The sequence below is a fragment of the Trachypithecus francoisi genome, unplaced genomic scaffold (assembly GCF_009764315.1).
Source record: "Trachypithecus francoisi isolate TF-2019V2 unplaced genomic scaffold, Tfra_2.0 Lachesis_group2, whole genome shotgun sequence".
Lineage (NCBI taxonomy): Eukaryota > Metazoa > Chordata > Mammalia > Primates > Cercopithecidae > Trachypithecus > Trachypithecus francoisi.
The window spans coordinates 22,640,194-23,793,626 of record NW_022681465.1 but is presented as its reverse complement, the minus strand read 5'-3'; the positions used below and the strand labels follow the sequence as shown (position 1 = coordinate 23,793,626).

General features: G+C 40.6%; 10 protein-coding genes, 2 long non-coding RNA genes, 2 other non-coding genes and 2 pseudogenes across 50 annotated transcripts; 10 read left to right on the top strand and 6 right to left on the bottom strand.

Moving 5' to 3' along the window:
* The first annotated feature begins 160,768 nt into the window (after nt 1-160,768).
* Nucleotides 160,769-310,941, top strand: APC (APC regulator of WNT signaling pathway). 10 transcript variants are annotated; one of them, XM_033178917.1, is made up of 17 exons: nt 160,770-161,152; nt 213,876-214,028; nt 224,792-224,876; nt 225,652-225,853; nt 233,918-234,026; nt 239,199-239,312; nt 251,189-251,272; nt 260,599-260,703; nt 276,800-276,898; nt 280,237-280,615; nt 283,121-283,216; nt 284,528-284,581; nt 288,613-288,752; nt 289,423-289,500; nt 290,365-290,481; nt 299,671-299,885; nt 302,256-310,941. In XM_033178917.1, the coding sequence occupies exons 2-17, from the start codon at nt 213,894-213,896 to the stop codon at nt 308,827-308,829; spliced, it is 8,586 nt and encodes a 2,861-aa protein (XP_033034808.1). In that variant the 5' UTR covers nt 160,770-161,152; nt 213,876-213,893; the 3' UTR covers nt 308,830-310,941. The 10 variants fall into 10 exon arrangements, with proteins under 10 accessions (XP_033034811.1, XP_033034810.1, XP_033034808.1 ...); XM_033178918.1 differs by lacking the exon at nt 160,770-161,152 and adding an exon at nt 190,527-190,596; XM_033178920.1 differs by lacking the exon at nt 284,528-284,581 and having other exon boundaries at nt 160,769-161,152.
* LOC117064821 lies at nt 235,999-236,826 on the bottom strand (annotated as a pseudogene).
* On the top strand, nt 236,728-236,834 carry LOC117066175. The gene has a single exon (XR_004430174.1). It is a non-coding gene; the product is annotated as a U6 spliceosomal RNA (small nuclear RNA).
* LOC117064820 (presequence protease, mitochondrial-like) lies at nt 300,859-332,179 on the top strand. 2 transcript variants are annotated; one of them, XM_033178935.1, is made up of 6 exons: nt 300,859-300,878; nt 326,057-326,169; nt 329,082-329,207; nt 330,848-330,993; nt 331,575-331,677; nt 331,776-332,179. In XM_033178935.1, exons 2-6 carry the CDS (start codon nt 326,081-326,083, stop codon nt 331,867-331,869), a joined length of 558 nt encoding a protein of 185 aa, XP_033034826.1. In that variant the 5' UTR covers nt 300,859-300,878; nt 326,057-326,080; the 3' UTR covers nt 331,870-332,179. The 2 variants fall into 2 exon arrangements, with proteins under 2 accessions (XP_033034826.1, XP_033034827.1); XM_033178936.1 differs by lacking the exons at nt 300,859-300,878; nt 326,057-326,169 and adding an exon at nt 328,254-328,352 and having other exon boundaries at nt 331,776-332,177.
* On the bottom strand, nt 328,238-342,954 carry LOC117064819 (ATP-dependent 6-phosphofructokinase, platelet type-like). 11 transcript variants are annotated; one of them, XR_004429697.1, is made up of 6 exons: nt 340,748-342,954; nt 340,206-340,348; nt 337,128-337,189; nt 334,866-335,405; nt 334,018-334,158; nt 333,285-333,425 (listed from the first exon to the last, which is right to left on the bottom strand). XR_004429697.1 is itself a non-coding variant. In XM_033178932.1 (5 exons), the coding sequence occupies exons 1-4, from the start codon at nt 341,013-341,015 to the stop codon at nt 334,032-334,034; spliced, it is 600 nt and encodes a 199-aa protein (XP_033034823.1). In that variant the 5' UTR covers nt 341,016-342,954; the 3' UTR covers nt 328,238-328,375; nt 334,018-334,031. The 11 variants fall into 11 exon arrangements, 9 of the variants coding, with proteins under 9 accessions (XP_033034823.1, XP_033034824.1, XP_033034818.1 ...); XM_033178932.1 differs by lacking the exons at nt 333,285-333,425; nt 334,866-335,405 and adding an exon at nt 328,238-328,375; XM_033178933.1 differs by lacking the exons at nt 333,285-333,425; nt 334,866-335,405 and adding an exon at nt 329,202-329,522.
* Nucleotides 342,955-349,270: 6,316 nt separating this feature from the next.
* Nucleotides 349,271-380,118, top strand: SRP19 (signal recognition particle 19). Of its 6 annotated transcripts, none has more exons than XM_033178912.1 (6): nt 349,271-349,492; nt 350,641-350,716; nt 353,037-353,108; nt 353,201-353,312; nt 358,191-358,285; nt 378,617-380,118. In XM_033178912.1, the coding sequence occupies exons 1-6, from the start codon at nt 349,452-349,454 to the stop codon at nt 378,629-378,631; spliced, it is 411 nt and encodes a 136-aa protein (XP_033034803.1). In that variant the 5' UTR covers nt 349,271-349,451; the 3' UTR covers nt 378,632-380,118. The 6 variants fall into 6 exon arrangements, with proteins under 6 accessions (XP_033034803.1, XP_033034801.1, XP_033034805.1 ...); XM_033178910.1 differs by lacking the exon at nt 378,617-380,118 and adding an exon at nt 360,322-360,612; XM_033178914.1 differs by lacking the exon at nt 358,191-358,285.
* On the bottom strand, nt 365,727-409,102 carry REEP5 (receptor accessory protein 5). The gene is made up of 5 exons (XM_033178915.1): nt 408,696-409,102; nt 407,796-407,889; nt 389,441-389,579; nt 373,963-374,131; nt 365,727-365,912 (listed from the first exon to the last, which is right to left on the bottom strand). Exons 1-5 carry the CDS (start codon nt 408,811-408,813, stop codon nt 365,863-365,865), a joined length of 570 nt encoding a protein of 189 aa, XP_033034806.1. The 5' UTR covers nt 408,814-409,102; the 3' UTR covers nt 365,727-365,862.
* Nucleotides 369,502-373,963, top strand: LOC117064636 (annotated as a pseudogene).
* Nucleotides 407,787-424,378, top strand: LOC117064817. The gene is made up of 4 exons (XR_004429696.1): nt 407,787-407,910; nt 410,114-410,225; nt 420,018-420,129; nt 424,126-424,378. It is a non-coding gene; the product is annotated as an uncharacterized LOC117064817 (long non-coding RNA).
* A 43,839-nt stretch (nt 424,379-468,217) lies between these two features.
* Nucleotides 468,218-511,215, top strand: DCP2 (decapping mRNA 2). Of its 3 annotated transcripts, none has more exons than XM_033178906.1 (11): nt 468,218-469,127; nt 477,930-478,081; nt 481,848-481,975; nt 482,362-482,460; nt 491,329-491,481; nt 491,598-491,710; nt 491,808-491,915; nt 494,183-494,318; nt 498,149-498,253; nt 501,014-501,065; nt 503,558-511,215. In XM_033178906.1, exons 1-11 carry the CDS (start codon nt 469,075-469,077, stop codon nt 503,719-503,721), a joined length of 1,263 nt encoding a protein of 420 aa, XP_033034797.1. In that variant the 5' UTR covers nt 468,218-469,074; the 3' UTR covers nt 503,722-511,215. The 3 variants fall into 3 exon arrangements, with proteins under 3 accessions (XP_033034797.1, XP_033034799.1, XP_033034798.1); XM_033178907.1 differs by lacking the exon at nt 468,218-469,127 and adding an exon at nt 470,327-470,379; XM_033178908.1 differs by lacking the exon at nt 498,149-498,253.
* A 4,878-nt stretch (nt 511,216-516,093) lies between these two features.
* On the bottom strand, nt 516,094-1,010,685 carry MCC (MCC regulator of WNT signaling pathway). 3 transcript variants are annotated; one of them, XM_033178900.1, is made up of 19 exons: nt 1,010,108-1,010,685; nt 896,391-896,635; nt 850,618-850,829; nt 642,249-642,362; nt 631,736-631,878; nt 610,023-610,165; nt 591,154-591,317; nt 588,699-588,905; nt 572,008-572,154; nt 570,941-571,030; nt 569,683-569,831; nt 564,438-564,578; nt 561,769-561,872; nt 557,672-557,855; nt 546,580-546,814; nt 541,314-541,520; nt 535,690-535,790; nt 519,358-519,480; nt 516,094-517,670 (listed from the first exon to the last, which is right to left on the bottom strand). In XM_033178900.1, exons 1-19 carry the CDS (start codon nt 1,010,260-1,010,262, stop codon nt 517,490-517,492), a joined length of 3,045 nt encoding a protein of 1,014 aa, XP_033034791.1. In that variant the 5' UTR covers nt 1,010,263-1,010,685; the 3' UTR covers nt 516,094-517,489. The 3 variants fall into 3 exon arrangements, with proteins under 3 accessions (XP_033034791.1, XP_033034793.1, XP_033034792.1); XM_033178902.1 differs by lacking the exons at nt 850,618-850,829; nt 896,391-896,635; nt 1,010,108-1,010,685 and adding an exon at nt 695,425-695,519; XM_033178901.1 differs by lacking the exons at nt 850,618-850,829; nt 896,391-896,635; nt 1,010,108-1,010,685 and adding an exon at nt 798,607-799,264 and having other exon boundaries at nt 516,854-517,670.
* On the bottom strand, nt 705,341-707,402 carry LOC117064811 (testis-specific serine/threonine-protein kinase 1). Its single transcript, XM_033178903.1, has one exon. It carries the CDS (start codon nt 707,213-707,215, stop codon nt 706,115-706,117), a length of 1,101 nt encoding a protein of 366 aa, XP_033034794.1. The 5' UTR covers nt 707,216-707,402; the 3' UTR covers nt 705,341-706,114.
* LOC117064812 (testis-specific serine/threonine-protein kinase 1-like) lies at nt 950,226-951,512 on the bottom strand. Its single transcript, XM_033178904.1, is given in 2 exon segments — nt 950,226-950,251; nt 950,254-951,512. Coding segments are annotated over 2 exon segments (1,098 nt in total). The 5' UTR covers nt 951,326-951,512.
* Nucleotides 951,562-953,643, top strand: LOC117064813. Its single transcript, XR_004429695.1, has 2 exons — nt 951,562-951,727; nt 952,947-953,643. It is a non-coding gene; the product is annotated as an uncharacterized LOC117064813 (long non-coding RNA).
* A 4,683-nt stretch (nt 1,010,686-1,015,368) lies between the features above and the next one.
* Nucleotides 1,015,369-1,015,493, top strand: LOC117066270. The gene has a single exon (XR_004430249.1). It is a non-coding gene; the product is annotated as a U4atac minor spliceosomal RNA (small nuclear RNA).
* A 22,103-nt stretch (nt 1,015,494-1,037,596) lies between these two features.
* Nucleotides 1,037,597-1,118,625, top strand: YTHDC2 (YTH domain containing 2). 8 transcript variants are annotated; one of them, XM_033178891.1, is made up of 30 exons: nt 1,037,597-1,037,997; nt 1,039,188-1,039,278; nt 1,049,274-1,049,470; nt 1,050,876-1,051,075; nt 1,057,102-1,057,268; nt 1,058,219-1,058,321; nt 1,059,559-1,059,715; nt 1,062,960-1,063,067; nt 1,064,845-1,064,993; nt 1,066,259-1,066,394; nt 1,071,993-1,072,119; nt 1,072,410-1,072,475; nt 1,076,939-1,077,117; nt 1,077,344-1,077,440; nt 1,077,521-1,077,608; nt 1,077,696-1,077,776; nt 1,079,807-1,079,889; nt 1,084,786-1,084,891; nt 1,086,707-1,086,826; nt 1,087,174-1,087,446; nt 1,089,514-1,089,640; nt 1,090,727-1,090,932; nt 1,091,640-1,091,835; nt 1,104,974-1,105,083; nt 1,106,804-1,107,096; nt 1,109,988-1,110,165; nt 1,115,954-1,116,157; nt 1,116,914-1,117,096; nt 1,118,214-1,118,301; nt 1,118,394-1,118,625. In XM_033178891.1, exons 1-29 carry the CDS (start codon nt 1,037,811-1,037,813, stop codon nt 1,118,292-1,118,294), a joined length of 4,293 nt encoding a protein of 1,430 aa, XP_033034782.1. In that variant the 5' UTR covers nt 1,037,597-1,037,810; the 3' UTR covers nt 1,118,295-1,118,301; nt 1,118,394-1,118,625. The 8 variants fall into 8 exon arrangements, with proteins under 8 accessions (XP_033034782.1, XP_033034783.1, XP_033034789.1 ...); XM_033178893.1 differs by lacking the exon at nt 1,037,597-1,037,997 and adding an exon at nt 1,038,031-1,038,921; XM_033178892.1 differs by lacking the exon at nt 1,062,960-1,063,067.
* The last annotated feature ends 34,808 nt before the right edge of the window (nt 1,118,626-1,153,433 follow it).

The window sequence follows — 1,153,433 nt, the reverse complement described above, 5'->3', positions numbered from 1 at the left end:
TTAATATTGGCATCCAGATAAAACAAACGGCCAAAGGCCATTCTTAAAAGCAGATCCAAATTAGGGGAGCATTAAATGTATATAGACTTGACTTTTTCACAGCGTTCACTGGAAGGAACACCAGCAGCCTCACAACTGTTAGAATTCCCTCCCCCTCCGGGTGTGGACATTCATTGATTAAACGTATATTTCAGGCAGTGGGGATTCTCTGGTGAACAAAAGACAAGGTCTTTGCTTTTGTGGAGCCTGCACTGAAGTAGAGGAGACAGATACTAACCAAGTAAACGAAAATAATTTTAGGTAATAATTTCAATGAGAAATAACACCATAATGTAATAGCAATTGGGCATGAGGGGAAGAGAACAGTGTCAGGAAAGGCCTTAGAAAAGCTAGCGCATGACCTGAAGCCCAGATGAGAAGGAGCCAGCCAGACCAAGGCCTGGGGGAAGAGTGGTCCAGGCAGAGGGAACAGCAAGTGCAGCAGCACTGGGTAGGGACAAGCTTTGGATGTTTCAGAATAGAAAGAAGCCAGTGTAGCCAGAGCATGGTGAGGGGAGGGAAAGGTGGGATAAAATGAGACTGGAAGACCATCGGGGTTCAGACCACATAAGGACCGGTTGGCCAAGGAAGGAGATGAATTGTATTCTAAGCTCGATAGAAAGCAGTGGAGGAAGAGTTCAAAGGGCAAAGGGACTCAAGTTCACCTTTGCTGTTATCACCGAGGATGTATTCTGCTCCAGACAGCACTCACAACTGCTCCAACTATTAAGATAGCAAATTTGGTCGACATGGCTCCTACCCTAGGACCTCTCAGCCCAGAACAGAGCTCAGAGGCCCAGCATCCTTTAGAGTGTGGATCCCTGCAAGGAAAAGGCAGAGGCAACATTTTGGAAACACTGAACCCTGTGGCCAGTACCCATTTTCCATTGAGAAGGTATTTCAACCCACAAACCTCCTCTAGGCCAGAAAGGAAAAACAAAAGAGGTCGAATTTCCTGTTGTGATATGCACAGATCAAATTTAGGCTCCAGGACACCTGAGTTCTGTATGGTTCTCTTTTTTTGCCTGGCACCAAACAATGAAGCTTTATGATACACAATGATGGTGACAATTTGAAAAGAGACTTGGTCTATCTCTTGCACTAAGGCATTTTAGTCAGAGGGCAAGTATTCTGTAGTAAATGAAGCCTGGTTCAGCTAGTCTCAAGCAAGACTTTCCTGTCCATGCAGTCATACCCAGAGTAGTTTATGAGCTGCTCTGCTTACTTAGCCTTGTGGTGAGGCACTGAGCAGCATCTCAGGAGGCTGGAGTAGAAGGGAAGAGGAGGCCTTGCCACCTGACTACACAAAACCAAAGTGCAGGACTGCATTTTCCCGCATAACTGCATGTGTGCACGCAAGTGCTCAAAGAGCGCTAAGCTGCTTTTTTATGACGTTTTCCCCTTTTTGAGGTTGCTCTGGATTAATGTCATTACCTGAGGAACTGGCCCATACAAGTAACATAAGTGAAGAATGTATATCCTGTGGGGTCTGCATCCAAGAGGAGAGGATGTGCCCTCTCGAAAGGGAACAGCTGCCACCCACCTCCAGTCAACTGTTTCCACGCAAGAATGTGGGGCCAATGCTATAAGATCTCCTGATTTGTCTACAGAAACTGAAGTCCAGATTTTTATGTGTGATCTCTTCTTTTTTAAATGTCTGCAAATGACATTTTAATAGAAAATATCCCTGAGTGGCCAAGTAAATTGTGTCTGTGGGCTTTACATGGTTTGTGGGTCTCTCACGTATGAACTCTGCTTTAGTCAATTTTCTAACATTTATGAAAATTTCAAATGTGTAGAGAAGGCGAAATAACTTTACAATGCACAGCTCTGGATGCCTATCACCTAGATTCCACTAGCTTTCTCACCTATCTTTTCAGTTACTTATTTTAATCAAATTTTAACTGTATGGGAATTTGAAGTGGCAGGAAAGAAGGAAAGAGAGGGGAAAGTCCTGTAGAGGTGACTCTTGCATCAACTCATCTCCTAAAGTTCAATTGCATCCATTCACCTGGTTTTCTATTCAGCCTTGATGTAAAACTGGATCTCCAAAATGAGGGACTTCAGAGCCCTTTTGAGCTGGGTGTCTTGAGCAGATTCAATCTGCCTTACAAAGTGAGATTCCAGGGCTAAGCCCCTTGATGCTGGAGGGTTTTGTGAATTAGGGAGAACACATCTTCTCCCATCTCCCTGGACATGGTCAGATTTCACACACCCCCGAAGTGAGGCCTACAAGATCTGGCCAGGGCTACGGGTAATGGATTGCCTTCCACTGACCACAGTTTAGTCAGAAAGGGCCAGGTGCAGACCGTGGGATCCCAACCAGGAGGAAAAGCATGCAGTGAAAGGTGTCACTCACTCTGAAGATGTGTGAGCAGGCCTCTTTGCACAAGGGATGCTCATTTTGTGTGAAAAGTTAGAGACGAAAGCTTTGACTGTGCAAACTGATTATTTTAATTAAGTCCCATGAGACTTGATGCAGAATGCTTTGCAGAGGTTGAAAATAGCCTTTATCTGGGTTCCCACATGTGCACTGAGACCCAGGGAAGATATTTAAATCCTGACAGCAGTTCTCATGTTGGCTTGTCTAGAGAGACTGATCGGCAGCCTGACTTGTCCTTTGTGGTAACTGAGAAACACCTGAGGGATAGAGCAGGCGAGAAAGCTTTTATACCTACTACTGTTCCCCCACTGCCTCCACTGCACCAAAAGAAAATTATATTCCCTGTGCAATGGCAGCGTATCATTAAGGGATGGTAATCACCATGGTAACCAAGGATAATCTGCTTTGAGCAAATGGAAAAATAAAGAAAAACATTGGGTCAGGGCTTGCTACACCCACATTAGCTCAAAATGCTCCTGATTTAAAGTATTATGGAAAAGAAATATATTTTCTAGACTGGCAGCTGGACCAAATTTTAGAATCATTACATTCTAAAAGTAAAAGGAACCTTACAGAATGACTAAGGGCTGCAACTAAATGCCTGCAAGGTCAGCAGATCAGGTAAATATTCAGGCCAGAGATACCACTGTGGTGGTGGAGGGAATGGGTGCAGGGGTGGGTGTGGAGTGGGGCCAGGCTCTGAGAGACAGGGCAGCAGCATCTGCAGCTGCAGCGGATTGGAGACACAGGAGAAGCTGGCCTTCTGATGTCAGATCGTGTGCTTTCTCAAAGACAGCTGAGAATGCAGATTTTTTATATGAAGTATCTTAATTCTGACTACTAATTAAAGCTAATTTAAAGCAGATTAACTAAAACACATCTGTGAACTCCCAATTTACAACATTTGATTAAATACACATGCCTATTCTTTTTTTAAACCTTGATACGGAGGTCCAGAAAAGTTGAGATGCATGTCACACAATCAATTCATGAGCAAGTCAGGCCTCTGGGTTCTGGACTCCCAGTGCTGTGCTCCTTCCCTCCTAGAATGTGGTGGTGACACTCTACCTGAGCTCCAAGGGCCTCATTTCCACTTTAATTAGTACATAAACTCCATTGGCTAATTAGGCTTTCCTATGGGCTAAAAATTTAGAAACCATAAAGAGGAAACAGATGCGTTTATTTCATTAGAGATCATACAAAGAGGCGAGCTGTGTGGGGTGAGCACCAAGAGCTCGACAGTGCCAGAGTCAGCACTGCAGTTGGACTCAGCCTGGTCTCTCGGTGAGACCTCAGACAGCTTCCCATTCTCCTCATCTGCAAAGGAACGAGGTGGTACCCACGCAGACCTGAGTAGTACATTGTGCTGTCTTCTGTAGACAATAGTAACTGCTCTGCATGAGGAGAGGCACTCTGTGCCACTTGGCCATCATGGCAGGAGGCTGGCAGAGCTTCACCTGGTTTCCACTGCCAGTCCCTTATGCCCAATGGCACTGATTTTGCAAGACAGGGTGGTGGGCTGGCATCAGCCCTCTGTGGGCCAGAGGAAGGGGTTCTAAACATTGTAGATGGAAAAGAACTAAATATTCATGGAAGTGAAGTAGCCATCAGGAGGCTTGGTGTGGGCCATAATGCTGTCAACAGCTGCCAGTGTTCTCTCCTGAAGCCCCCTGCCCTACCGTGACCCCAAGACCACAAAAGCTCTGGAACGTGAGTGTGCCCCATTCACATATTGGATGACTCAAGGGCTAGACCAGGCAAACAAATGCATCGGTGCCTCTTCCAAACGCTTGGAAGCGTCTGTATTTCCACTCTTGCTCTTTGTTTTTTGTGAAGCCACATCTGGATCCAGCATGCTCCTCTGCTGAAAGGGGCTCTCTTTCCTGTAGTCCTGCCACATTCTCCCAGGTTCACGGGAACCACAGTAAGGTAACAAGAAGCACAGTATGCTACCTTGTTTGCTGTTAACATTTATTTTTCTTTTTTAAATCACCAGATTAATTTGAATGGTTTTACTTTTAATAGGGAAAAAGCACAGTTAAAAAAAAAAAAAAATCCACACAATTTTAAAGGGCATGTGGTAGATTGAGAAAAACCAGCTCCTCTTCTATTCTTATACTCCTGACCTTCCACCCTCCGGTTTCCTTCCTCCCAAACAAACACAGCAACCAGTTTCTTGTATATCCTGCTAGAGATATTCAACACATATTTTCATATCATTGCTTTTGTTGTTTTCACCACAGACTGCAATATGCTATATGCTGTTCCAAACCTTACTTTATCACTTATTATACCTTGAAGATAGTGCCATATTATTACATGGAGCTCTGTCTCTTTTTTAACATAAAATGTACTGTTATTCCATTGTATGGATAATAGTAATTTATATGAACAGTCCCATATTGATAGAAAATTAGGTTTCTAATCTCTTGCAATTTTGATAATGAAATAAATTCTATGTGCAGGTAAAATATATCTACTGATGAGTTTCTAAAAGTAGGATTGCTAGATCAAAGGATTTGGGCATTTTTAATTTTGAAAAATAATCTCAAAATGCTCTCCACTGAGATTATACCAATTTATAGTCCCATCAACTCTACATGAGTACTCATTTTTCTCCAACCTTGCCAACACCAAATAATTTCAAAATATTTGATCTTTGTTAATCTGATAGGTGAAAATTGATGCTTATATTCTTAATTTACATTTCACTTACAATGAACAAAATTGAGATTCCTATGTTTAAAAGTCATTTATTCTCTATTTCTTTTTATGTGCATTGTCTGCTTATATTTTTTGGTTTTTGCCCATTTTTCTAATACAGTTTGTAGCAATTTTTGTTTGTTTTTTTGAGACAGGGTCTCACTCTGTCGCTGAGGCTGGAGTGCAGTGGCACAATCATGGCTTACTGTACCCTCAACCTCACAGGCTCAGGTGATACTCCCATTTCAGCCTCCTAGGTAGCTGGAGCTACAAGCAGGTACCACCACACCCAGCTAATTTTTTTGTTGTTGTTGTTATTGTTGTTATTTTATTTATTTATTTTGGTAGAGACAGGGTTTTGCCATGTTGCACAGGCTGGTCTCAAGCTCCTGGGCTCAAGTAATTTCCTCACCTAAGCCTTCCAAAGCACTGGGATTGCAGACATAAGCCACTGCACATGACCTAGAATTTCCTTCTTTAAAAGTTTTTTTAGAGACAGTCTTGCTCTGTTACCCAGGCTGGAGTGCAGTGACACAATCGTAGCTCTCACTGCAGCCTTGGACTTCTGGGCTCAAGTGATCTTCCTAACTCAGCCTTCCAAATAGCTAGGACTATAGGCGTGTGCTGCAACATCCAGCTCATTTTAAAAAAAGAAATATTGTAGACATGGGGGTCTTGCTTTGTTGCCCAAGCTAGACTCGAACTCCTGGCCTCAACCAATCCGTCCACTGTGAGAAATTCTGTACATATTCCTTGTCAAGTGTTTTTTGTTTGTTTGTTTGTTTTAACGTTTCATTTCCTTGAGTTGGAAAGAACAAACCTGAGGGCCACGCTTGCCATTAGAATAAAGGCTTAGAGTGGACTGTGTGTCACTCTCTGTGAGCTCCTTCTAGTTTCCTGAGAAGATAGGAGAGGGCCAATGTAAAATTTACTTCTTGATCGTCACTTGGAGGTTCCCAGATACAGGAAAAGGACGTAATAAATTATTATTTTAATGCACCTCAAAGTCTATATGCCACTTTCTGCATTGAAAACCTTTAAGGTTATGATGCTACTTACTAAGACCCACACCTTTACATATGAAGGAAACAAGCAATTAAGGCATTAAGGTAATTAGAAGACCCTTGTGACTGATTCCTCAGGATCTGGGCCATACTGATGGATAGGCAGTCATAGAGCCCCAAAGTACGAAAAGACTAGGCCGACTCAAGCAGTGGTGGCAATTACAGTAGCAAATGCTTTGGAGAAAACTGTTGCTGGCACTTTTGTATATGACATTTTTGCTATACAGAAAAAAAAACTTTGTATGTAACATGTTAATGTTTGGGGGGTTTGTTAGGGTTTTGCTTTCACACCCAAGCTTAGAGTCATTTTCTCTGTAATAAAATCATCAAGGTATTTCTCTTATGTTTTCTTCAATTAAATTTATAGTTCTATTTATTATATCCAAATTTTTGGCACATGTAGAATTTACTTTGGTGTAAGGACCTTTTTTCTGGTTGGCTTACCAATTGTCCCAGTGTTTTCTCCACTTCCTTTATCATATGTGAAATTATTATTATTATTTATTTATTTATGTTTTGTGTCAGGGTCTTGCTCTATCTCGCAGGCTGGAGTGCGGTGGTGCCATCATGGCTCAACACAGCCTTGACCTCCTGGACTCAAGCAATTCTCCTACCTCAGGCTTCAGAGCACCTGGGTCCACAGGAATGTGCCACCACGTCCAGCTACTATTTTTTATTACTTTTATTTGTAGAGACAGTGATATGGTTTGGCTGTGTCCCCACCCAAATCTTGTCTTGAATTATAGCTCCCATACTTCCCACATGTTGTGGGAGGGACCCAGTGGGAAACAACTGAATCATGGGAGCGGTTTCCCACATACTGTTCTTGTGGTAGTGAATAAGTCTCACGAGATCTCATGATTTTATAAGGGGTTTCCCTTTTCTCCTGGCTTGCTCTTTTTTGTCTGCCACCATGTAAGACGGGCCTTTTACTTTCTGCCATGATTGTAAGGCCTCCCCAGACACATGAAACTGTGAGTCCATTAAACGGCTTTTTCTTTATAAATCACCCTGTCTTGGATATGTCTTTCATAGCAGCGTGAAAATGGACTAACATATATGAGGTCTCACTATGCTGCCCAGGCTGGTCTTGAACTCCTGGGCTCAAGTGATCCTCCTGCATCTGCCTCCCAAAGTGCTGGGATTACAGGTGTGAACCACCATCACTGTCCTCTGTTTCTTTATTCTACTGCTCTGTTTGTTCATAGTCAATACCAAAGTGTTTTAATTTTTTTGAACTCATGTATTATTTATAATATATAGTAAGGCTAGTTTCCTTCTTTGTTTTCAAAAACTTCCTGGCTATTCCAGAATTTTTTTTTTTTTCATATAAACTTAAGAATCAGCTTGTTTAGAGACTCTCACCAGACCTTTCCCCACACAAAGCTAAAATTGAGTTGTTACTTTTATTGGGAAATTATAGATTTATTCAGGAAGTTTAAACTTGATAAAATTGAGGCTTAAGGCATGGTATTTCCTTTTATTTGATTATCTCCCTTATGTTCATCAGTAGAGTTTTGCCTTTTCACATAGATCCTATACATTCCTTGTTAGATTATTTCCTGAATAGTTTGTTTATTGTTATTGTAAATAATTTTTAAGATTATATTTGTAACTGGTAGCTGTTTCTATATAGGAAGCTATTTTTTCACTATATTTGTAATACTTGATTGAATTTTTCTATTTTTCTCTAATGACATATCCGCTCATTATCACGGAATTTTTAAACATAGAATCAAATTTTCTACAACTAATTGTTATTTTACTCCTTTCTTTTTCTCATCTTTTCATTGATTAATACTTATGTAGGACAGAGTTAAGAGTAGTTTGTTAGCATCCTCTTCCTATTCCCAAATGGAACAGGAATTCTTAAGTCTTACCATTAACTATGATGCTGCTTTTTTATATGCATCAAACATATTAAGAAATTATCTATGCCTACTTTATTAACAATTTTTAAAATAATTAATGTGTGTGACATTTCATAAAATTTATTTTTAGCACAAATAAAGATGAGTACATGATTTTAGTCCTTTGAGAAATACGGGAAAATATATTACTAGATTTCCTAACATTGAACTACCTTTGCCTTACCATAATTAAGCCTATTCTTTTAAAATTCCTGATAAAAAACATTTTATCATGGTTTGTAGTTCCCTTTTGTAATATTTCTGACAGGTTTTGTCATCAATTCTACTCTGTATTTGCAAAATGATTTGGAGACTTTGCTTCTTTCCTCTGCACTCCTGGATGCTTTAAACAGTATGAAGATTTTGAAAATTTTATTGACTTATACTAAAAATTTCTGGTCTGGTGTTTTTTTAGAATGAATTATTTACTAATTTTTTCAATTTGTATCTGTAGTTGTTCTGTTGAAATTTTGCTATCTCTTTTAGGATCATTATTGGTCATTCATATTTGCCAAGAAATTGTCCCTTTCATACAGAGTTTCAATTCATTTTTCACAGAGAAGACAGAAATAAGAAATTTCCTCTGGCTATTTGTCTATTTCCCCCACACTGTGTCTGATTTTGTGTATTTGCGTTTTGTTCTCATTATAATTATTTGAATAGCTAGAGGGTCATCTTTTTAAAAAAAAATTAAAATGAGCTCAAAAATTTATTACTTCTCTAGCACTTTTCTATTTTCCAAAGTATTCATTTCACTTTATTTTTAAGGTAGATTTTTCTTGTTAATACTGGGTTAGGTATGGCAGAAGTAGGCCTCTACCAAATTTGCCTTATTTCTCTGCAGTGACTATTCTCTATTTTATCCCCATGGCCCAATCTAGTACAGATTCTTATTTCATTTGTTAATGGTGGCAAATCCATACAGGTCTGCAGCAACAATTGTTGCCTCCTCCTCAGAAGAAATTCAATCAAAAGGGCATAAGGCAGAGTGAGAAACTGAGGCAAGTTTTAGAGCAGGAGTAAAAGTTTATTAAAAAGCTTTAGAGCAGGAATGAAAGGAAGGAAAGTACACTTGGAAGAGGGCCAATCAGGTGACTTGAGAGTCAAGTGTGCAGTCTGAACTTTGACCTGAGGTTTTACATGTTGGCATGCTTCCTGGGTCTTGCATTACTTCTCCCCTGATTCTGTCCTTGGGGTGAGCTGTCCACATGTGCAGTGGCCTGCTAGCACTTGAGAGGGGCTGCATGCACACTGTGTTTACTGGAGTTGTATGCATGCTCACTTGAGGCCTTCTGCTCTTACCCAGTCAAGTGTTTCTAGAGGAAGATCATATACTCATTAAATGCCATTTTGCCTCTAGGGTGCAAACTCAAGCCCACTTGCCCAACTCCTGAGATTTTTATCAGAAAGCCACTGATCACCAGTTTCAGGTTTTTTTCTATCTATTTGTAGATTGCCTTTCCCTGGTGCTGGCTGCAACCAATTGTTATTTTAGAGAAGCAGTGTATCAACCGCCTAACCATCACTGACGGTTGGTTGTCTGGCATTCCTGATGGGGTGGGGGAGGAGCCCTTTCCTGTCCTGCTCATGTCTAACTAGCTACCAACTTTAACAGCATGAATTAGCCACCACCTGCAAACTGTGCCTTAGGATAGTAAAGAGTATTTTAGCAAAAATATGCCTCCTGAAAACACTTAGGGGTTAAGATCAACCCATCTAGCTGGGGAATTAAATGGACTAAGTGATGGATATGATAATATTGGCCTATAAGAAGTATATTAAGATCCAGAAGTTCAGGATGATGTTCATACTACTGCTGAGTCAGGCAGGAGGCCGTTGATAAGACTTTGGAGCCTTGACATAGGAGGATTTTAGAGTATAAGGGCCCCCTTACTTTAATCCAGTGCTCACAACTTTGGCTACACATTAGAATCACCTGGGGAGTTTAAACAAATCCTGATGCTGAGGCCATACCACAGTCCAATTAATCAGAATCTCTAGTGGTGGGACCCAGCCACCAGTCTATTTTTATAGCTCCCCAGGTGACTACAGTGTTCAGTCAAAAGTGAGAATAATTACTTTCGTCTGCTTCGTTATTGGTAGGTACACCTGAGCTGGCTCTGCCTTCTTCAATGCACACCTGCTGTGCTGTGCACCCCATTCCACCCCACCTCGACCCCTGACCCATGCAGCTCAAGATTTTTTGTCAAAGACCCAAGTAAAAATATTTTTTATGTGACCCAGTACATTCAAACGTAAATAAATTCATAATTATAACTGGAACAAAAGTTAAAGAGAAAAATCAACCTTACTTTGTGTAAAGCATTCTGGTGTTTTTTTATTCTACTCTATTTCAGTCTAATAAAGATAATAATAATAATCTGGACACAAGCCACTACACAGGTTCCTTGACCACTAACTGGTCATGACCAACAGTTTGAAAACACAGCTCTAGACTATCTTTTACGTTACATTCTCATGTCTTAGCCCTCTTTATTGGATACTGAAGTCTTTGACATCTAACTCATAATCACAGCAGCCCATTGTTACAAAGGACTTCTTATGCACCAAGTACCTAGTCAACCCGCAGTAAGGGAGAAAAAGTAGTATCTTCTCCTTCCCCATTGCTAGGTTCATGGCTGAGACCCAGTAAACCACAAGTAAAATTTGAAGTCCCTCAACGTACTGGATGGACCCCCGCCCAGCCCAGAGGACCCAACTAAACCTGAAAAACTAGTTCAGACCATGCCAGAAAAAGGAGGGTCAGACATGCCTCATACTCTCTTTCCTTTGGAGTGCAGGCACACAACTGACCAGCATTAACATTAAAATAGAGATCCTAAGACTGACAGAACAGACTCTTTATGGCAATAAGATATTAAATTCCGACCTGACTCTAGTGTAGTATCACATAACAGATAGCAGTGCCATAAAAGAAACCAAAGTATTTTACCCCAAAATATATTTATCTGACATTGTTTGAAATGGCTCTACAATGCTGCCTCTTGTGGGGGAAATTTCCATTAATTCCCTTTTCTTTGCATATCTTTTTCTGCTCCTTTTTCAGCCAAATCAAGAGATTGGCTGAGAGTCTAGCACCTTTTAAGGGTATGAATAGGAAACATTTGCCATCTATTGCCTCTCGGGGGAGCCATCTGTAAGATGGTCATCTACATAATAAGAACTTTGGTCTCCACACCCCTGACCTTAACGCAGACTCTTCTTTCTATTGATACCAGGTCTTTAGATAATAACTTAACTCTTTCAACCAATTGCCACTCAGAAAATCTTTGAATCCACCTATAACCTATAAGGCCTTACCTACCTTCCACTTGTCCTGCCTTTCCAGACAAAACCAATGTATGCCTCACCTGTACTGATTGATGTCTTTTCTCTCCCTAAAATATATAACAACCAAGCCATAACCCAACCATCTTGGGCATATGTTCTCAGGACCTCCTGACCCTGTGTCATGGATCATCTATAACCTTCACAAAATAAACTTCTAAATTGAGACCTGTCTCAGATACTTTTTGGTTTATATATCCTTAGGAAAAAATACAAATTAGCAAGAAAAAAGCATAACAAATTTATTTTACATACTATGTACTACAGGAGCCTTCAGAAATAAAAACCCAGAGACTCAGGAAAAACTGTGTATCCTTATGGACAGTTGTGCAGAAGTATGATTGGAGTATAAAAAGGTATGATCTAATGGTAGTAAACTGAGAGGAACTCTCCAAGGTCCATGATATGGTTTGGCCAGGGATATGGTAGCCAGGGATATGTGTCCCTGGCTAATGTTGAATTGTAATCCCCAGTGTTGGAGGCAGGGCCTTAAGGGAGGTGATTGGATCATGAGGGTGGTTTCTAACGGTTTAGAGCCATCCTCCTAGTGCTGTCCCATGATAGAGTTCTCACAAGATCTGATTGTTTAAAAGTGTGTAGCACCTCCCCTTTCACTCTATTCCTCCTGCTCCAGCCATATAGGAGTTCCCAGGTTTCCCTTCCCCTTCTACCATAATTGTAAGTTTCCTGAGGCCTCTCCAGCCATGCTTCCTGTACAGCCTGAGGAAATTTGAGCCAATTAAAATTATTTTCTTTACAAATTACCCAGTCTCAGGTAGTTCTTTATAGCAATGCAGGAACAGACTAATACAAAAACATTGGCAGATACCTGAAAATGTGGAAGCGACTTTGGAACTGGGTAATGGACAGAGGTTGGAACAGTTTTGAGGGCTCAAAAGAAGACAGGAAGAAGACAGAAAGTTTGGAACTTCCTAGAGACTCGTTAAATTGTTGTGACCCAAATGCTGGTAGTGATATGGACAATGAAGTTCAAGCTGAGGAGGTCTCAGATTGAGATGAGGAACTTATTGGGAACAGGAGCAAAGGTCACTCTTGCTATGCTTTAGCAAAGAGACAGGCAACATCTTCTGCTCTAGGGATATGTGAAACTTTGAACTTGAGAGAGATGATTTAGGGTATCTGGCAGAAAAAAATTTCTAAGCAGCAAAGCATTCAAGAGGTGGCCTGTCTACTTCTAACAGCATATGCTTACATTTGTCAGCAAAGAGGTTATCTGAAACTGAAACTTATATTTAAAAAGGAAGCAGAATATAAAAGTCTGGAAAATTTGCAGCCAGGCCATGTGGTAGAAAGGAAAAATCCATTTTCTGAGGAGGAATTCAAGTCAGCTGCAGAAATTCACAAAGTAAAGAGGAGCTGAATGTTAGTAGCGAAGACAATGGGGCAAATACCTCAAAGGCATTTCAGTGACCTTTGTGGCAGACCCTCCCATCACAGGCCCAGAGGCCTTGGAGGGAAAAATGGTTTCATGGGCTGGGCCCAGGGCCCTGCTGCTCTGCACAACCTCAGGACACTGCTCCCTGCATCCCAGCCACATAAGCTCCAGCTGTAGCTACAAGGGCCCCAGATATGTGTCAGGTCACTGCTCCAGATGGCATGACTCGTAAGCCTTGGCAGCTTTCACATGATGTTATGCCTGCTGGTGCACAGAGGGCAAGAGCTGAGGCTAGGGAGCCTCTGCCTAGATTTCAGAGGATGTATGGAAACACCTGTATGTCCAGGCAGAAATCTGCTGCAGGGGGGCAGCCCTCATGAAGAATCTCAGCTAGGGTAGTGCAGACAGGAAATGTGGGGTTGGAGCCCCCACACAGAGTCCCCACTGGGGCACTGCCTAGTGCAGCTATGAGAAGAAAGCCACAATCCTCCAGTCCCCAGAATAGTAGATCCACCAAAAACTTGCACTGTGTGCCTGGAAAAGCCACAGGCCCTCAATGCCAGCCTGTGGAAGCAGCCAAGGACTCTGTAACCTGCAGAGCCACAGGAGCAGAGATGCCTAAGGCCTTGGGAGCCCAGCCCTTGCATCAGTGTTGCCTGGAAGTGAGATATGGAGTCAAAGGAGATTATTTTAGAGCTTTAAGATTTAATTACTCCCCTTCTGGTTTCAGATTTGCATGGGGCCTATAGCGCCTTTGTTTTGGATGATTTCTCCCTTTTGGAATGGGAACATTAAGCCAATGCCTGTACCCCCACTGTTTCTTGGAAATAACTAGCTGGTTTTGATTTTACAGGCTCATGGGCAGAAGGGACTTGCTTTCTCTCAGATGAGACTTTGGACTGTGGACTTTTTATTTAATGTTGGAATGAGTTAAGATTTTGGGAGACTGTTAGGAAGGCATGATTGTCTTTTGAAATGTGAGAAGGCCATGAAATTTAGGAGGGGCCAGGGGCAGAATGATATGGTTTTGTTCTGTGTCCCCACTCATATTTCATGTTGAATTGTAATCCCCAATATTGGGGAAAGGATCTGGTGGAAGGTGATTGGATCATAGGGGTGGATTTCACCCTTGCTGTTCTTGTGAGAGTGAGTGAGCTCTCACGAGATTTGGTTGTTTGAAAATGTATAGCACTTCACCCTTCTCTCTCTCTCTCTCTATCTCTCTCTCTCTCTCTCTCTCTCTCTCACCTACCAACCATGTGAAGACATGCTTGCTTCCCCTTTGCCTTCCACCATGACTATAATTTTCCTGAGTCCTCCACAGTTATGCCTCCTGCACAGCCTGTGGAACTGTGAGCCAATTAAATCTCTTTTCTTTATAAATTACCCAGTCTTAATTGGTTATTTATAGCAGTGTGAGAATGGATTAATACAGGAGAGTGTTAGAAAGGCATGATTGTGTTTTGAAATGTGAGAAGGACATGCGATTTGGGAGGGGCAGGGGCAGAATGATATGGTTTGGATTTGTGTCCCTGCCTAAATCTTACATCACATTGTAATCCCCAATGTTGGAGGAGGATCTGGTGGGAGGTAATTGGATTGGGGCATGGATATTTCCCTTGTTGACTAATACACATTGTGAATCCATTCTCTTCCCAGCGGACAGCATGGAAATAGAAACAAGCAAAGTGTAACAATTTTTTATCCTGGGATGGAGACTACATCTCGGAGGAAACAAAAGACCAGAATGAGATTTTCAGATACTGGGAGAGGACGCTGATGTTTACATCACAGAGCTTTGATGTGATGTAAACACACATACATCATAGGGTGTGATGTCAACATACATACATACAAACATCATAGAGCTGCCATGGGAATTAGTGCCTCTTCAGTAGAAATGAGGCTGCTTCCAAAAAAAATCCACAAGTTCTTTCATCTCTCTCCCTTCTCTCATTCTCTCTCTCTCTAAAAGATGGGGTCTTGCTCTGTTACCGAGGTTGGAGTGCATTGGTGTGATGATAGCTCATTGCAGCCTCAAGTTCCTGGACTCCAGCAATTCTCTCACCTCAGCTTCCCAAATAGCTTGGACTACAGGTGTGCACAACCATGCCCAGCTCTAATCTCTTCGCTGGATTTACCGAAGAAAGTGGCTGGATGTGTACTCCCCGGAGGCTTCTTTCAGTTCTAAAGCAAAGTATTCTATGAGAAACACAGTGTTCTAAAGGCCGATCATAATGCAGTTGGGAGTGATGGAAAAATAGACAAAGGGAACTCAGCAAAGTAGGTATCTGTTGAGCATTAACTAAGTGCCAGACATTCTGCCTCCTGAAAATAGTCTATTTTTAATTTAATAGGTAATAAACAGATATAGATATTTCCCTCAAGGATGTCTGGAAGAATGGAATAATGGTTAAGAGTATGGGCTCTGCTTACCTTCAGCTCCCTGTTATCAGCTATGTGACTTTAAGCAAATTACTTAGTCTCTCTGTTTATAGACTGCCTCAATGTTGTAGTCTGTAAAATGGGAAAAGTCATCTACTCTCGGGGGTTAGAGTGAGGATTAGATAAGGTAATACATATAAAGCAAATGCAGTGTCAGGGCTCAGAACACAATTCTTCAAAATATGGCACCTTGGTCTACCGAGCATTGTAAGCTGAAGGAAACTGAGAAAACAACAGAAGCAGGAAGGTTACTCTTTGACCTTCTTCCACATTTCTTCCCTGAAGAAGGCCATAAAAGAATTTTCTGACTAATGTCACCTGAAAGTAGTTTGTTAGACCCTCACTCCAGAGGTATCCTGCTCTATACTCAGAGGTCAAAAAGAATCTGAACAAACAGGCTATATTAGTCTGTTCTCAAATTGCTATAAAGAACTACCTGAAAGAGGGTAGTTTATATATAGGAAAGAGGTTAAATTGGCTCATGGTTCTGCAAGTTATACAGGAAGCATGGCTAATGATCGCCCAGGAAATTTACAGTCATGGCAGAAGGTGAAGAAGAAGATGGTACATCCTACATGGCTAGAGCAGGAGGAGGAGAGAAAAGGGGGAGGTGCTACACACTTTTAAACAACCAGATCTTGTGAGAACTCTATCACAAGAAAGCCCTAGGGGGATGGTGCTAAACCAATAGGAACCACCACCCCTATGACCAAATCACCCTCCACCAGGTCCTTTCCCCAATATTGGGGATTACAATTCAACATGAAATATGAGTTTTCAAACAAAACCATATTATTCTGCCCCTGGCCCCTCCTAAATCTCATGACTTTCTCACATTTCAAAAGACAATCATGCCTTCCCAACAGTCTCCCAAAATCTTAACTCATTCCAGCTTTAACTCAAAAGTCCACAGTCCGAAGTCTCATCTGAGACAAAGCAAGTCCTTTCTGTCTAGGAGCCTGTAAAATCAAAACCAGTTAGGTACTTCCAAGATATTTACAATTTCCAAGTTTCAAAAAAACCTTACAATTATGGTAGAAGGGTAAGGGGAACCTGGCAAGTCCTACATGGCTGGAGCCATGGAGGAAGAGAATGAAGGAGGAGGTGCTACACTATTTTAAACAACCAGGTCTTGTGAGAACTCTATCATGGGACAGCACTATGGGGATGGCTAAATGATTAGAAACCACCTCATGATCCAATCACTTCCCATCAGGCCCCTCCTCCAACACTGGGGATACAATTCTATGTGAGATTCAGGCAGGGACACAGAGCCAAACCATATCATTTGTGACTGTGAAGTCACAAACCCCACTCTAGACATGGATGTTCGAGCCCGCATCTTAAAATTCCAACTGCTGGAATTTTTTCTTTGCCTAAAATTTTTTTTCTTTGTTTTTTTCTTTGCCTAAATTGTGACTTTTGTTTGAACCTTGAGAGTTGATATCAGCCATTTACACATATGGCTGGATAAAGAACACAAGAGCGAAGTTTGATTTAAGAAGAGATTTAGAGATAAAACAGTATCACTAAGGTAGGTGAAAGGAAACACAACATAACACAAGGTCATGCTATGTTTAGAAACTAACTTACCCAGGGTGTATCCTGCCTTCAGACACTCGCCTTGTTTACATCATCCTGCTCTGTTCCAGGCTCACTCACACACAGATAGGTGCTGCAGGAGAAGTCCTCTGACTCTGTGTGGCTATTATATATCCCTGCTAGCTATTCTGTAGTCTGTCCATCCAGCTTCTGGGCAAATATCCTTTGTTTTTCTTTTTTGTGCTGTCTCAGTGACAGCAAGGGGCAGTATGCAGAAGCTGCCTCCATTTTATGTCACAGCAGACATTTCTTTAACACCTACTATGATTAGATCATGGTGCTAGGGTAGAGAGGATAAATCATGATCTAGGCCTGGCATCACCTTTAGGATCCAATCCATGGATCAGCTCACTGCGAAGTCTAAATATTGCTAATCTATAGACTAACATCAGAAAAATAGGAAGAGATTTTTATCTGTAAAGATATTTATACTTTCTACTGGTAATTTTCATGGTATAAAATGCAGAAATAATCATTTTACAAAGGCCATGGTGTCTTTTATATTTCTCTCCCATGTCTCAAGACTGAGAAGATTTAGTCTTTAACATGAAATAAATATCAGAATCAGTTAAATAAACATAAAATAGTAATCAAATGAATATGTTTTGTTAAATGGAAAAATCTACTGAATGTGACTTACTAAAATCCCTTTATGATACTTGAAAAATGCTGAATGAAAATCACTTTACTGTTTTTGAATAAAAACTTTCTAGTGTAAAGAGATTGAAAAAAATGAAATGTGAGACTCCATGAGAACCTTTGCACATTCATACTCACTGTGAAGTGCACTGGGCTCTTTTGCTCTTTGGTTTCTTAGCTCTTTGGGGCTTTTTTTAACCACCAGCTCTCTTCTTTGCCTTTTCCTATCAAATCAAAGGGTGAAAAGAATGTCAAGGCAGGTTTTATTGCCCCTCTCCTAGTGGATTTGCTGCTCTGAGAATAATATCCTCACCTGGCTGAAGAAAGACAGACCTAGGCTGGACAAGAATGGGTCCCCTAAGACTCCTTCTAACTGACCAGGGATTGCTCCTGGCCTGGACTATTCATAGTCTTTCTTTGGAATCAACTAAATCCATTGGCAGGTCAGGAGTGCAGAACCCTCCAGATAAAGGTTAGAGAGGAAGAGGGAAGGGACTCAAGTGGTTGGAGTCAGTGTTTCTATATCCCAAACTAGGCCAGTGAGTATCCAGAGGGCAGGGACTGTGTTCTTTGGTTCCCCAGTGACCACCACAGTGTCTAATGCATAGTAGATGGATGTCTAATGCATAGATATTGAATGACTGCTTGATTAAATTAAATAATTAGTATGCCATGTGGTTATCATGTTGCTCAGGGTATAGATTTCATTTTTGTTTTTTGTATATCTAAAGGAAATAAACTTTCCTTCTATTTATATTAATTAAGAGCAATTTTATGAATAAATCCTTTTATAGGAAAACTATTTTGCTAGGAGGGAGGGAAGGGGGCAAAGACTGATAAACTTCCCATTGGGTACTATGTTCACTATCTGGGTGATGGGATCAACGGAAACCCAAACCTCAGCATCATGCAATGTGCCCCTGTAAAAAACCTGCATATGTAACCCAAATCTAAAATGAAAATAAGTAAAAAGAACCAGGTGAGGAAAAATTAAAGTACTTTGTAAATGACATGATACTGTAGGAGGAAATTTTACATATTGAGAGTTTTTTGAACATCGACGAAATAAATTAAATTAAATGTAAATTTACCAGCCAATGGGAAAAAAAGAAACAATTACAATTAAAGAGATATTTGCCTCAAGGTTCTTTCAGTTTTTCTTATCCTGAACTCCAATCCTATCAACCTGCTGGTGAATGGCCCTCCCCTTAGTGCAAAATCTAGAGGATAAAACCCAGTTTCCTCCCCTTTCTGTGATATTCCAGGGGCATTTTTGAGCCACAAATAAGTCTTTGACGTCTTCCTGGCAGCCTTCTGACCACAGAATGGTATTAACAATGACCACTGCCTTGAACCTGCAGCTAACTCTCCTCCAACAAAAACATACATGAGCTTCTCCAGTGTGGCAGCAGCTGTATCCATGGCTGATCATACCCCACCACTGTCAGTCCCACTCAGGGTGGGCTTGTCTACCTAATATTTACTATCTCCTGTCTCTTTGTCCTTGCTATCAGGACTCCACTTTTATTGGATAGGGTTCACTCTACTATGTGTTCAAGGTGACTCTGGGGTGGTTGTTAATTAGTCTAAGCCAAAGATTGGCAAACTGTTTTAAAAATAAATTTTATTATAATATTAAAATATTCTGGAAATATTTCCAGTTTTGTGGTCCAGATATTCTCTGTCACAACTATTCAACTCTATGCTGTTGTAGTATAAAATTAGCTGTAGACAATATGTAGGCACTTGAGTGTGGTTGTGCTCCAATAAAACTTTATTTACAAACATAGGCAATTGGGCAGGCACAGTGGCTCATGCATGTAATCCCAATGCTTTGGGAGGCAAAGGTGGGAGGATCACTTGAGCCCAGAAGTGAAAGCCAGCCTGGGCAACATAGTAAGACCTCATCTCTACTGCAAAAAAATAAAAATAAATAAAAAAAATAAAAAATTGTCGGTGGCAAGTATCTGAACTCCCAGCTACTCAGGAGGCTGAGGTGGGAGGATCACTTGAGCCTGGGAAGTTGAGGCTACAGTGAGCCATGTTCACACCACTGCACTCCACTCAGCTTGAGCAACAAAGTGAGACTCTGTCTAAAAACAAAACAAAAACAGGGAGCAGGCTAGATTTGACCCAGATGCTCTAATTAGTCTACTCGTGGTCTAAGCCAATCACGGAATTGTCTTCTCCCCTACCAGTGATTGTTTTAGACAACGGGCAATATCATGCCATAGGGGCCAATGAGACACACGACCCAGTCTGTTAGGACTCTTCTCTCTGATAAGAAGGAGAGCCTGCCTTTCCTGACTTGAAAGGGATTGCATAAGAATGTGATACCTGGAGGTGGGCTAGCCATTTTCAGCCATGGGAGACAAGCCTGAGAATGAAGACCCATTCTATGGATGGCGGATTCCCGTTCTATGGAATAAGAAAGCCACATACTTCCTTCATGATGTCATCATGCAACTGAATTAACCAACTTTTATTATTATTATTATTATTATTACTATTTTGAGATGAAGTCTCACTCTCACCCAGACTGGAGCGCAGTGGTGTGATCTCGGCTCACTGCAACCTCTGCCTCCCGAGTTCAAGTGATTCTCCTGCCTCAGCCTCCTGAGTAGCTGGGACTACAGGCACACACCACCATGCCTGGCTAATTTTTGTATTTTCAGTAGAGATGGGGTTTCAACATGTTGGCCAGGCTAGTCTTAAGCTCCTGACCTCAGGTGATCTGCCCAGTTCGGCCTCCCAAAGTGCTGAGATTACAGGCGTGAGCCACTGCACCCGGCCTGAATTAACTAACTTTAGAACTGCCTGCCTCTTGGCTTTTTGTTGTATAAATAGCCACTTATTGGTTAAAATATTTTTAGAACAGTTTCTATTTTATTTGCAGCCAAAAGCACTAACCAGTAGCACGGCTCCTCTATGGTCACCACAGGCTGTTTCTGCTGCTGTTATCACAGAAGCGGCTCCACTCCCTGGCCCCACTATTGCCCACTCTGACTCTTCTGCAGCTACTCTTGCTTCTCTGCCTCATGATGAGACCATCTGTAGACTCTCATCTCCACAGAGCTACCTAGCAATAGCCCTCCTGCCCCAGTGGAAGGGAGTTTCCCCCACATGTCTATCAGTCAGGACCCTTGCAGATAAAGATCACAGAAAATCCAATTCAAAATGAATAAAGCATTTTTTAAAGGAAGGGGGTAGAGTTGATCAGCTCATAGCACAACGGTGCAGATTCACATCCAGCTTACCTATGGGCTCAAACATAATCATGAGTACTCAGTCTCCCTTTTCCACCACTGCTTTTCTCCTTGTTGACTCTTCTCTCAAACACAGTTTTTCCTCACATTCTATTTTCTCGGGAAACATAGTTAGAAAAAGTCTCTCATCTTAACAATTTCCACAAGTGTTCTAAATTCAGACCTATTAACTATGGTTGAGTCACTTACTTGATCATGTTACTGGAGCCAGGAGATGCAATGTTCTGTACAGTTTCAGCCATTTGCCTACCTGCCCCTGTGGCTGGAAGAAAAGTGAGCTCCAACTGAACTATAAGAAAGTGTGCATCAGTCAGGTTCCAGCAGAACATAGATAGTGGTTTCAAACTGGCTAATTTGAGGAGAATTTAATAAAGAAACTATTTTTAAAGGCATGGTATACTTAGAGAAAACAATGGCAATAGTGCAGTATGTGGGGTTAGCAACAATGCAGGAGCTGTTACCAACCCAAAGCCTAAAAGAACAAGGGAAGGGTGTGGTCATAGAACCCAGAGAGGGTAAGGGTAGAGTATGAGCCATCTGACAGGAGTGATGGTCTTGCATAGGTGCACAGAGCCAATCTCAAATGCCATGGAAGGAAAGAAGCCAAGATGGGATGGAGATGTATGGGGGTAAATTCTCTGATCTCACTTTTCTCCAAGGCTCTTCAGAGTACATTTCACTAGTCAAATCCAAATGGAAACCAATGAGCAAGGGGGCTCACTGATACAGTCCATACAGGTATATCCAGCATCGAGTTCAGAAGTAGTTCCCCAAGGAAAACAAAGGATCTCAAACAAATGAAGGGGATTGGCAGGTATTACAAAAACCAGATCTTCACTACAATAACATTTTGCCTTTTCAACACAAAACTGATGGCCTACTAGATGAAGAGAAATATTGCATCTAGAGCTCAGTGTACCTGATGTTCTTCCTTCTAAACCAACTCTTGACTTACCAACACCTCATTCTGTCTCTTATGGTTTGATTTGGTCTAATCTACCCTCACAATTGCTGTCTCTCCAGCTTATAATATCTACTCATCACATGACATTTCCAATTCCTTTTCCGCTTTTCACACTGCCCCCTTCTCCCAAACAGTGTTCAGTTCTAGCTAAATTCCTAACCAATCTCCTCCACTTGGCCTACGAATTTCAGTCCATTTTTCAGATCTTGTCTCTGCAGCAGTCCCGTTGGGCGCGGGCTAGGCTTCCACTCTGGAGGGCTAACTCCTAGCCATTGACCTTTGTGACACATATAGTTTGGTCCACAAAATGCCTTGCTCTGGATTTCCTATATTATTCCTGCATCAGCCTTTGGACAAACCCAACTTTCGGCTGACTACAAGCAGAGAGGGTGCAGTCTAAACAATAGCCAGCCTGGATTGCTCCAATTACAGGTTAACTTACACAGGATGTCAGAAGACGGAGCATCTTCTATTTCTTTCTTCCAGACAATGCTGATGATAGAGAAGGAGTGACAAAGTAAGTACGCAACTGTATAATTTGTTTCTTACTAAATTGAACCAAATCCATCAGAAAAAACAAGTTTTTAGCCCAGGACCCTTTTCTTTGTGATCTATTATTTTTGTCTCTTAACTTACTCACTTTATTTTTTTCAACTCATTTTATTTATACTAACTAGCTTTAGTGATTTTCCTTCCTTCTATAGAACCTATATTTCCCTCTGATCAGTAATGAACTTTCAACAGTTGCTTTCAGATTTAAAGTTTGCTTATAAAGAAGTTATGCTAAGTCTCCATGTCCCTGAACAAGTCCAGCCCCAACTCTTCTCCAATGAGCAATTCTCTCTCCTGAACAAGAGCCCCTCTCTTTTATGTCTTCTACCCCAGAGTATGTTCACTGCTTCCTTTTCCAGAAACAGCTTTTAACTTCCCTCCTTTAATCCAGTTTCTTAATCCCGATTGCTGAAAACCTCATGTTCCCTTCAGGGTGTCTCCCAAGTGGCCTAGGAGTCTTCAGAGAAACTAGGATCTTTCTGCGACACCCCAAGGTGGCTGAGGTGTAAATCTAGTCCAGATTCATTTAGCCTACCTCTTTCTTCCTGCTTAGAAAGAGTACCAGATCCAAGGTTCTTGTTGCATTTACATCACTATTCTTCAGCATTTCTTTCTTTTCTTTTCTTTTCTTTTAAGACAGGGTTTCGCTCTTTTGCCCAGGTTACAGTGCAGTGGCATGATCATGGCTTACTGCAGCCTCAGCCTCCTGGGCTCAAGCAATGCTCCTGCCTCAGCCTCCTAGTAGCTAGGACTACAGGCCCACACCACCATGCCTGTCAAATTTTTTATTTTTTATCGAGATAGGGTCTTGCTATGTTGCCTAGGCCTATCTGAAACTCCTGGGCTCAAGCAGTCCTCCTGCCTCAGCTGTACAAAGTGTTTGAATTACAGGCATGAGCCACTGCACCCGGCTTCAACATTATTTAGAGCCTGCTGTGTGGCCCTAAGTATGGCTCTACCAGTCCAGCCAGCAAGTGTCTCTTCTTCCTCTTTTACTTTGTTCAATCTTCATCCTCTCCACCTTTTTCTTCCCCTGCTGCCCTCTCTTTTCTATTCCCTTCCTCCTGCTAAACACAGTGGCAGAGGAATGCATGAATTCGATTGCAATAGCAGGAGGCATTCTGGTCTATCTTTGTTTAGCTCTTATCCTGGATTCTAGCTTTATACTATTTTCATTATAATAAAACCAAAACCATTCTACAGTGTCCCCTAGTCACCCCAAAACAATCATATTGGCAATGAAACCTAAATAATTTCCTTTTTCTACCATCCTTCACATAGATGAAACCTCTATTGGAATTGATTAAAGCTGGATCCAGGAAATCTTCTGTTCCAAATATCCAGTTTCCTCATGAGAATGCTCTTAAACAAACTTGTATATACCTTAATGCAGTCACAGGACTGTTCTTTATCCTCAACTGACAGTTTTTAAAGGTGCTGTGACCATGCAGGAAGTCAAATTATGGACTGGTTAGGGAACTAGAGGTTAGCAGTCTTTAGCTTGAGACACTAACCTCTAGTCATGGAGAATAAATAATATTAAATTCTCTTCCTGGTTTTCACTTTTCTATGTGTGTATGTTTCTGTTCAACATACTCCATTAATGAAGCCTCAGAGTCTTTAATCAGATTTTGTAAATGCACATGCACCAAGTTTGTCGATATTAAACCACTTCTATCTATGCCCTCTTCTCACAGACTTTGCAGTCTAAACTACTATCCAAATATGTGGAAGCAATCTATCCCATAAATGATTTATGGTACATTTTCATTGGCTCAAGGCACATCTTTCTTTCGAAGATGATGCTCCAACTCTCTTGGATTATTTTTCATAATTTATTGTGGCCTTTCTCTGGGTTGAACAACTACACTAATATTTATTGTCCACGTCTAGGAAAATTGCTCTAATTAAATATGAATGCTGTGGACAAGTTAGAAGAAATAGACTTTAAAATTGGCTTTATGCTGAAAAATTGCATTAAAAAACAAATATTTAAATCAGTGCACTTCAATTCAGCATCTGTGAGGTTCTGCTACACATTAAGCATGTGCTAGGCATAAAGATACCATGGTGAATACAATGGGACTCCTGCCTTGAAAGATTTCACAGCCTATCTGGGTAAGGAAAAAATCATGTGCAGAATAAAGCATAAAAGTGTTTAAGAAAGAGATGTGCACAGTATTTTATATTACATATTATAATATATACATATTACATGGAGACACAAAGGGGGGAAATTCATTCGTTTGGGATCATGGAGTGGTCAGAGAAAGCTAGAGAAAGGAGACAGCAGTTCACTTAACTATGAAGGTGAAGTCAGCAGTCACCAGGTGGACAAGGAGTAGGTAGTTGTAAGCAGATAACAGAAAAACCACAAAAGCAAAGGTGGAGAAGTAAGAAGATGCAGGTCACTACCCTTCCTCCTATGTCCCTCATCTACTCCCCTGGAGCCTGAGGATCCCAGCACAGTATGAAGTCAACACACAGTGAGCACTTGCTGAATGCACACATGCATGTATGGATGAAGGGGTCCAGAGAGAAAGCCACTGATCTCAAAATTGGGCCTACCCTGAGAAGCTGATCTAGCTAAAGCATGACATCTGACAGAGGGCCGTTGCTGGACTACTGGGAAAGGCAGATGAGAAATCTTAGAACTACAACTGCATTTCTCACTGGGCTGAAGCTCTTGCCCATGAGAACATTTGCAGCAGAAAAACGTCGGCATCTGGAAAGGACATTAGAGGGCATCTAACCCAGCCCGGAGATATTAAAATGAAGGGTTCAAGTCTACACAAGACCCTAGATTTTGTGTCCAGCAGTGGTCACCCCACTGTTATGGCTGAATGACCCATCACAGCCAAAGCCTCTGACCACCAAGAAGGCAAGCCTATATGGAAGGAAAGCAAGCTGGGAGGCAAGCCAGGAGGCTGCTGGCCTATGCATCTGGGCTTTAACAGAGATTTGGCAGTCATTTTGTTTTTTCCTCTGCTCCTTGCTGGAAGGGAAACTCTCTTGAGCCTAGTTCCCATCACAGTAAAGGAATGGCCTTTCACAGCCTGATACACAGAGACAAGCCAGCCTTCAGTCCGTCTGGGAGCAGAAGGGCTTTTGTGGGACTTGAGCAGCCCTGTTCATCCTTTTCCCCCTGCTTCACCAGGGCAATTGGTTGCTAGTTTCCAATGCAGCCCTTCCAACTCTTACAGGAAATTCCTAGAGACTAATTAATCTGGCTACAAAGTCTTTGGCAGCTCAGCTCTGAAGTCCTCCTTTGAATTCTAAGGGAACCAGCAGAGGCACCTGGGCCTCTGTTCCAGAACTTTCTTCTCAGCCTTGGTCAGGAGACCTGGGTTGAATTTGCGTCTCATTTCTCCACATGAGATACAAATTGACCCTTGATTTCCTTACCCCAACAGTCTCCTCCACCAGGTGTCCCGAATCAGATATTCTTGCTACAAAAGAGGCAGCTTTAACCCAGTGGTTCTTAAATGTTAGTACACATCAGAATCACCTGTTGGGTTTGCTAAACTACAGATTGCTGGGTTCCAACCCAAGTTTCTGGTTCAGCAGGTCCAAGATGGAGCCTGAGAATTTGCATTTCCAACAAGGCCTCAGATAATGCTAATGCTTGTGTGCCATGGCCCACACTTTGGGGACCACTAAATGCTGGTGGTGGTTGCTGTTGTTGTTGTTATTCTACAAATAAGTTTTCTCTGCCCAACTATGCTTCAAAATTGCCAGGAATTCCTGAGTCAGGAACCAGGCCTTATATTTTTGGTCTGCAGACAAGTTCTTCTCTGCCCTCCTACATCTCAAAATTGTGTTCTGTCCCTCTCCTTGGGAAGAAAATCATTTCACCAATTAATTACTGTTCAGTCTACTTACAACTACAACAGTTTTGCTCCTGGCATCATAAGGCATTACTAATACAGATTATTTTATTTCCTGCCCCTTTTATCTAGACCAGAATCTTAGTTATAACCCCCAGGCCCAAATACATGTGTAATAAAAACAACAAAACAAAACAGCTCAGAGAACAAAGGCAGTTTTCTCTTCTAAGAAAAAGGTACTTCATTTGAAAGCTTATGCAAGCTTTAGATACAAAATGGAGTTACATGCATATGGAGTGATGGCAAATTGCCTGCTAGCATTCAAACAGGCTCCATTACTGAAGAGTTTTTCCCTGGAGAAGGTTAGAAATTGGTGCCAAAATTAATTAAGGAATAAAGGTGAGTGGATCTTTTTCTCTGTTGAATAGAATCTATTTCATGTGGCCTTTCTTGCTCTAGTAACACCAAGCTAGGTATGATGTGTTTCTCCACTTGAACCTGGAGCCCTCCCCGGGGGGATGCCAGGACAAGACCACTCTGCTAGTAGTGGGATTAGGTAAATCCACAGATCCCCACTCATAATGATTTTCACACTTCAGACTACCAGAGGGGAAGATGATCTACAGGAAATATTTCACAGCTCAGAGGACACAATTTTAAGCCAGTTTAGGAGGTGGTTATTGGGCACCTCAAGCGGATGGCCTGGGGTGGAAATAGAGAGTGATATGATGCACTTTGCATGTTACCAGTACCAAAAGCTCCAGTTACCTGCAGGTGCCATGGGCTAGGGTGGGAGCAACATAGCAGAAGCTAGAGGGAGTTTGCAATATAGACTGAACATGGAAGAGAATGTCGCCAAGAGAAAGAAATGACAGAGTCGTGGATGTGTGATGACTCCAATAAAAATTTAAGGTTTAAGAGTGAGCACCCCCTGAGAACAGCATGGATGGAGGATCTCTAAACTCCACCACTGAGAGATCCCAGGGAGCTAATGGTTCTCTTTGGTGAGGACACGCCCTCTTTGATACCAATATGAAGAGAAAATACATCTGAAGATGAGTGGCACCTTCCTAGCAAATCACCCCTTAGCACCCAAAACAAGCTGGAATGCTGGGATGGACTAGGAAAATGATTTAGATTAAGGTTAGAGCCAGACAGTCTCTTCAAGGAGTGGTGTTATCTAGGCACAGAACCACAGTGGCAAGGTGTCAGTTCAGCATGCTATGGTCTAAATGTTTGTGTCCCCCCAAAATTAATATGTTGGAACCTAATCTCTAATGCAATAGTATTAAGAGGCCTTTAGGGGGTGATTAGGTTGTGAGGGCAGAACTCTCATGAAGGGGATTAGTCCCGTATAAAAGATGCCCAAGGGAGCTTATTTGCCTCTTCCACCATGTGAGGACACAGCTAGAAGGCATCATCCATGAGGAAACAGTCTCCCTAGACAATGAATCTTCCAGTGCCATGATCTTGGACTTTGCAGCCTCCAGAACTGTGAGAAATAAATTTCTGATTCATAAGCTATCTAGTTCATGGTATTTTGTTATAACAGACTGAATGAACTAAGCATTCTTTTTGCTAGGGCTGGACTAATCATGAATGCTGAAATTATAATCATCCAGAGTTGACAACTATCCAACTTAGCTCTGACAAGTACAAAGATTAAGGATCTGTTAAAATCCCACACATAAAATGGCATTACACACACATATTCCTTATCTGTATCTGTGATATGTTAGTTGGTGCTAGAAATTCTAATTTATGAAAATGGATTGGAGGCTAGGCATAGTGGCTCACATCTGTAATGCCAGCACTTTGGGAGGCCGAGGCAGGGGGATCACTTGAGGTCAGGAGTTCAAGACCAGCTTGGGCAACATGATAAAACTCCATTGCTACTAAAAATACAAAAATTAGCTGGGCATGGTGGCACTCACAAGTAATCCCAGCTACCCAGGAGGCTAAGGCAGGCGAATCACTTGAACCTGAAAGGTAGAGGATGCAGTGAGCCAAGATCATGCCACTGCACTCCAGCCTGATTGACAGAGTGAGACTCCATCTCAAAAAAAATGGCGGGGGGGAGGGGGATTGGGCCTCTTTGTCAAATAGCCTTTGATTATCAAATATAAAAGTTATCTTCTCCCTAGAGTTCCCTGGATATACGACCACCCTCAAGCCTTCCAACTGAAATCAGTGGATAATGTGAAAAACCACTGAGATCAGCAAAAGACAATTAAGGCACATTAGCACATTGTCTACTAGAGTTGGTCACTCTAGTAGCAGAGATTGAAAGGCTTATTATTGTTATTATTATTAGGAGGGATTGAAAGGTTTAGGACTGCTCCGTTTCATTCCTAGGAGAGATCCACATCCCTATAGAGTTTACAGAACTTTATTAAACACGCTACTAAATATAGCCTTAAAAGTTGGAAAAATGTTTACGGGCTGGTATATAGGAAGACAAGCAATAAAGGTTGATGGCTTCTAATTGTTCTGTAAAGGAAGAGTATGAGGGAAAGTAGTTGCATACAGGAGTGGAAGAGTTTGGGGGAAGAATGGAGATGGTCAAAATCACCATTACGGAGAGTAGGAGAGTAAGCAGATCACAAAATAGAATAAGTACCCTGAGAATTATCCTATGTTCTAAGAAGAATACATGTTTAGTGTTCCAAGCTAAGGAATCTGGGAGTGGCCAATTCAGGGATGTATTCCTTATCTATGAGGAACATCTGAATTCCTGGTCCATCCTATGGAACACAGGCCATACAGGGGATTGAGGTCCTTTATTTTGAGTTAAATGAAGATTGCCAGGTAGAGGTTGCTAGGGGAAGGGTACTAAGTGAAGAAGCTATGTAAGCTGCATGCTTTTTACAAGTGGTTGTGGTTCTCCTGTCCAGCTCACTGCCACTGAACTGCCTTGTACGTAAATCCCCTCAGTAAACCCCATGTCTTGTTTGTGCACTCTACATCTCTTTTTTGTCCTCTCAAACATGGTGCCATCCCTACTGAAATCAATGGGGGTCCAGCATGACCATCAGCAATCCAGCCAGGAGGTCAGAGGAAACCCCATGAGCACAAAGAGGATGGGACTGGGAAAGGGGAAATCCATGGGGGAAATCCCAGGCTGGCCATCCATGCCTATATGGAGCCTGATAGCCACTATCCTTGATGGATGGGGCCCACCACATGAGTACAGGGACACCCTGAGAATGCTGAAGGGTCTGGAAGAGCTGTTGCAGGGGTTGGATGTAACTAAGCAAAAATCAGTTGTCTGTGGCAGCCACAATTGGCTGGCTGCTCCCCACTGCTTTGAGCAGCCACTGAGGCTGAGCTCACAGCACAGGTAGGAGTTCCTCAGGTACAGGATGAGTTACAACTAGAAAGCAATGTAAGGTTAGCTCAAACTGAAATGCTAGAGTCCTTACTGTCCCACTTTCAGGCACAGGATGACAAAATGGAGACCCTGGCTTATCAGGTAGCCCATTTGAAGGGTCATTGGCTGCCATGGTAGGGCTATCATGGACTAAATCGCCCTGGAACCCTAAGTCCTAGGACCTAATGGAGAACTCTAGTGAGGAGGAGAATAAGGACTGGGACAAGCTTATAGAGGTCCCCATCCTCTCTGCCCATCCCATAGCCACTACCAAGATAAAGGCAGACCAGCTGCACCCACAGAGAGTTGACCCACAAAACCTGCCCTCACTTGAAAGATAGCAGCATACCACAATGCAGGACTGAACTGCTGTGGAACTGGTGGAGCTGGGGAATAGGTTCAGGCAGAAAGAGAGAGAGAGTCAATCACAGGGTGACTTCTCCATCTGTGGGACATGGGAGCAAAGGGCATTATACTCTCTGAACTAAAGATGAGTAAAATGACGTCTATCACAAACCACCAGACCCTGAGGCAGCGCCTCTAGGGTGCCAATAATGAGGTTTGGACCATATCCCTCCTTAGCTGGGCAGTTGCAGGCTGCAAAGCAGCCTGACCAAATGAGGGAGATGTCCCCATGTCTCCTTTGCCATGGCAGACTATGGAGGAATTGCAGGATATTCCCCGGGAATTAGGGATGAAGCATGTTATCTATGCTGATCCTGACAATGAACGTTCTTCTGCTGGCATGAAAGACAACATCTTACAGTCAGCACCCAATCAATGGTACAGAGCACTAGTGTCTATCCTGAGTCCCTTGGTAAGACAGCCAGTGTCTTGGGCAGCCCAAGCAGCTGCTGACCTAGATGACACAGTGGAGAAAGTACATAGGTGAGGGGTGTGCACTGTTTGAACGAAAGACAAGGGAGCCAAAGGGAAGGAGACAGCCAAGGGGCCCATCAGGGTGCTGACAAATGTGGCATGACCTGGTATTGGCAGGGACACCTACTGACAAAATAGATAAACACCTAATGCCATTCTGGTCAGACTGTGACAGAACCTCAAGCAAGAACAACATGTCACTAAGGAGCCTCTGGCTCAGCTCACCACCTCTCCTGCAGAGGGTGGGCAGGCACCAACCTCTTTAGTCTAGAATGAAAGCCAAGGCCCCAGAATCCCGACGAGAGCAATGGTGGCCAAAGTCTGGGGACCAGAGGCCACATGTAGAACTAACTATATATTCGTCACCTAAAAATAAACAGACTGTTTCTGCCCTGGTGGATACTGGAGCCAAATGTACTTATACGATAACATTCATGGGTTCCAAGGCCTTGTTACAACAATAAATGGTTATGAAGAGGGAGCCGTGAAAGTCAGACAGCCAAAGCCCTGCCCCCAAAACCCTATTCAGTAAACACAGCTTTCATCCCAGAATACCTCTCGTGAATGGATATCTTATCAGGCTTTACCCTCTGAACAACTGGTGGGGAATTCCAGCTGAGAGGGTGGTGAAGCACATGATCAACAGGATCGCAAAATGGACCCCAGTACAGCTGCCAGATCTGCAGCAGGCAGTAGCACTGAAGCAATATGGCCTGCTGGAGGTGCAGGATGAGATCACGGGACAGCTAAGGAGTTAGCCCAGGTAGGCATTATAAGGCCAGTGTGCAACCCATACAATGGCACTGTATGGTCCATGTGGAAACCTGATGGGATATGGAGAATGACCATAGATTACTGAGAATTAAATAAGGTAGTCTCCCCAATGTATACAGCTGTTCCCAATATTGCCTTCCTTCTGATGAGGGTAGGATCCATGCTTGGCACATACCACTTTGTTGTAGATTTAGCTGCTCCAGAGTCAAGAATAATTTGCATTCACCTGGGAAGGAGAACAATGGACTTTTACCATCTTGCCCCAGGGATATTTACATAGCTCCACTGTCTGTCATGTACTGGTGGCTGCAAACCTCAGTGATGGACCACCCTGGAGTGGGTGCATGTTTTCCATTACATTGAGCATAAATGCCAACTTCTGAGTCTTTTTCCAGATTAGAAACTGCAGCCTCCACCTTGTCATCTCACTTGGCAAACAGAGGATGGGCAGTCAATGCAGACAAAGTCTGAGATCCAGGCTTACCAGTCACATTCTTGGATGTCATCTGGTCGGGTAAGACTAAAGTGCTTCTGTCTGCTGTCATGGATAAGGTGCAGACCTACCCACATCCTACCACATCAGAGCGGCTGCAAACGTTTTTAGTTCTCCTAGGGCATTGGCGTCCTTTTACTCCCCATTAGGCCCAACTCCTTAGGCCCCCCATAAGAAGGAAGGGGGCCCACTGGGACTGGTCCACAAAGGAGGGTGAGGCCTTTGAACAAGCTGAAGTCCTAGCGAGTCGAATAAAAGCCTTGAGGGTTCTAGTGCTGGGACAGCCTTGTGAATTGGATGTGGTCTGTTACCCTGAGGGGTTTGGGTGTGGCCTGTGGCAAAGGCAAGGAGATAAACATGTGCCTTTAGGATTCTGGTCCCAACTACAGAAAGGGCTGAAGTTAGGATTACTGTCATGGAGCAACGATTCTGCGCCACACATTAGGCCTTACAAATGGAGGACATTACAAAGGGGGTCCCAGTGCTAGTATGCACCCAGTACCCCACAGGGTATCTTCCAGAAACCAAAGTCTGAGAATGCTCAGATACAGACTGTGGCCAATTGGCATGCATACCTGCAACAGAGGAGCACATTAACTAATAGCCCCTTGAGCAGAGCTCCATTAGATGAGCTTAGCCCTGTCCCCTGTGTGACAACTGAAGGTCAGTCTTTGACAGAGGCCACTGAACCTCCATAGTCTTTCCTTCATACAGGAGGAACAGGGCACAATTCCTGACCAACCCTGGTATGTAGACAACTCATCACGAGGCAGTCCTTGCATTGGGATAGCCATGGCCACCAAGCTGTCCACTGATAGTATCTGGCTTGATACAGGCAAAGGACATAGTAGTGAAGGGACTGAGCCACGAACCGCCTGGATTGTCCTTCTCTATAAGCCAGAGCCCAGCACAATGGTGGCAGGTAGACCACATAAAACCTTTGCCTCTATGTGATGGCTGCTACTATGCCTTGACTTGTACAAACACCTGCACAGGGCTACTGCAGGCAAATCCCAGCAATCGTGACACCCAGAAAACCACCAGAATAGCACCAGAGCAGCTGTTTGCAGCCTACAGCATCCCCACTGATATTGGTGGTGACCAGGGCTTGCACTTTACCAGACATTAAGTGCAGGAATGGGCAGAGGCCCTGTATATCCACAGGCATTTTCACCTGCCATACGACCCTACAGCAGCAGGGCTGATTGAACAGATGAATGGACTGTTGAAGCAAAACTCTGGCAGGTGCTATCTGGCTCTGTGGACACATAGCTTACCAGCAGGTGTCCACACACTGAATGAACATGCCCATTCCCATCACCCCAGCACATACTCTTCTGATGCAAGGACCTGATATCATCATCAGGATCCAGGTGGACAGTGTTGAGAACAGTACACTTTTGCCCCAATCTGGGACTCAAAGTAACCTGATATTGCCCTGGCTACAGGACCTATGCACCAGCAAACATGTGGCCCTGGAAATGTCAAACCAGCCCCTGGTTGGTTCTTTTTTTCTGCTCCATGGAGGAAGGGTCTGGAACAGAATATAACACCCTAGAACAGAGTATTTTACACCCTACTCTTCATACCTCTAAAATAATGAATCCAAGTGCTCCCTTGTTCAAGGGGACAATAATCCTCTCATTAGGGAACATTATGATAGCCCATTGTCTTACTCTGGCTTTCTGCAATGCGTCACACATGGGGGCCAGTCCATTTGGTATTGTAAACCAAGCATCCAGCCACTGGCCAGAGTGGTGTTCTCTCAGAATGACAGAACTTTCTGTGCCTTGTTAATTGGCCATGACTGGCCCTTTTTTTTTTTTTTGAAACAGAGTCTTGCTCTATTGTCCAGGCTGGAGTGCAGTGGCACCATCATCCTTCACTCACTGCAATCTCCTGCTCTCTGGTTCAAGCAATTCTCTTGCCCCAGCCTCCTGAGGAGTAACTGGGATTATAGGCACCCACCAACATGCCTGGCTAATTCTTGTATTTTTAGTAGAGATGGGATTTCACTTGTTGGCCAGGCTGATTTCGAACTCCTGACCTCAAGCAACCCGCTCACCATGGCCTCCCAAAAAGTGCTAGGATTACAAGTGTGCACCACCACGCCCAGCCAGCTTGCCCTTTCTTATACCCACCAAACATCTCACCTTCCGCCCATAGATAGTGTGCAGCAAACCTCTTCACTGACTGGGCATAGACAGTGGTCTCCCTCCAGAATAAAATAAACCATTGTCTGTGCATAGCTGCCACTCTCCTCCACCATGGACCTGCCATGGTGCATCCAAGCAGCTAATCTGAGTACCTGGAGCCACTTCTGTATTTGGCATAGTGACCCTCATCCATTTCCCGTTAGTGACAACAGCATCTCATGCAGCGAGTTTCCCACCATCAATGAGAAGAGATGATGTATTTTTCACCTAGCATGGAAGTTAATGTTACCCTTACCGTGGAGTACATTGTACACAATGGTCTAGGGTGAATGACAGGAGTGCAGAAACAGGTGGTGGGTTGTGCACCCTTCTTTGCAAAATCGCATGGCTCTGGACACCTTAATTGCTGCCCAGGGTGGAACTGCATTAATTAAAACTGAATGTTGTAGATATATCCTTGACTTCTCTCACAACATAACCCAGGCCACACAGGTCCTAGACACCCACATGTCCACTCTAGAATCTCTGTCTTACAATCCAATAACCGCGTGCTTCAATCAACTCCCAAGTGCTTGGAAAAACTCTCTATACGGTATGATTGTTATATTAATTATTCTTTTGTGTTGTTGTAGTTTGTATTGGTGCTGTGAGTGTCTGGCCACAATGCTCCTTTGCATGCCTGGATGCAGGGAAATGCAGGAGAATGGCATGATAAGAATGTGAGGGCCACTCAAGGGTGTGCTGGTGAGGAGTGTATAGCTGATGCAACTGACAACGGTAACTTAAGCATAAACTGAGAATGATCCTATGGTCTAAGGAGAATGTGCCTTTGGAGTTCCAAGCTAATCTAGGAGTACCCAATCAGGGGATTCTTTCCTTATCTATGAGGAACATCTGAACTCTTGACCCAACCTGTGGAATGCAGGCCCTATAGGGGATCAAGACCCTTTGTTTTGGGTTATATGAAGGTTGTCAGGTTGAGGTTGCTGGGGGAGGGTGCTAAGTGAAAAACACTGTGTAAACTGCATGCTTTTCATAAGCAGTTGTGATTCTTCCATCCAGCCCTCTGCCATTGGACTGCCCTGTATGTAAGTCCCCTCAGTCAACCCCATGTCTTGGTAGCTGACTCTGGGTCTCTTTTTCAGCTTCTCAAACATGGTGCCATTTGTACTGAAGTCAATAGGAGTCCAGCTCAACACAAATTGATAACTAAATTGTCTGAACAGTTTTCTTTAATGAATAGATGGTGCTGATGAATTTGGAGGATAGCTGTAGTAAAAACTGTTGAATAAACAAGCTTGAAGAGAGGATTTGTGTAAGAGAAGACAGTTAGAAGTGGAGTTTTGAAGGTAGAATAGGTAGGGTTCTGAAGGGCTTAGAATAAATGCTAAGAAAGAAGAAACTCTGCCACCCAAGTATAGGTCTATAAACTGTGAGAGTGTGAACTACAATTAGAGATTGAATATTGACAGAATAGTCATGAATAGCAAAAGTCCCCAAAGGTGTAGTACTCCTTATCTAATGGAGGAAAGGTAGGATTACTACAAGATTATAAAATGCAGCTGGAGACCAGGGCCAGGTCTCCCTTGGTGACATAGTGCCATAATTTTCCACCCACTGGGGAATGGATCAGGCAGAAATCCTCCCTACTTAGGGACCCTAACAATAATTTCCAAGATAGAATTAACAGGGAGTATTCTGGACAGTCAGCCCCCAAGTCCCCCTTTGTCAAAGTGGAGGTGAGTGGGGATGGGTATTCCAAAGAGACAGTGAGGAATTGCTGGCGAGATGGTTGAATAGCAACAGCTCTGGTCTGCAGTTCCCAACGAGATCGACACAGAAGGCAGGTGATTTCTGCATTTCCAAATGAGGTACCTGGTTCATCTCATTGGGACTGGTTGGACAGTGGGTGCAGCCCAAGGAGGGCAAGCCAAAGCAGGGAGGGGCAATGTCTCACCAGGGAAGCACAAGGGGTCAGGGAACTCCCTCTCCTAGCCAAGGGAACACCTTAGGGACTGTACCATGCACTCTGGCCCAAATACTGTGCTTTTCCCACGGTCTTTGCAACCCACAGACCAGGAGATTCCCTCCAGTGCCCACGCCACCCAAGCCCTGGGTTTCCAGCACAAAACTGGGAGGCAGTTTGGGCAGACACCGAGATAGCCACAGGAGTTTTTTTCTCATACCCCAGTGGCGCCTGGAACACCAGCGAGACAGAACCGTTAACTCCCCTGGAAAGGGGACTGAAGCCAGGGAGCCAAGTGGTCTGGCTCCACGGGTTCCACATCCACAGAGCCCAGCAAACTAAGATCCACTGGCTTGAAATTCTTGCTGCTAGCACAGCACTCTTAGCTTGACATGAGATGCTGGAGCAGGGTGGGGGGAAGGGCGTCCCCAAAGCTGAGGCTTGAGTAGGCGGTTTTACCCTCACAATGTAAACAAAGCCTATGGGAAGTTCGAACTGGGCGGGGCCCACTGCAACTCAGCAAGACCACTGTGGCCAGACTGCCTCTTTTTTTCAAACACAGCAGCCTCAGTCAAGGACTTATAGATAAAACCTCCACCTCGCTGGGACAAAGCCCCTGGGGGAAAGCGAAGTTGTGGGCGCAGCTTCAGCAGACTTAAACGTCCCTGCCTGGCAGCTCTGAAGAGAACAGCAGGCCTCCCAGCACAGCGTTTGAGCTCTGATAAGGGACAGACTGCCTCCTCAAGTGGGTTCCTGACCCCCATGTATCATCACTGGGAGACACCTCCCAGTAGAGGCCGACAGACACCTCATACAGGAGAGCTCTAGCTGGCATCTGGTGGGTTCCCCTCTGGGACGAAGCTTCTTGAGGAAGGAACAGGCAGCAACCTTTGCTGTTCTGCAGCCTCCACAGTTGATCCCCAGGCAAACAGAATCTGGAGTGGACCTCCAGCAAACTCCAGCAGACCTGCAGCTGAGGGGTCTGACTTGTAGAAGGAAAACTAGCAAACAGAAAGGAATACCATCAACATCAACAAAAAGGATGTCCACTCTGAGAGCCCAGCTGAAGGTCACCGACTTCAAAGACCAAAGGTAGATAAATCCATGAAGATGGGGAGAAACCAGCACAAAAAGGCTGAAAATTCCAAAAACCAGAATGCCTCTTCTCCTCCAAAGGATCACAACTCCTTGCCAGCCAGGGAACAAAACTAGATGGAGCATGAGTTCGACATATTGACAGAAGTAGGCTTCAGAAGGTGGGTAATAACAAACTCCTCCAAGCTAAAGGAGCATGTTCTAACCCAATGCAAGGAGCTAAGAACCATGAAAAAAGGTTAGACAAATTGCTAAGTAGAATAACTTATGTTATTAAAGAAGAACTTATGTTCATCTTAAAGAAGAACATAAATGACCTGATGGAGCTGAAAAACATAGCAGGAGAACTTCATGAAGGACACACACAAGTATCAATAGCTGAATGGATCAAGTGGAAGAAAGGATATCAGAGACTGAGGATCAATGAAATAAAGTGAGAAGACAAAATTAGGGAAAAAAGAGTAAAAAGAAATGAACAAAGCCTACAAGAAATATAGGACTATGTGAAAAGACCAAATCTACGTTTGATTGGTGTACCTGAAAGTGACGGGGAGAAAGGAACCAAGTTGGAAAACACTCTTCAGGATATTATCCAGGAGAACTTCCCCAACCTAGAGAAGCAGGCCAACATTCAAATTCAGGAAATACACAGAACACTGCAAAGACATTCCCTGAGAAGAGCAACCCCAAAACACATAATCGTCAGATCCCCCAAGGTTGAAATGAAGGAAAAAATGTTAAGGGCAGCCAGAGAGAAAGGTCAGGTTACCCACAAAGAGAAGCCCATCAAACTAAAATCTCTCTGCAGAAACCCTACAAGCCAGAAGAGAGTGGAGGCCAATATTCAACATTCTTAAAGAAAAGAATTTTCAACCCAGAATTTCATATCCAGCCAAACTAAGCTTCATAAGTGAAAGAGAAATAAAATCCTTTACAGACAAGCAAATGCTGAGAGATCTTGTCATCGCCAGACCTGCCTTACAAGACCTCCTGAAAGAAGCACTAAACATGGAAAGGAGCAACTGGTACCAGCCACTGCAAAAACATACCAAATTGTAAAGACCATTAACACTATGAAGAAACTGCATCAACTAATGGACAAAATAACCAGCTAGCATCATAATGGCAAGATCAGATTTACACATAAGAATGTTAATCTTGAATGTAAATGGGCTAAATGTACCAATTAAAAGACATGGACTGGCAAATTGGATAAAGAGTCAAGACCCATTGGTGTGCTGTATTCAGTATACCCATCTCACATGTGAAGACACACATAGGCTCAAAACAAAGGGATGGAGAAATATTTACCAAGCAAATGGACAGCAAAAAAAAATCAGGGGTTTCAATCCTAGTCTCTGATAAAAAAGACTTTAAACCAACAAAGATCAAAAGAGACAAAGAAGGCCATTACATAATGGTAAAAGGATCAACAAAACAAGAAGAGCTAACTATCCTAAATATATACGCACCCAAAGCAGGAGCATCCAAATTCATAAGGCAAGTTCTTAGAGACCTACAAAGAGACTTAGACTCCAACACAATAATAGTGTTAGTAGTGGGGAGTTAACACCCCACTGTCAATATAAGATCAATGAGACAGAGAATTAGCAGGATATCCAGGACTTGAACTCAGCTCTGCACCCAGCGAAACTAATAGACATCTACAGAACTCTCCACCCCAAATCAACAGAATATACATTCTTCTCAGCACTACATTGCACTTATTCTAAAATGGACCACATAATTAGAAGTAAAACACTCCTCATCAAATGCAAAAGAATGGAAATCCTAACAGTCTCTCAGACCACAGTACAATCAAATTAGAACCCAGGACTGAGAAACTCACTCAAAACCACACAACTACATGGGAACTGAACAACCTGCTCCTGAATGACTAATGGGTAAATAATGAAATAAAGGCAGAAATAAAGATGTTCTTTGAAACCAATGAGAAAAAAAGACACAATGTACCAGAATCTCTGGGACACATTTAAAGCAGTGTGTAGAGGGAAATTTATAGCACTAAATGCCCACAAGAGAAAACAGGAAAGATCTAAAATCAACACCCTAACATCACAATTAAAAGAACTAGAGAAGCAAGAGCAAACAAATTAAAAGCTAGCAGAAGGCAAGAAATAACTAAGATCAGAGCAGAACTGAAGGAGATAGAGACACGAAAAACCCTTCAAAAAATCAATGAATCCAGGAGCTGGTTTTTTGAAAAGATTAACAAAATTGATAGACTGCTAGCAAGACTAATAAAGAAGAAAAGAGAGAAGAATCAAATAGATGCAATAAAAAATGATAAAGGGGATACCACCACCGGTCCCACAGAAATAGAAACTACCATCAAAGAGTACTATAAAGACCTCTATGCAAATAAAATAAAAACTCTAGAAGAAATGGATAAGTTCCTGGACACATATACCCTCCCAAGACCAAATCAGGAATAAGTTGAATCCCTGAATAGACTAATAACAAGTTCTGAAGTTGAGGCAACTATTAATAGCCTACCAACCAAAAAAGTCCAGGACCAGATGAATTCACAGCCAAATTCTACCAGAGGTACAAAGAGGAGCTGGTACCATTCCTTCTAAAACTATTCCAAACAATAGAAAAAGAGAGAATCCTCCCTAACTGATTTTATGAGGCCAGCATCATCCTGATACCAAAACCTGGCAGAGACATAACAAAAAAAGAAAATTTCAGACCAATAAAATACTGGCAAACTGAATCCAGCAGCACAACAAGCTTATCCACCGCGACCAAGTTGGCTTCATCCCTGGGATGCAAGCTGGTTCAACATATGCAAATCAATAAGTGCAATCTATCACATAAACAGAACCAATGACAAAAACCACTTGAATATCTTAATAGATGCACAAAAGGTCTTTGACAAAATTTAACAGTGCTTCATGCTAAAAACTCTCAAGAAACTAGGTATTGATGGAACATATCTCAAAATAATAAGAGCTATTTATGACAAACCCACAGCCAATATAATACTGAATGGGCAAAAGTTGCAAGCATTCTCTTTGAAAACTGGCACAAGACAAGCATGCCCTCTCTCACCACTCCTATTCAACACAGTATTGGAAGTTCTGGCCAGGGCAATCAGGCAAGAGAAAGAAATAAAGGGTATTCAATTAGGAAAAGAGGAAGTCAAATTGTCTCTGTTTGCAGATGACATGATTGTATATTTAAAAAGGATATGAACAGACACTTCTCAAAAGAAGACATTTATGCAGCCAACAAACATGAAAAAATGCTCATCATCACTGGTCATTAGAGAAATGCAAATCAAAACCACAGTGAGATATCATCTCCTGTCAGTTAGAATGGCAGTCATTAAAAAGTTAAGAAACAACAGATGCTGGAGAGGATGTGGAGAAATCGGAATGCTTTTACATTGTTGGTAGAGTGTAAATTAGTTCAACCACTGTGGAAGACAGTGTGGTGATTCCTCAAGGATCTAGAACAAAAAATACCATTTCACCGAGCAGTCTCATTACTAGGTATATACCCAATGGATTATAAATAATTCTACTATAAAGACACATACACACGTATGTTTATTGTGACACTGTTCACAATAGCAAAGACTTGGAACCAACCCAAATGCCCATCAATGATAGACTGGATAAAGAAAATGTGGCACATATACACCATGGAATACTATGCAGCCATAAAAAAGGATGGGTTCATGTCCTTTGCAGGGACATGGATGAAGCTGGAAACCATCAGTCTCAGTAAACTAACACAGGAACAGAAAACCAAACACTGCATGTTCTCACTGTAAGTGGGAGTTGAACAATGAGATCACTTGAACAAAGGGAGGGGAACATCACACACTGGGGCCTGTCAGGGTGTGGGGGGCTAGGGGAGGCATAGCATTAGGAGAAATACCTAATGTAGATGACATGTTGATGGGTACAGCAAACCACCATGGCACATGTATACCTTTGTAACACACTTGCACATTCTGTACATGTATCCCAGAACTTAAAGTATAATTTAAAAAAAGAGACAGTGAGAAGAAATAGGTAATGAGGTACTGTCTTTTTTGTGTAAAGGGCTAATTACCCTGAAAAATCCCACCCATTATTTACTCTGAAAAATAGCACCCCCTGTGGCAAGGCTGTGGAGTGCTTGGAGTAGTAGTGACTAGAGCTCCCTATCCTCTCACCTGCCTCTGACACCACAGTACAAACAGTACGTCTGCATAGTTTCAAACAAGCACCCAAAGTTCCCCTTCTAACCAAATGGCTAAATCCTTCCTGCAATAGAAACTCTGATCTCATATTAACGTAAACTGGGAGTGAGGAAGGGGATTATGGGACCAAGGAAATCACTGGGAATTAGGAAAGTGTTTTTGCTTATTCCAGCTTCTCATGGCTCCTGGTGTTCCTCGGCTGGTGGCACCATCATCAGTCTCTGCCTCTGTCTGCCCATAGCCTTCTTCACAGTCTGTGACCTTTTCTGTCTCCTATAGGGAAATTCTGATTGGATTTAGGGCCCATCCTAACCCAGGATTATCTCATCTCAGTCCTTACCTTGACTACATTTGTAGCAATCCTATTTCCAAATAAGGCCACATTCTGTGGTTCCATGAATTCTGAAATGTATGGAGACACTATAACTGATTAGGAGAGTGCTCTGTGGACCAGGTGAGGAGAAATGGAGACACAGTGAACAGACTGGTTAGGCCACTGCTTAATCTCTACCAGCGTGGAGATTCAGTATGGGTTGGAATATTTCACCTGAGCCCTTTACATTCCCTAAGATTCCATGATATGTTTTACTGGCTGACAGCCATGCCGTTTCGTTACAAACTGTATTCCGCCTTTCCACAGTGAGGTGCTTGGTGCTGGGTTTACACCAAAATGACCAAAATAAAATTATTAAGGAGAAGTGAAAAGCATAATACTGTTCAACCTTGAAATCAATATTTGGTTAGACGACCTCTCTCTTTTATTTGTGCTTTTGGTTTTCTTTGCCCAGGTATATCAGCTCATACCTAATTTTACTCTGTTTCTTACCACCTCCTTGTAGAAACGCAGGCTTTGACCTAGAAAGTAAGTTCCATGAGGGCAGGAAATAAGTAAGTGCTCAATAAACATTTGTTGGATGAATGAAGAGAAGGGGGTGATGTGGGACAGAGAACAAAAAGGAAGGGGAAAAGAATGCTTCTGAACTGTGAATCTGGGCTGGAGTTCCCTTAACTAGTGCCACCACTTTTGATGATACGCCTTAAATCCTCATAACTATATATTCCTGATTTGTGAAAGAAGAATAATTATGTACATCTTGCAGAGTTCTTGTGAGGATTAGAGAAACATGTGCAAAATATTCAGCACTGAGTCTTATGCAGAGGAGCTCAGTAAGTGACAATTAGGATTATTATTGGCTTGTTTATTCTATGTATACAATTCTGCTGCTGCTGTTTTAACTATTGCCAAGGACATTCTGAGAAAATTAAGCCCATGCTAACCTATGTCATTTGCAATTTGGTGTTTTTAAACTCAGCAATATCCTAAATTATTGTTAGTATATCCTTTTCTCTCAATTGAAAAGACGCCCAGAAGCAAGTAACTAGCCACATACAGGTTAGACAACAATTTTCACCCAGCACACAAATATTGTGATAATATATTCAACATGCAAGTCAATTGCACATTGAATTTTTCAAGCTGACTTTCAGCTTTCTGTATCACAAGGATTATATTTGCCATCTACTCTCCCTGGCTTAACTGTAGTGAGGATTACTGAGTTGATATGTATTAAGCACTTTGAGCTTCAGGGAGGAAAAGGTGTCGTAGGAACACAAAGCAGTATTAATAGTAAATGCCAAACGAATTGCTTTAACTCAATGGCACGTTAAAGCCTTTACCCAGAAAATCATAAGGAAATAGTAAATCATGATTTCTACAAATAATTCAATTCCCTTATGGTTTTTCATACATATGTGCACTAAAGCATAAAATAGACACTAATTCTAAAATTTATGAATTTGCTATTTAAACTTTAAACATCTCAAAGCTAATTAGTTGTTTAGTTTTCTTAAGTTCTAATGAAAGCACTTCATACATATATGTTGGATTGTCACAGCACAGTCAAGATTCATCAAATATTTTATGTGATAGCATTTATGATCAAGGCAGAACGCCTTAATTAAACAGGTAATTAGCCTTGGGGAGAGAAGTGAACACAACAGGCTAATTAGTGGATTTGTTAACTGTTCCTCTCAGTGACTGAACCAATAGCGAAAGCCAATATGCAGTCAAATACTGTAGTTACTTTGGTTATGGGAATTACATGTTATCTCTGCAATGCACAAAGGCAAAACCAAAACATTAGGTGAATTCATGAACTTGAATATGATGTAACAGAATAAAGATTAGACTAGGAGCTAAGAAATGCCAGTTTTAATTCAGGCTGCCACTCATAAGTCATGTGACCTAGGATAACTAACTTAACCTTCCTGGCCTCACTTTCCTCAATTATAAATTATGAGAGCTGGACTAGATGATTTCTAGAGCTCTTTCCAGTACTAGCATTTCACACCCTTGTTGTGAGGAATCCCTCCCTTTCCATTCTTATTTTTGAAGCCACTTGCCTCCTAGCACTGTGCCTGTCAAATAACGCTGCTGCCAGCAATTTACAAGGTAGGTCTGTGGGTGCGGGAGAGGCTTCTGCCTGATCTAGTTTTGTTTACAGTGGCAACATTTCAGCACATTCTCTGTGCTTTCAGCAGGAAGCAGTCAGGCAGCAAAATTGCTCTAGCATAAAACAAATCCAGCTGCAGGGCATCTTCAAAATGCTCCCTATGTGTTTTTCGATTTAGCCTGCTTTTAAAATTTTAAAGAACAATTTAGAGCTACAGTGTGCAGTCTTCTGGTACAAAATGAATCCAGGTTTCTCATTACTGGCTTTGCAGTGTCAGGGTAGGGTAAAAGGAAAATGAGATGTGCAGAGAAAGAAGACATTTTGAAATGTGGAGCACAATTTGCCTTTGACTCCCTCCTTTCCAAGCATTCATCATCTATACCTCACGCAGGGCTTCAACCCATTCTGCCCACAAGCCAGCCAGTCAGTTCAGAGCTGCAGGGTGAGAGAGGAAATTGGAGCAGGGCCAACCTACTCTGCAGAAGGACTAGGTGGTTTGAATGAGAGGTGTGATCCAAGAAGCTGCAGGTCCGGAATTGGCATAAGGGGTTCAAGCAGTGGGCAGAGAACATCCAGCAGGAGATGTGGCATGCACAAAGCAGTCAGGAGGAAGAGCATAGTGGGTTTGGACAATAACAATCACTTCTCAGTGGATTCACCTGTAATGGAAGAAAAAGCAAGCCATGAGATGGAGAGAATGGCAGTGACCACTGATGGAAAGTCTTGCAGGACTGTGTTGCACTGCCCAGATCCCCTGCAGGGCTGAAGAACTTATTCCAGAGATGCTACTGCCCACAAATTGCCCTCAGCTGCAGAAAGCTACCTCTCCCAAGGCCACATGCCCCCTTCCCAGGGGCAACCTACCTCTAATAACTGGCCAGTGTTGGAGGGCTGAGATATATAAAGACTCCAAATAATACTCCCTAATGCTTTTTCCACATGATAATCTGCACCTCAGGGTGCTCCTCAAGGATTCCAACCTGCAACTCGATGCTGGAGAGGTTGATGTACCCTCATAGCAATGGTGAGTGGCTGAAAGGTTTGAAACAGGGGGTTAACCCTGATCACATCTGCAATTTTCAAAGATCACTATCATGGCAGTGTGTGGAGGGTGCATTGAAATGGGCAAACACAAAGGAATAGTTTGTGTGGAAAATGACTTTGATGCAATGTAGCCTCCAAGTACACAACTAGGAGAACTATCCCAGAAACAGAGCTATGCCATGCAACAGAAAATGCACAGAGCAAATGAACTCTTTGTACATTAATACTCAAGCTACACAGTTCATTAAATCAGTTCAAAACACAAAGTGAAAAGCAAGACGAAGTAAACAGAGTGTTAAAACACTTAGGATAGGGTGTGAGCACGTGAAGTGACTTTTTTTTTTTTTTTAACAGAGTCTTGCTCTGTCACCCAGGCTGGAGTACAGTGGTGCTATCTTGGCTAACTACAACCTCCCTTTCCCAGGTTCAAGCAATTCTCATACCTCCATCTCCCAAGAAGCTGGGATTACGGGTGCCTGCCACCATACCCAGATAATTTTTTGTAGAGATGGGGTTTTGCCATGTGGGCCAGGTGGTTTTGAACTCCTGGCCTCAAGCAACCCACCTGCCTCGGCCTCCTGAAGTGCTGGGATTACAGGTATAAGCCACTGTGCCTGGCCAAGACCATGCTTCTTAGGACTTGTTCACATGTACTCTCTCTCTCCAAACTCCCCAACCCCTGCCCTGCCCCATCATCCTTCTCCACTGTTGGTGATGTGGTTATGAGGACTAGAGTTGAGATTTGAGCACTCACTGACAGAAGATGCCCAAGGCCAAAGACACACAATCACTCTACTGAAAGAATGCAGAGCAAGTACACCTGGCCACAGCTATAGTTTTCCAAATAGTTCAGTGAACAGCTACAATTTTTATCTACAATTCTTGGACAAAGCACATGTAGGACCAGACAGGAATCCTAATCATACTGGGTGTCAGCACTGGGTGACTGATTTAGAGACAGCATAACTGTCAGCCCAGTGAGAACATAATCCTCTCTATCTGTAAGTAACTCTCTTGGTTGGTATACCATATTTTTCATTTATTCTGTGTATTCTCGGCAAGTCTTACAATTAATAACTTGCTATCTATATTTAACACATCTTACAAATTATGTCTCACATGGTACTTAATTCATCATTAATTATACTTTACACATCCTATGAGTTTTGTCCATATCTCATAAGCTCTTTGATTACTTACTGAGCAATGCTTGCTTCATACTTCTTATGAGTTGCATCCATCTTCGTTTGTCTTTTATAGTAGAATTAAATATTCTCGAATACTTCGGTAAATGTACATGACACACAGGGATCTCTTTGGAGATTTTTTGCAAAAAAGGAGGCTACAGATGATGTGGTTTTGAATTAGGGAAGTGGTTGTGGAGATTCAAAAGCTACTCTACAAAGGGAAATGAGCAGGAATGATGATAGATTAGACATAGGTGAATATGATGGACACTGTTGACTGGATGACCCTGTATAGCAGATGCATTTGACAGCAATTACTTAAGCATACTCTGAGAATGACCTTGTATGGCAGATGCACCTGAATGTATGTTTGCAGATCTGTGCTAATAAATCTGGGATCGGCCAACTGGGATATTCATTCCTTATCTACAAGGAACATCTGAACCCCTGCCACATCCTGTAGAAGGTGATGAGGGGGATTGAGGCCCTTTATTTTGGGTTAAATGAAGGTTGCCAGGTAGAGGTTGCTGGGGCAGAGTGCTACGTGAAAATGTTATATAAACTGCATGCTTTTTACAAGTGGTTGCAGTTCTCCTGTCTAGCCCACTGCCACTGAGCCATGCCATTCTTCTCTCCAGCCTGCTGCCACTGGACCATCCCTGTGTGTGAGCTACACTCAACAAACCCCATGTCTCGTTTGCTGACTCTGGGTCTCTTCTTTGGCCTCTTGAACCTGGTGCCATCCCTACTGAAGTTGATAGGAGTCCGGCACAACAGACCTAACATCCATTCACATTCCCTTTTCCTTTGACTGTTTCCAGTGTGGAGACCAGGAAACCTAAATATTCATTTGCAGCATCTCTTGTGGCTGAGGGTGGCCAAAACACACGGCTCTAGCCAATGAGATATATGTGAATGTCTGCTAGGAAGATTCTATGGCAGCTTTTGTTTTTCTTAATAATGGAATGGACAGATACTGCTGGATCCAGCCCTCTGGTCTTCTTCCTGTCTTAAACAAGAACATGACGCTTTGAGCTGTAACAACCATTTTGTTAAGTACCATGATGCGAGGAGCCACTGTGCTAAGAACGGAAGCATGCAAGTATAGGAAGAGCCTGGGACTTGATGACATCTTGAGCTGCTGCTTCAGCCCTGGACTGCCAGCCTCCAGGCCTATTGTTATGGGAGAAGAATGAACCCCTATTGTGGAACCATCATGAGCCAGATTTTCTGCTACTCGTAGCCAAATATACCCCAAATTCTCAGTGAAAAGGCAAGTGGAGGCAGGATAATTTAATCAAATGGCCAGACCCCATTGCAACAGACACTGGGAAATAAAGCTTTTATTTTAATTGATCATGCACCCAACTAAAAATTAGAAGGTCTCTTACTAATATAAAAGGACAACTAGCAGTGTATTCCATAGGAAGATGCAAGCTGATACTGCACAGAAATACAAAGTCAACTTTCCTGTCTTCCCTGGCTCTCTAGTGTCCCACAATTGCGTATCAATTCAGAATGATTAAACTAGAGCCTTAGAGATGAGGTAGGGTGCGGGGAGTGTGAGGCTTAACATTTTTAAAAGCTCCTCAGATGATTCTTAATGAGCAGCCAGAACTGAGAACTTCTGCTTTTAATAAATATACCTGTTTTGGCATATACATGTGGTCAATCCTTCTCTCTAAACTTTATGTAATGTTGAGCTTAGTTATCTGCATCTGAACAGACATGTGGACACCAGAACATTAGGGATGTGCAGATACCTATTTCTCCTGTAGACTCACTGTATTGCTATGAAATCTGGGATGCATACTGCAGGCTGTGCTTTCTAAAGCATCAAGATAGTCTATTGACAAGATAGCCTATTGAGTGACATGTTGCCATTCTGCTACATTTTTCTGTCAACAGCTGCAAGTTTCACTAAAATTTTCATCTACATAGCAAAGAGAAAATAATTCCATTGCTCTCTTTTCCTGTCTGCAAATTTTTCCGCAGAATCCTTTTTTAAGTTGAGCTTTTTCCTCACCCCAGAGTGGAAACATTTCTGGTCATGCTTTCAGTAAAGTTCTCTTCTTGTGTCTCAATTCAGCCTTACCTTTGCAGTGGTCATACATTTCTGGAAACAGCTCGGCTATGCAAAAATGTAAAAATATCTATTTTTCATGACAAAGTTCTATCATATCTTGAGCCCCCAGTGTACTTGATGGAATAACTGGAAGCAAGTCAATTCCCGGTAAACTCTGCCCAGTCAGGGTTTTTCTCCCTCCCCACTTGCCCTGGGAGGTGGGGAGAGACTGATAGAACATCTGGACATGGAGGGGGCTCATCTGGTCCTGGGCTGTCATCTGTCCACGCTGGCATCCTCTGCCATATCCTTGTTCCCAGGAGTCATGAATTGTCAGCATCTATCCCTGCTGGCTTCTACAAAGGCAACTGAGTTCCCATCTGGCCTTTGATGCAACGACAGTGCTGACATCTGCTCTTGGGCCACCCCTTCCCAATACGAAGCATCTCCTAATCTGCCAGTCCTCTTTGTGATACTTCTATGCCATCTTGAACAAGGGTGGATGCACTCCTGGCCACTCTAGGCTATAGGAGACTCACAGAACTCTCTTATGCCCTTTCCGCCCTCATCTGCTATGCTAAAATGCTTCTTCTCGACTCTCGCACTAGAGCAAAGAGAGTCTCAGACATTCAGCACTTTTCTGGGACCCTTTGGGGACAAAAGGCAGACCCTGTATATCCTGAGTTTTCTCTTTCCCCAATCCCCCATCCCCATAAGGCCAGAAAAGAGCTGGCTCGGGCCTCCCCTTAGAGACCCATAGCAGCGTCTCCCCTCTTCCCCATCATTCCCAGTCACAGCATCTTTATCTAGTCAGGGAAGCAGGAAAAATGCTGTTTCTATGGCTGGGAATAGAGTAGAGGCAAAAATATTAATACTTTAACATGCAGTAATTAAATTAATGAATATATCAAATCTATTTATCATTCATACTTCAAAAATATCCTACCACGGCCATAAAGAAGAATAAGATCATGTCCTCTGCAGCAGCACGGATGCAGCTGGAGGCCATAATCCTACTGAATGGATACAGAAATAGAAAAACAAATACCGCATGTTCTCATTTATAAGTGGGAGCTAAACGTTGGGTACTCATAGACGTAAAGATGGCAACGATGGACACTGTGGACTAACAGAGGGGGAAAGGGGATGTGGGCTGAAAAAATAACTGCTGAGTACTCTGCCCACTTCCTGGGTGACAAGTTCAATCACACCCCAAATCTCAGCCTCACACAACATACCCATGCATGCACATGTACTCCTGAATCTAAAATAAAAGTTGAAGATATTTTTTAAAAATTCTACTGCACCTCCTTGTCTACCTGGAAAATATATCTACAAATTGCTCATTATCATCAGGGCTAGAAAAATTGCATGAAAAACTGGGCACAATAAAACAGAGCTTTTCTTCTAATAGGAATGTCAGTGCTCATTTTTTTTATATCACCTTTTCTACATTTTTCAAATTTCCACTGTGAGGTTTTTTGTGTTTTGTTTCTATAATAAAAACTACTGCCGAATGCCCACGAAATCTCTGCTGAAAAAGAGAAGGTACAAGAGAAAAGATTGATTAATCTGACCATATAATAATATAAAATCAAAGTAAATTTTAAAATATCATAAAATAAAAAGACAAATGACAAAGAAAAAATCTTTCACATGTTTCACACAGGTGACAGAAAAAGTACTTATGAAAAAGATGAAAACAATAGAAGTATAGGCAAACTATATAAATAGCCTATTTTAAAAAAGCAAATTGCCAAAGACATAAGAATCTTACTCAAAATTACAGAAATGCACATCAAAACAAAGCTGAGATACCATTTTCATGTATATTTGTGAAATGAAAATTTTATACAACTTAGTATTTAGTGAGGGTACAGAAAAGGCAGACCCTGTGTTCCCTGAGTTTTCTCTTGCTCCAATCCCCCATCCCCATCAGGCCAGAAAGGAGCTGGCTCGGGGCCTCCCCTTAGAGATCCACAGCAGCACCTCCCCTCTTCCCTCTCATTCCCAGCCACAGCATCTTTATCTAGTCAGGGAAGCAGGAAAAATGCTGTCTCTATGGCTGAGAACAGAGTAGGGGCAAAAATATGAATCCTTTAACATACAGTAATTAAATTAATGAATATATCAAATTTATTTATCATCCATACTTCAAAAATATCCTACCACAGCCATAAAGAAGAACAAGATCATGTCCTTTGCAGCAGCATGGATGCAGCTGGAGGCCATAATTCTACTGAATGAACACAGAAACGCAAAACCAAGTACCGCATGTTCTCACTTATAAGTGGGAGGTAGATACTGGGGACTCATGGACATAAAGATAGCAGTGACAGACATGGTGGCCTAACAGAGAGGGAAAGGGGGTGTGAGTCCATACAGGGAAAATATATTATAATGTTGGTGAGTATATAATTTAGTAACGTTTTTGGAGAAATTTGGTAAATCAGCCAAAATTTAAAAAGCATAATTCTAGGAGCCCCTTGCAAAAGTGAACCAACTGAACAAGGATGTGAGCCAGGTTAATCATGGCAGTAGTGTCTATAACAACAACAGCAAAAAGTGGAGACCAATTAAATGACCATCAAAAGGAGATGGGTTACTAAGTTATAAATTATAGTAAATTAATATAATCAAATATCATGTAAGTGTTTAAAACAAACATGAAGTGATGTGTTATATTCTAACATGGAAAATTCTCCAAGACACAGTATTAACTGAAAAAACCATGTGTAGGGCAATGTGACAAGTTTAACGGCCTTTTCCATGTAAATAAACAACTATATTATGCAGACATTGGTACTCATTCATTCACAGAAAATATTTCCTGGGAGTAAGCAGAAAACTGTTCATTTCTCTGTAGTTCTGATTTTCTAACCAAGTCTATGTTTAATTTTTATTATTTTTAATGTCAGCTACAAGTATCTGCCTACAGAAGTATAGAAAATTCTTTTTTCATGTAGAATTTATTTTAAAATCAGTATTAACAAAAAATAAATAAGGTATGTAAAATACACGCTGGATTCTGAAGACTTAATACAAAATAGGAATGTAAATGATCTTAATAGTTCTTTATATTGATTGCATGTTGAAATTACAGTGTTTAGAGATATAAGGTAAATGAAATTAATTTCTTCTGCTTCTTTTTACTTTTTTTTTTTCCCCTGAGATGGAGTCTTGCTCTGTCACTCAGGCTGGAGTACAGTGACCTGATTTCAGCCCACTGCAACCTCCGCCTCCTGGGTTCGAGCAATTCTCCCACCTCAGGCTCCCGAATAGCTGGAATTACTAATTTTTTATATTTTTAGTAGAGACAGGGTTTCACTATGTTGGCCAGGCTGGTCTTGAACTCCTCACCTCAAGTGATCCACCCACTTCAGCCTCCCAAAGTGCTGGGATTACAGGTGTGAGGCACCGTGCCTGGCCTCTTTTTACTTTTTAAAGGTAAGATATGACTGTTAAAATTTGCTGTTAAAAATCACAATTGTAAAAATTTTAAAATTACAAATGTGGTTAGCATCATATTCATCACATTACTGTTAGCAGTATTGTGGATTCGTTCCACGTGCTCAATGCAAAATGTCATTTGCAGTTTCAGGTCCACTCATGGACCCCAAGTGAAGCACCGTTCTCCAGGTACAGAGGAAGCAAAACCAACAGACAGCCATGTATTTGGATTAGGCTATATTGGGTCACCATAAAAATGTATTTCCTGAGGTCCACTTTAGGGTGATGTTAATCTTAGTTCAGGATCACTGTTATCAACATCCCTATGAATGGCTGGAAGCAGTGGCTCACACCTGTAATCCCAACTCTGAGAGGCCAAGGCAGGAGCCCATGAGTTTGAAACCAGCCTGAGCAACATAGGGATACCCCATCACTAAAAAAAAATAATTAAAATAACACAGAAGAAAACAGGTATAGTGGTGTGCACCTGTGGTTCCAGCTACTCAGGGGACTGAGATGAGAGGATTGCTGGGGCCTGGGAGGTTGAGGCCGCACTGAGCAGTGATCAGACCACTACACTCTAGCCTTAGTGACAGAGGGAGACCCTGTCTCAGAAAACAAAAAGCATCCCTATGAATCTTCTGTTTTAGCTGAGAATGGATTTTTTTTATTACTTTTATCGCAGAATCTTCATAGAGAACCTTTATAAAGAAAGTAGCATAAACAGAATTGTGCTTTTAATGACAATTAATTTGTCATTGGAATATTCAGCATTTACTGAGCCCTTTCTACACATTGTGCATAGCTTTAAGTTCTTTACATTGATCGCCTTCCTTAATCCTCGCAACTTAGTGAGGTAGGTACCATGATTATTCCCATTTTACATGTGAGGAAATGGAGAGTAATTGCTCACAGACCCTGAAGCCTAGGTTCTAAATCTCTACACTGCCTTGTAGATCCTGTGAGTTATAGACCCCACAGGTTTCCTTTTGGAAATGGCTGCGGGGAAGCCTGACACAGTGAAAAGCATCTAACCATGGCATAGTCTTACAATATTCTCATTCCTGGCTGTGCCATATATCCCTGAATTTGTATTCCTTATTCTTCTTTTCACTCTCCTAATTCAATCTGCTTTCCATATCTGTTTGTCCAGGTGAGCTGCCATACAGCCTTTGCAGAAGATGGCATTGTGTGAACCTCCTCAGATCCTCATGGCCTCGCCAGCCTCTCGGATGCTGGCAGCTTACTCTGCCTATGTCACTACTGTGATGATGGCTCTGTGCAGGTCCATGCAGACTGCAAGCTAACACCCACACCTCATGTCTCTAACTCCTCTCACCGTTTTTGCATTCAGATGAAGTGTCAGAGGAACCCCATGATGCAACCAGGAAATGTGGGACAGTTATTCTTTAACCAATGGGCAAGAGGGATGGCAGGAAGACACCAGGTAAGTATTCTCTCTATGTTCAGTAGAACATTCCAAGACACAGGTTTTCTGAGCAGACTCCCTAGAGATAAGCCATGTGGTCAAGCTATTCACTGTGTCTCTTCAAATCTTGTGAAGAAGTAGCCTGCATGGTATTTGCTTATCCTTCCGTTTTAATTCCCCTTTCCTCACTTTCACTGCCCCGGGCTGACACCTCCCAATAAACATTTCCTCTCACCCTTGCTGTAGACTCTTGGGCTTTAGAAAACCAAATTAAGGCTGTATGGTATAAATTAATTAATCTTAGAAATGAACTGGCCAGGTTTTAACTACTGTACTATTGTAGTGGGGTGGCTGTGGCAGTGCTATGACAGCGATACCAGAATGTTTGATTGTGGTTACCAACCTGGTATGATTTTAAAACTTGTGTCATTGTTGTCATTACCACAATCACCTTTCCCCCTGGATAATATAATGGGTTACTAAGAGAATGTAAAACCACAGAGGGATGCCCTCCTCTGAGCAAATGCTCAGTAATATTTGGTAGATGAATAGATAGATAGATAGATAAAAGATATCTGGATAAGGGATACTGAACAGATTGATAAATTTTGTGGGTTTTTAATGATGAAGAGTAAACTTCCTCTGTCTCTTCCATCTGGATACCTGCTTGTTCAGACCACAGTGTTTTTTTGTTTTTTTTTTTTTTTTTTTTGAGACAGAGTCTTGCTCTGTTACCCAGGCTGGAGTGCAGTGGCATGATCTCAGCTCACTGCAAGCTCTGCCTCCCAGGTTCACGCCATTCTCCCACCTCAGCCTCCCAAGTATCTGGGACTATAGGTGGCCACCACCATGCCTGGCTAATTTTTTGTATCTTTTAGTAGAGATGGGGTTTCACCGTGTTAGCCAGGATGGTCTTGATCTCCTGACCTGGTGATCCGCCTGCCTCGGCCTCCCAAAGTGCTGGGATTACAGACCACAATCTTAGGAGCCAGCAAAGATGAAGCTCAGTGCAGGAAATAGATCACCATGAAGCTAATGTTCCACATTCTCATCTTCTCCAGTCTCCAATCTCTTGGCTCTGCACCATTACTCCTAATCCCTGCCTCAGGCTTTCATTGCTTTGTCACCCAATCATAACTACTTATCTAGCTTTAACTCTTGGCCCTTTATCTATATTATATACCTGGCTCTCTGGCTTGGTCCATTTACTGTTGTGGATATAGATTGTTTTTTACCTTCTATTAACCCCAGACCACTAGGATCCAAGCCTCCCCAACAGAGGGAAATCTGTTAGTACGTGAGTTCTACAGTTCTGCTGTTGAAACTCATGTGCAGTATCTGCTCAGGCACATCGCCCAGCACCACAGTCCCTGGAGGAATGGGGTATTGTTGTGAATGGTGGATCAATTTCCTTTTTGCCCAGCATCTGCCACTGCCCAATCAGAAGCAGCTTATTTGCTCTACTTTTGAAGTAGTACAAAGAGAAAGAATGTTGCTGGTAGGTTGTTCTCAGAAGAATCTGGGAGTAGAGCAAGAAAAGTCTATTTTTTGTGCAGGTATTTCTTTTGATTGTAGTATGAAAATATCTTTCTACATAGATTTTTCTTATTTCCCCTATTGCATCAGTTAGGGATTAAGTTCAGTTGCAAATAGCAAAACCCCAAAGAATAGTGACTTATATAACTCACCTTAGAGGGAGTTCACTTCCCTACATTTCCTGGTTGCATCATGGGGTTCCTTTGGCACTTCATCTGAATTCAGAAATGGTGGAGGGAGGTGGAGACATGAGGTGTGGGCCTCAGGCTGCAGTCTGCATGGACCTACACAGAGCCATCATCACAGCAGTGACAGAGGCAGGGCAATTTTATTTTTCTCAATGAGTAGTGAGAAATCTGGAGGGAGACAGTTGGCAGCAGTGAAGTCGTTGTTCAAGGATGTCAAGGCCAAGGTGTTTGTAATTCTCATGGTCTGTCCTTCATGGTCACTGCATATTCTATCTTTACTATAGTGTCTACGTTTCAGGCAGAAAAAAAAAATAGAAAAGGCAAAGTACAAAAGGGCACATGTCAACTCAGTCCCTGGAGCTCCCCACAGTGTCTTCTGATTGCATCCTGCTGGGTAGTATAAGTCACATGGCCGTCCCTCTCTGCAAAGGAAGGGTATGTAGTTGTGCATCTATGCACATGCCTACCCCCTCCCACCCCATCAGAAAATTAGAGTGGTACTAAAAAAAAAAAAAAAAGGAAGTAGACACTGATATTGATTGGACAGTCTAGCAGCAGTCTTAGTTTCTCAAACCAGGCAAGGAAACAAAGGATGCTGAGAGCATCCAAAAAAATTAGAAAGTATGGCTATGAGGAAATGTGTTTCTTGCATAAACATTTCTTTTTGTTGTCAGGAACAGATGTCTTCCTATATAGCTTTCTTTACTGATTTCTGCTAACATTATGATTTAAAATTAGTTGATCCCAGTGAGGTGCGGTAGCTCACATCTGTAATCTCAGCACTTTGGGAGGCCAAGGTGGGTAGATCATTAGGTGAGGAGTTTGAGACCAGCCTGACCAACATGGTGAAACCCCATCTCTACTAAAAATACAAAAATTAGCCAGGTGTGGTGGCGGGCACCTGTAATCCCAGCTACTCAGGAGGGTGAGGCAGGAGAATCACTTGAACCTCAGAGGCAGAGGTTGCAGTGAGCTGAGATCATGCCACTTCACTCCAGCCTGGGTGACAGAGCGAGATTTGGTCTCAAAAAAAAAAAAAAAAATTAGTTGCTCCATGTAGCATAATCCACTGTGTGGTAACACCCATCTGGGTCCACCTGCATTGCCACCAGGGGACTTGGTTAAGGGGTTCTAATACATATAGGCTGATACTCATGATGCTTGCTGTGCTATAACTAACAAAGTTTTTTTTTTTCTCCGACCCAGGAATCTCGTCTTTGGCCAGCATCTGTGAAGCTGTGGCAGGCTAACTTGTCAGCTTGCAAGTTGGGTAAAAATCTCAGGCCCTTCACAATTCTCAACGTAGTTTTCCTAGATAGAATACTTAAAGAAGGCTTTTGTTAGAAGATGAGATTTCAAGTGAGACTTAAAGGGTAAAAAGGAGCTGGCCATGTGAAGGGACTGGAAGAATAAAAGATGAAGTGAGATCTACAGAGGCCCTGAGACCTTTGAAGAACTGAAAGACCGGTGTAGCAGGAGTGAGGTGAAAAAATAGGAACAAGAGGGATCTGGAAGGGTGAACTGGCATACAATTATGCAGGGCTTTAGTGAATGCAAAGAGTTTAGGATTTTTTTTTTTTTTTTTTTTTTTAGATGGAGTCTCGCTCTGTTGCCCAGGCTGGAGTGCAGTGGCACAATCTTCGCTCACTGCAAGCTCTGCCTCCCAGGTTCACACCATTCTCCTGCCTCAGCCTCCCAAGTATCTGAGACTACAGGTGCCCGCCACCATGCCCAGCTAATTTTTTGTATTTTTAGTAGAGACAGGGTTTCACTGTGTTAGCCAGGATGGTCTTGATTTCCTAACCTCGTGATCCGCCTGCCTCGGCCTCCCAAAGTGCTGGGATTACAGGCATGAGCCACTGCACCTGGCCGAGTTTAGTTAGGTATGTCTTAAATGTGAGAAGAGAAGAATAGGAAAACTAATTAGGAGATTCCAATAGTAATCTACTTAAGAAAGTTGGCTGGGCACAGTGGCTCATACCTGTAATCCCAGCACTTGGAGAGGCCAAGGTGGGTGGATCACTTGAGGTCAGGAGTTCGAGACCAGCCTGGCCAACATGGTGAAACTCCATCTCTAACAAAAAATTAGCTAGACACGGTGATGCATGCCTGTAGTCCCAGCTACTTAGGAGGCTGAGACACAAGAATCACTTTAACCTGGAAGGTGGAGGTTGCAGCTAGCCAAAATTGTGCCACTGCACTCCAGCCTGGGCCACAGAGCAAGACTCCATCTCAAAAAAAGAAAGTAACCATTTTCCTCATATATAAAGATCTCCTACAAATCAGTAAGAAAAAGACCAAACACCTAACGGTAAAATGGACAAAGTATATAGGGGATTGATTACAGAAAAGGCCCTTAAAATTGAAAAATATGCTTAATCTCATTTATAATAAAATAAATAAAAATAAAAACATAGTGGGGATAATTTTTTGCCCATAATTGATAAGTTTTATATCTATTTCAGCGGCAACACTATGGGAAATAGGGACTACCTTCAGGTATTCCCAGGAGTGGTATAAGTCAATGTAATTCTGTGGAGGGTAATTGGCACTACAATCAAAATGATCATGTTCATACAGTGTGACTCAGCAATGCTACTTCCAGTTGTTCTTAATGTTGACTGAAAAACACAACATCTATAAATTTGGAAAGGAGAGCTTTATTTCTTATAAAAGATGTAGACTGCAGGCTGAGAAGTGTAGCTTCCAGTAGGAACCAAAATCAGGCACTTCAAAGGAGGAAAGGTGAGACAGGAGTTTATGCTGAATAGGTTGGCTAACTATACATATTCAACAAGTTATAGGAGCAGCTATGAATATTCATGAAGGGGGTGTTGCACACTTGCATAGTAAACAAATATGCATGTTATATATGTTCCATATTCACTTTGGAGTGGAGACTTTTTTTTTTTAATTGCTCTGTCACCTAGGCTGGAGTACAGTGGTGTGAGCACAGCTCATTGCAGCCTCAACCTCCCATGCTCAAGTGATCCTCCCACACTCAAGTGATCCTCCCACCTTAGCCTCCTGAGTAGCTGGGACTGCACCTGGCTACTTCTTTTTTTAAAAAATTTTTGAAAAGACAGTCTTGCCCTGTTGCCCAAGCTGGTCTTGAACTCCTCCTGAGGCTCAAGTGACCCTCCCACCTCAGCCTCCCAAATTGCTGGGATTATAGGTGTGAGCCACCACATTAGCTAAACTCAACATTTAAATGTAATAAAATTAGGCCATATGTCAAAAGATAAAACAGAGGACACAGAGGTGCTCCACGTGCAGCTTCCATGGACCAGAGAGAACTAGTCTGTGTTCAGTGATCTTTTATCAGGATGGAATGCTGGTAAGTTGTTATGCCAAAACTGCAGAAAAGGAATGGGAGTCCAGCTCCAGTGTCAGTTGGGTGGTTGAAATCAGCAGTGGCTGCTTTATAAGCTCTCCAGCCCACTTCAGGTTGCCCAAATGACACTCCTTCAGGTAACTGCCATTGGTGTGGGAAGCCAGGCCACTGGAATACAAACTGTCCCAGGGAGATAGATGGGGAAAAGCCCCACACAGCTTGCCTCCTCTGCCACAAGCTCCACAGCTGGTAACGGGACTTCTCTGAGGGCCAAAGGGGCCCCAGGACAGAATCCCACCCCATCCATCCTGATGGCCTTGAGCTGAAGGGCCTCTCTGTTCTGGCTGGCTTCCAAATCAGACATCATCATCAACAAGGCAAAGCCAAGGGGAACTCTGGAGGCTGAAAGTAAAATAAGTTTCCCTTTTGGGTTCAAGAGCTGCCCACTCTGTGCTAATCTCCTTCTCTCAGCAACTCTCCTCCAAATCCTGCTTTCATAATGAGGCATATGACACCCCCTCCCTCTAAAAGAAAAGATTCACACCACTTCTGGGCAAAATATACTTTACAAGATGGGTGTCTGCTTAATATTTACCCAACCTCTGAATTCATCTTTCTCTCTAGTAGCTTTCTTTCTCCTGGGAAGACAACCTAAATCTTTAACCAGTAACTTAGACCTTGAAAGTCCTACCTAAGGGGCTTAGCAATAGCCCACACTTATTCAAACAAGCTCTAAATATAAATATATATATATATATATATATAACCAAGCAATCTCTTGAGTAGGGAATAACATCTACAGTATGTAGAAAACTTCCTTATCTGTTCCTCCTTCACAGGACTCATGCAGCAACATGCAGTATAAACCATAATTTCCAAACAAAAGAAAATGACTTTTGTCTAATTCAAAGTTTATAAAGCTAAAGAGGTATTTTTAGTAAGGAGCATTATAGAGAAAAGAGATTTTGTATTAAAAGAATCATGTATGGGAAATTCTTGTCCTAAAGTAAAATAACTGGTTGTTTAAAAAGAGGGATGTTTAGGACAAGTCAGAAATTCCAAGCATATTATAGATGGTCTGTGTAAGTCATGAGAAAATTAATAAAAGGGAATTTATGAGAGAAATGTTCTCAAATTGTTCTTGAGTTTTTGTCTGCAACTTAAACAACCCTGCTTATTCCTGTGAACCAACCTGTGATCTGTGGCTGCAGCTCAGAAGATAAAAGAGGGATAGGTAATGTAAAAATCTGGATCAATATTCTAATTCTGGGCACATATTGGAGTCAGCTAGCAACCACATGCACCCAAGTCTTAGCAAGCATAACTATAGCCACCAGCTACCTGGGCATGTCAGCAGCCTTAGGGTATTTTGGAGCTGTCTTCACCCCTTATTTTATTTTGACATTTCTAAATATAATAACCTTATTTATCCTCTCTTGTCTTAAGGCCATCAAGCTCCAGATGATCCTCAGTAAGGGATATTGTCCTCTCAATGTTCCAGAGTCACCCTTCTACAAGGGACCTCTAGATTGCCCATCAGTGGGACATGACAAAGACAAAATCCCCCTGTCTCCCTTAGACCTGGCTGGATACTGCTTCCAACAACCCACAGAGCCTCCCTACCCTGACAGCTAGCAAGAGGCCAAAACCCACAGACCCACAACCACTACCCCTCTATCAGCAAGAAGCAGTTACAGAAGACTGATCTTCATCCATTTTCCCCAAAGAACTGGGGTATTGAACTCTTGAAGGGGGAAATGTTACAGTCAGGCACGAGCAGGGCAGGGGAGGGCTCCCCCCAACACAGACACACCAGGAATGTTGGGCAACCATCAGATGATGGTCAGGTGATTGTTAACGATCTCTCTAAAGTGGTAATTGGTCACAGCTGGCACCAGGAAAGGCCGTCTCCTAATAGATAGAAAACACCTGAAACTGATCAGTAGCTTCCTGATAAGATCTCGGGAGTTGGGAGAAGACCCCAGAAGTATAACAACATATAAAACTCCAAATCAAAAGATCAAACCACACACTTGTCTTACAAGTCACCCGCTTGGCCCTCTTCCAAGTGTACTTTCCTTCCATTCATTCCTGCCCTGAAACTTTTTAATAAACTTTCACTCCTGCTCTGAAACTTCACTCAGTCTTTCCTTCTGCCTTGTGCCCCTCAGTTGAAATCTTTCTTGTGAGGAGGCAAGAACTGAGGTTGCTGCAGACCCATATGGATTCACTGCTGGTAATAGTACTGATAGCCTCGGCACCCAGGAATTGCTACTGGTGTCTGAGTGGGACAGTCCTGTGAGACTGAACCCTTAACCTGTGGAGTCTGCACTAACTATAGATGTTAGTGTCAAAACTGAATTGGAATTATTGAACACCCAGTTAGTGCAGAAATTGGGGAATGAGGATGAAAAAATAGCATGTATTTGGTGCCAGGAGAAAAATCACACAACAGGGAAGAGCACTGGTTGCCACTGAAGAAAAGAACTGACTGGCTTGAAAACAGCTGGCTTTTGCTATATACTATTTTGCAGCTTTAAAAATTTTAACCATGAATGTGTATCAATTCAAAAATATAAATAAATAAAATATTAAATGGGTGAGATACATGCTAGTGGCCTCTTCAGGATTTGAAAGGAGAGTTGGAAAGAAGTCTATTGATTCTAGACATATTTAAGGTAGACTCAATGGAATTTCCTGATGGATAGAGTGGATAAGGAAAGAGGAGCAGTCAAGGATGACTCCCAAGGTTCCAGTCTGTACAAATAGACAAACGGAGATAACGTCAACTGAAATGGGGAAGACTAGGGAGGACAGAGGGGAGTATCTTAGATTCAATTCCCTACAAGTGAAACCTTGAGGCACATGTAGTTTTTTGAGGGAGTGCTCTACAGGAAAAGCATGAAGTGGGTGAGGGAAACAACATAGGGAAGGAGAAAGAACAAAATGAGAGAGGGTGTATGCTCCACATAAACCTCCCATAGAGTTGTCTGTGCCCTATTAAGACAAGACCAGTATCAAGCCATCACTGGCTGTAAAGATAACTTCCAGGGCAAGATGGGTCACTTCAGCTGAAGGTGATTCTCCAGAGCAGTGGACAGCTGTGCACCATTAGCAGCCAACGCTCACAGCTGCTGGGGAAGGGGTGCTCCAGCCCAGTAATGGGGATTGGGCAGGCCAGGAAGATAGCATCCACCACAAGAAGTAAAAACAAGTGTTTTACCTTGTGCTTGGAAAGCCTGAGATATCTTTGAGATACCAAGAGTGAAAAGGGAAGTCAGAAAGTCTGGAGCTCAGAGAGTAGGTTCGTACAGAGATATCCACATAATTTTTAAAATACCATCTATCTGTTGAACATTACCATATTTGTATGGGTATCTCTGCACCGATACAGAAAGAGCTCTAACATATTCAGGAGAGTGAAAGAAACCAAGATGCAGAATGGTGTTTAGGATACTGTTTTTTGTGCAAGAAAGGGGAACAATAGGAAGTATCACATGAGCTCACACATATAAACATACATAGCCATACATGTTCATTTACAAAAGGAAGCACTGGAAGAGTAAACTGATAAAAGTGCTTACCTGAAGGGTAAACATGTAGGGGTGGATGAGAATAAGAGTAAACCAGAGACTTCTCCAAGTATTTTTATATGTATTCAACTTTTTAATGCTTGCCTAAATAAATATAATTTTTAAGGGAAAGAAAGCCATGAGGATAGTTGAGATCTATGAGAAAAGAAAGAAAAACAAGGTTCAGATCCAAGTCCCAAAGATCAACATTTAGAATTTTGCTGACAGAGGAAGGATCAACAAAAAGATCAAGAAAAAACCAGTCAGGTACCAGGTGAAAGGAGAAAAGCCTCATCCTGGTGTTACAGCTCCAGCCACGGCTGCAGTGGCCACTGCTAAACTATTGGTAATTTGATATTGGCCACGATGGAAGGATTTACACTATGGAAAGTGGAAAATGCCACCATTCAGGGCTCTTTCCCCACCCCAAGCCAGTTTACCTGCACATCACTGCAGAGAAGTGAGGAGAGAGAAAGTTCTGAGAAGGCAGAAGAGTGTTTGACAATGTGCAATGTGACTGAGAGGACAATGGGACACAGACAGAAAGATGTCTGTCATTTGTGGAGTTATCAATGGGGAGGCCATTGGTGATTTAGCAGCAGTTTCAGTGGAGAGGTGGGAATGGAAGCCTGCATGGAGAGAAGAGCAACAAGAGGTGAAGAAGATGTTAAGTGTAGACTACTCTTCCAAGCTTTGCAGTGAAGGGGAGGAATAAAAGCAGAATGTTGCTCATTCGAGATCAAGGGAGGGATATGTATGTGTTTAAGAAGAACACTATTAGAAGCAATATGTATACTGATAGAGAGAGGACATTGAAAAGAGACCTCCACGACCCACATGAAAGGACTCACATTTGACGGGAAGGACACCTTCTCCATTAGAAAAATAAGTTTATGAATCTCCAAGCAGTGTTTGTGATGGGAGGTGCTCAGATATGCAAGGCCCTGCCATCTCCCTACCTGTGAAATTTCATTACGAACACCTTGACATTGTTCTTAAGACAGGGTGCACACATATGCCTTTCTCTAAGACATGTAACCAGTAAGCAAACACATTTCTAAGAGCCCTCTACATCTCAAAGAAAGCTGGGATACATACCTAAAAACCCAGCACTCCAGCTGCAGGGAGAAGGGAACCTGCTGAAATGTGTAAATATTCCAGGCAAATGAGTTTCAAAAAGAAGGTAGAAGTAATTATATCTCAGGTTTTCACTGTCGGCCACTTCTAGTATACTTGACTTCAAAAAGTGTTAATGTTTAATTAATACATTCTTGCTTTTAGTAGCTCAGCTAAAAGTGTTGCTTCTAGTGAACAGGTGGTACATTAAATTGAAACATAAAAGAGACTTAAAGTGCTTGGAATGAAGAAAAAGACCTTAAGAAGATGGAAATGATGATTACTTAATTGTTTTGAAACGGAAAGGACTGATCTTTCACTCAAGAGGGAGGAGTTCCAGGCATTGTACCATCGTCTTTTAACCTGACTTCCATCATCTAACCCGATTTTGCAGCTATGAGAGCAATGCCTTTGACAAATCACACTTGAATGGGGACCTTGCTATGCTAACTGGGTAATCATAGAGTTGTGTAGTGAAAAGTCTTGGAATAAAATGCCTAGCACTCTGCCTGTGATGAATAATAAGCAGCAATTATTATTACTATGTTATTCATCTCTGAGAATTCTGCTATTACTGTGTTATTACCTAAATGTATGTGCATGACACTAGACTCACATTCTTTCCCAACCTGCTATCACAGGTGAATTACCCAGTGGCTAATAACGGTGACTTTTCCATGAAGTTCCATGTTTGCAACTCTGCTGGATTTTAAGACATTACTATTCCAATAAAGACCTCTGTCTGTGAACACTGTGTCCTCATTGATGTCTGTAGTAACTGCTGACCAATTGACAGATTAGTATGTTTCAGGTGGAGCTTGGAGGCATATTAAGAGTTTCAAACTAGTGTTTGGGACTTAGCCACTTTGTTCTCAAAGGCAGGTCATTATGTTAGGGAAGATTTCTCCCATTCTACTTGGAGATATACCTTAGGACGAGTTCCTTGGAAGCAAAACCAGAGATGAAGATTCTTGTGCAAGCAATTTATTGAGAGAATGAGACAGAAAAATCCTGTAAGGGAGTGAAAAGCAGAATAGGGGAATGGAAGTTAAGCAAAGATGTGGTTTCAGGAGAAGTTTAGCCTTAACCTGATGTCATGGGGAACTCTGCAGCATGAATTGTACTAGTTTGTTCTACTGTGAGCCAAGGGAGCTAGGCTTTTATAGCATCCCGTATCAGTTAGTCATTGGCCACAGGCCACCCTTCAGGGCAGAGGGGATCATAACCTCCCTGGCTTCTGTGGACAAAATAGTTCCCACTGACTACAGGCAGTTTCCCTAAGATAGGTGCAGCTGCCCACCATTACCAGCAGCCAACACCCATAGTGAATGGGGGTTGCAAGTTCCAGCTCAGAAATAGGGGATCAGGGTGGAGCATTGTAGTAGTGAGCGTTCTTCAGAAAAACAGAACCAGTAGGATATAGAGAGAGATATATGAAGAGATTTATTATAGGAATTGGCTCATGTGGTTATGGAAGCCAAGAAGTGCCATGGCCTGCCATCTGCAAGCAGGAGAACCAGGAAAACCAGTGGTGAAATTCAGTCTGCATGTGAGAGTTTAAGTGGTTGATGGTGTTAGTCCTGGTCCCCATCTGAAAGCTTAAGAACCAGGAGTGCTGATGTTCAAGAATAGGAGATGGATGTCTCAGCTCAAGCAGAGGGAGTGAATTTGCCCTTCCTCCACCTTTTTGTTCTATTCTAAACCATAATGAATTGGATGCCCACCCACATTGGGGAGGGTCTTCTGCTTTAATCAGTGATTCATCTGGATATTTGTCTCCATCTCCCTCATGTTGAAATGTAATCCCCAGTGTTGTAGGTGAGGCCTGGTGGAAGGTGTTTGGATCATGAGGGCTGGCATAGTTAGGCTTTGTGTCCCCACCCAAATTTCATCTTGAATTGTAATCCTCATAATCCCCATAATCCCCATGTGTCAAAAGAGAGACCAGGTGGAGGTAATAGGTCATAGCCGTTTGCCCTGATGAAGTAACCCAAACCTTCATTCCTGAAGAATTCGGGCCATTAGTAGTCCTGCCTGGATTGGATTTGTTATAGCTCCCCATGGACCTAAATCACAGGGCATGGTAATACTGATATACACCCTAAGGAATCTCCTGTATTTCAGACACACTCTACCTTACCTCCATTGTGGAGCAGTGGTGTAATTTCCCCTTGGTAGTCAGGATTAGTCACCCCAGCTAACACTACAACTCACAACTCCCTTCTTTGCCTGTTGATTCAGAGGCATGGAGAGTCAAAGTCATCAAGCGACAGTCTTAAGTTACACTTTAGTTGAATCGTTGCTAATGTCTCCTAGTGGAAGCAAATCTCCCTCAGGAACTAAGACTTCTATGCCAGCAGAGCATGAAGTATTGGTAGCAGAAAGTAAAACTTTTGTTAGTGAGTCACTAAAGAGTATTAGGAGTAATAGTGAGTGGTACCACTCCCATTTCCACCCCTTGATTCCTGGACCCATGTATCCTGGCTATCTAAGAAACAGCACCACATATTGAATACTGATTCAGAGCATATACAGCCTTCTGGAGAACCTTGCCTAGCCCTGCAAGGTATTGCCACCTGCCGGGCACTACGAGTCTTCAGAAAGGCCATTCCACTGTTCTATCAAGCCAGCTGCTTCAGGATGGTAGGAAACAAGGTAACACTAGTGAATTCCATGAGCATGAACCCATTACTGCACTTCTTTGGTTGTGAAGTGAGTTCCTTGGCCAAAAGTGATGCTGCATGGAATATCATGATGGTGGATAAGGCATTCTGTAAATCCATGAATTGTAGTCTTGACAAAAGCATTGTGTTTTTCAGAGGAAACAAATCCAGAGTATCTACTCCAGCAAGGAAAAAACACTGCTCCTTCCAAGTGGTCCAACGTAATCAATCTGCCACCAGGTAGCTGGTTGATCATGGGGAATGATACCATATCAGGGCCTCAGTGTTGTTCTCTGCTGCTGGCTAATTGGTCTCTCAGCAGTGGGTGTAGCCAGGTCAGCCTTGGTGAGTACAAGTCCAGGTTACTGAGCCCATGTGTAACCTTCATCCCTGTCACATAACTGCTTTGCTCGTGAGCCCATCAGGCACTGACAGGGAGAGCTGGGGTAAGAGCCTGACTGGTGTTCACAGAATTGGTCAACCTACCCACTTAATTACTAAAATCACCCTTTGCTGAGGTCACCGTTTGGTGAGCACTCACATGGGACACAAACATTTTTGTGGGTTTTTCGTTTTTGTTTTTTGTTTGTTTGTTTTTTGTTTGTTTTTGTTTTTGTTTTTCCCACTCAGAGAGGTCTATTCACATACTTCTTGCACAAATTTCTTTGTCATCAATTTTCCTCCCAATTCTACTATGCCACATAACTTTGGTCACAATAGTCACTCTCTTAATATAATGTTGGGCATCATGCACAATTTCTGAACCTTCTAACATAGTCTTGGAAAGCATCAAAATGAGATAAACAACAGCAAAAAAGCAAACCATCATAAGGTCCCTGCATTTGTTTGTTTTCCCAAGGAAAGAAAGATAATTTTGAACCATAATATGGAATTATATTTACGTGAAATGGAAAATGACTATTCTTTGCAGAACCTGAAATCACTTTTTTGACATCTGAATACACACATATACAACATGCATCAATTTCGTTGCCTGCAGTCAAGCAAAAGTTCTCTGTTTTTAAAATAACAGCATTACATTCTCTTCCATTATACTAATTCATGTAGGTTAATATCACCTTAAATACTATATAAAGTAAAATTTCTATCTGATCGTTTCACTTCATTTATTTAAACATGTAACACTGTCTTTTTAACTCCATATGTTGGAAAATTTTATACTGAACACATTGGTTTTCAGTATAAAGTGCAAGTTTAGCACACTGCAACAAACCAACAGAGCCCCAAGAAGAATACCTTGGCCTGGATTTGGTCCATGATGTGAGCATTCTTGGTGGCTCCTCCTCTACAGCAGGGTATTTAGGAAGTCCTAGCAAATCTGGCTCTGTACCAAGCAATTGAGGGGCACATTTTTTTGCCTGTGAATCAAATGAAATACTCCTTGGCAGACCCACCCATGGAAGGCTCCAGGAACAGCTGGGTGGAATTAAATGGCATTTATCCCTGTATTGGTTATGGCCAGGAGCCAGGAGTTCTATGCCCAAGACGCAGCCTGCAGTGCACATGAGCAGTGGTATTGATTGTGGCTGCAGCTCCAGTTTCATTGTGGACAGGATGTGAAAGATAAATTTTTCAACTTAAAATATTCCTGAAGGATATGGATGGACTGTTTGTTTTTTGCTCTTGGCCCAATTTTTCTGATACCCAGGTAATTCTCACATGTCTACACAATGAAGAGGAGAATTGCACAATTTTATCATATAGTCAGATGACTCATGCAACTAATCCAGTCAAAAATGTCCACAATGATCTGGTCTCAGATTCACTAAGCAACTGTCTAGTAATTTCATGTGACATTTTGAGCACCGGACTTAAGAGTCATGAAGACTCAATATTGTAAAATATCATTTACCTCAAATTAATCTGTTGGTTCATCTGGGAGATTAAATGTGCTGAAAGAGTTGAGAATCTTTCAGGGAAGGGGTGAAAGACTTCTGAGACGGGGACCAACCTTATCAGATCAAAAACTTGCTGTCAAGCTATAGTAACTTTGGTGGTGTGGTAGTAGGTGAGAAGAGCTATTCAGGTGAATGGGACCAAACAGAGCCCAGAACAAGACTCATAAGCCTGTGGAAATTTAGTATGTAATACATTTTGCGATTCAAACCTGTGAAGAAGGTATAGATTATTCAGGAAGTTGTGTTGAGACGTGGAAAAAAATTAAATTACAATGTTACCATTCAGGATATACTACCCCTCTCCTCAGTTCGGATGAATTAAAGATTTAAACACTTTAAAATCTATAATAGACAAGAGGAAAATATCGAATTTGTGTGTGTCTGTCATGTGGAAATAGAAAAGCCTTTCTAAACACAACCCTAGGCCAGGTGCAGTGGCTCACACCTGTAATTCCAGTGCTTTGGGAGGCCAAGGAGGGAGGAACACTTGAAGCCAGGAGTTCAAGACCAGCCTAGGCAATATAGTGAGACCCCATGTATACAAAACATTACAAAACAAATTAGCCAGGCATAGTAGTGCATGCCTGTAGTCCTAGCTACTTGGGAGGATGAGGCAGAAGGACCGCTTGAGCCCAAGAATTCAAGGCTGCAGTGAGCCTAGGATCATGCCAACGCACTCCAGCCTTGGCAGCAGAGGAAGATTCTGTCTCTAAAAAAATTTATTAAATAAAATAAATAAACACGACCCTAAACCCTGGAGTCATAACAGAAAAGATGACTTCATTTGATTCTATATAACTAAAATAGACAGTTTAGGGAAAAAGAAATACAAATTCCTATTTACATGTAAAGAAGATGTTCACTCTTATAATTAAGGAAATACAAACTAAGCATTTAAAAACTTTTTGCCATCAGGCAATTTTTTAAAGTTTCAAAATCAGTATTAGTGAGAAAATGAGGAAAGGCGTACTTTCAGAGACATGAGTGTATGACTTTTATAAAAGCAAGCTGACAATATCAATAAAAATTTTAAATGCACACACTTTCCTGACAATTCCACATTGACATGGTAAAAATATGTCAAGAAATTTATTGAGGCATTGCATATATCAACAAAAACTATAATAGAAACAACTAGTCCACTATTGTTGGCTATTTTGATTGTCTCCATTAACTGTCCAGCCAGAAAAATAAGTAAATTATGATATATCCACGTGATAGAATATTATTTAGTCACTAAAGAATCCTGATATATAAAATCACAAGACATATAAATGGAAAAAAATTATAATACAGAAAATTCTTATAGATATGTAATAAATGAAAAATGATCTAATGTGTACTTTTTTCTTTTCTTTTTTGAGACAGTGTCTCGCTCTGTCACCCAGGTTGGAGTGCAGTGGCACAATATCAGCTCACTGCAACCTCTGTCTCCTAGGTTCAAGGGATTCTACTGCCTCAGCCTCCTGAGTAGCTGAGACTATATGCCCAGCTAATTCTTTGTATTTTTAGTAGAGATGGAGTTTCACCATGTTGGCCAGGCTGGTCTTGAATGCCTGACCTCAGGTGATCCACCCACCTCAGCCTCCCAAAGTGCTGGGATTACAGGCATGAGCCACCATGCCCATTCTATGTGGACAGTTTTTTCAAAGTGATAAATGTGTATAATATAAACATAGGCATATGCATATCACTTTTTTCTAAAGTTAACATTGTTCATAGTGATAACATTTAGGGAGATGTTCTAGGGATGGCAGTGGGGGGCACGAGGGGAGGAGCAATAACAGGAACCAATTCTGGAAAGGTTGATTTCTGCTAAATTGTGATTTGAATTGAATGCCAAGTTCAGGATTTAGAATCTGAAGGTAGGCAACAGTAAACCATTGTAGATTTTAAATTTTTTTTTTTTTTTTTAAACAGAGTCTCACTCTGTCGCCAGGCTGCAGTGCAGTGGTGTGATCTCAGCTCACTGCAACCTCTAACTCTCTGGTTCAAGGGATCCTCCTGCTTCAGCCTGCTGAGTAGCTGGGATTACAGGCATGTGCCACCATGCCCAGCTAATTTTTGTATTTTTTAGTAGAGATGGGGTTTCACCATGTTGGCCAAGATGGTCTCACTCTCCTGACCTCATGATCTGCCCACCTTGGCCTCCCAAAGTGCTGGGATTACAGATATGAGCCACCATACCTGGCCTATTTTTAATAAATACATTTAAAAAACCAAAAGTCAAATAATTGACATATAGTGAAAATGATATACAATGATGGTATTAGGAGGTGTGACCTTTGGAAAGAGATTAGGTCAGAGGGGCAGAGCCCTTACGAATGAGGTTCATGCCCTCATAGAAGAAGCCATGAGAGACCCCTCACTCCTTCCACCATATGAGGTTGGAGTGAGGAGAGAGCTGCCTATGAGGAAGGAGGCCCTCACCAGACACCGACATCTGCTGGCAACTTGATCTTGGACTTCCCAGCCTCCAGAACAGTGAGAAATAAATTTCTGATGTTTACAAGCCACCAAGTTAATGGTATTTCTTACAGCAGTCAGAACAGAACGTCATTCCTTTGTATGGCTGCATATCATTCCATTTTAAGGACCATCATAATTTATGTAACTAGTCCACTATTGCTGGCTATTTGGATTGTTTCTATTATTTTTCTACAAAAAAACATACTCCTACTTACCTACAGGGGTAATATTTAAAGTTTTCCAATTTAAGTATATCTTGATCATCAACCTTTTAGGAGGAGTACCAGGCATGAACCAACCAGTTGGATGTTGTCTTAGTCCATTTGCACAGCTATAAAGGAATACCCGAGGCTGGGTAATTTGTAAAGAAAAAAGGGTTATTTGACTCATCATTCTGCAGGCTGTACAAGTGTGGCTCCAGCATCTGCTTCTGATGAGGGCCTCAGGAAACTTCCACTCATGACAGAAGGGGAGACGAGCTGTCATCACTTGGCAAAAGAAGAGGAAAGAGAGAGGGGAGGGAGGTGCCAGACTCTTAACTGGCATAGCTCATGGGGACTAAGAGTGAGAATTCACTCAATCCCATGAGAATAGCACCAAACCATTCATGAGGGATCTGCCCTCCCGACTCAAACACTTCCCACTGGACCCTGCCTCCAACATTGAGAATCACATTTTAATATGTGATTTGGAGGGGACAAATATCCAAACTATATCAGGTCTTATGTGTTTCAGTTAAATACTAGTCCTGAAAAATCTTTTGGCATGTAATTAAATACATCTGTAAAATGTAGAATCTATAGAATCCACAAATGCATTCTCAGAAACAGAACTGCTGGACTAAAGGGTATAGGCATCTAACATATATTGCCAAATTGCCCTCCATAGGAGCTATATTCTCTCTGGCTCTTTATGATAGTGACTGCTTCTCTAAAACCACCAAGAGAGTATGGTATCAATTTTTGGCATTTTTGCCAATCTAATAGCTGGCAATGATATCTCAGGATATTTTTAATGTTCATTTCTCTTTATATAAATGAAGCAAAGTTGAATACGTTTTCACATATTTAAGAAACATTTGTGGTCTTTTTGCGAGTTGGATGTTCATATCTTTTGTTTATTCTGTATGTTGATGGCTTTTTTTCTTACCAATTTCTAGGAGCTCTTATACAATTGGGAGATTAGCTGATTATCCATCATAAGAGTTGCAATTTCCCCCTGAGCTAATCAATTATCTTTTGGCTTTGCTCCTGGTGTTCTCCAGTGTGTTCATTTAATAGCAGTAAAGTTTTCACATTTAGTTCTATGATCTATTTGGAATTTATCCAGCTGCCAGCTGTCAGGTATGGATCTAACGATATCGTTTCATTGAAGGTTTCTGCAATTTGTCTTACATAACACCACAGCCATTTCCTGTACTGATAAATGATGAGCCTGATGCAGAGATTAGTGGTATATTTTCCACCCAATGCCTGACAACCCATAATTGACATTGTAGCAGATGCTGCAGGCTTCCTAGCTGATAGTGATTTCTTCCATCTTCCTCACTTCCAAGCCCTAACTTTGCTTGGGTGACTATCTCTCCTTTGTATGACTTAGGGTAAATCTTGGTTAACTTAAGCCTCTCATCATCATTCCATTCTTTCCTCAGTGATTGGTTTCATGGTGGCCTGTGATCTAGTTCTAGCCAATGAGATGTGGAAATGTGGAAAAGGTCTGCTGGAAGGCTTCTTCTAAGAAAGTTTTTTTTTTCTGAGACAGGGTCTCACCTTGTCACCTAGGCTGGAGTGCAGTGGCACAATCACAGCTCACTACACTTGGGCTCACGTAATCCTCTCACCTCAGCATCCCAAATAGCTGGAGCTACAGGTGCACACCAACACACTTGGCTAATTTTGTTGTTGTTGTTGTTTTTTTTCTTTTTTTCAATGCTAGCCCAAAATATTACCAGCTAATTTTTGAATTTTTGTAGAGAAGGGGTTTCACCATATTGTGCAGTCCTCATTCTTATAATGAGAATAAAAAGGGGCGGGGAAATCCCCTTGTTTCCTTTTGAGAGGCATTTTTAGATTTGTATGGGCCTCCAGGAACCAAGGCAGCCTTCTACCTGTGAGAGGAGGCGGTCAAAGATGAAGCCAACTGCTGCACTTGACAGGGCAGGAAGATACATCCTAAGACCTGGTGGGTATCCTTGACTTGTTGAATTAATCATCCTGCAGCCACCTTCCTCTGGACTTCTGTTTAAGTGAGAATACATTTTCTTCACTGTTAAGCAAGGTAGATTTTCTGTGAGGTAGTATCCTAATATATTGGTCCACTAATGTGGCTCATAAAATGAAATACAGTCATGAGTAACAGAACATCCTTGATGAGAGGTCCTAACATTACTTTCAAGCTGGTTTCTCAGACTCACATGTGGACATCTTTACACATCTTCTGGACTATTCCTGTGCAATGCTACTACAGCAAAGTTCTGACCTATCGGGGGAACCTGTGCCCAATATTTCAAAGTAGGTTCTTTCTATCTTCCATAGGTGTCAGCCAGCTGATGAATAAAGAGAAAGAGTACAAAGAGAGAAATCTTACAGCTGGGCCTCCTGGGGTGACATCACATATTGGTAGGACCATCATGCCTACCTGAGCCACAAAACCAGCAGGTTTTATTCAGAATTTCAAAAGGGGAGGGGCTGTACGAACAGGGAGTAGGTCACAAAGATCACATGCTTCAAAGGGCAAAAAGGGGAACAAAGATCACAAGACAAAGGGCAAAAACAAAGATCACAAGGCAAAGGGCAAAAGGAGAATTACTGATAAGGGTCTATGTTCAGCAGTGCACTTATTGTCTTGATAAACATCTTAACAGAAAACAAGGTTCGAGAGCAGAGAACTGATCTGACCTCGGATTCACCAGGGTGGGGTTTTTCCCCACTCTAGTAAGCCTGAGGGTACTGCAGGAGACTGGAGCATATTTCAGTCCTTATCTCAACCACATAAGACAGAAACTCCCAGAGTGGCCATTTATAGACCTCCCCCCAGGAATGCATTCCTTCCCCAGGGTTTTAATCATTAATATTCCTTGCTAGGAAAAGAATTTAGCAATATCTTCCCTACTTGCACATCCATTAATAGGCTCTCTGCAAGAAGAAAAATATGGCTCTATTTTGCCCAACTCCGCAGTCAGTCAGACCTTATGGTTGTCTTCCCTTGTTTCCTGAAATCACTGTTATTCTGTTCTTTTTCAAGGTGCACTGATTTCATATTGTTCAAACACACATTTTACAATCAATTTGTACAGTTAACACAATTATCATAGTGGCCCTGAAGTGATGTACTTCCTCAGCTTACGAAGATAACAGGATTAAGAGATTAAAGTAAGACAGGCATAAGAAATTATGAAAGTATTATTTGGGAACTAGTTAACATCCATGAAATCTTCACAATTTATGTTCCTCTGCCATGGCTCCAGCCAGTCCCTCCATTCGGGGTCCCTGACTTCCTGCAACACTGACCAGAACATTCAAGTTGTTGATGAGATATGGAAAAATTGAAAAATAGGTATATTGAAACTCACATTATTTTAAGTGTAAGCAGTTTACTTATATCCCATAGAGAATTTTTTAAAATAATTTTACTTTCCTGGCTTTAATGGAAGTAAACTTATCAATAATACATTATAAATCTACTTCTGGGGAAAAAACACTAAAAAGACATTAAAATAGGTCGATAGGAGTGCACATTTTCCCTTTTGTCTGAAGTTCTAACATGGTGTGACATGGCACTGTTAGATCTAATTTTTATTTAAAATTTTGCTATTTTGGCTGGGCGTTCTGGCTCACTCCTGTAATCTCAACATTTTGGGAGGCCAAGGCCAGTGGAACACTAGAGGTCAGGGGTTTGAGACCAGCCTGATAAACATGGGGAAGCCCTGTCTCTACTAAAAATACAAAATTATGGGAGGCCCAAGATGGCCGAATAGGAACAGCTCCAGCCTCCAGCTCCCAGCATGAGAGACACAGAAGACGGGTGATTTCTGCATTTTCAACTGAGGTACCGGGTTCATCTCACTGAGGAGTGCCGGACAATTGGTGCTGGTCAGCTGGTGCAGCCCAACCAGTGAGAGCTGAAGCAGGGCAAGGCATCACCTCACCTGGGAAGTGCAAGGGGGAAGGGAATCCCTTTTCCTGGCCAAAGGAAACTGAGACACACAACACCTGGAAAATCGGGTAACTCCCACCCTAATACTGGGCTTTACCAAGGGTCTTAGCAAACGGCACACCGGGAGATTATATCCCACACCTGGCCTGGAGGGTCCCACGCCCACGTAGCCTCCCTCACTGCTAGCACAGCAGCCTGAGTTCTAACTGCAAGGCAGCAGCGAGGCTGGGGGAGTGGTGCCTGCCATTGCTGAGGCTTAAGTGGGTAAACAAAGCCACAGGGAAGCTCGAATTGGGTGGAACCCACCGCAGCTCAAGGAGGCCGGCCTGCCTCTGTAGACTCCTCCTCTGGGGACAGGGCATAGCTAAACAAAAAGCAGCAGAAACCTCAGCAGAGGTAAATGCCCGTGTCTGATAGCTTTGAAGAGAGCAGTGGATCTCCCAGCACAGAGGTTGAGATCTGAGAATGGACAGACTGCCTGCTCAAGTGGGTCCCTGACCCCTGAGTAGCCTAACTGGGAGACATCCCCCACTAGGTGCAGACTGACACCTCACACCTCACACGGTGGGGTACACCCCTGAGACGAAGCTTCCAGAGCAAGAATCTGACTGCAACACTCGCTGTGCAGCAATATTCTATTTTCTGCAGCCTCTGCTGCTGATACCATGGCAAACAGGTTCTGGAGTGGACCTCAAGCAAACTCCAACAGACCTACAGCTGAGGGTTGTGACTGTTAGAAGGAAAACTAACAAACGGAAAGGACACCCACACCAAAACCTCATCAGTACGTCACCAGCATCAAAGACCAAAGGCAGATAAAACCACAAAGATGGGTAAAAAGCAGTGCAGAAAAGCTGGAAATTCAAAAAAGCAGAGCGCATCTCCCTCTCCAAAGGAACGTAGCTCATCGCCAGCAACAGAACAAAGCTGGACGGAGAATGACTTTGACGAGTTGAGAGAAGAAAGCTTCAGTCGATCAAACTTCTCAGAGCTAAAGGAGGAACTGCATAACCAGCGCAAAGAAACTAAAAACCTTGAAAAAAGAATGGATGAAAAATCAATGCAGAGAAGACCTTAAAAGAACTGATAGAGATGAAAACCATAACACAAGAACTATGTGACAAATGTACAAGCTTCAGTAACCGACTCAATCAACTGGAAGAAAGAGTATCAGCCATTGAAGATCAAATGAATGAAATGAAGTGAGAAGAGAAGTGTGGAGAAAAAACAGTAAAAAGAAATGAACAAAGCCTCCAAGAAGTATGGGATTATGTGAAAAGACCAAATCTACATCTGATTGGTGTGCCTGAAAGTGACAGGGAAAATGGAACCAAGTTGTAAAACACTCTGCAAGATATCATCCAGGAGAACTTCCCCAACCTAGTAAGGCAGGCCAACATCCAAATTCAGGAAATACAGAGAATGCCACAAAGATACTCCTCCAGAAGAGCAACTCCAAGACACATAATTGTCAGATTCACCAACGTTGAAATGAAGGAAAAAATGTTAAGGGCAGCCAGAGAGAAAGGTTGGGTTACACACAAAGGGAAGCCCATCAGATTAATAGCAGATCTCTCGGCAGAAACTCTACAAGCCAGAAGAGAGTGGGGGCCAATATTCAACATTCTTAAAGAAAAGAATTTTAAACCCAGAATTTCATATCCAGCCAAACTAAGTTTCATCAGTGAAGGAGAAATAAAATCCTTTACAGACAAGCAAATGCTTAGAGATTTTGTCACCACCAGGCCTGCCCTACAAGAGATCCTGAAGGAAGCACCAAACATGGAAAGGAACAATAGGTACCAGCCATTGCAAAAACATGTCAAAATGTACAGTCCATCGATGCTAGGAAGAAACTGCATCAACTAGTGAGCAAAATAACCAGCTAATATCATAATGACAGGATCAAGTTCACACATAATATTAACCTTAAATGTAAACGGACTAATTGGTCCAATTAAAAGATACAGACTGGCAAATTGGACAAAGAGTCAAGACCCATCAGTTTGCTGTACTCAGGAGACCCATCTCACATGCAGAGACACACATAGGCTCAAAATAAAGGGATGGAGGAAGATCTACCAAGCAAATGGAAAACAAAAAAAGCAGGGGTTGCAATCCTAGTCTCTGATAAAACAGACTTTAAACCATCAAAGATCAAAAGAGACAAAGAAGGCCATTACATAATGATAAAGGGATCAATTCATCGGGAAGATCTAACTATCCTAAATATATACGCACCCAATACAGGAGCACCCAGATTCATAAAGCAAGTCCTTAGAGATTTACAAAGAGACTTAGACTTCCATACAATGATAATGGGAGACTTTAACACCCCACTGTCAACATTAGACAGATCAATGAGACAGAAAGTTAACAAGGATATCCAGGAATTGAACTCAACTCTGCACTGAGTGAACCTAATAGACATCTATGCAACTCTCCACCCCAAATCAACAGCATATACATTCTTCTCAGTACCACGTCACACTTATTCCAAAATTGACCACATAGTTGGAAGTAAAGCACTCCTCAGCAAATGGAAAAGAACAGAAATTGTAATAAACTGTCTCTCAGACCACAGTGCAACCAAACTAGAACTCAGGACTAAGAAACTCAATCAAAACCACTCTACTACATGGAAACTGAACAACCTGCTCCTGAATGACTACTGGGTACATAACGAAATGAAGGCAGAAATAAAGATGTTCTTTGAAACCAATGAGAACAAAGATACAACATACCAGAATCTCTGGGACACATTTAAAGCAGTGTGTAGAGGGAAACTTATAGCACTAAATGCCCACAAGAGAAAACAGGAAAGATCTAAAATTGACACCCTAACATCACAATTAAAAGAACTAGAGAAGCAAGAGCAAACACATTCAAAAGCTAGCAGAAGGCAAGAAATAACTAAGATCAGAGCAGAACTGAAGGAGATAGAGACACAAAAAACCCTCCAAAAAATCAAGGAATCCAGGAGCTGGTTTCTTGAAAAGATCAACAAAGTTGATAGATCACTAGCAAGACTAATAAAGAAGAAGAGAGAGAAGAATCAAATAGATGCAATAAAAAATGATAAAGGGGATATCACCACCAACCCCACAGAAATACAAACTACCATCAGAGAATACTAGAAACACCTCTACACAAATAAACTAGAAAACCTAGAAGAAATGGATAATTTCCTGGACACTTACACTCTCCCAAGACTAAACCAGGAAGAAGTTGAACCCTGAAGAGACCAATAGCAGGCTCTGATATTGAGGCAATAATTAATAGCCTACCAATCAAAAGAAGTCCAGGACCAGATGGATTCACAGCTGAATTCTACCAGAGGTCCAAGGAGGAGTTGGTACCATTCCTTCTGAAACTATTCCTATCAATAGAAAAAGAGGGAATCCTCCCTAACTCATTTTACAAGGCCAACATCATCCTGATACCAAAGCCTGACAGTGATACAACAAAAAAAGAGAATTTTAGACCAATATCCCTGATGAACATCGATGCAAAAATCCTCAATAAAATACTGGCAAACTAAATCCAGCAGCACATCAAAAAGCTTATCCACCATGATCAAGTGGGCTTCATTTCTGTGATGCAAGGCTGGTTCAACATACGCAAATCAATAAACATAATCTAGCATATAAACAGAACCAAAGACAAAAACCACATGATTATCTCAATAGATGCAAAAAAGGCCTTTGACAAAATTCAACAGCCCTCCTGCCTCAGGCTCCTGAGTATCTAGGACTAGAGGCATGTGCCACCATGCCCAGCTAATTAAAAAAAAAAAAAAAAATTGTTTGTAGAGATGGAGTCTTGCTCTGTTGCCCAGACTGGTCTCAGACTCCTGGCCTCGAGGGATCCTTCCTGGCTCAACCTCCTAAAGTGTTGGAATTATATGTGTGAGCCACTGCATCCAATGAATACTATAATTTTTTTATCCATTCATCTATTGATGGACACTGAGGTTGATTCCATTTCTTGGCTATTATGAATAATGTTGCAATGAACATGAAAGTGTAGATATCTCTTTGAGATACTGATTTCATTTCCTATGGATACATATCCAGTAGTGAGATTGCTGGATCATATGGCAGCTCTATTTTTAAGTTTTTGATTAACCTCCATACTGTTCTCCGTAATAGCTATATTAATTTACATTTCTACCAACAGTGTGCGAGAATTCCGTTTTGTCTTTTTGACAATAGCCATACTAACAAGTGTGAGATGGTATCTCATCGTGTTTTTAATTTAAAGTTCTCTGATGATTAGTAATGTTGACTTTTTTTCGTATACCTGTTGGCTATTTGTAAGTTTCCTTTGAGAAATATCTATTCAGTAAAGTTGCAGGATGCAAAATCAGCACACAAAAATCAGTAACATTTCTACACACTGACAATGAAGTATCTGAAAAAAATCAGGAAAAAAAATCTTATCTACAAGAGCTACAAAAAAATAAAATACTTAGGAATAAACTCAGCCAAGGAAGTGAAAGCCCTGTCCACTGAAAACTATAAAACATTGATGAACGAGAAAAAGACGCAAATGAATAAAAGATATCTAGTGTTCTTAGGTTAAAACAATTAACATTGTTAAAATATCCATATTGCCCAAAGCGATTGACAGATTCAACACAATCCGTATCAAAATTCCAATGATATTTTCACAGAAATAGAAAAACAAATCCTAACACTTATATAGAAAAACAAAATACCCCGAATTGCCAAAGCAATCTGAGCAAAAAGAACAAAGATAGAGACATCACACTATCTGACTTTTGCATTAATTTTAATTTTTTTAAATATTGCATAAAATTAGTATTTATCTTGATTCTTAAGTTTTTTAGTACCACCTTATATTTTGCACCTGAGCTAAGCACCTCACTGGCCTCTATTTGAGCCCCAGTCACCACATCCCTGGGGCACATAACAGCATGTGTGCAGGGTTTCTAGAAGATGTGACCCTAGCTTCTGCTTTTTAACTTTTGATACCTAAGCCTCCTCAATTCTAAAGATGACTACTTTTCCAGAGACTCTCTGGGTTGCTCATCCAACTTTTCTCCTTAGCTTACTCGCTTCTTTATGATAGGAAAAATGCCAAAAAAAAAAAAAAAGAAAGAAAAAAATCTCAGCTGAATAAGCCCTAACAACAATTCTGTGTGGAGAACTTTGAAATATAACTTAGAACTGCAGAAGCCAGTTGTTTATTTTGAATTAAGTCAGCAGATTGTCATGCTTAAGGCAATATTTGTAAAAAGCTCTTTGGAAATTAAATTTGTTTTATTATAATACCAAGTGTTTTTATCTTTTCTAACCCATAGGCAACTGATGTATTTTTCTGCAGTCAGGTTGGGACAGGAGGCATTTTCAGGTAAATTACTTCTTAATACACTCTTGAGACACTGTTTAAGCTGCTGCATAGGAACCTGCAAGAAAGGGTATTTGGAGGATTCTTAAAGGGGACAGAAAAAGAAAATTTAAAGAATCGTTCCAGTACAGCAGCCATTCAGAGAAAAGGGTTGGGTGAAGTGGTTTTTACATTCAGGCCTTATATGCCTTCTTCAACATGGGATTCAAATAGATTAGTAAGTACTATGATAGAAATAAAAAATTGAAATCAATGGGAAAATGTCAATTTTTCACCAAACAGCATTTTGAAATGTCTGTTCAGCAGGAGGCTGAAAATGTGGTTGTTCTACTGTACAGCTTGTGTAGATCTAAGACACCCCGCAGCCCAGCTGAGATTCTGTGCTCTTGTGTCTTCCTTCTGCTGTCAGACTACCAGCTCATTAGTATTTAAATTAGCTCATAAATATTTCCTGGAAATCCACAGTTGCTTAAGCTTCACCTCTATTCATCTCTTCACTCTCCTTCTTTAGTCTTGCTTACGCCTTTGTTTCTTAGGCTGATACATTGCAGGAGGGTGGATCTCATTACATATTAATCTTACTGATATACGGTGATGAAAAAGGAAAGGAGGAAGCCCTGTTGGAAGATAAAGATGAGAAATAGAGAAAGGACGTAGAAGGAAATTTTCCTCCATTTCCATTGTACAAATAAAATTATCTAATGATGGACCAAGAAGTCTGTATAAAATAAGTACAGCCCAAAAGTATATGCCAAGGCAATTTAACCTGAATGAATGTTTCTTTCACATACTCTTAAAAGCTTTGAAACACAGACGAAACATTCCATTGGGGGCAGGCCCTGGATGTTCCCACTGGGGAGATGGTTGCATGGTTACAAAACCTCTTCTGTTCAACACAAGAGCTGTAATTCTAATTATAAAATAATGATGACAGAGAGGGGCCAGTTCCATCATGATATTCTGTATGTTCCTTAGCACTCTGCAAGAGTTCAACACTAATACCCACATACAATGCCAACAGCCAGTTCTTTTAAATGAGTGTGAATAAAATTTAACCAATGGCAATGAAGGAAAACAAATATATTTCATTGAATTTAAAGTTCCATTGATCAAAAGTGACATTATTTTATATAAAATATTTGTAAGTGCTACCAATAAAACTAGGACACATGATGGGTCATAAGTACATCCTGATTTCAGAGATGTGAAAAAATGTGAATCAGTGAAATATGTTAATTTTTAAAATAGGGTATTCTGGAAAGAATAAAGATTATTTGGTGGCTATATGGTTAGAAAGGATGTGAAAATAGTGTTAATCTCTTTAACAGGAGCATGCGCTCTAAGAAGCACTCACTTTTCTAATATCATATACTTGAGAGACATAAGAAGCATAGAGAAGCAAAACTTTTGGGAAAGATCCTGACTGTTTGCACAGGCTGGGGACAATAAAGGGCCTTGTCATTAGCAGTCACATGTCATTTGATCATGTGCTCCAAAGGTCTTCTAGAAATAAACTTCAGAATAAATATGGAGACCTGCCAGTCCCAGTCAATGAAGATATAATTTTAGGCTAAGAGGCATCCAGTCCTATTAAGTGCAGTCTAGACAATGTAGGCTGGCATTCAAGGCCCCAATAAATCTGATTTAAAACTATTTTTATAGTTTTTTTCCTGTTTTGTTTTTGTGTATGTAATTGATACTTCTACCAAATTGAATTACTGAATTTTCTAAAATCTATGGTGTGTTACCTCAGTTCCCTGTCTTTGTTTATGCCAGAGTTTCTCAACCTTGGCACTGTTGACATTTTGGGCTGGATATTTCTTTTTTGTGGGGCTGTCCTGCGCATTGTAGGATTTTTAGCAGCATCTCTGGCCTCTATCCACTAGATGACAGTAGCACCTCCTCCCAGCTGTAACAACCAAATATACTTCCAGACATTGTCAAATGTCCCTGGGGGTAAAGGGATAAAATTACCACTGGTTGAGAACCACTGCATATAACCATGCTGGCATAGTGAAAGGATGCGAACTTTGGCATCAAATGTACATGAGTTGAACTCTAACTTTCTGGGGTGAACATTTGAATTTTGGGGGCACTCCATGCCCATTCCCTGTTTCTAACAGTAACTCATTTTCCTTTGGGGGAACAATCTTTTCTGTCCCACTGTATGTAGACTTGATGAGACTCTAAGTCTTGGAAACCATGTCTTGCCCACCCTTCTCCAAAGTGGAACCGAGCTCAGTCCATCCCATACTTTCTCCCAGCACTTCTACCATCGTGAGCAGAGTAATAGCAAGAATGGGAAAAAACTTTGGCGTGAAATGACTGCTAGATGGGATGGTTGTATCTGTATTTATCCGATACTCTATGCTTGCATCTATCCTAACACCTGTCCCTTTTCTGATTTAGGTTTCTAGATTCCCATTCTCTCTGTATCCCAATATCTCTCCAATTAATGACCTTTTTGGCTAAATATGCCAGAGTTGTTTTCTGTTGCTTACCTGCAAAGATACCTCTATTTACTAGCTTTGTATATTTGTATTTTGAACTGGTCTCTTCGCATCTCCAAACTTACGTTCCCCTTCTGCAGATTGAAAATTAAAGCTATTTACCTTTCAAATGCAAAAGATGCTCTCCCCATAATCTCTTTAAAGTCTACCTATCCTTCATTAGTCTAGGTTCTGTGCTAAATCCTGGAGATGAATAAGACAAAACCTATGCTTTTATGAGACTCACTTTCTTCCTGTGACAAAAGTAACAGCAGGACTCAGACAACAAAACAAAGCAAAAAAAAAAAAAAAAGCAAAAAACACAGTACCAGCAGGTCAAACAGCATTGGCTGAAATTGGCCTTTATCCTCAGCATGCCTCCAAACCACTTCATTTTGCGTTTACTCCTTGCTAATGGTCTCCCTCCCTCCTTTTCAGCACAGAATACAGTGTTGGGAGGCGAGAGAAGGTTCCTATCAAGGAGCTTTATGCATTCATTATTCTGTGCCCCAGCCTGGCCAAAGCTGCTGAAGTGTCTGAGATTCTGCAGTACTGCTCTGTTAGCAGCAGGAGCAAATAAAAGAATTCAGTGTCAGCATTTTCTGTTTCTCGTCTGACAAAGAAGGTCAGGTACTTCTTTGAACAACCCAGTTCCAATAGCTGTGAAACATAAAGAGACAAGGAGGGAAAGGTTTTCCAGAAAGGCTGGTGGTTAGGCACAAGGTGGGTTTAAGTTTTCAGTTTTTGTTGTGGGAGAGCAAAGTTCCCCTCATCCCAGGCGTCCCTTTTTCAGAATGGGGAAAAAGAATCCGGGGTGAAAGGCTCTTTTGTACTTCTTTGCTTCTTGCACTGAAGTGCCAGGTGCAGAACTTGGTTTCCAGGGGAATCAGAACGTCATTGTCATCAAGGTTTATGGCCATTAGTCCTGATTCTTACTGTTTGTCAATGCCGCTAAAAACTCCGAGCATTGAAGCAGATGGAAGAGAAAATTGTACAAGCAATTGGAAGAAACGGGTGCTCTGGAGGTCAAGGCTGAAGTGAGGAGTTTTGAGAGCTGAGGTTCAGGCTGCCAGGATTGTATCTCTCCCCTAGCAATCCTCTGCCAAGTGAACCCTTTACATGCAAGGCAATTTATGTCCCCACACACCTCTCTGCGCACCTTCTGTTTTCAACTCCCCAGGGGTACATTTTTCAGCCTCTTTCTTTATAACAAATTACACCATTGATGTCATCCTGGCGAATGAAACAAGAGAATAGTATTTATCACAGAAAGTCTGGTGAGTTAAGTCCAAGGCCACAGGAAAAAACTAGCCCTGCTGGGCTGCCCCTCCTTTGGTAAGTAACTAAATACTACATATTCTGTTTTCTGTGGATTGGTTTCTTTTCTAAAAGTTTGGGGGTGTGGTTGTTGTTGTTTGTTTGTTTTTGAGACAGAGTCTTTGCTCTGTCACCCAGGCTGGAGTGTAGTGGTGCAATCTCAGCTCACTTCAACCTCTGCCTCCCAGGTTCGAGTGATTCTCCTGCTTCAGCCTTTCAAGTAGTTGGGACTACAGGCATGTACCACTATTCCTGGCTTATTTTTGTATTTTTAGTAGAGTCAGGGTTTCATCATGTTGGCCAGCCTGGTCTCAAACTCCTGACTTCAGGTGATCCACCTGCCTCGGCCTCTGAAAGTGCTGGGATTACAGGCATGAGCCACTGTACCCACCCTCTCTTTAAAATGTTTAATGAAACATTGAAAGCTTTTTCTGGGCAGAGAAAAATGTGACATCAGTACAGACCCCAGATTTTCTGTTGGATATCTTTACCTGGATGCCCCACAATATCCTCAAAACTAACCTGTCTTCAGACAATCTCATAACCTTCATCCACAAACTTATCTTTCTCCTGTTCCCCCTCTCTTAGTGAGTGGTACCGTCACCCACATAATTGCCTATCCAGACACCTGGGAGTCATCTTAACTGCTCCCTCTCCCACACAGCCCGCCTGTCCTAACATTCCATAGGTCAACAAAGCCTGCATCCTCTCAAAATTGTCATCTGCTATTTATCCCCACTGCTGCTCTCTTATTCCAGGACAGTATTGTCTTGGGAGTTTCAGTAAGGAGAAAGACAGTCAGCCCCAAATAATATAAGTAAACTCAAAGTCACTTTCCATAATACCTCATCCCCAATCCTAGCCCCCTCCCAAAGGTGAATACTGACTATTGCTTCTGTTTCTATGCCTTTTCAGCTGTATCCCTATACATACAAAAATATATGACTGGTTCACGTAAATGTTCTACATAAAATATCCTGCATTTAAAAATTTTACCCAGCAACTATCTTGAAGGTATTTCCATGTAGGTATAAATAAATCTTTTAAAATCTGTCTAGTATTCCAGGGTGGACATCTGTCCTTTTGCCAGAACCTTGATTTTCCCTTGGGAAATCACCTCCTACACTATTTGTTCATGTGGCTGACCATCTTACCTGTTCCCTTCAGGAGTGGGACTATGATCCACATCAGGCCAATCCATGTCACAGAATGGTCTAGGCATTGGATGAGTGCCCCAATCTGAGCCAATGAAGGTCATTGCTGAGGCATTTTGCTGGTTGCTAGGCTGCAGGCATCCCAGGCTTCCTGCTGCCCTTATGTCTACAACCTGTGGTCTGGAACATTCCAGGAGTCACTTTTATCACTTGCAGCAATCTTCTTCAGTGAGTTGCCCAGGACTTGATTTCATCTTACAATCTGATTCCATGTGTCTCCCGTATTTTAAGGATTCTTTATAACTTCTGGCTTACAGAGAACAAACATTATTTTTTGCTTTCCTGGTCTGTTTTAGATTTCCAAAAATAACTCTGTCACTTCTGTTATATGGTATCATTACTTGTAATTATCTATTTACTTATCTGTCTCTGGACTGGACTCTTGACAGACAGGCAATAACTAATTATCTGCCTGGCATTTGGTAGTCACTCATAAATGGTTTATTGCATTACTAACTAAATAAAAAAGTTGACCTTGCATTCACCTCTTCTGGATGGTTCAAGAGACTCTAATGCTTTTTAAAGTACAAAGTTTTTATACTAGCTTATAGTGGATTATTGTTCAGAAAATATTTACTCCCCCTACCAGAATTATGTGAAAGAAATACATTTCTTCTTCCTTGATGCTAACCTTGGACATGGGACACTCCTGGGCCAGTGGTATGTTAGTGGACAAGATGTGAGTGAAGACTCAGCATGTGCGTGAGGGTCAGACTTGCTATCTCACGCAACTGCTTTTCTCAGTGAGAAGAACTTTCCTCAGATAAATGCTGGTTCAGGGAGGATGAGAGACACGTGGAACAGATTTGGACCCAAACAATAGTTGAAAGCCAAGTTCAGGCTAGATAAACTGAACTAAAGTTTATCTCCATGTGGACGAGTGAGAAGAAGATGCTTATTTTCTGCCACTGAGATTTGGGGGGTGAGGGGGACGTCATGACACAATATTACTATGGCAATGCCAGCTGAAGCACACCTACATCAGAATCACCTAAAGTGCTTGTTGTGAATGTGGTTTCTGAGCCCCAATCTAGGTCTAGTAAGTGATCATCTCTGGAGTGTTTTTAGAAATGTATATTTTAGCAAGACCCTCAGAAAACTCTTATGCTCATTGCTGAGCTACAGACAATATTTATCAGCATGCTATTTTCAGTGACAAGGAAAGAGCAGTAGGTTAGCACCCAGAGAGCTGCTACATTTACCTACATAAAACTTCTAAGAGATGTAGCACTGTAAAAAGGACAGGAAACAAGGTGTTCTTATCAAATCACTTAATTAAAGGAGTAGAAATTGAGAAACATAAAGGCACCTTGAGGTCATTTATAAACATAGTGTTGCTCAAAACGCTGTCCTTTCATACAGGTACATAGTTGACATCACTTACTTAAATTTGAAAAAATTAAAACTAATCAGTCTGAGAACATCAATGGCAACACAATATTCATTAATTGAACATGGCAATATAATATTCATTAATTGAACATGTATTTAGTAAGGGCTTACTAAATACTAGGAATCCTGGAGAACACTAAAAAAATCAAATATGCATAAGATAGTGTTTGTCTAGTCTGTTTTCCTTTGCTATAACAGAATACCACAGACTGGGCAATTTATAAATGATGGAAGTTTATTTGGCTCATGGTTCTGGAGACTAGGAAGTCCAAGAACATGGCACTGTCATCTAGTGAGTTATCTCATGGCCAAAGAGTAAAAGGGCAAATGAGTGCAAGAGACGGAGAAAAATTTGTGGTCAAACTTATCTTTTTATCACAAGCACAATCCTATGAAAACTAACCCACTCCCATGATAGCAATATTAATCTATTCAAAAAGGCAGAGCCCTAGTGACCTAATAACCTCTTAAAGGCCCCACCTACCAATACTGTTATATTGGCAGTTAAATTTTAGCATGAGTTCTGGAGGGGACATTCAAGCCATAGACATATTTTTACCCAAAGAATTTCCAGTCTACCTAGTCATGATCCCTCTGTGTGCAGGTGTGGGTGTTTGGGAGTTTCAAATAAAATAGTTTATGCCATTCTTGCCTTCTAAATGCTTGCATGGAATGTCTTTATCAGCTTTCTGATCATTTTTTCTCTTTGGAACCTACCTTGACTCTTGTCTCATGGGGGAATTATTTAAAGTAGATGGCAAGACGAAATTATTTCTCCCTTTAGCTCTGAATTCATCTAAGCACTCTTCTCCCAGAATGCCTCCTAAGTGTACTGCATCCTGCCAGGAAATTTCACCACTCAGCTCCCATGTAGGAGGCCAGGGCTCCTGAACTCAGGCTCTGCAGTTTCATTCTGGGTACAAGCATTGCTAATGAACAAGAAACATCGCAGTGGAGCACTATTATAATCACCCTTTCAGTTCATAGGATCAGTGTCTTGAGAAAACATTTTCAGTAGCAGATGAAATAAGAAGATTGAAATTCATAGGGAGCCTTACTCTGTGATTAATATGTTGTAGAAACAAATATTGATTTCTTGTTTGTTCATCCGAAATTTATCTGCTAACCTCAGAAGATAGTTTACTGAAGTAACCTTTGCTCACTGACAATAGAGAACACCTAATGTACTTACCTTTTTTTCTAACAATATAACATCATGTATCTAGTGATAGAGGCAGGAGGATTATTCTCTGCCTCCTCACACTTCAATTGTCAGCATATCCTAATTCTTCTTAGACACAGGACAAGAGCTCAGGGCCCACCAAACATGGGTACAAAGAAGGCTGTAACAGTGGTGGGGCTGAGCAGTCTCAGAGCCATAGGCCAAAGCAGGACAACAGGGCTGACAGGGCTGTTAACATGCCGCCATCCACCTGGGCAGGGTTGTCACCAGCCAGGGGTCTCCAGCTGGTGGAATGACCAAGAAGAATCCTGCGTCACTAGCAAATTGCCCTGTGATGTATTTCACATTACTCATCCAAACCAAGGCTTTGTCCTGTGGGACTTAACTTCTAAAAAAAAAAAATCTAGATTCGTATCATAAAGATGTCACCCTTATATAAAATTATAGAAGAGCCCTTGCTTTCTGAGCTCTCAGAGACAGTACTTCCTAACATACAAATTGCCTTCTAGCAAGATTTGAAGCAGACATTCTTTTCCCAACTACACATGTTTTGCTATGACATTTTACAAAAATGAATCCCTCAATAATAACCAGAGATTGTATTGTTTTGTATTTTATTTATAGTACAGTAATACTACTAGAGTTATCTCTCTTTTGAGTATTATCATTAATCTCATTTTTTTCAAGTCATGTTGAAATAATCAATGCAGTTAAACACTCCCAGATAGATTCCAGTAGGGTTTGATTTTTTAATGTAATTTAAATTTGGTTACAAAGTGTTTCACTGAAATGCCACTTACTGGTTTGTGGCTTAAAAAGTTCCTTCTTGGTGACAACTTAGAAGCCAACTTCACTGAAAACAACAGATTGTACTGGTTTCCTTTAGATATTTACAATACTTCATCAAACCAGAGAATCTAATTGCTGCGAAGGGCACTCTAGAGATTACTCAATCCAGCCCCGTTATTTTGCAAATGAGGAGAATGAGGTTTACAAGAGAGAAATGGCAGCTGAACTACAGTTACGCAAGTAGTTAAGAGGCAGAAGTGAGACCAGCAACCACTTTCCTGACTCCTGATCCATTCACAATTTTATTTATAAATACTCTTACAACACTTTTATTGCTTCCAGTGTGAGTCAATTTTTTATAGTGGATAATCTGGAGAATATAAACTTAAAGTACTCTTGTTATTCTTTTACTCTTTCTCCCTTTGAAGTACTAATGAATTTAAGACCTCTTCCTTCATGACCCCAACTTTTCCTCCCTTAGTAGTCATTATTTAAAATGGAACCACTAATGACTTAGAAAAACTTGCATGGATCTCTGCATTGTTGGTCTTATCCAGACAAAGCTTCCATTCAAATAAAAGTAATGTTGTGGGGGTGGTCTGAGAGAGACCTGGAGCACTAATCTCAGTGTTTGAACATGCTATTGAGTACATAATATCCAGCCATGACCCAAAATCCTCTCTGCCTAAGCCACTATAAAATAGTTGCACATAATTTACTCAAGTGAAATTCTTTGAACAGTTGTTAGGGCAGGAAACTTAACACCCCAGAATAGTGACAACAGAGGTGGTGGTATAACAGCTGGGGGTCACAGGCTTACCATGATGCAGGTCCAGCTTTCAAGTTACCATCTGATCTGGGTCCAGCAGCAAAGACCTAGAACAGTAAACACCCGATTCAGTGTGAAACTGGGAAACATCCTTCCTCCAATCTAGATGGTATTAATAGAACCAAATGACTCCTGAGGTCTTCCTGTTTGCTAGATTCTTCTGGTCTGAATGTGTTTCCCATGCCAGTGGAGAATCAAGAGCAAGAGCACTACTGACAAGCAAGACATTGGATTGCACACAGCAAGTGGGTATGGAAAGTGGGGAAGAGGTTGGTAGAGGATAGAGAAGGGAGGTAGGGAAAGTGTGGGGTCCAGGTGCTAAAGCCAGTCCCATTTTACCCCTGTCCTGATTACATCAGGCTTCTAACGCAGCCATTCAGGACTTCTGGTTGCAGCTTCAACGTGTAAAGGAACCCTACTCAGAGATTATCTTGATATGAGGCAGAGCAGGAAATTGAAGGGGGAGAGGGGATTCTTATTGTGCCTTTTGGCACCAGGGCTGACGAGTCAGAGGTAGAGGTAGTAATTTTGTGGGAGAGGCTTAAGATAATTGTTATGTGTTTTCACATGTCTTTTACAAATTTTCAGTTCAGGCATGTGAAAAGTTGGGTTGGCCATTACATTTACTGTGGCCTTGAATTCCATAGTCTTATTTGGTTACACCTCACTGGAAAATTAGTTCAATATCTTTTTCTTCTATCATAACACAGATTTTCTTAGGCACAGTGTATTCATTCACTTATTTATTTATTTTAACAAATAATGATTGCTATGTACTGGCATGTCCTGGGTGCTGGAGATGTGGTGGTGATTATAGCTGCCTTTGTAAAGTTTACAATCCCATGGGGGAAGTGTACAATTAGACAAGTCATGACAATGAAGTGCATTAAGTGTTACGATAAGCAAAGTAAAGGAACGAAAAGCTGAAACACCAATCTTGTCTATTTATTCACTTTGTAAATTGGGAATGATTAACAAAAACCTATTTTGTGGGGCTGGCATGAGAACCAGCTGAAATCATGTGGTTAAAATGCTTTGCAAAGTGTAGTGACTCTTAGATGTACCTCCTAGTCAAATGCCTTATCTAAATAATTTACACGTTGCAGAGAAAGACTCAGAAGAACATCCCTCTTATTTTGAGAGCCCAGACTCTGATTCCACAGATACCAGAGGCCACCCAGGGACCAACCATCAAGAGCTGAACAAAGACGCTATACTGTGAATATACATGTTACTCCCCATGAAAGCCCTGCCCCACTAGGTATCCGTGTTCCAGAGCAGACCATAAGGCCACAGGCAGGAGACAGCCAAGTGCAAGGGACAAAAAGGGCAATGCCCTACAGGTCTCAGCTCACCAGGAACCTGCCAGGCTCACCTGCACTCTCCTGGCTTCCTACCTTGCTTTACTCAGCACTTCTCACAGTTGTAATCACTTATTTGGGTAGTCATTTTCATCAGTCTCTCTCTCCCCTAGTAGATAGCATGCTCCACTAGGACAGGGCCCAGGGCTATTTGCTCACCACTGTACACCCCAGCCCCAGCCCAGGACTGTCAAATAATGCTGCTCAACTGATACTGCCTGAATGAATGACAAAACGCATGCTACTTACTTTGACTTATACCATTTGGGAAGTACAATTTTCTCTCTAAGCAATAGTTTCCACTTGACCTCTCTCAATAATGAAATTCCTACAAACCTATTCCTGGGAGACAGGACAAGCAGGCTGAGGCAGTCACCTGGACGTGAAAGTTCAGGTCGAAAGGTGTCAGGGTAGTCACCTGGGGTCCCTTTCAAGTGCTAGAGCAGAAGCTTCTAGAATCTTGCAGCTCACCTCAGGCCAGGAAACATTCTCAGAAATGAGGGAGACACAGCCTTTTAAAAAGTAGGCAGCCTGGGGAGGCAGCTGGACTCAACTCCCTGAGATAGTGAGGTCCTTTCTCTCAGGGCATCTTGCCAAAATCTCTGCTATGTCCTGCAAGGAAATAGTAAATACTATCTCTTGACTTCTGGTGTCTGTTTTTATGCCCTGGTGTGGGAAGTAGTTTGTTTTGTTTTATTTTCTTGGGACAGGGTCTCATTCTGTGGCCCATGCTGGAATGCTATAGCACAATCTCAGCTCACTGCAGCCTCCACCTCCTGAGCTCAAGCAATCCTCCCATCTCAGCCTCCTGAGTAGCTGGGACTACAGGTGCATGCTACCACACCTGGCTAATTTTTAAATTTTTTGTAGAGACAAGATCTCACTATATTGCCCAGGCTAGTCTCAAACTCCTGGGCTCAAGCAATCTTCCTGCCTCAGCCTCCCAAAGTGTTGGAATGACAGGCATGATGAGCCACCACACCTGGCCTGTGGACAGTAGTTTTAATGGGAAGGGAGAAAATGGGAATATGTTTCAAGTATGTGTGTTTTTATCCTGCTGTCTACTGACTTCAACAGAGGCTGTAGATTTTGAAATCGAAATACAAGAAGCCTCTGTCAAGAGGCAATGACCTAACATTTTGGGTATCACTTCGTGTCCACATGAAGAATATCCTTGGCAAAGAGCAGTTGTAGCATATTAGTGGTAAAAATAACCATTCTCCTAATTTTCAACTAAATATAACTCCTAATGTCTAAAGCACTGCAAGCTAGTCAGATTTTTTTGACCTTCAAAAATATCAGTTTGAAAAGCAATATTACCCGTAACATACAAAGTCAGTATTAACTATGACATAAGATATTCTGGACTGCTCTACAATTACTTGTTTTATCATTATCTTAGAATTCTGAGTGTTCCAATCTTTCTCATTGTGGAGTGAAGGGAGAATAAAAGAAATGGGATTTACTTCATGCATTTTTCTCTATAACAAAGTATACATTGTGTATGTGGTGAAAAAAATAATGCCAAAATAGTCTTCAATCTAGAGACAGAGCCAGGCCTGGTGGCTCATGCCTGTTATCCTAGCACTTTGGGAGGCCGAGGTGGGTGGATCCCCTAAGCCTAGGACTTCGAAACCAGCCAAGGCAACATGGCAAAACTTCTTCTCTTAAAAAAAAAAAGTTGGACATGGTGGCATTCACCTGCAGTCCCAGCTACTCAGGAATCTGGGGTGGGAGAATCACCTGAGCCCAGGAAGGTCGAGCCCAGGAAGGTGATGGCACTCCAGCCTGGGCAGCAGAGTGAGCCCCTGTCTCAAAAAATAAAATAAAAATATAAAATGAGACTCAGAGAATGAGTCTAATAAGCAATGAAGAATATTGCAGCCTATTGGTTCAGATAAACCTTCCAGGGATACACAGAAGGATGGAGGGAAATTTAGGTTAGACAACTGGTTCCCAGATGTTTTTGCCAAGCTGAGGCATGAGAGTGGACTTGTTGTTGACAAATGAACCCTTCGGTAGACAATTACCCAAGGAAAAACTGTTACTGATGAGGAAATGACAGTGGCTTAGGAGGTACAGTGTAGAGAAAGGGACACTGGGCCAGAAGAAATAGGTTAAAATTTGAACAAGTAGGGGAAGCAGAAGAGAGTTTAAAGGCCAAAATCATGCCCATTATGGTTCCTTGTCAAACTTTTTCTAATGAAACACTAAGATGACTATACTGTCTGCAAGTTTTATTCACTCAAGAATATCAGAATCAACTTCACTTTCCCCTAAGGGAGGCAATTGATCAAATCTCTGTGCTACACATCTTAACCAGGAGGCAGACTAGGTCAGGCCCCTATTATGCTATTTTAAGCCACGTGAATGTTTCCTTCACAGCACTAAATAGGAGTTATAATTTGAAATTTATGTATGAGGCTATTTGACGAAGGTCACCCACCCCTCCCCCTCCCCTGTAAACTACAGGTTAAGTATCTCCTATCTGTAATGCTTAGGACCAGAAGGGTTTCAGATTTCAGGTATTTTTGGATTTTGGAACATTTCCATACATATAATGAAATACCTTGGAGATGGGACCCAAGTCTAAAGAAAATTCATTTGTTTCACATGCACCTTATACACATAACCTGAAGGTAATTTTATACAATATTTTAAGTAATTTTGTACATGACTCAAAGTTTTAACTGTGTTTTGAGTATGACCCACCACATGAGGTCAGGTGTGACATTTTCTACTTGTGGCTCATTTTGGTACTTTAAAACTTTCAGATTTTGGAGCATTTTGGATTTTGGATTTTCATATTAGGATGTTCAACCTGTAAAAGTTTCCCAGAGGCAAAAGTGTGTCTTCTTTTTTTGTAAGCCCTTAGTTTCCAGTGTCTAGCACAAGGCTCAACACATTGCCTGGCATGTAAGAGACACTCATTTAGTAACTAAATGAACAAATGTAGTTTCACTATCCTTCTCTTTTTTCTCTTATTTTCATCTTCCTTCCTAGTCAATATTTTCTGGTTTTCCTCTATTTTATTTCATTTCATTTTCAGTTCAAAATTATAATTCATCTCAACTCTTCTGCGCAATGGGTTCTTTTCGTCAACAGCCCTGCATAACACTAGGAGTAGCCTCCTATGCCTCCAAATTTCTTGTGTCTCTAACCCATAAAACAAAGATTGGGAAATTTAGAGATTGTTAAACTAACAGCCTCCTGGAAAAGTCAAAGTATAGTGCTATGATTAAAAGTACAGACACCAGAGCAGGATTTGAACTGTACTTAGATAACTTACTAATTGTGTGCTCTTACACAAGTTACTTAATCTCTCCAAGTTTTAGTTTCCTCAACTATAAAATGAGGATAATAATAAAATCAATCACCTCAGCCAGATAGAGTGGCTCCCACCTGTAATTCCAGTACTTTAGGAGGCCAAGGCCAGAGGGCGGCTTAAGGCCAGAAGTTCGAGACCAGCCTGGGCAACACAGCCAAATACTGTCTCTACAAAAAATAAAATAAAATAAAAATTAGCCAGGCATGGTGGTGTACACCTGTAGTCCTAACTACTGGGGGGGCTGAGACAGGAGGATTGCTTGAGGTCAGGAGTTTAAGACCAGCCTGGGTAACATAGCAAGACCCCTGCCTCTACAAAAAAAAAAAATAGAATAAAATAAAATTATTTTGGCATGGTAGTGCACATTTGTAGTCTCAGCTACTCAGGAGGCTGAGGCAAGCGGGCCACTTAAGCCCATGAGTTCAAGGCTACAGGGAGCTATGTATGACCCTGCCACTGCACTTGCCTGGGCAACAGAGTGAGACCCTGTCTCCAAAGAAAAGAAAAGAAAAGAAAGGAAAGTAAGAGAAAGCGCTTCAAAGACTTATTATAATGATAAAATAATTTCTATAAGTGAAGCACTTCATACAGTCTATTACACGGAAAACATTATAAAGTATCAGCTACTATTATCTCAGTGACCACAAATCCCAAATGTGTATTCTGTTACACATTCTTGCAACTGGTCCACAATTTATACCCCCAAAATGGGCAAATGGACTCAACTTTAGACCCCTGTCCTCTGCTGTCTCTGCTCATTGGCAGTCTCCTTCCCTGGCTATCCACGCTACCGGAGTGTCTGTTCTGGATTAGGTGACGGGGAAGAAGTGGAGGGCAGCATAGTAGAAGGGAGAACAACCCAGTCAAAATCAGAGCTCAATGACCAATTGTTATTCCAGGCAGAAATTTCTTCTTGGCCTCCAGGCTATTACGGCCTAAGGCATTCCCTTGAATCTCCAGGGAGGCAATCTGTGTCTACAAAACACAGCATTCTTCTTAGAACTCTACTCTGTTAAGCTGCCTCTCCCTAAATTAGCAGGAGCTGAATGTGATTGAATGCTGTGTCACTAGGAAAAAGGAATGCTTTATAACCTTTCTTCAAGCATTTAAATCTTTCTCTCCAAATAGGACAGATGAGATTTCTGCAACATGCAGCTCACAACAGAACTGATGGAGTCTATGTAGCGAGAAGAGGTCAGAAGCTGCCCAAAGCAGCTCTGAGGCTGGGGTCACTGCACCCACCAGCTGCTGCCTGGAAGAGAAATGGGAAAGGGTAGATGCAATATTTTGCATTTTTTTTCTCCAGACAAGCAAAGAAATCAATATGACAGGCAGAGTTCCCTGCCTGGGGAAAACAGCTCTTTGCAACCCAACTTATAGAATTGGGAATGTGGGGGAGGGTGGAGGAGTCATCCTCAACACACTTCTGTCTGTGCAAGATGTGGAGAAAAGTAGGAAAGAAGCAGAACTCCAGCACATCTTCAAATGGATGGCCCCTGAAACTGAAGAGACAGTACACAAAGCCACACTACAACTTTCTGGGCGAGGGTCTGTGGCTGCAAAGATGGAAACTGATTTGTCGAGGACCCTAGGAGGTGAACTGAAACCAGAATGCAGAAATGCTGGGAGAGGGTGAATGAGGCTGGAGATCACCTACATACATAATTGTACAGGGCTGAGAAAGCCCACTGGGATGTACTTTTTTGCCTTTTAGGCCACATTCAGGGGCTGCTGCAGACAGGGCTGTGCCCAGAAAGCAAGAATGAAATGAGCAGGGGCAACCTGAAGCTGTGTGCTTAGGCTCACAAACCTGAGAGCAGGGAAGTTTTCCAGATCATTCTTTTATATGCTGTATGGAATCAAACAAAATTACAGTACCTCCTTTTTCATGACTGAGCGCCTCGGTGAGAACTCGATATTTCCTTACAGTCAACTCAAAATTTCCCAGTTTGTGGGAAATGAGTAATTGGGTTGAGGACATGCTACCCCCAAAAATGGCACCTTGGCATTTGAGAAAAAGCAGAAGCAGTAAAGTCTCTCCGACCTTCTCCTACCCTTCTCTCCTGTAGCTGATCATAAAACCCAGGGGAGATTTTCTGACCTTACCCTGAAGCAGGTCCTAAGATCCTCACTTTAGAGATACCCTCACTATATCCAGAGGAAAGGAGCATCCTTATCTCCAAACACAAAACGTCACAGAGAAGAATCTGAACTAACAGGCCGTGCTAAGTTTGCTTTAGTTTTTACCATCAGATCACATTGTTTTGCCCAATCATATTTCTCCACAACCGTCCACTCTTCATTAAACCTGAGATACATACACACACACACACATATATATACACACACATATATATATTTAACTGGTCGGGTTTTCATTTCCCTATGAAGGCTCATGTCACATAAAACCTACATTAACTAAATGTGTCTAATTTTCTCTGCTAATCTGTCTTATGTAATAGGGACTTCAGCCACGCACCTAGGAAGGGGGAGATAAAGATGTTTTTCCTCCCCTACATGGTGAAGAGGAGAGGGTTTGCTATCACTCTCCTCCCTACCACAGTTCTCTATTGGAGGCCTGAGTTCAAAACACTTACATAGTCATCACCTTTGAAATTAGTTTGAATTTAATTTCTTACTGATTTAAATTTTTTGAAAGTTTCCATTTAGGTAAATCTTTTTCACTGGTGGAATATCTAGTGAAGGTTGCAGGGGGATCTAACTGAGAACATTTTCTTAATGATTGTACCACTTCAGAAGAAAGAGAATATACTTCAAACACTAAAAAATTAAATATTTGATTTGTTTTTCCAATGCTGCAAAATAATTAGGACTGCAAAGAAAAAAAAAATCTTGAGGAGGACCCTTTCCTCTTTATTTAAAAGGAAAAATAAGTCAATTTCCTAAAGAAACAGAAGCTTAGATTTTTATGGGACCCCAGGGTGCTACTAATACTACCCTAACACTATTGTTATATTCCAATACAACTTACACCAATACTTGACACTACTGTTAATACAATAGTCAAAATTACTATTATTTTTATGCAAATATTTTGAGCCACACATATTTATTTCAGCATCCATGTGTGTTTAGGGCTTCTAGATCTTCTAGGCCAACACTCTCTCAAGCACAGACTTGAATCCAGACAGTCTGGCTCCAGGAACGAAGCTCTTAATAAATGTACTGTACTGTCTCTCTGTGTCTTCCATGAACAATTAAATCTGAAAAGTCAGGTAACCCTTTACAACTAGAGAAACTGAGACCACAGGCATTTGTTCCTGTGACTGCACAGCAGGTAGTGGCTGAGTGGAACTGGAAACCAAGTCTCCCAATTCCCAGGCCTTACTCATTCCACTATCCCTTGGTGATAGCCAATGCTTCCTGGGACGTGCTGAACACTTAGACATGAATGGAGAGTCTACATTGAGCAGCAGTTTAGGAGACTCAGAGACATGGGGCAATTAATAAATTTATTTCTCAGGGTCTTTCTAACACTCAGATTCTGTATTAGTAGATACTGTAGTTAAAGCAGATGTTACCACAGAACATATTTAATGTGAAAATTTACTTTTTCAGTTGCAAGTTTAGAGATAAATTACACCAAATTTTATTCAATGTTACCGTTCATTTTTGGCTGTTACTACAAAGAAAAATGTATCAAGTCATGAGCTGAAAGTTTAAAGAAAGCATATCAGACTTAATCCTACCTAGCTACTCACTTACCATAGAGAAAGTGGCACAGAACCAATGTCTTACCTGGCTTGGGAACTGCACAGCTGCGCTCTGTATCTGAAACCATCGTCCAAAGTGCTAGGCAGCTCTTGAGAGCTGTGAGCAAAACTATTTTCAAGCGCCCCGTTAGTTTAAATAGTTCAAGAATCTCCCTCAGATCTCAACACACTCATCCTCCCTGCCCTACTTGATAACAAATGCCTTAGATTAAAAGCCAGAAGGCTCCTTAGAACTACCTAGCCCAGCTTTTTTTTTTTTTTTTTTTTTCTTGAGAATAGTTTCACTCTTGTTGCCCAAGGAGTACAGTGGCACAATCTTGGCTCACTGCAAGCTCTGCCTCCTGGGTTCAAGCGAGTCTCCTGCTTCACCCTCCTGAGTGGCTGGAATTACAGGCATGAGCCACTGTGCCTGGCCTAGCCCAACGTTTCACCATCAAAAGGCCTAACATTGCCTAGTACTTTACAGTCTTCCAATCGGTTTGCCACTTGTAAGTTCCTTTGATTCCCACGACCACTCTATGAGAACAGGTACTGGGTCTTCACAATTTTTCTATCCCCTCCACCTAGACAGGGTCTGACCCACAGTGAAAGCTCCATGAACACTTGTCAAATCCTCCCCTGTTCATACAATGTCCTAAAACTTCTCCCACTATTGTCCCAGTTATGGCCCAGAAAACCTGAGCTCTCTCAACAGCTAGGCAGGCTTGATGGAGAACAAGGCCCCCTGCCTGTGCTGCCAAAAGATGGACTTGAGACAGGTTTCTGGGCTACATATTCAGGCATATAGCTTTTTCTCTTTCATTCATTAGTTGTGGACCTACTATTTGCCAGATATAATGTCAGGCACTGGGTGTTCAGAGAGGAACAAAAGAGGGAGTTACAGACTCATGTGGATGACAGACATAACATGTAACACAAAAATATATAATCACAAATCCTGGCATATGTCCTGAAGGTACTGTGATGGAGACCACCAGTGGAGATATAATTTAGATTGGCAGAACAGGGAAGGTATCTCTGAGGAAATGCTATTTAAACTGAGCTCTAAAGGATGGGAGGACTCCAGCTACTCACAGAGTTGGGAGGAAGAGAAGTCCATGGGGGCCAAGAGAACAGCATGTAAGCAGCCGCCAACACAAGAAAGAGCTTGGAGTAGCCTCTCATAGCAGCCCCTCAGCCTGCCTGTTTTCAACCACAGCTGTGATGAATAGCTCCCTGAAAGCCCAAACTCACCCGCAGCTGACAGCCACCCACCTCAAGCTTCTGAGCTTCTTTCTACTTTCTCTGATAGTGCCACAGGGCAGCTTGTGCTAATGCCCCCCAAACAACCCTCCATTGTCAGGGACAGGAGCTGGTAGACAGTGTCCCAGTCTCCTGTCCTTTAGGTTCACATCTCTGGAAGGCATTCTGTATACCTTTTGGGAGATCTTAGTAGAATAGAGCCTTATTGCCCAAAACAGCAATCTCAAAATAATGCACTTGGTTTTGTCTTTCCTTTTCTTTCCACTCTTCTCATGCCCTCACTCCTTCCAGATCACCCCTACCTTGCCCCTAAACCATTTGCAGGGAACTCAAGCAAGAATGTGCACATGTTAGAGAAACTGAAAAAAAAAAGATCTGAAAGGGGGTGGGCAAGGAGGAAAGTAAAGCAAGATGGGTTTGAACTTGTAGGAATGGGCAGACAACGCAGACTTGCAGGCCATAATGAGAATGTCATGCTACATGCTTCTTGGTGAAGCTTGGGTAGACATGCAAAGCAGGAGTCCACGCCACAGAAGATGAAGGCTTGTACTGTGATATTAACAGAGGTGATGAAAAGAAATGGGCAGGTTGGGATGTATTTTAAAAGCAGAATGGGGCCAGGCGCAGTAGCTCACGCTTGTATTCCTAGAACTTTAGGAGGCCGTGGCGGGTAGATCACCTGAGGTCAGGAGCTCAAGACCAGCCTGACCAACATGGTGAAACCCCGTCTCTACTAAAAATACAAAAATTAGCTGTGTATGGTAGCAGGTGCCTGCAATCCCAGTTACTTGGGAGGCAGAGGCAGGAGAATTGTTTGAACCTGGAGGGTGGAGGGTGCAGTGAGTCGAGATCATGCCACTTCACTCCAGCCTGGGCAACAGAGCAAAACTCCGTCTCAAAAAACAAACAAAGGAAGAAAAGTAGAATGGTCTGTACTTGCTAATGGATTGAGTGAAGTAAAGGAAGGGATCACGGATAATCTTGCTTGAGCAACTGAGTGGACGGTGATAACATTTAACTGAGGATAAAAGAGACAAGATTAAGCAGAAAAATGAAAAGTGTAATTTTATACTCATAAAATCTGAAATATCTGTGTGACATCCAAACGGAAACATCAAGTACACATTTAGATACATGAGTCAGGAACTCTAGGGAGTGGCCAGAACTGTAAATATGGGGATCTTCTGGGTAAATATATATATAATGTTTAAACTGGGAGACTGGGTGAGCTTACCTGCAGAGATTGGATAGCTAGAGAAGAGAAGAGGTCCTGTGATGGAACTCCAATATTTGGAAGTTAGGTAGAGGACAAAGAGGCAGCAAATGAAATTAAAAAGGAGCCACTAGGCCAGGCATGATGGCTTATGCCTGTAATTCCAGCACTTTGGGAGGCTAAGGCAGGAAGATCACTTGAACCCAGGAGTTTGACACTAGCCTGGGCAACATAGGTAGACCCTGTCTCTATAAAAAAAACTTTAAAAATTAGCCAGGAGTGGTAATGCACAACTGTTGTCCCAGGTATTCAAGAGGCTGAGGTGAGGAGGCTGAGGTGGGAGGATCACTTGAGCCTGGGAGGTCAGGGCTGCAGTGAGTCATGATTGTGCCACTGCACTCCAGCCTGGGTGACTAAGTGGTGAGACCTTGTCTTAAAAAAACAAACAAAAAAAAGTCACCAGAACAGGAAGCTTATGGTATCACACAATCAAGAGAGGAGAAAAATTTAAGGAGGGGGCAACTGTTTTAAATGATGCTCAGAAGTGGAATAATTTGAGGACATAGAACCACCATCTTCTCTCATATCTTTCATCAGCATTAAATCCTAAACGTAACATACTCTCAGGCCAGACACCCTGAGTGCAACAAAGCTACTCCTAAAGACAAGCCAATGACTTGAAGCGGTAACTAAATACATGGTCGGCATAGGAGATATTTTACTCAGAGATCCTTAGATCTGTGTTCCTCCATCTGCCCGGGTCTCTCTCATTTCTCTAATAAGTGTATATTCTTTTTCTATTCCACTATACATCTGGCTGTGCTCCAAGTCTTTGAGCTCTTCTAGCCCCAGTGAAGCAGATAAGGGGAAGTATACGCTGTTCCTTCCCCAGGTCCAAGCCATGATTTAAGAATCCTATCACCATAGGCCTATCATTCCTGGCTATCCAGGTCACAGATCTATGCAGTTACTCAATTTCTAAACTCTTTCTTGCTTGACTGTCTCTCTTTTACTCACTGCATTATCCTTCCATGTGCCTTTGAGCTTCCCTTGTTTCGCTATTGAGCCCATGGGAGTGCCTTAGCACAATAACTTGGATTTAAAATTGCCACACAGTAATTCATCAGGGATACCCAGACTGGTCCCAGGAAAATTCGCTGAGGTATATGCGATCTTTCTTCACCAAAGTTAAAAACAGGTGGCCCCTGCAAGCCTGCCCAGTGCCCTAATGTCACAGAAAGTTAGCTTTCTAGGAATACTCCATTTCTTTCATCAATTATATGGCTTAGATTAGCCAGCGATAGCTAATACTATAAGACTGTAACTGAGTGGTAGGAAAAAAATGTTTATTTCATTGCCATCCCTTAAAAAAAATACAATGATATAGAGAACTTGAAAGGCTCCACAGCTTGAAGCCAGATTTTTCAGGATAAGCAGACATTCTCTCCATCTCCTAAACCACCCCAAATACCTGCAACTAAACTAAAATACCCTGAGTCATGTCATTTTATGTCATTTTATGAAACTCTGTTCAAGTTTCCAGTGAGTTTCTGGTTTATTTCATTTAGTCTTACTCCTATCAAAGTCGTCTATAAGCCAGCCTACCATACTACCATTCATAGGATAATACAAGCTTTCCACCAATACAGCCCTTTCTCCTCACAACCATGGAACTTGGCTTTGCCTCACTCCACCTGTTCTGTGGTGCTTCCCCAGAATTCTTCCCACCTGCCCTGTGGTGCTTACCCAGAATACCTCTCCCCACCTGCCCTGTGGTACTTACCCAGAATACCTCTCCCCACCTGCCCTGTGCTGCTTACCCAGATTACCTCTCCCAACCTGCCCTGTGCTGCTTACTCAGAATGCCTCGCCCCACCTCCCCTGTGGTGCTTGCCTAGAATGTCTCTCCCCTCCTGCCTTGTGGCACTTACCCAGAATGCCCTCCTCATGCAAGCCATACCCCATTCAGGGAAGCCTGCCTGGCATCACACTCCAGGCTTCATGTTTTTCTTTAAAATCCCAGAGCCTTTGGTACAAACCCATAGTTTAGCCGTTGACTATTTTTTTCTTTTGAGACGGAGTCTCACTCTGCCGCCCAGGCTGAAGTGCAGTGGCACAATCTCGGCTCACTACAGCCTCGGCCTCCTGGGTTCAAGCAATTCTTCTGCCTCAGCCTCCCAAGTAGCTGGGATTACATGTGCCTGCCACCACACCTTTGTATTTTTAGTAGAGACAGGGTTTTACCATGTTGGCTGGGCTAGTCTCAAACTCCTGACTTCAGGCGATACACCTGGCTCGACCTCCCGAAGGGCTGGGATTATAGGCGTGAGCCACCAAGCCTGGCCACATTGACTTTGTCTTGATTTTTAATTCCACTCTGCGTAGTCTGAATTCTCCATCCAAATTATAGTTTTTTTCTAGTCTCATGGCTTGCCACCGACGTAGGTCAAGCTCTTACTAGAAACGGAACTATTTTAACAGAACTTAACCTGTCTAACAGAGTCCCTTTTCTACTTAGAAACCCTTTAAAAGCTCTCAGGTTGAAGTTAATTCTCTTAATTAGCACATACAATTTCTTGTGCTTTAGGCTCATTGACCTTTCTGGCTTCGTCTCCTATCCTTTGTCCTCCACCCACCACTACACACAGCTGTGACCTGTCACATGGAGCTGCTTGTTCCCTGAACCTCTCATGCTAGTTCTTACCTTTCAAGTGTCATTACCTAGAATGCACTTCTGTGCTTTACTTACCTAACCAATCTCTATTCATTTTCCAGACTTAGCTAGAGTAAAAACCTCCTCCAGGAAGTCTTCCCTGATTTGGATACCCCTAGTCTGTGCCTCCAAAGCATCCTACTCCTACTACTCCTAACACTTCTTGGCCTATTGATAAGCACTGACTACTTAGGGAGCAGGGGATGTGTCATTTTTGTATTGTATTGCTATTTTGTATTAGAACAGTTATCTTATGTCTTACCTACCCGGAAGCCAGTAATGGCTCATCATGGTTAACAAAATCCAACTTCTTCCATTTAGAATTCAAAATCCTTAGCAATCTGATCTCTATTCTGTGAACAACCCAGTTCTACTTGCTGTTTTGTAAGAGTGTTTCCTTTGCTTTCCAATCCCTAGTTATTGATGCAAACCGGAACTCTACCCAGGATGACATCCCTTTGGTCCCCCTTCCCATGTTCTCCTGTACATGTCCAACCCATTCCCAAAGCCTCAGCTCAAATCCCATCTCCTCCGTAAAAATTTACCCAGACTTCCCTTCTGCCTGAGTCATAATTAATCTCTTCCCCTTCTCTTCTTTTATGACATCTTGACATCTAATTATAGTATTCACTGCTGTTTGCTTTACACTTTTTTTTGGGAGGGTGGTCCCTAGTAGATTATGGGCTCTTAGATGATGTCTCCCACAGTGCATATGACATTGTTCATACTCAGTAATTGTACTAAACTGAGACTCTTTCATTAGAAGAAGTGCTGAGCTCCAAATCAGCTTCTATTCCAGGCTTGGCTGCTTATAACCTTGGGCAGGTCCCTTAACTTCTGTTGGCTTCCCTTACCTCATCTCTAAAATAAGATTAATCATATTAAGGATGCTTGAAAAAAATTAATTATTTATTATTTTCAAAGTGTCTTGGGATCTTTAGAGACTGGCATTTCTATTTTTGTGGTATCTTTGTTGCTAGAGCTTGCAGTTTTCTTAAAAAGAAACATTCAAAGGAAAGCCATGGTTTATTCAAAGAACGATTTTTTTTCAGAATCTGAAATAATTATATCCTATATTTCAGACAAGGTCATCTTTTACCTTTTATAGCAAATGGCGGAGTCTAGAAGAAACCTGTTTTTCCTACCAGTGACTTTAAAGTGATTACAGTATTTATGTTGAATTATAAAAAGATGAGTAAGTATTCTATCATGCAAAGAACAGGGATTTCCCTGAAGGAAGAAATAAATGAAGAAAATGTTTGAAGCATACCTAAATGCAAATGACCTTTAAAGAAACGTGTTTCCTATTTATCTGTCCTGGTCAAGGCTAGTCGCAAAAATACTTACTTGAGTGATTAATTCATTTTAAGACACTAAAAGCATACCCAAAGTCAAGGACAAAGAGACTGAAGTCACTGGCAATAATAACTCATGTTTCATATACATTGACTCCCTCAATCCTCACAATACTCCCATGAGATACTGAGGGCAGGTATTATTACACCTGTTTTATGGTTGAGGAAATTGCAGTCCAGTGTGGTTATGCAACTTGCCCAAGGCCGCTCTGTATGTAGTGAAGTCAGGACTCAAATCGATCCTTTGAATGAAATCCAGGGCTCCTCCTACTCATATCACTACCTCTTGGCCCTGGTGCCCTGAGTCCCGTAGACAGGAGGGCAAAGAGAATCAGGTACCTCAGAAAACTGCCTATGAAACTTCAAGTTCCTCCTCCCAGTGAGGTCCTTGAACTCCTCTGCAGAGGAATCCTTGATCCCCCTTTATCCTAATGCTTGGGCTCTCTCAGTGTTTAGGTGAGCTTTATTTACTTGCCCCCCTTCAACTCAGCCAGAGTGCCCTTCCCCTCACAGGCTTCCATCAACTGCCTGATGTATGGCAGTAACTTAAATGCATCAGGCAGGAAGACACACTCAGCGCAGGGATGGTGGCATCTCAGGGGATCTCCAGTCTGCATTCACAGCAGTTTACCCTGCAGTTCTCTGAAGAGAGAACTCAAAACCCAGAGATTGCAGCTCCTACAGTCAGAGGAGTGGCTCTTTAAAAAATGTTGCTGGTCTGGACACGAACCTCCTGACTTTGGTTCCCCTCTATCCAAATCCCTCCACTCTCTCCTGTGTTCCCGCAACACCTGTATGTAGCTTGCACCATTCCTCACCTTGGGCCTTGAGCTATAGTTCTCTGCGGACATGTTGGATGTGTCTTATCTCCCCTGTTGGATAATAAGCTTATTGAGGGCAGGTGAAATGTTGATTATTGTGATAACTATAATGGGAAGCAGTATTTATTTATTTATTGAATACTTCTTGAGTGTTAGGTACGGTGCTAAACATTACACCTAATGTTGTAATGAATCTTCACAACAGCTTGTGAGGCAGGTATTATGTTCATCCAAATTTTATAGCTGAGGAAATGTAGAAGTGGAGCAATTATTTGTTCAAGATGTCACATCTAATAATCATCAAAGCCAGGACCAAGAGTGAGGTTTGTCATTATCTTTCACTGTAACCCCAAATGGCCTGGCGGGTACAACGTAACATTCATTGAATGACAGGACGACCTAGAAGTGCACTTAGTAGAATGTCATGAACATTTATTTGATTTCGGTAAACTGTTGTATAGTTTAATTTGGACAGCACGTAATATAAATAGCTAAAACTTTAAATTAATGTAGTGCTAAATGTACTATGTACTCAGGCTTGCTCTCTCTGCCATCCTCTTTCTCTCTTCCCCTCCTCCAGAGCTAAACATCTTTATTTTCTTTTCAATTTATTTATTGAAGAAAGTGAAACAGTCATCTTGTAGTGTTTCCTTCACTTTGGATTTTGTAGATTATATTACATAATCCTCATATCAGTCATATTATTAATCTTATGAGGTAGGTGCTATTATCATCCCTATTTTGCAGGTCAGAAAAAAAAAGGCTCAGAATGGTGAAAAATTGGTTCCAGATGACAAAGGACCTGCCCCCTCACTTTTCCCTGCTGGTCTCACCTCTTACTCTTCCCCTGGTCCCATCCCTCACTTCTCACCACCTTCCCATCTTCTCGTGCTTTCCTGTTTCTCCTCCCACCTGCTTCCTTGCTTCATCCTCCTGGTACTTCCCACCTGCTTCTCCCCCACCTCCATCCTCTCTTTTGCTACATCCCTTCCATTTGCCCCCTAGCTTCTCTCCTCCTGCCCCCACACACCTGTTTCTCACCCCCTCTATGCAAATAAAAAGAAAAAGTGACGTAAGAAGTGATAAGTGAGGACACAAACCCAGCTCGCACTGACTCCATGTCATCTGCTCCTAACCAAGACAGCCAGCCTCTGGTGTAGCCACACCCAGCAAGCATCGGCTAACTGGACATTAGTGACTTTGCTATAATTCATTTTACTACTTACCACAGAGACACAAAAAATAAAGGAGACTAGCACTTAGATGTTTTATATTCATTTGCAAGTTTTATGAGAATCATGACTAATATTCAATGTTTGACTAAAGAAGTACAATTCTCTAAAATGACAAACTTAGATATTTGTCTTTTATAAATCAAAGACATCACTATGTCATCACAAGTGGCAATTTACAATGCTCTTGAACTCATAAGTTAAAAGGGTAAAATATATAACTTCAAAAAGGATTTGGATAAAATAATACAGCCATAGTGGTTTATGAAAGGAAGCCAAGGTTATTCATGATATATATCTCATCTTTTAAAATTGTAAATTAAAGTAATAAATGTTTATTATTGAACATTTGGAAAAATAGAGTACAAAGAAAAGGAAAGCCGCTTGCGATGGTATTACCCTCAAAAATCCCTCATCTTTTGAGTTGACATAAGAAAAGCAGCTAGTCTCTTCCTCCATATGCGAGTGCAGGGATGAAGTTTGTGCTGCCAGTAGCAAGGATCTGACCTAGTGTAGAATCTCTAGAGAACTTTTCAGAAGAGGTAGTGAGTATGCCCACAGACAATAAAGCAGGAAGCCATATGAGAGAAGAAATCTGTGAAAATAAGGCAAGGGTCATAAAACCCAGAATTTAAAGCTAAGAAAAAAAGACATGAATAAAAAAAATAGATACTGATACTCACAAGGAAAAGATGAAAAATGAAGACTGAAGGTGAAAAGGGATGTGGATTTATGTTTTAGGCAAATTCCAGAAGTTTTGACACTAGAATAACTTAGGGAAACCACATGCATTTCAAAGACATCTATTTTGACCCACGTAGTGGGAGGTCAGGTCACAGGATGAAATGGAACATAAGAAACTGAGCTGCAGTTCTTTTTGTTTTGTTTTGTTTTGTTTTTTAGACGGAGTCTCACTCATCGCCCAAACTGGAGTCAGTGGCACAATCTTGGCTGATTGCAACCTCTGCCTCCCAGGTTCAAGCGATTCTCCAGCCTCAGCCTCCCAAGTAGCTGGGACTACAGGTGTGCACCACCACGCCTGGCTAATTTTTGTATTTTTAGTAGAGACTGGGTTTCACCATATTGGCCAGGCTGGTCTGAAACTGCTGACCTCTTGATCCGCCCACCTCGGCCTCCCAAAGTGTTGGGATTACAGGTGTGAGCCACTGCGACCACCCGGAGCTGCAGTTCATTTATAAAAAGATAGAAGACCTCAGCTCTCCCAAAGATGCCAAGCCAGGGATTAACTGCCGCAGCGGGGCTGTATACCACTTTACAAGCTTGCCATTACAGACACATCCTGGCCAGGACTTCCCATTTTTTACAGTGTACCCAGATTCCTGAACATACTCACCTGGCCTTCTGCAAGGTCACCTCTACCCAGCCACCATCTCATAGCTAGAATCCTCTCTGTAGAGATTTACCCCCTCTGGCCTGATGTATACCTCCACTGCCCTCTTTTTTTTTTTTTTTTTTCTGCCCAGGGAAGAAAATGGCCTTGTTGACCCTGACATAAATGATCAGTGTTCAGCAGTCCACAGGGCAGATGGAAACAGTTTGACATTACACTGCAACTGGCCCTTCTTCAAACGGAATTCCTTCTGGAGACAGCTGCATTTTTAAAGTTAACCACATGCACATCTGTAATGTGACCTGTGGTGCTTATTATGTTCTTTAATAGATGAGGCATAACAGATCATAAATAGTTTTACAGGGAGACCTAATAAGCAGGCCTATTTATTTCTTTCAATTGTATGGCCTTTGCTCCCTGCCTTAGGTTATTTCCATACTCAGAGGGCTGAAAACACAAGTAGAAGACTGAGGCAGGCTGTTGGTTGTTTCTTAGAAGCCAAAGGTGACAGCAGGCTCAGCTCTTAAGATACCACCTTGTTGGTCTGATTTTAAAATTGAAACTTACCATACTTCAGTTTTTGGAAGTTTTATTATAATTATTTTTGTTCAGGCAAAATAACCAGTCACACAGTAATTTGGAGAGTTTCTCTCAAGAGAGGAGAAGAAAAACAGACCCCAGCAAAAGGGGGCCAAGCGGGAGAGAGAAAGAAGCACAGAAACGTTTTAAAACAGATACGAGGGAAGTCTTATCTCACAAACCCACTTCAGCCAGAAGGAAAAAAATGCTCTCTCCTTCTCTCTCCTTCATAACCGCAGCCCCATTTACTTTTTTTTCTTTTTTCAGAATTGAGTTTTGCTCTGTTGCCCAGGCTGGAGTGCAGTGGCACAATCTCGGCTCACTGCAACCTCCACCTCCCAGGTTCGAGTGATTCTCTGCCTCAGCCTCCCAAGTAGCTGGGATTACAGGTGTGCACCGCCACACCCAGCTAATTTTTGTATTTTTAATAGAGATGGGGTTTCACCATGTTGTCCAGGCTCATCTCAAACACCTGACCTCAAGTGATCCACCCGCCTCAGCCTCCCAAAGTGCTGGGATTACAGGTGTGAGCCACTGTACCCGGCACCAATTTACTTTTAAAAATTCTCCATTGCAGTATGTTTACAGAAATCCACCCAGGCATATGTAGTTATATATCTTCCTTCCAGAAAGGTTTTGCTTTTATGGTTTCAAAAAATGTACCTGTGGTATCTAGGCTGACATAAAATAACTACATTTCTTTAGTTCCAAATCTATATCCATATATATCCACCCTTTTTACATGATTTTTATCATAGAACATGTACTATTTTGTGCTCTACATTTTTAAGTGTGTATTTCTACAAGAGGTTTTTTTTTCAAATCATCAAGTATGTCTTGAAGCTCTGTTCTCCCATGCTTACATTTCAACATAATTTTTTAATTTTAAAGTGATTTAACTTATTATAAAATGGAGGTGCTAGAGTTGCTTCCAAGGGAATACCTGCTTTCTCTAGTTTCTAGGTTAAGAGACTCTGCTTTAACTTCACGAGGTCAAAATCTCCCCACTCATCAGATTCTGCCCTTTGTTCTATGTCCTTCATGCAATATTTCTAAAATTAAAATGCAAATTGGGGAAGGACACACTGAATAAATTACCTCTTCACTATTGTCCCAGAAACAAAATGACAAAAGTTGCCCCACATCCCCAATGACTACGTATAATAAAAAGGAATGGCCAGGTGCATTAGCTGTCACCTATAATCCTAGCACTTTGGGAGACCAAGGCAGATTGATCGCTTGAGTCCAGGAGTTCATGACCAGCCTGGCAAAACCCCATCTCTATTAAAAAAAAAAAAAAAAACAAAAGTTAGCTAGGTGTGGTAGTATGCACTTGAAGTCCCAGCTACTCAAGAGACTGAAATGGGAGGACTGCTTGAGCCCAGGAGGCAGAGGTTGTGGTGAACTGAGGATGCATCACTTCACTCCAGCCTGGGTGACAGAACAAGACCCTCTTTCTAAAAAAAAAAAAGGGAGTGAAATTAATGTATCATGCCATATTCAAAGCAAAGAGTTAATATCAAAGTTCTTGTTTAATATGGTGAAAAACTACACATTTTAAAAGGAGAGCAAAAAATATTTTTAAAAGCCAGCCTTAAATTTACCAAAAAGAACCAAACTAGGAAATGGAAAAATCCAATACAATTTTATTATTAATAGTTATCTACTGCCACTTAACAAATTACCTCAAAACTCAATCGCTTAAAAGAACAAACATCTCTTTTCACAGCTTTTGTGAGCCAGGAATCTGGGAGAAGCTTAGCTGGGTGGTTCTGGCTCAGGTTTTACCGTCTAGAGATTTGACAGGCGCTAGAGGATCCTCTTCCTAACTCTGTCGTGCGGCTCTTATCCAGAGTCTTTCATTCCTCATGACTGCTCACAGAATCATCTTGTAGATCTCACTGCAGAGCTGGTGAGTAGCTTCACAATAGGGTAGCTGGCTTCCCTCAGAGTCAGTGATCCAAGATTTCAAGCTGGGGGGAATCGGGATGCTTTTGATCTGCTAGTCACATACCCTTACTTACACTGTATTTTATTCATTAGAAGAGAATCATCAAGGCCAGGCATGGTGGCTCACATCTGTAATCCTAGCACTTCGGAAGGCCGAGACAGGAGGATTGTTTGAGGCTGGGAGTTCAAGACCAACCTGGCCAAGATAGCGAGACCTCATCTCTATAAATAATTTAATTAATTAAAAAGAAGAGAATCATCAGGTCCAGCCCACACTCAGGAGGAGGGGAATTAGCCTCTGCCCTTTGGAGGAAGAATGTCAAAGAATTTGTGGACACATTTTAAAATCATTATATGATAACTTTAAAAACTATGAGAGGTGACTGGCAGGAAGGGCTTGGGAGGAACACCAACTTCTAGACAGAACGGAGAAGCCAGATACACAGGAAGGCTCAACTCCCACCTTTACTGCTGCCCCCAGAGACAGTACAAGACAGTCAACAAAATCTTGAGCATCCTTACCAAAACCTCCAAATCAAGACAGAATATATATACTGAGTGCATATGTGTATCTCTCTCATCTTCTGACTGAGAAATGATGGAAATGAATGCTGGAGGAGAAGGGATAAATAGAGAAGTGAGCAATGGCTCTGATGCTCTGAAAAGTATGCAAGCCTCTAAGGTTCCAGGTTGAACTGGGAAAACAATCCAAAATCCCCGAGTAATACCAACACTGTCGGGGCCCTGCCCACACCCCCTCAGCATTCACAATTCCTATATCTGGTTTTTGAGCTTCCACCTGCAACCACCTACAGCTGAGGGCTTTTCTGTTTTGTTTTGTTTTGGAGACAGAGCCTTGCTCTGTCACCCAGGCTGGAGTACAGGTGGCATGATCTCAGTTCACTGCAACCTCTACTTCCCAGATTCAAGCGATTATCCTGCCTCAGTCTCCCAAGTAGCTGGGACTACAGGCACGTACCACTACATCCAGCTAATTTTTTGTATTTTTAGTAGATACGGGGTTTTACCATGTTGGCCAGGCTGGTCTTGAACTCCTGACCTCGAGTGATCCGCCTGCCTTGGTCTCTCAAAGTGCTGGGATTACAGGCGTGAGCCACCACGCCCAGCCTCTGAGTGTTCTTTTGATCAGCAGAGGCCCATTTGGCCTCTCATGGGGCAGGCAGAAAGTGCTGGGGAGTTAATGCCTCCTCCCAGCAATGCTCAAGCAATAACTGACAAAGGTGGGATAAATATCCAATTTCTCCACTGTGAATTGCAGTAACTCTGATATGTGTTCTGCACTGCCTCCCAGAGTTCCCTGGTGGGATTGAGCTGCTCCCATGGCCCACAAAAGTAACCTTTTACTGGCACACCCTTTACTGGCTTTCTTCCCTTCCCTTCCTCACTTTTCCACTCACCTACCAGTGCTTCCTGGAACTTTTTCCCAAATAAACTGCTTCCACTAACTTTCTTGTCTCAGTTTCTGCTTCTGAGATAATCCAACCTAAGAACCAATGAAAAGAACAAAATACACACTCCAATGGGAAGTATGAACCCTGATATAGAACAATTAACAAAATCCGAGAATACAGAATAGAGCCCAAGTAACATACAAAATAGCATACCCATGATTATCTGTAGTATGTTTCCACTTTTATAAAAGTGTCAACCTAAATAACAGAGACAGTCTCTAAAAGAAAACTGTACATATTCAGGAATAAAGCACTGCAATGGGAATGTGTGTGCCATAGTAAACTATATGCATATTCAAGGGGGTAAAGAAAGACAAAGGGGTTTAAATGAAAAACGAGGAGGATTACATAATTGTTTTAAGATAATTTTCCTTGGGTTACAAGGATCAATAACAAGGGTGACACCAGTCCAAGTTTGGACAGGCAGCTGGGGGCAGATATTCTCACAGAAGTATTTTTTGTGTAAGGTTGTGATAGCCTTTGTGCAAGGTTGTGTTTTTTGCAGTCTTCTGTGGTAGTTTTTGTCACCAAGTATTTATGCATGTGTACCCTTCTCTTCATGGCCTTCCTTGGCTCTATTTGTCAGAGTTTTTTTTGTTGTTTTTTTGTTGTTGTTTTTTTAACACAAGTGACTATTTTTATACTGACAACTTTCACAAAAGTATTCCACTCTTGTTCTCCAACAAGCCAGTCAGCCATCTATTTGTCTATCTTTTATTCATCCATCTGTAGACATGCATATAAATATGTCTAGGGACATGCATCTGCCATGCTACCATGGCTGCTGGCACCCCCTATGAAGCACTTTGGCTGGTACCACTCATTGGAGTATTGTGGCCAGTAGACCAAGAACACCTTGGCTCCTCCTGTGCAGCAGGTTCCTAATTTCAAAGGGCCAGAGAACAAAGGCAGGGACCTGGTACCAGCCCCACAAAACTAGAGCATGCAGACCAGGAGTGCTGACCCGGGCCTTGGTTCCCTAAAATCTTCCAGAAATGAACTCAGTTGACTGAACCCACCTTTTACCACAATCAAACCCCCAAGGGCATCAAAGAAGATAAAAAGAAAAATCCATTCAAAGGACAGCAAGTTCAAACATTGAAGGATCACAAGCCCAGCCTACACAGATGAGAAAGAACCAGCTCAAGAACTCTGGCAACTGAAAGAGTCAGAGTGTTTTCTTACCTCCAAATAATCACACTAGTCCCCCTGTTCTTAACCAAACTGAAATGACTGAAATGACAGAAATATTATTCAGATTATGGATAGGAATGAAGATCATTGACATTCAGGAGAAAGTCAAAACCCAGTCCAAAAAAATCTAAGGAACACAATAAAATGACACAGGAGAGTAAAGATGAAATGGCCATTTTGAGAAAGAACCAAACAGATCTGAAAGAACTGAAAAACCCACTTCAAGAATGTCATAATGCAATCACAAGTATTAACAGCAGAAACAATGAAACTGAGGAAAGAATCTTAGAGCTCAAAGACTAGTTCTCTGCAGTAAATCAGTCAGACAAAAATAAATAAAAAGTAATAAAGAAGAATGAAGAAAATCTCTGAAAAATATGGGATTATGTAAAGAGAACAAATGTATGACACATTGGCATCCCTGAAAGAGAAGAAGAGAAAGCAAGCAACTTGGAAAACACAGTTGAGAATATCATCCATGAGAATGTCCCCAAACACACCAGAGAGGCCAACATTCAAATTCAGGAAATGCGGAGAACCCCTGCAAGATACTATACAAGATGATCATCCACAAGACACATAGTCATCAGATTCTCCAAGGTCAAAATTAAAGACAAAATGTTAAAGGCAGCTAGAGAGAAGGGTCAGGACACCTACAAAGGGAACCCCATCAAGCTAAACACAGACCTTTCAGCAGAAATGCTACAAGCCAGAAGAGATTGGGGGGCTATATTTGATATTCACAAAGAAAAGAAATTCCAACCAAGAATTTCACATCCAGCCAAACTAAGCTTCATATGCAAAAGAGAAATAAAATCCTTTTCAGACAAGTAAATGCTAGGGGAATTAATTACCATTAGACCTATTTTACAAGAGGTCCTTAAGGGAGTGCTAAATGTCAAAAGGAAAGACCATTATTGGCTACCACAAAAATACACTTAAGTGCATAGACCATTGACACTACAAAGCAGCCACACAATTAAGTCTGCATAACAACCAGCTAACAACATGATGATGGGATCAAATCTGCACATGTCAATATTAATCTTGAATGTAAACAGGCTAAATGCCCCAATTTAAAGGCACTGAGTGGCAAGTTGGATCAAGAAGCACGACCCAACTATATGCTGTCTTCAAGAGACATGCATCTGCCATGCTACCATGGCTGCTGGCACCCCCTATGAAGCACTTTGGCTGGTACCACTCATTGGAGTATTGTGGCCAGTAGACCAAGAACACCTTGGCTCCTCCTGTGCAGCAGGTTCCTAATTTCAAAGGGCCAGAGAACAAAGGCAGGGACCTGGTACCAGCCCCACAAAACTAGAGCATGCAGACCAGGAGTGCTGACCTGGGCCTGCATCTCACATGCAATGACACCCATAGCCTCAAAATAAAGGAATGGAGAAAAAATTACCAAGCAAAGAGAAAACAGAAAAAAAAGCAGAGGTTTCTGTTGTAATTTCAGACAAAACAGACATTAAACCAACAATGGTCAAAAAGACAAGAAGGACATCACAACAATGGTCAAAAAAGACAAGGAAGGGCATTACATAATGGTAAAAGGTTCAATTCAACAAGAAGGCCTAATTATCCTAAATACCAACACAGGATCACCCAGATTCATAAAGCGAGTTCTTAGAGACCTGTGAAGAGACTTAGAACCCACCCACACAATAAATAGAGACATCAACACCCCACTGACAGTATTAGACAGATCATTAAGACAGAAAACTAACAAAGATATTCAGGACCTGAGATTGACACTTGACCAGATGGGCCTAACAGACATCTACAGAACTCTCCATCCCAAAACAATAGAATATACATTCTTCTCTTCGCCATATGCCACATACTCTAAAATCAACCAACAGTTGGACATAAAACAATCCTCAGCAAATGCAAAAGAACCAAAATCATACCAAACACACTCTTGGACAACAGCATAATAAAAATAGAAATCAAGACTTTAAAAAATTACTCAAAAACATGCAATTACAAGGAAATTATGCAACCTGCTCCTGAATGACTTTTGAGTAAATGATGAAATTAAGGCAGAAATTAGGAAGTTCTATGAAACTAATGAGAACAAACATACAGCATACCAGAATGTCTGGGACACAGCTAAAGCAGTGTTAAGGGGGAAATTTATAGCACTAAATGCCCACATCAAAAAGTTAGAAAGATCTCATATTATCAACCTAATATCACAACTAAAAGAACTAGAGAAGCCACAGCAAAGCAACCCCAAAGCCAGAAGACAAGAAATAACCAAAATCAAAGCAGAACTGAAGGGAATTGAGATGTGGAAAACCCATACAAAAGATAAGTGAACCAGGAGTTGGAGTCTTCAAAAGAATAAATAAGACTGATAGATTGCTAGCTAGACTAACAAACAAAACAAAAGAGAAGGGCCAAATAAACACAAGGAGAAATGACAAATGGGACGTTACCAGTGACCCAACAGAAATACAAAAGAATCCTGAGAGACTACTATGAACACCTCTATGCCCACAAACTAGAAAACTTAGAAAAAATTGATAAATTCCTGGAAATATGCCAAGATTGAACCAGGAAGAAATTGAATCCCTGAACAGAACAATAACAAGTTCTAAAATTGAATCAGTAAAAACAAAAAGCCTACCAACATAAAAACCCAAGACTAGACAGAATCACTGCCAAATTCTATCAGATATACAATGAAGAGCTAGTATCATTCCTTCTAAAACTGTTCCCAAAATATGAGGAGGAGGAAATTTTCCCTAACTCATCCTATGGGACCAGCATCATACTGATACCAAAACCTGGCAGAGACACACAGACACGTACAAAACCATCAGGCAAAAATCCTTGATGAACATAGATGCAAAAATCCTCAACTAAATACTACAAAAACAAATCTAGCAGCACATCAGAAAGCTACTCCACCATGATTAAGTAGGCTTTATACCTGGAATGCCAGATTTTGACATATACAAATCAGTAAAATTCATGTTGAACCCAAAAAGAGCCTGAATAGCCAAGGCAATCCTAAGAAAAAAAAGAAAAAAAAAAGCCAGTGGCGTTTCATTACCTAACTTCAAACTATACTACAAGGCTACAGTAACCAAAACAGCATAGTACTGGTACAAAAATAGACACATAAACCAATGAAACAGAATAGAGAGGCCAGAAATTATATCACACACCTACAATCATCTCATATTCGACAAAGTCAACAAAAACAAGCAATGGGGAAAGGACTCCTTATTCAATAAATCATGCTGAGATAACTGGCTAGCCATATGCAGAAGGTTGAAACTGGACCCCTGTCTTACACCACACACAAAAATCAACTCAAGATGGATTAAAGATTTAAATGCAAAACCTAAAACTATAAAAACCTTGGGTAACAACCTAGGAAATGCCATTCTGGACATAGACCCCAGCAAAGATTTCATGATGAAGATGCCAAAAGCAATTGCAACAAAAACAAAAATTGACAAATGGGACATAATTAAACTAAAGAGTAATTATCAACAGAGTAAACAACCTACAGAATGGAAGAAAATATTTGCAAACTATGTATCTGACAAAGGTCTAATATCCAGAATCTATAAGGAACTTGAACAAATTAGCAGGAAAAAATAAACAATCCCATTAAAAAGTGGGCAAAGGATATGACCAGACACTTTCAAAAGAAGGCATATATGCAGACAAAGGGCATATGAGAAGATGCTCAACATTACTAATCATTAGAGAAATACAAATCAAACCCACAGGATACCATCTTGCACTAGTTAGAATGGCTATTATTAAAAAGTCAAAAAATAACAGATGCTGCAGAGGTTGCAGAGAAAAGAGAACACTTATACACGCTGATGGAGATGTAAATTAGTTCAGCCATTGTGGCAAGAAGTGTGATGATTTCTCAAAGAACTTAAAACAGAATTACCATTTGATCCAGCAATCTCATTAATAGCTATATACCTGATATGGTTTGGCAGTGTCCCCATGCAAATCTCAACTTGATTTACATCTCCCAGAATTCTCACCTGTGGTGGGAGGGACCCAGGGGGAGGCAACTGAATCATGGAGGCCGGTCTTCCCCATGCTATTCTCGTGATTGTGAATAAGTCTCACAAGAGCTAATGGGTTTAACAGGGGTTTCTGCTTTTGCTTCTTCCTCATTTTCTCTTGCTGCCACCATGTAAGAAGTGCCTTTCACCTCCCACCATGATTCTGAGGCCTCCCCAGACATGTGGAAGAGTAAGTCCAATTAAAACTCTTTTTCTTCCCAGTCTCAGGTATGTCTTTGTCAACAGCATGAAAACAGACTAATACAATACTCAAAGGAATATAAATAGTTCTATTATACCATAAAGACATGTGCATGCATATGTTTATTGCAACACTATTCACAACAGGGAAAACATGGAATCAACCTAAATGACCATCAGTGATAGACTGGATAATTAAAATGTGGTGCATATACACTATAGAATACCACACAGCTATTAAAAAAATAAATGAGATCATGTCCTTTGCAGCAACATGGATGGAGCTGGAGGTCATTATTCTAAGAGAACTAACACAGGAACAGAATATCACATGTTCTCACTTATAAGTGGGAGTTCAACATTGAATACACATGGACACAAAGAAGGGAAAAACAGATACTGGGGCCTACTTGAGGATGTAGCGTGGGAGGAGGGAGAGATGGAAAAACTACCTATCAGGAACTATGCTTATTACCTGGGTGACAAAATAATCTGTACACAAAAGCTCCACAACACACAATTTACCTGCATAACAAACCAGCACATGTACCCCTGAACCTAAAATTTTAAAAAATTAAAATTAAAAAAGTAAATAAAAGAAAGAGAAAGATGTCTAAAGTCATTTCTTATATTAAGTCTAATTATGTCTATATGGTGCAATCTGGGCTGTTTTTAATCTTCATATTTGTTCTTTTTCATTATACACATTCTCTATAATAAGCATGTACCATTTTTAAAAAAAAATAATGATTGTTTTCTTTAAAAAGCAAAACTTGAGGGGGTGGGAAAAATAGATGTTGGTCAAAGGGTACAAACTTGCAGTTATAGGATGAATAATTTCTGGGGACCTAATGTATAGCATGGTGACTATAGTTAATGTATTGTGTACTTGAAATTTACTGAGTGGATCTTAAGTGTTTTCACCACAAAAAAAGGTAACTATGTGAGGTGGTAGATATGTTAATCAGCTTAGTTGTGGCAATCATTTCACAGTGTATACGTATATCAAATCATCACTTCGTACACCTTGAATATATACAATTTGTATTTGTCAACTATACCTCAATAAAGCAGAAAAAAACAAAAAACAAAAACAAAAAAGGCTAGAAAGAATTATGCCAAGAGGTGAATAAGGTAGCTCATTCCAGATGGTGTGAATTTAGATGATTGTGACTTTCTTTTATGACTTTCTGTATCTTTAATGAGAAGCTGTTTATTTTTTCTTCCTTGTTCCTATCAAATTGGTCATAATTTTTTAAAATCAGTAATACACAGTGTTGATGAAAGACCGTGAAATAGGCAGTTTTACATGTCACAAGGTAAAAGGAGGTTGCTTTAAAGCAGTAAGTTGGCAAAACTTTTCAGGAAGGTAAATTAACAATATAAACCAGAGGTCTTCAAAACCTTGATGCTTTTAAAGATTCAGTGATTATTCTATGTATTTAGCTTAAGGCAGTGTTTCCTAAAGGTTGGTCTCAGTATCAGAATCACTCTGGCCCCACCAAAGACATCGGAATCAATATCCCTGGGGCTGAGATCTTGGAATTGTGCATTAACAAGTTCTCCTAATAATGCTTATACATACTAAGGCTTAAGCCCTACTGGCGTGGGGAAATGAAATCCATTCATTAATGTTTATTCTCTACTAAGAATCAGTCTCTGTTCCCTGCACTGGGGACATAGCTGTAAATAACTCAGAAAAGGTCCTTTGACTCATGAATCTTTTTAGTTTGTTTGTTTTTGAGGTGGAGTCTCGCTCTGTCACCCAGGCTGGAGTGCAGTGGCATGATCTTGGCTCACTGCAACCTCCGCTTCCCAGGTTCAAGCGATTGTCCTGCCTCAGCGTCCTGAGTAGCTGGAACTACAGGCGCACGCTGCCACACCTAGCTAATTTTTTGTATTTTAGTAGAGACTGGGTTTTACCATGTTGCCCAGGCTGGTCTCAAACTCCTGAGCTCAGGCAATCCGCCCACCTCAGCCTCCCAAAGTGCTAGGATTACAGGCACAAGCCACCGCACCCAGCCTGTATCTAATTTTTTAACTAAAAATTTTAACATAAATGTATGGATTATAGTAATATTTATTACAAAAATAAGAATGGTAATATTCAATGCTATTCCAAAGAATGGCAGTGGGACACCTTCATTATGTGTTGTCAGATGAAAATAGTTACAATTCCTTTTTTAAAAATATACCTATGTGTTAATTAAAAGACGAAAGGGAAATATGTATCACAAAAATATTAATATTAATTTTGGTTATCTCTGAAAAACATGATTATAGGTCATTGCTGTTTCCTTCTTTGTTCTTTTTGGTATTTTCTAAATCCTTGGAATAAACATGAATTACTGACATAATCAGAAAAATATATAATGTTTAAAGAGGTTGATTTAAACACTAGAGAAAATAGGAAATTTCCAATGCTGGGTCTATCTTTTAAAATATGTTTTGATTTAACAATATTAGCACATAGTTACTTTTCTTACTGACCTGAAGCTCAGAACATTCTATTCCCGTTTTTGTAGCTATTCATTTTCAATTTCAGTCTTAAGGAGGTGAGCTTTTAAATTCTCTATAAAAGGAGAGCTCAAGAAGATTCTTAACATTTAATTTTTCTTTTTTAGATTTTTAGTATTCATTGCTTTCTTTGGCCTTTTGTGTGTTTGTTTTGAGACAGAGTCTAGCTCTGTCACCCAGGCTGGAGTGCAGTGGCGCTATCACACCTCACTGCAGCCTCCATCTCCCAGGCTCAAGCGATTCTCCAGCCTCATCCTCCTGAGTACCTGGGACCACAAGCACGCACCACCTTGCCTGAATAATTTTTTTTTTTTAAGATACCAGGACTCCCTATGTCACCCAGGCTGGTCTTGAATTTCTGGGCTCAAGCAGTCCTCCTGCCTTGACCTCACAAAGTGTTGGGATTACAAACGTGAGCCACTGCACTTGGCCTCTTTCTTGGATTTCAAATATAATACATAATTGTCATGTAAAAATATTAGAGAAATATAGACTAGAGAAAGAGAAAGCCATAATTCCAGCTCTTCCCCACTGGTAAGAAAACCACTTTAAAGGGATGGGTTATGTTCTTCCAGATTCTTTTCCAGTACATATGTATATTATGTATACTTTATATCCAGTCATGTGTCACTTAACAACAAGGACAGTTCTGAGAAATGAATGTATCCCTGCTGAAGGAATAGATTCTTCATTCTGAGAAATTAAGCAATTTCATCATTGTGTGAACATAATGGAGTATACTTACACAAACCGAGATGGTATAGCCTACTACACACCTAGACTACATATATATAAAATCTAATTCTCCTAGGCTGTATATAGCTATATATATAGATATAGTCTGTTGTTCCTAGGCTACAAACCTGTACAGCATGTTACTGTGCTGAATACTATAGGCAATTGTAGCACAGTGGTGCTACAATTTGTGTATTTAAACACAGTAAACATAAACATAAAGTATTTGTGTATTTAAACATAGAAAAGATACGATTAAAATACAGCATAAAATATATTTTTTTAAATGGTGCACTTGTGTAAGGCACTTACCATGAATGGAGCTTACAGGACGAGAAGTTGCTCTGGGTAAGTCAGCGAGTGAGTGGTAAGTGACTGTGAAGGCCTAGGACATTACTGTGTGCTACTGCAGACGTTATAAAAGCTGTATGTATGCTTAGGCTGCACTCAATTTATTTTACAATTTGTTCTTGCTTTAATAATAAATTAGCCTGAGTTTACTGTAACATTTTTACTTCATAAATTTTTAAATTTGTAAACTTTTTGACTCTTTTGTAGTAACACTTAGCTTAAAACACTGCTGGACATGGTGGCTCAGGCAGGCCTGTAATCCCAGCACTTTGGGAAGCTGAGGTGGGAGGATTGTTTGAGCCCAGGAGTTCTAGACCAGCCTGGGAAACATAGTAAAACCCTATCTCTAAAAAATAAAATGAAATAACGCACACATGCACACAAAAACATTGTACAGCTGTACAAAAATATTTTCTTTCTATCCTTATTTTATAAGCTTTTTCCTTTTTTTTTTTTTTAACTTTTTAAGCTTTTGTTAAAAACTAAGTCATAAACATACATGTCAGCCTAGGCCTAAGCAGGGTCAGGATCATCAATATCACTGTCTTCCTCCTCCACATCTTGTCCAACTGGAAGGTCTTCAGAGGCAATAACACACACAGAGTTGTCATCTCCTGTGACAACAATGCCTTCTTCTGGACTACCTTCTAAAGGACCTGTCTGAGGCTATTTTACAGTCAATTTTTGTTTTCTTTTTTTTGAGCTGGAGTCTCTCTCTGGTGCCCAGGCTGGAGTGCAGTGGCATGATCTTGGCTCACTGCAACCTCCACCTTCCAGGTACAAGTGATTTTCCTGCCTCAGCCTCCTGAGTAACTGGGATTACAGGTGCGTGCCACCATGCTCGGCTAATTTTTGTAGTTTTAGTAGAGATGGAGTTTAACCATGTTAACCAGGCTGGCTCTCGAACTCTTGACCTCAAGTGATCCACCTGCCTTGGCCTCCCAAAGTGCTGGGATTACGGGCATGAGCCACTGCGTCCTGCCTACAGTCAAACTTTTAATATATATAAGTAGAGGGAGTATACTCCAAAATAATGATAAAAAGTATAATATGGTAAACACATAAACCAGTAACAGTTGTTTATTATCATTATCAGGTATTATACCGTACATAATTGTATTGCTATACTTTTTATATGACTCATAGTGCAGTAGGTTAGTTTACACCAGCACCACCACAAACAGATGAGCAATGCTTTGTGCGAAGACACTACCATGGCTACTACATTACTGGCCAATAGGAATTTTTCAGCTCCATTATAATATTTTTGGATCACCGTTGTATATGTGGTTCATTGCTGACCAAACATACAATGTGGCACATGAGTGTATAAACACATACACACACCCATATGCACATACACGTTTACATATATAATTTCATTTACTTTAATACTTTACACACTGTTTGGACTTTGCTATTTCCTTTTACCGAATGTTTTAGATCTCTTTCCATGTCATGTTATGGAGATGTACACCATCTTTGTAATGACTGTAGTGTAGTTACATTGTATGCAAATATCTTGATTTAATTAAAGAATTCTTCTCATTTACACATCATATTTTATAACATTATTGTTGATGTGTAAGAAACCTATTGATCTTGGTACGTTTATAGTCATTCCTGACTTTCTTACTGATATCTCTCATTAGACCTCATTGTTTTTCTTTGTCTTAAATTTTCTAGAAAGGCAATAATATCATTTAAAGATCATGACATTTTTTATTATTTCCTCTCAATATCTCCTATCCTATTTCTTCCTATTGTCTTATGCTTTGGGTAAGACCTCCAGAAGAGTAAGTGATGAATGTCCCCAAGCATGACCATCTGTATAATTTAGGTAAAAGTTGATATTTTGGGTTCTAGAATTATCAAGAGAGCTAAGTGATCTAATTAACTTGTGCAGACCTGGCCTGAGTGTGCTTGTTCTCAAACACCACCTATTTTCACATAATGTTATAATACACTTTGCAGATAGAGGGTCAGGATGAACCTGTTCAATTACAGACTGCAAAGTCAGAATGAGGAGGTGGTTGGGTGCGCTATAGTAGGTGGATCTAATTTTCAGTTTTCCATCTTATACACAATCTTGTTCTATACCCAATTTCCTTTTCTGCCACCCTCAATCATGAAGTAAAAGAATTAAGAATCCTCCTTTTCTACTGTTTTCATATCTGTCCTATCCCCAGACAGCTCTACTTGCAACTGGATGGTGATAACTTAGGAAGGTAGAGCTGATTCATTGAGTAGAGAAGGGCTTACGTGAATACCTAATATCTTTCTAAGTCTTGGTGACAAGGATAACTAATACAAAAACTTCGGTAGGATTACTGTTATTATTAAGTCCATTTAGAAAGTTGCTTTAAATTGAGTGAGGGGAGGGCAGTTTCATTTTTTAAAATTATTTCCACTTGATCTAAAAATCAGGCTAGCAAGCTGGACTTACTATGGCTTTCGGTGGGTTGCAGCGAGGAAGCAAAGACTGTTTGAGGTCAGCACAATACTATCAATACCCAAGTTGGAAAGTTATGCTGTTTTTACTTAGTCTCGTCTTGTTCTTAGTAATTGCTTCCTTTCAACCATAAAGTTGTTTAGTGTAGGAGATATATTCCAAGGCTTCTCTTTATATTCACTGCTGCAAGATCCCATTTTAGCATAATTACAGTCTTGGAATTGAAGAGGCAGGCTCACTCTATCTCACTATGCAGCTGGCTTTCTCAAATGACAATATGATGCTCACCAGCTTAGCAACAACCAAGGCTGTGAGCCAGGGGGAGGCCCTCATGCTGAAATGTTGCCCTTGCTTTGTCTGTATTTCCTCTGTGAAAATGGAGAAATGGTTTAGAATTTTTAAAAGCACAAAGTTTTTAATTCTCTGAGAGCTTTTGAAGGGACACGCTGAGTTCCAAATGCAGATTTCCAAATCCCAAATCAGAGATGATTCATCTTTACATCTCAAATAGATATTACGGAGAAAAAAGATTTTGCAGTGCTTTTCTCCTTCTTACAATCTTTTCTTTCTGAGAGAAAACTAAATAAAATCTAAGCCAGGTGCGGTGGCTCACAACTGTAATTCCAGCACTTTGGGATGCCAAGGAGAGCGGATCACTTGAAGTCAGGAATTCAAGATGAGCCTAGCCAACACGGTAAAACCCCATCTCTACTAAAAATACAAAAATTAGCCAGGCATGGTGGCAGGTGCCTGTAATCCCAGCTACTCGGGAGGCTGAGGCAGGAGAATCGCTTGAACCCAGGAGGCGGAGGTTTCAGTGAGCCGAGATCATGCCATTGCACTCTAGCCTGGGCAACAAGAGTGAAACTCCGTCTCAAAAAAAAAAAGACTAAATGAAGTCTAAATTTTCCTACCTCCTTTACCTATAGATGATTCCACATTCCACTTGACTAGAAGTTATTTTCATGATTTGAAATAATTAATAACTTGCTCACAATAAGTTATTCACATTCAACCCTCAGTTATCAAGAGACTTAAGTTTACATCTACACTGATTTATCTTCTTCTCAAGAAGACCCGGGCCTCTCTTTTCTTCTACTCAGCTTGCCCAGATGTATTGCCTCCTGCCCCCAAGTTCTGTTTGTCCTTCCTTCACACAAATTCATCCACCCATCCCCTTTCTATCCCAATTCTTACAACCTCAGTTTAGGTCTTTATATCTATTTTCTGAATTATTAAAAAAGCTTCCTAAATGATCCTTCTACTTCTAGGCTCTCCTTATCCACACTCTTTTAAAGGTAGGATTAGCCTGTGTATCGCACCGTTTAAACAATAATGAACAAAAGACTTAAAAACTATCCATACATAACAGGTGCCAAAACAAGCACTTGGAATACACAGATTTTGAAAGACACTCTCAGGAATGGACTTTCTGCCCTTTTCAAACTGATGTTTCCCTGACACCAGTTCTATATAGCAGCGGTTTTCAAATTTGGGGTGGTGGGGGGAGCTTTTTTTTTTTTGCTCTCCAGGAAAAATTTGAAGTGTTTGGAGATATTTTTGATCGTTACAATTGGGGTGAAGGAGGGAATTACTGGTATCTAGTGTGTAGAGGCCAGGGAAGATGCTAAGCATCCTAAAATATACAGGAAAGCTTCCACAATAAAAAGCGTACGGTACAAAATCTTAGTGGTATTAAGGTTAACAAAGTGTGCACATGTTCATAAAGAACTGATAAATTTTCTCTGAGTTCAATGCTTCCTATCTCCATATAATCAAATCCTACCATTCTCCAAAGCTTGTTTCAACTTTATCTCTCCCAGTTCTCTCTCAAAGTTCCCAAAGCAGTTCTGATCCGTATTACTCACTGTGGGTCTATCAAGCATTATCTTCCTTTGGAGGTATTGTCTGTGTCCCATGTGCCCTATCTTCCAATACCCTATCTTGTCAGAGCACAGCGTCAAGTCATTGGGCCCATATTCCACCGTACTGCCCACAGAACTGACCACAGTGCCCCACACACATTACACAATTATTTAATACTTGTTATTCAAAGATGAATCCATCAGCATAGAAACTGACAACTGAAGTAGTCAGAAAAGAAAATGCTGCAGGGCTCAGATTGGGGCAATTAATCTACAACAATCTTATTGAGAGCAGAGATAAGGGAAATGGGAATATAGAGAAAGGCAGGAATGAGGACTCCAGGATATACTACCTAGGATAAGAGAATTAGAATGTGTATTTACTTTGATATGATTTGTTCTACAGGAAAAAAAAAAAAAAAAGGAATGTGCATTTAATCAGATTTGTTTTTCAACCTAAAATTTATCACCTTAACCATTTTTAAGTGTACAGTTGTATGGCATTAAGTACATTTATATTGTTGTGCAATCATCACCACCATTCATTTTCAGAACTTTTCAATCTTCCCCATTGAAATCCTGTATGCACTCAACACAAACTCTGCATTTCCTCCTTCCCCCAACCCCTGGCAACTATCATTCTACTTTCTGTCTCTATGATTTTGTCTCCTCTAGGAACCTCATCAAAGAGGAATCCCATACAATATGCGTCTTTTATGATTGACTTATTTCACTTAGTTTGTCTTCAAGTTTCATTCATGTTGTAGCATGTCAGAATTTTCTTCCTTTTTAAGGCCGAATAATATTTTATTATATGTATATATCACACTTTGTTTATCCATTCATCTGTTGATGAACGTTTGGGTTACTTCTACCTTTTGACTATTGTTGAAATGCTTGTTGTGAACATGAATGTATAAATATCTGTTCAAGTCCCTACTTTCAATTCCTTTGAGTGTATATCCAGAAGTGGAATTACTGGGTCTTGTAGTAATTCTGTTTTTAATTTTTTGAAGAATTACTGTACAATTTTACATTCCCAGAAGCAATGCACAAGGGTTCCAGTTTCACCACATCCTCACCAACACTTTTTATTTTCTGGGTGATTTTTTTAATAATAGCCATTTGAGTGGGTGTAAAATGGTATTTCATTGTTGTTTGATTTGCATTTTCCTAATGACTAGGGAGGTTAAACATCTTTTCACCTGCTTATGGATCATTTATATATATATATTCCTTGGAGAAATATCTACTCAAGTGCAACTTTTAATCAATTGTTTGTTTTATTGTTGTTGAGTTGTAGAAGTTCTTTATATATTCTGGATATTGATCTGTTATCAAATACATGATTTGCCAATATTTTCTTCCCTTCTGTGGGTTGTCTTTTCATTCTGTTAACAGTGTCCTTTGATGCATGCAAGCTTTTAATTTTGATGAAGTCCAACTTAAATATTTTTTTCTTTCATTGCCTGTGCTTTTAATGTCATAGCCAATAAATCATTGCCAAATCCAATGTCATGGAGACTTTCCCCATATTTTCTTCTAAGAGTTTTATGCTTTCAGCTTATACATTTAGGTTATTGATCCATTTCGAGTTAATTTTTGAATATGATGTAAGGTAAGGGTCCAACTTCATTCTTTTGCATGTGGTTATCCAGTGTTCCCAACAGCATTGGTTGAAAAGATGGTCCTTTACCCCATTGAATGGTCTTGGCACCCTTGTCAAAGATCGTTTGACCTTATATGAGACAAATTGATTCTGAACCCTCTATTCTACTCCATTGGTCTATATGTCAGTCTTATGCTGGTACCTCATGGATTTGATTACTGTGTTTTGTAGCAAGATTGAAAATCAGGAAGTATGAGACCTCCCACTTTGGTTTTCTTTTTCAAAAATGGTTTGGCTATTCAGACTCCTTTGAAATTTCATACGAATTCTAGGATGATTTTTCTGTCTCTGCAATAACTGTTGTTGGACTAGGGATTGCGTTGCATCTATAGAGCACTTTGGATAGTATTGACATCTTAATATTTAGTCTTTCAATCCATGAGCACTGAATATCTTTTCATTTATAGTGTCTTCTTTAATTTCTTTCACAAGCATTTTATAGTTTTCAGTGTATTAGTCAATCAGGTTTTTTAATTATTATTATACTTTAAATTCTAGGGTACACGTGCACAATGTGCAGATTTGAAACATATGTATACATGTGCCATGTTGGTTTGCTGCACCCATCAACTCATCATTTACATTGAGTATTTCTCCTAATGCTGTCCCTCCCCAGTCCCGTACCCCCTGACAGGCCCCAGTGTGTGATGTTTCCCACCCTGTGTCCAAGTGATCCCATTGTTCAGTTTCCACCTATGAGCGAGAACATGCGAACATGCAGTGTTTGGTTTTCTGTCCTTGTGATAGTTTGCTGAGAATGATGGTTTCCATCTTCATCCATGTCCCTGCAAAGGACATGAACTCATCCTTTTTATGGCTGCATAATATTCCATGGTGTATATGTGCCACATTTTCTTAATCCAGGCTATCATTGATGGACATTTGGGCTGGTTCCAAGTCTTTGCTATTGTGAATAGTGCCACAATAAACATACGTGTGCATGTGTCTTTAGAGTAGCATAATTTATAATCCTCTGGGTATATACCCAGTAATGGGATTGCTGGGTCAAATGGTAATTCTAGTTCTAGATCATTGAGGAATCGCCACACTGTCTTCCACATGGTTGAACCAATTTACATTCCCACCAACAGTGTAAAAGCATTCCTATTTCTCCATATCCTCTGCAGCATCTGTTGTTTCCTGACTTTTTAATGATTGCCATTCTATCTGGCGTGAGATGGTATCTCATTGTGGTTTTGATTTGCATTTCTCTGATGACCAATGATGATGAGCATTTTTTCATATGTCTGTTGGCTGCATAGATGTCTTCTTTTGAGAAGTGTCTGTTCATATCCTTTGCCCACTTTTTGATGGGGTTGTTTGTTTGTTTTTCTTGTCAATTTGTTTAAGTTCTTTGTAGATTCTGAATATTAAACCTTTGTCAGATGGGTACATTGCAAAAATTTTCTCCCATTCTGTAGGTTGCCTGTTCACTCTGGTGGTAGTTTCTTTTGCTGTGTAGAAGCTCTTTAGTTTAATTAGATCCCATTTGACTATTTTGGCTTTTGTTGCCATTGCTTTTGTGTTGAGTAATGAAATCCTTGCCCATGCCTATGTCCTGAATGGTATTGCCTAGGTTTTCTTCCAGGGTTTTTATGGTTTTCAGTCTAACATTTAAGTCCTTAATCCATCTTGAATTAATTTTTGTATAAGGTGCAAGGAAGGGATCCAGTTTCAGCTTTCTACATACGGCTGGCCAGTTTTCCCAGCACCATTTATTAAATAGGAAGTCCTTTCCCCATTTCTTGTTTTTGTCAGGTTTGTCAAAGATCAGATGATTGTAGATGTGTGACATTATTTCTGAGGCCTCTGTTCTATTCCATTGGTCTATATATCTGTTTTGGTACCAGTACCATGCTGTTTTGGTTACTGTAGCCTTGTAGTATAGTTTGAAGGCAGATGGCATGATGCCTCCAACTTAGTACTTTTTGTTTAGGATTGTCTTGGCAATGTGGGCTCTTTTTTGGTTCCATATGAACTTTAAAGTAGTTTTTTCCAATTTTGTGAAGAAAGTAATTGGTAGCTTGATGGAGATGGCATTGAATGTATAAATTACCTTGGACAGTATGGCCATTTTCACGATATTGATTCTTCCTATCCATGAGCATGAAATAGTCTTCCATTTGTTTGTGTCCTCTTTAATTTCATTGAGCAGTGGTTTGTAGTTCTTCTTGAAGCAGTCTTTCACATCGCTTGTAAGTTGGATTCCTAGGTATTTTATTCTCTTTGAAGCAATTGTGAATGGGAGTTCACTCATGATTTGGCTGTTTGTCTGTTAATGGTGCATAGGAATGCTTGTGATTTTTGCACATTGATTTTGTATCCTGAGACTTTGCTGAAGTTGCTTATCAGCTTAAGGAGATTTTGAGCTGAGACGATGGGGTTTTCTAAATATACAATCATGTCATCTGCAAAGAGGGACAATTTGACTTCCTCTTTTCCTAATTGAATACCCTTTATTTCTCTCTATTGCCTGATTGCCCTGGCCAGAACTTCCAACAATATGTTGAATAGGAGTCATGAGAGAGGGCATCCTTGTCTTGTGCCAGTTTTCAAAGGGAATGCTTCCAGCTTTTGCCCATTCAGTATGATATTGGCTGTGGGTTTGTCATAAATCGCTCTTATTATTTTGAGATATGTTCCATCAATACCTAGTTTATTGAGAGTTTTTAGCATTAAGGGCTGTTGAATTTTGTCAAAGGTCTTTTCTGCATCTGTTGAGATAATCATGTGGTTTTTGTCATTGGTTCTGTTTATGTGATAGATTACATTTATTGATTTGTGTATGTTGAACCAGCCTTGCATCCCAAGGATGAAGCTGACTTGATCGTGGTGGATAAACTTTTTGATGTGCTGCTGGATTCGGTTTGCCAGTATTTTATTGAGGATTTTCTCATCAGTGTTCTTCAGAGATATTGGTCTAAAATTCTCTTTTTTTGTTATGTCTCTGCCAAGCTTTCGTATCAGGATGATGTTGGCCTCATAAAATCAGTTAGGGAGGATTCCCTGTTTTTCTATTGATTGGAATAGTTTCAGAAGGAATGGTACCAGCTCCTTTTGTACCTCTGGTAGAATTCGGCTGTGAATCTGTCTGGTCCTGGACTTTTTTTGGTTGGTAGGCTATTAATTATTGCCTCAATTTCAGAATGTATTATTGGTGTATTCAGAGATTCAACTTCTTCCTGGTTTAGTCTTGGGAGGGTGTATGTGTCCAGGAATTTATCTATTTCTTCTAGATTTTCTAGTTTATTTGCATAGAGGTGTTTATAGTATTAACTGATGGTAGTTTGTATTTCTATGGAATTGGTGGTGATCATTTATCACCCTTAATCATTTTTTATTGCATCTATTTGATTCTTCTCTCTTCTTTATTAGTCTTGCTAGTGGTCTATCAATTTTGTTGATCTTTTCAAAAAACCAGCTCCTGGATTCATTGATTTTTTGAAGGATTTTTTGTGTCTCTATCTCTTTCAGTTCTGCTCTGATCTTAATTATTTCTTGCCTTCTAGCTTTTGAATTTGTTTGCTCTTGCTTCTCTAGTTCTTTTAATCGTGATGTTAGGGTGTTGATTTTAGATCTTTTCTGCTTTCTCTTGTGGGCATTTAATGCTACAAATTTCCCTCTACACTCTGCTTTAAATGTTTCCCAGAGTTTCTGGTACGTTGTGTCTTTTTTTTCATTGTTTTCAAAGAACATCTTTATTTCTGCCTTCATTTCATTATTTACCCAGTAGTCATTCAGCAGCAAGTTGTTCAGTTTCCATGTAGTTGAGTGGTTTTGATTGAGTTTCTTAATCCTGAGTTCTAATTTGATTGCACTGTGGTCTGAGAGACAGTTTGCTGTGATTTCTGTTCTTTTACATTTGCTTTACTTCCAATTATGTGATCAATTTTAGAATAAGTGCTATGTGGTACTGAAAAGAATGTATATTCCATTGATTTGTGGTGGAGAGTTCCGTAGATGTTTATTAGGTCCACCTGGTGCAGAGCTGAGTTCAGGTCCTGTATATCCTTGTTAACCTTCTGTCTCATTGATCTGTCTAATATTGACAGTGGGGTATTAAAGTCTCCCATTATTATTGTGTGGGAGTCTAAGTCTCTTTGTAGGTCTCTAAGGACTTGCTTTATGAATCTGGGTGCTCCTGCATTGGGTGCATATATATTTTGGATAGTTAACTTTTCTTGTTGAATTGATCTCTTTGCCATTCTCTAATGGTCTTCTTTTTCTTTTTTGATTTTGTTGGTTTAAAGTCTGTTTTATCAGAGACTAGGATTGCAATCCCTACTCTTTTTTTTTCTTTCCATTTGCTTGGTAGATCTTCCTCCATCCCTTTATTTTGAGCCTATGTGTGTCTTTGCATGCAAGATGGGTCTCCTGAATACAGCACACTGATGGGTCTTGACTCTTTATCCAATTTGCCAGTCTGTGTCTTTTAATTGGAGCATTTAGCCCATTTACATTTAAGGTTAATATTGTTATGTGTGAATTTGATCCTGTCATTATGATGTTCACTGTTTATTGTGTCTGCTAATTTATGCAGTTTCTTTATAACACCAATGGTCTTTACAATTTGGTATGTTTTTGCAGTGGCTGATACTGGTTGTTTCTTTCCACATTTAGTGCTTTCTTCAGAAGCTCTTGTAAGGCAGGCCTGGTGGTGACAAAATCTCTCAGCATTTGCTTGTCTGTAAAAGATTTTATTTCTCCTTTGCTTATGAAGCTTAGTTTGACTGAATATGAAATTGTGGGTTGAAAATTCTTTTCCTTCAGAATGTTGAACATCGGCCCCCACTTTCTTCTGGTTTCTGCCGAGAAATCCACTGTTAGTCTGATGGGCTTCCCTTTGTGTGTAACCCGACCTTTCTCTCTGGCTGCCCGTAACACTTTTTCCTTTATTTCAACCTTGGTGAATCTGACAATTATGTGTCTTGTGGTTGCTTATTTTGAGAGTATCTTTGTGGTGTTCTCTGTGTTTCCTAAATTTGAGTGTTGGCCTGCCTTGCTAGTTTGGGGAAGTTCTCCCGGATAATATCCTGAAGAGTGTTTTCCAACTTGGTTCCATTCTCCCTATCACTTTCAGGTACACCAATCAAACGTAGATTAGGTCTTTTCACATAGTCCCGTATTTCTTGGAGGCTTTGTTTGTTTCTTTTTATCTTTTTTCTCTAACCTCTCTTCTCACTTCATTTCATTAATTTGATCTTCAATCACTGATACCCTTTCTTCCACTTGATCGAATCAGCTATTGAAGCTGTGCATGCATCACGAAGATCTAATGCCATGGTTTTCAGCTCCATCAGGTCATTTAAGGTCTTCTCTACACTGTTTATTCTAATTAGCTATTCATCTAATCTTTTTTCAAGGTTTGTAGCTTCCTTGCAATGGGTTCGAACATCCTCCTTTAGCTTGGAGAAGTTTGTTATTACCGACCTTCTGAAGCCTGCTTCTGTCAACTTGTCAAATTCATTCTCCATTCAGCTTTGTTCCATTGCTGGCAAGGAGTTGCAATCCTTTGGAGGAGAAGAGGCACTCTGATTTTTAGAATCGTCAGCTTTTCTGCTCTGGTTTCTCCCCATCTTTGTGGTTTTATCTACCTTTGGTCTTTGATGTTGGTGAGCTACAGATGGGGTTTTGGTGTAGATGACCTTTTTGTTGATGTTGATGCTATTCCTTTCTGTTTGTTAGTTTTCCTTCTAACAGTCAGGTCCCTCAGCTGCAGGTCTGTTGGCATTTGCTGGAGTTCCACTCCAGACCTTGTTTGCCTGGGTATCATCATCAGAGGCTGTAGAACAGTAAATATTGCAGAACAGAAAATATTGCTGCCTGATCCTTCCTCTGGAAGCTTTGTCCCAGAGGGGCAGCCACCTATATAAGGTGTCTATTGGCCCCTACTGGGTGTCTCCCAGTTAGGCTACACAGGGGTGAGGGACCCACTTGAGGAGGCAGCATGTCTGTTCTCAGAGCTCAAATGCCATGCTGGGAGAACCACTGCTCTCTTCAGAGCTGTCAGACAGGGGCATTTAAGTCTGCAGAAGTTGTCTGCTGCCTTTTGTTCAGCTATGCCCTGCCCACAGAGGTGGCATCTAGAGGCAATAGGCTTGTTGAGCTGTGGTAGGCTCTGCCCAGTTCTAGCTTCCTGGCCACTTTGTTTACCTTCTCAAGCCTCAGCAATGGCAGATGCCCCTCCCCAGCCAGGCTGCCACCTCGCAGATTGATCTCAGACTGCTGCACTGGCAGTGAGCAGGGCTCCATGGGCATGGGACCTGCTGAGCCAGGCACGGGAGAGAATCAACTTGTCTGCCAGTTGCTAAGACCTTGGAAAAAGCACAGTATTTGGGTGGGGAGTGTCCCATTTTTCCAGGTAGTCTGTCATGGCTTCCCTTGGCTAGGAAAGGGAAATCCCCTGACCCCTTGCAGTTCCTGGGTGAGCCAACGTCCCGCCCTGCTTCAGCTTGCCCTCCATAGGCTGCACCCACAGTCCAACCAGTCCCAATGAAATGAACCAGGTACCTCAATTGGAAACGTAGAAATCACCCGTCTTCTGTGTCAATCACGCTGAGAGCTGCAGACCAGAGCTATTCCTATTCGGCCATCTTGGCAACTCCAAGCATCAATCAGATTTTTAAAAGAATGTTATTGTTTTTGCAAGCAACATAATAACAGTATTGAAAATTTAGAATAAAAATTATTCATCTCAAATCTCACTTTCCAATGAATCATTTGGCTTCATTTTCCACGTCTCCTTCAAGTTTTAGCTGCATATATAGATAATTTCAACATGATTATAATCATTTCATGAATCCAATTTTAAACCTGGCTTTCTTTCTCTTTTTTTGGCAGGATCTCACTCTATCATGCAGGCTTCAGTGCAGTGGTACAATCATAGCTCACTCACTAAAGCCTCAAATTCCTGAGCTCAAGCGATCTTTTCACCTCTGCCTCCTGAATAGCTGAGACTACAGGCATGCACCACCAATGCCTGGCTAATTTTTCAAATTTCTCCATGGAGATGGAGTCTCTCAATGTTGCCCAGGCTGGTCTTGAACTCCTGGGCTCAAGTAATCCTCCCATCTCAGCCTCCCAAAGTGCTGGGATTACAGATATGAATTACCATGTCCAGCCAGAACCTGAGTTTCTTTAACTTATTATTATATCCTACCCATTTTTCCGTGTTTTCATATAGTCACTTTAACAGATTTTGAGTGTGCTGGACCAATAGTGGACTCTGACAGGGGAAAGGACAGCCAGTGGCCTAAGCTTTGGGAAGGGGTAGAAATAAAAAATATATTTTTTTCTCTTTGAGTAGTGAAAATAAATACTTTCTAAGCAAAAATTGTAACAAGAGATTCAAAGACTGCCCCAGGGAACCCCTTTTGGTTCTTGGATGAGAAGAGTCACAATTCAAAATATATTGACTGGCTTTAACTATGTCTCCTCTGATTCCTCTCAAACCCTAACTCTAAAACATAACATGTAATATTTGCAATGCATCTTAAAAGACAAGAATCCCAGAGTATAAACAACATGTATTTGCTGCACTTTTCACAGTGGATGATGGATATATTTATATCCATCTCCAACTCTTGATTACTCAGAGTTTTCAATAGATGTTCAGAAATTCTGTGAAACTGAATCAAATCCAAATAGGTTTTCATATGAAGAGCCCATCTTAACAATATTTGATGTTATCACCTTTCTTGTAATGAAAACCTTGGCTGACAGTGTTGAGTGTTCAACTGGGAGGTATGAATTAGTAAAGACAGGTTTTGGAAACTTTGCCGTGCCAAGCTTTTTAATCAGAGTAGTGAACATGCCCCTACAGTAAAAGCAGCCTGTCCCCTAGAATTATCTCTCTTCAAGTAGTTAGAAGGAGCCTGTACATACTTGACTGCACCCATGAAAACTCACAGCTTCACCTTTCCTTTCCAAGATTTGTGCCATTTCTTGGATAAATTTGAGGGCTGATGAAATGCAAGCAGAGGTCCTGGATTCCGCCTTTCTTTAACTGTTCCCTACTTTTTAAATTTTTTTTCTTTATTTGGAGACCATGTATTTCTAATGAGACTTTCTTAACATGTTATGAACCAAAAAAAGTGATCAATTATTTTCTTTCTTCTTATTCTTCATTATCATTATCATCATCACAGACTCTTATTCTAATTTTAAAGTTGTTTATATAAGTGTCCCAATAAGTCATATTTTTATACTATCACTTCTTTCTCAGGGTTCAGGAATTAAAACATGGTTACAGCACATACAGTATTCCTTTTAATTAACTTCTGTTTCCCTTCACACTCAATTTAAAATGAAATATTTTTTTAACTGGAATATATTTTGATAGGCTTAAATTAAAACTTTTTTAATGCCCAGAGTCCAGCCCTAAAAGATCTGATACCTTATTCAGATCTCAGAGGTTAAAATAATGAACACCCTACTGAAGAGCTACTAGAGAACTCATTAGTTTCACTTTTCAGGCTGGGTGCCCAAGGTGGGCTACTTCCATCTGTGGGACACACACAAACCTTATTGTAGAGTGCAAAATGCACATATTTTAGCCAGTCACTTTCAGCATGTTCCAGGAAAGTAGATAGCTCCATTAGGTAATGGCAGAGAAGATAAATGTGTTTCAATTACTTGCCAAAAATGCTTAGTGAGCATCAGAGAGGTGCAGTCTGCTTTCAAAATTATTAAGCAGACTATTCAGAAGTACTGAAACATTCATTTTTCATTGCAGATTCTTGACCAGAAGCCAAGGACAGTTGTCTTCCTCTGACACCCTATGGTGACGCCCACAGGAACTCTCGCCTTTCAGGGTTCAACCCACTAAAAGGTGTGAAAGGATGTGCATTTAGCAGCCCTGACATCTATGATTTGACTGAAGGATTTTAAGCACAGAAACTCATGGATCCCGGAAGGGCAATGCTCTACCTTTAGATACATTTGCCTCAGTAATAGCAATGTGTCTGGGTTTCTCCACATAAATATACTGCAATAAACAATCACAGTCTGTATGCTATTTTTATGTATAAATATATAAATGTATGAATAGGTATTATGCATCTTTATGGAAAGTAGGACCTGAATCTAAGTCATGATATAATTACAATGTGGCATTTCGCTCGATGTATACAAGTGGTACAGTGAAAACATCAAACATTTCTGAAAAACTGTTTTTGAAAATCAGATTCTAGGACTATCTGCAGCAGAATTATTTGACTTTTAAAAACTGCAGATTTCTGTATTTCCCTGCAGGTAGGGCCTTGGAACTTGCTTTTTAACAAACACTCCAGGAAATGGCCTCTTTCTTAAACATCTTTTATCCAAGGAGGACTCCCTGAAAGTCCCCCTGAGAGAGACTAAGTTCTTTTCTCCCCCTTGGTAGAAAGAAGGAATTAAGTATTTACACTGCTGAATTGGTTTAGGCAAAACTACCCATTAAAATAAGCAGCAGTTAGTAGCATTATTATGATGTCTGTCAAGTAAGTCATCTTTTCTCATTCTGGCTTTTCCTCCATTTTTCTCCATTATGTTCCAGCTGTGGGCCCTCAGTTATTCTCACTGATCTTCATCTAGCTCACTAAATGGCAGAGACTAGCCACCATGGCCACTCCATTTAGGGCATGACTAATGTATCAAGTGACTATTACTTATTAGTAACTCATAGTCAGTGACTAGAATCCTAGCTAGATTTTTCCTTATGACCACTAGGTTGCTTGGGTTGCTATAACAAAATACCACAGACTGGATGACTTAAACAACAGAAATTTAACTTCTTACAGCTCTGGAGACTGGAAGTTCAAGATTAAGGTGCCAGTCAATTTGATTTCTGGCAAGGGCTGTTTTCCTGGCTTGCAGAGAGCTGCCTTTTCACTGTGTGTTCCTGTAACCTCTCCTACTTAGTCTGTGTGCTTGCAGAGAGAGGGACTTGATGTCTCTTCCTCTTCTTATAAGGGCTCCAACCTTATTGGGCTAGGGCCCCACCTTTATGACCTCATTTAACCTTTATTGCCTCCTAAAGGACCTATCCAAATACAATCACTTTGGGAGTTAGGGTTTCAACATGTGAATCTGCAGGAGACAGAAGTCATTCCATCGCAGTCCCTTAACTGGGGAACGAATAAATAAATTCTGGTGCATCCCTACAGTGACATAATAATCAGCAGTAAAAAAGGGACAAACTATTAAAACACAAAAGAACATGGATAGATTTCAAATACGTATGCTAAGTGAAAAAAACAGATTAAAAGGGCTACATATTGTATTAGCCCGTATATATGACATTGCCTGGAAAAGGTAACCCTAGGGAAACAGAAAACAGATCAGTTGTTGCTAGGGATTGGGGAAGGGTTTAATCAGAAGGGATATGGATAATATCTGATATTATCCTGATATAAGTAAAACTTTTTTGATGTGATGAAATTTCTCCTTATCTTGATTGTGGTGGTGGTTACATGACTATACATGTTTGTCAACACTTGCAACACTGTACACTAAAAGGGTAAAATTTACTCTACCTAATTTACATTTCATATTTAAAATAGAAAATAACCCACCTGTTCCGTGTCCTATATTCTGTTGGCTAGTCATCACATTATAATGTCTGGTAATGATATAACGGTTCTTCCCGACCAAGGTTTTTTCTTTTCTTCTTTCTAAATTAAACAGAGCCTTCCAGGAAAAGTTAATGTCTTAATAAAGCAGTGAATCTCAATGAAAGTTTGGGGAAAGATTTTTTCCTTTGGGTTGGGATGTCCTTTGTATAATCCCACAAACTAAAGTCACTTACTAAGTCTCCAAGCTCATGAACTAATAATATTGCTAAAACGGGTAAAATAGAAATCTTTAGAAACAGAGCCCCGAGCTCTCTTCCTTTGAGCCAGCTTTTTCAAAGGATGGACAAAGACATCAAAGGGATCCAGAGAGCATGAACCCAACCTTCTCTGTCCTACAGCAACACTTGCTCAGGGCAAGAGAGCTAGGCTTCCTTTCCTCTGCTGATGTCCTCCTCCAGGTCTCCTCTACTCTCTTCATTTTCCTACCATCTCCCTGGTGTCCACACAACAGCCAAAGATCATTTCTACCACGTTTTATCATCGACTAAAAGAAAAATGAGCAAAGCCCTTTGTTATAACGACATCAGAAAATTTTTAAAATCCCACCAAGCAAATGAAAGCCACAATCCTTAGTAGAACCTGTCTCAGAGGAAACAAGTAGCACAGCATTGATAGGTTGTCAGTTAGAGGATGTGGGAAATCCGCAGGCAGATTTTCTAACACATTATTCCCTAGGGAGTTTGTTCATTTACTTGATAAGCCGTGAACTTTGCTTAAAATAGTTTTGGGGAGTCTTCAAAACAAAAAGTTCTGTAGAGGTCAACTTGTCCAGGATGACAACAAACACAATGTTGCTTCAAAGTAAAATCACCCACCCTTTTTTCACCGTTAGATTTCTCTCATCACAGTGTGCAAATAGTCAGCTTTTCACACTGTGGAATGATGGGTGGGAGTCTGTTACCCAAACATTCTCCAAGCTGGGGAATTCATCTGAAAATTAGATGGGGCTGGAAGAGGGGATGTGCATATGGACACAGTTGTTGGAGGAACTGTGGACCTCTGTTCTCCCCAAGAACCCAAGCCTCAAGACTTTACTGTGAGTCTGAGGACTGTGTGTGTTGGGGCTGGCCTGCACTGAAAGAAAGCTAGGCCATTGTTAAGAATACCTCTGCAAGATAGTTAGGATTCAGACTTGGCCATCCACGCTTGCTGCTCGATCTCTGCAGCTGCAGAAAGCAGCTCTGCATTGTCTTTTGTCAGATCTGGGCGCCCAGTGAAACCCAGGAAACCATCCATTCCTCCCCACCCGTCTCAGCTAGTCACTCATGCCCTATTTTTAGGATTCCTTAGCAACTAAGCAGCCTGTTATCCCATAACTAATATTCTGCATTCCTGATCCCATTACTACGCTTACCACCCCACCAAATACATGCTGTATCATTATCTGCAAATTCTTTCAGGGACAGGAAAAGCACAATCATCGGGAGCTATTCTGTGCCTCATCACTTCTGGATGCAGGAAATTCTTCCTAGCTCACCCTAAACTCCTTCTGATGAAGCCGAATTATATTACTATCTCTCCATCTTTACTAGAGATGATAATAGCTAAGCAACATTCTTTTTATAAAAAGCTTTCACTTTACTTACTAAAAACAAGAAGGGTGAGCTGAGTGTGATAGCTCACATCTGTAAATCCAGCACTTTGGGAGGCTGAAGCAGGGGGATCCCTGGAGCCAAGGAGTTCAAGACTAGCCTGGGAAACACAGCGAGACTCTCCCTCAAAAATAAATAAATAAAAATAAAAACTTATTATCTGTATTTGAAAAAGTCAGAGGACAAGAGAGCTGCATCTGTCCCACTATGGCCCCAGTATGGAAAGTAGGGGAAGAATTTATATTTTGAGTCCCTTGGCCTAAGGAATTCTGCCACTTTCATTGTAAATCACAGAAGCATTTGTGCTACTGTTGTAAGATGTTGTAACATAAGGAGGTGGGGGAAAATACTCTGCTTTTTTCAATTCTGGATCATTTTTAATTATTCAGTCTTGGCAGGTCTACTTCTCACCATTATTCCTCTTACTAACAGCTCATTTCTATTCTTAGCTTGGTGGGAATGTTTCACTGTGTGATATATTTTGGGAAAATCAGCTAGAGTCATTGAATGTACAAATGAAGAAGCTCATTTTATAGATAAGTTAAATTAATTTAACTTAGTGCTATCCTTTAAAAGAAAGTAGTCTATTTTCCACAAGAAAATCCAAGTTTAAATGTATCATATTTATTACAAACACTCTTTTCTGACAAAAAGATACTATTTTTCTTTTACCATGAGAACTTGATCATAGCCAACAATGCCACAATGAGCTTTCAACAAACACCAATGTACTTTCGAGTTGGAGCAGCATGGGTTCTAGACTCACTGACATAACTTTGCTTCTGTTTTCCTGTGGCAGCTGATATGCTCCACTGAAGAATTTGTCCTTGGTAGAGCCTGAAGCAGAGCATTCTTCTGGGACAGGCCCTTCATTTTCTTGCCAACTATTTGCAGCTTTGGCTGTTCAGTGCAGAGCTTGTATCACTCTGGTATTCAATGGAATGATGTAGGTAATTTGCATTAGTATTAGCTCTAAACTCTGGGGCCCATGAGTTCTAAACTCTTTTGATATAGATTAGAATATATCTTGTCTCAACATTAACTTCAGTCAAATAAACCAAAAGAGAAAATTAAGAAAGTTATCATGGGATTCTGGGAAGGTTAGACACACTGGTTGGCTCAAAGAATCTCCTTCCTTTTACCCAGAATATTACATATGTCCTAACAACCCAGTGAAGTAGGTCACTATTATGACTAATACCCCTGAGGTTAAGATATGTGCAGATTTCACACTGCACTCTACAATTTTGCCATCAGAATCTGTCTTTTAGACATTGTCATCTGCTCTTGAGAAATACTATGGGTAAATGTATCCAATAGTTTCATCTACATTAATATACTTTTTCAAAAAATGTATATTTTAATTCTCATCTAAACCTACCAAATGATGTAAATAATTTTCATTGTTGTCTAAGACAAGCCAAAAGGACCACTTCTGCCTCAGCCATCTATGTGTTTGAACAAAAGTACAAATTTGGTAGAATTATTTAGATGATTTGCCTTAATTTTCAGAATCACTTTGATCCTTCTGACGCTTTGGTAGTTTTAGCCAAATGCTGCACTGGATGATTTGTGCTGTGAGGACCAAATGGTTCCCTGGGGACCTTAAGGACCCAGAGATCTTTGTTCCTCTAAAGGCAAAGAAAAAGCTTTCAGCTAAGGAGCTAGAGGCAGAACTGAAAGACTAAACCACTCCAATGCTGCCGTCCTTGCAGCTACTCTCCCTTCTTCAAGCTTTTCAGCCCAGAACAAGAGTCCATCCAAGGTCTGGTTAGATGCCTTTGTTTCAGGAAGCACAGAGAATTTGATTAATGGGAACAAATATACAGTTTGGTAGAGGAAATAGATCCAGTATTTGATAGACCAATAGGATGACTATAGTTAACAATAATCTATTGTACATTTCAAAATAGCTAGAGGAGAATAATTTGAATGTTTCTAGCGTAAAGAAAAGACAAATATTTAAGGTGAGGACTATTCCAGTTACACTGATTTGATCTTTTGAAATTACATAAATGTATTAAATTGTCACATGTATCCCAAGATATGTACATTTATTATATACCAATTTTTTAGAGTAAAAAGAAAAGGAAAAAAACATAGAGAAAGAGAAATTCCAGGCTCTCTATGGCTGCTTTTCCTAAATTCCCAGCATCAGAATTTGATGTTTCTAAGTAATGTAGCCCTTGTCCCTTCTTCCTTTCCCTGGTCCTTTCTGCCTCCGGCCAGCAGGAGCAAATGATGGGCATCACATGTCTCCAGCCACAGCCTTTTGTTTTCTTACAAAAGGCAGATCCAGTGTCCTCTTTGTTTAGCACCTGAAACAAAGCACCTGAAAAGCAGATCCATAATTGGGATTTGGGGCACTGGACCCAGAAACAATACATCAGGGTAGTTCCTTATGGTAAAATTTTGCTAAAAGGTTCTGCTTCATCTTTATATAAGTACTGTGGACTAATTTGTGAGATAATATTTTGTTCGTAAGCACATTTTCTGCAAGTAAATAAGAAATTAGGTGTTACACAAGTGACTTTGAGGCTACTGCTCTGTATTCTTTGCTATCAGTTTTAATAACTGTTTTTAAAATACCATGTTTTGAAAAGAGCTTTGTTTTCCTCAGCTCTTTCTCCCATCTGCTACATTTTGTAAGAAAGCTGTAATCTCATGTTTATGGTATTAATTATTGTAGATGTTTAATTTAATGCTATGTTATCAATGCTTTACTGAGACAGTACAGGTCAATAAAGGGATTTGAAATATAAATATTAAACTACAGTAAGCATTTTTATTTATTTATTTTTTTTGAGACGGAGTCTCGCTCTGTTGCCCAGGCTGGAGTGCAGTGGCGCGATCTCAGCTCACTGCAAGCTCCGCCTCCCAGGTTCCCGCCATTCTCCTGCCTCAGCCTCCCGAGTAGCTGGAACTACAGGCGCCCGCCACCTCGCCCGGCTAGTTTTTTATATTTTTAGTAGAGATGGGGTTTCACTGTGTTAGCCAGGATGGTCTCGATCTCCTGACCTCGTGATCCACCCGTCTCGGCCTCCCAAAGTGCTGGGATTACAGGCTTGAGCCCGGCCTACAGTAAGCATTTTTAAAAAGTAAAACATCTCATAAATAGAATCAGTTTTAGAATTAATACATACTCACCTTTGTACTCACTTACTGTTTAGCTGTAGGTGCATTTTAAAGAATTAGGCCAAAGCAAACTCTGTTTGAAAACATCTATTACTTGGAAAATGAAATTATATACAAATGATAATATTATTATATTTTAAAGTAACCTCCATTGCATGTCTCAGCATGAAGTATTTCTCTATGAAAGTAATTGACCTGTCTTCCTCTTCAGAATACTAGATAAGTAACGCAGGTTGTGGGGGGTGTGTGTGTGTTTAATTAATATCAGGGGAAAGACAGAGTCCTGTAATAGGAGACTCTTCTACCTTAAATAATAATTTTCTTAAAGCCTTTTATTCCTGCCACTTAAATGAAGGAAATAATGCTTTTCTTTCTTATTGTCTCCTTGCTTTCCTGGTCCCTCAACTACCAGCTCCCAGCTCCCACTTCTTCTGCCATAGTTGACTATATTGACACGGCTCCATTACCAGCAGACCACTCCCTCCCACAATGCGCCACGGTGCTTTCAACCCACTGGATTTCCCACAGGTCAAATTAGAAAGGACTTGGATCAGAGAAGGGCACTTCTCATGGGCAATAATGTGAACTTTGACTAATGATAATGAAGGATGAAACTAGATTGAGAAGAAACATGTCAGACAAGTTTTCCTCAGACGGCAACCTAATGTTTTTACAGCATTTTTTCCATCATTACAGTTCTCTCATTCCCGCTTTGATATCACCAACTTGACTTACTGCCTTGTTCTTGTCCCTGGTGTTGCCTCTTTGTTGCTCTTTTTCACTCTGCCCTCTCAGTCATCAAAGGAGAGGGAAAAGCAGTATATTATTTGAGAGATTTCACCTGGATTATTCAGCAAGTGCTTTCATTAGGCTGTATTTGTGAGTCTGCTCTCTTATCTTATTTCCCTCGGTGAGCTCCTTGAAGTAACCTCCTATTTTTCAACATATGATTTACAGGCTGGCACTTAGCATACCATCAGTGCTTAATAAATGCTTTTTTTTTTTTGGTCATACAAACTTAATTAATAGGATGTGTAATGTATCCTGGCCTCTGAAGAAACTGTGTCATCATTGGCTATTGTCAGCTGGGAGAAGATGAGAAGTCCTATGGCCTCTGAGGCAAAGGCACCTCCCACTTGCTTGGGAATGATGGGTTGGAGGTGGTGAAATTATCAGTGATCAAAGACATGTCTATTGCCTCCCGTTTGCCCATCAAAAATAGGCCAAGGCCAGCAAGAATGAAGAGTTACATGAGTCATCAGATGCTGGTGAAAATGATAGAATTTGAAGCTTCAAAGTAATCCACAAGCTTAATCAACAAAATACTAAATTTTGCTAGTGATAATGCTAAAATTTAGCTTTTTGCTATTATTATTAAGAAAAAGAACAGTATTTTGAAATAAGGCACTTGACTGCACCTAGGTCTTTGTTTTCTTTGTAAGATTGTGCTAAAACCTATCTGTGGCCTGTATTTAAAGGAGTAGTTACAACGTCCCTCCAGCCTCTCTGTAGGAGACAGAGATGGGAAATCAGCCCCAGGTCTATGTGTGGGCTCCACAGACACTGCCAATACAAGAGTGCTGAACTCACATCTGAGTCACATTGCTGTACACACTACATAAATGATTTCAGACTTCAAAGGAGAATATGATAGTGTAATGAATTTAAAATTCACAATGTACAACTCAAGTGAGAAGAAATGTAGTTTAGTTTACTTCTGTATAGTGGAATTCAATTTAACTTTAAAGTTTCCATTTTCAATGTTGGAGGTAAACTCAGCCTTGTCACTCTCAAGGTAACTGTGTCAATGCAGTTTCAAGGTTAGTCTCTTGGAGTAAATATTCAGTCAAATTAAAGATTTAAGCTCAGTACAGTTGGAGCTTGAATTCAATACATGAGCTGCTATCCACTCTCAAGGATTCTTGTCTTCTCTTTCCCCTCAGGATATATCTGCATACAGGGGTTCATCTGGCTGTGTCCCAGGTGCTTGTGTCCTTGCTGCATCTGAAGGTTTTACAGTTGATAACTTGTAGCCTGTTGTCTACATGTGATAAAGGCCCACCGTGGCCACCCCCAATCAGCCCCTGCTGGCTCAAGCGAAGCTTGTAGACTCAACCTCACATTGATCTTTTGGACTTCCCACCCTAGAGCCTGGGCTATAGGTCACCGTGCTCCGAGGCGAGATGGCCCCTGTCATGCCTATTGCTGGACCTATTGCAAAGCCCAGTGAGCTTCCTCCATGTTCAGGCTGTGGGCACTGTGTCCAGCCTTCTCTCTACTTAACCTTCCATTTCTACTCAGTTTGGCAAGGAGCACGCTGTTGGGTGATTTCCTCCCAGGGCTCCAGAGAAGAGGGTCAAAGGTTCTCCCTGCTCTAGGGTTTCCAAGTTCATCTAGAGGTCTCTATCACCTACAGCAAGGCTGCAGAGAAGGGGTAACTATTTCTTCAAATACAGACAGCAGATAGGTTTTAGTGCAATCTTACACAGAAAGAAAAGATCTAGGTGCAATCAAGTGCTTTATTTTAAAATACTACTCTTTTTCTTAATAACAGCAAAAAATCTAAATTTTAGCATTATTCCTGGCAAAATGTAGTATTTTCTTGATTGAGCTTATGGATTACTTTGAAGTTTCAAATTCTGTCATTTTCACTAGCATCTGATGACTCATGCAACTCTTCATTCTTGCTGGTCTTGGCTTATTTTCGATGGACAAAAGGGCAGCAATAGAATCTCTTTGATCACTGATAATTTTATCACCTCTAACCCATCATTCCCAAGCAAGTGGGAGGTGCTCTTGAAGGAAAGTTATGACTGGGTACTAGGCCAGGACGCTTTGGAAGTGGAGTGGTTGTAGGGGGATGGTAGGGCACATTGAGGACAGAAAAATACTTTTTCCTCTACAGTGAATGAATTGGCTACACTGAAGGAATACAGAACTTTGTCTGGAAGACCTTCAAGTGTCACCAGGAGCTGTGTTTCTTGAGAGCAGTGTCCTGAGGCAGCCAGCCTGAGCCATCTTGAAATTCTGTGGAGACCTGGAAGTATCTTTGGTCTCCATGGCCAGAGGCACAGAACACCGTGGAGCACAGAACACCACCCTTCTCTACTTCCTGCCTCCTAATCCCCACCACCTGTGCTGAGTGATGTTATGGGGATGGCCCTGACAGTCTGCTTTACACTGGTTCACTACCACTGCCATGTTTGTAGTGTTTGGCATCATGAGACATGACTGAAAGAGATTATTATGGCAAAGATGTGGATAGGCAGCTAATTGCTATATGTGTAGTTCGAAAGTGAAATCATCAACGTTCATCTGGCTGACCAAGTGCATTACATACAAGGAGAACTAGAGTGGTTGCCTACCTCTACCCAGACACAGAAGACTTTGGTCTGCAGATGGCAACAGAATCCACACCAGAATCCAACTTCCACCCAAAACCTGGGCAACGTCTAGTGATGCTGCTGCTGCTCTCCTGGTTTTAGCAGGAAGATTTTCTTTGTTGTCCCTAGTCCCATGACACAGTTCCCCTGTGGCTTGAAGCAGGGCTCTCCTGCAGTGTGTACCCCACAATGGGGCTTGGAGCTTAAAAAGTCCCCATCTCCAGGCAGACTGGCTTCAGATGAGAATGAGAAGGAAGCCTAAACATTTCAGGCATGAGGTGCTGTGCCAGTTATCAATTTATTACCTATCCATTCTGAATTCACCCTTCACTGCTTGCTCTGCAATAATGGAGTTAGACTCAGTATCTCTCTTCTGCCAGTTAGCATGATGTTTGTCGGTAGAGGGTGCTAGAAGGGCACTGGAGGAAGAAGGGATTTCTTGTCCTATTTCTGGTATACACCTATCAGCAAGTTCCTGCAGTACACACTGGTTTACACAGCATCAGCTCCTCCAGTGCACAGGGGATGGCAGTGTCCAGCAGCCAGCAATAAGTGGTACCTCCCTAGGGGCATTGTTCCCTATCACCTTCTCAGGCGGCTTTGCAATGGAGTACCCTAAGCTCAGCACTTCCCAAGAAATATCTCCCCAAAAGTCCTCTCAGGGAGCTTTGCCATGAGATCCAAGGCACGGCACCACCCCATGGGAAGCTCCCCTGGTAATCCAGAGGGTGGATTCCCAGATAGTCCCACCAGCAGATGACCTCAGCAAACCTCTTCTCCATCCAGTGAGCCATGGTTGCACCATCTACCAATGAGATCTGGATCTGGATCTCAGCCCAGGATGGAGAAGTCTCTTCCTTTGGTGCTCAAGCTCAGCCCTGAGTTGTGGCTGCTCTCTATTAGGTTGCTTTCAGCCTTAAAGTTATTTTTACCTTTGACTAGCCAATCTCCGCTTACTCTAATCTTTTGTTAAAGTTAATAGTTCCTTATTCCAATTTCTGATGTTCAAATTACTATGTGGTATCTGTCTTCTGATTGAATTCCGAACTAACACTGATGCCAAAATGCAAACCTACAGCTATATCTGCTCCTAAGCCCACTGAAAATACACACACACACACACACTTTGAAATAGGGCAGAAGAGACTTAGGAGACCCATGTGAGCTCAGCTGTACTGCCAAAAGATATTTTCCAAAAGGAAGTGAAAAGGAACTCAGAAGGCAGAGTGAAACTTAGACCACAAGAAAGAAAGAAGGAAAGAAAGAAAGGAAGGAAGGAAGGAAGGAAGGAAGGAAGGAAGGGAGGGAGGGAGGGAGGAAACTGCCCAGCCCTCTTCAGGAACATAGAGATAGGCACTAAGTTGCCATCCATGGAGACATAAATGAAGAACTACTCACTCACTGCTTTGCACTTTATAAGGATGCTGGAAGGTCTTCAAGCCAGAGGACAGAAATAAAGCCCAGGACTCACCAGTGAGCACTCAAAATATAAGTTCAATTCTACTAATGGGGAATATTGGTGAGTCCCTTAATCCTGAATCCAGTTCTGCCTCATTAGATAAGGAGGAAACCCCGGGGCCCTGGCATCTAGGACCCCAGACTGCCATCACCCTGCTGCCAATAGTGCTTCACCCAACTCCCACTGCCCACTCTCTTGACCCACAAGGCATACCTGGGAGTTGACTCAACCCTCTTATCAATCCGGCCTTCTCATTTATCTTTTGCACCATCCCTGCACTTTGGGTTTTAGGGATTTTAGTGCCTTCCCTTCCTCTTTTCTCTTCTCCCATCCTCCTTGATGGGGAGACTGGAAGAGGCACAATACAATTTCTAAATATGTTTGTTTTAAAAAAAACTCTATAAATAATTATGAGGTAGAAATCATAAAAGCATGGGTTCAAAATGAATAAAAATGCCAACTCCCTTAATGTTATGCAAATAGGTACTTGTGGCTTATGACAAAATTGCTGAAGACAGCTTCATGCTGGGATTCAAAAAGTGCTGTATTTCAAATAACAGATCGAATGAAACAAAGCTGATGTGCTTGGAAAAAAACAGGGTAAGATGACACCAGCAGTGGTTCTAGTGTTGGCAAAGATTACACTGCCGAAGATACATGCAAGGAACTTACATAAAACTAGGTCATAATATGTAAGAGAGAAAAACTCTAGAACATTCTTAAATGCACATGTAATTTTATATGATATGGGATTTTCATAAATAATAGTTAATTATAACAAAGTTTTTAGAAAAAGACATTTCACTGTTTTGGCTATATCCTTAGAAGCGTATATTATTTTCGAGTTGGCCTACCATTTTTTTAGTTACTTTCTTGGGAAAAAGAAAAAAAGGAAAGTCTCATATTCAGGATTGCCTAGTGTTCAGGCACATGAGGAGTACCATGAGCCTGGTAGCTAGTAGTCAGACAATAACCTGTCTCTTTCAGTTCAAGGTAAAGCAAGCTTCTGCTTGAGCCTCCCTCAAAGCTTCCTGCTTTAGGAATTTACTCATCTCTCGGAACTGGTGAGAATAGTGTCTGGCTCCCTGAGATACTAGTTTTCCTCCCTAGAAAAGTAGTTGGGAGCCCCTGGCATAGAAGTCTGTTTTAAAAATTCTGACACAACCCATATGCATACATACAGTTAATTGGTTTTCAACAAAGGTGCAAAGTCAATTCAATGAAGAAAGAAGAGTCTTAAATGATAATCAAAATGATTATGGAAAAACTGGACATCTATATACTAAAAAAGAGAGAACTTTGACCCTTATCTTGTACCATATACAAAAGTTAAGGTAAAAATAGATCATTAACCTAAATGTACAACCTATAACATGTTTAGAAAAAGTCATAGGAGAAAAATTTTATGACCTTGGGTTAGGCAAAGATTCATTAGATACACCTATAACATGATCCACAAAAGAAATAAACACTGATAACTTGGCCTTCATTAAAACTTAAAACTTCTGCTATTGAAAAGACACTGTTAAAAATATAAGCTACAGACTGTGAGAAAATATTTATAAAATACATATTCATTAAAAGACATATTTCCAAAATACATAAAGAGCTCTCTCAACTCAGTAGGTTTTTAAAATCCCATTTAGAAATAGGCAAAAATTTGAACAGACACTTCAACAAATTAAATACATAGATGGCAAATATGTACATGAAAAGATGCTCATCATTTAATATATGTGATTGGCAGTTTCTTATAAAGTTAAACATACACTTACCATATGACCCAAAAATCCCATTCCTAGGTATTTACTCAAGAGAAATGAAGATATATGTCCACTAAAAAAAGGGTACACAAATATTTATAATGGATTTATTAATAATCACCCCAAACTGAAAACACCCAAATGTTTTTCAGCCACTGAATGCGTAACAAATGATGGTACATCCATATAATGCCGTAAAAAGACAGGAAATACTGAAACATGCAACAACACGGGGAATCTCCAACACATTATGCTAAGTGAAAGAAGCTGGACTCATAAGGTGTAGTCTGCAAAAAAACAAAATGAGAGGGACAGAGAAGTAATCAGTGGTTGCCAGCAGCTGGAAATGGGGAGGGGGTTGACCACGCATAGGCTCGACTGAACCTTTGGATATGACAAAAATGTTCTATATCTTGATTGTGGTAGTGGTTACATGACTGTCTGCATTTGTCAAAGCTTATTAAACTATACTTTAAAATGGTGAATTTTGCTGTATATAAATTACAACTCAATTTTAAAAAACAAAAACAAAACCAAAAACCTCTGACCCAGATCACTGTGGTCATTGTTGGTGGAGACTGCTGGCTTCTTAGCTCTCTTATGAGTGGGTTTACCAGTTAATCCCTGGCATATTTGTGGTTCCAGGACTCCTAAAGGGTTGTGCAATGGTTTGTCTCCTTTCTCAAAGACAGCTGCTGACTGCTGGTGAAAGATAGAGAGAAAGAAAGATGTACACAAGCAAGTCAGGGAGAACTTTATCTTCCTTTTCCTTCCTGTCTTTCTTTTATCTTCTTCCTCCCTCTTCTGCCTATTTCCTGCAGCTCTTATTTTTCTCTCATTTACTTTTCCTATTTATTCATCAGCTGAAACCTTGCTGAAAGGGATTAGCTGGTGGCTAAATCGAGCAGGGCAAAAAGAAGCATTTGCTTCTAATCAGTAGTACACTGGTAAATGATTAATAACCAGCTCTCTGACACACACACACACACACACACACACACACACACAACTAAAGTTTCTTTTAAATTTTACTGATATGAAGAGTATACAGCACAGGCTGGGCGCAGTGGCTCATGCCTGTAATTCCCAGCACTTTGAGAGGCTGAGGCCGGTGGATTACTTGAGGTCAGGAGTTCAAGACCAGCCTAGGCAACATGGCGAAAACCCATCTCTACTAAAAAAAAAAATACAACAATTAGCCGGGCATGGTGTCACATACCTGTAATCCCAGCTACTCAGGAGGCTGAGACAGGAGAATCACTTGCACCCAGAGGCAGAGGTTGCAGTGAGCCAAGATCATGCTATTGTACTCCAGCCTGGGCAACAGAGCAAGACTCCATCTCAAAAAAAAAAGAAAAACGAAAAAGAAAACAAAAAAGTATATAGCACAGAGTGTATAAATATTAGCAAAACAGAAAATATTCTTTAATGTGAATTGCATATAGCCAATAATTCTCATGATTTTTGCTCATGAATGGTTCACTGATTTTTGCTGAACTTTTGTATCTGTAGCCAACATATCATTATAAATAACAAACAAGTGTAGTTTTGACAAGAATCCTGGCTGCTATTTTCTTTGTCATTAGTGAGTAAGATGAAAGTGAAACAACAAAGATATGTGTTAGAACTTTATTTGTCAATAATGTGAGTGACTCGGGAGAATTTGATAATGGTGTTTAAATACTGGAATAATATTTCCTCAATCTTTGTGCTATTCACAAAGCAAGAGCAATAGACGTGACACGCTTTTAACTTTAATGTACAGCATTAACATTTTCTCCATCACTAGACTAACAACAAAACAAGCCCAGATTTTGAGCATGTCTTGAGTTATCTGGTGTAAATGCTCTCACTCTGGTCAATTTCAAACTACCAGTGTGACATCATTGAACTCAGCGTTTCGAACAGATGTGCCTAGAACATTGTACAGTATTTCCACCATTCAGATACAACAGATGGAATGGCATCAGGAGCATAGGAAATGGTTAAATGTGAGAAAATGATTTGAAAGTGATGAGTTTTGAGTGTTTATTACCTTTGCTTTCAATATAATTTATTGAATTGCAATTTTATATTATTTAATTTTTAATAATAGCTGTGTGTAACTGCCAACTCATAAAATCTCTAAACTGACTTTCTCTCGGTTCTTTAAGCTGGCTCCAGTCCACTAAAGATCTTGGTGCAAGTCTCTGGATCCCTCCCCAACCCCAAATGATGGGGGAGCAGTAGCAGCATGAAGGGAGAGCGGATCCAAGCATATGTTGTTTCTCTTGAACCTCACTGCTCTCAACGTGCTGCTGGGGCTGCTTTGGTCTTATAGGACGGTCCCCTGAGCTACTCAGAATGCTTGTTAGAGTTGATTATCAATGTCATCAGCCAAACCATAAACTGTGTCAAGATACTGATGTGAATTTCAGTGAAATAAATGAATCAGTTTTCTTTGTTAAATTTTATTCATTAAAATATGCTTCTTTAAAAATGAGGATTTATTGTCAAGGGCAATATTGTTATTCTGAAACTCCTTTCATTTTAAAGTAAATCAGAAAAAGAACCACCAAAATGGTGACAATTTTATCGTGAATGGTGAGTTTTTTTTCTTTCTTCTTGTGATTTTCTGAAGTTTCCAAATTTTCTGCGATAAATAGTCATTTTGGTAGTATGAAAAATAATTGAGACAAATGTTTTGTAACTTGATATTCAAGTTACATTGGTGTTGTCCCTTTAAGTACTAAAAGAATACATAGCACTTTCAGTAAAATAATGCCTAGGAAACAGACATTGCTATGCTCAGTTTCATTTAAAAACCAGATGTCCAGGAATTGGATATGGCTAATTATCAATTTCTACCCAGATGGAAGATTTTCCTTTTTTTTTTTTTTTTGTCATTAGACAGAAAAACGCAGAGTCTCTGGTTGATTATTGCATTTAGCCACTTTAATTGGAAAGCTTTAAGAAATAGGTGGAGCTTAAAAGAAGGAAAGTTTAGTGTATCAGGAGTGAAATGTTGATACAGGCACAAGAGAAACAAAAAAAGAAGAAACATGTATAGTTGATGTCATAATTAAAGATTTTCAAGCTTGCTCTATTACTAATTCAATTAGTGTTGGAAATGGAATTCACACCTTCTCATATCTGCCTTCCAACTTATGCCAAGATTTAGCAGCTTATAACAAGAAGTATCTTTTTTTCAAAGTTTCTGTTGGTCAGGGATTTGAGCATGGTTTACCTAGGTGCCCCTGCTTCAAGGTCTCTCATAAAGCTTTCAGCCAAGGCTGTGCTATCATCTGCAGCCTTGACTGGTAGAGTCACTTCCAAGCTCTCTCACATGATTGATGGCAGGGAGTTCCCCATGAACTGTTGGACTAAGAACCTCATTCCTCACTAGCTTTTGGGCAGAGGCCTCCCTCAATTCCACATCACGTGGACCTCTCCATAAGGCAGTTTATGTGCTGGATTGGAGCGTGTCCTCCACCTTGGTTCATCCATCATTTCTTGTCTTCCAGACACCTGCCAAATCGCTCATCAACTGATGGAACATTCCTCATTCCCAATAGTCACAAATTTATTCCCATTTATGCAGTTATTGGGCAGGGAACAGACCGAGGTTTTATCATGAATGGGTGTTGCACTTTGTCAAATGCTTTTTCTGTATCAAACGATGTGATCACATATGAATTTTCTTCTGTAGCCTGTTGATATGTAGATAATGTAGATCACACTGATTGATTTTTTAATATTGAACTAGCCATGCATACCTGGGATAAATCCTATTTGCCATGTCATATTTTTTAAAAATATATTATTGGGTTTGATTTGCTAGTAGAGTCAAAATCCTCCATATCTGTGGGTTCTGCATCCATAAATTCAACCAACTGCAGATCAAAAATATTTAGAAAAATAACAAAATAACACTATAACAATGAAAATAATAAAAATAAAAACCAATATGGTATAATAACTATTTACATAGCATTTACCTCATATTAGGTATTACAATCACAAAGTGCATAGCAACATTTTAGTCAATAACAGACCACATACACAATGATGATCTCATAAAATTATAATTCTATATTTTTGCTGTAACTTTTCTATGTTTAAATATATACATACCTACCGTTGTGTTACAATTGCCTATGGTATTCAATGCAGTAACATGTTGTTTAAGTTTGTAGCTTAGGAGCAATAAGCTAGATCATATAGCCTATGTGTGTCCTAAGCTATGCCATCTAGACTTGTGTAAATACATGCTATGATGTTTGCACAATAACAAAATCACCAAACGCACTTCTCAGAATGTATTCCTGTCATTAAGCAGAGCATGTCTATAAAGTAATCTAGAGGTGATTTAACATATACAGGAGGATATACCTAGATTATATGCAAACACTGTGCCATTTTATAGAAGAAACTTAAGTATCTGTGGAATTTGGTATTCTCTGGATCTTGAAACCAATTCCCCATGGATTCCAAGAAAGAACAATGTTTTCTTGAGGATTTCAGTGTCTAAGTTTTTGAGAAATATTGGTCTGTAATTTCCTTTTACTCTACTGTGTTTGTCTAGTTTGGGTATCAAAGTAATACTGGCCTCAAAAAGTGAGTAGAGAAGTATTCCCTCTTCTTCTATTCTCTAGAATAGAATGTTTAAAATCAGAGCTAATTCTTCTCAGAATGTTTGGTAGAGTTCTCCAGTGAAGCCATCTGGGTTTGGAGATTTCTTTTTCCAGAGCATTTTAGTGGCAGTTCAATGTATTTCATGGTCATAGAACTATTCTGTTTCATCTTGTTTGAGCTTCGGTCATTTATGCTTTTCAAGAATTGGTCCATTTCTTCTAAAGTTGTTTAATTTGTAAGTGTACACTTGTCCATGGTATTCCCTTTTATTCTTCTAATACCTGCAAGAATTATAATTATATTCTGTTTCATAACTGATACTGGAAATTTGTGTCCCCTCTCTTTTGATTTTGTCAGGCTTGCTAGAGATTTGTCAACCAGCTTCCTGTTCCATTGATTTCCCTATTGTTATCCTTTTCAATTTTATTGATTTCTACTTTTATCTTTATTATTTCCTTCCTTCTGCTTGCTTTGGGTTTATTTTGCTCTTCGTTTTTCTTGAGGTAGAAACTTAGGTGATCAATTTGGGATCTTTTCTAAGGTAATCATTTTATTTTTTTGAATGTAATCATTTAGTGCTATGAATTTCCCTCTCAGCACCACCTTAGCTTCATTCCACCAATTTTGATATGTTGTATTTACGTTTCCATTCAGTTCGGTATATTTTTTAAAACTTTCCTTTGAGACTTCCTCTTTGCTGAGGTATTATTTAGAAGTGTGTCATTTAACTCAGGTGCGGTGGCTCATGCCTGTAATCCCAGCACTTTGGGATGCCAAGGTGGGCAGATTACCTGAGGTCAGGAGTTCGAGACAAGCCTGGCCAACATGGTGAAACCCTGACACTACTAAAAATACAAAAATTAGCCGGGTGTGGTGGCGGGAACTTGTAATCCCAGCTACTCAGGAGGCTGAGGTAGGAGAATTGTTTGAACCTGAGAGGCAGAGGTTGCAGCGAGTTAAGATCGTGCCACTGCACTCCAGCCTGGGTAACAAAAGTGAAACTCCATCTCAAGAAGAAGAAGGAGAAGGAGAAGGAGAAGGAGAGGGAGAGGGAGAGGGAGGGGGAGGGGGAGGGGGAGAGAGAGAAGATATCTTTTAATTTTCAAGTGTATAGAGATTCTCCTATTGCCTTTCTCTCATTGATGACTAATTCAATTTCATTATGCTCAGAGGACATATTCTGCATAGTTTATTTTCTGGCCAAAGATGTGGTGTGTCATGGATGCTTCAAAAAAAAAGTGCATTCTACTGAGTGTTGTATTAATGTCTGTTAGATCCTATTGATTAATTCTGTTGTTGCTGATTTTCTGCCTAGTAGTTCTACCAATTACTGAGAGAGGGATGTTGATGTCTTTAACTGTAATTGCAGAGGTCCATGATAAGACATTGAATTTGAAAAAAATACAACGTTTGAATATACATTTAGGTGAGAAAGTAAATGTTTCTTTAGAATGAGAAAATACATCTAGAATACTGACACAAAATCCACAAGCATCACAAAACCTGGAAAAATAACACAAGTGCATTATTTTACTGCCTGACATACCTCTGTAGTTCTGTCCTATATTTTTTGTCTAGATGCTCTTTAATTGGTGATTTTGTTTAATTATAATTCAATAGATTGAATAGAAATATAATTCAGTCTTTCTTCTAACATGGCTAACCAAAAATTTATTATTATTGATAGTTTAGGTTTTTTTCAGCTTGACAACTTGTTATTAGTAATGGTTTGTGATTTCTTAAGATTGTTGTCTCATTTGGGAAAAATTCTATCGTGTCTTTACTTTTTCTGTGATATCTACACATTTCTTTTCCATATGTGCTATAAAGTTGGGAAGAATTTTCTATAGACTAACTTCTGGCTCTATACATATTTTGGGTTCAAGTGCTACAGAACATGTTCATATTGCAACACAAACTCTGGTCCTCCCCACATTGTGTTAGGATGCAGACAGAGTCAGGCACTGGACTATAGAAGTACTCCTGGAAGCTATTCCTCCACTAGGATAGCTATCAATAAGATACTAGACACAGACATAACTATGAATCACATAAATATCCTCTGACCAAATTTTAAAAAATATATCTTAAACTCAACTTCCCCTTAGCTGGAACCCAAAGTTATTAGAGCTACTCTAATACCACCTGACAAAACAGAACTGTGACAGACAGTAAGTCAAAGTGGAAAGAGATAATGCCCTTAACCAATTGTGATTAAGAGATACTACTTTTGCAGATTTTACAAAAACTTATTAACGTATTGCTAAGGCATTTTCCAGGACCCATGCAAGCGCCCATGCAAGTGAAGAGCCTTGAAGCTTAACATTCATTAGTTTCACCAAAAATTAAGTCCTGCTACTGACCCTTTAGTGGAATATCCAGAGGAGAAGGAAGTAAATACTGGTACTTACCCCACCCATCTAGCAGCAGAAGTTTCTTGGATGTCTTTTTAAAAGTACTTTTCAGCCGGGCGCGGTGGCTCAAGCCTGTAATCCCAGCACTTTGGGAGGCCAAGGCGGGCAGACCATGAGGTCAGGAGATCGAGACCATCCTGGCTAACATGGTGAAACCCCGTCTCTACTAAAAAAATACAAAAAACTAGCTGGGTGAGGTGGCAGGCGCCTGTAGTCCCAGCTACTCGGGAGGCTGAGGCAGGAGAATGGCGTAAACCCGGGAGGCAGAGCTTTGCAGTGAGCTGAGATCCGGCCACTGCACTCCAGCCTGGGCGACAGAGCGAGACTCCGTCTCAAAAAAAAATTAAAAAAATAAAAATAAAAGTACTTTTCATTATGAAAAATTCCAAGCATACACAAAGGTAGTAAGAATAATATAATGAATACTCATGGTACTCATCAGCTTCTGTTTGTTTGGACACTTTCAATTCAAGAAATTGTAGGAAATAAATACAAATATGAATAAGATATGGCCTATGCCCTCATGTATGTATCTATTATAGTAAAGAAGACAAGACATGAGGCCAACACACAGCCATGTAATACTACCTAAAGGAGAACAATAAGTCATGGAAGGAGAGATGACCTCTGGCCAGGGATGACCAGTAAGGGCTTCAAGGAAGACATGGCCTAGGCAAAAAACAAGTACATATTTTAACTTGTCCACGCTGAGACAGAATCAAGATATCTAAAATACATATTTTCTGGGTTTTTACCCTAGAGTTCCTCTTGACTTTTAGGAAATAATTCAACCTCCTTACTATTTATCTAGACCTCTAACCAGATACTCAGATTCATTCAGATTTAAGTATCATTTATTGAGTGCTTGCCAGGTGTGATGGCTAATTTTATGTGTCAACTTGACTGGGCTAAGGGATGCCCAAATAAGAGATAAAATATTGTGTCTGGGTGTGTCTGTGAGGGTGTCTCAGAAGGAGATTAGCATTTGAATTCATAGACTGAATAAAGAAGATCTCCTTCACCAATGTGGGTGAGCATCTTCTCCTGCCTTGGACATTAACTCTCCTGGTTTCATGAGCTTTCAGACTCAAACCGGCATTCATACTGTCAGCACCCTGATTATCAGGACTTCAGACTCAGACTGAATTACACCACTGGCTCTCCTGGTTCTCCAGCTTACGGATGGCAGATTGTGGGATTTCTTGGCTTCTATAACCACATGAGCCAATTTTTATAATAAATCTCATATATATATATTACATATATATTCTAGTTGTTTTGTTTCTTTGGAGAACCCTAAATAATGCACCAGGTGCTGGTCATTTTCATATGCACCATTTCATTTAATCCTCACAACACAACAAGCCTGAGATAGATATTATAAGCATCACATCTGAAGATGAGAAGAAAATCCCAGACAGGCTACTTGTACAAAGCTGCACAGATAAAAAACATAACTAAGCCCAGAAATTCTAACTTCAAGCATTTTTTAAATTTATCATCTACCCCTGCATGGTACTTTTATTAAATTTGCAAAATACTTCCCCATTTCACAAACCTTCAGTGGCCCTCAGTCACTACATGATGAAATTAAATGTCCTTAGTTTACCATTTTCCATTCTCTACAATCCAGTCTTGGTTTTCCTTCAACTTTATTTTCCATTTGTAAGACTATGTCTGAATTATCTTTCTGTGTTTAGGAGATTGCCCTCCTCATGAAGCAGAAGTCCCCTCTCACTATGGAAATTAAAAGTTCATATACTCATTTTCCTGGCATTCCTATCTATTAGCGCTGTGCTATCAAATATGGTAGCCACTGGCCACATGTGGCTACTGAGCACTTGACGTATGGTTAGTGCAACATGTTGAAATATTTTGGATATATTGGGTTAAACAAAATATATTATTAAAATTGGCTTCACCTAGTTTTTGTTTGGCTTTAGAGTCAGGGTCTCTCCCTGTCACCCAGGTTGGAATGCAGTGTCACAATCACAGCTCACTGCAGCCTGGAACTCCTGGGCTCAAGTGACCCTCCTGCCTTGCCTTCCAGAGTGACTAGGACTACAGGCATGCACCACCATTTCCAACTAGTATTTTTTTGTAGAGACAGTGTCTTACTATGTTACCCAGGCTGGTCTCAAATTCCTGGTCTGAAGCAATCTTCCCATCTTCTCGGCCTTCCAAAGTGCTGGCATTAGAGGCTGGTTTTTTGTTTGTTTGTTTGTTTGTTTTTTAAACTTTTCTTATGTGGCTACTAGAAAACTTAAAATTATGTATGTGGCTTGTATTATATTTCTATTGGACAGCATGTAGCTAGAGTGTTAATGTGTGACTAGGTTATACCCATGATTTGTCCCCATTCTAGGCTTGAGGTTGAAAGCTAATGTTGTGAATATGAAGTGACTCTCCATTCTGTTGAGAGTAGTGGCAGTGATAGTAACTGTATCTATTTTCCAGAGGCAGCAGAGGCATCATCCACTCTGGGTCAAGTGGTATTGGCAGTCTCAGTTTTGGTATTTGCATCCAGCAGTGGCTACAGTGATGGCTTCTTGGGACCAGTCCCGGGCATAATGTTGCATGCTGTTCCTGAAGATCCTGTAGGTGTCAAATATCCTTCTAATAAATTCCTTTTCTGCTAAGGCCCTTCATGAAGTCTCCCTCTCCACCCCAGTCCACAGGATCCTTCCCTTTTTCAGCATCAATAGTGAATAAGATCCAAACCACGCACTTGGCACTTGGCCCATACTAGTTATCTTATCACAGGAAAGTGTCTAGTTTTCTCAGCCAGACTGTAAAATTCCCTGTGGCAGGAACTCTGTCTTTACATAATTGTTTCTTAGTATCTGTCAGACCTTGGTCACAGCATCACTGGAGGAATGCTTATTAGTTACTACTGCAGATCTTTGAAGTAGGCAGGGTGGCTATCATTATTCCTGTTTGTACAGATGAGGAAACTGTTGTTCAGTGACTGGCTTCAGGTTGTGCAGCTGGCTTGCTGCCAAACTGGGGCAGTAGCTCAAGGCTTCTCACTGCCTGCCCACATCACTTTCCTCTATTTCAGGCCCTACCAGATAAAATGGTGTATTAATTTCATAGAGCTGTTACAACAAAGTACCACAGATTGGGTGGCTTAAAACAACAGACATTTAATGACTCAGAGTTCTGAAAGTTATAAATCCAAAGTCAAGGTGTCCACAGGGCCATGTTCCCTCGAAAACCTGTAGGAAAGTCCGTGCATGCCTCTTCCTAGCTTCTGATGGTTTGCTGGCAGTCTTTGGCATTCCTTGACTTGTAGCTGCGTAACTCCGATTTGTCTTTGTCCTCATCTGGCATCCTCACGTTCTGTCTCTGTCTTCACATGGTCATCTTCTTAAAGGGACAGTAGTCATGGTGGGTTATCCTACTCTATTGCAGTATGACCTCATTTTATCTTAATTATATCTGCAATAACTTTATTTCAAAATAAGGGTACATTCTTTGGTACTGAAAGTTAGAACTTCAACATACCTTTTTTTGGAGTAGCACAATTCAGTCTCTAACAGATGGTAACCATAAGAGAAGCAAATACCATAGAAACTGAAGACTTTGTCTTGTTTCTAGGATTTATCCCAAAGATTACATTGTAGCGAGGTAGAAGGTGGGGAAGTGTTTTCAAGGATATATTCCTACCTACTACTTGAATTGCACATGGACTGATAGGGTTTGGTTGATGAGCATATGTTACGAGTTCAGTGAATCTCTTCTCTCGTGTAAGGACTAAATGGCCCCCACAAATAAGATGCCAGCCCCATCCTTCCTGGCAGGTCTCCCCAGCCATCCTGAGGCAGCTATCCCATTTAGAGGGGAAATGATGGTGTGTAATTCTGATAAGTCAATGGAAGAACAGGTTGTTGCAGTGAGCTTATAACTCTTTTCCAGAGGGGTCTTTGGGGGTCAAAGGTATCAGCTGGGTCCTAGATGGGAGAGCTAGTCCCATCTAGGCACAGTGAGAAGCCTAACCAATGAATGCAGCTAGCATTTAGACTATGTATCCATTTAGATGGTATTTCTTCTTTAATGAAAATGTATGTAAGTTATTAATAAAAATAAATACAGAATTAAAAAAAAAACATTAAAAGGAAAGTGCTAAAATGAGCTCTGCTCTAGTTCAAAAGAAAAGAATGACAGTAGTTTCCAGTCAGGCCCTTTGAGGTCCTATACACAGATAGTAATATGACTGGGACTCTTAAGTGGGGGTAACTGAAATCTCTAATGAAAGCCTGCTAATGACACAGAATCAAATCACCGAATAAGCCTGTCTCCAAATCCAATTTCTTTAGATGGGAAGGGCATAGATTTTATGGTCAGCACTATCCCTTAATGTGAGACCTTGGGCAAGGGACTTAATCTCTCTGAATTTGCCCATGTATAATAGTGAGAATAATTATCTAACAGGGCTGTGGTGAGGATTTCATATCTAACATAGTTCACAGCACATACAATAGGGATTCCATTAACTTGAAGCCTTCCTTCTCCCCATACTACAAACATATGTAATATAAACCCTGTCCACTGCCCCACCATCACCCATCCTTCTCCATCCCATTTGCTCTCTCCAAGGTTCCTATTTATAAATTAGTTGAGGATACATATAAATAAGAAGTGACTTGCATTTAATTTTTAAAACCAAGTGAAACCAATATAGTACACCACCAACTAGTTAGACTCTGACAAACTTCCACACTTATTAAATCAAAAGACACTGAGCAACAGACCACCCATGCCAGGCATGGTGCTTGGCACTGTGTGTTCATTGGTGAACAAAATGTCTTCCCTTTCTTATGGAGTCCACTGTTTAGTGTGGAGGCAGTGAAGAAACAATAAATAGACCATTTAAAAACATACTGAGTACCATGGAAAAAATGATAAGGTGCAATGATTGCGAATAATAAGGAAGGCAGGGGAGAATTTAGTATTCTTAGGAAGGATGGCCTTTCTGAGGTGACATTTAAACTGAAACTTGAAAGATAACAAGTTAGACAGTTAAAGAACAAGAGGAAGGGTCTTCCAGGTAGTCAAGGGGGCATATACAAAGCAGCAAGGCAGTCAGGAGTTAGAAGTGTTTGAAGAGGAGTAGTGGGGGCTAGGGGAGGCAGCGTCAACAACATACAAGGGCCATTTTGAATAAAATTCAACTTCTTACCAAGACCCGGAGGCCCTACCTGATCTGGCCTCTTACTCCCCCGACCACTTCCCCTTCCCACTGTCCATCCCACCTATTCTTTCTGTCCCTCTTTCATGTCAGACTTGCTACCACCTCAGGCTCTGTTCTGTAGTTCCCTCTGCTGAAAGCTTTTGCCCCAGATCTTCCAATGGCTCCTGGGCCCCTGTGGTAAGTTAGGGTTCAGATTAAACGTCACCTATGGAGAAAGATCACTAATCACCGCCTCTCTGTCCATCATCTTTCTGTGTGGTTTGCTCTCTTCCTATTCCTTATCACCATTAAACATTCTTTTGTTTACCGTCTTTTATTGTCTATTCTTTCACACTAGAATGTAAGTTCCATGAGTTTATTCTATTTCTTCTTGCTGTAAATCTAGAACCTGAAACAGTATCTAGTATATATCGGAAACCCAAATGATATTGTTTAATTAATGTTGAATGAAATGAAACTGACGAGGTAATGTAAGGTAAAGAACTTATCACACTGTGTGAGACAAACAAGGATTTCCCGGAAGAGGTGTTTTTAAATTAAAACTACAGGTGGTAGTGAGAGGTGGTAGGGAAGCAGAGGTCGCAGCTACAAAATAATAACTTGTTCATCTCCGTTTCTCCGCTATCTTATGAGCTCCTGTGGGGCTGGGACGGAGTTTTATTCATCTTTCCATCATCAGCGTCTAGCACGGGGAGTAGCAAATAGTGAGCACTCGACAGATGTCTGCAGAATAATAACGGACTAGTGTGTGCAGAAGGATCTATTAACTGGGCTGCAGCACAATTCAGACAAGGACAGTAGGTACGGCGACTGAGACTCGGCTGCCTAGGCAGCAATGGCTCACGGGACAGAACCGCCAAGCAGTGCCCCGCAAGCGGCGCGCAGCACCCATTGCGCCTGCGCATAACAGGCTGTAGTCCCTGGGCTGTGGAAAGCCAGCACCACCTCTCACGCATGCGCAGGGTATTCTTCCCACCTCCCACAAGATGGCGGAGGGCAAGTAGCAAGGGGGCGGGGTGTGGCCGCCGGAAGCCTGGCCGCTGCTGGGGGGGACCTGCGGGCTAAGGTCCGGGAGCAGCGGACCGAGGTTGGCTCGATGCTGTTCCCGGGAACCGTTGTTGGCTGTTGGTGAGGAAGGTGAAGAACGCAGTTGCCTTCTCGGGCCCCAGCGCTCCCTATGTACGCCTCCCTGGGCTCGGGTCCGGTCGGTGCTTTGCCGGTTTCTGTACCACCCTCAACTCTCCGGTGCTGGAGCACCGACGGCAGCAGGAGCTGCGTCCGGCAGGAGACGAAAAGCCCAGGCGGCGCTCGTACTTCTGGGAACTGGGCGAGCGTCTGGCAGGTGAGTGAGGCTGCAAGCATTGACGTCTCCTCCCCCGGCAAAGCTTCCTCGGCTTTGCCCCGCTGCTGCTCAGGACCCTACGGTGCTCGGCCCGACTCTGTGGCTCTCTTCTCTCCACGTCCCACCCTCTCCCCTCCCCGCACTCCCCATTCAGGCCTCCAGTTGGCCCCTGGCTTTGCAGGTCCTCCATTCTCACGCAGTGGAAGGGGCTCGCGACGCCCGCCGTCCTCCACCTTTCCTGGCTGTTGCTGGAGCTTCGCCTCTGCAAGCGGTGCCCAGTTCGCGTTAGGTGGGTGGGTCGTCCGCCCCTCCCATTTTAGTCGCTTCCCCATCTTCCTCGATTCGACCCTCTTGCTTCCTCTAAAAGTTTTAAACTCTCTGCCTGGGAAAATACCCGATAGCCCGGCATGTGGAGTTACAAAGAAAGGGCTGTTATCCAAAGGCCAGTGAATTTTGTTCACTTTGATTAGAGAATCAAGTCCCCAGGAGCCTTCGATGGTTTAGGTCAGAGTCTGACCCCTTGACCCTCGGAGTAGAGGAATGGTGCCTGTGTTGACAAATGATTGTTCATCTAAATCATTCATTTTTTTCGGCTGTAGGAAATCTTTGGCCTCTGAACCTTTGAGGTGGGGGCGTGGGCTTTCTAGATCTAGTGAAAGAATTGGGAAGTGTTATATTCGTTTTAAAAAAGAAGACTTTATGCAGGACATGTAAGACATCACTTAATGGTACAAGCAAGGATAAATGATTTATTCTTTTATTCAGTGTTAGCTTAAATTGCCCACTGACGTTTTAGAATTCCATGTTGTACAAGCCCTTTGTTTCTATTTAGACAGGACTAAAATGGAGAAAAGCTTTTTAAGTTCAAAACTTCTTAAATTGCTTGTATTCTCGATTGCTGTTACTGCTTAACACTCCTTAGGAGTACTTGACATTTTCCATATAATTTAGACTTGTGCTAGTCTTAGTACTCCCTCCTTTATTTATGGAGCAAGGGTAGTCAGAATTACTAGTGTAAAAGACTGTCCTAAATAACGTGGTACCTTGCCAGAGTTTGAAGTGCAAAATGTGGGATCAAAGCGGTAGCGGAGGAAGTTGCCATGGCTAATTTTTCCATCTTTCCCTGGATGGAAGGGTTGGATAATGTGTCAAGAGCCCCAGAATTGTAGAAGTGAGATTAAAAATATAAATGATAGCTTGCCCTTTGAGATTGCTAATGGGTGGACCTTTTTATTAACATTAAATTGAGCAACATCGTTTTCTTGAAGTTATGCTAGTTGTTCTCCAAAGTTATAAGCACAAACTATGCCTGCTGTATTAGAATTGTATGCTAAAAGTTTTTAACGTGTGAGTTATAAATAGCCTGACAGATTTGTTTACTTTTCATTCTGTCTCATAACACATAATCTGTTTTTCCCTTTGCTGTGGACTTTTGACCTATTAATGCATTTTTAAATTTTAGAGATAGAATTGTTCAGCTTAAAACAAGGAGGAATATTTTTATGTTTTATTCTTGTATGGGCTAGTTGATTCGTTGCTAGCCTTCACTTTTCTAGAACCAGAGCCTGTGTGTTTTTAGAGCTGGTTGTCTCTGAATTCTCTCCATACAGTTTGAAGGGACCATAGCAAAGTCGGGGTTTCTGAGCCCCAGTCAGTGGCTTACTGCTTCTGGCAAAATGATTTGAAGCTCTGTATCAAAAAACATCTGACCTCAAACTCTAAAACCTTTGACTTTGGCAGGGTGTGGTGGCTCATGCCTGTAATTCCAGCACTTTGGGAGAGGCCAAAGCGGATGGATCGCATGAGTCCAGGAGTTTGAGACCAGCCTAGGCAACATGGAGAAACCTCATCTGTACAAAAAAAAAAAAAAATACAAAAATAAGTCAGGCATGGTGGTGCATGCCTGTGATTCCAGCTACTTGGGAGGCTGAGGCAGGAGGATTGTTCGAGCCCGAGATGTGGAGGTTGCAGTGAGCCAAGATCGTGCCATTGCACTCCAGTCTGGGTGACAGCGAGACCCTGTCTCCGAACAAACCAACCAACCCTCTCACTCTTCCACTCTTACGGAATTTGGTATTTTTTCCTTTCTCTCTCACTTTCTCTTTATGAACCTTCTTTGTCTCCCTGTTCATCCAACCCATTACCCTAGTGCTGATTTCATTTGCCTCCCTGTGTAACCAGGATCCTATGATCATCAGCTTTTACTAAGCTCCTATTGGTGGCCTAGAATGCTTCACTTTCTGTAGACGTACCTTTCCAGTGCCCAATCCTAAATAAGCCTCACTAGCTTTATCAGTTTGACACCTGAAATTCTGAGGGACATCAGAGACAGCTGTATGAGGATATTGGTCAGTTTTTATGCCAATTGGTGCTCTCTGCTGGGTCTCTAGTGTTGTGTTCCTTTTCTTCTCATTTCCTAAGGTTTTTATAGCAAATAACTTGATCTCTTCCTTTACTGAGAAAAATCTCAACCATCTGAGGTATACTTCCACTTTACTTTTTTCATCTCAATGTCATCTCTTTATTTACATATATCTCAGAGGAAGAAATGACCTTCCTTCTTTTCAAGAGTAACCCCCTCCCTCCAAACGTGTCCATGATTACCCTTTCCCATCTTTCTTTCTCTAGAAACTGTCCGTTTTCATTTCCTATCCACCTTCTTCAGCCTCTCCCTCTCTAGTCTACATAGATGCTTGTATCTTCTGCCATATAAGTATGTATGCTGTTCAACTCTAGGAGGACATTCTAAAGCTTGAGTCTGCTATGCCACTCTATTTCTGTTCTTTTCTTTAAAGACTCATTCTTTCATCCCAGGAAGCTGTTATAGTAGGAAGAACATTGACTTTTGAGCAAGATAGAGCTTTTGATCTTGGTTTTTGAAGTCTTTTAAAACCACTTTAGTAGCTATGTGACTGTGGGTATATTACTATTCAGATTTCATTCTGTATCTATAAAATATGTTATACTTATCTCACAGGGTGGTAGTTGAAGAAATTAACACATGTTAAATGTCCATCCAAGTGTTTGGTACATTGTAGAGTTCTTACTAAATGCTTCTATCCTTTGCACTCGGACTGCCTTTACCATTTCACCACTGAAACAACTATTTTATAAGTTATCTGTGACCTCTCAATCGCCAAATCCAATGATATTTCCTCTGTCGTCCTTGGTTTCCTTAGACCCAGGAGTCCCCAACCCCCGGGCTGCAGACAGTTATCCGTCCTTGGCTTGTTTGGTGTTAGGAACTGGGCAGCATAGCAGGAGGTGAGCAGCAGGCGAGCAAGCATTACTGCCTGAGCTCCACCTCCTGGCAGATCAGTGGCAGCATTAGTTTCTTATAGGAACGCCAACCTTGTTGTGAACTGCACGTGCAAGGGGTTTGATTGCATGTTCTTTATGAGAATCTAATGCCTGATCATCTGAGGTGGAACAGTTTCATCCTGAAACCATCCCCCACCCAACTCCTGCCCCGTGAAAAATTGTCTTCCACAAAACCAGTCCCTGGTGCCAAAAAGGTTGAGGACTGCTGCCTTAGATCAGTTGTGAAATGTACTGTCTTCTATCACACCACTGCATTCCAGCCTGGGTGACAGAATGAGACTCCATCTCAAAAAAAAAAAAAAAAAAAAAAAAAAATATATATATATATATATATAATGCATTCCAGCCTGGGTGACAGAATGAGACTCCATCTCAAAAAAAAAATATATATATATATATATATATAAGCATTCCAGCCTGGGTGACAGAATGAGACTCCATCTCAAAAAAAAAAAAAAAAAAAAAAAATATATATATATATATATAATGCATTCCAGCCTTGGTGACAGAATGAGACTCCGTCTCAAAAAAAAAAAGAAATATGTATACGTGTGTGTGTGTATATATATATATATAAATATGCTGTCTTCTGTAGTCATAAAATGATCTAAATTTCTTGGCTTTTCTGCATTATACTTCCTGATTCTCTATTTCTCAGGAAGTTTCTTCACATTTTCCTTATATCAGTTAGCCTGCAAATGGGGTTTAAAAATGAAAGATATCTCACACCTGTAATCCCAGCAGTTCTGGGAGGCCGACATGGGAGGATTGCTTGAGGGGCGGAGTTCAAGGCTGCAGTGAGCTATGATTGGGCCACTGCACTTCAGTCTGGGTGACAGAGCAAGACTGCATCTCTTTGGCTGATGTCATTGCCAAGTACATAGATAGAAGTGGCTTGAAGAGTGCTTTGTCATATCATCGGGGCTAAGGTCTCGTTTATCTGCTGTTCTCTCAATATTGTCCTCCTGTTTGGGCTTTAGGCTTCCCTTCCAATGAAAAGAAAAAAAAAAATTGCCACTAGTGATGTGCATATTATAGCCCCTTCATTTATTTCCAAAGGGAAGAGAGAAGGCCACTTCTCCTAGCCTTTTCCCAACAATCCTAAGCTCTAGTTTGATTAAACAAACATAGATCATGCTGCCAAACCTGTAACAATATCTTTGTCCAGAGGGATGGAATTATCCTAAGTGGCCTAGTCAGTGGAGTAAATCTTATCTGAAAATGAAGACTGCAACACAATACGGGGAAGGAAGAATGGATCCTGGGGAAGTAACCAGTGTCCTCAAGGTTCCATATGCTTTTCACTGTGTTCTCTTGGTGATCATATCCTTTATGATATAAACCATCACTTCTGTGGGGCTGTTTCTCGGTTCTGTAACTCCCCACTTCCACTTCCTCCTATATATGTCTATCTCATATATACTACCATGAGTTTAACTCATACTAAACTGAGTCAGTTTGATTTCTTCACCAAACCTCACCTAGTGTGTTTATATGTGCACATATATGTTTTGTTGTTTGTGAGAGCGACGGGGTTTCACTCTTGTCACCCAGACTGGCATGTAGTGGCGTAATCACGGCTCACTGTACCCTAGACCTCTCAGACTCAAGCAGTACATTTAAGCATATCTGTTGGAGCTACTGTGAGAAAAGGTATATTGTATGTAACAACTATTGAAATAGAGTTGTGGTTCCCCTTGGGGATGGGAGATGTGTGGAAATACTATATGAGGACATTTTTGGTTGTCACAGTGACTGTGAGGTACTACTCATAATTACTGAGTAGAGGCCAGATACACTAAGTGTCCTGTGATGTTTGGAAATGGTCCTACAAAACAGAATTGTGCCTTCAAAAATACCAGTAGTGCCCCTCCACGTGTATACACTGAAATTAGCAAATGCTTTGCCTTTTGAAAGAATTCAGAGATTCATCTATATTCTTACATTGCAAGTGACAGAAAGCATAAAACTGGCTTAAACAAAATAAGGGACTGAGTAGATCTTCTAGTAAACTTCAGCTAAGGCTTCATCCAGTGGCTCACATGAAAACATCAAGGACTTGATTTCTCTTATTTATTCTCCATTATTCCCCATGATTTGGTTTCATTCTTGGGCTAGCTTATCTTATGGTGGTAAATTACTGCAGTACTTTCAGACTTCATATCCTCATTTCACATACAGTAAAATGAAAAATATTTTGTATTTGATTTTACAAGTATATTTAGTATCACCACTTCTGAAACCTTCCCTAAACATCTACCCCTAAAAAGTTTATTAGCTCCTCTGTCATGCTTCAGCTTTACAATCTATATGCCTCTATTATATATCACTCTATGGGTATTATTTTTCTGTCCTATGCATTACTCTACCTTATCTTAATTATTATATTCTTAATGTCTAAATATCTGGAATACTGCCTGGCATAGTAGTGTACAATAACTGTTTATGGAGTTAATGAATGATTTTGTGCCTAATACAGAAAGGAAGAAACAGGTATATATAAAACAACTACTGAAATAGAGCTGTGGTTCCCCTGGGGGATGGGAGATGTTTGGAAATTTAAGAATGCCTCATTCCTTCATCAGTTATTTTTGAATCCTGAATTATATACCTTGTACTGCTACCACTAAAGCATGTATATGATACTCTTGCAATTATTATAGTACAGTATGAATTCATTTGAAAGTGCTACTGAATTTTACTTGTGTTTTTGTCATTTTCTCAACAAAACCAAAACCAATTATTAGTTGAACAAATATTTTTGAAGGCCTGCTGTAGGCAGACAGTGTGGCAACATTGGGTGGGAACAAAACAGAGCCTGTGTTATCTGAGCTTAAATTTCAGTGGGGGACATAGTAAATATTATATATGTACACATACACAAACACAAATAACATCAGGTAGTATATAGGCCTTGAAATAGAATAAAATAGGTTCAGGGGACAGGGAATACTACTTTAGTTTGGTAAGGGAAGGGCTTTTTGAGAAGCCCTTTGTGCTAAGAGACCTGAGTGTTCATGAGTGAGGTGGCCTGTACCATTCTTGTCAAGATGTGAAATAAAATAAAATGAGGTGCCCATCATTTTTGGTTCTGGAAGAGTTTGTGTATAGTTGGAATGAATTCTTCCTTAAATATTTGTTATAACATGTCAGAGAAACCATCTGGGCTGGGAGTTTTCTTTGTGGAAAGGTTTTTTACAATTTGGTATTTATTTGTACATATTTATGGGGTACATGTGATATTTTGATACATGCATAAAATGTGTAATGATCATGTTGGGGTATTTAGAGTACCTGTCACTTTGAGCATTTATCATTTCTTTCTGTTGGGAAGAAAGGTTTTTAATTATTAATTCAGTGTATTGTTTTTAAGCCTATTCAAGTATTCTATCTTGTGATTATTTTTGTAATTCTTTCCCTAAGAATTCTTGTATCTAAAATTTTAAATTTACTGGCGTGAAATTGTTTATAATAAATATTCTGTGGTCCTTTTAATGGCTGCAGGAAAAGATTCCCTTTTCATATCTGACGTAGGTTATTTGTACTTTTTCCTTTTCCTTTATTAGTTTCACCAGAGATCAGTAGTCTTTCCAAGGAACCATCAGTAGTCTTTCGAAAGAACTATTTTGAATTTTGCTAGTCTGTTGTATGTTTATTTTCTATTGCGTTAATTTCTGCTCCTTATTTCCTTCCCTCCTACTTTTTGGGATTCTTTTGTGAAGTTCTTTAATTTTCAGCATTTCTTCTTTTTAAATATATTCATAAAGGTAAACATTTCCCTCTAAGCACCATTTTAGCTAGTTCTATTACTAGTTTTGATACGTAGTATTTTTCGGTACATAGTATTTTTATAATTCACTTAAAATGTTTTCAGATTTCTATTATGATTTGTACCTTGACTTTTGGATTATTTGGAAGTATTATATTTTTATTTCTAAACATATGGAGATTTTCTAGTTATTTTATTTGTTTTTAATTTGTAAAAGTACTGTGTAATCCAACAACATACTCTGTTTCAAAGGCCTATTATTTCAGACTTAAAATTTGAGATCCGTATATGGCCCAGTATATTGTCTTTTTTTTTTTTTCCCTCTCCATTTATTGAGTGCAGTTCTCTGTATTTTTTTATTAGGTCATATTTGTTAATCCTGCATTTCAGATCTTAAGTATCGTGAGTGATCTTTTGTTTGTTCATCAGTTACTAAAAACGTATGTTAGGATACTCCATTATGATTGTGAATTTGAGTATTTCCCTCGTAGTTCTCTAATATTTTATAAATTTGAGGCTATGCTATTGGATGCATCGAAATGTGTAATAGCTATATCTTCTCAGTGACTCAACATTATCACGTTTTCCTCTTTTATTCTGGTAGTACTTTCACATTAAAGTCTAGTTTGGGATGAATATAACAGCACTAGCTTTCTCTTTATTATTGTTTGATTTTCTTTTACTAGTTATTTTAGAAATTGCTGTCTTATAAAATCTAATGTTAATCAATACCTTTATCCTTTTCTCAGATAATGTACTTTAATTCGACTTGCAGCCCTCCTCATATAGTTATTTTTGTTTGTTTGTTTGTTTTTGTTATTGTTTTGAGACGGTCTCGCTGTGTTGCTCAGGCTGGAGTGCAGTAGCGTGATCTTGGCTCACTGCAACCTCTGCCTCCCAAGTTAAAGCAATTCTCACGCCTCAGCCTCCTGAGTAGCTGGGATTACGGGCATGTGCCACCATGCCTGGCTAATTTTTTTGTACTTTGAGTAGATATGGGGTTTCACCATCTTGTCTAGGCTGGTCTCAAAGTCCCAGCCTCCCAGAATGCTAGGATTACAGGTGTGAGCCACCATGCCCAGCCACTACTCATACAGTTTTGTTGTGCATTTTAATTCATTCTTACTTTTTCTCTTTCTTCCTCATTATTGTTGTTGTTACTGTTTATACTGCCAATATTTTATTTAAGTTAATGCATGTCTTTATCATCTTTTTACTTTTCCTATGGTCTTGCATTTAATATTGCTTTCTTTGATTTTGAAGGATCTGAAACATACCCTTTAGAATTTCCTTTAGTTGGCTTGAAAATGTCTTTAATTTGTCTCATTCTTAAAGGATATTTTTGCTAGGTACAGAATTCTAGGTTAGCAGTTACTCTATTTTAGCACATTGAGTAACATTGGTGGTTACTTTATTTCGGCACATTTCATTGTTGTTGAGACCTCAGCTCTTTGTGTTTTACCTTTTAAGATAATATGATTTTGTTTGGCTGCTTTTAAGATTTTTATGTTTGGCTTTGGCTTTCTGTTTTACTATGCTGTGATTAGGCATTCTTTGGGCTGTGTGAATATGTGGATTGGTGTCTTATGAGTCCTTCAGTCCTGGAAATTTCTTAGCCATTATTTTTTCAAATATAGTCTGCTTCATATTCTCTCTCCTGTAATTTTGGGACTAGTTTAGTATGTTAGACCTTCTTATCTTGTCTCTTACCTTTTTTCTTTTCCTTTTTTTTTTTTTTTTTTTTTTGCTTCTTTTTGACCAAAGGCGTTGTTGTGGATGTGGTTCACCTGTGCCTAATCCGTTATCAGCTCATCCAGTAAATACCTAATTTAGGTTATTTTATTTTTTAGTATAGAATTTTTGTTTGGTTCTTTTCAAATCTATATCACTTTTTATAGTTTTCAATTTTAAGCAAAAATATTTAAGTGTGGCCTTTATCCCCTTGAATGTAGTGAGCATAGTTATTTTTCAGTTTGTGTCTGATAATTCCAATGTTGGGAAGTCTCTATGAAGCTGATTCAGTTGTGTTGTAGAAATAAATTGATGTATATAATATAAGGTGAAGTTAATATTTCTCTAAAGAAGATTTTCATTTGCTATCACCAAGTGCCTGGGGGTGTGAGAACATCTTAATCAAATTTCAAATCTTTAACTTTCCTGGGCCACCTAGATGACTTGAAACTGACTTCAGTCCATGGTTTCCTTCTGGTTCCTTCTTTCCTTCTAGGGTGCAGCCATTTAGAGTCTCAGCCCAAAGCCAATGCTGTTTTCACTGCAGTCCTTACCCTTGGTGGGTCTCAGACTCTGACTTTGGTCTCCTGTGCCTGCAATGCAGGCAACAGACAACAAAGCCCAGCCTCTTAAATGCTTCTTTGTTGGCAAACTCACAAAAAGCAAAAGTTGAGGTCACCTTTCTGGGTTCTGGACTTCTAGTGGATTTGAGCTCGTTATTCATTCCTCATTATTTTGGTGGTTATTTGGTGCTTTTAAGATCGTTTTACTATCTTATCTAGCTTTTTAAATTGTCTTTGTAAGGATACTTGGTCTGAATAACCTGGTCTGCTGTTTCTACAAGTGTAAGTCCAAATACTTCTTTGACTAACTTGTTCAGGAAGACTTGAAATTTCTACATTAGCCATTCCTTTGTGTTAGGGCTCCTTTGATGGTACAAATGAGATACCTGGAAAAGGTAGACTTTAAGCTATGGTTGCCTTTTAATTCTTTTTTTTTTTTTTTTGAGGCGGAGTCTCGCTCTGTCGCGCCGACTGGAGTGCAGTGGCCGGATCTCAGCTCACTGCAAGCTCCGCCTCCTGGGTTTACGCCATTCTCCTGCCTCAGCCTCCCTAGTAGCTGGGACTACAGGCGCCCGCCACCTCGCCTGGCTAGTTTTTGTATTTTTAGTAGAGACAGGGTTTCACCGTGTTAGCCAGGATGGTCTCGATCTCCTGACCTCGTGATCCGCCCGTCTCGGCCTCCCAAAGTGCTGGGATTACAGGCTTGAGCCACCGCGCCCGGCCGCCTTTTAATTCTTTAAAAGTTAGTTAGGTTAGTTCCTAGTACTTTGCAAAGCCCTGAGGGAAGGAGACAGGTTATTTTGTATGACCGGAAAAGCAAAAAATACTTGTATGTAAGTAGTGCCTTAGAGTAGGAATTATGTAAGCAAATAGAACGTAATGTGAACATTTTTGAAGTGATGCTGTATGGAAAATGTATTAAGCTGAGGAGGGACTGCAGATAAATTTTTCTTTTAGTATTTTTGTTGGAAATGGGTTCATTTTCTTTATTTCCTTCTTTCCTTCTTCTTTCTTTTGACAGAGTCTCACTCTGTCAACCAGGCTGGAGTGCAGTGGCACGATCTTGGCTCACTGCGATCTCTGCTTCCTAGGTTCAAGCAGTTCTCCTGCCTCAGCCCTCTGAGTAGCTGGGATTACAGGTGTGCACCACCATGCCCGGCTAATTTTTTTTTTTTTTTTTGAATTTTTAGTAGAGGTGGGGTTTTACCATGTTGGCCAGGCTTGTCTCGAACTACTGACCTCAAATGATCTACCCACCTTGGCCTCCCAGAGTGCTGGGTTTACAGGTGTGAGCCACTGCGCCCAGCCTCATTTTCAATAATAATTTTTTTGTTTGTTTGTTTTTTGAGACAGAGTCTAACTCTGTTGCCCAGGTTGGAGTGGCGTGATCTCCACTCACTGCAAGCTCCGTCTCCCGGGTTCAAGTGATGCTCCTGCCTCAGCCTCCTGAGTCGCTGGGACTACACGTAGGTGCCATCACACCCAGCTAATTTTTGTATTTTTAGTAGAGATGGAGTTTCAATATGTTGGCTGGGCTGGTCTTGAACTCCTGAATTCCTGACCTCAGGTGATCCTCCCACCTCGGCCTCCTAAAGTTCTGGGATTACAGGTGTAAGCCACTGTACCTGGCCAATTTTCAATAATAATTCTGACAAATCTATGCCATGTAGGTGTCATGATGTTTATTTTTAATTTAAACTTTTTTTTACATCTCAAGGACAAAATACGATTTTAAAAATCTTACCCACATCTATTTAAAATGTAGGTACAATTTGCATTTGAATTCTGAGATTAAATCTATTAAATATGGAAGCCAAACACGTATGTTAGAAATTCTACTAGGCAAACTAAGTTATGGTAGTCTACATAAATTGGCATTCTTCTGTGATGGAGGAGTGTTAAAAATTTAGTATAATGTACCAATATAGTTTTCCTTTATAGATATTTGATTTGATATTAGTCACAACCGTTAATATGAAATGCCATCCATTTCTTTGTGATTAAATTGATGTGTCTATAAAGAACAAAACCAGCTCTCTTGTATGAAAACCTAGAATTCTTATTTGTTTACTGTTTACTTGATTATTTTTTTCTCTTTGCTAGAAGAAAATACTAAGTTGAAGATTCCTATTATAGTTCCTTTTATTCCCTGCTATGTTAGATTTAAATCGCTTTTTGTTTTAGATTTGCTTGCTTGCCTTTAAAAACCTGAAAGATAAAATGAAGTGGACAGAGAATTTTAGAACTGGAAGAGACCGTAAATATCATTAAGTCTCTCATGTGCCCTCCCATCCTAACCATCTCCTATTTTAAATGTGCGAAAACAGAGGCCCAAGGAAGATGGGTGACTTAACTTGCCTAAAAATATGAGAGAATTTCTCTCCATAGCTTTTATATTCTCCATGAAGTAGGTCGTCAGCAGAGTGGCATAGGTAGAAAAATAGGTCTGTTACAAATTTGAGGAGACAAAAAAGACACTTAGAGTGTGGGAAGGCAAACTTTCCAGGAAACATAGTAGTCCTGCTAGGCAGTGTTGGATATCCTTTGATGTTTATAGTTGTGAATTTGAAGTGAAACCAGCTAGCCTTGTTAGCTGATTTTCCCCCTTTCCTCTGTAATAAGCTGCTGCTCCGGTACAGGCACGTAAAAGTGGAATAGATCAGTTCAGCTAGAGTTGGGATTTTACCAGGTAATAGAAGGCGAGAAGAGTGAGGGGTTTGAGAGTTTGAAAGAGAGTGGTTATTGTTGCATCTAAAGAGAATAGTAAAGACAAAAGTAATAGATGGTGAAAAATGAGAGCATTTTTTATTGGATTGGAGAACACAGTAAGGTAAGAGATTGTTGAATTTGGAGATGGTACAATGAACTAGAGGGGCAGGAGATACATTTTAAAGACCGGAAATCTGGGGCTGGGTGCAGTGGCTCATGCCTGTAATCCCAGCACTTTGGGAGGCCGAGGCAGGTGGATCACTTGAGGTCAGGAGTTTAAGAGCAGCCTGACCAACATAGTGAAACTGTTTCTACTAAAAATACAAAAATTAGTCAGGCATGGTGGCGTGTGCCTGCAATCCCAGCTACTTGAGAGGCTGAGGCAAGAGAATCGCTGGAACCCGGAAGATGGAGATTACGCCACTATACTCCAGCCTTGGCGACAGTGAGACTCCACCTCAAAAAATAAAATAAAAAAATAAAGACTGGAAGTTTGATTTTTTAGATTTTTGGTTAAGAATTTGGAGGTGATGCAGTTGTTGATGATGACAAGGTCCTGAGTGGATCATGGAAGTGAGTATTTGGAGGTGAAGAAGTTAAGGAGCTAATAAGCCAGAGTGTTAGGTGAGTAATCCACATATACTTTGAAGTCACTGAGAGTGATGGTAGGGGTAAGAGTGGAGACGAGTGTTGGAGGCAACAGAGGGTACACAGTTGGGTATCATGTCAGGAGATCTCCGGCATTTAAGAAAGGAGGAGAAATGGTTTGGAAGTGGTAATTGGATGCAAGGAGCATATTTTTTGCCTCCCTCTAGACCAGGCTTGTCCAATCTTTTGACTTCCCTGGGCCTCACTGGCAAAATAATTGTCTTGGGCCACACATAAAATTACACTAACAACAGCTGATGAGCTTGAAAAAAAATCGCAGAAAAAAAAATCTCATAATGTTTTAAGAAAGTTTACGAATTTGTGTTGGGCTGCATTCAAAGCCATCCTGGGCCATGCAGCCCGGGGGACAAATTTGCTCTAGACCCTTCAGTATCCTATTCCTATCTCCTGGCCTAAAGTACATAAGATGTGAGAGAAAAAAAGACCCACCATTAAGAAAGCTGCACAGAAAGTGGTGTCATCTGATTTCAACTAAGATAAATAGGTGAAGATGACATTTATTGAAGAGTTTGAAATTACAGGGGAGTTAGTTGATTAGTTTATTGTACATTCGTCTATTGTATTTTAGTACAGTAGTACTAAAGTAATATATGGTTTGGTTTTGTGAGTTACATAAATTTCCATACTATTATGGTAAATATTTTAAACACTGTGTGTTTCAGAAAAACTCTAAACCCTTGTTTTTCCTCTGCTCCCGCACCAACCACAACAATCATTAACATAGTAAAAGACATCTGTGTCTCATCTTGAGAAATTTACCAATTAAATGAATTAAAAAAAAAAAAAGACACCCGTGACCAAAGACGTGGGGATTTTTCCCCACACACCGACAGCGGATGCCCACTGGGTATCCTCCAACTCAGTTCCCACACTATCCAGAAATATCATCAGATCCCACAGGTTGACGGCTTAGTCCCCAAGACCACCCCCTCCTTCCCCCCAGTCCCAAGTCCTAGCTTCTGGAGCTTCTGACTGGCTTCAAGTTGGGGTTCCTACTACCCCCTGTTTGGAGTTGATTAGTTTGCTGGAGCATCTCACAGAACTCAGGGAAACACTTGCTTGTATTTACTGGTTTATTATAAAGGATATTACAGGGGATGCAGATGAACAGAGGCGCAGAGTGAGGTACAGGGGCAGGGGCGCAGAGCTTCCATGCCTTCTCTGGGTGTACCAACCTCCAGGAACTTCCACATGTTCAGCTATATGGAAGCTGTCTGAACCCTGTCCTCTTGGCTTTTTATGGAGGCCTCATTGCGTAGGTATGATTGACAACCATGTAGAAATGTGACTGGACAAAAAGTGCATGATCTAAGCCCAGGAAGGCCTGTCTGTTCTGACTTTTCTTGGCCTCTCTGTGTAGCATTTCTTCTTTGATATGGGGACAGAACCGTCTCTGGAATTAGGGGTTTTTGACCCAAAACCAGATTAGAGTCATGCCTTGGGCTGGTGAAAGGAGGTCAGGAGAAGGTTAGAGAGAGAGATTCTAGAATGTTCCTGAGGCCTGAAGTGCCCCAACATTATTTAAAAAAAACAAAACAAAACAAAACTGTAATAAACACTGTGGGAATGAAGAGCTGGGAACTGGCCAGGTGCGGTGGCTAACGCCTGTAATCCCAGCACTTTGGGAGGCTGAGGTGGACTGATCACTTGAGCTCAGCAGTTTGAGAGCAGCCTGGGCAGCATGGAGAGACCCTGCCTCTACAAAAAATAAAAAAATTAGTTGGGCATGTTGGTACAGCCTTGTGGTCCCAGCTACTCAGAAGGCTGAGATGGGAGAATTGCTTGAGCCTGTGATGCGGAGGTTGCAGTGAGCCAAGACTATGCCACTGCACTCTAGCGTGGGGTGACAGAGTCAGACTCCAGACTCCATCTCAAAAAAAAAAAAAAAATCCAGGAACTATGGATGAAAACATACACATATATATATATATAGAGAGAGAGAGAGAGAGAGTGCACTGTGCTAAACCTGTTGTGATATTCAGGTTTTCTTTTGTAGGAGGGGAAAACATGAAGAGAATAGTAGTTAAAAAATTTAAACATCTGTCATGATCCCATAGGAATAATGTGTTGCCTGGAATGATGATGTCCCAGCCCTGCCCACAAAAATAATTTAATTTATATGCTTTTTTTAACTGCCATTACTACCATGTGTAACATTGAATAATGCTATTTCTAGAGGAAAATGAATTCAAAGTTTGAAATTGGGATGTTAGGAACATTTCATCTCTTTTTGTTGCTCTGGTGTAAAAGTTTTCCTCCATACCTTACCATTACTGCCCCCACCGCTACTCTTTGCCAAGCAATTACAGTGGGAATTCCCTGCTTCTAAGCTACTGGGAGGGCTCTGATTTTGTGGGGGTCTAGGGTTTAATGATTAGAAATGAGAACATAATTCAGATGATAAAGCAGAGTTTCAGTAAGTCAGAGGATAAGGAGCTATCTGTAGTTTGATCTTTTACCATCTCCCTTTCCCTAATCCTAAAGCAAGCACAAAATATTTTTAGGGTTTTATGATCTCTTAGTAAAGATGAAAAAATAAGTCGGAGGTGAGCAGACTATCCTATGCTTGTTATTTTTTCCACATGTATTTTTAACAATATATATACTCTTCATCCACTCAACAAATAATTAATTGCTACTAGATACCTGGGACAGTGCTTGTGTAGCTATGAAGAAGAAAAAACTTGTTGTTCAGAAGCTCATAGTCTAATGGAGAGAAATAGATATTAGTCGAGTTGGTACTTTGGGAGCATGGAGAAAAAAGCAGCTGGCTGCTTAGGATAGGTATAGACAGCTTCACAGAATTGGGCCTTGAAGTATGAGAGGTAGTTCATTAATATTCTACAGCTATTTGGGTACCTACTTTGGACCAGGCACAGTACTAGAATACATTTGAGAATACAATTACGACATACAAGAGTCTTGTCCTCAGATAGCTTTTAGTAAGAAAGACCAATATGTAGGTAATCCCAAGTATGTGATAAATGAGATAGCTGGTAAGCACAGGGATCTATGGAAACACTGGGGTGAGGGTAGGGGCAGATCTAACTCTGGCAGGACTTAGGGAAGGCTTTTGGGAGAGGTCATCTAAATTGGGTCCTGTAAAATGAGCCCACATTAGCTAGGTGAAAAAGCAGAGGTAAGAACCTTCCAGTAAATGAAATGGTATAGTGATTTGGTGGTGAGCACACAGAATTCCAAATAGTTGGAGTGTAGCTAGAGTAGGTGAGTGGCGGTGGGTAAGGATCGAGGAGTGTGAAGGGCCAAGGCCTTAAAGGACCTTACATATAGTGCTAATGAGCTTAGACTTTTTATCACCATTTGGGTGCTTTGGAAGGTAGAAAATACTAATCTTGAAGGGTCTTTATAGCCGCTGGCAATTACAGATTTTTATTTTATTTTATTTTATTTTATTTTATTTTATTTTATTTTATTTGAGATGGAGTCTTGCTCTGTCACCCCAGACTGAAGTGCAGTGGCTCAGTCTTGGCTCACTGCAACCTCTGCCTCCCGGATTCAAGCCATTCTCATACCACAGCCTCCCGAGTTACAGACATGCGCCACCACACCCAGCTAATTTGTATTTTTAGTAGAGACAGAGTTTTACCATGTTGACCAGGGTGTGCTCACACTCCTGACCTCAGGTGATCCACCCGCTTGGTCCCCTAAAGTGCTGGGATTATAGGCGTGAGCCACTGCGCCCAGCCAGATTATTTTCGATAAGTATAACTTACAGCAATTTTTTTGTTAAAAGTAGTCCAAGCAATTGTTCAATATTTAAACAGTAAGAGAATGCCACTCAGTTCTGTTCCCCAGAGGAAGTCGCTGTTGTTTCTTGATTATTCAAGCAGCATATTCTTAATACTAGAATAGTGTTAGACAAAAAGTTTCAAAAGGAGAAGGAGGGGCCGGGCACGGTGGCTCATGCCTGTAATCCCACCATTTTGGGAGGCTGAGGTGGGTGTATCCCTTGAGTCCAGGAGTTTGAAACCAGCCTGGGCAATATGGTGAAACCCTGTCTCTACCAAAACTTTAAAAAAAAAAAAAAAATAGCTGGGCTTGGTAGTGCAGGCCTGTAGTCCCAGCTACTCAGGAGGCTAAGTTGGGAGATCACCTGAGCCCAGGAGGTTGAGTCTGCAGCAAGGTGTGATCATGCCACTGCATTCCAGCCTGGGTGACAGTGAGACCCTATCTCAAAAATCCCCAAAGCACCACACATCAAAAAAATTCCTTTACTATGGAATTCCCAAGTATTTTGTTGAGAAAATCTAAGTGTTGAAATTAAATAGCAGACTTTCTTCAGAAAAAGATTAGGAAAAAGCCCTTACCATAGTATATGAGGTAGACACTGGTTCAGGATCAAGATCCTTACTAATAGCCTGTGTCTATTTGAAATGAGAGAGTTCCCTGACCCCCCTTGCAGGATGTGCAACAGGGGAGTGGCTCATCTGTTTGGGCCACCATCCGTGCTCACACCCCTTATGGGAGGGGGAGCACACAGATGGGCAGGTGCAGAAGCCACGGCAAATGCCCCTGGGATCCAGCTCCATGGCAGCATGCAGGGGTGGGAGCCTGCATCTTCCGAAGCCCAAGTGGGAGTGTGTTACAGTGAGCCCCTTTAGCCTTGCAGATGGCCTAAGTGTTAACCAGCTCAGTACCCTCCTGGTACCCAGGTCCTTGTCTGGCATCCAGGAAGATTTAGGTTGTACACGGACTTGAAGAATGAATGCATGGGTTTTATTGAGTCGTGGAGGTGATTCTCAGTGGGATGGATGGGGAGCTGGAAGTGGGGGTGGAGTGGGAAGATAATCTTCCCCTGGAGTTGGGCTGTCCAGCAGCCAATTTCCTCTCTGGCCATCCCCAGCCAAACTCCTCTCAGCGTTCAAACATTCCTTCTCTTCTCTCTGCTGCACTGTTTTGCCATTCTGCTCCTCCATTCATCTCCTTGTGGTGCAGGGGATTTGGGGTTTTTATGGGCACCGGATAAGGGGGCATGGCAGACCAAAAGGCATCTTTTGGGTGCGAAAAAAGGAATGCCTGTTCCTATTTAGGGCTGCAGGTTTCCAAGCTTGGAGTGGGGCCTTTGCTGGAGAACTGCCCTCTTCTACCCAGTATTTCCCTGTCTCCTGTCTGTATCATATTGAGAGGGTATTTGAATGTGAAATGAAATTTATTCTAATTCTTAAACCTTTCTGCTTGTATAAAAGGTGTATGACACTTAAGATAATTCACCTGACCTTGGAGTACTTGGCAGAGAAAGTTTAAAAAGACTTACAAAGTAAATGTGAAGTTGTAGTTATAAAACATTGATCTATTTTGAAAAAGGGAATTACATTTATTAGATTGTCTTGATTTTCTTTTCTCTCTTCCCTCTGAAAACATAATATTAAATATGCATTATTAACGCCTTTATTAGGTGACTCCTTCTCCTAATGCTTAAAATGAGTCTATAATATATATTAGATACTATTAAGTTGGTGCAAAAATAATTGCGGTTTTTGCCATTGAAAGTAATGGTAAAAACGCAATTACTGTTGCACCAACCTACTCTTAGGGGTAATCAGGTGATCAAGAGGTTTCCAGTTTGATTGAGATAGTCCAGTAATGCTAGATAGATTTTTTTTTTTTTTCATTTTACTTAATAGTAAGTTGGGACCCTTGCAAACACTTATCTTCGGACATTCGGAGTGAAATAATTTTATAGTCTATACTTTAAAAAAATTCAGCATGTAGGAAGAGGAAGGAAAGACATTCAAAAAGGAAGAAAATGGTATAGCATTGGGCAATGCCATCTGCAGTTATTAAATATGATATTTTAAAAGTTTACATTTTCTCATTCAAGGTAAGACTTTAGGAATATTGGTATAAGAACAAAAGTCTTTTGACCCAAGGCTTTGGTTTAAAGTTCTAAATGCCATTACTATGCCCTGTATTTATTCTTTCATAAGCACCCAATTTTGTTTTTAACATCAGTATTGAGATTTTTCTTATCAATTATGATGTATTTTAAGGGCTGATTTGTGTGTTATAAACTGATTTATCAGGTAATCTGGGCATTTTAGGACATTTTAAATATTAAGTGAATGATCATTTTAATCTTATTTTCTTGGGAAAAAGGCTTTAAAAAAAGTCATCCTATGTGCTACTCTTTCTTGAATCCACAGTGCATAAACATTTGGTGCTGTTTTAGTGACCTTAAGTCACTAAGCTCCTCAGTGTTAAAATGGCATCTTTATGAATACAGTTTGTATTGTAAAATTGTAATTTTGGGGGCAGTCTTGTAGCTGTTTTAGGTTTTAAGTAGAGATCAAAGTATAAAAAAAAAATTGAACAAGACATACTTAAAAAAAATACGCAGGCAAGCATAAAATCTTGTTTTAAACATTTAACTTTAAAAAAAAATCTGAATTTTTCCCCCCATAGGAAAGGATAGTTTAAAATGAGCGTGTCCAACCCACAGCTTTGAATGCGGCCTAACACAAATTCATAAACTTTCTTAAAACATGAGATTTCTTTACAATTTTTTTTTAAAAGCTCATTAGCTGTTGATAGTGTTATTGTGGTTTTTTTGCTGCTGTTGTTGTTTTGAGACAGTCTCTCTCTGTTGCTCAGGCTGGAGTGCAGTGTTGCAATCTCAGCTCACTGCAGCCTCCACCTCCTGGGTTGAAGTGATTCTCCTGCCTCAGCCTCTTGAGTAGCTGGGATTACAGGTGCCCACCACCATGCCCGCCTGCTGGTTTTTTGTATTTTTAGTAGAGATGGGGTTTCACCATGTTGGCCAGGCTGCTCTTGAACTCCTGACCTCAGGTGATCCGCCCGCCTCAGCCTCCCAAAGTGCTAAGAATACAGGCGTGAGCCATCGCGCCCAGCCAGTGTTAGTGTATTTTATGTGTGGCCCAAAGACAATTCTTCCAGTGTTGCTCAGAGAAGCCACAATATTGGACATCCTTGGAAAACACTGCATGTCCTGAAATTGGAGTTTTAGCAGATAAGGACATGTTAAGAATTTAGAAAAATAAAGGTCTTACACACAGTTTTTCTAAATCTTTTGTTAATTGGGTAAAATGGTTGCCAGAGGTGATTGTGTTTTTTTGTTTTATCAATATCATAGAATTTATAAACTTTTTTATAGAGTGTATGACTTAAAGGAGTTTTTTTTTTTTTTTCCTGCAATCATATTTTCCAGTTGAAAAAGCTTTTGGCCATTAAATTTAGCTATAAATTAGTAATAGTGTGCATATGATTTCTGATTATTTTTCCTCTTGAGTCAGAACTAGAAACTAGTCCTGTAATATTTGTGGATCTTGTTCTAATTATATATCCCTTTTTATTTGAAATACTTAGTATTTTCATTACCTCTATGGTGAATTCTGAGTTTTTTAACCTAACACACAATATTGAAATCTCTGCCCTGGAAAATTCCTAAGCATCCTTGAAGTCTAGTTCTGTTACTACTTTCTCTCTGAAATCTGTTTTAATTACCTAGCTGGAAACTATCTAATCTCCCATTCTTTAACAATACATTCCCTTGTATTAAAACTTCTGCTGTAAATGTCTTAGTCCCCTTGTAGATTATAAATTGTCTTATTATTGTATCATCCACATTCATACATTGAACAAGAAGTACCAAGCACTGTTATAGATGCGAGGGAAACAGCGGTGCAGGAGAATCTTGGTTCTTGTCTTCATGGGATTTATATTCCACTTTGGAAAACAATGATGAGGAGAGACAGAAAATTAAATAAATCATAGAGCTTTTCTGATCTCAAATGCTTAGAATATGAAACTCCATGATGTGGTAGAAAGTTTGAGGATAGCACCAGTGTGTTGATAAGGTGATCATGGAAGGTGTGATCTTTGAAATTTGACTTTTTTTTTTTTTTTTTGAGACAGAGTCTTGCTCTGACGCCCTGGCTGGAGTTCAGTGGCGCATTTCGGCTCACTGCAAGCTCCGCCTTCCAGGTTCACGCCATTCTTCTGCCTCAGTCTCCTAAGTAGCTGGGACCACAGGCGCCCACCACCACGCCTGGTTAATTTTTTGTATTTTTTGTTTTTTTTAGTAGAGACAGGGTTTCACCGTGTTAGCCAGGATGGTCTTGATCTCCTGACCTCGTGATTCACCTGCCTTTGCCTCGCAAAAGTGCTGGGATTACAGGCGCGAGTCACCGTGCCAGGCCAATAATTTGGTATTTATGCCAAAACTTGAATGACACGAAGAACTAGTCATTTGAAGATCTGGAAACAGAATGTTTGAGGCTGAAGGAAAGTTAGTTCTAAGGCATAAGAAAGAGGTGGGTAGAAAAGGACGGGCAAAGTGATAAGAATGGGATCTAGATTATGTAGAGTTGTAAACCAAGGTAAGGAATTTAAAATGTATTCTAATTTCACTGGGAAGCCAATGAACAGTTTGAAGTTTTTAAAGGCTCATGTCATTACATTGGGTCCACCCAGGATAATCTCCCAATTTTAAGGCCAGCTAACTAATAAACTTAATTTTACCTGCCATGTTCCTTTTACCATATAATGTAGTATATTCACTAGAGTAACACCAGAGGGCAAGTCTTGAGGGCCTAAATGCTGCCAAATTTTGCATGCATAGGTTTTATTTAACCTAATATCTATTTAATATCTTACAAGGGCAGTGAAGCAGAACTAACTTAGGGTAGCTGAGTTGTTGAGTCATCACAGTTTTTCTGATTTCTTTTGCCTTTACTGATATGCCCACTCCTTGGCATTACCTCTTATTTGCCAATGCCCATACGATAACCGCAAACTCTGTTTCTGTTTAGTTATTTAACTAAATTAACATAAAGATATCTCCTGCATTTAAAGAAATTTTGTTCTAGATATTTTCCAGAGAGATCTGTATTTTCTCATGGATAAAAATTTATGGGTGGATTCATTGTAGATTCTAAAAGGACATTTTCAAACCTGTTTGAGTTTTCTTATTTTTACCTATTCTGATTATAATTCATTCATTCAATAAATGTTTATCAAGTACCTACTGCTGCAGAGCCAACTACTATATAGTAAGCATCAGAATGGTAACAGTTGAACAAGTAACTTCTTATGAGGGATGAGGCTTGAAAAAGTACAAGGTGCTCTAAGAGGTACCTTAGTGAAGGAAATTGCTGCTGAGACATGGAGGACGAGGCAATATAGTCAGCATTGGCTTTGAAGTCAGACTCCCATTTCACTGTTGGTTGAATTTGGATACTTTTTAAAATTTCTTTGAGCCTAAATTTTCCATGCGTGTGAATAGTGATACCTTTATCTCTCTAGAAGTTTTGTTAGGATTAGATTAGATTGAATATGTGAAAATGCCTAACATAATGTTTGCCACTGGTTTAGAAGCATATTTATCATGAAACTAATAAAGTTTAGTGAACCTAATTGCATGGCCCTTTCTAAGGCCCTTACAGGAGCAGCCCTAGCAATCTTGAATTAATTTGTGTTTTTCTTAAGGACCCTCCCACCCACCTGCCCCTTTATTACAGTATTATAGGCTCCTGGTCACCACAAAATCTGAATCTGCCTTTGGCCACAGGTTAAGTGAGAAACAAATGTTAATTTCTCTCTCCTCTAATGTTGTAACTTCAGTTTGTGTCCAACCTAGAAGTACTTAACTTAAAAAAAAATGGAAAGAAATTATATATATTAGGTTGTAGGAATTTTATAAAATTCAGAAAAACTCAAATTCTTGTAATTCCTAGGGAGGAAACATGATATTTTATCTCTCCCTGCTTTTCTCTGTGTACATATGCAATTTATTTTTTAAAAGCTAGTTTATATCATATTAAACACAATATTCTGCATGTTCACATAATATATGGATTACATAATTATATATCATATAATTATATTTTACAACATAATTTTGTCATGTAAATGTGCCAAAAGTATAATTAACCAAGCTGTTGTTAGTAATCATTGAGGTTTTTTCTAACATTCCAGTAGTATAAGTAATGCCGAATTACAAATCTTTGTAGAGGTATCTGTATATAGGATAATTTCTTTTAATTGACTTGCTTGAGTATAAGAATTGTCCTTGTCCATTTTCTACTACTATAACAAAATACCTGAGACTGGGTAATTTATAATGAACAGAAATTTATTGTTTCATAGTTACAGGAGCTAAGACGTCCAAGAGCATGGCACCAGCATCTGTTGAGGGCCTTCTTATTGTGTCATCCCAAGGTGGAAGGAGGAAGGACAGGAGTGGGCCAGAGCAAGCAAGGGATCAAATTTGTAGCCTCAGGCTTTTTAATAAAAGACATTAATCCATTACTGAGGGTGGAACATGAATACCTCCCATTAGGCTCCAGCTCCTAACACTGTTGCATTGGGGATTAAATTTCCAAAACAGACTTTTGGGGTACATACTCAAATCATAGTAAACATTTTAAACATTTTAAAGACTTATGTGACCTCACTGACCCTACAATATTATTTTAAAATATCATTGCCTATTTTTATAGTACTCTTGTGTTTATTTCTATTTCTTTGATCATTTGAAATAGTAAAACATTCTTCTGTGGTTTTTTGTTTTGTTTTGTTTTGTTTTTATAGACAGAGTCTTGCTCTGTTGCCTAAGCTGCAGTGCAGTGGCGCGATCTCAGTTCACAGTAGCCTCCGCCTCCCAGGCTCAGGTGATTCTTATGCCTCAGCATCCCGAGTATCTTGAGACTACAGGCATGTGCCACCTCGCCTGGCTAAGTTTTGTATTTTTAGGAGACACGGGGTTTCACCATGTTGGCCAGGCTAGTCTCAAACTCCTGACCTAAAGTGATCTGCCCACCTTGGCCTCCCAAAGTGCTGGGATTACAGGCATAAGCCACTGCACAAGACCAGAACATTCTTCTATGTATTTATTAGTCCTTCATATTTTTTCTCATGTTAATTGCCAGTGCTTATGCAAGATACCTGGAAAGCTTTTTGACAGGAAGAAGTAAGTTTCTTTCTCCTGTAAGCAAGTCCTGAGGCTGTATAACACTCCAAATTAAAAGGCTATTTCAAAATGGTTTCCCTACTGTAGTGCAGTGGGAACTTTGATAGCAGAATCTAAAGCAGTGCTTGGTGTTTCTCACCCCTGGCAGCACATACCAAAGATTGGGCACTACCCACAGATTCTTTCTTGGCGTTTTAAAAGCTCCTCAGAGTACGGAAGGTATTCTGCAGTGTAATAACTAAGCTCAGAAACTCAGTCCCATGGCTGCATCACAGCATTTGTTTTTTCACATACAGGGGCCAGAGTTTTAACTTAAAATATTCCATTTCCTCAGTAGAAGGTTTTTTACAATTGCTATACTATTATTCCATGAGGGCATTTTAATTGAATGCCCTTTGCGGGTTAATTTAAAATCACTTCTTAAAATAATATTTAATGAACACCTATGTAGAAAACATTGTGATATACACCATGAGATATGAGAGAAAATCAGGTGTGGGCTTTTCCCTTGGGATTTTTATAGTTGGGAATGGGATAGGAGGTGTATATACACAAGTACAAAATGTATTTGTGCCAATAAAAGATGGAGGAACAATGAAGGGAAGAGGAGATGAATTGATTCTAGGTGGGTTGCTGGATACTTCGTGGGAATTTATGTTTAAGCCAAACCATGATTTGGGCCAGTAGAGCAATTAATCATCCTTTACTTTAAAAAATTCAGTTTTTAAAGCTTGTTCATAATACATAATGATCCTTATTACAGCTCTGCAAGATAAGTCAGTTATTCCCATTTTATAGATGAAGGAGTAGTCAAGTCTTAGAAAAGTTAAATGACTTTTCCAGCATTATCAAGCTACAAAGTAAAAGATTCAGAACTTGAATCTTAGTCCTCAATCTCCATATGCTGGAGCCTTCTAAAGTATCTCAGTAGAGTAGCAAAGAGCTATAGGAGCAAGAAGCTATAAGTTTTAGAAAGGGCTGATTAGTTAATTTTATTATTAGGATGCAAATTCTGAAATAGTTGGAGATAAAGCTATAGTATGGTCAGCAGAATAATGGCTCCCTACAAATGTCTGCTTCCTAGTCCCCAGAATTCATGAATATGTTAGGTTATGTGACAAAAGGGAATTAAGATGGCTAATGAGGTAACTTGAAAATAGGAAGATCATCCTGGATTATTGAGGTGAGCCAAATGTAAGGGTCTTTAAAGCGTAGCTTACTTAAGAGTGGAAGAGGGAGGCAGAAAAATGAGAGTCAGAGAAGAAAAGTTGAGAAGGAGCAAGGTCAGTCCTACAGAATGAGAAAGACTCAATCCACCATTGCTTGCTCTGAAGATGAAGGCAAAGTGCTATGAACCATAAAATGCAGTGGATCTGTAGAAGCCAGAAAGGATAAGAAAACAGATCCCCCCTTGGAGCCTCTAGAAAGAAGTGCAGCCTTGCAGACACCTTGATTTTAGCTTAGTGAGACCCATTTTAGACTTCTAACCTACAAAACTGTAAGTTATCAAATTTGTGTTTTAAGACACTAAATTTGTGGTAATTTATTTTGGCAGCCACAGGAAATTTAATATGCTTAGGATGTATTTTAGTGTAGGAAGACTAATTAACATGACCTCAGGGCACTCCATGACTAAACTCCAAACTGTCTCAGTTCCACTGTCAGCAGTGGAAAGGCATGGAATGTTCTTGAGCAAAAGTGTGAATAACTATTTTGATGTTTGCTGATTAGAGAGGATATTGACGAGGAAAATTAATTAAGATTCTGTTAGATGCTAGGAACACTTCTTTTGAGACTCACTCCTTGAGGTAACATAGAACATACAGGTAAGTCTTGCCCACAGAAGACTATGAATATATCTCCCGGTCCTGAGTGGCTACTCACGTCTGTAATCACAGCACCTTGGGAGGCCAAGGCAGGAGGATCACCTGAAGTCAGGAGTTCGAGGTTACAGGGAGCTATGTTCACGCCACTACACTCCAGCCTCTGGGTGACACAGCAAGACCTTGTCCCTAAAAAAAAAGGGAGATAGTTAGATGGATGGATAGATAGATATAGATAGACAAGGTCAAGATCTCCCACTTAGTTTATACATTATTGAAAATCTCATTGCCATTGTAACATTTCACCTCGTTCTCATATCCCATGAAAAATACAGAACCAATTTAGCACACATCTAACTTACCTCTTCTTAGGCTTTTCCATCGTACCATAACTAACTATAAATCCAAACACTGAAAGGTTTCTAAATCTGAGCTTTATTTGATGCCTTAGTACTTGTAGAAGTGAAATTTACACTAGTAACTGTTTTTTCAATGCATAATTATTATTTTGAAAGAAAAAAAACTTGTTGATATCTGTAGGCATAACTCTATTCTATGTCTAAGGCCTTCAGTAAAGAGAAATAGTTTATCAATAAAGCACCACAGTCAATTAAGGCGACTGAAAGGAGCACTAATTTTAACTCATTTTATACTAGTTAATATTGTCAGTATTCTTCTTGTCAGTTTTTTAAACCACAAGTCTTAAATTAGGCCAAAAGTGCCTAGGTAAAAATGGAATGGAAAGGATTTTGTGTGTTTGTGTGTGTGTTTTTTTAGATAGAGTCTTGCTTTGTTACTGAGGCTGGAGTGCAGTGGTGTGATCTCGGCTCACTGCAGCCCCCGCCTTCCAGGTCCAAGAGATTCTCGTGCCTCAGCCTCCCAAGTACCTGGGGAATATAATATTTAAGACATTAAGAATCCTATTAATTGTATTTAGTCACTTTTTTTGTAGCTGCAGAAGATTCAGAAGGGTTTTTTAAGTTGAATTATATGTTCATATTTGCAGCATTTACATATGAAACCATTTACTAAAAGCAGTGAAGCTGCTTATAACAAACACTGATACTGAAAATAAGAGATATGTTTGTCAGTGTGGTCTTTAAACAGTATTACACAATTTATTTCTGTTTCATTTTGATCAGAAAAAAATTGCATATATATAGAGAGAGATGTGGTCTCTGTTGCGCAGGCTGGAGTACAGTGGTGAGATCTTGGCTCACTGCAGCCTCTACCTCCTGGGTTCAAGTGATTCGCCCACCTCAGCCTCTTGAGTAGCTGGGACCACAGGTGCGTGCCACCACAGCTGGCTAATTTTTTTGTATTCTTGGTAGAATTGAGGTTTTACCATGTTGCTCATGCTGGTCTTGAACTCCTGAGCTCAAGCGATCTGGCCAAGCTCAAGCGATCTGGCCACCTCAGCCTCCCAGATTCCTGGGATTACAGGCATGAGCCACTGCACCCTGCCCAGAAAATATTTTTAATGCATATATATGTGTAGTATAAATAACATCTTCAATTAAATAGAGATGGCAGAAGCTTTATTCTTAGGTATGTACAAACTTGGTAACACAAGGTTATGCTTCAGTAATTTTCCATGTTGAAATTTGGCCCAATATACTTTGATTATACATCTATATTTAATTATGGTTTTTAAAATAGCTAATCAGTTTTAAAAATTCAAATTAAACTTTTGTGGGAACTCTACTGGTTTGAAAAATATTACTGAGTAATTGGCAACATTGTAAAATATAAAATTTTTGACTTGGCTTTCTTTCAGATTTGAAGCATAGTGACTAATAAATATATAATTGTCATAGTTTTCTTTACAACTCTGTCATTTAAGTCACGGATGAGTATCTATGATACATGCAGTAAAAATTTAGACAAACATTTTTGGCTACAAATTGGTTTACTAAAAGCTTGAATCATAGTCTGAGTCGAGAATAATAGGCTTACAATTGTGTCTTAGGGTACTAAGAAGTTCTTTTGAGGAGCTTTTAAATTGTATTCTTTGTTTTGAAAAACTTTTCCTTCTGGAAGTCTAGGCCTTATGAGAAATTACCTATTCTGAATTTGTCACAAATAATGACATAAATAAGTCCTGTGCAGTGAATCATGTGCTTTCAGTAAGAGGATTTTGAAAGCCTTTTGTAAAACGAAGTCATTCTCATAATAGAGTTATTTAGGATAGAATCAAATTGATTTACATGCTTTATTTATTTCAAATATGAAAGGAAATTGTTTCTAAATATATTTAAACTTTTAATAGAACAGTAGTATGCCATCAGTGTGGAAATAACTCACTTGTTAAATAAATATTTAGGGTGTATTTGCTATATATCAGGCATTATAACACAGGGACTAATGAAGGAGGAAAAAAAACAAAAGCACGAAAGAAGAGCAGAAACAGCTCCATAATCTCACTTTCCGGGGATAACTTCTAGAGACATTTTGTTGTGTGTCTATTACTTTTCTGATATATACATTTTTTAATAAAATGGAATTGCCTCAAATATGCTATTTAATAGCTTGCTGCTTTTCATGCTATTTGAAAATTAAGAAAAGATATAATATATCTTTTTAATATGCTTCATTTAAAAACTTTAAGCCGGGCACAGTGGTTCACGTCTGTAATCCCAGCACTTTGAGAGGCCGAGGTGGGCAGATCACGAGGTCAGGAGATTGAGACCATCCTGGCCAACATGGTGAATCCCCGTCTCTACTAAAAATTCAAAAATTAGCTGGGCATGGTGGCATGTGCCTGTAGTCCCAGCTACTCAGGAGGCTGAGGCAGGAGAATCGCTTGAACCTCAGAGGTGGAGGTTGCAATGAGCTGAGACTGCACCAGTGCACTCCAGCCTGGCAACAGAGCAAGACTCCATCTCAAAAGAAAAAAAAAAAAAAGTGAAATACAGTATCCTTTTACATTTTAAATAGATAATAGAAACTGGTTTCCCCCCACTTAAACCAGAATTTAAGTTTAACTTTATAAATTCTTGACAATTTGGATTTTGTCATTCAACCTCATAAAATTAGTTATTTAAGCTTCACCTGGTTAGGTTTAAATGCAATGCAATTTGCGTTAAAATACTACATTAAAGCCTCAGATTTGTAGTTGCTAATAGCACTTCTATGTATGTGTTAGGGACTGCTCTAAATACTGCTTCATATATATTAGCTCCTCTATTCTGTACTTCTATTCCCATTTTATAGAGGAGGAAATTGAAACACCGAGAGATTAAGTAACTAAAGTTGCAGAGCTAGAGTGACAGGAGTAAAGCTTCAACCCAGGCAACCCAGACTTCAGAGTTCTCATCTCAACTACTAAGCTGCTAGCATAGCTTTTCTGGTAACTATTTTTAATTCAAATATAATTCGAGTGATCTATCTAACAAGTCATCATTCTAACAACTCAGTGACTTGTAATGTAAAATTATTCATTGTAATACATTTAATATAATTGTTTCTTTGTGCTGTGCTGCAAAAATCATAGCAAATGAGATGTAATTTATCACTCTCCCTCCCACCTCCAGCATCTTGTGCTAATCCCTCTGCCCTGCGGACCTCCCCTCACTCTCTATTATGCGTGTCAACTCCCATCAACTTCTTTGCTTGCTGGGGACTGGGGCCGTGAGGGCATACCCCCGAGGGGTGCGAGGCTAGGGCTAGGCCGGCTGTGCGGTTGGGCGGGGCCCTGTGCCCTGTGCCCCGCTACGGAGTGCGGGTCGGGAAGCGGAGAGAGAAGCAGCTGTGTAATCCGTTGGATGCGGACCAGGGCGCTCCCCATTCCCGTCGGGTGCCCGCCGATTGGCTGGGTGTGGGCGCACGTGACCGACATGTGGCTGTATTGGTGCAGCCCGCCAGGGTGTCACTGGAGACAGAATGGAGGTGCTGTCGGACTCGGAAATGGGGTAGGTGCTGGAGCCACCATGGCCAGGCTTGCTGCAGGGGTAGGGGGAAGGTGGTTTTCCCTCGCACTGTCTTAAATCGATGGTCTTTCCTTGGCAGAGGGTCCACTGCCGCATGCCAAATGAGGAGGCAGGGGCGTAGCCCCCCGCCCCCCACTGCAGCCCTGGAGATGGATTTCCTGTACTTCGGATCCAGGGTTTTTGACAGAAGAGGAAGAAGGGGGAGGGGTAGAAGGGTTAAGGGGAGTCTGCTGAGAAAAAGCTGTTTTTGAGACTAGAAGGGGTTTTTGTTTTTATAATGCCATTTGACAGAGTGGAATAACAGTATCTAAGGAAACGGGTAGAGGACAACAAAGAATGGGCATATTCATGGCGAGGAGCAAAAGCTCTAGCCCATTGAAAGGCTTCTTTTCCTCCCTGGCGACAAGGACACATGCAGTGGTGGCCAAAAGAGAGAGGAGACAAAACCGCTGTAGATGGCTGATGTGAATCTAGTGGAAAGAGCTACTGGGAATGAGAGAAAGAGGAGGAGGCAGGTACTGCAGAGCGTGAGTGGTGGTGTTGGTTGATGAAATATTGGTCACCAGTAGTGTGCCTGCTTTTGTAAAACATCTAAGTAAACTCCCTGTGAATAGGGTGGCAAAAAGATACCAGTGTCTTTGTTAGTTACAAAATGCAGTGGTAGTGGCTTTTTGCGGATGACTGCAGTAGTGCTTTTTCTCCCTCTGTTAGGCTGAAAAGACAACTGCAGAGGAATAAGAAATCGTGCAGCAAATACTGGGGGTAGAAGCCCATTTACAAGAAGCCATAGTTTATAAATGCAGCCTGAACAGGAGAAAAAAAATTACTGTTTTTTAAAGTAGGAAAAATGTCAGGCTATAAATGTTTTGTCAGTGGAATGTATTGGACACTTTGATTCTACCTCACGAAAGAGATGCTCAAATTCTTTGATTTAACATAAATCCTATAGGAAATCTTAATAAATTATGTATGAAACAGTGAATCTTTTCCTTTGTTAGTGAAGCTTTTATGCCATTAATTAGGTCATTCAAGAGCAAACCACTTTATAATGTAAATTACTTTGTGAAAAATTATGGTGAACAAATTTTTGTAGGCCTAATATTTAAGACCTATATTTAAGTAATACTATATTTCTCTTTGGTTGCTTTTAGATAACACTGAATAAAGTCTACAGGCAAATATTTTAAAGCAACATGACTTTTCTTCTAGATGTATTTCTGTCTGGTGAATACTCATATACTCTTGATATAAAGTGTTTTTCATTGAGCTTATTTTTTTCCTTTACCTAAATATAAAAGCCTATCTTTATGCATATTTATAGTAGCCAACCTGCCACACCTCCCCATCCCTGAACAAGGATGACAGTGGCTTTGTAAAGCCCTCCAGGGTCAGTGACAGTGCCTCTTAAATAATGTTTATGTAATAGAAAGTCCTAAGATGACCTATTATATTGTTTTAGTAATATTTTCAAGATAATATGGAATTGGGCTGGCTTAGATAAATAAGATACATAAATTTTTCACTGATAAATTTAAACAGTTCTTTAAAAAATTATATCTGTTTTAAGAATTACTTGATCATGGATGTCAGGGTTGATAGTACTTAGGAGCCGGGCGTGGTGGCCCATGCCTGTAATACCAGCTAAACAGGAGGCTGAGGGAAGCTGAGGCAGGAGGATCACTTGAGCCTCAGAGTCAAGACCAGCCTGGGCAACCAAGCAAGACCTTATCTCAAAAAAAAGTACTTAGAGTCTCTTTTTTTAAACCTGATGGAAACTATAGCTAGAACTAAAGATGTCACATTAAAATTCCAAATGAAGTTTAACAGCTAATATTGCTCAGTTCTTTGAATTTCATTAGCATAGTGTTTGAGAGTCTATAAAATTATTATTTTTACATAAATTACCTTCTTTTACCATTTTAGCAGCTCAGTGTAGCATTATTTTTATTTTAAATGTTAGAGACTCCTAATCAAGTATGTTGTGACTTTATCCAAGGTCAAATATTGTGTAACAATGTAAAGAACCTAAGTCTTCTATTTTATTCTAATTCTATAAAACTATAATGCCTCTTATTACATACATACAAAATAATATATAACAGAGGTAATTTGAAAAGCAATGTAAGTCACTGACAAATTATTCAAAAAATGAAAAGGCAATCCTACTTGGTTGTGAATTTTTATCTACAATATAAGAATCCTTTATAAAATACCTGGTGACTAAGCAAATGGAAAAGCAGCAGTTTTCACAATGACATTCATAAACAACTTTTTAAAGATCGTGTTATTAATCATACGAACACATCTAAGTAGAACAGTGTTAGATTGAGAGGTTTTTCTGAATTAAATAAGAAATAGAGAACTAAAGTTTATTTCATTCCTCTTGTAGTATATCTAATTTATGACTGAGCTGTTGGCTTTAGTGGTCTTTGAAATTATTCACTGATATGGCGTGGATTGTGCTATTAAGGAATTTAAAATTAAATATTCATAAATGTTTTATGAACTGAATTTAAGCTATTGAAGTTTTTGTTTTTTGTTTTTTCTTTTCTTTTCTTTCTTTTTTTTTTTCTCAAAAAAAAAGGGTCTTACTTTGTCAACCCAGGCTGGTGTGCAGTCGCAAACATGGCTCACTGTAGCTTCAACCTCCCAGGCTCAAGTGATGCTCCAGCTTCAGCCCCCCAGGTAGCTGGGACTACAGGTGCACACCACCATGCATAGCTAATTTTTGTATTTTTTGTAGAGATGGGATTTCGCCAGGTTGCCCAGGCTGGTCTTGAACTTCTGAGCTCAAATGATCCTCCCACCTCAGCCTCCCAAAGTGCTGGGATTATAGGTGTAAGCCACTGTGAAGTTTCTCATTTGCATTAATTGCTCTGTAGATTTTACCATTTTTGTCTGTTTTATAAACTATTACTCATTTTATGAAATTTAACCAATCTTTTATACTTGTATATGTTTAAATGTTCTCTTCAATTTTGATCTCCCTTCTTCCCCTTTTCTTGTATTAGAATCTGAAACCTACTTATGTGGCACATAAAATGGGATAGAGTATTATGGTTCAGAAAAGATGGGTAATAGTTTAGGAAATACATTCACTACATATTTATTAGGATACCTTCTAAATATCATCTATTAAAGATGCTGGAGTCAAATAAGACATGTAAACTAATCTCTAAGAAACTCATGGTAGAATTATGTGAAATTTCATTGCAAGTTAAACACTGCTTTGGCTACTCCTAGGATATTTAAAGATTTATATAATCTAAGATATCCTCTAATTTAGAAGAATATGGTGGATTGCTCTTTGAAACACCGCTTTTTCATAAAATCTGCTTAGAGTCACAGACATTTTCTGAAAACTAAATTACTTTTGAAGTACTAAGTGTCTTGAATGTACAATGAAAACTTCTGTTAAGTGAATAGATAATGTTCTCAAAAGTTGATTTTGTAAATCAAATCATACATCAGTTGATACAAGGTAAGCCTTCTCCACTTTATTCTCACACCCTGCTCCCATTCCTCGTGTTTTTAAATATGCATAAATTCTTGAGAAGTGGTTAGCATCATTTTGTCAATCTATTTTTTTACAGTTAATGAGATTTTTTTAAAAACTTTATTGCGATAAATATACATAAAATTTACCTTAAGCACTTTTACGTGTACAGTTCTGTGGTATTAAGTACATTCACATTGTTGTGCAACCATCACCACACCCATCTCTAGAAATTTTTAATCTTCGCTAATTAAAACTCTATGCACATTAAACACTAACACGCCATTTTCCCCTCCCCCAACCCTTGGTAACCACCACTCCACTTTTTGTCTCAATGAATTTGACTATTCTAGGAACCTCAAATAAGAAAAACCATTTAATATTCATTCTTTTGCAACTGGCTTATTTCACTTAGCATAATGTCTCGAAGATTCATCCATACTGTAGCATGTGTCAGAATTTCCTTCCTTTTTAAGTCTAAATGATGTTCCATTGCATGTATATGCCACATTTTGTTCATTCTTCTGTCAGTGGACACTTCAGGTTGTTTCCACCTTTTGTCTATTGTGAATAATGCTGCTACAAACGTGGGTGTGCAAGTGTCTGCTTGGGTTTTACTTTTTTGTGTGTACTTAAACCTGTGTTTTTAATTTACATAATTTTTGAATATTATTAACTCAATACTGTTTTTGCCATCTATCCATTTTACTTTATGTCTATCTAGTTTGTGATGCTAACTCTGCTGTATAGTATTCTATAGTACCTATCACTGTTCCTCCAGTGAAGGCCATAAGTTTTCTCCAAATCCCATTAACCACAAACACCTTTATGGTAGGGACTATGTTATTTACGTATTTCTGTATAACAAATTGTACTAAAACTTAGTGGTTTAAACAGTTTCTGTGGGGCAGGAATTCAGGAATGTCTTAGTTGGATGGTCTGACTCAGGCAGGATCTCTTATAAAGTTGCAGTCATGATGTCAGTCACAGATAAAGTCATCTGAAGGGCTTGACTAGACTGACGGATCTTCTTCCAAGATGGCTAACTCGCATAGTTTCAGTTTTTCATTGGCTATTGGCAAGAGACCTCAATTCTTTGTCATGTGGGCCTCTCCATGGGGCTGCTTGAGTGTCTATAACATAGCAGCTGACTTCCCTCAATGATTCTAACAGAAAGGCCATTTATGACCTAGACTCAGAAGCCACACACCATCGCTTCTGCTGTATTCTCTTTATTAGAAGTGCGTCACTAAGTCCAGCCCACCCAAGGGAGGAATTAGGATCCACCTCTTAAAGAAGTAGGGTGAAAGAATTTATGATGTATTTTAAGATCATTACATCAACCAGTGAAACAGTTTCATTGGATTTATCTCTGGTAGAGGGATCACTGAATTATAGGGCATTGTTTCCTATTTCAGATGTAACAAATTAACACAAATTTAGTGGTTTAAGACAACACAGATGGATTATCTTGCAGTCCTGGAGATCAGACACGGTTTTCACTGGACTGAAATCAAGATATCAGTGGCTTTGCGTTTCCTCCAGAGATTCTATGGAAGAATCAATTTTCTTGCTTTTCTTCAGGTTCTTGGCATTCCTTGTCTCATGGCCTGTTTCTCCATCTTCAGTGCCAGCAGCATTCTAAATCACTCTCTGAATCTGACCCTCTGCTGCTCTTGTCACATATTCTTCTCTGACCCTTCTGCCTCCTTCTTAAAAGAACCTTTGTGATTACATTGGGTCCACCCGGATAATCCAGGAAATCCTGCTTCAAGATCCTTAACTTAGTCACATCTGCAAAGTTCCTTTAGCCACATAAGGTAACACATTCATAAGTTTTGGGGACTAGGATTTGGCCATCTTTGTGGGGCCATACACAGGCATACTCATCTGTTCTCCATTTTTTTAAGCTGAAGGATTTTTTAAGTTGTTTTTACTTTTGCAAATGAGTGTTACTTGCTTTTGGTAAATTCAGATTTTCATTTACCAAGTTTGTTTAAAGTATAGTGTAATATATAATGATCACCAAGATGGTAAGCAGATACTCATTGTTCAATTAGATGCTTGATTTTATCATCACTTAATGTATATCAGTGTATCAGCTACTTCTGACATAGTCTGTAACAGAAACGTTAAAGCAACACGGCCTTATTAAATTTCTCTTTGTACCTTGTAGACTTGTTATAACACCATTTCTGTGGGCACTCTATTGAAACTTCAGCTTCCTTACACTGTGAAGTCACTAAAGCTTGATGTTGTTCCATTCCATATTTATACATTGTACCTCCTTCTGTTGTTCCCTGATTCCTTTGCACTGTATTTCAGCTAAATTAGATGACTCTTTCCCCAAATATATATATCATTTTTCCAACCTCTGACCTTTGATCATTCTTTTCCTTCTCCTGGAATACTGTCCTCATATTTATGTTTGTTATAATCATGCCATCTCTTAAGTTCCCTTCTAAAATGGCTTTTATATTTTGAACCTTTCCTCAGTTTTCTCAGCAAGGTATGACTTTGTAGCATTCTCGGTCAGTGCTTTTCAACCCAAATTTGGCCTTGAATTCTAGGTAATTTCATCTTAGCCTGGGTCCCTTCTCAGAGTCCTGAGGTCAGGCCTTTTGTGAAATACTTTGGGAAGTCATCTAGGGGATGTAGAAGTATAGACCTGAAAAGAGTGAGACAGAGAAAGAAGGACAGCTAGTAGAAACATGTTCTCAAGTTGGTCATCACTTTGGACAGTTGTGGTTTAACCTGCCAGGACTTTCTGAGGGACCATATAGAATGTAACTCTGAATTGTCCTCCCAAGGAAAAAATCTATACACTAGCTCCTGTTCCCCTTTGGTCAATAATTGCCCCATTAAGTGTTTAGTCTTTTATTGGTTGTACATGCATTAATGTTGGGAACACAGTGAGGTGTCAGAGATTCCCTAGGACAGAAAACAAAGGATACCTCGTGCCCCTCATGTGCCATTAGTTTCCATCTGCTGTAAGCCGATTGCTGCAGCCAAGACAATGTGAAGTGGAACACAAAAATCTATTTGTATACTGATCCTATTTACCCATTCTCTTGAATAGTCCCCCCTTTGCTAGATAATAAGCTACCTGAGAACAAGGAACTTGTCAACTTATCTTTTCTCCTTATATTATTTTCCCAGAGCCACTGTAACAAAGTACCGATGATTGATAACTTAAAAGAATAGAAATGTATTTTCTAACACTTCTGGAAGCTGGAACTCTGAAATCAATGGGTTGGCAAGGTTGGTTCCATCTGATAAGGGAAAATCAGTTCTGTGTCTCTTTCCTAACTTTTTTTTTTATTTTTTTTAATTTTTATTATACTTTAAGTTCTAGGGTACATGTGCATAACATGCAGGTTTGTTACATATGTATACTTGTGCCATGTTGGTGTGCTGCCCCATCAACTCGTCAGCACCCATCATTTGTCATTTATATCAGGTATAACTCCCAATGCAATCCCTCCCCCCCCCCTCTCCATGATAGGCCCCAGGTGTGTGATGTTCCCCTTCCCGAGTCCAAGTGATCTCATTGTTCAGTTCCCACCTATGAGTGAGAACATGCGGTGTTTGGTTTTCTGTTCTTGTGATAGTTTGCTAAGAATGATGGTTTCCAGCTGCATCCATGTCCCTACAAAGGACGCAAACTCATCCTTTTTTATGGCTGCATAGTATTCCATGGTGTATATGTGCCACATTTTCTTAATCCAGTCTGTCACAGATGGACATTTGGGTTGATTCCAAGTCTTTGCTATTGTGAATAGTGCCGCAATAAACATACGTGTGCATGTGTCTTTATAGCAGCATGATTTATAATCCTTTGGGTATATACCCAGTAGTGGGATGGCTGGGTCATATGGTACATCTAGTTCTAGATCCTTGAGGAATCGCCATACTGTTTTCCATAATGGTTGAACTAGTTTACAATCCCACCAACAGTGTAAAAGTGTTCCATTTCTCCACATCCTCTCCAGCACCTGTTGTTTCCTGACTTTTGAATGATTGCCATTCTAACTGGTGTGAGATGGTATCTCATTGTGGTTTTGATTTGCATCTCTCTGATGGCCAGTGATGATGAGCATTTTTTCATGTGTCTGTTGGCTGTATGAATGTCTTCTTTTGAGAAATGTCTGTTCATATCCTTTGCCCACTTTTTGATGGGTGTTGTTTTTTTTTCTTGTAAATTTGTTTGAGTTCTTTGTAGATTCTGGATATTAGCCCTTTGTCAGATGAGTAGATTGCAAAAATTTTCTCCCATTCTGTAGGTTGCCTGTTCACTCTGATGGTAGTTTCTTTTGCTGTGCAGAAGCTCTTTAGTTTATTAGATCCCATTTGTCAATTTTGGCTTTTGCTGCCGTTGCTTTTGGTGTTTTAGACATGAAGTCCTTGCCCATGCCTATGTCCTGAATGGTACTACCTAGGTTTTCTTCTAGGGTTTTTATGGTATTAGGTCTAACATTTAAGTCTCTAATCCATCTTGAATTATTTTCGTATAAGGAGTAAGGAAAGGATCCAGTTTCAGCTTTCTACTTATGGCTAGCCAATTTTCCCAGCACCATTTATTAAATAGGGAATCCTTTCCCCATTTCTTGTTTCTCTCAGGTTTGTCAAAGATCAGATGGCTGTAGATGTGTGGTATTATTTCTGAGGACTCTGTTCTGTTCCATTGGTCTATATCTCTGTTTTGGTACCAGTACCATGCTGTTTTGGTTACTGTAGCCTTGTAGTATAGTTTGAAGTCAGGTAGCGTGATGCCTCCAGCTTTGTTCTTTTGACTTAGGATTGTCTTGGCAATGCGGCTCTTTTTTGGTTCCATATGAACTTTAAAGCAGTTTTTTCCCTTCTGTGAAGAACTCATTGGTAGCTTGATGGGGATGGCATTGAATCTATAAATAACCTTGGGCAGTATGGCCATTTTCACGATATTGATTCTTCCTATCCATGAGCATGGTATGTTCTTCCATTTGTTAGTGTCCTCTTTGATTTCACTGAGCAGTGGTTTGTAGTTCTCCTTGAAGAGGTCCTTTACATCCTTGTAAGTTGGATTCCTAGGTATTTTATTCTCTTTGAAGCAATTGTGAATGGAAGTTCATTCATGATTTGGCTCTCTGTTTGTCTGTTACTGGTGTATAAGAATGCTTGTGATTTTTGCACATTAATTTTGTATCCTGAGACTTTGCTGAAGTTGCTTATCAGCTTAAGGAGATTTTGGGCTGAGACAATGGGGTTTTCTAAATATACAATCATGTCATCTGCAAACAGGGACAATTTGACTTCTTCTTTTCCTAACTGGATACCCTTGATTTCTTTCTCTTGCCTGATTGCCCTAGCCAGAACTTCCAACACTATGTTGAATAGGAGTGGTGAGAGAGGGCATCCCTGTCTTGTGCCAGTTTTCAAAGGGAATTTTCCAGTTTTTGCCCATTCAGTATGATATTGGCTGTGGGTTTGTCATAAATAGCTCTTATTATTTTGAGGTACGTTCCATCAATACCAATTTATTGAGCGTTTTAGCATGAAGGGCTGTTGAATTTTGTCAAAAGCCTTTCTGCATCTATTGAGATAATCATGTGGTTCTTGTCTTTGGTTCTGTTTATATGCTGGATTACGTTTATTGATTTGCGAATGTTGAACCAGCCTTGCATCCAGGGATGAAGCCCACTTGATCATGGTGGATAAGCTTTTTGATGTGCTGCTGATCCGGTTTGCCAGTATTTTATTGAGGATTTTTGCATCGATGTTCATCAGGGATATTGGTCTAAAATTTTCTTTTTTTGTTGTGTCTCTGCCAGGCTTTGGTATCAGGATGATGTTGCCTCATAAAATGAGTTGGGGAGGATTCCCTCTTTTTCTTTGATGGAATAGTTTCAGAAGGAATGGTACCAGCTCCTCCTTGTACCTCTGGTAGAATTCAGCTGTGAATCCATCTGGTCTGGACTTTTTTGGTGGGTAGGCTATTAATTATTGCCTCAATTTCAGAGCCTGCTATTGGTCTATTCAGGATTCAACTTCTTCCTGGTTTAGTCTTGGAAGAGTGTAAGTGTCCAGGAAATTATCCATTTCTTCTAGATTTTCTAGTTGATTTGCGTAGAGGTGTTTATAGTATCTCTGATGGTAGTTTGTATTTCTGTGGGGTCCGTGGTGATATCCCCTTTATCATTTTTTATTGCGTCTATTTGATTCTTCTCTCTTTTCTTCTTTATTAGTCTTGCTAGCGGTCTGTCAATTTTGTTGATCTTTTCAAAAAACCAACTCCTGGATTCATTGATTTTTTGGAGGGTTTTTTGTGTCTCTATCTCCTTCAGTTCTGCTCTGATCTTAGTTATTTCTTGCCTTCTGCTAGCTTTTGAATGTGTTTGCTCTTGCTTCTCCAGTTCTTTTAATTGTGATGTTAGAGTGTCAATTTTAGATCTTTCCAGCTTTCTCTTGTGGGCATTTAGTGCTATAAATTTCCCTCTACACACTGCTTTAAATGTGTCCCAGAGATTCTGGTATGTTGTATCTTGTTCTCATTGGTTTCAAAGAACATCTTTATTTCTGCCTTCATTTCGTTATGTACCCAGTAGTCATTCAGGAGCAGGTTGTTCAGTTTCCATGTAGTTGAGCGGTTTTGATTGAGTTTCTTAGTCCTGAGTTCTAGTTTGATTGCACTGTGGTCTGAGAGACAGTTTGTTATAATTTCTGTTCTTTTACATTTGCTAGGAGTGCTTTACTTCCAATTATGTGGTCAATTTTGGAATAAGTGCGATGTGGTGCTGAGAAGAATGTATATTCTGTTGATTTGGGGTGGAGAGTTCTGTAGATGTCTATTAGGTCCGCTGGTGCAGAGATGAGTTCAATTCCTGGATATCCTTGTTAACTTTCTGTCTCGTTGATCTGTCTAATGTTGACAGTGGAGTGTTGAAGTCTCCCATTATTATTGTATGGGAGTCTAAGTCTCTTTGTAAGTCTCTAAGGACTTGCTTTATGAATCTGGTGCTCCTGTATTGGGTGCATATATTTTAGGAGAGTTAGCTCTCCTGTTGAATTGATCCCTTTACCATTATGTAATGGCCTTCTTTGTCTCTTTTGATCTTTGATGGTTTAAAGTCTGTTTTATCAGAGACTAGGATTGCAACCCCTGCTTTTTTTTTGTTCCCATTTGCTTGGTAGATCTTCCTCCATCCCTTTATTTTGAGCCTATGTATGTCTCTGCATGTGAGATGGGTCTCCTGAATACAGCAGACTGATGGGTCTTGACTCTTTATCCAGTTTGCCAGTCTGTGTCTTTTAATTGGAGCATTAGTCCATTACATTTAAGGTTAATATGGTTATGTGTGAACTTGATCCTGCCATTATGATTAACTGGTTATTTTGCTCGTTAGTTGATGCAGTTTCTTCCTAGCCTCGATGGTCTTTACATTTTGGCATGTTTTTGCAATGGCTGGTACCGGTTGTTCCTTTCCATGTTTAGGGCTTCCTTCAGGGTCTCTTGTAAGGCAGGCCTGGTGGTGACAAAATCTCTAAGCATTTGCTTATCTGTAAAGGATTTTATTTCTCCTTCACTGATGAAACTTAGTTTGGCTGGATATGAAATTCTGGGTTGAAAATTCTTTTCTTTAAGAATGTTGAATATTGGCCCCCACTCTCTTCTGGCTTGTAGAGTTTCTGCCGAGAGTCTGCTGTTAGTCTGATGGCTTCCCTTTGTGGGTAACCGACCTTTCTCTCTGGCTGCCTTAAGACTTTTTCCTTCATTTCAACTTTGTGAATCTGGCAATTATGTGTCTTGGAGTTGCTCTTCTCGAGGAGTATCTTTGTGGCGTTCTCTGTATTTCCTGAATTTGAATGTTGGCCTGCCCTACTAGGTTGGGGAAGTTCTCCTGGATGATATCCTGAAGAGTGTTTTCCAACTTGGTTCCATTTCCCCCTCACTTTCAGGCACCCCAATCAGACGTAGATTTGGTCTTTTTACATATCCCATACTTCTTGCAGGCTTTGTTCATTTCTTTTTCTTCTTTTTCTTTTGGTTTCTCTTCTCGCTTCATTTCATTCATTTGATCCTCAATCGCTGATACTCTTTCTTCCAGTTGATCGAGTTGGTTACTGAAGCTTGTGCATTTGTCACGTATTTCTCGTGTCATGGTTTTCATCTCTGTCATTTCATTTATGACCTTCTCTGCATTAATTAGTCTAGCTGTCAATTCTTCCACTCTTTTTCAAGATTTTTAGTTTCTTTGCGCTGGGTACGTAATTCCTCCTTTAGCTCTGAGAAGTTTGATGGACTGAAGCCTTCTTCTCTCATCTCGTCAAAGTCATTCTCTGACCAGCTTTGATCCGTTGCTGGCGATGGGCTGCGCTCCTTTGCAGGGGGAGATGCGCTCTTATTTTTGAATTTCCAGCTTTTCTGCCCTGCTTCTTCCCCATCTTTGTGGTTTTATCTGCCTCTGGTCTTTGATGATGGTGACGTACTGATGGGGTTTTGTATAGGTGTTCTTCCTGTTTGATAGTTTTCCTTCTAATAGTCAGGACCCTCAGCTGTAGGTCTGTTGGAGATTGCTTGAGGTCCACTCCAGACCCTGTTTGCCTGGGTATCAGCAGCAGAGGTTGCAGAAGATAGAATATTGCTGAACAGTGAGTGTACCTGTCTGATTCTTACTTTGGAAGCTTCCTCTCAGGGGTGTACTCCACCCTGTGAGGTGTAGGGTGTCAGACTGCCCCTAGTGGGGGATGTCTCCCAGTTAGCCTACTCAGGGGTCAGGGACCCACTTGAGCAGGCAGTCTGTCCGTTCTCAGATCTCAACCTCCGTGTTGGGAGATCCACTGCTCTCTTCAAAGCTGTCAGACAGAGTCGTTCGCGTCTGCACAGGCCTCTGCTGCTTCCCCTGTTGTTGTTTAGCTGTGCCCTGTCCCCAGAGGTGGAGTCTACAGAGACAGGCAGGTTTCCTTGAGCTGCTGTGACCTCCACCCAGTTCGAGCTTCCCAGAGGCTTTGTTTACCTACTTAAGCCTCAGCAATGGTGGGCGCCCCTCCCCCAGCCTCGCTGCTGCCTTGCGGTTAGATCGCAGACTGCTGTGCTAGCAATGAGGGAGGCTCCGTGGCCGTGGGACCCTCCCGGCCAGGTGTGGTTATACTCTCCTGGTGTGCCCATTTGCTTAAAGCGCAGTACTGGGGTGGGAATTACCCGATTTTCCAGGTGTTGTGTGACTCAGTTCCCCTGGCTAGGAAAAGGGATTCCCTTCCCCCTTGCGCTTCCCAGGTGAGGCGATGCCTCGCCCTGCTTCAGCTCTCGCTGGTCGGGCTGCAGCAGCTGACCAGCACCAATTGTCCAGCACTCCCCAGTGAGATGACCCCAGTACCTCAGTTGAAAATGCAGAAATCACCGGTCTTCTGTGTTGCTCGCGCCGGGAGTTGGAGACTGGAGCTGTTCCTATTCGGCCATCTTGCTCCGCCCTTAGTTAGACTCTCTTTCCTAACTTTTAATGGTTGCCTGAAATCCTTGTCATTCCTAAATGCACTAAATGCCCACAAGAGAAAGCTGGAAATCTCTAAAATTGACACTCTTAACATCAACCATAAAAGAACTGGAGAAGCAAGAGCAAACACATCAAAAGGCTAGCGAAGGCAGAATAAATAAGATCAGAACAGAACTGAAGGAGTAGAGACACAAAAAACCCTCCAAAAAATCAATGAATCCAGGAGTTGGTTTTTTGAAAAGATCACCAAATGACAGCCGCTAGCAAGACTAATAGAAGAAAAGAGAAAGAATCAAATAGACCATAAAAATTTAAAGGGGATATCACCACGGACCCCACAGAAATACAAACTACCATCAAAATACTATAACACCTCTACGCAAATCAACTAGAAAATTCTCAAGAAATGGATAATTTCCTGGACACTTACACTCTTCCAAGACTAACCAGGAAGAAGTTGAATCCTGAATAGACCATAGCAGGCTCTGAAATTGGGCAATAATTAATAGCCTACCCACCAAAAAAAGTCCAGGACCAGATGGATTCACAGCTGAATTCTACCAGAGGTACAAGGAGGAGCTGGTACCATTCTCTGAAACTATTCCAATCAATAGAAAAAGAGGGAATCCTCCCAACTCATTTTATGAGGCCAACATCATCCTGATACCAAGCCTGGCAGAGACACAACAAAAAAAGAAAATTTTAGACCATATCCCTGATGAACATCGATGCAAAATCCTCAATAAAATACTGGCAAACCGGATTCAGCAGCACATCAAAAAGCTTATCCACCATGATCAAATGGGCTTCATCCCTGGGATGCAAGGCTGGTTCAACATTCGCAAATCAATAAACGTAATCCAGCATATAAACAGAACCAAAGACAAGAACCACATGATTATCTCAATAGATGCAGAAAAGGCTTTTGACAAAATTCAACAGCCCTTCACGCTAAAAACGCTCAATAAATTTGGTATTGATGGAACGTACCTCAAAATAATAAGAGCTACTGATGACAAACCCACAGCCAATATCATACTGAATGGGCAAAAACTGGAAAAATTCCCTTTGAAAACTGGCACAAGACAGGGATGCCCTCTCTCACCACTCCTATTCAACATAGTGTTGGAAGTTCTGGCTAGGGCAATCAGGCAAGAGAAAGAAATCAAGGGTATCCAGTTAGGAAAAGAAGAAGTCAAATTGTCCCTGTTTGCAGATGACATGATTATATATTTAGAAAACCCCATTGTCTCAGCCCAAAATCTCCTTAAGCTGATAAGCAACTTCACCAAAGTCTCAGGATACAAAATTAATGTGCAAAAATCACAAGCATTCTTAACACCAGTAACAGACAAACAGAGAGCCAAATCACGAATGAACTTCCATTCACAATTGCTCCAAAGAGAATAAAATACCTAGGAATCCAACTTACAAGGGATGTAAAGGACCTCTTCAAGGAGAACTACAAACCACTGCTCAGTGAAATCAAAGAGGACACTAACAAATGGAAGAACATACCATGCTCATGGATAGGAAGAATCAATATCGTGAAAATGGCCATACTGCCCAAGGTTATTTATAGATTCAATGCCATCCCCATCAAGCTACCAATGAGTTTCTTCACAGAAGTGGAAAAAACGGCTTTAAAGTTCATATGGAACCAAAAAAGAGCCCGCATTGCCAAGACAATCCTAAGTCATAAGAACAAAGCTGGAGGCATCACACTACCTGACTTCAAACTATGCTACAAGGCTACAGTAACCAAAACAACATGGTACTGGTACCAAAACAGAGATATAGACCAATGGAACAGAACAGAGTCCTCAGAAATAATACCACACATCTACAGCCATCTGATCTTTGATAACCCTGAGAGAAACAAGAAATGGGGAAAGGATTCCCTATTTAATAAATGGTGCTGGGACAATTGGCTAGCCATAAGTGGAAAGCTGAAACTGGATCCTTTCCTTACTCCTTATACGAAAATTAACTCAAGATGGATTAGAGACTTAAATGTTAGACCTAATACCATAAAAACCCTAGAAGAAAACCTAGGTAGTACCATTCAGGACATAGGCATGGGCAAGGACTCATGTCTAAAACACCAAAAGCAACGGCAGCAAAAGCAAAATTGACAAATGGGATCTAATTAAACTAAAGAGCTTCTGCACAGCAAAAGAAACTACCATCAGAGTGAACAGGCAACCTACAGAATGGGAGAAAATTTTTGCAATCTACTCATCTGACAAAGGGCTAATATCCAGAATCTACAAAGAACTCAACAAATTTACAAGAAAAAAACAAACAACCCCATCAAAAAGTGGGCAAAGGATATGAACAGACATTTCTCAAAAGAAGACATTCATACAGCCAACAGACACATGAAAAAATGCTCATCATCACTGGCCATCAGAGAGATGCAAATCAAAACCACAATGAGATACCATCTCACACCAGTTAGAATGGCAATCATTCAAAAGTCAGGAAACAACAGGTGCTGGAGAGGATGTGGAGAAATGGGAACACTTTTACACTGTTGGTGGGATTGTAAACTAGTTCAACCATTATGGAAAACAGTATGGCGATTCCTCAAGGATCTAGAACTAGATGTACCATATGACCCAGCCATCCTACTACTGGGTATATACCCAAAGGATTATAAATCATGCTGCTATAAAGACACGTGCACACGTATGTTTATTGCAGCACTATTCACAATAGCAAAGACTTGGAATCAACCCAAATGTCCATCTGTGACAGACTGGATTAAGAAAATGTGGCACATATACACCATGGAATATTATGCAGCCATAAAAAAGGATGAGTTTGCGTCCTTTGTAGGGACATGGATGCAGCTGGAAACCATCATTCTTAGCAAACTATCACAAGAACAGAAAACCAAACACCGCATGTTCTCACTCATAGGGGGAACTGAACATGAGATCACTTGGACTCGGGAAGGGAACATCACACACCTGGGGCCTATCATGGAGAGGGGGGAGGGGGGAGGGATTGCATTGGGAGTTATACCTGATATAAATGACAAATTGATGGGTGCTGACGAGTTGATGGGTGCGGCACACCAACATGGCACAAGTATACATATGTAACAAACCTGCATGTTATGCACATGTACCCTAGAACTTAAAGTATAATAAAAAAAAAAAGTAAAATACTTATTTTAGTATTAGAAATTTCCTAATAGCCTTTGAAATTATTTGGGTTACCTTGGGGTGTTTGAAAACCCAAATTGGGAAATTATGCTTTAACCACCAGTTTTTGTAAATTAAGTTTTATTAGAGCACAGGCATGTCCATCTGATGATGTGTTTGGGGCTATTTTTGTGCTACAGCTACAAAGTCAAGTAGTTGCAACAGAAATCATATGACCCACAAAGCCTTATAGTATTTATTATCTGGCCCTTACAGAAAATGCTTGCCAACCCCTGCTCCTCGTAATTGGGATGGGCGTCTTGAGACCTGCCCACACTTGGTATGGGCTTCGATAGGTCTAGCCAGTGTTATGTAGCTATTTACAGCATGTAAGCAAAGGAAAGAGTGGGGAAAGAATACAACAGACAGAAGACTGAATATCACCACCTAATGGGGCATTTGTAGGGAAGAGAAAGAGAAATAGAAAATGGTTGTTAAAGAGAAAAGAATTAAAATGGATGAGGTGAATTCTGCTTGGAATTTAAAACTTTTTTGTGTATTATTGATTTTGTATCTGGCAAGCGTAAAATTTTTATATTTCTAAGATTTTTCTATTTTGTTTCTTTCCAATCATTACATGGTCTCTTTTTTAAATTTTACTGTGTGAATTAGGACTTCCAGGATTACATTGACTGAAAGTGTGGATAGTAGACATCTTATTCCTGATTTTAAAGAGAATGTCTGTAACATTTCACTATTAAGAATGAAGTTTACGGCTGGGTGTGGAGTGCCTGTAATCCCAGCAGTTTGGGAGGTGGAGGCAGGCGGATCACTTGAGGTCAGGAGTTTGAGACCAGCCTGGCCAACAAGGTAAAACCCCATCTCTGTAATCCCAGCTACTCGAGAGGCTGAGGCATGAGACTTGCTTGAACCTGGGAGGTTGCAGTGAGCCCAGATCATGCCACTGCACTCCAGCCTGGGCAACAGAGCAAGACTCCATCTACTAAAACAAACATACTAAAAAAGAATGACGTTTACAAAATTAGCTGAGCATGTTGGCTTGTGTCCATAGTCCCAGTTACTCTAGAGGCTGAAGCAGGAGGGTTACTTGAGGTAGGGAGGTCAAGGCTGCAGTAAGCCTAGGTGACAGAGCAAAACCCTGTCTCAGAAAAAAAGAATGAAGTTTACTTTAGCTTTGACAGTTTCCCTCCCATTTCCAGGTTTTTATGGAAAGTGTTTTCTTTGTCTGAGATGGTTTTTCTTTAGTATTTTCATGTAGCGAGTGACACATATAAATGATCTTATATTGCACTCTACTCGCATTCCTGGAATAAACTCAGCTTCATTCTGCTATAGTTTCTTTACTGTGTGCTATTGTATTCTGCTTCCTGATAATTTCATTTAGATTTTTCGAATCAATATTTGTAAATATTAGCCTATAATTATTCTTTTTCACACAATCTTTGACTTTTATGTCATGGTTAGATTGGCTTCATGAAATGGCCTTGGAAAATATTTCCTATTCTTCCATCCTTGGAAGCATTTGTATAAGATCGGAATAATTTGTTCCTTAAAAGTTTGGTAGAAGGTGTTTGCAAAACCATTCAGATATGGTGTTTTGAAGGATTTGGAGGAGGATGGGAAAGATATTAATACTTACTGCTCCAATTTTTTTTTTTTTTTTTTTTTTTGAGATGGAGTCTTGCTCTGTCACCCAGGCTGGAGTGCAGTGGCACGATCTTGGCTCACTGCAACAACCTCCACCTCCTGGGTTCACGCCATTCTCCTGCCTCAGCCTCCTGAGTAGCTGGGACTACAGGCTCACACAACCACTCCCGGCTAATTTTTGTATTTTTAGTAGAGACAGGGTTTCTCCATGTTGGCCAGGATAGTCTCTTATCTCCTGACCTTGTGATCCACCCTCCTTGGCCTCCTAAAGTGCTGGGATTACAGGCGTGAGCCCCCGGGCCTCGTCCAATTTTTTAATAGTTGTAGAACTATTAAGGTTTTTCTGTTGCTTCTTGAATCAATTCCCCCTCCCTAGAATCTTTGTTTTAGTATGTTTGGAGGTTGTTTTCTTTTTTCTCTCTCTAATCATATTTAGTTGTTTTTTGTTTTTTAATCCAACTTTTTCTTTTCTTTTTTATTTCGGTTCATTTTGGATAGTTTTCTTGGTTTTTTTTTTTTTTTTTTTTGAGATGGAGTCTTGCTCTGTCTCCCTGACTGGAGTGCAGTGGCACATCCTCGGCTCTCTGCATCCTCCACCTCCTGGGTTCAAGCTAGTCTCCCACCTCAGCCTCCCAGGTAGCTGGGATTACAGGCATATGCCACCGCACCTGGCTAATTTTTTGTATTTTTAGTAGAGACAAAATGGGGTGAAACCAACATGGGTTTTCACCATGTTGGACAGACTGGTCTTGAACTCCTGACCTCAAGTGATCCACCCACCTCAGCCCTCCAAAGTGCTGGGATTACAAGCGTGAGCCACCACCACCTGGCCAATGCTTTGCTTTTCAAACTTCTCAAAGAGTATGTAATAAAAAGGAAGACTTACCACCAGACACTATACCTTGATTCTATAAGCAGTGACTGTATTTTTGTGTGTTCTTTGAGTGGTATTTTTTTTATCATTTTGCACTCCTTTATTTTTACCGGAGCAGGAGGGACCACATGAGACATTAGTGATCAGCATTCTTTTTTTTTTTTTTTTTTTTTTTTTTTGGGTTGGGGGGGAGATGGGCTTTTGCTTGTTTTTTATGTTTGTTTTGTTTTGTTTTTCATCAACTTCATTTTTACGTCAGCCTCATTCTTCTTAATACCGGTGTAGTATTTCACTGTAGAGATGTGCACTATTTATTTTAACGCAGTTGTGCTTTTATAGCAAATAGAAACTTTCCCATTTGTTTGAAGTACCCTAAGAATCTCCTTTATTACTTCTATTCTAGTAACGGACATCATTACTTTAGAGAACTCTACTTGGCCCTCTGTGTTTCTTACACCCATTAAACAAATTAAAATTAAAATGTTCCATACCATCCTTTGAAGAGGGTATATGCCATTTAAATATCTTTACTTAAAAAAGTAAAAGTCTGCAATGAAATGTTTTTCAAACATTTAAATCTCTGTTCCTTTTTGCAGGTTATCCTAGTGTGTTTTATGAGAAATATATGCAGTTTTTACTTTTTCTTCATGGCTGTCCCATTTCCCAGCACCACTTTAAATTCCATCTTTTTACAAATATTGAGATGCTGCTTTTATGTACTGAATTTATATATATTTACTTCTGGATTTTAAACATTGTGTTCTCATAGTTGGTCTATTCATATACCGGTATTGTAGCTTTTTAAAAAACTTTTAATTTTAAATGACTTTGGACTTACAGAAAAGTTGTAAAAATAGTACAGAGTGTTTCTATATACCTTTTACAGATTCCCCAGATGATTAACATCTTATATATCCCTAATACAATTATCAAAACAAAAAAACTGATCTATTGGTACAATATAGTTAACTACATACATATAACTACACATATATAATTATAAAGGCTTTGTACAATATTTTAATATGTAGTTTACTGCCTGCTCTTCTTTCATATTTTCTATTTTTTTAATATCTAGCTGTAGGAAATAAAAACTTTGTATAGTGTTTTTATTGGGACTGTAAAATTTATAAGTTAGCTTAGGGAGAAATGGCATCTTTATGTTGCTGAATCTTGGTATACCAGAATAAGATATGCCTTTCCATTTGTTGAAATCTACTTTTCTATCTTTCTCATATATGTTTGGACTCTTTTTGTGCAGTATATGCCCAGATATTTTCATTTTTTATTGTAAATGGGATCTTTTCTTTCATTTATCTTCTGTATGGTTTCTCTCCCCTATAAAGGAATGGTTTCTGTATATTTGGTACTATACTATATTACCAAATTACATTATTATTATAATATTTCATTGATGCTTTTGTATATTCCAGGTATATAATTATGTGGTCTGTGAATAATGTTCCCTTTCTAATTTTTTTCTAATTTTATTCATTAATTTGTGTTGATAACTAATAGAATGGTGCCCTGACTGTAAGAGTATATCCAGTGTTTCCACATTAAGTATACCGTTAGCCTTGGGGCTGATAGATCATGTTAAAGAAATGTTCTTTTTTATTCAGTATTTTCAACAAGAATGGGTATGGAATTTGTAAAATGTCTTTTCATCATCTTTGGCATGAACATATGATTTTTTCCCATGTAGATCTATTATGTTAAATGATATAATTGATTTTCTAATAGTGACTTTTTCATGGTAAATTATAATAGATTTTTCATCTCTTTTGGGATCAGTTTTGATAGATTATATCTTCTAGTAAATTATCTATTTCGGGTGTTCAAATTTGTTTGCGTAGGGTTGAGCAGAGTCGTCTTTTATGATTCTTTTGCTTTCCTGCCTTCTTATTCATATTTTCCTCTTATTTCATTTCATCTAAAATGCTGGAAAATATATCTTTGTTTTTCCATGAAAACAAAATAATAAAAGCAGCTCCACTGATGTAAAAAAGACGTGATCTCAAACTTCTGAAAATAATAATCCTCCACATTTAATTCTGATTATCTTTTGCCAGCCCGAAATTTTTTCTTTGCTTTAATTTTTTACAATACTTGTAAATTTGTTTTCTAATGAACATTTGAATAAAAGTCTAGAAAATAGTCCTTGTGCTTTATTCTCCCCTACCTGACACTTACAAGGTGGAGCAGTGTCTTTAGTGGTCATCTTAACTGCAGAAAAACAAATTGAGAGGTTTGCATGCTCTCAGTAAAGTGAAAGATTGGGAGGTTTTCCCCATTTCTTGGTGTGTGGCAGCTGTAATGTGATCACACAAGTTTCAAATTTAAAAAAAAAAGTTTTAAAGATGTATTTGGTATGCAATTCTTGTAATTGAAAAAAAAGACATTCCAGAGTAAATTTATGACTTCACAAATTTTATATGACTTCACAAGTTTTGGATTAGGGAGGGATGGCTGCAGCATCCTAAATCAATATAAGTTTGGGTATTCTTTCATGAAACATCTGATTTTTTCCATAAAATTAGATTATTTCTAGAGCAGAAAAAACTTTAATGATTGGGATTCTGGAGTTAGGGGGAGAAAAAGATGATTAAAGGTTTAATTCTTCATCTGAAGAGTCGATTTTTTTATTCCTGTAATAAAGCGTACTTTTAGCAGTCTCTGCTCATCTTGCGCATCTGGCTCTTTTCATGATTGTGTAAGGTTATAATTTCTGTGTCTCAATAAACTTGTGTGTGTCCATTTTTTTCTCTGTTACTACCTTTTCTCTTATTTTGTTTTATTATTTTGATGTAAAATTACCTGTTAATTTTGTTTGAAATGAGAAATTTTAAGGCTCACATTATTCAAATTCTGTCAGATCCCTACCTCTGTCATATGGTTTATAATGTGCTGGGTATTTTCAGACCTGCTTATTAATAAGATGTAAAACAAAATAATGATCACTCCTGTGGATTTTTCCTTTATTTTTGAGATGTCTCCTATGGCTGCATTACTTCTTTACCCCTTGTCCATTGGTCAGAGGAGGTGTCTTAACTATAGGTGAACACTATATCTTACTGAAGAGGTTATGTTACATGTATATTTTCATAATATAACTTACATTTACATAGTACTTTTATTTTTTAGCCTACCTTTTGTTATTAATCCTAATAATATCGCTGTAAGTTATGTTAAAGCAGATTGTGAATGTTCATTTACAAATTGTGAAATGAATTAAAATGAAGGGGCAAAGATTAAATCATGACCAGGCCTGAAATTAACACATAAGACTCAATTTTTTTCAACCATAAAGACTTTTGTAGGTGATCCCCGCCCGCAGGACTCCCCTTCCTCCTCAGATGTCATTGGATTGTACCAGGTTTACTGTTGATTCTAGCCATTGTAGAACCAACTAGATAGATCTAAGATAAGTCCCTTGATTTCCTTTGGTAGAGTCTTCCAGTTGCTGAACTCCAATACTGTCATGACTAGCCAGTGTCACAGCCTGTCTGCCTTATTCTATGTAGTAGATTTCATATTACAGAGGCATGTTTTTAATGTCAAGATCTTTATTGCTTAAGTGCAAACTACTTAATACTTTTTAGCTATTAAATAATTAAGATAGGCAGGATTTTATTTATTCCAAAATGATTTGACCTAAACTAAAAAGAGAATGTGGATCTCCTGAATCTTACTTGGCTAATCTTAATATAACTCCTAGCATTCTGTAATTCTTCCTAAGGTCCTCTTATTACCTGGCTACCTTTTGTATCTTCTTTGTCTCCCCTCTTCTTTCCCAGTCATAATGACTGCCAGACTCTGCTTCATTTCTCTTTGACAGTCTGTAGTCTTCAGGTCATGCATTCTCTTTAGTTGTCTTTTGGTGTCAGTTTGAGCACAGCAGATCCCAAGACCACATATGCCATAGCATGGGCTGTTATAGTCAACCTTTTGAATAAATGTGATTGAACTTCATGTTAGTAATTCTTATTTACCATCTTCCTATCAAAAAGGCTTAAAGTCTTCATTTAATGCTCTCTTTCATGTCCATTTTATTAAATGATTGCCTTTTAATGAGATCTTAGAACTTCAGAACTGTTTCGCCATGGAGGATGTGTAAGATTAGCCTTTTATCAAATGAAAAGTGTGAAATGGAATATGTAATCTCAGTCCATTCTGGCTCTAAAATTCTGTGACTATCAGATAAAATTCAGAAATAAAATAGTATTACTAATATACATAAATTTTTATCATAATTATATTTCCTAAGTTTTGCCTGTAAGAATGGGTAAAATATCTTTAAAACCTTGAAGAAATTATTACTTGATAGAAAGTTTAATCCATCTGTGAGAAGGCACATGTATTCAGGCACAACTAAAGTTCTTCTATTTTAGTTTCATTTGTCTTAAACTGAGACTCCACTGTTTCATCCTCATAGAAAGATGCTGCTACTTGAACAATATTGTTTGGAGACCAAAAACTAGCATACTAACACAATTCTTCTTAAACATCTTAAGAGTTTTGTTTCCTTTACCCCTTTCTTAAAAACAAGCAGCCACTAAATTTTTTAGTAGTGAATTTCAAAATCCTTTTTAACCTTATAGGTCCAAGGGTAGCCAAGGATGGCTGCAGCTTCATATGATCAGTTGTTAAAGCAAGTTGAGGCACTGAAGATGGAGAACTCAAATCTTCGACAAGAGCTAGAAGATAATTCCAATCATCTTACAAAACTGGAAACTGAGGCATCTAATATGAAGGTATCAAGACTGTGACTTTTAATTGTAGTTTATCCATTTTTATTCAGTATTCCCTCTTGTAAACTTGGGGTAAGACACTTAAAAGTGTATTTTAAGCAATAATATGTAAACTCTTTCTTGCAAAAGTTAGCATTTGTATTTTTAAATAAGATACATTGAATTCATTCAGTGAATCATATAAAGAAAATAAGTGTATAACTCCAATGGCTAGTTAGTTCTTAGCTCTTTTTAAGATTAAAGAGACCAAATATAGCATCACTATATTGAGGCAAGGTTTTCTGCATAGTTCATAGAAACTAGCCTCATGATTTTAGAATATATCGTGAATATTAAGTATAGTCTTCCTCCCCAACTCCCTCAGATCTTGTCACACCTTAAGTGCTGCAGTGATAGGTGATCAAGAAAATCAGGATGCCCTACTGGGAAGAGCCATGAACTGAAAGTCAGTACCTGGTTCTGTACCTGGCTTTGCCACAAACTGAGGTATATATGACCTCTGTATATTCTTCAGGACTTAAGTTGTCTTATTTGGCAAGTACAGGCGTCACGCTAGTCTAGATGATGTCCATGGCATCTTCAAGCCAAAATTGGCTTGCCAAATAGTACTGAAAAGTTCTGATAACCTCCAAGAAAAGTTAGAAAATAGTGTGTAGTGGGGAAAATGTTCTAGTTTCAAAATAATTGAGGTTAAACTTTAGCTGTTTTAATTCCCAGTTGCTTAGGCAGATTCTCTTCTGACTGAATTTAATAACTTCATAGAATTGGACATCATCAACAAAAATGTTACTTCCACCGTGTGTGGTGGCTCAGGCCTGTAATCCCAGCTCTTAGTGAGGCAGAGGCAGGAGGATAGCTTGAGCTGAGGAGCTCGAGACCTGCCTGGGCGATATAACAAGACCTCGTTCTCAAAAAAAAAAAAAAAAAAAAGTTACTTCCTTTATTTAAAAAATAAAATAAAAAAAAATCTTCCTGCTTTTTGTTGTTTCTGCCTCTTGGCTATTTTAACATTTGAGTTCCTTGCCCAGTTCTTCCTGTCTGCTCACTACTCTTATTCCTTACTAATTTCCTATTCTATCCTAGTTTTTTTCCTGTGCATTTCAAGGTTTGTCTTAATCTCCAGACTTGTGTGTGTCACTGAGGTAACTGTTTCTGATTCTCTTTTACCCTTTATATTCAGTATCATCACAGCTCAACCTTCGCTCATGTGTCCTATTCTGTTTCTCCATCCCTCTATCAATCTTTTCTACTCTAATTACCCTCTTGAGTGATAAAAACTGTCCCCAGCAATGACAGACATCCAAGATACCTACTTCAAATCCCTTGGGAAATAAGGTAGACTATAAACAAACATTTTGTTCTTTCCACAAACTATGGGTGACCTAAAAAGACTTGCATTAGTTGCCTAACAGGTTAAAAAAGAGTAGTTTGGTATTTTAACATTGATCAACACATTACATTTCAAATCGTTATACTTGGCATGTATTTTTAAAAGTTTTGAAATACAGAATTAAAATATTCTTTCATCTACTTTAATATGGTATATTTTGCAGAGAACGCCTCCTGGCATGCCTATTTAGATAGTACATGTCTGTTTTGTATGGAACTCTGATATCTCTTTTTTAAAGTTTCTGTTTAATTCCTTGAGCAAATTCAAAACTCATATTTGAAAGACAATGTAACTTATGCTTAGATCCATCGCCACACTGAAGTGGAATGTCTTTCAAAGTGACAATAGAAGTCACACCCTCAAATTTCTACAATGGAATATCTAGTTGATCATTTATATGTGTGGTATACTACAAGTTGAGTATCCCTTACTCAAAATTGCTTCAGACCAGAAGTGTTTTGGATTTTGTATTTTTTCAGATTTTGAAATATTTGTATTATACTTTGTGAGCATCCCTAATTCAAAAATCCAAAATCTGAAATGCTCCATTGAGCATTTCCTTTGAGTGTCATGTTGGTGCTCAGAAAGCTCAAGACTTTGGAGCATTTCAGACTTCAAATTTTCGGATTTAGAATGCTCAGCCTATATACATCAGGAATAGTAGCACTTCAGATATACCTGAAACCAACCATAAATTTATTTTACTCAGCATGTACTTCAACAGACATCTTGTGAATCCATTAACATATTTCCTTAGAATTGGACATGGGGTACCATAACAATTGCAGCCCTATAATGAAATTATATCTGTTTTTAAGGTTTTATGCTGTGAAACATATAACCTATAAACATATAAACTCGAATCATGTTTCCTGGTCATTAATCTCTTTACCTCCAAAGAAAGCAAAAGGAGGCTGGGCATCGTGGCTCACACCTGTAATCCTAGTACTTTTGGAGGCCAAGCAGGAGGATTGTTTGAGCTCAGGAATTTGAGGCCAGCCTGGGCAACATGGCAAGACTCTGTTTCTACAAAAAAATACAAAAATTAGCCAGGTGTGGAGCACATCTGTGGTCCCAGCTACTTGGAAGGCTGAGGTATGAGGATTGTACTCCAGCCTGGGCAAAAGAGCCAGATCCTGTCTGAAAAAAAGAAAACAACAGAACAAAACAAAACAAAAAAACAGCAAAAAGTGTGTCTCCTCCACCGGATTACTTAAAGTCTAAAATTTATGCAGTAGTACCATCTAGTGGCAAAAGAGGACACTGCTTTGCTATTTGATTACATGTGTCTTTGTAGCAGCCAGGGAAATAAGTGTTTAAGGGTTAGGGAAATGTGAACACTCTAATTAAGGAAATATTTATTTTTAAGTATAGTGATATTATTGTGTTTGTGTTTAGAAAGAATCCTTGTTTAAATATACATATTGAAATATTTACAAAGAAGTTGTATGATGCCTGAGCTTTATTTTCAAAATTAGTGTGGTGCAGAGGAGTAGAAATAGAGGAAGTGGATATGGGTGTAGATGAGACGCAACTGACCATGAATTGATAATTGTTGATGTGGGGTATGAAGGTACATGGGGGTTTGTTATAATTTTTGCGCACATAGGTATATGTTTGAAATTTTTTGTAATGAAAATAAAATAGAGATTACATGGAATTTAGATGATATGAAATCGGATAAATGCAGAATTGCAGCTAATCTTAAAAAAAGTTTTGTGGTTTAGTTTTTACTCCAGGGCTAGAGCCCTCCCCCCAACTTTTTTTAGATGGAGTTTTGTTCTTGTCACCCAGGCTGGAGTGCAGTGGCACAATTTCAGCTCACTGCAGCCTCCACCTCCTGGGCTCAAGCGATTCTCCTGCCTCAGCCCCAGGAGTAGCTGGGATTACAGGTGCCTGCCACCATGCCCGGCTAATTTTTGTATTTTAGTAGAGGCAGAGTTTTGCCGTGTTGGCCTGGCTGGTCTCAAACTCCTGACCTCAGGTGATCCACCCGCCTCGGCCTCTCAAAGTACTGGAGTTATAGGCGTGAGCCACCATGCCCAGCCTACCTAGAGCTGTTTAGTTGACTTTAAAATGCTGAGCATAGTAACAAGGTAAAGATGGCATTATAGAGATAAAAAGCTGAAAGGTGGCATGGTGTAGGAAGAATTATCTATAGGCAAATTATTAATCAATTTTGTTCTTTGTTGTAGTTTGACAAAATTTAATATTTATAAATTGGTCTATAAACTGTAAAACAATATACATGCAAAGTACATATTTTCAGAAAGTAAGAAAAAAAAATTGAGATCAGCATTTCAGAATGTATTTTGAAGATGTCATTATCAAGTGTACTTGTATCTGGTAACGAAAAGCATCTTTAACTATGATATACTGAAATAAATTTAAGTGGGTCAAGTAGCAGCCTCCCTGAAATGACAGCGTTGCTCATAGATAACTATCACTGGTATAACCACAGCACATTTCATCTCTAATGAATAATTTTCTTTCTTTTTTCTTTCTTTTTTTTTTTTTTTTTTTTTTTTTTTTTTGAGACCGAGTCATGCTCTGTCACCAGGCTGGAGTGCAGTGGCACGATCTTGACGCTCTGCAACCTCCGCCTCCCGGGTTCAAGCTAATCTCCTGCCTCAGCCTCCCTAGTAGCTGGGACTACAGGTGCACACCACCACGCCAGCTAATTTTTGTATTTTTAGTAGAGATGGAGTTTCACCATGTTAGCCAGGATAGTCTCAATTTCTTGACCTCGTGATCCACCTGCCTCGGCCTCCCAAAGTGCTGGGATTACAGACGTGAGCCACCGTGCCCAGCCTAATGAATAAGTTTCTAATGTTTCTAAAATGTTAAAATTCTTTTAAGACAATATTATATGTGATTATATAATGTAATTAATCTTTTAAAACTGAGCTTCCAGAATTTTAAAATACAAATGAATATTCTCTCCTTCAAAATTACATATGTATTTAAAAGCTGCCGTTTCTCAGAGAACTTTTTGAAACTTTTTTTTTGGAACTGCTTTGCAATTGTATTCCATTTTCTTTTAAAAACTCTTCAAAATGGCCGGGCGCGGTGTCTCAAGCCTGTAATCCCAGCACTTTGGGAGGCCGAGACGGGCGGATCACGAGGTCAGGAGATCGAGACCCTCTTGGCTAACACGGTGAAACCCCGTCTCTACTAAAAATACAAAAAAAACTAGCCGGGCGCGGTGGCGGGCGCCTGTAGTCCCAGCTACTCGGAGGCTGAGGCGGGAGAATGGCGGGAACCCGGGAGGCGGAGCTTGCAGTGAGCGGAGATCGCGCCACTGCACTCCAGCCTGGGGGACACAGCGAGACACCGTCTCAAAAAAAAAAAAACTCTTCAAAATTAAGGGCCTCTTCTAGGTTGTATGCAGTATGCAGCCCCCAAGCAATATGTCCCACTCAAAAACTAGAAAACACTGGATAAAATACAAAAATCATAATTTTAAGGACATTGGAGGACTGTGGAACCATCAAGCTCTGTATTAACTATAATTCCTAAGAGGAAAGAACCCTTTTTAGATAAGCTGAGATTACTGGTAATTCTTCCCGGGGGATATTTATTCTGGGTACAGATTGAGATTCATCATTGGCACAAGCAGAAGGACCTCACTGGGAGAAAGAACCTCTTAAGGCCTTTCTGCAGGTATGAAAGAAAAAGAAAATGAAATTGTTGGCAGCCTCGACAAACATGAGGGCAGATGTAGAGATATTAGCATTTAGAAGAGCTCTAAATGCATGGCTCATTTTTACCATGTGATATTGGCCAAGTCTTGTAGTGCAGGAGACTTAGGATAGACTAGAAAGGCAGAATGTTAGCAGGCGAAGTCCTGCTAGAGGGAGAGACATGTTACTGTCACACCACAGGTCTCCTCAAGTCATTTGCCAGATTTTGAATTTTGTAGAGCAGGAGATTAAAGACCTGAGTTTACAACCTCCAAGAGATAGAACATTTAAGGCTAGAGAGATAAGTGCTACCAGAGAATAAGGCTGAGCTGGAAAGGCAAAGTGAAATATCCCATATTCCTGCAATGCTTAGGAAAGACCTATTAGAGGAAGACCTACCTAGTATATCAAACATGACTGGTTTTCCATTCAAGATAAATGTCAGATTTTGATACTGTGTAGGGTAAGAAGTTAACTGCTGAGGAGATGGAGACCTTTCATATTTCCTATCTGAATATAGAGGGACACACTCAAGGAACTGGGAAACCCAAACCAGTTGTGAACTTAAAGTTGCAACTAGGTCCCAATCCATTTTTTTTCCTTTTTTTTTTTTCCAAGATGGAGTCTCGCTCTGTCACCCAGTCTGGAGTGCAGTGGCGCAATCTTGGCTCACTGCAAGCTCCGCCTCCCGGGTTCACGCCATTCTCCTGCCTCAGCCTCCCAAGTAGCTGGGACATCAGGCTCCTGCCACCATGCCTGGGTAATTTTTTGTATTTTTAGTAGAGATGGGGTTTCACCGTGTTAGCCAGGATGGTCTTGATCTCCTGACCTCGTGATCCACCCGCCTCAGCCTCCCAAAGTGCTGGGATTACAGGCGTGAGCCACTGCACCCAGAGGGTCCCAATCCATTTTTAGTTGCTAATTGGATTGAGGAGATCAGACCCCAACAATGGAAAAGGCAAACTCTCTAGGGGAAAAATACTGTCAATCATCTTAAGTCTCTTTTTTTCTTATATACACAGTTGGCATATAGTCAAATGTTATATGAAATGCAGAGAAACTGGAAGATTACTGATAATCAAGAGAACAAATAGGTAATAGGAGCAAATTCGGCTGATCCAGATGTTGCAGTTAATAGTCAAGGATTTTAACGTAAATATTATAAATGTCTTGAAAAAAAGAATGAACAGATAGAAAATTTTGACAGAGAATTGGAGTCTATAATTAAAAGGAATCAAATGGATAGTCTAGAACTGAAAAATATATTTGAAATTAACATTGGATGGGCTTAACAGCAGGCTGAACAGTGAATTAGTGAACTAGTGAGAAGACAGAATTAGTGAACTAGAAAAAAGTCAGTAGAAAATATTCAAACTGAAGCACAGAGGAAAAAAATGGAAAAAACAAACAAAAAAGACAAAACAGTGGCTTCTAGAAGAAAACATAGGTAATAGCTTCCTATCCTGGGAGTAGGCAAAGATTTCTTAAACAGAATGCCAAAGCACCATACATAGAAATAAATTTGATAGACTACATTAAAACTAAACTTTTGTTCGTCGAAAGACTTCAGTGTGCTTCTAGAAGAAAACATAGGATAATCTTATCTCTGTGGCCTTGGGTGGGCAGAATTTCTTAGGACACACAAAAGACTAAACATAAAAATGTATAAGATAAACTTCATCAAAATTAAAAACCTATGCTTTTCAGAAGACTTTATTAAGAAAATGAAAAAGTAAGCCATAGAGGAGAAAATATTTGCAACACATGTATCTGACCAAAGGCTCAGTTCAGAATATATAAATAATTCCTTCAGAATATATAAATAATTCCCACAAACCAGTAACAAAAAGACAATCCAGTTTTTAAAATGTGACCCAGGGACCTGAAAAGACAATTCAGAAAGAAAGATAAATGGCAAATAAGTCCATGAAAAGGGATTCAGCATCATTTGTCATCAGGGAAATGCAAAGACTATTTCACTCCTACTCAAATGACTGATGTTTAAATTAATAGCCTCCAGACTGGTAACAGCCCAAATGCCCCATTAAAGAGGAGAAAGGATAGATACATTGGGCTGTATTTATACAGTGGACTACTACATACTACACAACATTTAAAAATAATGAACTGATAAAGCAACAGTATGGACAGATTTCACAGATACTATGTTGAACAAAAAACGTGAGACACAAGAGACTTATATACTGTATGATTCCATTTATATGAAGGTCAAGAAGGTGCCAAACTCTTCTGATAAAGAAGCCAGAATAGTGGTTACCTGTAGGAAATGAAAATTGGTAAAGGGAACTTGAGGGAACCCTCTGGGGTGCTAGAAATGTTCTGTATCTTCACCTACATAGTGATTACATGGGTGTGAAAATCTAGGATTAATGTATTTTTCATATGTATGTTGTGCCTCAATAAAACAGGAAAAAAATTACTTGAGGTCAATTTTTATTGTGGAATAGCTATAAACTATTCACGGCAAACTAGTAAGTAATGTAGGTCATATTGGATGATATCGTCTTAAGGCAAAGTAACTGGATGTGACTGTAAATATATACAGATTTTGTTGATGAGGTTCATAACTCAAAGCACTTACAGAAATAATGTAAGTAACACATCATTGGAGTAAATTAGTAGCTTTCCAAGGTGACTACTTTGAGAATCCTTTTAAAAATTGTTTAACCTTAAATCTTATTTACCTGTATGCTTATAGCTGTCAATAGATTTCTAACAATGTGGACAGAAATTTTTAAAAATAGAATTTTATTACAAGTTGAGTATATTCACTTTTTTATTAAATTAGGAAATGTGGACAAAAAGAAATAATCAAAATCACCTATTTTTTAAAAAAATTTAAATCCCATCACCAGAGGTAAAAGTAACCTTTGATAGTATATATATTCTTTTCTCTATACATTTATGCAAACTTGCATTTCATGACATCATATTTTGCAGCATAATTTTTTTTTAGCTGGGATCTTACTCTGTCACCCAGGATGGAGTGCAGTGGTGAGACTGTGGCTCACTGCAGCCTCAAACTTCTGGGCTCAAATTTATTGTCATCTTACATCAGATTAATTTTTTTTACAGTTGCATAGTGTTCCATTGTATGTACAGCTAAAAAATGCTATGGCCTATTTAATACTTATTGTTGGACATCTGAATTTATATGGCTTTTTCATTTTTTTTAATATTTTAATTTTTTCTTTATTATTTCTTTTTTAAAAAACCATTAATGTAGCATTCGTTTTGAAAAAATTAGATGTATGTCCAATGATGTACCAAGGATTTTTTATTGTGATTTTTAAACTTTTAAATCTTTGTAACTTCTCTAAAAACAAGTAGGACTTTTTGTTATACATATTGTTTAAAAAGTATGACACAACAAGTAAAAGAGAAATTGCTTGTAATTTCAGTCTTCATAGAAAAACACTGTTAACATCTTAATGAGTCTGTTTTCAGCATCAGCATCACCTGAAAACTTGTTCAAAATGCAGATTTTCAACCTCTACCCCAGGCTTACTGAATCAACAATCTATGGTTCAACAAGGTCTTCAGGTGATTCTGATCCATGGTGACGCTTGAGAACCACTGCTGTAGGCTTTGGAGAAGAATCTTAGAGACTTGATCAAAGCTGTGCTTTAAAAAGGTTACTCTGACAGCTCTGTGCAAGATTGAGCCACTTAGGAAATTATTTTCATAGTTTAGGTAGGGTTAATAACAAGTTAGCGACAGTAAGAATATGAAAGAGATAGCTCTAAGAGAGAGATTAGAGGTAGAATCACCGGAATTCCATAACTGGGGATGTGAAGGAGGAGGTGCTAAGGATTTAGGCTGGAGGAGAAAGAAAAGGCTAATGCCATTTAACTGAGAGAATACAAGGCAAAGAACAGGCTTTATTGGGACAAAAGGCCAGTTCAGTTCTGGACATTTAGATGTATAGTGCCTATCATGCAGATGTAAAGCGTCCATCAGTTGGTTGGAAAAGTGAATCTGAAGTTTGCAAGTAAGGTTAGGATTCAAGACATGTCATTGGAAATTAACTGCTCAAGGGTAGTTGTTGAATTGTGAGACCGGAAGCCTGAGAAATAGGGATAAGATTAAAAGGATTATGGAAGGACTAAAACAGTAGCAGTGGATAGAAAGAGAATTGAAATCCTGGAAAAATCACAGTAGTCTCCAGTGAGAGTTCTTAAGTGAGAGATGGTGCCCTGAAGTTTATAGTAGACATTTTGGTGGGCGTACTCACATTCAGTAAAGGAAGTTATCCCTGTGCAAATTTGTTTTCTATTCCACAAATGTAAAACACTCTGGAATATTTTGAAAATAATACAGTCACCTTCATGCCCCCACATCTACTTACCCAAGCCTTTCAGACTCCAACATGGTCTATTATTTGAAGGTCAGATACTAAGGCTATTTATTAACATAGGAAATTCTAGGGTTTGGGGGCGATTTCTTTTTGTTTTTTAGCTGGGATCTTACTCTGTCACCCAGGATGGAGTGCAGTGGTGAGACTGTGGCTCACTGCAGCCTCAAACTTCTGGGCTCAAGTGATCCTGCTGGCTCAGCTTCCCAAGTAGCTGGGACTACAGGCACATACCACCACTTATGAGTTTTTTTGTTTGTTTGTTTTTTGTTTTTTTGTTTTTAATTTTTTAAGGACAGAGTCTTGCTGTGTTGTCCAGGCTGGTCTCAAACTCCTTGACTCAAGTGACCCTCCTGCCTTAGCTTCCCAAAGTGTTGGGGTTACAGGCATGAGCCACCATGAATGCTTACAATGTCACTGTCAAGATAAATCAGTGAAACTGTCTTTGCTCCATTCACTAACTTTTCGATAGGTTTTCCTTTTAATGTATTTACAGATTACTTTTCTTATATGGGAACACTCCATTTCGTTACAAAGTTGCAAGTGTTCAAATATTTTGTCTTGCATTCGGGAAACCTGATTGGCCAAAGAACTATGCTAGGCGCTAGAATGGAATGCCTCAGTAAATGGAAAATAATATAAATTATTATTAAGTAGCATGCAATAAGAGCCAAAGTTCACAAATGTAATGGCAGAAAAACTGGTAGAAAATGAAAGTTTCTAACATTCTTGGAGAAAAAATTATCAAGAAAGGGTTTACATGGGAAAGAAGAAAAGCATCAAAAGTCAAGAGTGAACATACAGTTATTTGAATATATGCTAATTATAAATTAGTATACTAGCAGAATATACTTAAACGTGGTATATAAAAACTTGAATGTTGAAGTTGTTAAATAGATTGTGTTAATTTGGTGTTTTGTATGGTCATGTTGGTCCACACTTAAGAGACATGGTTCTAAACACATAAGTAGCTTTTGTAACTTGAGCAAGTCTCTGGGTATCACTTGTTTTATCTTAAAAATGAGAATGATTTGCATCGTTGGTTTTTTTTTTAAGTTAGAAATAATGAATGTATCTTACGTGTGTTTGTAATACTTTGCATGGAGACTCCCCATAATCACCATTATCACAAAATATCACTATTATTATTTGGCCATGATTTATTTATTAATAATGAATAATAGGTAATATATATAAGGTACATGTTTTCAGAGTGATCTGAATTTTTTTCTCAGCATACTTAAATGTCAAGAAATACAGAATCATGTCTTGAAGTTATTTAGAATTTCATGTTAATACATTGTGTTCTTTTTAACAGGAAGTACTTAAACAACTACAAGGAAGTATTGAAGATGAAGCTATGGCTTCTTCTGGACAGATTGATTTATTAGAGCGTCTTAAAGGTAGATTTTAAAAAGATGTTTTAAAATATTTTTTTAAGCTCAAATTGTCATCTTTAGATGTGTAGATCCAAGTATTGCTTCTCTCGTTTTGGGTTTTGGTATCAGTTTTCTTGGTGTATTAGCCTTACCGTCAGGATGTAATTGTTAAAAGTACAAATAAATAAAAAATGTGTTTGTGTGTCATTTCTTCAGTTAAACATTTAATTGGCTTTGAATTAGCTATTTTAAATCTCTTCCTTAAATAATTTTCAGCTCTTTTTAAAGCTTGTTGCTATTCTGCCAGTCATAAATAGAACTTTAGTATTCTATATGCCATACACTTGAGCCCACTGTCTCATTGGAAGAAGTATTGTCTTCTTCATTCAGGATAGAAATACTTTAACCTTTTCATATATGTAAGTTGATAAGTCGTTTTGAGCAGATTTAAAAGGATATTTTTCTCATTTTGTTGCTTGAAAATTCTAATGTCAGAACAGAGAAAGTGCTTGATAATAATTGAAGCCAGACAGAGAAATTACTTTTGAATTCCAAAATATTATTTAGAGGAAGTCTAAGGAAGTACATTTTATCTAATTTTCCTTTAACACACTCCTTATTTTTACCCTGACCCAAGTGGACTTTGCAGGGAAAGTCCTAAATAATTTTTTTTCAGTCATGTATATTTGTGGCTAAAATGTAAACCTAATATTTCACTTTAAAATAGTATAATAACATTAAGAATATTTTAGACCACTAAAACAATTGTTGTGTAAAAACTTGTCTCTATTTTATTTAGAGCTTAACTTAGATAGCAGTAATTTCCCTGGAGTAAAACTACGGTCAAAAATGTCCCTCCGTTCTTATGGAAGCCGGGAAGGATCTGTATCAAGCCGTTCTGGAGAGTGCAGTCCTGTTCCCATGGGTTCATTTCCAAGAAGAGGGTTTGTAAATGGAAGCAGAGAAAGTATTGGATATTTAGAAGAACTTGAGAAAGAGAGGTAACTTTTCTTCATATAGTAAACATTGCCTTGTACACTGCAGTTTATATTTTGTAATATAATATGTAAATTGTGAATTTATGGTAGGTGATAGCCAACACTTAGAGCATTTTGCATTTTTAAACTCAAAGATAGCATGTTATTGATTGCACTTATATTAAATCTAAAAATATAAACAAGGCCGTTTCCTGGGATTCCGAAGACCTATTTTGTCACTTAAATACTTTGTTTTTTTGTTTGTTTATTGGGGTTTATTTTGAGACAGGGTGTCACTGTGTCTCCCAGGCTGGAGTATAGTGGCATGATCTTGGCTCACTGCAACCTCCACCTTCTGGGTTCAAGCAGTTCTCGTGCCTCAGCCACCCAAGTAGCTGGAACTATAGATGCCTACCACCAGGCCTGGCTAATTTTTGTATTTTTGGTAGAGATGGAGTTTCTTCATGTTGGCCAGGCTGGTTGTCACTTAAATACTTTGACTACTCTGTACATTGAGTAATACACATAATTATAATATTTATATGTAGTTAAAATAACTTGCCAGATACTTTGGCCCACACCTGTAATCCCAGCTACTCTGGAGGCTGAGGCGGTAGGACTACTTGAGGCCAGGAGTTCAGGACCAGCCTGGATGACATAGTAGGACTCTCTCATTTTTTTTTTTTTTTTTGCGATGGAGTTTCACTTTTGTTGCCCAGGCTGGAGTGCAATGATGCAATCTCGGCTCACTGCAACCTCTGCCTCCCAGGTTCAAACGATTCTTCTGCCTCAGCCTCCCAAGTAGCTGGGATTGCAGGCATGTGCCACCACGCCTGGCTAATTTTGTATTTTGAGTAGAGACAGTGTTTCACCATGTTGGTCAGGCTAGTCTCAAACTCATGACCTCAGGTGATTCTCCCACCGCCAGCCTCGGCCTTTCAAAGTGCTTGGATTACAGGCATGAGTCACTACGCTTGGCCAAGACTTTGTCTCTACTTAAAAAAAAAAAAAAAGGTAGTAACTGATTTTTTATTGATTTTCTGATTATCTATTGAAGTATATTCAGTAACTACTAGATTCAGTAAAAGATGACTCTTTTCATTATGGAAGGCCCACTACAAGTGGCTACAAATGAAATATGTCTTTTTTATTTTTTTAAATTTATAAATAATAATTGTACATTTCATGGGGTACATAGTGATGTTTCTACACATATAATTTATTGCGATCAGATTAGCATATCTGTCATCTCAGACATTTATCATTTCTTTGTGTTGAGAACATTCACTATCTACCATCTAGCTATTTGCAGCTATGTAATATTGTTAACTATGCTCATTTTACAGTAGTATAGAACACTAGAACTTATTCCTCCTATCTAGCTGCAATTTTATATTCTTTAACAAATCTCTCTTTTTCTCTTCTTTCCCTCTGTGTTTCCTAACCTCTAGTATTTACTTTTTACTTCTGTGGGATCAACAAAACTTTTTTTTTTTTTTTTTGAGACAGTCCTGCTCTGTCGCCCAAGCTAGAGTGCAGTGGCGCAATCTTGGCTCACTGCAACCTCCACCTCCTGGGTTCAAGCAATTCTCATGCCTCAGCCTCCCTGGTAGCTGGAATTACAGGCACACCCCACCGTATCCAGCTCGGGTAGCTGGAATTACAGGCACATCCCACCGTATCCGGCTAATTTTTGTAATTTTAGTAGAGACGGGGTTTCACCATGTTGGCCAGGCTGGTCTTGAACTCCTGACCTCAGGGGATCTGTCTGCCTTGGCCTCCCAAAGTTTTGGGATTACAGGCATGAGCCACTGTGCCTGGCCAACAAAACTCTTCTTAATGTATAAGTTTTAATACCTGAAAAAAAATTGCTTGCCATATGGAATGAGTTCTGATTTTTCACAGCTAGTGTATTAATTCTTCTCTTTCTAAAGTTAACATTATCTCACTGCAGATACCAGACTATAGATCATTATCAGGAACTTCGTCAAATGTTTTATGTCCCCTAAAAGATTCCTTAATGCACATATTAGGAAATATCTTTATTATCTTTGTATTTCTAAAAGTTCTATTAGACATTCAGAAAATGGTAAAATATATAAAACCTTCATATTATCTCTGTGACCTTGGTCAAGTCATTAAATTTTTGTGCCATTTTCTTCTGTAAGATAAAGATATGGTTCTGCTTTGTGGCATTGTTGTGATAATTGAATATTAGTATATAGGAAATGCCCAGCATATCTCACAGAGAGGCAGAAGACCTTTTATTACTTTCTGTCCAGTTTCATATGTGCCCATTTATGAAAATAGGGATAATTATCTGGACCAGAAATGATGTTACACTGTCTTTTATTTCTTAAGTTTACATAAGTCTCTGTTTCATACATTGATCCTAGACTATTGAAACACCATCCTGAAAAATAAGGAGTGAACTAGGGTCCATGATCTTCCATCTCTTTTTCCCCTTTGAGCTCTGTTAAGAGGCAAAGGGCATGCATACCAACCTTTCCTTACTTGCTTTCTTTTCCTTACTTTGCTTTATGTAAGCAAAGTCCTAATTTTATTAGCAGAGAGAGGGAGTTTCAGAGAAAAATATTAATTTTTGAAATAGGTTTTACTGCAAATACTAGTAAACCTAACAAATGCAGCTGTAAGTGGTAAGGAATACTTGTAATAAAAATGTTCTTATTTTCTGTCTTGACATTATTTCTTGCCAGTCTTCCGGAGTTCTTTGCATCTAAATCTAGGAAAAGCTTATTTCTCTGTTCAAAGACTTGAATGCAATGATCTCCATGTTTTATTTATTATTTAATACCACTGTAAATAACTTTAAGCTAGTGTTCTGACTTTTAACTCCAAGTGGAAAATACATTTCTTTTTTAAAATATTTAAAGGTGCTTTAGCCTTTTCTGTTGTTACTATAGAAAAGACATCTTGTTTTTGTTTTCGTTTTTCTCCCAAAATATGGCCCAACTTCTAATTCAGGCTTTATTACACACTACAAAAAGTTGCTGTATCTGGAGAGAAAGAGGTATCAGCTTAGTGTTGTTAGAAGGTTCTCAACTCTGATCATTAGTATCACTAGCTTAGCTTTATAAAGCATCATAAGTGAAAAGTATCAGTATTCCTTTCCTATATTCAGTCTCATTTCCCATGAGGTAGTTACTTCTATAACTCTAAATAATATGCTTATATTACTAGTATTGGACATGACTTACTGACTCACCACTCTGAAAGATGAAGATTTGTTAAATTTACTCAATTATCCATCCAGTTTTTAATTCTGTACCAATTCTTTGGTTGAATTTGTATACATAAACACATAAACAAATACGCATACATATATGTAAGTTCTATTTCTTGTTCTTTCCTGTGACTGACTGTGTCTGTTGAAGCCCCCACTGTATAAGATTTGGCAACTCTGTGTTTACTTTTATTTTGTTAAGACTGTTAACAGTTACATCCTGCTATGTATATTTGAGTCTTCATTTTTTTTCCTGTAAATTAAGCATAATGTTGGTGTGAAATAAGTAGGTTTTTTTAGGACTCTGTAGCTGTTGGACACTGTGAGTCAGTAGTATGGCAGAATTAATTTTCCTCCTCGTTGATAGAATATCATACCCTTTGTGCTTCTTAAAGGAAGATGATGCTATTTGAACTGTCTCTTTCTTATATAGCTCTTGGTTTTTGTCTCAAGTTTCTAATTGTCTTTCTTTTATGTTTTTGGGAGCAGAAACTTGTGTCTTTATGGTAATATGAGGATCTAGTTTCATTGTATTCATAAATAAATTTTTATTGGGGCCAATGAATTTTTCTGATCTAATTTGGACCATTTGCTTCCTGAGCCTGCTACAAGACTGTCATACTATTGTTGTCATTACGCTTCCCATTTAGGTCTAATATATTTGGGTGTTCTTGACTCTTACTATGTAGGAGAGAGATAAATTGATTTCTTGCTTGTGTGATAGTATACTTATTTTGCTCTCACACTTGATTGATAGTTCAGGTAAGTGTAGGTTCAAACTCATTTTTCTTCATTATCAAGGTACCAATGAGAAATTTGATACCAATCTGAATCTTATTCCTTTGTAGATGGCAATTTTTCCTCTTTGGGAGCTTTTGAATGTTTTGGTATGCGTATTTTCTTCATTCATCATGCTGAATATTTACTGTACCCTTTTCATCTGGAAATTTATTTATTCAGCTTTTTTCTGTTTTATTACTTCTTTGATGATTTTCCCCTTTAGTTTTTTCTGTTCTTTCTTTCTAGACCTTCCTAAAGTCATAGTTTAACTCTATGTCTTCTTCCTTTATCTGTACTCCTCAAGATAAATGCTAGAAGTTGGTCAAGCCAGGACTTAAACCCAGCTTGTAGCTTTATAACCTTTTTGAACCTCAGTTTTCTAGTTAGTGAAGTGATCATGAGAATAACGACCTCAAAAGATAACAAGAGGATTAAATTAGATTTTTTTAAAGTCCTTAGCACTATGGCCAGTACATACAGCATTCAATAATGTTAGGTATTGTTGCTGTCATGTTCACTATTAATTTATTTAACAAATATTTATTGAATGCTAATACAAATGTGCCGTGCTCTACTAGGTGACCCCCAGTAAGGTAGAGGACTAAGAAGACATGAGATTTATGTGAAAAAGCATTGTTAAAGAAGGCCATTGGCAATCACAAAATAGGCCTTTAGTACACTAAACCCTAATGACCCTACCTGTTCTGAGTCTAGCCTTAGTTTCAGTTCTGAGCCTTATGAACTGCTGTTGTGTAAGTCACAAGGTCTACTACTGTAATTTAATCACTTGCTATCATTTTAGCTGAAGACACTATAACCTTGGCTTCCCCAGAGCATGTTACTACAGGTTAATCTTAAACTTTATAGTAGCAGATTGTCGCTAGTGTCCCTAACCTCCCCCTTACTTCAACACTGCCACTGACATTGGCCTGTCAATTTAAGCACTTTTAACGCCCAGCTCTTTTTTTTTTTTTTTTTTTTTTTTAAAGACAAAGTCTCACTCTGTCACCTAGGCTGGAGTGCAATGGCACGATCTTGGCTCACAGCACTCTGCCTCCCTGGTTCAAGAGATTCTCATGCCTCAGCCTCCCGAGTAGCTGGGACTACGAGTGTCTGCCACAACGCCAAGCTATTTTTGTATTTTTAATAGAGGCAGGGTTTCACCATGTTGGCCAGGCTGGTCTCAAACTCCTGACCTCAAGTGATCCACCTGCCTCAGCCTCCCAAAGTGCTGGGATTACAGGTGTGACCCACCATGCCTGGCCCCAACTCTTATTTCATAAGTTCATTTATTAGGAAATAATGGACGAAATATTAGCATCACCATTTTTTTTACTCTTTTTCCCACCTTGGACCTGGTAGGTCCTACAGGTCCTCACTAGGAAAAACTGAAAAATAGAATTAAATCTCATCTTTATGGGAGTTGTGGTACCCAGCTGTGAATGAAGTTCAGGCTTTCTGCAGTGCTTTCTCCTGTTCCTGTTGTCAGATATCGGAGGGAGAGAGCAGCTTGTCTTTAGTCTGCCTTCCCTGAGGGATGCAACATCGTTAGCAGGGGCTTCCCTCTTTCCCAATCAGTCCGTCACTGTTAAAGTTGCCACATAAGAACAAAAGCTTATTTCTTATTTTTTAAGTTGCTTCTCAGTAAAGGAAAATACATTTTAGCAAGAACAGAGCCTTCCACATACTCACATTTGTATTCACTACTAAGATTCATTCCATATTTCCTAAGAAACAATAATCAAGCAGAACTTTTAAAGTAATAGTATCAGAGTGGGGAACATCTCTCTGTATGACCAAACTCCAGAATCTATAATAGAAAATATCTACAAATTGGACTGCATGGAAATCAAAATTTTCTACATGGCAAAACGTTACAGTTGACCCTTGAACAATTCAGGGATTGGCCTACCCACCCACTCCGTACAGTCAAAAATATATGTATAACTTTTGACTCCCCAGAAACTTTACTGATTGCCTGCTATTGACCGGAAGCCTTACTGATAACATAAACAGTCAAGTAACAAATATTTTGTATGTTATATGTATTACATACTATGTTAAGTTAGAAAAAAAATGTTATTAAGAAAATCATAATGAAGTGGAAGGAAATTCATGTATATGTGGACCCATGCAGTTCACACCCATGTTCAAGCGTCAACTGAGTAAACAATGTTAAAAAGACAAGTATTGAGAAAATATATATGCAACCCAACAACTGACAAAGCACTATCATTTTTAATGTAGAAAAGGTCCTACAAATAAGAAAAAATCACAGAAAAGGAAATACAAATGGTTTATAAACTTAAACAAAATGTTTAGTCTCACTCATAGAGAAATCAAATTAAAACCAGTGATACACCATTTAAAAAAAAACTAGATATGAAAAAGTAAAAAGTTGAATTAAACACTTAAATTGGTATGATGGTAGCATACATTGGTATAACATCTCACAAGGGCAGTAAGTTAAAAATTTATATATTCTAGGAATTTCTTTTATATAAATGCGTGTACATGTATGAAATGAGGTATATCTATAAGACTATTCAATGCAGCATTGTTCATAATAACAAAAGATTAGAAACGCCCTAAGTACCTGCCAACTAAAAGTTGGTTATAGTGTATCCCTACATAGATTTATGCTAGGGAATTCTTGGAATATTATGCAGCTAACAAAAAAAATACCTAGTATAGATTGAGCATCCCAAATCTGGAAATAGAAAATTCTCCAAAATCCCAAAGTTTTTGAGTAACATGATGCTCAAAGGAAATACTAATTAGAGCATTTTTGGATTTGAGATGCCCAACTGTTAAGTATAATAGAAATATTCCGAAATCCAAAAACACTTCTAGTCACAATCATTTTGAATAAGGGATACTCAACCTGTGCCTTATTTGTGTTCTGCAAGATCTACTTTTTTTTTTTTTTGAAAGAAGTCTGTTGCCCAGGCTGGAATGCAGTGGTATGATCTCAGCTCACTGCAGCCTCGGCCTCCTGGGCTCATGTGATTCTCCCAGCTTAGCCTCCTGAGTAGCTGGGACTACAGATGTGCACCACCACACCTGGCTAGTTTTTGTATTTTTTTGTAGAGATGGGATTTTGGGGTTTGGGTTTTTATCATGTTGCCCAGACTGGTATTGAACTCCTGAGCTAAAGTGATCCACCTGCCTCAGCTTCCCTAAGTATTGACATTACAGGCATGTGCCCCACACCTGGCCCCCAGGATCAATTTTTAAGTGAAAAAAAGTTGCAGGACAACATGTACTATAATAATATGCTACTATTTATATTTAAAATGTACATATAAGTATACACATATATCCTTGCATTTTTATAGAATAGCTCTAGAAATATACATAAGAAAATTAATAACAGTGGTAGCTCTGGCAAAGAGCCACGTGAAAAGAGATAGATTATATACTTTTTTACCTCTTGAATTTTATCCCTGTAACACTTTTACTGTGCATTTATGTTTACAGTGCTCAGGTATACAGTATCTTAATACAGATTGCTATGTAGAACACCATCATTTGGTGTTAAAATTCCAAACTAAGAAGTTTTTCTCCCTCATGACTTCCTCTTATTTCAAAATGACAGTATATTTCTTATTATTTTGACTGCCGTGAAACTGAAAGCCACATCAGTGTCCAAGGTCGTAGCTTCCTATATTCTAGGTTTGTCTTCTGGCATCATTGTTGCTTTTCTTAATTCCTTTACTATGCTTTTTATTCTTATACTAATTTTGAGTTTTGTTATATCTGTACCTTTTACCTATCATTATTTTCTTAGACTATAAATATGAAGAAAGCCTTTAGTGAAGTGTAAGTATTGTTTTAAGGACGATTACCTGTTTATTTAGAAAAAAATGTTCTTTTTAATACTCTAATTGTAATGACTGTAATATTCTAAGTCCTACCTTTAAAAATTGAAATCAATGTAAATTTTTTGAGTAATTCATTATTAGCACTTTAGGTAGAGAAGTTTGCAATAAAAACTGGTGTGAGTATTGCTCTTGTGCAGTCTGTATTAGCATTGTTTAAACATACCTTTTTTAAAAAAATAGGTCGTTGCTTCTTGCTGATCTTGACAAAGAAGAAAAGGAAAAAGACTGGTATTATGCTCAACTTCAGAATCTCACTAAAAGAATAGATAGTCTTCCTTTAACTGAAAATGTAAGTAACTTGGCAGTACAACTTATTTGAAACTTTAATAACTTGATATATTAATTAAATTAAGTAATCCATTAAAATTCAGAATAACTGAATTTATAGTTATTTGTAAACTGTAATATGTTTTACCCAACTTTAGGCCTGAATATATAATAGTTAATGAATTTTTGTTTGTAAAGATGATAAAATTATTGTGCTCAAACAAATGTTTTATTTAAAGCTCTTATTTAGAAAATCTATAAAGTTTGAATTCTAGAGGACCTCACGGTTCAACTAGGCAACTAGTTTTTTAATTCTGTGTATTGAATTGTCAAACATATTCTATAGAAATATTTGTCACCATCTGCCTATTTTTTGTACTATGTTACAGGAATTATGCCATATAGTTTTTGCAAATAAAAAATCTCTGAAAATATTCCAGATATAAATGCCAATAGCTATAGCACAGATATTAGCATTTTTGCAAACACTAAAGTTGGTTTGTTTTTCAAATATAACTATGTTTTAAAATTTTTAAAGGAATACGAAACTATTGACCACTGTCCACCAGTATTCACAATAAATTAACAGTGTGCAGTTGAATAACATTCTGATTTACTACAAAGGGTTGTTTTTCTTGTCCTCTGCTGAACCAATAAAACATATACTGAAACGATCGAACCTACATGTAATGAATGTGTTGGAGTAAAGAAAATATATGCAGGTCAATAGTTTAGATTACAGAAGTTTGTTCACCCAATTATGACGGCAGGTCCTAACCATCTGATTAGGTTTCCACGAGCCGAGTCTTAGACATTCCATGAATCGTGACCTTTTAGTCAATGTAACACAGGGACTTCAACTTTTTGTTAAGAAATGACTCAACATGGCAGAGGCTCACGCCTGTAACCCCAGCATTTTGGGAGGCTGAGGAAGGTGGATCACTTAAGGCCAGGAGTTCAAGACCAGCCTGGTCAGCATTGTGAAACTCTGTCTCTACTAACGTAAATACAAAAATTAGCCAGACGTGGTGATGCATGCCTGTAGTCTCAGCTACTTGGGAGGCTGAGGCAGGAAAATCACTTGAACCTGGGAGGCAGAGGTTGCAGTGATCCAAAATCACACCACTGCACTCCAGCCTGGGCGACAGAGCGAGATTCCATCTCAAAACAAAAAAAAGAAATGACTCACCAGAGGAATCTTTTAAGTGTCCATTTAACTGTCTTGGTTAGCTGATTAAAATACACTAGGATTTGTCTGGTTTCCTCATCTGGATGTTGTTGGCAATGGTAAGATTTTTAGTTTTAGAAATTGTGCAAACCATTGCATTTATAGATATGAATTCTGATATGGCTGCTTTTAAATTATCCAATTTAAATTATCCAATTAATTAAAATCATTCATTTAACTTGAAATGTATGACTTCAGGAGATTTTTCAACTTAACTTGAAGTGATTTATTTTCCTTAGATTGCTCAGAATGATGACATTTCAGAAACATTGGATTACCTGTGATTTTTGTTTTCGTAAATGTTTAAAAACAATAAAAAGAAAACATTTACGTGTGCATTTTCTTTATACACACACACACACACACACAAAAAAAAAACAAATAAGAAACCCAGAGTGGTCCTTAGGCATATGAGAACAGAAGTTCTGATTGAGTAATGGCTATGGAAATTGCCCCTAATATATTTAGAAAAGCTGTTCTCTCATGCAGTGGATATAATATACCATGGTATCTAATGTTTTGTTTTGTTTTTTTTTTTTCTGATGAAGGAAGCAACTACAGAAAGCTTTTATTTATTTGTTCAAAGTAACCAGTGCTATTAATGCAAAAGAAAATCCACAACAACTCTCCCAATACTACTTTCAAAACGAACATACCAAACTTGATTTTCATTAAAATGTAGTTATTTCTTCACACTAGTAAAATGTAGTTATTTCTTCACACTAGTAAATCAAAAACCAAGACCTGTATAAAACAGTGCAAACAATTACTGTGCTTCATCTTCTGGACAAGAATGCCAAGTTAATTTCTCTTTATAAAAAGCAATTACAATTTGAGGACCCTTCATATTTTCCTCTTCTGCCAGCAGCAACTCTGCGTAATCTGAATCCTTCCATTTCATGAGAAACAGCAATTCTCCACTGCTGTCTGTAGCACCAATTACTCTTTCAGGATCAAGACATCTGGCAAAGCCTTTTGGTTTGTCAGCAGCATCCCTTTTCTTCTTTGATTTACTGTCATCAGATTCACTGTCAGATAAAGATTTTCTGTTTGTGCCATCTTTTTCTTGACTAGTTTTTTGAAAATTAAGAAATGCATCAATTAACCCTGAACAATCTAAATTTTCTTTAGGTTCCCAAGTGTTGTCGGCATCTGTAAATCCCTTCTACTTCAAGAAGTATTCCACTTTCCCATTCACTACACGTCAGTCTAGTACATTTTCCACCACAGATTCTTCCGGCTCTGCCTCTTTCTCTTTTTTACTCTTTCCATTCTGTTTGTTTCCTGTTTTTTGCAATGTAGTTTTATCGGAGACCATTTTTTATTGCAGACTTGAGGAGCTGATATTCACCACCTCCAAGCTGCTCCAGGTTATAGGTCTGCAGCGTTCTGTAAAAAAAAAAAAAATTCTAATCCCGTCAGCCTCTCCCTCTCCATGTCAATGATTTTATTCATGGGATGGCACATATAAGAATATTTCTCAAATACATTTATAGTGGCCGCATCAGCAGCACATATCCTAAAACTGGAATGATGCAGAGGAGATTAGCATGGCCCTTGCTCAAGGATGACATGGAAATTCATGAAGTATTCTATATTTTAAAAAAAAGAAAAGAAAAAAGTATATATAATCTCGAACAAGACTACATGTTTTAACTATTATCCATAAATATTTCATGTAACTTTTTTTTTTTTTTTGAGATGGAGTCTCGCTCTGTTGCCCAGGCTGGAATGCAATGGCTCAATCTCAGCTCACTGCAACCTCCGACTCCTGGGTTCAAGCGATTCTCCTGCCTCAGCCTCCCAAGTATCTGGGACTATAGGCGCATGCCACCATTTCCTGCTAATTTTTTGTACTTTTAGTAGAGATGGGGTTTTGCCATGTTAGCCGGGATGGTCTCTATCTCCTGACCTCGTGATCCACCCGCCTTGGCCTCCCAAAGTGTTGGGGTTACAGGTGTGAGCCACTGTGCCTGGCCACATGTAATTTTTTATAAGAAAATAGGCCAATTAAAATAAAACTTACTCTTTTAGCTTAAGTTTTTCATTTTCTACTACTACTTTGAGAGACCAAAATAGACAAAAAGGTAAAAGTTGAAAGAGAGAAAACCTTTTTGAAAACATGTAGCTAACCAGGTTTCCTGAGTGGACATTGGCTGACAGGAGGTGGAACTGGAAGCTTACGTGCTCACTCTCCTAGAATAATCATTCAAGGTTTTGAGAGAGAGAAAGAATCCCTTTTTCTGACAGGGCCCTTAACATGTTAACACTTAACGGTGCTCCTGGGAATTAAGGAGCATAGGTAGTGAGAGAACATTTATTGGAGAATTGTTAGCATGTGAGGATTAGGAATTTGGGGGGATTTGTTGAGACTATAACTTTTATAAAGAAAAATACCAAAGTGTAGTTTTGCTTACCATTAACTTTGGTCGTTAGTGAATACACAAAATCCAGAATCCAGCTGTCTACCTGAGGTCAGTTTCAAAAAAGAGCTTAAATGTACGTAACGATTCAAGAGTATTTGGTTACTATCTGAAACAAAGATCAGTTGTCAAGTTAATTATTCTCTACTAATTTATTAAGTGATCACATTTATTTAATATGATATATAAGACATTATCGGGGACCATTGGCAACATTAGCAAATTTAAACTCTGCTTGTATTTTATAACTATTTTTTAATTTCACAAATTTTGCATTTATGTTGGGAAGCCAAGTTAATGAACACTTTATGTGGAAATACTTATCAAAATACTAAACATTACTGAAAACATCAGATCTAAACCACATTATTGCAACATACTGTGTCATGTTCAATTTTTTTTTTTTTTGCAGAGGGTTTGGGAAATGGAGGACTAATAAGTGGAGTTACAACTGGCTCAGTAGGAATAAGAAATAACATGCAGACTATTTCATCTCTGTTGCAACCCATAATTTGGGTATGCCTAAGGGAATACATTCTGCATATGAATGTCACCTGTATGTTGCAAAGGGAAAAGGGTGAGAACTAATCTAACTACAACTGACAACACAATTTGGAGTTCTTAGACTAGAATGCTATTCTGAGTCAGATATATGTCATACACAGTTTTCTTTGGGCACACAGAAAATCTATAGCATTTTCTCATTCCCTTCATGGCCCATTATAAGTCTGTTACCTATCATTTTATTTAAGCAGATTTTTTAACCTTTTGGGCATGGGTTTATAATGAAACTTGTGAATGAAACACAGGTTTCATTACCTTGTCCTTTTAAAATCCTGTTGCATGCTTGGCAGTTATCACAGTCCTTGGAATTTTAATTAGAGGGTTAATACATTTTTGAATGAGTTATCACCCATTCTGAAGAAGTACCTCTTTTTATTTGTTTGAACTTTGCTTTACTTTTGAATTTTTACCAAAGTCTGTGTTGACTTTGTCCACTCTATTTATGATTATTTTTATTACATGTAGGCTTTTTCTTATCCCATATTCTTCGTTTGATTAATGGAAAAGTTCTCTCTATTTAGTCTGTATGTATATAGTAATCCTTACCTTAAGTTGAAGTATAAGCTTAAGAATAATGGACTTGTTTCTGGAAATGTCTGTGTTGTCCACATTAATATGCTAGTATTCAATGATTGAAAGTGGCGCCTCTTCAGTAGAGAAGGGTCATAAGGGAACTGAAGTTAGCCTCACTCTAACTGGACCAATGACATATTTTAAGTGAAATAGGCCAATCTAATTAAAGCCACTTGTGACTTTGGCAAATAAGTGTTTGAATTCCACATCACATCAGGGATCCGGATTGAGTCTGACACCTGTCATCAAATTTAAACACTCCTTGGAGTAAAAAATAATTTTCTCATGCACCATGACTGACATATTTGCTTATTCATTTTCTTTATTGGTATTTATATGCTTTTTTGCTTTTACTGATTAGCATAAATATAAGATATTGATACTTTTGTATTATTTGTGGTTTTAGTTTTCCTTACAAACAGATATGACCAGAAGACAGCTGGAATATGAAGCGAGGCAAATCAGAGTTGCAATGGAAGAACAACTAGGTACCTGCCAGGATATGGAAAAACGAGCACAGGTAAGTTACTTGTTTCTAAGTGATAAAACAGCAAAGAGCTATTAGGAATAAAATGAATTACAGCTCTGTTAATATTGGTTAAGTTTTATTATTAAAGACATTTATAAGGCTGTCTTTATTTTGGCTTTATTTCACAATAAGATTTATGACTGCTGAGCAACATAATCAATATTCACATAATTGTTTCTTTACCATATTCATTTCCCCTGATACTGTTCTGTTCTGTCTTGGAATTGTAAGGGAGAGACAGAGTTAGATGGTGGTCTTCTGGTAGCTAATAACTAGCTTCATTCTCCTTTGAGATTTTTACTTCTTATAATCTAAGACTGTATAAAGGCATTCAGAACATGTCACTGCTCTTCAAATTATGCACTTACAAAAAAAAAAAAAAGCCCTCATTCAAGGATAATAGGAAGGAAACAAAAGAGAATTTTAGGAGAGACGGAGTAAGTTATATGGAGAACATTCCTCTATTTCTACCCTCAATGTCAAGAAAAAGTATTAGCTAGCTTTGCTATTTAATATTTTTATATATTATTGAATATAGCCTTTTTATATTCAAACAAGTTTATGAATGACTAATGTTTTTAAGCCCTGAAGAGGCCTTGCCAATCGCCTTATCTGTTTCAAAACTAGCATGGGTTGTTGTTTGCTTTTTTAACTTTTGGGACAAATTGGGGGAAAACATTTAAAGATTTTCTTTAAGTAAATATTAATAGCAAATAAAAGGAGAGACCAACATTTACATGGTAGTGATACATGTACATTTTTTATTCTATAAAATAGATAGTTTTAAAATGGCTACTGTAGGATGTTTTACATTCCTTGAAGTATAGTCTTCATTTTTTATGTAACGCTTCCTAAACATAATGAATATTCTTCTTTTTTTTTTTTCTTGAGAAGGAGTCTCACCCTGTTGCCCAGGCTGTAGTGCAATGGCATGATCTCACCTGTAACTTCCACTTCCCGAGCTCAAGCAAGCCTCCTGCCTCAGCCACCTGAGTAGTGGGGATTATAGGCCTGCGCCACCATGCCTAGCTAATTTTTGTATTTTTAGTGGAGATGCGGTTTCACCATGTTTGCCAGGCTGGTCTTGAACGCCTGACCTCAAGTGATCCACCTGCCTCGGCCTCCCAAAGTGCTGGGATTTAGAGTCATCATGCCCAGTGTATTAGTTCATTTTCAGGTTGCTGATAAATACATACCCGAGACGGGGCAGTTTATAAAAGAAAGAGGTTTAAGGGATTTAACAGTTCCACGTGGCTGGGGAATCCTCTCAATCGTGGTGGAAGGCAAAGAGGAACAAGTCATGTCTTACATGGATGGTGGCAGGTAAAGAGAGAGAGACTGACAGGGAAACTCCCATTTTTAAAGCCATCAGATCTCGTGAGAATTATACTATCACCAGAACAGCACAGGAAAGACCCACCCCCATAATTTAATTATCTCCCACTGGGTCCCTCCCACAACACATGGGCGCTACAAGATGAGATTTGGGTGGAAACACAGAGCCAAACCATAAACCATAGCCTAAACATAATGTATATTCTATTGGTTTTGGAGTATGGTGGTAGGCTAAGGTGCTACTAAAACACCAGTACCATGCTACATTCCATAGTCCATACATGTTAGTTTCCTAATGAGGTTGGAGGCTTAACTAGTGTGTGTGTGCATGTATGTGTACATGTTAGTTATAAGACATGCATATAATATATTGCTTTTTTTACCTTCCCTCTTGCCCCATCCCAGTCAGAAAGATTCGTGAGTTAAATGTCAAAAATAAAACTTTAAACCTTTCAGTAGAAAACATACATAAATATGTTTCTGATATTAGAGTAGGAAAGTATTTCTTAAGAAAGACTTAAAACACTAATGATAAAAGACCAATAATTTTACTGTATTAAAATTAATAATTTATCTTCAACAGGTACCTTAAAGAAAGTGAAAAGATAAGGTACAAATTGAGAGAAGATATTTGTTACCATATAACTGGCAAAGAACTAAAACCAAGAATATATAAATAATTTCTAAAAATGTATTCCATTTTATATTTAGATTTAAATTTGAGATTTTCATGGAATTATTTTAAAATGTTAGGTTTGTTTCAAAAAACAGAAATGTTACTTAGGTTTATATGAATTTGCATTTTTAGAACATGAATATATGGGATACTGTAGACATAAGTTAGTTTTTCTGTATCCGTTAATGTGAGCTTTTTTTTTTTAAGAGAGAGAGAGATCCTTAAGAACAAGATGAGGTGGTAGTTGTAAAAATTCTTGTGCTATTTAAGTATAACCAGGTGTATTCCAGGCAGTTTATATCCCTGAAGAGAGGTTAACTTGAGTTCTTTCTTGGCCATTTTGTTCACATAAGTCCTAAAATAGTCATTCTTTTTTTATTCTGGAATGCAGTATTCTTCATTTTGGTAGTTAATATTCTAAAGAAATTTTATTCTGTATTTTGAGAAACATACGCATTCATTTATTCTGGAAATAGTTATGTGAAGGTTAAGGTTAAAGAAATTGTAAACAAGATAAAAAGGCAAGTAATGGAAATGTTGGTAGAATATATGAGATTTAATATCCCTACTCTATGAGGATCACCTACAAATCAATTAAAAAGGGTCAGCTGGCCGGGCGCGGTGGCTCACACCTGTAATTCTAGCACTTTGAGAGGCTGAGGCAAAAGGATCACCTGAACCCAGGAGTTCGAGACCAGCATGAGCAACATAACAAGACCCTGCCTCTCCAAAAAAAAAAAAAAAAAAGCTGAGTATGATGGTGCACATCCATAGACCTAGTTATTTGGGAGGCTGAGGGAGGAGGATCCCTTGAGCCCAGGAGTTCAAGGCTGCAGTCAGCTACAGTCTCACCACTGCACTCAAAAAAAAAAAAAAAAAAAAAAAGAAAGAAAGGAAAGGAAAGAAAGAAAACAGGTAACGAAATAGCAGAATAGTCAAAAGATGTGAATAGTTCTATCATAAAAATAAGTTCAAGTGTCTAATAAACAATTGTGAAAAGATGCTTAAACATCATTAGACATCAGGGAAATGTAATGTAAAATAAGATACTATATTTTTTTTGCCTATCAGGCTGTCCGAAACTTTATAATTTGATGACATGCAGTATTAGCAAGGGTGTGAAAGTAAGAAACATCATCTACCTTTTTGTTTTAAATCTTTGGTTTTTTGGGTTTTTTGTTGTTGTTGTTGTTGTTGTTTGAGACACAGTCTTGCTCTGTCATACAGGCTGGAGTGCAGTGATGTGATTTCACCTTACTGCAACCTCCACCTCCTGGCTTCAAGCGATTCTGATGCCTCAGCCTCCTTAGTAGCTGGGACTATAGTTGTGGTGCCACCACGCCCAGCTAGTTTTTGTATTTTTAGTATAAACAGGATTTCACCATATGGGTCAGGCTGGTCTTAAACTCTTGGCCTCAAGAGTTCTTGCCTGCCTTGACCTCCCAAAGTGCTGGGATTACAGGCTGGGATTACATTGTCTACCCTGTTTTAAGAATAAATTGATACATTTTTGGAGGACAGTTAGGCATTATTTGCCAAAATTAAAATGCCTATGCTCTATGACCCTGTGTTTCTATAGGACTTCTAGGAATATGTTGTGTACAGAAATATTTACTTTAGGGCAGAATATAAATACATATTTTAAATTATTAAATGATTAAAGTATGCAAGCTATTATAAAATAAGATACTGAGAATAGTGGGAATATGGTAGCCAAAGCACTACTCTCCCTCCTAACTCTCTGCTTGCGTGATTCAACAAGTGAAGCAAGAACGGCCCTGGAAGAGGAGATCTCAGGAGAGTCTGAAGCTATGAGAAAAAAATATGGGGTCTCATTTGCAAGGGGAAGGAGTAAATAAGAATTCCAAATAAAATAATAGAATGAAAGTTTTTAAACATATAAGTATTACCAAAAACCAGAAGCAAACCTTATATTAAGAAAATAGTGGCTGGGTGAAACAGCTCAGGCCTGTAATCCCAGTACTCTGGGAGGCCAAGGCAAGGAGATCGCAAGGTAGCAGTTGTGTTGGCACACAGCCGTAATCCCAGCTGCCTTAGGGAATGCTGAGGTGATAGGGTTGCTTGAGCTTAGGAATTAGAGGTTGCAGTAAGCTATGATCACACCACTGCACTCCAACCTGGGTGACAGATCAAGACCCTGTCTTGAAAAATAAAACAGAGAAGTAATGAGGTAATCGTCATTGCTATCATTAATATGTTTGAGGAGCTTGCTGTCATCACTATTATTTAACTTTGTTTGACAGCCTTGACTGATGCAAGTAGAAAAAACAAAATAAGTGTTATGAATCCTACACTATTTTTGAACTAGAAAGGAAGAGATTAAATACTTATTTGTAAATGATGTGGTGATTTGTCTAGAAAAGCTATACAAAATGAACTAAAAAGTATTTAAACTAGTAAGAGAATTTTAGTAAGGTATCTGGAGTTAAGATACATACAAAAATCAGCAATAACTACCAGTTAAAAGTGGAAATGGGGTTAGGAGGACCTGTTCATAATAACAGGAAACTTTAAAGCAACTAGAAAAAGCCTGCATAAAGAAAAACATAAAACTGTTGAAGGACACTAAATTTTTTGGAAGCTAGAAAAATGAGTCTAAAGTTTATAATGCAAGAATTTCCAAAAACATTTATGAAAGAATGCGTAATTGAAGATTTACCTTAACATTTGTTAAAATTTACTGTGAAGATGTTGGAATAATCACAGTATGATAATAGCACAGGAATAAATTTAGGCAAATGATAGAGCAGAGACTAGAAAGAGGTACAAGAATATTTAGGACCTTTATATGACAAGTTACATTATAAATTTTGGAGAAAATGGTAAATTACTCAATAAATTATATAGGTACAACTAATGACCTACTCAAAAGATGAGAAATTAAACCCTTATATCTTAAGAAAAGTTACAGGTTGATTAACTATTCAAATGTGAAAAATAAATCTAAAATTAATAGAATAAAATACAGACAAGAGATCTTAAATATGAATGGAAACTCAAAAGCAATAAAGAGGACAGTTGGGATTTATCTTGTAACATTTTAAATCATTCATTGCACAAAAGATAAGAGAAAAATATTTATAACACATAAAGGGGAAAATGTTAATATCCCTGAAATATAAGAATGCCTACAAATTAGTAAGAAAAAGACAACCCTGTGTTTTTGTTTTGTTCAGAAAGGAGGTCTTGCTAGTTGCCCAGGCTGGAGTGCAGTGACCATTCACAGGAGAAATCATAATACACTACAGCCTCAAATGGCTCAAGCAACCCTCCTTCCTCAGCCTTCCACATAGTTGGGACTTTAGGCATGTACATTGCACCTGCCTAACCCACGTTTTTTAATGGACAGAGGATGTAATAAGGTAATTAATTAAAAAGATGGCATATGACCAGTAAAACACATACAAATGACTAGTAAATAATTTAGGAAAACTCAAAATCCACTTTTGCCTACCTATGTGAGATTGTTAGTCTCCAGGTACCTCTTAACTGCATGGCTATTTATTTACTGTTACTTGTTCAGTGCGTTTTTGGCTACCTAGTATGGTCATACTTATTATTCCATAGGCATGTAAGCAAAGGTTGGAAAAGTACACATCAGTTTGTTAATAGAACTTACTACTGGGATGTGGGAATTGGTGGGGTGAAGGTGTAAGTACACCTCTGTATTGCCATAATTGTTGATACTGTTTAATATAGTTTATCTTCTCCCTAGTTGAGGAAAACTTAAGATGATTCTAATTTTTCAGTTAAAAACAGCTCTGATAAACATACTTTGTCTTGTCTTATAAACAAACATGGAAGAGTTTCTCTAGGTGAGGAGTCAGCAATCTTTTTCTTAGAAGGCCACATATTAAATATTTAGGTTTTGTGGACCATATGGTCTCTTTTGCAACTACTCAACCCTGCCTTTTTTTTTTTTTTTTTTTTTTTGAGACAGTCTCACGCTGTCGCCTAGGCTGGAGTACAGTTGTACAATTTTGTCTCACTGCAACCTCCGCCTCTAAGTTTCAAACGATTCTTGTGCCTCAGGCTCCCGGTAGCTGGAATTTCAGGTGTGCGCCCCCATGCCTGGCTAATTTTTGTATTTTTAGTAGAGACGGGGTTTCACCATGTTGCCCAGGCCTCAAACTCCTGACCTCAGGTGATCCACCTGCCTCAGCCTCCCAAAATGTTGAGATTACAGGCATGAGCCCCCACTCCCAGCCTCAACCCTGCCTTTTAACAAGAAAGCAGCCATAGATAATTTATGAACAAATGAGCATGGCTGTGTGTCAGTAAAAATTTACAAAAACAGATGGCTAGCAGGCCCTAGTTTGCTAACCATTGCCCTAGGATATATATCTAAAAGCATAATTGCTGGTCATAAGGTATGAGTGTTTTGAATTAGTGTTTACCAAATTGCTCTTAAAGTGATCTTTTTAGTTTACATTTCTACTAGTAGTATGTGAGAATTCTTGTTTCTGTATGTCTTCTTCATCACTTGTGAGTCAGAATTTGTAATTAACAATCAGTGGGCAGTGAAACATTTTGTCATCTTAACCTTCATATTTTCCTGAGCTACTGAAGTTGAATCTTGAATATATTTATTAGATTTTGGGGTTTTCTTTCTAAGTTACTTCTTCATATCCCTTGATCATTCCCTATTGTTAAATGTCTTGTTTTCATGTGTTTGAGAGATGTTTTAATATCCCCTTGATACCAATCCTTTGTAGATAATATATATCTCAATTCCTCGCCACCAATTCTGTTATCTACATTGGCCTCATGATAACAAAAATAAGCTTTTATGATAAAGTTCAATTAATTATATTGCCAGATTTGTGCTTTCTGTGACCTATTTATACATCTTTTCCTATACTGAAGTCATAAAGGTAATCTTGTATTTGCTCCTTAATTCATCTTGAGTTTGCTATTATGTATGTTGTGGAGGCAGGAGTCTAACTTATATGTATATTATATATGTGTGTATGTGTATTATATATTAATACATATTTATTTACATACACTTGATTTATACGTGTGTATATATAGTTATGTATAGTCATACACACATGTATACATATATTTATGTTGTTAACTGAATTTCTCATTATCATGTATTGGATACCGCACTAGTTCTTCGTCGATGAGCGATGTCATCTCTCATCATATATCAAGTTTATATATGCTGGATATTTCTGGACTCTCTTCTGTTAGTCCACTTTAGCTTCTCAATGCCTGCACTGATACCATATTTTTTATTTGCTGCAGTTTTATAAATCTTGATACCCAGTTGGGTGAATCTTTGTTTTTAAAACGTAGTATTCTGCCTTATTACTCTGCCATTTTAACTTTAATGTCAGCTTCTAATTCAAATAAAAACTTCATGGGCTTTTGATTAGAATTACATTAAATTTATAGATTAAGGAGAAGTCAGACCTTCATACTATTTAGTCTTGGTTGAAAAGATGGACTGTGGAACCAAACCTTCTGTATTCACATCCCAAACCTGTCACTTAGCAAGACTGTGATCCTAGGTAAATTCTCTGTCTCAGTTTTCTTGTCAGTACAATACACATATTGATAAACTGTAAAATGTGAGGATTAAATGAGTTGATATATGTAAAAACACTGAGAACCTGGCACATAGTAAACAAATTATTAGGTATTGTTATTAATTTTATATCTCTTTATTCATTTAGGCTTTATTTTATATCCTTCAATAAGGTTTTGTCAAATTCTCCACAGGGGTCTTACACATCATTTTAAAAAATTATTCCTAGATATGTTACAGTTTTTGTTGCTATTGTAAGTGGGAATTTCTTTAATTATATTACTAAATTACATTTAAGTAAAATGTATCCAGCAGTCTTCCTGAAATATTTTATTATATCATCGCTGAAATATTTTATTATATCATCGCCGGTTTAAGGTTCTATACATTGCCATATTGTTTGCAAATGATGACATTGTTTATCCTTTCCAGTCCTTACAGTGTTTTTCTTTTGTTGTATTAAGAACTCTAATACATCTTTGAATGGAAACAATGATAGTGGTCTTCCTTTTCTTGCCTTGACTTTAAAGGAAATTCTTCTAAAATTTCACAGTTAAGTGTGTTGTTTACTCAGGGTTTTTGATACGTGCCCTTTATTGAGTTAAGGGATTTACCTTCTATTCTAATTTGTGGAGAGTCATCCTGAATCTGTGTTACTATTGCAGTTTTTAAAGAACCACTTTTTTCTTTTTTTTTTTTTTTTTTTGTTGAGACGGAGTCTCGCTTTGTCGTCCGGGCTGGAGTGCAGTGGCCGGATCTCAGCTCGCTGCAAGCTCCGCCTCCCAGGTTCACGCCATTCTCCTGCCTCAGCCTCCTGAGTAGCTGGGACTACAGGCGCCCGCCACCTCGCCCGGCTAGTTTTTTGTATTTTTTTTTTTAGTAGAGACGGGGTTTCACCGTGTTAGCCAGGATAGTCTCGATCTCCTGACCTCGTGATCCACCCGTCTCGGCCTCCCAAAGTGCTGGGATTACAGGCTTGAGCCACCGCGCCCGGCAAGAACCACTTTTTTCTAAAGTCATATGAAGTCCATTACTCCTGAACAGTTTGTTGTTAAACGTAATTTCATAAATATTCTTGTCGTATAGAAAAAGGAAAGAGGCCGGGCACGGTGGCTCACACCTGTAATCCCAGCACTTTGGGAGGCCGAGACGGGGGGATCACGAAGTCAGGAGATCGAGACCATCCTGGCTAACACGGTGAAACCCCGTCTCTACTAAAATACAAAAAAAACTAGCCGGGTGTGGTGGCGGCGCCTGTAGTCCTAGCTACTTGGGAGGCTGAGGCAGGAGAATGGCCTGAACCCAGGAGTTGGAGCTTGCAGTGAGCCGAGATCGCGCCACTGCACTCCAGCCTGGGCGACAGAGTGAGACTCCGTCTCAAAAAAAAAAAAAAAAAAACAAATAAGGAAAAGGAAAGAAATACTTAGTGGTTAAGCATCCCTAATCCAAACATCCAAATCGTGAAGTGCTGCAGTAAGCATTTACTTTGAGCGCCATGTGGGTTAGAAAGGGAGGAGACAATCCAATTTAGAAATTCAGTAATTGTATGTAGCTTGGCTCTTTCTCTGAAGCTAGGAAGTATTTGCCACCTGGTTATAGAAATGATCATTCATCTTTGCAATATCTTTAGAAAACTACCAAAAGTACAGGTATTTCTTCTTCAGATGCTTTTCATACTGTGAATTGGACATGGTAAGATTTGTTAATTAAAGAATATTCTTTTATTTATTTATTTTCTATTTTTTTGAGACAGTCTGGCTCTGTCTCCCAGGCTGGAGGGCAGTGGCGCGATATCGGCTCACTGCAACCTCCACCTCCCAGGCTCAAGCCATCCTCCCTCCTCAGCTTCCCAAGTCGCTGGGACTACAGGCGCATGCTCTCATGGCTGGTGAATTTTTGTATTTTTTGTAGAGACAGAGTTTCACCATATTCCCTAGGCTGGTCTCAAACTCCTGAGCTTAAGCAGTCTGCCCACCTTGGCCTCCCAGTGTGCCGGGATTACAGGCCAGAGCCATGGTGCCTGGCTTGAGAATATTTTTTACCTTAAGTTTACTACTTTCAGAATCATGATAGAGAATCGGCATAGTTATATTGTTAAAAAGAAAGAAAAGAGAGAGAAAATTAAGATAGATTAATTTGGGACAGTAAGCACAGCTTCTTGTTTTATTTTTTATTTTGGGGGGTTTGTTTTTGTTTTGAGATGGAGTCTCACTCTCATCCAGGCTGGAGTGCAGTGGCACGATCTCTGCTCACTGCAACCTCCGCCTGCTGGGTTCAAGCGATTCTCCTGCCTCAGCCTCCTGAGTAGCTGGGATTACAGGCACGTGCCACCATACCCGGCTCATTTTTTGTTTTTTTTTTTTTAGTAGAGACGGGGTTTCACTGTGTTGGCCAGGGTGGTCTTGATCTTCTGACCTAGTGATTCATCCGCCTCGGCCTCCTGAAGTGCTGGGATTGCAGGCATGAGCCACCGCACCCGGCCAGTGAGCACAACTTATTTTAGTTTTTCTGTTCTTTGTTTATCATAAGGCTGGATAATAGCAATAAACATTTTACTATGGTAGTAAGAAAAGCATGAAGGCATTATATTTAAGTAAAACTAGATGTGATCAAAGAGTAAGTTTCATATGAACATTTTATAACTATATATTTAAAGCTAATTGTTATAGTACTTTTAACATTTATCTGTTGGGGGTGATATTTGTTCCAAAATCTTTTATTGATGGAGAACATAACTGAAAAAATGTTTGGAAACTATTCCATCTAGCTTCTGACACACACCCCTCCTTATTGAAACAGTTTACTTTTATAATATAATTTTTGATTTCTCAATATTAGGATGTCAATAACTATAGAATTATTACAGAAAATGGTACAACATTGTCATTACTTGTTTTTAAAACCTGTGTATTTGATTTGTCATAAACTAGCTTTATGAGAGATTTGCAAAGTCTTTATTCATAAGTGACTTGTTTTTTCCACTTCCACTAGTATTCATAAAAGTTAAAATGAAGTCTAGCTTTATAAAAAAAACACACAACATATTCCCCACATTGTTTCCATTCCATGTGGTTCAGCCTGTAGTTACTGCTTTGTGGCCACTTGATGGTTTCCATATAGTGGAAAAGCAAAAGCTCTGTCCTCTTTTTGATCCTAGTGTTGAAGATAAAAATAATGTTTAACCACAGTTAGGTACTTGGAAAGGCTGAAAAATACTACTAACTTATGACAGAAGTAACTTTGGGAAGAGTTGGGCCTACTGTTTAAACCAGGGGTCCCCAACCCCCAGGCCACGAGCAAGCGTTACCACCTGAGCCCTGCCTCCTGTCACCATCAGTGGCTGCATTAGGAGCATGAACCCGCTTGTGAACTGCATGTGTGAGGAATCTAGGTTGCGGGCTCCTTATGAGAATCTTTGTAATGCCTGAGAACCTGAGGTGGAGCAGTTTTGTCCTGAGACCTCCCCCGCCCCAGTCAGTAGAAAAATTTCTTCCACGAAATCAGTTCCTGGTTCCAAAAAGGTTGGGGACCCTGATGTTTATTAAAACAAATCAGATGTTGTTTCCCTTTACTGGTATACTATGTTTATATAAATTTATTATATTGTATTAATGTCTGGATTAATATAAAAGATTAAATGCAGGTATAATTTTCTCTGTTGAAATATTTTTGAGAATAAATTTTCACAATGTGTATTGTGTCAATTTTCATAATTCATGCAACATACGATTTGATATATGGCTTATATTTCCACAGTTTTACTAAGCAGATCTAGAGATCTGTTGAATAAAGTCAGATGTATTTTTAAAAATTGAACTGACCCCAGGGCCAGGCACAGTGGCTCACGCCTGTAAGTACTTTGGGAAGCCGAGGCAGGCGGATCACAAGGTCAGGAGTTCGAGACCAGCCTGGCCAATATGGTGAAACCCCATCTCTACTAAAAATACAAAAATTAGCTGGGCGTGGTGGCGCGTACCTGTAGTCCCAGCTGCTCGGGAGGCTGAGGCAGAAGAATCGCTGAACCCAGAAAGCGGAGGTTGCAGTGAACTGAGATCGTGCCACTGCACTCCAGCCTGGGCAACAGAGTGAGATTCTGTCTCTAGAAAAAAAGGAAAAAGAAAAGAAAAATTGAACTGAACCCAATTTGTTATTAAAGGGTGAATATATTTATATGTCTAGCTTTTTAAATAAGAATGGTTTGGCATAACCCTGAGCTGTTAAGTGGTAGCCATAGTATGATTATTTATATTAATATTATTAATAAAAACATAACTAATTAGGTTTCTTGTTTTATTTTAGCGAAGAATAGCCAGAATTCAGCAAATCGAAAAGGACATACTTCGTATACGACAGCTTTTACAGTCCCAAGCAACAGAAGCAGAGGTTAGTAAATTACCTTTCTTGTTTGTGGGTATAAAAATAGGTAGTTAGTCTAAGAAAAGAAAATGTGTATAATTTAATGTGGCACCACTGGAATATAGATGTTCTTTGAGAGAATTTAAATACCATAACTTTTTTTCGTGAAGTTAAATTATCAAAAATTTTGACTATTTTGATTTTATCTTTTAGGCAGTTAAAATTTATAGAACTGTAAATATAGATACCTTACCTTAGCTTTCAATTTACATGTAATCAGATAGTTAATTTGGCTATTATCCAGGAAGTAAACTTTTTTGTGGGTAATCCATAGTAAGACTTGATAATACACATTTACCTGTGCTTACTCCACAAACCCCATTAAAATGATGGTAAAAGTATACAATGTAAGAGGCATTAAGACCAGGGAAGGTGACCACAGTAAAATCTGCGGCTCTGGAAAGCAGGTAAACAAGTGACAACATTCTAGCATATCAGAGAGGGTTGACCCAAAAGGCAGCAATAGAAATGAAAAGTCATGAAGCAACTAGACACTTCTGGATGTAAGAATAAAAAAGGGTTAAAAGCAGGAAGATACATGAAACTCTGTTAAGAAGCAGATGGAGTTCCAGAACTTCCCTACAATCCTGCGTAGCTAGGTGACTGCCCCTTTCCAATCCCAGCAAAAGATGAGAGCTTTTTCCCCTGGAGAGATGGAGAGGGTAAACAAAGGGTCTTTGGTTAGGGGTCAGCCTTGTTTAATTGAAGGTGAGGGTATCATACAAAAAACTGAGTTACATGAAAATTTACCTACTGAATGCTGAAACCCCCGCTAGCATCCAGGCTTACAATCTCCAGGCAAGTTTCTGGAAGGAACTTCTATAAGAAATGTGACTCACCCTGGTTCTGCTGAGAGAACATTAAAAAGGGAGGAAAAAAATGAGAAGAAATGTGACTAACCCAAGAAAAGAAACTTAAAGAGACATACATGGAAAAATTCACCAACAAAACAACCCACCTAGATCACCCTACAGGGTAACTATAGTTGACAAAATCCATTCTTCAGGTATAGAGCTTCATTTAACTTTTTCATAGATAGCCCGCTCTTAAATATGAGTGGACACTAACTACCAGACAGTATAGATCCTTCTAAGAAGGTTCAATATCCAAATAAAAGGAGTTCCAAAAAGAAAATGAAGAAACTGGAGACAGGAAATTAGAGAAATAAATCAAGATTTCACAGAAATTTTAACAAGGTGCTTAGCTTTCCAAAAAATTGGTCTCTCCAGTATCTAACATCATGTATGATAATAATCCTATGCTAAGGCACATCATGAGGAAATTTCAGATCACTGGGGATAAAGAGAATATTCTAAAAACCTTCTAGGGAAGGAAGAGAAAACAAATTTTACATAAAGGAACAGGAATACAAATGCCTTTACATTTGTAAATAATAACACTGGAAACGGGGAAGTAGGGTAGCAATTTCTTAAAACCTTGTTTTTTTTTTTTTTTTTTTAAAGAGACATGGAACTAAGTCTCTTAAGTTAGGTTCAGTTTTGATCCTAACTACCCAGAGTTAGAGTCAACTCCACAAGTAAAAGACAAAGTCGATCACAAGACTGTCCACTTCAAGCACCAGCCACAAGTTTTGGGTGTCCCCACGCCACCAGGACTGTTGCCAAGCTGTCTATAAATTCCACCCCTGTGTGAGTGAGCTGTGGTACCATTCCATTCTGAGACTAACTACCCAGAGTTAGCACAGCCCCAACAGGTTAAGAGCTGACTCCTTCACAAGACTGCTCCCACCTCAGATGCCAGCCACAAATGTTGGGTATCTCCACACTTCTGCCCAGTAGGTTACAAATTCCAGGCTTCCCACAACCCCTTCACATTCAGTACTTCATTAGAATGGCTCAAAACTCACTGGAAGCTCTATACTTAGGGTTAACTGTTTTATGATAAGGACACAGATCAAGAATGGCCAAATGAAGAGACACATGGGGCAAGGCCTCGGGAAGCGGGTAGGGATGAGGGTGGGGGTGCAGAGATCCCATGCTTTCTCCTAGTGGAATCTAGGCATGTCACTCTTCCAGCACTTCATTGTTTTGTTTTTGTTTGAGACAGTGTCTCGCTCTGTAGCCCAGGCTGGGGTGCAATGGCGTGATCTTGGCTCACTGCAATCTCCGCCTCCTGGGTTCAAGCATTTCTCCTGCCTCAGCCTCCCTAGTAGCTGGGATTATAGGCATCCGCCACCACACCTGGCTAATATTTTGTATTTTTAGTAGAGATGGGGTTTCACCATATTGGCCTGGCTGGTCTCGAACTCCTGACCTTGTGATCTGCCCACCTCAGCCTCCCAAAGTGTTAGGATTACAGGCATAAGCCACTGTGCCCCGCCTTTTCCAGTGCTTCGGTGTATTCACCAACCAGAAAGCTACACTGAGTTTTGGTATCCATAATTTTTATTGGAATTTTATTCTGTAGGCATGATTACATAATTGGCCACAGGAGAATTAAACTCAATTTCCAGCCTCCTCCTCTTCCTGGAGGTCAGTCTGGCCCAAAGTTCTAACTCTCTTATCACATGGTGACAGCCACCCATCCTCTTGCTATCTGGTGGCCTACCCTGAGTTGCCTTATTAGCATAACACACACCCCTATCGCTCGAGAAATTCCAAGGGTATTTGAAGCTCTCTGCCAGGTACAAGTGAACAAAGACCAGATATATTTTTTATAATACCATTCTAGCCTTTAGTCAAAGTGTTAAATCTGAGAGTGGAATAAGGACACTTTTAGATAGGCAAAGTCTCAAAAATACGTTTTTCTCATGCACCCTTTTCTGGAACCTATTAAAGGATATACTCCAGTGAAATTGAAATGTAAAGCAAGAAAAATGAATTTTTGGGACTCAAGACCCAGGTGATATAATACAAGAGAAAGAGATGAGCGAAACTGCAGAGTAAAAATGAAGGGACATCCTGAGAAAGCAACCAGTCCATATTGGAACTACTGAGAGGATTCCAGGAGAGATTAATTCCAAGAAGATGAAATCAGCAGAATACTTGCTGTTTCTGAATGTATTGAAGGGAAAGGAAATTTACACAGTAGGAGAGAAACTGAGGATACGTCATATGTACCCAGAAAACCTAATGAACAAAACAGTAAAGATAACCTTTAACTCCATGGACAACAAGAAGTTGTAATGGAAGGTGATCATAGTATACCACCTGCCAGCTATGATTAGAATTTAATAGTCAAAGTAATGTAAATAGTGAAAAATTTGTGTAACAATAAAGTGGAACTGAAATAAAGCGTTCAACTGAAAAATGCAGAACTAGCCATTAAAGCAGGTTATTTGGAGATCAGGGGGTCTCCTTGCCCAAAAACTCAGCTGAAAGAGATTACAAAGAAAGAGTTCTTTCAAAAAACGTTTTCATCCATGTCTGGCTTTTTTAATATCTGAGGAACTTTGGATTTAGTACATCTGAATCTGAAATATGTAGAAACATGTATTTGCTAAGTAGACAGTTTAAGTAAAATGTGATAGTCATAATCCTAAAAGCAGTTTAACATGATGTCTTAAGCCAGTATAAGTCAAATATTTGCAATTTAAAGAATGTGTTCATTTTTGCAACAGTATTTTTTTGCTCCTTTTCAGTTCTGTTGGTATTGATGTATGTAGCATTCTACTTATTATGACCCTTTTGGCTTTCTCCTGTAGTTTTTACTTGTCTTTTGTCCTTAAGCAAATTCTTTATGGTCTGTTTTTTAAATTATTTTTAAACAGGCAGTGTTTTGTTTTTAATTGAATAGCTTTAGTTACAGTTAGTTCTTTTCCCCCCATCTTTCTTGTGTTCTGATTATTACTGTTTTGCTGCATCTGACAGGTTTTGATATTCTAAATCAGTAGTCACATTTTTTTCTAGTTGATTGAATATTTTATTTGTATTATAATATACAATAGCCCTCTATTTTATTTAATGCCGTTCACCTTGAATTTCAGTGTACTACCATTTATTAATAGTAATCCTCATTTTCCATTACTGTTACAAGTTTCTTTCAGGTTGGAAACTTGTTTGTGCTTCTTGTATCTGTACAAAACTTTTTATTCATATTATTGGATTTAGGGCAGACTGTCTGCTACTGTGATCCAATCTCTTATTGCTTCCTTTTGTTATGATAATAGTTATATCAGTTGCATTATTCTGATAGTTTATAAATGTAAGCCAAAGGAAGGTGCCATTTCACATTTAAGAAAGGATAAAACCACTTTTTACAATTTTGCTGTTTGTTCGCAGTAGATATGAGAAAGGGAAAAGCTTCTGCCAAATAATTTCTCTATCATGAAGCATATTTCTTATAGCATTTTCTTTGGACTACCTGCATTATAACTCTGGTTTAAGGTCTACATACTGGACATGATTTAAATCTAGTAATTATTACACATGATTCAAAACTCAGAAAGGTATGTGAGGCAACCAGTGCTATGACTTTCCTGTGTGTTCTTCTAGACATAGTTTATTTATTGACAAGCAAATACATTGGGAGGAATGGGAGCTGTGAGGACAATGCAGTGTGGCTTAAAAGATAATAGCAAATGAAGAATACTTACTGAAGTCACAGTATTCTTACAACTCATTAATAAAGATAAATACAACTCAGCTTTTCAGTGGGCTTTTCACCAGAGAAGGTATATGTAAGAATGGCAAATAAGTACATGAAAATATACTCAATCATTAAGGAAATGCAAATCAAAGCTCAAGTGAGATACTGCTTCACACCCATTATGATGACTTTAATCATAAAGGCAATGATAAGCATTGACGAAGATGTGGAGAAGCAGGGTCCCTCATTGCTGTTGGGAATTTAAATAGTACAGCCACCATTTTAAAACAGTTGAGTGATTCCTCAAAATATTAAACATAAGAGTTATGTGATTCAGCAGTCTTACTCCTAGGTATCTAGCCAAGAGAAATGAAAATATATGTGTACACAAAGACTTTGACTTGTATGTTTGTTCACTAGCAGCATTTTTTCATAACAGCTTCAAAGTAGAAACAGTGCAAATATGTATCAACCAGTGAATGAATAAACCACATGTGTTATATCTCTTCAGTGGAATATTATTCAGCAATTAAAAGTAAGTTACTGATGCAGAATTTATAACATGGATGAACCTCCAGAACATGCTAAGTAAAATAAGCCAGAGACATAAGTCCATTTGTATCAAATGTCCAGAAAAGGCAAAGTTTCTAAAGAGAAAAAGTACATTAGTGGTTGTCTGACTATAAGTGGAAATGAGGATTAACTGTAAATGGACAGCAGGAATTTTATTGGAATGATGAAAATGTTCTAAAACTGGATTACAGCTGTGCTCGATAAATCTAAAAGTCAGTTAATCGAACACTTAAAATGGATGGATTTGTGATATTTAAATCCCTCACCAAAAATTTTTTCAAGTTCTATTACCTAGAGTAGAAAACCTTGAAGAAGTTGTAAAGCAACTTTGGAAATGAGGAAACTAGTTAGAATTAATCTTTCATAATAGTGAGCAACCACACTTCTTTTGTCTTCAGTGTTTCAAAGAGTGCAGGCAGGCCTGTAACCTAGGATCAGTGAAAGACTAAAGAGAAGTGATTAGGAAAGAGGAAGGAGGAAAGAAAATGAAGATAGTAAATGTTAAATGGTAGTCTGGCTTGGAATTACCTGAGTTGGAATTTCAGCTCTGACTCTGCCATTTACTAGATATGTGACTGAAAGCAAGTTACTTAACGTTCTCTGCACCTCCATCTCTTTATCTGTAAAATGGGGTAGTGGCTGGGCATGGTGACTCATGCCTATAATCCCAGCAGTTTGGGAAACTGAGGTGGACAGATCACTTGAGGTCAGGAGTTCAAGACCAACCTGGCCAACATGGTGAAACCCTGTCTCTACTAAAAATACAAAAAGTAGCCAGGCATGGTGGTGGGCACCTATAATCCCAGCTACTTGGGAGGCTGAGGCACAAGAATTGCTTGAACCCGAGAGGTGGAGGTTGCAGTGAGCTGAGATTGTGCCACTGCACTCCAGCCTGGGCAACAGAGCAAGACTCCATCTCAAAAAATTAATAAATAAAATGGGAATAATAATACTTCATAGGGTTAGTTTGAACATTAAATCAGTAAGTGCTAAGTGGTTAGTACATAGTAAATATTAGTTTTTTTCTTAATGTTACCATATGCGTCATCCATCACCATCATCAGTCACATTTCTGGTTTTTTCCACTTGTCTGGTTTTTTTGTTGTTGTTTGTTTGTTTGTTTGTTTGAGACAGGGTCTCAGTCTCGCCCAGGCTGGAATGCAGTGGCGCTGTCATAGCTCACTGTAACCTCAAACTCCTAGGCTCAAGATCTTCCTGCCTAAGCCTGCCTAAGTGCTAGGATTACAGGCGTGAGCCACTGTGCCCAGCCTCTCTGGCCTTTATAGACTCTTGTTCCTTTATCTGGACATTAATTAAGGGTATTTCCTAAGGCCTATTTTTCTTTTCTCTCTATCTTCTCTTCCTAAGCAGTGTCATTTATGCTTAGGGTTTCACTGACCATCTATATGCTGATGGCTATCAAATATATTTTTCTAGCCCTGAGCTCTATGCTAAATCTCTGTGTCAGCTCTACATCCTCACTGAGTCACATCAGAGGCACTTTAAGACCGGGTGCGGTGGCTCATGCCTGTAATCCCAGCACTTTGGGAGGCCGATGGGGATGGATCAGGAGGTCAGGAGTTCGATACCAGCCTAGCCAAAACAGTGAAACTCCATCTCTACTAAAAATACAAAAATTAGCTGGGCATGGTGTCGAGCAACTGTAATCACAGCTACTTGGGAGGCTGAAGCAGGAGAATCGTTTGAACCAGGGAAGCGGAGGTTGCATTGAGCTGAGATGGCGCCATTGTACTCCAGCCTGGGTGACAGGGCAAAACTCCGTCTCAAAAAAAAAAAGGCACTTGGATATTACTCAACATATTCAAAACATAATTAATAATCTGCTCCTCCTAAGCACTCTTTACTACCCCACCTTCCAACAACAAACCCTCATCCTTCCTCGGTATTACCTATCTCTGTGAGTAGCACCATCATTATTGAATTGTGTGAGCTAAGGAACATAGGAGTAATACTCGACACCAGACCTCTTCCTCCACTCCCCATATCCTATCTGTCAGTGAACCCAATCAGATTTACTTCTTTTTATTTTTTATTTTTTATTTATTTATTTATTTTTTTTTTTTTTGAGACGGAGTCTGGCTCTGTCGCCCAGGCTGGAGTGCAGTGGCCGGATCTCAGCTCACTGCAAGCTCCGCCTCCTGGGTTCACGCCATTCTCCTGCCTCTGCCTCCCAAGTAGCTGGGACTACAGGCGCCCGCCTCGTCGCCCGGCTAGTTTTTTGTATTCTTTAGTAGAGACGGGGTTTCACCGTATTAGCCAGGATGGTCTCGATCTCCTGACCTTGTGATCCGCCCGTCTCGGCCTCCCAACAGATTTACTTCTATGTCTCCACTTCTTTCATCTCTGTCACTGCTTTCCTAGTGCATAGTGCCACTGTCTCACAACTTACGTTAATACAGTAGCCTCCTAACTGGTCTTTCCTATGTTTCCTCCCTACTTAGACCATTTAAAATTTGACTTGAAAAATAAATTTACATGCAACTTTTTCCATGAATATATTAGTATTAATTATATGGGGGCAATCATGCAGTGGCCTCACTATAACTTACAAGTAGAAAAGGCAAGAATACCATCTAAGAATCACAGAAAAGGGCATTAAAATCAGATTTTTTTTTTTTTTTTGCCATATTCTTTTTGTTCTACTTTCCCCCTTATTTTTGGTGCTTTATCCACACCATGATTCTTTGACAATAAGCCACGCTCCCTCCTACCCTGGGTTCTCTGCATATCATCTGTTTTACCCAGAACACTCATCCTCTACTCCTCCCCTTTACCTAGTTAACTCCTATTTATTCTTCAAGTCTTTACTCAAACAGCACTTCCCAAGAGAGCTCTTCCAAACCTCCAGACTATTTCATTTCTCTCTGTTATATATACTTACAGCACCTTGTACCCTTCTTTCATAGCATTTGTCAATTTTACCTTTATTATTTCTGTCATTATTTGACAGTGTCCCTGACTAAACTGTAAGGTCCAAGATAGCATAGAACAAAGTCTAGTTTTGCTAGCACTGTATTCCCCAGCATCTAATGCAAGTAACTAACATAGTAGATGGTCAGTAATTTTCTTCAAATATATTGACATCTTCACTTATGTTAGTGTCAGATCTTTGTGGTCTTAGATTCATTTTGTTACTAGGTTGACTTTATATATGTATATCTATTTTTGTGGATTTCATTTAATTCTATAGCATGATTTTCAGATGGTACTAATTATTCTTATATTTCTGGATTACTGAGTGCTACCTCACTTTTGCCAGCATATAACTAATACTAGTTTATTGATGGAAATGTTACATATAAATCAATTTTTTAAGTCACAATTTTAAAATGTTCTAGGAAAGCTTGATGTTAAAGAAATTCCATTAGAAATCATTGTAATTTAATTATCCACTGTTAGGTCAGATTTTTAATGTATAATTTTTATTTTAGATATTGTTTTCCTAGAACAAGCATATAGGTGCTTCTAAAAAAGACCGTGAGAAATTCTTTTATTTCTTTAATTTTGTGCTGGTATTTTAATACAGTGACTGCTTTGTACTGGAGATAATCTATCTTGAAATGACTGCTTTTACTGGATATAATCTGTCATTTTAATTTCCGTTAACAGATGGTGGTTGCATTAGAAAAGGCTTTGGGTTTTATTCCTGTCAGAATCTAAGAGCCTATCATTTTATTTCACCTAACTTTTATTAGAAGATATACATATATATATGTATATATTCTGTGTATAAATATACCTAAGTAGAAGATATTTGTAAGCTTAGGTAATAGTTTAACTGTTGTATTTGCAGCTCCATTAATTGTCAGAATCGTGTAACCTTACAGAAAAGATAATTATTTGTTCTACTTGAGTTATGTTCCTGATAGTAATATGAGTGCAGCTGGTAGAGGATGGCATTCCTGTGAGTCTCAGGAAATCCTTTGTCTTGTGCAGCTCTAATGCTCAAGGGACACACTTCACTTTCCTCTTACCGAGATAGTCGACCGCCAATCATACTGGAGGTTATGAAGTGTAACACGCAGTTCCATGCCTTTATCAGTCTGTATAATTGATGTATTCAGAGCTTTAAAACAAAAAAGAAAAAAAGCTGTGGGCTAAGAAAGCCTACACCATTTTTGCTTGTAATGATGCTAACTCCATGTTAACAGAGGTCGTCTCAGAACAAGCATGAAACCGGCTCACATGATGCTGAGCGGCAGAATGAAGGTCAAGGAGTGGCAGAAATCAACATGGCAACTTCTGGTAATGGTCAGGTAAATAAATAATTTTATCGTATTTTTGAAGTTATTTAAATATCAGAAAAGTATGAAGCAAGATGGTTCTCAGAATGATCTATAAATCTTACCTATTTTCTTAGTCCTGAATGCATATTTCCAGAAGCATTCAGTACCAGCGTGCTGTCATTTCTCTTTATTATATCAACAAAAATGCTGTAAAGATCTTCTAGATCTATTTCTGTGGCTGTAGTTTATGTTTTAGTCTAAAATGATTGTGAGTAGTTTTTTTTAATAACGCTAAGCTGCATTTTCATTATATGTATGATTTGACCTAGTTATTTTTGCTTGCCTTGAATAGATTTGCTCTTTCACTAAGACATTCAATGTAAAGACATTTTTATGGGTTTTTTTAAGTTATAAAGGCTTTGTTATTTCCTGTTGTATTTAAAGATTATTTAAATCTAGAAATCCAAGTCTTACTGAAAAATTGTAATGCACACAAAAAAGTAAAGAGACATGGCCTAATTGTGCTTAACTATTACCACATCATTTTCAGCAAAATTATGAAAATAAGCTTTTTTTTTTTTAACACATAGAACTATTATCTTGTTATGCTACTATCAGTTGTCTATTAGATTTTTATTGAAACACAGCCCAATATGATAGAATTTTTCTTTAGGGTGTTCTGTGTCCTCCAAATTTTCTTCAGTGAATACGTTTATAGTGTAAATGAATGACTTTTTAAAAACAGAATTTCACTAAATTGCTCTTAAAGGTAATTTTTCTACTGTTGATACAGAAAATTTTCTTAGTCTCTCTAGGTTACTTTTGGTAGTATTGTTTTTAAGAATATGCTTCTATTAGTTCATTAAAATGTAAAGCTTAAAATGTCTTATTCTTAAGTATTTAAATTTGTTTTACTGAGTTAAAACAAACATACTTCATTCAGTGTTACTAGTTAGCATTATACTGGAAAACAAGTGGTAAATTAGGACAAAGGCAATTACATTTAAACAGCACATTTGAGTTGTTTATCTGTCTTTTGCCTAGGGAATTAGTTGGAACATTATATGTTACTACACATATGTAGGAGGAAGAAAAATTCAATCTTATATGACAGAAAAAAATATTTCCGTAGGAATAGACCTACTCTTAGTGCTTTGGGTCATCTTCCAATTATTACGTACTTTGGAAACCTTACCTATCCAGTAAGCTGGCTATGATAAATTGGATCCATATTACACTTACTACATCAAAATAAATTCTAAGTAGATTAGATTTAATGTCAAAATGAAAGCCATTAAAAATATAAAAATATTAGAAGAAAATGTGGGTAGCATTTTTATAATCATGATGTAGGTGGGAGACCCATAGAGAAAGGATTAATAGATTTCACATTACAGCACGAGATTTAGTATGCCAGGAAATCATAGCGAGACTCCAAAACAAATGAACAAGATCACATTATTTGCAAACATTTATGACATGTAAAAAGTTAACATTCAAGATGCAAAAAACAGTATTTATATACCAACTGTTTATTTAAATAATATCTTAAAATGGTCTCAAGCCATCGTAGAAGTAAAAAAATAGTAATTTTAAAAATAAAATTAAAATGAGCAAAGGACATGAACAGGAAATAGAAGAAATTAAAATGACTTGTAAACATGGAAAGATGATCAGCTTTACTAATCATGATATATAAATACAAATTAAAACATTTTGGCAAAGATCAGTAACACTCAGTATTAGTAATGGTGAGCAAACAGGCATTCTCTTATATGGCTTTTAATTGTATGACATGAAAGCCTTTCAGGAGAGCAATTTTGTCAAATGCATCTAACATTATATATAATGTGCCTGTTCAGCTCATCATTGCAACATCTAAGATTTTATGCTAATGAGATAGTCAAGAGTAATCAGACATGTTTGAAGAGATACATCATAATATTAACAATAGCAAAAAGTTAGAAATAACCTAAATGGACATTGATCATAAATTGGTTAAATTATTAGTTAGTCAGCTGTAGGTTAGTTAAGTGGCTCTGGAGTCACTAAATGTAGGAAATCACACTCCCTCACTAACTAGCTTTAGTAACAAAAAGTCTCTGAGCTTTAATGTTTCCTCTTTAGTAAAATAAAATGATGATAAAACCTCTACCTCATAGAACAGTTGGGAGAGTGAAATGCAAGATACATTTAACACAGTCCCTGGCATATAGTCAGTGCTTAGTAAAAGGTAACAGATGCTGTTGTTAACAATTGTTAATAATTATCGTTAAATTAACAAATATATATTATATGCCAAATACTGTATTGGACTCTAGAATTGATAATTGAAGAGTACAGACAGTCCTTGGCCTCATGGAACCTATGTGGTACATCCATGCAAATACTAAAAATGATAAATTACATCTCTATTTAAAGATCTAATTTTTAGCCTTCAGCATTGCCTTTTCTAGTATATCCTCCATATTATAGTCAGTTATTCTTCTAAAACACAAATCTGATTATATCGCTTATTTGTTTAAACCTTTCAGTGGCTACTCACTTCCCATATATTAGAATCCAGGTTCTTCATGTTACTTGCTCTTCCAAGAGTATCTCATAATATTTGCCCCCATTTCTCACCACTCCCCCAACTTCAACTTCTTCAGTTCCTTGAGTATGTCCAGGCCTTCCACAGGACATTCCTTTTGCCTAGAACTGTCTTCTGCTTCAGTTCATATTATATGTTTTACTCATCCTTCCCCACAATTTAAATGTCACTTCTTCCTGGACATGTTCCTTGTCTCCACCTACCTGGAGTAAATAAATTACTCTTTGATACTCTGTATTCCTGCTCTCAGAGTGCTTAGCACAATTTATCATTGGTTTAATTGTCTTCCTTCCTTTTTAAAGTCCTTTAAGCCACACCTGCTCCCCATTGTATGCCAAACAACTAATATATACCTGGCAGAGAGCATTTATGTTGAATATTAATAAATATTATTGACTTAGGTAATTATAACTTTTTTTCTGAGACTTAGGTAATTATAACTTTTTTTCTGAGACAGAGTCTTGCTCCATCGCCAGGCTAGAATGCAATGGTGCAATCTCAGCACACTGCAACCTCCACCTCCTAGGTTCAAGCAATTCTCCTGCCTCAGCCTCCCAAGTAGCTGGGACTACAGGTGCCCACCACCATACCCAGCTAATTTTTGTATTTTTAGTAGATACAGGGTTTCACCGTCTTGACCAGGATAGTCTCAATCTCTCGACCTCGTGATCCGCCTGCGTCGGCCTCCCAGATCGCTGGCATTGCAGGCATGAGCCTCTGCGCCCGGCCAATTACGATTTTTTTCGTTTAAAAAAAGCAAGTGTGCTGGGCGTGGTGGCTCACCCCTATAATCTCAACACTTAGGGAGGCCAAGCGGGAAGGATTTGCTTGAGGGTAGAAGTTCTAGTTCAGCCTGGGCAACATAGGGAGACTTCGTCTCTACAAAAAAATAAATAAAAATTAGCCATGTGTCCCAGCTACTTGGGAGGCTGTGTGGGAGGATCACTTGAGCCTGGGAGGTCAAGGCTGCAGTGGGCTATGATCACGCCACTGCATTCCAGCATGGGTAACAGGGCAAAAAATATTTTTTTATTTTTATTTTTTGTATAAAAAATATAAAAAAATTTAAAAACAAGTGTGTATGATCTCATTATACATATGTATGATGTGTGTATATGCATAGAGAAATGTGCGGGAGAATGTTCTTTAAAATGTTCTCAATAGTTACCTCTGAGTGCTGGGATTTTTGTGGGTTTTACTTTCTTATTCTTTTGTGTATTTTTTATTTTTTATAATGAACATATATTATTATAATTTATAACAACTTAAAAACTATTTTCATTTTGGAAAAATAAAAGAAAGCACTGTCTTGATTTCCATTGTGTGGTAGTTTAGGTTGTCTTACTTCAGAGTCCTACCATGACATACATCATGTCTTTTATGTCAGTATAGGGATGGCAGAGGAGAAGATCTACTGAAAATAGTAAATCAGGGCCCAGTATTCTTTCCTCCTTTAAGTGATGAACTCTGATAGTGCTATGGATTCAGAGGTAAACATAAGCATGTTTGTTTAGCAGGAGCAATCGTAGACTTGCCCACCAAATTGGTGTTTGTATGATACTAATGCTGCTAATACTATCTGGTTACTTTCAGTCACTGTTTTGTTTTTGTTTTTTTCTTTTTCTTTTTCTTTTTTATTATAATTTAAGTTCTAGGGTACATGTGCACAACGTGCAGATTTGTTACATATGTATACATGTGCCATGTTGGTGTGCTGCACCCATTAACTCATCATTTACATTAGGTGTATCTCCTAATGTTATCCCTCCCCTCTCCCCCGACCTCATAACAGGCCCCAGTGTGTGATGTTCCCCTTCCTATGTCCAAGTGTTCTCATTGTTCAGTTCCCACCTGTGAGTGAGAATATGTGGTGTTTGGTTTTCTGTTCTTGCGATAGTTTGCTGAGAATGATGGTTTCCAGCTGCATCCATGTCCCTACAAAGGACACGAACTCATCCTTTTTATGACTGCATAGTATTCCATGGTGTATATGTGCCACATTTTCTTAATCCAGTCTATCATTGATGGCCATTTGGGTTGGTTCCAAGTCTTTGCTATTGTGAATAGTGCCGCAATAGACATACGTGTGCATATGTCTTTATAGCAGCATGATTTATAATCCTTTGGGTATATACCCAGTAACGGGATGGCTAGGTCAAATAGTATTTCTAGTTCTAGATCCTTGAGGAATCGCCACACTGTCTTACACAATGGTTGAACTAGTTTACAGACCCACCAACAGTGTAAAAGTGTTCCTGTTTCTCTACATCTTCTCCAGTACCTGTTGTTTCCTGACTTTTTAATGATTGCCATTCTAACTGGTGTGAGATGGTATCTCATTGTGGTTTTGATTTGCATTTCTCTGATGGCCAGTGATGATGAGCATTTTTTCATGTGTCTGTTGGCTGCATAAATGTCTTCTTTTGAGAAGTGTTGTTCATATCCTTTGCCCACTTTTTGATGGGGTTGTTTGCTTTTTTCTTGTAAATTTGTTTGAGTTCTTTGTAGGTTCTGTATATTAGTCCTTTGTCAGATGAGTAGATTGCATACGTTTTCTCCCATTCTGTAGGTAGCCTGTTCACTCTGATGGTAGTTTCTTTTGCTGTGCAGAAGCCCTTTAGTTTAATTAGATCCCATTTGTCAGTTTTGGCTTTTGTTGCCGTTGCTTTTGGTGTTTTAGACATGAAGTCCTTGCCCATGCCTATGTCCTGAATGGTATTGCCTGGGTTTTCTTCTAGGGTTTTTATGGTTTTAGGTCTAACATTTAAGTCTCTAATCCATCTTGAATTAATTTTTGTGTAAGGTGTAAGGAAGGGATCCAGTTTCTGCTTTCTACTTATGAGTAGCCAGATTTCCTAGCACCATTTATTAAATAGGGAATCCTTTCCCCATTTCTTGTTTTTGTCAGGTTTGTCAAAGATCAGATGGTTGTAGATGTGTAGTATTATTTCTGAGGACTCTGTTCTGTTCCATTGGTCTATATCTCTGTTTTGGTACCAGTACCATGCTGTTTTGGTTACTGTAGCCTTGTAATATAGTTTGAAGTCAGGTAGCGTGATGCCTCCAGCTTTGTTCTTTTGGCTTAGGACTGTCTTGGCAATGCGGGCTCTTTTTTGGTTCCATATGAACTTGAAGTTTTTTCCAATTCTGTGAAGAAAGTCATTGGTAGCTTAATGGAGATGGCATTGCATCTATAAATTACCTTGGGCAGTATGGCCATTTTCACAATACTGATTCTTCCTATCCGTGAGCATGGAATATTCTTCTATTTGTTTGTGTCCTCTTTTATTTCATTGAGCAGTGGTTTGTAGTTCTCCTTGAAGAGGTCCTTCACATCCCTTGTAAGTTGGATTCCTAGGTATTTTATTCTCTTTGAAGCAATTGTGAATGGGAGTTCACTCATGATTTGGCTCTCTGTTTGTCTGTTATTGGTGTATACGAATGCTAGTGACTTTTGCACATTGATTTTGTATCCTGAGACTTTGGTGAAGTTGCTTATCAGCTTAAGGAGATTTTGGGCTGAGACGATGGGGTTTTCTAAATATACAATCATGTCTTCAGTCACTGCTTTAAAACAATATTGCAGCTATTCCGAGATCCTGATGTAAATGTGCGACCTGTATCTGTGGGACCGTGATTTGTTATTCCAATAGTCCTTTCATCTAAATAGGATCTATACATATGACCGCCTCTTGGGGTTGATTAGTTTGTTTTGTTTTATTATTTGCTCAAAAGACAAAAGCCACCAACACTAACTGAAAATGAAAATCAGTCTCTTTGACTTTCTCAGGATCACAGTAGTATGCTCTGCCAAAGTTTTGTCCTAGAGTAATTCTCTTCACTACCATGTGGGAATGTATTCTACCCCTTCTCTCACCTGGTTTCCTGCCCACAATCATTCTTTTTGAAAAATCCTTCATTGGCTTCCCTTGATTGTTAGAAAAATGATAACCATTTATTGTGACTCAGGCAACCTGGCCCCTATCTATCTTGTCAACTTTATGTCGCATCTTGCTCTCACATCTCCATACTGGCCTTCTCTCAGTACCTCATATTTACTGGGCCTTCTCCTACCACCCTACCGCAGCCTGTGCACATCTATAACTGTTCCATGTAGTGCTTGGTTCATCCCATTTTGCTCAGTTAGCACCAGTTCATGTGTGTTGGAGCTTAAGCACCAGTTTCTCAGAGAGGCTCGAATAGATCAAATCTCACTATCATAGGCTGTCACAGCATGTTCCTCTCCTTTGAAGACTACTACATTTGCAGTTTTACATTAATTTGTGTGATGACTTGATTTGTATTTTTGTTTCCCCCACTAGACTGTAAGCTCCAGAATGGCATGCGTTCTATCTAGTTTTGTTATTTTCATACCCTCACAATCCCTGATAAATAGTAGATAACAATAAATGTTTGGTGTGTGGAAGGCTGACTAATATCCCTGCTAAATAAAGGGTTTCTTGATCTGTTTTTACTCTCTCATGGAAGTTAAATGGAAGGAAAAGCTTAGGAGTAAATTATACAGGCCAGATCCCTGTTTGCCTAGCATATAACTATGTGTATAATTTATTTATTAGTTGGTTCTCAACTTTATTTATTTATTTGTTTATTTTTTGAGACAGGGTCTCACTCTGTCACTGTACTCTGACGGGAGTACAGTGGTGCAATCTCGGCTCATTGTAATCTCTGTCTCCCAGGCTGAAGTGATTCTTCCACCTCAGCCTCTTGGATAGCTGGGACCACAAGTGCATACCACTGTGCCTGGCTGATTTTTTAATTTTTTATAGACACAGGATCTCACTTTGTTGTCTAGGCTGGTTTTCAATTCCCAAGCTCAAGTAATCCTCCAACATTGGCCTCCCAAAGTGCTGGGATTGGCTGGGCACGATGCTCACACATGTAATCCCAGCACTTTGGGAGGCTGAGATGGGTGGATCACTTGAGGTCAGGAGTTCAAGACCAGCCTGGCCAACATGGCAAAACCTCGTTTCTACTAAAAATACAAAAATTAGCCGGGCTTGGTGGCATGCACCTGTAATCCCAGCTACTTGGGAGGCTGAGGCAGGAAAATCGCTTGAACCCGGGAGGCGAAGGTTGCAGTGAGTTGAGATTGTGCCACTGCACTCCAGCCTGGGTAACAGAACAAGACTCTGTCTCAAGAAAAAAAAAAAAAGGTAAAACCAAAGTGCTGGGACTGCAGGCATGCACCACCATGCCCAGCCCTTGGAAAGTTTTAACCAAATATCTTCTGTACGTCAGAGTGTTTCTATGACAATTATAATTTTACAGTTTACTATGGTAATTTTATGTTAGAGAGTTCTGGGTTTTTGTAATTTGTTATTTGGGGAATTTAAGAAATTAGTTTTTCCAGTACTTTTTATTCTTTTTATAAGTTACATTGTTACTTTTGAATCAACCTTATATAATTTTTTATATAAACATTATTTTTTATACTATACTACAACTTTTGTCATTTAATAATACTTCTGAGATATCTTTTCCTATCTATATATGGTTTATAGATATGGAAGTTTTTATAGATATGGAATTTTTCTTTCACTATTTTTTCTTTTTTTCAAGCAACCCCAGCTTTTCTATTTGAAATTTAGAACCAGGTCTCTGGTAATAGCCAGTATATAATAATAAAGTTCAATTAAAAGTGGGAAAAAGATACAATGATAGAAAAACCCACTCTACTGCCACTGGTTTTTAAAACTTTTTCTTATGGAAAATTTTAAACATATACAAAGACAATAATATAGTGATTCATATCCACATGTAACCCATTCACCTTAACCTCCCAATTTACTTTTTAACAAGATTCCAGGCATCATCATCACTTCTTCCCTATTTCACTGTGTATTTACAAAATAAAAGTACTTATTAGAAATACATAACTGGCCGGGTGCGGTGGCTCACACCTCTAATCTCAGCATTTCTGGCGGCCAGGGCGAGCGGATAACTTGAGGTCAGGAGTTCGAGACCAGCCTGGCCAACATGGTGAAACCCTGTCTCCACTGAAAATACAAAAATTAGCCGGGAGTGGTGGTGCGCACCGGTAGTCCCAGGTACTCGGGAAGCTGAGGCAGGAGAGTCACTTGAATCCAGGAGGCAGAGGTTGCAGTGAACCGAGATAGCGCCACTGCACTCTGGCCTGAGCAAGAAAGTGAGACTCTGTCTCAAAAAAATTAAAAAATAAAAAATAAATAACTGCAGTGCCATTATTACATCTCCAAAGACTCTGACAGTAATTGTTTTAATAGCATCGTCTATCCAGTCAGTATTCACACTTGCAGTTGTTTCATGTCTTTTTCACAGTTTATTTGCCTCAGGGTCCAGATAAGGTCCGTGAACAGGAATTAGTATATCTCTGATGTCATTCTAATCTGTACATTCCTTCTTTTTGTTTTATGGCCACTTAGTTATTGAAGAACTAAAGTTGTTTTTCTTTTTTCTTTATGGTTTCCTGGGGTTTTATTTTTGTTTTTGTTTTTTTAGCCAGGATCTCACTCTGTCACCCAGGCTAGAGTGCGGTGGCACAATGACAGCTCACTGCACCCTTGAACACCTGGGCTCAAGCAATCCTCTCGAGTAGCTGGCACTATAGGTGCTCACCACCATGCCCTAGGCCTCCTTCTGTTCCCCAGGCTGGTCTTGAACTCAAACTGATCTCAAGCAGCCCTTCTGCCTCAGCCTCCTGAGTTGCTGGGATTACAGGTGTGAGCCATCATGCCTGGCTTCCAAAGGTTTTTTTATAGTGTCTCATACTCTCGGTTTTGCTGATAACTCCCCATGATATACTTCAACATGTTTCTTTATAATCTGTATGTCCTATAAATTGGTAGATTTCAGTATCTGAGAATATTCAAGAAGTAGAATCAGTCAAGCTTAGGGATTGGATATGAGTGTTTACGGGGAAGGAGAAGTCAAGAATTACGCCTAGGTTTCTGTTAGGCAGCTAGAAGGGTAGTGATGCATTTTAGTAATAACGCTAGATAAGGAGGAGGTTTGTGAGAGAAAATAAGAGTCTAGTTTTGAAAAAATGTTAAGTTTAACTTTAAAGATGTTAGGTCTGAGACATCAAAGCAGAAATGCAGCTGGGTGCAGTAGCTCACACCTGTAATCCCAGCACTTTCGGAAGCAAAGGCAGGTGAATCACTTGAACCCAAGAGTTTGAGACCAGTCTCGGCAACATAGGGAGACCCTGTCTCTACAAAAAATACAAAAAAAAAAAAAAAAATTACTCAGGCATGGTGGCATGTGCCTGCCATCCCAGCTACTTGGGAGGCTGAGGTGGATTATCTGACCCTGGAAAGTCAAGACTGCAGTGAGCTGAGATCATGCCACTGCACTCCAGCCTAGGCAACAGAGTGAGACCCTGGCTCAAAAAAATAAACACATAAAGTAGAAATGTGAGGTAGGCTATTAGATTTGGAACTGAGAGGAAAGGTAAAGAATTGGTAATTAAAGGTATTAAAGATTTTTACATCCCCAGTGAGTATACAGTAAGAAGATGAATACCTAGGCTAAAGTTCCAAAGCAGTAGAATAATATTGTTCCAAAAAAGAGGGAATAGTTAACAATTTCCACAATTGCCATGAGGACTAAAAAATCACCTTGGGTTTCACACACACACACACACACACACAAAATTGTTCATTGCTGATCTTGTCAAATGCAATTTCCTTGGGCCTTCTTTCCTACTGTATTATATTGGAGTGAGTTGAAGTTAAATGGAAGATTAAAAAGTAGAAGAGAGCAGCCAGGCGTGATGGCTCACGCCTGTAACCCAGCACTTTGGGAGGCCGAGATGGGTGGATCATGAGGTCAGGAGATCAAGACCATCCTGACCAACATGGTAAAACCCGTCTCTACTAAAAATACAAAAATTAGCTGGACTTGGCGGCGTGTGCCTGTAATCCCAGCTACTCAGGAGGCTGAGGCAGGAGAATCGCTTAAACCCGGGAGGCAGAGGTTGCAGTGAGCGGAGATCCTGCCACTGCACTTCAGCCTGGCGACAGAGCAAGACTCCATCTCAAAACAAAAAGTAGAAGAAAGCAATTTTAGCTAACTGTAAAGATGTCTAGATGTGAACTGCCCAAGAGAGAAAAGATCATTAACTGATACAGACTATAAGTTTGAGAGAAAATTTATTTCAGTTTTTTAAGATAGAAAAGATGAGGATGTTTGAATGCTGATGGAAAGGAGCCAGTAGAGAAGAGTTGAAGATCACTAAGATCAAAGAGAAATGGGGAGAGAAAGGATCCAGAGCACATCTAAAGGGATGGACCTTAGATAGAAGGGGGGGATCTCTGATGTCACAGCAGAAGGTGGAGATGGATATATAAGCAGGTAATTTTAAGGTTCTGGTTAGCAAGAAGTTGAGGAAATTTTGTCTGTTGGCTTCTATTTTTCTATAAAATAGAAGTTATATGCAGTAAGAGAAGAAGAGCCACAGTTTTGTATAATACAAAATGAGGGATATCAGAAATAGCCAAAGAAAGGAGAGCTGACAAGGGAAACAAGAAGATGGCAGTTGTGGCATGGAGGGTCTAGGTGTACTGGTGACCATAAATATGTGTCGGCAGCATCCCACTGAGTTACGTAAGTTTCCCACACGCTCACATTTCTTGAATGCCGCCCGGCACTTCATGTCAGGGTGTAGAGAAAACAGACAGTTGGATTCATCTGTGGTTGCAATGTTTCCAGACAAGTGGGATAGAATAACTGCAGGGCAAAGCTGTTAAAAACTAGGAAGAGAATTATGAACGTGATAACCACAAGAAATCCAACCTGAAATATATAGAAATACGTTGGATTTACTAGTCATTTCAAAGAAGCAATGTCTTACTTGTAGTCAGGAGTTTGAGACCAGCCTGGTCAACATGGTGAAACCCTGTCTCTACTAAAAATACAAAAATTACCCAGGAGTGGTGGCACATGCCTATAATCCCAGCTACTCTGGAGGCTGAGGCAGGAGAGTCACTTGAACCTGGGAGCCAGAGCTGGTAGTGAGCTGAGATCACGCCACTGCACTCCAGCCTGGGCAACAGAGCAAGACTGCATCTCAAAAAAAAAAAAAAAAGCAACATCTTAGAGAAAGTTGAAGACCAGGAAATAAAAGGAGCATGAAGTAAAAAGTTGAGGATATATGCATATTTATAAAGCATTTAATGTGGATTCTACAGGAAGGTTGGATAGGAAAAAGGACAGTGGGAAATAGGGTCTCACACAGTTTGACACTGAGAGTCAGGAATGATACAGCAAGTGCTTCTATCTTTGGACAGTGAGCAAGGCTGATTCAAGGGATGTGCAATCATGACTGACTTAGCAGGTCTTGAGGTTGTGAGAAAGTCCATCACACTCAAGTTTCTTCAGAGTTTAGTTATGAGTTGGGTGGGAAACAATTCTTAGGAAGTTATTAACCATTTCTTGTGGATAGGGAGACTCTAGTCCCTCTGAAAGTCACTCTGAAAGAAGTTGGTCAGGTCTAGCCTTAATAAAACACCCAAGAAAGATTCTCATGGACCAAGTTCTAGGCTCATAGAGAGTACGGGTATGTGTACCCCTTGGTATCTCCTAATAATAAATACATCTAAATTTCTCCTGAGACAGTTGGGGAATGAGGAGTGTCTCAAAATCCAGGAGCTACATAGGAAGATAACTAAGACTGAAGCTTAGGAAATATTTGGTGTCTACACTGAAATGAATGTCAGAAACATGTTTTATTGTGGAAACAAGTTTTCCCTCGTTTCATAGTTAAACCTCCTGTTTTCTTTTGTTTCAAGTAGTACATTAGTTAGCTATTGCTGCATAACAAATTGCCCCCAAAACTTAACAGCATTAGTAGACACTTATTTTTGCTTCTATGGATCACAAATCCTGGTGCAGCTGAGCTGCCTGTCTCTGGTTCAGGGTTTCCCACAAGACTTCAGGGTATTGGCTGGGGCTGCATTCATCTCAGGGCATAACCAGGGGAGGATCTGCTTCTAAGCTCTCTTATGGCTATTGAAGGCCTCAGATCCTCATTGGGTGTCAGCCAGAGAAACACCAGTTCCTTGTTACATGGGCCTCACCACAGGGCAGTTCACAGCATAGTAACTGGCTTCCCTCAGAGGGAACAAGAGAGGTGCCCAAGATGGAAGCCACATCTTTGTAACCTTACCTTGAGAGTGCTTCTCATCACCTCTGTAGCATTTTATTCACTAGAAGCAAGTCAGTAAATCTAGCCAAGACTAAAGGGGAAGGAATTACAAAAGGGCATGAATACCAGGAGGCAAAGATCTGTCTCGGAGGCTACCTACAAACAGTAAAGATATTTAGACATCTTCAAAGAATGTGTGTTTGCTTCAGGGCAAAGACTCATTTCCCTTCTATAGACCAAGAAAAAGGTTCCTTGTCTGAATTTACTTAAAAAGCCCCAACTATCCTCCTTAGCCTGAGTCTCGGTCCCTCAGATCTACCTCTATTAATTACAACCAGAGTGAGCTCCTTATGTTCAGATTTATTTGTAGTTCTCCCTCCCCTTCTTCTCCACACACACACAAACACAAATATACCATGTTCTTTCTGACCCTTGCTTATGCCTCTGCCTCTGCCTGGGCTGCCCTGTGGCTAATCTCCCTCATTCTTATTATTAACTAAATTACTCCTCATGGTTCAAGTCCAAATTCAGATGCCACTTTTTCAGGAAGCAAGACTGAATTGTGTGTCTTCCCGTGTGTTCATACAGTTTCTGTCAAAGCACTTACCCACACGTATTTTCATGTTCAGCTTCTCATCTAGATTCTGTGTGTAATGTGGGTGAGAATGTCTTAGTTATATCCCTGGTGACTAGCATACTACCTGGAAAGTAGCAGGGGCTCGGACAATATTTGTTGCTTGGTTGCATGTGGATTTAAAGACCATTCCAGAAGCAGTCAATAGCTGGTGGCAGTGGAAAGAGATGTAAGATGAGTCTTTCCTTGATGCCCCTTTTCCCTTCCCTAAGGAGGATTAGTAATTAGTTTTGTCCTAGAGGTGTCCCTGAAGGACTAATCAGCATAAAGAGTCCAGACCCACAAAGGAAGTAGAGACTGGAAAGGGGAGCCACTCTGGACTGTGAGCTAGTATTCTCAGTCCAACCCCAGACTTCCCTATGTGAGTATGAATGAAATGAAGAATGGATTTTCTTACTTTTATACGGGGACATATTTTTTAAAACCTCTCAAGTTAGGATTTTTTAAAGATCACTTTTATTGAAGAAAGATTCGTATGTGATAAAATGTATCCATTTTAAGTGTACAGTTGAATGAGTTTTGACAAATGTAGTTTTCTCTTAAAAATGCTGATCTAAAATAGCTAATTATTGTGAATGATGATCTAAAATAGTTTTGTGCACTAGCCAGGAAAACCTCACCTTGGCTTATAACATGACTTATACAGAAGTTCTAAGCAGCTCTCATAAAAAATAACTTTGGAGTATCACCTATTTAAGGACTTTATAACAAATTTATAACAAATTTGAACAAGGAATTTATGAAGAATTCAGAAATCTCTGTATGAGCACTTAATTATTACTTGGTTAAAATCCTGACAAATCACTTAGGAATGCATTGTTAGCAGTTTCCTATGTTGTCTACCAAAGTGGAAATTAACTGGCAAACAGTTTAGGTTGCTAGCTAACAGAGAAGAAAAGTTTCTAATACGTCACCATAGCTAGGCTCATAGGCTCATTCCTGTAGTCCCAGCTACTCTGGAGGCTGAGGTGAGTGGATCACTTGAGCCCAAGAGTTCAAGGCCAGCCTGGGCAACATAGTGAAACCTCATCTCTAAAAAAAAAAAAAAAAAAAAAAAAAAGAGAGAGAGAAAGAAGAAAAAATCACCAAAAGTGAAGTTTATGCACAAAAGGAAATTATAAGGTGTGTTGGTTCCAAAATTCTACCCCTTGTACCCTCTAGAGTAGGAGGTGCCATCTTACGGTCCTCAGAACCTTTTACTCCCATTGTGGTTTTCTCTTTCCCTTCTCCAATTAGCCAGAGCATGTATATCTGAAAGACAATTCGAATGATGTCCTGCATCTTGACATTCTTATGGATTTGACTAATAGCTTCTCATTTATTTATAATTCAACAAATATTTTGTGGATACCTACTAATCCTAAGATCACCCTTGGTACTAAGAATGCAGCAGTGAACAGAATAAAGTTTCTGTCCTCAAATAACTTACATTTTAGCTTTTTGTTTTGCAAGGTTGAGAACTGCAAAAGAGTGCTTGCAAATATTGCTGACACTATTCTTAGAGTCATTTCCTTAATTATTAATGAATGGATTTAGCTATGGGGTCCCAGATATTTATCTGCAACTCCAGCTCCTGTCCAGAGTTGCATCCTATGTTTTCAGATGCCCATTGGGCATTCTTACTGGATGTCAGATTCAAAAGTGAGCTCAGTTCCCAAATGAAAGCCATCATTTATTTCTGAGTTTCTGATATCCATTAATAGCATCATTACTTATCCATTTATCCAAGCTTGGCACCTCCAAGTTATCCTTGACTCCCAGCCTCTCTTTACTCACATCCAGTCAAGTTATTCAAGCCAATTAATTTGACCCCTTGAATATCCTTCAATAGCATCTCCACTTCTCTATTATCACTGCCTTAGTTTGTGCCCTCAGAACCACTCAACTACTGAAAATATCCTCTCCCTCATTTCCTACCTGTGATCTCTCCATGCTGTTTTTAAGACATAATTCTTGATTGTACCATTCTCCTGCCTGAAGTCCAGTGACTCCACAGCTTGACAGCAACGTCTTTGAAATGACACAAGATACTTATTGATTTAACCCAATCTTTATCTCTGACCATACACCTTGTGTTCTATTCACATTACATTGAAACACTCCACACTCTCCATATTTGTACCTTTGCACAGTCTCTTCCATCAGTCTCCTGTCGCAAAATGCCTATCTTAACTATTACAGCCTCTAATAGTCCCTAAGCAGTAATTTCTTTCTTCCTGTTTTCCCTCAGTATTTTGTTCATTCTTCTACTGTGGTGTTTATATTATATTGCACTGCGGTCATTTATTTTTTTCATGTCTTTCTCCAGTAAAAGTTTCAAACAGCCCTTTCTAAACTGTGAGATCTTAGAGAACTTGGACTATAGCAAATTCATACTTAGTTTTCTGGCAATTTGGAGCAATTCAGAATTTGAACACTTCTTCATTGCTTTTCATCAGTGAACTTATCTGAATGTGGTTTTATTTATTTTGATCTATGAAAAATTACTACCCTAGAATTTCTTCAGTCTTTGGTTAAGTCCATACTGCAGTTTAATGCTCATATGCAAGAAACCCTCTTTTCTTTAGTTTTTCTCTCAAATATACTTAGTAAGCTTATAGGTAAAAAATGGTTTGAACAGTTATAATGGTCATACTTTTTATGATGTATTTATATCTTTATCATAAAGACACTTCATTTGGAGTACCTTAACATGAAGTTATCTGTATTTACCTATAGTCTAAATTATACTGTCTATAATTTGCTTAATTTTTAGGGTTCAGCTACACGAATGGACCACGAAACAGCCAGTGTTTTGAGTTCTAGTAGCACACACTCTGCACCTCGAAGGCTGACAAGTCATCTGGGAACCAAGGTAACAGAAGATTGCAAACCCTGGTCACTAATGCCATGAATACTTTGCTAAGATATTCTTGGCCAGGCGCAGTGGCTCACACCTGTAATCCCAGCATTTTGGGAGGCCAAGGCAGGTGGATCACTTGAGGCCAGGAGTTCAAGACCAGCCTGGGCAACATATCAAAACCCCATCTCTACTAAAAATACAAAAATTAGCTGGCGTGGTGGCACACACCTGTGGTCCCAGCTACTTAGGAGGCTGAGGCATGAGAATAGTTTGAACCCAGGAGGCAGAGGTTACAGTGAGCTGAGATTACACCACTTTCTAGTGGAGAATTCTGATTCACAGTCTCTTAAAGAAATGATATCTTTTTATACAAAGAAGCATAAACAAAGGAAAAATCAGGATTATAAAAAGTGCCAGATTACCTAATTTTTAATTATTTTTCAGTCTTTCCATCCACTTATCTGCAAGAATACTGAGTTCCAGCCAAACTGGCTCACTTCCTTCTTCCTGAACACTCCCTGTGACTTTCCACCTCCCTTCCTTGCCTGCACTGGTGGGGACCACCATAAATGTCTGTCAGAATCCTAGCCAGCCTTCAAAACTCTTCTTGGGCTTTGCTTTTTTACAAAACATTTTCTGATTCCCAAGGTCCTCTTACCTCCCCATGTGATCCATCTACCAAATTGTTGAATCACTAACAATTTGCATGAACCTGCCTTTTGGAAATAAAGAAATGTTTTTTTACTTGCCTTTTGCTGTGTCTAACACGGTGCCTGCACGTGAGTAAATATGTATGGAGGTGAATGGAAAAGTTGTTGAAGATGAGTGTTATTTCATGCTGATAAGTGAGTTTTCTTAGAGTATCTTTCTTAGATGCTAGCAAATATTTTAGGATTTGGGAATAGTGTTTGAAAAGAAAATATTTACTTTAGACCAGATGTGGTGGCTCACGCCTGTAATCCCAGAAATGTGGAAGGCCGAAGTGGGTGGATCATGTGAGGCCAGGAGTTCAAAACCAGCCTGACCAACGTGGTGAAACTCCGTCTCTACTAAAAATACACAGTTAGCTGGGCGTAGTGGCACATGGCTGTAATCCCAGTTACTCGAGAGGCTGAGGCAGGAGAATTGCTTGAACCTGGGAGGCAGAGGTTGCAATGAGCCGAGATTGTACCATTGCACTCCAGCCTGGGGAACAAGAGCAAAACTCCATTTCAAAAAAAAAAAAAAGGAAAATATAGTTACTTTATTATTTTAAAGTCAGAGATTTTATTTTATTTTATTTTATTTTTTGAAACAGAGTCTTGCTCTGTTGCCCAGGCTGGAGTACAGTGGCACGATCTTGGCTCACTGCAACCTCCGCCTCCTGGGTTCAGGCGATTCTGCTGCCTCCGCCTCTTGAGTAGCTGGGATTACAGGTGCATGCCACCACACCTGCCTAATTTTTTTGTATTTTTAGTAGAGATGAGGTTTCGCCATGTTGGCCAGGCTAGTCTCGAACACCTGACCTCAGGTGATGCACCCATCTCCGCCTCCCAAAGTGCTGGGATTACAGGTGTGAGCGACTGCACCTGGCCCGTCAGAGATTTTTAAATTAACTAAGATGAAATGAAATTCTAATATTAACTAAACAATATATTTTTGGTTAACTCGAATTCCATTAATTGTTTTCACAGCATACTCTATATACTCTTTCTTTACTGTAAATAATATAATAGCTCTTGGGAAATGTATTACTGAAATAACTAATGTTGATTTAAGTAATGATTTTTAGAGTAATCAATGATATTCTCACTATGAGGCTTAATCCTGTTTATACTTCTTGGAACCTCTTATATGCCAGTAACTGTGCCAGGAGTTGTGTGTACATTATCTCTGGTCCCCTCTAAAATTCTGTGAAGTATTCATATTTCTCTAAATGAGAAAACAAGCAAAAAAAGTTTTAGGCATGGAAATTTAATTCCAGATCTGTCTAACCTCAACATGTAGTTTTTACTGTAAAGAAAATCTTGAATATTCAAGAGCACTATTGTATGAAAACTGGCAATTAGAATACTGTTTCTTTTTGAAGTCATTTATGCATGATAATATTAAGACCCTAGTATGTATTTTGAATGCCAACTACTGTCCTATACATGTATTATTTTATTTCATGTTAATGGAGAAAACATTGTTAGGTAGGTAAATTTCTCCATTTTGCAGCTCAGAAAACTGAGGCTCAGAGAAATCAAATAGCTTGACAATAATAGCACCACAGCTTGCTCCTAAGAGGTGGAGCCAAAATTTGAGCCTAGCTCCGATGAAAACCCATTTATCCACAGTCCTATACTGCCTTCCTAAAATTTTCATATCTAAAGGTATGTGTGTATTTACACATTTAAAGCAGCATTTCTAAACCTCAGCACTATTGGCTGGATAATTCTTTGTTGCATTGTAGAATGTATAGTAACATCCCTGGTGCCTACCCACTAGGTTCCCCTAAAATACCTGTCCTGCAATTGTGACAACCAAAAATGTCTCCAAGATGTTGTCAAATATGTCCTGATGGGGGCAAAATTGCCCCGAATTGAGAACCACTGAGTTATGGAGATGATGCATTCTTTCTATAATAGCCTCTTCTTTTATGTAATACCCTGTAGCTTTAAAATGAGTGGACCATGGTCCAGGATAGCTGGGTGCCATTTTCCTGTTTCTAATCTGCTTCTAAGTAAATACTTAGAATTTATTGTCAGAGAGTAATTAGTACTTACTAGTTGCTTTTTAAAAAACTAACTACAAATCCTGGCTCTCACGCTGTATGATCATGGCATTTTCCTTTTTATGACAAAACATTTTTAAATTTATAATCATATAATTTTAACAATATTATCATCTGATGAGAATTAATGATTGCTGAGAATTAGTACTTACAATTGTTGCAGAAATGTTTTCTATTTGTTGCTTATGGGTATAGAAAGAAATAAGATAAAATTTTAAATTCTGTAGAGAATTTAGCTAAACTACATTCTCTATGTGTGTGAAATCAGTTGTTTTTCCCTGATTATAGTCAGTGGATTAGCACCAACTGATCTAGGCAAACAGCACTAACAGTTAGTGAGTATGCAAAAACCTACTTTTTCTTTTAATACTGTATTTTACCACTCATTTACTCACATAAACAAATTGGTGATGATACATAGATTTTGAAATAACACTGATTACTTCATCCTGGAAAGGTTTTCGGGTTTTTTTTTGGGGGGGGGGTTGTTTTGTTTTTTTAGAGTTATAGTAAATATCCCATTCATCACTTAATTGGTTTTTGGCTTTTGGATATTAAAGTCATAATTTTGTTTCTAAACTCATTTGGCCCACAGGTGGAAATGGTGTATTCATTGTTGTCAATGCTTGGTACTCATGATAAGGATGATATGTCGCGAACTTTGCTAGCTATGTCTAGCTCCCAAGACAGCTGTATATCCATGCGACAGTCTGGATGTCTTCCTCTCCTCATCCAGCTTTTACATGGCAATGACAAAGACTCTGTATTGTTGGGAAATTCCCGGGGCAGTAAAGAGGCTCGGGCCAGGGCCAGTGCAGCACTCCACAACATCATTCACTCACAGCCTGATGACAAGAGAGGCAGGCGTGAAATCCGAGTCCTTCATCTTTTGGAACAGATACGCGCTTACTGTGAAACGTGTTGGGAGTGGCAGGAAGCTCATGAACAAGGCATGGACCAGGACAAAAATCCAAGTATGTTCTCTTTGTTGTACATCATAGTGCATGTTTCAAAGCATATGTGAAATTTTTAAATAGAAAACATTTTTAATTAATATGCTGTCTTTATGACTAAGAGGAGGAAATTCACATCAGCCATTTGTGCTACTATCATGTTTAAAAGATTAAGTCTATATTTCCCTAGAAAAATTTAGCAAAGGAAATGTTATGTGCACTACTATAAGAACAGTAAGTCAAGAGAAATTTATACTATCAGCATAGTAGGGCCTTAGTAGAGCTAGAAAGAACTTGAGCAATTATGTTGCCCATCTTTCACTTCATAGCTGAAGCTCATTTCATAGATGAAAGTGACTTTACGTAAGTTCCTTCAGCCATTAGTGTCCAAATCATAATATTTTACATTTGCATATCATTATTTTCAGGGGACACAGAGCATTGTTACATCTGTTATATTATTTGCTCCTCACAACAACCTAGTGAAGTAGGAAGGGAAGGTATTATCTCCATTTTACAGATGAAAAAACTGAGGCTCAGAAGAACTAAAGGACTTAACCATGGCCCTCACACCTAGTAAGTGGTAGACCCAGGAACAGAGCCCAGATCTCCTGACTCTCAGCTCAGTGTTCTTCCTACTGTACCATCCAGCTGTAGACAGTGGGCCCCAGTTGCTGGGAGTGATAATCCACCCAGCTCTTCACTCAGGAAGGGACCCTTAGACACCAGCCCCGCTCCCTCAGGAGCAGCATGGGAGTTAGGACCTGTAGGGATATAACTTACTTCATTCCTGTAGCCAACAACCAAAAGCAGTAAGTATGTAAGGTAAGACCTTCCTTTCACCTGATAAGAACTGACACACACACACACATGTGCACTACAAGTAGATGATTCTACTGTATCAGCCTATTGATGTGAAGAGGAGATGATGCAAACATGACTTATGAAGCTGTAGCAGATTTTTTTAAGCTTAGGTATGAAGTTGAATTTATTTGAAATCTAAAAATGTTCAAGAATAAGAAAGGCCAGGTGTGGTGGTTCATGCCTGTAATCCTAGCACTTTGGGAGGCTGAGACAGGAGGATTGCTTGAGCCCAGGAGTTTAAGACCAGCTGGGCAGCATAGTGAGACACTGTCTCATTTTTAAAAAATTTAAAAAGAATAAGAAAAAAGGGATTGCCTTTCGTATCTATTTGTCCTAGGGTGAGAGAACTAGTAAGATTTTTACTGGGAGAACATTGCCTTCCTGGATTGTTTTCTTTGGCTATCCACAATTATGTAATGACCCACATTTTGTACTCTTGATATTTGTTCTCAAAAAATTAAATAGAATAAAATAATATTTTCTTTTGAGATGTTTTTTAAGAAATTATGTCAAATGAGTTTTGAAACCTTGTGCATAGTATGGAATGTGGAGGTACATTTTCTTGGACACCCTTTTTAGAAATTTCTGTTTACTCTCTAGTATATCTGTCTAACTTTTTGTATTAGAGATCACATTTGTACACAGCCATATGCTTTTTTTTCTGTTTGTATTGAGATACGGTCTCACACAAGCGCCCAGACTATAATGCAGTGGTGCAATCACAGTTCACTGCAGCCTCAACCTCCCAGACTCAAGCACTCCTCCCATCTCAGCCTCCTGAGAGTATCTGGGACTAATGCGCCACCACAACTAATTTTTTTTTTTTTTTTTTTTTTTTTTTAAAGAGATGGGGTTTTGCCATGTTTCCCAGGCTGTTCTTGAACTCCTTGAACTCAAGGATCTGCCCACTTCAGTGTTCCAAAGTGCTGGGATTCCTGGTGTGAGCCACCGCACCCAGCACCATGTGCTTTTAACCCACACTCATGATAGTAGTTTAAATAGAAATTATAAACAGTGGCTCGTACCTGTAATTCCAGCACTTTGGGAGGCCCGGGCAGGAGCGGCACTTAAGGCCAGGAGTTTGAGACTACCCTAGGCAACATAGCAAGACTCTTATCTCTACAAAAAATTTTTTAAATTAGCTAGGGGCTGTGGGGTATGCCTGTAGTCCTGGCTGCTCTGGAGGCTGAGGCAGGAAGGTCACTTGAGCCCAGGAATACAAGGCTGCAGTGAAAGCTGTGATTATTCCACTCGAGCCTGGGCAACAGAGCAAGACCCTGTCTTGTTTTTTGTTTGTTTTTTTTTTTTTTTTTTAGAAAAATTATAAACAAAATTAAATCATTTTATACTAAAATGTTTTTATTATTTTGTATACTCAACATAATTTTAAATTATTAGCTATGTGAGTAATAGCATAAACCTCTAAGACTTATTCCAAGAGACTTAGTCAAGGGCAGATGAGTGGTAAACATTTTTATGGAAACAAAGCCTTTTGTTCTACATTTGTAGTATTTATTCGTCCTTTCAGCAAATATTTGTTGATCCAGTAAAATTCCATGGATTAGGGGTATACTAGTGATCCCTGCATATTTTTAAAGTACAATAAACATCATTGCTCTTTAAATAACAAAGCATTATGGTTTATGTTGATTTTATTTTCAGTGCCAGCTCCTGTTGAACATCAGATCTGTCCTGCTGTGTGTGTTCTAATGAAACTTTCATTTGATGAAGAGCATAGACATGCAATGAATGAACTAGGTAAGACAAAAATGCTTTTTAATGCCATAGACAATTACTGGTGGATTTTTAAATCATGGTAGAAATTCAGTATAGTAAATAAAGATTTTTAGTCATTGATGAATTATGATATAAGGCCACCAACTTCTGCTATCAGCTGCTTCCTCTGTGTAGCAAAAAAATGTACCCTGGTTTCCAGCAGAGAAAGGATCCTGAATCACAGAAACTGCTACCCTGTCATAAACTAACTTTTTCGAAATCGAAGCCAGAGATTGAAAAAAAATGACAAAATGGGTCACTCTTTGTCCCTTTTGCCAGAGTAGACTTTGTGTGTGCCAGCTGATGAGGATGCTAATTTGAATTATTTTGAAATGTGGAGCTACCGTATTGTGATTGAACTCAGTCACTTTTGATGAGCATCAGAAGGAATTATTATTAAGATTTTCATTTATCTTCATGGTTATCGGTACTTTACAGGATTTTCATCATAAGCAGCCTGGTATCTTTGAAATTGGTTAATATAGAAAAGTATTATGCTTTAAGTCAGAAACATTTCATTAACTTTGGAATGATTACTCCTTTAGGTATGTATTTTCACACACTAAACCTTATATAACCAGCAGTGCACTCCATTTTTTATATAACGGGTTTTCTTTGATTTCTAGGTTCATTTTGTACATGTGGTATTTATAAATTGCATCATGCTGAACCATCTCATGTGAACTGGATCTCTCTAGTCATGCCACAAGCAGGAACCATACACTTAATTCCCATTTTAGTGTAATTGTGCCCTTGCATTTTGTGCCGTTTATGTTACATTATGTTCCAACTCCCACTTGATATTCCTACCCCCTCATCGTTTCATTCGTCATTTATCTTAAAAGTGATGAAGTCATGAGACTCTTACACAGAGAACCTGAACAGCCAAAAGTATTGTCCTTCAGAGTCATCACTTTGGGAGGCTCTGCACCTTAAGATTTCAGGCCTGCCCTCTGGCCATGCTTTCCTTCCTAGTGGCCTAGCAATTGGCCTCCCTGATTCTCTTTCCTCTCCCTGGTCTCCTGTGGAATCTCAGTTAATCTTATGAATTCTCCCCTCCTTAGTACAATCTCAGCATTTGTGAACATTTTAAATTTTTTAAAATGCTAATCATAACAGGAAGGGGATAAAAAATAATGAGTAAACAGGAAAACATCTAATTTTAAGATACCTCAAAAGTTATTCTGTAAATGTTCCTGTGTTCCAGTGGACTGTAGACTAGGACTGAGACATTAATTATATGGATTTCAAAATAAAACCTAGACTCAGTATTTGTTCCTCTTCCTTCCTCAGGTAGGAAGGCTACCCGGGGCATTTCATCACAGGAGCTAGGGCAGGGGCTTTCAGGTGAGGAGCAGGATGGGGCCTCTGGGGGTGTGACTGCTGGGGACGTAGCCACAGGGGATTACCTTATTCTCACTCCTCACCTCCAGATTTGCACTGGGGCAGAAGGAGGATTAGGGTTTGTGGATTGCAGGGAGATAATAGTATAAGACAGCACAAGGTTTTGGCATTAAGGGATAAGGAAAAAAGAAATCCCAAATAGGTGAAGGGGAATTCCTTAGTTCAGTCAGCTGGGATGGTCGTTTGTACATATATGAAGATTCTACAACTATCAGTCATTTACGTTTGCACTTACTAGTATTAGAAGTTTTAGACTATAATTTCCATGATGTACGTTTATTGATTCTCAAATCTACCCCAGAAACTGTGCTAGGCACTAGATTTTTGTAATGATTAAGACCTGGTCCTGGCTTTCAAGGAACTCACGGTTTTTTGCATTAGTGTTTCACAAAATAATCTAAATCATAATGATCACCCAGAGGCACTCATCAAACTGCAGATTTTCTGGCCTTGTAGCAAATAGAATCTCCAGGGGGAAGGGCCTAGAAATCAATGTGATAAGTGGCCTGGCTGATTCTTACGTTCAGGAAATTTTGTGAAACACCAATAGAATATTCTTGTTGAGCCTGTGATATTTATTTTAGAACAAGGCATTTCATGCTAGTGGTGACTATCTAAACCACATAAAACAAAAGTAATATACTTTTCAAAATTACCAGTCTTTCTTTTGTTCATAAGAGTCTAAATTAAGGATTCTGTTGAATGTCACCTGAGTCTGTTGGTGCTCTACTATCGGTAGTTTTACCCTATTGGGCAATACTTTGGTCTGTTTAGACCACTGTTTTCTAACAGGCACCAAGAAAATTGTGGAAGGACATGTTCATCTTCTTTGCGTTACCATGAAACATCCTGATTTTTCTTAGAGCAACCACTTTTTAATTGTATCAATCCAGTCATGAATTTGCATATTTTAGCAAATCCATTTATAGTTTTAGCCTATGAATTCTATTCTGTGCCTCAGAATTCTCTGAAATCTTTTCATTTGCATGAAATCAAAAAGCACTTCCTCTTTTATCTGATAGTCTAAATTTTTTTGAATATTCTTTTTTTATTAGCCATGTTCTTCCTGAATCTCTTGATATCTGCCACATTCTTATTTAATCTTTATTTTCAGTATCAAGTCCTAAGATTTTTAGTTTTTCCATACAAGAGTACTCAACTCTTTGATCATGTCGTGCCTTCTTGGCATCTTCTTTAGGTGCACTTTATCTTTCTTAAGAAGGTATCCCAGTTATTGTCACACCAGGCAAGATTTTATACAGACAAAAGGCATAGTTTGTTTTGTTGTGGTATTGATCCTCTGCTTTAAAATACTCGACATCTTGGCGATCTCATTAGTATACCAGGCCACAGTCTTAAGGTCTTCCATGTCAATTTCATGGGTCAAAATTCTCAGTTCTTTTATAGGCTCCTTTTCTTTCACCCAAGTGTAAAATGGTGGAATTCCTTGAAGCTCTGCCCTAGGCTCTGTTCCTGTCTCTCTGTGCTTCTGTTATCATTTTCAAATTTACAGCTCAATCTGAGGTCTCTCCCTGAGTTTTAGACACATTATTGGACTGATTATGTGACATCTTCCTTTAGGTGGTATTTTAGACACTTCTTACTCAACTGTCAGAAACTGAATTTGTAATCTTTTGCATCCCTGCATCTCATCTTTTCCCAGTTTCCTTTTCTCAGAATTCCAACCCAGTTGCTCAAACCAAAATCTTGGAAGGCATTCACGATGCCATCCTTATCCCCTGCAAATAGCAACTGACTGCTTTAATTCTGCTACTTAAAAATATCTTAAGTCATCACTCTTCTCTTCATCCCCAGTCCAAGCCACCATCATCTCTCCTGTTCTGCAATACTTTGTCTTACTTCTCTTCCCATTTCCACTGACAGTCCATTTCATTCACTGAAACCATAGTAATCTGTTTAGAATGTGCATCTAATTATTCCTTTTTCTGCGTAAAATCTTTAATATGGCACATAAAGTCTTATGTGATCTAGCATCTACCCATGTTTATAGCCTCATTTTGTGGCCCTCTCCTTGCTGTTAAATATTTCAGGCCCAGGGGCCCTTTTGCATGCTGTTTCCTTTGCCTAGAATGTGTCTTTCTTCTTCCTTCCCCACCCTTGTTACATACGCATTCATCTGGCTGGACCTGGTGGCTCATGCCTGTAATCCCAGCACTCTGGGAGACCAAGGCAGGAGAATCACTTGAACCTAGGAGTTCGCAACCAGCTTGGGCAACATAGTGGTACCCTGTCTCTACCAAAATAAAAAATTTAAAAAAGATACACATTCATCCTTTACGTTTCAACTTAACCATTAAAGCATTATTTCCTCAGCGTTTTTCTTAGGAACCTAATCCCAGGTCTAGGTTAAGTCCACCTATTATATCACCCTGTGCTTCTACATAGTTCATCTGTCTTTGCTCCAATCTGTACGCTCTTCATAAAGACAATGACTGATTTTTGTTCACGGTCTATGTATTTTGCCACTGTTGCAGGTGAATGGAGGAAAGTTTCCTAAATATGATTTGGATTTTCTTTAACCAAATTAATTTTCACTTACCTACTTTCAAACATGTCTGTCATTCCTGCTAGTCATAGAGTTTTACATAAATATTCCTACATTTAAATCCCTTGGCTTGGAGTTCTTGAGCCAAGACAGAACTTTGTTTTACAAACTTGCAAGATTCTTCTGCATATTGAACTTTCCAGACCACTTATAAAAATATTAATGTACTGGCTCTCCTTCAGATTAATGACCTATTTAGACTTCTAGTGTCCAAGAATTGCCTGTTCATATTCATCTTTTTCTTTCTGAGTCCCATGATGATTATTTGATGAATTATATTTTGTATAGCCTCCACATGCATTTTTCTCTTTTGTTCACTTCCTTACCATTTTGCTTCACTTTTTTTTAAACTGCTTCCTTTGTGTCTTTCCCATTCCTTTCCCTTTGTTTTCTCTTTGACTTCCTAGTATTGGCCATTGTGGGCATTGTTGAGCATTTTCAGTGGAAAGAATCAGGAAAGCAAGTGCTAAATCATAGTATAGTTAATATTTGATACCATTGGCCGGGCGCGGTGGCTCAAGCCTGTAATCCCAGCACTTTGGGAGGCCGAGATAGGCGGATCACGAGGTCAGGAGATCGAGACCATCCTGGCAAACACGGTGAAACCCCGTCTCTACTAAAAAAATACAAAAAACTAGCCGGGCGAGGTGGCGGGCGCCTGTAGTCCCAGCTACTCGGGAGGCTGAGGCAGGAGAATGGCGTAAACCCGGGAGGCGGAGCTTGCAGTGAGCTGAGATCCGGCCACTGCACTCCAGCCTGGGCGACAGAGCAAGACTCCGTCTCAAAAAAAAAAAAAAAAAATATTTGATACCATCAAAGAGAAGTAAGAAATGTTTTTAAAAACACAAATTAGTAGTTTTATATAACTTAATAATATATTGAACAGATAATTTTTGTAAAAAAAAAAATTTTAGTTTTTCTTCATGCACAGTTTCATTTAAAGGCATCAGTATTCCTAAGGGTAATTATTTGCCAAAAAAAAAAAAAATTAAAGTAGTTAGGCCACAGTGTGTGACAATAAAGAGTGTTTATAAAGCCCTAATAATAATAAGAAGTTACCTTTTTCTGCTTATGTTCAGGGAGAACTAGTGTTAGAAAACAGCCTTCTTCACTGTTGGCAAGGTGCAGTGTATATGCAGTAAATAGAAAATAATTATTATTTCACTCAGTAAGATAAGGGGCTGGAGGGTGGAGAAACTGGCATAAAATGGAATAGTTGTCAGTTGTACTTTATAAATATACAAAAGTTCTTTATAACAGTTTTTGTGGCTTATAATTCTAAAGGTGAATTTAAACCATATATTCTCATTCATTGAGATTTTTTCCCCTAATATTTAAGTTACCAACTTGGTACCAGTTTGTTTTATTTTAGATGATTGTCTTTTTCCTCTTGCCCTTTTTAAATTAGGGGGACTACAGGCCATTGCAGAATTATTGCAAGTGGACTGTGAAATGTATGGGCTTACTAATGACCACTACAGTATTACACTAAGACGATATGCTGGAATGGCTTTGACAAACTTGACTTTTGGAGATGTAGCCAACAAGGTATGTTTTCTATAACGTATATTTCTTAAGATAGCTCAGGTATGAGTTAATTTACTTTCATAAAAAACATATTTTACTGATTTTCTTGTCACTCTCCTCATTAAACGATGACTGATAAAAACCTGTGCTTCACTTTCGCTTGTCTTTACTCATTTGGTTGTCTTAAGCCTAAACAAAGGCAAAGGTACATCTAAAGATGGAACACAGTAGTGAATTTATGTAATTGCATTAAAAACACTGTTCATACAAATATACTTGTAGGGATCATTTCTGTGATCCATTACTAGAGAATTTTGTCTGACTGTGTAGAATTAAAAAATAAAAGATAAAACACTTCCTAGGAATGGGATTTAAAATCTGAAAATTCTTACAACCAAGGCAAGTGTTACACACACATTGATTCTATCCAAATAAGAGGCTTTACTCTAAAACCTGTTACTTATCATTTCTCACCACTTATTCACTTTATTTCTCTAGTTTGGCAAAGGAAGAACAGATAGCAAAGAATTAAGATAATATTTGTCTTTTATTTAGGTAAATCTTATGAGCAAAATATCAGGTATGATTAAAACGAAATAATGAAAACTGAATTACACATTTAATAGCCAGAAATAAAGCTTGGCTTCAAGTTGTCTTGTTGATGATCCTCTGTTCTGTATCTAATTTACAGGCTACGCTATGCTCTATGAAAGGCTGCATGAGAGCACTTGTGGCCCAACTAAAATCTGAAAGTGAAGACTTACAGCAGGTAGTATTTAGAATTTCAACTGTTTTTCTTTTTTCTCTTTTTCTTTGAGGCAGGGTCTCACTCTGTCACCCAGGCTAGAGGGCAGTGGTGCAATCTCAGCTCACTGCAACCTCTGCCTCCAGGGTTCAAGCAATCCTCCCACTTCAGCCTCTCAAGGCTGGGCCTACAGGTGCACACCACCATGCCAAACGAATTTTTGTATTTTTTGTAGAGACAGGGTTTCACCACTCCTAGGCTCAAGCAATCTGCCCACCTTAACATCTCAAAGTGCTGGGATTACAGGCGTGTGCCACCACTCCCAGCTAATATCCTGATTTAGATTGTTGCTCAGTATTTAGTATCTCGTGTATAAAAGATAGTTCCATTAACATTAGAAAAAGAAAAATAATTATGTTGTAGTTATACTGTAGGAAATCTTTTTGGCACTGTGGTAGCATTTAGGAGGAATTAAAAAAAAAAAAAAGAAAGAAAAAAAAAACAAGATCTCCCTCTCTTGCCCAGGCTGGAGTGCAGTGGTGCAGTTATGGCTCATAGTAACCTCAAGCTCCTGGGATCCTCCTGCCTCAGCCTCCCAAGTAGCTAGGACTACTGCAGGTGCATGCCACCATGCCCAGCTAATTTTTAAAAAGTTTTTGTAGAGACAGTGTCTCACTGTGTTACCCAGGAAGGTCTTGAGCTCCTGGTCTCAGGAGATCCTCCTGCCTCAGCCTCCCAAAGTGATAGGATTACAGGCATGAGTCACCACAGCTTGCCGGAATTTCTTTCTTAATAGATTTCTGTTCTTACCTCTAGCATTAAAAACAAAAAAGCAACTAGTATGAATGATTTTATGTAAAAATTAATCTAAAATTGATTAATTTGTAGGTTATTGCAAGTGTTTTGCGGAATTTGTCTTGGCGAGCAGATGTAAATAGTAAAAAGACGTTGCGGGAAGTCGGAAGTGTGAAAGCATTGATGGAATGTGCTTTAGAAGTTAAAAAGGTACCTTTGAAAATATTTAGTACTATAATATGAATTTCATGTTTGGCTCTTTTTTTGCTGCCTTCTTCTAGCCATGAGATTCCCTTCTTTTAGCCATGAGATTCCCTAATTTCTTACCTGTGTATTATTTAGTACTATAATAAGAATTTCATGTTTGCCTTTTTTTGCTGCCTTCTTGCAGCCATGAGATTCCCTAATTTCTTTTATTTTTTTTTTTGGAAACGGAATCTCATTCTGTTGCCCAGGCTGGAGTGCGGTGGCCTGATCTCGGCTCACCGCAACTTCCGCCTCCCACATTCAAGTGATTCTTCTGCCTCAGCCTCCTGAGTAGCTGGGATTACAGGCGCACGCCACCACTCCCAGCTAATTGTATTTTTAGTAGAGATGGGGTTTCACCATGTTGGTAAGGCTAGTCTCAAACTACTCCTGACCTTGTGATCCGCCCATCTCAGCCTCCCAAAGTGCTGGGATTACAGGCGCAAGCCACCACGCCTGGCCTAGATTTCCTAATTTCTTACCTGTTTATCTCACCAGTCCATAGTTTTAGAGTACCACAAACTCCTAAAGTACTAAGGTAGAAAAGATTATACAAGGGAGTTTAATGTATATCAAGGTTTCTCAGCCTCAGCACTATAGACATTTTTGACCAGATAATTCTTCGTTTTGCTGGGGCTGACCTGTGCATTGTAGATTGTTTAGCAGCATCCCTGGCCTTTGCCAACTGGCTACCAATATACCCTCCCCCTAGTTATGCTAATCAAAATTGCCTCCAGATATTGTCAGATGTCCCTGGGAGGGAGGGAGGGAGGACAGTGTCACCACCAGTTAAGAATCACTGGTATAAGTGTTACCTTTGTGCTCTCCAAATCTCAATCCCCTCAAATTTTGATGGTCAACTTATCAAGAGGTGATCAGAGCCAAGGGTAAGGAATCGTCAAATAATAATTTGTTTACAGAAGGAAATATCTCCAGGCAGTCCATCTGCTTCAGAAACTAGGCTAAAATTAAAAAGAAAAAAAAAAAGTAAACTTGAAATCTGAGAGGGACCAAGCAAGTTGTCTTAGCTAGTCTAGGTTTCCTTTCACCCAGCTAGTCCTCCTACACCCATAGCCTACATGTTCTTCAAAACTTTCCTCTTCAGAGAAGGCAAAAGGTTTGTTTTTTGTTAGTTAAGCATTTTTGGTAAAGTATTTTATTCTTGGAAAACCCTTGAAAATGTATTAGATAGAAAAGCATTCAGCTAAATTATTAGTTATAAAGATGATATTCAAATATGCTTAGCATCTTCATAAAAATACCTGTAACACTGTTGAATGGATAGAAGACATTTCAGAAAAGAACATGGCCAATAAGCCCTTGAAAAGATACTTAATATCGTTAATCATCAGGGAATGCAAATTAAAACTACAATGAGATACCATTATGCATATGATATTGGTTAAAATTTCAGAGATTGACCATGCATTTTCAAGGATGTTGAGCAGCTGGAAATCATGTATTCTGCTAGTGGGAGTGTAAAATGGTATAATCACTTTGGAGAACATTTGGCAGTGTTTTTAAGTTAAACACACCTACCATATGACCCAACCATTCCACTTCTAAGTATTTACCCAAGAGGAACAAAAACTTATGCTGTCACGAAGACTTACACACAAATATCCACAATAATTTATTTATGATAGCCAAAAACTAGAAATAACTATGTCTGTCAGCAGGTGAATGGTAAGCATATTGTGGAATATTTGTACAAAGTAATATGACTCGACTGTGAAAAAGAATGACTATTGATACATGCAGTAATCTGTAGTGACAGAAAACAGATTAGTGGTGGCCTGGGGTTGGGAGTGGAAGGGAAGGGGGAGGATTATGAGAGGGTACTAGGAAACTTTTGGGGATGATATAAATGTTTGTTATCTTGATTGGACTGGTGGTTTTATGGGTGTATACATGCATGAAAAATTATCAAATTGTAAACTTGAAATGTGTACAGTTTATTGTTCGTCAATTATATTTCAATAAAGTTCAAAAAAATTTGTGCTTGCACACTTAAGTACTCCTAATCTAATAACCCTGTGTAGTTTCAGAAAGATTTAATGTGTGTGTGTATTATGAGAATTTGCACTGCTGCTAACTGGTTCATGATTTAATTCTCTCTCAAGGACCTAAACTCTTCTATGATTTTTTTTTTTTTTTTTTTTCCTCTGCCACCAGGCTAGAGTGTGCAGTGGTAGGATCTCGGCTCACTACAACCTCTGACTCCCTGGGTTCAAGTGATTCTCCTGCCTCAGCCTCCCAAGTAGCTGGGATTATAGGCATGCACCACCACGCCCAGCTAGTTTTTGTATTTTTAGTAGAGACGGGGTTTCACCATGTTGGCCAGGATAGTCTCCATCTCCTGACCTCGTGATCTGCCTGCCTTGGCCTCCCAAAGTGCTGGGATTACAGGCGGGATATAATGCATGGTCAGTCTTCGAAAAACTAGCCATCAGAAATGTATAATATCCAGTTCTGATTTGGGCCCAATTCTGATTAACAGTATTAGAATTTATTTTTTCCCTCTTTTTCTACATTTAGTGCAGCAGTCATGAACATTCTTTTTCTGTTTTTCATTCAACATCAGTTCCATCTCAACTTCAGCTACTAATGAGCAAGAGAATCAGAACTACCTTCTAGCTCTCCTGCGTGTTCTGCATCACTTTAACTCACTCAGAGCTCTTACTCTAGAGCCTTTCCTTTACCAGCACTCTGTGCTTCGTTCACTTAAAGCTGTTGGTCCCTTACTCTTGTCTTCTACATCTTCTCTACTGGATCCTTCTTTTTTATGTTTCAGCTCTCTAGAAGAAGCCCAATATTTTGAAAACAAAAATTTTCTGTGGCTTCTTCTGTTACAGTGTTTCTCTTTTCCAGTAACAACCAAAACCCTGAACAAGTCACTTGCTTCATTTCTTTTTTTTATTATTATTATACTTTAAGTTCTAGGGTACATGTGCATAACGTGCAGGTTTGTTACATATGTATACTTGTGCCATGTTGGTGTGCTGCACCCATCAACTCGTCAGCACCCATCAATTCGTCATTTATATCAGGTATAACTCCCAATGCAATCCCTCCCCCCTCCTCCCTCCCCATGATAGGCCCCAGGTGTGTGATGTTCCCCTTCCCGAGTCCAGGTGATCTCATTGTTCATTTCCCACCTATGAGTGAGAACATGCGGTGTTTGGTTTTCTCTTCTTGTGATAGTTTGCTAAGAATGACGGTTTCCAGCTGCATCCATGTCCCTACAAAGGATGCAAACTCATCCTTTTTTATGGCTGCATAATATTCCATGGTGTATATGTGCCACATTTTCTTAATCCAGTCTGTCACAGATGGACATTTGGGTTGATTCCAAGTCTTTGCTATTGTGAATAGTGCCACAATAAACATACGTGTGCATGTGTCTTTATAGCAGCATGATTTATAATCCTTTGGGTATATACCCAGTAGTGGGATGGCTGGGTCATATGGTACATCTAGTTCTAGATCCTTGAGGAATCGCCATACTGTTTTCCATAATGGTTGAACTAGTTTACAATCCCACCAACAGTGTAAAAGTGTTCCTATTTCTCCACATCCTTTCCAGCACCTGTTGTTTCCTGACTTTTGAATGATTGCCATTCTAACTGGTGTGAGATGGTATCTCATTGTGGTTTTGATTTGCATTTCTCTGATGGCCAGTGATGATGAGCATTTTTTCATGTGTCTGTTGGCTGTATGAATGTCTTCTTTTGAGAAATGTCTGTTCATATCCTTTCCCCACTTTTTGATGGGGTTGTTTGCTTTTTTCTTGTAAATTTGTTTGAGTTCTTTGTAGATTCTGGATATTAGCCCTTTGTCAGATGAGTAGATTGCATACATTTTGTCCCATTCTATAGGTAGCCTGTTCACTCTGATGGTAGTTTCTTTTGCTGTGCAGAAGCTCTTTAGTTTAATTAGATCCCATTTGTCAATTTTGGCTTTTGCTGCCATTGCTTTTGGTTTTAGACATGAAGTCCTTGCCCATGCCTATGTCCTGAATGGTACTACCTAGGTTTTCTTCTAGGGTTTTTATGGTATTAGGTCTAACATTTAAGTCTCTAATCCATCTTGAATTAATTTTCATATAAGGAGTAAGGAAAGGATCCAGTTTCAGCTTTCTACTTATGGCTAGCAATTTTCCCAGCACCATTTATTAAATAGGGAATCCTTTCCCCATTTCTTGTTTCTCTCAGGTTTGTCAAAGATCAGATGGCTGTAGATGTGTGGTATTATTTCTGAGGACTCTGTTCTGTTCCATTGGTCTATATCTCTGTTTTGGTACCAGTACCATGCTGTTTTGGTTACTGTAGCCTTGTAGTATAGTTTGAAGTCAGGTAGTGTGACGCCTCCAGCTTTGTCCTTTTGACTTAGGATTGTCTTGGCAATGCGGGCTCTTTTTTGGTTCCATATGAACTTTAAAGCAGTTTTTTCCAATTCTGTGAAGAAACTCATTGGTAGCTTGATGGGGATGGCATTGAATCTATAAATAACCTTGGGCAGTATGGCCATTTTCACGATATGATTCTTCCTATCCATGAGCATGGTATGTTCTTCCATTTGTTCGTGTCCTCTTTTATTTCACTGAGCAGTGGTTTGTAGTTCTCCTTGAAGAGGTCCTTTACATCCCTTGTAAGTTGGATTCCTAGGTATTTTATTCTCTTTGGAGCAATTGTGAATGGAAGTTCATTCGTGATTTCGCTCTCTGTTTGTCTGTTACTGGTGTATAAGAATGCTTGTGATTTTTGCACATTAATTTTGTATCCTGAGACTTTGCTGAAGTTGCTTATCAGCTTAAGGAGATTTTGGGCTGAGACAATGGGGTTTTCTAAATATACAATCATGTCATCTGCAAACAGGGACAATTTGACTTCTTCTTTTCCTAACTGGATACCCTTGATTTCTTTCTCTTGCCTGATTGCCCTAGCCAGAACTTCCAACACTATGTTGAATAGGAGTGGTGAGAGAGGGCATCCCTGTCTTGTGCCAGTTTTCAAAGGGAATTTTTCCAGTTTTTGCCCATTCAGTATGATATTGGCTGTGGGTTTGTCATAAATAGCTCTTATTATTTTGAGGTACGTTCCATCAATACCGAATTTATTGAGCGTTTTTAGCATGAAGGGCTGTTGAATTTTGTCAAAAGCCTTTTCTGCATCTATTGAGATAATCATGTGGTTCTTGTCTTTGGTTCTGTTTATATGCTGGATTGCGTTTATTGATTTGCGAATGTTGAACCAGCCTTGCATCCCAGGGATGAAGCCCACTTGATCATGGTGGATAAGCTTTTTGATGTGCTGCTGAATCCGGTTTGCCAGTATTTTATTGAGGATTTTTGCCAATGAGAACAAAGATACAACATACCAGAATCTCTGGGACACATTTAAAGCAGTGTGTAGAGGGAAATTTATAGCACTAAATGCCCACAAGAGAAAGCTGGAAAGATCTAGAATTGACACTCTAACATCACAATTAAAAGAACTGGAGAAGCAAGAGCAAACACATTCAAAAGCTAGCAGAAGGCAAGAAATAACTAAGATCAGAGAAGAACTGAAGGAGATAGAGACACAAAAAAACCCTTCAAAAAATCAATGAATCCAGGAGTTGATTTTTTGAAAAGATCAACAAAATTGACAGACCGCTAGCAAGACTAATAAAGAAGAAAAGAGAGAAGAATCAAATAGACGCAATAAAAAATGATAAAGGGGATATCACCACGGACCCCATAGAAATACAAACTACCATCAGAGAATACTATAAACACCTCTACGCAAATCAACTAGAAAATCTAGAAGAAATGGATAATTTCCTGGACACTTACACTCTTCCAGACTAAACCAGGAAGAAGTTGAATCCCTGAATAGACCAATAGCAGGCTCTGAAATTGAGGCAATAATTAATAGCCTACCAACCAAAAAAAGTCCAGGACCAGATGGATTCACAGCTGAATTCTACCAGAGGTACAAGGAGGAGCTGGTACCATTCCTTCTGAAACTATTCCAATCAATAGAAAAAGAGGGAATCCTCCCTAACTCATTTTATGAGGCCAACATCATCCTGATACCAAAGCCTGGCAGAGACACATCAAAAAAAAAGAGAATTTTAGACCACTTGCTTCATGTCTAAACTGGCTGTACTATCTTGAATTCCTCCTAATTTTGCTTCTGATACAACCCTTCTCCTTGATCACAGAGTCTAGATTTGTAGATTTAAGTTTTTCTATTCTACCTTCACCTGTATTTTTTACTTTTTGGTCACTCACTTTTGCTGTTACTACTTATATTAATAATCTCTAATTTATTTTGTGTCTTCTAATTCGAACTATAAAAACATTTTTGAAACAAAACCCCTGGCCCTTGACTTGTAGCCCCACAGAGAGGAACTTTTGTATTTTTCTACCTTCAGCTCTCAACTCTGGGCCAGTTGCAGCTTAATTCAGTCCTTTAAATTCTTGCTTTTTTTGTTCTCGGGATACTTGGAGTGCCCCACCTTTATCTCAGTCACATGTAATTAAAATTGGGCTCATCTTGATTGATGTGAGAAGGATAAAAGCACTTCTTGCATAAAAGCACTTTCTATCTGCCTCCTACCACTTATCTGACAAATTATGTCTAAACCTGCTCCTAGATTGTTTTGTTCACTTAATTTCTTGATGAAGAGAATAAAGTAGCTCACTATTTATTGGGTTAGACCCAAAATGTTTGCTGTGACATTCAAGGCCTGGCTTTTGTCTCTCTGAACTTATTTTTCACTGTTCCCCATCATAGACTGCGATCTCCTTTGCGTCTTCTTTCTGGGTCTTCCGTGCTCTGGTACTGATTCCCACTTCCCTGCCTTTCCTCGTTCTACTTCCCCTGCCAGCAGCAACTGGCTTCTCATCTCTCTGAATGTACAGGTCTTATCCTCCTGAACAGCTCTTCTCCTCCATGAAATATTTGATTGATTTGATTAAATTCAGGCTGTAATAATTTTTCCTTTGGAGCAGTTGTTTCATGTATGGTTTTTTATCTTTTTTTCCCCCAAAGCAAATTGCTAGCACCTTCAATGACAGGTATCAGTTTGCTATGTTTGTATCCTCTGGAGTGCCTCTCATTTGCAGTAGGCACAGAGTTGATTTCTAATTAATGTTTGTTTCCTGATGGATATATAGTAAGAAGACAGATTGACATCACCATCATGGCAAGTTTTGGGTTTGGAGGTTTGTTTGTGTTTTTTTTTTGGTTGTGGTTTTGCTTTTGCTTCTTTGAGACAAGGCCACACAGCCTTGACCCCCTGGGCTCAAGCTATCCTCCCACCTCAGACTCTCAAGTAGCTGGATCTGTAGATGTGCACCACCATGCCTGGCTGATTTTTTTTTTTTTTTTTTTTTTTTTGAGACCGAGTCTTACTCTGTCACCCAGGCTGGAGTACAGTTGCGCAATCTCGGCTCACTGCAACCTCTGCCTCCCTGATTCAAGCGATTCCCCTGCCTCACCCTCCCAGGTAGCTAGGATTACAGGCACCCACTGCCACACCTGGCTAATTTTTTGCATTTTAGCAGAGATGGGGTTTCACCATGTTGGTCAGGATGGTCTCGATCTCCTGACCTCGTGATCAGCCCACCTTGGCCTCCCAAAGTACTGGGATTACAGGCATGAGCCATTGCACCTGGCCGCCTGGCTACTTTTTATATTTTTTGTAGAGATTGGGTATTGCCATGTTGCGGCAGGCTGGTTTTTAACTCCTGGGCTTAAGCGATCCTCCCACCTCAGCCTCCCAAAGTGCTGGGCCTGAAGGCATGAGCCACCGCACCCGGCACATGGCAAGTTTTGACCAAATACCTTTAATTGTGTATCAGAGTGTTTCTGTGGCAATTACAGTTTGACAGTTGACTTTGACAATCGTATGTTAGGGAGTTCCAGGTTTTCGTAATTTGTTATGTGGGGAATTTTAAGAAATTATAGCTTTTCTAGTACCCTTTATTGGTTTTATAAATTACATTGTTAATTTTGAAGCAACCACGTATATATAATGCTTTTTATATAAGCAGAATATTGTATATACGACACTGCAACTTGCTCTTGTCGTGTAATAATACTTCTAAGATATCTTTCCATATCTATTCATGGTTTACAGAATTTTTAAAATCTGCTTTTTTTGAGACAGGGTCTCACCCTGTCAACCAGGCTTGAGTGCAGTGGCACGATCATGGCTTACTGCAGCCTTGACCTACCAGGCTCAAGTGATCCTCCCAAGTAGCTGTGACTACAGGCACATGTCATCATACCCAGCTACTTTTTTTTGTATTTTTTGTACAGACGGGATTTCACCATGTTGCCCAGGCTGGTCTCAAACTCCTAAACTCCCAATCACACCAGTCAGCCTTCCAAAGTACTGGGATTACAGGCAATGAGCCACCCTGCCCGGCCTTTTTTGTTTTTGTTTTTGTTTTTGTTTTTTTTGAGACAGAGTTTCACTCTGTCACCCAGGCTGGAGTGCAATGGTGTAATCTTGGCTCACTGCAACCTTTGCCTCCCAGGTTCAAACGATTCTCCCACCTCAGCCTCCCAAGTAGCTGGGATTACAGGCACCCGCCATCATGCCCAGCTAATTTTTTTTTTTTTTTGTATTTTTGTAGAGACGGGGTTTTACCACGTTGGCGAGGCTGGTTTTGAACTCCTGACCTCAGATGATCCACCCGTCAGCCTCCCAAAGTGCTGGGATTACAGGCATGAGCCACTGTGCCCGGCCACATGCTGGGCCTTAATCCACTTCCTATTCACATTTTTTTTCTTTATTTCAAGCAACCCCAGCCTGAGAATAACCCACATTCTGTTCTGAAAATGTTTTCTTTTCATAATGAACATCAGTTGTGCTTCATATTCTAAGATGTGTGTACTATCTAAACACTTAGAATAAAGTTTATAAAAGTCATTACGCAAATATTGTGTTCTGCTTGTTTTATAGAGATATCACTGATATAAATACTATTTGTTATTTTATGAACATTTTTCTAAATGGAAAGTTATTAATTTACCAGTGAGGGGCAGGCAATAGGATAGATTAAAAAATAGCTTTTATTCAATATCAGTAACATAGAAGTTAATGAGAGACAAATTCCAACTCTAATTAGATGACCCATATTCTGTTTCTTACTAGGAATCAACCCTCAAAAGCGTATTGAGTGCCTTATGGAATTTGTCAGCACATTGCACTGAGAATAAAGCTGATATATGTGCTGTAGATGGTGCACTTGCATTTTTGGTTGGCACTCTTACTTACCGGAGCCAGACAAACACTTTAGCCATTATTGAAAGTGGAGGTGGGATATTACGGAATGTGTCCAGCTTGATAGCTACAAATGAGGACCACAGGTATATATAGAGTTTTATATTACTTTTAAAGTACAGAATTCATACTCTCAAAAAGACCTAATTGTAAGCAATGTTTTACATAATCATGAAAGTTTTAAGCCAAAATATATTTATTATTGTGAAAAGATAACTACTAACTCTTAGTTTAACTCATTAGTGTACTTAATGTAATAACAGTTTATAGTATTATAAAGGAGACTAAATTAAGCAAATGATAGTTGAGAGGTGTAGCCCATATGTGGAGGAAAAAATAGTCACAAATATTGGAACAAAATAATCCATTTCTATTAGTATAGTATAAAAGAATGTGAAAACAAAATTTAAAACAAGACAAAAACTATGAGCATGATCCAGAGAATATAAAGGTTCACATTTTTCTAATGATGTCTTTGTATCAATAATAATAATTTTTTTTTTTTTTTTTGAGATGGGGTCTCACTCTGTCGCCCAGGCTGGAGGGCAGTGTTGCAATCTTGGCTCGCTGCAACCTCCACCTCCTGGATTCAAGTGATTCTCCCACCTCAGCTTCCCAACTAGCTGGGACTACAGATGCACGCCACCACACCCAGCTAGTTTTTCTGTTTTTTGGTAGAGATGAGGTTTCACCACATCGTCCTGCTGTTCTTGAACTCCTGGCCTCCAGTGACCCACCCGTCTCAGCCTCCCTAAGTGCTGGGATTACAGGCGTGAGCCACTGCGCCTGGCCAGTAAATAATATTATTTAGCTAACAGCCATTCATCCAATCTGCTAGAGTTGCAAAACCTAAAAGAGTGCCTCAGATACAGGGCACACATTTTCAGAACTCAGATTCTGTATTATGTCAAACAAAAATACAACTGTCTTTTTTTTCTTTCTTTCTTTCTTTTTGAGATGAAGTCTCGCTCTGTTGCCTAGGGTAGAGTGCAGTGGCACAGTCCCTTCTCACTGCAACCTCTGCCTTTGGAGTTCAAGTGATTCTCCTGCCTCAGCCTCCCGAGTAGCTGGGATTACAGGTAGCCCCCACCATGCCTGGCAAATTTTTAGTAGAGATGGGGCTTCACCATGTTGGTCAGGCTGGCCTTGAACTCCTGACCTTAGGTGATCCACCCGCCTCAGCCTCCCAAAGTGCTGGGATTATAGGCATGGGCTACCGCGCCTGGCCAAAAATATGGTTTTTTTATAGCTTATTCATTTTTTCAGTCTGTGATGCAGAAACTACAAGCCTAGTCTCCCTTTCTGCTATGCAGAGAAGATTTCTTAAGTCCTGTAACTACTGGACTGCTAAGAGAAGACCACCATGTTAAAGCTTATTGTGTACCCTTGCCAGTCCATTTTAAAGCCCACTAAAGCTGAATATGCTGTCATTAATCTTCAGTTTGCCTGCATTAAACAAGCTGTTGCTCTTTCACGTCCAGAGTTCATTATGCTGATCCTCACGCCTTGTTTTTATATGCCTTAAATGTTTTGAAAGCTTTAATTTACTTTATTTTTTAAAAAAAATAATAAGCACACAGTCTGCCAAAGAGCACTTTTTCTTTTTTTTTTCTTTTTTTTTTTTTTTTGAGATGGGGTCTCACTCAGTTGTCCAGGCTGGAGTGCAGTGGTGTGATCTCAGCTCACTGCAACCTCCGCCTCCCAAGTGATTCTCCTGGCTCAGCCTCCTGAGTAGCTGGGACTATAGGCATGCACCACCACACCCAGCTAATTTTTGTATTTTTAGTAGAGACAGGGTTTCACCATGTTGGCCAGGCTGGCCTCGATCTCCTAACCTCAGGTGATCCGCCCTCCTCAGCCTCCCAAAGTGCTGGGAGGCATGAGCCACCGTGTCCGGCCAAGAGCACTTGTAAGAGGGATGGCAGTATCACACAATCAAGCCAAAAAATACAGAGATTACTCTGAAAAGTAAGTGTGCTAGTCTAAGAGCTTATAATGTGCATTGACTACAGAAAGATCCCTAATCAATTCTATCTACCTCTTCCAAGATATATCAATATCAGAGGGGCACCCAACCATAGATTAAATTACCACAAAATTCCTATTCAACATAGGATTTCATGATATATTGATGGTCTTTAAATTGGGAAACTGTTAAATGAGTAGAGTAAATGTACGTGCCCCACCCCCTGCAAATGTTTTAAGCTATTGGGACAGAATAGGAAATGTAGAATTGACAAAAAATGACACCTTTACTTTCTTTAGTGTGACAGATTAGTACTTTAAAACAGTAAACATTACATGAAATAAGAAAGAACAGAAGGAGATGTGGAATACTTGGAATTTATAGGATAATTGGTACAATCATATTATGCCTATTGTTTTCTATCCTTTTATTTGTTGTTACTGGATACACATTTTGACCTTAATTTTATGATCTCTTGATTTTATTTCAGGCAAATTCTAAGAGAGAACAACTGTCTACAGACTTTATTACAACACTTAAAATCTCATAGTTTGACAATAGTCAGTAATGCTTGTGGAACTTTGTGGAATCTCTCAGCAAGAAATCCTAAAGACCAGGAAGCATTATGGGACATGGGGGCAGTTAGCATGCTCAAGAACCTCATTCATTCAAAGCACAAAATGATTGCTATGGGAAGTGCTGCAGCTTTAAGGAATCTCATGGCAAATAGGCCTGCGAAGTACAAGGATGCCAATATTATGTCTCCTGGCTCAAGCTTGCCATCTCTTCATGTTAGGAAACAAAAAGCCCTAGAAGCAGAATTAGATGCTCAGCATTTGTCAGAAACTTTTGACAATATAGACAATTTAAGTCCCAAGGCATCTCATCGTAGTAAGCAAAGACACAAGCAAAGTCTCTATGGTGATTATGTTTTTGACACCAATCGACATGATGATAATAGGTCAGATAATTTTAATGCTGGCAACATGACTGTCCTTTCACCATATTTGAATACTACAGTGTTACCCAGCTCCTCTTCATCAAGAGGAAGCTTAGATAGTTCTCGTTCTGAAAAAGATAGAAGTTTGGAGAGAGAACGAGGAATTGGTCTAGGCAACTACCATCCAGCAACAGAAAATCCAGGAACCTCTTCAAAGCGAGGTTTGCAGATCTCCACCACTGCAGCCCAGATTGCCAAAGTCATGGAAGAAGTGTCAGCCATTCATACCTCTCAGGAAGACAGAAGTTCTGGGTCTACCACTGAATTACATTGTGTGACAGATGAGAGAAATGCACTTAGAAGAAGCTCTGCTGCCCATGCACATTCAAACACTTACAATTTCACTAAGTCAGAAAATTCAAATAGGACATGTTCTATGCCTTATGCCAAATTAGAATACAAGAGATCTTCGAATGATAGTTTAAATAGTGTCAGTAGTAGTGATGGTTATGGTAAAAGAGGTCAAATGAAACCCTCAATTGAATCCTATTCTGAAGATGATGAAAGTAAGTTTTGCAGTTATGGTCAATACCCAGCCGACCTAGCCCATAAAATACATAGTGCAAATCATATGGATGATAATGATGGAGAACTAGATACACCAATAAATTATAGTCTTAAATATTCAGATGAGCAGTTGAACTCTGGAAGGCAAAGTCCTTCACAGAATGAAAGATGGGCAAGACCCAAACACATAATAGAAGATGAAATAAAACAAAGTGAGCAAAGACAATCAAGGAGTCAAAGTACAACTTATCCTGTTTATACTGAGAGCACTGATGATAAACACCTCAAGTTCCAACCACATTTTGGACAGCAGGAATGTGTTTCTCCATACAGGTCACGGGGAGCCAACGGTTCAGAAACAAATCGAGTGGGTTCTAATCATGGAATTAATCAAAATGTAAGCCAGTCTTTGTGTCAAGAAGATGTCTATGAAGATGATAAGCCTACCAATTATAGTGAACGTTACTCTGAAGAAGAACAGCATGAAGAAGAAGAGAGACCAACAAATTATAGCATAAAATACAATGAAGAGAAACATCATGTGGATCAGCCTATTGATTATAGTTTAAAATATGCCACAGATATTCCTTCTTCACAGAAACAGTCATTTTCATTCTCAAAGAGTTCATCTGGACAAAGCACTAAAACTGAACATATCTCTTCAAGCAGTGAGAATACGTCCACACCTTCATCTAATGCCAAGAGGCAGAATCAGCTCCATCCAAGTTCTGCACAGAGTAGAAGTGGTCAGACTCAAAAGGCTGCCACTTGCAAAGTTTCTTCTATTAACCAAGAAACAATACAGACTTATTGTGTGGAAGATACTCCAATATGTTTTTCAAGATGTAGTTCACTATCATCTTTGTCATCAGCTGAAGATGAAATAGGATGTGATCAGACGACACAGGAAGCAGATTCTGCTAATACCCTGCAAATAGCAGAAATAAAAGACAAGATTGGAACTAGGTCAACTGAAGACCCTGTAAGTGAAGTTCCAGCAGTGTCGCAGCACACTAGAACCAAATCCAGCAGACTGCAGGGTTCTAGTTTATCTTCAGAATCAACCAGGCACAAAGCTGTTGAATTTTCTTCAGGAGCAAAATCTCCCTCCAAAAGTGGTGCTCAGACACCCAAAAGTCCACCTGAACACTATGTTCAGGAGACTCCACTTATGTTTAGCAGATGTACTTCCGTCAGTTCACTTGATAGTTTTGAGAGTCGTTCGATTGCCAGCTCCGTTCAGAGTGAACCATGCAGTGGAATGGTAAGTGGCATTATAAGCCCCAGTGATCTTCCAGATAGCCCTGGACAAACCATGCCACCAAGCAGAAGTAAAACCCCTCCACCACCACCTCAAACAGCTCAAACCAAGCGAGAAACACCTAAAAATAAAACACCTACTGCCGAAAAGAGAGAGAGTGGACCTAAGCAAGCTGCAGTAAATGCTGCAGTTCAGAGGGTCCAGGTTCTTCCAGATGCTGATACTTTATTACACTTTGCCACAGAAAGTACTCCAGATGGATTTTCTTGTTCATCTAGCCTGAGTGCTCTGAGCCTCGATGAGCCATTTATACAGAAAGATGTGGAATTAAGAATAATGCCTCCAGTTCAGGAAAATGACAATGGGAATGAAACAGAATCAGAACAACCTAAAGAATCAAATGAAAACCAAGAGAAAGAGGCAGAAAAAACTATTGATTCTGAAAAGGACCTATTAGATGATTCAGATGATGATGATATTGAAATACTAGAAGAATGTATTATTTCTGCCATGCCAACAAAGTCATCACGTAAAGCAAAAAAGCCAGCCCAGACTGCTTCAAAATTACCTCCACCTGTGGCAAGGAAACCAAGTCAGCTGCCTGTGTACAAACTTCTGCCATCACAAAACAGGTTGCAACCCCAAAAGCATGTTAGTTTTACACCGGGAGATGATATGCCACGAGTGTATTGTGTAGAAGGGACACCTATAAACTTTTCCACAGCTACATCTCTAAGTGATCTAACAATAGAATCCCCTCCAAATGAGTTAGCTGCTGGAGAAGGAGTTAGAGCAGGGGCACAGTCAGGTGAATTTGAAAAACGAGATACCATTCCTACAGAAGGCAGAAGTACAGATGAGGCTCAAGGAGGAAAAACCTCATCTGTAACCATACCTGAATTGGATGACAATAAAGCAGAGGAAGGTGATATTCTTGCAGAATGCATTAATTCTGCTATGCCCAAAGGGAAAAGTCACAAGCCTTTCCGTGTGAAAAAGATAATGGGCCAGGTCCAGCAAGCATCTGCGTCCTCTTCTGCAACCAACAAAAATCAGTTAGATGGTAAGAAAAAGAAACCAACTTCACCAGTAAAACCTATACCACAAAATACTGAATATCGGACACGTATAAGAAAAAATGCAGACTCAAAAAATAATTTAAATGCTGAGAGAGTTTTCTCAGACAACAAAGATTCAAAGAAACAGAATTTGAAAAATAATTCCAAGGACTTCAACGATAAGCTCCCAAATAATGAAGATAGAGTCAGAGGAAGTTTTGCTTTTGATTCACCTCATCATTACACACCTATTGAAGGAACTCCTTACTGTTTTTCACGAAATGATTCTTTGAGTTCTCTAGATTTTGATGATGATGATGTTGACCTTTCCAGGGAAAAGGCTGAATTAAGAAAGGCGAAAGAAAATAAGGAATCAGAAGCTAAAGTTACCAGCCACACAGAACTAACCTCCAACCAACAATCAGCTAGTAAGACACAAGCTATTGCAAAGCATCCAATAAATCGAGGTCAGCTTAAACCCATACTGCAGAAGCAATCCACTTTTCCCCAGTCATCCAAAGACATACCAGACAGGGGGGCAGCAACTGATGAAAAATTACAGAATTTTGCTATTGAAAATACTCCAGTTTGCTTTTCTCATAATTCCTCTCTGAGTTCTCTCAGTGACATTGACCAAGAAAACAACAACAATAAAGAAAATGAACCTATCAAAGAGACTGAGCCCCCTGATTCACAGGGAGAACCAAGTAAACCTCAAGCATCAGGCTATGCTCCAAAATCGTTTCATGTTGAAGATACCCCAGTTTGTTTTTCAAGAAACAGTTCTCTCAGTTCTCTTAGTATTGACTCTGAAGATGACCTGTTGCAGGAATGTATAAGCTCCGCAATGCCAAAAAAGAAAAAGCCTTCAAGACTTAAGGGTGATAATGAAAAACATAGTCCCAGAAATATGGGTGGCATATTAGCTGAAGATCTGACACTTGATTTGAAAGATATACAGAGACCAGATTCAGAACATGGTTTATCCCCTGATTCAGAAAATTTTGATTGGAAAGCTATTCAGGAAGGTGCAAATTCCATAGTAAGTAGTTTACATCAAGCTGCTGCTGCTGCATGTTTATCTAGACAAGCTTCATCTGATTCAGATTCCATCCTTTCCCTGAAATCAGGAATCTCTCTGGGATCACCATTTCATCTTACACCTGATCAAGAAGAAAAACCCTTTACAAGTAATAAAGGCCCACGAATTCTAAAACCAGGGGAGAAAAGTACATTGGAAACTAAAAAGATAGAATCTGAAAGTAAAGGAATCAAAGGAGGAAAAAAAGTTTATAAAAGTTTGATTACTGGAAAAGTTCGATCTAATTCAGAAATTTCAGGCCAAATGAAGCAGCCCCTTCAAGCAAACATGCCTTCAATCTCTCGAGGCAGGACAATGATTCATATTCCAGGAGTTCGAAATAGCTCCTCAAGTACAAGTCCTGTTTCTAAAAAAGGCCCACCCCTTAAGACTCCAGCCTCCAAAAGCCCTAGTGAAGGTCAAACGGCCACCACTTCTCCTAGAGGAGCCAAGCCATCTGTGAAATCAGAATTAAGCCCTGTTGCCAGGCAGACATCTCAAATAGGTGGGTCAAGTAAAGCACCTTCTAGATCAGGATCTAGAGATTCGACCCCTTCAAGACCTGCCCAGCAACCGTTAAGTAGACCTGTACAGTCTCCTGGCCGAAACTCAATTTCCCCTGGTAGAAATGGAATAAGTCCTCCTAACAAATTATCTCAGCTTCCAAGGACATCATCTCCTAGTACTGCTTCAACTAAGTCCTCAGGTTCTGGAAAAATGTCGTATACATCTCCAGGCAGACAGATGAGCCAACAGAACCTTACCAAACAAACAGGTTTATCCAAGAACGCCAGTAGTATTCCAAGAAGTGAGTCTGCCTCCAAAGGGCTAAATCAGGTGAATAATGGTAATGGAGCCAATAAAAAGATAGAACTTTCTAGAATGTCTTCAACTAAATCAAGTGGAAGTGAATCTGATAGATCAGAAAGACCTGTATTAGTACGCCAGTCAACTTTCATCAAAGAAGCTCCAAGCCCAACCTTAAGAAGAAAATTGGAGGAATCTGCTTCATTTGAATCTCTTTCTCCATCGTCTAGACCGGCTTCTCCCACTAGGTCCCAGGCACAAACTCCAGTTTTAAGTCCTTCCCTTCCTGATATGTCTCTATCCACACATTCATCTGTTCAGGCTGGTGGATGGCGAAAACTACCCCCTAATCTCAGTCCCACTATAGAGTATAATGATGGAAGACCAGTAAAGCGCCATGATATTGCACGGTCTCATTCTGAAAGTCCTTCTAGACTTCCGATCAATAGGTCAGGAACCTGGAAACGTGAGCACAGCAAACATTCATCATCCCTTCCTCGAGTAAGCACTTGGAGAAGAACTGGAAGTTCATCTTCAATTCTTTCTGCTTCATCAGAATCCAGTGAAAAAGCAAAAAGTGAGGATGAAAAACATGTGAACTCTATTTCAGGAACCAAACAAAGTAAAGAAAACCAAGTATCTGCAAAAGGAACATGGAGAAAAATAAAAGAAAATGAAATTTCTCCCACAAATAGTACTTCTCAGACCATTTCCTCAGGTGCTACAAATGGTGCTGAATCAAAGACTCTAATTTATCAAATGGCACCTGCTGTTTCTAAAACAGAGGATGTTTGGGTAAGAATTGAGGACTGTCCCATTAACAATCCTAGATCTGGAAGATCTCCCACAGGTAATACTCCCCCGGTGATTGACAGTGTTTCAGAAAAGGGAAATGCAAACAAAGATTCAAAAGATAATCAGGCAAAACAAAATGTGGGTAATGGCAGTGTTCCCATGCGTACCGTGGGTTTGGAAAATCGCCTGAACTCCTTTATTCAGGTAGATGCCCCTGACCAGAAAGGAACTGAGACAAAACCAGGACAAAATAATCCTGTCCCTGTATCAGAGACTAATGAAAGTTCTATAGTGGAGCGTACCCCATTCAGTTCTAGCAGCTCAAGCAAACACAGTTCACCTAGTGGGACTGTTGCTGCCAGAGTGACTCCTTTTAATTACAACCCAAGCCCTAGGAAAAGCAGCGCAGATAGCACTTCAGCTCGGCCGTCTCAGATCCCAACTCCAGTGAATAACAACACAAAGAAGCGAGATTCAAAAACTGACAGCACAGAATCCAGTGGAACCCAAAGTCCTAAGCGTCATTCTGGGTCTTACCTTGTGACATCCGTTTAAAAGAGCGGAAGAATGAAACTAAGAAAATTATATGTTAATTACAACTGCTATATAGACATTTTGTTTCAAATGAAACTTAAAAGACTGAGAAATTTTGTAAATAGGTTTGATTCTTGTTAGAGGGTTTTTGTTCTGGAAGCCATATTTGATAGTATACTTTGTCTTCACTGGTCTTATTTTGGGAGGCACTCTTGATGGTTGGGAAAAAAAATAGTAAAGCCAAGTATGTTTGTACAGTATGTTTTACATGTATTTAAGTAGCATCCCATCCCAACTTCCTTTAATTATTGCTTGTCTAAAAATAACACTACAGATAGGAAATATGATATATTGCTGTTATCAATCATTTCTAGATTATAAACTGACTAAACTTACATCAGGGAGAAATTGGTATTTATGCAAAAAAAGAAAATGTTTTTGTCCTTGTGAGTCCATCTAACATCATAATTAATCATGTGGCTGTGAAATTCACAGTAATATGGTTCCCGATGAACAAGTTTACCCAGCCTGCTTTGCTTTACTGCATGAATGAAACTGATGGTTCAATTTCAGAAGTAATGATTAACAGTTATGTGGTCACATGATGTGCATAGAGATAGCTACAGTGTAATCATTTACACTATTTTGTGCTCAAAACAAAACAAAAATCTGTGTAACTGTAAAACATTGAATGAAACTATTTTACCTGAACTAGATTTTATCTGAAAGTAGGTAGAATTTTTGCTATGCTGTAATTTGTTGTATATTCTGGTATTTGAGGTGAGATGGCTGCTCTTTTATTAATGAGACATGAATTGTGTCTCAACAGAAACTAAATGAACATTTCAGAATAAATTATTGCTGTATGTAAACTATTACTGAAATTGGTATTTGTTTGAAGGGTCTTGTTTCACACTTGTATTAATAATTGTTTAAAAGGCCTCTCTTAAAAGCTCATATAAATTTTTTTCTTCAGATTCTATGCATTAAGAGTAAAATTCCTCTTACTGTAATAAAAACAATTGAAGAAGACTGTTGCCACTTAACCATTCCATGTGTTGGCACTTAGCCATTCCTGAAATTTCTTTTATGTGATTAGCTCATCTTGATTTTTAATATTTTTCCGCTTAAACTTTTTTTTCTTACTCCACTGGAGCTCAGTAAAAATAAATTCATATAATAGCAATGTAAACAGCCTAGTATAGACTAAGCATTAAGCATAATATGCCCACATAATTTCCTTTTTCTTAATGTTACAGAATTCTGTAGTTGAAATTGATTATTCTTAGACGTTGTAGTCTCTTCGAAGCTTTACAATGTTACTGTCTTGCCCGTTCATCTTGTTGCAACTGGGTCTGATGTGAACACTTTATCACCCTGTATGTTAGGGCAAAATTTCAGCAGTGAAGTATAATCAGCTGTTTGCCATGTTCAGGAAATTCAAATCACATGGAACTTCAGAGGTAGGTTTAATACCATTAGGATATTCAGAAGTATGTTTTAAAATCCCTGCCTGTTAAGGAAACTTTGTTTTTGGTGGGTACAGTTCTGGGGTACATGTTAAGTGCCCCCTTGTACAATGGAGGGAAGTGCTTCTTCCTGAAGGAAAATAAACTGACACTTATTAACTAAGATAATTTACTTAATATATCTTCCTTGGTTTGTTCTAAAAGATCAAAGGGTGACTGTGATGATACATGCACACATATTTGTTGAATAAATGAAAATTTATTTTTAGTGATAAGATTCATACACTATTTGGGAAGGGAAAACCTTTTTAAGCATTGTGGGGCACTCAGGAGATAAAAGAGGAGTAAACACACCTACCTGGTGCCTTGAAAATCACATTAAGTAGTTAATTATCTACCCCTTACCTGTGTTTATAACTTCCAGGTAATGAGAATGATTTTTTTAAAGCTAAAATGCCAGTAAATAAAGTGCTATGACTGGAGCTAAGGTATTTGACTCCAATGCCTGTACTGTGTCTACTGCACCACTTTGTAAACACTTCAATTTACTATCTTTGAAATGATTGACATTTACATTTTTGCCAAATGTTATCTGAAATTGTCTATGAATACAATCTATTTCTGTTGTTCTCCAAGGCTTCCATAAACAATGGAGATACATGCATATAGGTCATATTGGTTTCCTTTCATTTTCTGACTTTCTATTTCTAACTTTCTGAATTATTGCTTGCCAGTTTTTGCAAACCACTTCAAGTACTTCTATGGAAAGAGATGGGATGTTAGTCATTAGATAAAATTGCCTTTTAATTCAAATAAGGAAGAAAATATAAATGCTGAAAATGAAGAGTTCATTCCACATGCCAGAAAAGTGGAATTTTTGTAGGCAACACTGACTGGGAGAAGGGCCAGTCTACACTACCCATTGAAGTAAAGATTGCTGGATGAGGCCCTCTATTAGAGATAGTGGTTCTGAATTAGTAAAGGGGCAAATCTCAATTCTATTTATAGATGTTCACAGGGTGCTGCTATAATCGATAGTAGGCCAAACATTCCCAATTTATGCTTGTTTACAAATGGAATATTAAGTCCAGTGTTGGGAATTAGTCAAGAGTTACGATGCCTGTTTAGAGAGGAGTGGGGGAGAGAGTTACCTATCGTAAGGCACTTCAAAGGAGTGCGTTGGCATCACCAGGAGTGCTTACCAAGACATAGCTGGGCCATACCCCTAGTTTGATTCAGGAGGTTTGGAATGGGGCCCAAGAACGTGCATATCTAACAAGTTGGAAGGTGAGGCTAATGCTGCTGGTCTGGAGACCACACTTTGAGAATTACTGCCCTAAGTTATCACAGTGAGGCTCCTTGAGTGAGTGCCTTCAGCTCTAGCGATTCCTCCCAACAGCTGGACCTTTAATCTGACAAAGTATGCCAACAGATAAACTCTCCTTCCCCTAGGCACAAAATTCAGTATTGAGCCATCCAATCTGATAATGCTCATCTCAACTCCAGCAGAGAAACTTAGACATGAATGAACAAGTAATTATAAAGACAATGATTATATCTGAAGGATCAGTTAATGTTCCCTTTGAGACTTATTATAAAAAGCAGTAACTTAAGCAAAGATCTAATTTGAATTTTCAGTAAGATTAAAAGAGACTATGAAAAGGGAACTTTGAGATGAGAAAAGGTTGATTTCAGATGAAAATGTATCCAGTTTTTTAATATACAGTGGAAGTGATCAATAAGCAATTAACAGATTGATATTTGAGGACAACTTCACAAATTACCAGGGTAATGAAAAGGACATAATCAAAGATAAGCCCCATAAGGATCAAATAGCACTAAGTACAGTAAAATGTTTCTTGATTAAAATATGGATCATGTTGCCACAAGGTTAATTACATGAAAGGATGAATCTTGCGGAGGATGGGAGCCAGTTGCACAATATCTGAATATATGTTATCACAGGGTTTCTTGGAATCTAAGGAAAAAAGCAGAGCACCAGAAATGCAAAAAGTAAATTGCCCGTAGCTAAAAAAACATAATGAGTAGTCAGATCATTAAAATTTATGAGGTAATTATTTTTCAAAAGTCAAGATGGCTGAAATAGAGTGTATTTTTTTCCTTTCTAATAAGCGTATTTTCTTCATATTACGCAGACTTAAAATTAAAAAATTACTTTGTAATGTTGAAACCTATAGATTATGCTTCCTGTAAACCCCAGGTCATTTTTCTGCCATTCTTATAACTCTGTCTATGATCTATAAAAGTATATTCTGCTTTTTGTTAGGCCATTGATGCTTTTTTCAACCTGTACGTTCTATGTATATAATATTGTTTTTGGTGCTAAATACACTTTCTTTTCTCTGATATTCAGGATAATTCTTTCTCTACATTGTGACTATCCACTTATTTTCTCGAAGTAATATGGTTTTTTAATTAAAAATATTCAACGTAATGTATGCAATTGAATATAAAGCAACATTAGTGAAAAATGACTATTGAAAGAAATGCCAAACATTAACTGCCCTACCTACACCACCTTTTGGAATCCAGACCCTTAGCCTCATTGATTGGTCACTGAACTAAGTACCCAGTCTTTCTCCCTGACCTTGGCTATTTGTACCAGAGTTATATCTGACCTGGAGGAGACTCATCATCAGCTGGTCAGTGACCAAAGACTTGTATAGCCCTGCTTGGAAAGAAAAAAACAATTAGGCCAATCAATTTGAAATAAGAGTCACAAAGGAAATTTCTGGCCGATTCTTGAGTGCTGGAACGAAAGAGCATGCACAGTTAAGGCTCAAATTACCATGATTGGCATCTTGAAGCTTAAACTAAGAGGAAGCCACCTAGTGGAGAAAGAGGTGAAGGGAACAGATACTGGGAGGACAAAGTGAGAGACAAGAATCAAGCTCAAGACCAGCCTGGGCAACAAAGCAAAACCCTGTCTCTACAAAAAACAAACACATAAATAAATAATAGGGCCTGATGGTGCATACCTGTAGTCCCAGCTACACAGAGACTGAGTCAGAAGGATCGCTTGAGGCCATCAGTTGAAGACCACAGTGAGCTGTAAGCACTCCAGCCTGGGTGACAAAGCAAGACCCTGTCTCTAAGAAAAACAAAAAAAACGGGATCTGGGTGCAGTGGCTCACTCCTGCAATCCCAGCACTTTGGGATTGCTTGAGCCTGGGAGATTAAGACCAACCTAGGGGTACCATAGTGAGACCTCGTCTCTACAAAAAATTAAAAATTAGCTGGGCATAGTGCTCCACGCCTGTAGTCCCCGCTACTCAAGAGGCTGACACTGCACTCCAGCCTTGGTGACAAAATGAGACCCTGTCTCAAAAAAAGAGCCCCTAGCTCCTGGAGTCACTCAGTTCCTGCCATTTTTGAGACCTTGTTCTACTTTTCCCGGTTTGGGAAGCAATTGTGAACCTCTCACCCCTCTTTGTTCCTGAAGTAACAAAACTAACAGAAAACCATATTTAGACATACAGTAAGTTTTAAATTTTCCAAGATAAGACTTTATAAAAACATCAGAGGGGCCGGGCACGGTGGCTCACACCTGTAATCCCAACAGTTTGGGAGGCCGAGGCGGGTGGATCACGAGATCAAGAGATCGAGACCAACCTGGCTACCGTGGCAAAAGCCTGTCTCTACTAAAAATACAAAAATTAGACGGGTGTGGTGGTGCGCGCCTGTAGTCTCACCTACTCAAAAGGCTGAGGCAGAAGAATCACTTGAACCCGGGAGGCAGAGGTTGCAGTGAGCCACGATCTCACCACTGCACTGCAGCCTGGGCGACAGAGTGAGGGGAAAAAAAAAAAAAAAAATCAGTGGCAAGAGAAGAATAGGTTGCCTCCAAAAAAAAAAAAAAAAAAGCATCAAATATCTCTGCAGTACTAAATGTCAAAGAACAAAACACCACAAAACAATGAAACACAATACATGCAGCATTTGGAACGGAATAGAAATATTACCTAAGAATTCTGAAACCAACCATACTAACATTTCGTTTATCAACCTTTGGGATTCTTGTTAGTTAAAAACAAGACCTCTAAATGACAAGATGTTTATTTAAAGAATATGAGGTAGCTCACAGGATCTGTATCACATGGACTAGAAAATCAGTCTTAGAAACTACACAGTGGAAACAATATCCAAACCATACTTTGAGACTGCAGTAAAGACCTAGATGCTACCCCTGACTGCTGGAATCCTCTGACACCATGGCCACAAAATAAGATTCCATGTGGCAATCACTTCACGCTGCTTGCTTCTGAATTGAAGTCTTGCTTGGGTGGGTGTGGTTGGCAGAGGATGTGTTACATGCCTGTAGCACCTGGGAAAGTTCACTTTTTTGTTTCTCCATTGAGGAGACTGGATTCACAAAAATGAATTTCTCAAATCTATGAGAGACACTGCAAAAGTGCTTGGGAGCCAGAAACCATGACATATTTCTACTACAGTATTCCAGCTGCCCCAGTAATTAAGATAAATGGAAAGGTATTAAGGAAACAGTTTGAGCAATGAAATATTTAAACTTGAATAAATGTATAAATAATTGTCGTTAACCTGATAATCTCAACGTGAATGTTTAAATAACTCAAAAGAGAAACAATGAAATGCTTAGTAATTTAAATCATCTTAAATTCAAGATTATTCAACCCAAACTGTGAAATAAGGGTTAGAAGGAAAGGAAGAGGTTTAAACACACAGTTTTGAATTTCATGTAGGCAATGTCAATAGATACTATTTTATTTTTAACTTGGAAAAAATACAAATTCAATTTTTAAATTTAGTGGTAATGTCAATGTTAAAAAAAGTAAAGTACTTTTCCCGGTTTGGGGAACACTTGTGAACTTCTAACCCCTCTTTGTTCCTAAGTTAACTTGAAACTAACAGAAAATCATATTTAAGTAAAATTTTCCCTCCAAATCACTAGCTGAAAGGTAACAGCTAAATTAGCCACAGTGAAGCATAAAATGATGGAATAAGAGTAAATAAATGTATTAAACACATAAAATAGCCACTATCAGATTGGATAAAATAAAATCTCCCAACTATATGCCACTAACAAAACAGTCTAAATGATTCAGAATGGATACAATAAAAAGTACAACCACTTTGCACAGGCAAATGCAAAGAAAACAGTAAAGGCAAATTTATGTCAGTATAGTTCTGGATAAAAGGCATCAAACATGAAACATGATGACAACATTTGGTACTATAAATAATTTTTCCTCGTTTTGTACAGACTAATTCATCTGTAAAACACTGGCAGCTTCACTGTTACCGTGGTTTTTGTTAATTTATCTTTGCATTTGTAATTTTTTGTTGTTGTTGTTTTGAGACTGTCTCATTCTGTTGCCCAGGCTGAAGTGCAGTGGTAGGATCTCAGCTCTCTGCAGCCTGCATCTCCCAGGTTCAAGTGATTCTCCTGCCTCAGCCTCCTGAGTAGCTAGGATTACAGGCATCCACCACCATGCCCAGCTAATTTTTTTTTTTTTTTTTTTTTGAGGCGGAGTCTTGCTCTGTCGCCCGGACTGGAGCGCAGTGGCTGGATCTCAGCTCACTGCAAGCTCCGCCTCCCGGGTTTACGCCATTCTCCTGCCTCAGCCTCCCGAGTAGCTGGGACTACAGGCGCCCGCCACCTCGCCCGGCTAGTTTTTGTATTTTTTTTTAGTAGAGACGGGGTTTCACCGTGTTAGCCAAGATGGTCTCGATCTCCTGACCTCGTGATCCGCCCGTCTTGGCCTCCCAAGTGCTGGGATTACAGGCTTGAGCCACCGCGCCCGGCCAATTTTTGTATTTTTAGTAGAGATGGGGTTTCACCATGTTGGTCAGGCTCATCTTGAACCCCTGACCTTAGGTGATCCACCCACCTTGGCCTCCCAAAGTGCTGGCATTACAGGCGTGAGCCACTGTGCCTGGCCTGTAATTTTGTTTCATACATTTGGTACCAAAGAGCAGTTATTTAAAACTACAACTTCTGAACTGGGCATGGTGGCTCTTGCCTGTAATCCTAGCATTTAGGGAGGCCAAGGCAAGAGGATCATTTGAGCCCAGGAGTTTGAGACCAGCCTGGGCAACATAGTGAGACCCCTGTCTCTATTTTAAAAATAACAGCCAGGCGCGATGGCTCACAGCTGTAATCCCAGCACTTTGGAAGGCCGAGAGGGGCAGATCACCTGAGTTCGGGAGTTTGAGGCCAGCCTGACCAACATGGAGAAACCCTGTCTCTACTAAAAATACAAAATTAGCTGGGTGTGGTGGCCCATGCCTGTAATCCCAGCTAGTCGGGAGGCTGAGGCAGGAGAATCACTTGAACCTAGGAGTTGGAGGTTGCGGTGAGCTGAGATCATGTCGTTGCACTCCAGCCTGGGCAACAAGAGTGAAACTCTGTCTCAAATAAAATAAAATAAAATAAAATAAAATAAAAATAATAAAACCACAATTTCCTTTTAAAAAGGTGGATTCTGGGAAAGGAAGGTTCTCTTTTTTTTTTTTTTTTTTGAGACGGAGTCTTGCTCTTTCGCCCGGGCTGGAGTGCAGTGGCCGGATCTCGGCTCACTGCAAGCTCCGCCTCCCGGGTTTTACGCCATTCTCCTGCCTCAGCCTCCGGAGTAGCTGGGACTACAGGCGCCCGCCACCTCGCCCGGCTAGTTTTTTGTATTTTTAGTAGAGACGGGGTTTCACCGTGTTAGCCAGGATGGTCTCGAGCTCCTGACCTCGTGATCCGCCCGTCTCGGCCTCCCAAAGTGCTGGGATTACAGGCTTGAGCCACCGCGCCCGGCCAAAAGGAAGGTTCTCAAAGGATCCTTGTCTTTAGCTGAGGAACTTTATGAGTTTGAAATCTGTAAAGCCAAGCCTGGAGTGAGTTGGGAGGAGAGTTAGAGAAAATTTAATAGGTTTGCTTAAGAGAAGCGAGAATCTGGAATTCGTGGGGTAGTCCAGGAATGAGAGGCTGAGGAGGAGAAGTGGGAAACAACAAAGGGAAAGAGGAGAAAGCAAAATATGGAGAGGTGAAGGTCCTAGGTGAAGTAATATGGCCGTGATGCAGTGGCTAAAATGACTCAAGAAAGAGATGTACACTATTTCAGTTGGAACCCTAGGTTCTTTGCAAAATCTCTATTCCAGTGTTAAGGTATTCATTTATTTATAATTTTCAGGGTCTTTACGATCGTAATTAGCTTCAGCATCATAGTAATTATAATTATTTAAATCTAAGTATAAATTAGGTTTCAGTATTCAGCACTGTTCTATATTACATGACTTTTATTTTCTTCAATTCTGCATGTTATTTGGCTTAGCTGGAGTATTTCCTCAAATGATTATTATCTTTTCAGAAAAGCTAAATTAGGGTACATTCTAAATCCATACTTGTTTTCAAATTGTTTTATTTTGACCTCGCACAAAGGATAATCTGGGTCACAATTCTGGTCACAATTCTTTTTCCTCAGAACTTTTAGCTTTTAGCATTTACTACTGCTAAGAAGTTCCAGTATCATTCTGGGTTTCTTCCAATATAGATAACTTTCATTTCCTACTTGAATGTTTATAGGGTTTTATTTTAAGCCTTTTAATAAAGAAATTTTACTAGCATAAGTCCAGCTGTTTGTCTTTTTTCCCATAACTCTTTTAATCCTGAATCTTTTCAATCTTGAGCCTTCAAGCAAATGTTCACGTGTTCTTTTACTGTTACTTCCCCTCCATCACTTATTTTCTCTCACTTTGCTGCATCAGAAATCAAGCCATAACATAAGGAATTTGGACTGGGTGTGGTGGCTCACGCCTGTAATCCCAGCACTTTGGGAGGCCAAGGCAGGTGGAACACGAGGTCAGGAGATCAAGACCATCATGGTCAACATGGTGAAACCCTGTCTCTACTAAAAATACAAAAATTAGCTGGGTGTGGTGGCACATGCCTGTAGTCCTAGCTACTTGGGAGGCTGAGGCAGGAGAATCGCTTGAACCCAGGAGACAGAGGCTGCAATGAGCTGAGATCATGCCACTGCCCTCCAGCCTGGATGACAGAGTGAGACTCTGTCTCAAAAAAAAAGTTTGTAGTGGATACTGGGTCCAAATCAACTGTATCTACCAAAATGGCCCTTGTCATCAGAAACTGGGTAGTGCCTAAGTGGGCACTCTACTATCACGAGTTCTTGATGTCCAGAAATTGCACTGCATTCCCCTAGACGTGGAAAGAACACCTGTCCTCCACTTTGGTATTAACATTTTCCCATGAGATTACCAAACCAGTACTGTTTGTGTTCAGATGCCTTAAGGTATTTTTAATGAAACAGTTTCATTAAAACAGATTTTACTGATAGCCTATCCTCCTAACTCAAAATATAGATATGAATCCTCCAGGGTCGGGATATGGAACATATACAAATCTTAGTGTGAGCCATCCCCCGCAATCCGAGCCCCCAGCAGCGGCCACGCCACGCCCCCCGGCGGCTGGAGGCCCCGGATCGCTTGTATTGGGAGTCATATCATACTCGTCCCTCTGAATATTAATTACAGTATCCCAGGAGTGTGTCTACTCCCAGCGATATTGCCTGTCACATCCTCCACTCTCGCGCGGAAATTTGAAGCAATATCACTGGGTGCGTGTACACCTTTTGTGATATTTAAAGTACTATCCTCTCCCCGGTGGATATCAGGAACAAGTCTATTAATTATTAATATTAATAAATATAATAAATATTGATAATAATAATCGATATTAATGATCACAATAAACTTCGTAAAAATTGAAAGTGGTTTAAAATGTTAACGACTTGGAATGGTAATATTAATATCACCATTAATAATCAAATAATGATATCCGCAATTAATGTTACTTAAATCAATACAAAGTGATGCTGGTAAGAAAATGATTAGTATTAGGGACTAATAATATTGTTAAATGACATTAATATTAATAATTAATATTAAGCGTGCATAATCAGGTACTTAAAACAATTCTCCAAAATTAACAATGGTATCCTATTATTAGTACCATTGATAATTATTAAAATCGATCATTGATGTGTAATAACCATATTATTACTCCTAATACCACAGGCAGTGTACACCTACCTGTGATGTTCCTCATATCCTGGGACGGAGAGCATGAATTTAGTTTTAATACCCCAGTAGGTGTACACTGACCCCGTGACACTGATCCTAATATCCAGGGAGGTAGTGTATGACACGACTCCCAACATAGCAATTAATGGACACCCACCCGGTAATATTGCTCCTAATATTCCTGGAAGAAGCCTATGCTATTGCTCCCAATATCGCAGGGAGGGTACAGCTCTTCTGTGATATTGTTCCCAGTATCAGGAGGGAAAGAGGATGATAATAATTCGCAGGTTGTGTTCACCCGCCCCGTGATAGTGTTATCAATATCCTAGAAGGGAGAAGGTGATGTAACACTCCGTACAGCAGGAGGCGAACACCCAGCCTGGGATATTGTTCTTAATATCCATGGAGGGCAGAGGCTAATATTACTCCCAATATGGCAGAGGTTGTACATCCACACTGTGACGTTCTTCTTAATATTACAAGGCCAGGAGATTGATATTACTCCCAGTATCGCAGACACTGTACAACCCCGGGACACACGCTTCCTGATATCCGGAAGACGAGACCATGGTATTACTCCTCAAATGGCAGCAGGTGAACACCAACTCGATGATATCTGTGGGGCACTCCCTGTGATGTGGGGACGAATAGTCAATACCTCTCCCCACGGCTACTGGGAGCCCTATCTCCAGGGGATGGGGCTCGCCGCCCATCCGGCCTCCAGCAGCCGCCACGCCACGCCCCCAGCAGCCGCCACGCCCCGCCCTCCACGGTGGACTCACAGCCTGTTTCTGATATTGTGAGTAATATCATCTCCCCCTTTGGTAATTATGAACTCTTTCACAGATGGGTATACGCCCCCAGTGTGTACACCCTCAGAGGGTGTACACCCGTGTGTATTGGGAGTCATCTCATCCTCTTCCTCCCTGAACATGAAGAACAGTTTCCCAGGAGTGTTTCTACTCCCTGATATATTGGGTGTCATATCCTTCTCTCCCACACGGAAATCGAAACAATATCACTGGGAGTGTGCACACCTTTGTGATCTTTAAAGTAGTATCATTCTCTCCGTGGTGGATATCAGGAACAAGCCCATTAAATAATTATATTAATAAATGTAATAAAAATTAATAGTAATTATCAATATTAATGATCACAAGAATGATAGTAAAAATTCATACTGGTTTAAAATGTTAACAATTTGTACTAATAATTGAGTAATATCACTATTAATAATAAAATAATGATATCAGCAAATAATCTTACTGAAATCAATACAATGTGATGCTGACAATAAAATAACAGTATTAGGGACTAATAATATTATTAAATGACATTAATATTAATGATTAATTTTAAGCATGCATAATCATGTATTTAAAATCATTTTCCATAATTAATAATGGGATCCTTTGATTATTAGTAAAACTGATAATTCTTAAAATCGATCATTGATGTTTAATGGTCATATTATTACTCCTAATACCACAGGGAGTGTACACCTGCCGGTGATGTAGTTCCTAATATCCAGGGACGGAGAGCATGATTTTAGTTTTAGTATCGCAGTAGGTGTACACTCACCCCGTGACGCTGATCCTAATATCCAGCGGGGTAGAGGATGACAGACTCCCAACATAGCAATGAATGGACAGCCACCTGGTAATATTGCACCTAATATTCCCAGAAGAAGCCTACGCTGTTACTCCCAATATCGCCGGGAGGGTACAGCTCTTCTGTGATAATTGTTCCGAGTATCTGGAGGAGGACAGGATGATAATAATTCGCAGGCTGTGTTCACCCGCCCTGTGATATTGTTATTAATATCCTGGAAGGGAGAGGGTGATATTACATTCCATACAGCAGGAGGCGTACACTCAGCCTGGGACCTTGTTCCTAATATCCATGGAGGGGAGAGGGTGATATTACTCTCACTATGGAAGAGGTTGTACATCCACCCTGTGACACACACTCGTCTTAATATTCCAAGGCCGAGAGTTGGATATTACTCCCAGGATGGCAGACAATGTACAACAACGTGTGATACTCTTCCTGATATCCGGAAGGGGAGAAGATTGTATTAATCCCCATATGGCAGAAGGTGAAAACAAACTGTGATATCTGTGAGACACTCCCCACGATGAGGGAACTAATAGCCCATCTCTCTCCCGACCGGCTACTGGGAGCCCCATCGCCTGGGAGGGAGCCACCCCCAGCCATACGGCCCCCAGCAGCCGCCCCGCCAGGCCCCCCGGCGGCTGGGGAATCATCGACGGGGGGTGAATCACCCCCCGCGATCCGGACCCCAGCAGCTGCCACGCCCCACCCCCCGGCAACTGGGGGCCCCATCGCCGGGGGATGAGACACGGCCCCCCGATCCGGACCCCAGCAGCCGCCACGACCCACCCTCCGGGGGCTGGGGGCCCATCGCTGGAGGTGAGACATGTCCCCTGATCCGGACCCCAGCAGCTGCCCCGCCCCGCCCCCCGCGATCCAGCTGAGAGGGGGAGAGGATGCTATTGCTCCCAATAACGCAGGGGCTGTGATTGTACACCCCTCCTGTGATATCGTTCTTAATATCCTAGGGAAGAGAGGATGATACGACACCCAGTATCACAGGGGGTGTACACCCACCCAGTGGTATTGTTCTTAATGTGCTCCACTTCCAACCACCAGGGATATCGTTCCTAATATCCAGGGGAAGAGAGGAAATCATTATGCCCAATATTGCAAGGGAATGTACACACCCTCTGTGATGTTGTTCCTGGCATCCACAGGTAGAGACGATGATATTACTGGCCATATTGCAGGGGGTGTACACCCTTCTGTGGTATTGTTTTTGACATTCAATGGGGGAGAGGATAACATTAATCCCAATATTGCAGGGGAGCGTACACACCCTCTGTGATGTTGTTCCTAGTATCCAAAGGTAGACACGATATTACTGGCCATATCGCAGGGGGTGTACACCCTTCTGTGATATTCTTTTTGACATTCAGTGGGGGAGAGGATAACATTAATCCCAATGTCGCAGAACGTGTGCAGACCCCTGTGATGTAATTCCTACTGTACAGGGAAAAGAGAAGAATATTGCTTTCAATATCACAGGGAGTGTAACCACCGTGTCCCCCGCATATTGTTCCTAATATGCAGCGGGGTAGAGGCTGACAGTACTCCCAATATTCCAGAAGGTGCACACACCTGTGATATAGTTCCAAATATCCAGTGGGAAAGAGGCTGATTTTACTTTTGATATCGCAGTGGGTGGACACCGCCCCCAACCCTGTGATATTGTTCCTAATATCCAGGCGGTAAGAAGATGACATGGCTGACAATATCAAAGGGGGTGGACACCTCTTCAGTGATATGCTTCCTCTTATCCAGGGAGTGAGTGGATGACATTACTCACAATAATGTAGGTACTGTACAGCCACTCTGGGATTTTGTCCTTAATAACCACAGGGGAGAGGTGATATTACTACCAGTATTGCAAGGGGTGTACACCCCTCCTGTGACATTGTTTCTGATATCCAGGAAAGGAGAAGATGGTCTTAGTACCAATATTGAAGGGATGGACAGCCCCCATGGGATATTGTTCTAAAGATACAGGTTGAAAGAGGATGAGATTCCATCCAATATAACAAGGAGTGTACACCCCGCCTGTGATATTAATCATAAAACCTAGAAGAAGAGAGAATGACATTGCTTCCAAAACTACACAGGGTGTACACCCACCCTGTGATATTGCTCCTGTCATCTAAAGGAAGAGATGATGATACTACTCCCACTACCGGAGAAGGTACACACCCCGCTGTGAAATTGTTCCTCATAACTTGTTGGGGAGAGCATGATATTACTTCCAATATGACAGTGGCTTGACACCCAGTCTGTGATATTGCTCCTAATTTCCAGTAGGTAAAGTATGATGTACCTGCATCATAGAGAGTAATAGGTGTACAGCCACCCTGTGATATGTCTCCAAATATTCAGGGAAACACAGGACATTACCCCAAATCTCCCAAAAAGTGTACACCTATTGTGTGATGTGGTTCCTAATATCTGGAGGTGCAGAGGATGGTATCGTTCTCCTATCGCAGGCTGTGTACACACAACCTGTGAAATTCCTGTGAAATATCCTGAACAAAAGAGATTGCTAATAATGGACACACATTGCAGGGGGGAGTAATTGGCTCTTACGATCCACATCGCAGGGGGTTGAGGCACACCCCGCGATATGCGGTGTAATAGCAACCCCCTCTGCCCCCCTGGCTATTATGACCCACATCGCACGGCAGTTCAGGACAACAGCCCTGCCCCAACCTTGACCCAGACAGTGGGTGTCATGGGACCATCTCAGGGTGGGTGGCAGCTCAGCTCTAAGGTATCCCTGTTGCCAAAGACCAACTGTTCCTGCTAGTTTGAATCTGGCCACAGGGTCTCTGTTGGTGAGTCAGATGACCATGAGGCAGACACCCTGAAATCTAGCATGACAGAGCTCAACGCCCCCATGAGAGGCACCATAGCATGCAGTCTTTGCAGACCTTAATATTTGTCCTTAATAACCACGGGGGAGAGGTGATATTGCCATCAACATTGCAAGGGGTGTACACCCCTCCTGTGACATTGTTTCTGATATCCAGGAAAGGAGAAGATGGTCTTAGTACCAATATTGAAGGGATGGACAGCCCCCATGGGATATTGTTCTAAAGATACAGGTTGAAAGAGGATGAGATTCCATCCAATATAACAAGGAGTGTACACCCCGCCTGTGATATTAATCATAAAACCTAGAAGAAGAGAGAATGACATTGCTTCCAAAACTACACAGGGTGTACACCCACCCTGTGATATTGCTCCTGTCATCTAAAGGAAGAGATGATGATACTACTCCCACTACCGGAGAAGGTACACACCCCGCTGTGAAATTGTTCCTCATAACTTGTTGGGGAGAGCATGATATTACTTCCAATATGACAGTGGCTTGACACCCAGTCTGTGATATTGCTCCTAATTTCCAGTAGGTAAAGTATGATGTACCTGCATCATAGAGAGTAATAGGTGTACAGCCACCCTGTGATATGTCTCCAAATATTCAGGGAAACACAGGACATTACCCCAAATCTCCCAAAAAGTGTACACCTATTGTGTGATGTGGTTCCTAATATCTGGAGGTGCAGAGGATGGTATTCGTTCTCCTATCGCAGGCTGTGTACACACAACCTGTGAAATTCCTGTGAAATATCCTGAACAAAAGAGATTGCTAATAATGGACACACATTGCAGGGGGGAGTAATTGGCTCTTACGATCCACATCGCAGGGGGTTGAGGCACACCCCGCGATATGCGGTGTAATAGCAACCCCCTCTGCCCCCCTGGCTATTATGACCCACATCGCACGGCAGTTCAGGACAACAGCCCTGCCCCAACCTTGACCCAGACAGTGGGTGTCATGGGACCATCTCAGGGTGGGTGGCAGCTCAGCTCTAAGGTATCCCTGTTGCCAAAGACCAACTGTTCCTGCTAGTTTGAATCTGGCCACAGGGTCTCTGTTGGTGAGTCAGATGACCATGAGGCAGACACCCTGAAATCTAGCATGACAGAGCTCAACGCCCCCATGAGAGGCACCATAGCACGCAGTCTTTGCAGACCTTAATATTTGTCCTTAATAACCACGGGGGAGAGGTGATATTGCCATCAACATTGCAAGGGGTGTACACCCCTCCTGTGATATTGTTTCTTATATCCAGGAAACGAGAAGATGGTCTTAGTGCCAATATTGAAGGGATGGACAGCCCCCATGGGATATTGTTCTAAAGATACAAGTTGAAAGAGGATGAGATTCCATCCGATATAACAAGGAGTGTACATCCTGCCTGTGATATGAATCGTAAAACCTAGAAGAGAGAATGGCTCAGGGCCACAGCAGGCCCTGAGTGAGGAGCAATCTGATCAAGATCCTGGGGTCCTGCCACACAGCCCTTAAACCAGGGACTGGAAACTATTTCCCTAAAGAGCCAGGAATCAATATTTTCAGCTTTGCCAACTAATCTTTGCCTCAAGGATGCAACTCTGCCATGGCTGCACGACAGCAGCCTTCTGCAGGTGGCCTGTGAAGAGATGGGCATGACTGCACCCCCAAAAAACTTTACTTATGGACATGGAAACTTCTCAGTGTCAAGAAGTGTTAGTTTTTTATTTGTTTAACCATTTGGAAATGTACAATCCATTCTTGATTCACAGGCTACAAGAGCAGGCAGGGACAGGCTGCCCCTTGCCGACCTCTGGAATGAGCTTAGAGAAGGAAATGACAGGCTGGGCCAGCGCAGCCTCCTCACCGATAATTCGCTGCAGGAGGGTCCTTCTTAGCAACCACTTCTCATCCTTCATCTTGGCTTCAAGTGCAGTTCAGGTGGAGAAAGAGAGAACAGAACTGGCCTCAGCAACAAGAAGGAAGGAGACGCAGGGTCAAGCAGCCGTGTGGATCGATCACACTCAACAGTCACACCAAGCAGAGCACAGGCAAGACCAGCCCGGGGGGCTGAAGTGGAGGCTCTCTGGGGTGGGGGACCTCTGGGTGGGCAAGATTCACTACCTAAAACTCACATAGAAGCTCTACACAGCAGTAGTTACAGAAAATACACACTAAGAAAAGGCCAAAATAAACATAGGACAGCCGCCTTTGACCGCACCTTGTCCCTCAGGAACCCACCTTCAAGCCATGGCAGATGAAGACTCACTTCCTGGTACCCTTCCCGGTGAATTATGTGGGCGAATGCATCCAAACTGTCCCCTACACGGACCCAGATCATGCCAGGTAGGAGGGTGGAGGTCGGGACCTCTCAGGCCTGAGCCTTACGGATGCAGCTTGTCAAGCCTGTTCGAGTTCACAGAGCATGTTTTAGCACAGGAAAAGTCTGTACTGACTCCAAGTGTTGGACCTGGGGCTGCATGAGTCTACGAGCGGCCCTCTTTAAACAGCAGAGTCTTTATGAACAAAGGCCCTAACCACAGACTCCTTTCAAAATGCCCCATGTACTCATCTCATCTCTAGGTGAAAATTGAATGAATTTAGGCTGAGACCGCTGATAAACATGGTAGATTAAGCCTTCGTGAGGACAGATGCATGGAACGATAGCAAAGGCAGCTCAAGACACGAAGCCACAAGGGAGAGTGGGAGGTGACCCAGGCAGCCATGGGGGCTACAGGAGAACCTCATGAGCCAGACTGTGGGTGGGTGGGTGGGGGGTGCCTGACCCGGAGCCACAGAGGGACAGGGCAGTGGGGAGAAACTAGGTGGTCCTGCAGAGCCCTGCAGATGGCAGGGCTGGGGGCCACCTCACAGTCCCTCTGAGGAGTTTGCCTCCGCTGTCTCCTCACACAAGTCAGAAGCTCAGGGAAGGCCGGGCGCGGTGGCTCAAGCCTGTAATCCCAGCACTTTGGGAGGCCGAGACGGGCGGATCACGAGGTCAGGAGATCGAGACCATCCTGGCTAACACGGTGAAACCCCGTCTCTACTAAAAATACAAAAAACTAGCCGGGCGAGGTGGCGGGCGCCTGTAGTCCCAGCTACTCGGGAGGCTGAGGCAGGAGAATGGCGTAAACCCGGGAGGCGGAGCTTGCAGTGAGCTGAGATCCGGCCACTGCACTCCAGCCCGGGCGACAGAGCAAGACTCCGCCTCAAAAAAAAAAAAAAAAAAAAAAAAAGAAGCTCAGGGAAGGAGGCCCTGGGTTGAGCGGCCGAAGCCACAGCTGAGAGTGAGGGTCAGGCCTGTTCCCAAAGTGGTGTGGGTCAAGGGAGTTTGCAGCCTACGGACCGGCCCTCCAGCCCCTTCTTCCGAAGTGTGGCTGCCCTTCGGCTGTGTTCATCCCATCTGCAGAAACTGGCCAGACCAGGAGGATAGACTCACAGACATGTACTTTTGGGGACCCGTCAGTTGGGTGTGGATGACACAGATCTGTGCAAACATGTTATATCCCAGAAATTCACTTCCTGTATCCTTGTCCCAGGCAGCTACCCCCATGAGGGACTAAATCAAGGAGGAGACCCCCAGGGTCTGGCTCCAACCTCCACTGGTCCCAAATGACGGCGCCCCAGCCACCCGAGTAGTAGAGAGAGGAAGGCCGGCTTAGGCCTGGGCAGTCTATCCTGATAGGAGAAGGTGCCAGGCCTTCAGGGTGCACGTGTGTCATAGTAGGACCACAGATGGGGAGGTGTGTAGCCAGGCGTGAGGAAATGTGGGGCTACAGTGGGGGCCCAGAAAGAGCTCCCCTGTAGAAAAGAGGTATGTGGTCAGCTCTTTTGTTCATTTATTTCCATATTTGTAGAAGATAAACAGATCTGTCTGCTGTGCCAGCAGAAGAGTGGTGTCTGTTTCCACCATCCAATAGGAAAATGCAGACAGAAAACACTAAAAATGTGGAAGTTCCCCCTGGGCCAGGGGGATTCTAGATCTTTTATTCCTTGTTTTTTGTATTTTATAATCTTTCAACAGTGAGCATCTGTTTTTAATATACAAGTAATATAAATTTCTCAAGAAGGAGGATGCATGGATGGATGGAACGCCATCCCTGCTGGTGCTTGTAGAGGCTCCGTCCCCCAGGATCTGGCTCCAACCTCGCTGGTCCCAACTGACGGTGCCCCAGCCACCCGAGTGGCGCTGGGTTTCTCCTGGAGGGCCCACACGAGATGGTCGTGACTTCTCCCAGCACAGTCCCTGGGAACACTCCCACTCCTTCCTTGATTTCCCACCTGGCCTATTTGACTCCCTTCATCTGCTTTAGGAAATGGCACATCTGTGGAAGTGGTGACCTGGGGCTGATCTTGCCACGGGTGTCTTTAAGGAGCCTGTGTCTTTGCTGCAGATGCTACCATCATTGTCTGCCCTGCCTTCTGTCGTAGGTGGATGTGTTCTAGAATCATCTAGAATGTGATGTCACCGTTCGCAGTGGAAGGCAGATGAAATCAGCCCCGTTCCTGGAAATGTGCTTTATCGGAGAGTGTGTGTTTTCTTAAGGGATTCCTATAAAACTCAAAGAGTTTGACTTCAGTTTCCTTTTTTTCCATATTCTGATGGAGACATTTAAATAAATGTTCATTTGCACACTTGCCTTTACAATAGAAATAACCTCTTTCTACTTCATCAGATTTTTAAAATGCCACATATGCATTGGAACAAGTTAAGCAGTGTGGTGCTGGAAGTGTTAGATTCCCTCCCCACCACCACTGCTTCAACCCTGTAATCCAAGCCAACTGCTTGAAAATTGTGCTTCCTTGTGCTTTTTAGTTTTTGTTAATTAAAAAGAAAATCTCATGCCTGTAAGCCCAGCACTTTGAAGGCAGGAGGATCGCTTGAAGCCAGGTGTTTAAGACCAGCCTGGGCAACAAAACTAGACCCTGCCTCTACAAAAACTGTAAAAATAGTCAGGCATGGTGGCATGCACCTGTAGGCCCAGCTACTCGGGAGACTGTGGTGGGAGGATCCCTTGAGCCCAGGAGTTCAAGGCTGCAGTGAGCTGTGATTGCACTTATGCACTCCAGCCTGGTGACAGAGCAGGACCCCATCTCTTAAAAAACAAGACCAAAAAAATGGGACCATAATTTATGTGGCATTCTTGTACAACTTGATTTTATTTTCATTTTCACTTAATCCAATAATTCCTTCATTGTCTATGCTTTTTTATCAGCCATGGTGTTTTTAACTTGCATTTTTTAATCATTCATTTCAGTCTTAAAATCCTTGCACATTTGATGACTGCTAAATTCCTGCATACAGAAATTCGAGAAAAAGGTGGCACTTATGGTGGAGGTGCAAAACTCAGCCACAGTGGGGTTTTCACCCTTTACTCTTACAGGTGAGCTTTGCTCTAGTTCACACATTGAGACGCACACGGTGTTTTAGTCTTCTACTCATGATTATCAGTGTCATTTTCTTCTACTGCAGTGAACTTTAGACAAAAGTTGTTCTGTGTGCTGCTTTTCACTTCTCGAGCACTTAGCCACAGCCAGCAATGTCCTTTCTGGTGCAAGGATTGGGGGCAGCAGCCTAAACGGGAAGCATTCTGCCTTCAGTAAACCCTGCCTTAAGCCAGCATATTTTGGCAGAACACAATAGTGCCTCCATCCGTGGTTTTGCTTTCCACGGTTTATTACCCACAGTCACCCTCGGTCTGAAAATATTAAATGGAGAATTCCAGACATAAACACTTCCAAAGTTTTAAATTGTATACCATTCTTCTAAGCAGTGGGATGAAAGCTGACGCTGTCTATGGTACCTGCCTGTTGGTCACTCAGTAGCCGTCTAGGTCATCAGATACACTGTGGGTATCCAAGAGCTTCTGTTCACAGAATGCTTGTTTTACTTAGTGTAACTTTTATTAGTGTAGTTGTTGTATTTTGTTAATATCTTGCTGCACCTAATCTATACTTTTTCATAGGCATAGGAGAAAAACACAGTATCCATAGTGGCTGTCTGAGGTTGCAACCCTGCTCTAGGGGACCTGGAACACAGGCCCCAGGTGAGGGGCTGAGATACAGCCTGAGAGGATTCTTAGCTCATTTCAGTCGGAGGTGCCTGATGTGCATGCAGTTCTGTTAGCTTTCATAAACATAACACCGTTACTCTAAAACAATGAATTCTTGATTGTCTATGGCTTTGCTGACCAAGAGAACCTGTATTCTGACACTTTTTAAGAAGGAGCTGGCCAGGCATGGTGGCAAGTGCCTATGGTCCTAGCTACAGGAGGCTAAGGCGGGAGGATCCCTTGAGCCTAGGGAGGTTGAAGCTGCAGTGAGCAGATTGCGCCACCACACGCCAACCTGGGCGACAGAGTGAGACCATGTCTCGTGGATGCAGAGATAGATTACGTAGGTAGGTAGGTAGGCAGGCATGTAGGTAGAGAAGTCGGTAGCTGTTGCCACCCTGCTGAGTTCTCCCCCCTTGCTGTGCTGGAAGCCACTCTTCTAGACAAGGATGGTGAAGCAGCTCACAGCCCCTCTGCAGCTCTGAGTCAGGGTGAAGGGAGGGCTGGGCTCTTTCCATTTACACAAAGGGAAGTCTGGATCGGCCCCTCAGGCAGATTCCTGTACTACCCTGGGTGTAGTACAGGAATTAAGGGAGATTAAAGGAAAACCTTTGTTTGCTTAATTTTTCCATGTGAGTCTTCTGTAATTTCCTTGTCATCTTGACCTGCCCCCACCCTCCACATCTTTCCTCTCCTGATGAGGTCACAGAGAGGTGTATTTACATAATCTGTGGAGGACATTATGCAGACAGACCTTGTCTAAGAGGGAGAACGTGTTGAAAGTCTTATGTGATGGGATTTAAATTTCCACTGAGAGTAATTGAGCAATTTGTCAGTGGGCTGTTTGGACTAGATCAGGTGTAAAATAGAGCTGTTAACCCATAGAAGATGTTGAACTGTTAAGTCACATGTTTGTCATAAACTTGTCCATTGGTAAAATGCTTGCCTGTTTATTTCTGTGGGTTTCCTAGGGACCCAAATACAATAGAGACGCTCCAATCTTGTGGGAAGGCTGTTTACTGGGCAAAGTCTGGAAAATTCACGCAGCAAGACATCGACGAAGCCAAACTTTCTGTCTTCTCTACCGTAGATGCTCCTGTCGCTCCTTCAGACAAAGGTATTATGAGTATAACAGTGAGAATCTCAGTCCATAGCCTCAGATGACATTGCTGTTTTCCCAGTTCCCCTCATGCACAGGCAGGAGCACCAGCTTCTGGCGCCTCCGTCCTTGCCTGTGATACGATTTCCACGTCTGACACCCTAAACATTGGCCTTGGAAATATGCTTCCCGACATCCGGGCGAGAAGAGTGTATCCTGTCATTTCAGTTTTACTGACCTGAGGCCCAGTGGGGCCAACCCACGGCAGTGTCTGGGCTCATTAGGGTAGAAGAACGACGTGGGCATGGCCCTGGCCTGGCCACGTTACTCTGTAGAGCCACTTTTGCTCACAGCATTATCAGCCTCACACGGCCCTGACTGCGTCCACGCTGCAGAAGCAGGCCTTGGTAGGAGTCAGCGTGGCTCGTGGGAGCTGGAGGTCAGGGTGTGATCTCTGGGCTGTTAGACACGTCCCTGTGGTTGAAACACGTACGTGAAATAACAGTGAGATGCACCTGTCCCCTCCGGGACACAAGTGTACAGCCCACTGTGCGAGCTCCTGGGCAGCAGCCCCACCGTGCCTGTGGTTTGTCTTCTAGGAATGGACCACTTCTTGTACGGCCTCTCGGATGAGATGAAGCAGGCCCACAGGGAGCAGCTCTTCACCGTCAGCCACGACAAGCTCCTGGCCGTGAGCGATAGGTGAGTGGGGAGCGGGGGAGACAGCATCTGGGATTGGAGGCCTTAACGGCACTGACGCAGAAGCCAGTCCTGGCTGACCTCACCTGCCTTCCTCTCAGGTACCTCGGCACTGGGAAGAGCATGCATGGCCTGGCCATACTCGGACCTGAGAACCCCAAAATCGCCAAGGACCCATCCTGGATCATCAGATGAGCAGCCCTGGTGCCCCCGACTGTGCAGAAGCCCCTGAGACAATAGGCCTCTAGAGCTGAATATGAAAAGTCAGAAATGCTACTGCTTTTTCCAAGAATATTGTGTCATTCTTAAGGTGTTGCCACTGACTGGCAAGTCAATCTTGAGTGACCAGGAAGACGTTCATTGAAATAGTCATGCACAAAATGCCAAAGATGCACCACATAGAATTTTCACTTTCTACTGACAGAAAGGCTCGTTTTACCTCATTAGTTCTAGAATATTTATTTAAGAATCTAAAAATAAAGGGCAACTCTGACTTAACGTCTACTTGAGTCATTATTTTAAGTAGCATTTAGGACCTTTACTAAAAGAAGTAAAATGAAAAGGTACACAAAGGTGTCCCATGTCTGCCTGTGCTGATTCATGAAACTCGATCACACTGAGGCCCTGTGGGAGCGTCCTCCTAACAGATGGAAGTTCAACGGGGCGGCTGGATGGAAGCAGTCCTGAGAAGCAGGTGGGCTGAGGTGAGTAAGCGCTCACTTTGTCTTTACAGAGCCAGAAAGGAAAGCCTCCACGCCAGCTCTTCTTGGCCGTTGGACTCTGATTTCCCAAACAGCTTGTTTTTGGGGTCTCCTCTCCCCCAATACAGCTCTCCACACCCACTTCTGAGGCACAGTGTGGTCTCTTGCAGACTAGAGCTAAGAGGCAGAAACGCTGTCCCTACAAGAGGGGGGCCCGTGAGGGTGGCAGGGCTGTCACCCCAGCACCCATGTCTATTCTGGCAAGAGCCATCAGAGAATTCCAAATTAGGTCCCAGTGAGGACCGTGGCTTGGACTGGATGAGAAACTGGCTATCAGATTTTTCGAACCCCTACCTTGGTGGTTTTAACATGCAGCTAGGATTGCAATCAAGATGCCTAGTAGATAAGGTTCATGTGTTCTCTTTTACTTTCTAAGGAGAGCAGGAACCTGGGGTCGAGGCCCAGGGTCCTGGCCTGCTGCTGTGGATGGAAACTGACACATGGCAATAAACACGGCGTTCCCTTTGGCCTATGTAAACAACTGGCTTTTTTCTCCTTTTATGACTTGTGCATAGTTCAGTGATCCCTACTAAAAATATTTTTATAATCTTTGCCCACAAAAGTGCTGAGAAAACCATTAGTAGCCACCCATAGATTGAGGTTTTAATCTCCTACTTAAAAAACTAAAACAGAGGACTGTTGCTGTTGTAGGCAAACATTTAATACACACATCTGAAAGCATGAGACACAGTCCACAGACAGCATGCACTGGAGCTGGTGGGGCACATGGGCGGTGACAGGTGCTTGCTGGTTAGGTATTAATGTCAATAATACTTTCATAAAGTGCTGATAAATAAGTGTTACAAAAATAGATGGTCCACGGTGAGTCTAGGTTGCAGGCACATGCAGGCAGGACTGGGTCAGACGCTCCAGGGCTGCACGTGCTCTAGCTGGCCTGAGTCCGACACGTCGTAGCTGGCCTTGTACTTGGCCAAGATCTTCATGAGGGGCCGCAGCTTGAGCCACCACTGTTCTTTGGGAATCCTGTGCCTGTGGAGGGAAGGGGGGACAGCAGTGAGGCTGGGAGATGCCACGGCCAGCACAGTGAGTGGTCTTGCCAGAAACACGGGATTTGTAGGGTCGGCTGAATCAACTAGATGAGAAAGCCAATTTCAGGGTCAAATGAAACCATTGTTTTTATATTTCTAAACATTCTTCCCAAACACCTAGTGGTGGTTTCTTATTGTTGTTCTTTTGAGACAGAGTCTCGCTCTGTCCCCAGGCTGGAGAGCACTGGTGCAATCTCAGCTCACTGCAACCTCTGCCTCCCGGGTTCAAGCGATTTCTCCTGCTTCAGCCTCCTGAGTAGCTGGGACTACAGGTGTATACCACCACGCCCAGCTAATTTTTGTATTTTTGGTAGAGACGGGGTTTCACCATGTGGGCCAGGCTGGTCTTGATTCTCTTGACCTTGTGATCCACCCACCTAGGCCTCCCAAAGTGCTGGGATTATAGGTGTGAGCCACCGTGCCTGGCCAAGACCTAGTATTTTTTAACTGAGCTTCAGAAAAGCTAGTTCTTCAAACCCCTGAATGAGTTGCCAAAAGCAACAGCAATGGCCATTCCCCTGTCCTGTACTCACATTGGCTGGGTTTGCTAAGGCAATAAAACTCCGATGTACTCAAAATCTGTTTGCTTCTTCAGCTCTGCCACAGGTTGAAAAATAACATTTCTGTTGCTTATTCCCAGCACACAAATGGAATCATCAGTGGTCAATTTTTTCCTATAAAAGATTTTAAAAAAGATTAACAACACCCTGTCACATGGGCAGGTGGGAGAGCAGAATCATGGGGCGATATGAGAAGTGAGATTCCTGGCAACCATGCTGAACCTGGCCTGGAAGCCCCAGGGAGGCCGCGAACGGACAAGAATGGCCGAGAACAGCCAACAACCACGCAGTGTGGCCAGCACCCCGGCCTGGGCTTGTGCAGCTCTGCTCTTGTAGGATCACCCTGATGGTTTCCTGGAAAGCAGCTTTTGTTTTTCCTCTCAGTGGAGAGAATTTTTCACTAAATAGTGGAATAGGGAAATTACCTTAAGAAATTGATGCTCACGAATACACACACTGAGGTGTAAGAAACATCCATAGCTAAATTAGCAAAAGAAAATTGATGTAGAGAGAATCAGTCAGTTCTTCAAAAAGACAAACCGATTGAAACTATTCACATCACTGTTTTTTGTAGACTGTCATTCTTCTAAGTCAGACATTGGCAGTGATAATGGTTTGCCTTAATAAAAGCACACATCTGGTATGACTGAAGAAAGCTGGGGGCCGGGGGGGTGGGCGAGAAAGATGCTGGCACAAATAGCCACTCAGGAATGAGTGGGGACCAGCCACGTTGGAACCATTAACAAGAGTATCATACAAAATGTCATGTTTTTTTAAAACTTTTCAGTTTATCTAAAGATCTGTTAGAATATGTAACTTACAAAACTGATTTAAGGAAAAACATGCATAGTTCTACAAACATGAACAATTCATTCAGCAGCCAAATCTTCCTCAAAACTGGAAGTTCTGATGGATGGAGTCACAAGGAGGTTGTCCTAACAAACATCCAAAAAATAGAAGGCCCCACTTAAACTGTGAGGGAAACTGCGGGCTGACGCTCAGGATCTCCAGAGCAAAAAGCCTGCAGAAAAGAACTTCAGGTTGAATCTAGCAGTGATAAAAGAGAACATGTCACCCACGCCCAAGCTGACCTTATCCCAGAAATCCAAGGCTGGTTAAATAGCAATGCTCAGAGACCAGCAGGAGTTAGAACATCACACGCAGCTCAGTCCTGAACTGAAGAAGGAACCAGCACCCTACTTCTCCCCGATAGGACAGCATTTTCACCAAGGCAGACAGCCTCCCTCCCCGAACCCCTTATCTCTGCACTGGGCCTCCTTGAGTTTTGCAGTAATCCACTCCACAGCTCTGGCAGAGATTTTGGTTCCAAAGTTTCTATCAAATGGAGAGGGTGCCCCACCCCGTTGGTGGTTAGAGTCATATGAAATATCAGTTATACAGTAACACTTTGCTGTTCAATAGAAATGATGATTTCTATTTCACAGAATTCACGTTTTTATTTCCAGGTCTTTACGGATAGCTGGAACAGAACAAAACAAAATCTGTGTTTCCTGTAGCCTGAACTCAGCCTGTTAAGCAAAAGTGTCAAGTGTTCCCCCTGCCCAGTAAGAGGAGGATTTTAATAAATGGAACGAGTCAGCTAACAGTCTCCAATATTTTAAAATCTTCAATCAGGATTTCATAAACTCATCTAGGGTGGGGATGTGTCACAGCTTTAAGAATCTGATAACCGTTGTGGATTCTTTAACAAAATCACACATACGCTCACTATTTCATCATCATTTCAGGGGATTCATCAGCTCTCTGGAATAAATTCATGGGCTCTGGTTTAAAAGTATAAAGAATAGGAGGTGGTGAGGAAGGAGTGTGTGCGAGTTAGGAATGCTGGACCGCTATGTCCCAGGCTCAGGTCACAACACACATGTGCCTGCATGCAGCTCATTCCAGGTCATTCTGATTTGGGGGTGAGTGTCAAGTATATTACATGTCTGCTAATTCATTTTAAATCTTAGGAAGCTCCAGTTTTTAACTTGATGAAGTGTTTAATTTGAATAAGCATTTCCAAGTAATGGGGTTGTCACTGTTTTCGTGAAAGCTGACAGTTCCCTAAAAATCCCCATTACTCAAACCTCACCAACAAAAGAATCCTAAAGCTGGTGATGTCTGGCATGACTTAAAAGTTTAAATGTTTTGGCTGGGCACGGTGGGGATCATGCCTGTAATCCCATCATTTTGGGAGGCTAAGGTGGGCAAATCACCTGAGGTCAGGAGTTTGAGACCAGCCTGGCCAACGCGGTGAAACTCCATCTCTATTGAAAATACAAAAATTAGTTGGGCATGGTGGTGGACATCGGTACTCCCATCTACTCAGAAGGCTGAGGCAGGAGAATCTCTTGAACCTGGAAGAGGTAGAGGTTGCAGTGAGCCAAGATTGCGCCACTGCACTCCAGCCTGGGCAACAGAGCAAGGCTCTGTCTCAAAACAAAAAAAGTCTCCCAGCTAACTGGGTGTATGCGTATACTCCAGATTGTTTTGTTGTATAGTGACAACATATGCAACACAAAATGCGACACAATAAACCGACACAGGATGTTGATTTCACCTAAGCCCAGCTAACAGGGAGTGATGAAATCTCGTGCTGTCTTGCTCTGTCCCACCCAGAATGCGAATCATCCCTGTGCCCTAAAGTCTCCATGCTGTGGAGACTGCCCCGAGTCACTCAGTAGCCGCCTTGGTTATCAGATGGTTATCCGTACCCACCCCCCTCATGTATACAGGGGGCGGGTACTCTCCCCAGTTTCAGGCACCCACTGGAGTCTTTGGACACATTCCCTGAGGCTAAGAGGGATGACTATTTCCTTCTTCCTTCATAAATATCAGATGCTAATTAGAGAAATTATTGTGAGATATCTAAAAGAGTAAGACTATAAAGCAAAAATTTTGGTTGTCTAAATGCGGGCAAGTTCTTTAGAGCAATGCACCATGACTCTCTTCTGCATCTGCTCAGTGTGTAGTGACTCCAGCGGCAAAGAAATTACCACTCATCCAGCCCAAAGTCACAGACCAGAATCTAAGAACCGCAGTGTGACGGTGACCGTAAGATCAGCCTTGGTCTCACTCACCTGAGCACAAGGCCCCTCTGGATGGTGGTCTTCATTTTCTCCGTCAGGTGCTCCACACTGGACTGGAAAAGAGCATTTTGTTAATCAGACAATAAGCTTCTGCTAAGCACCTACTGTGTGCCAGGCCCTGCAGGGCGGGAAGTGCCAACCATGCATGGTGGCGGCGAGCATGGCCAAGGAGGCTGCAAGCTCTCACCGCTCGGGTCTCGAGGAGCCTCCCCTAGGTGGGAAGAGCACGTCTGCAGCGATGAATGCCGAGCGCAGGGCACAGTGAGCAGCCCTCACGGGGGCCACTCGAAACGCCTTCCGGAATCAACACGGTCCCTCTGAAGACGATAATTCCGTGACTGGCCTAGTGCTCATTCATGGCTCTATTGCTCCTTATTTATTTTCATGACGATGTTCTCTCGGTGCTCTCAGAGGAAAAGAGTGACCTGTGGCCTTTCTATGGAATCTCCTGTGACGACCTGATGAATAGTGTCTGACCAAAGAATTTTGTAGACTCTCATTCACACACAGATTTCTTAAGGAACAGATTGTCTTAGAAAAGAGTAACATCCTATATCAGATCATCTTGGGAGGATTACAAGAGGGAGGTAATTCTCTAATGACTCATCCTAAGAAAATGGAGATTTTTTACATCTAATCAATCTGTCACTGGGCACGGTGGCAGAATTTCACAAAGTAGGAGGCTGGGTGCAGTCGCTCACGCCTGTAATCCCAGGTCTTTAGGAGGCCAAGGCGGGTAGATTGCCTGAGGTCAGGAGTTTGAGACCAGCCTGGCCAACATGGTGAAACACCGTCTCTACTAAAAATACAAAAATTAGCCGGGCATGGTGGCGGGTGCTGTAGTCCCACCTACTTGGGAGGCTGAGGCAGGAGAATCACTTGAACCCAGGAGGCTGAAGTTGCAGTGAGCTGAGATTGTGCCACTGTACTCCAGCCTGGGTGACAGAGCGAGACTCCATCTCAACAACAACAACAAATCATAATTTCTCTTCTTAAAGTCTTGCCAGGTTGAATGCTGGTGAGGCAGGATCTTTGGACAGCTTTCTGAAATACAGTCATGAGTCACATAACAGAGGGATATGTTCTGAGAAATGCATTGCTAGGTGACTTGAGCCTTGTGCAAACATCCTACAGTTAACTCTCACAAACCCAGGAGGTAGGGCCTGCCACACACCTGCTGTTCCTGGCTACAAACCTGAATGTCTGGGACTGTTGAATACTGCAGGGAATTGTGTATCTAAATATACCTAGATGTAGAAAAGCACAGTAAAATATATATATATGTATATAATATATATTTAATATATATAATCTTTCTATAAAAGATAAATAACAGTGCACCTATTTGGGGCAGCTCCAGTATCATCTTATGGGACCCACCGCTGACAGAAACATCGCGATGCAGTGAATGACTCCACAAGTATTTAATTTCACACAGTGAAGAAATTCGTGATTCACATGTCACATAATTAGTGACAACACCAAGGCCCTTTTTACTTGATCTATTTGGCTCAGAAACAAGTAACATCCTAACCTTTTAAAAGACAATGGTGCTGGGCACGGTGGCTCATGCCTGTAATCCCAGCACTTTGGAAGGCCAAGATGGGCAGTTCACGAGATCAGGAGTTCGAGACCAGCCTGACCAACATGGTGAAACCCCATCTCTATTAAAAATACAAAAATTATCTGGGCATGGTGGCATGCACTTGTATTACCAACTACTCGGGAATCTGAGGCAGGAGAATTGCTTGAACCTGGGAATCGGAGGTTGCAGTGAGCCAAGATGGCGCCACTGCACTCCAGCCTGGGTTGCAGAGCAATATATAATATTGTATATTTATTTATATAACTAACTAAACACAATTGTTCAAGTTGCATTTTATCTACCAAGGCCTGTCATCCTGCATGGAGTTTAGTAACTTTGTTTTTTTTTTTTTTTTTTGAGACGGAGTCTCGCTCTGTCGCCCAGGCTGGAGTGCAGTGGCCGGATCTCAGCTCACTGCAAGCTCCGCCTCCTGGGTTTACGCCATTCTCTCGCCTCAGCCTCCCGAGTAGCTGGGACTACAGGCGCCCGCCATCTCGCCCAGCTAATTTTTTGTATTTTTTTAGTAGAGACGGGGTTTCACCGTGTTAGCCAGGATGGTCTCGATCTCCTGACCTCGTGATCCGCCCGTCTCGGCCTCCCAAAGTGCTGGGATTACAGGCTTGAGCCACCGCGCCCGGCCAGAGTTTAGTAACTTTGAACACTGCAGGGTCCAGGCCTGGATTCTGCTGTGCCGTCGAAGCAGGGGCAGACTCCGGGGTCGGTGACACCCTTCCTTAAAAGAGCCACAGATGCCAAGAAACCACGGCCGTGTCTGTGTCAGTTTAGAGGCAGACGCAGCATTAGAGGCCTCAAGATTTAAAAGAAGCTGGCAGGGCGCGGTGGCTCAAGCCTGTAATCCCAGCACTTTGGGAGGCCGAGACGGGTGGATCACGAGGTCAGGAGATCGAGACCATCCTGGCTAACACGGCGAAACCTCGTCTCTACTAAAAAATACAAAAACCTAGCCGGGCGAGGTGGCGGGCATTTGTAGTCCCAGCTACTCGGGAGGCTGAGGCAGGAGAATGGCGTAAACCTGGGAGGTGGAGCTTGCAGTGAGCTGAGATCCGGCCACTGCACTCCAGCCCGGGAGACAGAGTGACTCCGTCTCAAAAAAAAAAAAAAAAAAAGCTGCAGCAAGCTTCAGAGCCAGTCACAGACGTGGGTGGTGACTGTCAGCGGAGGCACTCAAATCGTTTGTGACAGAAGTGAGAAAACATTAACTACACAACAGACTACGTCAAAAAAACAAGCTTGTGTTTCACACACGAGACTAGAAGGTGTCCTCAACCAGGCACGTCTGCTGTTACCTGAAACTTGAGAGAGGCACCTGGGCAATGCGAAGGGCATCAAGCACGGCATGTTCTGTAGCACCTCCGTCTACATGCCCCCTTGAAAAGCAAACCACCCTAGACACGATGTTTCACTCCACAGCACCGACAGGACCCCAAGGGGACAGTCCCCTAAGGCCAGTCCCCGTCACATACCTGCAGATCCCTGATGTCGAAGGGCTCTTCGAAAATGTATACAGCATCGGCTCCAACCATGAGCCCCCCATGTTGGCCAGGTAGCCACAGTAGCCGCCCATGGACTTGATGATGAACACGCGCCACTTGGTTCCGCTGGCGGACTGCTTGATGTGGTCACAGTCACTCTAGCCCAGGGGGCACCCACCATCCCAGAGCTACCCGATGAGTGAGTGCAGCAAGGCCCCCTACTGTGCCTGAGCATGCAGTCCCAGCATCGCAGAGGTGAAGGGTGTGCAGCAGCCGGGATGTACCCTCAGAGTGGGTGTGAACATGCCCCCACCCCACCCCACCATGGCAGCCACCTGGAGGTGACCTCGATGACCTGTGGTGGGGGCCTGGCCATCTGCCGCTCCCTTCTCCCAGGCCCCAAAGGAGGAGACTGAAAAGATGACCCCACAAGCCAGCTCACTCCACGCTGCTCTCTGACTGTCCCTGCTGAAGCAGCTTTCACCAGACACAGACACCGTTAGGTGTGAGCTGAGAAGTTAGGGGGCTGTCACCTGCCAGCTTAGTCCATGGGAACAGCTGTGATCTTCTATTTTCTTCTGCTAAAGCTCCCTGTGATTTTAGAGCTGTGGCCAGCTTCCATCCATCGGTGAATGTTACGTTTGTAGAAACTCTACTCAAAGCCAGATGGTGGTTCTTAGACCCAGGCACCTGGGGAAGTCTTTCTGATGCATAGGCATCAGGTCCCAGAGCGAAATGTCTGCCATCCGCCCTCCATGAGGAACCAAGCTCAGTGGGGAGAAAAACAGCAGAGAAATGCATCGGCCGCCTTCCTACCCACACACCAGTCCGGGCTGCAGCGCCCTCTCCTGGGACTCTGCAAAGCCTCTGCCTGGGCCTTAGCTCCCACCCCGGCACCCTGCAATCTGTTCACACAGACTGGAGACCCATCTATAAAAATCATTAATCTGATCCAGTCATTCAAAACCCTTTGCTCACTTCAAGTACACGTCAAGCCTTTCTCGGGAATCCCCGGCCCCACCTGCTTCTGACACCAGGTCCCACTCTAGCTCCAGCCACCCCAGGTCCTCCTGGGGCCTCTGGATATGCTGGACGCTGTGTGCATCACCTTCAGGCACAGTGGTGGGCAGGAGAGCGGCCCCCAAAGGAATCCTGGTCCTAATGTCTGAAACCTGAGAATGTTCTCTCATGCGGTGATAAAGGTGAATCCTGAGGACTACCCAGGTGGGCCCTAAGTGCCACCACCTGCATCGGCAGATGAGGGGTGCAGAAGCTGAAGGCCCTGGAGCAGGATGCTGCACACCCATATGGGAGGAGGCGGTGCCAGGGAACAAGGTGTGCAAGGCCCGCAGCTCTGGACACCTGAATGGGCCACGAGGGACTCTCCTGGAGCAAACACTGTGGCCTCAGCCCATGGCTCCTGCCCTCCAGAGCTGTGCGAGAGTAAGTATTATTTTCCAGCCCCAGGTGTGTGGTCAGGGTCACAGCGGCCACGGGACACACACAGGCACCTTCCTCAGCTCTGACCCAGAGGAAAATGTCATTTCCTCATGAAAATGCCACCTGGTTTCTAGGATGGCAAAGTTCCCTCTGTCAGGGGCTCTCGGGGCACCCCATGTCCTCTCTTCATAGAAATCACCCCGGTGTCTCTCCCTGCAGTTACCTTGTGGTTATTTGACTTGTAGTCCTCACTAGCCTGCAAATTCCATAAGGGCAGGAACTGTGGGCTGGACTCACACCACTGCACCATCAGCAGGACCTGGCCGAGCCCCCACAGCAGGTGCTCAAGAAATGCTTGTCTCTGAATGACATAAGCAAAGTATTCTCCAGCCAGCCATCCATCCTTCCATCCGTCCTGGTCAAGGGCTGATCCTGCAGGATTCCCTAATGGGCCTCCATGGGACTCAGCCAAGAGTAAAAGCATGAAGTGGGGGTGTGGACTTGAGACTGGGAGCCACATGAGAGTCTATACATCAAAGTTTAACACCCACTGGGAAATTTTCACTTGAGTACTTCAGATGAAATTTAAAAGCACACTTTGTTGAATAAACACAGGCTTGATTAAACCATTCCAACCTATACTTCATTTCTTTGGCAGATTCTTTTCCTCCCAAAATAATTGGTTGATGTATTCAAAAGTGAACACGGGCTCTAGTTAGAGGGCCACTTTGCATTGTGTAGAAGCCAAGATGGGGAGAGAAACAGACAATGGGAAGAATTTCCATCTTTGCGCTTAGGAAGGACAGAGAACAGAAACCCGTCAAGAATTCAAAGAGCCCACAACTGCCTTCTTGAAGGGCCAGTGCAGAATTCTGAGGATTTCACTGTTCCACCTGTACTGGGTCTCTCTCTAAGTGTGATCTAAGACTTAAGACGCCATAAGGCTTTAAGACTTGCCCTTTGTCTTAGACAATCCTGGGCATGGGAAGGAAAATGTGGGTGGGGCATCAGGACTCCCAGAGGCACAAAGCCTCATGGGTTGTTTTTCCAACTGAATCTCCCCTGCAGCCCACCCTGAGGTGGGGAATTACTGTCACTCATTCAAAGAATGACATCAACTGCTTAATGACAAAAGAATTCTGCGGGTAAGCAGCTCTCCCAAGAGGCTGATTTGTGCCTGAGCGTGTCTGAGTTCTGGTCGCGCCAGGCTGCCACTGTGGGTGCATGGAACAGCGCAGCCCTGACACCTGAGCCACACCCCCAACTGTGTGCTCCTCTGAGTGTAAACGCAGTGACAGCTGGGATGTCTGTTGAAAACTGCCTCTGAATCCTTCTAGTGATTTTTTCATTTCAGTTACTGTATTTTTTCACCTTCAGAATGTTTTTGTCTTCTTTTTGATTTTCTGTCTATTGTTATTTCCATTTTGTACATACATGGTTTCCTCAACTTTCTCTACATTCTCCTTTACTTCTCTGAGCATCCTTAAGGTAGCTGTTTTAAACTCTTTTTCTAGTAGATCTACCATCAGATATTTTTCAGACATAGTTCCTGTTGATATATTTTATTTACTTTTTCTCTTTCCTCCCTACTCTGAGGTTTACCAATATTTTTTCCCTTTGAATGAGCCTTTTTCCTGTTTCTTTGTATGCCTTGTGATTTTTTTTTGAAAACTGGACATCTGAATCCAATGGCACTTGTTTTCAAATTTTTTTTTTTATAAAACCATCTTCCTTTTCTTCATATACATGTGCCACTAAATCCAACATATTAACCTTGGTTGAGGCTGCTGGCTGGAGATGGGGTTCACAAAGATAGAGATCAAGGTAAGCAGGAGATGTGGTAACTCTGGAAATCAAACCCCTTCCCTAGGTTTTTCGTTTGTTTGTTTAATTGTAGGCTCTCTCTGTGCCAAGGTTCAATGTGAGGTGTACACTTTAGGTCTTCTAGGGTTTTTCTGATCCTAGTCTTTTCCTTGGCATGCATAGTTACTTTCTAATTTTCCTTATATATGCCATTGTTTTTGGATATTCTAGTCTTTAATGCCTGCCTCCCAAAAGAAAAAAAGAGAGAGAGAGAAAAGTTAAGGAGGAGAGACACCAGTCCTTTAAATCCCCTGGAAGTCACTTCAGCTGGAGGGAAGGGGCTTAAACCAATGAGGGGAGGTGCAAAATCCATGACACTCTGCCTCTTTGTCTGCACTTCTATGATCAGAAGCAGCAATCAATGACCAGTGTACAGATGCCCAGTACTTGGAAGACAGGGTGCTTTTTGCCCACTCTGGGTCCCACAGGCTGCTCCTGGAATGCGTACACAGCTGAGTATCACAGGGCTGGGGATGGGCATGGGTAACTGCTACTGTATTAAGAACTGACACTGACCAAAAATAACTCTAATTTACTTTTAAATTCTACCCCTGGAAGTTGCAAGCCTTCAACAGACACCATAGTTTCTAAATAGTTACATGTCACAGATTCTGCTAATGTAATCATTGTCGTGGTGGGAAGATGGATTCCTGGTTCTTTCTATTCCACAATCTTCTCAGAATACTCTCTCAATTCCTCCTCAACTATCTTTGGAAAATTTCTCTTGTTTACCTTGATCTTCTCTTTGTACCTTTGTGAACCCCACCTCCAGCCAGCAGCTTCAATCAAGGTTGATAAGTTGAATTTAGTGGCATGATGGTATGAAGAAAAGGAAGACAGTTTGATAAAAATAAGATTTGAAAACAAGTGCCACAATTCTATAAAACCCTTTCATCATCTCCACAATTTTTCCATGTCCATCTTCATCCTCTTTAATTTAACCTGCCTTTCCACAAGCATAAACATTTAAAAACTTTATATTTGGCTCAAAATTTCATTGTCAGTGTGGTAACAATATTGCATTCTTTCTCTCTTCCTCACCCCTCCTCTCTGTACTTGTACAATATCTCAGCAATAGTGTGGAGTTTAATAGGAGTGTGGATTTGGCATTGAATGACACTAAAAATATTAGTTCTGTCATTAATTATCTTAGTACATATGAACAAGGAAATGTTACTAGCAATTATAATATTGACCTTTTTGTCTCCAATTACTTAGATGGCTCTACAAAAACAATTCCATGGTAAGTAGGCTACTTGCATGTATTAAGCCTCAGACTACCTCATTCATTTTTTCACTTTTTAATATGTATATGCATATCCTAAAGCAAGAAAACTATGTATTTTAAAGTTTGGATTCATTTCATCTCTAAATGTACTCCTCAATTTTAGGTTATTCCATGACACTGTTTTTGCAGGAATCATATACACTTTAGAAATAAGTAAACGTTATTTATTTACATCAGGAGCAAACTTAATTTTGTGCTAAAAAAAAAAAAAACTACAAGGAAGATTGAGAGACATAAATGAGAACATGAAGGAAAGTCAGGGGCTTCCAGTCAGACTAGCTGAGCATCTATGCTCAGCCATTATTAGCATGAATGGGCTAATTATTTAACCTCACTGAGACTCAAACTTGCATGAAGATTTTTGTTGGTTGAGTTGGTTTTTCAGTTTGTCTGCTTTTTTATCTGTAAAAGAGAAAACCTATCTCACTTTGCCTGGCTTTTTGAAGCATGTCTTGTAGGTGTGGAATAAACATCCATTATTAAAATAGGAACGAAGGTGGGTTTAGTTGAATGGATATGCTGAAATACTATTTTGCAATCAATCTAAGTTATGCAAAAATATATAGGCATACCTCAGAGATGTTACAGGTTTGGTTCCAGACCACCACAATAAAGCAAATATCATAATAAAGCAAGTCATACAATTTTTTGATTTCTCAGTGCATATAAAAGTTATGTTTACATTATACTGTAGCCTGTTAAGTGTGAAATAGCATTATATCCAGAAAAATAATGTACATACCTTATTTAAAATACTTTATTGCTGAAAATGCTAACAACCATCTGGGCCTTTGGAAAATTATAATCTTTTTGCTGGTGGAAGGTCTTGCCTCGGTGTTGATGTCTGCTGACTGATCAGGATGATGGTTGCTGAAGGTTGGAGTGGTTGTGGCAATTTCTTAAAATGAGACAACAGTGAATTTTGCCACATCAACTGACTCTTCCTTTCACGATACATTTCTCTGTAGCATGTGATGGGGTTTGGTAGTATTTTACCCATCGTAGAACTTCCTTAAAAACTGGAGTCAGTCCTCTCACACCCTGCCACTGCTGTATCAACTATGTTTATGCTATTCTAAACCCTCTGATGTCATTTCAACAATGATCACAGCATATTCACCAGTTTTCATCTCAAGAAACCACTTTCTTTGCCCATTCATAAGAGGCAACTCCTCATCTTTCAAGTTTTATCATAATTGTAGCAATTCAGTCCCATCTTCAGTTTCTACTTCTAATTCTAGTTTTCTTGCTATTTCCACCACATCTGCAGTTACTGCCTCCACTAATGTCTTAAAGTTCTCAAAATCATCCCAGAGGGTTGAAATCAACCTCTTCCAAATTCCTGTTCATGTTGATATTTTAACCTCCAATGAATCACAAATGCTCTTAATACCATCTAGAATAGTGAATCATTTTCAGAAGGTTTTCAATCTATCTTGCCCTTATCCATCAGAGGAATCACTATTTGGCAGGTATAGTCCTACAAAATGTATTTCTTAATAAGAGATGAAAATAAAAATTATTATTTGATCAATAAACTGCAGAATGGATGATGTGTTATCAGGCATGAAAACATTAATCTCCTTCTAGATCTCCATCAGAGCCTTAGATGTCTAGAGGTCTAGGTGCATTGTCCATGAGCAGTAATATTTTGAAAGGACTCTCTCTCTTTTTTTTTTTTTTTTTTTTTCTGAGCAACTGATTTAAACAGTGGGCTTAAAAATATTCAGTAAAGGCTGGGTGGGGTGGTTCATGCCTGTAATCCCAGTACTTTGGGAGGCTGAAGCAAGAGGATTGCTTGACCCCGTGAGTTCAAGACCAGCCCAGGCAACATAGCAAGATCTTGTTTCCACTAAAAATAAAAATAAATCAACCAGGCATGATGGCATGAGCCCATAGTCCCAGCTACTCAGGAGGCTTGTGTGGGAGGATTGCTTGAGTGTGGGACGTCAAGGCTGCAATGAGATGTGATAGGGCCACTGCATGCCAGCCTGGGTAACAGAGCGAGACCTTGTCTCAAAAATAATTCAGTAAAGCATGCTGTAAACAGATGTACTGTCATCCAGGCTTTGTTGTTCCATTTAAAGAAAACAGGCAGAGTTGATTTAGCATCATTCTTAGGGGCTGTAGGATTTTCGGCATAGTAAATATCCATTAGCTTCAACTTAAAGTCACCAACTGCATTATTCCCTAACAAGACAATCAGCCTGTCCTCAGCAGCTTTGAAGCAAGGCACTGACTTCTTCTCTCAAACAGACAAGGATTTTGGGTGCTACATCCTAGACGGCATCTTTTCCCAACAGAAGGCTGTTTTGTCTACATTGAAAAATCTGTTCAGTGTAGCCACTAAATGGGGCAGCTTTGAAGCCAGACATTGACTTCTTCTCTCAGAGAGACAAGGATTTTGGGTGCTATGTCCTAGACGGCATCTTTTTCCAATAGAAGGCTGTTTTGTCTACATTGAAAAATCTGTTGTTTAGTGTAGCCACTAAATATTAGCTAATCATTGATCATCATCAATGATATTAGCTACATTTTCTGGATAACTTGCTGCAGCTTCTCTATCAGCACTTGCTGCTTCACCTTGCACTTTTATGTTATATGTTACGGAGATGGATTCTTTCTTAAACCTCCTGAACCACCCTCTACTAGCTTCCCACTTCTGAAGCTTACTAACCTTCCTCAGCCTTCACAGAACTGAAGGGAGTTAGGGCCTTGCTCAGATTAGGCTTCGGGTTAAAGGAATGTTGTGGCTGGTTGGATCTTCTGTCCAAACACCTAAAACTTTCTCCATATCAGCAATAAGGTTTTGCTTTCTGATCATTTGTGTGTTTATTGAAGTAATTTCCTTTTAATTCCTTCAATAATTTTGTCTTTGTATTTACAACTTGGCTGTTAGGCGCCAAGAGGCCTAGCTTTCAGCCTATCTTGGCTTACACATGCCTTCCTCACTAAGCTTAATCGTTTCCATCTTTTGACTGACAGTGAGACATGTGACTCTTCCTTTCACTTTAACACTTAGAGGCCATTGTAGGGTTATTAATTGGCCTAATTTCAACATTGTTGTGTCTCAGGGAATAGGGACTGCAGGAGAGGGAGAGAGATGGGAAATGGCCAGTTGGTCGAAATAAAACAAAGACAACGTTCATCCATTAAGTTCCCCCATCTTATCTGGGCATGGTTCATGGTGCCCCAAAACTTATTATTATTAATTTTTGAGACAGAGTCCTGCACTGTCGCCAGGCTGGAGTGCAGTGGTGCGATCTTGGCTTACCGCAACCTCCACCTCCAGGGTTCAAGCGATTCCCCTGCCTCCCGAGTAGCTGGGACTACAGGCCTGTGCCACCATGCCCGGCTTATTTTTTGTATTTTAGTAGAGATGGGGTTTCACCATGTTAGCCAAGAAGGTGTCTATCTCCTGACTTCGTGATCACCTGCCTTAGCCTCCCAAAATGCTGGGATTACAGGCGTGAGCTACCGCGCCCGGCCTTAAAACTATTATAGTAGTAACAGCAAACACCACTGATTACCGATCACCGTAACAGAAATAATGAAAAGGTTTGAAACATTGCAAGAATTACCATATGTGACACAAAGCATATGCTGCTGGAAAAAATGGCACCAAGAGACTTCCTCGGGCAGATTTGCCAAAAACCTTCCATTTGTAAAAAGGCAGTATCTACTCGTGGCAGCAAAGCGAAGTGCAATAATGAAGTATGCCTGTAGTGATGGCACATAGTATCCTTCAGAAGTTTTAAAAGGTGAACAGTTTTGTTTTGTTTTTCCGAGACGGAGTCTTGCTCTGTTACCCAGGCTGGAGTGCAGTGGTGTGATCTCAGCTCACTGTAACCTCCAACTCCCGGGTTCAAGTGATTCTCCCGACTCAGCCTCCCTAGTAGCTGGGATTACAGGTGTGCCACCACACTCCGCTAATTTTTGTATTTTTAGTAGAGACGGGGTTTCACCACGTTGGCCAGGCTGCTCTCGAACTCCTGACCTTATGATCCGCCTGCCTCAGTCTCCCAAAGTGCTGGGATTACAGGCGTGAGCCACCGCACCCGGCCTAACACACAGCTCACTTAAGTTTCTAACACACAGTACACTGAAACACAAAGTCTATAACTTTGCTAGTTCTACCACTATAAAAATCCATTTTGCCAAATTGAAAGCAAGCTCTAGGGCCCAGGAACGGATAAAAATTAAACATAACGAGTATTTCCTCGCCTGCTCTAACATCCTGAACCACACAGATTCCCCTCGTTGCACAGTCTTCGCCCCTTAACAGAGGGTAGCTAGTATCACCCATACTCGCTGAAAAACTGGAAAGGAGGGAGGGTCGAAGTTAAACCCATTTCAGTAGCCGTGCATGCGCCCCACCTCGTCTTCCCAGCGAGATTTGGGAAAGGAATGAGAAGCTTTTATGATCCTCTCGCGAGAGGGGAAGTCTTCGCGCCACGTCAGAGACTAGAGATCTTGGCGCCGAGCGACAGGTGCCGGAACAAACAGGCGGTGAGAAATCGCGGACGTGGAACGATTTGGTGGGCAGGACTTCCGGCGGAAAAGCGGGCTGTCTCGGAAACTCGGAGGTGGGTTCCTCCCGGGTTTCTAACTACGGCTGCTGGGCTGTTGTTTAGACTCTTGTGAAGATGGCTTGCGCTGCGGCGCGGTCCCCGGCGGACCAGGACAGGTGGGTTCTGGGGAGGTGGGTCCTCAGAAAGGAAGGGGCTTGCTACGGTGCCGCGAGTGCTACACCGCCCTTCTCCCCTCCGCGGCCTCTAGAATGGCCTAGCTGATCCAGCTCGCCCTGGACGGGCTCCGCGCCTCTCCTTGGCGGCTGGTTTTTCTGAGAATCCTGCAGCAGCCACCAGGCTCTTCGCAGGGCTCCTGAAATTCCGACCGTAGGTAGCCTAGTGTTTACCTGTACGCGAGACAAGGATTTTGGATACTACGTGGACATAATATTAAGTAACATAATCACAGTGTGAGAAATGTGTTCTTTTTAATTATTGTTGCGTTCAGAAAGGCTCATTTGTGAAATTTTGGAACTTTTTAATACCTCGGACACTTTTTATATAAGAAGGCGGACCCATTCTCAGGAACTTTTAACAGGCTGCTGTGTCTAATGTAACATTTATCCAGGTTGTTTTGTTTCTTTTCGTGTGTTTTTTTTCCTTCCAAGGTAGTGGATAAAGTTTATTTTTAATTAAGTTAAGTAAAAGGGAGGTAATTTAAAGAAAAAACATTAAGCAAATAATAGCATAGGTGGTAATTTAAAGAAAAAACATTAAGCAAATAATAGCATAGGTGTACCAGCAGTGATGATGACCACGCCTACCACGGACGGAAAGAATGTATTTTTGAAAATACTTGTTATCCTTTGAGTGTAGTTGTCCAGGTTCTTGACGTTTTGAATAAGGAATTGAACAAAACACACAAAGCAAGGCAGCGAAAGCAGATTTATTTTAAACAAAAGTACACTCCACAGGGTGGAAGCAGGCTCTAGCAAGCCGCCCAAGAGCTGTTGGTTACGGAATTTTCTGGGGTTTAAATACTCTGTAGAGGTTTCCTGTTGACCAGTGCCAGTCTGATTGGTTGAGGGAGGGGGATCGCTCAGAATGAGGAGTAGGCCTACGGCCAGTCTGATTGGTTGCTGGAGGGGACCTTTCTAAGGTAGTTTGATTTTTCAGCTGCCACGCAGAAAAAGGAGGGGTTGAAAAGGGAGTAGCCGTCTGGTATCTACTCAGCATGAATTGGCCTTCGGTTCCCTGCCACCCGACCCTCTTCTCCTGACTCTTACTGCTCTAGTGATACCACTTATGTTATTGTCTGTGGCAGGTTTATTTGTATCTATCCTGCTTATTTAAATAATAAGAAGACCATCGCAGAGGGAAGGCGAATCCCCATAAGTAAGGTAAGCAGATGGCTGGCTCTTTGGTCCACGAGGGAATGGGGTGTCATCCTGGTCGGGCCACGTCATCTTGTTAGAGCCACAGGGGGTTCTCTTCACTGCATTTATTTCAGGCTTGAGGAGAACGACAGCCAAGAATTGGGGTGCGTTCCTTAGTGTTGGTGAAACCAGAAAGGCATTAATTCATAGCTGAAGGGATTTTTTTTTAATGGCTCTTAATGAGCCTGTGTTTGTAAAGAAGTGGGGGCAGAGTCTGTAGAGTTTACATGTTTTTTTAAAACGAAGTTATGACATTGTTCCCCTTGATAAAGGAAATCACAATTATGACATTGTACGATATATTAACAATGTTCAGAATGTAGTTGAGATTTTTTTAAGTATGTGAAGACTTGCAAAATGTTCAGCCCTGTTGAGTTTTATTAAAGTGTACTTTGTATTTTGTAATAGGACAGATTTAAGGCACCTAGGTTTGATGCAGTGAATTCTCACGTGATGAGTACATCTGGGTGGTAACAAGCACTCAAAAAAGAAAACTTTTTTTTTTTTTTTTTGAGACGGAGTCTCGCTCTGTCGCCCGGGCTGGAGTGCAGTGACCGGATCTCAGCTCACTGCAAGCTCCGCCTCCCGGGTTCGCGCCATTCTCCTGCTTCAGCCTCCCGAGTAGCTGGGACTACAGGCGCCCGCCACCTCGCCGGCTAGTTTTTTTGTATTTTTAGTAGAGACAGGGTTTCACTGTGTTAGCCAGGATGGTCTCGATCTCCTGACCTCGTGATCCGCCCGTCTCGGCCTCCCAAAGTGCTGGGATTACAGGCTTGAGCCACCGCGCCTGGCCCCGGCTAGGTTTTTGTATTTTTTAGTAGAGACGGAGTTTCACCGTGTCAGCCAGGATGATCTCGATCTCCTGACCTCGTGATCCGCCCGTCTCGGCCTCCCAAAGTGCTGGGATTACAGGCTTGAGCCACCGCGCCCGGCCAAAAGAAAACATAAGCATCCAAGAAGATTGCGTTATGTTCCCTCCCAGTCACTGTCGCCTCCGCATATGCTCAAAAATACCAGGATGACCACTGTCATGACTTTGACACCATAGATTACTTTTGCTTATTTTTCACTTTTCTGTAAACGGAATTTCACAGTATGTACTTTTGTATCTTTTTTTTCACTGAACTTTAAGTTTACAAGATTTATCTACATATTAGAATGTAGTTGAATTTTCATTGCTCTGTAACAGGATTTGTCAATAGCAGCACCATTGCCAATTTGATTAGATAATTGTTGTTGGGGGTTGTTATGTGCATTTTAAGATGTTCAGCAGTATCCCTGGCCTCTACCCACCATCCCCCTCTAACCCCCATTCCCTAGTTGTGACAATCAAAAATGTCTCCAAGCATTGCTAGATGTCTTTTGCGTGTGGGTAGGGGTAGGGGGCCTGAGGACAGAATTTCCCTGCTCAAAACTACTGCCCTGTCTCCTCTATAGTATTGCATTGTGTGAATATACTAGAGTCTTTTCTACCTTCTTTTTTGTTTGTTTTTTTAAGAGACAGGGTCTGGCTCTGTCACCCAGGCTGGAGTGCGGCGGTGTAGTCTCAGCGCACTGCAGGCTCCACCTCCCGGACTCAAGCCATCCTCCAACCTCAGCCTTCTGAGTAGCTGGGACTACAGGCACATGCCACCATGTCCGGCTATTTTTGTATTTTTTTGCAGCAATGGGATTTCTCCATGTTGCCCAGGCTGGTCTCAAACTCCTGAACTGAAGTGATCTGCCTACCTTGGCCTCCCAAAGTGCTAGGATTACAGTTGTGAGCCACCACACCTGGCCCTTTCTACTCTGGATGGAAAATTGGATTATTTCTATTAATAGTTTGAGGCTATTATAAATAGTTGTCTTTTAGTGAACATATTTTGTAGAACACATCTGGGAATGGAATTGCAGGGCCATAAAGAATGCATATATTCAGCTTTAATAGATACTAGCAGTTTTCTAAAGTGTTTGTATGTGTAATTGTTTAAGCAGTCAGTAATCATTGAGCACCTACTATGTTCAGAGTACCATGCTAGGTGCTGGGGAATACACTGGTTAACAAAACAAAGCCCCTGCCCTCAGAAGTTTATATTCTGTTGGAGGGGAGATGGGCACACAGGTATGCATTAGTGTTATTCCTAGGAATTTTAAAAATTACAGTGGAAGCATCTGTACTTAATGAAAAAGGAAACCTAGGGTTTTGGTACTTGTTTGATTATAGTATTTGAAATTATTTACCCAGCATTCTGGCAATGTCCACTTAAAGCAAATATATTTAGTGTTTATGTTTTTAACTGTTCAGGCTGTTGAAAATCCTACAGCTACAGAGATTCAAGATGTATGTTCAGCAGTTGGACTTAACGTATTTCTTGAGGTATGACATGGTTCTTCACTATTTTCCATACTCATCTAATTGATGTAATAACTTTCTTAAGCCCTGTTTTCCTTTTGTTTCGTTTATGTTAGAAAAATAAAATGTACTCTAGAGAATGGAATCGTGATGTCCAATACAGAGGCAGAGTCCGGGTCCAGCTCAAACAGGAAGATGGCAGCCTCTGCCTTGTGCAGTTCCCATCACGTAAGCTTTTTAAATGAATCAGTGGGGCTCAGGGATAGGTTTCTCCTACGCAACACAGAAAAGGTTCTAAAACTGAAAGGTGAAAGTCACAGTTTGCATTCTGAAGATTAATTTAAAGACAGGACTACTCATGAAGAGAAGCAGTAGTTATAATTTCTTTGAGGTGAACGACCTCTTTGAAAATGTAATGAGACCCACTAAACATTTTTCCAAAAAATTATTGTGTGAACATTTTATAAACCTCTGGAAGTCTGTCATTGCTCCCAGGTTAAGAATATAAAATTATTAAATTGTTGGATGTTAATTGCCATTTCAGATCCTAGAGGTCCTTGAGGTCTGTTAATATCTAATTATTCTATCATTAATAAATCTAAAAAGCAATATTGACTGAAAAAAGCAAGAGATATGCATGATATGGTGCCACTCAGGTAAATTTAAATACAAAATACTACTATTTATTGATAGATGCATATGTAATGTTGTTTATTGGTATTTTTTTGAAAGGCTGTGTAAGGAAACACTCACTCTTAAGACAGTAGTCACCTAATGGTGAGCAGGGTAGAGAGTAGAAACACAGGAACTGATGGTCATAGAAGACTGTTGCATCATCTCTAGTATTTTATTTCATGAAAAACAGTAACCAAACTCACATCAATATAACAGAATGTTAGTTCTGAGTATTAGGAAGATAAGTTTTTGTTTACATGTTGTTTATTTTTCTGAATTTTCATCTCTGAGAATTTTAATTTTTTAAAACAGAGCTATTACTTTTTTCTTTCAGTTTAATAATCCCCTCAGTTTAGTTGAACTCTCCCATTAAATTTACTTAAAAACAGTGAAATTGTCAGACAAACTGACAACTTGTTTGATTTTTTTGTTTTGTTTTTGTTTTTGAGACAGAGTCTCGCTCTGGCTGGAGTGCAGTGGTATGATCTTGGCTCACTGCAACCCCCGACTCCCTGGTTCAAGTGATTCTCCTGCCTCAGCCTCCCGAGTAGCTGGGACTACAGGCATGTGCCACCACACCCAGCTAACTTTTGTATTTTGGGTAGAGATGGGGTTTCACCATGTTGGCCAGGGTGATCTCGATATCTTGACCTCGTGATCTGCCCACCTTGGACCTCCCGGAGTCCTGGGATTACAGGCATGAGCCACTGCACCTGGCCTGATTTTTTAAAAATAGAGAGACAAGGGTCTCACTATGTTGCCCAGTCTAGTTTCAAACTCCTGGCCTCAAGCAATCTTCCCATCTTGAGGAGATCCCAAAATGCTGAGATCACAGGCGTTAGCCACCATACCCAGCCAGCATGTTTGAACTTTTATTTTTAAAGACAAGGACTCACTCTGTCATCCAGGTTGAGTGCAGTGGCACGATTATGGCACACTGCAGTCTTTTTCTTTTTTTTTTTTTTGAGACAGAGGTTCGCTCTTGTTGCCCAGGCTACAGTGCAATGGTGTGATCTTGGCTCACTGCAACCTCTGCCTCCCAGGTTCAAGTGATTCTTCTGCCTCAGCCTCCCGAGTAGCTGGGATTGATTACAGGCATGAGCCACCATACCTGGCTAATTTTGTATTTTTAGTAGAGATGGAGTGTCTCTATCTTGGTCAAGCTGGTCTCGAACTCCCGACCTCAGGTGATCTGTCCGCCTCGGCCTCCCAAAGTGTTGGCGTGAGCCAGCACGCCCGGCTAACACACTGCAGTCTTGACCTCTTGGGCTCAAGCAACCCTCGCACCTCAGCCTCCCAAGTAGCTGAGAATACAGACGCATGATTTTTTGTTTTTTCTAGAGATGGGGTTTTGCTATGTTTCCTAAGCCAGTCTCAAACTCGTGGACACAAGTGATCCTCCTGCCTCAGCCTCCCAAAGAGCTGAGATGACAGACATGATACACTGGGCTCAGCCTAAAATAGATTTTTTTTATACACTAAAACTCATCAGGATTGGTAGGAATTGCTAGATGCTTCAGGTTGTGACTAAGGGGTGGTAGTATATTCTGATATGTTTTTTCTCCTCCTTTTCTCTCCTCCTTTTTGAGATATATTATACAAAAAAACAAAAACAAACAAAAACTTGTAATTAACTAGTAGATAAAATAGAGGTAGAAATTGTGGTGAGAACATGTCACTTCCTATTTCCAGTAAGACCCAAGTAAAATAGAAAAGCAGAGCTGAGGAGCTTGGTCTGTTTTGGGTGAAGGTAGCTGGTTGTTGGTGTGCAGAGCAGGAACGCATGTAAGTGTAGATCATCTGATCTTACCCGGCGGATCTCTTGTGGCTTGATGATACTGTTTTTTTGTTGTAAGTCTGAGAAAACCCTGTGTTTCAGTGTCTTAAGATACAATGATATTCTGACTCTGTTTCCTACCTGAGGTGTATTTGGATACTCATTAGATCTTCAAGCTAATTGCTAGGACCAAGACCACAATTTTTTTTTCATACTTAGTGTTTGCCTTTTGATTTGATTCATTTAAATATTTTCAGCATTATTCTCACTCTCAGTACATTTCCCCACACTTGAGCTAGTCAGTGTCTTCAGTCATTTGATTTTTGATTTTTTTAAAAAAATTATTTTCCATTTTCTTGATGTGATAGTTTCTTACACTTTGTGATATTCAAGTTGATGACTTTTTATGTCTTATTTCTCAGATTATACACTAAGCCTAACTTCTGGTTCCTAGGTAAGTCAGTAATGTTGTATGCAGCAGAAATGATACCTAAACTAAAAACAAGGACACAAAAAGCAGGAGGTGCTGACCAAAGTCTTCAACAAGGAGAGGGAAGTAAAAAAGGGAAAGGAAAGAAAAAGAAGTAACCTAGTATCAGCATCAAGTATGTGGTACTACTGTAAGAGACATGAATGGAGACTTCTGATTTGTATCAGAGGGAAACAGAAGCTTTTTGTTTGCATCATTTAACTGAACTGTGAACGCTTGTGCCTCTCATCTTTATCATTGGAGTTGACAGTGAAACAAATTTACAGCAGAAGTTTGCATCTCGCTTTTATGCCGTATAAAAGAATTTTTTTGTCTTTCAATGCAGTTTTTTTTGAAGAAAGAATATTTTTAAATGGACAATGGACTGTACAATAAGTTGCTTGAAATGAGTTACTTGTTTCAGATAAATTTCAATTTGATTTAAAATAAACATTTTGTCCACCTTTTAAGTTAATAAAATAAAATTTGAAACTGACTTTTGCAACTTTTGCTTATGAAGGAATGCTAGGAGAGGAGAGGTAATTAAGAATAAAATATGAAGTGAAAGTTTCCATAGTGTGAGTCTAAAACTGGAAGAAAGTGGTAGGTCCTCTTATGGGTGGGGGGACAGGGGAGTCTGTAAAAAGCCAGTCTGTAGATCATATTTTAATCTGTTACTGTAATCAAATCATTCAATTCTTATTTTGACATGGAAAGTCCTGGATTTTAAGCTTTAAATTTGCTTATTTTGTAGGTTTAAGAACATGATTTTCATGGGAGTTCTGAAATTAACTGTACTTCAACACCTTGAGGTACATTTTCCTTCAAGAAACTAAATTGGATTGGTGCTCCTGAATTTATTTCAGAGCAGTTTCTGAAAGTAGTGATTTTGAGCTATCCTGATTGCTGTTCTTTCTGAGGCCTGGTTTGGCTCTTCCTTGAATTCTGCAAGCTACCTCTTATTTTCAGTAAATTCAATTTTAAGTGTGGTTTTTTTTGTTTTTTTTTTTGTTTTTTTTTTTTTGAGACAGAGTTTCACTCGCCCAGGCTGGAGTGCAGTGGCGCAATCTCAGCTCACCACAACCTCCGCATCCCAGGTTCAGGTTCAAGTGATTCTTCTGCCTCAACCTCCCTAGTAGCTGGGATTACAGGCATGTGCCACCACGCCCAGCTACTTTTGTATTTTTACTAGAGAAAGGGTTTCTCCGTGTTGGTCAGGCTGGTCTTGAACTCCTGACCTCAGTTGATCTGCCTGCCTTGGCCTCCCAAAGTGCTGGGATTACAGGCATGAGCCAGCTGGCCTGTTGACTTTTTTTTTTTTAACTCTTAACAATTTCTGTTTTATAGTGAACATAATAGTATAAGAGTTTACATATTTGACTTACAGATAAATCCTGGGGAGAGGGGAGTATGTGTAAAACATAATTCAGAGCAGCCTTCTTTGAGAAAGTGGGTGTGTTTGGCTGTGTAACACAACAAGGGAATGTGTTTGCTGTGTGACAAAACAATGAGGGACTTAAGCAGGAGATTTTTGTCTCATATGTTAAATCCAAGTAAGGTTGCTGTGGTTGTTGGTTTAGCTCTCAGTGATGCCTTTTTTGTATTTTTCCGCTCCACTGTTCATGACATATTTCTAACACCTTTATGATTGTTGTTCCTGCTTGTAAAAGGGCTGGTATTTACGTGAGTGCAAGGCAGGAAGTAAAGGTAACTGTGCCAGCCACTTCTGGCAAGTAGTTCTCCCACCTCAGCCTCCCAAGTTGCTGAGACCATAGGCATGAGATTTCTCAAAATTCCTCCCAGCAGGCTTTCACTTAGTTTCGTTGTTGAGAACTGTGACATGTCCATCTCTAGCTGCAAAGGAGGCTGAGAAAGTGAACACAGCAGTCCTCCTTATCCTTGGAGGATGCATTCCAAAACTCTGAGTGGATCCCTGAAACAGCAGATAGTACTGAACCATATATATACTATGTTTTTGCCTATTCATATATACCTGATATGGTTATCTGCGGCCCCACCCAAAATCTCATCTTGAATTATAATCCCCAAATCCCTATGTGTTAAGGGTGGGACTAGGTGGAGATACTTGGATCATGGGGGCAATTTCTGCTGTGCTGTTCTTGAGATAATGAGTCTTATAAGATCTGTTGGTTTTATAAGTGCCTGGCATTTCCCCTGCTTGCAGTCACTCCATCTTGCTGCCCTGTGAAGGTACCTGCTTCTCCTTTGCCGTCTGCCATGTTTGTAAGTTTCCTGAGGCCTCCCCAGCAATGCGGAACTGTGAGTCAATTAAACCTGTTTCCTTTAAAAATTGCCCAGTTTGGGATATTTCTTCATAGCAGCGTGAGAATGGGTTAATACATACCTATGATAAAGTTTATAAATTGGACACAGTAACAGATTAACAATAAAATAGAACAATTATAACAATATACTGTAATAAAAGGTATGTGGAAATTGTCAGTCTCTCTCAAAATATTGTGCTATACTCACCTGTTTTGGGACCAAGGTAACTGAAACAACAGAAGTGAAACCACAGATGAGGGGTGACTACATAGCTTTTTCAGTCCTGACAGCCAAGGCAGCTAAGGAAGAAAGTAGTTGAGAATGCATACTGGGCCAGGTACAGTGGCTCACACCTGTAATCCCGGCACCTTGGGAGGCTGAGGCAGGAGGATCACTGGAGTCCAGGAATTTGAGACCAACCTGGGCACCATAGTGAGACTCTGTCTCTACAAAAAAATAAAAGAATTAGCTGGGCATGGTGGTACTTGCCTGTAGTCTTAGCTACTTGGGAGGCTGAGGTGGGAGGATTGTTTGAGCTCTGGAGGTGAGGCTGCAGTGAGCCGTGATCATGCTATTCCACTCAGCAGAGCTGGACCCTGTCTCAAAAAAAAAAGTGTACTGTGGTAGCCAACTTAAAAGATTTGTCACAGAAAGATGGTTGAAATCTGGAAGTGGTTTAGTTTTGGGATAATAAGGATTGTCAGTGCTATATTTTGAATGTCCCCTCCAAAATGCATGTTGAAATTTAATTGCCATTGTGATGTTATTGAGAGGTGGAACCTTTGGGAGGTGATTGGGCCATGGGGGCTCTGCCCTCAGGAATGGATTAATGTTACTATCTCAGGAGTGGGTTTGTTATAAAATGGAGTTCAGCCAAATTTTTCTTTTGCTCTCCTGAGCACACCCTCTTTGTCCTCTCACCTTCCACCATGGGATCACGCAGCATCAAAGACCCTTGCCATATACTGGTGCCATGCTCTTGGATTTCCCAGCTCCTAATCATGAGCCAAATACACATTGCCCAGGCTGGTGTGCAGTGGCATGGTCTCAGCTCACTGCAATCTCTGCCGCCCAATTTCAAGCACCACCACCATGCCTGGCTAATTTTGTATTTTTGGTAGAGACAGGGTTTCACCATGTTTGCCAGGCTGGTGTCGAACTCCTGACTGCGCGTGATATGCTCGCCTCGGCCTCCCAAAGTGCTGAGATTACAGGCATGAGCCACACCACACCTGGCCTCTAAAAAAATTTTAAATTACAGACTTTTATACTTAGGAGGCTGAGGTGGGAGGATCACTTGAGGCTGGGAGGTTGAGGCTGCACTGAGCCGTGATTGTGCCACTGCACTTTAGCCTGGGTGAAAAAGAGAGACCTGATTCAAAAAAAAATTTTTTTGTCTGTTTTAAAAAGATTACAGTTTTCACTTAACAACTGGCAAAAAAAAAAAAAAAGTTCACTGATTGCACCAATTGCAGTAATGTGAAGAAACGGCAATATATTGTTACAGCAGTAATTCTGAAATCTTAGTGTTCTATGTTGCTGTAACAGAACACCACAGACTGGGTAACTTAAAAAATGAATAGAAATTCGCCAGGCGTGGTGTATCACGAGGTCAGTAGGTCAAGACCAGCCTGGCCAACATGGTGAAACCCCATTTTTACTAAAAACTACATAAATTAGCCGGGTGTAGTGGCAGGCACCTGTAATCCCAGCTACTCAGGAGGCTGAGGCAGGAGAATCACTTGAACCCTGGGAAATGGAGGTTGCAGTGAGCCGAAATCGTGCCACTGCACGATTTCACCCAGGCTGTTCTCATACTCCTGGGCTCAAGCAAGCCTCTCAAGTGGCTGGGACTAGAGGTGCATGCCACCACAGCTAGCTGAAAAAGGGAACCTTAATGTAGATGTTGAAATGCTTTTTGTATTTTTGAACTGTGTTCACATCCTGTATTCACTCCTTAAGGAATCTGCTATCAAAATTATATATAATTTTAAAAGCCAGGTAGTTTTAATAGTGTGTTTCTGTTTTAGGCATTAACTTCCATCTGTAGAAGAAGAGGATTTAGTTTTCCTTCTCTACCATGTGCTTGCATAGTTCCTGTCTTCCTGTCCTACCAGTCTACCAATATATTTCATAATTTAACCACTATTCAGAGTTTTCATTATTATACATTCTGTTCACAGCTCAGCCGCGTCGTACACTTGCTACTAAAAGTGTGGTTTAAGGACCAGCAGCACTGGCCTCTGGTGAAAGATTGTGATAAATGCAGTATCTCTGGCCCCAGCCCAGAATTCAAATGTGTTTAATGAGATCCCTAAATGATTCTTTTTTTTTTTTTTTTTTTTTTTTGAGGTGGAGTTTCACACTGTCACCCAGGTTGGAGTGCAGTGGCCCAATCTCAGTTCACTGCAACCTCTGCCTCCTGGGTTCAAGCGATTCTCCTGCCTCAGCTTCCCGAGTAGCTGGGATAACAGACATGCACCACCATGCCTGGCTAATTTTTGTATTTTTAGTAGAGACAGGGTTTCTCCATGTTGGTCAGGCAGGTCTCGAGCTCCCAACCTCAGGTGATCCGCCTGCCTTGGCTTCCCAAAGTGCTGAGATTACAGGTGTGAGCCACCGCGCCCGCCCTTCTTTTTAACTTCTTTAAGCTCTTGTAATTTGCATGTTTCCTTTTTCTAGCATTCTGTTCTCAGTTCATGGATGTAATTTATTTCTCAGAAGGTGAGATTTATAGTCTTCCTGTTTCCAAGTTCCTTTTCTTCTGTTTTTATTTTGATCCCTATCATGTTAAGTAGCTTTGTTTTGGTTGCTGGTGTTTAAGATAGAAGGACCAAAAGGCTGATTATAAGTTGAGATCTGGCCTGGGTGCTGTGGCTCACACCTGTAATCTCAGCACTTTTGGAGACTGAGGCAAGAAGACCACTTGAGCCCAGGACTTCAAGACCAGCCTGGGCAACATAGGAAGGCTCCCTCTCTACAAAAAAAATAAAAAATTAGATGGACCTGGTGGCACATACCTGTAGTTCTAGCTACTCTGGAAGCTGAGGCGGGAGAATCGCTTGAGCCCAGGAGATTGAGGCTGCAAAGAGTTGTGATCATGCCAGTGCACTCCAGCCTGGGTGACAGAGTGAGTCCCTGTCTCAAAAAACAAAAAAACCACAAAAGTTCAGAGTGGCTGGATGTGGTGGCTGAGCCCAGGAGTTTGAGACCAGCCTGGCCAACAAAGGAAGAGTCTTGCCCTCATTACTAGTCTCTACCAGTGGTTCTTAACCCTGGCTCCATACCGGGATCACCTACAGAGTTGTTAAAGCATACTGGCACCTGGATACTATGGTAGACTAATTAAATCAGCACTTTGTTAGAGGAGGCAGAGATCATTTTTGAAAAGGTCCTCAGATGATTCCAGTGTTCAGCCAGGTCTGGAAACCTCTGTGTATTAAGATACAAAGATAGCATTTACCTAACCCAGTGGTTTTATCTTAAAGTGCAGTTCCTGGACCCACATTGCCTGGGTTGTTTAAAAATGCAAAACTTTCAGCCCCACCCCCGACTTCCTGAATGAGAATCTTAGAGGACAGTAACCTATTTTAACAACACTCCTCTCCATCCCCATCCTTCATCAGTTCTGATGCACACCAATTTTTTTTTTTGAAATGGAGTTTCGCTCTTGTTTCCCAGGCTAGAGTGCAAATGGTGTGATCTTGGCTCACTGCAACCTCTGTCTTCCGGGTTCAAGCCATTCTCCTGCCTCAGCCTCCCAAGTAGCTGGGATTACAGGAATGCACCACCACACCCAGCTAATTTTTTGTGTTTAGTAGAGACAGGGTTTCACCATTTTGGCCAGGCTGGTCTCGAACTCCTGATCTCAGTTGAGCCACCCACCTTGGCCTCCCAAAGTGCTGGGATTACAGGCATGAGCCACCACGCCTGGCCCACAACAAAGTTTTTAGGAAGCATCAGTCTAACCAAGGAAACTCCTAAGTGTGTATGTTGTAAGATTTTGAGAGTTAGTGTTGTAGCAGTGAGCTAGGAAAACTTTTAATGTCATTCTCAAATATGTTTACTTCCCAGCCGTGCTATATAGAACTGTAATATTTGATGGGTAAAGATCTGAATTGTACCTGTGTTATTCTAAACACCATAATTATAGACATGTAGACATCAAAAAGCAGATGTTGGAAACCCTGTGGACCAACGCACACCTTCAGAAGCAGGTTTTGTTTTTTTTTGTTTTTTGAGACGGTCTGGCCCTGTCGCCCAGGCTGGAGTGCACTGGCACCATCTTGGCTCACTGCAGCCTTGACTTCCGGGCTCAAGTCCTCCCACCTCAGCCTCCTGAGTAGCTGGGACTACGGACATGCTCCACCACCCCCAGCTAATTTTTTCGTATTTTTTGTAGAGATAGGGTCTCACTTTGTGGCCCAGGCTAGTCTTGAACTCATGCACTCAAGGAGTCCGCCCACCTCGGCCTCCCAAAGTGCTGGGATTGCGGGTCCAATCGGCCAGAAGCGGGTATTTTTATCAAAATTCTCAAGTACTCCTTTTCTTGATCTCTTCTGAAAACAAGTACAGCATAATTTGGAGGCACATGTGAAAAGTTTACTACATCACGGCCAGGCATGGTGGCTCACGCCTGTGATCCCAGCACTTTGGGAGGCCGAGGCAGGTGGATCACGAGGTCAGGAGATCAAGACCATCCTGGCTAACATGGTGAAACCCGTCTCTACTAAAAAATACAAAAAACTAGCCGGGCGTGGCGGCGACACCTGTAGTCCCAGCTACTTGGAAGGCTGAGGCAGGAGAATGGCGTGAACCTGGGAGGCAGAGCTTGCAGTGAGCTGAGATCGCACCACTGCACTCCAGCCTGGGTGAAAGAGCGAGACTCCGTCTCAAAGTTTACTACATTAAGATGCCTGCAATACACTATCTTAAGTCAGAGGAGACTTCTTTGTGTGTAACGCAATACACAGGTGGGAAAAAAAAAACACACAACAGTGGATTCAGTTTCCTTTAAATGTAGTGCTAATTATTGGTAGAAACTTTTTGAGTTGGTATATTTTCTTTAGGGCAGGTCTTTTCCTCTGGTAGGCAAGAACCATCAGGAGAAAACTACAAGCCATGTGAGGAATAGAGTTAATAAAGAACAGTGTTTATGGCTCATTTATCTGTATTTTAAAACTTTGCTTAAATAATTCTGGGTTAGGAAGAAAGCCCCACAAAATAAAATGAAATATAACAGTTAAATGAGAAGTGAATTTTATTTGTATCTATTTCCATTCAGTGTATCACATCTTAAGGGTAGGTGATAACAGGGTGAAGTGTGTGCTCATTTTCTTCACCTGTGGGTAGAAGACTCTTCTCCAGATTAGCAGTTGTTAATCCAAAGATTGAAGCCTTCCGGTAAGGGAATAACTGCTGCAGGAATTCTTTCTTGAAGAATTTAAGCTGTTTGGTAGGAATTCTGTAACTACATACCTTTGAAACACTATTCACATTCAAATAAACTCTTGTTTTCTAGCCAGACACAGGCTCAATTAGTTTTTGCAAACTCTAGCCAAGGCAATGTTTCATTTGGGAAATCATGTGACAGAACTGCTCAATTCATAACTTCTCCTGCTGTTAACATTTACACTTAGACTGCCAAGAACAGTTAAATTCTGGTCTCAAGGGAACAAAAAAATTGCATTCAGAATATAGTATTTTTAAACTAATTTTAGCCTGTAAGTCATTGCGAGCAATAGTAACTTTTATACTCCCTCATCTTGTCTGATAATATATTCTATATGCTGTCAATCTGATTATATAGTCTATATGCTAGAAGTTGCTAATTTTCATTCTGCCACCAAGAAAATTGCACTTTTATTTATGGGAAAAGGATTTAAATACTCCTAGGTACGTAAAAAAATGTTTTTTAATCTAAAAGTGATTTTTCTCCCAAGAACAATTTTGCTTTCTACAAAGTTTTAAGTTTAATAAAATGCCAGTAATCACCAGTTTGCCTCCCCAAAATAAATGCTCTGATCCATATTATATTAGAGTGATACTGTCCCTTAGTATTGGTATCTTTAATGTTTTTTACATCATGAGATATCGTTATGATCTTACCTGACTGTTATCTCAAGGTGAGCTAATCATCTTTATTTGCCTTAAAAAATACTGTACTGGCTGGATATTTAATCTTGTTAAGTTTAGTTATACACTTGTTTTAGTCTAGTTTAATTTAAAAGGACTCTAACAGTATGGTTTAAAACTCAGATTTTCTAGTCCAGACAAATTGCTCTAACGATTTGGCAGATCAGTGGAGACATCCATTTCAACTTTATTGTTCTGTACTTACTATGTAGTCATGTGCAGTTTATCAACACAAAGAATACAGATGAAGGCATTTAAATGGACTACAAGTGACTCTGACTTGTAAACTAGGGAAGCCTCTTGTGTTTGACCTTAAAGGCCAGAGAAAAACTGAATATAGATTGACTTAACTATTGCCAAGCAGATTATGGGTTATACTTCCTTCCATTCTCCCAGAATTACTCTAAGAGCTAGATGTCGTCATTAGCATGTTGTTGCTAACGATATAAACAAGAACATACATGTAATCAGAGGTGGACAAATCTTCAGAAGTTCCTTAAACTTGTTTCAAAAAGAAGATTGGGAAAGAAGACTAAATCAACATGTTTCTCTGCTTTGAAGATAAAACCAGAAATGGTTTCCATTGTAGCATCTTGATAATAGACAAATATGTAAAGTTTATAAGTAGATAAGACAGTATTACTAGTTCTTCAGGGAATTGAGAGTTATAGGTTACTGATGTGTGTGTGTAAATTTCCCGATTTATCACTAGAGTGACTAACTGCTTTACAAAGCTATCCTCGTATTCATATGCCATATACTAAGGAAACAACTAGGCCAATCTCCATTCGATTTCATTTCTCACTTTGTTCATTTGCATATTAATCACATATTTCCTAAAGTATTATTTAGTAGATCACACCAGCACAATGGTTCCTCCAGCTTTTGGCAGGTGGTCTTACTGTACAGAAGTTATAAATGGCACATACAACCTTCCCCTCCTCCCTCCCCATGAGCATGATGCATGTTGTAGTCAGACAGTAACATTTCCGTATGTACATGTGCACAAATACATTAAAAACATTTCAGGATTATATAAAATTGTACATTACATGAAGTAGAACCATAAAGATTATCCTAAGTGTAACTACAGAGAAAATGCATGCAGGGAGAGCCCAGTAAAGTACACAGCCTGTGGGGTATATAATTTTATTTTAAGTTTATATTTCCTGCAGGATAGTAACATACATCTTTTCCTACCCAGGGGCAAAATACATTTTCCAAAAACTTGGACACTGCCCACTGCATTAAGTTTAAAATGTTCCCTATGTATATAGACAGTAAAAGTAAGCAAAGAAACTTACAACACATTCCAATCTTTATCAAAAATGTTTTCAAGGCAACATTATTAAAATAATTATACCACGGTCCCTAATATAACATCAAGCTCTAGTAGGAAGGTACAGAGAGGACAGGAAGTTTCCATCCAGTCTGGTTTAGGTGCTCTTCTTTTCTTCACCCAGTAAATTCACGGTGGCTTTCTTGGCTGTTAGGAGGGAAAGAAATACATATCAAAGCTCTTTGAAACGCAAGCTTTGTGCCTAATATAGCTGCTAGATAACAAAATTTGGATGACTCATGTTCAGGTGCGATCATGTTGGGGTTTGTGGTCTGGGCTAAGAGGGTTTCCAGGAAATGGAGAGGGTACCTCTTAGAGCACAAATCCTAAATACTTGAGCAAAATACTTGAAGGTCATCTAGCCTAGCCCCTTGTTTGACAGTGTCACCTAAACTGTCTGCCCTCTGTTCTCCTTTAAGCATTAAAAGAAGCAGAAATTCCTTAAGAGTAGTATTCAGATTCTAGTTTGTATCTGTGTGCTTGCCTGTAAGATTTCACTTATCAATAAAATATTATCAATCTGATGACAACTAGGTCATCATATTTATCCCATGGTGACAAATCACAGAAGTCCTCATTCCTAGCACTAGAAATATAGTCATCCCTTGATACATGTGTTTGGGAGGGGAGGGACGGGGGGAGAGGAGATTAGTTCTAGGAACCCTCCAGATACCAAAATCTGTGAGTGCTCAAGCCCTGAACTAGAATGGCATACATAGTATTTCCATATAACCTATGTGTTTCCGTATACTTTAAATCTCAGCCAGGCATAATGACTCATGCCTGTAATCCCAGCACTTTGGAAGGCTGAAGTGCGAAGATCACTTGAGGCCAGGAATTTGAGACCAGCCTGGCCAATATGAATGGTGAGACCCCCACCCCTCACCTCTATTTTAAAAAAAATTTAAAAGCCCATCTCTAGTTAAAATACCTAATGCAACACGAATGCTATATAAGTTGTTATACTAAATTGTTTTTAAAATCTGTATTTATACTCTTACTGTGCCACCATTCTCTCCTATGAAAAGAGTTTGCTCTAAGTCTTTGAGTTGGTGACAAGACACTACATTCATCAAGAAAATATTCTGTCCAGATGTGGTGGCTCACATCTATAATCCTAGAACTTTGAGAGGCTGAGGTAGGAGTATTCCTTGAAGCCAGGAGTTTGAGATCACCCTGGCCAAAACACAGTGAGAGCCCGTCTCCAGAGAAAAAAAAGAAAAATATATTTTCTTATATACGTCTGCAGGAGACCAAGCCTTCCGCTTTCTAATTACCAAGTGGCTGGAAATGTGCTATAAGAACCAGTGCAGTGTGTGAGATGGAGGGGAAAGGGGTTGTCTGGAAGCCTCCAGGGCCCCCTGTGAGACAATCTGCAGCTGTTCTTGATGGAGCCCAGAGTCTTAGTGATGAGAGCGAAGGAGTCGCTTCTTGCCCACCAGCTGCCTGACAGCTGCTCTCCCTTTGCTCAATTAAAATTACCGAACCAAGTTCACAGCAAAGGAGAAACTAGTCCTTCCCTTAACTAACCCTTTGTAAAAAAATTCCTAGTTAATCCAAAAGCTTTGAGAAAAGTCTAAAATGTATCAGCATATAAATTCCTCCTAACTTATTTTAATTCTCATGCTCCTATTTAGGAATGTATCATACCAAGGTAAGATTGGATTTTAAGTATTGATATCTAAGAGAACCAAGAGGCTAAGAAATGTGGGTGAAGTAGACAGAAATGACATCATCACCACAGGTTGCTGATTAGGCTAAGGGAAGGGAGAAGAAAAGAGAGCTCTTAAAAAGAAGCTGGCAATCCTGGCCGGGCTTGGTGGCTTACGCCTGTAATCCCAGCACCCCAGCACTTTGAGAGGCTGAGGTGGGTGGATCACTTGAGTCCAGGAGTTTGAAACCAGCCTGGCCAACATGGCATAACCGTGTCTCTACTGAAAATACAAATATCAGCTGGGTGTGGTGGCCCACGCCTGTAATTGCTGCTACTTGGGAGGCTGAGGCAGGAGAACCCCTTGAACCTGGAAGGTGGAGGCTGCAGTGAGCCGAGATCATGCCACTGCACTCCAGCCTGGGCAACTGAGTGAGACTGTTCAAAAAAAAAAGAAAGCTGGCAATCCTAAAGTGGGAGGTTGTTAAGGCTACAAGTTAGAAAATATCTAAAACATACTGAAGTAGACTAGATTTGTATACCCAAAAATAGGAGTCCAGAGAAGACAGGTATGTGAAGGAGAAATGGGGAACATACCACCTCTGGGGCATCAGTGCTGCTGGAGAACTCTCTTGGGATTTTACTTCCCCATGGTCAGTCTACCTCTCAACTCCCATGTCTAACTACCACAGAGCTCTAAAAAAAAAAAAAAAACCTTTCTCCAATTTCTAAAACCCTTGAGTCCCTCTGGAACTCAAAACCCATCATCGGCAAAATCTATATCCTCACTCATTCCTCCGAATGTTTCCTTTACCTTCTTGCTCTTAGAGAAAGCTGGCTGTGCCCTGAGGACATTGCTTTCTCAAGTGGTGGTTGTCTCTTTCCTCCCATGACCCTAGTACAGACGGATCTGGTAGGTATTGTTTTTGTTCTTCATTGCCACTTTCAGAATCTCATCATCAGATTATATTCTCAAGTAGCCTGCCTTTTCCCTGTCATCCCTGACTCTTGGGCTACTCTGTCTTATTTCTTGAAGATTGTAGCTCCTAACTTAATGTTCCTTTCTAACACTACTCCTATTATTTATTTGTTTATTTATTTAGAGACAGGGTCTCACTCTGTCACCCAGGCTGGAGTGCGGTGATGCCATCTCAGCTCACTGCAGCCTCGACCTCCCAGGCTCAGGTGATCCTCCCACCTCAGCCTCCTGAGTAGCTGGGACACTGGTACACATCACCACATCTGGCTAATTTTTGTGGGGTTTTTTTTTCTTTTTTTGTAGAGATTGGGTTTCACCATGTTGCTCAGGCTGGTCTCAAACTCCTGAGCTCAAGCAATCCACCCACCTTGGCCTCTCAAAGTGCTGGGATTACAGGTGTGACCACTGCACCTGACCTACTACTCCTATGTTAATTATTGATGATTTTAATATCCATGTAGACATACGTGATCTTCTAATATCCTGACCTCTTAGTTCCTCCCCTCCAATAACCCTTATATTCCACCCTACATGTGGCACTGACTCCCAGGATACCTGTTAGTACCAATACTGCAGTCCCTCCATAATCTTGTATTAAGCATCCCACTCACCCACCATCATCTTTGTAGTGCACTTTTATCTTTGTAGTGCGCTCCCACCCCCCTTTTTTTGCTCATTGTAAATGATGATGGAGTATTCCTGCTATTATCCTGATTCAGAGTTCTTCCACCACCACTTCCCACCTTACTCAGGTTAAATTCCATTGTCAAGCATTAACCACTCCACAGTCCCACTCTCACTTCATAGTTGCTGGAAATCACAACCTTGACACAACTCTCCACCTACTCTGCAGCTGTACCCATGTAGCTGAGTATGGCTGGAGAACAACATAAACAAGAACTGGTTTCATTATAAATTCATGAACACAAATCTCAAGCATGCCTTTAACACTGCCTGGCAGTCACAGGACATTGTTCCAGTCCATTTACTCTCCGACTGTCCTAGAGGGGCCGGCACACTGCAGCCACACTCACTTATGTAGTGTCCATGGCTGCTTTCACACTACAATGGCAGAGGAGAGTAGCTGCAACAGAGACCTGATAGCCATGAAAACATTTGTTATCCCGTGAAACCCCCTCTCTACTAAAAAATACAAAGAACTAGCCGGGCGAGGTGGCGGGCGTCTGTAGTCCCAGCTACTTGGGAGGCTGAGGCAGGAGAATGGCATAAACCCGGGAGGCGGAGCTTGCAGTGAGCTGAGATCCCGCCACTGCACGCCAGCCTGGGCGACAGAGCGAGACTCCATCTCAAAAAAAAAAAAAAAAAAACACACATTTGTTATCTGGCCCTTTACAGAAAAAGTTGAGCAGTCCCTCTCCTTCCCAACTATTTCATACATTCTCTTTCCATTGTCTTTTTCCCTATCCTCTCTCAATTGGCCTTCTTTCTTCCTACCTTACTGAGATATTTGAAACAATAGAAAGTCACTTCTGTAGGCTCCCATAGTCCCATGTGCTCACAGCATACCATAAACCCTGATTTCCCTGCTGTTATCATAAACTTCCAGCTCTTCTGACCAGTCCCTCTACTGTATACTGGATCCTTCCCTGGTCAAGGACAGAGCTCCAGCAATTCACCCTCTCACTCCTGTCATCATCTTTTGCTCTGCTGAATTATTCCCATTAGTTTTCAAACAGGCTTTGTTTCTCCTACCTTAAGAAAAAAACTTTTAAATAAATTTCAGGACCCTAATTCCTTCTTCCAGTTATAGTCCCATTCTTCTGCTCCCCTTTGCAGGAAATTTCTCAAAAGAAAGATCTATATTCTCTCATCCCTTTTCTCTCATTCTCTCAAATCCATTGCAATCAGGAGTTTGATACCACTCCACAAAATCTGTGTTATCAAAATCACTAGTACCTTCCTCATTGCTAAATCTGCTCATTTCTCAGTCCTTATCTTACTTGACCTGTCGACAGCATGTAACATGATAGATCACTTCTCTTTGAAACACTTTCTGTTCTTGGACCCAAAGATACCACGCGCTTGTGGTTTTCCTGCTACCTCAACTGGCCACTCCTTATCAGTCTGCTTTGCTGGTTGCTTCTCATCTCTCCAGTCTCTAAACCTTAGACTCCCCAGCGTTAAGTCTTTGGACCTCCTCTTTCCTAACTACACTACCTTCGTGATCTCATCCAGTCTCATGTTTAATATGTATAAGCTTGTGGCCCCCAAATTTATATCTCCAGTCCAGACCTGTTTCTTGAACTCTTGACACCTGTATCCAACTAGCTCTTTGATCCTTGTAGGTATCGAACAGACACCTCAAACAAATGTCCAGGACTGAATTCCATATCCCCCCAACCCGCCACAACCTCCCACCCCAACAAAACCTACCCAGTCATCTCCAGCTCAGTGGCAATTTTATCCTTCCATTTGTTCAAGCTAAAAAGCTTGTCCTTGTCCTTAACCCTTCTGACCCATGCCCAATCCATAAGCAAACCCCATTACTTCTACCTTTGAAATATATCAAGAATCTGATACTTCTTACCTCCTACTGCTACACAAAGAACCAAGCCACCATCGTCATCTTCAGTCAGATCACTGCAAAAACCTTTTAACTATTCTCCCAGTTTCCTCCCTTACCCCCCTTCAGTCTGTTCCTAATACAGTGGCCACAGGCATCTTGTTAAAACACAGGACAGATCATTTTGCTCCTCTGGTTAAAATTCCCCAATACCTCCACATCTTACACAGAGTAGAAGCCAAAACCTTTCCAATGGCCTATCACCCGCAACCTCTCCCACCTCATCTCCTCCTGCACCTCTCTAGATCATTTCTTCCGTTGCTCCCACCTCAGGACTTCTGCATCTGCAGCTCATTCTGGAGTATGGTTCCCCATGGTTCTTTCCTTTACCATTTTTTTTCTCTCTCTTTTTATTTTTTTTTAGGGGGACAGGGTTTTGCTTTGTTACGCAGGCTAGAGTGGCACAGCTCACTTGCAGCTTTGACGTGGGCCCAAGTGATCCTCCTACTTCAGCCTCCTGAGTAGCTGGGATTACAGGCTTGTGTCACAATGTCCGGCTAATTTTTTAACTTTTGTAGAGAGCGGGTCTCCATAGGAGACCCCGTCACAAACAAGCTGGTCTCGAACTCCTGGCCTCAAGTGATTCTCCTACCTTGGCCTCCCAAAGTGTTGGGATTACAGGCTGAGTCACTGTTCCTGATTCCTTTACTGCTATCGAGTCTGATTCAGTAGAGCCTTCTCGTATAGGTTTCCTAAATGTCTCTATTTAAAATCATAAGCATCCCTCCAGTCCTTGGCCCCCCCATCTTTCTACTTATTTTTTCCCTATATTATCTGCTAAATATACCATCTAATTTTCAATTTTACTGCCTATCTCTCAACTAGACTATAAACTTCATTAATTCAAGGAGTATGGTCTCTGGTTTGCTGGTTCACTGCCAGTGTTATAAACATGCTTGGCACATATTAAACACCTCAATAAATAAATATTTATTGAGTGAATTAATCAGAGCTGAGAGTGGACATTCTTTTGTACCCATAACAAAAATTGAACAGCATACTGAACCGATCAACCTGAACTGAATTAGGCTGGCCGTCAGGGCCTCCAAAGTACTGCTTCTGTCTGGTCACCCTGCTGCTACAGCCCTGGCCAGCTAGGCCCTGCTGCTCATTGTGCCAGCCCAGAGAGGAGCCAGCCAGGAGATGCTGAGTGCTGTGTGGGGGTGGGGAACCCCAAGGAGAAGGTGCTGAGGAGGACACTGATAAACAGGGTTAGCAGCTCAAACTGCCAGAGACAGAAGGCAAGCTCAAATGAGTGACCTGAAACAGCAAGTGGTAGATTTAGAACAGAACCAAAAACTTTTGCTAGACAATCAGCTTTTACACGAGAAAATGCATGGACTCATAGTTGAGAACCGTGAGTGAAGGCAGCACTTGGGGATGGAGGCCCTGGTTACTGAAGAGGAGGTGAAAGCCAAGTTAATTCCATCTATTTGATGCTTGACATCCCTAACTAGGCAGATGAGGGTAGAAGTTAGTTGTGGTGGGGTTGGAAGTAAACATCAACTACCTTCCCAGTATGATATCCTGTTGGGCATTCTGGACAACTTACACCCAGTAGTGTTCTTCAAATGTCCTTCCCCAGAGTCTGCCAGCCTGGAGCAGCTCCCAGGGGTCTACTCAGAAGGACCCAATTCCTAACCAGCCTCCCTTTCTCTGTCAGTGGGGACATTATCAGCCAAGCTTGAAGCTATTAATGAACTAATTAATTTTGACTACATATATGCCAAGCCTGTAGTCTGAGACAGAGAGTCAAGCTAATGTGGTAGTGAAAATCAAGGAAGCACCTCTCAGCCTCTCAGAAAGATCACCCGGAATTCGTGGTATCAGTGAAGGAAGACGCTGTGGAAGATGACTTCATTCCACAGGGTATTCGACCAGGGTATCTCCAGTCTACTTTCATCCAGCCACTGCCCAAAGCCATCTTCCTGTCTACTGGATGTTTACAGTGACTGTGGGTATGAGGGCTCCCCTTTCCCCTTCAGAAACATGGCCTGTCCACTTGGTGCAAACCATTCTAAGGAGGAGACTGGCCAATGAACTCTTTCCTCAGCTGGTTAGTGTCTAAGGGGTGATCTAATACTGTTGCCCTTTTCCTGACTATTACACTGCTTGAAGGATAGCAGAGAAGCCTGCATGTGCTTCATTCCAAAGGCTAGAGAATCTACAATCCTAGAGAATTCCCTTAACATATTTATCTGTTCAAATGTCATAGAGAACCCCAAGTATTGTCTTTTGGCATGCAGCAGTCCAAGGTATTCGATATGTTACTATAATTCAGAACTACAGCTTTTCAGGTTGTACTTTTTCTAAAGAGTGGTAGTTTGCCCTAAATATTTATTATGTGAGGGTGATTAGAGAAGTGTTTTAGAGTAGACATGGAATTCATGAATGGCTGTTTATCATTTCTCCTCCCCCTTTTTGGCATCCCAGGCTTGCCTCTAGTTTTAGGTCCTTTAGTTTGCTTCTGCAAGTGGAGAGAACACCTACCTGAGAGCGATCTTTTCCCCTCATGTACAGTTCAAGTAAAGATCAAGAATTTTTTGTAAATTATAGAAACTGACTGTGTAAATGCTTGATGGAATTGTTTCCTGCTAGTATAGCTTTTGAAAGGTGCTTTCTCCATTTATTTAAAACTACCTATGTAATTAAAAAGTACAATGCAAAAAAATTAAACAATTAGAAGAGATGTACTTACATATCAATATAGGTGATTCTCTAAAATCACTGCCTACCATGGAAAGTCATTTTCCCTAATGTTCTGACTCAATGCTACATTAAATGTGGCATGGAGGAAGAGTCTTGGGAAAAGTTGAGAACTGTAAGTGTTCTCAATAGGCAGACTTTGTAAAGAAATCCCAGAGTAACGGTGGCATTTGGCTGAGGGGTGCTGATAAGACAAGAAGGCCAGGAAGCCTGTTATTTGAGCCCAGTGTGTCACATCTCCTCTCACATGTGGGACCATGTTGTTCCTGAGTCTTACCTTCTTTAGTGATGGCATCTGCAGTCTCTTTGGCCTTGTCTTTAAGGTCCTTGACCACACTGTCCATCTGGGACTCGTGCTTCAGGAAGAAAGGACGGATGATGCGCTTGTAGAGCAGTTCAGCCCCATTAGAAGGGCTCGGGGCCATGCACCACAACAGGAAGCCACACTGCAGAATAAGAGCCAGCATGGGTAACAGGAGGGTGGAGGGGCACATTCTGAGAATACACAGTCTTTTACTATGGGGATGGGAAATGCCTCTGGTATTTTCTCCAAAGGCATTACCAGTGTTTTCTGCAGGTTAAAGGTGGGCTTTCTTTAGATGAAAAAAACATGATGAGTAATGAGCTGGTAAGGAAAAGCTGAGACTAAAAAACAAAGGGTAAAACACACCACGTCCAGGAGCTTAACTATCTTCCTAACTTGGACCACTTTTTAGTATATAGTTGTAAGAGGCTTTTATTAATCATAACTCTTAGAAATCAATTTAAGAAAATATAGTGCTTATCTGCATGCATAAAGCCCTATCCAGATAAGCCTAATATCTAGGAGGCTTGTGCTTGGTAGGCTTACCTTGGTAAATTTATCAAATTTGTTCATCCTATTATAGAAAAAATACCTTGTCCATTCTTGAATTCTTCCTTTGGTGGAACCTCAGTTTTTGGGTAGATCTTTAGCCTTCAAGAAATCTTTATAGCTGTTCTTCATCTTTCATCTTAAATGTAGTTATTATTCCTAACTCCTTCTTTACAGCTCTACTTTGCCATTGAGATTTTGTTTTAAATTGACAAATTTCTGCCCTAATTACTTAAATAAGGATTTTTACACTATTTGTGTCCAAAAATTTTCTACTGTTTATTCAAATAATACCAGCTTGCCACTTCAAGTCATCCATGCAATTTACTCCTTTTTAAGATAAAAAGGAAAAAAAAAAAGGAAAGGAAATATTCAGAGTAATCTGCCCATTTCCCTAGAAAGTTTAATAAACAACATGCTGAGTTATTTTAGTTTAAAATATTTTAACCACATTTTATTCCGCACAGCCTAGGTGACTCTACAAAAAAAACCAGAAGTCACTTACAGAGAGATTCCAAATCAGTATTTTTTACATCTTCTCCTTAAAGTAAAAACATCTTAATTTATCATGCTTTAAATTTAAAAGGCTTAGTCCTTATGATTCCAAACCAAGGGATGTAATCTGATAATCAACAAGCTATGATGCCTTTCTAAGACAGTCTTTCAAGTGTTTTAGAGATACAAAGCTGATAAAAGGCTAACAGTAACGACAGTTTTAGTTTAAAATGCACAAATAGCTCACTCCAACAGCACCATGTTGGCTCTGAGAAATTTATACTACACTTTGAACTTGTACTGCACTCTGAACTTGTACTACACTCAAAATAAAAAACAAAACCCAAGTTCTCAACAAATTAATATCTCCAGATTATTATTTTTGAGAGTCTTGCTCTGTCACCCAGGCTGGAGTGCAGTGGCATGAACATGGCTTACTGTAGCCTTGAACTCCTGGGTTCAAACAGTTTTCCCACCTCAGCCTCCCAAGTAGCTAGGACTAACTGCAGGCATGAACCACCAGGCCTGGCTAAATTTTTATAACTTTTTTTTTTGTAGAGACCAAGTCTCACAATGTTGCCCAGGCTCCCCTTATCTCAACTACAGTAAAAAGTAACTCTTGAAATATAACCTTTGTGAATTAAAATTTGTTACAGATGCACAAGTGTTTTTAGGACAGAGACTTGCTGGGCATGGTGGCATGCACCTGTAGTTCCAGTGACTTGGGAGACCAAGGTGCAAGGATTGTTTGAGCCTAGGAGTTGCAGACTGACATGGTTTGGTTGTGTCTCCACCCAAATCTCATCTTGTACTGTAGCTCCCATAATTCCCATGTGTTGTGGAAAGGACGAGGTGAGAGATAACTGAATCATGGGGGTGGTTTCCTGCCATGCTGTTCTCGTGGTAGTGAATAAGTCTCACGAGATCTGATAGTTTTACAAGGAGTTTCCCCTTTCACTTGGCTCTCATTCTCTCTTGCCTGCCACTGCCATGTAAGACATCCCTTTGCTTTTCCATCATCTTCCACCATGATTGTGAGGCCTCCACAGCCATGTGGAACTGTGAGTCAGTTAAACCTCTTTCCTTCATAAATTGCCCATTCTCGGGTATGTCTTTATTAGCAGCATGAGAGCAGACTAATGCAGAGATCATCCTGGGCAACACAGCAAGAGCTCATCTCAAAAACAAAACAAAACCCAGAGACTATAGGACTAAATTTTTTATAAAACCCCAAAACTATAGCTGTATGCTTAAGAAACATACCTACAACAAAACCAAACAGGAACACTGAAAATAAAGTTATGGGAAAGATATATCAGACAAACACCAACTCCCAGAATAGCTCATTAGTAATATTAATACATAAAAATTGCTTAAGGTAAAATAAGTAAATAGAATGATAATGAAGGAAAGCAATTCAGCAAGAATATTAAAATTCCTGAACTTGTATATACCTTTGAAATATGTAAATTATATATAGCTTTGTATGTTTGTAATATTTTTTATAATTATATATTTTATATATAGCTATAGATAGCTTTCAAATATGGCTTTAAAATATGTAAATGTAAGTCAGAATTATATAGACAAATGGACACAATCTGCAATCATAGATTTTAACATTTCCATCAGAAATTGATATACTAGCCAGGCTCACACCTGTAATCCCAGCATTTTGGGAGACTGAGGTTGGAGGATCACTTGAGCCCAGGAGTTTTGAGACTAGCCTGTGTAACATAGGGAGACCCCATCTCTATGGGAAAAAAAAATTTTTTTTTTTTTTTTTTGAGACAGAGTCTTGCTCTCTCTCACCCAGGCTGGAGTTCCGTGGCACAATCTCAGCTCACTGCAACCTCCGCCTCCCAGATTCAAGCGATTCTCCTGTCTCAGCCTCCCAAATAGCTGGGACCACAGACATACACCACCATGCCTGGCTAATTTTTCTATTTTTAGTAGAGACAAGGTTTCACTATGTTGGTCAGGCTGGTCTTGAACTCCTGACCTCAAATGATCCGCCCCCATTGGCCTCCCAAAGTCCTGGGATTACAGGTGTAAGCCACTGCTCCTGGCCACAAAAAAAAAGAAAATAATTTTATATTAGCCAGGCTTGGTAGCGTGTGCCTGTGGTCCTCCTGGGAGGCTGAGGCGGGAGGGTGGATTGAGCTTGGGAGGTCGAGACTGCTGTGAGCTGTGATACCACTACTGCAATCCAGACTTGGTGAGAGAGCAAGACTCTGTCTCAAAAAGACAAAAAAAAAAAAAAAAAAAAAAAATATATATATATATATATATATATATAACAACCTAGAAATTAGTAAGAATACAGAATAAAGAACACAAAATTTAACTTTTTTTTTTTTTTTTTTAAAGACAGGGTCTCATTTTGTCACCCAGGCGGGAGTGCAGGGGCACAAATACAGAACACTATAGCCTCATCTTCCTGGGCTCAAGTGATTCTCCCGCCTCAGCCCAAGTAGCTGACACCACAGGCATGCAGGCATGCACCATCACGTCTGGCTAACTGTTGTACTTTTTGTAGAGACGGGGTTTCGCCATGTTGGCCAGGCTGGTCTCAAACTCCTGACCTCAAGTGATCCACCTGCCTTGGCCTCCTAAAGTGCTGGGATTACAGGTGTAAGCCACTGCACCCGGCCTAAAATCTCACTCTAAAGATATATACAGATCTCTCAGCCCAACAAACGGATTCAAAGAGTTAGTATAGTATATAGAGAGTAACAGGATGGGCTCAAAGAAACTAACTTCCAATCCCGGTTCTGCCATTTACTAGCTAAGCAAACCTTGTGCAAATTACTTAATCACTTAAGTCTGTTTTTTCCTCTATAAAATAGGTATTAATTGAGAATTTAAAAATCTACCCCTATAATTTTGTAAGAAAAGAAAATTACTGAGCAAGGACTTTCTCTGACCCAAGAATACTGTGTTTTCTAACAGCATCTATGAAACATTACTAACAGGAGAGCATATTAGCTTTCAGTGGGGGAAAGCAAATCCTAGAACCAAAAACGTTTTGTTTCAGCCAATCTTTATTTTTATTTTTTATTTTTGAGACAGAGTCTCACTCTGTCACCCAGGCTGGACTCCAGTGGCGTAATCTTGGCTCACTGCAACCTCCGCCTCCTGGGTTCAAGCAATTCTCCTGCCTCAGCCTCCCAAGTAGCTGGGATTACAGGCACGTGCCACCATGCCTGCCTAATTTTTTTAATTTTTAGTGGAGATGAGTTTTTGCCATGTTGGTCAGGCTGGTCTCGAACTCCTGGCCTCAGGAGATCCGCCTGCTTCAGCCTCCCAAAGTGCTGGGATTACAGGAGTGAGCCACCGCACCTGGCCATAAGTAAATATTTTAGAAACTCTCCTTTTAGTACATGAAATGAAATTCAAATTTATGAAATAATTACAAAAAATATATAGTCTAACTGCAACATAAAGGAGAAACAAAATGAAAGTAATTTGTAATATATATAAGTATGCAAACAAAACAATACTAGAAAACATCATAAAATACTTGTAAGTAGAATCACTGACAGTGGCAGCTATGAACAGAATCTTCCATATACTCCCATAGGTTAAGAATGTCTGAGGGGCCAGGCGGTGCCGGCAAGATGGCTGCGCTTGAGAAGATGACGTTTCCAGAGAAACCAAGCCACAGAAAGTACAAGGCTGCCCTGAAGAAGGAGAAACGAAAGAAATGTCGGCAAGAACTTGCTCGACTGAGAGACTCAGGACTCTCACAGAAGGAGGAGGAGGAGGAGGACACTTTTATTGAAGAACAACAACTAGAAGAAGAGAAGCTATTGGAAAGAGAGAGGCAAAGATTACACGAGGAGTGGTTGCTGAGAGAGCAGAAGGCACAAGAAGAATTCAGAATAAAGAAGGAAAAGGAAGAGGCAGCTAAAAAATGGCAAGAAGAACAAGAGAGAAAGTTAAAGGAACAATGGAAAGAACAGCAGAGGAAAGATAGAGAAGAGGAGGACCAGAAACGACAGAAGAAAGAAAAAGAAGAAGCTATGCAGAAGATGCTGGATCAGGCTGAAAATGAGTTAGAAAATGGTGCCATATGGCAAAACCCTGAACCACCTGTGGATTTCAGAGTAATGGAGAAGGATCGAGCTAATTGTCCCTTCTACAGTAAAACAGGAGCTTGCAGATTTGGAGACAGATGTTCACGTACACATAATTTCCCAACATCCAGTCCTACCCTTCTTATTAGGAGCATGTTTACAACGTTTGGAATGGAGCAGTGCAGGAGGGATGACTATGACCCTGATGCAAGCCTGGAGTATAGCGAGGAAGAAATCTACCAACAGTTCCTAGATTTCTATGAGGATGTGTTGCCTGAGTTCAAGAACGTGGGGAAGGTGATTCAGTTCAAGGTCAGCTGCAATTTAGAACCTCACCTGAGGGGCAATGTATATGTTCAGTACCAGTCAGAAGAAGAATGCCAAGCAGCCCTTTCTTTGTTTAATGGACGATGGTATGCAGGACGACAGCTGCAATGTGAATTCTGCCCAGTGACCCGGTGGAAAATGGCGGTTTGTGGTTTATTTGAAATACAATAGTGTCCAAGAGGAAAACACTGCAACTTTCTTCATGTGTTCAGAAATCCCAACAATGAATTCTGGGAAGCTAACAGAGACATCCACTTGTCTCCAGATCAGACTGGCTCCTCCTTTGGCAAGAACTCCGAGAGGAGGGAGAGGATGGGCCACCACAACCACTACTCCAGCAGGCTGCGGGGAAGTAGAAACCCTAGTCCAGACCACTCCTACAAAAGAAATGGGGAATCTGAGAGGAAAAGGAGTAGTCACAGGGGGAAGAAATCTCACAAACGCACATCAAAGAGTCGGGAGAAGCACAATTCACCAAGCAGCGGAAGAAACAGGCACCACAGCCAGGGCCAGGGCAGCTGGAGCCAGAGCCGCAGGAGCCACCACAGCTGGAGCCAAAGTTCCTCCAGGTCCTGAAGTGGTGGCAGGAGGAGGTCGGGTAATAGAGGCAGAACTGTTCAGAGCCCCAAATCCAAATAAACTAGTTTTGTTCTAAAAAAAAAAAAAAGAAGAAGAAGAAGAAGAAAAAAAAGACTAGGCAAGGCACGGTGATCCTGTAATCCTATAATCACCTGTAATCCTGGCACTTTAGGAGGCTGAGGTGGGTAGATCACTTGAGGTCAGGAGTTTGAGACCAGCCTGGCCAACATGGCGAAACCCTGTTTCTACTAAAAATACAAAAATTAGCCAGGTATGGTGGCAGGCGTCTGTAATGCAAGCTACTTGGGAGGCTGAGGCAGGAGAATCACTTGAATCTGGAAGGTGGAGGTTGCAGTGAGTCAACATTATGCCACTTCACTGCAGCCTGGGTGACAGAGTGAGACTGTCTCAAAAAATAGAATTTCTGAACTAGAGGAACTACACAGCCTGCTTTCCATATCAGAGCATTCAACCCAGTGTGATTCACTGCCATAATCTCCATGTTATGATTTTAAGCCAGGCCTCCCCTCACCTTTCCTATTCCTTTCATTTAAAGACTCCAAAGCTTGTTTGCTGAGCACAGATTCTTGGAAAACAGGATCTTCAGACTTGGGAAAGCATGACAGTAGGTGATGGAAGGGTAAAGACTCAGACTAGCATCTAGTAGTCTCACTACACATGGATAGTAATGCTATGTGCATGAATGTGCAATCATGCAAAAACTCAAATCAGCCTCCTGCACACACACAATGGTAGACTAAGACCTTCTGTTAAAGGTCCAAGCACTCCAAGGAAGTCAGTGCCTTGAGGTACCCTCAGTATGTGCAAGTAGTTACATGTTACTCTTAGTTTTCCCAGCAACTCTGCTCTAGCATGCCCTAGGCTTAGCCAGCAGCAGATCTTACTGAATTGTAAGATGTTGCCAGAGGTTCAGAACCTTGGTTTTTTGAGATACGCATTTGCATTGACCCAAAATGGAGAATTAAATAACTGTTTTTCACTGGCATTAGCTTTGTTTCCTTGGCTTAGTGCCAGTTAATTACAGCAGACCCTGCAAAACCACCTCTCTAGTTATTTCCCTGTGGAAGCCTTTTGGTTGTTTTGTTTTTTGTTTTGTTATTTTTTTTTTTTTTTTTTTTTGAGACGGAGTCTTGCTCTGTTGCCAGGCGGGAGTGCAGTGGCGCGATCAGCTCACTGCAACCTCCGCCTCCTGGGTTCCAGCAATTCCTCTGCCTCAATCCCTCGAGTAGCTGGGACTACAGGTGCGTGCCACCACGCCCAGCTAATTTTTTGTATTTTAGTAGAGATAGCGTTTCACCATGTTGGCCAGGATGGTCTTGATCTCCTGACCTTGTGATCCACCCGCCTTGGCCTCCCAAAGTGCTTAGGATTACAGGCGTGAGCCACTGCACCCAGCTGCCTTTTGGTTTTTAATATCCAAAATTCATATAATGTTTTACTGTAGTTGCTTATATAGGAAAAGCTATACATCCCCAAAATGCAATACAAGATGATGTACACGGAATGTCTTGAGTAACATTTTTGACAGAATATCAGAATCCCTGGTGGACATTTTGAAGAATATGCAGAGCATCACAGGGGATGTGCTATGTATTCCTCCACACAAAGCAATTGTTTCTTACTATATTAACTATTTGGAGAGCAGCAAGTGTTTTTAGCATCTAACATCCTAACATGATATTTGTTACTTATATATAGGTATTTTGCTGTATTTTATTAATGCTTAGGGAGTTCGTTGGGGAGTTTTACATTGACATGTAATATATTAAAATTTTTCCCACTTAAAATAGTGGAAAATAAGCTCCTGCATAGAATGTACTCCTACATAGAATATCTGATTTTCAGAAATGGGATTATCAAGAGAGAGACAGATGTCCATCTTAAAACCAGAAGCATTAAGGTGAAGTGAAAATGACTCACTGGATTAAGACTCAGGAGAGGTGGGGCTGGGCGCAGTGGCTTATGCCTGTAATCCCAGCACTTTGGGAGGCCAACGTAGGTGGATCACGAGGTCAAGAGATGGAGACCATCCTGGCCAACATGGTGAAACCCTGTCTCTACTAAAATTAGAAAAAAATTAGCCGAGCGTGGTGGCGGGCATCTGTAGTCCCAGCCACTCGGGAGGCTGAGGCAGGAGAATCACTGGAACCCGGGAGGCGGAGGTTGCAGTGAGCCGAGATTGCACCACTGCGCTCCAACCTGGTGACAGAGCGAGACTCTGTCTCAAAAAAGAAAAAGAAAAAAAGAAAAAGGAGAGGTGGGGTGTGTTTTATGACTTTAGGCAAATCAACCTAAGAGACAGTTTTCTCTTCTGCAGGGTTTTAGGAAAGTCACAAATTAATGTACTTGAAGAAAGTATACAATAGAATAGTAGTATTACCAAATCCTAAAGTTCTTATTGTGGGAAATCTCTGAAATATCACCTGCCTACATAGATACTAACTCTTCAGCAATCCAGACAAGCTGATTATCTTTTCTGGATGAATTAAGTCAAGTGTCCACAGTTTTGCACCTCTTCAATGTGATTATTTTGTAGGCTAGACTGCAGACTGTTAATTTACTACTTTCTGGTACTGGTACCCTCTAGCTATTATCTTGAGACAGTAAAATAATTACTGCTGTCTAGGTACATCTTTAGCATATTCCAGTTCTGAAATGAAATCATTTTCTTATATTAAAAATAAAGTTAATTACTGTTCAACTCCCAAGGTGATATTCAGCTGCCACCTCTTACAACCCTCTCTTCTTAATCTATGTAACTATTCTACAGCCCAGGAATAGCCTAAGTTTATTAAAATCACCCACAGAGATCTGGCTGTCTTTTCAGTCAAGCTGCCCTCAAAATGCCAGCTGATGATACTCCCAAGGAGACCCACAAGCCTACTGCTGCCTGCAGTTCAGACAGAGTCCATGCTATTTTAACTGGACTCTTGGCACTATTAGCACTGACACAGTGACTCCTTAAATTACAAATTACAACAGGCCATTCTATTCCGTCCGTGCTTCTCATGCTGTCACCGTCTGATTTTCCCCCAGAAAAGATATTTCCCAGGTAGGGGCATGCTTAACATGCAGTTAGGAAATGGAAAGTTAATGTCAGAAGAAAATGTACTTCAACACTGACTTCCTGATAGGCTACAATGACATGATCAGAAACATAAGTCTAAGAAGCCTTTGCAGTGTAGCCACAGAATAGTTATGGGCTACATTTAAAATGCTGCTCAGCATGCACAAATAAAAGCTTAAAAAGGACGTGTTAAAGGAAAGATTTCCCTGTCTTTTTGGCCTCCTATGAAGATTAAGAAGAAAAATTTTGCTGGGCATGGTGGCTCACACCTGAAATCCTAGCACTTTGGGAGGCCGAGGTGGGTGGATCACCTGAGGTCAGGAGTTCGAGACCAGCCTGGCCAACGTGGTGAAACCCCGACTCTATTAAAAATACGAAAATTAGCTGGGCGCGGTGGTGGGTGCCTGTAATCCCAGCTACTTGGGAGGCTGAAGCAGGAGAATGGCTTGAACCCAGGAGGCAGAGGTTGCAGTGAGCTGAGATCACGCCATTTCACTCCAGCCTGGGCAATATAGCAAAACTCCATCTCAAAAAAAAAAAAAAAAGAAAAGAAGAAATGTATTCTCTGTCAATGGGTGAAATAGCACAGGTGACAATTCAGGTCAGGACCTAATCCTGCCAGAGTTTACTCAACCTTGTTCTAAAAATAAATCTCGTCGGGCCTGGTGGCTCACACCTGTAATCTCAACACTTTAGGAGGCTGAGGCAGGGAGATTACGAGGTCACGAGTTTGAGAGCAGCCTGGCCAATACGGTGAACCCCGTCTCTACTAAAAATACAAAAATTAGCCGGGTGTGGTTGTACACGCCTGTAGTCCTAGCTACTCGGGAGGCAGAGACAGGAGAATTGCCTGAACCTGGGAAACAGAGGTTGCAGTGAGCCGAGATCACGCCACTGCACTCTGGCCTGGTCGACAAAGCAAGACTGCATCTCAAAAAATATATATAAAAAAATACATGTAGAAAATGATTTAAATGAAGGTAAACATAGAATACAAAGATATTAATTGCAGCGTTATGTATAATCACATGACAAATGTCCTAAATGTCTTTCAATTGGGAATGGGGAAATTATCAATAATAGATTAGACAGCTTGTCAAAGAATACTGAGTAACATGAGAAAATACTCATAATACTGTGTTAATTGAAAAAAGCAAGACAATTATATATCAAATGTGATCTCAACCACACATATGTTTAAGACAGCAATACATATATATACACACACACATATATACACACAGAGTTCTGTTTGTATTTATACACATAGACCAATATATTTGCACATTTTAAAAAATGGGAAGACTAAGATGTAGGATTACAAATGTTATTTTCCTCCCTACATAAAACACATCCCAACACACACACACACACACACACTCTCACACAAAAATGTTAACAGTAGGACAACAAGGACTTTGTTTTATTCACCAAAGTATCTCCCAGATGTAGAACAGAATCTGACACATGGAGGTTCTAAATAAATATCTGCTGAATAAAGGAATGAGCATATATAAATTTCATAATCAAGAAAAAACAGCTTTTAAATTTATTTTTAAATCCTCTTGCTCAAGGCCAGATGTCAAAGCAAAGCTCAGAACATGCATGATCCAATTTCTACCTAAGTACATCATTATCTTCTCAACTAAGCTTTGATGCCTAGCCATTGGCTTTTTTTTTTTTTTCCTCCAATCTTATAAGCTGCTTTAGAAAAATAAAAATAAAGCCAACAATATTAACTCTGCAAAAAATAAAATACTAAACATGTCCTTGGGCCGGGAGCAGTGGATCATGCCTGTAATCCCAGCATTTTGGGATTACAAAGTCGGGCAGATCACTTGAAGTCAGGAGTTTGAGACCAGCCTGGCAAACATGGTGAAACCCCACCTCTACTAAAAATACAAACATTAGCTGTGTGTGGTGGTGTGCACCTGTAATCCCAGCTACTTGGGAGGCTGTGGCAGGAGTATCGCTAGAACTGAAGAGGCAGTGGTTGCAGTGAGCCAAGATGGCACCACTGCACTCCAGCCTGGGTGACAGAGTGAGACTCCATCTCAGAAAACAAAAACAAATCCCATGTCCTTACTTCTAAGTCTCTTTTCCACATTTCCAGTCAGCATGCGATTGCAACAGCATAGGTAAGATGGATTCTAGTCCTTAAAATTCAGTAGTCTCCTGAACCTTCTCCTACAGACTCTGCAATTCAGAGGCCTCTTCTCAGTCTGTTTACTAAGTAATTCAGAATATGCCACTAATGTAGGAAGAAAGCATTTTGATTGACAGCATTATGAATATTTAATCCTTTCAAGTATATTATCTATTTGGAATGTATGCAATAAATTCACTTTCATGAACACTATGATGCCATGCAGCTGGAGACTACTAATGGATACACATTCATTTTACCATTAGGGAAGAAAATTTGCTGCAAAGCAGTATTTTAAATGAACTTCAAAACCAAATATAAATGATTCAGTGACTACCATTTATTTTGGATCTTCTCTCTACCTCTCTGTGGACTCCATTAGCAGAGGTGATTAGGAGTAGGCTAGAAGTCAAGCTTACTCACATTTTGGAAATTTGAAGTCTTACTGCAAGTAGTTCTGCTGACAAGATATTGTTCACTTCTACAAACAAGTGGGCCCAAAGCAAAAGCCAATTTATTTCCACTAGACTGAACTGTGAAGTCCCTACCATTAGATGGATCTTATTAAGGGCTTTAAAATTATCTGAAGTTTAAATTATGTCATGTCCAAATTAAAGATTACAAGAATATTTTTATGAATGTTAAATGACTTCGAATAATAAAAAAAACCAAAACAATCCAATCTTTGAAATCAACTCTCCACAGACCAATTTCTATTTTCTTCCATTAGTTTTGAAAGGAAAATTCTTAATTGCCTTACAAGGCATTCTGTGGTGAAGTCATTCAAAAATATAACAGAATCTATACTGAGCATGTTTTTATTTAATTTTTTAAACTTTAAAAGACACGACACTCACTCTATATAGTGTCTTGTCTTCTTTCTTTTTTAAGCATAAATGGTGTGTACTACTGTATTTAACGTTCTATTACTTTTTTCTTTTTCGGGACAGGGTCTCTGTCACCCAGGCTAGAGTGCAGTGGTGTCATCATAGCTTACTGTGGCCTTGAACTCCTGGGCTCAAACCATCCTCCCACCTCAGCCTCCTGAGTAGATGGGACCACAGGCATGCACCACCATGCCTGGCTTTTTTTTTTTTTGGTCAACATGCTGTGATCTGGGAGCCTGACTAGTTTTTAAATTTGTGTGTGTGGAGACAGGGTCTCACCATGTTGCCCAGGCTGGTGTCAAACTCCTGGCCTCAAGCAGTCCTTCTGCCTTGGCCTCTGAGTATGCTGGGATTACAGGCAAAAGCTAGCACACCTGTCCTCTATAACTTTTCATAATTGCTAAATTAGCAAAAATTTCTGGGTCTATACATACGGATCTATTTCATTCCATTTAACTATATGGATATACCATTAATTCAATTAACCATTTACCTGCTGATGAACATTTCAGTTTATAATGTTTACATTATACAGTTCATATTATATACAGTTTACAACAAAAAATGCTGCCATGAATATCTTTGTGCAGCTCTTTAATGCACAGTGACTATTTCCTTAGAATTGTTAAGAATATCATTTTTCAATTCAACAAGAAATTGTTAAAAGATCCCTTAAAAAGATTATTCCAATTTATACCACTACCCTATTAGGTATCCCTTATCTGAAATGCTTGGGACTAAAAGTGTTTCGGGTTTCACATTTATTCAGATTTTGGAATATGTATATTATACCAACTGAGCATACCAAATCAGAAACTCTAAAATCTAAATGCTCCAATGAGTATTTTCTTTATCATCATGTGAGCACTCAAAAAGTTTGGGGTTTTAAAGCATTTAGGATTTCAGATTTCAGATGTTCAGCCTGTACCACTACCTGTCTGTTTCCCTATACATTCACCAATCCTAGATATCTTCAATCTTTAAAATATCTGCCAGTTTAATGAACAAAATATGAAATTTTACTATTTTAATTCACACTTCCCAGATCACTGCTGAGCTGTTTACTGGCCATTCATATTTTTTCTCTTCCATGAAATACTTTCTTTTCCCATTTTTCTTTTTCTTTTTACTTATAGAAATTGTTATGTATTCTGGATATTCCTTATTTGGTGTAAATGTTGTAAATCTGTCTTCCTAGTCCGTCATTATTTTAACTTTGTTTATGCTGCCCACTGTCATAGAAATTTAATTTTTAGAAATTTTATTTAGTTGAATTTATCAAATCTTTTTCTTTGAAACGTTTGTATTTTGTCTTGCTTCTATATCTCAAAAGTTAAAAAATATTGTCCTCTACTTTTTTCTAAAACAGACGTTTCGGCATAAAAGTCCTGTCTTTGCAAGTCACTCAGGAAAACAGGTGGACACTAATTAAGGGCAGTTACTTCCCTACCCCTCCTGCTCCGACCCCTAAAGCTGTGAACTATAACCCAGGATCACTTCCTTTTGATGCTGCTTTGCTGGGGTAGAGGAGGGCGGTATGGTGAAGCTTTGACCTCAGGGGCTTTTCTGTGGGTGAGGAGTGGTTAACTATGGTTCCTGTGTGCCTGAAGCCCCCCACTGCTAGGACTCATCCACCCCCTACCCAGAACTTACTAGTACTAGCACAGACTGGGGCCCCCTCCATTCCAGTGCCTGATGGGATAGCTGATACTCAGATGAAAAGGAGTTTGTAGGCCAAAATAAAAAGATATTTTAAGAGTATATTTCTTTTTTTTTTTTCTTTCAGAGATGGAGTCTGGCTCTGTCGCCCAGGCTGGAGTGCAGTAGCGTGATCTCATCTCACTGCAACCTCTGCGTCGCAGATTCAAGCAGTTCTCCTGCCTCAGCCTCCTGAGTAGCTGGGACTACAGGTGCACTCTACCACACCCAGCTAATTTCGTTCGTATTTTAGTAGAGACAGGGTTTCACTGTGTTGCCCAGGCTGGTCTTGAACTCCTGAGCTCTGGCAATCTGCCTGCCTCAGTCTCCCAAAGTGCTAGGATTGCAGGCATGAGCTGCTACACTCTGCCAAGAGTATGTTTCAAAAGAAAAACAACACAATCAACTACAGGTTTTGATCAGGAGCAAAAATATTAGAACTGCTGACCAAGAGTTTTAAACTGGGGAGCGTTAACCATACTAAAAGAAATGAGAAAATATTAGCAATATGAAACAAGAACAAGAAAACAGAAAAGAGCCAAGCAAAACATTAGGTGTGAACAATACAACAGCTGAAGTGAAGAACACAATATATGGCAGTAATAACAGAATGGTTATGATATAATCATGGAATACAGTTGAAAACTAGATGGTCAGATTGAATCCGGGCACGATGGCTCACACCTATAATCCCAGCACATTGGGAGGCCGAGGTGGGTGGATTGCTTAAGGTCAGGAGTTCGAGAGCACCCTGGCCAACATGGTGAAACTCTATCTTTACCAAAAAAAAAATACAAAAATTGGCCAGGCATGGTGGCACATGCCTGTAATCCCAGCTACTCGGGAGGCTGAGGCAGGACAATCACTTGAACCCAGGAGGCAGAGGTTGCACCAATGCACTCCAGCGTGGGCAACAGAGCAAGACTCCATCTCAGAAAAAAAAAAAAAAAAAAGGAGGTCAGATTGAGAAATTTCCCAGGAAGAAGTACAAATAAATAGATTAAAAAAAAACAAAAACTACTAAAAATACAAAAATTAGCCAAGCATGGTGGTTGGCACCTGTAATCCCTGCTACTCAGGAGGCTGAGGCAGGAGAATTGCTTGAACCCAGGAGGCGGAGGTTGCAGTAAGCCAAGATCGTGCCACTGCACTCTAGCCTGGGCAACTGAGCAAGACTCCATCTCAAAAAAAGAAAAAAGAAAAAAAAAAAAAAGCTAAGACCAAAGAAAAAGAAATATATATCCATAATTACCCAGAACTAAAACTCAAGATACTACCATTTGTGATGGTGGTTGGGGTGATGGAGCTTCCTAAACTTAATTTCCTATATCTAAATTTCTTTAGATAAAATTGTTTAAAAGAGTAGCCAGGTGCAGTGGCACGTGCCTATAGTCCCAGCTACTCGGGAGGCTGAGACAAGTGGCTTGCTTGAGCATTTTTTTTTTTTTTTTTTTTGAGACAGGGTCTCCCTCTGTTGCCCAGGCCTGTCTTCTTGTTTATAATCTAAGACAGAGCCACAGATGTACAACATTCAAGCATTTATTCCTACTTCTTCTATACAGGTCCTGAGATGGAATTTTAGTGGTAGGGAGAACCAACATACCTTCAGCATGTAGTAGAAGGGGAACCATGACAGGAAGATATCAGAGAAGAATTCAGCAATGCTGAACACACCATATACTACCCAGTAGGTCAGCCACTGGGTATCATCTTCTTTGTTGGGACTCTCTATAGCTTTAATTCTGAAAGGCAGTACAAAAGAAAGTATATCATCATTTGGTAAGATAGCAATGAAACATTTTCAAACACACTTTGATAACCTCTCCTCCGATACCACTGAGGAACTTAGGCACATGTAGGCACTGTGTCACTAGATGCAAGAGTATAGCTTAAAGACTGGAAGCAATGTAGGTATCAGGACAAGCCATTATAACCATTTGTTTCTAGTCTCCTGGTCACCAGAGACACCAGCACCAGCTGTCACTGCCCTGGATCTCCACCCTGCTAAAGACTCCCCGCAAATCCTAGAATATACCACTAGTGACTGGGAGCTACAGCAATTTCCACTCCCAAGCTGGGTCCTGCCACCAGGGATATATCAGGAAGAATTCCCTCATGATAACCAGGTTCTTATGTACTTTTAATAATTGAAATATATCATGGGTGAACAGGAATTTCCCATAAAGCAACATTTGGAGCATAGGTTAGGCACGCCCAAAATCCACACCATATTTTATAGTAAATGGGTGAAAACAAACATCATGGTGTCTGTTTAGTTCAGAATGTCTTTATCTGATCCACAGGCTATGGACTTTCCTCCCCTCCTCAGTTAATAACAGGACTTTCCCAACCCTAACTATTGCTTAAAATTCATTCTGCAAATGGATGGAAATACATTTAAAATAATTTTCTCTTCTAAATCACAGAAATTTCCTTCAGTCCTAGGAATCTCATTATTCTAAACCTGAAGCTCCACAATTTCTTATCCTAACAGATCTGTATTTATCATAACTGAGCTGGACTGAAACAGTAAAATAAAAGAACTCTGAATCTTGTTTAGCCTATGAAACAGGTTAACTACTGAAAATACATTGGCAGGGAGCTAAGCTATGAGGATGCAAAGGCATAAGAATGATACAATGGACTTTGGGGACTCACGGGAAAGGGTGGGGGCAGTGAGGGAGAAAAGACTACACATTGGGTACAGTATACCCTGCTCGGTTGATGGGTGCACTGAAATCTCAGAAATTGACACTAAAAGACTTATCCATGTAACCAAATGCCACCTGTTACCCAAAAACCTATTGAAATAAAAAATTTTCAAAAAACAAATACATTGGCTACTCCATAAAATCAGCTCCCCAAAGAGACAGGCTGCTAAACCATGCTCAGCCACTCACTAAGAAAGCCCTTATACAGTTAATTAGAAGCAGCTATGTGTGTGAGTTTTAGAAAATAACCAAAAGGGGAAACAATATAGCTCAATGAGATTATTACTCATGAGGAAGACATAGAGAGGCACAAGTAATAAGGTGAATGTTGCTTTGAACTTCAAGACTAGGCAAAATTTTTATTTTTTTGAGACAGGGTCTCTTTGCACAGGCTGGAGTGCAGTTACACAATCATAGCTCACTGCAACCTCAAACTTCTGGGCTTATGTAATTCCCCTCACTTCAACCTCCCAAGCAGCTTGGACTACAGGTGCACACCACCACACATGGCTACTTTCTAAATTTTTAGTAGAGACAAGGTCTCACTGTGTTGCCCAGGCTGGTCTTGAACTTCTGGACTCAAGCAGTCCTCCTGCCTCGGCCTCCCAAAGTGCAGTTTGGTGGCTCCCACACCCAGCCTCAAATTTTTCAAAGAACCATATAAAATGAATTTAAGAGATCTGATTATTAAAAAATGGTTTGTAATGTATGCACAAAGTCTACATTTTTTTAGCTTCCTTCAGATAGAAGCTGGCTAATGTAATAGAAGGCCAAAGGAAAAGTGTAGGCAAGCATGTTAACCAAAGAACACAGTATATCCTTTATATGTAAGATTTCTTCCCCCACTGTGTTTCATTTGGTATAGTATGGCTTATCCAAATTTAATTGGATTTATTTAGTTATTAGTATAAATAAAAATTTGTTTCCCATAACTTCATTCTGGGCAGAGGAGATACATAGTTACATTTCACTTAAGATCTTAGTTTTGTGAACCAAAGCATTCTACAACTGAAATACCTAACTCTGTACTTCCAAAAGAAGCAACTCTCGGGACATACATGGAATTAAACAGTCTTTTCTAGAATATGACGTGAAAACCTCAAAATGTGATTGGACTGTCGTTATTAATCCAGTGGCTTTTAAATTATTTTGGCCACAACCCTCAGTAAGCATACATTTTACATCATGATCCAGTAAACACATATCTTCACATAAAAATATAAACTGAAATAGATGTTTCCTGAAACCATTCTGATATTTTAAATTCCGTTCTATTTCATTAGTTTTCAAATGTTAGTCAAGTTGCACAGACTGAAAAACAGGAAGCCTAACGGTTCAGGTCTTTTAGGAAAAAAAATTTTTTTAAATTCATATCTACAATATGAATTCTAAAGTCCCCATATTAATATAGTAGAATACTATATAGTAACATTGAAAAGTAGAAATAAAAGAACTCCAAATTGAATACATACATTGATCCCAACTTTGCAGAAAACCAAGTCATATGAAAGAAGCCAGGAAAAGACCACCAAGTCTATTAAGACCACCGAGTCTATTAAGCTAAAGAGATTTTAAAAATAGATCTTCTCATATGATTGAAGCATTTAATTATTGTTTTAATTTAAAATAGCACAGTGTTCAATTTTAAAAATGTCTTTATATGTCACAACAATCACAAACTACTCAAAACAAGAAAAAAGGGAAGAGATGGTCAAGCTCACTCAAGAACCTGAGGTTCAAAAAAGTGAAGTGCCCCATGCAATCATGGTGAGAGAAGAAAAAAACTTAAAACTGAGGTTTTTGGATGGGCACGATGGCTCAAGCCTGTAGTACCAGCACTTTGGGAGGCCGAGGTAGGCGGATCACCTGAGGTCAGGAGTTCAAGACCAGCCTGGCCAACATGGTGAAACCCCATCTCTACTAAAAATACAAAAATTAGCCGGGCGTGGTGGCACATGCCTATAATCCCAGCTGCTTGGGAGTCAGAGGCAAGAGACTCGCTTGAATCTGGGAGGTGGAGGTTGCAGTGAGCTGAGATTCCACCACTGCACTCCAGCCTGGGCGACAGAGCAAGACTCGGTCTCAAAAAAAAAAAAAAAAAAAAAAAAAAAAAAAAACTGAGGTTTTCTCAATGCTAGTTATATATCTTCTTCTTTAAAATATTGATTGATTGAGACAGGGTCTTGCTCTGTCATGAAGGCTGGAGTGTAGTGGCATGATCACAGCTCACTGTGGCCTCAACCTCCTGGACTCAAGTGATCCTCCCACCTCAGCCTCTCCAGTAGCTGGGACTACAGGTGCACACCATCATGCCTGGCTAACTTTTGTACTTTTTTATAGAGACAGGGTTTTCCCTCGTTCCCCAGGCTGGTCTCAAACTCATGGGCTCAAGTGATCCTCCTGCCTCAGCCTCCCAAAGTACTGGGATTACAGGCATGAGCCACCATGCCCAGGCTACTTATATACCTTCTGAATAGACTTCCTTGTCCAAGTTCAGTAGACAAAAGTGATTCTCCAACAAAACACTCTACTGCCTTGTACAAATATGAATCATATTCCAACCTGGTATAGTAGAATCAAGAGGTAGCAATTTAGGCAACATAGAGGATTCATGAAACCATAAGATATGGTCTATGCTATTAAATCCCTTGCAGTCTAGCCAAAATGGCCAAGCCATAGAATGGAGGGTAGAGACCTAATAATTATTGAATTTAACCTTCATAATAGCCATGTAGGATAGGTATTGTTCCTGTATTTGAGCGGAAGAAACCGAGGCTTAGTGAAGAGAAATAATACGTGCAGGGTACCCAGATACAAATAGCAAGGATTGGTCTTACACCTAAAACTAACTCCAAAGCCTGTGCTTTGTTCACTATCCTATGGTGTCTTACTAATTAAGAGAACAATTCAGTGGCAAGCTGGATAGCGCTTAGCAAAATGTCTGGTACAAAGTAGGCATTTAGTATTTATTGAATTAATATACATACAATAGGAGTTCATAATCTTACTTTTGGAGGGGACCCCAGAGAAAGGTTAAATTGGTCACAGAGCAGAAAAAAAGGAGGAATGGTCATAGTCTCAATATCCAGATCCCTGGAGGTCCATTCTACCCTCCACCCTACTCACCTCGGTTTGCGATGGGGAACTATCAAAAGTGAACAGGATAGTGTTCTGAGTTGGTGTCCTAGTCCACTGGTCCCCAAACTTAGATGATCATCCACATCTATCTACAGAACTTATTAAAAATATACATGCCTGGGTCCTTCTTCAGACCTAGTGATTCAGCTGCTCTTACAAGGCTGTGCAGGTGATCGTAATGCAGAACTGTGTTTGGAAACCAGCTCAAAGTTCCAGTCTTCACAGCACCTGCCCTACTTGTTCTAAGAAAGGAAATCCAAATGGCCAGTTTGGGTATAATCAGCTATAGCTAGAGGGCAGGTTGTCTCTTTCCAGTAATGAGTGAGAGGCCAAAAGAGAAGAAAAGTTGGACATAGAAGGCAAACTGAATAATGTCTCTAGTAAAATTAGAATAAGTCAACTCTAATATGATCTAGAACCCTCATCTGAATATTCTGAAATCTGTAAAAGGATTCAAGATAACAACACTGAAATAAAACTGTTCACTAAGATTTCAAGAACTGCATCTAAAAGCCCTGTATCTGTCTAGCTGGAACTTCAGCCTGCACAGTTCCTTTCACCTCTAGCTAACCCCTAGAGGAGTTCTGGAATGACCCCATGGCAACAGGCAACAATTCCTACCACTCTCTCCACAGGCCTGGTCCACTCTTTTACAGGCTCCTCCTCTCTCTCTAGTACTGCCTCATCCTCTGGCAGTCACACTGATCCTGGGCTCAGAACTAACTCCCAGAAGATACACCCACATACAGCTTCTGTGGACAGACACCACAGTCTTACTGCTCTCTGCACACCTTACTGTCATATCCTCACCACTGTTCTAAAGCCTGGCCACCTAGGCCCGGTGTTGTGGCTTCCTTATTCTCTCTCCTGAGCCATGTTCTGGGGCAGCATTTTGCTTCCCCAAAGCAGGTATCAAGAGAAGCCAGGGTTGGGTGAGCAGCAGAGGCATGACTACAGTGCAGAGGATGGTTGGCAAAACTGTGGGAGCAGCTGGCAGCTCTAAAATTAATTGAGCAGAATTAGGAATCACCATGTGTGGAGCTGGAAGACATCTCAGAGATGAACTACTTCAGATTCTACATTTTATATAGATAAAATGAAATTTAAAGAGAAAGGAGGTATATTCAAATGAATTTTAACTTATTAAACTAAAAGGTTACAGAGCATGTGTATGTAAAGGGCAATAGACGGTTTACATTCTGGCATATCCATACAATGAAATATTCTGAAGCCTTTAGAAAGGGTATTGACAGGGAAAGATGTCCAAGATACAGTGTTGAGTGTAAAAAGTGAATTCTAATTTTTTGGTTAATAAAAGATATGTTTTTGTATGTTTACAGACCAAGAATGATATCCAGAAAGATATGCAATACATTTCAAATTGTGTAAAGTTAGTCCTGATTAACAGATTTTTACTTAAAGTCTTTGCAATGAGTATGTACTAATAATATTGATGAAAAAAAGAAGGGAACGGGGGAGATTTCCATTTGGAAAAGAATGAGCATTGACTTTTTTTGTTTTGTTTTGTTGTGTTTTGATGGAGTCTCGCTCTTGTGGCCCAGGCTGGAGTGCAGTGGCACGATCTCAGCTCACTGCAACCTTGGCCTCCCCGGTTCAAGCAACTGTCCTGCCTCAGCCTCCTGAGTAGCTGGGATTACAGGCACCTGCCACCACGCCCAGTTAATTTTTTTGTATTTTCAGTAGAGACCGGGTTTCACCATATTGGCCAGGTTGGTCTCGAACTCCTGACCTCAGGTGATCCACCCACCTTGGCCTCCCAAAATGCTAAGATTGCAAGCGTGAGCCACCGCACCCGGCTGAGCATCAGACTTTCTATAATGATTTTCTCCTATGAGACTAGTTCTCTCTGTAAGGCTTTGTTAAAAAATAAACACTAAAGTGAACACCAGATATATTCATTTAATTTATCTTTGAGAAAACAGCTAATATTTTTTTTTTTTTTAGACAGAGTCTCACTCTGTTGCCCAGGCTGGAGTGCAGTGGTGCAATCTCGACTCACTGCAAGCTCTGCCTCCTGGGTTCATGCTATTCTCCTGCCTCAGCCTCCCAAGTAGCTGGGACTACAGGTGCCTGCCACCAGTCCCAGCTAATTTTTTGTATTTTTTAGTAGAGACGGGGTTTCACCGTGTTAGCCAGGATGGTCTCGATCTCCTGACCTCGTGATCCGCCCACCTCAGCCTCCCAAAGTGCTGGGATTACAGGGAGATAAGAGATTAAAAAGAAAAGAGAGAGATAAGAAGACTCTAGTTTCTTTGGCTAAGTAGCTGTTAGAGGGTTTATATTGTTAATAAGGCTAAAAGGAGATTAGAGTTACCCATCAATTTTAATTATACCCTACTGCAAATCCCATATGCTACAGGTAGTAAGAAGTTAGCTGAAATCCCCAAATTCATGTTTGCAGGTAGTGGGAAGAAATTTGAATATGGCTGAAAACATTTTTCAGGCCCACTCTGCAATGGTAGAATGGCAGAAATTCTTTACATTGGCATTGGACTGGTACATATATGAACACAACTCACTGGCCATCCCTCATCCAGTCCACTGGGCCCCAGTAACTGGTACCAGTTCACTCTACCCTTGCTGGCCCATCTACTTGTTCACACCTTGGCTGCTATTTTCTGAAAGCAAAGGCAAGAACCAAGGATGGCCAAAGAATAGCATTAAGATGTGAAGAAAACAGGGTTGAGCAGAGATGATTCTGGGCTGGTTACCAATATTCTCTCCTTCCCAAATTAAGTGTCATCATTCAGAAAACCTAAGATATTCCCTGACCCATGACACAAGTAAACTGTACATCCTCTAAGGACTTTAGTGACAATGATGTGTCAATGGATGTTCACCAATTATAAAAACCACCACTCTAACCAGGCATGATGGCTCACACCTGTAATCCCAGCCAAGGCATAATGGCTCATGCCTATAATCCCAACCCAATCCCACTTTGGTAGGCCAAGGTGGGTGGATCGCTTGAGGTCAGGAGTTCAAGACCAGACTGGCCAATATGGTGAAACCCCCCTCTACTAAAAATACAAAAATTAGCCAGGCATAGTGGTGCACGCCTGTAGTCCCAGCTACTCAGGAGGCTGAGGCAGGAGAATTGCTTGAACCCGGGAGGTGGAGGTTGCAGTGAGCGGAGATCGCATCACTGCACTCCAGCCTAGGCGACAGAACAAGACTCCATCTCAAATAAACAGAGACAAAAACATAGCCCTCTGGTAGAGGATGCTGATGATAGAGGAGGCTGTGTATGTGTAGGTGTAGTGGGTACATGGGAAATCTTTGTATCTTCTGCTCAATTTCAATGTAAACCTAAAACTGCTCTAAAAAATAAAATTCATTTAAAAAGAAAGAGAAAAAAAAAAACCTCCACTTACCACCTAGGCATTCTATAACACCAGATTTTTAAAGCTATTTTATTACCATCATGCCATTTTGGTTGTTTTGATCTGGAGAGAGTATCTGTCCCCATAAATCTAGATACCATATATATGCTAATAACTTCCAAATTTGTATCTGCTGCTCAATCTCTCCATTGTACACTGCCTGGCAGTTAAGTATTCACTGCTGAATGATGGTCACCAGCATCATCAGATTGTCACAGTAACACTGCTGCTTCAAAAATCCTATTATAGCAACTGGTCACTACCATTGCTCAAGGAAATAGCAGACACTGTTCCCTGCCTATCAATTAGCCAGTCCTTCCTCTTCCTACTCACCCACAGAGCCCTGATTTTATGTACATGTACCTGGCAGATCTGCCTTGACTTAGGGAAGCTAGGCTCCTCCCCCAGGCCTAGGGGATAAATCAAAGTTAGTACAAATCCACCATGGTAATCCTATTGCTTTTTGCTAGATACTAACTTTCATAGTCCCCTTGGAGTTAAGGGTATCCATGTGACACAGTTCTGACCAATGAAACAGAAAAAGAAATACAGGAGAAGGCTTTGGGACAAAATTTTCCTCTGCTGATAAAATAAGAGGCTCACAAATAAAAGGTCTTCCGGCTTTCTGCTCTTGAAAGCCTTAGCATTATATAGCAACAATCTTGCTGTATATTGAGGAAACAGGCATGGGCAAGGAAGATTATACACCAAGGTCGCTGGAAAAAGAGCATGGATTTCTGCTGTAGCGCATTGAAATTTCAACCTCCAGACTTCTTACATTAGGTAATTCAAGGTCATTATGTTTAGGCCACTGTAAATGGCTGCGGCTCACTGAACTGACATAAAAGGTATACAGAATCACTGAAAGCTTTCTAAGCCAAGCTTAAGTTAGTTATCTCGGCATTGGTCAAAATGTGCTCTTCTTCTTTTGCTGAGGTTTCATCTATCAATTAATATTTCAAAATACTTACAGCTAATGCTTACTTGGAGGGAGACAGAAAAGAGACAACTTTCCATCCTATTTTTCAAATTATTTCAGACACAATGAATCCATCTGGAAAAATATCCACTTTCACATGTTCTTAATTCAGATCTATTTTGTTCTTACTAGGCAAAATAGATCAAATGCTTTTTTATATGTGAACTGTACAACTTTTTTATATTTCTGTTTTGAGTTCTTGCTTTTAGGACCAAGTTCATATTTCTTATGCATAAGATTTAATATTAAAAAATTGTTAGTCCAAATTATACTCAATGCTTAGGAACATATATACCATTGTACCAATACAGAAGAAAACCACTAACCATATCAATATTTTTAATTTGGAAGGACAAAACTTTATTGTGTTTTATTCTTTGAATAATGATGCCTTAAGCTGATTTAAGTACAGGAAAAAAATAATAAGTCAAGGAACAAAAAATGAAAGTGAAAAAATAAATGAAAGAAAATACTCTTTGGAAGGTTTTTCCTTAAATCAATTAAAAGCTTAATGACACAAAGTTAAAGAACTATGACTTTGATTAAGTCAGTTTTCCTCTTTATATGTTAATGAAACTAACTGCCCTTAATTGAGCACTTACAGAATGCCTGATTTGTCCTAAACATTTGACATATATTATCCCAACTCCCCCCAACCCTATCCCCACCTTTTACATATGAGAAAACTGAATTTTATAAAAGTTAAGCTGTTTGCTCAAGAGGTAATAATCAGCTCCACATATACATGCTTCTGGCTACTCACAACTAAGACACATAGGTACATACTATGTGTACTTGCATGGTTCATAAGTAACTCAGTTGCTACAATTCAAACTAGCCAAATGACATAAAATTAAGTAATAGTATGTCTTCACAGCATTGGCTTTATTATTCAAACCAGTTGTGCCAATATCAACTATTTACCAGAGACTGACAGTGTGAAAAAACAGCAGTTCATTAAAATATATCTATATATCCATTTATATCATATATATTTTAATTTTATCCACATATATGGATTAAAAAGCTTTAAGATGTCCTATTGGTAAAGAACAAAAAGGAATCATCTTCTGATCCATCTGCTTTATATTTTATTTCTAATGTGGTAACTTATGTTTAATAGTAAATATTCCAGAGGTTAAGATAGGTTCTTTGAAAACTGAATATGAAGAACATGGACCATAATGTTTACAATCCTTTTTGTTATAGCAGACACATAACTTGACCATCCTCCATGCCCACCATGCATGGGATTGCTTTTGGCTGTATTTATCAGAGAGTATGATGTAGGAATTCCTAATAATTCAAAATGGTTTTCCTATTATCAGTACCTCAAATAAGAAAGAAAAAAGAATCAGACATTTTAAGACATAAACACTAGTTTGTTTCCATGCCAATAAGGAAAAGATTTTTCTCCTTCATAGAAAAAAAGAAGGTAGGAAACTATGTGTGATCAGAAAGCTACATATCTTTTTCACTGCAGAGTATATGTGCTTTTAAAGCAAGAAAGACAACCAACAAACAGAACGAGAAAGACTAATGAAAGACTGACTGGGCGCAGTGGCTCACGCCGGTAATCCCAACACTTTGGGAGGTCAAGGCGGGTGGATCATCTGAGGTCAGGAGTTCAAGACCAGCCTGGCCAACATGGTGAAATCCCATCTCTACTAAAAAATACAAAAATTGGTGGCAGAGGCCTGAAATCCCAACTACTTGGGAGGCTGAGGCAGAAGAATTGCTTGAACCCAGGAGGCGGAAGTTGCAGCAAGTCGAGATTGCGCCAGTGCACTCCAGCCTGGGCAAGAAGGAAACCCCCCCCCCAAAAAAAAAAAAAAAGAAAGAAAGAAAAAAAAAAGACTACAGAGGCTGTGGAGTGAGGAAAGCTAGAGCCTGGGAGGTCAAGGCTGCAGTGAGTCATGATTACACCACTGCACTGCAGCCCGGGTGACAGAGTATGACCCTGGCTCAAAAAAAACATTCAGATGAGTCAATAGAATACCTATAATGAAGTCTAAAGAAAAAAATGCAGTCATTCAGTGGTCAAATCTTTTGGTGTTTAATTACAGTGATCTCATTTACCACTGTCCACCATTTTGTTTTTAAATGCAAAATGGAAGAGTTGGTCACAGTCAAATATAACAACATGGAATGTTGACAGGACACAGGCTGGGGAGTCAGACATCCTTATGCTTAAGACCGAATTGGTCCCAACACACCTGTGACTTATGTCAATTAACTTTAGTTTGTGGCCTTGATTTCCACATCTGTTAAAGGTGGCTATCACCCTCGCAGCTTAGTCTCTAAGACCCCTTTTAGCTAACATTTTATAACTCAAAACTGAATGCAAACAACTCTTTGATTTTTTAAAAAAACCGTGTGTGTGTGTGTGCGCGCACGCGCGCACGCGCACGTGCACACCCAGGAGTTTGAGAGCAGCCTGGGCAACATGGCAAAACCCCATCTCTAGAAAAAATACAAAAAACTAGTACACGTCTGTAGTGCCAGCTACTTGAGAAGCTGAGGTGGGAAAACCACCTACGCTTGAGAAAGTCAAGGCTGCAGTGAGCTGTGTTCATGCCACTGCACTCTGCCTGGGTGACAGACTGAGACCTGTCTCAAAAAAACACACTCAAAAAAAACCAGGCTGGAGTGCAGTGTCACAATCTTAGCTCACTGCAACCTCCACCTCCCAGGTCCAAGCGATTCTCCTGCCTCAACCTCCCAAGTGTGTGTGTGTGTGTGTTTTTGAGACAGGGTCTCACTCTGTCACCCAGGCTGAGTGCAGTGGCATGAACACAGCTCACTGCAGCCTTGACTTTCTCAAGCTGAGGTGATTCCCCCACTTCAGCTTCTCGAGTAGCTGGGACTACAGGCGTGTACTAATTTCTTGTATTTTTTGTAGAGATGGGGTTTTGCCATGTTGCCCAGGCTGGTCTCAAACTCAAGCAATCCACCCATCTCAGCCTCCCCGCCTGCCCCCCCAAAAATACTGTTTGAATGATTGATGGTAAAAAAGATTAATGCCAGGAGCAATGAAAGAGCAGATGCAAATCCTACTGGGACAACCCTCTGTCAATAAAACTAGTGGTTTTTGAAGTATCTGTGTCAGATCAGTATCATAAAGTTTAACTTAATCTCAAGTACCCTCACAACGTAGATGGGGAACAACCTAAGCTGCCTTTTCCTAGGTAAAGGAGGGCCACCTTAGATATGGACAGCAGTCTAGACATGTAAGTGATCCCTTAACTAGACCACCTGGTCTATCAGAGGCTGCAGGATATATATAGCAGCCACATGACTCAGAGTGACTGATAAGCTCCCTGGAATCAGGAAAGTGTGCAAGTGACAGAATGAAGTCAGGGTACGTTTCTACAGCCCCCACTTATATTTCAGCTGCTACAAAAAGTAATTTCATTCACAATTTTGAAATTGTTTTAAAGCTTCTGCCATATTAATTCATATTTCCCCAAAATTAATTTTTAATGTCATGAATCACCACTAAATATCTTAACATGTTACATTTGTATTTATACTTGTTTTAAATGCCATGTGAAAAAATTAAGCTGAAAACTGAGTCCTCATTCAAAGTCAGTCCTGAAAAAGAGAAGTCCAGGTCAGAAGGAGATGAGGGAGGCTATGACAGAAAGAAGGACAAATAGACTAAATCTCCAGGGCCTTCATAAAGAGAAAAAAAAAGTTCATAAGGAACGTTCCAGAACAGAGTATTAGAAGTGACAGCCTCCTCCACAACTGCTTTAGAGCCCAGAAACTCTGATCATGCATAAATAATTTAAATCATTCATCTTATTTGCTTTTCAAAACTTTATTTTCTTTATGACACAGGCAAGGGGGGAACCTTAACTGAAACGCTGGCTGTCATTATTCTACAAAACAGTCACAAGTTGTTATAAGGATATTTTTATTACTTTTTCATTTCTCCACAACACTTTCATCTTAAAAGAGTTCAGCACACTTAGCGGTAACGTTAAGTGAAACAAGGACAGTAAAAAAGTTGATGAAGGTTAAATGTTTAAATGCTTAAGATTCCAGATTTAAATTAAGTAAATCAAAGATTTAAATGTTTAAGTAAATCGCTTAAGGCACAATTTGCAGAATGCCAGTTATATTTTTTATCCAAGTGCACATTGGCCAGAAGGCCACATTAGCTTGGGCTTCATACTATCCCAGAAGGCAAAGTGCAGGCATGCATTGCTCTGCTCGTCAATGCTTTAACTAAGCATATATAGATCCAGAGAGAAAAGCTAGTGTAATGGGAACATAGGCAGCTTAATAGGAAATACACCTGCTCTGAAGTTCTCATGAGTAAAGAAGAACAAAACATAATTACAAATTAAAAAAAAACAAAAAACAAAACCCCACCAGAAAACAAATACACCCCCTACTAATGAGTCTTAGAAGAGAACTACAAATACACATCCTCCAGTACTGTTAAGGAAACAGCTCTGCTTCCAATGACTGGCTGCAAAACAGTGTCTATTCACAACTGTCATTCACACCACGGTAACTTTCTCAAAGTCTCCTCTGGGTAATAAACCTCTTTAGGAGTCTGTCACTGCACATCTCAAGCAAGTAGACTGCAACTCTTTTTAACCTCTGTTCCCCAGAATGTGTCCTCCCTTTGTGTGCTGAGCATCATTTAGCTAAGAGGATGCTGTTGCTTTTACTTGTGGTTAACTGTGTTACAACTCTTGTAGATATTTTCATTGTTTTTTTTTCCTTCAAATTTACTTTCTCGCCATCCCTTTCTGATCTGACCTTACTAGGGGTCATCCCCAAACATCTCCCCTTGAGATACATTATCTCTTGAAACAGAACTAAAGGCAACGCTGCGTTCCAGTGGGGATGGGATGGGAAATCCAGTTCAGTGTGCCATTTTCAGGTGGCCTTGCGCTAGTAAAACAGAGCAAGCCTCTGCTGTCATAAGTCAAAGCTACGTAATAGATAATAAGAAAAAGAAATTGTTAGTATCATATTCTAACTAATGTCTACAAAACACAGTCAATGCCTATGTGTGCAGATAGATGATTTGGGATGGCAGTACCTTATTTGAGAGAGGAAAAATACACTGCAGAAAGGTAATGTACTGACTGGGTCAACTGATTTTTTTAAAAAGCCTACATTTTTCTATTTTCGTCTCTACACAAGGTTATGTTATGTTTGTGGGACATTCAAAGAGCCACAAGGGAGGTAGTATAACATAATCATTAAAAGCATGAACTTTGGAGCCAGATTCTTTGGATTTAAATACCAGTTTCATCACCTGCTAGTTGTGAGACCTTGATCAAGTTATTCAAATTCTCTTTCTGTGTTTCCTCATCTGTAAAAATGGGAATAATCATAGCACTTACATAATAGGGTTGTTCTGAGGATTAAATGAGCTATATTTGCAAAGCACTTAGAGATATGTACGTATCTATTAAATAAAATACTACACAGACTTCAGGAGCCATGCAAAGAGCTAAATGCAATATAACTCTTTACACCAGCAGCAAGTTTAAAATGGGCTGGTGAGGACACACAGAAACTAAAATGACACATCGCTGAATTGGGTATGAGATTTTGAAAGTGTTGTTAAAGATTAAATACATAGTGCTGGACTCTCGTCTTGAACTCCTGGCCTCAAGCAATCCCTCTGCCTCAGTACCCCAAAGTGCTGAGATTACAGATGTGGGCCATCATGCCCAGCCCCCTAAACATATGTAATCTTTATAACATTGGCACTAAAATACGCCTGAATGTGCTTTACATTCCTGTGTAGTAACAGGATTCCAGAACAAGCCTGGCCTCCGTGTGACCTTGGGAAACACACTCCACCTTTCTCTGTCCCTGAATTGTCATTTTAAAACTAAAGGAACTGGACACCTGTTTGATCTTTAAGGCCCAACTCTGATAGTCCCGGGAAGGTGGCAGCCTGAATCTTAAGGAAAATATGAAATAAAAAGAGGAAAAGTAATAGACATTTTTATAGAATTTTAAATAAAAAGGTTGCTGGGTAGGACAGAAAGCAAACCTTCCCCTTTCCTTAAATAGAAGATAAAGTCATTAGAGTTTGCCTCACAATTCCATTTGTACAAAGGAGCAAGTGCAGGACTAGGACCCTGGCTCACTAGCGCCCACAGTGGAGGGACTATACCAGGAGGACTTATTCACCTATGAGGGTAAAGCACAGCATACACCCTCCAGAGGGCTCTTATTTGTGCAATCCCATTAAAAGCAGGGCTGCACCAGACATTAAAGGCCATAGATTGTATGATTCCATCTACATGAAATGCTCAGAATAGGCAAACTCATAGAAACAGAATGCAGAGTCGTGGTTTCCAGGAGCTGGGTAGGAGGAATAGGGAGTGATTGGTAATGGTTTCCCTTTGGGGTGATAAAAATGTTTTGGAATTAGACAGTGGTGATGGTTACACAACTCTGTGAACATACTAGCCACTGAACTGCATACTTTAAAAGTGTTTTTACAATTTATAAGTATCTAAATTATATCTTAGCAATGGTGGGAGGTCTATATAATACAGACTTCCAGTAGTCTGCCTCCTGTTATCGGTAAAAGAGGGAAGTAAGGAGATGAAGGTAATTATGTCAACAGTTCTTGATGAAAGGAAGGCTGGAATTAGAATCTGAATTGCCTATATAGGATGGCCAAAAATTCTGGAAACTAGAAGTCAGAGATGAAAGGCCCTGTTCTCAAAGAGCTCAAAGGGAAATTATGCACATGGAAAGAACAACCAGTAGGAAGAGGGGTATACAATAAGGTACTGGTTGCTCCCCAGTGAGCACTCGCCAAGTCTTCAACCATCTACATGCTCCAACGTGCAGCAGACCCTGACCAGGAGCCAGGTGCACCTGAGCTCCACTCACAGACTTCCAAAGGGAGTGAGCCATAAGAAAAGCTGGGAAGTCAAGTGAGCTTCTCCCAATTTCATCTTTGCATCCTGCAGTCTCTTGACCCAATGCTGACACTACTCCCCTTCCTGTGATGGCCCAAGGAGAGAAAACAGCAAGATAAAAGCTGAAAGGTGAGAAAGGAAGGAAATAAATTTCTGGCAATAGTTTGGCAAGATCGTGAACTCCTTACAGAGGTCACAGTAACCAAAGTGACCTTAAAACATAAATCGTATCGTGTCACCCCCTATTTAAAGCCCATCCAAGGCAATCAAAAAATGCAAACTCCCTACAACAATCTGTAATGAAATGCACATTTCCACCACTGACCCTGCCTGCTGGCACCTGCACCTCTCTGGTGCCTCCCCCACCACTCTTTGCTCACACAGATCTAAGCTGTGTGCTGCCTCAGCCTGACACACTCTTCTCCCTCTGCCTGGCTCTGCTCTTAGCTGGCCCTTTCTCATTCCTCAGGTCTTAACTCAGATAGTATCTCAGATAAATAGCTAAAGAGGGTCTTTCCTGTTATTCTCTACCAGAGCTGTTTATTTACTTTAGAGGGCTTACCACACAGTCACTAATTTGCCTATTTCTTGCCTGGATAGACTGCTCATTCAACAAGGACAGAGAGCATGACTACCTTATTTCTTGCCATATCTAAAGTGCTACCACAGTGCCACACATGTGATTGGCATTTGATTTTTGCTAAACTTGTATTTTAAAAAATAACTCTGGCTAGGGAGCATAAGAGTTACAAGAGGTATGGAGAACAGTTAAAACGAAAGTGACTGCTATGGTCTGAATGTTGTGTTCCCCCAACATCCATATGGTGGGACCTAATACCCAATGTATTAGTATTAAATAGTGGGGCCTTTAAGAGGCAATTAAGACATGAGGGCTTGGCTGGGTGCGGTGGCTCACGCCTGTAATCCCAGTACTTTGGGAGGCTGAGCTGGGCGGATCACTTGAGGTCAGGAGTTCAAGATCAGCCTGGCCAACATGGCAAAACCCCATCTCTACTAAAAATACAAAAATTACCTGGGTATGGTAGTACACCCCTGTAATCCCAGCTACTAAGGAGGCTGAGGCAGGAGAATTGCTTGAACTCGGAGCAGGGAGGGGCGGTGGTGGGGGCTGTGGGGGATGGGGGTTGCAGTGAACTGAGATTGCGACACTGTACTCCAGCCTGGGCAATATAGAGCGAGACTCTGTCTCAAAAGAAAAAAAAAAAAAAATAGGAAAAAGACATGAGAGTTCTGACCGCATGAATAGGATTAGTGACCTTATAAAAGAGGCTTGAAGGAGCCAGGTGGCCCCTTCCACCATGTGAGGAAGCAGTAAGATGATGCCATCTTTGAAGCAGGGAGCAAGCCCTCACCCGACATCAAATCTGCTGGTAACTTGGTCTTAAGATTTCCCAGCCTCCAGAACTGGGAGCAATAAATTTCTATTGTTTATAAATGACCCAGTCTAAGGTATTTTGTTATAGCAGCCCAAGCAGACTAAGAAAATAATCATAGGTCACACTATAAGCAACATGGATTTTGATGCTACTAAAGACCACCATTTTCAAAGACTTTTTTTCTTTCTTTTGGACAATTATACAATCATATTGGTTAAGCAATGAACAGACTTGATTAGACTAATGTAACACTGACCACTTGAATATTTGCTAACGGGGGTGTGTATGCTTCATTCTGTGCACACGATCCCGTTTTTCCTTGAGTCTCCTCCATAAAGCAGAGCCTGGGGTAGGCCTCAGGGCTATATGTAGCTAGACTTTCTGGAGTATGACTAAGTGTCTGAATCAGACTAACACAGTAACAACTACTAAGTAACTGCAATTTAATTGTTCAAATTAGAACTAACTTAAAAAACATGTTTCTTCCCTTATAGGCTAAATTCTAGCATAACTAGTGACAGACACAAGCTGTAATAATGTGTTATCTGTGTCTTAGCCTCCTAGTTGAAAATTTTTTCTTCCTTTGTTTTTATCCCTTGGTTGAAGAAAGCAGCAGAGACCAATTTAATGAAGGTAAAAACCACTGGCTTTCTTGGGAAGAACTGTAGAGCAAAACAAAATTCATTTCTGGAGAGGAATAGTTCCTACCTGAACGAATGGAAAAAATAAAATTGTAGAATTAAAAAAAAAACACACACACTGTAGAATAAAAACAACTTTGGTAATACATTCAGATCCTAATCATAAAAATTCATTTTTAATTAGCTCAATTATATAAATGAATCACTTATATAACCAAGGAGCTATATTATGGAGCATTTTTAAAGGTTTTTGTTTTTATACGAGGGTATTTCCCAAGTTTGCCTGTAATATGTGGCTTTTTCAAAATGAAAAATAAAAAAAGACAAAATTCTCCCCACTATCTGAATTAACATAATTATGAATTAAGGAAGACCTAATTGTTGGGGTTTTACTCTCTAGGTGCATAAATATATGGGTGAAATACCCATTAAAATAATTACTAGACAGAAAGCCCTGTACTTTCTGAGACCCTCCCAAAGTAAAGGCAGAACGACACAGTGGTAGCGCTTTCCTGTTAGTGTGCCAAAGAGAGGAGACACTGGTCACCAGGATAATCTAATGAAAATACCTTTACGCTAATCCTCAAGAAACAGGGATTAAGTTAAGGTTCCAAAATGGTGAATACTATCCCCAACCTTATGTCCAACTCCATCCCTCCCCGCCGAGCTTTCACTTTTCTCCGGGGAAATGCGGATGTGCAGGCCACTGCAGCAGCCCTGGGGGGGCGGGGAAGGGAGGAAGGGAAGGGGACGGCTGCAGGGTGTGTCACTTACGAGATGTAGGCTGGGTAGCCAAATCCTATCAGGTTGCAGAGGAGAGAGGCTCCATAACCGAACACCAGGTACAAGGCCACCAGTCCGATGACACCTGGGGACCACAAGGAGAGAAGTGAGTCGGGCAGCATGAGAAGCGTTCACGCGGGACAGCCGCCGCCCACACCGGGAGGCTGGGCCTGTTCTAGGCGTTTTCCTCCCGACTCAATAAAGGAGAAAGAAAAACAAACCACACGAAAGCTGGACCTACGCGTCCGCGGGGCCCTGCCTTGAAGCCTGGGGATACCAGGCAGCCACCACCGTTGTGCCTCTCCTACCTCTCGCAGGGGGCCCCAAAGCAACCCCCGGCGGCCGGGACGGTTCGGAGCACCCACGTCCGCTCTCTTGCAGGGCCCGCCGGGCAGCGCTCCAGCCAGGGAAGCTGCGCTCGGCGGGGTGCGTCCCGAGAGGCCCGGACTCCCGCACCCGCTGCAGCAGCAGCCCCCGCCCACCCGAGGGGGCGCCCCTCCCCGGGCGGAGCTCCACGGAGGGTCGGGTAGGACCGGGTACCTCCGTCACCGCGCCTGTCCGCAGGGACCCCGCCGTCCGCGCCCACCGCGTAGGACCGCAGGAATAGGGCCCCGGGCCGCGGGGCGGACACGTCAGCACCGGCCCTTCCAGCTGCCAGCCCCTGGCGCCGCCGCTGCCCTCCAGCCCCGCGACCCTCAGCCCGGGCAGCCCCAGCGGGGTCCTCCGATGTCCGCGCTTCCTGGGAGGCCACCCTGACCCCCGAGGATGCTGCTTGTCGCATCTGTCTCCAACTCCACCTTTCCCGAGTCCTCTCCCTGCTTCCTTCCCCAGCAGCAGGGGCAGCGGCGGCTCCCGTGGCCCTGCCAGCGGCGGCGACCCCCGGCCACCCACCAAGCGCAATGAAGCTCCGGTTCACGCCGGTCTTGGCCTCGAGCTTGGCCAGAAGGTCAGTCATGCAGTTCTTCTCGTGCAGGAACCGGTCGAACCTCTCCCTCATGGCCGCAGACATGGCGGGGACCGTCGCGCCGCCCGGGGCTGTTCCTAGTGCTGGGTAGACTGGAGCGGGGACCGCGGCGAGTCTACGCGTCCTCCACTCGCCTCCGCTCGCCCCGCCCGGCCGCCGCGCGCCCCTCCTCCCTTGCCCCGCTCCCGGGGAACAGCGCCACACCCTGGCGGGGGCGGGCCTGCACCTCCGCGGGCGCTGCGAGGTGGCCTGGCTGTTGACAACCCATTGCGGGATAAAAAGGATGTGGCGTGGAGGCGTGCATTTTGTGTCTCTTGTGGGTCCCCTTCTCAAATCGGACTGTTGCAGAAAGCAGGTGGAAAGGAGGCAGGAGTCCTTGTTGCTCCCGCCTGCAATTTAGTGAGACGAGTTTGGCACCTACATTGCTGTGCTAAACCTGCTAAGGCATTTTTGACCTAAAAAATTGAAATGTTTGAGCATCCTGAAAGAATTCTTTGGATGCAGGCCTGCTTTCTCCCTCTTTGCCTTAGCTTGTCAGTTTTTCTCACCTACAGACAATCGTTGCCTTGTAAAGACCCTTGAAGAAATCCAACACATACTCCCTGGGGTACACCTTTTCCAAGAAAGCACTGCATTGAATCTTTTCATGGTGGGCTCGCGTTGGCTTGTTGTCTGTTACCGTGGCAAGTGTCCAGATTCTCTCTGTGGAGCCAATATAGTCTGCACTTCCTACACTCAAAATACTCTGGAGAAGACGGAGATTCTCAGGTCCAAGCCGTAGGGCAGGACCGCATTTTTGCTTCCTCCAGAATGAGTTGCCCATGCTCTTCCTCCACCTAAACCTAAGCTCCTGTTATCCCACCCATATGACTGCCAGATACTCCTAAAATTACTCTTGCTTACTCCTATTCTGCACACTACTGCAAAATTTTTGTCAGAAGCTCCGTATTATTATACTAACAGACTAGAGCTCCCATTCCTTAGCAGAGCATTCAATGCCCTGCCCACAACCGGCCCCCAGCATTCTGTCTTGGTCCTACACAACCCCTCTGTGCTTTCAAATCTACTTAATTACCCTACTGCCTTCCACTTCTGCAAAAAGTTATCTTGCCCACTCCTAGCTTTTTCCTTTAATGCTAATTCTGCTTCCTCTTTTCTTCCTCAGAGCTTCTTAGCTCAGCCTTCTCAGCTGCTCCTACCACCACCCAGCCAAATCAGTGAACAAATGAAACAACCTGACTGTCTATTTCTGTCTTTTCACCTACAGTTAATTCTCAATGTGGCAGCCAGTAGAATCTGTTTTAAAATGTGTGTCAAGTTGTACTTTTTGTTCTCAACCCTCCAGCAGCTTCCTATCTGCGTGAAGAGTGGCATCAAGGTCACAGGTGACATGGCTCATCTCTCCCCTTTCTGATGTCTTCCCTTACTGATTGCCTCCTTGCTGTGCCTCAGACAAGGTAAGCCCATTCCTGCCTCTGGGCGTTAGTTCACTTTTCTTCTGTTTCAGTGGTTCTCAAGCAGGAGCACTTCCTCTCCCCTTCCTCCTCCTGGGAGAAGGAGTAGCAATGTCTAGAGATACTTTGGTTGTGAAACACATTGTCACACAAGGAGGGCAGGAGGTGGCAAGTGCAACTAGCATCTAGTGGGTAAAGACTAGGGGTGCTGCTACACATACTGCAACACACAGGACAGCCCCCACAACAAAGAATTATCCAGCCCCAAATGTCAATAATGTGACAGTCCAGAAACCCTCCTCTATCTGAAAGTATCTTTCCCCAGTTAGCCATTTAACTGTCCCCTTCCATTATTCAGGTATTTGCTCAAATGGTACCCCTAATCTCAAATTGCAACCCCCAGTGATCTCTAGCCCCTGTCTTGCTTGATTTTTCTCCGTAGAATTTATTACTGTCTGACATTATGTTCTACATTTTTTTTTTTTTTTTTTTGAGACTGTCTCACTCTGTCACCCAGGCTGGAGTGCAGAGGCGTGGTCACAGCTCACCGCAGCCTCGACCTCCTGCTGTGCTCAAACCATCCTCTCACCTCAGCCTCCCAAGTAGCTGGGACCATAGCCATGTGCCACCATGTCCGGCTAATTTTTTGTACTTTTAGTATAGATGGGGTTTCACTATGTTACCCAGGCCAGTCTTGAACTTCTGACCTCAAGTGATCTGCCCACCTTAGCCTCCCAAAGTTCTGGGATTACAGGCATGAGCCACCACCATGCCAGGCCATGTTCTAATTTTAAATTATCTTCCTTTCCTCACTAGATTATGAGCTCCATGAGGGTAGACATTTTTGCTTATTTTATTTGCTTCAATATTTCAAGCACATTGAACAGTGCCTGGCACTTAGTAGGTGTTCAATAACTATTTGTTGAATTAATGAATGAATCAATGAACCTAACATGTGTTGTATTGCCTGGTATTCCAAGCGTTACGTGGACTAGTTCATTTAATCCTCACAACTGCATGAGGAAGATGCTACCTGTTTCATCCTCATTTAAGGAAAAAAAAAGAGATCTAGTGAGGTCTCATATCACAATAAGTAGCAGAGCTAAGATTCAGAATCAGGCTCTTACCCTATATTATATTGCTATTATGAGTTGAATTGTATTCCACCTCCCTAAAGAAGACATGTTGGAATCCTAACCTACAGTACCTCAGAGTGTGATCTTATTTGAAGATAGGGTCTTCAAAGAGGTAGTCAAATTCAAATGAACTAATTACGGTGGACCTCAATCCAGTGTGACTGTTGTCCTTATAAAACAGGAAATTTGGCCTGGCGTAATGGCTCATGCCTGTAATCCCAGCACTTTGGGAGGCCAAGGTGGACAGATTACGAGGTCAGGAGATCAAGACCATCCTGGCTAACACAGTGAAACCCTGTCTCTACTAAAAATACGAAAATTTAGCCGGGTGTGGTGGTGGGCACCTGTAGTCCCAGCTACTCGGGAGGCTGAGACAGGGGAATGGTGTGAACCCGGGACGCAGAGCTTGCAGTGAGCTGAGATCGTGCCAATGTACTCCGGCCTGGGCGACAGAGCGAGACTCTGTCTCGAATTAAAAAAAAAAAAAGGGAAATTTGGACGGAGACAGATACATATAAAGGGAAGACTGTGAAGAGACATAAGGAGAAGATGGCCATCTACAAGCCAAGAAGAAAGTCCTGGAACAGATCCTTCCCTCACAGCCCTCACAAGGAACCAATCCTGCTGAGACCTTGATCTTGGACTTCCAGCCTCCAAAGCTGTGAGATAATATATTTCTGTTTTGGTTTTTTTTTTTTTTTTTGAGACGGAGTCTCGCTCTGTCGCCCAGGCTGGAGTGTAGTGGCTGGATCCTGGCTCACTGCAAGCTCCGTCTCCCGGGTTCACGCCATTCTCCTGCCTCAGCCTCCCAAGTAGCTGGGACTACAGGCGCCCGCCACCTCACCCGGCTAGTTTTTTGTATGTTTTAGTAGAGACGGGGTTTCACCATGTTAGCCAGGATGGTCTCGATCTCCTGACCTTGTGTTCCGCCCGTCTCGGCCTTCCAAAGTGCTGGGATTACAGGCTTGAGCCACCGCGCCCGGCTTCTGTTTTCTTTATTTATTTAGAGACAGGGTCTCACTGGGTCACCCAGGCTGGACTGCAGTGGCACAATCTCCACTCATTGCAACCTCCACCTCCCAGGTTCAGGTGATTCTCCCACCTCAGCCTCCCAAGTAACTGGGACTACAGGTGTGTGCCACTACGCCCAGCTAATTTTTTTTTTTTTTTTTGTAGAGATGGGGTTTCACCACATTGGCCAGGCTGGTCTCAAACTCCTGACCTCAAGTGATCCCCTACCTTGGCCTTCCAAAGTGCTGGGATTACAGGCATGAGCTCCCACGCCCGGCCTCAATTTCTGTTATTTAAGCCACCCAGCTTGTGAGACTGTTACAGCAGCCCTAGGAAACTAGTACAACTGCTTAGCAGAATAACTGAACTGTAAACTTCAAACCAGTTGTAAGTTTGTATAATTTCCTACTGAGTACAGTATGTATATTAAGTTGGGGTTGTTTTTGAGTACTTAAAGTGATTCACAATTTGAATTTTTTTTTTTTTTTTTAAATTGAGATGGAGTCTGCCTCTGTCACCCAGACTGGAGTCCAGTGGCATGATCTTGGCTCACTGCGACCTGAGTCTCCCAGGTTCAAATGATTCTCGTGCATCAGCCTCCAATGTAACTGGAACTACAGGTGCACACCACCACACATGGCTAGTTTTTGTGTTTTTTGTAGAGATGGGGTTTCACCATGTTAGCCAGGCTGGTCTTGAACTCCTGATCTCAAGTGATCTGCCTGCCTCAGCCTCCCAAAGTGCTGGGATTACAGGTGTGAGCCACGGTGCCAGTCCTGATTTTTTTTTTTTTTTTTTTTGAGACAAGGTTTGACTGTATCACCCAGGCTGAAGTACAGTGCACAGTGTTGGCTCACTGCAACCTCCACCTCCTGGGCTTACACCATCCTCCCACCTCAGCCTTCCAAGTAGCTAGGACTACAGGTGTGCAACACCACATGCAACTAATTCTTGTATTTTTTTGTAGACGTGGGGTTTTGCCATGTTGCCCCGGCTGGTCTCGAACTTGTGAGCTCAAGTGATCCGCTTGTCTTAGCTTCCCAAAGTGCTGGGATTACAGGTGTGAGCCACGGTGCCAGTCCTGATTTTTTTTTTTTTTTTTTTGAGACAAGGTTTGACTGTATCACCCAGGCTGAAGTACAGTGCACAGTGTTGGCTCACTGCAACCTCCACCTCCTGGGCTTACACCATCCTCCCACCTCAGCCTTCCAAGTAGCTAGGACTACAGGTGTGCAACACCACATGCAACTAATTCTTGTATTTTTTTGTAGACGTGGGGTTTTGCCATGTTGCCCCGGCTGGTCTCGAACTTGTGAGCTCAAGTGATCCGCTTGTCTTAGCTTCCCAAAGTGCTGGGATTACAGGCATGAGTCATTGTGCCCAGCCTCACAATTTAGATTGTTTTATTTATTTATTATTTATTTATTTTAGCAAAGGAGCAAAATCCTTTTAAGTTAGGTGTCCAAATCAACCTAGGTTTTTGTCACTACATTTCATGCAGTGGCAACATTTGTACTACATTAACTATGCATGGAGTATCTAGAAATATATTATTCATTTGGATTTCTTCCTTTATTTATTTATTTATTTATTTTTGTTTTGTTTTTCACGACAGGGTCTTATTCTGTTGTCCAAGCTGGTGTGCGGTGGCACCATCATGGCTCACTGGAGCCCTGACCTCTTGGGCTCAAGCAGTGCTCCCACCTTGACCCCGCCAAGTGCTAGGATTACAGATGTGAGCCACTGTGCCCAGCCCTTGGCTTTCTTTCTGTAAATATTGCTCTCTTTTCAGTTTTCTGTTGACATAGATTCCACATTTCTTCTTTCCTCAAGCATTCAACCAATGGTGAGGCAAAGCAGTATAGTAAGACATAGTGCGTGGAGTTCCATCTCTGGATTCAGTCTGTATGAGCTAAATCCCAGCTCTACCATTTAGCTGTGCGACTTTGGGCAAGTTACATAAGCTCTCTGTGCTTCTGGTCTCTCATCTGTAAAACAGGGATAAAAATAGTACCTATTTCACAGAGTTCTCATCTGATTAGGTGAGTTACTATCTGTAATTCTTTTTTTTTTTTTTTTTTTTTGAGATGAAGTCTGGCTCTGTCACCTAAACTGGAGTGCAGTGGTGCAATCTCAGCTCACTGCAACCTTTGCCTCCTAGGCTCAAGCCGTCCTCTCACCTCAGCCCCCCACGTACCTGGGACTACACGCACACGCCTCCAAGCCTGGCTAATTTTTGTATTTTTTGTAGAGATGGCGTTTCACCTTGTTGCCCAGGCTGATCTTGAACTCCTGAGCTCAAGCAATCCTCTCCGCTCAGCCTCCCAAGGTGCTGGGATTACAGACGTGAGCCACCATGCCCAGCCTCTAAAATCGAGATAGAGAAATATTACATTATTCTTGCCTTTAGTAAATTACAATCAGATTCGGGGAGTATGGGATCCTAATTTATCCCATCAACACTATAAACCTTAGATTCTTTCATAGAAGAGGAAAGAGATGAAGAAGATAAGAACCCAGAACCCTGCCTAAGGTCTCAGACGATTCACTTACTCATATTTACTAAATATATCCTGTGTGCCAGATGCCGTTAGATCTGGGAACCAGATAGATGAGATCTGTTTTGGAGGCTGTGAAGAAGGTTGGCCTGGAACCGGTTGACTTTGGCAATTTCTTTTTCTTTTTCTTTTTCTTTTTTTTTTTTAATCCCCCTGGCTGGAGTGCAGTGGTGCAATCTTGGCTCACTGAAAGCTCCGCCTCCCAAGTTCACACTATTCTCCTGCCTCAGCCTCCCGAGTAGGCGGGACTACAGATACCTGCCAGCACGCCCGGCTAATTTTCTTTTTTTTTGTATTTTTAGTAGAGACGGGGTTTCACCGTGTTAGCCACGATGGTCTCTATCTCCTGACCTCGTGACCCATCCGCCTCGGTCTCCCAAAGTGCTGGGATTACAGGCGTGAGCCACCATGCCCGGCCAACGTTGGCCATTTCTAAGGAGGAAATTGAACTGACTTGGGATGAGGCAAATACTATTATTATACCCTCTATGAGCTAGAGAAGAAAATTCTGCTGGATAACTCAGATCAGGCCATTTTTGTTCTACACAAACTGTTTCTTCAGGGTAAGAAAACAAGTTGATGTCATCAAACACTTTCGTTCTCACTCATTTATGTTAGAAAGAAGAGGTACAGCATAATTTGCCAGGTCATCTCTTCCTTCCTTTCCCCCACCCCTGCATTTGTAGGGTACCTTGGCATGGCACCAATGAGACAGGCAGGAGACCCTCAGCCCCTGCAGACACAGTCCTGTTGGCACATACACCCTCCCTCTGCTGTAGGAGGCTTATGATGACATGTCATCAGAATAAAAAGGGAAAAACACAGAGTAAACAAAACCTGAGACACGGACTTGCCAGACAATGGGAGGAAAATGTAGAGGCTGAATGTAATTTAAGAAAGAGCACTGAAGGAAATAAAATGTGAAAATCACCATGTTTCATTAAATATATTTGAATTACATTTTGTTTACCTCATTTGACCTATTCTTAAACATTTTCTACTGAAAATATGGACAAAGCATTTTATTCTATTTCTCCCCTTATCAAACAGGAAGTTGATTTTTAGAAAATTAGTGCTCACAGTTGAGAATAAACCAATGTGGAAATATCCTTTAGTTTAGCAAAGTATTTTTAATAGAGAAATTAACTACTAATATGTCATTGCTCTTGCACACAAATCTAGAGATTTTTCGTCAGGTTTAAAAGTGTCCTTTATTTCCCCTTGACGTTTCTCTAATGGTACCTGCACAGTGGACTAACAGGAGAAAACAAGTCACTAACAGGTTGTTTCTCTATGTTCAAGACCAGTTAGTCCAGTTCCAGATAAAGCCTGGGGTTTGGATTGCATACCAGGATGGTACGGTGTTCACTCACCCTGGGGTATGTGTCCAACCACAGAGAACAATCCACATTTGCCTCATAGCCTACAAGGTGGCGTGAAGTTTTGCTTTTCTTTTCATGTAAGAGAAGGACCAGAAGGAATCAGACAATTTTGCCCACTTCCTTTCATGATGAAACATCAGGTAATTATAATTAACATGAATAAAGAAACTGACCAGGCCAGGTGCTGTGGCTCATGCCTATAATCCCAGTACTTTGGGAAACCAAGGCAGGAGGATCTCTTAAGCCCAGGAGTTTGTGATCTCGTCTCTATAAGAAAAATTTTAAACATTAGCCAGGCATGATGGCATGCTCCTGTAGTTTCAGCTACTGAGGAGACTAAGGCAGGAGAATGGCTTGAGCCAGCAAGGTCCAGAGTGCGGTGAGCTATGATCACACCAGAGTGAGACCCTGTTTCAAAAATAAATAAATAAAAATAAGAAAAGAAAAAGAAACTAAGCAGTTGTATTAAGTTTACATTGCTAGTGTAACAAATTATCCCAAACTTAATGGCTTTAAAACAACACAATTTTTTTATGTTACAGTGCTCTGTGTCAATCTTACTAGGTTAAAATCAAGGTACTGTCAGCAGCACTTTGTTCCTTTTTGGAGGCTTATAGAAAGATTCATGTTTTTTTGCTTTGGGTTGTTGCAGAATTCAGTTCGTGGTTGTAGGACTCAAGTCCCCATTTCCTTCCTCATCTTCAAAGCCACTGCCAGCAGCAGTCAAATCCCTCTCATACTTCAAATCTCTCTTCCTTTTCTTTCATCTCATCTCTCTCACCCATCTGCCTTCTACTTCCACTTTTAAGAACTCATGTGATCTGTAATCCCAGCACTTTGGGAGGCCGAGGCAGGTGGATCACGAGGTCAGGAGATCGAGACCATCCTGGCTCACACGGTGAAATCCCGTTTCTACTTAAAATACAAAAAATTAGCCGGGTGTGGTGGCGGGCTCCTGTAGTCCCAGCTACTCAGGAGGCTGAGGTAGGAGAACAGCGTGAATACAGGAAGTAGAGCTTATAATGAGCAGAGATCGCGCCACAATACTCCATCCTGGGTGACAGAGCGAGACTCCGTCTCAAAAAAAGAACTAGCGTGATTAGATTGGGCCCACCCAGGTAATCCAGGATAATCTCCCAGACCTTTTTTTTGTTTTTTTGAGACAGAGTCTCACTCTGTTGCCCAGGCTGGAGTGGAGTGGCGCAATCTCGGCTTACTGCAACCTCCACCTCTCGGGTTCAAGCAATTCTCCTGCCTCAGCCTCCTGAGTAGCTGGGATTACAGGCGTGTGCCACCCCACCCTGCTACATTGGGTTTTTTTTTGTATTTTTAGTAGAGACAGGGTTTCACCATGTTGGTCAGGCTGGTCTTGAACTCCTGACCTCATGATCTGCCCACCTCAGCCTCCCAAAGTGCTGGGATTTCAGTTGTGAGTCACTGCACCCAGCCAATCTTGCTGATCTTAAAGTCTACATAACCTTAATCCCATCTACAAAGTCCCTTTTGCCATGCAAAGTAACATCTTTTCAGGCGTGGATATCAGGGCATGGACATCTTTGGGTGGGGGTGGAAGTCATTATTCTGCCTACTACACTAGCCTTACATGGGGGACACATAACCAGCATCAAGTTCCCTGGAAAGAAGGAACATGTTGAGATCAGACAGCTGGTGTAAGTCCTTTCGCTCACATGAAGCGCTATCCCAGGACATGGCACAGGGTCAAAGCACAGGCTCTGGAGCAGATACCTCGGCTCCCTTACTTACTAGCTGTGCACTCTTGGGAAAGTTCTCAACCTCCAAAAGCCCCACTGTTCTCAGCCTATAAAACAAAGATAATGCCAGGATCGACCTCATATGATTGTTGGAATAAATGAGATACTCCACGTAAAGCACTTCACAGAGTGCCAATCTGAAGGACACATACATCAATGAAGTAGACACTAACAAGAGTTTATACCCAACATTATACTATCTTATCTTGTTCCTTTGATTCAAGGATTTGGTATCTATGAAAATCAAAATACTCTGGCAAAAATAAGAGCACATTTTCATCAATAATTTGACTACGGGAAAGAAGGAGGAAAAGAAAATATATACTGAGCGCCTATTTTGTGTTAGACAATTTGTGTGGATGAAGATGCTGACAGCATATTTTGATGGAGTCAGGGTTCACTAAGTACCTGAGGATTAAAGGAGTAGTCTTTTCCAAGGTACAAAGTAGTGAAACAAAATTGCTTATTTTTCAGTTTTGTCTAGGATCCTTGGACTAACCCTTGGCCAAGTGAAAGGGACCCTCCAGGCCTACACAGATGTGGGCAAGGAATTGACCTACAAACACACGTCAGGTCAAAGTCAAGCTGTTCTCTGACAGGCAGCAAGCTGATTTATGCAGCTCTTTATCACTTCGCAGTCTCTTCATGCTTCCTGTCTCTCCTGTCTCTGACTTTCAGCCTTTTTCGGATGAGTTTTGGCTCACGTTCCTCTAGCTCTTGGACATCAATCATGCTGTGACCACACTGGTTGACTCAAGGACGTGTGTCTTCCTTTCACGACATAAATAACTTTTGCTTTATGATGAGTTCTGCCATGCAGTTAGGAGAGAATTACTTGACCACATAGCCTTTTGCATTTTGCCCAGGATAGTCTCCCTGAAGTCCATGCTGAGGGAGATTTATAAATAGTTAGTGTTGGGGGATTTGGAATAAGGTTTTGGGAGGACAGGCTTGTTTTTGTTTTTTTCACACCATTGTTCCTAACACATCTTTATCTGTTCACAGCCATAACAAAAACACCCTACTAAAAGTGAGAATTCATTAGTCTAAAAAATTACAATGTATACTCTCTCCAAACAGCACCAACTATTACATGCATCATCTTAACCACCTTTATAGAATTTACTGAAAGTCATTACTTCTCCACCTTTTGGCTAAGATCAAGGGTAGAATTTACTGAAAGTCACAAGTAAGACTCTAATTTTATACTTTTTTTTTTTTTTTTTTTTTTTACATAGAGTCTTACTCTGTTGCCCAGGCTGGAGTGCAATGGCACAATCGCAGTTCACTGCAACCTCTAATCTCCCGGGTTCAAGCAGTTCTTCTACCTCAGCCTCCTGAGTAGCTGGGATTACAGGCACATGCCACCATGCCCAGCTAAATTTTGTGATTTTAGTAGAGATGGAGTTTCACCTTGTTAGCTAGACTGGTCTCGAACTCCTGACCTCATGTGATCCAGTTGCCTCGGCCTCCCAAAGTGGTGGGATTACAGACGTGAGCCACTGCATCTGGCCTGATAGTCATTCTTATGCAAATAGTTTGGAATTGGAGACATCAATAGTGATAACTGTAACTTCTAATTTTGTACAATAGTAACTGAGTTAGTATTTAGTACAGTATACCCAGTCTATATCAAATGCGTATTTGCTATGTTTATAACCCAACACACTGGCATATGAAATGGTTTAAAGGAAAAGTCTCCATTTCTGGATTCTTTGTGATTACTTACAAACCTGTAACATGTAACATGTAGGAAAACCATTTTACTTCGATTATTTCATATCAAGTTCACAACTTGCAAAATTAAGTGGAGGATAGGCAGTTATCTTAATAAACTAATACAGAAAACAACATTGGCTTAATTTCAGAGTAATCTTTTTAAATAAATTATTTTTGTTGTTAACTGAAACCACTTTTCCAATTTGTATTTATTCAGAGGAAAAATTTTTACAAGTCACCTCGTAATGAAGACCAGCATCAGTTTATATGGTGTGAGTTCTTTTCATTTGTCTTAGATTGCATCTACACTGACAGAAGAAAGTAGAAAGGTAAGCAATTATCTTAGGATTGTACTAGTAAAAATTACATCAATTATATCTACTTGGTATAGACAGCCCAGGCTGTCTTTCAGCATAGGAAAATTGGTCGTGGGTAGATTTTTCAGGGTGACTTAGTTTGAGACCAAGAAATAGTTGTTGCTGTTTTTGTCAAGTATAAAATAGATTCCAGAATGCATTCCTTCATCAACTATTCACTGAGCACCTACTCTCTGCTAGGCGCTGAAGATACACCAGGAACCAATATAGATTAGTTCCAAGCTTTATGGATCTCATAGATAACAACATTTGCTATCTGTCATTAAGAGTTTGAAACTTTAATATCTTAATCTAATATTTATATTTTTCTTATCACTAAAGAAAAACTACTATCAATATATTTGACAACTGATAAACTCAGTGTGACTATGTTTTATCATATATCCTTTGTTCTCTCTTTACCAGTGACTTTGCTAGCAGTAAATTCTTTTTAACTTCATTAGGCTTTCTTTTCCCTTTCCCATAGATCCAGTAGTTGAGGGAGCACTGGCTTCATGGTTGAGTCATCATTTTGCTAAATTACATAATAAATTCATAAATACTAACAGTGGAAAAACTAAGCAGTGGAGGGAAAATCCACTGTTTATCTTCATCTCCCAGTCTCCCAGTATTTTCCCAGTGGTGTCAATTGTGAAATGTTGGACTCGTAGGAAATGGGAGATAGAGCTAGTCAATGACCTGACCAAGCATCTGATGATGATAATGTTTTTATTCTATAAGGAGACACTTAAAACTGTATAAATAGATATTTTATTATTTTCCTCTAAATGTGTTTAACTCTAAAAATGTTTTAGTGCAAAATGTGTTAGCAGTTAGCAATTGTTTGTTATACTAGTGATCCAACATCTGTTAACAATAAGGTTCTGGCATACCATCTGTATTAGTCCATTCTCATGCTGCTATAAAGAACTGCCCAAGACTGGGTAATTTATAAAGAAAGGAGGTTTAATTGACTCACAGTTCTGTGGGGCTGGGGACACCTCAGAAAACTTACAAGTATGGCGGAAGGAGAAGCAAACACATCCTTCTTCACATGGTGGCAGGAGAGAGAATGAGAACCAGGTGAAGTGGGGAGCCCCTTATGAAACCATCAGATCTTGTGAAAACTTACTCATTATCATGAGAATAGCATGAGGGTAACCACCCCCATGATTCAATTATCTCCCACTGGGTCCCACCCATGACACGTGGGGATTATGGAAACTACAATTCAAGATGAGATTTGGGTGGGGACACAGCCAGAGCATATCACTATCCCATATGAGTAATTCTGAAGAAAAGGAAGCCAGAGTAGCAGGGTAGCAGTCACCCCAAAATAACCCTGGGACTACAGCTTTGGGCAGAGCAACCCCTAGGCGAAAGCTATGAAGTGAACAGAGCTGTTTATCCATTAACTCATCTGTTCTATACCCATCTATACTGACTATGATGTTCCAACATTATGCACAAGGATGAATAATATTTACTTCCTGCCCAAAAAAATTTACACATTTTAGCTTCCTTCCTAAAGTCAGCTTCCTGAATTTTCTACACTTACATACACATAAGGCCAGTATCCTACTGTTCTTTGGCCTCTTGATTTCCTCCTGTTATCAGAAACTTCTTAATTAGCTACAAGTTGGGAAGAAACTGATAGTTAATTCATACTAAGGTATAAAAGACTGTATGACTGAACACATTGTATTCTACTATCTTTCTCAGAGGTGTTTGCATTTTTAGAGAAGGGAAGCCTTTGATTTGAAGCAATGAAACTAATGGTAGGACTCCAGGTATTAGTGAAGCAATAGCAGAGGCTTCTTTTTTTTTTTTTTTTTTGAGACACAGTCTCACTCTGTCATCCAGGCTGGAGTACAGTGGCGTGATCTTGGCTCACTGCAACCTCCACCTCCTAGGTTCAAGTGATTCTCCTGCCTCAGCCTCCCAAGTAGCTAGGATTACAGGTGCATGCCACCACAGCTGGCTAATTTTTGTATTTTTAGTAGAGGCAGGGTGTCACCATGTTGGTCAGGCTGGTCTCGAACTCCTGACCTAGTGGTCTGCCCACCTTGGCCTCCCAAAGTTCTGGTATTACAGATGTGAGCCACTGCACCCAGCCAATAGCAGAGACTTTTTCCCCCTGAGTGTATATAATTTCCCAAGATCCACCATTCATGGATAAGGCCAGGCTTGATTTTGAGTCTTGAATGCTCAGTTGACTTTTAGATATGAACCCTAGATAGGAAACCAAGCTGACTACCTTTTTTTTTTTTTTTTTTTTTTTTTTTTTTCGGTCTTAGCATAATTATACCAAAATCTTTTAGGCATAAGGGCACATTTCCTTTTTAGTCTCCAACTAAAGAAAAGTTTTCATGGCTTTTTAAAGTTTATTATCCACTTATTTGTCCAACAAATACTTGTTGAGTGGCTATAAAATGCCAGTCATATTGTTAAGCAAAAATAAACTTTTTTTTTTTTTTTCCATTCACTCTGTTGCCCAGGCTGGAGTACAGTGGCTCAATCTTAGCTCACTACAACTTCTGCCTCCTGGGTTCATGCGATTCTCGTATCTCAGCCTCCTGAGTAGCTGGGAATACAGGTGTGAGCCACCATGCCTGGCTAATTTTTGTGCTTTTAGTAGAGTCTGGTTTTCACCATATTGGCCAGGCTGGTCTTGACCTCAAGTGATCTGCCTGCCTTGGCCTTCCAAGGTGCTGGGATTACAGACATGAGTCACCACACCCAGCCAAAAAACTAAACATTTCTAATTGGCATTAGTAACACAAAACATAAAATGGATAAGTATAAATTTGACATGAATATGTGATACATTTATTTATTTATTTTGAGACAGAGTCTCTCTCTCTCTGTCACCTGGGCTGCAGTGCAGTGGCATGATCTTGGCTCACTGCAACCTCTGCCTCCTGGGTTCAAGTTATTCTTCTGCCTCAGTCTCCCAGGTAGCTGGGATTATAGGCACGTGCCACCACACTGGGCTAATTTTTTGTATTTTTAGTAGAGATGGGGTTTCACTATGTTAGCCAGGCTGGTCTTAAACTCCTGGCCTCAAGTGATCCTCCCGTCTCAACCTCCCAAAGTGCAGGGATTACAGGCATCAGCCACCACACCCGGCCTGTGATGTACATATTTAAATAAAACTATATAACCTGACTGGGGAACATAATAGTCTAAGGACATATTCATATTATAAGTAATTTTCCTCAAATGTATATGTAAGTTTAACATAATCTCAGCATTTGGGGTTTGACAGAATGGTTCTAATTACCAGTAAGAATAAACAAACATGTGCAAGGAACTAGTAACATTTCAAAATAGAAAAGTTTGAGCAAAGAGTACCTTACCACATATATAGCTACAGTAATTAAAACTATGGGTCCTGGTGCAGGGATGGAAAAACCACAGAAATAAAATATCATATGGACAGTCCAATATATACATGAAATTAGCATGTGATATGGTTTGAATTTTCCCCTCCACAATTCAGGTGTTGCCAATGTGACAGTATTAAAAGGTGGTGTCAGCCGGGCATGGTGGCTCATGCCTGTAATCCCAGCACTTTTGGAAGGCCGAGGCAGGCAAATCACCTGAGGTCGCGAGTTTGAGACCAGCCTGACCAACATGGAGAAACCCCATCTGTACTAAAAGTACAAAATTAGCTGGGCGTGGTGGCACATGCCTGTAATTCCAGCTGCTCAGGAGGCTGAGGCAGAAGAATTGCTTGAACCCGGGGGGCGGAGGTTGTGGTGAACCAAGATCACACCACTGCACTCTAGTCTGGACGACAAGAGTGAAACTCCATCTCCAAAAAAAAAAGTGGGACCTTTAAGAGGTGATTAGGCCATGATGAAGGCTCTTCCCTTGTGAATAGGATTAAGTACCCTTATAAAGCGGCTTGATGAGGGAGTCAGACCTGTTTTTTGCCCTCCCACCTTCTGCCATGTGGGGACACAGCATTCCTCCCCTCTGGAGCATGCAGTTTTCAAGGAATCATCTTGGAAGCAGAGACTGGACCCTCAGGAGACAACAAACCTGTCAGCACCTTGATCTTGAACTTCCCAGCCATCAGGACTGTGAGAAAATAAATTTCTGTGTTTTATAAATTACCTAGTATCCAGTATTTTGTTATAGCAGCACAAATAGACTAGGACAGCATGTGAAAAAAGTGGAGGAGAATGGCAAAAGAAAAAAAAAAAAGCAAAAGAAACATGAATCTAAAAATCGAAAAGCAAACCTGAAAAAATACTTTATATATGTGTACTGCAGATGGGATTAATAACTTTATATATAAGCAGTTATCTAAGAAAAACATAAAAATTCCAAGAACAGTGGACAAAATGTATGAATAGGAAAATCCAAAAAATAAACAAAAATAAGAAGAAATAAATAGATAACATGCATGGGAAATATGTTCAATCTCACTTGTTATCAAAAACTGGATTAAAATAAGAACTTATTTTTGGCTGATAGGTGAAAACATAGTAAAATTGGCAATACTCAGGGCTGATGAGAGAGTACAGAAAACATATGCAAAGCTATCCTATCAACATTGTTTATAATATCAAAAGATTGGAAACATCCTAAAAGCCATTAAGTAGACAATTCATTAAACACTATACTATAGCCAAACGAGATAGTAGAGAACCATTAAAAATTATAAAAAATAATGTTGATATAAAGAGCTGTTTTTTATGTGTACTGTGATTACTTTCTGAAATAGTATGTGTAGTTTTTTAGAATAGATAACACAGATATATATAAAGTAAAAATTTGAAGTGTCCTCTACTTACCTGTCCTTCCCTTCCATCTCATTCCCTGTTGTTAAAAATCTGAGCCTGGGCAACATGGCAAAACCCTGTCTCTACAAAAAAATACAAACATTAGCCAGGCATGGTAGCATGCACCTGTAGTCCCACCTACTCAGGAGGCTGAGGTGGCCAGGTCACTTGAGCCTGGGAGGTCTAGGCTGCAGTGAGCGGTGTTTGCACCACTGCACTCCAGCCTGGAAGGCAGACCGAGACCCTGTCTCAAAAAAAAAAAAAAAAAAAAAAATTGGTTTGTATCCTGTCAGATAATTTTTTTTTTTAGATGGAGTTTCACTCGTTGCCCAGACTGGAGTGCAATGGCGCAATCTCGGATTACCGCAACCTCTGCCTCCCACATTCAAGTGATTCTCCTGCTCAGCCTCCCAACTAGCTGGGATTACAGGCATGTTCCACCATGCCTGGCTAATTTTGTATTTTTAGTAGAGATGGGGTTTCTCCATGTTGGTCAGGCTGGTCTTGAACTCCTGACCTCAGGGGATCCACCCACCTCAGCCTCCCAAAGTGCCGGGATTACAGGTGTGAGCCACTGTGCACGGCCCCTTTTAGATAATTTTCTGTACAAATAAAATCATATATCCATGTGTCTACATAGGGATTCGTATTTATATCTACATATCAACATACAGGATTTTGTTGTTGTTGTTGAGACAGAGTCTTGCTCTGTCACCCAGGCTGGAGTGCAGTGGCGCGATTTCGGCTCACTGCAACCTCTGTCCTCTGGGTTCAAGCAATTCTCTGCCTCAGCCTCCCAAGTAGTTGGAATTACAGACACCCACAACCATGCCCAGCTAATTTTTGTAATTTTAGTTAGCCTCCCAAAGTGCTGGGATTACAGGCATAAGCCACTACGCCCGGCCAACATACAGGAATTTTAAATGAAATACGGGTCATACCGTGTGTGTGTGTGTGTGTGTGTGTGTGTATAAATAACTTGCTTTTTATCTACAATATATCAAGAATATCTGTGATATATTAAATTAAAATAATAAGTGAGGCTGAGGCAGGTGGATCACGAGGTCAGGAGATCAAGACCATCCTGGCTAACACAGTGAAACCCTGTCTCTACTAAAAATACAAAAACTTAGCCGGGCGTGGTGGCAGGCACCTGTATTCCCAGCTACTCAGGAGGCTGAGGCAGGAGAATGGCGTGAACCTGGGAGGCGGAGCTTGCAGTGAGCTGAGATCGTGCCACTGCACTCCAGCCTGGGCAATGGAACAAGACTCCAACTCAAAAAACAAACAAACAAACAAAAAAACACACATAAGTGGGGGAAGAGGGAGGGGCGTGTGTGTGTATATATGTATGTGTGTGTATGTGTGTGTGTGTGCGCGCGCGCACCTGCCGACAAAAAAGTCTGGGCAAATAGATTCCTTAGTTGAGAGAGTACTGATGTTTTTTTTTTGTTTTTTTGTTTTTTTGTTTTTTTGAGTCAGAGTCTCACTCTGTCGCCCAGGCTGGAGTACAGTGACATGATTGAGGCTCACTACAGCCTCAACCTCCCAGGCTCAGGTGAGTTTCCTACGTCAGCCTCCCCAGTAGCTGGGACTACAGGCACATAATACCACGCCTGGCTAATTTTTGTATTTTTTGTAGAGATGGGGTTTCACCATGTTGCCCAGGCTGGTATTGAACTCCTGAGCTCAAGTGATCTTCCTGCCTCAGCCTCCCAAAGTGTTGGGATTATAGGCATGAACCACTGCACCTGGCCAACTTTTATTTTTTTGATATATATTAATATATTCCTGTTGTTTAACTTTTGCAAATAATGAATATGTATTACTTTTTAATATTACTTTTACAACCAGAATGAAATCTGTTTTCATTACAAAGGGAAAACAACCCCACAGTTCTACTGGGAAACTTGTAAGCCAGCATTTGGTTGAGGTCTCACTGATAAATGGTGAGTTATTACCCTTATGACCTCCTGCCTCCTCATAGTCTGCAAGTTAATATTAATATTCTATATTGTAAATAAAAATGTGAACTACATAAACTATATATATTTAAAGTGAATTGTGACTACATTTAGGATTTCTAGATGAGATGGAGCTTGCATTTTTCTGGTTTATCGATTTGGATAGTTATTTCTATAATTACTATAATCCAGCAATAACAGGACAAATGAAAGCTACCACAACAGGAAGGAATTAAAAACCGCAATCATTTTGTTGCCGTTTTTGTTATTGCCATAGGTGGTAAGATTGATTTCCTTTTTGAATCCAAGGAACTGAGCTATAAATGACCCTTCCAAGGTGAACAGAGGGAGAACGCCTTCTATGCAGTCAGCATTCTCTACCATCCATTCTGTTAGACTGCAGGTCTGCAAGGAAAAGGGCCTACCTGGTATGTAGATTGAGTCGTGGCTAAACTGGGGCATCTACTTGGGCACCTCTACAGCCCCTTCAGTATCCTTTTTCCTCTGAGGATGAACACTCTTCTATTCCCACCCTCATTTTCTTTATAATATCTGCTTTCAGAAAAAGTCTGAAATGTGCTTATAATGTGCCACCACCTAAATAGGGAACAAACCTAGGGCAGTGTTGGGGCTGGAATGATCAAATCTGGCACAGTCTCTAGACCTTGACTAAATATCTGAAGATGAGAGCTCCAAGACAACCTGCCCCTAGCCCCTATGTCTCTATAGAGTCATGAATTTGTAGCTATAATAAAATATTTTACCCATAAAGTTCTGGCCGTATGGATGTGGGTGTTTTTATGCCTTTGTGGGTGTCTTCTCTTCCATGTTTGGCCTTGCTTTTTATGCCCCTATTTCTTTTTCTCTCTTCATTTCTTTTCTCTTCTCTTTACTTTTTCCTCTTAACTGGCCATAATATATTGCAAAAGCTGATTTCTTATTGACCTTATCAATAATTATTTTTTCTATATACTTTAAGAATGAAACTTGGCTGGCACTTATTTGGAGGCTAGGGGTCAACTATGTTTTGTATTCCATTATCACGAATTGATACTGCATTATTCATTTATAGGATTATTTCTCCAAATAGGGTGTAAACACCCTGAGAGCTGGGCCTTGGTCTCATTCTCTGCTGTATTCCAATGGGGTCCACTCTGCAGCAACAGCAGAGGTCCTTCATTTACCCTTTCCCAATCCCAATCCTTTCCTTTTCCCCTGAAAGTAACTACATCTTGAGTTTTATGTTCATTGCTTTCTTGCTTTCTTTATAGTTCTGTTACCCATGATGCACCTCTGAACTCTGACGCTTAATTTACCTTCTAACTATATACATCTTTTAGGTCTCTTCTACTCTACCCCTTCCATCCCCTTTGCTCCATCTTTTTCTACTTACTTCTGAAAGAAACTGGGTTGTTTTATTTGACTTGTAGAGTTTCCCACATCTGTATTTTGCTGATTGCATTCCCATGTAATTTACACTTGTCTGTCTTCTGTATTTTCTATAAATTGGTAGTGAGACTATGGGCTTGATCAGATTCAGGTACAATTTTCAGGCTAGACTCCTTTGTAGGTGACTTGTAGAAAATATGCAATAACTGTCTCTCTCTGTGTGATGTTGGCAACCATTGATCCGTTAATTCATCAGGAATTGAAAACTTCTTTACTTCTACTTGCTTACTTTGTATAGAAAAGATAATAAATGCTTAATGAAAGTGCATCTTTAGGTATACAAAATATATAAAACAAATATATACAAATAAGAGCACTTACTAACCATAGACCTACAGCGAAAGATCGACTAAAAGACACACTTCAGTTAGAAGAACAGTAAACCCAGGGAGAAAAAATTAAATGTGAGCAAAGAAATCGATAAATTAAGTTGGTAAGTACAATTAACTATCAATATAAAAAATAATTTGAGGGTTAAAAATAATGTGGGGGCCAGGCACGGTGGCTCAAGCCTGTAATTGCAGCACTTAGGGAGGCTAAGGTGGGCAGATCACCTGAGGCCAGGAGTTTGAGACTAGCCTGGCCAACATGGCAAAAACCCATCTCTACTAAAAATACAAAAATTAGCTGGGCATGATGACATATACTTGTAATTCCAGATACTCGGGAGGCTGAGGCAGGAGAATTGCTTGAACCGGGAGGTGGAGGTTGCAGTGAGCTGAGATTGCACCATTGCACTCCAGCCTGGGCAACAAGTGTAAAACTCCATCTAAAAAAATAAATAAATAAAAACAGGCCGGGCGCGGTGGCTCAAGCCTGTAATCCCAGCACTTTGGGAGGCCGAGACGGGCGGATCACGAGGTCAGGAGATCAAGACCATCCTGGCTAACACGGTGAAACCCCGTCTCTACTAAAAATACAAAAAACTAGCTGGGCGAGGTGGCGGGCGCCTGTAGTCCCAGCTACTCAGGAGGCTGAGGCAGGAGAATGGCATAAACCCGGGAGGCGGAGCTTGCAGTGAGCTGAGATCCGGCCACTGCACTCCAGCCTGGGCCACAGAGCGAGACTCCGTCTCAAAAAAAATAAATAAATAAATAAATAAATAAATAAATAAATAAATAAAAACAATAATGTAAGAGTACTTACTAGGTAATTAAAGCTTATTTAGCTTTGTGTCTTGTTCAGGAGAATCAAAAAATACTGTGTATGTAACTGGAGACTTTATAGGAAAAATGTAGAGATAAATATTCATGGTAAAAAAAATAGAAATGCTACGATAGCTTTAAAACCAACAAAGAAGGAAAGAAGAATATAGAAAACTTAATCAGTCCCAAAGAAGTGAGAGGAATAAAAAGAGAAAAAGAAAAAGGATAGTAAAGCAAAGACCTAAATAAGATGGTAAAAATAAATTTAAATATACCAGGATGACTAACTATATAAGTTAATTAAATAGAATTCATTTACTAATAGATAAAAATCATCTCATTTGATTAACAAGCAAGCAAACAATAGTGTAAGTAGTTCAAGGAGCCCATTTAAAACCATCCAGAAATTTCAAAATAAAAGTAAAGAAAAAATAACAATCAAATACAAATTTAAAAAAAAAGAAAATGCAGAAATGCTAATAACATATAGTGGAATTAACAGCAAACACATAGAATTATTTTTCTTTTCTTTTCTTTTTTTTTTGAGACAGAGTCTCACTCTGTCACCCAGGCTGGGGTGCAGTGGCACGATCTCGGCTCACTGCAACGTCCGCCTCCCAGGCTCAAGCGATTCTCATGCCTCAGCCTCCCAAGTAGCTAGGATTACAGGCACCTGCCACCACGTCTGGCTAATTTTTGTATTTTTACTAGAGATGGGTTTTTGCCATGTTGGCCAGGATGGTCTCAAACTCATGACCTCAAGTGATCCCCCCCAATTCAGCCTCCCAAAGCGCTGGGATTATAGGCATGAATCACAAATAAAATTTAAGATGAAAAGCATCATTTGAGGTAAAAATGAAAACTTTTTAAATGATAGAATAATTTAAGTCAGGCGTGGTGGCTCATGCCTGTAATCCCAGCATTTTGGGAGGCTGAGGTGTTCGGATTTCTAGAGTTCAGCAGTTCGAGATCAGCCTGGGCAATGTGACAAAACCCCATCTCTACAAAAAGTACAAAAATTAGCCAGGCTTGGTGGCGGGTGCCTGTAATCCCAGCTACTTTAGAGACTGAGGTGGGAGGATTGTTTGAGCCCAGGACGCAGAGGTTGCAGTGAGCTGTGATCAAGCCACTTCACTCCAGCCTGGAGGACAAAGTGAGACTTTGTCTCAAAAAAAAAAAAAAAGAAAAAAAAAAAAGAAAGAAAGAAAGGAAAGGAAAGGGGAAAGGAAAAGGGAAAGGAAAGGTGAAAGGAAAGGCAAAAGGAAAGGCGAAAGGAAAGGCAGGGCAGGGCAGGGAAGGGCAGGGAAGGGAAGGGAAGGGAAACTTAGTATGAACCAGCACATCCCTAGCTGTGGTGGCTACAGGAAGAAACTCCTGTTTGAGAAAAGCAGAGGGAAAAGTAAAGGGGACTTTGTCTTGCACCTTAGGTACCATCTTGGCCACAGTGGGTGTATAGCAAATAAGAAGGCTCTTAGAGTCCCTGAGTCCACACCTAGGCTCTTGGACAGCATTTCTGGACCCACCCTGGGCCAGAGGGGAGCCTACTGCCCTGAAGGCTGTTTTTGTTTGTCTGTTTGTTTTGTTTGTTTGTTTTGAGATGGAGTCTCACTCTGTCGCCCAGGCTAGAGAGCAGTGGCGTAATCCCTGTTCACCGCAACCTCCACCTCCTGGGTTTAAGCCATTCCCCTGCCTCAGCCTCCTGAGTAGCTTGGATTACAGGTGCCCAACACCACAGCCAGCTAATTTTTGTATTTTTAGCAGAGATGGGGTTTCATCATGTTGGCCAGACTGGTCTCGAACTCCTGACCTCAAGTGATTCTCCCACATTGGCCTCCTAAAGTGCTGGGATTACAGGCATCAGCCACCACGCCCAGCCTGAAGTCTGTGTTTTTTAGTAGAGTCAGGGTTTCACCATGTTGGCCAGGCTGGTTTTGAGCTCCTGGCCTCAAATGATCCACCTGCCTCAGCCTCCCAAAGTGCTGCGATTATAGGCATGAGCCACCATGCCTGGCCTAATCATTTCAATTGATTCTGAGAAAGCGTTTGATAAGATTCAACATCCCTTCCTGATAAAACCCTCAAAAAACTCTGTATAGAAAGAGCATACTTCAACACAATAAAAGCCATGTATGATGGACCCACAGCTAGTATCATACTGAACAGGGAAAAATGAAAAGCCTTTCCTCTAATATCTGGAAAAAGACAAGGATCCCCGCTTTCACAATTGTTATTCAGCATAATACTAGAAGTTCTAGCTAGAGCAGAACTTCTAGTAGTTCGCTCCTACAAGAGTTCTGCTCAAAACAAGAGAAAGAAAGGTCATCCAAACTGGAAAGGAAGAAGTCAAATTATACTTATTTCCAGATAATCTGATCTTATATTTGTAAAAAACCTTTAAAAATGCACCAAAAAAGTATTAACAATTGACAGACCAGTAAAGTTGCAGAACAAAAAATCAATATACAACAATCAGTAGCATTTCTTTTTTTTTTTTTTTTTTTTTTTTTTTTTGAGACGGAGTCTTGCTCTGTCGCCGGGGGCTGGAGTGCAGTGGCCGGATCTCAGCTCACTGCAAGCTCCGCCTCCCGGGTTCACGCCATTCTCCTGCCTCAGCCTCCCGAGTAGCTGGGACTACAGACGCCCGCCACCTCGCCCGGCTAGTTTTTTGTATTTTTTAGTAGAGACGGGGTTTCACAGTGTTCGCCAGGATGGTCTCGATCTCCTGACCTCGTGATCCGCCCGTCTCGGCCTCCCGAAGTGCTGGGATTACAGGCTTGAGCCACCGCGCCCGGCCTATCAGTAGCATTTCTATATGCCAACAGTGAACAGTCTGAAAAATAAATAAAAAAGTAATCCCATGTACAATGGCCACAAACAAAATTAAATACCAAAGAATTAACCAAAGAAGTGAAAGATCTCCATAATGAAAACTATAAAACACTCAAGAAAGAAATTGAAGAGGATACCAAAAAATGAAAAGATATTTCATGTTCATGGATTGGGAGAGTCAGTAGTGTTAAAATGTTCACACTACTCAAAGCAATCTAGTTTCAATGCGATCCCCATCAAAATACCAGTGACATTTTTCACAAAAACAGAAAAAGGAATCCTAAAATGTATATGAAACCACAAAAGACCCAGAATAGCCAAAGCAATCCTGAGCAAAAAGAATAAAACTGGAGGAATCACATTATTTGGCTTCAAATTATACTGGATAGTAACCAAAACAGCATGGTATCGGCATTAAAACAGACCACTCAAACAAAGTAAAAAACCCCGAAGCAAATCCACACACCTACAGTGAACTCATTTTTGACAAAGGTGCCAAGAACATACACTGGAGTAAAGGCAGTCTCTTCAATAAATGGTGCTGGGAAAACTGGATGTCTATACATGGAAGAACGAAACTAAACCCCCATCTTTTGCCATATATAAAAATCAAATAAAAATGGATTAAAGACAAATCTGAGACCTCAAACTATGAAACTACTACAAGAAAACGTTGGGGAAACTCTCCAGGACATTGGTATGGGCAAAAATTTCTCGAGTAAATATCCTACAACCACAGGCAACCAAAGCAAAAATGGACAAATGGGATCACATCAAGTTAAAACGCTTCTGCACAGCAAAGGAAACAATCAGCAAAGTGAAGAGCCAACCTACAAAATGGGAGAAAATATTTGCCAACTACACATATGACATGGGATTAATAACCAGAATATGGAAGGAGCTCAAACAACTCTGTAGGGAAAAATCTAATAATTCCATTTAAAAATGGGCTAAATATTTGAATAGATATTTCTCCTAAGAAGACATACAAATGACAAGTATGTGAAAAGGTGCTCAACATCATTGATCATCAGAGAAATACCAATAAAAACTACAATGAGATATCATCTCACCTATGTTAAAATGGCTTTTATTCAAAAGAGAGGCAATAACCAAATGCGGGAGAGGATGTAAACAAAAGGAAACCTTTGTACACTGTTAGTGGGAATGTAAATTAGCACACCCGCTATAGAGGTCCCTCAAAAAACTAAAAATAGAGCTACCATATGATCTAGCAATCCCACTGCTGGGTATATAACCGAAGGAAAGGAAATCAGTATATCAAAGAAATATTTGCATTCCCATGTTTGTTGCAGCTCTGTTCACAATAGCCAAGATTTGGAAGCAATCTAAGTGTCCATCAACAGATGAATGGATAAAGAAAATGTGGTACTTATACACAATAGAGTACTATTCAGCCATAAAAAGGAATGAGATCCTGTATTTGCAACAACGTAGATGGAACTGGAGGACGTTATGTTAAGAGAAATAAGCCAGGCACAGAAAGACAAATGTCACGTATTCTCACTTATTTGTGGGATCTAAAAATTAAAACAATTGGACCAAGCGCGGTAGTTCACACCTGTAATCCCAGCACCTTGGGAGGCTGAGGTAGATGGGTCACTTGAGGTCAGGAGTTCAAGACCAGCCTGGCCAACATGGTGAAGCCCCATCTCTATTAAAAATACAAAAATTAGCCAGGCTTGGTGGCAGGTGCCTGTAGTCCCAGTTGTTCAGGAGGCTGAGGCAGGAGAATCACTTGAACCTGGGAGGCAGAGGTTGCAGTGAGCCGAGATTGTGCCACTGCACTCCAGCCTGGGTGACAATGAGACCCCGTCACACACACACACACACAAAAAAAAATACGTACATAAAAATAAAAATAAAAACAATTGAACTCATGGAGAAAGACAGTAGAAGGATGGTTACCATAGGCTGGGAAGGGTAGTTGGTTGGGAGGAGGTGGAGATAGTTAATGGGTCAAAAAAATAGAAAGAATGAATAAGACTTAGTATTTGAAAGCACAACAGGGTGACTATAGTCAATAATAAATTAATTGTACATTTTAAAAATTAATAACTAAAAGAGTATAACTGGATTGTTTATAACACAAAGGATAAATACTTGAGGGGATGGATACCCCGTTCTCTATGATGTGATGATTACACATTGCATGCTTGTATCAAAATATCTCATGTACACCATAAATATATACATCTACTATATAACCACAAAAATTAAATATAAAAAATTTTAAAAGAATTTATCAGAAGAGATAGGAATAAAGAACTATAGTTTTAAAATAAATAGAAGGGAAAATGATAGAATTAGAAGGATGATGAACCAAATCTCAATCAATGAAGAAGATGTTAACCCTCCTCTAACGAATAGATCAAGCTGGCTGAAAGAAATAAAATTAATAAGCTTGATTAAATGGATATAAAAGAAATAGAACAGAGCCTGCCACCTGATGGGCCACAAGATATCGATTCCCATAAGCCATATAGTGGGCAGGGCAGAATCTGGGTTGCTGAAGCCTCTGAACTGTGACAGACTGTATTAACATTAATCAAGCAAGGACATGGGGAGATGGAACTCTCATGTATTACTTGTGGAAGTCTAAATTGTTATAACCATTTTGGAGAGTTCTTTGGCATTATCAAAGTTGGAGATATGCATTCTCAGCTATTCTACTTGTAAGTCTATACCCTAGAGAAACTCCCATGTGTGTGCGTAAGTAGATAGGAACGAGAACATTCCTTGCGGCATTATTTTCAAACCTGGGAAAAAACTGGAACTAACTAAAATGTCCATAAACAGGAAAATGGGTTTACTAAAATGAAATTCTAGATAGCAGTTAATTGATATAATGTATAAATATGAGCTAAACTACAAATATATACTGTGATGAGAAAGGAGAGACTGCAGAATGTAGAGTAATGATAACACTAAAAATTTTTTAAATGTACTGTATTATATTACATAAAATTAGTCAGTAAAATAATATACTAATTTAATTTAACTAAAATTAAAAATGGTTTTCTTTTATGATAATGTGGAAAATTACTCTGAACACCTAACTCATGCGTCACTCAATGTTATAAGTTAAACACTTATAAACATTATGCATCTTACATTTTAACGTCCTTACTCTTCTAAAGGTCATAAATAATGCTGACCTAATAAAATATTTCGTATCTCTGATGTAGCAACAATTGATTACATGTGAATACAATAGAAATGAAAAAAACAGCATGAAGTAATTTGTGAGTTCAATTACATTATTTGCTTTTCAAAAAAATCTGTTATTATTTTCAAGAAAAAAAGTATACTTTGAATGTGATTCTAACTCTCCAAACAACCTTCTACTCCTTTCAAAGTTATATACAAATAGGCCAGGCATGGTGGCCCCTGCCTGTAAACCCAGCAGTTTGGGAGGCTGAGGTAGGCGGACCACCTGAGGTTGGGAGTTCGAGACCAGCCTGGTCAATATGGCAAAACCCTGTTTCTACTAAAAATACAAAAATTAGCTGGGCATGGTGGCATGTGCCTATAATCCCAGCTATTTGAGAGGCTGAGACAAGAGAATCGCTTGAACCCAGGAGGCTGAGGTTGCATTGAGCTGAGATTGTGCCACCGCACTACAGCCTGGGTGACAGAGCAAGACTCTGTCTCAAAATAAATAAATAACAGTTAGAAGCAATAAGATCTAGTGTTTGGACGGCGGAGCAAGATGGCCGAATAGGAACAGCTCCAGTCTCCAACTCCCAGCGCGAGCGACACAGAAGACCGGTGATTTCTGCATTTTCAACTGAGGTACTGGGGTCATCTCACTAGGGAGTGCGGACAATCGGTGCTGGTCAGCTGCTGCAGCCTGACCAGCGTGAGCTGAAGCAGGGCGAGGCATCGCCTCACCTGGAAGCGCAAGGGGGAAGGAAATCCGTTTTCCTAGCCAGGGGAACTGAGACACACAACACCTGGAAAATCGGGTAACTCCCACCCCAATACTGCGCTTTAAGGAAACAGGCACACCAGGAGAATATATCCCACACCTGGCCGGGAGGGTCCCACGCCCAGGGAGCCTCCCTCACTGCTAACTCAGCAGTCTGCCGCGATCTGTCCGCAAGGTAGCAGCGAGGCTGGGGGAGGGGCGCCCGCCATTGCTGAGGCTTAAGTAGGTAAACAAAGCCGCTGGGAAGCTCGAACTGGGTGGAGCTCACAGCAGCTCAAGGAAGCCTGCCTGTCTCTGTAGACTCCACCTCTGGGGAGAGCCACAGCTGAAGTCCAATAGGGAAAGCAGCGGGGGCCGGTGGAGACGCGAACGACTCTGTCTGACAGCTTTGGGGAGAGCCGTGGATCTCCCAACGCGGAGGTTGAGATCCGAGAACGGACAGACTGCCTGCTCAGGTGGGTCCCTGACCCCTGAGTAGCCTAGCTGGGAGACATCCCCCACTAGGGGCAGTCTGACACCCCACACCTCACAGGGTGGAGTCACCCCTGAGAGGAAACTTCCAAAGGAAGAATGAGACAGGTACACTCGCTGTTCAGCAATATTCTATCTTCTGCAACCTCTGCTGCTGATACCCAGGCAAACAGGGTCTGGAGTGGACCTCAAGCAATCTCCAACAGGCCAACAGACAGTCCTTCTGACTGTCAGACGGAAAACTAGCAAACAGGAAGGACACCTATACCAAAACCCCATCAGTATGTCACCATCATCAAAGACCAGAGACAGATAAAACCACAAAGATGGGGAAGAAGCAGGGCAGAAAAGCTGGAAATTCAAAAAATAAGAGCGCATCTCCCCCTGCAAAGGAGCGCAGCCCATCGCCAGCAACGGATCAAAGCTGGTCAGAGAATGACTTTGACGAGATGAGAGAAGAAGGCTTCAGTCCATCAAACTTCTCAGAGCTAAAGGAGGAATTACGTACCCAGCGCAAAGAAACTAAAAATCTTGAAAAAAGAGTGGAAAAATTGACAGCTAGACTAATTAATGCAGAGATCATAAACGAAATGACAGAGATGAAAACCATGACACGAGAAATACGTGACAAATCCACAAGCTTCAGTAACCAACTCGATCAACTGGAAGAAAGAGTATCAGCGATTGAGGATCAAATGAATGAAATGAAGCAAGAAGAGAAAACCAAAAGAAAAAAGAAGAAAAAGAAATGAACAAAGCCTGCAAGAAGTATGGGATTATGTAAAAAGACCAAATCTACGTCTGATTGGGGTGCCTGAAAGTGAGGGGGAAAATGGAACCAAGTTGGAAAACACTCTTCAGGATATCATCCAGGAGAACTTCCCCAACCTAGTAGGGCAGGCCAACATTCAAATTCAGGAAATACAGAGAACGCCACAAAGATACTCCTCCAGAAGAGCAACTCCAAGACACATAATTGCCAGATTCACCAAAGTTGAAATGAAGGAAAAATCTTAAGGGCAGCCACAGAGAAGGTCGGGTTACCCACAAAGGGAAGCCCATCAGACTAACAGCAGATCTCTCGGCAGAAACTCTACAAGCCAGAAGAGAGTGGGGGCCAATATTCAACGTTCTTAAAGAAAAGAATTTTCAACCCAGAATTTCATATCCAGCCAAACTAAGTTTCATCAGTGAAGGAGAAAGAAAATCCTTTACAGATAAGCAAATGCTTAGAGATTTTGTCACCACCAGGCCTGCCTTACAAGAGAGCCTGAAGGAAGCCCTAAACATGGAAAGGAACAACCGGTACCAGCCATTGCAAAAACATGCCAAAATGTAAAGACCATCGAGGCTAGGAAGAAACTGCATCAACTAACGAGCAAAATAACCAGTTAATATCATAATGACAGGATCAAGTTCACACATAACAATATTAACCTTAAATGTCAATGGACTAAATGCTCCAATTAAAAGACACAGACTGGCAAACTGGATCAAGAGTCAAGACCCATCAGTCTGCTGTATTCAGGAGACCCATCTCACATGCAGAGACATACATAGGCTCAAAATAAAGGGATGGAGGAAGATCTACCAAGCAAATGGAGAACAAAAAAAAGCAGGGGTTGCAATCCTAGTCTCTGATAAAACAGACTTTAAACCATCAAAGATCAAAAGAGACAAAGAAGGCCATTACATCATGGTAAAGGGATCAATTCAACAGGAAGAGCTAACTCTCCTAAATATATATGCACCCAATACAGGAGCACCCAGATTCATAAAGCAAGTCCTTAGAGACCTACAAAGAGACTTAGACTCCCATACAATAATAATGGGAGACTTCAACACTCCACTGTCAACATTAGACAGATCAACGAGACAGAAAGTTAACAAGGATATCCAGGAATTGAACTCATCTCTGCACCAAGCGGACCTAATAGACATCTATAGAACTCTCCACCCCAAATCAACAGAATATACATTCTTCTCAGCACCACATCGCACTTATTCCAAAATTGACCACATAATTGGAAGTAAAGCACTCCTCAGCAAATGGAAAAGAACAGAAATTATAACAAACTGTCTCTCAGACCACAGTGCAATCAAACTAGAACTCAGGACTAAGAAACTCAATCAAAACCACTCAACTACATGGAAACTGAACAACTGCTCCTGAATGACTACTGGGTACATAACGAAATGAAAGCAGAAATAAAGATGTTCTTTGAAACCAATGAGAACAAAGATACAACATACCAGAATCTCTGGGACACATTTAAAGCAGTGTGTAGAGGGAAATTATAGCACTAAATGCCCACAAGAGAAAGCAGGAAAGATCTAAAATTGACACCTAACATCACAATTAAAAGAACTAGAGAGGCAAGAGCAAACACATTCAAAAGCTAGCAGAAGGCAAGAAATAACTAAGATCAGAGCAGAACTGGAGGAGATAGAGACACAAAAAACCCTCCAAAAAATCAATGAATCCAGGAGTTGGTTTTTTGAAAAGATCAACAAAATTGACAGACCACTAGCAAGACTAATAAAGAAGAAAAGAGAGAGGAATCAAATAGACGCAATAAAAAATGATAAAGGGGATATCACCACCGACCCCACAGAAATACAAACTACCATCAGAGAATACTATAAATGCCTCTATGCAAATCAACTAGAAAATCTAGAAGAAATGGATAATTTCCTGGACACTTACACTCTCCCAAGACTAAACCAGGAAGAAGTTGAATCCCTGAATAGACCAATAGCAGGCTCTGAAATTGAGGCAACAATTAATAGCCTACCCACGAAAAAAAGTCCAGGACCAGATGGATTCACAGCTGAATTCTACCAGAGGTACAAGGAGGAGCTGGTACCATTCCTTCTGAAACTATTCCAATCAATAGAAAAAGAGGGAATCCTCCCTAACTCATTTTATGAGGCCAACATCATCCTGATATCAAAGCCTGGCAGAGACACAATAAAAAAAGAGAATTTTAGACCCATATCCCTGATGAACATCGATGCAAAAATCCTCAATAAAATACTGGCAAACCGGATTCAGCAGCACATCAAAAAGCTTATCCACCATGATCAAGTGGGCTTCATCCCTGGGATGCAAGGCTGGTTCAACATTCGCAAATCAATAAACGTAATCCAGCATATAAACAGAACCAAAGACAAGAACCACATGATTATCTCAATAGATGCAGAAAAGGCTTTTGACAAAATTCCACAGCCCTTTATGCTAAAAACGCTCAATAAATTCGGTATTGATGGAACGTACCTCAAAATAATAAGAGCTATTTATGACAAACCACAGCTAATATCATACTGAATGGGCAAAAACTGGAAAAATTCCCTTTGAAAACTGGCACAAGACAGGGATGCCCTCTCTCACCACTCCTATTCAACATAGTGTTGGAAGTTCTGGCTAGGGCAATCAGGCAAGAGAAAGAAATCAAGGGTATCCAGTTAGGAAAAGAAGAAGTCAAATTGTCCCTGTTTGCAGATGACATGATTGTATATTTAGAAAACCCCATCGTCTCAGCCCAAAATCTCCTTAAGCTGATAAGCAACTTCACCAAAGTCTCAGGATACAAAATTAATGTGCAAAAATCACAAGCATTCTTATACACCAGTAACAGACAAGCAGAGAGCCAAATCAGGAATGAACTTCCATTCACAATTGCTTCAAAGAGAATAAAATACCTAGGAATCCAGCTTACAAGGGATGTAAAGGACCTCTTCAAGGAGAACTACAAACCACTGCTCAGTGAAATCAAAGAGGACACAAACAAATGGAAGAACATACCATGCTCATGGATAGGAAGAATCAATATCGTGAAAATGGCCATACTGCCCAAGGTGATTTATAGATTCAATGCCATCCCCATCAAGCTACCAATGACTTTCTTCACAGAATTGGAAAAAACTGCTTTAAAGTTCATATGGAACCAAAAAAGAGCCCGCATTGCCAAGACAATCCTAAGTCAAAAGGACAAAGCTGGAGGCGTCACGCTACCTGACTTCAAACTATACTACAAGGCTACAGTAACCAAAACAGCATGGTACTGGTACCACAACAGAGATATAGACCAATGGAACAGAACAGAGTCCTCAGAAATAACACCACACATCTACAGCCATCTGATCTTTGATAAACCTGAGAGAAACAAGAAATGGGGAAAGGATTCCCTATTTAATAAATGGTGCTGGGAAAATTGGCTAGCCATAAGTAGAAAGCTGAAACTGGATCCTTTCCTTACCCCTTATACGAAGATTAATTCAAGATGGATTAGAGACTTAAATGTTAGACCTAATACCATAAAAATCCTAGAAGAAAACCTAGGTAGTACCATTCAGGACATAGGCATGGGCAAGGACTTCATGTCTAAAACACCAAAAGCAACGGCAGCAAAAGCCAAAATTGACAAATGGGATCTCATTAAACTAAAGAGCTTCTGCACAGCAAAAGAAACTACCATCAGAGTGAACAGGCAACCTACAGAATGGGAGAAAATTTTTGCAACCTACTCATCTGACAAAGGGCTAATATCCAGAATCTACAAAGAACTCAAACAAATTTACAAGAAAAAAACAAACAACCCCATCAAAAAGTGGGCAAAGGATATGAACAGACATTTCTCAAAAGAAGACATCCATACAGCCAACAGACACATGAAAAAATGCTCATCATCACTCGCCATCAGAGAAATGCAAATCAAAACCACAATGAGATACCATCTCACACCAGTCAGAATGGCAATCATTAAGAAGTCAGGAAACAACAGGTGTTGGAGAGGATGTGGAGAAATAGGAACACTTTTACACTGTTGGTGGGATTGTAAACTAGTTCAACCATTATGGAAAACAGTATGGCGATTCCTCAAGGATCTAGAACTAGATGTACCATATGACCCAGCCATCCCACTACTGGGTATATACCCAAAGGATTATAAATACTCTACTACAAAGACACATGCACACGTATGTTTATTGCGGCACTATTCACAATAGCAAAGACTTGGAATCAACCCAAATGTCCATCTGTGACAGACTGGATTAAGAAAATGTGGCATATATACACCATGGAATACTATGCAGCCATAAAAAAGGATGAGTTTGCATCCTTTGTAGGGACATGGATGCAGCTGGAAACCATCATTCTTAGCAAACTATCACAAGAAGAGAAAACCAAACACCGCATGTTCTCACTCATAGGTGGGAACTGAACAATGAGATCACTTGGACTCGGGAAGGGGAACATCACACACTGGGGCCTATCATGGGGAGGGGGGAGGAGGGAGGGATTGCATTGGGGAGTTATACATGATATAAATGATGAATTGATGGGTGCTGACGAGTTGATGGGTGCAGCACACCAACATGGCATAAGTATACATATGTAACAAACCTGCACGTTATGCACATGTACCCTAGAACTTAAAGTATAATAAAAAAAAAAAAAAGATCTAGTGTTTGATAGCACAATGGGAAGACTATAGTTAACAATAGTTTACTGTATATTTCAAAATAGCTAAAAGATTTGGAATATTCTTAACAAAAATGGTGATAAATATTTGAGGTAATGGATATCCCAATTACCCAAATTTGATCATTACAAAGTGTATGCTTGTAACAATGTATCACATATATCCCATAAATATATACAACTATTATGTATTCATAAAAATTTTAAAAGGGAAACAATACTACAGAACTGAAAAAAAAAAAACCAATTAGCTACCTATAACCAAGGATTTTAATTTAAGTTTATTATAGATGGGTTAAGAATTCAGGAAAAACTTGGTAAGTGATTCTAATTATGTCCAATATCTTAGCACGATCCTGAACCCTCAAGTCCAAACCATATACAAAATTTTTACTATTTAGCAGTGGCATTTCATAAGAGTGGCCTTACGTGAATAAAATGGCAAAATTTAACTTTCAATAAATAAATAAATAAATAAATAAAGTTATATACAAATAATTGATGTAACAACTTTAGATTTGGATCATTTTCTATATTGAACACTCTGATTTAGTGTAATAGCTGAAGTGTCAGGACCACATGTTGATTTTAGCTGAATTGTCCTTCACTTTATTTTTCATTTATAAATACACTCAAGTAAAGTCAGGTTTGGGCCGGGCGCGGTGGCTCAAGCCTGTAATCCCAGCACTTTGGGAGGCCGAGACGGGCGGATCACGAGGTCAGGAGATCGAGACCATCCTGGCTAACATGGTGAAACCCTGTCTCTACTAAAAAATACAAAAAACCAGCCGGGCGAGGTGGCAGGCGCCTGTAGTCCCAGCTACTCGGGAGGCTGAGGCACGAGAATGGCGTGAACCCGGGAGGCAGAGCTTGTAGTGAGCTGAGATCCGGCCACTGCACTCCATCCTGGGCGACAGAGCCAGACTCTGTCTCAAAAAAATAAAAATAAAAAATAAAGTCAGGTTTGCATGACTTAGGTAGAATTAATTAGTCAACAATTGCACCTTTATTGAATGTTATCTCTGCAAGGTACTGTAGGAAATTCAAAATAAATGTAAGATATTTTCCTTATTCTCAAAGAATTTAAAATCTAATACTAGGCTGGGCATGGTGGCTCATGCCTGCAATTCCAGCACTTTGGGAGGCTGAGGCAGGAGAATTGCTTGAGCTTAGGAGTTTGAGATCAGCCTGGGCAACATGGTGAAACCTCATCTCTATAAAAAATACAAAAATTAGCTGGACATGGTGACACATACCTGCAATCCCAGCTACTCAGGAGGCTAGGGTGGGAGGATTGCTTGAGGCTGCAGTGAGCCGTGATTGCGCCACAGAACTGCAATCATAGAGGTAAGACCAACAGAGAACAATAAAACCACATGTGGTCTACCTTGTATGTTATGTGTTATGAGAATTTAGAGAAGTGAGAGATCAGGGTGGGCTCTGGTAGCAGTTGATAAAGGTTCATGAAATGAATGAAATCCAAGCTGGGTTTTTAAAAATAAGAATTTACTCCGGTGCAGAGATGGAATTTAAAAGTAAGACTTTCCTTATGTTATGTTCTTGTTCCATATCTGAGGAATATGAACTTCTGTCAACCATTGTACTGGATTTAAAAGCAACTCAACCCATTAAATATTGGACCAGCGGGGAACCTTGGGGTTGGATAACTCGGTGCTTGGTTCTTTCTCTGCCCCAACTCTTTACTAGGCTGGAAACCTAAATTGGAGTAAAGATCATGCCATCCTTCTTTCTCTCCCCTCAGAATCTGATATAACCTATGGCAAGGAGATATACCCATTCAGATGTGCAAAAGTGAAAACAAGAATTTACTAAACACATATTGAGGTTTAGTAGACATGGACAGTCAGGATTCAGAGGGTCTGTGAAATGGAACGTCAGGCTTGAAATCTGTTCTCTCTGGCTCTGCCATGCCTTTCCTCCCTTTCTTTTTCTGTCTCAGTTCCTTGTCTTTGTTGTGTGGCTTCCTCTGCTCACTTGAAGATAACCCAAAATGTCAGCCTTGATCTATCTAAACTTTGTTGATTGGTTGTTTTTTTTTTTTTTTATAGAGACAGGGTCTCCTTATGTTGCCCAGGCTGGTCTCAAACTCCTGGGCTCAAGGGAGCCTTCAGTCTTGGCTTCCCAAAGTGCTAGGATTACAGGTATGAGCCACCACACCCAGCCAGATCTATTTAAAGTTTAAATGCACATTTCCTTTGCTTTTGCGAGTTCATTCCTTGGAATTTGTACTGTAGATACTCATACAAATGTGCAAAAATTAATTGTATCAATATCTTTGGGAAAAAAACCGAAAGCAACCTAAGTGTCCATTACCAAAGGACTATGTAAATAAATTATGGTATACACATTCCATTTTTTGGTGGGGGATGGGGGGAAGGAATCTCGTTCTGTCACCCAGGCTGGAGTGCAGTGACACGATTTCAGCTCACTGCAACCTCCATCTCCTGGGTTCAAACGATCCTCAAGCTACAGCCTCCCAAGTAGCTGTAGCCGAGATTATAAGCACGTGCCACCACGCCAGCTGATTTTTTTTTTTTTTTTTTTTAAGTAGAGATGGGGTTTCACCATGTTGGCCAGGCTGGTCTCAAACTCCTGACCTCAAGTGATCCGCCCACCTTAGCCTCCCAAAGTGCTGGGATTACAGGCGTGAGCCACTGCGCCCAGTCAAATTATGGTATAGTCATTCAATACATTTCTAGTGGTCACCAATATTTCTTTTCTTTTTCTTTCTTCTTTCTTTTCTTTGTATTTTGAGACAGGATCTTGCTCCTTCACCCAGACTGGAGTACAGTGGTGCGATCACGGCTCATTGCAGCCTCCACCTCCCAGGCTCAAATGATCCTCCCACCTCAGCCTTCTGAGTAGGCGGGACTACAGGCATGAGCCACCACACCCGGCTAATTTTTTTTGTATTTTTTGTAGAGATGGGGTTTTGCCATGTTGCCCAGGAGGTTCTTGAACTTCCGGATTGAAGCAATCCGCCTGTCTTGGCCTCCCAAGGTGCTGGGATTATAGGCGACAGCCACTGCACCAGGGCACTGGTCACCAATATTTCTCTATTACTTCTCCTGAGTACATGGACTATACATGTCTTCCCCTTTGAGGTTTAGCTTACCAATGTGATTTGCTTTGGCCCCTGAAATTTGAGGAACATTTTAGCAGCCCATTGAGACTCTCCATGCTTTCTTCTGCTGCAGCAATTGTAGAAACACATATTGGGATGGAGGCCCATGAAATGCTAAGCATTCCAGACCACTGATAGAGGACAGCAGATTTCATATGCACAAGAGGTAAACTTGTGTTCTGTTAAGCCACTGAGGTTTTGGTGGTGTTTATCACGGCATAACCTATATCATTTTGATTGACACTGTATACTGTGCAGTCAGTAAAATAAGTGTATGGTATATATATATATATATATGTAATGAAATGGAAAATGTCTAAGGTATATTAATAATAAACAAGGGGCATAGCTATATAGAATTATTCTATTTGTAATTTTTTTTCAAAAAAGTTATCTATAGAAAAATAAAGACTGAGGAACTCTTCCAAATTAAAGGGACTTAAAGAGGCTGACAAATAAATGGAGTATAAATCTTGGATTGGATCTCGGACTAAAAAAAGTTTTTTCTCTTTTGCTGTAAAATATGCGAGTAGAGGCTAGGTGAGGTGGCTCACGCCTGTAATCCCAGCACTTTGGGAGGCCGAGGTGGGTGGATCACAAGGTCAAGAGATGGAGACCATCTTGACCAACATGGTGAAACCCCATCTCTACTAAAACTACAAAAATTAGCTGGCTGTAGTGGCATGCTCCTGTAATCCCAGCTACTTGGAAGGCTGAGACAGGGGAATCGCTTGAACCCGGAAGGTGGAGGTTGCAGTGAGCTGAGATTGCACCGCTGCACTCCAGTCTGGTGACAGAGTGAGACTCCATCTCAAAAAAATAAATAAATAAAATAAATTTAAAAATGCTAGTAGAGTAACTAGTGAAATTTTAATAAGGTCTGTAGATTAGGTAATATTACATTGATGTTAATTTCTTGATTTTTATACTTGTGCTTTGGTTATATAGGAAAATGTCTTTGTTTTTAGGAAACACACTGATGTATTTAGTGGTCAAGTGGCATCATATTTGCAATTCAATCTCAAATTGTTCAGAAAAAATATATAGAGAGAAAGGATAGTAAAACTAAAATAGTAAAATGCTAATTTGAGGAGTCTGGGTGAAGGGTATGTTTTTTGTGCTATTTTTGTCATTTTTCTGTAAGTCTGAAGTTATTTCAAAAAAAACCCCAAAAATCTTTCTGCATACATATATGTGCTTATGTATGCTTAGAATTTTTTTTAAACTATAGGATATGGTTATCTTTGGGTAGGTAAATGGGTAGATGAAACTGAAGTCATGGGGCTGAAAGTAGACTTTTACTTTTCTTTGGGTACTCTTGTATTCCACTTGAATTCCCTAGAGATAATAAACGTTTGTTGTGTTCAGGCATGAAGTTTTGAGGTGATTTGTTTTGTAGTAGTAGATAATAGATATAGTAGTAGATATAGATAATATACCAGATGACTCCCCGCAAAATAGAAACTGTTGTCGGAGAAAGACAACAACCTAAACCACAGCCAAAAGAGTAAGAGAATTTATCAAGATTCAATTTATAGCAAGAAATAGAATTCCTGGAAACATTAAGCATACGTTTCTAATTTTATAATTTAGTAGATAAATTTTAAATAAAGGGTGGCAATGGTGAAAACTGAATTGGTGGTCTAGAAAATTAAGTGGAAGTAAGATTTCAAAACACAGGGAAAAATAGTAGAAGAAAGATTTAAAAATACAGAGAGGAAATAAGCAATAGAAGTGGTGAGAAAATACAAAAGACTTGGAAGATAGATAGTGAAGATGCAACATGTAAATATGGTTATCAGAGGCAGAAAAGAAACAAATGGAGGAGAGCAATAATTATACAAAAAAGAAGAAGAAAATGTATCTGAGTTAAATAACAATTTGAATTAAAAGATTAAAGGTTTAACTGAGTTTCAGTTAGTTGTTTTTGTTTGTTTGTTTGTTTGTTTGTTTGTAGACAAGCTCTCACTCTATCATCCAGGCTGGAGTGCAGTGGCTCGAATATGGATCACTGCAGCCTCAACCTTCTGGTCTCAAGGGATCCTCCTGCCTCAGCCTCCTCTATAGCTGGGACCATAGGTGCATGCTACCACCCTGGCTAATCTTTTTTATTTTCTGCAGAGATGGAGTCTCATTATGTTACCCAGGCTGGTCTCAAACCCCTGGGCTCAAGTGATCCTCCCACCTCAGCCTCACAAAGTGCTGGGATTACAGGCCTGAGCCATGGCATCCAGCCTAAAATTTTAAATCTGCATTCCTTTGCTCCTCTAATCTCACTGCTGCTAGTTCTTAGAAATAAAAGCACCAGTACATGAGAACTTGCATACAAGTTTTTACTGCAGCACTTTTGGTAGAGACCAAAAACTAAAAGTATATAGCCTTCAAGAAGAAACTATTGACTAAGTTGTGATATATCCACCTCATTGAATATTAAGCAACACAGAATATTAGCTACTTAAACGAATGAATGAACTCTCTATCAATTGACTTGGAGAGATGTCCACTATGTGTTTTTACTAAGAAAGGGAAATGCAGATAAATTTATAGTATTTTATTGTGTAAAACAGTGAGGAGAAAATCCCCAAGTATATAATGTTTGTTTAGAGAGTAGGGAGAAGGTATGTGAAGATACACACTGGGTTGTTAACATTTCTAGGAGTAGGGGAATGGGGTTAGAAGGAAGAGGAGAGGAGAGGTAAGTAAGATTGGGGACATAAGTAGGGCAGGGGAAATGAGCAATAATCCAGTATTCATCATGAGCATAGCACCTGTTAGAGTGGGCTGATGCTTTGCAAATAAAACTTTAAATTTGTGAAAACTAGCATTTTTTAATAGATTTTATGGTTGTTTTCTAATTATAGAGCTCTGGCAGAATGGATGTTTTACCTAAATTAGGGATGCATGCTGTATTATTCAAGTTTAGCAATGCAAATTTTCTCCTGTAGGAAATGTAATGAACAGGAAATGTGAATGTAGTACTGAAACAATGCCAGACCAGCAGTTCTTTGGAAGCCTGGCAGTCTGCCCGTGGGTCGCTGTTTGCCCTTCTTCCCAAACAAGTATCTCCGAAGAAATGACATTCCAAAGCCAGAAATCGATAGTCTTTAAGATTTATATACTTTTGGTTCACATAAGCTCGCTGTCATGAAAATAATGGTATATATGGGCAAACGCATGGACATTGACAGTCCACTTTTACATATTAATAATATAATGGCTTGGACTTTTTTTTTTTTCTTTTTTTTTTTTTTTGAGACGGAGTCTTGCTCTGCCGCCCAGGCTGGAGTGCAGTGGCCGGCTCTCAGCTCACTGCAAGCTCCGCCTCCCGGGTTCACGCCATTCTCCTGTCTCAGCCTCCCGAGTAGCTGGGACTACAGGCGCCCGCCTCGTCGCCCGGCTAGTTTTTTGTATTTTTTAGTAGAGACGGGGTTTCACCATATTAGCCAGGATGGTCTCGATCTCCTGACCTCGTGATCCACCGGTCTCGGCCTCCCAAAGTGCTGGGATTACAGGCTTGAGCCACCGCGCCCGGCCGGCTTGGACTTTTTAAGCATAAAAATTGCCTACATTTCAGAGCTTGCAGTGAGTTGAGATCGTGCCACTGCACTCCAGCCTGGGAGACAGAGCGAGACTCCACCTCAAAAAAAAAATATATATGTGTGTGTGTGTGTGTGTGTGTATATATATTCTTTATTCCCGGAGTGAGTTCTTTCATTGATTTGTATTAATTTTTCATATTCAAATTAGGAAAAATAACTTTTAGAAAGTCATTTACTACTAAAAATAATGAAACTCTTTTAAGTAGTAAAATAGAGTGTACTGGTTTTTGCTTAAAAAAGAAATTTCTTGACTGAGTGCAGTGGCTTACGCCTATAATCACAGCACTTTGGGAGGCTGACGTGGGCAGATCACGAGGTCAAGAGATCGAGACCATCCTAGCCAACACGGTGAAACTCTGTCTTTACTAAAAATACAAAAATTAGCCAGGCGTAGTGGTGCGCATCTGTAGTCCCAGCTACCTGGGAGGCTGAGGCAGGAGAATCGCTTGAACTCGGGAGGTGGAGGTTGCAGTGAGCCAAGATTGCGCCACTGCACTCCAGCCTATCGATAGAGTGAGGCTCCATCTCAAAAAATATAAAAGAAAGAAATTTCGTGATAAGAATGTCTGTGTGATGAAGATTAATGTATTAACCCCCTTCATGGACATTTGCATTTATAAAGGAAAAAAGTTTTAGGACAAAGGGATAAAACGCTATTTTCAACATTAATGAAAACAAGGATATGGCCCCTAAAAGTCAGGGAGCCGTCTACCATGCAAATAACTAGAAGCAAGAGAAGGGGGCCCTGTTGCTGGCCACCTGGCTCCCTGTCCTTAAACCAAATCCATCCCTCGGAGGCCACTAGCCAGCAAAGGCCAGAAGCAGACTCTCCCAGTTTAATCAGAGCAGTTACCAAAATCTTGTTCATTTCCAACCTGATCTTTTACTACTCTGTCTCTGACTTGGACAGTGTAGTCTCCTTACCCAACACTTCCATTCCAATTCCGCATCCCTTCCCAAAATTCTGATTCTGCTTAAGACCATCTGCATGTGCTATTTGTACTTGGCTTCCAGGGTGCAGTTTGACTTTCCAGTCTCTCAGATGGTTTTGATCTGGACTCTCTCCATCTCTTTTGCAGGGCCCTTAGTCGTGCTGACAGAAAGTCACATGGGATGTGAAAATGTAATCTCAGGGTTGCTTGAAGAGTGTTGAATTGAAATGAAGCCTAAGTTGAGTGATTTTCAAGGTTAAAGGTCCTATGAGAGCCATTAGATGGAAGCACTGCCAAGCAGATGGTTACATTCATTACTCAGTGTTTCTTTAGTCTGTGGGGCTTGAGGTGCAGTGCCAAACCCTGCAGCTCAGATCTCTTTCAGGCTTTCCCCCCTGTACCCTGTTGACTCATTGTTTTTTTTAAAGATGCAAATAATGTTAGCAAACAATTCAGCTCTCCCACTTGGACCCATGAGACAGTTTTCTGCAGATTGCATATTTCACTCATGATGTATCGATTTTATTATTGTAAATCAGAGTGTTCTCAACTTCTCCAAGTGTTGGTGGTCATTCTTGTTTGTGCCAAATTAGCAGGGTCTAAGTTTCTGTCTCTATTTCCAAGGTTACCCTCTTGCTTTGGACAGCTGATCTACTCCTGCCAATCATCTTTTGCTCTCTTATCACTTTTTTTTTTAATGCTTCTTTGCTTTCCTAATAACCATGTATTCCAAATGTTGGTACAGACCTCTCCCTTGATTCCCCAAAGCATAGTGAGAGCAGACTTAGTGTGTTAGTCGGGACTCTTGGTTACAAGAGACAAAAATTCTATTCAAATTGGTTTTAAAGAACAACAACAATTATGAAAAAGAAAATATGTTGGCTAAGGTATGAAAGATCCAGGGAATATATGTAGTTTGAGGCTCAGTTGGATTCTAGGGCTCAAACAATAAGATAAGAAATTGGTTACTCGGAGTAATGGAGTTTGAAAAAGAAAATAGAAAAGAAACAGGAAGTGGATTCTCTTCATCTCTTTCTCCTGCTTTCTTCTGTTTTGGCTTCATTCTCATGCAGGCTTTCCTGAGTGGTAGCAGAAAAAGCACTAGAATCCCCAGGCTTATGTTCCTAGCACTTTAGCAAGCCCAGCAGAAAGAAGCAGCATTTCTTTTCCAATAATTTCAGAAACCATCCCCATGTTGGATCTTTGGCAGCTTGGCTTGGGTTCCTTGCTTTTTTTTTTTTTTTTTTGAGATGGAGTCTCACTCTGTCACCCAGGCTAGAGTGCAGTGGTACGATCTCTGTAGAATGAATAAGACTTAGTAATTGTTTTTTGTTTTTATTTTGTTTTGTTTTGTTTTTTTGAGATGGAGTCTCACTCTAGTTGCCCAGGCTGGAGTGCAACGGCACGATCTCAGCTTACTGCAACCTCCGCCTCCTGGGTTCAAGTGATTCTCCAGCCTCAGCCTCCTGAGTAGCTGGGATTAGAGGCATGTGCCACCACACCCAGCTAATTTTTCTATTTTTTAAATAGAGACGGGGTTTCTCCACGTTGGCCAGGCTGGTCTCAAACTCCTGACCTCAGGTGATTCACCTGCCCTGGCCTCCCAAAGTGCTAGATTTACAGGTGTGAGCCACCGCACCTGGCCTCCTGGCTTATTTCTTAAATAGTCATGGTGACAAGTGCTCCTGGAGGTTAGAGTGAGGGTGGAGGGGTTGGAGATGAGGAATCAAACCCACTCAGAATACATGAATGAGAGTAGGGGAGGAGTTGCTCCTGAAGGAAAATCAACTTTATGTTTCCAGAGAGAAAACGAATGCTGAGAAGTTGGTTTGTTTGTTTTTCTTAAAAAGGCAGATGCTCACTACACTTGGACATTAGCAAAGAAAATTACCTTGCAGAAAAGGACAAAGAATCCCCCTTAAAATGAAAGCGTATTGATATTCTGGCTCCTAGATCCATCTGTGCAGCGGGCTGCTCTTCCAGCTGTCACCCTCCTTAGGCCTCTGGTGCCAGGAGCATCTTTGAAATTGTAGGTGATAGATAGGGATTCTATGACCTGGAGCCCTACCCTGGATGCAGTCCCTCAACTATAGCCCTTTTTTTTTTTTCCTAAAAAGAGGAAATCCTTTCTGCCTGCTTCTTCTCTCTTCTTCCAACCTCATAATCCTCTTTCTGCAGAGCCCCAACTCTGCTCAGAGGAAGATAAAGTTTCGCATCATTCCTCAGAGCTGTTTTTTACCTTCAATTGTCTCAAACTCTTCTGTCTGTAATAGTTTTGGGGCTTTAATTTTGTATGATCAAAGGGCCTATTAAAATGTTTTTGTCTCAAGCAAAAGTGCACTCTCAAACCTTAACTGAGAACTGCCTTTTCCTCTCCATAAGGAGAGGATGCTTATGTCAGTTTGGACTACTGTCTACATATAACAGAAAAAAGCCAGTATCATGGCTTAAACAAGGTAGAAATTTCTTTCTCTCTCTCGCTCACTCAGTAAAAGAATTCTAGAAATAGGCACTCCAGAGCTGGTTTAATGGCTCCAAGGTCATTGGGGACCAGAGAGTCTTCTATTTTGCTACTCTGACAGGTTACCGATTGCTGGCCATAGGAAGGGACAAAGAGGAAGGGGTAGCAAAGAGGCTTCTGCTTTCTTTTAAAAACTTCCAAAGGGTTCTAGACTACCATTATGCTTGTATCTCCTTGGCCAAATGCAGTTCCACATCTAGCAACATATAGCTGTGAGACAGACAAGGACATATAGGCTTTTAAATGAGGCCTTTAACTGAGAGGAGGGAGGAGAATGGACATTGGAGAGGGCAGCTCCCAGTGATGGTGTCTGTCACATTGTTGACTTCCTGGTCAAGCACTCTGTAATACTGACTGCCCTGGAACCCACTGTGCTGCTTTGATCTCTGGAGGACCAGGATGCCTCTTCGCTACCCTCTTTGCTGCTCTCAAGCCCTTATTTCAGCCGATATTTTGGTAGTCTATCTATGGCTCCTAAGATTTAGTCAATATAATTTTAGGATCATACCAGAAAATAGATTCAGGCAGTATGTTTGAGAGCTCTGAAAAAATAGGTTTCAGTAATTTTAAGCAGTTGCTTACAGGTCCTATGTAAAGCTAAGAGGAAGACATGTAAAAGTCATAGAAAAGTTTTCATTTGGAATATACTATAAACATTCAACACCCAGACGGAAAATGGTTATAAAAGGGCAACGTGAAGGAACCTTTGGTAATGAAATGTTCTGTGTCTTGACTGCATTGATTTCAATATCCTGGTTGTGATACGGTTTTGCAAGATGTTACCATTGTGGAAAACTGGATAAAATATATACCAAGTTTCCATTTTGAGCAAATTGTAGATTCACATCCAGTTGTAGAAAGATCTCTCTTCTACAATTTTCTCAAAATAGAAAGTTTAATTTTGCAAAAAGTCAACAGCATATATATTTTAAATAGATGAGGTCTTGCTGTGTTGCCAGGCTGGAACGCAGTGGCTGTTCATAGGCTGGACCATAGCTCACTGAAGCCTTGGACTCCTGGGTTCAAGTGATTCCCCTGAGTAGCTGGGACAGGAGTGTGCCACTCCATCAGCTAACAGCATTTTATTGTATTTAAATTATATCTCAATGAAATTCTTTTTTATTTTAATTTTTTTAAAGATGAAATCTTGGCCAGGTACGGTAGCCCACATCTGTAATCCCAGCACTTTGGGAGGCCAAGGCGGGCGGATCACCTGAGGTCAGGAGTTTGAGACCAGCCTGGCCAACATGGTGAAACCCTGTTTCTACTAAAACTACAAAAATTAGCTGGGCATGGTGGTGGGCGCCTATAAGCCTGTAATCCCAGCCACTCGGGAGGCGGAGGCATGAGAATTGCTTGAACCCAGGAGGCGGAGGTTTCAGTGAGCTGAGATCATGCCACTGCATTCTAGCCTGGGCGACAGAGTGAGACTGTCTCAAAAAAAAAAAAAAAAGATGAAATTTTGCTGTCCCCCAGGCTAAAGTGCAGGGGTACAGTCATAGCGTGAGTGCTTGGTCTCAGACTACAATCATGTGCCATCACTCCCAGCTCATCAAGTTTTTTTTTTTTTTTTTTTTTTTTTTTTTTTTTGAGACGGAGTCTCGCTCTGTCACCCAGGCTGGAGTGCAGTGGCGCGATCTCGGCTCACTGCAAGCTCCGCCTCCCGGGTTTACGCCATTCTCCTGCCTCAGCCTCCCGAGTAGCTGGGACCACAGGCGCCCGCCACCGCGCCCGGCTAATTTTTTGTATTTTTTTAGTAGAGACGGGGTTTCACCGTGTTAGCCAGGATGGTCTCGATCTCCTGACCTCGTGATCCACCCGTCTCGGCCTCCCAAAGTGCTGGGATTACAGGCTTGAGCCACCGTGCCCGGCCTCATCAAGTTTTTTAAAAAGTCAATTGCATTTTGAATTGGGGCATTTAATAGTGGTGTTTTGGTATGCAGTTTCAACTGTTATCATCAATCGTTTTTCTCTCAACTACTCAAGAAACAAGAAGAGGAAAAGTCCATTGACTTCTCAGTAAGGTCTACATTTTTTAAAAAAACTTTTTATTATAACCACTTGAAACTTCACCCAACTTCAACAATTACCATCCTTTTGCCTTAATTTATCTATTTGCCCTGTCATTCCCCCTGACTAACAAATCATTTTAAAGCAAATCCCAGATATCCTATTATTTTACCAACAAATAAGGATAATTTTAAAACTGGGTAATCCCATGCAAGAGGAACAAAGGAGAAACAATTCCATAAATTCAACCTAATGAAACTAGCAATTACCAAATGATAACAATTGATGTCAGTGATCCCTGGAGACAGGGAAGTCAAGAGATGGGCAGACGTTTAGGGGCTGCTAAACAAGGACACAGAGAGTATGGCAGGCAGAATAATGTCCTCCAAAGACGTCCATGTCCTAATCCCTGGCATCTCTGAATGTGTCAATAGCAAAGGGGAGTTAAGATCGCAGATGGAATTAAAGTTGCTAATCAGCTGATTTTAAGATAGGGAGAGGATCATGGGAGCATGGATTATCCAGGTGGGCCCAATGTAATCATAGAGGTTCTTAAAAGTGAAAGAAGACCAGAAGGAGTGAGTCAGAGGGAGGTGGAACAATGGAAAAGCTCAGAGATGCAACATAAGAAAGAATCACTTGTCATTGCTGCTGGGAAGGTGGAGGAAGGGGAGCATGAGCTGAGGAAGTAGATGGCGTCTGAAAGCTAGAATAAACAAGGACACTGATTGTTCCTTACACCCTTCACTAGGGAGCGCAGCCTTGCCAACACCTTGATTTTAGCCCAGTGAGATCTGTGTTGGGCTACTAACCTACAGAACTGTGAGAACTTGTTTGTTTTTTTTTTTTTGAGACAGAGTATCACTCTGTTGCCCAGGGTGGAGTACAGTGGCACAACCTTGGCTCACTGCAACCTCTGCCTCCCAGGTTCAAGTGATTCTCCTACCTCAGCCTCCCAAGTAGCAGGGATTACAGGCATATGCCACCATGCCCGGCTAATTTTTTATGTTTTTAGTAGAGATGGGATTTTGCCATGTTGGCCAGGCTGGTCTCGAACTCCTGACCTCAAGTGATCTGCCCGCCTCGGCCTCCCAAAGTGCTGGGATTACAGGCATGAGCCACTGCACTTGGACATACATTTGTACTGTTTGAGCCACCACCTGTGGTAACTTGTTATAACAGCGATAGAAAACTAATTACAGAGGGAGATTGTATCACTATTTGTCAGTGCTGTGATGACTAAAAGAAGCGTAACCTAAGGGGAGGTGTCATTGTGTAAGAAAGGGTTTCTTCAGAGATCTGAGTCATTTAACCAGAAAATACTGCCATTTCCCTCGCTCCTAAGCAGTGGAGTCCTATGTATGTCAAAAGCTGCAGTTTTATAGTCGTGTTCTTGTACTAAAAATGTTACTCAGCAGTATGATGCAAAATTTAAAAATGGAAAAAGGAATGAACACCCTCTGCTGGTAGCAGATAAAACAGACTTGGCTTCCTTGTGTATTCTGGAAATAGTTAGGTCTACCCAAGTGGGGCGTCTGGAGAGTGCCACACGACTGGGGACTTAGGAGCTACATGAAGACCATGCAGCTTACAGTTATGGGGCCAAATTTAGCCAATGAGTTTAGCAGTGAGTGATTGGAGAAGTGCTTCTTTGTATTTTTTGGGGTTGGTTTGTTCATCATGGTTTTTAACAAAACTTCTTCTTTTAAAGAATTCAATGTAAGAGACACTATAAGACAAACTCCTTTTTCCAGTTAAAATGCTTACAAGGTCGTTAAGAAAAGAAGCACCAGCCTTGGCCAGCTGTAGTAGTTCATGTCTGTAATCCCAGTACTTTGAGAGGCTGAGGTGGGTGGATCACCCGAGGTCAGGAGTTTGAGGCCAGCCTGACCAATATGGTGAAACCCCGTCTCTACTAAAAATACAAAACTTAGCCGGGCATGGCGACGTGCGCCTGTAATCCTAGCTATTCAGGAGGCTGAGACAGGAGAATCACTTGAACCCGGGAGGAGGAGGTTGCAGTGAGCCGAGATCGCACCACCACACTCCAGCCTAGGTGACAGTGAGACACTATCTGAAAGAAGGAGAGAGAGAGAGAGAGAGAAAGAGAGAAATAAAGAAAGGCCAGCCTTTAGGATACTTAGCAACAAAATTTATTCAAAGATTCAGCATAATAATTAGTGTGTATTAATAACTTAGTTTTTGAAATTTTAGTCAGTGACAGGAAATTAATAAGCAGATTCTTAAGAATTATTATAGAAATTGTATTTCTGATTTTTAAAGTCAAGATATTTTTTTTTAAAGTTCAAAAATAATTTTACTTTTTCTGATTTGTTCCTCAAGGCAAAGAAAGTTGTTAATCGCTAGCTTAGAGGTTTTTTTTTTTTTTGAGACAGTCTTGCTCTGTCACCCAGGCTGGAGTGCAGTGGCGCGATCTCAGCTCACTGCAACCTCCGCCTCCCAGGTTCAGGCTATTCTCCAGCCTCAGCCTCCTGAGTAGCTGGGATTACAGGCACGTGCCACCACACCTGGCCAATTTTTATATTTTTAGTAGAGTTGGGGTTTCACCCTGTTGGTAAGGCTGGTCTCAAACTCCTGACCTCGTGACCCGCCTACCTCAGCCTCCCAAAGTGCTGGGATTACAGCTGTGAGCCACCACGCCCAGCTTCTTGGAGCTTTTTTTACTTGGGTCTGACAATTCCATTTGTCCCCTTTCAACTGCCTCCTTCCATTCTGGGCAAATACATCAGTGCATGGGAGTTAGACGTGACAGGGAACAGGAAGGAGAGGGCAAAAGAAGGGAAGCATAGTCTAGAGTTCAAGAGTTGTTTTATGTGCAGTGTACAATACATTTATACTTATTATGTTTATATTTCACATACATTTATATATTATTATACACTTATATTACTTATATTTATATTTGTTATAATATTATATATCACATATATTTATTTAATATATACACACAGAGCAAGTGAGCTCTGTATTAGGACTCTGGTGAAAGTAACAAAAACCTAACTGAGCTAGAATGAGTTCATCTTTTCTGACATGTTAGAAAGATGAGATTCACTCAGAAAGCAGAGATTCACTCTGCTTTCATTTTGTTTTGAGCCAGGGTCTTGCTTTGTTGCCCAGGCTGGAGTACAGTGGCACTATCATGGCCCCCTGCATCCTTGATCTCCCAGGTTCAAGCAATCCTCTCTCCTCAGCCTTTCAAGTAGCTGGGACTACAGGCGCCACTACGCCCAGCTAACCTTTTTGGTCTTTTGTAGAGATGGGGTCTCCCTATGTTGCTCACACTGGTCTTGAATTCATAGGTACAAGCAGTCCTCCTGCCTCGTCCTCCCAAAGAGCAGGGATTACAGGCATGAGCCACCATGTCTGGCCTCTTTCTGTTTTTTAAAAAGAGATTCTCTCTTACTCATTTTGAGATTTTGCATCTCATCACCTCCTTCCTAGTAACCTCAGCACATATTTGGTGATAACTCATTCATTTTCCTATTCTTTGGTTAACAAATGTTTATAGAGGTCATAGATATGACTGGGGTATTCTAAGCACTGGGGAATTGGTGGATAAATTAGAAAAGATCCCTGCTTTCTTTTCACATATAGTATAATGGGGGAGAGGCACTGAAAATGTTTCAAATTGAAGAAGCATAGAATAAAGGAAACAAAGACATGTGATAGGTAATGACAGTAGAGACTATTTATTTATTTAGAGACCAAATCTCATTCTGTCACTCAGGCTGGAGTGTAGTGATGCAATCTCAGCTCACTGCAACCTCTACCTCCTGGGTTCAAGTGATTGTCCTGCCTCAGCCTCCTGAGTATCTGGGACTATACACATGTGCCACCACACCTGGCTAATTTTGGGGGTTTTTTTGTTGTTGTTGTTTGTTTTGTTTTGTTTTGTTTTTTTAGTAGACACAGGGTGTCACCATGTTGGCTATGAACTCCTGACCTCAGGTGATCCACCTGCCTCAGTCTCCTAAAGTGCTGGGATTACAGGTGTGAGCCACCACACCCAGTCGAGACTATTTAAATAGAGTGGCCAGGGAAGGTTTTTTGAAGAGGTGACATTTAACCTATACATAAAGATGAAAACGAGGGAATCACTGAAGGTGGGTGCAGCATTCCAGGCAGAGGGAATGGTATTTGGAAAGAGCTTGGGGTATTTGATGAATTTCAAAAAGACTCATATGGCTAGAGTGTAGCAGAGACAGATGAAGATGGGACATAGGATGAAACTACAGTGACATTTAGTGCTCCATTGTGTAAGGTCTCTTAGGTAGCAAACTGGAGTTTACTCTGAGGGTCATGAAAATTTTTAGGCAGGAGAGTGATGTGATTAAATTTATGTCATTTTTTCCCTTGTTTTTATAGAGACAGGGTCTTATAGAGATGAGGTCTTGCTATGTTGCTCAGGCTGGACTGGGCTCAAGGGACTTCCTGAGTAGCTGGGACTAGAGGCACATGCCACCATGCCCAACATTCAAATTTGGGTTTTAAGATGATCACAGGTCAGCTGCAGTGGCTCATGTCTGTAATCCCAGCACTTTGGGAGGCTGAGGCAGGAGGATTGCTTGAGCGCAGGAGTTTGAGACAAGCCTAGGCAACATAGTAAGACTGTCTCTACAAAAAATACAAAAATTGGGATGGGCATGGTGGCTCATGCCTATAATCCCAGCACTTTGGGAGGCCAAGGCGGGCAGATCACCTGAGGTCAGGAGTTCAAGACCAGCCTGGCTAACATGGTGAAAACCCATTTCTACTAAAATATAAATTATTAATTTTAATACAGATTAAAATTAGCTGGGCATGGTGATGCATGCCTGTAATCCCAGCTACTTGGGAGGCTGAAACAGGACAACTGCTTGAACCTGGGAGGCGGGGGTTGCAGTGAGCGGAGATCAGGCCATTGCACTCCAGCTTGGACAACAAGAACGAAATTCCATCTCAAAACAAAACAAACAAACAAAAACAAAAATTAGCAAGGCATGGTGGCACACGCCTGTAGTCCAAACTACTTGGGAGGCTGAGGCAGGAGGATCACTTGAGCTCAAAGGTGTGAGGCTGCTGTGAGCTATGATCAAGCCACTGCACTTTAGCCTGGGCAAGAGAGTGGGACCTTGACTCTAAAAAAGTTAAAATAAATAAATAAAAGATTATTACTCTTTTTTGCTCAGGCTGGAGTGCAGTAGTGCAATCATAGCTCACTGTAACCTTGAACTCCTGGGCTCAAGGGATCCTCCTGCCTCAGCCTCTAGAGTAGCTGGGAGTATGAGTGTACACCACCACACATGGCTTTTTTTTTTTTTTTTTTTTTTTAACTTTTGTAGATATGGGATCTTACTATATTGCTCAGGCTGGTCTCTAACTCCTTCCTGGACAGGAGCGATCCCCAACCTCAGCTTCCTTAAATGTGGGGATTATAGGAGTAAGCCACCATGCCCAGCCTGATCACTCTTGCTGCTATGTGGAGGACAGATTAAAATGAAGCATGGGTGCAAGACAGGAAACCAGTTAGAAGCCAATTGAAGTAGTCTAAGTGAGAAGTGCTGTGGCCTGGACTAAGGTGGGGAAAGTTGAGGTGGAGGAAACGGGGATGGATCTTAGATATGTTCTGGTGGTAGACTAGATAGGAATTGCTCATGTATTGGGCATAGTGATGTATAAGAAAAACAGGAATCAAGATTCACTCTTAGGTTTTCTGATTTGAGTTACTGGATGGATACAGGAACATATAAATTAAAATGATTTAGGCTCAAATAACAGATAGCTTCGGAAGAAATATTTGGTTCATGTAAGTTCAGAGGTAGGATAGGCTTTGGGTTTCACTTAGTTCTTGAGGAGTCCAGCTCCTGGTTAGAAAGCTGTGTGTGATTTTTCAGGTCTGTCAGCTCCTGGTTAAAAACCTGTGTGTGGTTTTTCAGGTCTGTCTGACTGCAGGTGATTACAAAGCCTCTACCTGGCAGCCCTCATGGAGGAAAGCTGCCCTCCCTTCCACAGACTTGGTGCACAGCTAGTGTGCTGCAGGCTCTGATACAGTCACAGGCCACATAACAGCATTTCAGCCAACAACATATTCGAAGGTGTTGGTTCCATAAGATTATTATACCATATTTTGACTGTGCCTTTTTTGTGTTTAGGTATTTTTAGATATATAAAGCCTTACCACTGTGTTATAATTGCCTACAGTATTCAGTATGGTAACATATTGTACAAGTTGGTAGCCTGGGAGCAATAAGCTGTACTATATAGCCTAGGTAGGTTATGCCATCTATGTTTGTGCCAGTATACTCTATAATGTTCACACAATGAACCCAAAATCACCCAACAATGCATTTCTCAGAACTTATCCTGTTCTGAAGCAACTTATGACTGTAAATATTTGCATTCCTATCCCTGGTGCCTCCTTCATTCCTAGGTTTCTTTATGTGAGGCCTTGTGCAGAGGCTTTTTCTTTTTCTCTCTCTCTCTTTTGAGAGAGAGTCTGGCTCTGTCACCCAGGCTGGAATGCAGTGTTACAATCTCAGCTCACTGCAGCCTTGACTTCCTGGACTCAAGCACTCCTCCCACCTCAGCCTCCTGAATAGCTGGGACTAAGGTGGATGCCACCATGCCAGGCTAATTTTTTGAAGTTTTTGTAGAGACAGAGTTTTGCCATGTTGCCTAGGCTGCTCTTGAACTCAGTAGCTCAAGCAGTCTGCCAGCCTTGGCCTCCCAAACTGTTGGGATTACAGGCCTGAGCCACTGTGCCTGGCTGGGTAGAGGGTTCTTTAGGCTTCTCTGCTGAGGCCTCCTTATGGGAAGGGGAGGGGAAACCTTGACATTCTTTTCCAGGTTGCCTAGGTACTCAGTACTTTTCCACTCCCAGCCGTTCCCCCTTGCCTTCCCCTACTCCACCTCAGAGTCCATAAAACTTCTGGAGCTTTTTCTTCAGGGATCCCTTAACAGCGATATGACTCCATGACCCCCTGCATGCGTGCTGACCCATGTGACCCGAGGCTAGTGCGCAGTTCCATGGGGGAAATGGAACAGAAACAGTAGGCACTTTCTTTGGTTTTAGACTCTTGTTTATATCCTTGCAGTAAATGCTACTCTTTCATTTTTGGTTTGTTGGTCTAATTGACTACTCTAATACCTGTTAGCTCAGCTAGTGCTCTCTCTCTCTCCCCCAGCCCATTTCCTGACAGTTCTAGGTCCATTTTCCCACAGATCTTTCAGCTTTGCCCCATTCCACACGTTAGCTTCAACCTCAAGGTAATAGTGGGTAGTAGTATATCAGTCACTGAGTACTGGCTGTAGAAGTTCCAGACATCATATCCTGACCTGATGACATCCAATGAAAGAAGAGAGACTTTTTCATCTTGAGGTTTTAAGCAAGAGTTGTATGATATACACTGACTGGACTATGGAGGTATGTACCTGTCCAGAGAATGGGTACATTTCCAGGGAATGGATTGTGGTGTTTGACTTACCAACCAGATCTTGGCCTTTGAGCCAAAAGTGTTTCTGGCTTCCCCAGAGTCACATGTGCTGTGTGAGGGAAGCTAAGGGATACATGTCTTAATCAGGGTTCTGTTAGGAAAGAGTAAGGGGTGAATTCAAGGTCTGCTATTAACACATAATTTGCAGAGCCTGTTCCCCTCATTAAAGTATGGAGCTCCTTATTCAAAAGGCAGGAAAAAAGTGTCACTAAAGGTACTAGAAAGCCAGGTGAGGTGGCATACACCTATAGTCGCAGTTACACAGGAGGATTGTTGAGCCCAGGAATTTAAGTCTGGCCTGGGCAACAAACCAAGACCCCATCTCTTAACCACCACAACAACAAAAATACTGGAATATAAAGGCTTTTCCTTTCTTTCACAGTTTCTCTCTTGACTTATGGTGTGTTTGATATTTAATGTCATTCTAAGTAAAGATTAAAGTTAAGTATAAGTAAAATTAAAATCATTACAAAGACTTTTCACCATCTTTACATTATGCAATGCTGGTTTTTGTTTTGTTTTTAAATGGAGTCTCGCTGTGTTGCCAGGCTGGAGTGCAGTGGCATGATCTCAGCTTACTGCAACCTCCTCCTCCCAGGTTCAAGTGATTCTCCTGCCTCAGCCTTCTGAGTAGCTGGGATTAAAGGTATGTGCCACCACACCCAGCTAATTTTTGTATTTTTAGTAGAGACGGAGTTTCACCATGTTGGCCAGGATGGTCTCGATCTCCTGACCTCATGATCTGCCCGCCTCAGCCTCCCAAAGTGCTGGGATTACAGGCATGAGCCCCTGTGCTCGGCTGCAATGCTGGTTTTAAATGCAAATATAAGAACATTTAACTTGTATGTGGAATCACTGAAATTACACAATTCTTATTTCATACTTTGTACATGTATGATGTATTTGTTACCACAACAGTCAAAATGCTGTACAAAAGTCAACTGTTTTTATATCACTTCTTGGTATACACATACATATTCTACCACACTCTCTACCTTCTTATTGATGAGGAAAAAACTGAAAAGAAAAGGAAAAGATGGGTTGCTCTTTCTTCCTCTTTCCTTCTGTGTCATGATTTTCAGCATAAGGGGTTAGCTAAATCAGGAAAGCAATAGGAAAGGATAAGATAGAGTTTCTTGGTGCTTTGTGTTTTTTAGACTGCCATTGTCTTCTTCCTGCATTGGAACAAGTTCTGATACACAGGAAGCTTGACCTCTTAGGGCTGACAGTGACCCCACCTACTCAGTTGTAATGTGCCTATGTTGTTCTTACTCTGAATCTTGCTGAACTTTCATGCATTGTGACTTCAGTGAAATTCTATTTAAATAGGACAATGCAAATGCTATATGCAAATGGCATGGCAAGGAGTGAGTGGACATGCATATTGCATGTCTCAGCTCTGCTCATGCTCTATCGTCCCTCCAATTTCACTTACAAAATACAAGTTCAAAAACAAAACTGAGAATTTCAAGATGGTAACATTAGAGCATTAACAAACATGCGGCCTTTCTGAGTGGAGGGTTCTGTGCAACTATATGGTTTATACATACACGCATGCAGCTGGCCCTGGGTAAATGAGAGTTGGGTATGCAAACAAGAATGACCACTACAACCTGCATTTACTGATTATGGAAAAGAGTTTGTGTGAAAAAAGAAAAAACACAACAACAAAAAAAACAAGATATTTTATGCACCAAAAGTTTATTTTTTGCTCAAGCAGAATCTGCAGCAAATGCTCCAGGGTAGCTCTCCTCCAAGCAGTACACTCAAGGGTCTGTGCTTTTTCCAGTGAGACTCCACTATCTAAAGAGTTCTTTGCTTTCAGCTGGGAAGAGAAAAGAGAGAACATAAAAATTACGTGAAAATTACATAGAGCATTTCAGGAGCTGTGCTTTGAAGTTGGGTATATCACATTTATCTTCATTCCACTGGCCAGAACTCAATTGCCTTTTTCCATCTAAATGCAAGGAGGCCTGTGAATCCAGGAAAAGGAAACGGGATTGGTGAGTGACATGGTTTGTCTGTGTCCCCACCTAAATCTCATCTTGAATTGTAGCTTCCATAATTCCCAGGTGTCATGGGAGGCACCTGGTGGGAAGTAATTGAATCATGGGGATGGGTCTTTCCTGTGCTGTTCTTGTGACAGTGAATAAATCTCACAAGATCTGATGGTTTTATATAGAGAAGTTCCCCTGCACATGCTCTTTTTGCCTGCTGCCATGTAAAATGTGACTTTGCTCCTCCTTTGCCTTCTGCCATGATTATGAGGCCTCCCCAGCCATGTGGAACTGTGAGTCAATTAAACCTCTTTACTTTATAGGCTGGGTGCGGTGGCTCACGCCTGTAATCCCAGCACTTTGGGTGTGGTGGCTCACGCCTATAATCCCAGCACTTTGGGAGGCCGAAGCAGGCAGATCACAAGGTCAGGAGATCAAGACCATCCTGGCGAATACAGTGAAACCCCGTCTCTACTAAAAATACAAAAAAATTAGCCGGCCATGGTGGTGGGTGCCTGTAGTCCCAGCTACTCGGGAGACCGAGGCAGGAGAATGGCATGAACCCCGGGGGTGGAGCTTGCAGTGAGCGGAGATCGTGCCACAGCACTCCAGCCTGGGCGACAGAGCGAGACTCCATCTCAAAAAAACAAAAACAAAAACAAAAACAAAAAACCCTCTTTCCTTTATAAATTACCCAGTCTTGGGTATGTCTTTATTAGGAGTGTGAGAACAGACTAATACAGTCAGCATCTAGTAAGACTCTGCCATAGAGATGAAGGCAGGTTTTGTTTCTTGGTAAATGTTACTAAAACATTTTATATGCTGTAGGAGATGGTGTACTAGAAAGAGAGTGGGGCTAACAGAAGGGGCAATTATGTGTTACTCCATAACGTTGAGTTGAACCATAAGAACTCTGTAGGGATGTGAAGAAGCTTTGACAGACTTAATTTAACCTTACTCTATTATTTATTTATTTTTTGAGTCGGAGTCTCGCTCTGTCACCCAGGCTGGAGTGCAGTGGCACAATCTCTGCTCACTGCAAGCTCCGCCTCCTGGGTTTACGCCATTCTCCTGCCTCAGCCTCCCAAGTAGCTGGGACCACAGGTACCCACCGCCACGCCCGGCTAATTTTTTCTATTTTTAGTAGAGACGGGGTTTCACCGTGTTAGCCAAGATGGTCTCAATCTCCTGACCTCGTGATCCACCTGCCTCGGCCTCCCAAAATGCTGGGATTACAGGCTACCTCACTCAATTTAAAAGGCCAGTAAGTAAGTTAATACTTTTACGATTCAATGATAGCTTGTTTTGTTGTGAGATTATATTTGAATTTTATACTATAATATGCTGTACAGACATAAATAATTTTTTGTGTCATTCTCCCTAAGGCAGAATTCCTGCTGAGTTTAAAACTGAATTCCTGAATTCTAGTCCTGACTCTATTACATACTGTCGCTTAATCATTAAACTTTGAGTCATTTAATCTTTATAAGCCTCATTAATCTTTGTCTATTTCATGTAGTAATAAAGACTAAATGAGACCAGGCACGATGGCTCATGCCTGTAATCCCAGAGCTTCGGGAAGCTAAGGCAGGAGGATTGCTTGAGGCCAGGAGTTTAGGACTAGCATAGGCAACCTAGTGAGACCCCTGTCTCTACAAAGTTTTTAAAAAAATAATTAGCCAGGCCTGGTGGTGCGCACTTGTATTCCTAGCTACTTGCGAGGGTGAGGTGGGAGATTGAGCCTAGGAGTTGGTGGTTACAGTGAGCTATGATAGTGCCACTGCACTCCAGCCTGGGCAACAGAGTAGGATCTTGTTCCAAAAAAAAAAAAAGACTAAATGAAATAGCATTATTTTAAAACTATAAAGGTTTTAATCAACCCAATTTAAAAGTCAAATCAGTATTATAATTTAAGAACCCTAGCATCTCCTGTTCTCCTGTTCCCTTAACTCTAAGCTCCACGTTGTCATTCTCAGCTGGGTCTTGTGAACAATTGGATGGAATTGAGGCCTTGGTGTCCCTATTCACTTTAACAGGGATGGCATTAAGTTTAAGAGGCTGAAGAAGAGACCCAGAGCCAGCAAATGAGGCATATGGCTTCTTGAGGGGGAACTTACATACACAGTGGTCCACTGGAGGTGAGCTGGACACAAGAACACCACCTGCAAAAAGCATGCAGTTTATATAGCATTTTCATTTAGCACCCTCTCCCTAACAGCTTCCACCTGGCAACTTTCATTTAGCGCAAAACAAAGGGCCTAGCCCTCCTGTATGGCCTGCATTCCACAGGGCTCAGGAATGAATCTTGGTTGGCTCCGCTTGGAACTGCAAACTCATTCAGGTTGTCTGCCATACAGGGTCATTCCCCTGGGTATGCTTACGTTACTGCTGTCAGGTGCGTCTACCATAAACTTGGGTTCTTTGGAAGTCATGGCTTGGGGGGCTGCTATAAGGGTTGCACTAGTCCAGCTCCTGGAAATCTGTGTGTGAGGAGGCAGTGGAGGGATGGGGCTTGGGCAAGATAATATCTTGGACCACAGACATCTCAGAAACTCTTAATAAGGCAGATTGGTTTAACACTGTGTGAGACTTTGGGGACTTCCCGGCCTCTAAGATCCCAAAGGGAGTTGTATAGCTGCCTCTAAACTGGGAGACTAGAAAGGTAGTAAGAATTCCTCCAGGTGCTTCAGCAAGTGCCCGGTAACCTGCTTGTTTCTATTAATATACTATTGGCCCATGTGGGTAAGCACCACTTTGCCTTGAACTATTGTTTCACTGCCATCATTTAGAGTACTCTAAAAACTCGACTTGAGCTCTAAGTGAGACAACTTAAGAAAACCATTTCGGTGCCCCCCAGTCAGAGAAAAGACATTCAGTCAGAACAAGGAGAATGCACAGTCGGCAAAATAGAACTGAAGGGGCTCACTCTTACCCTTACCAATCCATCCACTACATTGGCTGGAGGTCCAACTGCTAGTATCTGCATTTCTTTGCCCTTCTTGCCACCAGAGCCCATCTTGCTGCCCATGTAGCAGGCTAGAGTGCAGACCCCAGGAGCTACCCTCAACCAATGAAGGAAGTTGGTATATAAATCCCCATCTCCCTCACCCCTTGAGTGGTATAACTCTGAGGTATATGTTTCATACTGGCCTCCAGAGTTCTCCAGTGACAGTAAACTCCAGTTAACCACAGTGCTAATTTCCTTGATAATAAACCCTTTGGCTTTCTTCCCTTCCTTGACTCACTTTCCTGCTCTGCTACCAGTGTTTCCCTGGATCACCTCCCTCACAGGCTTTCTGCACTCAAAACCTTGTCTCAGTGCCTCTTCTTAGGAAATCTAAAATAAGACTTGGACTGTGCCAGGAGTACTGAATAAAGCAAATGGAATACTGCAGCCTGTGCTTCTGTACTAGACTCCCAGAATACATGAAGCTGTGCCTGGAAGCATTTTCTCTTTAGGGAATTTGATCAGCAGAAAGAATTACGTACAGATACTGATGCCATATGTTTCCAACCAACAGCTCAGCCAGGTCATCCTACAGCGAAGCTCTCAGGAAACAAGTCCCATCTACAAGGTTAGAGCTTCCAATTAGCTTTCAAGGCACTTGACTCCAGGTGAAGGCTTTACTCTTAAGTGTAAGTGAATAGTCAAGGACTACAGATGCTTCTAATAGGATAGATGAGACCAATATAATAGCAAAAAGCAGCTGAGAGGAATAAGACTACTCAGGGAGAAGAAGACGTCAAAATCTATTAAAATCCTCAGAAGGATAAAATAAAATATATAAAGCAAGAATATGACACCACAATAAAGGGGCATTTGAAGAACAAAATAGAACTCCAAAGAAGTAAAACCTCTGTAGTTGTTGGGAAGATAAATTTGAGGAATTCTCCAAGACAGGGGAAAAAAAAGATGGAAAACAGGGGAGCAAAATAGATGGTGGCGGGCCTCTTATGCCAAGGGACCTTGGGCTTGATCATACAGCAGAAGCTGAAAAGATAACTTGTTCGTAGGCAGTTGCACAGGCCACGAATGGAGGCAGGGGTCACTGGTTAGGCAGCTCTCGCTGTAGTATGGAGAAATGATGCAAAACTGAAGTACACAATGGCATTTGACAAATTTAGACAAAAGATGGGAGATTAAATGGTAGAACAGACTAAACTTGTGACGGAGCAGGTGTGTGTGGGCCTGTGGGTCTGATGTAAGAGGAAGAAGAACAGATGGATCTAGTTTCTCCAAAGATCCCAAATGGATTGGACTCCATTAAGCAAGATGAGGAATGAATAAGGACGAGCAGGTTGGGGTTGCTTTGTGCAGAGGGTGGAATACAGATCAGAGTTCAGCTTAAATCAGTATTTTCTAAGATTTTGCTAGGTGCCAGATACTGAGATAAAGTCCTTGTCTTCATACTTGGAACGAGGTGCCTAAGGCAGGACAGAGGTGAGCCACCTCGAAAATGGATACCGTCTCCAAGGGTTTGTAGTGAAAGAGGCACAGCTCTTGGCCTGGAGTTGCTGGGGGCAGCGATAAGTGCATGATACTTGGTGACAGGAATCGCGAGTATACTCTTGTGTTGAACTGATCCTCAGGGTCGGCCCTGCAGAGGAAAGAGCTCAGTCACCGCGATGTCCTGCACAACAGGCCGAAGTCCCGGACGTGGGTCTCGGCGTCTACACGGTAAGCCCCGACCCCTCTAAACTTCCTAGAAGCGCGCAGGAGGCATGGTACGCCTGCGTGTAGCCACCCCAAAGGCGGCGGGAAGTTGGTTTTCTGAGTAGCAACTGAGCAGCTTGAAGACGGATTGGAAGTAGCGGACCAATAAACAAACGTCTCATTGGCTTAGCGTGTTTAGGGTCCCAATTCTTCAGCTTCCCATTGGGCCTTTTAAGCGAGCAGGGGCGTGACTCCAGGGGCTCCGCCCCGAGCCTTGGCCCAGTCTCTGGGTCCAAGGCTGAGGGAGTGGGACGGAAGTGAGCGGGTCCCGCTCCTTCCCCTTCTCGTCTCCGTTGGCGTCGTCTCTGCCGCGGCTGCCTCGGCTGTCCGCTCTCCGGCGAGCCGGAGTCCTCGTGCCGTACCGTCAGTTCCCGGCCGCGCGGAGCCGGGATGCACTGTTCCTGCTGTGGGTTCTCATCATGGAGACCAAACGGGTGGAGATTCCCGGCAGCGTCCTGGACGATCTCTGCAGGTACTGCGCTGCCCGACCCCTTTTTGCCCCCATCGGGTTTTCTCAGTTTCGCCGACCCCCAGAGGCCTCCGGGTTTTCTCCCCGGCCCACGTCCAGGTCCTCGCTTTCCGCTCCCGCCGCTGCTCGCTTTCCATCGTCGACCCTGCTCTCCGACGCCACCGCCCCTCTTTCCGCCGCAGCCTCCCTGTTTCTCACGGCCCTCCGTCCTTCCCCTCAGAGAACACGGAATTTCCTTATTTTTTAAGTTACTCAACTATTTTGATTTTCCGCAGGCGCAGCCGCTTCGCCGGAGCCTGGGTCTTAGTGTTTTGCCGCCGCCGCCTCCCTCTCCCATTGTTTTTTCTGCCTCTGTGACTTTTCCACGCCGTGCACCCCCTCCTCCCTCTGTCTCATTCCCCGATTCTGAAGGAAGACCCCAGGATAGTGATTTAAGCCTTAGGATCCCAGGTACGCGGACCTGCGCAAGGAGCAATTTTTCGGACTTACTCTGACGCCTGCGTGTTATCTGTCCGTGGCGTTCTCTGTAAATTCCTGTAAGGAATTACTTTTTTTCTCATCCCTAGACTTGTGTTTTGGGGAGAGAGGGAAAAATGTAGAGCTGCTTTTCTTTTCATCCTTAATTACCCTATTTTAAAGGAAATTCTCAGCCGCGGGGTTTTAACTCAGGGTGTATACTTCACATGAGAAATTTTTTGCATTTTTCCCCATTGTCAACTCTGATTTCTGATAGCCAAACACGTGTAGGGTACTTAAAAATACTTCCTTTCCGAAGGTAAAATTTGGGGTGCAGTGATACCCGGAGTTGTCGCTAAGTGTGTGTGGATTGTGATTACAAGTGATAACACCTTTTCGCTCACAGTTACTGTATTTATATTTTAAAGGGCAGGCTTTTAGTACTTGTATCTCCTTCACGCTGTTTTTTTAATGGAAAGTAAAGAACTGGTATTTGTGGAGGTTTTTTTTTTTTTTTCTTTCGCCCAGCCTGGAATGCAGTGGCGCGATCTCGGCTCACTGCAACCTCTGCCTCCCGGGTTCAAGCGAGTTTCTGCCTCAGCCTCCCGAGCAGCTGGGGTTTCAGGCGCCCGCCACCACAACCCGGCTAATTTTTGTATTTTTGGTAGAGACGGGGTTTCACCATCTTGGCCTTGCTGATCTCGAACTCCTGACCTTGTGATTCACCTGCCTCGGCCTACCAAAGTGCTGACCTCATGATCCACCCGCCTCGGCCTCCCAAAGTGCTGGAATTACAGGCGTGAGTCACCACGTCCGGCCTGGAGTTTCTACTGTGGGCCAGGCACTACCTTTACATGTATTGTTTTATTTAATCCTCAATTAGCCCTGTTTGGTAGGTGCAGTTAGTATATTTTCATTTTCATCTGCGCAAACAGGTTCAGGAACTTTGTAATTTACATAAGGTCACATTCATCCTAATTGACAAAATCAAGATTTGAAATCTATTCCTTTTTCTTTACAGTGCCTGTGCTTTTTCTCTCACACCAGGAAGAAGTAATAAGCCTAACGTTTTAAACCTCACGAAAATACATACAGAAAAGTAGTCTAATTTTGCAACTAATAAAAATGGCGTTGTACTTCTTTGGTGATGGTAGATGTTTAATTTTTGAAGTGTGGTAGATTCAAATGAACCACTGAAAAGGCACTTAGTTTCTTGTCCCAAATAACAAAAAAAAGGAAAAAACTGAATTTGATATGTGTATTTGGATAAATGACTAGAAGCACGTGAACCAATAGTGGGATTATGAGATTGTGATCTTTGTTTCCAAGATTTTTTAACGGGTATACATTTTATAGTTAGAAAAAAATTAAAGATAGGTATTTAGAAAGGTGATCAGTAATTGGCTCTGGGTTAATGGGGTAAGAGTTGATTTACAAAAATATGTGGTAATCTTACACATTTTACAGACATCAGAGCTAGTCTTCCTACTAGTATTGGGGTTAATTTGCATATTTAGGATTACATCGTTTAAAGTAGTGATGTCAGCTATTACGATTTTATGTATGGAACCTATTCACAAAATAATTACGTTGTGTTTTGTAAACAATATATTAAGCACCTGTCAAGTGTTAAAGATACTTGGTTTTCCAGTGAGTGTGTTTAAGCTGTTATACAAATATTTTTGAATGGAGTGACTTTTTTCCTTTCGAGAAATTGCTTTTTGCAGTTACTTTTTTTGGCTGTATAAACAAGGATATGATATATTTAAAAATTAGGGCTAGCTATAATAATGAAACCAAGTAAACATTTCTCAAAACTTCAGGTTTTAAAATAAATGCCATTTTCAAGTTAATATTTATAGCTTTGATTAATTGAAAGATTTTTAATGTTACTGATTCAAGCTTTTCATTGTGGATTAAAACTTTTTTTTTACACTTAGAATTTGGTAAACTTCTGTAAAAATAAAGCTTAATTTGAGTTGATTTTTCTGAACTTCTTTGTTCTCTTTTACATACCTCTTGATTTATGAATTGGATCTAGATGCCTGTTTTTACTCCCTTCATTTTTTTGCCCCAGTTCTGTTGCTTATTATTAGTGTATTTAGGAAGTTTTTTTGAGTGTTACTTTGTTTTTTGATAAGTTACATGTTTCTGTTAAATCTTGCCTTTTGATGTGAGAAATGAGAGCAGGAGACTTAAATTTTCAAAATGTGACTTTGTAACCATTAGACTGCTCATAACCTAAGACAGATGCTTTAGTATGGAATATTCCATTTGTTGGAATATTGTGCAGCCATTATAAGTTCCTCAGGCAATTAGCATGCAGTAAACTGAGGGAAAATATTTGTGTGTTGAAAAGATGTACACAGTATACTGAGTGAAATACTTATTTAGTCACTTGGTGCCTTTTGTGAAAACAAATTTTTAAGTGTGTGTGTGTTGGGAGGGGGGGAGGTGTATGTATTTGTGTGCCGAAAGAATATGCACCGAACTAATAATACTGTTTACTTTCTGAGTGGAATAGAATTAGAGGAGAGGAAGGGAAGAGTTTTGTCTTAAAATATTCTAGTGAACAAAAACTGCTTTATAATTTAAAAAGTATGTGTAAAGGTAAATCTGTAGCATTTTATGATACTTGTTTTTAATACACCATGATTTTTGGCATTAAAACTCAAATACACATTTTTTCAATACTGTTTAAACTAGCTTATTAAAGAATTGAAAAGCATGTTTTTAAAGCAGAAACTGAAAAGTTGGAAAAGTTGGTTGGTTCAAATAAATGCTTGGAATTTTTTTAAAGCCCTTTTAAGAGTTGGGTATAGTAAGGCCACACTAGTGTTAAAAGGAGAAAGGTATTTTCTGGCAACTAGTGTCACTGCTATTTTGGTGATAGCATAGATTAATTAAATAATTTGTGCTCATCTTCAGCTAGCCATTTTAGTGTTGAATTCAACTGGAACATTTTTCTAATTGCAATCCTTGTGCTAATGTCCTGTTTGTAGGAACACTGAGAAAATAATATTTTGTGTGATGCAGTTTTTCCCATAACAAATTGTAGTGGAAGGCATTTTATTTCAGCTATTACTATATACACATATATACACATATGTACACATACTTTTAAACTTTTAAAACAGATCAAAAGCATTCACAGAATGAAAGCATTAAATGTTTAATTTTCATACATCAGCTCTTATAAACTTAAGAACTTTTTCCTATTAAAAATATGTAATTATGTACATGGTTTTGAAAATTAGAGTACAGACAGGTTTCTAAATGACAGGCAACAGTCTTAGTTTCTTACCCTACCCTTTTCTATTCCTGTTGAGGCATTGACTTTTACTTGTTTTAAGTTCTGGTGGATACCTCAGTATTTTAAAATATACTTGTGCCACTTTCTCGTTTTGTCAGCTTTCTATATTGAATTGGGGATTTGGTTCAACTTGGTAGATACTAGGTGAGAGTTCAGTTTACCACACCCACTATTGCCCCATCCTTCTTCCAATATGTCTCTGTCAGTATTTTAAATTGTTCCATTGTTTGCCTTTGTGACTTTGACTTTTTTTTAGAGACAGGGTTCTTGCTCCATTGCCCAGGCATGATCATAGCTCACTGTAACTTCCAACTCCTGGACTCAAGCTATCCACTTGGCTCAGCCTCCTGAGTAGCCAGGACTATAGGCATGTACCACCATGCCCAGGTATTAAATACATTTTTTTTTTTTTTTTTGGTAGAGATGGGATCCCTTTGCCCAGCCTGGTCTCGAACTTACTTGTAGCCTCAAGCAATCCTCCTGCCTCCACCTCCCAAAGTGTTGAGATTACAGGTGTGAACTACCATGCTGGCCCCTTTGTGACTTTAATATACTTAAAATTATATTTGTTTTACGAACTTACAGTATTTCTTGAGTCTCCGATCTGGTGAGATGATGAGTGCCTCATTTTTTCTTGCCCATTCCCTCGGCTTCTATCCAGATTAACTTTTTAAAAATTAGGATTGATAATATTTGTATTCCATTTTGTAAAGTTAAGTCTGTTATATTTTGTACTATTTGTTGATTGTAAAAGCTGAACAATAAAAATACAGTGTAAGTAGCTATATAGTTTTTACAGTAGAGGCAAGTCTTCGGTGGCTAGTTTCTTTTCCATCAGGGCATAGTCAGGATCCCTTTGTAAGTGTCTTGCAGAATATCTAAATGAATTCTCCTTTCTTATATCCTACAAATTGGTCAAAATGATGGTACAATTAAGTTTTTTCTTCAGGGAAATAAATATATGCTTTCGTTATTATTGCCTGATTCCTTCTAGCCTTTTTTTTTTTTTTTTTTTTTTGAGACAGAGTCTCTCTCGGTTGCCCAGGCCGGAGGCAATGACGTGGTCTCAGCTCACTGCAACCCCTGTCTCCCGGGTTCTAGCGATTCTCCTGCCTCATCCTCCCGGGTAGCTGGGATTACAGGTGTCTGCCACCACATCATTTTTTATATTGTTAGTGGAGACAGGGTTTCACCATGTGTTAGCCAGGCTGGTCTTGAACTCCTGACCTCAGGTGATCTGCCTGCCTTGGCCTCCCAAGGTGCTGGGATTACAGGTGGGAGCCACCATGCCAGGCCCCTTCTGGCTATTCTTGAAATCCATTTTTTTGAGGGGAGGGGACAGTTGGCTTTCTGTTCTAACTTTGGTGTTTTTGCTTCACATTTGGACTATAATTCTGTTGTACATGTACCTCTCCTAATATGTCCAAAGTTTCTAGCTGCTTTTTTCACCCCTTCTCATCTGCTTCCGTATTTTATCCTCAGTCACACTTTCTACAGAATCCTTTTTTCCCTTTTGATTCTGCTCTTGGGGACCTCCATCCTCCTAATCCAGTCTGGGCTAGTTGCTCCCCAGACTTGCTTAGCAACTAGAATACTAGAATTCACTTTCACAGCTCTCTAAGGTGGTACTTATTCTTTCTTGGATATCATGTTTTATCCTTTCTTGATTTTCATTCTTGTTTTGCTTGTGCGCATTTTAAGTTAATTTCTTTGAGGGGGGTCATTAGGAAGTAGACTGAGTCCTTTAATGTCTAAAATACCTGTTTCTTTTTTCAGCCTTAGTTCCCACGTGGTCTAGGGTCCACATTTTGAGTATCAGTGTCTAGGTGATATCCTTAATACTACCTTCCACTGCTTCTGTTGGCTATAGTAATCATAGTTTTTTGTTTTTTGTTTTTTTACCCCCCCCAGGGGTCTTACTTAGTTATTGTACATTTTAAAAAAGAGAAATACAGTTGCTCTGAAAAAGGAATACCCATTTAGATTTCTTTTAGGATAATAATTCCATCTTTCAACCCCCCTGTTTTCTTCTGGTTCCTCAATTATGTTTTCTTCAGGGTCAGTTAAACTTTTTCTTGTCATGCTTCACATTTTCCTTAGATGGTAGGTGATTTTTGGATGCCTTTTTATATTAATGATGAGACATTTGAGGGGGTTTATTCATTTATAGGCTTCTCCTTTATGTGAGTAGACAGGGAGCTGGCTCTTACACTTGAGGGTTTTTCATTTTTTAAAATAAAGATAAAACAGACTTTAAAAGATAAAGGTGGTGGTTATCAGTTTTGGTTAATCAAGTTGGGCTCAAGAATTTCACAGGTTTTAAATGCCATCACACAGACTGCCATGCCAAGGGCATTCTGAATGCCAATTACAGATTGAAGTTCTTTCAAAAACCAAGATGTTAACAAAACTGATGATGTTTGGGTTTCTCTTAAAGTAAGATGAACACGTTTCTTAAATAGAGAAAATAGATCACTTGGTCCTGAAAAACATTACACTGAGTAATTCCCCTCCCCTTCCCCACAGGTCCCTAAGGCAATGTTACATTTGCCTCTGACAGTTAAAATTTCAGCATTTCAACAGAGGGGAGCTGAGGAGAACTAGGAAAAATGAAAAGCAAAATTAATGTAATTGATATAGGGAGCTAGTTCAAAAAAAAAAAAAATAGAGACGGGGTCTGGTATTGTTGACCAGACTGGATTTGAACTCCTTGGCTTGAGTAGCTGGAATTTGAGGCATGTACTACCATGCCTGGTAAGGCAATATAGAAACATAAAGACTCATAGTAGGATTGACTTACGAGACTTTTCGGCACTGAAGGATATGAGTTTCCAAGTACATATGCTCTATGGAATGACAGTGCAGTGGATTAAAAATAGACACTGCAAAATTTCACAACACTGGGGGCAGAAGGGAGATGTCAGAAGCATCCAGACTAGAAAAAAAAAAAGTCATATACAAAACATTAAGAATCTGAATGGCTTTTGTCCTTGGCACAAGTTAGAAGTAAAAAGAAAAAAAAAAGAATGGCTTCAATTTTCTCAATATCAAAATTGGAAGTTGGAATGAGAGAGCACTGTTGAAAATTCTGAAAGAAAATCATTTCCAACGTAGAATTCTTTACCCAAATTATCAAGTATGAGGATAAAGACATTTTCAGAGGTATAGTATCTCAATATTTACCTCCCCTTTGCATCCTTCCTCCATAAGATATGTGAAGATGTACTTCGTGGAAACAGGGAAGTGAATTAAGGAGGATGAAGACAGAAATACAAGAAACATGACCTCTGTGGGATAAAGGCACAGGGAACGATAAGATGCTAGTGAAAGGGCAGTGTAGAGGTGACAGATGTGTACCGGGTGTAGAGGACAGCTGATTCAGACTGGAACAGATCAGAAGACTAAGTCTTAAAGATGAAACTGATGAATCTGAATTGTGGGGGAAAAAATTCCAAAATGAAACTGATGGATCTGAATTGTGAAAAGAAAATCCACAATGGAGATGATTATATCAAAATATCCAAAAAGGAACCAGGAGGGCATAAGGAGCTGGATCCCAATCACATACACATTTAGATGGAGTTTCACCTGCTGAACTGGGCCAAAGTGTAAAACTAGCTGCATTTGGCTTGAGGTGTATATACTGGGCCTCATCAACCTCCTGGGGAGAGAACCATGCTCAACTATATTGATCACTGACTAGAGACATCCTGAGCTGACAACCAGCCATCATTAATCATGGACTGTGCTAAAACCTTCCAGATACGTAAATTTACAGTAGCCCTTACAAGCTCTGCCTAACCTTACCTGAATGGAACATGATTTAGCTGCTTACTAGACTTGTGTCTCCCAAATTGCAATTCCTAAAAACCTGATTAAAATGCCTTTTGCCACTCCAGCATTGTTTTTATTTCTTTATATATATATATATGTTTTTGAGACAGTGTGTCATCACCCAGGCTGGAGTGTAGTGACATGATCATAGCCCACTGCAGCCTTGAACACCTGGGCTCAAGTGATCGTCCTGCCTTAGCCTCCCGAGTAGCTAGGACTACAGATGCATGCCACCATGCCTGGCTAATTTTTAATTCCTTTGTTGAGAAGGTCCTCTTATAATTGGAGAAGAGTATTCTTATTTGAAATTTGGAAACAGCCAAGAATTATTTACTATGATAGTGATTAAACAAGTAATCAAACTGGGTGGTACTATTTTAAATTTAAAAAATGACTTTAAAAACCAATGGACTTGAATCTGTCTCTAATGGTTACTGGGAAAAAGGATTACCAAAAATGCTTAACATTGGAAAAAGTAATTGATAGCTGCTTAATGACTGCTGTAAGTTACAACATTCATTTAGATTGATGAATTTTAACTTGTATGTTTCATAATAAAGAGATTCATTATCCTAATTACATATGTGTGCAAGCAATATACTTTATATTATATGTAAAAGAAATATGTCTTTCCCTCCTTTCCTCAATGTACATGGAAAAGACAATTTAGGGTTTTGAAAAGTGAGTATATTTGAAAGTTTGAACCGAGACTGCAGGTGAGGCTCTTTGAGAAGTCTAGTGTATTAATGAGCCACAGAATATTGGTTTATTTTCCAATATTTCTTGGTAATATTTTATATGTGAAGATAATGTAATAGCATACATTTAAAAATGTAATTGTATGAATATATTTACCTGTATTCTTGGAAATGTTGCCAGACATGGGAGGAAGTGGAGGTTTTCTTGCGCACTTTTGTTGTTAGTGAGCTCTTAAGCTGATCTCTGTACTTGTGAACAGAGGGTGCACAGGCTCGGAACAAATTGTATTAAAAGTGAGATACGTGTGGTGTCTTCTCCCTCTCTCTTTAAGACTCATCTTCCCTATAGTAATTTCCTTCAAATATTAATTGCTTCCTTGAACAGCAGTACTGCTCTTGGTCCCTTTTCTAAGTTGGTGGGTCAGGTATGAAGCACTTAAATAGCCTAAGATAAATCGTTATAGTTTGTAAATTTAATTTTTATATGCGTTTTGTTTTTGACAGCCGATTTATTTTGCATATTCCCAGCGAGGAAAGAGACAATGCAATCCGAGTGTGTTTTCAGATTGAACTTGCCCATTGGTTTTACTTGGATTTCTACATGCAGAACACACCAGGATTACCTCAGTGTGGGATAAGAGACTTTGCTAAAGCTGATATCCTTTTTATTACTATAATGACTATCTTTCTTGTTAGCAATATATTTTAGCACAAATTTCTTTTTGCTTGTCTTTTCAGATTTTAAAACTATTAGAGAAAAACATACTTGATTACTAAAAATTGTCAAACATAAATAGTAGACAATTTAATAATAATCATTTTTTTCCCATGAATAGCTAGCCTATTTGTAGAACTTTACTCTTGCTGCTCCATGTAACCAGATGATCTTTAATCTCACAGAGCGAGACCTTGTCTCAAACAAACAAACAAAAACAGTATCCAAGATTTATTGGTTGGTATGTTACATCACTTGAGATTCAGGGCAATAAGTCCCTGAGCCATAGTTGTGGGACTACAAAGAAAACACTGATGGGAGACAGATTTCAAAGAAAGAAATGATCAAACCATTTGATTAAATGTGTAGAAGTTAATGAGAAATCAAAGGGGAATAGAAATATATTGAGCACTATCTTTGTTAAAGGCCTTGGTGATAGGTTCTCTGGAGAAATCTTAGTAGACTGCTTTTCAGGAGTTACAATCTAGTTATGGAAACATTAAAATAACCAAGTCCCGTTTTGCTTTGGTTATTTTGTATGGACTTACAACTCTACTAGAGCAACTTTATGGTTTTGGATAACACTTTGTGTGTGATTGCACTTGAGTTTTATACTTTCCCTGCTTTTAAAAAACACCAAGAACCTTTGTTTTAGGTATGTTTCTTTTAGTTAACTAAGAATAGTTACATGGAGAAGGAATGTTTAATGTGGTACACTTCATTAAGTAACTGCATGGTTACTCTGTGCCAGGCCTTATGCAGTGAACAGAGTGGACTCAGTATCTTCAAGAAGATGAGAAAAGAAAGGAAATGATTACAGTGCAGTGTGGTAGGATGTGATATGGAAGCCCAGGGTTCAGTGGGAACGGAAGAGGGATACCTGCTTACGATTTGGAGGCTGTGAGTTTGATTCCCATCTTGGCCACTTGAAAATATTGGGTAGGTTATTTAATTTCTCTTAGATGACGATCCCAGTTTCTTCCTGAAAAATAAGGTTATTAATAGTGCCTAATTCAAAGGATAAGTTTGAGACACATATATTTGTACATGTAAATCGTTTACCTGGCACAGAGATCAATAAATGTTAATAAGTAATAAATGTTAACTATTACTCAAAAAAAAAATTTTGGAAGCTAAATAGAAGCCTTCTTTGAGATAGTGATTTATGTGAGGAAAATTGGAGGAAGTGAAAAAAAATTACTGTATTTTAGACTAAATGGGAAAGATAAGAGATGATGCTACAGAGTAATTCAGGGGCTAAAACGTGTAGGGGTCTTGTAGGCCATATTTAAAAAACATTTAAAAAATCTTTTATTTTGGAAGAAAATGTAACTTTTGGAGATGACTAAAGAACATGACAACTGCCATCATACCCTTCATCTGTATTCATTTATTATTAACATTTTCACACATTTGCTTATTTCTTCCCATGGGGGTGTTTCTCAAGACTACTGTGGAATAGTGTGAACAGTGAATTGAAGGAAGGCAAGATTGGATTCTGAGCATCTAGTTAACATGCTATTTTATTAATTTACTAGAGAGAGAAAGCCTGTGGTAGTAGAAATGAATAGAAGAGATCAAATTTGAAAGTTATTTAGGAGGTAAGATTGGTGATGACTTGGATATCTGAGGAGAAGTAGAAGAAAGGATGGTACCCAGGTTTGTAGTATGAGCAGTTGAGTATATGAGACTGCCATCCCATTGACAGGAAAATGAGAAATGTTGTAGGGGATTGACGGGTTCAGTTATGGGCAAGTTGAGTTGATGGTACATGTGAGATATTGCAGTAGAGAAGACTGCCTACTTTGTTAAGAGCATAAGTTCTGGAGCCACATCCTTTGAGTTAGCATCCTTTCCCTACCACTTACTAGCTATGTATCTTTGGGTAAATTGTGGAACTTGTCCATGCTTCTGTTTTCTCTTTTGTAAATTATGCATAGTCTTGTGATTTTTTTTTTTTTTCTTCAGTAAGCACTCAGCAATGTGGATACAGACAAAAGTATCCCAGATTTGCTCCTTGGCTGAAGTTCTGCTAGGGATTTTACTAAATGTGTAAAGCCAGACTTGTAATACCTTTTAGAATCTTAACAGGCCCTTATAGAACCATAGAGCTTCGTGGAATGGTTAATGTTGTATCCAAGCTTGTATCTTTTTTCCCCTTCCCAAAATGAAGGCATCGACTAATTATATTGAGATTAACTTTGCACTTGTCTTAAAAAAAAATTGTAGGTACAGGGTCTTACTATGTTGCCCAGGCTGGTTTTGAACTCCTGGGCTCAAACATTCCTCCTGCTTTGACCTCCCAAAGTGCTAGAATTACAGGTATCAGCCACCACACCTGGCCAGTTTACAGTGTTGTCATAGATGACTGACTGACTTGGGCTCTGAGGACCTATTTCATTTGTACTACAACTATGAAACAAATTTTAAATTACAGAATTGTAGAACACGTAAAATTGAAATTAATAAAATGAATTTGATGCAATGTTTTTTTTTTTAAACCAGACTTTTCATCACAATGTGAATGAATATAATGCCGACTTCTTTGAGGGTGTTTTGAGTTTGGTGTACCTGTACTAACACCACCTTTCTCTGCTGTTACGAATCATTACTTTCTATATTATGTCATATGTCATTTGATCGTAATGCATCACTTGTAGATTAGCTTTATTTCTGTTTTTAATAGCCGGTAGCAATTAAAGTAGTACTAGTACCAGTATGGTCTGTGAAATCAAGTGGTAGTATTTGATACATATGGTCATCTAGATAATTGAAAATATGCTCAGATTGCATGTTAGAGTAATATCAAAATGAAAACACAGAGTATACAAGTTTTTATTGAGGAATTGAGAACCCTTAAAAGACCTTATTTTGAGAGATAATATCATAGATTATCATTTTCTCCACTTTTTTTTTTTAATAATTAACGGTGTTATAGTGAAGAGGCATTTGATAGCATGGAGTGTTGGAAGTCTGAGCATATAATTTCAGGGTTTGGATTTTACTTACTTTACTATTAATATTTTACGCTGCCCAGTTTCTTTGAAACTGGCTATGTTTTCCTTAATACCTGGATTTGCCTTTCTCTGTAATCCTTAAAGTAAAACTTCATAAAAGTGTTCTTCATTATGGAAACAATATATATGTGGTAAACAGTATAGAATGGCATACCTCATTCATACTTCTCCTTCCCAGAATTAGCCACTTTGTTTTTCTGATGTGATAGTTTCTTTCTCTTAGCAATATATTTTTTTCTGTTTCTTGCTATCATTTTATATATGTAATTCTATTTCTTGTTATTACGCTAATATCTGTAATTACCTGGTATTATGAATTTGACTCACTTAACGAGAAGTGTTCTAGGTGTTTACATGGTCTAGAATTAGTTTGTGTTAACTCAGGGATCCAGGACTATGAGTACTCAAGACTTACTTGATTTGTGTGTAGGCTATAAATGCAAAAGTTAACAATGACGTTTTAAGAGAAAACAAATGTGGAAAAAACAAAAACACCACCTGCGTCGGCCTTCCATAGTGCTAGGATTACAGATGTGAGCCATCATGCCCGGCCAAAATACTACACTTAAATGAGGGAAGATTTGAATAATTTCACATAAAATACACTGTTGATTTAAATGGGTCTCTTTCTGCATATAATTTCTCAAGCCATATTAAAGGAGAAAGTAACTTCCTTGACACTATTTATACTCTTCAGTCATTGTCCGTTTTTGCTGCCTCAAGGTGAAGATGTGGAAAAAGTTTTGGACGAATGGAAGGAATATAAAATGGGAGTACCAACATATGGTGCAATTATTCTTGATGAGACACTTGAAAATGTGAGTGTAATAAAGATTTTTAGTTAAATGGCGATCGTTAGTCTATTAACAAAATTTGTTATTGATGTAGTGTTTCTAAATTGAGGTTTTAAAATATACTTAGATTTTTAGTGCTAAAAGGCCAAGTTTTGTATATTTTTATCTGCATGCTAGGTCTGCAGATTTTTTACTTGTTGCAGTTATGGCGTGGTACAAAAAAGTGTCGCTTAATTGTTGAAGACTTTTTTTTTTTTAATGGGCAGAATGCTTTCACACTGGTGGCAGTGTATTCAGGCTCATGGAAGATAAACAGTTACCTGAAGTGTGGAGAAAAATGCCTTTGATTTTTAGAAAGGAGCATGGAAAAGGAAGGCAAGTTTGATTTTTTACCTCTGCTTGTTTTATAGGTACTACTGGTTCAGGGGTACCTAGCAAAATCAGGCTGGGGATTTCCAAAAGGAAAAGTAAATAAAGAAGAAGCTCCTCATGATTGTGCTGCTAGAGAGGTAAGTTATTCCAGTTTGATACACAGTAAATTTGGCTGTTAGGGTCTGAATGTATTTTTTTTAGCCATATAGACTTCTTTGGACTGTCTTAACCCTTTCCAGAACTTGAGTGCTGGAAAGTGCTTGAAGTAACTTAAATTTTTCTAACATCACTGTTGATTCTTTTATCCACATCTCTTTTCATTTATTCTCTTATCTGTTCCCATTTTTTTAATGGTCCATTTTGTTTTATCTCTTGTTCCTTTCTTTATGATGACATTTTTCCCTCCTTTCCCTTTAGAATTAGATTTGCTATAGGTTAAACATTTTGGCTGTTGTAATCCTTATTTTATGTTTATAGTCTTGGCTTCCTGACAAGTGCACAATTTGGAATTTTCTTTTTTTTTTTTTTTGAGACGGAGTCTCACTCTGTCACCCAGGCTGGAGTGCAGTGGCATGATCTCAGCTCACTGCAAGCTCTGCCTCCCGGGTTCATGCCATTCTCCTGCCTCAGCCTCCCGAGTACCTGGGACTACAGGAGCCCACCACTGCGCCTGGCTCATTTTTTGTATTTTTAGTAGAGATGGGGTTTCACTGTGGTCTTGATCTCCTGACCTCGTGATCCACCTGCCTCAGCCTCCCAAAGTGCTGAGATTACAGGCATGAGCCACCGCGCCCGGCCGCAATTTGGACTTTTCTGAGAAGTTGACGTTTGTTGCTGAAAACCCACTCAGGCTTTCCACTGCCTATAGAATAAAGTTTAATTCTTTAAGTTTTGAAACTCTGTCCCCTCTCCCCAACACAAATCTTAACCTTTTCTGAATTTATTGTATTTTCAGTCAAAACAGTTTATTCTCTCTCTCTTGAACTTGATTGATTTGTTTCAGCCTTTAAATTTTTGCTGTTATGGCTGGGCATGGTGGTTCACTCCTGTAATCCCAGCACTTTGGGAGGCTGAGTCGGGCGGATCACCTGAGGTCGGGAGTTTGAGACCAGCCTGACCAACATGGAGAAACCCCGTCTCTACTAAAAATACAAAAAATTAGCTGGACATGGTGGCACATTCCTGTAATCCCAGCTACTTGGGAGGCTGAGGCAGGAGAATCTCTTGAACCCAGGAGGCAGAGGTTGCAGTGAGCTGAGGTCACCATTGCACTCCAGCCTGGACTACAAAACTGAAACTCTGTCTCAAAAAAAAAAAAAATTTTTTTTTGCTGTTATTTCCCTACCTGGAATGTCCTCTCGTTCCTTCTGTTCAGCTCCTACCTAGATACGTTTCTGAACCCAACTCAAATCCCTTTTCCCTGAAGGACTGCCACTACCACCCACTAACTGTGTATAGGGCTTAAGTTTCTTTTCTCTCATATATGTGTGTGTGTATCTATATGTGTGTGTGTGTATAAATATACACATATAGATACACACATACACATAAAATTATTTTTGGTGTAGGATCTCCCTTTGTCGTCCAGTGGTACCATCATAGTTCACCGCAGCCTCAACTTCCTGGGCTCAAGCCATCCTCCTGCCTCAGCCTCCAGAGTATCTGGGACTACAGGTGTGCACTACCATGCCTAGCTAATTTTTTTGATTTTTTTTTTTTTTTTTGTAGAGGCAAAGTCTGTGTTGTCCAGGCTGGTTTTGAACTTCTGAGGTCAAATGATCTGTCCTCCTCGGCCTCCCAAAGTGCTCGGATTACAGACATGAGCCACTGTGCTTGACTGGGCCTTAGTTTCTTAAAATGAAGTTTATAATGGATGTTCTTTGAAGTTCATTCCTTTTTTTTTTTTTTCTCTTTTTTTTTTTTTTTTTGAGACAAGGTCTTGCTGTGTTACTGAGGTTGGAGTGCAATGACATGATCATAGTGCACTGCAGCCTTGACTGCCTGGGCTCAAGCAATCATCCTGCCTCTTAGCCTCCCAAGTAGTTGGGACCACAGTTGCATGCCACCATGCCTGGCTAATTTTTTTTTTTTTTTTTTTTTAATGATGTGGGTCTCACCATGTTGCCCAGCTGGTCTTGAACTTCTGGGCTTAAGTGATCTTCCTGCCTCAGCCTCCCAAAGTGCTGGGATTACAGGCGTGAGCCACCATGCCCAGCCTTCATTCTTACTTAAAATTCTATTTTAAAATCTTACCAGTTAACTCTAGCAAATAGTAGTCTCTGAACTTCAATAGCAATTATTGTCTTTACAATTCACTATTATATAATACCTTGTGATGGATTGTTGGCCATATTCTTAGTTCTTACCATTTATCACACAATTTATCATGTATCACACAATTATTCTTGAGATTTGAGAAGTTGAACTAACAGGAAGTATGATATAAGGGAAAGCAGATTGGCCTAGGACTTGAAAGATTTCTGTTCTAGCATAGATTTTGTTACCCAGTACCCTAGAGACTTGAGGCTAGTCACTTAACCTCTGTAAGCCATAAAGACTTTTAAGGAGATTAACTCAAGTCCTTTAGAAGTAATATCTTTAAGGAAAAAATTCTAAGGTGATAGTGATTTGATTAATTTAAGACTTTTTGAAATGGTAATATGGATTTTGTGGCATATTTCATTAGAATTCATTGCCTTGGATATGTTTGACTTGATTTCCTGCAACAGTGTTTACTGCCTACTTTAAGTTTGGGTGTAACTATTAATGAGGGATAATAGTGAAAATTTTTACAAACTACTGGTGGTTGTTTATTATAGAAAAACCATTAGTGGTTATTCACTTTGTAATAGGATTAAAAAATGATTGAAAATGCTGTATTTTAAATTTGATATGAAGCAGCTTGCCCAAGCTATTATTTACAACAGCGTGTAGACAAAGCTGTTGTGTATGAGTAAATGAAGGTTAATGCACAACTCTTAAAATTGAAAGCAGTTTGGTGAGAATGTGAGGAATTGCCACATCCCCTAAGAGCTTAGCTTTTCTTTCTGTAGAGGGTAGGAAATGAGACAGAGTATCTGTAAAAGTCCTCCCTTTTATTTCCTCAAACTTTGTAGTTCTCTTGCTCATAAGGAAGGACAAAATAGAAATCAATAGTATCCTACTTAGAGGAATTGATTGTAGCTCTGTACATGGAATTAGACTGGTCTTACGGCAGTAAGGTGGTTGTCCAGGTCAGGAAGAGGATATTACATTAGTTGGAATAACAAAACTAGTTCCATAGGGAAGCACAGACATTCTGAGGAGCCATAGTCTCTTAATTTCAGGGATAATTTTTTCATTTTCATGATAAAAATTCTAACCTCTAAACATTCTTTTTGATCTCCATGACATCCTTTTATAGCTGACTAAGGAAATAAATTTTTGGAATAGGAGTTTTAAAGGCAAGGTTGACTTTTGATTTTTAAATGACCAACTTTGTCATAAAGTTCGGGATTAGGGTGAAGTGTTGCTGTTTTAGTCTGTTGGGGCTACTATAACAAAATACCACAGATGGAGTGGCTTAAACAACAGAAATTTATTTTGCAACGGTTCTGGATGCTGGGAAGTCCAAGAGCAAGGTGACTTATAGATTAACACCTTGCTGAGCAAACTCGTGGCCTTCTTGGTTATATGCAGGGAGAGCTCTGGTATCTCTTGTAAAAATGGCACCAGCCCTGTCAGATTAGGGCCCTGCCCTTATGGATCTCATTTGACCTTTATTACTTCCTCAAAGCCCTATCTCCAAATACAGTTACATTGGGGGTTAGGGCTTCAACATACTAATTTTTCGGTGGAGGGACATAATTTAGTCCGTAGCAGTGGCCTGTTTTGAAAGATGAAAATATTCAGCTAGAATTGCAGTTTGTCCTTCTGCCACGTGGTGGTGCTGCGGCATAAAAGAAGCTGCAGGGCTTGACTGAGTGACGTTACCAGTTGTAAACCAGTTGGTTATTCCATTCTTGTAGTTTATTAATGCCTCGTTTTTCCTTTTCATTTCAACTTGTATTAACAGATGAGGAAAGATTTTGTTCTAATTTTCTAACTACTTATTAGACTTAGGCTGATATTTTAAGCACTTTTTTCTTGCATTTAAGTTACACAGTTCTACCATGGGCGCTTACAATTTTAAGTTGCTAATAGCATTTTTATTTAGCTTATTATAGCATTCATACAGTATATTAATGTTGTTATTTTATTATATATGGCAGTCCAGAGGTGTTTTGTTACACTGTAACAGAATTTGACACATCCCCAAACAAGGAAGAGTCTGTGGGCTAAGCCTAAAGCAGCAGTGGCAGACAAGCTGCTTAGGGAGAAGAGGTGTAAGTAATTATCAATAGAAAGCTAAGGGCAGACCTGTCTTTTTTTTTTTTTTTTTTTAGGGCAGTCTTAATTAGTGATTTCCAATCTTCTGTTTGACCTTTTGGCTCACCTTTGTTAATTTGACTATTTCTGAATAGTTGATTTGTTGAAATAGATTTAGGACTGTCAAAAGACAAAGTCACAACAAATTTAAAGATTGTGATGGGTTTATTTGCAATTTTAGAAATAAGCAATATTTTATTCCATAAAATAGAAAGAGCATTCCAATGGCTGAGCAAAGGAGGTTGGCTTTAAAGACAGAAAAGAGCTGAGGAAAGCAGAACCAAAACCCAAATGCAGTTTGGCGTTTCAAAATTAGTTTTCTTCTAAAGGTTAAAGCAGAGGGGACTTCCTTATGCTGACTGAAACTGGTCTGTTTTGGGATTTGGCTATTACCTGTTTCTCTCCAGATTTCTTGAAGGATAGGAGAACAACTTAGGTTTGGTTGGTGACATGGAATGTTAGCATGAGTAATTCCATTTTGTTTAGGTCTGTTGGGGCCTAGTGTGGGAATGCAGTCCATACCATGGCCTCCTATAAGTTTTATTTAACAGGGCAAAGATGTTTTCTAAATACTGTAGAAGGCATAATAATCTCAATTGTATTTTTGTTGTGATTTGTGGTGAAACATCAACTTTCTTGAAGCAAATAATACTTAGCTGTTCACTTGTGGTTTCAAGATTTAATATATCATTCCTTATTATTTGGCAAAACAATGTTTTATTGTAATGAAACTGACTTTCATATGCACTTATATAATTTAGTAGAATTAATACAAAGCAACTATTAGTCAATTTATTCTGCCTCTTCCTGTAGGCTTATAGGATGAAGATTATAGACAGGATTTCATTGTCTCGTACACTGCTGCTCTTTGGGTTACACTTTTTTTTTTTTTTTTTTTTTGAGACAAGAGTCTTGTTCTGTCACCCAGGCTGGAGTGCAGTGGTACGATCTCAGTTCACTGCAACCCAACATCCACCTCCTGGGTTCAAGCGATTCTCCTGTCAGCCTCCCGAATAGCTGGGAGTACAGGCGCATGCAACCACGTTCAGCTAAATTTTGTGTTTTTAGAGACGGGGTTTCACCATGTTGGCCAGGCTGGCCTTGAACTCGTGACCTCGTGATCCACCAGCCTCGGCCTCCCAAAGTGCTGGGATTACGTGTGAGCCACTGTGCCTGGCCCTTTGGGTAACACTTTAAAAAAAATTTTACATGTGGATTTTTATCATTTAACATTAGAGAAGTTGATGATACTCCTTTTATCAGGAGAATTAAATGCTATATTATAATACAGCAATAGATTTGATTCACAGGAGGTGTGGTATAAAAATTTTTGTCTTTGGTGTCTGTTTATATATTTCAACTATTAAAACTTTTTCCTGGCAAATATTTAATGAGAATACTTGCCTAATTTTACAGGCAAATCTATTTTATCCCTTGCAGAATTGATTGGACAGTTTGAATCTACCTCTTTGAGTGCTGGTGACCCTTGCTGTTGTGCCTCATGTTGTACTACTTCCTCCCATGTAATTCTTAAGCTGTAGCCATCCCTGGCTCTCTAAACAGGAGGCCTTTTTTCTCCTTGTTGGTTTGGCAAACTCCTGTTTATCTTTTAGGTCCTAGCTCCCGTTTACCCAGCAGAATAGACTCCTGTCCATAACCAAAGGTGACCATCCCCCAACTCTCAAAGATGTCTACTAAAGACTGAGTTAGGCACCCTCCTCCTACCTCATAATACTTATATTAAAATTTTTTCTGTTGTAGACTGAACTGCTTAAAGGGTGCTGCTTGCGTCATTCATTACTAAATTCACTGCCTAGAGCAGTGCCTGTCACTTACTAAGCACAAGTACATAGTTGAGTGAAAGCACTAAGAAGAACTAAACATTCTAGCTGCGTGACCCCATGAAAATTACATTCAGGATGAGATAGTGTCATATGTAGAGAAGAATAGATTAATTCCAAGAATAGACTTTAATGTTATACCATATTTGCTGTATTACTTTTGATAAATGTGTGTGCAGAGTGTTTTTTTATTATTGCTGAATTATTTGTGAGTAAATTACAGACATAATGCCCCTTTGTCCTTAATTGCTTCTGCATGTTTGTTTTAAGAACGAGGAATTCTTTTAGGGTAATCACAGTGAAATTCTCAAATTCAGGAATGTAACATTGATATGGTGCTGTTTGTTATCTAATGGGCAGTTCATATTCACATTCACTAATTGCCCAATTTGATTCAGCAGTTCCCACTGGTTTGCCCATCCAGGATCCAATCCATGCTCATTTGTTGCATTTGCATTTAATTGACACATCTCTTCAGTCTCCTTTAATCTGAAACTGTCACTTTTTCTTCAGTACCTTTTTTTTATTAAGCATATAGTTAGATAGTATTTGTAACACAAAGATAACAGCCTCAGCCCATAAGGATTTTAGATTATACAATTTCCTTTCAGCATAATATCCAATTATGCAGATTCACATGACTAGCTATGTGTACTTATTTCTGATTTTTGAGGCATTATTCAAAGAACAGAGCTAAGGAGCTAAGGAGAAGAACTATAAAACTAGAATTTAAGAAACATATAAAATTTTTAAACCTTTTTCTGTTTTTTTGTTTGTTTGTTTGTTTTTTAAGATGGAGTTTTGCTCTTGTTGCCCAGGCTGGAGTGCAATAGCATGATCTCAGGGGGTTCAAGCGATTCTTCTGCCTCAGCCTCCCGAGTAGCTGGGATTACAGGCATGCGCCACCCCGCCCAGCTAATTTTGTATTTTTAGTAGAGATGGAATTTCTTCATGTTCGTCAGGCTGGTCTCGAACTCCCGACCTCTGGTGATTCACCCGCCTCGGCCTCCCCTTAGTGCTGGGACTACAGGCGTGAGCCACCGCACCCAGTCTATGTTTTTTTTTTTTCTTTTTTTTTTTTGGACAGGGTCTTGCTCTGTTACCTAGACTGAAGTGCAGTGGGGCGGTGATCACGGCTCACTGTAGCCTGGAACTCCTCGGATCAAGTGATCCTCTCACCCCAGCCTACGGAGTAACTAGAAAAACAGGCATGCGGTCGGGTGTGGTGGCTCATACCTATAATCCAGCACTTTGGGAGGCTGAGGCGGGTGGATCACCTGAGGTCAGGAGTTTGACACCAGCCTGGCCAACATGGTGAAACCCTGTCTCTACTAAAAATACAAAACTTAACTGGGTGTGGTGGCAGGCACATGTAATCCCAGCTGCTCAGGAGGCTGAGGCAGAATTGCAAGCAAGACCTGGGAGACAGAGGTTGCACTGAGCCAAGAGCCCACCATTGCACTCCACCCCGGGCAACAAGAGCGAAACTCTATCTCAAAAAAAAAAAAAAAGAAGAAGAAGAAGAAAAACAGGTGTGCACCACCATGCCAGGCTAATTTTTACTTATATTTTTTGTATAGATGGAGTCTCACTATGTTGCCTAGGCTGGTCTTGAACAACTGAGCTCAAGTGATCCTCCCTCTTTGGCTTCCCAAAGTGCTGAGATTGCAGGTGTGAGTCACTGTGCCCAGTCCCATTTTTTTGAAGTGCAGTTACTTGTCTAATACACACACACACACACACCCCGAGTTTTTTTTGTTTTTTTTTTTTTGTTTTTTTTTTTTTTGTTTTTTTTGAGACGGAGTCTCACTCTGTCGCCCGGGCTGGAGTGCAGTGGCCGGATCTCAGCTCACTGCAAGCTCCGCCTCCCGGGTTCACGCCATTCTCCTGCCTCAGCCTCCCGAGTAGCTGGGACTACAGGCGCCCGCCACCTCGCCCGGCTAGTTTTTTGTATTTTTTAGTAGAGACGGGGTTTCACAGTGTTAGCCAGGATGGTCTCGATCTCCTGAGCTCGTGATCCGCCTGTCTCGGCCTCCCAAAGTGCTGGGATTACAGGCTTGAGCCACCGCGCCCAGCCGAGTTTTTAATATATTCTTGATATGAATGTATTGTCTCTTCTGGTTTATCTTTAGACTCTCTTAATGTTGTCTTTGAAGACAGTTGCACATATTGATAGGTAAACTTTTAAGTCAACCAGCCTTAATTGTTAAAATTATAAATCTAAGCCAACAAGATTGATTTATTAATCGGAAACATTATTAAGCTCTGTCTCAAGCAGTAGATTAGACCTTAGTTTCAAAGAAAAGGAAAACCAAAGCATCTGGACTTTTCCTCTGATGGGAATGCTCAGACAGCTCGCATGGGTCAGTTCCACATGATTGATGATTTAATTACCTTACCTTCTGTATGTAAGTGTTAAGATTTGAGGAGTGGGAAATCTTGAAACCTCTATCACGAGCCTTCAGGATTGTATTCTGCATAAGGTGTATAGTTTTGGTGTGTTTGAATGTCACCTATCAGGTCTACAGAGGACTGGTTCTCTACCTGCTATACCACCTGTGGATACAGTATTAGAAACAATAGGGCACAAGAACTTTTTTTACATCTCATATGCACTTCCGTACCAGCCTGTCATTTCTAGAAGTAGTGAATACAACTAATGTCCCCTTTTTCTGAGTTTTGTCTTTAGAATAAATTTTAATGAACTAGAGGCCTAACAACTAAAGTGAAAGTTTCATCCAAATTTTTTGTTTCCAGGTCTTTGAAGAAACTGGTTTTGATATCAAAGACTATATTTGTAAGGATGATTACATTGAACTTCAAATCAATGACCAGCTTGCTCGTTTGTACATCATTCCAGGAATTCCAAAAGACACTAAATTTAACCCAAAAACTAGAAGAGAAATTCGGGTATGTAACAAGCATATTTTCAGGTTACTGGTATCCCAAATGAATAGGTAGGGAATTCTTTTTATAAACTCCTTGATAAAAATTAACTAAATGAATTATTTTCTTCTGTATTTTAGAACATTGAGTGGTTCTCTATTGAGAAGTTGCCTTGTCATAGAAATGATATGACCCCCAAATCCAAACTTGGTTTGGCACCTAACAAATTTTTTATGGCCATTCCCTTTATCAGGTGTGTTCATATTTCTTGAAATGAAACTTTCATGATTGTGATAGTCATCTTATGTCTTTAGCCATATTTTGAAAGTGAATTCTTAATGTTTCTGCAGACCATTAAGGGACTGGCTTTCTCGAAGATTTGGCGATTCCTCAGACAGTGACAATGGATTTTCCTCAACTGGTAGCACGCCGGCTAAACCCACTGTGGAAAAATTGAGGTAAAGAAATATATTCATGGAATCCTGATTTTCTGATAGTTTTTAAAAGTAGAATAATAGTATTTTGCTTCTAAAATTTGCAGAGGGTGTAAGATTTCTTTTTATAGATACTCTTTGTTACTGGTCTCACAGATAATAGAAGATTTTTTTAAAGGGTTTCTGATGAGATGAAAAAGGTTAATTGGAGTTGGAAAGGAGCTTCAGGCACCTTTTCAAATAGTATACTCAAGAGGATACCAACTTTTTAGATAGAACACTAGGAAAAGAAAATCTTGTGTATTCTTAGTGTTACTTCTCTGTTCTCTTATCCTACTTTTAAGATAATTGAGTTTCTAAAGACATTTGGATGGAGGATATATTAAGTTTTGTTTTCTTGTAGGGGAGAGGAAGGATGCTAATACAACTTGTTAAATTGGAGATAGAACAGTGAAGACTTGGGCTTTTAAAAAACATTTCCCAGCTGGGCGCAGTGGCTCACGCCTGTAATCCCAGCACTTTGGGAGGCTGAGGCAGGTGGATCACCTGAGGTCAGGAGTTCGAGATGAGCCTGGCCAGCATGGTGAAACCCCATCTGTACTATAAAAATACAAAAATTAGCTGGGTGTGGTGGCAGGCACCTGTAATCCCAGCTACTCAGGAGGCTAAGGCAGGAGAATCTCTTGAACCTGGGAGGCGGAGGTTACAGTGAGCCAAGATAGTGGCGCTGTACTCCAGCCTGGGTGACAGAGCGAGACTCGTCTCAAAAAATAAAAAATAAAAAATTTGTATCAGAGACTGTGTATTATCAGAAGTGACTACTACCTGGACATGAACCATGAAGAACATTTTCTTGCTTGGAACTTTTTGTTTTCGTTGCCCAGGCTGGAGTACAGTGGCATGATCACAGCTCACTGCAGCCTTGACCTCCTGTACTCAAGTAATTGTCCCACTTAGTCCCCTGAGTCGCTGGGAAAACGGGCAGATGCCACTAAGCCTGGCAAATCTTTAAAAATTTTTTGTAAAGATGGGACTTTCCCTATGTTGCCCAGGTTGCTGTTAAACTCTTGGGCTCCAGTGATCCTCCTGCCTCAGCTTCCCAAAGTTTTGAGATTACAGGCATGAGCCACGCTGCCTGGCCTCTGGCTTACAACTTAATTGCATCCAAGTCAGTTACAGAGTAGGCTGGGGAAGTAACTTTGTTAAATAAGCCTGTGTTTTTAAACATATATATATATATATATATATATATATTTTAAGCATAATCACCTTGTTAGAAAGTTGCCTATGTTAGATTCAGAAAGAGTTGATTTTTACATTTTCTGTAATTTGGATTTGCTTTTATGACAGAGCTTCAGAAATAGGAGTAAACCACTTCTATAGTAAGTGTTTCTTAAATAGGTAGCATTCCATTTTAGATGAATATTCTGAGGACAGGAGCTTGGACTAAATGGCCTGATGTCTTTCAGAATCTATGGTTATTGTAATATTAGTCGAAAGATGGTCTCGAACTCCTGACCTCGAGTGATCTACCCTTCTCAGCCTTCCAAAGTGCTGGGAGTATAGGTGTGAGCTACCGCGCTCAGCATGCATGAGTACAACATTTTAAAATTAGATTCTTTTGCAGAAGAATTCGAGATTGGGTCTTTACTTAATTTGCTCATTCATTATATTGTGCCCTTTAATTTTATATTTTAGAGGGTAACTTACTTTCTCAGATCCTCTTCCAGCTAGGATGTGGTCTGTAACTGACTTGTACAGTTTCAAAAAATTAGCAGGGCAAGGTGGCATGTGCCTGTAGTCTCAGCAACTTCGGAGACTGAGGTGAGAGAATGGCTTGAGCCTGAGAGGTTGAGGCCACGGTGAGCTGTGATCATGCCCTGCACTCCAGCCTGGATGACAGAGGGAAACCCAGTCTCAAAAAAAAGGAAAATACATTCATTTGTTTCATCTAAATTTAGATTTATATTCTCCATATTTTTTAATGTACACTATAATCACTTATAGGGAGGAGATGGCCTGGATAATTTTTTAAAGTCTAGGATGAAGAATAGTAATAGCTTATTAATTCATGTAAGAAATACTTATTGAATACCAGGCACTTATCTGGGTGATGGGGATAAAGCAGTACAGATTAAAATCTCTGCCCTCATAGAACTTATATTCCAGTGGGGGAGATAGACAGTAAATAAGAAAATAAAACATGTAGTCTATAAATTTAACTATTAAGGTGTTAAAAGAACTATAAGTGAACATTTTCTGATTTGATTATTTTTTAAATCTTGGTATAGTCGAACCAAATTCCGCCACAGTCAGCAGTTATTTCCTGACGGTTCTCCTGGTGACCAGTGGGTAAAGCACAGGCAATCACTGCAGCAAAAGCCATATAATAATCATTCTGAAATGTCTGACCTTTTAAAAGGAAAGGTGAGTGATACACAAGTACAGTCTTTTCAGAAATTTAGATCTTTGGCTTTGAAATCATTCTCAATTGAGGAATTACATCTTAATAGTTACAGAGAGCTCTGAGTTACTGATCAAAGCCTTGTATGTTCCTTACTTGTGATTTGAAGTAGGGCTGAGGCTTCTTAACGTTTACAGTTCTGGTGTAAATCCAGTACAGTGAATAATAAGAATTAACATCTGACTTTTGTGTATATGCTGCCAATGAAAAGTTCATTTAAAAATAAGTCATAAGGAAAATATTTTCCAAATTAACATAAGTGGGATCTATTGGCTTTTGTTCAGGAAGAAAAAGTAACAGCATATTGTAAACTTTGATTTTCATTGTTGTATTTGAGTGTATAATTACACTGCTATTAATACTTGTTTTCGTTTTTCCACATGTTCTAAGCACCACAATTTATTTATTCATAACACTGTTAATGCACATTTTGCTTGTTTCCAGTTTGGGGCTTTAACAGTGCTACTATGAACATTCCTATACCTGTCTTTTGATGAATATACACAGTTCTGTGTAACTAAAAGGAAATAAAAGTAGAATTGTTGGATCACTGGATATGCCTGTGTTATGGAGTTCTAATTGTTCCACATCTTTACTAATACTTGATATTACTGTCTTTTTAATTTCAGGTTTCAATGTTACTTTTTTTTTTTTTTTTTAATTTAAAAAATATACTGGGCTTGGTTGGGCATGGTGGCTCATGGCTATAATCCCAGCACTTTGGGAGTCCGAGGCGGTGGATCACCTGAGGTCAGGAGTTCGAGACCAGCCTGACCACATGGTGAAACCCTGTCTTTACTAAAAATACAAAAAATTAGCCGGGCGTAGTGGCAGACTCTTGTAATCCCAGTTACTTTGGAGCCCGAGGCAGGAGAATTGCTTGAATCCGGGAAGCAGAGGCTGCAGTGAGCCGAGATTGTGCCATTGCACTCCAGTCTGGGCAATAAGAGTGAAACTCTGTCTCAAAGAAACAAAACAAAACAAAAAATTGTGTGTGTGTTTGTGTGTGTGTGTGTGTATATACAGGGCTTGTCAAAATTAAACTTTTATGCTTCAGAAGACATTTTCAAAATAGTGAAAAGATAGCCCACAAAATAGGAGAAAATATTTGCAAATTATATATGATAAGAGGTTAATATCCAGAATATGTAAAGAATTCTTAGAACTCAACAACAACAAAACAACCTAATTTAAAACTGGTCAGAAGACTTGAATAGACAGTTCTCCAAAGAAGATATGCAAATGGCCAATAAGTACACAAAAGATGCTCAACATTATTAATCATTAGGGAACATTATTAATAATCAGTGGTATCTCCACAGTGAGATACCACTTCTTACCCATTAGGATGGCTATAATAAAAAACAAAAATAACAAAACAGAAAGCAAGTATTGGTGAGGATGTGGAGAAATTGGAGACCTTGTGCATTGCTGATGGGAGTGTAAAATGGTGCAGGTGCTGTGGAAAACAGTTTGGCAATTTCTCAAACAGTTAAACATAGAGTTACCATATGATTCAGCAATTCCATTCCTAGGTAATACCCAAAAGAATTGAAAGCAGGAACTTAAACAGCAAACTTGTATACCAATGTTCACATCAGCATTATTCACAATAGCCAAAAGGTGGAAACAACTCATATGCCTGTCAACAGATGAATGGATACAGAATGTGGTGTGTACCCATAATGGAATATCCTTCAGCCTTAAAGAAATTAAGAAATGAAATTCCGCCCAGGCATGGTGGCTCATGCCTGTAATCCCAACTCTTTGGTACTTGAGCCCAGTAGTTGGAGACCCACATGGGCAGCATGTCTCTACTACTAAAAATAGAAAAAATTAGTCAGGCATGGTAGTGCATGCGTGTAGTTCCAGCTGTTCAGGAGGCTGAGGTGGGACGATCAACTGAGCCTGGGAAGTCAAGGCTGTAGTGGTGCCCCTGCACTCCAGCCTGGGCAATGGGGGTGAGACCCAGTCTCCAAAAAAATAAATAAATAAATAAATAAAATTCTGAAGCATGCTACAATATGGGTGAACCTCGAGGACATTATGCTAAGTGAAATAAGCCAGACACAAAAGGATAAATATTGTATTAATGTTATTCCATTCCTAAATAGGCAAATTCATAGAGACACAAAGTCAATTAGAGATTACCAAGGCTAGAGGGAGGGGAGAATAGGGAGTTACTGTTTATTGTTTGCAAGGTTTTTGTTTGGGATGATAAAAGTTGGGGAAGTAGGTAGTGCTGACTATACTTAATGCCACTGAATTATACAATCACAAGTGGTTGATGTGGTAAATTGTATGTCTATTGTACCACAATTAAAAAACATGCTGGGAAAAGTGGAATGAAACTAAATTAAAAGTGTGCAGTAACATGAGTCATTCAAAGCCATATTTTCTTCACATCACTTACTTAGGTTATTATTTTCCAGCAATCTTAGCAACTGGTTTTTTCCTATAGGTTGGAATGTAAATAAACATTCTTATTTTATATATGTATATTTTAGAAGTTCCTCCTATTTATACTATTTAGCCAGTCCTGAAATTGCTATCATTTCAATATCTCAAATGACAAAGTAATGTTTAAAATGTTCGTTTTAATTTAAACTTAAGAATTTTTTGGTAGGAAAATTATCTTAAAGCAATTTAATAGTAAGATTTAAACTGTTGCATGTCTAAGTTTAGGAATAATGGCCCACATTTTAAAAACATCAATCTTAGCCAGGCACAGTGGCTCACGCCTGTAATTCTAGCACTTTGGGAGGCCAACGTGAGTGGATCACTTGAGGTCAGGAGTTTGAGACCAGCCTGGCCAACATGGTGAAAACCTTCACCGTCTCTATTAAAAATACAAAAATTAGCCAGGTGTGGTGGCATGTGCTTGTAATCCCAGCTACTCACCAGGCTGAGGCAGGAGAATCACTTGAACCTGGGAGGCAAGGTTGCAGTGAGCCAAGTACTGCGCTCCAGCCTGGGCAACACATTGAGACTCTATTTAAAAAATAGTAATCTTTGTTGTTTTGTAAAAATATAGTAAACATTTCATAAAAATTAAGTGCTTATTAATAATTTAAAGCAGATTTCTAGGGTAATGATTACTACATCTACCCATTTTCTGCCTTAAGAACTGTAGCCAATGTCCCTCGGCATTCCTTTACAGAGAGGTTCCATTTATGCATTAGAAACGAGATCTATAAGCAGACATGGGATAAGGCAAGAGGTATGGAAAGATGTCTGTTTTTTTCTTTATTCTTTTTTTTTTTTTTTTAAGAGACGGAGTCTCCCTCTGTCACCTACACTGTAGTGCAGTGGTGCCATCTCGGCTCACTGCAACCTCCACCTCCTGGGTTCGGGCGATTCTCCTGCCTCAAGCCTCCTGAGTAGCTGGGACTATAGGCGTGTGCCATCACGCCCAGATAATTTTTTGTATTTTTAGTAGAGATGGGGTTTTCCTGTGTTAGCCAGGATGGTCTCATCTCCTGATCTCATAATCCATGCGCCTCGGCCTCCCAAGGTGCTGGGATTACAGGCATAAGCCACTGTGCCCAGCCGAGGTGTGGAAAGATTTCTAGGGGCAAGTGTATTTGCTATTTCATACCTTTAGAGAACTCTTGCTTTGGTTGGGAAGCACTGACTAATATAAGAAAATACATTGATAGAATTCATGAAAATTTGGGTAGGAGAAGCTTTGCTAAAAATTTGATTCAACCAGCTAAACATATTCATGGGGTGCTTTTTTTGTGCTATTACATTATACTATAGATTCATATTTTATTTTTTATTGGAAAAACAGAATCAAAGTGTGAGGGGAAATGGCAGAAAACAGTATCAAGATTCACCTAATCAAAAGAAAAGAACAAATGGGCTTCAGCCAGCAAAGCAGCAGAATTCTTTGATGGTAAGAGTTATAGCTCTCACACTAAGTAGGTAATTCATCCTCTGAAGAGTGAAACAAGGGCATTGCCAAAGAATGTTACTTGCTTTGTTCTTATTTTAATTGATATGCTAGTAGGATTTTTATGTACCTGAATTGTGCATTATTCACACTAAAATTCTCTGGCTGCTCTTAATTACAAATTTATCATGTTGATTCAACTGTACATCTAATTTTTTATGTGTCTGTATACATTTATTATAATATCGTTGTGTACTCAAACCTGTTCTCAAGAGCAATTATTTGGCTGTTGCTCCGTGTTTTTCTAAATACTCTGTATTATTTCAGTGAAGGCAAAAGTAAAAGTTTAGGGGAATTTATGTATTTTTTTCTCGAGGTTGATAGAGTTTAGAAAATTAAGAAAACAAAAACACACAACACTCACAGCCAGTGCTATTGTCATTAGGTCTAATGACAAATAACTGAATAATTTAAAGCATTTTCTTTCATTCTTTTGTTTAGTCCTCCAAAAGTTAATTCATAACTAACAGTCTCCTGCGTTATCTTTTCTGTAAGTCCTGATATTTGTATATTGGGTTTTCTTATTGTAGCTTCACTTGTTTTTCATTTATTGGTGAGTAATAATAGCAATTTCAAATTTTTAGCAAAAATATTTTACCTGAATTCCCTGGGTGTTTACTTAATTTGAGTTCTAATGACTCATTTCACTACTTTACCTTTATTATTATTTCTCTTCTGTCTGATAAAGTGGTGACAAGGTGACAAAAACAGAGAAGACAATCTTAGTAGATGATTAACAGGTTTTTAATAAAATTCAACAGCTGTTTTTAACAAAAACTAGACAGATAGTTTTTTTTTTTTGAGACGGACTCTCGCTCTGTCGCCAAGCTGGAGTACAGTGGCGCGATCTCGGTTCACTGCAACCTCCACCTCCCGGGTTCAGGTGATTCCCTTGTCTCAGCCTCCTGAGTAGCTGGTACTACGGGCGTGCGTCACCACCCCTACTAGGTTTTTTGTATTTTAGTATGAGACAGGGTTTGACCATGTTGGCCAGGATGGTCTCGATCTCCTGACCTCGTGATCCACTTTCCTTGGCCTCCCAAAGTGCTGAGATTACAGGTGTGAGCCACCGCTCCCGGCTGACAATAACTTATTGATAATATTGTACAAGTGTTAATTGTCCTCAAATTAATGTATAAGTTTAATATGATACCAGTAAAATTCCTTGTAGATTTTTTTGGGAGAACTTCACAAATTACTCTCAAATTTGTCTAGAAGAACTTGAATAGATTTTTAAAAGTTGTTTAAGAAGAAAGTTAATGATGGAGAGCAAGTTATAAGCAGTTTTTAAGAGAAGAAATAAAAGGGACTGATAAACATATAAAAGTATTAAACTGTATGTGTGGTCAAAGAATGTAAATTGAAATGGGATACATTTCTCCCATCAGATTGGCAAAGATGAAAAGAAATAACCCAGTTGTGTATTGAATGTGTTGGTAACACATAAAAATTACTAATTGGTACAACCTTCTAGACAGGAGTTTTGCTATATCAAAACCCTAAAAAAGTGTTCACCTTTTCCCTAGAAGAGGAATCTAAAGAATGTTTACCCCCTTTATGATGAAAACCTGGAAAACAACCTAAATATCCAAGAAAATGATGTTAAATACAGTATAGTAGGTCTGTGCACTAGATTACCATGAAGTTGCTAAAAATGACGATGTACATTTATTGAAAAAGGAATTTGTTCACAATATATTTTTAAAATTATCGTACTAGTGTGTATCATATAATTCCATTTAAAGTTTGCACTTTTATGAAAAGATGTTAACACACATCTTCATAGGAAAAAGCTAGAAAGATATAATACTAATTAGCTCTAGGTTGAGAAATGTAATGAGTAATCTTTTTGTTTTTTTTGTATTTTTTGAGACAGGGCCTTGCTCTGTCGTCTAGAGTACAGTGGCATATACATTGCTTACTCTAGCCTTGAACTTCTGGGCTCAAGCCATTTTCCTGCCTCAGCTCTTTTGTCTTTTTGAGACAGGGTTTTGCTCTGTCACCCAGGCTGAAATGCAGTGGTGCGATCTTGGCTCATTGCAACCTCCACTTCCTTGGTTCAAGCAATCCTCCCACCTCAGCCTCCAGAGCAGCTGGGACTATAGGTGTGTGGCACCGCACCCTACTACTTCTTGTGTGTGTGTGTGTGTGTGTGTGTATATATATATTTATTATTTTTTTTTTTTGGTAGAAATAGGTCTCACCATGTTGCCCAGACTGGTCTTGAACTCCTGGGCTCAAGCGGTCCTCATGCTTTGACTTCCCAAAGTGCTGGGATTACAGGTGTGAGCCACTGTGCCTGGCCACCTCAGCTAAATTAGTTAGCTCTGGCTGATTTTTATGTTTTAGAAATAAAAGTATGTTGGGAGGTGACCTTGCTGGTCTCAAACTCCTGGCCTCAAGTGATCCTTTTGCTTCAGCCTCTCAAAGTGCTGGGATTACAGGCATGAGCCACCACACCTAGCCAATACTTGTCTGTTTTTTTGATGTCTTTATAATGTATATATATGTAATCAAGAACTAAAAAAAATTTTAGGTGTGAGAAGTAAATACAAAAATAATGGTGAGAGAATGGGATAATTATATTCTTGGTTCAGTTTTCTCCCTGAGAAATTTGATAATACATCTTTTGATTTTTAGTAAGTGAAGTAACTGGTGACTGTGTTGTATGTGTGTTTGTGTGTTTTTTTTTTTTTTAAATAGAAATGCGAAAAGAAACTTCATCCACGGAAACTTCAGGATAATTTTGAAACAGGCAAGTCATTTCCTATCTTTTTATAATCTCTGCCTTGTGGGATTTGGTTTCGTTTCCCTACCTTTTATTTTAGTGGGAGTGTGCGATCTGTGATAGTTAGGCAGGAAGAATTGCATATGTTCTGTAGAAAGAGTTCATATATGTAGAGTTCTCTAAGAAACTGGCTGAAACAAATTCATTTAGATGAATTACTTCAGACTGTGCTGTTTCTTTTATGAATGTTAAGCCTTAGTGCTATGCATGAATATTTTAAATACGTAAATAATTGTGTAAGGATTTGGGGAGAGTAGAAAGAATCCAGTATTGTAAAGGCTAGAAAACCTCATTCTCAGATCTATATAAGGGGTGCACTGACTTTAGAAGGGGGGTAATCACTGTGGTTCTTCCCATATACACATTAGTAAATTTGTATGCCTTTTTTCCAATTAAAAGGAACATTTTCCCCTCTTTTGGAGGCCATGTTCAACTTTTTAAGGTGATACTAAGTATAGGTTTTATTAAAGATACTTGGAATTTCTCCTTCCTTGGTTATGAAAAGTAGGTGTGTTGTCTGATTTGGAAAGTAATCCTAGTGAATGTAGAAAGCTCTTTGTTAAATACTAATTTAGTAGATGCTACTTGGAAGTGCTGTAGACTTTTTTCTTAGGTGCTATTTTTGAATTGTATGAAATTTCCTGTGCAGTAGATACTCATTTATTCACCATCTAAATTTAAGGCTTTCATATAGAAAAGTCTAAGAAATGAAAAGCATTATTGTATTCTTTTTCTGTAATACTGTCTGTGATTTAAGCAAGATAATGCTATTTTAAAAGACATGCCTTAACTATATTATGGAAAGTTACTGTTAACTGTGAAGAAAGGAATTATCATTACAATTTAGTTTGATACAGTCCCACTTGTTTATTTTTGTTTTTGTTACCTATGCTTTTGGGGTCATATACAAAAAAAATCATTGCGAAGATCAGCGTCAGAGGGTTTTTTTTCCCTTTTTTCTTCTAGGAATGCTACAGTTTTGGGTCTTGCATTTAAGTCTTTTATCCATTTCAAGTTCATTTTTATGTGTGGTATATGATAAGGATCTAGTTATTTTGCATATGGATATCCAGTTTTCCCAGCATCATTTATTGAAGAGTCTATTATTTCTCCTCATCGTATAGAGAAGTTATGGGAGTATGTCTTCTTAATAGGATTTTTTTCTGGCCACCTTGGGTGGTGGGGACATGTTAGGCATATAGTGAAATATAATTAACATATATTCAGAAATCAGTTATTTTACAGAATCTTTTAAAAGTCGTATATTCAGGGACATTAAAAAGAGTACACCATGCCGGCCTGGGCAACATAGCAAGACTTTTGTCTCTACAAAAGTTAAAAATGAGCCAGTTGTGGTGGCACATACCTGTAGTCCCAGCTACTTAAGAGGCTGAGGCAAAAGATCACTTGAGCCCAGGAAGTTGAGGCTGAGTGAGCTGTGATTATCACTGTGCTCCAGCCTGGGCAACAGAATGAGACTCTGTCTCAAAAGAAAAAAAAAGGGTGCAGCACACTGCAACTTGGTATATTGATCTTAGTTGGGCATTATATGGATATATAAAATTTTGAGTTGTGTTGAGAAGTATAAAAGGATTCATGTCCTAGGAAGCCTCATCCTCATTTCAGACTTTCTTTCTGCCAGAGTTTCTTGATGTCCATTCCAAATCTATTTTCTGGTTAAGTGCCTGGTCTATTTAAAAGGTGGGGAAAAAAAGCCCAGATAAATTGGAGTTTTGTTCTCCTATGATTTTGAAAATTTGGATTTTTTTTTTTCTTATTTTTTTCTTTTGCTTTTTGAGATGGAGTCACTGTGTCACCCAGGCTAGAATGTAATGTCGCCATCTCAGCTCACTTCAACCTCCACCTCCCAGGTTCAAGCCATTCTCCTGCCTCAGCCTCCTGAGTAGCTGGGATTACAGTCATGTGCCACCATGCCTGGCTAAGTTTTGCATTTTTAGTACAGACGGGGTTTCACCATCTTGTGCAGGCTGGTCTTGAACTCCTGACCTTGTGATCTGCCCTCGTTGACCTCCCAAAGTGCTGGGATTACAGGCGTGAGCTACCATGCCTAGCTGGATTTTTCTTCATGGTGATAAGTTCCTGGAAATCTTGGTAAACCCCAGCTTTATTTTTCTGTAACAAAATGCACATATAGGAGGTGAAGCACATGTAGGAGGTAAAATTATGCTCGTTTTGAAAGCAAAGGAATGTCAAGGGTCTTAATGACTGAGATTAAGATTTTGAATATGTGGAAATAATAATAGATTGAAAATGCAGTTGACCACCAGTTTAGGGAAAGGAAAATACATATTTTGGTGGTTCTATTTAGGGTTAGAGTCTGGGAAGATAAACATATACTCAAAACTAATTCTTTTGTAACAAAAGGCAAAGGGCAGTATTTGATTTCTTACTAAGGTTACTGAGCTTATTTATTTTGTTTTTTTTTTTTTTTTAAACAGATGCTGTATATGACTTACCTAGCTCCAATGAAGACCAGTTGCTAGAGCATGCCGAGGGACAGCCCGTGGCGTGTAATGGACATTGCAAGTTCCCCTTTTCATCCAGAGCCTTTTTGAGTTTCAAGTTTGACCATAATGCTATAATGAAAATCTTGGACCTTTGATAGGAGCAAATGTATTGTAAATATCCCAGGATCAGAGACCTGTTGGATTTGAGTGGGTGTCTCCTCAAGCCTTACCTTTCTCAGGTGTTTTAAAGAAATGCAGGGAGGCAATGTTTCTGAAGACATTTTCTGTTTATAAGAGAGAGTAGAAACACGAGTTTGCACTGTAAATGCAGTTATAACCTTTTATACAGATTTATCTTTTCAGTGTTTAGTACAAGATTAAGTTGCTTTCTTTGAGGGCATTTATTCTGTGTGACTGTGGGTTTTATTTTGTATTCTGGTTGAGAACATAATGTATTGAGTTACTGTCAAGTAGCCAAGTTAATGGGAATGCTCCATCTACCTGTTACAGTGATTGCAATAATAGTATATTGGAGTTTTTCAAAGAAACTTAAAATAATGCCCAATTATTAAATGAACACAAGAGCTGAAATGTCGCATTTGTCGGGATTACAGGTGATCTACTTTGGTGGCATTTTGTACTTCTCTCTGCTTCTAACCACTGAGGCTTTCTAATCTTCCTCTGGAATTTTAGTGAAAGGATTTATTGAGAGCAGCTTCTGGAATATAATGTGCATGTCCAAAATGAACTCTTAGCACTTCATAAGGACAAAGTCTGTAGCCTGGAGGGGCTTGAGTAGATGGGAGTTGATGCTGTGATTTTGAGCTGTGGTTACATGCAGTCAGTAAACCTGTGAGACTGCTGGAGGAAATGTAGCAGAGAGCATGGAGGCTGAGACCCAGCAGCTACTTTGGGTCATGTCTTTACCATCCTGCCTCCAACCCTTTAGTCTTGTAGACTTTTGTTCTTGTGGAAATTTCTTCTATATTTCTAGTTGTATAAATATGTATGAAAAACTGACATTACTGGGTTTTACATTGCATCTCCAGTATTGATCTTTGGATCAATACTGTTATATTTGTTTTATTAGGTTCCAATTTGCAATAGTAGCAGTGACTGACATGCTTTTATTGGCCTGCTAAGCCCCTGGATGATGGAGTGAGAAGAAGGGAAGGGGTATGCAGTTTACCCAAGTCCAAATAAAGCATTTCACTAGGTTACACGTTATGTATATGTGTTACACAATAGTAACATACGTAACTCACTCCTAGGAATGTATTTTGCTTCAGAATTTTTAAATTCACATAAGGATGGCATTGCCCATTTTAAGGAGGATTTCAGCTATAATTGAGGACAATCACCAGGGTGTTAAGGGAGCTTTAGTGTTTTGGCTGCATCTGACCTCATTGAAGGAATTTCTTGGGAATGGGGGGTGTTCGAGTATATGTGTGTGTGTGTATCATGTGGGTTTTAAAAATCCTTTTTTACAGTGGTATCCACAAAATACTTCTCTGCTTATAAATGTTATTGTAGAAATCTTTATTCTTTGTAGGTAGCCTATTTAATCGGGTTCCACTGAACCTCATGGGACTTTTAAAAGAAGGGCTATTTAAGGAATTCGCTTAGTAGTACTTTGCTTTAGCTTTTAAATGGCTTGATTTTAAAGGAGAAATTCTATTTATTAATGAAGGTGTCACCCTTTTGGTGCTAAGCAGGAGAATTCACAATTAAAGCAGTGTGTATAGAATTATGATATTCAGAATCCTGCATCTTGTAATGTGACAAATGTTTGAACCCTGTGACCTTTGCTTTTTAATGCATTATATGATTGTGTTTGGAAGCTTTTACTGTCCTTTTCAGAAATACGGCTGCTTTGCTTGGGTCTCTTTGAGCCATATTTATAGTTGGTCCCAGCATTCCAGACTTCTGTTGTTAAAGGAGTGAAAATGTAGTTTGCCTGGCAGATGAATAATTTTCACTCATTTACTGTCTTCTGGAAACCATTTAACTTTTACTGTTTTTTTTTTTTTTTTTTTGTATGTGTGTTTTGTTTTTTTTCTTTTCAAGTGCATACTTCGGCCAGTCTTCCTGGTGCCTGTGGAGTTGGATTTGTCAGCTCTCAATACTGAAGCAAAAGAGATTAGAGTTAGTTACCGGAAGTATGGCCTCTAATGGTGTTGAGCCTTTTCAAGAACCAACAAATTATCTTTGTGATTACAGTAGTTTAACTATGGTTAAATGTTATTGCTGTTGCGCTGCTTTATTTAATGCACTGTGGAACAAAATATAAGGGTATTGTTGGGATGTGATTATGGTAACTTCAGGCTTTTAGCTCTCCTCAAAGTTTGAGGTTAAAAAAATGTTAAAAGATGTGAGTTAAAGTTTATGTGTGTGATGTGACTTAACTATGCAGAAAATATTTAAGTTGGATGTACCTGTTTTAGGTACATCTACTATACTTATTCCCTCAAACCTGGGTAGTAGTTTCTCAGTGTTCAGGTTACCTTGAGAAAGGCCATGCTTAGTGAACTGGATTTCTCCTTTGAGAAATTTTAGTATGGTTTGAGGAAATCAAGTGATAAAGGAGTATGCTGAATATGCAATAATTTACTTCTACTGAGTGCTGCATTTTAAGAAGCTAGATGAGAAGAGTAGTTGGTTTGCTTCATTATGTTTTGTCTTTGAGAGAGATACCGGTCTTGGAATTCACTTTTTAAATGTTATGTTCCAACCTTATATGTTCCAAGGTGCAGTGCACTGTGAATCTTTTATTTTAAAACAATTTGTGGGTGCTTTTATGTATAACTTTAATGATTTATAAGATGCTAAATGAATTGTTTTTGTACCTAACCATTGTAATCCAAAAGATAAGGATGTGGTTTACATGCTTTTCAAAAATTTGTGTTAAGAAGTAGCAAATGAATGGTTTAGGATTTCAAATAGTGATACCCTCCTGAGACATGAGCATTTGGAGAGGCCTAATAGAACTCATATAGTGTGGGTGAAATTTGATTAAAGATGTTGGAAAATTAAGTTGGATTTTTGTATTCATATATAAAGGGAAGTCTCCCAATGCTGTCAAAGGAATTTTGGTCACTACTTGCTATTCTGAGCTTTGAATATCCTTATTTTTCTATTAAATATCAGTTAGTAAGTAGTATAGCTAATGAAGACATATAATGAAAGTAATTTTATGCTGTAAGATTGAGTTGGTACTTTTCCTTTTGAAGGCTTTAGTAATTTGTATGTAATGTCAAATAAAGGAATTCAAATCTGAGTAAATAACAGCCTTCTACTATAGGAATTAGATTCTTCTATAAAATTCACCATATTGTGTCCTATAGAGAAGTTAAGGTCTGAGTGCATGTGTGCATTAAAAACACTACCTATTCTCTCACAGACCTATTTCTCATCCTTTCTCTTTTCATCTCCAACAGTTAAACAGTAAGGAAAGCAAAGTTAATTATAAAAATTAGACATTTTGCCAAGTTACTTTTCTTACCACAGTACCCTCTCTTGGCTTTTTTTTTTAGACGGAGTTTCACTCTTGTTGCCCAGGCTGGAGTGCAATGGTGCAATCTCGGCTCACTGCAACCTCCGCCTCCCGGGTTCAAGCGATTCTGTAGCTGGGATTACAGGCATGCGCCACCGCGCCTGGCTAATTCTGTATTTTTAGTAGAGATGGGGTTTTTCCACGTTGGTCGAGCTGGTCTCTTTTGGCTTTTTATCTCTATTTTTGTACCAGTGGACCTCCCTGCCTCCTGAGACTGTTTTGATTGATATCTTTTGTGTTTCTATATTTTCTGAGGCAGTACTTTCTTTGTATGTTAATCATAGTAATAAAGTCAGATTCATTAACTTTTCTTCCTAGTAATTTTGACTTGGATTATTTTCTAGCCTGGGGGGATGGGGTTCATATGTGTTGTTGTAACTTTAGATTAATAAGCAAGACAAACAATTTTTTTTTGTTTGAAGGTTTCCTTTACATACCTTGTCTAGGTAAACAAGTGCTAGTAAAAACAATTTTGTCAAACGGTATTCCTGACAGCTTGGTAAAGTCTAGGTAGTTTCTCATTTTGTATTATGTCCTAAGACTTTAAAGTGCATTTGTCTAGTTGCCAAAAATTCTAAATATGAGATTATGATGGGCTTTCTCAGCATCTTTTTGCTTCCTAGAATTGAGTTACTCTTGAAGTCTGTACTCCTGTGTCAGAAAGATGGCAGATTGCAAATGGGTGGTACAGGCTTTGCCCCATGCTTTCAAAGTAGGATTCTGGATTGCAGTTTCAAAAAAATATGATAGATTATTGTTATAGAATCAAAGTGTCTTGAAGGGAGAAGAATAGCTATAGTTGCTGGGCAAAGAGTATAAGAAAGAAACTTGAGAGTATTTATCAATATTTGAGTGCTATATGATGTTCCAGGCTAGAAATGTGACCATTGCATGGCCTAAGTGTAGTCATTCATATATATATGAATATCTGTCTATCTGTATATATATGAATATCTGTATATGCGCATGTATCGCCATTGTCGAGTGTTTTCTAGCCCTGGATAAAGTTAATTTTTTTGAAGTATGATTGCCAAGCAATCCAGTGAATTTAAAATAATTTTTCTCACTTTAAAGACTGGTGGTGAGGAGTGGTGAGGAGTCTGGTCCTTCCTGTACTGATACTTTAGAACTCCAGTCAAACTCGAGCGCACTGCTTTCTTACAGGAAGACAACTCAGAACACAGCCATAATCTGCTGTGGTGTCGGTCACATCACAGTGGTTATACATTTGTCCTAAATGGTGATTCATTCTTTTCCATCTAACTTCCTTGTGACAAACAGCATTTACTATGGAAATAGTAGTCTGTAAATAGGGAAAAGAGTGAAAGTTACTCTCATGCATGGGAGTGGACTTAAAGGGTTGACTTCCACCAGCTGAGTACAAACAAGTGTAAAGAAAAACTATGATAAAGTATGGGGGTCTTATCTTGAGAATGGGTCATAATGAAATCTTTAATCTGGGTTATCAGAGTAATGAAATCACCAATAAAAACATTCCATTTATCTTGGATCTTCTGTGGTTAGCAGAGGAGTATGGTCTAGCTATGTTAGCAGCTTGAAGGCACAACCTAAAAGGAATGAGCTTTCACAGGGTGCTTACGTTAGTTGGGTAGCATTGGTCAAAGGTACTCTGAAGAGTGAATGCAGAAATCAATTGCCTGTGTTTGTAACCTTGTCCCACATGGACCCTAATGTTTAGTAGACTTCAGTCTTTTAGTCCAGTAGAAGACTGCAGCCCTGAATATATGTTTTCTGCTTTTTGGGGGAAGGTTTCCTGTAGGTGGTTGGGTGGTTTTTGGGTTATTGGCCACTGTTCATTAAGTGCCATTTGAAGACCTGTTGTTTCTTAATCCTTTTTCTTGGTGTGACTGGCCAGGAAAAAGTCCATTGAGTCCTTTTTTCCCCCCTGGTGTCTTATAATTTCTGTAGAATAATCCATCTTTTTAAATTTGTATTACATCTCTATAGCAAACCTGCCACAGACTTGCAAGTAGTGATTTTATCTTTCCTTCCTGAGAAAGGTGATCTCACTTTTGATGTTTGGGTCACCTGTGGACACTTGTGCTCTCTTGAGTCTCAATGCTTGTAGCTTTCACATTGGCTTGGGAACAACAGACTTCTGTGTGGTTCTAGAGTGAAATGGGCAGTGTTCTGCTGGTCTTCAGTCTTTGAGAGGTCTTAGGCAACATCCTTAGTATAGTGGAATTTCTGAGGTCAAATTTAACATTTTAATGTATTCTCCTTTTAGTTCATTGAATCTGAGGTTCTAAATCTGTAGCTTCATTTTGAGCACAAGTCTGCATTGTCATTTTTTAAGTTTTAAGAGATTAGCAGGCATATGCTTTTGTGATATTTAGGAATAGACTGGCAGCAAATGAAAGTAAAGGTTATCAACTGTGAATGAAATTTAGATAATTCTTCAACGATTGGTTAATTAGATGGGTTAGTACTTTTGGAACATATAACGGTAGACTTGTATTCTTCATGCACTATACATATGATACGCACTGACAGAAAAGCACAGGAGACATACTGCTAAGAGTTTCTTTGTGCATTTCACTACTGTTCTAGGGGACTGCTGTCTCTTTGGTTCCTTTTAGGTTTGTGTTAGGATGTTGCACAAGTAATCATTTAATGTTAAATGCAAGTGTCCAAAGAAATGAGTCTTAAAAGTTCTTTGGTCATATTTCACTTAGAAGTTAGGACAGGAGACAGCTAACCTGACTTCCATTTTACAAATATTAGAAACTTTCTTCAATAACAAAAATAGCGAAGGACAATAAAACCATGAACTATTTTGCTTTATGTCTATTTTTTAAAAAAATTGTTTTGAAGTTTGCTTATTAGCTTAATACCTTATAGTACTTTTAAAAAATCATCCTTGGTAATTATTGACTTATCCTATATCCATGTACAATTCAGTTTTATCTGTTAGCTTTAATAAAAATTGAAAACAATCTAATTCAGAATAAAATAAACGGAATTATAATTCATGTATTAGCATTTTTAAGTGATGTTCTCTTAATAAGATTGTCTTTTGTCTAACCAAAATAGAGCATACAAATTAGTTTGGATGGGAAAGGGGATAAGACTTGACTTTTTAATACTGTGCCTATTTCCAAAACAAGATTTGATGTGGCTTTTTATGTTATGCTTTAAAGATGTTACTGGAAGATACATAGTCTTTAAACAATTTGTTTGGGAGTAAGTTTTAGTCAGAAAAAGGTGAAGATATTTATGCTGAGTCATGTTAAATTATTTTGAGACCTTTTGCTGGTAGACAAAAACTGAGGAAATGTTTCACTAAATATATTATGGTCAATGAAAAAAACGGACTTTAGAGTAAATGTGATAACCAAGTAGATTTGTGAACTTTATTTCCTTAGTAATTATTTTTGTCTTATGTGAAATAATTTAAGCTTTAATTTTTGCCTAGATTATAGCTAGTGTTTTATTTTACCTTATAGGGCATTTTAATGCTTGGAGAAAGACTTTATAAGTAAACCTACTTCAAGTGATTCTGTTCATGGTATTAGAGTTCTTGGTGCTCTTTTGGAAATTGTCAAACATTTACTGATAGGAGAAAAGGAACCCCAAAACACCTGTAGCGTTCACCTTGTTATAAGAACTGAAACATTTAGAACAGGTTTTACTTTGTTTCTAGATTTATGTTGTTGTAGGTGAACAGCAACTTTGTCTTTTTCCCTCAGTGTTAACGAAAGGATAAAGACTGACTTTTACCTCTATTGCTGGGTATGACTATCAAAGGACTTCCAGCGATTCATGTTTGTGAATTGGAGTTTAAATGTTTTCAGGATTACTGTAATTCCAAAGACCCACTAGAATGTCAGCCGTACTCTGTACTCTCCACTGAGAAAATGAACAGAATCCTATGTCTTAACAGTTAATGCTCTAATTTTTTGAAAGTTTTTTGATGTAAATGATAGGTTAGAAACTAAAAGCCTTTTAATCTTACAAAATACAATTTGAATGATGGAAGGTTGTTCAGATACTGGCTTTCTGTAAAAACATCATTGTGTTAGATTGTTTGTAATGTCAATAAAATTGGCTGCTTGGGCAGTTTGTGATTACCTTAGCTTGGTTTCTGCTACTGTTACTTGTTATCTAGGTTCTGAGCTGCTCATTGTGGTTGCTGTCTCTTTGGACCAATACAAATGGCAAGTATGAGATGAACATGATAAAAGTATGTTTATGTAACAGGAAGAAGCTGGGCACGGTGGCTCATACCTATAATCCCAGCACTGTGGGTGGAACATGAGGTCAGAAGTTCGAGACCAGCCTGACCAACATGGTGAAACTAAAAATACAAAAAATTAGCCAGGTGTGGTGGTGCACATCTGTAGTCCCAGCTACTTGGGAGGGTGAGGCAGGGGAATCCCTTGACCCCAGGAGGCGGAGGTTGCAGTGAGCTGAGATCGTGCCGCTGCACTCCAGCCTGGGCGAACAGAGCAAGACTCCATCTGGGGGGAAAAAGAAAAGCCAGGAAGAAATATTGTAGAATCTCTGCAAAAATGAAAATATCTCAATTAAGTTTGTTGCTTTAAAGCAAGATTATAGTTTAAGGCTTGCGATGTGAATTCATTAGGTATTTAAAATCCAGCAATTCTTAAGTTTGTGCTAGAATCAGGTTTTGCAATAGGAATACTTAACCTTGGATCTCGGGGGAAAAGAAATACATTCTTTTCCATTAGAGACCTTAGCTATATGATAGTAACTTTTATCTAAAATTTTCAAAAGGAGAGTGATCAGTGTGTTATACTTAGCGTCAAAGTTACTTTCCTTCCATAGTGAAAACTTGAGAACATTGTAATCTTTCTCTAACAAACAGACGTGTTGCAAAGCTGCTTGCCATCTTGTTGTCCTGTATGACTTCCTTGCATTTCCAGTCCTTGATGATGTTCCCTGTTTTAATGATCTTTAAGAGGGGAAAAGACTCTTCCACAGATAGCTTCTGATTTATGCCAGATTTTAAAAAGCCAAATAGAAATGGGCTCTAAAGGAGGGTTCTTTGGCCATTTTGATCTAATAATAGTCTTATTTCCAGTCCCCCTGCTTTGATTAGACACTTGATTTCATGTGAGCATCATGGATTTGATACTTGCCTGTCTGACAAACAGTTCTACAGAAGGATAGCCTTACCCTTTAAATAACACAGTTAAGGTACACTGTGGAATTAGAAATATTTATTCAGAATATAAGAATGTTTGTAAAATATTATAAATGTCTCTGTATAAATAAATGGAGTTTTTAAAAAACAATTCTATATCAAATAACACAAAGTAGCTATTTTACAGCAGCTAAAACTAAAGGCATCTGGAAACATTTAAAGAATACAAGTGAAGAATCTAAAAAATTACAAGGTATAGTACAGTGTTAAGTAGCAATTTTAAAATGTAACTTTCAGTACAAACAGAACAATACTGACAAATGCAAACTTAGTCACATGTGCTTTAACAACTGACAATACATTCAAGCAGGTTTTTCTAATTCAAGTGTACAGCACATTTTCAAATAATAGGAAAAATCTCATGCAAAGTAAGTCTTGACAAGATGTCTAAAAACTGATTAGAACTAGAAAAGAAGTGGACATGTTTTATTATCTTTGCATTAGGTTCAAACAGAAGCAGATTATCAGGGGCTGTTACTCACTTGCCATTCCTGACATGAGCACTATAAGTGAATACTATGAGTTCTACAAACAGAACATTTTTCCACATGAATTTGATTTGCAAAAAGTGCAAAAGCGAGTGGTAGAGCCAGAATTACTAAGTACGGCATCAGTGTGAATGTGGGGGAAATTTGTATATAACTTGCCTTGTTCTGCTGAGCTGATATTTCACCTGATTAGCAGATGAATGACTGTGGAAAGATTAAGTACTAGTCAAGGATGTGGTTTTTCACAGCAGTTGATGTTTCCGGGACTGAACGATTTCTTCATCTTGGTCACATGCAAAATCTCACCCAGATGTAATGTGATAAAGAATTTACCCAATGTAACCTTTAAGCAAAAATGTATGGTGGTCTGCATGTGAAACTGTCTATGTCTACACAGGTATTAGCAAAACAAGAATACATGAACAGCTGCTATCAACTTGTGTACTTTTTTCCCACTTGTTTATATTTTAACAGCCACTGAGAGATGAGTGATGCTGTGGTGATAGCAGTCAGCATTATTTCTTGGAGACAAGTGTATTAAGTTAGAGTAATTTCAGGTGTGCAAAACAGGAGCTACTTCTGAAGACCACAGGTTTGGAGCTTACTTTAACCTGACCTATATAAACATAAGATTTGTAGGATGTGGATAAACTTTAAGTGAATTTTTGTTTTGTAACCAGTTTTGCCACTTCTATAAACTCTGTAAGAGTGCTCAAAGGTGAATCAAACTTGTATCATTCCTTGTCAAACAGGCTGTTCCCATTGGATAAGAAAAACTGCTGTATGTTTTTCTGAAAAATCTTATAGTGTTCTATAAAGCCATCACCTTCTGCAGAAAAAAAAATGTTACTTATGCTCTACCTCCCCAGCCCTCGCTGAAAACTTTGGTAGCCCTATGGCTGCATCCTATCAGGGTCAGTGCAGAAATCTCAGCCATTACAGGAGTCTCTTACTATTTTGGCTCTACAAATATTCTAAGTAGTAGTTCTGTTTGCTGAGTCTAGAAGTAGGTGAAGCTGTAAATAGTTTAATAGAATGATTGGGACATACTACCAATGAAGAATTTGCAAATGGTTTAAAGTCTTATGGAGGAAAAGACACTTTCAGAAGTGTTTATTTTTTTTTAATAGTCTTGATATCACTTTATTTAAAGCTTGATAATCCAAACTAACTCTTGAGAGCTATTAAGGTTGATTGATAGACTTTTAAGGTGATTGCTGGATAATTCTTGTGGGCCATATGAACACCTTCAGAAGGGAACAGGCAACTATGGAGGTTCTTTAATTCATGCCAGTGACATGGGCAGTCCAATCTCGATCAGGTAACTATGGGTCACTTTTTTTTTTTTCATTTAAAATAATCTAAACTGTATCCAGTTAGGAACCAGAAGACTTTCAGATAGTTTCATGTTTTCCTTAGAGTGGTAAATTTCTTACTACTTCCTAACAGCTTTTAAGAAAAAGCCTGTGGGCTCTAATTTGGACTGCCTTTTGGAGTAGAATGTCAAGGCTGTGACTTATAGAATTCTCTGAGGTCCCTCTTAAAATACTGCTGCAAGCTCAGAGAAGACTTAGTGCATGCATCTGAAAGGAGACTGGAGACTTAAGCAGTTAATTTTAAAAGTGCTAAACATAACATTTGTTTCAGGCAGCATGGATATTAACTAACTTCAGAAAACTAAGTTTCAATAAGGAATCATACTGTTCCCCAGTCTATGACAGGTTTTGTAGCTGGTAAGCTCATACTGATGGCACTCCAACTATGGACAGAAGTCTCTTTTGCTTGTGATTTGCACAGTTGGTTTTGTTTGCCTCAGTCCAACAATGGGAAATATATTCCAAGGGAACTGTGAAATGGGTCCTTTTGCCCCGTGCCCATTTCTTCAAAAGCCAAAGACTGAATTCTGAACAGAGATGGTTACTGACTAAAAAGGGGGGTAACCATTGAGAAAACTAGGGAGAACAGTTCAAAACACGAAATCCAAAGGTTTTTAAACTCATATAAGTTAGAATCAAGATCATTGTTTACCCTCAACGGAGATAGTAGAGAAAAATTCAGGTAAAGCCAGGTTATACACAAAGGAAAATTACCCAGGCACCTGCAAGCATTTAACTTAATCAGTCGAGTTCAGTAGCTCCCACAATTAGCATAATCAAGTGCCAGCCAGTTCACCTTCAAGGATTGTGTCTTGGGGAGTATTTGAAAAATACAAGGAAAGGAAGAACTTTTATAGCTTTTTTATTATACATATTTATAAAAGTAACACTTTTGCCTGCAAAATAGTTTTTACCCAAATCATCACATATTTGAAAGTATTAAACTCAAACTAAGGTCAGGTAGAATGAATAAAACTGGGGCCTTTCACAGGAGCTGAAGCTGCCTCTGCCTGGGTGAATGAAAGGGCCAAGAAGGGGAGGTTCTCTGACTTTACCTGGGGCAAGAATGGAGACAGACGTCAGTAGGCAGGATTTTATTCCTGCTTCAGCCGCATGTTTCTGTGTCAGTGAAAATGAAAACTGTCCGTCTGATGCCTGCTTAATCACAAAAGAGCCATGCACATCCCACTTTGCTCAAGGGAGGACGTTTCCCTAGGCAAGCTGGAAAAAGGGTGAAAACTGATTTTTTTTTTTTTTTGGCTTTAGCCAAAACATTTTCCTCATGACAAAATGCAACTTTATACGAAAAGTAAAAATTTTTTTAAAAAATCACAGGAATGGCCAGGCACAGTGGCTCATGCCTGTAATCCCAGCACTTTGGGAGGCGGAGGCGGGTGGATCACTGGCGGTTAGGAGTTCGAGACCAGCCTCGCCAACGTGGCGAAACGGTCTCTGTTAAAAATACCAAAAATTAGCTGGGTGTGGTGGTGGGCACCTGTAATTACAGCTACTCAGGAGGCTGAGGCAGGAGAATCACTTGAACCCGGGAGGCAGAGGTTGCAGTGAGCCAAGATCACACCATTGCACTCCAGCCTGGGTAACAAGAGTGAAACTCCATCTCAAAAAAAAAAAAAAAAATCACAGGACCTAACTGACCAAATGATGGATAGAAACCAGTGGGCATTTTCATAGTGATCAAAGCACCCCAAAGCCGGTCCTTCTAGACTGAAACCAATTGATTTTTTGTTTTGTTTTGGAGATGGGCAGCCCCACTGCTAGCCTCTCAGTGGTTGCTTTTCGGATAGAACTGTCTACCCTCCAAATTGGTGGCTGGAATATCCTCCATTGAACAGAAGGCTGTGGAATTTGTATCATGCTCTGAAAATAGACCCACCCATAGCTCATGGACACAGAGACTCTACTGCAGAAACCTCATCAAGTTTAATTTGTAGTCAGCTGTGGCACTGGAACATGTTTTCCATAGGGAACTTTGGATGGATTCTCTGGTGCTACAGAAGAAAAAAGTAAATGGTCCTTCAAGTGTATCAGTGTAGAACAGAGGTGGGGTAAAACTGAAAAAGAATAATGAATTTGTTTTAAGATGGAAGACCTTCCTGAAAGAATTCAGGTACTTTGGTCCTGCCTAGCCCTGTGTGCGCTTTGCTTGAACTTTAACCTTTTAAGCACCATATGCTAACCATCACCATGTATCTGGGGGCAGAAAAGAAGCCTTAACAACCATTCCTTCACCCTGTCCCCATCATGACAACAGGAGCTAAGTCTTGAACTGAGGGTTATGCACACTCTTAAGTAGGCGTGATCAGTTTTGCAAAATGTTCAGTATCTCCTCAATGTCTTGTCCTTAGGTAGAGACAGGTCCAGAGCTACAAATGTACCCATGTGGAAGAGATCTGATTCAGCAGAACAGCAATTATGTAGTGCCCTGGGGCAGGACGTGCTAATAATGTTTCTCTGCTCTTGACGAAACCCCTGATAAAATTTTAGTTCCACTATAGGTATCAAAAAGATTCTCAACTCTAAGTCTTGGATATTAATAAGGCTCCACTGAGAGGGAGAAATCCCAGAATCAAGAGAATGCTCCCTTCCTGGCCCTGCCTCCAAAATGAAGGTTGAAGGAAGTTTTAATTCTCTCAATACAAAATTGTTCAGGCACAGTCCTGGTGGTGGTCTGTAACTTTAGTGTATCTGGGACTGTAAGTAACACCTGTCTACCCTCTTCCCATGACCTGTAACTCCCAGAGAACACCTCTTACGACCGTCTCTATCTTAAAGTTGAGACCTGGGACTTGAAAACCAAAACCTTGCTGCAGTAAACAAATCAGCAGTCCTTTTAAATGCTGGAGGCACACACACGTCTGTTTTCCCATGAAGCAGGAGGAAAGAGGAGAAACTGGAGATCCTAGAAGAGCCCACCATCTACCAAAAAGAGGATACAATGGAAAATCTTACAGAAACAAATGCCTAGGATCCCACTGATGCACATCCGCCAGACCAGAAGAGGAAAGAGTGAGTGAATGCTGAAAGCAGAAACAAGGTTCTGCTGGGCAGGCACAGAACATGTGTTTACATGCTGTTGTGGGCCAGGGAGGCAAGAGTGGGCACCTCTGGATACAGTCCACTGTGTCACCACGGTCAGTCCACCCCAAGGGCTGAGTTGGGGCACTCCATTGTCCAAGTGCCGACCTACCTGCCAGCCTTCCCTTTCCTCCTCCTCCCAACAAGAACATGGGCCCTTCTGTCCTCAGTGGCCTGCTGCAGTTTACTTCCCACGGCAGAGGTCGGGTGCGTGAGTGCTGATTAAAGCGAAGTTTCATTGGTGTGTGGCCTGGAGTTCTCCTCCTCCAGCAGAGCTATTCTTTGCTTGAGCATCCTCACTTGGGTCTCATGTCTCTCCACCATGGCCATCATCTGCGACTCTAACTTCTTCAGTTTGTTTTGATGCTTCTTCTTTGCTTTCTCATAGGCAGCCACCAGGTTGCTAGGTGGGAATGAAGGGAAATTAGTATGAAGATTCATAGATCACTCAGCCTCTTCGGTAAGAATCTGAAATCTAGTGGTGAGAGGAGGGACAGCACCAGGATGTCAACACTCAATGGCCAGTCACCTACTGGCTTAACCCTGATGAAACCAGCCGGATTGCTAGATGCTGGTCACTCTCACATATTAGAAGGGGTTCTAAGAGTCAAACCAACAATCCAAATTGGCCAAGTCCAAAATGGATAAATACAAATAGTGGGCCTGTTTGTTCCTCCATGGTTGCTTGCAACATATACCCTTACAGGAGTGTATTCCTGAGGCACTGCAATCAGTGACCATACCTGGGATGAGAGCAGAGAGACTGTTCTTGTTCTAGCTTCCCTTTATGCTTTGGGCTGGTGGGACTCAGAGTATTAAATTAGACCATAAGCCAATGCTGCAAAGCCAAACATGGAATATATAGGCTTTTGAACTGCCCCCACCAGAGCCTGGTGGGTGAGGGTATACAGTGAGCCCAGGTAAGTCCAGTCCATGTACAGTCATTCCCCTTACAGCTGTTCTCCCAGACAGTTTGAGGACTCACCCCAGGGATTTGTAAAACCCATTCAGGAGGTCTGTGAGATCTTGAGCTTTTATTTCCAACTATAGAGCTGGATGATGCCAGGTGTTCTCAATAGATACCCACATACTATTGATTGCAGAAGCAACCATCAGAACCCAGCTGTCTTCTACTAAGCCAGACATGAAAGATTTGCAGAATTCTAAGACCAGTGCCACTTTCTAATTATTTCTTGGAAAATAGTTTTTCATAAAAATGCCATTTTTTTTTGTAAATGAAATAAAAACTTTAAAGAATTTATCTTGGTTTTAGTTTCTAACATGAGAAGTATCAATAACTACAACTTACAGGAACAGGTCCTCCGTTTTTTATAGAGAAGAGTCCTGAGCTGAGTCTTAGAGCAGTATTTCCTCTTTTTTTTTTTTTTTTTTTGAGACGGAGTCTCGCTCTGTTGCCCAGGCTGGAGTGCAGTGGCGTGATCTCGGCTCACTGCAAGCTCCACCTCCCGGGTTCACGCCATTCTCCTGCCTCAGCCTCCGGAGTAGCTGGGATTACAGGCGCCTGCCACCTCGCCCGGCTAGTTTTTTGTATTTTTTTGTATTTTTTTTTTAGTAGAGATGGGGTTTCACCATGTTAGCCAAGATGATCTCGATCTCCTGACCTCGTAATCCGCCCGTCTCGGCCTCCCAAAGTGCTGGGATTACAGGCTTGAGCCACCGCACCCAGCCAGAGCAGTATTTCCTAAAGTATTCCAGTGGAGACTGTGTTGCTCAAATAAATTCCATAGCCAATTTTGTTTGGAAAATACTGCTTAAACAGATTTTTTATTGTATGACTTCTCAGAACCCTTAAGATACATAATATCAGGAGGCACATACCACAGTATGCTACATTTGGCCAGAGGATGTTGTTACTGAGCATTTCTTAGTTTCCATGGAATATCTTGGGAGAGGTCACTGTAAGGAAGACCAGGTTTTTAGAGCACCAGGTAGGGACTCACCCACTCTCTAGAGTTAGTTCTCAAGAGTTAGGGAAATGTCCATCCCTGGTGCTGTGTCTACATGCGGGGTGTCAGTCCAAGTACCACCTGGGGGAGGGCGGTGGGGGCTGGGTATAGGGAGATTTTTACCTGTTGGCCCGCTTTAGATCATTCACGAACTCTGCGGATTGCTGATGTCGGATTTCACTGCTCTTGGTGAGTCTCTCCAAGGCACTCACCAGCTCTTGAACTCTGGCCTTCAACTTCTTTTCTCTGTATCAAGGAGAGACAAAATATGCCAGGAATAGTTTGAGATGATGCTGGAGTTGCCCACTACCTGGGAAGCGGTGGCAGGAAGAGGAAGGTTTAGCTTGCAAAGCCTAAAGGCAAGCGGGAGAAAAGATACTAAAGGGCCCAACAGTGCTGCTGTCGCCTGAATGAATTCATTCTCAAATGCAGATTTAACCCATTTCTTCAATGGCAAGGGCTTTTTTTTTTTTTTTTGAGACAGAGTCTCGCTCTGTTGCCCAGGCTGGAGTGCAGTGGCCGGATCTCAGCTCACTGCAAGCTCCATCTCCGGGGTTTATGCCATTCTCCTGCCTCAGCCTCCCGAGTAGCTGGGACTACAGGCGCCCGCCACCTCGCCCGGCTAGTTTTTTGTATTTTTTTTTTAGTAGAGACGGGGTTTCACCGTGTTAGCCAGGATGGTCTCGACCTGACCTCGTGATCCGCCCGTCTGGGCCTCCCAAAGTGCTGGGATTACAGGCTTGAGCCACCGCACCCGGCCGGCAAGGGCTTTTTAAAGATCTTCATGTGTCAAAGAAACAAGACAGGAATTTGTTTCTAGTCTTCTAGCTAATCTAGAAGTTCCTTTCTACTGCTGGCATACCAGATCCTCAGCAATGAGTGCAGCCTGACCACAAACCCCCATCTCAGTCTCCATCCCTTTCTTTTTCAAGTGTCCTAAGTATCTCCTGAACCACTCAGATTCAGCAACCTCCCTTGAACAGGTCCCTACTCATTGAGACCAACATGATCACACCTTGCCAAAAACAAAAAAATTGGTAGAGGGAATAGATATGATACTCTTCTCATTGTAAGGGTCCTTATTTCCCATGAAATTACATTTGCACTTTTGACTACCTGCCCTCCATAGGCAAAGCAGCTTCAAGTTCTGTGGACTCTCTACTACTTTGGTAAGGTAACCCAAGCCAATTGACTTAGAGTCAGTTCAGGGAGGTTTCCAGTGTCCAGTCAGCTCATTGCCTTCCTCTTATTCCCACAAGACCCAGCAGGGAAACACTAATCATGCCTTCCTGATGACTATGATTCCAAGATCCCTCTATCACATGCACAGTGTTCCTCCACTTAATATCACACTCAGCACTATGTCAGTGTATTATGTGCTGGAGCCATCAGGCTCCCCTGCAGTCGTGTCTGGTTCTAAAGTGGCAAGGACCTTACTTGGTTTGCTTCCCCAATGCACCCCCAGTGCTGAGCACCATGCCTGGGTGACAGCTTCTAGTGACTGTTAAAACAGCTTTAGAACAACTCACTGAAGGTAATGTATTTGATTCTTTGGGACATATTAAGAAACCAGGATTTAGGGAAGAATTCCTCTAAAAAGGACTCACTGTATGTAGAATGTAAATTTGCATGATTAATTTATAAGACAGTTGGGTAGGATCTAGCAAAATGATAAATGAACATGCCCCTTGACTAAGCAACTTGACTTCTAGGAATTGATTTTACAGTGATATCAGGAGCACAGTTCCTAAAGATACATCACTTACAGTTGGATTCACTTAGGCACTGGTTACAATAATGCCTAATAAAGGGAGACAACCAGGGAACTGGTTAATCACAGCCTACCCATGCTACTGAAATGCTCTGCTTGAAAAATATTTTTAAAATGCAGATGGAGGGCCCGGGGCAGTGACTCATACCTGTAATCTCAGCACTTTGGGAGGCCGAGGAGTGTCGATTACTTGAGCTCAGAAATTTAAGACCAGCCTGGGCAACATGGTGAAACCCCACCTCTACAAAAAATATAAAACTAGCCAGAGATGGTGGGTCATGCCTGTAGTCCAAGCTACTCAGGAGGCTAAGGTGGAAGGATCGCTTGAGCCCAGAAGGTCAAGACTGCAGGGAGCCATGATCCTGCCACTGCACTCCAGCCTGGGTGACAGAGTGAGACCATCTCAAAACAAACAAAACCAGATGGTCATGCACTGCCTTGGAAGGATATCTGATACATTAAGCAAAAAGGGTGAGTTGTAAAGATGCCATTTTTGTAAAAACTGAAAAGCTGAGTGTGAATATCTGACGCTGTAGTAAGAGACTAGAAGGTGAAACACAAACTCAACAAAGCTTAACTCATGAAGGGGGTTGATGGGAGGCTTTCATTTTCTACTTCACTCACTTTTGCATTGCCAGATATTTTTACAGTTTTGTATGTTTTGTGTAAAGTGCGAGTTAGAGTCATATAAGAACAGCATGGGAATGTGACCTCGGGTGAGAAGGCTCCTTTCTGGTGCCCGAATGGTTCAGACCCTGGTTCTCCTTTCCTGGCTCTTCATATATCTAATCTTGTACATTTCTGTCTTTAGCTACTACAAAGGTAAGTCAAGGTCTCCAAACTGATCAATGAAGAAAGGAATTACAACATAAAATCCAGGCCTGCTTTTGGGAGAAAGGATGGAAGGGGCAGGATCTTTAACGGAAGTCTAGCAACCAGCCGTCAGCCCAGAACTCATTTTTCATTAAGTCCTCCTACCCGCCTCTGCTAAGCCGGAAGGAGCTTGTGTTTCTCCTGGGGCCTAGCAGCCTCCAGGACATCTCAGATCTGGCTGCATTTCCTCCCGGCATTGGAGAGTGGCAGCATTTCCTACCAGCAGTGAGAATATTGTTGCAGGAGGGGAGCTCCCTTCCTCCCCACCCGCCCCCGCAGCACCTCCTCAGCCTTCTCAGCAGCCCTCCTCCAGCAGAGGGAAGCCAGGGACTCCTGCTTCCCTCCAGCGAAAAAGAGCAGGGAAGGGTTTTTTGCCCTATATTTTATTACCATTTAGAACCCTTTATCTTTCATTCTAATGTTGATTAATAGTGTAAAAGGAAAAAAAACTGAAGAGAGTTAAAAATGTAACCACAAACTCAGTAAGAAATTCACAACAAAAAACTCTGGGATGCTACCTAGAGCAGTCAAATCCCCAGCCTCCCCCAATCCTATCCACACTCAGCGAACAGGGAGACTGTGGAAATCCCAGCCCTTCCACAAGACAAAAGGCTTCCTTCCCCAGCACGCAGGCCCTCAGGGGACCAGAGGGAGCTTTCCGGATCTGGCAGGCTCCAAAGGAGGACAGAACCCCAGAAGGGAAGGAGAGGCTCTCTCAGACCCAGGCCAACCCCAGCTTAGGGTTGTGGCAGGGGTGGGGAGTAGCCATTGCTGGGAGCTCAGAACTGCCTGGCCTTCAGAAGGGAATGGGAGTGAACCGCTGGGAGAAACCCCAGGAAAGAACTATGATGCTCATTTATTTAAAGATGCAAAGACAAGGCCAAACTGCAGACTTAAGCCTAAAATTTGGGTTAGTTTTATCTGTTTTCATTTGAGTGAGGCAGACACCTGCAGTATAAGAGCCATGACTTCAGCATCACTCATCAGGACCCAAAGAAACACTAAGTCACTGCCAAGTAACAGCTGCTCTAGACCTGTGTCCAGCATAGGAGCCACTAGCTATGCAGGTGGCTGGCTGAGCTCTTGAAATGTGTCTGGTCCAAACTGAGATGTGCTGTAGGTGTAAAATGCACAATGGAATTTGAAGACAACACAAAAAAATGTAAAATATCTGTTTAGTTTAAAAAATACTGATTACAGGGGCCAGGCACGGTGGCTCACACCTGTAATCCCAGCACTTTGGGAGGCCGGGGCTGGCAGATCACCTAATGTCGGGAGTTCAAGACCAGCCTGACGAACATGGAGAAACCCCGTCTCTACTAAATACAAAATTAACCGGGTGTGGTGGTGCATGCCTGTAATCCCAGATACTCGGGAGACTGAGGCAGGAGAATCACTTGAACCTGGGAGCCGGAGGTTGTGGTGAGCCGAGATCGCACCATTGCACTCCAGCCTGGGTGACAAGAACGAAACTTTGTCTTGAAAAAAATAAAAATAAAAAAATACCAATTACATGTTGAGATATTTTGGACATACTGGGTTATGTGTTATTAAAATTAATTTCGTGTGTGTCTCTTTACTTTTTTCATGGGGCTACTAGAAAATTTAAAATTACATACATGCCTTGCATTTGTGGCTCATATTACATCACTAGTGGACAGTGCTGCTCCAGAGCAATTGTTTAATGTTGTCAGTGGCATGTGAACCAGAGCAACTCCATCTTAAATAGGAGCTGGGTAAAAATGAGGCTGAGACCTACTGGGCTGCATTCCCAGGTGGGGAAGGCATTCTAAGTCACAGGATGAGATAGGAGGTCAGCACAAAATACAGGTCATAAAGACCTTGCTGATAAAAACAGATTGCAGTAAAGAAGCCAGCCAAAACAGCAAACCCAAGATGGTCAAGAGAGTAACCTCTGGTCTTCCTCACTGCTACACTCTCACCAGCACCACAACAGTTTACAAATGCCATGGCAACGTCTAAAAAGGTTTAAAAAGGGGGCAGTATGAATAGCCCACCCCTTGTTTAGCATATCATCAAAAAATAACCATAAAAACGGGCAACCAGCAGCCCCCGAGGCTGCTCTATGGAGTAGCCATTCTTTTATTCCTTTACTTTCCTAATAAACTTGCTTTCATTTTACGCGATGGACATGCCCTGAATTCTTTCTTGCACAAGATCCAAGAACCCTCTCTTGGGGTCTGAATTGATAAATTTTCTAGTAACAATATTACCAGATATTTTCCCTGGCTTCTGACTCAGTAGGTTTGGGTTGAGACCCAGGAATTGCAGTTTAACAAGTGCCCCAGCTGACTCTTGTTATCAGGCAAACTTGAGGGACGGGCGTAAGGCAGAAGAGTTCCTCACCTGGACCTGAGGATGAGCTTCAGTTACTCCTGGAACTGACTTTCTCAATTTATGTGCAAAATTGCAAGCATGGGGCTCACTTGATAAAGTTTACAGTTATCCTCAGAGTTTCAAAGGATGACTTGGAAAATGCAAAGAAACACAGCTTACTAATTCAAGTCACATTGAAACCTCAACCATTCTTGTTCCTTTCTACTTCTAATTTAAATTTGGCCTTTAGTAAAGATTTTACATGGTTTAGGTATATGAGATAGGCCAAAACAAGCTCGCTCTTGGCTTCACAGATGAGAAAGCAAAAATTAAACACTACACATTCCATATGCATCTTCAATAGTAATGTATTCATACAATGTTTCCTGGAATGGCCAGAAATGCATAATCCATTCCTTTTTTATTCCCAGTAGTATCAGCACTCACAAATATACCCCATACCATCAAGCAAAAACAATGGTGGATTGTAATGACTGTGACAACCCAAGTCCCTCAGTACACACATGGATCTCAATTCCATGTCTTCCCACTTCAGTTTTTGGGCTTCTCATTCCTAGTCACAAAAGGTTATATGAATCTAATGACAGAGCCAGGGCGGGACTTTTTATTTTTATTTATTTTTAAGAGACAGGTTCTTGATCTGTCATCCAGGCTGGAGTGCAGTGGCACAAATCACAGCTCACTGCAGCCTCAATTGACCTCCCGGGCTCAAGCAATCCCCTCACCTCAGCCTCCTGAGTGGCTGGGACTACAGGTGTGTGCCACCATGCTGGGCTAATTTTTAAAACTTTTTTTTTGTAGAGATAGGGTCTTACTATGTTGCCCAGGCTGGTTGCAAACTATTGGGCTCTAGTGGTCCTACCACCTTGTCCTCCCAAAATGCTGAGATTACAGGCCCAAGTAACCCCACCTGGTGGATTTTTAATTGAAACATAATGGGATACGTTTCAAGGTAGTGGAATAGACACAGGGAATTAAGAGGCAGACTCCTGGTGGGAATTTAAAGGTAATACGAAAACCAAGGTGGCTTGCCAGTAAGCTGGGCAGAGCGAAGCAAGCCTCAGAAGTGGTGCTTGCTGGTGTACCTGGGTAACCTGGCAGTACAGCTTCGTGAGCAAATCAGTAAGGAGGTTGTATTCTCCTTAAAATAAAAAGGCCAGCAGCAGTATTCTGTGATTCGAGTCCAAATGAGGAGCTGCAGGAGTCATCGGGCAAGAGCCCAGTCCCAATGAGGCTGTGAGTGGCTTCGCAGCCGGCCAGGAAACCTGTCAGAGGAGCTGTAATCAGACCAAACCGCAGGGAGTCACAGCCATGCAGCCACAAGGCCTGGCATTTCTTAGTAATTGCTGATTACATGGAATTAGTCACTAAGAGAATTGTCTGCATACGTGATTTCTCTCGTCCTCACCTTCCACTTACTTTTAACCCGTCAGGCTCTATCTCCACTGACGTGCATCACTGAGCTCACCAGTGATCTCCACGTTGCTGCATCCAGCGGTCCAGTCCCTTCTGTCCTTTTCTTACCTGCTTGCATCACCTGCAGGGCTGACCGCCTCTCTGCTCATGGCTTGCACAAGGCCTCCAGAGCCTGGATTTCATTCTGCTTCATTGGCTGCTCCCTTTCTATACTCCACTCCAAAATACTAGGTATTAGGACTTGGACCTGGCCTGTATTTTATCTTACCCTTTTCTCTAATGGACACCCTCCATTCCGTTTTCCTAAAAACTTCCACACTTATCTTCAGGCCTTTCCTTGGATCTCTGGACTTGTCTATTGGTGGCCTCTTAACTGGCATCTGTGATTTCACATGTCCAGAGGATTACTTCCCAAATGACCTCCAACAGCCACTCTCTCTCCTGTGTGGGCTAATGGCACCACCATTCACCTGGTTACTCACTGGGCTCAGATCTCCCTGTCAAGAGTTTTCTCACTGATAAAATTCTTGCAAAGGCGGTTTAAGTTACTTGGAGTCAGGCTTAACTCCTCCTCCCCTCATTCTCCACATCTGTTCAACAACAAACCCTATCTACCAAGTCTCATCCTGTCATTTGTCACTACACCCAGCCAAATGGTCATCACTTCTCACCTGGACAACCACGACAGCCTGCTAACCGGTTTCTCTGTCTCCGCCCCTGCATCCCTCTGCCCTGGTTTTCACACAGCATCCGGGTAACATTTCACATGACAGATCTGATCATGTTACTGCCCTTCAGTGCCTTTCACCTACACTTACAATAAACCCTGTGGTCTTGCCCGGACCTAAGGCCCTGCTTGACCTGAGCGCTGCTTGCTGGCCCTTTGGGCTGCTGGAATCACCCTTGCCCTGCTGGAATCCTGTAGGTCCTCAGCACACCCCTGCACAGCCAGGGCCTCTTCTGGATGTGCTTCTGCCTCTCTCCTCCTCATCTCAGCTTCAGTGTCACCTCCCAGAGAGGTGCAGCCTGACCACCTATCTAAACTCATGTCCCAGAGCTATGACATTCCCACACCTCGCCATTTCCTTCATATTATTCATTGCGAACTACAGTTACTTTATTGGGAAAAAAAAAAAGTCTTCACAGTGACTGTATCACATCATCCCCTTTCCTTCATGGTAATCACCACAATGTTTACTTATTTTTTAGAAAATCCAGGCAGCAGATAACAGCTGTCTCTAAATCCTTTATAAGGATAGTCATTTAATTCCCACATAACGTTTGAAGTCAGTACTGTAATGATTCTCATTTTTAAGGGTGAGGAATTTTTTTTTTTTTTTTTTGAGATGGAGTCTTGCTCTTTCGCCCTGTCTGGAGTGCAGTGGTGTGATCTTGGGCTCACCACAAACTCCAACCCCCAGGGTTCAAGTGATTCTCGTGCCTCAGCCTCCTGAGTAGCTGGGATTACAGGCACCTGCCACCACGCCCAGCTAATTTTCGTATTTTTAGTAGAGACGGGGTTTCACCATGTTGGCCAGGCCGGTCTTGAATTCCTGATTTCAGGTGATCCACCTGCCTCGGCCTCCCAAAGTACTAGGATTACAGGCGTGAACCACCGCACCTGGCCTACAGATGAGGAACTTAAGGTTAGTTAAGAGACCTGCCCCCAGCCAGTCACTTGCAGAACTGGGACTCCCACCTGGGATTCTGTCTGCAGAGCCTGTGCCCTTACGCATCTCACTGAAGGAGCCTGCGATTCATAAAGGGAATACAGCAGAGTGCAAGATAAACAAGACCTCTGCTTAACAGCACAGCCCTGCAGAGCTAAGTCTCAAGTGTCCCCAGATAATGAGGTTCCGCAGGTATGTCTGTGGCTGTGTTTTGCCAGGAGGAGCAGCACAAGGACAACAGCAGTCTAACTTTTTTTTGCCCAGACTTTGCTACGAACATGTTTCTTGTCTAGGAAATCCATCTGGAGTTTTCACAGGCCTTGCCAGTGGCTGCTGTGTGTTCCAGAGCCCTCCACCACTCTCCCTTTATGAGGTCCCAGGTGAGGCCTACTTCTCTTTGAGCTTTCGGGATGTTGGGGGGATGACAGAAAAGTAAAATAAATCTCAATTACTCAAGCAACAACCCTCTCAATCCCTTGAGTGAGCCTCAGTCTTCACCCTCTGTGCTTCTAGGCACTTGGCTCTGGGGTTCAGCAGTTTATTTGCATGCTAATGAGGACTTTGTATTCCATTAATGTCCTGCAGACCCATGTGCTTTTATGGAATTCTAAGCACAACTTCCATTGCTTGATTGCTTTCATAAATCAACCAAATATGAAGAATCAGCAAGTGCAAGTTTAAATAAAACAGCACCTTTTACAATAATGATCCTCCTAATGAACCAGTCAAGATTGTGCTGCTTGTTTGTTCAGTGGGGGCTCCCTTTTAAAAAGCACCCCACCCAGTTCCCTTTTCATTTTATCCCACTTTTTGTGTGGCTCAAAAACAGTATTCATCCACAGTTGCTGAAACAGGGGTCAACTAGTGTCATCCTTTTTCCATTCATGGACAAATGTTGGTTCCTGCAAGTCTGGAAGTTTTCTACAGTTGGGTGGATGGTTTTGAACTTGGACATGGATTTGAACTTTGAGGAGTCTTGCTGGCTTTTTCTAAGGCACTGCTAACAGTCAAGGGCTCTGTGGGCCACTGACGGGTACAGCGGTTAGGGCCCAGCACAGTGGCTCACGCCTGTAATCCCAGCATTCTGCGAGGCTGAGGTGGGTGGATCACTTGAGCCTAGGAGTTTGAGACCAGCCTGGGCAACATGGTGAAATCCTGTCTCTACTAAAAATACAAAAATTAGCCAGGCGTGGTGGTGTGCACCTGTAGTCCTAGCTACTTGGGAGGCTGAGGTAGGAGGACCACTTGAGCCTGGGGAGGTTGAGACTACAGAGAGCTGTGATTGTGCCACTATACTCCAGCCTGGATGACAGAGTGAGACCCTGTCTCAAAAAAGTACCACAGAAGTCTCAGAGAATAGAAGGAAGATACATGGTGGAGGTGACTGAAGGAAGCTTCAGGAAAGTAAGCATTCTGATTGGAAAGGCTGAGGGAAAATCAAGGATAAAGCAAAGGGTGTGCTCTTAGAAAAGATGAATTGTCCAGAGGGGCTGGACTACAGATCAAGCATGGGGAAACATTTGAAATATGGGCTAGGAAGTTAAGTTAGGGACCTACGGACAATCTTGAGTGCCAAGGCACTGAAGGTGTTTATGCAGAGCATTGTAATCTGAAGTATGTTTTAAGGTGTTCTGGCAGCAGAATGGAACTGCAGAATGGCCCATCAGGACACTACTCTGGAGCTCTGAGGGTCAGGGCCATGGAAAAGAATGCAAGGGATTTTAAGGAAATATGACCTGCTGACGAGAGGTAGGGAGGGGAGACTTAAAAGTTATAATCCTGGATCATTAGGAGAAGGGGATTTTTAACATAAATAGGAATTCTTCAAAGGGCAGGAAGAAACAGAATTGTTTTGGATGTGCTGTTTTGAGGCTCTAGCATATTTGGGTGGAGATGTCTAGTGGGCGTGAGGCTGAGATAAGTTAGGGACCATTTAGAAGGAACAGCTGAAGACATCAGAGTTGGAGTCATATACTTGGCTGAGTAAGCCATGACCCCTGGCCTTAAAAGGACTCTCTTTCTGTGGGGGGACTGAGAGGCAAGGAGGGAGTTGGGGGTAGAACCAGGCACATTAAGAAATGAGCAATGAAGTGTTCTATGAGAGAAGGAAATTCATGGTGCATAGGAACCAAAAAATAAGTGGGAGACGGTGTCATTTCTGCTGGGAGGTGGAGGAAGGGACCATCCGGATCCATTTTACAGATAGGTTGAAGTCACACTGATGTGAATGTTTGGGGAATGCGGTTGGGTGGGGCCGGGGTAAAAGCAGCTGCAAAAGTGAAGCCCCAGAGGCGCAGAAGAGGAAGAGCAGTCGTGCGGCAGTGTGGGTAGGCGGGTGTGGGTAGGCGGAGGCGTGGGTAGGGGGTGAGCATGGAAAACAGCCCAGGCGAGATCACACAACTGACCAAGGAGCTTGGACACACTCAGAGCCACGGGAGGTTGTCAGTGATGGGTACCATCGGCAGAATACTAAAATGGCCCCAAGATTTTTGCCTTCTAGTGTACACACACTTCCCCTAGTTATTTCATCAAACCCTAAGCTAGTTGCTGCTGTGAAGGAATTTTCCAGATGTAATTAAGGTCCCCCAGCTAACCTTAAGATAAGGAGATGTTTTTCTGAGTGGACCTGACCTGATTAGGTGAGCCTATAACAGGGTCTGGGCTCTTTCTGGAAAGCGAGTCGGAGCATGGGAGGGATTTGTCCGAGGGAGGTTCTCACTGCTGGCTTTGCAGATGGAGGGGCCACGCCAAAGGAGTGTGAGGGCTCTAGGAGCTGACAGTCCCCAGACCAACAGAATTGTTTGGAGAGAACACAGCCCCACATGACACTTCAACTGCAGCCCTGCAAGACGCCAGGTGGAGAAGCCAGTCACGCTGTGCCCAGACTGCTGACGCACAGAATCTGCAAGCTAATAATGGGTGCTGTTTTAAGCCACATTTATGATGATTTGTTACACAACGACAGAAAACTCTTACAGGGTAACCATCAGATTCACATCCTGTAAGGTTTACTCTTGGACCCTGAAAGATTTCTCTCCTTGTATTGGATTATTCTTAGGAGCACACGAGCCTGCTCTGGTGACTCCTCCTCCTCCTCCTTTTCAGAAGATGCAGGGTCTCACTGTGCTGCCCAGGCTGGAGCAATCCTCCTGCCTTAGTCTCCCAAATAGCGGGACTATAGGCATGCGCCACTGCGCCAAGCTGTGCCTTCTTTAAAAAGCTCCTTGATAGTTCTGCTGCTTGCACAGCGAAGGTCCTCAAACCACTTGTCTTCACTTCCTGCCTCTCCTCTTCTTAACCCGCCCCCATCTTGATGTGCTTGGCCTTCTTTCTTTTCTCACTTCTGAGCCTCCCTTGCTGGTAGATGTTTCAAGTCTCCCACCAGGAGTTTCCCCATCCGAGTGACCTGCACAGTGGCTGTCCATGGCCAAGCACGATGGGGGAAATTCTCACTCTGTCTCTGTGAACCCTGGGACTCTGCCTCCTGTGTCCGCCCCTTCCTCTGTGGCGACTTCCACAGATCTGGTCTCTTGTGATCACACTGACCAGACAGGGCCCTCCTGCCACTGGATGTATCCTGACAGGGCTCTGGCACACAGCTCTGTTTTCCAGCAGCAGCAGCTTGCCTGCTTGTTACTCAGCAGAGAGGAAAGGAAGCCCTCCTCTGGTAGATGGGTCAGGGACATCCTGTCCCTGGACAGAACGGCCACTATGATTTGTCGATTGCCTTAATGTGGCATTTTACAGAACCATCTGGCAAACATGCAGACACAGGTGGCATATCCCAGTTCCCTGGAGGGCTGGGCGCAGCCCCTGGAGGGTCTGTGACTAAATGACTGCAGCTCCTGGAGGGCAGGGCGCTGACTCCTGCAGGTAGTGTGTGGGGCTCGCCCCACCCTGCTCCTGGGTAGAGTGAAAGGCGAATGCCTATGAGGCAGCACCAGATGTGCCATGGCGAGGAGCAGCAGCACACCTACTTCCTGCCTCCTAGCAATGAGGAAGCACTGATCCTTACTTTAAAAATATATTTTACTTATTTATTTTTTAAAGACGGGGTCTCACTATGTTGCCCAGGCTGGATTTGAACTGGCCTCAAGGGATGCTCCTGCCTCGGCCTCGCCAGTCTCTGGAACTCCAGGTGTATGCCACAGCACCTGGCTCAGATCCTTCCCTTTTTATCCGCATGACTTAGGCTAACATATGCCATTGCTTCCCAGCTCTGTGTGTTGAAGGAAGTCCGCCTCCTGCCATGGTACCTCATTTGCCTTCTGCACTGACAGACTAAGACATGGCTCTTTATTGGCGGCACAGAGGTTTCTCACTGCCCAGATCAGCCACACAGCAGGTAGAGTCTTCAGACAAATGAGTGGGTTCAGCTCTCTTATCTGTAAGCAAGCCCAATGCTGCCAGCACATGTGGGGTGCAAGGGGTCCCCACAGAGAATGTAGAAACATGCAGACTTCCCCACCGCCTCACTGTGTGACCTTGAGAGATCCCTCAACCTTGCTGTCCCAGTCCCCTCCCCGGGATCACATGAAGAGCAGCACCTGCTCCCGGCTGCCTCCCAAGAATATGATGGAGATGAACTAGTCTGCTCCTCTTAGCTGTGCTCGGGTCCCGAGGGCAGGCTGCACAAGCACCATGTGAGTACAAAAAAGTCATTTCTGAAGATTCCCTTATTTAGCTGCCTTTTTATAGATCACTTCCTTGGTGGAAAGATCAGTCAAATTTTACTAGGACCAAGGCTGAGAGGCAGATGTGAGGAGGAGAAGGCTTTTACAGCACACAGGCTGAATGGACAAGAGTGAAAACAAGATACCCTGGTAAGAAAACATCTCGTGTGCCAGACTGGAAGCCTGGTCATCCAGATGGGGTTTTATGGCAATACCAGAGCCAACAAACTGCAATCAGTGTTCACTGAAGTCGGGGGAACGAAATCAGACCAGATGGAAGTTATACATACAGTAAAGGTGGGGTGGCATGGAGCCCTGGTTTTGTTCCAAACAGAAGAAAGTTAGGAGAAGACACACTGAGAGAGCCAGAGTTGGGTGACAAGGGCCGGCCAGGTAAGGGGAGGTTGGGTTGGGGACAATATCATGACCCAGAACCAGTGACTGAAGTGTCACAGGGCACATTCCCCGGGATGGCTGCTTCTCCTTAAGGACAGCCCATGGCTTAGCCTCTTCCTCCTCCCTTAGCGACACCTGATCTTTTCAGTCTGGATGCCTGCGCCCACAGGTTTGGTGTCTAGCAGCATCCTTTTTTCAAGGGAGAAATACTGCTGAAAATGCTAGTAAGACTCCCCCAGCTGACCTCAACCATGAGCTCGGCTGTGATTTAATACCTTCAAAAAAGGTGTTTGTTTCCATTTGATTTTTTAAAATAAAAACCTCAGGAATCATTTCATCAAAGTATATAATGGAAATCCAAACTGCAGCCCTGAGGTGTGTATATTGTAACCCCTCATGAAGTGATGACCCTAGTTTCTAAGCTATATTTACAGTATCATTATGTTATTTCCCTTTTTCCTTTACCTCTGTAAGTTTGTTCTTGGCTCCATTCATCTGGGTCTTGATTAGAAATCCATGCTAACCAACTTAAGGCGGGTTATTGGAAATCCATCGTGACTGACAGAATAAATGAAGTCTCTTTATGTTTAGTCAGCACAACCTGCATCTTCTTTGTGCCAGCAAAAGCCTCTGAGGTTTGGGGAATTTGAAAAACTTAGGGGCTTAGCTTACAGATACAACATCCAAATGGCTCCCATTGGAAACAGGGAGTGGATTTCCATCCCCTGTTTCTGGCACAGTTAAGTCACTAGGATTTGTTGAGGGCATTTTTCTAAGCAGCTTTTCTCTTCCTGCCCCAAGCAGAGCAATTACCATTTAACTACACGTCCAGAGGCTCTGGCAGAGTAAAAACTGAGCTATTACAACTTGGAAGGAAAGACAAAAAGTGACAGTCAATCAGGAAGGTAGTGAAGTTCAGTGAAGTTCCCCACAAGGCAACCTTCCATCCACCATCAGCTTGGAGGCCATTCTAAAAACAGGCCCGCTGGATCAAGTTAGCTGACTGAAAATACACAGTAGCCTTCCCCTCCCACCCTAAACACCCAGAAATGACAGGAAAGACATTTTTTAAAACCTCTGAGCATCTTAGAAAGGAGTGCTCTTTGTATGTCAGAAATCATGCGCAATCAAAAAAAATGGAAGGCAGATGTTTTCTTCTTCCTGAAAAGAAAACCACAACTCAAAATGCATGCAGAAAAATACTCTGCAAAAGAAAGAAGGGGATTCAGAGGTGCTCCAACCAGAGGTGTTGGCTACCAGAACAGGAGGGGACCAGATGCTTGGGTCAGATACGCAGACTAGAGGGGCTGTTATTAGCCAGGAGACACAGAAAGCCCAGGAGACAGCTTCTGATACGACCCAGCTGACAGCACTTTGAAGGACCTGGCTACATTTTCTGGGTGGCAGGCTGTAATAAGTAGAAGCAGAACTCTGAAACAGGACGGCTGGGCATGGTGGCTCACGCCTGTAATCACAGCACATTGTGAGGCTGAGGCAAGTGGATCACCTGAGGTCAGGAGTTCAAGACCAGCCTGGCCAACATGGTGAAACTCCGTCTCTACTAAAAATACAAAAAATTAGCCAGGCGTGGTGACGCATGCCTGTAGTCCCAGCTAACTAGGGAGGCTGAGGCAGGAGAATTGCTTGAACCTGGGAGACAGAGGTTGCAGTGAGCCGAGATCACACCACTGCACTCCAGCCTGGGCGACAGAGGGAGACTCTGTCTCAAAAAACAAACAACAACAACAAAAAACAAAAACAAATCTCAAACAGGTGACCTAGGAATTCAAAATACGAGAATGAACATACAAAGAATAACCACTAAATATTTAAAGAAGCAAACACCAAGAAAGAGTCACAAAACTCAACTATGAAAAGAATTACATGTGAAGAAACAGAATTAATACAGCAGACAAAAAAGATGAAGGAATTTAAGGGCCGGGCATGGTAGTGCATGTCTTTAATCCCAACATTTTGGGAGGCCAAGACGGGAAGATCACTTGAGCCCAGGAGTTTGAGACCAGCCTGGGCAACATAAGGAGACCCTGTCTCAAAAAAAAAAAAAAAAAAAAAAAATTAGCCAGGTGTGGGGGCATGCACCTGTGGTCCTAGCAATACTTGGGAGGCTGGGGTGGGAGGATCACTTGAGCCTGGGAGATTGAGGCTGCAGTGAGCTGTGATTGCATCACTGCACTCCAGCCTGGGCAACAGAGAAAGACCCTCTCCCCCCCCCCAAAAAAAAAAAAAAAAAATTTAACCATTATAAAAATCCTCAAAGAGATGGCATATCACTAAAAAAGAGATGACAGATTTAATCACCAAAATAAAAAACTCAACATATAGCTCAACATATAGGTCAAACATCACAATGAACCTAACTAAAGAATAAATTAGTGAACTGGAAAATTGAGCCAAAAAAATCTCTCTCTCCAGAACTGCAACTATGCGACAGGGCAGCCACTAGCCACATGTGGCTCTTGAGCACTTGAAATGTCTGAAGTTGAGATATGCTGAGGTGTAAAGTACATACCAGGTTTTGAAAACTTAGTTAAAACAAGATAAAAGATTTCATTAGTAGTTTTAGAAAATATTGACTATATGTTAAAATAATTTAGACATACTGTGTTAAATAAAACGTTACTAAAATGAATTTCAGCTGTCTTTGTTCCTTTTAATGTGGCTACTGGAAAATTTAAAATTACATATGTGGTTCACATTACATTTCTACTGGACAATGCTGCTCTAGAACCCGGAGCCAAAGGAGTGACGGAAAGTAGGTATGAAAAGTGAAGATGCGGAAGACAGAGCTGGATGAATCAGCATCTGTTTCTCCTTGCAGAAGGAGATAAAGAATTGCGGGGCGGTGATGGGAAAGAAACACTGAAATAATAGAGGAAAATTTCCCAGAACTAAAGAAATACCCAAGGCTTTTTCCTGCTACCAATGCTGAAGGAGAGTATTCCTGCTGAAGCTGGAAACAAGGTAAGAGTGCTGTTTTCACTTCACTAGTTAACACTGTCCCGAAGTTTCTAGCCAATGCAACAATATAGCAGAAAAGGAAAGGAAGAGGCATTTTCTTATTCACAGCGATGACTGCCTAAGTGCTGTCTCTTAAGTGCTCTCTCTTCTCACTGTTTTGAAAGGCCTGGCACCAACAGGCCTTCTCCATTTCTGGCTTCCAAAACATGGGTAAAGCGGAACACATCAGCACCTTCTCCTTTCAGGAGCTGCCAAGAGAACTCAGAACAAAGCCTCCATGCCAAGGATAAACACCGGTTGGGGTGGGGAAAGTGCTTACCGACGGATGGCGTTGGTGAACTCCGCAGCCAGCTCACTCTCGCTGCATGTTGTCCTGAGTTCAGCTAGGGACAGAGCTGGGGAGGCAGCATCAGCACACTCCTGATAACAGCAAACACATTCCAGTTAGACCCGAATCCAAGACGGACAGCAAGCACATTCCTGTCAGGCTCGAATCCAAGCTGGCAGCACCCTGGAAATCTGTGGCAGAGCGCGGTAGGTGGCTTGTGCAGTGATGGCAGCAGGGTGGGTGCTGGGTGGCACCCTCAGATCATGCTAAAGGGGAAAACGTGGCAGCAAGCCAAACAGCCCCCTCTGCTCCCAGACCGCTGGTTCCTTTTGCAGGCTGGCCAGCGTGGTGGGGATGACACCCAGCATGCTCTGAGCACACACCGATGCCAGGCACTGGTCTACGCACGCCACAGGCATTCAATCATTTAATCACCACAAATACTCTCTGAGGCAGGAACTGTCATTATCTCCATTTTACCAAGGAGGAAATGAAGGCACAGGGGAGTTATGCTGCCCAGTCACCAGCGAGGAAATGGGGGAACCAGGAGTCAAACCCAAGCTGTGTGGCCCCAGATCAATCTCTTGACCACTAGGTAAAGCCTCTCGTAATCATGTAAGACAAGTGAGAAACAGCCGTGAATATCCCTGGTGCCCCATCCCACGTCTCCCTGGGAGAAAAGCAATCTCTTTTAGATTTAGGAGCTTTACTGGGTTCAGTGTAATCATCAAGAAAACCCAGCAAAGGAGGAGGAAAACAGAAGTGCACCCCACCCCATGGATGAGCATTAGACAGGGACCTTGACATCATCTAAAGCAAACCCTCCCACCCTGCAGATGAGGAAACTCAAGAGCCAGAGCTCCAAATCCTAGAGCTAAGACTATTCAGAGCAGTGACTGTGCCTGAGTGCTCTACAGTCCATGCACACAGAGGGCAGCAGCCTCCCTACATAGTAACGTGGCCGGGGGAAGGCATTCATCGGACGATCTCTCAACGGACACGAGGAGCTGGCGAGCTACAGGCCTGAGAATAAACAGCTTGCAATCTGTTGCAGGAGATGGAATGTAAACAGAATTTTTTATTTTTTTTAAATGTGAGATGGAGTTTTGCTCTTGTTGCCCAGGCTGGAGTGCAATGGCGCGATCTCAGCTCACTGCAACCTCCACCTTCCAGGTTCAAGCAATTCTCCTGCCTCAGCCTCCCAAGTAGCTGGGATTACAGGCACACGCCATCACGCCTGGCTAATTTTGTATTTTTAGTAGAGACGGAGTTTCTCCATGTTGGTCAGGCTGGTCTCGAACTCCCAACCTCAGGTGATCCAGCCACCTCAGTCTTCCAAAGTGCTGGATCATACCTGGCCGTAAACAGGAAATGTTATAAGATGTGAGCTACAGAGAGGCACGGATTCAGTGCTGAAAGTCCAGGCACATGGTCTCCCCAGGCAGTTCCTTGGCAGTGGCACTGCCAACACCTGAGTGCTCTTCCCTCTGCCATGCCCTCTGCCTGGGCCGTCTTCCACCTCCTGTCCACCTACCTGTGCTCAGAGACCCAAGTCCCCTGTCTACCCTTGGAATATGTTGATATTCCCACAATATCCTCACTGTTTGTATATCCATTCCCATTTGATGTTAACATTTCATGAGACTCCTTCAAGACAGGGACTGCTCTGTCTCATCCATGGTGCCTCTCTCTGAATATACTTGGCAGTATCTGGTGTACACAGACAAGAATTTCAAAAACCTAATACAACTTGGATAAGATTTGGAATCCAGCTGTGCTAGCTGGAGGGAAGTTTTTTAAAGAAGCATAAGCACCCACCCGGTGGAGCAAGAATGTTCGAGACCCAAATGTGGCCCACCAGCTGCTTTTGATGAGCCACAGGATAAGAATGGTTTTCCTATTTTTAAACGCATTTAAAAAAGCCAAAAGAAGAGTATTTTGTGACAGGTAGAAATTACATGAAATTCAAATGTCAGCATCCATACATAAAGTGTTCCTAGAGGCCAGGCATGGTGGCTCACGCCTGTAATCCCAGCATTTTGGGAGGCTGAGGCAGATGGATCACTTGAGGTCTCGAGTTTGAGACCAGCCTGACCAGCATGGTGAAACCCTATCTCTACTAAAAATACAAAATTACCCAGGCATGGTGGCGCACACCAGTAGTCCTGGATACTTGGGAGGCTGAGGCAGGAGAGTCACTTGAACCCGGTAGGTGGAGGCTGTAGTGAGCCAAGATCGTACCATTGCACTCCAGCCTGGGCAACAAGAGTGAGACTCCACCTCAAAAAAAAATAAAAATAAAATAAAATAAAAATAAATAAATAAATAATTAAATAAAGTGTTACCAGAACACAGCCATGGCCACTGGTCTCCCTGTTGCCTCTGCTTTTGCGCTAGCATTGGACAGTAGCAAAGCTGAGTGGCTGCAGCCACACCCAAGCGACCCACAAGCCCTGCAACATTTACTGTGTGACCCTCCACAGAAAAGTGCTGACCCCTCCTTGAGACGCTCGCCTCATCCAGCAACAGGTAAGCCCAGAGGAACAGCCCAGATGGGAGATTTTATTCAAACAGTAAATGGATCTAGTATTTGAAAGGCAAGATAATCAGCTCACTCTTACTTCATTACCTGAAAAACACAATGTACTCTTATAAAGGTTCTTACTGTAGTGTTACAAAAAAAAAAAAAAAAAATCTGGCCTTTTCCATCAGAGAAATTTTCTTTCTTGCTTTCTTTTTTTTTTTTTATTTTTATTTTTTTGAGCCAGGCTGCGGTGCAGTGGTGCAATCTTGGGTCATTGCAACCTCCACCTCCCAGGTTCAAGCAGTTCTTGTGCCTCAGTCTCCCAAGTAGCTGGGATTACAGGTGCCCACCACCATGCCCAGCTAATTTTTGTATTTTTAGTAGAGATGGGGTTTCACCATGTTGGTCATGCTGGGCTTGAACACCTGACCTCAAGTGATCCACCCGCCTCGGGCTCCCAAAGTACTGGGATTATAGGCATGAGCCACCGCGTCCGGCCAAATTTCCTTACTTTGAAGCCACTCCACATAACAGTGTTTCACCCAGTCAAAATAAATATGAGGAACTAGGGGAAAATGCTCAGTTCATGGGCCTTCTGGCAAGAACCTGGTATGGTAACTCCATTTCCACCACACCCTAAGAACACACACACACTAATGTTCTGCCTCTTCGGCTCTGTCCCTAACTGACTGCTAGCAAACTCAAACGGCAAAAAAAAAAAAAAAAAAAGAGATTTTGAAGGTGTTTGTATGGAACAGAAAATCTCATCTTCCCGAGCCCCAGATACTTCCATGTGAACCCAGATACAGCACTGCGTGGCTGCACAGTCTGACTCACCTCCCCCAGCCTTGGGCAGATGGCTTCATAGTGCACTTGGCATAGTGACTTCTCTAAAGCCCAAACTGTATCACATCACCCCTTGCTGAGGACCCTTCCATGATTCTGCACGGTCCCCAAGATAACTCCAGCCAGTGCATCAACTCCACTCTCCTCCGGGCCGTTGCACATGCTGTCCCATCAGCCTAAGGGCACCTCTTCTCTCCCCTGGCCCTCCACCTGCCCCTCTTCAACAGGCTACCTCCCACTCTCCACTGGGGTTCAGCTCAGAAGTTCGTTTCTTCCAGAAAACCTGTCCTGAATCTCCAAAGTGGACATTTGTGTCTGGCTTGTGTCCTCCCATGATGCCAATAATTGATCCTTGCACTGGGGACATTCTCTCATTGCTCTGTGATCATCTGTTTGCCCACCAGTCTCCCCCTAAGAATGTTAATTCCTGGAGGAGAGACTTTGCCTGTCTACCACAGAGCTGCCTCTAGCACCCTGCCTTGGTCTTGGCATGCTGTGAGTGCCAAATCACATTTATCAACTGAATGGATAAATAAAAAACAGCCAGGGTCTTGGGAGGGCTGGCCTGGCCGGGTGCCACAGCTGTGTCCTGCCTTGGCTCCTCAGCAAGTGGGAGGTAGGGAAAGGTGTAGCTGTGGTCATTTGTGAATCATACTTCAGAGTTCTCAACTACGTAGGGAGTGACAATTCACTGTCACATGACATCAGCACTGTTCCTTCTTTCCCAGGTACATGGCTCTCCTGGAGACGATCCTGCACTTGTGCTATGAGAAGCCACTTATTAGATTAGCAAGTTGGCATATGTCTGCGAGTCCTGGGTCTGAAACCAATGGGGGTCAAGAGAAGCTTGCATTTATTAGGAATAGAAAAATATGATGCACAGAATATAGAGGACCCTTGGACAAGGGATATAATTCTTTAGAGTCCACAGTTATTTTTTTCCAATGCAGTATTTGGAAAATTCTGAGATACAGGATAATGGAATGAACTTGGATTCCAGAAAAAAACACCTAGGGGCTGATAAGAGAGTGAGTTTGCAAAATTCTATCACCAGACAGCCCACTTTCAGATGATGGAGACTTCGTAACCCAAGGCTTCCTTCCTCCTCCTCTGCCGGCAGGCTGCTTCCTGCTTATCACCCTGTGACGGCAGCAATGCCAGCAGGAAGGAGTCAAGGAGGAAATGCAGTGGAAGGAAGAGAGCCCATTAGTGCATCTGGGCTAAGTCCCAACTCTGCCATTTCTCAGCTGTGAGACTCCTGACTTCTGTGAGCCTGATTTCTCTCATGTAAATGGGGATAACGTTCTTTCCTCAGACCTGTGAGACTTAAGGGTGACAATAAATGCAACCATTGGTACAGAAGTACTGCAGCTCCCCCTTCACTGTGGTTTTGCTTTCTGAGGTTTCAGTTACTCAAGGTCAACTATGGTCTGAAAATATTAAATGGGAAATTCTAGAAATAATAAGTTTTAAATTGTGCACCATTCTGAGCAGCGTGATGAAACTTGGCACTATCCTGCGCCATCCCACCTGAGCTACAAATCATTCCTTAGTCCAGCATAGCCACAGTGCAGACACTCCCCACCCATCTGTCATTTAGTAGCTGTCTCGGTTATCAGATCGACTGTCAGTGTCACACTGCTTGTGTTCAAGTAACCCTTATGTCTTGTAGTAATAGCCCCAAAGTGCAACAGTAATGATGCTGACATATTGTTATAATTATTCTATTAATATTTTATTAGTTGTTATTAATCTCTTACTGTGCCTAATTTATACATTAAACTTCATCACAGGTATGTATATATAGGGGAAAACGCAGAATATATAAGGGTTCAGTATTATCTGTGGTTTCAGGCATCCATGGGGGATTTTGGATCGCATCCCCTGTGGATAAAGGGGGCACTATTGTACCAATAAACCAACAAATGAGGGCTGCCGTGTGACAGAGGATTACATGAAGGAGGTGAGACCAATATCAGTGGACGGCTGCAGAGATCACCCCTCTGATGTGACTGTGATATGTGAAAAGGTTTCAACTACTATATAAAGTGAGATTTGGTATTTCTAAAATATAGATTGGTTTCGTTACACTCAAAATGTCACCTTCTTAGATACCTACGAATGGCCTGCAGTTCCTATGCAAATACAAGAACTGAGGCGGCAGGGTGGTGAGGTGTGGCCAGTGGTCACTGGGCAGTCAGGGAGGCCTGAGCCTAAGGGTGTCCCCAAGCCACTCCGGCCCTACCTTGCTGGGTTTGTCTTTGCCACCACTGCTAGTGGAGCTAAGGGACCGCATCCGCTGCTCCTTCTGCTCCTCCACCTCGGACTTCAGGTGCTCAATGTGCACCAGGTAGGCCTGCTCCTGGGCCTCTCGCGTGCTCAGCTTCAGCTCCAGGGCCTTCTTCTCTTTCTCCAGTAGATAGAGCTGGGCCTTCAGCTCGGCCATCTCCTCCTACAGAGCAAGGAACACAGAGCACATGAGGCACCCACGATCTGAGAGCAGGGCTGGCTGCTGCCAAGTGGGTGGGTGGGGGGTCCCCGGCTATGACCCACAGGCCCGCGGTACAGTTATCACTTTGAAGTTGGCAGTAAGATGAGTGGGAGGAGACATGGCACCTGTCACCACACTTCTGAAGGAATGACGTGTGGATAAGGCCATGCACTTTGTCAGTCTATGGACTAGACCTGAGACAAAAGGGTAGAAGTTACAGGCAAGTCGATTGTGGTTCAATATAGGAAAAACCTTTCTAACAAATAGAGCCCCCACACAGGCACATGGGCCTCAAGACTGAGCTGCACCTGCCAGAGGCTGTAAAGTCACCTATCCATGGAAGACCTCTTCTGGCCAAGTCCCTTCCAATTCCCATTTTGGTTTCCACAGCACCAACCACATATTTAACCATTCCCACGGCACCTTTGTTGCCCGTAGCTGGGCCAGGCAGGCGGCAAATGCCTGCAGCAGCATCAACCTCTGGCTCTTGCCTACTTCTCAGGGCCCAGATGAAATAAACAGAAACAGCATCCTTCACAGGTGACTGCTCATCAGACAACTTCTAAAAGTATCCTAAGCACTCAAATGAGAGCAACGAGTGGAGAGTAAGAAGTGAATCCAAAATAGGATAGTGCCATCCTGGGACCAGGAGCCAATAACAATGACAGCCACTAGCCTTTACTGAGCACGTGGTACTGTGCTAAGTGTTCGCATGACATGGCTCATTTCATCTTCCCAACCTGGGGTAGGTATTGTGACTATCTCCATTGACAGATGGGAAACTGAGGCACACAGAGGGAAATTCCCCTGCCCATGGCTACTGGGTAAGCTGTGGAGCCAGAGATTGCAGTTGAGCTGTCTAGCTCAGAGCTATACCGCCTCCCTCCCTTTCAAGGTGAGCCCATGCATGATTCTTGTCCCCACACTTCTGATGGAGGGTGACTCCACCAGCCCACGGCCACCAGGTACAGCCTTCCCAGCCCACCTTGAGACGAACTCACCTGAGGTTAGTTCAGGTTCTGGCCACCCCTGAAGTGACCCTTCTGAGGTAATTAGTCACAGGCCTGGTGTACCCTCCTGGGTAAGTTGGACTGGCGGGTGGATGTTTTCAGGCCTGGTGCCCTCTCCTGGGTAAGTTGGACTGGCGGGTGGATGTTTTCACTCTCCAGTGTGGGGAAATAGCTGGAGAGCACCCCTCAAGAGGGACATTAGTCAATGTGCTCAGTAAACTACTCAGAACACACCAACCTTCTTTTCCCTAAATATCAGACATAAATGTCAGAATGAAAGGTATGCCACGCCCAGAACCTTCGGATCTTTTGCCATTGGAAGCAGGATTCTGAAGGTTCCGGCAACACTGTATACTGAGCTCATGCGATGGTCGCTTCCAGAACAAACATATAAGTGCATGCTTGAAAGAAGGAAAGAGAAACCCATGGGTGCCAGAAAGAAGCGGGAACTCTGCCAGAGGGAACGGCAGGGAGGGCACACGCTGGCCAGCAAGGCGCCAGACTGTCCTCGGGCCTCCACCTGGGGCTTAGTGTTACCCAAGGCCAGGGCGTGGCCTCTGAGGCACAGAGCCACAGCTCAGACCCCTACGGGAGCAGGATTCTCAATAGGCTGCCCAGAATAAGACACTAGAAAACTTCCTTTCTGGAGATGTGGCAAGTAAACTTGTCATCTCTCAGGCTCTGGGTGGGAAAAGAAAATCTCTTTCGAGGAATTAAACCTCAAGCTCGCATCATGTGTAGGTGTGGTATAGGAATCCTGAGCCAAGAACCTAACAAAAACCAGTCCTCAACCTCAGAAACTGATGAGTCCCAACGGATCTAAACATAGAACCACTCTGTAGGGACATCTGCAACCCAGGATCCACAGGGCCTCACAGAAGACGTTTCCACGGAGGATGAGCTGGTGCTTGCATTCTCTCCTCCTGCACCCACCACTGAGGAAATGAGGATGAATCAGCACAGATGCAAAAAGGAAGAGTCAGCATTTACAAGAAGCAGAAATAACAACGTGGAAAAGTAGAAAACAAAGATTTAAAACAAAGAGATATAGGAGTCATAATGAAGGGATAATACGTTCAAAAAGGAAGAGAAGGCCAGGCCTGGTGCCTCATACCTATAATCCCAGCACTTTGGGAGGCTGAGGTGCGTGGATGACTTGAGCCCAGGAGTTTGAGACTGGCCTGGGCAACAGAGTGAGACCCTGTTTCTACAAAAAAAAAAAAAAAAACTTAAAAAATCAGCTGGGTAGGGCAGTGCATTCCTGTAGTCCCAGCTACTCGGGAGGCTGAGGCAGAAGGATCACTTCCAGCCTCAGGGTGAGGCTATAGTGAGCCATGACTGCATCACTGCACTCCAGCCTGGGCAACACAGTGAGACCCTGTTTCAAAACAACAAACAAACAACAACAAAAAGAAGAATGGACTTGAAAAGGAGCCAAGCAGATCATCCAGAAACAAAAGGTATTACAAAAACAGAAACTTGAATTTCTCAGCAGTTGGATCCTAGAAAATGGTGAAAATCCAACATAACCTGCTGGATAATGGATTTGGTATGGGTGAGCACACATCCTAAAGCAGACTGGGAGGGACTCAGAGGAAAAGGAGACGACTCTGATATTTGGCCTTCAAGAAAGTCACAGGGAACCAAACCAGAATGCTAGTAATGGCTGCCCTGGATTGTTCTCCTCCCAGCTTTTCTACTTTTTTAGAAAATTTCTAAGATCAGTACACATTTTATTTTCAAGTGGCAAAGGGAGTATTAGAACTTTTATTCCAACAAAAATATCTTTCTTGGCTAGAATACCAGTAAATTTATCACCCTACATATTGGCCAATTTTAAAAAGGAAATCCTTAGTCTTTGGCCAAAAGAAACACAATGTTTGGAATAAATGATGTAAGGGGTGCCTCAGCGCTTGTGCCACAGGGTGCAAGAGTCTGCAAACAGGGCTCCCAGTTGGATGATGGACCCAAGGCCGGCTCATAGGCAACGACAGGTGGAATCAGCCAAAGCAGCGTGAGGATTCTCCAGAGAGAGGCCGGGATGGGAGCTGGGTGGCTGGATGAAGATGAGCCAATTTGGAAATCACAGGGGTGGGGGTGGGAGGTGAGATTCTTGCATCTGTTACCACTGCCTAGTGTCTTCCCAAACTTCACCCAAATTCTAGCTCAAGAAGCTCCCAAGGACAGGGCTGTGCTGAGTGAGTCACCCCTGAGGGTGTCAGGATGGCTGCTGCTGCCAGCTCCCCTCTACTCTACAGAGATGGTGTGACCAGGGGGTTGTTTTTCTCCTGCTGAAGACAGTACTGATCCCAAAAGGAGCCATTAACTCAGCACTGCCATGACCCGCTCTGGCTTGCTAGACTCCAGTGCCTGACCATGACCTGGCTTCTGCCAGAGAACAACCGCCCCCCTCCCCCCATCTTCACTTCTGGGAGCTATGGGCATGGCAGAATCTGAGGCCGTGCAAATTCAGGCCTTTGCTCACAGGAGAGTGGCATGTGGAAAGCAGGTTAGGGCCGGCAGCAGAGTCATGTGCTGACCCTAGATCTGCAGGAGCAGCTCCAGGCAAGTTCCCACTTGTGCTGTGGTCTGAGACGCAGGGTGCAGTGACATGGAACCATGCTCCTAGCAGGCTGTTCTTCTGTTCCCACTCCACCTGTGTGCGCTGCAGTACAGTCCTGACGCTAACTACATGGAGTTCGTGCAGACCTCACGGGTCAAGGGCAGAGTCTTCCACAGGCTGCCCTCCCTTCAGATGCTGGCCCCAAGTCTCCAGCAGGATGGGGCCCCTGGCCACTTACACTTCTGACTGCCTTGTCTACAAATTCGGGGGAACCCACAATCCCTCTGAGGGTCAGTAATTTGCTAAAACATCTTGCGGAACGAAGGAAAGCACTATCTTTAATGATTACTGTTCTATTATAAGAGGGTACAAGCAAGGCAAAGGCTGAGAGTCCCAAACGCAGATTTTCTGGGCCCTCTCCCCGCTGAATCAGGGTGTGTCGCCCTCCTGGCACATCAGTGTGTTCACCAACCAGGAAGCTTCTCTGAGCTTCAGGTCCAGAGTTTTTATTAAGGCTCCATTACACAAGTATGACTGATGAAATCACCGGCCACAGGATGGAACTCAATCTCTGGCTCTCTTCCCCTCCCCGGAGGTCAGGTGGCTGAAAGTCCCATCCTCCATCACACACCTGGTCCTTCCGGTGACCAGCCCACATTCTGAAGCTGTCTAGGGCTCACCATAAGTCACCTCATCAGCATCACAAAGAGCCCCTAGCACAGCAAGAAGCTCCAAAGGTTTCTGAAACTCTGTCGCAGAACCAAGGACAAATATCAGATATGCTCTTACTTATACCAGAGCTGCCTTCTGAAAGCAGGTACCAGGTGAAGGGCCGACGTCTGGCACTCCACACCAGAAATAGGCAAAGTGGTGTCCTGCTGTAGGGATGGCAGTTTAACCACTTCCCAGTAGGGGACACCTGAAACACTGACCTCAACAGCACTGTACACCTTTACTGGAGGGCACTACGGTCTGAGCAGGCTCAACATTGCACCAAAGGTACAGGATGTCAGGAAATCAGGGCTCTCGGCCAAACTCCACAACTGGCCTCACCCTGTTCTCCCCCTGCCGGGAGTTAACATCAGCATCAGCAACCCAAGACATACTTCCAAGCATTCTTGAGATTAGGGGTCAATTTAGATGGACAGAGGCTCCACCCTGCAGAGGTCTGACCTGGCTTCTCTCAGATGAAGGGCTCCAAAGTTGGGCTGGGACACCCTGAGAAATCCCTTAGAATTCAACTCCCCTGTCTGGAAACACCCAGCCCAAGTGATCCCCAGACATAGCGAAACCAGCTCTGTCTACAAACAAGGGTCTGGCTTTTCTCTAGGCAGACGTGACTCAACCGGAGGGGTTGATTCCTCCTCATCTGCTGGACCTGCTTTCAGAGGTCGATTAGATTTCCTCCTGGTGGCAGCCTAGTGCACGGGACCCGCCCACCACATACCTTCATGGCCATGAGTTCCTGCATCAGCACTGCGTTTTCCAGGTCCAGCCTCTGGCTGTCTCCCCGGGGCTTGACGTCATAGCTAAGAGGATCAATGTGGATGCTTTCCAGCTCCAGCATGGTCAGCTTGACTGCAGCCCTGTCATTCTTGAGCTGCTGGATATAATCCTTCAGCCTCTGCTCGTCTTCTTTAGTGAACTCAGTGTCGCAACTACTGGCTGTGGAGCTGGTTGTGCTGAGGAAGAAGAAGAAAAAAAGACCCACCACCCTGTGGTATTCCAAGTTATGGCGAATAGATCTTTTCTCTTCACTCTTCTCCACATTCCCTCTCCCCACTGTTATTTAGATGGTAATCCAAAAATAAGTATGCTTCACAGCATAGGAAAATAACTTTTAGGAGAGAATTAAGTATGAAGAATAACAAATGTTTACACTCTTTGATGCAACACTGTGGACTCTGGAAATGAATTTCTAAGGAAGTAATTCCACAGAAGCAAAAAGATACACATAACAAAGGAATATAATCTAAAATACAGTTTAGTGAATTATCACACCTATCAAAAGGAGGGAAATCATGTGGACATTACAGCGATCACTGTAATATGTGAAATTATAGTGATATTGACAATGGTGGTGATATTTTGAGGAAATAGGTTAAAAGATAATATATATGTAATAAAAAAGATATTCATGTGGTCAGAACTTAAAAAAGGGATATTTAAGGCAACAGAAGTTGAAGCACAAAATACCTATGGCGTGATCCACGGATGCGTGTCACACCCTCACACATGCGTGCAGGTATCCCAGGCTGTGGCAGCTGTCCCTGCGGAACAGCACCGAAGGGGGCTGTTTTGCTGTGATTACTTCTGTTGTTTGCAACATGTACCATGAAAAACACAGGGGTGCACAACACAGCAATAATCACTTTGGGAGTGGGGTACCCCTAGGCCTCCACAGCATAGTCTGAGAATAGTGTCCACTATAGGGACTCCGGCTGGCCCAAGGGCCCTTGGCAGCCCAAGGTGAATTGTGACGGGGCACGGAGCCCCCAGTTGAACCCCAGGCCTGTGGCGGCCCGGGAAGGTTTCTAGGGGATCAAACCATCGTGAAACCGGGAGTGCCACTGGAAAACGGAGGCCACAGCTCTCAAGTGGACTCTGGCCTTTTCCAGCAGTGGGCAGGCTGCTCCCGTGCCTTTGAATAAGGCCCACTCCACTCGGTCGAGGACTCTGAGGCCAGTGTGCACCAACAGCAGTTTCTCTGCACTTGCACTGGGCCTCCCTAGGCTTGACTTGTCCCTCATGGAACTGGTCTGAAGATGGCAGAGGAACAAGCAGAGGCCTACTGACCTTACATCAAAACAGGCCAGGCTGTGTTGTCATGCCTGTTGCTACAGATTTGGAAAGTGAAGTTCACAGACATTAGTGGTCAGCCGAATCATGCGGCTGGAAAGAGGTGCAACCAGACTTGGGCACAGCCTCATCCCACAGCCCTGTCCTTGTCCCCAGAATCCTGTAGTTAGAAGCTATGCCAGGGGCCAGGAGTGATCTCCACAGGCTGCCAGATGCCACAAATCCAGGTCTGCACTCCTCGTCTCACACTGCAAAAGGGTAACAGCCAGGACCCCAACTCAGTAGGTGTAGTCCCCACAGCCTAGACATGAGTGAGGGCAGGCCCATTCTTGTACATGACACATTGCTACGAAAACAAGGCTTCCGGGGAGAGAAAAGCTGAATAGAGATGGTGGCTGGAGCCTTGCTGTTCACAGAAGGAACGGGCTACCCTAGGGCTTCGGGTACTCTTCAAGTCAGAGAACCCCTTCTAGGATGGGAAACCCCTGAGCAACAGAAACCCTTTGGGGCTGCATCTCACTCCCTCTGTCCCATCAGGACGGGTGGGAAGTCCCTTGGAGACAAGGCAAGCAAGATCAGCCTGACCATTAAACACCACCTCTTCAGAGGCTGTGCCCGGTAAGTTTCCGTGTCAGCTGGGCTGGGCTCTGTGCACAGCTGCTTGGTCAACCACTAGGTTAGGCATTGCTGTGAAGGTGTTTGTTACATGTGATTACCATTAAAATCAAGACACTGCAGGGTGACTGTTTCCATACGGTGAGGGAACCTCATCTAATCAGAGAGACCTCAAGGGAAGAGAAAGTTCCCCCAAGAGGGAAGAAATTCTTCCTCCAGATAGCTTTCAGACTCAAGACTGCAACATCAACCCTTCCCTGGGTCTCCAGCCTGAGCTGCAGACTTCAGATTTGCCAGCTCCATTATCAAATGGGCCAATTCCTTAAAATAAATCACTGTTTGTGATTTACTAGATATCTATATCAAGAGATCAATCTTGATCTCTCTCTTTATATCTAGGTATAGATCTCTCCATATAGATCCATCTCCCATTAGTTCTGATTTACGTGCTATCTTTATGTGTGACCCAAGTGTCTTACATACTTGGAATATTCCCTGTATTCTCATCTCTAAAATGAAGGTAATCATAGTATATGCTTCATAAAGTCAGGGTAAGGAATAAATGAGGTAAACTTAGAAGTGTTTGTAATAGCAAAGACATGGAATCAACCTAAATGCCCATCAGTGGTAGGCTGGATAAAGAAAATGTGGCACATATATACCATGAATACTATGTAGCCATAAAAAAAGAATGAGGTCATGTCATTTGCAGAAACATGAATGAAGCTGGAGGCCATTATCCTTAGTAAACTAATGTGGAAACGGAAAACCAAATACACATGTTCTTACTTAGAAGTGGGAGCTAAATGATGAGAACACATGAACACATAGAGGGGAACAACAAACAATGGGCCTACTTGAGGGTACAGAATAGGAGGAGGGAGAGGACCGGAAAAAATAACTAATGTGTACTAGGCTTAATACCTGGGTGATAAAATAATCTATACAACAAACCTCCATGACATGAGTTTACTTGTGTAACAACCCTGCATATGTACCCCTGAACTTCAAAGTTAAAAAAAATTAGAAGTGTTTAGAACAGTGCCCAGTGCACAGTAAGCACTCAATAAACACAGAAGCTATCATTCATCTGTTCAAGAAATATTGGAGTGCCAACTACGGGGTCCTGGAAAAATCCCTGCCCTCAAGGAACTCATATTCTAATAGAGGAGGCCGGGAAGTGAAATACACAGTCCATGAAAGGGTGAAAAATGAAGCAGGGAAGAGGTGTGGGGAGTGCAGAGTGAGCATGGGTTATTATTTGTGATTGAGTTGCAGGGAAGGCCTGCGTGATCCAGTGACATTAGGGTGGATCTAAGGGAGGCGAGAGAGGGAGCTATGTGGATGTTTGCAGGACACAGTACATGCAAAGGCTCTAGGTGGGGAGTGCAGCCAGCAGAACGAGATGGTGGCTGAAGCAGAGTTAGGCAGGGGAGAGAAAGGAGGCGATGTGGTCAGAGAGGGAGTGTGTGGGAGGGGCCAGGTGCCAGGTCATATAGCGTTTTATAAGGGCTGTGTCTTTTTCTCTAGGATTAGGATGGAGGCCATTGGGGGTTTTAACTGGGAGCGATGTGATCTGCCTCATTGTTATAACAGGATCCCTCTGGCCTCTAGGGTGAGGGGAGATGTAGGTAGGCCAGGACAGAGGTAGGGGTGCACCTTGGGAGCTACAGCAACAATTCCAGGGAGAGATACTAGCAGCTTGCAGCAAGGTGGGAGCAGGGAAGGCAGGGAGAAGGATAAAAATGACTACTGATCATCAGCATTACGTTTTCTCAAGCTATATTTTAAAAAGGATGAGGGGGAGAAGCAGCAACATCCTGCAGCTGCAACATTTCACGGACTATTCCACAGTGAAACGAGGCAGCTCAAGGGAAGTGCAAAGACAGCAAACCGCGCCCACAGCAGAGGGCACTGAGGAGCTGGGCTGTGCATCGCAGGACCCATCCAAAGGACTCTCATCTCAATGAAGGCCTGTCTGCCTGCAACTGGCTCAGTGGCAGGCACGCCTTGCACAAAACTCCCAAGCAGAGCTCGGGAGCTCACCTTCACAGATCGTCAACACTGATGTGGAGGGACAGGCATCTAATGTTCCACAGGCGAACGAGTGACAAAATTAGAGCAAACTCAAGTACTGGCACTGTTTGCAAAGCATTCCACAGACAGGGCTGAGGGTGGAGACGTGCTCACAGCCTCGGCATGTTTAGACAGCGTGGCGCTGGCAGACAGCAGCGCTTCTCTTCCAGTTACTTGGGAGGTTTCAGGAATGAAATCCTTCCTTGTAAAGCTGGGACACAGGGTGTGGGGTTTACTTATACCTCTTGTCTTTCCTTTCATTAAAAATTATTTTGAAAAATTTCAAACCTATAGAAAAACACAGAATAACTAACACCTGTGTGTTTACCACCCACAAGACATTGTGGTATATTTTCTTCAGACTACTTTTTGGGAAATATAAATTTATACCCGAAACACCTTTTGTTGACTTTCATTTAAAATAAAAATCACAAAATTCAAAGAGCAGTAAAAGCCAGCATTCTCTAATTACCCTGCAGGAACTGAAGTGATAATATTTTGGCAGATTTTCCATTTAGCAGGACTGGTCTACCCCAGCAGTTCTCCAAGAGGAGTCCTGGGCTGGCCGCACCAGCAGCACCTGGGGACCTGCTAGAAATGCACATTCTGGGGCCCGCTGTCAAGACCTCCAGAGTCAATGACTCTGGAGGTGAGGCCCAGCAATCTGTGTTTTAATATATCCTCTAGGCAGCTCTGACGCACGCTCAGGTGTGAGAAGCACTGGTCTCCCCCTCAGGCTAAGGGGGCATTTGCTCAGTAGCCTGTGAGGTGACTGGATGTACCCAGGTTTTCTAGGTAGAGGCGACGATGCTCCTGGCTGCCCTGGTGCTGTCAGGGTCTATGAGCAGGTCTCTGATGTCAGTCAGATCTGGATAAATGTTCCTCCTCTGCCACTTACTTGCTTTATGGCCCAGAGTAAATGACCCAATGTTTCTGGGCTGCAGCAAATAGGAATACTAAGGGTTCCTGCCTCACTAAGTTGTGGAAAGGATATGGCAGGCCCTGAAGCAGGCAGCTGGTGCTGCCACACAGTACCTGTCCTGTGGGAGGAGGAGGGACAGGTGGCCACTTTCCTGATGACTTTGCCAACAGTCCCACAACACCTAACACCCCCAACACCAGACTCAGAGATCCCCTAAGCTGTCCGCCGTCTGCAGGTCATCCAGAATCTCTCCATCCCAGGGAGAACAAAAGCCACCAGTGGTTGATTGGACTTGAGAAATCACCTAGCCCTGTCGGGGAACACGAACACAGGCAGGCAGAGACTGCCAGGCGCTGCCACCCTTAGGGCCCGGAGCCTGGTCCGTGGCAGGCAGGGAAGGCTTTTGTTTTACCCTCTTTGCTATGAGTATCGTTTTCAAAGAGGAAGGAAATAAGAAAAAAAAAAACAACAAAAGATCTCAGTCCACAGATCTTACCCTGTTGGAAACACAGAGCTTTAAAATGCTTTTAGTGGATGAAGTTTAATTTCAAGATAAACCTCACAGCCCCTCCGGCTTCCCTCTCCCGCTTCCAGGACAGCAGCGGGGAACAGATCAGGCGAGGTTAATTACAATTCTGCTTTGAGCTCTTAACGTTTCAGTGAGGAATATGATTATGACAATGGTAGGGGAGGGGAAGCCACTGGCCTTTTCTCTGGCCTCACAGACAAAGGCGCTGGCGGTCTCCCGAGGGCCTGCTGCTAGCTGCTGGGCAAGGGTTAAGTCATCCATTAACTCTCCCGGCTTAGAATGCTGGATGATCTCAGTTGTCAAGGGGGAATCAATCACTTTCTGTGGCTGCATTATTCCTCTCCAGAATGGGAGACTGTCTGTGTTCTTTGAGAGTGACTGTGGGGGAAGGCTAATGACAAAAACCCTAGCCACACGTGTGTGTCTTGCTCTGGCTTCTTGAGGAGCTACTCTAGAATGTGTGGGTTTCTCCTCTCTGTGATGCTCTGCTGGAGCTCCCGTCACGCTGGCTTTCCTCTGCATCTGTTCATTGCCAGCAGCTCTTCCAGCACACAACATATGCAGCAGGCCTGTAGTCTGGTGGGAATGTGGGGCTGGCTGGTCTGGGACGGTTCAGGCTGACCCACTCTCCACCTACGCTGTTGACTATGGGAGATGTTGTTCAAACCAGCTACTGATGTTGAACATCCTCTCTTCTATCCCTCTCTACCATGCCCCATCTCTGTCCTCAAGACAGCTCCCCAGCCTGCTCATTAGAAGAAAAATTCATTTTTCATAGCCTCCTCAGCTTGCCTTGGCAGAAGGCTAGAAGGACATTTCATTTATTTTGCCTTAAAAATCCGTGATGGCATTTTCCTGAAGTTTTCATCAACATCTTACTTGGCCCCAGCTGAGATCTGATTTCCATCAAGGAGCTGCTCGTCTTTTTTTTTTTTTTTTTGAGATGGAGTCTCACTCTGTTGCCCAGGCTGGAATGCAATAGCATGATCTTAGCTCACCACAACCTCCGCCTCCTGGGTTCAAGCAATTCTTCTGCCTCAGCCTCCTGAGTAGCTGGGACTACAGGCACGCACCACCATGCCTGGCTAATTTTTGTATTTTTAGTAGAGACAGGGTTTCACTACATTGGCCAGGGTGGTCTCAAACTCCTGACCTCATGATCCGTCTGCCTTGGCGTCCCAAAGTGCCCCGCCCAGCAGCTCATTTTTAGAAGGAAAGTGCCCTGAGGGGGGGGGGGGGGCATCTGTTTTGTTGAGCATTTGAAATTTATCTGAACAAGGGGGGTCAGTCCAGGTGACATTTGGCATTTAAGTCATTGCTAAGTGGCCCCATTTCTTTAAGCAGAAGTTCAAGTCTTGGCAGCTTGCCTGTATCTTTTACTGTTGTGCTAAAAAATACAGTCTTTTTTATTTTTAATAAAATAATAAATACAATCTTTCACTGTTGTGTAAAAAAATACAAAAATTAGCAGGGTGTGGTGGTGGGTGCCTGTAATCCCAGCTACTCGGGAGACTGAGGCAGGAGAATCACTTGAACCTGGGAGACGAAGGTTGCAGTGAGCCAAGATCACGCCACTGCACTCCAGCCTGGGCGACAGAGCAAGACTCCATCTCAGAAAAGGAAAAGAAAAGAAAAAGAGATGTAGTCATGTTTTTAAAGATGTCGTGTTTTGGTACACTAAGTACCTGCCTTCCAAGCTCTTCTACTGAGACTTATCCCTTTTCTTCTCCATCCCCAAGCTCCTGTGGAAACTGCCTTGGCCTTGTGCTGCTATGGCCACAGAGGATCAGGATAGCCACCAAAGCCCAGCTGGGCAAGATGTCACTTTCCCAGGATTTTCTTACTTGACATCAGGGAAACCAGCCAGCTTTGTGTACAAATGCAGGTGGTGAGCTGGCTGGCTGTCACCTGGGGAAGGCTGCCCCCAAGAACAGGAAAGAGAACATAGGCTGCATGCAAGGGCCACACAGGCCAGACCTGAAGCCTGGTTCTGCTGCTGCTTTGTCTTAGGCAGCCTTCTGCCCGGGTATGCAGCTCGTGGGTGTGAGTTCTGATATCCTTCCAATAAGACCCCTTTCCATTTAGGCTATTTGAGCACATTTCTGTTCTTTGCAACCATGCATCCTAACTAATAAAAAATGCAGTTAAATCTGTGGGAATATACCCCAAACTGTTCCCAATGTCCTTTCCAGTGAGAGTCCTAGAATGGAGAACTTTACTATCCCATGCATTTTGCAATGCTGGGATTTTAATTGCTTAGTTTTACAACAAGCATACAGTTCTTTTGAAATCAAGAAGTTAGAGCTCACTAGAAAAAAACCATAAAAAGCATTTCATGTCTATATCTTGTTCTCATAGAACCTAAAAGGTAAGTGATGAGGACATTTGAGCAGGAGGACTGATCATAATGCTGTCATGTCAAGAATGTGTCTGGGCTGAGTCTCTGGAGCTCACTAACACCATTAAGCATTTGTCCCAAGGACTTTGGATAGATTCTCCTGATACATGGATGGAAAAGCACCTCTCTTCAGCAAAGATGACTGTTTCAGCTGGATCTAATCTGACTCTCATTCCTGAAGCTTACTGATGCCTGTTCTAACTAGGTGGCTGTTTCAAAACATTCACCCTTTCAATGGACATTATTTCACTCTCCCCAACCATTTTTTCTGCCTCAATGAAACTTTATCTTAATCTAGACTAGTTCAAAGAGTGAGAGCTGGGCACCTCTTGAGCTCTGCTGCCATCCAGTCCAATTTGGGGATTACATCCCAGAGTGAGTAGCCACACAGGCAGCACCCTGGCTGCCTGGCAGCACCCAGAGGCTCACGGCAAGGCTGCAACCACCATTCTCACAGCTCTCCCTGATCCCCATCTGGTGCTGAGACAAGGGACTCAATTTCAGTCTCTGAGAGTGCAGACTTGCTGTGGCCGATCCCGTCTGGGCGACAGTTCCTTTGTGGACTGAGAGCGATGACTACGCTACACAGAAGGAGCTGACCCATGAGGCCTGCTGCAGAGGGTGGGCTTGTCCAAGGATTCTATTTCCACTTCCCAACGTCCTTGTGCCTCTTTGTCATGATATGTTGATAAAGCCACCCAGGCAATCAACCTAGTCACTCTGTCCATAAGACTATTATACTTTCTGATGAGGCCATGGCTATATTTTTCAAAATGAAACAGCACCAATCCTGGGCTCCTGCCAACAGTCAGCTGAGGGTTGGCTATCACTTTTATTCTCCTTGCTGGTTAACTACCCCTCTGCTGCTCCTCTCTAAAACCATTAACCCTCCTGTCGTTAGGAGCTGCCTATGGGCTGCCAGAAATGCTGCTGGAGGTGCAATACTCAGCGTTCCTTTCCTGAACCCTTGAGGAGCAACTGATGGACACTCCTGATTAGACCTCTTTAAGCTGGGTGGTTACAGTGTGGGGAAAGGGGATTTGCTGGGCCACATAAAGCTCCAACTCAGAAAGATCCTTTTATTTTCATAAACTTGACATGGGGGAATGTTTGAGCCAGAATAGCAAGATTTACAAACAAAATTACTATAATTATAATTATGAAAGGGGTCTAGTGGTTTGGGACTTTATTCTAAACCCACGTTTAACATAAAGCAGTCTAATTGCATCAGGTTCTAAGAATGTGGGGTGACAAATGAATGCCCCATGTGCGGTTCTTCTGTACTCAGAGCTGCTCTGATTTGGGCAGGAGGGTAAAAGTGATTTTTAAAGGAGAACTGGGTGAAACTGGAGCTAAAGCCCTCTGTTGTACTTTGATGGGAAGACCCACTTGAGACTGAAATTAATTTAAGAACCATTCTTTGGTGAGGTTATCCTTGGAAACAATGACTCTGTGTTTTGAATTTATCTCAATCTGCAGAAACATAGGATCCCAAATTAAATTTCTCTAAGAAAACAGTCTCAAAATCAAGGCTAACCTGTAAGTTCAAGTACTTCTAACAAATATTCAAAAGCTAAATAGATGGTGATAAAACTGTTCTCACTCCTGACTGGTTCTAAATTTGTCTCTGATTTAGAATAAAACCCCAAAATTCTTTTTGGGGGTAGGGAGGTTTGAACAAATGATCTGTGGCACAAACCTCATAAGCTACTGAAACAGCACACATTTCCTGTCAAGCAAATTCCTATGTTCACTAATGAAACAACACAGCATCACTGACAACACGAGAACTACATTTCTATACTAAATACACACACGAATTACAGATGACACACATCTGGAAGAGTCATTAAGAAGAGCATCTGCTTTCTGTGTTTACACAGTAGGATCTGGTTTTATGAAAAAAATTGTAATCTGTGCTTCACTGAATGAGACAATTGTTGCTGAAGTAAAGAAGGACTCAAGTCCCGGTTGTTTGTCGGCACCTGGCTGAGCGTATTCCTGGGCATGTCCCCTCCCCTGGGACACCTGGGCCAGTACAGGTAAATGGACGCACTGAGGGAGATGGTTGGTCCTACAGCGGGGAAAGAGAGAGGGAACATTCAGTTGCTTTCCAGCACCAAGAAAGCATCAGTGTTTCTCCTCTGGCTCTCAATAGTCAATGTATCTTTATGCAGTTCTGGTCGCTTAGACTGCAAGTAGACACTGTTTTGTTATATCATGAGATCCAATGTGGGAAGGGCAACATGCTCGGTGCTGAAATCCCGGGTTCACGTCCAGGTTTCCCTCTTATCACCGGGCAGGTCACTGACATATCTCTTAGCCAAGGTTTCCTTACCTGTGAAAATGGGGTAAGTTACCCTTCCAAGTCTTTCATTATTTGGCAATTATGTAAGAATCTCTAACAAAGTGTCTTCTAGACTGAGGACTGGTAAATAAAGGGAAGGCATTCAAGTTTTTAGGGCTTTGATGGCAAGCAATGAGAAGGTAAGTAGAAAAGGTTTCATTCTGACTCTCCATTCCCATCCAAAAGAATCAAATGACTTCAGCAAATTATGCTCAGCAAGGTCTTCGCTGCTCTCTTCCTCATCTTTTTCAAGCACCCACTTTGATTTCCGAGATTCACAGACAGTGAACTTGACCTCAGGTTCATGACTGAGTGCCTGTAAGCACATGCTGTGAATGCGGCATCATTCCATGAGGCAAAAGAGATGGGAGGAGAGGCTCTTGCCTGAGAAGAGCTTATAGAGGATGGAGGCACAAGAGGATGGGAGAGAGATGTCTGGAACTAGGATGGGCTGGGCCTTGGGACCACAGGGACCATTTGCAGCAAACGGGTCTCGGCTACCCTAAGTGCTTCCTGGAAACGAAGACTTACAAAGAAATGAAGAACAGAACAATGTAGGAGAAAATGGATCTGACAGAAAGGTAGGTTTGCATTCCATCTCTACCACTTTCCACAGCAAATCTCTCCTCTCTCGACTGCAGTTTCCACATTGGCAAAGTGAGAGGGCCATTTTCTAACCCTTCTGTTCTGACCTTCTGACTCCTTTTTGAATGGAGCAGGCTGCAAGCCAGAATCTATGTCTGCCTTTTCCCAAGCCACACAGTCCCCAAGAGCTGGGTCACTGCACACCAAGTCCAGTGAACAGATGCCAGGTGGACACACGCCCACCCCGGGGCAGAAGGCTGAGCATTACCTGGTGTGGCTGTTGGAGGAGAGGCTCTCCCAGGGCTGCACGCTGCAGCCGGCCACGGCAAAGGCTCCTCCACAGCTGCCGTCCAGCTTCATAAGCAGGGCCTTGGCAGCGTTCTCAGCTGTCTTCCGGCAGTCATGAGCTCGCTTGAGCATTTGAGTGATGTTTTCATCCCCCGACTGGTCTCCTATGTGGCAGAGAAGCCAATGGATTAATCAACATAGGCCTGAAAAGGCACGCCTGGGAGTGACTGTGCATAATTAACTCTCAGTTACTTAGGGCAGAGGTGGCGCTGTGGAGGGGCATCAGCAGTGCCCAGCCGAAGAGAAGATCTGTGTTCTGGGCCTGGCACTGTCACTTAGAAGCTGCACATGGGAAGGTTATTTCTCTGCTCTTTCTCTGGGCTCCACTGGCCTCAGGGACAAATGTAGGAGTTGGCCAATGGGATCACCACATTTCTGTTTCCAGCTCTAACATGCTCTGATTTTTCTAATGATGCAGGATCCTGGCTTCTCCTCCCATTCAGCCACAAGTCTACCATTTGGCCATTCCTCTGTGCACTGGCACTTCCCTGTGAATGAGGGAGGGAGACACTGTGGCAAAACTGTGCCATCTTTCTATATGTCTACAGCTTTGATTAGAGCCCTGTGTGGGGGCAAGAGAGACAAAAATTAACGGTTCAGACAAGAGCTTTAGATCGGCTCTGTATTATATGTACCGATGCCACCCTTGACCCTTCTCTTGGCTTGGTAATCGTGGTGAACTCAAATGCCTCCAGGAGCCAGGTAACTGGGCTAGTGCAGAACATCAGGGTGTGGTGGGCACTTGCACAGACCAGGCAGTGAAGTCCCTGCCCAAAATGTTCACATTGCTATTGTGTTTTAAAACTGTGCTGGAAAAGACAAAACTATAGAGATAGTGAAAAGATCACGGGTGCCCGAGCTGAGGTGGGAGGACTGCTTGAACCTAGGAGTTCAAATACAGCCTTGGTAACAGAGCAAGACCCTGTCTCCAAAACGACAACAAGAACAACAGCAACAACAATGGTTGCCAGGGGATGGGGGTGGGGGAGGAATGAATAGGTGGAGCCAGAGAACGTTTGGGGCAGTGAAACTACTCTGTATGATACTCTAGTGGTGGACTCAAGTTATTATACATTGGCCCAAACCCAAGAATGTACAGGACCAAGAGTGAGCCCTGATGTACACTATGGGCTGTGGGTGATGATGATGTGTGACTGTAGGTTCATCACTTGTAACTAATATACTACCTTGATGGGGGATGTTGAAAATGGGGGAGGCTGTGCATATTGAGGGTTGGAGGCATATGGGAAATCTCTGTACCTTCCTCTCAGCTTTGCTGTGAACCTAAAACTGCTCTAAGAAACAAAGTCTTTAAAAAACAAAACAAAACAGAAACTGTGCTGGCTGAACAAAATCACTAGTTTGCTACCTGTACAGCACGCTCCTCCAAATATTTTAAAATGAAATCTTACACCAAAGCATATAAAATGCTATCCTAACATACAAACAAGATAAACATGGAATTGGATGAAGTGGGCAGAAGTGGGAGATGCTCAGAGTCCCACCCTCCAACCCCACTGCCGAGGCCCAGAGAAACTCCTCTAGCTTCCCAGGGCACAGTTTGAAAACCACTGGCCTAAAGCATCTGTGAATTAAAGAATGAACAAAATGAATGCCTGTGACATCAACAAGAAACAAAGAAAAGACCCACAATCACAGACCCTGTGGGTGCATGTCACAAACGAGTTCTTGCTTTGCTGTGCGGCAGCTCTACAGCATGATGGGGCCGTATGATGGGCCAGCTGCTGCTGTCAGCAGAATGCAAGGGCGAGGCTGAACGGGGAACTGCTAAAAATCAAGCCCGCCCTCAGCACTACAGAGAATGGGCAGGAAATGGGGTGGACCCATTCCACAGGCCAAAAATCCCTGGAACTCCCTCCTGTCGTTTCTCTGACAACCTTCATGTCTCACTTCTCTCCACGAATAAGACATTTTACATATATCTCACCACTGACCGCTATTTGGAAGCAGGCATGACATTACTGACTGGCTCATCTTACAAATGTATACATGAGCTTCCCAGTATGAGGTAAATACAAAGCATTTCATTATTGATTTTGAATATTTAAAAGGCAGATTTAGTTAAGCTCTTTCAGCTCCTACACCAAATAACTGCACTGAGTAGGTACATGCCTCATGAAAGGTACCTTGTGAGGCCGAAACAGGTTTAAGACACTCCTCTGATACCAACTGGAAATACAAAGATTGACTTTTTTCCTTTAATTTATCATTTTTCTTAATACGTATACTAATTTTTAAAAAACTTGACAGCTGGCCAAGATCAGTTTAGGATCTGTTTCATATGAGGAGTAAAGTTTTATGGTTCAGTTAAAAGACCCTGAAAAATGAGGTTTCTAATGGAAATGCTGGCAGAGTTTCTACTTCTGGGCTGGGCTGGTAATACTATTAAAAAAAAAACCAGAGGGAGGAGCAGAGCATGGCTCTCCATACAAATGAAGGCGTGCTCCTTTGTTGGATCACTTGGATATGAAGCAGGAAATTAATACCCAGGATACTTTCCTTCCTTCAGTTTTGCTTCAGATTCCTGTGCAAATCGAAACTTAAGGAGGAAACACACGTGAGTGTGCATTGCAAAAGTGAGCCCCCAGGCAAGGGGGGTGGAGTAGGGAAGAAGGACAAGAGGGTGCATTCAGAAGGTGCCTGGATGGTGACCTCCTTGCAGGGTGTATCCTGGATGGACAAGTCCTAATGGAAGCTCACAGCAGAAAACTGGTCCATGACAGAGGCCTGGCCACACACATGGGAATGCCTGGCCTGCCCACACCACCCATCTTTGGCTCTGTAGTGACCTGGCCACCTTGGCTTTCAGTTTACTGGCTATTGCCTCTCCGAAGGCTAAGGGGGTGTCTGGGGCTTAGCTCTGCATGGAGAGATGGCCACCTTTCTTCTTGGGTCTCTCTCTCCTCTTAGCACTGTTTCTGCTACAGTCCTCACATAACTGCAGGCTCAGAGCCACAATCACTGGCCACATTTTAGCAAATGCCGCTGCTTCCTAGAATGACACGCTTGTGTCTGTCCCAGTTAGATACTCCTTCCACCTTACTCAAAATTGAGGGATAGAAGTGAGCGGGTAGTGCAGATCTCAAGGTACAGGTCAGGCCAACAGGGCACAGGATCCCCGGGGCTGGGGGAAGGACGGTCACAGGAAAGCGAGGTGGGTGAACATTCTCATTCTGTGATGCTGACACGAGCAGGGGGTAAAACTACTTCTTCTTTATTTGTAAGACACCTGGAGACCTGGCAGGGGAAACCCATGTTTCAAAACTACTCAAAAGCTGGGTGCAGTGGCTCACGCCTGTAATCCCAGTACTCTGGGAGGCTGAGGCAGGTGGATCACCTGAGGTCAGGAGTTCGAGACCAGGTTGACCATCATGGTGAAACTCTGTCTCTACTAAAAATACAAAATTAGCTGGGCATGGTGGCATATGTCTGTAATCCCGGCTACTCTGGAGGCTGAGGCAGGAGGATGCTTGAACCCAGGAGATGAAGGTTGCAGTGAGCCAAGATTGCACCACTGCACTCCAGCCTGGACAACAAGAGCAAAATTCCACCTCAAAACCAACAAACAAAAAAACAACTACTACTCAAAGAGATACATTTGGAGAAGCTCAGCCAATGAAACGAGACGAGGTGAAGGCCATGTGGCAGCAGCATGCGCCTTGACAACAGGCATCAGAGAGGCAGCTGTGGACATGCCGGCCCCTTTCATCGCTGCTGCGGCCCCAGCTCCATCTGGCCCCACTGTCAGCCCAGGAGAATGCAGCTCCTAAGAAGGCTTGTTTGTTTTAACTTGTCTGCTATTCTGTTTCCACTCCAGTTCTTGCTGCATTCAACATAAACAATTTACCCACTCAGTCATGAGGAAAAACGAAAAACACACTTGACAACCAAATTTTGTGTTGTCAGGAGATGATTCAATGCCAGCCGCCGAGACAGGGGCAGGAGCAAAGGAGGCAGGGAGACAAGAGGAGGAAGAGGGACTCCGGAGACACTTACCAGGGGAGGACCCCACGCCTGCCGCTCGGAACTGCCCCAGGATGAGGCTCTGCTCACTCTCCGCCAGCGCCAGGAGGAGTTCATAGGCTTCGATGCACTGCTCGCTGAAACAAAGCACACGCGACCTCAGCCCTGGCAGGGAACAGCCCACACCTTCCATGTGGCGCAGGTTCCTGCGCAGGAGGCAGCTCAGGTGCTGTCTCGGGCTCACTCTCCACACAGGCAAGGAAACCCCCCATGAATATTGCCAGGTCAAGGCCAGTGGCTTGCTCTTTCATGTGGCCTTTTTATTTTTAAACTTTTAACTTGGTTCTGGAAAAATACAACAGAAACAATAAAGGTGGGAGAGGAAAGTGTGTCATCCCTTCAGTGACCAGCTGAAAGGACCACGTGATTCCCTTGTGGTAGGCCGCTCCAGGCAGTCCCGCTGAGCCCACACCCTGGTGTCCACACCCTGGTGCTGTCCCCCATTCGCATTGTACCAGGGTTGGTCTGTGTGACCAAAGCAACAGTAGGTCACTTCCAAAATAGCTTACTAAAAAACCCTGACTTCCATCTTGGTCATTCTCTCTCACTTCACTCTCTCTCGGACCATCCTCCCTGGAGCAGGCCAGCTGTCGTGTCTTGAAGACTCTCAGGCAGCCCTATGGAGAGGTCCACTTGGGAAGTAATGACTAAGGCCTCCAGCCAACAGCCATGTGAGAGAGCCTTCTTAGAGCAGATCCTCCAAGCTCCCGCTGAGGTCTCAGATGGTACAGTCCTGGCTGACAGCTTGACCAGAATCTCACAAGAGACCCTAAGCCAGAACCACCTACTAAGCCACCCCAGGTTCCTGATCCTTGAAATAGTGATGCAGTAAGTGATTAGTCATACAACAATAGGTAACTAATATAACATCCCACAAGGAGATGGTTTTGACCTAGACCTGCACTATTCAATATAGTATCTACTGGCCACAAATAGCTACTTAAATTGAAAACATTTTGAGTTAAATAAAATGAAAAAGTCCATTCCTCCATTGCAGTAGCCATACTTCATATATTCAGTAGCCATACATGGCTAGTGGTTACCATATTGGGCAGTGCATGTAGAGAACAGTTCCATCATCACAGAAAAGTGCTATCGGATTCTCATAAAACTAGAAGTGCTTAAAATGTCTCACGAAACATTCTTAGGCCTTCACAAAATCTCTGACAAGAGTTTGAGTTTGGATTTCTAGGAAGAGGAAACATAGTCACTCTTCTTTGTGCCCATCATTCATTGGGCAAACAAGGTAAAATATCAAAGAACAGTTCCTTCCCTGTACCCTGAGACGCACGTGGCCCACGTCCACACAAGAGGTGGAACATGTGCACAGCATCCTCAGGGGCCCAGATAACATGCCTATAGTAGGAACATTTCCTCTTTAAGAAAGTAACCATCCAGCTTCTTCAAGCTGAACAGGGGATGTGTTGCCTCATTTAGTCAACAATTTGTTTTGATTGCCTGTATTTTCACTGTCCTTTACTAACAGTTAAGACAAACAGCTGAAATGCTAGACCTAGGTGCTTCCAATTCCTGGTTTCAAAGGCAGTTCATATTCCAGACATGTGAGGACACTTCCTTATCCATGAGGTTGTACTAATGTGGAGAAAGACCTTTCTGCTCAAAGGTAGATTGTGGGCGGACAGCAGCCAGCTTCAAGGGTTGTCACAGATGGGTTATCTGCTTGCTTTGCTGTCTGTAAACCAGAATGACTGCTTTGTAGCTTTGGTCTCATTTATTTTGCTTTGATTATTTCCTGAATAAACAAGAATGTTTCTTAAAACAATACCAAACTTTTAGAGGATGCTAAGTGTACGATACAGTCAACTACTCTGAGGCCTTGGCAAATACGCTTAAGTGGTAATGCTAATAAAAGAAACCTATGATGATAATAATAAGGGATAGTTTTGCAGCTGTAAACAAGCAGTAATTTAAAAACAGATAAATTTCAAAGTGATGAGGCAGAAAAAAAAAAGCGATCCATTCAAATTACAACTTGCTCACCAATGAGTGAATTGTAGTTATTTAAACTGGCTTGTTCTCATGACAAAAAATCAGCAGCATGCCTGATGAGCCAGGAAAATATTCATATCCTTTGACCTACAGTTCCTGCTGCCGGATTTTATCCAGAGGAAAATATTCAAAAGAATGAAGATCTTATCTGCATTAAATTATTCATCATAGAATTATTTTTAATATTAAAAGTCTAAATGTCCTTTAGAAAAGTGAGTAAATTAACAACCTAAAAACTTGACGGAGGGGTTACAGGAATAAATAGAGGCTAATTAAAAGCAACATTTTACAACTACAGCAAAGAAATAGAATACACTAGATTTATAGCAATGTAAATTACATATGAATATGAATAAAAATCTGCAAGAACAAATGAACATGTAACACACCAAAAAATCGATATTTTGAGTGATAGTACCCAAATGAAATAATATTTAAGATGAATATGCTAGGAGAAATATACCTGTTTACTAACACCATATTCATTACTCTTAGCTATCTGCTGGTCCAAACCGCCAGATATGCCTTCTAGAAGCCTATTTCCTGCTTTTATTCTGCAGGTTACTCTGGATGTATTTCTACCCTGAAGTAGCTCCAAACATCCCAGTGTGTGCCTTGTGCTGTTTTCCTACCTGTACTGCAAGGCCAGCCTCAGCGCCGTGGCGTTGGATTCGTATTTTCCCACCAGCATGCTCATCCTCTCGGCATTGCTTTTACATTCCTCCAGGGTTATGGTCAGGAGATCATTTTGGGATTTGAGGTGCTCAATCCGGCTACAAAGGAACAAAAATCAGTTTCACACTAGGGTTACAATTAATTTGCCAATATTTCAGTTGTCTCATTTATATTCAGGCCAGAAAAGCATGCTAGGATGTGGGCTTCTCAGATTAGCAGCTGACACAGTATTTTGTCAAAGAAGCAACTCTACATAAAAGTATCACTAAACTCTGTGTGAATTACAAATAAAAAATAAGCCCCCTGGTTAAAAATAAGACCCCTAGCCATTGCCACACTCACTCTAGGTCTAGCATGAGCAGGGCACAGTGCTAGGCTCTGGAGATATTCCAAGGAAAGAAGAGAGCTGTGCAACCTCCAGGTCCCTATCATGTGGAACGCCTGGTGGGCTTAGATAAGTCACCCTCCACATGCAGGGATGAAAAGCAGCATCACAGCAGTCATGGCTATCTGTTAAGCCTTTGCTTTAGTGATTCTCCCAGCAACCCTTTCAATTAAGTATTGTTATTCCCATTTCAGATGAGGAGATGGAGGCCCAGTACATTAAGTATCTTGCCCTGGGATTTGAACCAGATCCCATCCTCATAATCACAAACTACAGAGAGAACCAAAGGATGAATCAATGAGTGAATAGGAACTGCCCCAGCGGCCTTTAATGGGAAATGGACCAGGAGCTGTGGATTGTACCCAAAGTTCCTTTCGGGTTACATAGTCTAGCAGCTCTAACTAGTGGTAGGATAAGCATTGGGAACTTGAAGTTTTACAAGATTCAGAACTGTAGATTCAGGGCAAATGAGTTTGTGGCAAAGTCAGCAAACAAATGAATAATATAATCCTTCATCTTCTCCATTTTCCATCTCGGGCACAGATGCTCTTGATGCCACAATTCATTTTCCATGGGACACATCTATTTGTAGTACTCTGATCACTAAGTCTTAAAGAGAAAGAGCTTCACACACACAAACTGCAAGTGACTTGAAATGTTAAGGGGTTTGGAAGCCATTAGCTTCAACGAAAAATCTTAGACTCACGCCTTAGAGCAGAATATGGAGACACCTGCCAACATAGGAGACACCTGGTGAGTGTAGAAGAACTAAGATCACTGCCAGGCTCTGGCCACTCCGAGGTCATTTGAAGGTAAGGTGCTATAAGAATGCTTTTCTGCCCTGTTCACGTTAAGACTTCTTGAAAAGAGTCCCCATTTACCCCTCTCATTTACTTTTCTTATTTTTTTGAGACGGGGTCTTGCTCTGTCGCCCAGGCTGGAGTGCAGTGGCCGGATCTCAGCTTACTGCAAGCTCCACCTCCCGGGTTTATGCCGTTCTCCTGCCTCAGCCTCCCGGGTAGCTGGGACTACAGGCGCCCACCACCACGCCCGGCTAGTTTTTTATATTTTTTTAGTAGAGACGGGGTTTCACCGGGTTAGCCAGGATGGTCTCGATCTCCTGACCTCATGATCCACCCGTCTCGGCCTCCCAAAGTGCTGGGATTACAGGCTTGAGCCACCACGCCGGCCATTTACTTTTCAACTTGCTCCAGTCTATAGTCCATCCCTGCTAATTAGATAAAGCCTTTACCCAACTCATAGACCTCCATGTGGCCAAGCCCATCTCAGGGCCCTTCTCAGGCAACACCTCACTGATCTGTTACTCTTCCCTTCTTAAAGAGCTCCCCTCACTTAAGCCAGGGTGGGTCTCTGCTGGTTTTCTTCCTGCCCTAGCAGCTACTTCCTCTCAGTTGCCTTTGTTAGATGCTCATTTTCTATAAAATTGGGAAGGCTTGGCATTCTCTTGGGGCTGTCCTGGGGTCCCCTCTGCTATCGACACTCCAACCCTAGGGGCGATTTCTTTCCAGTCCCATGACTTTATTAGGCAGGTAAGATCCACTGGCTCCCAACTTTCTCTAGCCCAGAGCTTGCCTCTGAGGGCCAGGTTCACATATCCAGCTGCCTTCCTGACATTTCCCTTTGCTGTCACATTGCTACCTCCAATGTAACATTCCAAAGTGGGATTCTTGATTTTCCCTGCACCTCATCCTCCCTTATCTTCTCCATCTCAGTAAATGCCAACACCATCTACCCAACACTACACGCCAGACCAAGCTTGTCCAACCTGTAGGCTGCATGCGGCCAACACAAATTTGTAAACTTTCTTAAAACATTACGAGATATTTTTGCAATTTTTTTTTAGTTCATCAGCTATCATTACTGTCAGTGGATTCTATGTTTGGCCCTAGACATTCCTCTTCTTCCAATGTGGTCCAGGAAGCCAAAAGATTGGACACCCCTGCACTAGACCCCTGAGAATCTTTTTTGAGACCATCCCTTTCTCTCATCCAAGTGGAACCCGGCTGCAGTTTCCACTGCTTTCAGCACCGCACATGCCGTGCGTGAAGCCCCCGGCCCCATCCCGCCACAGCTAACCTCATGCACCGCAAAGATCATGCTGCTTCCACTCTTATCCCACCCTTCCCATTTTCCACACCCAGGTGAGCTTCCATCATGTCAATCAGATCTTGTTCTTCCATATTCGAAAACTCTTTAATGACTTCCAATTATACTTAGAATAAAGAGTAAAATGTGTCCATGGCATCAAAATCCACATCTGAGCCAGCCTCTGCTCTGTCACCTCATCTCGTGTAGCTTCTTCCCCTTACTCCATTTCAGTTCCATTGGCCTTTGGACAGTTCCTCTTTCAGGCCTCATGGTTGTTAAGTGGCCATAAGAATATCAGTTTGCCATATGGCTGCTTTTTTTTTTTTTTTTTTGTAATCCATCTCAATGTAAGCCTCCCCTCTTCAGACACCTTCCCTGACTACCCATCGAAAAATCAACCCTCTTTCAGCTTCTGCTGGTGTCCTATTTATTTCCTTCTTGGATCTTTCTTATCATCTTATTTGTTTTCTCCTTGGTCTATTTTCCCTAAGAGAATATAAGCTCCATGAGAGCAGGGACCTTATCTGTTTTACTTTGCTTTGCATGCCACATAGCCTAGCATGTAGATGTTTAACACAGATTTGTTAAAGAAGGAAAACATTTCGGTGGGTACGGATGTCACCCCTCCCCTCGCAATCATGAAGTTAAAGGCTAACATACTTTGAGAGTAATAGGCCTCCAACTTTGAGGTAGGTAGTTAAAATAGCAGACATCAGGATATACTGGTAGCTTATTTCTAAGAAGCCCCAGGTTCCCGCAGCAGCTAGGATCACAGAGATGACAATGGAGGTGAGGTCAATGGGTAACGCTTGGAATTCCATCTCAGCTACTTAATAGGTCTGGATTTAAGGCAAGTCACTCAACTTGCGACTTCAAAGTCTTTGTTTTCTCATTTGCAAAACAGGACTACTCTATCCTCACAGGTTGAGGATTAAGTGGCTGTCTGTGAGAGCCCTTTGTAAGCTGTTAAACACCACAATAACATGAGCTACCAGCTAAATATTTCTCCCTTCTTTGGTCTCTCCTGGGTGTATATAACTGAGTAGAAAGCAACTCCCCTATTCAAGTTCAGCCACAAATCCAACTTGTTAAATCCCAGAATCTGTAGAGAGGAGATCCTCACTAAATTGAGGTCCCCCTGAAGGCATATGACTTCATTAAATTGCAAAGGGCATATCTGATTCAATTTTTAAGCACTCCCAGGCCAGTGATAGTGAAAAGACTGCTTCTTTACTGCCACTAAGTAATCATCAGGATTATCACTCTTAGGTATTCTGGATTTAATAAGGAAACCATTTAATTTCAAGATTTAAAATGACCTAGATTGTCAATTACCTTAGTTCTCAAGAACTATATCAAACAGCTTCAAATCAGGGAGGACTAACATGATAATTCAATTTATTCTGGTTTGCCATACACAAGAGGAATGGAATTAAGCAATGGTGGATGGGGAAGGGTATCCCTATTTCTTCCTGGTTAGCTCATAAGCCTTTCAAATTCTTACAATGCTCTTCCACTAAAGATTAGTAGGTCAAGGCAGCCACACCACACTCAGATGTGACTCAACAGTCCATTCTGCCACTGCAGAACCAATTCTGAGGCCAAGTGGTTTCCATGGTTTGGCCCTGGTCCTTCTCCTTTGCTTTGTTAGCAACTCCCTCATCACTGGCATGACACATAAGACAGTCTTTGCCAACAGGCAAAAGGGCTAACTGAAACCACCTCTTTTGAAAGACTTGAAAAGAACCCATATAACGGGGTATACAGTAAAATTACTCTAGGTAGGGCAGTTAGGATAGGATGTAGGGACCCAAGACTGAGCACATCTGCAAAAAGCATAAACAAAATTAGGAAGAGCATCAGGAAGAGCAAGGACAGATAGACCAGCATGCCTGGTCCACGCCAGGAATGGCCCTACCAGATTGCCTTTGCTGGTTCCAGTAGCTCCAAGTGCCCCTGAGATGCTGACTCAACATTCCAGAACTTCCTTCTGTGGTTCTCTGCAGCACAGGCCTGCATGCTTGGCAGTCACCTGTGACCTACTTGCCATTCTGTAGGGGCTGCTCCCAGGACTCACTATGTAATTTGCAAGGTCCAGTGTGAAACTAAAAAAGCGGAGTCCCTTGATTAACAGTATTAAGAATTTAAAATGGGACGGGTGTGGTGGCTCAAGCCTGTAATTCCAGCACTTTGGGAGGCCGAGGCGGGTGGATCACGAGGTCAGGAGATCGAGACCATCCCGGCTAACACAGTGAAACCCCGTCTCTACTAAAAAAAAAAAAAACTAGCTGGGCAAGGTGGCAGGCGCCTGTAGTCCCAGCTACTCAGGAGGCTGCGGCAGGAGAATGGTGTAAACCTGGAAGGCGGAGCTTGCAGTGAGCCGAGATCCGGCCACTGCACTCCAGCCTGGGTGACAGAGCAAGACTCCATTTCAAAAAAAAAAAAAGAATTTAAAATGGTGACAGCAGAGCAGTGAAGCAAGTATGGTACCTTTCTAAGCACAAGGCCCATGTGAATGCCCAGGTCACAGCCATGATGGCAGCTCAGACTGTTGGGAGCACTCCTCTGATGACCAAGGTGGTGGGAACTTCCAAAACCACAAGCCTGACAGTATTGCTCTGTCACAATACATAAGTCACCTTGAACAGATCTTTGGAAAGAGAAGTGAGGAGTAGCACCAGGACCAAATCGATAGGATCTCTCCTCACCTATTTAGCCGTTCTGTTTCCACCTCAAACTCTCTAATCTTGCTTTCTGAGATGGCAGATCCGTGTGAGTAGAGTGTTTGGAAAATCTCTTGGATGTTGGAGCAGTCCTGAAGTGAGTGGGCCAGATGTTCTGCCACACTGCTGGATACCTGCAAAAAGAAGCATTAATTCCCCTTTGGAACATGTCATTTCAGAGATGCTGGTCACCACGTATGTTTTGTATGCAAAAGAATTTAATTCTCAAGATATTCCTTGAGAATCAGGGACTGGGAGGATGGTTACCCTAATGGTTCTCAGTTTGTATGACAGAATCCTAGTATGAAAAGTTAACTAATAAATACTATAAAAGCAGTAGAAGAAAAAAGAAAACAGGATCAAAATATGACTCCTTCCCCAAGCACGTAGTGCTGGGCAGCCAGGATGGGGAGATCATGCCTTCCTGGAGTTCCTAAAATTCTGAATGTTGAACAGAATCAGGATTTCTTTGCCCTATCCTGAATTCCCTGCTACTCCAGGTCACTGTTTTTGGTTTCTGTAGCCCAGGAGAGGGGCTGACTCCTTCATTTTCACATTTTGGCTTTGGCATGGAATCTGAATACATGCAATTTTTGCTCAGTGTAAAATTCTAAATTAGGGCCTTAAAATGCTATTTTAAGGCTCTCTCTGTCTCTGAGGATCAAATAGCTGGCTCTCTCAGCCTCGTCCCCAATCCTAAAAGATCCCTTAAAGAAATGAAACTAATCCTTTTCACCATCCATCAGCTCTTACAGTCCCAGGGGGTTGCCTGACTCCACAAATGAACAGTCTGGGACTAAACTGAAGGTTCTGGTCTTTCCTACCACTGGGTTAGGCTTCAAAGGCAACATTCCTCCTCAGTAGAGAGCACATCCCCTTTTAAGATGGATGTGCAAAAGGCAAAGGTCTTTTAGAGCTCTTCGTCTCTGGGGTAGCAGGGTGATATAAGACAGATACTTCAAGACTTTCATCTATATCACCAAGAGCTGGACCTAAATCATTTCATTCTGAATGGTTTCAAGGAAAGGAAAAAAAATCTCCCTTAAAGCTGAAGAAGTAATTCACCATATGGATAGAAATCATCATACATTGTAATTTAATCCTTTGGAAGGAAATCAGGTATGATTTACTATTATAACTAGTTTTTTGGAGATAGACTTTGGAAGTTATTCTGTCATCTATAATCAATTGTCTATGTAGCTCTACCGGGTACTTTCTTGCCTTGCTTCTCGTGAACACTCACCCCTATGCTACTGATTTCTGAGCCCAGGACTGGTCGATCAGATGATGATGATTCAGACCTTGTCTTTGATAGCTTCACCCTCTCAGCAATCTTAAAAAAGAAAACAAAGCATTATAGAAAACTACACACCACTCCCCGGATAAACTGTTGGGACTATGTTTATAAACAGGGCTGTTTAGCCATGTCAACTAAATGATTCAAGAACTTGTTAAGAACAGCTCATTTGTCCAATTTTTCTACCACTAGCTTAAGCTAGGGCCTTTCAACTTCAGCACTGCTGATATTTTGGCTTGGATAATTCTTTTTGTGGGGATCTGTCCTGTGCATTGTAGGATATTTAGCAGCATCTCTGGCCTCTAGCCACAAGATGCCAGTAGCACTCCAATTGTGACCATCAAAAATGTCTCTAGACATTGCCAAATGTCCCTCGGAGGAAGAGCTCACTTCTGGTTAGAAAACACTGGTTTAACCTAACTTATTAAACTTGATAGTTAAGAAACAACCTTACTGTGGTGGCTAGTAGAGCTACCAGGCAAGCCAGCAGGCGTAATTTTAATCATCTGAGACAGACTCAACATAGGTACTGGGGGGCTGCGCCAGCGAATGAGTGGGGCTACTTCTCACAGCTGCCACAGCCTGTCCATCATAATCTATTTTTCTTTTTTTCTGGCAGAGCTGTCAGTCTTGTGAGTGGGGAGATCACTGGTTCATTACTCAAGGTGCCTCACTGGGCTGAACCTTAGTCTTTGAGAGCAACTCTGTCCACTGTGAAGTACTGGAGCACTTGACAAAACGTCTCACTCTCCATAATGACTTGTCAGCTGTGACATTCTCCAGCTGGCTGATTAATGAGAGCTGGCGTCCAGGTTGCAGCTGAAAGAGACTTAAAACTATTAGTGGGTTATCTCTCCTTACAGCTCCTGCACAGAAGGCCTGTGTAGGGTCCCAGGGGAAGCCCCTTGGGCTGTCTCAGCTAAGGGCATGCCTGTACAGTGACTAGGATGAGCCTGGTGCTTCCAGATAACAGGAGGTGTTCCCACTCATCAGGTCCATCCCCAGGAACTCACCTTCGCAATGGGAATGTCATTGCTGCTGCTGCTCGTGCTCAGCTCTCCAGTGCTGGGGTTAACTGGGCGGTTGGTGGAAGTGAGGCGACCAGGGCTGGAGGGACCTGTGGCCTGCACGCTCTGTAGTCGAGTTTGAAGCTCTCTCACCTGCAATCATAATGCTTAGACATAGTTGGTGGTTTCCCTGGCTAAAGAGCAAAACAGCCAGATGGGTAGGTGGTGGGGCTTTCATTTACATTGAGGGATCAGCCCATTGAAAAGCTAGGATGCTTGAGTTCACATAAAAGTCACTATATTCTTTTTTTTTTGGACTAATAATTTTTTTAAATGAATTAGTTTCTTAAATCACATGTAATACAAAAAGTAGAGTTACAAACCAAAGTGATGATATTACTAGTTTTTATAATTGCCCAAGAGTCAATATATTCTTAACTCAATCTGCCACAGACCATCATCTATTCTTCACAAGCATGAAGTACACATATTATGTAAGGCACTGGAAACTTCCAGAATGGATGACCATCTTGTTTATTTTTTTGACACAGGGTCTTGCTCTGCTGCCCAGGCTGGAATGCAGTGGTGCAACCACGGCTCACTGCAGCCTTAATCTCCCAGGCTCAAGGGATCCTCCTGCCTCAGCTTCCTGAGCAGCTGGGACTAGGTGCACACACCACACCTGGCTGATTTTTAAATTTCTTTGTAAAGACAGAGTCACGCTATGTTGCCAGGGCTGGTCTTGAACTCCTGTGCTCAAGCAATTCTACCACCTCAGCCTCCCAAAGTGCTGGGATTACCGGCATGAGCCACTGCACCCAGGCACTGGATAATTACCTTTAAGGAATGTTTATTCTTTTAGCCCCAAGTGCCTGACTGTGCTGGGGACTGCAGACAGAGGACCCAGGATGAAATCACCTCTCATGGAATCATCATCTCAGAGCCCAGAGGAGAGAGGAATGATTTCAACACAAGTGCACTTGAGTGTTATAAATTTCTATCTCAAGTGTTATGGGAAGCAGAAAAAGGGAAGAATGTAACTCCAGCTGAAGTCATCCAGACAAAGCTGAACGAAGACAGTGGTACTTGAGCAATCTTAAAGGAGAACAAGTGAGGATATGGCTTTCGTGATGATATGCTTGGGGGGTGAGAGTGGCGGGGTGCACAGGTGCTGGGATGACATGCTATGTTTGAAGAGGTGCAAGTTATTCAATATGTGTGGTTTACAAGAGGTGTCTGCACTGGGGAAAAGATTAGGCTAAGAGAAGAGACACTGATGGAGACAGCACCTTTTCCCCAAGTTACCTACAGATGGATTTTCCCTGGGATAGTAGGTAGGAATGTCTAAATAGTCCTTCTACATAAAAAAAGAAACACGGGGCCCTCTAAGTTACATTTAAAATGCACATTTAACTGCACAGAAATTGAATGTCCAAATCCTGCTTCTCTATAGCTACAACTCTGTGACTTCCAAAGAGAGAAGTATTCCAAGGAGCTGAAAAGCGTTGCTAGAGATTGGTCTTTTATAACCTTGGTCACAGTTTCAGCATGAGAGTACAGTGTCTACCTGAAAGGGCAAACTAACTACAGCACCCAACGGTCCTTACGAATGGCACCAGACTTTGCCGGGCTGGGAAGAGTTAGCATTAGCAAATTTAAGACAGGGCTTTCTCAACAGAATAGTGTACTAGAATCCCCCAGAGGGCTTGTTAAAACAGACTCCAGGGCCCCACCCCAGGAATTCTGATTTAGCAGGGTCTGGATGAAGCCCAAGATCTGCAAGTCTAATAAGCTCCCAAAAGATGCTGATGCTGCCGGTCAGGGGACCGTACCTTGAGCAGCACTGACCTAAGGGACTTCCAAGGCCACAAAGCACTTTAATCCCATAGACAGGAAGAGTGGAGCCATGCCCCGGTGCCAGCCCTGCCGCCAAAAGCCTTCTAGACAAGGGCAGAGAACAGGCATGTGGCCCCTTCTTTAAAAAGCACTGGAAAGCTTTTCATATTAAATGTCTGGGATGTCTCCATCCTGCTAACTTGGGAAGCAAAAGTAATTGAAATTTCAATAATTCATCAACATATTAGAAGCTAAAATAGGAAAATTCCCTCAAAGCAAATTGCATTCAATAGTGGAACAGCTCAAAAGGGCCTAATGCTCTGCCACGGGTTCCAGTAACGGAGGATCGATGGAAATGTGTGCTGTCCTCAAAACAGACCAGACACAGGGCTACACTCAAAATAGCCTAAAGAATAGGAAAATACATCCCTGTAGAAGCCAAATGGCACTGCTGATGAAGGATTACAGGACTCATTCTGAAATGGTCCCTGACAAACCAAAAATGGGTATGGGGGTGGATACCTCATTATGCCACAAAGAAAAAATGGGCAAAGAGAGAGGGCTCATTCATTCCGCCAGGGACTGGGGAAAACCTCCCAGTGGAGACCCTGAATTTCAGTTTTTACTGCTGATGAATCTGATAAGGTCGTGAATAATTCACAATGTTAACACCACTCCAAAACCTAAATGGTGTCTGAATTGCACTCAAGACCATCAGTGGTCTGTTCTTAGAATCCCTACTGGCCTACTCATCTTGCTTTTTTTTTTTTTTTTTTTTTTTTAATCTCTTTAAAAAAAAAATACAGAAAAAAAAATGCCTGGGCAATTTATAAAGACTTTATTAAAACTATTCATGTTTTAAAAACATTTCTTCTAATCACAAAAGTAAAACATGCTCACTGTGCAAAATGTAGATAACACTAAAACATAAAAACAGCCAAAGTGCTTATGTTATTTCTTACTCTACAGAGGCAATTACTTCTAGTCATTTTCCTTGCTGTACATGTGCACACATGTGCTTAAAATAATTTCTAAATCTAAATATCTACGTTCACTTTAAAAGCTTTGGACCCAGAGAATGTCTCTGAAAACTAAAGATGATAAACATGTTTATTTTGGGCTATGCTTTATTATTTAATGATAATTGCTAGCCAGTGGAAACAAATCCAGCTGAAGGGAGTGCAGTGTGCCTGTCAGGGAAAGAAAGACAGCTGGTTAAGTGGCCTCCTCCCCCTTCTTTTGATTTGCGAGTGAGAATCTTAATTTATAGGAATACATGCAAGAAACGAAGGCTAAAGTCAATATGCTGAGTCAGCTTCGGCATGGCTTGGGAGAGAGGCAGAAACATAGTTAATAGAGTTCTCACTTTTATTCTCATCCATTGTAGTGGATTGGATTATGTCTCCCTCAAAAGATATGTCCAAATTTGAATCCCCAGTACCCATGAATGTGACCTCATCTCAAAATAGGGTCTTTGTAGATATAACTAAATTAATGATCTCAAGCCAAGATAATCCAATTTAGGGCAGGCCCTATATGCAATGACTGGTGTTCTCTCAAGAGGAAAGGAAGGGACATTTATGACACAGACATAGAGACACAGGGAAGAAGGCCCTATGAACATGAAGGCAGAGATTGGACACAAGTCAAAGAGCACCAAGAGCTATCAGAAGCTGGAAGAGGCAAGGATGGATTCTCTTTCAAAGCCCTTTGAGGGAGTGTGGCTCTGCCAACACCTTGAGTTTGGACTCCTAGACTCCAGAACTGTGAAAGTTTGTGGCAATTAAAATATTCCTCCTTCACGGAAGATTTATTTTTTTGAGACAGGGTCTCACTATGTTGCCCAAGTTAGCCTCAAATCTCCTGGGCTCAAGGGATCTTCCTGCTGTAGCCTCCCAAGTAACTGGGACTACAGGGGCATGCCACTGCACACGGCTATTTTTATTGAAGGAACTATGTTTCTCTCTACAGAATATATATTTTGGAGTCGAGAGATAGCCAAGAACCAAGGGTAACCTGAGGCAGGGACTGATACTTGTGGGAACATCATTCACCTCCCTTCACAGCCTTTCTCAACTGGGCTTCCTCAACACCAGAACATGACCTGAAAGGCCATTTTTTCACTTCTCCCGAAGCTACTGCATGGCTGGTAAACATTACAACGGGAAACACACTCTGAAAGAGGGGTGCCAACAAGGAGTGTCTAAGTGCAGAAGAAGAAACCTGGCTGGCCTCTGCCTTCCTAGAGCAGGCAACACTGGAACTCAATCTTGAAGGCTGAGCTGTTCAACAAGCAAATAAAGAGGAAAAGATAATGGGGGAGACTCTGGAAGTTTCAAGTAAGGAAATGACATTAAAAGGCCACAGTTGTTTCTCTCTGGTATTTCTTCAAGGGTTTTGTAAAAATCATTTGATTAGAGGAGAAAACAGACTGAAGTAAGGAAGAAAAAGTTGGTGAGCCAAGAGCTCTACTGATGGTTCAGGTGGGAAATTATTAGTGCTCAAATGCAGTCAGCGAAGTGGGAATAAGGATGGCAAGATACACTCTAGACCAGCTCCATCCAACAGAACTTCCTGTATGGACAGAAATGTTCTAGAGCGGCGCTGTCTGCTACGATAGCCTGGTGTCACACACGGCTGTAAGCACTTGCAATGTGCCTAGTGTACCCAAGGAACTGAATTTTTAATTGTATTGTATTTTAATTTATTTAAACTCAAACCCAAATAGCTGTATGTGGCTAGTAGCTACTGTATGCATCAGTGCAGTTCTAAAAGGAGGTAAAAAAAAAAAACAAAAAAAACACACCCAAACTTGTGGCTGGTGACTTAGTGGATCATGAAGTTACTTAGCAATGAGAAAGAAAAACATAAAGAGAAGCTGATCTTTTCAGAAAGAAATGACCAGAGCTGACAATGTCTGGAGCTGACAACGATGTCAGCTTTGGACAGGCTGAATTTGAGAAAACAATTGGGTATGTGAGGGAGGGCTTATCAGTCAACAATTAGAAATGTAAGTCTGAAGGAAAGTGATTAGAACTGGGAAGTGATTAGAACTGGATAGATTTAGGAACGCTGGGCATGGATAAGGTTCAGAGAGGAGGTGTGGCAGTGTGGCGGGCAGGAGCGGAGGGTCAATGGAGGACAGGAAGACAGGGACACATTTTTCTCGAGGAGAAAAGGAAAGGAGGTGAGGATGGGCAATAACAAAGGTGGTTTGCAGACTGTCAGGGGAAGATGCGAAACAGGGACTCCCGTCTGATGGCTTCTGTTTTCTCTGCTAGGCATGACAGGGGAATGTCAGAAATGAGAAAGGAGGCTGACCTAGGACCAAAAAAATAAATAAATAAATAAATAAAAAGGAAGCTTACACAGCAGCACCGAGAGCTCAGCTGAACTCTCTCTTTGAAGACAGTAGACTGAGGAACACACTGTTTTCTTTCAACTCTGGAGACCTCATTAAAATAAAGTACAAAATAAAAAAAGGATTAAAACCACAACAGAGATAAGAATGTGCTTGGGGCATTGGCCAAAACAAAATTTGGACACATACCTCAACGGCCAAGTGAAAGGAAGAGCACTGATGAAAGACACAGAATAAAAAAATTTCTATAATGTATACAAACAGAATCTACCCAGAAGGAGGACGGCAGACACTGATTCAGCTTTGGCAGAGAGCAGGACGGACAAGAAAGAGAATAGAGTCTTTCAGAGGTTAACAGAGGTTACAGCTATGTAACTGTATATACAACAACGGAAACTTCCTAGCGTATGACAGCCTCAGCTAAAGTCAACAGGTGCTCCTCCTATTAAAAATGCATAGAAATGCTGCATAAAAAAGGAACAATGAGAGAAATAAATTCATTGCCAAGGTCAAAAGACAGCAAAATCTCCAGGTGCCAGAAATGAGAAATAAAGGTGAAGGGGTTGCCAAGAGTTGGTACTACTGCAAGCCCAGGGGCTGTGAGCAGGGCACAGAATGTGAGTGTGGGAGGGAGGAGATGGAGGGCACCTGCGAGTCTAGCTGCTTGAGCTGATCCCTCTGCCTCATGCCTGGAGCCTCTCTGCCTGATCCATTGGTGAAAAGCTGAAAGTGCTGTCCACAGCAGGAATCCTGAGGCTGTGCAGAGGAGTCAACCTTCAGAAACCAAAATCCCAAACCAGTGACACCTTTGGGTGTGAGGTCCAAATTTATACTATCTGTATATTGTGGGACTCCAAACTTGACATGAACACCAGAAACTGGTTTGGATTTTGCCAGGTCACCCACTGCCTCAGAAACTTCCTAATTTGTAAATCGCCCAGTATCATGAGAGAACAGGAGACTTAAGCTTCCCATGACTGGGAGCCCAGGTCCACAAAGCTGCCAGACACAGAGCGAGGACAACTACAGAGAGCAGAAGATAAAACAAGAGAGCCAGCAATCTAAATCAGGAGCTGAATTCACCCTAGGAGAAATGAAAATAAAGCAACTGGTAAACCACATCACAACAGGCACACTGAGGATCCTTAAAGAGATAAAGGGAAAAAGATTAAGATTCCCTTTAGATTAAGAAATAATGAAACAAAAATAGATTCCAGATCTTAAAAGACTTCTTGTAGGGCTAGGTACAGTGGCTTCGGTGGTAATCCCAATACTTTGGGAAGCCAAGGTGGGAGGGTTGCTCAAGCCCAGGAATTTGAGGCCAGCCTTGGCAATATTGCAAGACCTTGTCTCTACAACAACAACAACAACAACAACAACAACAACAAAAATTAGCCAGGTGTGGTGCATGCGCCAGTAGTCCCAGCTACTCAGGAGGCTGAGGTGGGAGGATTGCTTGAGACTGGGAAGGAGGTCGAGGCTGTGATGAGCTAGGAGGATCACATCATTGGACTCCAGCCTGGGTGATGGAATGAGACTGAGACACACACACACACTCTCTCTCTCTCTCACACACACACTCACACTGCCTTCTCATGGGATAGAGGCACCTCAGGTTCTGTGGGTCTGTGGGTGTTGTTCTGTTTCACTCACTACCGCATTGCCAACACCTTCAACAGGGACTGATACAGTCTCAATAAAATCTATTGAATGCCACTAAAAAACCTATCACTCTAAAATCTAATGCCTACTTAGAATACTGTGGTAGGCTGAATAATGGCCCCCAAAGGCATCCACGTCCTCCTAAACCCTGAGAACTGTGAATGTAACCTTGCATGGCAAAAGGGAACTGAGATGGGTAGAGTATCATGGATCGTCTAGGTGGACTCAGGGCTCACAACTTCACAACTCAGAAGTTACACCCCTCCCTGTAACAGGGAAGCAGAAATGCCAGAGTTAGGGTTCTGAAGATGCTATAGTGCTGGCTTAGAAGATGAAGGAAGGGGCACAGTCAAAGGATGCAGACTCCCTCTAGATGCTGGAAATGACAAGGAAGTATATTCTCCCCTCTGGTCTTCAGAAAGATGCAGCCTTGCCGACACTTTCATTTTAGTGAATGAGATGCATTTTGGACTTCTGACCCCCCAGGACTGTAAGATGACAAATTTGTGTTGTTTTAAGCCACTAAGTTCATCATAATTTGTTACAGCAGTCACAGGAGATTATACAGCTATTACCAAGAGTGTGGGCAAAAGATTAAGAATCTATCACCTTTAGATCTTTGCTGAAAGAATTTCCTAAGAATACATGATTTTCAGTACCAAAAAAATTAAACCTGAGACAAAGAATGGAATGAAAGAAACAATGGAAGTACAAGAGCTGACAGGGGCACAGGTGGTGAAATACTCCTTTGCTGCTGTTGGGCGGACGGGCTGGCCAGCATCCCCTGAAGCTGCCCTGGAGTACTTGGTCAAAGCAAGACTATACACACTCTGAATCCCAGCAGTTTCACTCCTGGACATGTGATCCTGAGAAATTCCCACCAGGCCGGAGCAGACACAGGGACTATGCCCTGGAGCATTGTTTGTGGTCATGGGAAGTGGGAAGCAATTTGATTGGCAGCGGCTGTAAATGTAATAGGTGGGTCACTACAGAATGCTAGATGCCCTTAGACACACAGGACCAGAAGTACACACAGTAATATGGACAAACCTTAAAATTAGAGTGCTGAGGAGAAAAACATAAGAGAAGGCGACAGCACAATAACATTTAAATAAATTAAAAGTAATGCAAAACACTATCTTAGGACATGCACAAAATAGGGGGAAGGGCTGGGATATTATAGGGGATAAATTATTTATAAGGAATAAATTAAAAGAGGGACCAGTGAATGTGACTGATGAATATAATTATCTTCTCTCTCTGCCCTGAGTGCCAAATTAGAACAAAAAAAGCCAGGCATGGTGGTACGCACCTGTAGTCCCAGCTACTCAGGCAGCTTGCTACGCAGGAGGATCACTTAGTCCAGAATTCAAGAGTTGAGTGCACTGTGATTACAACTGCCAATAGCCACTGCATTCCAGCCTGGACAACATAGCCAGATCCCACAACTACCTATCTCTCTATTGATATCTCTCTCTCTCTCTCTTTCTCAATCAATCAAAAAGAAAGTAAATGACGCAAGCCAGGAGCATGAGGGATTAGGCAGAGGGGGAAAGTGAGATGTTGGAGGGATTTGTCACTAGAGCTGTCAAACACAAAGAGTGTGCACAGAAGCAGGTTTCCAAAGTGCTAGGAAATTCCTCGAAAATGTGAGGCTAGGCAAGTATGAAACAGGTCAGCTATGCGGATGCTTCAATCTCAGGACAACTGTGGGAGCACAGACAAGAGTCAGCTGATGAAGTCATCTGTGAATATGGCTCACAGATGAGTGACAAGCAGGAAGGTAAGGTGGCACCAGAGTCCTGAGCAGGATCAGAAACATGTTTATTAGCCATAAAAGAAAGAGCCTGCTCCACTGATGATATGTAGCAGTGCTCACTGGGTAGTTGTAATGTCAGGCAATTAGGCTGTAATTCATAATTTCACTGTGTAATGGAGCTGGTTGAGATGAGATGATTTCCATACTATAGAAGGGTGAGAATCACTAGGTTGGGAAAGCGCTACTTAATGAGCTTCATGCAGTTAGTCCCTGTGTAGTTTTTAGAAAGTTGCCGTCTCGAAGTCCAGGGTTTGTAGATATTTTGCCGAGAACCACACCTCTTATTGGAGATTTTATATGATTCTTCTTAGAGCCCTCAAATAATCAGAACCTATTATTTATTTCTTCCTATAAACTGAATTTACATGGTGTTTTATTGTTAATGGCAATTTTGACTAGATGGAAACACAAGAGACCACAACATAGAAGGAAAAAAAATCCAACAGCGTTTCCATTTCTCGGTAAGTGTGATAAGTGTGCTATTTTCTCTTTTGTTCTATAACCCACTAAAGTACCTGGATATGATTATCAAAATAGTTGCATTGGAAAAGGCCAGCATTTTGGCAATCTTCATTTTCTTTTCTTCCGTTTTTTTTTTTTGTTTGTTTTGAGACAGAGTCTCGCACATCACCCGGGCTGGTGTGCAGTGGCGTGATCTCGGCTTGCTGCAACCTCCACCTCCCGGGTTCAAGTGATTTTCCTGCCTCAGCCTCCCAAGTAGCTAGGATTACAGGCGCCTGCCACCATGCCCGGCTAATTTTTTGTATTTTTAGTAGAGATGGGGTTTTACTATGTTGGCTAGGCTGGTCTTGAACTCCTGACCTCGTGATCCACCTGCCTCGGCCTCCCAAAGTGCTGAGATTACAGGCGTGAGCCACTGTTCTAGGCCAATCTTCCTAATTTCTTACCAGCTTTTTGACAAATTGAGTCAGCTTCTTTCATGACAGCCAAGAGCTAGCCTTTAAGCAGCCTGGCTTCCTCATAGGTCCACGGAGGCTGGGGTGAGTAAGCAAATACTTGTGCCCACAGCCAGAGTTGCCTCACAGTCTCCGTGGCTCAAGTGTGTGTAAGGCCCTCGTAAAGTAACTGGGAGCTGTGTCCATGGAAGCAGTGAAAGAACCAGGGTTCTGGGGATTCTCTGCCTTGGATTCCCCCTAAAACTCCCTCAGTCTACAGAGAGGAGGGGAACACATCACTGGACTCAGGTCAAGGTAAATGCACGCATACCACCAGCTTCCTCTTTTCTGCAACAAGCTCATTGTACCTTCACGTAGCATTAGAATGCCAGGAGAGTAGGTCTCTGAAAGCCTAAGGAATCTGGCCCCCACGCTGCTGTACCAGAGGATGTTTTACCTACTGCTGGTTTGCATGGGAGTGGGGCTAGGCTGAGGACAAGGGTGGACAGAAGGCTACAGGAAAGTGGTCTAACCAACAGAATAATGGCAACTGCCTCCCCTAATAAAGCCACCAGATCCCAAATTTTGGTACCTAGAGTTAACATCAATGTAGACTTGGGCAAGTTTGTTAAAGCTTTTGTGGGCCTCTGTTTTCCCATCTCTAGAAAGGGTATAATAATAGTACTTACCAGCTAGGATTCTGGCAACGATTAAACAAAATGCACAAAATCATCGCCCATCACAAGTAAGTGTTTGAAATATGTTCTGGGTTGGCGGAGCGTGGTGGCTCATGCCTGTAATCCCAGCACTTTGGGAGGCTGAGGCAGGCAGATCACGAGGTCAGGAGATCAAGGCCATCCTGGCTAACACGGTGGAACCCCATCTCTACTAAAAATACAAAAAATTAGCTGGGTGTAGTAGCAGGCAGCTGTAGTCCCAGCTAATCCGGAGGCTGAAGCAGGAGACTGGTGTGAACCCAGGAGGCACAGCTTGCAGTGAGCTGAGATCTGGCCACTGCACTCCAGCCTGGGTGACAGAGCAAGACTCCATCTCAAAAAAAAAAAAAAAAAAAAGGAAATATGTTCTGGCCTATTGTCATAATTTAGATTTTCAAAAATATTTATTTTTAGAGACAGGGTCTTGCTATGACCCAGGCTGGAGTACAGTGGTGTGATCATAGCTCACCGCAGACTTGATCACCTGGGCTCAAGCCATCTTCCCACCTCAGCCCCCTGAGTAACTGGGACTATGGGTGCACACCATCACACTTGGCTAATTAAAAAAAAAATTTTTTTTTTTTTTTTGGTAGATAAGAGGTCCTGCTATGTTATCCAGGCTGGTGGTTTAGGCTTTGAGTAAGTCCTGCTTTGCCTTTAGAAGTATCTGATTTTAGTCTGAGGAGGGGTCTAATGTGAGAGAGGTTCAGTCTGCAAATGTTCACAGAATGTCAATACTATCAATATTATTAACAGAGCCTTTCTTAAAAATAAGCCCTACTGAGCTTGCACTGGTAAGCAGCTCCCTGTGGAAGTGATTTCCTTCACAGGGTGAGCTGGGGGACTTGGAACCGTGCCAGGCAGTGCCTCCATGCCTTGGGAGCCCCGGGGTGCCTGCACCCTGGTGGACTCCACCCTCCCTCCTCTTCTAGCTCAGATGACCCTGGTGAAGGGACAGTACAGGGCAGGCTCCACAGAGCAGGCAGCTTCCCCAGGAGATGCTGGGCTCATCACTGCTACATGGTGGGCCCACGAGGAGCAGGCTGGGCATGAGGAGAAGGCAGAAAGCTTGCAGTTCTTTCTCTCAGTTCACCTGCAGAGAGGAAGTAGAGGACGCTTGGAGAAGCTCTTGGCCCATGTTCAGTGGGTGACCAGAGGACACTGCCTCCCCCTTCCCTGTCTCCAAGTGCTGACCATGATCATGATGTGGGGGAGTGTGCCGTGGTGCTACACCCCATTCACTGACTCTGGCTCATGGAAAGGCCTGGACAGACATCCTCTGAAAGAACTTCCCAATGATTCTGACACACACGTGTGGGGTCACCACAAGATGGATGAGTGAAACTGCCTGTTTCTCTGGAACTCTGATTCATGGCCAAGCCTGGCTGGTGTCATGGTCAAAGCATGTAAATCAGCTGCATCAGAAACTTGTACTGTTAAACCAACATCTACATGCTCCTCCAAGTTCCTAAGCCCCTTTATGGTTAGGTAAAGCCATTTGCCTAGTTCTGGTCAACAGGCAGGGTGCAGAAGCATTTAAATGCTGTGGTGGGAGCTTTCGAGTGGGCTCTTAGGTGGTAGATGGCCAACAGTCTGAGTTTCTGAGTGAATGTATGGATCAAAGACGTGCACCTGTCCCCTAACCTGCATTGAACATATGGTACGGGCAAGAAACAATGTGCCATGCCACTGAGATTTGGGAAGTGAGCCTGTTATTGCTGAAAAACCCAGCCTCATACTGACTACTACATAAGTCACACAAAAGAAGAACCACCAGAGCCTCCCATTTGGAAGGAGCACACTGAAGCCAGACCCGGCTCCTCTTGGCTCCCTCCCATGCAGCTAGATGAGAGCTGGGGAGAGCTGCGAGGAGCAGTGTTGAGACAGGGCTTGTTTTCACAGAACTTTTATGAATTTAAACTCAGCTAATATTGGCATCCTCTTCCTTATCCTGTAAAGAAATTCCTATGAAGAAATGGAACAAATAAGAAATGAACAAAGTTCAATAAAGGACAAAAAAGAAGACTCAGTTTATATGTGAATACCAAACCATTAAAAGCTGTGAGATACAGATCATTCTCTATGATCCATACTTTTTTGTTTTTGCTTAATTTGGAAATTAAAGAGGACAAAGAAGAAAAAAGCAATCACATACTTCCACTGCCCAGATTTAACCTGTTACTATTTTAGCATATTAGTGTCCTTTCTATTTCTATGTATATACTTCTGCATATGAAAAATTATACAATGATATGAATACATTCATTTACAAAATAAATTAGAATATTATAGAGAAGTTTAAGGTCCCTTTGAGGCCAATACAACATCTTATCATTATGATGTTGGTTTATATTTTTCTGGTCTATTTTCAATATTTTTATATACACACATATGAATATCTATGAAATGGAAATTTATACAGTTAGAAATTCATAATAAAGCACTATTTTGCAGTCTGCATTTTCTCTATATAGCCCTGTGGTCGAGAAAAGCAACACTGAGGGGAGGTAGAGTGGGACCAGCTCAGATGGGACCATGGCCAAACGAGGCTAAAAGAGATGTGAGGGAAAACACAGATGACTATTTAACCTCTATAAGATCACAACAGTTACACTTCCAGGCTAGTCTCAAACTCCTGGGCTCAAGTAATCCTCCTGCCTCGGCCTCCCAGAGTGCTAGAAATATAAATGTGAGCCACTGCACCTGGCTAAGGGTGACTTGTATTTGGTTCAAAATAGCATGTCTACTTGTCTCTTGAATTTACTGTGGCAATGAAGCCAGAAGCCAGACTCCCAGGATGACAGAAGCCCGGGAGAGACAGATGGAATTCACTCCCAGACACGCAGAAAATACCCAGGTAGAGCACAGTGTGTAAGGAAGAAATTGTTCACACCTTATGACATGAACATGCAGAAGAATTTTGTAATTCTGAAGAATTCCTACAAAATCTCAGAAGGAACTTATGTGGCTGATTTGTGTTCAAGTCTATGATTCAGTGGGACACAGTTTCATGTGCCTGTGGTCACATCAAGTTTGCTTTGCCAAACGCAGTGCAGAAAGCACTGATTATTTTTGCCACATCGTGGTTGACTTAAACAAAGTAGCTAAAAAAATGGGAACAATGTGGAGAAAGTGGTTCCTGCCATCACGTGACTCTCTGGGGAGCTCTCAGGGCACTCTCTGTGTTTACCTGTCCCCACCACTTGACATATACCTTTGCAATGATCTGTTTACTTGCCTGTCTCCCCAACATCCTTGAAGCCAGAGACTGTGTCCTGTTCATCATTGTAACCCCTCTGCCTGGCACAGAGATGACCAACCATGTTTATGAAATGAATGAATGAATGAAGAATAAAGTATTTCCTTTCTAGAGTAATTCTCCCTTGCCTACTTTAAGCCCACTTCTTTATGTGTGAGGAAATACATGGCTACAGTACAGAGCAAACAGAAATAAATGATTGCCTCATTCAATAATGAACTAGGACCAATAATAGAATTGCCTGTTGTTCCTTAGTTACTGCTCTGCCACTAGCCCAATTTGTTAACTGACTACATTAAAGATCTAATTTAATTAAATCTTGAACAAAGCTCAGAAGATCTACAGAGAGCACTTTGCTTAATTACAGGCAGGGTTCAAGCACCAATCCTATTGATCTGGTCAGCTAAAATTCTATACAATGAATGTGGCCAAAGGAGAAAAGAAAGTGGTCCCAGTTGCTCGTCAGGGAACTTTGATGAACTGTGGATTTAGAGCTGCTCTAAAGACAGCAAAGGCAAACCAGCCTTGTACTCTGTACTGTCACAGGGATAAACAGAAAATGGCACTTCAGTTGCTCTGCAGAGCTACACATCGTGAAGAACAGAAGACAATGACAACCACAAAGGACAGATCCCTCCTGAGGGAAATAAAGCACACTAGGTGGGTGGATGGGTGACGGCTGGAAGAAGACTTTCGGCACTTAAAGTCTAGTAAACAGGCATTCAAATGCATCTAGTACACTTTTTGAGATCCACACTCATCTTGAAATAAAAAAAAATAAATCCAATTCATGGTATGTATATAAATTCCTGAGAGTATCTCTAGTTGAGGAAGAATTAAAAGTTAACATTATTTGAAGGTAACTGAAATAAAAACTATATAAAACCACACTAGTTGCACAAACTTATAAAAGGTAACAGATGTGACTGGAAGAAAGATTTTGACTAAAATGTGTCTATGTGTACAGGCCTGTACGTGTGTGTGTAATTATCCAATGTCCGTGTTAGAGTTCTTCAAACATCTAAGGATTCCTATTTAAAAAAATGACTGAATGCCGGAGACTCACAGGGACTTGGCAGGTCAGGCTATGCATGACCCAGGTAGTCTGGCCCCACAGCCCTGGTACCTAGTGTAGTGCCTCCGCACTGTGCTATTCTTAATACTGACCTCCAGAGTTGGAGAAAACAATGGCAAGTGGGGAAGAGGACTTTTTACTTTTTGCTAGTCAATCAAGGGCTGGCAAATGAGAGAAGAAAATTCATTCTGAACCACAATATGTAATTACACTGAAGACCAACAATTTCCCTCACAAAACATACACCATCAGAATGCACACACTAAGAGTAAGTACATACCTAATTAGGGCATCAATCATAATCATCAGGGAGTGTGACCCAGGAAATTACAGGTGGCGTGAGCTTTAGTGCTAAGCAAATTTCGTCATGTTGCCCAGATAAAGCCTTTGCTGACTGGGATGATTTACACCTGCTGATGCAAGGATGGAGACTGGCATCTGATATAGCTGCATACTGAAAATATGCTTATGCACGTGAGTTAAGACAAAATGATGTTCAGATATGAGAGGCAGTAGTGCCAGCCTTTTAATTATGACATTAGCACAAATGAAGAAGAGTTGATAACATTTAAAAATAGTAATTTCTTCCATATTTTTCAAATGAGGAAGAGTTGATAACATACAAAAATAGTAATTTCTTCCATATTTTTATATAATGGCAAGTAAGAATACTTACAAATGGGTTAAAAACAAAACGACGTACACATCCTGAGCTTGTTGAAGGATAGAAGAGCAAGTTATTTACAAGGTCTTTTTTATGGCTAAGGGAGCAAGAGCAATGGTGAAGGATGATGAGACCCACTAGATGTATTTTTCCCTTCTTTCTTTCTTTTTTTTTTTTTTTTTGAGACGGAGTATCCCTCTGTCGCCCAGGCTGGAGTGCAGTGGCACGATCTTGGCTCACTGTGACCTCCACCTCCCGGGTTCAAGCGATTCTCCTGCCTCAGCCTCTCAAGTAGCTGGGACTACAGGCACACAGTACCACGCCCGGCTAATTTTTGCATTTCTAGTGGAGACGGGGGTTTCATCATATTGGCCAGGCTGGTCTCGAGCTCCTGACCTTGTGATCTGCTTGCCTTGGCCTCCCAAAGTGCTGGGATTACAGGCGTGAGCCACTGCACCCAGCCAGTATTTTTCCCCTTCTAAGTCAACTTTATCTGTGTACAAAAGTAGCAGTCAGAGCACAACCAGAAAACAAGCTTCTAATATTGCCAAGACAGAGAAAGAGAGTCAAGTAAGTCTAGTAATTCAAAGTGAAGTTCAGAGGGAAGCGTCTGAGGAATTCATTGCTTCACCCCCACCCATCCAATCAAACTCACAGCCAAACACAGAAGTGCTTGTGGGTTCCTGGGATTAAAAACTTCATCTTGGAAAAACTAGAGGTTTTAACAATTCTGCCGAACATTTCTATCCTGAAACATCACCTCCTTCAGTAATGGATACATGTCCTATACAAAATGGTACTCAAACTAGGTCAAGCCCTAGGGTGAAGAGCAGGAGTCACACGTACACATCTGTAAACACAGAGACACACACATAATATGCACGCTTAAAGAGATGCACATACACACAGACATACATGCACACAATGTATTTTAACTTCAGTAGGTCTGCACCAGGAGAGATGACATTCTACACTAGATTCAGTATAAGTAAATGAGAGCAGGTGCTATAAAGCTAAATAAAATTTTATAGAAAAAAATTAAAAGGGGCAAATTCCGTATTTTTTTCAAATTCTAAAGACTATTAGTTTATCTTAAAGAACATTTTAATTGAGCTTAGAAAAGACGTGTTTACCCTGGAAAGTTTAAAATCACTGCCCCGATGTAATTTTATCAACCAGTCAGATTTAAGATTCCAGAGAAAAGTGTGTTTTTTTTTTACATCTTACCTCTACACTTTAGCAATTTCAAACTACTTTCAAGAATGACTTCATAACAAGAAAGACATTCCCAAGATTCCCAAGATTACAAATGCCACAAAAATTCTCACGGTGCCTTTGGTGCTACACACCAGCCTCTCTCAGCCCCATGCCCGGGAAGGGCCTGGCCATTATGGATGCAGCACGCTCACCCTCCTCCGGAGTCGGTCCCGCTCTTCCCGGATGGCATTCATGGTGGCCTTGGTCCGGTTCAGTTCTTCCTCTTTGCTGCACAGCATGGCGGTCAGGCTCTCATTCTCTTCCCTCAGCCCAGCCAGCTCCTTCTCCCACCGAGACCTCTCTTCAGCCAGGTTGGGATACAGGTCCCGGCCAAGCACCCCCTCAATCTCCTCAACTGTCTGTAAAACACAGCCCCAAAGAAAAGTCAAGTAAGTTACCTTGGAGAAAGGGGATGGGAAGAAAATAGGCTGAACAGGAATAAACGTCCACAGAGGAGTGTGTTCTAGAACCACTTTGTTAAAAACAGTGATCATGACTAGGGATACCCCAAAGTTATCCTGTTCCCAATTTCAGATGAGGCTCCGTCACTTGCCTGGGGTACAGTTTGTGTTACCCAGCAACCTTCAGAGTAAGAAAAACAGTGAGTCCTCTCCTGGCAGCTGAGTCTGTCTGTGGTGCTAGCTGACACATCCACACAATGCTTATTTCCTTCACTTGAGTTCTAGAGTTGGTGGATACACACAACCAGGCAGAAGGCCATTTAGTGATCCTGGTAATGTGAGGACAAACATGAGGTTGTAAACTGCATACAAAATCTAACTTGAAGCTTCCTAAATTATAGGCCTCCCACGTGCCAACTGAGCGATAAGATAGGTCACATTACCATTTCCAGCTTTTAGTGCCACATCCAAATTCAGATGGTGCAAATGAGGTTCAGTCTCAATATGTGAAAGGCAAAAATAAACCTCATTGACACAGAAAAGAGGAAGCTCATTGTGGAGATTTCTAAGACAGCAGGGATTAAATTAATTAATAACACAGCTTCAAAATGTAAAGGAAAATCTTAGTAGCACATACAGAGCTTTAAAACATTCATTTAAAAACATTTAAAGGAGAAGAAACATGCATAATATTAGGGAAAAAAGGAAGAAGTCATTCTGCTTCACATTTACTGTCCTTTGAAAAAGGAAGCACAAGCCAGTGGATAATGAAACAAGAGGGAGAATTACTATGCAGAATACTATATGAAGAGACGGGATAAGAAACAGAAGGCTGGCTGGGTGTGGTGGCTCACATCTGTAATCCCAGCACTTTGGGAGGCCCAGGCGGGTGGATCACCTGAGGTCAGGAGTTCAAGACCAGCCTGACCAACACGGTGAAACCCCGTCTCGACTAAAAATACAAAAATTAGCCGGGTGTGGTGGCGTGCACCTGTAATCCCAGCTACTCGGGAGGCTGAGGCAGGGAGAATCACTTGAACCTGGGAGGTGGAGGTTGTGGTGAGCGGAGATCACGCCACTGCACTCCAACCTGGGCGACAGAGTGAGACTCCATCTCCAAAGAAAAAAAAAAAAAAGAAAGAGAAGAGAAGAGAAGAGAAGAGAAGAGAACAGAAGAGAAGAGAAGAGAAGAGAATGCCTCAAATACTAAAAAACATAAGGGCACATCACTCTTAGATGCTCACGTTGGTTCTCAAATCTTGCTGCCCCTTTCCCCATGTGCTGCTTTGTCCTTCCTTTAAGTCTGGAGACTCTCATCCTACTTGGCTCTGCTCCAGACCCTGTGGCTTTGTCCCTAGCTGGTTGGTAGAGGCCCTTGGCCTCCTCCTTCCCTCTCAACCCCGAAGCTGGGGCTAGACCCAAGTTGACATTAAAATCAAATATAGGGCCCAGGAGATTCCAGAGAAAGAAACACCAGCAATTGCTTCTCCCTGCCCTGAACCACATCAACTACATATTTGCAATTGAGATGAAGAAAGATGGAAAACCAGCAGTGTTACAAACATGCATCATGGTTTACCTTGTGACACCACAGTTCTTTTGTGCAATCCATGATTCCTACTGACAGAAACTTGGGCCTACATTTTCTCTTTATGGGCTCCTCCTAGACTTTTAAATTTGAATTGCTATGCCCAGGTAACTAACTTATGTCAAAGGAATATCAAGATACTCAAGACCTAGTATCAATAAGACTTGACTTTCCATCATTCACAATAAGTTTGTGCAGATGCAAAAAATTCCTCTCACCATCTCAAACAGCAAGAGGAATTGATGAATGGACTCCTGAAATTGTATTCTAGAGGCCTTAGAGCTTTTCCAAAACTTACAGCTTAAGAGTGCTCTATGATGAACCACACTAAAATGACATGGTTCAATACTAGCAGTTGAATTGTTTCCAAGTAAATTGTCTTTTTTACTGCAAAGCCAGTGAACCTGACTGCTGACATCATGACTTTTTCTGAAATAATTCAGCCCAACCAAAATTTCTAGGGTCCCCATTTCTACCCCGTGGCCCAATCTATTGTATGGCTCTCATGGAAACTTTCATCCCTAGTAAGTAATTAAGAAAACTGTGCTTCAAGAGAAGGATTGGACCATTTCCCTTTCAGAACCTCAAAGGGCCTCACAGACGGCGAGGAAGGTCTACCTTAATCGCCAAGTCGCAGTGCTCGCTGGCCGTGGTGAGCTGCTCAATGTGCCTGTCTACCTCGGCCACGGAGAGGCTACAGCTGCTCTTCTTTCTGCCGCAGACGACATTCTCCAGCCCCGTCAGCACCCTCTGCAGTTCTGAGTTCAGGTCACTGCAGTTGTCTGTGAGTGAACGAAGACAAAATGTGTTACACAGAGCAACAAATGCTCTCTGTTTTGCTTACCATGAGGGATCCACTCAGGTAATGGGATGGCAATGGAGCTTGACATTTCAAAGCTCATGCCAGCCTGCCTAACCTCACAGGCACTGCCTCTGAGGCTTGGAGCCAGTGCAAAGCTCTTTTTATTAAGCAGTTTCAGATGATGGTCATTTTCTGAATTCTCTTGTCTTTCACTCAAAGCAGCCACATCTTGAGTTTCTTTAGTAAGAACAAAGAAACGCCCAGAAGAGGGTGTTGGCACTTCCAGAGGCTCTGGTCAACCTGTCTGCTCAGTCATTCAGACAAGCACTAACTGCGGAAAGATCCCGTAACTTTACTAAATGTAACAAAAAGTCTCAGAATGAGCAGAGATGCTATGTATTTTGAAAAATAGAAACTGTGTAAGAGATAGTCCTCGCCCTCAATGAGCCTAAAACCAAGACTTTTCCATGACAGAACCAATCAATATGCTCCACCGCTGCAATTTAATCCATGTTCTTTCATCGGGGGAAAAATAAACTGTTCTAACAAATTCCTTATTGTTCTCCAATAAGGCAACCAATTCTAATCATTTGATTTTGACTTAAAAACTTGGGTTGCTTTGAACTGCTGGACATCCAGGGCCTGGTCAGAGAAGTAAAAAAATAATTATAATGTGACCCAGATGTATCTCAGAAGACAATTTTGTTGGGAAAAAAAACTCCCCTTAAAGTCAAATACAAATTTTGTAACCAGCTATTCTGGATTCTGTCTATCGCCATGCTATTCAATTATTGTTGCAGGGCAGATGCTGACTGATTATATGTAATCTTTCAGAGTATATTCTTCCCCTACATCCAGCCTGACCCTGCAGGAAAGTTGCTTGGTGTCTTCCATTTTCTTCTTCTCTGCTGCATGCTTCTCACCACAGGTTCCATGGACTAAAATGGTCGACTGCTTTTGGGACTTACCTTTGGAAGGCTTCAAGAAAACTCTTGGCACAACAGGAACAGGACTTCTCAGAATGTTTTAGTCAACCTCATCTGGTTGCCTCTATCTGTAAATTACCTAAATCTAGAGAGATCAGCCTAAGGCTTTCACTCCAACCAGTACACACAACTATTCCACCTACTTCTCAAACCTGTTCCTCCCTGATCTCTCCCATTTCCATGAAAAGCACACCTCTATCCACCCAGTTACTCAGGTGAGCTCTGAGGCAACCTTCCATGCCTTTGCCTGACATACTAAATCCAATTCATCTTGTGACCACAACCTTCAAAACTTATCCTCAAACTGACCTCTTATTACCATCTCTACTGACACGATCCTGCTTTAAGTCATCATCATCTCTCAACTGGACTACTGTAACAATCTCCTACCTCCACTCTCCATGCAGTCACCAAAGTTAGCCTCCTAAAAGCGCAGATCAGAACAAGTTATTTTGCTAGCTCAAACTGTCTAATGGCTTCCCATCATCATTCATGTAAAGTCCCAACTCCTTACCAGAGTCTGTAAAACTCTGCATGATCAAGACTGATGTGCTCAGTTCAGGCTGCACCATGTCCCTGGGGAGCTTTTATAAACTACAGATGCCCAGGCCCCACCCCAAACCAATCACAATCACAATCTCTGGGGGTGGGGCTTGCACAATGGCAACTTTAGGTTCCTCACTCTGGCTGCACTACCGTGCAGAGTGACAACCACTGATCTGATCTTGCCTCACCCGACCACCTTCCCCTGTTCACTATGCTCCATTCACACTCCTTCCCCTCATTCACTATGCTCCATTCACACTTCTTCCTTCCCCTGGAATATGCCAAACTCCTGTCTGCTCCACGGGTTCCTTTTCCTTTGCTGTTTCCTTTGTCTGGGCTGATTTTTTAAAATTTTAATTAAAAAAAAAAAAAACACCTCCTTTTTAGAGACAGGGTCTTGCTCTGTTGCACAGGCTGGAGTGCAGGGGTACAATCCTAGCTTGCTAAAGCTTTAAACTCTTAGGCTCAACCTACCCTCCCACCTCGGCCTCCCAAGTAGCTGGGACTACAGGTACACATCACCACAACCAGCTCGTGTTTTTATTTTTGTGCAGAGACAGGGTCTATGTTGCCCAAACTGGTCTCAAACTTTTGGCCTTAAGCGATCCTCCTGATACAGGCTTCCAAAGTCCTGAGATTATAGGCATGAGCCACCATGCCTGGCCAACCAAATTTCTACATATTGTTCAGCTCTCAGCTCAAATGCTACCTCCCAACAAGCTCTTCCCTATCTAAAGCATGGAGTTTCACCTCCTCCCTTGCCCAGTCCCTATCTTCTTATCCTATTTTTTTCATGGCAATTATTGCTATCTGATTTGACTTATGTGTTTGTTTTCTCTCCTCTACTAAAACATAAGCTCCAGGAAAGAAGGGACTTTGATCTTCCTCACCATTGTATTTTCAACACAGAATAGGGTAGGCAGTCAAATATTACTTTTTAAATGAGCAAAGAGAAACACCACATCACCATTTATTTAATAAACAGGAAGGCTATAAACAGACTCTATAGCAGTGTGTTTTTCTTTTTCTTTTCTTTTTTATCTTTTTTTTTTTTTTGAGATGGAGTCTCACTCTGTCTCCCAGGCTGGAGTGCAGTGGTGCAATCTCAGCTCACTGCAAGCTCTGCCTCCTGGGTTCAAGCGATTCTCCTATCTCAGCCTCCCGAGTAGCTTGGAATACAGGTGTGTGCCACCACACCTAGCTAATTTTTATATTTTTAGTACAGATGGGGTTTCACCATGTTGGCCAGACTAGTCTCGAACTCCTGACCTCCATGGACCTGGACCTGAGCTGCTGAGAACTAGGATGCTTATCACTGCAGAGGCCCTCTGGAGATGGAGGCAGGTAGACACCACCCACTGGAGGCAGAGGACCCAAGTGAGGAGCAGAACTCCTCAGAGAACACACCAACCAGCCTCTGAATGACAATGTACCCTCTGGTGCAGGTCTGCTGGTATCCAGAGCTGGTGTGAATACGCTCTCCTGAGTTACGTGCATTAAGTGCTCATGAGCGAGATGTTCATGAAATATTCAGACATTCTGTGCTGATTTGCCTAGCACAGGTCCACCTGATGCAAGAATCACACTGGAAATGTCTGCTGAGGGGCTCTCACAGCAGGGCTGGAGGGGTGGCAACAGGCTGCTTATTGAGGGTGCTGGGTTACAGGGAGCAGGAAGAGGGGCGAGGCATGTGACCAGCATTTCTTTCTCATACTTAAATTGGGCAGTTGCCGAGCCCTGACTCAGGCCAGAAGCAGAGTGCAAAGATGGGTAAGAGATTAACCTTAACGGCGAGAGACTCCCAGATTTACAAGGCCACTGTCCCGTCTCTCTGCTGCCCACCACTACTGTAAGGAAAGTAACCACAGAGGCCAGGCGCAGTGGCTCACTCCTGTAATCCCAGTACTTTGGGAGGCCAAGGTGGGTAGATCACCTGAGATCAGAAGTTCAAGACTGGCCTGGCCAATATTGTGAAATCCCATCTCTACTAAAAATACAAAAATTAGCCAGGTATGGTAGCACACACCTGTAATCCCAGCTACTGGGAAGGTTGAGGCAGGACAATCGCTTGAACCCAGGAGGTGGAGGTTACAGTGAGCTGAGATTGTACTCCAGCCTGGGCAACAGAGCAAGACGCAACACTGTATCTCAAAAAAAGGGAGGAGAGGGGAGGGGAGGGGAGGGGAAAAGAAGAAAAGTGGCCAGGTGTGGTGGCTCATGCCTGTAATCCCAGCACTTTAGGAGGCCAAGGCAGGCAGATCACGAGGTCAGGAGTTCGAGACCAGCCTGACCAACATGGTGAAACCCTGTCTCTACTAAAAATACAAACATTAGCAGAGCACAGTGGTGCATGCCTGTAATCCCAGCTACTCAGGAGGCTGAGGCAGGAGAATTGTTTGAATTCGGGAGGTGGAGGTTGCAGTGAACTGAGATCAAGCCATTGTACTCCAGCCTGGGTGACAGAGGGAGACTCTGTCTTTAAAAAAAAAAAAAAGAAAGAAAGGGAAGTAACCATAGGTAACACAGTGCAGACACAAGACAGAGAGTTGGCAAGATGTGAGGTCATTTATGTTGATGCACAGACTCTAAAGAGTATCTGCCCTTCAAATCAAGGAGGGCTACACATGCTTTCTTTGGTCACAGGAAGCTGAATGTATAAAAACACAGGTGGGGTGATGAACCCTACAAACTCCAGTTTGTGCTGCAGAGCTCTGCACTGTGGTTTCACACAGGCCCATTAGTGACCAGTTAGCACTTGGCTGTCCATTGCTATTTTTCCCTGTTTGGAGCCTCATGGGAGGATGAGGAGACTGGGCCGCCTGGAGCAGGTATTCTGTGTCCCCTGTCAAGGTACTACCTCAAGGTACCAAGCACTCATCAGTACTCATCCCCAGCATCCACATGGCTCCAGACAGAACTGTCTTTCAGAGTCTGTGGCATAAGGTGCCACAGTAGGTCCTAAGTACGGGAGCAGAGTTGCTGAATCATATGGCAATTCTATGTTTAACAAAAACAATGAAAAGCAGTGACTCAAATAATTGTACCCCAACATTCATAGCGGCATTATTCACAGTAGCCAGAAGGTGGAAGTAGCCCAGGGGTACACTGACGGATGAAGGAACCAAACGTGGTCTCTCAATACAACGTAATGTTATTCAGCCTTAAAAAAGAAATAAAATTCTTTCACATGCTACAACATGAACCTTGAAAACATTATACTAATTAGAATAAATCAGACACAACATGACAAATATTTCCACTAATACGAGGTATCTAGAAGAGGCAACTGCAGAGACAGGAGATAAAGTTTACCAGGGGTGGGGGTGATGCAAGAATAGGGAGTTATTGCTTAATGGGTACAGAGTTTATGATGGCATGAAAATGTCCTGGAAATGGGTGGTGGTGATGGTCACATTAACTCTGTGAATGCCACTGAACTGTACACTTAGAAATGATTACCATGGTAAATTTCATGTTTATGTTACCACAATAAATATAATAAATGTATTTCAGTGAGTAAAATGAGGAGATATAAGCAAATAGGCATATATGAAATGGAAAACAGTAACCTTCAGGAATGGCAGTACATTCAGAAAAGATTTGAGGTATTGTAATTTAATTTAAAAAAATTTTTTCCCCTGTGGGTTGGAGAGCAGGAGAAGGAAGCAAGAGATATGGGAAGTCTAAGGACAAGGGGGAGTAACGTACTCTTTAGAAAAACCCTGGCCCCCACTGCCACGTAACTCCACGAAGGGCAGCTGAGGAAGGCCCACTGGCTTTCTCCCTCAGCCTCGCTGTAGTTTATTTTTTTATTTTAAAAATTATTATTATTATTTTTTTTTCCAGAGACAGGGTCTCATTACATTGCCCAGGCTAGTATCGAACTCCTGGGATTCAATCCTCCCACCTCAGCTTCCCAAGTGGCTGAGATTACAGGCGTGAGCCACCTGTGCTATGCTTTATACATCAAAGGGAACTGCTACTATGTCCAGGAGACAGAGAGGAGGCCTTTGGTAGCAAATACACATTCCTTTAAGTGTATTTGTACTGTGCCTCTTTCCAAAGAATTTGAGGTTGCTTATCACAAGCAGCCACAAATAAGGGGAAAACACGGTGACTGGATCAGGGAAAGGCTGCGAGCAAACGGAGGCTGACCCAGCTGAGGGCTGACTCCTCCAGCTAGGCTTGAGCTTCCTGGCAGCCTGAGCAAATATGAATTATCTCCTCACAGAAAGGAGGAAGCATTCTGGTTTCACAAGGGAGGCAAGGTGTTTTTGGCAACAGAGACTAGAAGGATTTGGGTACACGGTACTTCATACGTGGTGTGAAGTGATGTGACGCCAGTCTCCTTAGCCAGTTTCACACATATGCAGATTTCATATGGTTTCTTCTTATGTTAACCTTCAGTTAAAATTAAAGTTGCAGACCATTTAAAGTACAAGGTAAAGGGAACTCTGGGGAGCGCCAGGCTCACATAAACTTGGCACTCAGTCTTCAAAGTTGTCTGATAAGACTGAACAGGACCCAGAAGACTGGATGGAAGGGACCTCTCCCTTTGTCCAGCAGATGCAAACCAGTCATCTGCAGCCAAAGATGTGCTTGCATATGGGGTGGGATTATGGTGTCTGGCATGGCCTTTTTTAATTTTTTAAAACAGTTTTTGAGTAAATTGTCAACATTTTAAAAATTGCTAAAATTTATGGCTATTCTTGTAAAATGAGAAGATCTGACAATGCTGGGCCCAGCTTCTCAACCACAGCCATCTGCGGAGGGGCCAGCCGCAGACCCCCGGACTCAGCACGCCCAACCCACGGTGCTCCTCCGCTCTGCCCGCCTCCACCCGAGTCAGTGGCTCCTCCTGCCCTTTTCCTCTTTTCTAAATGCAGTTTTCCTCAGTTGGCCTCCTGATAAGAGCTCAAGAATACACAGCTCAGGTTATATTTTTCTAATGAGAACCAGAGCCTTAGGTTTTTATGTTGCTGTTTGGGGAAAGACCCACATACGGCAGGTCCTCAAATAACATTTTGTTCAACATCGTCTCATTATAACATAGATGAGGAGGGAAACACGGATTCCCAGCTGGGGCCACTGTCTGTGTGAAGGTTGCACATTGTCCCCTCCCCATGGCTGTGTGGTTTATCTTTGGGTATTCCAGTTTCCCCTACACCCCAAAGCTCAGCACGTTGGGTTCATTGGTGTGTCTAAATAGTCCCAGAGAGACAGAGACAGAGAGACAGAGAGACAGAGAGAACGAATGTGTGTGCCCTGCAATGGGATGACACCTGGCCAGGGTGGGTTCCCATCCAGTACCCTGAGCTCCCGGGATAGGCCTCAGCTACCTGCGACACTGACCTGGAATAAGGAGTTAAATAATTATCTCCCTTGTTTTTATTAATCTGCCCTGAATGTACATATAGCTCAAGTTTATTCCCACATTTAATATTAGAAGTGTTTTGGGTTTCTATTTAGAAATTCACTTATGTTTCTGTGACCACAAATACACTACGGGAACTTAACTCCTGATTATATCAATTAACCATAAATCTGGTATCGTTACACGTCATTTCATTTAAAGTTGCATTTTCCAGGAACCTATCAATGACACTGAGGATTTACTATACTTTGGAAATCTGGAAAGGAGGTAAGAGGACATTCATGGCTATGAAAACTAAGAACGCTAATGAGCCTTCTTGCTTAAACACACACCAGTGGGCAAAGCTGGTTTTCTTCTTTCTCACTTAGGATCAGCTATGCCTATGACCAGAGTTGACACCATTAACTATGGCAGAGTTGGTTCATTTTGAATCAGGTGTTAAAAGTTGCTTTTTTAAACTAACAAGCCCTGTAAAAATCCTAACTCAAATAAAAGTGCAGCTCCAACAACGAGATGTTACAAACACTCCCCTGGTCCACCTGATTCCAACCAAGCAGTCCCCTCTTTACCAGAATGACTTTGCTCCAAAGTATAGTTCCAGCTTCCAAAAGCACATGTTCCTGGGGATCGGTACTTGCTTCACACTAGTGGTTAGGTATCTGCCTAGTTTGGAAGCCTTCCATGCTGGGTCTTGATTAAGCTTTGCCTTTGATACGGCTTGGGTTTGTGCCCTTGCCCAAAAACCATCCTGAATTGTAATCGCCAGTGTTGGAGGAGGTGCTTGTTGGGAGGTTACTGGATCATGGAGGCAGACTTCTCCCTTGTTGTTCTCATGATAGTGAGTTCTCACGAGACCTGGTTGTTTAAAAGTGTGTAGCACCTCCCCTTTCTCTCTTTTTCCTCCTTCTCTGGCCATGTAAGATGTGCTTGCTTCCCCTTCACCTTCTGCCATAATTTTAAGTTTCCTGAGGCCTCCCCAGTCATGCTTCCTGTACAGCCTGTGGAACTGTGAATCAATTAAACCTCTTTTCTTTATAAATTACCCAATCTCAGGTAGTTCTTTATAGCAGTGTGAAAATGGACTAACACAGCCTTGAAATCTCATTTTCCAGGAAGCCTTCCCAGTCCTTTGGCACTCAGTCCTAAAAGCTGATGATTTCATTCATTCAACAGTGTGTTCCCAGAGACTCGCAGTGCTGGGCATGGAACGTGTGCTCTACAGACACTGGATGAGATTAACATGTAAAATAAATGGAAGACTTTTTATAAGCCAACTTTTTTAAGTCCCAAGTTTTTGTTAATTCACTTGTTAATCAAGTATCATCAAATTTAAAACATATCAAATGACATTATCACAGCCTGCTAATAAGGTAGAAAGTTTTCAATTAAGATCCCCAAGGTAGAAAGCTGTCAGTGAAGTTAGAGACATAAGCCACAGAGAATTTTAACCAGGCTAAGAAACAGAAGCATCTGTAGGCCTGCTACGATGTGTGCTGTAGCAGGATTGGCCATTCACCATATCCTTGCCGCTTCCCGAGGGCCAACGCATACCACCCACCCCTCTTTTCTGACTGGGCACACATCATGCCTGGTAAAGCAATTCAAGGTGGAAGAAAGACCTACAGATTCTTTCAGCATCAACACAGACTTTCTGTAAAGGCAAGATGTTATATTCCAGGGATGTAACAGTTCAGATCTTGTTGTAGCTCTACAGCTGAAACCAGGAGGGCTGTTGCTTTTTTTTGAGCATTCCTCTGTACTCTGCATACAGCAAGGCCCTCTTTAATTCCACTGAGGAACAAACACAAACCGAAAATAAGTAACATAGAAAATTAGAAAACAGAATAGTCATCTTTTAGGGCCGAACACCAAAGAGAAGACTGAAAGGTCTGGGAGGAAGGGAGAAAGAGTATCCACAGAGGTTACCCCTTGCTTTGTGTCCCATGTTGCCTCTGTCTACCTAAGACAAGAGGACTTATGAGAACAATGTTGTGGTAGTTTAAAAACTCCTCAATATCACCTGCAATGGACAAACTGACATTAGGACCCTCCTGCTGCAACATGGTAATGAGGACCATAACCCACATATGTTCTTGCAAACAAACAAACAAAAAAGTTAACCTCAAATCTTGTAAGGAAACAATCAGATCATCAGATTGAAGGACATTCTATGATACCACTAACCTGATGTCCTCAAAATGGCAGTGTCACGAGAGACGAAACAGCAGGAGGGAGGATCTGTTCCAGATTAAAGGACAGTCAAAAGACATGAAAACTACATATAATGTGTGAGCCTTGACTGGATCTGGGACTAAACAAAAGCAACCAAGGACATTAATGGGACAACTGGGGAAATGTGAATATGGACTGTGGATTGTCAAAGCTTCATCAGTAGTAAAATTCTCAGGTGTGATGAAGGTACCGTGTTTATTATAGGAGAAGGTTCTTTCTTGAGAGGTTTATAAATATGCCTTTAGGGGGTGAAGCATCATGATGTCTGCAACTTTCAAATGGCTCAGAAAGAAACGTATACACAAACACAAATGCGAGCAAGAGAGAGAAAAAAATCCAATGTGGCAAAATGTTAACAATTGGATGATTAAGATGAGTGGTTTATGGAGGCTTATTTTACCTTTTCTGTAAGTTTGAAGATCTTTAAAATAAAAAGTTGAGAAAACACATACCTCAACATTCTAGGCAAGAAGGTCTCACATGGTCTGGATATGCTGCAGTGGAGATTTAACACGGAGAGCACAAGATGACCAATTCTCAGTGCAGCTACCAGAACAGGAGAGCTCTCCTGCAAGTGTGCCTTCCGCATCCAAATGATCACCAAGTACACAGACACAAGTGGACAGGGACAGGAGGCAGAGAAATTCTAGGCAGAAAAGGGCAGGGTCCCTGGTGAAGCCCCACCTTGAAGCCTAGAACCATGGCCCAAAGTGAGAATATGCAACCTTTTTTCCCCACTGGAAGGCTGCCTTTTCCAAAATCACCCATGGCCCACCCCACCCCCCATCCTATACCCATAAAAACCCTGACCAAACTGGCAGAGAGCAGAGAAGGGAAGAAGAGAAGCAGCTGGACGTCACAGACTGTGGTTTGATGTCAGAGAGCAGCAGCTTGACTTCAGAGCAATGGCTTGACACCATTGCTTTGGAGAGGAGTCCGGCTGGGGACAGCCAGAATCCAGGGGAAGATTACCTTCCCGTTCCATCCCCCTTCTAGCTCCCCTTCCTGCGGAGAGCCACTTTTATTGGCAATAAAATCCTCTGTATTCACCACCCTTCAATTCTTTGTGCGACCTGATTTTTCCTGGATGCCAAACAAGAGCTTGGGTGCCATGGGTGCAGATGCTAAAGGGTGTCACACTGACCCTCTGCCTTCAGTGGTGGAGAGCAACTGCCTCACATGAAAAGGCAGAGGGCTCACTGAGCTGTTTAACACTTAAGCTGCCCACGAACGGCAAAGCTAAAAGAACACTGTAACACATGCCCTCTGGAGCTTTGGGGGTCACAGGTCTTCCCCCGAGACACTGCTGTGGGGTCATCCCAGAGTTTTGCTCCTGCTGATGCTCAAAAGCACTTGCTCTGGCCCCTGCACCCACTCACCTGCGTGCTCCTCCTCCCTTGAGGGGTTGAGAGCTGCAGACTGAGTAAGCGAGGCACCCCTGTCACGAGGCCTGAGAAGGGGTCAAGGAAAATTTCCTCTTTCAAAGTCAGGGTGGGGGGCCTGAGAAGCGCAAGCTGCTACCCCATCACATTCTGACTATAGATCTCTGTTTCTTTTCTCAAAGCAATCGAGGCTGCATTTTCAGTACTTCTATTTTAGCAAAATCTCACCAGCTGGAGATTTGTTTTCATTTTCACTGTTGTCACTTTGGATTCCTGACACAGTTTGTTTCTGTGAATCAACAAACTTGGTCATAAATATGAAGGGATAAGGAAGATAACCTAACATCAACTCCAGGAAGCTGTCCTCCAGGACTGTGAGCCTCTACTGGCCTTGGTGTCCATCTAGGATCCCCTACTCTGCTCTGCCACAGCACCCCCACATAACTCCTAGCCATCTACCTCCAGCCTCAGTGGCAGAAATGTTCTGCAAGTGGTTTCTGCCAGAACTTTTCCGGCAGAAAAGTTCTGTTTCACACATATGTGAAAAAAAGTTCAAATCTACATATAATCATTTTACTTATTTGACTGCTGATCCCCTGAATTGGCACAGCTTTAAAAGAATAATACCCAGTTTTGCAGAGGATGGGAGGAAATCTTTGGGGTAGAGAGGGAACGGCAACTGACAATATACAAGAAAAGACTTAATCATTCAATACCTTTGAGAAGTAATCCTGAAGAAATAGAAGTATGTTTAGAGGATAAATTCCAACCCCTCCACTGTGCCTCCATGGCTCTCTATCATTACTGGCTGCAGCCCAACTCTCAGGCCTCATTTCTGCCCACTCTCCCCCAGGCTCAGGCCCTTTCTTATTGCCTGGGTCACCTGCAGCAGCTCCAGATCCCCTTTAGACAGGCTGTCTCCTGCCCTTGAGAACAATCAGTGGATCCTCCATTAGCACTCATCCCAGGCCCTGTGGTCCTCATGCTAACAGGAGTGAGAGGATTTCCATGCAGCCCGGAGGAGGGGGAAGATGTGGTTCTGGCATCCAAACGTGATCTACAAAATATTTTCTCATAACAGCAATGTTCACACTGATGGCTGGGGATGCAGTAACAACCCTAGCAAGGTCCCGAAGTTATTTCCATGACAGATTACATAGGCTTTCTGAGGCTGGTTTCAGCGGCTAACACTCCTTTATTGTAATGCTGGTTTTAAGAAAAATTATGTCATGAACTTCAAATAACCAAAACAAAATCAACCTTAAAAGACACGGTCTGTTTAGAAAATAAAGGCTGTTTATGTCAATAATAGGAGCTCATGAATCCCAAGAACTGTGGGAGCTCATTTGGAGAAAAGGCTGTAGATTAATGCTTTTCCATTTCCATCTTATACCCCAAGTCTCTTCTGGGGACTGAAAAGTTATGGAACAGCAGACTGTGGGGGAAATATTCCAAAGTAACACAAACTGAAGTAGAAAAATGACCTTTCCTGCTCTCAACCCTGGTTACTCTAAGGAAGATTCTGGAATGACTTTAGGGGGTTCTCCTCAGTCACTTAGCTCTGCTACCATTTGCAGACAGGTCTTATTTGACCAGGCTCAGATCCCTGGGAGAAAACACACAGTCACCCCAGACAGTGCTCCAGTCAATCAGTGTTCAAACTGTTACCTGGTTCTCAGGGATGATCCATATTGTGACCCTCTCCAGAGAAATTAAGTTGCCCAAATAAAGAAAAGAAAAAGGTAACAAAGGGCTTGGCCTGTTATATCAACTAGTTAGAGTACAACTTTCAGTCCGGTCTAACCTTTTCAGTCTGTGGACTAGAGGATCACTGACTATCTAGCCACCTCATTCCTAGCAAAAAGCGAGTATTCTCCAGACAGCCTGCTTTACCTATGTAAACAGTTCTCTCCATGTCTGCAAAAACTGTTTTTGGAAGAGGCAGGGCTGCCTTTCCCTGCCCCGACCCTCTCTCCTCACTCTGAGTGGCTGCTTGACACTTGTAAACACTTTTTCCTGAAGCCATGAAGCCTCATGAGCCAGTAAGCCAGGAAAATCTGGCTTTAGCATCAAACATATTTCACAGTCACAACTGCACCAAAAAGCCAGGTTTCATGTGTAAATTCTTCCTTGGTTGTCCTCCAAACCCTACTCATACAGAGGAAAAATCTAAGTGATCACACCAGAAAGTAAGGTATTTTATGTATAGAACACCTTGGGGTATGAGTAGAGTTCAACCCTAAGGGTAGAAACCTCAACCCTTAGGGTATAATGGTTTCATATGTCAACCCTGAGGGTATAATAGTTTGATAGTGCTAAATTCCAGAAAAATAAAAATTTATCACCTGAAATCAGAAGAGATCTCAAAATAACAGAACGCTTTACTGGCTGTACAAAGGCCCATACAATCAGGGATTTTGTTTTGGAAACAATTGCTCCAGAAAAGCACTGCTGTTGCATTAACAGAGGTGGGAAAATGGTCCGCAGGAAAGGACACCAAACATGCTCTAACATGCATGATGCAATAAGCCTGTGTGCACACATCTGTGCTCTGCTCTATTGCAATATCCAGAATGATTGGGTCCAAGAGTGTTGTTTCTATTTTAATATGAAGGGCCGCAAAATCTGACTGCAAATGCTTCGCTATTAAGCCAGGTGCTTGTGATCACACAGCTGCTCCCTAATTCCCCCATCAGCCCTAGAGACCTCAAAGGACTACAGTAAGCAAAGGAAATCAACCACTGGCATGTCTTCCTGTTTAAACCAAGGACTATCAAAGGAAAGCCATCTATAGAAACACAGGCGACAACAAAAACAACTTCTTGGCTTTGTGGCCTTGGACAAGTGACTTACCCTCTCTAAACTCCATTATCCTAATTTTACAGATGAGGAGCTCTCCAGGGCGTCCTTCCGGGTTGGGGATTAAACATGAGGGATGCATGTAAATGCTTGACATAGGGTAAGTGAGTAAAGCATGTTAGCTGGTATATCCACCCTCTCTTTTAACGGCAAGCCTTTGCCAGATGGAGGACATAAAAATTCTAAGCAATGACTCCTACCTTGGCTTTGTCCACTTAATTACCTTTATTTTCTGAACAACTGTGTGACCAGGTTTGAAAAGAGGGAATTTTTTTTAAAAAAACATGCAACGTGACAGTGGCTGGCATCTTTCTCCTTTATTTGACTGCTTAGGTAAGTCAAAGCACTTTTTAATTGGATCGTTTATTCCTCCAGGCTTGGAAGACAGTGCCCAGGAACTAGCCTACTAAAGGGGCAGCTGGACTCTGATGGGTGGGGTATGAAAACAAAAGAAAGTGTGTTTTGATGAAGCCAATAGGCTGAACTTAGTCCTATTATCTTTGGAGATCAGCAAATATACTGCAGCAAATTCTGCAGCTCAAGAAAACCTCTGGGTTACTAATGCAGGTTTGCAAATATAGCAACTATAATGAAATGGCTACTTTTAAATGATTTCCTATAATGGTGCTTATATATGGAGGCTTTTTTCCCTGTTGAAGAAATTTAATTGGAAAATGGCAAAGGAATAAGAAGAGGCAGACGGCCAGTTCCGCTGAACAAACACACGACTGCATTGTGTGAGCAGCTTTCATGAACTCCTCCTTGTTGTGCCCAAGTGTTTGTCCTCCTGGGGGATCTGGCAGAGCTGCCCCTGCCCAGTGCACCCTCCTCTTCATGGGCTCCGACCCCACTCAGTCCCCGGATTCCTGCTCGGCTGTGACCTCTGGGAAGCATTCTTCCACGCTCCTCCCCAAGGTTATCACTAGGGCCACTGCAGGCCTGCTATGGAGTCTTAACTGCACTGTGAGGTCTTCCCTGTGGACCTGTCTGCATCCTCCAAAGAACTGTGAGCTTAGGGATGGGGTTCATTCACTGCTGCTCAAGTATGTGAGTATCTCCTATGTGTAGGCACTGCTATGCTGATAAATTAGGCAGGTGCGTAAGCCCAGGAGGCGGAGCTTGCAGTGAGCTGAGATCCGGCCACTACACTCCAGCCTGGGCGACAGAGCGAGACTCCGTCTCAAAAAAAAAAAAAAAAAAAAAATTAGGCAGGTGAAGTCCCTGCCTGCGTGGAGCCTGCACTCTGGCATGACAGCCAGATAAAACTTGGTAACACACAAGGAAGAGAGTACAAACACAATCCATCCTCAGGGAGTGCTCCATGCTATGAAAGAAAATGAAGCAGGGAAAGGGAGGCGAGTGGCTGCAGAAGAGTGAGGGATGAGGCATGACTCTAGAGGGGAGGGTGGGGGTCCTTTGCAGAGACAGCTGCTGAGGAAGGAGGGCTCCAGGAGGAAGGAACAGCCAGCACAGAGCCCCGGGCAGGAGAAGCAGCTCAGGCTGGAGGAACAGGAAGCCAGGAGGCCAGAATGGCTGGAGCTGGAAGAAAAACAGGACAAATGGCCAAGGAGGAGGCCAGAAGCAGGGAGCACCCTGTTGGCTGCGTGCTGGGAATCTACAAGTAACTCTAGGCTTGAAGGATTTGAGCGTGGGAGCAAAGTGACCTGACAGCAGATTCTGTCTTTCATCCCCAGTACCTAGCACAGCCCCAAGTGAGTCTGCTGACTAAATGAGAAAAAAAGCTTCTATGTGTGGACAGAGAACACGTGTCAACACTGGGCAGGGAAGGTCACTCCCCTCCAGGAACTCCGTCTTCTCAGGAAAGAGGCTACCACCAGTTATAACTAACCCATGTGTTTTTAAATGAGGGACAGAATGAAAAGAATAGTTTGGGAAAATGAGGATGCCATGGCGCAGACAGGCGGACGCTGGCTTCTGTGTGAGGACCAGTGCTACAGATACCACCTCATGTCAGGAGGTCCAAGAAGTCCCACAGGAAAGACATCCATGTAAGTGGGTTTATCCCTGCACTTCCCAAACTTATTTAATTATGGAACTTTGTTGGAGTGCAGGTCACTTATTAATTCCACAAAATACAATTGGAGAGAAGTGAATACAGGGATCAGAATAGGGTTGACACTCTACAATGATTAGCAATTTCCAGGCTGTTTAAATCTGTCTGGCTGCCTAAGGCGGAAGACAGAGTCCTAAAGCTTGGGGCCGCCAGGGTTAGAGATTTATGATGCCTGTATGAAGTCAGGATGTGAGTATGAACTTAGCATGCTGGTATGAACTTGGCACATGCATGGTCTGGTTGCAGGGAGTTGTGTGTATTATAACATAAAGCCCAGGGTCTGGGTTCGGTTTAATTGGGGGAATTGTCTTCACTCCTCATGATACTTCTGCCTGGTTTAAGCTGCTACCAACATACAGCTGTCAATGGCTTCGATGCATTTTATTTGGCCTTAGATGCAATCCAGACTACTGATCGCTCCTTCCTTATTAGAGCCTCTTCTGCCGCACTGGCTTCCGGAATACCACTCTCCTCATTTTATTCCTTCATCTTTGGCTGGCTGACTGGTGGATTGGTTGATTACCTCATTCATTCATTCCCACTACTATCTTTAAACACATGTTATGTGCCAGGCCCTGTGATAATCTCTGAAGATATACTAGGAGATGAAACAAACATGCTTCTGCCTAGTGGAATTTAGTGGAAGAGTCAGTCAAGCAAATAAATATTATTACATAATTTAAAATGTCAATGTGATAGTAAGATACAAATAGGGCAATGACAGAGTCAACAATTATCATGTGCAAACACCCTGATGTCTCTCAGCTGCTTTTCTTCAGCCCAGGTCTCTCCTCTTGGTTTTTTTATCTGAATACCTACTGCCTTCTGAAGCATCTCTGCTCAAATACTTCAAGACACTATAAACCCATGGACAAACAGAACACACGATCTCCACCTATCATATAGTTCCTGCCCCAAGCAAAACAAAACTCAAAGCAAAACCACGGGGTCCTATTTCCTATGTGCCCTATTGGTGAGTGGCCCTGTCGTCCATCTATTGTGCAAATAAACTCTTATGGGGCATACACACCCTTTCTTTTTTTTTTTTTTTTTTTTTTTTTTGAGGCGGAGTCTCGCTCTGTCGCCCGGACTGGAGTGCAGTGGCCGGATCTCAGCTCACTGCAAGCTCCGTCTCCCAGGTTTACGCCATTCTCCTGCCTCAGCCTCCCGAGTAGCTGGGACTACAGGCGCCCGCCACCTCGCCCGGCTAGTTTTTTTTTTTTTTTTTTGAGACGGAGTCTCGCTCTGTCGCCGGGGCTGGAGTGCAGTGGCCGGATCTCAGCTCACTGCAAGCTCCGCCTCCCGGTTTACGCCATTCTCCTGCCTCAGCCTCCCAAGTAGCTGGGACTACAGGCGCCCGCCACCTCGCCCGGCTAGTTTTTTGTATTTTTAGTAGAGACGGGGTTTCACAGTGTTCGCCAGGATGGTCTCGATCTCCTGACCTCGTGATCCGCCCGTCTCGGCCTCCCAAAGTTTTTTTTTGTATTTTTAGTAGAGATGGGGTTTCACCGTGTTAGCCAGGATGGTCTCGATCTCCTGACCTCGTGATCCGCCCGTCTCGGCCTCCCAAAGTGCTGGGATTACAGGCTTGAGCCACCGCACCCGGCCATACACACCCTTTCACCTTCAATTGCTTTCCAATCCTTCAGCAAATCTTGCCAATTTTACATCTTTATTAAATCTCAGCTGCCACCACCCTAATCTGAGCAACAATTTTGCCCATCTAGACTTCTGCAACAGTTTCCAAGCTAGCCTCCCCAACTCATTCTTCATCTATGGATTCTTTCTCCACACTACAGAGTGATTGATTCAAAACGCAAATCTGATGATCTCATTCTCTTCCCCCACCATTAAAAAATCTTTCAGTAGCTTCTTGTGGATCTTTGGGTAAAGACCAAACATGGTCTCTAGCATGGCCTGTAAGACTCTGCATGGCCTAGCTCCTGCCTACCTCTCCAGCTCCCCTCTTATACCTCTGTGTCCTCCATCCATGATGATCTTCAGTCACCTCCTTAAATGCATTTCTCTCCCTCATTGGATGCTATTCTCTTCCTTGACCTGCCTAATTCCTACTGAGCCTCCAGATCTGAGGTCAAACGCCTTCCTAGAGAAAGCCTTCTTGTAACCCTAGACTGAATCAAATTTCTTTGGATACACTCTCATACTACTGTGTTCCATAATGTTGTAGCACTTATAAGATTTTAATTAAACTCAAATATGTAATATTTGATTAAAATCCCTCTCCCCAACAAAATGTTAACTTCCAAGAAAAACTCATTATAAAACTCAAGAAAACTGACTATATGCACTCTTCTTTCTCCTGGTTCTTCTTCCCTCTCACCCATACATGTAAACATGTCTGTCCTAAGATATGCTGCTCCTCCCTCTTTTGACTCCACACCCTTCGAACCACAGGGATCACCTTAGCCCAGATAACTTCAAAGCCTCTTCCCTAAACCTCAATCTCTTTCCAAATATCCAGGTAGGCAAGACCAGTGGTTTTGTAACATCTTGACTGCAACCCAGTTAGAACATTCATTTGGCAACTTACTGCCTACAAAGATGCAAGAAACAAATTTCATGAAACAATATTGTCATTTGCTTTCCTATTAGCTTTCATTTAAAAATACTTTGTCATAGAATTACAAGACCCAATGGGTCACACCCTGCAGTTTAAAATACATCGTACTAGATATTTACATATGGATATTTCTCTACAACCTCAAACATAATATGACTATTTCCCAACTCATTTCTCAACAAAACTTCCTTACAAAGGAATATATGATCCTTCTCTTAGTCACTGAGGAACAACACATTGGAGTCATTTTGGACTCCTCCTTCTTACCCAACCCAAGTAGTTGTTAAAACCTCTTGGGGTTCTTCCACTGCAATGTGTTGGCCCCCATCCCATCCCTTCTATTCCCACCATCATAGTTCAGATATTATTGTAATTTGGAATGCTGTAATAGTCTTTTAAACTGGTTCCCTACTTCCAGAATTTTCAAATAGAAGTGACTTATGTTTGAATCACAATTGTATCAGAGCAGAAAGCTTTAGTTCCATTTGACCAACAAAGTAATGTGTAAGGGACTGAAATACATGTGACTTTATCCACTCAGTAAATTCCTTGAAAAATTAAATTTTAATTGAGGCTGCCTCCCATTTCTAAAATTTCTATCACAATCCAGAAACCAAACTCTGGGTTGGTGGTAACGGCAGGCAGACTCACCCATGTCAGCAGTGACCATGGTAGACTGGTTTTCGGGGATAGAGACAGAGGTCTGGTCTTGGTCCATGCTTCGAGAGTCCTCGTTGACCTCGTGTTGGCTCTGGCTGAGTTCTGATCGCAGTTCTGAGTACTCATCTTCCTCCCTGAGGAAAAAGGAGAGTTGGCCACCACTGACAGAGGATTTAAGACAACCCCCTAGAGAATATGTCTTTTAAGGACAAGAAAAAGACATTCAGAGAGAAAACAGATTTCTCCCCCGGGCCACATGGACCAGGATTCCTCCCAGCCCAAATAGATGGTCACATCTATGGTCAACAAGTGAAGCTGAAAGGTTGCTTCTGTGTCCACACAACATACCCATGTACCGAATGAGATTCATCTATCAGCCTGCAGAAACTCTTCCCCTCTAAAGATTCCTGAAGAAACGAGATTTCTTCACCTCCTCAAATTCCGAGGGGAAAAAGAACTAAGACTACTAGCACTGAGGCTACTGTTGAACCAAATAACTAAGAGTCTAGCACACAGCAACAGCATGCCCTACCACCTGGAGGGGCCCATAGGGGCTTCCTTCTTGAAAGAGGCTGGAGGTTGGAGATGGGGTTGGAGCTATTGAGAAACCAGCACCTCATCTGTGCAGATCAAACTAGACGTTTTTGAAAGATATATGGATCAGCATGCCCAAGAAAGACGAGGCTAACTTCCCAAAGAAAGGAGGTAGAATTAGGGGGTAGGAAGAGAAGATGCAATGAGGAGAAAACGGAACACCAAATGAGAGAACACCACTCAGTGGCCTATTTCCTTTAATTTGCACTTGCTAACAAGAAGACAACATTTAAACCCCACCGTGTTTTATTTGTATACACACATCTACCTATTCTCAGCCCTTCAGGGGTCCCTCAACCTCTGGTCTTTTCATTGTACTATTAGCAAGCTGAGAAACTTAAAATTGCAGTATGTATTTCAGAGCACACGCAGTGTCCCCTTCCCACACTACCACCACCACACATACACTGGACACAGGGATGGAGACAGCAAAATGAACCCTCTTTGAAGGATCTATTTTGCAAGTAAACCAGTAGGGGAAACTGTCAGGGGATTTAACTGGGAGTGGAATGCCCACTTAGGTCTGCTCAGCCTCAAGGGCAGATTGTCTGTGAAGAAAGCTAGGAATCAGAGAAATCTCAGCCTGGCATTCATTTTAAGTTGTCAACAACCACAGAAGAAAGTCTACAGTGTTGGATTCTGGGTGGACCAAGATGATGAGTGGTGATCATTAGGGTTTAGGGAGGCAAGTGGGAGACACATCTATAAATCAGAGAAATGTGAAGAACAGAAATCTTGGTTCTCTCAAGATATCAAATTTCTCCCAGGAAAGGGATTCAGTTGAGCCTGTGTTTTATAAGGTATTGTTAATAAAAGCTACCCAGAAATCTGGAAAAGCTTTATGTAGATAAAAAGCCCCATGACATGCAAAATATGAATTAGAGAGTGGTAAAGACAAAAAAAAAATACAGACTAATGTTCTATGAATAAGTTAATTATTAGACATCTGCAAGCAAAAGTCAACAATAATTAAGTTTAGGAAAGAAAACAATTAAAAAGTACTCTTAAGTGCCTTTTTGGTCTACAGGATGATTGTGCACTGATAGATACATTAGCTCTCCTTTCAGTCAGCACTTAAAATTCTGATGTTAGTTAAGGGGAGATTTTGTGTATGATGAATAAATTACCTTGGTTGCATGGCCAACGTAATCAGCTTTGGCTCAGCCAAGACATTTTTGCAGCCAAGAAAGCAAGTGATAAATGCTACTGCTGTTTCTTTGGTATAAATGGCATTTGTAAAATCTTTAATAGCCACCTTAAACCCTCCTGGCTTGCCAGATTCAAAAACATATAGTTCCTGCCAAATCTCCTGCTTTGTACAGAATTACTTCTAGAGATTACTAGGATGAACTTTATAAAGGAGTGAATTGAGAAGGTGTGGGAAAGGGAAGCTGTTATTGTAGAAACATTCCCTACTGAGGTCAGAGCACAGTCTGAAAGAGAACCATATTACATTAGGCAGTAGGTTTTCCGTGTCACAACATGCAAACTAAAAATTCCTATTCAATGTATTTGAGCACCAAAACAAAGATAGGAACACAAACACTGCACAGATTCTGTCTTCAAGGAGACAAAGATGTTCACAACCCAAGAAGGATGCTGTGGGTGAACACAGGTGGAATATCTGGGGCTGCCAGTGGGGAGTGACCAGAGAAGACCTCCTGGGTGGAGAAGTACTCAAGATGAGTCTCAAGGCAAGTAGATTTCAGTTAGGTCACAAGTGTGGAATAGCACAGGCAAAGGCTCAGAGGAGCTGCAAATGTGCAGAACTTGGAGGGGAGCAAGTGGTTCACTATGGCTGAAACCAAAATATGGCACAGGATGGTAACATGAGGATGGAGAGGCACTCAGACTACTTGTTGACTGGGCAGTTTGAGCAAAAGGAAAACATATTGCACCAGAGGATGCAAATAATCAAGGTTAGATGGAAGAAATAAACATACAATGTGGAAAGTCTAGGAATTCAGGGGAAGGAATAAATGTTGCCAAGATCTTGTGTGGAAACAGATAAAATGAGAAGAAGAGAAATGCATTCCAGCTATGGTAATCATTGTAAGTATTCTAGAACTAAAACGACACATGCCAACAAAGTTAATAGTCATTAGAGGTGGAAAGCTACCTTGTGAGAACAGGGAAGATCTTGTGCCACAAAGAATGAGGTATAAAAAGGTTAAACTGAGTTTAAATATGACAAAGTTCATGCAGCCCTGTTGAGTCTCCCACTGACTTTCGTAAAAAATCATGGAGCTGCATATCCTTATCTCTCATTGGCATCATTCCTGAAAGGAGGCTGGAACCTGGGACCGGGAAATGACAAATTGTAAACTAACTCAATTTGTGATTGCAGTACGCGTGACACACTGATGACCGGGGGTCTTCTCTACCATTCAGGAGCATTGTTCCATTAAGAGGAAAGGAGTAAGTAAAACACACTAAGAGTCCCTGGCAGTTTTGCAAAGACAAGGTTTTGAGTTGTGCTTCTGCAGTGGCTCTGCACAGCCTTGAGGATGCCTGGTGAGGCTGTGTGGCTAATGACACAGCACAACAGCATCTGAAGATGACTTCTGTTTGTTGTGTATATAGGCATTCTTCTCAAGCAATAACTTATTTCTTTGGGGAAAAAATGCCTCCTCAAAAAAACACCAACTACCAATGCTGGTGATGAAAAGAGGAAAATGTAAAAACACGGGAAAAAAAGTGGCCATTTAAAACCAGAAAAATAGCAGCTCTGATAAACTGATAAATGTTGAAAGTGACACTCTGTGGTAGTATGTTTATAATAACGGACTGACAAAGTTCTCAGGTGTTTCTCCTTGGAACGTAAAGGGTCAACTCACAGGATTCCAAATGCATATTCTTTCATTCACTTAGAAGTGTCTGGGAAGTGCTTCCAAGCTGCTTTAAGAGATGCAACGATTAATGCTTGCTCCTAGTTTAAACAACATAACAAATGCTCCTAAGGAGGCAGGCATTAGATTGTACACTTGCCTATGTAATGACCAGCAGTGGCAGAAAAGTCACAGGCTGGCAGACTGGAAGGGATTTTAAAGAGTGTTTTAGCCAGGACCACTACCTTTATTTTACAAATAAGACAAACGGGGCTTCGAGAGGCAACTTACCTAAGATCATGCAACTACTAGCACAGCCTAATTCCTAAATTTCACACCAATGAGACAATATGTAGTTGACTCTTCAACAACATGGATTTGAGCTGCATTAATCCATTTATATGCAAATTTTCTTTCAATAAATGTATTTGAAAATTTTTTGGAAATTTGTGACAACTTGAAAAAACTCAGATGAATCGTGTAGCCTAGAAACACACAAAAAAATTTTAAGATATATCATAAATACATGAAATATATACATTAGGTTGATGCAAAAGTAATTGCGGTTTTGCTTTTGAAAGTAATGGAAAAAACCGCAACTGCTTTCGCACAACCTAATAGATACTAGTCTATGTGTTAACTGACTGCTTATGTTATCTGTAAGGCTTCAAGTCAACAGTAGACTTTTTTTTTTTTTGAGACAGAGTCTCGCTCTGTTGCCCAGGCTGGAGTGCAGTGGCTGGATCTCAGCTCACTGCAAGCTCCGCCTCCCGGGTTTACGCCATTCTCCTGCCTCCGCCTCCCGAGTAGCTGGGACTACAGACGCCCGCCACCTCGCCCGGCTAGTTTTTTTTTTTTGGTATTTTTAGTAGAGACGGGGTTTCACCGTGTTAGCCAGGATGGTCTCGATCTCCTGACCTCGTGATCCACCCGTCTCGGCCTCCCAAAGTGCTGCAATTACAGGCTTGAGCCACCGCGCCCGGCTAGACTTTTTTTTATTATTATACTTTAAGTTCTAGGGTACATATACACAACATGCAGGTGTGTTACATATGTATACATGTGCCATGTTGGTGTGCTGCACCCATTAACTCGTCATTTACATTAGGTATATCTCCTAATGCTATCCCTCCCCCCTTCCCCCTCCCCACAATAGGATCCAGTGTGTGTTACCCTTCCTGTGTCCAAGTGATCTCATTGTTCAATTCCCACCTATGAGTGAGAACATGCGGTATTTGGTTTTCTGTTCTTGTGCTAGTTTGCTGAGAATGATGGTTTCCAGCTGCATCCATGTCCCTACAAAGGACAAGAACTCATCCTTTTTTTGTGACTGCATAGTATTCCATGGTGTATATGTGCCACATTTTCTTAATCCAGTCTGTCACTGATGGACATTTGGGTTGATTCCAAGTCTTTGCTATTGTTTGTGAAGTGACACAATAAACATACGTGTGCATGTGTCTTTATAGCAGCATGACTTATAATCCTTTGGGTATATATATCCCCAGTAATGGGATGGCTGGGTCAAATGGTATTTCTAGTTCTAGATCCTTGAGGAATCGCCATACTGTTTTCCACAATGGTTGAACTAGTTTACAATCCCACCAACAGTGTAGAAGTGTTCCTATTTCTCCACATCCTCTCCAGCACCTGTTGTTTCCTGATTTTTTTAATGATTGCCATTCTAACTGGTGTGAGATGGTATCTCATTGTGGTTTTGATTTGCATTTCTCTGATGGCCAGTGATGATGAGCATTTTTTCATGTGTCTGTTGGCTGTATGAATGTCTTCTTTTGAGAAGTGTCTGTTCATATCCTTTGCCCCTTTTTGATGGGGTTGTTTTTTTCTTGTAAATTTGATTGAGTTCTTTATAGGTTCTGGATATTAGCCTTTTGTCAGATGAGTAGATTGCAAACATTTTCTCCCATTCTGCAGGTTGCCTGTTCACTCTGATGGTAGTTTCTTTTGCTGTGCAGAAGCTCTTTAGTTTAATTAGATCCCATTTGTCAATTTTGGCTTTTGTTGCTGTTGCTTGTGGTGTTTTAGACGTGAGTCCTTGCCCAATGTCCTGAATGGTATTACCTAAGTTTTCTTCTAGGGTTTTTATGGTTTTAGGTCTAACATTTAAGTCTCTAATCCATCTTGAATTAATTTTCGTATAAGGAGTAAGGAAAGGATCCAGTTTCAGCTTTCTACTTATGGCTAGCGAATTTTCCCAGCACCATTTATTAAATAGGGAATCCTTTCCCCATTCCTTGTTTTTGTCAGGTTAACAGTAGATTATTAGTAGTTAAGGTTTTGGTGAGTCATGAGGTATATCTGGATTTTTAACTCCACAGTGTAGGGGTTGGTGCCACTATCCCTCATATTGTTGGGGCTTTTTTAACTCTTACTTTAGGTTCATGAGTACATGTGAAGGTTTGTTACGCAGGTAAACTCGTGTCATGGGGGCTTGTTGTACAGATTATTTCATCACCCAGCCCAGTACCCAATGGTGATCTTTTCTGCTCCACTCCTTCCTCCCACCCTCCACCTACAAGTAGCCCCCAATGTCTGTTGTTCCCCTCATTATGTCCATTTGTTATCATTTAGCTCCCACACACAGTACTCTGTTTTCTATTTCTGCATTAGTTTGCTAAGGTTAATAGCCTCTGGCTCCATCCATCTTCCCACAAGACATGAGCTTGTATTTTTTATGACTGCATAGTATTCCATGGTATATACGTACCACATTTTCTTTATCTAATCTGTCATTGATGGGCATTTAGGTTGATTCCATGTCTTTGCTATGGTGAAGAGTGCTGCAATGAACGTTTGTGTACATGTGTGTTTATAATAGAATGCTTTGTATTCCTCTTGGTATATACCCAGTAATGTGATTGCTGGGCTGAATGGTAGTTCTGCTTTTAGCTCTTTGAGGAATCGCCATACTGTTTCCCACAATGATCGAACTCCTTTACACTCCCACCAACAGTGTATAAGTGTTCCCTTTTCTCTGGAACCTCACCAGCATCTGTTATTTTTTGACTTTTTAATAGTAGTCATTGTGAATGGTATGAGATGGTGTCTCATTGTGGTTTTCATTTGCATTTCTCTAATGAGCAGCAATATTGAGCTTTTCTTCATATGCTTTTTGGCTGCATGTATATCTTTTGATAAATGTCTCTTCTTGTCCTTTGCCTACTTTTTAATGGGGTTGTTTTTCTCTTGTAAATTTAAGTTCCTTATAGATGGTGGATAGACCTTTGTTTGATGCATAGTTTGCAAATATTTTCTCCCATTCTGTAAGTTGTCTGTTTACTCTGTTGATAGCTTCTTTTGCTATGCAGAAGCTCTTAAGCTTCATTAGATCCCATTCGTCAATTTTTGCTTTGTTGCTATTGCTTTTGGTGTCTTTGTCATAAAATCCTTGCCCTTGCCTCCATGCAGAATGATACTGCCTAGGTTGTCTCCCATAACCCTCATATTGTTAAAGGGTCAACTGTAATGTCAGGACTGAAGGAAAAGATATTTCATTATTTATTAAAGATTCCTTCTCATTATTCATTAGGGGTAAAATTATTTAATCAGAAGAGGGAAAAATCAATGGAAGTATAATTCTTACCATGCTTTCTAGACTTCAAGCTCAAAATACTATGGAATCAACAGCATTTGATAGACTGTCATGTCACTATCCACATTATCTCTCTCATTTTGGGTACACATTCATGCCTTCCACTGCATTGGAATGATTTGTGGAGAAGACCCAGATGGTCAACTGCCTGCCTTGACAGCTGTCAAGCTGTCAGTCAGCTGTGGCCAACTAATCCACCCTACTTGACCTGGTGTTTTTTTGGGTGAACTGCATTCTTTTTTAAATTAAAAGTAGACTTGCCTTTAAATGGCTGGCTTTCTTTTAAAGAACAAAGTTTCATGTTTTTTTTTTTTGTTTTTTGTTTTTAAAACTATTGGAAGGAAATGTATTCCTTTTAGTTCTCTGAAAGAATCTAGTACAGGAAATAAGTGATTAAAAATGTCCTCATTCTTTCTTCAATACTATCTCCCCTTATTTTTTCAGATAGCATAGAGAAGATCAGACTCATCTATGAATCTTTTGGTGAATAACTGAACAAATGGGATTTTGAAATGCTCTTCTATGAATATAACAATCCATTTTTGTCTTAACAAGAGCTCATATAAGATCCATATTCAAGAACTTCCAAATATTAAAAAAGAGATTGATATAGACCACACAGGAAAACAGGGAAAGAGAAACACATCTTCTTTATGGGCATTATACTTTTTAGACTGTAAATTAATCAGAACAATATGTTTTGCTGGCAGACAAGGAGGTTTCGGTTACAGTGTTTGAAATGCAACAACATGAAGATGAGCAGATGCCTGTGTGTTGTTGGCTGCATGTACATCAAGATGTACATGATACCAACAACACACAGGCAACTGTGTGCCCAAAGATCAGGAGAAACATCAGGCTCCTGGTGCAGGCCTGAAATCTTAGCGGTCAGATTATATTACAGTAGATAGAGACTCTGGGATGTTATCTCTCTGTCCTCAAATGAGGTGGCATTTTGCAGCCCCATTAAACCGAAGGGTTGAGTGCCAATGCTGAGATCACAGAGATAGGAGGGGTCCGTGCCTTGGGGCTGCTGCTGTGTGAGATGAAACATGTGAGAGAGTTTAGGACAGGAGCCTAGGCTGAGGACAAATTCCATGGAGGGAAGAGAAGATCTACAGTCTGCAGGGTCCTAGAGGTTTAAGAAGAGTGCCATCAGGAAGGAAAGATGGCTTAGGGTCAATGCCATAGAAAGGGACCAATGACAAGAAAAGGTCACTGGATTTTTCATTTAAGAAATCATTGGTGACTTTTTTTTTTTTTTTTTTTTTTTTTGAGACGGAGTCTCGCTCTGTCGCCCAGGCTGGAGTGCAGTGGCCGGATCTCAGCTCACTGCAAGCCGCCTCCCGGGCTTACGCCATTCTCCTGCCTCAGCCTCCCAAGTAGCTGGGACTACAGGCGCCTGCCACCTCGCCCGGCTAGTTTTTTGTATTTTTTAGTAGAGACGGGGTTTCACCGTGTTAGCCAGGATGGTCTCGATCTCCTGACGTCGTGATCTGCCCGTCTCGGCCTCCCAAAGTGCTGGGATTACAGGCTTGAGCCACCGCGCCCGGCCGGTGATTTTCAAGAAAGGTGTTTTAGTCAGCTCAGGCTGCCATAAAAAAATACCATAGACAGGGTGGCTTAAACAATAGAAATTTATTTTCTCACAGTTCTGGAGCCTAGATCCTCCAAGATCAAGGTCCAGCATGGCTGCTTTCTGGTGAGGGCTCTTCCTGGCTTCCAGATGGCTGACTTCTCCCTGTGTCCCCATATGGCTGGAAGGAAGAGAATATACATGCAAGCTGTCTTGTGTCTCTTCTTAAAAGGCAATACACCAAAAAACAACCCTATCCAAAAGTGGGCAAAGGATATGAACAGACACTTTTCAAAAGAAGACATTTATGTGGCCAATAAGCATATGAAACAAAGCTCATCATCACTGGTCATTAGAGAGATGCAAATCAAAACCACAATGAGATACCATCTCAAACCAGTTAGAATGGCGATCATTAAAAAGTCAGGAAACAATAGATGCTGGAAAGGATGTGCAGAAAAAGGAACATTTTTACACTGTTGGTGGGAGTGGAAATTAGTTCAACTATTGTGGAAGACAGTGTGGCGATTCCTCAAGGATCTAGAACTAGAAATAACATTTGACCCTGCAATCCCATTACTGGGTACATACCCAAAGGATTATAAATCATTCTACTATAAAGACACATGCACATGTATGTTTACTGCAGCACTATTCACAATAGCAAAGACTTTCAACCAACCCAAATGCCTATCAAGGATAGACTGGATTAAGAAAATGTGGCATATATATACCATGGAATACTATGTAGCCATAAAAAAGAATGAGTTCATGTCTTTTGCAGGGACATGGGTGAAGCTGGAAACCATCATTCTCAGCAAACTAACACAGGAACAGAAAACCAAACACCGCATGTTCTCACTCATAAGTGGGAGTTAAACAATGAGAACATATGGGCACAAGGAGGGGAACATCACACACTGGGGCCTGTCAGGGGGTGGGGGGCAAGGTGAGGGATAGCCTTAGGAGAAATAACTAATGTAGATGATGCGTGCAGCAAACCACCATGGCACATGTATACCTATGTAAAAAACCTGCACGTTCTGCATGTGTATCCCAGAACTTAGGTATAATTTTGAAAAAACAATGAAAAAAAAAACAGGCAATATACCTTCTTGAGGGCCTGCTGTGGTTTGAATGATTGTCCCCTCCAACTCTTATGTAGAAATTTCATCCCCAATATTGGAGATGGAGTCTAGTGGGAGGTGTCTGGGTCGTGGGGGTGGTGGATCCCTCATGAGGAAATTGTTGCCCTTTCTTGTGGGTGAGTGAGTTTTCACTCTATTAGTTCCCTGGAGAGCGAGCTGTTGAAAGAGCCTGGCACATCCTCCCTCTCAGGCCATGTGATCTCTGCATAGGCGGCTCCCCTTCCCCTTCTGCCATGAGTAGAAGCAGCCTGAAGCCCTCACCAGAAGCAGATGCCAGTGCCATGCTTCTTGTACAGCCTGCAGAACTGTGAGCCAAACAAACCTCTTCTCTTTATAAATTACCCAGCCTCAGATATTCCTTTCTAGCAACACAAAGGGACTAAGACAGGGCCCTACTCTTCTGACTTCATCTAACCCGGATTCTCTCCAAAAGGCCTCATCTCCAGATACCACCACAGTGGGGGCTAGGGCTTCAATATATGAATTTGGCAAAGGGGGCACCACAGCTCAGTTCACAGCAAGTGGGTTTTGGTAAACTGTTGGAGTCAGAAGCCACACAGCAGCAGTGAGCTAATGAGTAAAGGGGAGATGAAGCAGAGAATATGAACAACTCATGAGACTTGGTAGTGAGAGGCTGATGTTATGAGAGTAGCTTACAGAAAAGAAAATAACCTCCTTGGGAAAGAAACGATCTTATGTTTAATTTGCTTAGAAATCCTTCTTTATTTTCTTTTCACATCCAGTGAGCTACTGATATATTTTGCCATTTCCCCCATCCCACTGTATAATCTCCCCAAGTCAGATTAACATTAAAAAAAGCCACTCATAACAGTGGCTTTTTTTAAAGAGAAAGAGCACATATTACAAAACAGTGCGTGTTGTATGATCAGATTTGTTTAAAATATTCATGAATACAATTTTTCAGAAGGCCTTATGTATAAAGTGTTTAGTGTTTAATCCTAGGAGATAGGATTTAGGATGCATTAGGCAGAGTTCAGTTAGGAAAACAAACTGCACTGCATGTTTCAAGTGGAAAGGATTTAACTTAGTTCCATGTCTGCAAAATTGTTGGAAGGGCTGCAGAAAAGCGAGGTGAGCAGAGGCTACCAAGAGCTGTCAGATTTGCCATCGTGGCTGTGATCCCCTCAGAGATCAGGAACTGCTACTGACTTTGCATCACCATGGGCTGAGGGAGAATAGCTCCCACCTCCCTCTGCCTTCCAAACCCATGTGAGTGCATTTCATCAGCACAGTTAAAACTCTATCCAGAACTCAGCTGGTAAGAGTCTGAGAGATAGTTCCCTGGCCCTTTTTGATTCTGGGGAGAATAAAGAGAGGGGTGGGAATGGTATCAAAGTGCTAGACAACAGCTATCATAGTCTCTACCCACTTTAGTTACTCAGTGACCAACTGTATGCACCCTCTTATCCATACCACAATTTCTAAATTGCAATAGCAATGATACTAACCTTCTCTGTAGTCAATCCTCAATTCAATTTAAACAGGTTCATCTTTTCAAAACGAGAGATCCAAAGTACCATCATTTATAGTGTGGGATATAAGGATTTTTTAAAAATAATTTGATTAATTTTTTTATTTTTTAATTTATAATTTTTTCCTTTTTTTGAGTTTTATATTAACTGGAACTTTACAAGGATCCAATTTCCTTAAAATTTTAAACATTATTCCTAACGATAGTATTGTAAAGTGATCTTCACTCTTCTAGTTCAATGACAAACCCACCTAGATATAATGTAACCTACCTACTAAATGATGAGTTTCACCAGTACCAACTCACACTATCTGAAATAATAGAAGAAAATAAGAGGAAAAAGAAAAGTGCATGTGTGTGTGTGTGTATGTGTGTTTATATATATACACACATATACATATACAAGCAAGAAAATATGCACAGCCTAGCCATCTTTTCTGCTACTGGTCATGAGGCTAGAGTTGATATTTATAACTTCCCTCTACTAGGAAATCCATATTTTATTTGTTTGGCTAGCATCTCAGCTGCTTAGAATGAGTTCTTTGCTTAATGAAGTAATCCAAAATCTTTATTCCTCAAGGGCCTAGCCCTCAGTGGACTGACTTGTATTTGGCCTGACCTGTATTGGGTTGTTCTAATCTACTAACTTTCACCACTGGATAATTACTAGAAGGTATCCTAGGTATTCAGACATAGTACTCAGTGTCCCCATTTCCTCTTGATAGTTACTCCAGCCAGTAGAGTAACTTCCTTCTTTGCTTGTTGGCTCAGTGGCATGGGGTGTCCCAAAGGGCCAAACAGGTGCAGTCAATTGAATCATTTGTGTATTCTCTGATGGAGAACTTGCTAAGATTTCATACCAGCAATGCTTGAAGTTGCAAAAATAAGAAGCTATAATTTTTTTTTAAACTGATACAGGATAGATATATATTTTCAGGGTACCTGTGGTATTTTCATACATTTTTACTGTGTAACAATCAAGTCAAGATAACTGGGATATCCATTACCTTCAACATTTATCTTTTCTTTATGCTGGGAACATTCAAATTATTCTCTACTAGCTATTTTGAAATATAAAATATTATAGTCACTCTATTGAATTATCAAACACTAGGTCTTACTTCTTCTATCTAACTTATTTTTGTACCAATTATTCAACCTCTTTTCATCCCCCTCTCCTCCCTACCCTTCCCAACCTCTAAAAACCACCAAACTACTCTCTGTCTTCATGAGATCTACTTCCTTAGCTTCCACATGAGTAAGAACATGCGATATTTGTCTTTTTGTGCTTTCTGGCTTTTTTCATGTAACATAGCAACCTCCAGTTCCGTTCATGTTGCTGTGAGAGGATTTCATTCTTTTTTTTATAGCTGTTAATATTGCACTGTATGTATCTTCATCCATTAATCTGTTGATAGGCACTGATACTGATTTCAAATTTTGGCCGTTGTGAATAGTGCTGCGATAAACAAGGGAATGCAGGTATCTCTTCAATATAATGATGTCCTTTCTTTTGGATATATACCCAGTAAGGGAATTACTGGATCATATGGTAGTTCTATTTTGAGTTTTTTGAGGAATCTTCATACCGTCTTACATAGAGGTTGTAGTAATTTATATTTCTGCCAAGAGTGTATGAGACTTCCTCTTTCTTACATATCCTGGCCAGCATCCATTATTCCTTATGCTTTTCATAGAAACCATTTTAATTGGGAAGAGAGAATATCTCACTGTGATTTAGAATACTTTTTCATTTACCTGTTGGCCATCTGTATGTCTTCTTTTGAGCAATGTCTATTCAGATCTTTTGCTCATTTTTAATCAGATTTGTTTTTTGTGCTACTGAGTTCCTTACATTCCTTGCCAGTGGACAGTGTGCAAATATTGTCTCCCATTCTGTAATTTATCTTATCACTTTCATTATTTCCATTGCTGTGTGGAAGCTTTTTAGTTTCATGTAATCCCATTTGTCTAGTTTTGCTATCATTGGCTATGCTTTCGAGGTCTTACTAAAAAAATCTTTGCCCAAACTCAATGTCCTAGAGCATTTCCTTAATGTTTTCTCTGAGTAGTTTCATAGTTCAGGTCTTATGTTTAGGTTTTAATCTGTTCTGATTTTTGTATATGGCAAGAGACTGGTGTCTGGTTTCATTCTTCTGCATATGGATATCTACTTTTGCCAGCACCATTTATTGAAGAGACCGTTCTTTCCCCACTGTATGTCCTTGGTGCCTCTGTCAAAAATGAGATGACTGTAGATGAGTGGATTTATTTCTGGATTCTCTATTATGTTTCATTGATCTATGTGTCTGCTTTTGTGCCAGTACTATGCTGTTTTGGTTCCCATAGCTTTGTAGTAGAATTTGAACTCAAGTAGTGTGATCCTTCCAGCTTTGTTCTTTTTGCTCAGGATTGGCTTTGGCTATTTGGTTTTTTTTTTTTTTCTCTCTCTCTCTTTTTTTTTTGTAGTTCCATATACATTTTAGGATTTTTTTTTCTATTTCTGTGGGCCATGACATTGGCATTTTGATAGGGATTACACTGACTCTATAGATCACTTTGGGTAGTACTAACATTTTAACCCATTTATGCTGGAGACTTAAATTTTTTTATGTGTGAAAAATCAGACCTTGGCAATGACCTTGAGCAGTAGGAGATAAATAACTCCCACAAGCTTAGCGTTCCAATAATGGAACATTAGGCACAAATGGGTTAACAATATTAATTCCTCCAATCCATGAACATGGGGATCTTTCCATTTGTTTGAATCCTTTTCAGTTTCTTTAATGAGAGTTTTGTAATTTTCCTTGTAGAGATCTTTTACTTCTTTGGTTAAATTTATTCTTAGGTAGTTTATGATTTTTGTAGCTATTGTAAATAGGATTGCTTTCTTGATTTTGTGTTCAGATTCTTCACTCTTGGCATATATAAATGGTATTAAAACCCACCCAGATATGTAACCTACCTACTAAATTGAGTTTCACCAATACCAACTCATCCTATATAAAATGATAGGAGAGGCTGGATGTGGTGGCTCACACCTGTAATCCCAGCACTTTGGGAGGCCAAGGTGAGCAGATCACCTGAGGCCAGGAGTTTGAGACCATCCCGGTCAACATGGTGAAACCCCGTCTCTACTAAAAACACAAAAAATTAGCTGGGCATGGTGGTGCACACCTGTAATCCTAGCTACTCAGGAGGGGGAGGTACGAGAATCGCTTGAACCCAGGAAGCAGAGGTTGCAGTGAGCCCAGATTGCGCCACTGCATGCCAGCCCAGGCGATACAGTGAGACTCTGTCTCAAAAATAAATAAATAATAAAAAAAAATAGGAGAAAGTAAGAGGAAAAAGGGACATGCATATATACATAAAAGCAAGAAAACATTCATAGCCTAGGCATTGCTTCTGATTACAGGCTATAGCTGGTTACATGCTACAGTTGATATTTACTCCTTCCTTCTCCTACTAAGAAATCCTTATTTTCTTTAGCTAGCATCTCAGCTGGTTAGAATTCTTTATTTAATGAAGTAAACCACAATCTCTACTCCTGAAGGAGTCTGCTTTTAGACCCAGTGATGTCAACAGAGACCCGAAATAAGAAAATATAAATAAATAAATAAAAATAGACCTAGTGATGGCACAGCTCATGGGTATAAGACAACTTCTGATAAGATTCATACAGGCATTGATATTCCTATAGGTAGAATTACTTGCTTGAGGACTTTGAGTAATCGTAGCTCTCCTGGTTTAGGAGCTGCTGTAAGAATTACGTAAGAATCAAATTTTATTTATTTATTTTTTACCTGCTAGGACTGCATGCAAGGAATCAAAATTTAGATCTTTTCAGATCTAAAATTTAGATTTTTGTAGCTATTGTAAATAGAATTGACTTATTTGGTTCTCTGGCTGATTGTTATTGGTGCATAGAAATGCTAAAATGATTTTAATATGTTGATTTTACAGCCTGTAACGTTACTGAATTTATCGGTTCTGGAAGTTTTTTGTTGGAGTATTTAGGGGTTTCTATACATAAGATCATGTCATCTGTGAACAGGATAATTCTGTGAACAAGGTGAATTTGACTTCTTCCTTTCCAATGTGGATGCCCTTTCTTTCTTTCTCTTTCTGAATTGCTCGAGCCAGGACTTCCTGTATTACAATGAGTAACAGTGATGAAAGTGGGCATCGTTGTCTTGTTCCAGTCTTTAAAGGAAAGGCCTTCAATTTTTCCCCCTTTGCTATGATATCAGCCATGGGTTTTTCATAGGTTGCCTTTATTTGAGATATGTGTGTGAGTCTGTTCTCACACTGCCATAAAGAACTTCCCTGAGACTGGATAACTTAGAAAGGAAAGAGGTTTAATTGATTCACAGTTGGGCATGGCTGGAAAGGCATCAGAAAATTACAGTCATGGTGGAAGGGGAAGCAGGCACCTTCTCAAGGCCGCAGGAGAGAGTGTAACCATGTGAAGGAGGAACTGTCAACCACGCATAAAACCATCAGATCTTGTCAGAACTCATTCACTATCATAAGAACAGCATGGAAGAAACCAGCCCCATGATCCAGCCACCTCCCTCCCTTAACATGTGGGGATTACAATTCAAGATGAGATTTGGGTGGGACACAGAGCCAAACCATATCAATATGTTCCTTTTGTATCCATTTTGATAAGGGTTTTTATCATAAAGGGATGGTTATCAAATTCTTTTCTGTCATCTACTGAAACAATCATGCTTTTTCCCCTTGATTCTGTTAATGTAGTATATTGCGTTTATTTATTTGCATATGTTGAACAATATTTGCATCCCTGTGATGAATCCCACTTGATCACCATGAATGACCTTTTTTATTGTGCTGTTGCATTTGATTTGCTAGTATTTTGTTGAGGATTTTTACCTCTATTTTCATTGGTGATATTAGCCTGAAGTTGGTGCTTTGTTGTTGTTGTTGTTGTTGTTATTATGCCCCTGTCTGCATTTGGTATCAGGGTAATAGAAGCAAAAACTTTTGAAGTGGATTTTTAGGTTTATGCATAAGAAGGGCCACTTCTACTCTCTCAATCCACAAAACACAGCACCATATACTGTTGCTACTTGGGAGCATTTACCTCATCTCTAGGGCATTGAAAAAGGTTACCTCTCAGATGGTGCCATAACTAGGTCCACTATGATTTGGATTGAGTCCATAATGCTACTTATTACCTGACTTTCAGCAACCTGCAGTGTCTGATTCTTGGCTACATCAGCTCTGTAGCTATAAGGGATGGGAGAGTCTTCTAGGGTAATCACAGAAAGTCCTAGGCACTAAATTGTGTCCCAAAATTCTTTTTTTTTTTCTCTGTCACCCAGGCTGGAGTGCAGTGGCAAGACCTTGGTTCACTGCAACCTCTACCTCCTGGGTTCAAACAATTCTCCTGCCTCAGCCTCCTCAGTAGTTGGGACTATAGGCGCATACCACCACGCCCAGCTAACTTTTGTATTTTTTGGTAGAGACAGGGGTGTGTTGGCCAGGTTGATCTCAAACTCCTGTCCTCAAGTGATCTGTCTGCCTCAGCCTCCCAAAGTGCTGGGATTATAGGCATGAGCCACCACACCTGGCCCATGCCAAAATTCTTATGTTGAAGCCCTAACATCCAATGTGATGGTGTTTGGAGACAGGGCCTTTAGGAGGTAATTGGGTTTAGATGAGGTCATGAAGATGGGGTCCTCGTGATGGGATTGGTGCCCTCATATGAAGATACCAGCAGAGAGCTTGCTTCCTCTTTGTCTCTTCCCTCCATGTGAGGACACAGTGAGAAGGTGGCCATCTGCAAGCCAGGAACAGAGCCTCAATGGGGAAATAAATTAGCTCGTGTCTTAATCTTAGACTTCTCAGCCTCCAGAAATGTGAGAAATACATTTCTGTTGTGTAAGCTACCTTGTCTATGATATTTTGTTATGGCAGCCCAAGCTGACTGATATACCTTCCTAAGTCCCTACTCTGACTTGTAAACCACAAATATTTTGGAGCTCCATGGGCTATCATCAGTTTAGATTCAAAGTCTAGTAATCTATCTCAGAATATGGTTCTCTCTTTTCCCCACTGCACACTCTTCCTATAAGTACCTGCCATTCTCTTTCTTTGAAGAGGTAAAAGGAAAGTTTACTGCACTCACTTGGGGCATGATTGTATACATTTTCCCCTTCATCCAGGGGGCTCTGGTTCTATAACTGGCCTGTTATTCAGGTAAGTGAATTGGATGAGGCCATGATTATCCATTGTGATGACAAGTAAAATCTCTGTTCACCAGACCAGAGTTTGACTATAATGATCAGGTAAAACTTTAGTACGCTGCCCATTTCTATCAGTTCTAGAGATCTCATGCTTAATTAGCCACTACAAAAATCCCTAGCAGGTCAAACTTTTTTGACTACTATTGTGACCTTGTTGACCAATACAATAACCAAGCCCACTTTGACTGTAGTTGTTCAGTGGTACCAAGGACCCCATTTTAAGGACATTATCTCCCAGTCAACATTGCTAACTCCTCAGGCTGCTAAAATTTTTCTAGATTATACTAGGAAAGTTCTGGCATTTCAACATAATTTAATGTAGAGTCCTTTGTTGAGCCTAACATACCGAATCCAGAATCTCTCACAGGAAAAGTCCTATAAATAAAGTCATCATCGGTCCAACTGAATTCCTCCCTCCATGGTCTAGAACGCTTAGTTCCTAATCTCACACATGAATTAATATGAACATACGAAAAAAAGCTCATCACCACTGGTCATTAGAGAAATGTAAATCAAAACCACAACAAAATACCATCTCATGCCAGTTAGAAGGGCGATCATTAAAAAGTCAGGAAACAACAGATGCTGGAGAGGATGTAGAGAAATAGGAATGCTTTTACACTGTTAGTGGGAGTGTAAATTAGTTCAACCATTGTGGAAGACAGTGTGGTGATTCCTCAAGGATCTAAAACTAGAAATACCATTTGACCTAGCAATCTCATTACTGGGTATATACCCAAAGGATTATAAATCATTCTACTATAAAGACACATGCAACCTTCACCTCCTGGGTTCAAGTGATTCTCCTGCCTCAGCCTCCCGAGTAGTTGGGACTATAGGCATGCACCACCGCACAGAGACACAAAAAGCAACAGGAAAAAAGCAAACGTTGACAAGTGGGATCTAATGAAGCTTAAGAGCTTCTGCATAGCAAAAGAAAGTATCAACAGAGTAAACAGACAACTTATAGAATGAGAGAAAATATTTGCAAACTATGCGTCAAAGGTCTATCCAGCATCTCTAAGGAACATACAACTTCCCCAAGTTTTATTAAATGTAAATTAATGGAATCTTATAAATCTTCCAGTGCTTTACTTGTATCTTTCCAAGTTGGATTTTCTACTTATCTCTTTGGGACATGATGACATTTGGCCACTTTTAGGCCTAAAGATAAAGATGAATGAAGCAGAAATGGGACATGACTATATTTGCCACCTCCTACCTGGCATGAAATAGTTATAGAGTCTCCAAGCAAGATAGGACTTGCTTTACTGGATGAGGAAGGAGAATTGTTTCTGTAGGAAGGAGTGCTCAGTGGAATTTGTAGTTTCTAGGTATGTGAATGCATGTGAATCTACCCAAATGAACCCTACAAATTCTCACAATTTCACCTTTTCCTACCAATGCTTAATCTTCACTTAAAAGATCTGATGTGGCTATGAATTCAACTCACATTAGAATTCTGCAACCTGCAGTATCTGGTTTTTGGCTACATTAACACTGTGACTATAAGGGATGGGAGAGTGTTCTAGGGCAGTCACAGAAGGTGCCTGGTGCTTTGATTGTGACCTGAGAAAAAAATAGAAAACTATGAGATTGTCATTTTCTTTCCTTAAGCAATTCAGTATAGCTTAAGTGTGGATGTATCATAGGTTATATAAACTATGCCCTTAATAAATATTTTTAGCCTCTTCCAATTAATTAACTGAGGCCAGATTTACGTGACACCTAAGTCTATAATGGTACCACCACTGTGTCTGTCCAGTATGACAAGCAATTCTGTAGACCCTGGGTATGCTAGGGCAGTTAGAGTTCATCCACGGTGCCTAGTTCCTACTGCATTTGGCCCATCATAGCATATTAAGAGCTGAGACTGTGATGGCTAATTTTAGGTGTCAACTTGACTGGATTAAGGAATGCCTGAGAGAAATGTTAAAGCATTATTTCTAGGTGTGTGTGTGTGTGAGGGTGCTTCCAGAGGAGACTGGTGTGTGAGTTGTTGGACTGAGGGGGAAGATCCACCCTTCGTGTATGTGGGCACCATCCAACTGGCTGGGGGTCTGGATAGAACAAAAAAGGAAGAGAAAAGACAAATTCACTCTCCCTCTTCCAGGAGGTGGAATACTCTTCTCCTGCCCTTGGACATCAGAACTCCTGGCTCTCCAGCCTTTGGACTCCAGGACCTGCACTTGCATTCCTCCAGGTCTCTTGGACTGAGAATTACACCATCAGCTTCTCTGGTTCTGAGGTTTTCAAACTTGGACTGAGTCCCGCTGCTACCATCCCAGGGTCTCACGCTTGCAGGCAGCCTGTTGTGAAACTTCTCAGACTTCATAATTGCATGAGTCAATCTTCCTAATAAATCCCCTTTCATATCTTTATAGATATATATCTGTCTCTATGTTCTATTGGTTTCTGTCTCTCTGGAGAACCCTGAATAATTCAGAGGTCAAACCAATTTGCTGGAGTGCTGAGGGCTGGGGAGATGCCTAAGCCTCAGGAGCTCAGAGGACAAGAAGAGACATGGTCTCATTGGTCTACATGTCTACGCATCTTCCAGCCTTGCAGGGAATCCCCTCAAGGAGGGGCCAGCTCATTTACACAACACAGACTGGCAGAATTTAATATGGCATCTCCACAGATGTAGTCTTCCTTTAAATTAAAGGCACCAATAAATGTTTGTATTCAAAAAGTTCACTGCATTTCAAAGTGAAGCAGTTTGGTCATTATATTCAATTTAAACATCTTGAAATTGAGATTTCTAGGTGATGTGTATTTTTTCACATTTTGTATTTTTCACAACTTACGGAGCCCATTTGCTTTCACTTTCTCAAGTGTTTAAAAGTGCAACATGTATTAATAAAAATCACAAATTTGCCAGTGTCCTATGTTAGTCTCCTTTAAATCTGCTACAATCATTCTTTTGGGCTAAAAATTCTTCTCTGCTCATGTACTTCTAACCTACAATCACTCTGAAGACCAATATACAATTTAAAAGCCTTGAGGTTCTAAATTAGAATATGCAGTTTATTGTGTGGCTCTAGCTCAGTGCAAATTTTTCCACAATTTTGCCCAGAAAACAGAGGCCCATTAGTAGCCTCATCAAGAAGCCCTGTTATTACTGTGACTCTCGGTGTTGGAACAAAATGCATCCAAAGTTTCCTCTGACTTCTAGAAGGAGAGTTTAAAGTAGCTGCCTCTGAAACTGTTTTAAAATTGTGGCTTGTGTAAGCATTCGGTGAACAAAGCACTCTTTCTCCAAAAAGGTAGGTGCCAGCCATTTGCTGTCCTCAGGCTGTTCCCTGAGCATCGCCAGGAACATGAAAATGCTCTCATCCACGGCTCAGTAAGTCATTTAAAGCAAACCTCTCCTCTGAGAAACAGGGCAGATACAAACAACTAATACTGTGGCAGGAGACTTAGGGGCCAAGTGATTTACAAGTAAGGAAGGCAGAATCCCTACCAGTTACTGTTATGAAAAGGAAATTCAGTAAAAGCAGAGATATTCTGGGTTCTGACCCACCTCTATCCTCTGCTAATTTTAACTACAAGGCAGTCACTCTCTTTAAGCCCCAGCTTTTTCACCAGTAAAATGATGGGTCAAATCTTGCCCCCTGCCTTATGAGTTTGGTAAGAGGATAAATCCATGTTGGTAGAGCAATTTGAGGTAAGCTCAAAATATAATCAGATTATCTAGAAGCCTACATAATGCTTAGTTATAAGCTACATTCATAAATCTCTCAAAATCTCCAAGGAAGGGACACAGTTTGCACATTTAGCATCCACCCAGTGAATAAAAGGAGCAGCAGGGACGCTGGTCTCTAAGATGAAAGGGGCTCCATTTAGAACTCATGACTAAAGCATTTCACTCAACTTCTGATTTCATACCCTTATCAATAAACTGAGGACCACAACCCCCACCTTGACTGCTTTCCAGGGTTATTGTAAGGACCCAAATCAGAACAGAATAAGGGAGGTAAAAGCACATGATTAACAAAGCTAAGAGCAATATACACTTCGAAAGCCTTAGATACAAAGAAAACATCATTATAATCTAGTTTATAATCTATAAACTAGAACTTCGGTCTTGGAGTTAAAATATTAATAGTTGGGGCTACTTCAGCTCCAAGATGGAAGGTCTAGCAGGAGGGGCAGAGTAAAAGCCGACTGGAGCCATGTACCTGATGGTGGTGCCTTGCAGACGGTCTATCTTCTTGTTGAGCTCCGCAATGACGCTGTGGAGCTCTGTGATGCGTTCCTCATAGCGAAGCGTCGTTCGCTCCTGGACATCCTCATGCTCTCTCATGAGGTGGGACTGCTCGCACTGGGAATAAGGGAAAAGGACAGAATGCTGATGAATTCAGGCACCTATAGGTGGGTGATTCCAAGCTTTGTGGTCTCAAACCATTACAACTGCCAACACTGAGTAAGCCCCAAATAAAATGTAGGTCAGCTCATTGGCTGGCAATCCCAGGAAACATATCAGTGGCTAAATTGTATAATTCCCCTGGTGGATACCGGAGTCTTTGCCTTTCTAGCACTCCATCTCTCTTTGGGAAACAGTCCCTTTGCCACTGCACACTGTCCAAGTGGGGCTATCCAAGTCCCCCGCTTTCCCATAGTCAAGAAACAGGGGCAAGTGGTCCAAGCTAGATCCATCAGATACCTTCTGCAGGGAATTTCAATCTTGAGCAAATGGATGTAAGGTTGCATGGAGTTGATTCAGAGAGCCTTGAAGAGCATCTCTCTTAGTTCCTGCTACCTACAGCTTCCTTCCCAAGTTCCTTTATGGCTGTTTAGTTTCTTTTTTTTTTTTTTTTTTTTAACCGATTCACTACTCCTTTGTTGAAGTTTATCAGAGTTTGTTTCAGCTATTTTTCAACCAAATAATCCTAAATGGTATAGTACCACTTCTTATCTGGCTAGATTATCAGCAAATTTAATGCTTTCCGATATCATCATCTCCCAGACTATAAGCTCCTGGAGGGCAGGGACTAGGTTTTTCCTTATTTAGCCTAGCACCGACAAATGGCCGGGTTTACTGTGGGTGATGGAGGAGTGTTATGGAATGAATGGATGATGATATATCACCGTCATGAAAACTGCTTAGCAGAAATAGTGATAAAAGAGGCAGAGGGGGCCGGGCGCGGTGGCTCAAGCCTGTAATCCCAGCACTTTAGGAGGCTGAGACAGGCGAATCACAAAGTCAGGAGATCGAGACCATCCTGGCTAACGTGGTGAAACCCCGTCTCTACTAAAAAATACAAAAAAGTAGCCGGGCGGGGTGGCAGGCGCCTGTAGTCCCAGCTACTTGGGGGGCTAAGGCAGGAGAATAGTGTAAACCCAGAAGGCGGAGCTTGCAGTGAGCTGAGATCTGGCCACTGCACTTCAGCCTGGGCGACAGAGCAAGACTCCGTCTCAAAAAAAAAAAAAAAAAAAGAAGCAGAGGAGCTTCCCTTGCTCAGCGTTTGATGGACTAAGAGGCAGCAGAGTTACAGAAACATTTCTGTAGCCAGAGTTTAAATCCTGAGGAACCTGTTCACCTCTGACTTTTCTCCACTGCTCTCAATCCCTTCCAGTCACTGTGCATTTAATCTCACTTACATAATAAAAAAATACTCCTCAGTGACGGAACAAGTAGTCTAGCTTGCATCCTTGTCTACTACATTCAGCTTTGATTAACTTCCTGTCACTAGAGGAACTTTAATTTCATCCTCAACAAGGTTTTCTTAGTGCCAACAGCCATATGTGTTTCCAGCATTGCAGGTTTGCATCTCCAGGCCTGGTGGCAGGCAGGGAAAGAGTAGGATTTCTCACCCGCTAACTCCCCTGTCCCTCCCTAAATCGGCTAAGCTTCCAATGGCATATCCCAGGACAGGGACAAAAGGCTTTCAACGATAAACTGAACATTATACTAAGCCTAACTCAATACTGAAACAGAAGTGCTCAACGAAGAAGTTGATACAAATACTTTGGTATCAATCATGGTAGGGCTCGCACTTCAACAACAGCTGGATCAGTATTTATGTAACTTCCTGGGGGTTACTTTAGAGCTCCAGAAACAAGATTGGAGGCAACAAAGTTGTTGAATGTTTTATCACAGCCTTAGAGGGATAGTTACTTTCAGGAAAATACTCCTGTGAACTACTATTCTTAGTGACAACCGGAAACATCAAATAATCTCCACTCAAGGTCAAGCACACAAAAAAATAAGTGGGAACAGAGGCAAGGATCAAGGTCGAGTGAGAGGCACATCTAGTGGAAGCTTTCCTAAACAAAGATGCCGTAACCAGCCACAGACACTCTTTCCATGAAGTTAGGCCTTTCTCACCCATGATCCTACATACTTAAGGAACAGGAGAAGTCCACAAAATGACAGGATCTCAAAGGCAATTTCTATCAATAAATGAAAGAGCTTATATTTCTCTGGAACATACCAAGAAGAGAACACTGTTCCTCTCAGACCTGCAGCACATTTTAAGCTCTTGCTATTAGCCTCTGTTCCCAACCTCAGAGTGTGTGTGTGTTTGTGTGTGTGTGTGTGTGTGTGTTTGTATTGTATGAACATGTGCAGATGTAGTGGACACTCTCATGCAGGTTACCAGTTCCAGATCTTAGTGTGACTGTAGGATAAAATTCTGTCTCTGACCTGGATCTCATCAATGCAGTGACTCCTACGTTCCCATGTTGCTTGTTCCTCCTCTTTGGTTTATCCATATTCAGTTCTCTAGGGCTACAAATTACCGTGAAACATTTCCACTTACACACTCAATGAGCTCTCACTTTCCCTTATTTCCCCACTCATATTTCCTTGTTTGAAGTCCTTACAGGTCAACAGGCCACTACCACCACCTGGGCTGACAAGAAACTACAAAGTCCAATGAACAACGAAGATGTTCAAGGGTCTATATAGAGAAAGGCACACCATCAATTGATAACCACCAAAAGACCACCCTTTGGCATCCCTACTGACTGATGTGAACTGCCTAAAAGATGTGATCCTGGCCAACCAGCAGCCCTTGCTGCTGCTCTGCCTGTGGAGCAGCCATTCCAGCCATTCTTTTGTTTCTCTAATAAACCTGCTTTCACTTAAAAAAAAAAAAAAAAAAAAAAAAAAAAAGACCCTGTGAGGCTGCTCAGGATACCAGATGGAGAGGGAGAGCGTGCTGTCTGGTATTGCACCATCTTTCCCCTGCCTCTAACTGGGAAGCCTGCCTGGAGGATACCTGCAAGAACAAGAGGCAACATGAAGCCTGGTGATTCAGTCAGATGGAATAGGGCTTGTAGCTAGATAAAGAAAAAAAAGACTTGATGTATATTTGGAGCTCAAGCACTCATTTAGAAGAAGTAACAAGAATATATTGGAGGGAAAAAAACCTCTTTTAGCTAAGGGCAAAGGTATTTAGTTACATTCCCATATTTTTCATAAGTTTTAAGAAATAGCATATAATGTAATGCTTCCTCTACACATATCAGACATTTCTTAAATGAGACTGTGCTGGGTGCTACAGGGGAGGTGATTACAATACATGTTGAAGGTAACTGTGGTCACAGCTTACAGTGGACTGAAAGAATGCCAGACTTCTCTTCTGGAGAACAAGAAACAGGGATAGAAGTGGAAGGGTGGGGAGAAGAAGAGATACTAGGATGGCATCCTGGGGATTCTTTCCCCAGTGAAAAGAGAATACCAGAAAATAATTATCAAAACAGACTCCTAGCCGGTGGGTGTATCAATGACCGAGAAGCCACTGCTCAAGGTTCATCTCTACACATCAACATCCTCTTATTAAACATACTTCACTCATTTGTGCACACTCACTGTACCCAGCCAAAGAAGCTGAACCACTGATCTCAAAGCTCAGTGAAAATCCGCTGAGCATTTCCAAGCTGTAGTGCAGGGAAAAGTGGAGCAAATCCCACAGGGCAACAGCACAGGAGGAAACAAGCCATCACCTGCAAAAGCCAAAAGAACCAACACAACACCCTTGTTCATTTTTTTTGTTTCTTTTTTTTTTGAGATGAAGTCTCGCACTCTCGCCCAGGCTGGAGTGCAGTGGCGCGATCTCTGCTCACTGCAAGCTCCGCCTCCTGGGTTCATGCCATTCTCCCGCCTCAGCCTCCTGAGTAGCTGGGACTATAGGCGCCCAACACCATGCCCGGCTAATTTTTTTGTATTTTTTTTTTTTTTTTTTTTTTAGTAGAGACAGGGTTTCACCATGTTAGCCAGGATGGTCTCGATCTCCTGACCTTGTGATCTGCCCGCCTCAGCCTCCCAAAGTGCTGGGATTACAGATGTGAGCCGCCACGCCCAGCCAACACATCTAGCTGCTCATGAGTCAACCCTGGGAATGTGGCACTTTAGTGCAGGAAAAGTGGAAGATGAGCAGGTGGCAGGCAGGGCAGACAAAGCCATTCTGTGTACCATCACTGGCCTTCCTGCCCTGGCGACCTCCCACAGAGGCAGGAGTGGCCTGTTAAAGTGAGGTCCACTCCTGTCCCCACACTCTAGTTTCTTACTGACCTGTTGCCTCTCATCACCTTGAGTTTTCATGACCTGGGAGAACACTTTTTGTTTTTTTGAGATGGAGTCTTGCTCTGTCGCCCAGGCTGGAGTGTAGTGGGGTGATCTCAGCTCACTGCAACCTCCGCCTCCCGGGTTCAAGTGATTCTCATGCCTCAGCCTCCCAAGTAGCAGGGATTACAGGGGTATGCCACCATGCCCAGCTAAATTTTGTATTTTTAGTAGAGATGGGGTTTCACTATGTTGGCCGGGTCAGTCTTGAACTCCTGACCTCAAATGATTCGCCTGCCTCAGCCTCCCAAAGTGCCGGATTACAGGCATGAGGCACTGCGCCCGGCCCTGGGAGAGCACTTTTTAACCCTGGATGGTGTATGATTTCAGGTGTTCTGTTTAATAAGGAAATAGGTTAGGACAAGCTCAACACTGCACCTCTACGTAAGAGTCACCTAGGAGTACGTGTTCCCGTAAGGCCTCATTCAGGAAGGTAACACAATGACAACAACCAAATGGAAAAGAGGTTCTCTTCTATAATTACTACTTAATATTTGCATGTTTTCCAATTTTTAAGTTAAAAATTTAAGTACAGTATAGACTTTCAGAAAATTGATAGAAGACCCACCCATTTTTTAAATAATTTCCCTAGCACATTTTTTTTCTGAATCGTTTTCATTTCTCCCCATTATTTTCTTAGGTACATGATGCTCCATCCACCAGGACCACCACATGGTATAACAAGTACCCCTGTGGCACCAAGCCTCTGGTTTGCCTCCATCCATGCACATGGTAGGATTATGCTCCTCCTGCTTGAAGCTAAATGTGGCCATGCCACTTATTTTGGCCAGTAAGATATGAATGAATATACCATTTTGCCTAGAAGCTTTTAAGAGCTCCTGTCGGGCTTGCCACATTCCCTTTCCCAGGCCATGGCCACTAACGACATTCCAGATGGTAGAGGCCCTCGGCCTGGAAGCCTGGGTAGGCACAATACAGCACGGAGTTCCCTGCCAGGTCTAGTGAGCTCCCAGTAGAAAACAAGAAATCAATCTTTGATATCTTAGGCCACTGAACATTTGAAACTATTTGTTTTCACTGCATAGCTTGACACCATCATTTTGTAGATGAAAAAACAGACTTAATGTGAAGCAACTGATTTATTTCCTATAACCCAGGTAACAAATACCCCTCCAATTCCTGTTTTTGCCATTAAGGCATTGAAGCTGTTGCAGCCGCAATCTTCTCTCCTCTATGTCTTCCTCCTCCAGCTCCCTGACCTGTGGGCTTACATCCTCTTCACCATTTACCCAAGGATCTTAGGTGGTACCTTGGTCTCAGACCCTGAAACGCCTCTGTGAACTCCAGGAATCATGAATGTTAGGTCTTATAATACCAAAGAGAGTTAGGAAAGCCCAAAGAGCTCTCTCTTCTACCCCCAGAGAGGATAAAAACAGAAAAGGAGACACAAGGGGGTATAAAACAGGGAATTCAAAGTCTCTCCAGCTTCCAACAAGCCAACTTTAGCTTCCAAAGTCAATTATTCAGTGATAATTTACTTAGCAGCCTCTGGGACCAAAGGCAGTTTCTTCTACTACAACTTGTAAGTTAGAGACTATTTTCTTCTCTCTATTGGACAGAGACACCTCACATAATTTCAGCTGAACAAAATAAAAATTGGTCTCAAATAACATGCTACTGCTTTTTTTTTTTTTTTTCCTATCATTACAGGTAATTGCATCCGGGGTTCTTCCTCCTCCCAGCCCATATTCAATTTTTGACTGAAGGTAGAGTGCCACAAAGCCAGAAAGCCTGCGGTTGCAGTGTCTTGCCTGCCATTAATTTCTGGAGGCCATTATCATTAGGAGTCTAGATTTGTCTCACAACTACAGACTTTCAGTTTGAAAGGAAAAGAAAAAAAATGATTGACACTGGATATGATGAAATTTTGTTTTTCCCAAATTTCATCTGGCACTTAATATATACCCAGAGTTTCTTCTTGAGATCTTAGCTTTCCTATCATGATGATGAAGCAAATTAAACATTCACATAAATACTTCTGTCTAGCCACATAAATTGGTGAAATTGCCAATATGCAAAAATGTGTAATAAAAACAAGCAACATCGTCATTTAAACCACTGAGAATAAAATCCTTTAGGCTCATCCCTGCTATGGTGCAATCCAGGGATAAAGCCCTGAGTCAGCCTTGAGACAGTCTGGCCTGAGAACTTGAGCCCCTGTTGGAAAAACCCTGTGCAATGTGGTGATGCTAAGCAGCTTTATGGTTTTGTTAATGTTCTTCACTGGGTTTTATCTTACTCCACTGAGGCCACTGATCTTTAATCATCGCATTAGTGTCAGCTGTCAAACCTAAGAGCATTATGAACTAGGTTCTGGGAAAATGCAATGCCATCATTAATTTGTTAACCCTCTCAACCATCCTGTGAAGGAGGTTAGTACCACTCCCTTTTAAAATATGCTAACAAGCAATGTTACCCTCTCAAGGTCACACAGGATTTGTTACAACTAACACTATTCAGGGTATTTCTACCCTCACTCTAAGTTCCTGCCCAGGTTCCCTCACTAAGGGGAGAGTGGGCCAGCTAAACAAAGAGGCACCAACACAAATGGAAATGCCATTAAGGAGCAAAGCAGCTGGAGTAGTTTACCAAAGAGAAGCATAAACAAATAGGAAAGGAATGGAATGAGGCGATCCTAACAAAAATACATGCCGGCTACATCTCATAAAAGTTATCTCAGAAAACAAGAGAAAAAGAGAAAACTCTCTCCATTTCACTTAAGGAAAACTGTGTGTGTTCTCTTCCTGAATGCCAAGAGGTAGAAAATTTAAGAGACTTGCTTTTCAAAGATAAAGAGCTTAGAAAGTGTTCCACATTACTGCTCACCGATTTTAAAGGGGTTCATAAGCTTATTTGACATATCTCCTTCTGAAGCACTTAAAAATGCAGTAATTTAAAATAATTGTTGGTACTAAATAAACAGCAAATATGCTGAAAGCATCAAATCAGCACTATGTATGATCATAGCCAGTTTCCCACAGGCTCCGTCCCCACTAGGCTGTGGAATGTTGGTGCATGGCTGTGCCCCTATTCAATTTGGGAGGATAGGGGTGTGCTGTATTCAGTCAGTAAATTTATGGTAATTTATTATACAGCAATAGAAAATTAATACAGAAGCACTTCGTCTTCCCCATCACATTGATGTTGGGCTCTTCCCTTCACATCACTATTCTCAAAACTCTTACCTACAGGTTGATGTCATGAGCATACATAAGACACCTTCTTCTATTCAACCAGTTCCAGTGTCACCTTTAATAATGATTCAACAGATGTTGCAGCTCTCTTGGTAGTGTCTGTTGACCATAACCGCCATTTACATTTTACATTTTAGTTTAATCATGGCCCTATAATATTTAGAGAGCTGGTAAAACTTACTAGAGCCACACAGCATAAATTTACACATGAATTTGCTCTTTCACAATCTGGTAAAGCCTCAAACAGGAATCTTTTACCAAGGCATATAATACAGAAAGTGTGGCACAGTCATTTCATTGTTCATATATTTTTCTTGCGTAAATGTCATGCTTTTAAAGATCTAAGTCTGAGGTTTTTTTCCACGTTCTCTTTCCTAGGTTCCAGTACATGAACTGGGAAGAAATCTCCAGTGAGAGGAGCAGAGAGTAATTTTTAAATCTATTTCGCTTAAGAACGGAAATAAGAGAGTCAATAAATGGTTCTATGATGTGGCCATTATCATCAAGGGTAAAATCAGTCATCAAAAGCTATTACATGAGGATGGCTTGACCACAAGTAAAAAAAGAGCTGAATCAATCCTTGACTTAGAGAAAAAATTTTCCATTATCCTCGTACCATCCTGTGTAAAAGCTGTCTTTGTAGATTTAAATTTTAATAAATACCTTTCTGGTCACTTTTTAAAATCCAAGACTGCTGTACATGCCAGCTTCTAATTAAATGCATTCACAATTTTCTTTCTTTAAACAAATTCTCATCAATAAGAATTGGTAATGATGGCTGGCTTTGGGTGGGGTGTAAATTAGAAAACAGTCACCACCATTTTGTTGTTTTTAAATACAAAAACAACTATTTTCTCTTACAAAAACACTGTAAAACAAAAAAAGCACTAAAAAAGTTTCCGTTCAGAGACCACCACTGAAATATTCTAATGCTTTCTAGTTTTTTCTATCACAATTTTATTATTTTTATAATCAGAGGGAAAATATTTTAAGTAACATTTTTATCTAAGTAAAAACTGAAAATTTTTGTCATATATAACATCCTATAGTGAGAAAAGGCATGGGTGGCCTTGCTGAGCTACTCATTTATCTTTGGGTAATCAAGTTAATCTCCTTCAGATGCCCGTCAAATGTGAAAGTGGATGCTCTTAAATACAGAGAATCTTTTCCCTCTACTCAAACAGTCTTTGATTATGAGACATGAAAGTTTCCAAAAATTTTCCATAGGTCATTCTGGAAAAACGGCTATAGCAGCCTGGTATTAAAATTTCTCTGCATTCCCACATAAAAATAAACAAAGCACTTACACAGTAAAGCCCAAAGCTTGGAGACAAGGTAGGCTATTGAAAAACAAAATACAAGCAGGTAGGAATAAACCAACATCATCCATAAGATCTGAGTGGCATCAGCATGGGGAAAATCAGAGGGAAACAAGGTTGATGTATCTGAGAACTGGAAAACCCCTAAAAAACCAAAGGAATTCACAGGAAAGTAAGGATGCCCAATTGGAGAATAGTAGCTAAAACTAGGAGGGGTTTTGCCTGACCAAAGAGTCAGTGCAAGGGGCCCACAGTAAAATTTGAAGAGGCTAACGTAGGCTAGTCCCTGTGAACTTTGGAGACTGCCCCTGCCTTCCAGGAAGAGAAACTGCTGGGAGTGGAAACAAAATTGAACAGGATGGGAATAACAGAGGCAAAGGAAAGAAAAGGGCCAGATAAAAGCAGGTCAAAGGAACAGAGTCAGATAGTGACAGAAAGCAGGCTGCCATTTTTGACAAGAAAACAACAGAAGGCTAGGTTCTAAACACTTTAGAAAGCCATTTCTAAATTTCTAAAAGCCATTTCTAAACTTTCAGAACTCCTGAAAGTTCAAGGAAATTATTTTTCACATGAAAATGAAAAACAGAAAGATACTGACGTCAAATCCCATACGAAGTTATACAAAACAAGGGCAGAACATCCTTATAAACCATAAAAGCATGCCACAACACATACCAAAAACAAAATCCCCCAAACAAAAACACTCCAGATAATAGCCTACTATTTCAAAATAAACTAAAAGACATGAGACAGAAAAGAACATTAGGAATTAGAAAAATTCAGAAGTGAGAAAAGAGTTAGAAATAAAATGAAAATGCATTTCAGAAATGATGACTACACTAGAAGTCAAAAAAGAAAGGCTAAAAACAACATATAATGCCCCAAGAGAAAAGGAAGAGAAAAAATTAAATTAAAAAAGATTTAAAATATTTAAGATAGTAACAGATAAAGATAGGCAAAGATGATGTAACATACAAATGATAGATGTCCTTAAAAAATCAAAGTAAAGGAAGAAAATTAATATTAACAAGATAATTAAAAGGCCAGGCATGATGGCTCATGCCTGTAATCCCAGCACTTTAGAAGGCCAAGGCAAGAGGATCACTTGAGCTCAGCAGTTCAAGACCAGCCTGGACAACATGGCGAAACCCCATCTCTACAGAAAATACAAAAAATTAGTTGGTAGACCTAGCTACTTGGGAGGCTGTGGTGTGAGGACAGATTCAGCATGGGAAGCTGAGGCTGCAGTGAGTCATGATCGTGCCACCACACTCCAGCTTGGGTAACAGAGCAAGACTCTGCCTCAAAAAAAAAAAAAAAAAAAAAAAAAAAAAAAGGTAGCCATCTGGAAGGGATCCCTCAGTAGGCACCTTGGACTTTGTAGCTTCTGGAACTGTGAGAAATAAATGTTGTTTAAGCCACAAATCTATGGTATTTGTTACAGCAGCCAGAGTAGACCAAGACAGAGTATTTGCTGATAAAGCGGTAATATGTTTTGTGGGAATTTCTCTACCCATGTTTCATCTTAAAATTAAATATTAAAAAGAATTTAACAAAACAAAAACAAAAACCTTTCCAGATCCCTTACCTGTGCCTTGGCCAATTTCTTTTCCAGAAGGTCCCGTTCCCTCTCTGTTTGCTGGAGACGTTTATTAAGTTCCACTATATCTCCCTTTAGTGATGCCAGGGCTGCCGAATGGAGCTGTGGTGACAGAAAGGAGGAGATTATTGTAGCAAAGATGCATTTCCTTCCCTTCATTCCCACAACTAGCATAACCAAATAAAAAGCCTATCATCCAAAAAGCAACACTTTTGAGAATGAAGGTAAGTGTTACCTTACCTTCATTACCTTCTTGCAGACAATAGACATAAATCAGGTGTGCTATCAGCAAGCTGGGTTATATGGTCACCCATTAAATACTATGTGTGGGCCATGGGACCTAATTTTGGATGGTATAATCAGGCCAGAGAACAAAACTTCTCTTTCCAATGGCTTTCCCCAAGTTACTCAGTGAGGATGAGCATGACAGCTGAAGTGGAGCTGCCTGACTCTTATCATGAGATGCAAGAAAATGCAGAACCACATTAATTTTCACCTTCAGAAAATACGAGAGCTGAATAGGGCAATTTGGTTTTTTGGAATCCAGTCATCTAAATTGCTGCATGTATGACAGCCAGACAGGGACTGAGTATTAAGGAAAAAAAAAAAAAAAAAAAAGCAGCAGAGCTCATTTTTTAGATGGTCTCCTTGTACAGTTGACCCATTTATTTTCTTGTTGGTTCTTCCCTCCTCTTTGCCTCCCCACTTCCCCCGAGAGGCTGTACTGGCCAGATGCTTCTTATGTGCTAGCAGGCCCTCTTTCAGGAGCATCACCAGAACTCTGACAAATGATGCTGTGAAAAGACAAATGAAGGATCAACTGAGGTATCTTTCCCCAGCCATTTCTCTGGTTTAACTGAAGTAGAAAGAATGTTCTTCAACAGATTAATAGGAGGCCCCACGTACATCCAGAATCTCAATCTGTTCAACTTTCAAGTTCTAAAGACTGGACTTTGGCTGCACACATACCTACCACACGTGTGCCTTCTGTGACTTTTCAGGCTGACGAATGGAACTTTTTTTTTTTTTTTTTTTTTGAGATGGAGTCTTGCTCTGTCACCCAGGCTGGAGTGCAGTGGCCAGATCTCAGCTCACTGCAGGCTCCGCCTCCTGGGTTTACGCCATTCTCCTGCCTCAGCCTCCCGAGTAGCTGGGACTACAGGCGCCCGCCACCACACCCGGCTTAGTTTTTTTTTGTATTTTTTAGTAGAGATGGGGTTTCACCGGGTTAGCCAGGATGGTCTCGATCTGCTGACCTCGTGATCCGTCCGTCTCGGCCTCCCAAAGTGCTGGGATTACAGGCCTGAGCCACCACGCCCGGCCGGATGGAACTTTTTTTTTTTTTTTTTTTTTTTTTTTTTGTTGAGACGGAGTCTCGCTCTGTCGCCCAGGCTGGAGTGCAGTGGCCGGATCTCAGCTCACTGCAAGCTCCGCCTCCCGGGTTTACGCCATTCTCCTGCCTCAGCCTCCCGAGTAGCTGGGACTACAGGCGCCCGCCACCTCGCCCGGCTAGTTTTTTGTATTTTTAGTAGAGACGGGGTTTCACTGTGTTCGCCAGGATGGTCTCGATCTCCTGACCTCGTGATCCGCCCGTCTCGGCCTCCCAAAGTGCTGGGATTACAGGCTTGAGCCACCGCGCCCGGCCGGAACTATTTTTAAGACCCGTTCAACACACTGGTCCCAAAGCAACACCCTGAAACCTCCTTTGAAACCTTGAAACTTTCCATTCCAGGTGGAGCTCAGACTATCCCCTCGCTGAATTCCATACTACATTTGGGTGAACAACTGGAATCAGAACAAACCATCCCCTGGCTTTATAGGCTTTTTGTAGTCTTTGCCAAGAAGAAGTTCAAGTAAGAAGTGAGCAAATACATTTGATCTTTAAAGACGGACACAGGACAACGGTACGTAACTCAACTTTGAAGATTCTCATTTGAGGCTTAGAAAAATGTGCTTTTCTGCAACCTGCACTCCACACACAGCATGTTGGCTGACAGGCTTTGGGGTGAGGGTGGGGTGGGTGGTGAGTGAGGGAGAAGCAGATACAAGGTAGAGTGTGGGGTTTCAAAGCAGTTGTTTTTGGTAGACTCTAATAGCAGTAAATGTGACTTCACTTAATTGCATTGGAGCAGCAAACCAACAGATCAATAGCTGATTTGAAACCAGGAATGCTTAAAATTAAAAAAAGAAAATGTCAAGCAATCTGGTAGTATTTGTCTTCTGATGTACGGCTAGGGCGGCTTGGAAAAGGTCACTGTGGGTTTCAGATACAACGTTTTGTGTGAAGACTTCTCAGTACAAATACCACAGTGTTCCCATTGTATAATCTCTTTGAGATTGGTTTGTTTGGTGGAGAGGGAACAAATTCACTCTCTTTGATGGTTGGTTGCCCCCTCAGCCTCTGAACTGTCAGTCTGAGGATTTTCCTTCAGCATCTGACACTGTGGCATGTTACACTATTATACCAACTCTTGAGAGAGGATTTGCCACCTCACCTCCGGTGAGAAGGATAAAATACGTGAGAGCTGACATGTTCTTTAAGAAATTGAGGAGTGGGGATAAGGATCCCAGCTCTGTGAGTCTAAACTTGCTTCCTTCCTCGTTATATCTCCCCTCCTACTTCTGGGGAAAAGGGCTGCTTGGAGGGGTTAGGGGAAGCCCGGAGGGAAAAGCAGAGAGAATGCTGCATGCTCCCCCACAGACTCGATAAGCTGGGCCGGATGGAGACACACAGAGTACTTACTTCCATCACAGACTTGGAAGAGGGGTCCAGGATGGGTCACTGTTATGGGGGAGAGCACCAGGCTTGGAGTGATAATACCTTCTGGCCTACCAGCTCTTCAGATTTCCAGGAAGAGCTGTCAGATGCCCACTGGGGGCAGGTCCCTTCACTTCTCTGGATGGAAGGTGCCTATGTATGAGGTGAGAATAGATTCCTTGAAAATCTCATGAATGCAATGGACCCTTCTACCAGGGCAGAGATGAGTTTGGGATGCGTGCATATTTTCCACCCAGTTATGGTGATGACACACTCTGGAATCTATCTATGGGCCCCTCAATAAGAAACATCTGGACTCGATGTCAGCTCTGTGACCCCACATCAGTTTCAGAGACTGTCTCATGTGTCATCATCACAGATGTCTGAGTGGGGAAAAGAACCTTGGTACGATGTCCCCCACTTCACAATTGCAGGTGAGGATCTGGAATCCAGAGTCTGACTCCCTTACTCAAGGTCTCATGGTCAGCTGAGCACCAGGGCCAAGGCCACAGCACTCTCTTCTGGCTCCGTGGTGTTGTACGTGACAGAAGTCTTCAGTTTTTTACTTGGATGAAAATGTTACTTAACATATCTTCTCTGATTATAAAAGTTCTAAAATTGTGACAGAAAAATAAACCAGAAAGAGCATTCTCATATTTTAGTGATGGGCTTTGGGTGGTTTTAAGCTGTTTTTTGTTTGGGTACTTTTTGTTTAATGAGCATTTTTTCCTAAAAGAAGTTATGTTTGTATTAAAGACAAGATAAAATAAAGTGACTGCTTTCTGGACATGCAGGCTGTAGCGTAAATATTGTACAGGGTTATTTTGCTTCCTTGCTGCAGTCTGTCTCTCCACCAGCTCTTCTGATAGAAGGAAAAACTGTAACAATGAGGTGGAAGAAAACATGTCTCTTACTGTTACTGACAATTACTCGGCAGAGGCTACAACTAGAGAGGGCAGAAGATGGAGTGGGAGAAGTCACCAACCAGCCACAAGCCACATCGCCCAGAATCGGCTGACAGACCACTCCCTGACCTCCTGCATTGAGTAGGAGAGGAGAGGAGTGGACTTCCCACCACAAGTTTGAGTGCTGGACACTCAATCTCTGTGTGTTTGAGTTCAGTGGCACTCCCTGTCCCACTGCATCACCAACTCAAGTCATCAAAAGCTGACGTAACCTCCCTTCTTTTGGGGTTTCACCACTCTCTGGCAGAGTTGGTGGCATCCCTGAAATTCAAAAGCTAGAGTGTTTGTGAGTGATGCTACACGAGGGAATTTGTGTAGCTGTGTGTCAGCAAGCACGGAAAACTCAGTTTAGAGGTCCTTCTAGGCAGTTAAAACTTTTTTACTGAAATATAATATTTACACATATTTATGGGGTACATGTGATATTTTGATGCATGCATACAATGTGTAATGATCAAATCAGGATATTTAAAATATTCATCACCACAAACATTTTTCATTTCTTTGTGCTAGGAACATTTCAAATTTCTTCTGGCTGTTCTGAAATAGACATTATTGCCAGCTATAGTCACCCTACTGTGCTACCAAACACCCAGAGTTATTTCTTCTAACAGCATGTTTGTACCCATTAACCAACCTCTCTCTTCCTCCCTCCCCCACTATCCTCATGTTCTTCCCCACCTCTAGTATCTATCATTCTATTCTCTATCTCTGTGAGATCAACTTTTTTAGCACCCACCTGAGTAAGAACATGAGATATTTGTCTTCCTGTGCCTGGCTTATTTCACTTAATGACCTCCAGTTCTGTCCACATTGCTGCAGATGACAGGATTTCATTCTTTATTATGGCTGAATAATATTCCACTGTGCATATGTACCACACTCTCTATACCCATTCATCTGATGATGCGCACTTAGGCCGACTCCGTATCTTGGCTATTGTAAACTGTGCTGCAATAAACATGGGGATACAGGTGTTCCTGTAATAAGCTGATTTTCTTTCCTTTGAACAAATACCCAAGTAGTGGAATTGGATCATATGGTAGTTCTATTTTTAGGTTTTTTTAGGAACCTCCACACTGTTTTCCATAATGGTTGTCTTAATTTACATTCCCACCAACAGTATATAAGAGTGCCTCCGGGTAATTTTTAAAAGGACTGACAGCAGGTTTAAATCTTGGAAAGATAAATGTACTAAAGCAACCAAAATTGTCAAGTATGTATAAATGGGAAATTATATTTATGCCCATTTTTGGGATCCCTTTAATCACATTCTGGTTTCTCAAATGGCCTCTAACTTGAGTGAGAGATTCAGAAATACGAACTACGAAGTATGATGAAAAGAAAATGTTCCATGAACCAAAGAGAAAGAAAATACATGCTGTTTGGAGTCTGTGCTAGTGTCTTCCTCAACACATATTTCTCTTCATCCTCAGGAGTCAGATGCTGATTTTTAGCTGGCCATATTGCTGCTCAGCTAAAACATCCCAGTTCCCATCCTTCAGTGCAGTTGGAGCTAGGTATAGCCATGTGACAAAGTTCTGGCCAGCGCGATGTAAGCAGAAATACTGTGCGAGAGATATGGGAAAATCCTTTTGAGAGGCCACACCCTTTTTCCTTTCGTCCATCCTTGCTGTTTCCTATCTTATGTGATGGATGGAGCTATAGCAGCCATCCTGTGCTACAAAGCTGAGAGTCTAGGGAACAGAAAGGTACCTGAGTCCCTAGCAACTTTGTGGAGCCACCCTACCAGCTTTGGACTGCCTAACCCCAGACTTCTGTTACAGAGCTGCAAGAAATAAACCTCTGTTGTACAAAGTGCTATAAGTTGAGAGTTTCTGCCAAATGAAGCTGATCTCATCCTAATTCACAGAATCAGATAAACCTGGGTTCAAATCTTATCTATACCACTTGTTGGTGGACTATCCTTGCATAATTTAATCCCTTTTGTTGTAGGGCTGTGTCAAGACAAATGATGACATCCAGAAAGCTACTAGCATGGTGGTTGGAATCAGGTAAGCACTCAACAAACGGGTTTGTTTGAAGTCAACAACCTTCTCAGGCAGACCAAGCCCCGTCAGAGGTGCTAGGGACACTCAGACTAGGAAAACAGTCCTGTCCTGGAGAAGCATATTGCCTGGTGGATAGCACAGGACTAAGAAGCCAATAGCTGCATTGCCAGATTCTGCTGAAATCCTAAGGCTTAAGGAGACGACAGCCAGGGCTCTTAGTTCTCTGTGAAATTTTAACATGAGGCCTAAACGAGGTTGGATAGGACCCTGGCACTTCGTATACAAATCTGGATCTAGTGCATGAAGGATATAGATCCATACATTCGTCACATTTCTGGAGATAAAATGCCCTAATTCCCTAGGCTGTTTTGAGCCCTGCTTCACATTCATTTTACCGTGTGTATCCAAACGAAACTAAACCACCTGGACATTTGGCTGCAAGCTAACTGTCAAAATGGTTATTTTTGGATAAAACATAACTTGAGTAAAATAATTTCACTGTTCAATGACTGTAAGGACAAGCCCTCTTAGCCTCTGAGAGGAAAGGTGTGCGGCCCCGCCGGGCCCAGGTGAGAAGTAAGCAGTGCTCTCATGACAGACTCTCCCAGGGGTTTCTTCTCTGCTAAGTGGATAGATGTCTACTCCGTTACATATCTGCTGTGTGACAAAAGGCTTCACACTTCATAAGGTGTCCTTGAACTCTGCAGTCCACTGACTCTGATGAGAGCCCCTCCAGGAGTGTTACTGTGTATTTCTGGTTATTAGGTGCGTCTGCATTTTGCTACCCCTGGCAATAAACACAGCAGACAAGCCTGCACTACCCAGTGCACACGGCACTCTCCAGGCACCATCTCTCCTGACCTTCATCACACCAGGACTCTGTGGCCTGAGGGCAAGCTATGCTTCCCGATTTGCTGAGGGGCAGCTGTTTTTCCCATGAAACACAGTTGGTAAAAGGAATACAGGATTTGAATAAAATGTGGGGAGCCTAGATTCATTTTTCTGGGACTTCAGTCTGCGCTGTGAACGGCACTGTCTTCAAAGGGCCCAAAGGCTTCTGCAGCCACAGCTGAGGCAGAGGAATGAGTTCATCCCCACAGGCCCTATCTAGATACAAGGCTGCTGAGGTACCTCATGCTGCTGAGGGCTGGGCCAGTTTTCCCGGCTTTGTTGGGAAATGAGTTCATCTGGGGTAAACTGTGCTTGTCCTCTCTTTCTCCTTAACTTGGTCTGGCTACTTGAGGTGCTCGTTTAACACTCACTGCCAGCGTGCCTCTATTGCCTTCCCACTGAGTAATGACAGGAGTTACAGTGGCCCCCCCACTTAATGGAGGGAGATCTGCTCCAAGACCCGCAGTGGACGCCTGAAACCTCAGTTAGTACTGAACTCTATATACACTATGTTTTTTCCTATACATACAAAGCTATGATAAAGTTTAATTCATAGTCAGAGATTCACAATAATAGAACAGACCAATTATTAACAACATGCCAGCATTGCTGCTCTTATGCTTCGGGCCATTATGATGTAAAATAAGGATGACTTGAACACAAGCACTGTGATGCCATGGCATTTGATGTGATAACCCAGCTGGCCAATGAGTGGCGAGCACAAACAGTGCAGATATGCTGGACAAAGGAAGGAGCCTTTCCCCAGGTCGAACAAAGCAGCCCAGCATGCAAATGCATCAGGCTACTCACGACAGCACGCAATTTCAATCCTGCCAATTGTTTATTTTTGGAATTTTCCACTTAATATTTTCAGACTGCAGTTGACTGCAAGTAACTGACACCATGGGTACAGGGGGACTACTGTACTATTCTGTCTTTCTGGCTGAGCCACTTGCTTTCCAGATACAAAGTGTGCACAATTTTTGCTTATGTTTTAGTGATGACAGTGGGTAGTGCCAACTTCTCTCATCCAGTGACCTCTTCATCAAAGGGGAAGAAATGAGAACTCAATTTCACTGAACACATATTTTTGGCAGGTTCCACACTGCATGCTTCATACACTTTACCTGTTCCATCAGCTGCAGAGGAAAGGCAGTATCAAATCCCAATGCCAAAATCTGGGAATATTCTTGAGAATTCCAGGCTACCGGGCAGTAATCATGAAAGTAATAATATTAATAGTTACTGTTTGCTGAAAACTTATGGACATCAGGGGCTTTGGCTAGGCACATTACATGCCATATCTTATGTAACCATCACCACAATGCTGTGAGATAGATGTTATTACCCCCTCCTGGCAAACAAGGAAACCAAGGCACAGAAGAGAGGTAGAGAATCAGCCCAAGAAAACTAATAAATACTAGGTTGGTGCAAAAGTAATTGCAATGGCAAAAACCGCAATTACTTTTGCACCAACCTAATAGTACAGGAGATAATAATACACGAGGACTCTATGCTCAAATCTTCTCCACTATGTGCATCGCTGGCACCTCCAACTCAACATGCCATGGCTCTCCCTTGCCCGAGGGATGCGTAAACCTGCTTGTGTCCATGTATGTGTGTGTGTGTTGGGGGGGCGGCGTGGATGTGGGACAGAGGTGAGGTGTGTGCACAGGCAGGGCTGGAGACATGGGAGAAGCAGGGTCGGGGTTTTCGTGATGGCAGCACCCATGTGATTTTCGGTGGGAGCAGGGGGGTGGCAGGGCAAATCCTCCAATGTTGTGATGAAGCTTGGGGATCAGCTTGGTATAAATTTGGGTGATTCTCTTTGTCCTTTCTGTGCTTTTTCATCCTTTGTAGAAGGGTTTGTATCGGATTCTCTCTAAGATTCTTCTGGTTTTAAACTTGTAAGCATGCATGTCTGACATGTTCACCTGTCCAGGCACCTGAGTTCTGGGCTATAGGCTTTGCATATTTTATTTGCCCACTGGTCCCAGAAAGAATCTGCTGAAGCTCAAACATTTAAGGAAGCTTCACTCCATACAGAACTGTTCAGCCAAGATCTTTTCCCTAAAAATGGAATGAGTTCTCATAATCACACATCGTCTTCCCACTGGCAAGGGAATTTAAGAACATCTAGTCCAATTCCTTCATTGTCGAGAAATGAAACTAAGACTCAGAGAGATTCAAGGTTCATCAAATTCAGATTTCCTGGTTCCCTGTCCAGAGGCTACCTCTCTCCCAATGGCAATCCAAGAGCTCGTGGGTAGTCAATAATATGTGTATGTCCCAGCTATCCTTGGAGACAGCAAGAAACATCTGCATATGAAAAAGCAGCCTCATTCAGCTTCCCCTCCAAGACTCCACACCCAGGTGTTCTAATTTGGATGAAGAACAAAATGCATGGCAAAAGAGTAGTGTTCCCTGCTAGATGGACACCACCAAGGCTGTTCGGTGACTTCTAGGACTGCAACATTCCTCTTTACTGCTGGAATTCCAGCTAGGGACACCTGCTATGTAATATTTCAAGAAATGCTGCTCATAGCCTTGAAAGTTAAAACTCATTAAATGTAATCTACAAGATGTCTCACTGCATGCAAATCACTTGTGTGTGCCCTAGATCAACTAAGAAAGCAGCAGTTTTTCATCTTTCATTTTAGCTGACAATTTCATTGAGAGGTCAGTGACCCCTGAATTATTTCTTAAACCTCAGCTGAAATTGAGTTGCTCAAAACAGCATTCAAAGGCTCCTTCAATACGGCAGCACTGGGAGACCATTTATATGAGAAAGATTAACCCTACCCAAGGACGGCTGATATAGGGAACAGCGCCAGATCACAAAGCTGGCCCAGGTACTCACTGTGAAAGCTGTCATACTGGTCCCCAGGACCCACTTAAAGTCACACCTTCCCTTCTTCAAATAAATGGTTAGGAAATGGCTCCCAAGGCAGGGAGGTGTCTGAGACTGACAATCAGCTTTGAAGATGACCCTCAATCCCATCCCATCTGTAAACATATGCTCCTCTGAAAATAAGTCCCATCATAGTTTTTACTGGCTAACACAACTGCTTGCTATGTGCTAGATTGCTATACTCAGCACATAACATGCATTTTCTCAACTATTCTTCACATAGCTTTATGAGATGGGTACTGCTGTTATCTCCAATTTAACGAGGTAGGAATTGAGACTTACAGGTTAAGTAACTTGTCAAGCTAGTAAGTAACAGAGCTAGAATGAAAGCCCAGGTCTTTCTAACCCCAGGGTCTTGTTCATAACTACCATGTCCCATGCTTTGCAACAGAGTATCATAGCACTTCTGAGATCCTTGCAAATACCCATGAAACTGTTGAGAAGAAAAGATCTCAGAGGGTTATTCTGTTAAGAGAGGAAAGCAGAATTAGCACAATTAGCATGGGGGATAGAGAGGTATTCATTCTTTAAAACTTTAAACATTTTGAGAAACAGAAGACCATTCAGCTGGTATCACACCCAGGAAGAAATCAGTGAAAAATCAATCTCCAGCTATTTCCACATTCTATGTGGGAAAGTTAAAGAGGACATAATTGTAGTAGAGGTAAAAAAAAAAAAAAAAAAAAGCCCTTACAGGCCGGGCACAGTGGGTCAAGCCTGTAATCCCAGCACTTTGGGAGGCCGAGACGGGTGGATCACGAGGTCAGGAGATCAAGACCATCCTGGCTAACACGGTGAAACCCCGTCTCTACTAAAAAAAATACAAAAAAAAAAAAATTAGCCGGGTGAGGTGGCGGGCGCCTGTAGTCCCAGCTACTCGGGAGGCTGAGGCAGGGGAATGGCATAAACCCTGGAGGCGGAGCTTGCAGTGAGCTGAGATCCGGCCACTGCACTCCAGCCTGGGCGACAGAGCGAGACTCCGTCTCAGAAAAAAAAAAAAAAAAGCCCTTACAAACACCTAACTTTGCTGCTTAAAGAGTACAGAGAAGGAAAGGTTATTACCTTCAACTGTTGGGATCTTTAAAAATTAAACATCTAAATAGAAGGATATTTTATATACTTTGTAAAAATTTCCTATACAAATATTGTAAGACAATAGTAGCTATAAAAAATAAGTTAGTATTTTCCACTAAAAAATCCTAACTTGTAGTAATATTCGTTTTCAAGGGAAATGAAACTTATGTGGTTATACAAGGGTTTTTGGAAAGAAACACGGACAAAAAGAAGACACTGCACGAAGCCGGCTGCGCCAACTTCAATTTCAAGGTGGGCTGGATCCTAATGACACATCATGAAGGAGATGAAGATGTAACAATTAAATCCAGCTAATCAGAGGACATGAATATTTCAGTGCATGCTAAATACCGATGTGATCCCCCAGGCGGAAACTCCCACAGAGAATTCTATGAACAAGAATAAAAGGGTTTTCTGACAAGGTCTGCATTGTTCATAAATTTTTATATTGATCCAATTTAGCAGGTATTGAATTCCCCATTCTAGAGAAACCAAGTACCTTTAATGGTGAAACAGTCAATAAACTCCACAGATCAGGAAAGGCCAAAGTATTTTTACAGCAATGGTTGAAGTGCCTTGAAGAGACCCTAGATTTTAATGGATTAAGGACAATACTTTTTGATTGGGAAAGCAAATGGTGGTTTCGATTTATGTGTGTGTGTGTGTCTACATATACCCATACACACATATACATACAATTACCAACATATACACATACAGAGTATATATAAAACTCAAGGCACATGCTTCCAGACTTTTAAAGTATAAGAGTTAGCCAAGATGTTAGCTATTTAGATATTCAATACAATTATTTTTAAATGCATTCCCATCTTTCAAAAGATACTTTAATATGCATTATTTCATTTAAAGAAAATCAGTTTTAAAATGCTTGATGCCACGGCATGCTCCGTTTCAGGGAAGGCCTAGGCAGGCCGTGGCTTGTCTTGCCTCACCACAGGGCTGCTGACGGATGGGCCATTTACCGCTTGCTGGTACATCTAATCCAAAGCACCAGGAGAGGACAGAGGAGACACATTTCAAATCTGCTTCGTGTTCCCTCTCTGATGGGGCCCTGCTGACTGCTTCAGAGAACAGTGTGTTTAGATAGAAAGAAGGAAAGGCTTTTAGGTCTGATTCTTCTTTCCTTTCCAAATCACTCTAACCCAGCCAACAGTAGTCCCAACCCAGATCACTTTGTTCCCAGAAAATGAAGAAAATGAGAAAGAGATTAGGTAGAAAGAAAACAACATGGAAAAACAGTTTCATGGTTAAGGACATAGGCTTTGTCAAAATGCAAAAACAAAATACCCTGGACTTCAGTATTAGTTCAGCCTTGGGTAACTCATTCAACTTTTCTAAGCCTCAGTCTACTCATCTTTAAAATGGGAACAACACCCACTCATTCTAGTTGAGATGATTAGATGAAATATTTCAGGCAAATCACTTAACCACAATGTCAGCTGGCAGAGTGTTAGCCACAAGGATCATTGTAATCTTTTTTTTTTTTTCTTCCCTGAGACACAGTCTGACTCTGTCACTCAGGTTAGAATGCAGTGGCAAGAACACGATTCACTGCACCCTTGACCTCCCAGGCTCAAGTCATCTTCCCGCCTCAGCCTCTCCAGTAGTTGGGACCACAGTCGGGCACCACCACGTCCAACGAATTTTGTTGTTGTTATTGTAGAGACGGGGTATCACCATGTTGCCCAGGCTGGACTCAAACTCCTGGGCTCAAGTGATTCACCCACCTCAGCCTCCCAGAGTGCTAGGATTACAAGCTAGAGCCACTGTGCCTTGGTCCACTGCCACCTTACTGACCACAATTATCATATGCCACCATTTCTGCCCGCTAAAAAGTGTCAAAATAAAATCAGGCTTTGAAAACAGTGGTACGTTACTCTCCTATCTCTTTTTCACAAGTCCTGATTAAGCAATCAGAACAATTCAACACACTGGAGCCTAGATCACATTAATCAGAGTAATCTAGACTCTGCCTTTCAACATGTGTAATTGAATCAGCTGCTCCCTGCACCCAGGCTGGGCCAGGAGGTAAGCCGGCAAACACATTCATCCTAAACAGCCTGGAAACTGGAGTAGCCTCATGCCCACTGTGTACCCTCCGCCTCCTGTGTCCTCGTATTATTCAGGTAAGAAACAGTTGAGAACCAAGCGGGACATACATAATGACCCCAAAATCAATTTCCATAAACACGCAGCTCAATAGTACAAAAGAGAGGACCAAAGAAGTTACTGTAAGCAAGGACACACACAGATGACAAAGGTCATCTATTCATGATAGAAAATCAAAAATAATAAGTTTTTGAATAAATTGTGTGGCAGGCATAGAATAGTAAGTTGTCACCAAAACAGAGAAATATATAATTAACTTGGCAATCATTATTTCCCACGTGTATGACTCATTTCCTAAGCTCTTTCATGTTGGGTTCCAATTGTCCCCCACAGACCACCCATTCTCCCCCATCCACTTTCTCTTTCTTCCTTTTTTTCATAATCCTTACTATGACCTGACATCATATCCTAACATTTTTTGTTGTTGTTGACTCACTGCCTCCATAAAATTATGAGTTCCAAGAAGGCAGGGATGTCAAGAGGCTGGGGAAATAGCTCATGAACAAGATGAACTGTGCCTGGCACATGGTAGAATTTCATGCACTATTTGCTGAATGGGTAAAGTTAGCAAATTAGAAAATACAGATAAAAGAACATTATCCTTACCTCTTTCCACCACCACTATGAGATGATATCAACTGCAAATACCTGTCAGACATTTCTGTATGTGTAACACTTAAGATAGTTTATGCAAAACAATTTTTAATATAGTACTATTTTTGGCCACACTATCTAACTAGAAAGAAGTCCCAAAATACATGTACCAAAATGTTAACAGCATCCCCAGGTAATCTCTGTGTAGTGTGATTACAAATGGTTTTTTTCCTTAGGTTTATTGTATTTTTTCTATAATAAACACGTATTGGTATTATACAATTTTTAAGTGTTTTCTTGACCCTATTTACAAAGTCTTATGAAGAATACAAATAGGTACTCCTTGCTCTCAACAAGCTCCCAGTGTATTCAGAGAGATAAACCAAGGATTTTCCAAATCTAGGAGTTGGAAAGATCATTAACTGTCCTCTTATCCAATAGTCTAGCCAGTGCCAGAATCCCGTCTACAGTGTTGCCTGCAGGTGGTCACTACGTCTATGTGACAAAAAGCTCGGCAACTCCTCAGACAGCCAAGCCTGCTCACTGTTGGATAGCTACTGGCATTTGCAAATTTTACCTTACATAGCAACTCTGAAATTGCCTCCTTGTAACTGGTGCCATTGGTCTAGTTCCATAAGTAGGATAAAATTAGCTCTCTTCTATACTCCAAACTCTCCAAGTAATTCACTCTATCAATAAGATCCTTCTTAAATCATCAAACCTCCAGAACAATCCTTGATCACCCAAGGGCCCCTAGGATGTCAATTTTCCTTCTGGTAAATGGTAGGCAGGACCAAGCACAGTACCCCAGATGAATTCTGCCTAACACATTCTCACGGGCCGATCATGTTACAAGAGTTTTCATAGAATTCTCACAGTAAACCGAGATAGGTGCTACAATGACCTCATTTAGGAAACTGAGGCACAGTCAGTTTTTTAGTACTTGAAACCACAAACTTACAGGCTGAGCTGTCACATTTATGATGGGTATCCAGGGTCACACATTTTGAGATCACATATCTGGAGTGGGCTAAAGGAGAGAGCCTGAGGGCTCAAGACTGCAGACTTGGATGGTGCTCAGCACCAGATGGTTTATAGCAGTGCTGCTCAAATTGGAAAGGCCATTGGTACCAGAGGGAGTTTCTGTGGGATCCCCATGCTTGCTCTGACAGTGCCTGGCACCAGAGGGAGAAGAAGCTCCCCTCTATAGGTGAAGGGCAGCCTGAACTCTGTAGCCAAAAAGGTATTGTTCTACCCCAAAAGACCTTGTTCCTGCAAGTAAGTCATGAACCTACCAAAGCTGGTGCATCTCCTGCACCCCACCCCATCTGCCAGCACTAGCCTGGCCAGGGCTTGTGAGTGTTTTGCAATTCTTTGCCAAATCAAAGATGTCAGAACTGCAGATAAAAGCTACAACACAATGCAATTCATAACAGACCAGAATGAAACCTGGTGGTTTGAGTCTAGCTTGACAGCGTTCCAGCTCTTTTCCTGTAAGGAGCTGCTTCTCCCTCAAAAGCAGCCTGTCCTCCCACTTTGTCTCGAGAAACCACAACATACTAGTAATTAGGACAGGCATGGAACAACTCAGCATTATCTTAATATAAAAAGCCTCCCTGTTTCTTCCCCCTACCTACAAGAAACACTAACATTGCATCACATATTGTCTTGCCAGTTCTCTTACAAACTGACTTATTCCTTTTTTGTCCCCTTAATTTCATGGGCTAATTCTGAAATTAATAAAGTATGGCAGGGGTAGTGGCATTACTGCAGATGGGATAGCTAAGGACAATGCAAGGTCTCCTACATCGGCACTCACCTCTACCCTTCTGCCATTACAGGGACTCTGTGACACCCCTGAAAGAGAAAGCAGCAGGAAGAATAAAGAGGAGGCCACGGTGATAGGCTAATAAAAGAAATGTTTCTTTGGGGTTTACATTTATTGGTTGTTTCTGACTTTCTCTAAATGGTAGGCGCCCCTAACCCAAGAGTACCGTCTTCCAACCTGTAACTGCCCAGTGAATCCATATAAGGTTCCAGATCTAATGGTAATAGAAACAGCTTGGTTGCTGAGGGAGGTAGGGAGCTTTTGGGTAATCACAAATAGCACACAGCTCCCTAGAGGTAAGGCTTCTTTCGTCATACATTTTTGGGAATGACATTGGTTTCCGCCCCCATCGCATACATTCATTTACAAACTAAATTTCTCCTGTGCTTATTAAGGGTGGGGGGAGCAGGCGGGGAGTGAGGGCTACGTATTTTCCCAAGCTCATGAAGCCCAGCCTAATCATTACTTCAAACATGCCACAGCAAAAGAAGTGACATCTAATCCTTGATTTTCTTGTCATGTCTACCATTTCTCCACCTCTTTGTAGACATAGCACTAGGATGAAAACAGAAAAATTCCCTAAAGCTGCCTTATTTTGTTTCCTGAACGCAGAAAGGCAGTGAGCAAAGAAACTATGAAAGACTCCTAGGCTGTTTAGGAATGACACATTTCCAACCTAGATAAAAATATCAAAAGAAAGTCTAAGTCTGGCAGTGACTAGAAATACTGCCATTTTAACAATACAAAAACTAAAATTTACCCAAACTCTTAAAGCTAAGCCTTACTGCTAAAGAAGTTTACACTGACCATCATTAGGCATGGGACCAAGTACAGCGGTGGAGAAAGTGTTGAGTAAGTTTTTGCCTGATATTCAGATGGAGTGCCCTAAGAGTCCTGCATGAGCTACCCTGTGGGGTCAAAATTCCAAAATGCTAATCTTGGAACAGCATGGGTGATAATACAGTTTAAATGAAAACATCACTCTGAGATGGATAAACAGGACTATAAGATCCGAAGACTCTGTGAGTTTTCGTAATACAGTTTAAATGCAAGCATCACTCTGAGATGGATAAACAGGACTATAAGATCTGAAGACTCTGTGAGTCTTCCCATTACCCTCAATACAGGGCATCATCTATTTAAAAACAAAAACAAAAAAAACCCAAAGCTTAGTTTTGGGCTCTCAGAAAAGTATCACAAATTTGAAATGGGATGATTTAGCTCAGAGGTGAGGAGGACGGAGGCAAATTAGCACTAGCTGCCAAGCATGTGATGAACTCTTAGACTGCAGGGACTCACACCAGGGTATGCAGCAAGAGATAATGGGTTTACATTTCAGCATGAGAGATTCAGGCTTGCTCTAAATGTCTGTCCTGACAGTGAAGCTTGTTATGTCTTACAAGGTACAGCGATGGCTATGGAATTACTCTCCTGGAAAACTTTTCCAGACAGGGGCGAGTCTCATCTCTCTGGGATAATGTGGGTGCAGCCTGCCTGGGAGTTTGGTCGGCAGCCTCTTGAGATTCATTCCAGTCTGATGATTCTCTCATTTTACACCAATAGATGGGCTGGGGCAAAAAAGGTGAGTCAACACACACAGAACAATTATGGAGAGCATTTCTTTTCATGTGGCAAAGAAAAACAGTGGTTATTCCAAAGGAAGCACAGGAACCTCAAAGCTAGCTTTTTATTTTCTTAAATCCTGGCAATTGTGACTCATAACAGAGCAACATTTACAGAAGTGTGAAATTTGCACACTTCATTCCCTGATGTGCTTCAGCCTGAGTGCTATGGCATTTACACACCTGCAGGGCAGAGGGTTACCCAGAAAAGTGACTTAAATAGAACTGGAAATTTATTTAAAGTGATTGATACATAAAGGAACAGCTTCCTCATCCCCAAAATAACAGGCTAGAGTGAAAAAGGGAAAGAGAATCACCACTTTAAATGTTAACTTCAACAGATTTAAACTCTTTAGACTTTCAAAACAATTTTTTTCTGGAGCAGAGAAACATGACCTGCAAAAACTACCTTCCCCTTTCAATAACCATCTTTATTTTATTTCTGAGACAGGGTCTCTCTGTCACCCAGGCTGGAGCGCAGTGGCGTCATCAAGGCTCACTACAGCCTTGACCTTACAGGCTCAAGTAATTCTCCCACCTCAGCTTCCCAAGTAGCAGAGAATACAGGTGTGCGTCACTATGCCCAACTAACTTTTTGTAGAGTTAAGGTCTTGCTATGTTGCCCAGACTGGTCCTGAACTCCCAGGCTCAAGCAATCCTCCTACCACAACCTCTCAAAGTGCTGGGATTACAGGCATGACCACACCCAGTCAATAACCATTCTTAAAAGAAACCAAAATTACTCAAAAATTGCCTGCAGTCTCTGGATTTTAAACATTAACAATGGAACCTACCTCAGTTCAGATATCACATTTTGGGAGGCAACAGTTTTATGCCCGTGAAGAAAAAGTACAAACATAGCAAATCATTTCCTAGGGAAACACACAGCCTTTGAGTATCCTTATAAAGCAACAAAGTTATGCTGGATTTTCTTATATACCTAGTGCAATATTAAACCAGGGGCATGCCACAACAAGCCTATTTGGAGCTTTATATACACTGTACATGCTTGTGGAAACATGGCAACTAGAAAGCCATAAAGAATTCATAACTTACATGTGGAATATTAAAGTTTTGATGAAAATGTGCCCTTTGCCAGATAAATGCCAGATGTTAAGAGTACCTTCATATCCATTCAGACTAGTGCTTTAACATGATTCAGTTCTTTGAAACCTTCTGAAAAAATATACTTGCATTTCTTTCCTCCATTACATTTATGGAGAAAGATTTTCACGTACTTTTTAGTAAATACTTGACTAAGAAAAGATTAGCTGTGCTGCATAAGCTAAATGATTTCCATAGAAATAAATTACTAGAGTATACAAAAGGATAAATCTATGCTATGAAAGAATAATACAAAGCAGGCTCTTTCTATGGTGAGTTCAAATTCCAGAATATACCACAGGCACAAAACCCTTGTGGTTTACAGAATTCTGAATCTCGAAGTTTGAATAGTGGGTGCAGGCCATAGCAACTATGCTTTTTTGCCATGTCTGTTTTTTTAATTAAGCCCTCCTAGTGGGTGGGGTTGGGGGGAAAACAGAGGCAACAGATCTGAGGCAGGCAGCAGAGAACGGGGTGGGGGTAACAGACTAGTCCACAAGGCTAATTCTATTTTACCCCTAAAGTCTATAAAGCAAAGACCCTCTAAATTCAGGCTTGACCAGTAGCAAGCAATAGCTTACGCAGGCATCAGCCTCCATGATATCCACCAACTCTCTTGCAGGCATCCCACAGACACAATCAGTGGATGTAAAGATTGTGTTAGCTAAGTAAATAGCTTTAAGAAAAGCCCTCTGTGCCTCTCCATCACCAATTCCTAGCCCCAGAGCAGCCTGAATGTCTCCCTTAGAGAAATCTTGAAACTCTACCGTACCAGACTCCCTGCCCTCTGTCGTAGGAAGAGAGAAAGAAGGGACACTGATTTGCATTGCTCTTGCTGTTTTATGGGTAAGATGGGAAGAGAAAAAGGGGAAAATAATCCAAAGAGTAGGGGGAAGAGGGAAATAGAATGGATAGGCTGTATACATGGAGATAGCCATTAATTCTAAAGGAAGTCAAGAAACCCAGAAGGAGAAAGGAAAATAAAGATAAGCAAATTAACATTATAGGTTTTTAAAAGTCTGTTTGAAAGACTTCCCTCTGCAGGACCATTCCTGCACCCGAATGTGTCAAAGCCTTAATCTTGCATAGTCTCCTGTAATGCACCCCACACCCTATAACCAACATAGACCAGCAAGGCCAAGCACACCAAGGAATGCTGATGTTTAGATAATTGGGTGGAGACGAGGTGTAGACTGAGAAACAAGTAGAGGTTGTTCTTGAAAAAGTGTTCTCTCATTAAGACCCAGTCAAACTGCTCAGGTGTGGTGTCAAGGGGGTTAATGTACAAATTCAGAAGCTCTGTATGCATCACATTCTGGCCATGGGGAGACACAAGGGTAGGTTTCTTAAAATGCATTGACTTGACCTCTTCCCCATGAGCAGTCACCTTTTGAACTGCTGTGGGATGACCTGGGAGAAAAACAGAAAGCTCTGCAACCAGGCACTCTGTGTTTGTAGGCAACAATCAGAGGGCTGTCTAGAAAACAAAATGCTTCATTTCTTTAATAGTAGCGATTCAGGCAGCAAGAGGCAATTTAAAGACTGGCCAGCAAAGTGCACTGTTTGGGAGATCAGCATAAATGATAACATTTCTATTCTACTCCAGCTTTTATGTACTGCTCTACTTCATATTGCTTAAATAAAGTGCTTCCTTCTGGGGATGGAAAGTACATGATACCTCAGCTACAGCTAGTATGATAGAATTAGAAGGATATACCCCACACATCCAAGCTCCAATGCAAAATTCTTAGGGATTTTTAGTAAGATGAACAAATGAGTGTTTTTAAGCAAAAAGTCATGGGCAGGTCTGGTCTTCACAGAAAGCAGCTTGACCATTGATGGTAGTGTCTTAATCTAAATTTCTTTTTTCTTCTTTACAGCACCTATTTTTTTTAAACAAGGACAGATGGAGCCATAGGGTGTTAACTGGTCCCTTTACTCCTTTCACTTTTTTGTCCTTTTCTTCAATGGACTTCACTTCTAATCCATGGCAGAATCATCCTTTCCTTGTAGAAATGGGCAATATACCACATTCCTACCTTCTTAGGCAAGAAGGGACATTTCCAAAATTTTCTGATAAAACCACAACTGCATGAATGGCGGGAAGCTTGGCTGCTTTTTATTTCTGTGCCTTGCCTGCCATTAAAGTACCACAGTACCCAGCCTCTGCTATGCACACCCACCCATGTCCCTATCTGCTTGGGGGAAGTTAATATTTACCCACTTCCTAGGGATACTGGGGTCTGGGGGCATTCCTATAAATGTTGTTTGTTAAAAGTACTACAGGCCGGGCGCGGTGGCTCAAGCCTGTAATCCCAGCACTTTGGGAGGCCGAGACGGGCGGATCACGAGGTCAGGAGATCGAGACCATCCTGGCTAACACGGTGAAACCCCGTCTCTACTAAAAATACAAAAACTAGCCGGGCGACATGGCGGGCGCCTGTAGTCCCAGCAACTCGGGAGGCTGAGGCAGGAGAATGGCGTAAACCCGGGAGGCGGAGCTTGCAGTGAGCTGAGATCTGGCCACTGCACTCCAGTCCGGGCGACAGAGCGAGACTCTGCCTCAAAAAATAAAAAATTAAAAATAAAAAATTAAAAATAAAAAAAAAGTACTACAAAAGTGTTACAGTTCAAGGTGGTATTTACTGACTTTTATATGTAACTCTCCTTACTGGTGTCCTTAAAATTCATCTCTAACATAACTTTATTATGTTTGCCTCTGTTTATAAAATTTGACAAGAAGTTATAGACTCTTCGTGATGGGGGTCAGTAGTTATAGTACAAGCAAGCAACTCATATGCTTTACTCCCAGAAAAGAGCCTTAGCTCTAAGGACTACTTATCTCTAAGGACAAGACTTGAAATCTGACAGATCCAAATATTGCCCGATGGCTGGCAATACCTTTAAGCTAAAGAGTGGGTGTTCGGCTCCCACACAGGGCGTTCTGCATCCTGAACTGAGACTCTGTGGAAGTACCAACTATGTGCGTCCCCAAAGCTTTGGCTTCAGTGGCTCTCCTGAATCATTTCTGTTTGTCAAAGGCATTTGACCATGTCCTGGCAGTTCACTCAGATATCTGCCCTCCACACAAAACTTCTGATCACAACTGCCTACATCCACAAGGAAGCTCCTGAGTCAAGTTTAGCAGAGCATTATCACAGCATGGTGCAAGATAATTTCCCATCAGACAGGCAGCCATTCTCTTGAACCTAAAGACTAAAGGAGGAAGCGTAGAAAATAGAGCTGTTTCATCACTTGGGTACCAATGAGCTTGCATCTCTGCCCCAAAATGTATTAAGCTTCAGTCTGGCAATTACCTAACAAGGGCAAAAATGCAGAGACAAGGAGAAGGCGAAACCCTCTCGTTTATTTTTTAATATTTGAGACAGAGTGTCCTTCTATTGCCTAGGCTAGAATGCAGTGCCACGACTCGGCTCACTGCAACCTCTGCCTCCTGGGTTCAAGCAATTCTGGTGCCTCAGCTTCCCAAATAGTGCACGCGCTACTACACCTGACTCATTTTTGTATTTTTAATAGAGACAGGGTTTCATCATGTTGCCCAGGCTGATCTTGAACTTCTGGCCTCAAGTGATCAGCCCATCTTGGCCTCCTGAAATGCTGAGATTACAGGCATGAGCCACCGCACCTGGCCCTGGAAAGCAGAAACCTCTTTAACCCAGAAAACCTAACTGGTGGCTCCGTGGCCTGTATCATTTCATAGGTGGTTACTGCGCAGTCTCCAAGAACAGAAGCAGCTGTGGCAAGGGAATTCTCCAGAATCTGTGAGGTTTCTAGCTACAAAGAGCTTCAGTGATATCTACTTGTCACACCAACAAGTCCTGGAACTCATCAGTAACTGACCCTATTACATGAGCCCCTACATAAGGAAGGCTCTCCCTTCCTGCCCTCATGATCCATCTCTCATGGTTCTTCGCAAACCATCAGTGCCATGTTTTGACCAAGAAAAAGTAAAATGGAAAGCTTTCCAAATGTTGACTGACATCAGGTACTATGGGAGCATCGAGGGGGGAAAAGAACTATTATTTAGGAGAAGGATTCTATATGAGAACAGGTAGGATCCTTTTCTCCAACTCCAGCAGTGGAAGAGAAAAGAGACACATACCAATGGACAGTTCACACCCAATAGACACAATTCAGCTCACACAATCCAGGCACCTGACTTAATATTGATCAAGTCTCACTGAATCACTTAAGACAGCATTCAGAGGTGACAGCAATGTTTTTGTCTGTCTGAACACAAAACAACTCAAAGAAGGGTCTCAGGCATCAAACTCTCACCTCTTTAAGGTTATTTAACAGCCTAGGCAAAATTTTGGAGGTTAGAACCTCTATTCAGCTGCTTTAGCAATTCATTTTGCTTACAGAACAAGCTTCATTTTCCCTTCTCACTATACTTGGTCAGCCTCAAGTTGCTATTTCCTATAGCTTTACAGCTGAAAACTCTACTCTGCCATGCACATCTCTTCTTCTAAGTAACCTTGTTTGACTAAAAAGGCTTTTGGGGAGGCGAATGTGAAATGTTCTTTCCTCACCTTTTATACACTTTGACATAACACAGAACAAACCAGGTGACAAGAAAGACTCCACCCATGGCCATCTGTTCATCTTAACACAACTACCTATGTGCTGGGTATACCACAATTTAGCCAACAGCCAATTATTGAATGTGTAACCAATTTTCCTTGTTGTATATATTACTACAATGAAGAACCTTAGAACAAACTCCTGGAAATAGAATTATCTGGCCAAGGCTTCTGTCTGTGAAATTGCCTTCTACCAAAAGCTATTGCAATATATATTTCTCCCAGCTGTATCTATTTCACTTTACTCCTAACATGCATAGATATATCATTTACATATTTTTTTTTGCCATTTTGATTCCAAAATAGTCTTCATTTTCTTGATTATTTGAGGATTAACTTTTTGTCGTAAATCTACTGGACACATGAATTTGTTTTTTAATTGCCTGTTTATGTTCTTTGCCTATTTTGATGGATGATTTTTTTAGAGTTTAATGTGTATAACAGATAGTAACCTTTTGCCAAATGTATTGCAAATACTCTTTCCCAGTGAACTGTTTGTCTTTTAATTTACATAGCATTTTGTCACATCTGTATGTTTCATATTTTTATGTAGCTTCCACAAACCTTTCCCTTAACAGATTCTCTCTGCTTTTCGTTTAGAAAGACATCCTCCACACCACTCAGATTCCATAGCTACCTACATTTTCTTCAGTGTGGTTTTCTTCTATGTGGTCATTTTTTAAACCTTTTATTCATTTGGAATTTCATGGCATACATGAATTAGAAATCAACTTTGTTCTTTTCATTTGTTGTTTGTCCTAGTACTACTGAAAAATTACAGCTACATCTTCTTTATGTTACTCTAAATGACAGTATTATAATGTTTAATGTTACATAGCGTAATCTCTCCCCCTTTGTTTTATTAAAAATAGCATTTTAGGTATTTGTTTATTCTTCCAAATAAACCTAAGGTCACTGTAAAGATTTTTTTTGAAATCCCATGAGGCTCTGGATCACAACACCACTAAACTTCTATTCTCCCCCAATCAGTGTAATCATGTGCATGACTGAATTCCATTTAATAACATGAGCATTCCATTTATCAAATTGTATTTTTCTTTGCAGAGGCCCTCTTTAACCTAGACATAAATTCCCTGAGGACAAACTTTATTTCTGTTTTCTCAGTGTATTCTATTCCTAGTAGCTAGTACAGTGTACTAGTAGAATGAATGAAATCAAAGTGACCTAGAACATTTGTCTTGAACATCTTATTTAGTGTTTTGAACCCCAAATAGCTAAAACAGTACAATAACCCTGAATGCACTTGGTGTAACTCAGCAAAGGTCTAAGTGCAGGGATTTACAGCACACCACACCACTCTGAATAACAGCATAACCAACTCCAAAGACAGAGACCTTTCTACATTACTGCAACAGCAAAACAAAGGGGAAATGAACATGGAGGGTAACACTGAGTAGATTAAGATGAACCAAAATCAACAGAACTGGAACTCATGCATGAGAACTACAGAAATGTGCCTAGAATCACGGCCATGGTAAAGTAAAGAAGTCAGAAAACTGCTTTGAAAAGTCCTAGACCCAATGCTAAGAGAGATTTAGGAGACTGAGAGAGCAAATATCCAAGGTAGGGGTGAGTAGACAGAGAAATATCCTGTAAATATCCAGGTAAAAAAGACCTGAATCAATGTTCTCAACCTGTCTTCTTCCTGGCTCCTTGGTAAAGGGACTCAGCTAACAAAAACCAATCCACTGGTGGAGGCTGGACGGAATCATCGTGAATTGTACCTACACTGCTGGCACAGATCACCTGCACTGTTTGGCTCCTAAGGAGCACCTCTTTTTATCTAATGATTTACTAGTTTTAAGATATAGTTACAAAGATATTTATTGTAGCACTCTAATAATAACAAAAACTAAACAAAACATTAATAATAACAAAAACTAAGCAAATACATTAATGCCCATCTACAGGGGAGTAAATAAATACACTGACATATCCACAATTTGCAGCTGTGAAAAAGAATGGCCTATTGGAGATCTTGGAGAAGAAACCCACGACATACAGTCAAAAACTTTTTTTTTTTTTTGAGGGTGTTTCTTTGTCATCCAGGCTAGAGTCGGATGGTCCAATCACAGCTCACTGTGGCTTCAACCTCCCAGGCTTAAGTGATCCTCCTAACTCAACCTCCCAAGCATCTGGGACTACAGGTGTGAGTTTTGTAGTTTTTGTAGAGATGAGTGTCTCCCTATGTTGTCCATGCTGGTCTCAAACTCCTGGGCTCAAGCGATCCTCCCGCCTTGTCCTTCCAAAGTGCTGGGATTACAGGAGAGAGCCAATATGCCTGGCTGATAGATTTTTTTTATTAATGTTAAGAAGAGAATGTAAATAGTGTGATCTCATTTTTATGAAAATGTTCACCACATTTATAAATATTTGTGTATTTTACATGAGCTTAGATGGGTATTGAAGAACAAACACCAAATTGTTAATGCTGGTTTAGGAGGAAGACAGAAATTTAAGAGGAGAAGGGATTGAGTTAACTCTTCCATGACATACTAGCGTGTTGTTTGACTTGTTCTGGTGGGCATGTGTAGCTTTTGTGCTTTGAAAGGAGAGGCTAATAAGTTACTATTCTTGAAAATAAGACGTGTCAACAACTTTTGAAAAATGGATATTAACAATGCAAATGTAAAATTATCTCAGATGTAGAACAAACAAAATAATGAACCCCATTAGAACATACTTGAGACGGTCAAACTTTGATGACTTAAAGCTGGAAAGAGGTACTACAATTAGTTTTTCTTTGATTTCAGGGACTTATTTATTCTTCTTATCTTAAGACAGAACTAACAGACCAAATAGTTTTGAAAGGTCCTAGATGGTTCTCAACATTTGGGTATATTCCAGGAAGACTAAGTTAATTTAGCTATTCACAGAGTGGCACATTTGACAGGGAAAATGCAAATTTGATCACTGTAGTTAGTGTTCAATTAGCCACTCAAACTGGAGGGGAAATAGTGACAGATAAATATGATGCTATGGGTACCACAATGTATTTAACTATTGAAAGTCTTGTTCAACTTTCTCAGAAACCTATGTAGGAGGTTGTATGAAATTTGTATTAGATTGCAAATATTGTTTTGGTGTACTCCCAGAGGATTAATTAAAGCATAACCACATCATATTCCTTATAATCTACTCTAAAATACATTCAACTTTAAGGAAGAGATATAGTTGTCCCCAACCATCCCTAGAGTACTTTTCATGGATATTTTTCATCATGTGGGTCATGATCCATGAATGAGTTTTGAGACAAATTTAGTGTGTTGTGATCAGCATAGGTCTAGATTTAAAAAAAAGTTTGAAAACTACTGCCTTAAATATTCCCTTCTTTTCTGCATCCTACCCCCTATGTACTGTACCAACCAGCAGGGAAAAAACACTTTCTCTCAAGCCTGGATAGCTATATCCTGGGCTGATTTTCAAGGAGCTGATTTTGTCATTAAGAAAAACATTCAGTTTAAGTATACATTCGAAAATTCAGGAGCTAATTCTATTTTCTCTAATTCCCAGCAAGGCATTTGTTATAATGGGTAAATGGCTTTGCCTTAGGATTTCTTGCTGAGAAATAGCTCCTAAATGCCCATTTCTTGTACTGTATATTAAAACATGACATAAGCACAAGGGGGATCACAACAATAAGGCCATAAAGCTGCAATCAGGCCATGCCCCTAAGGACTGTATTAACAGCCCAGCACTAGCAGTGCATGTACAGAGAGGAGCTGTGTGCGCCCTGAGTACAACAGCTAGTAAACCTTCAACTGAAAAGTTATCTCTTGCAGCTGTGCTGCCAACACTCAGACATCTGAAGACAACTGCCAACAGAATTCTCAGGAAAAGACATCTACTATTGAAGTTCTAGCATGTTCCTCAACACACAGAGCAAGACACTGATCCAAAGTCCAACAGTCAGGATGACGACTCCCTTGTGCTCCAGGCTTGTACCACCAGTTGCTGACCACACTGCTGCACCCAGAGGGTTTATGTGACCCAAACTCACCTTGCCTTCTTCCCTGCAAACTAACCCACCCTGTGACTGAACTGTCACCCAGTTCAATTAAATGAACAAATATGGGCCAAGAGCCAAGTTCTACAGGCCTGTTTACCCAAACCAGAGACTTGGGTATCCTTTTCGAATTCTTCCTCCACGTCCCTCTTACCGATTTCTGTTGATCTTGCCTCACAGATCTTTCTGGAAACCATCCACTCCTCCTCAGGCCAGCATCACCATTCTAGCTCAGGGTCCACTGTTTGTCTGGATTGCAGCAACAGTGTCTTCACTGGTTCCCTAGCTCCAGCCTTCTCTCTAAACTGTTCTCTAAAGGAAGCATAGACACTCTGAAGTACAATTCTGATGATATCATTTCTCTTGCTAAAAGAGAAATATAAACAGTAACAACTCTTCAGTGGCTGCCTTTCACCCTCAGGTAGGTCCAAATTCCTTTATATGGCCTGAGAACCCTGCTCCCACCCCAACACCATCTATCTTCAGGTGGCCTCCGGAAAGACTTCTTGAGTCCTGGTGGGCACCTCTCCTATGTACCCTCCTAGTTCTCATCAAGCTTCTAACACACTTTCTTGGTGGCCTTGTTTCTTTCGTCCCCTCTGGTAGTCTGTAAGCTCCTTGAGGACTAGGATTTTGTCTGACTGGTTTCCAACAGCCAGCACTGTGCCTGGCACAAAGGAGGCACTGAATAACTACATGTTAAAGACTAACATTGACTAGTTTATCTGCCATGGGAACTATGATAAAAGCTAAACCAGGTGTTGGAGGTCATTGTGTGCTTTGCACAATGACACAATGTGGACTTTCAGCAATGGTTAGGAAACCATCCCACCAAATCTCTCAGGTACACAAGGATGGAAAATCTAGGACTAGACAGTCCAGTGACTTCAGCCACACAATCTGAAAACAAAAAGGAGCACTGAAATCAATAAGTCTGCCTATGATGATAAACAATGTTAACATTAAGTACATTTTGCCATTAAAGGCATTTCACATAAAGACATTATACCAAAAAAAAAAATTGTTATAGCAATTGGATTTCTTCATGATCCTTTCCATTATTTAAAACCCATGTTTGCATTTTTCTTTAAAAAGCTGTAATCCTAACATACATATATGGCAAATTTTGTGTTATTTTGTATAGGTTTTCTCAAGTGGGTACACAGTCTTCATATTTGTAGTTTTAAGGCCTGAGTAAATGCCATCAAGTTAATGTATCATACTTAATCATATGTAGGTCGTTTCTAATCTTTACTAATTTAAAATAATGCTGTAACAAACATCAAACAAACATCAAATGATTTCCTCCCTTTCAAATTAGGAAAGAATTTTTTCTCCTTATCTTAGAAGACTATTTCACTATGTTAAAGAACCTGCAAGAACACACCGTTGGAACACGGTCCACAAGAATAATACCCAAAACAGTGGCTAATGTAAGAATGGACCAAAACAGGGCTTGCCAATCAGAACACATGCAAGAAAGCGGGGTATGAGTGGCAACAGAGAAGACCTGAGAAGGGAAGAGAAGCTGCAGAAATGGGATTTAGAATGTGTTCCTGAATGACACGGAAGGGGCATTTCTAGAGTCACTCTTGCCACTTAGTTAACAGAGACTCTACCCTGTAGCAGTCCCTGTTATGGAACAAGACAAGACAGTGGGGAGTGGACCATCTCAGTAGCTCTGAACATGCAGCAGCTTTCCTAGCAAGGTGGCTAGGGATCAGATTTAGACATAAAGGGTAGATGGCATCAGGGGCAGCAAAAGATTCTGGCCTGTTTCTAGTAGTTGAGGAACTAGAAAACAAGAGAAAGAGCAAACAGGTGGAGATGGGGGGTTGCCAGGGCAGAAGATTTATTTATGAAGGATATGTTGGGAAGGGTTATTCAGAGAAATAATAGAATCCCAACCCACTCTGCCTATGACAAGTGGCCACTCAACCACACTTCCTCCTCACCCCCAACTCTGCCCTTGCAGAGACAGCTAAACTTCTGCCGACAACCGGATTCCTTTCTATAATTAAATTTAATTTAGCACTCATGTAAATATTATTTCTCACACTACTGTCTTCTATCATTGTTGTGTTAACCTCAACAATTTTCCCATTCCACTTCCACTGTCAAAGAATAATAAAATCCTCTTAGATACTCACTCTTAATTAACATGTTGTATTTTCTTTTCCTCCTATCCTACCCTCCTGCCTTCTACCAGAAGGCAAAGGGGATCTAAAGTCTTCCTGCAAACACAGAACTGTGGTCTCAAGTGATTACAGTCCCATTTATCTCTCATTTATTTTATCAAAAAAAATCTTATAACAATATTTATACATACTCTAAGAAGCCAGGTAACTGTTAAGACTTAAATTCAGTAGAGCTTAAACAAAGGAAGAGGAAAAAATGGTCAAGAAGTCATAATTTACTGTTAAAATGCTACTATCTCATGTACCATCCCCCATACCACCCTCTTCCATGCCTCATTCAATACCTTACAGAGACCCTTTAGGAACACAGGCTGTGCTTTCAGCAATAACTGACATCCCTGTAAATCCATGTAATGTTCAGAATATAAATCCAGTGCTCTCTGCTGCCCATATAGCACCATTAATCTTATGAACAGTACCACAGAACACCCTCCCCCAACCCCCTCCATCTGCTTTAAGTAGGGCAAGTGTTTTACTCATGTTAATTGTTCTGACAGATGAGGATCAACACTGCTTTAATCCATTTGCAGCCTAGCACGGGGAACATTTGTCTTCTCAAATGCTGTTAGGGGCAAGTACACTGGCTGTTAGTAACACGAGAAGTACTTCAGGCAGTGCTCAGTACTCTGAAGTGACTGGCTCTGCTTTCCTCATAGAAGGAATGCAAAGGAAATTCTTTCCAAAATGGGTTCAAGATGTTCTGGCTGCCACTGTGGTTGTGTTCTGATCCTTTAAAAACAGCAGATAGTAGAATTTTATTAAACTAAGACATACTGAATCAATTTCTATTGATTTCTTTTAAAATGCCAGTGTATCTTCTCATTTACCAATTAATAACATACAAGTTCTTGAAAAGACAAATGAATGCAGTTGAATTTTTCAGAAGGATTTTGCTGTAAAATGCAAAAACCCAATTATGAACCACACACATTTTGCAAGGATATGCCTAGCACCAATTTACAACACACACAGGAAACATCACAGCCAAGGCCTACCATGTTTACAAGAGCATAGGCCTTCGATACAGGCACACCTGTGTTCAAAGCTCAGCTTCACCATCTTTCATCTTCTCAGCCAGCTGCTATGCATATTGCAGGAATCCCTGGTCAAGGCACATACATTCCTAAACATATACATACCTAAATCTTGGCTCTGAATTACCTGAAGATGTAGCTTCAGATGATGTGTTAAATATTCCCTAGAGATTTCTATTCTCACCCCAGAAGTACAGTCAAAGAGGATTTCCATAGAGAATGAATACAGTGGCCCAACAGCCTTCTCCCCTGATTTTAGGAAGGGATCGTCTGCCTGGTCTCCATGAGCAGTACTTCTTTATCAGCATCTGGACTTCACGGGCCCATCTCTACTACTTATCCTCACGTGGTTTTTTATTTGCCATTTTCTCCTTTCTACTCCCTTTGTTTTATTGCTATTTCTTCTTCAATTCCACCCTGACTCCCGTGCTTCCAATTTATAACCTTATACATTTCAAGACTTCAGTACAGTGCTTCCAGCTCAGAAATCTAGTGAAGAAAAACAAATATGGCATGACTCAGATTTACGGACTATATTATATAGAGAATCCACCAGAAAAATCCACTTGTTACCCCTTATAGGCAGGATTACTGATTTCTTCCTTCTGCGCCTCCTAGGCTTTCAGTGCTGTTCAGGGTGCACTGGTGAGATGAGAGTAGATGGACAGGAGACTATTCTTCTAGTTTGGGAGCTCTTTCTTCTTCAACTTCCGGGTAAAAGCATGGTCCAAGATTGGCCACTTAACAAAAATGCCTACTGACATGGGAGAAGTTTATGTTATAATGCCAGCCATTTTCTGGCAAGCCATTTTCACCCAAGAAGAGTATGTATTTGCATATATGTTAGATCTCAACAGTGTAAAAGAGATCAATTTTTCCTCAATACAATAGAGAATGTTAAAACATTAATGGTATGTCCATTTGGATGGGGATTTAAGGTAATTTTTACTTTAATATTTTTCTGACTTGCTAAATTTTATATAATAGTTAAGAATTACATTTTAATCAGAAAAACAAAATAATTATGTAAAGTTACTTATGTCCTTCTAACTCCATTCAGCACCCTACTTTGAAAGTCATCATTTATGTGTTTACAGTTTAATCTAAAAATCATCCAGAAGCCAACTCTAATTTTGAAGAATCAAAGCTTCCAACCACCCAACTTGATTAAATTAGATCAATGGAGCAGTGCCCAAAAAACCTATATTCCTTATATTGAGACCAATACATCTGTATGTGAACTGATGACACTTGTTAAAGACAACTTAGTCTAAACTCCCAGAAACAGGCAATTTAGACTACTTCTAAACATGAATTTTGATGGGAAGCTTTGATTCCCAAAAAGGAGTTTTCCTCCTTCTGCTGCTTACAGAATGCCTGGATGTGCACAGGCCTCTTTAAGACCATATCAGGCAAATTTTAGACCAGCACTATTGGTCAGAACACCATTAGCAGCCTTGAAATGTACTGATTAGAATTTATAAATGGATTCTGAGGAGATTCACTTTTACTGGGACTCAAAGAAATTTGGCTGGGCAGTTTTATTGTTTATAATCATCGAGGTAAATATTTAGGAAGATAAAAGACAACATGAACTCCAAAGAGTTATCTAAACAAGTAGCACTCAACAAAACTACCTTGCCATCTATAACTATAGAATAAAATAGAAAGGAGAGATAATGCACAATAATCTTAGCTACCTTCTGACTGTGCACCTGCTGTCAGAAGAATGGGGTCAAATCTGACTCTGCTTCTCTGGGCTTGTTTTCTCAGCTACAGGATGAGGGAACTAATTCCCAGAGAGGAAGAAGTGAGAAGATGTGTAAGAACAAATGAAAATGTAACAAAAGGCAAACCTCAAACCAAAATGATGATCACCTGCCTGGAGAATTCCCTTCTTCACATATAAAACTCACAATTAAGGCCGGGCGCAGTGGCTCAAGCCTGTAGTCCCAGCACTTTGGGAGGCCGAGACGGGCGCATCACGAGGTCAGGAGATCGAGACCATCCTGGCTAACACCGTGAAACCCCGTCTCTACAAAAAAAAACAAAAAACTAGCCAGGCGAGGTGGCGGGCGCCTGTAGTCCCAGCTACTCCAGAGGCTGAGGCAGGAGAACGGCGTAAACCCGGGAGGCGGAGCTTGCAGTGAGCTGAGATCCGGCCACTGCACTCCAGCCTGGGCGACACAGCCAGACTCCATCTCAAAAAAAAAACAAAAAAACTCACAATTACAAAACCAAAAATAGAAAACAAGAAAGAAAACAAGCTCTCAGACACTGTGAAGTATGAGTGAGTCTCCTTACCTATGACCGCAGTTCACTGTAAATTCTGAGGCCCAGGGGGGTTTATAAGAGTTGCCACGCAGGTATGTTGCTCTCTGAGGACCCCATCCCCTGTCAGGTGCATCATGTGCTCATCAGCATCACTTGTTCCTTCCCACAACTGAGCCAGGCCCTGATGTGCTAACATGGAGGCGAGGTGCCATGCTCCCTCTGTCATCTTGCTGGGTTCAGCTGGAAGCATCCTGTGCTCGTGTAAGGTAAAGCCACAACTCTCTTCTTTACCAGAATTGTTCCTTACCTGTCCATTTTGTTTCTATTTAAGGGTGATTTCACCCCCACCAATGAAATGTGTTTATGGGGGTTTTTATAGTAGAGAAGGGACTGAACTGCATTTACACACATTATACAGATTCTCTTCATTCAGTTAGTATTTACCGAATGGCGTCTGCAGCTTGGTATCTCTTCTTCCATTACTGCACTCAAGCAAGACCCAGTGTTCTAATGTGGTTAACTGGGCACATATCCTTTTTCCCTAGACCACACTAATGAGATGGTAAGTGACTCATTCAAAATACACATATTGGGTATCTACTATGCACCAGGCATTCTGTTAGGTATGGAAGTAAAAGATTAAGATATTCTCCTACCTTCAAAAGGCAAGACTTTCAGGAGGCTGAGGCAGGAGAATAGCTTGAACCTGGGAGGCAGAGGTTGCAGTGAGCCGATATCGAACCACTGCACTCCAGCCTGACGACAGAGCCAGACTGTCTCAAAAAAAAGGGGGGGGGGGGCGCGGGGCAAGACTTCAAAAGCTACATGAAGATACTCACATGGAAATATTAAAGCACTTGATATTTCCTTTCACATACAACATATATCACAGTGAGTTTTGCATTTACATGCCAGTCTCCACATCTGTTGGTGAACTCCTAGATTTATCTGCTTCCGGTGCCTTGCACAAGCCCTGGCACAGAGCGGCACTCAATGCATGTGCATCCAATGAGGAACTGACAATCCATATGGCGGGAAGGTATAAACACCCAATAGCCATGCTGTCACAGGAGGCTTGTGACAAGTCCATAGTGAAGGTCTCAGTAACGTGCCACAGACAGCACAGGAGAGTTCAATGCAGTTCCCATTGGAGATGATTCAGGAAGATTTTCTTGGAGACAGGGCATTTGAGCTAAGTTTGGGAGAATTTCAACAGGCAGGAAGAATGAGAGCTGGGGAGGGTGTCCAGGTGGGCAGAGCACCTTAAATGGAAACATGATAGGCTTTATACTAGGTCCGTGGCTGCCAGATGATACGCCTTACACAGTGGGGGCTCCAGGTCTCTCAGCGGCCCCATCTGCTCCTCAATATAATTGATTTAAAAGGTCAGCTCCCTTATACTCCTGAGACAAGAGCTCTGATTCACACCAGAGAGGTCTGGAAAATTTAAGCTCTCTGTGTGTGTGTGTCTGTGTGGAGGGTGTGGGGGAGGGGAAAGGAGACAGAGAAATGTCTTTTAATACGCTTCTCTAAACTTTAGCTTTTTCAATATATGCAACTTAGTTCAAATCTATCTTTTCTTCCTTCAGGTACCAGGTCAGAGAAAATCTGTCAGACTACTCTTAAAAACATTCTTTCCTGTCTCAGAAGAAAGGAGTGTAGATTGGTATTATGGCCTCTGATGGAAACATCGTGACAAAGTCAGCTACCTCCCTTCCCCAAACATCCCCCTCCTCAGGAGGGGCCTGGCTTTACCCAAGGGTTTTGGTGCCAAACAAGCCTGGAAGGGGACACTCACTGGCTGCATCAAATTACAATCCCCCCTCAGCTGCATGAATAGGAATACTGTATCTAGCACATAGCAGGACGAAAGTCTCATACGCAGAGAGAGTCGGGCATCTGGAGAAGTGTGCAGACCCAGACAGCCCATCTCAAGAGCACCAAGGGGAAATGGGACCAGTCCAGAGGGATGGGAACTAGCTGGAAAACATGACTAGTAAGGGAAAATGGTTAGAATTCTCTAGGTTCTGTCTCAAGCGAGACTTGTGGGGAGAAAGGGGGCAAAGGGAATAGAGGGCTGACACCCATTAGCCCTTTCCACATGACTGCTGCTCTCCTCCCTCCTCTGCCTGTCCCCACCCATCTTCACAATTCCCCATGCAATTTTTTGGTTGTGCAAACTAAAACCCAAAGAGCTTAGAGTATCCAAAATCACAATGCTGGTAAGTAGAATGAATGTATGATGCCAAAATCAATTTTTATTCCCCTCTAAAGCTCATTAGGGGAGACAGCTGGCATTTAATTTTTAGAGTGATCTCAAAAGAACTGTAATCTCTTAACATCAGAATTTGCTCTTATAAGATTGTTTTTCCACTTCTTAGTACCATGCATTTGTTGAGATGGATTTGGATAATATCAATACTCTAACAGAACATAATGGGATAATTCAGGTCCTTAACCCAAAGCTGTTTCTATTTAAGTCAGTCTAAAAGAGCTATATCAGCATCTAATTCTTCACCCCCCACCCTCCCTGCAACTCAACAGGTTTTCCATAACTGCTAAGCATAACTTATTTTTTCTGGTTTGGATGGGCTAGAAAGATGTTGGAAGAAAAATCAGACCAACTTGTAAAACTTTACTTTGCTGATCTGTGGAATAGCAGTTTTCCTCCATAGCAGTTTAGGTATTTTTTTGTTTTTGTTTTTCTTTTTTTTGGAGACAGGGTCTTGTTCTTGAGCTCAGTGCTGCGATCGTGGCTCACTGCAGTCTCCTGAGCTTAAGCAATCCTCCTGCCTCAGTCTCTCAAAGTGCTAGGATTATAGGTTTGTGCCACCACGCCCAGCTTACAGCAGTTTGGTTTCTATAACCCTATAGGAACAGAGGTCAATAAGGATTATTTTTATTAAAAATATCAAAAGAAGGGATGGACAGGTATAAGTAAAGTGGTTAAGTCTGAAACTGTAGAACATAGAGCTTCCGGGTAAAATCCTTAGAGCCCACTGATGGAGGTGTGTTAGAAGGCTAACATCTTCAACTTCGCATCTCCAATTCTAGAATTACCAACTGAAATAGATGGGCAGACCACCTTAACTTTGTATAAAGTACTCACGACACACACTGTACAGTGAGAGAAAGAAAGAAAACGTTACCCTGAGAGTAACTTTCCATTTGTCTACAAACCCAAATCTTATCTCCTCCACCTTTTAACCGAAAGAGACAAGAGAGAAAAGGCTGCAAAGGCACCAGGGAAGCTGGGGAAAGACCGAAGGTGCGCAACCACACCATGTTAGGCCATTCCACGTGGAGACAGCCTGTGCACGATGGTTGAAACATCAATTTCATGAAGAGATAGTGGGCATAAGGGATTGAATTCATCCGACTTTGGATCCTGACTCTCTAAGCTGTCTCTAAGATAAGGTCCCAACTCTCTAGTAATCAGGGGGGTTGAGAGGGTGAGGAAGGAGAGTTGTAAATGGCAGTCGACTTACTTTTTGCAGTCAAATCTTAACAAGACACAAGCCATAGAGGAAACAACTCTATGGACCTGAAAACTGCAAACACATACACACACACACCCCACAAATTGTTCTGACCAGCAAAGGAGGCATAAACACTTGACTTCCTAGCAAGGGTCCACAGGCTGAGACCAACTATCTTGTTTGAAATTCTTAAAATCCTGGTTACATGATTCTAAAATTCCTGGACACATGATGTCTCAACCCATAGGAGATTAGAAGTAGCAGATTAAAAGGCTAGAGAAAGCTACACAGATATCAGCAAGACTGACAGTTGACAAAAAGGTAAGAAAGAGAATTGCTATTCTCAAAAGTGACAATATTTTAAAACTCAGCAGTCTAGGAGCACTGAGAGGAACTAACAGCTTTACAAACTTCAATCACTCTTGAGTCACTGCCATCCCCAGGCATGTGAAAAATAATTACAAGTGTAGGAAAGAAATACAGTGTAGTAGCAGAACATATTAAAGAGATTTAGGAATTCTAGTTCACACTAAGTTCATTGTGAATGAAGTGTGCTGTAGCATGACACTCTGCAGTCTTAGGATATAGTAACAGAAGCCATATAAGGAAACGAAGGAGGAGGTCACCCCTCCTTACACTGTATTGGTCAGTAAGTTCAATTCTTGATTCCTTAATTTGAGAAGGAAGAGCAATTAAGTGTATATTCAGATAAGAACCACCAAGACCCTAAGGAGATCCGAAAACAAGGACTGTATGATTTTTTAAGTGCAATGACAGTGGCATTGGGGGGCAACAACGCATAAACCTAGTTTGTGGGATTGACTGAGAGCTGCTGCCGAGGCAGGACAGAGGTCTCTGGGATTTCCAAAGTATTAACACATCTGTGCTGCAATGGATCCTTGCAACTACTACAGGTGATCTGACCACACCTACACAGTATCCCTAGCTCAGTCTTTCAGCCCTGCTTCTCACACAGGGAAATCCCGACTGTGGGTGGCAGGGGACGTGCCACTAGGAACTTGAAGACACAGTAAATGCAGCTCTGGGGGCTATAGACACATCTTGTTTGATTTGCACAGTCACCCTTCCACCCCCTCATTTGGGCGTGTTTTAAACACGAATGGCTTTAATATAAAAATGTGTTTCTGAATTTCCCAAGGCTTGCAGCAGCCATGGAGACAATGGACTAGAAATGTGGGCAGCCTCCCTGTTTGGCTACTACCCTCCAAAATTAACATCACTTATTTTTCAACAAAAACAAATCAAACCTCCTATTCTACTTCATCTATTTAACCTGCCCTGCCTGGCACTTGAGTGTGTAAAGCCTGCCCTAGAGCAACACTTGATGTCAATGCAACTTAAAATATTTTTATGTTTAAGACCAACACATATATTAGAGAATAAAGCAAAACACATGTGGTAGAGAAAACATCTACCTATTAGCCCTGGGATGTTGAAAAAGCTTCAAGCCTATGTACCTTTTCAAGGGTCACCATGGGCACTTTGCTTCCTGAGGGGCAGAAGTTTCCCATCTTGATTTATTGCAGAGCAGTGGTTCTCAACCACACGCAAGTTTGTTCCCAAAGGACATTTGGGAACAATGTCTGGAGACATTTCTGGTTTTCACAACGGGAGGAGGGTAGGAGGAGCTACTAGCATCTACTGGGTAGAGCCCAGGGATACTGCTAAACATCCTACAATACACAGGACAGCCCCCACAACAAGAATTATTTGGCAGAAACCCTATATAGGAAAGTTTTCATGAAGTGCTGGCCTATAAGATACAGGATACTTTGAGGCTCCTCAACATCTGCCCCAACCAACCATTCCAAACTCATCTCAACTTTTACCTCCTATAGTTTCTCCTCCACTTCTCATCTGCACCATCACTACTGGCAGTTGTTTTCAACCTTCACCTCATAGGTTCAAGCAATTTTTGTGCCCCTGAGCAGTTGGGATTACAGACATGCGCCACCATCCCTAGCTCATTTTTGCATTTTTCATAGAGATGGGGTTTTGCCATGTTAGCCAGGCTCGTTTTGAATTCTTGGTCTCAAGCAATCTGCCTGCCTCGGCCTCCCAAAGTGCTGGGATTACAGGCATGAGCCACGGCACCCGTCCTCCTCTGTTTCTTTTTAACAAGATAAGGATAAAAGCACTGTCACTCACTGGGTTGTTGTGAGGATCAGAGGAACTCAGGATATTTCAGGGCTTAGCCAAGGGTCTTCCATGTTCTGGGGCTCCCAAACTCTCTAGAAAAGAAAGCTGTAATAAAACGTACCATCAAAAGCAAACACATGCACCTGTGACCAAAACAGGACAACAAAGACTCTCTCACATCACAAATGTGAGCCATACTTTAGACAGAACCCACGTTACAAACCAGGCTCCTTACAGTTCTAGTGCATGCTCAGAACAAATGGAGGGGCAAAGACTTAACAATAGGGGCATCAACAAATCTGGTGTGTGGCCCTGCTCAAGCATGATCCCATTATCATCCTAGAAAGGGGAAAGCAGAAGTAAACCAAGCCATAAATGAGCCTCTCTCACTCCCGGGGTTTTTGAAAAGGGAATGTAAAAGGGGTCATGTATTATTTACAGCCGAGGAAGCAAGGACCTCAGATGGAACTGAAACAACGAATATAGCCTGTATCAATGCCAGCTTGTCCACATTACATGCAGGCCTTGTGGTTGTCTCTGGATGCCCCGTTTTCTATTACAAATTCATCACAACCATAATTGGATATTGTCAAGCTTCACAAAAAGATAAGAGCCAGCTGCCAAACTAAATTCTTCTCATTGTTTACCAAAAGGAGGCAAAAAAAGATTCTAATTATTCTAGCCCCACGAAACAGGTAAATAAGAAACACAGAGTCACATGTTCTGCCATAGAACAACTCCCAGTTAGAATTTATTCTGCTTCCAAGGACAGCCACAGCGACTGCAGGGGTGTGGCTGCAAAGTTCATATTATTTAATAAGCAAATTGGATCAAGAGGCTGAAGGCTTTATGTTTTCATATTTATTAAGTAAAGATGTATTCGAAGCACAAAAGCAGAGAGGGGAAGGGAAAATCAAGGTTGAAGGCACACACGCTTTTCAGAGGGGTATGGTATAAAGAAACGAGCCCACATCTAACCTGAATGGCACGTGTGATATAGTGTGCATACATCATCCCGTTTAATCATGACGTAGGTCTTTAAAGTAGATGCTGTTGATTCTTCTTATCTTACAAGTGTGAAGTAACTGAGTCTCAGAGGCAGAATAATGTGCCCAGGGCCACACAGCTGGTCATTGAGAGAGCCAGGGATTGAGATGTCTACCTGACCCCATAGTTCTTTACTTAGATAAACTCTAAGCTTATCTAACTATAAAAACAAAGCAAAGAGTATTGGGAGGCCAGTATTAGCTAACATAAATAAGAAATGGATACTAAGCAAGAGAAAGTAAATGTGAGAAGGGGGGCCCTTGTTACTCTGCGAGACACAGCAGAACTTGGTGCAACAAACTTTCTGAATGCAAAGCCCGGAGACAGCTTCACCTCGGAGGAGTCAGGCTGTCTACTGAGCCCTGTGAAAAGGAACACCTGAACAGAACCCAGACTACCTCAGACTTGCTTCAAGCCCGTGTTCAAAAAATAATCCAATGTCTGCACTGAGCCCAGTGACAGCTGCTGCCCTCACCTTGGCCTACATGTCCTCTTTGGAAGAGGCTGGCATCTTATATCACAACTCGACAGTCAGCTGCCCCTTAAACGCTGAGACTCTCAGTTATGGCTCTGGGGGAAGGACTTACTAGAGACCATCTCCCTGGTTTCATAGGTCAGAAGAAAGCACCTTTGAAGTGTTAGCCCAATTTTACATTTAAACAGAAGAGAATGCTGCTTGAAGGATTAGATGATCAAAGCAGAGATTGACCATGCTGCTCTGTAAAAGTCTGCCCTTTAGGTGTAAGCCCATTTTACAGGTAGCAAAACTGAGTCTGAGAATTTAACTGGATAGGCCATCCAGGTTCACTATGACTTGCTTAAAAGCAGTGTTGGACTCAGGTGACTCTAAGCCTCACAGTCTATCACTAGGCTGCACTGTCTTACCCCTTTATAGTCACACAATAGAGAATAAATAAAAGTGAATCAACTGAGCTGATCAAAATAAAAACAGAAGTCAATCACTTGAGCAAACAGGAGGCTGGCTCCAAGTGCTCAGAGTCTAGTGGAATCACTGTTTAACCTTTGAAAAAGGAAGTAGGTTAAATTTAAGGACATGGATGAGTACTACCAAATTTAAACAAATAGGCAAGTCACTCACTTTTAATTAGCCACAATCTTAATTAAGCAGTCACCCATAAAAAGCCCAGTAACCACCATTAACCAGTGAAGCTATATAACATTCCTGCAGGAGAAGATCCAGGCTTGGCTCTTGGATGCGGGTTATCTAGACAGCCTCATTAGTCCACTGAGATCCCACTGGCTAATGGACCACTCGGGCCTGTGTCTGCCTGAAGTACCCAGCCTCAGTCTCAGCCTAGCCACCTGCAGCCCATCACCCCTCAACCTACGGTCTTCTGTTAGCATCTGATCAGGTGTTAAGGTGTCTCTAAGGTCCCCTTATTTCCTGCCTGGGCAGCTACTATAACAGTCTTGGCCAAACTGCAGTTGTAAAGTGACCTAAGTCCATAGCTAATAGGTCAGGTGATAAGATGTGAGAGAATTAGCTGTCTTTTGCTTGTGTTCACAGGCTGCTCTAAGTTGGTAAGGCTCTAACAAGCCACTTGATCTATTTCCCCAAGGAACTAAAAGGTCTAAGGGGAAGGATGGTAACAACAAACAGGGGTGGCAGACAATCGCGCTTCTCTAGATCCAGGCTCTTTGGCCTACATAGCAAAGGCAAAATCACACACGGAAGGAGGGGCTATAAGGATTCTCCAGTGTTAAGAAGCTTTAAATGATGCACACCAAAGGAGGAGCTTAGAACACCAAGGAGAAAGTCTCCAGATTAAAACAAAGAAAAGCCCTAACTCTAAGGGAGAAAACTAGTTCCTGAATCACAGCTAAAGAATGTAGAGCTATTCAGTATCAGTCTCCCTTCTGCTGAAAAAACCAAACAGACAAAACAACTACAAAACTTAGAGTGGGGTGGGGTGAAGAGCAGGAGCTAGCACAACAATACAGAGATATCTGAATGGTTTCAGAATCTCAGCATCTCGAGCTGCAAAAAGGCGGTGCCAGGAAAACCCAGGGCAGGGGCAACAGGAAGTGTATGAAACATCCTTTGAGTGGATTTCCTTACTGGGTATGGGGAACAAAGGATTGTCTAAATCTGAGAGGCAGAGAAAAATAAATGTCTCTCAAGTTTACCATCTCTTGAACACAGCCCCATCGCCACGGGCATGACCATCTGCAGGACCAAGAGCAAATACTCTGAAGGCAAGGAAGATGGAGTGGAGGGCAGACCATGGTGCCTGGCACGAAGCAGGCATGACCCTGATAGCTGGATCTCAGTAGCAAGCCAGAAGGGCCCATCCTCTCCAGATTATACAGATGACTTAAAATGAACAGAAGTCATCACATCCAAAAATGATAATCACCTCCTTTTAGCATTCTCCGTTACATTCAAGTTCTCAAGCATTACCGAGCAGAAGGTAGGAGTCTGCTTACCTGCCTTTGCTCCTGATCTCTTCCCATCCAATGTTAGTAAGTAGGAAAGGCTGGTCTCCCCCACCTGCCTCCGCACCAGTGCTCCACATTTTTCTGACTCTTATTCTTCTTCTTGGGTTTGTGAGCCTGGGCTTTGCTTCTGCCATTATCTTCTTCTTTCTCTTCATAGGAATAAGAGAAGGTTCCCTGACTTTTTAACATCTCTCCTTCTGGCCACAGCCCAACCAGGAACATCGCTGGCCATTGTGGGGAAACTGGCCCTGGAGGCCCATCCTAGGCATGACCCTACCGAATCCAGAGGGCACCTAGAAGCCTTCCTGCTGGGCCATGTTCCTTTAGACATGTTGTAGCCCTCAGCTGAGCAAAAGGGAGAAACAGGAGCGCAAGGGAACTGAAGATGATAACCATGGGGCTCCCTGACCTCACAGTGATGCAGGCAGAGGTTTCCTCACCACATCTCTGTACATCAGAGAACAGAAGAAAGCAAGGTCATGGGGCTGAGGATGGGCGACTATTTTTAAGAGAGGAGGATGCAACAGTTTCTTTTTTCTAGGACAGTTAAAGTGATGCAGTTGATTATAGAACAGCAATGAGAAAGAGCAGCTCCCTGGTGGGCCACCGTTCCCCATGAAGGCCAAAGGCTATAACACCTTGATTTAGGTATAGTGTCAAGTTGTTGTTTTTCTCTCTTCTGTGGGGCAATGTTGGACTTTAACTGATTCAACAGAAGTTTCTCAAGAGTGTTTGCATGTACCAAGTATTGTACAAGCCCTGGATAAGTTAGGTTACCACCATGCACACCTACCTACTGGATGCCTGGATTTTTTTATAATGTATGCAGGAAAGATTCAGTCATTTGTCAAATATGGTCATTTTTTGCTTTCCCCAAACCACAGAATGAGAAGATGATGTTTACGTCACTTTTTGAGCTTAGATCTCATTCCAGTGTGCTGGGGCCAGTGCCACATGCCCCTACCTTCACCATGGCACCCACCCACCAGGACCTAAGGAAGCACCCACACCTGAGAGTACCAAAGACAATAAATACCTGAGACATTTTGGTAAGGCCAAGCTATTAGATCAAGGTCACCCTTTGAAAACACCTTTGAGATGTGCAGTCTAGAAGGTTTTCCCTTCAGATAAGAACATTCTCTGGACAACCTTGTTGTCAATGTTGATAAATTGTAAAACACAAGGTACCGTTCTTTCACTAAGAAATTTTTCCTCTTCTCCTCAACATGGGATTACATATTCTCTGTGGGAAATTTGTGAGTTATGAAAAAGCATTAGCAGAAAATAGCACCTATACCCCCCACCTATTTACAATTAGCATATATCTTCATGTGTATTTATTATGTGGATTAAAGACACACATGCATGGGCTTTGGATCGTGTGTGCCAGAAAGAATCCTAGCTCTGAAACTAACAGTGTGATGTGCAATTTAACAAGTTTCACAGTTGGCTTATTATTAAAATGGGAGTTACATCTCCTTCCCCATAAGTTTGTAAGGACTAAGAGATGACATACATGCAAAGCACACAACACAGTCCAAACAAGGAAGAACCTGCTAAGCAGTTATACCTCCTTCTCCAAAGGTTTATCAACTAAGAGATGACATATGCAAAGCATACAACACAGTTCAAAGAAGGAAGAACCTACTAAGCACTAGATGTCAGTATGAAAGGTTTTCCATTAGGCCCTGGGTTTTCTATGGCTGCTGTGACAAATACATGCACTTAGTGGCTTAAACCAACACATGTTTATTATCTACAGCTCTGAAGGTCAGAAGTCTGAAACCTTTCTGTTAGGCCTAAATCAAGGTGTTGTCAGGGCCAGGCTTCCTGGGAAGGCTCTAGGGTAGAATTTATTTCCTTAGCTCTTCCTCTTCTAGCTTCTGGTAGCTGCCAGCATTCTTTGGCTCGTGGAGCCTTCTTCATCTTCAAGGCCAGCAGTACAGAATCTTCAAGTCTCTCTCAGGCTCTGACTCTTTGCTTCCATTATGACATCTCTTTCTTCTGACTCTCATTTTCCTCCCTCCCTCTTATGAAGACCCTTTTGATTACACTGTGCCTACCTCGATAATACAGGATAACAGCCTCATCTCAAGATTCTTAATCACATATGCAAAGTCCCTTTTACCATGTAAGGTAAAATATTCACAAATTCTGGGGATTAGGACATGGACTTCTTGGGGTGGGAGTGGGCAGGCATTCAACCTACCAGATGTTCTTACTATATTAGGCTATTTGAGAATGGTAACATGGAGTTGTTGGAAATATTTTCTGTTTCTCTACATTCTTTCCATAAAAGTAATATGTTTATTGTCAAATCCTATTATCTACCCTTTTTTCATTTCTTCCACTAATTTTAAGCCTAGGAATTCCCTCCATATCTTGTCAGGATAGTGTTTGTGTATGCGCGGGTGTGGGTGTATGTACTTTACTCATTGTTACAAATTTAAATGATAGAGAAATACATAAAATAGGAATAAAATTTGTTCCCCACCTCCAATTCTGTTTCACCTAGGAAACCGCTTCATAGCCTGGGATCCACTCTTCCGGAGTTTATGCTCTTCATTCACACACATGCACTTCCATTTGTTTATGGGGTCAATTTGTACACCTAAGTCTACAGTCCAGCTGGGATTTACTTTAGTGAATGCTACATATACACCTAGGAATTCCTCCTCTCATTTGTTTTTTTATTCTAAAGAATGATTAACCGAAGCACAATATGGGCAATAGTTGTTATTTTTCTATGGAAGTGTGTTTCGTGACCTACTCCTGTTTTTTTCCAGCACCGCACCTGGGAATTATCTACCTGCCATTTCTACCTCATGTTTACAGGTACCACTATTCACATGGTGGTAGCTGCACAAACTGAAGAAACAGCACTTGGGAAAAATTACACAGGCTCCAGAGGACTCCTATAGATCTAAGCTCATAAAGTGACATAAACATCATCTTCTAGCTCCGTGGTTGGCAGAAAACAAAAAATGGTCATACCTGACAAATTACTGAATCTGTCTTGGATACGTCATAAAGAAATCCAGGCATCCAGCAGGTGTGCATGGTGACAACCTAACTTATCCAGGGTTTGTACAATACTTAGTACATGCAAAACACTCTTCAGAAACTTCTGTTGAATCAGTTCAAGTCCAACACTGCCCCACAGATGGAAGAAAAACAACAACTTGACACTACTCAAAAGACCTCCTGGTCTGTGTGGGGGCTCACACACTGAATACCGATAATTTAGGAGTCCCAGGCAGGAGGACTGCCTTAAGTCATGAGTTCGATACCAGCCTGGGCAACAAAGTAAGAATCTGTCTCTACAAAAAAATAAAAACTAACCGAGCACACGTGTCTGTAGTCCCAGCTATTCGGAAAGCTGATGCAAGAGGATCACTTGAGCCCAAGAGTTGGAGGCTACAGTAAACCAAGATTACACCACTGCACTTCATCCTGGGTGACAAAGGAAGACCCTGCCTCAAAAAAGAAGGAAGGGGAAGGGGAAGGGGAATAGAGGAGGCCTCCTGATGCCCTATGCTGAGTGATGAACGCTGCTCTGTAGGAAGATTTTTGGCAATCTTGAATTCCTTCATCTACGGTCATTCCTCAAGGACTCATTGTGAAAATGAATCTAGATGTAGTGTACAAAGCAAACACAATAAACCAAGGCCAAAAAAAAATAGCCATAAAATCAACAAGAGAACATGGCCCTTCAGCAGGCCTCACTTCTGTTGTCAGTGACATCATCACAGCCGGGCTGGTGGTTCCACTGTTGGGAGCAGTGATGTTTAACTCTGAATAGAACCAGGTTGCCCCAGAAGCATCCACACCCATTTCAGACAGTGATCGTGCCCTAGGCTTTCCCAGTGCACAATGTGGACTAAATATACCAAAGCGTTTTTTGAAGGGAACAGCAAAGGAAGACAGCTCCAAGACCACACACAGATCACACTTGGTATGAAGACAGCAATGGATCTCGTGAGGGTGTTGATCAATATCCACGCTGCAGCAGCAGCATTCTCAACAGAGTGTGCTCGGAAGGGGTGAGCAGTGTTCCTTACCAGCACCCAGCACCAGGAATGTAGAACCTCTGCCAGCACATACAGGCAGAAAGCAAATTATAACAACCAGGACACACTGAGATTCACTAATAGAATTAGACCTACAATCTGGTCTCAACCAGACACAAACACTGTCTGCTTAGGCCTGGTGTAATTTACAGCAGCCTCAAACATGTTTCCCATCTCTTCGTAAGACAGGCAGGTTAAACTTTCTCAGTGTCACCACTCCCCTCTCATGCACTTCCAATTGCATGTGAAATGTATCACCCATCTGTGGGCTCTGAGCCTCCTGAGATTACCAGGACTCTGCAAACTGACACAGCTATGAGCCTGAGAAAGAAAGGCAATCTTAAGCACCCTTAGAAGAAATGGGCTGTAAGAAAAAGCCAGATGGGGGGTGCAGAGGACATCCTAGCAAACAGGTCAGTAAGCCATCTCTGGCTCTGGGATGTTTGCTAACCGTTGAAGATATTTTCACTTCTCAAACTCCTTTGACCACAATATTCCCCTTCTCAAAAATCTTTGGTGGCAGTGCCCTTCTGCCTGTGTTCCAAATACCACCATCTGGCTTTCAGGGTCTCTGATCTGGTGCTTCCTCTCTCTCAGCTCCCTCTACTCTTCTACATGTGGGTCATGGTGGTCAAGTCACAGCTGGCTTCTTTTGCATCTGTCACCCCCTCAGGGAGAAGGACATTTTCTCTTCCAACTACTGAAATCCTATCATCCTTAAAGAGCTAGCGCCAAACGACCTCATGTATGAAGCCCCATAGGCAGCTTAGGCGGCAGCAGACTTCACTCTTTTCGATTATTTACTTGTACCTCAGTTGGTACGTAGTGTCTTTCATTGGAGTCATGCTGGGAGTCACTTCTATTGGTGATATACCTATGGGTGAGCTACCGTAAGTAATGGGAAATATCTTCATTCCCATCTGCCTTACTTGTCCCAACACCTAGTCCTGGTTTTAGAAGCAGTGGTGGATGGATGAATGACCCTCCTTCCTGGCATCAGGCTCTCATGACCTGGGTCACAGGCCAGTGCCCAGGTTAGCAGGTGAGCCCTAATAGAAGTGGGTGAGGTGAGCAGGAGGGAGCAGTGGGGCCCATAGCAACCTGGAGAGGGCATGTCTCATTTACCACAAGGCATCTGCTTCTCAACTCCAGCATTTGTTGCCAGGTGGGAATATGGGCCCCATGTTGCTAGATACTATGATTTTTTTTAAGAAAATCCAGAAATCGGGATTTTTAAGTGAAATATTTTCCATGTATAAGGGCTACTTACCAATGTTAATTGAAAAAAAATACTTGGTTGGGTGAGGTGGTTCACATCTGTAATCCCAGCACTTTGGGAGGCCAAGGTGGCTAGATAATGAGGTCAGAAGATCGAGACCATCCTGGCTAATACCGTGAAACCCCGTCTCTATTAAAAATACAAAAGATTAGCCAAGGGTGGTGGCACACACGCTGTAATCCCAGCTACTCAGGAAGCTGAGGCAGGATAATCACTTGAACCTAGGAGGCGGAGGCTGCAGTGAGCCGAGATCACTCCAGCTTGGGCTACAGAACAAGACTCCATCTCAAAAAAGAAAAAAAAAAAATACTCTCTGTAGGCAAACAGAAGCACGTCTGCGGGTTCTGGTTGAGTTTGGGCCCTGTGATCTGGAACCTGCACTGATGGTCTTTGGAACGATTAAGGGTGCCATCCTACATGTAACATTGAAAATAAAAGATGCAGTGTCTGCCCTCATGGAGCTTAAAACCTGGTTCTGGAAATGTAAGATGTATACGTGGAACTCTGAGCAAGAAATGGTGGCACATGTTGATATTGTGGAATTAGGACTTCAGACTTTTTGGAGTCAGGGAGCTGTGGTGGGCTAGGGGTCCACTCCACTGTCACGGGCTTCTTTCCTAAATAAATTCTCACATATGGGGAGATACTGGTCAAAGGAGATATAATTACAATTCAAAAGGGGTTTTTTTTTTTCCTAAACCAGTTTTCAGACCCAGAATATTTTATTTTAAGCCGAAATAGGCAAACAAAGAGAGAGTAGATAGGTGACTGCTTGGGCTAGGGGAGAGGATAGGTAGCTAGTGGGAGAGAAGTGGAGAATGACTAATTATGCTTATGGGGTTTCTTTTTTAGGCAGCGAAAATGTTGTGGTGATGGACACACAACTCTGAACACACTAAAAACCACTGGATTGTACATTTGAAGAAGGTGAATTGTATGATATGTGAATTATATCTCAAAGTTGTTGAAATGATAAAGTAAAATCAGCTCTCTAGCACACAGGAAGCCTGATGACAGTCAGTCTCTTTAATTTTCACCTCCCACTATTTCTTGGGTCATGAGAGGCCAAAACAACAACTAATGATGGCATCAAATATTGAAAACTTACTGTGTAGGGGGCCCTATGTATTAAGCACTTTATTCCATTCCAACCTCACAGCAACCCCACAAGGGAGAATTACTATCCTCACTTTACAGAGGCAGGGCATTAAGTAACCTGCTCAAGGTCACAGGGGAACTGTGAAGCTAGAACTTGAGCCCAAGGTGGCCAACTCCAACTCCAAAGCCTGTGCTCTGTGTACCAGGCTATGCTGCATCGCATAAACCCAGGCAGGAGAGGTGGAGGAGAGTACAGAGGCACACTCTTGTCATGTGACTACAAGAGTGAAGGTGTGTCTGATAAGCATCTCAGTCTGGCTAAGTGTAAGCTATGGAATGGTGCAGATTAGAAAGCGGGGAAGAACAGGTGGCCAGCCACGCTGTGAGCCTATATAATTCAGTTAACAGGAAAGCTGGTGTACCACAGGCTTTCTTCGTCATACTATGTACAAGTCTAGCATAAAGCAAGTCTCATGCCACATACAGAAATGGTATCACCCATATAAGGCAGTTCAGCTTGTTCATGTCTTGGGTGGTGTCATTATTTGAGTTTAAAGGGTTTTGGTATCTTCTTCCTGAGCTACTTGATAGCAGGGGCTGTCATTTGAGCCCTTCTTCCTCTCCTACCTCAGCACCTAACACCTAGCAGGTGTTCAAATATTTTAAAGTAAATGAGCCTGGGAGAACTTATGTATTTCAAGAGAGAAGGCAGGAACTAAATCATATCTAACCTTTTAGAAATGTACAGATATAGGGCCAGGCATGGTGGCACACAACTGTAATCCCAGCACTTTGGGAGGTTGAGGCAGGAGAATTGATCGAGCCCAGGAGTTTGAGACAAGCCTGGGTAACACGGTGAGACTCTATCCCTACAAATAATTTTTTTTAAAAATAGCAGGGCATGATGGCCTGCACCTGTGATCCCAGCTACTTGGCAGGTTGAGGCAGGAGAATCTCCTGCACCTGGGAGGTCGAGGCTGTAGAAAGCAGTGATCATGGGCCACTGCACTCCAGCCTGGGTGACACAGCAAGACCCCCATCTCAAAGGAAAAAAAAAAAGAATTAACAAAGTACAGATGTAACAAAACTACCTCTGAGGAACACAACAAACAGCTGGCACAAGGTTCAGGGGAGAGGCTGGGGTGGGTTGGGAGGTGGGACCACGTAGGCTGAGGTGCAAGCAATCACCTTCAAGTTTCTGTGTTGGGGGTGGGCTGACAAGGGTTGGATATTTTATAGAAATGAAATCAATAGGCCAGGGACAGTGGCTCAAGTCTGTAATCTCAGCACTTTGGGAGGCCGAAGTGGGTGGATCACCTGGGTAAAACCCCATGTCTACTAAAAATACAAAAATTAGCCAGGCATGGTGGTGTGTACCTGTAATCCCAGCTACTCTGGAGGCTGAGGCAGGAGAATTTCTTGAACCTGGGAGGTGGAGGTTTCAGTGAGCCAAGAGCATGCCACTGCACTCCATCCAGCCTAGGCGACAGAGCGGGACTCCGTATCCAAAGAAAAAAAAAGAAATGAAAGGAAATGAAATCAGTAGAAGAGCATCCTGCAGGGACAGGTGTTAAGTGTGAACCAAGGACCATGACTAATCTAGTACTGTGTTACCTGAGGTCTGAGTGTAAATAATATATAAAACCACAAGACACACAGAAAAGGAGTAAGGCCCTCTTCGTGGAATCAATAATAGAAACCACATGTAGTAAGCTAAATTGCCAAATCTAAAAACAATGTGGGTAGTTTATATAAGGGGTCCTGAACCTGGAGTCCACTTACTTTGAATAGACAAGATGTGCTAATCCCTGAAAATGGACACAAAATTGTATGTATTTTTTCTGGGAGGAAGGTTTGCTGCTTCCAGATTCTCAAAAGGATTATCTAAAGAGTTAAAACTAGGGTTGGAGAGTGAATGAAACTGAAGCAGCAGCACTGCAGCAGACACTGCGTGCCATGGGCCATAGAATAAAGTCTAAGGACGCTGCGGTAGATTGGTGAATGGGGTGAAGGCAGTTGGATTGCATCCCCACGCGGATGAGATCATTATTCCCCAGTGATTGCCAACTAGCTGAAGTAAATGAGGCCAAGGAGAGAAAACAATGCAACAGACCACCAAGGCTAATACCATCCTCTCCTCCCCACGCCTGATTTTCACAGGAATGAGTGACACCACTCCAAACATCCTGAACTTTCTGATGACAACCCTGAAATCCAAGGGGGATATTTTTCTGGCTTCTTCCAGGCGGAGGCTATTGATTTTGGAAGATAAAAGTGGCCAAGCAACACATATGGGAGTCTGAAACAGAATTTTTATTTTTAGAAACCGTGTGTGAGACACTAGAATGATGGCTCCCACCTGGGAAGAAAGGGCATCTCATGAGCATGGGTGGAAAGAGTTTTATAGTGGACAAAGTGACAAGATAAGTTTTAATGTGGAATTTGGAAAGTGGAGGAAGACACTTAGGTAAAATTTGTATGCCAGCTGCAGTAGAAGGCAGTAAATACGATAGGTTACCACAGAAGGAATGGATTTCAAACCTAATAGGAAAAAAACATATGGGAGCTGGAATCTCATTACATATGTGTAGTCTGTAAGTAGTAAACGTCATGAATTTGAAATTATAAAGGAAACATGATCTCAGGCAAATATAGCAACAGGCAGGTATAGTTTGTTCCATGAAAACCATTCAGATGGAGGGTTCAGGACAGCAGCTCTGTGGGTCAAGATGACTTGACAGTGAACCATGAGTTGCTGTGAGGATACATCACTGCCTGTCTGCAGATCCCCTCCCTGTGAGAAAGCGGAAGACTACAAGAAACAGTGGTGGCAGGGGTTCCTTCTAACACCAAGACTATCTGGCTGAACTTTAAAAGACATTCTCCTATATTGAACTTCCCTGTTCCACTCAGTTAGGCTAGACCTCAGGTCTGCAAGCAGACTGAGTTGATACAGGAAGCCCCTTCTCCATTGAGAAACATACCAAAATGTTGGATACAACTTAAATTAAAAAGCAAACAAAAACCCAGCCAACCTTATAAGCAAAAGAATCTATCCCCAGAGATAAAGAGAAATTTCAAAGACAGAGCAAATAAGGGGGTTTGAAACCAGACGGTGCCCAGGTGGCTACCTGTAGGTGATTCCAGCAGTGAGGCCCGAAGACACCTCAGCTTGTGGGAAACTGGTGCTGTGCCAGAAGCAGGGAAAGGCTTTTGTTAGGCAAAAAAATCTTTCAATGTGTTTGGCTTTTCTTGAACCCTAACTTGACCATGTGGTAAAGGGTTAACATTCTGCCATAGATGATCTGCAGGTTATTTGGAGTATGATGGATTGAGATCAAACATTCAGTTAAATTCTTATGTGGAACCCCTTACACAGGGGGAAAAAGCCTCCGATGTATCCTTCTATATGCTTGGAACTGGAAATAAGAAACTACTGGCCCGGCCAGGCGCAGGGGCTCATGCCTGCAATCCCAGCACTTTGGGAGGCCGAGGTGGGAGGATCACCTGAGGTTGGGAGCTTGGGACCAGCCTGACCAACATGGAGAAACCCCATCTCTACTAAAAATACAAAATTAGCTGGGCATGGTGGCATGCGCCTGTAATCCCAGCTACTTGGGAGGCTGAAGCAGGAGAATTGCTTGAACCCAGGAGGCAGAGGTTGCAGTGAGCTGAGATTACGCCATTGCACTCCACCCTGGACAACAAGAGCAAAACTCCCTCTCAAAACACAAAACAAAAAAACTACAGGCCTACTGCAGTGTGGTATCCCATCCTCCATAAATCTAGGGCCCCAAGTCAGATGAAGCCCTAATCCAATGGCTCCTTCTTGGTGACTTTAAAAACCCGAGAACCAACTAGCTTTTGCTTTTCTCCCCAGCTATAGGTTTTGCTAAACATATTTCTTGCATTTCAGAGTCAATGCTTTTTTGACATCCTCATTTTCCAAACTTTTATGAAAACCTGAAAGAAATTTTAAAAATATGCTCTAGATTTTATGTCACGCCTTGATTTTTAGGTGCTCCTATAACTTCAAAGTAATTTAATTATGCAGGAAGGTTGGCTTAGTAAAGGTTCATTAATGCCCAAGACAACATTCCTTTCTCCTTAAAGGGGAAAAGTCTTATTCTGCTATCAAGCAAGTTTTTACACTTAAGCTAATTGAGAACAGGGGAGCCAGGAATGAAGTGGTTTCCTGTCCGGCCAAGTAACAGGCTGTCAGGCAGGCTACACTCACTCCAGCCAATAAAGGGGCAACAGCAGCAAGGAACGACCCCACAACCCCGTTTTCATCGCTCCTCTTTCCCTCCTAGTTTTTACTGGCTGCCAGCACAACCCAGTTAACAGCAAGCTTTCCTTTACCACACAGGCTTTCCTCCTTCCCTGAACCTGCTCAACCCCAGCCTCCATTACTAATGTCCCCCTGTTAAACGAAGCCACCAAAATCTGCTGTCTGCCTTTCTTGCCTTAGACACTTCTGAATAAATTGTGATTAACTGATTCAATGTTCACTTTTGCAAAAGGGAAAAAACAAAAGGAAGGATAGGGGAAGAATCTCAAAACAAATAAAGCAATCCTGGGGTTCTGCTGGAGTGCACACGGAGCTTCTGTGGGAAATGACTGTTTACTCGTCCCTTAAAAAACTTGTTTAGGCCAAGCAGCCACTCTTCATCCAGATTTGCCAAAATCTGTTCTCCAGGACTGATAACCTACACTGGGGTAGCTCCGACACTGGGTTTACTTTGAAAGGTTTTCTCCAGTTACTGCCAGCTGCCAATCTGTTTTGACAATACATTGTTAGCCTACAGGCTCATCACTGTCATTCTTTTGGACATGTTCATTTATTAGCAGTCAGTCAGATATGCCGACAGTGTATTTGCAGGGGATGCAAAAACACACACGCTTATACACACAAGGTATGTTAGATGTCTAAGACTGGGGAAAAACTTAAGTCAAACAACACATAATTAGCCTCTGCTTACAGAGGTGAGACAGTTTATTAGACTTTATGACTTCTGTTCCCATTCCCCAGCCCCCAAATACCTTCTACTTTCCCCTCAGCCCCAATGCAGATGAAAGTTTGCCCTTTAAAAAAAACAAACAACAAAAAAACACTTTTTCTAGGAGTATAGAAACTTCAGACTTTTGAACTACACGGTGTCCGTGTTACAACAGGGACTTGACATATTCTCAACCTTGTTTTTCGTCAACAATGCCTGCTCATTGCCAAGTTTAGATGTGACTTTAAATTGCACCCAATCTGGCAAAATAATATTTGACTGCTGGCTACCAGTAAAACGCACACAATTTTTCCTTTCAGAACTTCTGAGCCACCAAGCCAGGAAGTCTTTTGGTGACCACTCCCCTTCCCATTTGTAGAGAGAAGTCAATACTCAGGACCGGGGGCTGGACTTGGGGAATACAAGGGTTCCCTCGTTGCAGCCAGGGCTCCTCTTACCCCACCGAGAATCTACCCAGGGGCCTGAACCTGCAAGAGGTAGACAGGCACTGTGAGCTGGGCCAGTTCCCTGGCTTGTGCTCCTACCTCGTCACGCGCTCTGGTCCTCCTTGCCCAAGAGGTGTGGGGATGGGTGTGCTGGAGGCACAGTCCAGGGTTGGTCTTGCCTGCCGCACGCCTGTTCAGTAGCCTTTTAATGAACTCAGTGACTCAGCGCTGTCCCTCCCCCACCGGCCTCGGATCTCACTCCTCTCAATCGCACTGATGCCCATGTGACGGCACGTTGTCTCCACCGAGACTAATCCCATATCAATAAGAGCTTTCAGCACGGCCCAGACCAGATTACTCTGTCTCACAACCACTTTGCTGACCTGCCCAGGGGGCCACCGAATACTCCCGGAGCGCATACTATTTACAGAAGAGTCAAGATAAGCCGGATCACTTGGTGTGATTATTTCGCTGCCAAAGTTTGTGGCTTTAACAAAGCAAACCCACATTCAACCACTCAACCAGGTGCCGTGCAAGCCACCAGAATGAAAAAACAATGCTGGATCTTACACACATGCAGTAATCAAAATATTACAAATAAAGGCTACATGTGAAATGACAGGTTAAGATGAGCTCTGGATACCAGATGTTTGGAGTTTGCTATTAGATTTCTTTGCCATAAATCCAGGACAAGGCAACATGGCATCTCATTGTCAGATTAATGTGGACTAAGCATGATATAATTTATAAGAAGGCTTTTAAAAAGTCACCAAGATTGGTTCTTAACTTTGCCCATTCAGATTCTTAAGAGCAAACCAAACCTGAGGAGAGATGCCAGATACCAAACTGAATACAGGCTCAATTTCTCCTACTTTTCCATCCTTCCTTTTCCTGCAATTTTTATCACACTGGTCTCTATCCACAGCCTTTCTGGGCAGCTGAGATGAATAAGAGGAATGAGTATAAGACGGGCGGATCGCGAGGTCAGGAGATCGAGACCATCCTGGCTAACACGGTGAAACCCCGTCTCTACTAAAATACAGAAACTAGCCGGGCGAGATGGCGGGCGCCTGTAGTCCCAGCTACTCGGGAGGCTGAGGCAGGAGAATGGCGTAACCCGGGAGGCGGAGCTTGCAGTGAGCTGAGATCCGGCCACTGCACTCCAGTCCGGGCGACAGAGCGAGACTCCGCCTCAAAAAAAAAAAAAAAAAAAAAAGCTTACAAATACGGTCAAGGAGATGAGTGGGAGTAACTAGAGAATGGTCTTGAGGGTTGCGAAAACTATTTCATCAGCATTATGGGCAAGAACAAGAAGGCCAGGGCATACTTAAAATCATCACAAAGCCTCTTTCTAGCACTAAATGTGAAGTAATGAAGCCATCACACGCAGATTAAGGCCTCTGCACACAAAGCTCTCTTCCTCAGAAAAGCTCTATTGATTGATCTGGAAATACAGATTTTTAGTTCCAAACCTGTGAGGATAGCTACTTAAAATGCAATCTCTTTCCATCAGAAATGCATTAAAATTCTAAAACAATATGCACCAAATAAAATTTATTTTTAATATTAAAATACCTGATGCTCATTTCACCATGTCTCTGTTCTCTCGTCTCTGTTCAACGCAGTTAGGCAGATTTGAGGGTGCTGCGGAGAATATCTGAGGTGAAATGCCAGGGAGCAAGTGAGCAGGCCCTGAGCTGCAGAGACAATGCTCCAAGCAGAAAAGCATGGCTGGCAGGAAATCAGGAGAAACTGTGCAAGGAAAGAGCCATTCCAAAGCTGTTCTCTGTCCCACAGTTATGATCACAGGGGAGGGTAATTACAAGTACTTCTGATCATAATACCTTTTGCCATTTGTCAGATAGCAGACCTCAAATTCAACGTGGATTAGTCTGGAAAACTAAACTGAATCAGTTTTGAAGTCTTACTTTTATATCCAACAGTTGAACAATGCAAATATGAATAATACAGAAAACAGCCAAACACCTAGAATGAAAAGTGGAACCCTGCAGTAACTGCCCCGTATTCAACAGATGACAGGCCTAATGCAGGGAGTTTGGGGCTATGGGCTGGTTTTATAGCCAAAGCCACAGAGAATTCCATCACCAAAGACTGCTTCCTACTCTTGGTGAAGGAAGCAGGTAATTCACATGCCAGTCTCCATCTTTTCCTCCCTTTCCCTCTCCCTCCACCCCGCCTTACTGGTATTTTTCTCAATGAGTTCCCTTGATGTTGGAGGACCCAGCCTGCAGCTTTCACAGGAAGGGCTAACGCAGTGAGAAGAGCAGGACCTAAGAATCAGAGGAGGTGGGTTTGAGATCTAGAATAAACAGGTGAAGGTCCAGAGGCAAGGAGCTTCACTTTTGAGCCTTAATTTACTCAGCTTTAATGAGAACATTACCTGCCCTGCTTGCTTACTAAATGGGACTGACCTGGTGGTCAGGTACGGAATGTGGGTTTGTATCACAGAAAAGGTGGACAAAACAGGATGGAGAAAACAAAGTCTGAGCCCCTGCTCTGCCATGTCCCTTGCGGGGCTTCCCTTCCTCTTCTAGGCTGCATTTGTAAAATGCAGACAGTCATACCTGCTCTGTGTATCTACCAGGGTCAACAGGAAACTTAAGCAATGCATTTGAAGATAAATATTACAAAACTGATGATGCTATCAGAGGGCATGTTCTTACCAAAGACTATGTTTTAAAAGCATGAATAGCTCCAAGGTTGAAAGAAAGTCTTAAAGAGTATTTTTATGTTACACTACAGAAAAATATATCATTTGCTTTAAATAAGGGGAGACTAAGTTTCAAGTCAGCAGATTAGAGATGAGCGGTTAGTGACACCATGAGGGGTGGCATGAGTAGATAGAGCATTCTCCCAAGAAAGATGACTGAAGCCAGAGCGAATGGGGCTAACAGTGACATTCAGTCGCCGCAGTGCATAGACCAGCTTTGGGGGCCAGGGCATTTCTATAGAAGGCTCCTGAAGCCACGCCACAGGGATGGGTCCTTTCCTGTTGCTTCACTGCCTAGCCCTTTTGTGAGCACGGTGAGACGCCCGAAGTTAGCAGCAAGCACTGTGTGCTGGCATCTGCAGTGAGCAGTGACCGCTACACCACTGGACAACTCAATCCTGCAGGACTGCTCCAAGACTGAAGTTCAGAATGACAGGTCACTGAGGCTTGCAGTCATTGACTCCAAACACCTTATTTTACAGATAGGAAAACTGAGGCCTGGTGGCAAGGTGGAGGCACTTTTCCAAGAAACGCAGCATCCAAGCTCTACTGAGTACCCTGGTCCTCGGATGCCCCACCCAGTGTATACTCACTACCTTGGGATGTTTTCCCCCTAAACGGAATCCTATTGTTCACCCATTTACTCATATGTGTATATATACCATAGAACCTTAAAAATTATCTTTGACATTTTTTTCCTCCTGGCTTTATAAAAATCTGTCCTTTCCTCATGCAAATTATTTTCCAAATGTTTAAACTTTTTGGGCTGGGCCCAGTAGCTCACACCTGTAATCCCAGCACTTTGGGAGGCTGAGGCAGGCCTCCCACTTGAGGCCAGAAGTTCAAGACCAGCCTGGGCAACATAACAAAAGTCAACATAACTAATCTCTACTAATACAAAAATTAGCCAGGCGTGGTGGTTCATGCCTGTAATCCCAGTTACTTGGGATGTTGAGGTACAAGAATCGCTTGAATCTGGGAGGCAGAGGTTGCAGTGAGCTAAGATTGCACCACTGCACTCCAGCCTGTGCGACAGAGCGAGACTGTCTCAAAAAAATAAATGAATAAAAATAAAATTTTCAGGCACTTTGAGGAACCCCAGTCCTGAATCATCTTGTACTTACAAAGTAAGTAAATTAGATAATTTATTTTATGAATCCTTCTTAATATTTGTATAGCCCCTTACAGTTTTCATAAGCTTTCTCTCATTTGATCATGACAACAGCTCTGTGATGCACGCAAGACAGGAGTCATTACCCTTCATTTCTGTGGTACTACAGAGAGATGAAATGATTCATCTAGCACCAGAACTAGAGTAGAACCCAGTTCTTCCCAACACTATCTTGGTCCTCCTTCTTACTCCATTGATTCAAATAAGAGCCTTTATATACTGGGCACTATAGTTGGAACCAAGGGGGCAAAGATATGTAAAACAGAGTTCAGTTTTTTCCAAAGAGCTAGCATCTAGGGGACACGTATCCACACAAAAAGTTTACAAACACATGAATTTGGGGGTAGAAACTTTGGAATCAGACAGATTTGTATTTGAGACCAGACCTCACTGTTCACTAGTTATGCACCTGTGGGCAAATCATTCTGCCCCTTTAAACAGTGTTCTCGCCTCACAGGATTGTCAGGAGAAGTGAATGAGATGGCAGAGGAAAGATGTTTAGCACCGAGTCTGCTTCGTGGTAAGCATCCAGTATGTATTAGCTATTTTTATTAGCATTAATACAAGGCAATGACAGAGACACCTGAAGCCTATTATGAGAGCAAAGTCTGGGGACACCTATCCTCCATGGTGGCGGGTGGGGGGTCAGGGGGGCGGGGCAGTGTATCTGGAAGAACTGAATCTTAGAGAATGGCTTTAATGATTGTTCTTACAAAACAATACTTATTTTTGTTCTTTTGTTCTTTTCATCTGTCCATCCATGTAGTTATCCAATGCGTACAGTGAGCCCAGCACTTTACAAAATGATTCTCAGCAGGGCTCCCTTGAATAAAGGGTTTTCCTAGGGCACTTAAAATACAAGCATATTTACAAAAATTATACTCACACACCTTTTCAGAGTTATACCTACTGAGTGAAATGAGGCATATCAATGGTCCACTCTGATCCTAGCTAGAGGTAACAGCTTAAGAGAAACACACCTATAAACAGAACCTTAACACGATGTCCTTTGGTAACAAAGTGAAAAGTCCTTTCCCTAGAAGCCACGTCAAAGTGGTCTGCTGAATGGGAACTCTACTCTCATCAGCAGAGGTGGGGCCTGAGCTACTGGGGACTTCAATCATGTCTGCCTTCACCATTCACTTAAAGGAGGAAAATTATCCAGCTAAATGCTTACTCATATGCAATATCTGCTTGCCAAAGGTAGCACAGATAATAACCCCATACTTTCCACTTTGTATGATGATTACAACTTCCTCTCCATTCACCCTCTCAACTGACCTGGTAGCCAAATGAGCCAATCTGGATAAAACAGAGATATAGCCAAGGTGGGCTGTACTTTTGAAATGGGTTCTGCTGCTGAAGATACATATCTTCAATACCTATCACAGTGACGTAGCAGTCACCAGATATGATACTTTGTAAGCTGGATAATTAGTTCAAATCAATCCCTTACACAGCACGCTTTGTGAAAAGGAAGTTGGCACCTATCTGTTGCCCTGACGGACAAGACTGATTCCTTTCTACAGAGTGCCTTGAACTACTGCAGGAGAAAACCACCATCCTTCAAGAGCACCCAAAAGCTGTGTGCAGCTGGACTCATGGAAGGGTAAGAATTTATATCTGTAATCACACTATATCTAAGTATCCCACTATCCATTAGCTCTCCTTCACTGAAGAAATGGGACAAAAACTTTACATATACTCTTTTTGAGGGGGAGTGTTGTATATTGAATTGTGTTCCCCTTCCCAAATTCATAGGCTGAAGCTCTAACCTCCAATGTGACTTTATCTGAAGACAGGGTCTTTAGGAGGTAATTAACGTGAAATATGGGTCATAAGGTGGGGTTCTAATCCAACTGGACTGTAGAACTACATGAAGAGACAGACAGAGATATCTGTCTTTCTCTCTGTGCCATGTGAGGACACAGTGAGAACGTGGGTGTCTGCAAGCCAGGAAAAGAGCACATTAGCCATCAGCCAGCATCTTAATCTTGGATTTCCTAGCCTCCAGAACCATGAAAAAATTAATTTCTATTATTTAAACCACCTAGTCTATGGTACTTTGTTGTGGTGGCCGGGGCTGACTAATATAGGGGGTGAAGGGACATGTAATGCAAGTAAACTAAAGCACTTATTCCTCACAAATGCTTCACTTGTTTTCCTCTTCAGCTCTGCATCACTCCTTTCTCTCAACCTCTTTGCTTCAGGTCCCTTTTCCCCCTCATTCAGTGTTAGTGCCTTTGACTCAAGAGTGGTACACATATTTTCAGGCCCTGGCTAGACCAGTTGGTGGTGTTCTGTTCAGGGTTTCAGAGGCTGCTGGGTCATGGCCTAAAGTCTATTCAGAGAAATTCTGAGGACACTCCATATAGTGAGGAGAATTTGGAAATAAGGTGGCTGAGAGCTAAATAAGCAAACATATAAACAAATGAATGAACAAAGAAACCAATACACTGAATGACATTAGCAACATATAGAAGTAAAATGTCCTGTGAGATAATCCTGTGGGTGGGAAAACACTAAAACCTAATCAAGGTCACATCTTTGTACATTCAGGCCTGAAATGCAATCACAACAGTCACTGTGATCTAAGCAACTGCCAGGAGAGCTCATGAGTTCACGGATGGAGGAAACCATTGGGATTAGCCACAGATTTCCCTTCTGGATCCAAGCAACCTTCTCATTAGAACTTGGTTGCCTATTTCTCTTCCCCACTTGGGAGTGACAGAGTATGTGTGACTCTGTTAATACATGTGTTCCATTGCACTTGGTAGTTATTTTTTCAACACTAACTTGGAAAAATGGAAGCCTGGGTGCAGGGGCCATTGAAAATAATATGCTAAGAATAGATAAGGCTCAAGGACAGTATCTCTAGCTAGTTACACTTTCAATGAACTCCAGTAGTCAAGGACAGTATCTCTAGTTGAACTTTTAATGAACTCTAGGAGGCGCCAAGAAGGCAGACAAAGTAAGAAAGAACTTAGAGACAAGGAACTAAGCAGAAGGTTATATCTGGGTGCAGAACGTTTGTTTTACATTGTGTTATTTTTGCTGATGTGGGGTTTATGGAGTATAAATAAAGTGAGGCGGAGGCTCTAGGCGCGGCCGCCATGTTCTCTGTTTGTCTTTGTCTCGTGTCTGTTCATTCTCCACCACCCCCGGCACGGGTCCCAATACCTGGGACGTATATCAATCTTTCATCAGTTTTGTTAACATGAATTAGCTCCACTGAGCTAGGTCATCCCTGACGGAATGCTAAAATCTAATTTTGGACCATAAAGTTCCTAGTAGGGCAGAGCACCAGCTAAAGTTCTTCCTATGTAGATAGTTGGTCTCCCTGAGTTGTTTTAGGTAAGCTGGAGCTGTATTAAAGGGGAGCCTCGAATGCTGGATTTAAGATGGGCCTCTATTCTCTATGCAACAAAGGTCCAGCCCTCTGAGGGTAGAAACATAAGTAAAATTTTATGTTGAGAAGATGACATTGGCAGTGTATGAAAGACAGGCTGGAAGCTAGAGTAAACAGGAAGGACAATTCCTCAGGACAGTTGCTCAGGGTGAGGATTTCAAGTGGTCTAGTGGGAATCAGAAAGCATGTATATAAGAGATAAAGCAAAGAAAGAATCAAGAGGTCTTGCCAACTTTGTTTGTCAGAGGGCATGGAAAAGTAAGTTCTGGGGTCTGGTTGAGTGCGAAAAGTAGTGATAAGAGAAGAAGCTGGTACAGAGATCAGAGTGTGCTAGTTGGAGGGTGGTCAGCATGAAAAGACAGCAGATGGAACTGATCATGAGGGCCTATATTCTGAAGAGAAGCTTGGTTACAGGAATAAGCTTCAGAGTTAATAGTGCAGGGTAAACTTATGGAAATGAGTATGAACACTGAGAGGGGCACATGGAGAATGGAAAGGAGAGGGACCAAGCCTTGTTGAAAGCTAAAATGTGTATGGTAGGAAGAACAATGGTCTAAAAAGAAAAGGAGCCAGTGGCAACAGAGAAGAATGAGGGAAATTGAGAGCTCTCTGAAGAGGTAGCTATGGTCTCAGAGGAGTAGGAAGTGAGATCATCTGCTGAGGGAGAAAGGAAGGGGAGGAGCTTGAGGTAGTGAAAGGATTGGAGGAGTTTTCCAGGGGATTATGGGAGAGAGTTGAGAAGAGGTGAAGAGATGGCTAACTGAACAGTGCTAAGGGCCTAACCAGATTAGTTGGGTGTGCTGGTTGTATTAGTTTGCTAGGGCTGCTATGACAAAGTACCACAAACTGAGGGGTTTAGACAACACAAAGGTAGTGATTTACACTTCTGGAGGCCAGAAAGTCTAAGATCGAGGAGTTGGCAGGGCCTTTCTCCCTCTGAGGGCACTAGGAAAGGATCTGTTCCAGGCCTCTCTCCTGGGCACCAGTCATATTCGATTAGTATCTCACCCTGCTCCAGTATGATCTTAACTAATTATATCTGCAATGACTATTTCCAAACAAGGTCACATCTTGAGGTACAAGGGGCTAGGACATCTACATATAAATGGGGTGGGTGAAGGGCTTCCTGGGGCATTAGAAAACTAGAGGCAGAGATGCTGTTCAGGGACACCTGAGTACTGACTCTGGTTTCTTCCTGCTCCTGCAACAGGAAATGAGGCTGTGGTCTTACAAGGGTATACCTTGAGGCTGTAGTTTAAAAGCTAACAGTGTGGCCAGGCATGGTGGCTCACGCCTGTACTCCTAGCAGTTTGGGAGGCCAAGGGCGGTGGATCACGAGGTCAAGAGTTCAAGATCAGCCTAGCCAACATGGTGAAACCTCGTCTCTACTAAAAATAACCCCGTCTCTACTAAAAAATACAAAAAACTAGCGGGGCGAGGTGGCGGGCGCCTGTAGTCCCAGCTACTCGGGAGGCTGAGGCAGGAGAATGGCGTGAACCCGGGAGGCGGAGCTTGCAGTGAGCTGAGATCCAGCCACTGCACTCCAGCCCGGGCAACAGAGTGAGACTCCATCTCAAAAAAAAAAAAAAAAAAAAATTAGGGCCAGGTACAGTGGCTCTCGCCTGTAATCCCAGCACTTTGGGAGGCTAAGGTGGGTGGATCACGAGGTCAAGAGATTAAGACCACCCTAGTCAACATGGTGAAACCCCATCTCTACTAAAAATACAAAAATTAGCTGGGCGTGGTGGCGCACGCCTTTAGTCCCAGCTACTTGGGACGCTGAGGCAGGACAATCGGTTGAACCCAGGAGGCGGAGGTTGCAGTGAGCCAAGATCGCGTCACTGCACTCCAGCCTGGAGACAGAGCGAGATTCCCTCTCAAAAAACAAACAAACAAAAACAAAAATTAGTTGGGCATGGTGGCACATGCCTGTAATCCCAGCTACTCAGGAGGCTGAGGCAGGAGAATTGCTTAACCAGGACCTGGGAGGCGGAGGTTGCAGTGGGCTGAGATCACACCACTGCCCACTCCAGCCTGGGCTACAGAGGGAGGCTCCATCTCAAAAAGAAAAAAGAAAAAAATAAAAGCTAACAGTGTTGACTCCGAGCTGGAGCGTGCCTGGGCTTTAACCTTGGCTCTGCCACGTATTTATCATGTGCCCGGAGACAAGTGATCTAAACTGACTTTACTCAATTTTGTGTCTATAAAATGGGAATAATAATAGGACCCATCCCATAGGGTTATGAGAACCAAACACATTAATAAATAGCATGCCTACTGAAGTTGTATTATTCTCATTTTATAGATAAAGAAACTGAGACATATAGATTAACCAACTTGCCCAAGATCATCTAGTAGCAGAGTGAAAACCAGTCTATAGAAATCAAAAGTTCATGTTTTTCACTATTATGTTACATTGTTTCCAGTATTAGCTGATTCGTTTGTCCATTAATTGGATATTAGCATTTAAATAAAAAATTGATAAGGAAAAAAGAAAAATCAAACATTTTCCTTTGTCTGTAAAACTTTCTTCTGGGGGTACTGGGGAGTAAATTGGCTACAAAATCAATTACAAGGAGAAGGATTAAATATAAGTGTTAAAAACAGGAATATAATTTCCAAGTGCTCTTTTCCAAATATTACCACTACAAGGTTTGAACAGGAGAAAGCCAGCAGAGATAAGAAAAATCAAAACTGAATAAACTAGATGTTAAATCAGCTTTTATTTCTTCTTGTCTTTCCTCCCATTTTCTCCAGTTGCCATGCTACTCCTAAGGATCTAGGATAATACTGAACGAAGCAATATGGGGCACAAGATTTCTAGCACTTTAAAGCTTAATGCTTTAAAAGTATGTTTTGAGGCTTCTTTAGAAGTTTATGGATCTTGCCCAGAGCTGGAGTCGGAGCCCTGGAGGCTGCCGCCCAGAGTGCCCGCGAGCCCGCGGCCCAGCCGAAGCTCTTTCCCGCCGCCTCTCTGACCCTTGTCCCTGTCCAGTCCCGCCCGACCCCCCACCCAGTCAGGTCCCCTGACCCTCAGTCCGGCCCGGTCTGGCCTCCCAGCAGGGTCACGCAGCCGCCCCGGGGACCATGAAAGGAGGATAAATGGCGCGCAAGGCAGACAGCAGTGCCTTCCTGCTGCTCTTCTGCTCGTGCTGTCACAGCCGTTGCAGCCAGTGGAGCCCCTCTGCTGAGACAGACTCTGTGTCCAGCACCTGCTCCGGGTCACGCTCTGGGGAGGCAGGAGTCGCACGGCTGTCTCAGCCTTGGATTTGACTTTGGCCTCATCCACCTCGGGGCCACGCGAGAACCACGTGGGTTACCAAGTTCAAGGGGAGAGAGAGGAAACTGACGAAAATGGCGGCTCATCTGGGACTGCCTTCCTTCTCTGGCTCCACCCTTGACTTCTTCAGAGCTCGGGCTTGAAGCCTTGAGCTCCATGTTATTCCCTGGGCCGCAAGAAGCTCACTAGGCCCACTATTCAGAGTAGTGTCTCTGGAGGCTGTTGGGGGGGCCCTTCCTCTGTCTCCCTGGTGGACGGCTCGCTGGGGATACCCAGGATCTCCGACTGCCTGGACATTTGCATTTCTGCCCCCTCGGGTTTTGTCTCAGGCTGTGCCTGGGGCTGTGCCTCTCCCTCAGGCTCCAGCTTGGTGGCAGACTTCTTGTCAGAGACAGGTTCGGGGGTCCACAAGGGTTCAATTCCCCGGGAACTCTCCCCCTCCTTGCTGATGGCCACAGAGGGAGATCCCGATGCCTTGGGCTGCATCCAGCAGTGGCTGAGGATCTCGTCGATACGGAGCCGCCTGTTGACGTCGGGCTGCAGCATGCGGTAGATGAGGTCCTTGCACTGGCCTGTCAGGTGCTTGGATCGTGGAAAGTTGAGGCGGTGCTCCTTCTGGATACGCAGCATCTTCTTGATGTTGGAATCGTCGTAGGGCATGGAGCCGCAGACCATGATATAGAGAATCACGCCTAGGCTCCAGATGTCATACACCTTGGGCTGGTAGGGAATGCCCTGCAGCACTTCTGGGGCCGCATACGCTGGTGACCCGCAGAAGGTCTTGCTTAATGCCATTCGACCACTGTCATCCCGCAGGCAACGCTTGGAGAAGCTGAAGTCAGACAGCTTGATGTTGAAGTCCTTGTCGAGGAGAAGGTTGTCACACTTGAGGTCCCGGTGGACGACATCCAGGTCGTGACAGTACTTGATGGCCAACGAAAGCTGGTGGAACTTCTTGCGAGCTTCGTCTTCATGCAGGGCTCCCCGGGTTTTGATTAACTCAAGGAGGTCGCCCTGGACCGCAAGCTCCATGACGATGTAGATCTTGCCATGTGATGTCTCGAAGATCTCGTAGGTCTTGATGATGGAGCAGTGGTTTAACATGGCCAGAATCTCAATTTCCCGGGGAAGGAATTTCTCTAAGAAGTCTGTGGGGGCTTTCTTGCGGTCGATGATCTTGATCGCCACATTGAACTTCAGGCGCTCAGAGTAAGCAGATTTTACTTTTGCATAGGAGCCCTCTCCCAAATTTATCCCCAGGAGGTAGCCTCGTCGCTTGAGGACAGTGGCATCATCCATGGTCCCAGGAGTGCCCAGTGCCTCTGAGAATGCTCTCTACAGCCCCGAGGGGCATGGGCCAGCAGTGTGCTCATTTACATCCTGGACAGAGAGTCCTTTGGGCTGGCCAGGCCTGCTGTTCCTGCCTCCTAGAGGCCAAGACTCTGGAGTGGAACATTTGGCACTGTCTCCCAGGTGACTTCAGTCAGTGAAGTCACAAAGGAGGAGTGCCCTGGGGGAATGAGGCTCTGGCCTGAGGCACTTGGACTTGGAATCCTGGAAGGCTGGCCAGTAGGCTGGAGCAGACAAGATGAGCAGAGAGTGGCCTCATGTCTTGCTGGGACCTGAGGTAGAAGGGGGCTGTGTGGGACACACAGGTCTGCCCACGCTTCCAAACCCAGAACCAGGCCTGCTTGTGCAGAGGTGAGGCCACTTCTTGCAAGCCAGGGCATCTGAGGAGGGTTAATAAAGGGACGATTAATAAAGGTGGGAGTAGGGTGTAGGGAACTCTGAGGGTAACACAGGTACCCCAAGGTAGTAGCAGACCCCTGGCCTGCATGGAAAAGGCTGGGAATGGTCCCTGGAACCCAGAAAGAGTAGTGTAGACAGGACCACCTTGAGAGAAGCAGTGGCCTTCGGTGGAGAAACAGCCAGCCTCATTGACCCTACAGGCTGGCAGGGGATGGGAGGAAGTCCCATCCCTGACCTCTTTTTCTCCCCTTCAGCCCTTGACACTGTCCACACAGGCGACCCTCAGGGGTGCAGAGCAAGGCCAAGACGGGTGCTGTGTCAAGAAGGTAGAAAGTCTCCTGGCCCTGGAGTCATGCAGTTTGAGATGTCTGGATTCTGCCCCCTCACTATACATCTCTTACCTTGTCTGAGCCTTTGATGGCTTCTTACAGCAGCTCTGTGGGAAGACAAGCAGCAGGAGTTCTGCTCTTGGCTGCGAGCTCCCTCCTGGGGACCTGCCCAGCCACAGCCCTGGCTGGGCTCCCAGGGCAGATCTGGGGCTGGGGGCTGAAGGTGGGGCCTGGATGCCACCCTGAGCACTGGCGGCTCCTCTGAAGACATTACAAGCAGCAAGGGCAGCACTGGACAGCGACCATCATTTCTGCTAGCAGTGGAGCCTCTGCTATGAGTGGTTCTGTGTCCAGCACCTGCTCTGGGCCACACTGTCCGGGAGAAGGAGTTGCACGACTGTCCTAGCCTTCAATTTGACTTTGGCCTCATCCACCTAGAGGGAGTGAGCACTTCTTCCTCACACAAGCCAGGTGGAACCCTGGGCCCCTCAGGAGTGAGTGAGTAGGGCTGGATGTCACTCAGGCTGGGTTGGGTGCCCACCAGCTATGACCCTTCTCCCTTTTCTCTGCTCCTTCACCTTCTTCCCCAACCCTGACTGCCCACTGTCAGTCCTTTGTGTGTGGTTGGTGCTCCTTCCTCCAGACAGCCTCCTTCTCCTTCCTGCTGGGGATACCCCAAGTACTGTCTCTTGGAAACCAAAACTAAAATTCTGATCTCCCCAGCCATCTAAAGGGACCACTCCTCTCAGCCAAGGGCATTCCAAAGTTAACCTGAAAAACTAGTTCAGGCCATGATAGGAAGTGGGAGTCTGGTAGGCCTCATCATCCTTCCTCCCTTCAGGTTTCAGGCACAGCTGAGCAGCAGTAACATCGACACAGAGACCTGAAGACTGACAACAGACTCTTGCAGTAAGACACAGCAGGCTCTGAAAGAAACTGAAGTATTTTACTATCAAACAGATTTCTTTGACATATTTTGAAATGGTTCTGCAAAGCTATCTCTTGTGAGGAAAATCTACATTCTGTAAAGAATCTCCTTCCCTTTCCAGGTCTTTTCTACTAAGAGAATTAACTAATTCTGATAAGAAACATTAACAGTGTGTTCTTTCTGAAGCCTGATACCTGGAGGCTTCATCTGCCTGAGAACCTTGGTCCCCAGAGACAGTTCCTCCTATTGATTCCAGGTCTTTAGATAAACTCTTTGAGCCAATTGCCAATCAGAAAATCTTTGAATCCACATGACCCGGAAGCCCACCTCCCACTTTCAAGTTGCCCCTCCTCTTCCGACTGAACCCATGTATACCTTACATGTACTGATTGATATCTCGTGCTTCTCTAAAATGTATAAAACCAAGTTGTCCCTACCCCCTTGGGCACTTGTTGTCAGGATCTTCTGGGGCTGTCCTAGGCCATTAATCACATATTGGCTCAGAAGAAATCTCTAAAAAAAAAAGTTTATTTATATTGCTGTCTACAATGAAAAATATCCAATGTTATGTTTACTCTTTGTAATTAAATGCTAAAAAATTTATTTTGAACCCAATGCTGTTTTCTTTACTGAGTTATCCTACAAAGGCAATAGGGAAAGAAAAGCAGAGGCAAATGCCAGAGAGAGCAGGGAAGACAGCTTCTTGCAAATTGGGCTTTCTCATTTGCGTGTCCCCTGGCTGCCCTCCGCACAGAGCTTTACACACAGTCATAAACACTGGCTGAGGGACTGATCATGGCAAAGAAAAGAAGAGAAAAAAAAATTCATTTTCCTCCATTGCTCCCTTACCCCTGTTATGTGCTATGTCTTCCAAGGATAAAGACAATGAGGTATGAGGTATTCACTCAAAATGATAATTACCTTGGGATTATGTAGAAATATTGTATCTAAAATCCTAAACTGACAGGATCATTGAATATTTATTTGCATTTTACAAAAATCTGGGCAACAGATGATACACATACACTCACACATATACATAGACATACAAAACACCTGGAGATCATGGAGGAATATTGCTGCACTTGAATTATATCTATTTTGGCTCAAAATTCTCTGAGATATGTTTCTAAAATCTACTCTGCCATCTCTCCCACCCCCTTTTTGTCTTTGGTTCTTCAGATGCTTTAAATTCAAAAGGCTCCTTATCTATATCCCAGATAGAAGAGTTCTTCTAAATCAAAGAACTAGTTCTTCTTTCTCAAAGAACTAGGTTCTTTCAGATGGGATTAGGCTTCCATTACTATCTGAAATGCGAGGTGAAGAAACTGGAAAAAAAAAAAAAAAAAGCAAGGCTTTCAATCATGAGACAACGCAGTTGCTATGATGACAAAATAGAACACTAAGTGTTTTTAAGTTTTCTAGAAACTGAGGCAAAGAGGAGTCACAGAAAATTCAGCTAGCAAGAGTATCATGAAAAAAACCAAATATCTCTGTTTCTTAAATGCTTTAGAGAGATACTCTTACCTGAGGAATTACAGTTCCTCACTGTATTCCTCAAAGGCAATGTCCCCAACATTGTGGCCACAAAAACGTAGATGTGGATTTCTTATGCTCCTAATATATTACAATTCGCTAAAAAATTCCCAGGCCTAACACCAAGGTTAGATCCTGAAGCCATTCTTTGAGGGGCTAAGGGTCATAGTGTATATTGCTATCCTATAGTGGTCTAATTTCATCCAAGGATTGATCCTAAAACTTCAAAAAGTAAATTGGTACAGGCTATCTCTTAAATTACCTTCTCTAAACATCATCTCTCACAAATAAAGTCTTAACAGAAGCTCTATGTCCAACAGAGTGAGATTATATTCTGTATCAATGGTCTGGGTTCTCCTGAGAGGCTCTTACATTCCAAGACTGATGCTCTAAGCAATTCATTAATTCAAGCATTAAAAAACTCATCTGATTTTAGGGAATAGTTGACATGTTTACCTAAAGTTGTAAAAAACAGACTTATTAAAATGCCTTAGAAGAAGGCTTCAAAAATTATTTCCATTCTCAAAATGTTATTGCTCCCAATTGTCATATATCAATGGCTCCCCAGTCAGTCATGCTCTGCCTAAGCAACATTACAAAACATCAGATAGTGCCAATGGCAATTCCACTGGGTTCCTCCAAACGCAGCCCATAAAGCCTACAGAGGAAATAGAAAGATGACAGAATGCATACACTTTATTTTTGACCTATCCTGATTTCCATCAGGCTTTGGATATGGGACTACTTTTATGGCTGCAATAATTTTATTGTAAAGATCCAGTACAGGAATTTCTTCTGGGAAAGTATTTTATATTCAGTTGTCAAGTGAAAAGCAAGGTATGTTTGTTCTCACTCCAAGACACCACTGAACTCAGAACAGGAACATACCTGTTTTCAAACATTAGACTGTAGCTCCTAGTGTCAGTGGGTCAGGAGCCTTCCATGGCCATTTCTACTTCCTGGGATGTCATGTTTATGGTTGGGCTCCCATTGCATTCGTCTTATTTACGCTTTAAAAAGAAAAACACCAAGTCTGACCAAAACAAACAAACAAAAGCAAAACAAAAAGGGGGGAGAGGAATAACTCTTGTTAAATTTATAAATGATGTGTCTAGAGTGCTATTTCATTTTTGCTTATAAAAATGGCATCCATGCTTAAAACCATTTATCAGAGTGATAAGATTTGTATGATATGGTCTCCACCTGACTTAAAGGACCTATGTTTGAGTGTTGTTTTCCTCTTCTCACTGCAGCCACAATGTGATCTACCCTATGACATTCATTAGGCTCTTGTAGTACACATTTGACATTAGCACAGGGATAAAGTAGGGCAGGGAGAGTGGTGACAGAGCTGTGGGTGGGAAGAGTGAAGCTTTAAACCCTCAACAGCACGAGTTTTCCCCTCCCAGAGAAGTGACTTGAAACAGGAATTAGAGGGCCTCTAAATATACCTTCCCATAATTTGCCCATATTCTCTCTTCCTTCCCAGTTCTCTCTCTTAAATATTTATTCTGTGCTAATACAAGTTTGGTGTTCTGCTAAACTAGGGGGTAGTTTAGAAAATGCGTATGAAGCCTGTATCTTAAACCTTCTGTTTTAGTCTAGAACATGAGGAATATAAGCCTAACAACATCTTCCCCCAACACACACATAAAACCATGATCAGTATGGACCACCTAGTGTATGAGATAAATGTGTATCCCCAGACTCGGTGCAATTGGGATTGAGAAAGGGACTGAGAATGATCAAGCACAGGTGCGATGAGAAATCTGAAGGTCGAATTCGCAGAGGTGGAAGGAAAGAGGATGTCTGGGGGAAACATGAACCCAGTACTCAGCCATACATGACATGAATGAATACAGGAAGAAGGAGAAACCAAGGTTGATGCTACCAGGGAAGCTCCCTAAAGGTAGAAAGTTAATATCCAGTAAAGATAGAATTATATGAACAATAATTTACTTTGAAAGAGTGTTGCATAGGCAACAGGACATGGCTCTGTCACTCTTTTTTTTTTTTTTTTTTGAGACGGAGTCTCACTCTGTCGCCCAGGCTGGAGTGCAGTGGCCGGATCTCAGCTCACTGCAAGCTCCGCCGCCCGGGTTCCCGCCATTCTCCTGCCTCAGCCTCCCGAGTAGCTGGGACTACAGGCGCCCGCCACCTCGCCCGGCTAGTTTTTGTATTTTTTAGTAGAAACGGGGTTTCACCGTGTTAGCCAGGATGGTCTCGATCTCCTGACCTCGTGATCCGCCCGTCTCGGCCTCCCAAAGTGCTGGGATTACAGGCTTGAGCCACCGCGCCCGGCCTGGCTCTGTCACTTTTAACCTATTTTCCAGGAGCTAAGATCTACCCTAACCCTACCTTACCCTACTTACGTACTCCAAAGATGTTCTGCTGACATTTGAAAGATGCTCATTGAAGGCATCATCATTCTAGAGACAGCCACTTCAAGCTCTTCACCTTCCCTCAACTATAAAGGCTTTGTAAATTAACTCAGTGGAGGTTAGAAAAGACTTCTCACTGGTGAAATTAGCGGTGTTAGAGATATGTGGATTGCCTATTAACATGATGCTATCAACCGACTGTGTCTCCTCCAAATTCATGTTAAAATCCTCATCCCCAATGTGATGATTTCAAAAGGTTGGTGGAACCCTCATGAATGGGATTAGTGCCCTTATAAAATAGAACCCAGAGAGCTCCCTTGTCCCTTCTAGTACGTGAGGACACAGTGAGAAGGTGGCTGTCTATAAACCAGGAAGCAGGGCCCTACCAGATGCTGAATCTGCTCTCGCCTTGATCTTGGACTTCCCAGAAATTCAGAACTGTGAGAAATTTCTGTTGTTTATAAGCCACCCAGCTTATGGCATGTTGTTATAGTAGCCCAAACAGACTAAGACATGTAGCACTGGGCACTCCACCTGTGGATGACAGAGATATGAAAGAACCTGACAGACCCAGCCTTACTCTGTGCAATGGTGCTTGCAGCTTGATTCTAAAACCATCTTCTGCATAGCCACTGGCTTGGAGGGTTCTTGTCGCCTAATGCTGACAAAGTTAAAGGAATCCTGCTCCATGTTAATTTTTCATGTAAGGTACTGTCAGCATATCTAAAGTTCAGAAAACAGGCTCAGTGACTGCTTTTTATGTAATTGATGTTTATCTAAATAGCAGAATTTGGTAAATGTGTACTTTTGTATGTGCGAACACAATTGAAGGAGGAGACCTACAACTCATTATCTCAACTACTGGAGGTTATCCTAAAACTCCCCTTAATTAAAAATAAACAAATTGGCTTAGAGGTTAGTTTTTAGCACATTTGAATGAAGATGTTTATTAGAAACAAATAAAAACTCTAATATTTTTAGAAGCATGAAAAATTGTAGTTATGTGTGACACATGCCTGAGAAAAAGCAAATTTTTAATACAGTGCATTTTTATTAAATCAGAACCTAAACACACCCACACGCAGTAAAGTACCTCTCATTTTCAAACACACGCAATACATGGCTTCCCTGAGAGAATATCTCTAAGATGCAGTAAGATCCCAGACAATTATAGAAAGACTACGTATTTGCAGCATAGTCAAGTGAAATTTACTAAGGTCTGGCATTTAAAAACTAATGGCTGTTTGATAACTAACATTCCACTAGTTCTCTCAATAATAACAAATTAGTAAATAAAATTATGTTGGTACACACATTACACATCTAACCAATCTTTATCAATTCATATATAGACAATACACACCTACCTAATACTCATATCAAGGCAAGAAAAAGCCATTCCCCTTTCTCTACACCAAGCAGCATGATACACATTTCTTTCTCACTAATCTTGAATCCCTAGATATTTTGAACATGGACATTTGTTGTTGACAGCCACCGCCAGACAAAGCTCCATGATCTGGCTCCACTGCAGGAAAGGCCAGAGAGAGGGCTTCATACCATTCTTGGAAAGCATTCAATCACCACATGCAGCCTCATCTCACACCAAAAAAAAAAAAAAAAAAAAAAAAAATCTCATGTTGCAGACAGCTTCACTATAATGTTAACATTCTTGGTTGTTACACACACATTTGACAAAAAATGCAAGCCTCTAGATACAGCCACGTTTATTGTACAATGCCAATACTATATTCAAACACAAAATTCTCTACCACTTTAGGAAACACCACCTGCCATTTTATTCTCTCACTTCCCAACCTCTTAAGCCAAAGAGATGAGAAGGTGCTCTTCCTTCTATTCACTCCCCAACACCTACTGTACATCAAGACACTGTGCCAGCCACAGAGAACACAACACTGGGTAAGACTCAGTTCCTGCCCACAAGGAGCTCACAGGGAGGCATTCCTGTGCTTTCTAAATTGCACAAGATGTCACTCCCCCTCTAACTATGGCTAAAAGGATGAAATACAGACAAAAACAAAACCCACCTTGCTCCAGCTCTTTAAGCTGCCCTCCTGCCTACTAATATCTTTCATTCTCATCCTGATGCTTCTCTACCTGTCATTTACTTTAATTACTTCAAATGCATGTTCTCTCTGGTTCCAGTGTTCCTTCTTCTTTCCAAGGTGTACTTGGTTTTTTGTGCGCGTGTTTAAATTCTATTCTGCAAGGCTTGCTTTCCCGTGAAAATGGCCCTTGACCTGTATTGTAGAAGAACCCAGACCGTTATCTGCAGGATTTTGATAAGCAAAAGTGCTGCTATCACATGCAATGCCATTGCAGCTCCTATCTGCCTCTTCCTAGGGTATCTGCAACTTTCTGTGAACCCCCTACATACCTCTCTAACCTTGCACTGAAAACGTATGCTCATAGAACTAGGAATAAACATTAAAGCAATCAGAGGCCTCAAGGAACTAAGTTTAGCAGGCTAATAAGAAATATCACAAGGTGTTAAAATATTAAGCAGAATGTGAACACTGCCCTAAGAGTTACAAGTGCCATGCAGGCTTGGAAGGGGGAGATAAAGAAATCTGTTGTATAAATGCCATGTGGAATGCAAAGGCATGATGGTCTCACAGTGTTCAAGGCTTTCAGTAAAGGCTCATAATCACCATGACCCTTCAGGCAGTTCACAGTAAGCAGTGTCCTAATAAAAATATCTAGTCATAAAAGAGAACAACGACATAACCTGAAGACTGCTTGGACCCTTAATGATGGAAGGCAGACTGGTTACACCAACAAGCGGCCCATGGCTTTGACAACCTCACGTCAAAGCATGCTGGTAAGACAGAAAAGGCAAGCTCAGGGCTCTTTTCAGTACTGAGAGTAGTGGGCACAGTAGCTCTACTTCCCTGTTTCTGAAGCTGCCTACATAAAAAGTAAGGTCGGTTTCTAATTCCTGACACGTGCTCTCTTTCATACCCACTCACAGTGAAAGACAACTTCCCTTTGTTGTCTCTGTCACTTAGAATTCTGTAATTCACTTACCCAAAGCTACTTGGTCCCAAAGAGGACAAATCAGCTAATCCTTAAGTCCTTTTCAGCACTAAAGAATTTCCCTGCAGGGTGCATCATTTATTGTTTTTCTCCACTTCCTAAGTCCTCCTCATTCCTAATGCATAAAACACAACAGGAGGGACCCAATCAGCCAAGTCCAGAATTTGCAGGACTGATGTTTTTTGCAATAGTATTATTGTCTCTCTCATCTCCCTCCTCCTACCCGTCCCCATATTCTGGACTTAAAATACAAGGTCATGCACGGTGGTGTGAATTAACACAAACGCAAGGCCACACACTGAGCAGCTCCAACTTCAGCCATGAAAAGCATCCTGGGCTACGGCCAATGCCCTCCTCTCATTCCCTTGGGCCTGCTTTCAAAGCTACAAAGAACAACGGAGCTGAGAAATAGCCCCACTCAGCCACCAGGCCACATCCCAATGGGGAAACACTACCACATGCTCAGTCCTCTGCTCAGAGATCCCTTCTCCACCACATCCACAGAACTCTGTTTAATCAAACTCCAAGAACTGAGTTGCCTTGCGTGTTCATTTGCTGCGCTCCTATACTGGGTGCTATGGATACAATGGTAGATCCTTGAGTAGCTTATAGGCAAACTTGAGAATCTAAGAGTTAAATACTTAAAATGTAAAGTGACATGTACTAGACCATAGGAGGGCATGAGATCCTATAGTTTGTTTCTTGACTCCTTCAGCTTCTTCATCCAACCCCGGCCTTATCAGTTTCAGTGCCTAAAGGCTTCTGAATCTCTATACCTCTCCAACTTTACTCACTCAGTTCAAGTCAGCAGCATCCTCCTCCCAGAACACTTGGGTCTGCTAATTGTTCTTACCACTTCTAATCTCAACACCCCCCAAGCCATTTTCCACACTGTAGCCAAGCACACCTTGCTCAAGTTTAATGTGTTGGCCTGCCCATTCTCCATGTAAAAAATATCAGACAATGGCTCCTCGTTGCCATCAGGATAAAGCCCACATCGCAATGCCATTTGCAACCCCTTCTACCTTCCCCACGCTCTACTGGCACCTGGTTCAGCCTTACTGGAAAACCTGCAATAAGGCTGAACCTCCAAACCCCCATGCTCAACCCTGCCCTTGGGGTTTTGCACACAAACCATTTCCCTTACTTGGAACACAATCCCCATTTCCCTTACCTGGAACACAATCCTCATCTCTCCCACCACCCTCTTTACCCTTTACTTGGCTGGCTACTGCCAGCCCTTTAAGTTTGGGCTCAGCTATCACTTCCTCCAGAAGCCTTTGCTGACAACCCTAGGTAGAGCTGAATGCCTCCTCTTTAGGTCTCTGCTGTCAGACTTGCGTGTTCAACTACACTGTATTTTAGTTGCTTGGTATAATAGTTTATTTCCTCTACTAGACTTCAGACAACTTGGTGGGCAGGGAGTGGGGGGTGGATTAGAATGGAACCTTAAGAGATGTCTCTTAATATCTGTTGAAAAAAGGATCTCAACTATGACTTGTTTACCTGTGTATCTTTGTTCTTAGCATAGTGCTGGCTATGGTTTGAATATGAGATGGCATGAAAATTGAGATGTTGAAACTTAGTGGCCAATGTGATAGTTGTTAAGGGTGGGGGTTGTTCTTTGGGAAGTGATTAGGTTATGAGGACTTCTGCCCTCATGAATGGGATTAAGGCTCTTATAAAACAGGGTTCATGGGCTGGCGGGGGCTTGGCTGACTTGTCCATCTGTCTGCTATCACGTGAGGACACAGTGTTCCTCCCCTCCGATGGATGCAGCATCCAAGCCCTCTTACAAGCAGAGATCAGAACCTCACCAGACAATGAGCTTGCTGGCGCACTGATCTTGGACGTTCCCAGCTTCCAGAAATAATAAATAACATTCTTTTCTTTATTAGTTGACTAGTTTGTGGTATCCCATTACCTCTCCCTTCACTACCAGAGAGCCTCAGTTACTATCTCCAGGCCAAGTGGAAGCCATTAGTCATTCATTCTACAAATACTTACTAAATGCCTACACTTAGTAGGGGCTGGAATGACCACACTCTGATCTCTCAAAGAACCCACCAATTGCTTTGTTGTTCGGCCAAAATTGTTGTTTCTCAGTTATATCTTGTTTGATAGCAAGTCCTTCTCCTTTCCCTGTTCCAGAGGTCAGGAAACTATGGCCTGTGAGTAAAATCTGGCCTTCTACCTGTTTTTGTGAATAAAGTTTTATTGGAACATAGGTATGCCTCCTTTATTTACACAATGCCTATGGTTGCTTTTCCTGCAAAAAATGGCAGAATTGAGACACTGCACTAGAGACCATAGAGCCTGCAAAACCTGGAATATTTTCTGCCTGGTCCATTACAGAAAAGGTCTGCCAACACTTGCCCTACCTATTATAACTTATGGGTTTCCTTCCTACCTTTGTGACTGTGACTGGAAAGGTTCTTGTTATTCTGCTGTCCAATGAAGGTGTAAGTAGTCCTAGGAACACTAGCTCCCCAGGATTCTGTCAGTCTGCTTCTTAACTTGACACATTCTTTGTCTTTCTAAGATGGTTTTCATGGCCCCTGAACATCCCTCTATCGGTGAATTATAGCATAAAGAATCTGTAAGCGTTCTGTCTTCTCCAACAGACGGGGCTCCTTGAGGACAAGGCCCACGTCTTACAGACAGATAGAAAGTCCGGCATGAGGAGGTAACCGCTTGAGCTAACTCCGACCCACGTCTTACAGACATAACTCAGCATAGTGACAGGCACAGAGTAGCCATCAAAAATATTAACTAGGTAGATGAGTGTTTACAAGATATTTTTAAAATAACTATATTTAAAGGCTCAGCCATAGTCCCTTGGTGAGAACACGGTCACTCAACTGATGAAATTTCTATTCTTTTGTACCAGTTTTGACTTGTCTATAGATGGGTGACAAAGTAGAAACCCTGAATAGGGGATTTCCCGCCAGGATAAGGACTGAAAGTCTGACTCCCATTCACTAGCTGTAGGATCTTAGTTAAGGTGCTCACTCTCAGTTGCCTCCTCTGCAAAATAGAGATAATGAAATAATTCCTCAATCTTACAGGGTGGCTGTGAAACCAATAATATGTGTAACATGCCCACCACCTTTGTCAAGCAATTTTGGTGCTCAATAAGTAGAAACAATTATTATTATGGACAAGGTCTTCTCCTTTAAGCCTCCAAGTACACTGACAATGAACATGGCTAGGGTCGTCTTAGCTCTGTTGTAGCATCACGCTTGATCCTTTCATAGCAGGAGCCCTGATTCAGGTGGTAGTTTCATATTTTAAATTATGAAAACAAGCAGCTAGGTCTTATGCTAATACTCATTTCAAGACAAAAGATCGAACTCTAAAGGAGGAGCTTCTCTCTCTCTCCCATAAAGATTCATCGGTTAAAAAGCACTAGTGGTGATACTAAATTGAAGCATCAACACACTGTTCTGTAAGTTGTCTTTTCCTGATAGAATTTACCATAATTTGTTTTTTCAGCTATAGCGCATAGCTTGGAATGTAATGCACACATTTTGAAGAGTAGACATTTTGATAATCAAAAGAACAATATTAAGTTGATTTTTTATAGCCTCATTATTGCAAAGATCTTATTTTCTAAAAGCTAATGTACATATGAAACTTCATCTTTCTTTTTTTTTTTTTTTGAGACGGAGTCTCGCTCTGTCACCCAAGCTGGAGTGCACTGGCCAGATCTCAGCTCACTGCAAGCTCCGCCTCCTGGGTTCACGCCATTCTCCTGCCTCAGCCTCCCGAGTAGCTGGGACTACAGGCACCCGCCACCTCGCCCGGCTAGTTTTTTGTATTTTTTAGTAGAGACGGGGTTTCACCGTGTTAGCCAGGATGGTCTCGATCTCCTGACCTTGTGGTCCGCCCGCCTCGGCCTCCCAAAGTGCTGGGATTACAGGCTTGAGCCACCGCGCCCGGCCGAAACTTCATCTTTCTTTAAAGGTAAATACATGGGCGCTAGAACAGAGATACTTGAGTTTTGTATGCATCAAAACAAAAATAGGGAGTAATACCAACACATTTAGCAAAAAGGAAAAAACAGATTCCACTGGTACATGAAAATTTTCGGAGGAGATGGGAATCAAGGAGGAAAGTGGGGTTCCAAGCTAATCAGGAGAAACTCTGCCTTCCACCTGTGCCCCTAATCTGATGCTCCAGTTGCATGACATGACTATGACGGATGGCCGGGGCGCTGTCGTTTATCTTTTGGAGTGAAACCGGAGAATTCAGGCAGAGCCCAATGAGCACTGCTCATGAAAATGCTATCCTATCTAATCCCAGGAGACAAGAGAAACACTGAGGAGTCAGAAAGGATGTGAGCACGTGTGTGTGCACACCATGCCTGTGTGTTCCTCTCCTCTTCCAACACATTTTCGGGGGCTGAGGAAGTGTGCCGCACATATCCCAAACAGAATTTCTCAGTATTTTCTGCAGTTTGATCTGTCCCATGTTGACCAGTCACTGTAAACAGTTTAGTTTAGAAAAAAGCCACAAATCCTAAGTGAGCATCTGGCTCCTAAGAAGCCAGAAGGATGGTTGCAGGGGGATGGGGGTGAGGTGGGAAACTGGGGGGGAGTATGGAGAGTGGGAGAGGTGGGGGAGCCTTTTACGCAGCTTCTCTTACTCACTAGCACAGTCGACAAGCGACATTGGCTTATCGCCTCAGCTAGGATAAATAACTCTAAATGTGTGCTGGGTAGATGCAGTCGTGCCCTAGCCTTCAATAGTTTTATTCTTTCACATCTCTAACGTCTGCAGCTTCCTGAGATTGGCTGGTATTTTTGTCACTGGGCTTGCGGGCTGGGGGCTGGGCAGAGCTGAATGTCAGCAAGGGTAAAGGGCACCGTGTGATCTCCTGAGTGCCTCCGCGTTCTCCTCCTTATTCCTGACATTACTGCCCGCTCAACCAGGAGGGCAGAAGGCAGGTCAGAATAATCAGTTAAGTGTATTAGGGTTTTCTCGTCCTGCCCTACAAATCCCACATGTGCAACTAATGAGACAATACCCAGAGGTAGAAATGAACTTCATAACACCAAAGTACAGGTATATTTCAATTTATGCAAGTTTAAAAATGTTAAACAAGAAGAACAAATAAGTTTGAAAGCTGTTTTTTCACATTACAAATGGAACTCGATACAGATTTTAGAATATACATATTCTCTCAGGCATTTAAAATAATTTGTTCATAAGGCTTTGATTTGCACATGATGTTGGTGATATCTTTTGTGCAAGATAGACTTGGGGAAAAATCCTCAGCTTTAGATTTTTAGTTACCTTCAAAATAAAAGATGTAAAGTAATAACTATTCTTCCAAACAGAAGGGGACGCATTATAGGAATAGTTTTTGAAATAATGTAGACGTAAGAATATCCACAGAAATTCTCAACACCATATGGACAACATGTAATCCATGTTTTGTTTTGGTTTTGAATGGGAATAAAGGTGAAGAGTCTAAAAAAATAAATTTTTTAAATTCCTGATATAACAAGGAAATGCAGTAAAACAGCAGTTTTTAAACTGTCCTCTGTTTCTTGAGTTTCCAGGTTTCTACAAACAATAAAATATTTGCTGTCAAACCCAGAATAAAATGCCCGAGAAGATAATAACAAGTTCGCTGCTTTTCCTTTTGGGTTATTTTAAATGTTGGGGTGCTGAAGATTTTATTTGAACAACGAGTTCTGTTACCAAATAAGTCTGGAAGCTATTGTTTGGGAGGTGCCGTGCAGTCTCTGTACACAGGAAGGTTAAAGGAAACGACAGCCCTTGGCAATGAATTCTGGAGGCCTTTCCTGGGGGGCCCTTAACTCCTGCAAGGACTTCCAACAACAAGTCAGTAGCATTAAGAATCAGGAATTAAAATTCAATGATCAGCTGCTATGTTTAACCACAAATGTATCTAAAAAGTTGGGGTTAATATGTTTTTATTTTCCTAATAACTTATTTCAAAAAGGGTGATGTTAAAACAGAATCTCAAAAATAGACAATTTTATATTATGTTAGTAATAGCATATTATGTCTGTAATCACTGCTTTAAAATTTCAATAATAGGTCTCAATTGGAGGACCGTATAATGAATTCCCTTATACTGATTTTCTCTACTTTTGTATATGGCTGAAACTTTCCATAATAAAGTGAGGTTTGTTTTCTTAAAGTCCCAGCAGGCCAGAAGCTATGTTAAAGGCTAAATTTCACGTCCCTCAACCATATTGGAGAAGGTTTAGAGGAGTGCTATGAGGAGAATATTGATCCCTCTTCAACCAGTCCAACCTGCCCTTCAGAATGACTCCCACTAATGTTTTTCCTATGCCATTTTCTACTGTATACCGCACACCTGCACCATGTGGTGCAGGACCCAACCAACTTGGTACAAATAAATGTGACTTACAATATCCTCCCAGTCAGTGCCAACCCCTTATTGAAATTAGATAGTATACATCCTCCAAGTTCATTATTTTTCTAAGTTAATTTGGCTAGTAAGTCCTTTACATTTCCATGTTAACTTTGGAATCAGCATGTTAATTTCTACCAGAATGTCTGCTGAGATTTTAATTGAGATCTATAGATCAATTGGGAGAATTTATATCATAGCAACATTGAGTTTTTTGATCTATGAACACAGCAGCTCGCTCCATTTATTTAGATCATTTCTTTTGTTAATGTATGTATTTTTTAGTGTACAATCTTGCACGTTATCAAATTTATCTCTAAGTATTTCATTATTTTTGATATATTGTGATACTGTTACAGAATTTCAATTTCTGATTGTTCATTACTAGAATACAGAAATACAATGGCTTTTTCTATATTTCCTTGGTATCTGGTAACCATGTAAAATTCACTTATTAGTCCTAACAGAACAGTTTTCTTTGTAGATTCTGTAGGATTTTCTACATAGACAGTTATGTTGTCTTTGAATAAAGAAAATTTTACATTTCCCTCTTAAGATCTGGAAGCCTTTTATTGTCTTTCCTTGCCTTACTGCACTGGCTAGAATATCTAGTGCAATGTTGAATAGACATGGCAAACACTTTTAGTTGGCACCTAATACTAAAAGAAAAGAAGCAGTGAGGCCAGGCATGGTGGCTCATGCCTATAATCCCAGCACTTTTGGAGGGCAAGGCGCGTGGATTGCTTGAACCCAGGAGTTCGTCGAGACTAGCCTGGGCAGCATGGCAAAACCATGTCTCTACCAAAAATACAAAAAGTTAGCCAGGTACAGTGGTGCACGCCTGTGGTCCCAGCTACTCAGGAGACTGAGGTGGGAGAATCACCTGAGCCTGGGAAGTCAAGGCTGCGGTGAGCTGTGATCGTGCCACTGCACTCCAGTCTGGGTGACACAATGAGACATTGTCATAAAAGAAAATAAGAGAAAAGAAGTGGTGAACACAGATGTGCTTGCATTTATCCCTGTCTGGGTGAAACCACATTTGCAAAAATTGTAACTGAGACCAGTGAAGGAACTAACCGACTCCATCTTGCTTCTAACCTCCAAGATGTCTTTGTCCATTCCTGGGCACAGGACAAACTAACTTTGGGAGGAACTTAGTTTATGGTTTAGCTTTGAAATAAAGACGATAACAGCCCTTTCCCAAAACAATCTCCCTTCCTGCCTGGGGACTGGACTGCCTTTGCAGGACTAACATATTAGTCATAAGATTAGAAATTACGGTTTAAGAGGCATGCAACTGGAGGCTATGAGACTCTAAACCTCTCCAAACTGCTCCTGGCAATAATATCACCATTGTAAAACCGAAGATCAGTGCTTGAGATATTTTGCAGACCCTGCACTCCATGGATCAGCTGGCACCACCCAGGTGGATACACTGGCTCATCTGGTCTTGCGGCCCTGACTCAGGAACTGACTCAGTGCAAGAGGTCAGCTTCAACTCCCTATGATTTCATCTCTGACCTGACCAATCAGAACTCCCGATTCACTGCCCTCCCCCCACACCGCTAAATTATCCTTTAAAACTCTGATCCCCAAATAGGTGGGGAGATTGATTTGAGTAATAATGAAACTCCAGTCTCTCAAGAGAATTTGAGAAAGTTCCCTCTATTCATGCATCATGAATGCATGTTACATTCTGTCAATTCTTTTTCTGTATCTATTAAGATTCTCATATCATTCTTCTTCTTTAGTCTGTTAATATGGTGATTTACACTGATTTTTGAACACTGAACCAGCTTTGCGTTGCCAGGATTAACCCATGTGGTTTTGATGTATTATCATTTTTAATATATTATTGGGTTTGATTTGCTAAAATTGCCTTTTTTTACATCCATGTTCATATAGATATTGTACTGCTCTGTACTTTTCTTTCATTGTAATACATTTCCTGATTTTGGCATTAAGGTAATCCTGGCCTCATAAAGTTCATAAGCATTCCCTCTACTTCAATTTTTTTTGGAAAGAATTTATGTAGAGCTGGTATTATTTCTTTCTTAAATTAATTCACCAGTAAATCTAGGTCCTATCTTTAGTAATATCCAAAGTCACAGAGCCAACTACAACTCATTTGTCAGATGTTAAATGTATTAACGGGATAAAAATACATTTGTAATGGAACGTACAGGAAGAAGAGATTAATTCTCACTGGAGGAGAAACAAAGATAATATTCAAATCACATTTTGAAATGGCACATATTTCTGTTGTTTGACTTATGGGTCAATGATACGGTGTCAAACACTCTGCTAGGAGCTGGGAATGCAAAGGTGACCAAGATACAACCCCTGTCCTCAAGGAGACCTCTGTACCCAGTGCACTGTCAGGGGAAGGAGATATGGGAAAAAGAACACACAACCCTGGGGTAGGATGTAGGAGTCTTCAAGGAAGGCTCTCCTGTGGGTATGATACCTGAGCCAATCAGAGAATACAAAGGTGATGAAGGCAAGGACTATTCCACCCATCACTGCAACTCTGCACCTAGGGCTCAGATATTTTTCTGCAGGTGAACTTTGCCAAACTACGTGTGAGGAAGTCAAAATGTGTATTCCAGGCAGTCAGGACTTCATCAATAGGGACAGTGACACACGTATAAAAATGGGACACAAACGGAGCTGTCAGGGCGGCTTCAAGTGTGATACAGGGAGTGCAAGAAGATGAGGCTGAGAGGCAGGCAGGAGACTTACCAGGCAACGTCTATGTGCCTAGGGCAGGGCACTGAGAGCAGAAGTTGCTGGTGGCCCATAAGCATGTTCTGTTTGTGAAATACTTGGATTAATTACCAAAGTTTAAAACTCTGGGACTTCACAAACAAATTTGAGTTTTTGGCTTCTCTTAAGAACATCTGGCCATGCAGAATCCATGATCCCTAGAGTTGAAAAGTACCTGTTCCCCTTGGAGCTCTCCTAGTTCCCCAAGGTCTCAACATACTTTGACCCTGGGGATGCATTTGAATTTCTGAAACTGCTATTAGATAAAATCACTCTGGTGATAGTGCCAAGCCTATAACAGGAAGACTGGAGGCAAAGACAGGGCAGGAGATCCAACAAGTCTATATTAAGGCAGTGGAAGCAGGAACTGGAAAGGAAGAGAGGCTACTTGAGAATTTTTTTTAAAGCAGGGATTAAATGGTAATTCAATAAAGAGTAAGGGAGAGGGAGAAGTCAAAGTTCCTAGCCTAGACCACAGAATGACCGATCTATCAAGAAGGGCAGAAACTGGTAAACTGGTTAGGGCAAGAGGGGCACAAGGGCAGAGAAAATGATGCATCATTAGTTCATAGGTTTGTTTCTGTTACCTGGCTAGAGATTTGACATTTAACCAACAAATAAGTATTTCATTTCTTTACATCTAGCCTCAAAACTGGCACTCCCCACAAACCTTCTGTCCCACATGCTGGCATTTCCTCACTGCTTACAGGTCAAGGACTCCCAGGCCCTCCCCACTGAATCACAAGTTCCTTGCTCTGCTGCTACACCAACCAGCAACACTTCCTGGAACTCACCATTTCAGATATTTTACAAACAGTAACTCAAGGAATGCTCATAGCAATTCTTGGAGGAGTGGGTATTGCTATATAGTTTTTGTTTTGTTTCGTTTTGTTTTGAGACAGAGTCTCACTCACTCTGTCACCCAGGCTGGAGTGCAGTGGTGCGATTTCATCTCACTGCAACCTCCGCCTCTCAGGGTCAAGTGATTCTCCCGCCTCAGCCTTCCGAGTAGCTGGGATCAGGCATGCGCCACCATATCCAGCTAATTTTTGTGTTTTTAGTACAGATGGGGTTTCACCATGTTGGCCAGACTGGTCTGGAACTCCTGGCCTCAAGTGATCAGCCCGTCTGGGCCTCCCAAAGTGCTAGGGTTACAGGCATGAGCCACTGCACCCGGCCAAGTATTGTTACATAGTTTTTATAGTGAATGCATGCCAACTATTATTCTTTATTCAAAGTCTGAATTGGAGGGGCCTGAAACTGAAAATGCCTATTTTCCTCAGAGGAACTGCCCTCGTCCTTAAGCATTTTCTAATGGTGGCATAACCACTGAAATCTTTTAACAGCACTGTGGGAAGATCAGAAGACTTTAAAGGCTCCCAGACTTGGTAAACTGTATGTTTTCCTCTGTGTAAATTCCAAAAGTATCACCACTAATCCAAACAACAGCTCTTCAAGCAGGAGTAAATAGAGGAAAAACCTCAACTGAAAGGTCAGGAAAAGGACTTCCCTGAAGTACAAATAATGGCCATGTGTGGTTGCTACTAACTTCAAATCTTTTACAGATGCCACAAGATAAGTCTAAGTTCACACTCCTGTTCGCAAAAACAATCCAACCAGGGAATATGAAAATAACTCTTTAGGAAAAGATTTGCCACATGATCAATTACATAGGGCAGACAGGCTGAAAACTGAAGGTGGTATACGGACCATGGTCTGAGAGGTACCCAGACAGGACATAAGAAATGTAGGAGTGCTGACTCTGTTCCTAGTTGATCTTATACTCAGTTAAAAATAAAAAGAAGGCCGGGCGCGGTGGCTCAAGCCTGTAATCTCAGCACTTTGGGAGGCCGAGACGGGCGGATCATGAGGTCAGGAGATCGAGACCATCCCGGCTAACACGGTGAAACCCCGTCTCTACTAAAAAATACAAAAAAAACTAGCCGGGCGAGTTGGCGGGCGCCTGTAGTCCCAGCTACTCGGGAGGCTGAGGCAGGAGAATGGCGGGAACCCGGGAGGTGGAGCTTGCAGTGAGCTGAGATCCGGCCACTGCACTCCAGCCTGGGCGACAGAGCCAGACTCCGTCTCAAAAAAAAAAAATAAAAAAAAAAAAAAATAAAAAAAAAAAAAAAAAAATAAAAAGAAGCTGAAGAATGAAGCCACATCCAGAAGAGCCAAGCGACTGGTATGTCTGTGTAATACTTTATTTGTCATCCAAAGCCTTATATACATTGCTTTACTTGGTGATAACCTCTGAGCTGAGCATGTCCAGATTCTTACATAGCGTCAAAGATGTCAACATCACAACACCAGTTACCATCTGCATTCTAATCTGACTTCACGTACGATACTTACATGTTTTCCCCCATATTGCACTGAACTAATTTGATCGATGAATTTTCTTCTAAAATTACACTCAACGTATTCTGACAGCCACTAACCTAAAGATCTCAGTTCCAATCCACCCAGGCAGTCATCACTTGAATTCTGCCACCATTTAGAATTGCTCTACCTCTAAAAGCTCAATGTCAAGGTTCTCTTCTTCAACCAAAACTTCACAACCACCCTTCCACTTTCCCGACCTCACTCTCACTAAACTTTATCTGGGTCTCCTGAGTTACCTTCTGGAATTTACTGAAAGCTGGTGACACTGATGATATTCTCCTAGTCGCTCCCTCTGAATACTCACACCCTCATACAGCCTGAACTTAGAGTACTTCATGAATATACGCTCTATGGAGTCCTTCACCTCCTTGATCTTCTAACACAATTACAGTAAGAGGACAGGAATCACTACCCAGGAAACCTATGTCAGGCACCTCCTCTGTTCCTGGTTCACTGACATGTGCTGCATAGTCACGAACACAGGCTCACAGGCATCCCAGGAAGCAGTGAGAACAACAGAATGCCAGAACCAGAAAGGATATTAGGCGATGACATCTGATGTCTTAACTTTAGAGATGAAGAAACCAAGGTTAAAGTGAGAGAGCTGGCAGGTGGTAGAGGCAACACAAGAAACGTTGTCTTGGGCCAGGCATGGTGGCTCATGACTATAATCCCAGCACTTTGGAAGGCCAAGGCAGGTGGATCACTTGAGGCCAGGGGTTCCAGACCAGCCTGGCGAAACCCTGTCTCTATTAAAAATACAAAAAAAAAAAAAAAAAAAAATTGCCAGGTGCGGTGGCAGGTGCCTGTAATTTCAGCTACTCAGGGGGCTGAGACTGGAGAACTGCTTGAACCTGGGAGGTGAAGATTGCAGTGAGCTGCAACTGTGCCACCACACTCCAGCCTGGGCTCTGTCTCAAACTAAACAAACAAACAAACACACATTTTTTCTTCCCCCACCCCCAGAAAGGTAACACAAAAAACCTTTCTGGAGAGGAAAAAAAAGTTTTATTGGGATAAATTTATTCTATTCCATGGAGTGGAACTGAAGGGCTAGGATGGGACCGAAAACAATGACTCACAAGGGATGAATGTGACTGGAAAGGTAGGAGCCATGAGGGAGAAAAATGAGATGCAAAATTTTAGTTTGCAGTCAACAGGAAACCCACAAACATATCTGCACAGGAGTGCGACAAGGTGAAAAGGTTGGAGAAGTGTTGTGGCACCCATGCATAGAACAAAATCAGGCTTTCAAATGACAGCTTTTATTTTCAAATTAAATTATGTGTGTGTTTAAATGCCACAACATTTGCAAGTAACTAACAATTTAGTTTGAGGGGCTAGGGTCATTAACTACCATTTTAGAAGAAAACATGTTACAATTTAAATGATTTCCATATGCTTTTCAGGAGCTTAAACTAAGCTAATTGAACACTTTCATAAACCAATAAGGAACAATATTTTAAAATGTTAAAAGCATTTATATCTCTAGGATATAAAATTATGGGTAATTTTAGTTTTTAAAATTCTAACTTTACAAATGTTTTATTTGTAGTATTACTTATCACTGGGTGAAGAGGCCTTATAAGACAGTCTTGACTCAGGCCTGAGTTCAAACTCTGTCTCTGCTATTAACCAGTTGAATGATTTCAACTAGGTTACTTTAATTATCTTAACAGTTTTTACATCTGAACATGGGGATAATTATACCTGACTTGTATATTACTGTGAACAATTAAGAATGTAGATTTTGTTATTTGCTAAGGATAAGGCAATGCAGTTATGCCAGGGATATTTAACAGCAGCAGAGACCCAGGCTCAGTTTTACTTTTTTGATGTGATATGACAACTTACTTCTAAAAGGGACTAATTAAGTGACTTTGTTTAGCATTAGAGCATTACAAAGCTTTAAATCGTTAACAAAAATTGCCTATAATATTTCTCTAGACACACTTGAGACTCTTGAAGTTATCTCTACCTATTACCCTATCTCTAGAGTAACTTCCATCAGTGGTATCCCAACACCATCTTCACTGCACCAGAAAATATAAGCCTGTTCAAGTCTGCCAAACAATCTGGTGTTAGGCACTCTAAGAAGTATATAGCCATACCTTAGATAACTCAAACACCCATTTTCCAAACATTTCATTCCTGAAGTAGACCATAATTTATAATAACTCAAATTATTTATATGGTGCCTTCCAGCTAGAGAACATGGTTCCCAAATTTGAATTCACCTCCTATCCTATAGCTGTGGTGCTTATTCATTCATGTTAACTAATATGTGTACTTTAAATAAATGATTTATAGAATAATATCCCTTCCATTTAAAAAAAAATCTTTAAAGAAAGCCAAATCATATGTTTCTGTAGATAGAAGAACATAAGCTTGTCTAAAACAAACAATATGGGGATGGCTTATAAATTTTTCATAAGCAGGATCCAAATCTTAAAACTACTGTATAATACTATAAAGTAGGAGATGGACCCCAAACACATTTCATTCCTATAATAAAAGTAAAAAGTAGTCTCTTTTCCCCACAAGATCTATCATTTTCCATTATTCTGCATTTTTTAGACCTGTCATGGAAATCCTACAGTAAAGTGAATCTGTAAAGGAAGACTGCTCATCAGCTGTCAGTCTGATCTTTCATTCTTGGACCAATGCATCCTTCTAGTTAAAGGCTGGTCCAATTTAGCCAAACCCAGGTATTACAGAACAACAGATGATGCCAGGTTACTTTCAATGAAATCACAAGGTATATGCTTTAGCCCCAATGAGCCTGGGCTCAATTAAACTTAATAGATCGGAGAACTTGCCTACTGAAGTAGATGTTGAATGATCAAATTTGCTTCCAAACCTAAGACACTGAGATCACAGGAGAAAATCCTTAAACGTTCTGAACAGGCACAGGGCCTGCTATGGCTTGAATATGATTTGTTCCCACCAAAATTCATGTTGAAGCATGTTTTCCAATGTAATGGTGTTGAGTGGTGGTGGGAACTTTAAGAGGTGTTTGGGTCCTGAGGGACCCATGCTGTCTTGTGGGAATGAGTTCTTACACACACATACCTACCACACACACACACACACACACACACACACCCCAGAGGTGCTGGAGAATTCAGGCAATGGAGGGAGTGGTAAGGAGGGTATTGCCAGACTTACAGAAAGCTCCAAATGGCCTCAAGCATAAGGTGACATTTGAGCAGAGACCTATAGGAAGTGAGCAACAAGCCTGGGGAAAGCGTGGCTCTGAGGAGTCGTTGTTGAAATGCTAGAGGAACAGCAAGGTGATCAATGTATCTGGGGCAGCAAAAACAAGAAGGAAGGTGGAGGTGGTGGTAGGGGTAGGGTATAGATCATACAGCGTCCACTTTCAGGACTTAGAGGCTTTTATACTGGGTGCAAGGGAAAAAGGGTTTTGAGCAGAGGAATAACATGAACTGACTTATATTTTAAAAGAATCACTCAGCTGCTGTGGTGAGAACAGACTGTAGAGGGTAAGGGTGGATGCAGAGACCAGTTACAAAAACAAGAAACAAGGAGCAAATAAACCATCAAAAACAGGTCATACATGTGCTCATAGCTTAGCTGTGGGTTTGGTGACAGATTACTGTGGGGTATGAGGAAGAAGAATCAAGAAACATGTCAATGTTTTTGGCTGGCAAAAATGGAAGGATTGGGTTGCCATTTACATATGGGAAAGAATGTGGAGTTCAGAGTTTGGTTTTAGAAAGTTTAGTTTTAAATACCTATTAAACACTGAAGAAAAGATGATGAGGCGGCAGCTGAATATGAGTCTGGAATTATGGTCTGGGCTGGCAGTATGGACTTAGAGGTCAGTGTTTGGATGGTTTTTTACAGCCCTGGCACTGAGTGAGAAGAGGTGGGAGGATAGCGCTTTAGGACATCTCAACATGGCGGATGGGCAGGGGCTGAAGAACCAGTGGAGACCAAGAAGGGATAGCCAGTGAGGTGAGAAAACAGCCAAGAGACAGCTGTGTTCTGGCCACACTATTACATCTCAACTAAATGCCTATTTAAAACGCTCAGAATCTGAAAAAATACTGCTGTTTCTTTAAAGAAGTATAAGGTTAAATACCCTGTAAGTAAACACTTAATGATAACTAATAGCAACCAGAAACTGCAATCAGATGTTTTTCCAAACACCTAGTATTGTGAAATATTAGTGATTTCAATTAACACACAAACGGAGGAGTTAGCTTAAAAAGAAAAGATGAGAAGTTTTCAGGTCAGCAAAAGTGATCCTCGTGAGGATTATTTTTTTCTAATGCCCTCTGCGTGGGTTCGGATACAATCACTCCGGCAAGTGTTTTTAGTGATCTAGAGAACTATTTTGCAATTACAGTCATGTGCTGCATAACAACATTTTAGTCAAGAACAGGTCACATATACAACAGTGGTCCTGTAAGATTGTAATACCACATTTTTACTATACCTTTTCTATATTTAGATATGCTTAAATACACAAATACTTACCACTGTGCTACTACTGGCTACAGTACTCAGTATAGTAACATGCTGTACAGGTTTGTAGCACAGGAGCAATAGGCTACACCATATGGCCTAGATGTGTAGTAAGTAGGCTGTGCCGTCTAAATTTGTGTAAGGACACTATCAAGTGTGAACAACTGATCCCCCAACAACACATTTCTCAAAAGGTATCCCAGTTGTTAAGGGATGCATCACTACCATATATGCCACATTTCTGCTCCACTACAACCTTCTCTCTAGTTAATGTGTAGTCAAAGGATGAAAGCAAATTGGAGTCCTGATATGATTCTCAGTCCTCAGTCAAGAAGATATTAAATAGCGGATTCTAAAAATGGCCATTGTACAGTTAAATTGTCTAATCCTTTTTCCTACAAAATTAGGGCAGCAATAAGCTTTTTGGGTTTTTTGTGTGTTTGTTTTTTACTGTTACTGGATGTTAACAGTTGCTTTCATCATTTAAAAATATCTTCATTTAAAATTCAATTTGAATACTCTCTTAAGAGAGCTAACATATCAATGTCCTTGAAATACGACTCTTAGGTAGTACAATTTTAGATAACAGAGAGAGAGAGGGAGAGGGAGAACTTATATCTCATACATAAACAACACAGAACATCAATGTGTTTTCAGAAACTAATCAATGTGATACCACAAATGTTAATAAGAGGGCCCTAATCAAATTCTTATATGTAACATTGCCCATCTTATCATTCCTTATAGCATAATGAGCTGAAAGCTATAATACCTTGACATTTCTTCCTTTAACAGAGAGAATTTTTCACACTGACTTTTCAATTCAGCAAAGCTATACTGATCCAACAAGAATTAAGGATCTAGTCCATCTAAAGCAGTAAAATATATTAACACAGCCTAATTTGCAAAAAGGTTTACTCTTCCTGTATTTGGAGGATACAAATTAATGTACTATTTTGCAGATATAAATATTTGGTGCAATGAGTAAAGAACCCCAGTGTCCATTTTCACCTCAGTTATCTGAACCTAGCTGCATGACTATCTTCACATACTGTGATTTCTCTAAAATGAAAACTACCATTCCACTGACTTCTCTTCAATCAATTGAGCTGTATTACTACAGAGGATTGCAAAACAGACCATTATCTCAATTCTTATTCTCATACTCCTATGTACTCCCCATACCTTAAAAGAATTTTCTGATTATAAAGAGATGAGCCCAACAAACACTTCCCCAGCTACAGGAATTTCTTGGATTGTAGAATTTATATATTGCAGTCAAAAAGTTTAAAGACTTCATTCTGAAAAGCAAATCTTCTCCAAAACTCTTAATTCCAGAAACGTTTCCTCAGGGAGAGAGAAAAAAAAAAACTCAAGAGCTTGACCTTCAATCACTGGTGAGAAATGCAGAGAATAAGTCTTTTTTGTTTTGTTTTTTACTGAGGATTAAGGTACTAAAACATTTCCCTATTTCAGTGCTTCTCACTCCCTGCGAGTCTCTCCTTTTTTCCATGAGAAGAGTTTCCCAGTTTTAGAAATTTCTTTATGTCACACTTCCAACTCTTTAATTTAGGAGTTCAGTTTGTATTATTCTCACACATCATCAGTAAATATATGCTCCCATCTAAAATTTGTCTTGCGACACAAATCCTTACAAAGTGGTGTCCTCTTGTTTCGGTGTTGTAAATTAGATATTCTTACCAAGTTAAAATGAAAGAGACCTGCTGTTTAGCCAGATCACAACTCAGAATATTCATATGACCACAGGATATGGGTGTTGTTTCACCCATTAGTCATGGCTGTCTCCTATGTTCACTTTGTTCCCACAGCCAAATATGTTAATGATCTTTCTCATTAATCCTCTTTCCCCCATATCATCTCTAAAATGGAATTTCCTCATGGGAAGAAAATGCCAACAAATTTTCTTGACAGCTATGAAAGCTATAAGTAATGTCTCTAAGATAGTCATGATTATCAATTTGCCAATGTGTCTGAAAGAAATAGCAAAAATATGTATTGAACTTTGAGACAAATATCATGGTATCCAGTGGGTTCTGCAAGCTGTCATATTTATTATAAGGCTATTTCACAGAGTCAGTGTTGCCAATGAACATCCAAATCATTGTCTACCTTAGTACACTTCAACTCTATTAATCCACAGTAATCTCTAGTTTTTACTATATATCTGACAATTTACTGACACTAAGTTGTACGGGACCTATATAATTTTGAATTTAAACAACCTTCTGGTTTTATACTGTAGACTCAAACTATGAAACACAATTACCTAAACAGTTTATTACCACCTCAAACACAAAGATACTATTTTATTTGTTAACTAGCTTTCACCTTAAAGAAAACTCTAAAATAAAAGCAAAAATAAATTGTATCACTTTTAACACTGAATTTTCTAAACTCCAGGGGAGAAAAGAACAAGCATGAAAGTCACATCCATCCACATTGAAGCAGGAAAACAACATACCCAGAATCGTTTTGAGATTTGCGTTTCTGCTTAATCCAATTAATATAGTATGGCTGTATTCTATCTTCCAATGCTGGGATACTGGGTCTCAGTGGATTTCAGTGGGTGAGTGAGGAGTCCAGTTACATGACAAGTCTTCCAGAATTAGATGCCTAAACACTAGCACATAATAGCAACAGGCCATGTGAGTCAACATGTCCACACCTTGCTCAAGTCCATCAGCTTTCAGGCATCTCCAGACACTCCCTTTGCCTCCCTATTCTGAATTCACATGCCCAAAAAGCTGAGACCAGAGACTCTGTCAGTTTACTTGGTAGTTTTTTTACATTAACTTTCAGATTCAGATTAATGCGTAATTATACACACATCAATGTACCAACACTTCAAAAAACCTTTAACGAAAAGTACTTTGAAAATTTATTAAAGGACTCATCTGAACACAAGAATATAGAATTGCAAATTAAGTATAATTAATATAATATTTATATGAGGCAGAACTTTCATACGGATCTTTAGAAAAACCCAGACTCTTCACTATGTGCAGAGTGCTTCAAGGAGGCTTGGAGCCAAACGGTCTGGGCTTAAAGCCAGGCTTTACCAATCACTATGTGACCTGGGGCAGGTTCCTTACATTCTGTCTTCTCAACTATAAAATGGAGGTGATTTAAAGTATCTACCCAGGAGCAAAACCAGGATTGGAGAAGTCTGAAGCGTATGGAGCAGGCAGTTATTTGCAAAGACTTATAATCTTGTGAGCCCACAGCTAGGTGCTTCCAGAACTTCGGAAGTGGCCGTGCAAGTGAAAAACCTTGAGTCTGAGCTTCCTTAGCAACAGTAAATCCCCCTCTGTACCTTCTGCAGAAGCTTGTTACGGGGCTAAATGAAATACCTGTAAAGCACTTAGCAAAACAGCCAGCAGGCAGGCAGTGGTCTATAAACCTGACTATCACTAATATTAGTGAAGAGAAGAAATGAGTGTTATAGGCCCATCTACTTTATCTGAGGCTATCAGAGCAGAGGAAACAGGCTTCTTTGAAACAAACTGTTTTGGAGTCATATGGAATATTTATTTACATGGCAAGTTATATTGGAAAATGTATGTAACACCTACCGTGAATTGCACACGCTGAAAATAACCATGTTGAGGGGGAAAGTTGCCGAAAGGTTTGATGTTTTCCTATAATTATTTTCGATAACTAAATGTGTATCTCAAATCCCCAAATGCCTCTCAATGTCTCTGACTAGAATGCTCCTCAAGTCATGAATTTAAGAAAAGGTCACCAAACTATTCATACTACCTGCTCCAAACACAAATATGAATGCAATGAAGTTTCCTTAACTTGACAGATACTCTGAAACCCTGGGTTTCTTAAGCCCTCATTCCAAGAAACAATCTAATGATTGAGAAAATGAATAAAATGGCTATTTCTTTGTGATTAATAGTTTTGGGGTGATACTAACTGGCACATATGTGACTTCTCTCTCCTCTCTCTCACTGTCCCTTTGTCTCCCTTCATCAAAACTCCAGCCAGATGACAACAGCATGTCAGAAACATTTATTATTAAATCAACATTTCCTTGAGAATTATTCAAATCCATCCTTAGTCACCTAAGATTTATTTGGCTGCCCCAAATCCCTAGATTACAAATAACATTTAATCCTAACTACTATGAAATTTTGTCAGTCTAACAGATGGTCTAGGATGACTCTGTCAGAAGCAACTCTGTTCATCTGATCATTCTCTGCTCTTAAATGGAAAAGAACTCATAGGATGGGGAGACACTGGAGGAAAAAGAATAGGGAGATACAGTGTATATGCAAAAGAGTAAGTCCTACCATTTTCTACTGCTAACAGGGGAGGGGAATGTTTTGAGTCACTTGTCATTAACACAGAGTTTAAACTTAAAGCTCTATTATGACTAGCAAATAAAAGAATCACAGGCGCTCAATATTTGTTGACTAACTGAATTTGGTGGTGCTTACTTACTTTTATGAACTGATAGTTCATGAAAATGAAATGGCTTAATTGTTACTTTGATGATAAAAGACATTAAAACATATCAAGAAACCTATTTATCATATAACATTCCATCAAGATACTGAAAATTACCTTTAAATGCTCCATGGTCATTTAGCATATGTGAGATGAATTCTTCACATTACTATAAGTCTGAAATCATACATAAAATATAGATATATATATATTTGAATAAAATCAAGGGTCATGATCCTAGCAAGCCAAGGAAAGCTCTGAGAGAAACACTTCAAAAAGAAAATGCAATTAGCCTTACCACGTTCTTCCTTTGTGGAGTGTGACTAGAAGTGGCAACTCTGCATCAGATCATAGTAGAGGAGCACACTGTAGCATCTTCCTATGCTTCAGCATGCCAGGGAAGACCTCCTAGACAGGCTTTTTACTAAACCCAAATCCCTCAAAAAAGGTCTCTATCTCTACCCATAGTTTCCAATTTCCCTTTAAAAAGACAGAAAAACAGAGAATATCTGTTGAGTGCAGATATTATATATAGAAAACAACTAGAGTTAAAATGGGACTCTTCTTCCTGCCCATTTCCTCAAGGAAACTCAATGCTCCACCCAGCCTTGTGCGTAATACCATACTTCTTCAAAGGCCCCGGATATGCAGATGACAAATAGAACACAAGCTACTAAAAGCAGTGGCAGGTTTCTTGTCTAATTATGAACCTTGGGTTCTGGCAATTCAGCCCAAAGATACATGAAACAGACATAAATATCTTATGAAAGGAGATAAAACCAAGGCTTGATCCAATTAGGATTCTTGAGCTCGCTGCCAGAAATTCAGGTGGTAACCTCAGTCTTCTGGCAAACTTCCAAGAGCACGTGATTACCAACGATGATCCTAAAATGCTCCTTGTAAGTTCTGCTTTTCCTAGGCTGTGCCCAGTAGATTTTCTGGAATCGTTTATGAGTGAGCCGATTCTGTTCCTAAAGCTGCCCAAGGTGAAAGGTGCCATATAAAACTTTAAACTGCTCCACAATAAAAATGGGCTTTTTAAAAAAAAATAATTTCAGAGAACACCATAAACTCTCCTCATCCTTTTTCACTTCATATTCTGGGTTCTTCAAAAGTCTGACTTCAATACACTTGAAAAATGAATCAAAGAGGAATTTTTCTCTAAATGAAAACACTAGCCTCTTTGTTACCTTAGATTCCAATAACCAAACACACATAGATTCCATATTACTTCCCAAAAGGAATTTCCAAGTATTTTTACATCTGATTCGACTATGCAAGTGCATTAGTTTCTTCACTCCACTAAACAAGAGAACGGTAAATAATCCTCAGAGGAAAACATCAATTTAAGTGGAATTTAGTACTTGGGAATGAAAAAGATCCAACTCTTATCATGTATACAGGAACGGAGTGGGGAAACACACATAAAATGGTGAATGTGGATTTAACAATCCCGCCATTTGAGGGCACAGTGCTGGGCAACTCTCTCCCGGCCCATGTCCCTTCATGATAAAACTACACAAGGAGATTCAGGGCTTGGAGAAGTACTCCTTTACTTAAGGTGTAAAAAAGATTTCTGGACTGGGCACCATTTCTCCTGCGGAGAAACCATTTCAGTAAAGAGACTTTCCCCACTTTACATTCCTCCAGGAAACGAATCATTTTGAGGGGGTATTCTTTCATTCCAATGTTATGGCCAGTTCTGCAGCTCCAACTCTGGAGAACACAAAGAACTGAGTCTGAACATATATCTATTCTGCCTCCTTGACCTGATTTTGGTAGCTGTTAAAATTCAGTCAGGGTCTGCTAAAGTTTGAGAGAGTCCAGATGATTGAGGCAGCATTGGTGATGTTCCCGCTATCATTTCCTTGGTCTCCTAACCTAGGTAGGTCGGATTTCCTCATGTTCAGGTCAGGCCCCTTAGGTGCCTTTGAAGAGTAAATTCTATTACAGGTAAAAATGCTGGCTGCAAGATCCTCTTTTAAGGGTTCTCTGATCTGCATAATGAGCCACACTCCCAAGGGAGTATGAGATGGTAGCTGAGAGGTGAGGTATGCTTGAATGTAGGTTTGAAATACTATTGCTGCATTTGCTGCATAAACCAAGGACACCAAGAATGTGGAATGCAAATTTCAATAAATCCTAGAAATGCTGGTGGCAGAAAAGCTTTCCGGGCCCAGAGGGAGGCAGTACAGAGGATAAGAGCATGGGCTCTTGGAACCACACTCCCATGACTAAATCTCAGTTGTATTACTTACTAGCTATTTGATTCTGGACATGTTAATTTTTTTCTGTGTCTCCACTTCCTTATCCGAAAAATGGGGATAATTATGTCTAGGGTTGTTGGGGTAGTTGAAGATTCATTAGATTATTAATTATAAAATACTTACAATGAGTCCAGGCATATAATCGAGTGCCATTATAATGTTATCTTCACTGTTAGTGTTGCCAACGATTAATATCACAATTTCCAAGTGAGTCACTCTGAGGTACAATAAATTATTAAGCTGAATACCTAGGTTAGGGGAGAGCAGATGGAAACCCAGAAGAATACACAGAGAGGAGAACTAAGGCACCTCCCTCCTCAAACTGATCGGGTGTTTATTCAGGGGGACAGGCAGTGTGGCTACACTTGGTGGGTGGCTTCGCTGGGAGACTGGGTCAGGAGTGCATTCCCACTCTTTTCTTCCTTGACTGAATTTATCATGAAGTTTTAAAAACATAAAGCTACAATGAATATACTGAAAGAAATCAGACTCTGAACGTCAGTTGTTTTCACTCTGTCAAGTTGAAAAAATTGAGAAGGAAAGTGGCAACAGGGCTCCTGATCCACTGGAAGTCCTTGGGGAATTCATTAAATACTTGCTAATTGACTGAATTTGCCTGTTCAAAGGAAACTTGGAAATGTATACGCCTTCAGGGAATAAATCATGGCATATACAGTCCACTAAGTATCTTGCTTCTTAAGAGTAACCACAGAATATGGTTTATATGTAAGTTAAATATTTAATTGGTATAAATATACTACTGAGATCACTAAGGCAAAAACGTGAACATTTTATTTCTACTTTTTAACGAGTACATTTTGGGCCATTATGCTGAACGTTAATACCACAAACATTTCTGAGTTCGGTAGCACAAAAATATTTTAATATGACTTGGGTATTTTCATTGATATGTGGAAATAAATGTGTTCCATGAAAAGCAACTGCCAACTGCTTCCACTACTCATTTAACGTTCAAAAATATTTTCATGGAAAAACGTAAAACCAAAATGGCAAGCCAGGAGAATTGGCACCTCTGGGATTAGAAGGTCAGAAAATCACCTAATCTTATTTCTGCCAAGAAGGGTTACTTGTATTAAAATGACAGTAGTCACCAACACACTGGGAGGAAACACAGGCCAGGGGAAAACGGGCCGGTTGTATTTTAGAGAAAGCACAAGCACACACATGGGCTACAAAAGAAATTATATCTGAAAAATAAAATAGAACTTCCTCATTCATTAGTCTCAGCTCCACAATAATTTCTAACTGATTCAGAAACTTGCAAGGCTCTCACAGAACCCAGATAGACAAGAGCTTTGATGTATGTTGGCAACACACTGCTGGTGATTTAATTTTGTCTGAGGCAAGAGCACTGAAAAACAATCAGAGTCATCTCATGCCTGAAGTATCAGAATTGTGTTATTTTCCAGTGACAGCAGAAAAATAATTTCCATGAATGAGTATGGTTTGGGGAGCTGGGGAGGGAAAAAACTGAAGTAGGGAAACAGAGGTGGAGGAAGTATGCTTTGTGGATTTTCTCTCCTTCAGCAAAGAGACCTCAAAAATTTCTGGCTGCAAGACTGATATCAGACAGACATCAAGAACGCAGCTATATCTGGCTTCCCTCATGGCATAAGTAGCACTCACAGCAAAATGCATGCAACCACACAGTCACTTAAACTCAGATGCAAAAATTACCAGGCTTTGGGGGTAGAGGCACCACTGCTGAAATAGACATTAAATCAAACTGATGAGCTTCTGGCACTTTTCAGAAAGGCAGTAATATTTGGAAACTTTTTTTCCTGTTGTTTAAACAAAGCAATTATTTCACTAAAAACTGAGAAATGAAGGGGAAAAGTCACCTAAAAAAATCACTATCCACAACTAATGGCAGAATTTTGTATATTTCCTTCCAGTCTTTTCTCCTAGTTCCTATTTGGCAATTATACGTGACAGATAACCCAGAAGAAAGCAAGTCCTGCATTTCACTCTCTCTCCTGAAAAGACTCTTAAATGAAGCTTTTAAAACAAAAAAACAAAACAAAAAAAAATCCTGGTGCTTTACGACACACCCAAATTTGCTTACAGATTTTCCTCAAACTTAAGGTTTTGTTGTTTGGTTGTATACAATTCAAAAATGAAGGCTATTAATACTGAGTTCATAGTATAAACAAAGAGACCAGAGATTAGAAAAAAAATGTCAGCACATTGGATTAGTTTCATCCTCCCACATGCCAATGGGTGTGGGATTGGGAAGACTGCAATTCCATTCTTACCACAGTTTGCTTCGACTATCAGGGTGATTCAATATGGCAGGAGGAAAAGACTAATGGTCTCAAATTTTTAACAAAATTGCATTTCCAATTTTTGTAAAATGGTTGTTTAGAACTTAAAACATAATTTCCAAAGAAGCAGTTACAAGAAGAGGGTACATATTTCCAACTTACTCTGCAACATCTATTTAATCCCTGGGTTTAAACTGAGGTAACAAATGGTTTAAAAGATGAGGTAACTATGACAATTCATTGAAATGTGAAGAGAATATTCCTGTACATGTTTTTTTTCCTCTTATCCTTTAACGTCTAGTTTGTTTCTGCTTTTTAGGATATATAACATTAATACAGTACTAAAAGTATTTAATTTGCAAATATACATAAATTGGAGATACAAGCTGTTAAAGCTCTGTTTAAATAAACAGAGAAGTTTGGACACCGTTAGTTGAAACAAGAACATCAGCATTACTTTCATTTACTGCCATATTGATAACAAGATCTCTTTAGAAAAACATGTTCCATGTTTCAGCAGGGACGGCCCCAGGAATAAATCTGCCATGCAAACATCCATTATACTGTGGGTCTCTTTCGGAGATAAATTGGGTAACAGGAGTTTGGCATCCCAAAAGGGCAGCTCTGAGAGGAAGCAGGGTACTCCCTTTCTTCAGGGGGTCCTCTCATGCAGCAGAGTTCTCAAACGCCTTCAGTTTAGCACCCTCTTAACCTGGTAAGTGGAACAGACCTTGTCCTCACACATTTTTAAGGGGTTTGAGTGAAATCCATTCAATCCACTAGCTGAAATCCATTTGTGGATTTCTGGGACCATGATCCCAGAGAAGAGGATGTGGGCTCAGCCATCACTAGGAAGGATCTTCGTAGTAATGTCCAGATGGTGAAGAGGACTCGAGTTCTGAGACTTCAAAGTGCAGCCCATTTGTGGCAAACACTTCACTGAGAAATGGCTTCTGTGGATGGAGTCTAAGCCTGGGGTGCTTATTTTAGGCAACTATGGTACATACACTCACTTTTATATACACGTTTCTCATTTGTCAGATTTCCCACGGTGAACTGGCAACTCCTCTTTGGGTGAAATCCAAATGTGGCAGAAGACAGATTCCTGGTTCTTGGCCAGGTCCTGTCAGTTTCTCATCATTACCTGGTTTTCTATTTCCAACTCAATTTAAGGTGACTGAGTCTCCACACAGATCTCAGGTTGAGCTTTAGACACAAATCTCATCTGGTCACTCATTATATGATTTGTATCCTCCAGTGGCTTCTGCCTTTTTGAAAAGTCCAAATTTCCTACTCTTTTCTGGTCTCCTATTCTGCAAATTAAATCTTCACAAGTGATTATACTTTCCACATATAGAGTGGAGGGTGGTAGAAAGCTGTCATGTCAGTCTCTCCCATTCCACCACTCCTCTCCCTTCTGTGTGGCTGCATAGGGAAGGACAGTCAGAATACCCTTCTCCCCAGCACAGTAGTTGGCTAGGGGTTGAGAACTTGACCCAATTAAAAGATGGTAAGAGAGTGAGGCCTAAATATACCCAGGCCTCAGGATCTAGCCATGGGTAAGTCACTCCTGGACTTATATGAGCTAATATTATTATTTAAACTAATTTGAAGTCCATTTCTAAACTTTCCACTGAAATAAACCTAGAACACAGACCATATTGAATTGACCTGCTTATGACAGGTGTGGAATCTGTTTTTAGCCCTTGAGACTAACTATGTTTTTACATCTTTCAACTGAACAGGACATAAGTCGATTGCATGATTCATGATATCTACTCTAGCATACGTAGCTTGACTCCACTGAACCCACTCCCCTTCCTCTGACACGTCTTCTTTAATACATCAGTGACACTATTTACAGCGAGGATGGTTTCAATGGAGGTTGCTCTAATATCACATTTCCCTTCCTCCAAGAGTCTAATGCCAACTGTAACAGGATTTCTCATCTTTTTTCCTATCCTCAAAGAGCCAACTGGGCCATTTAAATCACCCAGTTAATGTACCGTTACTGTTGAGGAGCAGATGGAGGTCTGCATTAGAGTCCACCAGAATCTGTGCTCCAGAAGGCACAGCCTCAGGACCAGAGAAGCTGAGAATACCTTGAGGACCAGACCCTTATTCACAAAATAAGGAGCTGGGTACTAGGTGAGGGGAGTAATTTGACTCAGAGCATCACAGAGTCAGGTGAGAGGACACCCTTGCCCCATTCCACAACACTGCCCCTCCAGGACATCATGCAGCTCCCACACAAGGAACAACTGCCAGATCCTCTGGATGTCCTATAAATTAGTCGAATCAGAAACTGAGTAATGTCAGTGTGTCATTATAGGTCATTTAGAAATAGCTTTAGTTTCATAGTAATAAGCTTTCAGCTATATGACATATTGCTCTAAACTGTACAGAAACTCAACTAACTTGTAGTCTTTTCTTAGGAATATAATATAATATAGGCCTCTGGTTAAATGTAGCAGATTGACTACATATTTCTCACCTTTCCTTTCCAAGAATGACTAAAATGATAGCAAATAAAATAAAAATTAAATAGCTAAGGGCAAGAGAATAGGAGGAAAGACAGCAGAGGAGCGATTTCAACAGATTTTGGAAAGACAAAGTAGACAGAATGATGCCCAATTTAACTTCCTCAACTCTGCTATAGCCTAAAGACCCTACGGAGGAGATACCAAGAAAAATAATTTACTCTTATAGAAACCCAGAGAGGCTCAAGTTTGGAGAGACTGTGTACCACAAAAAACAGGAGTGAGACATGAGGCTGGAAACTTGAGAAACTAGTTGTAAGTTTATTTAGAGAGAGACTAGACCTCCAGGTCTCTGTCTTAACCCTTCACACGTACAGGACTACTGTCTCTCACCTTGACCACCCTTCCCTAAAGAACAGAACTCTGTGGTATGAAGACCACAGACCTCAGTTATCACAGGCTTTGACTGAAAGAAAAAAAAAGGTATTACATGAAAGCACGTAATCTGAGCCACGGGCCTCCACTATTCCTTTCGCTCTCCAAAGTTTCATTCTGCCAAATGTTGGAAGCCAGGCCAACATCTCCAAAGTAGACAAGTCTTCTCTGGAGAAACTGCACAGACATTCAGGCTGACAAACACTTGGCTCCAAAGTCCACCTGTTGGCTAATCCAGTTATTCCCATAGAGCTTCAAATCAGATTTTTTACATTCTTTTAGGAAAAAAACAGATGGCCATATATTCAAGGAACTAATTCAACAGAATAGAGAATAACCAAATCAAACAGCAGTATAAAATGAAAACCCTCCTTCTCATAAACCACACTGTTTTTCATTGCTTCTAACTCCTTACTGCTGCTAACCTAATCCCACATCATAGCCATCTTTGGCAGTAGGCCAATATTGCAAGGATTTGAAATAGGATTTGAAAGATTCATTTGAAATATTCTGGACTTAAGATATTAAATTCTTCCAGAATACCATTTGAGTTCATGTGTGTCAGGAGAGTAATAGTCAGGCTTAAAGACTAAACTTGGAGAAAAAGCCTTCAGTGATACATTACAAGGCATTCATTCTAGTATATTCACTTGATTGATAAGTATGTCAATGGTATAGTTCTCAAACTTCTAGATGACACCACTTTAGGAGGAGGAACAGCCAATATAGAAGCTGAGTGAACCAGAACCCCATCCAAATAGAATCTGAAAAGATTCACATTAAGGACAAAATTAATTGGAACAAAAATTAAGTCTTATATTCACATTTAAAAACAACTATGCAAAACAGAGATATGAATTAGTAAGAGTTAATTATTACAGTTTTTTATTTAAAAAAAAACAACTCAAGAATCTGGGTTTCCTATACGTTCCATGACTCATCACTAAAAAAAACGAATGCCTTCTTAGACAGCAGCAGGAGGGGCAGAATGCCCAGAGCATTGTACTTCAAGGGGGTAATGAACAAGGAACATGACCGCACGGGGGTAACCAGATGGACACAGTTCAAGACCATGCACCACAGAGAACTGTGTTCTTCCCATCTCGGGTACTTCAGAAAGCCATTCCCTTCCTTCTCACCAAAAGGAACAGAAAATTGTGTGCTGTGGAAATCGAGAAAGCAAAGCTGTGACTTTACCAAAAGTAACAGGAGTCAGTCAGGGAAGACCAGGACAACCTGGGTTATAGGAGCCAGTGGTGGCGAGAGTTTCCTCTCCCCAGTGAGAGTGAGATCATCAGGCAAATGCAATTCACAATGAGATGCCATGGAGGGAAATTCTGTTTCTCTTGAACTACTTAGTTTAAGAAGTTTAAACCAAAATATCCAGTGTAGTGGTCAAATGAATTCTGAAACGAACAACTATGCTTTCTGCCTATTATCTTACGATCAACAGATCAACATTTTTAGCCTTTTAGCCCAGGTCTAAAAATGGCTATTAAGCATGTTTTTCTTTTTCCTTTTTTCTTTCTTTTTTTTTTTTTTTTTAATGGAATGGTATCACGTACTGGCACGATCTAGAAGTAGCTACATCAGCCCTCTTCTGGTAATGAATCATCAGCACATATAAATGGAAGGTAAAGACAAGATTATTTTATTCAAAGAAACAATTACGAACTCACAGGGCAACAAAGCTTCAGCAGCTATAGGGTACTACTTGTGAGTATCCTATACTCCTATAACTCCAGGTCTTTGCCTAACCCTTCACACGTACAGGACTACGGTCTCTCACCTTAACCACCTTCCCTAAAGAACAGAGAACTCTATGGTATGAAGACCACAGACTTCAGTTACTACAGGCTTTGACTGAAAGAAAAAAAGGTATTAAATGGAAGCATGTAATCTGAGCCATGGGTCTCCACTGTTCCTTTCCTTCTCCAAAGTTTCATTCTGCCAAATGTTGGAAGCCAGGCCAAACCTTGGTTTCTGGAAAACAATTCAAAGGTGCTGGCCATGCCTAGTGTGTTTACCCTTCTTTCTATTTAAAACCTGTCATTGGCTCCCTTTGCCTCCTGAATGAAGTTAGCCAACTCCCAGCCAGGAGCTCAGGCCTCGAGGACGGGCTCCTGTCTCTGGGATACACCTCTCAGGACTGCCCTCCGTTTGCCCAATGCTCCAGCCAAGCGACAACATGGCAGTTCTTAGCACACCTAGCATTTCCCTCTCTCTTTCCTTGCTTCAGGCTCTACTAACACCCTTCCTCTGCTTCTGCCACCCATCCAACACTCAGCTTGAGTCAGATTCAAATTTTGTTCATGGAGCCATGCAATGGATTGGAACATCAATATAGTTCGATACCCACCAACAGTAAACAGATGACAGGATCCACTTCTACACTGCAGGCAAAGTCACAACACACACAAATCTGGTTAAGATGTGTCTTTCGACAGCATACATGGAAATATCAAAATTATCTAAATCTACATAATTGATTCTAACAGATCTGGCTTCTCTAATAAACAAATTTGTAAATGGAAACATGCCTCTCTCACCCCCAAATTGCATACGTAATGTGGATGTAATTGTTGGCCTCAATTACTGATATACTTCTAACAACACAAGGAATGATCATCCATATTTTTATGAAATGTAGATCTGTAAAATAAATACAGTTAAATAACCTACAAGTAGGTTTACAAATTAAAGCCTACAGGGAAAAATATATTTTGATCTTCCAATAGCTAACACTTTGAGCAAAGGGAGAAAATACTCCAAATTATGTAATACTCTACATAATCTCTAGAGTTAGAACGAGAATGTGTTTAACACGTGTTCTGAAGTTTAGCCTATACATTATGAAACTTTAGATGTTCCAGCTCTAAAAATAAAAAATAACAGTTTTAAATAACATTTTCTAAATACAACATTTGGTTACTAGGAGTCTCTCATGATTGAAATTTACTTAGCCTGAAAGATGAAATGTCAAACTCCAAATGGAAGGAAACAAAATTAGTGCAAGTCCATATCTACGCTTCCACTAGAAAACTGGTTTCACCTAGTGAGTTTACTGATTTCAGCTCTTGGAGGCTAGAAGTAAAGATAGCTAAACAATAGGAAGAGTTGCTTCCCTAAAGTAATTAAGAAAACGTTTCACTTTACTACTATCCTCCAAGCACCAGATCTATATATTTGTATAAGCACAACACTCCCCAAATATACATAAAGTGAAAATCTACTATACCAAATTTGTCAAATAAAACCTGAGCTTCTCCATTGTTGTTCAGGCAGCAATACTGTCTGCAAGTATGAGAAAATTAATATTGATTAGCCATTGTGGGGTAAAAATTCCACAGAAGTGCCATATTAAATCATTTGGGTAGCTTTTGCTTCTGGAAAGCACATCCCAGCACTTTGGGAGGCTGAGGCAGGCAGATCACCTGAAGTCGGAAGTTTGAGACCAGCCTGACCAATATGATGAAACCCCATCTCTACTAAAAATAAAAAAATTAGCTGGGCATGGTGGCATGTGACTGTAATCCCAGCTATTTGGGAGGCTGAGGCAGGAGAACGACTTGAACCCGGGAGGTGGAAGTTGCAGTGAGCCGAGATCACACCACTGTACTCCAGCCTGAGCAACAAGAACAAAACTCGATCTCAAAAAAAAAAAAAAAAAAAAAAGTAATACTGTTTTCCCATTAAGGTTCAATCCAACCTTGAGTGACAAACCAAAGAGATCTCTTATGTCCTCTCTGCTGTGTTCTCCAAGTCACCTGTTTTTTTTTTTAACCCAATGAAACATTTTAAATATCTCCACAAGCCATCAACAACCTAACTGGCCAGGGAAAAAGGTAAGCAAAGTAGAATTCAGTCCCTGCCACAAACAAGCCTTATGTCCTTGAAGCAACCAACGACATAAGACCAAGAAGAGGTGTGCCACCAGGATAATAGCAGGTTTGGGATCCACTGTGAGAAACAAAACTCCTGGTGATTAATTTGGAAACTGTGCTACTACCCTGTAACCTTCCTAGAGAATATAAGGCTTCTCAGTTTCAGCTTCTCAGTTTCAGTAATAAATGTCTGACAAAGCCTCATACTTTTATTTTCTCCGTTATTCATCCCCTCCCCACAAATGATGGAAAATCCAAAGGAATCCTAGCCATAAAGAACTCATACTGTGACAATTTAAAACCCATTCAATCACAGCAACTGCCACTTTGAAAGGAAAAAAGTCACCAGGAGTAAGGGCCAACAATGTAATCAACATCTAATGGGATCAGAAAGTGTCTGGAAGTCTGGGCTTCTCATGACACCGAGGCCAAGGAGAACAGTATTACTTCAGAGGTTTCAGAAAAAGATCTTGTTATAAAGCCTTTTGAGATAAGGTCCCTGCCAAAAATATTTCCCGAGGGGAAGACGGGGAACAAAAAAGAATAAAGTTTTAGTAGAAAAGAGAGACATTTAGATTTAGTTATAAAAGATGGCTTACTAGCAGAGAATTTGATAAACCATGGAAGGAAAAGAGCCTTTAGCCAGAATTTCAAGTCAGAATTCCAAAACAAGTCAGATTCTAGACATTCAGGGTTCTGGAGACAGTTAAAACATGTTTCCACTTGCTTGTGGAATAATCTGTAATCACCGGTTCAATACAATCAGATCCCTACCCACTGAAATATTTACTTTTTAAACTGATAAGCTGAAAAGTTCATCTTTTTGAAAGCAATTTCTCGTGAAGTCTCATCTTGATTTAGAGGAAGAGGGAAGTAAAGGGGAAAAGCTTACCCCACAGAAAGAGGGGAAGTGATGTTACATTGTGAAACTTAAGGGAGGAAATTCAGCCACGTTTCTAGGGAGAGGAGGCGTGTAGGAGAGAAGGAATGGCTTAACTTTTAGGAAAATAGGAAGGCCAAGTGACTGCTTTGGTGAATGCTGGAGGAATGGAAAACAGCAGTGAATCCTATTTTGGATACTGACAGAGGCTGAGAGCCAAGTAAATGAATCCCAGGAGGAGATACTGTCTTTTGTCTCCAGCTGTCGGCTTTTTTCTTGAAAGTTGTCTCATCACTTTCTGTGATTGTGGTTAGGAAAAAAATCCTACTTTATCTTGTGAACTTTTTATTGTCTTCGTTAAATTATGTGTTACTTCTGTAAACCACTCTACTCTCCTTGTTTAATCATCACAACAGGGAAGGGGAGAGGACTGCAATGCACTGTTTCTGAATCCAATCACTGGAGTCATTCACATAACATTAGGTTTAGGACTGAGAAATTCTGAGGTCACAGACCAGCCCCCTTTATATTTAAGCAGGAGGCAAAAACTGAGGCTGGGAGAGATCTGGAGTCTTGGCAAGGCTCTCTGTGACTTCCAGAGGCTTTCTTCACTCTGTCCACTGTTTGGTCCATTTCATATTCTGCTCTTTCACCTTTGTCCTCAAATAGTTTATGACAAAGGAAGGTGCTGGACACTGGAAAGGTAAAGTCCTAAGACATGACCCCTGCCCTGGAGCAGTTTACAAACATGGAGGAAGGTAGGGCTTATACTTGAAAACATAAGTGATAATATGATTGGCAAAAAATCCTACAGGAATCCATAAGAGGGCGTTTCATCAAGGGGCAACTGACAAAAGCTTTGTGAAGGCAGGTGCGTTCAGTGGAAAGAGTAGACCACACAGGTAAAGACCATGTTAAGAGAGGGAGGGAGATGGGAGAACAGTCGCACCCCCAGCACACAAAGGTAGACCTTGGCATGATGGCTCATGATACATTTAAGTCAACAGAAAACTAAGTGAAGAGTAATGAGAAGAAAGGAGGAAAACTACAGAATGCTTTCAATGGCAAGCTAAGGAATTGAGACTCTTTTCTAGATAGTTACTAAAGATTTCTACTGGTAGAAATTTCTTCACATAGAAGTTTTAGTAGAAATAAAAGTGGTATATACAAGGCAGCATCTTAAGGATCACTCTGGAAATGCAGTACAAGGTGGACTGAAGAAAGGCTGGAAGCAGGGAAACTGAGAGGAGACTCAGCAGTTCAGGAATGAGGTGATGGGGACTGGTCCACAGAGGACAAATGGATGTAAGAAAGGACATCCTAAAGGAAAGGTAAATGGGATTTGGCCATGTACTGGATGTGGAACAATCAAGGCTTTCAGTCTTCAAGTAGAGATGTATGGGAGAATGGTGTCACCATAGCCAGAGGGAGGGATGGCAGATGGCAGCAGGGGAGTGGATGGTCACCTATGAAGATATATCCAACAGCCATTTAGAAGTCAAATGCTGAACTAAAGCCCTGGAAAGCCATCAGGAAGCACAGTGTTGAGAGTCGCCCAACACCAAGAGCCTAACCTTGAGGGTGAATGAGACATCCAAGCAGTCCCAGATCTCAGCCTGGGGCACACTTCATAGTTAGGGAGCTGGAAGAAGCAGAAGTCAGGGAAGGGGGCAGAGAAGGAAAAGCCTCAAAAGGAAGTTAAGAATAAAGGCAGTGTATATCCTGGTTACTCCAGGCTGAGGTGGGAGGATTACTTGAGCCCAGGAGTTCCAGGTTGGAGTGAGCTATAATTGTGCCACTGCACTCCAGCCTTGGTGTCAGAGTGAGACCGTGTATCTATTAAAAAAAAAACAAAAACAAAAAACAAAAAAAACAGACCACACATAAAAGAAAGGCAGGAGGGAGCTTTACAATTTAGTACAGTATTAAATGCCCAAGGAATCAAAGTAACAGAACACAGAAAAACACACTGGATGGGGTTATTAGATCATGGGCATCAAAGCAGGTGCTATGCTCAGTTTTATGTTACTGTCACTTCATTGCCTCAGTAAATAGAAAAATAAATTTTATATCTGAGTAAAGTCGATACAGGTTAAGCATTTCAGCTTTGAAAATCCAAAATGCAAAATCCAAAACACCTCTGGTCCCAAGCATTTTAGATAAGCAATTCTCAACCTGTATATGAAGAGTATATGAAATTGGTTGCTTCCCAGATTTTCTTAGTGTTGAAACCCGGTTGACCTTCTTTTTTTTTTTTTTTTTTTTTTTTTTTTTTTTTTTGAGACGGAGTCTTGCTCTGTTTCCCAGGCTAGAGTGCAGTGGCCGGATCTCAGCTCACTGCAAGCTCTGCCTCCCGGGTTTATGCCATTCTCCTGCCTCAGCCTCCCGAGTAGCTGGGACTACAGGCGCCCGCCACCTTGCCCAGCTAGTTTTTTTGTATTTTTTAGTAGAGACGGGGTTTCACCGTGTTGGCCAAGATGGTCTCGATCTCCTGACCTCGTGATCCACCCGTCTCGGCCTCCCAAAGTGCTGGGATTACAGGCTTGAGCTACCGCACCCGGCCTGGGTTGACCTTCTAAATGCCAAGAGACATAGTTTAAATCTGGTTGGTCCAACACATTCACCAAGAAGGGTCTTGAGTAGCAAAGCTATTTCCACCTTCCTATCCCATGGTAACGATAGGGTTTTGATATAAAAAGATTCACGGCCCGGCGCGGTGGCTCAAGCCTGTAATCCCAGCACTTTGGGAGGCCGAGACGGGCGGATCACGAGGTCAGGATATCGAGACCATCCTGGCTAACATGGTGAAACCCCGTCTCTACTAAAAAAAAAAAAAAAAATACAAAAAAAAAAAACTAGCCGGGCGAGGTGGTGGGTGCCTGTAGTCCCAGCTACTCGGGAGGCTGAGGCAGGAGAATGGCGTGAACCCAGGAGGCAGAGCTTGCAGTGAGCTGAGATCCGGCCACTACACTCCAGCCTGGGCGACAGAGTGAGACTCCGTCTCAAAAAATAAAAATAAAAAAAAATAAAAAGATTCCCCTCAGCAGAAACAGGACAGAACAATGTTCTCTGGTTCTCAGTGCACATGAGGCATGTGCTCTCATTCTCTCTTTTTTCTTTTTTTCCTTTTTGAGATGGAGTATCACTGTGTCACCCAGGCTGGAGTGCAGTGGCATGATCTCAGCTCACTGCAGCCTCCACTTACTGCTGTCTCTGCCTCCCGGGTTCAAGTAATTCTCCTGCGGGTTACAGGTGTGCACCACCACGCCTGGCTAATTTTTGTATTTTTAGTAGAGATGAGATTTCACCATGTTGGTCAGGCTGGTCTCGAACTCCTGACCTTGTGATCTGCCCGCCTTGGCCTCCCAAAGTGCTGGGATTACAGGCATGAGCCACCGCATCCAGCCCTCTCTCTGTCTCTCTAAACAACTGATTGGACACCACACTGTTGTGGATCCAGAAACGGAAGGGTGAGCTGTTGTGGAAGAAAACGGAGTCCCTGTTGTTTACTCTATAAAAACCATTCTCCTTAAAGATGCCAATCACAACAGTATTAAGATCTGCTCAGAACCAAATGAAACACAGAAAGCTCAGGGGGTCAGCAGAGGGATGAGGACAGTGAGACTTCCCAACTTTACTGAGATGAAGTCAGAAGAAAAACAATTCCTTATATCTCTGCATTGTGCAAGCTACATGCTACTCACTCTTTTCCTTCACAGCTTTCTGTGGAGACAAGATTTCCTTTTATGTCTGCCAAACATACGCCCTCTACCTGCATCTGATCCCATTAATTCCAGCCTCTGCTCAGCTGCTGTTCCATTAGTTATTAATATTTCCTCTCCTGTGCCTCTTCTCTGCCTTCCTCTTGGCTCACCCCCAAAAATAAGCAGGTAAATCTGTCTGTCTCTGTATATCTGTGTGTTTGGGGTATATAAAACCCCATCTGCCACTGTTGGGTTTCAGGGCAGACAGCAGAGCTAGGCAGAGCAGTGTGCTTCATCTCACTTTCAAACCTGCTCACCCAGGACAAGGGCGGGACAAATTTATCAGACAAATGAAGCTGGCCTTCAGTCCCCCTTATCCACTGCTCCTTACTCTGGTATCACCCTCTACCCTCAAGCCTTTGGTTTTACCATCTACTTAACTAATTCTCTGTGACTCTAAGATTTGCCATGGTAATAGCCTCTTCAGACTCCCATGCACAGTTTCCAAAAAGCCAAAAAAGTGGTGGAGGGAAGGTAAAAAAATATAATGCAGTATTTCAGGAACCACCATCAAATAATAAGAAACATCTGAAAGGAACAGAACTTTCATGGCATGCTGAAACCCAAATGGAAAGCCTGCCTCCCCATAAAGCCAGCTTTGCTTCCCATAGTGTCTGAGATGTACTGCAAACAGCAGGAGTTGAAGATGGTCAGTGAAGACCCACCAATGACATAGGGCACACAGGGCACTCTGTCATTATCTCAGGGAAGGGGAGGCCAACCATCATGTCTGAGGACAGAGTCACCAAGAAGCATCTTCCCTAGGATTCTCACTCTGTAAAGCAAAGATAATGAGAACAAATGACTGCTCAAATGTCCAACATGGGAAAACTGGAAGACTGTTTAGTCCAACCTCCTCAGTTTACACAAGAGGAAAAGGAGACGTAGGAAAAACTTGCTCGAAGGTCACGTAACATGACAGAGGCAGAGCTGGGGTTAGAACCTCTGTTTCTTGAGTCATCATCCCAGTGCAGCCTGCTCCCACAGCACACTGCCTCCCGACATCTGTTCCTTCACACAGACATGTGCCTTTATAAATAATTGTTCTTAAAAAGTTACTCAGGTTACCAGACCTTTTCTGTGATCCTGTGTTGTTATTGGAATCCTAACATCAATCACAAAGTTATGTCACATGCTTCCTGAGGAGTGCATGGAACTGTTTGTGTAAGTGATGTGGGGAATTTAGATCAAATATTCAGTGACTCAAAACTGAAGACAAAGACGGCCAGTGCTGGAAAACGCATGTGGCTTTTTCTAATGGGCTGAGTTCCAAGCATGTGTAATTCCACTCCCTCTACTTCCTACATTCTGATGACTGGAAATCTTGGGGTCAGTTCAAGGTCGACCTACACAAATGGAACTCCCTAGGATAGCCTTAGAAAAACACAGGTTACCCCGCAACAGGTAAATTTAGGGTACATCACTCCAATCAACTGTCTTGCCTGACAAGGTTCTCTGTAACAGCTAGGTCACATGAAGGATTTATACCTTTTCCTTACTGACTTCAGAGGTAGAGAATTTATCCAGAGGGGTTTCTAAGGTACTACTTTAATAATACAATCAAAAGTGTTCTATTTGGCCTTACTTTTCCGCACATCGTAACTGTTCACAGGAAAATAAAGTCATCCAGTCTCTTAGACTACAAACCTCAGACAAATTCTAATTGTCACAACACCACCTTTGCGAATGCCGTATATACTAACTATATTGTCAGAAATATTTATATCAGTCTGGCCAAGCCAAAAGGTATTTTCTTCCATAACTTTAATTAGCACTATCCACATTTTTTTTTAAGTTGGTATTGCCTACATTTGATTTCAACTGTTAGAATTCATGTTTCCATTTATCCTATTCATTTGTGCTTGGAAAAGGAATACCACCATAACGTGTACTACGATAAACTTTAAGATACAGACAGCTTCTCTGATAGTTGGAAATCTCCTGCAGTGTGATCTCTATAGCCAGGGTGACAAACACGGGACTAAGGGACCTGGCAGGTAACTAAATGATTCAGGAGGGCAGCGGTAAGTTCATATATAGATCTGGACTGAGGGGTAGGGGCTGTGGCCTAGTGGAGAAGGTACAACCCCTCAAAGCTTCTCATACTTACCCCATTACCACAGTGAGGAACACTGTTCTAGTTTTGCCAGATCTTCTGACTTCTCAAAAAAGGCGATAAATTCAGAGTTGTGGGGAAGTCTCAATTTTTAAAAACATTAACTCAAGTTGAAAACAAAACAAAACAAAACACTGAGCCCAAACATGCCTATGGGCTGCTGTACTTGGCTGCTGAGTTTCCAACTAGATATCTCTCCTCTATAGGAAGTGGGAATGATACATATTCAACGACGCCTACAAAAATTACTTTAGATTGTTAGTCTCAGAAACCCACTGGTGGCCTGAGGGGACATGCAAAGGGAAGAGGAACGGGAGCAGAGATGGCAAATTATTAAGGTTTCAAGACCTTAAAAGAGACAATCAAAGCATTCATATTCTCTGTAAAATTACCAGATTAAATCAAATAAAACCCCACTCTTTTCCCACAAAAATCAACAGAGAGGCCTGCTTTTTTTTCACCACAACCCTATTCCTCCATTTATCCCTGACATCCTGCCAACACCTAACCAGTGGCTAGGTCCTGTTTACTTCTTAGTGGAATTATCTTGATAGAGCATCTCGTCCCTTCATTCCCATCCCATTGTCTTAGTGTAGAGCCTCACCCATTGCCTAGACCACAAGGGTCCCCAAACCCCGGGCCCACAGAGCTGGTACAAGGCCGCAAAGCAGGAGGTAAGTGGTGGGTGGGCGAGTGAGAGAAGCTTCATCTGTATTTACAGCTGTTCCCCATCACTCACTGTTTGAGCTCTGCCTTCCGTCAGATCAGTGGCGGCATCAGATCTTCATTAGAGCATGAACTCTACTGTAAACTGCGCATGTGAGGGATCTAGGTTGCAAGCTCCCTATGAGAATCTAATGCCTGATGATCTGTCGCTGTCTCCCATCACCCGTAGCTGGGACAGTCTAGTTGCAGGAAAACAAGCTCAGGATTCCCACTGATTCTGTATTATAGTGAGTTGTGTAATTATTTCATTATATATTACAATGTAATAATAACAGAAATAAAGGGCACAATAAATGTAATGCACTTGAATCATCCTGAAACCATCCCCCACCCACCCCACCACCCAGGTCCATGGAAAAACTGTCTTCCAGGAAACTGGTCCCTGGTACCAAAAGATTAGGGACTGCTGGTCTAGACCACTGTAGTTGCTATGGTACCCCCAGAATCCAGTTTTTATCTCTTCCTACCTCATTCCAAACCTAGTCCATACTACAACACAACAACCAAAATGATTTTTCTTAAATGTACACATCATAACCTCTCTGCAAATATGCAGGAAACTAAGAGCATTTGCTTCTTGCAAGGGAAATGGAGAACCTGGAGAGTGGGTTCAAGAAAGCCTTATTTTCCCCTGCATGCCCTTGTGTACTTTTTGAATTTTTATTATGTGAGAATTAATTTCTCAAAAATAAAATTTTAAAACATGTAATACCCCAGGGCTTCTAGATGAAGAAGCAAGACATCTCCCTATCCCAAACCACTGGGGCACATAAATGGACTAAAGATTTCTATAGGTCAGATGAGAGCATACTGAGAAATAAACCACAGCACAGCTTGGGACACATGCAAGTGGAAGGCAAGAATAGAGGTGGAGGTTGGCAGCATCTGAGATTACAAGTATAGAAACTGAAAGGAGGGTACATCTGCAAAACTGCCTGCAGGATGGTGGCTTAGCATGGCCTCCTTTTCCCCAGCCTAGGAGGGTGGTAGCAAGGCTGACCCCTAGTCTGAAGTCAAACATCTACTCTCCAAAGGGAGCAAGTGATCTGCCAGGAGGGACTGGCAGATCCTGGTGGGGATCTCCCCTTTGGCATTGTGGGAAACTCTCCCCATCCTGCTTGCTTCACCTTGACACACCCTAAAGTGAAACCTTCTCTTTGACGCACTACACCCTCAGTTTCAGAGCTCACAACCCATACTCCTAATCAAAGAAAGGCCAACAGGGGCAGCAGACGAGCACAAGCAGGAAGGAAGCTAAGTCAGCTGCTATGCATCCTTCATGCATCCACATGGATAGGTAAGCAAGGATGACTACATATGAAGAAATCAGGGGAAAAAAGACAAATACGGAAAAAATGAAAACAATCCCAGAGAAGACACAGATCGTAACTCATGGAGCTAAAGCAGAAGAAAATTTTAGGGGGAAAAACATCTGAGTGTGGTCAAAGATATTAGAAAACACACAATACATACATGAACCAAAAACATCACTATGGAAAAGATTGTATATTGAAGTTAAAAATTCAATAGAAAGGATGAAATGATAAAAGAATGATGAAATCCCCAGAAAACTGGGTAAGTGGAAGGAGGAAAACAAAAAAGTTTGGTAAGACAATTTAAGAGTAAATCCAGGAAACCTAACATCCATCTACTGAACCCAAGTCTTCAGATTGGAAGAGCCCACAGGTGCTGAGCAGAGTAAAGGAAAAAAGATTCTCATAAAATGTCACAATATCTTGATATTAAGAAAACAGAGTCGCCAAAGAAAGGTCCTTCAAAGGTACAAAGGTCAGTAGCATTGACTGCTAGAGAAATTCTTTCAAACGCTAAGGGAAGATTATTTTGAACTCAGAATTTCATATCCAGCCAAATTACCAATTAAGCATGAGGACAGATAAGCAGAGGCTCAAAGTACACTTGCCACGTACTCTTTCTGAAAACTTACTTTATAATATACTCCAGCAAAATTAAAAATATGTTTAAGAAAAGGGAAGATATAGAGTCCAAGGAAAAGTGGAATTAAGCCAAGAATAAAAGGAAAATAAATGTCAGGATGACAGCTGTCCAGCAAGTCCTGAAAGCACTTAGTTCATAATAACGCATTCAAAAAGGTTGTATAATCAAGAAAACAAATTATAGTTTTGAGAGAATGAAGACAAATATTACTTCTGTAAATGAGAAAACAGGCAATTAGAAAGTCCAGGAAGAACACGGCTATATATAAGAACGTCATAGCCCATACATAAAGCAAACAAAAGTATGCCATGATCCTAAGCCACTAACCAAATATAAAGAAAATTTGACCTAGATGCCCAGAACACCTCTGTTCAAGTGGCCTATGCTTGGTTAATAACCTAGGATTCCCTCTTTATGGTGCATTCATATTTTTGATACCACCTTGAGGGAGTGTTATCAGAGCCTCTGGATCCAACCAACGGAAGCAAACCATCTCCTTGGATTTTCCCAATCTAAGAGTGTGAAAGAGCCGGGCGTGGTGGCTCACACCTGTAATCCCAGCACTTTGGGAGGCCGAGGTGGGCAGATCACCTGAGGTCAGGAGTACAAGACCAGCCTGACTAACATGGAGAAACCCCATCTCTACTAAAAATAAAAAATTAGCCAGGTGTGGTGGCGCATACCTGTAACCCCAGCTACTTGAGAGGATGAGGTAGGAGAATCGCTTGAACCCAGGAGGCAGAGGTTGCGGTGAGTCGAGATCATGTCACTGCACTCCCGCCTGGGCAACAAGAGCAAAACTCCATCTCAAGAAAAAAAAAGAGTGTGAAAGACACTGTTAGTTGCCTGAGTAAACCTCCATTTCCAACCCTTCTCCCTTGCCTGCCTCTAATATGTACCTTAAAAACATAAGAGCGGGCCGGGCGTGGTGGCTCACGCCCATAATCCCAACATTTTGGGAGGCTGAGGCGGGTGGATCACCTGAGGTCAGGAGTTCAAGACCATCCTGGCCAACATGGTAAAACCCCGTATCTACTAAAAACACAAAAATTAGCCGGGCATGGTGGTGAACATCTGTAATCGTAGTTACTCGGGAGGCTGAGGCAGAAAAATTGCTTAAACTCAGGAGGTGGAGGTTGCAGTGAGCCGAGATTGCAGCACTGCACTCCAGCCTAGGCGACAAAAGCAAAACTCCATCTCAAAACAATCAAACAAAAAAGAACATAAGAGCTATTATTCCCCAACCCCCTTTGCAATCTGATCACAGTGAGAGCTGAGATGTGAGCCAAAGTCCTTGAGGAGGTTTCCTTTATAAACAAAAAGGCCAAGTCTTGCTAAGAAGAAAGTTTTGCAATTTTCCCTTCCTTGTTTTCCCTATGAAAGCCACATATTAAGAACGACGGGACAGAAGGGTAAAAGGTTCAAAACGAATTCCATGAGTGCCCATAGCAGCCTTTGGGATCAGGAAACTAACCCCATATGTACTTAAGACTTCAGTTGCATATTTTTTTGTTATTGATGGGGAACACATTCCTTACCTGAAACAAGGAATTGGTTTCCTATTCTGAATGAAGCTCAGTTTGAGTTGGGTTTCTGTCATCTGCAAGTGAGAAAGATCTAACTAATATATATCTCTTTCTTTACACTCTGCTCCAGAGGAAAACTATTAATAGCCTGTCAAAGACCGCGTCTTTTACCTTCAGCCTTAGGAGGAATATTCTGGGTAGGTTTCCCACAGAGCTTTCACTTAAATATTTACTTGGCCCCAACCACAGTCTAATCCCTGTGGTTACATGGGACACTAGGCTAAACAAGCCACCACATTTGCCCTCCTGGACCCCAGTAAAACAGGGGCAGAGAGTTCACAAATGCATAAAATGCTGCGTGGAGTGTGGGACTATGTTATGCAAGCACAGCAAAGGGAGTAATTTAGATCCATCTGGTAATATTTCCAAACCTAGGAAATCCTAAAATCCAAAAATGCTCATTTGATCTGATTCAGCCACATCAACATTTTTATCCACCCACCACCAAACTCTTATTCACTGAACAATGACACAGATGAGCCAAAACAATATTTGCTTTGAATGAATTTATATTTTAAATTGGGTGTGTCTCTTGTTCCAGGAATTCACCACATCTCAAACAAATTAAATCCAAATGGAAGGTCCTAATTCAAAAGAAACCAGCACCATAGTTTAGCTGCACCAACTCTATCTCTTTAGTAGAATGATTCCTGGTTCTGTTTCTATCCAAGAGGAGAAGTAGGTAACACCACTACTCTAACTGAATCAAAGCCTATCCTCATCCCAGCACTGCTTATTTCATTCATTGAACAATATTAAATTAGTATCTACTATGTCAGATACTCTGCCAGGTGTTGTGGATATGCCAGAAAATAAGAAAATACCTGCCCTCAAAGGAATCATGTCTACTGGGGCCAGCAGGCATAAGTAGAGGGTTCAGACAGGAAAGCGTCACCAAGCTATTACAACATATTATACTGAGTTTTAGAAAAAATAAAATGTAGCTGGAGTGGATTCTCTAAACAGAGGGAACAGCATATGCAAAGGTCTAGAGGCAAGATAAAACATGGCATATGCAAGAAACTTGCCTACCTATATATTAGGTAGACAGCTTGTAGCATTTACTTGAAATGTGTATGTTTGATGAAGAATATAATGAGTCCACTTCTGGACATGTTGACCTTGGGAAGCCTGAGAGATATCCAAACTTAAGAGCCGTCTGGCCACTGCAGACACTGTTACCCACCTGCCAACCTGATGCAGATACCTGGCATAGCCTCAAATCTGAGAAGAGTCACTGTGGCCTTCAAATCTGGGTTAATGCCAATTTTTGCTTTATTTCCATACCATATCAGCTTTTTGCTTACTCTGCAGAAAGTGCTAGTAAAGCAAAACCCATAAACCATTCTGAGGGCCAGACTAAAACTCTACTTGAGTTCTCCAAGGTGACTAATTTCAACTCTTATCTTTACAGGAAGAGAATCTGGCAGGAGGTCTGGATGGTTACTAATCCGTTATCATCCTTCCATTACCTGTCTTCCTACATCTCGTTGTACCAAGTGGTTGTCACAAATTTGTCTCCTTTTGTGTTTTCCCCTCTAATTTATCAGTAAAGATTAACAGAAGTTCATGGTATTGAAATTTGTAGGCAACTGAGAATTTCTGGGGCTGAGCATGTTCATTTTTAAGGTTCATGGGCTTTTGGCATATACTCTAGGTACCACTTCTGGTCATCCTGGCCCAGTCTAGTGTGTAGGTCCAGAGTTCAGGCTGGTGACAGATTTGGGCATCAGTACTAAGGGTCTCACGAAGCTGTGCAAACCTCTAGTGAGTACAAGGAATCAGGAGAGAGAGGTCAAAGGGAGAACTCCAAGGAACCCAGGAATAATGGGGCAGACAGAGCAAGAGGAGACAGGAAGGAAAAACTAAGAGGACAAGAAGGACTCCAGGCAACGAAAACCAAGGTCAAGAAGAGGGAGCAATCATTCGACAGAATCGGATCAGGAGCAGAGAGTTCAAGTGAGAAAGAGAGTGAGAAGCATATTAAAGGGTCTTTGTTGACCTTGGCAAGAAGTGGGTTGAGAAGGGAAAGAAAACTGAGGACTCAGACAGGAGGTACAGAAAACCCTTCAGAAAGGCTGGCAATAAATAAGCTATGGATAAGAGGAAGAAAGCAGTAGCTAGGGCCGCGAGTGCACAAATGGATATGCACGGGGGTGTGGGTGCCGGGATGTGGGTGTGTGAAAGAAGAGTTTTAAATACATTTAAAGACTGTTGGGAAAAAGTCATTAAAGAAGGAAAGCCTGGAGACTATGGAGAAGTGATCATCAATACCACATGTTCCCAAGGGAGGGGAAAGAGTTCTATCTAGAGAACAGGTATAGAAAGGAAACCTCTTCCATTATAGGAGGGAGGACAGATGGATGGATGGTACTAGTGCAGAAACTTGCAGGTCGGGTGACAAGCTGAGGAAGCCACAACTCAATGACTCTCCATAAAGCGGGAGGCCAGAGCATCTGCTAAAATTGAGAGAAGTGAGCAGAACTGAGAGAAGTTGAATGAGGGTAGAGAAGATATCAAATAACCATTGTGAATGAGAGAGAGTGAGCACATTGCAAGGGGTCCTGAAATCAATACTTTTTAAAGAAGGGAATTAAAAAACCAAAGTACACTGCTTATAGTAAAGGCAAACATTGTATACAACAACATTAACATATGCTTATGTGTATACTGAATTGTGATGTAAAAATGTTCTTTCTGTGGGTGATACTCAACATATTTGAATGCCAACAGAGTAGAACAAATAAATCACTTATAACAGGGGGTCCCCAACCCCTAGTCTATACCCGAGACTGGTACTGGTCTATGGCCTGTTAGGAACCAGGGCGCACAGCAGGAGGTGAGCGGCAGAGAGTCAGCATTAAGGCCTGGGCTCTGCCTCCTGTTAGATTAACCACAGCATTAGATTCTCATAGGAGCAGAACCCTATTGTAAATTGCACTGCAAGGAATCTAGGTTGCATGTTCCTTATGAGAATCTAATGCCTAATGATCTGAGGTAGAACAGTTTCATCCCAATACCACACCCCCGACCCCTGCCACAGCCTGTGCAAAATTGTCTTCCGTGAAAGCGGTCCCTGCCAAAAAGGTTGGGGGTCACTTACTCAGGAGAACTGAGGTGAGGGTGGAAATGATTTTAGTTTGTGGTGGCACTAACCATCATTATGGCTTATGCTTTACACCTGCCCTAGGTTAGCAGGGGTAATTAAGTTTAAATGCTCCTGTGAAATGCTGTGACTCAAGAAGAAGACAGAAAATATACAAAGTAAAATATCTTATCACTTACTTTACTTAATTATGCTAATTAAAACTTTTAAAGTAATTTTACAGTAAATTAACAGGCTATACAAGAACAAGGTCTGTACTACTCTGACCATATAATTATGCTTTTTGCTATCCATTAAAATTCTTACACCAAAAGATCTTTAAGTGATCTATTTAACTTGTAGATATATTATGTGTAAAAATGTTAAAAGGTGTTTTATTTTAAATCCACCCACATTTTTATAATTTACAATAGCAAAATGCAAGACAAAAAACACAACCCTATTATTGTTAAATACTCTCTAATAATTGAAGGCAAATCCCTTCTTTTAGAAAGGTACTCCTCCAACTTCTAAAGGAACCAAAGTGACTCCATTAGAGAGGAATGCATTTATTTGCCATTCTCAGTCATTTGTGACATCCCCCATTGTTACAGATGAATCCCAATTGAAACAGTCAAAAAATGAACACTGCCATATTCCTCATTTAGCCAAATACCAATTATTATTCAGAGACCAAGACTATCCTTCAGAATCATTCAGCCCTAAATTCTAATCCCATAAATCTACTTTGTGGGTTAGAAGAAAGCCTTTGAAAATACAGTAAGTCAGGTAATAGAGCCTACCACACCCCTAAGTCATTTAACAGACCCATTATCATTTGCTAAAGAAAAACAAAATTAATTGGAAAGCATTTTGTTCTTAACATGCTTCAAAAGTTATTTGCAAATATAGTTGTGAAGTCACTTTATTTCCAGTAATTAAACTTGGTTGAATCAGAGTGGGGGCCAGGAGAAGCACGTGGCTATTATTTTTCCCTTTAGGGTGATTTGAACTCCTAGAACATGCTAATCCATTTATGTCTAGTGTTCCATTATTGGAACGCTAAGCTTGTGGGAGTTATTTATATCCTACTGCTCAAGGTCATCGCCAAGATCTGATTTATCGCACACAAAAAAATTTTGCAACCTCCAGCATAAATGGGTTAATTTTCATCATAACAAAAATGAAGCTATTTTATGTGTCACACTATACTAGGTACCACAGAATGCAATATTTTTTCTCAGGTAGGTATTTATTTCTTAAAAAAAAAAAAAAAAAAAAAGTCAAGTCAACCAAAATGTATAAATAAGCTCGAACTACAAAATGACTCTAGAAAAGACAGATGAACAAGTTTGTTGATTAACAAATGTTACTTTTCCATGTAGCCTGCATTCATTATAAATTCGAGAGAATCAATGGCATTCAACTCTGGAAAAAAAAAACTCTTTAAATGCAGAAGTTCACCTAACTCAGTAGTATTCTACTTTTTGTTTTCAGGTTCCCTTTACACTCTTAAATTACCAAGGACTCTAAATAGAGTTCTTGTTATGTGGGTTATATCCATTGTTATTTATCACATTCAAAATTAAGAAAGAAATTTTTAAATACTTTCTAAAATAACCTTTAAAACCACATATTAAAGTAGATACTTTTTATGTATTTCCCAAAAGAAAATTTAGTAAGAATGGTATTGTTTTGTGCTTTTGCAAATCTCTTCAATGTCCTGCTTACTGGAAAATAGTAGAGTTTCACGCCTGCTTCTGCATGCAGTTTGTTGCAATATAGTGTTTAGGTTGAAGTATATGAAGAAAAATCTGGCCTCATACAGATAAACAGTTGGAAAATGAAGGGTGTCTTGCAATCATCTTTTGAGATAGCTGTGGGTATTCTTTCGTACTTTCCCCAAATTCAACAAGTGGTGCTTTTTAGAAGTTAATTACAATATGGAATCTGAAATCTGACAAACTTTCTGTACTCTGTTACATTAAAATCCAATGGTCTATTTGTGACTTGAAAGGGTCTTTTTGCCCATGTACAATTTTGGAAAATACTGGTTCATTGAGTTATGTAGCTTTTTTTTTTTTTTTTTATGCCTGCACATTTTTTTTTAGAAAACGTTCCCCCAAAAGCACATTATTAATATTACTATCAATCTTACCAGACACAACTTAAGTACTGGGAAGCTGTCAAGCACAAGGTTGCAAATATGAGTTTTCCAAAATTTCAGTTTTCACTTTCACCTGATAGCTCTAATTTTATCATTGGCAAATACCATCAGGCATTTTTCTTGAAGTACTAGCCTCCTCATTTCTGAGAAAATCTCAAATGGTTTAAGTGTTCAAAAAAGGTTAGGATATATCTTTGTGATGAACTATGCGTCCAATATACTGTTTACAAATAATATACAGAGGGTTGTCAACTTACGATGGGGTCACATCCTGAAAAACCCATCCTAAGTTCAAAATACTGTAAATCAAATATGCATTTAATACACCTAACTTGCTAAACATAATAGCTTGGCATAGCCTACTTTAAACGTGCTCAAAACACTTGCATTAGCCCACAGTTGGGAATATCATCTAACACAAAGCTTATTTTATGCTTAAGTATTGAATATCTCATGTGATTTATTGAATACTATATTAGAAGTGAAAAATAGAATAGCTAAATGGAAACTCAAAATACGATTTCTACTGTATTTGCCTTAGAACTATCCCATCATAAATTGGGGACCATCTGTAAAATGCTCATAATATAGTGTTAATTGGAAAACACAAAAAAAATTGTTTATATTACTATGGTATCAGCCATACTTCAAGCAGTTTGCCCATCTTTTCCTGAACTTCTTCTGTATTAGACAAAATAGCCATAAAACCAAACCCAAAACTCTTACTCAGAGGGCAGGTATTTATGCCTTTAGGAGAAGAATGTACAAACAGAGTCATAAATACCAAATATTAACAGTTATGGGAAAAACTGACAAATATTATAATATTTAAGTTAGATTTACTTGTTTTAAGCATTCAACTGACACAAACAAAAACAAATTAAATATACATCCTATTTGATTACAACCAACATGGAAGAAATGAAACCCAGTCTTTTGGCAGAGAGGGTATAAAGAAGCATGAATTTACATGTTCTTCCTAAAAGCACTCTCCTTTTCAGATGTTGACAGAACAAATGGACTCTGTCCAAAATTCAAAATATTTTTGCTAATCACTTTCTTATATTGCAAAGTGCCCACATGATGCTGTATTAACTCCTAAAAGCTATTCTCATTAACATGACTGCAGCACACAAAAAACTACCTCATTATTAATAAAAAATTCCAATAGTCTATGTGTCTATCTACCCCTCTGCTAATTAAGAATTGGAGAGACTGATTAACCAGTCACTCACCAATTCAAAAAAAGACATCAACTTTTTCCATGAATGTCCTAAGAGCTTTTTTTTTTTTTTTTTTTAAGTACAAGGTCCATGCAAAATAAAGGGCCTATTCTCCCAAGGTTTCCCAAAACAAATGCATCCTCTAGGATGTCCTGCACTTTCAGGTTCCTCTCTTTAGCACATGCCTAAGCATACAAGCTCAACAAATTGCTATCAAAAGTAATGTCAGTCCCATGATTCTAGGTATATTACTGTGTCTGCTTTCAACTATTACATTTGCTATCAGGTTGAAATAAAATAAAAAAAATCAAGAGAAACCATCCTTGGCTTGGGTTTTTTGAGAAAAGTTACCATTTTTCTGGTCTAACAATTATTTATATGTAAGCCACCTCATCTTGATTGCAAATCTGTTAGGGCTGAGCCCATCTTTTATGCCTTTATCTTCTCACTATCTACCACCATGGCTTTTAAAAGATGGTACCAAATACCAGCAGTTACTGTTCACCAAACACTTATGTGCTAATGTTTATACATATCACCTTAATTCCCCATCATGACCTTAACAGGTAGAGAGGGGTGTCCTCTTTCTATGGAAATAAAGAGACCAAAGATACAGTAACTAGTCCCCAGTTAGCTTCTAAGTAATGCAAATGGCATCCACACACAGGTTTGGGACTAAACAAGTGATTCTCAAACTTTGGTGAGCATCAGAGTCATCTGGAGGGCCTATTAAAGCAAATTCCTGGGCCCTGCACCCTGCCTTTCTGATTCAGGAGGTCTGGAAATGGGCTTGATAATTTGCATTTCTAACAAGTTCTCAGGTGATGCTGATACTGCTGGTTCAGGGACCACTGAGAACAGTTGCTCTAACCACATTAGCCTCAGCCATGTGGAGAGTTCAATGTGTTGAAAAGACAATGATAGCTAACAAGGCCATCAAATTCACACAGAGTAAAAAGGATGGAATCCTGACACATTTTTCAAAATTCAATTTGAGAAATGTTTTTTCCTGCTTGTATATTTTTCTACCCTACCATCCTGGTGGAGAAAGGCTGGTAAGAAACCAAAAGTCCTCAGTCCTCTACCTTATAGAGGGGGAATGTTCAAGAGCGGCCCTAATAAGCAGGAGTGTGCTGTTGGCTCTTCTAAGACAACAGAGTAGCATCTGCTGGAGTTAGAGAAGGCAGACAGCTTTCAGACTTGACTAGCTATTTGGAGAAGATTACAGCTAAATCTGTGCGACTGTGATGGAGAGGACCCTTAATGGGAATGGCAGCTGAAGGAAGGAGGAGGAAATGGAATCTACAAGAGGAGACATCTACTCAGAACATTAACTCTGGATCAGATATTGGCTACCATGCCAAAGAATCATAGCTATGTTACTATTGATGAATCAATAGCGGCCCTGATTCACTTGGACAGCTGAAGAGTTCAATGTAACAAACCTCTGCCTAGGAAGCTGCAAAATTGGTACCACTAAAACACGGCTCTTTCAAATTGTTTAAAACTCTCCTATTGAGATGTACACATTTGCAGCAACGTTTCATTTCTCAGAGTAACATGACTTTCAAGGACAAGGTAAAAAGACTGCAATAATTTTACTGCAGGAATCTACTCTGAAAAGTAAAAGCTGTAACACAAGATTGCAATAATCTTACTGCAGGGAATCCACTCTGAAAAGTAAAAGCTGTAATACAGCTATTACCTACGGGGGTTATCTCCAGGAGCATCTTAATTTTCCTGAGACGTTTATGGCGTGGCAGAAAACAGCTGGACTCTTGCATTCCACACAGATCAAGACACAAGCCTCACACTTCATCATGGCAATAGCAAAATAACTGAAGGGAATAAAAAAGGAAAGAAGGAAATAAAACCAGTGGGCTTGTATCTAAAGAGAAGAAGAAGAAGAAGAAGAAAAAAAAAAGACCTGGTCAGATTGGAAACCAAACCACTGACTAAGTCATGCATCTCATTTGGTTCGTTAATTCCTCGTTTTACAATAATGTTCTGGGAATGAAAAGAGGCACTAGATATTAGTGCTCTTTAGAAACAAAAATTAAGTGATTCTGAAAGATACGATTTTTCAGTATGTAAGACTTTCTAAGGTAAACATATCCACTAAAAACTGCTTCCTAAAGCCAGCACACTTCGTTGGTGCAATGCTTTGTGAATGTAGTTTGTCCCTGCCAAAACTTGCATTGACGTTTACATACAAAGCATTACACAATCTTCCAGGAGACTTGGTTTCTCTATATAAATATGAAAACGGCATCTGCCTCGCCCTCCAGTGATACAATGAGCAGAGGGCCTTAGTTATGTGTCAAACACCTAAAGTCTGGCCCGGTAATTATTAGCTCCCAGCTTGAAAACTAGCTCATTGAACTTAAAATCTTTCCTTCCTCTCAAAGGTTAGTTAGGACGCTGACCAACTGTCTTCCAGAGATCTTGTGGGATTATGAAAAGGTTAAAATATTAAGGACTTACACTCAATGAGAGCTATTCTCACCCACCTCAGCTATTATAAAAGCAAACACTCCCCTGTACTTCCCTGTGATACTCTAGGGAGCTGCAAACCACAGCCCATGGGCCAAATTCACCTGCCACATGTTTTTGTAGCGCCTACAAGGTAAAAAGAATTTTCCCACTTTTAAATGGTTAAAAAAATCAAAAGAAGAATATCTTACGATGTAAAAATTATATGAAATTCACATTTCAGTGTCCGTAAATAAAGTTGCACTGGGTCAGGCACGGTGGCTCAGGCCTGTAATCCTAGCACTTTGAGAAGTCGAAGTGGGCAGATCACCTAAGGTCAGGAGTTGGAGACCAACCTGGTCAACACGCTGAAACCCCATCTCTACTAAAAATACAAAAATTAGCCAGGTGTGGTGGCACATGCCTGTAGTCCCAGCTACTTGGGAGGCTGAGGCTGAGGTTCCAGTGAGCCAAGATCACACCACTGCTCTCTAGCCTGGAGGGCAGAGCAAGACTCTGTCTCAAAAAAAAAAAAGTTGCACTGGAACACAGCTATGTCCATTTTGTTTATATATTGTCTGTGACTTTTATCCTACCATTGGAGAGTTGAGTAGTAATGCACAGGATACAGGACTTGCAAAGCTTAAAATATTTATTACTAGCCCTTAACAGAAAAGGTTTTCCTATCCCTGTGCTCTGGGCCCAAGTCAGCTATGCCTCTGAGTATCCTGAAACCCGTAGAGAATCAGCCCTGGAAACAGGTAGTTGTACTGAGAAGCAACATTCTGTTTGTTTTGTCCCACCCCAGCCTGGTATCTAAGAAATGCTTCTGCTTCTAGTTCAAAGCAAGGCTATGATATCACAGAATGAACCCCAACCTCAATGTCTGCACTAAGGGAAGGGTAGAGCAGCTTTCTCTATGGGGCCACATTTTCAGTAACTTAGTCCCATACTTAGAATCCTATACTCTGCCTTCTAACAGGTCTTCACAGCAGCTCTAAAAATCTCAGGCTTCTTTTCTACCACTGTATTAGGGTACCTTTGGTTGTATATTCCCAAAACCCTTTGAGAAAATCTAAGCAAAATATGAACACACCCCCTTTTCATTTAAGTACACCAGGGTCTCTGGGAACTGGAGGGTTATGCGGAGGAACTTGAGCACATCTCTTGATTTTTTTCTCTTCTCCATGCATCTCCTTCATGCTTCCCTCACTGCAGGCCAACCCCTCTAGTTCATATGTCACCAGGATTTACATCTCCCCGGCTTCAGAGACAGACTAGGAGTAGAATCATACCCGTTTCCAAATGCCCAGGAGACAGGTCAAATTAACAGGTCTAAGAGTAACAGTGTAAATGGAATGCAGGGCAATCCCTAGAAAATGAGAAGGGAGAGATCTGAATAGACAATACCTTAAATATCCACTCTGCCTGCCATAATACAGGTAGGGAAAACAAGCCATTTAAATTTAGGAAGAGAGACAGTAAGTCTCCTTCCAAAGACAAGTCTAATAAGACCCTCACAGTATGGGGCAGTCTCAGGCATTTGAATTTCAACTTTCATTAAAATCCTAGGTCTCATGCCAAATGCTAGGAAAAACTGTTGTTCTTTTTATAGTTCCCCTGAAAAATAACTATATTATTTTGGTCCTGGCTTGAGTCAACTTCTCCCTTCAATCTACATTTCTTTTGTGCTTGCTTCCTCTTTCCCTTCTACACACACACACACATAAACACAACCATTATCACCAGCAATTCTGAAAAAACCTATACAGGAAAAAATTCAGACTAGATATTCACTCCCCCAAAGTGGGACTCTTGTTTACCCAGCAACGATCAACGATGCCACTTACAAATACGATACACGACCCCGCAGGGCTTCTTAAACACACAGCCAAAGTCAGTCCTTCGGAGTTGGCAGTTCTTAGGAAATTCCCAATATTTCACATCAGGCTTTATTTGTATTTATTTGGGAGGGATGGGCAGAAGATGGGATAGCACTACTCCCTTACATTTTTTCTTTTGAGATGAGGTCTCGCTCTGTCATCCAGTCTAGAATGCAGTGGTGGGGAGAACTCCTAAGCTCAACTAATCCTCCAGCCTCAGCCTCAGAGTTACTGGGATTATAGGTGTGAGCCACCACATCCCAGCCACTTTGTTACATTTGAAGGCACCTTAGCACTTACAAAGCTTTTTTGCACACCTTGTGGCATACAAAGTGATCTTCAACATCCCAGCAAGGGAACTACCTCCCTCCATACAGACAAAAAAAAAAAACACTAATAAAAAAACCTACAAAAGATTGGGTATCAGGCTCAAGTGAAAACAATGGGTCATAAAATCAGGGATCCAGGTCACATTTCAAGCCTAGGGTATTTATTGGTTTGTTTCATTTTCTTTTTAAAATAAGAGCCTACGTTGCTGACCAGTTAGCATGTGGCCTCAGGCCAATAATAAATTGGGTTAGAGAATCATGCACGGACATGACTTGGCCAACAGTTGGCTAATTAGGAGAATTTAGCAATGATTGCATTATTAAACCATTTCAGCAGAACAGGTTTCACACTCCCCTGATTCCCAGAGCACGTTCTCTACAGCTCTTTCCTTCCTATCATCCCTGCAGCAGGGCCTCAGCGCTCAGCCCTCTGCTCCCTTTCTTTAAAGGCTGCCCTGGAGATCCTCATCAGCTCACAGAGGCAACCATTGGCACACCAAAAGTGACTTCCCAAGAGACTCTCGGGTCTGGCAATTCACTCCTCTGCTACTATCAACCCAAATGTAATTATGTCTAAATTTTATCCCCTCACCCCTAGAACTCATCTTCTCTTCAGTGAGGTATGTTGTAGAACCTTCACGTTTATATAAAATCCACCCATTGATGTTCATATACATTATCTCATCTCCACGGTAACTCTGGGAAGTAAAGAGGACAGCACTGTCATTGCCATTTAACAGGTGAGGCATGCCACTCAAACTCTGAGCTTATTCTGTCAGGGGCAACATTTCCCAGCCACTTGATGGCCAAAACAAAATCCAGCAACATACTGAGATGTACTACAACATCATGAGCCATGAAAACACGCCAAGTGAAAGAAGCCATTCACAAAACCACATCCTGTACATTTTCCAGAATAGGCACATCCACAGTGACAGAAGCAGATAAGGGAGGCAATGGGAGGCAGGGGTGACTGCTAATGGGGTTTCTTTGGGGGGTAATGAAAATGTTTTAAACGTAGTAATGGCTGCACAGTTCTGGGAATATACTAAAAACCACGGAATTGTACACCTCAAATGGGTAAGTTGTATGGTATATGAATTACATTTCAAAGCTATTAAACCTAACTTCTGTACTTATATGTCTTATAAAAAATATATGTCTGCTAAAACATGATCTTAAATTAGAATGAAATAAAGTGGAATGGAAGATGAAAAAAAAAAAACCCTAACCAGCTACATCTTCAACTCCTTTCTGCTCCCTTCCTTCACAATGTCTCCCTCACCTAGTAAATTCTGTCACTATTGTAACCAACAAATCGTCTATCTTAATCCAGGCCTCAACTCTACAAACCTGGGTTACTGAAACAACTCCTCCCTGATTACCACATCTCTAGTCTCTTCCGTATCCAAACAATCCTAAAGATGTCCAAAATTCTTCTTCCACAAAGCACCACCTTCCTATACCACTTCCCTGCTAAAATATTAGTACCTAACTCAGCATGGAACTGAGGTCCCTCAAGGGTCCAAATGGACGCCACCTTTTCCCAGTTCATTCTGGCGGTCTCACCTAGTCCTCTGTGACTCACACACATGCGCAGCACCACCACCACTAGAAATCCTTTCTTCTGCTTACAGAAAGGCCTTTAGGATGTACCACTGTCAATTTCCCTTGAATATTCCAGACCATAATGTCTTTCTTTGAACACCTACCATTAGTAGTCTGACTCACGCGATACTTAGATAAGAAAAATTTTGTATCCTGTCTCCCAATAAGAGCCAAAAGGTAGCTAAGGTAGTTAGATGATACAACATTTTCTGTGCCCTGCCCCTCCATCCACTAGGCCTTGGATACTGCTATATACAAAGCATCTCACAATTTAGTGACCATTAAAGAACATGAGCTCCCAGAAATTTACTATCTAATTTAACACCGCAGAAGCTGCTGGAAAAACAAAAATTTTTAGGTTTGGGAGGTGGATTTCTTTAAAATCAGCCCTTAGTAAATCTTTGGTTACCTGGGAACTAGTTTTAACAAGTATCTAGAAGGTCCAAGCACTGAGTTTAAGGGGAAAAGCAGATTAGCTAAAACACACCACCTTGGAAGACCCAACAGTTTTACTCAATGGTATCCTGACTGGTTAGTGCAGGACACAGGACGGGAATATTAACGGTGACTGATGTTATCTATAAAAGCTAGACTTTTTTTCTTAACGGTGAGAATGCAGTAGAGAAGCAAAAGGTATCAAAGGAACAAAAGAAGAATGGCAGCAAAAATTAGGAACTGAGAAGGCAGCAGCACAAATAGATGAATATTTGACAGAGAAGACAGGGATGAAGAAACAAAAGTCAGACCAGCTTTGCAACCCGGAGGGAGACAAGGCAGAATAATTCTTTGCTTATGAAACCCATGGAACACCAGCAGGCAAGTTCCCTTCTTGGCATCAGAGCCCTGCAATCTCTCTCCAGGTGGGGACTGGGCCTTTTGACTTCAACAGGCTCTACTGCAGGGAACCAGAAGTCAATGAACTCTTTATAATAAGCTTTTTCAATGATACCTTAAATGATAAAGAATGCTTGGTTGGGCGCAGTGGCTCATGTCTGTAGTCCCAGCTACTTGGGAGGTTGAGGCAGGAGAATGGTGTGAACCCGGGAGGTGGAACTTGCAGTGAGCCAAGAACACACCACTGCACTCCAGCCTGGGTGACAGAGCAAGACTCCATTCCCCCAAAATAAATAAATAAATAAATAAATAATGCTTATGTGGCTAAATTCCTGAATTAAGCTACTGCAATGAGGACACATTAAAAAAAAAAAAAAAACACTTCCTTCATATCTCTAGAATACTGTGGGTTTTATCCCCCCCCAAGGTGACACCGAAACAAATGATTAAATTGTGGTAGCTTTCTAAATCTGATTAATGTTATTCAGAGACTCCCACAAACTGTTTGCCATTATTACACTTGCTAATTAGGAGCTGTAAGGTCTTTTTTTTTTTTTTTTTGAGACGGAGTCTTGCTCTGTCGCCGGGGCTGGAGTGCAGTGGCCGGATCTCAGCTCACTGCAAGCTCCGCCTCCCGGGTTCACGCCATTCTCCTGCCTCAGCCTCCCGAGTAGCTGGGACTACAGACGCCCGCCACCTCGCCCGGCTAGTTTTTGTATTTTTTAGTAGAGACGGGGTTTCACAGTGTTCGCCAGGATGGTCTCGATCTCCTGACCTCGTGATCCGCCCGCCTCGGCCTCCCAAAGTGCTGGGATTACAGGCTTGAGCCACCGCGCCCGGCCAGGAGCTGTAAGGTCTTTATCTTCCCCAACCTACAGTCACATGCTCAGGATGGAGCTTTGCTAAAAGCAGGACTCCTGGCTAATACTATTAATGAGCTTAGCACTGCCAAAATGTCAATAGTTTTTTCTTTGGTCAGAAAGGGCCTAATTTACCTAGTTCAGCTGCCCTTGGTAATTTTCATGGAAATGTCAGAGCAGCAATCACGGGAAACAAATGGCAATAAAGATGATTACTAGAAGGGTGGCAGCGAATACCCCACTGACAGACTGCTTTTTTCTCTCACCACTGCAAGATTTCGTTCAGAGATAAGGCAACAGAGTACACTGAGTTCAGCACCCAACATAACTACATATTTTTCTAAAGTATAATTACATTTCTGCAATTTTGAAACAGACATAATACAAGAAGCTTAACTGTAAATTTCCCCAAAGACTGAAAAGAGCATAAGAAAATGTTTCAGGGAGAGAGGTGGGAAGAGCTGAGCTGTTTAACATTATTTACTTTCATTTACAAGAGGTGTAGGACTCTAAAGAAAAGGGTACCTACAGAAGGTAGATCTAGATCTAACTCTCACCACTTTTGCACTAGAAAAAATATTTATGACTTATTCAAGACAAAATAAATAGATTCCTTCTTTAGCATTTTCAACTTATCCTTTCTTAGGTGGTTAGGAATGTAATAGTTCTAAGTCAGTAATGAATAATACGGCTGTTCATCTTTAGGTCATCAACGTCAGGGTGTCCAAACGTGGGCTATATTCACTGAAGCGTGCAACAGAATGTGGGGAAATGCCCATGTACCTGTGCTGACTTGGGTGGCTGGACTAAGCCTTTCACTGATAGAATTCCAGAGTTTACTGGGACACACATCAAATTCATTCAAGTTTTCAGGAAAAAAGAGAACCATACAAAATAAAGAAAAATAAAGCACTCAGCCTAGTCCCCAAGGGCTAACGTCCTTTAGAATAAAAATCCCAGGTTCCCAAGATAACAATGTGTCGTCCCCTTTGCACCCACCGCATTCCCTAACTCTCTGTATCCCCACAATGGAACACAGAAATGCTTCATGTTTTCTCATGTGAGGCCCATTTAACTTTTCAGCATACTAGATGAAGCAAAGAAAAAGATAACTTTTCCGCTTAGAAGGTTGAGAAACGAAAATTCCAATGCCAAATTCCATGTGACCTGAGCTATATCCCTACCTTCCATGCACGTCACCTTCCAGGTAATATATAGGTCAGTGTTTTTTAAATCAAAGGGTCCACACACTACCAACACTGGTGTTAAGAAAAGCCTTTGACAGAAAGATAACTGCTTCACTTTACCTCTTAAATTGCCCTGCAAAAAATAAACAAATATACAAATAAAAAGCTGGTATATATGAGCCTAATTCAATCTCTCCTTGGGGAAATTTGACATTTTGCTAAGACAAGGATAAAAATATTTGCTTCATTTTTCTATCAATTCACCTAGATTAAGAATATAACCACATCATTCATTACAGCTGTATGACTCAAAATGGGACCCTCAGTGAGCAAGTATGTTCATGGTAAGACAATGGCAGGAAATATACTTATCTAACAGGCCTTTGTTTACATTTCTAAACACACAATTGCAAGGATATAATGCGGCTGACTCAGCTGCCTGTGAATTCCTATGGGCTTAAGAAATGTCTTGCTTTTCCTTGACTCAGTTTCCCATCATTAACAATGGCACAGTTATCTCTTCTACTACCTACCTAGAACACTAGATACACAAATGGTTGGGTAAGGATTAAGCACTGTGTACACAGTGAGGATCCCTTGGCTCAAGTCTGGAACCAGAAGACAAACGAAACCCATAGACAAGAGGCCTTTTTCTAATGAAGAAGAAGAAAAAGGTTTCTTATGATCAGTCATCCTTACTTTAGTAAAGATTTTCCTAGTGTAAAATTTCAAAGAAAACTTGGTATCAACATCTGAAATAAAATGAGCAACCATGCAGGATTGCTCAGGACTAGCATGGTTTTTGCAATGAAATTCCTGGGCAAACAGAAATAGTCGGTGCTATGGTTTGAACGTGTTCCTCACATTGGGAATGTGTTTTGGGGAACACTTAATCCCCAGTGCAATCGTGTTAAAGAGGTGGAAAGTTTAAGAGGTAATTAGACCATGAGAGCTCTGCTCTTACAAATGGATTAATGCCATTTATCAGGGGAGTGGGTTCCTCAGAAAAGGATGAGTTTGTCCCCATTCCCCTCTTGCCATGAGATGCTGCCCATGATGTTATGAAGCAACAGGAAGGCCCCTGACAGACGATAGCCCCTCAATCTTGAACATCCCAACTTCTACAACAGTGAGCCAAATAAACTCCTATTAATAAATTACTCAGTCTGTGGCATTCAGCTCTAGGAGCACAAAATGAACTGAGACAGTTGACTATCCTTAACAGAGACTCAAATGAGTAAGAGTATTTGCATAATCAAAGATAACTGATTAACTTAAATTTAGTTACTTTAAACTCAATTCTCTCCATTAAAAATTGGAGATTGTTTGGCTTTAGCTTGTTTATATATTATCTTTTTCTTGATTTATTTTGCTTGCACCAAAAGGGAAATGGATATGGTTTAATTATCTGAGGTTTAGCCACTTACTGTGGGACTCCAGGCAAGTTATTTAACTTCTCTGTCTCAAGTTCCTCATCATGTCAGGCACACAGGAAGCACTCAACTATGAGCCAGAATTATTCTCTCTAATATTGTAAGTCTAGTGGAATGGCCATATTTGTTCTGCTAGTGATTTTCAAATACCACTCATCTGAATAATTACTATGAATTTTTTCTTTTAATCTCAGAGGAGCCTGCAAGTATAATCAGGTTGATAGGCTCTCCTTTAACTCTTGTCCCTTTCCCTGACAGATCTAAATAAAAAAATAAAGAAGCAATTTCCTTCTTCAATTTAAAATTGGGCTCTGCCATACTCATTTGAGCATAACCAAGTGATAGAAAATTCTTTTAATAACAAAATATCATTATTTCTTTCTCAGTAATTTCTAATTATCAGGATACACTTGTCCATGTTAGGATATGTTCCCGCTTCCAACAGCTAACCTAGAAATAGGAATAAGCTCATCAGAATTCTAGCAACACCAGTAACAAAACATAAATAGCTTCTTGGAATTTATGAGCCCATTCTTTCAACAAAATACAGTAATTATTCTTTTAAAAATGAATACGATAATGCTTGGATTGCAAGGAAACAGTTCAGTGAATGAATTATGAGACATTATTCTGCTATCATGTCTGGCAAGGATCCCTTTACTTTGTTGTCCTTCACTCATTTAAATTTTCAATCTCAAGCAAATAAAACCACTGATTATCACGTGGGTAAGCAGCACAGAATCACAAAACTACAATAATGTTGACTAAGTGACTGCTGCTTCTTGGGGCTGCCAGCAACTAGAGATTGAAGAAATGGGGCAAGAAAGAGTTTAAAGAAGTTACTGTTACTTATTACTATTTCACTAATGTGAAAACATTAATGAACTAAGGAGAGAGAACTATTAGTTCCATAATACTAGAAAGAAAAATAAAAGAATATCTTAATCTACTGTATTTATCAGAACAGTACCTGAGAGGCTGAAGGTGACAATGAACAAACTTTTGGAATAGAAAGATAAAAGCAACATTTCCTCCAAAGCAGCAAATTGATTCATTACCAGTTACAGACGGAATGCCACGAATATGTGTCCTTTCCCTTTTCTAACAAAATATTCTAAAGGGGGTCAGAGGTTTCCCACTTGCTCAGGGTTTTCTAAGAACTGCCTCCAGGGAATGTACTGTGTATCAGCAATGAGATCTTAGGGAAGTTCATATAAAGCTGGAAATCAGGGATTCTATACTTCATTCATGAGTTATGCCTACAGCATTGCAGGGTCTTTCTCACTTGGGTCTTTGATTTCTTGGTATTGGGTTAAGTATTACAGAGAAATCTAATAGGACATAAAGTACCAGACACTCTCAGCCATTGTAGATATATACAAACTTGTTGGGGAAGCAAAACTTAACCATGAGAAACAGGATCAGGCCACATTTTAAAGAATTTAGATTTGTGTGTAGAGACAAAATGCAATACAACTGTTAGGAAAGAGGGGTTAAAGTAGGTATGGAGTGGTGCCAAGGAGAGTCAGCTGTACTAAATAAGGGTATTTTCCTGATTAAATTATATTAAGCAAATGAATGCAATTAACACTATGCAAATGGTCACAATAATAAAGATCAGAAATCTTCTCATCCATATTAGACTGGGTGAGAAAAAAAAATAGTGAGTAATATCAAGTCTGGATAGGTTAAAAAGCATTTCTGCCTTGACATATGCTCTGTTCCTATCTCCTTCCTTCACCTCCCAAGTCTGCCCACTGTGTTACACCCCTAATTGCTCTAATTATGGGCTCCTCTCAGGATTGATGTGTATGACTGACATCCAGGGGAAGGGAGGGCTTCGCCTCCACACAGAAAAATGCTGGCTTCTCCAGCACATACTAATAGGTAAACTTTGTATGCCCAACATGCATATGAAGCAGGATAGGGGACTTCCAGAAGCTCACCAAGAGTGCCACACAGGGGATTTATTTCAGTCACGCCATCAGACAGTACCACGTCCTACGATGACTTCCTACGATAGCTTCAATGCTTGTCACAATGTGTGGTAGCAACTACAGTGAAGCATAAACCAGACCTGGGTATTAGAAACTTCTTGGTCCCTTCTACATGATATGTTTCAGCAAACCAACTTCCCTCTAGGAAAGGGGGAAACCAACAGGGAAGCATTTGTACTAAGCTGAGATCATTTAATTTCGACTAAAGATACTTTTGCTTTGTTTGAGATGGAGTTTTGCTCTTGTTGCCCGTGCTGGAGTGCGGTGGCACGATCTCGGCCCACTGCAACCTCTGCCTCCCAGGTTCAAATGATTCTCCTGCCACAGCCTCCCGAGTAGCTGGGATTACAGGCGCATGCCACCACTCCCGGCGAATTTTGTATTTTTTAGTGGAGACGGGGTTTCACCATGTTGGCCAGGCTGGTCTTGAACTCCTGACTTCTGGTGGTCCGACCGCCTTGGTCTCCCAAAGTGCCAGGATTACAGGCATGAGCCACCACCCCAATCCTAAAGATACTTTGAAGGTTAACAGAATTGAGGCCAGATTAGCATTTTGGAACCTATTTCCCAACATTCAAAGGGTGAAGTTTTTTTTTTTTTTGAGACAGAGTTTCACTTTTGTAGCCCAGGCTGGAGTACAATGGCACGATCTCAGCTCACTGCAACCTCCGCCTCCCAGGTTCAAGTGATTCTCCTGCCTCAGCCTCCCGAGCAGGCTTGCACCACCATACCCAGCTAAGTTTTGTATTTTTAGTAGAGATGGGGTTTCACCATGTTGGCCAGGCTAGCCTCGAACTCCTGACCTCAGGCGATCCACTCGCCTCGGCCTCCCAAAGTGCTGGGATTACAGGCATGTGCCAATGCGCCCAGCCCTCAAAGGGTCAAGTTTCTATTACAATCCTTTGATGGGTCTAATACTGGGTGGGCTATGGAATCACTAAGTATAAATGTTTTCGTCATCAAAGTTCCTGCAATCAACTCTATTTTCATAAATACTCATTTCTGAATGAATGTTATACCTTATGCTTGAGAAAATATGTTTGCACCGAATGACATTTCTGGCTAGGAAGCCAGGCTCTGACACCTCCTGCACCATGCCTAGATTCCCAGCTTGGCTTTCAGCATGCCAGAGAAGTGGGGGCAGAGAAAAACAAGGCCAGCTTGCAATTGCTTCTCTCACACAGCTTGTGGCCTTCCCTTTACTTCCTGAAAGCCACAAAAACCTAAGACCATCCTAGCAACCAAAGCCTCCAGCCAGTCCATCACGTGGGTGGGCCACTGGATTAATGAGCTCCTTAAAGGAAAAAACAAAAACACCCTGAAGCTACAAGCAGCCCCTCCTCCATTGTGCTACAAAAATAGTAACTCCTACTCTAAGAGCTAAATTGATTACATGACACAGTTTGCCAAACCAGTAGGTTAAATGTCTCTAGATAAGCATTTTGGTCAGACACAATTTAAACAAAAATTAAACTTTTAATGGTACACTTGTAGGTAGCAACACAGTTCAATTTAGGAACTTCTCAGTAATAATTCTGTCATTATTTATAGGAAGTCACCATTAAAACAGAGAAACACTAGCAATGCATAATCGTAGCAATTTTTGGCCAAAAAATAAAATTCAGCTACCTCTGTGATTAAAAAGGACTCCACTGGGCCCCTGGGATTAAGCATCCTATATTAGATTGGTTCACAGACATTGCGAAATAGATTAATATTATGATCATGCAGAGACAGGTATAGTCCGCCCTCCATATCCGTGGATTCTACCAACCATAGATCAAAAATTTCAGAAAAAATAAAAATAAAAATATACAAACAATACATTATAACAACTATTTACACAACATTCACACTGTATTAGCTATTATAAGTAACTAGAGATGATTTAAAGCACAGGAGGATATGCATAGCTTATATGCAAATACTACACCGTTTTATAAAGGACTTCAGCATCTACAGATTTTGGTGTAGCAGGAGGGTCCTGGAACCAATTCCCCTTGAACACCAAGGGAGGCTGTATATGTAAGAGTCACAGGTTATGAAACGTTCAAGTGAAATACCCTTTTTACAAAACATTTTTAAATTGGTTTGACTTTTTTTTTTCTTTTTTTTTTTTTTAAAGGAGGTCAACCCCGACTCCCATCCCAAAGCCACGGATGGGATGTCAAGGGCCACAGGTGGCCAAAATCTCAAGGCCACAGTGATTCTGGCCCCAAAGGGTAACCAGTGTGGGAACTGCACAGCAGCCCATGCCGGCTCCCCAAGCTGCTGCCCTCCTCCTTACCCCACCCACACTCCTGCCCCGACTACCTCCAGACACCCTGGCAGCACTCCTTCACCATTGTAAAGGCATTCTTAAATAAGCAACAGGCTGGAGACTGAGTAAGCAGGCCTGGGTAGAACAACAGATGGTCCTAATTTATGATAGCTACGCGTTTGGTTTTTTTAAACTGACCTTTATAGTCTTTGGATTATTTTACAAAGACCACCCTGGGGCATCAAGGTACCCTTGTTTTTTCTTCTTTAACATCAGACACCAATTCTGCACCATACATTGCTCAGTTTCTTCATTTACACTATTTTCCCTCTCTCCTCCCCCACCTTCTCTCCTTTGATCTGCCCTAAAGATATAAGAAAACACAGTTATGTAGATGTGCTTATAATGAACACAGATTGAAAACCTATATATTTACTCAGTCGTTAACTGTATATTATGATATATAAGATGGACTATCAGAGTTATTAAAAATCAAGTTGTTTTCTGAGACAGGGTCTGGCTCTGTTGCCCAGGCTGGAGTGCAGTGGCGCAATCCCGGCTCACTAGGGCCTTGACCTTCCAGGCTCAAGTGATCCTCCCATTTCAACTTCCCAAGTGGCTGGGCCTACGTATACTCATCACCACACCCAACTTCTTCTTCTTATTATTATTATTTTTATTTTTGTAGAGATGGTCTCACTGTGTTACCCAGGCTGGTCTACACTCCTAGGCTCAAGGGATTCCCCCCACCTCAGGCTTCCAAATTGTTGGAATTACAGGTGTGAACCATTGCACCTGGCCAAAAAGAATCAAGTTTTTTTTTTTGTTTTTTTCTGAGACGGAGTCTCACTCTGTCGCCCAGGCTGGAGTGCAGTGGCGCAATCTCAGCTCACTGCAAGCTCCGCCTCCCGGGTTCCCGCCATTCTCCTGCCTCAGCCTCCCGAGTAGCTGGGACTACAGGTGCCTGCCACCTCGCCCGGCTAGGTTTTTGTATTTTTTAGTAAAGATGGCGTTTCACCGTGTTAGCCAGGATGGTCTCGATCTCCTGACCTCGTGATCCGCCCGTCTCAGCCTCCCAAAGTGCTGGGATTACAGGCTTGAGCCACCGCGCCCGGCCCAAGAATCAAGTTTTTAAAAAGAAGCTATATCAAGGAAAGCTTGAAAAAAATGCAGAATATGATTCTGTAAAACTCAAGTATGATCCCTTTAAAGAACTATTTATAACTAAAAGACATACCGGCCAGGCATGGTGGCTCACGCCTGTAATCCCAGCACTATGGGAGGCCGAGGCAGGCAGATCACCTGAGGTCAGAAGTTCAAGACCAGCCTGGCCAACATGGTGAAACCCCATCTCTACTAAAAAAAAAAAAAAAAAAAAAAAAAAAAAACCGGCGGAACATCGTGGTGGACACTCGTAATCCCAGCTACTCAGGAGGCTGAGGCAGGAGAATCGCTTGAACCTGGGAGGCAGAGGTTACAGTGAGCAGAGATCATGCCACTGCACTCCAGTCTGGGTGACAGAGTGAGACTCCATCTCAAAAAAAAGAAAAAAATTTACCAAAATGTTACCTGATAGAAAAATACAAAAATTTTTGTTTACTCATTTATTTCCCAAGTTTTGTATGAACATGGTTATTTTTATGATCACATCTGCACACCCCTTACCCTGCCCTTTCTGTAAGGAGTCCAAGATGGAAATGCTCATGTGATGTGAACTAATTAAATTTTTCTTAAAAACAATTTTAAAAACCATGACTTCAAAAGCACGGTCTGCTTTAGTTACAATGGCAGATTCTGAACCATACACATTTGTATTATATATACATAAAATGCTAGAAGATAGACTGTGGTCCTTTCATCTGCTTTTGAGTACAAACAGTACCAAATGGTTACATCATACCACTCTTTGTTTATGTGGTGTATGCGATATTGGCATCTACGGTGGAGAGACTAGAATGAACTATACGTCTACATCAGCCATCAGCCATCAGCCATCTGCATTGAGTGAACAGCCATGAGAACCAAAGGTGCTCAAATCCTGACCTGTCTCTGAGCCTTATTACCCAACAGTCTACTGCACATTTCCCCTCAGATGACCAGCAGGCATCTCAAACTCAGAATGCCCAAATTTAGACTCATCATTCCTCACAAACTGGATTTTACTATGAGATCTCCAATCTCGCCTATCAGCAGAATCTGCTCAGAAACCTGGGCATTATTCCCAATGCCTTTCCTTCCCTGCAACCTACCAAGCCATCCTCCAACTCCCAGGTCTTATAGATGCCAGCTCCAACAGCCATGACTACATGGTCTAAGAAAGCAGTAGCATTATGCAAACAGCAGGGACTTCAGGAATCAGATCCTAATTGAAACCTGGCCCTGCCACCTACCAGACCTGTGATCTTGGAAAAGATCCTTAACCTGTCTGAGCTTCTATTCTCTCACATCTAATGCCCCTAAAGACAGGATCTGTCTCATGGGACCATGGCATGCCTTAAATGAAGGCCATTCACTAGAAAGTGAATGTTAAGGGTCAGGCACTATTAGGCACTATGCAGGTACAAGGATCAATGGTGAATAACAGCCATTGTGGTAGAAAATAGCAAGTCCGCAGGCCTTTATGGTGTATTAACTGCTACAATGAGGAACTACCCAATGAGATGGGAAACACAGGAGAGGAGATGGAACCTAGACCAGGGTGGCAACATCAGAAACAGTTTTGAAAGGAAACTAACATTTAAACTAAGTCCTATATGATGAGCAGGAGGTAGACAAGCAAAGTTTAAGGGTATGGATAGTGTACCAGTGGAGGAATAGCAAATGTGAAGTTGTGACATCCAGAGACAACCAGGCACCTTGAAGGTGCTGAAATGAGTGCTGTTGGCTGGAGGATAGAATGTGAGAGACCTGGCCAGGGATATAGGTGGAGTGGTCAACAGGGTATATGGGGCTGGGTACCTCGAAATGAAGAGTTCTGAGCAGGGAAATGACCAAACAAATGCTTTCAAAGGGCTTAACACAGCTGAATGCTCTTCTTGAAACCTTTAATAGCTGCCTTCATTCTCACCACCATATAGTCTGGTTTACGCCGTCCAGAAATTTACAAATCAAACGCCTCTTTTTGTAAGCTGGCCTTTTCCAATTATTAACATGCTAGAGTATTTTTAAAAAGCAATTTCAAAATTTTTCTATGTTGTTGGTGTATTAAAGGCGAGAATATAAAGGGAAAAGCCCATGAGTCTTTAGCTGGGGTTTTTGATAGTCAGATGTGCAATGAAAAGGTTAACTTCTTTTCTGAGTCATAAACCTCAGAACTCTCCACACAACTGATCTCAGTAACTTCCCAATTCCAATTGCTGTGTTAAGTAGCACTTATAAGACACTACATCAGCCTCATCATTTCATGACATGGTATGCTCCAATTTCCCACCCAACCCACATAAGCACCAATGTTCAATGCTCAGAATCACCCGAAGCATTCCAGGCTGATTGCTTTGAAGAAAACTTAATTCTACCACTGAGGAATATTACAGTGTCATATTGTGAATGAAATTCACCCAGTGACCCAGGCCTCATTGGAATACCTTATTGACTCTATATAGTAATCTATGAACACTGACATTAAAAAAAAACCAAATTAGTGAAATGAATTTAGAACTCTTTCATTCCTATTGGATTAAGAATCATTCACCCCAGAAAAGCAATTAACATATTTGTCTCTTGCAAATGAATACCGGAGCTTAACTGCATGGACTTCCTACCTTTGTAAGAAAGGATGTCTTTTTGCATATAGAGCACAATTATATATAAAATTATCCTCCATGCCCCCATCTTTAAATACTACATATTCATTTTTAATTTGGAAAGAACCTTAATAAGTCCAGAAGCATTAGGTTACCAGTCTCACAAGCTCTTATGAATTTTTAGAACAATCAGACTATCAATGGATAATACATATTTAACAATACTAATTTGTAACAGGATGCTTTTAATATCAGAATTACTATTGTGCATCACTAAACAGTTTTGTTGCATTAAAGGCAACATGTTTTAAAAAGTATAGATGTAGCTTTTGAAATGTATAGAGAAAGGGAATACTTGCAAAATGAAATTGAAGTAATTCGGTACCATATTACTTCACTAGAAGTATTTCAACAAAATAATATGGTATTGCCATTCTTCACATTTATCAATTCTTAACACAGTCTGCAACAATTCCAGCTCCTGGAGCTACTCCCACCATCCCAGGACTAGAACTTGCTTCCATTCAGCCTCCACACTGATCTCTTCTCTTCCTGAGAGAGGACACCCAGAGCCAAGTTTAGAGACTCCCATGTGATCTGGCTGGAAACAAAGCTCTCCGACCCCAGTTGTACTGGGTGGGCCCCTGGGGCTCAGTGTTTGCCTTCAGAAGCAAATAGAGGGGAGCTGTAGCCCAGATCCTTTTTCATGGAAAGGGAACCTGGGGTGGTGGGTTCCAGGGGCTTACACCATTGGTTGACATAAAAGTAGTTGCCCTATGTGTACCTTTTCTATCTATTTCCTAGTATTATTTTACTTATTTTCAATATTCTTTATTATCATGTATTCTGTCAAGCACACTGCAAGAATGTAGTGTGTGCTCTGAGAAGAAGACATTTCTCCAGTCACCGGCCACTCTCACCAGCTAAGGTGCTGAGACAGACACATAGGTGAACATATCATATTATAGAATCCTAAACTATAAGTCAGAGGTATGAGGAGTGTTGCCAGACTTAATGGGGTACTTGGCACTCACCAGAAGTTGAGAAAGGCCTTCCAGAGAAGGTGACAAGTTGAATCTAGAAGACGAGTTGGTGTCACCAGGTGGAGAAAGGTCATCACAGGAAGAAGGGGCAGCACGAGTTTTGTCTTGAGAGGGCAGGAGGGAGGAGGAGGAATACTGACTACAAGAAGATTTTGTATTGCACAAGATCTGTGCTTCTCCTTTTACCTGTTGGATATTCAGACCAACCTAGGTTGGAGGCAATGGCTTAGAGGTGGCAGTCAAAGCCATGGGAATGGGAACCACCGCCGTAAGAGAGTCTGTGGAGATGAGCCAGCCATGGAAGTCCAAGGGGTCCAAAGCTCCACAACCAAGTGGGAGGTGCAAGAGCCTAGGGCTTAGGTTTAGGGCTTCTTCAGTTCCCTTCCCACTGCCTTCATGGTATATGCTGGTCAGTAAATGACCAAACTGCTTAACAACGTCAAGACACTAGCAGGAATATTCTATCAGTTCCTCCTTTTGACCATAGCTAAAACCTCAATAAAGTACCAGAGGCTTTAAAAAACTTCTTGCCAATAAAAAAGTTAGCTATAAATGAAACAGGTGGCCTCTGTTGCTATGGAGGACATTCCAAATCCTCTCGAACCTCCAGCCATCACTGCTGCTTCAAAGCAATGTTCTCACCAGTGCTTCTGTAACCTTCCTCCAGTTAACTGATTGCAACTCATACAGTAATTTACAAACTGTGCATCACTGATAAAATCTTTACAGTAATTCACAAAGTGTGCATCACTGATAAAACCTTATCTCCAGGAAAGAATGGTCATGCACCACACGAACATGGTCTGTTTCTCTGCAGTACATCCTTATTCTGGACACAGGTAGTGACCGCAATGCCGCCCCTCTCCCATGACCTCAATCATGATGGTCATCCAAAGGTTACTGGGCACAAGAGGGATTGAAGACAATAAAGCTGGGACAAAATTAGGACAAAAGTGATAAAAATTTAAAAGGAATTAGTATTGCTACTTGTTAGCTCATTAACATTCTGGCTCTGTGAATCCAAAAAAGAAAATACCCAGTATTCTAAGACTTGACAATATTTGGATAAACATTTTCCCAGGCAATGAGCTTTTGGCATTAAGGTCGAGAAAGAAAAAACAACAGCAGTCAGTGAGACTCTCAGCATTCCTTCGTGTTGTTTTCATGACATATTGCTCTACACTTAAGCATTTCTTTTAAATGATTTGAGTGCTCACAAATACAGCTACTAATGCTTCTGCTTATAAAGTGCTTCTCTACTTGGCATCTTCAGCAAGTAGGCACTATAGTAGCAAAACAAAATAATAACATAACAGCAAGAACTGGCAATGACTATGTATTTACTAGGCACGTGATAATCACTATATAGGTTATGTCACTGACCTTCACAACATTTATCTAGGGGAAATACTTTTATTATCACTACTTTATACAGGGAATGTGCAGGCCAGAAAAGCAACCTTCCCTGCATCCCCTAGCTAGGAAGTGGCAGGGCTATGATTTCAGAGTCTACAACTTTACAAATACATAGTTTTACAGACAAAGAAACTAAAGTGACTTCACCCAGTGAAGTTAGCAGAGAAGGTGCCACAAAACAGAGGCCTTTCCTAGTCATATAACGTATTATCCTGACCCCAATATGTCATCACTGCTAGCCGGGGATGTTTTAATGCCAAATAAAGAAGATGCTCCATCTTTGACACTCAGGGAATTAAAGGGTTTGAAGGCATCTTTATCAGCATCAGACACTTTCTTCAGCAGTAATTACATGTGTGTCCAGACAGCATTTTCATAAGCAGTTCAGACGCCAAAAATGAGAAACAGTTTTGGAAGTCGCTCTATCAATACCAAAAGGCATACTGACTTCTGCTCTCAGGTTCCATCAGATTATGCCAAAAGAGAGACAGAGACAGAGAAAGGATACCAAATTTGATTTTAAATCTACCTGTTCTAAGCTGGAAGTAAAAACTCTTCCTGTCCTGGAGTCCAATGCACTCATTTTTCCCTCTCCTCAATCTTAACACCCTGTTAATAATCAGCCCAGGCACAACAACCTCTGAACGACTGCATTCCCACAGCAGTCCCGTATGGCGTGTACTCTTATTCAAATACTTCATCAAAAGTGCTCCCAATCAAGCATGAAAATAAATTAGATTTTGGTTTAACCACGATTAGAGTCACATCACCAAGAAATACAGTAACTGAGTTACCTAATCTAACAGACCAGCCTGACTTCCTGGCTACTTTCCACAAGCCCCTCTTGCTAAAGCCCTCTCTTAAAACTCCTCTTTGAAGACTGTGAAATCACATGTTGGTGGAAAACTGTAACTCTTCAAATGTCACAGACATAATTCTTAACTCTGTGCCTGCCTGACACTGCTAGTCAGGCTACAAGTAGAGTTGCTGGGTGTCAGCCTGTGAAAAGTACCCCGGCCCCACAAAGCATCAGAATGCTGCTTATTCTTGGGCACTCTGGAGGAGCCTTCCTGGGCTTTGGCAGAGCCATTTTCTGTGGAGAGACTGTTCACTCTTGGGCCATATTTTATACTCACTTTCACTCCTTCTGGAAATACCAAGGTGTGAGTACTGTGCAAAGCCCCAATATGGAGAAAATAAAAAATGGACAAAGGAGAAGACGACTAAGGGATTAATAATCCAGAATATGCAAAGAAACCCTGTAACTCAACATCAACAAAAAACAAACCAGATTTAAAAATAGGCAAAGGACTTGAACAGATTTTTTTTCCAAAGAAAATGCATAAATGACCAATAAACATGTGAAGACATGCTCAACATCACTAACCATTAGGGAAATGCAAATCAAAACCACAATGAGATACCACTTCACAGCCATTAGGACAGCTACAATCAAAAATAGAAAATTTTTTAAAAAAGAAATGGAAAAGAACAAGTGTTATCAAGGATGCTGAGAAATTTTAAAGAGAGGATAGGCTTGACCAATCATGCCCTGTCAACACACAGAGGCTAGCAAACCAGCCAAAGAGTAAGCTCATCTCATTATCCTCCCCCAAAAAAGAATGGTGTATTGTATCTGCTAGGCTCCAACAATCCTTGTCAATAAAAGCCTTGTTGCGAGCAGACAATTACCACACACCCCAAAACCAGAGTTAAAAATAAATTCTTCTAATTTCTGTTGATTATTGAACAACACTGGTTTGAACTGCAAATGTTTGATCCACTTACATGTGTAAACTTAGCTTCTGCCACCTGGGACAGCAAGACCAAACCTCCCTCTTCCTCCTCCTCAGCCTACTCTATATGAAGACGATGAGGATGAAGACCTTTATGATGCTCCACTGCATAAATAATCAATATATTTTCTCTTCCTTATGATTTTCTTAATAACATTTTCTTTCCTTCAGCTTACTTTAGGACTACAGTATATAATACATATATCATATAAAATGTGTTAAAATTGACTTAGGTTATCAGTAAGGCTTCTGGTCAACAGTAGGCTATCAGCAATTATGTTTTTGAGTAGTCTAAAGTTATGCACAGCCTGGGTGACATGGCAAAATCCCATCTCTACAGAAGATACAAAAATTAGCCGGATGTCTTGGCATGTGCCTCTAAGTCCCAGCTACTCGGGAGGCGGAGGTGGGAGGATCACTTGAGCCCAGCGGGTAGAGGCTGCAGACTGCACTACTGCACTCCAGTCTGCGAAACAGAATTCTTCTGCGGGGGGCGGGGGGTGGGGGCAGGTTGGCGTTTCTATGCCAGCAAGGTTTAATGGTCAACTGTATTTTGATAGTGTGATCTGTAATAATGTAATATGTAGATATGATTTACTGAAGAATTAAACTTTCTCCTTTTAAAATAATTACAGAGTATTCTGAAATACATACCTTAATGTAAATATCCTGTGATATAGAAACAGAAGCTGAGGCAGAAGAGAAAAAAAAATCCCAGGGAATTAGAAAAATAAAATCTCAGTACTATATTTCCCCCTTTGCCACTAGCAAGCTTTCTTCAGGCATCAGTTTCTTTATCAGTCATGCAAATGGTTAGGACAAGATATCACTTAAGTCAAATATATGCTTAATAGCACCACCCAATAGAAGCACTTCCTTTGTCTGATTCCATGTTTGCCAGGCAATTTTCTGGTCATAATCTGACTGCCAAGTAGTTTTTCAATAGGAAGTAAGTGTCAGCATTCCAGTCTCCTTGTAGCTATATTTGTTATAAATCAATAAATTGATATTAAAGTTCATAAAGTCTGATTCTAAATAGTTGAAGGAAATGGGTCCAAGTGACAGTGGAAGGTAGTTTTCAGTTTTCCGAATTCAAAACCCACCTATATTCTACATCATCAGCATCCATCAATACTGAACCATCAATCAAGGGAAAGCAATTTTCAAATCATTCTTGGCCAGAGTCCATGCCACTCCATTTTTAAAACCATTCCTTTTTAGGGGAAAATGAATTCACATACTCTGAAGATGTCAAAAAAATAATTACAGTGTATTTTTATGGCACATAATAATTACTTCTGATTATAGAAAATGACACAATTTGAAAGTTTGGGGATATACACAGGCTTCAAAGGCGGGAAGCCAAAGGAGAGACACTGACGATGGATCACTCTGCCCTCTTCTGAAAATACCTTCTTTAACCGGCTTTTGGAACACAACTTTCCTGGCCTTTTCTTTGCTAATTCCTCCTCTTCCCTACACCTCCCCCTACCCACCCCTCCCCCACTCCACCCCCAACAAAATATGAAAAGAATAAGAAAGCAAAACAAATTCAGGCCTGTGTTCAATACTCTCCAGGGAGAGCCAGATACTCTTTCAGGGTTTATGAAGCCCTAGATGATCTGGCCAGAACTGTTTTCTTAGACCTCATCTCCTTCCCCTCTCCCCTTGCTCACTCTGCTCCCAGTCATTGCTGCCTTGCTACTCCTGAAACACAGCAAGAGTGCCCTGGGCTCTGCACCTTGGCCCTCACTCTGCCTTTCTGCCTGAAATGAGTGGCCCCTATCTTCACATGGCTGTGTCCTTCATTTCACAGACTCCCACAGTGAAGTCTTCCCTGATCACTCGAACAGCATCCCTCCCCTCTTCATCCCCAAGAGTGTTTTCTTTACAGCATATATCACCACTGAACACGTGTGTATTGTCTACGCATCTGTGTAGGATGCATAGAACAGGGACTACATCAGTTTTGTTTGTTGCTGTATCCCCAGTCTTACAATAGCATCTGACATGTAGAAGGCACACAATATTTGTTGACTGAATATGTGAACGGTTACAAGATAATAAATTATAGTCAAAATGACCAAACTAAATTCCATTGAATGGGTACTTTAACCAAAATAGAAAAGGAGTTAATCCAACACATCTGTCACAGTAAAATGGCAACTGGGATTTGGTCCAAATAGCAACTTCAAAGTCTGCTGATGTCCTATCTACCACATATTGACTAGGTGCTGGCAATATAGTGATCAACTTTACTCTGTCTCTGCCTTCAAAGATCTCATGATCTCCCCAAGGAGGCCAACTTGTAAGTATTCTGAACACAGATAAGGGAAGAAACAACTAAGCTGGGGACACTGGGGGCTGCTAGGAGAAGAGCTAGGAGAGTCCAAGAGTGCTGTGTGTTCTATGGACAAGTTCACATAACCCATAGGAAAACAGGAGCAAGGAATTACTCCCACTCTCACCATGCAACCAATCAGAGGCCTCCATTCCTTTTCTAATTGCAAGGCAATCTTCTCCCTAGTTGGCATTCTTCCTTTGACAACTGCTTCAGTGTGTCTCACAACCCCAGGTGAAGTTAATTGGCAGGCGCGCGCGCGCGCGCGCGCGCACACACACACACACACACACACTGAGGTTTCATGAAACTTTCTGTTCTCAAATAATCACACACTACAGACTTTGGTTTAAGATGCATTTCCACCTCTGGCCCCATATGTCCTATGCACGTTCCAGGTACTGATCAAATCTCATGATAAGGGATCTGCTCAAAATATTCCACCAACCAAAACATCAAGTAGCCTTCACCACACAATTTTCCCAATTCAATGGGCTTTTTTTTATTGTTTATTTACGAAGTTAACAAACACAACATATGGTTTTTTGTATGGCAATTGGAATTAATAGCTGCTAATTATGGATTTTTTTCCCTAAAAGAATTTCTCAAGGTTTAAGGTCTTTGCTGAATTTAAGAAGTTATCTTGAAAGATCCACACATGCAAAGTGCTTTACAACCTTATTCACTCCTGTGGCAATGAAAACCTTTGAAAAGGTTTCCTATTTCCTCTCGTTACTGATTTTGGCTGTTTCTAGTCAACAGGAGAAAAAGGACATTCACTAGAAAGATAGGGTATCTCTGTAGTTCCAGTAAATATTTACTCTATAAATTGAACTTCTGTTTATCTGTGTAATCCACATTACTTGCTTTTTTCTTTTTTTCACCCCCAAGAGTGAAAGATACCACTGTTGGAAATCCGGGTAGATATATGGGGGAGGCAAGAGGGTTCAAAAAAATAATTACATACAATTTATCTCTGCTATGACATCCCCTCACCAATGTAAATAATCTAAGTCCTAACTAATATCTATCAATTCTTGTCCTCTTTGGCTTGTCTGATTTTACAACATTGCCAACACAAACCCCTCTCTCAGAATATAGAGACGGCTTAAAATATAATTTTTGTTTTCTGTAATTTGATTCCGTGAGTCAAAAACTAACTTTGAAATCCTCATCAACAAGTTTTTTTTTTTTTTTTTTTTGAGACAGAGTCTCGCTCTGTTGCCCAGGCTGGAGTGCAGTGGTGTGATCTTGGCTCACTGCAACCTCCGCCTCCCGGGTTCAAGCAGTTCTCTGCTCAGCCTCCCACGTAGCTGGGATTACAGGTGCCTGCCACCATGCCCAGCTAACTTTTGTATTTTTGGTAGAGATGGAGTTTCACTATCTTGGCCGGGCTGGTCTTGAATTCCTGACCTCGTGATCCACCTGCCTCAGCCTCCCAAAGTGCTGGGATTACAGGCATGAGCCAACACACCCAGTCCATCAACAGCTTCTTAATTTTGCTGTAGATGCAGGTTTGACCTTCCAACTGCAGCCCCACCTGGGAGAAAGCCTTCCTCATGACTTGCGTTGGGCAAATCAGCTAGGCAGCTATTATAACTGCACACTTCACTTTATTTCCTATCACCATGACATTCCCTACTCTAGATAAGTATGCCCACTCACTCAGGGTTCTGGCATCTCCAATTGGTAGCAACTACCCCTAAGGTGCTTCCCTAAGAAGTCTTGGAACTTAAAAGCTTCCCAATTGGTCAAAGCACTTCCTCAGAATCAAGGTTCTCTCCCTGCTTCCAGGTCTGTGGCCATCCCAGTTCTGATCACCTACCTGGTCTTTGAGTAACTTCTCTGTTCATAGCACATGTCCTCCTTTTTCTTGTTTGTCTTCCACCTGGTTCCAGCCACATGAACCATCTCTGTGGCTTGATCTACTTCACCTTATCCACTGCGTTTGACTCAGGACCTCAACGTCATATTCAGCATGTGCTTCTTCAAGACCTGGCTGTCAGCCGCTTCCTTGCCATGCAGCCATGGCCACTAACTTCACTGGGTCCCCTTGGCTTTCTCCCCAAGACTCGGCACTCTGCAGCCCCACAGTGATTTGGCCAACTGTAGAAGGAACCTAAAGCCCTGCCTGCAGGGGTGGGAAAGCCCTAATTCTTAAGATATTTAAAGCTTTATTCTTCTCTTTCTGGCACCTCAAATATTGTAACATCAATCTCTGAGATGCCTCTGAATACACAGGTAGTGGGTCTCAGGTTGTAATATTCCACCTTCCTTGCAGTAAAAAGAAATAGAAACCTCCCTCCCAATCCCCACTGAATGCGGATCACAACTATTCCTTATCAACGAATCTGCTTTTAGGGCTCTGGAAAGTCAATGCTTTGAATTCCTCCACCACTTGGAGGCTATGGCAGTGACTATATCCCTTTACTCTAATCATATCCATTTCATTTTTATCAAAAACACTTATCTGGGTATTGCATAGGGATTACAATACAAATCAGGTTAAACAGGCTTATTAAATAGAACACTCCCTCCTTGGAACATGTGATAAAAAACTGAGGGCAGTAAGAGAAGCTAATGAAAGGAATTAATGTGCACATGGTGGACCTCTGGAGAAAGACTACCTGGGCACACATCTTGACTCCACCTTTTATAGTCTGTGTAGTTTCGATATGCTTTTCCCCCTTCTTATGCCATAATTTCTAACCTGTAACATGGGCATAACAGAAGGTACCTCAGAGTTTTTGACAAGCATGTCAGTATCTGGGAAGTGCTTAGAAAATGTGATTCAGAGTTACTACAAACCACAAAATGAATAGCTATAAAGCAAAACAAAACAAAAACTAAAAACCATTGGCAGACATTGGGAATTAAGCAATCACAGTTTTAAGGTCAAGTGCGGTGGCTCACGCCTGTAATCCCAGCACTTTGGGAGGCTGAGGCAGGTGGATCACAAAGTCAAGGGTTCGAGACCAACCTGACCAACATGGTGAAACTGTCTCTACTAAAAATACAAAAATTAGCCAGGAGTGGTGGCACGTGCCTGTAATCCCAGCTACTCAGGAGGCTGAGGCAGGAGAACTGCTTGAACGCAGGAGGCAGAGGTTGCAGTGAGCCAAGATTGAGCCACTGCACTCCAGCCTGGGCAACAGAGCGAGGCTCCATCTCAAAAAAAAAAAAAAGAAAGAAAGAAAAAAGGAAAGAAATCAGGGTTTTAGACAAGGCTCTGTCATTTTGTGGCTTCTGGGGGGGTTAAAATTGGTTGCAAATTCTTTGTGACACCCCTGTTGGAGAGGTGTTTTCTACTTACTTCTTTAACCTTAATCTGGTTGGGAGAACAGCTGTTTTGACCAACAGAACACACAGAAATGATCCTGTGCCCATTTCAGTTCCATATTTTAAGAGAAAAGGCAGCTTTACCTCCTCTTTCTTGGAACCCAGCTGCCATGCTGAGAGGAAGCCCAAGCCACATAGGGATGCCCACGTTGAAGAAAACTGAGCTGATCTCCCAGCTCACAGGCAACATTAGTTTGCCATTCATATGATTAAGCCATCTTGGAAGTAAATCCTTTTGCTCTAGTCACTGACACAAGTCTTCCCCCCCGAACTCTGCCCAAACTGCAAATCCATGAGTAAATAAGATGGTTATTTTCAGTCTCTAAATTTTGGAGCAGTTTGTTGGATTCTGCACTAGGTCTTGACCCTGCTCTTCTTATGCTTATAGGGCTATGGCTAAGACAGATATTCAACAGCTCATTACAATGAAGTGTGATTTTCTAAAGACAGAGGAGTATAAAGAGGCAAAAAAGGGTATGTGAATACTAGGTGATCTTTCAGGCCCCGTCCAATGCTGATATTTTACAATTAATTTGATGAGGAAGGATAGCACAGCTGTGAGATGGCCACTTGGAGATAGTTACACAAGATAATCTAGGTAGAGAACAACTTTCTTCTATATAATTCTACTTCTAATTAGAGCATCAGTGAAGAGGTGGCATTTCAGGAGTTACTCAACACACAAATGGTGAAAGCATGGAGAGTTGCCTCTACGGCCTAATTCAGAAGTGGAATGATATGACACAAAATGCTGTGAATGAAGATCTAAGAAGAAAGTAAGGGATATATGATTTCCATGGGCATCCAATGTTTTCAAGTAAATGGTGATGCAGAATTTTGTCTGCCCATTGTTTAAATAATGTTTAAAAGGCAAAGAGTTCAAGTTGATTGCTTTGTACAAATTCTTTGAGTAAGAATATTTTTTCATCTCCAGAGATTATGATTGCCAAGGGACAAATTTTTTAAAACAAATTTTTATTTTTGTACATAAATAGGCAACTGTCTACCAGACAACCAGATCAAGCAGATAACTACTCTGCAAGAATGAGTAAATTCAAGTTTTACCCTAATATTGCCAAACCTTAAGATCTCTTCCTTCCAGGTACCTGGGATTATTTAACAAGAGTAAACTACATACTGGCCCCACAAATTTTACCAAGACCAATAGAGCTAACTGCTGACCTAAAACTCATGACCACAAAGAAGAACATGCCAGAGCTGTCCCTTGACAGATTTTGGGAGAATTTAATGCTGCTTAAAGTGTGGCCCTTCAGCTTCTTGACCATGGGGGAGGGAGGCTGAATGTCAAACAGTTAATTTTTGCAGTGCTTTTGATTTGCCTGATGTTGAAGTCTTTCCTTAATCTCAATTTTTAAAAAAATCCTTCAAATCTTTATGACAGGAACAGCTATAGCCAAGAAAAAAGAACAAATCACTAGTTTATCCGTCTACATTTTCCTTTTGTATTTCTGTCGTTACTGCTATGAATTCCTTTGCTTTCAAAAAAAGTTCAGACTTGACATAAGTCATTTATGTTCAATAAATACATAAAAATATGTTTGAATGTTCATGGAGGCAATTTTACTATCTGCTGTAATCAACTCAGGATCTTAAATGACTATTGTTCAAACTAAAGACACAAAAGGAACACACTCATGAATTTCCTGTTTTCCATCTTGAAGTACTCACACATGCAAAACACCTCATGCCCAACACCCATCCCTAGGTCTCCTAATTGTGTATCCCTCACACCCAAATCCCTCCTAGTATCCAAGCATTCCTGGAGTACTAGGCGCAGAGGCCAACACCTCAGTGGTTGACCAAAGCTTGCTGCTCTCACTAACGAGATCAGCAGATTACAACCAGAAATTGATTAAACTCACTCTCTAGTTCAGGATGTTAGAGAGTCAGCGTCAACATTACTGTCAAAGAGTCAATGACTCCTGTGTCTAGGGGACCCTTACAGAAGGAGTAAGCCCACAAGTCAACACCAATGAGAGGCATTTTGTTTATGATACCCAGGATAATGGCAGGTCTTTTCAGAGTTCTTCCTGCCCCTGAAATGCCTAGTGAACATCAGGCTGAATCTGACCCCACAGTGACCTCCAGACAGCATTGAGGCTCCTGGGCAATCAGAGAGATGGCACTAAAGGGGCCCTGAGAGGGTTTATTAGTTCTGCTTCCAGGTGAGGAGGAGGACTCAACTATCAAAAGTGAATGGCAACCTTGCCCTACAAGATACTAAGCGAAAACCAGTGTTTAAGAGAAAAATGACAGGGAAAAGAAAATTTTCACCAAAGATTTAATGTGAGAAATAAAAACGAATTGTATGTGAATCTATGGATACTGCTCTGTGGATATTAGAAAAACAGTAAATACTAAAGTTACTGCCCATGTTAAATTGAACTGAGATTTAGGGTCCACAAGGTATGAACCACACACTCCCTCTTGCCTTACAAATTATCTTTACACATATTCTAATTTAAAATACATACAAGTCGAGGTGGGCGGATCCCTTTAGGCCAGGAGTTCGAGAACAGCCTGGCCAACATAGCGAACCCTCATCTCTACTAAAAATATAAAAAAATTAGCTGGGGTGGTGGCACATGCCTGTAATCCCAGCTACTTGGGAGACTGAGGTATGAGAATCACTTGAACCCCGGAGGCAGAGGTTGCAGTGAGCTGAGATTGAGTGAGACTCTGTCTCAAAAAATAAAAATAAAAAAAAAATACGTGCAAAAAGTAAAAATAACTACCATTCAACCTGCAGGATAACTAACATTGATTGGAAAGAGGTACAACTAAATCATGGAACCTAAAACTGGCTCGAAAGAAAGCAAAAATGAATGAGCAGACACCGATGACAAGAAAAGAACATCTGGTAAAGGATATAGTTGAGGAAGGAACTTATTTCCTTAGGAACAATATTATGTCATAAACTGCTCAAATATTTTTCCAGCCAATGCAGGGACCACAAAGCACTCTCAATTCTTTCATTTGCCTACAAGCTTTATAGGGATTACTTAAGGAGTGGATACAACTAGGCAAAAAATGGATAATTTTATGTGGCACCTGAGGGTCATATTCTCTGCTCACCCAATGTGCTCAAGAACACGTCAATAGGACTAAAGTCGATCCACATCTCTTCCTTCACTCAGGGTTCTAGTCCCCCTCCTCCCAAGTCTATGATTCATTTAAACAAAGGTTACTGGACATCACTCTGCCACATAGAAACATTGTGAAGGGCCTGGCAGAGTCTCTGCAAAAGAAATGCCTTCAGTTTTGGGGTTTTCTACGACCTTAGAAGATCACCAAAGCCTTCTCCTGAAACAGGGTTAGTGATGGAGCAGGGCCCTGCGTTCTAGTTCAGATTTGAGACCGCTGTCTAAATATAAAATTGGCAAAAGTCACTTAAATACTCATGCCTCCCCCTCACCTCCCATTTTTAAGTTCTCACTCTCAGCATTTCTTGAGCCTTCTGCGTCACAGGGGCAACAGCCGTAAGGATTAGGAAATGCTCTACTTCATTCAGCCAGCACCTCAAAATGCTATTTCCAACCGGAGCAGGAACAGCACAGCAGCAAGACACTTAAGAGCACCAGGCAGGGCTCAACAGCACTCACCAGCCCGACGGCAGACCTCCTAGGTTTCCCCCAACCCCATTTAATCCCCCTCTTCCCATCACCAGGTGTTCCCTCACACACACCCCGCCAAGGGCTCCATCCCTTCACTTTGCCCTTCACCATTGGTAATCTGACATCACCATTATCTGCCTTCCGGCTGCTTTTACACTGTTTTCCTTTTCTTCCTCTTTCCTCTCTTCAGCCATACTCAAGAAACACGGACTACTTATGCTACTTTTGTCCCCATGAATGGTTCAGTGATGGTATCAAGAGGGAAACCCACAGACACCAAGCCTTTAGCTGTAGACACTAAGCACACAGACTTCCTCTTCTTTTGAGCACCCAGTTCTACCGGCTTCTCATCACCACTTTTCAGGTTTTCAAAGCTTTGGGGGATGTGTCCGAGGCATCCCTAAAGTCATGAAAAAAGATGGCTTTGGGCTTCTTACCGCTCACATATTTGCATAGTGTTTGATGTAGCTTTAATTTCAAAGCTGGTCTCAAACACTCAAGTGGATAGGTTACAGTGGGAGCCCAGGAATTGTAAATGCGCTGGCCTCAAAGACTTAGGAGTCCAGACCCGGGCAGGAAATAAAGTTCTAAAGCGGCTTTGAAGTGCTTCCTTCCCAGACTCCTCCCCAGGGCCGGGTCATTCATCTCAGCCTAGGGAAGAGACCACCTTGCTTGAACTTAGCCAAACGCATCGCACGTGGGAGCCAAGGGGGAGATGAAATAATCCAATGCGTCCTCCTCAGCACCACCACCCCCACCAAATTAGTTACCGTCGGCTTAAACTCATCTGGAATGTCCGTGTATTTTACCGATCAGGGAAATAAAATGGTGTATACAAATTAGTGGAAGCGGGTGGGAAGGCACAGGGGATGCAGACTGTCGTGAGTAAAACGCCTCGCGGCTTGGTGAGAGGTTTCTTTTTTAAGCCACTCATTTCAGACTGAAATATCAAGCCAGTTCAGGTCATTTCCTGAGTAGCACTACAAGTTAAAACAAGATCCAGAAAATCTATTAATCTTCCATTGCGCTGCCTCCAGACTGGGAGCACAGGGGGATAGGGTGTAGGGCTGTGGAGAGGTCGAGGGGAGAGGGATCTGTGGAAAAGCAAACGCCCGAGAAATGCTAGCTCCCGACCTCAGCTGTTTCTTACCTCACTCAGCTCGGCCGAGGAGTCGTTTCCATATTTCATGGCAACTCCAGAATTCATGATGCACTTTTCAGAGCTGGGCTCTCAGTCCCCCAGGTCTCGGAGCTTAAGAGTTGGACTTCACAGGTTCAATATCCACTGCTTGGTCCCTTCTGCCACATTTTACTCTAGACAGCCATTTTCACCCAGGACAGTTGCGAAGCGCAAACGAAGGATGCAGGCACTCTTAAAAGGAGCAGCCGTGGCTTGCGTTTCACGGACGAGCCATTGCTGCAGGGGGCTCGGTGGCGTGGCGCGCTCGCAGCTGCGGCAGCGGCGGAGCCGGCGAAGGGACCCGCCCGCCCGCGCGCACCCAGCGCCCCGTTCCAGGGCAGTGCCACCCTGGGCGCCGCCTCGCCACTCCTACGGTGCCTCGCCGCCCCCCATTACCAGGATGGAGGGCACCTCCCAGCACGAGCCGACACCCTAGAGGGCACCGGCGAGCTCCCGAAAAAACTAGGGCGGTGGGGCAAGGAAGATCCGCGCCTCGGAATCCAGAGAAGGAAGGAAAGCTGGAGGGAGCCGGAGCGGAGCTGCACTTCACGCTGAAGTTTCCCCTTTGAATCGTCTGGAGTTGTAAGTGGTTTCTGATTGAACACAGCTGTCTAGCTGCTGGCCACGGGGTGCGCGGAGGAGGCGGGGCTAGAGGGAGAAAAGGGTGGGGGCGAGGAGCCTGGAGGCCGAGGAGAGGAGACCGTGCTGGGAGAGCAGGCATCCTTCCAGTTCTCTGCAATAGTAATTAAGGACCCGAGTCCAGGAGGGGGAGAAGAAACAGGAAAAGCCACCTGAATAATCGTGCAGGAAATTAAAAAAAAAAAAAAAAAACTTCCCTCATAGGAGCTGCTTTCCATGATTTAATAAGGTCAAGACAAACTTAAACACTGTACATCAGACAACGCGGTGCACTTCTCACGGAACATTAAGATTTTACAAGGGTGCAGGGTAGTCATTTTCCCTGATCAGTCTAAAGTCAACATTACGGGTGTAAATTCACTGTCAAACTCCCTCTGTCTGTCACTGGGGTAGAGTACATTTTCTGCATGTCCGTAATGAATATAGAGGCCCCATCCCTTGAAACATGTCAGATAGGCTCCCCAACCCCCAGACCTTCCTTAAAAATCTTCCTGCTCGTTTGAGCGCAGGTAGATTTGTATTTATGGAGTGTGAAGTATGATTCAGAAAAGATTCAAGGGGCTGTTACACCCAGTCAACCCCTGGGATCTGAGCTCCCCTTCAACTTTGAGTTCCCGAGGTAAAACATCCTGTGTCTATTGGGAGAGAGATGAGATGGGGTAAAAGGGGAACTAGGATTTTTCTCTCCACAAAGTTAAAGTTCCACTGAATTTGAGATGCACAGAAAATGTCCTGATGCTTCAAAACAGTAGCTCTGCGAAATTGCTTAAGAAACCTCATCAGTCTCTTTCTACACAATAGGGACAAAATGTCTCCATCCCCAATAACAGAACTTGGCATTTCCTGGAGCCTTCTGTGAAAAAGCCATTGTATTGTTAAGGTCCATGGTCTTTTTTAAAACTCATGTTTATTTTGCTCTTTAAGAAGGGGCAGAGTCCAACTATTTGCATATAACATTTTACCCATCCCCATTCTTGTTGAGTTCGTTCATTGCCTGATGGAGGCGCTGCTGGGATTAGGAAAAGTTTGCTGCTCTTTCTAGAGCACTGGGTCCCAAGTTCTTGGGCACTGCCAAACTAGAGCACATTCTGCATGGGGGAGGAGATAGGAAGCTACATTATTTAATTTATCTTTTCATTGAAATCTGTTGAAAACTGCATGCTTGAAGCTGGAAATGGTGGTGTATACATAACTATGAAGAAGACTCAAGCACTGCCCCTGCCCTGAAGGTGTTTATAGTCTTGTAAAACATGAACAGAAATGACAATTTTAGATAGAAAATGAGACTTGCCATAAACACAGTACAAATGAGGAGTGACTGCAGTTCAGAGGAGGGAAACATGATTTTATCTGGACAGGGTCTGGAGAGAAGAGTCTGTGAAGGAATCTTAGAAGAGGCAGTATATGAGTTGACCTGTGAAGAATGGCTGAGCTCAGCATAGATGAGAAGTAAGGGGAAAGCATTCCAGGCCACTGTGAGAGAAAGTATGGATGGAGACTGGAATGTGCAGAGTGGGCATGGGGGATCACAGGCATTCCATTCTGGAGCATAAGCTGGGTGAGAAAGGGGGGCTGATGTCAGACAGTGAACAGTTTTAAGTGCCATGTTAAAGAAATGGGCCTTCTCAATAGGCAATGGAGAGCCACTAAAGGTTTTTTAGCAAAGAAATAATGGAGATCAGAGCTGTGCTTTTAGATACTCCAGTAGATTTGAATCACACTCATGAGTAACTAATATGAACTCAAATAGGCTAGTGTTGAATGTGATTCTGGTGTTTAAAGATACATATTTTTCATACGACACCACCCCTAAAACCAAGCAGATGACTTCATCTGGTGTTCAACCAAAAGAAAAGTAATCTGTTCCAAAAGTGGAGGAAGAATTAGCAGTGCTGAACTTACTGAGAAGCAGTGTCTGTAGATTCTACTTTATAGACAATATAAGGCATTTTCAAGGGTAATGTTGATTGTATGAGATTTTCTTCATAAACAATGACTTGAATACTTCAATACGTATACTTCACATAAGATCCAACTCCATCACAATCTGGCAGCAGCAGATGTGGTAGGTTGAAAGTGGGAAATGAACATGCCAATTGTACTATCAAGGCAGTTCAGCTAGAGGTTGAAAGGGCCTGAATTAAGAAGGGACAGCCAGGCGTGGTGGCTGACACCTGTAATCCCAGCACTTTGGGAGGCTGAGGTGGGTGGAGGTCAGGAATTCAAGACCAGCCTGGCCAACATGGTGAAACCCTGTCTCTACTAGGATCATGAGGTCAAGAGTTTGAGACCAGGCTGGCCAACATGGTAAGATCCCGTCTCTACTAAAAATACAAAAAATTAGCTGGGCATGGTAGCAGGTGCCTGTAATCCCAGCTACTCAGGAGGCTTAGGAGGAGAATCACTTGAACCTGGGAGGCAGAGGTTACAGTGAGCCGAGACCGCACCACTGCACTCCAGCCTGGGCAACAGAGTGAGACACCATCTCAAAAAATAATAATAATAATAAACTTAGCTGGGCATGGTGGTGGGCACCATGTAGTCCCAGCTACTCAGGAGGCTGAGGCACGAGAATCACTTGAATCGGGAGGCACAGGTTGCAGTGAGTCAAGATCGCACCACTGCACTCCAGCCTGGGTGACAGAGTGACTCCGTCTCAAAAAAAAAAAAAAAAAGAAGGGACAATGGAAATAGACAGGAGGGGGCAGATGTAAGAGACTCTATGGAAAGAAAGTAGATGGAAATTATGGAGAAAAGAGGAGAACTTAAAAACGACTTGTAGATCTAGAACTTGGCTGATTGGGGTTAAGGTAATGTCCTCAAAATATGAGGAATTCCAGAGAATAAATAGCTTTGGGAGGAAATTAGGTTTGTGGTATCATGAGTTTGAGGTGGCATCTGGATATTCAAGTGGAGATGTTCAGCAGGAGCCTGAAATGGAACTATAGAGATAAGTCAGGGTTGCGCTGGAGATGGAGGTTCGAGGTTATCTCTGTTAGAATAATAAATAAAACCGTGAAATCAGGTAAATTTGCCCAGGAAGAGAGGGCAGTGAAAAGAAAAGTGGTCTAAGGATACTATCTTAAGGAAGGTTGTTTTGTTTTGTTTTTATGGAGGCCAAACAATAAAAGAGGAAATGATAGAGAAGGTCAGTTAGGGAAATGGGAAGATAACCGGGAGACCTCTGCATCTGGGAGTCTAAGGAAGATGTCAAGGAGGAGCAGCATCAATATTATATGTTACAGAGGGTAGAGAAGCCTACTGACTGATAAGATCATTTCAAAGACATTACTGTCCTTCAAAGATAGATTTCTATAAAGCTGAGGAGAAAGAAGGTAGATATATTACCATAGGGAGTGAGGAGAAACTGGGGGTAGTGACCATGCATGATTCTTTCCATAAATCTGATGGTGACAGGAAATTGGGAGATGAGACTATCTTTTGAAGTAGATAAGCAATGTTGAATAGAGAGTAGAATGGGTGTATTTGTAGGCTGCAGCTAAGGGAAACCAGGAGATGGAGCAAAGTTCCTAAAAAGGGAGAAAAGCCTGGGGGATGGTGGGAGGAAGGACAAAAACTATGAGATTAGCTTTGGAGTAGGCTTGGAGAGGAGGGGATGCTGATACTTCTTCCTAGGAGAACAGAAACAGTTGGGAGAACGGGAGAATGTATACAGTAGGGAAGACAAGAATTCAGAGATATAATAACTGATAACACTTATTTGACAAGTAAACTAACTTCCTCTTTGCAATTGTGAAGGGGAAACAAAGACTAATGATAATTTGTAATCAGATTCTGACTCAAGGAAAGTAAGACAGAGAAATGTCTGTCAATGCAAGGGAATAAGTAGTTGTGATCCCCACTCCTGAAATTGTTCAGGTATATGTGGGACATGCTGAACCCCATTGCATGTAAAGACTAGGGCTTCCAGGCCAGGTGCAGTGGCTCATGCCTGTAATCCCAGCACTCTGGGAGGGCGAGGCAGGCAGATCACGAGGTCAGGAGTTCGAGATCAGCCTGACCAACATGGTGAAACCCCCATCTCTACTAAAAATACAAAAATTAGCTGGGCGTGGTGGCGCACACCTATAATCCTTGCTACTCAGGAGGCTGAGGCAGGAGAATTGCTTGAACCCAGGAGGCAGAGGTTGCAGTGAGCCGAGATTGCACCACTGCACTCCAGCCTGGGTGACAGAGTGAGACTCCATCTCAAAAAAAAAAAAAAAAAAAAGAGTAGGGCTCCTTGCATTGAGGGGGAGTCTAGATTGGTTTTCTTATAATCTAAAATTCCATGAAATGATTTTTTTGGTGGTAATTTAAATGTCTTACTTTTTTTTTTTTTTTTTTACCTCATTGTCTTGGATCTCTGCTATCAAGAAAGCTAAGATATTACTTTGAACAAGAATGCAACTGGGTCAATATTATACGAATGTTAGAAACGTAAGGACTAACTCATTGTGTCATCTCAACACACCAAAGAATAAAGCCCCAAGTAGGTTTCAGGCTATAAGAAAAAGGTTTCACAATTAGAGCTTGCCAGGGTTTACCAAGAATATAAATCTACATGCCTACAAATCCTGTTATACTGTGGCTGCCTTAATATGAACGCTCCAAGAAAGCTTCTTCAAGTCCTCCTGCTTCAGCAGGGATTAAGCTCCTATGGAGAGGTGTGGGCAGGAGGTGGCAGGGGAATTTATCAGGATGAGGGAGAAGGTCTGGGAGAAGGAGGAAAACCTGCTTTGCAATCAGGCAATAGCCTGGTGCTTGGGTTCCTCTCCTTCCTGAGGCCTTGTCTTCTATAAAGCCCAGTCTCTTCTCATCTGGTCCCTGGGAAGAGAAGAGGCAGCAGTAGTCCTGGGAACATTTCTGGGTAAGTGGAAGCTGCCCTGGGCATGACTGGATGAGGCTGTGCACCAATACCATGCTGTGGGCACACTGGCATCACCTTTCTGTTAGGGTAGTCTGGCCTCTCTGGGTATGGCTGCTGACTTCAGTGAATCTCTACATGGCAGAAAGAATAGATTCTGGGTCTGGTCTGTACCCTCTACTGGTGATAAACATCAGGTTAATTGAAGCAATCCTGATTAAAAACCCTGAACCTCTAGCACTAAGGAAACCGAAAACCTTGGGACTAGTTGGCCTGGTCCACTGTCTCTACCCCTGGAGTGCCCCAGCCATCCTTGCCTACCCCAGCAGTCCACTGTACTGAGGAAACCTGTCCTCCAGCCCACAAGAGTACTCAAACTCTAAAATTGTCCCCTTCTCCATTGACTCTCTCAAGCTAAACAAAACGCTGATACCTCAGATTTTAGGTTGAAAGCAGTCTGGTTAAACTAATTCACACACACGTGAATAATCTTCTCAACCATGCCCAAAGTGTTTACATTGTAACTTTGAAATGTACAAAGTTTTTGAAATGTACAAAAGGAGAATGCTTTGAAATAATTCTTAAATTGGTGGAATTTCCTGAAGAAAGTGAATTTTGAGGGTATAGGGGGATTTCAGAACCCTATGAAGACTCAGGAAGTCCCAGTCCTTTGAGTCCTTGAGGATCATAAAAATTAGGGAGCCTTCAAAGTATATACTCCAAGAATTTCCTACCCTAAATCTAAAAGCTCACCCCACTCTCCCACCCCTGTGACTCCAGAAATGCACTCCCTTTCCAAACTCCTGTGGCCTTCTGATCAATTATCAGACCAGCTCCTCTCTTAGGTCCTGGGTTGGGAGCTTCTCACCAGCCTCAATGGCCTGCCCCGCAACAGACATCATTTGCTCAAGGAACTACAACACAAAGAACTCAGGAAGCATTGCCATGGATGATCCGTATCCTCATCTCTATGTCCTCAGAGAAAAACATGGATATCCTGCAAGGAATTCTGTTGTTACCTAGCTCATCCCTGCATCCCATTCATATAGATGAGGATATGTAGGTTCACCAAGTTTGTGGTGTTCATTCAGAAAAAGTAAAGCACCCACTGTGTGCTAGATATTGTCCTGCATGTGCCCTGGGATTCAGTGGTGTATGGGATGGAAAAGATCCCTGCTTTCACAGAGCTAGCACTCTTGATGGGAAATGATTAATAAATACATTTTAAAAGATAGTTACAGGCCGGGCACGGTGGCTCATGCCTGCAATCCCAGTACTTTGGGAGGCCACAGTGGGTGGATCACCTGAGGTCGGGAGTTCAAGACCAGCCTGACCAACATGGAGAAACCCCATCTCTACTAAAAATACAAAATTAACCAGGTGTGGTGGCGCATGCCCGTAATCCCAGCTACTTGGGAGGCTGAGGCAGGAGAATCGCTTAAACATGGGAGGCAGAGGTTGTGGCGAGCTGACATCACGCCATTGCACCCCAGCCTGGGCAACAAGATCAAAACTCCATCTCAAAGAAAAGAAAAGAAAAAAAGATAGTTATAGGCTGGGCACGGTGGCTCAAGCCTGTAATCCCAGCACTTTGGGAGGCTGAGACGGGCGGATCACGAGGTCAGGAGATCGAGACCATCTTGGCTAACACGGTGAAATCCCGTCTCTACTAAAAAATACAAAAAACTAGCCGGGCGACGTGGCGGGCGCCTGTAGTCCCAGCTACTCGGGAGGCTGAGGCAGGAGAATGGCGTGAACCCGGGAGGCGGAGCTTGCAGTGAGCTGAGATCCGGCCACTGCACTCCAGCCTGGGCGACAGAGCGAAACTCCGTCTCAAAAAAAAAAAAAAAAAAAAAAAAAGGTAGTTATAGTTTGTGTTGGATGCTATAAAGGAATTAAACAGGAGCTATGATAGGGGAGAGCAGGCCCCTTAAGTGAAGAGGTCAGAGAAGGCCTCTGCAGAGAAGACATTTCAGCATGTAGGTAAAGAAGGAGCCAATTAGGGAAAAAGTGAGGGAAGGGTGGACAGGCAGAGGGAACAGTAAAGGCAAAAAGCCTAGGGAAGCAAAGGGCTTGACCTTTTCAATACAGTTTAATAAACCTCAAGTTTTTATTTAATTGAAATTTAAGCTCATTCTAATAGTTTACTAGTAGTGACAGAACATGATGAAAAAGATCATGTCAGAGCCAAATTATGCAGGATATGTATAGACTACACATTTCACTGTGTGCATGAAGATGCCACAGGAAGACTTTCTACAGGGCAAAGACACGATCCAGTTTACATTTTTAAAAGGTAAATCTATGTCTTCACAAGCTTTACCACTAGGTAACCTAAAAAGTAAAAACCAAGGACAGTTCCTCCCTCATACAAGTATCACTGCTAAGAGATTAACAATTGAGAGAATATCCCTATTTTGCAATCCTTAATGAATTAATAGATTTAAGTATTTAGCATAGTGGCTACTAACATTACAAAAGGACATACAACCAGACACATGATTTCCGATGGAAGAAAACATGACCACCTACAGAGCCACCTTAGCAGTTTTTACATGAAGAAATGTTACATTAACCACAAAAAAACCCTATATAACTCTACTAGACAAAACAGTGTGGTTTCTTCATCAAATAAAATGCAAAGGGAAAAAGGCAAATGAGCAAGTGAGAAATCACCAAAAGAAAAACTCTGCATATTGAAAGAGATTCGAAGACATATTGACCAATGGCACTATGTGGACTTTATTGAGATCTTGATTCAAACAAAGTAACTATAAAAATTATGAATTATGAAAATTACATATTTATACAGTATTCAGAAATATACTTTTTTGATATTTCATGATGTTAAGAAATTATTACTTTTTTAGATGTGTTAATCGTCTTGTGGTTACATTTAAAGAAAAAGAATCCCTGTATTTTAGAGATATATTAAAATATTTAGGGGTAAAATGACATGATGTCTGGGATTCACATCAAAGTACTAGAGGAGGTGGGAAGATAGATGGGGTTATTGATGAAACAAACTTTAATGATGAATTGATAACTGTTATAGCTCAGTGATAGGTATGTGGGAAATCACGCTACTCTTTGTCCAATTGTATGTGTACAAATCTTCAAAATCAACAAGTTAAAGCAAGATAATTATTCCTTCTGTGTAAAAACTGGGTTGAAGTACCATAAAAGTAAGGCAAGGAAACCTGTTAAAGGCTATTGCAGTGGTCCAGGTAAGAGGATGTTTGTTGCTTAGAATGCGGTGAAATCAATGGAGATGGTAAGAAATGGACTTGAGATGTATTTTTTAGGTAAAACGGACCAGGATTCAGTGAATTATTGGATACAGGTAATGAGAGAAAGATAGGAATCAAGTATGACTACCAGTTTTTGGCTTGATGTAAGGAAGGACCAGGTTTGGCAGAGGAAATAAAGTGTTCCATGTTGGATGTGTTAAATCTGAGATTCCTATTTGACATCTAGGGGGATGTCAATAGCAGTTGCATATATGCATCTTAGATTCACAAGAGACTCCAGCATATGGTGATGATTTGGAACTTATTGGCATATAGATTATAGTTGATGTTGAAAGTCATGAGAACATATGAGGTCACCAAGGAAGAAAGTGAGTAAAACATAATACAGTCCCAGGACTTATCCTTGAGATCCTTAATACTTTCAGGTTGGATAGGAATTACCTTACACCAAAACCACTTTAATTGCAGCTTACAAATTTCTGTGAATAGAAAGATCAAGAAAGAACGTCCAGAAAAGAATAGAAAAACTGAAAACTGTGTCATGTTTTAAGAAGGACAGTTGTTGGCTGGGCGCAGTGGCTCATGCCTGTAATCCCAGCACTTTGGGAGGCCGAGGCAGGCGGATCATGAGGTCAGGAGATCGAGACCATCCTGGCTAACATGGTGAAACCCCGTCTCTACTAAAAAATACAAAAAATTAGCCGGGCGTGGTGGCGGGCGCCTGTAGTCCCAGCTATTCGGGAGGCTGAGGCAGGAGAATGGCGTAAACCCGAGAGGCAGAGCTTGCAGTGAGCCAAGGTGGTGCCACTGCACTCCAGCCTGGGTGACAGAGTGAGACTCCATCTCAAAAACAAAAACAAAAAAAAGTAGGACAGTGGTAACCTGTGTGGGATGCTGCTGAGAGTTTAAGAAAGCTGACAATGAAGAAGTGTCATCTCGCTTTGGAGATTACTAGGGACCTTGAGAGAATCAATGTCATTAAAGGGTGGTGATAGAAATTAGATGAGTGTGGATTGAATGGTGTGTAGGAAGTAAAAACATTGAGAGAGCATATGGAGATAACTTTTTGTTTTTTGAGACAGAGTCTCACTCTGTCACCCAGGCAATGGTGTGATCTCAGCTCATTGCAACCTCTGTCTCCCAGGTTCAAGTGATTCCCCTGCCTCAGCCTCCCAAGAAGCTAGGATTACAGGTGCCAGCCACCATGCCCAACTAATTTATTTGTATTTTTAGTAGACACGGGGTTTCACCATGTTGGCCAGGCTGGTCTCAAACTCCTGACCTCAGGTGATCCACCCGCCTCATCCTCCCAAAGTGCTAGGTTTACAGGCTCAAGCCACCACGCCAGCCTGGAGGTAACTTTTGGGAAGTATGTTGCCCAAAGCCTCACTACTAGTAAACTATGAGAATGAGATCTTGAACCAAAGTCTCTACTTCTACTTCTAAGCTTTTCTTCCTTTACTATGTCCCTTCAGTCAAGTTAGCAGAAGCACCTCTGCAAGGATTAGAGAATCTGGGCTGTTAGCATGGTTGACCCCTCCTGAAACTGCTCACTGAAGTCTGTCCCATCATGGCCAGGTCTTCACCTTATTGTTCATGAAGTCAGCTACACTGCTTTAGACCCAGTGACTTACTGCTAAAAAATAGTTGGGATGCAGTAGATAATTTGGTTAGTCTATGTTTAAAACTGGCTAAGAAAGAAGTACTTGAAGACTATTTCCAGATTACATCTCACATACAGAAAAAAAACAAACAAAAACCCAACCTTCTCCAACTACAAATATAACTCAAGCAAAGAAAGCACCCCTGTGGTGTTTGTCTGTCTCATTAGTTACATTTACAGACTGCTTCACACCCAGCCTAGGCATCCTAATAACCCACAATCATTTGGTATCAACATCTATGACATTGTCAGTGGGGATTTGATAATGATTTGAGATTTACTACTTTATGCAAGCATCATGTGATGCATCTAAAACCCCTTCACTGTCTGATTAGATATTTTTGAGCCTAAAACTTAGTGTCTGTGTCATTATCAATATTCAGAGTATCTTTCAAAAATTTTTACTCATTTGTTCTCCAAATTTCTTTTAAACTATATCACATTTTCTATGGAAAAGAAAATTAATCAGCGGAGATTAGAGATTTGGAAATCCAAGTAAAAAAAAGTTTTAAGTCCTCCCAGGAGTACCTGCATATGGTCAATTTCCTGGAGAGGAAAACAAAAAAAAAGTATTTTAAATAGATGCATAAAAATAGATCTAGTAAAATTTGGCGAACATGCTTAAATTAAATGAATTCCAAATGCCTGCCACTGTTATTTCTGGAGCCGTTTGGGCTAAAACAGCATCATTCCATTACTATCTCTTAGCTAGAATGTTACAGCACCTACCCAAAAGGGGCAAAAAAAAAAAAAAATCAGTATAATATGATGCCTCATATACTTAATAATAAAGGAGTCAGTTAACCTGGTATTGTATCAAGCTGGGGGTGAAGGAAGGTCTGAGGCACAGGCTAGGAAAGCCACCTTCCTAGCCTTTGAGTTCATGAAGTGCCCGTGGATGGACTGCTATGGTTGGGATTTCCTATAAGGACATGCTGAGGCATGAAGAATGGGCTCCTGCCTACCTTGATAAGTCAGCTTCCCTCTCCCAGCCATCCTCAGGTGTTTTGCACGATTATCACATGAGCCCAAACTTCCCGCTCTAAGCAAATCTTCTTAAATTGGCATCTCCAGCCACTCTTACCTGTGTTCCAGTTAATATTCTTCATGTGACTACCAGACACTCTTGCTAAGTCCTGTCATCACTATAAAACTGTGTTTAAAACGGAATTTGTCACCTTCCACCATAAACCAACTTTAATTGCAGCTTACAAATTCGTGTAAATGGAATCATAGTTTCCAGTCTAATAAGTTTGGAGTCATTTTCAGCTCCCCTTCCTTCATCTTCTCTTCCAGTCATTTAGCCCTTTCATCCCCACTTGCTCTCCACTTCTACTGCTTAGCAGCACCTTTCCCAGGCCTTGTCACCTTTCATTTCAGTTCCTATAACTTAATGATATGACTCCAAAGCATTCCACATACTCCAGCCCAGCGATTTTTCTCCAAAGTACAGTTTTCCATAATGTCATTCTACAAGTTATAGTTTATGTTTTATTAATGGATAATTCACATATCATAAAATTTACCTTTTAACATAATTTAGTGGTTCACAGAGTTGTGCAGCCATCACCACTATCTTATTTAGAACATTTTCATCACCCCCAAATGAAACTCATACTCATTAGCAGTCACTCTGTATGTATCCCTCCTCCAGCCCTGGCAAACACAAGTCTACTTTGTGTATCTGGATTTACCTATTCTGGACACTCCATGTAAATAGAGTAAGACAATATGCGACTCTTTGTATATGGCTTCTTTCACTTAGCCTGTTTTCAAGTTTTATCCATGTTATGTATGTATTAATGGTTCATTCCTTTTTATTGCCAAATAATATTCCATTGTATGGGTTTACCATATTTTGTTTATCCATTCATCAATTGATAGGTATTTTTGATGTTTCCATTTTTCAACTATTATAAATAATGTTGCTATGAACATTTGTGAGCAAGTTTTTAATATGGACATATGTTTTCAATTCTCTCAGGTATATACCTAAGGAATGGAATTGCTTGGTAATAGGGCAATTTTATCTTTAAGATTTTAAGGAACTACCAAATTACTATATTTTCCAAGATGGTTACACCATTTCACATTCCCACCAGCCATACATGAGGGTTTCAATTTCTCTACATCTTTGCCAACACTCACTGTCTTTATTCTTGCTATGTGGTTTGGATTTGCATTATCCTAAAGACTGATAATGTTGAACATCTTTTCATGTGTTTGTAGACCATTTGTGTATCTTCTCTGGAGAAATGTTTATTCAAATCCTTTGCCCACTTTTAAATTGGGTTGTCTTTTCATTGTTTAATTTTAAGAGTTCTTCATATATTCTATAGATTAGACCTTTAACAGATATACATTTGCAAATATTCTCTCCCATTTTGTGAGCTGTCTTCTCCCTTTCTTGGTAGAGTACTTTGAAACATCAAAATTTTAATTTAATGAAGTCCAATTTATCTATTTTTTCTTTTATTGCTTATGCTTTTGGTGCCATATTTCATAAATGATTGCCTAATGCAAGGTCACAAAGATTTACTCCTATTGTTTTCATCTAACAATTTTTTTAGTTTTAGTCCTTATGTTGAAGTCAATGATCCATTTTTTGTTAATTTTTTTTATCTTGTGATATAAAGGTCCAACTGTGTTCTTCTCATTGTTATCCAGTTGTCCCAACACTTCTTACTGAAAAAAAAGTATTCTTTTCTCCCATTGAATAACTTTTGTACCCTTGTCAAAAACCAATTAGCCATAAATATAAAGATTTATTTCTGGACTCTCAATTCTATTCCATTTATTTGTATGTCCATCCTTGTGCTAATATGACACATCTTGGTTATTGGCGTTTCATACAAAGTTTTAAAATCATAACGTGTGTTGAGTCCTCCAACTTTGTTCTTCAGGGTTGCTTGGGCTCTTCTGAGTCCCTTGCATTTCAAAGAATTTTAGGATCAGCTTGTTATTGTGCAAAGTAGCCAGATAAAATTTTGATAGGCATACACTGAGTCTGTATATCAGTTTGGGAATATTAACATTTTAATAATATTAGGTCTTCCAATCCATGAACATAGGTGTCTTTTCATTTACTTAGGTTTGCTTTGATTGTTTTCAAAGGCATTTTGTAGTTTTCCATGTATAAATCTTGTACTTCTCTTGTTAAATTTATTCCTAAGTATTTTATTCTTTCTTAATCTATTGTAAATGAAATGTTTTTCTTAATTACATTTTTAGATTGTTTATGAATGTACAGAATTGCAATTGATTTTTGTTTATTGATCTTGTATCTTGCAGTCTTGCTGAACTCATTTATTAGTTCTAACCTTTTGGTGTTTTCTTGGAATTTTCTATATATGAGATAATGTCATATGCAAATAGAGATGTTTTTTACTTCTTCGTTTACAATCTGGATGACTTTTATTTCTTTTTCTTACTTAGCTGTGCTAGCTAGCATCTCTACTATAATGTTGAATAGAAATGGAAAGAGCAGACATCTTTGTCTTGTGCTGCTCTTGGCAGGGTGGTGGGGAGGCATTCAGTCTTTTACCATTAAAAATGATGTTAGCTTTAGGTTTTTTGTAGATTCCCCTTTTTCTTCAATAAATTTTTACCCCTCACCACTTAAATGGAAAACATTTCTTCCATTTAAATGCAAGTTAAGATGTCTTCTTACTATCTTTCCCAAGCTCGTTCCCACATTAATGTATTTTCCTGTTGCTCTTTCTCCTGCGTGGAGCGTTAGCTCCGTTTGCCTATCTAAATCTTTTTATTTATTTATTTATTTATTATTTTTTATAAAGACAGAGTCTTGCTCTGTCACCTAGGCTGGAGTGCAGTGGCACAATTATGGCTCACTGCAGCCTCAACTTCTCATGCTCAAGCAATCCTCTCACCTGAGCCTCCCCAGTAGCTGAGACTACAGATGTGCACCACCATGCCTAGCTACTTTTTTATATATATTGTAAAGACAAGGTCTTGCAATGTTGCCCAGGGTGGTACCTGTCTAAATCTTAACAACTCTTTGGTGCCTGTCTAAATCTTAACAACTTTTTAACTCTTGTCCTGACATTAACCTTTCTGTTCTCTGAAGTCCTTCAGCACTCTTGCCTTGATAGCTCCATTAAAAGGTGAGCTGTATGATGCTTAATTCAATTAATTAAAGAGAAAAACAGGTATGACTGTATCAGTATTAGAAAATATTAGGAAACAATTCTTATCCAGTTGATACATGACTACTGCCCCAAACCAGAGAGTGTCCACTCCCTCCTCAGGTTGCCCCATCCCCATCTCTAAAAACCTCCAGACCTTTCCACAGTTTAGCAGCCATAAGACTAACACTTTGGGCTAGGCACAGTGGCTCATGCCTATAATCCCACCACTTTGGGAGGCTAAGGCAGGAGGATTGCTTGAGCCCAGGAGTTCCAGACCAGTCTGGGCAACACAGGGAGACCTTGGTCTCTACAGAAAATTTAACAAAAATTATCCAGGCATGGTCGTGCATGCCTGTAGTCCCAGTTACTCACGAGGCTGAGGTGGGAGGATTGCCTGAGTCCAAGGCTGCCTGGAGCCATGATTTTTCCAGTGTACTCCAGCCTGCAAGACCCTAAGACTCTGCAAAGAAAGGAAGAAAGAGAGAGAGAGAGAGAGGAAGAAGAAGAGGAAGAGGAGGAAGGAAGGAAAGGGAAGGGAAGGGAGAGAGGCAGGGAGGCAGGAAGGAAGGAAGGAAGGAAGGAAGGAAAGAAGGAAGGAAGGGAGGGAGGGAGGGAGGAAGAAAGGAAGGAAGGAAGGAAAGAAGGAAGGAGGGAGGGAGGGAGGGAAGGAAGAAAAGAAGGGAGGGAGTAACATTTTTATTTTGCACAACCAAGGTTTCTAAAATCTTCCTCCATTGCTAAGGCTAGTCCCCATTGACAAGTATTTTGAGTATTATTCCTGGAGAAAAGAGGCCATATTTTTTAAATGAAGCCAGAGTCAAATAATAAATTTCTTTATCAAAGATATTCAATTACATTGTCCAATTAAACTATCATCATGCTCTTATAGAATTTCCTAACAGAATTTGAATCAACATCCCCCAGCTCCTTTACCACTATCTGAACATGAAACCCATTTACTGTTATACATTCTTTTTTCACTTCAGTAGCTTTAGAGGTACAAGTGGTTTTTGGTTACATAGATAAACTGTATAATGTGGAGTCTGGGATTTTAGTGTAGCCATCACCCAAATAGTGTACACTATAGCCAAAAGGTAATTTTTTATCCCATTGTTCCTCTCCCAGCCTCCCCCACTGAGTCTCCCATGTCCACTCTGCATGCCTCTGCATACTCGTGCATGCAGCACTTTGCTTGCATCCCCACAGCTTAGCTCCCATTTATAAGTCAGAAACATGTAGTATTTGGTTTTCTATTCCCAAGTTACTTCCCTTAGGATAATAGCCTCCAGTTCCATCCAAGTTGCTGCAAAGACAGTATTTCGTTGTTTTTTTTCCAATGGCTCAGTAGTATTCCGTTACATCTACACATATATACATACACACCATGTTTTCTTTATCCACTCATCTGTTGATGAGCACTTGGGTTTATTCTGTATCTTCATGATTATGAATTGTGCTGTGACAAACACATGAATGCAGGTGTCCTATTTATATGATGACTTCTTTTTCTTTGAGTAGACACCCAGTATCTGGGTATTGCTGGATCAGATGGTCTGTTACACATTCTTAACAATACATTTCATTTCTTTCCTTTCTTTCTTTCCTTTCTCATTCCTTCTTTCCTTCCTTCTTCCTCCCTCCCTCTTGCCCTTCCTTCCTTCCTTCCTTCTTTCCTTCCTTCCTTCCTTCCTTTCTTCCTTCCTTCCTCCCTCCCTCCCTCTCTTCCTCTCTCTCTCTTTCTTCTGTGTTTCATACCATTATCAATATTTTAGAATTTCATATTCTAGAACTAACTGGGCTCTGAAATACTTGGCTTATTTTCCCAGTTATAAGGAATACACTATTTGAAGGCACCAGCAGCCTACTCTTCACCCTTCAGAGCCTGTTATGTGGAAGCCTGCTATAGTTTGAATGAGGGTGTCCCCTTCACAATTCATATTGAAACTTAATCCCCAGTGGAACAGCATTAAGAGGAGTGGCCTTTGGGAAGGCTTCACCCTCATAAATGAGATTAATACCCTTACAAAAGGGCTTGAGGTTGAAGCCCTCTTGTTCTGCGTTTTCCACCATGTGAGAATACAGTGTTCCTCCCCTCCAGAGGAGATAGCAACAAGGGTGCCAACTTGGAAGCAGAGAGCAGCCCTTACCAGTTACCAATCCTTCTAGTGCCTTGCTTTTGAACTTCCCAGTCTCCAGAACGGTAAGAAATAAAGTTCTGTTCTTTATAAATCACCTAGTCTGTGGTATTCTGTTACAGCAGCACAAATGAATGAAGATAAAGCCTATGGCATATGAGAAAGCTTGCCCAAAACTTTGTCCAAACTAATGAAAACTACTTATTTTTTCTTCATATCCAAAATATTAAGTTTTTGTTCTGTTTCTTCACACACTTCATGACTCACCCTTTTCATTTGAAATTATTATTCAAACACTTTCCACTACTGTCACTAGTGATAGAGAGGGAAATGTATCACATGGGAAATAAAAGCTAACCCTGAAGTGCAAACAGCTACTATTTGGAAGAATTTGGGAATTTGAAAAAACACAAAATGGATAACAATATTGGACTAATTTATTTTATCTTTCTTAAGGTGGGAATCTCCTTCAAAAGTGAACATTTCTCTGAATTCTTGAGACAACTGCATTAAATTAATGCCTTTTCATATTCCATCCTTCCTTCATTAAAAAAATATTTATCACCCACTATGTGCCAAGTACCTTGTTTGGTACTAGAGATATAATAGCAATTAAAAAGAAGTTCACCAGCTGGGCACAGTGGCTCATGCCTGTAAATCTCAGTACTTTGAGAGGCCAAGAAGTGAGGATCACTTGGATGCAGGAGTTCATGGTTACAGTGAGCTGTGATCAAGCCACTGCACTTCAGTCTGGGTGACAGAGCAAGACCTGTCTCTGAAAAATTAAAGAGGTACACCATCATTGCCTTCAGTTGAACTTAGAGTCAGTTTGTGGTAGAATGCAAAGAGGGACCCATATTTTACCCATCCCTGTAAACACGTCCTTTGCCTATAACTTTGTAGTGCCCTCCCACTCTGACTCTGGTCTTGTCCATGTGACTAACTTTGGCCAACAGAATAAGATGGAATTAATGGTATGCCTGTGTCTCCTCCAGGAGTCTGTCATGTTTCCTCTTACACATCTGCCGCTAACATAACATGAGTGCATGTCTGGGCCAGACTTCTGGAGGGTGAGAGACATGTACAGCAGTTGCTCCAGTCACCCAAACCAAGGTCTGGCCAGATCAGCCATCAAGCCAGCTTATCCTCAGATATATGAGTGAGTCCAGGCTTTACAGTCAAGAACACAGTTGCCCTGCCGACCTGCAACTGACCCCAAATACATGAGCAATAAACACTTACTGGTGAATGTCACTGATATTTTATAGTCTTTTAAAATTACACATTATTGTGGCAACAGATAACTGACACATTGCTTAATCATTAAAAAAATAATAAAAACTGGCCAAGCACAGTGGCTCACACCTGTTATCCCAGCATTTTGCGAGGCTGAGGCGGGTGGATCACCTGAGGTCAGGAGTTCAAGACCAGCCTGGGCAACATGGTGAAACCCCGTCTCTATTAAAAATACAAAAATTGGCCAGGCACGGTGGCTCAAGCCTGTAATCCCAGCACTTTGGGAGGCCGAGACGGGTGGATCACGAGGTCAGGAGATCGAGACCATCCTGGCTAATACGGTGAAACCCTGTCTCTACTTAAAAATACAAAAAACTAGCTGGGCGACGAGGCTGGCGCCTGTAGTCCCAGCTACTCAGCAGGCTGAGGCAGGAGAATGGCGTAAACCCGGGAGGCGGAGCTTGCAGTGAGCTGAGATCCGGCCACTGCACTCCAGCCTGGGTGGCAGAGCAAGACTCCGTCTCAAAAAAAAAAAAAAAAATACAAAAATTAGGCCGGGTGTGGTGGCTCATGCCTATAATCCCAGCACTTTGGGAGGCCGAGGCGGGCAGATCACAAGGTCAGGAGTTCGAGACCAGCCTGGCCAATATGGTGAACCCTTGTCTCTACTAAAAATACAAAAATTAGCCGGGCGTGGTGGTGGGCACCTGTAATCCCAGCTACTCGGGAGGCAAAGGCAGGAGAATCACTTGAAACCGGGTGGCAGAGGTTGCAGTAAGCTAAGGTTGTGCCACAGCACTCCAGCCTGGGCCACAGAGCAAGACTCCATCTCAAACAAACAAACAAAAAACAAATTAGCTGGGCGTGGCGGCACACACCTGTGGTCCCAGCTACTCAGGAGGCTGAGGCAGGACAATCACTTGAACCTGGGAGGCAGAGGTTGCAGTGAGCCCAGATCCTACCACTGCACTCCAGCCTGGGTAACAAAGCAGAACTCTGTCTGGGAGAAAGAAAAAAAAAAAAAACAAAACCAAAAAAACCACAAACCTATAAAACTTCAACGTCTTCTCTAAAGGACAGGGAATACAGAAATATGAACACATATAACAGATAGAGTTGACTAGAGTTGACATAGACTGGTGGGGAGTGAGGTTAAGGAACATTTCTTTAAGGAAGAGATGTCTGACCTGAGATCTGGAAGACATGCAGAAGTTAACCAGGTGAAGGGTAGGGAAAAAGAGGTGCTCAAGTCACAGCAACTTCAAGTACAAAGGCCCTGTAGGGAAGGAGTACAGATGCTGAGTTACTTATAAGGTCAATGTAGCTGGAGAATGGAGACAAAGAGGAGAATGCAAACAAATGAGGCTGGAATGATAGGCAGTGATTGGAACAAATGAAAGGCTTTGTAGATGATATGGAAGGTTTAAGACTTGACCCAAAGAACTATGAGAACTACTGAATGGTTTTAAGATGGATATAAGTTATTCTTCTCTCATGCTTATTTTGCTAGGAAATGGGTAAGGAGTTTCTCATATATGTACCTTGAAATTTGCCCATGAAATTCATAATCTAGTCCTGAAAAAAAGATATTTATCCATCTATTTAGTCAATGAACATTTATTGAGAGGTTCCAATTGGGAATAAATAAATGATGGAGAGATTAAATGAATGAATGAGCCTGTGTCAAGCAATCTGATTGGCACTGGAGAGACAAAGACAAGATTCCTCCTCTTAATAAGCTCACAGTCTAGTAGGGAAGATAGACACAAAAAAGAGACTTCCTTGTTAACCCAGAGAAATATGAGCAATGTGCTTTGAAAGTGTAGAGAAGGGGCTGGGCATGGTGGCTCATGCCTGTAATCCCAGCACTTTGGGTGGCTGAGGCGAGTGAATCACGAGGTCAGGAGTTCGTGACCAGCCTGGCCAACATGGTGAAACCCCATCTCTATTAAAAATACCAAAAAATTAGCTGAGCGTGGTGGTGTGCACCTGTAATCCTAGCTACTCAGGAGGCTGAGGCAGAAGAATCACTTGAACCTGGGAGGCGGAGGTTGCAGTGAGCCAAGATGGTGCCACTGCACTCCAGCCTAGTGATAGAGTGAAACTCTGTCTCAAAACAAAAACAAACAAACAAAAAAATGTGCAGAGAAGGAACATCCGGTTCTGCAAGGGCCAAATAGCACTCATTGAAAGCAAAATGAGCTTGAGGAAATTATGGCTCCCATTCTGACCTGAGAGTTCCTGTCATATCTGATAGTGGTGGTTGAGGAGGAAGGAGGGTTGGAGATACAGTGGCAATGGGGAGCAAATAAGGAAAAGAGATCTGGGGCACTTTCTACTCTGGAAGTCCATCTCCTAATGCAGGAGTCACTGATCAGTATTGGCCTTCAGCTGTTTTCTTGGGTTCCTATTTACTAGGGATGTTCTTTGTGCATCATCTGGTGGAAGACTCCAGAGAGCCTGGAAAGATTCTTATATTTCTAAATAGATATTCCATATTCTCTCAAAGCTCCCAGGGAGACCTGTACAATAATCTGCCATTTTCTTTTTCTCTCTCTCTCTTTTTTTTTTTTTTTTTTTAGACAGGGTCTTGCTCTATTGCCCAGGCTGGAGTGCAGTGGTGCGATCACAGCTTACTGCAGCCTTGGCTTCCTGGGCTCAAGTGATCCTCCTGCTTCGGCATCCCGAGAAGCTGGGACCACAGATGCAGGCCACCATGCCAGGCTAATTGCTATTTTTTGCAGAGACATGATCTCACTATGTTGCCCAGGTTGGTCTTAAACTCCTAGGCTTAAGCAATCCTCCTGCGTCCGCCTCCCAAAGTGCTAGGATTACAGGTGTGAGCCACTGCACTTGGCAGATATCTATAATTCTAAACAGATATTCCAGATTCTCTCAAAACTCCCAGGGAGGCCTGTATAAAAATCTGTCATTTTCTAGTCAAAATGATAGAATATAATTTAAAAATCATGGGGATTCATTTTGCCTTTAATTGGCCTTTTAAAATGATAGAATAGGCAAATAAGAATGCATTTTTCTAATTACAGTTCGGATGGACTTGGGAGTGAAGGTTGGATGACTGTATCCTTCAGGTTTAAAGATTTTTATGGGAATTGTATTTCCCTGCAGATCCTGAGTTGTTTAAAATTAGTAAAGGGCATGTAAGTGCTGTTAGTGCCAGCAGCTTCACCTGAAAGAACTGTTTTTGCTCAACTCCACACAGCATGCAGCTGGATATTCTGAGTATTGCTAAGTGCTCATGGTGACATGGACCAAGAAAGTTTCAGGGGAACCCTGAACTCTCCACCTTTGGCCCCACTGGGTCATTTTTTTTTTTTTGAGATGGAGTCTTGTTCTGTCACCCAGACTGGAGTGCAGTGGCGCAATCTTGACCTACTGCAACCTCTGCCTCCTGGGTTCAAGCGATTCTTCTGCCTCAGCTTCCTGAGTAGCTGGGACTACAGGCATGCACCACCATGCCCAGCTAATTTTCGTATTTTTAGTAGAGACAGGGTTTCACCATGTTAGCCAGGCTGGTCTCGAACTCCTGACCTCAGCTGACCCACCTGCCTCGACCTGCCAAAGTGCTGGGATTACAGGTGTGAGCCACCACACCTGGCCTCCATTGGGTCATAACGTTCAGTTTGGGAAGTCAGTTCAAAAGTCCAGCAGGACTGGTCTTAGTGCTCTTCCAGGAGTTTTGCTCATTATCCTGGATTCTGGCCTTTGATTCTCATATTCTCTTGATTTGTAGAGTTAATCTGCCATTGAGCTTTGCTCTCCATCAGTAAATAAGAAACCGTTTTATGATGAAACACATTATACATTCTATTCACTACTCATGTTGTTTGCAAATAAAGTTTGTGATCCTTACTATTGACTGAGGTGCTTTTAAGGTAAAGATTAGAAGATGTTAAATATAAATCCCAAATTTATTTCTGGTGCTCAATTCTTTTTATCCCTTCATGCCTGCTAGGAAACCCCCAAATTCATAACAGTGTCCATGGCAGTGAGCTTTTCTTCAACAGCAGTTCCCAAAGGTACTGCCTGTTTTATTATTAGAACTTGAATATTCCATATGTACTGAATACAGTTATGTATCTAGTGGGTGCTCAATAAATTATAGGTATTAGATTAAATCATAAAAAATTGCTTTTAATAGAACAAAAATAGAAGATATTGACGATTTTATATAGTTCAACTTAATACTAAGTTCTGGTGCATACAGCCAATATAGAAAGTGAAGTTTGAATTATGTTAAGTAATTTCAGCAGCATCCAAAAGGGTCAAATGCCTTTTATGTGCTCCTTTTTTAAAAAAATGACAGCAGGCCAGACACAGTGGCTCATATCTGTAATCCCAGCACTTCAGGAAGCTGAAGGAGGAGGATCGCTTGAGCCCAGGAGTTCAAGATCAGCCTGGGCAAGATGGCAAAACCCCATCTCTACACACACAAAAAAAAAAATTAGCAAGGCATGGTGGTGTGCATCTGTAGTCCCAGCTACTCAAGTGGCTGAAGTGGGAGGATCACCTGAGCCTTGGGAGGTCGAGGCTGCAGTGAGCCATGATCAGCCGCGCTCCAGCCTGGCGACAGAGTGAGACCCTATCTCAAAAAAAAAGACAACAGAAGATTGGGTCATTTCTTCTTTCAAAGTGCCCAAAACAACTGAGTACAAAGTAGACCTTCAAGAGATACAATGTTGGCTGGGCACAGTGGCTCACACCTGTAATCCCAGCACTCTGGGAGGCCGAGGTGGGCAGATCACGAGGTCAGGAGTTTGAGACCAGCCTGACCAACATGGTGAAACCCGGTCTCTACTGAAAATACAAAAATTACCCGAGCGTAGTGGCACGCACCTGTAATCCCAGTTATTCAGGAGGCTGAGGCAGGAGAATCGCTTGAACCCAGGAGGCAGAGGTTGCAGTGAGCCGAGATCATGCCACTGAACTCCAGCCTGGGCAACAGAGAGAGACTCCATCTCAAAAAAAAAAAAAAAAAAAAAAAAAAAGAGAGATATGTTATATTAAGTAGTCTACTTATCGTAAGTCATATTCACAATTGAAAGGCTATAATTTGATAATATTGCTTAAGACCCTTTGTACTGCTAACTGAATTAAAATACCAGTAACAAATACCAAGAAAAAGGAGAGAAATAAGTTTGCAGGCCTCATCTGCTAGCACAGTCACTACCCATGTCTTGACGGAAATGAATTCTCATAAGGGTTGAATATTCTCCTAGAGCTCATTTATATTTCTGTCATGATCCAATAAGTTCCAAGAGTAAGAGAAACTACATTTCACATAGCCCACATGAGCCCTGGCACATCTAATCTGCAATCTCTACCTTTAATTTATATCTGAAAAATGAATGAATGAACATCTACAGGGATATAAAAGTCAAGGTCACATAAACACAATGTGTGATTCTATTACACCTGATGCCCAGCTCTGAACAAACAAACTCTATTACATATGCTAGCTTTGTATCAAAGAGGGTAAACCAAACTGCTCCCCGCCGGCAAGAGACATGCAAATCCATCAAATAACAAAGCATTCAGCCCAACCCACTGACTTGATCATATATGTTTGTGTGTGTGTGTATTTTTAAAACCAAGTTTTAATTTTAATAGCATTCCTTTTTAATTTAAGCAAAGCAAAATGGAAATGACACTGAAACAGATGCAAAAGTATGGTGAAAAATGTCTACTTGGACAAAGCTATTTTAATGAAAGCAACACTATGCAGGCTTCCTGATTCCTTTTAGTTATTCAACCACCCAAATTAGATTCACTTCACTGGCTGTCTTCATCAGATTTCACAAAACTTGGGACTATCGAAAAGAAATAAAAGGTGAGGGTTTTCCTTAAAGCGGGATACCAGGTTTTTAACACAAATATTCAGATTAAGTGAAGGAACTTGATTAAACCCACAATTCAAAATAATGATGAACTGAATGCTGGAACTCAGCTGACTGACACACTTTAGCATATGAATTAAATTTTCTGTTCACTAACCCACTTAAAAAAACTATATTCAAACATCTCCTTTCAGGGAATTGGCCATATGTGAAATGAACAGACTCTTGGGTCCACATGGGTCTTGACTTGCAATTTCTGAGTTTGCTAGAAAAGTGAGTTTATTGCATTATATTACAATGGACACTAGTAGATATATTTGAGTATATGACACTATAAGAGCCGTGCCTATTTAATCAAACGGGCCATCATTAAAATACATACAGGTGTACCAGCAGTTGTTTCATGAGTGATCATATCATAAAGGGATGTTTATGGCCAGGTGCTAAAGAAGGGACTTCAAACAAGGAGGTGAGTACATGTGATGATAGGGAAAGAGCTGTCATGATGTATGACATGGATCTTCCTAAGTACATTCACAATTCTGGAGCAAAATGTTTTCCATAAAACCTTCGTTCCACAAATAGAATTTAAAAATGGCATTGTAGCATATGGCCATGTAAATTGTAAATGCAATCCACATGTCTTCAACAATGCCAGTGTGGATGGGCTAATGAAGATGCAAATGGAAAAAGGTATACTACTAAGTTGGCTACTTCAGAACACCCAGATGGCCCAGAAATTCCAGACCATTTTGTGAATACCAAAAGGAAAAATGTGATCAGGATATAATTACAGCCTTCATAATTACAGTCTTACAGATTTAAGATTTCACATAGTTTCAATATCACAAGATGCAGAGGGAGACCTAAATGCTTTATGAATCATATAAGAAGGAAAAAAGGAAGCAAATCAATTATGAAGAGGTAGAGGTCAGATGATTTCCAATTATTGATATTGCACTGTAGGGAGATGGATTGGGTTTTGTGGTGGAGATTAGATATAACTAAGTCTTGAAGAGTTCAGTTAGCTGGGGAGGAGCTACAGTTTGAGTACATTCATTTTTTAAAGCACTGTACTTTACACACATTACATCACCATTATTGCCATTTTGAGATGAAGACGACTAAAGCTCAGAGAGATGAAACAATTTCCCCAAAGTCACAAAGTTGGTAAGTGCCCAAACAGAGATGCGAATTCCAAGTCTAACTAACTCCAAGCCTACATAAGGGCTAACCAAAGCAGTCTTTCATGTATCACCTTTACAACTTTTGCCAGACTATGTACCATCTGGCTGTAATCTACTTAACATGATTCTCTAAACTGATAGATTTATACTTCAAAATGTTTATGTAAAATGGTACATATACATCATGGAATACTATGTGGCCATAAAAAAGAATGAGATTATGTCCTTTGCAGGGTCATGGTTGGAGCTGGAGGCCATTACCCTTAGCAAACTAACACAGGAACAGAAAACCAAATACCGCACTTTCTTACTTATAAGTGGGAGCTAAGTGATAAGAACATATGAATACACAGAGGGCAACAACACACACTGGGGCCTATGAAAGGGTGGAAGGTGGGAGGAGGGAGAGGATCAGGAAAAACCACTCATGGGTACTAGGCTTAATACCTGATGAAATAATCTGTACAACCAACTCCCATGACACAAGTTTGCCTATGTAACAAACCTGCATAAGTACCCTGGAACTTAAAATAAAATTTTTAAAAAATGACAATTTTATAATGCTATTTTTTACTATTTTTTGTTTTTGTTGCGGGAAGTAAGGGACCCCAAACAGAGGGACCAGCTGAGGCCATGGCAGAACATAAATTGTGAAGATTTTGTGGACATTTATTAGTTCCCCAAATTAATACTTTTATAATTTCTTATGCCTGTCTTTACTGCAATCTCTGAACATAAACTGTGAAGATTTCACGGACATTTATGACTTCCCCAATCAATACTCTTGTAATTTCCTATGCCTGTCTTTAATTTCTTAATCCTGTCATCTTCGTAAGCTGAGGATGTGTGTCGCCTCAGGACCCTGTGATGATTGCATTAACTGTACAAATTGTTCATAAAGCATGTGTGTTTAAATGATATAAAATCTGGGCACCTTGAAAAAAGAACAGGATAACAGCAATGTTCAGGGAACAAGGGAGCTAACCATTAATTCTGACTGCCAGGTAGCCAGGCAGGACAGAGCCATATTTCTCTTATTACCGAAAAGCGTAAGAGAAATATCACTGAATTCTTTCCCCACTAAGGAATATTAATAATTAACAGCCCTGGGAAAAGAATGCATTCCTGGAGGGGGAGGGGCCTCTAAAGTGGCCACTCTGGGGGTGTCTGCCTTATGCAGTTGCAGATAAGGGACGAAACATGCCCTGGCCTCCTGCAGCGCCCCCAGGCTTGCTAGGATTAGGAAATTCCAGCCTGGCGAATTCTAGTCAAATGGGTTCTCTGCTCTTGAACCATGTTGAGATGTTTATCAATGACAATGCATGCACAGTGGGACCTGGAACTTCATTAGTAATTCTAGTTTCACTCTGACCTTGTGATCTTACCCTGACCTGCCTTTTGATCTTTTGTTGCCCTTGAAGCATGTGATCTCTATGACCCAAACCCTATTTGTACACTCTCTCCCCTTTGAAAATTGCTAATAAAAACTTGCTGGTTTTACGGCTCAGGGGCATCACGGAACCTGCTGACATGTGATGTCTCCCCTGAACACCCAGCTTTAAAATTTCTCTCTTTTGTACTCTTTCCCTTTATTTCTCAGACCAGCCGACACTTAGGGAAAATAGAAAAGAACCTACATTGAAATATCGGGGGCTGGTTCACCTGATATTTTTTGAGACAGGGTCTCATTCTGTTGCCCAGGCTGGAGTGCAGTGGTGTGATCTCAGCTTACTGCAGCCTCCACCTCCTGGGGTCAAGTGATCCTCCTACCTCAGCCTTCTGAGTAGCTGGAACTACAAGACACATATCACCAAACCTGGCTAATTTCTTGTATATTTTATAGAGAGGGAGTTTTGCCATGTTGCCAGGCTGGTCTCAAACTCCTAGGCTCAAGCAATCCACCCACCTCAGCCACACAAAGTGCTAAGACTACAGGCGTGAACCTCTGTGACAAGACTTCTAATACTATTATTAATGGAAAATAACTGTCAATGGCATAAGCAGAAGGCAACTGTAAAAGCAAAAGTAAATTTAGTCCAGCTAAATACTGTTGCTTACCAAAGCTCTGATCCTGGGGCCTGCCTTTTCCTTGTAAAGAGAGCTCTGAGAAGCAGGGAAGTATTGTGAACTTCTTGCACCCAAATGAGGCTTTTCTCTTGATGTAAACATAAGGACTGGAAGAGAACTATAAAGGGAATTCTATTCTTATCATGTAATACCGTTCTATTTGATGCCATGTGGTGTGCCACCCGTATTCACTGTGCCTTCCACCTGTGGCATGCTGGCCTTGTTTTGGGAAAGCATGTTCCCATTGGCTGAGCATTTTCTGTGAGCTGGATCAAGGGAAGATGGAAGGGAGTGATTGGATCTGATCATTTTTTTCAAACCAAAATTCAACTTGAAGGAAACTAGATGCCTATTTCCATGGATGGCTCAATTAAGTTTTATATATAACAAATCTGAGATCAAACTCAAAATTAAGCATAGAGCTAAAAATCTCACATGATATTGAAGTCTAACAGTGTTCAAACACGTTGGCTCTAAGAACTACGGGATATTGTTTACCAGGCTTCCTGGATAAACTATGGGATATCATTGTGCAAGCCACAGCAGGCCCCTCCTTCTTGCAAAACTTTGCCTTGGAGAAGATATGCTGGAAGTTCTTAGTGCCTTGCCTACTCCTGGGCAAACCCCAATGGCCATAAGAGGCCCCAAAGTTATTTCTTAGCATAATTTTATCATGGGCTTCTGTTTACTTCTATTTAAAAATACAGAACAACAGTATGGCTATTACAGTACCAAGATGCTCATCATAAAATACTAAAACCCAACTCCATGCATCAAACAGAATGATCAAAAGATATTTGTACATTTTTATTTCAAAGGTATTTTATTTCCTAATCTTCTACTGTTTGACTCACTAGTATGCTTAATATAAACTTTTGCAAAAATTCAACCAGTATCTTGGTTTTTTTTTATAGCATGTACTCTGCCCAGAACAACCCACATTCATGCATTCAAGTCAACTATGTAGTACACACAAACACACACACACACACACACATTAGTTGTTTGTTTTTAAAAAACTGAATTTCAGTAGCAGAGAGGGTAAGGGATCCTAAATGGCAAATATATGGAAACATAGAAACTGAAAGAAATGCAAATTCAGATTCATGTCAGGAAACAGATTTTCAAATGGTGATAAAATTGTACACAAGACTGTTTAGGAAAATGCACCAGAGTCATTGCAAAAAAAAAAAAAAAAAGTTTAAATGTCATCCTGGGAGGAACAGAATATTAACTGGCAAAGCAGGGTGATAACCTACAGGCCCTCTAATGTGCCAAATATTTAGACTTCTGAGGAAATACATGTTTATTTTAGAATTAGGAAAGCATACTACTTACCTATTACAATTTTCAGGAACCAGCAACTGGTTTAATTATTAGCAGAGTTCCTTGGCCAAACTATTACTTCCAAAAGGGTGATATCCATACATATTAAACATTCCTTTTTGCAATCCTAAGGCCTGGCACAGTGACTGGCACAAAAACATTGCTAAATGAAAACCATGATGGGTAAATTAGTATATAGGTGAGATCTTGCTCTTAAATACAATATAATTTGGGCAGATTTTGGAAATGTGAAGAGATAGTTGATGTGAATGCCAATTGTTTCACCTTCCTCTAGCAGAATATCAATGTAACACTCATGATACTTTCTCAAATATTTCAAATAGCATAGCCTACACTTTCTTAATTGACACAATTATTTGTTCTAATTTTCTAAAGGTACATTTTTATGTAAAAGGAAAAGCATAGGCATGAAACAATATTCCACCACACACTTGTGGTTCAGTAATCATTTTGCTGTTTTAGTGAAATATCCTCAGAGCAACTGAAAATGCTAAATATAAAGGAATGAAAACAGAAACAAGGATAATAAGCAATTTCTATTTCTACTGAAATCTGAAAATATAGAATTTCTATTTTTAATTTGAAGTCTAGAAATAAAACCAAAACATATCTTTTCTATAGCTGAGTCTAAAAACCAAGTTTCTTTGTAAAATAAATAAGAAAACTTTTTTTTTAATAAGGAAAAAGCATTATTCACCAGGTCATACCATTTTAATACATCTGACCCCAAGTTTTAAATCTTGGTTTCTGGAACCTGAAGCAACTGGTTCTCTGCTGATTGCTAATTTGAGAGAGGAAAGCCATCAGGAAGGAGGTAAACTCTAAGTCAGAGCTCGGCCTTCTGGATCTGAGAGGAACTGTATACAACAGGCAAGTGCGGAGGCCACATTAGGAAACTCCCAAGGGGAATGGTGATGTTCTGTAGTTAAAACTTAAAGTCTTCTTGATTACAGAATTGAGAGATGGCTTCTCAATCAGAAACACCTCAGTTTTAAGAAGATGCTGTCTTTTATTCCTGAACTTGACTCCATAAAAGCAAATGCTCCCTATTTCTCCAGTTCGAAAGCCTTCTTCAAATGCAAAGCCCAGGTTAAGCACCAAAGAGCAATGCTTCTCAAACTTTAGAGTGAATACAAATCCCAGAGAGCTGGCTAAAATGTAGATTTTGATTCACTAGGTCCAGGGCGATGCCCATGATTTGTATTTCTTTTAATTTTATTTTATTTTTGAGATGGAGTCTCGCTCTGTTGCCCAGGCTGGAGTGCAATGGTGCCATCTTGGCTCACTGCAACCTCCACCTCCTGGATTCAAGCAATTCTCCTGCCTCAGCCTCCCAAGTAGATGGGATTACAGGTGCACGCCATGCCTGGCTAAGTTTTGTATTTTTAGTAGAGACGGGGTTTCACCTTGTTGGTCAGGCTGGTCTCGAACTCCTGACCTCAGGTGATCCACCCACTTCGGGCTCCCCCAGTGCTGGGATCACAGGCGTGAGCCACCGCGCCCAGCCCATGATTTGTATTTCTAACAAGCTCCAAGGTGGTGTGGATGCTATTGATTTGTGGACCACACTTAGCACAAGGACATACAGAATACACACCTGTGGCTTCCTTGACTTTACCATCTGGTGGGGAAAGTCTCTAAGTAAATACGTAACCATTGTGGTTTGACTTCACACTTTTCCTACCTACTGATTATCTAATATGGCTGTACTACAATTTTATTTTATTTCTGCATGAAAATTTCTTTTCATGAATATGTTGAAACATAATTGTATAAAATTATCATACAGAAAAAGAAGAAAAGATAAATCTGTCATGAAGTTTTACTTTAAAAAAGAAATCAATTATGAGAAAACAAAAATTACACATTACAATTTCTTGACTAAAATAAATGAAAGTGTTTCATTAAATAAAGAGGAAATCAACTCCCCCTACAAACATCCAATTATTCAATTAGTTTATTGGGTAAAGTCAACATCCACCAGTAATGTTGATTTTATGCCTATTTCTACCTCCTGTTTTAAGTAATCAGTTATCAAAAGATAAGCGTTTCCTACTTATTCCATAAATATTTACTGAGCCTCAACTATACGTTAGGTACTGGGCTAGGTACAGAGGATAGCGAGGTAATGAATGAGAGGAGCCAAACAAGAAACAAGTAAGCAATGAGTTGGTAATAGTTAGAAAACTGAGTGATAGAAGGTGAAGAACCAGCTTCCAAGATAGCTTACAGTGATCTCCGTTTCCCAGTATTCATTTCCTTGTACCTCTTCCAAGCTAAATAGAACTGACCTGTGTAACCAATAGGATACTGCATAAATGACAGTGCATGACTTCTGAGGTGGCTAGGTCATAAAAGACATTGTAGCTCTGCCTTGCTCTCTTGGCTCTTTCGCTCTGAGGGAAGCCAGCTGCCCTGTCATGATGGTATGCATGTGGCCCCATGGAGAGCCCCACATCATGAGGAACTAACCAAGCACTAACTTGCTTGGTGTTTGAATAGGCCACTTTGGAGGCAGATTGTCCAGCCTTGGTCAGGCCTTCAGATGACTGCAGCCCTGCCTGATGACTTGACTGCTACCTCATGAGAGACCTTGAGCCAGAACCACCCATCCAAACCACTCCTGGATTCCTGATCCACAGAAACTATGTGAGACAATAAATGTTTATTGTTTAAAGCCACTAAGGTTTGGGGTCATTTGCTGTGCTTTAATAGATAACTAATACAGAAGAGAGGTGGGTGACAAGGTGAGAACACACCTACTTAAACAAGTGGTCAGGAAAGGCTTCTTTGAGAAAGAGACATTTAAGCTGAGAATGGATAAAATGGAGCCAGCTCTGGGGTGGAAGGTGGTGGCAGTGGTGGTAGGAAGAACAGCATTCCGAAACGAGAAAGCTCAACGGCAGAGGGAAGATCCAGAGTTGTATACAGGAGAGTGTAACCAGAGCAAATTCCTACAGGGAAATGGGAAAGGTGAGGTCACAGAGGTGCTCTTAGCCATATCAGGTAGAACTTCTTGTGAAAAGTTTAAATTATATTTGTAACACATTGGGAATCCTTTCATGAATCTTTAGAAGACTAACACGATTCTCTCTGTTTTAAAAATCTCACGTGGGCCTGGAGCAGTAATGCACACCTGTGGTCTCAGCTACTCAGGAGGCTGAAGCAGGACGATCACTCAAGCCCAGGAATTCAAGGTTGTAGTGCACTACGATCATGCCTGTGAAAAGCCAGTGCACTCCATCCTGCGCACCATAGCAAGACAATGTCTCTAAATAAATAATATCACTTGGGCTGTAGTGTGGGAACGACCACTAATGCCTGGCTTACTATCTACTTTTCAGTTATTTAGAGGCTCAGAGAAGAACGACCAGGAAAGATTTGAAAGTATTAGGAGTTACATAAATATCTAGTTGTTACTAGTATTACTCTTGCTGTTATTCCAAAATCAGGCCTGGTATGGCCTCTGCGGTGTTGCAAGGGAGGAAACAAATGGATGGGAGAGAGTAACGAGGATTTTGCTGGTTTCTGTAGAACCCCAGAATCCTTTCTGAGGCAGCCTCTGAACCTCGCTAAATCCAATTCCAAATTTAGGAAGGAGTTATCTACTTGCTAGGCCTAAAATGTCGATGAATAACAAACACAAATGTATAGTACAAATATTTACTTTTTGGTGTGGGCATGATTTTTTAAAATATATAATTTTTTATTATGCAGATAATGTTCACTGTAGAAAAATCCTTGTTTATTACACACATAATATTCATTGGAAAAAAATAAGAAATGTAAACGTGCAAAAGGGAAGAAACTACCAATCACCCTAATTACACAAGATAAACACTGTTTTCATGTTGGTGAGTATCCTTCCAGTATCCCTATTCCCATATGTAAAATATACAGGCTAAACCTACAATTTTAAAGGTTTTTCCTTCTCTATTATAAAAACCATAAATTCTGATGTTAAGCAATTTGAAAGATACAGAAAATATAAATAAGAAAATAGATGGCATGAATCACACTACCTCTATTTCTTTCTGAGAATCTAAAGGCAGCACTGGCAATCTATCCAAGCCTGCAGCTGTTACTCTGAGCTGCCATTTTCTACAAATATTAATTTCCTTAATTTCAGCCTACCTTCTTACCTCATTACCTTACCTACCTTCTTACAAAAGGAAAATAAAAGTTGAAGACTGTTCACTTTGTAGGAAGTTTTGGAACTTTTGTTTTTAGAGACAGGGTCTCCCTCTGTCACCCAGGCTAGAGTGCAGTGGTGCAGTCATAGCTCACTGCAGCCTCAAACTCTTGGGCTCAAGGGATCCTCCCACCCCAGCCTCCCAAGTAGCTGGGACTACAGGCACATGTCACCATGCCCAGCTAATTAAAAAAAAAAAAAAAATCTCCGTAAAGGCAGGGTCTTGCTATGTTGCCCAGGCTGGTCTCAAACTCCTGGGCTCAAGCAATTCTCCTGTCTTGGCCTCCCAAAGCATCTGTATTACAGGTATGAGCCACTGCTTCCAGCCCTGGAATCATTTTTATAACTCACAATGAGATAAATAAGTTCGAGGGGTGGGAAGGAAAGGTGTTGTGTGATAATATTGGGAAAGAATTCCCAGTGTTTCTTTCTCACCACAGACTCTAACCAATCCTAACCCTTTGAAATATATTATAGGGGCAGCGCTTGAAAAGACAAACTGAATGTTAATAATTCACACAATAAGAGTGCTCAAATGAGTTTTCAACCTCAAAACAAAACCTGTCTGGAGAAGTGTATTAAATTGTGGTTGTTTTCATTACTTGGGATTCTCGCAGTATTTTGTTACTGACTTAAATCTAACTTTGAAATAGAAATGATTCTCATGGACTGTAGCCACTCTTACTTCCATATGGCTTCCTAGCCTTCCCTGCAAAGTCTTTTGCTGCTCTTAAAGCAATCACGCAGAATCACAAGTGCTGTGGGCTCAGAGAAACTTCAGTCTCGGTGCTAATCTTGACTACTTTATTGAACAACGGAAAGTCATTTGCTTAATGGAAAGTATTATAGCATATGGTGCCATTCCAGTCAAGGTTTAATCCATTTGACAGCAGATTTTCAAGAACATAAACCTGTATTTTCCTTCTAAAAAGAGTCACTTCACAGTTGAATTTCACAGAAATTTTAAACCCTTGATCCACAGCCAACACTGACACGGTTTTACTCCTCTAATACAACAGTTACCTTTCTGAAATCACTGGAAACATTTTTAGCCAACAAGGTCTAACAGACACATGATCTTAATGTATCTGAACTCTGGAAAACTGAAAGCAGGGAATCTGGACCATATTGTAAAAAGTAATCTGAGATACCAGTGAGTGTGGAGTAAGGGGCAGAGAGGCATTAAGCAAACACACGAATTAGGGTTTTACTTATATCTTTGAATATAAATTAGATGTTTTGTCTAGATTAAAGCCATTAATATGCACAGGTACAAAAAACATGTTTGAATGTGATATGGTCTGAATTTCTCACATTTAAGTATGAATCAAGCAACACAAGAATAATATGGGACACACAGAAGAACCGAGACAGAACCAAGGCTACCTGGTTAAAGGTTATTTCTGGTTCCATAGTAAAAGAAAAGTTAGGACACATAACAGAAATCATTACATATTATTTATGTATCGTTTGGGTGCTGTCTTAGTCCATTTGTGCTACTATAACAAAATACCTGCGACTGGATAATTTATAAAGAACAGAAATTTACTCTCACAGTTCTGGAGGCTGGAAAGTCCAAGATTAAAGTGCCAAGATCTTCCAGATGGTGCCCTGTTGCTGTGTACTCTGGAGAGGCCAAATGCTGTGTCTTCACATAGCGGAAGAGATGGAAGGCCAAAAGGCCTAAGCTAGTTCCCTCTAGCTCATTTGTATGGAATCCTCATTACTTTATCACTTACCAAAAGGCCCTACCTCTTAATAGCACCATGATGGGGGTTAAGTTTCAATGCGAATTTTGGAGGGGACATATTCAACCCATAGCAAGTGCAATATGAAGTTATAATGAATTTTCAATAGTTCTCACTACCCTATATGGATTCAGTCATTCTTTTTTTTTAATTTTATTTTTTATTTATTTTTATTTTTTTTATTATACTTTAAGTTCTAGGGTACATGTGCACAACGTGCAGGTTTGTTACATATGCATACCTGTGCCATGTTGGTGTGCTGCACCCATCAACTCGTCAGCACCCATCAAGTCATCATTTATATCATGTATAACTCCCCAATGCAATCCCTCCCCCCCCCCCTCCCCATGATAGGCCCCAGTGTGTGATGTTCCCTTCCCGAGTCCAAGTTTCCTCATTGTTCAGTTCCCACCTATGAGTGAGAACATGCGGTGTTTGGTTTTCTCTTCTTGTGATAGTTTGCTAAGAATGATGGTTTCCAGCTACATCCATGTCCCTACAAAGGACGCAAACTCATCCTTTTTTATGCATAGTATTCCATGGTGTATATGTGCCACATTTTCTTAATCCAGTCTGTCACAGATGGACATTTGGGTTGATTCCAAGTCTTTGCTATTGTGAATAGTGCCGCAATAAACATACGTGTGCATGTGTCTTTGTAGCAGCATGATTTATAATCCTTTGGGTATATACCCAGTAGTGGGATGGCTGGGTCATATGGTACATCTAGTTCTAGATCCTTGAGGAATTGCCATACTGTTTTCCATAATGGTTGAACTAGTTTACAATCCCACCAACAGTGTAAAAGTGTTCCTATTTCTCACATCCTCTCCAACACCTGTTGTTTCCTGACTTCTTAATGATTGCCAATCTAATGGTGTGAGATGGTATCTCATTGTGGTTTTGATTTGCATTTCTCTGATGGCGAGTGATGATGAGCATTTTTTCATGTGTCTGTTGGCTGTATGAATGTCTTCTTTTGAGAAATGTCTGTTCATATCCTTTCCCACTTTTTGATGGGGTTGTTCGTTTTTTTCTTGTATATTTGTTTGAGTTCTTTGTAGATTCTGGATATTAGCCCTTTGTCAGATGAGTAGGTTGCAAAAATTTTCTCCCATTCTGTAGGTTGCCTGTTCACTCTGATGGAAGTTTCTTTTGCTGTGCAAAAGCTCTTTAGTTTAATGAGATCCCATTTGTCAATTTTGGCTTTTGCTGCCATTGCTTTTGGTGTTTTAGACATGAAGTCCTTGCCCATGCCTATGTCCTGAATGGTACTACCTAGATTTTCTTCTAGGGTTTTTATGGTATTAGGTCTAACATTTAAGTCTCTAATCCATCTTGAATTAATCTTCGTATAAGGGGTAAGGAAAGGATCCAGTTTCAGCTTTCTACTTATGGTTAGCCAATTTTCCCAGCACCATTTATTGAATAGGGAATCCTTTCCCCATTTCTTGTTTCTCTCAGGTTTGTCAAAGATCAGATGGCTGTAGATGTGTGGTATTATTTCTGAGGACTCTGTTCTGTTCCATTGGTCTATATCTCTGTTGTGGTACCAGTACCATGCTGTTTTGGTTACTGTAGCCTTGTAGTATAGTTTGAAGTCAGGTAGCGTGACGCCTCCAGCTTTGTCCTTTTGACTTAGGATTGTCTTGGCAATGTGGGCTCTTTTTTGGTTCCATATGAACTTTAAAGCCGTTTTTTCCAATTCTGTGAAGAAACTCATTGGTAGTTTGATGGGGATGGCATTGAATCTATAAATAACCTTGGGCAGTATGGCCATTTTCACGATACTGATTCTTCCTATCCATGAGCATGGTATGTTCTTCCATTTGTTTGTGTCCTCTTTGATTTCACTGAGCAGGGTTGTAGTTCTCCTTGAAGAGGTCCTTTACATCCCTTGTAAGCTGGATTCCTAGGTATTTTATTCTCTTTGAAGCAATTGTGAATGGAAGTTCATTCCTGATTTGGCTCTCTGCTTGTCTGTTACTGGTGTATAAGAATGCTTGTGATTTTTGCACATTAATTTTGTATCCTGAGACTTTGCTGAAGTTGCTTATTAGCTTAAGGAGATTTTGGGCTGAGACGATGGGGTTTTCTAAATATACAATCATGTCATCTGCAAACAGGGACAATTTGACTTCTTCTTTTCCTAACTGGATACCCTTGATTTCTTTCTCTTGCCTGATTGCCCTAGCCAGAACTTCCAACACTATGTTGAATAGGAGTGGTGAGAGAGGGCATCCCTGTCTTGTGCCAGTTTTCAAAGGGAATTTTTCCAGTTTTTGCCCATTCAGTATGATATTAGCTGTGGGTTTGTCATAAATAGCTCTTATTATTTTGAGGTACGTTCCATCAATACCGAATTTATTGAGCGTTTTTAGCATGAAGGGCTGTTGAATTTTGTCAAAAGCCTTTTCTGCATCTATTGGGATAATCATGTGGTTCTTGTCTTTGGTTCTGTTTATATGCTGGATTACGTTTATTGATTTGCAAATGTTGAACCAGCCTTGCATCCCAGGGATGACGCCCACTTGATCATGGTGGATAAGCTTTTTGATGTGCTGCTGAATCCAGTTTGCCAGTATTTTATTGAGAATTTTTGCATCGATGTTCATCAGGGATATTGGTCTAAAATTCTCTTTTTTTTTTTTTTGTCTCTGCCAGGCTTTGGTATCAGGATGATGTTGGCCTCATAAAATGAGTTAGGGAGGATTCCCTCTTTTTCTATTGATTGGAATAGTTTCAGAAGGAATGGTACCAGCTCCTCCTTGTACCTCTGGTAGAATTCAGCTGTGAATCCATCTGGTCCTGGACTTTTTTTGGTGGGTAGGCTAATAATTGTTGCCTCAATTTCAGAGCCTGCTATTGGTCTATTCAGGGATTCAACTTCTTCCTGGTTTAGTCTTGGGAGAGTGTAAGTGTCCAGGAAATTATCCATTTCTTCTAGATTTTCTAGTTGATTTGCGTAGAGGTGTTTATAGTATTCTCTGATGGTAGTTTGTATTTCTGTGGGGTCGGTGGTGATATCCCCTTTATCATTTTTTATTGCGTCTATTTGATTCCTCTTTCTTTTCTTCTTTATTAGTCTTGCTAGCGGTCTGTCAATTTTGTTGATCTTTTCAAAAAACCAACTCCTGGATTCATTGATTTTTTGGAGGGTTTTTTGTGTCTCTATCTCCTTCAGTTCTGCTCTGATCTTAGTTATTTCTTGCCTTCTGCTAGCTTTTGAATGTGTTTGCTCTTGCCTCTCTAGTTCTTTTAATTGTGATGTTAGGGTGTCAATTTTAGATCTGTCCTGCTTTCTCTTGTGGGCATTTAGTGCTAGAAATTTCCCTCTACACACTGCTTTAAATGTGTCCCAGAGATTCTGGTATGTTGTATCTTTGTTCTCATTGGTTTCAAAGAACATCTTTATTTCTGCTTTCATTTCGTTATGTACCCAGTAGTCATTCAGGAGCAGGTTGTTCAGTTTCCATGTAGTTGAGCGGTTTTGATTGAGGTTCTTAGTCCTGAGTTCTAGTTTGATTGCACTGTGGTCTGAGAGACAGTTTGTTATAATTTCTGTTCTTTTCCATTTGCTGAGGAGTGCTTTACTTCCAATTATGTGGTCAATTTTGGAATAAGTGCGATGTGGTGCTGAGAAGAATGTATATTCTGTTGATTTGGGGTGGAGAGTTCTATAGATGTCTATTAGGTCCGGTTGGTGCAGAGATGAGTTCAATTCCTGGATATCCTTGTTAACTTTCTGTCTCGTTGGATTCAGTCATTCTTAACACTCTCTGTGTTATCTTCATAATCTTCTATGGTAATGAATCTATTCCAGTATTATGTTAAACATAAAATGTCTGAATTAAGGTAGATTATATTCAACTATTTAGGATCAAGATTCTGTAAATGATCCCTCATTTCAGATTCTGTCAATAGGGTCTTTTTCTACAATGAAATAAAAATTTTATTCCCCCAAAATATCTCTTAAAGAGAGTGAGGCATTTCCTTGCAAGGAATGCTTTTATAATTCACATAGGGTAAAAGCATAAGATGCTAATATCATGTTTAGCAACAAAAATGGTGCCTACATTTCAACATATAATAGGAGAGAAATTTGCATCCCTCCAACAAAAAAGAAGGAGGTGGACAAGAGTAAGTAAGCAGGAGCATTGCTTGGGAGAGGGGTGTGAAGGTATGGAGAAAAGCTTCAGATCTGGGATAAAGGAGGATCTCTAGAGGACAGAAGTATCAAATAGAAACTCTTAAGCTGTTTGCTTGAAAAGAGAGGTATGTGTGTATTGGGGGGTGGGATTTACATTTAACATAAATCTCAGCCAGGCGCGGTGGCTCACACCTGTAATCCCAGCACTTTGGGAGGCCGAGGCAGGCAGATCACCTGAGGTCAGGAGTTCGAGACCAGTCTGTCCAACACGGTGAAACCCTGTCTCTACTAAAAATAAAAAATTAGCTGAGTGTGGTGGCATGCACCTGTAGTCCCAGCTACTTGGGAGGCTGAGGCAGGACAATCACTTGAACCCGGGAGGCAGAGGTTGCAGTGAGCCGAGGTCGTGCTACTGCACTCCAGACTGGTGACAGAGTGAGACTCAGTCTCAAAAAAAAAAAAAAATATATATATATATATATATCTCATCCTCTATGTACTCATTCCTTACTAAGATATTGCCCACCAATTCTTTTGCAATCCTAGATTCATCACTAAGTTCCAAGTCTGGGTTGCAATGAGGAGAAAACAGAGCTGAAATGAACAGAAACAAAAGCTGAAGGACAAAGAGTGGCTGACATTTGGGTTTTTCAAATAATAATTATTAGGTTGGTGCAAAGTAATCACAGTTTTTGCCATTAAAAGTAATGGCAAAAAGCACAATTACTTTTGCACCAACCTAATAGTATTATACCTCAGTATGAAAAATATTAGGAATATTTAGGAATAACAGGAATACCTAATAGCATTATTCCTCAGTATGAAAAATAAACCTGACATATATAAACATGGAATAAGATCTAACAACTAACAAATGATTATCCTTCTCAATACAAGTATAATTGACACCATAATTCATAGATCTGCTAATTCTTTTCCCTTCGTACCTGGCAACATTCACTTCTTGAGCTAATGTAAATGCCGGTCTTATAAATACGACTTACCTCTCCCCTAAGAGAAACAAATGGCACAATAAGTGTTAGATTAGGAAGGAAGGGGTAGAGAGGGTTAGGTTTGAAGAGGGACTGACCATCTGAGAATTAAATGAGATGATGCTGGCAAAGCGCTTCTACCAATATCCTACATGTACTAAACACTTAGCAAATGTGACCAGTTATTATTAGGCATAATGGTAGGAACACATTAATTCCTTCTGCCTGCTTCTGTCTCTAGGGAAAGGTTTTGCCCTGATCCATAGCAGGGACTATTACCTAAAACATACAAGGCAGACAGGGCTAGGGAAGAGATGATCCCTCTGCCTCAGAAGAATCTACCGAGAAGTTAATGTGGGCTCCACCTCTCTTACTACTAATGGTTTTTCTCTTCACTTTTAAGTCTAGCTGAAAACAGCCTCCAGCATTCTCGGCAATTAGAATGAGGCCTCTGGGTTCCAAACGCATCTTTGATAGATGCCTCTAACTGCATCAACGTGGCAGAGGCATTTCTCTCAGCATTTAATGCTAATCCTCCCTGTTGTCTAAGGATAAATAACTGCACAATCATGTCAGAAGGCCCCAACATAAATTCACCAGGGGTTTTAATTACTCTCCAGTAACAATGTCTCATACAAAATCAGAGAAATGAAAATCCAGTCAGTGTGTGTGCATGTGTGTTTATGTCCCAGGCTATCCCCAAAACAGTCAGGGCATCATTTCTATTCCAATAGAGGAATAAGATCAGGAACCTACATCCAGTTCAGATGTGTGAGACAGCACTGCACCCCGTAGAATGGGTAGGAAGAACAGATGATTTCCCAATGACACTGCCTGCAGCATCCCTCCTTCCCTTGGGGCACATAAATGAGTAGCTACAAACTCAAGCTGTGGAGCCAAACAAACCTGGATTCACATCTCAGCCTGCTACATGTTCACTGTTTCATCCCAGGCAACCTCTGTAATCCTCAAATTTCTCACGGGTAAATGGGGGATCATACCTATATCTATATATACAGCACAAAGTTGTGAGGATTAAGCAAGATAATCTATGCAAAGCAAGTGACACAATATGCCGTGTACGGTAAATCCCCAATGAATATTAGCAACACCAAGAGAAATGCACAGGGAGTTCCTGTCCCTTTGTTGCAGAGGACATGTTGCTATGAGGGTCCAGGTGTTCTTCCTCCCACCCAGGCCTCTAGTTGGGTGAATTGGAAGAAGAGCATCTTATCTCCCACCTGGGCCTAAGAGTAAACATGGTGAATAAACTATACACACACACACACACACACAGAAACATATATGCACACATATATATACACACATACATATATATATGTATACACACATGCATATATACGTATACACACACATATATAAACACAACTGCTATAGATCTCACAAATGAAAATGCCAGTGTCTGCAAGTTCATTCTATATATAACTTTCATAAATCCAGGAACCCATACAAACTAGTTTCAGAGGATTATCTCTTTCAAAGAAACAGTCCAACAACCAAAAGCAATTAATAATAGATACAATTCTTTATTTAAGGTATCATATTTCATCAAAGGCACACTCATCAATAATCTATTGACATATTTTTTAATGTCCCTTTGCTTTCTCCTCTTGAAATCTATTATACTATCCAACTGCAATGGAACTTCTTTCCTCCCTACCCCATCCACTCACCTCCAGTCCATCCCTTTAGTGTATATAGATCAGCTTAGCCTCTCCTCCAGAAAGCAGGGCTCCCTTCTACTTAGGAGAGGGGCAGGAGAGGGAAAACTGAGGGAGCTAAAACATGATTGTCCTTGGTGATCATGAAGAAGGGGACAGCAGTGCAGAGTCATCTAAGTGACCTTTGCCTCTCTCAAACTAAATTTGGCCTGAATTACATAAGGACAGTTGAGTCCTCGTGTAATTAATTGCAGTCTAACTTAGTACATAAACTAACTGAAAGCCTAACTTAGGAGCATAGTTTTGTAACAAATAGCTGAGTCTCAGTCAATCACAGGCAGCCAACTGATCAGACCATATTCAAATAAGGCAAATGCCAAGCTGTAATCAGTCAAATTTCTGTACCTGACTTTTGTCCTCTGTCCATAAATGCTGCCTGCCCATGTAGTGGAGCAGAGCTCTCTGAACCACTTCTGGTTCTGAGAGCTGAGTGATTCCTGAATCATTCTTTGCTCAGTTAAACCCTGTGAAATTTAATTTGTCTAAACTTTTTCTTTTAACACCTCTGCACATACAAAATACAAGAATACATTCCTGTACCTTTGTTCTTCCTCATTCTTAATTCATGACTTTATTTTCAAATACAAAGATGCAAAGATAGAAAACCTTACACCCCAAAGTAGGAATGTATGTTCCCTATCTCTCCTTTGCCTTTTCTTCAAAAAAGCAAAAAGTCATTAAGATGTTAATGCTGAGATAAGTCAATGGAGGAAGGATGGAAAAGAAACTACAATAAATGATAGACAGGGTGCTGCCAAGCAGCTACTCTGTTTTTATCAAATACTTCAGACATAAATGGCATTTGTATTATGTGACAAAAACTCCTCTTCCCCTCCCCTAAACAAAAGGAAAGGCAAAGAAATGCAAAGGAAGTGGTAATTGCCAGGTGTCTAGATATGGGACCACTGCCCTCTAGTGTACTTACAATTTTTCTAAATCCCTTTATCAGAGCTCTTTACCTTAAAGATAGTAGGAAACAGAATAAAAATCAACCTCTATTGAACTATCCAATAGAATCATTTTAAAAAATACTGTCAATTATTAAGAGAGTGATATGACGGCTTCCTACCACCTCACTATCTATTGGTGCCAACACTTTCTTCAGGTCCTACACATGGATTCCTTGTTTTAGTCCAACAGATTGCCAAAGGGCAGAAGAAATATTAAAGGTATTTCACAACTAGTTTGGCATAGGCACTAGCCAACCAGAACAGATGCCCGGATGATGCCAGCTGGCAGCAATTTTGCCTCTTCCCTTTGCAGGGCCAGCATTAACCCCTTAGATGCCGAACTGTGGAGAGGTTCTGGGTTCCTAGTACAAGGACTAGTTAGCCAAGAGAGTAGGGGACCTGGGACAAAAGCATGTCAATATTTCTACCATCTGTACTGTGGTATTCTGGCTGAACATTCGCTCTGCAAAGAGGATTAGAAGACATCAGAAAAATAACCCAGTACAACTGAGCAGAGCAGAGGAGTGACTCAGAGTCCACTAGCAAAGATCTGAAGTAGCTCTTTCTCCCAGCAGCTGTTCTTTCTCTTGCCAATAACCAGGGACATCCTCTAGACCAGGACAGGGGTGTAGTACTGTTAGTAGTGAGTGTCAGGAAATCTACCCTACAGTCTTGGTTCTACTATTTTGTGTGTCCTTAGGTGGATATTTTGATCTGCACCTCCATATCCCTGTTTTTAAAATAAAAAGGTTAGACTGAAGTTTTTTGAGGACTCTTCTCTCTGTAGGTAGAAATTATTACTTTTTCGTGATCTGTTTCTTTTGTTCTTGTTTTTATTTTGGGTTTTTGGTTTGGTTTTTTTTTTTTTTTTTTTTTTGAGACGGAGCTTCGCTCTGTTGCCCAGGCCGGATTACAGTGGTGCCATCTTGGCTCACTGCAACCTCTGCCTCCTGGGTTGAAATGATTCTCCTGCCTCAGCTTCCCGAGTAGCTTGGAGTACAGGCACCTGCCACCACACCTGGCTAATTTTTGTATTATTAGTAGAGATGGGGTTTCACCATGTTGACCAGGCTGGTCTTGAACTCCTGACCTCAGGTGATCTGCCCACCTCAGCCTCCCAAAGTGCTCGGATTACAGGTGTGAGCCGCTGCCTCTGGCTATGATCTGGTATTTCTAAGTGAATTCTACATACAAGATTATTCAGCATAATTTTTAATAACAATACCACCTTGAGAACTCCTGATGACAACAACATCATCTTGAGACAGCTCTTAGACAATAAAAAAGTGATCGGTAAATATCTGGAAATCTCCTTGAAAGATCTCATTTCTTTAGAATTTTTTAAGTTTCTATTTCCAAATGCTACCCTAAATGTAGCCACTTGTAAGTAACTTTCTTTTTTGATGTTTTCTTTATTTTTTAAGACAATGGCTTGCTATGTTGCCCAGGCTAGGGTGCAGGCATGATCATAGCACACTGCAACCTCGAACTTCTGGCCTCAAGCAATCCTCCCACCTCAGCTGCCCAAGTAGTTGGAACTAGAGGTATGTGCCACCATCCCTGGCTATAAATAAGTATTTTCCTGAGATTTACTTAATTCCTTGAGGAAACTGGCAGGATAATAAAGCTGATTTAAAGAAGGATAGAAGAGGCCAGGCACAGTGACTTATACCTATAATCCCAGCACTTTGGGACTCTAAGGTGGGAAGACTGCTTGAGCCCAAGAGGTCAAGACTGCAGTAAGCTAGTGCATTCCAGCCTGGGTGACAGAATGAGAACCTGTCTCAAAAAAAGAAAAAAAAAAAAAATAGAAGAAACTGGTAAATATAAATTCAGTAGAAAAAAATAATGCTGGCATAGGACTGCAAAGTTAGTAACAAAATGGTTGCCGTTTTACTAGGGCAAATAAAATATAACATTTGGGGTTACCTTCCCTGCTGGGCAAAAGTAGTTTGTATCTCTACCAGACAAAAGTCATCAGTAACTTACCAATCTTCTACAAATTAACATCCAAATGCTACAGATTCTAGACTTCAATTAATAGCAAATAGCCAAAGAAAGCTACATCTCCTGAAGTATCAGCTGATTCTTAGAGGATCTAATACGAGTTTGAACAAGCACCCAGTAATCTTTTTGCTTTATTTCAAAATTTCTGAAAATTCTTCTTAAGAATTTTCAAATCCTTTGACCCTAAAACATCAAGGTAGCAGATCTAATAAGAGGGAGAATAATAAGGACTGTGGAAATTGAAAAGTATAAAAACAAACAGAAAAACTCCTCGGTACTTTATGGTTGAAATGAAGAAAGCGGGAAACAAACCAAAAACTAATGTGAAACACAAGAAGTTGATCAAGTGGTTAAACCAAAAAGAAGACTTCTGTCTCTCTCACCACGACTACAACTCTTATTCCCACACCTTTTAAAGATGTTTCTGTATTGGCTGAAATGTGTGGATATGCAGTATTCTCCAAAGTAACCAATAGTGTTGTATCAAGGTTCAGTTAATAATGACTATACTAATAATTTTGATCATATAACAAATGAGCATGATAATACACAGTTTTAATTCGATTTCCAATTCACAGATGTTAAACCAGCCTAAAGTAAAAAGGCTGCTTGGAGTTTTTGACTGTTGGATACACAGAGGAGCAAAACTTGCTATGTCAGTTTTTTAATTCGCATGATTTTATTTTCACAACTCATGACTTTTTTTCTCCTTTAAAAATGTAAATTACTTTTGCAAAAAAGCATTAAACACAAAATTAAATCTTAAAATGGGCAAAGTTAAAGCCAAGTCATCCAAAGGAAAAGAAGACAGCCTTGAGCAGCAGGGTGCAGAATACAGACATTACCATCTTCATCTGCATAGAAATGAGTCTGACTGTGTTTACAACTTCATCATTTGAAATGTTACAGAAAAACTCATGAAACAGTGCACTTCCCCACAGATAGCTGGTATGTTAGATACCTAATAGCACAAAACTAAAATGTCTTTGCTTCATATATATTTATATATGTGTTTATATATGTATATGTATATATACATACATCTATGTATATGTATATATACATACATCTATGTATATGTATATATACATACATCTATGTATATGTATATATACATACATCTATGTATATATGTATTCATATATACATATATTTATATATTTATATAATATATTATAAATTTATATATCTATAAATGAGGGAAGACAGGGAGACAAATGATTACTTTTACTTTTCATCAACTTTCTGTTATGCACATGACTTCTTTTATAGTATAATTTTTTTAGTGTACATCAATTAATAGTTTTATTAATAAAAATAAAGCTAATACTTTAAAAACCAAGTAGTATAGCTGACAGAATCTATCTAGACATGGCTATTTCATTCAGAAATTTATCTCTGCTGTATCTAGAAAGTGAAACTTCTGTTATGTTTTATGTTTTAGAATATTTGCATATATTAAATATATATTATATACACTTTTTTTTTTTAGATAGGGTCTAGTTCTGTTGCCCAGGCTGGAGGGCAGTGGTGTGATCTTGGTTCACTGTAACTTTCACCTCCCGAGCTCAAGCGATCCTCCCACTTCAGCCTCCCAAGTAGCTGGGACCACAGGTATGTGCCACTACACCCAGCTAATATTTGTGTTGTAGAGACATGGTTTCACCATGTTGCCCAGGCTGGTCAGACTCCTGGGTTCAAGTGATCTGCCCACCTTGGCCTCCCAAAGTGTTGGGATTACAGGCGTGAGCCACCATGCCCAGCCGTATTACATATATATTTACAATACATATTTTTTAAAAATCAGTCTCAATCACTTGGAAGTGACAATTCAAGGTTCTGATTTCTGATCTTTTTTTTTTTTTTTTTTTTTTTTTAAGATGGAGTCTCGCTCTGTCACCCAGGCTGGAGTGCAGTGGCATGATCTCAGCTCACTGCAACCTCCGCCTCCCGCGTTCAAGCAATTCTCTGGTCTCATCCTCCTGAGTAGCTGGGATTACAGGCACGCACCACCATGCCCAGCTAATTTTCGTATTTTTAGTAGAGATGTGGTTTCACCATGTTGGCCAGGCTGGTCTTGAACTCCTGACCTTAAGTGATCGCCTGTCTCAGCCTCCCAAAGTGCTGGCATTACAGGTGTGAGCCACCGTGCCCAGCCAATGTTCTGAATTTTAAAAAAATCAACCCTATATTCTAGGCCATTACTTAGCCCTTTTCTCAAAATTCCAATATTTTATTTGTCCTATCCTAATTCCCTGAAAATCTAAAGGGTGACAAGCGTGCCCTATGCTGAAGAATTTTTTGTTCTTTGACTCTGAACAATGCCCAGAAGAGGGTGCTCATAGAACAATCAGCCTTGCTTTAACCATGAAGCTAAGACACATCCTCTAGATCAAAGTTTGGTATCCCCAAATTTGGCAAGTACCATAATGATTATAGTGTGTTAAGATTGCAGAAGGAGAAATGAAAAGTTCCCTATATTAAAAGCAATTCAAGAATACATTTTAAAAAGTTGGTGAAGACCTTTTAAATGAGGGAAGACAGAGACAAATGATTACTTCTACTTTTCATCAACTTTCTATTGTCCACATGGCTTCTTTTCTAGTATAATTTTAACGTACATCAATTAATACTTTTATTAATGAAAAATAAAGCCTATAATTAATACTTTAAAAACCAAGTAGTATAGCTGACAGAATTTATCTAGACATTGCTAGTTTATTCAGGAATTTAATCCTGCTGTGTCTAGAAAATGAAACTTCTGTTATGTTTTATGTTTTAGAATACTTACATATGTTACTACTCAGAATCCATAACATTATAATTTGTACTAGCATTCTTTCCTGGTAATACAAATCTTGGTAGAAAAATATCTATCAGAAGACAGGCAATATATCTTTCCCACTGCATCCCCTCTTTACCAAACTCTTAAAATATCTCATATTGCTTTACCCATAGTTTTATGGGCTTACATTACACTGAGTTTTGCTGCTGCTTTGTGGTGACTTGGTACTAAATTCAGCTAAGCTGGAACCATATTCCCGAGTTCTCTTTCCTATATGGTTCTGTTTGGCCACGAGAGACATTCTGTGTGAAATCCAGAAGGAAGAAGTAAGGAAGTCATACTTTTTATGCTCTGAAACTTGGTGCAGGGTACTGTCTTAGTCTGTTTTGTGCTGCTATCACAGAATATCTGAAACCAGGTAATTTATAATGAATAGAAATTAATTGGCTTATAGTTCTGGAGGCTGGGAAGCCCAATATCAAGGCACTGGCATCTGTCAGGTGACTTTTTATTGTATTATCACATGGTGAAAGAGTGCAAGGGCAAGAAGATGGTGAGAGAAAAAGAGAGACAGAGAGAGAGGTAGTGGGAAAGAGAGAGAGAGAGAGGAGAGAGAGAGAGAGAGAAGAGAGAGAGAGAGAGAATGGAACTGGTCCTTTTAAAATGGCACCAATCCCACCCATAAGGGTGGAGCTATCACAGCCTAATCACCTCTTAATTGTCCCACCTCTTAATACTGTTATAACGGCAACTAAATTCCCATATGAATTTTGGAGGGGAAAACAAACCATAGCAGGCACTATGCACCTTGTCCACTTGCACACATTATTGCTAATCTGCTGCTTAACTACTTGGTGTACCAGGCTTGCAGTAACTCTAATTCACTAAATCTCCTCCTTCAGCTTCTCTGAGTCCTGGGCCAAGTGTATGTGCAGGAGACACACTGCAGGAGACAGAGTGCCAGTTTCTCCTGCAGGTCACCCACAGCATCAAGGTTAGACATGGTAAGACACAGAAGAGGTTTCCAGTTTGTCCTCAATGGTCCCATTGGTCCTCATGAGTTCTGGTTTGTCCCTACTCTCCTATACATCCAGCTTTCCCTCTTAACAGCTGATCTGACAAACCTATAGTAACGTCAAGCTCAACACTAGATACAGAACCAATAGTCTTCATAGATTGTATTACCAGCTCTCACATTTGTGCAAGGTCTAGCCCTTATGATAATAAATCTCTTATTCTGTATAATATGTGGCCATTTTGCTGCTTCGATAAAACCATGCCTGCTGTAAGTATCTGTGTACAACACTGTCTTGTTGCCTTTGCATTGTGAACAGTATGTTAAGCCTCATGGTATCCACTGTCTTAGGTAGAATGAGAAGACTGGTGATTGGTGGTACAAGAAAAGGAAGAGATGCTTAGAAAGGTAAAAAGCTTATGTAGGAATCTCCCAGGAAATCCTCAATGCTAAAAATGTCTTTGCCTAGTTATCATTTGTTGCTTCTCATCTCCAAATCCAGCTTTCTTTGTCCTGTTTTGTGGTCTTGGAGCTGGACCATGTAAACATTTCTCCTTTGTCAAGAGAGGGTGCTGGAGAGACACTGGAGGACACTCAGCTTGACTCTTGTGGCTTGACTGTGCTGTGCTCTCCTCTGCTAGCTCTTGTGGTGGGTAGGGGCCCGCAGCATAGGACATCTAGTGACTCACCCTATTAAGTTTTAGTGGCACTATTTGGGGGACTTTTCAGTGGGCTTGCCACCACTCCAGCAGGCAGCTTCCCTGTGAATCCCTCTGGCATCTCAGTGGACAACTCAGTGATAACTGATGAGTCTTGCAGATGCCCCAGTGGGTGGTATCCCAGGAGGCTGGACCAAAGGTTCAGAAGTTTGGTGTCCTGCTTGCCAGCTCTGGCCTGCAACATCTCAGGGAAATTCTCTGCAAGTCAATGGGCTGCAGACTTCCTTTCAAAGGGGTCAGAATCATCCCTGGGAGAGGGGAGGGCCCTCTTCCAAATTTGTTCCTTCTTTGACACTCCTTCCTTGGCAACAGCCTTAGGGGTAGTGGCTATTCTTTCTATGTGCTATTCCTGTGTTCATTATGGTTTTCTTTACCCTTAGTAGGTAATCCTCTGCTACTAGTTAATAATCATTTATATTAAACTTTCCCTGTGTGAATTACTGTGTGCTTTCTGTCTCCTAACTAGACACTGATAAAATGCCTTTTGCTCTTAGTAGCTATTTAAAAGAAAAAAATAAAACTTAATTTTATTAGTTCAAGATTTTTCCTTAGAAGGGACATAAATTACTTTTAATGTGATTATATAAATAAAGGGATTGCCCAAATATGCAGTTTAGAGAGACTATTTGCTTTCTTTGTCCACCTGGGAAGGGTATTTCTCAAATCAGGCTCTATAGACTCATCTGAGAAGACCCTGAGTCACTATGGCTATGAAACAAACCACCGCAAATGCAATGGTTAAAACAACTATCATACATCACTCTCACATGTCTGAAAGAAGGACTCTAGGGTTGCATGACAAACAGTGAAGACACAGGGGAGGATGAAGAACTGAGGCCCAAAATGTACTCTACCACAGTGTCCAATGGCATTAATAATGGGTCTGTACATTCAAATGGTATTTTTAAAGTTTTACTTTTCCATTTGGTAAGGAAATAAATAGTGTAATCACAGTCATAGGACTTCAGTGCCTGCATTTGCATTTATGGTTCAGTTCTTGCCAAGGGATCACCTTAAGTGAGTGTGCAGAGGAAATGTTAGGCAGTGTTCCCTCATTTCTAAAGCTTAACCAGTAAAGTAAAAACAGGGTATGTATATGACTGTTGGGTATGTGAGAGTTCTCTGTGCCTTGACTCCCCTGAAGAGCCAACTCAGAGAACCTGGCTATGGGAACCTCAAGGACTGAGCTGGCCTCCAATCAGGAGAGACAGGAGAACTTAGAAATCCGTCCAGGAGGTTACTGGAGAAGCTGGGAACCACAGAGTTATACAGAGACAGGAAACAGCCAACTCCCACAGTTTTCAATAGTAGGTTTGCTGCAGCAAACTGGTGGGCCATGAACCTGGAACCCTCCAAAGAAGGTACCATCAAATTTTGATCTCTGTGTAACACTGATTTCTGCTGTAATCCATCCTGTCATGGCAATGTCTGCCTTGAGAAAAGGCTGAGCTGATGTAGTACAGAGGAGGGTTCAACTTGCTGCAAATTATTTGAAGCAGGCACAGCCTAAGTCCAGGCCTATGCCAGAGAAAGATGACATATTCACTGATAATTGCCTAATCTCCTGAGCACATAGGAGGGCAAGATTAGGATAGTTAGAGTTCTACTCAAACTGTGCAAGAATGTTCTTGAAGTGTGGCCAAGTAACAAGCAGTGCAATAACTATGAATGTTTTTACAGATTTTTATGAGACATATCATACCCTAGCAGTGCATGTTTATATGTTTTTAATATATTTTTTATTTTATAATAGTTTTAGGCTAAGCGGGTGGATCACTTGCGGTCAGGAGTTCGAGACCAGCCTGGCCAACATGGTGAAACCCTGTCTCTACTAAAAAAAAAAAAAAAAATACACACATTAGTCAGGCATGGTGGCGGGTACCTGTAATCCCAACTGCTTGGGAGGCTGAGACAGGAGAATTGCTTGAACCCTGGAGGCGGAGGTTGCAGTGAGCCGAGACCGCGCCATTGCACTCCAGCCTGGGCAACAAGAGCGAAACTCTGTCTCAAAAAAAAAAAAAAAGCTTTAGACCAAATTTGGAAAGATAGGCAAGAGAGTAATCACATACTCCACTAATAGTTTTTCCTACTTATTAACATCTTACATTATTATGGTATAATAGTCACAATTAATGAACGGATGTTGATACACTATTATTAACTAAAGTCCATACTTTAGGCTTCGTGTGTGTGTGTGTGTGTGTTTGCATGTGTGTTTTACTCTAATGTCCTTTTTTTCTGGTCCAGGATCCTATTGAGGGTATGCATTACATTTAGTTGTCATATTTTCTTAGGCTTCTTTTAGCTGGACAGTTTCTCTTTCTCAGACTTTCCTTGTTTTTGATAACCTTGACACTTTTGAGGAGTTTTGGTTACATATTTTGTAGAACGTCATTTAATTGGGATTTTTCTGATGATTGTATTTTAATTATTGTTGTCATATTTACAATTGCTAGTTCCTTCAAACATCCCACCAAAAGTGTAAGAATTAGAAAATGTGCCTCAAACACAAAGAGTCTGAAAACCACTGGTCTACATCAAAGCAGACTGTAAATATGCATAAGTCAAAGTTATTGAGATGCTTAGTCTACCATTCGAACTTCAGTTTCAAAAAGCCAGGTAGGCTTTTAGACCTTTCCCACAGTGGTTGGATAGCAATCTCTATTTGTACTGCCTGCATGTCACCCAAAATGGCCAGGCCATCAGCCACCCACCTCGTTTGGCAGCCCTGCCTTAGAAAAGAAGACAATAGCTCTTTGCCCAAAGGTCGCTTTGTAGTGACTCACCTTGAAGGAAAAAGGAAGGTAAATTACACATAATGACATAATAAGTTGTCCCACAGTTTTCGACAGAAAATACTCTTAAAGTATAACCAGAAACAAGAAACCTTCAATGCAACATTTTCCTTTTTGTTTTTCAAATGAATAAAGTCCAAATTAGGGAACAGAAGCAAGTATATACGATTAATTTGTAATGTTTAGAACCATAGAATTAGTCTACTTATGGAAGAGCTGTGTGCATCTTCTAGTAATTAAACCTGTGCAAGTTACAGCCTTAATTAAAACACCTTTTAGAAGTCTACTCTGGTCTCAATGAAAGTAAAGTCCCTAAGTGCTGGCAACTTTGGAATACTAAACATTACTGGCAACGCTAAAAATGGTACAATATTTACCGCAATAAAGAAGACAATACCCGATATGTCCCCTGGAGCACAAAATTAAAATATTTGTATTGGAATACAGACAGGCCGAAATATGTGTTCCATGAACCAAAAAGTACTCACCGTGTTGGCCAGCTCGAGATAGCTTCCTCCTACAGAGTTGCCAACCTGCGGGGACTGCGTGAGCAGTTTGTGGAGAGCAGCCTGCTGATGCAAAGAGCTTCCGCCATACTCGAGCAGCTTCTGGAGGGCTGACTGGCTCTGCACATCCGGGCTCTGGAGGTCCCTGGCACCAGAGTCGTATTCCCAGCTCTCCCGGGCTGCTGATAAGGCACCTAAGCCCGAGAGAAGCAGAGAAAATGAAAAGACATTTCCTTCATTAGCCTGTGGGTGGCCAATAGGCAATGATTTGGAACCTCCTAAGCCTTCCATGTGCCAGCATCTCGGAACACATGTGGTGCCCAGGCTGCATGCTAAGCGCTTTCCCTTTCAAACTGACACATGGGGAGCCTGGAGATAAAAGCAATTTCAGGCAAAGCATTCAAAAATAACTATCCCATGAATATGTGCCCCCTAAACAGAAATGCTTAGCAAAAAAAAAAAAGCACTGGAGAGCCAAGTAAAGGGAATCCAGAACAGAGTCACATCTGTGAATTGCACAGGGCTACTATATTAGCCTTAGCACTGGTCATTCTTTCTCCAAACTGAGGAAGAAGGAAGCAAGAAAAATGACAGAAAGTTAAGATATTGCACTTTATCATGACTGTCTTTTTCTTCTCCTTTCTTTCCTTCCTCCCTCCCTCCCTCCCTCTCTTTTTCTTTCTTTCCCTTTCTTTCTTTCTTTTCTTTCTTTCTCTTTCTTTCTTTCTTTTCTTTCTTTCTTTCTTTCTCTCTCTCTTTCTTTCTTTCTTTCCTTCCTTCTCTTTTTTTTCTTTCTCTCTTTCTCTCCCTCCCCTCCCCTCCCCTTCCCTCCCCTCCCCTCCCCTCCCCTCCCCTTCCCTTTCCTTCCCTCCCCTTTCCGAGGCAGGGTCTTGTTCTGCCACCCAGGTGGGAGTGCAGTGTCATGATCACAGCTCATTGTAGCCTCAACCTCCTGGGCTCCAGTGATCCTCCTGCCTCATTAAAAAAAAATTTTTTTTGTAGACCTCATTTCTACACTATGTTGCCTAGGCTGATCTCGAACTCCTGGGTTCAAGCAATCCTGCTGCTTTGGCCTCCCAAAATGCTGGGATTACAGGCGCGAGCCACTGCGACCGACAGTATCATGACTTTCTACTGCTGATGTACTCTTACCTAAAGGAAGCTAGGGTGTATTTTCCAGTTAGGGATAGCAATGAAGCTGAGTTCTGGGCACTAGAATATGAACAGAAATGATAAGTATCACTCTGGGCCTTGCTTATAAAGCCCTGCAGTGTGTCATTCTCCATGCCCTTTGCCTTCTGGCCTGGTTCACATGGGAATGGTACCCTTGGAAGCCATGGGGTACAGATGGTGGAGCCACAAGGTAGATGCAAGATGCCTGGATTCCAGAACCATCACTTGTAGAAGAGCTGTCTGCTCATCCTAAGTACCCTATTTTGACCTAATGTGATTAGAAAAGAAACTTTTTTTTTGTATATGTTTTTTTATTTCATAGATTTTTGGGGAAGAGGTGGTGTCTGGTTACATGAATAAGTTAGTTAGTGGTGATTTCTAAGATTTTGGTGCACCCATCACCCGAGCAGTGTATGCTGTGCCCAATGTGTAGTCTTTTATCCCTCACCCCCCACCCACACTTTCCCCCAAGTCCCCAGAGTCCACTGTGTCACTTTTATGCCTTTGTGTCCTCATAGCTTAGCTCCCACTTATGAGTGAGAACATATGATGTTTGCTTTTCCATTCCTGAGTTACTTCACTTAGAATAATGTTCTCTAATTCCATCCAGGTTGCTGTGAATGCCATTATTTTATTCCTTTTTATGGCTGAGTAGTACTCCATGATGTATATATACCACATTTTCTTTATCCAGTCATTGATTGATGGGCATTTGGGCTGGTTCCATGTTTTTGCAGTTGCAAATTATGCTGGTATAAACATGTATGTGCAAGTATCTTTTTCATATAATGACACTTCCCTCTGGGTAGATACCCAGGAGTGGGATTGCTGGATCAAATGGTAGATCTACTTTTAGTTCTTTAAGGAACTTCTATTGTGTTTGATTCACCACATATTTTCGGTTTGTTGATTAGAGCAGCTAGTATTACTTTAACTATTACAGATGATTAGAAGGTAATAAAATATGCTAATAGTTATAATGCGAATGGGAAAGTGCAATGAAAAAGTAGAACTAAAGGAAGGATATCTAACTCAGTCCATCTGGAGATGACTGGGGAATGTTCAGGGAAAGCTTCCTGGAGGAGAAAGCCTGATGCTTCAGTTGTCACTCTTTCCAGAAAAAAAAATAGATTTGAGGTAAAGCCTGCTTCCTTGTGTTGTTCACTTCTGAATGAAGTGTCTTGTGGGTGCATCTGGTTGGTGAAGCCTAGGCTGCATGCCTCTAGCTGCAAGGAAAGCTGGGTAAATGTGTTTTCTGGTTTTACTTTAGAGAGGTAGTATTGATAAGGTGAGACATTTCCTAAACAGAGAAGGGTGCTTAAAAGGCCTAGGCAGCCAGAACACAAACAATGGTCTATGCACAGGACATGTACTAGGTCCTGGGGATACAGCAGTAAGCATGATAAATTGTAGTCCCCGCCTGCAAAGATCTCATCCTGGTGGATCTTTAATACATGGCTTTTAATGACAAAAAAGGGATACAAAATGATCCAGTTTGTACTATGAAATGAGAACATATACAGATTACTCTATGATTTACTTGAGAATAATTACATACAGAAAACTGTTTGTAATTATTTTTGTGTACAGTGAGTTCTGATATGAATGTCCAGTCCTTATCAGGTATTGATGAATTTAATCAATGTGAATAGGAAAACTGTCTTCAGATGGTTTCCCCCTACTGTTCTGGCTCTGCTGATCCTCTCCAGTTGGTCTAACCTAACATTCTCTTTATACAGTGCCTTTATAGCTGGGACGCATCAACTGCTTTGTATCAAAGCAGGCAATTCTGTCACTATGTTTGCAATTGCTCCAAGTTTATTTTAATGTTAAAGTCTATTGATTGTATTGCAAGGGAGATTTTGCTTTCCTTAACACAGACTGCCAAATGCCTGCTCTCCCTCCCTGTTTCTCTGAACACTGTCCGTTATCTGCCTAAATGCCTCAGGGTCTCAGTTCTGGTTCCAGCAATATGTGGCAAGAGACTAACGGAGGTCAGAGTTGAAAAGTGGAGCCCCCACATTGGACTGAGTCACAGACAGACTTATATCTCATAGTGAGACAGACAGAGGGCTGGGCCTTGACTTGTATGTTCACCACAGTACTCTCAGCACCCGTGCACATGGCCTGTGACATATCTGGCATTTAATAAACATTTAGTAAACATAGACTGCTGAATTATCCATGGTTGTAGTACCCTACAGTTTCACTTTTTAACCTGGAAATACAACATGGAAATTACTTTAAGTAAAAATTATACACTTAAATTTTTTCTTTATGCAAACATGAAGCCTCATTCTCAAATAGGAAAATATAACAGTTCTGAGGTGGAGCAAGATGGCTGAATAGAAGCCTCCACCGATCATCCCCCTGTGCAGGAACACCAAATTTTAACAACTACCTACACATAAAAAAGCACCATCATAAGAACTAACAATCAGGTAAGCAATCACAGTACCTGGTTTTAACTTCCTCTCACTGAAAGAGGCACTCAAGAGGATAGAAAAGACAGTCTTGAATCACCAACACCACTCCTCCCCTACTCTCCAGCAGTGGTTATGTACCACAGAGAATCTGTGCTTACGGGAGAGGGAAAGCACAGCAAGTGGCGGACTTGGCATTGAACTCAGTGCTGCCCCATCACAGCAGGGAGCCAACCTGTGCTGGGCTCAGTCATTGCCCACCCGTGGAGGGAGCATTTGGATCAGCCCTAGCCAGAGGGGAACTGCCCATCCCAGCAGTGGGAACTCGAGTTTCTCAGCAAGCCTTGCCACCATGGGCTAACATGCTCCGGGGTTCTAGGTCAACTTGAAGGGCAGTCTAGGACACAAAGACTGCAATTCTTCCTAAGCAGATCCTAGTGCTTGGCTGGACTTAGAGCCAGCGGACTAGGGCAGCACATGACCTAGTGAGACATCACCCAGGGTGGCTAAGAGAGGGCTTGTGTTACCCCACCTCAATAACCCCAGGCATCACAGCTTGCAGCAAAGCAAGTGACTTGTTCCTTCTGCTTGAGGAGAGGAGAGAGAAGGGTAAAGAGGATTTGGTTTTGAATCTTGGAAACCAGCTCAGCCATAACAGGACAGGGCACCAGGCAGAGTCATGAGGCCCCCATTCTAAGCTCTAGCTTCCAGACTTTTCTAGACATACCCTGGACAAGAAAGGAACCTTCTGCCTTGAAGGAAAAGACCCATTTCTGGCAGGATTCATCACCTTCTGACTGAAGCGTCATTGGGCCCCGAATAATCAGCAGTAGTAGCCAGGCTGTACTTGCCGTGGGCCTTAGGTGAGACTCAGAGCTATGCCGGTTTCGGGTGAGACCTAGCACATTCCTACCTGTGGTGTCTACAGTGAAAGACTCCTTCTATTTGAGAAAAACAGAGGGGAAAGTAAAGAGGACTCTGTCTTGCACCTTAGGTACCAGGTCAGCCACAGTGGGGCAGAGCAACAAGCAGGCTCTTGGACAGCATTTCTGGACCTGCCCTGGGCCAGAGGGGAGCCTATTGCCCTGAAAGTGAGTCCCAGGCCTCACAGCATTCACCAAAAGCTGACTGAAGAGCCTGTGCGCTTTAAGGGAACATTGACGGTGGCCTGGCAGAACTCACCATGGGTCAGTGGTGGTGACCACTGAGAGATGCTCCTCTGCCTGTGGAAAGGGGAAGAAAAAGCAGGAAGAACTTTGTCTTGTGGTTTGTGGGCCAGCAAAGCCATAGTAGAGTAGAGCACCAGGTAGATTTTAAGGTTTTTTTACTCCAATCCCTGGCTCCCAGACAGCATTTCTGACCTGCCCAGGGCCTGGGGGAACTCACTGCCCTGAAGGGAAGAACATAATCCTGGCTGGTTTCCCAAACTGCTGACTGTAAAGCCCTAGGGCCTTGAGTGAACATAGGCTGTAGCCACATAGTGGTTACGGTGGGCCTTGGGTGAGATCCGGTGCTGTGCTGACTTCAGGTCCAACTCAGTGTAGTCCTAGTGGTGGGAACCACAGGGGTGGATGCATCACCACACTCCCAGTTCCATGTGGGTCAGCACAGAGAAAGAGAGGCTTTGTATGTTTGGGAGAAAGTAAGGGAAAAGAACAAGAGTCTCTGCCTCATAATCCAGAGAATTCTTCCAGATCTTATCCAAGACCACAAAGGTGGTATCTCTAAGAGTCTGAAAAATACACAGTATTATTGGGCTTGGTGCCCAAGTCTCTTTGGGTACTAGAAGGCCTTCCCAAGAAGGACAGGCACAAACAAGCCCAGACTGTGAAGACTACAATAAATACCTAACTCTTCAATGCCCAGACACTGAATAACACCTACAAGTATTAATACCATCCAGGAAAACATGTCTTCACCCAAAGAACTAAATAAGCCATCAGGGACTAATCCTGGAGAAACAGAGATATATGACCTTCCAGACACAGAATTCAAAATAACTGTTTTGAGGAAACTCAAAGAAATTCAAGATAATACAGAGAAGGAATTTAGAATTCTATCAGATAAAGTTAACAAAGAGACTGAAATAATTAAAAGGAATCAAGCAGAAATTCTAGAGTTAAAAAATGCAATTGACACACTGAACAATGTATCAAACAGATCTCTCTCCCTGTGCTGAACCACCTGGAGCTTGGGGAGAGGTGACACAAGCACAGTCAGAGGAGATAAAAGAAAAAAGAATAAAAAGCAATGAAGCATGCCTACAAGATCTAGAAAATAGCCTCAAAAGGGTAAATCTAAGAGGTATTGGCCTTAAAGAGGAGATAGAGACAGAGATAGGGGTAGAAAGTTTACTGAAAGGAGGTGGGGTACAGTGGCTCATGCCTGTAATCCCAGCACTTTGGGAGGCCGAGGCAGGTGTATCACCTGAGGTCAGAAGTTCAAGACCAGCCTGGCCAACATGGTGAAACTCCATCTTTACTAAAAATACAAAAAAAAATTAGCCAGGCATAGTGGTGGGCACCTGTAATCCCAGCTACTTAGGAGGCTGAGGCAGGAGAATTGCTTGAACCTGGGAGGTGGAGGTTGCAGCGAGCCAAGATCATGCCATTGTACTCTAGCCTGGGAAACAAGAGTGAAACTCTGTCTCAAAAAAAACAAAACAAACAAACAAACAAAAAAACCAACAAAAAGTTTATTGAAAAGGATAATATCAGAGAACTTCTCAAACCTAGAGAAAGATATCAACATTCAAGTATAAGAAGGTTATAGAACACCAAACAGATTTAACCCAAAGAAGACTACCTCAAGGCATTTAAAAATCAAACTCCCAAAGGTCAAGGATAAAGAAAGGATCATAAAAGAAACAAATAACATACAATGGAGTTTCAATACGTCTGGAAACAGACTTCTCAGTGTAAACCTTACAGGCCAGGAGAGAGTGGCATGACATATTTAAAGTGCTGAAGGAAAAAAAAACCCTTTTACACTAGAATAATACATCTGCTGAAAATATCCTTCAAACAAGAAGGAGAAATAAAGACCTTCACAGATAAACAGAATCTGAGGGATTTCATCAATATCAGACCTGTCCTATAAGAAATGCTAAAGGATATTCTTTAATCTGAAAGAAAAGGATATCAATGAGTAACAAGAGCTCATCTGAAGATATAAAACTGACTTTTAATAGTAAGCACACAGGAAAAGACAGAATATTATGATACTGTAATTGTGGTATGTAAACTACTCTTATAAGTAGAAAGACTAAATGATGAACCAATAAAAAATAATGACTACAACAACTTTTTAAGACATTGACAGTAAAATGAGACACAGAGAAAGAACAAAAAGTTAAAAACCAGGGGGAAGATGTTAAAGTGTAGAGTTTTTATTAGTTTTTTTGTGATTTTTTTTTTTTGTTTATACAATCAGTGTTAGTTTGTCATCAGTTAAAAATTATGGGTTATAAGATATTACTTACAAGCCTTGCGGTGACATCAAATCAAAAAACATACACTGAATACACAAAAAATAAAAAGCAAGAAATTAAACCACATCACCAGAGAAAACTACCTTCACTAAAAGGAAGACAGAAAGGAAGCAAAATAGGAAAAGAAGACCACAAAACAATCAGAAAACAAATAACAAAATGGCAAGAGTAAGTCCTTACTTATCAATAATAACATTAAATGTAAATGGACTAAACTCCGTAATAAAAAGTCAGAGTGCCTAAATGGATAAAAAAGCAAGACCAAATGATCTGTTGCCTACAAGAAACACGCTTTACCTATAAAGATACACACAGCTGAAAATAAAGGGATGAAAAAAGGTATTCCATGCCAATGGAAGCCAAATAGTAGCTATACTTGTATCAGACAAAATAGATTTCAAGAAAAAATCTATAAAAAGAGACAGTAAGTTCATTATATAACGATAAAGGGGTCAATTCAGCAAGAGGATATAACAATTGTAATTATGCACCCAACAATGAAACACCTAGATATATAAAGCAAATATTATTAGAGCTAAAGAGAGAGGGAGAGAGAGAGAGAGAGATCTCAATGCCATAATTGCTTGAGACTTTAACACCCCATTTTCAGTGTTGGACAGATCTTCCAGATAGAAAATCAGCAAAGAAATGTTGGACTTAATCTGCATAATAGAGCAAATGGACCTAACAGATATTTACAGAACATTTCTTCAAGGTCTGTAGGATACACATTCTTCTCCTCAGCACATGGATCATTCTCAAGAATAGAATATATTTTAGGTCACAAATCAAAAGTATTAAAACATTCCAAAAACTGAAATAATATCAAGCATCTTCTCTGACCACAAAGGAATAAAACTGGAAATCAACAACAAGAAGAACTTTGAAAATCATACAAACACATGGAAATTAAACAATATGCTCCTGAATGACCAATGGGCCAATGAAGAAAATAAGAAATGGATAAATTTCTCAAAACAAATGGTAATGGACACACAACATTCCAAAATCTATGGGATACAGTGAAAGCAGTACTGAGGGAAGTTTATACCTACCAATGCCTACATCAAAAAGTAGAAAAACAAATAAACAACCTAATGGTGCATCTCAAAGAACTAGAAAAGTAAGAGCAAATCAAACCCAAAATTTGTAGGAAAAAATAATTACAAAGATCAGGGCAGAAATAAATAAAATTGAAATAAAACAACACAAAAGATCAATAAATCAGAAAGTTGGGTTTTTGAAAAGATAAATAAAATTGACAAACCTTTAGCCAGACTAATAAAAAAAGAGAAGACTCAAAGAAAGAAAATCAGAGGTGAAAAAGGAAACATTACAACTGATACTGCAGAAATTCAAAGGGTCATTAGGTGGCTACTATGAGCAACTATGCCAATAACTTGGAAAACATAGAGGAAATGGATAAATTCCTAGACACATACAACTTACCAAGACTGAACTATGAAGCAATCCAAAACCTGAACAGACCAATAAAAAATAATGAGATTGAAGCCATAATAAATGTCTTCCAGTAAAGAAATGCTGAGACCCAATGGTTTAACTGCTGAATTCTATGAAACATTTAAAGAACTAATGCCAATCCTACTCAAAGTGTTCAAAAAAATAGAGGACAGAACACTTCCATACTCATTCTATGAGGCCAGTATTATCCTGATACCAAACCCAGAAAAAGACACATTAAAAAACCTACAGGCCAATATCCCTGATAAACACTGATATAAAAATCCTCAACAAAATACTAGCAAATTGAATTCAACAACACATGATAAAGTTCATTCATCATGACAAAGTGGGATTTATCCTATGGAAGCAAGGATGGTTCAACATATACAAATCAATGTGATACTCATATCAACTGAATGAAGCACAAAAACAATATGATCACTTCACACACTGCTGAAAAAGTATTTGGTAAAATTCAATATCCCTTCGTGATAAAAATCCTTAAAAAACTGAGTATAGAAGGGATATACCTAAACATAATAAAAGCTAAATGTGGCAGACCCACAGCTAGTATCATACTAAATGGGGAAAAATTGAAAGTGTTTTCTTGAAAATCTGGAACATGACAAGGATGCCCCGTTTCACCACTGTTATTCAGCATAGTACTGGAAGTCCTAGCTACAGCAATCAGACAAGAGAAAGATATAAAGGGCATCCAACTGGAAAATAAGTCAAATTATCCTAGTTTACATAGGATATTATCTTATATTTGAAAAAACCTAGACTCCACCAAAAAGCTATTAGAACTGATAGACAAATTCAGTAAAGTTGCAGGATACAAAATCAACATACAAAAATCAGTAGCAATTTCTATATGCCAATAGTGAACAATCTGAATAAAAATTTTAAAAATAATCCCAAGTACAATAGTTATAAATAAAATTAAATATCTAGAAACAAATTTAACTGATGAAGTAAAAGATATCTATAATGAAAATTATAAAACATTGATGAAAGAAATTGAAGAGAACCCCCCCAAAATGGAAAGATAATCCATGTTCATGAACTGGAAGAACTAATATTGTTAAAATGTCCATACTACCCAAAGCAATCTACAGATTCAATGCAATCCCTTTCAAAATACCAATGACATTCCTCACAGAAATAGAAAAGACAAACCTAAAATGTATGTGAAACCACAAAAGACCCTGAACAGCCAAAGTTATCCTGAGGAGCAAAGAGAACAAAACTGGAGGAATCACAATACCTGACTTCAAATTATACTACAGAGCTAAGTAACCAAACAGCATGCTACTAACATAAAAATAGACATATAGGCCAGTGGAACAGCATAGAGAACCCAGAAACAAGTCCACACACTTACAGTGAACTCATTTTTGACAAAGGTGTCAAGAACATACATTAAGGAAGAGAGTCTCTTCAATAAATTGTGTTGAGAAAACTGGTATCTTATTCAGAAGAATAAAACTAGACCCCAATCTCTCACCATATACAAAATAAAAATAGATTAAAGAGTTAAATCTAAGATTTCAAGCTATGAAACTACAACAATAAAACATTGAGGAAACTCTCCAGAACATTGGTCTGGGCAAAAATTTCTTGAGTAATACCCCACAAGCACAGGCAACAAAAGCAAAATTGGACAAATGAGATTACATCAAGTTAAAGAGCTTCTGCACAGCAAACAATCAACAAAGTGAAGAGACAACCCACAGAATGGAGAAAATATCTGCAAACTCCCCATTTGACAAGAGAATAGTAACCAGAATATATAAGGATCTCAAACAACTCTATAGGAAAAAAAAAATCCAATAATCTGATTTTAAAATGGGCAAAGAATATGAATAGAGATTTCTTAAAAGAAGACATAAATAGCTGACAGGCATATGAAAAGGTGCTCAACATCGTTGATCATCAGAGCAATGAAGATCAAAACTACAATGAGATATCATCTCACCTTAGTTAAAGTGGATTTTATCCACAAGATAGGCAATAATAAACACTAGTGAGGATATAGAGAAAAGGGAACCCTCATATACTATTGGCGGGAATGTAAATTTGTGCAATCACTATGGAGAACCGTTTGGAGGTTTTTCAAAAACCTAAAAATAGAGTGATCATAGGATCCTGCAGTCCCACTGCTGGGTATATATCCAAAAGAAAGGAAATCAGTATATTGAAAGGATATCTGCACTCCCATGTTTATTGCAGCACTCTTCACAATAACCAAGGTTTACAAGCAACTTATGTGTTATCGATAGATGAATGGATGAAGAGAATGTGGTACATATATGCAGTGCAGTGCTATTCAGCCATAAAAAAGAATGAGATCCTGTTATTTGCAACAACATGGATGGAACTGGAAGTCATTATGTTAAATGAAATAAGCCAGGCACAGAAAGACAAATTTCACATGTTCTTACTTATTTGTAGGAGCTAAAAATTAAAACAACTGAACTCATGGAGATAGAGAGTAAGGATGGTTACCAGAAGCTGGAAAGGGTAGTGGGGGATGTAGAGGGAAAGTGGGGATGGTTAATGCATACAAAAAAATAGAAAGAATGAGTAAGACCTACTATTTTCTAGCACAATAGGGGGACTGTACTTAGTAATTTAATTGTGCATTTAAAAATGATGAAAAGAGTATAACTGGATTGTTTGTGACACAAAGGATAAATGCTTGAGGGGATGGATACCCCTTTTACCATGATGTGATTATTATGTACTGCATGCCTGTATCAAAGTATTTCATGTACTCCATAAATATATATACCTAAATGTACCCAAAAGTTTTTAAAAATACAACTGTTCTGGGGTAAGACAGTCAAAGAACACTTCATTTGAAATTTATTATGCCATATTAACAGGCCTAAACCCAGTTTCTGGCAGAATTTCTTAATTTGGTTAGCCAAACTCTATATTAATCAGCAAGATTAAAAGGCCTTCATATTATTACCATAACAATTTTTGCTGAAGTGATACTGAAAATCTCAGATCTTCTGCTATGGAGCCAAAATCAGTCATAATGGGATCCATATAAAGGAAAGTGGACGTTTTTAAAAACTGTAGTAGACTGTTTCCATTACTCTCTTTTAATCTGTCTTCATGTTAAATTTTTTCTCAATAAAAACCAACATTCATGAGACAAAAACTGTCATTTAATTGTGATGATCTCACTGAAAAACTTTGAAAATGTAGGTCTGGTAACCTCTTCCTTTTGCCCTTTGAAGCATGATAGTACCTGATGGCTCATATGCAGCCTCTTGACAGCCTGTGTTCACCTCCTTATGAACCTCAAATTGGTTCCTGTGCTACAGGAAAAAAAAAAAAAAAAAGGCTTACTATCTTCCCATATTTTTTTCTCTTCCCTCCTTCCCTCCCTTTCTCCTGTCTTCCCATCCTTTCTGCTTGCCTGACCTCCAACAGATTTTGAGAATTCACTAAGTAAGAGATTCTACAAGAAATACTAGAAATATTAATTCAAAGCTAAGACAAATCTTTGCTGTAAAGAGCTCACCATCTGGTGGAAGGGTAGAAAGTTCTATGACTTTTCTGAAGCATTCAAATTATTTCCTTTTTCTTTCCTCCTGCATCAGCACTGGGGGGGCCGTGGGAGAAAGGGTTCATGAATGCACTCTCTCAAATTTCACTTTTATCAAATCTATAGTGAGAGATGAGGAAGGGGCTCCTTTTTCCTCTCGACATTTGAATCGGTATTTGTGTATTAACATGAATGTTCTTTCCTTAACGTTCAAGTTATTCTTCATCAGAAGAAACTGTGTAAATACATCATCAGGTTACAACCCTCAACTCCTGCTTAATGTTTCTCTTTTAAGAGTACTATAAGTGAAAGAAAAATTAAGAATATAATTTTAATATGATTTGGGTTTGTCTGACATCTGCACATTAGGTCAATGGTCTCATGAGCCCTCTTGTAACATGGCTTTTCATATGCCTGTTCCCCTCAGGGATATGGCTCTGATTTCTTCTTCTGGACATGGACACCATTGTGTCAATGTCTCCTGGATCACGAGGTTCCAGCCAGACTGACCTTCTGTATCTTCTAACATGATGGGTGCTCTCAAGGCACAGGCCTTTCACGTGCTGTTTTTGTGCTGGAAATGCTGCTCCTCACATTCTTTGCTGGGTTCAGGTATCTGACTTACTGAGTTCCCAAACAAATGACAAGGCCATTGTTAGGAGCACTCTTAGCACTCTCTCCACTCTCAAGCCAGACACAGGAGGGTCTGGGGGGTCATGAGCAATAGCTTTGGCTTTGGGCTTTCTGCATTGGAGTCCCAGCCACGCCCTTAGCCACAGTCATAAGAAGGTAATGAGAAGGATGACAGTGTTTACCACAGAGGGTAATTGCGAAAAATGAAAAAAATAAAGATTATAGGTTTAAACATCTCTCTATATGGTCTCTCAGTACTACTTAAATGTCAGTTCCCTTTTTGTTAGCAGGCTTACACACATAAATTGCCTAATAATAAGCAAACATAAGTGGTTCCACAGATATATGTAAATATTTAAACCAATGTAGAATTGATAACCTGTGAAAGCCTCCTTAAATACTCCATCTGGCCTAGAGGGTAACCCATAGGATTCTTAACATTGATCAGTCTACACATGGTTAGGCTCCCTATACCAGTCTGTACTGGTCACTTAGCCAAGTGCATGAGGCACTTTAGACATGTTGTGGTATTTTTATTCTTAGCTGACCATATGAAGATAGATACCTATCACCTGACATAGCCACCTGCACAGGATTATCTACAATAACTAGAGTGGACAATGGAGAATTCTTTAATCATTTTTCTTTTCAGGAATGGTATGAAGACAACTGACAAAGGTCACTTCTAGGAACTAATTTCTTCATGAGCTTACCGCTGTTCCATTGTCCACTGGGAGTCAATATGAGCAATTTGCCAATATAATTCTATTGATTAGGACAAGCTAGATTATGCTGCAGTAATGAAAAGACGCCTTCCCTCCCCACCAAATCTCAGTGGCTTAAACATAAAAGACTTATTTCTCTGCACACTGCCATCCGAGGGTCAGCAAGGCCTCTGCTCATTGTAATTACTCAGCACTATCTGTCACTACCTAGCAGAAAGAGAGTATTCTAGAGGATCTGACATTGGCAATTGAATGCTCTGTTGCACAAGTGACTCACATGGCTCATAATCCACTGGCCAGATATAGTCATATGGCCCAACCCTACCCTGAGGGGATCCCAGTCATGTACTCTTACCAAGTGTCCAGAACGGGCAAAACCGGAAACATCTAGTGAATTACAAGAACTGAGTTTACTATTGATTGGATTTTTACATTATCTAAAATACGATAACATCTGGGGGATTATTTTTTCCTTTCTTCCATTCCCTTCCTTTCCTTCCTTCCCTTCTTTCTTTCTTTCTCTCTCTCTCTTTCTTTCTTTCTTTCTTTCTTTCTTTCTTTCTTTTTCTTTCTTTCTTTCTTTCTCTTTCTCTCTCTCTCTCTCTCTCTCTCTCTCTCTCTTTCTTTCTTTCTTTCTTTCTTTCAGACAGAGTCTTGCTCTGTTGGCCAGGCTGGAGTGCAGTGGCACGATCTCGGCTCACTGCAACCTCCACCTCCTGGGATCAAGCGATTCTCCTGTTTCAGCCTCCAGAGTAGCTGGGATTACAGGCATGCACCACCACACCCAGCTAATTTTTGTATTTTTAGTAGAGAAGAGGTTTCACCATGTTGGCCAGGCTGTTCTTGACCTCAGGTGATCTGCCTGCCTTGGCCTCCCAAAGTGTTGGGATTACAGGCATAAGCCACTGTGCCCGGCCTCTTTTTCTTTTACACTTTTTATTGTACTATGATCAACCATATACCCTGTATTATTATTATTATTGTTGTCCAACATCCAGAATTAATGGCCTTATTAAGACCTTATTCTTGGCCTGTTAATGCAAGAATGTGGCAAAGGCACTTTGTTCTTACGTAGAAAAATATTAGAAAAAAAGACAGTCATCTTTTCTATCTGAATACAATATTTTAATTGAGAAATCCCTGTACATGTATATATGTATGTATACACACATCTATGATGTAGATGTGTGCATACAGATGCATATATTCCAGCTTTTACATTAATGACTGAAGAAGGAAATACTATGTTAAAAAACAGTGGCATAACGGGTGCGGTGGCTCACGCCTGTAATCCCAGCACTTTGGGAAGCCGAAGCGGGCAGATCACAGGGTCAGGAGATTGAGAACATCCTGGCTAACATGGTGAAACCCCATCTCTAGTAAAAAAAAACAGAAGAAATTAGCCGGGCGTGGTGATGGGCGCCTGTAGTCCCAGCTGAGGCAGGAGAATGGCATGAACCCAGGAGGTGGAGCTTGCAGTGAGCCAAGATCGCACCACTGCACTCCAGCCTGGGCAACAGAGCGAGACTCTATCTCAAAAAAAAAAAAAAAAAAAAAAAAAAAGTAGTGGCATAAGAAAAAAATCCTAATTCGCATTTTGCCTGTATTTTGACAATCAAAAAAGAACTATAAAAATAAATGCTGACCAACCTCACCTTAGTTAAAGCACCCAGAGAAAGATCGGGTGGGTTGGTCAAAGGAAGTGCAAGGCATGCCAACCTCAAAGGGCACCAACAAGGACCTTTTACCAAAGCTAGAGGATCTTCTTGTGGGTTTGGGAATTTGCCTTCTTTCAACATTATTTCTATTACCTTTTAAAACTGTAATTTCATCTCACTCCTATTATGCATTTCATAGGTCATCTTCTAAAGAGCTAAGATAAAGAGTCAAACAGAGTACTAATAGGTAGGCAGGGCTCACTCATACCAGCACTCTCTTCTTTTGCTGGTTTTTCTTAAAGGCTCCTCAATGAAGAGATAACCACTATATTAGTCTGCTTGGGCTGTCATAACAAAAATACCAAAACTTACATGGCTGATGCAACAGAAATGCATTTTCTCACAGTTCTGGAGGCTAGAAGTCCAAAATGGGGTGCTAGCATGGTCGGGTTCTGGTGGGGTTTTGGCTATATTCCTGGCTTGTAAGTAGCTACCTCTTGCTGTGTCCTCACATGGCAAGAAGACAGGGCGAGAGCAAGCTCTGCAGTGTCTCTACTTATAAGGGCCCTAATCTCATCATAAGGCCCCACCCATGATCTCATCTAACCTTAATTACCTTCCAAAGGCCCTGTCTCCAAATGCCATCACACTGGGGGTTAGGGTTTCCACATACAAAATGGGCAGGGGGACACAAGCAGCCAGTCCGTAACAGCCATTAAGCAGTTTCTCTCCAGGCCACTAAGAAAGCTTCATGGCATCTGGCAGCCCTGTAAGTAGACATCCAAAGCACTCCCTGTGCCCAGAGGTAGTCTCTGCACAAACAGAAGCAAAGGAGGCCATCTTATCTGCCACTGCAACATCTATCGGGTCATTTGAAGTGAGAGGCAAGGTGTATTTTTTTTTTTTTTTAGAGACGGGGTCTTGTTCTGTCACCCAGACTAGAATGCAGTGGTACAATCATAGCTCACTGTAGCATCCAACTCCTGAGCTTGAGTCCAGGAGTGATCCTCCTGCCTCAGCCTCTCTAGTAGCCTGCCAAATTTTTTTATAGAGACAGGGTCTCACTATGTGGTCCCAGTTGGTCTCGAACTCCTGACTTCAGGTGATCCTCATGCCTCAACCTCCCAAAGTGCTAGGATATATATATGTATTTAATACATTTATATATGCATGTATATATAATATTCCAGCTAAAATATATATTCTAATATATAATATATATTTTATATAAATATATATATCAGGTTTTTAAATATATATATTTTTTTAACTGGAATATTTAGTGTTTGAAGGTAGCAGACCACAAATTCTAAATGTTTCTTTCACTTATCCAAATAGCACAGGAAACAAGTGGCAATTTGACATAGTTATAAAACCTATCACTGGGAAAATCCTGCTCTCAGAGAGAATGCTAGAACAGAAAAACCTGCCAAACACTGAGATATTTGCCCTGCTGGGTATTTGGCAGCTACAGGTTAGTACTTTAATCCCATCTTCAAAGTGCCACCCAGGTTTGGCTTCAAGGCCTACAATTACAGTGCTTATTTACCAAAGGCACTATGCCACCTTCCCAGCAGGCCAAGACTCCTGTGAGAATGAGACAAGATAAATCATCTGGATAACCTAAAATTTACCTTAAGGATGGTAACAATTCTGATAGCTAACAGCTATTCAAAGCCCACCACACTAAGGACCAGGAACTGTACTAAGCATTTCACATATATCATCTTTGGTCCTACCAATAGCCTATGAACTGCCACAATTATTTTTCCCATTTTTAGAAGAGGACATTTTCTCTCTTTCAGTTTAATTTCATAGACATTGTTCATTTGCATAGAATAGTGGTTAAGAGCGAGGGTTTTGTAATCATGCTGTTTAGTATCAAGTTTAAAGACACCATAACCAGCTATGTGACATCAAGCAAGTTATTTAGCCTCAGTTTCTTAATATTTAACATAGGGATAATAACATGTACTTTCATGAGGGTGTTGTGAGCATTAAAGTTAAAATATGTACAGCATTTAAAACAATCCCTGGCATATGGTAAACTGATCAACAAATGTTAGCCATTATCTGACCACACTTCACAATTATTTGTTTGGAATCCATTTTAGATAACAGAAAGCAAATATATAGGGAAAATGTATACCCTCAGCTTCTGAAAGGTAACAATTATGATTACCAATTTAAAAATACAAAACCATTGGCGCCCAACCAGTGCCTAAAATTTTAAACAACAGTTTTGTTACAGTAGGTAGTCATGAGCAGGGCAGGAGAGGGCCCCCCCACCCACCAGGAATGTCAGATGACCATCAGGTGATGGTCAGGCAGTTGTTAAAATGGTCTCTTTAAAATAATAATTGGTCACAGCCGGTACCAGGGAAAGGCAGTCTCCCAATAGACAGAAAAATCCTGAAACTGGAGATCAGCAGCTTCCCAGTAAGATCGCAGGAGTTGGGGCAAGTGGGCTCAAGCATGTGCACTAAGGCAAAATGGTGGAGTTTAACTCATATATGACCTTCCAGGAACACTACTGGTAAGGGAAGAACGCCTGAAGTGAGCATGTGTACAACTTCAGTAAAAACACTATGCTTGCAGCCCCTCCTAAGTGCTAGCAGGCCACTGAGCACGTGGATAGCCCAACCCAAGGGAAGACTCGGGGGAGAAGTAATGCAACCGCAGAAGCATGCCAATGTTTAAGACTCAGAGTCAGAGGTCAAACTGCACACTTGAATCTCTCAAGTTGCCCACTGCCTTCTTCCAAGTGTACTTTACTTCCTTTTGTTCCTGCCCTAAAACTTTTTAATAAACTTTCATTCCTGCTCTAAAACTTGCCTCCATCTCTCACTCTGCCTTATGCCCTTTAGTCAAATTCTTTCTTCTTAGGAGGCAAGAATTGAGACTGCTGCAGACCCATATAGATTCACCCACTGCTAACAGTTTTATTCCAGCATTATTGTAAAGAAAATGAAAACAGCCAATCATGTCAGGGCCAAAGTTACATTTCTCTGAGTATGGAATATTCCATTAGTAAGCCAGTCTTTGGTTACTGGGTTTGACAGACTTAACTTCCCTATTCTACTTGGCCAGCTCTAATCTTGAGAGGACATTGGCCTTCCCAAAACTTGTGGCCAGCACCATGAGGAAATCTGCACTTCCCGCCAGCAACGAAGACTTAAAAGCAGAGTAGGCATGATTTATTAATTAGATCTGTCCTCTGGTCACCCCTCTGTTTTCTACCTCTAACTTCTTTTCCATCCTTCATTTGAACGTGAGGCCCTTTCATCACAACACAGGCAGATGAACATACAGAGTGTTTAGGGGATCCTGAGACCTGTATTAACAGTATCTTATGATATTGTCTGTTTAGTGGCCCTATATCTTTCAGTTATGTGGGTTCTTTAGAGTACACTGCCTAATTTATTACCCTCCGTGTCAAGAAGGAAAATAATCCTTTCAATATACCAGAAGCAGCTACCTTTATGAATTTAAAGCTACCACATCGCCACAAGAAGCATGGGATAATTTTAACAAATTGGCTGCCAGGTGTCAGCTGTCCCTGTCACAGCACATTTACTATTTCTAGATAATACTGACATCAACAGAAGCAGCAGTAAATCGCTTAGTCCACAACAGAATCACCATGAGTCTGTAGACATTTATTAATGTCAATGCTTGGTATCAAATTCAGGAACCTGAACCCCATGAGGGCCACTAGCCTCCTCTACCACAAATTACATTGCTAACACAGGCCAACTGTCTTAAAATCTGTGTCTGTGGTCGCAAGGAGAATTGGGTGGGAATGTACAGATAAATAGAGTCTATCTATCCTTCTCCTAAAGAAAAATAAAAAGCAATTCAAAGGACATGTCTACTAAGGGGCGGTAAATAATATCACCTCCCAGGTAGTTCTTTGCCCTTTGTCTTCAGGAAGTGAGCTTATTAGTGTCTTATTTAGAACATATGTATGTTACACGTATCCTAACTAGGGCCAATGCACTGAATTTCAATGTAACATTGGGAATATAGTGGAAGATATATTTTGAAATGCAACTCCCTCTCCCCTACCCCGACCCCAAGACTGTTGACAGGTGCTAAGAAAGAAAGAAATGAGGAAGTTTTTCTTACTGAAGCATGCTTATCAACACCATCACCATTAGTGGATATTTTTAATGTCCCACTGTGCCCAAGTGAGTTCAGCAATCCTTGATGTCTTTAAGCATAGGCCTGAGAACACTTAATGGGAGATATTTTAGAGACAACTAACCCAAGGAGCAGCTGCAATAAACAGACTTTAAAATTCTCCTCCATCTCTAGCTTCTGTTGTTCTGTTCTTCATCAAGTTTAATATAAAAGGCAAAGTGTCTGCCCTTGGGCAGTTAATAATCTGGTTATGAAAGCACAGCTGAGGCAACCATCTTTAACCTTTTTAAAAAAACAATTAAAAATAATATTTGGCAGCTCATTATCTTGGTTTGTCTAAACTATATATTGAAGGAGATAAGCAAGAAGGTTGATTCAGGGCTGAAGAATTCAAAGGAGAATCTGAAGAAGGAGCATTAAAATGAAGAGGTATTAAAGCAAAGAAGTAGTAATTGACTTTCATTTCATAGAAGATAAATAGAAGGTTTGGTCCTTTAGGCCCCTGAAGCGGGCTGGGGAGTAGGGGGTAATATCCATGGTTCATATGAGTTTAAGATTTTTTTTTAAGATTGTCTCTCTTGGTTAGAAGGCAGAGATTGCATTTTGGATCAATTTATCTTTCTCTTACAAGGCATATTAATGGGCTATGTATTCAGCAAGCCCTTGGTAATCATTAATTTTTAAGTGGCATAAATGGCAGACTGCGAACGGGGATGATGCTAATCTGAGCCTGCTCCCTGCCATGAGAAGCATCACACACAACCTCTCGTTTGGCGTGCTCATGACATTGTCAAACTTCTTGGCTGAAAATCAGCCTAATCAAAATGGAAAATGCCAGGGGAAAAAATACACCAATGGGAATACAAAAAAAAAAACCATGATTTCGATTCTAGCTTCACAGAAAACAAAATATTATCCTTTATTCATGAAAAGTTGATATTTTTCATGTAAGTTTTCTTAATGTGGTGGATTACATTGATTTTCTAATGTTAACCCAAGTTTGCATTCCAGAGACAAACTCTACACACTCTAACTCTTGTTTATATATTACTGATTTTGGTTTGCTAGTATTTTGTTTAGGATTTTTGCATCTTTTTTCCAAAGTAAAATTGACCCATAATTTTTATTTCTCACATTGTCCTTGTTATGTTTCCATATTAGGTTATGTGTGAGTCTGTCTGGTTTTGAATGTTAGGTAGACCTCACCAGTTAAGCTGTCTGGGCCTGCAATTTTCTTTGTGGAAAGATTTTTTAAATTACTGTTTTAATTTCACTCATAATTATGGAACTATTCAGATTTTATATTCCTTAATGAATCAGTTTTAGTAAATTATGTTTTTCTGGAAATTCATCTATTTTATCTAAAATTTTACAAATATTGACAGAAATCTGTTCATAATCTTTTCTTTTCAAACGTGTCTGCGGCATCTGTAGCAGTCTCCTTTTTACTCCTAATATTAGTTATAATAAACCCTGACTTGGCCACTTTGCCTGCCAATGTCATTATATTGTTGGCTGGATGACCCAATCTTGACTCAGTTGCTACACATGCAAAGCAGAGGCCCCTGGATGTCCTACTCCTGCTATGTATGTATCATACTTACATAGCACATACCCTTAGCAAGCCCAGTATGTATGGAACCAATAAACCCAGATACTGCCAGATAATTAACAATGTCTAGGGGCTTTGCATTTCTCATTTGGGACAAGACAATTTGTGGTCCTTTCTTTTCTCCTCCAAACTTCTACCAGCAGAGCCTTCCTAGACTCCATGCTTTATTGGATTGCCTAATTGGCAGTAAAATTCTTCTACTCAGCAATCAATCCTAATGGTCTAAAAGCAATGGTCTTTTTTTTTTTTTTCTTTGACAGTTATTAGTGCCTTCTCTTTTTTTTACTTTAACATTCTTGCCAGGAAGTTATCAATTTCATAAATCTTTTCAAAAAATACTATCTTCAGTCTTGTTGTACCTCTATAGTGCTTTTCTATTTTATTAATTTTTGTTCTTATCTTTATTATATTCTCTTTTCTATTTTGTTTTGCTGTTCTCTTTCAAAATTCTTAGAAGGGATGCTCAACTCAGTCTTTTTACTTTGTTTTCTAATATATGCATAAAAGCTATCAAATTTCTGTAAGTACTGCTTGAGTTGCATTTCAATTGATATTTACATAATCTTTCAATTCAAATTATTTTTGAATTTTCATAATTTCATCTTTGAGCCATGGGCTGTTTAAGAGTATATTTGTGATGGTTAATTTTAGGTGTCAGTTTGACTGGTTAAGGGATACCCAGATAGCTGGTAAAACATTATTTCCAGGTATAGCTGTGAGGGAATTTCCAGAAGAGACTGGCATTTGAATCAGTGGACTGAGTAAGGAAGATCTGCCTTCACCCAATGTGTGCAGGCACCATCCAATCACTTGAGTGACTGGATGGAACAAAGAGGAAAGGTATATTCACTGTCTTCTGGAGCTTGTATATCCATCTTCTCCCCTGCCCTTGCACATCAAAATTCTAGGTTCTTTGGCCTTGGGACTCTTGGACTTCCACCAGCAACCTCTCTGGATCTCAGGTCTCAGGACTGACAGTTACGCCATAGGCTCCCCTGGCTCTCAGACCTTTGGACTCAGACTGAGCCACACCAGCAGCTTTCCTGGTTCCCCAGCTTGTAGATGGCATATTGTGGGGGCTTCTCAGACTCCATGATCACATGAGCCAATTCTCATATTAAATCTGCCCTCACATATCTACGTCTATATATCCTGTTATTTCTGTTTCTCTGGAAAGCCCTGATACAATGTTCCTGAATTTCCTATCATATGAGGTTTATATTTTATTTATTTATTTTTGAAATGGAGTCTTGTTCTGTCACCCAGGCTGGAGTGCTATGGCGCGATCTTGACTCACTGCAACTTCCGCCTCCAGGGTTTGAATGATGGTCCTGCCTTAGCCGCCCGAGTAGTTGAGATTACAGACATGCACCACCATGCCCAGCTAATTTTTGTATTTTTAGTAGAGACAGGGTTTCACCATGTTGGCCAGGCTGGTCTCGAACTCCTGACCTCAAGTAATCTGCCTGCCTCAGATTCGCAAAGTGCTGGGATTACAGGCATGAGCATTGCGCCCAGCTGTCTGTGTTACTGTACTTCTAAATTTGTCAAGACTCATCTTGTGGCCTGTACGTGATAAAACTTTATGAATGTTCCATATACATTTGAAAAGAAAGCATATCTTGCAGTTGCGTGGAATGGACTTTATATGTGAATTATCTTAAGCTAATTAATTGAGTTGTTCAACTCTTGCAGATGTTCACTTTCTTTTCTTTTCTTTTTTTTTTAATCCACCTTGTTCTAGTAGTTAACAAGAAACATGCTAATATCTCTCATAATGACTGTGGATTGGTATTTTTTTATAGGTATCAATTTTTTGCTTTTGTATTTTGAGGCTATATAATTAGGCTAAGACAAATTTTAAATTGTTACATCTTTCTAACAAATTTTATCCTTCGCTATTTAAAAATTAGCCTATTTCTAATAATGCTTTTGTGGTATAGTAAAATATGTATATTAGATTTTGTTCCTGGTTACTGGCACAGAGCTTCAAAAATCTTTGAAATTTCCTGAAACATAATTGTCTTTTTTTTACGCTAATGAGACGACTCCAGGGTGGAGGGAGGGAGCTTCTGCTCCATTCTTTTCTCCTCTTCTGGAAATCTAATTTTATATTATGTTAAAAACTTCCTGACTATAGCCTCTTGTGTTAGTCCATTCTTGCACTGCTATTAAAAAAAAAAAAAACCTGGCCAGGTGCAGTGGCTCATGCCTGTAATCCCAGCACTTTGGGAGGTTGACGCGGGCGGATCACAAGGTCAGGAGATCGAGACCAGCCTGGCCAACATGGCAAAACCCCATCTCTACTAAAAATACAAAAATTAGCTGGGTGTGGTGGCACATGCCTGTAATCCCAGCTGCTTGGGAGGCTGAGGCAGGAGAATCGCTTGAACCAGGGAGTAGGAGGTTGCAGTGAGCAGAGATCGTACACAGCATTCCAGTCTGGCAATAGAGACTCTGTCTGAAAAAAATAAAAACAAACAAACAAACAAAACCCTGGGTGCAGGTAATTTATACAGAAGAAATTTAATTGGCTCACAGTTCCACCGACTGTACAGGAAGCATGATGTCAATATCCACTTGGTTTCTGGGGAGGCCTCAGTAAACTTACAATTATGGCAGAAGGCAAAGGGGAAGCCAGTACTTCACACAGCCACAGCAAAAGGAAGAGAGAGAAGGGGGAGGTTCTACACACTTTGAAAAAAATCTCATGAGAACTCACTCACTAAATAGTATGAAAGGGGGATGGTGCTAGACCATTCATAAGAACTCTGCCCCATGATCCAGTCATCTCCCACCAGGCCCCAACTCCAACACTTGGGATTACAATTTTACATGAAATTTGGTGGGGACACAGATCCCAACCCTATCGTTCCACCTCTGGACTTTCCAAATCTCATGTCCTTCACACATTGCAAAATACAATCATGCCTTCCCAATAATCCCTGAAAGTCTTAACTCATTTCAGCATTAACTCAAAAATCCAAAGTCCAAAATCTCATCTGTGACAAGACTAGGCCCTTATGCCGATAATCCTGTAAAATTAAAACAAGTTAGTTACATCCAAGATACAATGGTAGTACAAGCACTGGGTAAATAGTCCCCTTCCAAAATGAAGAAATAGGCCAAAAGAAACTATAGCCAGGCATGGTGGCTCACGCCTGTAATCCCAGCACATTGGGAGGCCAAGGCGGGCAGATCACAAGGTCAGGAGTTTGAGACCAGCCTGGCCAATATGGTGAAACCCCGTCTCTACTAAAATGCAAAAATTAGCTGGGCATGATGGTGGTTGCCTGTAATCCCAGCTACTTGGGAGGCTGAGGCAGGAGAATTTCTTGAACCTGGGAGGCAGAGGTTGCAGTGAGCCGAGATTGTGTCACTGCACTCCAGCCTGGGTGACAGTGTGAGACTTTGTCTCAAAAAAACAAAACAAACAAACAAAAAAACCAGAAAACAAACAAAAAAAACAAAAAAAAAGAAAGGAACTATAGGCCCCATGCAAGTCCAAAACCCAGCAGGGCAGTTATTAAATCTTAAAGCTCCAAAATAATCTCATTTGACTCCATTTCTCATATCCAGGGTATACTCATGCAAATGGTTGGCTCCCAAGGCCTTGGGCAGCTCTGCCCCTGTCGCTTTGCAGGGTTCAGCCCCCGTGGCTACTGTCATGGGCTAGCACGGAGTGCTGATGGCTTTTCCAACTACAGGGTGCAAACTGCCAGTGGCTCTACCATTTCAGGGAGGATGATGGCCCTCTTCTCCCAGCTCCACAAGGCAGTGCCCCAGTGCGTACTTGTGTGGGGGCTCCAATCCCATATTTCCCCTTCACATTGTCCTAGTACAGGTTCTCCATGAGGACTCTGCCCCAGCAGCAGTCTTCTGCCTGGCCATCCAGGCTTTTCCATTCATCCTTTGAAATCTAGGTGGAGGCTCCCATGCTTCAACTCTTGCACTCTGCACACCTGCAGGCTTAACACCATGTAGAAGCCACCAGGCATATGGCTTGCACCTTCTGGAGCAGAGGCCTGAGCTCTATCTGAGGCCCTTCGAGCCAAGGCTGGAGCTGAAGTAGTTGGGATGCAGGGAGCAGTGTCCCAAGCTCACACAGGGTGGCAGGTCTCTGGGCATGGCCATGAAACCCTCCTAGGCCTCCAGCCCTGTGATGAGAGCGTCTGCTGTGCAGGTTTCTGAAATGCCTTCCAGGTCTTTCCCCCATTATCTTGGCTATTAGCACTTGGCTCCTGTACTTACACAAATTTCTGTGGCCTACTTGAATTCTTCCTCTGAAAATAGGCTTTTCTTTTCTACCACATGGCCAGGCTGCAAATTTTCCAAACTTGTACACCCTCATTCCTTTTTAAATTTCAGTTTTATGTCATTTTTCTGCTCACACATAGAAGCATAGGCTGTTAGAAGCAACCAGGCCACATCTTGAATGCTTTGTTGCTTAGAAATTTCTTCTACCAGATACCCTAAATCATCACTCTCAAGTTCAAAGTTCCACAGATCCCTAGAGCAGAGGCACAATGCAGCCAGGGCCTTTGCTAAACCATAGCAAAAGTGACCTTTACTCTAGTTCCAAAAGTTCCTCATTTCCATCTAAGACCTTATTACCCTGGACTTGATTATCAACATCACTGTCAGTATTGTAGTCATAGACATTCAACAAGTCTCTAGGAAGTTTCAAACTTTCTCTTAACTTCGTATCTTCTTCTAAGTCCTCCACACTCTTCCAACCTCTGCCCATTACCCAGTTCCAAAGCTACTTCCACATTTTCAGGTATCTTTATAGCAATACCCCACTACTTGGTACCAATTTTCTGTATTAGCTCATTCTTGCATTGCTATAAAGAAATACCCGAGATTGGGTGATTTATAAAGAAAAGAGGTTTAACTGGCTCATGGTTCCACAAGCTGTAGAGGATTCTGGGGAGGCTTCAGGAAACTTAGAATCATGGCAGAAGACAAAGGAGGAGCCAGCACTTCACATCCAGGAAGAAGAGAGAGAGCAGGGAGGTGTTACACAGTTTTAAACAACCATATCTTGCAAGAACTCACTCACCATACAGTACCAAGTGGGCAATGGTGCTAAACCATTCATGAGAACTTGACCCCATGATCCAATCACTTCCCACCAGGTCCCGCCTCCAACACTTAAGATTACAATTCAACAAGAGATTTGGTGGTGACACAGATCCAAACCATATCACTTCTCTTTCATATTTTACATCTCTTTCTTCCTTTGTACTTTCAAAACTAATGTCCTCAAACCTCTCTTTCAGTTTACGAATTCTCTCATTTCCAATTTGTTAATTTTAATCAGATTTTAATTTCAATTATAACATTTCTCATTCCTAGATGTTCATTTGGTTCCTTTTTTGAATCTGCTTGGTCTTTCTGGTTTTCCTTTTTTCTAGCTTAGATTTTCTTTCTGGACATAGTAAGTGTAATTATATTCTGAATTTGATAATTTCCATACATAAAATCTTGGTGGGTTTGTTTTTTTATGTTAATTCTTGCTCATTGTGTAGTCTCTTTATATACTAAGCAATTGTAGAAACTGAATTGCCCATGTTCTCTGGATAATTATTTGTGAATATTCTTTTAGAACTGCTTTAATCACCTCCAAGGCAATTTTCCTTTTAATATTCTGAGGGTAATATATGGGTAGAATACTTCTATTCAACCTCAGCCAGATTATATAGCTCTCTAGGCTTCTAGATTTAAAAAAAAAAAAAAAGGATTTATCTTATTAGATTTCCTACCTGAGAAGACCCTGGAATTTGTCTTCTGTTCCTAGGGCCCAAAAGGTCATGTAATTTTTATGAGGTTCAGACAATAATCTTAAGTAAGAGTGGCTTGGTGTGCCAGGTTTCCTCATTTATTTAGATTTTAGACTCATACAGCTTTACTGTTTTGCTGGATATTCAGCATGCTTAAAGGAGAAGGTTAAAAATATAGTTATTTTAGCTTTAAAAAATTATTTATTTATTTATTTACTTATCTTTTGAGACAGGATCTTGCTCTATCACCCAGGCTGGTGTGCAGTGGTGCGATCACACTCATTGCAGTCTTGACCTCCTGGGCTCAAGTGATCCTACCACCTCAGCTTCCCAAGTAGCTGGGACCACAGGTATGCACCATCATGTCTGGCTAATTTTAAAAGTTTTTTGTAGATACAGGGTCTCCCTATGTTGCCCAGACTGGTCTTGAAATCATGGGCTCAAGATCCTCACTCCTCAGCCTCCCAAAGTGCTGGGATTACAGGTGTAAGCTACTGTACCTAGCTTTATTTCAGCTTTTAAAGTTATTTTCAGCTGGACAATATATTCTGATATTTAATCATGCTACTTGATATGGAAATCAATATTCATTATTACATAAATTATGAACGTGAAAATCATTATAATGAAAATACATATTTACAGATGAGCCAAGTTTTTTTTCTTGAACAGTTTTTTTATTTCCTTGGGACTAACTTTTTTTTTGTATTTTCATTTGTTTAGTTTTCTATGCATCATGAGTTCAGCCTCAAATACTTAGCCAATTATCTAAGTCTCTTCTCAATAATTTAAAATGTACATATATTTCATCAAATTTAGTCTGAAGGGTTTCTCCTGGAGCTTTTTTTACTTACTCTTCTGGACTTGCTCCAATGTCCATTATGTTTCACTTCTCATCTGTTTTCATTCTCTTTCATATTTCTGTTACTGACTACAGGTTCTTGATTTCTCAATGCAATAGAAATTGACATGAAGCCAAAATAATTTTCCCAGACAAGGCCTCATTGAAACCTATGCTTGGGCATAAGGGAGGCAGAGAAAGAGAGAGAGAGAGAGAGAGAGAGAGAGAGAGAATCCCCTGACTGACTCTGAAAAGAGCCAGTAGGGCTTTTTTATTAGACTAAGCAAAGGAATTGACATCAGGATAGAGTATGCTGGCTGAGGGGGAGGGCATGTAGGTCAGCATTATCTGGTCATTAGAGTTGTCTTGAGTGATGGGTCACCTGCTGGTCTGGCCAGTGGCAACAAGACTATAAATCAATTGTCCAACATTCCTTCCTGAGGTAGGACACTGTGGCCTTGCTTATCTCCTTAGGCCAGTTCCTAGAATTATTTAAGTAAAAGGACTACAGTAGTGAGGTAGTAGTGTGGGTTTTATGATCAGTGGGAATATATGAAAGAATGCTCTAGTGGGGGTAAGCTGAAGCCAAGCCCCATCTCTACTCAGTCTCATTTCCAGGTACAGAAAATATTTATATTATATTCTAATACTTCATTAATAATTTGATTGGTAAGGAATTCTAGGTTGGAAATAGTTTTCCTTCACAATTTTGTATTGCTCACTTAATTAACATCCGGCATTTGTGAGATGTCTGAAGCTATTCTGATGCTAAATATTTTGAATTTGCCTTGTTTTGATTTCCTTTCTGAAAATTTGAAGAATCTTTTCTTTGTCCCTAGTGTTACAAAATTTCATAATTATGCATGTCTTAATGTTGGTCAACATTTATCATTTATGCTAGGATACTTGCCAGGCACTTTTATCAATAAACACATACTTCCCTTTGAAGGAAAATATCATGGACCATTTTGTTGATGATGTTTTTCCCGCTATTTTCTTTGTTTCCTCTTTCTAGAATGCCTATTATTTGAATGGTGAACATCCTGCATCAGCACTCTACTTTTCTTTTTTTTTTTTTTTTGAGACGGAGTCTCGCTCTGTCACCCAAGCTGGAGTGCACTGGCCAGATCTCAGCTCACTGCAAGCTCCGCCTCCCGGGTTCACACCATTCTCCTGCCTCAGCCTCCCAAGTAGCTGGGACTACAGGCGCCCGCCACCTCACCCGGCTAGTTTTTTTGTATTTTTTAGTAGAGACGGGGTTTCACCATGTTAGCCAGGATGGTCTCGATCTCCTGACCTTGTGATCCGCCCGCCTCAGCCTCCCAAAGTGCTGGGATTATAGGCTTGAGCCACTGCGCCCGGCCAGCACTCTACTTTTCTTATCTTTTCTTTCCTATGTTCTATTTCCTTGTCTTTTCCCTCCTTTCTCTGGAAGATATTCTAATCTTTATTTCTTATTTTTTCCCACTGAATTTATCATTTATGATATTCTGAGTATAGGAGAAAAAGTGTGTTTTTTTCCCCTATTCTTTCACTCAACAACAATCAACATGACAACAATCAACATGGAAGATTTCTGTGACCAAATGTGTGGGAATATTTCCCCACCAACAAGCACGGAATTGACTCTGCAGTGGAAGCCAACTGAGTGTCCTCTAATTCAATTCAATTCTTATACTATCTACCTAGAGATAGCATCAGCTCCCACAGGTTGAGGGTTCAGTCCCTCAAGATGCCCACTCTGCCACCCTGCCTTAGATGTCAATCACAAGTTCCAGGTTGTTTTACCTGTACTTCTGATCAACTGGGTATACATGGGTGTTCCCACAATCTTTTCCTTGCATTTGATTAATTTGCTAGGCTCACAGAACTCAGGGAAACACGTTTACCAGTTTATTATAAAGGATATTACAAGGGAAACAGATGAAGAGATACATGGGGTAAGACATGTGGGAGGGGATGTGGAGCTTCCACGCCCTGTGTTCAGCTATCCGGAAACTCTCTGAATCCAGTCCTTTTTTTTTTAATGGACACTTCATTACATAGGCATGATTGATTATAACTGACCAGTGGTGATAAAGTTAACCTCGAGCCCTTCTCCCCTCCCCAGAGGTTGGGGGCCGGGGCTTAAAGGTCCAACTCTATAATCCTGCCTTCGTCTTTTCAGTGACCAGCCTCATCCTGAAGCTGCTTAGGGGCTGCCAATCATCAGTCAACTCATTAACACATAAAAATACCTCACTTTTGGAGATTTTAAGGATATGAAGTGTTTATGCCAGAAAATAAGGACAAGACCAAATATATATTTTATAATATCACAAATATACTTTTCCAGAGTTTAAAAAAATGCCCCTTTTAACCTATTCTTTTTTCATGGATACAATATTTTCTTCTCTTTTTCAGAGTATATTAATGGTAGATTTTTTGAGTGTTCTCTCTGCAGAGTCTCTGTTCCCTTTAAGTTACTTTTTCTATTGATTTTGGTCTCTATCTTTTATTTTAGAGGAATTCTTCAGATGTTTTTGCTCTTTGGTTGTTTCCACCTTTGGGCTACACAACCTATTTCAGCTCTGAGATCTCAGCTCACTATTCTTAAAACTGTGGTAGTCTGTTGGGCCCAATTCAGGAAATGCTGATCTATGTCATACTAAATGAACTCTATCAGACCAGGCATAGACAAAAGTGAAACAGACAAAATGTGCTTTTCATAAGCCCTACCTCCCTCTCCCTTCCTTAGGTTTCTTCCACAACTCTAATTCTCCCTCACCCTACTTCTTCCTTCAAAATCTCTCTCGTCTGTTTACCTCATTAAAGCCGGTTCACGTAAAAAAAACTAATCATTTTATTCATACACGGTGTGAACGACTGATAAGACTAAACATATTCTCTGGTATTTGATTTTTAAAACAAGGACAAAAGTATTTCTTGGGGATAAACCAAAGGAATAAACTTTGAGGGTGTAACTTAGTCAACATCAATGCAAATCAGAAGTAAGGTGTAAGAAAACAGATAACTACCTAAATAAAAGCAAACCTCTTATTCTAAACAGTTGGCAATGGAGGGAGAATCTCCACAATGGATGATGTAGCAGAACCCTCATAATCCCAACTATTGTCTTCTATGATTCACCTTCCCCTTCAGGATTTTCCTCTAATTATCCCTGTAACCATTCCCAGGCCATGAAGAGGCAAAGCTTTTTCCCTTTTGACATTGAGGCCCAAAAATGGAAGCCTGTTCTTCTTTAACATACCAAACAGGGCAAAGAGACACCATTATAAAAGATTTTATTAATGTCTAAAGAGAAATTAACAGAAACATCACAAAATTAGATAACAAGGAGTATCAGAAGTGACTGTGGGTACTAGCCCAATCCTATCCTCATATCTGTTTCCAACGTTCAGAAACATAGACTAGATAGTCTGATTCCTCTTTTTCTGAAAGCAAGAGATGAAGGCTCAGAAAGAAGCCATCTCCTCCTCTACTGACTTAAGCTCTTTCTTCTGACAGAAGCTGCAGACTGGTAGAATATGGACTGATCCATAGATATATTGTGTTAGTTCTGCTCTACTTAAAAATCATTTAAAAATTTAGTCATCAGCACTGAAATTTTTGAGATTATATTTCAAAAAAACAAAACCATTTTCCAGCATTGAACATATATGCATACACAGACACCCCCTCCCCTTCAACACATAGTCTGTAGATTCTAAACATCTATACAGAAATGTCTAACAAGAAAAACCATCTTAGGGACCTAAATTCTAAGGTTTTATTAATATAGCACAAGAAAACAGGAGAAATAACAGCAGTGTGAATTAGTTGAAAGACAGTTGAAGCTGGACGTGGTGGCTCATGCTTGCAAATCCCAGCAATTTGGGAGGCAGAGACAGGTGGATCACTTGAGGTCAGGAGTTCGAGACCAACCTGGCCAACATGATGAAACCCCATCTCTACTAAAAACACAAAAAAAATTCACCGTGTGTGGTGGCACATGCCTGTAATCCCAGCTGCTTGGGTGGCTGAGACAAGAGAATCACTTGAACCTGGGAGGCGGAGGTTGCAGTGAGCCAAGGTTGTGCCACTGCACTTCAGCCTGGGTGACAGACTAAGACTCCATCTCAAAAAACAAAAAAGTAAAAAAAAAAGACAGTCGAATCAGAAGCCAGGAGAGCTCCATTCTAGTCCCAGCCATGACGCAATTAGTTTTGTGACCTCAGCAATATTATTTAATCCTCTAGGTCTCCATTTCCTCATCTATCCTATATAGAGGATGAAATTAAATGATGTTTAACAGACCTTCTTGGCTATAATCTTGTAATTCAAGGGCAAAATTTTATCAAAGTACTCAAGTCAGATAAATTGAAGAAAACACTATAAATATACAAAGAAATAAATCTGACATGGTCATATTTTTGTGTTAAAATGTATCTAGAACTGACAAATATGCATGCATAAAATAAGAGCTAAACAAATATACGAAGTGCCAGATTAAATTCTGCTTCAACTAGGAGAAAAATGTTTTTCTTGTAGATAGCAAACTTAAATGGATCAACGGGAAACCATACACAATTCTTCCAAAAAAACCATATAAATTTAATGGATTTAAACTTATACACAAAATATTAGTTAAAACATTAGTCATTTACTAATGCCCTCTCATTTATGTTCTCCAATGAATTTGCATTAGTCTTATAAGAGATAAAACAGGAAGCAAAATAAGCCTTCCCGAGCTTTCTGTGATTATAATGTTGAGTGACAGACTCTGTAGAATGAACAATGGACAATGGCACAGTCTGGCCAAATTAAACACTTTCTGTAAGCAGACTGAGCCTTTATCTCAGCCAAGTAATCATTTTTCTTCCATGAAAAATATCTAAAATCATGCCAAGTTGTATCACTGCCACAGAAACTGGAATGGCTTCAACATCCCATAAAAACAGTGACACTTAATGAATTGCTTCAGTTAAATCACGCTGGAGAGAGAAAAGAGATGAACAATTTCATTGTGTTATGTGTGGTCCAAAAGATATGATCAACACAGGTAATCACTGACTCCCTTCATGCCAGAATTACCACCTAAGATAAACACACCTGGATTCCCATGAACTTTTTTGGTTTATGCTAATATGAAGTGATTAATGCCATTAAGAAGCAAGTTAAAATAGGTTCAAAAAGAGCAGCACCAAATAGTGTGAAACCCACAGATAAAAGACAAAATCAGCAAGTAAGACTGAACCAGTTTGTACTACTTGAGACATCATTTTAAAAGAATTTAGACTACCACAAAACAACATACTGAATTACACAAGGTACTGATCTACAAAAGAAATCTAAAATATTTAATATCTCAAGAAATACTTGTGAATCCAGTGACTTTGCACATGTTTTCTTAGAAGTTTAAAAAATATATGTATCATATGTTTTCTTTTTATTGCTCTTTAGTTTTTCCTTCTGTCTGCAGTGAATACTGAATGAAGAGATAATATCCAATGTACCACAAATAGAATATAACATCATAAGTACAGAATTTCAAGTTTACACTAAGATGAATGTATTAATGTGATCACTATATTGTTCTGCATGTAAAACACTGTTAATCTTTTTCAGCAACTGGGTCTCGCTCTGTCACCCAGGCTGGAGTGCAGTGGTGTAATCATAGCTCACTGCAGGCTTTAACTCCCGGGCTCCAGCAATCCACCCACCTCGGCCTCCCAAAGTGCTGGGATTACAAACATGAGCCATTGAGCCCAGCCTAAAACATTGTTTAAAGACACATGTATAAAAGATGTTTCTAAGAGTGCAACTTGGGTGTCTGATTGAGAAGAGAGTTGTTTCAATGAATGAAGGTGTCCACAACACAATTCCGCATGTAACATACTCTGAAAAGACACATATATAAAATATGTTTCTAAAATAGTCTAAAAACTAATAACGTTTGCACTAAAAAACAATTAAATACAAAGAACTGAAGTTCACATATACCTATTACAGAAATATTTTCATTCTGATAGATAAATAACACACATCTGACTGTGGATTACTCTGTCTTAGATGTCAAAGTCATTTATTACACCTTTGGTTTCATTAGCTGTTTTGTACTTACATTTTAATATATGGGTTCAATTGTCTGAGAATGGAGTGGAGGAATGTTCACAGTTCCCTCTTTCATTCCCTTGTTCAGAAGAACTCTTGGTCGCTCCTCATGGCAGATGACGTGACCTCTCAAGATAAATCTAAACAGATTCTTTCTCTATTTCTTTGTTTCATATTTTCCACAGGTTGGGAAAAAAAGGGTTAGTTTTAAAGCTGTGAAATATATAAAGGATACTGTCATGTTATATACTTAATTATGTTCATAATTTTAAAACAAGATTTGCCACATAAAACTACCCCTGCATAATCAAGATTTTCCTGTGTTAACACATTTTCACTGCAGGATTACTTCCCTATACATGCTAAGTTAAGAAGCTGACGTATCTTTTTTTTTTTTTTTTTTTTTTTGAGACAGGGTCTCACTCTGTCACCGAAGCTGGAATGCAGTGGTGTGATCTCAGCTCACTGCAACCTCCACCTCCCAGGTTCATGCAATCCTCCCACTTCAGCCTCCTGAGTAGTAGCTGGGACCTCAGGCCCACAGGCGCATGCCACCACGCCTGGCTAATTTTAGAGATGAGGTTTCACCATGTTGCCCAGGCTGGTCTTGAACCCCTGAGCTCAAGTAATCTGACCACCTTGGCCTCCCAAACGTTTGGGGTTACAGGCGTGAGCCATGGTGCTCAGCCTGGGGCTTCTACTTTTTCTTTTTCTTTTTTTTAAATAGCAAAGCCATTGCAATAGCCACTCCAGAAAATGTCTTTGCTATGATCTTTTTTTTTTTTTTTTTTTTTTTTTTGAGACGGAGTCTTGCTCTGTCGCCGGGGCTGGAGTGCAGTGGCCGGATCTCAGCTCACTGCAAGCTCCGCCTCCCGGGTTCACGCCATTCTCCTGCCTCAGCCTCCCGAGTAGCTGGGACTACAGACGCCCGCCACCTCGCCCGGCTAGTTTTTTGTATTTTTTAGTAGAGACGGGGTTTCACAGTGTTCGCCAGGATGGTCTCGATCTCCTGACCTCGTGATCCGCCCGCCTCGGCCTCCCAAAGTGCTGGGATTACAGGCTTGAGCCACCGCGCCCGGCCGTCTTTGCTATGATCTTAACAGTGTTTGACAGCCTTAAACCTTCTTTGCTCCTTGATCCTGATGGGCTCCGTAAATCATTGTCTGGTACTAAAGCAATTGTCAGCTCAAATGTCAGGAGCCCTAAACAACCCAAAGAGACAAACTAAAAGAGAAGTAAGTTCTGAGGTTTATATTTTAGAGGAATCCTTTAATGAAGCATTTCTCAGTCTCTTCCACCAGAGTATGCTGAAGGCAGGGGATAGTCGAAGGAGTCAGGGGGACAGATCAACTTACCCCTGAGCCAGAGATTTCGTTGAAGTCACATGTTTCATCTTAAAAGTTCATTTGAATGGTTAATTCCATGCCGTATTTGTATTAATACAAATTTTAAACCATTTTCCAAGTTATACAACTTTTTCTCCAAATAGTCAACTAAATTGACGCTTGCGAAGATGTACCATGTTTGCTGGGCACAGTGGCTCACACCTGTAAATCCCAGCATTTTGGGAGGCCAAGGCAGGTGGATCACTTGAACCCAGAAGTTCAAGACTAGCCTGGGAAACATGGTGAAATCCCATCTCTACAAAAAATACAAAAGTTAGCTGGGGCGTGGTGGTGCACGCCTGTGGTCTCAGCTTCTCAGAAGGCTGAGGTGGGAGGATGGCTTGAGTCCAGGATGTCAAAGCTGCAGTGAGCCGTGATTGTGCCACAGCACTCCAGCCTGGGTGACAGAGTGAGACCCTGTCTCAAAAAAAAAAAAAAAAGATGCCCCACGTTTGTCTTGGAGATTTGAGTACCTCCCATATCCAACCACAGCTATGTACTCCCTGGATGTTCATATAACTCAGCATGATGCACAGGGACGTTGAATTTAATTACAGGTTAAATACTTTCTTTCTATTGATCTCTTCTCCAACTTATCATAACCTGGGTGTGTTTCCTTATTTCAACATTGTTCCATTTTTTTTTCCAGTTTTCCAAGATCAGCTTGGGCTTTATTTCTTCCAAGAGTCTTCTCTGGTTTCTGACAATGATTCTCCTTTCTCATCTCCTACAGCACAACTTGTTTGCTTCACACATTTTTCACTAGATCATATATGATCCTGTACTACTTCTATTTATATGTTTTATCTTCATTCACAATAATTTCACAAATTTCTTAAGGATAATTCTCTATGTGTTTCATATTTACTGCTACATAAAAAGCTACCACAAAACTTAGTGACTTAAAACAGCAATACTTTGCTGTTTCTTGTGATTCTGGGGGTCAACAATTCTCAGCTGGGCTGGGCTTAGCTGAGCAGTACTTTGGTTTGTTCCATCTGGGATCACTGATGTGACTATAGTCATCTAGTAGCTTGACAGGGGCTGGAGGGAGTAAGATATCCACACTTACATGTCTGGGGCTTGGTGCTGGCTGTTGGCTGGGCTTCCTTGTGTGGTCTTTCAACCTTTGTTAGTCTAGTCCAGATGTTCTTTCATGGTGGCAGAGGTGTTCCAAGACATGCAGGAAGAAGCTGCAAGTGATTTGAGGCCTCAGCTCCAGAACTTGCACAATTTCATTCTTGTGACACTTTATTGTTCAAAGCAAACCACAAGGCCACCCTAGATTTAAGGGGTGGGGAAAAAATACTCTACCTCTTGATGGGAAAAGCTGCAAAATATTGTGGCCAGGTTTTTCAATCAGCCACACCACACCTTCTCTTTCTTCTGTCAGTGTAGCAGCAAGTGTCATAGTGAAGGACCATACTACATATTAGTTGATGTGAAATCAATGTTCTGGTGTTTTCATTTCATCCAGCTTGAGACTATATCCTCAGGATAAGAGTAGATTTAAAATAAAAAATTAATCTTGGTAATACTGATCTTTAACTCATTACTTGGACTAATTTTCTCTTTAAACATTGCCCAGATCCAAGCACACATTTCCTATTTCAAAGGAATAACTGTACCTTGAACAAACAGGTTCATGCTTTGAAGACTGACAATAAATTGAAAATAGTCGTTGTCCATGGGATTGGGTGCTATGGGTATCAGAGAGTTTTGTTCACTGATATATTTGTTTATTGGTCAAACACTCACCCAATGCATGCCCTGTGTCAGTCTCTGTACTATTTGCCCAACATGCATAATCGAGTAGAGAAGATGGATATACAGTGGATGACTGTAACACAATGTGGCTCATAATTGCAATGTCAGATAAATACACAAGATATAATGAAAACACATTAAGAGACATAAAATCAAATGTTTACCAATTCATTTAGAAACTTACAATTAGGTTGTATATAAGACACACATGAATTTCCTAGTTGCTATATATATATATATATACACACACACACCACACACACACATACACACACACACACATACACACACACACCAATATTACGTAGTATTATTAAAGCCTTTTAAGGATGGTGAAAATACACATACAAAGAAAAGAAAGGAGGCAAAACTTCCATTATAAAACCATGGAATGGGCACCTGTTATTTTTGCCTGCCCAGCACCCATTCACCTTTCTGGTAGTGACAGGACCTTGATTCCCTACCTGCTCTTTCCTCAGCTCTTAGTCCACAAGATGGGGATAGAGCCAACTCTACCCTAATTTCACAAGCTGAGCATGTTATCCAGGTCCGGCCAATCAGATCACTGCATTCTTATAGCCTGAGTGACTTGTTCAGGAATAGATATATGGTTCAAGAAGAGCTCATGAGACCCATTCCCAGGACTTTTGTGAAGCCAGCATTAGAGAAGAATCCCTCTTTTCTCTGTGGCTACCTGACAGAATGGCTGTAAGACTTGGGCTGCTGGAAGCCACGACCAGGAGCCTGAGAATAAAGCCAATCCTAAAGGAAAGGGCTGAGACACGGCGGAAGGAAAGCTGACGACATTTGAGCCTTTGAATCCATCCATGCTGGATCTAACTGCCTAGGCTTCTCCAATACGGTCACATTTGCATTCTCTCTCAACACCTCGCACTTCTTCTTCAAAGTATTAGAGTTGGGTGTTTGCTGCTTGTCACCAAAAATCCCTAATACATAGGCGAGAAGGAACAAAACTCAAGAAGTAGGTTTGAGGGGTTGTGTAGGGGTCGTAAGAAGGCCAGCATTATTGAAGGTAAGGGCCCATGGGGGAAGTAGTGGGAAACATGATGGGATAAAGCAGGATGAGCCCATTGGATGGTTAGGAGTCTTGACATCCAAAAGCATTCAGAGATGACAGCACAGTCAATTAAGTAGATAAAACAGAGCTGTATCATGAGTACATAGCAAAAATATTAGGAAGCCATCGCAGCACTGACTGAAATCAACAGCTTGCAGGCAGAAAGAACAGCTAAGAGGAAACTCTAGTAATCAAGGAATGAGGGAGGATCCATACCTAGACCATGGTACTGCCAATCTGAGAAGTATGAACAGAAGAATCAATAGGAATTAGGGACTCCTCAAGGACAGAAAGGACAATGATTAATAAAAAGAAACAAAAATTAACTGCTAATTCAAGACTTGGCTAAGTTTACCCAAACTTAATCTACAGATAATTGCTTCACAACATTCTCAGTATGCAACAATAGAATATAAAATGGTACCCATTACTTAAAGACTTTAAAGACCTTTATAACTCCCAACTAAATAACAGAATAAATTAAATTGTTTACCATTTGACAGAGGGCTTAGAGTATGTAAAATAAAACAAAACAACAACAAAAATAAAAAAAAAAACCCTTATACATTCAAAAGGGGCTGAAGGCTATTGTGTGTGACTTGAGTCTGGTTTTATGCTCACTGGGCAGTATTTTTAACAATGAATCACTCTCAAGAGTGATTGTATTTAAAAGGTTTTGTGTTAATTATTCGTTGTTCACCCAGAGCCCGCAGAGGACTTAAGCCACTTTTGATTTTCTCAATTCACCAGCCAGAACCCTACATAACAGGGCCAATCTGATAGGATTGAACAATGCCTTCTTGTTTCATTTAATTTAATCTGCTTTAAGGGTTTAGAAACATATCTATATACATAGAAAAAAACAATGAAATCTAACAGTAGCATTCTTTCTGGAAAATTGGGATGTGTCAGGACTGAATAGGTTTTATATATATTAATTTAAACTGTAGTTTTAATTTTTCAAACAAGATATCAAATCCAAATTCAGGAGGCTGCTTATTTGTTTCTTTAAATCTGCCAAGGAATCAGGATATCTCCTCATACTTCCTCCTTTGGGCTTGTGGGTTTGAGGTCCTTCCTGCCTAAACCATATATTCGTTGATCTAACTTTTTACTTTGAGTTTCTATTAAGGTAAACCTTTTTACTGTTAGTTTTGCTGAGGAACTTCGTACTTTATTTTTTCCTTAGACCACGGGGCACCATCAGAGCAGCAATAAAGGCTGACACATCGGGTGAGAATCTACCTCAAGGACAGGGCAATAAAGAGTCTTTGGAGATATAGGTTATTGGAAATTGTGCCTGGTGTTCTAATCTGAGTATAAATGAAAGTTAATTGTACTAATTAGCAGGTTGTAATGTGTGTTATCTCAAACAATGTTTTACAACTATGGAATTTGATTGAAATAAGCTTTGGGGCTCTCTGAGACCTGACCAAAGGAAGAAAAACAAGTGCCCCCAAAACTCTGAGAAGCACAGACAGGTGACAGCCTCATTAGGTCAGCTCGAAGGGCTGCATCAGCTCTCCTCAGGAAATCCCTGTCCCTTCAGTGGCCATCAGCCTGAAGCACTGCCTCTTTCATATAATTCACATGTTTGACACAAGTACTTGGAATCCATGTGTAAGGTTTATAGCTTGGCTAAAGTAAAAAAGAAAAACGATTTATTTAAAAGGGCATGTTTAAATAAAGGCTCTGTGGGAATTGCAAACCTATGTAAATATCTAATGCTAGAATTTCTTTTTTAACTTCCCAATCACAAAGAAAAGCACACTTTTCAAAACGAAATCTACGAGTAATTATAATGAACCCGATTATTTGTTTTTCATTGGAAAATTAAGTAGCGTATAGAATACCTCACAACCATTCTGATATAATGTATGCATCACTTTGCTGCCAACGATATGGGCTTTCACTAACACAAATTACCCTCAGACCCTGCCTCAAGACCCTGAGGACCGTATGTCTGTCATTTCGGGGAGTGGCCTCTGGACGGCAGTGTTATTTTCAGTTTGCACTATGCTCATCACGTCAGTTTTCTAAGTTAAAGTTGCAAGAGACTCAATCATCTCTTTCAATAGACTGAGTGTTCTCTACTCCTTACTTGCTCTGTGGCTTACAGCCTCAGTTTCCTTCTGTATAGAAAGAGGATTCTATTCTAGATGAGGAAAGTAGCTGCAAGGATTAGAGATGATAACGATAACAACACTATTATATATTGAAAACTTACTGTGATATAAGCTCTGTGTAGGAACTTTACATGTAATATCTCACTAAATCTTTCCAACTTCCCTATGATGTTTGTGTTACTGTTCTATCTTTAGAGATAAAAAACTTAAAGCTCAGAATAATCAGGAACGTAGCCTAAGTTCCATGGCAACTCAGTGGTGAAATTGGGATCTATCTTTCTAGCATTATAATACAAGTAAAGTGCCTAGCAAATTGTCTCATGCTAATAAATATTAGTAATTTTAAAACATTTATATTATTATAGCTATAAATATTAAATTGTATAGCTGAAGGCTAAAACACATAAAAATTTTAAATGTTGTTTCTGGGATGGCTTAAAGCCAGTATAAAAATCTGTTATGACCTGGTTGTTCAGGTGCCTTAATTTTCACCCAAAGAACTTTTGAGCAGAGAATGCATGGCCTAAGAGAAGCTTTGTGAGTGAAAGTTTATAGTTAATTAAGTGTGGAAAATGCTTATATTTTATTCTTCTGGAGAATCTCAAGAAACAATAGCATATTAAAGGCTCCGAGATGTCTTGCAGTAAAGAAAACTATAATCTAGTTTAACCCAAAGTTTTCACATGTACTTAACAAAGAAGTTCTTTCTTCACATAATATTTATAACCATCTCTTTAAATCAGTGTTCTGCAGAAAACACTTGGGAGAAATGAATCGACCGAAATTCCTCTTCCAAGTTGAGCATGTAATGTTTTGACAAGTCTTCTTTTTCTGCCAGCTCATCTCCCTGTTGTAGATGTGCTGTGAAATGTCAAGGCTGACAATAAACTTTTTCTGGCACTTAACTATTAAACCTAAGTTTTTCTTAGGCTTTTCTCACAACAGCACAACCTTCTTTCTACTTCTCTCCGTCCTACAGTCACAGGTAACCATTTCCTGAAACTCCTGTTCACAGTATTTCTTAGCTCCTCTTATAGAGCAGACCATATCTTCTGTACTATTCAATGGCTTCCAAAGTTTTGTTAGCTCTACTTTAAAGCTTATTGCCACTTAATTTGTCATGTGCTTATGCCTCTACAATCACATTATAAGTTATTTAGTGTCTGAAACTGTGCACTGCACTTCCCTGTGTCCCTAAAGAAGCATGACAGTGCATTGCTCATTCATTCATTCATTCATTCATTCAACAAACATGCACTGAGCATCTTCCCTGTGCTAGGCACTGTTCTAAGTGCTGGAGTATAGCAGTAAACATGACAATCAAGATCATTAGTACTCTGGTGGAAATTTATTTGTATGGGGAAAGATAGATAAGTAAATATTCAAGTAGGTACATAACTCATGTCAGATAAGGGTAAGTGGTATGAAGCAGTAAGGGCATGTGAACGAGGAAAGGAGGAGAGGCTGCTTGAGCTTGGAAAGGCCTCTCTGAAGAGGAAATATTTAAGCCTGGTTATGTGCTTGGTAAAGGCCAGGAGACTGGCTGAGTTTGCTAAATGAGAGGAAAAGTAGGAAGGCCACTGTGACTGTGGTAAACATGCTAAGTCAGGGGAGCAAGATGAGATCAATTCAGAGTGGGTGGTATGCACTACACTGTGGTAAGCAATTTGGACTTTAAGATAATACGGAAGCCACAGAATGTTTTAGACATGGGATTGAACTAAGCATGATTTTATAACTTTAAAAGATAATTCTGACTACAGGGTAGAAAATAAAATGTCAGGAGCCAAGGGAGGGCTCAGGCAGGCCAGTTAAAGGTTATTTTAGTAGGCAAGGCAAGATATGATGGTGATTTGGACACGTGATAGCAGGAGAGTAAAGGAAGTGGGCAGATTCTGGCTATACTTTGGCATGTGAGACAGTGGGACTTGCCAGCTTGAGCAAACAGATGCACAGAAATATTTCCTAGATGTAGATATTTACTAAATGCAGATATTTCCTAGGTAAAGGTTACCTGGGAGACTAATAAGCCTGGGAGAAAAAGTAGGGGACAGAATCAGAAGTTCTTTTTCACTGCGTTAAGGGTGGAAGTCTGTAAGATATCTAGGAATACATGTCAATTTAACCTGATTCTGGAGATCACAGGAAAGGGCGGGGATATATATATGTAATTATATTTGGGAGTTACTGGTACAAAACTAGTATTTAAAACCATAGGACCAAGCACGGCATGGTGGCGCTTGCCTGTGATCTCAGCACTTTGGGAGGCTGAGGCAGGAAGATGGCTTGAGTCCAAGAGTTGAGACCATCCTGGACAACACAGCGAAACTCCATCTCCACAAAAAAATACAAAATATTAGCTGGGCCTGGTGGCGTATGCCTGTAGCTCCAGCTACTTGGGAGACTGAGGCAGGAGGATCACTTGAGCCCAGGAGGTTGAGGCTGTAGTGAGCCATGATTGCACCACTGACCTCCAGCCTGGGTAACAGAGTGAGATCCTGACTCAAATAAATAAATAAACAAACAAACACATGGGACCACATGAAATCATCTAAGGACAGAATGTAACCCCAAGGCACCTCAAAATTTGGAAGTAGTATAGGCTGAGAAAGGGAAGCTAAAACGGTAAACAGGAGAACATGGTGTCAAGAAGTCGAAGAGAACAAAGTATAGCTAGCATGAAGGAGTGGTCAGCTGGGTCAGATTCCAAAGATTTAGATGTAGGCAGAAAAGGAATCTTTGGATTGGCCAACATGGAGGCAGCAAGAGTAGGGCCAGCGGAGTGGTGAGGACTGAAGATGGTAAGAGTGCACTGAAGGAAGGGTCAGAGAAATAGGGCAGTACTAAGGGGAACACAAAGTCAAGAGAGGGCTTCCCTCTACCCCCAGAAGGGAGATCCTGGAGTTTACCTAAATAGAGTCAGAAGGAGAGGAGAGATTAATAGTATAGAAAAGAGAAGGACTAATTGAACATATATATCTATACGTTTGTTTAGTTATTGTCTTTTTTTTTTTTTTTCTTTTTTGGATATAGGGTCTTGCTCTATTACCCAGGCTGGAATGCAGTGGTGTAATCATAGCTCACTGCAACCTCTAACTCTTGGGCTCAAGTAACCCCTCCATATCAGCCTTGTAAGTAGCTAGGACAACAGGCATGCATCACTGCACCTGGCTAACTTTTAAGTTTTTTGTATGTTGCCCAGGCTAGTTTCAAACTCTTGACCTCAAGTGATCCTCCCGCCTCAGCCTCCTAAAGTGCTGGGATTAAAGGTGTAAGCCATGGGTGCCCGGTGTAATTAGTGTCAGTTTTTAGGTGTATTTGATTTACATTAGACTGAATAGGGAGTTGTTTTCCAAATCCCCAGGACTTAAAACTGGGTGGTAATAATAATAACAATATTAGTTTAACATGCATTTACTGATTACATGCTGGGCATTGCTTTACGGACTTTACACATATATCAACTCCTTTATTCCCCCAAATAACAATAAGTGCCCCAATTTTACACTTGAGGAAACTGAGACACAGAGAGGTTAAATAATTTGTCTAGTGTCATGTAGACAGTAAGCGACGAAACAGGATTCTCAATCAAATAGTCTGACTCTGAACTCTTAACTACCAGGAGAAAGTGGTAGGAGGTTTCATAGCCACTAGCACTTCCTCAGTTCAGGACACGTTTTATGAATCACCTCCTGTCAGTTATCACTTCTTTTCCCCAGGGTATAAGGTTATCTAAAAGGATGAAAGGGTATTGTTTTTCAATTCTTTCTCTGGTCAGGACAGTCTTCCAAGCTAATCAAACCAATTAGATGTGTGCAGCAATTCTTTCAAACCAGTTTCTTTTAGGATTTTTATAAATATCTACTACACATTGACAAACAATTTTTTTCACAAAAAAATTTCCTTCTGTATACATATTTTGATACACATTTATACATCATTTTAATGCTATATAGTATGCAATTATTGGTTGGGGTGTTCCACAATGTACTTAACCCTTCAAATATGTATGTGTGTACACTTATGTGTTTATAGAAGAAATCCATGTTCTTGGCAGAAAAATCTGAAAATACAGCTTAGCAGAAAAAATTCCTTCATTTCATCATTTAATAAATATTTACTGAGTGTCTGTTTTGTGTCATGCAAACTTACAAATCATGCTTTCAAATACCATTTAAAAGCTTGAAGAAAATGCAAAAGAACTGCAAGATAGAAAATATAGAGAAGATATGTGAAAAAATTAGTAAAACACAAATCACACGCATGATGAGAGACAGAGGGAGAGAGAGAGGAAGAGATTCCAGAAGTAAGTATGTCAAATGTGGGCAGTAGTTATTATTTCCAGGTGGTAGGATTAGGGTGACTTTTATTTTCTTCTGCTTGCCTTTTTTCCCCGTGTTTTTTCTATAATGAACATATGTTACTTGAATACTTAGAAAGTTGTTATTTAAATATTATTTCTACATATTATGTTAAGAGCACATGCATTACCAGACATCTGATTTGCTGCTAAAGTAGAATCTATGAAGGTAGTAAGGCACGGAGTATATGTGGACATTTTTATTGTTTCCATTACTCAATAACAATGGCGCAAATGATTTCACTGCCAGAAGCATCGTTTAAAGATGTGTGTGGGCTGGGCGCGGTGGCTCAAGCCTATAATCCCAGCACTTTGGGAGGCCGAGACGGGCGGATCACAAGGTCAGGAGATCGAGACCATCCTGGCTAACACGGTGAAACCCCGTCTCTACTAAAAATACAAAAAAACTAGCCGGGCGAGGTGGCGGGCGCCTGTAGTCCCAGCTACTCCGGAGGCTGAGGCAGGAGAATGGCGTAAACCCGGGAGGCGGAGCTTGCAGTGAGCTGAGATCCGGCCACTGCACTCTAGCCCCGGCAACAGAGCAAGACTCCGTCTCAAAAAAAAAAAAAAAAAAAAAAAAAAAAAAGATGTGTGTGTATGTGGCACTACACAATTATCCATGCTTGTGTGTGTGTGTGTGTGTATACATATATATATAAAATACATATATATATAAAAATACATAAAATAAATGATGGACAACTAGTATGATACTTTACTTCTTGCCACTAGATCTACCTAGCAGAGAAACAGAGATCAAAGACACATTTTCAAGGAAAAAAAAAAAAAAACCCTGAAAATTCAGATACTATCTTCTGTCTCTTTGTTAAGGCTACCCTTTAAGATGTCTCCTTTCTTTCCTTTTTAACTTTTTATTATGTAAAATCTCGAATATACTAAAAAATATGTATAACTGAGTATTCAAAAATAAATACAAGAAACCCCATGTTCCCATCACCCAATTTCAATAATTATCAACAGTATTAAGAACTTTCTTTGTGACTGCTTATCTTGCACCAGTAACAAATATAAACTTATGAACAGAAAAACTATCTTTATAGAAAACAATTTTAACATTAAATTTAAAAAATTGCTTTTAAAAGCCTCTGCATGTAACCTTGAAACTTCTTCCCCAAAGAGTTTCTGAGGTCTGCTGATGCAGTCACTGTCTTATGCATTTGCCCTTCTTCCATAATACTACTTGAATGCATTATTAAACTTGGAAAATGGAAAAAGCAAAATAAAGAAAGCAGTGAGCCAGGAAGTGTGAAGCCATCAGACAGAACTGGGGGAAACAGCGAGCACTCCCCCAGGGAAAGTGTGGCCAGGAAGACAGCCTCAGTATGAGCTGGCCCCAGGTTGGGGAGGCTACTCTCATTTAGAGAGATCACAGGCAAGGCCAGTGGAGTGCCATAAAACTGCCACCTGGTTATACCTACCCAAACTGTTGTCACTGCTCGTGGGCCAGGAAGCAATTCTATCCCTCAGCTTCTTTGTACAGGAGTTGTCTGACTTTGCAGAAAGATCTACTTCCTCCTTCCTAATTTCTCGAACGAGCTGCATGCGGCATCTTGTGAAATCCTGAAAGGAAATCTTCCCATTTTCATCTGCTCCCAACTGGGTCATGATCTCAGCCACAGACTCTTCCATATTCAACTGGCGACAAACCATTAGCAAGTCATTTCTGCAGAAGGGGTTGAATAGAAGAAAATGTGTTGTGAGTGACATTTAAGCTAGAAAAACCGGTTAATGAAAAAAAGAGAAAAAAGGTATTTCTCGAGCCAGGCATGGTGGCTCATGCCTGTAATCCCAGCACGTTGGGAGGCCGAGGCTGGCAGATCACAAGGTCAGGAGATCGAGACCATCCTGGCTAACACAGTGAAACCCCATCTCTACTAAAAATTAAAAAAAATGAGCCGGGCGAGATAGCAGGTGCCTGTAGTTCCAGCTACTCGGGAGGCTGAGGCAGGAGAATGGCGTGAACCCAGGAGGCGGAGCTTGCAGTGAGCTGAGATCGCGCCACTGCACTCCAGCCTGGGCGACAGAGTGAGACTCCATCTCAAAAAAAAAAAAAAAGTATTTCTTATTCACATACTAGATGTATTTTCAACTTTCTCATTGCTTCTAGAAAAGTGGTAAGTGGTAAGTGTATGAAAAAAAACATGTTTCATCTGGGTTATTCTAAACAAAAACTCTATTATTTGGAATGGTGAGGCAACTTTTAATCCTTTGTTCTCTTTTTCTTCCTGTTTCCACACCCTTCTCTCCCTTTCTTTGTTTTGAAATTGAGGATTGTAAAGTTCTTTCTTTACACCTGAAGAGTGTAGCATTGTAATCTCACTGTAAGATAAAGCTTCAGAACATATACAGACATTATTTCTATTCTTGGCAGAGTCCAAAATCTAGTCAAGTTATAAAAGAACCAACAGAGATTTTAACAAGCTTGATTTTCAGCTTTCTGGACCAATCTGGTAACTTTAGTACTTGTTTAAAACATCATTTAATCTTGACTTTCATGGTTCAATGCTTAGCTACCTTTGGTTTTTCCTGCTTTTGAGTGTTTTCCACCTTCCCACAAGCAATCAGTAAGCCCTGAGACTAAGGGCAGGGATGAAAATCTCAGTGTCTTCCAGGACTAGATTTAATGTGAATGTGTGAAGTGGGTAGATCTAAGATAAGAGGGCTTGGTGGGGTCTGTGGCTGGACTAGAGAAGTGTATCCAGCCTATAGAGTCTCCAATGTTAAAAAAGAAAAATAAAAAAAAAAATTCAAAAAGAATAACAAGAACAATAACCCTATGCTGACCAAGAACATTTATGTGGAAGACATCAGTTTGATCCCTGACATACAAGTCTTGTTCTTTTCTCTCTACCTAACCTCCTTTAGCAACTATTTTGTTCATATTCCTCCAACTGCAGGTCTCAACAAAGGTCAAAGGACTGTAGAATTTAAGTGCTGGAAGATACATTAGAAATTTGTTCATGGTCACAAACAAAGCTAATTAGTGTGCCTGTCTCAACATACTACCAAAGTTCAGTTATCTGGAGAACATAACCAGTTTGATGTTTGCTGACTTAACCATGCTAAGACCACTCTTCAAGTCACCCTTCACAAATTCTGTTTCCCGGTCAATGTCTCTATGGTCTCTCTCAAATTCCCTAGGCTCATAAAATTGTGGGCATTTTTAATATCTTCTCATTCACTCCTCCTTACCCCTAATTCTGTGCCCGGCACGCCCCTCTCCTACCTTTGCCCTTGTCCCCTTCCCCAAGTTTCCAGGGTCCAAGTTATCATCAAATTTAGGTTAGTCTTGTCCCCAAAATGCTTTTATACTTGCTCTTTATGGTGTTTTTCAATAAATGTAACAGACTCATCACCCTGCTTCCATATGCTATCCCATTTTCATGCTTTATAAAGAACTTTTACACATAGCTACATGTTTTATCTTCTGTGTACATGTGTGTCTGTGTCCATATGTATATCATATATATATATATATGCCTCTGCATCTGTGTATACACACACACACATATACACATACATATATACACACACATATATTTGTAAAGTAGATGGATGAGGATAGGAATAAATATATACATGGAAGTGGGTGTGGTAGGTTAAATTATTAATATTAGTCCTAACCTTTCATTATGACACAGCAGTGTTATACATGTATATCCTTGCCTTGGTCTCAGGGCCAAGGACATTCATGGTAGGTATGTCCTTTCCCATCCCTTAACATCAGGCTTCACATCTAACTTGCTTTGGCCCTTCGGATATTACTGGACAAGTGCCTATACTGTAGAGCTTGTCCCCTTTTGCTTTAGTCATCATTATGAGAAAAACATACATGGTAGCCATTACCCCTCAAAATAAGCCACCCCAGTCTACCTGAAGACTCATAGCTTAAGAAAAGTCATTCCAGCTGACCCCAAAGTGTGTGATCAAGAGTAAGTTCTTATTGTTCATGCAAATTAAAGTTCATTCTTAAGCTCAGATTTTGTGATTTTTCTCCCATCAGTAGCTAATCAATACACTGTAAAAATGTTTGTTTGGTTTTTAAAGTAATGTTTTCATATGCTTATCTTTTTGCCCTTCTCTGTATAAGACCTACCTGATATTCAGCCAGATTCATCCAAGAGTTAGAGATGATTAGGATTGCTAAAGTAGGAATACAAACAGAAAGAAAGGATCCTGCTTTTACTCTGAGTTCAGGGTTCAGATTATACTTTCTAAAATAAGAATTTCTTTCTTAGATATTTAGAAAATAGCCTTAAATTTAGGCTTAGCAAGAAATAAAGAGGTTTTCTAAATTCCAGAAGTTCATGTAATGTTAACATTAATATTCTCTGATTGGCAAAAATATGGTGTATTCATTTTTCCTGTCTGTGTATTTTCATTTTTCACAGTGTATTATACTACTTTCATAAATTGATATGTCATTGTAGGTTTTAAAATGGGGATAGTAGTGGTACCTACCTCATAGGGTTGCTCTGAAAATAAATGAGATAATACATAGAAAGCACTTAACATAGTTTCTGGCATAGACTAAGTACTCAATAAACAGTAGCCATTTTTATGATTGTTTTATAATTGTTGATCATAGATCTTTCATAATGCCCCAGTTTAATGATTAGGGCTTTAATAATGAATTGTGATCTGCTCAGGGGAAAAGAATACTGAACGGAACTGACTACCTCACTAAGTGGTACAATCTGTCCACAGAGGCCCACCCTTCCTCCCTGCTGGCAGCCCACTTACATATACTGGGCACCCTGGTGAGAAACTCAGCTCTGTCCAGGCTTGAGAAGCCACATTCTACAAGGAACAGCTGCAAAGAAGTAACTGTGGTCTAGAAATACCAACTCAGAATAGAATATGGAACACTGAATTTTAATTTTAAACGTGTAGGCTGTTGAGAGGCTGATATAAAAGATCAAAGCCAAAATACATTGGACTCTGCCAAATTAAGTCAAATTGTAAGTTTTCAATAGAAGTACTAGTTTTTCAAAACTAAATTCAAGCTAAATTCTTTTAGTATAGAAATACAAAATTAACAATAATAACTAACAAGCCTGCAGGGGAATTACAATTATCCCCTGATATGGTTTGGATGTTCATCCTCTCCAAATTCCATGTTGAAATGTAATCTACAATGTTGGAGGTGGGCCTGGTAGGAAGTGTTTGGGTCATGGGGGTTAATCCCTCATCAATGATTTAGCACCATCTACTTGCTGATGAGTGAGTTCTCTCCCTGTTAGTTCACACATGAGCTGGTTGTTTACAGAGGCCTGACACCTCCTCCCCCACCTTGCTCCCTCTCTTGCTATGTGACATGCTGGTTCCCCTTTGCCTTCCGCCATGATTGGAAGCTTCTTGAGGCCTTCACCAGAAGCAGATGCCAACATCACACTTCCTATACAGCTTGCAGAACAGTGAGCCAAAATAAACCTTTTTTTCTTATAAATTACCCAGCCTCAGGTATTTCTTTACAGCTACACAAGAATAGACTAAATGTCCCCATTTTACAGATTACGATATGACAGCTGAAAGAGTCACAGAGACAATATGTGGCACAGCCTGGAATCTAAACCAAACTGATCTGATTCTAGAGCTCTTACCCTTTCCATGCTATCATCTAGCATCTTGGAGGTTAATAACAGGTACATTTTGGCATGAGAAAACAATTAGGGACAGAACTAACATTAGCAGCTTGATTATTAAAGGTCATGAAGTAACAACGCTTTTATATCAAACCAGAAAATTACATTCATCTATATATGTGTTATCCTTCTATGTTACATATGAATGAGAATATAAAGTTACATTTTGTTATCAACAAGATGAGAAAACAAAGTTACAGCAGAGGAAGAAAATTATAAAAGCTCTCCTCTATATCAAGAGCTAAGTCTGGAGAACTTGAATTACACGGTATTTCCATAAGCCACCTTGCCAGGTTGTCACAAATGGCCTTCAACGACATACAGTTCCATGTGACTATACCTCTTTATAGCATGCCTTTGCCATTCCTCCCATCAATAGGTGGAGGCTGTTTCCCTGCCCTTGAATCTGGGCTGGGCTTGAGACTGGCTTTGACCAAAGAACATGGCAGAAATAAAATTCTAGGATTCTGAACACACAGGCCTAAAGATGCCTTCTAGCTTCCAATTTCAACTCAGTACCTTCCACTTCCATGCAGTCCTGGTAGTCTGCTCAGGCCCATGGTGGTCTCTTCCTTCTGATAACATTTAGTACCTGCACCAGTCATTTGGGGATTATTTACAGTTTTGTGACAGCTTTTGGATCGTACTTTGATTTCTTTCTCTCTCTCTTTTTAAAAATTGTTTTCACATATTCAATCCTTATCTTCCCAATATGACCATGAGCTCCTGGTAGCCAGTATTGGTGCCACATCAATCCCCTTTGAGATGTGTGCAGCACCTAGCACACCACCCCATGCACAGCAGACCCCATCACATTTGTTTTGATGGATTGATACATAAACTCTCAGAAGTTGAAAATGATCTTTCTTTTAAAGAGGGTCCCCACTTTGGATATTTTCACACATATACCTGTCTTTGTATTTTCCCACAGAATGCGGCACACGGGATGCTCAGTAAGTATGAATGACCAATGGCCTCCAAAAAACACTAATAACCCTGTAGCCTTAGTGACAGAACAGCAGGACATTTATCTGCCCTAGGCAAGGAAAGTTTTTCAGAGGAAGAGATACTAAATTGAGACTGTCCAAAACTAAGTTAGTCCAGCATAGAACTATCTCAGTAGCAACAACATCATATAAGTGTCCTGCCTTGAAAAAAAAAAATAAAACTTTTGTATATTATTTCAGAAAACACACATTCATTGTAGAAAATGTAGACAAGCAGGAAGAAAATACAGATTACATGCAATCCCTTTACCTAGCAATAACCACAGTGAATATCTGGTGAATTACACAAAATTGTACTGAACATTTTTTCCTCTAAGTCATTACTGTTACAAGTGATTTAAAAGGTGTTTCATATTCATATTCATGCATATATATCTTATCTTCAGATGATATCATCATAACATGAGAAGGAAACAGACCTCAGTTTGTATCAGAGGAACTGGCCAAGTCAGGCAATATTTAGCTCTTAGAGTCTAACACCAATCACCAGACAGCAGAACTAAAATGACTTCAGTCATTTCAGAAGATTGATGCTTCTCACTCAAAACTGCATGGTTTCACAATGCACAGCTATTATTTTCTATATATAAAAGTCTTTTTTTTTTCTCTTGGCTATTCTTCCTTTAACTTATAAAGAAATTGAGTATGAAGTGAAAATTCAATAAAACTATTTGTCATTCAAGTAAATTCACAGCCTAACCTTGGGGATGTATAATGGAAAGATAAGCTTTGGTCTCTCAGGCTCAGGGGCAGAGAAAAACACTATTCTTCTCCACAATGATAATAAATCCCAAACCCCGTTGGAATGAGGGCTATACAGAGGCAGTTTAAGTAATAGGTTACATGCTTTTGTTCAAAATTCTCAACTAACAGAGACCCCCGGACCTAGTAGGTAGTCCAGAAATAGTTGCTCATAAAAGACTGCAAAAAACATCTAAAAACTTATTTCAGTGTGTATTAGCTATTATTATAAATAATAATAATCATATAAATAACAGTATAAATAATAATATAAATATATACTATTATAATAATAGCTAATTTGAGTCACACAAAAATGTAATTTAGAAGTCTCTAATTTCAGTTCTACAGATATTCAAAGTGTGAAAAATTACAATTAGGTCATAAAAAGTAAAAGATGTCTGGGCTATAGCTGGTAATTTCTGTGTACAGCTGTTGAACGGAATAAATGCATTTGCCTTTCTTTCGTTATTGCTTCTTATGAAATAATTAGGGTGAAGTACAAAACAATAAGCATATAAGCAAACAAAACCATATTTAAGAAAAAAGGAGAAGAGGTTATCAAATATAGGAAATTTCAACAAATTTCAGAGAGACACAAAAGAGATGGGAGCATGATGACAGATGATACAGGCACTAGAAACCCTTGCCTAGAATATGCAGCAGGGGAGCTGCTGGGTGGTACTGAAACACTGAAGGTTCTAGGTTTATAACCAGCCAGTGTGATGAATTGTGAGAATGAGAAGTGGCTGTGCTTCCTTTTCCTAGCATGGAATAAAGAGATATTGTCCAAAGTTGGTAATCAGGGTCAGGCATAGTGGCTCATGCCTGTAATCGCGGCACTTTTGAAGGCCAAGGCAGGAGGATCACTTGAAGCTAGGAGTTCGAAACTAGCTTGGGCAACAAACCGAGACATCAATCTTTACAAAAAAAAATTGAAAAAATTAGCCAGGCATGGTGATGCACACCTGAAGTCCCAGCTACTTGGATGGCTAAGGCAGGAAGGTCACTTGAGTCCAGGAGTTTGGAGGCTGCAGTGAGCTATGATTGTACTACTGCACTTCAGCTGGATGACACAGCGAGACCTTGTCTCTGGGGAAAAAAAAGCTGGTAATCAGGATACAGAAGTATTAGCATATTTTTCCATGTTATGGAAGAAATGATCAGGAGAACTAGAAGCACAAACGGTACCAAGACTGTGCCTCTGGGGAGTGGGCATGGGTGTGGAGAGGGAGGTAGGGCAGGAGGGTTGTGTTTTGTCACAAACTCTTCTGTACCATTTTATTTTGTTGTTTCCCATATGCGTGAATAGTTTTTATTAAAGTAATGTTTTCAAATTTATAAAACCAAATAGATTATTAATGTAATTTGAGATATGACAAAGATTGTATTTAGATAAAGAATTCCACAATGCAATAAGGAAAAGATAACAACCCAATAGAAAAATGGGCAATGCTAGGCATTGTGGCATGTGCCTGTAATCCCAGCTACTTGGGAGAATGAGAAGGGAGGATGTCTTGAGGCCAGGAGTTCAAGGCCACAGTGAGTTACGATTGCCTGTGACTAGCAACTGCACTCCAGCCTGGGCAACAAAGTGAGACTCCATCTTTAAAAATAAAGAAAAAGTAAGAAAAATGGGCAAATGATGTGAACAGTCAACAGAAAAGAAAACCTGAATGGCCAATGAAGATATAAAAAGATTCCTATCCTCACTAAGCATAAGGAAAACGTAAATTTTAGAAATTGGATGCCATTATAATATCTGATGGATTGCCAAAAACGTTAGTCTTACAATACCAAGTGCTGACAAGGAAACAGAAACTTTCACATGGTATTGGTGGAAGAAAAGCTGGTACCACCTCTTTAAGAGAGGACTTCAGCAACATCTAAAAAAAAAAATAGATTCAAGCATACCCTTCAACCAGAAATTCAAATTTTAGTTACATGTGCTCAAGAAATTTATGCATAAATGGAGGAGACATGCACAAAATCTGTAACAGCAAAGAATTGGGAAGAGGTTAACAATAATATTAATAGTCATATTTATAATAATAGCTAATACACACTGAATGTTCATTGTATGCCAGGGCTTGAGCTAGTGCTTTATATATATTAATTAATTTAATGCTCACCACCACCCCATGAGGTTGGTACCATTATTATCTCCACTTTATAAGTGAGGAAATTGAGGAACAGAGATGTTAAATAACTAGTCCAGATGCCTATCAACAGAAAATACACACATATATAAATTGAAGTGGCATCACAAAATGAAATACAGTAGAATGGAGGTTTGAAAGAAATGCATCTACAATGTATCATCATAAAAAAATCTCAAAACCAGTAGTGAGTAAAGACATAAAGTTGAAGAAGAACATAAACAATATGACAGTATTAATCTAAAGTTTAAAAATATATAAAACAATGCTATAAACTGGTATAGATTTACACATAGGCAAGTAATAAAAACAAGGTCAAGAAGCATAAATCTCAACTATAAAGAGGTGAGAAAGGGAGAAGAACAGGATTAGGGAAAGGCACAAAGGGGGCTTGACATGCATTTGTAATGTTGTTTTTAAAAGCTGTGGACAAATATAATAACTTCTCTGCAATCTGGGTATGCTACATATGTGTTAATTACATACTCTAACTTTCAATATTTAAAATGTCTCTTAATTTAAAAATCTAACATATATATAAAGCTGTTTCAAAACAAGTTTGGTCTGAGCCTATAGTTGGAGGGGAAAATGTTTAAAATAATGTCATTCATATCAATAAGCATTTATAGGACATGACCCTTGGAGTTAATCAAATTAGATGATCCAAAATGTCATTTTGAAACTTTTGTTCATCCTTACAGACTAGACAGCATCTGATTATTTTAAACCTGGTATGATTTTCTAGGAGTGGAATTACTTATTGTTAAAAGGTCCAATCTCTCAATACAGTTTTCTGAACGTCCTTAGAGAAACATCGAATTTATAGTCCCACCAGCAGTGTCTGAGCTGCTCATGCTTTGGCTATGTTTCTAGAGAGGGTAGTCTAATTTCCTACATAGAGAGTAGTCCCTATGTCCTCATTTTCTTTTCTGCAAAGACATTCATAACACATAATCCCAAAGACACATTTCTTTCTTTCTCTTCAGTGCTTAATGCTGACTGCTGCCTTCTTGAAACTCTTCCTTCAGTCTGTTAAACTCTGTCTTCTGGTTTCTCCCATCTCTGTAAGAAAGCTCCATATCAGAATTCTTATCCTTAAATACATGCTATCTTAGAGTCATATCCTTGGCCCTCTGTTTTTTTACTCTATAAACTCTCTGCAGATAATCTAATCTAAATCTGTGGCTTTAACCTACCACTATGTATGGCTGACTATCAAATCTCTACCTTCAATGAAGTAGCAATCCACTTTCTACTGGGTAGATACAATTGATTGTCATATATTTATCTTGAACTCAAAGTACTGTGCTTAATTCATCATCTTGTACCCTTTCCCAAATTTTCTCCATCTATCTACATAAATTACACCTTCCAGTCACCCATGCTGGAAATCTAGAAGTTATCTAGGATGTTTCCTTCTTGGTTATCCCCATACTCAGTCACCAAGAACTAGAGCTTTTATTGTCTAAATAGCTCTCACATCCATTCCATCCTGATCATCCCGACCTCTCTCTTTCCACCTCCCTCACTTTCCACCTGGTTTATTGCATTGGTCTCCTAACTGGTCTCACTCTTTCCAATGGGCAGCCAACAAATTCTATCTGTTACTCTTTCCTGCTTAAAATCCTTTATTTGCTCCTTACAAGACTTTTAGCTTCATACCTAAGTTTCTCACTTCATAGCCAAGGCCCATCAGAATATAGCTGGGTCTACCTCTCTAGTCTCATCTTCTTGCTGAAGTAGGTAGCCTTCATTCCAGCCCCCAAATTTCTTTTAGCTTCTATAAGAGGCACTGTTATTTTACATGCGTATGCTTTGCACATATTTGTCCCTCTGCTCAGAACATCCTTTTCTTTCCCTTTCTTCAAACTCCAGTGCATGTTTCATAAGTCACTTGAACAGCATCTCCTTCAGAAATATTCTGTATCTCACATAACTCCCAGTCTAATTTGATAGCCCTTCATTTTCTTATCAAAGTACTTGCACAAGCTTTGATCACTTACCCCACTCTATAGTAATGACTGAGTTATTTTATCTCACTTCTAGTAAACCAGAGGTTGGCAAGTAAGACCTGCAGCCAAATCCAGATCATTTCCTGTTTCTGTAAATCTAGTTTATTGGAACACAGCATGCCCATTTATCTATGTAATGTCTATGACTACTTTTTTGCTATAATAGCAGAGTTGAATCATTGTAACAGAGACCATATGACCCACAAAACCAAAAATAAATACTATATGACCCTTTACAGAAAAAGTTTGCATATCTGTACTAGGCTGTAAATTCCTAGAGGACAAACTTCATTCTTTGTTCGCTATCTTTGAGTCTCTTATATCTGGTATACCGTAAGTGCTAAATATATGCATAACAAATAAATGAATATGTGGGTAAATATAATGTTAGACTTGAGGTCAAAGAGGTGAAAAGAGATCCTAAATCATGAAAAACTTTAATGCCATTTCTCCTGTACTTTTTGCACACTTGAGTTTGTAATCACAAATTAAAACAAAACAAGTTGATATCATTCAGTTTTTAAATATCTTCTAGTATATATGTATGAAAGGAAAATAAAAACTTCGGACCCTAATTTCAGTAAGCCAAAAGAAAAAAAAGTTAAGCTGAAAGCAGAGTCATGCAAGAAGCTGCCTTTCCTTTTGATCCTAAGCAGACAGCTACAGATAAAAAGTTAAATATCTCCACAGGTAGCTACTCTATGTTCACCTTATCTTAAAGGGCCGATTTACTGAGCATCAGGTATATACATAATTGACTATTCCCCACCTGCTCCTTTTCTCTTGCAATATATGGATTCAGTAAGGTGACCATACCCTCCCTCTTTCCCCCCAGGCTGCTGTTCCCCTTTAAATACTGAAGCCTTCAAAATCCATGCACCCTTAACCTTGGCAAAATAAACTTCTAAATTGATTGAGACCTGTCTCAGATACTTTGTGGTTTACGTATGCTGGGCTCCATACCCTTCAAGTCAGTAATCTAAACTTTCTATATAAATAGATATTAATTATGATGCTCAACTCATCATAATTGCCCGGGGTGATTAATTAAAACATTTTGATGCTTATGCCCCACGGCCCATGCAACTAAATCAGAATGGTGGGGGTGAGGGACTGGGAAATGGGAGAGGAGTTTGTTAAGTATTTGTTAAAAGGCTTCCTAAGTAGTTCAGAGAACTTCTGTTCTATACTAACAATCCTAAGGAATGAGGGTTTTCAGGACACTCAGGAGTCTTAGTGATCAAAAACAAACAAGGCTGGGTGCAGTGGCTCACGCATGTTATCCTAGCACTTTGGGAGGCCGAGGCAGGAGGATTGCTTGGGCTCAGAACTTTGACACCCGCCTGGGCAACATAGCAAGACCCCATCTCCACAAAAAATACAAAAATTAGCTGGGTATGGTGTCACAGGCCTGTAGTCCCAGCTACTTGGGAGGCTGAGGTGAGAGGATCATTTGAGCCCGGGAGGTGGAAGCTGCAGTGAGCCATCATTGTGCCATTGCACTCCAACCTGGGCGAAAGAATGAGACTCTGTCTCAAAAACCAACAAACAAAAAAAAAAAACCGAGCCAGGCGCAGTGGCTCATGCCTATAATCGCAGCACTTTGGGAGCCCAAGGTGGGCAGATCATTTGAGGCCAGAATTCGAGACCCGCCTGGCCAACATGGTGAAACCTCATCTCTACCAATAATACAAAAAAAAAAAAAGTCAGATGTGGTGCACACACCTGCAACCCCAGCTACTCGGGAGGCTGAGGCAGTGGAATTGCTTGAACGTGGGAGGCGGAGGCTGCAGTGAGTTGAGATCGTGCCTCTGCACTCCACCCTGGGTGACAAACCATATTGTGGTCATTTATGTACTTGCAAGATAAAATAAAATAGATTATTTTGAAAAAATCCTCTATAGAAGTAAGAAAACAAAAGGATTCCTCTGGAATTTAAGCTTCGCAAGGATGGAGAATTTTGTCTATTTTCTTCACTGTTGCATTCCCAATACCAAGAATGATACCTGACATATAATAGGACTTGGTAAACAAATAATAAATGAATAGTAATTTTTTCATTTGCTTTTGATCATCCAGAAGCCCATGATTCCAAATATTCTGCTTAATTGAAATTTTACAAAAGAAGAAGGCAACCTGGCAGATATAGTCTTCAGTGAATCAACAGATAACTTTCTTTAGGGGCATAATAATTATATTCTACAATTTAAAATGGAGTTTTAATGTTAAAAAGGGAAACCAGAGAGACACTACTATGGATAAATGCACCTCAGCTCCTTTTTAAAATTCAGTTTTTAATTAAAAAAAGTCAGCTGTAGTCCGGAAATACATGTGATAATAACATGAAGAGCCATGAAGGAAAGAGAAAATCAATTCCAACATTACCTAAACAAACAAAATGCCCTATGATATGCATCTGAAAGAATTAACTGAATTCATCTTGGCTCCTTCCACTGTCTTAAAGCACTCACCAAGTCTGCCAAAGTAATTAACATCCTACACTGGCATAAAGTTGAGCCCATGCATTCATTCTCTGTCTCTGTCACTCTGTGTTTCTAATAAAACATTCTGCTAGAAATGATGAAACTATTGGTCTAATTCCCATATCTGAAAAAATGCTTTTGGTTGTGGTTACCAAATTGAAAAAAATACAGAAAAATAGAAAAGACAAAACAAAAATCAAGATTGAAGGAAAGAATAAACATTTTAAGTCACCTAATTTATATTTAAAGTTTCTTTTTGAAATGTCAAGCCTAATGGAATATTGAAATATAAGCTTTTTTAATGGAGAAAGGACTCCCTGTTCAATAATTGGTGTTGAGATAACTGGCTAGCTATAAGTAGAATAAAATTGGCCCCTCACTTATCACCATATGCAAAAATTAACTCAAGATGGATTAAAGACTTAAGACCCAAAACTATACAAATCCTAGTAGAAAACCTAGGAAATACCGTTCTGCACATTGGCCTTGGAAAAGAATATATGATTAAGTCCTCAAAAGCAATTGCAACAAAAATAAAATTTGACAAATGGGACCTAATTAAACAAAAGAGCTGCTGCACAGCAAAATAAACTATCAACTGAGTAAATAGAGAGCCTACAGAATGGGAGAAAATATTCACAAACTATGCATCCACCAATGGTCTAAAATCCATTTAAGGAGCTTAAATCAGTAAGCAAAAAACAAATAACTTCATTACATAGTGGGCAAAGGACATGAACAGACACTTCTCAAAAGAAGACATGCAAGTGGCCAAAAAAACATGAAAAATGATCAACATCACTAATCATCAGAGAAATGCAAACCAAAACCACAGTGAGGTATCATCTCACATTGGTCAGAATGGTTATTATTAAAAAGTCAAAAAATAACATTTGTCAGTGAAGCTGTGGAGAAAGGGGAATGCTTGTGCACTATTGGTGGGAATGTAAATTAGTTCAGACACTGTGGAAAGCAGTTTGGAGATTTCTCAAAGAACTAAACATGGAACTATTCGACCCAGCAATCCTATTACTGGGTATATACCCAAAGGAATAGAAATCATTTTACCAAAAAGACACGTGTACTTGTATGCTAATCACAGTACTATTCACAATAGCAAAGACATAGAATCAACCTAGGTACTCATCAGTGATGGATTGGATAAAGAAAATGTACATATACACCATGGAATACCATGCAGCCATAAAACAGAATGAAATCATGTCCTTTGCAGCAATATGAATGTAGCCAGAGGCCATTAACCTAAGTGAATTAACGCAAGAACAGAAAACCAAATACTACATGTTCTCAATTATAAGTGGGAGCTAAACATTGGGTACACATGGACAGAAAGATGGCAACAATAGACACTTGGGAGCTACTACATGGGAGAGGGAGGAAGGGGATCAAAGGTTGAAAAATTATTGGGTACTATGTTCACTATCTGGGTGACGGGTTCAATTGTATCCCAAAACTCAGCATCACGCAATATACCTGTGTAAACTTTTTGTAAAACTAGGATTTCCAATAAGCAACTTCCTCAATATTGTCTATTTTGAAACGTATTTCAATTTATTTTGAAATCTATTTTAACCCTGTGAATTAGTATTTGTAGTCTTGAACTGTACTGTTCAGTATGGCAGCCACTAGTCACAGATGGCTGTTTAAGTTTACATTTAAATTAATTAAAATGAAATATAATTAAAAATTCAGTTCTTCAGTTGTACCAGATCAACAGCCACATTTCAGATGCTCAGGAGCCACACTGGACAGCACAAGTATAGAATATGTTTTACTCATCACAGAAAGTTCTAACATCGGAAAAAATAAAATAGTCTACAATATCTTCAAATAGCTTCAGGCAATAGTATCAGTTAAGGAAGGAGATTGTTAAAATGTCAGTTATTATTCTAAGTAAATAAGGAATATAAAACTAGAAGCTTTTTTTCCCTCAGAACATAAAAATCCTATTCTTTTATAAATTTGTTAGTATTTTGCAGCTGATTTTCTAATTTTGGATTCATTTCTACTTATGGAACATATAAAAAATATTCACTTTTTGATTAAGGAAATCAGATTCAAATTCATGTTCAAATCACCGCCCCCTCATGAAAACATTTTGGTTGAAAGATTTATAGGACTTCTGGGGCAAGCAGAAGGGTAAGCATGTTTCCTAGAGAAAGCACCAGCTTTGCCTTCTTAGATTTGAGTTACTGCAATACTAATTCCTTCTGATGTTTGGCCTGAACTTCCTAAGAGGTCACAGAAATAATGAATAGCTAAGATTAGTCACTGACATGATAGTTTCCCCTTTTCCAGGTGAAATGTCAAGAATGACTAAAAGCCAGCATTCAAGAAGACAGCATCTGCAAACAAGTATTATATTTACATGTTTTTTTTTTACAACTTTTAATTCTATAGTTCTTTTACTTGTGACTGTTTCCTAATATTCTCACTCTTTATTGTTTTTGCCCTCTCCTTTATTTTATTTTATTTTATTTATTTATATTTTTGAGATGGTCTTACTCTGTCGCCCAGGCTGGAGTGCCTCCCAGGTTCAAGTGATTCTCCGGCCTCAGCCTCCCTAGTAGCTGGAATTACAGGCGCCTGCCACTATGCCCTGCTAATTTTTGTATTTTTAGTAGAGACAGGGTTTCACCATAATGGCCAGGCTGGTCTCAAACTCCTGACCTCAGGTCATCCGCCTGCCTCGGCCTCCCAAAGTGCTGGGATTACAGGCGTCAGTCACCGCACCTGGTCTGTTTTGGTCCTCTCTTAATTTGACGTTTCCTGTTGACACTGCAGTGACAGAAAATACTTTAATGTATTTCCCCCTTGGATTATTTCTTTAAATCAGTAAATTAACACTTGGTATTAATCAAGACTCAGCCTATCTTCACAATGATTTGTAAAAGCTTCTCAAAAGCAGTCTCTGCCATTCTTGGGGAAAAAGACTCATTCAGCGGCTATACAAAGTATTTTAGATATATTTTTTCATTTAATTCTCACAATAGCAGATCTTATTTTCATTTTACAGGGTCTATCAGTGCCTTGTAAAAGGAAATCTGTCCCAAGTTCCTGGCACCATATTTGGTACACAGCAGGTACTTAAACAGCTTGGTAGATGAATGAATGAACAAAGAGCACCTTTTTGTTAATCTCAGTGACAGACGTAGAATTTTACAGCGAGCACTCAGTAAATCCTTACTAATTGAATATTCGAGCAATAATGGTCAGTACGACAAATGAATAAGTGGCTCTTAATGTATCAATGTCCTTCCAAAAATCCCACTAAAGCTAAGCAATGTACCCCAGATCCAAACGCTATGTAAGGTAGTCATGTCTGAAAGATATAGAAAGAGGGAATACTTGGAAAAGACCTAATACATAGGTTTTGGGGCAATAAAAGTATTTGGAAAGTGAACCCCTTTTAAAAAATTTATTTCTAAGTGTATTTGAATAATACTTCCAGAATAAAGTTATTCTTTCAGGTCATTTTAGGTCACGCTTTTTTTTTTTTTTTTTTTTTTTTTTTGAGACTGAGTCTCGCTCTGTTGCCCAGGCTGGAGTGCAGTGGGGCGATCTCGGCTCACTGCAAGCTCCGCCTCCCGGGTTCACGCCATTCTCCTGCCTCAGCCTCCGGAGCAGCTGGGACCACAGGCGCCCGCCACCTCGCCCGGCTAATTTTTTGTATTTTTAGTAGAGACGGAGTTTCACTGTGTTAGCCAAGATGGTCTCGATCTCCTGACCTCATGAACCGCCCACTTCGGCCTCCCAAAGTGCTGGGATTACAGGCGTGAGCCACCGCGCCCGGCCTAGGTCACACTTTTTATGGGAAAATTACACACATAACACCATTATTGTAAAAAGACAATTGCACCCAATTTTTTTCACCAGGGTAAAAAGATGTATATTACAACATGTATTTAATATATAAAAGATTCACAGTGTACTGTGAATGATAAACTTACAATTATGTTTATTTTTTCCATTGTGGAAAAGGAGTAAAGGTAGAAGATAAATCTAAATTTTTCATTAAGTACTACTCAATAGAATAACCAAGTCTAAGCAATGTTTTAGGCTAGGCTCCAAAGGTGTACTTGACCCCTGGCTCTTTAAATTGAAGTGGCCCATCCACAGAGTCTGCTACCAGCCTTTTCAATCCTCTGTCCCTTGGTCTCATTGTCTTTCTCATTTAGCAGCCTTCTCAATATTTCTTGCTTCCCACATCATTTGAACCTGTATGTCTGACCTCTGAACCTCCCGACTCTGCTCACACAGTTAGGGACTGTTGCATTCATACTGAGAATAGATGTTCTCAATGTTTATTTTGCCTCCTTGGGTCTTATCTTGGCCTGGAGAGGAACCCAAACCTTTCCCTGAGGCTGACACTGTGACGTGTGCAAATTTCCCCAGGTTTTCTTATTTATATATATATATATATTCTCCTCTAAAAGTTAAAAACTTTATTTTTGTATTTTTAAAATTTTACTTATTTTTTAAATTATTATTACTATTTTTTTGAGACAGGGTCTTCCTCTGTCACCCAGGTTGGAATGCAGTGGTACGATCATAGTTCACTGTAATCTCAAACTTCTCAAGCGATCCTCCTGCCTCAGCCTCCCAAGTAGGTAGGATTATGGGGGCACACCAACACATTCAGCTAGTTTTTTAAATCCTGTGTAAAGATGGGGTCTTGCTATGTTAGCCAGGCTGTTCTTGAACTCCTGGCCTCAAGTGATCCTCTCAGCCTCCCAAAGAGGTGGGAATACAGGTGTGAGGCACTGCACCTGACCTACCAAAAAATTTTTAAAACACTCAGCACATGGAGGATTTTTTTTTAATTTCAAAGTAACTGCAATAAAATTCTCCTAAATATCTTCCAAACTACTTTAGTTTTAGAAAATGGCATAAATGCAAAAATAATATGGATGAAATGCTACTTTACACTTTTTTTAAGGGTTAAAAAATGCAATTTTTTTCATGTATAATTTTCTCTCCTATTCTACTCATTCTCTCAGATCCTAATCAAAATATTATAGCACAAGAAGCAAATGAGGGCTTGTAGTCTGATTACAAAAAGGAGAAGGAGGAGATTTAATCCAGTATAGGCATCAGCCTCAGGCAAGAAATGTTGTCATTGTATCTCACATCCTTAAGTATTACATGAAGATATGCCCCAGGCTGGAGGGCAGTGGTGCGATCATAGTTCACTGCAGCCTCGAACTCTAGGGCTCAAGTGATCCTTCTGCCTCAGCCTTCACACCCAGATAATTTGTTTAAAAATTTATTGTAGAGACAGGTCAGTTTTTAATATTAGATTCAATGCTGCCAAATAGCTATAAAAATTTTGAATACTTTTATGCTTTCAGTGTTCAAAGACTTTTATAGCAATTTGGCAGCATCCTGTACTTACCTAGCTGCAGATTGGCAAGAAAAGACTAGTCTGTGGCCCACTCTGAGTAGCACTGTTCCAGATGTCATGAATATGGCTAAAACTATCCCTTACCTTGTAGATTAGAGACCAATGTGGGAAGGAATGGCACAGAACAGCAACAATGCCAGTATTAGCCATGGGAGCTTGCCATCATTGTTTACTTTGACATACCATTCCAAGGAAAGTAAGTGCACACTGTAAGAACATTTAAGTCTATTAAACAACTCATAGTAATGCCATCAAAGTTTTATATTTAAAATATACCTAAGTTAAAGTTAAATCTCAGAATAAAAAAAATCCTTCAACTAACCACATCACATATTTAAATGAGTACTGTGAACTAGGGGTTCTACATAATTGAACAAAAGGGGCTCTTTATGTTTCACAAATTTGTAGTACAAATCATATCACAGATTATAAAGTATTCATCACAAGGAAGGAGCTTCTTCTGGTTTGGCCTGGACCTGTAGTGTTACAACAGTGGCGGAGAAAGAGGTGGTAAAATACCAGCCGGAGTAATAAGCTGTTTGGACAAGGAGAGAAGAGGAAGGTGGGAAATGAAGGAGGAAAGGAAGCAGCAGAGGGAGGGAGCTGTAAGCCCCCAGCGGGATTGCCATCAGGGAGCCAGACCCAGGGGTGAGAATGTGAGGTCCGGTTAGTAGAGTGGCTCAGTGGTAAAGTGATAGTTACATGACACCACCAATACTTTGGTTTTAAAAATGTCAAAACTTCAGTTTGTTTCTTTTTTTCTTTTCTTTGAGACAGAGTTTCGCTGTTGTCGCCCAGGCTGGAGTGCACTGGTGTGATCTCAGCTCACCGCAACCTCTGCCTTCCGGATTCAAGTGATTCTCCTGCCTCGGCCTCCTGAGTAGCTGGAATTACAGGCATGCGCCACCACACCCAGCTAATTTTTGTATTTTTAGTAGAGACGGGGTTTCACCACATTGGCCAGGCTGGTCTCGAATCCTGACCTCAGGTGATCTGCCTGCCTCAGACTCCCAAAGGGCTGGGATTACAGGCGTGAGCCACTGTGCCCGGCCCAGTTTGTTTCTTTATTTGAGGGTGAGAAGATCCCCTCCTATAATTTTGACGTCAAGGAAACCTCTCTAATGTTTCTTTGCACTGCCAAAATTCACAGCTCTGAAACATCAACACTTCCCTTATTTCCCTCATCTATGAGGAAACACAGAGAAATAAGTCTGTTTTCCTAAAAGCAATGCCCTGAAATGGTTGTAAAAGAGTACAATGGCCAGGATTGTGGGAAAAGAGTCCTGGTCACAGACAGAACGTCAACAATGTAACACTGTGGCCAAGTTCAGAAAAAACGCCTACCAGTGACAAAGGTATAGGGTATAAAAACAAACCTCACTCTCACAGTCTGCTGCAACATGCACTGCAGTTTGGCAGTCTTTGTCAAAATAAAAATTGTACTTGCTTTTCTTTTGGTTCAGCAATTCTATTTCTAGAAATGTATCCTAGAGATATGTTGATGGCTGAACAGAGTTATTCAATGCAGCACTATTTATATTAGCAAAAGATTGGAAATCATCTAAATATCCACAGATAGAGGTCTGGTAAATAAATTATGGTCCATCTATACAATGCAATGAATACTAAACAATCTTTCAAAATAACAAAGCAGCTCTGTGTAATGGTGGCACAATATCCAAAATCAATCAAGTTAAAAAAAAGGCAGGTGCAAATCAGTGCATGTCATACAATGATACATACAAAAGTAGTAGTAAAATATGTATCTGCAGGACTTGGTGTGCACAAAGTACCTCTGGAAGGAGACCTAAGGGGCTGTTACCAGGGACTGACTCTAAAAAGAGGACCATGTCTGGAGGACAGAGATGGGACAGAAACTTACTCTGCCATTAACCTTTTTGAACATATTTGAATTTTTATTCATATGTATGTTTAAGGCATTTTTTAAAAAGCTACATACCAGCTCTACAGTGGCAGTCAGAATCCTGATATCTAAACAACAATGTTAGAGAAAGATAAGCCAAATAACTTAGTTAGCTTTGGCATCCAGTGCCCTGCCAAGAAGAAAACCAAATGCCTCCTCACAGTGGTTCAGCTTACAGGTTATTCCAGTTATTATCCTCTCAAGATATTTTAGCATCTTGCAATTTACATTTGGCCTTGATAGTAGTTCACTTCAGTTGTCCAAAATGTATCAGTTAATCTTCTGCAGGTGACTTATGTAATAAGAGCATCAATATATAAGATATTTAAGCAGGATTTAATTACCCGGTAGTTGGAGAGAATTTGAATTCTTTTCACTCTCCAAATTTTGTAAAGATAAAAAAGTATTAAAATCTGCCAGGCAAGGTGATTTGGTAGGAAAAAACAGATAAAATATGCTGTGGGCCAGGTGTGGTGGCTTATGCCTGTAATCCCAGTACTTTGGGAGGCAGAGGCAGGAGGATTTCTTGACGCCAGGAGTTCGAGACTAGCCTGGGCAACATAGCAAGATGCCTGCTCCCCAACCCCGATCTCTACAAATTTTCTTTTTAAAAATTAACCAGGCATGGTGGCATGTGCCTGTAGTCCTAGCTACTTAGAAGGCTAAGGTGGGAAGATCCTTTGAGCTCAGGAATGCGAGGCTGCAGTGAACCATGATAGCACAACTGCACTCCAGCCTGGGTGATGAGCGAGACCCTATCTCAAAAAAAAAAAAAGAAAAAGAAAAAGAAAAAGAAAAAAAAGGTGCAGTTTTGTCATATAAAAATACTTATTAATATTATTCCAAGTATTTAACATATGTTTACATGACTACATTTTCCTTTTGAGCATCACTCTAAGATTTTCAATGCAGAGCATTTTTCTCCTGATGATCAGAAAATCAAAATGCTCTCTCTACTCCATCCTCCTTCTAAATAATTATGTCTCAAAAGCTAGACAATTCAAGGGCTAATTATGTCCAACCAACATATAAATTAAAAGTTCACAGGTTCATCTTAGAAATAACAACTGAGAAAGAACATTTACACTTATTAAAAGCCTTACTTCTTGCCTGCATTATTGAATGTGCAATTTGTTCATCCTGAGAAATTATGGTGAAGTTAAACACAAACAACACTTTCTAAGTTAATTACAAACAGATCTTCTTCTCCACAATTTACATTTTAGAATCCAGCTTTACACCATTTTATTTCCTTCCAGCTGAAGGAAAGACGTTGCTAGCTTAAGATTGTCTTGGATGAGATCTGTGATTTTAATAAAAAATTAAGGCAGTCACAAATTCACTTATGCCATAGAATAATAATTCTAGTCCCATTGGAGAGTTATCTAAAATGACCCAAATCAGCCACATTTCTGTTGGCATATAATTAACTCCTGCCCATATAAATATAATGCAGATTCTCCTCCAGCTGAAACTGTCCTGGTCCTCTGCCCTCTCCTCTGAATCAGCAATAAAAAGAGTTCTCTAAAATCCTATTTGTAGTCTACATCTATACTCACTAGTGAAAGTATAATTAAGGCATCCTTTTTTTTTTTCAAATTGATCTAAATATAGCTGGCTATTCATTCAGAATAATATTTGAAAAATACTTTTTGCTTATAGAAAAGCAAATGAGGAACAAATTAAGAAGTAAAAGATCATGTTTAAGTTTGAGGCTTTAAAGTTACATGCATCTTACAAAGAGAATTTAGAGTCACCGATAACCTACCAGCAGGTTCAAGCAGAAGTCCTGCATGCAGAGAACCTCAGTGAGGTTTGCGTGGATCTCCAAGAAGAGATTTCAAAGATGGGAGCAAGTGCCATCCTTACGCCTGCCTTAAAGGTTCTACACCCCTTGAGCCTGGCTCATCTGGCTCAATATCAATTGTAGCAGAATAGATAAGTAAATAACTATTTATATACTTAGTGAGAACAGATGCAGCCCCTAAATATAAATATGGAAATCCTGGGCAACATAAGTGCTTATAATAAACTGCTTAAGATAAAAAGGCAGAAAAAAATTGTTATCTACAGTGCTTATAACTCTAGAGTAAGTTAAAATAATTATTATTTATTGAGCACATACTTTGTGCTCAGCACTTGACATAATCCTCTTAATAAACATATAAAGAGGTTATTATTATTCCTTTTTTGTAGATAAGGAGACTAAAGATCCTGCAGGTTGAGTAACTTGCCAGCCATAAAGCAGCTGAGCTGAGATTTAGTCCAAAATCTACCTGATCTCAAAGGACCCAAAGGAAATATTAAAAAATGAAAACAGTTTAAGGAGAAACTGGGTGTTAAGTGTATTATGGCATTAGGCAGAGTGGAAAGCATTCTTTATGCTCAGATAGTGTGAAATCCTACCTTTGCTATATTCTAGATATATGACTTTGTTACTGAACCTCTCTCAGTCTGTACAACCGCATCTGCAAAAACTGGGACCATTTTCTATTCAGGATAATATCCGAGCAAGTGGTGAGCCAGTGCCTCCCCTACAGCAGGCTCCACAGTACTGCTCCTGTACTCACACCACCAAGCATCACCTGCAGGTTAAAGAATTTTAGACTTGCAAGTTATCTCTGCATTCATTTGGTTAAACTCCCTCATTTTTTTTTTTTTTTAATTTTTATTTTGCTTTGAATCCTGGAATACACGTGCAGAATGTGCAAGTTTGTTACATAGGTATACGTGTTCCATGGGGGTTTGCTGCACCTATCAACCCGTCCCTAAATTTTAAGCCCTGAATACATTAGCTATTTGTCCTTATGCTCTCCCTTCCCTCGCACCTCTCCCACTCCAGGAGCCCCCGTGTGTGTCGTTCCCCTCTCTGTGTCTATGTGTTTGCATTGTTCAACTCCCACTTACGTAAACGCCCTTTTTTTTTTTTTTTGAGACAGAGTCTTGCTCTGTCGCCCAGGCTGGAGTGCAGTGGCAGGATCTTGGCTCACTGCAAGCTCCGCCTCCCAGGTTCGTGCCATTCTCCTGCCTCAGCCTCCCGAGTACCTGGTACTACAGGCGCCTGCCACCATGCCTGGGTAATTTTTTGTATTTTTAGTAGAGACGGGGTTTCACTGTGTTACCCAAGATGGTCTTGATCTTCTGACTTCATGAGCCACCCGCCTTGGCCTCCCAACATGCTAGGATTACAGGCGCGAGCCACCACACCCATCCCAAACTCCCTCATTTTAAGAGTAGGAATCTTGAAATGAAAACTTAGCCCAGACGCTAAGTTACTGGTGAGTTAGTGCCAAATCTAGGACTAGAATTTAGGTCTCCTAACTTCTTTCAACCTCATCAAGAGGCCTAGTTAGAGGAAGGGAACAGAGGAAAAGCAAAGGGAGATATATTAACACAGTCTTCTAATATAACCCCAGGAAACAACCTCAAATCATCTGAAAGGCAGATATCTTTCATATGACCTGGACAGATAAGGTTCCTCATCTCACTTCAAACACTTTAATTAATTGGTTTCTCAAAGTACAAGTTGTACCTTTGGTCTGAGATAGAGGAAGGCAAACTTCTGGAGCAACAAAAATAAACTTAACAGATACAGTTTTGCCGTGTCTCAGTTTTTCTGAATTCTATCTCTGGCATACACACGATACTAATTTCCATGTTTGTTCTATTTTCAAAAGAAAAAAGAGGGAAGGGAAAGATGTTCTATGATCAAATACTAGATCCTTTTCTTGGAGATACAACAGGTACTGTATTATATTAAACGCTACAAACTTTAAAGGAAACTTGTTAAATTCTTAGCCCAATCTTTAGCTGAAAATGAATTATCCTCACTGGCCCATTGAGTGTGAAACAAATGCTCCACAGAATAGACCTAGGGCTGAGGTTCTCAAAACGTGGTCATGAGACCAGCAGCATCATCAGCATGACCTGGGAACTGGTTAGAAATATGAGCTCTCAGGTCCAAACCCAGACCTACTGAATGAGAAACCCTTGAAGTGTTTCCCAAGTTCTCCAGGGTCCCAGTTAGAGCTAAAGGTTGATAACCAAGAATGTAGACAACTCTTCAAGGTGGTTTTATCATGAATATTGGTTGTTTTGGGGGTTCTCCTAGGGGTAGTGCTTTCAAACTCCTCCTTAGGACTGAGTAGAGCAAGGGAGCAGGAGAGAGATAAACATGTACCAGGCTTCAGGGCCGATCACCTAGCCTGTCCCTATCACGTTTGTCTGTTTTATATATAAGGTTACTGACTAAGGCTTTATTTAAACGAAATTTTCACAGCTTAAACAAAAATTTGAAACTTACTGTTTACAGATTTTAAGCAGCTTAGCAAGTGGATCAACTTTAGTGCCTGCTAAAGAGTCATAAATGCCAATTAATCAGTCAGATGGTCCTTTGGAGCCTGCGGGCTGGAAAAGAAGGACCAGGATCCCTGAAGCAACACAGAGATCAAGATTCCCACTGCATTACCCTATATTTATCTTTCTCCTCTGCACTTAAAAATGTAAAATGCATATTAGCACTTGTCTGGAATGTGGCTAACTAGAAAAGACATTTCGGGAAATGTGCTCTGATTTTCACTTCCAGACCTTCTTAAGATAAAGTCTTATCACAAAAGCCACATTCTCGGAAGCAACAAAAATGCAACATCCATAGATTCTACTAATAACAATGTTAAATACTTTTTTTTTTTTTGAGACAGGCTCTTGCTCTGTTGTCCAGGCTGGAGTGCAGTGGTGTGATCATGGCTCACTGTAGCCTTGATCTCCTGAGATCAAGCAATCTTCCTGCCTTAACCTCCCCATTAGCTGGGACCACAGGTGTGCACTACCACACCTGGCTAATTTTTAAATTTTTTGTAAAGACAGGGTCTCACTATGTAGCCCAGGCTGCTCTTGAACTCCTGAGTTCAAGCAAACCTCCTGCCTTGGCCTCCCAAAGTGGTGGTATTGCAGGCATGGGCCAGTGTGCCTGTCTTAAATATTTGAATGTTAAATATAAACCATTAGGATAATTCTTACCAATTAAGATTTGGTAATTTTAAAGAAAAATAAGAAGATCCCGGAGCAAGAAGGCCGAATGGGAGCAGCTTCAGCCTCCAGCTCCCAGCACGAGTGACACAGAGGATGGGTGATTTCTGCATTTTCAACTGAGGTACCGGGTTCATCTCACTGGGGAGTACCGGACAATCGGTGCTGGTCAGCTGGTGCAGCCTGACCAGCGAGAGCTGAAGCAGGGCAGCCATCGCCTCACCTGGGAAGCAAAAGGGGGAAGGGAATACCTTTTCCTAGCCAAGGGAAACTGAGACACACAACACCTGGAAAATCAGGTAACTCCCACCCTAATACTGCACTTTACCAAGGGTCTTAGCAAATGGCACACCAGGAGATTATATCCCACACCTGGACAGGAGGGTCCCATGCCCATGAAGCCTCCCTGGTTACTAGCACAGCAGTCTGAGATCTAACTGCAAGGCAGCAGCCAGGCTGGGGGAGGGGCGCAGGCCATTGCTGAGGCTTAAGTAGGTAAACAAAGACACCGGGAAGCTTGAACTGGGTGGAGCCCACCACAATTCAAGGGGGACTGCCTGTCTCTGAAGACTCCATCTCTGGGGACAGGGCATAGCTAAACAAAGAGCAGAAGAAACCTCGGCAGAGGTAAATGACCCTGTCTGACAGCTCTGAAGAGAGCAGTGGATCTCCCAGCATGGAGGTTGAGACTGAGAATGGACAGACTGCCTGCTCAAGTGGGTCCCTGACCCCTGAGTAGCCTAACTGGGAGACATCTCCTACTAGGTGCAGACCGACACCTCACACCTCACATGGTGGGGTACACCCCTGAGAGGAACCTTCCAGAGCAAGAATCAGACAGCAGCACTCACTGTTCAGCAATATTCTATCTTCTGCAGCCTCCGCTGCTGATACCCAGGCAAACAGGGTCTGGAGTGGACCTCAAGCAATCTCCAACAGACCTACAGCTGAGCGTCCTGACTGTTAGAAGGAAAACTAACAAACAGAAAGGAAAACCACACCAAAACCCCATCAGTTTGTCACAGTCATCAAAGACCAAAGGCAGATATAACCACAAAGATGGGGAAAAAGCAGGGCAGAAAAGCTGGAAATTCAAAAAATCAGAGTGCATCTCCCCTTCCAAAGGAACGCAGCTCATCGCCAGCAACGGATCAAAGCTGGACGGAGAATGACTTTGACGAGTTGAGAAAAGAAGGCTTCAGTCGATCAAACTTCTCAGAGCTAAAGGAGGAACTACATAACCAGCGCAAATAAACTAAAAATCTTGAAAAAAGAATGGAACAATGGATAACTAGAATAACCAATGTTATTAAAAGAAGTCATTCAAAGAACTGATAGAGATGAAAACCATAACACGAGAACTACGTGACAAATGCACAAATGCACAAGCCTCAGTGACCGACTCGATCAACTGGAAGAAAGAGTATCAATGATTGAAGATCAAATGAATGAAACGAAGCAAGAAGAGAAGTCTAGAGAAAAAAGAGGAAAAAGAAATGAACAAAGCCTCCAACAAATATGGGATTATGTGAAAAGACGAAATCTATCTCTGATTGGTGTGCCTGAAAGTGATGGGGAAAATGGAACCAAGTTGGAAAACACTCTGCAGGATATCATCCAGGAGAACTTCCCCAACCTAGTAATGCAGGCCAACATTCAAATTCAGGAAATACAGAGAACGCCACAAAGATACTCCTCCAGAAGAGCAACTCCAAGACACATAATTGTCAGATTCACCAAAGTTGAAATGAAGGAAAAAATGTTAAGGGCAGCCAGAGAGAAAGGTCGGGTTACCTACAAAGGGAAGCCCATTAGACTAACAGCAGATCTCTCGGCAGAAACTCTCCAAGACAGAAGAGAGTGGGGGACAATATTCAACATTCTTAAAGAAAAGAATTTTCAACCCAGAATTTCATATCCAGCCAAACTAAGTTTCGTAAGTGAAGGAGAAATAAAATCCTTTACAGATAAGCAAATGCTTAGAGATTTTGTCACCACCAGGCCTGCCCTACAAGAGACCCTGAAGGAAGCACTAAACATGGAAAGCAACAACCGGTACCAGCCATTGCAAAAACATGCCAAAATGTAAAGACCATCAATGCTAGAAAAAAACTGCATAAACTAACGAGGAAAATAACCAGCTAATATCACAATGACAGGATCAAGTTCACACATAACAATATTAACCTTAAATGTAAATGGACTAAATGCTCCAATTAAAAGACACAGACTGGCAAATTGGATAAAAAGTCAAGACCCATCAGCTTGCTATATTCAGGAGACCCATCTCACGTGCAGAGGCACACATAGGCTCAAAATAAAGGGATGGAGGAAGATCTACCAAGCAAGTGGAGAATAAAAGAAAAGCAGGGGTTGCAATACTAGTCTCTGATAAAACAGACTTTAAACCATCAAAGATCAAAAGAGACAAAGAAGGCCATTACATAATGGTAAAGGGATCAATTCAACAAGAAGAGCTAACTATCCTAAATAGATATGCACCCAATACAGGAGCACCCAGATTCATAAAGCAAGTCCTTAGAGACTTACAAAGAGACTTAGACTCCCATACAGTAATAATGGGAGACTTCAACACCCCACTGTCAACATTAGACAGACCAACAAGACAGAAAGTTAACAAGGATATCCAGGAATTGAACTCAACTCTGCATCAAGCGGACCTAATAGACATCTACAGAACTCTCCACCCCAATCAACAGAATATACATTCTTCTCAGCATCACATCACATTTATTCCAAAACTGACCACATAGCTGGAAGTAAAGCACTCCTCAGCAAATGGAAAAGAACAGAAATGAGAACAAACTGTGTCTCAGACCACAGTGCAATCAAACTAGAACTCAGGACTAAGAAACTCAATCAAAACCGCTCAACTACATGGAAACTGAAAAACCTGCTCCTGAATGACTACTGGGTACATAACGAAATGAAGGCAGAAATAAAGATGTTCTTTGAAACCAATAAGAACAAAGATACAACATACCAGAATCCCTAGCACACATTTAAAGCAATGTGTAGAGGGAAATTTATAGCACTAAATGCCCACAAGAGAAAGCAGGACAGATCTAAAATTGACACCCTAACATCACAATTAAAAGAACTAGAGAAGCAAGAGCAAACACATTCAAAAGCTAGCAGAAGGCAAGAAATAACTAAGATCAGAACAGAACTGAAGGAGATAGAGACACAAAAAACCCTCCAAAAAATCAATGAATCCAGGAGCTGGTTTTTGGAAAAGATCAACAAAATTGATAGACCGCTAGCAAGAATAATTAAGAAGAAAAGAGAGAAGAATCAAATAGGCGCAATAAAATATGATAAAGGGGATATCACCACCGACCCCACAGAAATACAAACTACCATCAGAGAATACTATAAACACCTCTACGCAAATAAGCTAGAAAACCTAGAAGAAATGGATAATTTCCTGGACACTTACACTCTCCCAAGACTAAACCAGGAAGAAGTTGAATCCCTGAATAGACCAATAGCAGGCTCTGAAATTGAGGCAATAATTAATAGCCTATCAACCAAAAAAAGTCCAGTACCAGATGATTCACAGCCGAATTCTACCAGAGGTACAAGGAGGAGTTGGTACCATTCCTTTTCAAACTCTTCCAGTCAATAGAAAAAGAGGGAATCCTCCCTAACTCATTTTATGAGGCCAACATCATCCTGATACCAAAACCTAGCAGAAACAAAACAAAAAAAGAGAATTTTAGACCAATATCCCTGATGAATATCGATGCAAAAATCCTCAATAAAATACTGGCAAACTGAATCCAGCAGCACATCAAAAAGCTTATCCACCATGATCAAGTGGGCTTCATCCCTGGGATGCAAGGCTGGTTCAACATATGCAAATCAATAAATGTAATCCAGCATATAAACAGAACCAATGACAAAAACCACATAATTATCCAATAGATGCAGGAAAGGCCTTTGACAAAATTCAACAGCCCTTCATGCTAAATACGCTCAATAAATTCGGTATTGATGGAACGTATCTCAAAATAATAAGAGCTATTTATGACAAACCCACAGCCAATATCATACTGAATGGGCAAAAACTGGAAGCATTCCCTTTGAAAACTGGCACAAGTCAGGGATGCCGTCTCTCACCACTCCTGTTCAACGTAGTGTTGGAAGTTCTGGCTAGGGCAATCAGGCAAGAGAAAGAAATCAAGGGTATTCAGTTAGGAGAAGAAGAAGTCAAATTGTCCCTGTTTGCAGATGACATGATTGTATATTTAGAAAACCCCATCATCTCAGCCCAAAATCTCCTTAAGCTGATAAGCAACTTCAGCAATGTCTCAGGATACAAAATTAATGTGCAAAAATCACAAGCATTCTTATACACCAGTAACAGACAAACAGAGAGGCAAATCATGAATAAACTTCCATTCACAATTGCTTCAAAGAGAATAAAATACCTAGGAATCCAACTTACAAGGGATATAAAGGACCTCTTCAAGGAGAACTACAAACCACTGCTCAGTTAAATAAAAGAGGACACAAACAAATGGAAGAACATACCATGCTCATGGATAGGAAGAATCAGTATCGTGAAAATGGCCATACTGCCCAAGGTAATTTATAGATTCAATACCATCCCCCTCAAGCTACCAATGAGTTTCTTCACAGAATTGGAAAAAACTGCTTTAAAGTTCATATGAAACCAAAAAAGAGCCCTCATTGCCAAGACAATCCTAAGTCAAAAGAACAAAGCTGGAGGCATCATGCTACCTGACTTCAAACTATACAAGGCTACAGTAACCAAAACAGCATGGTACTGGTACCAAAACACAGATATAGACCAATGGAACAGAACAGAGCCCTCAGAAATAATACTACACATCTACAGCCATCTGATCTTTGACAAACCTGAGGAAAACAAGAAATGGGGAAAGGATTCCCTATTTAATAAATGGTGCTGGGAAAATTGGCTAGCCACAGGCAGAAAGCTGAAACTGGATCCTTTCCTTACTCCTTATATGAAAATTAATTCAAAGTGGATTAGAGACTTAAATGTTAGACCTAATACCATAAAAACCCTAGAAGAAAACCTAGGTAATACCATTCAGGACATAGGCACGGATAAAAATTTCATGTCTAAAACACCAAAAGCAATGACAACAAAAGCCAAAAGTGACAAGTGGGATGTAATTAAACTAAAGAGCTTCTGCACAGCAAAAGAAACCACCATCAGAGTGAACAGGCAACCTACAGAATGGGAGAAATTTTTGCAATCTACTCATCTGACAAAGGGCTAATATCCAGAGCCTACAAAGAAATCAAACAAATGTACAAGGAAAAAACAAACAACCCCATCAAAAAGTGGGCAAAGGATATGAACAGACATTTCTCAAAAGAAGACATTCATACAGCCAACAGACACATGAAAAAATGCTCGTCATCACTCACCATCAGAGAAATGCAAATCAAAACCACAATGAGATACCATCTCACACCAGTTAGAATGGCTAAAAAGTCAGGAAACAATAGGTGCTGGAGAGGATGTGGAGCAATAGGAACACTTTTACACTGTTGGTGGGATTGTAAACTAGTTCAACCATTGTGGAAAACAGTATGGCGATTCCTCAAGTATCTAGAACTAGAAATACCATGTGACCCAGCCATCACATTACTGCGTATATACCCAAAGGATTATAAATCATGCTGCTATAAAGACACATGCACACGTATGTTTATTGCAGCACAATTCACAATAGCAAAGACTTGGAATCAACCCAAATGTCCATCAGTGACAGACTGGATTAAGAAAAATGGCACATATACACCATGGAATACTATGCAGCCATTAAAAATGATGAGTTTGTGTCCTTTGTAGGGACATGGGTGTAGCTGGAAACCATCATTCTCAGCAAACTTTCACAAGAACAGAAAACCAAACGCTGCATGTTCTCACTCACAGGTAGGAATTGAACAATGAGATCACTTGGACACGGCAAGGGGAACATCACACACCGGGGCCTATTATAGGGAGGGGGAAGGGGGGAGGGATGGCATTGGGAGTTATAACTGATGTAAATGACAAGTTGATGGGTGCTGACGAGTTGATGGGTGCAGCACACCAACATGGCACATGTATACATATGTAACAAACCTGCCCGTTGTGCACATGTACCCTAGAACTTAAGGTATAATAATTAAAAAAAAAAAGAAAAATAAGAATCCTGTACTGTCTCATTCCCACCCCACTCCAATACTAAGGGCAATTTATGTATCAGATAGTGAGGACAAGGATATTTAGTCTCTGACCCTTCCTGGACACGAGACTACAGTATCACATTTTGTGGTCAAAAATAAAACAGATACTCACTATAAAATTTTGTTTTAATATGGAAAATAAGAAAAGCAAAGAAAAATTATCTATAATCCGATTTTCCACTAAAAACCTGTATATTCTTAAAGACATTGTTCCAGGGAAATATCTATAGCTTGATATAGAAATATAGTTCTACACTTATGTGTGTGGATCTGTCTATGTAGTGGAATTTATTTCTCAAATGATATATCTATGTATCTGTCTCAGTATAACTTCCCCCAACAGGACCTTGCTGAACATACTGTTTTATAACTAGCGTACTCTATGTAGCAAAAACTCATAAAAACCATAAGAAGTATGGTTCTGCATATGGATATGCTATATTATTATAATGGATACCTTGTGGATATCCATTATGGATTTTTATATCCATTTAACATTATATTATGTTGTATGTATACAATGGATACAATGGATATCCACAAGGTATCCATTGTATAGATATAATATGATTTTAAAATTTATTTAATTGGTAATTTCCATCATTTCTTATAAAAATGTTGTGATAAACATTGTTGAACACTTGTCTGATCAATTCCGTAGGTTAAATTCCTAGAGTTAGGGTTCACGAGTCAAAAAAATTATTCTTGGCTGGGCATGGTGGGTCATGCCTGTGATTCCAGGGCTTTGGAAGGATGAGGTTTAAATATTTGACACTGGGGGATAGCAAAGTGAACTGTGCTACATCTGCATAATGAATTATTATGCAACTCTTTCTTAAAAATTATACTTTAAGTTCTAGGGTACATGTGCACAACATGCAGATTTGTTACATAGGTACACATGTGCCATGTTGGATTGCTGCACCCATTAACTCATCATTTACATTAGGTATTTGTCCTAATGCTATCCCTCCCCCAGCCCCCAACCCTACAACAGGCCCGGTGTGTGATGTTCCCTGCACTGTATCCATATGTTCTCGTTGTTCACTTCCCACCTATGAGTGAGAACATGTGGTGTTTGGTTTTCTGTCCGTGTGACAGTTTGCTCAGAATGATGGTTGCCAGCTTCATCCATGTCCATGCAAAGAACATGAACTCATCCTTTTTTATGGCTGCATAGTATTCCATGGTGTATATGTGCCACATTTTCTTAATACAGTCTATCACTGATGGACAAATGGGTTGGTTCCAAGTCTTTGCTATTGTGATTAGTGCCACAATAAACACATGTGTGCATGTGTCTTTATAGAAGCATGACTTGCAATCCTTTAGGTATATAACCAGTAATGGGATTGCTGGATCAAATGGTATTTCTAGTTTTAGCTCCTTGAGGAATTGCTATACTGTCTTCCACAATGGTTGAACTAGTTTGCATGCCCACCAACAGAGTAAAAGCGTTCCTATTTCTCCACATCCTCTCCAGCATCTGTTGTTTCCTGCCTTTTTAATGATAGCAATTCTAACTGCTGTGAGATGGTATCTCATTGTGGTTTTGATTTGCATTTCTCTGATGACCACTGATGATGAGTATTTTTTCATGCGTCTGTTGGCTGCATATATGTCTTCTTTAGAGAAGTGTCTGTTCATATCCTCTGCCCACTTTTTGATGGTTTTTTTTTTCTTGTAAATTTGTTTAAGTTCTTTATAGATTCTGGGTATTAGCCCTTTGTCAGATGGGTAGATTGCAAAAATGTTCTCCATTCTGTAGGTTGCCTGTTCACGCTGATGGTAGTTTCTTTTGCTGTGCAGAAGCTCTTTAGTTTAATTGGATCCCATTTGTCTATTTGGCTTTTGTTGCCATTGCTTTTGGTGTTTTCTCCTGAAGTCCTTGCCTATGCCTATGTCCTGAATGGTATTGCCTAGGATTTCTTCTAGGGTTTTTATAGTTTGGGGTCTAACATTTAAGTCTTTAATCCATCTTGAATTAATTTTTGTATAAAGTGTAAGGAAGGGATCTAGTTTCAGCTTTCTACATATGGCTAGCCAGTTTACCCATCACCATTTATTAAATAGGGAATCCTTTCACCATTTCTTGTTTTTGTCAGGTTTTTCAAAATTCAGATGGCTGTAGATGTGTGGTGTTATTTCTGAGGCTTCTGTTCTATTCCATTGGTCTATATCTGTGTTTTGTTACCAGTACCATGCTGTTTTGGTCACTGTAGCCTTCTAGTGTAGTTTGAAGTCAGGTAACGTGATGCCTCTAGCTTAGGTTTGTCCTGGCAATGCAGGCTCTTTTTTGGTTCCACATGAACTTTAAAGTAGTTTTTTTCCAATTCTGTGAAGAAACTCATTGGTAGCTTGAGGGGGATGGCATTGAATCTATAAATTACCTTGGGTAGTATGGTCATTTTAATGATACTGATTCTTCCTATCCATGAGTATGGAATGTTCTTCCATTTGTTTGTGTCCTCCTTTATTTCACTGAGCAGTGGTTTGTAGTTCTCCTTGAAGAGGTCCTTTACATCCCTTGTAAGCTGTATTCCTAGTTATTTTACTCTCTTAGTAGCAATTGTGAATAGGAGTTCACTTATGATTTGGCTCTCTGTTTGTCTGTTATTGGTGTATAGGAATGCTTGTGATTTTTGCACATTGATTTTGTATCCTGAGACATTGCTGAAGTTGCTTATCAGCTTAAGGAGATTTTGGGCTGAGAAGATGCGGTTTTCTAAATATGCAATCATGTCATCTGCAAACAGGGACAATTTGACTTCCTCTTTTCCTAATTGAATACCCTTTATTTCTTTCTCTTGCCTGATTGCCCTGGCCAGAACTTCCAACACTATGTTGAATAGGAGTGGTGAGAGAGGGCATCACAGTCTTGTCTCAGTTTTCAAAGGGAATGCTTCCAGTTTTTGACTATTCAGTATGATATTGACTGTGGGTTTGTTATAAACAGCTCTTATTATTTTGAGGTGCGCCCCATCAATATCTAGTTTATTGAGAGTTTTTAGCATGAAGAGCTGTTGAATTTTGTCAAAGGCCTTTTCTGCATCTATTGAGATAATTATGTGGTTTTTGTCATTGGTTCTGTTTATATGCTGGATTACATTTATTGATTTGCATATGTTGAACCAGCCTTGCATCCCAGGGATGAAGCCCAGCTGATTGTGCTGGATAAGTATTTTGATGTGCTGCTGGATTCGGTTTGCCAGTATTTTATTGAAGATTTTCGCATCGATGTTCATAAGGGATATTGGTCTAAAATTCTCTTTTTGTGTTGTTTCTCAGCAGGCTTTGGTATCAGAATGATGCTGGCCTCATAAAATGAGTTCGGGAGGGTTCCTTCTTTTTCTATTGATTGGAATAGTTTCAAAAGGAATGGTACCAGCTCCTCTTTGTACCTCTGGGAGAATTGTGCTGTGAATCTGTCTGGTCCTGGACTTTTTTTGGTTGGTAGGCTATTGATTATTGCCTCAATTACAGAGCCTGTTATTGGTCTATTCAGAGATTCAACTTCTTGGGAAGGTGTATGTGTCCAGGAATTTATCCATTTCTTCTAGATTTTCTAGTTTATTTGTGTAGAGGTGTTTATAGTATTCTTTGATGGTAGTTTTTATTTCCGTGGGATCGGTAGTGATATCCCCTTTATCATTTTTTGTTGCATCTATTTGATTCTTCTCTCTTTTCTTCTTAATTAGTCTTGCTAGCAGTCTATCAATTTTGTTATCTTTTCAAAAAACCAGCTCCTGGATTCACTGATTTTTTGAAGGGTATTTTGTGTCTCTATCTCCTTCAGTTCTGCTCTGATATTAGTTATGTCTTGTCTACTGCTAGTTTTGAATTTGTTTGCTCATGCTTCTCTAGTTCTTTTAATTGTGATGTTAGGATGTCAATTTTAGATCTTTCCTGCTTTCCCTTGTGGGCATTTAGTGCTATAAATTTCCCTCTACACACTGCTTAGATGTGTCCCAGAGATTCTGGTATGTTGTGTTCTTGTTCTCATTGGTTTCAAAGAACATCTTTATGTCTGCCTTCATTTCGTTACGTACCCAGTAGTCATTCAGGAGCAGGTTGTTCAGTTTCCATGTAGTTGTGAGGTTTTGAGTGAGTTTCTTAATCCCGAATTCTAATTTGAATGCACTGTGGTCTAAGAGACAGTTTGTTCTAATTTCTGTTCTTTTCCATTTGCTGAGGAGTGCTTTACTTCCAACTATGTGGTCAATTTTGGAATAAGTGTGATGTGGTGCTGAGAAGAATGTATATTCTGTTGATTGGGGTGGAGAGTTCTGTAGATGTCTATTAGGTCCGCTTGGTGCAGAGCTGAGTTCAAGTCCTGGATATCCTTGTTAACCTTCTGTCTCGTTGATCTGTCTAATATTGACAGTGGAATGTTAAAGTCTCCCATTATTATTGTGTGGGAGTCTAAGTCTCTTTGTAAGTCTCTAAGGACTTGCTTTATGAATCTGGGTGCTCCTGTATTGGGTGCATATCTATTTAGGACAGTTAGCTCTTCTTGTTGAATTGATCCCTTTACCATTATGTAATGGCCTTCTTTGTCTCTTTTGATCTTTGCTGGTTTAAAGTCCGTCTTATCAGAGACTAGGATTCCAAGCCTGCTTTTTTTTTGCTTTCCATTTGCTTGGTAGATCTTCATCCATCCCTTTATTTTGAACCTCTCTGTGTCTCTGCATGTGAGATGGGTCTCCTGAATACAGCACACTGATGGGTCTTTGACTCTTTACCCAATCTGTCAGTCTGTGTCTTTTAATTGGGGCATTTAGCCCATTTACGTTGAAGGTTAATATTTTTATTTGTGAATGTGATCCTGTCATTATGATGTTAGCTGGTTATTTTGCCCATTGGTTGATGCAATTTCTTCCTAGCATTGATGGTCTTTACAATTTGGCTTGTTTTTGCAGTGGTTGGTACCAGTTGTTCCTTTCCTTGTTTAGTGCTTCCTTCAGGAGCTCTTGTAAGGCAGGCCTGGAGATGACAAAATCTCTCAGCATTTGCTTGTCTGCAAAGGATTTTATTTCTCCTTCACTTATGAAGCTTAGTTTGGCTGGATATAAAATGCTGGGTTGAAAATTCTTTTCTTTAAGAATGTTGAATATTGGCCCCCACTCTCTTCTGGGGCGTAGAGTTTCTGCCGAGGGATCCACTGTTACTCTGATGGGCTTCCCTTTGTAGGTAACCCGACCTTTCTCTCTGGCTGCCCTTAACATTTTTTCCATCATTTCAACCTTGGTGAATCTGACAATTATGTGTCTTGGGGTTGCTCTTCTCGAAGAGTATCTTTGTGGCGTTCTCTGTATTTCCTGAATTTGAATGTTGGCCTACCTTGCTAGATTGGGGAAGCTCTGCTGGATAATATCCTGCAGAGTGTTTTCCAACTTGGTTCCATTCTCCCTGTCACTTTCAGGTACAACAATCAGAAGTAGATTTGGTCTTTTCACATAGTCCCGTATTTCTTGGAGGCTTTGTTCATTTCTTTTTACTCTTTTTTCTCTAATCTTCTTTTCTTGCTTTTTTTCGTTAATTTGATCTTCAATCACTGATACCCTTTCTTCCACTTGATTGAATCAGCTATTGAAGCTTGTACATGCATCACATAGTTCTCATGCCATGGTTTTCAGCTCCATCAGGTCATTTAAGGTCTTTTCTACACCGTTTTTCTAGTTAGCCATTATCTAATCTTTTTTCAAAGTTTTTAGCTTCCTTGCGATGCGTTTGAACATCCTCCTTTAGCTCAGAGAAGTTTCTTATTACCAACCTTCTGAAGCCTACTTCTGTCAACTCATCAAAGTCATTCTCTGTCCAGCTTTGTTCCATTGCTGGCGAGGAGCTGCGATCCTTTGGAGGAGAAGAGGTGTTGTGGTTTTTAGAATTTTCAGCTTTTCTGTTCTGGTTTCTCCCCACCTTTGTGGTTTTATCTACCTTTGGTCTCTGATGTTGGTTACCTGCAGATGGAGTTTTGGTGCGGATGTCCTTTTTGTTGATGTTGATGCTATTCCTTTTTGTTTGTTAGTTTTCCTTCTAACAATCAGGTCCCTCAGCTGCAGGTCTGTTGGAGTTTGCTGGAGGTCCACTCCAGACCCTGTTTGCCTGGGTATCAACAGTGGAGGCTCAGTTGGAAATGCAGAAATTACCCGTCTTCTGCGTTGATCATGCTGGGAGCTACAGACTGGAGCTGTTCCTATTTGGCCATCTTGGAACGGACCTATGCAACTCTTAAAAAGAATAAGGTCCCAACTTTTCTGTATGCTTAAAAATGTTCATTTAAACAATGTTAGAGAGCTGGGTGTGCTGACACACACCTGTAGTCTCATCTACTCAGGAGACTGAAGCAAGAGGATTGCTTGAGCACAGGAGTTTGAGGTTGTAGTGTGCTGTGATCACACCTGTGTATAGCCTCTGCACTCCAGCCTGGACAACAAGAGATCCCTTCTCTTAAAAAAAAAAAAAAAAAAAGTGGGCCGGGCGCAGTGGCTCACACCTGTAATCTCAGCACTTTGGGAGGTCGAGGCGGGTGGATCACGAGGTCAGGAGATCGAGACCACCCTGGCTAACATGGTGAAACCCCATCTCTACTAAAAAAATGCAAAAAAATTAGCTGGGCGTGGTGGCAGGCACCTGTAGTCCCAGCTACTCAGGAGGCTGAGGCAGGAGAATGGCGTGAACCTGGGAGGCGGAGCTTGCAGTGAACCGAGATCGCACCACTGCACTCCAGCCTGGGCGACAGAGTGAGACTCCCTCTCAAAAAAAAAAAAAAAAGAGTGGTGAAGGGAGCAGGTGGCTAAAGAACATGGCAGCTATCTATGTACTGATACGGAAAAGTTTCTAATAATAATTGTTATGTAAGAATGCAAGGTACAGAGTGTGTACAGTATATTCTACATACATACATATCTATACATGAATGCATGTATATGTATACACATACATGTTCATGGACAACCATTAAACAGGTAATGGTAGATGCCCTTGAGCAGTTAGATGAAGTGATTAGAAAACAAAATAGCATGAGAGGAGAGTAGTATACTTTTCATTTTAAATAATTTTTAATTCGGGAATTTTGTACCACATACATATATTACTTCTTCAATAATAGATAAAATTGATATCTCATTTTATTTTACATTTTTTGACAATTATATTGTCAAAAATAATGACAATTATTTTTGTCAATAATTTTAAAATTATTGACAAAATTGGTCAATGATTTTATTTACCTATTGGATTTACATATTGGTCATTGCTGTTTCTTACCATGTGAATTGCCTTTTTTTTTTTGAGACAGACTCTTGCTCTGTCGCCAGGCTGGAGTGCAGTGTCACGATCTTGGCTCACTGCAACCTCTGCCTCCCGAGTTCGAGTGATTCCCCTGCCTCAGCCTCCCAAGTAGCTGGGACTACAGATGCGTGCCACCACGCCTGGCTAATCTTTTGTATTTTAGTAGAGACGGGATTTCACCATGTTGGCCAGGATGGTCTCAATCTCCTGACCTCATGATCTGCCCACCTAGGCCTCCCAAAGTGCTAGGATTACAGGCGTGCGCCACCGCGTCCAGCCATAAATTGCTTTTTTATGCTCCTGCCTAATATATACCTTTCCAAAATGCCTACAATTGTTTTAAAATATACAGGCATTTTAGGAAAACTCCCATACTTCACAAAGCAGAGCTGCTTGTTACTCAGCTACCAGCCGCCATGCTTTCATTTGGGGAAATGCTGTTAGGGCTTTAACCATTGTTGCCTAAGAGGTCAGTGATTTCCCTGTGCACCAGTGCAGCAAGGGAGGTCCACTGAGGTACCAAACAGTTTCAGCATTTGAAAAGCCACAACCATGACAAAACTTGGAAAGAACTTTTCATCTTGGAGTGCTAAAAGCCAATGACATTAAATTGCATTTTTCTAGATTTATTATGCACAGGTGTAAGGGACAACATTAAAATGTCATACAAGGCCAGGCACGGTGACTCGCGCCTGTAATTCCAGCACTTTGGGCGGCTGAAGGGGGCGGATTGCTTGAGGCCAGGAGTTTGAGACCAGCCTGGGCAACATGGTGAAACCCTGTCTCTACAAAAAATACAAAAATAAGCCAGCCATGGTGGCACACGCCTGTAGTCCCAGCTACTCAGGAGGCTGAGGTAGGAGGATCACTTGAGTCCAGGAAGTTAAGGCTATGTTGAGCTGCAATGGTGCCACTGCACTCCAGTCTGGGTGACAGAGTGAGACCCTATCTCAAAAAAAAGTCATATAAAAGTGAAAATAAGAAATAATTTTTCTAGTGTCACTTATAAAGGATATGAGACTTAAATACTACAGAATTTAGAAGGTGACTGCATACTGTTTGCAGTCATTTCCTCCCTCATGTATTTTTTGGAGATATAGCATCTAAAGCTACATGTTGGATTTGTATAAGGCTGCCTTCTTTTTTCCCTTCTATTTGATAGAGGCTTCAGGTATGATCTCAGTTTTCAAACACAGCAGCACAGACTGAAATCTAATGAACCCCATTTAAACAGACATATGTTCATCTTTCCAAGCAGTGGGAGACCCCAACTTAGCGCACCTTCCTGCTGTTCTGCCAACCTCCAGCCATGTGAAATTTCTTTACCCAGTTCAGCCTTGGTTTGGGCAAGTGAAAAAGGGATTAAAAATATCCACCTCAGAAGTGTATTGTGAGGATTAAAGAAATAATGTGTGTTAAGCTTTTAGTGCAGTCCCTGGAACCTAGAAAGCACCCAACAAGTGGCAAAATCATCATTATCATCATCATCATCAAGAAGATGAGTACAAGAAAGTAGCCATTTAGCACAGTGAAAGCAGGACAGAAAACGTATATGAATCTGTTACCATAATTATGGGTACAAAGGGCCTTTAATTATTTCCTGACAAATTACAGACAAAACCAATCAAAAAGCAATGAATTTCCATGCTCCATCAAGCAGCACATCACAGAGCTCCTCTTTGTGTCTCTCTCAGAACATCACAAAAGGCCCAACCAACCAAAGAAGAATGCGTACTTGCAGGAGAAGTGAACAATTAAGGGTATGTGACTAACAGAAATGAATTCATTGGGAAAAAGTCTGGCAGTTCCTAAGAACGTTAAACATAGAATTATCATGTGACCTAGCAATGACACTCCTAGGTATACATATATCCAATAACACATATCTGCTAATAGGTATGAGGTTTCTTTTGAGGGTGATGGGAATATTCTTTTTTTTTTTTTTTGACACCGTCTTGCTCTGCTGCTCAGGCTGGAATGTGGAGTGCAGTGGTGCTATCATTGCTCACTTCAGCCTTCAACTCCTGGGCTCAAGGGAATCTCCCACCTTGGCCTCCTGAGTAGCTGGAACTATAGGTGCATGACACAACACCTAGCTAATTTTTAACTTATTATTATTATTATTATTATTTTTGGTAGAGATGGGTCTCGTTATGTGCCTAGGATGGTCTCAAACTCCTGGACTCAAGAAATCCTCTCACCTCAAGCTCCCAAAGTGCTGGGATTACAGGTGTAAACCACCATACCCCTTTGTGATGGGAACAGTCTGAAATTTGATAATGGTGGTGGTTGCATAACACAGTAAATATATTAAAAACCACTGAATTGTATACTTTAAAATGGTGAAATATGTTATATGAATTATATCTCAATTGAAATAAAAAATGAATTCATTCATCTTGCCAAAGTTTACCCATATTTAAGATTAGGCAAAGTAATTTAGAAGAATGATTTTATGTTACCACAGAAGAAAAAAAAGCAAGTACAACAACAACAGCAGCAAAGACAAGTTAAACACAAAGTAATAACAGTTAAAAGGAAAAAAGAAATCTGACAGCATTTGTCACTTGTAAAAATTTCTGTTATATGAAGATTATACCAAACAACTCAGGACAAACATTTTTGCCTTATCCCTTGAGCAACTTTATAAAAGTTTTTTAGTTTACTTCCAGGGATAACACTTTAAGTAGGGATCATCTCTATGAAATAAATTTTAATATACAAACCTGACAGTAATTCTTCTTCTCTCAAAGACATACTACAGATTCCCAAAACTGAAGTTTGACCAAAACTAAGAATCCACGTGACAGTAGGCCCAGAGGTGTACCTTCCACTGCACACCAGTGTGTTTATAAAGAGGAGGAAGTATTATTTTATTTTATAAATATAAAGGACATACGAGTTTATTTTTCCAAGGGTCTCTCAAATCGAGCCTGTCATTAAGCCTATTAACCCAGTTTTTTCATACCAATGATAGTAGCCAGGGAGGACAGCAGTACAACTATTTTCTGTTTTTCCTCCTACATTGATTTTTTTCCTGCTTAACTGCCTTTCCAGGTATATATCAGGCAGTTAGCTCTTTTTGCTACTTGGAATCAAAGGATTCTAAGCACTAATGTTAAATATTATATATTCAAGCTTCTAAAATACTCACTGACTTTACATTATAAATCAGTAATTTGAACTTTATAAAAGTTTACAATTAGTGGAAATTCTGCAAAAGAATTTTATTTATTTTTATTTTTTGAGATGGAGTCTCGCTCTGTTGCCCAGGCTGGAGTGCAGTGGCATGATATTGGCTCACTGCAATCTCCGTCTCCTGGGTTCAAGCAAGTCTCCTGCCTCAGCCTCCCCAAGCAGCTGGGACTACAGGTGCGTGCCACCATGCCCAGCTAATTTTTGTATTTTTTAGTAGAGACAGGGTTTCGCCACGTTGGCCAGGCTGGTCCCGAACTCCTGACCTCAAGTGATCTGCCCGCCTCGGCCTCCCAAAGTGCTAGGATTACAGGCGTGAGCCACCGCACCCAGTCTCTGCAAAGGAATTTTAAATATGACTTTTATCCCCACTGGATTTTCCTGGAATTATTATTTCAGCAAACTTCCCCAGACTTACTGCTCAGAGAAAATAAAACTCTTTAATTCCACAACATTACTAACTGGTCAGAGAAATAACATATTAATGGTCCATCCTCTGTTATTCACACATATTAAGACTTTCCCAGGCAGTATGATTTTAACGAGGCATCGACAATTTTTGTATCCCCATCTGTTAACTATAAAAGCTTCACTTTTCCAAGTTCACATTTACAAGACCCTTTCACTCATCTGGGTCAGGTTGTCTGCGACAGTAGGAAGGATCCAGATTCTTTTCCTGTGACTCTGTTCTACCAGTTCTCACTTCATTTTCCCCACTATTTCTGCTAAATAAATATCCACAGAGCTAATGTGTATCCTTGGATCTAGCTGCTGATTCCTTCCCCATTGCCTTTGTCAGTTAATATCTATTTCCACTCCATTCCACGCTCCATGAGGCTCTGGAGTCCTTGAAATAGTCAATTTCTCAGGCTCCAGGGGGGATTTGCTGTTTTCTTCACCACTTCCCAGTTCCCTGGGGTCCTTCCTATTGCTAATGCTAGTGACAGTATAAATAAGAATATGATAGTAAGATTGCTTCATATAAATGTTTTTGCCAGTTTTTCAGCTTTTACTGAGGTATCTGAAGGACAGAGAAGACAGAATATAAATTAGTGACTCCCTAACAGCAGCAACAAAATTATAGTTAATTCAGTCAGTGCTGTGTTGGTGAAGGTATAACAATGGGCTCTCTGGGGAGAAAAGCCTTGATTGGAGCATTTGCTGATTTCCATGGTAAATACATTCCTGCCATGGTTGATGTGAAGCTATCATTGCCACATCACTGAATATGACATCTAGTGAGGAGACTGATTAGAGATGTGCTGTACCACACCATGATACAGTATTTCCACTATACAGACACAAGAGATAGAAATAGTCCCAAGAGCATGGATAACTGTAAATATAGTAAAATTAATAGTAAGTGATGAGTTTGAGCATTTATTACATTTGTTGTTCATGTAATTTATTTGATTACAAGCTTCTATGATTTAATTTTAAGTTAAATTATTTTTTGTCTTTTAATTGACCTTATGATTTAATGATTTAATTTTTAACAATGGTTATGCTTAATAATGGCTCACAAAATTCCTGAAAATTTAGCAATTTGCTTTTGCAAGCAAGTACAAGCCAGCTCCAGTGCATCATTGATTATAGGATATAGGAAAGACCTACACATAACTTTCAGGATGTTGTGGCATGATCAGGTATGGCCCAGCTTGTTGCAGCAGGCCTGGATGACTTGAAGAGCCTTGGAGTATGGACCTGGATGAGCCCAATGGAGATGCAAAAGGATGGAAGAGGCAGAGTGAGCTGGAGGAGCTAGAAGAAATCTGACATGGCATCGGAGATAAGCAGGAATTAGTGAATCCTCTAAAAAATGACTGAGATGACAGAGACTTCTAGTTATATGTGGTAGATTTAATATCCTTAGTTACTTTCCTTGTTCCCTTTCAATCCCTCCTGAAACTATCTTAAAAGGATAAAAGAATAAAAAAGCACAAAACTACAGCGATCCCCATGACTCGTGGATTCTGTGTTTGCTAACTTGTCTACTCAGTAAAACTTTGTAGCCCCAAATCAATACTCATCGTGTTTTCCGCAATTATTTGTAAATGTGCTCAGAGCGGTGAAAAACTTGAGTCATCCAACACACAAGTTCCCAGCAGAGGTTCAACAAAGCAACACTCTGCCTTTGTTCTGGATCTCATACTGTAAACATCATCCTTTTCATGGTCTATTTAGTGTCCTGTTTTTCATACCTTCATGCTTTTTGTTGATGACTTCACTGTCTAAAGTGGCCCCCAAGCACACAGCTGAAGGGCTGTCTAGTTTCCTAAGTGCCTTGCAAAGAAAATACATGTTAGATAAGCTTTGTTCAGGCATGAGTGACAGTGCTGTTGGCCATGAGCTCAATGTTAACGAATCAACAATATATATTAAACAGGGTGTCTTTAAAAAGAAATATACATAACACAAAGCTATGTGTTGATCCTGGGCCCACAAGAATCCTGTGTTTCCACTAGAAGCAACAATTCAGTATTTACGAATTCAGTATTTGCTGCAACTTTATAGAACATAATTACTGTGAATAATGAGAATTAAGTGGTAGAATAATGAGGAGAACAGAAGTGATGATTAGAACAACTAAATTTCAAAAGTTACATGGCATATAGATGAGTGGAATCAGCTCACCAGAGAAAGCCAGACTGAAGCAAGTATTGGGTAGGCTCAGAAATAGGAGAGCCAGTGAATGCAGCTGAAGCTCAAAACAGGAGAATGAGTTGAAGGTGTGTGTAAGAAGCCATTAGAACTCTATTTCCAACCCCCAACCCAGCACAGTCAAGTTTTCTAAACCCAGACAGAAAATTAATTTATTTTCTACAGTGGCTGATCCCCAGTTGCTTCTGGACTCAGGGTTACCACTCATAGGATAAGGTTATCATCCTGAAATTGGGGAATTCAGGGAAAGTCCACATGGAGAATGGTAAAACTGTTGGCTCCTTTTCCTCCACTCAGCTCTGACAACCCTGGCTACCAGCTTTATACTAACCAGGTGGCAGACTGAAGGACATCCCTCTGGGGATACTGCCTGGGCCAAAAGAAAATATCTGTATAGAATTTGAGGTTAGAAAACAATTTCTAACCTCAAATTCTATGCCCAGTAAAACAATCAATCAAATGAAAGGGCAGAATCAAGACATTTCTCAAAACATTAGCTGTCACTATGCTTCCCAGGAAGCTGCTGGGAGAGGGACACCACCAAAAGGAGGGTGTTCACAAGAAAGACAGAAACGCAATATATTGGGCTTGGGTGCATATAACCAATAACCCAGTAAAAGTGGCATAAACAAGAAACAATCCTATTTCTCTCCTATATGACAAGAAGTGAGACTGTTGATCTAATGAAACATTATGATTAGGAGAATAGGTAAAGGAGAAGTGGATGCATATTTGGAGAGAGGCATTAAATCCACATATTCCTTGATGTAAAATCAATACACAATATCTACAATTGACGAAAACTTGAAGCAATAGTAATGTAAGCAAATTATTATAAATTATAGAGGCAAACGTGAGAAGAAACAGCTAAAAGTGTGATCAGTCTTACAAAGAATTGGAATGGGGCAGATGGACAGATGAGTGTTGTTTTTCATTAGGAATTTTGAGTATCTAGTATCTATCTGACTTCTTAAACCACGTATAACCTTGTTCACCATGCTGGGGGTGGTGGAAGTGGATGGAGGGAAGATGGGTAGGGAGAGGTCAGGGATCTATGTCATGGGAGTTGGCAATACTCTGAAGCCATGGCAACCAGGCATCATCAAGTGAGTCTGTCAGCCAAGGGCAGAACCCAGGCAGAAGCTCAAAGAGAATTTCCCTTTCTGGAGGCAGCAGACAAAAACTAGGCAGGCCAGGTCCTCAAGGGACTGAGGGCTGGTAGGTTTCCAAGGCAGGCAGCCAGGCCCAGGAAATAAGGCAAAGTGGGGACATAGGTTTCAGAACTGAGACACCAGGCCAGAACCTGTCTGGATGCCAATGCAAGTAGATGCTGTGCCCCACAGTGCTTGGGACTCACCTCTTACCTCCCTCTGACCTGAGATAAGGATCAGGCTCAGGTTGAGCCTGGCAGATGAGGCCACAAGGGAAGCAAAACTAGAAACATGGGAGGCTTGACGAACAATAAGTCAACACTGGATCTGAGAGCTATAGGTCACTGTCATCCTTCAAAATGTCTATTAATCCAAGACTGGGTGCCATAAACAGCCCCTCAAAATCCATCCCCAGGACTAGTTAGTTATGCTGTACCCACACAATGTAATAGTATGCAGCCAACGAAACAAACCCTGAAGGTTCTGGGAAAGTTTTTCTTTTTTGACTTAGGTGTCATCATTTCCTACTTCCTCTTTCTATGTTCTTCATGCCTGAAACATGGCACCTGGCAATGCAGCAACACCTGCGTGGGGAGAATAATCTTGCAACCCTGGGGCAATAAGCATGTGAACAAGCCTATATTTTAAGGATGGCAAAATGTGAAGATGAACAAAGAAAGGAGAAAGGTTCACTGAAGACATCATTAAGCTGCTCATCCTAGAATTCGTGATGTCTCAAATAAAATAATTAAACACATGCCTAACCAATAGGCCTTCCTAATGTGATGGGGATGGATTTAATTGGAAACTACAACTTCTAGTCTTTTTAATATTTCAGAAACTTAAAATTCACTCCTCTATAATGCGATGGGAGTACAAAATGAGTTCAAAACTCTCCCTCAGTACTCCTGTTTGGAGTAATTACCTCTCTACAAACAAAATCCACAAAACTCATCCTCAAAATTGCCTTTGTGGACTCTAGAGAACTCAAGGTGTATGAATTTAATCATCTCTTGCCTCATCACATCCTAACTGGCATATTTTTTCTATCCCTATGTTGCAGGTAGGGACTCTGAGGGACATACTATCTTCAGGTCTAACCAATTTGTTAGGATAATAAATTACAAAACACATTTATCATCCTCAAAAGTTTGCTAAAGATAATTTTGAATGTATCACATAAAGGACATTTATACCAGCTTAAAAGCCCTTAGCCAATTTAAATGAATTGTTTACTTTTAAAAAGCTATAAGAAGAAGTTTGTGTCATTTCCCTAATACGCAATCAAAGCAATTAAAAACATTTCCCAAATGCTTATCTGGACTGCTGCTGATACAAACTGCTATTGTTTGGGAGTTGACTGGAAAGTTCCCACTGATTTCTGCACATGGAAGAAACATATTGTTGACTTGTAAGAAAATCAAGTTATTCAACTTAATGGATGAGTACAGGAAACAAAACTCTGTTTGCCAAGCAGAATATTTCGCTGTGTTTGTGTTTCCCCTGATCTAAATGTGCTAGCTTTGAATACTGCTTTTAAATTAACATACACAAGTGGCATTTGATATGGTCTACTTTATTCATTAAAACAAAGTGAAGATTATTATGGAGTCACTTTGAAAGGTAGTTTGGGCTTTCTTACTTAATTAATCCATTACACTTAACCTTCCCGTATTTTACTCCCTGCAAGTCTTGCAACCATTATTAACACTATACGAATATGTTTTGCATTATTAAATTTAAGAATTTAGTACTCAATAAAATTCTCTGCAGGAATATTGTTATTAAATGAGTTCAGTAAGCCTAACCATACTAACTAACTGCCAAGTGTTGAGGAACACTCATACAAAAGTGGACTACATTCCATCTTCATAACCTCTCTGCTAATTCTAGCAAATGAACATAAGCAATCTCAGGAAAAAAAATCCAGGAAGGTTACAGAAACCACACATACCTCAGTGGAAACCAGCTCCTCCAAAATAAATGTCCAGGCTTGTCTGAAACTTGCTCCTCATTACATCAACTATCAGTAATTTTCAATTAAGTGTACAATGGGGTCTAGCTTCACCCTCCCTTATGCCTGTAATAACATGAGTGGAAATGCAGGGCATTTTAATTCTACAACTAATAACCGGTCCCAACTGGCCACAACCCAGCATTTTCAGAGGGCTTCTATATATAAAATCTTCAACCTCTAATACAAAGATGATCTCTTAACCACAAGAAAAAAAAATGAATCTCAAGTAGAAGAATGTCAATAGATTTCAATGTATAACTAATATCTATGGACCCCTGCCCTCACCCTTATTCCCTGTAGTGGATGCTGGGATGCAGAACCACACCCCTCTTTACCGACTGAAGCATGTGTACTCTCAGTTGCCAGCAGGGTTGGCTGCAGAAGCCTTATGACTGAGTCCCTTCCTGGGAACTACTTTCTGTGGAAGGAAGACACTTATGCCCCTTCCCTAGAGACACTCCATATCCAATGACTATTTGACATGAGGCTACAAAGGTCTAGCCCTCTTGCCTCAACTCTTGGCTATCCTGAAGGACCATCTTATTTCCAGAATATCCTGTAAGAGCAGCTGAGACATCTCCTGTAAGTCTGTCGCAGTTCAACTTCTCCATGTGCCTAATCCTGTTTCCTTCACTCCCTCACAGGTGTTGATCCCAAGTGTAACCCTAGTGAACCCAACTTAAGGCCTCCCCATCTGAAGAACACAATCTCAAGGAAGAATTTAAGGGGAAACCCATCTACATAGTTTGGCTTTCTGTAAAGAAGTAAGTTAATTCTAACTAAACACAGTTGGACTTTTTAGTTTAAGGGTTTAATTCCTCACAGTTCAAAAGACATTAAATAAAATTTAGGCATTTTAATAGAACTGTCTTTGAAGCCCCTAGGTTCGCTTATCTTAAAAGAACAAGATTTACTTATCTGGCTGAATTGTTTCCCAGTCTAGCTAATAACCTAGATCTATAAAGGTAACAATGTTGGGTAAGAATTTATATCTGTAATCACACTATATCTAAGTATCCCACTATCCATTAGCTCTCCTTCACTGAAGAAATGGGACAAAAACTTTACATATACTCTTTTTGAGGGGGAGTGTTGTATACTGAATTGTGTTCCCCTTCCCAAATTCATATGCTGAAGCTCTAACCTCCAATGTGACTTTATCTGAAGACAGGGTCTTTAGGAGGTAATTAACGTGAAATATGGGTCATAAGGTGGGGTTCTAATCCAATTGGACTGTAGAACTACATGAAGAGACAGACAGATATCTGTCTTTCTCTCTGTGCCATGTGAGGACACAGTGAGAACGTGGGTGTCTGCAAGCCAGGAAAAGAGCACATTAGCCATCAGCCAGCATCTTAATCTTGGATTTCCTAGCCTCCAGAACCATGAAAAAATTAATTTCTATTATTTAAACCACCTAGTCTGTGGTACTTTCTTGTGGTGGCCGGGGCTGACTAATATAGGGGGTGAAGGGACATGTAATGCAAGTAAACTAAAGCACTTATTCCTCACAAATGCTTCACTTGTTTTCCTCTTCAGCTCTGCATCACTCCTTTCTCTCAACCTCTTTGCTTCAGGTCCCTTTTCCCCCTCATTCAGTGTTAGTGCCTTTGACTCAAGAGTGGTACACATATTTTCAGGCCCTGGCTAGACCAGTTGGTGGTGTTCTGTTCAGGGTTTCAGAGGCTGCTGGGTCATGGCCTAAAGTCTATTCAGAGAAATTCTGAGGACACTCCATATAGTGAGGAGAATTTGGAAATAAGGTGGCTGAGAGCTAAATAAACAAACATATAAACAAATGAATGAACAAAGAAACCAACACAGTGAATGACATTAGCAACATATAGAAGTAAAATGTCCTGTGAGATAATCCTGTGGGTGGGAAAACACTAAAACCTAATCAAGGTCACATCTTTGTACATTCAGGCCTGAAATGCAATCACAACAGTCACTGTGATCTAAGCAACTGCCAGGAGAGCTCATGAGTTCACGGATGGAGGAAACCATTGGGATTAGCCACAGATTTCCCTTCTGGATCCAAGCAACCTTCTCATTAGAACTTGGTTGCCTATTTCTCTTCCCCACTTGGGAGTGACAGAGTATGTGTGACTCTGTTAATACATGTGTTCCATTGCACTTGGTAGTTATTTTTTCAACACTAACTTGGAAAAATGGAAGCCTGGGTGCAGGGGCCATTGAAAATAATATGCTAAGAATAGATAAGGCTCAAGGACAGTATCTCTAGCTAGTTGCACTTTCAATGAACTCCAGTAGTCAAGGACAGTATCTCTAGTTGAACTTTTAATGAACTCTAGTAGGCGCCAAGAAGGCAGACAAAGTAAGAAAGAACTTAGAGACAAGGAACTAAGCAGAAGGTTATATCTGGGTGCAGAACGTTTGTTTTGCATTGTGTTATTTTTGCTGACGTGGGATTTATGGAGTATAAATAAAGTGAGGCGGAGGCTCTAGGCGCGGCCGCCATGTTCTCTGTTTGTCTTTGTCTCTTGTATCTGTTCATTCTCCACCACCCCCGGCACGGGCCCCAATACCTGGGAGGTATATCAATCTTTCATCAGTTTTGTTAACATGAATTAGCTCCACTGAGCTAGGTCATCCCTGACGGAATGCTAAAATCTAATTTTGGACCATAAAGTTCCTAGTAGGGCAGAGCACCAGCTAAAGTTCTTCCTATGTAGATAGTTGGTCTCCCTGAGTTATTTTAGGTAAGCTGGAGCTGTATTAAAGGGGAGCCTCGAATGCTGGATTTAAGATGGGCCTCTATTCTCTATGCAACAAAGGTCCAGCCCTCTGAGGGTAGAAACATAAGTAAAATTTTATGTTGAGAAGATGACATTGGCAGTGTATGAAAGACAGGCTGGAAGCTAGTCAGAGTAAACAGGAAGGACAATTCCTCAGGACAGTTGCTCAGGGTGAGGATTTCAAGTGGTCTAGTGGGAATCAGAAAGCATGTATATAAGAGACAAAGCAAAGAAAGAATCAAGAGGTCTTGCGAACTTTGTTTGTCGGAGGGCATGGAAAAGTAAGTTCTGGGGTCTGGTTGAGTGTGAAAAGTAGTGATAAGAGAAGAAGCTGGTACAGAGATCAGAGTGTGCTAGTTGGAGGGTGGTCAGCGTGAAAAGACAGCAGATGGAACTGATCATGAGGGCCTATATTCTGAAGAGAAGCTTGGTTACAGGAGTAAGCTTCAGAGTTAATAGTGCAGGGTAAACTTATGGAAATGAGTATGAACACTGAGAGGGGCACATGGAGAATGGAAAGGAGAGGGACCAAGCCTTGTTGAAAGCTAAAATGTGTATGGTAGGAAGAACAATGGTCTAAAAAGAAAAGGAGCCAGTGGCAACAGAGAAGAATGAGGGAAATTGAGAGCTCTCTGAAGAGGTAGCTATGGTCTCAGAAGAGTAGGAAGTGAAATCATCTGCTGAGGGAGAAAGGAAGGGGAGGAGCTTGAGGTAGTGAAAGGATTGGAGGAGTTTTCCAGGGGATTATGGGAGAGAGTTGAGAAGAGGTGAAGAGATGGCTAACTGAACAGTGCTAAGGGCCTAACCAGATTAGTTGGGTGTGCTGGTTGTATTAGTTTGCTAGGGCTGCTATGACAAAGTACCACAAACTGAGGGGTTTAGACAACAGAAAGGTAGTGATTTACACTTCTGGAGGCCAGAAAGTCTAAGATCGAGGAGTTGGCAGGGCCTTTCTCCCTCTGAGGGCACTAGGAAAGGATCTGTTCCAGGCCTCTCTCCTGGGCACCAGTCATATTCGATTAGTATCTCACCCTGCTCCAGTATGATCTTAACTAATTATATCTGCAATGACTATTTCCAAACAAGGTCACATCTTGAGGTACAAGGGGCTAGGACATCTACATATAAATGGGGTGGGTGAAGGGCTTCCTGGGGCATTAGAAAACTAGAGGCAGAGATGCTGTTCAGGGACACCTGAGTACTGACTCTGGTTTCTTCCTGCTCCTGCAACAGGAAATGAGGCTGTGGTCTTACAAGGGTATACCTTGAGGCTGTAGTTTAAAAGCTAACAGTGTGGCCAGGCATGGTGGCTCACGCCTGTACTCCTAGCAGTTTGGGAGGCCAAGGGCGGTGGATCACGAGGTCAAGAGTTCAAGATCAGCCTAGCCAACATGGTGAAACCTCGTCTCTACTAAAAATAACCCCGTCTCTACTAAAAAATACAAAAAACTAGCGGGGCGAGGTGGCGGGCGCCTGTAGTCCCAGCTACTCGGGAGGCTGAGGCAGGAGAATGGCGTGAACCCGGGAGGCGGAGCTTGCAGTGAGCTGAGATCCAGCCACTGCACTCCAGCCCGGGCAACAGAGTGAGACTCCATCTCAAAAAAAAAAAAAAAAAAAAATTAGGGCCAGGTACAGTGGCTCTCGCCTGTAATCCCAGCACTTTGGGAGGCTAAGGTGGGTGGATCACGAGGTCAAGAGATTAAGACCACCCTAGTCAACATGGTGAAACCCCATCTCTACTAAAAATACAAAAATTAGCTGGGCGTGGTGGCGCACGCCTTTAGTCCCAGCTACTTGGGACGCTGAGGCAGGACAATCGGTTGAACCCAGGAGGCGGAGGTTGCAGTGAGCCAAGATCGCGTCACTGCACTCCAGCCTGGAGACAGAGCGAGATTCCCTCTCAAAAAACAAACAAACAAAAACAAAAATTAGTTGGGCATGGTGGCACATGCCTGTAATCCCAGCTACTCAGGAGGCTGAGGCAGGAGAATTGCTTAACCAGGACCTGGGAGGCGGAGGTTGCAGTGGGCTGAGATCACACCACTGCCCACTCCAGCCTGGGCTACAGAGGGAGGCTCCATCTCAAAAAGAAAAAAGAAAAAAATAAAAGCTAACAGTGTTGACTCCGAGCTGGAGCGTGCCTGGGCTTTAACCTTGGCTCTGCCACGTATTTATCATGTGCCCGGAGACAAGTGATCTAAACTGACTTTACTCAATTTTGTGTCTATAAAATGGGAATAATAATAGGACCCATCCCATAGGGTTATGAGAACCAAACACATTAATAAATAGCATGCCTACTGAAGTTGTATTATTCTCATTTTATAGATAAAGAAACTGAGACATATAGATTAACCAACTTGCCCAAGATCATCTAGTAGCAGAGTGAAAACCAGTCTATAGAAATCAAAAGTTCATGTTTTTCACTATTATGTTACATTGTTTCCAGTATTAGCTGATTCGTTTGTCCATTAATTGGATATTAGCATTTAAATAAAAAATTGATAAGGAAAAAAGAAAAATCAAACATTTTCCTTTGTCTGTAAAACTTTCTTCTGGGGGTACTGGGGAGTAAATTGGCTACAAAATCAATTACAAGGAGAAGGATTAAATATAAGTGTTAAAAACAGGAATATAATTTCCAAGTGCTCTTTTCCAAATATTACCACTACAAGGTTTGAACAGGAGAAAGCCAGCAGAGATAAGAAAAATCAAAACTGAATAAACTAGATGTTAAATCAGCTTTTATTTCTTCTTGTCTTTCCTCCCATTTTCTCCAGTTGCCATGCTACTCCTAAGGATCTAGGATAATACTGAACGAAGCAATATGGGGCACAAGATTTCTAGCACTTTAAAGCTTAATGCTTTAAAAGTATGTTTTGAGGCTTCTTTAGAAGTTTATGGATCTTGCCCAGAGCTGGAGTCGGAGCCCTGGAGGCTGCCGCCCAGAGTGCCCGCGAGCCCGCGGCCCAGCCGAAGCTCTTTCCCGCCGCCTCTCTGACCCTTGTCCCTGTCCAGTCCCGCCCGACCCCCCACCCAGTCAGGTCCCCTGACCCTCAGTCCGGCCCGGTCTGGCCTCCCAGCAGGGTCACGCAGCCGCCCCGGGGACCATGAAAGGAGGATAAATGGCGCGCAAGGCAGACAGCAGTGCCTTCCTGCTGCTCTTCTGCTCGTGCTGTCACAGCCGTTGCAGCCAGTGGAGCCCCTCTGCTGAGACAGACTCTGTGTCCAGCACCTGCTCCGGGTCACGCTCTGGGGAGGCAGGAGTCGCACGGCTGTCTCAGCCTTGGATTTGACTTTGGCCTCATCCACCTCGGGGCCACGCGAGAACCACGTGGGTTACCAAGTTCAAGGGGAGAGAGAGGAAACTGACGAAAATGGCGGCTCATCTGGGACTGCCTTCCTTCTCTGGCTCCACCCTTGACTTCTTCAGAGCTCGGGCTTGAAGCCTTGAGCTCCATGTTATTCCCTGGGCCGCAAGAAGCTCACTAGGCCCACTATTCAGAGTAGTGTCTCTGGAGGCTGTTGGGGGGCCCTTCCTCTGTCTCCCTGGTGGACGGCTCGCTGGGGATACCCAGGATCTCCGACTGCCTGGACATTTGCATTTCTGCCCCCTCGGGTTTTGTCTCAGGCTGTGCCTGGGGCTGTGCCTCTCCCTCAGGCTCCAGCTTGGTGGCAGACTTCTTGTCAGAGACAGGTTCGGGGGTCCACAAGGGTTCAATTCCCCGGGAACTCTCCCCCTCCTTGCTGATGGCCACAGAGGGAGATCCCGATGCCTTGGGCTGCATCCAGCAGTGGCTGAGGATCTCGTCGATACGGAGCCGCCTGTTGACGTCGGGCTGCAGCATGCGGTAGATGAGGTCCTTGCACTGGCCTGTCAGGTGCTTGGATCGTGGAAAGTTGAGGCGGTGCTCCTTCTGGATACGCAGCATCTTCTTGATGTTGGAATCGTCGTAGGGCATGGAGCCGCAGACCATGATATAGAGAATCACGCCTAGGCTCCAGATGTCATACACCTTGGGCTGGTAGGGAATGCCCTGCAGCACTTCTGGGGCCGCATACGCTGGTGACCCGCAGAAGGTCTTGCTTAATGCCATTCGACCACTGTCATCCCGCAGGCAACGCTTGGAGAAGCTGAAGTCAGACAGCTTGATGTTGAAGTCCTTGTCGAGGAGAAGGTTGTCACACTTGAGGTCCCGGTGGACGACATCCAGGTCGTGACAGTACTTGATGGCCAACGAAAGCTGGTGGAACTTCTTGCGAGCTTCGTCTTCATGCAGGGCTCCCCGGGTTTTGATTAACTCAAGGAGGTCGCCCTGGACCGCAAGCTCCATGACGATGTAGATCTTGCCATGTGATGTCTCGAAGATCTCGTAGGTCTTGATGATGGAGCAGTGGTTTAACATGGCCAGAATCTCAATTTCCCGGGGAAGGAATTTCTCTAAGAAGTCTGTGGGGGCTTTCTTGCGGTCGATGATCTTGATCGCCACATTGAACTTCAGGCGCTCAGAGTAAGCAGATTTTACTTTTGCATAGGAGCCCTCTCCCAAATTTATCCCCAGGAGGTAGCCTCGTCGCTTGAGGACAGTGGCATCATCCATGGTCCCAGGAGTGCCCAGTGCCTCTGAGAATGCTCTCTACAGCCCCGAGGGGCATGGGCCAGCAGTGTGCTCATTTACATCCTGGACAGAGAGTCCTTTGGGCTGGCCAGGCCTGCTGTTCCTGCCTCCTAGAGGCCAAGACTCTGGAGTGGAACATTTGGCACTGTCTCCCAGGTGACTTCAGTCAGTGAAGTCACAAAGGAGGAGTGCCCTGGGGGAATGAGGCTCTGGCCTGAGGCACTTGGACTTGGAATCCTGGAAGGCTGGCCAGTAGGCTGGAGCAGACAAGATGAGCAGAGAGTGGCCTCATGTCTTGCTGGGACCTGAGGTAGAAGGGGGCTGTGTGGGACACACAGGTCTGCCCACGCTTCCAAACCCAGAACCAGGCCTGCTTGTGCAGAGGTGAGGCCACTTCTTGCAAGCCAGGGCATCTGAGGAGGGTTTAATAAAGGGACGATTAATAAAGGTGGGAGTAGGGTGTAGGGAACTCTGAGGGTAACACAGGTACCCCAAGGTAGTAGCAGACCCCTGGCCTGCATGGAAAAGGCTGGGAATGGTCCCTGGAACCCAGAAAGAGTAGTGTAGACAGGACCACCTTGAGAGAAGCAGTGGCCTTCGGTGGAGAAACAGCCAGCCTCATTGACCCTACAGGCTGGCAGGGGATGGGAGGAAGTCCCATCCCTGACCTCTTTTTCTCCCCTTCAGCCCTTGACACTGTCCACACAGGCGACCCTCAGGGGTGCAGAGCAAGGCCAAGACGGGTGCTGTGTCAAGAAGGTAGAAAGTCTCCTGGCCCTGGAGTCATGCAGTTTGAGATGTCTGGATTCTGCCCCCTCACTATACATCTCTTACCTTGTCTGAGCCTTTGATGGCTTCTTACAGCAGCTCTGTGGGAAGACAAGCAGCAGGAGTTCTGCTCTTGGCTGCGAGCTCCCTCCTGGGGACCTGCCCAGCCACAGCCCTGGCTGGGCTCCCAGGGCAGATCTGGGGCTGGGGGCTGAAGGTGGGGCCTGGATGCCACCCTGAGCACTGGCGGCTCCTCTGAAGACATTACAAGCAGCAAGGGCAGCACTGGACAGCGACCATCATTTCTGCTAGCAGTGGAGCCTCTGCTATGAGTGGTTCTGTGTCCAGCACCTGCTCTGGGCCACACTGTCCGGGAGAAGGAGTTGCACGACTGTCCTAGCCTTCAATTTGACTTTGGCCTCATCCACCTAGAGGGAGTGAGCACTTCTTCCTCACACAAGCCAGGTGGAACCCTGGGCCCCTCAGGAGTGAGTGAGTAGGGCTGGATGTCACTCAGGCTGGGTTGGGTGCCCACCAGCTATGACCCTTCTCCCTTTTCTCTGCTCCTTCACCTTCTTCCCCAACCCTGACTGCCCACTGTCAGTCCTTTGTGTGTGGTTGGTGCTCCTTCCTTCAGACAGCCTCCTTCTCCTTCCTGCTGGGGATACCCCAAGTACTGTCCCTTGGAAACCAAAACTAAAATTCTGATCTCCCCAGCCATCTAAAGGGACCACTCCTCTCAGCCAAGGGCATTCCAAAGTTAACCTGAAAAACTAGTTCAGGCCATGATAGGAAGTGGGAGTCTGGTAGGCCTCATCATCCTTCCTCCCTTCAGGTTTCAGGCACAGCTGAGCAGCAGTAACATCGACACAGAGACCTGAAGACTGACAACAGACTCTTGCAGTAAGACACAGCAGGCTCTGAAAGAAACTGAAGTATTTTACTATCAAACAGATTTCTTTGACATATTTTGAAATGGTTCTGCAAAGCTATCTCTTGTGAGGAAAATCTACATTCTGTAAAGAATCTCCTTCCTTTTCCAGGTCTTTTCTACTAAGAGAATTAACTAATTCTGATAAGAAACATTAACAGTGTGTTCTTTCTGAAGCCTGATACCTGGAGGCTTCATCTGCCTGAGAACCTTGGTCCCCAGAGACAGTTCCTCCTATTGATTCCAGGTCTTTAGATAAACTCTTTGAGCCAATTGCCAATCAGAAAATCTTTGAATCCACATGACCCGGAAGCCCACCTCCCACTTTCAAGTTGCCCCTCCTCTTCCGACTGAACCCATGTATACCTTACATGTACTGATTGATATCTCGTGCTTCTCTAAAATGTATAAAACCAAGTTGTCCCTACCCCCTTGGGCACTTGTTGTCAGGATCTTCTGGGGCTGTCCTAGGCCATTAATCACATATTGGCTCAGAAGAAATCTCTAAAAAAAAAAGTTTATTTATATTGCTGTCTACAATGAAAAATATCCAATGTTATGTTTACTCTTTGTAATTAAATGCTAAAAAATTTATTTTGAACCCAATGCTGTTTTCTTTACTGAGTTATCCTACAAAGGCAATAGGGAAAGAAAAGCAGAGGCAAATGCCAGAGAGAGCAGGGAAGACAGCTTCTTGCAAATTGGGCTTTCTCATTTGCGTGTCCCCTGGCTGCCCTCCGCACAGAGCTTTACACACAGTCATAAACACTGGCTGAGGGACTGATCATGGCAAAGAAAAGAAGAGAAAAAAAAATTCATTTTCCTCCATTGCTCCCTTACCACTGTTATGTGCTATGTCTTCCAAGGATAAAGACAATGAGGTATGAGGTATTCACTCAAAATGATAATTACCTTGGGATTATGTAGAAATATTGTATCTAAAATCCTAAACTGACAGGATCATTGAATATTTATTTGCATTTTACAAAAATCTGGGCAACAGATGATACACATACACTCACACATATACATAGACATACAAAACACCTGGAGATCATGGAGGAATATTGCTGCACTTGAATTATATATATTTTGGCTCAAAATTCTAGAGATATGTTTCTAAAATCTACTCTGCCATCTCTCCCACCCCCTTTTTGTCTTTGGTTCTTCAGATGCTTTAAATTCAAAAGGCTCCTTATCTATATCCCAGATAGAAGAGTTCTTCTAAATCCCTGACCAAGGCATTTTATTATTGATTTGATTGCTCTTGGGTGTAGAGTGAACAGGTAAATATATGCTGTACAGGGAATTTTGGCAGGAGTGGTAAGGGGCTCCGGCTCTCTGCCTCACACCTCAGGTCTGCTCCTTCAGTGCCATGTGGGATTCTCTTTGGATACCATCCGATAGGTTGGGAAGGCATCCTAAAATCGACGCTGAAGTTGTCAATATCACCAGTCTACGGACCTAGTGACAGAGCAAGCAGAACTCTGAGAATCTGGGAAGAAAAGCAGTTTTCTAATGCAGAATGCATGAGAGGAGAGCCAATCCTTGGTCCTAGGGTTCTGACAACTCATTTTGTGACCTTAGGCAAGTGACCTGTGTTTCTTGCCCCTAACTTTCCTTATTTTTGGGTTATGGGGGGGATCTTTAACTAGAAATTGTTAAGGTCCTATAGAATGACACCTAACACTTTTTGATTCTATATCTAAAGACATGTTATCGAGGGTTCCATCTGCCATACGGTGAGGTGTAGGAGCTGAGGTAGTTAAGAGCATCAGACATGGAGCAGATAAATCTGGTTTTAAATCCCAGCGGCCACATCTTATTAGTACAATGTGACTCTTGGAAAGTAAGTTTTACAGATGAAGTTATCTAATTTACCTAGTTATCTTACAGAGGCAATAGGAAAAGTATATAAGGAAGAAAGGTATGCAAAATAGGTATGCACTTTACAGTGATTGTGAGGATTAGACAAGGTGATTCCTGGTATATTACCTCTTATGACATCATAATGGTCTAAAGCAGGGGCATTCTACTCCATTGGGCCCAAGTTATGTAAAAAATAATATTCAGTAAAATATAGATTATACCTTAGAATATCCAGAAGGGATCCTGTAAACATTTTCTAGTATCTGTTAAATACTTTTCTTTTTTTTTTTTTTTTTTTTTTTTTGTTGAGACGGAGTCTCGCTCTGTCGCCCGGGCTGGAGTGCAGTGGCCGATCTCAGCTCACTGCAAGCTCCGCCTCCCGGGTTTACGCCATTCTCTCGCCTCAGCCTCCCGAGTAGCTGGGACTACAGGCGCCCGCCATCTCGCCCGGCTAATTTTTTGTATTTTTTTTAGTAGAGACGGGGTTTCACCGTGTTAGCCAGGATGGTCTCGATCTCCTGACCTCGTGATCCGCCCGTCTCGGCCTCCCAAAGTGTACTTTTCTTAACACTATTAAGCACTATAGGGAAGCTAAAAACACTATGATATGGCCTTATCTTCTAAAAATTTGTTATTTAGTTGACAAAACCACTAGAATATAGATATGAATGTCATAATATATAAAATATTAAACTTAGATAGATTTTTTAAAGTACTTATTTTGCAGTAAATTGCCTAAGCTTATGGGAGAGAAAAAAATCAGAGGGCTGGTGTTGCTCAGGAAGGTGTTAGAGCTTCCTTGGGCAGGATCCCCTGGCTGGGAGGTGACTCAGGATAGGGTGTGGAGGCAGTGTCTTCTAAAAGCACAGTTCCTAAAACCAAAGGACACCAGAAACATAACAATGCAGGGTCAAAGTCTGAGCTAAGGAAACAAAATTTGAAAACCAGGTTGAAAATTCCAAGAGATCAGACAGAAATGTTTCCATGGTTTAATTTGGAAAAGGTATAAGGAGCCCAGGTTGCTGATCAGTTAGGCAGGCCAAAGCTGGAGCGTCGGGGAGCAAGCCTAGTGGTAAAAGGCAGGCTCAGAGTGAAGTGTCAGTCAAGTCCTAGACCTGGGTGTGGAGGCATGCTGAGTGCATTTCAAGTGGCTCACAAACGAAAATTGGAGGGTTTCACGGAGGTGATGAGACACACAAGGCCTTGAAACAAAGGTAGACGTACATAGGTGATATAGGAAAGGGAAATGGCATTTGAACAAAACACAGATAAATGAATGAATATGGCCAAGAACAAACCTTTATTAGATGACAAATGCCTTGGAAAGGATAGAGATGAATATAACATGGTAGGTACCCTCAGAAGATCTCTCAGTGTTCTGGGTCCACCTCACAACTGGAAGCACTAGGAAGCAAAATCCAATGGCCAGTCATAAGTTTTCTGCTAGAGACTCATGTCACTGAAGATAGATGAGGAGGCAAAATCCTAGCCTGTGGTGGTTAATCTTAGGTTGTGATAGTTAATAACTGATTCAATCTCTTTGAGCCTCAGTACATACATTTGTAAAATAGGGACTATAATAGTTTCTAGCTCATGGGATTGTTGCAAGGATCCAAAACTATAATGATACATAATACTTAGCAAAAGGCTAGCACACAGTGGCTACTTAGCAAGTGTTGGCTTTTACTATTATTATTAATGGTCATTTTATTTTTACAGATAGAGTTTTGCTCTGTTGCCCACACTGGAGTGCAGTAGCACAATCATACCTCACTGTAGCCTCAACCTCCTGGCCTCAAGGGATCCTCCCACCTCAGCCTCCCAAAGTATTGGGATTACAGGCTTGAGCCACTGTGCTTGATATATTAGCGGTCATTTTATTACATCTGAGCTATCATTGCTGCCTTAGTGCATACCCTCATCTCTTCTCACACAGTTGCTATGATAGTGCCCTTACTGGTCTCTCTACTTCCAGTCTGGCATTTCTCCTCATTGCAGCCCAGTGCTCCCTATTAAAGATCAATCAGGATAGTTTATTCCCCTGCTTGAAATTCTTGAGTAGACTCTCATGGCCCTTAGAAAAAAGTAGAAGTTCCTTCAGAATCTGAGGCCCTTTATCATCTGGATCCTGCTACTGCCTCCTGGCTCCCCCAGATACTCTACTTCAGCTACACCCTCCACCCACCCCCAGGCAGATTCACAACACCTTGATTTCATTTTGTCATGGACACATCACTCTATAGTGTATTTCATTTAATTCCAAACAAATGTTTCCATGGCAAACGCTGCATCTTACTGGTCTTTGGATTCACAATGCACAATGCTCCATAGGTACTCAATAGACACTTATTTAAAGAAAAGAAAAAAAATAAGAAAGTAAAGAAGAAATGGAAGGAGAAAGAGAGGGAGGTGGAGGAGGAGAGAAAGAAGACAGGGAAGGAATAAGGCGGGAGGGAAAAAACAAAGGGTGAGAAAGAAAAACAAAGGTAGAAAGAATGATGTCTATATCCTTTAAGGGAACAGGTAAGAAACTCATTTTCAGTAGATCTGTTGGCAAATAAAGAAAGAAGAGGAGGAAGAAGGAACAGTAAAAAGAGAAGAAAAAGAAAGAAATCAGGGATGATATCAGAAGTTTAACAATGCATATAATTACTATGGCTGATAATGAAAGATCCACCTGACTTTTTATATTACTGTTGGAATCATAGTGTGACAGGGACAACCATTAATGTGTATGTGTTCATAGCATTTTCTCCTCCTTTCTACTCCCTATACTCACTGTGTATTTGCAGATTAGGTTAATAGGGAAGATAAATAAATAGGAAAGACAGATGCAGAATCAGAAAAAAACAAGTTCTGGCAAGGTGTGGTGGCTCACGCCTGTAATCCCAACACTTTGGGAGGCCGAGGCGGGCAGATCACTTGAGGTCGTGAGTTTGAGACCAGCCTGGCCAACATGGTGAAACCCTGTCTCTACTAAAAATACAAAAATTAGCCAGGTGTAGTGGCGGGTGCCTGTAATCCCAGCTACTCAGGAGGCTGAGACAGGAGAATCTCTTGAACCCAGGAGGCGGAGGTTACAGTGAGCCAAGATGGTGCCACTGCACTCTAGCCTGGGTGACTGAACAAGACTCTGTATCCAAAAAAAAAAAGAAAAAAAGAAAAAAGAAAGAAACAAAACAAAACTAAAAAACAAGTTCTATTTATAGTAAAGAGAATGGTGTAAACCTGGGGCTGGAAAACATTTTCTATAAAGAGCTAGGAAATAAATATTTTAGGTTCTGAGGGCCTCATGTGTTCTCTATCACTTATTCTTTTTTGTTTTGTACAGCACTTTTTTTTATTATACTTTAAATTCTGGGGTACATGTGTGGAACATGCAGTTTTGTTACATAGCTATACATGTGCCATGGTGGTTTGCCATGCCACCAACCCGTCATCTACATTAGGTATTTCTCCTAATACTATCCCTCCCTTAACTTCCTCCCACCAACAGGCTGTGGTGTGTGATGTTCCCCTCCCTGTGTCCATGTGTTCTCAGTGTTCAACTCCCATTTATGAGTAAGAACATGTGGAGCTCGGTTTTCTGTTCTTGGGTTAGTTTGCTGAGAATGATGGTTTCCAGCTTCATCCATGTCTCTGCAAAGGACATGAACTCATCCTTTCTTATGGCTGCACAGTATTCCACGGTGCCACATTTTCTTTATTCAGTCTATCAATGATGGACATTTGGATTGGTTCCAAGTCTTTGCTATTTTGAATAGTGCTGCAATAAACATACATGTGCATGTGTCTTTACAGAATGATTTATAATCCTTTGGGTATATACCCATTAATGGAATTGCTGGGTCAAATGGTATTTCTAGTTCTAGATCCTTGAGGAATCACTGCACTGTCTTCCACAATGGTTGAACTAATTTACACTCCCACCAACAGTGTAAAAGCGTTCCTATTTCTCCACATCCTCTCCAGCAGATGTGGTTTCCTGACTTTTTAATGATCCCCATTCTAACTGGTATGAGATGGTAACTCATTGTGGTTTTGATTTGCATTTCTCTGGTGACCAGTGATGATGAGCATTTTTTCATGTTTGTTGGCTGCATAAATGTCTTCTTTTGAGAAGTGTCTGTTCATATACTCCACCTACTTTTTGATGGGTTTTTTTCTTGTAAATTTGTTTAAATTCTTTGTAGATTCTGGATATTAGCCCTTTGTCAGATGGGTAGATTGCAAAAACTTTCTCCCGTTCTGCAGGTTGCCTGTTCACTCTGATGATAGTTTCTTTTGCTGTGCAGAAGCTCTTTAGTTTAACTAGATCCCACTTATCAATTCTGGCTTTTGTTGCCATTGCTTTTGGTGTTTTAGACATGAAGTCTTTGCCCATGCCTATGTCCTGAGTGGCACTGCCTAAGTTTTCTTCTAGGATTTTTATGGTTTTAGGTCTTACATTTAGGTCTTTAATCCATCTTCAGTTAACTTTTGCATAAGGTGTAAGGAAGGGGTCCAGTTTTAATTTTCTGCATATGGCTACCCAGTTTTCCCAGCACCATTTATCAAATAGGAATCCTTCCCCATTGCTTGTGTCAGGTTTGTCAAAGATCAGATAGTTGTAGATGTGTGATGTTATTTCTGAGGTGTCTGTTCTGTTCCATTGGTCTATATATCTGTTTTGTTACCAGTACCATGCTGTTTTTGTTACTGTAGCCTTGTAGTATAGTTTGAAGTCAGGTTGTGTGATGCCTCCAGGTTTGTTCTTTTTGCTTAGGATTGTCTTGCCTAAGAGAGGTCATTTTTGGTTCCATATGAAGTTTAGTTTTTTCCAATTCTGTGAAGAAAGTCAATGGTAGCTTGAGGGGGATGGCACTGAATCTATAAATTACTTTGGGCAGTATGGCCATTTTCATGACATTGTTTCTTCCTATCCATGAGCATGAAATGTTTTTCCATTTGTTTGTGTCCTCTCTTATTTCCTTGAGCAGCAGTTTGTAGTTCTCCTTGAAGAGGTCCTTCACATTCCTTGTAAGTTGGATTCCTAGGTATTCTATTCTCTTAGTAGCAGTTGTGAATGGGATTTGATTCTTGATTTGGCTGTTTGTCTGTTAATGGTGTATAGAAATGCGTGTTATTTTTGCACATTGATTTTGTATCCTGAGACTTTGCTGAAGTTGCGTATCAGCTTAAGGAGATTTTTGGCTGAGATGACGGGGTTTTCTAAATATACAATCGTGTCATCTGCAAACAAAGACAATTTGACTTCTTCTTTTCCTATTTCAATACTCTTTATTTCTTTCTCTTGCTTGATTGCTCTGGCCAGAACTTCCAACACTATGTTACACAGGAGTGGTCAGAGAGGGCACCCTTGTCTTGTGCCGGTTTTCAAAGGGAATGCTTCCAGTTTTTGCCTATTCACTACGATATTGGCTGTGGGTTTGTCATAAATAGCTCTTATTATTTTGAGATACATTCCATTGATACCTAGTGTATTGAGAGTCTTTAGCATGAAGGGGTGTTGAATGTTATTGAAGACCTTTTCTGCATCTATTGAGATAATCATGTGGTTTTTGTCATTGGTTGTGTTTATGTAATGGATTACACTTATTGATTTGCATATTTTGAACTAGTTTTGCATCCCAGGTATTCAGACAGAGTCTTGTTCTGTCGCCCAGGCTGGAGTGCAGTGGCATGATCTCGGCTTACTGCAACCTCCACCTCCTGGGTTCAAGCAATTCTCGAGCCTCAGCCTCACAAGCAGTTGGGATTACAGGTGCCCACCACCATGCTCAGATAATGTGTGTGTGTGTGTGTGTGTGTGGTGTGTGTGTGTGTGTGTGTGTGTGGTAGAGATGGGGTTTCGCCAAGTGGGCCAGGCTGGTCTCGAACTCCTGATCTCAGGTGATCTGTCCACCTTGGCCTCCCAAAATGCTGAGATTATAGGTGTGAGTTACTGTGCCCGGCCTGTACAGTATTTTTTAAATATGAAAATCATTTTTGGAGGGCGGAGCAAGATGGCCAAATAGGAACAGCTCCAGTCTCCAACTCGCAGCGCGAGCGACACAGAAGACCGCTGATTTCTGCATTTTCAACTGAGGTACTGGGGTCATCTCACTGGGGAGTGCCGGACAATCGGTGCTGGTCAGTTGCTGCAGCCCGACCAGTGAGAGCTGAAGCAGGGCGAGGCATCGCCTCACCTGGGAAGCGCAAGGGGGAAGGGAATCCCTTTTCCTAGCCAGGGGAACTGAGACACACAACACCTGGAAAATCGGGTAACTCCCACCCCAATACTGCGCTTTCAGCAAACGGGCACACCAGGAGAATATATCCCACACCTGGCCGGGAGGGTCCCACACCCACGGAGCCTTCTTCATTGCTAACACAGCAGTCTGTGATCTAACCGCAAGGCAGTAGCGAGGCTGGGGGAGGGGCGCCCGCCATTGCTGAGGCCTAAGTAGGTAAACAAAGCCGCTGGGAAGCTCGAACTGGGTGGAGCTCACAGCAGCTCAAGGAAACCTGCCTGTCTCTGTAGACTCCACCTCTGGGGACAGGGCACAGTTAACAACAACAACAACAAAAGCAGCAGAAACCTCTGCAGATGCAAACGACTCAGTCTGACAGCTTTGAAGAGAGCAGTGGATCTCCCAATACGGAGGCTGAGATCTGAGAACGGACAGACTGCCTGCTCAAGTGGGTCCCTGACCTGAGTAGCCTAACTGGGAGACATCCCCCACTAGGGGTAGTCTGACACCCCACACCTCACAGGGTGGAGTACACCCCTGAGAGGAAGCTTCCAAAGTAAGAATCAGACAGGTATACTCGCTGTTCAGCAATATTCTATCTTCGGCAACCTCTGCTGCTGATACCCAGGCAAACAGGGTCTGGAGTGGACCTCAAGCAATCTCCAACAGACCTACAGCTGAGGGTCCTGACTGTTAGAAGGAAAACTATCAAACAGGAAGGACACCTATACCAAAACCCCATCAGTACGTCACCATCATCAAAGACCAGAGACAGATAAAACCACAAAGATGGGGAAGAAGCAGGGCAGAAAAGCTGGAAATTCAAAAAATAAGATCGCATCTCCCTCTGCAAAGGAGTGCAGCCCATTGCCAGCAACAGATCAAAGCTGGTCAGAGAATGACTTTGACGAGATGAGAGAAGAAGGCTTCAGTCGATCAAACTTCTCAGAGCTAAAGGAGGAATTACGTACTCAGCGCAAAGAAACTAAAAATCTTGAGAAAAGAGTGGAAGAATTGACAGCTAGACTAATTAATGCAGAGAAGGTCATAAACAAAATGACAGAGATGAAAACCATGACACGAGAAATACGTGACAAATGCACAAGCTTCAGTAACCAACTCGATCAACTGGAAGAAAGAGTATCAGCGATTGAGGATCAAATGAATGAAATGAAGCGAGAAGAGAAACTAAAAGAAAAAAGAAGAAAAAGAAATGAACAAAGCCTGCAAGAAGTATGGGATTATGTAAAAAGACCAAATCTACGTCTGATTGGGGTGCCTGAAAGTGAGGGGGAAAATGGAATCACGTTGGAAAACACTCTTCAGGATATCATCCAGGAGAACTTCCCCAACCTAGTAGGGCAGGTGAACATTCAAATTCAGGAAATACAGAGAACGCCACAAAGATACTCCTCGACAAGAGCAACTCCAAGACACATAATTGTCAGATTCACCAAAGTTGAAATGAAGGAAAAAATGTTAAGGGCAGCCAGAGAGAAAGGTCGGGTTACCCACAAAGGGAAGCCCATCAGACTAACAGCAGATATCTCGGCAGAAACTCTACGCTCCATAAGAGAGTGGGGGCCAATACTCAACATTCTTAAAGAAAAGAATTTTCAACCCAGAATTTCATATCCAGCCAAAATAAGTTTCATGAGTGAAGGAGAAATAAAATCCTTTACAGATAAGCAAATGCTTAGAGATTTTGTCACCACAAGGCCTGCCTTACAAGAGACCCTGAAGTGAGCCCTAAACATGGAAAGGAAAAACCGGTACCAGCCATTGCAAAAACATGCCAAAATGTAAAGACCATCGAGGCTAGGAAGAAACTGCATCAACTAACGAGCAAAATAACCAGTTAATATCATAATGGCAGGATCAAGTTCACCCATAACAATATTAACCTTAAATGTAAATGGACTAAATGCTCCAATTAAAAGACACAGACTGGCAAATTGGATAAACAGTCAAGACCCATCAGTCTGCTGTATTCAGGAGACCCATCTCACATGCAGAGACATACATAGGCTCAAAATAAAGGGATGGAGGAAGATCTACCAAGCAAATGGAGGACAAAAAAAAGCAGGGTTGCAATACTAGTCTCTGATAAAACAGACTTTAAACCATCAAAGATCAAAAGAGAAAAAGAAGGCCATACATAATGGTAAAGGATCAATTCAACAGGAAGAGCTAACTATCCTAAATATATATGCACCAATACAGGAGCACCCAGATTCATAAAGCAAGTCCTTAGAGACTTACAAAGACTTAGACTCCCATATAATAATAATGGAGACTTCAACACTCCACTGTCAACATTAGACAGATCAACAAGACAGAAAGTTAACAAGGATATCCAGGAATTGAACTCATCTCTGCACCAAGCGGCCTAAGACATCTGTAGAACTCTCCACCCCAATCAACAGAATATACATTCTTCTCAGCACCACATCGTACTTATTCCAAAATTGACCACATAATTGGAAGTAAGCACTCCTCAGCAAATGTCAAGAACAGAAATTATAACAAACTGTCTCTCAGACCACAGTGCAGTTCTCAGGACTAAGAAACTCAATCAAAACCCTCAACTACATGGAAACTGAACAACCTGCTCCTGAATGACTACTGGGTACATAACGAAATGAAGGCAGAAATAAAGATGTTCTTTGAAACCAGTGAGAAGAAAGATACAACATACCAGAATCTCTGGCACACATTTAAAGCAGTGTGTAGAGGGAAATTTATAGCACTAAATGCCCACAAGAGAAAGCAGGAAAGATCTAAAATTGACACCTTAACATCACAATTAAAAGAACTAGAGAGGCAAGAGCAAACACATTCAAAAGCTAGCAGAAGGCAAGAAATAACTAAGATCAGAACAGAACTGAAGGAGATAGAGACACAAAAAACCCTCCAAAAAATCAATGAATTCAGGAGTTGGTTTTTTGAAAAGATCAACAAAATTGACAGACCGCTAGCAAGACTAATAAAGAAGAAAAGAGAGAGGAATCAAATAGACGCAATAAAAAATGATAAAGGGGATATCACCACTGACCCCACAGAAATACAAACTACCATCAGAGAATACTATAAACACCTCTACGCAAATCAACTAGAAAATCTAGAAGAAATTTCCTGGACACTTATCCTGGACACTTTCCAGGATAATTTCCTGGACACTTACACTCTTCCAAGACTAAACCAGGAAGAAGTTGAATCCCTGAATAGACCAATAGCAGGCTCTGAAATTGAGACAATAATTAATAGCCTACCACCAAAAAAAGTCCAGGACCAGATGGATTCACAGCTGAATTCTACCAGAGGTACAAGGAGGAGCTGGTACCATTCCTTCTGAAACTATTCCAATCAATAGAAAAAGAGGGAATCCTCCTAACTCATTTTATGAGGCCAACATCATCCTGATACCAAAGCCTGGCAGAGACACAAAAAAAAAGGAGAATTTTAGACCAATATCCCTGATGACATCGATGCAAAAATCCTCAATAAAATACTGGCAAACTGGATTCAGCAGCACATCAAAAAGCTTATCCACCATGATCAAGTGGGCGTCATCCCTGGGATGCAAGGCTGGTTCAACATTCGCAAATCAATAAATGTAATCCAGCATATAAACAGAACCAAAGACAAGAACCACATGATATCTCATAGATGCAGAAAAGGCTTTTGATAAAATTCAACAGCCCTTCATGCTAAAAACGCTCAATAATTCAGTATTGATGGAACATACCTCAAAATAATAAGAGCTATTTATGACAAACCCACAGCTAATATCATACTGAATGGGCAAAAACTGGAAAAATTCCCTTTGAAAACTGCACAAGACAGGGATGCCCTCTCTCACCACTCCTATTCAACATAGTGTTGGAAATTCTGGCTAGGGCAATCAGGCAAGAGAAAGAAATCAAGGGTATTCAGTTAGGAAAAGAAGAAGTCAAATTGTCCCTGTTTGCAGATGACATGAGTATATTTAGAAACCCCATTGTCTCAGCCCAAAATCTCCTTAAGCTGATAAGCAACTTCAGCAAAGTCTCAGGATACAAAATTAATGTGCAAAAATCACAAGCATTCTTATACACCAGTAACAGACAAACAGAGAGCCAAATCATGAATAAACTTCCATTCACAATTGCTTCAAAGAGAATAAAATACCTAGGAATCCACTTACAAGGGATGTAAAGGACCTCTTCAAGGAGAACTACAAACCACTGCTCAGTGAAATAAAAGAGGACACTAACAAATGGAAGAACATACCATGCTCATGGATAGGAAGAATCAATACCATGAAAATGGCCATACTGCCCAAGGTTATTTATAGATTCAATGCCATCCCCATCAAGCTACCAATGAGTTTCTTCACAGAATTGGAAAAAACAGCTTTAAAGTTCATATGGAACCAAAAAAGCCCGCATTGCCAAGACAATCCTATGTCAAAGACAAAGCTGGAGGCATCACGCTACCTGACTTCAAACTATACTACAAGGCTACAGTATCCAAACAGCATGGTACGGTACCACAACAGAGATATAGACCAATGGAACAGAACAGAGTCCTCAGAAATAATACCACACATCTACAGCCATCTGACCTTTGACAAACCTGAGGAAAACAAGAAATGGGGAAAGGATTCCCTATTTCATAAATGGTGCTGGGAAAATTGGCTAGCCATAAGTAGAAAGCTGAAACTGGATCCTTTCCTTACTCCTTATACGAACATTAATTCAAGATGGATTAGAGACTTAAATGTTAGACCTAATACCATAAAAACCCTAGAAGAAAACCTAGGTAGTACCATTCAGGACATAGGCATGGGCAAGGACTTCATGTCTAAAACACCAAAAGCATGGCAGCAAAAGCCAAAATTGACAAATGGATCTAATTAACTAAAGAGCTTCTGCACAGCAAAAGGAACTACCATCAGAGTGAACAGGCAACCTACAGAATGGGAGAAAATTTTTGCAATCTACTCATCTGACAAAGGGCTAATATCCAGAATCTACAAAGAACTCAAACAAATATACAAGAAAAAAACAAACAACCCCACCAAAAAGTGGGCAAAGGATATGAACAGACATTTCTCAAAAGAAGACATTCATACAGCCAACAGACACATGAAAAAATGCTCATCATCACTCGCCATCAGAGAAATGCAAATCAAAACCACAATGAGATACCATCTCACACCAGTCAGAATGGCAATCATTAAAAAGTCAGGAAACAACAGGTGTTGGAGAGGATGTGGAGAAACAGGAACACTTTTACACTGTTGGTGGGATTGTAAACTAGTTCAACCATTATGGAAAACAGTATGGCAATTCCTCAAGGATCTAGAACTAGATGTACCATATGACCCAGCCATCCCACTACTGGGTATATACTCAAAGGATTATAAATCATGCTGCTACAAAGACACATGCACACGTATGTTTATTGCGGCACTAGTCACAATAGCAAAGACTTGGAATCAACCCAAATGTCCATCAATGACAGACTGGATTAAGAAAATGTGGCACATATACACCATGGAATACTATGCAGCCATAAAAAAGGATGAGTTTGTGTCCTTTGTAGGGACATGGATGCAGCTGGAAACCATCATTCTTAGCAAACTATCACAAGAACAGAAAACCAAACACCGCATGTTCTCACCCATAGGTGGGAACTGAACAATGAGATCACTTGGACTCGGGAAGGGGAACATCACACACCGGGGCCTATCATGGGGAGGGGGGAGGGGGGAGGGATTGCATTGGGAGTTATACCTGATATAAATGATGAATTGATGGGTGCTGATGAGTTGATGGGTACAGCACACCAACATGGCACAAGTATACATATGTAACAAACCTGCACATTATGCACATGTATGTACCCTAGAACTTAAAGTATAATAAAAAAAGAAAAAAAGAAAAAAAGAAAACCATTTTTACATCTGGATGGTAAAAAATAGGCTACAGGTCAGTTTTAACTGGCAGGTCATAGTTTGCCCATTCCTGGAAAGAAGGGGAAGAAGGAACCAGAGTCTGACGGCCTGCAAAAAGTTTTAATTGAGAGATGAAAGTAAGGGATGAGAAGAGACAGATACTGTAGTAGCAATAGGGTGAAAGATAGAGATTGGGATTACTACATCTATAGTTGTAGGTTCTAAATGGATCCTCCTTAGATGTCCTTCAAGTTACTGGATTGAGTTTCTTTGAAGGAAAAAAAGTGTTAAATCTGGGGTCTACATGTCCTAGTCTTATTTCCTTCTAAACTATACATATCCACATGTCTAATCTTGTTTCTACATCTAAACCATATAGCCTTAAGAACAATTAAGGGAAGAGTAGATAGCCATCTACATGGTATTTGGCCTTCAAACCAATGCTTAGTTTCATTACTAGGACTCAAAGGCCATCTATTTCCTTTTCTTATCGTTGCTACTGGCTCCTGGCTCTGTTGTTTATGCTAACAGAAAAGGCTTCTATTGTTCATCAATTATTATAGCTCCTTAGTTTAATGGTTCATTTAGTATTACAGTTCTCTATATTGAAGGCCTTGCATCAGTTTCAGTTTCTGGGCCAATGACCTGATGACGATAACAACAACAACAATAGTAATTTAAAAGTGGGCTTTACTACTGTTCCATATCATTTCTTCCCACAATAACCCTATAAAGGAAGTATTCCTCTAGATGAGAAAAGTGAGGCTCAATGCATTTAAGTAACTTATCCAAGGGGAGAGCTAGTAAAGGGCAAAGCTGTATATTTAACTGACACAATGTAGTCTCTTAAAAACAATATCCATTAATGCTCACAAACCAGTAACCCAGATACAGCCCAGACACTTTAATTCTCTCCACCTTGGAGTATGGTCATGGTCTCACTTTCCATCCTCAGTTTCCAAGAAGGCTGAAGTACCCTTCTTTGTTTGATTTCTGAATTGGGTTTAGGGCACCAGGTCTAGGGATGTTTGGGAACATCATATACTTAAAATTTCAGAGGTCCTAGGGACAGCAATCACACAAGAGAAATAAGTAAAAGGAATCCAGATAGGAAAAGAAGAAGTCAAACTATCTCTCTTTGCTGACAATATGATTCTATACATAAAGAATCCTAAAGACACCATCAAAAGGTTCCCAGAACTGATAGACAATTTCAGTAAAAGTTTCAGACTACAAAAATCAATGTATTAATACAAAAATCAGTAGCATTTTTATACACTAATAACGTTCAAGCTAAGAGTCAAATCAAGAACACAATCCCATTTATAGTAGCCACACAAAAAATAAAATAGGAATACATCTAACCAAGGAAATGAAAGATCTCAACAAGGAGCACTATAAAACACTGCTGAAAGAAATCATAGGTGACACAAAGGGAAAAATATTCTATGATCATGGATTGGAAAAATCAGTATTGTTAAAATGGCCATAAAGCCCAAAGCAGTCTACAGATTCAATGCTATTCCTACCAAACATCAAACTATCAACATCATTTTCACAGAATTAGAAAAAAACTATTCTAATACTCATATAGAATAAAAAAAGACCCCACATAGCCAAAGCATTCCTAAGCAAAAATAACACTAGAGGCATCGCATTACCTGACTTCAAACTATGTTATAAGGCTACAGTAACCAAAACAGTATGGTATTGGTACAAAAACAGACACATAGACCAATAAAACAGAATACAGAACCCCAAAATAAAGCTGCACATCAACAGCCATCTAATTTTTGACAAAGTTGACAAAAATAATCAAGAGGAAATGATTATTCAATAAATGGTGCTGGGACAGCTAGCTAGCCATATGCAGAAGAATTAAACTGAACTCCTACCTTTCACCATATATAAAAATTAACTCAAGATGGATTACAGATTTAAATGTAAAACCTCAAACTGTAAGAATAGAATCTTAGAAGAAAACTTAGGCAACACCATTCTGAACACTGGCCTTGGGAAATAATTTACAACTAAGTTCTCAATAGCAATTGCAACAAAAAAATTGACAAGTAGGACATCATTAAACTAAAGAGCTTTTGCGCAGGAAAAGAAACTTTCAACAGAGTAAAGAGACAACCTGTAGAATGGGCAATATCTGTAAACTATGCATCTGACAACAGTCTAATACTCAGGATCTATAAGGAACTTAAATCAACAAGCAAAAAATATATAACCCTGTTAAAAAGTGAGCAAAAGACATGAACAGACTTTTCTCAAAAGAAGACATATAAGTGGCCGATAAACATGAAAAAAATGCTCAACATCGCTAATCATCAGAGAAATGCAAATCAAAACCTCAATGAGATACCATCTCACTCCAGTCAGAGTGGTTATTATTAAAAAGTCAAAAAATGACAGATGCTGGTGAGGCTGTAGAGAAAAGGGGATGCTTATGCACTGTTAGTTCAGCCACTGTGGAAAGCAGTTTGGAGACTTCTGAAAGTACTAAAAATAGAACCAGCAATCCCATTACCTGTCACATGTTCTCACTTATAAGTGGAGCTAAACATAGGGTACTCACGGACATAAAGGTGGCAACAATAGACACTGGGGACTACTGGCAGGGAGGGAGGGAGAGGGCATGGGGGTAACAGTATCAATCATACCCCAAACCTCAGTATCACACAATACATCCAGGTAACAAACCTGCACCTGTACCCCCTGAATCTAAAATAAAAGTTAAAATTATTGAAAAAAATAAGATCATTTCTAGTAACTGGTCCAACCGTGCCCTCATCTTCCTTTCCTCATCTCTGATTGACCCTTTCTCCCTGAGGGTTCGCAGGTATCTGTGTACATGTGGGTTTGGGAGGTAGAGTTGGATGAAAAATAGGCATGAATTTATTTCTCTGGGCACCTTTGTCTAAACTGATCTCAGCAATATCTCCAAATCATGACAAACAAATAAAATGATGATTTTTAAAGTATGTGTATTGTCAGATTAGAAACTCTTTTTCAAATTTATAGTCCTGCATGAGACAAAGAAAACACCTTTTTTTGGGTAGGAAGGGGTGGGTGGTCTCACATTTAGGTGAAGCATATGGCTCCATTTGGAGTATAAATTTTTTCAATTTTAAAATGTTTACTTTTTCCTTTATAAAAAGAACACATGCTTGTTATGTACAATTTTAAAAAATATGCTGCAAATAATTTATTGAATTTTTTTAAGATATAAATTTATGGATACTGGAAGAATCTCCCCCTATACAGTGATCCCACTATGCTTTTTCTACAGCTGAAATTAGAACTGGAAAAGGTCTTAGAAATCATCTAGTCTGACCACGTCCTTTGACAGATGAGGAAGAACACATGTTCCATATGATTACATTTTGATGTTCTCTTATAGTTGGCTCATTCCCTAAGGATTTTTTTTTTAAATATGTAATTTTTTTAAACTTGAGATACTAATAAATTGGCTAAAATTCAAATAAACACGTCCTCCCTACATTCTCTCTCTCCATCTCTGCTCTGACGCTCAAAGATGAAGATGCTGCCTGTTAGACTGTTCAACACATGGGGCCTCTGCATTGATGCCAAAAGTCCAGCAGTGTCTGGAACTGCCACAGGGTGGCCCACCAAGGGAGAGCATTTTGAGACAAAGGTCCAGCTGCCTCACTCCTGGGCAGTCACTGGAAGCAAGCCAGCAAAATAGCTGTGGCTTTGCTGACCTTCTCAGGAGACCTATGGGCTTGAATCTGGCCTCTATCTGGGGAGGGATGCAGAGGGACTGGAAAAAGAGAATAGGAGAAGGGAAAGAAAAATGAGAACTACCTTGGAAACAACAGTATTGAAAAGTGGATAAACCATCACTATAAATAAAAAACACAGAACACACATTAAATCTCACAATAGCATTTTTCTGTCATATGCCTACTTTTAGATTCCAAAAGTTTTTAAGTATGACAAGATTCAAAGCTCTTTTTCAAAAGATGGAGGATCCACAGGATAGGCAGGCACCATGAGTGGGGTCAATCAGTCTTTGCCTCTCCATTCTTCTCCTTTCTGGTGCATAACCTTTGAAGGAAGAACATATGTGGAAGAGCTATGAGTCTGGTTTAGCATACATAAATTCTGAAAATATCATGCTTCCAGACACAACTGGCTTCACATCAGAAAAATCTTTCCAGGGTAAACACTTTGTTTAAATATTAAACTTAAGTAAAGCCAGACACAAGAATACAGTCTAAATAGCAAAGAAAGGCCATAATGACCTTAAGTGAAAAGGAATTAATAAAAGATTCCCCGAGCTGACAAGCCTTTCTGTCATAGAATAACAGCTGCAGACACCAATGATCCCTGAAGTTTTTCGTTTTTCAGATTTGATGCACTGCCTTCAGTTGTGACAAATACACACTCCAGTTTCTTTAAACCTTAGCCTTTGCCTCGATCGTAGGAGTAAGTACTCTGTTTTTGTACCTTAAGATTTTCTTCTCTAATATTTTTTCCTGGAATTACAAAATCATCATCTTAAAACACCATTACTATGAAGTCCTTAGATTTCAAGGCTAATGGGGAAGAAGAAGGTGCCTAAAAACAAGGAGGGAAAATCTTTCAAGACGTTTCCAAGGCAGCTACATAAATAGAGGAATAACATTTGATTCTGACCTTTTCAATCTCGTATTTTATTTATTCCTCTCAGTAAAGAAGGCTTGCAATGTGGATTAAATTTTTAATCCATTTTGTGTACTATATATTGCACGAATCAGGTAAAAGTTAACATTGTTTGTCGGCTGCTCCAATTTACTATCAACCTTCAGTCAGTCATCAGTGTTTGTCCAGTCTCTACTGGTGATTGGGAAAATCCTATAGAGGGCCAGCTTGCCTCATTACTGGGAATAGAATAGCACAAATGGCTCATGAACTAATCAATAATGCAAATACCCTTGGGTCAGGGAAGATCCTAACTGGAAGCCAATTTGATATTCTTCAGCACCAGGGATTTAAGTGAAAGAAAAACAACTAATTTAGAAAACTGGAGACCAGAACCTATGAGGAAAGCTAAAAGAAAGAAATTACCCTCAGAAAGATAAGGTTGAAGAATGTTCTAATAAAGGTCTTCTTGTATATATGAAAAGCAGAAAAGGTGGTTGGGGAAAGGAAGAAAGAACAAGAATAAAATGAGACCAATATGGTGATGCAAGGAATTTAACACTATAACTGGGAGCTGAGAAATGGTGCATTCATTCACTCATTCATTCATATGACATTACCCCAAGCGTGTACTCTCAGCCAGACACTAGCTGTGTGCTGCCTCAGCGGAGGCCAGGTACCCACCTTCCTGTGATGATTTCTGTGAGGTCTTATCTAAATGCAAAGGGATTGAGAGTCAGCTTATTTAAAATTATTTACTTCTTTTTTGAGGGAAGTAGGGTAGGGTAGAGTGGAACAGGGAAAGAGCAGTCGTGGAAGAGGCTCAGAGGTAAAACTGCCCATGTGTTATAGCTGTTACGTCCCAGGACAGTCTACATGTGGGTTTGGGAAGTGGAGGAGGATAAAAAATAGGCATGAATTTATCTCTTTGGGCACATTTGTCTAAACTGATCTTAGCAGTTTCTTCAAATCACGACAAATAAATGACAATTTTTAAAGTATGTGTATTGCCAGATCAGAAACTCTTTTTCAAATTTATAGTCCTATGTAGGTAAAGTACACAGCTGCATTTGGAGTATGATTTTTTCTGTTTTAAAATGTTTACTTTTTCCTTTATAAAGAGAACACATGTTCAATTATGTACAATTTGCACAATTGCACAATGTATAATTTGCAGTGTATTTTACACAGCAAATAATTCACTGAATTTTAAAGATAAGAGTTTATGGACATTGGAAGGGTCTCTCCTTATGTACAGACTCCCCTAAGTCTTTCAGAATGAAATTCTTTCATTAGACTCTCTCCTGGAGTTAGGGTAGAAGTTCACAGTTAAAACAAGAAATTGAGTTGGGGAGAAGTAACATTAAATGTTACCTTGGTATTAGCACCTTACCTTGAATTAGTTTATTAATTTAAGCCTAGAGAATGGTCCTGAGGAACCTGAGAAGCCTCAGAAAGACTCAGGCTGCAGAATAATCTCTGGGGGGACAAAAGTGAACTCCATCAGCTGCTGTGGAGTTAGCTATGGGCCTCGCCTTGGTGGGGACCTGGCAGCTTGAGGTGGTTCTTTGGCAAATACAGCTGCCTTTGACTGATGTGATGTCCCCCAAACCTGGCAGCATCATGAATAGAAATGTGTGCAAGCCCCAGGAGATAAAACATTTTGGCCAGGACCATTTGCTTATCGTGACCCTTATGGGACCCAGCATGCTTTTGAAGCTATGTAACAGATGTTCTCACAGCATATGCTACATGAAGAAATGCTTGTGAGGTAGTTCAGAATTTCCACTTCCCTCTTTAGAGCTGATTTTGGATTTCTTTTCATAAGCATTTTAAATCATGTTCCATGCAAACTGCCTCTTCCATGGTACACATGTACATACATGCTGAGAAAGTGTCATTCTCAAGAGGGAACAGTTCTGTTAATGCACTATCAGCATCTCCAGTAAAGTCTACAGACGGCAACTTCTTGAAATGCTATTACAAAGCATTTATACCTTTCTATTCTGGAAGAGGTCTCTTAGCCTTCATTTTATTATCAAAATGAATTAGCAGAAGGGCCTTGTAGATTGTAATTCATCCTTTCTGAAGACAGCCTCTACCCTCCTTTTCTTTTTTCCCCCTCATTCTCTCTCTGACCCACATCATTTCTGCTTCTTTTATTCTAATGCATCTTTCTTTTCCACAATTGCATATTTTTTTCTTTTCTACACTGCTCTAGGCTGTAACTCAGTTGGTCTCTGTAAGCAGAATTCAGGAAGTAAAATAAGAACCCCTAGCTGGTGGCATACTGCCAACCACACCTATGAGATACACCTTTTTTATCCCAGTACACCTTTTCACTACTTCTTCACACTCCTGAGATGAAGCCCACTGCACTAGAAAGCCTTCCCTCACTCTGTACCACAACAAAAGGCTCTCAGGTAAAGCAAGGAATCTTTTAGGAGGAGATGAAGAAAGAATAACGATTTAGCAACTAGCTTTTTAAATTAAATCTACAGTTTATCCAGACCATTTGTTTTTATTATCGTACTGGTCACCATGACAACCCTGAGAGGCAAGCATCTTTTGTATCATCTCCATTTCATGGATTAAGAAAATTGAGGCTGGGCACGGTGACTCATGCCTGTTATCCCGGTACTTTGGGAGGCTGAGGCGGGCAGATCACCTGAGGTTGAGAGTTCAAGACCAGCCTGATCAACTAAAAATACAAAATTAGCCAGGCATGGTGGTGCATGCCTGTAATCCCCGATACTCGGGAGGCTGAGGCAGGAGAATCACTTGAACCCAGGAGGTGGAGGTTGTGCCTTTGCACTCCAGCCTGGGAAACAAGAGCGAACTCTGTGTCAAAAAAAAAAAAAGAAAAAAAGACAGAAAGAAAGAGAGAAAAGAGAGAGAGAGGAAAGAAAGAAAGAAAGAAAGAAAGAAGAAGAAAGAGAAAGAAAGAAAGAAAGAAGAAAGAAAGAAGAAAGAGAAGAAAGAAGAAAGAAAGAAAGAAGAAAGAAAAAAGAAGAAAGAAAGAAAGAAGGGAGGGAGGGAGGAGGGAGGGAGGGAGGGAGGGAGGGAGGGAGGGAGGACTGAGGCTTGGAATAATCGCATCACTTGCCCAAGCCACACACCAAATTTTTCAATTATGTACTGCTGTGTAACCAACCACTCTAAAATTTGGTGGCTTAAAAAAATCAATGTATTTAACTAATCATGATTCTGTGGGTTGGCTGGGTTAGCTAAGCAGTCCTTTTGCTCTACATCATGTCTGACTAGGAGCCTGCCTGAGGCTGGAATGATCAAGATGGCTTCATCCTCATGTTTGGCTGTAGGTGCTGGCTGTTGGCCAGGGCACTTCAGTTCTCCTCCACATGCCCCGCCAATCCTCCAAGAGCTCTTTTCTCATGATCTCTCTAGCAGGATAGCCTAGACTTAGTATGACTGGGGCTTCCAAGAGGGTACAAATGGAAACTTCCAGGCCACTGAAGCCTCAGGCCTAGAAGTCACACACCATCACTTCCACTGCCTTCTGTTGATCAAGGCAGGCCATACGGCCAACCAGATTCCAGGGAGAGGAAATAGATTTACTTTCTAGACAAGGAAACCACATGCATATATAGGAATGGGAAGAATTGTGGGCAGCTATATGCTATGGTCTGAGTGTTTGTGTCCCCCACAAATTCATATGTTAAAACTTAATCACCAATGTGATGGTATTAGAAGGTGAGACCTTTGGGAGGTGATGAGGTCACGAGGGTAGAGCCCTCACAAATGGGATTAGTGCCCTTATAAAGGAGGCCCCAGAGAGCTGCCTTGCCCTTCTACCATATGAAGAGAGTGAAAGACAGTGAGTCATCTATGAACCAGGAAGCAGGCACTTACCAGAGACTGAATTTGTCCACCTCTTGATCATGGGCTTCTTGGCAACCAGAACTGTGACAAATTTCTGTGTTTTATAAGCTACCTGGTTTATGGTATTTTGTTATAGCAGCCTGAACAGACTAAGACACTGTATTTGCAGACAATCTATTAATACTACACCAGAAGGGCATAGTTGGAACTCAGAAAGATCACTGACAAGCCACTATTCCAGTAATTCTTTAATGTTTAAGTCTAAGATTATTATTTCATTGCAGGCACATGCACAGGTGCAGGATGTTAGTTCCCCATTTGGTCTCAGTGATGTTGGCACCACTGCTACTTTGCCTTTATGTGTCCTTTATTTGAAAGGAAGAGATTAACTTAGGCTTGTATATAATTATTGTTAATTTGACTTAATAATCAGCCTTAATAATTAGCCTAATGCAAATGTTCTCAATAAGAACTTTAAGAGCAGAGTATGAAGTGACAAAGTATCAACAACTGGCTGAATAATGGGTACTTGTTGATTAATGTTAATGGCAAAGAACCACTTCACAGCAGAAATCACGGGAAGAAGATTGTTTATGTGACTGTCTCGGCAGTCTTACTGAGTTTTCCAGCGTGAATGCATGCATGTTCGGTGGTCATCCAATTAAACCCTGTCTTTAGACAGACACATTGTTACATCTGAGATTCTTCTGGGTCTGAAACTCCTCCAATGCCTAACTCACCTCACATATCCACTTGTCTGGGCCCCAGCTTGTACACACACACAATACGTACACACACACACACAGGCACACATACAGAGAGTCCTACCACCAAGAAATGTTGTAGAATAGCTTTTTTAAACAAATGAAAATTAAGTTCAAGATTTTGTTTTCCAGATTCTCACAAATCTCTTGAAGTGACCAGAGCCCTCCTGGAGTGTCACAGCCTAGGCTGCTGTCACTGGGGCTTCACAGGCAGTCACCACGGCACCCACAGCTTCCACTCCTCCTCCACCTCCCTCAGCAAAGGCAGGCACCATGATTCCCTTTCTGGTTTTGAACCCCCATGAAAGGTATTTCACTCCTCTGTGAAGGCATGCCTGCTTTCTAACAGACTTTACAGCTGACTCTCAGCTGTTTATGTGTCTCCCCATTAAGCTGAATGGGAAGAAGAAAGTCACAGAGGAAAAGCTCTCTGGGGTAAGGGTGCAGAGACTAGGTTCAGGGAGAGGACACTCTAAATCCTGTTTGGTATTTAGTCAGTGAGGCTTAGTTTAGTTTGGTTGTTTAAAAAATGTATTCATAGTAACTTAAAAATTAAAGTAATAAATGTATATTAAAGAATATTTGAAAAAAATCCTAAGATCGTAGCTCAATGCAGCCTTGATCTCCTGGGCTTAAATGATCCATCTCAGCCTCCTTAGTAGCTGGGACCACAGGCATACACCACCACATCTGACTAATTTTTATATTTTTTGTAGAGATGGGGTCTTACTTTGTTGCCCAGGCTGGTCTAGAACTCTTGGGTTCAAGTGATCCTCCCACCTTGGCCTCCCAAAGTGCTGGAATTACAGGCTTGAGCCATGGTGCCTGGCCTGTTTTTGTTTTCATAGAATTTAGTAAGTGTGTAGCAGAATTGAGAGCCCAAGACAGATGGATGATTTCCTTGAAAAGGTGTCACTTTTCTAGTTAAATGTCAGTCATAATAAAACCCTAAGTGAGGCTAATTGGGCCATTAACTTTTAAATATTTTAACAATGTTAACAGACTTCAAAGGGAGAATCAACAACAAAGATTCTAAGAAGAGCATATAAATTCAAAAGATGTTCCCACATCATCAGCATTAACTGCAAGTACTTAATATTTGCTCTATAAGAACAGATTTAAAGAAGTCCATTACCTATAAAATTTATTAGCAGAAAAATCAAATTATATATGGAGGGGAAAATCAATGAACATACATACACATCTTGGGAGTTTTAAAAATATTTTGCCTATTTTGTTAAACCTAATAGAGTACTAGAAAATGTTCATTTGGGAGAGGAAATAGTACATGCTTGCATACATAGTCATAAACTGACTAATATTAAACAAATAGTAACAGCCTGAAATGAATAATTGCAGCTGAGGATTCATGCACATGCACACTCAGAGATGTCACTTTCATTCTTTGCTATCTGACCTCAGGCTCCAGGGTAAAATCCAAGCTCTCTCCCCAGACACACCAAACATTTTATATGCACTCCCTTTCCACCTGTTTGCTCATCCTCCCATCACACCAAAGATCCAGTCCAACCTGACTTCTTGCAGTTTTCAAAAGCACTGAGATACCACTTGGCTCAGCTGATGCCCCATTCCTGGCCATTCTCAACTTGGCAGACCCTTCTTCCCACCCATCACTTGGCTCAGCTGGTGCCCCATTCCTGGCCAGCTCTTGGTCCCCCAAGGCTGAAAGGCCACCTGCCTGCTAGCCCATACTTCCTCATCTTCATGTCTGTCCCTCACTAGAGTAGGGCTCCCTGAAGACAAGAGTGGCATCTTTTATCCTGCCCTCCCCCCACCATCACCACCACCACTCCACCTGCACTTGGCACACGGTAGGAATTCAATAAATATTTATTCAGTGAATAAGGTCACATCTCAGGTGTCTGTAACAACCAACCGTTTATCTGATAGGCACTTGCAAGAGATGGCCACCATGTTGATTCCTCACAGCAGCCCTCTGAGATGGGACATACAGGTCCAAAGCTCTTTTCCAAATCTCTTGGGGATACATATGTTTAGGATTTCATAAATTTGTGTATTTTAGAAAGGCAATATGTTGTATTAAACAGTATACAATAGCCCCAGAGGAATTTGGGGCCATATCAATAATCAAACATGTATAATAAACCAAAAAATAATCAGTCCCAAATGTGAGCAATCATACTAAATAGAATAAAGACTATGAATAGACTCTGGTCAGTTCAAGTTTTATTACTGAGTTTGCAGCAAACTTATGAAAAAGCTGTCCATTTTAGAGCTTTTTGTGTTTCAGAATTGCAGATAAAGAAGAAGGGTAAATAAACTGATCAAGATAATAAACTAGAATTTAATGCCTTATTCCAGGACTCTACTCTTTTAAAAAGGTTAAATTATGTAATATTTGATATGCATGATATACGTGACACATATGTAGGTTAATGCATAGAAATTAAAATAAAATAAAACTGAACCTGCCACCTTACTTAGAGACATGAGCCCCTGATCTTAATTCCCAGGCACATTAGCTCAGGACAGGCTAAGCCTAACTTATTTATGGCTATGTCATATAGGCTGAATTTTAATGGCTTTGAAATGTCAGCTTATTAGGTGGGACCCAGGAGATCACACAGCTATGACACCGGTCAGACTCTACCAGGGGAAATTAAGTCCTTTTATACGGGTTGAGTATGTTTTATCTAAAATGCTTGAGATCAGAAGTGTTTCAAATTTTGAACTTTCTCAGATTTTTGAACATTTTACATTATATATACCAGTTGAACATTCGAAATCTGAAAATCCAAAATCCAAAATGCTCTAATGAGCACTACTTTTTTTTTTTTTTTTGAGACGGAATCTCGCTCTGTTGCCCAGGCTGGAGTGCAGTGATGTGATCTCCGCTCACTGCAAACTCTGCCTCCTGGGTTCACGCCATTCTCCTGCCTCGGCCGCCGAGTAGCTGGGACTACCACCACACCCAGCTTTTTTTTTTTTTTTTTTTTGTATTTTTAGTAGCGACGGGATTTCACTGTGTTAGCCAGGATGGTTTTGATCTCCTGACCTTGTGATCTGCCTGCCTCGGCCTCCCAAAATGCTGGTATTACAGGCATGAGCCACTGCACCTGACCAATCAGTACTACTTTTTTTTTTTTTTAAATATACTTTAAGTTCTAGGGTACATGTGCACAACGTGCATTACATTTGACTGTCATGTCAGCGCTCAAAAAGTTTTAGATTTTGGAGCATTTCAGATTTCAGATTTTCAGATTTTGGATGCCAACTGTATCTCAAGGGATCTATGAAGCAGGGAGGGGATGAAATCATAATGCTTCCCAGATGTAAAAATGATGCAATTTGTGATAGAAATTAACAAGGGCTCTTTTAAAAGCACAATGGATAAAAATGTAATAGTGTGCAAGACAAAAACAGACTGGTATGTGCTGCTTGTATAGGCTAGCATAACAAGAGCACTGGGCTGCTGACCTGAGCTGCTGAGACAATTAGGCGTTGGGAAGAAGGTGTGAGGGGTTACGCACAGAAAAAGTGCTTAAGGCCCTGTGTATGGGGTGGTTATCTTCAGATAAGGACAAAACCCAAAGTGGTCTGCCTTGTTTAATAAGATCTCACTTTCAGGGGCCTCCAACTGACCAGAGGAATCTTCAACTCACCTAGAGCAAAGGTTCAGAAGATGAAAGGGTTTTCACCTCAGCAAAGTGGAACTGATATTTTGGGAGCATTATTGAGTAATGGACCCTCATCCTCACATCAAACATCCCTAACTTTCCAGACACCAGCCTCTCCCAGACAGCTCACTGAAGAAGATAAAGAGGTACAACTAAGACCATGGCTGGAACCTGGATGCTCTGAACAGATGATGGCAATGATGAGGTCTCTGGGGAGGAGTAAGGCTATATATATGTGTGTGTGTGTGTGTGCATGTGAAAGAGAGGGGAGAGAGAGGTGGGGAGAGAGAGAGAGAAAGAGAGAGAGAGAGAGAATGAGAATATGAATGAAGACTCTGGAAAAATACATCTTTTGAAAAAGATAGAATTCTGTGTTCACAGAATCTTATTCTGCCTATGAACACTGTTATTCCCTGACTGGTGGTGGAGTGGCAATCCTAGTGGAAGGACCGACAGGACCAGAAGGAGCCATATTCATATGCCACCTCAGAAACCTCTGTCTTTGCTCACCCATTCTACCTTTAGCTCTCCAAGGTGATCACTAACTTAAAAGTCAAAGGGCAGACAAATGCTTCAAATAAAACTAGATGACTCAGACATCCCTTGCAAAAAGGAGTCCTAGAATCACTACGGAAAACACACACACACACACATACAGGCATGCATACATGTGTGCATACCTTTGTTGTATTCTGTGGATATTTAGACAGATATTTAATAGATACTTAAAGGACAAGTAAACATCCTAGGGCAAGGAATCAAGCTGGAAACTTGCTTCATCCACATGACATTCAGCGAAAGCTGAGAAAAAGGGAAAATAAACTGAAGCAACATCAAGTAAAGAGGTTGCCTAAGAAGAGTCCCTTCTATGAAAACAGATGTTTATACCTAAACATAAACCATGTCAATACCTAAACCATAAAAAACCCAAAACCTCCTAAGTGTTTGCAGCTGAAGTCATTCCCAGCTTTTCACGATTGTCTTGGGTAGCTCTGGGGAATATCGTACATGAAGGGAACCCTCTTTCCATTGGAAATCTTGACAATGTGTGGATACAAGAAAAAGGGTGAAGCCTGAGGCATGTGACACATCTTCTGAGGCACCTTGTGGGTGGGGATTTCTCTCAGGAAGAGGCCCAGCAGCTCTCTGTTTGGATGTGAATATTTGCTCTTTTATTAAACTAATATTTGGATTAATACATCTTCTTCTGTGAGTTTCACACCAGTACTCCCTCCTCTTTACCTTGTCTTTTCCCCCAAACACACCACACACATTCTGCATCAGTAGCTCACCCCTAGTGGGTCAGAGAACTAACTTCCAGCAATAATTTCTCCCCATTACAAGCTGTGGGGAACTGTGTGAGCCTGCGGATTGCTCAGGGCTCCCCTAACAGCCCCACGCTATACGTTGTGTGCCTTGTGCTCATAGAGCATCAAAAGATGCTCAAAGAGTTCAAAAGAGAGCATCATATTGAAGACCTGGCTCCTTATAAATGCAGTCTGTTATGTTTGAGCACAGACTCTGAGACAGTTGTAGCTTGTTGCTTTATATTTGGCTACTGCTAAAGTGTGGCCCATGGACCTGCAGCATCAGCAACACCTGACCGTTTGTCAGAAACGTAGAACCTCAGGCCCCACAATAGAACTGCAGAATCTGAATCTGCAATTTAACAATGTCCCCAAATGATTTTAGCTGCACATCAAAGTTTGAGAAGTACTGGTTTATGGCACTTGATCACATGTATTTTATTTAGAAATATTTGCATTAATTACTAAAAGCCAAGCACTCTTAAAAATGCATTTTTCAACTCAGGAGGCTGAGGCAGGAAGATGGCTTGAGGCCAGGAGTTCGAGACCAGCCTGGGCAAAATAGTGAGCTTCCCATCTCTAAAACAGTTTTTAAAAATCAGTCAGGCATAGTGGTGCACACCTGCAGTCTCAGCTACTCACAAGGCTGGCACAGGAGGACTGCTTGAGCTCAAGAGTTCAAGGCTGCCATGAGCCATGATCATGTCACCGTACTCAAGCCTAGGCAACAGACCAAGACCTTGACTTAAAAAAAAACAAACAATAAAAACCACGTTTTTCAAATAACTCATTTACGCCTAAGAACAACCCCCTTTATAATTGTATGGTCAATAGATACTATTACGCTTCCATTTTACAGGTAAGGAAACCAAGGCATGAAAGTGTGAAGTTTTTGCCCAAAGTTACATGGCCAGTATGGAGTGGAGAGGAGATTAGAACTCCAGAATCCATTGTATATGCCACAACTCTATGCTGCCTACCCCTTGGACACACGCAAGAAATAATTAGAAGGTCCAGGTGTGGTGGCTCATGCCTGTAATCGCAGGGCTTTGGGGAGGCCAAGTTGGGAGGCCTGCTTGAGTCCAGGAGTTTGAGACTACAGTGAGTTATGATCATGCCACTGCACTCCAGCCTGAGTGACAGAGTGGGGTCCTGTTTCTTAAAAAAAACTGTTTTAGTTTTTTAAAAAAGAAATAATTAGAATAGATTTTAAGGATGAACACCTTGCACCAGTAAAAGAAAAAAAAATATTCACAGGTGTTTACAACAACAACTGTGGAAGCTACACATTATAGTAGAGGTGCTCTACTCCAAAAGGACTATTCACTGAGGAAGGCATGCAAGAAGTTAAAGGTTTTCCCATTCCATGCCATCAAGCACCCAGGAAAAGCGGGAGTGACGATTTACTAAATAGAGGACACACTAGGTTAAAAATTATTACATATGGGGCCGGGCGCGGTGGCTCAAGCCTGTAATCCCAGCACTTTGGGAGGCCGAGACGGGCGGATCACGAGGTCAGGAGATTGAGACCATCCTGGCTAACACGGTGAAACCCCGTCTCTACTTAAAAAAAATACAAAAAACTAGCCGGGCGAGGTGGCGGGCGCCTGTAGTCCCAGCTACTCAGGAGGCTGAGGCACGAGAATGGCGTAAACCCGGGAGGCGGAGCTTGCAGTGAGCTAAGATCCGGCCACTGCACTCCAGCCTGGGCGACAGAGCGAGACTCTGTCTCCAAAAAAAAAAAAGAAAAGAAAAAAAAAAGATTACATATGAATATGTCTTTAGGACACTGTGAATGTAAGTCTGACTGGTACAGTAAAAGGGTTTAACCTGCATGCCTGAGAACTTTAGCCTGTTAATGCCCACAAAACACATTAGAAACTGAGGGGAAAAGTGAGATTTTAAAAAATGGTATTTTCTTGCTTTACTTTTCAAAGTCAGGTCAAAATACTTTAAAACTAGTTGCAGACCACTGGCAGAGCTAGGCCTCTGGCCTTCTGGAACCGTCCATGTAGGGATGTGACTCTGGCTGACCCAGCCATTCACCCACTTTCTACTTTTGTTTCTGGGCCTTGCCTCCTTTTAAAACACCTCATGCACAACTGTGATCTCCAATTTGTCCACAGACTTGGATTTTCCAGGCTGCTTGTTTCATAGTTCCCAGGGCAGCATTCAACAGAAACACTGGGAAATAGCACCTCAGGCTGCAATATTTTCCTGAAGCCTCCAGAAAGTGGATTTCATTCCAGCTGAAACAACACCTTTAACACATTTAGAAACATCATTAACAGTATTGTATAGCTATCAGCCTAGAATCTGTGAATTTAGTCAATCTTGAGTCCAGATGGCATGCACAAAGGACAGAGGGCAGTTATATCAGATTCCAACAATATGAGAAAAACCCCAACAGCAATTTGTTCTCCAGTAACTCCAGAAAGAGCCTAGAAACCCCTCAAAAAATATACCTTTTATGTTCATGAAAATAAACTGCTTATGCAAAATTAAGGAAATGTACTAGTAAGCCAATTATGCAAAAAAGCAACATTTTGGGTTAATTTTAAGAAGTAAAAGGACTTCATTGATTCTTTCCACAGATATTTACTGAGTAGTTACAACGTGCCAGGTTACTGTGCTAGGCCTGGGGATTCAATGGTGAACAAAGAGGGACACAGTCTCTGCTCTCATGGAGCTCAAGTTTGGGTGGGCCACAAAGATATTAACCAACAATTCCCACGAATGAACATATTATTACAAATGGAGATAAGTACTTGAACACAAGAAAGATCAGAGGGCCAAGGAAGGCTTAAAAAGTGTCCCTTGAGCTGATTTCACAGGTTGAGAATAGCTGGATATTTCCAGTGCACAGGAGCTAGATAGGGAGTGAGAGCAGAACATACTGGAGAAACTGAAATTCAGAAAAGAAAAGAGTGGTTGATGCACAGAGAGCCTGGAGGAGAGTGAGCAAGATGAGGTAGGAGAGGAAGCCTTTTTGGCCCTGCATAGTTAAGAATTATGACTTAGTTGAAGGGTTGTAAGCAGGGGCAAGGTGAGCAGATTAGCACTTCAAAAGATCTCTCTAGCTACAGTGTGGAGGACTGGATTGGAGGGAGGCCAAAGGAGAGATGGGAAGGCCAGTTAGGAATATCTGAAGTGCTCCAAGTGAGAGAATTAGGGTAATCATAAGGGAGATGGAAAGAAGTAGACAGATTTGAGAGAGATTTAAAAGGTAAAATAATAGGACTTGGTGATGAAATCAACATGGGAGTTCATGGAAAAGGAGAGCTCAAGAATGCTGCCAAGTTTGTTCTGGCTTCCGTAAGTGGGTGTACATGGTCACATTCACTGAGAGAGCAAGCCTGGAAGATTAGCGTTTTGTGGGGAGAATCCTGAACCCAATGTTGGACTTGTGGAGTTTAAAATGCCTTCAGAATATCTGGCAGGAGATGATTTATAGAAAGTTGGGTCAATTAGTTATACAAGTCTGAGATGCAGAAAAGAGGACTGAGCTGGACATTTACTAAGGGAGTAACTGGCATATACAAAGAGAACTGAAGTTGAAATGTAAATAAGAGACAAAACGTAAATGCCCAGAGAGAATGTCTGAGGTTAAAAGAGAAGTGAGCAAAAATTGATGCCTTAAAATATTCTAACACTCAATAGCTAGGCAGAGGAGGATAAGCCTGCAAAGGAGACAGAAAGGAATGAGCCAGAGAGGTGGGAGAATAGCAAGAAGACTGTAGAGTCGTCGCAGCTAGGAAAAGGGATGCGTCCAGAGGCAGGCAATGGGCAACACAGTCGATGGCTGAAAGGTGATACAAGCAAGGTTTTGGAAAACACCCTTTTTATTTACTGACAAGGTCACTAGTGACCTTAGCATTGATTCAATGAAGTGACAATAGGGCACCATGAGAGTGACAAATGCCAGAACTGAGTGGGTTGAGGAGTTTAGGAGAAGTAAGAAAACAGAGACAGTAAGTATAGACAATCAAACAGCATCAAGTAGGAAACTCAATTAGACTAAAAGCCAAAGTCCTCACAATAATCTGCAAGGCCATAAAATCTGCCCCCTCACTACTTCACTTTCTACTACTCTTCTTTTCTCACTCCAGCCACACTGGCCTGCTTATTCTTTGAATGCATCAGCTTCCATCTCATGGCTTTTGCCTTTGCTGTTCCTTTCATCAGGAACTTTCTTCCTCCACAGAAATAAATGGCTGCTCCCTAGCCCTCAGATCTTTGCCCCCGAAATTATTTTCTCATCAAGGCCTCACCTAACTACTTCGTTTAATATTAAAATTAGCCTCTCATCCCTGAACTCCCTTCACTATTCCCTTCCCTGCCTTTATTTGGTATTTCTTACTATCTAACATATCATGCTTTGTTTTGTGTTTATTTATCTCACCTCCTGTCCCATGTAAGTTTCTTAAGGGCAGAACACTTTGGCTATTTTGTTCACTCCTATATTCTCAATGCTTAGAAGAGTAGTACATAGTAAGCACTCAACAAATGTATGTTGAATAAAATATTTGAATAAATTAAATAACTTTAATATATACTATCAAATAGCACCAAGAAAAAAAGGCAAAAAAAGCTCCACTCATGACAGCAAAAAAATGTAGGGGGAAAAACAGAGAAACAAAATAAAATGAAAAATAAAGCATAAGTTGATTATATTAGGAAAACCACTGACTGACATACGAAAGAATAAATATAGAGACATATAATCCCTCTTAGCAAAAAGCTGGCTTGCAGAAATATCAATTCTCTTTACATCAATTTAGAAATGTATCCTATTTCCAATTAAAATTCAATGGAATTTTAAAGTCTTTTTGGGAGGAAAAATATGCCTGAAAATAGCCAAAATGGTTTTTTTTTGTGGGGCGGAGGGAGACAATGAGGAAGGGAGGCCACATAAAATATTAAACCATATTATAAAGCAATACTATTGAGCTAAGAACAGATAGATCAAGAAAAAAAAAAGAGTAAGATTCATAATGAGATGCAAATGTATGTTCTTCAAAGTTGTACACACATTACATTATGTATTTTCAAGTCAGTAGAGATTCATCACATAGAATTAGGAAAAATCGTTAAACATTTGGGGGAAAATTATGTTTTCTATCATGTGCTAAAAATTCATATACACAAAAATTCCTGAGGCATTAGATATTTAACTTCAAAATAAACCCATAAAATAGCTGTAAGAAAATAATGTCAATATTTATCTACTGAGCTCAGTAGAGAGAGTTTTAACATATGCAAAAGGAAAAATGAAGAAAAAGATTGACAGTGACAGATTTGGCTGCATAAGCATTTAAAGCTTATATTTTGCAAAAGGTATCACAAAATTTAAAAGAAGACAAACATTTTAGGAAAATATTTGCAACCTGACAAAAGATTAGTATCTCTAATATACAAAGACCTCTTAGAAATCAAAAAGAAAAATACAAATTCCTAACAGAAAAAAGTGAGCAAAAAGAAAATTCACAAATTAGAAATACAGTCAATAAGTAAATGAAAAAGATGTCCAAACTCACTAGGATTCAAAGAAATGTAAAGTTAAATAATGTTATACCATATTCAGAGGTTAGATGATGGAGGTTTAGAAAGGTTATAATAGTTAATGTTACTGAATACTTAAGAAAATGGGCACTCTTATAGACTGCTGATGGTAAACTCTGAAAAGCAATTAGGAATCCATTAACCCAGAATTTTTTTTTTTTTTTTTTTAGATGGAGTCTCGCTCTGTTGCCCAGGCTGGAGTGTGGTGGCACGATCTCAGCTCACTGCAACCTCTGCCTCTCACGTTCAACCTCTGCCTCTCACGTTCAAGTCTCAGCCTCCCGGGTAGCTGGGACTATAGGCACCTGCCACCACGCCTGGCTAATTTTTATATTTTTTTTAGTAGAGACAGGGTTTCACCATATTGGCCAGGCTGGTCTCCAACTTCTGACCTTGTGATCCACCCGCTTCAACTCCCAAAGTGCTAGGATTACAGGCATAAGTCACCGTGCCCAGCCCAACCCAGATATTAAGAGAAGGATGTGTTCGTTTGCTAGGGCCACCATAACAAAGTACCATAGACTGAGTGGCTTAAACAATACACATTTATTTTCTCTTGATTCTGAAGGTTACAATTCCAAGATCAAGATGTCGGCAGGGTTGGTTTCATTGTGAGGCCTCTCTCTCCTTGGTGACAGATGGCTTTCTTCTCTATTTGTTTTCCCATGGTCTTCCCTCTGTGCATGTCTGTGTTCTAATCTGTATGTGTCTGTGCCTGATCTACATGTTTCTTTGGTCTCTGGAAGGGAGTCAGAGCAGCAGGGAACAGTGTGAGCCATAGCTAGAGTTAATCTGGCTGGAAGCAAAGAAAGAGGCTGAGATCTAGGAGGGTAGGTGAAGATGAGTGGCCATTCTGAGCACGGTACATACTTCTTGCAACAAACTTACCCCTAACTAGAATAATATTCACCAATAAAGCCTACTTGATTGTTTATTCTCCTTTTCCTGAACCTTCCTAAGCAGTTTGCATTGTTATTTGTTTATGCATGTGTATACTTATTGCCTAAGACAAAATACTCCTTAAGGTCAGAAGTTATAATATATTCATCTTTGTATTCCTCCATGCCTACAGTGTACATTGAATGAATGTTTAACAATAAAAATTAATATTCTTAAATTCGTTCTGCTCTGACAGTTATCAGATTCCATAACTATGGAAGATTTAGAAGGTAATCTGTAAAGTAACTATTGATTGTGAATAGCAAATTATTCCTTTTAGAGAAGCTATAATTTATATTAACAAAATAAGGGGCTTTAACTAATTTACAATATCAGAATGCAATATTTTTTGTGATATCCTCATTCCATATTATTTCACAGATGGTAATTCTGGAAGCATGTAAGCATATGGTTAAAGACAGATTAACATGGTGCAGAGTTTTCCTCTATTTTAGGAATGAGAAAAATCAAAATACTATTTGGGACTGTGGAGTACCGTATTTTGTCTTAAGGTAATATTAATCTATTGGTTCATTCATTCAATGTTGATTTAGCATCTAATCAACGCATGATGTCAGGTGGTGTGAGAGATACAAAGACATTGTTGCATTCATGAAGCTTACAGTCTAGCAGGTGAAAGAAGCAGAATAGAAATTACCATAATACAAGTTAGTATTGGGTAAGTTCTTTATTTTTATTTTATTATTACTTCTAAATTTTAGTTTACTGTGACTACCTAATAACTAACCATAGATGGATAGCCTATGAAAAGTAGACCACAAAATATTAATTTAAGAATCTCTTTCTAACTTTTATATACCTTGGAGTAGTCAAAATAAAACTGGCTGGGTGCAGTGGCTCACACCTGTAATCCCAGCACTTTGGGAGGACAAGACAGGAGGATCACGTGAGTACGGGAGTTTGAGACCAGCCCGGGCAACACAGTGAGACCCCATCTCCAGAAAAAATTTTAAATTAGCTGGGTATGGGGGTGCATGCCTCTAGTCCCAGCTACTTGGAAGCCTGATGCGGAAGGGTTACTTGAGCCCAGGAGTGTGAGGCTGCAGTGGGCTATAATCACACTACTATGCTCTAGCCTGGATGACAAAGCAAGACCCTGTCTCAAAAAAACAAAACAAAACAAAACCATGTGGGCAACTGTCCATTAACTTTTCAATAACAACTATAACACAAAATTATAAGTAGCTTTTAGGTTTACTCCATCTCATAACCTTCACTTAAGAATTGACAAAAAATCCTAACCAAAAGTTCAATGTTTTTGAAAATACTATTACTGCATGGAATAGAAGGAATTGGATAATAATGACTACTACTAAAGAGACACTATGGATTTATCAGGGTTAGTTCATGAACAACCAGACAGTTGCCCAATAGAGACTAACTTAAACAGCATGCCTTTCCGTAAGAATATGCTACCACTAAAATCCTGAGCTGGTACCTACAATCCATAAAAATCAAAGTATTTCAGTCCTGAAAAAGCTAATCGAGAAAATCCCAGAAGAAAATGATATTGATTAGAAAGTGATGTAAGACTTATCTAAAGTTACATGACCAGTTAGTAGCAGGGGCACTAAATTTTGGTCACACTGATCTTTTAGATTAGGTAAAATGCACCTAATATGTATTTTCAAAATATAAATTCCTCAGCTAAATTGGACAAAAAGTTGATAAAGCTTTTTCTAAAAATTATGAAGCATTTGAAATGTTTCTATTAAGTGTTGGGCACTAAGGTTACAAAGGCAAAAGACAAGAAAGCATGGTCTCTGCCTTGAGCATGGGGAGAAAGGAAATGAAAACTATGAGAATATCCAGTGTGAGCAGTGCTGGTGTAGGAGTACGCGCAAGGTGCTAGGGCATCAGGAAAGTGTCCAGAGAGGAGGAGCTATATGGAAACAGCCTAGAAAAAATGAGAGGGTGCTCATCAGACAGGTAAGGGGGAAAGGCACTTACGGGGAGCTACACGTGCACAGCACCGATGCTTGGAGCAGCCTGGCACGCTGCAGTGAGACAGGAATGCGGCAAGAGATAATGCTGGAGGGGGAGTGGACTCACCGTGCCAGACGGGCACGGCCTTAAATTAAACGCCTCTAGAAGGAGTCTGAACTTATCTGTAAGGAACAGGCAACTGTTGAAGGATTTTAGGAAGAGCTGCCTGCTCAGTTCTGTGTTATAGAAAAATGACTTCAGTGTCAGTTCCGAGAGTCCTGGAGAGGGCAAGCCTGCAGATTAGAGCCTGGTTAGAGATGAAGTAGCTTAGGAAACCAAAAAGGGAGAGAGGGATAAGCCCCACTGATTTCATCCTTTGCCTCTAATAAATATAAAACTGCCAACACATTTTCAGAAGAAGAATTATATAAAAATACCTCCCCAACAATTTTCTCAGAGACTTTCATCCCATTTATTACTGTGAAGTAAAGTCAGCTTAAGACTACATCACATAAGATTGAACAAATAAAGCCCCTTCCTGAAAGCATTAACCTCTAATGTAGAATATTTTGTTAAGCTTCTCATTTCTCAGAAAGAAGTTCTGAAATTTTATTATAAATAAATGCAAAATTCTGATATTTAAAAGAAATGCAGCCACATCGTTATGAAAAAGCTTCCCTCCACCCCATCTATTTTCTCACTTCATTTATACTACAAATTTGAGCATGTGGATGTTTTAAATAATAGACAACAGGTGTACTAAACAACGTCACTTGCCATAATATTGAATAGATGCCCAATTAACACCAACATTAAGTCTAAATGCTCTTTCAAGTATCTTCTATATCATTGATGTGAATGTTTTAAATAATTAAACACAAAGCTCATCTATCGAGAATTTTCCAAGCAACAGTTTCACAAGTAAATATTCAACTGAGAGTTATATCAGATAAACATTTAATGCTTACTAGTTACACTTAATGCTTATTAGTCACCGTATTTAAAAGTATTATTAAAAAATAATGGTCTCCAGTAAAGGCTAACATGGGATAATTCAAAAATCTGCATTATTGTAATTTTGTATTTAACTGTACTTTTTATTCTCTATATGCTTTAAAAGACAAATGCATTAAATTGTACACTGAAAAAAAAAATAAATATATTTTGGCAAATTAAAAAAAAGAAAAAGAAAATGCAAATAAAATTTCCTCCTGTAAAGTTCTTCCAAAAAAAAAAAAATACTTATTAGTCAATCTAGAAACTTGTTCAATTTACTTTTTCACTTTGTTAGGTGACAGGGATCCAAATGTTTGAAAAAGTAATAGGTCCATAGAGTCCTTCTACCTACCCATCTTTTTTTCTCCCATCAGTTAGAGTCATCGATAATCAACGGCATAAATTTAGTAATGACTCATTTACATATTTAAACTGGCATTTTGAAATGACACTGAGAAGCTGACAATTAACTGTTCTCTAAGGAAATGCCCTTTCTCGCCATATGGTTTCCACTCTGAGACTAAGAATTAAAGAGATTTTTCAATTTATGGAACAACAGAGAGTCTCTCCAGCTGAGACTCCCATGTCATTTCATTTAGAATGCAAATCCCAACATTTTAAATGTCATTCCTACTGATGCTAAGAAGGCAGTTATAAAATTAAAAATCACCCTCACCATAGAGCTTTGGTAAATTAAAAAGTAAAGGACTTTAAGACTTTAAGGGAAAATAAGTTCTCTCATGTTAGCTAGGCCACATGTATGGTGGGAAATACCCTCAAGAAGCTATGTTACCTTAGCTCCTCACCTTAAAATGAAAATACTAATTCCTGTTGCAAAGATTACATAAAATAATGTATGGTCTGATTGTAAACTATAAAGGTTTGTGTAAACATATGCCATTATTACTTTAGACTTCCACTGATATTTGACTCAAAATAAAAAGACTGTAAAATGACCTTGTGGGCCAGAGGAAAAATCAAAAGTACCCTGAAAAACATAGTTACTAAAAATGCATGTGAACGAATTAGTTTACAGATTCAACACAATCCTTATAAAACTCTCAGCTGTGCTTTTTGAAAAGATTGAAAACTAATCAGAAAATTCATATGAATACTCAAGGGACCAACCACAGACTAAAAATCTTGAAAAAGAAGAACAAAGTTGGACAATTCGTACTTCCCGATTTCAAAACTTAGAACACAGCAACAGTAATCAAGACAGTATGGTACTAGTATAAGGATAGGCACACAGAGCAATGGAAAGGACTTGAGAGTTCAGAAATATATTCTTACATTTATGGTCTATTGACTTTTGACAAGGGTGTCAAGAAAATGGGAAAAAGACTAGTATTTTCAACAAATGGCTGTTGACAACTGAATATCCACATTCAAAGGGATGCTTTCTTCACACCATACACAATAATTAACTCAAGTGGATCACAGACTTAAATATAAGAGCTAAAACTATAAAACTCTTAGAAGAAAACATTTAAATTCTTTCTGACCTTTAGTTAGACAAAGCCTTTTTAGCGACAGTATCAAAACACAAGCAATAAAAGGCCACAGAATGTACAATGTCCATAGCAGGCAAGTCTAGAGAGGCAGTAGACTACTGGTTGCCTAGGGCTGGAGTGGTTGGGGGAAATGGGGTTGACTGCTAATGGGTACAGGGTTTCATTTTGAGGTGATGAAACTATTCTAAAATTGGTTGCAATGATTGTTACTCTGAATATATGAGACCATTGAATTGTATACTTTAAATGGGTTAATTGTGTAGTATGTCAATTATATCTCAATAAAGCTAGTTAAATATAACTTAAAGAAATGTATGTGAAAAGCCACATCGAGTAGTGGTCATGACTTTCATTTGTTAAACATGAGTTTGAATTCAGGTCCTACTGACTGTGGAATCTTGAGCAAATAACAATAATTCTGAGCCTATTTTTCTTATCTTTAAATCTGTAATAAAAATTCCTTTCTCAAAGGAATGAGTATTAAATGAGATCATGCAGACTAAGTGCTTACTTGGCACAGCCTAGCATACAGTGAGCACTCAACAATATTGGCTATTAAAAGAAGAGATAGATGGGCCTAGACTGTAGGTAGTTGCTAAAAACAAAACAAAACAAAAACCAGTAAGTTGGTTGAGGCATTTCTGTAAATGTTATTTTTTAAATTATATATAAACTTAATAATAAACAGGGTGCTTCCAAATAGGCAGGCTCACTTTGAAACACTCAGTAAAAAGAGAAAGAAGGTCATAATCATAGGTCCTAACAGAAACACGGAGGCTAGATTTACCTTTTCACCTAAAACAGCTAGAAAACCAGACAAAGTACATGAAATAATGATTTTCAGACATTATATAACAGCATAAGAATACATTCCATGAGTAAAGGGCAACAAGCAAGGTGGGCCTACACTTATATCAGCTTGCTGCCTGGAGGCAGTCTATCAGCTGCAGAACAGAAGGGAAAATTCAGACTGCACCCAGTGGTCTCACTGAGTTGAGGAGAGAGAGAACAAAATTCAGGGAAGGCAAGGCAGATTAAATTTGTGGTGCAAAGGGAAGAGGAAGGAATGCTTTAGATAAAAGGAGCTCCACAGATGTGAAGAGTAGGCTAATTTAAATTAGCCCTAGTCTAAAGACTCCTCTCGTCATGTCAAACAAACTTTAAAGGCAAGCTTCCAAAAGAGCCAAACTCAACTGCAAGCCACAACAAAGTACAGAAATACAATACAAAAACCAGCATCCAACCAGTTAATATATCTGGTATCCAATTAAATGTAACGAGGCTTGCAAAGAAGCAGAAAACAGTTCCATAACCATCAGAAAAATCAATCATTAAACCCAGAAATGATAGAGATGATGGAATTGGCAGATAAGAATTTAAAAGTTATAAATATGCTCCATATGTTCAAATGGAACTTCTAGAGGTGAAAAATACAATATGAATACAATATGAAAAGTGCAGTATCACTCCACTTTTTGGTGATGACACTAAGACAGAGGCAGGGTCTGGTGCCATCTCACATAGTAGCAGAGCCTAGAGGGAACTCAACTTTCCTGGCTCTGATCCAGGGCTCTTTCCACTATGCTGCAGAGAAATAACATGATCTGACAGACACTTTAGTTGGTTACTAGCTGCTGTATGCCTGGGCCTTAGGTGGAATGTTGAGGGAGCAATGGTAGAAGTAGGAGTCTGTTATAATAGACTTGGTGATAAACAAGTGATGGTTTGGACCTCAGTGGTAGAAAGGAAGATGGTAAGAAACGGTTGAATATTAGGTATATTTTAAAGAGTTGGTAGGGTAGCTGATGGGTTGGATGTAGCACTTGAAAAGAAGAGAATGCAAGAAGACTTCAAGTATTTTAACTTGAAATCTTATCTTAATCTTAATCTAAAAACTTAATCTAAAAGTTAAAGTATTTTAACTTTAACTCTAGCAAGGGAGTAGCCACTTACTGTAATGGAAAAAACTGAGGGAGGAGCAGCTTGGGGAGAGGAGTCAGGAATTCGGTTCTATACATGGTAAGCTTGGGATGCCATCAGACATGGAAGTCAAGTGTGCAGTTACTGCATATAGCTATCTGAAATTCAAGGGAGAGATTGAGGTTAGAGATATGGAAAGAGTAAAGATGGTGGACAAATGACTAAAGTTTGGAAGCTCTGGACTTTAAGGGTCTTTAGATAAGAGGAATCTGTGATCCGATAATGTGGCATAATGTTCCTCAGGCAAAGCAGTCTCTTGCCAGTCTCACAGACAGTCCTTCTTATCATTATGGCTTCTCACACTATTTGTCAGGATTATCCACTCTCTTCCCTTGTGTTTCCACAGTATCTGTCTCGCATGGCTACTGTGAATATTACATAAGCTATATGAATATCTGGTAAGCACTCCATACGTGTTAGCTGTATCTTATCTGAAACAGATAATCCTGTTTCTCAAAAGTAATATGGTTTCACTTGTATGTGAATGCTCATAATGCCTTTATTTACAATAACCTAAAACTAGATACAACCTAAATGTCCATCAACTAATGAATGGATAAACAAATTGTGGTACCTTAATACAATGAAATGTTAGTAATAAAAAGGAACTACTGATATATGTAAAAGTATGCATGAATTTCACAAGCGTGACATTGTTCAAAAAAAGTCAGATGCAAAAATAATACATGCTGTATGATTCCATTTATGTGAAATACTAAAAGACAAATCTAATCTGTAGTGACAGAAAGCAGATCAGTGGTTGCAGGGGACTGGGTTTGGGGTAGCAATTGAATAGGAAGGGGCACAGGAAACTTGTGTTATGAAAATCAATTGAATTATGAAATTCAATTGTGGTGGTGGTTATAGGGGTATATACATTTGCCAAAACTCATTGAAATATATACTTTAAATGGGTTCCATTTATTGCATGTCAGTAAATCAGAGAATACTGCATATCAGTTAGTGCTTCTCAAAAGTAATATGGTTTCACTTGTATGTGAATGTTCATAATGCCAATGTGTCCTCTTCAAAATTCTCTCCCATGTTACTTTACAATCCTAAGTAGGGATCTATATTTTATCTTGAGCTACCTCAAGGGGAGTTCTGTAGGGTGTTTTTTTAACCTAATTAAAAAATGAAATAGGATCATATTTTTCTTTGACTTATCTTGGTAGGCTGCTCGCTTTATGGCTGGTCTTAGGATTTTAATAGTTTCTCTTTTTTCTTCTTTATTCTTCCACTTAGGTTCAGATTATACTTTTCTTAGTGACACTATGGCTTCATTGTAGCTTTGAGGCTTTCAGTGCTATGCACTTTCTTTGATGCTTGGCTTTGGTTATGCTGCCGTTTCAATCTCGTAAAGGCTCTCTTTTAAAAATTGTGTTCCAGAGTTACTGCTTCCAAGAAGAAAAAATATATTGCAGGTTTTATACTTATGTCACAAGAATCTACTTTGCCATGAGACAAGGAATGTAGAGGTCATAGTCTTTCTGTTCTATTTACCTTTGGTTCAAGTGACTCTTTCAACCCTTTAAAAGTCAGATGACTTTTCTCTCTTGCCTCCCCAAGTTCAATTTCTGCTAACACTGAATAAGGGTGAATAGTAATGTTTAAGATGTATATAAATTTGTAGTTCTTTAGTTAAGCAAACTACAATATTCTCCATTAAATCTGAAAATCTTTTGTTGTTTATAGTTGTTGTTGCTGCTGTTGTTTAAGGAGGACTGAGCAAAGCGCCTGCAAGCAATTTTAGGTCATACATTTCACTGATAACTTCAGTTTTGACTAATTCTCTAATAACACAGTATGGATCAATGAAGGTGTTTATTCTACCATTATAGAAAATACATTTCAAAACTTCTAAGATGCACAGTTTAACATTGTGAAATCTGAATGGTTCTTAAAATTTATTGGCTTTGTGCCAACACAGTTACCATTGCCTGTTCTGGGTGAATCAGGTTGTTATTCCTTGTAAAATGGACTAGATAACTGCAAACCTCAGGGCTTCCTCAATAATACAAGTCATGGTTATTGTCTGAGAAACTTCCATCAACACCTTCCAGTAAGATCAGGAGTGTCAACATCAATACTTGCAGAAAGTGTGTAGGCATCTTAGAAGAAAATACTATAGCAAATAGTATGCTGCATCCCTAAATATTTTAATGTCACAGAGGTTGACGTGAAACACAACATCAATATCTAAATCAAAAAGTGATTTGGAAGACTTGGATTTTATTATTTTTATTTATTTTATTTTATTTCAGACAGGGTCTTGCTCTGTTGTCCAGGCTGAATGCAGTGGGTATTCACAACTCACTGCAGCCTTGACCTCCCAGGCTCAAGTGATGATCCCACCTCAGCCTCCTGAGTAGCCAGGACTACAGGTGCAGGCTACCATGCCTGGCTAATCTTTATAATTTCTTTGTAAAGACACGGTTTCTCCATGTTGCTCAGGCTCGTCTTGAACTCCTAGGTTCAAGAGATCCACCTGCCTCAGCCTCCCAAAGTGCTGGGATTACAGGCATGAGCCACTGCAGCTGGCCAAGACTTGGATTTTAAATGTGAAAAAGTTTTAGAATTATTTTAAACAATTTAATTAGCCTATTTTCCTGTTTATATATGTACCAGAGTGCAATATGATAAAAATCTATAACAACAATTTTAAGGGAGTCCTTTCAGTAAGAATTTTAAAATTCTAAGTAGTAAGAATTATTTTGCCATAGTTTAATTGGTATATAAAATAATGGTTTGTCCTAGTCTTTGGCAACTTAGATTTAATGAAATTCTAAAACAAATAATTAGAAACTATCTAAATAGTGAACAACAGGACAATAATTAAATTAATTAAATAAATAATGAGATTACAACAAATATGAATTTTTTGGCCGAGCATGGTGGCTCACGCCTATAATCCCAGCACTTTGGGAGGCTGAGGCGGGTGGATCACGAGGTCAGGAGTTTGAGACCAGCCTGGCCAACATGGTGAAATCCAATCTCTACTAAAAATGCAAAAATATTAGCCAGGCATGGTGGTGTGCACCTGTAGTCCCAGCTACTCAGGAGGCTGAGGCAGAGGAATTGCTTGAACCCGGGAGGCGGAAGTTGCAGTGAGCCGAGATTGTGCCACTTTACTCCAGCCTGGGTGACAGAGTGAGACTCCATCTCAAAAAAATAAAAAATAAAAAATAGGGGGGCGCAGGCGCACCCAAGATAGCCGAACAGGAACAGCTCCAGCCTCCAGCTCCCAGCATGAGCAACACAGAAGACGGGTGATTTCTGCATTTTCAACTGAGGTACTGGGTTCATCTCACAGGGGGCATGTTGGACAGTTGGTGTTGGTCTATGGGTGCAGCCCAACCAGTGAGAGCTGAAGCAGGGCGAGGTATCACCTCACCTGGGAAGCGCAAGGGGGAAGGGAATTCTTTTCTCTAACCAAAGGAAATTGAGACATACAACACCTGAAAAATCAGGTATCTCCCACCCTAATACTGCGCTTTACCAAGGGTCTTAGCAAATGGCACTCCAGGAGATTATATCCCACACCTGGCCCAGAGGGTCCCATGCCCACGGAGCCTCCCTCATTGCTAGCACAGCAGTCTGAGATCTAACTGCAAGGCAGCAGCGAGGCTGGGGGAAGGACGCCCACCATTGCAGAGGCTTAAGTAGGTAAACAAAGCCGCTGGGAAGCTCGAATTGGATGGAGCCCACCATGGCTCAAGATGGCCTGCCTGCCTCTGTAGACTCCACCTCTGGGGACGGCATAGCTAAACAAAAAGCAGCAGAAACCTCGGCAGAGGTAAATGTCCCTATCTGACAGCTTTGAAGAGAGCAGTGGATCTCCCAGCACAGAAGTTGAGATCTGAGAACAGACAGACTGCCTGCTCAAGTGGGTCCCTGACACCTGAATAGCCTAGCTGGGAGACATCCCCCACTAGGTGCAGATCAACACCTCACACGGCGGTGTACACCCCTGAGACGAAGCTTCCAGAGCAAGAATCAGACAGCAACACTTGCTGTTCAACAATATTCTATCTTCTGTAGCCTCCGATGCTCATACCCAGACAAACAGGGTCTGGAGTGGACCTCAAGCAAACTCCAACAGACCTGCAGCTGAGGGTCCTGATTGTTAGAAGGAAAACTAACAAACAGAAAGGACACCCACACCAAAACCCCATCAGTACGTCACCATCATCAAAGACCAAAGGCAGATAAAACCACAAAGGGGGAAAAAGCAGTGCAGAAAAGCTGGAAATTCAAAAAATCAGAGCGCATCTCCCTCTCCAAAGGAACACAACTCATCATCAGCAATGGAACAAAGCTGGACAGAGAATGACTTTGATGAGCTAAGAGAAGAAGACTTCAATCAATCAACTTCTCAGACCTAAAGGAGGAATTACATAACCAGCACAAATAAACTAAAAATCTTAAAAAAAGAATGGAAGAATGTTTAACTAGAATAACCAATGTAGAGAAGTCCTTAAAACAACTGATAGAGATGAAAACCGTAACACAAGAACCACGTGACAAATGCACAAGCATCATTAACCGACTCAATCAACTGGAAGAAAGAGTATCAGCGATTGAAGATCAAATGAATAAAATGAAGCGAGAAGAGAATTGTAGAGAAAAAAAGAGTAAAAAGAAATGAACATAGCCTCCAAGAAATATGGGATTATGTGAAAAGACCAAATCTACATCTGATTGGTGTGCCTGAAAGTGACGGCGAAAATGGAACCAAGTTGGAAAATACTCTTCAGGATATCATCCAGGAGAACTTCCCCAACCTAGTAAGGCAGGCCAACTTTCAAATTCAGGAAATACAGAGAATGTCACAAAGATACTCCTCGAGAAGAGCAACCCCAAGACACATAATTGTCAGATTCACCAAAGTTGAAATGAAGGAAAAACTGTTAAGGGCAACCAGAGAGAAAGGTCGGGTTACCCACAAAGAGAAGCCGATCAGACTAACAGATCTCTCAGCAGAAAATCTCCAAGCCAGAAGAGAGTGGGAGCCAATATTCAACATTCTTAAAGAAAAGAATATTCAATCCAGAATTTCATATCCAGCCAAAATAAGTTTCATAAGTGAAGGAGAAATAAAATTCTTAGCAGACAAGCAAATGCTTAGAGATTTTGTCACCACCAGGCCTGCCCTACAAGAGATCCTGAAGGAAGCACTAAACATGGAAAGGAAAAACAGGTACCAGCCATTGCAAAAACATGTCAAAATGTAAAGTTCACTGATGCTAGGAAGAAATTGCATCAACTAACGAGTAAAATAACCAGTTAATATCTTAATGACAGGATCAAGTTCACACATAACAATATTAACCTTAAATGTAAATGCACTAAATGGTCCAATTAGAAGACACAGACTGGCAAATTGGATAAAGAGTCAAAACCCACCAGTTTGCTGTATTCAGGAGACCCATCTCACATGCAGAGACACACATAGGCTCAAAATAAAGGGATGGAGGAAGATCTACCAAGAAAATTGAAGAAAAGAAAAAGCAGGGATTGCAATCCTAATCTCTGACAAAATAGACTTTAAGCCATCAAAGATCAAAAGAGACAAAGAAGGCCATTACATAATGGTAAAGGGATCAATTCATCAGGAAGAGCTAACTATCCTAAATATATATGCACCCAATACAGGAGCACCCAGATTCATAAAGCAAGTCCTTAGAGACTTACAAAGAGACTTAGACTCCCATACAACAATAATGGGAGTCAACATTAGACAGACCAACAAGACAGAAAGTTAACAAGGATATCCAGGAATTGAACTCAACTCTGCATCAAGCAGACCTAATAGACATCTACAGAACTCTCCACCCCAAATCAACAGAATATACATTCTTCTCAGCACCACATCACACTTACTCCAAAACTGACCACATAGTTGGAAGTAAAGCACTCCTCAGCAAATGGAAAAGAACAGAAATTATAACAAACTGTCTCTCAGACCACAGTGCAATCAAACTAGAACTCAGGACTAAGAAACTCAATTAAAACCACTCAACTACATGGAAACTGAACAACCTGCTCCTGAATGACTACTGGGTACATAACGAAATGAAGGCAGAAATAAAGATGTTCTTTGAAACCAATGAGAACAAAGACACAACATACCAGAATCTCTGGGACACATTTAAAGCAGTGTGTAGAGGGAAATTTATAGTACTAAATGCCCACAAGAGAAAGCAGGAAAGATCTAAAGTTGAAACCCTAACATCACAATTAAAAGAACTAGAGAAGCAAGAGCAAATACATCCAAAAGCTAGCAGAAGGCAAGAAATAACTAAGATCAGAGCAGAACTGAAGGAGATAGAGACACAAAAAACCCTCCAAAAAATCAATGAATCCAGGAGCTGGTTTTTGGAAAGGATCAACAAAATTGATAGACCACTAGCAAGAATAATTAAGAAGAAAAGAGAGAAGAATCAAATAGGCGCAATAAAATATGATAAAGGGGATAACACCACCGACCCCACAGAAATACAAATTACCATCAGAGAATGCTATAAACACCTCTACGCAAATAAACTAGAAAATCTAGAAGAAATGGATAATTTCCCAGACACTTAAACACTCTCCCAAGACTAAACCAGGAAAAGCTGAATCCCTAAATAGACCAATAGCAGGCTCTGAAATTGAGGCAATAATTAATAGCCTACCAATCAAAAAAAGTTCAGGACCAGACGGATTCATAGCCGAATTCCACCAGAGGTCCAAGGAGGAGTTGGTACCATTCCTTCTGAAACTATTCCAATCAACAGAAAAAGAGGGAATCCTCCCTAACTCATTTTACGAGGCCAACATCATCCTGATACCAAAGCCTGACAGAGATACAACAAAGAGAACTGTAGATCAATATTCCTGATGAACATTGATGCAAGAATCCTCAATAAAATACTGGCAAACAGAATCCAGCAGCACATCAAAAAGCTCATCCACCATGAACAAGTGGGCTTCATCCCTGTGTTGCAAGGCTGGTTCAACATACGCAAATCAATAAACGTAATCCAGCATATAAACAGAATCAAAGACAGAAACTACATGATTATCTCAATAGATGTAGAAAAGGCCTTTGACAAAATTCAACATCCTTTCATGCTAAAAACTCTCAATAAATTCGGTATTGATGGAACGTACTCAAAATAATAGAGGTTTTTATGACAAACCCACAGTCAATATCATACTGAATGGGCAAAAACTGGAAGCATTCCCTCTGAAAATTGGCACAAGACAGGAATGCCCTCTCTCACCACTCCTATTCAACATAGTGTTGGAAGTTCTGGCTAGGGCAATCAGGCAAGAGAAAGAAATAAAGGGTATTCAGTTAGGAAAAGAAGAAGTCAAATTGTCCCTGTTTGCAGATGACATGACTGTATATTTAGAAAACCCCATTGTCTCAGCCAAAAATCTCCTTAAGCTGATAAGCAACTTCAGCAAAGTCTCAGGATACAAAATCAATGTGCAAAAATCACAAGCACTCTTATACACCATTAACAGAAAAACAGAGAGCCAAATCATGCATGAACTCCCATTCACAATAGCTTCAAAGAGAATAAAATACCTAGGAATCCAGCTTACAAGGGATGTCAAGGACCTCTTCAAGGAGAACTACAAACCACTGCTCAGTGAAATAAAAGAGGACACTAACAAATGGAAGAACATTCCATGCTCATGGATAGGAAGAATCAATATTGTGAAAATGGCCATACTGCCCAAGGTAATGCATAGATTCAATGCCATCCCCATTAAGCTACCAATGAGTTTCTTCACAGAACTGGAAAAAACTGCTTTGCAGTTCGCATGGAACCAAAAAAGAGCCCGCATTGCCAAGACAATCCTAAGTCAAAAGAACAAAGCTGGAGGCATCACACTACCTGACTTCAAACTATACTACAAGGCTACAGTAACCAAAACAGCATGGTACTGGTACCAAAACAGAGATATAGACCAATGGAACAGAACAGAGTCCTCAGAAATAATACCACACATCTACAGCCATCTGATCTTTGATAAACCTGACAAAAACAAGAAATGGAGAAAGGATTCCCTATGTAATAAATGGTGCTGGGAAAATTGGCTAGCCACAAGTAGAAAGCTGAAACTGGATCCTTTCCTTACTCCTTACACGAAAATTAATTCAAGATGGATTAGAGTCTTAAATGTTAGACCCAAAACCATAAAAACCCTAGAAGAAAACCTAGGTAATACCATTCAGGACATAGGCATGGGCAAGGACTTCATGTCTAAAACACCAAAAGCAATGGCAACAAAAGCCAGAATTGACAAATGGGATCTAATTAAACTAAAGAGCTTTTGCACAGCAAAAGAAACTACCATCGGAGTGAACAGGCAACCTACAGAATGGGAGAAAATTTTTGCAATCTACTCATCTGACAAAGGGCTAATATCCAGAACCTACAAAGAACTCAAACAAATCTACAAGAAAAAAACAACCCCATCAAAAAGTGGGCAAAGGATATGAATAGACACTTCTCAAAAGAAGACATTTATGCAGCCAACAGACACATGAAAAAATGCTCATCATCACTCGCCATCAGAGAAATGCAAATCAAAACCACAATGAGATACCATCTCACACCAGTTATATTGGCAATCATTAAAAAATCAGGAAACGACAGGTGCTGGAGAGGATGTGGAGAAATAGGAACACTTTTACACTGTTGGTGGGACTGTAAACTGGTTCCACACTAGTGGAAAACAGCGTGGCGGTTCCTCAAGGATCTTGAACTAGAAATACCATTTGACCTAGCCATCCCATTACTGGGTATATACTCAAAGGATTATAAGTCATGCTGCTATAAAGACACATGCACACGTATGTTTATTGCGGCACTATTCACAATAGCAAAGACTTGGAATCAACCCAAATGTCCATCAACGACAGACTGGATTAAGAAAATGTGGCACATATACACCATGCAATACTATGCAGCCATAAAAAAGGATGAGTTGGTGTCCTTTGTAGGGACATGGATGCAGCTGGAAACCATCATTCTCTGCAAACTATCGCAAGAACAGAAAACCAAATACCGCATGTTCTCACTCATAGGTGGGAATTGAACAATGAGATCACTTGGACACAGGAAGGGGTACATCACACACCGGGTCCTGTTGTGGGGAGGGGGTAGGAGGGAGGGACAGCATTAGGAGATATACCTAATGTAAATGACGAGTTAATGGGTGCAGCACACCAACATGGCACATGTATACATATGTAACATACCTGCACGTTGTGCACATGTACCCTAGAACTTAAAGTATAAAAAAAATAAAAAAGAAATGAGGGCAAAAAATATAAATAAATAATAAATATTTTTTAACAGCTTTGTTGAGTTATATAATTCCCATACCGTAATGTTCACCCATTGTTTTTTACTATATTCACAGAGCTGTAAAACTATTACCAAAATCAATTTTAGAACACTTTTATCATTTCAAAACAAGAAATCCTATACTCTTTAGCTCTCATTCATCTATTCTTCCCATTACCCACAAACCTGAGTAAACACTAATCCACTTTCTATCTCTATAAAACTGTTTACTCTAGACATTTCACATAAATGAAATAATATAACATGTAGCCTTTTGTGACTGGCTTATTTCACTTAGCATTAATGTTTTCAAGGTTCATCCTTGTTGTAACATGTATTAGTACCTCATTCTTTTTGATGGCTGAAAAATATTCCATTATATGGATACATCACATCTTGTTTATTCATTCATCAGATGATGAACATTTGGGTACATCTTTTGACTATTATAAATAATATTGTTATGAACATTCATTTATGTTTTTGGGTGAACATTTATTTTCAGTTCTCTTAGTTGTACATCTAGGAGTAGCATTGCTGGGGTTATACGCCAATTCTATGTCTATGTTTTAGGGGAATTGCTAGAGTGTTTTCCAGAGTAGCTGCATCATTTCACATTGCTATCAGCAATATATAAGGGTTCTGATTTCTTTACATCCTTGTCAACACTTACTATTTTCTGACTTTTTTATTATAGTCTTCCTAGTGGGTGTAAAGTAGAATCCCATGGTAGTTTTGATTTGCATTTCCCTAGTGGTTAATGATGTTGAGCATCTATCTTTTCATGTGCATATTGGCTATGTGTATGTCTTCCTTGGAGAAATGTCTATTCAGATCCTTTGTCCATTTTTAAATTGAGTTATTTGTCTTTTTATTATTAAGTGTTCTTTATAAGTTCTAAATACCAGTCCTTTATCAGATGTATAATTTGTAAATATTTTCTCCCATTCTTCAGCTTTCACTCTTTTGATAGTGTTTTTTGAAGCATAAACTTAAAAAATTTGCAGAAGCCCAATTTATCAATTTTTTCTTTTGTAGCTTGTGCTTTTGGTGTCACATGTAAGAATCCATTGCCAAATTGAAGTTCACAAAGATTTAGCTCTATTTCTTTCTTCTAAGAGTTTAATAGTTTTAGTTCTTATATTTAAGTTTTTGATACATTTTGAGTTGATTTTTGTAGATGGTGTGAGGAAAGTGTCCAATTTCATTCTTTTATATATGACTATCCAGTTGTCCCAGTATCATTTCTCAAAAGATGATTTTTTCTCCCCCATTTTACCCTTGACCTTGGCATTCTTAATCTTGGTGCTTTTGTTGAAAAACAATTGACATGAATATGTAGGTTTATCCCTGGACTTTCAATTATATTCCATTGACCTATTTGTCTATCATTATGCTAGTACCATACTATCTTAATTACTGTCACTTTGGAGCAAGTTTTGAAATTAGAAAGCATGAATCCTCCAACTTTGTTCTTTTTCAAGATTGTTTTGACTCTTCTGGGTCCTTTGAGTTTCCTCGTGAATTTTTAGATCAATTCATCAATTTCTGCAAAAAAAACAGCAGCTGGTATTCTGAGAAGGATTGCATTGATTCTGTAAATCAATTTGGGAAGTATTGCCATCTTAACAATCTTAAGTTTTCCCATCCATGAACATGTGATTTTTTCCATTTATCCAATCATTTTTAATGTACTCATAGAGGAATGGCATGATGCAAATATTATCACTGGGAAAATAGAAATAATATCCCTTGGTTATGGGATTAGAGATAATTTTGATTTTATTTTTGTATATTTCCATGTTTTTCCAAATTTTCAACAACAAGAGTATCTTTTATATAACCCAAAAGAAGTTATTTTTAAAGAAAAAATATCTTTAATAAAATATACACATGTCCTCAAAGACCTGAAGACAGAAATACCATTCAACCCAGCAGTCCCATTACTAGATATATACTCAATGGAACATAAATCGTTGTATTATAAAGACACATGCACCTGTATGTTCACTGCAGTACTGTTCACAATAGTAAAGACATGGATTCAACCTAAATGCGCATCGATGATAGACAAGACAAAGAAAGTATGGTACATATACACCATGTAATACTACACAGTCATAAAAAAGAACTAGATCACGTCCTTTGCAGGGACGTGGATGGGGCTGGAGGCCATTACCCTTAGCAAATTAACACAGGAACAGAAAACCAAATATCACATGGTCTCACATATAAGTGGGAGCTAAATGGTGAGAACACATGGACACATAGAGTGGAACAACATGCACTGGGGCCTATCAGAGGGTGGAAATTGGGAGGAGGGGGAGGATCAGGAAAAATAACTAATGGGTACTAGGCTTGGTACCCATAACTAGTGGGCACTAGGCTTAGTACCCATAACTACTGGGTACTAGGCATGGGTGATGAAATAATCTGTACAACAAACCCCCGTGACACAAGTTTACCTATGTAACAAACCTGCACATGTACCCCTGAATTTAAAATAAAAGTTAAAAATATACATATTTAAAATATTACATAGACATGGACAATAGAAAATGCTTGAAACATTTTCCAATATACATGAACATACCACTGTTTACTCTTGGTCACATTTTCATCAGAATTTGCTGATTGTGTGCTACATGGCAGATACTGTGCTAAGTACTGAGTATACTGTTTTTAAGAAAACAGGCATGATTTCTGCCCTCAGGAAGCCTACATTTAGTGAGAGAATGACAATAAACAGGCAAAGTAGCAAACAGAAAAGGAATTATAAGTTGTAAAGGGCACTTTGAAATAAAGCAATCAGTACTATGATGGACAACAATGGCAGGATAAAGCAAACCTATTTTGATATAGTGGTCAGGGAAGATCTCTCTAAGGCATCAACGTTTGAGCTGAGACTTGGGAACTCAAAAATGTGAAGTGCTGGCTTTCAATATTTGTCAAAGATATGTTCAACATAAGCAGTTTCTTATATTGAACGGTAAAAACAAAAAGCTTTAAAATTCCAAGGGGAAATAATTTCGACACATAGAGTAACCTCCACCACCTTCTATAATACGATATACAGGGTCCAAAAAATCCAGTACCATAAAGTATGTTAAAAGTCATTGTAAGGTTAATGAAATGCACTGAAAGCGCTTACGGTGGTCTCACTGTGCTGCCCAAATTCAGCAGGGTCACAGCCACAGTTTGGAGCCACTTGATCATAGCTTTCTGTTCCACCTTAACTATTGATGGGGATGATTCTGGGTCCCTTTTACAGGCTAAAGTTCCTTGGCAGAAGCAGCAATTCCAAGAATCTAGGTAGCTGATGCCTTTTTTGTCAGCCTGATGGGAAGACTGGGCCAAGAGAATACTGAAAGCACAAAGCATCACCCCTTACCTCCCTGACATTTCCCCTCATGGCCCAGTTTCTCTTCCACTTATCCTTCCCCAAACTTAAGATTTCCAGCCTACTCCTGTTTAGAATGAGGGTTAGGCAGAGGACCAGAGCAAATACAGTTGAATGTGGATTATTAGGGGAGGGGGGTTTATTATAGGTATTAACTGCTACCTGCCCACCCAATATCTATTTCCTGCTCTTAGTAACAGAACCCAGATTTTGTTTAGGAGGTAATGTGCCTAGTTGAATTATATGCTTCCTCAGACTCTACTGAAGTAGACATGGTTAAGTGACGTAGTTTGACCAGTAAGATGTCAATTAAGGGATTTGGGAAAGTTCTGCTTTAATGATATAGGAACCACTTATTTCCACTTTCTTTTACATCTTCTTCCCTAGAATCTGGGAATGAGGAGGGAGACAGGGCAATCATCTTTGGACTATGAGATAACCATGAGGATGAATGCTTTATGTGAAAAACGGTGTTGGAGACAGGTAGAACATAGCTGGGGACTGACACCACTGCAGAGCTGCTGCCCCAATCTAGATAGCCTACCTCCAGATTTCTACAAGGTGACAAAGCCAACCCTTATTTGACTGTGGTTAGGTTATTGTGATGACATACAGTCATCTGAAATCCTAACAGGTACAGTTGTCTACCACGAACATAAATTTATTGTCTTTGGATGAATCCAAAGTTTTTAAGGTTTTAATGTAAAAAGTCCAACTCTATGTCTGATAAAACAGGAAATGCACAACCCTTCAAACTATATCACCCACTACAGAGTGGTAAGTATAGGTCATTAAATGAAAGCAGCACAGAAAAGTGGCTTCAGAGAGGGAGTCATTTCATGCCCCTTACCTTCATTAGCCCCACTCCCCAAGTCATACCACATAAACATAAATTCCAGGTAAAACTGTGCTTACTACGTAAACACACTTCCAGACAAGTTCCTTGTTGCTCTATATTGCCATCCCTAAACTTCTCCTACATGGCAATTCTGCCACAGCATAATTCCCAGGGCAGCTCCACCCACAGTTAAAGTTATGATTTAGGGTTCATTACTACACATACCTTGAAACTTTTAAGCAGACACGTTAAAGTAGCGCGGCTCAAGGAATGTTAACAACTTTTTCCACTTTTGCCCCAGCCAGTTTCTACTCCAATCCAAAACGGCTTCTTTATCACCACCCGCTTTACTCAAATTATGCTTACAGAATTCATTATCCTCCAGGGTAGAATCACCAAAAATAATGTGAGCATTTATACAGAAAGTGTAGTTCAGATAAAGCAATATATTAATAGGCCAAATTAGAAAAGGATAGCACGCTGCTAGTTTTCTATGTGCACTCTTGCCCGTGTGAAATTAAACTTTTTTGCATCCATGCCGGGAGCGGTGGCTCAGGCCTGTAATCTCAGCACTTCGGGAGGCCAAGGCAGGTGGATCACTTGAGGTCATAAGTTCGAGACCGGCCTGGCCAAATGGTGAAGCCCCTTCTCTACTAAAAATACAAAAAGTAGCTGGGAATGGTGGTGGGCACCTGTAATCCCAGCTACTTGGGAGGCTGAGGCAGGAGAATCTCTTGAACCAGGAGGTGGAGGTTGCAGTGAGCCAAGACCACGCCACTGCACTCCAGCCTGGGTGATAGAGTGAGATTCTGTCTAAAAATAAATAATAATAATAATAATAATGCATCCAAAGCTGAATGGAGTTTGCTTTTATTATTGCCAATGAGATAATAACCTTTCAAGTAGGAAAACAACAAAAAGGAAAACTATGTAATGAAATTTTTTTTAAATCCCAGAACCAAAATAAGTAAAGATTTCCAGATAGAAATTTGCGTGGAGTCAATCAGAGTTACATATTATTTTCATTTCCGAACAGAATTACTCCATCAAGTTTTCTGATATCTTTCTAATGTTTCTCAGTAAAACTTTAGGAAAGTAATAAAAATTCACCTAAGAATAATCAAAATTGCGTTGAGTCCCAAATAATTTTTTTTTTTTTTTTGTAATTGCAAATTCTTACATGTTAAATTACCTGTTTCGGAGAGCTTTCTAAATTCTAAGGGGAAAATTCCGTACTCTTTCCTTTTAAGGTAGGCAGGGACAATCAGGAAGCAGCCTGGATTTTCAGAAACGATCTTTAGCATCACCAAGACAAAGACTAAAGAAACATGTAATGCACAATTTGGGCTGCTCCTTCATCCGAGGCAATTCAAATTTCCACGGATACCAAGTCTTCAGTGTCCGGTGTCAATCTTTCAATAGAAGCATACCAGAAACTGTTGCGATTGCCTTCTTCACCACGAGAGTCTAAACGACACAAATCTAGGCAGAAGTAATTATCTGGCCAAGCCGGGAGGCACGAAGCTTAAATACCGCCCCTGTAGGGGGTGTGGGGGATCCGAAGCAAACACCCCAAAGTTTGTCAGTGGAGGCGCAGAGGCGCCCGGAGCCACCCCCGAGGCTCACCTGGTCAGCGCACAGAGCCGGGTAGGAGTCGAGTCTAGCCCCAGTTTGCTCCTGAGCGCTTCGCTCCCCTCAGGCTAGTGCGTTTAAATCAGTACTGGGTGCCAAACGACGCCCATTCTTTGGGCTCTGGAGTTTGGAATTCATGGGTTCTGCGGCATAAGAAAGTTCTTCGCAGGTTATTTTCATGTCCGAGGCTGTCGCTTAGCGCATCTCCTCCCGGTGCGGCCCCAGGCTGTCCACCAAGCCGCCTACCAGATCGCTGCCCTGTGCCGCAGCATCTTGATGCCCAGGACCCCGAGGCTGTTGGGCAGCCCCTCCTACTTGGGATAAAGGGCCAGAACTCCTTTCCCCACTGGGAAGAACACTCCGAGCCCCGGGAAGAGTGCGCATCCTAAGGGGATGTCTCCTAACGCCTAGACAAAGACAGCGCTGGGAAAAGTTGGACCAACTGGCACCCCTGCAAGGCGAACAGAGCAGCCCCTTGGCCTTGGTGGCCGAGCCGGCTACGCGCTCTTGGAGTCGCCGCCAACTTTTCCCGCGAGCTTCTGAGCAACTTGCCGCAAGTTGGAGCGAAGGGGCAGATCAGGGGTCAAGGGCGCGCGGACAGGCTGATCTCGCCCCAGTCGTTTTCCTCGTACCTCCCCGCGTACCTGCTGATGTATCCGTCACCGTCGCCGTCGCATGTCTGAAAGAGGCGCCGCATCCTCTCCTCCTCGCCGGTACTGGACGTGTCGCTGCTGCTGCCACCGCCGCCACCGCCGCTGCTGGCGCTCCCCGCAGCCGCTGCCGCCGCGGCCGCCATCATGCGCCCGCTCCCTGCTTGGGAGGAACAGAGCGCGCGGCCGCAGCAGGAATCCGCCGGGCGCGCAAGCTGCCTGCAGCCCTGAACCTGCCTGACAACGGAGCATGCCCAATGGCCGCCGGGGCGCTCCGGGCGAGGGATTCCACCTCTCCGGGTTTTGCCCGGGCTGGGAAGATGGGCGCTCTGGAATCGCCCGAGTAGGCACCTCAGGGAAGAGGGAGGAGGGGAAGGTGGCTAGAGGAGTCAGAGAGCCAAGGGTGGCAACGGGAACACGAGAGGAGGCATAATACACTGGAACCCCCCACCCCACACCCCCCCCCGGGAAGGGTGTCAGCATTGTACATCCGGCCACGACGCGGGCCCGGGACACTTGGGGACGCTTCAGGCAGAGGGCGGGTGTTCTCCGGGCAGAACTCCTCCGACCGCCCGGAGATGTGGATTCCTTTTCCAGAAAAAACATAAACACACCGTTTCTGCAAACTCAAAACGGTGCTTGTCATCCCACCCTCCAGGATTGTTCCGGGTTCTGTACCCATAGCCCCCAATAAGAACCGGAATGACTGGACTTTTTATGAAATCTTGACACCTGTCAAGAAACCTGGCCCTCACAGCCCTGATCTTGGCTTCCACTCTGTACTGGGAACAGTCTACACTCATATGTGACATTGTGCACGCTGGGTCCATATCCGGAAACGGCTCACTCTACTGGGCAGGCATCACTAGAATTTCCCCCAACAGCTTTAATAATGCCAAGAGCGAACATAATAGATGGTCTTATTTGATCCACACTACAAACCTGGAAGACGCCTCTTTGATTATCAATCCTACGACTTAGGAAGCATTAATAGATAAGTACTTCATAGGGTTACCTTGCGTATAAAAGGAGAGCAGACACAATGCAGTTAGGACAATGTCTGACACTAAGTGCTCAACAAATGTTAGCTCTCATTGTTCCCAATTTACAGGTTAAGAAAACTGAGATACCAAGAACTGCTCAAGGTTCCAGGTTTAGTAAGTGTCAGGGCAGAGGCAAGCCCAGGCAGCCTAACTCCAGAGCAGGAGCCTTTAAAAACGGCACTATTCCCCCATAGCCAAAGGGGAACCACAGTGAAGCAATTTGTGGTTTCATGAATGACTCATTATTCTGTCCTAGATTTTCTACCAGCTCCCTGTGAAGTTCTCTGGTGGTTTTAAAATATGTCCACAGATTCTTTGGTGCATCCCTCATCAAGAGGTGGAGTCTGTTGCTTCCCCTAAACCTGGATTGGACTTGTGACTGCCTTGAATTCTGAGACTAGGTTAGAAAAGGCAATGCAGATTCCACTTGGCTCTCTCCCTTGGGACACTTAACCTTTGACGCCCTGAGCTGCCTGAAAAGAAGTTTGGCTTCCCCGGGAGAAACCATGCAGAAAGACCATGTAAAGAAAAAAAGAGATGACCAAAGAGCTACAGCTGTTCTAGCCCTTGGATCTTTGAATCTTCCCAGCCTAGGTGCCAGACATGAGTGAAAAATGATGCTAGCTCTAGATGCTGCCAAGTGCATTAGAGACCCTGAGCAAAACTGGCTAACCAACCCCCAGAACTGTGAAGATAATAATTAAAAATTGTTGTTTCAAGCCATTAAGTTTTCAGGTGATTTGTTATACAGTAATATATAACTGGAACAAGTCCATATGTCTTGGGGATATCTGCCAAGTCAGAAGGAAGGAATCTCTGCTCTCTTTCTCCTCCTCTCCACCCCATCTACCTATTCCTACTTTACTTCTTTATAATTCTCTAAGTCCCCAGTATTTCAGGGCACTGAAATCGTAGATTAATGAGTTAATGAGTTAATGGGTTATCATGGGAGTGGGACTAGTGACTTTATAAGAAGAGAAAGAGAGACCTGAGCTAGCAGGCTCAGCCCCCTTGCCATGTCATGTCCTGCACTGTTTTGGGACTTTGCACAGAGTCCCCACTAGCAAGGTGGCCCCTTGACCTTGGACTTTTCAGTCTCCAGAACTGTAAGAAATAAATTCATTTCTTTATAAATCACCTGAGTTTCAGGTGGTCTGTTCTAAGCAACAGAAAATTGACCAGAAATTAGTACTGAGAGTAGGGTGTTAACAAAAACAAATACCTGAAAATGTAGAAGCAGCTTCAAAGCTGGATAATGAGTAGAGACTACAAGAATGAAGCAGCAGTCTAGAAAAAGCCTAGGTTCTAGTGAGGGCTTAGAAGACAAGAAGAACAGGGAAAGTTTGGAACTCCTTAGAAATTGGTTAAATGTTCATGATCAGAATGCTGATGGAACTATAGACAGTAAAGGCCATTCTGACAAGGTCTCAGATGGAACTGAGGAACAAGGTACTAGAAAGTGGAGTAAAGACCGTCCTTGTTATAAATTGGCAAAGAACTTAGCTGAACTGTTCTATACCTGAGGGCTTTCTGGAAGGCTGAACTTGAGAGAGAGAAACTGGGGTATCTGGCCAAAGAAATATCTAAGCAGTAAAGCATTCAGGCTGCTGCATGGCTACTTTTAACCACTTACATCAAGCTATGAGAGGGGGAAAAAGAAAACCTTAAAGGCAGAATTTATAATCATAAGAGAAGCAAAGTGGAAAGATTTGGAAAACTCTCAGCCTGGCCATGTAAAGAGTGAAAAGGTGTGTTTGGGAGAGGAAACCAAGAGTGTAGCCCAGCAACCTTTTGCTATGGAGATTAGTAAAGGAAAAAAATCATCATGAGAAGGAAAGACCTCAATGGCATTTCAGAGAACTTTGAGTTGTTCCTCTCATCATAGACCCAGAGGCCGGAGGACAGAATGGTTTCAGGGGACAGACCTGAGGCACCTTTCATGGGCTTGCTGCCCAGGGCTCTCTCAGGTCTTTGCTTCCCAAATTCTGGTACAGTCCTTCTTGGACATGCCAGCTGTGGCTCAAGAAGCTTTAGGTGTGAATTGACCTGCCACTCAAGAAGATAAGAAACATAAGCCTTAAGGGCATCCATATGGTGCCGTTATAATTCTTCAGATTTGCAGAAAGCAAGAACTGTGGAGGTTTGGGGGCCTCCACTAGATGTCAAAGGAGTTTTGCTGAAAGCCTGGATCCAGGCAAAGACTTGTAACAAGAGCAGAGCACTACAGAGAGCTCCAGCTAGGGCAGTGTTAAGCAGAATTGTAGGGTCAGAACTGCTGCAGAAAGTTTCCAACAGAGCAATGCCTAGTGGAGCTGTGGGAACAGGGCCACTACCAGGATCCCAGAACTGTGAAGTCACCAACAGCATGCAACATCTGCTTGGGAAAGCCTCAGGCACCGGGCTCCAACCTGTATGGGCAGCTGTATGGGCTGCACCCAGCAAAGCCATAGAGGTGGGGCTGTCTAAGGCCTTGTGGGCCCAACTCCTGCTCTAGTGTATCCAAGAGGCAGCACATGGAGTCAAAAAAGATTATTCTCCAGCTTTAAGATGTAATGTCTGCCCTGCTAGGTTTTGGACTTTCTTGGGGCATGCTGCTTTTTTCTTTTTGTTTATTCCTTCCTTTTGGAATGGGAATGTCTGTTTTATGCTATACGACTATTGTATCTTGAAAGTGGATAATTTACTTTGATTTCACAGGAAGATGAAATTCTGGACTTTGGACTTCTTAGTTGGTGCTGAAACAAGTTAAGACTTTGAGGCTATCAGAATGAAATAAATGTATTTGTATGTGAGAAGAACATAAGTTTGGCAGGGCCAGGGACAGAATGCTATGGTCAAATGTTTGTACTCACTTGAAATTCCTGTTGAAACAATCCCCAGTGTGGCAGGATTGAGAGGTAGTTGGTTCATGAAGGCTCTTCCCTCATAAATAGATTAAATCATTCGTGGATTAACGGGTTATCATGGGAATGGGACTATTGGCTTTATGACAAGAGGAAGAGAGTCCTGAGCTAGCATACTCAGCCCCTTTGCCATGTGATGCTTTGTGCTGTCTTCAGCCTGCAGAGTTCCTACCAGCAAGAAGGCACTTACCAAATGTGGCCCCTCAACTTTGGACTTCCCAGCCTCTAGAGCTACAATAAATAAATTTCATTTCTTTGTAAATTACCCTAGCTTCAGGTATTCTGTTATAAGCCACAGGAAACTGCCTAAGACACTATCTACTACCCAATAATATTTTATTGAAAGTTGCTACCAGCAGCACAAATATTCTTATCTATAATAAAACAAGAACTAAAGCCCAAGAATTTATATATATTTAAATTTATATATATAAATTTTTTAGTCCTAATTTTTCTAATTTTTATAGAATAAAAAAAACTTCTGTTGTTTGACAATATAGCCAGACAGGAGCTGTTACACTCAATTTTTTCTAGAGAAATGCCAGTTTAAGACTAAAAAAGAAATTAAAAAAGCATTTTTCTAAGTACAACATGTATGGAGAGTCTGGAAACCCAAAGGATTTTGCAAAATTTCAACACATTTCTCTATAACCACATTCCATATGTACAGAATGTGGAAGTAAACCTCAATTAATTATATTTCAAAGCAAAGAATATTTTTTCTCCTTACAGAATGGGTACAACAGCTCTGGATGTTTAAATTCAAACACACAAAAAGTGGATCTTGATGAATTTCCTAAACAACATTTTTCTCATGCTTGGGTAACTCAGAAATGGCTGTACAGATAGGTTCCACATCCCAGAAAAGAATTTGTTTCTGAATTGATATGAAACGTGAAATTTCAGCCTAAAGGGTTACAGGAGAGGGAGAAATTTCTAAGACATTGAAAATACAGATGCCATATAAATATAAAGATGATAAATATAAAGAAGGAGCTTTGAGTGAGAGCCACTCTCTCAAAGAGTAAGGGATGTATTCCCACTGCCATAAATCTAACAGTACTAGCCATAATTTCAAGGTTTCATGTATTTATCTGAGATGAGTACACAGCTCAACCTCTTTGCCCTTATTCAGTTTTTTTCTTCAATTTATGTGATACATTTCAGAAAACACTGTACACATTACAAGATATCCTACCCCAATATGTCTAAAATTACAAGTTAAAATAAATAACTGCAGTGCTTTGAAAACCTGATAATCTGGTGCGTGTCCTACCAAATTTGATTTACCTAAACTAGACTACATGCAACCATCCTTTTGATGGGTTGCACTATGTCCGATGAGCACACAGTGAGGGCAGTACTGCTAACGCCTATACAACACACCCGCATCAACCAGAGGTTTGCTTTTATCTTGGAGCAATTTTTGGAAAAATGAAAATCCACTTTTCCATGTGAAAAAAAAGTTTAAAAAAAATAAATAAAAAGGCAGCCAGGTGTGGTGGCTCATGCCTGTAATCCCAGCACTTTGGGAGGCCGAGGCAGGCAAATCACTTGAGGTCAGGAGTTCGAGACCAGCCTGGACAACTTGGTGAAACCCTGTCTCTCCAAAAAAAATACAAAAATTAGCTGGGCATGGTGGTGAGTGCCTATAGTCCCAGCTACTCAGGAGGCTGAGGTAGGAGAATAGGAGAATCATTTGAACCAGGATAGTCGAGATTGTGCCACTGCACTCCAGCCCAAGAGACAGAACAAGACTCCGTCTCAAAAAAACAAACAAACAAAAAACGCTATATGCAAGAGTTGGAGTGAGGACTCCATGGTGCCACTGGCTCACCATTTTCTCTAGGATGTTTTTACTATTGCTGCTAAATTCCAATATTCCTCAAGAAGCTTTTCTTCACCACTATAGGACACAGTTACCTTCCAGAGCTCTCTCAGTTGAAGCACACATTGTGAGAGAAGCGAACCATAAAACGGTGATTTGCCTCCCAATTCAGTGGTATCAATTATTATTAAAAGAAGTTGCAAATTCCTGAGAGAAAATAGTGAGGTAGAGTTAAGAGAGCTTAGCTAAGTTTTATTGGGTTCTTATCACAAATCAGTCACAGGGTTTAAAATTACACCTTACTTAATGCTTTCTAGTGGGGGTAGGTATTTATTATCTCTATTTATGGGTGGATGTTGGTGAGTGAGAGTAACTAAATGCCAAAGTTAAGTAATGTCCCTGTCTTAGTCTATTTTGTGTTTCTGTAACAGAATATCACATATTGGGTAATTTATAAAGAAAAGAAATTTGTTTCTCACCATTCTGGAGGCTGTGAAGTCCAATATCAAGGTGCCAGCATCTTCCAAGGCCTTTTTGCTGTGTCGTCCCATGGTGCAGAAGGTGAGAGCAAGAGAGGGTAAGAAGGTCAAATTAATCCTTTTGTTAGGAACCCATTGCAGCAATTATGACATTAATCCATGCATAAGGGATCTGCCCTCACGACCAAATCACCTCTTAAAAGTCCCCTCTCAACATTGTTGAATTGGGGATTAAGTTTCCAACACATGAACTTTGGGGGACACAAGTACAGACGCTAGAATTGAACTTGTATCTACCAGTCAAAGCCATGTTTTTAACATTTACTTCATGTTGTCTTAATATCAGATCCAGTGCTATTCACATTCATAGTCATATAGGCATTACACTTTTTGATGAACAGTTTCTAACTCCTTTTAATAAACAATTATAAACTTTATATATTTATTATATATTTATAGTTATAAGAGGACTTCATGAGGTTTTATCTGTCACAAGTTGGGTTCTCTGGGAAGCAGACTCCAATATGGGGTTCACATACAGGATGCTTACTAAGGAGTGCTCCAAGCTGGGGACAAGAGAGGTGAAGGAAGCAAGATGGGATGGAGATAAGGGAGAAGCCATGCTGTGATGCAGGGCTGAGAGCAGCCTTGTCTGACCTCCAAAGTGGCCTTTATTACTTCCCCATTGCTGCTGTAACAACTTACCACAACACAAATTTATTTTCTCAACATGAAACAAATTTATTATTGTACAGTTCTGGAGGGCATAAATCAAAACTGAGTCTGAGTTAAGCTGAAGGTATTGGCAAGACCGTGTTTTTTCTGGAGGCTGTGGCAGAGAATCACCTGCCACAGCTGCTGGAGGCTGTTTGCCTTCCTTGACTCATGGTTCCTTCCTCCATCGTCAAAGCCAGCTGAATACCATTTTTAAATCTCTCTCTGACTTGATGCGCTTTTCTACCTCCCTCTTGATTATACTGGGCCCTCCTAGGTAATCCAGGATAACTTCCTTGTCTTAAATTCAGCTGATTAGCAACCATAATTCTATCAATAGCCTTAATTCTCCATTGCCACATAACATATTCACAGGTTCCAGGGATTAGAATGTGGTTATATTTGGGAGAAGGTACTATGCTGCCTAACAATATCAGATTGTCCTTTACTGAAATGAAATGACTCGGCTTATATACCTCTACCTCAATCACCCGTTGAATATAGGACCCCATCATACTGGATCCACAATCCAGGAAGGTTGTGATTGTGGGTAAGGCAACTCTGCAGCTGAGACAAAATCTGATAGATTGACAGCTGCAGATTATCTTCTGACAGCACTCCTAGCGCTGCGCAACAAGTCCATTTTTTAAATTAATTTGTTTATTTTACTTTTTAATTTTTTATTTGTGGGTAAATAGTAGATATAGACAGATTTATTTACTTATTTATGAAGTGCATGACACATTTTGATATAGGCATACAATACATAATAACCACATCAAGGTAAATGGGGTATCCATAACCTCAAACATTTATCCTTTCTTTGTGCCACAAATGATCCAATTATGCTCTTATAGTTACTTTTAAATACACAATGAATTATCATTGATTGTAGCCACCCTGTTATGCTATCACATACTAGATCACATTCATTTTATCTAACTATATTTTTGTACCCATTAATTATTCCCACTTACCCTACCCCCAACTATCCTTCCCACCCTCTGGTAACCATCATTCTACTCTCTATCTCCATGAGTTAAATTGTTTTGATATTTAGCTCTCAAAAAGATGTCAGAATACGTGAAGTTTGTCTTTCTGTATCTGGCTTATTTCACTAAACATAATGTTGTCAATTCATGTTCCATCCATATTATTGCATATGACAGGATCTCATCCTATTTTAGGGCTAAATAGCACTCTATTGTGTGTACAGACTGCATTTTCTTTATCCATTTATCTGTTGATGGACAATTAGATTGCTTCCAAATCTTGGCTATGTAACTACTGCCACAGTAAGCATGGGAGTGCAGATATCTCTTTGATATACTGATTTCCTTTCTTTTGGCTATGTACCCAGCAGTAGGATTGCTGGAACATATGGTAGTTCTATTTTTATTGTTTTTGGGAACTTCCAAACTGTTCTCCATTGTAGTTTTATTAATTTACATTCCCACCAAAAGTGTATGACGGTTCCCTTTTCTCTATATTCTCACCAGCATTCGCTATTGCCTGTCTTTTGAATATAGGTCATTTAACTGTGGTGAGATGATATCTCATTGTAGTTTTCACTTGCATTTCTCTGATGATCAGTGATGTTAAGCACCTTTTAATATACCTGTTTTCCATTTGTATGTCTTCTTTTGCAAGGTATCTATTCAGACCTTTTGCCACCTTTTGCCGATTTTTAAATAGGATTATTAGATTTTTTTCCTGTAGAGTTGTTTGAGCTCCTTATATATTCTGGTTATTTATCTCTTGTCAGATGGCTAGTTTGCATATTTTCTCCCATTCTGTGGATTGTCTTTGCACTTTGTTGATTGTTTCCTTTGCCATGCAGAAGCCTTTTAACTTGATGTGATCCCATTTGTCCATTTTTGCTTTGGTTGCCTGTGCTTGTAGGGTATTACTCAATAAATCTTTGCCCAGATCAATGTCTTGGAGAGTTTCCCAACATTTCTTTTTAGGAGTTTCATAGTTGGAGGTCTTAGATTTAAGTCTTTAAGCCATTTTGATTTGATTTTTGTATATGGTAAAATATAAGGGTCTAGATTCATTCTTCCACATATGGATATCCAGTTTTCCCAGCACAATTTATTGAAAAGACTGTCTTTTCCCCAAAGAATATTCCTGGCATCTTTGTTGAAACTGAGTTCACTGTAGACGTATGGATTTATTTCTCACTTCTCGATTCTGTTCCATTGATCTACATTTCTCTTTTTATGTCAGTACCATGCTATTTGGTTACTACAGCTCTGTAATATACTTTGAAGTCAAGTAATGTAATTCATCCAGTTTTGCTCTTTTTGCCCAGGATAGCTTTGGCTCTTCTGGATCTTTTATAGTTTCATATAAATTTTAGGATTTTTTTCTATTTCTGTGAAGAATGTCATTGGTATTGTAATAGGGATTGCATTGAATCTATAGATTGCTTTGAGTAGTATGGACATTTTAACAATATTTATTCTTCCAGTCCATGAACATGAAATATCTTTTCATTTTTGGTGCCCTCTTCAATTTCTTGTTTCAATGTTTTACAGTTTTCATTGTAGAGATTCTTCACTTCTTTGGTTACATTTATCCCTAGTTATTTTATTTGTAGTTATTGTATATAGGATTACTTCTAAAATTTTATTTTTCAGATTGTTCATTGTTGGCATATAGAAATGCTATTGATTTTTGTATGCTGATTTTGTATCCTGCAACTTTCCTGAATTTTTTTTTATCAGTTCTAATAGCTTTTTGTGGAGTATTTAGGCTCTTCCAAATACAAGGTCATATTATCTGCAAACAAGGATAATTTGACTTCTTCCTTTCCACTTTGGATGCCCTTTATTTCTTTCTCTTGTCTGATTCCTCTAGCTAGGACTTCCAGGACTGTGTTGAATAACAGTGGTGACAGTGGGCTTACTTGTTTTGTTCCAGAACTTACAGGAAGGGCTTTCAGTATTCTCCATTCAGTATGATATTAGCTGTGGGTGTGTTGTATATGACTTTTATTATGTTGAAGTATGTTCCTTCTATTCTGTTTTTCAAGGTTTTTTAAATCACAAAAGGATGTCGAATTTTATCAAATACTTTTTCATCATCAGTTGAAATGATCAGATGGTTTTTGTCCTTCATACTGTTGATATGATATACTACATTGATTGACTTGCATATGTTCAACCATCCTTGCATCTTGGGATAAATCCTGCTTGATCATGATGAATGAATTTTTTAATGTGTTGCTGATTTTAATATGCTAGTATTTTGTTCAGGATTTTTGCATCAGTGTTTATCAGGTATATTGGCCTGTAGTTTTCCTTTTTTTGATGTCTTTGTCTGGTTTTGGTATTAGAGTAATACTGGCTTTGTAGAATGAGTTTGGAAGTATTCCTTCCTTTTTTTCAGAATAGTTTGTGTAGGATTGGTATTAGTTCTTTAAATGTTTGGTAAAATTCTGCTCTGAACCCATTGGGTCCTGAGCTTTTCTTTAATGATAGACTTTTTAATATGGCTTAAATATTATTACCTATTGGTTATTGGTTTGCTTAGGTTTGCAGTTTCTTCGTAGTTGAATCTTAGCAGGTGGCATATGTCTAGGAATTTATCCATTTCTCCTACATTTTCCAATTTATTGACATATAGTTGCTCATGGTAGCCTCTAATGAGTCTTTGAATTTCTGCAGTGTTGGTAATAATCTCTTCTTTTTTCACATCTGATTTTATTTATTTGAGTCTTCTATCTTTTTCTTAGTCTGGCTAAAGGTTTGTTGATGTTGTTTATCTTTTCAAAAAACCAACTTTTTGTTTGTTGATCTTTTGTATTTTTTTGGTTTCAGTTTCATGTATTTCTGCTCTGATCTTTATGATTTATTTTCTTCTACTACATTAGGGTTTGGTTTACTCTTGCCTTTCTAGCTCTTTAAGACATATTGTTAGGTTGTTTATTTGAAATTTTTCTACTTTTTTGATGTAGGTGCTTATTGCTATATATTTTCCTCTTAGTACCGCTTTCCCTGTATCCCACAGGTTTTGGTATGCTGTGTTTCCATTTACATTTGTTTCAAGAAATTTTTAAAATGTCCTTTTAAAATTATTCACTGACCTTTTAAAATTATTCACTGACCCACTGATCATTCGAGAGCATATTGTTTGATTTCCAATCATATGACTGCATAAACAAACTTACAAAGAATCAAAGCAAAAACTAATAAAAACTCTATAATTTAATCCTCCACTTTTTAACTTTTTTGCTGTTTCTACTTATGTCTTATTATACTGTCTATGCCTTAAAAAGTCATAGTTATTGTTTCTGATAGATTCATCTTTTAGTCTTTCCACTCAAAACATGAGTACTTTATACACTACAATTACAGTGTTATAATATTCTATGTTTTACTATTACCAGTTAGTTGTGTAATACTTCAGATGATTTCTCATTGTTCATTAATATCCTTTTCTTTCAGACTGAAGAACTCCCTCTACCATTTCTTATCGGACATGTTTTGTGTTTTAATGAAATCCCTCAGCTTCTGTTTGTCTCAGAAAGCCTTTATTTCTCCTTCATGTTTTACTGGATATGGTATTGTAGGATAACAATTTTTGTCCTTCAGCAGTCACGTCACTCTCTCCTGGCCTGTAAGGTGTCCACTGAGAAGTCTGCTGCCAGACATATTGGACTCCATTGTATGTTATTTGTTTCTTTTCTCTTGCTGCTTTTAGGATCCTTTCCTTATCCTTAACCTTTGGGAGTTTAATTATTAAATGCATTCGGGTAGCATTCTTTGAGTTAAATTGGCTAGATGTTCTATAACATTCTTGTACTTGAAAGTTAATATCTTTCTCTAGGTGTGGGAAATTCTCTGTTACTGTCCCTTTGAATAAACTTGCTACCCGAATATCTCTTTCTATACCTTCTCTTTAAGGCCAATAACTTTTAGATTTTCCCTTTTGAGGCTATTTTCTATATCCTGTAGATGTACTCCATCATTTCTTATTCTTTTTTTATTTTGTCTCCTTGGACTGTGTATTTTCAAATAGTTCTGTCTTCAAGCTCGCTAATTTTTACTTCTGCTTGATCAATTTTGCTAGTAAGAGGCTCTGATATAGTCTTCAGTATATCAAATGTTTTCTTCAACTCCAGAATGTCTGTTTTTTTTTTTCTTGTTAATGATACTTTAAGTTCTAGGGTACATGTGCACAACGTGCAGGTTTGTTACATACGTATACATGTGCCATGTTGGTGTGCTGCACCCATTAACTCGTCATTTACATTAGGTATATCTCCTAATGCAATCCCTCCCCTCTCACCCCACCCCCAACAGGCCCCAGTATGTGATGTTCCCCTTCCTGTGTCCAAGTGTTCTAACTGTTCAATTCCCACCTATGAGTGAGAACATGCAGTATTTGGTTTTCTGTTCTTGTGATAGTTTGCTGAGAATGATGGTTTCCAGCTGCATCCATGTCCCTACAAAGGACACGAACTCATCCGTTTTTATGGCTGCATAGTATTGCATGGTGTATATGTGCCACATTTTCTTAATCCAGTCTGTCATTGATGGACGTTTGGGTGGATTCCAAGTCTTTGCTATTGTGAATAGTGCCGCAATAAACATACGTGTGCATGTGTCTATATAGCAGCATGATTTATCATCCTTTGGGTATATACCCAGTCATGGGATGGCTGGATCAAATGGTATTTCTAGTTCTAGATCCTTGAAAAATCACCACACCATCTTCTACAATGGTTGAACTAGTTTACAGTCCCACCAACAGTGTAAAAATGTTCCTATTTCTCCAAATCCTCTCCAGCACCTGTTGTTTCCTGATTTTTTAATGATCGTCATTCTAACTGGTGTGAGATGGTATCTCATTGTGGTTTGATTTGCATTTCTCTGATGGCGAGTGATGATGAGCATTTTTTTCATGTGTCTGTTGGCTGAATAAATGTCTTCTTTTGAGAAGTGTCTGTTCATATCCTTTGCCCACTTTTTGGTGGGGTTGTTTGTTTTTTTCTTGTAAATTTGTTTGAGTTCTTTGTAGGTTCTGGATATTAGCCCTTTGTCAGATGAGTAGATTGCAAAAATTTTCTCCCACTCTGTAGGTTGCCTTTTCACTCTGATGGTAGTTTCTTCTGCTGTGCAGAAACTCTTTAGTTTAATTAGATCCCATTTGTCAATTTTGGCTTTTGTTGCCATTGCTTTTGGTATTTTAGACATGAAGTATTGCCCATGCCTATGTCCTGAATGGTATTGCCTAGGTTTTCTTTTAGGGTTTTTATAGTTTGGGGTCTAACATTAAAGACTCTAATCCATCTTGAATTAATTTTTGAATAAGGTGTAAAGAAGGGACCCAATTTCAGCTTTCTACATATGGCTAGCCAGTTTTCCCAGCACCATTTGTTAAGTAGGGAATCCTTTCCCCATTTCTTGTTTTTCTCAGGTTTGTCAAAGATCAGATGACTGTAGACGTGTGGTGTTATTTCTGAAGGCTCCGTTCTGTTCCATTGGTCTATATCTCTGTTTTGGTACCAGTACCATGCTGTTTTGGTTACTGTAGCCTTGTAGTATAGTTTGAAGTCAGGTAGTGTGATGCCTCCAGCTTTGTTCTTTTGGCTTAGGACCGTCTTGGCAATGTGGGCTCTTTTTTGGTTTCATATGAACTTTAAAGCAGTTTTTTCCAGTTCTGTGAAGAAAGTCATTGGTAGCTTAATGGGGATGGCATTAAATCTATGCATTACCTTGGGCAGTATGGCCATTTTCACAATATTGATTCTTCCTATCCATGAGCATGGAATGTTCTTCCATTTGTTTGTGTCCTCTTTGATTTCATTGAGCAGTGGTTTGTAGTTCTCCTTGAAAAGGTCTTTCACATCCTTTGTAAGTTGGATTCCTAGGTATTTTATTCTCTTTGAAGCTATTGTAATGGGAGTTCACTCATGATTTGCCTCTCTGTTTGTCGGTTATTGGTGTATAAGAATGGTAGTGACTTTTGCACATTGATTTTGTATCCTGAGACTTTGCTGAAGTTGCTCATCAACTTAAAGAGATTTTGGGCTGAGACAATGGAGTTTTCTAAATATATAATCATGTCATCTGCAAACAGGGACAATTTGACTTCCTCTTTTCCTAATTGAATACCCTTTATTTCTTTCTCTTGCCTGATTGCCCTAGCCAGAACTTCCAACACTATGTTGAATAGGAGTGGTAAGAGAGGGCATCCCTGTCTTGTGCCAGTTTTCAAAGGGAATGCTTCCAGTTTTTGCCCATTCAGTATGATATGATATTGGCTGTGGGTTTGTCATAAATAGCTCTTATTGTTTTGAGATATGTTCCATCAATACCGAATTTATTGAGAGTTTTTAGCGTGAAGGGCTGTTGAATTTTGTGAAAGGCCTTTTCTGCATCTATTGTGGTTTTTGCCTTTGGTTCTGTTTATATGCTGGATTATGTTTATTGATTTGCGTATGTTGAACAAGCCTTGCATCCCAGGAATGAAGCCCACTTGATCGTATGGATAAGTTTTTTGATGTGCTGCTGGATTCGGTTTGCCAGTATGGCGCAGTCAGAGAGAAAGGCCAGGTTACCCACAAAGGGAAGCCCATCAGACTAACAGCAGATCTCTCAGCAGAAATTCTCCAAGCCAGAAGAGAGTAGGGGCCAATATTCAACATTCTTAAAGAAAAGAATTTTCAACCCAGAATTTCATATCCAGCCAAACTAAGTTTCATAAGTGAAGGACTTCATAAGGGAAATTTACATTTACACTCTACCAGTGTGTAGAGGGAAATTTATAGCACTAAATGCCCACAAGAGAAAGCAGGAAAGATCTAAAGTTGACACCCTAACATCACAATTAAAAGAACTAGAGAAGCAAGAGCAAACACATTCAAAAGCTAGCAGAAGGCAAGAAATAACTAAGATCAGAGCAGAACTGAAGGAGATAGAGACACAAAAAACCCTTCAAAAAATCAATGAATCCAGGAGCTGGTTTTTGGAAAAGATCAACAAAATTGATAGCCCTGTAGCAAGACTAATAAAGAAGAAAAGAGAGAAGAATCAAATAGACACAATAAAAAATGATAAAGGGGATATCACCACCAACCCCACAGAAATACAAACTACCATCAGAGAATACTATAAACACTTCTACAAAAATAAACTAGAAAACCTAGAAGAAATGGATGAATTCCTGGACACATACACTCTCTGAAGACTAAACCAGGAAGAAGTTGAATCCCTGAATAGATCAATAACAGGCTCTGAAATTGAGGCAATAATTAATAGCCTACCAACCAAAAAAAGTCCAGGACCAGATGTACTCACAACTGAATTCTACCAGAGGTAAAAGGAGGAGCTGGTACCATTCCTTCTGAAACTATTCCAATCAATAGAAAAAGAGTGAATCCTCCCTGACTTGTTTTATGAGGCCAACATCATCCTGATACCAAAACCTGGCAGAGACACAACAAAAAAAGAGAATTTTAGACTAATATCCCTGATGAACATCGATGCAAAAATCCTCAATGTCTGCTTGTTTTTAATTATTTTAATCTCTTTTTTAACTTATGTGATAGGATTCTGAATTCCTTCTCTGTGTTACCTTGAATTTTGTTGAGCTTCCTCAAAACAGCTAATTTGAATTCTCTTTTTGAAAGGTCACATATCCCTGTCTCTCTGGGACTGGTCCTTGGTGCCTTATTTAGTTAATTTCATGAGGTTATATTTTCCTGCATGGTCATGATGCTTGTGGTTGTTCATCAGTTTCTGAGAATCAAAGAGTTAGGTATTTATTGTAGTCTTCAGAGTCTGGGCTGGTTTATACCTGTTCTTGGGAAGGTTTTCCAAGTATTCAAAAGGATTTTGGTGTTGTTATCTAAGTCGTTGGTCACTGTAGCCATATTTGCATTAGGATGCACCCCAATGCTCAGTAGCACTGTGACTCTTGCAGACTCATCAAGGACTGCCTTGGTGGTCTTGGGTAAGATCCAGGAGAATTCTTGGATTACCAGGCAAAGATTCTTGTTTTCTTCCCTTAATTTCCACCAAACAAATAGAGTCTGTCTCTGTGCTGAGCTGTCTGGAGCTGAGGGAGAGGTGACACAAGCACCACTGCAGCCACAACCACTGGGACTACACTGGGTCAGACCCGCAGCACAGGGTCTCACCCAAGGCCTGCAGGGACCATTGCCTGGCTACCACCCATATTCACTCAAGGCCCAAGGACTCTACAGTCAGTAGGTTGCAAATACAGTCAGGCTTGTGTCCTTCCCTTCAGTGTAGCAAGTGCCACTCAGCCCCAGGTGGGTCCAGAGATGCCATCTGTGAACCAGAGCCTGGAACCAGGAACCTTAGGAATCTACCTGGTGCTCTATTCTACTGTAGCTGAGCTGGCACCCAGGTCGTAAGACAAACTCCTTCTTACTCTTCCCTCCCCTTTCCTCAAGCAGAGGAGTCTCTCCCCATGGCCACCACCACACAGGCCCATAAGGAGTACTGCCTGGCTACCACAAGTTTTCATTCACGGCCCAAGGGCTCTTGAGTTAGCTTGTGATAAATGCTGCCAGGCCTAGGTCTCTCCCTTCAGGGAAGTGGCTTCCCTCTGGCCCAGGGCACACCCAAAAAATGCTGTCCAAGAGTCAAGACCTGGAATCAGGGACCCTGGGTCTCTGCCTGCTCTTTGCCACTATGGCTGAGCTGGTACCCAAGCTATATGACAAGGTCCTCATACTATTCCCTTTTCTTTCCTCAGACAAAAGGAGTCTCTCCCTTAGCTACCACAGTGGGAAGGTGCTGGGTCACACCTGAAGCCAGCATGGTTCTGAGTCTTACCTAAGGCCCATGGCAAGTACAACCTGGCTACTACTGCTGATTTAGTCAGCAGGTGTTGAATCCTGCCAGGACTGGTATCTTCCCTTCAAGGAAGCAGTTTCCCTTCTGGCCCAGGGTATATCTAGAAATGTCATCCGGGAGCTAAGGGGCCTCACAACTCTGCCTGGTGCTCTACCCTACTGTGGTTGAGCTGGTGTTGAGGTTGCAAGACAAGGTCTTCTTTATTGTTCCCTCTCCTCTCCTCAAGAAGAAGGAAAGAGTCTCTCCTGAAGCTGTGAGCTGTGCCTCCTAGGATTGGGAGGGGTGATGCAAGCACTCCCTTGGTCATCCCAACTGTCTCACTAGGTCATGTATACCCCAAGTCCACTGGCTCTGAGCCCAGGACAGCACCAAGATCTGCCCAGGAATTGCAACCCTTGTGGCTTACATTCCCTTTCAAATTTATTTAGGGCCCCAGAGCTGTAGCTTGCAGTGATGGGGCTAGCTGGAACTCAGGTTCCAACTGCTGGAAGAGGTAATTCTCCCCTAGCTAGGGCTGATCTAAATACTCCCTCCCAGTGTGCCAGCTGAGTTCTGCCCCATGTTTCCGCAGTGACAGGGCAGCACTGAGTTCCAAAAGGAAGTCCCACTATCACTGCACTCTCCCTTCTCCAAATACACAGATTCTCTCTCTACACCAAATAGCTGCTGCCATGGGATGAGAGAGGGGTGGTATAGGGGATTCAAGACTGTCTTTCTTACCCTTTTACAGTGCCTATTTCCTTAATTTGATGTTAAAATCGGTCACTGCGATTACTTATCTGATTTTTGGTTCTTAATGAAGTTACTTTTTTGGTGTAGGTAGTTGTTCAATTTGATATTTCTGTAGAGGCGACAATTGCTAAAGGCTTCTAATCAGCCATCATGCTCTACCTACCCCAAGAAGTCCATTCTTAAAGGGAGAACTCGGTGGTGCACCTTAATGTTCATCACAGTTCATCTTGAGCTATTTGAATCCACTTCTTTGTACACGTCTGGGAAGCTGCTCCTCTGCGATTCCAGTGGGCTTCTCTTTCTGGGGCACTCTTTTGTTTTCATTTTTTTCTTTTCTTTTTAAATAGAGACAGGGTCTTGCTATGTTGCCCAGGCTGGTCTCGAACCTCTGGGCTCAAGTGATCCTTCCACCTCAGCCTCTCAATGTGCTGAGATTACAGGTGTGAGCCACTGCTCCTGGCCTCAGGGGCACTCTTAGAAGAGGAAGTTTATTGGGAAAAATAATCTCCACCACTGCTCTAGGTCTTAAGGCCCCAACTGATATTCATTGTTTCCCTCTTCCACTTGTAAAATGGGGGTAATAGTATCACTTATTACATAGAGGTATTACTAAATTCCAGGAAATAATGCAAAGCACACTGGACCCCTGGGAAGAGCCCAGTGAAACATAGCCATTATAATTTTTAGTATTACAAAACTGGATCAGGCTGTACATCATGATAGTTTTTAAGACATTTATTGCTGGATATCAGATAACATCAGTTCCTCCTTTTAAAATGTTTTCTATTTCTCATTCTAGGTTCAGATATAGGAAGTTAGCCATACAGTGTTTAGATTCAAATCTCTGGAGAGGGGGCCTGGTATTTTCTTTGCATATACAGCACCTCTTATTTTCAATGTGCTTGCATTTCTTCTTGGAACTAAAGGATGTGGCAAACACAACAGGGACTATGTGAGGCAGGCTGAGTGTGTGCAGGGATATGCATCGTCATCACACTCTCCGTACCTCACATGATGACAGGCTTTCCAGCCACCTCTACCCTAGCTCTAGTAGGTGGGGCTGGCTATAAAGAGGAGTCTTATGCCTGTCAGGTGTTATATGTTGGTTGACTTTACACAATCCCTAGGTAAATATCATCTCTTGTAGTGAACATAGGTATCTTGGATTTAAACTGAGCAACCATACTTTGTGAAGAATCAAACTGGTTTCTAATGAAGGAAATGGTGAGGCCAAGAACTCCAGAGAAAAGAGCTCCTTTCCAACATCTTACGCCAAATCCTTAGGGCAGTGGTTTTCAGACTGCAGTTTGTAACCCATCAGTGGGCTGCAGAATCATTTCAGTAGGTGGTGGCCAAACTTTTAAAAATATGAACTAGAGGAAAAAAAAAAAACCATGAACTAGAGAAATATAAAATATCTGCATGTATTTAACTTAGTACAATAGTCCTCCCTTATCTGCAGTTTCACTTTCCATGGTCAATCATGGTCCAGAAATCTTAAATGAAAAATTACAGAAATAAACAATTCATAATTTTTAAATTGTGCACAGTTCTGGTGATGAAATCTTGCACTGCCCTGCCCTGTCCTGCCTGCAAAGTGAATCCTCCCTTTGTCAGTGTATCCGCATTGTATACACTAACCATCCATTACTCACTTAGCCGTCCAGGTTATCAGATCGAATGTTGTGGTATCACAGTGCTTGCATTCAAGTAACCCTTATTTTATTTAGTAATGGCCCCAAAGTGCAAGAGGAGGGATGCTGGCAATTTGGATATGCCAAAGTGAAGTGGTAAAGTGCTTCATTTAAGTGAAAAGGTGAACTTAAAGTGCTTCATTTAAGTGAAAAAATTCTCAATTTAGGGAATGAAAAAAAGATCATATGCTGAAGTTGCAAAGATCTACAGCAAAAATGAATCTTCTATCCATGAAATTATGAAGAGTATATTGTTATCACCGTTTTATTTTATTACTATTGTTTTTAATCTTTTACTGTGTCTGATTTATAAATTAAACTTTATCATAAGTATGTATGTATAGAAAAAGCAAAATGTATATGGGTTCGATACTATCCTCAGTCTTAGGCATCCACTGGGGCTCTTGGAATGTATCCCTCACAGATAAGGGGGGAGGACTTGCAGTGTCACACATTGTTTCATAAAACGTTTTCATTTATGCGTGTATTTTTTTCTGGACACAATAAAAACAGTGTATATCTGGTTGTGTATCTGTCTAATATGCAGTGCTCTAGGGGGAAATACTTATAGCAAGAACAATCACCCTGACACTCTTAGCTCAGAAGCTTTATTTTTCTTTCCTTACTTTTGATCAGGAATGACTTGAGGCATTGGCCTTATTTCTCTTTATTTTATTCACCTTCTATTTAGTATACTTGGGGTGATTAGGAAGGAATGCATTTTATTTCTGTAGCTCCCATTCTCTTTCTTATTTCCAGCATGTTCCCCTGGTGGACCAAGAAGGCTAACCTGCTTCATTTATCTCCTCTACCAGGCAAAGCAGTCAAGAGTGAGTTAGGCTACTGAGTTCTGGGAGGGGATTGGAGCAGGGTTTTTTATCTTAGATGGGTGGAGCCCGTGAATAAATTATTGGAAATCTCATTTGGATTCTCAAATCTAAGAAGTCAGGCAGACAACTGGAGCCAATGTGCAGAAGCAAACAGTGTCAGAAACAAATGTCAGAGACAAATGTGGATTGATTTTCCGGTGTTGAGATGGGATGACGGGAGGCACAAAGGAAGAATTTCTCAAGTGAGGGGCACCCTCAAGAATGCCCCATGATTTGAAAATGAGAACAGCTGAAAAGTTGTAAGTAAGTTATTTCCTTTTCTACTGACTTACATATTTTAAGTATGCCCAAAAGGAGACAATAGGAGTGTCAGCTACACAGGGTGTCCAGTCCTAAATAGTATAGCTAACAATTGTGCATTTCAATGTATATACATTTTACTTTAAAATGATAATAATTGAGTAAGGGTGGGAAGCGTGTGGAGGTACACCTGGGTCAAGGATGGCAGACTGTTGAGGCTGCATGAAGGGTACATGGAGATTCATTCTTCTTCTTTTTTTTGTTTTTTTGAGATGGAGTCTAGCTTTGCTACCCAGGCTGGAGTGTAGTGGCACGATCTCGGCTCACTGTAACCTCTGCCTCCCGAGTCCAAGTGATTCTCCTGCCTCAGCCTCGTGAGTAGCTGGGATTACAGGCATGAACCACCATGCCCGACTAATTTTTGTATTTTTAGTAGAGACAGGGTTTCACCATGTTGTCCAGGCTGGTCTTGAACTCCTGACCTCAGATGATCCACCCACCTCAGCCTCCTAAAGTGCTGGGATTACAGGAGTGAGCCACGGCACCCGGCCATTATTCTCTTCATTTGAGATTTGAAATTTTCCAAAGTGCAAACTTGAAAAAAAGTCTCAAAATAGCTTTAATGCTCTTCCTTGTTATTAATCCAACCATGGGCTGATATTACCTTTTTTTCCCATAAACCTCAGACCAGCATGGAAGTAAGCTACACTGTTTCCACATTCTTGGCTCCTCTCAGCAGCCAGGTCCTGAAATTGCAAGACCCATGATCTCCACCCTGGGCAATCAGAAGGGATCCAAGAGATAGATACAGTGACTTTGTATCTGAAGTATTTATTAAATCTAGCATTTGTCCATTGACCCCATAAATCTCTCTAACGTCAGGGACCTTCTCAAGAGTCTGTGAAGGTAAGAGACTGGTGCTTGTTTTTTCCATTGTGTGTTGATAGTTATGGAGACAGTAAGACTGAACCTACCTACAGGTTGCCTGCATTTGTGAATTATGAATACAAAAGGTAGGGTAGTAACAGTTGGCAATTCAGTATGTATGATTTACTTGAAAAGGAAGCCACAAAACAATTTTTGAGACCCAACACAACATGAAATGTGCAAAAGTGATTGCCTAAGGCTCATAAATTAAAGGGTTGCTGGTGAGGAAGTGGCTTGCTTGACCACCTCTTTGCTAACTGGTCTAGACTGAGGGTGTGCTGCCAGAAGCTGATCTTGATATCTAATGATATGGGGCAGAACTGGAGTGATGATGTGAAATGGTGTCATAAAAAGTATTCTAGTCTTGGATCCTCATGTAACTACACAATATTGGGCAATAAACCCAGCCAAGCTATACTTTCATTTCCTCATTTGTAAAATGATTCAGTTGAATTCCAAAGGTTCCTTTTATTTCTAAAATTCTATGATTTATTTGCCATAGTTAAAATTTTACTTGCTCATTACTTTGGAGAAATCCCAATAAGTCAAAACTCTCCTCTGCTCATGTGCTACCTATTTCTTGACAAGGATTAGTCTCACAAACAGAGAGTAGTGGCCACTTCCCATGCAGTGATTCAGGGCACAATGAGATGGAATCCCATTGGCAAACACCTCACTAGCTATAGCATTTCCAGAAATTACATTACAAGAGATTTATTTCTTTGCATTTTGGAGGTTCCTCTTTAAGACTCCCTTGTTAAAGTAGAAATGTCCCTGGAAGACTATTCAGTCCTTATTATTGATTGAAAACTTTGTGGGAACAGTCTGTTAGATAGGTCTTATGGGCCAGAAGAGAGGAAGGGGCTGAAGAAGAGTGTGGAGGCATCAGTGTGACTCCAGTGCACCTCTTGGGGTCCCATTACCCTGTGTGATGGACCAGTCATTACAGGAAAAGGAAGATGATGGGATCAAGTTTGGGGAATAGATTAGAGAGACTTGAGTCAGGTGGTGTCCACATGCATCTTAGCACATAACTCTGAAGTCCCTGACATCTCTGTTATGAATGTTTGTGTCCCCACCTCCCTAATTCATATATTAAAGCTCTAACCTCCAATGTGAAGGTACTTGAGGATGGGGAGGTAATTAGTGTTAGATAAGGCTATGAGTGTGGGACACTCAAGACAGGATTGGTGCCCTTTTAAAGGAGACAGGAGAGAGCAAGCTGTCTGAGTGCAAGCACCAAGAAAAGACCCTGTAAGCACACAGCAAGTGGGCAGCCATCTGCAAGCCAGGAAAAGGACTCTCTATAGAAACTGAACTTTCCCAGACCTTGATCTTGGACTTTTCAGCCCTCAGAACTGCTGAAAATAAATTTATGTTGTTTAAGCCACCCAGTGTATGGTATTTTGTCATGGCAGCCTGAGGTGACTAAAATAATCTTCTTTTAATCATGTGGTCCTTTTCCTTTTCAGTGTTAGTTGTGAGTCAAATTAAACATGAAAGAAATGTCCCTAAAACATCTGCCAAGGGAGTATTCCTAAATAGTATTCCTCCCTGACCAAATGCTAGGCTGGTTTTTCTTTGTTACTGTTGCTGGAGTTGACTACTTTTGGATGATCCAATCAAACCAGGTAGTTACATGTCCTGAAAGAATGCTTCTTTCTTAACCTATCCCAAATGCATAAGTAGGTTTGCTAACTTGATACATTTTGGGGCTAGAAAGACTCTTAATGATTTTTTTTAAAAAAGTCAACATTTTCAAACATGTCCCAAAGTAAAAAGAATAGTATGAAGAAGACCGGTATAACCATCACCCCAATTCAGTAATTACCAGGATTTTGCTTGTGAAGATTTTGAAGAAAAATATCAGTAAGAAATAAAGTACTATATTTATCAAATACGAAGTGCGCCCTGGGGGAAAATAACATCTTGATTTTGTGGGATATAAATACACTGTCAAGCAATAGAAAAATGTAGTCAATTCCTCTTCAGCTATCTGCATGGGCAAACTTTGCCTATGCTTTAAAAACTGAATCCTTTAATAAAACAGAAACATTAAATATTTAGCAATAACCTTTTTGTTTTCAGTGGGTTTTTGACGTTCTCTTCTCTTCAGAGGGCTCCAGGACACAGCTCCATGAATATACTCTCCCTCTTCGTCTCTGAGTTCCTCTTAAAAGTCTCCTGAAGGAGAAACTTAGGGGTCTTCATTCTCCCAGCTCTGCAGCGTCCTCTAATAAGTTCTCACCTGATTCTTTTTACTACCACAGTTACATTATTTAAAGTGTCATCATTTCTATACTTGATTTTTAAAATCCTACTCTTGATAAATCCCAAGAGCATGGTTTCCTTAAAATTCCATGAGGACACATGCCAACGGACAAATTTACATCCCTCCTGTCTTCCCAGTAGATAAATTTCCTCCGGTATCCGACCATAGACTAGATTTACATTGATCATTTAGTGTCACTGCTTTCTTCTTTGGTCCCTTCAACCTGCCTTTCCATGCTCCCAATGAGGGGCTTTCAAGATTGTGACATGGTACTTTCTCTTACATACTGCTCCTTTGCTTAGAAAATTCTTTCCCATGGGTTAGGCACAGTGGCTCATGCCTGTAATCCCAGCAGATTGGGAGGCCGAGGCTGGTGGATCACGAGGTCAGGAGATCAAGATCATCCTGGCTAACATGGTGAAACCCCATCTCTACTAAAAATAAAAAAAAAAAAAATTAGCCGGGCGTGGTGGCTCATGCCTGTAGTACCAGCTACTGCCGAGGCTGAGGCAGGAGAATAGCATGAACCTGAGAGGCGGAGCTTGCAATGAGCCGAGATGGCACCACTGCATTCCAGCCTGGGCGACAGAGGGAGACTCCATCTCAAAAAAAAAAAAAAAAAAGTTCTTCCCTATGACCCTGTGAGCTTTTCCAAACCTTTTCTTCCTATTTTCCTACGCAATGCTTTAAAATTGTATCTCCTTTATAAAACAAACAAGCAAGACTTCCTGGAAGAGATGGTTTTCCTCTTCTCAGTCATCCCCAACATGAGATAGCAATTGCTCAGTGAGTTACACAATGTATTTGCTGACTTACTGTGTTCACAATTTTGAACTGAGCTTTTAGTGTTTGGGAGATGGTTAAGGATGTTCTAGATGTTTTTAAGGCACATTCTGTAAAAATAGCCATTTAAATTTTAAGTTCCAAGATCTAACAGACTATGCCTATTTACATTTTTTATAGTGTTACATTTTATAGAATAAATTAGTGTTTGATACTTTTGGTAATGATTGGGATATCCTATCACATGAGAGTGGGTAAGAAGAGAAAGAATACAAACTAGTTGATAGCCTCTTCCAGAGAGTCTTATTTTTATGATTTTAAAATATGAACATTGCCTCTTATTAACCTCATTGCTGCCACCTCCCTTATTAAAATGAAATTGTCCCTGGAAGGGATTACTACTGTTATTACAATACTTCATAGAAGCCATTTATGAAAATCAATGAGTCAAGACCTAGAACCATAAGCAAAAGATAGCTTTCTAGTGTCACCTTGTGGCTAACCATATTAATATACATTTAAGCTGATTACTACATAGATAGGTAGATATATATATGGGATATAGGAAAATACCATTTTTTCGACATATACATTTTGATATGTGCATAAAATGATAACACTGGAAGTAGTTTTACAATTACTTAAGTACAAATTTTATTCCATAGATTTAGATATGAAATAACTTAGTTTCTCTGTAATTAACCTCAGTTAATTCAGGGGACTCCACTTTTCTCTAGGCTTGCTTCTAAGTTCTGGGGGACTTACGGAGTATCAAGGCATTAGTAAGTGTGGGAAAGAGTTTCTGATCCTTGGTGGTCAAACAACATAGGTCACTGTTAAGTCATTTATTGCTTATTCTCAACTGTGCGATTCCTTCAGGTCTGCCATATCTCTCTGGCAATTCTGGACACCTCTTGGCACCAGGAACCCTCTGCTGCTCTATACCACACTGAACCTCACCTGCCTAGGCACACCACACCACCCTTCTTTCCTGGGCTGCCTCTCTGGGCTTCCCTTGGGAAACCAGCACAGGCCATACTGTTCCAGGATCTCCCACACCATTCAGGGTTTTTGTTTTGTTCTCCCCAATAGAAGCAGGGCTCAGGATCCTTTTAGGCAACTTACTGGTATATTAATATGTGACTTCTTCCAGTTCTGAAAAACTGAAACCAACTTAAGACAATATTCCCCCAAACAATAAACCCCAAATGACCTGGCTGAACAAGAGAGAAAGGGATGGAGGGCTGGCAAAGTAGAGGTGATGAGGGGGCAAAGGGTGGGAGGAAATATCCCTAGCATCAATAATAAAATCATCTTGGTTATATTTTAAGACTATATTACTCTACCAGGCCAATTTTATAGATGTGAAGAGAGCAGTTTCCAGACCACTGTGCTGTGGCATGCTCGTATGCCACAAGTTATTTATAGGCATGTCAAGAAGTTGATGACCCCAGTTCTTAGGCAACTGGGTACAAACTGGAACTGGTGAAGCCAATTCTCTCAGCCTAGTCACTTCTGCCCAAGATCAGCCTTATCATTGTCCAAATATATTAGTCAGAATAAGCTAACTCTTTGTATCAGTTATCTACTACTGTGTAACAAACCCAACCTAAAACTTAGTGGCTTAAAGCAACATTCATTTTATTTGTTTATGTGTTCTGTGGATCAACAGTTTGGACTATGTTTAGCTAGGTGGTTCTGCTAATCTTGATTTGGGTTGCTTACAGAGTTGTAGTCATCCAGTAGCTTTTCTGAGACTAGACTTTCCATTATGCCCTTTTTTGCCTGTCTCTCCCTTGGTGCTGGTGGATGATTGGGCCATAGGTGTCAGTGGCCTAGTCTAAACTTCTTTACTTTGTGGAAGAAGAATTCTCAGCCTCAAAACAGGGTAAGCCTTAATGCACAAACACCTTTCAAGCCCCTGCTTATCTCGTATTTGCTGATGTTCCAACGACCAAAGCAAGTTACATTGCCAAGGACAGAGTCCATATGGGAAGGAAGAATACAAGGGTGTGAACACAGGAATGTGTGATTCATCAAAGGCCATACCTTTGATGAATTCAACAATTTACCATATTGTTACAAAAAAAAAAATCTCCCCAAATCTCAGCAGTTTACCACAACTAAGGATTATTTCTTACCCATATCATATTCCAATGTGGGTTGGTGAGGACACTCGATCACACTCAGGGGATCAGGAACCTGCTATCTATCTAGTGGTTTTACCGTTGTCTAAGAACTTCCAGAAGACCAGGAAAGGCAGAGAAGGGAGAATTCAAGGAAGGTGTTACAGACAAGGGTTCCAATGGCCATGTGAACTCAGCCATGTGGCCCCCAGCTAACTGCAGGGGAGTTGGGAAATATCATAACGCCTAGGAAGAAAAGGAGAAACATTTTTTGATGAGTATTAGTATTCTTTGCCACAGTTCATACTTTTTGTCACCAAATATTCCGCCCCCTTTTTACCACACACAGAATACACGTATATCCTCCCCAGACACCTGGAGTTCTATCTAGTCACTGCATCCAGGATCTGTTGTTGATACACAGTCCTCTTTATTAGATTCAGATGTGTATCCTTATTGCCAGGTAACTCATGAACTATGTAAATATGTACTACATACCTGTCCCCACTCAGCTACCCTGTGTAGCGTGATAGAGCAAGGGTGGCATACTTGCATTAAAATCTCCCATTCAGAAAAGGGAAGAATGCAAGACACCTAACAGTCGCTCATTTTTTAGTATATGTATTTTTTATGATATTTTTCCAAATATTGCACGGGAAATATATATACCAAAAAGTATTCGTTTATCTGAAACGCAAATTAATTAGGCATTCTGTATTTTTATTTGCTAAACCTGGCAACCCTCCTCCCACTGTAATATAAATTCCATGAAGGTAGGAACCTTCTCCAATGTATATCGAAGGCGTGGCATAGTGCCGGGTCCACAGTAGGAGCCCATATATGTTACTGCAGGAATTAATGAAGGACGAAACGAGATAGCAAGGGAGTGAATAAGAAGACGAGGAGCGACCCTTGGTGGGCGGCGCGGGAAGAGGACCGCACCACAGCTCTGCAGAGCCTCCCTTAGGCGCGCAGCGGCGGCCGCGCTGAGCTCACAGGCGTCGCCCTGGTGACGTCATTACGCCCGCGCTCCCCGCCTCGCCGTGATATCAACGGCGCAGGCTTCACTTCTGCTGTTGTGGTGGCTGAGGGCTTTCTGGTGACTTCAGCTCAACGCAGGCCGTCTGCGGAGCCGCCCGGTAGTGGCCCCGGAGTCCCACGGTCTCTGTCATTGGCTGTCACCCAGCAGGCCTGGCCGCTCCCGTGCGGGGAGACCATCTCTTCAGGGCAATGTCCAGGCCGAGCAGCGTCTCCCCGCGGCAACCGGCTCCTGGCGGTGGCGGAGGCGGTGGCCCCTTGCCGTGTGGCCCCGGGGGCGGCGGGCGGGCCAAGGGGCTGAAGGACATTCGCATTGATGAGGAGGTGAAGATCGCAGTCAATATCGCGCTGGAGCGCTTCCGATACGGGGACCAGAGAGGTGAGGTTCCCGACAGGGAGCCTGCTGGCCGTCAGGACACTCCCTCACCCCAGCGCCCCCCAAACCTGGGCCCACCGAGTGATGGGGTTGCCTCCGAAGAGGGAGGGAAGACCCGGGCCACCGTCCGGGGCGGGCCTCAGCGGCGGCACCTGGGTGTGGAACGCGGCTGTTAGCCCTGCGGTAGAATGCGAGGTGCTGTGCGGATTAGTGGGGTTATGGGCACTTTGCTCGCCAGCTGCAAGTGTTTTTTTCCCCCCGCGTCTTTTAACAGCCTTGGGCGGTTAAGCCACCGTGTTTCAGATATTGGTTAGCCCTAACCCTTAAAAAAAATTTTATTAAGGGAGTGTCACCTTAATTGTGGCACGTTTAAGCTACAGATGTAGGAGAACAGAAAGAACTCAAACATATAAGTAAGTGCACCGGTAATACGTTTGAACCCTGAAGCAATCACGCTACCCACTTCAACTTGTTTGGCACACGAAGCATGTTCCACACCTCCTGAGGTTAGAAAGCCACTTGTCTTGGGTCATGTAGTGCAGAACCAGCAACTGACCTGTGGTGACCTGTACAGTATGTTGAGAGCTCATTCGGACCTGCTGGCTTAATTAGGGGACCTCTTACTCTGGACTCTTTATACTCAAAAATGGGGAATGTTCTGGACAGAGAGATTCTGAATTCACATTAAAACAAGAGAAAGCCTCAGCAGTATATAACAAATCCCTCTGAAATAGTGAAATAGGAATTCTATACAGTTTCGAAAGCAAAGACAATGGAGTTTCATGTTGAGAATTCATAATGTTTGAGCATATCTCATCATTGAAGAAAAGAAACATTTTGTTAACTAAACAAGTAGGGACCAAGTTAAATATGTTCAGTCATTATACCAACTCAAAATTCCAGCACAAGTAAGAGGAGTCGTTATTGGTAAATATCAGAGGCCTTTGTCACATTTAGGTTTAATACATAGATGTCTTTTTATTAATATCAGAATTCTGGTAGACGTTCAGTAGTTATTAATAAAATATATTAATTTTATTAACTCAGAATATGAAATATAAAGTAAGTTAACCTCACATAAAGTATAATAAATTTGATTGTCTATGTTTTTCATATTTTGTATCTGTGTGTATTACTTGAGAGAAAATTGCCTATCTACAAATTGTACTACTTTTGTTTTTTTTCCCATGTAGAGATGGAATTTCCTTCTTCTTTGACCAGTACTGAAAGAGCCTTTATTCATCGACTCAGTCAGTCTCTTGGTTTGGTCTCTAAAAGTAAAGGGTAAGCTGGTAGCTTTTATTTTTAAAAAAAAAGATTATTTGCTCAAAAAAGGGAGAATGTTTCTGAGTATGTTTAAGTAGTTATTACTGTTTTAACTTCACATTCTTAATTGTATCCTGTGTAGATAAAATGATTCAGGTCTGCATCAAATTCACCTCTTTCCTCTTCCTACTATCTACCTCTCCCCGCCTTTTTTTTTCGTTTTCTGTTTCCCTAGGAAAATGCTTTTTCCTCTACCCAGCTTAGGTTCCTTGGCTGGGACCCTGCAAATTAGACTGATAAAAAACATATTAACAAGAGAAAAACATAAGCTTATTAAGACATGCATCATGCATACATAGGGGAAAACTCGATAGTAACTCAAACATGGGGCTTGTGTGGCATCTTAATGAAGAACAATGAATTTATTTAAAAAATGACAAGACAAAGGAAAAGGACTTTGAACTTGTAGGTGCAGTAAATTGTGGGAAGGTATATATGGGGAAACTAATGGAAGGTATGTGTTGTTTTAGCAAGGTTGGTTATGTAGATTCCTCTGGTGCTGTCTCTGGGTTAAGAGTCTAGAGTGGTTTCTCTTATTAAGAATAGTCCTGCCCTTTCTGCTAAAGCAGGGGAGGTCAAGTTCTTCTAGGTCTGCTTCTTCTCAATTGCCTTCAGCTCAAAATAATCTTTATGGCAGAGTGACATATATTTGGGTGGCATACTCTGAACTCTTTCAAAGGTAAATTTTAAGATGTAAGAAAAAAATAGTTTAAAAGTTGAAGTTGATTGCTTGAGAAAAATATTTTTATTTTTTGATAGAAATGAAATCTCATTTGAAAAATGGATGTGCAAAAGATAATAAGTACAATTATTTATGGAACTTATTTCTTTTACTGTTACTGCACCGTAATAGTAAGCTTTAGAACGTATGTTCATTGTTTTCTTTCCTACCAAGTCAAGAATCTGATGATTAGAAATAATTTTTAAAAGTGGTACAGGAGGAAGTTGTTTTGTTTTGTTTTGTTGGGAGGATCACAGAGCTACAGTGGGGAAAAGTCATTTGAGCCATCCAAATTGAAAAACTCTAAATTCTGTGGAGCTATTCATTTTGTCAGTAAGGATGGTGGGATCAATATAAAGGAAGCTTTCTCACTGTTGGTGCTATTGACATTTTGGACTGGATACTTCTTTATTCTGTTTTGTGTACTGTAGGGTGTTTAACAGCATCCCTAGCCATTACTACTACATAGCACTAACACTCCCAACCCCAGTTGTGACAACCAAAGATGCTTCTGGAGGTTGCCAAATGTCCTCTGGAGAGCAAAATTGCTCAGGTTGAGAACTACTGACATGGAAAAAAAAAGATAATATTAAGTAAATATATTAATAAATGAATATTCAGACGGTCCCAAGATGAAAGTAGCTCATGTAGGAATGTCTTGCATATGACTGCCTACTACAGTGATAAATTACTGAGACAGGATTTAGTTTAGGTGAGTGTGCATTTTGAACATCACTAAGGCCAGTGCTGGAACAGTGGTTAGATTCCTGAGTGTGCCCATATTATAGTCCACTAGGTAGGTAAAATACTGCACCTGAAAATAAAAATATAGTTCAGAGCCACAATACTTTATCCTGAAACACTTGGGCTAAATATATTTGAGATTCAGATTTTTTAGACTTTAGAAAGGTATTTGGGTATATTTGCAATATGTTATGTAATCTACCTAATAAAATATGGCCATCACCTTTAGTCACATTTATATTTTTGCTGGAAATTTTATGAATATTCACACTGATACTATTAATAACCTCATGTCAGTGTAATCACATGATCACATTTGATGTCAAATGAGGTTACTGCAAACTTAAAAGTTTCCAGTTTTTAGCACTGTTTGGGTTTAGTAGTTGCAAGTAACAGGTTTTGGGTCTGTGCTGGGAAATGCATGTTATAAATGTACAATTCTGTAGCTACATCATTTCTATGGTTACATGGGTCTTGCATTCTAAACAGCTAACTTAGAAAAGCAGTCCATTAGACTTCCTGTCCTTCTCTTCAGTATCATAGTCGTCTAAGAGTTGATCTGGAATGAATAAATATCTTGGGAAGGAGAAATCAAGAAGGAAGTTATGGAGACAAAAATGGGGAATGCGGAAACACTGAAGAGCCAGAGAAAGAAGAAAAAGGAAAAGAGATGCTAAGGGAAGCAAGGCAATGCTGTCTATTTATCCAGTCCCTAATACCTATAACCTTAATGCTTTCAACCTTCTTATGAAATACCCTAGCTCCTTCTCTCTCCTTTTCGTCTTTGAGTAAACTTTGTACTATATTTTCTTAGTGGTCCTTGTGATTTTCTTTTTTTTTTTTTTCTTTTTTTTTTTTTTTTTTGAGACGGAGTCTTGCTCTGTCGCCGAGGCTGGAGTGCAGTGGCGCGATCTCGGCTCACTGCAAGCTCCGCCTCCCGGGTTTACGCCATTCTCCTGCCTCAGCCTCCGGAGTAGCTGGGACCACAGGCGCCCGCCATCTTGCCCGGCTAGTTTTTTTTTTTTTGTATTTTTTAGTAGAGACGGGGTTTCACTGTGTAGACCAGGATGGTCTCGATCTCCTGACCTCGTGATCCACCCGTCTCGGCCTCCCAAAGTGCTGGGATTACAGGCTTGAGCCACCGCGCCCGGCCGATCCTTGTGATTTTCAAATGCCTTTTCTTCTTTTCACAAAAAGAAATAAATCACTTGGAATCTACTTCTCAAATCTTTTCATTTGTATCAGAATTTGTACCTGACTTATATTTCATGAAATTTTCTGTTCACCCTTTGACTTTATTTTTGTAGGGGGAGCGGGGGACAAGGTCTTGCTCTGTCACCCAGGCTGTAGTACAGTGGCATGATCACAGCTCACTTCTCACTGCAGTCTCCATCTCCCAGGCCCAATCAATCCTCTCACCTCAGCCTCCTGAGTAGCTAGGACTACAGGCATGTGCCACCACACCCAACTAATTTTTCTGTTTTTTGTAAGGACAGCATCTCACTATGTTGCTCAGGATGGTCTTGAACTACTGGGCTCAAGCAGTCCTCCCTCCTTGGCCTCCCAAAGTACTAAGATTACAGACATGAGCCACTGGGCCCAGCTGGAGTTTTGTAAAAAATCTTATTGACTTGGCAAGTTAGTTTTCCTCTGTGTGTGTGTGTGTGTGTCTGTAAGTGTCTGATATTATAGTTTCTTAGTACGTATTTGAGAGGACACCTGGTATAAAGGACAGAAAGCCTGGATTCTATTTCGAGTCTCTCATTGCCTCATTCTCTTATTTGGGCTTCTTTATATATGTTTTTAAAGATAGATTCCAGACTTTTTGTGATAGTTCTTAATTTTTTTCTGGTCAGTTTTTTCTTTTTGATATTCTTTCTTTCAAAATTAAGCCATTTGTGATGGATTTTGTTTTTCATCTTCCAAATAATTGACTTTTACCTGCTTTGATTTTATTTATTTATTTATTTATTTATTTTTGAGACAGAGTCTTGCTTAGTCACCCAGGCTGGAGTGCAGTGGCGTGATCTTGGCTCACTGCAAGCTCTGCCTCCTGGGTTCACGCCATTCTCTTACTTCAGCTTCCCAAGTAGCTGGGACTACAGGCACCCACCACCATGCCTGGCTACTTTTTTTGTATTTTTAGTAGAGACGGGGTTTCACCATGTTAGCCAGGATGGTCTTGATCTCCTGACCCTGTGATCCACCTGCCTCGGCCTCCCAAAGTGCTGGGATTACAGGCGTGAGCCACTGCTCCTGGCTTTATTTTTATTTTTTAGGAGTCTTCCTCTGTTGCCCAGGCTGGAGTACAGTGGCACAATCATAGCTCACTATAGCCTCAAACGCCTAGGCTCAGGCTATCCTCCCAAGTAGCTAGGACCACAGGCATGCACCACCATGCCTGGCTAATTTAAAATTTTTTTGTGTAGAGATGGGGTCTTGCTATGTTGCCCAGCCTGGTCTCAAACTCCTGGGCTCAAGTGATCTCCTGCCTAGGCCTCCCAAAGTATTGGGATTATAGGCCTGAGCTAGTGTGCCTTGGCCCTGTTTTGATTATTTTTTGTAATTGCTCATCTTTTAGTGAAAACATTCTTGGAGTAAAAGGCCCATTTTGTGATTTTTAGTATATCCTAAAGTTTTCTTTGAAATTCTAGTCAGGTTTCACATACCAAAAATTTCACATCATTATTTACTTCTTTTCCTCAACTTCAAAGGTTGTGTTTAAAGTCACACTGAGAGAGATCACTGTGTTTTAGTCCTAAAGGCTCACTTTTCTAAGTCTTTGCCTTGTTTATAACGAAAACAAAATCCCGTCTCGATTTTTCTCAGTCCAAGTTAGACAAAAATGGATTTTACAAAATGAACTTTGTTAAAAATCTGTAGAATGGGAAAATATGAAGTATATGAAAGTAGATTTTCGAAGTACAAGTTTCTTATTCTGTGACTGCTAAGGTCACTGCCTAATAGGTACCAAATAGAGTACCAAAGTACTCTACTCACCCTGACCAGAAGGCTCCAACCTACAAGGACACTCCCCTTTTCAAATTTAGATTACTGCCCATCTTGCCTTCTGTCTTGGAAAGTTGCATACTGCATTCTTCCTCTCTCCTCCCAGCTAAAGTAAGAAAAATGGTTTTCAGGTAGTGAATTTTTGGATATCTACTAAAAAGAAAACCTGCTGTATTCAATAATAATAGGAGTTAACTCTTTTTTTTAGTGGCTAAAATTATCTTACAGTTCTGGAGGTTAGAAGTCCAACAACACAGGTCCCATGGACTTAAAATCAAGGTATCGGCAGGGCTGCATTCCTTGAGGAGGCAAGAGCAAACATTTATTAAGTGTTGTTGTGTACTTGTGCTAGGTACTTTAAATGGATTATCATTTAATTCTAACAACAGTTTTTTTTTAAAAAATCATTATATAAATTTAATCAAGATTAGAAATTTACTCACACAAATGCCTATTCAGAGGTAATTTAAATGAAAGAATCAATAAACATAATTTCTTTTCTTTTTACTTTTATTTTACTTTAAGTTCTGGGATACATGTGCTGAATGTGCAAGTTTGTTTCATAGGTGTACATGTGCCCTGGTCGTTTTCTGCACCTATCAACCCATCAGCTAGGTTTTAAGCCCTGCATGCATTAGATAGTAGTCCTAATGCTCTCCCTTTCCTTTCCCCCTAACCCCTGACAGGCCCCAGTGTGTGATGTTCCCCCATGTCCATGTGTTCTCATTGTTCAACTCCCACTTGTGAGTGAGAACATGCAGTGTTTGGTTTTCTGTTCCTGTGTTAGTTGCTGAGGATGATGATTTCCACCTTCATCCATGTCCCTGCAAAGGACATGAACTTACTCTTTTTTATGGCTGCACAATAAACATATGTTATTTTTACTTCAGTTTTTCCTGGAGAATCAAAGAGAAGGACACCTCCTGTTTTTTATGAAACTAGTATAACTTTGCTACCTAACTCAGATAAAGAAAATATTAGAAATGAAAATTATGGGCTTATCTTACTTAATGATCATAGGTGTAATATGCTAAATAAAATATTATTAAAATTAAAAATTAGATCACATTTAAACTGGGGTTTCCCAAGAATAAAAGGATTACTGAAAATAAAATAATCTCTTAGTTTTTTTTTTCTTTTTAATGAGAAGGAGTCAGCATTCTCATATTTGGATGAGAGCCTTTGGTTTGGGGCTGATTCATCTCTGGCCTGGTGTTTACCAGAGGGGAAAGGATAGACCTTGACCTGAAAGTGGGTGACTCCCATGGCCTTAGTGCACTTTGTGTTCACAGAAGTGAGTGACAAGGACCAGTGGTTCCTTCTTATACCTTAAATGCAGCAGGACGTATGTCAGAGCATGCCTTCATTTGTGTACTAGTGTGGATATAGTTTATTTTTCAACTTTTATTTTAAGTTCAGGGGTACACGTGCAGGTTCGTTACATAGATAAACATGTGTCAAGGGGATTTGTTGTACAGATTATTTCATCACCCAGGATTAATCCTAGTACCCATTAGTTATTTTTCTTAATCCTCTCCCTCCTCCCATCCTTTACCCTCTGGTAGACCCCAGTGCCTGTTGTTCCCCTCTGTGTGTCCATGTGTTCTCATCATTTAGTTCCCACTTACAAATGAGAACATGCAATATTTGGATTTCTGTTCTTGGGTTAGTTTGCCAAGGATAATGGCCTTCAGCTCCATCTGTGTTCCTGCAAAGGAGATGGTCTCGTTCTTTTTTATGGCTGCATAGTATTCCATGGTGTATATGTACCACATTTTATTTATCCAGTCTACCATAGATCTTAACAACAGTTTTATAAGGCAGAGTCTATTTTAACACCTAGCACCTGTGTAACACATGAGGCAATTAAAGCCTAGAGATGTTAAGTAATTTTCCTGAGATCACACAGCTAGTAAGTGGCAGAGCCAGGATTTGAACACAGTTAATGCTTAACTAATTATTTTTTGATGTTCACATGAAGTTCATAGCAATGTAGTAGGTGCTTTGAGGAGTTAGAACAGAAATATTGCATAGATCTCATCTTCAATTTAGCTTATAGTTCATTAAGACCAGAAAAATAGGCCGGGCGCAGTGGCTCATGCCAGTAATCCCAGCACTTTGGGAGGCTGAGGTGGATGGATCACCTGAGGTCAGGAGTTCGAGACCAGCCTGACCAATATGGTGAAACCCCGTCTCTACTAAAAATACAAAATTTAGCCGGGCATAGTGGGGGGGCGCCTATAGTCCCAGCTACTTGGGAGGCTGCGATAGGAGAATTGCTTGAACCCAGGAGGCAGAGGTTGCAGTGAGCTGAGATTGTGCCACTGCACTCCAGCCTGGGTGGCAAAGCAAGACTCTGTCTCAAAAAAAAACATCCAGAAAAATAATTTTACTATAGGCATAGTGACCATGCCTTGAAAGCAACTGTGCTCAGTTTGGCGACAACATGAAGTGAACTGGTTGGTTTATTAGTTTTTAGGTAGTCTTTAAAAAGTACAAATTAGTGTGATGCAAACTTTAATACATTTCCAGTTCTGTATTACAGTATTGGGGAGAAAGTGGTTTGGAGCTAGATCTTTGCATCTGTCTGCCTAATGGAAATATAAATTAAGGGAATATGAAATCAAGTATTTAGTAGGCATCAAATGAATGCCTGTTTTGTTGTTGTTGTTGTTGTTTGTTTTTAAGAGACTCCTGTGTCTGTGAGCTTTTTAAGTAGTCATTTCAGGTGTTGGCTCTTCAGCTGATCTTTTAAACTATTCTTAGATTTAGAAGTAGGGAATATTGAGGCATATGTTTATATTTGATTTAAATGTTTAGTAACATCCTTTGTAAATTAATAAATTGATTATTATTAACATTGTGTCAAATTTGATTACTTATAGCATCATTTTTCTTTCAAAGAAAGAAGCCATTGAAATGCCAAAATGCATTGGTTACTTTTATTTTTCAAAAGTTAGATGTTATGATACTCTCATCTGTAATTTTATTACATTTGCTTTTATATTTTGAAATTGCATATGGGGTTTACATTTTATTTAAAAAACTCTTGTGAATTTCACTTAGCTAGCATATTTTCCACATGTGCAGCTAGTTTTTAGTTAATTTTGCTTTGTATAAAGGATTCCTGTGTTTATCATCAAACCATACTTTCAGTTATGAAATGAAAGAATAATGAGGAGAGCCGTTTGTTAGTTTACATAGTGCAACAAATTTCTACTGTATTTAATGTTTCCATCCTCACAACAATAAGGTGAATATTTTACCAAAAATTTCATTAATCCTTTTATGATATATTAGTGTCACTGTGGTGCTGACTGTGGTAGGAATAATCAGGTAAAGCACAAGTAGAATCCTTTACTAAAACATAAAAACTATCAAGTTGATATTATCTTTCTATTCTACCATATGTATTCAAACTGAATTCAGTCAATTTTAGATGGTAATGGCTAAGTAGTCTCACCTGCTTGTTATGAGTTTTTTAAAATACCTAAATGCTATATTAGGTAACCTGTGTTAGGAAGGTTTCAATCTGACTTGTTATTTCAGTTGTGAGCTTGTTGAGAAAGGGTATATTTTACTCAATTTTGTATTCCTGGCTTCTACCATAGTGCCTGGCATGAAGTCAGTGTTTAGTTTATATATGATAAATGACTAAGTGAATGAATAAAATAAAATTAAAGGTGAAATATAGCAAAACCTTTCTGAGATGATTTTTAAGAAAATAAAAGCATCTTTAAGTTCTTAAAAATGTGAAGTTTTAAAAATTAACCAATATACAGTGTCAGAAAAGTAAAATGATTTGCTGTTGATCATATAACTAGTTGAAAGTTTATTACTAGCTGAATATTAGCCTCCTACCATTTGCTCTGGTGCTCATTTCAGCTCACTTCCTGCCTTTTGTAGTTAAAATTTTATGAAATGAACATCACAGAAGGGAAATGAATTATTGAGTCTATAATGACTGTCCTGAAGTTTCAGAAAGGTCCATGGGAAAATAACCTACTACAGAGAACATTTCTAGAATTCAATAGTTTGAATTTATCATGGAAATAACTAAAACTTCTAGATCAGGTTAAATTCTATTTCATCTTTATAGCATCATTTTAAGCACCACCAAATACTTGTTAAGGAGTAAATAACAACATAGACAGCTTATAATTCATTGAAACATTCAATTAGGAGTTTCCAGAAATTAAAAACCTCGGTAAATTGGAAGCCTCACTTAGAACACTTATATGCTAAAACTGTATAGGTTAATCCCCAATTTGATATCAGTCTTATGGTGAAGATACTGTTGACAAAATTTACATCTAATGAAAATTGAAAAATTATAAAATTTGCTTTGTAAATTATAAATTTTTCATTGTAATTAGGCTCTGTTGATTATTTCTATAGTATAATAGTGACATAAGAAATGGCAAAACATTTTATGAAATATTTTGGGTAGCTTAAAATTTAAGAAATAATATTGTTTCTGACTATAATAATAGTTTTCATTTATTTAGAGTCTACTCTGCAACAGATGCTGTACTTTGCTCGTAGTATCTTGATCGTATGAATAATCCTTTGAGGTATATATTATTACTGTGTCAGGCTCAGGGCCATTAAGTAGTTTACCTGTAGTGCCACAACTAGTAAGTGGTAGAGGTGGGATTCAAGCTCAGGTCTGTGTGCCTTTGGAGCCTGAGCTCTTAATCAGTATTACACTGCTACGTTATAGGCATGTATTATGAAATCATTCAAAACACATTTGGGAACTTCCTGGTATATAACACTACACTACTCTTAGAGCTACAGAAGTCATAAAAGATATGCTCAGTCCTGGACCAGCTGAGGAAACACTACACCTACAGTAAATAACTTGAACAGTTACAAATCATCATTACCTTGTAATTGAAGAGTAGAACCAGAAGCTCTGAAAAATATTTTATTAAAAATGCATCTGAAATTATTTATCAGTAATGCTGATTTATGCTTTTTTGGTCCAACCACTAAACTTGGCTCTCATAACAGGTTTTCATGGGAGTGTCTCATTACCAACTTACTGTGGAAACATTCACTGGGACATATCAGTCTGAACTATGGACCATAACTTTTTCATTATCATTTTTAGGTTCTATTGTTTAGATTGATTTTTCCCCCTCTGTATGCTTCCCAGCATGTATTATATTAACTGGTGATGTTTCATCTACCATGAAGTCTGCTAAAGACAAATTTAACACTTAAGGGTAAGTAAGCCTTTTTAGTGGACTTAAACTTGGATTTGCAGCACTTGAAATTTTAACTGAAAATAGTTTTATGGCCACTTTAGCCCAAATCTTTCTTTACTGAATTTTTTTGGACTTTCAGCATCTTCTCCCAAAGCATTTTGATTTTTTTCAATGTTTTGCTTGAGACATATTTTCTGAGTAGGCATACATCATATGTGAACAAGTTGACTATATATAGTAAATAAATGATTTTTATTAATATTCAGAAAGGGAGCAAATAGATACCTAACTGTGAAGAAGAAAGATGGATCAGAAACAGCTCATGCAATGATGACCTGTAATTTGACTCATAATACAAAACATGCTGTTAGGAGCCTAATTCAAAGATTTCCTGTCACCAATAAAGAGCGTACAGAACTTCTGCCTAAAACAGAAAGAGGAAATGTGTTTGCAGTTGAAGCTGGTATGTATTTTCTGGGGAGCTTCCTCATTTACCCTATTATTTGATGACTGTTCTTTTTCCATTTTAGATTTATTTTAGAAAACTAAGATGAAATAAATTTCTCCATTGGAATAGTTTGTTAGAAATGATTAAGAGTTGTAAAAATTTGGAACAAAGTGTAGTGTTAAAGCATGTAATTAAGTTGAACCAAGTTTTTTTTTTTTGAGTGTTATAATATCAATAGCCACCATTTATTGAGCATTAACTGGGTGCGAGGCGGTATACTAAACCCTTTATATGGGACCTCATAGCAAGCAACCCTTGCAAGGTAAGAATTTCCCCTATTTCACAGGTGAAGAAACTGAGGCTTAGGATAATTAAATAGTTTGTTCAAGGACACCAAACCAGCCAGTAAACTGCAGAGCGGGTATTTGACTCCAGGGACTAGTCTTTCCTGTATTATCCTGCCATGACACACTAATAAGTGAGATTTTGAATTGGGGCTTTAGCTCTGGTAAGAGATTGGACAGAGTCTTCAGTACATTAAGTTGCTCAAAGGTAGATAAATAATGTATTTGGGTTACAAAATAAAGATGTAATTTCACTGTTTGGAAAGATCACTTCCCTAGTAAGAAAACTATTTATTGCCTATGATGATAAAATTTACATAGTTATTACTGTCTATTGGAATAGATCAGCAGAATATAGAAAATATGTGGTCCTAGATATCAAAGAACTTGCACTTTAAACATAGGCACACAAACATATTTTGAGCTACATGGATATAAGACATTTCATACCTCTTCTTTATTTCTATCTGTTTAGTTAAATGTGGATGTTGGGCTAAAATACTCCATTAGGAAATTTGTTAACATTAGGACCCTTATATTTAACACATAATTATTCTATTTGATCACTTAGTCTTACATGTATAACATTAAACATATATGGGATATTTTCTTTTTTTGTAATATGTTTTCCAATGTAGTGACAGATCTTATAAGTATGCACATTATTTCCTACTATAAAAATTTAATTTTCCATGAAATTATTGATAGAAATTTATAACAAGCCTAAAAATCATTTAGATTATCAAGATTGTTTTATTTTTAATGGTTATTGAATGATTTATTTTTATCAGTTTTTAAACATTTTGTACCAGAAATATGTCTGAGAGGTTTGCTTTCTAATTGATACTGAAATTTGTAACATGTTCAATGAGAATAGTATGTGTAAGAGTATGATTGAGATACAGTTTGACAACTTTATATAGACTGAGTAGAGAAGAAAACATTTGAAAGGAATTATGTTAGAAATTACCTCTTTTGGCATGTTTTTCTAGGTTTGGCAAAAAAAAATACTTATTTTTAACACTTCTTTTTCAGTGTTGATCATACATTTTTTGTTCTTTTATTCATTTTCAAAGAAAACCGGGAAATGAGCAAGACAAGTGGGCGACTCAACAATGGCATACCTCAGATTCCAGTGAAAAGAGGAGAATCCGAATTTGATTCTTTTAGGCAGTCTTTACCAGTGTTTGAGAAACAGGAAGAAATTGTTAAAATAATTAAGGAAAATAAAGTAGTTTTGATTGTAGGAGAAACTGGGTCTGGAAAGACCACACAGGTTTGTTTCTTTTTTGTTGTTTATAGAAAAAAAAATATATATATAGTCCCATCTTATAATTTTATATCGAATTTACACTGCATATGTTTTAAAAAACAGAAAAAGAAAACTTGTGGATATTATAGTAATGGTTATTTCAGAAATAAATTACTGCTGGAATATATTTGGAGAATTTGTAGAAAGAAAATGTTTTAAATAATTTACTTATTTTTAAACTAGTGCATTAGGCCTTTTATTTAAACAGAGGTGGGAAAGCAATTTGGTATCATGGAAGGAAGATGGGCTTTGGCCTTGAGTTTAGATTCCAGTTCCCTCACTTATTGAAGTTCTAGGCTCTTTTTGTAACCTCTGTGAGTCAGAGTTCTCAGTTATAAAATGAGACTAATAATTGCTACCTTTCATAGTGAGGTGTAAAGATTATCTCTGTAAAGTGCCTAGCATAGTGTTTTGCATATAGGAACAAAAGTAAAAGCAGTAATAACAAATATTAAGTCGACTGTAGAATGGAATTAATATGATAGGTTTGACTTGGATTTTTAGAATCAAAGTAACTCCTTATGAAGTTTCAGTCATAGGATAACAGATTGGAAGTAGTAAGTATGACATGATGATTCTTTCTTGTGTACATTCTTGCAGCATTTCAGCTTAAAATTACTAAAATTACTTTGGTTTTAATAGAGGTTCAGATAATATATTTGTAGGTTTTCTTCTTTTAGGGACATAATTTTGTTTTTGACAGTTGCCTAAGATTTGATTATATTGGTTGGTTGAATAGGCTTAGTAGCTAAGGCAAGGTGGGAGGAGAAGTTGATTATAAAGTTTATCAGTTTTTTACTTGAAGGACTTAAACATTTTTACAGAATTATATCTCTGTCCTTAAAACTTGATCCTGTAAAACTGAATAATTAACAACATGATGAAAATTTTTTCTGAAGACAATATACAAGATCTTTCTTTAGGATGAGTTCTTTTTTTTGAGACCAAGTCTCTGTCTCTCACCCAGGCTGGAGTGCAGTGGTGCGATCTTAGCTCACTGCAACCCCTCCTGCCAGATTCAAGCGATTCTCCTGGCTCAGCCTCCTGAGTAACTGGGATTACAGGCACACGCCACCACGCCTGACTCAACATGAGTGCTTTTATGATTAAGTGAAATTCCATGGAGTTACTCCAGAGAATTTGTTTAGCTGTCTTAGATTGTTATAATTTTTTTTCAGGTTGAATACTTTTGCCATTAAGTATTAGTTGTAGCAGTTCTAATTATGTAGAATAGCGATTAAGGAAGTTTCGATAAAATGTAATAAGTAGGTCTTTGTTTAAATTATTTGAATGTCCTTGCTAATGATATCTATATATTGGAATTATGGATGCCTATTTTCACAATTATGTGTATCATTTTACTAGGTATGAAAGGATACTTGAGATTTAATTCATAGTTAAATATTATACTCTGCTTTTTAAGAAGAAACTATTAATTTAATGAGTTCAAACCTAAGAAATAATTTTGTCCTATTTAAAGAGTTAATTAAAATACTAATATTTTTATTCTTTGAAATATAAAACAGAATGTAAGTGGTATTTTGTCTTGCCTTTAATGGTATTAGGAAGTTAAGTGCTTTTTGAATTTTTTTCTTATTTGTGTTCATTGTGTGAAACTTGAACATTATGGAAAATATTTTATAGAGAGTAGAAGATTTTTTTTTTTCTCTTGAGACAAGGTCTCACTCTGTTACCCAGGCTGGAGTGCAGTGGCGTGCAGCCTCCACCTCCCGAGCTTCGTCAGTTCTCCTCTCTCAGCCTCCCAAGTAGCTGGGACTATAGGTGCATGCCACCATGCCTGGCTAATTTTTAAATTTTTTGTAGAGATGAGGTTTCAACGTGTTGCCCAGGCTGATGTCAGACTCCTGGGCTCAAGCGATCCACCTGCCTTGGCCTCCCAAAGTACCAGGATTACAGGCATGAGCCTCCATGCCTGGCCAGAAAATGAAAGATTTTAAATTCTCCTGCCACCCTGTATCACTGCATTACTGTCAGAATATCCAAATATGTGCTGGTGGATTTTTGTTTGTTTGTTTTTCTGTTTTTGGTGGTGGTGGTGGGGGGGAGGTTTGTATGTTTTGTTTTGGTTCTCTTTACAGCATTGTTATATATTGGTTTTTTAACATAGGCTAAGAACATATAATTTTGCATCTTGATTTTTTTTCACAACAGATTTGGATATTTTTCCAAGTTAGTGCCTGTAGATATGCCTCATTGTCTAAACAACTGCACAGTATTCCTGAACATTTTTGTAATAATAAACAATGGTGAAAAATGACACTTTACTGTTTATTGGGTTATATAAGAGTTGTCTCATTTCATCTTCTCAATAACTCAAAGACATGTAGGTTTTATCTTTTTACAGATGAGGAATAAAAATTAAAACTTACGGATGTTAATCTACTCTAGTTAACATAGCTAAGAAGTGATAGAGTAGGAATCTTTCTCTTATATTGTACTTACTTGTATCCTAATTTTTTTTGCTTATTTGTAGGAATGTTTCAATAGGATAAGTTTCCTAGAAGTGGAAATGCCAGATCAAGGATATGGCAATTAAAAATTTTAATAGCTAGATTCACTAGTTATTGTTCCATAACTCTAAAAAAGAGTTAACATGTTACCGTATTGAAAGTTCTTGTTTCTCTAAAGCTTGGGCAAGAATGGATATAATTTTTTAAACCTTTATCAAGCTGATCAGCAAAAAATAATATTTTAACTTGCATTTTGTTGATTCTTAGTTATCTTTTATTTGCCTCTTATCTGTTTATCTTTTATGAGTTCCTTTTTTTATTCTTTTTGGCTTAATAATTTTGGATTTATTTTTTAGAGTGTTTATATATTGTAGATGCATGCCTGTTGACTGTTAAACATCTTAAAAATAATTTCTCCCAATTTTTTGTTTACTTTTTACTTTCGTTTATGGTATCTTGTTTAGTAGTTTTACATTTTTATTTAGTCAAATCTGTCAATATTTTTCTAGGGCTTTGGAGCATGTTAAGAGTGGATTAATGGACATTGTCTGTATTTATTTATTTATAGGTGGGATATCACTATGTTTCCCAGGCTGGAGTGCAGTGGCTATTCACAGGGTTGATTATAGCTCACTATAGCCTTGAACTCTTGGCCTCAAGGGATCTTCCTGCTTCTGCCTCCTAAGTAGCTGGAACTATAGGTGCATACCACCACACCTGGCTCTTTCTATAAATATTTTATTCTAGTACTTTTATATTGTTTAAAAAATTCATCTGAAATTTATTTTATTGTATTATATCAGGTAGGAATTTTACTTTTTCTTCATGTTATTTCCAGTTCATATATAACTTTTATTTAACAATCTGTCCTTCCCTCCAAACTCCCCGACCCAATTTAAGATGCTATTTTTGACCAAATACTAACTTTCTGTAGTACCAGGGTCTATTTCTAAAATTTTTTTGTCTGTATCTTTAATCTCATTATCTATTCCTGCTTCAGGATTCTGTTTTTTGTTGTTTACAGTGTGAGCCTAATATTCTTCTTCATTATCTTTTACCTTTTTTAGTGGTTGCTCTAGAGTTTGCAATATACATTTGCAACTAAACCAAGTCCACTTTCAAATAACACTATACCACCTTACGGGTAGTGTGTGTACCTTAAATAACAAAATAACCCTAGTTCCTCCCTTCTGTCCCTTGTATCATTGCTGTCATTCATTTTACTTATATGTAACCATACATCAACATACATGTACACACATAAGATATATACATACATAATCAACTACATTTTTGCTATTATTATTTTGATCCATTTGTTAAGTGTTAGATCACTTAAGAATACAAAAAATAAAAGTTAAAAAAATTTGGTTTTTTTACCTCTATTTATTCCTTCCTTAGTGTTCTTTCTTTCATTATGAAGATTCAAGTTTCTGGCCTATATTATTTTTCTTTTTCTGTGAAGAACTTAAAAAAACCATTTCTTGCAAGGCTGTGGTCTACTGACAACAAATTCCCTCAATTTGTATTAATCTGATAAAGTCTTCATTTCTCCTTCATTTTTGAAGGATAATTTTGCAAGGTACAGAATTCTAGGATGGTGTTTTTGTTTTTGTTTTTTCTCCTCTCATCTCTTCTCTCCACTCTTTTCTTGCATAATGTCTGAGGAAAACTTGGATGTAATTCTTACCTTTGCTCTTTGTAGGTAAGGGTTTTCTCGTGCTCTGGCTTCTTTTAGGATTTTTTAGAAGATATCATTGATTTTCTGTAGTTTGAAAATGATACACTTATCTTCTCTTTTCAAATATTTCTTGGTGGTACTTATGCATTTATGCTTGTGGATGCGGGGTTCCGACCTGCAGACCCTGAACCAGTGATGGATGAGAGACATACACTGACACAGATGTTTTGCCTGTCAGTTAGGCTGAGGGTCTGGGCCACTCACCGTCACCAAGGAAGGTGCTGTAAAGAGCTGTAGCCTAGGCCCCATCAGCCAGCAAAGCTCACATTTATTCAATATAGATTCAATGACAAAGGTCTTAAGTAGACACCACTAGAGGGTAATTGACATTGCCGACCTCCGGAGTAGAGAGCAAATGCACTGGGGGTTGATTAAAGGTTGGTCTTAGGACCACATGAGTAAACAAGCTATTTAGATAAGCTCCCCTGCATTCCTATGTATCTATGAGCTCAGCTTTTGAGAGAATTCAGTTGCCTTCAGCCACTTTATGCAAACCCCCAGATCTTCCAAGAGGGTTTGTGTTTATTTCCTATAATTTTACAATTTCTTTCACCATCCTGACCAAACTCCCACATCTGGATGAACTAGTCAAGTTTAAAAAAAAAAAAAAATCCCAGGGGCTGACACATGTATGAAAAGTTGTTTTCTTTTACTCACAGTTAAAAAAATAAAAATAAATTATATTTTTTAACTATAAGATTGGCAGAAATTAAAACATTGATGATACCAAGTATTTGTATGGGTGTTGGAAGGCAGCTCTTCTGCTTTGTTGCTTTGTTGGTAGGAGTATAAATTGTTTTGAGGAGCAATTTGATAATTTTTTCATCTAAATTAAAAATATGTGTACTCTTTGACTCAGCATTTTCACTACTAGTGATTTCATGGCTAGTACATATATCTTTCTAAAACTCTGTGGAGACGGGTGTTTACTGCAGTGTTGTTTATAATATCAAGCAACAGCATCAATAACCTAAAAAACTGGAAATTACTTAAATGTTTAATCATTTGTTAAATTATAGCATATCCACAAGATAGAATATGTAGCCGTTAAAATGGGCTAGGTAGATATGGTATGTTATGTGAAAACTGCAAATTACAGACATTAAGCACAGTCATCTCTTTGCATGGATGAAAAACATGCTTATATACACAAATATTCTGGGTTGTGTAAACATTTTTTTTCTTGAATGATTTCATAAGTAACAGTAGTTACTTTATGGAGAAGATATAAGGGCATTGGTGGTAGGGAGTAGGTAAGAATTTGATTTTAAATCTTTCCAACCTGTTTGAATTTTATTTACAAAAAAAATCTACAATCCTGGTTTATAGGCTATTTTTTTTTTATGCTTTTCATCATTTAAAAAATTCCAGTGGAATTTTTATTTTTATTTCATTGACTTTATGGAATAATCTGGGGAGAAGTTAACATTTTTACAGCATTGATTATCCCCATCCATGAATATGGCATATTTCTTTATATATTCAGGTCTTCTTTTATGTTTTTCCAGTAACGTTTTATAATCTTCATGTAAACCTTAAATGTTCCTGGATATATTTGATTTTAGATATTTTAGCTTTAGTTTCTATTGTGAGCAAGATCTTTTCAAATTACATTTTTTAGCGATTATTGCTAGTTACATGAATGTTGCTGATTTTATGATTATATTTGGACTTGTTATAGAACTTCTTGAGTTCTAACGGTTTTTCAGTTGATTCACTTAGGTTTTTTGTAGTATGTGATCATGTCATCTTATAGTATTTTAAAACTTTTGTTTCAGATTCCTCAGTTCCTTTTAGATGATTGCTTTAAAAATGGTATCCCCTGCCGTATATTTTGTACTCAACCAAGACGATTGGCAGCTATTGCTGTGGCTGAAAGAGTTGCCGCAGAGAGAAGGGAAAGGATTGGTCAAACAATTGGTTATCAGATCCGATTAGAAAGCAGGTAAAAACAGTTCTCATCTATCTTCTCTTTTATCATACTTAAAAAAGACTATGTATATTTCACTAAAAATAGAGGATGTGTTAGTTGAAAAGTTAGATGATCATTTTGCTCCAAGTAAGTCTACATCAGGATATTGAAGTCATGTCTAAATCTAGAGAAGTTTTGAATGAAGAGTTTGAAAAAGATTTGAACCATAGATTAAAATTCCATTTCATAGTTTCATGATCATAGTTATTTTACTTATTTGAGCCTCAGTGTCCTCATCTGTAAAATGAGTCAAAGAAAAGCATCTAGAATACAGGTTTGATGTGAGGTTTATAGTGAACGCTCAGTAACTGTTCATGAGTGAATTTATTATCAGTAGTAGTATAAATTGAGCATCTTACATCCAAAAATCCGAAATCCAAGGTGCTCAAAAATCTAAAACTTTTTGAGTCCCAACATGACACTCAAAGGAAATGCTCATTGGAGCATTTTGGATTTTTTAATTTCAGATTTGGGATGCTCAACTGGAGGTATTCTAAAATGTGGAAAAATCTGAAAGCTAAAACCCTTTCTGTCTCAAGCATTTTGAATAAGGGATACTCAGCCTGTAGTATTAGTAATGCCTTCTTGACAAGTAGTACTTTTTTTTTGTTCTCAGTAATGATACAAAATCTGATTCCATTTGTAACATACTTTATTCGCAAGCAAAAAGTACTTAAGGTTTTGTTTGTTTTTGGAGCAGCTTAGGTTCTTTAACAAAATACATCACTTAATATAAAAGGCTATTGTCAGGCAGTCTCACATAACTGCAAAACCATATAGCTTTACTAATAAACTGTATATACCAGTACAGTATTATATTAGTAATATTTATTAAAATGTGTACCAGGCCAGCATTTAATGTGATTGTTTTAATTACATGAAAGACTTGCAATTGTGCACTTTATTTTGCTTTTTTTAAAAAGGGTTTCTCCAAAGACACTTCTGACATTTTGTACTAATGGGGTATTGCTTCGTACATTGATGGCAGGAGATAGTACGTTGTCGACTGTGACACATGTTATCGTGGTAAGAATATTGCTGAATTTGTCATATGTAACTCAGATTGCTTAAAATTTAAATACATATGCCATTTCAGGGTAGTCTCAAAAAATTTGAATACATAATTACATTTTTGGAATAGGGTGGAAAAGAGAACTAACTTATTCTTTTGAACAGGCTATAATGATCAAGTTATTTTTTGTCTATAATTATTAGAAATATTTTGTATTACAAAAGTAATAAAACCATCTGGCTTTATTGGGGAAAAATAAAATAAGCAGGTAGTTTTAAAAAATGTGCTTTTCATATATGAAAATGATGCATGTACTTAGAGTTCTCAAAAAAGGAGGAATTTTCTTTTTTCTCTTTACGTGGTCATTTGATCCCTTCATTAATGTCATGTATTTCCCAGTGATAGGGGTATACTTATAAACTCCATGGTTAAGCTGCTAAATTAACTAACTGCTGATGAACTAAGTTGATGAGTTTACCCCTTTATTAAGGAATTCTAAACTTTTATCAAGTTTGTGTCAGAAAACAATTAGATTAAGTTTTATAAGCTTGGAATAAGCAGCTTTTAGAAACTTACCCAAACCAAAGGATGCACTTCATAAGCTCTGATGCTAAAAGAAACATATTTAAATAGATTTTTTATGTATTAAAAGCACCTTAAATTTGACTTTACTTATAATTTTTTGTAGTTTTATATTCTGTGGGAAAAAAGGGCAATATAGACAGCCCTCTGTATCTGTGGATTCCATGACTATGGATTCAAACAACTGCAGGTTGAAAATATTTGAAAAAATACTGTGTCTGTATTGAGCATGTACAGACTTTTCTTGTCGTTATTCTCTGAAGAATGTAGTGTAACTATTTACCTAGCATTACACTGTACTAGGTAATATAAGTAGTCTAGAGATGATTTAAAGTATATGGAAGGATTTGCATAAGTTATGTGCAAATACTATGCCATTTTTTTTTTTTTTTATCAGGGACTTGAGCATCCATGAATTTTGGCATGGGGGAAGGCCCTGGAACCATTCACCCACAGATGCCAAGGGACAACTTTACTTTGTCATCTGCATTTCATTGTTGATGTCTAATTATTTCTGAAATTCCTGTAATACAAAATTTTCATGAATATTGATTGACCTTGTCCACATTTAATTTGAATTAGTGTGAAACCCAGTAGTGCCATTGTTTTAAAGACTTAGTGATCAATAATGTTTTAACTGTTCCATGGTTTTATTTCTGTTTACTACAGGATGAAGTGCATGAAAGGGATCGATTTAGTGATTTTTTACTTACAAAGTTAAGAGATTTGTTGCAAAAGCACCCAACTTTGAAACTAATTCTTTCTAGTGCTGCCTTGGATGTGAATCTCTTTATAAGATATTTTGGAAGTTGTCCAGTGATATATAGTAAGTTAAATTGTCAGATTTCTTCTCTAATTTTTATGAAAGAACACTTTTGGACATTATTTATCCTAACAGAAACTGGGGAATGTTCTGAAGTAGAGGCTATCTATTACTGTTCCCCCTGAGATAGGCTTAATAGTACTTCTTTCTGATTTCAACTTCTCCTTTTCTATCAACAGCTCTTTGGTATTGTGTAGTGAGCCTAATTCTCTTATCTTAAAAGGAAATATGCTTTATTTTCACTTTGTGTTCCATCTTAAATTGTCCTATAACTATTTCCCTTTATTGGTAGATATCTTTAAAAAGTAGTCTGTACTCCCATGTTTTACTTCACATTCACTTCTGAAAATGCTAAAACAACTTTTGCCCCTGTGCTTTATTAAAAACTGATTTTGCCACCAGTCTTTTAAAAAATGATAAATTCCTCTTCAAAAAATACAACAATTAGGCCAGGCGCTGTGGCTCATGCCTGTAATCCCAGTACTTTGGGAGGCCGAGGCAGGTGGATCACAGGGTCAGGAGATCAAGACCATCCTGGCTAACATGGTGAAACCCCATCTCTACTAAAAATACGAAAAATTAGCCAGGCATGGTGGCAGGTGCCTGTAGTCCCAGCTACTCGGGAGGCAGAGGCAGGAGAATGGTGTGAACCCAGGAGGCGGAGCTTGCAGTAAGCCGAGATTGTGCCACTGCACTCCAGCCTGAGCGACAGAGCGAGACTCTGTCTCAAAAAAAAAAAAATACAAAAGTTGTGTTTACTTCAATGAAATAATACGAAAATATATAGAGAAAAAGTTCAGTTGCCCCTATCCTTGTGTCATGTCCTAGTTTTCTGATTTATAGATGTTAGCAGTTTTATATATGTTCATTCTTACTTAATCCTTGCTCATACAAATGTATGCAAATATATACATATTTATAATGTTTACAAAAATCGGTTTTATGAATTTATGATTTATGGATGTTAACAGTGTTATATATATTCGTTCTTCATGCTCACAAAAATGTATGCTAATATATACACATTTATAACATTTACAAAAATTGGTTTTATAAAAATGAGCACATGTCTAATACATTATTTTCAATTTGCTTTATCATGAACAGTTTTCCAGTTTAGTAACTGTATCTAGTTCTTTATTTTAAGCAGCCACATAATAAAGTATTTCATAATATTGATGTGCTATGACTTATTTAACCATATCTTTATTTTTGGACATTCAAGTTTGTTCTAGATCCCCCGCCTTGCCCCTGCCAACAATGTTACAATGAACATCCTTTTACGTATATCCTGATATACTGGATTTCTAGGGATAGATTTCTGAAAGTGAATTTGCTAAATAAGAGTGTATCTATTTTTAATTTTAACAGCTTTTACCATTTTACTTTTCAAAAGGCTGAAATGATTTACATTTCTGAAGTGTGTAGGGTTATTTATTTGAATTTTTACCAGTGTTGTTTGACATTAACCTAATTGCCAATCTAATATTCAATTTTAGGCAAAAATCTTACTTAGCTTTTCTGTGGTATCTTTTATGGTTGGCTCTCTTTTTTTTTTGGAATGCTCAGATGCTGTAATTTGTTTGATAGCATTGCTGCTTCCTGAACTTCATTCTTCATTATATCCCATACTTTCTCAGTCTGGCCTGTGGGCTTCTCTTCTTTTACATGGGGCTTAAATAGTGGTATTCTCTAGAATTATTCCCTTGATCTGTTTCCTTTTTTTCCTGTTCGCTCCATCTTCCTTCCTTCCTTTCTTTCCCACTATTCCCACCGTCTTGTTTCCTGCCCTATGCTATACTGTACTAGGTATTGGAGATGCATAGTTTCCCTGGAAGCTTTCATTCATGCCCTGGGCTTCTGTTTTTTCTTTTATACTGATGACTTCTGAATCTTTATTTTCAATTGTTCTCTAGAACTCTGGGTTTCCATATTTCTAATATGATCCAAACTGAATACTTCATCTCTTCTGTGAAACCTATTTCTCTTCTTGTGTTACCTGTCTTAATCATACTACCATTGACCTAATCACCTGAATCACAAACCTATAAGTTCTTAACTTCTCATAATAATCTTAGGTGATCAGGGACATCAGACCTGTACATATGCTAATTGAAAGCTCATTTCTCATTTTACATGCTTAAAACCAAACCCCATTTCAGCAAACCTGTTCTTTTCAGCTTTCTTTCTTACCTCAGAGAATGACATTATCATTCAGATTTGCAAGCCAGACATCCAAGGACTATATTTGACACTTTCTTATTTTATTTTTTTTCCATATCCAATATAATGCTGAGTTCTATGGATTTTACCTCCTGACTAGCTCTAGAAATTGTCTGCTTCTTTTTGGTTTTCACTATTATTAATCTCATTCAGGTTAACCTGAACTGTTGCAGTAACTGCTACTCGGTTTGATGTAGCCATTCTGCTGTCTTTTAAATCCATTCTCCATATTGCAGTCAGAGTGGTCTTCTCTGAAATAGAATTCTGATGATGTCGAGCACCTTCCTGAGCTTAAATCTTTGAATGACCTTTATCTCACGATAAAAACATAAACCCTTAGTAAAACTTATCTTTTCCTCTTACCTCATCTTGAACGATAAGGTAATCTACTCCCACCATTTTTCAAGTAAGTTGGCCTTTTAGTTCCTTGAAACACCTTTAGGTCCTTGAAACTCTTTTCCAGCACAGGGATTTTGCACATGTTGTTTTTCATCATCATTATACACTTTTTTTCTTTTTTCATATGGCTTTGTTGTTTTGTTTATCTTCTTGTTTCTCATTTTCTTAGTGAGGATACTTTTCTTGATGCAGTCAAATCCCCCCTGTTATATACTGTCATGGTGTCTTGTACTTGCATCTCATAGGACTCTTCACAACTCTATTTACATTTATATTCTGGATTTTTGGATTAATTTCTGTCTCTTCTGCTAGCTTGCCTCCAGGAACAGGAAATAGCTCTATTTTGTCTTACCATTTCTGTTTATAATACAGATGATATCAATGCCAGACACATGATAAGTAGACAGTAAACACTAGAGGAAAAAACCCAAGCACATGAACAGTTGTCTAATAGTTGTTTGTAAGTCAAACTTATAGTTAAAGGACAATATTATAGGAGTCACTTGAACTATGAAATCGCTTTTGGATATTATACTCAGGTTCATTAACTTGGTATTCTCATGTTTTTATGTGAATTTTCTGTAAGATGCAAGTTGAATATTTAATTTTTTTTAAAATTATTTAGTACAGGGAAGACCATTTGAAGTAAAAGAAATGTTTCTGGAAGATATTTTAAGAACAACTGGATATACAAACAAAGAAATGTTAAAATACAAAAAGGAAAAACAGCAAGGTAAATTTTTTAATAAAAGAAATTACTATTGATAATGACTTTGGAGTACTCCATCTTTACATTGTGGAGGTACAAGGACACTTGAAAGTGTTTTTCTCTTGTGTATAATTGTTTAACATTGTATTAGAATATTGTCCCAAATATACCTTTGCTTTCCGATTTGTGTCCAGAAGTTATAATCTATGGAGAGGAACTGAAAGTGGATGCCAGAGTTGAGGAGGTGTCTGTATCCAAAGATTCAGCCACCTTTTAAGGAGATGGAAGAGTATATGCTGGCTGCCCACAGCATATCTCATAGTGAAGGACTGGGAAGTGAATGGGAGGGAGTGAAAAAAGTAGTATGTGAGTAATTAACTCAACTTTGATAAGATGTTGAGTTTTCCAAATCTTGATGATGTTATGGGATTTCATTGATACTTTGAATTTAGCATTATTTGCCTGTTAATACATCTCTTGTAATGACTTATATTTCAGCTGTTGAATTTGGGTTCAGATTTCTTTTTCTTAATTTTAACTTCATTATTCATCATAGAAGACTTGACTTCACACTTTGATACCTTGTTTATTCTATATGCCTTTGGACAAAAATCTGAACTTTGGATTCTCCCCTTGAAAAATGTAATCAGCAATGCTGCTTTCACTGGGCAGCACTGAATTACTGATATGTAAGTTGTAAAACTCCTAGATCTTGAAACTTAAAAAAAAAAAATTAAAAAAATTTTTTTTAGAGACAGGGTCTTGTTCTATCACTCAGGCTAGAGTGCAGTGGTGCAATCAAGGCTCACTGCAACCTCGACCGCCTGGTCTCAAGGGATCCTCCCATCTCAGCCTCTTGAGATGTAGACCAGTGTGCCCAGCTAATTTTTTAGGTATTTTGTAGAGACGCAGTCTTGTTATATCACCCAGGCTGGTCTTGAACTCCTGGCCTCAAGCATCCTCTTGCCTCAGCCTCCTAAAGTGGAATTACAGGCATGAGCCACCATGTCCAGCTGAAACATTTGAAGGTGAAAATTATATATAATTGTATCTCAAAAAGCTGGCACGGTGGTAGAAGTTCAACAAATGGTTTTCTACAAACTGCTGTATGAATTTTGGTCATTGATTTAAACAATAGTTATAACATGGATAAAAATACTCTTAATTCTGGACTTAGAAGTAAACTTATTAGTAGGATTTGGAACAATAGATGAATACATGAATGTATTAGCCCGTTTTCACAATGGTGTAAAGATACTACCCGAGACTGGGTAATTTATAAAGAAAAGAGGTTTAATTGACTCACAGTTCTGCATGGCTGGGGAGGCCTCAGGAAACTTACAGTCATGATGGAAGGCAAAGGGAAAGTAAAGACCTTCTTTACGTGGCAGCAAAAGAGAGAAGTGCAAGCAGGGGAAATGCCAAATGCTTATAAAACCATCAGATCTCATGAGAACTCACTCACTATCATGAGATCAGCATGGGGGAAACCGCCCCCAAGATCCAGTCACCTCCCACCAGGTCTTTCCCTCAACACCTGGGGATTATAATTCAAGATGAGATTTGGGTGGAGACACAGAGCCTAACCATATCAATGAAGTTTTCAAGCAGTTTCATGTATCTTTGTGTTTCAGCATAACACATTTTTTATTGAATATTCTTAATATGTTTTTTAAAAGTAACTACAGAATATGGCCAACTTTTAAGAGCTACCAGATTCACATAATTTATTTAAACAAAGGAATACATTTCAAAAAGGAAAAGATTTGTCTACATATTCTTTCTTTGATAATTAATTTAGAAGAGAAACAACAAACCACACTTACAGAATGGTACTCAGCTCAAGAAAATACTTTCAAGCCTGAATCTCAGAGGCAGAGAACTGTTCCAAATGTGACTGACGAGTATGACTTATTGGATGATGGTGGTGATGCTGTCTTCAGTCAGCTGGTATGATCTCCCTGGTTTCCACTGATATTTTGTGTGAAAATTGTGTAGGTTAAAGATCATTTTATGAGATTATACCTTTTTTTTTTTTTTTTTTTGAGACAGAGTCTCACTCTGTCGCCCAGGCTGGAGTGCAGTGGCGTGATCTCTGCTCATTGCAAGCTCCGCCTCCCGGGTTCACGCCATTCTTCTGCCTCAACCTCCCGAGTTGCTGGGACTAGAGGCGCCCGCCACCATGCCTGACTAATTTTTTGTATTTTTAGTAGAGACGGGATTTCACCTTGTTAGCCAGGATGGTCTTGTGATCCTGACCTCGTGATCCACCTGCTTTGGCCTCCCAAAGTTCTGGGATTATAGGCATGAGCCACCGTGCCCGGGCAAGAGATTATAATTTTTTACTGCATAATTGAATGGTAATTCTCTTAGTTTATTTTAGACTACAACCAATTTTCCAGAGCAACTTCCTACTCTTTAAAAAAAAAGTACCCTTTTTTTGAGCATGTGACTGTATATAGTGCAGATATGCTTGCAGTTTTCTGCCAGTGTTTAAAGTTGTAATGTATCCAAATGAACTATACATGAATTTTTAAAAGTACTTTTAAGGAATATTTTAAAATTGATAATAAAAATTGTTATTTAACATCTTTATGGATATGCACACTAAATATACTATATATATTATGATATATATCCTATATGTTTATAGGATTATAGCATGCTATATGTAAAAACATATAGTGTAGACTTATTTGGGTCATGAAACAGCATTTTGACCTTGTGTATTTGTGGTTCTTAAGACTGGCTGTACATTCTATCACCTGAGGAGCTTTTAAAGCCCTGTGGAATCTGACACCCTGCCAACAAGAGATTCTGATGCACTTGCTCTGGGGTGGGACCTGGCATCGGTATTAAAAAGCTCCAGGTGATACTTCCCTTGATGTGCAGTTGGGAAAGAGAACTACTGAGGTGTATGTGCATTTAACAGTATCATACTGGAAGCACGATTAACATTGTGACTGGATCATAGTCCTTTGTTGACAAACTCATTCTCAGATAAAAGCTGAGTATAAGGACAAGATACCTTGTTGTGAGTGATAATGTTTGTGATGAAATGAGAAATTTTTTTTATGTCAAAGCCTTTGCTATATAGTATCATAGGATTAGTAGTCCTTATGGCCATTGTGGTCATCTTATGTTCTTTGCAAGCAAATGTTCATAAATTGTTAGGTAATTTATGATAATTTATGATTTTTACTGTTTTTTTGTAGACTGAAAAAGATGTGAATTGCCTTGAACCATGGTTAATAAAGGAAATGGATGCTTGTCTTTCTGATATATGGCTACATAAAGATATTGATGCCTTTGCTCAGGTCTTTCATCTCATTTTAACTGAAAATGTTAGTGGTAAGTTTATTTTAATTTTAAAAATTTACCCTTGCAGTTATTTATGGTGGAAGTATAGTTTAATTCAAAATGTATGTACTACCAATAATTGCACAACCAAAAATTTTATTTTTTAGGAGTATTTATTTTATTTCAAATGCACAAATCAGGATCTTCTTACTAGCATAGCATAGTAGAAATAAATACTGTGTTAAATCAGAGATTCTTAAGCTCATGTCTCCATTGTAGTTTGAAGAGCTATTTGATTACATGACAATTACGTGCAAAAATGCTTTTATGTGTACGTGTTATGCATATACTCTTGTCTTTCCCTTCCTTGGAAAGAATTTAGATGTCAAGTATTTATTCTCTCACCTAAACCCCTCAGCATTATTATTGTAATTATTATTCATTACTTCCTTCTTGAAATATTTTACTCAGTTAACTTCTGGTATTTCATACTTGGCTTATTTTCTTCTTATTTCCCTGGCTCTGACTTCTTGGTTTTCTTGGCAAGATCTTTTTCTTTTTTTCTGACCTGTAAATATGAAATTTCCTAGGTCTCAATCCTTAAGACCTTAATTCTATTTATACTTACTCCTTAAGGGGATCTCAAATTGTCATTGCTTTAAATATCTATTTTAAATGACCCCTAAATTTACATTTCCAGACCTTACCTACCCCCTGACTTAAATATACCCGATCACTTGTTATCTCCAATTGGATGTCTGTTAGGTGAATAAAATTAAATATGCCTCAAACAACTTCTGATCCCCTCCCTACATATCTTCCTCTCAACCTGCACTTTTTATGTGTTTCCCTTTTCAGTAAATGATCACTATCATTCACCTAGTTGCTAAGGCAGCAAAGCATACAGAAAGTCTGCTGTCACATTGCACATATAATTCATTAGCAAATCCTGTTTACTTTGCATTCTAAAATAAATCTGGAATATGACCACATTTCATTTCCCCTACTGTACATTTCACTCCTCTAGTCCAAGCCAGCCTCTCTTCTGGACTATTACAGTAGCCCGTTAACCATTTCTGTTTTTATGTTACTGCAGTCTGTACTCCACAGAAAAGTAAGATTGATCCTTTCATAAAGGAAATTGGATCATTCCACTTGCCTGTTCTCAACTCTCCCAGGCTTCCAGTTACACTGTGGATGAAAGTCAAAGTCCTTTCCATGATTAGGCCTCTGGCTGCTTTCTTGATCTTATCTTCTGCCACTCTTCTCCTTGTTAACTGTGCCTAGACACACTTGTCTTCTTGATATTCTTCATGTTTGCCAACACATTCCCTTCTGTGAGATTTTGTTTTGTTGTTTCCTGTGCCTAGAAAACTACCTCCACTGGTAATCACACGGCCCAATGCCTACTTATTTAGGTCTCTGCTTACATACTGCCTTCTCAGAGAGGCCTTTTCTGATCACCTTACTAAAATTGTACCCTTTTCTCACTATATCTCCTTACCCTGCTTTATTAATCTTTATTGTACTTTCATTACCTGTCATGTATTTTTTATTTTTCATTACCTATTTCATCTATAGAATGAAAACTACATGAGGGCAGAAACTTTGTCAGTTTTACTTATCTCTGTATCACCAGAGGTTCATCGTTTATTAAGTGCTGAAAAATCGTTGTTGAATAATGATATTATTATTATTATCATTATTTTTGAGACAGAGTCTCACTCTATACCAGGCTGGAGTGCAGTGGTGCAATCTTGACTCACTGTAACCTCTGCCTCCCGGGTTCAAGTGATTCTCCTGGCTCAGCCTCCTGAGTAGCTGGGACTACAGGTGTGCGTCACCTCACCCAGCTAATTTTTTTGTATTTTTAGTAGAGATGGGGTTTCACCATGTTGGCCAGGATGGTCTTGATCTCTTGACCTTTTGATCTGCCTGCCTCAGCCTCCCAAAGTGCTGGAATTACAGGCATGAGCCACCGCACCCAGCCAAATAATGATATTACTTTTAAGCATCTTTACCACATGATAATCTGTTGGAACATGTTTAGTGACGGGAAGTTCACTAGCTTTCTTTTGAATTGTTTCAGTAGTTAACTTTTTAGTATGTTGATGTGAAATCTAACTACATGGCATTTGCCTTTTTTCTGCTTCTGGAGTGGTCACATGTATTTATACTTGACAGACTTCCAGGTATATGAAGATGGTTATTCTTTTTCCTTTAAATTTTTTGTTTTTTGGGCTGACTATACCTATTACTTCAACTATTCTTTACTGTAACATGATATCTGGCCCTCTCCTCCCCTGGTCCATCTTCTCTGGATATGTTCTGTTTTATCCCTTTTAAAAAGCATAGTATCCAGTTCTTAGTAACCATCTTAGCCTAAAACCTTCTACTCTTTACTTACATTAATCCAGCCAACCCCATTGTCTTATTGATTCATATTGTTTTTGAAATTTTTAGTTCTTTTTTTAAACCTATGATTTTATTAAATTAAATTTTTTAATCATCATGTACTTGTTTTGACTTTTTTTTGAGCTTGAGACATTCTGTTTATTTATTATAAATTTTATCTTAAAGTTAGATTTGGCCCATTTTTTCTGTTTAACAATTTTTAAAAATTCTAATTGTTATCTATTACATCAATAAGCTTTCTCTGTTTATTAATTTGAGGTGCCTGAGTCAATTATCAAGCATGTGGTATGCTACAAGGGACTTTAGGTCAATATTTGGGTGTGGTTGTTCAAGCAGTTACAATCCTACACATCTTCTAGTCTAACTTCTTAAAAAATAAATGAGGAGTTTTTGACTTTCTTTATTCTCTTTGTAAATGTGTGTTGGCTCCTAGTGATTTGCTTTTCAAAGTTCATTGTTTTATTTTGTTTTGAAACAGGGTCTCATTCTGTCACCCAGGGTGGAGTGCAGTGGTGCGATTGTGGCTCACTGCAGCCTTGACTTCTGGGCCCAGGTGATTCTCCCACCTCAGCTTCCAGAGCTTTGGATTTAGATATTTCTAATATGCCCCAAACTGAGTACTTCATTTCATCTACAAAACCTGTATCTCTTTTGTTGAAGAGCTGGCCAGGCTGGTTTTGAACTTCCGGGCTCAAGCGACCTGCCCAACTTTGCCTCCCAAAATGCTGGGATTACAGACCTGAGCCACTGTGTCTTATTGATTTTTTGAAAAATAATTGATGTCCATTTTTAAAAGTAACTTTTTGGATTTGAAAGTGTAGATATTTGTTCGTCTTCAGTTTTCTGGCATTCTTTCTTTTTCCATTATTTAAAAAATATTTACTCTGAAGAGTTTAGCAATCTTACTTGAAAGTTAAGGAATTTAAATTCTGAAAACAGTGGCTTTAAAATATTTATGATGCATTTTAAATACTTAAGTATTATCCTTAGCTTTCTTCCTGATATTTCTTTAGTGAATACTAGACTATTAATTTGATAATGGTCATCCTATGTAGGCTCAGGTCTCTCTTCTGCTCTTATGTACAGTTTGTACATTTCCCAGAGTCCTGTATTCTAATGTCTTAAGCCATGTGAGGAAAACTAAAATGTTATAGTAGCTCAATCATTCACTCCTCGTCTTTTTATTTCATTTCTAAAATCTCAACCCTTGATTTGAACCAGAACTGAAAATATGTCATATGATTTAGGAAACTCTGGGCTTCATAGGTATCTTTTTAGTACCATCATTTTCCCCATGATCGTGTAGAAGCAGATAATAATCAGTTAAGACTTGACATTCTCTGTCATACTTACTGTACTAGTCATCTATTGCTACATTACAAATGATTCTAACACTTAGAAGTCTGAAACATTTATTACCTCACATAGTTTCTGAGAGTCAAGAATCTGGGAGTGGTTTAGCTAAGTGGTCTGGCTCCAAAGTCTCTCATGAGGTTGCTGTTAAACTGTTGGTAGGGGCTGCATTAATCTGAAGGTTTGTTGGGGCTGGAGGGTCTGCTTTCGAGAAGCCTCACTTACATAGCTTTTGGCAAGGGGCCTCAGTTTGTTGCTGGCTGTTGGCAGAATAGCCGTGAGTTCTTGTCAGCTGTCCTTCTCAGTAGGGCTGCCTTATTCTTCCTGTGTGGCTTCTCTGAGAGTGATTCAAGAGAGAAAGAAAAAGAGCAGGCAGGAAGTTGTAGTTACTTTTGATGACCTAGTCTCCAGAGTTGCACACCACCTCTTTCACATTATTCTGTTTGTTAGAATGAGTCACTTAGTCCAATTTATAGTCAGGGAGAAGGCAATTAGGCTCCACCTCTTGAAGGGAGGAGTGTTAAAAATGTTTTAAATGTTTCACATTTATTCATACCCTTGTGCTCAAAATACACACAGTTTGATACTATTCTCCAAGGCCATGGATTGAATATTCAGTTGAAGAAGTAATTTTCATACAATGAGTACAGATAAAAATAAGTTAATCTTTTAAAATGCCTGACCATCCCCGACTTATTGAATCTGAGTCCTGGAGTAAGGTATGGCTATCTGTGCTTTTAAAAATACAAAGCGGAAACCACAATAACAAACCCACCCTAAATAACAAACCCCAAAGCAAAATAAAGATACATGCCATTATATATTTGTTCAAATCCATAGAATGCACAAAACCAAGAGTGAATCCTAATGTAAACTATGGACTTTGGTTGATGTGTCAGTGTAGGTTCATCAGTTGTAACAAATGTTCCACTCTGGTGGAGGATGTTGATAATGGGGGAGGCTATGCATGTGTGAAGGCAAGGGACATATGGGGTATACTTGTATTTTCCTCTCAGTTTTGCTGTGAACATAAAAATTGTTCTAAAAAAAATGTCTTGAAAAATAAGCTGAGGCAATTTTCTTATCTCTGCCCCACTTTAAAAGAACACTGATTTGTATTGATAATGGGTACCATGTTTCAGAGTGTTTATTGAATAGAAGATAATTGGGTATACATACTGTGTATCCAAGATTAAAATTTTCCTTTTGTAGTTATCTTAACTTTTACTATGGAGGGTTTTTTTCATGAAATCTTTCTGAAATTACCAATTTTGTAATTTAAGCAAATTAGTGCTAAGCAATTATATTGAATTGCTTGAGAAATATATTCTAGGAAGAAACTTCAATAGAACTTTAATTATTTTTCTAATGTAAGGGTTTTATGGGAAATAAACTTTCTGTCAGTGTTAATCCCATTAAGCATCTTACAAAATAGCCTGGAATGGGGGATTAAAAGCAAAGTAAAATAACAACAAAACATTGTCTCAAACTTTGCATTTAAAGCTTTTAAGTATTCATTACTAGTTACTGATGAAAATTAACTTTTAAATTATTTAATTATATCTTGTCATTTGGTAAACAAATAGCTTTCCTTTTCTGTTGAAATCATGTAGATGAGCTTAAAACAGTTTAACCATGATCTTTCTTTCTCCTACCTTCCAACCAACAGTCTTTATTCTATTTACACTAGACGTATCATAACAGATTGCTGTAGATCATCTAAGTTAAGTGTTACATAGTGCTGTCATTATGTAGTTAAGGAGCAAGTCTCAGGCTAATTATCCTGACACTCAGTTCTGCTATTTCAAATTTTTTAAGACAGTGAAAATGGTTTTAAGTAGTTTGGAAATTTAAGTTGTATTTATCTTTTCCTTTTTTTAGTTGATTACAGACATAGTGAAACCAGTGCAACAGCTCTGATGGTTGCCGCAGGACGTGGCTTTGCAAGTCAAGTAGAACAGTTAATTAGTATGGGAGCCAATGTCCATAGTAAAGCATCAAATGGCTGGTAATTTTAAACTACATTGATTCTTCATATATCTTTGTATAGCTACACATATCTTTTTTGATTTCTTATGTTTGTCTTTATATTAAAAACTATTGTGTAATAATTGCTGGTGAATTTCTGTTTTAATGAGTTAATAATTTTGAATGACTTGTTTTTTAACTATAATTTATCTTATTTTTTATTTAAAAAGTTTTTTGAAAAGATAGGGTCTTGATGTTGCCCAGGCTGGTCATGAACCAGTTTTACAATTTTGATGACATCTTTTTTATATATCTTTTGAATTTTGGCAGGATGGCATTGGATTGGGCTAAACACTTTGGGCAGACTGAAATTGTGGATCTTCTAGAATCTTACAGGTAAAACTTGATACTATTTTAAATTAATTCTACCTTCTTTAAAAGAGCTTCACCATATAAATTATGGACTATGCAAATATAGACCATTTATAGTCTTTTATCCAGAGATTTTTTTTGTAATTCTAAGGAAATTTTCTGTCTGATCTACCATGGTATATTAAATTTTATTTTAAGAAATCAGAAGAGGGATTTCCAATTAAACATGGTAGATACGACATAAGTATTTATCTCTGCATTTTCTCAAACCTTTTACATTTCCCAAAACCTCACTAAAATGACAATGAAGCAATATAAAGGAATTTAAAAGGTGTAAACCAAATTCAAAGAGAATGGAAGAGGACAGGGCAACTGATAGAAGATGTTAATTTTGGGATAGATAGCTAATTGATTGACTTAGCAGAACTAGGAAAACTCACAGTGCCGTAGAGAAACAACTCATTTTAGCTTTGGAACTCAGAGGCTCATTCAGTGGCCTTTGAGTGAAGCAGTAAAAGAAAATTCATTATCAAAGAGAAAACTTATAATACAAACTTATAGTAAAAGATATTGCATTCATGAAATAAAAACTGTGTGCTATCAAAAAGGAACAGAACACAAATCTTTGTTCAGATTTTGTCTTCATGAGACCTACCCAAATTTGCCCTATTATATTACACAGTCTAACCCCCGCCTGCACTGTCCATCCTCTTTAACCTATTCTATGATTCTCTTTTCTCCACAAGCCCTGCCACCCTCTAATACCCTATATAATTTACTTGTTCACTGTTTTATTGATTTATTATCTGTCTCTTCTCCCTACTAGAATGTAGTAAGCTTATTGTCTGCGTGTTCAAGAAGAGCATCTAGATGTAGTAGATGTGCAGTGAATATTTGTGAATGAATGAATAAGAAATAATTCTTATAAATTAAAAATATGATAGCAGAAAAAAGAAGAGTTACAAGATAAAGTTTAGAAAATTGCTTACAGAGTAGGAAAATTGTAGAAAAAAGATAAGAAAATTTGCTTCCTATGTACTCCTTTATTAGGAAACTGTTACAGAATGTGCTTCACAAAAAAGAAGTGAAAACAAAAACAAAAAATGGGGGGAAAAAACAGGTAGGTACAGCACAGGGGATAAGTGAAAGGAATGCTCAGGATGCTGGTAGAGAGGATTGTTTTGATGACACCAGTGTCTAGTAAGCCTGATCGCATAGGAACAGAAGATGTGGGGCTCTAGAGGGAGGTCTCTGTGGGGTAAAAATTTACCTGGCATTTTCAATCATATTAAAAAGCTTTATGAATCTGTTAGATAATTTGGGAAGAATTACTATCAGATCACAGAAAACTAAGCAAATAAAAATTAGACAGTTGTTACTCTAGGAAAAACAAAAAGTTAAGAAAGGAGGTATAATCATAGTATATTATTAGGCTAAACAGTGAATGTTTACCCAGTCATAGTAAAGTAAAGGCTGAATGAAGATTTAACAAAAATTGTAGGAACTGGTGTGGGTGGAAAGTGTAGGGAAGTGGAAGTTTTTTTTTTTGTTTTTTTTTTTTTTTTTTTTTTTTTGAGACGGAGTCTCGCTCTGTCGCCCAGGCTGGAGTGCAGTGGCCGGATCTCAGCTCACTGCAAGCTCCGCCTCCCGGGTTTATGCCATTCTCCTGCCTCAGCCTCCTGAGTAGCTGGGACTACAGGCGCCCGCCACCTCGCCCGGCTAGTTTTTTGTATTTTTTAGTAGAGACGGGGTTTCGCTGTGTTAGCCAGGATGGTCTTGATCTCCTGACCTCGCGATCCACCCATCTCGGCCTCCCAAAGTGCTGGGATTACAGGCTTGAGCCACCGCGCCCGGCCGGGAAGTGGAAGTTGTAACCTCATTTTTCATTAGTTGGAGGTTTACAGATAATGACTACATTGTTAAAACAATAAATAGCAGAAAATGCGTGTTGCTTAGAAATATGACAGCAAGTGCTAAAATGGCTAAAACAGTAGAATAGTTCTAAGCAGTGTGACTAGGAATTTTTGTTATAACTTCTATAAAACCATTTATTAACACTATGTATATGTATTGCTTTGATTTAACAAAAAAAAAATCACAAGGGAATCCTGTAAAACCAATCAGTTAACTGTCTTTTAGATAGAGATTTTAGGTAAATTTAGATTAGATATTTAAACAATTTATGAAGCTTTCAGATTAGATATTTAAAGAAAATTTTGAATATATAATATATTGTATAATACATTGATAGCTTCTGTTTTCAACCTTTAGAGACTCAAAAAAGAAAACAGTGGAGCCTGAAGTTAAAATATATTAAAATATCTGTTATTCAAGAACCTATGAAATGTTTTATTTTACCTGGGTTTTTGTACTTAATTTTATAGATGTGGAACTGGAAATGTAGTCTCAGACATTAGAAGAAATAAATGTTTGAAATTAATTGTGACATTGAGTCTCAAAATTCTTGATAGGTTTAAATGCTATTTCTGATATAGTAGGTTTAGATGTCATTTCAATAATAGCATCCAGAACTTGCAGTCCTTTTATTGTTAACACTTTGAATGTTCCAGACATTCTTATGGTGTTAAGTAAAACTCACTAGATACTACAGGTTGCCAGGTAAAGCATTTATCTGGATAATATTTTAATTGTCCTGGCTAACTGGGCTTTCTTTTTATTTGATAGATCATGATATTATCAATTATAAATTTCAGGTATTTAAAATTAAATATATTATTATGTTTACTGGATTATTGATAATTTATATCCAAAGGTTATAGCTTTAAACAGAATATAATGTCTTCTTCATTTATGTGTTAAAAATTAAAAAACAATAAACTTACAATGTTTTAAAGTAGATCTTAAAATTTACAAGAACTGAGAACACATGGACACAGGGAGGGGAACATCACACACCAGGGCCTCTTGGGGGATTGGAGATAGGGGAGGGATAGCATTAGGAGAAATACTTAATGTAGATGACGGGTTGATGGGTGCAGCAAACCACCATGGCACATGTATACCTATGTAACAAACCTGCACGTTCTGCACATGTATCCCAGAGCTTAAAGTATAATAAAAAATTTACAAGAGCCAGTTATTAAGTTGTAGAAGTTTAATATTTTTCCCATTGAAAACAGTCTTATATTATTTTTCTGCTAAATTCTTTAAGAGAGATTGGATTTAGTTGAACTTCCTAGAACGTCTGTTGATAATTACTAGTGATAGCAATAGTTTACATTTTTACCTGTAAGATGAAGAAGCAAGGCATTTATTTCAGTAATTTATATTGATTCTTGCTTTTGGAAAATAGCATAATCAACCTGCTGTTAGTATAGAATTTTCTAACAGTCATGTTAAGTTGGTGCCTATTGAGTTTTTTAAAAATGTGAACTATACATCAAAATGTTGTTTATAATAGTAAACAATTAGACACAGCCTATTAAGAAAATATAAATGATAGCTGAAAGTTTGTGGTTTTTAACAGTTTTATTGAGATATAATTAATATACCATGTAATTCACCCATTTGGGTGCACAATTTGATGGTTTTTCATATATTCACAGACTTATGCAATCATCACCACAATCAATTTTAGAACAGTTTCATCACCACAAAAAGAAACTTGTACCCATTAAGTATCTCTCCCTGTTCCCACCTCAACTGTCTTAAGCCTCCTCCAGCTCTAGACCAACCACTAATATACTTCTAGTTTCTATAGATTTGTCTGTTTTGGACATTTTATATAAATGGAATCGTGATATGAGGTTTTTGTGATTGGCTTTTTTCAGTTAGCATAAAATACCCATGTTGTAGCATTCTTTTTATGACTAATACGTATTCTATGGATATACCAAAGTTTGTTTGTATATTTGTCAATTGATGAACACTCAGGTTGTTTCTACTTTGTGACTATGAATAATACTGGTATGAATATTTGTGTACAAATTTTTATGTGGATATATTTTTTTCATTTCTCTTATATATACACCTAGGAGTGGAATTGCTGGGGCATATGGTAACTCTATGTTTAACCTTTTGAAGAACTGCCACATTGTTTTCCAAAGCAGCTTTACCATTTTACATTTCCACCAGCAATGCATGAGGGTGTAAATTTCTCCACACCCTCTCTAACACTTGTTATCATCTGTCTTTTTGATTGTAGTCATCCTAGTGGGTGTGAAGTGGTATTTCACTGTGGTTTTGATTCGCATTTCCCTGACAGCTAATGATGTTGAACATCTTTTCATGTGCTTATAGGCCATTTATATATTTACTTTGGAGAAATGCCTTCAGATTGTGTTTTTCTAAAAGCATTCATTGCCAAATTTTACTTTGAATAATGTGCTTGAAGTCAAAATCATATTATAGCTAGGACATTAAGTGTCACTTACCTTAGCTTCCTTAGGGAATATTGGAAATTTGAAGGACCTAAGGATTACTCTTTTTAATAGAAATTGACTTCGTCTTTTTTTTTTTTTTTTTAGTGCTTCACTGGAATTTGGAAATCTGGATGAAAGTTCTCTGGTTCAAACAAATGGAAGTGACCTCAGTGCTGAAGACAGAGAGCTCCTGAAAGCTTATCATCATAGTTTCGATGATGAAAAAGTAGACTTGGATTTGATTATGCATCTTCTATACAATATCTGCCATAGTTGTGATGCTGGTAAATAAGTGTTGTCTAAAAGAACTGGAGCAAAATATATACTTCAAGAATTAATATTTTAAGTGTACAAATTTTTATATAATTGCACTGATAGTAATAAGCAAATAATCTCATGTCATCTTATAGTTTACCAGTACATGAAAACGTGATACAGATTTTTATAATTCTGTTGATTGCATCTGATTTCATAGTGAGATTTAATATTAAAAAGTCATTCTTCCCCAAGGTGCAGTACTAATTTTTCTGCCTGGATATGATGAAATTGTTGGACTGAGAGATCGCATCCTGTTTGATGACAAGCGGTTTGCTGACAGTACACATAGGTAAGGGCTAAAGCCTTATGTCTGTTGCTCAAAATAACAGACAGGTCCTAGAGTATATTTTCTCTTTTCATTGTCAACAGATATCAAGTTTTTATGCTTCATTCAAACATGCAAACATCTGATCAAAAGAAAGTATTAAAAAACCCACCTGCAGGTGTTCGAAAAATAGTAAGCTTCATAAAATCTCCTTTTTAACATTTTTATTAGTGATTTTTTCTGTTTTTATATTAACTTTAAAGTAATATCTTGTTGCAGATCCTTTCCACCAATATTGCTGAAACCAGCATCACAGTCAATGATGTTGTCTTTGTTATTGATTCTGGTAAGGTGAAAGAGGTATGTATGCGTAAGTTGTAGTTTTACTTAAATGGAGAAGATTAAGTTCTACTTCAACAAATGCTTTTATTTATTATTTAGTTATTTTTCTTTTAATTTTACCACTACTCAAGACAGCTTGGACCAGCACGTGCTTTTATAAGCAGAATTTAAGAAAAATGTCTGGTTCTAGATAAATTTAACATACTAAATATTGATTTTACTAAATATTCTGCCTTAAATAATTCAGTATATAGAATCAATTTTTGTTATTTTAACTAAGTATACAAAAATGTTTCTCTGCCTACCAAATACTAGGAAGAAAATAAAGGGTTTGGTTAGTTACAGTGAAAATGTTGTCACACAATATGGGAATTTGATTACATATTTTTTATGTTTTCCTTCTACATATGGACATGGATTATGTCCTTGTTCACTATTAAATCTTTAGTGCCTCACCTATAGCAGGTGTTCAAAAGATACTCAGCTCAAGTGAACCATGCTGAAAGAAAGCAAAGAAAGAGATAAACCATGGATAACCAGCAGCTAAATTGGACTTAACACTTGCTTTCATAAAAAAAGTTTCACTGGAACTTAGCTACGTCTGCTTTTACCTTTTCTCTATGGCTGCTGCTTTCACACTGCAAGGCAGATTGGAGTATTTGTAACAGAGACCCTCTCAAAGCCTAAAATATTTACTATTTGGCCCTTTTCAAAAAGTTTGCCAACCTTTGATATAAAAAAAAAGGCATTTATTTCCTTTTAGTACGGGAATGGCCGGCAATTGTCCATGTTCCTAACTTTTGGTAGATAACATTCGCTGAAAAAATGAAAGTGGGAAAGATAATTGATTTTTCAAGGGAAGAGATATTATTCATTTGTGGAAAGCAAATTATGTCTAAATTTAGTGAATATAAATCATCATTTTTAATGTGAAAAAGTTAATTGCCTTACAATGTTTTCAATGTAATTTGAAGGAATATTTTATAGAAAATAAAATTTTATTATAAAAATTGGCCATATGCATTATAATTGAATGCTCTAAAGATGGGATAAATTTTATTTTTATATAATCGTACATTTTACTTAAAAATCATTTTAATGGTGAGCCAACGAAAATTCAGATTTTATTGCCCTAAAATTACCTAAAGTGGATAAAGTGGGTTTTGAATATTTTAGAAAGTTCCTTTAGGTGTTATTTATTTATTAAATAACTGAAATTTAAACATGGGTAGTGTCAAAAGTTATTTAAAATACAAAATTGATAAATGTAATGTTATATTAAAAACTAAATAAGAAGCTTGTTTCCTAAAAATTTTATAAACTATTATGCAAACATTTTTATTTGCTCTATACAGTTATTTTATGAAAGGGAAAGTATAAGTACCGAGTGACTGAAATATATGTTCTAGTTAGACTTGTATTTCTTTTTAAAGTATTTCTCTACAATAAATTTTCACTATAGGTTATTTGAAGAAGTATGTGGGTAATAATGGTTCTTTTTTACTTTCTTCATTGTAAAATTCAGGAAAGGCTAACTTTGTTAGTAGCTCAGCAGGAGGTAAAGTGGAAGTGTTTAAAAATATTTCTCTTTGGGATAAGGTTATTGATTGTTATTCTTACTCCGCAAGGTTAGGTCCCTGAAAAGTATTTCAGAAAATGTCTTTCCTTGATCTTCTTATTCTCCACAATGATGCAAATCTGATAGAAAACGACCTCAAGGGAATAGATCAGTTCTCTCCAATCTTGATGTCTTATGAGAGCTGGCTGCCATTATCCAGCTGTGGCAGAGAGCAACAGATAGCTCAGCAGAGCACAGAATGGGAAAGTTATTACAGCTCTTCTGAGTTTAGTTTTTAAATCTTTTTTCTTAGTGTATTTGTAATCAGAAAATCAGGGTTTATTAAAAATCAGTATTGCTGTTTTAATTATTTAATTAAGAGAGGACTTTGAATTAAACTTGGCGCGTTAAAATATGTTGATAACATTTCTTGCTATTACCTTTTAAATACCTTTTATATTCTAACATAAAGATGGTTTAAATATTACAGAAATCCTTTGATGCTCTGAATTTTGTTACAATGTTAAAAATGGTATGGATTTCCAAAGCTAGTGCCATACAGCGGAAAGGCAGGTAATGTATATTTAATGTATATTCATTCAATTGCCTGTAAAATGGAAACATTTTTATATGTATTACACAGTTATCACATATTCCACTTTTGATAAAATAATAGTTTTCATGTTAAAATTTTTATATTATTTTTGCAAAGCAAGCCATTTTAATACTTCTTTAAAAGTTGAATTTAGGTTATGTTAAAATTAAAAACTTTTGCCTAGTTAAATGTACATTCAGATGTAAGAAGCTTAAAAAACAAAACCAAAAAGTCTAAACATATGCAATATAGGACAAAGAGCTAATTTTCTTATCATATAAAAAAGCTCTTTGAAATCAACTAAAGACCAGTTATCCAGTTAAAATGGATAAAGGGCAAAAATAGGCAATTTACCAAAATAAAAAATATGCATGTCCTACTAATACATTAACCTCACATATACTACCTAATATGTATCAAAATAAATGCAAGTTAATGAGATTTTTTTTTGACTCTCAGATGGGCATTGATGAAAATGTTTAACAGTATGTACAACATAGAGGAAAAACATGGGCCAATAGACTTTCATATTTTACTGATGGGAGTATAGATTGGTGTGACTTCTCCAGAGTGTAATTTGAAACTATCCAAATCTACTCTTTCACCATAGATTCCACTTCTCATAATTTATCCTGAGTATGTTTGCGCATGTGTGCAAACATGTATGTTTAAGACTGCTCTTTGAAGCATTGTTTATAATAATGAAAAGTCTAGGAACAGTGTGGTGTCCATCAATACTGAAGTGATTAAATAAATTGTAGCCACACAGTGGCTTTCTAAGTAGCTGTTAAAAGGAAAAATGTAGATCTATGTGTTCTTATGTGGAATGAGTTTTCGGGATGCATTGTTAATTGAAAGGATATAGAACATGCATCTAGTAATCTTTTGTGGTAAGAAAAATATATGTATGTTTGTGTATGTATTTCGACACAAATGCATCGAGAAGTCTGGGAGAAACATTAAAAAACAATGAATGGTTATTAACTCTGAGAAGGAGGATTTGTGGGGCTCTTGGAGCAAGGAGACAATTTTTTTTTTTTGTAATTTGGTTATTTTACTATGTGTTTGGGTTACTTTTTAATTTTCAAAAGATAACATTAAAAATATTTTTCAGTAATTATCTTGCATTTTATTATAATTAGCAAGAAAACATGAAATGCTGACTTTAAAAGAATGCCTCATATACTGAAGACTCATATGCATTATTTCTTTACCTTGTAACTTCATAGAATGCCCATGAGGGCTTTGTTGTTGTTATGTCAATTGTTTTCTTATGACCAATAGTGGCTTGATACATTAAGCTGGACTTATATGCTATTAATAGTATATTATTGTAGGTAAGGCTGGGTGTGGTGGCTCATGCTTGTAATCTCAGCACTTTGGGAGCCTGAGGTGGAAGGATCGCTTGAATCTAAGACTCTGAGACTAGCCTGGGCATCATAGTGAGACCTTGTCTCTACAAAAAATTAAAAAATTAGCTAGATGTGGTGGCACAGGCCTGTGGGCCTACCTACTTGGGAGGCTGAGGTGGGAGGATAATTTGATCCTAGGAGGTCGAGGCTGCAGCTGCTGTGAGCTGTGATCATACTACTCCACTCCAGCCTGAGCAACAGAGCCAGACCCTGTCTCAAAAACAAATAAAATAACAAATAATATATTATTGGAGATGAAGGCCAGAACTGTAAAAATTTTCATTGCCATTTTTCCACAAATGTTTATCAAAAGCCTTCCCTGTGCACGTGTTATGGATACAGTGATCAATAAACCATAGCCTGACAGGTAAAGCTGGAGGTAGGGCAAATGTTGCAGTCCATATGGGAGTCAAGTAAATTAAGCAATTTTAATACAGTGTTATCTGTGGTACAACTGGATGTTTCCCGAATTGTTAAGATTGAATCTGAGACAATTGTGAATAAAGGGGGAGCTGTGGAAAGGCATTTCCAAAAGGCAGAGGGAAAGTATAACCAAGTATACTTATTTGCCTAAAGGCAAGAGTGAATAGGAAGGATGTTTGGATGGAATTTAGTTTAGAGAATAGTGAAAAATGACCTGAAAGTTGGGGACAAGTTCTTAAGGACCATTTTGAGTTTTCTCTCTTTTTAAAAAAAATAAACAATGGGATAACATGATTATAGTATCCGTTCAGCTCTCTGAAGAATGGATTGGCAGAGACAAAAATGATGGTAGGAGGACCCAGTAGGAGGCTTCTTCATTAGTACTTTCCTATAATAAGGTAGAGATGAAATAAAAATAAATAGATAATTAATTCAAGAGATACTAAAGAAAGTAATGTTGGTGATTGATTGTGTATGTAGCGGGTGAGGGGTAAGGAAGAGAGTGGAGTTAAGGATGTCATCCAGGTTTCTTAGAAAATTGAACAGTAGTGCCATAGTAAGATAGGGAAAATGGGAAGAGTGTTTTTACTGGGGAGAATAATTAATTTTTGGTTATTTTGAGTTTGAGTTGCCTGTAGAAAATCTAAGTGGATTGGGAGGCTGAGGCAGGCAGATCACAAGGTCAGCAGTTCGAGACCAGCCTGGCTAACACTGTGAAACCCTGTCGCTAATATTAAGAATACAAAAATTAGCCCTGCGTTGGGGTGGGCGCCTGTAATCCCAGCTACTCGGGAGGCTAAAGCAGGAGAATTGCTTGAACCTGGGAGGCGGAGGCTGCAGTGAGCCGAGACCATGCCATTGCACTCTAGCCTGGGTGACAGAGCAAGACTCCGTCTCAAAAAAAAAAAAAAAAAATCTAAGTGGAGCTGTCTAAGAAGTTTCTGAAGTACAGGCCTGGAATTAGGATAAGAAGCTATAATACAGATAGAAATTGAGGTTATGAATATAATTAAAGTTACTTCAGGGGAGAGGGTAGTATCAGAAGAACAGATGGCTGAGGGTTCAATTTCAGAGGACCCATAAACGTTTAAGGACTGGGCAAATGTAGAAATCTCTCAGAGGAGCCTGGATAAGTCAGAGGCTGAAGGGAATAGTGTAGGGAAGTATAAGGGGCCTTCAAAAACTTTATGGAAAATACATCTTATATAAAAATTATGCATGGAGTTCAACATTTTTTTGCACCAAAATAAACTCATATTAACTTGTTATAACATATCTGAACAGGATCTCATTTAAAGCACTAAGATAAGACATCAGTTTGAAAAAAGCCCCATAATAGCAACATGAATTCTTCTAAAGTTGAAGTAAGAGCAAATAGCACATTTATGGTGACAGTGCCCTGAAGAAATCAGCAGTTTACAAATGGATAACTCATTTTAAGAAGGGACGAGATGATATTAAAGATAAAGCCCATAGCAGCAGACCATCCATGTCAATTTGCGAGGAAAAAAAAATCTCATTTGTGCCCTAGTTGAAGAGGACCAACAATTAACAGCACAAAAATAGCCAACACTATAGACATCACAGTTGGTTCAGGTTACCCAATGTTGACTGAAAAATTAAAAGTTGAGCAGACTTTCCACTTGATAGGTGCCAAAACCATCGCTTCTAGATCAGCTGCAGACAAGAGCAGAGCTTTCAATGGAAATTTTAAACAATTGGAAGCAAGATCCTGAAGCATTTCATGGAAGAATTGTAACAGAAGATGAATTATGGCTTTACTAGTATGATCCTGAAGACAAAGCACAATCAAAGTAGTGTCTACCAACAGGTAGAAGTGGTCCAGTCAAAGCAAAAGCAGACTGGAGGTCATGGCAACAGTTTTTTGGGATGTGCAAGGCATTTTGCTTATTGTCTTTCTGGAAGGCCAAAGAACAGTAACTTCTGCTTATTATGACAGTGTTTTGAGAGAGTTAGCCAAAGCTTTAGCAGAAAAACCCATAGGAAAGCTTCATTAGAAAGTCCTTCTCCACCACAGCACTGCTCCTGCTCATTCCTCTCAAGGGCAGTTTTATGAGAGTTTTGGTGGGAAATCATTAGGCATCTACCTTATAGTCCTGGCTTGGCTCCTTCTGAATTCTTTTTATTTTCTAATCTTAAAATACCTATAAAGGACTCCCATTTTTCTTAGGGTAATAATGTAAAACTTCATTGACATAATTACATTCCCTGGACCTTCAGTTCTTTAGGGAGGACTAAATGGCTGCTGTCATTACTTACAAAAGTGTCTTGAACTTAATCGTTGCGAAATTTTATATTTTTTCTCTTTTAATTCCATTTTTCCACAAACTTTTTGAAGTCCTTTTGTATTTGATGAAGGAAAGAGTTGATCAATAATGTCAGATTTTATAGCACTTATAATGTGGTATAGTGATGATTGCCTATCTGGGTTGTGAGCTCCATGAAGGCAAGAATATTTCTATATCTCGATCCTTTAGCATGGCTAGCCCTGCCATTAGCTGATGTAGTGACTTTGGGTGATTTTAGGAGACTGCTTTTCTTCCAGGTATTTTCCTGCTGCTTCATAGAATATTATACAAGTCTTTATGATGACAGGATAAATGGCATTCCCCTGGAGCTGTGTAATGCATAGTTTGTACAACTCTAATCACTGGGCCTGAACACAGTGGTTGATATAAGCTCAGTAAAATTGATTGAATTTAAATTACCAGTATTCATTCATGCTTGGTTTTTTGCTCACTTTCATATGTATGCTATTTCTTTTGACTTTTACCATAGCCCTACAAGATATATCAGGTAGGTGTCATTCGTGAATCTCACTGTCTACGAAATAATTGAGTCCCAGATTAGTGAAGTGCTTTCCAAAATGATTCATAGAGGATAAGAAAGAGAATAAGGATTTAAACTCAGGTGTCCTGATCCTGGATCATTTTTCTCTTTCCTAAATCACATTGTGTTTACAGTTTATTGTAGCCTTTATTCCTTGTTTGAGTCATAATCTTGTATTTTATTTTTAAGGGCAGGGCGATGTAGACCTGGAATTTGTTTTCGTCTGTTCAGTAGACTCCGATTCCAGAATATGTTGGAATTTCAGACTCCAGAACTTTTGAGAATGCCATTACAGGTAAAAATTTATTTAAATATAAAAGGCATTTTTGTGGGTAAGGGAAGAGAGGAGCCATTTCAACTTCTATGGATTAGGCCTTTAAAAAATCAATTTGTAAAAATTATTCAATATATATTATGGAGGGTGGCTATGTGTATAACAAATATTTTTTCTATATAAGAAAATTTAATTCATAAACCTTCAAAATTTTAAATAATCACTTGAATGTATTTAAATTATGGTCCAGTTTTAAAGTTTAAATTTTGTTTTTTTTTTTTGAGGCAGAGTCTTGCTTTGTTGCCCAAGCTAGAGTGCAGTGGCGCAATCTCAGCTCACTACAACCTCCACCTCCCAGGTTCAAGCGATTCTCCTGCCTCAGACTCCCAAGTAGCTGGGATTACAGGCACCCACCACTGTGCCTGGCTAATTTTTGTATTTTTAGTAGAAACGGGGTTTCACTATCGTGACCAGGCTGGTCTCGAACTCCTGACCTCATGATCCACCCACCTCAGCCTCCCAAAGTGCTGGGATTACAGGTGTGAGCCACTGTGCCCGGCCATATTTTTTTAATGCAGCATTTTATGAGTTTCAATTATATTGTGTTCACCTTTTAAATTCTCAGAGGGATTAGAAAACAAATTACTTAAGGTCCAAAAGATAATACCCAAATCTCAGTATAAGACGCTGAGATTATCTAGTAGTTTTAGAACTAAGTTCACTGAGATTTTCTGACCTCTGTCAATTGTGTTGTGTGTGTGTGTTTTAAGTTTTCTAACTTGATGGAACAGCCAGACCCTGTAACTTCTAGGTAAGATTAGCAGAATGCATTCATTTGATTCTTTAGTGTGTTTGGCTAATGCTGGCTTCCAGACCCTTAAAGAGAGGCAGAATAATGTGTTAAACATCCATATACCTAAGATGATTTCTCACTTCCCAATGCTTATGTGTGATTTTCCGTTCCTCCTGGGATAAAATTCAGAATTCTTAACAAGAGCGTGAATTACTTGTTCCTGTCTGTGTCTCCAGTCACAGGCAGAAATAGGTGATTTCTTGTTATTTATCCTCTCTTACACCATTGGTTTTAGTTTCTCAAGCACATCTTTTTTCCTTCTGCCTTAAGGCTTTCACATGTATCTGCTCTCTCCTTAGATTCCTTCCCCTTATTCCTTTTATGGTTACTCCTACTCAATCTTTACATCTTAGTTTTAAGTGTCTTTCTTCAGGAAAACTATCTGTGACTTCGCATGGTCTGCCTCTCCCACCCTTTTCTGAACTTGATTAAGTCATATTTACTTTGGCTCCCTATAGCCTTCATAGCACTGATGATAGTTGTAATTAAATAGTTAATTATATAATTAATTCTTTAAGGTCTGCTATTCACATTACAGTGTAAACTCAATGAGAATGGACACTTCCTTCTGTCCCCTTCTTTTTCTCCAATTTGCGTATTTAAGTGCTTGCACCTAGCAAGCACTTAAATATTTGCTGAGTAGATAAAATATTCTAGAATGTAGTAAGTATAAAGGGGGAAAATTTTTTTTTTTTTTGGACAGTGACTATGAATGTTATGTATAAGAACAGTGTGAGGAGATGTTGCCAGTGGGAGCAATGGCAATCTTTGTATAAGTTGATTGAGGAAAGTATTAAGGTTCTGGCATCTAGGGCAAAGTATGAGCTCATCTTTTACAGAAAGACATTGTTCCTTCTACTGTTCATTCTAGTCAGAGACTCTATTAGTCTGTGTTTGGGAACTATAGTTCCCATGATTTCTTTAAATGTTTAGGTTAGTATTCTTTTTAATTTTTAAAAATTATTTACTATTTTGGTTTATAGGAACTTTGCTTACATACCAAGCTGTTAGCCCCAGTTAATTGTCCCATTGCTGATTTTCTTATGAAAGCTCCTGAACCTCCACCAGCTTTAATTGTAAGGAATGCTGTACAAATGCTTAAGGTTGGTGTCTTCATAGTTTTATTTTACTTGACGTTTTTACTTGAAATTTTAAACTAAATGAAAATATGTCTTAACTAATTTTGTATAATTATTTTTTTGTCCTACTATGTGTGCCAGATAATTTTGTACTTTTAAACAATTATCTTAAATGATCATGTACTTTAATACCGTCATGTATAAAACATTAGGTATAGTTCTTCTATATAGTATATTAGAAACAAAATATATTTTTATGAGATGTAGCAAAATCTGTATTCTTATCTCTTATTTAGGGGTTTTTAATTATGTGGTTTGATTAAACATAGTGTTTGCTCGTGTCAAAATCTGTTCTGTCTCCTTTTACTTAGACAATAGATGCAATGGATACATGGGAAGATCTGACTGAACTTGGGTATCATTTGGCTGACTTGCCAGTAGAACCACATCTTGGTAAAATGGTCCTGTGTGCTGTTGTTTTAAAGTGTCTGGACCCCATCCTTACAATTGCTTGCACACTAGCTTATCGAGATCCTTTTGTGCTACCTACTCAGGCCTCTCAAAAACGTGCAGCTATGCTTTGTAGGAAACGTTTTGCTGCAGGAGCTTTCAGTGACCATATGGCACTTCTCAGAGCATTCCAGGTACTATTACTGTCATTTTATTTCTGAAAATGCTGCTGGTTAAACACATTTCTGGGGCAAATGTAGGAATTTTAAAAATAATTTATAAATTTTAAAATTGCATTAATTTTGTTTCATTGTGAAGTCACATTAATAGTCCTGAAAAATACCTTCTTGCTGTTACTCTGTTAAAAGAGTTTTGCTCTTTTTTTCTCATTTTCTCCTTATAGGAATATATGTGTGTATTTGTATATATATTTATTTATATTTATGCTTCCATTACCAGGTTTCTTTAAATCATGTCTTGGGCAAACAATGTTCTAAAATTTTAGTTAAGAAATACTGTATACTATTTAAAGTACATAGAACAAAGCTTATAAGAAAATTATATTGAATTTAATGTCTATCAATTTTTCTTAGAGTTCTTTCTTGTGTGCTCAAGACACTATGCTGAGAACTTAATTTTGTAAAGCAAACTACAAAAGTCACTTAAAAACCTTTAAGATGATGGTAATGGGAAGTTGAGGAAAGAGGCAAATGGAAAAGAAAAGATAGGGAAAATAGGGTCCTGGGGAAGATAAATTAAATGTAATTTAGAATTTCAGATATGTGGGGAAGAATATGTTATTTCTTGAAAACATAGGCATTGTATTTATCCTTAAATCTTGAATGTAGGCTGTGTCTATGCTTTTTTTTTTTTTTTGAGACAGAATCTCGCTCTGTCACCCAGGCTGGAGTGCAGTGGCACAGTCTCGGCTCACTGCAACCTCAGCCTCCCATGGTCAAGCAATTCTCCTGCCTCAGCTTCCCAAGTAGCTCAGATTACAGGAACCCACCACTATGTCTAGCTAATTTTTCTTTTGTTTTGTTTTGTTTTGTTTTGTTTTTGAGACGGAATCTCGCTGTCACCCAGGCTGGAGTGTAGTGGCCAGATCTCAGCTTACTGCAAGCTCCGCCTCCCGGGTTCACACCATTCTCCTGCCTCAGCCTCCCAAGTAGCTGGGACTACAGGCGCCCGCCATCTCGCCCGGCTAGTTTTTTTGTATTTTCTTAGTGGAGACGGGGTTTCACTGTGTTAGCCAGGATGGTCTCGATCTCCTGACCTCGTGATCCGCCTGTCTCGGCCTCCCAAAGTGCTGGGATTACAGGCTTGAGCCACCGCGCCTGGCCATTAATTTTTGTGTTTTTAGTAGAGAGAGGATTTCACCTTGTTGGCCAGGCTGGTCTCAAACTCCTGACCTCAAGTGATCTGCCAGCCTTTGCCTCCCAAAGTGCTGGGATTACAGGTGTGAGCCACCATGCCTGGCCATATCTTTTAAAAATCTAACTTTGTTTGTGCAGAAGTACTCTTTTTCAGACATAAAAGCTTTTTTCAACACAGATATGATTTTCAAAAATAATTACAAGCTCTTTTGTATTATTGATCAGTGTATGACTCATTGTTATTAATTTGGTATATTAAATACCATATATTATAGTAGATTAGTTGAGTGAGAAGTAGAGAGAGATTTAGAGTAGAATTTCTGTCTGTTCTTTGCTTTTCTCCCAGCTCCTTCAAAAGCAGAGAGAATAAATTATTGCTTCAGTCTTTTAGTTATATATATTCCAAAGCAAGAACCTATTCACAAAGGAAAGCTTTTTATACTGCATATAGATGATTTATAGAAATCCTACTTTCCATTCTTAGGTAGATTCCAAGGTTGACATAGAGATTATTTTTTGGAGGACAAGAGTGGCACGATTCTTAGATATAAGTGTTACGAAGCCTTAGTTGAAAACCTCCTACACTTTTGTAGAATAAAATTAGCAGATGCATCTGAGAAGGCAAATATTTTTACATTGTTCATCATTTAGGCTACTTGACACTTAATTCTCATTGAGATTTTATAAACTCAATGGCTTTTGTAGCATTTAAGTGTAAATTAATGATAAATATTATTTGTTCATAAAGTCTTAGATTTTATAGAATAATTAGAATAAGGCAAATTGACCTTGAAGAAGTCGTATAGTGATTTGTAGTAACTTTGTTGCCTCACTAAGAAGTGGTTAATAAATGTGTCTTGTTATGCAATTATTCTCTTTTTGTAGGCCTGGCAAAAAGCACGAAGTGATGGGTGGGAGCGAGCCTTTTGTGTAAAGAATTTTCTTTCACAGGCTACTATGGAAATAATCATAGGCATGAGAACGCAGTTGCTTGGTCAACTTAGAGCATCAGGTAAAGTTTTCCCTCAAAGAGCCTATTTAAGTTACTGAGAGTACCCTGCCCATATTTTATAGTATTTCTTATGTTAACAGATGCCATCTATTATTTTTATGACATTATCATGTTGTACATCTTATATTCATGCATCATTTGTAGACTTCTATATGTCTTCAACTTTTGCTTGTTGATTTAAAAAAGGCTATTGCAGGAGGTGTATTTGAGAAACCTAGGGACAACATCTATGCCCTTTTGATACTGTTGGCAATGAACAATTTATATTTCTTGGCAGAGATCAATTTCGATCTTATAGTTCTTTTCTTTTATCACCATTAATGAATACTTATTTAGTTCTGTGAAATATATATTTTAAAAAATTGATATGAATGCTGCTCTTCGTATTTTTGGAACACAAAAATGACTGGTAATACTTGAAGTTGCTGTTTTTTTGTTTTTTTGTTTTTTTTAAGAGGATGCTAGTATTGCTGTTACCTTTTAGAACTGCTTTTTTGAGTAGCAAAAAAAAAAATTGATGTGATAATCAGAAGAAAAGTACCGGAGCCTGGATTCATGGGTTAGCTGAAGTGCCAAAGTAATATAAGGAATGAACCAGAGGATTCAAGAGTTGACTTGAACATGAGGAAATATGAAGGACTTTCGAAACTCAAGCAAAAATTACCATATATTTACTTGACTTCATCTACAGAATTAGTATCTGTCGTAACCAAAATGTAGTTAATAACAATCAGAAGAATGGTTTGGGTTTGCAGCTATGAATTTAGTTTGTTCTGCCAGCAGATTATGAAGAACTGTATTGCAAGAATGTGCATTTAAAAAAATTTAAGCCCCCAATGATTCTTATACTTACTCTAACCTGAGCAGATCTACACTTCCCTAGAATGTTGGTTCTGTATCTATTTTGGTGGGACCGGGGGTAGTGGTTCATATTTTAAACAATTTCCAGAGGAGATTCTATTAATTATTGTGAAATTTGAATATCACAACATTTACATGAGTTGTACAAGCTTTTGGAAAAAATACACAAAAATATCTTTTGCAAATAGAAAAAGTTGGTGTGTTTTTTTTTTTTCCTCTCTCTAGGTTTTGTTAGAGCACGAGGTGGTGGTGACATTCGAGATGTTAACACAAACTCTGAGAATTGGGCTGTAGTTAAAGCTGCATTGGTGGCAGGCATGTATCCTAATTTAGTCCATGTGGACAGAGAGAATCTAGTGTTGACAGGGCCAAAGGAGAAAAAAGTACGATTTCATCCTGCTTCAGTTCTCAGTCAGCCTCAATATAAAAAGGTAAAATATTTTGAATGCTCTTGGGTTTTGAGGTGAAACTAATTTAGATAGTTGACTGTCAATGGAAAATGCTCCAAATACCTGCCTGCTTTAAGAAATTAGTAAGTTTTGGCCGGGCACGGTGGCTCAAGCCTGTAACCCCAGCACTTTGGGAGGCCGAGACAGGCGGATCACGAGGTCAGGAGTTCGAGACCATCCTGGCTAACACGGTGAAACCCCGTCTCTACTAAAAAATACAAAAAGCTAGCCGGGCGAGGTGGCTGGCGCCTGTAGTCCCAGCTACTCAGGAGGCTGAGGCAGGAGAATGGCGTAAACCCGGGAGGCGGAGCTTGCAGTGAGCTGAGATCCAGCCACTGCACTCCAGCCCGGGTGACAGAGCGAGACTCCGTCTCAAACAAACAAAAAAAAAAAAAAAAAAAGAAATTAGTAAGTTTTATATATATGTATGTGTGCGTGTGTATATATATGTGTGTGTATATATATAATATTGGAACAAAACTTATAAATCTTAGAGTTGGAAAAGGTAATGTGTTAAGTAATGAGTATTTTTGTACAAACTACATGAGCAATGACTTGTTTTAATTTTTGCTTAGGTACTAATATACATCATCTATTTCACTGAGAGACTTTTTACATTTTAAAAGTATTTCCAGTAAACTAGGTGATAAACACAATTAACAATTTTTTAAAATTTATTTTCTTAATAGATTCCTCCAGCCAATGGCCAAGCTGCAGCAATTAAGGCACTGCCCACAGATTGGCTTATTTATGATGAAATGACCAGAGCCCATAGAATAGCTAATATTAGATGTTGTTCAGCAGTGACACCTGTCACTATATTGGTATTCTGTGGACCAGCTAGATTGGCAAGTAATGCTCTTCAGGAACCTTCGTCCTTTAGAGGTAAATGTATTACGAAGGAAATAAAAATCTATTTGAAATGAATTTTTTTTTTTTTACTAAACCAAATGATGAAATTATAAAAATTTATATAGTAGCAGCTCTATTTTGATATACTAAGACTAATTAGGAAATACTAAGTTATACTACTGTTTTTGAAATTTATAAGGTAACTCGATGTTGATTTGTGCATTTTTTATTAATCTTGCTGTTGGGAAGAAATTTTTCTTTTCCACTTGAATTTAAATGATTGTTTAACATAAATAAAGGTAATTGTAAAAGAAATAAGGATAGCCACCTATAATCTCACTTTTCTCATGCTAACACTTTTTAATGTTATATTTTTTCTACATGTTTATGTATTTTAAATTATGTCACCCAAACTGTTATTTTATATTTTGTTATTTTCATTAGAGATATCAAAAATATTTTTAGTATTTCATATTAATGACTGCAAAATAGTGTATCACACAAGTGGCATAATGCAGTTTTTTCCTTCAACTTTTATTTTAAGTTCAGGGATACATTTGCAAGATGTGCAGGTTTGTTGCATAGGTAAACATGTGCCATGGTGGTTTGCTGCACAGATCATGCCATCATGTATCTATCAAGGTCAGTGTCCATTAGCTATTCTTCCTGATGTTCTCCCTCCCCACTACCACACACCCCCAGCAGGCCCCAGTGTGTGGTGTTCCCCTCTCTGTGTCCATATGTTCTCATCATTCAGCTCCCACTTATAAGTAAGAACATGCAGTGTTTGTTTTTTTGTTCCTGCATTAGTTTGCTGAGGATAATGGCTTCCAACTCCATCCATGTCCCTGCAAAGGACATGATCTAATTCCTTTTTATGGCTGCATAGTATCCCATGGTGTATATGTACCATATTTTCTTTATCTAGCCTATCATTGATGGGCATGTCTTTGCTATTGTGAATGCACTGAACATACAAGTGTACGTGTCTTTATAATATAATGATTTATATTCCTTTGGGTATTTACCCAGAAATGATGTTTTTGCCTCTAGATCTTTGAGGAATCACCCTGCTGTCTCCCACAGTGGTTGAATTAATTTACACTCCCACCAGTAGTGTAAAAGTGTTCCTTTTCCTCCGCAACTGCACCAGCATGTTGTTTTTTGAATTTTTAATAATAACCATTCTGACTGGCATGAGATGGTATCTCATTGTGGTTTTGAATTGCATTTCGGTAATGATCAGTGATGTTGAGCTTTTTTTCATGTTTGTTGGCCACATGTACGTCTTCTTTTGAGAAGTGTCTGTTCATGTCCTTTGCCCACTTTTTAATGGGCTGTTTTTTCTTATAAATTTGCTTAAGTTCCTTGTAGACTCTGGATATTAGACCTTTGTCAGATGGATAGATTGCAAAAATTTTCTCCCATTCTGTTTCCTATGGTGATAGTTGTTTCTTTTGCTGTGCAGAAACTCTTTAGTTTATTAGATCCCATTTGTCAATTTTTGCTTTTGTTGCAATTGCTTTTGGTGTTTTTGTCTGTGCCTATGCCCTGAATGGTATTGCCTAAATTTTCTTCAGGGTTTTTATGGTTTAGGGTTTTACATTTAAATCTTTAATCCATCGTGAGTTAATTTTTGTAGAAGGTGTTAGGAAGGGGCCCAGTTTCAATTTTCTGCATATAGCTAGCTGGTTCTTCCAGCACCATTTGTTAAATAAGGAGTCTTTTCCTCGTTGCTTGTTTTTGTCAGGTTTGTCGAAGATTAGATGGTTGTAGGTGTGTGGTCTTATTTCTCAGTTCTCTATTCTGTTCCACTGTTCTCTGTGTGTGTTCTTGTACCAGTACCATGCTGTCTTGGCTAATGTAGCCCTGTAGTATAGTTTGAAGTCAGGTAGTGTGATGCCTCAACTTTGTTCTTTTTGCTTAGGATTGTCTTGGCTATATGGTCTCTTTTTTTGGTTCCATATGAATTTGAAATCATTTCTTGTAAGTGTGTGAAGAATGTCAGTGGTAGTATAATGGGAGTGGCATTGAATCTGTAACTTTCTCTGGGCAGTATGGCCATTTTCATGATATTGATTGTTCCTATCCATGAGCATGGAATGTTTTTCCATTTGTTTATGTCCTCTCTGATTTCTTTGAGCAGTGATATGTAGCTCTCTTTGAATAGGTCCTTCACTTCCCTTATTAGCTATATTCCTAGGTATTTTTTTATTTTGTATTATTTCATGTTTTTGAGATGGAGTCCTGCTCTGTCACCCAGGCCGGAGTGCAGTGGCACAATTTCAGCTCACTGCAACCTCTGCCTCCTGGGTTCAAGCAGTTCTCCTGCCTGAGACTCCTGAGTAGCTGGAATTATAGGCACGTGCCACAATGCCTGGCTAATTTTTGTATTTTTACTAGAGACAGGGTTTCACCATGTTGGGCAGGGTGATCTTGAACACCAGACCTCAAGGTGATCCATCTGCCTGCCTCAGCCTCCCAAAGTGCTGCAAATACAGGCATGAGCTACTATGCTTGCTTTTCCTAGGTATTTTATTCTTTTTGTACCAATTGTGAATGTGAGTTCATTCATGATTTGGCTCTCTGCTTTCCTGTTGTTGGTATATAGGAATGCTAGCAATTTTTGCACATTGATTTTATATCCTGATACTTTACTGAAGCTGCTTATCAGTTTAAGAAGCTTTTGGACTGAGACAGTGGGTTTTCTAGATGTATGATCATGTCAACTACAAACAAAGATAATTTGACTTCCTCTTTTCCTATTTGAATATGCTTTATTTATTTTTTTTGAGATGGAGGCTCACTCTGCCACCCAGGTTGGAGTGCAGCGGCATGATCTCAGCTCAACTGCAACCTCTGCCTTCTGGGTTCAAGTGATTCTCCTGCCTCAGCCTCCGGAGTAGCTGGGATTACAGATGCCTGCCACCACACTCCACTAATGTTTTTTGTATTTTTAGTAGAGATAACATTTCACAGTGTTGGCCAGGCAGGTCTCAAACTCCTGACTTCAAGTGATCTGCCACCTTGGCCTCCCAAAGCGCTGGATTATAGGCACAAGCCACTGCACCCACCCAGCCTGAATACTCTTCATTTTTTTCTCTGGCCTGATTTCCTGGGCCTGAACTTCCAATCCTGTGTTGAGTAAGAGTGGTGAGAGAGAATATCCTTGTCTTGTGACAGTTTTCAAGGGGAATGCTTCCTGCTTTTGCCCATTCAGTATGATATTGGCTGTGGGTTTGTCATAAATAGCTCTTATTATTTTGAGATATGTTCCTTTACCACCTAGTTTATTGGGAGTTTATAACACGAAGAGATGTTGAACTTTATTGAAGGCCTTTTCTGCGTCTATTGAGATAATCATGTGGTTTTTGTCTTTAGATTTGTTTATGTGATGAATTACATTTATTGATTTGCATATGTTGAACCATCCTTGCATCCCAGGGATGAAGCCAACTTGATTGTGGTGGACAAGCCTTTAGATGTGCTGCTGTATTTGGTTTGCCTGTATTTTATTGAGAATTTTTGCATTGATATTCATCAGGGATATTGGCCTGAAGTTTTCTTTTTTTGTTGTATCTCTGTCAGGCTTTGGTATCAGGATGATGCTGATCTTACAGAATGAGTTATGGAGGATTCCCTCCTTTTCAGTTGTTTGCAATAGTTTCAAAAGAAAGGGTATCAACTCCTCTTTGTACTTCTGGTAGAATTCAGCTGTAAATCCATCTGGTCGGGCTTTTTTTGGTTGGTAGGCTCTTTATTACTGCCTCAATTTCAGAACTTGTTATTGGTCTATTCAGGGATTCAGCTTCTTTCTGGTTCAGTCTCGGGAGTATGTATGTGTCCAGGAATTTATCTCTTTCTTCTAGATTTTCCAGTTTATTTGCATAGAGGCGTTTATAGTATTCTATGATGGTAGTTTGTATTCCCGTGGGGTCAGTGGTGAGCTCTCTTGTATCATTTTTTATTGTATTTATTTTATTCTTGTCTCTTTTCTTCTTTATTAATCTAGCTAGCAGTCTGTTTTATTGATTTTTAGAAAGAACCAGCTTTTTGATTTGCTGATTTTTTTGGAGGGTTTTTCCTGTCTCTATCTGCTTCACTTCTGCTCTGATATTAGTTATTTCATGTCTTCTGCTAGCTTGGGTTTGTTTGCTCTTGGTTCTCTAATTTTTTAAATTGAGATGTTAGGTTGTTAACTTGAAATCTTTCTAGCTTTTTGATGTGTTCATTTAGTGCTGTGAAGTTCCCTCTTAACACTGTTTTAACTGTGTCCCAGAGATTGTGGTACATTGTCTCTTTGTTCTCATTAGTTTCAAAGAACTTCTTGATTTCTGCCTTAATTTCATTATTTACCCAAGAGTCATTCAAGAGCAGGTTGTTCAGTTTCCATGTAGTTGTGTGGTTCTGAGTGAATGTCTTAGTCTTGTGTTCTAATTTGATTGTGCTGTGGTCTGATAGACTGTTATGATTTTACTTCTTTTACATTTGCTGAAGAGTGTTTTGCTTCCAATTATGTGGTCAATTTTAGAGTAAATGCCATGTAGTGATGAGAAGAATGTATATTCTCTTCTTGTTTTTGGGTAGAGAGTTCTGTAGATATCTATCAGGTCCACTTGATCCAGAGCTGAGTTCAGGTCCTGAATATCTTTATTAATTTTCTGTCTTGATAATCTGTCTAATGTTGTCTGTGGGATGTTAAAGTCTCCCACTATTATTGTATGGGAGTTTAAGTCTCTTTGTAGGTCTCTAAGAACTTGTTTTATGAATCTGGGTGCTCCTGTATTAGGTGCATATATATTTAGGATCATTAGTTCTCTTTGTTGAATTGAACCCTTTACTACTGTGTAATGCCCTTCTTTGATCTTTATTGGTTTAAAGTGTGTTTCATCAGAAACTAGGATTGCAACCACTGCCTTTTTCTGTTTTCCATTTGCTTGGTAAATTTTCCTCCTTCCCTTTCTTTTGAGCCTATATGTGACTTTGCATGTGAGATGGGTCTCTTGAAGACAGCATACCCATGGGTCTTGGCTCTTTATCCAGTTTGCCATTCTGTGCCTTTTAATTGGAGCATTTACCCCATTTATGTTTAAGGTTACTTTTAAGGTTAGGTATTTTTATGTGTGAATTTGATTCTGTCATCATGATGCTACCTGATTATTTTGCAGACTTGTTTATGTAGTTGCTTCGTAGTGTTACTGGTCTGTGTACTTCCGTGTGTTTTTGTAGTGGCTGGTAATGGTTTTTCCCTTTCATATTTAGTGTTTCCTTCAGGAGCTCTTGCAAGGCAGGTCTGGTGGTGACACATATCCTCAGCATTTGATTGTCTGAAAGGGATCTTATTTGTCCTTCACTTACAAAGCTTAGTTTGACTGGATATGAAATTCTGGGTTGGAATTCTTTTCTTTAAGAGTGTTGAATATCAGCCCCCAATCTCTTCTGGCTTGTAGGGTTTCCTCTGAGACTACTGTTAGTCTGTTGGGCTTCCCTTTGTATGTGACCTGGCCTTTCTCTCTGGCTGCCCTTAACATTTTTTCTTTAATTTAGACCTTGGAGAATCTGATGATTTTTTGTCTTGGGGTTGATCTTCTCATGGAGTATTATACTAGGGTTCTCTGGATTTCCTGAATTTAAATGTTGGCCTGTCTTGCTAGGTTAGGGAAGTTCTCCTGGATGATATCCTGAAGTATGTTTTCCAACTTGGTTCTGTTCTCTGGTATTTTTCTGCTATCCCAGTCAGTTCTAGGTTCAGTCTCTTTAAATAATCCCGTATTTCTCAGAGGTTTTGTTCGTTTGTTTTTTGTTCTTTTTTCTCTATTCTTGTCTGCCTGTCTTATGTCAGAAAGATAGTCTTCAAGCTCTGAGGTTCTTTCCTCTGCTTGATCAGTGCTGCTATTGATACTTTTGATTGCATTGTGAAGTTCTCATGTTGTGTTTTTCAGCTCCATCAGGTTGGTTATGTTCTTCTCTAAACTGGCTGTTAGCTCCTGTATTGTTTTATCATGATTCTTAGCTTCTTTGCATTGGGTTACAACATGTTTCTTTAGCTCAGCGAAGTCTGTAATTACCCACCTTCTGAAGCCTAATTCTGTCATTTCAGCCATCTCAGCCTCAGCCCAGTACTGTGCCCTTGCTAGAGAGGTATCACAATCATTTGGAGGAGAAGAGGCATTCTGGCTTTTTGAGTTTTCAACATTTTTGCATTATTTCTCACCTTTGTGGTCTTATCTACCTTTGATCTTTGAGGATGCTGACCTTTGAATGAGGTTTTTGTGGAGTCTTTTCTGTTGATGTTGTTTTTGTTGTTTTCTGTTTGTTTTCTTTTAGAGTCAGGCCACTCTACCATGGGGCTGGTGTGGTTTGCTGGGGCTCTCCTCTGGACCTCAGTTGTCTCAGTTTTTCCCATACATGGAGGTATCACCAGTGAAGTCTGCAAAACAGCAAAGATGGAAACCAGCTCCTTCTTCTGGAAGTTCTGTCCCAGGGGGTTATTGACCTATTGCTGGCCCGCATGCACCTGTAGGAGGTGACTGGAGGCCCCCATTCTGAGGTCTTACCCAGTCAGGAGGAATGAGATCAGGGACCTGTACAAAGAAGCAGTCTGGCTGCTTTTTGATACAGCAGGTGTGCTGCATTGGTGGGAACCCTTCCTGATCCAGACTGCCTGTATAGCCATCAGGCTGGAGTGGCTGAGTTGACCAAACCACAAAGATGGCAGCCACCCCTCCCCCGGTAACTCGGCCCCATCTCAGACTGACCAACCCACTGCTGTTGGCTGGTGGGGATTCCAAGCCAGTTGGTTGTAATTGGTGAGGTGCCATGGAAGTGGATCCCACGAAATGATGCTGCTTGGCTTCCTGGATTCAGCCCCCTTTCTAGGGATATGTACAAACAGATTTCCTGCCTTGCTAGGGATCCCAGGGCCAGAGTATGTAAAACTCCTAGGTTTCTGTGTGTGCCTTGAGTGGCTGCTCTGCCGAGACTCCATACAGATCTGTGGCATGGGCTCAGGAAGGGATCTCCTGATTCACAGGTTGCAAAGATCCATGGGAGAACATGGTTTCCCGGGAGGGGTCATGTAATCACTCACTGCTTCCCTTGGCTGGGTGTGGGGGTTCCTTTGGCTCTGTGCTGCTCCTGGGTGAGCCGTCGCCTTCACCTACTTTTCTTCATTCTCTATGGGTTGATTTGTATGCCTAGTCAGTCCGAATATGAGAACCTGGATATTTTCAGTTGAAGGTGCTGAATTCATTGTGCCTTTTCATTCCTCTTTGTGAGTGCTGCAGACTGCAGCTGCTTCTAATAAGCCATCTTTGATTGATCCCTTGGCATAACACATTTAAAATGTTCCTTCATAGTTGGACATCTTGATGATTTCAAATTATTTGCTATTTAGTGATTCAGCAAATATTTAGTACCTACTATATGTCAGGTACTATGCTAGGCATTGAAGGTATAATAGAGTGTGTCTGTCCTTAGGAATTTACACAGCAGTGAGGTTAGACAGTAAAAAATAAATTATCTGCATGATACTATTAAGAAAATACAAAGAAGACTGCCTTAGAGGTGACCTACTTGAAAGGAAGCCTAAACAAGTTTTTCTGAGAAGACTTAAATTGAGACCTACAATATGAGAAGAGCCAGCCACATGAAAGAAGCAGAAATGGGCTGCAGGTAGAGAAAGAGGGAAAGCCCCAAGAGTCTGTGCTAGGAAATGATCTAGGAATTGACAGAAAGGCTGTGTGATTGGAGTGCGTTGGTCAATGGAAGAGGGCAACAATAAGGTTGAAAGGAAAGCATGGACTTGTAGGCCATAGAAATGCAAAGAAAAGGAAGCCATTAAAAGTTGAAGGAATGACATGATGTGGTATGTTCCAAAAGGTCATTTTGGCTAAGGGCATGAATTACAGGAGTAATTACAAGAATAGAAGAGTGGAGGCAGGTAGGAGGCTTTTGCAGTGGTCTTCTAACAGAAGATCATGGCTCAGAGATAGGATAGTGATTGTGGATATGAAGAGAAGTAGATATAAAATTATTTTGAAGGTACTAGTAACTGCTAGATTGAATGTGGGTAGTAAGGGAAAGGGAGGAGTCAATTCTCAGATTTTGGTTATAGTGGCTTGTCACTCATTTGAGATTCAGAAAACTGCAAAGAGCAAGTTGTGTAGGGGAGAAATTAAGGGTTCTTTTTAGACATGTTAAGTTTGAGATGGCTAAGACATTCTAAGTAAATTTTTTTTTTCAGGAAGCAGTTGGATATGCATTTCTGGAGCTCAGGGAAGATGTCTGGGCTAGCAATACAAATTTGGAAGTCATCAGCTTGTAAATGATATTTATAGACATGAGAATGGGTTTCCCAAAGAGAATGTATACATTTGAGTAGCGGAAGAAAGAGTGGTTCAGTGTTGGAGGTAAATCTGTTTCAAGAAGGGAGTGATTAGCTCTATTGAATGTGCTTTGAGAGACTGAGGGCATTAAGTTTGTATGAAGAGAGTAGAAATAGTATGATTGATAATTTATGAGATTATGGGGCATTGCTACATTGACATCTTCATCTATGTGTCCTTTTGCTTTAATGCATTTAATATTTTCTTTGTGATAAAACTTTTTGAAGTGGGAATTTATAAAAATGTATAGATATTATTTATGGTTCTTCCTCCATACTCAACCATATTAGCACCATTGAGAGTGAATTTCATGGCAACTATGCCATCATTTGGTGTTGGTTTTAAAGATAAAATATTTAAAGATTCCTTCATTTGCTCTTTTTATTTCTGTCAGAAATAACTCTCCATGCATTTCTTTATATTTCCCTTTAGTTGAGTTTTTTTTTCATCTTCTACCCATTTATTTGGTTGATTTGTATGCCTAGTCAGTCTGAATCAGTAAAAACTGGTATTTTACTCAAAAATTTGAATGATAGCTTTATAATTTAAAGATATTATTAATATTTTTTCTATCATGTTCAGTTCAATCTGTTATTCATTTTAGTGTTACGTATTTTGAGTTCTGAGTTTTGATTGCTGTGTATTTAAACTGAATAATCTTTTCCTATACTATTCACTTTCAAAACTGAGAAAATTTCATCCTTCCATTGATATAATTATTGTTTTTGTTTTCTATAATTTGATTTTTAAGATTTTTTAAACCGTGTTGTGTTGATTCTGACTTAAAACAAAGATCTAAGTTTTTCCAAGTGCTTTCCCCTCATCTGTACAATTTATTAGGTAGTTCTTATATATCCTCCTTTAGAAAGCTTGCATGATTGCATATTAAATTTGATATCTTTAACCTTTTTGTATACTCTGTTCCTTTACATTTCTGCCTTTATATTGCGCCTTCTTGTTTAGTATTTTTGTTTAATAAATTCTTGGCCGGGCGCGGTGGCTCAAGCCTGTAATCCCAGCACTTTGGGAGGCCGAGACGTGCGGATCACGAGGTCAGGAGATCGAGACCATCCTGGCTAACACGGTGAAACCCCGTCTCTACTAAAAAAATACAAAAATCTAGCCGGGCGAGGTGGCGGGCGCCTGTAGTCCCAGCCACTCCGGAGGCTGAGGCAGGAGAATGGCGTGAACCCGGGAGGCGGAGCTTGCAGTGAGCTGAGATCCGGCCACTGCACTCCAGTCCGGGCGACAGAGCGAGACTCCGTCTCAAAAAAAAATAAATAAATAAATTCTTATATCTGGTAGTAGAAACTCTAGCTGTGACTCTTTACTGCCTTTCTGTTATTGAACTATTGTTTGATAATCTTACCTATTTTTTTAAATAATGAATATTCATTAGTCATCTTCTTGTAATCCTTTTGCAAACAACAGTTCTTTTGTGTTTGTTTGTTTGTTTGTTTGAGACAGGGTCTTGGTCTGTCCCTCCGGCTGAAGTACAGTGGTGTAGTTACAGCCTATTGCAACCTCTGTCTCCCAGGCTCAAGTGGTTCTCCCACCTCAGTCTCCCTAGTAGTTGGGACTAAAGGCACACATCACCATGCCTGGCTAATGTTCATACTTTTTGTAGAGATGGGTTTCGCCATGTTGCCCAGGCTGATCTTGAGCTCCTGCGCTCAAACATCTGCTCACCCCGGCCTCCCAAAATGTTGGGATTATAGGCGTGAGCCACCACACCTAGGCCTCTTTTTGTATGTTAATTTAATGTTTCCATCCAGGAAATGTAGTATCTTTTATTTAGCCATGCCTTATTTGAAATTTATCTTGGCCGGGCGCGGTGGCTCAAGCCTGTAATCCCAGCACTTTGGGAGGCCGAGACGGGCGGATCACGAGGTCAGGAGATCGAGACCATCCTGGCTAACATGGTGAAACCCCGTCTCTACTAAAAAAATACAAAAATCTAGCCGGGCGAGGTGGCGGGCGCCTGTAGTCCCAGCCACTCCGGAGGCTGAGGCAGGAGAATGGCGTGAACCCGGGAGGCAGAGCTTGCAGTGAGCTGAGATCCGGCCACTGCACTCCAGTCCGGGCGACAGAGCAAGACTCCGTCTCAAAAAAAAAATAAATAAATAAATAAAAATAAATAAATAAATTCTTATATCTGGTAGTAGAAACTCTAGCTGTGACTCTTTACTGCCTTTCTGTTATTGAACTATTGTTTGATAATCTTACCTATTTTTTTAAATAATGAATATTCATTAGTCATCTTCTTGTAATCCTTTTGCAAACAACAGTTCTTTTGTGTTTGTTTGTTTGTTTGTTTGAGACAGGGTCTTGGTCTGTCCCTCCGGCTGAAGTACAGTGGTGTAGTTACAGCCTATTGCAACCTCTGTCTCCCAGGCTCAAGTGGTTCTCCCACCTCAGTCTCCCTAGTAGTTGGGACTAAAGGCACACATCACCATGCCTGGCTAATGTTCATACTTTTTGTAGAGATGGGTTTCGCCATGTTGCCCAGGCTGATCTTGAGCTCCTGCGCTCAAACAATCTGCTCACCCCGGCCTCCCAAAATGTTGGGATTATAGGCGTGAGCCACCACACCTAGGCCTCTTTTTGTATGTTAATTTAATGTTTCCATCCAGGAAATGTAGTATCTTTTATTTAGCCATGCCTTATTTGAAATTTATCTTGGCCGGCGCGGTGGCTCAAGCCTGTAATCCCAGCACTTTGGGAGGCCGAGACGGGCGGATCACGAGGTCAGGAGATCGAGACCATCCTGGCTAACATGGTGAAACCCCGTCTCTACTAAAAATACAAAAACTAGCCGGGCGAGGTGGCGGGCGCCTGTAGTCCCAGCTACTCAGGAGGCTGAGGCAGGAGAATGGCGTAAACCTGGGAGACGGAGCTTGCAGTGAGCTGAGATCCGGCCACTGCACTCCAGTCCGGGCGACAGAGCGAGACTCCGCCTCAAAAAAAAAAAAAAAAAAAAGAAATTTATCTTAAAAAAATATATATTTTTTGGTAACTTTTATAAAGGTTGGGGATATTTCCTAAGTGGATTCTTAAGATTCTTTTGTTGCTGTTTTCAGTTGTCATGGTGAATGGATTCTCTTTGTGTAATTTTCTTGCTGAACTTTACAAACATTATTGCAGACATATTTTATGTACCTTGTTACTTTACTAAACTCATTAATCCTTTGGATTTTGTATTTATTTAATTATATTACCTTCAGGTGGTAATACTTTCATTTATTACCAAAATGTATTCCTTTAATTTCTTTTTGAAGATATTAGAAAACTGAATTAATGGTCCATTTTGTCTTACTGAATTTTAAAGTTTCAGATTCTAAAGTTATACTATTGATTATAATGTTCATTTTAACAAAAGGTTCCTTTTAAATAACGGAATAGTGTTTTGTGTGTGTGTGTCTGTGCGTGTGTTTGTGTGTTTTTAAGAGACAGGGTTTCACCCTGTCACTCAGGATGGAGTGCAGTGGTGCAGTAGTCATAGCTCACTGTAACCCTGAACTCCAGGGCTCAAGTGATCCTCCCACCTTAGCCTCCTGAGTAGCTGGGACTATAGGCATGAGTCACCAAACCTGGCTTAGAAGGTTTTTTGTTTGTTTGTTTTGTTTTTGTGTGTGTGTTAAAAATTTGTTGAATTTACTAAATAGCATTTGAGCATTTGTTCATATAATCAGAAATTATTTAGTCTATTGATGTGGTATAGAGATGTTCTTACAGAACTGTTATTTTATTCTAAAAATAAACCTTCCTTGGACTAAGTGTGATTTATTACATTGCTGGATATTTTTCTAACATTTTATTTAAAACTTATATTTCTCTTCATTGGTGAGGCTTACCTGTAGGGGTTTGTGTGGTGTGTGTTCATACATGTTCTGGTATGTAGCTTTCAGGTGTTAATCAGGTTTTGGTTTAGGTTTAGATTTGTCTCATTAAAGGAATGGTCATTATTTGATTCCATGCAAAATTGAGAGACTTGGTGTTCTGTATTTCTTTGTTGATGTTCTTTAAGGATATCTCTGATTTCTTCCTTAAATATATTTGGGTTCTTCTAATTCCTCTACTTTCAGTTTTAGTAATTTTCGTGTAGAAAATAATAAATTTCTTTGAAGATTTCAAATTTATTATTTATACATACTGTATATTTTAGCCTATATCAATTTCATATTAATTTTATAATACATTCTGTATTAATTTTTATAATCTCATTTTCACCTGATCTTGCAGATAGATTTTTGCTTTCTTCTTTATTAAATTTACATAGGGTTATCTATTAATCTTTACAAAGAACTGGCTTATAGTTTTAATTATCATTTTGTCTTTCTAATTCATCTTTTTTTATTTTCTATTTTCTTCTACTATTCTTTGGGTTTTATGCTATTTTTCTTAGATATATTTAGCTGTGACTTTATAAGAGTATTGCGTTGGGCACCTTTCATAGTTCTTGATATGTAGTGTAGTCATTCCTTCCTTGAATTATGTTCTTTTTCATCCAGTTATTAAAGATTGTGCTTCAAATTTTATATTCTTTTCTTTTTTGTTTTGTTGCATCATGATGAGAGATTATAGTCTTCAAATTGTCCCTTTTTTTTTCCTTTTAAATAAATATTGAGATTTAATATGTGATCTTTTGGCTTTGAAGAACTTCCCACACAAATTGTTGTATGTCAGGAAGGTTTGTGTATATGAAGCATATTTATTCTTCTAAGTTTTTTGCCATAATGTAAGAAGGTAAAAGTGATTTTTTTTTTCATTATGTACTTGGACAGTGGATGGCATTCCCAATGACAGTAGTGATAGTGAAATGGAGGACAAAACTACAGCTAATTTGGCAGCCTTGAAACTTGATGAGTGGCTCAATTTCAAACTAGAGCCAGAGGTAAGTTGCTTTCAAGTAGTGTAATACATTTCTTTCATTCAGTTAGTGTGAATTGATATATAGTATGATAAAAATTTTTCCTTTACTATTGAGCCCTTAGTATCAGAGAATACAGCTGTTTTTCAGTTTTCATAGGGACCTCATTCATTCTTTTCTGTATTGGGGTTTATTCCAACAGAGGACTTGGAAAACCTAATTGTGGCTCATTATTTAAGCAAGGTAATTGTCTTAGTCTGTTTTTGCTGCTATAGTAATTTATAAAGAACAGAAATTTATTTCTCACAGTTCTGAAGGATGTTAAGTCTGAGATCAAGGTGCTGACATCAGGCGAGGGCTGCTGAACCCTGCCTCCGCTAGAATGGAGGAATACTGTGTCCTCACACGGCAAAAGGCAGAAGGGCAAGAGGGGATGAATTCCCTCCATCAAGCTCTTTTATAAGGATACTTAGTCCCATTTGTGAAGCCAGAGCCCTCATGACTCAGTCACCCCTCAAAGGCCAACACCTCCCATTACTATTGCATTGGAGGTTAAGTTTCAACATGAAGATTTGGAGGGGACAAAAACTTCTAACTATAGCAGTAATCCTTGAATATTTCTGGATATATAAGAAAGTATTGAGTATCGGGTACACAGGAACTCCCTTTATTTTGTATAACTATGTTTCTGAGAGAAAGATACGATTTCATACTATTTTCTCTTTTTCATATACTTCTGAATTGGGGGTTTGAGGGAGGAGGAATGTTTCTTTTCAAATTACAAATTTTTGTGACAGAGCCTCCGCTTGATTCTATCTCTACTGTTCAAGATTATTCTCTATACATTTTTGGGAGGCGCCAAGCTGTCAGTAGTTAACACTGGCTAGTTTACTATTTTAGTATCCATTCATTCATCACTTCAACCTACTACACTCTCACTTCCATTCCCACCAATCCATCACTTCACTGAAACTGTACTTGCCAGGGTCAACTGTGTCCTTCATATTATCAAAGTCAGTCTGCTGTCCTGGATAAATGTGACCTCTCTATATTATTTATCACTATTGTCCATATCCTCCTTTTTGTACTCCTGCCCTTCACCAATTTTCTTCCTTACTCCTGCCCCAAATTCTTTGTCACTAGTTACTGTAACATTAATCTTTCTTAATTCTTTCTGTGTAGTCAGTCCTTCTTAGTTGTTTCACAGACCCCGCTGTATGTGTTTGTGCCTTAAATTTTAAGTTGTCTAGCACTTTGTGTCTGACTCTTATCTTCTTACTCCCTCTCTACAGTCCCCGGAGACTTTACCTCTATGTGTATATTTTGCAATAATTTACGAACTGGTGACTTTCAAGTTTAGAGCTGTATCTTAGACCTTTCTATGAATCCAGCTGCCTTCAGGACATGATCATTTGGATGTTCTACAGGCACTAAAATAACACTATGAACTACATATATTTTTATTTACCCTGCTGCTACTTTTCCAGTATTAATCACACTCTACCATAACTATTGTTTACTGTCTTTCTTATTAGACTATTTAATTTGATTTTGTGTCTTAGTGCCTAAAATATAATAAATAAATTTTATTTCATTCACCCATTAAAAATAATGAAATTGGTAGTAAATTATATGAAATGTGAAATATGTTTATTGGAAACAGTTGCAAACTAATGAAAACTAATCAAACAAGTGTTTTGCATATGTGATATTCATTTGCTTGTATCTATTTGAACTGTTACAGGCAGCTAGTTTATTGCTGCAGCTCAGACAGAAGTGGCATAGCTTATTTTTACGCCGAATGAGAGCTCCATCTAAACCTTGGTCTCAAGTTGATGAAGCTACCATAAGAGCAATTATAGCTGTTTTAAGCACTGAAGAACAGTCTGCAGGTTTACAACAACCATCTGGGATTGGTCAAAGGCCAAGGCCTATGTCTTCAGAAGAGCTTCCTTTGGCCTCTTCTTGGAGGTCAAATAATAGTAGGAAAAGTTCAGCAGATACTGAATTTTCTGATGAGTGTACTACTGCAGAAAGGTAAATTTATGACATTTTACCAAAGTGGGTCACTTTTTCTTCAGGAAAATGAATTATTTATCTTATAATCATGTGCTTTTATAATATTTAAAAATTACTTTTTTATAATCTAAGATCCATGAAAAGGTAGCAATAACGTGCAAAGAGTTTTCTACTTGTCCAACTTAATTCTTCTAAGTATTGTTAATATGAATTTTAAACTGTTGGTATCTGTCAGTTATTTAATAAGGCAACTCTTTGTCAGGAAAAGGTTAAAATATCTAATTTCTAGAATTGGATCTCTCAAAAATATATAGGTATTTTAAGATTATATATTTTACTTGATATATGTGAAGTAACATTTTACCTAGATACCCTGAGCTGTACTGGCTATGGCCGTTTAGAAGAACAACCTCCTTATAAGCCTTATCTAGATATCGGTACTGCTGACTAGCATTCCTACAGAAAAGTACTTCAGTCAGTGACACATGCAATGCCAGTTCTTGGTGTGAGGGATCTAGAAGTGTACAAAACAGATAAGATCTCCTCCAGAGGATTTACATTTGATTGAGGGGAGGCATATAATAAACAAATTTACTGTCATATGACAACATTTCTGTTATAATTTAGCCAAATTCTTCTTTTGTTCTTTTGCAATTAAATGTGTTGTTTTTGTTTATGAATATTAATGAGACACTTCATACTGAATTATTTATGTAAAAAATATATTCCAATAATATGATAGTGGTTACAGTAAATCATTGGCCATGATTCAGAAGTGTTTCTGGTTATAAAAACGTTTGTTAGAATCAAATTTAAGTTATTTTATATCAGGTTTTCACCTTGTTAAAATTCATAACAAAAAACATTCTTGGCTATGAGGCTAGTTTTGGCAATACTGTAGAAAAGTCTCTATAATAAGAATTTGATTTTATAGTTAAACTGAAAATAGAAACAATGGAAACATAAAAAATACATAATGCTTACTGTTTTTCAAGGATCAGGTGGGGTTTTTAGTACCTTTTTTTGATCAGATTTTTGCATATTTGAATGAAATATAAAGGCTTAATATCATTTAAGACTTTAATTAAAGAGGAATAAAACATTGGTTTCCATGTTCTTCAGATACTACATTTTAGTAGTAATTTAACCAGTTTCCAAGGAAAGCTTGTAAAATGTGTGCCTGAACCTTTCTTTCTGGTCTAGACTCTGCTGAGAAAAAGGGAGACTAAAAAGTACATTTTTTACTTAGATACTCCCCACTTTTTGAAAATATTGTTCTAGAATTTTCTTGAGCATTAGTTATTTAGAATGTGGGAATATATTTCCATAGGAATTATTCTGTAGCAGAGTTATTCCTAAACCAGCCTATGAAAAATTCTGGGCCGGGCGCGGTGGCTCAAGCCTGTAATCCCAGCACTTTGGGAGGCCGAGACGGGCGGATCACGAGGTCAGGAGATCGAGACCATCCTGGCTAATACGGTGAAACCCTGTCTCTACTTAAAAATACAAAAAACTAGCCGGGCGACGAGGCGGGCGCCTGTAGTCCCAGCTACTCGGGAGGCTGAGGCAGGAGAATGGCGTAAACCCGGGAGGCAGGAGAATGGCGTAAACCCGGGAGGCGGAGCAGTGAGCTGAGATCCGGCCACTGCACTCCAGCCTGGGTGGCAGAGCAAGACTCCGTCTCAAAAAAAAAGAAAAATTCTGTTAGATTCAAGAAACATGACATACTAATATATAATGCATGAGTGTTCCTTGTATGCTGATGCAAATGAATCAATAATTTGAGACAATTGAGGAAATTATAATTTTATTGGGATTGGTTATGTAGGGACAATGCACCCATTTTAACAGATGCATATTTAAATATGGAAGGATAAAATGACATGATGTGTGGGATTTACTTTTAAATATGTAAGCCAAAACAGAAAAGAAGCAAGAAAGGAAAAACAAAATAATGTTAGATAAATCAAGTCGGTGAAATGTTCAAGAAACTAGGTCAGTGGTACTGTGAGATGTCCTACATTCTGGATTTGTCTCTGCTTTTTCCTGGCACTATTTATTTCTATACCCTATGTATCTTTTATTTTTTATTTATTTTTATGTTTTACTTTTTGAGACAGTCTTGCTTTGTCGCCCAGGCTGGAGTGCAGTGGCGCGATCTCAGCTCACTGTAACCTCCGCCTCCTGGGTTCAAGCAATTCTCCTGCCTCAGTCTTCTGAGTAGCTGGACTTGCAGATGCACGCCACCACGCCCGCCTAATTTTTGTATTTTTAGTAGAGGTGGGGTTTCACCATGTTAGTCAGACTGGTCTCGAACTCCTGACCTCATGATCTGCCCACCTCAGCCTCCTAAAGTGCTGGGATTACAGGCGTGATCCACTGCACCCGGACTCCATACCCTATGTATCTTATGTAAGCTGGTGGTTAGCTCTCAGGGCTTGATTGGATCCAATGTTTTAACAATAATATTTTATAGGTGGTGTTGTGAACTTTATATTGCAATATATCAGGAAGCACTTAATGTCTGATTGTCCCAAAAAGACCCGTACTTTAAGAAAAATTATGAAATTCCTGACTGCCATGTTTGTGGCATTTATTCATAGAATTTTAGAATAGAAAAATCTTGGAGTTTAGATATAATCCTTTTATTTAACAGATAAGGAAATTAAAGCTCCAATAGTTAAGAGGCTTGCCCAGGATCTCATACCTAGTTAGGTGTAAATTTAGAACTGTCATAGACATCTATATTTCCTGACCTTAGTATTTTTAAATAATATTCCATAAATCATAAGATCATTGGGACTTTGGATTAAAATGGCATCTGCTTTGTATTATAAACTTATATATAACTGATCTTTGTATTACGAACTTATATATAACTGATCTTTGCTTCCTCCTTCTTGCTCAAGAATACTGATGAAACCTCCATCGCCAGCATTACACCCACCTCAGAAGTACAAAGACAGAGGAATTTTACATCCTAAACGAGGCACCGAGGACCAATCAGATCAGTCTTCTGTGAAATCTACAGACAGCAGTAGTTACCCAAGTCCTTGTGCTAGTCCTTCTCCTCCATCCTCAGGAAAGGTAGAGTATCTGAAAGATAATGTAGTAAGGAACAGATTTGTAGCACATGTAATGCTAGGTAAATAAAATTGTAAAACAATTAGAGTACTTTTCTAATTGTGGCCTCTTTTCTAGATGTAAGTTGAAGCTAGCAAACTTGATACACTTTGAGTAATTGTAAAATTTTTCCTGTGTGCCAAATATTTCTAGTTATTACCATCTTGGGGTATTTTAGAATGTTTTAAAACTATAGATCATTCACTACTGGCACATAGTTAGGCTGTTTATTATTTGTTTCCTATTTGTTTCAAACCTTTTTTTTTTGAGATGGGGTTTCACTCTTTTACCCAGGCTGGAGTGTTGTGTTACAATCATATCTACTGCAGCCTTGAACTCCTGGGCTCAAGTGATCTTCACACCTCAGCTTTTGAGTAACTGGGACCACAGGTGCATGCCACCATGCCCAGCTGATTAAAGAAAAATTCTTTTTCTGTAGATGGGGATCTCCCTTTGTTGCCTAGGTTGGCCTCAAACTCCTGGGCTCAAGTGATCCTCCCATCTCAGCCTCCGAGTGGCAGGCATTACAGGTGTGAGCCACCATGCCCAGCCCTTTAGAAACTTTTTTGCTAAAATAAATAACAAAAAGATTAATTTAACTTTGGTTTATAATTTCAGAATTGAAAACAGTGGTTTCTGTCTGTTGTTAATTGATTTCTACAGTGGTTATATTTAAAAAACAAGATGTAGGATAGGGTTAGGAAGGTAGGAAATGTTGATATGGAATTGAAAACTGTACCTTTAAAAAAACTTGTAATAAGAATAATTTCAAATGTTCATGATGTGATTACTTTTACTTTCCTGTTTTAGTAGCTGAGTAGGTATTTGATTAGAGGTTATTTAGCTGCATATTGTATTTTGGTGAATGTGTCTATTGAAATACTCTTTGTTAAATAAGAGGAAAATAAATGTTTTTGTAGATTTGCATTCTTAGGTTTTGAAGTTTTTTGGTTTATTTATACACCTTTATTCAGGTGTAATTTACAATAAAGTTCACCAGTTTAAACTGTATAATTTAATGAATTTTGACAAATGTAAACAATCATGTAACTATACCACAGTCATCTACATATTTCCATCACCCCTACTCCCTGGTAACCCACTGTTCTGCTCTTTGTCCCTTGAGTTTTGCCTTTTCTGGAATTTCCTGTAAATGGAATCATATATATGTAACGTTTTGTGTCTGGCTTATTTCACTTAATAGAATCCTTTTGAAATTATATTAAGTGAAATAAACCAGACACAAAATGCTACATACATAAGATTGAATGTATCAACAATCTATCCATATTGTTGAGTATATTATTAGTTTATCTTATTGCTGAGTAGTATTCCATTTCTAGATAGACTGGTTTGTTTTTCCATTCATCAGTTGATGGACACTTGGGTTGTTTGCACTTTTTGGCTGTTATGAATAAAGTTGCTAACATTGTACTAACTGTTACTAACATTCAAGTTAAATCTTTGTGTCTAAATATGTCTTCTATTCTTTGGCAAATCCCTAGGATTAGTATTGTTTGAGTTGTTTGATAAATGTATATTTAGCTTTACAAGAAACTGTCCAACTGTTTTCCAAAATGACAGTACTATGTTGCATTTCCTTTAACAATCTTTAAGAGTTCCATTTGTTCCATATTCTTGACAGTATTTGGCATTATTAGCCTTTGTAATTTTAGCCATTCCAGTTGGGTATGTAGTAATAGGCCATTATAGTTTTAATTTGTATTTTCCCAGTTACTAATGATGTTGAGCATCTTTTCATGTGCTTATTAGCCATTGTGTATCATCTTTGTGAAATGTTCAAATTTTAGTTCATTTTTTGTTGTTAGTTTTTGGTGATTTGTCATCTTTCACTGAGTTGTAAGAGTTTTCTGTATATTCTGGGTACAAGGCTTAATTATTATATGTTTTGCATATGTTTTCTAACAATATGTGTTAGATACGTTGTTTTTCCATTTCCTTAACAGTATCTTTTGAAGAGCAAATGTTTTTCATTTTGATGGAGTCCATTTCATCAACTTTTTCTATTATGATTTGTATTTTTTCTGTACTAAGAAATTTTGTGTACCAAACCCAAGATCATAATTTTCTCCTGTGTTTTCTTTTAGAAATTTTATAGTTGGCAATCTTTTGCTTATACAATTGTTCCAGTACCATTTGTTAAAAACCATTTTTTTTTTTTCCATTGAGTTACTTTGACACCTTTGTTAAAAATCAACTGGCCGTAAATATGTGGTCCACTTATTGGACTCTTTAGTTTCATTAATCTGTCTCTCTCTTTCTCCCCCTCTCTCTCTCAATATATGATATATATTAATATATTTATATACTATGCATTTATATATTATTAATATATTATATATAATATATAGTATATTTATATATGGTATTTTATATATATATTTCCCGGTGGTACACTGACATTATTTTAGTAGCTTTATAGTAAGTCTTGAAATCAGTTAATCCTTCACCTTCAATCAGTTGTCCTTCAACTTTGTTTATCTTCTTCAATATTGTTTTGGCTGTTCCAGGTCCTTTGTACTTTCATATAAACTTTAAAGTCAGCTCATCAGTTTCTACAGTTGGTATTTTGAGTGGAATTGCATTGAATCTATAGATCAATTTGAAAAAATCAACAATTAACACTTTTTAGTCTTCTAATCCATAAGCATAGTATATCTGTTCATTATTTGGATAGTCTTTAATTTCCCTCAACAATGTTTTATAAATTTCAGAGTACAAGTATTACACATTTTTTGTTAAATTTATCCCTAAGTATTTAATGTTTTTGATACTGTTTTTTAGAATTTTAATTGCAGGTGTTCATTGCTAGTATGTACAAATACATTTGATATTTGTATATTTGCCCTGAATCTTATGACCTTACTTCATTTATTAATTCCATTAGCTTTTTATGCCATCTAATAATAAAGATAGTTTTACTTTTTTTCCTTTTCAATCTGATTGCTGTTTATTTCTTTTTTACCTTATCTCTCTGGCCAGAGCCTCCAGTAAAATGTTGTTCAGTGTTGAGAGCCACATATCTTTGCCTTGATCTTAGGAGGAAAGCATTTTTTGTCTATTAGTATGGTGAATTCCTTGCTTGATTTTCTTATGTTTATACCTCACTTGGTCGTAGTGTTATTTTTATATATTGCTGGATTTGATTTTGTTAAATGAGGGATCTTTGTTCATGAGGGGTATTATGCTGTAGTTCTTTTTCGTTATGTATCTTTGTATGGTTTTGATGTCAGAGTAATGCTGGCCTCATAAGATTAGCTGGGAAGTGTTTGTCCCACTTCAGTATTTTAGAAGAGATGTGTAGAATTGGTATTATTTCTTCCTTGAATATTTGATAGAATTCACTAATGAAGCCATTTATTTATTTATTTTTATTTTTTATTTTTTGAGACAGTCTCACTCTGTCACCCAGGCTGGAGTGCAGTGGTGTGATCTCAGCTCACTGCAAGCTCCACCTCCTGGGTTCACGCCATTCTCCTGCCTCAGCCTCCTGAGTAACTGGGATTACAGGCATGTGCCACCACGCCTGGCTAATTTTTTGTATTTTTTAGTAGAGACAGGGTTTCACCATGTTGGTCAGGCTGGTCTCGAACTCTTGATCTCAAGTGATCCGCCCACCTCAGCCTCCCAAAGTGCTGGGATTGCAAGCGTGAGCCACCGCGCCTGGCCAACAGTGTTCTTTTATTTTACACTTTACTCCTTTGTGTTACTGTTTTCATACATTTTGTTTTTATATAAATGCTATAATGTATTATTTTTATTTTACATAGTCAATTACCTTGTACAAAGATTTCAAAGCCAGAAAAATATATTTTTATATTTATTATTTACTAATCTTGTGCTCATTATTCTTTTGTGTTAATACGAATGTGCACTTTGTATTATTTACTTCTGCCTGAAGAACCTCCTTTCTGGGACTCTGGATACACAGATACAAGACCATTTCATATGGTTCCACAGGTCACTGATGTTCTCTTCATTTTTTTCAGTCATTTTTGGTGTCTAATGTGGTGTTCTTTCCTTCTTATGTGTTTTCAAATGCTGTATTTTCATCTCTAGAAGTTCCTTTCGGGTCTTTTAAAAATTTTAAAAATATATATATACACACACACATATATATATGTATATATATCTTCTGGCTGGGCTTGGTTTATGTCTGTAATCCCAATGGTTTGGGAGGCCAGGTTGTGATGATAGCTTGAGGCCAGGAGTTTGAGAACAACCTGGGCGACGTAGGAAGACCCCATCATCTCTACAAAAGAATAAAAAAACTAGTTGGGCATGGTGATGGGCCACCTGTATTGCTAGCTTCGGGGGAGGCTGAGGCAGGAGGATCACGTGAACCCAGGAATTTGAAGTTATAGTGAGCTATGATTGTGCCATTCCAGCCTGGATGACAGAGTGAGACTCTGTCTCCCTAAAAAAAATTAAGTAAATAATATCTTCCATTTCTCCTCTCATTATGTTCAAGTTTTCCTCTACTTTTTTGAACATAATGAATGTTTTTATAACAGATGCTTTAACATTCTTGTCTCCTAACTACATGAACTCAGTCGTCTCTGAGACTGTTTCTGTTTATGACTTTTGGCATTTTTTTTCTTTCACTTTTGTTTCTGTTTTGTCTTCTTGTTATCCAGTGCTTTGTGGAGAAAATGTAAGAGTACAAATTTTATATTCCATATGCACATGGGAAATGGGTTCAGATTTGTAAAGAGCTAGTAAAAATCTACTTGTAAATGTGTCTGATTGCTCATTGCAATCAGAGTCTCAAGATGACAACAGTATTTAACTTCTCTTTGGCCTTCATTATGTAAATAACAACCTTTGTATATTCTCCTGTTTTGTGTTTCTTGTAATTTTGTTGGGCGGCTCGGTTTTTGTATATCCCTTTCAATAGGGTTAGACTTTGTTCTGATTCAGTTTAGTTGCAATCAGTTGAATCCTTTTGAAGCTTGCTTTTAAGCAATGTTAGGGTCGGGCCAGAGCAGTCTTTATACTGTTATTAATTTAGTTCCAATACTAAGGTATGGCCCTTCTGTGGGCCAGTACCATATGTATTACAGGTTCTATCTGTTCTGGCTGAAGATAACATGAAATATTCCCAGCCATGTGTGAGCTCTAGGAATTGTTTGGTCCACTTGTTTTCCTTTGGATCTTTCCCTAGCCTTGGGTTATTTATCTTTTTTCTCACTCGTGTTCAGGTCAGTACTTAGCCAAAAACTTGTGGGAACCCCTCTGCATTTTCTTTGGAGCTCTCTTTATGTGCAGCTCCTTTCTATCTAACATAGTACATTGCCATGCACAGTAGCCACTTCGGTCTCTGAACTCCAGTTTCTTTCTGCACAACTTAATGAGACCCCTGGACTGTTTTTCTTTGTCCTCTGAAAACTGCCTCCAGGCAGTAAGCTGGAGAAATATTTGTTTTGTTTTCCGATTTTGAAAGTGTATTAAAACATTTTCTGAAAGTATATTTGAGGTATAAACCAAAGTTGGTACTCCAGGATCCTTTGTTGATAAGAGATTTTGAATGCTCTGAAAATGAGTACTTGTTTTTAGCTAACTTTATTTTGGTTGAGTCTTGTATAGGTTTCAGACATGATAGAGCTATTTGCATTTGTTGAATATATGGTAAAATATTTTGGCTTATATGTTTATGAAGATGTTATTTAATGGAGCCTATTGGTTTTGAAAGGTCAGATTACCTTTCAAGAACTTATGTATTCTTTTATAGGGATCAAAATCTCCTTCACCAAGACCAAACATGCCTGTTCGATACTTCATAATGAAGAGTAGCAATTTGAGAAACCTTGAAATTTCTCAACAGAAGGGTATCTGGTCTACAACTCCTAGTAATGAACGGAAGCTAAATCGAGCCTTTTGGGAAAGCAGCATGGTTTACTTGGTATTTTCTGTTCAAGGATCTGGACATTTCCAGGTGAGCCACCCTGAATCAGTAAAATGGGGTTGTTCTGGCTATAGGTTAAATCATAGAGATTTTTAGAAAAACAGCTGGCTTTTCATTGCATCGGAATGCAAGGATGTCTTTTGCTTGATTGAGAATGAGGGATATATTGCATCTCTTTAGAGGATGATAGAACTGAAGTCCTCTTTGTTTTTGCCTTGCCTTACCAGAGTCTTTCCAGATAAACTATGTTTCCTTCTGAAGACAACTTTAGATTTACTAATTCTCAGGTGGATTCAAAGTAATGAGAAGCTTGACCTTTTGGTAAAATATTTATTTAAATAGGCCAAGGAAGTTAGTATTGACAATCAATAAACTAAGTATGTTTCTTAACCATCACCCATCTTGACTTAATGCATACCTGAATTTATAAAATAATACATTTATTATTTGATGTTTGTTACAATTTTTGGAAATGAAAGCCTAGAAGTTAACTTGTATCCATTTATTATGGAATAAATATGGACTTAGAACTATTGCTGTTTTATTTAGAAATTATTATTGATATTTGAAATTGTTAGGAGGCTAGAACTGTTTTTTTCCTAAAATTTGCTAAGAGAGCTTTTAATGAAAAATTTAATAAGTAGCTTATTTTTTCTTTTCGTTAGGTTTCTGTTATTTTAATATTATATCTTTATCTTAAAATTTTAAAAACTCAGCCTTCTCAGATAAATTTAGACATGTTAATCTCCTCCTCACCTCTATTCCTTCCTCCCATTTTACCTACAGGGATTTTCTAGGATGTCTTCTGAGATTGGAAGGGAAAAGAGTCAGGACTGGGGCTCTGCGGGACTAGGAGGAGTATTTAAAGTGGAGTGGATACGAAAAGAAAGCCTTCCCTTTCAATTTGCACACCATTTACTCAATCCATGGAATGACAACAAGAAAGTGCAGATAAGCAGGGATGGGCAGGTATACAATGGCATTTTTTTTTTAACTTTTATTTCTGTTTGTTTTCTTGTTATCCAGTGCTTTAATTGAGAATAAAATGTAAGAGTACAAATTTCACATTCCATATGCACATGGGAAACGGGTTCAGGTTTGTAAAAAGCTAGTAAAAACCTACTTGTAAATGTGTCTGATTGTTCGTTGCAATCAGAGTCTCAAGATGACAATAGTATTTAACTTCTCTTTGGCTTTAATTATGTAAAGTAAATAACCTTTTATATTCTAGTGGCTTGTTTATTTCTGTTATGTTTTGCTTTGTCTTCATGATGCTACTCACATGCATTTTAAGCTAGTTAAGATGATGCAAATTAATATATATTGACCAAATACTATGCTAGCTGCTTTATAAGATATAATTTTTCTTATGATTAAATTATTAGTCCAATTTTATATAGGAGAAAATAGACTCAAAGATTAGTTTTGCCTAAGGTTACACAGCTAGTTATGTATCTGAACCAGTATGACTCGTTTCAAATCACTGTGTAAAAAGTGTTTAGGTTCCTCTTAAGTGCTTATCATTAGGTAGCATTCCACAGGAGGACTATAAAGTGGCATTCTTTTCAGTTGTGTGAGAATAATTTCATTTTTATTCTGTAATGATTTTGAAGAAATATCTGTTAGAAATAATTCTTAGAAGAAAAACTATTTTAATAATTTTCAAGATAAGAAGATGTAGTTGCTTAAGAGAGTTTCGTGGGAAAAACCCAACATCAAATATGCTAGGTTTCACAGTAAACCTTTGGAAGTTCCAGCTGAGTGCTTTTGCTAAATCTCTATTAAAAACAAAATCCATTATTTTTAGGTAGAAACAGTTCCAGAAGGACTCCATGGGAATCTGTTGCCATTTTGTCACAAAAGTTGAGAGATTTTGCAGATTAACTGTAATCTTAAATCTGAAAGTCAACTCCATAAACCTTAAAGCAAAGAATTAGAACAATTCATACCATATGATTTTAGCATACTGTGGTAGGAAAATGAAATTTAAAGTGTTTTTCTTACATTTTTATCAGTATAGGTTTTGGTCATTAAAAATTTTCAATCCAGTTCTTTTTATGTTTATTTTGACTTCTGATTTATCTAGGAACTAGAACCTCAGGTTGGTGAACAGTTGCTCCAGTTATGGGAACGTCTTCCCTTGGGAGAAAAAAACACAACTGATTGACACTCAGGTTATACCATCTTGACTTTGAGTATTGGCAGTATTTGTGATCATTAGGAACTTTTCAGATTATTTATCTTTTTTTTTTCCCCTTTCTTCTAGAACTCTTAGCTGTGGAAGAACATCATGCCTATTTATAACCACTGAATGCACTGACTTTCAGAAACTGAGATGGAGTGTGTGCTACGAATGGGCTTTTTAACACTTTTTTTTTTTTTTAGAGTGTAGCTTTAGAACTACCATCTTCATATACAAGAGAAAGGAATCATTTAAATTTTTATAGTGATCATAGAGAATGATTATATGATGTTTGTAATGAATAAAATAGTTTCATCATTTGGCACAATAGCAGTTATTTTAAACAAACTTAATTTGAAGTTAAACATTTCATTTTTAAAAACACAGAATTACAGTTCTTATTGATGACTTTTTAATGCAGAGTAAGTTGTTTAAGAAAGACCTGAATATGTCAGAACATCTGAACACCATTTTAGAAGAGTCAACTCTTAAGATTATCATTAGACAGAGCGAGACTCCGCCTCAAAAAAAAAAAAAAAAAAAAAAAAAGATTATCATTAGAAAGCAAATACATCAACACCTATGAAAAGAAGCGGGGAAAACAAGGACAACAACAAAAAACCACTGAAATTCTACAAATGTCCCTTTTAAAAATCTTATGTGCTAACTAAGGGCTATTCATTCTGCCATTTTTAACTTGAGACACATTAAGAAATAAGATGGATGTTCTTTTTCTGTGATTATGAAATGCAATAAAATCTGAATATGGGGCAAAGTTTCTTCCTGATCAGATTAGATTAAGTGCTTAATTTTATTCCTAATCCTGCCCCTTTTAACCTGATGTGTACCTTACTCTTTCCTCCCTCTCCCTCCCTTCGTCCTCTCCCCGCTCCTTCCCTGCATTTCTCCCTTCCTCCCTCCTCACATCTCTTATATGAGCACAGCAATTATGACCTTTTTGTTTTGGCTACAACTTGATTGAAACAAGTTCAAAATTTAAACAACTTCATACAAGTTTTTAAAAATTCTCAACTGGTAGCTTGCTTGCTGTGTGTCTTCCAAAGTAAAACCTGCAAGCACCACAATTCTAAGTGCCGCCTTCCATTTTTTTTCAGTATGTTTTCACTGGCTTATGTTTTCAGATATGATTTTCCTTTTTCACATATATGGTTTAACAAATGGGGGATTTTTTTTTGTAAACGTGTGCTAGTGCCAAGTCTCATATTTCTTTGCCATCTCAGAATTATTTATCTTTTTACCACCACTGTTTATAAAATTTCCTTAGAGACTTTTTGAAGGGAAAATAGAGCAACAGGGAAAAATGAAAGAAATGTCTGAGCTCTAAATAGACAGGTTTGATAGCACTTCTCATGACACATTTTAGTTATTCTTATAAAAGCAAACAAACAGAGTGTAAATTAAAGACAAAAAGAAAACTCTGGTTTTATATTTGAGAACAAGTGAAAAATCATGGGTGAACATAAAATCTTGAGAACCCTTTTACTTTCTCTAGGAAAGCATTATATAGTGGTGCATTAGTTTAGAAAGTCAGCTATAATTTTGCCTATATTTCTAGTTATTAGCTTTGGGGGTTTTTTGTACTTTAAGACATACCTGTAAATTGAACCTATGTGAATTGTATTCCAGTGTATGTGTATTATAGTTCTTTTCCTATTAGAGCAACTTGTGTTTCCCTGATAATGTGTAAATCTTTTAGGTATATACTTAATAGTTTACAATGTTCTAAATTTGGAAGGACTTCAAAAAAAAACTTGTTTTAATTTCCATCTGTTTTGTAATATCTAGCTCTATATGTAAATGATGGGTTTGTTGGTATTTAAAATGAATACAACTTGAATGTAATTAAAATGCTGTTTTTTGGAAGTGATAAACTTTAAATATACTTATTAAAATGAAATTCTATTAAGTTATTCAGATCTTATTTCTTATACTTTATAATAAGACTGAGTTAACAATGATCAACAATATCCCCTGAGATAATAACGAATTTCAAACACCTTGAAGAATACTAAAGTGATATAGAAGGTGATGGTTTGTATTGAAACTCCCTTCCCTGTAAACTGTCTTATTTCAATAGGAGATGGCAAAAATCTCACATGTGTTTAGTATAAAATATTTTAAATATTAATAAAATATGCAAAAATAGGAAACTTAAACTATATGGAAACATTTCTAAGTATTATGAATAGTACCTTGTACTTAAATGTTAGTATTTTTCTAACTTTATTTGCAAAGTTCTTGTCTAAACATCCAGGAGAAAGTTAGTTATAGTACAATATCTTTTTTTTTAATAGTATAATATCTTGGTAGCTAACACTACTTTTTCTGAATAATTTAGTTCTTTTCTGTCAGCTAGTTAACGTTTCGTTTCTTTCAGCTAATGCAGCCATCCATTCCGAAAAGGTGGAGCAACTGCTGTTTTACCCAGACATTTCTTTGTAGAAAATGGTAGTAGTATCTTAGATACTGCGGTTCCATCAGTCCTTTCATCTCCCAGAGAATTTTAATATTTGCTTTCACTAATTCTCTGGAAGCAGTTTGTTATCTTTTTTTTTTTTTTTTTTTTTTTTTAAAGCAAGGTCTTGCTCTGTCACTGAGGCTGGAGTGCTGTGGTGAGATCACAGCTCACTACAGCCTCGGTCTCCTGGGCTCAACCAGTCCTCCCACCTCAGCCTCCCACGTAGCTGGGACATGCCACCAAACCATGCCTGGCTAATTTTTTTTTAGAGACAAAGTCTCACTGTATTACCCAGACTGGTCTCAAACTCCTGGGCTCGAGTGATTCTCTGGCCTCAGCTTCCCAAAGTGCTGGATTTACAGGCGTGAGTCACTGTGCTCGGCCATATTGTCCTTTATAATAAATATTTAATATCACATATAGTGACATACTAAGATATAACAGGTACAATTCTTGCTGTCCAGGAGGAGTTTATCTTATTTTGGGTAACAATTTTATTTAAAGTTGTGAGTAACAATTTTATTTAAAATTGTAACAGTTGTGCACTTTTATATCACAATTGTTATAGACAAGGGTTAAGGTATTTAAGAGGAGGATAATCATTAAGGTCTTCATGGTAGAGCTGCATCTGAGCATGCCTTTAAGAAGAGAGAGAATTGCCGGGGCGCGGTGGCTCAAGCCTGTAATCCCAGCACTTTGGGAGGCCGAGACGGGCGGATCACGAGGTCAGGAGATGGAGACCATCCTGGCTAACACGGTGAAACCCCGTCTCTACTAAAAATACAAAAACTAGCCGGGCGAGGTGGCGGGCGCCTGTAGTCCCAGCTACTCGGGAGGCTGAGGCAGGAGAATGGCGTGAACCCGGGAGGCGGAGCTTGCAGTGAGCTGAGATCTGGCCACTGCACTCCAGTCCGGGCGACAGAGCGAGACTCCGCCTCAAAAAAAAAAAAAAGAGAGAATTTGTAAATGGATTGCAACAAAGTTAAAACTAGTGAAGAGCTGGAAAAGGACAAGGTGTATTTGGGAATATATCATTCACAGTAGCTACCTGGTAAGATTTTGTGTTAAGAGTTTTACAATGTGAAATATACAGTGTTTAAGAAAAGCTAAGAAGTGATCATTGAATCAAGTGGAACTTGAGCTTTAATATGCAGATGAGGTGACTGTTAAAAATACTTCCTTAGCTTATACACAGGGTCTGATCAGTAGGTCATTAGTTTTGTAATAGGCCTCAAGAATCTTCATGTTTAGTACATACTTCAAGTACTGTCATTTCAAATGGACAATAATACTGAAACAGATTGATAAAGAAACTGTTTTAAAGTTCATGTGGCATCAACACAAAATATTCACATTTTGTATTTTATGCAATAAAACAGAGGTGATTGGAGTACTAAAAGAGATATGTAATAAAATATTTACCTTGTTGCAAGATATTATAATGTGTTATATCAAGAAATAGCTTTATATTTAAGGTTACAATACCTGCATTTGAGGCCAAGCTCCAACACTAGATGTGAAAACAGCAAATCACTTAACTTTTCTGAGTTCTGATTTCCATGGTTGAAAAGTGAAAATGGTATTTATCTATCTTATAAGACAATTAGAAGGGTCAAATGAGAGTGCTTAGAAAAGTATGAACACTATACAAATATAAATAGTATTATCTGTCTAATAGTGTCCAGCACAGAGAGGGCACTCAAGTGTGGTAGATCCCTAATGTATATTTATTCACACCTTTTTCTCTACTAAGTTCAAAGCCCGTTGAGAAATAAAGTAGGAAAAGACTGAAATATTAGTTTTCTTGCTAATGAAGTTGAAGTGAAGATCATGGCTCAGATTCATGGCCACACAAAATTTCTAAATGAAACTATTCCTCATTCATTAAACTTAATCCTATGGTCATAAGCCTCACCTACAGGGACAGGCCACATATTCTGTTGTTGAGGAAGAGAACATGTGCATCTTGAGACCATGAGACCCAAAAAGGAAAATGCAGGAAGGAAGAACTTGAGAATACTCAGTCCCTTCAGAAATCAGTAAGACGATGTCACTTCTGCTGGAGGGAAGGAAACAAGGGCATAAGTGCTTTTCTCATTACTTCTCTATGGGCAAGTGTTACTTTATAGTGCAAGCAGGAACTCTGTAGAAGGAGAGCATGTATTTTTCCTCAGGAGACACAAGGCAAAGAAAGGCAGAAAGAATCATCCATGAAGTAGAAGAGTACCAGAGTAACCAACCCTGAGGATAAGGGAGCAGACTGGTGGAGTTGATCTGTCACGCTGCAGCACTGGTTTTGCAAAGATGTTTTATCTGAGAAGAGATGTTGGTAGATTCAGTAATTTTGGATGTTAAGCTGAAGTGTCTTATGATGAAACTGCTAAATATGCCTATTAACCCATTTATGCTGGAGGTTGGAATATTTTGTGAAAAATCAGACCTTGGCGATGACCTTGAGCAGTAGTATATAAATAACTCCCACATGCTTAGCGTTCCAATAATGGAACACTAGGTATAAAGGGATTAAGAAGTTTGGCTTAATCTGAGTTACTTGTGTATTTAATGAATACTCAAAGACCATGTATGTTCCTTCAGTTTCTAAGAAAGGAAGAAAGAATGACTTAATGGGTTGTTTTTTGGGGGAGAATGGACTGCGTGTGCTCAGTTTAACTCTTCCTGAATTCTCCATCTGTGTACTTTTTCTTTAGGCAACTGACAATTTCTTTAGGGGAAATGCATATTCTAAACTTAAAATGAAAGAGGGAAATAATTTATATGCTAATATCCTCATCTCACAACTTTTTTGCATGATATTCAAGCCATTTGAGCATAGTATGCTAATAGAGATAAGCTCTTGCAGATATATTCTTCAGTTTTTCCTCCCTGTATATCATATACATATCCTAATCTACTTATATAAATTAAATCAAGACACCACTTTAACATGCACATTGAAATTCAGTGAATGTTTGATAAATATTTTCAAATCTGCTATGAAGTTGAAAGTCAAGGGTTTATAATATAGATTATCAATGTATTTGACACAAATTCAGAGAGTTCTCATTTAGCCAATTGGAAAAACCCTTTAATTTTATTAATCAAAATGAGAGATCAAGCCTAGAATAATACAAATATATACTCACATAGCTGTGCATATATTGTATGCACATGTAGTGGGAACAGGCTTTTGGGTTTATGTTCATAGTAACAAAAAAGCTAATGCCATTTATTCCATTCTATTGCAGTTAGTCAGTATTGGAAATTAGCTTTCAATTTAGTATACTGTAAGTTTTCCTAAGTTAGTTGTGCAGAATCTTTTGGTTATTATATGAAACAGTTTCTTCATATTTTTAATTAGCTTTGAGACACAAAAATTCACTGTGCACTTACAAGAAAATACTGATATTTAGGAAATTAAAATGTATTCTCTTAAGAGATTATATAAGTGAATGGATGAATAGAGAAAATGTTTATTTGATCAAAACTTTCTGTGAGGTGGATTATTTTAAACTAGGCTAATTTTGGCAGCTTAACAACTAATGGTAAGAATGAAAAACACAAAATAGTGCAAAAATTGCTGTTCTTAGCAATTTCTCAAGATAATATTTCCTAACTTCCTGTCATTCTCAAAGAATATATAGTGGCAAAATAATTACCCTGTGATTATATAATGAAATCACAGAGGCTTCAAAAAAGCATTGTTCCTCATGCCTCACTGCCTGCCCACTCCCTCACCCCTCAATACGTGGCCAACTAACGATGATATATATTTAAATTATTTCTATGTCTACTGCACACAGTTATGAATCTAAGATTAACTAATTCTTCAATTGTGAATTTTTTTTTAATGGGATCTCACTCTGTCACCCAGGCTGGAGTGCAGTGGCACGATCACGGCTCATTGTAGCCTTGACCTCCTGGGCTTAAGTGATCCTCCCACCTCAGCCTCCCAGGTAGCTGAGACTTCAGGCATGTGCACCATACCCATCTAATTTTTGTATTTTTTGTAGAGTCAGGGTTTTGTCATGTTGCCCAAGCTGGTCTCAAACACCTAGGCCCAATCAATCTTCATTGGCCTCCCAAAGTGCTGCAATTACAGGCTTGAACCACCATGCCCAGCTAATTTGTGATTTTTTTTTTAAAAATTGTGATTTTTAACATCAAACGTCAATGCACGAAAAGAGAAAGTAGTCAAATCTCATTTTCATGATTGATATCTTTGTCATAATTTTTCCAAATACTGTATGGTTTTTAGCATATTGAATATACCTTCTCAAAGCTGCTGTGGACTAAATACAAGGCTACTTGGGAAACGCAGATGAGGCTGGGTGTGGTGGCTCACACCTGTAATCCCAGCACTTTGGGAGGCCAAGGTGGGCAGATCACGAGGTCAGGAGTTCAAGACCAGCCTGGCCAATATGGTGAAACCCCGTCTCTACTAAAAATACAAAAACTAGCTGGGCATGTTGGCTCATGCCTGTAGTCCCAGCTACTTGGGAGGCTGAGGCAGAAGAATTGCTTGAACCTGGGAGGCGGAGGTTGCAGTGAGTCGAGATCGCGTGACTGCATTCCAGCCTGGGCGACAGAGCGAGACTCCATCTCAAAAAAAAACAAAAATGGCAGATGAACGTAATATGAAGGAATGTTGGAAGCTTTCATTTCTAGACATTCCCTTGTTTACTTATTCTGCTGCCTACAGATTCATTATGAAAAATCTATTCCCTTGGATCTAGTATTGAGCCATTGTATTTTGATCTCTTGAGAAGGGTTGTATATGGATTTATTAGTTAACCTGGTTGGAAGATATTTAGGTTTGGGATTTGGGATGGAAATAGGCTGTGAAACAGAGCTATACATATATACATGTGTTTATGTATAAACCTGGAATCCAAAATAGTACTATTGATAATTTCTATTTGGGGAATGGGAAGGGCCAGAAGGAGACATCTTGTGATGTTTTTATTTCATAATGTGCACGTAAAGATTTGCAGCTGGAGCTGATGTCAGATTTCACTGCTATTTCCACTCTGCCCTCTTAAATCAAGAACTTAATTTTCATGATTAATCTGTCAGTTGCCATTATTTTTCATTTTATCTGGTACTTTGTCTAAAACTGTTCTTCAGTGAGTTTGTATATTTCCCACCCCTATCCACAATTCATATTTGTTCCTTCTGATTCTCTGGGCAGCTTAGATTACAGCAGCCATCCACCTTGTATCTACTGACACCTTGTATTCACTGAACGACTCAGCCTGGCTCTAAAAACTACAGCAAAGATAAACAATGAGGAAAGAATAATCTTGAATGAGTACTATAAGAAAAGACATATTCATTTAAGAATTTGTTCTTAGAGATGCATTCTTCACCATTTAAAATGTTATATCCTGAGACAGAGAAAGTCTTGATGAATAAATCAAATAAACTTCACTCCTGAATAAAAGACCACAACTGAACAGGTAAACTACAAGTGACTACAACCTTTTAGTTCTGGTGTGGAATGAGCTTCCCAGAACACAGATTTCCCCACTCTGCTCCAGAACTCTCCACAGTTCACGAAAAGGACCACACAGCGCAGTCAGTATGCCTAAGGCCACTGGATGCACCTTGATCTTTCCAGCCAAATGTAAAATCTTCATTTGGCTGTTAGAATCTCAAATAGCATATTCACAATTGAACTATTCTTTCCCTCATCCTGATTTATCCAAAGCTGTCCTCCCTTTAACTGATGGCTGGTTTAAGTCTTTTGGTTGCTTAGGCCAGAAAACTTGAATCGTCCTGCACTCCTTTTCAATTCATTTTTCAATTCAATCCATCAGAAAATTATCTTGAGTCTACCTTCTAAATTATATCTCAACTCCAGCTGTTTCTCACCACAACTGTCACAACCACTCTGTACTGAGCCACAATCAGTCATTCTTACCTGGGTTATCGAAGTAGCTTCCTAAGATATCTTCCCTCTTCTACCTCCTCTTCTCTTCCCCCTACACAAATCTATTTTCAACACAGCAGTCACAGTGATCTTTTTAAAACATTAAATCTGTTCATCTCCTATTTTTTGCTCAACACCCTGCAGTTGCTCTCTATTTAATTCAAAAGGCAAAGTGCTTACATAATCTGGTCTCTCATTATCTCTGACCTTCTGTCCTCTACTGTCCTTTTCTACCGCTCCTACTGTAGCCACATTGACCTCCTTACTATTCCTTGAATACACCAGGCATGTTTCAGACTCAGAGACCCACTAAAGCTCTTCAATTTGCTCTTCTCAGAATATCTGGACAACTAGATGTCACCATTTAGTATTAGTTTACTACCAAGTTTTCTTTTAAGTGTCTTTAACTTTTAAAATGAACAGAGTAAAATGAAATTTTTAAAGACGTACAGTTCTTTGAATTTTAACACATATACAAATTTAGGTAACCTTCACCACAATCAGGATGCTATTTCACCATCCTAAAAAATTTCCTTGTGCTACCCCTTTGTAGTTACATCACCCCCCCCACCCCTAACCCCTGCCAACCACCATTCTAGATTTGTCTTCTTGAGATTGTCCTACAGATAGAATCATACAGTATGTAACCTTTTGAGACTGGCGTCTTTCACTAAGCATAATGTCTTTGACATTCATCCAAATTACTGTTTTTATCTACAATTCATATTATTTTATTTTATTGCTGAATAGTATTCACTATTTTTGAGAATGACTGTATCATTTTGCATTCCTCCCAGTAATGTCAGAGAGGTCCAGTCGCTTCACATTGTTGAGAGCTGTTACTATTGTCAGTATTCTTTATTTTCACCATTCTATTAGATGTGCAATAGTATCTGATCATGGGTTTAAGTGGTATCTCTCTAATAGCCACTAATGTTGAACATCTTTCCATGTGCTTATTTGTCACCCATATATCCCCTTTGGGTAGGTCACCCATATTTCCTCTCCAAGTCTTTAGACCACTTCAAAATTGTTTTCTTACTGTTAGTTTGAGAGTTCATTATAGATTCTGTCCTTTGTCAGATATGTGATTTGAAAATACTTTATTTATAGCTTGTCTTTTCATTCCCTTAACAATATTTTTTATAATTTTTAATTTTGAAAAACTATATCTTTTTTTATGGATAGTGATGTTGGTGTCATGCTAAGATCTCTTTGCCTAACCTCCAGTTATGAAGGTTTTCTATTTTTTTCTATAAGTTGTATAGTTTTATATTTAGATTCATGATCCATTTTGAGTTAATTTTTGGATAAAGTATGAGATAGGTTGGGGTTCATTTTTATGTACATGAATGTCCAATTGTTCATCACTATTATTTAAAAGACTACCCTTTCTCTATTGAATTGCCTTTGCACCTTTGTCAAAAAATCATTTGGCCATATTTGTTTGGTTCTTGAGTTCTTGAGTTGAGGAGACGAAGTTGAGAGTGGGAAAACCAAAGCACCTAGAGCTCATAGAACAGACAGAAGACTGGAGATGAGAGAACTGCATAGAGAGTAAACTGCAACACTCTGTAGAGGATCCCTCTGGAGTATCCAGCAAGCTGCTGATCAGTGTATGCATGCAAAACCTACCTGAAGTCAGGAAATGAACCATCTGAAAGGATTAAAGAAAACAGTGCCTGGTGCTTATAAATAGCAAAAAATAGTGCCTGTTCCCAGACTTGCAAAACTTCAAAAAAGGGCCAAAAAGGGAAAATGGTACAAAAAACAAATGGAAATAGCAAATAGAAACAAACACAACAACAAAAATAGAAAACAGATAATAGACTCAAACTGAAAGAATTAGTAATCTAATGATACGGCTTGGCTGGGTGCCCACCTAAATCTCATCTTGAATTGGAGCTTCCATAATCCTCATGTGTCATGGCAGGGACCTGAAGGGAGGTAAGTGAATCATGCGGGTGGGTTTTCCTTGCTGTTCTCATGATATTGAATAAGCCACACGAGATCTGATGGTTTTATAAAGGGCAGTTCCCTGCACAGGCACTCTTGCCTGCTGCCATGTTAAGACTTGCCTTTGCCTTCACCTTCCACCATGATTGTGAGGCCTCCCCAGCCATGTGGAACTGTGAGTCCATTAAGCCTCTTTTTCTTTATAAATTACGCAGTCTTGGGTATGTCTTTATTAGCAGCGTGAGAACAGACTAATGCATCATATTAAATGGAATGGTCCAAAAATTCCAAATAAAAGGGAGAGCTTGTCAGATTGGATAAAAAAAATCAAGATCCATGTACATGATGCCTGCAAGAAATGAATCATAAATGTAAAGACACACGTTAAATGTTTAAAAAATGAAAGACGTTATGCCATGCTAATATCAACTATTAAAGAGCTAGAATGGTTATATTAATATCAGACAAAGGAGAATTCAGAACAAAGAATATAATTGGGATAAAGACAGTAATTTAGTAATAATAAAGGATTAATGGATATAATAATCCTAAACGCTTATGTTCTTAATAAAAGAGCTTCAAAATGACTTAAGTAAAAATTGATAGAACTGCAAGGAAAAATAGGTAAGTTGACAATTATAGTCAGAGATTTCAATGTCTCTCAATAATTGATAGAAAAAGCATAAAATCAGCCAAAAATAGCAGGATTGAAAAACACAATCAACTTGACTTAATTAACATTTATAGAACTTAACACATAACAGGAGCAGAATACACATTCTTTTCAAGTGCACATATGATACTTACCATGATAGACCAATTGTGGGCCACAAAGCAAATCCCAATAAATTTAAAAGCATTCAAGTCATAAAAAGTGTGTTCTCTGACCACAATGGACTTAAATTTGAAATCAGTAACATTCTACTTTGAACTAGCTAGAAAAAGCAATGTTCTCCCACTGATTTCCTCATAACTTCCAGTATTGACTTTTATTGGATCAATTGGTCATGTACTTGTCTCTACACCAATCACTGTGCTAATTAGTCTCTGTCAAATTTCTTCCCAAACACATGGACCAAGAGTAGAAGAGAAATGGTTCCCCAAAGGAATAGCAAAACCATATTATCACAACAAGGATTCTGGGGCAGGCAGAATTATTAGTTTCCCACTACCAAAAGCTACTTGAACTAATTAATGAGTTTAACAAAGTTCCAGGATACAAAATCAACCTACAAGAACCCAACTGTATTTCTATATATTGGCAACAAACAATTGTAAGTTAAAATAAGAAAAAAATGCCATTTACAAAGCATCAAAAAAGATCAAATATCTAGGAATAACTGACAAAAGATGTGAAAGACCTATACACTGAAATGTACAAAATGTTGCTGAGAGAAATTAAAGGTGACATAAAAAACAAAGATTTACTTTTTCATGGGTTGGAAGACTCAATATTGCTAAGAAGCCAGTTCTCTGCAAAATCTATAGATTCATCAGAATCACAATCAAAAGTTGGCTTTTTTGTAGACATGGGCAAGCTGATTTCAAAATTTATATGGAAATGTAAAGGACCTTAGCATAGCCAAAACAACTGAAAAAACAACTTTAGAGGGCCCATACTTATTTTTTATCTAATTCAAGACTTAAAGCTTTATGCTATAGTTTGGATATGGCTTGTTTGACCCCCTCCAAATCTGATGTTAAAATTTGGTTTCCAGTGTTGGAGATGTGTCCTAATGGGAGGTGTTTGGGTCATGAGGGTAGATCCTACGTGAATAGGTTAATCCCCCTCTCTCTTGCTTTCTTGCTTGCCATGTGATCTCTGCACAGCTGGCTCCCCTTTGCCTTCTGCCATGAGTGGAAGCAGCCTGAAGCTCTCACCAGAAGCAAATACTGACACCATGCTTCTTGTATAGCCTGCAGAACCATGAGCCAAATAAACCTTTTTTTTAAATTAATTACCGTCTCTGATATTCCTTTATAGCAACACAAACTAAGACACTTTAGTATACCAGACAACTTGGTTTTTACATAAATGTGAACACATAGAGCAATAGAAAGTAATGGAAAGTCCAGAAATACACTCAACATCTATGGGCAACTGATGTTTTTCACAAGGACACAAAGACAATGTGGTAGAAAAAGTACAGTCCTTTCAATACAGGAGTTGGAAATTATTTGGGCAGATAGGGTAAGAAAGTCCTCAGTAAGCTTTCCTTTTTGTAAAAGCAGCCCCCAAATCATTTCTTTTCTAACAAAAAGCAGCCTGAAAAATCAAGCTGCAAGCATAAATAAGCAAGCTAAAAACTTTCATAGGTTAATACCAGCAGCTGTGCCAATAGAGAAAAGCTACCTGGGGGCCATGACGTTCAGCATGGTGGCTCCATCTTCACTTCTCTTTGTGAACCACGTGTACAGTAAGGAACAGACAACGTGGCGCTGGCCAGGTAGAAAGTCCATCTGCATAATAAAAGATTATGGTGGGATGAGCAGCTTCCTTGAACCCCATGCAAACATCACAACTGGTTCGACCAATCTCTTGGGCCCTATGTAAATCAGACACCACCTCCTCAAGCTCATCTATAAAACCCCCTGCATTTCATCACAAAACTAGAAGACCCACTCAGGTGCCCCTCTCTCTCTGCAGAAGAGAAAACTATTCTGTTTCTTTGATGTATTAAACTTCTGCTCTTAAACTCACTACTTGTGTGTCCGTGTCCTTGAATCCCTTGGTGTGAAACAACGAACCTGAGGTATTTACCCCCAGACAATGTCGCTGCTTCATTTTGGGGCCCCATCTGGGACATCAGAAAGGTGAGTATAGGAGCAGACCCCCAACTCTGTTCTTTCATTTCGAGGCTGTCGGCCTCCATTCTGGGCATTTTGGCTATGTTTTGAACTGATTTCCCTTCATGGAAACCTAGCCATTGAATGGGGCTGGAAGAGGTCCTGGAGCAAATGAGGATTTCTGGCCAGGTCTACACCCTGGTGTTATCTGAAGTCTTCTGGACGGGCCGCTTCCAACTGCCCAATCAGGCATGGGCAACAGGAGCTCCAGCTTTACTTACCATAATTTCCTCCTTTCCTGTCTGCGAGTGCCATGTCTCCTATGCAATGTGGTGGGAATTTTTACAGTTGAGGGAAGTAATTCTATTAGGCAAGATCAGGAAATGCTATAGGATGCTGCAGTAACCAGGAATATAGCTCAAGGGAATGTCATTTTTGTGATTTTTCCAGGAACAGAGGGTCTCCCCCACTCCCTCTGCCCCACCACTGTGAGCATTTCTCTGCCCTTGGGCTGGAGGGCACATGGCATTTCAAGGTCAACAGCACCTCCTAGTGGAATAGAAATCTCCATGAGGCCCGTTGTCGGCCCTTTGCCAAAACGCTTTAGCTTCCCGAATTCTCCTCCCTTTTGGCACCCTTCTACTAGAGACCAGGCTTTATGCTGCTTCTGTAAATGGAAAAACTCTCCCTTCAGCAATGAGGAGGAAAAAATCCTCCAAAACCAAATTTTAGTCTCAATACTGTCCTATCAGCAGGAAAATGGCCATTCGGTCCCCACGTTCTTGTAAGGCACATATTCTGCCTCCCAGTAAAACGGTACTTAAATAGTAAGAAGATTTTATGTCTGGAAGTTCACCGGAACCATTCTCTAGGGGTAAATGCTTTAGCATGGGCCATAATAGCAGGATATAGAGTTTAATCTAGTACACCCCCTCCATTAAATGGGTCTTGCCCAAATGAAACTATTATGTAGGTTTTCCTGAGATCCATCTTTCTGGGAGCCGCACAGACCAGATGAGTCTAGGAAATCAAAGGAATATCACAAGGGGAGGACGAAAGTCACATGAGTGAACATAATCCCAATTGCTTAGTTCCCTTGGTTCCATGCTGAGGATCATGCCTGCAACCATGGGTAGCACATTTAATGGATGCCAGGGCTCAGGGAACTAGGGAGGGGAAATAGTTGAAGGGATGCTCCCACTGTCTTTACCTCTATCTTGGGCCATTTCAAAGGAAAGGAAGGAGACTAAAGGGATACCTTTTTGTTGCTTCTCTTTCTAGATAGGTAACAGACCATCTTCAGCTTGAATTCCTCTGGAATGCATTCTGAAGCACTGGGACTCCTTTGACCCTAGATTTTAAAGAAAAAGTGGCTCACTTTCCTGTGCACAAGGGCATGGCCTTCTTACTAGACCTTTGCAAGCATTGCACAATCAACTAAGCTTTTTTACCAGTCATATCAGGGGAGCCCAAAAGGAATGATTCCCCAAAATTAGAGAAACAAACCCCCGGGAAACCGTTGAATGCAATCCTTGAATGCAACTTCCAGATGCTCTGGCCCTTCCTGCCCGCATCCACATGTCAGCTCCTCCAGTTCTACCACCCAAACCCCTAGACTTTTCTATGGTATTTCTCCTTTCTTCTTTCACAGTTTAAAATGGCTCCTATTCGTTCTTTTATAATGTTCCTTCAAACAGAGAAATGTCAATTTCCCCAAACCTTAAAGTGTTTGGCTTAGAGTTGAACTCGGAAGAAGGGAACCCAGAAGCCTGACATGCCAGCAAAAGGCTAAAAGTTTTTTTTTAACCATATGGGTTTTGGCCTCTCTCTCTCTGGGCAAACTGGTAAAAGGGATAATAAGGATCACTGATTACATTCTCTGTGAAGTTTTAATTAATGAAAAAGGATTTGTGTGGTTGGTCTTGAGCTGTCATCAATCTGGTGTGTTTTGCATGTCTTTCTGCATGGTTCTGTCAAAAGAAAGGGTGCCTTGGGATAGAATGCAAGTGTAGGACCCCATAAACCTGCTGTTCAAGCCAGCCCTACAAAATGATCAGTGCTAAACTTTGCTGCAGGCCTCCATCTTGTTTTATGTCCTTGGGAACATGACCGGTAATCACCTGGTAATACTTTGTTTTAGTCTCTGCCATTTTACAGTGGTGGCTGTCTTCTTGTGCTGAGTCAGTTCCTGAGTGGGGGCTACAAAATCAGATGAGCCAGTCTGTCAATCTGGGTGCTGCCAGCTGATCCATCAAGGGCAGGGTGTGCAAAGTATCTTGAGCACTGATCTTGGGAGCAGTTTAGGGAGGGTCAGAATCTTGCAGCCTCCAGCTGGATGACTCCAAGCCATGGTTTCTAATCTTGTGGCTAGTTTCTTGGTCTAGTCCCCAGACAGGAGGGGGGCTATTTTTGGGAAGGAGTTGCTATCATCTTTGTTTTGGGCTATAAACTGTAAACCAGGCTCCTCCCAGAGTTGGTTTGGCCTATGCCTAGGTATGGGCAAGGACAGCTTGGGTGTTGGAAGCAAGATGGAGTTGGTTGGGTTGGATCTCTTTTACTGTCTCAGTCATTTTGCAATGACAGTTTCAAAAGTTGCTTACCACCCCTTTGAGAATACCTCATACACTCGTGGTTAAGTCATAACCTAATTGAGGCTTATTGGTTTCACCTGTGAGGTTACTTTTGTTAAGTTCAAAAGCCAAAAATCTTAACCACTTGGTGTGGCTAATGTTGAGAAACAAGAGATCTTAAAGGATTTTCTTAAAGAGAGCTCAGCTTCATTGAAACTGGATATCCAAGCTACAGGTATATTTAAAAGGCCTATACGTTTTTCTCTTCTTGGGTCTTTTTTTTCTGGAAAAAGGTGTTTATTCTCAGTTGACTGAATTATTTTTCTCCATTTTTTTGTCTTGCCACTCTTTTTTTCTTTTCTGTTTCTTTTTTGAGACAGAGTCTCACTCTGTCGCCCAGCATGGAGTGCAGTGGCACGATCTTGGCTCACTGCAACCTCTGCTTCCCAGGTTCTAGCAATTCTTCTCTCTCAGCCTCCCAAGTAGCTGGGACTACAGGCACATGCCATGATGCCCAGCTAATTTTTTGTATTTTAGTAGAGACGGGGTTCACCGTGTTGCCCAGGCTGATCTCAAACCCCTGAGCTCAGGCAATCCACCCACCTTGGCCTGCGAAAGTGCAGGATTACAGGCATGAGCCACTGCACCCGGCCTGTCTTGCCGCTCTTAATGCAGACATGAGATGCCCTAAGATAACTTTTGGTAGCCTGGAATTCCTTGGGAAAAACAGAGGAGATGCCACAAACCCTGTTTTGGGAAACAAAACAAAACAAAACAAAAAAAACCCTCTGTTTTCCTCATGAAATCCCAGGAATTAAAAGTGGATAAATCCCTCTCAAAAATCAAAGGCTCTGTTCTATTTTACATTGTATTATCTGACAGTTTAGAGTTATGAGGAGTATCAGAAATTGCTTCACATTAAAGAGAGCTTTGGTGTGTAATACCTAGGTAGGAAATATACTTTAAGGAATGGCCAGTAGTAGTTACAAAGGGATACTTGACTCTTTGTACATTTGGATCAGAGAAGCATGCTCTTGACCACCAGGAAGATATGGAAACATCCCCACCCCCACTGAGAGATGAGACTCCCGTGGGGGTTGGGCTGATTGCAAAATAGGCTTATTGGCTTTGTCTTGCCTTGCAATAAAATGCATGGTAGAAGCACTGCACTGTCTTCTCCTGTAGTATTTCTCTTCTTTTGAGGATCCAGGATCCAGTATAAAATGGCACCCTTAATTTTGGGGATCTGTCTTTGCCTTCAGCTGTGGCTGCTTATTAGACCCTAGAAATGAATGCTTTCCTGGCCCTGTTCCTCCAAGGGCTCCACCCTGAAGCCAGTAATTCAGTTAAGAAACTGGCAAATGAAAAATCTTACAAGTACTGAATCTTCTGTGTAGCTATATATGTAATGTCTATAAAAGAGCTCTAATTGATTGGCTTAAAGAAAAATATGCATTTAAATCAAATATTTTTAAAAGCAAAGATAAAAGCTATAAAGCCTTTCAGTGCAAGTGACTTTAATCTTTAAGAAATAAAAATAGTCTTAGGGATGATTGGTAAAATACAAGTATCATCACAATGCAAACAGGTGGTCTACATCATATAAATCTGATACTGGGTTTGCTAAATGTTTCAAGATTATAAGCTGCCTGCTTTACAATTTGGTAAGGCCTGGGGACATACAAAATTAACCACACCCCTAACTATGCTGGAGAAAGTGACTTTATCTGTGTCTAGAACATAAAACAACTTACTAGGTTTCACATCAAAGTTAAAAACTGCTAAAAGTTACCATGATAACATGTAACTTAAACCACTAAAAATAGATTTACATATGAGGTGTGTAAAAGCAGTAAAATGTATTTTTAGTAGAAGATTATAAGAAGGCAGGGAAATGTAAATTTCACCTAGGAATAAAGGATTGTCTTAAATTAGATAAGATAAATCTGAAGCCTTAAGCAACTTGTGGTGGAAATATTATAAAATTAATCTTGCAAAAAAATCCTGTGTAAACATTAACTAAATTCAAAAGGGTAATACAAAAGGGTATTATCTGGTCGTTTCACAAACTGAGCATTGAAATAAAAGTACAGTAAGGTTGTCTTAATACACTAGTCTGTCTTTTAGCAAAAGGGTTATAAAAGGTTTGTAAAATTTTCACCTCATGGTCAAAATGGTTAAGATTAGATGGAATTGTCTATGAGATTTCATTAAAAAATTGGAGTTAACATTAATAAACTAATGCAAGGGTAAAATTTGGCTTTGAACAGGATTTTCATATCCTAGTAAAGCCTAATGAAAGGTTTTTGCCTTTTAAAAATTTTTGAGTCATCATTTTGGCAAAATAAATAATTTATGGTAATCTAGAATTCTATTTCATAATATTTTAAACCTCTAACGTATTTACCAGGTTTTCCAAAATCAAACCTCAGTTTCAAAATTGTCTTTCCTGATACTTCGCTTTTCAGAGGCTCCAGAAGGGACTCTGGAGTGTCCAGAAAAGAGAGATAAACAGGATTATTTAACAGGTTTAGGTATATAAGATTGCCAAAAATGATGTTTAATCTTCTTCAAGTTATATTTTAGTGAATAATATTAATATATGTTCCAAAATTGTGTGGGATATCAAAAAATTCTAATGATAAAATATGTTATATTTAATGGCAGTTATCTTTCTGGTCATCTTTAAGAATTTGGTATGTGTATCAATCAAAAAGTTCATTGTAAATTAATTCTGAGCTAAGCAGTGAAGGGACTTATTGGAAGGATGTCAAGCCATTAACAGAATTAATGAGATTGAAGAACTAGATATTGAAATGGGCAGGGGTGTGGGTAGATGGAATTTTAGCCAAGGAAGGGTCAGGCCAGGACCTCTCCCTGGCTTTGTTGCCACTAGACACTGCAGAGCTGGATTTTTACATCTTTCTTCGAACACTTTTCAGTCTTCCCTCTATCTTTGCACCACGCTTTCAAGAATCAAAGTCTGATTGGAGCAAATGACCAGACAAGTGGGTGCTTTTCTGGCCAAAGAGAATCAGGCAGGCCTCTTTTGCCATGTCAGGTAGAACCCCACTTCTCACCAACCCTAATACAATGCAGTAACCTCCACAATAGGAAAGGCGTTTGAATTATGGTTAGATTTTTTTTTAAAAGACAATAGATGTGCTACAGCGTTTACTGATTCCCATTGATTATAGGATCCTTTTTCATTTGCCTAGTGATTGAAATAATGTATAAAGTGGAGTTTCTTAAACCGTGGCCTATGCATATGATTCAAGGGTCATATATTGTCTAAAATTGTGTGTAGAAATTTGATGTATATGCCTTTCGCATTTTTGGAGGTGGGAGGGTCCATAACTTCTCCAAGAGGTCTACAATCTACAAAAAATTGAGAAATACTGTCTGGAAACTTCTATATAATTGCATTCTTTCGAAAGTTCACTCATTTGTCTGCATTGTCACTAGTATTACTGTCTTTTATCCGCTAGATGGTGACATTGTACATGTTTTCACACAGCAATCATCGGCTTCATTGATACAAATTGAAAAAGCTCAGTGGTTTAAATGGAACCTCTTCAAAACCATTTTAGAGAAGGAAGGAATTTGAGAAATTGCATATTCCTTTTCCTTGTCTTACAGATGAGGAACTGCGTTCCCAAAAGTTTAAGAGAGAGCCTTGACTGAAAAAAAGCCCTTTGAAAAAATGGAAAGGACGCCCTGAAGGGAAGAATCACATGGAGTCTGGGCTCTCCTCTTTCAACTCCAACTCACTTTAGGATGCACCTCTGGCTGGCTGAGGGACGGGTAGGGGGGTGGTGCTGGTTGTGAACTTTAGATGCCTTTGGCTCTGAGACACATGTATTTCAGTTATGACCATGACTGAAAATCCGATCCTTCTCTTGGGCAGTAGGGATCCTGATAACGCTAAAGAGGGCTTTACTTAGGGAAGAGTTTGCAAAGAAAGTTGCTTTTCTGTGACATAAGCCTCCCCTCTCCCCTTTCCTGGTTAGCTTTAGACATTTCTTATGTTCAGTATGTTATTTTCAGAGCCAAAGGTAACCCTATAGATGTATGTATTATGATAACAGGAATGAGTGACTGAGGCAAAAATCTTGTTGTCAGTGGTGAATATCCAAGTTACTGTTGGAGAATCTATATGGGTCTGCAGCAACCTCAGTTCTTGACTCCTCAGAAGAAAGAATTCAACTGAGGAGCATAAGGCAGAAGAAGAGACCAAGGCAAGTTTCAGAGCAGGAATGAAAAGAAAGTAAAGTACACTTGGAGGAGGGTCAAATGGGAATCTTGGAGGTAAAGTGCTCTGTTTGACCCTGGACTTAGGGTTTTATATGCTGCCAGTGTCTTGCATCCCTTTTCCCTTTATTCTTCCCTTGGGGTGAGCTGCCCACATGTGTGGTGCTGCTAGTACTTGGGAGGTGAGTATGTGCAGTATGTTTACTGGAGTTGTATGCATGCTCACCTGAGGCGGTCTTCCCTTTTCCAGTGGAATGCCCCCAGAAGGTCATATACCAGTTAATTTCCACCATTTTGCCTCTTAATGCATATGCTTGAGCCCACTCACCCAGTTCCTGAGATCTTATTGGGAAACTGCCGATCACCAGTTTCAGTTGTTTTCATCTAATGGGAAACTGCCTTTCTCTGGCAGAGGCTGTGTGTGACCAATTATCATCTTAGAGAGGCCATGTGACAAACTGCTTGACATCACCTGATGGTTGCCTGGCATTCCTGGTGGTGGTTGGGGGAGCCCTCTCCTGCCCGGCTCATGCCTGATGATATGGTTTGGCTGTGTCCTCACCTAAATTTCATCTTGAATTCCCACTTGTTGTGGGAGAGACCTGGTGGGAGGTAATTGAATCATGGGGACAAGTCTTTCCCATGCTGTTTTTATGATAGTGAATAAGTCTCATGAGATCTGATGGTTTTAAAAAGAGGCGTTCTCCTGCACAAACGCTCTCATTTTTTGCCTGCTGCAATCCACGTAAGATGTGACTTGCTCCTTCTTGCCTTCTGTCATGATGTGAGGCTTCCCCAGCCACACGGAACTGTAAGTCCAATTAAACCTTTTTCTTTTGTAAATTGCTCAGTCTCAGGTTTGTCTTTACCAGCATCATGAAAACGAACTAATACACCTGACTGGCTACCTACCGAAACAGTCTCAACTATCTAGGTTTATTAAGCCAGCTTTAGGGTATGTCTGGGAAAAAATAAGCCATAGACACATTTGTGATTGTTTTTCAGAGAGGTTTTCAGGAGGTTTAGTATTTAGACATTTCCTTAAAGCAGGGGAAGACATTTGGAAGAGAGACAGGTAGGCAGTTAGGCGAATGGTTACATTCTTATGAGACTTTAGTTAGTGGCCAGTGAATCTACATTTTACATAGGATAAGGTGAACCCCTGAAAAGAAAAAAAGGAGTAAAGAAGAATCAGTAATGCAGACATTTCTGGGTAGATGGAGGAAGTGACTGACCTCATCTTGTCTTTGTTCTGTGCCTGGTAAGATAAGCTTATAACCAGTGTATAACAGACTTTAGTCTTAGGAACCAGACTTAGATTGCAGACTTACAGTTACAATTGGCATATGCTTGTTTGTGGGAAGCCAGCAAATAATTTACTTATGAGTGACCTGTGGGGACAGCCCTCCCTAGATGCCTGAGGGCTTTCACTTCTCCACCTCTCCTTGACAATCTGGCTGATGCATAATGCTAGTAACAGCTATTCATTTTCAAGAGGATGTTGCATGACTCAGCCTTTGAGCTTAACCTTCCTTTTGCACAAGGAGTTTGGGGTCCTGAGATTCTTTAAAATTTTCCTTTACAATAAGGAGTTTTGACAAAACTTAAGAGATGTGCTGTAAATATTAGTGTTTGGAGTTCCCAGACATGAAGATAGAGAAAGCCTCAAGTCACATGGGCTGCGAGAGGGGAGCACTGTGGAAAAGTGTCTGGACAGATTCTCACAAGCAGTGAGTCTTCCTCAATGAGTTCTGTGGCATCCTTCATGTTCAGACCATTAAACCAAGGCACCAAATGGAGCTACAGCATGTGCTCAGGACCTACCTTTCTGGAGGATAATCCTTCCAAATGTATCCTCCAAAAGAGTCTTTAAGCAGTATCCAAAGATACTGCTATGTCTTTTCCCCTCCACTTCCCTATTCTCTTTGCTCCTCAGTCCTCAGCCACACCCTCGAGAAGACAGGAATCAAAGTACCCTTCCTTCACACCTCTTTCCACCAAAGCTAACAATATTAAATTAACAAAGCACCTTTTAAAAACCAACCTTTCCATTTGCACTAATAGACAAGCCTGGCTATATCTAAAACTCAAGATTGTGTCTGTTAAATTTCAGTAAACGTTTGTGAAAGCCATGATGATGGATAGTCACTGTTGTCTCTACAGGTCCACTATCCTATGCCTCAATATGCTGACCTTTATGTTCTTTGATTTCCTGTTAGGCTTGGCCAATGGGAAGCCACAGCAAGAGATGGATAGATGGAAGGAGAGAGAGTTGGAGAATTTCTTTCCCTGCATCTGTTGGGTAGCTGGGCAGATTGGCTGGGTATGAAACCAAATACAGGTTTAGCTACTTACCACTTGCAAGGTCAAAAATCAAGAACAAGGTGTGGTGGAAGGAAGGAAAGGAATGGCCAAGGTTTTGTGCCTGAAAGGAACCATTTCAAACTCTGGATAGAATGCAAGGGCTTAAAAAGGGAGATTGATGGCAGGGGGGCATGCAAGAGGGGCAAGGAGGTGCCAGTCAGTCTGTGTAAGTTGCTCTGATGACTTACCTTGAGTTGTTGCCCCATCTGTTGAATGGGCTGGCACCATCCCAGGCACAATCAGGGTGGAAGCTAACTGCAGCTTTGAGTAGTCTCCTGGTGGAGGAGAATTCCATAGGTACCTAGATTGTTTCAAGACTCAGTCCATGGAACTTCCAAGAAAACATATAATTAGATGAGGGGGATATTGTGCAAGGGAGTGCCTGGTGGAAGGAAAGAGAGCAAAGGTTACCATCTAATTTTCAGGCAGCTAAACATAAAGTAAGCAAGGAGGAAAAGGGAAAAAAGGTTAAAAAAAATTAAAAATAGGCCGGGCGCGGTGGCTCAAGCCTGTAATCCCAGCACTTTGGGAGGCCGAGACGGGCAGATCACGAGGTCCGGAGATCGAGACCATCCTGGCTAACACGGTGAAACCCTGTCTCTACTAAAAAATACAAAAAAAACTAGCCGGGCGAGGTGGCGGGCGCCTGTAGTCCCAGCTACTCCGGAGGCTGAGGCAGGCGAATAGCGTGAACCCGGGAGGCGGAGCTTGCAGTGAGCTGAGACCCGGCCACTGCACTCCAGCCTGGGCGACAGAGCGAGACTCCGTCTCAAAAAAAAAAAAAAAAAATTAAAAATAGAGTATTTGGTTACATGTCCTTGACCTTCTGCTGAAGGCCACAGCTTGTGACTACCCTCTCCTAAAGCTAGCGGAGTCTCTGGTTTCCAGTAACTCCTTGTTCCTTCCTTTGGCTCATCAGGCCCAGGAATGATAGCAGCTTCCTGTTATTGTTTGTCATGGGGTGTTTCATTCTCTCTTGTCATTTTTCCTTAACCCTACTTGCTCCTTTGTAAACAGAGCTTTCACTAATAACTCTTCACTCTTTCCATCTGCTTTCAGCCAGAACCCTGACCTGCTCAGCCAGAAACTTCACTGAAGTTTCTATAGTCCTCAATTTACATTAGATCTCCATACTTATTCATTCTACATATCTGCAACTTTGTGTCCTTTGACCTGTATCTCCTACTTCCTCCCTCCTTCCCCCACCCCACCTCTGGTAACCATCATTTTGTTCTTTATCTTTGTGTCTTTGACTTTTTTTCTTTTTTAAAGATTACACATATAAGTGAGACCATGCAATATTTTTCTTTCCGTGTCTGGAGTTTCAGGTCTTACATTTAAGCCTTTAATCCATTCTGAGCTGATTTTGTGTGTGGCATAAGAAAAGAATCCTATTTTATATTTTATTATATTTCATTTGGTTTTTAATTTTTAATTTCATCAACTGTGACTTTGTTGTATGAAAAGAGTGTGGATAGCAAATCTCTTGCTCCACTTTGGAAATGCCCTCACCACCCACTAAAGTGGAGACCTCTACCTAATCTAACTCCTGGAGGGTTGTTAACAAAGATTAAAAAAGAAAGTGAAGGGGACATGCTTTAAAAAAAAATGTGTTTTATAAGAGAGGCACCATAATCTGGAGACTCAGAACACAGACACCAGAGGCAACACTGGGTTTGAAGCTCCAGCTCTGCCTCTGATAAACTTATAATTTAAATCTGTGCCTCAGTTTCCTCATATGTAAAATGAGAATAATAACAGATGTACCTCTTAGGGTTGTTGTGGGAGTTAGATGAAATATAATATTGCCTGATATATAATAAGTTCTCAATGAGTGTTACTTTTTTTTTTTTTTTTTTTTGAGACGGAGACTTGCTCTGTTGCCCAGGCTAGAGTGCAGTGGCATAATCTCGGCTGACTGCAAGCTCTGACTCCCAGGTTCATGCCATTCTCCTGCCTCAGCCTCCTGAGTAGCTGGGACTACAGGCGCCAGCCACCACGCCCAGTTAACTTTTTTTGTATTTTTAGTAGAGACGAGGTTTCACCGTGTTAGCCAGGATGGCCTTGATCTCCTGACCTCATGATCCACCCGCCTTGGCCTCCCAAAGTGTTGGGATTACAGGCATGAGTCACCGCACCTGGCCCCAATGAGTGGTACTTTTTATTACATCCCTTGATATTGTAATCTGTATAAAAGGAAGAATCCAATTTTATTTATTTATATTTTCCATGTGAATATCTAGTTTCCACAACATCATTTACTTATTGAAGAGGCTGATCTTGCCCATTGTGGATTATTGGTGCCTTTATCTAAGATTACTTGGTCAGCTGTGGTGGTTCATGCCTGTAATCCCAGCACTTTGGGAGGCTAAGGCAGGCAGATCACAAGGTCAGGAGTTAGAGCCAGCCTGGCCAATATGGCGAAACCCCGTCTCTACTAAAAAAACAAAAAAAGTTAGCTAAGTGTGGTGGTGTGCACCTGTAGTCCCAGCTACCCAGGAGGCTGAGGCAGGAGAATTGCTTGAACTGAAGAGACGGAGGTTGCAGTGAGCTGGGATGGTGCCACTGCACTCCAGCCTGAGTGACAGAGTGAGACTCACTCTCAAAAAAAAAAAAAAAAGATTACTCGACTGTATATGCATGGGTTTCTTTCTGGACTTTCTATTCTGTTTTACTGGCAGATGTGTCTATTTTTATGCCAAGAAAGCAGTAATATACCTTTTGATTCTTTTAGCTTTGTAATGTAATTTGAGATCAGGAAGTATGTTGCATCTAGCATTGTTCTTCTTGCTCAGGATTAAGCATTCTGAATCTTTTATGGTTCCATATGAATCTTGGGATTTCTTTTTTATTTCTGTGAAAAATGCCCTTAGAACTTTGATAGAGATTGCATTGAATCTGTAGATTGCTTTGGTAGTGCGAAATTTCAACAATATTAATTATTTCAGTCCATCAACATGGGATATCTTTCCATTTATTTGTATCTTACTCAATTTATTTAATTAGTATTTTGTAATTTTCATGTACAGATCTTTCACCTCCTTTGATTAAATTTATTTCTAAGTATTTTATTATTTTGGATAGTATTATAAATTGGATTACTTTCTTAATTTTTTCAGATAGTTCAATGTTAATGTTCAGAAAAACAACTGATTTTTTTGTATGTTAATTTTGTATCCTAATTTGTTTATTAGTTCTAACTGTTTTTGGTGTTCTTTAGGATATATGTGTGTATATATATATATAAAACACCTGCAAATAGAGACATTTTTACTTCTTTCTGATTTGGATGCATTTTAATTCTTTGTATTGTCTAGTTGCTCTAGCTAGAACTTCCAGTACTATGTTGAATAGAGAGGGTATCTTTGTCTTGTTCTTGATCTTAGAGGAAAAGCTTTCAAGTCTTCACCATTAAGTATGATATTAGCTAAGGGTTTGTCATATCTTTGTTGTGTTGAGGTATATTCATTTTAATTTGTTGAGCATTTTAATTATGAAAACGTATTCTATTTTGTGAAATGCTTTTTCTGCATATATTGAGATGATCATATGAATTAATCCTTTATTCTGTTTATGTAGTGTAACCATATCATGTATTTAGATTCTCCAATGTTTGATGTATATATATTTAATATTTTTATATCTTCTTGAATTGACCACTTTAAAGTCTATTTTGTCTAATGTAAGTATTACCCATACTTTCTTTTGGTTTTCATTTGCATGGAATACCCTTTTCCATTCCATCACTTTCAGTTTTTGTGTAACCTTAAAGATGAAGTTAGTCTCTTGTAGGCAGCATACAGTTAGATTGTTTAAAAAATCCATTCAACTATTCTGTGTGAGGGATTCTTAAGATTGTGTGTCTTCTCTTCATCCTGAAGAGTCCAGCCAAATGCTGAGAGCCTCCCATTTGTTTTCTCTGGTATGGTTCTCTAAAATGTTCAAGTTTGTGTGCCTTTTCCCAGTTCAGCAGTGTTGGGCTGGTTGTCAACGGAAGACACTTGCATTCTCACAAGGGCATACTCGAGGAGCCAGCCTGGGAAGGAGGTGAGGTGAACAGAGTATTTGAAATGCCTAAGGGCCAGCTGGTGGAGGTAGGAGTGTCCACTGGCAAGGTATCCCTAGCAGCTTGTGGGCAGGCTTTCTGATGGAGAGTATGGAGCAGTTAGTAGATTCTGTGGCCTTTCTTCTCTGCCCTGAGTCTCTTCTAACAACTCAGGCATGATGATTACCTCAGTATTCTGGGTGGCCCAAGAATAAAGTGGGCTTCTTGAGTAGCTTTCTAAATGACCGAGGGAGTTGGGCACTCACCCACTATGCATTCACTTTCCCTCATAGAATACATTATGGCCTGGGATTGGTGGGGGGTACTCTTTGGCACTGAGCTGTGCTGCTCTGAGAGAGGGATGACATGCATAAAGTGAAAATTCTATTTACTCTCTTCAGTACACATATTCTTGGATGTGTGCTGAGCTCCACCAGGTTCCCTGACTCCCACAAATGTACTCTCTTCTGTGGATAGTTGTCTAAATCAGTGCCTCTGTGGAGAAAATAATGATAGAAAGCTCTTTATTCCACCATCTTGCTGACATCACTCCCATGGGATAGAAATTTGAATCTGGATTATACACCACCTTGTTGACAATGAGGGCTCCCATCACCAGGAACAAGTGGAGTGCAGCTAGCCCCAGATACAAGGTAGCAATGCAATTGTTTAAACTTTTGACCCTACTTGAATCACATCATCACCTACTCACTGTGGACTGAATGACAGGGGCAATGACAGGGGACCTGACTTGGGCCATATACCTTGTAGTTGGGAACAGGGAGGACACTGTGATGGAAGTTCAATAAAACCACATGAGGAGGGTTAGAGTTTACCAAATAAAGGGATGATGTGGTGTCCAGTCCAGTTCTAGATGTAGTTCTAGTTACAAAAGTTCTTCACATGGCCTTCAAGGCTCTAGTTGACCTGGCCCCTGTCTTTCTACCTTCATCTCCTTCTCCTCTTCCCCACGCATTCTAGGCAGCACTCGCCCTTTTTGCTCTTCCTTAAATATGCTGAGGATTTAATTCCTGCCTTAGGGCCTTTGCACCTATTCTCTTTGTTTGGAAAGTGATCCTCTTCATGTTACCACGACCACTTCCTCACTACATTTGGGTCTGTGTTCAAATGTCACTTTTTCAGACAGTTCTTCCCTGATCCCTTCCAGAATCACTTTATTCATCTTCTTAGTCTTTACCTAACTTTATTTTTCTCGAGAGTGCCAAATTGCACTTGAAATTAAATTATTTTTGTTTGTAACACTGTTTCTCATTCATATGAATATGAGCTCCATAGAGAAAGAATTGTGCCTTTTTCAGCACTGAATCCATTGCTTTCAGAGTAGTACTTAGCATATAATAGATTTTGGATAATAACTATGAAATGAAGATAAAAGTCAGACTAAAATTGAGATGTCAACTAGGGTGGTTTAATTTTCACTGGAGAAAACAATGATAAAGGTTTCGTGGAGGGGTACCACTATCACTTTCTCATCCAAGCTAGACTGTAACGGCATGATCAGGACTCACTGCAGCCTCAAACTTTTGGGCTCAAGAGATCCTCCTGGCTCAGTCTCCCAAGTTGCTAGGACTACGGGTGTGCACCATCATCATGCCCAGCTAATATAAAAAATTAACAATTTTTTTTTTTTTTTTTTTTAGAAAAAGGGTCTTGCTATGTTTGCTATGTTGCCTAGAGTGGTCTCAAACTCCTGGGCTCAAGTGATCATCCTGCCTTGGCCTCCCAAAGGGCAGGGATTACAGTTGTGAGCCACCACATCCTGCCCAATGAGATGGCATTTGAATTGGACCTCAAGGGATTGGCAAAATTGGTAGGCAGAAATGGAAAAGTCCAGGTAGAGAAACTTGTGTGGGGAAAGGCATTTTGGGGTACATATACAGGAGTGAGTAGTCTATATGGGGTAGTTTGGTAACACAGGCCAAGTCATCTGGGGTCTGGTTCATCCTGTGATCCAAGTTCAGTTGATAAGTAATGTCTAGCTATGGGATTCATATTCTCAAAAGGTATTGCTATTATGCTTTAAGTTAACTAATTTGTGGTTCCTGCTCATAGTTCAAATGAATTTACCTACTTAGTAACACAGCAGCTAGTTAATACTTACCTATAGTATGTGTAGTTTAAATAGTTACCCTCTTTGTTATTCCTGTGGAGGATTCTAGGATAATGTAGAGAAGACCAAGGTTCTAATAAAGTCAGTAGATGATATGGGAGAGAGTGATGTTGATTTCTAAGCCTGTGTCAAAGGTCTACGTTTTGATAAAAGCTTAGGTAAGGCTGGGTGTGGTGGGTCATGCCTATAATCCCAGCACTTTGGAAGGCCGCAGTGGGCAGGTCACCTGAGGCCAGGAGTTGGAGACCAGCCTGGTCAACATGGTGAAACCCTATCTCTACTAAAAAACACAAAAAGAAAATTAGCCAGGCATGGTGGCAGGTTCCTGTAATCCCAGCTACTCAGGAGGCTGGGGCAGGAGATCACCTGAACCCAGGAGGGTGGAGGTTGCAGTGAGCTGAGATTGCGCCACTGCACTCCAGCCTGGGTGACAGAGCAAGACTCCATCTCAAAAAAAAAAAAGAAGCAGCTTAGGTAAGTGCTCTTACAAAGGATAGCAGAGAGGTTATTGATGTTTGCATTTTTTTGTCTTGTTTTTGACACTCAATAGTGTATAGCTCTATTTAGATTCCTAATATTTAATCAATATTTGAGAAATACTTAATATTTAACAAATATTAAATCGATAATTTAAATATTCAGATTATAGAAATTTCTGGAAACATGATTGAATGAGAGTAAGTTTGCCTTATTCTTCTTCCTGAAACCTACAGATATGAGCAAAAAGAGTCAAATAGAAAGGAAAAAATATATCTACAACAAAACCAGCAGACAGTTAAATTCCACATCACAGACTACTAAAGAATATCTCCTAGAAGCAAGATCATTTGAACCAAATTAATTGAAGATGGATGTTCAGAACTTTCTCCTATATCCTCTGATATTGGGAAAGAATCAAATTTCAAATCAGTGGACTAAAAAGAGCCTTACGGCCGGGCGCGGCGGCTCAAGCCTATAATCCCAGCACTTTGGGAGGCCGAGACGGGCGGATCACGAGGTCAGATCGAGACCATCCTGGCTGACACGGTGAAACCTCGTCTCTACTAAAAAAATACAAAAAAACTAGCCGGGCGAGGTGGCGGGCGCCTGTAGTCCCAGCTACTCAGGAGGCTGAGACAGGAGAATGGCGTAAACCCGGGAGGTGGAGCTTGCAGTGAGCTGAGATCCGGCCACTGCACTCCAGCCCGGGCGACAGAGCGAGACTCCGCCTCAAAAAAAAAAAAAAAAGATTTTTCTCATTCCTACCCTATTATGTATATTTACAGAGTTCTTAAATAATTACATACACAAGGCTTCTATTAGCTCTGACTAAAGCTTCTGTTAGCTTTGACTATCGCATGCAGCTTTATAGCACGGTAGGTAAAAGCACGTGCTTTGAAATCACACAATAAAATTTATTAAATGCTAATGCTAAGCACTTTATATTTGTTATTTAATTTTATCATTTTAATCACCTTCATTATTACCTCCATTAAACCCTATTTGTTGGCTACTTACATTATTCTGATTTTTGCACAACTAAATTTGAGAGGCTTTCCCAATGTCACTTAAGTTAGTAAGTGGCATAGCTGGGGTTTGAATTAAAGTCTACCTGATTCCAAGACCTATTTACCGTTGTTCTACAATATGCACTTTCTAGGTCCCTGAGAATGCTATCAGCCATTCTTTTGAAATCTGCCTTCTTTCTGGATATTAGCTTTATTAATATGTGATTAGGGCACCACATATCAGGCAACAAATTCCTTGAAATCTTTCATTCCCATAGTGAGATGAGGATCAGTCCTGGCACGGTCAGTCAGAAAACATCACTTGGAGGCCATCTTGTATAAGAAGTAGAGGACACAGCAGGGGGCCTGCAGAGGACAGAAAGCTCACAGCTTCTGCCCATACCTCCCTTTCACTTTCTCTTCACGGAGATGGACCTCTGTGGTTGGTCAAAAGCTGAAGGATCTTTTATGGGCCACAGCTAATGGTGAAATTTTCCTAACTCTAGGTGAAGATTTATGGGCAAGTTGGAGAGTTAAGGTAGCTTGTGGCTGCTCCTTTTAGAAAAAAGTCTGATCATTGCTCTCTTATTTGTGGAACCCCTCTGTTCCCCCAAATGCTTGGTAAGACATGCCTGAAGACCAATCCTGTGTCAGTAGACTTCATATCTACTCTCTTCTACCAATCACACCACTAGACAAATAAGAAAAATAAAACGAAGCTCAAGACACACTCCCCTGGCACGGAGGCCACTCTCTGGCTGGCTGCTTTTCTCTACCCTGGTGCCTGCTGGGCGTTTGGCTCTCTCTTAGATCAAACCAAGACATAGTTTTGGGATTAAAGAGAAGTAGGTGAAAGGGGTCTCTGGCCTGTTTTGGCATTAGACCATGTAAATAATAGAGTTCTTCTGGCTTAAGCTCAGCTCCGTAGAGCTTTCTCTGTGTTTGGGGAAAATCTCCAGATAGTTGTGAAGTGGTATTTTACTGTGTTTGTTTTCTGTACATATATCTCTTTCTTAGGTGTGTTGTGGGGAGATTCATTCCCTGGACAAATACCATCTTAATCACCTTCATTATTACCAACTTTATTTTCTTTGCAGAATTAAAATTGAAATGGACATTCAGGAAACAAGTCTGCTGAGAAAATTATGTTACGAGGTAAATCTTTCAGCATCTGCCTTAGGGACATTGATTATTTTCCCCCTTGTTTTTTACCAAGCTCCAGGCTTGCAAAAGAGTTGTGATGTGGTCTGAGCAAACTTACTGATGGGCTAGTGGTAAGTTAAACCATGGCCTGTAGGACCGCTGGGAACCATTGCCTGTCACCGGCCAGAAATCCACTGTTTGCAGGTGTGCACTGGGAAGGCTATTCATGCTTACTGATACATGCTTTGTTCTTGGTACTACATTAAGTACTGGACACATGCAACCATGTGGAATATCGTTACACTCAGCCCTCACAATAGTCTGATGTATATGTTATTAGTCCCAAATTAGAGAGGAGTAAACAAGACTAGAGAGGAAGAGAAGCTGGAACGATGCAGGCGGCACTGGGATTGGAGTCAGTTCCGTCTCACCCTGGACCACCATTTCTATGCTGTGTCTCCACTAGAGGATCCTTTCTTAGTTTCTTCTAAGTCATTAATCATCAATAATTTATCTCCAAACTGGAGGTTTCACAGGAGGAGATGCCACTGGAAGCTTCATGGCTTAAAATGGAGATGGAATGTGGGACATGGTGGGAAGCACAGGGGAGGGGCTTACTGATAAACTTCAAGTACTTCGTGGGGCTCTGAAAGTCTGTCTTCAAACTCTTTGTCCTGCTATCACTTTCATATTAGCCCAGATGTCATATGGGTATATCTTTTGGGTTAAATTAAGGAAAATCTCCATGATAAGTAAAAAACAAACAAAAAAGCCCCTAAAGAATAGAAAGAGATACTATGAAAAATCAACTCAGATTTCTCAGAGTTTTGCTAACTCAAAGAAGCCTTGGTCCAGTTGGAAGAAGACAGAATTAATTTTGACAATCTCTAGCAAACCCTTTAGTGTTCAATGCCCTCTAGACCATGAGTATAAAGAAGTTCACTGAATAGGCTCACCAAATTAGTTAGTGTGTGTAGTTCAAAGGGAAACAGACACACAGGACGGTGAGGTTTTGACAGGGTCAAAAGGCAAATCTGGGTCCAGTGAGCCCAGGCAGGTCATGAAGGGGCAGGGCAGGAGGAGGATGGTGCTGGGAGGCTACGGAACTGGCTACCTCTGTGCTGGCTGAAGATCACAAAAATCAACACAGCTTTCTCCAAATGCTGCCCGTGCCTGATGGAATTAAACAGAGCTCTGAGAAAGACAGCACCGGGGCTGAGGATGGGTCCTGAGCTGCCTACACTCATCAAAATCTTGGCCAGTGGCTATGCACTCAGGGGCAATTTGCCTAGCTTTCTTGATCCACACCAGAAAACTCGCTTTTGAAGTGGTTTGGGAAGCTCCCAAAGGGACGTGCTTCATGCTATTGGTATTGCTGCCAAAAAGAAAAGATTCTGCTTTTCATCAGCTGTTGTTTTTTGCTCTGTGTATTTCTCTAGCATCTATTGCTGGTGGCTCTGGTTATGCTAACAAGTAGATAGTGTAACTGCAGCAGCAGAACAGAAAAGACTCTCCTGGATTCTCAGTTCCAGGCTGGCCTGGGAACAGGCTTAGGGATGTTTGGATGCTTGAACGCAGGCAAGCTGGAGATCTGTGGCAATTCTTTTGACATGAGGCTGGACATTCTTTATAGCTTCCCCAGACACAGGAATTGGCAGGGCTTGAAAAAGAATCACTGGCAGGAAGTTCATTTTCTTTATTGCTACCTCCCCAGCCATAAAACTAAAAGCTTTTTACCTAAATCATGTTAGCCATCTTGTGGGAGGAGATCATTTCCTGCAGTCTTTCCCGATTGGAGTCTAGTCTAGGATGGTTTGAATGGTCCGTTTGAATTTGAAGAGCTTTCTAATTGATGTTTCTCATCCCCTCTCCAACCAGGTTTCTTATTTGGTGTCATCTGCCTTTCCCCCTTCCTCCCTACCAAACCTCAGAGTCTTGAAACAAAAATCTTTGTATTGTAAACTTCATCATGCTAATTTCATCGCTTCAAACAAACCTTCCCTTGTTTGAGTTTCCTCCAACTGTGTGACTGAGGGCTGTTTAATTCCTTCAAATACACAGGAAAATGGAAACCTCTTCTGGTGTTTAGTGTTCATGTAATAAAACATTTTCAGATGCTAATCACATGCTTTGTGCTTTGTTAATGAAAATCTAAGGATATTCTTATTTGAAAGGTTTAAAAATATAATAACTGTCATATCTAATTCTGTCTACATTTTTGGTGTGAAATGAGAAGTCAGGAGCCCTGCCATCTACAAGGTGCATGGTTCTACCATCCATTTCTGTGTGACTTCAAGCAAATCACTTCTTTTCTGCCTTTTCTTTCATGTAAAATGTGGAAAACTGTCTCACTGAATTCACAGGGTGACTGTATCATGTACAACCAAATTTATTAAAAAGTGTAAAGCTCTATAATTAGGTAGAATGTTACCTGTCATATATAAGCTTTTTAAATCCTGGGGCAGTGGAGGAAGTATTCCTCTTATTGTAAAAGGACATCCCTCTAATAATCTCCCTTCTTTTCCTGACTTTTCATGGATTCTGTTAATTGCTCTTCCCTTTGTCATCTGCATCTTCAATCTCTCTCCTTCTTGATGCCTTCTGTCAGCATTTAAATATAAATTTTTCATTTAAAAAATCTTCTGTCTTGGAGAAACCTTACCTTTGACTCTGTGTGTCTTTCTAGCTATTAAGCCATCTCCTCCTTTCTTGGCAAATTTTCCTCAAGGATTTTCCACACTTACTGTCTCCTCTTGCTCATTTTCCTTTCACTCTTTATTCAGGTCAGTTTGGCTTTCGCTTTCACCAAGCCTATTAGACTGCTTGCGCTAAGGTCACTATATAAGACTGCTAGGGGCTTCCCTCACAAGCTGCCATAGGTTGAGTGGTTTATCTTCTCACAGCTCTGAAGACTGGAAATCCAGGATGGAATGTCAGCAGGTTTGCCTTCTTCTGAGAACTGCTGCCTTGCAGATGGCTCCCTTCCTGCTGTGTCCTCAGGCTGTGTTACCTTTGTCTCAATCTCTTTTTAGATGGACACCTGCCATATTGGTTTAGCCACCCATATGGCTTTATTTGACCTCACTTACCTTTTTGAAGGCCTTCTCTAAATCAGTCCCCTCTGAGGCAGTGGGGATCAGTTCTTCAACATAGGAATCTGGGGGGACACAATTTAGTGCCCCCAGAATTGGTGATTCATAAACTTCACGAATACTCTCCCTCCCTCCCCCCTTTCTTTTCTTCTTTCTTTCTTTCTTTCTTTTTCTTCCTCCCTCCCTCCCTGCTTGCTTTCTTTTTCTTTCTATTTCTTTCTTTCTCCCTCCTTCCTTCCTTCCTCCTTTCCTTTCCTTTCTTTCCTTTCCTTTCTTTCTTCCTTCCCTCTCTTTTTCTCTTCCTTCCTTCCTTCTCTTTCTCTCTTCCTTCCTTCCCTCTCTTTCTCTCTTCCTTCCATTTATTTACTTCTGTTTATATAAAATTTATGGGATACAGGTGCAATTTTGTTCCATGCAGAGTAGTCAGTTCAAAGCTATTAGGGTATCCATCACCCAAATAACATATATTGTACATATTATGTAATATATAAGTCCAGTGGGGTCTCAGGAACATTCAGTAGAGTAGACTTCTGACCTCTTCCTCTAGCTTGAACTATTTTCTTATCAGCTCCAAACTCTTTGCCCAAACTTTAAATGTTGAAGTTCCTAAATCCTGGGTCCTCTTCTGTTCTTATTCCATACTAAGTTTGTCCAACCTGTGGCCTGTGGGCCACATGTGGCCCAGGACAGCTTTGAATGCAGCCCAACACAAATTTGTAAACATTCTTCAAGCATTATGAGATTTTTTAATGATTTTTTTTTAGCTCATCAGCTATTGTTAATGTTAGTATATTTTATGTGTGGCCCAAGACAATTCTTCTTCCAGTGCAACCCAGGGAAGCCAAAAGATTGGACACCCCTGCCTACACAGACTCTAGACAAGGTTTTAT

Bases quoted from the DNA above. Each gene is read 5' to 3' on its own strand.
- LOC117064811 (XM_033178903.1), bottom strand. From the start codon at position 707,215: ATGGATGATGCCACTGTCCTCAAGCGACGAGGCTACCTCCTGGGGATA.
- DCP2 (XM_033178906.1), top strand. From the start codon at position 469,075: ATGGAGACCAAACGGGTGGAGATTCCCGGCAGCGTCCTGGACGATCTC. The intron at 478,082-481,847 runs ATATCCTTTTTA...CACTATTTATAC, and splicing joins AAGAGACTTTGCTAAAGCTG to TCTTCAGTCATTGTCCGTTT. The intron at 498,254-501,013 runs GTAAGAGTTATA...TTTTTTAAATAG, and splicing joins AGCAGCAGAATTCTTTGATG to AAATGCGAAAAGAAACTTCA.
- APC (XM_033178916.1), top strand. From the start codon at position 160,988: ATGTACGCCTCCCTGGGCTCGGGTCCGGTCGGTGCTTTGCCGGTTTCT. The intron at 234,027-239,198 runs GTAAGTAACTTG...TTGTGGTTTTAG, and splicing joins GTCTTCCTTTAACTGAAAAT to TTTTCCTTACAAACAGATAT. The intron at 299,886-302,255 runs GTATATATAGAG...ATTTTATTTCAG, and splicing joins GCTACAAATGAGGACCACAG to GCAAATTCTAAGAGAGAACA.
- LOC117064820 (XM_033178935.1), top strand. From the start codon at position 326,081: ATGAAGACTCACTTCCTGGTACCCTTCCCGGTGAATTATGTGGGCGAA. The intron at 329,208-330,847 runs GTGAGCTTTGCT...TGGGTTTCCTAG, and splicing joins TTCACCCTTTACTCTTACAG to GGACCCAAATACAATAGAGA. The intron at 330,994-331,574 runs GTATTATGAGTA...TTTGTCTTCTAG, and splicing joins TGTCGCTCCTTCAGACAAAG to GAATGGACCACTTCTTGTAC.
- REEP5 (XM_033178915.1), bottom strand. From the start codon at position 408,813: ATGTCTGCGGCCATGAGGGAGAGGTTCGACCGGTTCCTGCACGAGAAG. The intron at 407,890-408,695 runs GTGGGTGGCCGG...TGTGGTCCCCAG, and splicing joins CCGGAGCTTCATTGCGCTTG to GTGTCATCGGACTGGTGGCC. The intron at 389,580-407,795 runs GTAAGTGACACA...ACTGCCTTTCAG, and splicing joins GGCTACCCAGCCTACATCTC to AATTAAAGCTATAGAGAGTC.
- LOC117064819 (XM_033178926.1), bottom strand. From the start codon at position 341,015: ATGCATTTCTCTGCTGTTTTTCTCCCCACTGAGCTTGGTTCCTCATGG. The intron at 340,349-340,747 runs GTGACAGCCCCC...CACATCAAGCAG, and splicing joins CCCATGGACTAAGCTGGCAG to TCCGCCAGCGGAACCAAGTG. The intron at 334,422-337,127 runs GTGAGTGAGACC...CTCCACTGAGAG, and splicing joins CAGAGGGGCCTTGTGCTCAG to GAAAAACAAAAGCTGCTTTC.
- MCC (XM_033178900.1), bottom strand. From the start codon at position 1,010,262: ATGATGGCGGCCGCGGCGGCAGCGGCTGCGGGGAGCGCCAGCAGCGGC. The intron at 535,791-541,313 runs GTAGGGCCGGAG...TGCTGTTATCAG, and splicing joins GCAAAGACAAACCCAGCAAG to GAGTGTGCTGATGCTGCCTC. The intron at 519,481-535,689 runs GTAAGCACTTTC...TCCTTGATACAG, and splicing joins TTCACCAACGCCATCCGTCG to AGAAAAGAAGTTGAAGGCCA.
- SRP19 (XM_033178909.1), top strand. From the start codon at position 378,624: ATGTCTGAGGGGCCAGGCGGTGCCGGCAAGATGGCTGCGCTTGAGAAG.
- YTHDC2 (XM_033178891.1), top strand. From the start codon at position 1,037,811: ATGTCCAGGCCGAGCAGCGTCTCCCCGCGGCAACCGGCTCCTGGCGGT. The intron at 1,107,097-1,109,987 runs GTAAATTTATGA...TTCTTGCTCAAG, and splicing joins GAGTGTACTACTGCAGAAAG to AATACTGATGAAACCTCCAT. The intron at 1,117,097-1,118,213 runs GTATACAATGGC...TGATTTATCTAG, and splicing joins AGATAAGCAGGGATGGGCAG to GAACTAGAACCTCAGGTTGG.